This window comes from Sorex araneus, chromosome 4 (genome assembly GCF_027595985.1).
Source record: "Sorex araneus isolate mSorAra2 chromosome 4, mSorAra2.pri, whole genome shotgun sequence".
Classification (NCBI taxonomy): domain Eukaryota; kingdom Metazoa; phylum Chordata; class Mammalia; order Eulipotyphla; family Soricidae; genus Sorex; species Sorex araneus.
In genome coordinates, this window is record NC_073305.1 from 27,473,144 (window position 1) to 28,626,576 (window position 1,153,433).

A 1,153,433-nucleotide genomic window follows, 5' to 3' on the forward strand; every position below is an offset into this window, starting at 1 on the left:
TAGATCAGTATAGAAGTCACACATAATGAATTAAACAGCAGCAAACATCACTTTAGTATCCCCCAGATAGTGACACTGTACCTACAGGCCCCAACTGTTTTAAAAAATAATGCAAGTATATTTTTCACATTTTTCAGATTCACTAATTTTCTTAGATATATCACTAGCATGGAAACTGGTGGAGGATTCAGTACTTTAGGGAGAAATACTCATTAGTTTTTTTAAAAAATGTTCCTTTAAATGTGGATTATTTGAATGACCTGTACCAGAGATTAGGGATCATAGCTCTCCTACTTGTGTGTATTCAAATTTTAGATAACGTGTGACTGCTTTATAAAGGTTTCAGATATAACCATGCCTAAACTTATTTGGGGATGGGTGGATTTAAGATATGCCTTGCAAAAGTATTGAGGGCTTACTCCTGGTTCTGTGCTCATTATGTTTCCTGGCAGGTCTTCCATGACCATAGTGGGTGCCAGGGATGAAAGTGCAAGGCAAGTGCCTTATCGACTGTACTGTCTCTCCAGCCCCACTTTGTTTGTTTTTTTTTTTTTTTTGTATTTTACTTGTTTTTGGCTGAACTGGAGCGATAGCACAGCGGGTAGGGTGCCTTGCACACGGCCAACTCAGGTTTGATTCCTCTGTCTCTCTTGGAGAGCCTGGCAAGCTACCGAGAGTATCTCGCCCACACAGCAGAGCCTGGCAAGCTACCCATGGTGGATTCAATATGCCAAAAACAGTAACAACAAGTCTCACAATGGAGACGTTACTAGGACCTGCTCAAGCAAATCAATTGGATGACAGTACTATAGTGCTACTCTTAGTCTGGAGTGATAGCGCAGTGGCTAGGGCATTCACCTTGCACGCGGCCGACCCAGGTTAGATTCTTCTGCCCCTCTTGGAAAGCCCGGCAAGCTACCAAGAGTATCTTGCCCGCATGACAGAGCCTGGCAAGCTACCTGTGGTGTATTTGATATGCCAAAAACAGTAACAATGAGTCACAATGGAGACGTTACTGGTGCTCGTTCGAGCAAATCGATGAGCAACGACATGACAGTGACAGTGATTTATTTTTGGTCATACCTGCTGATTTTCAGGGTTACTCAGGAGGTGCTCAGCAGACTATGTGCAGTGTCATGGATTGAACTGGGGTTGACTATGTAATATAAAAAACTTAACCCCTGTACTACTTTCCAATCCCAATCATGCCTGAATTTTTTAAGCTACCTTGATTTTGTTATCTTTACAGGTAGTTAGGGATTTAGGGGGGTTAAAATATTAATATTAACAGAAAAAAATGATTACTATGAGTCAACTACATATTCATGTATGGAGGCTGAGAGGATTGAAGATTATTTATGGCATAAGACTGAGAAGACTGAGGATTGGCATTGAGTCGGAGAGGATTTTTTAAGACAGTATTGATATTGGGGACTGCAATTAAATCAAAACTGTAACTACAGTTATTGTTCATAAATTGCTTACCATACACCAAACAGTGTGCTAAACAATGTACAAATATTTTCTCACCTTAGTATAATAATAAACTTTTCAGCAGATACTATTTTTGTCTGCTGTACAAATAAGATAAACCAGCTTGTCTCATTTGTACAGGTATTTTAATCCAGGTACTAAAATTATTATTTTTGGACAATTGAAGAAAAGGGGAAAATGCAAATTAAAATGCCACATTTTTAGAGCTGAAGTGAGAGTACAGCAGGTAGGGTATTTGCTTGTACACAGCTAACCTGGGTTTAATCCCTGGCACCCAATATGGTCCCCTAAGCCCTCTAAGAGTGATCTCAGTGATGTCTCCATTTGTCCTAGTCCTGAGATTTTATTATTTTTATTTATTTTTTAAATTTTATTTTATTATATTGAATCACCGTGAGAAAAAAAATACAAAGCTTTCAGGTTTAAGTCTCAGTGATACAATGATTGAACCCCCATCCCTTCACCAGTGCACATGTTCCACCACCAAGAACCCCAATATACCCCCTCCCGCCCAGCCCCCACCTAAGTAGCTAATGATCTTCATTTTATTCTCTCTATACTTTGAATACATTCAATATTTCAATAGAGAACTCACTATTGTTTGGAATTTCCTCCCAACAATCAGGCCTGCTGAAAAGGCAACATTTAATAATTTCTTTTTTTTTTTTGCTTTTTTTTTTAGCATTTAATAATTTCTTTTCATTGCTGAGAATGAAGATTCTATGAGCTCGCGCGGCCGCTGGATTTCTGATATTTTAGTTCAGTTCACAGTCTAGATGAATTTCTGTAAGAAGCCACTGTGGGTGCCAAAATGGGTTAGAAGACCTCTTGGATCATAGTCTTTAGGAGCAGAGGGTTTGTTTCGGGAGCAGCAGCTCCGGATCTTATCTGGGCCGAGGGCGTGCTGGTAACGCCCCCTTCCCATGATTGCCTATGAGCCACAATATTGCAAAATTCATGCCTCTGGGTGGAAGTCTTAGGGGGTGGTTCTCGCCACGTGGATGATACCACCGCCGCCATTTTCTGCGCAGAAAAACAGGGTGGAGAGGGAAAATCCCTCCCGGGGGGGCACATAGTCGTAGTACAGATCACAGTCTAGATGCATTTCTGTAAGAAGCCACTCTGGGTGACAAAATGTGTTAGAAGATCTCTTGGATCATAGTCTTTAGGAGCAAAGGGTCTGTTTCTTGAGCAACAGCTCCAGCTAGCCCTGAGATTTTAGAAGCCTCTCTTTACTCGTCCTTCCCAACAGCGTCATATTGGAAGCTCTTTCAGGGTCAGGGCAATGAGACCCATCATTGTTACTGGCTTTGGCATATGAATACGCTCCGGAGAGCTTGCCAGGCTCTCCCATGCACATTACATATATATATGTATATATGTATATACATATATATTTATTTATTTCATATATGTGTTGCAGTTTAAGGCCATCATATATAAGACATATATTGCTATATTACAATATTCTTTGTCATATAAACTAAAATCAATACATTCGAGTCAAATACACAACATAATTAATCTTTCTTAAAGTTATTATACCTTAAGTTGTTTCCTCTAGAAAGTTCCTTTCTATCTTTTCCCACTATCATGCTGTTTAATCTCTACAGATTTATACTATAGTTTCAAGTTAGGCAATGAGCTACCAGCCAATTTCTTATTTCTCAGTATGGCTTTGGCTAGCATGGATGTTTTATAATTCCATACAAACTTTAAAAGCTCATCATTTATTATCAGAGAAATACAAATCAAGACAACAATAAGATATCATCTCACACAACTAAGAATGGCACATATCAAGAAAAACAGAATGATATGCATTGGGGATGTGGTAGAAAAGGAACTCATATACAATGCTTTGGGGAATGTTGCTTGGTTTAACCCCTAAGAAATCAGTGTAGATGTTTTTGAGAAAAGTAGGAATAGAGCTATCACGTGATCCAGCAATTTCACTACAGCTCATTAAGGTTGCTAAGACATGAATTCCTATATAAATTCCTACCCCCAGGGAACTACGTACAGGATATAAAAACATTAATTCAAAATAACTATGCACACCTGTATTAGTTGTAGCATTTTGCACAATAGCTAGGATATGGAATGAACCCAGGTGTCAACAACAGCTGTTAGGTTTGTTATATGTTGAAACTGGAATGCTATGCAGCCGCTAGTAATGATAAAATCATTCAATTTACCGAAACTTGGATGGAATTGGAGGATACCATGTTAAGTAAAGTGAGTCAAAAGGACAGATACTTGATGATCTCATTTATCTGTGATATATAGAATAGCAGGATGAAGGGATACAAGGTATTACAGTGGGGTTGGGGGAATATCTAGATAATTCTTGACCCTAAATTCTAGAATAGGAAAGGAAATAAACCAAAGGGGAAAGTAAGAAGAAATAGATGGTAGATAAGAAGGATAAGGGTGAGAGGCCTCCAGTATACACCTCCTTAGTGTGCAGAGGTGTGGTATATGGACGTAATTAAACCATAGAGCTGACAACACTAAGAATGAGATCCAAACTACAAGAACCAAACTTAAAAATGTGGCTGTCAAGGAAGCAGGCTGTAGGACGGGAGGGAGCCTGAGGACATTGGTGGAAGAAAGTCAACACAAGTTGTGGGATTGTTGTTGGAACATTGTATACCTGAAACTCAATGATCAAAAACTTTGTAAATTACAGTGACTGAATAAAAAAATAAAAAACTCAAAAATTCATAGAAATAATACATTTCTTTCTTCTTAGACTCCTCTTGTTCCATCCTTATATTTCAAAGAGATAATTAACTGTAAGCTCTTTCCAACGCTTAAATATCTGTGATTCTTTGGTATTACTATACTTTTGGGTCAAAACTCTAACCTCTATTGCTTTGCTACACCTATAGCAAGACTTAAACACATCAGAAAAAAATCAGAAGCACCATAGAAATTAATTAACTTCAAATATATCCGCTGCTTCTCTCATTTCGAAAATGAAATTGCAATAGCAGTCTGCATGGTCAACATCTCCTTTGGCTTTTCTTCATGAACAACTTCCTCATATGCTCGTGCAAAACCTCTGACCTTGTCGAAGCCACATCATGGATAATTATATCTCAAGAATAACTTTTTATTAGATAGCCACACTATAATGGATTCAGGGACATGAATAAAACATCTTAATTTTCAAGCATTTCTTTGTAAATTAATTTTTGAAAGAAAAATGTCTTGTGAAAAAAAAAGGAGTTTTTTTAAAAGGTGTGTAGCTCTTGCATAGGATGGTAGTTTCCATGGCCTATCTTGTTAAAAATGTTCTAGTACCCATCTGATGCACACTTATTTATGGATTTTAGACTAAAAGCTCTTTTTGCCAGTTTTCTTCACAAGCACTTATCTCGACATCCTCATTAGGTGATTTTTCTCTTTTCTTTTTTGTTGAGGCCTAGCCATGCCCTTGGTACGCTCTTTTGTTCCACACTGCAAAAGGAATGGTTTTAAAGGCTCCCTCTCCACCAGTACCACCTTTTTTTCCCTTTTTTTCCCCTTTGTAATTAGCCTTATTTGAGGACCAGAGAAGCAAAAGACTGGAAAGAAATACAAAAACTGTTGAACAAAAGATTCGATGTTCTTTACCCCAACCATATGCTGTATAACTCATGTACAACCTGGGTCAGATGACTTGCATATATGCCTTTAAATGAGAAGAGAAAGAAAAAGAAAGCAAAAGCAAAAGCGCTGACTTACACAGCAGCTGCATTCGGTATAAGCAGGTTGGGAGTAAATGTCACAGTGGAAAGAAAATAATACATTTTACCTTCATTTCAAAAGTAATTTACTTGAAAACCAAAGAACATGATGCAACTATATACCTGGCAACAATGCTTCCAGACGTTCATTTGAATATCTTAGTATTAATTAGCTTTAATTGGAATGAGAGAAACACTTTCCTTTTTTCAAACCGCAAGTATACTTTGCCATTCAAGACTAACACAAATGAAATTGTTTAACTATTTCCTTAAAACACATTCATTAAAAAGATTTTAATGCAGTTATGATAATGAAACATATTTTTCTGCTCTCTTTCTCTTCATTAGGAAAAAGCCTATGTCTAAACAAAAGTCCAAAAGACTTAGCTTTCCTTGTCTCAGAGAGAAGCTTTTCCCAAATATTAGAATTAGGAAATACTACTTATTGGTAAATGGACCGGAATAGTTTCTTCTCAAAAATAAATTTGCATACCAATAAAAATGCCATGAAAGTAACCATCGAGGGCAGCTTTAGTAGGTCAAATGTTAGAGTATGAAGATTATAAGTTTCGAAGATATAGTTGTCAAGAAACCAACCTTCCTCCCCTCAGCCGCCCATATGCTAAATACTTTATCAGAAAATGGATTTTTCTTGTTTTCCATTTTATTTGCAAATATCAATGACCCAACAGGGTACCCAATTACACATATCATATAAAACTGGGTAATTTAAGGAGATTTTAGCAGACAAGAATTTAAAGGTAGAAAGGTAGGATTTAGTAAAAGTACTGAGGTGAAGTGTTGATAGCCTCTACCAACCCTGGCCAAAGAAAAGAGCAATGATCAGAATCTAGAGGAGCAGGTAGATGAAACAAAGTATAGCTTTTGGAAGATCAAAACATAGGGCACAAAAATCAGGCCTGCAAATTAATAGCTTCATTTTGTGTAGTTCGATAATGACTTCAAGATACATAAAATTAGCTAAGAAAATCCACTAACAGTCACACTTTGGACTTCTCTGCCATACTAAAAAGAAAAAGTTCGATTTCAAAAGGAATTATTTAGTAAAAAGATATGCTTCTGGGCCTGGAACAATAGTACAGCAGGTAGGGTATTTGCCTTGCATGCAGCTGACCCAGGTTTGATTCTCAGCATCTTATATGGTACCCTGAGCACCTCCAGGAGTAATTTCTGAGTGCAGAGCCAGGAGTAACCCCTGTGCATCGCCGAGTGTGACCCATAATGCAAAAAAAAAGATACTTTTATATAAGAAGGAGAGAAACTGGACCACAGAATCCAGTCATATCTAATGTCCTTTCGACTGCTCAGTGTTCTGAACCAGAAATTGTTTTTGCTTAAGTTGTGATTTTATCACTAATAACCAGATGAGTCTTGACTACTATATTATCCTCAAGAATTTTATATGTAATAAGATATATTTACAAATAAAACACATATAGCTAGTTACAAATAACCAATATAAAGAATTAAAACATCAATATACAATTTGAACTGGGCCCCAGATCATGGATAATATGTAGACGTGTTCAGGGTATTTTTTTTCTTTTTTGGTTGTTTTATTTTTGCAGTCAGGGAAGGAAGCAGGACCTCAGATAGACTAAGTATTCTTCTACTGAACTATAAGCCTAGACCCTGAGTTTTGGGGGTGAGACAAAAGCAGAGGTGACAGATGTGATATCTTTATATTTATTTGTATTTCACAAATAAAGAGAGTGATCATATTGTGGGGGAAATGTTAGATTTTATTACTATTGAGGACAAAATTGTTTTAAGAGTGTATAGGACCCCTAGAAGATAGAGTAACTTACTGTATCTTCTAATAGTAGAATTTCTGATAGTAACTTCTGATAATAGAACTATTAATTTGTCTGTTTTGTCTTTTTCTATCTTTTAATCTTCATTTTGGTAATGAAAATGTATAATTTTTAAACAAAAAATACATGATCAATATTATTATTATTATTATTATTATTATTATTTGTTTTTGTCACTACCTGGTGGTGTTTAGGGATCACTGCTAGCAGTTCTTAGGGAATCATATGCAATGAGAGGGATCAAACCAGTTTCACTGTGAAATCAGGTTCCACTGTCTTCAAAGTGCTTTAACCCTGGAAAGATATCTTTCAGGCCAGGAAAGTATGATTAGTGGAAATGTCAGTATCTCCAAAAGGGGAGAAGAAATACAATATTGTTTTGAAAATTTTAACACAGAATTCCATTTTGTTTAAACTTTTTGAAGACCAATGATGTGTTCATCAGTCAATAGCAGTCTCTTAAAGCAATGAATACATTAGAACTGATTTGGGTCCTTGAGGCTCTAGGTTTCATGCTATTTACTGCTTTGGCAGGTTACCTAAGATTAATGTATGCATCACAGAACTTGTTGCAACACTTTTCTGTTGGTCTAGGAAACTAGATTTAAACATATCATTATATCAAAGAACAAAAAATTCAAACAATATAATTGCATAAACCAAAAAAAAGTACATATATTACCCACTAAATACCCTCAAGAATTCAAGCAGATTAATTAAAAGGTGAGGCTACAATAAAAACTAGGATATGGTTAAGTGAAGTCTTTACTACACAAAGGAGGAAAGAATTTTATTTGTGTAAAAAATGAAAAGTTATAATGTGAACATAACAGCCTCTGTTTATTCGTGTTAACAAAATAACATAAAAACATTAAAAACTCTAAGATATTACAAGACAACATTGCATTTAATATGAAAGATTTGATAATATTCTTTCTCCTAGTACCCCTGAAAAACTATGTAAAAAACGCTTCCACTGTTTCTCAAATTATTTTTGACAGTTAAATAAAAAATTCCTGGCATCCTTCCTCCCCAATAGTATCCCTCTCTTTAACGTATTTCTTATGCTTCTGGTTCTATGTGGTATTCATTGGTTTTTATGTTGTTTTCAATGAGAAAGAAGAGAGAAGGAACCCATATGCCAAAAATATAAATTTTTATTTTTAGCTTCTGAGGTAATTTTTCTTTTTCTTTCTTTCTTTCTTTCTTTCTTTCTTTCTTTCTTTCTTTCTTTCTTTCTTTCTTTCTTTCTTTCTTTCTTTCTTTCTTTCTCTCCCTCTTTCTTTCTTTCCTTTCTTTCTTTCTTTCTTTCTTTCTTTCTTTCTTTCTTTCTTTCTTTCTTTCTTTCTTTCTTTCTTTCTTTCTTTCTTTCTTTCTTTCTTTCTTTCTTTCTTTTCTTTCTTTCTATAGTGAATGACCGTGAGATAAAGTTACAGACTTATAAATTTTCATGCTTGCGTTTCAATCATACAATGATCGAGTACCCATCCCTCCACCAGTGCCCATTTTCCACCACCAATGGTCCCAGCATCCCTCCCACCACCCCCACCCTGTCCCCTTCACTCTACCCCGCCTCTGTGGCAGGGCATTTCCTTTTGCTCTCTCTCTCTCTCTTTTTGGGTGTTGTGGTTTGCTACAGAGGTATTAAGTAGGCATCATGTTCAGTCTATAGTCTATTTTCAGCCCGTATTTCCCATCCCTAGTGGGTCCGCCTAGCACCCTTTACTTAGTGATCCCTTCTCTATCAGAGCTGCTTCTTCACTTAGCATGTGAGGCCAGCTTCGAAGCTATAGAGTAATCCTCCTGGTACTTATCTCTACTATTCTTGGGTGTTAGTCTCCCATTCTGTTACTTTATATTCCACAAATGAGTGCAATCTTTCTATGTCTGTTCCTCTCCTTCTAACTCATTTTACTTAACATGATACTTTCCATGTTGATCCACCTACATGCAAATTTCATGACTTCATCTTTTCTAACAGCTGCATAGTATTTCATTATGTAGATGTACCAAAGTTTCTTTAACCAGTGATATGTTCTTGGGCACTTGGGTTTTTTCCAGATTCTGGCTATTGTAAACAGTGCTGCAATGAACATATAGGTGCAGATGTCACTTTTACTATACTTTTTTGCATCTCCAGGACATATTCCAAGATGTGGTATTGCTGGGTCAAATGGGAGGTCAATTTCTAATTTTTTGAGAAGCATCCATACTGTTTTCCAAAAGGGCTGAACCAGTCGGCATTCTCACCAGCAATGAAGGAGAGTCCCTTTCTCCCCACATCCACACCAACACCGGTTGCTTTTGTTCTTTTGGATGTGGGCCAGTCTCTGTGGTGTGAGATGGTATCTCATTGTTTTGATCTTCATCTCCCTGATGATTAGTGATGAGGAGCATTTTTTCATGTGTCTTTTAGCAATTCAGATTTCTTCCTTGAGAAAGTTTCTGTTCATTTCATCCCCCCATTTTCTGGTGGGGTTGGATGTTGAAATATAAAATTTAAGACAATTATTACATTTTTGTAAATTCTTATTTAGTATTTTTATCTGCAAATATTAAACAAGAAAGCAAAATATTATAAAAGGAATTTACATAAAAAGGAAAGTTCGTAAAATTCACAGATCTGTCAAATGAGACTCTACGAGTCAAAAGAGGATGGAGGGATATAGTACGAAAACTCAACAAAATGAGCAGCTCACCAAGAATACTCTATCCACATAAATCATCACTCAAATTTGAAGGAAGAACACAGAGCTTAATGAACAAGTAACAGTTTATAAAATTCACAGCCTTGAAACCAGTTTTTTAAGAAGTGTTAAAGGATCTCTTTAAAGGACAGGACAAACTTCCTAGCATATGGGTGTAATGGCACTTGCTTATAGTGTTTATGGTTGCCCACTACTAGACTGATATAACTACTTTTATAATTTGTCCATTTTTATATAACTTGTCCAAAGCAAAAAATAAACATTGTGTAAGCAATTAAAATTTAATTTGTTGTGTACACACAAAAATAGGCCATGGATTTTTAAATTCTGATGAAATTTTTAATTTTCTACTTAAAAGAAGCAATAGAAACAATAGTATAACGATTTTCTACTTGCCTGGCACGTGACCAATGTGGGTCAGTTCCTAGCACTGTTTGTGGTTCCCTGGATCCACCAATAGTGATTCATGACAGGAGTAAGGCCTGAGCACTGATGGATGTTCCCCAAAGCCCAATACAAAGAAAAAAATTATCTATTCTTGTTGACTACATAGGAACCATAATGAAATAATAATGATGTCGATGATGGTGACATAGAAAGAGATATAGAATACAGTACATAACACGTTCTGTATTAAGCACATAACATGCACAATACTGTCTACTACTATCATCTGCTATTTTGCAGTTGAGGGAAAGGATACTCCCTAAATCACATGACAAGTACTGTAAAAGCTGAGATTTGGCTTCTTGTAGTCCTGGTCCAGAGTGCCCCACTTATCCCTGGAAACAATAATAGATGGTCTCTTTGAATAAGAACACATTATTAAATAATCAGAAACTTTTTCAGTAATCAGAAAGAGTGTTCATTGATGTTTTTAGTTCTGGACATCTTCTTCCTAAGTATTAGGGAGTAGCCAGCTGAGGTTAGTCATACTCATGCCCATCATCCTAATTTCAGCATCATACCAATTCAGAAGAGTCAAACAACTTATCAGTACCTCTGGGCTGTAAGAATTCTCTGTGCCAGGCAGAATCTGATTTAGCAATATTCTAATGCTGAAATTAGAGAGCTCAAACAACAGCTGATTGCACTCCATGAGATCCACTAAAATCTGACAGCAGGTGTATTCACCAGTTTTGACCATAATAATGCTGGCAATAAGGAGACTTTCTGTTAAAGGCACAAGAGAGCAGATATCTGGCATCATGAATTAGAAAAAAAAGCAAAACAATTTTAAACAAGTACCACATGTGGTGACTCATTAGATGTTGAGAGCTAATAAGAGGCTGAAGGTTTTTAACTTTGCACTGATGCTGTGGACTGCAGGATATCCTAACATCCAGAAATTGAGAATGAATAAGAAGGTGGTGATAAATCCTGTGTTGATGCCTAGTGTGTGGAACTGTTATATTTTTAGGATAAAGGCAAAGAAGTATAAATGCAAGAGACACTAGAGTGTAGCAAATAGACTCAGATATCTGCTTGTTTTGCATATTCTTTCATTCATTAGGTAAATGTAATGTGATGGGCAGCCTCCTATGTTTCAGAATGTAAAAGTCACAAAGAAAGACATAGCTTCTTCTTGATGGGGTGGATAGTCTTAACGATGAAGATAATCTCTAAAAGATAAAGAATATAAAGTGTGATTAAAAAGATAAAAGAGTAGGGGCTGGAGTGATAGTACAGTGGGTAAGGTGTTTACCTTGTACGCGGTCGACCCAGGTTTGATTCCCAGCATCCCATATGGTTCCCTGAGCACCACCAGGAGTAATTCCTGAGTGCAAATCCAGGAGTGACTCCTCTGCAATGCCGGCTGTGACCCAAAAAGCAAAAAAAAAAAAGAAAAGATAAAGAGTATAAAGTGTGATGAGTTATGTGTTATTTGAAATATGGGCATCTTGAAGGCCATGGCTTAGACAAGTGAAGAAATTCAAGTGAAGGTATGGGCCCAGGACAAGGGAAAGAACAATGTGAAGGAAGAGGGAATTCCCATAATCAGGGACACAAGTAAAGCAGGTGAGAATGTCAGAGAAGTAGGACTTCAAAGTGAATAGTGAGAATGGAAAGTTGGTCAGGAGTCTGATGTTTGTGCTGTTTGCAAAAACATGAAAGTTAATTTAATATCCACCTGTTAAAAAAATGTAGCCTGCCAACCCACAGTCATATTTTAACCAACTACTCTCTGCATGTGGCAAATAAAATACAGTTAAAGTTCTCAAGAAATTTATGAGGGATTCAGATTTAATCTTATCTATTTATTTATTTTATTTTGGGTGCACATATGGTTTAGTCCTTGCTCTGCAGTCAAGGATCATGCTTGGTGGAACTCAGGAGACCATATGGGGTTCTGAGGGTCAAACTCAGGTCAGATGCTTAAAAGTAAGTACCCCTCCCACTATACTGTTACTCTGGCCCTAGGAGTCATTTTTTAAAAAAGAAAAAAACCCTGGAATATCAATAAATACCTGTAAATTGCTAGGAGGAAAATGAAATCTGGTGCTATGGTAACAGGGGACAGGGCCCAAGGAATAGAGATTCTGTCATGTGTGAGGAAATGGGTTTGACACCTGGCACTGTACACCCCCATAGCACCACCAGGTGGCCTGATAGCTCGAAGAGCACTTCAAGATCAAGGGGCTACTCCTGGCTCTGCACTCAGGAACTCCCGGCGATGCTCGGGGGACCATATGGAATGCTGGGAATCGAACCCGGATTGGCTGTATGCAAGGCAAACGCCCTACCCACTGTACTATCACTCCAGCCCCAGTAAAGTATTTTCTTTTTCTCTTTACTTGGTTGTTATAATATCCATCGGTCAAACACTTGGTCGTGATGTTTATTGGGAATTGCATTTTTTAGCTATGTTCACGTACAGTTGAAAAGCTTGCATTCTCTGAGTGTGGGGAACTGGAGGTCACATTCAGTATGTAGAGCAGGTCAAACTTCTGGCCTCATGTGTACAAAGCAGAAGCTTTACCTCTAAGTGACACCCTGAATCCCCTCAACTTATTCTTATTTGTTTGGGGATCACACCTGATGGTGTTCAGGGTTTATTTCTGGTTCTGCTCTCAGAGATCATTCCTCGGCAAACTTAGGGGACCATATAGGATGCTAGGAATCAAACCTGGGTCAGTTAATGCAAGGCAAGCATACTACCTGCTGTATTATCACTCTAGCCCCCTCAAATTAATCTTGAGGTCACCTTTTCTGGTTCACTTTGAACTCCTGTTGAAAATACATTCATTCCCTAAATTAATGCATACATTAATACACATGTGAAAATTTACAAACGTTAGTTGTAGGGGAGTCCTGAAACTACTTACGAAAAACTAGTGAAATCTTTCCCTTCCCTTCCTGGTCAGGAGTGTTCAGGAGACTCAAGGTCCTACTAGTGATTTTCAGCCAACAAGGTAGTCATACCAGCAGTGATGGGAAATCAAACCTCAATCAAGTATAAATAAGCATGCACCCTATCTGCTGTACTACCTTTCAGCCCTGAAGTACTTGTTTTATGTAGTTTGGATGGGAGGTATCCTAAGGAGGTCCAAATCACTCCAGGATATTTTCAAGAAACTGGATTTGGTGCTGCTTGTGCCCTGAAGTCCTGGCAATTACGGGTTATTGGTAGGATTTCATTCATGCAAGGCATATGCCATACCCTACTGCTATCTCTGCAGCACCTGAAGTGATTCTTTAATAAGAGGGAATGAATTGCCAATGATAGAGCTGTCATTTCATCCGGACACTACTCTCAGTATCTCAATGTTATTGGCAAAGTGACTTAAATATTTTATCCTGGGATTCCCTACTCCCTCTCTACCTCTAGTATATTGGCCACACTAAGCAGATTGGTAGGTTACATGGACTATCAGAAATAAAAAAGGAAAATATCAGAGCTGGAGTGATAGTACAGCAGATAGGGTGCTTGCATTGCACATGACTGACCCAAGTTCAATCCCTGTTGCCAAATTAAAAATTGTATTCATAAGATCTCTTACACTACCAAAGCCAGAACTAGGTGACCCAAAACTCTTTGACTAAGCAACAGTACTCATATCAGGATCACATATATTTAGGTACATCTACTTGGCCACAATTTCTCAGAAATATTTTTTTCCTTTAGCTATGGGAAGAGAAAAAGGTTGAAACTCAACTGGTGGTGCTCAATAACTACTTCTGACTCTTAACTCAGCTTTCATAGTGCTGTAATGGAACTAAGATGGAACTCATGCAAGGCAAGCACCTTAATCCTTATACTATATCTCTGGCTCTTCTAATAAAGCTTTAGTAGTATTTACACCAGCCCTTAAAGGAAGTTATTGTAAAGATATAGAGACTTACACAAGTTTTCTAGATTTTACATTACAAAATACCACAAATGGAGTGACAAACAAAAACTTGATGCTCATAATTCCAGAGACCAAAAGTCTAACATTGGTAAGGCTGGTTTCTTTATTTGCTCTCCTTTTCTTTGCATTTCTTTGTTTTTTTGGGGAGCACACCCTACAATACTTAGGGTTTCTCCTAGCTTTGCATTCAGGAGTTACTTCTTTTTTAAAAAATTTTTTAAAAATTTTATTGAATCACTGTGAGATAGTTACAAGCTTTCATGTTTGGGTTACAATCTCACAATGATCAAACACCCATCCCTCCACCAGTGAACATTCCCCACCACCAATATCCTGGGTATACCCCCCCTTTCCCACCCTCCCCCTGAATCCATGGCAGACAATATTCCCCATACTCTCTCTCTACTTTTGGGCATTACAGCTTGCAACACAGACACTGAGAGGTCATCATGTTTGGACCATTATCTACTTTCGGCATGCATCTCCCATCCCAACTGGTTCCTCCAGCCATCATTTTCTTAGTGATCCCTTCTCTATTCCACCTGCCTTCTCCCCTTCTCTCATGAAGCAGTCTTCCAGGTATGGGGAAATACCCCTTGGCCACGTATCTACCGTCCTTGGATGTCAGCCTCATGTGATGCTACCCTACACTCCACAAATGAGTGCAGTCCCTCTATGTCTGTCCCTCTCTTTCTGACTCATTTCACTTAGCATGATACTTTCCATGTTTATCCACTTATAAGAAAATTTCATGACTTCATCTCTCCTAAAAGCTGCATAGTATTCCATTGTGTAGATGTACCAAAGTTTCTTTAACCAGTCATCTGTTTTAGGACACTTGGGTTGTTTTCATATTTTGGCTATTGTGAACAGTGCTGCAACAAATGTATAGGTACAGATGTCATTTCTACTGTGCTCTTTTGCATCCTCAAGATATATTCCCAGAAGTGATATTGCGGGGTCATATGGAAACTCAATTTCTAGTTTTTGAAGGACTGTCCATATTGTTTTCCAGAAAGGATGGACCAGTTAGCATTCCCACCAACAGTGAAGGAGCATCCCTTTTTTCCCACATCCACGCCAGAACTGGTTGTTTTTGTTCTTTTGAATGTGTGCCAATCTCTGTGATGTGAGATGACATCTCATTGTTGTTTTGATTTGCATCTCCCTGATGACTAGGGATGTGGAACATTTTTTCATGTGCCTTTTAGCCATTTGTATTTCTTTTTTGAGGAAACTTCTGTTCATTTCTTCTCTCCATTTTTGATGGCTTTCTTATAAACAAATAATGAAAGAGAAGAGACATTAAAAAACAATACCGTTCACAATAGTACCTCAGAAAATCAAGTACCTTGGAATCAGATTAACCAAAGAATGAAGAACCTATACAAGGAAAATTACAAAACACTACTTCAAGAAATAAAAGAGGACACTAGGAAATGGAGACACATCCCCTGCTCATGGATAGGGAGAATTAACATGATCAAAATGGCAATACTGCCCAAAGCACTATACAAATTTAATGCAGTCCCTATCAGGATACCCATGACATTTTTCAAAGAAATAGACAAAATGCTCCCGAAATTTATATGAAACAATAAACCCCCACGAATAGCTAAAGCAATCCTTGGAAAAAAATATGGGTGGCATCACCTTCCCCAACTTCAAACTCTACTACAAAGCAGTAGTAATTAAAACAGCATGGTATTGGTATAAAAATAGACCCGCAGACCAATGAAACAGAGTCGAATTTCCTGTCACCGACCCCCAAATATGACCACTTAATCTTTGACAAAGGAGCAAGAAATGAGAAGTGGAACAAGGAAAGCCTCTTCAACAAGTGGTTCTGGGAAAACTGGATAGCTACCTACAAAAACAATAAACTCTGACCTCTGTCTAATGCCAGGCACAAAAGTCAGATCAAAGTGGATTAAAGACCTCAATATCAGACATGAATCTATAAGGTTCATAGAAGAAAATGTAGGCAGAACTCTCCATGACATTGAAGCTAAAAGCATCTTTAAGGACGAAACAGCACTGACCATGCAAGTGGAAGCAAACATAAACAAATGGGACTACATCAAACTAAGAAGCTTCTGCACTTCAAAAGAAACAGTGACCAAAATACGGAAAGAGCCCACATAATGGGAAAGAATATTTACCCAATACCCATATGATAAGGGATTAATATCCAGGACATACAAGATACTTGTAGAATTGCATAAGAAAAAAACCTTAGAATTTACTTCTATTGGTGATTGGGGTACTACATAGGGTGCTGGTGATGGAACCCGGGTCAGTTGCTTTCAAGGCAAATGCCCTACCCACTGTACTATTGCTCTAGCCCTAGGGTTGGTTTCTTTTGAAGGTTGTGAGACATACTTGATTCATGACTCTCTCCTAACTCCTGAATTGTTTGTTTCTGCATTCCTTGGCTAACTTATGTATTATCATGACACTCTCGTTATGTTTATGTGGTATAGTCATTATGTTGGGTGTCTATCCCTTCACACAGATTTTTTTTCTTTTTGGGGGTGCTAGAACCAAAAATCACCAGCTGCCCTACTGTCAAAAAATTATGCTTCCAAAATCTTTTGATGTCGATTCTGCATGTAGAGTAAGCGAGCTATATATGCCCTATATATGCCACCGATGGCAGAAGCCCTTTCTCACACAGCACTTTTTTGGGGGAGGGTTGATGTTGGGGGTCACACATGACGATGCTCAGCTGTTGCTCCTGGTTCTGCACTCAGGAATTACTCCTAGAAGTGCTCAGAGGACCATATGGGATGTTGTGAATAAAACTAAAGGCAAACACCCTACCTGCTATACTATAGCAATTTTAAATGAGGACACAAAGTTATAAAGAAGTTGGGGCCCACCCTACTCCAGTAGGACCTCATCTTTCCTTAAGAATATCTGCAATGTGTAGAAGTTAAGGTGTTTGCCTATACGTGGCCAACATTGATTCAATCCCTGACACTGTATGGTTTGCCAACCATACCCAGTCATGGTCCCTGAGCAATACCTGAGCACTGTTAGGTGTGGTCCCAAACCAAACCATGCCCCCAACAAAAAACAAATCATGTAGGCAATGACACTATATCCAAATATGGTTATATTTTAAAATACTGGGGATTAAAAATTCAAAATCTGAAATGGGTTGGAAGGGAAGGTACAATTCAACTTATTACAAACTGAAATGATACCATCTTTTACTTTTATTTATGAGACCCTAAAAATATTCCATTTGAACATTTTTTAAGATAAAGAAAGAAACTTTCTCAACTTGGATGAAGAATATGCATATTAAAACTGTATCTAACACTACATTTAATGAGGAAAACAAAAAAGATTTCCCAGTAATATCAGACAAGGATGTCCTCTCTCACCATTCATTTTCAATGTACTCATCAGAATTAATAAGTAGAAAAATTATAAAAATCAATAATAAAAGCAAACAAATGGCAATAATACTTTCCTTGTTTATTGCATAATCATCTATGCAAAATAAAATAAAGTTAATAAAAAGATAGTATTCAAAATTCAGTTGCTTTTCCAGTAAATAAGTAGTGGAAGTGAAGCAAATGAGATATCATTTACGCAATCTTCTCCAAAATGAAATACATATAAATCGAAAAAAAAAGATCTAACTCTGAGTAAAACTGCAAAACTTAAAAAAAAGTCAAAGAACAAAAGGAATAGAGGGATATGTCATGTTCGTGGATAAGAAGAATCAGTTCTTATAAGATGTTCTTGCTGACAAATTATAGATTCAAGGCAATACCAGTCAAAATCCCAGGCATTACTGGTGGATAACAAATAATTGATTGTGAAGTTTATATGGAGAGGCAAGAACTCAGAATATCCAACATAATATTGAAAGGTAAAAATGTTAGAACACTGACCAATTTCAAGTGTTACCATAAGTTGCAGTAATCATGACAGCGTGGCAATATTGAAAGAAGTCAACAGATAAATAGATTAAAGGATATAGTAGAGTTCAAAAATAAACCCACATGATTATAATCAAAAGGGTAGTTGATAAAGAAACAAAAACTTCCATGAGTCAAAGATAGTAGTTTCAATAAATGGTATTGAAATAACTGGCATATGAAAAATAAGAAGAATCTAGGCTATTGTTTTATATTCTTCACAAAAATTAAATAAAAATAGATCAGAGATCTAACTGTGAAATGAAAGCTGTAAAAATACTAGAATAGGGGATGGAGAGATAATATAGTGGATAGGACACTTGCATTGCAGGAGACTGACAAGGTTGCATTCCTGGAACCTTGGTTCCCTGAGCCTCACCAAAAGTGATCCCTGAGTTCAGAACCAGAAGTGAACCTTGAGAACAGCCAAGGGTTCCCCCAAAACAAAACAAAATATTCTCAAGAGAAAACACAGGAGAAAACCTAGATGATACTGGGTATACAAAGACTTTTTGATACAGTGTCAACGTTAAGATATATATAAGAAGTAATGATAATGTGATTCAATAAAATTAAAATTTTATGTTCTTTAATGGATAGTTAAGAGAATAAAAAGACAAGACATAAAAAAGCTATTTGCAAAAAGCATTTATTATAAAGGATTGCTGTACAAATATACAAAAAACTATTAAAAACAACAATAAGAAAATAAACAACCTAATTTTAAAATGAGACAAGAAGCTAAAATATGCATTAAGAATAAAAATATATATATACACACAATAACACATATATATAAGCATATTCGAATAAGCATCTGAAAGAAGTTCTACCTCACCATTCATCAGAGAAATACAAAACAACTATATGATACCATCGCACAGGTGTTAAAATGGGCAAAACGTAAAGTAATGACAACTTCAAAAGTTGGTTAGTATATGAAACTCTCATTCCTTTCTAGTGATGGAAATGCTATGCTATAGCCATTTGGAAGACAAGTTTGGTAACCTCTTACAAAACTAAGCATACTCTAATACAACTAGGTACTCACACTTCTTCATATTTATTCCAAAGAACACAAAAGTTATATCACACAAAAACCTGAATATAGGGTATTTATAGCAGTTTCCATACTGCTATAGCTCAGAGGCAATTAAGATATCTTTCACTAGCTGAATGAAAAGACAGAGAGAGGGCCAATGTGATAGCACAGTGGGTAGGGCATTTGCCTTGCAAGTGGACAACCCAAGTTCAATCCCCAGCATCCCATATGGTTCCCTGAGCACCACCAGGACTAATTCCTAAGAGCAGAGCGAGGAGTAACATCTGAGAATTGCCAGGTGTGACCCCAAAAAGACATAGAGAAAATACAAATACATATTACTAAGTGAAAAAATATGAAAAGGAAACATACTGTATAATTCCAATGATATAACATTCTGGAAAAGAGAAAAATCTTGACAATAAGGACAGTGATTTACAGGAGTTGGGGATGGGGTGGGGAAGAAAATTGCGTATAGAAAATGTTCATTACAGTGAATACACTGTGGTATAAACCACTATAATGGATAATACCATACACCTATACAAACTCATAGAATATCCAATACTAAGAGTGAATCAAATTTAACTGAACTTTGGATTATAACAATGTCACAGTAGATTCTCAATTATGATAAATATGTCACTCTAGTGGGGCATGTTGATAATGGGGTCATCTATGCATATATAAGGTCAAACATCTATGGGTAATTTTTGTCTTCCCCTAAATTTTGCTGTACACCTTACTCTGCTTTATTTTTTTAATTTAAATGTTTAAAAAGTTAGCACTTAAAAAATATCTCAGAGTTACTTTATACAGAAAAATAAAATGGGCATTAAAAATGGAGAATAATAAGATGCAGTCTTCCCCACCAGCACACTCCTGCCACCACTTGTTCTCAAAGCTGACATTTGAATCTCAAGGGTAATCAACAACATAGAATTCATTTTGAAAATCTCTGCTGCTCAGTTGTAACAACTGTTCATGTTTACAAAGGCACATTAGGTATGCTGAAGATTATGTTTGTTATAAATTAGTCTGGGGGCTGACATTGTTGTTCTAAAAATCTGAAAATGAAATCACAAATTATAGTAGTAGTCAGGCCTGCTGTTTGCTGTAGCAAATGCAACAGCCCACACCCATGTCCTGTAAGACCTGTCCTACTAAAAGATCCTAGGAGCCTGCTAGAGGGCTTTCTTGAGACCTGCTTGAATCCGTGGGTATTAACATCTCTAGAAGCAACATGAAGTCAGTTATTCAAAGAAATTGGTAGGTGAATGTTCCAGCTTTTCACAGTGTGGTGGGGATAAATGAGAAACATTCATATAGACTCTCAATAACTCAACTGGATTGATCTACATTTGCTTATTCTTATAACTTTACAACACACCTTACCCCTCCTCCCTCCCTCCCTGGTGTATATATATGTATACATATATATGTATATGTGTGTATGTGCATGTGTATATATACATATATATCCACAATGAAATACTATGCATTGGTACCATGCACCTGTAAAGAATGATGAAACCATGTAGTTTGCTGTGACGTGGAAGAAACCAGGTGGGTACTCTATATTGAGTCACGTTTCTTGGCCACCAGGTTTGTTTTAACCCTAAACAAAACTATCAACAACTACATTATCCTTGGTTACAGAAAATTCCTTAGACAGCCTAAATGAAAACCTTGATTACTCGCCAATATTTGGTAACATGGATCTCTAAAAGGGAAAGCCATTTTTATCAAAAATATTACATCACATGGAGTCTAGCACTTGACAAAAAACGTCCCAAGAATGCCAGGATAAATCAGTTAAAATGCTACTTAAAAATTATTGTTGATCAAGTGTTGTAGGGAAAACTGGGCAGCTACACTAAAAAAGAAAAAAATGAATAAGAAGAAGAACTCAGATTGCTAATGCCAGACAGAAAAATCAGGTCAAAATGGATTAAAGACCTCAATCTCAGACCAGAATTCATAAGGTATATGGGAGAAAAACATAGGCAGAACCCTCTATGACATTGAAGCTAAAGGAATCTTCAAAGATGAAGCACCACTGACCAAGAGAGTAGAAACAAAAATAAACAGATGAGACTACAATAAACTAAGAAGCTTCTGTATCTCAAAAAAAAAAACAGTGACCAAGATACAAAGACAGCCCACAAAATGGAAAAAATTATTTACCCAATACCCAACAGATAATGCGTTAATATCTAAGATATATAAGGCACTGGTAGAAATTTACAAGAAAAAGTATTCAACCCCATCAAAAAAAATGGGTAAAAAATGAATAGAAACTTCCTCAAAGAAGAAATAAAAATGGCAAAAAGTCATCAAGGAAAAAATGCTCTACATCACTAATTATTGAGGAAATGTAAATCAAAACAATGAGATATCATCTCATACCACAGAGACTGGCACACATCAAAAAGAACAAGAACAACCAGTGCTGGTGTGAATGTGGGGAGAAAGGGACTCTCAATCATTGTTGGTGGGAATGCCAACTAGCCCAGACATTTTGGAAAACAATATGGGCATTCCTCAAAAATCTAGAATTTGTGCCGGAGCGATAGCACAGTGGGTAGGGCGTTTGCCTTGCACGCGGTCAACCCAGGTTCGATCCCCGGCATCCCATATGGTCCCCCAAGCACCGCCAGGAGTAATTCCTGAGTGCAAAGCCAGGAGTAACCCCTGAGCATCGCTGGGTGTGACCCAAAAAGCAAAAAAAAAAAATCTAGAATTTGAGCTTCCATATTACCCAGCAATACCACTTATAGGAATATATCTTAAGGGCACAAAACATGCAGCATAAATGCCAGTATCCTAAGGGCACAAAAACATGCAGCATAAATGCCATCTGCATTTCTAAGTTCATTGCAACACTGTTCACAATAGCCAGAATCTGGAAACAATCCGTTTGAGAAAAGATGACTGGTTCTATGGAATATATAAAATGGAACACTACACAGCCACCAGGAAAAGTTATGAAATTGACTTATAAATGGATGGACATAGAGAGTACCATGTTGAATGAAACGAGTCAGAAGGAGAGGGACAGACATAGAATGCACTCATTTGTGGGATATTAAAAAAAATAGTATGAGACTAATCGAAGGGCAATAGAAACAAGGGCCAGGAGGATTGACCCACAGTTAGAAGCCTGCCTCAAATGCCAGCAAAGAAGACAGTTGGAACAGAGAAGGAACAACTATGACAATGGTAGTTGGGAATGATGACTAGGGATAAGAACTGCATGCTGAAAGTACATAAAGGGACAAACATGATAACCTCTCAGTACCTGTGTTGCAAACCATAATTCCCAGCAGAAGAGAGAGAAAGAAGAAAGTGCTTCCCATGGAGGCAGGCTGGGAATTGGGGGTGACTGGGTGGTTCCCAAGGGAAACTGGGAACATTGATGGTGGGAAATGTACACTGGTGATGGGATAGGTGTTAAAACATTGGGGAGTTTTTTTGAGGTTTTTTTGTTTGTTTGTTTTATTGCTTTTTGAGTCACACTTGGTGATGCACGGGGGTTACTCCTGGTTCTTCGCTAAGGAATTACTCCTGGCAGTGCTCAGGGGGTGCTGGGATGCTGGGAATTGAACCCGGGTCAGCCGCATGCAAGGCAAACGCCCTATCTGCTGTGCTAATGCTCCAGCTCCTAGGTGTTAAAACATTGTATCACTGAAATCCAACTATGAATAGCTTTGTAACTGTGTATCTCACGGTGATTCAATTTTTAAAAATTAAAAAAGAAAATAAATGTTTCTGATAACTGATTTAGACTGAATTATACAGTAAAACTAAAAATAAAGAGAATAGTTTGGTGTTATTTTGCCATAATATGAATATGAAATGTAGAGATTCTGCTGAAGATTGGAGCTACATTATCATCATATATGCAATTCTAATTTACTCGACATTAGAAGGACATAGTAAATTACTCACTAAGGAAGCATATTTCTATTAAATAGTTGAAGTTGTTATGTGTTATAAGGATAATTCTTCAAATGTAGAATATGAAACATTAACCATTTTAATTTAAATTTTTCAATCTACTGCCCAGCTCGGGATTGCAATGTTGATGAAGATAGATAATAGTGCTGTAGTGTTCAAGAAAGACAAATAGAATGTTTGTTTTTCTATGGAAAAATAGTCCATGTTGGGATTTTGGAAACCTAACTTAGTATATATAGTTAGGTTATATAAGTATATATAGCATTGCCTACCTGGGTATTACATAGGTCCAAACCCAAGTGGGGAAAACAGGCCATAATTTAGTAGGTTGAATCTGTTCATACACCAAAATTAATTTAAATGAGACTGTGAATTTAGTGAAAAGCAAGAAAATAAATTTGACAGATACCTGTTTTAATTTTAAATTTACATTGTAGATCTTTTATTTGCATACTCCAGGAATATGTGAATTTCTATTAAGTTGAAGCATAGTTTTAATTTTTATGAGCTTGTTAATTTACGTACAAAGACTCATTAAAAATTGTTGTTGATAAGTTCTTGCTAACTAAGGAAAAAAGTTGTAATACTGGGTAGAAAAAAATAGTAAAGAGGTTAAAATCCTTGCCTTGAATGAATCTGACCCTAGTTCAATCACTAGCACCACATATGGTCCCTTGATCACTGCCAGGAATGATTCCGAAGCACAGAGCCAGAGGTATGGCCAAAAAGATAATAATTAATAAATACAATAAAGCAGAAAAGTAATAACCTGATGCTGTGCATTAAAAGGATAATGAACATTGAAATAACCATTTGCTCTACCACAATTGCAGGAAGAAGAGAAATCTTAACTACCTCTGTCTCTATGAGAGAAATCACTTTGTAACTCAGAGAACAGAGTTCAAATATAAAAGAATTCTTGTTTATCTTCCTGGAATCACATTTATGCCATAAAAACTGTGAAATATTGACTCTGGCAGGAACCCATTGCCAAGTGTTGAAGTATAAACTGTATCAGTTCACCCAAACATTTCTTAAATGCAAATTGCAATGTTACTTATTACAATTTAGAAATATTTATGCTTTACTATTTACAATCCTCTGAGATTTACTGAAAACATTTTACTGAACATTTATAGTTTATATGCTTCACCTGATTAACACCCTTTTAACACTGGTGTTCAGATAGCTGTGTTACTTGATGTTCTGCTTGTATGTGTTCTGTTTAATTTTCAAACATATAAAAACATCAACATATACACATTTATGCTCTGTGTATATGTAATATTACTGAATTCTGGATGGAACTAAAGGCTACCACGTTGAGTAAAGTCAGTCAGAGGAAAGGGATGGAGATTGATCTGTCTCAGATGTGGGACTCAAAGCAAGGGGCAGGAAATAATACAGTAGGTAAGGTGCTTGCCTTGCATGTAGCTGACCTGAGTTTGATCCCAGGCACCCCACATAGTCCTCCAAGTACTACCAGGAGCGAATTCTGGATCCAGAGCTAAGAATAACCCCCGAGCATCACCAAGTGTGGCCCCCAACCACCCCCTCCTCTCCAAGATACACAGCAAGGTAGCACAAAATTCCAAAGGCAACATAATGAGAGAAGTGACTCAAACAATTTATTTGAAATGTGGGATTTTGAAAGGAAAGGTATTGTGGTCCTTGGGAGAGGGATATGGATACACTGATGATGGGGTGTGTTGTTGAAATTATGTGCATTAGAAACCATTACTAAGAGTATTGTAATCAGAATCTCAATCAATAATTTTTAAATAAAAATAAAATGTATTATTGCTACTAAAATATTTTTGTACATTTTATTGAGGCATATACTATTATAATTTATCCTTTAATTCACCAAATATATTTTAGCTCCTATTACATGTTTGATGATCAGATTCTAGTATAGAAACCATGTTTACCACTGTAAATCACTTTTTTTTCACTTTAATTTTTAAATTTTTTTTTGAGTTTTAATTTTTATTTTATTGAATCACCGTGAAAAAAGTTACAAAGCTTTCAGGTTTAAGTCTCAGTCATATAATGATCAAACTCCCATCCCTTCACCAGTGCACCTGTTTCACCATCAAGAACCCCGATATACCCTCCCCCACACTCCCCCTACCTGAGTAGCTAATGATCTTCACTTTACTCTCTATACTTTGAGTACATCCAATATTTCAACAGAGAACTCACTATTGTTATTTAGAATTTTCCCCCAACAATCAAACCTGCTGAAAAGGCATCATTTGATAATTTGTTTACATTGCTGAGATTGAAGAATATATGAGCTCGCGCGGCCGCTGTTGCAGCCACACGGTTTTGGATTTCTGGTATTTTAGTAAGTCAGAGAGGTTTCTGCCAGAAGTCACCAAAAGACAAGGCCGAGAGAGAAAAACCTTTCCCCTCCCTGGGCGGCCTGGGGTTGTAGCTCAGTTCACAGACTAGATGCATTTTTGTAAGAAGCCACTGGGTGCCAAAAGTGATTAGTAGCCCTCCAAGATCATAGTCTTTAAGGAGCAGAGGAGCCGTTTTGTGTGTGTGTGGCCACTCCAATTCTCGTCTGGGCAGGGAGCCTGTAAAGCACTTTTAAAGCACAATTTTTTATTATTGTCTTATTATGGAGTCAGTTAACCATAAGTTATTACTATGAAAGTCTAAATAACAAATTAATCACTATCACTATCACTATCATCCTGTTGATCCTCGATTTGCTCAAGTGGTCCCAGTAACGTCTCTGTTTGTCCTAGCTCTGAGATTTTAGCAGCCTCTCTTTACTCATCCTTCCCAATGGTGCCACTTTGGAGGTTCTTTCAGTGTAAAGAGAATGAGACCCATCATTGTTACTGTATTTGGCACAAGAATACGCCACAGGGAACTTGCCAGGCTCTCCCTGGCAGGCAGGAAAACTCTTGGCAGCTTGTCAGGTTCTCCAAAAGGGAGAACTAGGCTACAAGATGTCGAGGCTGCGCGCTTCCCAGAGCTTGGTTTTATAGTCTCTGGATATTGGTTATTGATGGGATTACATGGCACCGGGGTCAGTTTCTGAATGTGACTGCCTAACTACTAGAAAATGGGGGATCTGAGCAGAAGAGGCCCAGTTCCGATCCGAGCAGGCTTGGAGATCTTAGACCCAGGTCCCACACACCTGGGTTCCTCTGCTGGTTACTTCATGCATGAGGCTTGTCTGAACGTGTGGAAAGGGGCCTTGAGCATGGCTGTGGCTGTGTTCCAGAGGTCTTTGGCTGTCGGGGCTCTGCTCAGTGTGGGGAAGGAAACTCAACCCACCCCCTCCAAAGGGCCCCAGTGAAGGCAACCTGGTGCAGGGGGAAGATACTCTGACAGAAGACAGAGTAATAGGCTCCAGTTGAAACACCAGACCTGACAGTGCTCCAAGATTGTTCTGTATCCTCTAGCTTTCAGGAGTCCTTCATGCCATAGTGTGTCACTGTCACTGTCACTGTCATCCCATTGCTCATCGATTTCTTTGAGCAGGCACCAGTAGTCTCCATTGTGAGACTCGTTGTTACTATTTTTGGCATATTGAATATGCCACGGGTAGCTTGCCAGACTCTGCCGTGTGGGCTAGATACTCTCAGTAGCTTGCCAGGCTCACTGAGAGGGGTGGAGGAATCAAACCTGGGTCAGCTTCATGCAAGGCAAGCGCCCTACCCACTGTGTTATCGCTCCAGCCCTCCATAGTTTGTATGAATATTAAAACTTTGGCTACAAAGGCATACACATTCTGTGCCCAAATTAATACAGGATAAAAGAAAGAAGAGTAAAAAATTAAGAGCTTCACTCAGACAGAATCAAGAGTTTTGGACAAAAACAGAGAAGAATCAAGAATATAAGAATATAATCAGCAGAGGTATGGTGCCGCCAGCAGGTCAACCTGTGCTGTGGGGCAAGTGCATCAGCAGCCTGATGGTGCCTTCAGGCTTCCTTATACCCCAAAATTACTGCTGTGCCTTTGACTGGACCCAACAACTTGGGGCCAAGTTTACCAAGAAATGAAACAGCCAAAAGTTAGGTATTTGGAAGCCATGCCCACAAAACACCTCCGGCTCAACTATACAAGGTCATATTTGGGACTTATTTCAGAGACTCATAAATAAATCTCGAAAGCAAAAGCTGCAGTTAGTCCTGGACCTGTGTATGGTTGAACAGACTGGGGTAAATGGAAGGGGTGAGTTGGCCATAAGCTCATCCCAAGCAGAGACCCTGGCAGCTGCTTGCTGGCACAATCCAAAACAGCCTCCATACCTCCACCCCAACTTCACCATCTTAGGATGACCTCACCAAGATATAATCTGCTGAAAATTCAGGTATGCGGTTTTGTGACTGAAATCTCCAGGTTTTCTTGGGTCAGGATGTGCTATCTCCCACCACCACCTCCCTGTACTTCCGGAAGCCTCAGCAGTCATATCCACACCCCCAAAGTGGCCACCCAGAATACCGGATGTCCTGAATAAACATCATGGACCTCTTTGCACCTGTATTGCAAACCATAATGCACAAAAGGAAAAGGGGAAAGAGAGCAAGAAGGAAAGTAACTCTTATAGAGGGAGGCTTGGGGTGGTGAGGTGGGGTTTTGGGGGATAGTGGTAGGGAAACAGGGGATATTGGTGGTGAGAAATGTACACTTGTGGAGGGATGGGTGCTGGATCATTGTATGACTGAAAACCAATTATGAACAGCTTTGTTATGGTCTCTCTCACAGATATTCACAGATTTTAATCTGTGATATTCACAGATTTTAAAATCTATCTTACAGATTTTAGTTTTTAAAAAATTAAAAAATAAAATAAAAAGTAATGTGAAGTTCATGTCCAATTCAATCAGCTGAATCAATGGCTGAATACATAGCAGTACTTTTACATTTAAAAAAAAGAATAGGGCTGGAGCAATAGCACAGCGGGTAGGGTGTTTGCCTTGCACGCGGCCAACCCGGGTTCGATTCCCAGCATCCCATATGGTCCCCAGAGCACCGCCAGGAGTAATTCCTGAGTGCAGAGCCAGGAGTAACCCCTGTGCATCGCCAGGTGTGACCCAAAAAGTAAAAAAAAAAAAGAATATAGTGATATATATGATATTCATGAAATGGAAGATCACAAGATAAATGTGATCATGAGAGAATAGGAAAGCCAGGAAACCACATTATTTCAGAAACGTATACATTCACTCTCACTGTCACTGTCATCCTGTTGCTCATTGATTTGTTTGAGCAGGCACCAGTAACGTCTCTCAATGTGAGACTTATTGTTACTGACCTGTGTTCGATTTCTCCACCCCTCTCAAAGAGCCCGGCAAGCTACCAAGAGTATTGAGCTTGCATGGCAGAGCCTGGCAAGCTACCCGTGGTGCATTGGATATGCCAAACACAGTAACAATAAGTCTCACAATGAGAGACATTACTATACATTCACATCAAAGAAAGATTTCTTTAGTAAGTGGCTAGATTATATGAGCAAATTTTCACAGACATAGAACTGTGCTTGAAAACCTGAGCCCCAATTTTTGATGGTAACTGATGACTGAGAAGGGCACATAGTAGCACTGCAAAACACTCTTTCCAACTCTCTAAGACTTTATCACAGAAAGCCAATTCTTCAAACAGTCTCTGCTTAATTTTTTCCCAATCAACCTTTAATAACCTTCCAATTCTGAATGCATAATTTCAACACTGCATCATCAGAGTTGTGATTAAGACTTTTTTTTTGCCACATTAATCTATAGTATATTCTCTTCGCTCATGACATAGACATACTCTTGCTACCCAAACATCTGTCCAGTTTAAGAGGCACACAAAACAGAATATTACATTGTAAGTGATAACAAATATAAAAAGAAAATATTTACGGACAACAAGTTCCAAACTAAGGAAGCCCAAAAATGTGCAAAGTGCAAGAGGTAGGAAAGGTTGATGGGTTAGAGCTCAAAAAAGGAATTTAAAAGTCAAATTCTTTTCATGGTATCGACTAAGAAATTGTGCTCTATCATTTTTCTCCAAACTATTCAGACCATAAAAATTGACTTATAGTAACCAAGAAAGACAGAATTATACTGAAATATGTCAATTTGCAATTTATGAGGAGGACTTTTCAAACATATTTAGGCTCTTTCCCAATTTCAAGCGACTTGTAAAACTCAGTAGGAGTTTTCTTGGAGAAAAATGAACTAAACGGACCCAAAATAACAAAAATCAAAGAGCTTGAAAGGTGATTTTTTTCTTAATTCAGGCAGTGACTGGTTATCAGGCTCTATTATATTGCATCTGATTGCTCATGACAGACAGGTGAAATTATAAGGCTCTAAAGTGAAAATGGTGAATATTCATAATTCATATATTCATAATATAATGAATATTAACTTGTGGTGAATATTCATAAGTGAATATAGCTTCACTTCAAGGATTTAAATTTCTAGGGCTCATAAACCCAGCGGGTAGGGCATTTGCGTTGCATGCGGCTGACCTGGGTTCGATTTCTCTGACCCTCCCGGAGAGCCCAGCAAGCTACCAAAAGTATCTCACCCACACGGCAGAGCCTGACAAGGTACCCATGGCGTATTCGATATGCCAAAAGCAGTAACACAAATCTCACAATGGAGACATTACTGGTGCCTGCTCATGCAAATCGATGAGCAACAGGATGACAGTGATACAGTGATACAGTGACAGGGCTCATAAACAAGCACAGAAATGGAATGGGATTAACCCTACTATGAAACAAGTATTAAAGATAAGGATTGAAGTTATTCAAGATCCAAAAACATCAAAAGAAAAATCATGATAGCGGTAAAGGGATAGTTAATGTTTGAAAAGATAGGAAGGAAAGTCTTAAGATGCTGAGTTAGATCAGTAAAACATGCTATCCATGAGCATATATGAGTTTCAGCAGTAAATAGAGAAAGAGGTATGTCAATGACACCAAGTAGTAAAGGCACATGATAAGACTCAATTAACTGAAAACGTGTGTACCTACACTCTACTTGATAAAAATGAACAGATTTATCTCTTATGTTTTCTCAACTCTGAAAATCACATTTTTGATGCCACTTCTGAATCTTATTAAAAATTAATGACAAAACTGAACTACCAAAAACAAAGGCTGATGAGATATTTGATCACACTCACCATGAAATTCCAGAGGTGAAGGAAATGGATAGCAATATCAGATAGCAGTATATTTCCTTACTAAGATCATATTAGCTAGATCATATTAGCTCCATTGGCCCCTCAACAATCAGTCTACAATTTCACCTGCCTTGTCTGTACTAATGAAAGCTAATTTCTATGGATACACCAACCAAGTTATTTTCTTCTTTGGCTTCCACATCTGTTTGAAAGCTCTATGCCAGAGGCCTATTTCCTTTTATCACTTTCTATCTTGTAAGTGCCTGCCATATCCGTCTACTGGGTTTTCTCTGACTGGAAGAGTAGCTTTAGTCAAAAAATGCTTCCCCCTCCCCACCAAGAAGTCCTCAGTCTATAATAGATGGGAATGGGAGTATCAGCACCCTATTTTTTCTTGGTGTGATGGCAGCCCTAAGGAGATTTCTGTTTGTTTGTTTTTTCTCCCTAGAGATAATCAATAGTACTATGCCCCAATCATTGCCAGAGGTCACGTCACTAGCTCTCCCTTCTCTTTTTCACTTTTATGGTCCCCTACCACTAGTACTACTTGGGATCTCTTTCTAATTAAGTGACTGACACTTGAATCCTTGTCTTAGTATCTGTTCTGGGACACAAAGACAGCGTAAATACAAATAATTTTGACTGAGACCTACCCACTAGTTATTAATACCAAATTTATTGTAAACTTACACAAAATTCACCATTACAGACTAACTTCAAACGTGTGTTAGAAAAATTTGACCTAGCATATAAAAGTGTTGCATTTATCTTGACTGGAATAGTCCCATAACTATGCTTGAATGTCATTCTCTGTCACATCAGTGAGACAGCACTGAGTGTTTAACTTGTGTAAGTGGTTCTCTGTCCTTTGATAATACTCCATGGGTCCAGTATTCTGCTCACAATATTTTCAGCTCCATCAAGAATAGCCTAAGACATCTCAGAATTCCCAGAGACTTTCAAACTCTGCTTCATTTGTTTTAATATGCACTCAGTTTTTCATATCCATCTGAACTATATTCACCAGGTCATACAATGAGATAACCATTTTATTTAGGTGGATTTTTTTTTCTCTTATATTTCCTAGCTTGTTATTTGTTTCAGGTCTGAATTGTTGGATTTATTTCTGATCCCTCATCCACTCTACCTTATCTTTCATTTAAAGTACCACAGATTTGGGCAAATACAATGTAATTCTATTTTATTAATACCAAAAATATTTTGTGGCATATGCAAGAAATAAATAATATTTAGAGTAATACATATGTGTTAAAAATAGTACTGTCTTTGGGCTGGAGCAGTAGCACAGTGGGTAGGGCATTTGCCTTTTACACGGCCGACCCGGCTTTGATTCCCAGTATCCCATATGGTCCTCCGAGCACTGCCAAGAGTAATTCCTGAGTAAATAAGCTAGGAGTAACCCCTGTGCATAGCCAAGTGTGACTCAAAAAGCAAAAAAAAAAAACAAACAAACTAGGACTGGCGTGATAGCACAGCGGGTAGGGCGTTTGCCTTGCACGTGGCTAACCCAGATTCGATTCCTCGATCCTTCTTGGAGAGCCCGGCAAGCTACCCAGACTATCCCGCTCGCATAGCAGAGCCTGACAAGCTGCTCGTGGAGTATTTGATATGCCAAAAACAGTAACAACAAGTCTCATGATGGAGACTTTATTGGTGCCTGCTCAAGCAAATTGATGAACAACGGGACGACAGTGCTACAGTGCTACTGTCTATGACCTACGATTTTTTAAGTCTAAATTCTGTGTAGCGGGTACCATTAATTATTGCAATATTGAATTGTGAGTTCTAATTGGTACATTTTATTTTTTTTTTTATTTTTTTTTTTAATTTATTTATTTTTAATTAGAGAATCACCGTGAGGGTACAGTTACAGATTTATACACTTCTGTGCTCACACTTCCCTCATACAAAGTTTGGGAACCCATCCCTTCACCAGTGCCCATTCTCCACCACCCGTAAACCCAGTGTCCCTCCCACCCTCCCCAATCCCATCTCCCCCCCACCCCACCCTGCCACTGTGGCAAGGCATTCCCTTCTGCTTTCTCTCTCTAATTAGCTGTTGTGGTTTGCAACAAAGGTGTTGAGTGGCCGCTGTGCTCAGTCTCTAGCCCTCATTCAGCCCGCAACTCCCTTCCCCCACATGGCCTTCGACTGCAATGTAGTTGGTGATCGCTTCTCTGAGTTGACCTTTCCCCGGAACGTGAGGCCAGCCTCGAAGCCATGGAGTCAACCTCCTGGTACTTATTTCTACAGTTCTTGGGTGTTAGTCTCCCACTCTGTTATTCTATATACCATAGATGAGTGCAATCTTTCTATGTCTGTCTCTCTCTTTCTGACTCATTTCACTCAGCATGAAACTTTTCATGCCCATCCACTTAACTACAAAATTCTTGACCTCCTTTTTTCTAACAGCTGCATAGTATTCCATTGTATAGATGTACCAAAGTTTCCTCAACCAGTCATCCATTCTGGGGCATTCGGGTTTTTTCCAGATTCTGGCTATTGTAAACAGTGCTGCGATGAACATACATGTGCAGATGTTGTTTCGATTGTACTTTTTTGATTCTCTGGGATATATTCCCAGCAGTGGTATTGCTGGGTCAAATGGGAATTCAATATCTAATTTTTTGAGAGTCGTCCAAATTGTTTTCCAGAAGGGCTGAACCAGTCGGCATTCCCACCAGCAGTGAAGAAGGGTCCCTTTCTCCCCACATCCTCTCCAACAGCGGTTGCTTTTGTTCTTTTGGATGTGTGCTAGTCTCTGTGGTGTGAGGTGGTATCTCATGGTTGTTTTGATCTGCATCTCTCTGATGATTAGTGATGTAGAGCACTTTTTCATGTGCCTTTTGGCCATTCGTATTTCTTCCTTGGTAAAGTTTCTGTTCATTTCTTTGCCCCATTTTTTGATGGGGTTGGATGTTTTCTTCTTGTAGAGCTCAACCAGTGCTTTATATACCATTGATATCAACCCCTTATCTGATGGGTATTGTGTAAATATCCTTTCCCATTCTGTGGATGGTCTTTGTATTCTGGTCACTGTATCTCTTGCGGTGCAGAAGCTTTTTAGTTTAATGTAGTCCCATTTGTTGATCTCTGTTTTTACTAGATTGCTTAGTTCCGTGTCACCTTTGAAGATACCCTTATCTTCAATATCGTGGAGGGTTTCGCCGACCTTGTCTTCAATGTACCTTATGGTTTGTGGTCTAATGTTGAGGTCTTTAATCCATTTTGATCTGACTTTTGTGCATGGTGTCAGGTCAAGGTCTAAACCCATTTTTTTGCATGTGGTTGTCCAGTTGTGCCAGCACCATTTGTTAAAGAGGCTTTCCTTGCTCCACTTCACTTCTCTTGCTCCCTTATCAAAGATTAGATGGTCATACATTTGGGGTTGTGTGTAGGGATATTCCACCCTGTTCCATTGGTCTACGGCTCTGCCTTTGTTCCAGTACCATGCTGTTTTAATTGTTACTGCTTTGTAGTAAAGTTTGAGGTTGGGGATGGTGATGCCTCCCATCATCTTTTTCCCAAGAATTGTTTTAGCTATCCTTGGACGTTTGTTATTCCATATGAATTTTAGGATTGCTTGATCCATTTCTTTGAAGAATGTCATGGGTATATTTATAGGGATCGCATTGAATCTGTATAATGCTTTAGGGAGTATTGCCATTTTGACAATATTGATTCTCCCTATCCACGAGCAGGGTATATGTTTCCATTTCCTCATGTCCTCTTTGATTTCATGGAGTAGCGTTATGTAGTTTTCTTTGTAAAGGTCTTTTACTTCCTTGGTTAAGCTGATTCCGAGGTACCTGATTTTCTGGGGCACGATTGTGAATGGGATTGCTTTTTTCATGTCCCTTTCCTCTGCCTCATTGTTTGCATATATGAAGGCCATGGATTTTTGGGTATTGATTTTGTAGCCTGCAACTTTACTGTATAAGTCTATTGTTTCTAAGAGTTTCTTAGTAGAGGTTTTAGGCTTCTCTAGATATAGTATCATGTCGTCTGCAAATAGTGAGAGTTTGATTTCTTCCCTTCCTATCTGGATGCCCTTAATCTCTTTTTCTTGTCTAATAGCTATCGCAAGTACTTCCAGTACTATATTGAAGAGGAGTGGTGAGAGTGGGCATCCTTGTCTTGTGCCTGATCTCAGAGGAAAGGCCCTTAGTTTTTCCCCGTTGAGGATAATGCTTGCCGTAGGCTTGTGATAGATGGCTTCGACTATCTTGAGGAAAGTTCCTCCAAACCCCATTTTGGCAAGGGTTTTCATCATGAAAGGATGTTGGATCTTGTCAAATGCTTTCTCTGCATCTATTGATATGATCATATGGTTTTTATCTTTCCTTTTGTTGATATGCTGGATTATGTTGATTGATTTCCGAATGTTAAACCATCCTTGCATCCCTGGGATGAATCCCACTTGGTCGTGGTGTATGATCTTTTTGATGAGTTGTTGGATCCTATTTGCTAGTATTTTGTTGAGGATCTTCGCATCGGTGTTCATCAGGGAAATTGGTCTGTAATTTTCTTTCTTAGTGGTGTCTTTGTTTGCTTTTGGTATTAGGGAGATATGTGCTTCATAGAAACTGTTTGGGAGAGTTCCTGTTTTTTCAATTTCCTGGAAAAGTTTGAGGAAAACAGGCAATAGGTCTTCTTTAAATGTTTGGAAGAATTCGCCAGTGAAACCATCTGGGCCTGGGCTTTTGTTTTTGGGGAGGTTTTTGATTACCGTTTCAATTTCCTTAACATTGATGGGTCTATTCAGGTATTCCAGGTCTTCTTTCTTCAGTCTTGGGAGATTGTAGGATTCAAGGAATCCATCCATTTCTTTTAGGTTCTCCTTTTTTGTGGCGTAAAGACTTTCAAAGTAGTCTCTAATGATCTTTTGAATCTCACTGGTTTCTGTTATGATGTCCCCCTTTTCATTTCTGATTCGATTTATTAGAGTTTTCTCTCTTTCTTTCTTTGTGAGACTTGCTAGCGGTTTATCAATCTTATTTATTTTCTCAAAGAACCAACTCTTTGTTTCATTGATCTTTCGGATTGTTTTTTTGGTTTCGATGTCATTAATTTCTGCTCTAATTTTTATTATTTCTTTCCTTCGGTCTGGTTTGGGGTCCTTTTTCTGGTCCTTTTCTAGGGTCTTGAGTCGTGAAGTCAAGCTATCTATGTGGGTCCTTTCTTCCTTCCTGAGGAATGCTTGGAGAGCTATAAATTTTCCCCTTAACACGGCTTTAGCTGCGTCCCATAGGTTTTGGTAGCTCGTGTCTTCATTCTCATTTGTTTCTAAGTATCTTTTGATTTCTTCCTTGATTTCCTTCTTGACCCACTCATTGTTCAACATGGAATTGTTTAATTTCCAGGTGTTTGATTTGATTTTCCGTATTTGTGGGTGGTTAGCTTCTATCTTCAGCGCATCGTGGTCTGAAAAGATGGTTGATACAATTTCTATTTTTCCGATTCGATTGAGGTATGTTCTGGGGCCCAGTACATGGTCTATTTTTGAAAATGTTCCATGTGCACTGGAAAAGAATGTGTATTCTTTCTTTTTGGGGTGTAAGGCCCTGTATAGGTCTATTAGGCCTCTCTCTTCAATTTCTTCATTCAGGGTCAGTGTTTCCTTGTTGAGTTTTGTTCTTGTGGATCTATCTAGAGGTGATAAGGCCGTATTGAAGTCTCCGACTACAATTGTGCTGTTAGTGATGTCCTCTTTGAAGTCTGTTAGGAGTCGTTTTAAATATTTAGCCGGTCGTTCGTTAGGAGCATATACGTTTAAGAGTGTGATTTCTTCCTGTTGTACATATCCCTTGATAAACAGAAAATGACCTTCGCTGTCCCTTTTGATCTTTTTCATCCTGAAATCTATGTTGTCGGATACCAGGATGGCCACTCCAGCTTTTTTAAGGGGGTTGTTTGCTTGGAGGATTGTTTTCCATCCTTTGACTTTGAGTCTATGTTTACTCTGTTTGTTCAGGTGTGTTTCTTGCAGGCAACAGAATGTTGGGTTTAATTTCCGGATCCATTTAGCTACTCTGTGTCTCTTGATAGGTGCATTTAGGCCATTGACATTGAGAGAGATTATTGTGATGTGGTTTTGTGTCATCTTTCTGTGGGATTTGTTGTTCTTATGGGGCTCCTCCTTGCCTTACAGTAGCCCCTTTAGACCTTCTTTCAAGATTGGTTTTGAGTCTATGAAGGACCTGAGCTGTTGTTTATCCGAGAAGTAGTGTATGGTTCCTTCGAGTTTGAGTGAGAGTTTAGCCGGATAAAGTATTCTTGGTGAGGCATTCATTTCGTTGAGTTTTTTCACTATGTCCCACCATTGTCTTCGGGCTCGGAGGGTTTCTTCTGACAGATCGGCCGTAAATCTGAGGGGTGCTCCTTTGTATGTGATTTCCCTCTTTGACCTTGCTACTTGTAGAATTGTGTCTCTATCTACAGCATCCGCCATTCTGACTATGATATGCCTTGGAGTCTTTTTATTTGGGTCTCTTTTTGCTGGCACTCTTCGGACTTCTTGTATCTGGACGCCTGCCTTCTCCAGCTCTGGTAATTTCTTAGCGATGATGTCTTTGACTATGTTTTTTTCATTGGGGTTACTTCCCTGTGGTTCTGGTACTCCAATGATTCTTATGTTGTTCCTCTTGAAGTCATCCCCCAGGGCTCTGATTCGCTCTATAGCCATTTTGAGGTCTTTGGCCATGATTTGTTGCTGTCTGTAAGCTTTCTGCAGCTCATCCTCAAGCTCGCTGATTCTGTCTTCGGCTGTAGTCATTCTGCTGTTGAGGGCATCTAGTGATATTTTTATTTCATCTACCGATTGCTTTATTTGTGAGACTTCGGTTCGAAGGTTTGAAATTTCTGCTCTCATTTCTGCTCTCATTTCTTCCTGTATTTTCTTGGTAGACCGTTCCAGCGCTTGATTCATCTCCTCCCTTAATTTATTGGATGTCTGTTCCATATTTGCTTGGAGTAGGTCGAATCTCCTCCATATTTCCTCTCTGAATTGTTTATCTGAGAGGTCGTAGATGTTGGGAGACTGTTTTGAGGTTTCTAGTATCTTTTCTTCTCCCTCTCTTGGTGGAGGGGATTTTCGCTGTTTCTTCATATTGTCACGGAAGTGCAGAGTTGGCACCTTGTAGTTCTTTATTCCTCTTCCTTTTTGTGGGAAGAAGGGGCTCCGATTGTGCTAAACTTCCCTTATTCACTGATAGCTTTTATAGTGTCAGCCTAAGCTAATGGCTATTTTGCGTAAATGTTTGAGATCGCAAAAGTGAGTTTTCAAAGGAATACACAGTACGGATTGAGATGGGGTAGCAAAGAATAACTGCGGCCGCATTAGCGGCCGCCGCTCCGGAAAGAAGCCACGCCCACTTTTTAGGCCACGCCCCCTGAGATGAGGACACGCCCCTAAGCAGCAGAGTGGGGATTGGTCAGGATCCGACGGCGGCGGCGGACAGGTGCCAGGCAGGGGCTTCAGGAGAAGCCCCGAGCCGCGGCGGGCAGGGGGCGGGGAGGGGACTTCTCCGCGCTGAGGCAGGCTCTCCAAGGGATTGCCTGTTTGCCTGCAGGATGGAGATTGGTCAGGATCCGACGGCGGCGGCGGACAGGTGCCAGGCAGGGGCTTCAGGAGAAGCCCCGAGCCGCGGCGGGCAGGGGGCGGGGAGGGGACTTCTCCGCGCTGAGGCAGGCTCTCCAAGGGATTGCCTGTTTACCTGCAGGATGGAGATTGGTCAGGATCCGACGGCGGCGGCGGACAGGTGCCAGGCAGGGGCTTCAGGAGAAGCCCCGAGCCGCGGCGGGCAGGGGGCGGGGAGGGGACTTCTCCGCGCTGAGGCAGGCTCTCCAAGGGATTGCCTGTTTACCTGCAGGATGGAGATTGGTCAGGATCCGACGGCGGCGGCGGACAGGTGCCAGGCAGGGGCTTCAGGAGAAGCCCCGAGCCGCGGCGGGCAGGGGGCGGGGAGGGGACTTCTCCGCGCTGAGGCAGGCTCTCCAAGGGATTGCCTGTTTGCCTACAGGATGGAGATTGGTCAGGATCCGACGGCGGCGGCGGACAGGTGCCAGGCAGGGGCTTCAGGAGAAGCCCGAGCCGCGGCGGGCAGGGGGCGGGGAGGGGACTTCTAATTGGTACATTTTAAATTTTGTAGCATGTCAGTGCTAGAAACTGACTTGAAAGTTTATTTAGTTGTTTTTTTTAATTTTGTTTTTGTTTTTAATTTTATTGAATCACCGTGAGATAGTTACAAGCTTTCATGTTTGGGTTACAATCACACAATGATCAAACACCCATTCCTCCACTAGTGCACATTCCCCACCACCAATATTCCAGGTATATCCCCCCTTTTCCACCCCCCCTGCCTCCATGGCAGGCAATATTCCCCATATTCTCTCTCTACGTTTGGGCATTATGGCTTGCAACACAGACACTGGGAGGTCATCATGTTTGGTCCATTATCTACTTCAATGAATATAGTTATTTTCAATGTCCATAGTGTAACTATATACACAAGTCTTTGAGATAAAGTACAGATACTATGGATGGAATCCTGTCCCTCCTCCACCCAGATTGATATTTGGATATGGGTCTTCTGAGAGAAAATTTAAGTGAGATCATAATAGTGAATGCTTATAAGGGAATTAGTGCCTTTAAAGAAGAGATCAAACTGCTTGCTTTTACTCCCTCTCTTTACCATGTGAAGACACAGCAAAATGGTAATCAACTATAAGCCTAGAAGATTGTTCTGACCAAGAACTGAATTCCTTGGCACCTTGAACTTGGAGTTCCTCATTTCTAGAACTCTGAGAATAAAACATCTGTTATTTAACCCACCTGGTTTTCAGTATTTTGTTAAGAAAGGCTGAATTTACTAAGACAACAGGTTTCTCCAAGACCCTCTCTCTTGGCCAATTTCACATCATTATCCCTGCCCCCATAACTGTAGCACAACTGTCATGGTAGCTTCATTTGTTTCTCCGGTGAGATATAATTCATCTCTCATTACCTTAGTAAATGCTATTAATTCTAACTTGCAGTCTTCAGTAATAAAAATAAGAGACCCCAAACATGTCCAGTTTATAATCTCCCAACTCTCTGGATATGTTTCTTTACATAACAAAGGGATAAGAAGAGTTTCTTGGATCATCCATGTGACCTCAATTTGGCACAAGTTTCCTTACAAATCCATTTTAAACTTCACAACATCCCAACATAATAAAATTTGAATTTAGATCACTTCTAGTAAGATTGGTTTAGTTGTTCTAGACTTATTTTCTCACGAATCTGATATTTACATTATCTCTTTACAGCTTTATCCACAAAATTCTCAAAGAATTGCTTCTGTAACATTTTCATAAAATCTCATACTTATTCTTCAAAACACTTAACACTATTAAATTATTAAAATCTCTGTAATTCCACTTCCAATGAGAGTCTATATTGTTTTTTTAATCATCATTCTATTTGCAAAATCACACATTAGTTGTTGCAAGTATTCAGTAAGGTTATTTCATGAATAAATAAATGAACTCAAAATTAATGTGCTCTATAAAGTATTTGATATTTCTAAAAGATATAAATAAATTTTGGGGGAATTTAAATGGTTAGGCCTCCAAATTAAAATCAATGCTACTCAGAAAAGAAATATATATATACTAATAATCTATGAAGTATTAGTTCTATATTTAAGATGTACCAGGGACTGGAGCAACAGTTACAGCGGGTAGGGTGTTTGTATGTGACAGACCCAGCTTCGATCCCCAGCATCCCATATGGTCCCTCAAACTCAGCCAGGAGTAATTCCTGAGAGCAGAGCCAGGAGTAGCCCCTGAGCATCGCTGAGTGTGACCCGAAAAGCAATAAATAAATAAAATGTACCAGAAGCTTATATTCAGAAAGAATTGCGGAAATTAAAGGCTCTCTTCTAATTTTTCTTTTTCTCATCTTCATTTCTCTATTTCTTAGTCATGTTTTTTGGCTTTTATCATTCACATATATTAAAAAAGAACTTGTGACACCGTAGTTCTGAAATATTTTTTAATTCAGACAAGATGAATTCTGCTATGATCAGTAACATACCCACAAATACCAGTGGTATCAAACATTTTTCATTCTTGTCTTCCACCAATTTATTGAAGTATTAAGGCTCCCTTTATTTTTGCAATGTTATTATAGTTTTTAAAATACTTGTGTCAAAAATAAAACATGGATAACTCACTCATTAAAAAATCTTGGTCCACTGGGTTTCTAAAGGATTATGTTCATAGACACTGCCTCATTTTCCAGGTCAAAAGTACTACCTCTTATTGCTGATTCCTCACTCACCAAGTACCCTAGATTCCCCTACCTCTCCTAAGCAGCTGTTTTCTAAGTTTCTGAAGGATCATGTACACTGAATACTGGCTCCTGTTCCTAGGCTGAATCTTTTCTTGAGATTTCCAGATCTACTTGACCTCATTAGCTCCCTATCTCACACATCACAGAGAATAAACTTAGATTTCCTTCAGTAGACTCACAAACTCATGTGTAGCCAATCTGCTCCCATCACTTTGTGCTACGGTAACTCATCCTTAGCTCAATCCACCTACTCACCAGACAATCTTCACAAGGCTATGGGGATAGTAAGAAATCATAGAATCATAAATTTGTCAGAGGAGACAAAGCACCAATGACATTGAAAGATGCCTTATAATCCACACCCAAAACTCAAAACAATAGCCAGAAACAGAACAATTTCTCACACAAGCATGTACTACTCTTAGAGTTTAAAAGCACAATTTTAAAAAGTTGACTTAGTGATGGCCTACATGGCCAGTTATGAAACATCTTAAATTTCACACTTAAGTCATGAACTATTTCCAGGATTCATTCTGTTTAAAAAATGGAAATGAGTAATATAGGAATTGACTCAAAGTCATGCATTAATCAAAAGACAACAGATTTGGTTGACACGTGCACCAGTTGTCCTCCTTCACTAAGAATGAAGAAAGCAGGAATTTGTCATTATGATTTTCTAAAATATAAAGTGCTTTAAAAAGGACACATTAAATTTCATTCTCTTAATGGACTTGTAATTCTTTAGGTAAAAGGGTAAATTAGTTTAATAATCTGAATTAATACTTAAGAATTTGACACAGCAAATAATAAAACCTATACTAGAAGATATTATTTATAATTGTACAACTAGTTTTTAAAGATGTACATCAGCACAAAGGAATAAACTGAGAGTTACTGTCCAGAACCTTTGTGTCTTCCTCACCATAGATGATTTTTACAAAAGTGTCTGTTTTGATTGTATCAAACATGGTAGGAAGAGCTTCTTCCTTTAGTCGTTTCCTGTTTGTCAGTTTTCTATCTAGGTGTCAGGTTTAAATTTGGAACATGCAATATGCAGTGAATTTATCTCAAGCAAAGGAAGGGGGGAAAAAAGGAAAGAAACAAAACTTCAGACTACCCATATGAAAAAAATACTAGAGTTTAATATATAAGGTAATATTACTTTTTCTAGTTTTAAAAGTAATTGTGCCATACATGGAACTGACATGCATAATGTCAATAAAAGTCATAAATAAATGACCAATTGTTTATGAATTGTTATCTGTGTTTTGAAGCTTGATTTTGGTAAAGCTGAATATGGAAAGTTATAAAAATCTGATGTAACTGAGATTCCAAAATCTGGGTAAATCAAAGTGAAGTATCAAAAGTAAAAGTGTAAAGTTTGCTGAATAGGATGACATCAATTCTATCCTATTCTAACTATTTAATTCTATTCTATTCTAAGTATTCTAACAGAAAAATCAGAGAAACAATACAACTGATTAAAGCAATGGTCAATATAAGGACATATGATTAATATAAAGATCTAAATATGAAATAATTTTGTGATCCAATCAATGTAAAAAAGAAAGAGAGGGAATATTAGACCTTCTTATAACTGACCAGAAGCCAGTCTCTGGGTACATATATGTGTTTACCTAAACAGAAGGAAGAATAGCTATAGCCAAAAAGAATTTCTTACACACATCTACATTTTAATTTTTAATTGTGATATAATACAAAATTTTAAATACATAAAATGCTGAAAGTTAAGTGTACAAGATGACTAACATGTATATAATCATCCATGTAATTATCACCAGACAAAATATGACATTGCATCACCCTAGAAGATTTTCTTATGCTCTTTCAGCCAATTTCTTTCTTTCCTTGGTAGTGTCGTCATTTGTACAAACCCTATATATCATCACTGATTGATTTTTATATTCTTGAATTTAATGTAAATAAATTCATTATCTAGTCTCCCTGACTTCTTTAATAATTGAATTAAAGTTGCACAGTATGCATCTCAAGATCACAATTAATGAATAGTATCCTGGAGAAAGTTCCAAAAGAAGCAATGAAGAGTTTAATGTCATCCCTGGGGTCTTCGTTTGCTTAGACCTCTCCAAGTAAAGAAAATATTTTGCGTGATATTCCAGAGAATCATTCTGTTTAGAACCATTTGAGAATTTAACTTGTTATTAAAATTTTATCCAAAATTAAAGGATAAACAAACAATAAGACCAGCCAATATATGGTTCTGAGAAAACCATTACCAAAGCATGCTCTTGGGGACCCATGCTCCATTTTTTAAACTTTTTAAAATATTAATATTGAAGTTTCAAGAAACACTAATCTTAGTTTGCTGTACTCCAAATGTCCCTATCTTTCAATCTATTTGTGCTTGTTATCTTGGAATGAGCTCATTAAAACAGAACATATTGCTTCTTCAGGAAGAAGCATATAATGAAGACAGTGGTTACTTTTCTGAAATCTCTTAAAACAGGAAGTTTCTGGCCTTATTCATATTTCACTCTCATTCTCATCTTTTCAACCAATTTACTCCCGGTTGTTGCTGTTGTAAGGTAAACTCATTAGTAACAGTAGTACTAAGTTTTCACTAAGTTTTTCCAAGTTAACTTGGACCTTCTAGGAAGTATGAAATAAGCTTGAGAATAAGAATGTCCTGAGACTAATTGGAGACATAGTAATAAACGATAGAATCATTTGTATCATCTTCCAATGGACAGAGTACTAGCATGAAGTAAAAAAATTAGATTAAGAAAGAATTAATATAAAATGACTGGTGTGTTTACAAAGATGCAAAGAGTATACCAATAATATATTAGAAATATGAAGATTTCCTTTGTCCAACAAGTCATTGCTGCTTGTTTTATTTAAAAATTACTATGAAAGTAATATTTGTTTTAAAATTAAATTACATAATTTCTAGCTATATAGCATCATATAACATTGCAATCATACAAACTATCACTTTCTCTTCAATTTACCCAGCCGCCCTTCTTCATTACAAAAACTATTATTTTATTGTAGTCTAAGAATTTATTTTTGCTTGGTTTCATTTTTTTTATTATCATAGGGGTCAACATCCAGAGCTTCAGACACAGAGAGGTTGAGACATGTGGTATATTGGGGAATTGAACCCAGGGTTGTTGACACATTCAAGTGCTCTACTACTTAGCACAGTCTCCTCTAGTTTAATCTATATTGTCACATTTCATCTTTTCATGGTTGCTGAGAAGTATTTTATTATGTGTATATGTCACATACTTATTCATCTCTGATGGGCAGTTAAGTTGATTTTTATTTCTTAACTATTTAAAATAATGCTGTCACAAGCAGAATATTCATAGTTCTTAATGTTTTTGTTTTGTTTGGGAGTCATATCTGGTTTACTTCTGTCTCTGTGCTCAGGGATCAATCACTCTTGGCAATGTTCAGTGGATCATATGAAGTGTCAGGGATTAATAGGAGTCAGCTGCATGCAAGGCAAACATCTTAACACCTATGTCATCTCTCCAGCATTAGTGTATATTTTCACGCACCAGGAAAATACCCAGGTACTGAACAGAAGTAACTATAAAAGGAAAGTCTCTAAAACAAATGTTGCTGGAAAAACTGTATAGGTACATGAAAATAATGAAAGTAGACCCCTATCTTATGCCTTATGCCATACACAAAATTTAATTAAAAATAAATCACAGTTTTAAAAAAATATTTGAAAAAACACTTGATATAGGAAGTAAAATAATAAAATATACAGAAAAAATAAGATAATGACCTCACAGAGATACTTGAGATTTCCTTAGATATCTGGCTTATATTGCAAGGAAAACAAATGCAAAAATAAATAAAGTTTACCTAAAACCAAAAGGTCTCTGCACACAAAAGAAACCATCATCAAAATGAATAGACAACTAACATGAGGGAATAAAATATTACAACTCATCGAGCAACAAAGGGTTAATATTTCAACATGGAAGAACTTATACATCCCACCAATCAGATTGAAAAGCCAAACCACAAGGTTTTAAAATGTTAGACAGAAATAAGCAGAGGATCTGAGTCAGCAAAACTCTAAAGAAAATATACAAGCCTCTAAAAGCACATGAGATGCAAATCAATACCACAATGAGATATCATCTCACACATGTGCAAATGACATATAAAACAAGATGAGAAACAAATGTTGGTAAGGATGTGGAGAGAAGAAAAACCCTTGTACACTGTTGATGAGTATGTAAATTGTTGCAACCATAATAGAACATAATATGGGCGGTGACAAAATATTTTAAAGAGTAGAAATATCGTGTCATTTTGTTTCATCTCATTTTCCTATTATCAGATATCCTAATGACTTGACATTTGCTTGCCTAGTCATATCCAACCAAGAAAGAAGCAATGCAGGCCTCTGAATTTACAATGAGCCTTAGTTAAAAGGTTCAGAGGTCTGCAAGCTTGTCTGAATGCTTGTACAGAGCCGTCCCTGTGAGAATGCTGCCACCCAGGCCTGAAGAAAGCAGGAGACATATGAGATGGAAGAAGCAGTTTGTGAAATAGACAAGTACATTTTTGTTTATTTTCAGTACTTGGCTTGTATTACAAAGAATATAATATCACAAAGTATATTAATAATCAAATGCACCACATTTGCACGAAGCTGATACTAATTGCCTACTAAGGAATAAATGTTTAGTGATAAATTAAAACTTATATCTTCACTTCAGAAAAGATTGTAAAATCTATATTTTGTTCCTCCTCATTTGAGTCATCAGATTGTGCATCTCAAAGCTAACAACTCACTGAGATAGGCATATCAAATCAGCAAAGAGGTGGTGAGTCAGACTATAAATTGATAGATTTAGTAATTAGGGTCAGAAAGCATCTCCTAAGTCCAAAGCCAGCTGGGGAGTTTATTATTATTATTATTATTATTATTATGGTTATAATAATAGCTATAATTTCTATCTGTATGACTAGAGTGCTCAGAATTTAACTTTTCATAAGCAAGCCTGAAATTTCGGACTTTGTTCTACTAAAATTACAACTATTCTTATAATCTGATAAAGAGTTCTGTTCCCTTTTATAATTCCATGATACACTCATTCATTTGTAAAATGCCTCCATTCATTGACTCATTTTTAACTGAAAATACATATGCATCAATACACTCACTCAGGAAACAAATCTTTTCATACATGGGAAATCAATTGTTTTATGAAATAAAATTAAGGTGTAAATGTGGTAATGTTTAAAGATATGTCAATTGAAAGTTCTCCTTGAACTTATTTGAACAAGTGGGGTTGTTTTTCCATTTTTTGAAATCACACCTGTGTTAAGACATGCACTCTCTTCCTCTATCTGGTAAGCACAAGGTGTGGGAACTTGTGCAATAGATAATTAATCTCTATTGCTATCTATAGTTTCATAGTTAACACTGTCTTAGCAGAAGTGTGAAAACACATTCACACCTTTGAAAATGGATGATTAACTAATCAAATGACAATATGAATGTTAGACAGAATTACAGAAATGACTGCAAGGCAGAACGATTTATGATTATAACATTCTATTTAATTTTTAAGGATGGATTGTTCAATGTAATCTGTGCTTCTTAAATATCTAAGCAGATTTCCAACTTTTTAATTGCATGATTCCTCACAAATAAATGAAGAAAATTTCAGATTCTATGTTACTTTTGCTTCTTTGGGGGGGGCAGGGGGTTGGGGCCACACTTGGGAACAGGGGATCATATGTGGTATGGGAATCAAAACCTGGATCAGTTGCTTGCAAGGAAAGAGCTTTACTTGCTACTATCTCTCTGGCCAACTTCAGCATTTTTTAAATATAGAATGTTAAGAAGGAAAAAGAAAAGGAGTCAAGTAGTTATTCTTTTCCTCTGAACTTTTCTATTTCTATTTGAAAGGCACACTAACAGGTATAGGCAATCAAATAACTCCTATTTTTGCAAGTTCTCTTTCTGATGCATAAACTTCCAAGTTAATAAATAGGTACCATCTTCATTATTTTGTTAATTTTTTATTTTCCCATGTATTTTCTTAAGAAATGACCATTAGAAAATGGCAGTGACACTATGGAAAGAATACATTCCTAGTAGCTGAAACTTTCAAAACCATATTCTGTGTATTGTATTAACATTTTTCACATAAAATATTTATAAACACAAAGTATAAGTGTGTCAGATATTACCTTAAAAAACATGAGCTAAAACTAAAAGGTGAATGAATGGAAGAAAATATCTACACTTAACACATCGGGTAAAGGGTTGATATCAAGAATATATAAAGTACTCACAAAGATCAACAACAACAACAAAAATCCAAAACCCCACCACAAAATAGGGAAAGGAAATAAACTGGCACTACACTATGAAAGACAGATGGCCAATAGACACATTAAAAATGTTCATCATCACTTATTATCAGGGAAATTCAAATCGAGATATCATCTCACATCAGTGAGATTGGCACATAGCAAAATACTTGAAACAATCTGTTGGTGGGGATACAGTGAAAAAAGGAACTCTCATCCACTGCTGATGGAAATGTTGTCTGGTTTAATTCCTATGAGAAACAGTATGGAAATTTCTAATTAAATTAAGAATTGAGGGGCTGAAGCAAATAATACAGTGACTACGACATTTGTCTTGCATGTAGACAACCTGGGTTAAATCCCAAGCACCTCATATAGTCCCCTCAAGCCACACCAGGACTGATTTCTGAGTATAGGCCAGGAATAAGCACTGATCAACACTGGTTGTGGTTCTTCTGCCACCCCAGTGCACCATCCCCTGCCCCCCCCCCAAAAGAATTAAGCTGCCATACAACCCAGCAATTCCACTTCTGAATATCAGGATACACATACCAAAAAATTTTTCAAAAGGACCTATTTATTGCAGCATTTAGTACAATGACTAAGATCTAGAATCAATCTAGCTGTCCGATGACAGATGAGTTGTGTTTGATAAAAATAATGGAATATTATACAGCTGCAAGGAATGCTGAGACCATGCAATTCCCTGCATGAAGGAATAGAAGATTTCATGTTAAGTGAAGTAAGCCAGAAGGACAAATACAGACTAATCTCACTGATCTATGGTGTACAGAGCAACTAAAAATGGAATGCAATGGAGTCAAGGGGGAGATGTCTAGATCATATCTGACCCCAGAGTGTGGGGAGGAGAAAGACAGAGAAATAAAGAAATCTAGGGAAGAAGAGATAGGAACTAAAGACAGGAGGGCAGGATTTAAGGGCCTTGGAAACATCTGTAGTTTGGAGGAATGGTACAGCTATTTATCCAAATTGGAGGGTCAATAACAATGAAAGCAAAAGATTTAAACCACCACAACCAAAGTTAAATATCAGTTTGGGATGTGGGTGTGGGTGTGGGGAACTTGGGAACAATGGTGATGGGAAGATAACATTAGTGGTTGGGACTGTGCTGGAACATAGTATGCCTAAAGCTCAACTGTGAAAAACTGTAAATCATGGTGCCTTAATAAAGAAAGAGACAGACATAGAAAGATTGCACTCATATGTGGAATATAATGTAGCAGAGAGGTACGAGCTAGCAATGATGCAACTTCTGGCAGAAATTTCTCTGAACTTAGTTACTAAAATACTAAAATACAGAAATCCACACGACCTCATATCTCTTTATTTTCAGCAATGGAAAACAAATTATCAAATGCTTCCTTTCTAGCAGGTCTGACTTTGTGGGGGGAATCTCCAAACAATAATAGTGAGTTTTCTGTTGAAATATTGAATGTAATCAAAGCAAAGAGAAAGAAAAGTGAAATTTATCAGCTACACAGGCGGGGTGGGGGGCAAGGAGGGTGGGGGGAGGTTTACTGTGGTTTTTGGTGGTGGAATATGTGCAATGGTGAAGGGATGGGTGTTTGAGTATTGTGTAACTGAGACTTAAGCCTGAAAGCATTGTAACTTTCCACATGGTGATTCAATAAAAAATAAATAAATAAAAAATAAAGAAAATTAGAATTGATTACCTAGCAATAGACTATTGATGTAAGTCAATTTCTGAAAACTATTTAACCTCGTAGGTGCTTGTAGTACTACTGCCCTAGGGTCAGTGTGGATGTGGTTGTAGGTGTATACATATACCTAATCTCCTCCATGAAGCTGACTTCTGGTTTTGACTTTTGTTAGGGGATCAAACCTTAATGTGCCTAGGTCTTACTTTGATTCTACAGTCAGGGATCACTCCTCATAGTGTTCAGGGAATCACATGCTATGTTGGGGATCAAACCGGGAGTAGTCACATGCAAGGCAAATACCTTACAGTCTAATTCTCTAGCCCCTCCAAGCTGACTTTTGACACCATTTAATTCCTGAATACAGTCTTGTTACAGTCTTCCCTACTTTTTTTTTAACATCAATCTATCAATAATATCAATTTCCACTAACTATTCGTTTCTTTTTAAAACATAACTTATCTTGGTTTCCATTGCACTTCCTGCTCCTAATTTTCCTCTGATACCTCCTCTTGATAGATCTCATTTATTCCTGTGGATTTAATTACTATATCTATACTATACCTACATTGGAAAAAAAACACTTTTACCCCAAATCCTTATTCTCCTTCTCATTCTTGCTTATTTATCATACACAGTAGAGAGTTGAACACCACTCTGCTCCCGAGCCTGTTCTTTCACTGTTCTCTTCTCTCTGATGGAGGAACTATTCCATGAGTTGCCTAAGTATAAAACTGGCAACTCTTTCCCAATATTCTTACCCCACAGCTTTGCTTCTCAACATTTATTTATTTTCTCTCATTTTAAAAAATCTAACCTCTCAACATTGCTTACTAATTCTACCTCCAGAATATTCTTGGACTCACCTACTTCTATTTTTCCCACTGCTCTAGTTTGTCGGGGCCATTATTATCCTGTCATAGTATCTGCAGCCCCTATTATTAATCTTCTTCCCAGTAATGGTCCCTTCCATTTATTTTCATAACAAAGTCAGAGAATTAAACTTGTCCTTAGATATTTTTTGCTTGTAAATTTCTTTCGGATATTTTGTAAAGCATAGGTACTCATTCACACATCTTTTTTTTTGGCATAGAGTTATACTCATGTTCAAATACTACAAAGGAGTCAGTAATACTTAATCAAAAATAGCTTCGTCTATTTTTTGTCAAAAATATTTGAAAATTAATCTAAACTAGAGTTGATACCAGTCATTATCTTCTTAAAAATATATGAATAGAGCCAGAGAGATAGTCAGAAGATATGGTACTTGTCTTGCATACAGCTGACCTAGGTTGACTCCTGGGTACCCCATACGGACCCCTGAGCATTGCCAGAAGTAATTCCTGATCATTGCTAGGTGTGGCACCCATCAAAATTTTTTAAATTCACAAGCAGCTGGAAATTTTACCATTTCCCCCAATAAATTCCCTTTGCCCTACATATATTTTATAGGGACCAACCTAGGAGGTGCTGGTGGTGACAGGACCCTCAGGGTCTTTCTCAAAAATGCTCTACCCTGAGTGCTGTCATTCAGTTCTCAGAGTTCATCAGGGCAATGCCTGGTAGCACTGAGTGGGGAGAGACGGTTCCTGCAGAGCAAGAATATTTAACTCAGGACCACTTACATGCTTAACATATGCTCTTCCCACCTGAGCTATTCCCCAGCCCTTCATATAGGCTTTATCCTAAGAAAATAACTAGTGATTGTTTAATTATCCTATCATACAGAGAATTTTAATTTTTGTTACCATAAAACTCTAAATCTTAATAATTTTTTTTTGCTTTTTTTGGGTCACACCCGGCGATGCACAGGGGTTACTCCTAGCTCATGCACTCAGGAATTACACCTGGCGGTGTTCAGGGGACCATATGGGATGTTGGGAATAGAACCCGGGTCAGCTGAGAGGAAGGCAAACACCCTACACACAATGCTATCTCTCCAGCCCCAAAGTCTTAATAATTTATGACAGATTGAGGCACCATTAGACTTCTTACAATGGAATTGATAAAGTAACATAAATAGACGATATTTAGAAAACTGGTCATTAAACATAAAAAGGAAAATTATATTAAAATGTCACTTTTCAATGAGATAGTAAGCTTAAATGTTTTTTATTGAGGTTCTGTGATTTGAAGAACCGTTATTGGTAGTTTTCCATTCATATAATTTCAACACCTAACCCATCACCAATGTACCCACTTCCCTGTCCCAATGCCCCTACCTTTAAACCCCTCTTCCACAAGAATATTTTCTTTAACTCTTTAGTGTTGTGGTAAATAGTGCTTATTTCTAAAATATAACTGTTTCAAACTATATGTTATATCATATTTAGCCTTATCAGTATGATTTTTGAGAAATTATGATGAGATAAATTACTATGTGAACTAGGAAGAAATTTTATTATAATATGACAGTCATTTAAGCTACTTCTAAGCTTAACATGCTTCAAATCACATGATGCATTATTAAAAATTATTTACAATGATGTATCAGTTTTCAACTTGATTAGATGCTTCTTCGACTTTATGAAAAGCAGATAGTACATCTTACAACTTGTGAAAAAATTTTTACCAGTTATTAGAGTTATTTACTTGGTCAATAATGTCTGACAAGTATACAAAAAGAGCTTTAGAAAAAATTTATCAGATGATAATTAATTTCATTTTTTCACTTAGAATCAGTGTACCTTTGGATCTAAAATTAGTCAAAACTTAAGCCTTAAAATCACATATACATATATAAATTCCACATCTCCCTTTATTTTTTATAATCTATTCAAGCTCTTAGATTTGTGCCAAAGTTCAGTTTTCTAGGTTATTTCATCCAACTTTAATAATTATGACAAGGGCTGGGGAAATAATTCAGTGGTCAGAGGCAAAGGCTGTGCATTCACAGGGCCTAGAATCTATCTCAGCATTGTATGACACCCCGATCACCTCTTAGTGTGGCCCTGATGATCCACCAAGCCCCAATGGGCTGAACAATGTAGCATCACAAAGCCAAACACTATCCATCAGAGTAGTTTGCTAAAGTTTGTTGAGAGTGCTGCTGCCACCTGAGGACTATTTGTGAAAGTACCCATTATAAAAATGAGAGGTGGACATAAATGTGGGCTTTAGATAATCATTTTATCTATCTATCTATCTATCTATCTATCTATCTATCTATCTATCTATCTATCTATCTATCTTTTCATCCATCTATCTCTCTGAGTGTGTGTGTATATATATAGTAATATCATTTCAGGTGAAAATACAGAATGAAAACAACAAAATCCACCATTGAAGTAGGGGTCTTAATTTTCATTTATTTATTTACCTTTTGGGGAGGGAGAGGTTTTGGAAACACATCTGGCAGTACTCATGGACAATGCCTGGACTGGTTCTCAAGAGTCACTCCCAGTGGTGCTTGAGGTACTGTGAGGTAATAAGGCTCAAATCAGGGACTTCTGGACGCCCTGAGCTCTTTTTTTTTTCTTTTTGGGTCACACCCAGAAATGCACAGGGGTTACTCCTGGCTCACTCAGGAATTACTCCCTGGCAGTGCTCAGTGGACCATATGCGATGCTGGGAATCGAACCCGGGTCAGCCGTGTGCAAGGTAAACGCCCTATCCACTGTATTATCGCTCCAGCCCTGCACTGAGCTCTTTGAGCTAACTCCCTGAAATTAAAAAAAAAAAAAAAGAGGTCTTAAATGAAACTATCTGATACATGATTTTAAGGTCAGGTTTTAAAAAAATTAATCAGGAAAGAAGGTATTTCTATAAGCTAATGATTGCTGCATTTCTTTCTTTTGGGGGAATGAGAAGATTGGAACTACACCTGCCAGCACTCAGGGATCACTCCCAGTGGTGGCTGGGGCTTGCAGGGATTGAACTGCGGTCAGTCACATGAAAGAAAAGCACCTTAATCCATGTGCTACCTCTCTGCTACAACAAAGTATTTATTTTATGTATTCTTATTATAAAAAATACTTGGCAGGAATGAATAGATAATTGGAGATGTTAATTAGAAACACAGAAAATTTAGTCTAAGTAAAAACTACAAAAAGTATTACTGATGCACTTATAGATTCACTAACTTACTATAGAAAATATTAGAGCTATTTTCTTCCCCAAACATTATTGAATATGTACTATAATTAACAACTCCTTATAAAGATAATAGTTATTTTTAATTTATAAGCTGAAAAAATATTAACTTTGTTATATATTAATCTTATTGAAACTGTAAAACTACTGAAAATAAATTTTCATATTACTTTTCTTAAAATAAGACAAATTATGTGGCTAACACAGTTAAATGGAGTTCTCTTACTGAAATTAAAGAAGTTCTTTCTCTTTAATAAAGAAGATAAAAATGACTATAAGGAATGCTCTTCATACATACACTTACTTCCTAATACTTTTTACAACTTGGAATATTCTAGTTCTAAAATAAACATAGCAAGGAACTTTGCCTTGAATTTTTCTCTTTGGAAAACAATATGAAGATTTCTCAAAAAACTTATAATTGAGTTTTCAGACTACTCAGTGAATCCACTTCCTTGTGCCTACCCCAAGGGTCCTAAGATTCTATTTTTAAAAGAATCTGTGCTTCCCCAATATTCACAATAGTCAAGACATGGAACAACCCAAGTGTCCAAAATATATGATTGGATAATGAAATTGGTATATATACATAGTAGAGTACTACTCAACTATAAAGAAAGATGAAATTGTATAATGTGGCACTACATGGATGGAATAAGAGGGTATCTTTGCCGAGTGAAGCCAGTCAGAAAGAGAGGGACAGATATAGGATATTCTCTGTCATTTATAAAATATAAAGAAACAGTAATAAAATGACAGATGCACCAGAACTTGAGGGCTGGTCTACAGAACTAAGTTTACCTAGTGCAGGAGTGGGATGGGAGGAAGCGGTTCTTTGGATATTGGAGGTGGGAAGGAAGCATTATGGAGGTGGATGCTGGAACAATGCATGCATGGAATTGTATTGCATAGAACAGTATTGCAATTCACAGCACCTCAATTAAAATGGGGGGACATTGTACTAGTCCTGCCTTTTCATATATATTTCAAAAAATTCTTATAGTCTTATATATGATGCCACATTTTGTCCTTAACAGAAACGCTTTATAAATAAGAGGAAATCTCAAATTCAAAACTACAAAATTGTTCCTGGATAAAAGAAATCATCACCAATATCAGTGTTTTAAATTATCTATGTATTTGTGATCCCATAATAACTAGAGCAAGATTCGGACATGTGAGTGAGACTTTTGTCTCTTTTCAGTGAAGAGGGAAACTACCACTATGATAGTATGAGAAGAAAAGCCAAGCCATGTGAGTTCTTGGTCACGAGGGTGTTAAATTCTCAAATAAGCTTTCAGAGTACAAAAGGAATGAATGAACTTGAAACTGGTTAGCTAACTGTTCGTGTTTGTGACATTCTGAGCCCAAGTGAATGAGTTCTGGGGTTTAGAATATCTTGCTCTGATATATAAGATATAACCTCATATCATTTCACTGCTTGAATGACTTTGCTCTCAGGTTCAAAGCCAACTGTGTTCATGTTCTCTATGTTCACATAAAGGGTATGAGGGGCTGTGTTCACAGCCTCTAAGCACCAGCCAGATAATTTAGATTTTTTAAACCTACTAGGATTTTTTCTTTTTGCGCTTTCCTTAATCTGAAATACTTTCTTCTCTCTTGCTTTCTGAAGTGTGAATTGTCTGACTGATCTCACCTTTGAATGTCAGTTCTTTTTACTGCTCACCTTCATTCCCAGTCCAACCCAGCTTGTATTAGGTACTCCTAAACACATGTGGCATAATCCCACAACCCCCTACTGTGTCTCAAATTAGTTACAGTAATTATGAGTTAATTAGAATACATATGAATCTACAGGAATAGTAGTATTGGTTTATTCATCATCAATTTCTGTATCAATTTCTAGCCCATAGTTAAATGGAGAAAAAATTTTCAATACATGAACTTTACATATTCAAATAAATCCTAAAAGTGATTACATGCACTAACTTTTAGATTTTTCTATTGCTCAAAAAAAGGTTAGGAATTTCTGAACCCAAAGAATTACACAAACCAATTACAATGATCCCAGAGGTCTTATCAAGACGAATTTGGAAATAGACATGAACAAGGACTCATTTTTCAATGAGCAAAGTATTCTTCTTTCAAAACCTGTACTTCTGGCCCACTTTTACGCTATTATTTTAAAGTAATACCTTTTATTTTTTATTTAAAATTTTTTTTTATTAGAGTATCACTGTGATGTTCAGTTACAAACTTATGAACTTTTGTGTTTGCATTTCACTCATACAGTGATCATTTACCCATCCTTCCACCAGTGCCCATTCACCTCCACCAATTATCTCAGTATCCCTCTCACCACACCCACATCATCTCCTACCACCCCATCCTGCCTCTGTGGCAGGGCATTCCCTTTTGTTCTCTCTCCTTTGGGGTGTTGCAGTTTGCAATAGAGGTATTGAGTGGCCTTCGTGTTTGGTCTATAGTCTACTTTTAGTTTGCATCTTCCAACCCGAATGGGTCCTCCCAACATCCTCTACTTGGCGTTCCCTTCTCTATCTGAGAAGGGAACACTTTTAATCTAAAGAATACAGTCACCAAATCTCTCTGTGCACTATGAGATGATTCACCTATACAATATGATACCTTAGTGGGCACATAGTTCTTAATTTGTAAATTAATCATTGCCTTTTCTATTTTTTCACAATTTGAGTTTGAGCCATAGACTATATATTATCAAAATGACAACAAAAGTTGACAAATATTCATGCTCTTTGTTTATTTTCTAGTAGAACTGGTGACAAATTTGATGTTGGAAGATCAGGTAGACACAAAAATAAAACAGAAGCTTTCAAATTACTACAGATGTCTTAAAATTATAACTTATTATTCTACTAAACAGGTAGTTCTTATAATTATTCATGATTGCTATGAAGACTATATTTTGGAATTCTCTGGCTTTTATCACCCATGTATTAATGTATTCTGGAGTTTTTTGCTTTGTTTTGTTTTTTGGTAAGGGAGTTCTCCAAAGGTGCTGAGAGCATGGGGTTCTCCATATGTATTTCTTCTTTCTAACCTCTCCCCCATTCAATAAATGATTAAGATAATTTTAAAGTACATAAACAATACAATTAAAAATTAAAACTACAAAAGCCTATTAAAAAGAATAACAAGGGTCAGGAAAATATTCAAGGCATTTGCCTTATATGCAGCTGACCAGGTTCAGTTCCTGGCACCCAAGTCCACCAGGAGTGATCCTGAGAACAGAGCCAGGGATAAACCCTGAGCAATGCTGGGTGTGGCCGAAACTTCCTTCCATCATCCACAAAAAGGAGAATAACAGATGTATCAGGTACCATGGATAAATTAATTTTATTAATGGTGAATCTTAGCAATTTAAATGCTTCAGGTTTCTTGGCAACTAAGAATATATTGGGAAAATAATAGGGTAGCTCAGTTCTGAATCTAATAAACAAACTCGTACAGATTTATTCTTTGCTGTATAAAGTATTTTCCCATTACCATCTAGTCAGAGACAAAACTTAACACAGATTTTACAAAATATTTTCATGTTTTAATCTTCTGAGTCACTGACAAAATACTTAAATATAGAATATGAAGTGAACAGGAAGGTTGACTCATAGGTTTTGTTACCTTTTTGTTATTATTTATTTTGTCATTATACATTGATAAATTTATTACATATATATTATTGATATACACTGTCCCCATTTCTTGCAGAAATCTCCCAAGGTGATTTTATTACTCTTATGAAGAAAGACAATATCAATCTTTTCAAACTTAGCAAATGACCTACTTATTGAAGAGATCAAAGGATCAAAATAGAAATGCATTTTAGCACTAGAAAATAATGTTTGTTAGATTTTATATATATAATATATATACATTTGATCTATTAATTTGATTTGTTAACAGCACATTCTTTGAAGTGATCAAATATAGTGAATTTTATCTAATAGAGATAAAATCAAGTTCTTGTAAATGAGAACTATAGTTTCTGAAAGAAAGGAATGTCTCACTTGGGTTAATTTTTTTAAACAGTTAAAACTTTTAATTTTTAACAGGGCTGGAGCGATAGCACAGTGGGTAGGGCATTTGCCTTGCACGTGGCCAACCTGCGTTCAATTCCCAGCATCCCATATGGTCCCTGAGCACCGCCAGGAGTAATTCCTGAGTGTAGAGCCAGGAGTAACCCTGTGCATCACCAGGTGTGACCCAAAAAGAAAAAAAGAAAAAGAAAAAGGAAAAAATAGAATAAAAAAACTTTAAATTTATTTGAAACTTGACATAATGACTTAGCTATCATCATTTGCATCATCAGAAGTTGACAGTTTCTTCTTTTTTGCATTCAATCTAATGACATTATAGAGGAGATATATTATCACTTATTTATACTTAAACCAGCTCTACAAAGGAAAAATAAGCTATAAATTTGAGATGGTGTATTTCACCATGAAAGTAAAAGAGCATGCAGTTTTTCATGGCTAGTAATTTATATAATTGGAATATGATATTCATCTAATATAATTAATGAAGAGTCAAGTTATTTATATCTTCTGGAAATTGGGCTTATGTTGCCCTCTGTATGGTAAATGAGACTGTAAAAATATCTCATAGGTAGGTTACAATTATATTTCTCTATTTCTTTTCCAGACTAGAATTTTTTGCCCCCTTTTATAATTTAAAAGTGAAATAACAAATGACTTAAAACAGTAATTGATAATGCTACAATCTCATACCATTGTCTCAGGCAAGTTCGGAATCAAGGAATAAATACAAGAGAGAAATAAAGACTGGTGGTATAATTAATCAAGACCAGTAGAAAAATGTTGATGTGCAGGCAGTAAGGAAAATAGAGGGTAAGGAGGAAGATTTAATGTGAATCTTGTCTCTTAATAACAATAACTGCCATGAAATAGGACACTAGTCTTGTGACTATAACAAGTTTCAAAGTCCAGGAATCAGTGAACCAAATTAGATGAAGCAAAGTGTCAGAGCTATTTTAATAGGAAGCAGAGGTCTGGGAGGCAAGAGAGCAGAGAACTAAAGAAAATATTCTGATCCAAAGAGGCAAAGAACTAAATTCAGGCAAACTATGGAGTGTGCTACAGAAGAGTCTGCTTTAAAAACTATGGAATGAAGGTCAGCTACATAGACATGTTGAATGTGAACTCTCATGAACAAGGGAAGCAATGTACAAAAAATTTGAAATGCTCCTTTGGTAGACTTTCAGATTCTTATAGAGTGACTGAAATCTTTTAGAGCATCAGGATTAACACATATTCTATCAATGCCTTAAGCCTTTTACAATTAATTAAATAAACTGTAAACAGAAAACCAACATCTATAAAGCAGTGTTGCTTGTCAGACACTATGAGAATCATCAGAGCTATAAAACTGAGACATAGCCATAAAGGTTAAAACTTAAAGACTAGTTAAAAAGACATAAAACAATCAAAATGGAAAAATAACAGAAAACAAATATTTTTAAATACTCAAGAGAAAGAACAAGGATAGTAGTGGAGGAACACAGACTTACTTTCCATGTGTGAGGCTCTGAGACCTGAGCTGAAGCTGGTACCACATGGCTGTCCTTTGCAGCTGGATGTGGCTCTGGTAGTCTCTGAGCACTTGGGGCTTCCAGTTACATCATCAAACTATCAGGCCTGCACAACTCGGCTAACAACACTGGAAATGGTTCCCAGGTACCACCTCCTCTAGCACAGCAGGAGGCCCCTATTAAAAATAGAAACAAGCTTAGATATTAAGGGAAGTCTACATATTGAAACTGGTTAGGAAATAGACTTCATCAGGTACAAAGGCATGTTCCAGGCTACTGAGTACTTGATCCAGGCACGGTGAAAATATATGGGTAGAATTTAAAATAGTTGGGGGTTAAAAGGAGGGGTTAAAGCCAGGTAGAGTTAAGAGCTGTATTTAGCCTTATCTATAGGGCACTGCTTCTCAGTGTGTGGCTTAAGGATCAATTGCATTAAGCATCATTAGAAAGGGAAATTCCAAAGGCCTCACCTGAAGCCTAGGGGACAGACTTTTTTAAAAAAAAGCCCTGCTAGTGATTATAATGCAGGATAAAGTTTTAAAATCATGGTTGCAAAAGAAAATAAGACTTATAGGGGTTAGTTAAGTATGGTCCCAATTTCTTTTTAGGAGGAAAGCTTGCCCAAGTATGAACAATGGACTAGACTAATGACCGAAGACCAAGGTTATTGTAAAACAATAATCTGCATTGCATTTTGTATGATGACTTATTTTGTAAGAAGGTACTTCATAGTCTGTCACAAATTTGGGGTGGCTAACTAGGGGAGGACCAAATATCTCCAATGTTGAATTTTTCTAGGATGCATTTCTAAGAAGCAAGCACGAGAGAAACATGAAAGGAAGAAAAGAATGCATGGTTGTATTATAGTTGTTTCCCACTTTATATTTGACTAGCGCAGGATTCCAGGAAACCTTTGTCTTATAAAATATTCTTCAGAAATATCTTCCCAGGCTGGGGGCTGGGTGGAGAAGGAGAATGAGGAAAAATTTATCTGCTGCTGTATTCTATTCATTATTGATCAAGGCAGCCACATGGATATTAACGTCCCCTGCACATCTGGCTTCTATATGTGTGAAGACTGAGGGTCCCTAGAGATGTTCATGTGACAGAGTCAGGAAAGTAAGTAAGAGGTGTAAGGTATTCACAGGTTGTACCTACAAGATTATGATGATGTCCTCATGAAATTTGTGGTCATATATAAGGTTTGGAATAGAGATTTTAAGTGTAGACATCCTAAAGACATGTTTTTAGTTGGAAAAGAGTGAAAGACTGAAAAAGCAGCCATAGAGCTGAAATTCAGAGCAAGACTACCAGAAGCCAAAACTTCACCTGCACTGTCATGGTCTGAGATCTTGAATCTTTTTGTCAAACATCACTTTTTTGTATTTCGTAGAGATAGTTTTCTCTACATGTTGAAAAATTTACCTCCTAATGGGTTCTATAGCTTAAATGTTTAAATTTTAACCTCAGGAAAATAAAGACATACTTTAGTCGACATCAAAAATTTCCTAAGGGCAAAGCTCGACTGACTTATTCAAAGTTAGGCATCCATTCTTGGTTCATAGAGTATAGTTAAAGATGTCATGAAAGCACATGTGGACATAGAAAGCATATAACCAATTATATTATGAGATGATCAGGGTGTTAAGAGAAGAGCAGGGTATTAAGCATAAATATGTCTTTCATACTTAAAGTGAGAAGATGTCTAAAGTAGAAAACATTTCTCAAAGCATGTACAGCCAGAAGAACCTATAGCCAAATATGAGAAAGTACAAAACAGAGTCTGATTAAGGTAAGAGTTACTGATAGGGTGAAGAACAGAAGCAATGTAAAGGAGGAATAAATAATGGACCATATTACCCATATTAGCTTCCTATGCTGTCTCTAATATCAGGACTGAAGCAACAAAGTTTTCCTACTGTCACTTCCATCCTGTTGCTCATTGATTTGTTTGAGTGGGCACCAGTAATGTCTCCACTGTAAGACTTGTTATTACTGTTTTTGGCATATCGAATACACCACAGGTAGCTTGTCAAGCTCTGCCGTGCAGGCTAGATACTCTCCGTAGCTTGCCGAGCTCTCCCAGAGGGGCGGAGGAATCAAACATGGGTCGGCCGCATGAAGGCAAGCGTCCTACCCACTGTGTTATCGCTCCAGCCCTACAGTCTCCAATAAAAGGAACAACAAAGTGTTCCTATGATCTCCAATAATAGAAATGTAAGCAACAAGGATTTACTGTGTCAGATGCCAAGTCCTGTGAGAGGTGATCAGCTACAATGATGCATAAGTCACAGACCTTCCACCAAAAACAGCAGAGTCATATTACTCAGTCAAGCAATACCTCACCTTTACAAGAAGCCTTTCACCCATGCTTTAGGATTCCTAGTTCCATGACATAGAATTTAGCTAATGGGATGTTAATATAAGCATCCATTACAATAGGCAAAGGACTAAGCTTTTGGGAAGTCTTCATTTAAATTTACACAATGTAGACTGAGAAAGATACTAGAATCAGTAACATATGAGTGTTTTGTCTAAGGGTAGAACTAATGAGGAAACATTTAATTTTTGTAGCAAAAATTCTCAACATTTGACTTTCTCTTTAGGTTTTGTTTTTCTTTTGCCAAATAGCCCCAAATTATTTAAGATATGCTTTACATATATAAAAGCTTCTAGCAGTCAAAATAGTTTCTCCATCTCATAGACCTCACATTATATCTTTTATTGTCTTTTGACATATGGTTATTTGTTTTTGTTCATCTCTCTTCTTATAGAGTCTCCTTGATGGTAAGGATTTCATCTTATTTATCTCCCTGGGATACAACACAATGCATTACAGTTGAGTAGGTGCTCTCATTTGGATAGTAAACTCAGTAATTTTGTCCTCTGTCAAAATAACAGTGCAGAATCATTTGGTTTAAGTATTAAATTTTGTATTAGCTTTATTTTCTACAAATAAGCAAAAGATCCCTGAGATGCATCCAATACCATTGTCTCCTAACTAGAATGTAACTGATATTTCAGACTTATTGATAACAAAATGCACCACTGTTTTTTGTTTATCAAGTTTGTTGATTTCTGTGAGAAATTCCACAAAGGATCTCACCATGTGCTCAAGACAATAGTAAGAAAGCTCCACTATATCAGCTCATAGCATTATTATTTTCTTTAGTATTATTTTAATAATAATAAATCTTAAATCTTAATAATAAATCTCAAAAATCTTAATAAACCTTAATCTTAATTTTCTTAAGGTTAAGAGTCTCTGACACCAGAGAAAATTGTGGTCTGTCTAAATTAGGCCACCTGGAAAATAATAAAAAGTAAAAACAAAACATATAATACAGAAAGCCTTCCACAGAGGTGAGAGGTGATTCTTTTCACACCTTTTTTTCTCACCTGATAAGTGATAGGGTGCCCTGTTAAATCTCCTATGCTCATTTTATGAACTTTCACATAACACTGATTTAAATATATAGTTACCTAGATTTCAAGATTTCAGAATAGCTCTGAACTTAAAAACTATATTTAGTGTAGTACAATAATAGGCCAAAAGAACAGTTTTCTCTAAGATAATCATCCCAGAGCAAAAGCAAGAATTTGTGAGTCATCTAACAGGTATATTGGAAAATACTATCAGAGTCTATTGCAAGTGACCATTAATGTTCAAATTAATCCTGCAAAAATGGTGTTACTAAGTACACTGAGACTCACTGTCACTGTCATCCTATTGCTCATCGATTTGTTCGAGCGGGCACCAGTAACGTCTCTCATTTAGAGACTTATTGTAACTGTTTTTGGCATATCCAATACGCCACGGGTAGCTTGCCAGTCTTTGCCGTGCAGGCTCCATACTCTCGGTAGCTTGCCGGGTTTTCCGAGAGGGGCGGAGGAATGGAACACGGGTCGGCCTCATGAAAGGCGAATGCCCAACCGCTGTGCTATTGCTCCAGTCCACTGAGACTCAGGAAGAGAAATAATTTGCCAAGTGTAATATTAGAAGTAGGAGAGGGCTAGAGAAATAACTCAGTGGGGTAGAATATGTGCTTTATATGAAGAAAATAGTCAGTTTAAGTCCCAGCACTGATGAGATGGTTCCCAAGCACTGCTGGGAATGGAACTCTGAGCACAGAAGTATGAGTTTTACCTGAGCATTAATAGGTATGCCTCCCACCCCACCAAATGAAAAACAAAACCCCAAGAAATAAAAGAGCAGATATGCCCATGTATAGAATAATATGAATCTCACAGTTGAGCAAAAGAAGACAGGAACAAAACTGCACTCTATATGACTATGTTTATAGAAAGCTTTAAAAATGTGTGTGTGGGGGGATAACACAAAAGTCAAGAGAGCAGCTACTTTTGTGGTGGGAGGGCACTCTAATCAAATGAACATTCAGAATGTTTAGCAATGTCTACATCTTGAGATAATTTGTAGTTCAAAAATATATACAGAAGTAAAGACCACTAATGTGCTCAAAGATCTGTGTCCTCTAAGTTTTATCTTAAAAAAAAAAAAGTTGGGGAACATAGAGAGACAGAACAGCGGGCAAGGCAGATGCCTCTCACATGATTAACCCAGGTTCAATTCCCAGCACCTTAGATGGTCCCTTAAATCCTCCAGGAATGATCCCTGAGCATAGAGTCAAGAATAAGCCCTGAGCACTGTTGGGTGTGGTAAAAAAAAAAAAAAGCTAAAAAAGAAAACTGGAAAGAAGAAATTAGACTTGTTTAATTGTTTTATTAGAATATGTTCAGTTTCAAGGGTCTTATCAAGTACACGTTCTGAAATGTATTTCAAATTTTTATATTTAACATGGGTCTTACCCATTTATCTGGGTAATATACAGAAATACTGTCATGTATACTTTAATACATGATTACAAGTAAGTTAATATCATGAGAACCACAGAATACAAAAGCTTATGCATGAAAGGATGGTGTTCAGAGTAATTTGGAGCTTGTCAGAATCTTGTTAAAGAGAAAAGATTGGGTTTTCTTTTTTATATGGGGATTCACTGTAAGATTTTAGGGAAGAAATTTTTATGACTGTATTTGCTATTGTGGGTGAAATGGACAAGAGAATGAACAGGAAGAAATAAAAATCAGGACAGAGAACAATTAAAAGTTGCAATCAACTGTGAAAAAGTAAAATGATTTGGGCTAAGGATTATAATGTGTGGCTGGTAAATGAAATATAAAAAAATGTAATATAGGGGCTGGAGTGATAGCACAGCGGGTAGAGTGTTTGTCTTGAACGCAGCCGACCTGGATTTGATTCCCAGCATCCCATACGGTCCCCTGAGCACCAGCAAGAGTTATTCTTGAGTGCAGAGCCAGGAGTAACCCCTGTGCATCACTGGGTCTAACCCAAAAAGAAAAAAAAAGTCATATAAAGATAAATAAAAAAACTGATTAAGTACTGATTAAGTAAAGTGGATTGGGAAGTTAAGGATGGGCAAAGGTCACTAAAGTAACCTAGTAGGGTCTGGAGAGATAGTACAGTGGGTAGGGTGCTTGCTTTGTATGCAATTAACTTGGATTCGATCTCCAGCATTCCATACGATTCCTTAAGCACCAGTAGAAATAATTCCTGAGTGCAGAGCCAGGAATAACACCAGAGTATCACTGGGTGTGGCATACCCCCAAAAAGAACAAAAAAAAATGTGACTTGGAAAACTGACTCTGAATAAGCTTGCCCTATTCAGCCTTAGGAGAGCAGAGACTACGTATATGACTCTGTAGAGAGTCAGGTAGTTAGGCTGCAGGTCTCTATTCAAGTGACTTAGGTTTTAGAGAGGGGTTCTCATATTTCTAAAGCACGAGTGTTAATTATGGAATGAACTGTGTCCCCCACCCCAAATTTGTATGAAATTGTAGGATCCATTACCTTCAATGTGACTATATTTGAAGACAGAATTTTTCAACAGATACCTAAGTTAAAGTGAGGTCTTTGCAGGTAGACCAGAGATGAGTAGTTTCTTCACAAGAAAATAAAATTTGGAATTCCCATATACTGAGATATTATGGTGTGACTATACAGGAAAAAGAACGCTCTGTACAAATTAGGAAGAGAGATATCAGGTCAGACCTTGATCCTGATGTTGGAATTCTAGTTTCCAAGTGTGAGATGATTTCTATTGTTTAAACCAACCACGCTATGATGCTTTGTAGAGTGGCCCAAGAAAATGAATTCAAATGTCAACCTGGACCCAAGTTCATTTAAATCAGAGAGAATATAGACTCTGGGATGCTGAGGGTTAAGTTGGGCAGCTCAGAAAGCAGCCAGGATGGCTGGCAACTCTTAGAGTATGATGTTCCAGCCAAGAACTAGTTCTAAACTCCATCTACTGGTAGAGATAGGGCTTATCAGATTCTCCCAAACAGTTCTCACTGGCTTAAAGCATCTCAGAGCTATATGGGGAGAATCATTTATTCTGATTCTGAGGAGAGTGAGAAACACGCAGGGGCTAAATGACCATCTCAATTCTAAAAAGTATGATAGAAAAACAAAGCAAGATGGAATGCTCGATCAAGCCAGAACTGACTCAGTAAGCAAAGAAAATTGTATTTGAATATTCCTTTAGTCGTAAATATATGTACCTGTGATAGTATTGATGTCCAGTTTACATGCTAAATGCCTCAATTTTCTTTGCCTTCATGTAGTCTGCCATGGATCAAGCTTTGTCCTTGTCCTCCTGGGTTACTATAACTCTCTTCTAACTGGTTTCACTCGCAGGACGGTTTCCACAAAAGCAGACAGCTGAGCATGAATAGGAAGACTGCCTGTATGCCATTTGTATTTATACATTTACCAAGGAACAAGATCACCTAGAAAACCTTTATGATTCTTTGTTCTAATCTCCTAACTCCAATTATGAAGATTCTTAGCAATTACTCTCATGCCCATCCTTTCCTTTTATTTCTAGATATCTTGATACAGGCTATTTGTGATTTTGTGTCAACTACTGCAACAGACTCCTGCATTGTTTACCTCCCTACTTTCTCCTCACCACCTCAAACTATCTTGCACACAATCTTTAGGAAACATCACTTTAACCACAATGCTACTTTTCTACTTGTTAACCTTCAACAGTTTCTGACTGCCTATAGCATTCAAATATATTCAAATACCCTTAAGCCTCATGTGTAAGGTTTTGGGTAACTGATATTGCCTACTATTTTCAGTCTCATTTATTATTCTTTTCCAAATCTTCATATATACTGAGGTTCTTTCAGGCATTGCCCACACATACCTGCCATGTATCCCTGGGCTTTCTAACCCCATGCGTTCTTTCCCACACACCACATATTCTTTAAAAACAAATCTGAGCTACCTTTACTTTTTCTCCTTTCTTCCATGCCTATTCATTATCCCCATTTTTTAAAAGGAAACTATAATTTCTACCTCTGGCTTGAGGTCTTTCCAAACTACCTTCTCATCAAATCCTTTCTGCAAGGCTACTACAGAGCTGTTGGTTGCCTGATAGTTTCATATCTCTAGTTGGAAAATCTCAGTTCCCCGATTAATGTGGTTTCTTCCCTCATTAGGCTCCCGTTTTATCAACTGCCTAGAATTATCTATGAGTAACACATTGCCAAGAAATTTCTTCTCTCTTGAACTGATGATTAAATATTCTTGATTGAACTTAATCATAATGATTTCTGGTGGCCAGAGTAATAGTATAGTAGGCAGAATATACACCCTGCATGTGACTGACCTGAGTTCGATCTGCTGCATTCAATTTGACCCCCTGAGTCTGCCAGGAGTCATCCCTGGGTGCACAGCCAGGATAAGGCCTGAGCATCACTAAATGTGCCCCTCCCCACAGTCCAAAATAATGACGTCTCGGGGCTGAAGAGATTATACAGGAGGTAATGTCCTTGCCTTGCATGAGGCTAACCACAGTTTGAATTCCTCACCACCTAAACCTATATTGCACACAATCTTTAGAAAATATCACACAATCTTTAGAAACATCACTTTATAATTCCTGGCACAGCATATGCTCCCCAGCCCAGGAATAAGCCCTGAGCATCATCCCATGTTGCTCAATCCCTCATCCAATGCAATGACCTCTCTTCTAGTTAGATTATAAAGATGACTTTGCCCCCAAAGGATTCGGTTCATTATGAGAGAGAGAGCACTATACTCCTGGTATTATATAACTAGCATTGAAGGACTAAATTTTATAAAGGCCATACTTGGTGATGCTCTGGGGCTTAAAATCATACCCTGTTGGTGTTGGATTGGGGTCATGCCCAGGTTAGAATTTAAAGCTTCACACATGCTAGGCTGGTTTTACCAGTTGAGCCACATCTCTAGCTCTGAAAGTGCTATTTTTGCTGGTGCTTCTTAATGTGGTATGTGTAGTCATCTATTTTGCGAGATACACAAAATCCATGACTTTACAAAATTATTCTTAGGATAAAGTAAAGGTAGACTGTGTCCATTAAACTTTTATTTGTATGTGAAATGCTTAACTAAGAATATGAATGTGTTAAAAGATACTCAGCTATGGCTAAGATTATAGATGAGGGCTTTCAACAACCTACGTAGTTATTATATGCTGTAACACTTCTTACAATAACCTTTCATGTTTCAAACTCAACCCCGGTGAAATGCTGAAAATTATTCAAGTCTGGAAGCTACTAGGTCAGGATGCAAGTGTTCAGGTAGAGATACTCAGGTCTCTGATAAAGCTCTTCAGGTTTCTTGACCTTTACCATGATTCTCTTTTGCAGAGAGGAAGATTCAATGTAATTGCATAAATGTGAGTGGTTGGCTTGTGTTTATATATCCCCCTTTATTTCCTTAAAAAAAAAATTACTTTCTAAATGAAATCCCTTGACTCCAGAATAGTAACAGGGGTACATGAATGTGTTTGGTGTGTTTCTGGGCACATTTATAAAACATACAAGGAAAAGGGCCCGGTTTCCGTGCCGGCTAAGCGAACCATTAATTCTTCACCTTGGCACCTCAACCTACAGCTGTAACAAGGGCCGTTATGCCCAAATAGGCCCTTAAACGGAAGACCTGCTGAGCAGAGACCCACTTTCCCAGCCCTGCTCAACTGCCTTGGCTTTTCTGCCAACTGACCAGGCGGAAGCAGCAGCAGGGGAGGAGGGCCCGCAGGTAGGTGGGGAGGGGATCATTTTGAAAGCCTTAAATCCCTCGCAGGGAAGAAGCAGCTGCTCCTTGTTTTTCTAACATCTGTCCCATCTGTCCCCGGACGCACCTCACCCTTTGGCGTCTCCAGCTCAACTTGGACACGAAAGGAAGCATTTCCGAAGGCTGACTGGTGAGTGGAAACGAGAGTGGTTGGCACTCACCGAGTCTCCCCCACTCCAAGGGACGGTTGGGTTCTCCAGGAGGATAACTACCACCTTCGATATTGTTTTTTTCCCCCGTTTCCTCACCAAAAATGAATACAGCTTTAGGTCGACAGGATTTGAAACATCTCCCACGTCCGACTGGATGCCCTGAGAATATTATCCCACAAAACAGTGGTAGTTCAATCACCCAATTTTGGATTGTAACTTCGCGAGGAGGGTGTTCGTGTGTGTGTGTGTGTGTGTGTGTGTGTGTGTGTGTGTGTGTGTGTGTGTGGCGAGGGGGGTCAGGCTTGGGGGCAGGAATGATACTGCACGTACTCTAACCACTCACCTCTGTGCTAGAACGAACAGCGCATGTCGCGCGCGGGTGTGGCTTGTCACCCTGAGCAGCATGTGGCGTGAATGACAGACTTAACTCTAGGTGCCTTCCCCCTAGTATTTAGAACGGTGGCGGGAACCTAGCGGCCAGGAAGTCGACACTTAGGAGTGAACGTCGGTGACGGTCATTTGAAAGGGCAGGCTGCTCCCTCGGGTCCTCCGAAGGCACGCCAGGAGCGGGTCGCCCAGTGAGGCGCAGTCCCAGAGCCCTCGGCATCACAGCCGAAAGCCAGGCTGCAGTTCCCCAGAGCTCGCGCCGCGCGGAGAGCCAGGCTGCGCGCGCCCAAGCAGGCCCCGCCCCCACGGCGGGCGCAGCCACGCCCCCTCCCCAAATCTCGGCCCGTACTCGCGAATGGCAGAGCTCGGGGGCGGGGCCAGGGGAGGACTCGGAGGCGGGGCTAAGGGGAGAGTTCGGGGGCGGGGCTAGAGGTAGCGCAGGCGCCTTGCAGGGGCCGGAAGTATCGAGTAGGGGCAGGAAGCGGGTAGGGTCCGCCTCGCGGGGCGAAGGGCACCGCGCTCCTCCCTCGCCACCGCCTTCTCCTCCTGTCTTCCTCTTCCCGCGGGAAACTCCGGGCTCGTGCAGTTTAAACCAGGCTCCTCCTCTTCCCGCCCCCCCTGCTAGGGAGCGGCCCAGCGGGCCCATACCCCTGCGTTCGCGGTGATGGCCCTAGACCCCGCAGGTACGGGGCGGGGGGTGGGCTGGCGAGCGGGGGTTGCGGAGGAGGCTGGGCCGGGTCTCGTAACCGCGGGGCCTGCGAGCAGGGGGCCGGTGTGGGAGAGGAGCCGAGCTCTGAGGTCGCACCGCTTCCGCAGGCGCCCGCTCCCCCGCGGCCGGCGACCTTTCGGGTTTCTGGCCGACCCCAGCGCTTTGCTGTGGTCTTAAGTCATCTCGTGCCCCTCTGGGGTTAGAGCCTGGGGCCAGGGTGCGCGTTTCAGGTAAACTTACTTGGGCCCCTGCGTGGCTTACACACGTTCTCCTCCTTCCTGCACCCGATCCTCTCCGCATTGCCATTCCCTTGTCCCCACTGGAGCGCAGACTCTCTAGTTACCAACGTGCCCAGCTATTCCACAGGCCTCATGCCCGGAGGCAAAAGTCACGTTTCTATGGAAAGGACACCCAGAGGCTTGGTCAGTGTTATTTTAAACGTTGAAGCGTCCACCCTACTAACATCTGCGGTTTCAGCTGCCCATGAATTTCTCCCCTTTAGCTGCCACCTGTGGCGTGTTTTAAACTTTAGGCGATTTATATTAAAAGAAAAAAGAAGTCAGACACTGGTTTTGTGGAGCACCTATAATTGGTCTCGTCCCAGTCCTTCATTTTATGGATATGAAAGCTCAAGGAATTGGGAGGTGAAATGGCTTCAGACTTTGGGAGATTTAGAAACGAAAACATCTACCCTCCAGAATCACAGACTTTGTGTAGTGGACAGATAATGCATTTCGGGAACACTTTATAATTAAGCTGAATTCAGTTTACAGTCATCCAGACAACCCTTACGTGGCGTGTGGAATCTCTCTATTTTAGGGATTAGAACATCTAAACTGGGAAGATTAGGACACACTCCCAATATGAAGCATAGAGGGATTTCGGGAACACAAAAGTGATCACACGAGTTTGGGACCTGCTGATTGCATGAGGCTTTGAAGAGGTTCTTGGTTGATCTGGGCTTTGGAGAGTTGGGATTCCAGTGGTGGGATTTGGATAGGAGATGGCAGAATGAGCAGATGGGTAGGCACTATCTTGCATGGTGTGATGTTAGGTTCCGATTTGATTGAGAGGGTATGAGGAGAGTGAAAGTATAGATCAGGAAAGGTCAGGTTGGCAAGTAAATTGAGGCCCATATAACTCTAGTATTTCTGTCTGAGCTGGAAGACCTGTTCAGAGTAACCTCAGATTACAGATGAGCGGTGCAGGTGAATGGCTTTCATGTAGCTGTAGTTTTGAAATTTGACAACAATGAAATATAAGCAAAATATTTAATAGTTACCTTTACTTTTTTCTTTCCTGTTTTCTTACAGTCCTGTTAATCTTACAGCATGCACTAGCCCAATCTAGTTGCTTATAGAGTCAAGTGTTTGGAAACAGATCATTTCATTTCTGGCTGAATAGTGTAGGCCATACCATCTCTTGGTATAACTATCAAATGCTCATATTTTATTGAATATAGCATGTCTTATTCTAGTGCTTAAAAAAAAACATGCATATACTTAGACAAATTGTGATTATTATGGAAGAAAAGAAGGACCTGTCATGTGGTTGGTGATGAAGAGGAAACTACTTTGCTTCGGTAGTCCTATGAAGAATTCTCTGAGTAAGATCCTTTTGAGTTGGAATCTGAAGAGATAACAACAGGCAGCAGCAGTCCCCTGAAGAAATAGGCACTGAGTGTGCTAGACAATGGAAACGAAAAGGGAAATACTGGATGGGGCAAGATGTGGAGGAGTTAGGTGATGGAAAAGTACACAGGAGCAAGAAGCTGCAAGGCTTTGATGGCTGTCATAAATAAGAATTTGGACTTCCTTGATGTACGAGCGGCAAATTACTATCTTTGCTACCTTTGTACAAGGCGGCGAAGATGGGAATTATTAAATAGTACAAGCCCCTTTTAACAGCTTGTACTATTAAATAATTCCTATCTTTGCTACCTTGACTGCAGTGCTGATAGAGGAGAGCCAGGAAATTTTTATAATATGACTAATCAAAGAGGAAGTCATTGTAATTTGCTACTTGAATGGGTCTGGGGAGTATGGTGTTGGGCAAAGTTACTTAGAGGGAAAAGGAGAGACACTGAATGATCTTCTAGTGCAGGATATAAAGAAACATAGTTGGAGAATAACAAATGCCCAAAGGCAATAGAAATAAAGAGAATGAGAACTAATCTTAAGTTAGAGGCTTGCCACTGGGGCATTGGGAGGAGGCCAGAGAGAGGAAAAGCACAACAGTAGTCAAAGGGCATTGGTCACTTTGGAAAAAGACTTAGTGCTGAAAGGAGGTAAACGGATACGTATCTGCAAAAGTACTGTAAACCACAGTTCCTAGAGGAAAGAAAACAGTGTCTGCCATAGAGGCGGGCTATAGGGCAGGAGGGAAAAGGAACGTTGGCAAAGAGAAGTAGACACTGGTGAAGGGATTGGTATTTGAACATTTTACTCCTGAAACTCAACCCTGAACTATGAATAGCTTTATTACTTTGTAATTCACAAATTGGGGTTCTTGGGGGTGGGGAGGCAGTATAATTCAGGCAATTTTGTCAGTATCTTGGTCTTGGATGATATTAGGCCATGGAGTTGACTACTTGATAAGTTTTGTAGGGGAAATTGACAGGACCTGCAGTTGCACTGAATAAGTGCTATAAGTGGGAGTGAGGGAGGCATCATTTCTAGGCTTTTACATCAGGCATTGGGTTGGATAGTCTAATCTAACAGTATGATCTTTGGGCATTTTGACAGAAGGAGGAGGGAAGCAAGGATTGCAATGGAGTAAGAAAGTAGAGTTTACTCAATAGGACATTTTATATCCTAAATTTCCCCATGTGTCTAAGTTTTTTAATACTAATGGATTGAAGACATTTATGTATTTTGTTTCCAGTCTCTTTTTTTGTTGTGATTTGAAGCAGACTGCTTTTTCGAGGTAGATGTGACCTCACTGAGCAGAGGTGTTTCCAACTACCTGAGAGGAGTTATGCAAATGAGATTTTTACTGTGCCCTATCTTCAGTAAAAATTGGTTCATTATTGCATATATTGATATTATGCAAATTTAGACATTTGGCAGCTGAATTGAACTCACTGTGTTGGATCCATTTTATTTTTTCCCTCAAAAAGCTCTGACCCCAGGAGTTGAGACAATACAGGGCATAAGTTGCATTCCTTGCATGGTAACCTCAGCTCCTCATAGTACCCACAGAGTACTACCAGGGGTGATCCCTGCGAACAGAGCCAGGAGTAAACCCTGAGCACCGATGGGTGTCAGTCTCCCCCAACCCCCCAGTTTCTTCCATGAAACTCCAAACCCTATAACTATATTCAGGTTGCATACTTTATATACTTAAAAAAATTTTTTTTTCATACCAGGTCGGCCGCATGGTCAAAGTAAATGCTATACCCTCTGTCCTATTGCTCAAGGGGGACCCCATTCTGGTTCCCAGCACCACCAGGAGTGATCCCTGAGCAGAGAGTGCACATGCACAGTAAACCCAGCACCTCACCGGGTGTGGCCCAGACATAAAACTAAGCTATAGTAATTATAAACAGTTAAACCAAGTTGTGTGTTCCCCACCCATGGGAAACGAGAAATGACTTGATTTACTTTTTTAAACATAGTCTTAGGGTGTGTCTGCCAAGCTACTGAAAAATGGGGGTTCTGGGTGGATGAGGCCTAGTCCCGATCCGAGCAGGCTTGGAGATCTCAGCCCTGGGTTCTGTACACCTGGGTTCCTCTGCTGGTTCCTTCATGTGTGAGGCTCATCTGAACGTGTAGAGAGGGGCATTGAGCATGGCTGTGGCTGGGTTCAGGAGGTCTTCAGCTGCCGGGACTTCGGTTGGGGTGGGGAAGGAAACTCAACCTGCCCTGCTTCCAGGGGCCCCGGTGGAGACAGCCAGGCGTGGGGGCAAGAGACCGCCACAAACTGCCCCTGGCGCCGTGTAATCCCATCAACGACCAAGATCCAGAGACTATAAAACAACGCTTCATGAGTGGAGGGGTGAAGGCAGATGGAATAGAGAAGGGATCACTAAGAAAATGATGGTTGGAGGAATCAGTTAAGATAGGAGATGCTGCCGAAAGTAGATAATGGACCAAACATGATGACCTCTCAGTGTCTTTGTTGCAAGTCATAATGCCCAAAAGTAGAGAGAGAGTATGGGGAATATTGTCTGCCATGGAGGCAGGGAGAGGCTAAGAAAGGGGGAGGAGGAATGTATACCAGATATATTGGTGGTGGGGAATGTGCACTGGTGGAGGGTGGGTGTTTGATCATTGTGTGATTGTAACCCAAACATGAAAGCTTGTAACTATCTCACGGTGATTCAATAAAATTTAAAAACAACAAAACAAAAAAATGCTCCCGGAAGTGCGCGGCTGCATTCAGGGCCGCAAGGCCACTTATAGCATAGTCCCCCCTCTCAGAGAACCCGGCAAGGTACTGAGAACATCCTGCCTGCATGGCAGAGCCTGGCAAGCTCCCTGTGGCGTATTTGATATGCCAAATGCAATAACAGTGATGGGTCTCATTCCCCTTCCCTGAAAGAGCTTCTGTTTTTTTTTTTTTTTTGGTGGGGGGGTTTGGGTCACACCCGACGATGCTCAGGGCTGACTCCTGGCTCTACACTCAGGAATCACTGGTGGCAGTGCTCAGGGGACTATATGGGATGCTGGGAATTGAATCTCGGTTGGCCGCATGCAAGGCAAACGCCCTACCTGCTGTACTATTGCTCCAGCCTCCTGAAAGAGTTTCTAATGTAGCACCTTTGGGAAGAACGAGTAAAGAGAGGCTGTTAAAATCTCAGGGCTAGGATGAATGGAGACATTACTGGTGCCCACTCAAGAAAAATTGATTAGCGGCATGACAGTGATACAGTGATACCCAGCTGTACTCAGGGCTTACTCCTAGCTAGCTCTGCTCTCAAAGATCATTGATGAAAGTTCTCAGAGAACAGTATATGGTGCCTGGAATAGAACCAGGATCAGGCATGTGCAAGACAAGCACCTTACCCACTATACTAACTCTTCAACCCCTGTACTTAATATTATAGCACTGGAGCACTGTCAACTCGTTGTTCATCGATTTGCTTGAGCAGGCACAGTAACATCTCTACTGTGAGATATACACAGATTTATATTTCTTTTTGTTAACTGTAGAAGTAATGACAGCATTCTTCAACATTTCATTATTTTCTCTTTTTATTTGAATGCAAAGAGCAAGATCTAGAGTCTAAAAGACTCAGAAAAAGTAGCTGAGGAGAAATTTAAAAGATTCAATAAGTTAGTTTATCAGCATCAGACTAATGCATATTTCCTTGTTTTCTTAGTGACATGAGCCATGCTACAAGGCTAGGGCTCAAATCAGTAGGATAGAGGGCCACAAGAAGGAAACAAGGTTGGAAAAGGGCCATGATTTAAAAAAAAAAAAAAAAGTTAAAAAACACTGTTTTACAGGACAGAGATCTTAGTCCTATGATGAAAAAGACATTCTGGCCAGACCTTAGACCTTCTTACCAGGATGATAGAGTTAAAAGGAAAGGGACAAGGGAGTTAAGGTAGAGGTACAGGCTGGAAAAATTAAGATAGCATGGGAGTATCTTTAGGAGCAAATAACTATAAAACTTAAAAAAAAAAGAGAGAGAGGGGTTTCCATATAAGAACCAAATTAGTTCGAACATTCTCATTATTAGAAAGGTGTACCTTATTCTTTCACTTCTTTACATGGGAAGATTCTGTTAGATTCTGATTAGCTTTCTGTTCTTTTTGTGGATTCATAGGAAGTGCGGTTGTCAGTAGCCTTGTAATCTAGTGCTGCCCATATTGCAGGAACACGTGTGCCTCAAAGCAAAATCTGAGCTAACAAATTCAGCCGATGAAAAAGGTGAAAATTGACTTTCAGGTGATGATAGAATGTCGGGAAGTTAGAGCTTTGGAAATTTTCTTGGTGGTGTTATTCTGATTCTTTATTTCAGTATAAATTCATGCGCCTATATCACTGCAAACTCAAAATTTGATTTTTTTTTCTTGCAGGCTCTTGTGCAAATGTGTATAACATGTGCCCCACATGATATTGAGAGAATCACTTTAATTTCATGAAATTAGAAATGCTGTATTTATAATATTTGTACTGTTGAGGTGCTTAATAACAAATATGTATAAAATCATAGCTGTCTTAATAATTAATAGTGTATGGTGTGCTATCATAACAATAGGATAATACACAGCAATTTGTTTTTGTTTTGGTTTTTAGGCCATACCCAGTACTCGGGACTTACTCCTGGCTCTGCACTCAGGGATTACTATTGGCAGGGTTTCAGGGGCCATAATGGATGCCTGGTATCCAACCCAGTTTGGCCAAATGCAAGGCAAGCACTCTGCCCACTGTATTATTGCTCAAGCCTTCCAACAGAATTTTTGAGATTCATTCATGTTGAGTATATTAGTAGCTGTTTTCTTGTTATTTCTCAATTGGGCATTTAGGTTTTTTCAGTTTGTTACTATTCAAAATACTATTCAAAATATTTTGAATAATGCTTCCATAAATAAACTTGTACATGTTTTATAGGTATACATTTTCATTTACCTATCTTGGGTAGGTTAATTCCTCAGAGTGGAAAATAGGTTGGGGGTATATTTAGTTTTATAAATTAGCAAGCAGTTTCCTAGAGAAGTTTTTCATTTCACACTCCCACCAGTTGCTCCACATTCTCCGCAACATTTGATGTTGTCAGTGTTTTTAACTTTAGTCATTCTGGTGGTGTGAAATGATATCATGGGCTTAATTTGCATTTCTTAATGACTAATGAATTTTTAGTACGGCTTCATATATGTTTTTACAATTTGTATATATTTTTTGGTTAGTCTATTCAACCCCTCTACCCCATTTTGTTAGTTCGTATTTTTTGTTATTGACACATGGTTCTGTAAAAAATATGATTTTGAGTCCAACATATATGTAAAATATATGAACAGTTTGATACAGCTTTAAGTGAGTAGTTTCTCTTGGTCTGTGGCTTAATGAATAGTAAATTTTTTTTTTCTTTTTGGGTCACACCCAGCAATGCACAGGGGTCACTCCTGGCTCATGCATTCAGGAATCACCCCTGGCGGTGCTCAGGGGACCATATGGGATGCTGGGATTTGAACCCGGGTCGGCCGCGTGCAAGGCAAACGCCCTACCCACTGTGCTATCACTCCAGCCCCTGAATAGTAAATTTTATTCATGAGGATGTAAAATATATTACCTTTTTTCTTTGATGTCTTTGTCATCTCTGAGAAGTCTGCCTGTTTTAGTGATTGAAGATTTCTGTTTCAAAGTTTCCATTTTTTACACTGAGGTTTGTGGCAAGTTGACTTTGGGGATTTATTTTGTGATAGGGAGGAAAGATAGCACAGCAGGTAGGACATTTGCCTTGCACGTGGCGGACACGAGTTCAATTTCGTCCCTCTCAGAGAGCCCAACTAGCTACTGAGAGTAACCTGCCCTCACAGCAGAGCCTGGAAAGCTACCCATGGGGTATTCGATATGCCAAAAACAACGGCAAATGGATGAATAACAGGATGACAGTGCTACAGTTTATCCAGATACACCATGCTTGTATTTCTTCATTGACTAGCTTTAGTTAATTTGTCAAAATGGTAACACTGTATATACGTGGAAGTATTCTAATTATTGTATCAAACTAGTATGGCTGCTATTTTGTAGCTTTGTAATAGGACAATTACTAGTAAGTTCAATTACCTGTAATTGAAATCAGGTAATGTAAGGCAAATGTATTTGTTCTTCTCTTTATGATGTTTTGGCTAGGATCACTTCCTCTATCATACATAACTTAAAATTGTTTTCTTATAACCTTATTTTGAAATAGTTTAATAACTCAAACTACAAAACAGCAGTTTTCATACACCTTTTCTGCGGTCCCTAAGTATCATATCTTTGGCAACTTGTGCTCGTGTGACTATTGCTTCAACGAAGAAAAAATTGTTATGGGGAGAGGAAAATCACCCCATTAGATTATTCTTTTAATGTGTAAAACACTGTTCTATGTGTACTATATGATAGAAAACATATCTGTGACATTCACACTTCCCTGGGACCAGATAAAAAAGTATCTGAAAAGGGCGCTATGCAGAGAGACATGAAAAACTGGTTAGGACATTGCTATAATTCATTGTCACTAAGAAAACGAGATATGCATTAGTCTGATGCTGATAAACTTAGTAAATAACTTATTGAATCTTACCAGTATTTATATGCACTTTTTTACATGCACTTGTATCATGTGTATAGTGCTTATATAGTTGTATATTTTATTGTTACGTAGTATGGCTTGAATAACTCACCATGGTCAGCATAAATTATAGAATTGTTCTGTTGCCACAAAGAAAATCCCTCCTGTTACCCCCTAATAGTTACACCGTTTCTTCCCTTCTAACTACTGGTAACCAGTAATTTTTTTCACATTGTGCCATCTTAAGAATATCCTGTGAATGCCCTGTGCAAGTTCCTGCTTTTGTATGTTAGGAACCCATTCTATTGTTGACAAGTAAGTCATCATTTGAGCCATTGTTTAATCCACTCTCTTGTTGAAGGGTTTTATTTCCAGTTGTATGTTCCATTGTAATCCCCACGTGAGTCTCACTGAGTTCTCCAAGTCAGGTTTTTTGTGTATAGGCAAACCTATTGAAGCATAGACATTCTGTGGCTTGTTTCCTTGCAACAGTTAGTTACTTCTTGATTAATCACTATTTAATCTCACTGTGTAGCCCTTCAACAGATTTAGACAATTCTTTTGCTCATTCGTTGCTGATATTCTTTTTTTTCCCTTACCATGATTTTTTTTTTAAGATCCTTTCTGCAACTACTGTATCATTTCATTGTAGGATTACATAGCTTCAGGTGGTTTAGGTTTATTGGGTTACTCCCGTCACAGTGCTCCCATCCCTCTGTTTATTTGTAGCTTCTTAGTGTTCTGTTGACTTGTAAATAATGTCTTTCTCTTCTCCTTGAGTCCTTTGCATAGTTTATTCAGAGCAAGTCCTTTTTGTATGGACAAAGAAAGACATTTAATTGGCCTTGAATATTATTAATTCCTGGACATTTGCTTTTTTGACTGTAGCCTTGGTTGCCCTCAGTTCCTAGTCCTCTAAAAGACAGGGTCCCAACGGGGGACGAGACGGACCCAGGGCAAGCGGTAAGTTATGTGCTACCTGGCATCGAGATGGGCCTGGCCAAAGTGCCTCATTCTTAACTATAAGTTAAGAGTCTGATCATGGACAAGTGCTGTCATGCATCTTAAAGTAATGACGAGACTAGGACCCTGCTAGGGATAGGAAAGACTAATCTGGCCTGGGCACTGTAGTCTGAGATTGAGATGACCCCAGGAGAGCAATTCTAAAAGTTTAATGCGTCTCTTGCTATGCCCATACAAAACTCATATGTTTGTTGGACAAGGAGAGGAGAAACACAACCATGGGATTTCATCATTGATGGGTCCTGCTGAAAGAGAGAATAGGTGTTCTGCTATTGTTATTGAACCTTTTAAGCTTGAATTGTTACATTGTAGATTCCAGGCTTTGGCCCAGCCTAGTGTTTGGGATTTAGATTTCAGGTGCTGCCTAGTTTGTAATTGACAATGTAGATTTCATGTGGCAGCTCAGCCCAGTCTTTGGTATGTAAATCCGAGTGCTTTTCAGCCCAAGGAAGGCTTCGGTTTTGGTTTTATATCTTCTTTCCGGAGGCCTAGATTACTGGCCTGCAGATACAAGAGAATAATGTTGCCTCAATGTTCTTCCTGTAAGATCTTTTGGTGCCTTTGGTAACTGTCAATGTATTGCACCATGAGCTAAAAGGGGTTCCGAGAGAGACACATGGGGAAGGAGAGACTAGAGAAAGAGCACAGTAGATCCAGAGAGAGGCCGGAGCTGCTTGTGCGAGTGCGGGAGATGGAAGTTTAAAGATTGAATAAACAGTAACGATTCAGCAACCAGCTGGGTCCTCATCCTTCCTTCACCTTTCCTTGGGTCCTCATCCTTCCTTCACCTTTCCTTGACCACCAGCCGTCCTGTTGCAGTCCACGGCGAGCCTTTAGTTTTTTACAATTTCATAGCTGTCTATGGCCAGAGGTTATCAGGAACCATCTAATACTGGGAAAAGTTGATGAGTTTCTGGTCTTCCTAGATATGACTAGATACTGGGGAACTCCCTGACTTATGCACAATCTGAAGGCAGCAGAAGTGATAGCTTGCTTGGTTCCTACTGAGCCATTTCAACCATGAATGTTTTGGTTTCCTTCAGGAAAGTCTCTTGCTCTCCATTTTTGTTGCTGAGGGCTGAAGGAGGAACTGCCTGGCCAGTAAGGCTCTTTAAATTTTGAAAAGTCATGTGATCTAGCCCTGCTGCAAGATGAGACAGACACAAATGCTTCTCTTAGGCTCCCCATGGCCCATCTGCCTGCATAGTATGGCCCACAGATGATGTTTTAAATGCCCTTGGCAGAAAAAAAAGTCTCCTGCCCCTGCTTTAGAGCATGGAGCAGCCCCCCATTTTAGACATCGGTTTTCTTCTGGGGACAGTCTCTGAGGATATGCTTTCTTCCTTCTGTCTGTTACTACCAGCCATTGCGGCACTGTGGAAAAAAACCGAGTGCCCGAGAACAGATGACTGGTTAAAGAAACTTTGGTGCATCTATACAATGGAATACTATGCAGCTGTTAGAAAAAATGAAGTCATGAACTTTGCATATAAGTGGATCAACATGGAAAGTATCACGATAAGTGAAATGAGCCAGAAAGAAGAGGGACAGGCATAGAAAGATTGCACTCATCTGTGGAGTATAAAACAACAGGAGACTAATACCCAAGAATAGTAGTATATAATGCCAGGAGGTTGACTCCATAGCTGGCCTCACACGCTGGGGGAAAGTCGTCCCAGATAGAGAAGGGAACACCAAGTAAAATGTGATTGAGATCCTGCGCGGGGAGGGAGATGCGTGTTGAAAGTAGACTAGAGACTGAACACGATGGCCACTCAGTGCCCCTACTGCAAACCACAACACCCCAAAGGAGAGAGAGAGAACAAATTGGAATGCCCTGCCACAGAGGCGGGGTGGGGTGGGGGATGGGATGAGGGGGTGGGAGGGATACTGGGTTCATAAGTGGTGGAGAATGGGCACTGGTGGAGGGATGGGCTCTTGAACATTGCATGAGGGAAAAACAAGCATGAAAAGGTGTGAATCTGTAACTCTGCCCTCACTGTGACTCACTACAAAAAAATAAAAAAATTTAAAATTAAAAAAAAAGAGAGATTCCTGTTTTTTTTATTCCCTGGTAACACCCACCCCTTTGTTTTTCCTGGATTATCTAGGAATTAAAGGGAGGGGGTGATTCTCAGAAGGTAAATTCTAGTCTACCATAACTTAGAGTAGTTGTGACTGGTGTGTAAAATGTGCAGAAACCTCACATGCTCTGTTTCTGTAGAAGTTCTCCTTTTTCTATCACACAGTTCTTTTTTTCCCTTAGGTTCCTTTAATTGATCCACAGAGAAACTACTCATGTAACTCTTTCTTGGCTCTTTCTCTCTCCTTAGATCTTCATATTGATAAAAGTCGTTAGTATGAGTTATTTCGAAAAGGAAATAATGATGTTTTAGTCTACAGATATTATTTGGACTGGACTTCAGGACTGGACTCCATGGAATATGTGCTCAATAAAAATTTCTCATTATAGTTTGTATTTGTAGACATTTTAAGAGAGTTGTTGACTCTGCTGCCTGTTTTACTTCTGTATTGCATAAGACATTTAGAATCATTTTCAGTGAAAGTAGTAGAGTAATACTAATTTTATAGGTTATTAAAGAATCAAATTGTAATACAGTGGTGTAGGGTTTTGTTTTGAATCCTGGAATGCCTACTTCCCCCCTTAACAGCTAATTCATTTTGATTTCTACTATGTTAAAAACATTTAAAATTTTTTTCAGATCAGCATCTTAGACATGTTGAAAAAGATGTTTTGATTCCTAAAATAATGAGAGAAAAGGCCCGGGAGAGATGTTCTGAACAGGTTCAAGGTAAGATTCAAATATTCATATAAAGATCAATTTCATTTTTTTATAGTATGGTTGAATTTAATCCTTAGTCTCAGATTCAAGTAGTCAGTGAATTAATATGTATGAATTACTTCTCACCCCTTTCCTAAGCTACCAGTATGTCAGCTTTCAGAACTTCCAGGCAGTGTTCAATTCATTTACAATTTAACAATATTCTCCAAATTACTAGTAAAAATTTTTACCCAGAAGTGGTTTCATGTAAAGAAAAACTTAGTATGAGTATTTTGAAGAAACAAGTTATTCTGGTGATTTTAATGTGATTTTTTAATAGGGAATGAAGATATGTACATGCCAAATGTAATATGTACCTGTGTTTTGTCTATCAATATAATTCATATAGATATATGTTCTAATGTGATTTTCATTATTTTATGTGTGTCATAATAATGTGTCATTATTTTACTGAATTGTTAATGGAACCCTACTAGTACGTGTGGTCGTACTGATTTAGTGAAAAAAAAAATTGTGTAATACATTTCTAAGTGGAAGATACGTATTTAAATGCATACACAAACCATAGACATATGCATATTTTCTTTGTAAGATGATTTTTTTTATGAAGAGTTCTGAATGTTCCTTACCATGAATAGTTGTTTTATATGAATCTACAAATAGACCTTTGAATATACAAGATAGTGAATAATGTGAAAATAAAAGTGAAAGGTAAAAAGAGCCCTGAATGATGGATAACTAGAAAGGCAGATAGCAATATTATTGTAATTATGTTCTTTTTAAAAGAATTTACCTCTTGAAATGGCAATCTAAAAGATTAGTAGATAAACTCTTTTTTTTTTTTTTTTTTTTGGTAGATTCTTTTCTGGCTGTCCTGCACTTTACCCCTTCTTATCATCAGCACTAAGTGATTAGGGCAACTTAGAGCAGCACTACTAACCCCAGGGGACTGGAGTTCCACTTCAGGTTTTTCTATGGGGGAACCAGGCTGTGTCAGCTAGCTTGGTCTGTGTATTTGAACTCTGCTAGCATTTAAATGCATACTAATGGGGAAAGGGAAAGTAGGTTCTAAGTCTTGTCATTGTGTGATAGTCATTTCCATTTCTTAACTAAGTTACTATGCTCTATTCCAATTTTGTCATCTATAAATTAGTTTACTGTAAATCTATCCATAAATATTAAGAAATTGTCAGTACTTTAGTAATATTCTGCAATATTACTTTCACTTTTACTGTGAATCAATTGTTTAATCAGAGTGCCTTCCTTGTAGCTCCACCCCTAGGTGTCAGGGGAAATTAACCCAAAGGCAACTGCAGACAGGGTTGAAACACATCAGGCATGGGCAGGGGTCATGCTGCTAGTCTCAAGAGATAATTCTTCACCTACCTCCTAGAACTTAAAAAAATATATGTTGACTTAGGTTAAGGAGAACAAAATTTTAAAATGGGAAATAAAATCGTTGGGTTAACTTTATTACTAGGGAAATGTAATTATTACCAATATAGTCAAAAGTTGTACTTACTTTAAAGTGGCATTTATTTTGTTTTGTAACACATCTTGATATATAGGATGAGAGAAAAAAGTCAGATTCAATTGAGTTTTTACTCACATCATGTGGATGAGAATGCAGAATGATACTGCTTTCTGTTTCAGAACTGCCTTTTCTGACTCAGTAAAATATAATTTTTGGTTTTTAAAATGAAAGTATAAATTAAAAGAATTATGTGTGGTATTACTACTACTTTGTAAAAAGAAAATGTTTGAATTTACCTTTTAACCGTAGGTAAGTTATTTAGGATGAAAATATAGTTAAGCATTTTATAAATAAACTTAAAGTCTTAAGATTGAAAACATCTTAAAATTGAAATACATTTGAGTGAAATGCATTTGTCTTTATTAGTACATTCTTTAACAATTTTTGTAATATTTGGATTGTTATCGATAATAAATATTGATTTTTAGGCCTGGTTGGTTTAAAACTATTTTAGAAACAAAAATTGATTACTTTACATAAGACTATTCTCTGCTATTGTCCTGTTTAACCTTATGAATTATGAAAGAACATATCTTGGTAATCTTAGGCAGTAGCAGAACAACTACAGTTAAATTGAACAGTAAGATACAACTTAAAGTCAAGACAGTTCTACATTTTATTAAGTTTTTCTTTATTACATAATTATAGGTTTATACAAAAGAATTATGTGATAATTATATAGTTCTTTCTTAGATAAAGATATGAGGATTTTGATTAGTCATTTGACTTTCTGCTAAAGGCCTGAGACACGTAGGAAAGCTTTTCTGTTTGATTTTTATTCCATGTCATTTCAGCCTAGCTGATCATTAGAATTGGGTCATATTGCCAGCAACTTAGGTTTCTGAAGGGAGTGGAACAGGTTTTCCAGGGACAAAGAGAAATGAAATCACTTTCAATGAAAGAAAGATGCCTCATTATAGTCACCAACAGCAGTTATTGACAGCTACACTTCCTATTAACAAGGAGCATTTAACTAAGAGTTTGGCTGTTGGATCTTTGGACTTGATCTAATTTGCTAGCATTAATTAGTTTCTTTTGAGCACAGACACTTGGTGCTCACAGCTATAGATTTGGAGGGCTAATTAGGATAGAAAATTGAACAGAATGGGGTAAGGCATTAACCTTCAACCATTACCAGCTGGGACATTGATAAAGACCACAGAGTCCAAATGCTCCCTATTGATGTGAAGAGTACCCTAATGAATATCAATTTCAGCCAGGTTGCTATATTCTTACTAGTTTTCTCTTCATTATAAATTTTAACCAGCTTCCATTTAACACACACACACACACACACACACACACACACACACACTCATTTTTGCAATACACTGATTTAGTCAAAGTTGCATGTTTCACCTTATGTTTAAACAAAATTATTATTTTTTTTAAGTAGCTGGAAATATTTTAAGTGTTTCACCTCTAGTACTTTAAAATGTTACTTTCACTTATGAGTACTCTCTGTTTTAATTTTAATTGGATTCTGATTCCAAAGTGAATTTTTATGAATTCACATTAATTTCATATTTAAAAAATAAAAATTGTAGCCTGAATAGCCTTAAATTTGGTTATAATTAGTGTTTTATATTAAACTAGTGTCAACTTAAAAATATTTGCCTTTACAAAATAGATACATGTTGTTTCTCATTGGAAAGAAAAGTAGTGCTCATAACTATTTCTCAAATTTACTTGGATTTGATGAGTAACAGTGACTTGGCTTAGAGTTTATAAGCCTGATTTTATTATTATATAGATTTTTAAAAATTTATGAATTTTGTATTAATCAAAGAAAAGTGACTAAATAATTGAACAGAAAATACTGCTTTAGATTTTTCTTCTTTTGCCATTCATGTTATCAATGACATATATAGCCACCAAAATAAATTACCAAAGCATGTTGATAGACATTAAACGGTGTACCCTGAGTGCAATGAAAATAGACTTGAAGGGAAATTCTAGAATGTATAATCTCTTTGTTGCCTTGTTTCATTCTTCCAGCTTCCTTGTAACCAAAACAGCAATCCCTTTCCATCAGGTGTCATGATGGAATTATTGCATTTTTAAATATGGAAATTATTAAACTTGTGTTTCAGGAAAATGGTTTTCCATTTGGAAGTAGGTTTCTACTCTGTAGCTAGTTCCATGTGCTTAATTAACTCTGTGATTTAATGATTTAAATTTTTTATGTTAATAATTCCAAAAATTTTGTTTAACATTATTGTTAAAATATTACATGGAGAGATAGTATAAGTGTTAAGGCTCTTGCCTTGTATGCAATAGGCGCTGGTTCAGCTCCTCCCCTCAAGCACCACCAGAGTGATCCCTAAGCACAGAGCCAAGAGTCCAGATCTGATCATTGCCACTTGGTTTGTGACCCAAATACTACCCCCTGCCCCACCCCTCAAACTTCTCTTCCAACTGCCATAAGAGGACGAGGAACCAAAGTGCTTTGTTTTATAATAACTCCCAAATATTTTTTTGCTTTTCCAATTAATTGCATGAGTGACATTTAATAAGAAGGGTCACTTCCTAGTCTAGTGCCATGGCCCCTTTTCACACAGTTTTCACTTGTGCACAGTCCACTGCCTCTTCCTGCCCCCTCTGCCCCCTCCCCTTGCCCTCACCCCTGCCTCCCAGTATCCTGGGTGCCCAAAGTTAGATTTAGGGCCATTACAATCAGGTTTTTGAGAAATGCTGATTTATGTGACTAAAAGTGTAGTTTTTACAAAGAAAAAAAACATAACTTTCAGATTCCCTTAAGCATTCGAATGAAATTTTAGGGTGATATGAAGCATAGTACTTCAGAAATAATATTTCCTGGATACCAGTCTCCATTATATGATTTGTGACTAATATAGGTTAAAAAAAAAACTTTCTGCTTACAGTCTTTATATTCAATGAAGGAGAAAGATAAAAAGAAAAAGTTACTACAAGTGGAGATATACTCTGGAGAAAAATAAAGGTAGATAATAACAGTGGGGAGAATGGAAACTTAAAAAGTTTTTATAGAGCCCACACCTAAGTGGACCTTAACGGGGCTAGCACCAGCCCTGCTGATGCCCAGTCCTATGACTTGGGCTTGAGGATTCAAAGCTTGGCCTTATGATGTGCTGCTGCTCAGGCCTACCCAGCAGTGCCTGGAGGTCTCCAGGGTCACTCTGTCTGTGCTCAAGGGCCATGTAGTGCTTGGAGAGGGTTAGGGTCTCCACCTGCTGGTGTGTGTCTGCCATTTGAGCGATAATCTAGCTGAGGGCTGCAATTTTTAGTTGGTGGTTTGTTATAGGTATTGAAAAAGTGACATTTGGACAACATTCTAAAAGTTTGAGGTGAATGAGTAAGACACGTGACTATCTCAGAAAAATGATATGAAAAGAAGGAATAGGTGGTGCAGAGACTAAAGCAATAAGTGACATGTTCAAGTAATATCAAAAAGTAAGGGTGGAATGAATGAGGAGGTCTTGAAAGTGGAGTTCACAGAATGATTAGGGGCAGAATCATTGGAGAGAAATGGAAAGACGTCCGTGGCTTAGAGCAGTGGGGTGAGAGAGTCTGATTTACATTTTAATAGCATCACTCATTGCTGTATTAAGAATAGATGGAGAAGGGGCAAGGGCAGAATTAGGGATACCAGTTTAAGGATGTGATTTGTGTTAATTCAGTGACAGATGATGGTGGATTGGAAGGGTGGCGGCGCTAGAATTGATGAGAATGAACACAACCAAGATAATAAAGATACAGTGCGCAGAGAAAGGCATGACTGATGTTTGTTCTGAGTAAGGAAAAGCTGGAGTTATAGTTAGTGAACAGTAGTGAGAAAACCCTGTGAACAGAGTTCAGTATTTCAGTTTAATTTGGGGATTGAAGATCAGGGTTTAGATTTGGGCATGTTATCTTTGAGATATCTAATAAATATCTTAAGTTTCAAACCTCTTGTTGGATACTAATGAACACTTAAAGAATGCACTTAATATTTAAATATCAAAGGGATAGGATGTGTATCTAGTTGTCATGATTCCGGCATTTTTCTAATATTTTTCTGAAAATTGAACAGTTTTTTTTTTGGGGGGGTCTGTTTGGTATATACTTTTATCTTGGACAGAAATAGATTCAAAACAGGTGTTTATATTCCCTTTCCTTTTAATATCTTGCATGAACCCTTTAGTTCTAGAATAAATTGTTATTGTAGTGATTTGCGTATCCAATAGACTTTATTACTGCTAAGGGTAATTTATTATGAAGAATACATGAATATATTTCATATATTTTGACTTGTTAATGTACCAATTGATAGGAATCTTGATTTCCAGTTTAGTGCTGTTTCTGATATAACACACTATTCTACTACTATCAGAGCAAATAATGGTTCATCTGTGATGGCTAATCAGTGGAGAGTAGTTGCCTACCATGTTATAAATGGGACCAATCAGTAAGTGTCATTAGACAATTAAAACTGTCATGAGTGGTAAATTTGGTAGGTAATTACATGATTTTGATATTTGTTCTGACTAATTACTACTTTATTTCTAGTTACGATTTTATATCTTTTGTGTTGTGTACCATGTCATTTATCTGAGATTTCATCTGAATGCAAAAGTTAATTTCTATCTGTTGCATAAACATTTTTTATTTTTTAATTAATTTCTGGGGAACTAGCCCTGATAATATTTCCTGTACTGTTTGTTTTGGGGGCTATAATTTTAAAAACTACAAACCATTTATTCATTAAAGCTGTGATAACACAGGGATGTTGTTTAGTGGTAGACACTTGCCTTGCTTACATGTGAGGCCCTGACTTCAATCCCCAGCACAATAAATTAACTTTTAAAAACCCTGCTGTTCATTAAAGAAGCAATGATGTGTTAAATTTTTTATTACTTATAATTAGGAACATTCTTTTTTTTTTTTTCTTTTACTTTTTGGGTCACACTTGGCGATGCTCAGGGGTTACTCCTGGCTCTGCACTCAGGAATTACTCCTGGCAGTGCTTAGGGGACCATATGGGATGCTGGGAGTCGAACCTGGGTTAGCCTTGTGCAAGGCAGACACCCTACCTGCTGTGACATTGCTTCAGCCCCAGAACATTCCTTAATGATGCTTATTAGCTTTTACTAAAATTAGAACTTTTCTTGCTTTTTATAATGTTATATCTTGTTATAAAACTCACTAGTGATAAAAATTAATTTTATGAAGAATCTTTAACAAATAGGATTTGTTCATGTCAAGTGAAACAAATGTTATAAAATTATATACATTTTATGATTCTAACAAATATTTGAATTTTATAGAAAAAAGTATACCCAAAATGTAATCTGAAAGTGAGAAAAAGGAGGTGACTCACAGTTCATTATTTTACCCACATGTAGTGTTTACATATTCTCCAAAATGAAATAATACTTTTTAAAATAAATTTTAAAATTAAAATGTTTATGTTCATGCAGCTTTTTAAAAGTAAATAGCTTTATAAATGTTGACAGAATTAGCATATGTCTATAACCACTGTTTGGGTCAATAAATAGAAATTACCAGTAGCCAGTATCTTTGATAGCACTTTTTTTGCTCTCAAGAAGTGATCATTCATCATGTTGACTACAAATTGTATAGATTGCCTGCTTTTAAGCTTGAGTGGCATGGTACAGTATGTGTTTCTGTATTTCTGTCTGTCTTCTTTTATTCAACGTTATGTTTGTCATACTTACTCACTTTGGGGGGCCCACGCCTTACTGTTTTTGGAGACCTCCAGAGCCACATACCCTTGAAAGGGGCATGTAAGGCATATGCTGTAGCCACTGGACTAATCTCCCCTTGCTTATATTGTCTATCTAGTAGCCGTTCATTTTTCATTGACAGTAATAACGCTATAAAAAGTTGGAATCATTCATTCTATAGTAATACAATCTTTATTTACCTACTTTTAAACAGAAGTCTATATTGTATCCTTACTCATATCCTTTATTACTCAAGACATAATTTTATATCTTATTACAAAACCATTAAACTCATTTCTGTTGGTTATAATTTTGCCCTGCTCCATTTTATGTATGTAATTATAAATGTGATATTTAAAAAATTCCTAATAGGAAATGGCATTTTGGCATACTTACTAACTTTTTTTATATAGGCTGGGAGTGAGGGATGCATCTGGCAGTGCTCAGTGCTTATTCTGCATACTCTTGACTCTGCATTCATGGGTCCTCGTCCTGGACCAATTCAGGGGACCTTTTGGGGTGCCAGGGATCAAACCCGGGTCAGCTGCATGCATGACAAACACCATTGTACTATCTCTCTGACTTCCAGCCTGTTTACTTATACATGTCTGCCTGCAAAACACTATATAAAGTATGAACAAAATTTAAAAAAAGGTATTTAAAAACGTTAATTGAATAAACAAAAGCAAAAGGACTCCAAGCGGACTCAAACATTGAGGGAAAGACATCACACTGGGTGATCTTTTTTTGTAGGGTAACTGAGGCTTTCACCAATCAAAAGCTCATCAGAGTTGCTGGTTTGAAGAATCAAAGACAGGGTTTGCTCTTAACAGCGCTCGCCCTTTGGAAGTTTTTATTTTGTGTGGTGGGGTTAGGGGAAGGAAATAGCACAAATCACAACCTAGCCAGAGAAGAGGAACCTCAAATTCTGTGCTTATAAATAGCTCAGTCCTAAACTACAGGTGGAACATATTTTAAGCAGCTCAGGGTTTAAAAGAACCAAAACAAATTTTGACCTCTGCCATATATACATACAACATTGAGGTGATAAGGCTTGAATTCAGTGAAGAAAATGGTCTGCTTAAGTTGAAATAATTCAAAATTTTTACATAATACCATAATATTAATGAGATAATGCAAATTATTCAGTGTGCAGAGTAATGAAAAAACTTGTCAAGAGAAATCAACAAAGACTAGCTAAAAGAGAACCATGTTGCAGAAATTCAAATGCTTTTTTCTTTTTTGGCTTTTTGGGTCACACTGGGCGATACATAGGGGTTACTCCTGGCTCTGCACTCAGGAATTACTCCTGGTGGTGCTTGGGGACCAAATGGGATACTGGGGACCGAACCCAGGTCGGCCACATGCAAGGCAAATGCCCTACTTGCTGTATCACCGCTCCAGCACCAGAAATTCAAACTCTTAATAATGAACTAAAATTCTAGAACGTCAAATAAGCTATGTAATAGTAACTTCAGAATAGAAGTGACAGAAGTCATGAACAGGTATGTAAATCAGCAAAATTATTTAATCTAAAGATAAGGGGGGGGGAGATTTTAAAATAGGAACAGTTTTGTAGGTAGGGTTCAGTAGTAGAGCGCCTGCTTGCATATATGAGGCCCTGGGTTCAATTCCTGTTACTACTTAAAAAAAACAAAAATAGTGTTAAGATGAACAAAATCTTAGGAAAATGAAATTAATATAATTGAACTTTTAATGCCATTATGAAAACTTTGACAGTAGTCATGAAACACAGACCTTCCAAATGATCCTAAACTTCTACCTGAGAGAAGAGAAATGACATTTATTGAACAGATTTCTTTATTTTGGTGGAGGTCTGGGCCTTATGTCATACCTAGCAATGCTCAGCTAACTCCAGGCTGTAGGCTCAGAGATTAGTCTTGGAAGGGCTTGGAGGAACCTATGTGGAGCAGGGGATTGAACTCAGGTGAGCTGCATGCAAGACAAGCACCTTACCCACTGTATTATTTTTCTGGTCCTGTCAGCAGATTACTTTTGTACAGTAATACTAGTAGCAGTTTATTTAGAATAATCCCAAATTGAGAATATCCCCAAGGAAGGGATAAGCTGTTTTTGTGCTAATACATTATTTAGCAGTTTTAGAATGAAAACAGATATTTATTCAATGAGTATTTAAAGTGATATGCAAAGAAAACTATAAGGACATGTTGACAACTTATTTCTAAATGTTGGGGGCACTAGTCATTTTTAAAATTTATTTTTCTAAGATTTTATACGATTTTTTTTACCTTTATCAATTATTTTTTTATTGCATAAAAGTAAATAATAGGGCTAGAGTGATAGTACAAGTGGGTAGGGACTTACCCTGCATGCAGCAGGACCAGTTTCTATCCTGGGCAACCCATCTGGTTCCCCCAGCTCACCAGGAGTGATCCCTGAGCACTGCTAAATGTGACCCATCTTCCCTGCCCCAGCCCCCCGAAAAGAAGGGACAGAGAGATGGTTCAGCAAGTGAGGTGCTTGCCTTGCATATTTCCATTCCCTGTTTAATTCCCACCACCTTGAGCACTGCTAGGAATGATCCTTGAGCACAGAGCCAGGGATAATCCCTGAGCATTGCTGGATACAGACTAAATCCTCTGCTCTACTACAATGCCCTACCACCATCATGAGAATGTAACTGGTTATTTTCTTCAGAGAATCAAAAAAGATTAAATAATATTGATCTTACTTTACAATTTGCAGAGCTGATTTCATTATTAATGAATACTTATTGAGTGCCTCTCATTTAGCATTGAGAAGTGTGGTAGAGACAAAGTGGAATCATGAGACTGACTTTTAGGACTTCGGTTGTTGAATCGACAAGAGATAGCCCAGGGCATACATACAATGAAATCATGTCAAATACTTTATAAAAGATACTATATTTTAATATAGAACAAGGGTGGGGGATCTCTGACTCACCGGGAAATCATCAGTCTTGCCTTCTACTTGATGAATTCGATACAAATGCATCTCATCAACTGCTCATAGACCTGCTAGCCTGTATTATATGGCCTGTGAATGATATTCTCAGTATCCAACTGGCACTGAGCTTATTTGGGAAGTAAAAGTCACTGAATTTTCATTTCGTTAGGTGAGACTTAAATGGATGAAGAACTAGAGCTTGAAGTATGGCTACTGACTTGGGTACAGAGAGGAGCTGGTCAAGCATGTCAGATGTTAGACTCAGAACAGAAAACCTGGAAGTGGGAATGAACATGGCTTGTATACACAAGTAAGGATCGTAAATCTTAGGACTGGTATGTTTGAGACACCATAACAAAGAACGTGAGTCAAGCCTTATTTGGGTATGCCTTAATAATCTGACACAGATGTTCAGATTTGTTTTCTAGAAATAAATTGGAAGCATCTAAAAAAAAATAAATGGATCTGCTTTTCCTTGCCTCCCTTCCTTGCTCTCTCTCTGTTATCCTCTTCTTTTCTGGGAAAGGACTTCATAAAATAGAATTTAAAGAAGATTATATAGTGGCGTACAAGAGAAATAGACAACTTTTTCTTTCTAAATTTTGTTTTTTTGCATTCTTTAAGACCAGAGACAGTAGATCAGAACACCGACAGGCAGTGATGTGTGTTTGCTAATGAGACAACCTTATTTCTGGTCGCTGTAGTGTCAGGCGCTGCTATGTGAGGGTGAGTATCAGCTGCAACAGAGAATTTCTACAGAGTTCATTCTGATAGCCTTTTTTGTTGTTCTTACACGTGTCCTTAGGCATTTATTATTTCATCTATTGCAGAGAAATTGATTTCTCAGATTTTTAAATCTAATATTTTAAGGACCCCCCCTCCACACACACTGTCATTGTCACTCATCCTGTTTGATATGTTCAAGTGGGCGCCAGTAATGTCTCCATTCATCCCTGTCGCGTGCTAGTGTAGCCCGATGGCATATTGGGGGCTCTTTCAGGATCAGGGGAATGAGAACTGTCGTTGTTACTGTTTTTGGCATATCGAGTATGCCATGGGTGGCTTGCCAGCCTCTGCCGTGTGGGCGGGATATTCTCGGTAGCTTGCTGGGCTCTCCGAGAGGGACAGAGGCTTTTGGGGCGGCGTCTAATCACCTTTACAGGTGTTCCTAGTCTACTGAATATAAGCTTTTGGTCGACTGGCATGTTATAACGATCTGCACACTGACAAACACGCACCTGCCTGTGTCTCCTGGCAGCACCTGGGATATCTTCGGCCTCAGGTTGATCTCCTTGAGATTGATGGAGTGTGCCCAGAAGTTGTTGAGCAGCTGGCAGAGCAGGACCCTATTGAGAAGGGCCTGTGCCAGGTCGAACACCTGCGCTGAGTCCCAGGTCACCATTCCACAGTGGATAAGCCACTGCACGCACTGCTGCCACAGCTCTGTGTCCAATTGTGCAGCTAGCACCTCAGTTTCTCCATGCCCAGCCGACGCCATTCTGAATCACCCGAACTCCCCCTCCCCCCCCACACAACAAAAGAAAATCCTTTGGTCTAAGAATGGCTAAATAGTTAAATGACAGTTGACTTTTACATGCATAACCTGTAAATTCACATTATCAGGCTGCTTTTATCCACCCAACCAAAACCAGTAGTTTTTACTCTGCATTGTCATCTAATTCCCATTTCCTTATCTTTAAAAATAGCATAAGTAGGCCAAAAGGCACATGAAAAAATGTTCTTCATCACTAATCATCAGGGAGATGCAGATCAAAACAACAGTGAGATACCACCTCACACCACAGAGACTGGCACACATCCAAAAGAACAAAAGCAACCGCTGTTGGCGAGGGTGTGGGGAGAAAGGGATCCTCCTACACTGCTGGTGGGAATGCCGACTGGTTCAGCCCTTTTGGAAAACAATATGGACGCTTCTCAAAAAATTAGAAATTGAGCTCCCATTTGACTCAGCAATACCACTGCTGAGAATATATCCTGGAGAAGCAAAAAAGTATAGTAGAAATGACATCTGCACTTATATTTTCATCGCAGCACTGTTTACAGTAGCCAGAATCTGGAAAAAACCCCAGTGCCCGAGAACAGATGACTGGTTAACGAAACTTTGGTACATTTGTACAATGGAATACTATGCAGCTGTTAAAAGATGAAGTCATAAATTTTGCATATAAGTAGATCAACATGGAAAGTATCATGCTAAGTGAAATGAGTCATAAAGAGAGAGGCAGACATAGAAAGATTGTACTCATCTGTGGAATATAAAATAACAGAGTAGGAGACTAACACCCAAGAATAGTAGAAATTAGTATCAGGAGTTTGGCTCCATGGCTTGGAAGCCGGGCTCACATGCTGGGGGAAATGGCAGCTCAGATAGAGAAGGGAACACCAAGTAAAATGTGATAGGAGATCTCGAGTGGGAAGGGAGATACGTGCTGAAAGTAGACTAGAGACTAAACCCTTTTTCGAACCACAACACCCAAAAGGAGAGAGAGAACAAAAGGAAATACCCTGCCACAGGCAGGGTGGGGTGGTGGGGGGATGGGATTGGGGGGTGGGAGGGATACTGGGTTCATTGGTGGTGGAGGGATGGGTTCTCGATGGACACTGGTGGAGGGATGGGTTCTCGATGGACACTGGTGGAGGGATGGGTTCTCGAACATAGTATGAGGGAAACACAAGCACGAAAATGTGTAAATCTGTAACTGTACTCTCATGATGATTCACTAATTAAAAAATAAGTAAATAAATAAATAAATAAATAAATAAAAATAACATGAATAGGTCTGGAGAGATAATACAATGGGGTAGGGCGCTTGCATTTATGAATCCAAGTTGAATTCAGTCCTCAGTACCCCATCTGGCCATTCCTGCCCGGAGTGATCCCTGTGCAGAGCCAGAGTAAGCCCTGAGCACAGCCTGGTGTGGCCCCAAACCAAAAGAAATAAAGAAATAAAAATAAAATACATGTGTAAAAAAGTCTGCTTCCTTGAGGTTTTAAAGAATCATTTGACATTGTTCCTAACCTGGTTTTAACCAGCTTTAACGATGACCGAATTGAAAATATAGCTCTGAATTCTTATCACTTGAAATCTTACTTTATTTCTACTATCCAGTATCAGAAATGTCATATTGTGTTAGCCTTATAAGGACTTATTTTTCTTTGAGATTTCCCTGGTATTGTTCAGCTTCCATCTACTTCACTTTGTAAATTTGACTGTGTGCTTATTAAAAAATTATTTCCATACTTCAGCTGTACACTTACATTCCTTAGTCTGTGATTTTGATTAAAAAAATCAAGTCTTGAATAAAATTTAAGAAATGAGCAATCTTTTACTTTTCCAGTGTCTTTAAAAGATTAGGTCTTAATTTTAAAAAAAAAATGGTAAAAGATTAGGTAAAGGACTAGCATTATAATCTAAAGCAGGTACTGATTCCAGACCCCTGAGTAGAATTACCATCTTTCCAAAAACATGGTGTCACTCTTAGTTTTTGAACTGAACCTAGTGGTTTCTTGAACGTAGGTGATTTCCTTTTTCATTATGAATGACTTCCAGATAGACGATCATAGAAGAGTAAAGATAATTTATTCACTTTGAAGGGAATTTACATTTACTGAATTTTAGATTATATCAGCATAAATTACAAATGAATTTTTGTGTCATTCTCTTCTTTGCCTGGTATTTCTTCCATAGATTAACATAATGCTAAGCTCATAAAATTTAAGCCTTAACAAATGAACTTTTTATCCCACTGGAGACTGTAAACATACTTTTTGATGCCTGAGGGTGAAGAGTCTCAACTGCTTTTATTATTTTGATATCAGTAGATCGTATGGTCAATTTTTATGATTGGAATTATTAAGGAACTTCACAAATTTATTAATCTTCATGATTTTCAGAATACATGTATTTACTCAGTGGCTCAGTGACTAAGACACTGAATAAATACATCCACTTGTGACTTTCCCTGTATTTTTATCTTTTCCTTCAATATCATCCCTGACCAAATAATTTTAGATGATAAAATCAAAATTGTCATATTGTGTTAGAAGTACTACTCTAACCTTATGATTAAGGCACAGTTTTGATAGGGTTGCAGGGCCACCAATAAAATATGTATTCCATAATGAGGTAGTTGATGTTTTATCTCTTTTCACTTCCCTTGCATCTAGAAGAAAAATTAATATAAGGTGATGGTGCCTAAAACCTGGAGTATAGTTTTTGAAATAAAATAAAAATTGAGGCTCAGTTGCCCTCTAGGGGTTTAGTTTTAACATAACACATGTAGAAATGATGCAGTGATGTCTTTTGGGGGAAGGGCAGATCTGTTTAGTAAACGAGTGCTGTGCTCTTTCTTCCTTCTCAGTTAGTGTGACTAGTCAGAGTTAGGCTCAGGAAGTGAGAATATATCTCAGTTTTGTAACCTACAGTTTAAATATCCTTTTTGGTTTTTTTTGTTTGTTTGTTTGTTTTGTTTTTGGGGCTGGAGGTTCTTTTAAACTCAAAGCAACTGTACCAGGAGAATTGAACACATTTTCAAGGGGCTGTAGACATCGCACAGTGGGTAGGTTGTTTGCCTTGCACATGGCTGACCTGGATTTGATCTCTTGACACCCCATATGGTCTTTCAAACACTTACAGGAGTGATCCTTGAGCTAGGAATAAACACTGAACACTCTTGACTGTGAATCCAAAACCAGGGGAAAAAATCATTTGGTGACCAATCCATGGGTTCTTTTTTCTCATTAGTGTTACTTCTGGAGCACGTCTAGAGCACTTTACAAGTGGTCAACTCTCCCTTGTGCTTAAACCCCCAAACAGTGCCATGGACAAATTGGGAATCTCTGGATATGATGAGCGTGGGTTTTTTTTGTTTGTTTGTTTATTTGTTTTTTAGCACCTTTGATTGGTATCTTTGGATTGGTAGGAATACCTTTTCTCTAGAAACACACTGGCTGTTAGTTGTCTGGTCTAAATAGACCCAACTTTGCATTGCTCCATGCCTACTTGAGTCTAGTTGAAATTTATCATTGTGCAAAATACTTATTATGTAGAATGTAACATCTCTCTGGCCCCTTGGATCATTTTATTTTATTTTCATAGTGATTCACTTGTTGCGATATAGTATTAGCTCTTACAGTTTTTTAATTTTTATTTATTTTATTCATTTTATTTTTTTATTGAATCACAGTAACATACTGTTACAAAGTTGTTCATGATTGGGTTTCAGTCACATTATGTTCATAATCCCTTTATCAGTGTACATTTGTACATTTCCCATCACCAATGTCCCCAGTTCCCTCCTACTCCACCCTCATGCCTTTCTCTATAGCAGGCACTCTTCCTCCTCTTCCTCTTCCTCCTCCTCTTCTTTCATCTTTTTTCTTCTTTCTTTTTCTTCCTCCTCCTCCTCCCACCCCGTCTCTTCCTCTTTCCTTCTCTCCCTCTCTCCCACTCTCCCACATGCTCATTCTTTTGATTTTAATGTACATAATTACATCATCTATATAACACTCAAGTGTCTGAGGCCCCTTACCAGTGCCCTTATGTTACCCCAAATTCTCCTCTTTTTTCCTCTATGCCCTATTAGAATCTGTAAAATACATTGAGAAAAATGTAAGCAAAGTGCTCCAGGATCTGGACCTCAAAGATACTGTCACTGATTTGATTTCATTAGCAAAGATAACAAAAGTAAGTAAATGACAGTTCATCAAATTAAAAAGTTTTGCATGTTCACCATGAAGCAACTTGAACTAAGTGAAATACACTAAGCCAAGTGGGAGAAGATATTTGCACACAATACATCAAATGCAGAACTAGTATCTAAAATATATTAAGCTCTCACAAAGCTCAGCAACAAACCAGTAACCCCATCAAAATATATGAATAAGATCAAAAAAATAGTACAGCATATAATGCATTTGCCTTGTTCACAGCTAACCTGGGCTCCCTCCCTGACACCACCAAGTCTTGCCAGGAGTGATCCCTGACTACAGAACCAGAGTAAGCCCTGAGCACTGCTTGAGTGTGTTCCCGCCCCTAAAATGGTGTGAAGACGAAATGAGTACTTACTTGAGAGAACACATGTATGGGGTCACTTTTCAGTATCACTTATCAAGGAAATCCAAGTGACAGTGATATGCCACTCTCATACCAGTGAGGGTGGCATTTATAAAAAAAAAAAAAAAAGAAATACAGTAGGCAGGGAATTGGTGAAGAAGGAACTTGGGTTTATTGCTAGTGGGAATGTTGTCTGATTCAGTCTCTAGAGTTCTTGTAATATTAGAAATAGGGCTCCTCTTTTACCCAGTGATTCCCCTACTTGGCAGCGTCCCACCAAACACAAAATCACTTATTCAAAATGTTAAACTCTTTTGTAACCTACTCATAGCTGTGACATCTCTTCCATATGACTTTATTTTTGATTAGAAGTGAGTCTCCTCTCACTTCTAGTCAAAAATATTCCTCTCTGGTTTAATCTATCCGGAGAGGAATTTGCACAAGAGTATGGATACCTGGAGCTTGCAGACTCCTCTCCGCAGCTGCTGGCCACCAGATTGCCTCTAACACCTTGGGTTTTAGTTCTGTTTACACTAACCTTTTAAAAAAATTCCTCTCATGTTTACAGTGATTATCTTAACATCAGTCTCAGAAATCTCTCACTTGAATTTTAACTGGTGTGTTCTTTTTTTTTTAATTTCTAGTTTATGTATTAGCAGTGTTACTTTCATTGTTTATTTCTATTTTATTAATGTTTTATTTCTATTTTACTTCTTCACTCTATCTTGTCAACAGTTCCCTGAAGTCCAGTTTTCTTGAATTTATGTTTTTATTAAGTTCTTACGTAGTGTGACATTTAAGATTTTTTTCCTCTCCCTTAGGGTCTGTTTGCAGTGTTACCCTGCTCTTTGAAAAATTGTTGGTGAATTCTCTTTAACACTTCTGGCACCTTTCTCTGATATGTTTGTCTTCCCTTGTGGGCTACAAGGTGAGGACGGAGGTGTTCTGTGTACTTCCCTGAAGCCAGGAGGGAGGGGAGAAAGAAGCATACTGGTCAGTGCAGTTGTTTTTTTTAAATACCCTTCAGGAATTTCTCCTCTTCTGTGTTGGGGGCTACCTTTCACTTATCCTCTCTCTTAAGTGGGAAGCACTGAAAAAAAAAAAAATCCAGGACGCTTTGCTAATCCTTCCTGAGATCCTTTAAGGTGGGTAGAGGCTTTATTCTTTCGGGGTTACTTTTTATTTTTCTTTTGATTTTCTATTTATTCCCCCAATTTTCTTCCCTCAAGAATGAGGAGGGCGAACAGTGGGAATCCTCAGGATTTTTAAACTCTTTTTTTCTTTCTCCATAGTGTTCTAGGGGCTGGAATTGGGATTTACGAATCAATGCCATGCTGAGTCTTGCCACAATCTCTCCACCTCCCCTTCCCCCAAATGCAGGCTACTAGTGCAGTTTGCAGTTTCTGGTGACTGTCTCTTACGCTGTTTTGTGTCAACTGACCATTCAAAAACTTCCTTTTATAATAGAGAACAGATCAATTATTACTAATTTCAGATATCAGATCAACTTGGGGTAATTTTATATATATGTTGGCAGTGCAGTGCTAAGTATTAAAGCAAGGCAAGTGCTCAGCCACTGAGCCATTTCCTGGTCTCTGGGAAAAAATTTTTATAGAACTTTACAAAATAAGTAAAATAAAGAATTCTTACGGTTATGAGAACATTAGTGAATACCAGAAATTAACTCATAGAGTGCTTGCATTTCATAAATAAGAAACAAGGTTCTTTGACTCAAAGTTAAAAAGCTAATGAAAACTAACAAAAACAAATTAAACAGAAAATAATGCCAGAAATCTTAAATTTGTTCATGCAGTTTCAGTCATTTTTAAAAATTAAAAAAAATTTTAACTTCAGATCCTTAAGTCTTATTTCTCATGTATTCTCTTTAGGAAATGTATGCGTGCTCATTGACATAGATTTAAAAAAACCAGAAGATTTAGATCTCTAGCTCATTCTAACCCTAATCTAACTTTCAGATTTGTCATTCCAATATATCAGCCTGTACTTGTGTTTCTGATCACTCAGGAAATTAGGTTAGAAATAAAATTTTGGTTATTAACTGAATTTATTTTTTCAGTCTTTGTTTCCAGGTTGTAGTGCTGTTTAGTTTGTACTACTGATATCGTAAGGAGTAAATAAGGCAAAAAAGAAAGACTGAAAGGAGAAAGTTCTAGTTTTACACTTAACTGCTCTAGAACTCTTAATGAAAAATGTTTTCTCTGGATTCATTTTAATTTGAGATCAGTTCTGCTTAAATTTTTTAGTAGACGTTTCCTTATGTCTTTTAATTTTAGTTCATTCTTTCATTTTATGGATTTCTTTAGAAGAATCTTGATTCCCACAAGAGTAAGTTACTTGTTATCAATAGCTGCACTATTATTTTTTTCTTCAGTGTTTAGTGGAGTGGACATCTGTACAGTGTTCTAGAATATAGTTCTGGAAATTGTGTTTATTGTCTGTAGTGTTAGTTCATGTTAATTTTTCTTACCAGTATTATTTTGTCACATAAGGTATTAAAAAATCAATAATTGTATTATCACCTGGCATATAAATGATGATTTTAAGTCCACACTTTAGGTGCCCCTACCCACGTTTTTCTTCATGGGGGCCTTCTTATCGAAAACTTACTTAAAATGTAGGCCGCTTTCTATCCTGTGTTCTCCCTTGCTGCTGTCTTTTTTTTTTTTCCTGTAATACTTGTATTATTCTAACATGCACTGTTCTGTTTCTTGTCTGTCTCGTCTTTTGGAGTAAGCTTTGCAGGACTAAAGGTCTCTTTTATTCATTTTATCCAAGCTTTCTTCCAAGTTTAAAATAGGTAATAGACTTTATTTTAAAAAAATGTAACAAACTTGATTTTCCTTTTATCTCAGGGTACTGTTTGAAAATATATTAATTTCAGAGGGATCTTTGAGGATTCTTTAGAATTTTAGCTTTCAGTTTTCTGTATCTGGTAAATGATGTTAAGTGAAACTCATTTTTACAAGACCTATGAATAAATTTTACAATTATTTTTTAAATATTAACTTTATTTGTAGTATACAGAATTTCTTTCAAATGTGTACGTGTTTAAAATGTGGTTTTCATTTCTTGTCGAAGAAGGAGAGCTTTTAGTAATATGGAAGCAAGTGGTTAGGTGACAGTTAAAATTGTAACGGAATTAAAGGCAGCCATCATCAGATTCATTCTTCAATCTGAATAAAACCAGGACCAAGTGGGTTAGGAACAGATTGTTGGAAAACTGAGTTCTTCCTCTCTTCCTCCAGCTGTTCGGAGACTTATCAGGCCAAGAATTATGCATGCATTCACTTAACTAGAATGTGAGAGATAACTCTCATAAAAAAATACAATGCTGAAGCTCCTTAAGTTCAACTTATTACTATTGTAATAACTTTTGTAACTATGTATTATTTTATATTAAACCAGTAGGAAATAACTTCTTTGTATTTGATACATTAAAAATATGATGACTCCCTAGTTTTAAAGTTTGTATGTTTTGAGAGAAGTCTTTTTAGCTTAATGTCAGCGAAGCAGCTGCTGTTTGAATTTACTTTGTAAAACACTGCATTATTCATTTCCATAAACAAAACTTCCTTAGTAACTATTTAGCATTAATTTATTTCTATTTATTTCAATCAACCCTGTTGACATTCTATTTTAAAATTAAAAATATTCTTTGTGGAATCTAACAGGATTCTAAGAGCCTCTTTCTCTGCTTTTCTTCTGCTATGAGAAAAAATTTCCAATTAAAAATATTTTATTTACATTTGAAATATTTTATAGTACAATGTTCAATATTTTTATTATTTTAATAAAATTCATTAACAATATAGAGCTAAAGTAAAATTCTTATTAGTGATGTCTTAAAGTAGTGGTGTCTTTATTAAAGACAAACCATGTTTTTGATCTGGTAGATTTTCTCTCAGATGGCTTTTTGTGTGAATATAATAGTATTGATAGTACATACACAGTTTGTCATCTTGCATTCCAGTAGTATAAAGTTATTAGATATGTTTAAAGTAATTTATCATTTGTACTCACAGCTTTTTATAGACTAATAGGACAAACAAAGTAGACATTGTGGTTTCACATGCCTTGAAACTTTTTCATCTTTGAAAATACTGGAATAGTCTTTGGAATTTTGTGCTTGCCTCTAGCAACTTGTGTGAGCCCTTCACCTTTGTACTCTTATTCATTATATACGCTCCCTTTGAGCAATTAGTCTTTTACTATGCTGTGTGATATTTGCTGTCATTTTCCTACAACAAATACGGGAGCAAATTGCTGTTTTATTTTGTATTGTTTAATTTTAAGCAGGTCATTACTTTACTTCCCATTGGAAACCTCTTGGGCTTTTTAGCTTACTAACTAGTTATTTAATAGAGGAGAGAAGCAAACTTTTATTAAGTAACATTTATTTAAAAGAAACTTTCTTCTTACTAGTGCCTCATAGAGCATACATTTAGAGAATAGTAGTGTCTTATATAGTGCATTGGGTATGGGTTAAAAAAAATTTGAAATATCTGGATGGAAATAAACATATCTCTTGTGATTGAGGCATGTAGGACTGTGGAAAAGATGAAGCCTGTGGAATTAGAAACTCTGGAGTTAGAGAAGAAACTCCTTGTGTCTAAAAACGATAGTGCTATTTGAAATAATTCTGAGAGAAGTCGTTTTTGAAGGGAAACTAACTCTAGCATAATTATTCTAGAGCCCAAATCTTTTAATTTGACACAGACTTTCACCTTGAGCCATAATGCAGACACTTTTGGTCTTTCCTCTTCAGTATTTTAGAAAATGAAACTAGCTCAACTATTAAAATAGATTTTACATAAAACAAAAAAAATCAAGTTTAAAACAATATAAAGTCCTCAGATCTTATATGTTGTGGTGATTCCATTTCTGCAGTGAACTACACTTTTGAATATAGGGCATGTAAACGACATTATTAATAGGCTTTGTATATATTTGCACATATATAGAATGTATAAGAGAAATATTCTCCAAAAATATTACTTTGTTGTGATTTTCATAAGTGAATCAAGCATTGATGTCCACGTCTTAAGGAAAAAGGCGTAGGAGTTTTTCATGAATGAAAAAGGCATAGGAGTTTTAACATGCATATGGTTAGGACTCAGATTCTAGAAGTCTTTGAGAGTATTATTGCTGTCACTGTCACTGTCACCCCATTGCTCATCAGTTTGCTCGAGCGGGCACCAGCAAAGTCTCCATTGTGAGACTTGTTGTTACTGTTTTTGGCATATCGAATACACCACGGGTCGTTTGTCAGGCTCTGCCATGTGGGCAGGATACTCTCGGTTGCTTGCCGGGCTCTCTGAGAGGGGCGGAGGAATCAAACCCGGGTTGGCTGCGTGCAAAGCAAACGCCCTACCCGCTGTGCTATGGCTCCAGCCCAAGAAAGTATTATCAGACCTTCACAAATTTTAGTTTTCATGCCCTTAATTATGGTCTGTAAGTAAATTCTAGGGCTGTTACTTATAGGATATGAGTTTTTAGAATCTATTTTCAGGACATGAGTCATAGCACATATAAAAAGAGTATCACTGTCATCCCGTTGCTCATTGATTTGCTTGAGCGGGCACCAATAATGTCTCCATTGTGAGACTTGTTACTGTTTTTGGCATAGTGAATACGACATGGGTAGCTTGCTGGGCTCTCCGAGAAGGGTGGAGGAATCAAACCTGGGTTGGCCGAGTGCAAGGTGAATGCCCTACCCACTGTGCTATCGCTCCAGCCCATAAAAAGAGTAGTAGTTTGGGGCTGGAGCAATAGCACATCGGGTAGGACATTTGCCTTGCACACTGCCGACCCAGGTTCGATTCCCAGCATCCCATATGGTCCCCTGAGCACCACCAGGGATGATTCCTGAGTGCAGAGCCAGGAGTAACCCTTGTGCATCGCCAGGTGTGACCCAAAAAAAAAAAGAAAATGGACCATCACTGACTTTATTTCCAATACCTGCACTTCCCTGGGTGAAAAAGAGGGGGCAAGACTTTTCCAGAATGCAGGCCCCAAAACTGGCCCGGCCAGCCAGGGACAGCCACCCCTTGTTGCAGTCATCCCCAGCACCAGGCACAGCCGTCCAGTAAATCCTGGCACCTGCGGAGTGACTTGAGGGCAAGCCCGCGGGCAGCTGTGAGTGGCCAACCCGGAAGCCGGCCCTGCCAAAAAAAAAAAAAAAAGAAATAATAATAAAAAAAAAGAGTAGTAGCACTGAACTATTTAGTACAAAATTATAATCTACTTTTTAAAAGTTTTAAAATAATAGATATAATAAAATAATATAGTATATTACAAAGTGTATTATCTCACAAACTATGCCTTTAAAGATGGGGAAAATGCGCCTTTATAGTTCTGTGTTTTACATGTATACAATAAATGTACTTCTCAGAATTGTCTTTACAGATCTGTATAGTACATTTAGTTGTGATTTGTTCTTTTATTATTTCAAATTCAAAAGTTTTCTATCATTTTCATGTAAACTGTTGAAGTAAAATAATAGTTTTTGTTCAATTATTCCAGCAAATAATTCAGCTATACTTTCCTGCATGTTGAATGTAAAGGAATATAGAGTCTCCAGGATAATGTCTTCAGGAGTATACAGGAGGAAAATTTTTTTCATATTATTTTCAGTTGAAAAAGTTACAAATAACAAGCATTTTTTTGGGATTGCTCATTTCTTTGCCCAGCAAAAATGGATTAGTATATTTTATTTTTTCAGAAAATTGATACAGAAATTATATGATGTTTTATAAGTGTGTGCTTTTTGGTGGTGGTGGTAGTAGTAAAATAATGATGGTCTAACCAGAACTATTTGCCCACCTTATAAATATCTGTATCTGAAACAAGACTTTTCTGAGAGCAATCAATCTTTAATAAAACTGTATTCCTAACTACTTGAGCTGATAAATAGGTTTGTTTTAAAGAAGTCAAGTTCATTTTGTCAATTTTCTATTTGCCCTGTATAAGATGTATTTAATTACTTTATTCCATCTATGTGTTCAAATTAATCAGATTCTGCTACATATTGGTGCTCAAATTAGAATAATTCTTTAATCAACTGTGTTATCCATGCCATGGTAGGCAAGAATAGAAAAGCTACTCTTGGCATATTGAAGATGCGTACGTTTTATTTTCTATTGTAATTTAAAAGTAAAATCAGAAATATTGATTTCTACTTGACTGGAGAGATGATTTAGTTTGAATATCAGTCTGATCTTAATCAGGTGAGAATTAATTGAGTTGGAGGTATTAGATATTCAGTGATGTTAACTGAACCGTGATCAATCTAGAGAAGCTTTCTTTTGTACTATGTTAGAATTATCAAATAGCTCATACGCTGCAATGTAAAATAATCTTTTCATGTTCATCCTTCTACCTTCTTGTCTCATTAGATGCACCACTAAATTCATTCCATATACAGACTAATCTTTAAAGTAGCAAGCTAATAAACCACAATTTAATAGAAAATTAAAAGCATAATAATTTTGTCATAAAATGCTGTTGTCAGAATTTTATCATGCTGTATTTTCTAGTGCTTAGTTTTAAAACAAACTGATTTAAAGCTCTGCTTTTCACAAATATCTGAGATGTAAGAAAAAAAATCTTGGTTTCACATATTTTATGTTTGACATTACAAGATTTAAGTGAGCAATACAGAATCATTTTATATCCAGAAATAAAAATAGAGTCAGTAGCATTCTGTTGGTCTGAAATGTGGCATGGGCTTTTCATTTATTTTAAGAGTGTGATAACAATATCATAAGTGTTGTGAAAATATAAATGGTGAGATAACACCTCCATAGGACTTGTTCTTAAGTAGTAAAATTGTAAAGTCTTTAAATAAATCACAGCAAATCTGAAAGGATCGATTTGCCTTGTTAACTAGGGATACTACACTTATTAAATGTCTAATTAAATTTAGTTTAACATATCTTTTTTCTTTCTTTTTTCTCTTTACAACCTAGCAATTGAACCTACTTATTAGCAAGGTTCTGCATGTTATGATTGTTGGAGTCTTCATTTTGGCAGTTGATGTGACAGTGTTAAATTAAAAGAAAGTCAGTAGTGTGATTTTTGATGGTGTCATTTTACCTTGGAAGGATGCTTTTCACTTGGTAGGGGTAAAATGGGAATAGTAAGATTTATGTGGCTGTTTGCTTTGTGAAAAGGCATGTTGAAATTGGGCTTGAGAAGAACTGGCATTTAATGAAACTAAGGTATCTGTGCAGAAATAGCCTTCGGAGTGTGAGGAACGGGATCTTCTTAATGAGATTTAGCAGGGGTTCCCCACCCAGTTGTTGCTATAAGTAGCAGTGCCCAGAATGAGTTTGTTTTGGGGTTTGGATGGTGGGTGCGGGTAGATTAGAGGTGACTTTTTCACTGTGCACATCAAATTCAGTTCTCTTAACTGGATCCCTACTCTCTCTGTCACAACCATTTCTTCCGTTTAAATTTTTTGTAAATTAGATGCTTTGTAAAGTTGAAACCTGTGCAGAGTACCAAAGCACAGTAAAAACTTGTTTCTTCAGTTCTTATCTCTCAGATCACCCATTTTGCTCCTAACCACCGTGTCACTGTTCTTGTGTCAGATGGTCACCAGCCTGTCTGCAGTGACCCAAGGGTCCTCTAGGTGCATTCTGGGCTGATCACCATCCTCCCCTCCCCCCCATCCTGGCTGCCCGACAGCAACAGATGAATGAAGGAGGGGATGGGGGCCACTAGGCTGGTTGGAATCAGTGACAGTTTATTTAAGTCTTACAGTATTAGCTCTAGAGAAAGTCATGAAGGATTGGGGATAGCAATTACACATAGATGCGGTTGAACATTATCATAAACAATGAACAGGTATAAAACCCTTCCTTCAGGGGAAGTTCTTCTAGGAGGTGCCAGTATATATCATAAGAATGTGTGTGTGTACATACACAGATTTGTCAATAGTCTTGAAACCACGTCAGCAAGTGGGAAGGAGAGAGTATTTATATTTATACTGACTTTGAACCAGGAGAAGGAAAAAAGAGGATACTGATTTCCTCTTTAAAAAAAAAAAAAGTTACAGTTTTAGAGTTTTCTAAAAAAAAAAAACCAAACATATTTTTTGCTTTATAAATTCTACATGTTATATAATACAAACACAGTTAACACACACTAGAGGAATTGACTACCTTGTAAAGTATATTTTCTGTTACCATTTCAAGTATTTAAACATTGAGATGGTTTGAGAACAACTTCCTTGATTAAGATTTTAGATTGTGAGCTCTAAATTTTTTTCAACTCTAACCATTTAGAGCCAGGGCCTTTACTGAACCCTTCATGACTGGTGATTAATAATCAGGGTTGGCCCATTCTGGCTATCCCCATAGTGGACTGTAAAACTGCTTGCAAGAAAAAAAAAGTATAGTAGGCTAGTTAATTCCAAGTATTATTTGCACCATTGAATGTATCATCTTACTCTTGTGTAATGCTACTTCTTATTAGGAGAATGGGAGAGGTTCAAGTACTGAGATGTAAAAAATGCTTAGAGGGCTCCATGTTTAGAAATTTGCCTTTTTTTGTTGCTGGTTGTTTCATCATTACCTATTTATATAACGACCTTAGGTAGGTAGAGGAGCAAAGAAGGCATATAAGAAAAACATATAGTGGAAGTCAGATTCATTCACTTACATTTCTTTTACATTTCATAGCCTTTTTTCCAACTCTATTAGTAACATTTATGTATTCTTATATTTAGAAAAACCTCAAAATAGTCTTTTGAAAAAGATGGGTGCTGCTTTCCTCAGACATATTTGCCAGTGCTCATGTCCTACCTTTCTAAAGCAGATAGCACTTAAAATCTGAACGTGGCAATTCAACATTTTTCTCAGTTCTGTTTGGAGAAATCACTAAGCAGTATATAGAATACTTATTTAAATGTATTTTGCAGAAATTCTGGAAAGTGGGGTGGGGAATTTAATTGAGGTATTTGATGTTATTTTTGATCACTGCAAAACTAACGTTCAGTGTAAAATAGAGCAGTCAGCTCCAATTAATTTTTTTTCCTGTAGTGATATGATATGGTGAGCCATCACCGCTCACTTCCAAGATTCTACATGTAGCATACTATCTATCTCATAACTGGCCCAGGTTAAAACAGTTCTGTGGACATAGACAGTTCTGCTGTGTTCTTCCTCTGTTCTTACTGTGGAAAGGAGTAAATGGAATTTAACAGTAATTACAAACATTTTTCCTGGAATTAGAAAAACCTGGTTTTAGGCCAGTCTGTGCAATGAATATTTATTACACTTAAAGAATTTCTTCACCTGGAAAATGAAGATTATAAAAATGCTTATCTGATAGTGTTTTTTTAAATAAAATTCAATAATCTAATAAAGGTAAAGTGCCTGATACTTTATAAGTATCTCTTTGACATTATCTTGTTCCTATTGCTGTATTGCTGACATCTTTAAATACTTTTTCAAAAACTATTGTGATGTTAAATAGGAAAAAAAGGAAGAATAAAAAGACTGTCTGAAATAAGAGTATCTTCTTTTTTTAATTTTTGTTTGGGGTCCACAGCCAGCAGTGCTCAGGGCTTACTCCTGGCTCTGTACTCAGGAATCATTCCTGGCAATACTCGGGGGTCCATGTGGCGTGCCCGGAACTGAACCTGGGTTGACTGTATGCAAGGCAAGCCCTACCCATTGTAATTATTTCTCTGACCAAATAGAATCTTTTAATGAAAAATCAGTTTGGAACCATTTAATGTATTGCTCTTTTTGGATATAAACAGAATCATCCCCATTCTAGGTGCTATATACTCAGTGCTCCTTGTTGAAATCATGTTTTAGTCTTACTAAATTTACATTCTAGTAAATGGAGATAGTGACTCTAAGTATCTCAGTAAAAATTCTATTTTAAATTTTAAATATCTATTAAAGTTTCATTTTTTAAAAAATAAATTTTGGATACAGCCATAACCCAAGAGTGCAGAGCAGCCTCAAAAATTATTTCTGGTGAGAGTGTAAGGTAAGGCACGGCACTTAGGTTACAAGAAGCTGACCCAGGTTTGATTCCTGGTACTACATATGGTCTCTGAGTGTCTCCAGGAGTGATCCCGTGAACCCTGAGCACATAGCAGGAGTAAGCCCAGAACACAGCTTGGCATGGCCCTAAACCTGCCCCTGCCATTGCAGTATATAAAATAATTCTTCTGTTTGAAGAATATAGATAATTGCTTATGCCATGGGAGAGATGAACAAATATCATGTCTGTAAATATAAGGGTGAGTTTAATTGAATTAAATGCCATAGAAAATCAGAATTTTAAATTGACATTCATTTGATTTATTTATTCATCTGCTTAATACCAATCAAGCAAATATATTTTATTGAATGACAACTTATACTTAGCTTCTATTCCTAGGATAATACATAGAGTTAAATGTTTCAAAATTCAGAAGAAATAAGATTATTAACAATGTTAATAATCTTAGCATTGTGCAGCCATCTAGCAAACCCAAATGATAATTGCAAAATAGGAAGAATTTCACTGTATCCAAATAAAGTCAGTTTAATTTTGGGGAAATTCATTTGTGGGGAAGGGACACATCCAGTGATGCTCAGAGCTTACTCCTGGTTGTGTGCTCAGGGAACACTTTTGATATGCTTGGAGGATCATATGGGTGCCAGGGATCAAACCCAAGATGGCCACATGTGTGACAAGCACCTTGCCTGCCTGAAACTCATTTAAAAAAGAATAAAAGTCATGTTATGTTCTTACAAAAGTTTGAACTGTTCACAGAAGAGATACAAAATTAAAACTGAAATTGGTTCTGAGCAACCCATATTACTTACTGAGGGTCAGACAATTGGATTTTTTTGACTTCCATAATGGTGCACAATCCACTGTCTTTTATCTCTTCTTTCTATGAAGATCCTTAAATACTGGTATTCCTCAGTGATTGCATTTTACTGTAATGCAGTCAGGACAGTTCTTCTGAGTGTTGCACAGACCTGTAGCTGAACATCGCTTAAACATGTCTTTATCCCTTCTCCTTCCCTCAGTCCCCAAAGAGAAAGACACCAGTCATATACTGTTCCTTTTCAGACCCACAGTCTGCCACCATGCAGTCAGGCAGAGATTGAGGATTTACACTTGACTCCCCCTGTTATTCTCAAAACTAGTTGTATTCCTAGTCCCGTCAAGTTTCATCTTCTCCATTCCCCATTCTTCTGACTTCATTTCTTGCCATCTCTTGTTGGGATAATTAATGTCTTCTTAACCAATTTTATTGTTATTGCCTACCTCCCCCGCCCGACCTAGTTCTCTGAAGAAGATCTGATTTTGCCATCAATTGTTTCAAAATCCTTGAGGGGGGAAGAGGGAGCAGAGGGTGGAGGAATAATAGGTGGACTGTGGTGGAAGGTCATTTCACTTGGGTGGTGGGTGACGTGTGACAGAACATGCATTTGAAGAGGTGTGAAGCTGTACTTAAAATATATCTAGTGTAAACCGACATTACCACAAAGCTGAATAAAATTAAGACCTTCATGCGGATCTCCATTATCTTTAGGACAAAGACTAAACATCTTAGTATTGTTAGCTGCTTATAATTGATACATGACTCTTGTTTGTTTTGGAGCCACACCTGGGAATTCTCATGACTTACTCTTGACTTTGCATTTCACTCCTTTGGGCTTAGGGAACTGTAAGGGATGCCGCGAATCAAACCGGGGTTGGCCCTGTGCAAGCAAGTGCCCTATCTGTAATACCATTGCTCTGACCCCGATTTCTTTCTTCCTCAAACTTTCCTTTGTCAGATGTATGCACAAGTATGGGCATACATATGCATGAGTGCTGAGACCTTCAGATGTCGTGCTGCTCAGGCCCTGTGGTGCTGGTGACCATCCGGGCCACCTCAGTGGTTCTCTGGGGACCTGCTTGGGAGGTCATGGGAACTGGCATGGGCACATGCCTTTGATTGTCTAAACCTGGAATGAGCACATGTCTTTCATAAGCCTTCTCCCTTGTGTTATATCTCCATGACTCACAACTCTTATTTTCTCTCTTCCTCATGGACTATCCTTAGCTCCCAGAGGACAGGAATCCTGTTTTATTCATGGAAACCTCAGAACCCATCACAGTGCTAGGCACATAGTAAACAGTTTGAAAATGTTTGTTGAATGACTTAATGATATTTTATGAGCCTGTGGATAGGTTCCAAAAGAATATATGGGGAAAATGTTACCGAGTCAGCACCATTGAAGCTTGAATAACGTGCTGGGCAGTGCCAGGTACATAGTAAGCACAACAGACACTTAACTAGTATTACTTTTGCTCCTGTAATGAAAACAGGAACATGAGTGATTTTTTTCCCCCATCTTTTTTCCTACTTTAATAATTTCAGGAAAAAATCAATGAGTTATTTACAGTTAGATCCAGCGCTTCGATACATTAAGGTGATGATAAGATTTGATGGTTTTCTATCTCTAGTACTGTGCATTTAACTTTGAAATAAAAAACATTTTTAAAGGTGTGTGTATAATGGAGAAGCCACTTGTTCAAAAGATGTACCTCATCAAAGATGCTAAAGTGTCAGAATGTTTTGTGTTTTCCATTGGGGTATTGATTTTAAAGATGTCTTGGGCAAATATCTGTGGAATCTCTGGTCTTATTGTTTTGTTAAAATGTTTGCTGGTAAATGCTTGCTCAAAAATATTTACTTTTCACAAACTGAATGTTTCCTAAATATATTCTCATCCACTCTTTTCCTCCATACTACTGTTGATAATATTTGGCTCTGTGTGTAGGTCGAATTAGGTCAATTTTTTTTTTAAGAGTTAGCCAAATAGGATCATTGACTCAGAGGTTGCAAAGAGACTCAAGTTTCTTTACTAAATTTCCTAAGTGAATGTAGACGTTTATGCTGTTGGTTATATAGAATAATGTGTCTGTATCCTTGTGATTTTGGTTTCCTTCAGTGTAGAAGTTCTTCGTAAAGAAAGAGTACAGACTACTATCTTTATTGTCTGTGCTTTGAACCTTTGCTGCTTTTGAAACTGGAGAGCTCGGAACAGGAGGGTGACCTCTTGTTGTCTTTGGGCACTTTTTACTTTACACCTTCCAGAAGAGATGATGATTACTGAGAGCAGCCCAGCACTCGGACATTGTCTCCAAGGACCCAGCACTAGACTGCACTGCCCTGCCGCTGTTTAAAAATCCTTCTGAGAGGGGAAGAGGGAGCTCAGAGTGGAGGGGTCACAGGTGGACTTGTACTGGAAGGTCATTTTACTTGGGTGGTGGGTGTGGTGTGATAGAGCATACATTTGAAGAGGTGTGAACCTATACTCAAAATATATGTAGTGTAACCCAGCATTACCACAAAACTGAAATAAAATTAAAACCCTCTTGTGGAGCTCCATTACCTTTAAGACAAAGCTTGAACATCTTAATACCACCATCTAGTTATAATTGATACATGCCTTTTTTGTTGCGGTTGTTTTGGATTACACCCTACGATGCTCAGGTTTTAACTTTTGGCTTTGCACTCAGAAATCACCTCAGCAGATTGGGGTGGTACCAAATAGGATGCCAGGGGTCGAACCCAGGTTGGTCCTGTGCAAGGGACATGCCCTACCCATTGTTCTATTTTTATCTCTAAGGAAATTTATTTTTGTGGTTAATAAGATATTAAAATATATTCAAAATTATATCAAATAATATCAGTTTTCATTTCCTTTTTGTTTGTTTTCGGTCACACCTGGCTGTGCGTAAGTCTTACTCCTGTCTCTCTGCCCAGGGATAACTCCTAGTGGGACTCTGGAACCATATGGGATTTCAGGAATCAAACCTGGTCAGCTACATGCAAGGCAACAGCCGCTCGACCTACTCTGGCCCCAAATTCATTATTTCTCTTAATGATTTTATCTTGAGACTCTTCAAAAGTTTTTCCTATGTAGACTTGAAATTATATAAACAGCTTATACTTAATTAGATTTTTTTGTTCATTTTCTACCTTATACTAAATTTAGACTTTATGCTTCCTAAATGTACTTTATTTAAATGTTATTATGCCCTCAGAATATTTTTACCAGAGGTTCGTATTTTTCTTCCCAGAGAAAATTTCATCAGAGTTAATTTTGTCTTTCAGCACATTTCTTCAAATTTTGGAATAACTTAACCACATAGACTCACTGTGTTTGAATTCATTTGCATTACCTTAATGAATAAAAAATACTTTACATCTTATAATAATTAAAACTACTTATAGGAAAAAGCAGGTGTATAAATTCTGAAACATTTAACATAATGTGGAAGTTATTTAAAAATGGCTTTGTTTTCATTTTAGAAGTAATTTGGCAGTATTAGCAACATCACTATTATATGAATGTATGCTAATGTTGTATGAAAGAAAAAGCCTCATTAAAATCTTGTTGCTAAACAAGTGACAAAAACCTTACAAACAGCTTGACGCTTGAGGCCAGTCAGTGACTCCTGAAGAGATTTGGACAAGTGTGAAAATACATAGACTGTGGCTTTACTGTGATCATAACACATAAATGCTATTCAACATTAATTCCCTACTCAGACATTTTTACTCACAGCAGGGAAGTCAGATCTTATTGTAATGCCAAAACATTCTGTTGTGAAATTTTTCTGATAGAAAAGTAATTGGCTTGTTAAATTCAGAAAGTGGACTTTTGATGATTACCATTGGTTTTGAAGTCACATTGAAGATGCTAATGATGTCTTTTGTAGATACTATCTGAATGAACTAGTCTGGTGTAGGTCTAGCAAGGCTACAGAGAATAAGCCCATGCCATGCTCTCTTAAAGAAGCCTTCAGCCAGATTTTGTCACTCTGGATTAACTTTATATATGGATCAGAATAAAAATTCTTGCTTCTACAAAGGTAGATTTTAATTATCAGACTATATTTGGAAAATCAACTTTCCAGTACTTTTCAGAGTTAGAGTCTGATCACTTTTTGATAGCTATCTGCCCATGCACTCAGAATCTCCACAGATAAATAGCTAGCTTTAATGTAAGGCATCCTCAGTCAAAAGATAGAAAGGAAATTTCATCAGTCTTATGTGGCCCATGTGCCCTCATTGTCAGCACATAAGGAAACATTTAAAGGATAAAAATACCCAGTTAGATAAAGAATCAGTCAGCAAATTCTGGGACTGTTGATACTGGGGAATGAGATGCTAGAGGACTGGTTCTGAACCAGTGCATTGGTATGGAGATCATCTGTACTTGCCTTGCATGTGGAGACCCTAACAGGGAGCCACCTCAAAGCAGTGTGCCTGGAGCAGTTCCTCAACACTAAGCACTTCTGGGTGTGGCCACAAAACAATATAACAAATTTTTTTTTGTTACACATTAAGCATGTATCTCCCAGACGCTGTTTTTGCTTTAAGATATTTCTAAAGTATATTTCTGAGTAACTTTCCAGTTACTAAGTAACAGATCGCTTAGTAAAAGAGGAAAATCTAGTAGTTTCATATTAAAGGAATTTTATAAGATGCTCAGAAAATATTAGAACTTCTTTTTGAGGACTATATAATTTGAAATACTACATGGAAATCAGTAACAATAAGTCTCTCAATGAGAGACGTTACTGGTGCCTGCAGGAACAAATTTATGAGCAACAGGATGACAGTGACAGTGACATGGAAAAAAATGTTGCTGTTATATGCAGCATATTGGAGCTGGCAGAGCCTGGAATCAGAACAGACAGCATCAGGAGGAAGGATGAATAGTCAGGAGAGTGGTGTGCCAAGGGTAGGAGCAGTGCTCACTGTTCTGTGTGAGGGATGATGTAAAACCAAGTCTGACTGAACAGGAATACAATTCAGACTAGCAAGTGACCCAGCTTTTCTAGCGGTGGTTCTGGAAGGCAGGATACCAAAGAAACCAGTCAAGTTGAAAGAAAACACCGAATGAAAATTAATCGCAAAGGCCCTTAGGATTTTTTGGGACATCAAGAATTAACTTGGGAAAGTATGGGGGTTTCTGTTTGTAGTTAAGGCATCATTGTGAGTTGTCTTAAAGGAAGGGGATGCCTTGATGTCATCAGAAGACATGCAGAGACTTAACACCAGATGCTGAAGTCTGGAAACTACACCACTTTTCCTCTTACTCATTTCTAATAAAGATACTTGCTTACTTTATTCTGTCTTGTACTTGTACTTGTCTTTTATGGAACATGCCCTGTGTTCCAGAGTAAAATAAAGGTATTAAATATGTAGTGAGTGAATGATTTAGAACTGTTAAAAGACATATTGATGTTGAGGAAAAAAGAAGCCAAACAAAAACATATTGATGTCATCACAAAGCATTTTCTCCTTCAATTTTTTTCTTTCAGATTTTACCAAATGTTGCAAGGACTCTGGATTGCTTATGGTAGTAAAATGCCGGAAAGAAAATTCTGCATTGAAAGACTGTTTAACTTCTTAGTAAGTAGTCACTTCAGTGTTTTGCATCTGCGTATGGATCTTTAACTTGTGTGTATCAGCAGGTCAGGGGCCAGAGACATAGCACAACAGGTAAGGGAATTGCTTTTCTTGTGGCTAACCCATTTTCAATCCCTGGTACTCCATATGGTTTGCTGAGCATTACCAGGAGTCTCTGCGCACAGAGTTAGGAGTAAGCCCTGAACGCTACCAGATGTGGCCCAGAAATCCAAAGGGGTGGGGGGAAAAACCAAATGGTCAGCAAAAATATATATTTCATATTATTTAACAACTCCCTTTTCATGAACAGGTGTACTGTGATTTTTATAAAGTGAGGTAATTTAACTGTTGGGTATAAGTCCAATGAAGGAAAAAGATAAATTTAGATTATTTTGCCAGTCCAGATTATAAAAATAATTTAAAATGTTATGTTCATTGATATTTCATTGTATATTCACAAATCTCATTTTTTAGGAGAAGGGGGAGGCACTGGGATTATAACTTAGTGTGTTTAGGAGACAGATGTGTTACCAGAGGTCAAGTGCAGGGCCTGGTTCATGCAAGGCCATGCAAGGCTTGTGCTCGATCATTTGGGCCACAGTCCAGTCCTAATTCTTTAATTTTTAAGTTTTAAAGTAAAAGTATGCAAAGGCTGTAAATGTTTTCCTTTTTTAATCATCCCATGTTTTATAACATATTATTGATTAAAAAGTACTGTGGAATACCTGTAGTATAACCTTTCTAAATCATAAGTCATACAGCCAACTGTGTGTCCCACGGTATTCTGAGGGACTTAACTTGTTAAATTCAGTCTTAATTATTATCTCTCCTTTGAGCACTGGAGGTAGGATGAACCCTAAAGAGGGCAGCTTGGGCTCAGCTTCTGGACACATCAGAACTTAACTAACCATGTGCCCTTAACCGGATTCCTCACTAGAAGCAATTTCATTATTAAATCATTTTTGCATGTAGTAAGTACATAATAGTAAGTTCATAATAAAGCCTGGCCGCATAGGAAGAACACTGTATTAGCTTTTATAAAAAAATGTTAGGTGGTGGGAAACTTGTTTGCTATCTGTTGATAAGTCATCTAATTATCTTTCCATAACCTAGTAGGAAGAGAAAACAGATTCTGTCTTGGTGGGGAATAACTGGTAATGGTAGGAATTTGTAAAACTGCTTGTTTTGTTTAGAAGAAGTAAGCAGTGAAAACAGAACTCGGTATTTGTTGAAAATAAGCTATTTCTTTACAGAAAGATTTTTACTTGACGTTAAATCTCAACATCCTCTGGTATATTTCTCATCTTTACCTAAGAAAGTATTCTTTTATTCTTGCCATTCTATTGAGTGAATTTAGCCACTGCATCTTTTTAACTTACCTCATATCTTTTAGAGTGACATTTTGAAACCCTAATGGTTTGTGCTTTTATTTCTGCCTATATCACCATCATTTCTCAGCAAACTACAATCTGATTTCTTCCCTCATTCCACTAAAACTATTTTCTTAAAGATTCTGGGTAGCCAAATTCAGTGTCTTTTAGTTTTCTTATTTGATCTCATGGAAAGCCTTTAAAATCCCTCTTTTTGGGCTTTCTCTTGCAATGCTCTTGGCCCACTTCCCGAGCATCCTAACTTCTTAGCCTTTTCTTCCCGGTTACTTCTCATTGTTAAACTTGGAAACCTTTGTTGGTGCTCTTGGATTCATTTACTTCATGTAGGTCGTGACATTTCTTACTTCTCTCCTTAGGTCCCAGATTGAATCATCTCCTGCATTGTCTAGAATCTACCATGTCTCCTAAAGTTTATTACTTCCAACTGATCGTTTTCTAAATCTCTGCAGATCCAGGTCCTCCCTTTTCATCATAAGTGCTCCTCCTTGGCATAACTATTCATCATTTCTTTTCTGGATTATTGTAATTGTTTATTCCACTCTTTGCCCTATCTTGGCTGTATCTTTTAGCCTGCTACATACTGTTAGCTTCATTATATTAGACTCTAAGACATAACTGATAATAGGTTCTATTAATAGTACCCATCATCCTCAGGATAGACAGTCTTGATAGGGTATAAATGGCTCATACTGGTTTTGCCCTTCCCCTTCTTAGTTATTTTCGGTCTGTATCATAAATGTGTAATTTTCTCTGATGGTACTAATCTACTTGCAGGTCTTTATGCATCAGCTTTTCCTTATCTTTGTGCCTTTCCACATGATCCTATGTATTTCTGTTGATTCTTCAGAACACAATAGATTCTTCCTTTCGTCACTTTTTCGCTGTAAAATATGGTAGTGGACCTTAGTGTTTTTCATAGCACTTTGTATGCTGAATGGTAATGCAGGTTTAATTTGCTTGCCCTGCACCAACTAAGAGCACCTTGAGGATAGGAGCTGTGCTTCTTAGTGTTCTCAACTGGGGCAGTGCTTTTCAAAAAAGAACATGTTTGTTTTCTGTCTTTTGAGTTGGTAGCTTAATGCTTATAGTCAATTTGCCCATAACTGAAGGTCTGCTTCTAATGATGGATATATGAATATTATTAAAATAGATACTAAATACTTATAGAATAATTTACTTTGAGATTTTAATTTCCTTTTTTTGTAGCTATAAAGATCCAGCGTTTTATGAAGAATGCAAAATCGAATACCTGAAGGAAAGGGAAGAGTTCAGAAAAACTGGAATTCCTACAAAGAAAAGGCTACAGAAGCTTCCAACAAGCATGTAGGCAAATAGTAAAATACTCAGAACTCTAATGCTGGTGGAAATCACAGACACCGGAAAGGATGGACTCATGGAAGAGTGTTCACTTTACCCTAAATTATGAAAATACTAAATTTTATTTGAAATAAAGTTAATTGTAAAGTTTTATTATTAAATGGGATGGGGTAAACTATAAAATGGTATATAATTATCGTATGTATTTTTCATAAAATTGTCTACAACTTTAGTTCTATAGCAGTGGTTATTTTGGGGATTGGGGGGATGTGAGGGAGCTTTGGGTCATATGTGGTAATGCTTAGGGGATATTCCTGGCTCTCTGCTCAGGAGTGATCCCTAACAGTGCAAGAGAACTTTGTGGTGCTGGGGTTTCCAGTTGGGACCAGTATGATGCAAGGCAGTTGCCTTAAATCTCTAGCCTAGCAATACTGATTTTTAAGGTCTTCTTCCATTACTTTCTTCCAGCATATGGACTAATGGTTTATCACGAGGGCCAGGAAAGCAGAATGGGAAACCTTCAAAGGTATTAGTAGTAATTAGTTATTATAGCAGAATAGTCTATGAATCAAAATCATTCCTATAGGAATTAAGAATCATTACTGTGAAGATTCAGTAAGTATTGCAGTAGGATTTGTGGGACAGTGCTTCAGACATGTTAACTGTTAAATGGATATTACTAAGAGCATGTTTAGAATATAGGACATAAATACTATAAATTTACTTCCATCTTTGGTGGATTATTTCTTAAAATGTCTTCTGTTCTTTGACCTATTGGTTACTGAAAATATTTTAATCATTTTTAAAGTTATTTTTGTAAGTATAAATTAACATCTGTAACATAGTTTCAGATATCCTATCTCAGTATAACAATTTGATTCTAGGTTGAGTTTTTATATAAGAAGTTGCTGTTTTTGTTTTGTGAACTGTTAGTAGCCTCACTGTAACCACTGTGTGTTTAAATTACATACAAGTAGAATTTACTACCTCTACTAGGTAAGACCTCATTCAGTACTGATTCCATGACATAGATTACTTAAGAACCCAAAGCAAATAAAACCGTGACTAACCAATGGGATGTTCAAGTCCGCACTTTACTGAAATGAATTACTCAAGGGACTATTTATCGGATCTTTGTTTTGGGGACACACCTGGCAGTGCCTGGGACATTAGGCAGTGCTTGTTGCTCAGGGGACCATATGATGCCAATGACTCCTGCATGCAAAATGCTCCAGCCCTTTGAGCCATCCTCCAGGTTCCCTGTTTCATACTCAAAACAGTCAGATTTTCCCAGACTGCAGATTATGGATGATTACTAGAGTAGAAAAATGTAAAATAGAGACCTGGAGACCATATAGCAGCAGGGCAAATGGGTCTATATTCCTGTTAAACTTTCAGTATTAGTGTACTTTAGTTAGAATAGAAGCATCTTAATTCTTGTTTCTATTGACTCAAAGAAAAGGCGAGTTACTTTTAGTGAAATATGTGATATGTGGATGATGTAACTTTGATACCAAGGAAATATAGGTATCAGTTTCCTTATAGTGCTAGACAGAGTAGGTTAGTTTATGGTTGAAAATGTTTATTGTTCCTTATTATCTCAAAAGCTAAACTGTTCATCGAACATTCTGGATATCCATGCCTATCCATACTCAAGTCTACTTGACTGGTATATCTATCTACCTCAGATATGTCTTGCTCATTTGTACCTCTGCTGATACTGTGGTAAGTCACAATTCACACATTATCTACCCCTTAAAGGTTTACCTTCAAGTAACCTTTTTGGGTACTTTTTTCCCTTGTGCTTATACTTCAGTCCTTTGGAAGTAACAATTTCCCTAGTTCATTTTGGTTTTCTGATGTTTTACATGGCTTATGTCCTTGACTCTTATAAATTCCATCAGTTTCTTTTCAGAAGAGATACAAATTTTAGCTAGTAAGAGATTGCAGAACAAGTGGCTTTTCTGATACATGTTGTGTTCTTTTCTGTGATTTGATGGATTTGCTGAATTATGTGAGTAGAAATATAGATGAAAGAAATTTTCAAGAGAAACCATTTGTAACAAGTTTCAGTTAGCATTAAAAGTCACCATATAGTTCGTATGTATAGTTTGTATTTCATATAAGTGATAAGCTACAGGTGGGCTGTTGTCTTCCTTTTGAATCTTTCCGGTACAAGAAATGATCACAAAGCATACTAAAAATTTCTAGCGTGGTAAAGAAATTTGGGTTAACTTTTATGTAATAGTCATGTACTTCATTTATTTTACACTGTGAATGGTCAAGAATATAACCACTGCCTTTTTTTTTTTTTTGATGGTTAAGATCATCCTACTATATAAAAGGAAAGCTTTTCATTCCAAAAGAGCTTGGTCTAGTAAGAAAAATGTCAGTTATATGAATCAAAAAATCCCCAAAACGTAGTACTTGACCTTGGGACATACAAAGGTAAGGCAAGGACATTTCACATGTACTTAAATTTCAAACAAAAATAATTTATTTTAACAGTTTCTTGTTATTATGCAAAACATTAATTAAGCCATTATCCCATATGACTTAACTTTCTTTACAAAGGAAAAATTCCAACCTTAGTTTTAAAAGGCAACCAGTAAGGTACATTAGATTAGATATAACACACAGCCTATGCAGCCACATGAGAAATAGTTTTTGCTGCTTTGTTATTACACAGGTAGTTGCTTCCTTCAGCTAAAGCCTGGAGTCTTGTATTTGTTTTATGCATATTGGGTTTGTTCCATTACTTGGCAGGAGATTGTACTCCCTTGAGTCAGCTGTGTTCATTGGTCAGAATAAATTCCAGCATCTGACACCAATTCCATTAATCAGAGACAAGCTTGAATAAGTGAGTAAGATAATAGGAAGACAAAAATATCTGGTGAACAGTGAACATTATGTATGTATGCTATTCAGTTAATATAGAAGAGATCTGAGATACTCTTGAGTTCAATATATTTGAAACTGTCTATCAAAAGGGATAAAGGCCTCCTACAAAGAACTCTATCTTAGGCAAAAGATGTATGAGTCAAGTAATATATTAATAATATTCTTAATATTACCACCCTGAAAGAATATGGATACTTTCCATGTGACATCATTCTTACTATTTCATCACTTGTTTATAAATAAGCCACTGAAATCAATGAGCTAGGGACAGTTCATGATTGTATCATATCAATACAGCACAACATTTCATTTGGTTTCTAGAACTAAAGTCCTTAATTGAAAGTAACTTTTTCAATGAGTATGTTACATTTCCTGATGAAGTTAATAGTTACAAGCTGCTTTACATAGAAAGCTGCTGCAAAACCTTTGAAGAAATTTATGTAATTATATGTATTTTTAGATTTTTCATTAAGGACCACTAAAGGAATAGACCTCTGACTTCTGTGACACACTTTCTACTTTAATTGGGTGACTTATAGAATTCTAATAGTTTACTCACACTTCAGTTTTAAACTGTGCAACATGTTTTCTAGTTAGGATCTGAAGGATGACTGGCACAAGGTTTGCTTCAGTGACCAGGTTATTTCAGACTTTAAATTTCAAAATTGAAATTCCAAATTAGTAATTTAATGCTGCCAATCAACCTTGTGAATTTAGAAAAAACAAATAAACCTTAAGAGTGCCCACCTAGCTCAGTTAGTAGAGCATGAGACTCAATTAAACCTTAGGTTCCAGAGAGATAGTATGTTTAATAGGGTGCTTGCCTTACATGCAGCCAATTCAGGCTCCCCCTCACCCCAACCAGATCCTATACGGTTCCCTGAGCCTAAGTGCAGAGCCAGGAGTAAACCCTGAGCTTTGCCAGGTGTACGCTCCCACCCATCCCCGTCCCCCAATTAAACATTTAAACACAGTAACGCTGAATAACGTAATCATTTTTCTTATCTTTATGCATTGTAAATTCAATAAAAATAAAATCTATTCACATTTTTCTCCTTTATGCAACTTGCAGTTTTTTCTGATATTAATGACTTTATTTTCAAAAGCAAAAACCGTATCAGAAAACTTCAAATCTCATTTTTTGTGAGGCAGAAATTTATATTATCAAAGGTAGAACTGTCCTTTTGAAACACCATTAGTTTATTAACATATTAATAACACATATTTGATGATTAGCCACAATATAGAGCTGGATGGCAATCTTTCATACTGGTAATCAACTACATAATATGGTCTAGCATGTGCAAATGTATGTGCTGAACAACTCTGCAAAATTTAATCAAAACCCACTTTCAGTTTGTTAAATAATTTCTTGAGATCCTCTCTGTGCATCCTTGTGACCAAATATGATCTCTTCAGAATTAATTTTTATAAAGACAGTTTTGATTATGCTGATCCAAGTAGTGAATTGGTGGCAGGTTGGGTAAAGGCAAAGTTTTGTTCTTAGTTTCCCCAAATGCCGTCTCACTTGATTTAGGTGGGCTTGGAAATACCCAAGAATTATCTTCCAGAGAATTTCTGCCCAAAGAGTTGTGTTCCTGAAAGTTTGTACCATCATGAGTAACAGATCGCTCATTATCCGTCCATGATTGAAGAACTGCTTTTTCTGGTAAAACCTTCATATCTCCTGGTACAGGGGAAGATGTACTATGACAAGGAGTTTTCCCATTTGGGGAGAGAGGGGAATGTCTTTTATATGTTGCAGTAAAATTTGCCAAGTGCAGTTTTGTGCTGTCTTTCCCGAGGTCTTCCATGCATCCTGGGGTATAGGCTATAAAGAAAGCAAAACTTAAATATCAGTTGTCATGGCTTTTGTGATTGCAAAATATGTAACACTTCACTAATTTGGTTGCATTCCAGAATTGGAAATAGAAGTTTACATTTTCAAGGGGCATTGCATGTTACAGAGCATGATAAATGATCTGAATTTAATTTTACCTTACTGATAATATGACTTTAGGTAACTCATATCTGTCATTTATCTCATGCAAAATAGACATCAAAATCCTATCTTATAATTTGATAATATGGCTAAAGAAGGCTGACTGTGTCTGCAAAAAGTAAATTAGTTTCTTAGTATATGTAGAATATTTTGCTATTTTTTCCCCCCCAAAGATGATGGAGAACTATTTTCAAAAATAGTATTTGTGAATTTGAGCCCTAAATAAAGTTCCAAGATACAGTTAGTAGGCTTTGGTGGATAAAACAATTTAAATAAAAAACTATAAAAAAATTTGATGACACATGTAATAGGAAATGTAAATATCATATAGTAATATGTCAACTAAGGTAATGTTTAGGTGATTCAAAGCACCAAAGATATCATTCACCAGCTAAGAAGCTCTGAAACAAGCCATTTCCATATACTATGATAGAACATTTCTCTTTTTACTCTCTGAAACTAAAAAGCAACACTTACTCCAAGTTACTCTGAATTATCATTTAAGGTTAAGACTTATTCCTAATTTCAACTTAGATTTAATCTCCACTGTAAGAAAATCTGAAGACAAAAATGGGCCATATAATTAAGTACTATATTGTTTTGACTGATTCACAAGTCACAATAAAAATGAATCATGAATGTAAATTTTCAATATGCAACATCCCCCACTAATAAACACTGAGGGGGAAAATTATTCATTGTAATACGCTTGCTCCCTCTTGAGGAACAATCTGAAGTGCAAATCACAAATCCTTATTCCTTTAAAATGTTTTAGTGCGCTCACATTTTTATTTTAGAATGTGTCAGATATATAACTATTATTATGTAATAAAAGGTACAACTGCTTTCTCAGGTATAAAAACACTTTGGCAACATAATCACTCAATAAAATTCAATCAAGGATATTAAATATGAAAGGTAAGCAATGAAAAACTTTTGTTTAGGTTGACAAAAAGTAGGAAGTTATCATTTAAGGAATAAAAATTAAGGTCACAAAAATCAAAAATAAAGTTTTGCTTTTGAAGGCATACTAAAATGTTAGACCTTTGGTGTATTTTGTAGCACTGCAATAACTTCTTGTTTTGTTTTTTATACACATATATACACTTACATATAAAGTCCTTCTCGTAAAGGTCAACTTAGAGCAAACTTAACACCTCAGCCGTATACACATAAGCAACACTTGGTTGAGAAAACAAAGCCACAAGGGGAAAAGAATACAGTACTGGAAAAAAAAAATACTATCACTAACACCTTTATGTGTGAAGTTGACCAGTCTGAGACTGAAGCCAAAGCAGAGAATGGGTAAGCTGTGAACATTCTCTCAATAACGTTGGCTTAGCAAACTTAATTGATGTGATTTTGTTATGATGAAATACCTAGTTGATCTTTGAGCAGTTCTAGTAAACATGACTTGCCTTTCTTAATTGCAGTTGGAATTTTCAATTTTCTTAGTAGTTCAGCTTGTACTTGAGTCACCAGATGTAAATTGGACATCTCTTTCTTCAATTCCCAGTATGCATGTTGCATATTATCACTGAAATACAGGTTTTATTTTTTTAAGTTAAAGATCATTATTCTTATGAAAGAAGACACTAACATTAAAATAAAAATAATGCATATCTGCATTTATTTTTGAATCAGGTTTTAATATAAGCAAGTAAAATAAAACTTCCTTATTAAGTATTAAAAGACTTAAGGGATTATTATAACAAGTGAAAACAATTATTAATAATAAAGTTGACTTAATTTCTAGTAGCCATAATAAGCAAAAGGGGATTACAAAAAGTTTGTAACCAGTGAGTTTCTTCCCATTCTCAGAACTGAGCTTTTTATATAGCCTCTAATCTGCAGTAGTATATATTAATATATTTGAAAGTATGAAATAAGTTCATTTGCAAGTCTAAAGAGGCATTAATGTATAGGTTTTAAGTTTGTATTTATCTTATAATTGATCTGATTTTGTAAGTTTGAATGCTATGTCAAAAATTTCTCAGTGTACACCCAACTCACATTAAAATGAAATATAGGTTTCATACACTCAGTTCTTTATGTTTGACTGGGCTGTCTCATATTGTTGGTTCTAAACCAATGTGACATGACAGCATAAGACATGAAGCCTCAAATGACTTCCTGGTAAAGGAAAAGATGCTTTAGAAAAACAATTATAGAAAGTATAAAAGAACCAACTCAAAAGTATTTTAATTGTCTAAATCATTTGATATTAGAATCATTATTGATAGCTACTTTTTAAAATTTAAACTTAAACATTCCCACATGGCTATTTATGATTGAGGGGGTCTTAATTCTCAAAATTATATGGAAATATTCAACGTACATTTTTACTGTGGTATACACACACACAATCAAATTTAAATTCAACTGGGTCTCCTAATGTTCAGCAACCATTCTCCCTTCTTAAAGACAACACTAAGAATGAAATTATGAGAAAAAGTGCTATGTGTTTTAATTTTTGTCTATTAAAAATATTCTGATTTATGTATGTCATTCCTGTTTTTAAAGGACTCTGAATTCTTTTAATAGATGTGGCAGAATTATATTTTACTACTTTTCAAAATGATCTACTTGTGTTAAATCTGTCATAAATGCTTTTTGTTAACTAGAAGATTAAAACTCACAGTGCTTTTCTCATAATTTTGAACGTGTGAAACAATTACTCTACAAAAATTAGTTAACCCTTCTGGTGTCACCAGTAAATAGCTAAGATTTAAGTTAAAATGATTGTTTCACATAAGAATCTGTCTTCATTATGAAGAGTTTGATTGTTCTATAGCACAATTATGGGCACTCAGTAAGCTTTCTAAATCGTTACTCTAGTTAGCAATCAATGTAAATACTATACCTGTACTAATTCACAGTGATGATATGGATAATAAAGTGAAAAATGGTTTATTACCGTCATAAGACAGTAAAGAAGTATCTGATTTGGAAGAAAGAAAAGTGAATACTGAAAGTAATTATATCAGTATCATAATATTGATCAAACACATCTACCTATTCGAAATGAGCATGTAAAATTACTATGGAAGTGTTAGTGTGGAATTACACATTTCCCAGCTTTTTTTTTTTTTAAATAAAAGCTTCTTTTATATTAGGTTAAACAAAAAACTAGTCATCAAGTTTAACATACATCTTTTCTCCTCAGTTTACTTCAATTGAAAGTGGAGATAAAAATCTGTAATTATTACTAAGTATAAGTTCTCCCTCTTGTGGATAGCCAAGTAATAGCAGTATCACTCATATTGCAGTTAACATAAAAGTGCTATAATCTTCAAATATTATTAAAAGATACCATGTTTAAGTCATTACTTAGTGCAGTTAGGAACAGTAAATCCCACAAATATTAGGAGGGTCCTAATAGAACCTATTCTAAACATTTTTGAGATTCTAAATCTCATATATACACTTTGTAAGTTACAAAGAACTTACAAAACTAAATATTAAGATCCAGCACTTCCAAATCAAAAACATAACAGTAAAGTTAAACTGACGAAATTTGATTGAGCATTTATTATGCCTAGGCACTTATTGTTTGCACTACTAAGGTACAGGATAGGTATTGGATAAAATTACTCTTTTAATACATACTACTCAAAACTATTTTTTAATTATCCAGCTACTAACTGATCTCTGTCCTTATAGGGCTAAGACTATCCACTTACCAAATATATATGACAATGCCAACACAACTTTTTAATCCCTAGCTTAAAAATTCTTAACTTTAAATGAAAGGAAATCTGCTTATATACATCGTTGAGATGGGGTACATGTTCTACTTCACAAAACAGGAAAAGCCAAGTTTTCTTAATTGACATTAAATATTCAAATTTTACTAATAAAATGAATAGTATACAAGAAAAATCTAGTTTGTTTTTACACTACTTGTTTTTTTTCCCTTTGGCTTTGTTCTTTTGTTCTGTTTTTGGGTCATAATCAGCATAAATAACTCCCAAGCCATGCATGGGGGTCATGTGTTGCCTGACTGAAATCAAGACCTGTCCTGTATATCCACACACTCAGCCTGTAAAGCTATCTCATTCAAGTATCACTTGAACGTTTATTAAACTATACCCCCAGGTACTTACAATGAAGTTATGATACGATCTTAAACCAACTTTTTAAAAAGAGCTTAGAGCAGCCATACTGAGCCCTCTGTTGTACTTCAGATTATTATTTAATTCACAAGATTTTGTGATCGCTAAGAAAACAGCAAATTGAAAAATGCCATGCTACTCCTTATTACCTAAGATACACATTTTAAGAAATTCCAAAATACAAGTTCACCTTGATTATATTGGCAGGAAAATGGCAGAGTTGTTGAGTGATCATGTATACAGTAAATGACATATAAAAGCACTTTACTGATTAAAATATCTTGAAAATCACCATAATATTCAGAGGACACTGCCAAGATGATAGTAAGTGCTCCTTGTTTTTACGCAGCAAGAGTAACGACAAACAAACAGAAACTGGACATTGAGAGAATCACACAGAACAGTGGTTAAACTGAAAGACCTTCACAACTCAGCCGACAATGAGAAGACAAGATTCTCAATTCAATGATGTAATGGAAGGTGGGATTTAGAGCGACACACAAGGGGCACTGTGTATAAATGCGCGGGATGGGTAAAGATGGCTAGGCAACCAGATCAGCCACAAACAGGCCCTGCAGAGGAGAGAGCTCAGGGTATGGTAGAACACAGTTCTGCCCCAGGCAACATTTTATAATACATCAGTGTTCCAAATGGCCATCATGAAGAAACTCAAAAAGATAAAACTCAGAAAAGTAATTCAATGAACAATTGAATAAAACTAAGAGAAACAGCTTTAAATAAAAAACAAGATTTCAGATGTATTGAAACTCAACAAAGGAGCTACAAAAAGTTATGGAAATAGATCAAAAATATGAGAAATCATTGAGTTCAATGGCTAAAACCTAGAAATATAAAAAATCCGTTGCATGTCTACATGCATGTGCCAGGCAGAAATAAAATAAAATCACATTTAAAAGGATTAAAAACCTTGAATTTACCCAACAGGTGGAAAATCTGTGCTCTGAAAACCATTAAGATACTGTTAAATAGAAGACAAAAAGATATGGAAAAGTATTTTGTATTCATGAATTAGAATGGTTATCATTTACAGTAACAATAACAGGTCTCATTCCCCTGACCCTGAAAGAAGCCTCCAATCCTTGGATTTAGCAGCTGAGTAAGGAGCTGCTGCTAAAATCTCAGGGCTGGGATGAATGGAGACGTTACTGGTGCTTGAGTAAATCGATGAACAACGGATGACAGTGATACAATGATACAGTGAATATCATTAATATGGTTATATAAAATTACAAAAACCAATGGAATCTCAAAATTTCAATGGAAAACAATTCAAAAAAATCAGGGTAAGAGAAATGGTTCAGCAGATAGGTGCTTGCCTTGCCCAAAGCCAGTTTTGATCCCTAGTAGTCCACATGGTCCACAGAGCACCACAAGGAGTAATCTCTGAGTGCAGAGCCAGAAAGCAGCCCTGAGCACCACTGGGCTTACTGCAAGCACCCCAACAAGAAAAACAAAAAAACCCCACAAACCCCATAAAATTTATTTAGAACTATAAAAAAGTCCAAGTAACACAATCCTGGGGATGAGGAACAACACTTATCATACTTCCTGTTGTCTAAGCCTATTACAGTGCTTAATAATCAGAACAGCATGATCAGAGATCACAAATAGAAATGAGAGAATAGAAAAAGTCCAACACATAGACAACTTATAAAAAAGGAGTTGAAAAATACACTTGATAATAGAAATCGTCAGTAAATGGTGTGGGGAAAAGTGGAAAGCAGCATACATACAAAAGAAACTAGAGCACTGATACTGCACATAAAATTCATTCTATATGACTTACTTTTATTTTTTTGCTTTTTCGGTCATACCTGGCATTGCACAAGGGTTATTCCTGGCTCTATACTCAGGAATCACCCCTGCTCAGGGGACCATATGGGATGCTGGGAATCAAACCCGGGTCATCCGAGTGCAAGGCAAATGCCCTACCCACTGTGCTATTGCTCCAGCCCCTGTCATTCTATATGACTACATGACTACATTTACTGTACAAAAACAGTTCTTTTAAAATTCACATTATACAAAAGACTAATAAGGTTATCCAAATTCGCTCTTAAGGCAAAGGGATATTTCCGTAGGTGGAAATGTAAAATTCTTTACATATAAACATATTATTACAGAATCTAAAATATTTCTTCAGTTTAATAGTTTTGTCTAAGGTATTACATTCGTTTCAGTCCTATACTAAGGAATACTTAAAGTGTTTTCAACAAATTTACTGTAATCAGGGATTATTTCCAACTATCCAAAGAGTATCTACTTGTTTTTAAAAGTTCAATCATAATAGAAATCTAGTAATTACTAATACAATCTGGCCTGAGGGAAAAATTATTTTTGGATTCTAAAGAATGTTCATACCTTGTAATGCTTAATCTTTGAAGATCTCTGCTCTTTAGATTTTCTTCCTGAGGTGAATCCTGTCAGTTATTTAAAAAAGAAAAGTTGAAAATATTACATTTTATTCTGGCACTTTATAATAAGATGTTTCCAGTTTTACACAGCACATCTAAGGCTATACAGCATAAAATTAGATTTAATTTTAATAAAATGCCACCAATGCATTCCAGGTATTTGTAAGTCAACTCCAATTACTTTAAAATTATGTGTTCAAAAGAAAACAATCTAAGTATACAAAAAATGACAATACTTTCTACATAGAGTAAAGTTGAATTCCGTAAAGAAAGGAAATTTATTGAATATTGACTTTTTGGGGGGTGGGATACTTTGGGGTCACACCTGGTGAAGCTCAGGGGTTACTCTGGCTCGCTCTATACTCAGGATCATATGGGATGCCAGGGATTGAATTCAGGTCCGCTGCATGCAGGGCAAAAACATCCTATCCACTGTACTACCACTCTGGTTCCGGTATTTTATATTTAAAAAGTTGGGGCTGCAGCAGCAATATTACAGTGGGTAGGTTGCTTGCATCACACATACCTGTGGCCAGCGTGAATTATTCCCAGCACCCTATATGGTCCCTTGAGCATGACCAGGAGGATCCCTGAGCACTACGAGGTAATGAAAAGTACCAAAAATTTAACTGGTTATTGTTTGAAAATATAAATTTTTTCCTTCCATAAGTATAATAATCAGATAAAGATTTTATGAAGTCCTTATAAAAGTATATTTAAAAGTTTATTAACTTTTAATAGCTTAGATATTAGATATGACAACATTAGACACTTAAATGTGAACTTAGTATGTTTGACAGCTCTAACATATTTGCAATGCAGTCTGTCAAGAATCTATAACATGAAAAAGAATTTTCATTTCACAGTATTATTACAGATTCTATTGACAGAAGTGACCAGTAAAAAACAAAATATTTAATTTTATGAGTTCTTATCTGTGTAATTAAAATATATTCTTTTTTTTTTTTTCAATGGGGGAAGAAGCTTTGGGCTGTACCGAGATTCCCATACAGAGCTGTGAACAAGGCTTACTCCTGGTTCTGTGCTCAAGGATCATTCCTGGCAGTGTCAGGGGCCATTTCCTGGCAATGAACCTGGGTCAGCAGTGTGCAAGGCAAGTTCCTTACCTGCTTTCTGTACTATCTCTCCCTCCAAACCTTAAATCATATTTAATGTTTTGGGTTTTTTTGCTTTGTTTATGAGCCATGCCCTGAGATGCTCAGGGGCTACTCCTATCAGTGCTCAGGGGCTGGAGGTAGGGGAGACAGGGCCATATGGAATGTTGGAGATTAAAATGGGTTGGCTATGTGCAAGGTAAAGACTCTGCTGTTCCGGCCCTTCTTCAATTTTATTTTAAAGTAGGACATTAAGAAGCTGCACCAGGACTTCATGAGTAAAATATGAAAAATGTTTGTCATTATAAGATTTAATATACTTCTTGATCTTGGTTCAGAAAATATCAACTAAAATAATCAGTTTTGTTTTGAGGGACACAATGCAGCAGTGCTCAGGGCTTACTCTTGGCATTGCTTTCAGGGATTCTTCTGTCACTGTTGATGGGACCAAACTGGAGTCTATAGCATGCAAGGTAGGTGTTTTAACCAACTGCTATACTTTCACTTGGCCTAACCAACTAAAACACCGCCTTTCAAGTGGCCGACCCTAATTCAATTCCTCCATTCCTTTGCCCCTCTTGGAGAACCCGGAACGCTACCGAGAGTATCAAGCCCGCACGGCAGAGCCTGGCAAGCTACCCGTGCGTATTGGATATGCTAAAAACAGTAACAATAAGTCTCTCAATGAGAGATGTTACTGGTGCCTGCTCGAACAAATCGAGCAATGGGATGACAATGACAGTGGCCCTCAGTAGATGTAAGGAAAATTATTAATGTGAACATAAATAGAGTCTGTTGTTTCATTCCCATGTCCATGGGGAATCGGATCTAACACCTTTAATCAAGATTTCAAATTACAAATACCCCAAAAATCAAGATTTCAAATTGGAACTCTTGATAAATTGATAGAAGGGATTTTTACTCTTTCTGGTTTTCTTTGTATTAGTTGTGGACATTGGGCAGAGGGAGAGGAAGGAGCCTCGGGATCCATAGGTTGCCAATGTACAAAGCAAGTACCCTACCTGCTGTCCTATATCTCTCTGGCCCCGATTCTGAGTATTTCTTAACCTCCCCCCTTCCCCCTCTCTCTGCACTTATCTACAAAATCCAATACTTCTGGTGGTAGAGACTATCCTGTCTGGGAAAAAAAAAATCTACACTTATTGTACTTTCAGCTTTTAAAGCTTCTTAGTTTCCCAGACCCTTTTATTAGTAAAAGAAAAGTTGTTTCCAGAGTTTGCTGAAACCATAAAAGTCTATTTCTATGATTTATGGCAGATGAATTAAACTAAGAGAAAAATCTATTCCTTAGCACCATCTAGTGGAATAGAGTAAGGTTAGAAATGAAAATATGTGTATAAACAACGTACATACCTTAGGAACACTGCTTCTCTGGACTGCCCTAGTTTATGTTTTTTTGAACAACAATCACTTACTAAATTGATTTTGTGCTGGGTACTATTTGTCTATCTTCATGAAAAGAAAGAAGTTCAATGCCAATGTAGCAGAAAACAAGTTCAGAAGTTAAATAATTTAATTTTACGTTATTGCTAAATAACAACATAATTATAAGCCAAATTTTTATTATTTCAAAGTAACTGCTTCCTCTACTCTAAGGGACTAACAATTATGTGCAAAAGCTATAGCACTTTTTCAAATATAAGTACAGTGACTAGTAGAATTCAGAGCTTCAAGGAAGACATGGACATCTATTTATTATTGCTTCGTTTTGGGCCGCACCAGTTGGTGGCTCCAGGGTTTACTCCCAGTTTGGTGCTTGAGGATCGCTGGTGTTGTGCTCAGAGGACGATGTGGTTTTAGTGATGGAACCCTGCCTTACCCATAAGCAATTTTCTTTACCATCACCTGTCTTCCCCGTCCCCCACCACCACATCAGGTGGACGTTAAGGAATTACTCCTGGTTCTGCCAGCAGCCCAGGGGACCATATCGGTGCACCGGGGAATCAAGCCTTGGTTGGCAACGTGCAAGACAAGCACTCTACCTCTTGTACTACTGCTCTGGCCACCCCATCAGCCCTTTTTTTACTCTGTGAGACAGGGTGCTGGAAGCCTTTGAGGGAACTGTGATAAGTGGTTATAAGGTTCAAAGCTATAAATAATCAAATTCAGCTACCAAGTAGGGGAAAAAAGAAAACCAAACATTTAGAATCTGTGTTGAATAGGCGTTGAGTAATTTTTGTAGTATTTCCTCCTTTTGAGGCTTGAGGACCAAAGCAAGATCATTAAATTCAGAGGTATTAGTTTGATCAAGGCAGAATCTTTGTTGCTAATATATCTCATTCTTAATGATCAATGATCATCACTGATAATGACTACTTTATGTGGGGCAAAAAAAAGTATCAGTTCTATGGACACTTGGGACTCACGGACACTTGGATAGACGCTTGGAAGTATGGGAAAGATCCTGGGTAGATGTCACAGCTCAATATTTTTAAAAGCTCTGAAGGGTAAAATGGTTGAGAAGTAATACTGAACTGCTTCCCATAGCTTCAAATACATGAGTGCATATAATGTACATAATTTCAATTTGGCTTCAATCTAATAAGCTTTTAAATTTCTTGAAAGAGCTATTTTAAACTTTACATTTGGAGCCAGAGGGACAGTTGGAGAGAATGCTTTGCAAGTAGGAGGCCAGGTTTACTTGCTGGCTAACTAAATGGTTCCTGAGCACCGCCAGGTGACCTCCTGCCCAACACAGCTGAGAGTAGGGCCTGAGCAGTTTTAGGCATGCTTCCCCCATTACCCCAAACAGAACTTTCCACTTGTTCATTATCTTTACATTCCCTATTCTCAATTTCTTTTTATGCATGACATTTGAAAACACATTTCCAAGTTTATCAGAACCGAAAGTAAAGCATTTGTAAAGTACTCTGGTTTAGACTCTGAAACAACTTGTGTTTTAGTGACTGACTAGAGGAACTACATTTTGACAAGCTAGATGGTGCGGTGCGTAGGGTGTTCGCCTTGCACATCGCTGACCTGGGTTCGATTCCTCCGCCCCTCTTGGAGAGCCCGGCAAGCTACCGAGAGTATCCTGCCCGCACGGCAGAGCCTGGCAAGCTACCCGTGTCGTATTCGATATGCCAAAAACAGTAACAACAAATCTCATGGAGACATTACTGGTGCCCGCTCAAGCAAATCGATGAGCAATGGGATGACAGTATGTATGTCAATGTTAGAAAATGTTTGTTTTGCCTCCCACATACGATCTTTCCTTGCACATGGCTGATCCCTGACCTCCTTTGCCAGCAGTAAGCCTAAACAATGATAGGGGTGGCTCCAAAACCAAAAGAAAAAAAAGAGAAAGAAAAAAAAAAGAGGGAGGGAGGGGAGAGGAGGAAGGAAGGAAGGAAGGAAGGAAGGAAGGAAGGAAGGAAGGAAGGAAGGAAGGAAGGAAGGAAGGAAGGAAGGAAGGAAGGGTTAAAGAAAAGTTTACTTTTGTGGTATATATAAATCAACCAAATGATTAAAGTAGAAAAGGTTAAACTTGAGTTCACTTTAAACCTTATAGGAAAAAATAAGGAAAATTATAAAGGTAAAGATAAGATCAAGTTAAGTTTTTTAGAGAATGAAAGTAGTCACAATCCATTTAACTCTATGATTTAATAGTTTGAAATCCTCATATGATACAGATACTGAATTAATCAATTTACTAATTCTGCAGTACCGTTTGTTTGGTTTTTTGTAGCTCGATTTTGAGATCGCTACATTCTTTTCTCATCAGTTCCAGTTCCTGTTCCAAACCATGGATCTTCAGGTCACAGCTCAACTTTTCTACCTCCCAGTTTGATGAAGGTGGATTTAAATTCCTTATCACTACAAAAATGATGGACATGAAAATAGTTATTTTTGCCCTTCACATAGCTGACAAGTAAAAAAAAAAGGTTTTAGTGGTAAACTGTAAATAAAAACATATATAAAACATATTTTTGAGTACTAGTTTTTAGAAACATAAATATTCCTAGCCTTTTAAAGGAAGTTTGGAATGTAAAAAGATGCGACACTAAATCAAGCGTGTACTAAACTATAGACACATCAATATTATATAAGATTTAATTAAGACAATGCTAAAATACACAGTCACAGGCTCACTCAAGCTAATCATTCCACTTGGTCCTTTCAGAATATAAAATGTGACACTAGCAAGACTAGAACATGAGATCAAAAGAATTATACTCAAAAGTATTCTATATAGAAATGATATACAAATGGATATGGACTTATACTTGAATTAGTGCTTTTTCTAGCTAGGAAAAAAAAAAGTCCTAAACAGTTACCATAAGGTATTTCATTTCAGGCCCTACGTACCACTCTGGGGCAGCCTGGGTAATCAATCCCCAGTTTTGCAGGGCCCTCACAGAACTTCACCCATCGAACCTCTGACCTGGTTGGCCAAGAATTGCCAAAAGTGGCTGGTATTCTCTGACAACTGCTTGAAAAGTACCCCCAATCAGCCCCACCTTCTGAAAACATCTCAACCTCTATCAAAACATCTGTTGCATGCCAGCTGTTTCGTTTTTCTCATCAGAATGCATGGGAACTAAATACATATGCTCTCCCAGAACAAATGTTTCATCTCAACATCTCATCTCTTAACAATCTTCAAAAGAAAATGATGATTGTAACTTCATAACACTATGTCTGACAATGGACACAAAGTTCAACTGGAAGTGAAACGCCAAAACATACCAGTCAGCAAGGGACTTTAACAAGACAGGTTTCTACTGTTCTTTTCATCTACTTCATCACAAACTAGTGTTGAGTAAAACTTTAAATTTTAATTTAAATCTAAAGGAAAGTTAAAGGAATGGATACTACGTGAAAGCAGAAGAGAAATTAATACAAGCCTAAACTATGTTAAGATCTTAACACTGAGATACAGAAAATGGATCAAGGTTATGATACATGAATGGAAGAGTGAATTAATTCCATTAGAATATTTATAACATGTAAGCAGCATACCCTGCTGAGTTTCCACCTCTGTCCTTAGCTGGAGGAGTTCTACTTCTTTAGACTGTAGTTGTTCATTCAATATTTTCAAAGATTCAGAGTTGTCTTTATTCTGAATTAAGAAGGAAAATGCCAAATTAAATTCAATAAAATCTGCAGGCTGGTATTATATATTATTTTCAAGCATATGTTGAAAAATCTCTTGTAAGACTTTTAAGAAAAGAACATGAAATAAACTCAATTTCTTGCTAATTTCTGCTCTTTTTCTAACTTAATGTTATTCACTGGCTTTTTAGTTTTTAAACACAGTGACAATTTCTACCAAATTGCAGTGTTTCAAAGTAAGTTAGTGGTGTTAGATGTACTTAAATCCTAAAGGCCATTACTTATTTATGTTGTATAAAAATAAATTATAAATATCACCATTAAAATGTGGCTTTAACCTTGACTAAATATTCAAGTTTGTGTCATAAATATAAATACTTCATTTCTAATCTGAACGGATTAGAGCAATAGCACAGTGGGTACAGCGTTTGCCTTGCACGGAGTTGACCCGAGTTCGATTCCTTGTCCCTCTTGGAGAACCTGGCAAGCTACTGAGAGTATCCTGCCCGAACAGCAGAGTCTGGCAAGCTATCCGTGGCGTATTCGATATGCCAAAATATGCCAAAAATAGTAACAACAAGTCTCACAATGGAGATGTTACTGGTGCCCGCTAGAGCAAAATCAATGAACAACAAGGACGACAGTGCTACCGTGCTAATCTGAACACTCTGGGAGAAAATGCATTTGTAAAAATATAGATAACATTCTTTACAAACCAACTTACCATTTTGTCCAATTTGTTCTTCAAATTATCTCTATCAATGCAAACTTCTCGATATGCATGATAGGCCTTATTTACTTGTTCTCGTCCCACAGAACTTGTTTCTTCTTCAATTCGAGCTCCTATAAGCTATTGGTATAACATCAGAAGAGAGTTTAAGGAAATATTTTATATTAAAAAAAGGGTTGATGGGTTCACAGCTTAATCACTAAATTGTAGGAATAAAGCCTGAACTCAACTAAATGAACTCTGCCACACAAGGAGTTTTATTAATTAATCAAGCACAAAGGTATAATAAGTCATTTATGCTTTCAGTATTTTATACATTGTGCTGTTTTATATCAATTCATCATACTCAAACACAGTACATAATTTGTGTTTTGTAAGCCACTTATATTTATTTCCATTACCAGTAAAAATAAAATGTTGTTCCTTGACTTATTAAGGATTCAATGTACCAGTTTAATAAGTCTTACATTATTCTAGAATAGTAATTCAAAGGGTTGTTAGTCAGAAAATATTTAACTATTAACTATCCCAGATTGCATATTTACTGAACTTAGCTTCAAATAAACATAGCTCCAAGCTTCAAGTATTTAGCTTTTTTATTCTAGCATATCAAAATTTAATTACAAAAATAAAATCCATGTGAATACAAATTATTTTTATAAGTGATTTCCCTTTCCTTCCTCCAAATGAAACAAACTTTACCAAGCACCATCATTTAGTTTTTTGTAATAGGGTGATTTCCTTAGTTTTTTGTAATAGGGTGATTTCCTTAACTGCAAATCTATTCTTCCCACTACGAGCAAACTGCTTGTAAAATATGAATACATTAATTTAACACTTGAAATAAAAGTTTAGAACTTAAAAAAAATAGATATGTGAAGACATCACAAAGCTAAGAGATTTGGTGATTTATAAATGATCAGCTACTTTGTTTATTATATATTCTCTAACACTTAGGAATGCCTGGTTTCTACATGAAAAAGATAAACAGAAGACATTATTTTATCAGTTAAACACATTATTCTTTTGAGCTAACGTAACAGTATAAGGCTTAAGGAACATGCCTTACATGTGTTCAACCCTGGATGAATCCAGGCACCACATACATCAAGTACTGCCCTTGATGTACCTTGATGTGCCCCTGAGATCCCCAGGAGACCAGCCCCAGAACTCATAAAAAAACCAAAGCATAACTTTGTTTCCACATTCAAGGACCACAACCACGTATATATGCAATGCATAATCAAAACAAGAATAAAGGGAAGAAGAGGAGAGAATTGAACAATGTCCAGTTTCTATGACACTTAAATAGTTAGGAGGATAAGGTACCAAAAAAGGTTAGGAAAAATATTTGAAATATATCTCCTCCAAGTTATGTTCTACATATATTCACCAAGCCTATGATATGGGAAATACAGTGTACTGTAATGTCTTAGGATTACTGCTGAGTTATGCTTCAAAGTTTATTATAATCTTCCAAGATAAAAAATAATCTTTGTCATTAAACATAATTAAAGTTGTAATTACCTTTTCTTCCAAAATTCTTATCCTTCTCTTTAAGAAGGAATTTTCTTTCTCTGAATCCTTAAGTCGTTTTTTGATGTCTTCATATGCAGTGACAAGAGCAAAATGGGAAGCAACAGACTCATCCCCTGAATATATTGAGACTGGAGTATCTCTCCTATGGCCTTTTTCATGGTTCAAAATGCAGATATCATCTTCTACCAGTGCATCCATGACAGCTATGTAAAGAATAAAAATATACAAGGAGTAAATGACCAGAGATTATATACTTAAAATAATGTCAATGTTGGAGACATGTTTCATTTAGAAGAAAATATAACACAATAGTTAGCAAGAGCATGGACTCCAAAAACAGACTTCATACATTTGAATCTACCCCTGACTATATGGTGTCTGTGTGACTCTGGACAAACTGCCTAACCTTCCTGCTTCAGTTTCCTTATTTGTCAAGTATTCAATACAATGCCAACTTCATCACAGCCTTTTTGTTTTAGGACCATTCCTGGCAGCCTTGGGGCTTACTCCTGACTCTGTGCTCAGGGATCACTTGAGGCGACTATGGGTCGGCCCCTTGCAAGGCAAGCACTTTGCCTGCCATACTATCCCTCTAGCCATTCTCATAGAATTCTTAAAAATATGAGATAAGTTGACATAATGCAATTAAAGTTGTAATGTATGATTAATTTTACTAAAAGTCACTGTCTCATTTGCCAAGGCGTCGGAAATCAGATGGGCCAGACACGTAATGTGATTTAGAGATGACCTCTGCACTAGAGCTGTTACCAACTGGATTCCACGGGATGTCAAAAGACCACCTGGCAGCCCACCTATGAGATGATCTGACTTCTGTCAAAACCCTGAACGAACAGTTTGAGGCTCTTCGTGTTCCTGGAGCGAGCAGATACCATTGGGCTACACTAGCACGTGACAGGGACAAATGGAGAAATTAGTGGCGCCTGCTCAAGCAAATCGAAGATCAATGGGATGACAAGTGAGAAGTGAAAGATCACTGTCATTAAAGATAAAATACAATTTAAACTTCACCCAGTATTTCATTCTCATCAAAATTTCAATTTTAGTCTTCACAGCTTCCCAAATCATACATTTTCAAAAACATTTTTAATGCATTACAACATATTATAGAAGTTTTAATGCATAACCTACAAAATCTTTCCAAGCCAAATGTTTATTATACATTAGAACCTAGTTTCTTAAACTGTGGTTCGCAACCACATACTTGAATGGGACAAACAAAAAGTTTTTATTTTAAAACTAATTTGTGATTGGGGCTGGAGAGATAGCACAGCGGGTAGGGCGTTTGCCTTGCACGCGGCCGACCCGGGTTCAAATCCCAGCATCCCATATGGTCCCCTGAGCACGGCCAGGGGTAATTCCTGAGTGCAAAGCCAGGAGTAACCCCTGTGCATCGCCAGGTGTGACCCAAAAAGGAAAAAAAAAAAAAACTAATTTGTGATTATCAGTAAATTTTTGATTTGTCTCTATTTTATAATTGGGAATCACAAAAAATTGTGTAATTAAGTAGTGAGTAGAACAAGCTTAAGCTCTCCATTAGAAGACAAAGGAATTAACATTTGATTATACTATGCCCCAAGTACTATGTATACAGTAAACTTCTAATATTTACATCATTTAAATTCACTCAAACAATTCAATGAGATAGGCATCATCTTCCCTTTGTTATGGGGTCACATCTGGAAGACTAAGAGCCTACTTCTGGCTCAGGGATCACTTCTTGTGGGGCTCAGGGGATCATATGGGTTGTGAAGGATTGAACCTGTGCAGGCGATGTGAAAGGCAAGCACCCTAATCTCTGTACTGTACTATCTATTTCTCCCACCTGTTATCATTTAAATTTTATAAGACGGGGTTGGAGAGGAAAAGTAATTTGCAAAAGTTAAAAATGGTAATAGAATAGTAGCTCTTGGTTATAGCTGTGTTGAGCATCATTGTGTCTTCAACTCATCACAGTGTCAAGGGTGCTTAATAAATATTGGCTAGTGAATGAAAAGTTGACAGAGTGGCAATCAAGCACAACTCAACCCCCAAACCTAAGAAGTCAGTTACTTCATTAGCTGGGCGAACAATCTGCTTGCACTTCCATTTACTTGCGGTTAGGTTTGTCATTACTTACCCATGTGAAAGTTGCATTCCTGGAAAACACTTATAGAAGAAACTGAGGGAGAATTTTTTTAGACTGTGTAGGGAAAACAGGGTAAGAGGGTTTGCAAGTTCCAATTAAAAAAAGGATAGAAGTCAAGGTGCTTGCCTTGCATGCAGCTGACCCCAGTTCCATACTTGGAACAGCATATAGACCCCAGTCACTGCCAGGAATGGAGCACCCAGACCTTCCACGCCCAAAATAAGTTCTTAAAACACTACAAATAGCATTCCAGAGACTATGAGTGGAATTTTATGTATAATAAATTAGTAATTAATAACTATAAAAATGCTTATAATTGTTTTCTACTAAAATCAGTATTTTGTGATGTTCTTAAAATTGTAATCAGTACTTACAATTATAGGTGAGCAAAAATATGTGTATATTACCAATCTGTATAGATAAAACCTACCTTTCAGTCTTTACCAACTCCAATCAAAATTTTTCTAACCATATAGGACAGTTTCTTTCAACTTAAAATATTTCCCAATTTATGAAGAAAACACAAAATGAATAAATTATGTATATAGTATCCACACAAAGTGGCAGCTCCTCATAACCACAAAAACTCTTGATGTTTCTGGTACAAGTGGTACATTCTACTAATAATGGAAAAAGAGTTTAAATTTTCTTTCTTTAGTGGGTTTGCTTTTTTCTCTTTGGTTTCAGTGTGATTCCAAAATTATAACAAACATTCCACTCATGCTGCTGCTAGTTGAAAACTGATTTCATTTACAAAAGGAAAATATGAATTACTCCCCTACTGTAAACTGCCAGCATGCATATAAATCTCCACAGAAAAATTTTTCACACACATTATCTTAACAGTAAAAGGATAATACAAGAAGATGACTAGAAAAGAGTTATGATAAAAGTCTAGTTTAAGGAGAAGTAAAATTGTGCCCATCTTAGCTGATTTATAGCACCTTCATACCTAATCAGATGAACGGAATTTTTTCAAGTGGAATCATTACCTACATATACTGAAAAACAAAAGAGAAGCAAAAACTTCTATATGGGCAATCCTGAGGTGCCACAGTTTATGCACTTGAGGTTCAGTCTTCTTATGTACTTTTCTTTTTAACTAATTCAGCTGTGATTTCCTGTTCCTTTTTATCTGAAGGATTTTTTTACTAAGGAAGGAAAACCAAAGTGGGAGACAACTATAAAGTAATAGCAATTAAAAATTCCCACAGGCCTGGACATAATTCAAGATTGTCAAGAATACTAATAAATTCATACAGTATATTCACAACCAAAAGAATCTCAAGTGTCTTACAGATAGTATGCTATTTAATTCATACCATTGCTTTTAGTTAGGAAATCTTTATTACACCTCTTTCATGGATGTGAAAACTAGGATCTAGAAATGTCATTAAGCTTAGCCAATACTAGATACTGAGTATATGTAGCACAGTACTTGGATTACAAAGTCTGAGTTATTAGTATTCTTTTCCTCCCAATTAATTTTTTATACACTTAACTCAAGAACTATGAAACTAGAAACACCTTGGCAGTTTATGAGTACCCCAGATGGAAGGGGGTCACAGTCACTGTCATACTGTTGCTCATCGATTTGCTCAAGTGAGCACCAGTAATGTCTCCATTGTGAGACTCGTTACTGTTGTTGGCTTATCGAATACCTCACGGGTAGCCTGACAGGCTCTGCCGTGTGGGTGGGATACTCTCGGTAGCTTGCGGGGCTCTCCCAGAGGGACGAGAATCGAACCCGGGTCGGTAAGGCAAACACCCTACCCTCTGTGCTATTGGTCCACAATGTCACATTTTACATATCTATTAATTTTGAGGGCAAAATGAATAGTCAGGTTGACTTATATTTTTATATAGGTTGCCTATTTCATTCATGAACTCATCAAAAAGTTGCCCATGATGGTTTCTAAATATACTGAATCATAATCTGTATATTATTAACATGGCTTGTAATACACTATAAAGCATGAAAATTGTCCTAAAATCTATAATAGACATATTACTTGAAACATAATTTCTCGGGCTTAATGGCTCCGGGGTGAAATACAACTATCTGCTCACACTTTCCTGTAAGGAAATTTTGAGGCTAATTTTTAGTGGATTATTCATAACAAGCAATACAAAATAAATTATTTAGGTCCTCCAAAAAAGGGTTTGGAAGTCAAGGTGGAAACATTTGAAATATGGTGGTGAGTAGGTGTAAGGGTGGTGGGCTTGGTGTTGGAATATTAAATTGTGACAAATTATTGTGAACAACTTTCATCATCATCATCATCATCATCCCGTTGATCGTCGAATTTCTTGAGCGGTCTCAGTAACATCTCCATTCGTCCTAGCCCTGAGATTTGAGGAGCCTCTCTTTACTCGTCCTCCCCAAGGATACCGCATTGGAGGCTCTTTCAGGGTCAGGGGAAAGAGACCCAGCATTGTTACTGGTTTTGGTATATGAATACACCATGGGGAGTTTGCAAGGCTCTCCCATGTGGGCAGGAAACTCTCTCGGCAGCTTGCCAGGCTCTCCCAGAGAGAGAACTAGGCAGTAAGATGTCATTTTTGGGAGCCTGGTTTTAAGTCTCTGGATGCTGGCCATTGGTGGGATTACATGGCGCCAGGTGCAGTCCCTGGGTGTGATCGCCTAGCTACTGGAAAATGGGAAATCTGGGCAGAAGAGGCCCAGTCCAGATTGAAGCAGGTTTGGAGGTCTGAGCCCCGGGTCCACACACCTGGGTTCCTCTGCCGGTACCTTCATGCATGAGGCTCCTCCAAATATGTGGAGAGGGGCCTTGAGCATGGCTGTGGCTAGACTCCATAGGTCTCCGGCCGCAGGAGCTCTGCTCGGGGCAGGGAGGGAAGCTGAAATCCACCCCCTTCAAGGGGCCCCGGGAAAGACACCCAGAAGCAAGGGTAAGAGACTCTCTGAGTCGCTCTCTCCCGGGAGCTTGGTTTTAAGTCTCTGGACTTAAAAGTTCACTCGCTTAAAACCAAGTGAACAACTTTATAAAAATAAAATAAAATTTAAAAATATTATTGTTTTTATCATCTATTGTAAAAAACAACTTCTGTTCTTTAAAAACAAACATGAACTGACTTAAGTATTAGAAATACCATTTGTTGTGTTAGTCTATACAAACTATGTTTCTAGAGATTAAAACCTGAAGGGCAAGGAAAAATGAGGATCTTAGTCACCTAATTATATAATAACTAGGTATCTAATTATATAAGGGAGATATTCCATTTTACCTATCAAGATACTAAGAGAAAACTGCCATCGAAGAAAAACAAAATAGGCTATGTGTTTTTACATAGCCTATTTTGTTTTTCTTATTGTTTCTAGAGAAATGTAAAGGAAGCTGTAGTAGTCATTACAGTAAATTTAAATTGTTTTATTCTTTTATTGTGGTAAAATGTCTCTTTTAGTAATATTCAAAGTACCTGGCCCAGAAAGTTTCAGTTTCTGGATAAATGATAAATGCCTATCTGACTTTTATACTTAACAAAAGTACATCATGCTTGAATATACAACATTTGGGAAACCTTATTTTATACTGTGTATACTATTTTTACTATAATTTGAATTATCTTTTTTTTTTTTTTGAGTCTTATCATCCGGAGGTGCTCAAGATAGACTTGTGATTCTGTGCTCAGGGATCACTCCTGGTGGGCCTGGAGGCCCATATGTAGTGCCAGGGACTGAATGCAGGTCACTCATGTCGAAGACAAGCGGCCTACACAATTACCAGCACTCTGGCCCAACTTCAAGTATCTTAACATAACAAACTCAAGTTTTAATGTATGCATTGGCAAAATATTATCAAAGGCTAGAATTATCAAAATAATTGATATTTGTAAAAACCCAGCCAATTTTTTTTAAAAGTTAACATATTTCAAACATATTAACCAAAGACAAGTAGCTTCTTTCCATTAAGACAATGAAGCTACTAGAACATGCAACAAATATTTTCTTCTTCAAAATAATTTAAGAAACTGGAATTAATGGCTTATTTCATAGTGCAGTCTGTAATTCAACCCATAACATCTCTGAGTAATGCTGTACTAAAGTTATTATGGAAAATCTTAAGTTTCAGTCTTCAGTATAATCAACACTGACATTGTTGAGATATATACAATGGGATGTCAGATACTAGAAAACACAGAAATATCTTCTGACCCAGATTAATCTTTAAAAAAAAAAAAAAAAGACATGAAGGCCAGAGCAATAGTACAGTGGGTGGGGTGCTTGCTGATTTGGGTTTGATCCAAATCCAACACCATATAGTCCCCCACCAGGGTATTCCTGAGTGCAGAGCCAAAGCATTGCCAAGTGTAGTGCAAACCTCTTTTCAAAAATTAGCCTGTAAAAATTCTTCATACATATCTTTATTGATCACTTATCACATGCCAGGCTCCACATGCATTTTCCTAATTCTTAAGCAACTGTTATTCAATTAAATCTAGATAAAAATATCTTCAAAAATATCTTATATACACCTACACAAATACTCATTGGCACAGTTTGAATCAGAACTCAGATAATTTGTGTTAAAATTTATGCACTTACTAATGTATTTTGCAGTTAACAGAACATTATTCCAAAATGTATTTGGGAAAGGCAGAACTCAATAGTGGAACAATAACCTGGTAGTCAGAAACTTAGATTCTGTCTACAACCCACTGCTTTAAAACTGATTAGTTTCCCTTTCTGGATCTAAAATTTCTCATCAATAAAATAAGAACATTGGGTTGCAGCAATATGATGCTACCTATTTAAGTAATAAAAGGTAGAATTTATACACAGAATACTAAAAGGGGAATTCATATTTCAGCCTTTGATTCAGAGACAGAGTGCATATATTACCTCTTGTGCACAGTTGACAAGAAAAGTATTATCAAAATCACAGATGAGGTAACTGAGCTCACAGAAGCAAAATAATCTGCCTATAATTACACTGGGATTATGTAACAGATTTAGGATTTGAATCAAAGACTACTTAGTAGTCTTTTCATTTTGTATTGTTTAAAACAAATCTTATTTAGAATTCCCATGATCTTTGGGGGGGAGGGCAAGAAGGTTGAGCAGGGGTGACAGTATAGACCTAGCAGTGCTCAGGGTATAATATGTAGTGCCAGGGATCAAACCCAGATCCATCACTGTACTAATTCTTGGAATCTCCTACCATCTTTCTTACTCCCGGTATCCACTTCAAACAGTCAAGATATGTGTAGAATTAAGTCTTATCCTCTTTCACTGTTTTCAAATACAAAATAAGAGATAAAATGTCCTCACTAGTTAAAATGATAAAAACAAGTTAAAACTCAACCTCGCATGTATTTTTCCCAAGATACTGCCACATTAGGAATCCTTATAATTTGGTGAATGCCCCCACACTTGGAATTAGCATTAGATACACGGTACACATTTTAATTTTATTTACATTGTTGAGTTAGCTCAGGAAAGACAACCCAGGAATCAGTTTGTATGGTTAGGGAATCGAAGGTCAAAGTTTCTTGCAGGTTAGCACAGATATGAAGAGCTCTTTGCCTCATGTCATTCCTTTTATGAATACACTTCAGTGCACCTACTATAAACACAATGTTACACAACGTTACCTATATTACCGTGTTAAGGTCAGCATACCCAATCCAGATTCTAAGAACAGGAATTTTTTAAAGTTACATTTGTCCATAACTTCAATGATTACCAAAATTTTCGTCACATTTTAGTAAGTGTTTTGTGCTCTGACAAGCGTTCAGTATGCTTTCGTTTTTCGGGCAACTATCTCATCTGCTCTTTATGATTCATTAAATCTGTAGCAAAACTGTAACATAGGCAAGAATTTCCTGTTATCAGGGGGTGCCAGTAAAGAAAATCTGCCAGTTGCCTCTAGTCTTTAGTTCCTCGGAGTAAGCATTACCCATCTTAGAGATGTGGAAAAGGAAGAAGTATTTCTTTAGCCTCCTAACCCCTCTGTATTGATTTTATGGGAAACTCAGCGTTCGGATGGCAAGTGGATGTTCTTACTTGCTCTTGAGTGCACTTCCCCGCTGACTCAGTATTAAAGCTTTTCATTCCTATGCAACTTTCCATTTCTCAACACTGCAAGTAAAATTTTCTAAGGACCTTAGAAATTTCCCAACTGTGCGGTCCTTAGCATTTTCCCAACTCACAGACGACAGAGGAAGTGATCCTAAGAGGTTGGGCAGCTACGGTGCATGTCGAGAACTGGCGTTTAAAGTACGCCGGGAGGGAGCTCTTACTCAATACAATCTAAGATTCCAACCAATAATAAAGGGGGAAAAGGTGTCTCACAAAGACGAAGGGGCAAGGGCCAGTTTCGGTCCACGATATTGGCGTCCTTGACCAGTCCCAACACCACAGCGGGTCATTTCGAATCCCACTTTCCACGCATTTCCTCACTTTTGAAGCACCCGAGTTCTCCGTAAGGGACGCGGGTGGGCGTGCGCCTACGTGGGAGAAGCCACTCAACCCAAGACCACAAGCCCCTCCAAACACACAGGTTCGACCCGAAAAAAAAAAAAAAAAGACGCTCGCGGACAGTTAGCCCCGGACTGCGTTGGGGGGCAGCGGCCCACGCCCACCACGCTGATCGTGCCGGGCGGGGTGGGCACAGCCAGCCACTCGCCCTTCCTTCCCTTCCCACACGGACGCCGCCTCAATGAATGAGACGCGAAGACCCGTGGAAGCGCCCCCAGGCCCCGGCCCCCCGAAACTCGGACGCGGAAAGGGAAGTAGCACTAGGGAAAGGGACGGATCTGGAAGCATCTGGCATCCGGGCTGCTGGAATGGGCACTAATCAAAAAAGAATGGGGAGTGGGAGGGGACGGCCTTGAGACGGCAAGTGACACATGACGTGGATCCTCACAGCAGCAGCAGCAGCCGTTGCGGGGAAGGGGCCCCCCGCCCCTGCCAGCAACGCCCCCCCGCCCCCCCTGCCAAAGCGAAAAGCGACTCACCCCGCCGGACAGGTTAAGGACGGCCGCCCCCAAGGGCCGCCGAGTTTCGATTTCCCCAGTGCACGGAAACAGACCGAAAACAAACCGGGTCGCCTGGGGGTCACCACGGGCTTCCGGTTTCCTCGAAGACGCCGCCGCTCCCCCGGCGAAGGCAGCCGCTCCGGGAACGCCGCGGAGGGATTCCCATTTCTTCAGCCGCCGCCGCACCAGCAGCGACGCGGCCCCGTCAGTCAGCGGAGACCGCGAGGGTTCCGGAATGAGGCGGCCCCCGGGAGCCGGGCCCGGACGCGCAAGCCCCCGGGGAGGGCCCGTTACCCGGCAACGACCGCGCGCGAGGCGCCGGCCTGCAGGCCCCGTCCGCGGCGGGCTGCGGCGGCGCGCGGCGAAGGCGAAGCCCCGCGGCGAGGGGCCCCGAGGAAGAACCTGCGGCGCGCCCCCGGCACAGAGGCTTCCGCGGCCAGGGCTGCGCGAGCAAACCGGAAGTCAGCCCCGGGAGGTGGGCGGGCGTTCGGGTGGCCGGTGCCTGGGAAAGGCGGCAGCGGGAGGAGACCCGGGGCCGAGGGGTGGCGCGCGACGTACTACATGTCCCGCGAGTCCCCGCGGCGACTGGCGGAGGCGGAGGCCGAGCCCGAATTGGGTAAGAGTGTGAATCCCCGCCCGGCCGGCGCCCCAAGGCTTCCCGCAGGGTGACTGTCACGCGTGTCCTTTTCCTAGTGAGGGGGCCTCCAGCTCGTGTGGTGGGTGCGGGCGCTGCTTTGGAGCGCCCCGGCCGGTTATGCAGCGCTGTCGCCTCGCGGTCGTCCCGGACCCGGACAGCGTGACGTTGAGCGCTGGGCGGGGAGGTGGGAGTGCTTCTTGACACACAAGCACCACAGACACACCGTGTCTGACACACACGCCGCGACACACACACACACACACACATACACACACACACACACACACACACACACAGCGTCTCTCCGCACTGCTGTGAACCCTGGGAACGCAGAGATTTGGGGTTTGGAGATTGTGTCCGGTTGTCTCCAACCTGTTACCGCTTTGCCTAACTGGTGGATTTCCTTATTTGGGTGGGTGGGTGGGGGGGGGGGCGGTCGGGGCGCGCAACCGGACAGGACCCCCTCAAGTTCAAGATCAAATTTTGCGTAGATGAATAAATGAGAGAATGGCAGTTCAAGGGAATTTATCCTCATGAACCAACCACCTACTGTCGGCAGATGCCTCCCAGCCCTTTTCGGAGTGTATTCTAAGCCACCGAGGGCTTTAATACTGTTAAGTAAGTGGTCCTGTGGGAAGATGGTTTTACACGCCCCTTTTAAATTTCACCTTTCCAACCGGCTGTACCCGCGGACAGGTTTGTGTCAGTTTCCAAAGAAGTTTCTACTGACGGCTTTATTAGTGCACGCTGTACTTGATCTAATGAAAACTCCACCACCAGGGCCAGGGATGTGACTCAAAGAAATCCTTATTTGTGGGAAGCCCAAGGTTCTGCCCAAGGCACCCTATGTGACCCCTAAGACCCCTGCGTGCTGCACTGCTGGGTGTGGCCCTCATGGGATTGAGGTCTAATAAAGCAGACTGGGCTAGAAGATAATAGAATCTTTAGAAATAGGGTGTTCTAAGGTAATTTGGAGGGGGTGGGGAGAGTGTCACGAGAAGGTATTTTGGCCACACGCATCAGTGCTCAGGGATTACTTACTCCTGGCTCTGTGCTCAGGGATCACTCCTGGCGATGCTGGGTAGGTGGCGTTCAAGGCAAGCGCTTCAATCTTTGTACAATCTCCGGCTCCTAAGGTAGATTCTTCTATTTGGGAGCCACACCTGGCGCTACTCAGGACTTATTTCTGACTCTGTGCTCAGGATCACTCCTCTCAGTGCTGAAGCAACCGAGGTTGAATTCTGGTTGCAGCCCTATGCTAGGCAAGCGCTGGACCTCAATACACTCTTGGAAGCTGTGTGGCTCATTAAGGCAGTGAAAGAGTTGGTGCCAAAACTCATCAGTTAAAATAACTGTTTTCTCATACTAATAAATAACTTTAGTACCAGTTCTTCATCATATTTCAAAACCTTTTCTCTTTTCCCATGTCTGGGTTATGAGTTTTAGGATAAAGGAATGGTTTTAGTGTAGAGATAAAGAGCAAATTCAAAATAATGCCCAAGCCAAAATAAGCTGGTATCTGCAGTCAATTTTCCCCTTTTCTGCTCATGTCTCATCTCACACAAACATACCAGTAACTAAGAAAACATATGCAAAAGATTGTAAACTACTGAATCTTCTTTTGTTACTATATCCAAGCATGAGTGCTAAATTTTAAAGCAGCGATCTGTAAACTTGAGAATGCATATCCAATAGAAAGGGCAGACCATTGGTCTACTGTCTTGGTTATAACTTCCTGATCTGTATCCTGGTATTCAGTGCAATTGCTAGTTCTTGGTTTTGAAGGAGTTAGCGAAACCTTATACAAATCATAAAAATAAAAATAGGATCCTGAGAGATAGTACAGTGGGTGTGACATGTGCCTTGTACACAGAAGACCCAGATTTGACTCTTGGCAACTTTTTGGTCCCCCAGTCCCTCCAGGTGTGATCCCTGATGAGTAAATCATGAAACTCATAGAAACAACCCTATTTCTAGCAAGAAACAATATACAGTAAATACATAGCCTAACTGGGAATTATGGGAAGGCAGTATCCATTTTTTATGAAATATATTTCACAAAAGGTTGACATCTGAAATTTCATAATAATTTATAATATATTTGATTAGTAGTGTTCTAGTAATCTAATATTACAACAATAAAAAGTTTTGGGATTTATCTTTTTGGGCACTTTGTTCATTTTTATTGCTGCAGAATAAATGGATAATATGTTCAATTTAAAATATTTTCAAGCACAAAGCATGTTGTTCAAGGAAAAAAGTAGTACTAAGTTTCTGACTCTGAAAAGAGCACTAATTCATGTGGTTTTCAAGTGAATGCATATAAACACCCAGCCTCACTCATGGTTTACTCCTGACTCTGTGCTCAGGACATACCCTTGGCTATGTGCATACTCTAGGGCCCTTCTGTGGTAGTAGGAATCGAACTCAGGTCAGCTGTATTCAAGGAAAGTACCTTACCATTTGTACTAGTTCTTCAATCCAAAACCTTGATACTTTTCCACAAAGATAACATAAAAAACAAAGATATTTCTTACTATTCCTTTCCAACGTTACTAAAACAACTCAATATTGCAATGTACAAAGGAATTAAAAACTATAGATGGAAAAGAAGCAAATTTCTGTTTACAGAATGTGGCATCTGTAGTCTTTTTTCTTTTTAAAAAGCAACAGAAATTAATTGAATTAATAAGAGAATATTTCAGGTTTAGAAGTACAAAATTTATAAAAAATCCACCACTTCCCCTCAAACTAGTAAAGAACAAATGACTTTCACATTTCAAGTCAATATCATTTATATTAGTAACCCCCTAGTGGAATACATAATTGTAAATCTAATAGTTATACTTAAAAGCTTTATTTAAAAACTAAAACTGACATATAAAACCTGTGAATGCAATATATGGAGACACTATATCACTGTATCACTGTCATCCTGTTGCTCAAGCAGGCACCAGTAGCGTCTCCATTGTGAGACTTGTTACTGTTTATGGAGATGCAGTCCATATTAATGGGCATAAAAACAATATGTTGAAGATGTCAGTCCTTTTTAGTGTAACTTATAGATTAAATTCAAATAAAGTAAAAATCTCAAAGAAGTTACTTTGAAAATATTGGCAAATAGGGTATATGAAGAAAATCATAGGACCCAAGCTACCCTTTTTTGTGTAGAATAGATTTTGTATAGAGGTATACTTTATAGTGAATGAAAGTGACCATAAAGAATGTAATTCTGACCCCAGCAGTGATGTGTGGTCTTCCCACACAATAAAATAATTCTGACACCAACTTGGTTACCTGCTGAGGTACCAAGAACATTATACCTAGAGATAGCGTCAGATCCCATAGATGGAAGCTCAATCCTGCAAATTTGCACCCCTATCAAATTCATTACAAATTGCCTATTTATTTGATGGCTATAAATCTGAGTACTATGACCTACTCCCTTTATGTTTTAATGAGTCAGCTAAAGCTGCCAAAAGAGTCATTTTACTTTCTAGATAGTCAATCTACTAAAAAAAAAAAAAATATATATATATATATATATACAATTTAGAAATGATCAGATTATGACCAGAGTGGTTAGGGCGTTTTGCATTTGAATGATCCTTGTTCAATCTCTGCCATCCCATAGATCCCCTGAGGCCTGCCAGCAGTGACCCATGAGCTAGAGCCAAGTGTCAGCCCAGAGCATTGCAGGGTGTGGCCCAAAAACAAAAGAAAGGAAGGGACTGAAGGAGGGAGAGTGAGGGAAGAAAGAAAAATAAAAAGAAAGAGATTACATATATATCATATAGAGATACGAGTTCAATTCCTCTGCCCCTCTTTGAGAGCCTGGCAAGCTACCGAGAGTATCCTGCCCACATGGCAGAGCCCAGCAAGCTACCCATGGCATATTTGATATTCCAAAAACAGTAACAACAAGTCTCGCAATGGAGGCATTACTCGTGCCCACCAAGCAAATTGATGAGCAACCGGATGACAGTGATACAGTGATACAGTGATAGAGATATGAGATATATATGTATATGTGTATATATATGTGTGTGTGTATATGTGTATATACATACACACACACATATATATATACATATATATATCTACTAGGCATCTAGTGTCCTTACTTTGGTATCTATAAAAATTACTCATTTTCATAACCTGTCTCATCATTTTGGAAAAATCGAGGAATTCTGTGCCAAAAAGGGAACAAAGACCAATGTGACATCACAAGGAATGATGGGAAATGATTATTAAATATGTGGTTCTTAGACAACTGGATATTTAAGGGATATTAAGGAAACTTAATCACTATAGAAATATGAGGTCCAGATAATAGCTGGTTGTGGTAGCTGTGACAAAATTATTTAAACAGAGTAAAATAACTTCCTGTCTTTAGAGTAAAAGCATTTCATTTTCATAAACAAAATCCACTCTCAGTTTAACACCAAGTATTGATATTCTGAATTTCTTTGAGAATTTCCACTTGTATCTGTGACATTCCTGTATACAAATAATGAACTAGAAAAAATTAGACTATCCTTTTCAAAATAGCACCCAGAAATGTCAGATACATAAGAAGTTAACAAGGGAGGTGAACAACTTACAGTGAAAACTAAATCACTGCTTATAGAAATAGGAGACAAGAGAAATGGAAAAACATTCTTTGTTCATAGACTGGAAGAATTTACATTGTTAAAATGACTATCCCACCCTAAGTACTATACAGATTCAATTAAATACTCATTAAAATTTCAATGAATTTTGGCCAGAGAGAATATAGCAGTTAGGGTGCTTGCCTTGCACAGAAACAACATGGGTCTGATTCCCTGGGAACCCATATGATCTCCCCAGCACCATCCGGAGTAATCCCTGAGTTCAAAACTAAGAGTAAGCTTTCAAAATAGTTGGGTTTGGCTAAAAAACAAAATTACAATGACTTTTCTTAAAGACATGGAAAATTCTACTGAAATTTGTATGGAACCATAGAACTCCCTTCAAATAGCAAAAGCATTCATAAGGGCCGGAAGGAAAGATGGGAGGTATTGCCTTTCCCGACTTTGAACTATTCTACAAAGCCGTAGTGATCAAAACTGTATGGTATTGAAATAATGAGAAACATGCAGACTTGAAACAGAATCAAGAGTCCTGAGTTACCCCTAGACTTATGGACAGTTCATCTATGACAAAGGAGCTAAATGTATGAAGTGGAGCAAAGAAAATCTCTTTAATAAGTCTGGGAAAACTGGATAGCCACATGTGAAAAAAATGAAATTAGAATGTGCCTCACACCTTTCACAAAACTTAACTCAAAGTGGATTAGAGAGATTAGACCAAAGTCCATAAAATACATTAATGGAAACAATGCAAGAACTATTCAGAAAATTGACGGCAGAGGAGTATTCAATGAGATTGACTTTGGTGGAAAAGACAACAAAAATATCTAAAAATAAACAAATGGGACTAAATCAGTTTAGAAAGCTTTTGCACATCTAAAGAAACCCAAGCTCTAATAAAAAGACACTTTACTGAATGGTATATAATGTTTGTACACACAGTACATCAGACAAAAGGCTGATATTCAAAGATCTATCCACCACTCACAAAACTAAAAAAAATCCAACAACCCCATTCACAAATAGGGTGAGGAGATTAAAAGACATTTTTCCAAAGGAAATATATGGATAACCAACAGGCATATGAAAATGCTGATTGTCACAATTAGGTTACAAATCAAAACAACGATGAGTTGTCATCATGCCCGATGAATGGCCCATATCAAAAGATTTGGAAATAGTCAGTGTTAGTGGGCTGTTGGGGGAAAGCAACCCTATTCACGTTGTTGGGAGTATCACCTGTTTCAGCCTGTATAGAAAGCAATGTGGAGATCTGTGCAAAAATAGGATTAGAACTCCCATACAATCCAGTGATACCACTTCATGGCATCTATTCCCTAAACACAAAACCATTCATTTGAAAGGATATATGCATACCTGTGCTCATCGTCACAGTACAATAGCTAAGATTTGGAAAAAATCCAAATGCCCAACTACAGGTGAATGGATCAAGAATTTATGGTAAGCTCCCCGTGGCGTATTCGATATACCAAAAACAGTAACAATGATGGGTCTCATTCCCCTGACCCTGAAAGAGCCTCCAATGTGGCACCATTGGGAAGGATGAGTAAAGAGAGGCTGCTAAAATCTCAGGGCTAGGACGAAAGGAGACGTTACTGGTACTACTGGTGCATGCTCCAGCAAATCCATGAACAACCGGAATGACAGTGAAACAGTGATACATAATGTTACTGTTACTGTTTAACAGTAACACATCTCAAAATGGAAACATTACTGGTGCCAGCTGGAGCAAATTGATGAACAAGGGATGACTGCTACAGACAGTGCTATATATAATGTAATACTATGCAACTTAAAGAAAAATCAAGACCATGCAATATGCAGTAACCTGGATGGAACTAAAGGATATCATGTTGAGTGAAGTCAATCAGAGGGAAAGGGGTAGGTATAAAATGATCTCTTCCATGTGGGACTTAAAGATTCACTATAAGGAAGCAAAAAAAATAAAGAAGAAAAAAGGCCCAAAGGAAAAAACATGATAGGAGAATTAGGAGAATTTATCCACAGAATGAGTTGGGGGTGGAGGAAAGGGTTGAAGGGAGAGACTTTGGGGTCCTTGGAAGTTCACTGGCGATGGGTCCATTTTGAGGTCAAAGAGTACTGGAGTTAAAGTGTATGCCATATATGTGTTGACCGTGGTTCAATTCCTGGCAGCACATATGGTCCCCTAAGGACTGCAAGGAATATTCCCTGCACACAGAGCAAGGGCTAAGCCCTAAACACTATTAGGTGTGACCCACCAAAAGTTTTTTTTAATCTATGTAGTATTATAACTAAAACAAAACATATACCGAAAATTAAAGCCAATAGCAATATATGATACACATTCTTTTGAAATGTATATGAAAATTTATTAAAAATACATATTAGGTCACAAAATAATTGAACTAATATAAACATTAAACTTTTTGACCACCGTGGAAAGAAACTAGAAATCAGTAGCCAGAGGAAAACTAGAAAATTAATAGGTCTGTGAAATTTGAACAACACATGCTTGAATGACTAATACTGTGTTAAAAGAAAAATTTTTTAATGTGACAGATAAAACTTTAAAACACAGCCAATCCTGGCACAGCCGAGTGGCTGCGGAACGAGCAGGAGCCAGAGCCAGCTATATGACTTGGGGTTCCAGTGAGTGCTTGCAACCATGTATCCAGACTGTGAACTAAGCTTTTGCTCCATGCTGCTCCAGGAAGGGAAATGATTCAATTTCCAACTTAAATCTCCCTGGACTTAATTAGTTTTCCACTGATGAGAATGAAGAGATACTGCGGCCGCGCAGTTTACAATTTCTGTATTTTAGTAATTATCAAATATTTCCTTGTCAATAGGGCTGTATTCTTGGGGGATAAATTCCAACAAAAATAGTGAGTCTGTGTTGAAACTCCAACTACGATAGTGAGTTTTGTGTTGAAATATGGAATGTAATAAAGGTAAAGAGAAAAGGAAGTGAAATTTATCAGTTACGCGGGGGGGGGGGGGTTGGAGGGTGAGGGGTGGTATGTATACTGTTTTTTTTTTATTATTGGTGGTGGAATATGGGCACTGGTGAAGGGACGGGTGTTTGTGCATTGTATAACTGAGACATAGCCTGAGAACTTTGTAACTTTCCACATGGTGATTCAATAAAATAAATTTTAAAAATAAATAAATAAATAAAATAAAACACAGCCAATCCAAACCATTGGAATGTAGTGAAAGCAGTACTTAGAAGGAAGTTCAGAACAGTAAACTGTTTTAGAAAAAATATTGTTTTTCTGGTTTTTGCGCCATACCCGGCCGTGTTCAGGGCTTACTCTTGGCACTGCACTTAGGCATTATTTTTAGTGGAACAATGATTACTTTGGGGAAAGAAGACACAAAAGATTTGTAAGAGATTGTTTATGCTTTATTATTTGAAATAGTTGCTGATTCTGTGAGTAATATAATTTGTGATAATTCAACTGCTAATACATAATTTATATACTTTATGTTTTTAAAATAGTCACAAAGTTGGTTATAAATGTCTTAAATGTAAAACAGTCATAACAATTGAACTTTGAATTTCTCAGATTAGTGCTTATAAATATACATATTTATGTAATGAACTGTGTAAGATTTGCTACTTCAATTATTAGATATCAGTATCTTAGCTTGATTTTATTATAATATGTTTTAAGAAAAGTTGTACTGACACTTGTTAAAATGGTAAGAAAAATTTAATTCAAGACATTATGAAAGGTGTTATATAGTCTGTGGAGATATCCTTTTAAAATTATAAGTCGAATGTTTTGAAATAAAAAAAATTTCCAATGTCAAAGTGATTTATACCGATAATTACTCGAAGTCACACCATGGTTTTGTTTAGTCCATAACTAAATAGTAACTTTGATGTATTTGATTTTTGTTTCATTGAAGTTTTGCCTCACATGTTTTTGACATAAGAAAGAAGCATACTTTATTATTTTATTACTTAAAGTTTTCTAATTTCTGTTACATTAATGGAATATATTATATTTTCTTAAATTATTTTCAGGGCCCTATTTTTAGTTTGATCATTATATTCTTAAACTTTTGCCATGCTGGCATTATTATTTTATTTCACTGGGCTTTGTATAACTTACATTGTAAATTTATATTATAATCAAGGATCTTGTGTGTTTCATTCATGACTCTGTGCTCTGTGCCTAGAAACAAAAGTTAATGATTTGTTGCGAGACAAAATCAGTCACTCTAGCTATATAACTCTAGATAGATGATGAATTATTTTTGCTATTTATGTATTTGCCCTTTGGGCCTCCCACTTACAACGGAAAACTGGGTCAATTTTTTTCTGCTCATGGCTTTGCTCCTGGCTTATTCACTTATCTTTGTTTATTTTAATTATCTCGGAGTAAATGACCTGGAAGCTTAAGAAGTCTTTTCCTTTGTTTTATCAAAATAAAGACAAAGAGCCATTATTTTTTCCAGTTACATCTTTTAAAAAGTTCTTTGGAAAGACTTTTCTCATTTTGCAGGGAGAGAGGGACGGAGTTTGGGGGCCTGGTAAGAAACTCTGGACTGCCTCTTTCTGAGTGATAAAGATCTTCTGGAAGATTCACTTCTGGAAGATTCACTTATCTCTACTCTGGAATTTTCTTTAGATAGTCAATGTTGATGCTTTTAGGGTTCTATTTCCTGTGACTATATATATATATTATACACACACACACACACATATATATATGTGTGTATATATATATATATATATATCCAGTTTCTCTCTCAATACTTATTGAAATCATCTATGCCTGGTAATGACTCGTCAACCCATTCTTTTTATCTGCATTTATATTTCTCTTCAGACTTTAACGTCAATTTTCTTTAAAAAAAGAAAAAATAAGATAAATAAGTCTGTAGTCTTGAACAGAATTGAAGTTTCCCATATAATTACATGTATAATCTAAGCATTTTAGTTTTGAGACTCAAAATAAATTTATATCTTAACTATCTATTTTGACAGCTTGATGAAGTTAACAGTAATTATCACAATATTTTTTCAATACTGAAATCGCTAAAGATATTTTTGTGTTTTATTTGAGATTGTTTTAGATAATTTGATTTATTTCTTTGCATTAAGAATCTAACTTATTTCTGTTCTCAGTGTGACATTTCATCTACAAATTTAGAAGTGTATGTTGAAGCATTTCTACATTTTGCATTATGCAATTTAAAATTACCACCATTTACATTCTCATTTTAATACTCTTTAGAAAGATTGATTTGTCTTAATATTTGTGTAATGATTCATAAAACAGTAATTTTGTAATTACTAGATCCAGAGTAAGAAAGTTATCACTCTTTATTAGAATTAGGGCATTCATTTCTATAATGAGGGAAAATGTCATATAAATCATTTTGACTGACAAGTTGAAATGCTATAATTAGGTTAACTTGTGGTTTTCCCTCCCCACCCCTCCCTGCAAATATGTTTTTATGTTTCGTGGTTTAAAGAATGTGACCAACTTAAATAAAGACTGTTTTGAAGAGAAAGATTGCCTGAAAGCAAATCAACTGTGTGACTTTTATGACCATATAGCTTAGGTGTCAATTGAAAATGAGAACATAAAGGATGTTTTAAATAACTGAGAGGATTTAAAATATAGTGCTCTCTATATTTATTTTGTGAATATAATTCTGCATTTATGACACCATCATTTCATAAATTGTATTAAGAACTTAATTATTTTTGTTGGAACTGTTTTAATCCTACAAATATCAATATACTGAAACTGGGATATTCATAACAACCCAATTAGACCTAAAGCACATAGATCAGTTACTAAAGTTTAAAGTGATTATTTAGCCCAAATTTATTAACTTTTAGTTATCCACATTTCCCTTAAAAAAACTTAAAATTACTTAAATACAGTTTCTTAAAAGATACCAGCCTTTACACATGCCAGTGATCTCTAACTTATTAGATTACTGGCATGTAATCTATCAGTTAGATTATCAGTTATCCTTATTACTAGAGAAAGGAAAATAATAAGCATTTTGGAACTGAACTAAAAGCTTTCCAGCAGTATTTTTGTAAACAAAAAAGTCTCTGAATTATAAATATAGCCCCTTTTCGTAGGTAACAGATTCTTAATAAATTTCTGTTGAATAATTAAGTATAATTTGAGATCGACATATAGACATAGTTTGTTAACTAGATTAATGGATGAACAGTAAGTGAAATTTGCATAATGGAGAAATTAAGAATAAATGAACTTTAAAAAAAGATTATTTTGGTTTGGGTGGGGGGCACACCTGAGAGTACTCAGGGGCTACTACTGGCTCTGTGTTTAGGGTGGGGGGAAGATTTACTCACTGTGGTACTCAGGGGTCATGTGGGTCTTAACGGATAGAGCCAAGGCCTTCTCTAGCAAATCTTGCACTCTTACATGTTCAACTAATTCTCTGACCTAGATAAATCTTTTTAAAATTTAGAAGCAAATTAAACCATTGTTTATTAACTTTTAAACAAATAATTATCTGTTCATTATTTGTTGATTTGAAAATAATCATGAAGGAGAGACAAAATAATTAAAGTCTTCTCATTTTGTATTCTGCACATTTTCATTTTCTCTTTAACTATAAGTGTAACTCATTTAAAAGTAGAAACTCAAACATTTGTTATAGTCTGTGTACCAATCCCTGACCAGATATAGGTTTTTTTCACATGCTGTTTCACTTTATCATTAAAACTTTAGTTTTTTTACTGCCATCAACATGTATAGAGGATAGAATTATGTTCAGATTATTGAATTTACCTTGTTTCACATTTTCATAGGAAATGATATCAGAATTTTAGCATAGAGTAGGAAATGATGTGTGTCTGGAATACACTGCCACTATAGTTCTAAAGTTGTGATTATAGTATAGTCAGTTGTTTCTCTTTGGTACATTATTTTAATTGTTAGGGTTATAGTGAGTAAAAATAGAAAAGAATTTTGCTCTAAGTGAATTTTTCTTGCTTTTTTTGGGACTACATTAAATAAAAAGCAGTTTTCTAAGTAATGTGTAAAGGAAGTAGAATTTTATGACATAATTGTTTTCAAGATTTATTGGTTCGTGCCATAGAATTACAGTAATGAAGATTTGCTTCTTTCATTAGATACTGTATTTCTGAAATTATTTGTGGTGTGTGTTGGTGGTTTGTTCATTTTTATTACTTTTTGATATTCTATATGGATATATCACTTTCTTTATTGTATTCTGTTCTTGAGTTGTTGACAGTTTTTGATTGTAGTTTTGGTTTACAGAGTTTTTTGCTAAAATATTCTGTATATAAATATTGATATAGATAAATATACGTGTTTATTTTATATATTTACCTAGAAGCATATTCAAGTTAATTGAAAGCAAATGTACGCCTATCTAAACATTTGGCAACCCAACCTAAAGTAACTGAGAATTAATGTTTGTTAATATCTTTGCCAAGAGTTGTTATTATTATTCATTTTAACATTGCCTTTGCTGGTGGTTTTGTGTGGCATATTAATGTAGCTTTAATTTGCATTGTTTTGTCATTATAGAAAAAGCCCAGTCCAGTTTGAAGCCTTTAGTTGTCTCAGGAGTACAGATTCTTGACTGCTATAAGAAAGAATTTGAGAGTAAGTCAGAGAAATAAAGCTTAGACATAGTTTAGTAAAGCTAAATATACACTAAGAATCATAGGGCAAGGTGAACCCTGAGATAGTGGCAGAAGGAAGACACTCTGGTGGATGGTATGGGATTGAGATTCTGTATTCATGAGACTTTGTTATTAACAAACAGTATTTTAAATCATGGTAACTAAAATAAATTTTTTAATTAAAAAAAAGAAAATAGGGCAAATTTAACCTGAAGAGAATATCTTTGTTTCTAAGATAAATTGATTACTAAAAGTAAGAGTGTTCATTCAAAGAATCAGAATGCTAGAGAATGAATAGTATTGTTTCTCAGACAGGCTATTTATTAAATGCAAAAGTACACAGTGAAATAGAGGGCAAACACACTCTAGGTCGAGTTGTAACATTTCTACAAATAAAATCTACATTATTCATATATATAAATAGGTATATATGATATGGAGAAGAATGCATGGCATATGAGAAGAACTTGGAAAGTGGGCTGGTAATTTTCCAAAGTCAAAGCACCATTCAGATTCTAACCATAGTTGTTTCCTCTTGGGGTTAATATGGAAGTGGTAGGGCTGGAGTGATAGCACAGCAAGTAGGGTGTTTGCCTTGTACACAGCCGACCCAGGTTCGATTCCCAGCATTCCATATGCTCCCCTGAGCACCACCAGAAGTAATTCCTGAATGCATGAGCCAGGAGTAACTCCTGTTCAACATCGGGTGTGACCCAAAAAGTAAAAGAAAGAAAAAAGAAAAAAGAAAAGAAATATGGAAGATGTAAACTGTTACAAAATGGATATGATTTTTATAATGTAAATGTGTTTTAATGAGCATATGATGAAGTTGGGATTATCTCTCTGTCATTTATTCTTTTCACCTGTCTTTAACTGGTCTTAGACCTTACTGTTTTCATCCTTTGATGTTGAGCATTTTATCTCATTAACTACTTCCAGACTTTGTATGCAGGCTTGCAAGAAAAACCAGCTCAAACATGGAGACAGATCATAGATTGAAAGGTGTGGTGATTGATGTTGACATACTGAAATTTCAGGAAGATGTATTATAGTTACTAATACTAGTATAAGCATGTAGATGTTTGTTTAGGGGAAACCAGAATATTACAGTTGTTAAGCTGCACAGTCTTCACAAAGTGGTATTTTTTCTAGGAGAGGCAACATTTTTGATGCTCTATCAAGGTCAAATAAATACTGGACATACTCCTGTCTTTTACAACTCTTAAGTATGAGAACATTTTCATATTTTTGCTCATTTGAATTGCCTGTTTGTGAAGTACCTCTTTGAGTCTCTTGACAATTTTTCCATTGGACTTTTTCATTAGTTTTTGATGGGGAGTACATCTGAACAGGGAGTTCCGTATGCACTTATCATCCATAACATGACCCTCACTTCTGCTTCTCAAATGGACCTACAGTTTCTCCTTTCCTAGGACCTGTGCAGTCTGTCTTCAATTTTCCGGTTTTAGTTTACATGTCACTTTTCCCTAATGCGTATCTTGACCATATTTTCCTCCCCAAACATCATGCACATTTTTTTTATCATCTTAGACTGGTTGCCTTTAGCATACATCAACACTAGAAATTATCTTATTTGTTTGTAATTACTTACCTTTCCCTTCCTTCAAGGAAGTAATTCTTTTTTTATCTTTATTTATTTTTTATTTTTATTTTTAAATTTTTTAATGAATCACCATTAGTTACAGTTATAGACTTACAAACTTTCCTGCTTACATTTCAGTCATACAATGATTGAGTACCCATTCTTCCACCAGTGCCCGTTTTCCACCACCAGTGTTCTCAGTATCCCTCCCACCAACCCCAACCCATCCCCCCTCCCACCTCTGTGGCAGGCACATTCCCTTTCTCTCTCTCTCTCTCTCTCTCTCTCTCTCTCTCTCTCTCTCTCTCTCTCTCTCTCTCTCTCTCTCTCTCTCTCTCTCTCTCTCTGTCTCTCTCTCTCTCCTTTAGGGTGTTATGGTTTGCAATACTGATATTAAGTGGGCATCGTGTTGGGTTTCTAGTGTATTTTCAGCACACATCTCCCATCCTGAGTGAGCCCTCCAAGCATCCTTTACTTGGAGGTCCCCTTATCTCAGCTACCTTTTCCCCCAGCATGTGAGGTTGGCTTCCAGCCATGAAGCAATTCTCTTGGTTCTTATCTCTACTATCTCAAGGAAGTAATTCTTGCTTCCTTTTTTTCACTGTTGTTTCCCTATAACCTGAAATTTTGATAACACATGATAATAAATTAACAGTAAATAAAGATCTGTTGAGAAAATAAATGGGAATGATTTAGTGCTTAGTTTGAAAATTGTTTATACTGATATGTTTATAAGAGACCAGGTGATATTTTTCTAAAGAACTCTCTTTTTATTGATTAAATGCACTATCCATAGACTATACTTAAAGATTTAGTTATTAAATGCAAAAATAGTGGTCCTGAGGGATAACTCAAATGTCTGAGGCATGTTTTGCTTGCAGCAGGCTTGGATTCAGTACTCCCAATACCACATGATCTCCTAAGCACTGCCAGAAGTGACATCAGAGCACAGAACCAGGAATAGTTCCCAGTATTACAGGGTGAAACCCCAAATAAACACAAAACCAACAGCATAAATATTTAAGATTGAGTCTTTTATAGTAAAACTGACTCCTGTGATAAATAAAGTAATAATTCTGAAGTCTTTAAATCTCCTTCTAGTGAATTATATTAGGGAATTGCAGGGGACGTGTAAAAGTAGGACAAAGCTTCTGTTGTCTCAGTCCTACTGCATTGGGAAATAATGGTTGATATGTTTTTAAGATGACTGACTGATTATTATTTGTTGCCTCATAATAGATAATAGTGACAAATTTCTAGAGGCATGTGACTTGCCTTTAGAAGTATTTAACATTTTTGAATTAAGGTTTTACCAAGGTTCTGATGACCTAACCCTTCACTACTAAAATATTAATAAGGACACACTAAGCTTTCTAGAGTAAGTACCTTGTAGGATAAATTTATAACTATCCAGTGAAGTAACTTGATTATTTATGTTGCCTCCCTTTATGCTTATTTGATAGTGTTTGAAAATAATGATTTTCCCAAGGTCAAACAACTATTCAGTGTTCTTAATCTAGGTCTGCTAGTAGTAAAACTCAGACTAGGCACTGTGGAGTTATATGGTAGAAATTTAAAATAATGAAATTGGGTACCTTATTTTAAGTTACATAGACGGGGGCTGGAACAATAGCACAGTGCGCAGGGCATTTGCCTTACATGCGGTTGACCCAGGTTCGATTCCCAGCATCCCATATGGTCCTCTGAGTACTGTCAGGGATAATTCCTGAGTGTAGAGCCAGGAGTGACCCCTGTGCATCACCTGGTGTGACCCAAAAAGCAAAAAAAAAAAAAAAAAAGAAGAAAGAAAAAAGAAAAGTCACATTGACAATGGGAATAATATGTTTTAGTAAGGGGATCATTAAATAAAGTATATAGGATAAACTTGATGTCATTAGTTGGAAAATTAATTTGAGAATAGAGAGAAAGTAGACTAACAGATTTGTAGGCTATAATTGAAGTCTGAGTGAACTAATGAGAAAATGAACTAATTTTGTAGCAATAGAATAGGATAGCAGTTGGAATAGAGGTAAAAACCTTAAATTCTTTTTAAGTTAAAATACTATGGCAATTTTTGAAACAAATAAATGAGAAAGTAGGCAGTTTCAAAGTTGATCTAAATAAAATTTAAGTCCGGTAGCAGTAATTGGGAGAGAAACTCTTTGAAGGAAAATTAAAATTAATTTGGTAAAAGTTCAGGGAGCTTGAGGGACATCCAGTAGGCTTTCAAAATTATGTTAAGGTGAGACTTGAAACAGATATTTCCAGGAGAGAAACTGGCAAAGCTACTTTAGTGAAATTTACAAAGAACAGAAAGTAGGAAAAAAAAGTTTTAAGGTAAAATCTGGAAAAGGCCTACATTTAGGGACCAGAGGAAAAGAAAAACTAGTAGAGGAATCAGTTATGTTCAGAGATTTAATAACATACTTTTATTATTATTTTATTTATTTATTTATTTGCAGAATTAAAAAAAATTTTTTATTGAGTTAACATGTGGAAAGTTACAAAGTCTTCAGGTTTAAATCTCAGTTATACAATGCTCGGATACCCATCCCTTCACCAGTGCACATATTCCACCACCAAGAATCCCAGTATAGCTCCACCCCGCACCCCCACCCCCCACACCCCTAACCCCCCCACACCCCTAGCCCCCCCACCCTTAGCCCCCCGCCTGTGTAACTAATAAATTTCACTTTACTTTCACTTTGATTGCATTCAATATTTCAACAAAACTCACTATTATTGTTTGGAGAGTCTCTCCCCTAAAGTCAGACCTGCTGAGAAGGAAGCATTAGATAATTTGTTTTCCATTGCTGAGGATGAAGAGGTATGAGGTCGAGTGACCACACTTAGCGGCCTCTCGGTTTTGGGTTTCTGTATTTTAGTAACTAAGTCCAGAGAGATATCTGCCAGAAGTTGCATCATTGCCAACTTGTACTTCTCAGTTACATTATATTCCACATGAGTGCAATCTTTCTATGTCTGTCTCTTTCTTTCTGACTCATTTCACTCAACATGATACTTTCCATGTTGATCCATTTATATGCAGATTTCATGACTTCATGTTTTCGGACGGCTACATAGTATTCCATTGTGTAGATGTACCAGAGTTTCTTTAACCAGTCATCTGTTTTGGGGCACTCTGGTTTTTTCCAGATTCTGGCTATTGTAAACAGTGCTGCAATGAACATAGAAATACATATGCCATCTTTACTATACCTTTTTGCCTCCCTGGGATATATTCCCAGGAGTGGTATTGTATTGCTGGGTCAAATGGAAGCTCAATTTCTAACTTTTTGAGAATCGTCCATATTGTTTTCCAAAAGGGCTGAACCAGTCGGCATTCCCACCAGCAGTGAAGAAGAGTCCCTTTCTCCCCGCATCCATGCCAACACCGATTGTTTTTGTTTTTTGGGATGTGGGCCAGTCTCTGTGGTGTGAGATGATATCTCATGGTTGTTTTGATCTGCATTTCCCTGATGATTAGTGATGTGGAACATTTTCTCATGTGCCTCTGAGCCATTCGGATTTCTTCTTTAGGAAAGTTTCTGTTCATTTCATCACCCCATTTTTTGATTGGGTTGGCAGTTTTCTTCTTGTGGAATTCAACCAGTGCATTGTATATCCTTGTTATCAACCCTTTATCGGATGGGTACTGCGTAAATATCCTTTCCTATTCTGTAGATTGTCTTTGTACTTTGGTCACTGTTTCTCTTGAGGTGCAGAAGCTTCTTAGTTTGAGATAGTCCCATTTATTTATCTCTGTTTTCACTTGCTTGGCCAGTGGCGTGTCAGCTTTGAAGATACCTTTGGCTTCAATGTCGTGGAGGGTTTTGCCGACCTTATCTTCAATGTACCTTAGGGATTCTGGTCTGATGTTGAGGTCCTTAATCCATTTTGATCTGACTTTTGTACATGGTGATAGGTGGAGGTCTAAGCCCATTTTTTTGCATGTAGCTGTCCAGTTTTGCCAGCACAGTTTGTTAAACATGCTTTCCTTGCTCCACTTCGCCTTTTTTGCTCCCTTATCAAAGATTAGATGGTCATATATTTGGGGGGATGTGTCAGAGTATTCAACCCTGTTCCATTGGTCTGCCGCTCTGCCTTTGTTCCAGTACCAAGCTGTTTTAATGACTACCACTTTGTAGTAGAGTTGGAAGTTGGGGAGGTTGATTCCTGCCATTTTCTTTTTCCCAAGAATTGCTTTAGCTATTCGTGGGGGCTTATTGTTCCATATGAATTTCAGGAGCATTTGCTCCATTTCTTTGAAGAATGACAAGGGTATCCCTATAGAGATCACATTGAATTTGTACAATGCTTTGGCAAGCTCTCACTATTCGCTGATGATATGATATTATACTTAGAAAACCCTAAAACCTCTACCAAGAAACTCCTAGAAACAATAGACTCGTATAGTAATAACATACTTTTAGATAAGATAATTAGAAAATCTTGAATATCCTTTAAAAGGAATTTTTTTTATAATAATTTTATTGAATCACCATGTGGAGGGTTACATAGTTCTCAGGATTATGTCGGTTATACAATTCTCAAACACCCTTCCCTTCACCAGTGCCCATCTCCCATCACCAACCCCCCCCAGTATACCTGCCGCCCCCTCCCACCTCCCCAGTCCCCACCCTTGTACATGATAAGTTCCACTTCGTTTATGCCTTATCTCGATTACATTCCATGTTTCAACACACAACTCACTACCGTTGTTGGGGTTTCCCCCAAAAAAGGAAAGCAGTCCTATTGCCAAGGAGGCATTTGATAGTTCTCCACTGCTAAGAATATAAAGATATTAAGTCCCGCTGTTTGTTACATAACTTTTCTTTTTTCCCCCTTGCCCCGCGCCACCGAGTTCACGCCTGTTTGGTAATCGCCACGCTGCCTGACAAGGGGAAAAAAAACCGAAAAGGATGGTTATTTCCCGTCATCGGCAGGCGTGGGGCTCTGGCTTAGTTGATAAGACTAGTCGAGTGTCTGCAAGCAGTTTCTGGAACCGAAGGGCTTGCGCTGGTATCGGCTCCGGCTCGAGATTCCACCAGCGTCCCACTGTTCCATGTACATAATTTTTCCCCTTATATCCCATTCCTACGCCACCAGGTCTGTTTGCTTAATGGACATCACACTATGTTTGACACCACGCCGCGTTTCTTCCCGAGAAAGAAGGATATTTCTTCTCAGCTGGTGTGGGGATATAGCTTAGTTCAGTCTAGAGAGATGGCTACCACTTTGATTGCCTTCAATATTTCAGCAACAGACTTACTATTCTTGTTAGGATCTCCCACAAAAGTCCGACCCATTAAAAAGGGACATATTACATATTGCTGATGCTAAGATGACATTAGGTCGCGCGGTTTTGGGTTTCTGTATAAAGTCCAGGGAAAGTACAACCAGAAATAACATCACTACAAACTTTTACCCTTTTATGGTGCTCATAAGATGGAGAAGCCTAGAGAGAGGCTCGGCGTCTCCATTTTGCGCTCAGGAAAACCGCGGATCCTGCGCTGTGCTCAGGGGGGAGGTGTGGAGAGAGAGAGAGGTTAAAAGAATTGGGGGATGCCCGGCTCCCACTGTTTCAGCGCACCGTGGGGTCTCTGGTCCCATGCCGGAATTAGTTCAGTGGGCTGTTTGGAGTCCAAGGGCGCTTCCTTGGGCTCTTCCATCATGCTCGCTCCGCAGCAGGGTCCAAAGGGAAGCACACGTGGGGGAGGTGGGTTTAAGTATCTATCTGCTGTGGGCGGGGGTCGCCGCCTAAAAGGAATGTTTTGTAGAAGCCAGATTGCCAGTCATTAAAGAGCGAATGGATGCCTAGGATTTCTAGTAACCAGTACTGTGTGACTCTGAACTCTGAAAGAATAGATCAGTGTTTCAGGTTTCTTAGAAAACACAAAAGCTTCTTATACTTAAAACCAAAAAGAAGGGATTTTTCCTGTTTCCTACACCTCTGGCTTCCTCCATATTTGTGGCCTCATTTGGTTGTTCACAGTGATTCATTTGTCTGGGAAATAAATTTTAAATTAACTGCTACTATCTTCTCTCTTCCTTACTGCTATAAATCTTCCCATTCCTACCAAAAGCAACTTTTGTGAGGCCAGAGTGCTAGTATAGCAGGTAAGACACTTACCTTGCACTGCACTGCCGGGTATAGCCCAATAAACAACAAAAAATATCCGATCTCAAAGTGGACACTTAACTCTTGTTAGATTTGTTATTGCCAAATACTGAATTTTGTGTTCTCACAAGTGTGATATTAGGTAATAAGAACCTTTGGGAATTGATTAGACCCCAGCTGCAGGGTGCTCATAAATAGAATTTTTTACCCTTATTAAAGACACACAGTGAAACAGAGAGAGACAGAGACAGAGCGTGCTTACCCTTTCCATCATATGAGATTACAAAAAAAATGTAGCTAATTATGGATCAGGAAATTGTCCTCAAGTACCCAATCTTCCAGCCTCTTGGTCTTAAATTTTCTTGGTCTTAAAATCTCTAGATCTGTGAGAAAGTTAAATTACTTACGTCAAGTACTCTGTGGTGTTTTTATATCACAAGTGGACTATGATAGAAATTGATAAAAAAAAAGGAGTGTTATTTTAATAAAGACCTAAAAATGTAGAAGTGACTTTGGAACTAGATAATGAGCCGAGACTTTGTGTGTACATTCTAGAGAAACGTCTAGTTCATTCTAGAGAAACGTCTATATTACCACAAATTAGTAGCCTATTAAGGACAACTCTGAAGAGCCCAAAATAAAAAAGGAGAGCAGTAGATGAAAGATGTATTGTTTGTTTGCTTGTTTATTAATTTTTTATAAATACTTTAGTAAAAGCTATTCTGATAAGATTTTAGATCGAAATGAGAAACATGTTACTGAGCATGGAGAAAAAAACAAACCTTTTTTATTAAGTGCAAAAAGTGGATGGACTGTGTGCATGTCCTAGTGTTTCACGAATGTAGAATTTGTGAGCAATGAAACTAGGTATTGGACTGAGGAAATATCTAAGCATGGCACTGAAAGTACAGGTTAGCTTCTTTTGACTACTTACAGGAAATAATAGAAGAAAGAAAATGTTTAAGGAATTAAAGAAAGCACAAAATATTTAGAAAATTCTCAGGTTATCCTTATTGAAAATAATGAGCAAGTTACTGGGGAGAGGACATGAAGCCTGTGGCCACATAACTATCTATAAGGAGATATATCAACCATCCAAACTGAAGAGAAAATAGAAGAAAGCAACTCAGAAATAAACTGTGTTTGCACTTGGCTTTCACAGACCCAGAATGCAAAGACCTGGACTATAGAATTTCAAAGGAGGGGTCTTAGCAGGGAGTGATATCCAGAATGTATAAAGAATTCATAGAACTCAGTGAATAATTTTAAATGGGCAGAATATTTGAAAATACTTTTCCAAAGGGCTGGAGTGATAGCACAGCAGGTAGGGTGTTTGCCTTGCTTGTGGCAGGCCCGTGTTCAATTCCTTCGCCTCACAAGCTATTGAGAGTATCTTGCCCACACGGCAGAGCCTGGCAAGCTACCCATGGCATATTCAATATGCCAAAAACAGTAACAACAAGTCTCACGTTACTGGTAACCACTCAAGCAAATCCATGAGCAATGGGATGACAGTGACTTTCCCAAAGAAGATATGCGTGTTGTGTGATGTATGTGTATGTAGATCCAACATGAAAAAGTGTTCCATAACATTTTTCATTAGGAAAAATGCAAATTAAAATCATAACGGGATCTCATTTCACACCAGTGAAAATTCTAATGCATTAAAATTACCCCCCCCCCAAAATGCCTATAAAGATATGGAGAAAAAGGAAAGCTCAGTCACTCTTGGTAGAAATTAAATTTTGCAGGTTTAAAAATTAAAAATAGAGGGGCAGAGCGATAGTAGATTGGGTGGGACCCTTGCTTTGCACATGCCTGACCCAGGTTCAATTACTTGGAACCCAGATGATCCACTGAATCTACCAGGTGTGATCCCTGAGTGCAGAGATAGGAGTAAGCCCTGAGCACTACTAGATGTGAATTCCCCAAAATTGAAAATAGAAAAACCTTTATAATCTAGAAATATAGTTTAGGAATTTATCTGAGGAATTTTAAAAATACTGGTTACTAATATGTGTATTGCTAGTACCATTAGTCACAATAAACAGGACAGGAACAAACTAAATCCCTATTGACAGATTTTTGGATATACATATATATAAAATATACCACTATCACTATCATCCCATTGATCCTTGATTTGCTTGAGTTGGCCCAGTAAACTCTCCATTCGTCCTAGCCCTGAGATTTTAGCAGCCTCTCTTTACTCATCCTTCCCAAGGGGGCCACATTAGAGCCTCTTTCAGGGTCAAGAGAATGAGACTCATCATTGTTACTGTATTTAGCATATGAATACAACACCAACAAGGGGAGCTTTCCGGGCTCTCCCATGAGGCAGGAAAACTCTCAGTAGCTTGTCAGGTTCTCTGAAAGGGAGAACTAGGCTATGGGATGAATTTCCCTCCCTGCCCCAAGCAGAGCCTCAGCAGCCAAAGACCTCTGGGACCCAGCCATAGCCATACTCAAGTCCCCTCTCCACACGTTTGGATGAGCCTCACACATGAAGGAACTGGCAGAAAAACACAGGTGTGTGGAACCTGGGGCTGAGATCTCCATAAAATATATATTATTGTATATATGCATATCTATCCAACAGAATACTTCTCAGGTATTTCAAATTAAATCTTGTCCTTTGCAACAACACTGATGAAACTTGAGGTGGGATTATGCTAAGTTAAATATGTCAGAAAGTGAAAGTCAGTTATGGGATGGCATCTCATATATGGAATATAAATAATCAAAGGAAAATCTGACCAAATGCAACCAAAAAAGACTCCCAGGCTCTCCGATATATAACAATGTATCATGTATGACAGAATGTGTAAATGACACTAGATCTTTGGGTGGTGGGTATGATAATGTATATGCACATATAAAGGCATGAAGGTATACTAAAACTTATATAGTATTGTAAACCGATGGTAACCCAATAAATAATTTATTTCTTAAAAAGGGGTTTATAGAAACATGAAGTCTAACTTCAATATAAGGCTTCCTTCCGTTCCTGGTTTATGTTGACTGCTAGTGGTATGGCTTCAAGAAGTTTCTCTTGCCTGGCCATTCCTATGAAGGCACAGGAAACAAACTGTGCTCCATGTGGTATTCTATATTAAGAGCGCTTCACTATCATCTCAGGGATATTCTTTCAAATAACAATATGATTCTACGAGCTTTAATGTTGATGCTTTTTTTCACTTTCTAAAGTATCAGTGAAAATGTGGTTTAAAGAAGTCTTTTTTTTAAAATGTTTAGTGATGATAGTTGTCTATCATGAATAAAAACTCGTGTTTCTTTATCTTTCAGTGAATTTTTACTTTAACTCATCAAGTTCATTCACATACAGTCAGTGACATTTCCTCATGACTCTAGAAGGCCATGAATTGGAAGACATGATTTTTGAGATAAGATGCAAAGGAGTGTGTCTTTGAAACTATGAAATAAGTTATTTGACTTTGTGATGATTTTCTCAGCCTCAACTGCTGCCACATTTGCTTCCTTTAAAAGGGTTCTTGCCATGCCTGACAGCTCATTATTTTTGTGTATGCTTTGCACTTTTTCGACTTTGCTCATTTGCACATACAATTCCGTCTGCAATATGCTCCTTTCCTCTCCTGTTTCTGGTGAACTTACACTTATCCTCTCAGACTCAGATCAGAGGTCATCTGTTTCATACATCTTTCATGGAGTTTGCCTGTCCCAGGAAGAATTTTTTTTTCTTATGTGGGTTTGCATAGATTTTGTGCATAACATCACCCTGCATGACATTTACCCACCTTTTATGGAACTAGGTTTTATCTACTTTTGTTTATCTGCATTAACCCAAGAATGGGAATTATTTCTTATTCATCTTTTGTTTAGTCCCCTTTAAAGTCATGTCTAACATGTAGAAGGAAATCATTGTGCCTTTGGATTAATGTTCAAGGTAATTCATCCATTTAACAAATACTTATTGAGTGTTGAAAGGATGCTATACTCTGTGTGAGGCATTCAATATATATAGGAAGGGCTTTAATTATCTCAATATAGAGGATCAAAGATTTAGATCTGTTAACAAATTGGCCTACTAAAAAGTGGTAGAGCTGCCTAACTGGAAATTTGTTACTCATTTCTGTTACCTGCAGTGAATGAATACAATGATAAACAACTGAACTTAGTGCCTGTATAATTTAAATAGCCATTCTATTCATCTTTTCCAAACGACATCTTTTCCAAAATGTCGTTAATTTTTGTCCTGGTCTCTAGTTTGATATGTTAATTATGTTAAGAAATAGAATTCAGCCTGAATAAATAAGTTCTGTGGGTTAAAAAGAAGATGTGGAATTTTAATGGAATTTTAGTAAAGCAATGTTGTGTATAGCGTAGCTTTACATCTGCCGGTAACTATAAACTTATAAACTAAAAATTTGCCACTTAGGCATGCCTTTATTGAGACCTCTTCAAAGGGTCTAGCACTCTCCTGATAACTATCTTCATTTTATCTTCTTCATTAGTGTCTTCTGTACATGGCAGTTTTGTTGTGGTTTTTGGTTTGGACCCACACTTGGTGGTATTGCAGGCTTACTCCTAACTGTGTACTCATGCCAGGATTGAAGTGGTGTTGGCCATGTGTAGGGAAAGGATCTGGCCCTTATGCTGTGTTTCCAATCCTGTGTCAGTAATTTTGAAAAATCAACAAAGTATTGGAGAAAAGGTAACAAAAGTAATGAGAATCTAGAATTAAAAGAGTAAGTATTTTATCATCTGCATCATAGACTCTATTAGCCTGTATAAACCATGTCAAATCTAAAATACCCAAGAGGTTTAAGTCTGATGAAATTGAAAATGATTATCACTATTTTAGTAATAATGACATTTTCTTATTATTAATTTATCTTTTCAGTATTATGCTCTGTGAAACCCAACTTCTTAAGAAAATCTAAAAACTTTATCTACCACTTAAAAGTAATCTCTTAATCCCCTTAAACATTTTATAATAGGCTATCATAAAGGATTTTCCTAAGCTTCTCATTGATGTGATGCCATAAACTTAAGAGAACTTTCTTTATAGCAGCTCTGTGGTTGCAAAATGAATAAAATCCTATGCAGTTGAGTGAAAGATAATAATCATTTTCTCCTTTTATGTCTCTTAATTATTTGCATAGTATTATTCTCTTCAATATAGTGTTTCTCTAAAGTACCACCATTTTGTGAGAAACAGTTTAACCTAGATAATATGATTTAGAGGCTATTTAATTAAATGTTACTGAAATATATTATAATATAAAAAAGTAAATGAATAATTAAAAAAAATCTCTGTGAAACAGTCTTAGTTGTATCTTTCTCCATCCTGGTAGGATATATTGCAGCCATTTTGAACATTTGATCAGCTTTTTTGTATTCTGTGTGAGTATTCTAGTGTTAGTTTACTATTAAATATTAATAAGCCCTATTTCATATAAAATAAAAATCGATAGAAATTTGAATGGTTAGTTATTTTTAAAGGCTGTATTCCAACTCTTTATTTCCAACTTAATTGTTCAGTTTCCCTATATTTACTTTAGACTGAAAAATTCTCACAGCTCTCTTTTTATTTGATTTTGTATGTGTAACCTTCATCCAGTACCTCATGTCATGGCCTCCTCCCGCTACTTTTCTCATAGCTCACTCTGAGGGCCTGTGAAGTTTATATAATAATATCCTGGAACATACATCTAGAGGAAAGCCTTCAGGAAATAATTTCTTTCAGTTTTGATGACTAGATATATATTTCAATTGTCAAAGCCGCATTAAGTAAAGAGGTCAGATGTTATTTTCTTGGAGTTTATATAAGAGTAAAAAAAAGTGCAAGAGATGTCAGCATGATGGAGGAATAGAAGTTTCCAGACTTTCCTTCATTACAAAGAAGTACTGAGTATAGCATACAGTTTTCTAAGAGAGAAATACAAAAACCAATGGAATGACTTGTATAGATTAGATTATGTGATTTAGAAAATACCAGTATTGACACAAGAAGGGGTAGCTGAGACACATTTATGCCCTTGGTCTATCATCTTACTCAGAAGAAGATTCTAAATTGCCAACTTAGCCCTGTGTAGCAAAGATTTGGTTGACATATCTAAATCCCCAACTTTTATGCTGTTACTTAAGGTATTTCTAGTCATGTACACTGGTTTAAAAACCAAGACATTCTGACATTCACGAGATATCTTGCACACACACAAAAAACAAACAAACAAACAAAAACAGAAAAAACCAAACCAACCAGGTATCTTTTAACAAACTTTTCAAGCTCTTGCTGCTGCTGTTCTCCCACCAGAGGAATCAGGGAATGGAAAATAATATAGCTGCTATATAAAACAGTAGTATGGAAGTTCCCTCACAAAGTTAACTGCCTTATTATCCAGTAGACCACCTCCAATAATTTATCCAAGAGATAGGAAATTAGGATCTCAAGAGATATATTTGCCATTTACTATCTCTGAGGTAGCTAGCATGTTCTTTTCCTTTGCTTCATTTTTCATTCTAAAATTAGACATTCTAAAAAGTTGTTAAAAGACTGTATAAATATTTATCTGAGGTTCTGGCATAATATCGTAATAAACATCTCAAAAAGGCTTGACTGTTACTATGATAAAAAATCTGCATACCTGATTGCTTTGTCATAGTTTATTATCATACATATTATACCTAACCTTTTCTCTTATGCTCTTATTTTAATTTTGGAGCATTTTAAGCTTGGGGTTACTGATGCTTCTATTTTGTTTGTTTGTTTATAGATAGGTGTAAACAATATGTCCAACAGCTGTAGTCATGATAGTATAGAAAGGAAAGAGGAAAGAATCAAGGAAACTTAAAAAAAAATTCTCAGATGTGTGTGTAGGCCACACCCACAGCAGTGCTTGGTGCTCAGTGATACTCTTGGTAGTGCTGGGCATGACTGATAAGAGGTATTGGGAATTGAATTGAGGATCTTGCATATGATAGGCATATACCCTATCACTTAAACTATCTTCTTGGTCTTATTTTTGAGGTGTTGGGTTGAATTTTTCTCTCCTACCTTTGAATGCTTACTCATTGGTTTCCACATATTTGTTTTGCAGATTAATTGCATTTATGTAAAAGGAAACATTGGATGATACTTAATAGTTGAATATATTGCAATAAGTTCTTTGGTGGAAAACAACATGGATGTAAACCAAGTTTGGGTTCAGTGTGAAAATGAAAACTGTTTGAAGTGGAGATCGTTGTCAAGTGAAGATGCAGCTAAAATTGATCACGATGAACCATGGTACTGCTTCATGAACACTGATTCAAGATACAGTAAGTGCTCTGTTTCTGAAGAAGAATTTCCAGAGGAATCTCAACTTAACCAAAGTGGGTTAAAGTTTGTCTACTCACAGCTCCCTCTTGGAAGCCTGGTTTTGGTAAATTTACAGAATTGGCCAAGGTAAAACTTTCTTTGTTATATAATAATTACTAAAATTCTAACTTGCTAAGTTTTTAAAAATCTTTTCAAGAAACAACTTTTTTCCTGTTTATTAACTTCTTATTGTTCTTTTCATTACTTCATTAAGTTTCGTGTTGTTTTTCTTTCTAAAATTGGAAATTTGTGTGATTGAAATCTTTATTCTTTCTGACATAAAATGTTGAAGCTATATATTAATCTGTAGGACTTACTCAGTTCCATCTCAGAAATTTTGATGTGTTATATCCAGGTTGAAATATTTTATAATTTTCTTTGTAACTTCTTGAAAATAAGTTATTAGATGGCTTTCTATATTATCCAGTTAAAAATCTTATGGTCATGAAACTCCTATTTATTTTAGTTGATTTTATTGAAATTTTTCAAATATATTTTAAATAATATTTTATTATGTTTTAGTCATGTATCATTTAAAATAAAATTCAGTGACTGCACATACTATGTTATGTTTACCACTAAACGTTCAGCTGCATCTTTCAAAATGGAGCTAACCTCTTTAAACTAATTTACCCATTCTCCTTATAACTGAATCATTTTGTGGGAGAGAGGCTTCCCGAGCAGGTCTCAAGGAACCTGGGAGCCACTCTCAGTGGTACTTAACCTGATTATGGGAGACTGACTGTTCAGTGCTTGGGCCTGGTTTTGGGGTGCTTCCTGAGTCACAGTGATTACTGAACCGACCAGTACTAGCAGTGCTTGGCAGGGCATGTGGTGCTAGAGATGGAATTTGGGGATTGCTGTGTGCAAAGCATGTGCTCCAACCACTTCAGCTCTATACAACTCCTCTAATTCTAATGTTTTATGGGCATTATGACCTATTTTTTAAATTTTTTAAATTTAATTTTTATTTTTATAAAATTGTTCACAGTGATTTATTACGTCCAATATTCCAACACCAATCCCACTACCATTACACCTTCCCACCACTGTTATTTCCTATTTTCCCAACCACCACCCAAGCCTGCCCCAAGAGCAGGCCCAAAATGATTTATTTTTGCATTGCTTATTATGATTAATTTACTAAAATAATCAAAAAAGATTTCTTTAGAAGAAAGGGTATGAAGATCATTGTATGTCACTCCAGAATAATTAAGCTTTTGTATGAGAGATTACTAATCTGTTGTTACAGGTTAAGCCTTATGTGTTAATATTTTCTTAATCAAGATTGGTTGTCTTCTACTTTACAACCATCCAATGTAGTGTACTACTACTGGGACATCAGTGATGCAGTGTAAGAAATGTCATTCTAGAAATCCTAAAATTAAGATGGAGTGATAAATCTGGCATTAAATTTTTAACTGGATGATGACTTTGGAGTCTGGAAGCATCTCTGCAGCTTGCTGATCTCTTTTGAGATTTATTTATGAGCTTATTCAGTTATTCAACCTGGAGGCAGTTCATGGGCATGACTGCCAGGCTCCTGAAAGAACAAGGGTATGAGGGGAGGTCACCCATCCCCGACTCCGTAGAAGCCTGGAGATTTTGGTCACAAAACTACATACCTGAGTTTTTCAACAGATTCATTCATGGATGAGGCTTACCTGTGCTTATCTGTGGAGTCCAGCCATGAGCACAGCACCCCTTGGGTTCTGGAGGTTTTTGCCTGCCAGGGCTCTGTTTGGGCTAGTGGAGGGACTCACCCGCCCCCTTCCAGGGTGAGCATGGCCTATCATCAGAAGAGTATGTATCCTGATGTTGTCTACATGTCTAAAAGTTTTGTTTTCAATTCTTCAAATTTGTGTATATTTACCATAATTGTATTTCATATTTCCCGTTATGGGTTGAGTTTTAAAACAGCGGCATATAATATCAGGTTATAGCTTCAAGCCTTCTTATATTACTTTTTAAAATTATAAGCACTTTCATCATCATCATCCCGTTGATCGTTGTTTTTCTCGAGCAGTCTCAGTAACATCTCCATTCATCCTAGCCCTGAGTTTTTTTTTTTTAATTTTATTGAATCACTGTGAGATATAGTTACAAGCTTTCATGTTTGGGTTACAGTCACACAATGATCGAACACCCATCCACCAGTGCACATTCCCCACCACCAATATTCTCGGTATACCCCCCTTTTCCCACCTCCCCCTGCCTACTTGGGAGACAATATTCCCCATACTCTCTATTTTTGGGCATTATGGCTTGCAACACAGACACTGAGAGGTCATCATGTTTGGTCCGTTATCTCCTTTCAGCACACATCTTCCATCCCAACTGATTCCTCCAGCCATCATTTTCTTAGTGATCCTTTCTCTATTCCATCTGCCTTCTCCCTTCTGTTCATGAAGCAGGCTTCCAGCTATCGTGCAATACTCTTGGCCCTTGTATCTACTGTCCTTGGGTGTCAGCCTCATATGATGTTATTCTATACTTCACAAATGAGTGCAGTCCTATATCTGTCCCTCTCTTTCTGATTCATTTCACTTAGCATGATACTCTCCCTGTCTATCCATTTATAAGAAAATTTCATGACTGTTGTATAGTATTCCATTGTGTAGATATGCCAAAATTTCTTTTACCAGTCATCTGTTCTAGGGCACTTGGGTTGTTTCCAGATTTTGGCTATTGTGAACAGTGCTGCAAGGAACATATAGGTACAGATGTCATTTCGACTGTGCTCTTTTGCATCCTCGGGATATATTCCCAGAAGTGGTATTGTGGGGTCATATGGAAGCTCAATTTCTAGTTTTTGAAGGACTGTCCATATTGTTTTCCAGAAAGGCTGGACCAGTCAGCATTCCCACCAACAGTGAAGGAACGTCCCTTTTTCCCCACCTCCACGCCAGCACTGGTTGCTTTTGTTCTTTTGAATGTGTGTCAGTCTCTGAGGTGTGAGATGATATATCTCATTGTTGTTTTGATTTGCATCTCCCATTCTAGCGACATGGAGCATTTTTTGGCCATTTGTATTTCTTTTTTGAGGAAACTTCTGTTCATTTCTTCTCCCCACTTTTTGATGGGGTTGAAGGGTTTTTTTCTTATACAATTCTACTAGTGTCATGTATATCCAAGCCTTTCTTTACTCCTCCTTCTCAATGGTGCCGCATTGGAGGCTCTTTCAGGGTCAGGGGAATAAGACGTATCATTGTTACTGGTTTGGCATATGAATACGCCACAGGGAGTTTGCCAGGCTCTCCCATGTGGGCAGGAAACTCTCACTAGCTTGCCAGGTTCTCTGAGAGAGAATAAGCATTTTGTTCTGTTAAATTGATTTGATTTGTTAAATTGATTCTTTCGGGATTCTGATATCATTTCTGATGGGTAATTCATGGTTATTTTAGGGTTTTATTTGCTTTAAATTTTTTCTTTATCTGCTTTTATTTTAAAAATATTAACTATTTTTGTGTTTTGGGCCACACCTGGCAGTGCTCAGGGCTTACTCCTGTCTCTTTACTCCAAGATATCCCCTGCTTGAGGGACCAGGTGTGTTGCTGGTGATTGAACCAGGGTCGCTGCATGCAAGGGAAGTGCCCTAACCTTGCACTATTTCTTTGGCACCATTTAATTTTTTTTTCTTTTTAAGCAGGCTACTTCTGCTATATATCTGGAAGCTACTGAGGGTGAGTAGCTTTTGATTACTGCCAGGTAGAATTGAAAATCCTGGTTTAGTGTTCAACTGCTGATGACTTTCTGGGGAGAAATCAGGAAATATTACTGTAGTCAGGTATCAGAATTCTAGCTCCTTACTCAACATGCTGGCTTAGTGAGGAGTGGGTATAGTATTTTGTTAAGTGTTCCTCAGCGAACTACCAGTAATAACCATGGTAAGAGGGCTTTTTCAGCATTGGAAGGTAGTAAAAATCTCAGCTTCTCACTAGACCTTCTCTGCAATTATTTGAGTGAAAGCTAGAAGAGTTAGAGCTCGTTACTTTCATGTAATTGAAATATAAATTCATTAGTTGACTTTTGCTGGTAGAAATGGAGATGAGACTTTTTTCCACAGTTTTTTACAAGGACAAAATGGCTAGTGGGTTTTTTTTTTAATTCTTTTTGTGGGATTTTTTCCTTTATTTATTTTTTTATTAAAGAATCATGATGTACAGTTACTGATAGTTGGATTCTAGGCATGCAATAATTAACACCAGTTTTTCCACCAGTGTTAACTTCCTTGCACCAGTGTTACCAGATTCCCTCCCTATCTCAACCCCCCACTCCACCCCGCCTGTTAAATTGATAGGAATGTTACAAAATTTCAGTGGTTCTGTTTAGATGTCCTGTTTTTCAGTTTTGTTGAGTCTGTGTTTTGGATATATGGCTATCGCCCTCTTTCATACCACTGGTATAACTGAAGCCCTGATGTCTGTTCACCCATTACTTCTCATCCTCTCCTTCCCCACCCCTCCCACCACCCTGATTTCTTTACTTCTCTGTCTCTTCTCTAAACACTGGGGTCAAGGATGATCTAAGCACCCCCGTTTACTGTATCACTATCATCCCATTGCTCATCAGTTTGCTCCAGCGGGCACCAGTAATGGCTCCATTGTGAGACTTGTTACTATTTTTGGCATATAGAATACCCCACGGGTAGCTAGCCAGGCTCTGCCGTGCGGGCGAGATACTCTCGGAAACTTACCAGGGCTGAGGAATTGAACCCGGGTCAAGCTCATGCAAGGCGAATACCCTACCCGCTGCACTATCGCTCCAGCACCCCCTTTTACTACAATTCATAAAATGATCAGTGTTTGAATGCTTCCTCTATGACTGTACTTGTTCCTTTGGCTATAAAGTGCAGGCTTTAGATGGTCTTTTCTTCTTGTTTGCAGTTATTAGTGTTTCTGTGTAGCTAGATTTTTCTTTACCCAGTCAATGATATATGAGGCGTAAATAAAGTTAATTAACTCACCGTCATGTCATTCTTCACATCCCTAGTTTCCTGTATGGTGTATCTTCTCAACCTTTCAGAATCTTCTTATATTCTGCTGTTATACACAGGATTTTTACATATACTTAATAGAATATAAAGAATTGTACCTAGCTTTCTCAGAAATGAAATTTACAGAATTTTTTTTTTTTTTTAGAATAGGAGGTTTGGGCCATACTAATTGGCATTCAGAGCTTACTACTCCTGACTCCGCAGTGGGATCACTGCTTGCAGCCTTGTGGGGACCATATGTGGTATTGAAGATCAATCTTGGGTCTCCCATGTGAAAGATGGTACCCTCTGTTCTATCTCTCCTATATATATATTTTTCTAGATATATGGCTAGTCCTTATCTGTTGTTTTCTCAAAATAGTTATTTTATGAGACTTCTTTAGCTCTTTTACTTTTATAATTTTTAATTTTTGATTAATTTTAATAATGAACTTCAGAGCAGTTTTAGGTTTAGCAAAATTGAATGTAAAGTACAGTTTTTAGGTATTTCCTTTCCTGCTCTACCTCACTAGCCATATAGTATAATGTTGGGGGCTTGAGAGATAGTAGAGCAAGTAAGGTGCTTGCCTTGCACAAGGCTAACCGAAGTTTGATTTTTGATTTCCAATGCCCATGTGGTCCTCTCAGTCCCCCCCTTTTTGAAAAAAAATTAATTGCATCACTGTGAGAACAGTTACAAAGATTTCAGGTTTAAGTCAAAGTCATACAATGATCAAATACCCATCCCTTCACCAGTGCACATGTTCCACCACCAAGAACCCCAGTATACTCCCCATTCCACCCCCTACCCCTTGCCTATGTGGCAGATGATTTTCACTTTACTCTCTCTTTACTTTGATTACATTCAATGTTTCGACGTAAAACCCTCTTATTATTTGGAATTGTCCCCAACAATTAGACCTGCTGAAAAGACATCATTTGATAATTTGTTTTCTATTGCTGGTAATGAAGAATATATGCTTTTGGATTTCTGGCATTTTACTAATTAAATCCAGAGTGATTTCTGCCAGAAGCTGTTGAGTTCTGAAATTGGTTTGTGTGCCTCTGGGATCATGGCCATTCAGGAGTGGAGGAGCAGTTTGTGGGCGGCCGTTCCGGGTCTCACCTGGGGGGGGAGCCGAGCTGTCAGCCCCTTTAAGAATGGTCTCTGACCACAGACCCAGGAGCTTGCCCTGAGCACTGCCAGGTGTGGCCTAGAAACAAACAAACAAAAGTAGTGGTGCCTAATTTTTACTTTACACTTCTCAGATAATGTACACGGTAGATCATCTTGTTATCATGTGGTTTATTTTTTATAAATCTTCTTTAATGAAGATTCTTTTCAGATATGTTAGCTTCAGCATATCAGCTTTTTCTTTTATAGTTGCTATCTTTCATCTTATCTTCCTACTTTTATTTGTATCTTCTCTTTCCTAATTTTTTATTGATTCTTTTCTTTTCCATTTATATTTTACTCCCAGAAATTTCTCATCATTTTAAGTTTTTGTCCTGGAAAAGAGCTTCTTTGGTTAGTTTTAAGGTATTCATTGGAAACACATCATTTAATACCTTCTGATTTGGTTGCACTTCCCCATACAATTTTGGCTATGTCTAGTTTGACCCGTTGTGCTTTCCAGTATTAACTGTTAATTTTTTTTCTTTTGGTGCTAGGAATTGAACCCAGGTCTTATGCATACAAGGTACGTGCTTTGCTATTGAGCCACATCCACAGTTGCATTTTTGAGACTCTCTTTTCACAAACCCATCAAACCTATGCTTGCCTTCTTCTTCCTGTCCTGTTTCTCGCTGACATGTTAATAACATGTGGCTCTCTTAACTCTCAGTGACTTATTCCTGCAAGCTCTTATTTTTGTGTTCTTGTGGATAGCTTATTACTTAATACTTTAAATACGCTATACATCAAATTGTAGGTTTGTTAGTAAAGTTGCTTTACCTATAAATCTGAGAAATTCCAGGAGATTATGAAACTTTAAAACCATTGCTACTACTCCAGAATCTTTTACATTATATTCTCCTACAAAACAGTCTCAAAACTGGAATACTCTAATATTATCTTGTTTTCTTCCATATTCAACTATTTTCAGTGAGTAATATGATTTTTTTAAAGAATCCGTGACAGATTATTCTAATATAGTCTAATACATACATGTGCAAGGCCTTCAAGTCAGTATCTAGATTTGTGTTCTCACTCTGTTGTCTTTTGTTATGGGCTGAATTGCATTCTCTCAAATATCGCAAGATGTTCTAACTTCAGAACATGACTTGTTTTGGAGCTGGAACATTTAGTGATGTAATTAAAGTTAAAATAAGGTTGTAAGGTGAGCTCTAATTCAGTCTAACTGGTGTTCTTTTGAGACACATGAAGAATTGGGACACATGAATAAACATTAGAGACATTTGTGCTCAGAGAAAAAGACTGTGTGAGTATATAGCTGGAAGGCAGTCATGTTTAAGCAAGGAGAATCCTCAAGAAAAAACAGCCCTTGGGGCAGGCGAGTAGGTATACAACAGATAAGGTGCTTGCCTTGCTCACAGCCAAGATCCCTAGAGCCCTATCAGGAGTGCTTCTTGAATACAGAGACAGGAGTAAGCCCTGAACACTACTGGGTGTTGCCCAGAAACCAAAAAAGAGAAAAGGAAAACTCATGCCTATTAATATATTGACCTTTAACTTTAGACTCCAGGATGATAACAAATAAATATCTGTTATTCAAGCCAGTCAGTCTTCTTTTTCTAAAACAACCTTAGCAAACTAGTATACTTACTCTCTTGTAATCCGAAAATCTATCTGAGATATATATCTTTTGTTACTGAAATACTTCTAGGGATGAAATTTGGAATGGTGTATATTATATAGTGTGTATGATGTATGGCCAATTGAATTTTAGGTGATAATTTTTAGGATCTGAAGAGGAATGAGTTATATTAAAAACTGTTTATATGAATATGAATAATCATTTTTTGAGACTACTTAGTAGGATTTTTATAATTTCATATAACTTTTTGTTTCTTTGTTGGGTCACACCGAGAGGTGCTCAGGGATCATTCTTGGTGAGCCTCAGGGGAATATATTTGGTGCCATGATGGACCCCAGGCCAGCTGCATGTAAGACAAGTACTTTATGTACTATCACTCCAGCCCCCATTTTGAAAGTAGAAAGTTGCTATCTTCTAATGGAGATTATGAATGGATTTGTTCATTGCCACTGATGTTAGAAATTTTATTAGGAATATCTTTGCAATTGGACTGGAGTGATAGTACAGTTGGTAGGGTGTATGCCTTGCATGCGGCTGACCCGGGCTTGATTCCTCCATCCCTCTCGGAGAGCCCAGCAAGCTACCCAGAGTATCTCACCCACATGGCAGAGACTGGCAAGCTACCCGTGACATATTCTGTATGCCAAAAACAGTAACAACAAACCTCACAATGTAGACGTTACTGGTGTCTGCTCGAGCAAATCGATGAACAGGATATAGATAGCAATGCAGTGCAGTGCTATCTGCATTTATGTGCTCGTAATTCAAGGTTAGAACTTGGAATTCAAGTGAATCATATTTAACTCCAGTAAATTTTTTCTAATCTATTTTAGGACTATTAAATGCCTGAAAATTGCAGTCGTTTCTACCTTCTTGCTTATTGGGAAAAAAAAGTATGCACTTGCTAAACAGTCCCAAATATTACTCTTTATGAACTAAGTGTATGTGAACACAAAGTTAATGTACAGACTGAGAAACTTAAATCTAGTAATGCTGTGTATTCAGTGGTATGAATATATAGAAAGATGGTAATGATAATAGGGTAAATTGTAATTGTAGAATATTAAGCTGGAATGAATTAACTTATTGAAAACAGTCAAACATCAGTTCTTAATTAACTAGTATTATAAATATTGAAGTTTCAAATGGAAATTCCAATCAGTTGGATGCAAGATGGTTATGTACCATCATCTGGATCAATTTTTCTTAGACTTACTCCAGATCTTAAGGTTTAGAGTTTTTTCTCTTCAACATCTCAGAATTATATTTGCTTTTTCAGAAAAGTGACACTCTAAAAAGGTTAAAAGAACTAATTCAGAAATTAAAATACCTATTTGATTTTCATATAACGAGAGTATAAATTCTTAGGAAACTAGAGAATTATCTGTCTATTGGAAAAGTCCATGAAAAATCAAATTAAAACTTATACTTATATCCACATTGTGAATAATACCTTATGTACTTATCAAAATATAAGTAGAGCTGCTTAATTGTGCCTGCTCAAGATAGAGATAGCAGATTATACTAGCAAGAAAAAAAATAGTGCTTAAGCAACTTTGATTTTTAAAAAATAGACCACGCAATATTGTGTTAAGTTAGCTCACAGGAATTTGAAGTAAAATATTATGGTGTATATCTCATTTAATATTGATAGAATCATTATCAAATAAAAACTAGACTTATTCACTAGACCTTTACAAAGCTTTCTCATGAATATGAAAGTAAATTATAGAAAATATGTTCACATTCTACTGTATTGTATTCCAAATAGTTCATTTAAAAGTTACTTTAACAGCACATCAATACTTATATTGAGTTTTCTATGTTTATCTTTTTATAAATTGAGATTTATAAAATTGAGATTGTATTTTCTTTTTGGGTCACACCTGGCGATGCACAGGGGTTACTCCTGGCACATGCACTCAGGAATCACTCCTAATTGTGCTCTGGGGACCATATGGGATGCTGGGAATGGGATCCGGGTGTGCTGCGTGCAAGGCAAATACCCTGCCCACTGTACTATTGCTCCAGCCCTGAGATTTTATAAATTTATAAATTGATATTTCTGCTATATTCTTTCTATGTGGTGGAAAACTTCCTCTTTTTTTTTTATCACACCCTGCAATTAGTTCCAGTAGAGATTTCTTGGAACATATAGCAGTCAGTTATTGATGATGTTTGAAATACATGCATTTTTTTCCTCCTGGGTTATGATTTTTCCTCCTGGGTTATGAATGAGACCCAAGTATAATTTGATCTCTTTAAATATACAAATAACAATCATATCTTTTTTTATTAGGTATAAATACAGGAGAGTTGAAACTATTCTTGTTTCAACTTATATTGAAACCAGTAGTTATTCTTTTTCTGATTAAGAAATATGTATCAATTTCTTCGTGATATATTTGCAGTCCTTAAATTACTTGTCTGACAAAATATTCCTTTTCCTCACCAATGGATTCTAACACCTGGCATATATTTGACCTTGTATTCACGTTTAACTTTCTACCACCCACAGATTCTGATACTGATTTTACACTTTCTTTGTAATTTTGGTCCCCTGCCATTAGGTTCTCTATTTTCACTCCGCATCTCCACCTGTAAGCCCCTAGAAAGCACTTCAGAATTCTTCATAAATATGAAAGTGAAAAATCAGTTTCTAGAAGCATAAAATGTTTAATCGTCATTGATGGTTTGGATGACATCGTTCTCTTAACACCAAATATCAGCCAAGTGGCACAAATGGCTGGCCGACTTTGACCGTGAGTGTGGAAAGGTTGGACTGCAGCTTGAATCTCACCAAGACAATGTTCATGAGAAACAGACCAGTTCCTGATGTTCCATTTCCCCTCACGGGAACGAACATCTCCGAATGCAGTAGTTATGTATATCTAGGTTGAGAATTCAACATGACAAACAACCTATCACCTGAACTGCACAGGAGGAAGAGAGCAGCTTGGAACGCCTTCAAGAGCATCGAAGAAGTGGTTAAGAGGATGAAGAACCTCCGGCTCCAGACACATATTTCTGACTCCACCATTTTTCCTGCACTAAAAATTGCCTCAGAGACCTGGGCCCTATGAAAACAGGATGAGGATGCTATTCAGGTATCCCAAAGAGGAATCTAAAGAGCTATGCTTGGAGTATCACGGTTCACTCAAATGAGAGGAGGAATCCAGAGTCCTGACCTCTGTTGACAATCAAGAATCAGGGACACTGTCTTGTTTGCCAAGGCGTCGAAAATCTGATGGGCTGGACAAGTAATGCGATTTAGAGACAACTGCGGATTAGAACTGTTACCAACTGGATTCTATGGGACGTCGAAAGACTGTGTGGCTGCCCACCTATGAGATGGTCAGACTTCTTTGTCATGACCCTGAATGAATGGTTTGAGGCTCTTCGTGTTCTTGGAGCGAGTAGATGCCATTGGGCTACAGTAGCACTCGGCAGATGAGCAAATCAATGAACAATAGGATGAAAAGTGATACAAGTGATTGTTTGGAACTCAAATTGAGGTCAGAGTGAGGGTAAAAGATGGCCACCAGTTTCTTCAGTCACAGCAAGTCAAAGAAGATGATGGATGCAGCAGCTGGAGAGATGTAATGATATTTTCTGTATCTTTTGCCTTTCCTCAGCTTTTCTTGCAGTTAGGTATACTCTATTTCATCTGGGACATATAGGAGTCAGACAATTCCTCTGTACTGCCTAAAGAAATATTGAAATACCACATTTATTTCAACATTTTATAATACTTTTTATAAATCATTTAAAATCATTACACAGTATTTTCTGTAACATTCTTTAAATAATGAACTAAAGTTTTATTTTATTAGCTAATAAAGTTACTACTGTATATATTTTTATAGAGTAATAATTTCAGTTGAATAATTTTGAGCCCTGTTTATTTGATGTAAAAAAAGTTGTATTAGAGGGGCTGGAATGATAGCACAGTGGGTAGGGCGTTTGCTTTGCATGTGGTCGACCCGGTTCGATCCCCAGCATCCCTTATGGTCCCCCGAGCACCGCCAGGAGTAATTCCTGAGTTCAGAGCCAGGAGTAACCCTTGTGCACCACCAACTGTGACCCAAAAAGCAAAAAAAAAAAAAAGTTGTATTAGAATTTATGTTAGAAAAGTAGCCACTGATCCGATACATAATAACTGCAAAATATTTCTCTCCTATCTTAAGTATTAGAAACATTAAGATAGAATAGCCTATATAGAACATGTATTACTTATAATTTGATGCTGCTTGGCAATAATTCTTTTTAAAATTACTGTGAGGCCATAGATGTAATTCAGTAGTAGGACACTTAAATTTATGACACTCTGAATTTGATTCCCCACACCACCATCAGAAAAAAAAAACATAAAGAGGTGTGCCAAAGGTAACTGAAAGTCTTGGGCCAGGGACATAGTTCAGAGAGATGGAATGCATGCTTAGCATGTGGGATACCCAGGTTCCATATCTTGCACTACATAATCTACAAACACCACCATAAATGACACAACTAAAAATAACCGAGAGGTATAAATCTGCTTGTATTAAGCATGACCTCCGAAGTTTTTCATTCAAATCAAATACAGTATAACAGTAATAGTTAAGTAGCTTTTATAGCAATTGTTAATCAACCTAAGGGACCAATTGTTTGTTGATTTCCAGTAATGTGGAATTTTCTGATAATGTAGTCCTTAATGAACTGCCACTCATTCTCGGTCATTTATCTCTGTATAGAAATCTTTTAAGTGGATATCTTTATAAATGTTTATTTCTAATATAAATTTAAAAGATAAATTTTACCTGATTTTTATATGGAACTATAGAGTGGATCTCCCTATTTGTGCCTCATTATTTTTCTACAATGCTGTAAATGGAAGTAGAAACTGATGTATAATTTTTAATGTTTGGGTATATTACATGTGAATATTTGGTGTCTTGCTTCTTACATTCTAACTGTACTTTCCTTAGTCACAACACTGTAAGCTTATTTGCTGCTTTTTATTCCTGTTTTTCTGAAGAGTATTTTTTGAACAGTATGTCAGTCTCAACAGCTTAGTAAACTGTTTAAAACTTAGTTGATGTATGTTTCTGCTAAATGGAAAAAAATTAAAATATATCAAGAAACTTCTAGAGTTTTATGTCTTTAAAGAAAATACCCCTTAAATATATTTTTAGAATAGGATTCATTTATTTCTAGTACTGAGGACTTTTAGCAACTTGGTCAGCAGCCAGTGGAGCAGATGGGGGAAAGGGGAACAGCATAAAACTGCTGAGCTCTATTTCTGTTATTCCCGAAGTAGTTATAATCTTCAGTGTAATCACAGCATGGATACTACATCTCCTTTGGCAGCCTTGAACAGGAATTGCCAACTTTCCGTACCCTGTCGTTGGATTAATATTTAAGTAATTAATCATTTCAATTGGCTAGAGTTTATTAAAACCTGTCATGAATATGATTTGATTCTCTATTATCTTTCCTATGAGTAGTACCTGTCTCTTATTAACCCTACATATTGCTCTTTCTTCTTAAAATTCTTCCTTTATGATATATTCTATGTATATATATGTATAATTTGTATATACAGAGTTAAATACTATTTATATATAAATGATACAGATACTAAATTTGTGACTTTATAAAATACAACTAATCAAATGCATGATAAAAATAGTAATAGGTTTAAGTCGTTTTGATAAAGCTAATGGAAGTCAAAGGAGAAAGTTTGATACTTGATTGACACATATCTTTTTTAAAACATTAAAATAATTTAAAATATTTTCTTTTCAAAGTTGGCCAGGTATTCTTTGCCCTGATCCTTTAAAAAGGAAATATGTTACCTATGACCAGGCTGGAAATGTTGAAAAGTATCACATAGAATTCCTGGGTGATCCCCATTCAAGATCATGGATAGAATCAACATTTGTTGCTCATTATAGTATCACACTAAAGGTATGTACATTAGCATCAAAACTGTAGCCCTTTAGATGTATTTTCAATTATAACCATTTTGTCTCATACCCTAAAAGATATGTATTTACTTTCATATTTATATAAATTAAATGGTTGTTTATGATTTAAATTAAACAATTTAAAATTTTTCCTAAGGAAGTATAGATATAAAAATAGCCATGGGGTAGTTTTAAAATGTGTACTTCTGAGTTTATTTGGAAAAAGAAATAATTGCTATTTAAAATAATTTTAAAATTGTATAATTTCTTTAACTCTCTTGAGAAGACTCTGGTTGTAGCCCTAGCTCATAGGGAAATGAATTATAGAATAAAACCAGATTTTTAAATTTCAAACAGAATATTTCATTATGCTAACTCCTTCAGTATATTCATGTTTTTAAAACTATAAATCACATATTACAACTAATGAATTGAATAAACTTTTAGGTTTATGAGTATAGGTGGGTTAGACCTTTTTTTCATGGATTTAGTTTAACTGTTCATAAATGGATTTAATTATCTGTAAATATTAAAGTGTTTTATCTGAAAATTATTCTTTCATTAGACATCTGATTAAAAACTAGATGTGAGCGGCTAGACACATAGTACAGAGTTAAGACAAATGCTTTCCTTGCATCCTGCTGACTCTATTCAAACCCTTGGCACCACATGTAGTCCCCTAAGACCTCCCTGATCAGGGTCTGAGCACTACTGGGTGTGGCCAAACCACCAAAACTCCCCACCCCTACATCAAATGTAGATGATATAAATGTGGATGCCTTTATTTGATTTGGATGATTTAAACTCTTTGGTAAGAAGTATGTATGTTAAATGGTTGACAGCAGGAGATAAGTGAGAGTTCTCTAATCTGACATCTTGGTGAATAAATGTTATTTGATATCAACAATGCCTCTAAAATACTAAGGATTTTTTATTATGAAATTTGGAAGAGTAGGAAATATTGTATTTATTCTTCTTTACATTGTAATGAAACCAATTTCTTTTTCTCTTTTTTTAAATTTGTAAATAACATCAACTTTACTCATTTTATAAAGGATGGACCAGGTGGATAGCTTTCTTATCATAAAATTCATGTAAAATAATGTATTACGTATCCACTAGATTAATCATATTTGACTTTTCAATGAAACAGGCCTATTATCTTTGCACTCTAAATAATGCTTATTTAAGTAACTCTAAGGATAATTTCTGAATTTCCTTCATATCATTTTGTATAACTCATAAATTACTTATCTATTCTGTAATGCATATCTAACCCATCTCCATCTCTTAAATCTCCCACTTACACTTGCTCTTTTGATTTTATCATTTGTTAAACAAAATTCAAGCATCTCTCTGAATAAATTTAATCGTTTAAAATTTTTTTCTTTAAAAATTAGCAAATGTTGGGGCTGGAGTGATAGCACAGTGGGTAGAGCATTTGCCTTGCACGTGGCCGACCCGGGTTCGATTCCCAGCATCCCATATGGTCCCCTGAGCACCGCCAGGGGTGATTCCTGAGTGTAGAGCCAGGAGTAACCCCTGTGCATCTCTGGGTGCGACCCAAAAAGCAAAAAAAAGTAATAATAAAAAAAATAAAAATTAGCAAATGTTGAGTATAAATAGCAACAAAATACATTAAGTTTCTGTAAGGATAATATCTTGATATTTGTTAGTACTATTGCTTAAAATACTTTAGACAGTCCTTTTATAAGGCTTAGAGAAAATAAACACATGCTTATTTCCGTCATTGATTTAAATTGTACTTTTCTCTCAGTTCCATTTAATGTATCTAGCTTTAGTAGTGAGACTAAAGCAGTGGGAGATAGTAGCACTTTAGATATGCATAAACCTTAAAAATTATGTTAACTCTCCTCATTTGCTTCCTGTACTTTATTTCATCAGTACACTAATATTTCAGTAGCATTTTATGTTGCAGTATTTACAACTTGCTTGCTGTAACCTTAATGATATGTTTAGTTTTTCAACATAAAATTTCTACTTCTTGAAATCAGAATATGTAAAGTACTTTAAATTGTATATAGTAATTTAATTTATGTTTTTATTTGTTTTTAAAAACTGTGGTAAAATATGTATATATATAGCAGAAAATTTTACATCTTGACCATATGTTCAGTAATAATCTTAAGTTTTATTTACTGTTAGTAATCCTAGAAAGGTAATGTAATTGTGATCCCATATAGAACATTACAGATGGCAATTTACTGTCATTTTAACACAATTTCTTTTTATTTAATTTAATTGTATGGGTTTACCATTGATTTACAGTACTGTAAAATTGTGGTAGTAGAGGAAAACAATATGGACGACTCTCAAAAAATTAGAGGTTGAGCTCCCATTTGACCCAGCAATACCACTGCTGGGAATATATCCCAGAGAGGCAAAAAAGTATAATCGAAACAACATCTGCACATGTATGTTCATCGCAGCACTATTTACAATAGCCAGAATCTGGAAAAAACCCGAATGCCCTAGAACGGATGACTGGTTGAGGAAACTTTGGTACATCTATACAATGGAATACTATGCAGCTGTCAGAAAAAAGGAAGTCATGAATTTTGTAGTTAAGTGGATGGGCATGAAAAGTTTCATGCTGAGTGAAATGAGTCAGAAAGAGAGAGACAGACATACAAAGATTGCACTCATCTAGGGTATATAGAATAACAGAGTGGGAGACTAACACCCAAGAATTGTAGAAATAAGTACTAGGAGGTTGACTCCATGGCTTGGAGGCTGGCCTCACATTCTGGGGAAAGGGCAACTCAGAGAAGGGATCACCAACTATAATGTAGTCGAAGGCCATGTGGGGGAAGGGAGTTGCGGGCTGAATGAGGGCTAGAGACTGAGCACAGTGGTCACTCAACACCTTTATTGCAAACCACAACAGCTAATTAGAGAGAGAGAACAGAAGGGAATGCCCTGCCACAGTGGCAGGGCGGGGTGGGAGGAGATGGGATCGGGGAGGGTGGGAGGGATGCTGGGTTTACTGGTGGTGGAGAATGGGCACTGGTGAAGGGATGGGTTCCCGAACTTTGTATGAGGGAGCATAAGCACAAAAGTGTATAAATATGTAAATGTGCCCTCATGGTGATTCACGAATTAAAAATAAATAAATTAATTAAAAAAAAAGAAGAAAATTCAGTAAAAAATTTCAAAAGGCAAAAAAAAAAATTGTGGTAGTAGAGCTACACATCTTTGTATATGTCTCAATTTACCCATCACCAATGTTTCCAAGAAACCTTACTACCAAATTGTCTTTTTGTACTATTCTCTCCAGACTTCCTGCCCTTTAATTTCACGTTGCTTCCATGGTTTTCATAGGACAAGTTAATTTTGTTTTTTGCCAGTTAGTTTTCTCTGGTCATTTATTTCCATGTACATAGGAGTGAAGTGATCTGGTAAATTGTTTTTCACTTGCTGTTTTGCCGAATAAAATCCCCAGTTATATCTATTTTGTCAAGAGATGCAACTTCATCTTTGTAAATAGATGAATAGTATTCTGTTGAGTATATATACCCAGATTTCCTTATCAGTATAGCAATTCCTACTTTTGTCCTTTATAATTTTAAATACTTTCCACAAACTTTTTACTATGAATCTGTAATTTTCCTAAAATATTATGAATTACTTGTAATGCATAATATGAACAGATCCTGCTTTTTAGTTCTTTATTAAGATAACACTGGTTTGCAAAATATAAATATTTGTTAAGTGTTAGAGGTACAGTGTTACCATACCACACACACCATCCATTGTTGTCCTTTCACCCACCACTCTCCATAGAATCTTTCCCTTCCACACTCCTTGTAACCTACTTGGTAAGCTTAATTTTCTCATAAGAGTTTAAGGACTTTTTTTCATTAAACACTGCCTATTCCCTTGTTTTGTTTTGTTTTTTATGTACCACTTATGAGTAAATTCATCTACTATTTGTCTTTTCTTATTTTATCTTATTGTACTATTAATATGACACCCTCTCATTCTATCTATATTGTTGCAAAACACAAAAGTTCATAATTATAGATATAAAAAGTATACATTTATCTTTTCTTGTAATTTGATACACTTGAGCTGTTTCCCATTTTTGGTTAGTGTAAATAGCACTGCAATGAACAAAGCCTTACATGTTCCTTTTGAATTAGTGTCCTTGGGTTAGATAACAAGAAGTGGAATTGCTGGAGCATATGGTCGGTCTATTTTAAATTTTTTAAGTAGGCTTCATACTGTTTTTTATAGAAGTTTATTTCTCATCAACATGGAGTAAGTATTCTTTTTCTGTCCTTTTATTTTTATTTTATTTGGGGGCCATACCCAGTCATGGGGCTGGAGCGATAGCACAGCAGTTAGGCTTTCGCCTTTCACGCGGCCAACCCATGTTCCATTCCTCCACCCCTCTCGGAGAGCCCGGCAAGCTACCAAGAATACTGAGCCCGAGTGACAGAGCCTGGCAAGCTAACCGTGCATATTGGATATGCCAAAAACAGTGACAGTAAGTCTCTCAATGAGAGATGTTACTGGTGCCTGCTCAAACAAATCGATGAACAATGGGATGACAGTGACAGTGACCCAGTGATGCTCAGGAATTACTCTGTGGTCTGCACTCAGGAATTAGTTCTGGCAGTGCCTGTGGGACCATGTGGGATGCTGGAGATCAAACCCATGTCAGTTGCATGCAAGGCAAGCGCTCTACTACTGTACTATCTCTCCAGCTCCTGTTTCTGCCTTTTAGATACGGGCCTTTCTCACTGGTATCAGGTGATATCTAATTGTCATTTTGATTTGCAGAAATAATCCAGTTTTAGTCAACTTTTATCTGTGTGTAATGCCAAGACCTCACAAATACAATGCATATGTTCTATATACCTTGAGTTATCTCCCCAGATGAGTTTAACATTTTATGTATGGTAGAGGTAGCAAGGCAATTTTGTTCTTTTGTATTTGACTACTTAATTTTTCTAGCCATGTTTGTGGAAGGAATTTTCTTTTTTTTTTTACCTTTTATGAATGCTTAAATTTTATTAATTATTCTTGTTGCTTTAAAATCATTAATATCCAGACTCTGAAATTATTTATAACTTTATTTTGGGGTGAAATTATAAATAATTTGGGATACTTTCTTAAAATGTAGGATTTACTGTTTCCCTCATACTGGCTAGATATCACAAATATAGTTGTTGATATTATTGATACCAAGGCTTTTTAAAAATTTTACTTTATTAGTTACAAACTTGCTCCTCATGACATTTTCCATTAATATACATATGAATGTGTGTGCGCACACACACATATACATATATGCCATGGTGCCATGGGTAGCTTGCCAGGCTTTGCTCTGTGGGCAGGATACTCTCAGTAGCTTGCCGGGCTCTTGGAGAGGGACGGAGGAATCAAACTCAGGTTGGCCGAGTGCAAGGCAAATGCCCTACCTGAAGCGGTCTGAGAATCTGTGTTGTTTCTTGATGAATCTCAATAATCAGTTTAGAGCAGATCATTTCCCCATAAATGATATTTTTTTTTGTTTATTAGAATTAACTATGTAAGATGTTCATTCAAAGTACAGCTATATATTTATATATTTGGGAGTGTGGCTGGAGGATAGTTTTTTTGAGGCTCATCCTGCTTTGCTCAGGGCTGAGTCATGGCTCTATGCTCAGGGATTACTTTTGGCAGTGCTTGGGGGACCATATATAATGCCCAGGACTAGCAACTACATCAGCTGCATGCAAGGCAAGCAAGGCACAACACTCTCCACTATCTCTCCAGCCCCTAAAGTATTTATTTTTTTTCACTATGATTATTTTTAATAATGTTTAAATATGCTTATAACTTATGGTTCTAAGGAATTCAGGAAAATTATCAACAAAATCATGTCTATCTTTAAATTCCTTTCCTTTCTCGTGGTTGCTGATTTTTCTCCCATGACCACTAGACTCCCCTGTTTTGTTTCTCTTTCCTTCTCTCAACATCTGATTTCAAGCCAACTACACTAAGTGACTGATGTATTGGTTCTATAAAAATTGTTTTCTAGAGGATGTCACCCAGATAATGAACCACACTAGAATGGAATGTCAGACTGGGGTTTCTTAAACTATACAAAAGACATGTGCCTGTTGTCTATTCTATCTTACAAGAAAAAGACCTTAAATATTTGAAACACTTAAATCATTGCTTGGTGAGAAATACATACATAAAAATATAATTAATAACTGCCCAGTTTTTTCACTTGCTGATATTTTATATTAAAAAGTGTTATATTTTTTATCTATATCTATCCCACTCCTAACATTGTAGGGAGTATTCAGTCTCTGTACTGGGATTCCCAATATTTCAAGCAAATAATGGAGTCTTAGCATAAAGGTTTAATTTTTTTCTTCCCTTTTCCCCCATTGAATTCACAGTAATATCTCTCAGTCCAGTAAAGGATCCAGTAGAGGATTAGACTGAATAGAACTAGAGCGTTAAACTTAACTGGTTCATATACTTCCTGTAGAAATAGAAAAACATTTGTTAATTTGATTTTAAATTGTGCCAGATTTGATTCCTCCACCCCTCTTGGAGAGCCCGGCAAGCTACTGAGAGTATCTCGCCTGCATGGCAGAGCCTGGCAAGCTACCCGTGGCATATTCGATATGCCAAAAACAGTAACAATAAGTCTCAGGATGGAGATGTTACTGGTGCCCACTCGAGCAAATTGATGAGCAACAGGATGACAGTGACAGTGATAGTGACAGCTGCTGCTAGGATAAACAAAATTCCCATTATATCAGTGGGAAACATAAACAGAGCTAGAATTCATTATTATAAAATTATAAACTGACGTTGAAAATGACAAATGAGAGGAAAGGCAGATATTAGCAAGTCCAGAATTGTGTGACACAGGTATGATGTGACTATCTTCTAGTTTGCATCAAAAGAACAAACATGTTTTTACTGTTCAGACTACTGGTTGCTGATGTAGAAATCCAATTTAAGAGAGAGACAAGATTTCCTTGTGATTAACTTTCTGCTGAATTGGTTTAAGTGAAATCATCTGCCCAAAGGAGGGAAAGAGCAATGACTTTGGAGTGACAGTAAATAGAATGATGCATCAGTGAAATACATGTTTAGAGTCAGTAAGATATATTCCAAATTTGAAGGTATATATGTGAACAATTGACATAAATTGCTATGCAAAGTGTTCTATAATAGTTATTGCTGTTAATTCCACAAACATTTAGTGGAGATGATATTATTTAGATTTTTGAGATACAACAAAATAGACTTAGATTCCCATATTTTAAAAAATTTATCAAGTAATAAATGACGACCACTATTTGAACTTCTTTCTTTTTTTTCAATTGAATCATCGTGAGATATAGTTACAAGCTTTCATGTTTGAGTTACAGTCACACAATGATCAAACACCCATCCCTACACCAGTGCACATTCCCCACCACCAGTATCCCCAGTATACCCTTACTTTCCCACTCTCCCCTTGCCTCCATGGCAGACAATATTCCCCATACTCTCTCTCTACTTTATGATTTTCAATGCAGATACTGAGAGGTTATGATGCTTGCTCCTTTATCTACTTTCAGCACACATCTCCCATCCCAACTGATTCCTCCAATCATCATTTTCTTAGTGATGCCTTCTCTATTCCAGCTGCCTTCTCCCTTCCAACTCCCCCCCGCCCAACCCCTGCTTATGAGGGAGGCTTACAGCTATGGAGCAATCTTCCTGGTCCTTGTATCTACTGTCCTTGGGTGTCAGTCTCATGTTATGTTATTTTATACTCCACAAATGAGCGCAGTCCTTCTATGTCTGTCCCTCTCTTTCTGACTTGTTTCACTTAGCATGATACTCTGCATGTCTATCCACTTATAAGCAAATTTCATTACTTCATCTCTCCTTACAGCTGTATACTATTCCATTGTGTAGATGTACCAAAAGTTTTTTAACCAGTCATCTGTTCTCCAGGTTTTATCTATTATGAATAGTGCTGCAGTGAACATATACGTGTAGATGTCATTTCTACTGCGCTTTTTTGCACCCTCGGGATATATTCCCTGAAGAGGTGTTGCAGGGTCATATGAAAGCTCAATTTCTAGTTTTTGAAGGACAGTCCATACTGTTTTCCAAAAAGGCTGGAACAGTCAGCATTCCCACCAACAGTGAAATTTGTCCTTTTTTCCCCATCTCCACGCCAGCACTGGTTGCTTTTGTTCTTTTGAATGTGTGCCAGTCTCTGTGGTGTGAAATGATATCTCATTATTGTATTGATTTGCATTTCCCTGATGACTAGTGATGTGGAGCATTTTTTCATGTGTCTTTTGTCCATTTGTATTTTCTTTTTGAGGAGCCTTCTGTTCATTTCTTCTCCCAATTTTTTGATGGGGTTGGAGGTTTTTTTCTTGTATAGTTCTACTAGTGTCTTGTATATCCTGGATATTAATCCTTTATCAGATGGGTATTGGGTAAAAATTCTTTCCCATTCTGTGGGCTCTCTCTGTATTTTGGTCATTGTTTCTTTGGAAGTACAGAAGCTTCTTAGTTTGATGTAGTCCCATTTGTTTATGTTGCTTCCACTTGCATGGTCAGTGCTGTTTCGTCCTTAAAGATGCTTTTAGCTTCAATGTCATGGAGAGTTCTGCCTACATTTTCCTCTATGTACCTTATAGATTTATGTCTAATATTGAGGTCTTTAATCCACTTTGATCTGACTTTTGTGCCTGGTACTAGACAGAGGTCAGAGTTCATTTTTTTTGCAGGTAGCTATCCAGTTTTCCCAGCACCACTTGTTGAAGATGCTTTCCTTGTTCCACTTTGCATTTTTTGCTCCTTTGTCAAAGATTAAGTGGCCATATATTTGGGGGTCTGTGACAGGATATTCAGCTCTGTCCCATCGGTCTGCAGGTCTGTTTCTAGCCCAATACCATGCTGTTTTAATTACTACTGCTTTGTAGTAGAGTCTGAAGTTGGGGAAGATGATGCCACCAATCTTCTTTTCCCCAAGGATTGCTTTAGCTATTCATGGGGAATTATTGTTCCATATGAATTTCAGCAGTGTTTTGTCAATTTATTTGAAAAATGTCATGGGTATCCTGATAGGGATCGCATTTAATTTGTATAGTGCTTTGGACAGTATTACCATTTTGATCATGTTAATTCTCCCTATCCATGAGCAGGGGATGTGTCTCCATTTCCTAGTGTCCTCTTTTATTTCTTGAATATCTTTGTAATTTTCCGTGTATAGTTCCTTCACCTCTTTAGTTAAGCTGATTCTGAAGCACTTGATTTTGTGAGGTGTTATTATGAACGGGATTGTTTTTTTAATGTCTCTTTACTCTCTTTTGTTATTGGTATATATGAAAGCCATGGACTTTTGGGTATTGAGTTTGTAGCCTGCCACTTTACTATATAGTAAGCTGTTTATAAACTATATATATATGCACATATATATATACTATATAAACTCCTAGAGCTATTGTTTCTAGGAGCTTTTCTGTAGAGTCTAGGGTTTTCTAAGTATACTATCATATCATCTGCAAATAGTGATAGCTTGACCTCTTTCTTTCCTATTTGTATGCCCTTGATATCTTTTTCTTGCCTAACTGCTAGGGCCAGGACTTCCAGTACTAATAGGAATGATGAAAGTGGGCAACCTTGTCATGTGCCAAATCTTAGAGAGAAGGCTTTTAGTTTTTTCCCACTGAGAATGATGCTTGCCGTGGGTTTGTGGTAGATGGCTTTGACTATATTGAAGGAAGTTCCTTCGATGCCCATTTTTCTGAGAGTTTTCATCATAAACAGGTGCTGGGTCTTGTCAAATGCTTTCTCTGCATCTTTTGATATGATCATATGAGTTTTATCTTTTCTTTTGTTGATGTGATGGATTATGTTGATTGATTTCCGAATGTTAAACCATCCTTGCATCCCTGGCATGAGTCCTTCTTGGTCATGGTGTATGATCCTTTTGATGAGTCGTTGTATTCTATTTGCTAATATTTTGTTGAAGATCTTTGCATCTGTGTTCATCAGGGATAGTGGCCTATAATTCTCTTTCTTTGTGGTATCTCTTTCTGCTTTTGGTATCAGGGTGATATTTGCTTCATAGAAACTGTTTGGAAGTGTTTCTGATACTTCAATTTCCTGAAAAAGCTTAAAGAGGATTCAGAATAAGTCCTCCTTAAAGATTTGGAAGAATTCACTAGCAAATCCATTTGGGCCAGGACTTTTGTGCCTGGGGAGACTTTTTATTATAGTTATTTGAACTTATTTCAATGAATTTAGAAGCACAGTAAAACAGTCTGTAGGTTTTATGCCTTTTGAGATTTTAAATATATGTTTAGCTTTGTATCTAAAGGATAAATTTTATAAATTATAAATACTTGTAGTTGCAGTTAATTTTAATATTGACATCATTAAATATGAGTTGATAAGTTGGGATTATAGATACTGTACTATAGCTACAGGATTATAAAAAGGTTCTTTCATTTCCCAAATAGATCATACTAAATATTTGATTAGATTACTTTAAAGTTTGGTAGTGTTTTTTTTATATAGAATTTAAATTATTTGAAATTGGACACTTTTTAAAAAATATTTATTTATTTTTAATTAGTGAATCACCGTGAGGGTACAGTTACAGATTTACACATTTTCATGCTCCTGTTTCCCTCATACAATGTTCGAGAACCCATCCCTTCACCAGTGCCCATTCTCCACCACCAATAAACCCAGTATCCCTCCCACCCCCCAATTCCATCTCTCCCCACCCCACCCTGCCTCAGTGGCAGGGTATTCCCTTTTATTTTCTTTCTCCAATTGGATGTTATGGTTTGCAATAGGGGTGTTGAGTGGGCATTGTGTTTAGTCTCTAGTCTAATTTCAGCACATATCACCCTTCCCGCACCATAAACCAGTGGCCTACTGTGTTAAAAGAAGAGCAATGGGCAAGTTATGAAGCAGTAGAGAGAATATCAAAGCTTGGGGAGGAAACTGTCCATATCTTCTGATTTTCAGAACCCATTTACTGAGGACATTCTTCCCTATATCAAACTAAATGTCAGAGGTTTATGTATAATAATTCTTGTTTTAGTTATATTTTCCCTGATTTATTCCAAAAAGTAGTAAGGCCTCTTGTGTTCCCATTGGATTTTTTTTAATATTGAGACACTTAAAGGTGGGTCATGCCAGCCTTTTTGACCTAATGGTAAGAAAGGTGGACTGAGAACAAAGAGACTAGTGCCTCTGAGAGTAACAGGCTAGATCAGAATGGCAGAGAAGAATTATCAATCTTGGAAGAGGACAAAAGTGCTTTAGTGCCCTGGGAAGTGGTAATATCTTTAAGAGCTAGATACTGTAGCACAACAGTTGTTTGAACTCCCTTGATGGTTAAATGGTTCCATCAATTCTCCTACCTCCTAGAAGATTTTAAATTTTTGTCCAAATATGGCAGAGGTGCTGTTAGATATATTTATTTGAAGCAATTAAAGACTCATAATGGGCCAAGAAGTGTGGTCTGAAATAGTGATGACACCCTTCATGGATGTAAAACAGTCACTACTAAAAAAGGAAAAAAACAAAAAAAAAAACAGTCACTACTGAAATTCGTATGGAGTCTTAAAACTCACAAATACCCAGACCAATTCTGAGCAACAAAGATGGGTTATATTGCTTTCCTTGACTTTAAATTATACTATAAAGCTGTACTAGTAAAACTGGTGGCACTGGAATAAAGGATACCTCTTAGACCAATGGAATATAATTGAGACCTCAGAAATAAACTCTCAGATTTATGGACAATTAAACTATGACAGAGGAGCTGGGTAGATATAGTAGAGCAAGTTTTAGCTTCTTTAACAAATGTAATGGGATAGCTAAACTCAAATCAGTCAAGTGGGATCTCAGATCATACATAGAAGTAAATTCAATGTGAATTTAAAACTTGAGATTAGAGTACATAAAATATATTGAGAAAAATGTAAGCAAGACTCTCCAAGGTGAAGACCTCAGAGATGTCTTCACTTTCATTACATTGACAAAGGCAACAAATTTGACAACATTGACAAAGGCAACAAACACAAAACAAATGGGATTATGAAATTACATCAAACTGAGAAAGGTTTTGCATAGTCAACTTTGGCGAAAATAAAAAATCATCTGCATAATGGATAAAATATTTGCATACTTTACATTAGATAAAGGACTAATATCCAGGATATGTAAAACACAAAACTCAACAACAACAAAAAAACATAACCACATAGAAAAATGAGAAGTAATGAACAGACACTCCCCCAAAGAGGACATGTTAATGGTCAATAAGCATATGAGAAGATGTTCATTGTCACTGAATGTCATGGAAACACAAATACAAATGTCAGTGAAATATCATCTCACACCAGTGAGAGTAGCATATTACAAAAGACTAGGAAAAAAAAACAGTGTCTCTGCGTGCATGCGCGCGCATGTATGTGTGTATGTATAGATGTGAAGAGAAAGAAAACCTTATCTACTTCTAGGGAATGTTGTCTGAGTCAACCTACATGGAAAAATAGCATAGAGACTTCTCCACAGTAAGAAAGTGGGGCTAGTATAGTGGGTAGAGTACTTTCCTTGTAAGTGGCTGACTCCCAACATCACATATGACCTCTCAAATCCCTCCAGCAGTGAGCACCTTTGTTGTGACTCAAAACAAAACAAAAAGTAAGAATAGAATTTCCACATGGCCCAGTGGTTTCACTTCTTAGCATCTATAACAAGGACAAAAAAGCATTAGCTTGAAAAGATTTATGCCCACCTATATCTTCTGTAGCACTTATAGCAATAGCCATGATATAAAATCAACCCAACTGTCTATTGACAAATGAATGGATAAAGAAGATTGGTGTGCTGAAAGAAAAGATAGAATCTTTTCCATGAACTTGAGTGAAATTGGAAGGCATCAAATTAAGTGAAATCTCAGCAGGAGAAGGACAAATACCAAATGACATTACTAATACAACATCCTCCCACTGTTCATTGATTTGTTGATCGGGCACCAGAAACGTCTCCATTATGAGGCTTGTTGTTACCTTTTTTGACATATTGAATGCACCACGGGGAGTTTTCTAGGCTCTGCAGTGTGGGCGTGATACTCTTAGTAGCTTGTTGGGCTCTCTGAGAGGGATGGAGGAATCAAATCCAGGTTGGCCGAATGCAAGGCAAACGCCCTACCTGCTGTGCTCTCACTCCAGCCCAAGGTTTGTAGATAAACCCAAAAAAAAATGGCATAGGTTATATCAAATGACTTCAAACCTTGATCTTTGATTACAAAACAGATTACCAAGCAGTAGGTGGAGAAGGCCTAGGGGGACAGAGAGGAAGAGGTAGATTAGAACAAGTGAAGAGTCTTGGGCATTGGGCACTTTTGTTAGTGGTGAAGATACAATGGCTGTGTACCACAAAAATTGTAACTGTTAGTACTATTATAACCATATTTTCTAAACTACAATAAAAAATTTCAAAGTTAAAAAAATAATAATAGTGTATCAGTCCTTACTCTTTAGGTACCACACATCCCTTTCCAGGTTATTTGAATCTAGAGAATTTAGAGACTAGCCCTCAAATGATCTTCAGATTTCATTTCATTATGGTTGACTGAAGGATGTCACTTATACATTTTTTTGAACAAAAATATGGTTATGGAGCATTGCTTATCCTGCTACAATTTCAGGCTGTTATATCTTTATTCATTGTTACATGGGAAGCAATCTTAAAACACAATGCAAAAGAATGTTTGAGCTCCCAGATTGCAGATTTTTATCCACTGACCTTACAGGATGAACAAACCTGTAGCCATTATTTTTCTTGAACTTGCTACTGCATGTTAGTATTTGGTGATAATACAGACTTTTCATTTAATCAGAAATTACTGAGATAAAATAGTTGGATTCTTTCTGAATTCAAGGACAATGTGAAACTATTATCTAGATCTCAGTAAGCAAATAATATCCAGTTGAAACAGATTGTATGAGGAGTAATTTACAAACTTTTAAAAATTTTGGAAACGCATTTTTCTCTGATGTAGGGAGCTCTTTCTTCATCTAGTTCCTTAATCTCAAACATCAGACTTTCTTGAAATATTCATATGCTTTGCATATCAATACTCATTTACAATCATGGATTCAAATTTTATGTCTTCTCTCACTTTCTATCTATAGAAATTAAATATTTCCCATTCACTTAATTAAGTAAAAATTTATTGAGAAAATTCAAGGTGCCAAAGTAATATAAACTTAGTGAAAGACACAGTAATTCTTTTTAGGATCATAGAATTTACTGAAATTTGAACATTAATAGCTATTATTATATTCTTGTATGAGTCATTGATCTTAATTCTTTGTAGGTTTTTAGCACCTTGACAAGTTTGCTAAAGCTAAACCTTAAAATTTCCTCCTTAAGCAAATTTATTTTAGAACTGTATTCTGTTTTGCTTTGGAATTAGAATTAAAATTAAGCTAATTTGAAAGTTCTAAAAGTTTGTGTATGCCCAGGTTTTAGTGAAAGTATTAGTTTTTAAGAATGATTATTTTATTATGAGAAAAAATAATTATTTTCACAAGGGAAAGTGAGGTGCAAAACCATGAAAGCAGGACTTGCATAACAGGTGCCAAAACTGACTTGTCATCTCTTATCCAATTTACATTAAGATATAAAAACTTGGAGCTTGAACATACAGAATTATTTTTGGAGAAGTGATGTTGTGCTTTGACATTTTTCTTGTATCTCTTCTCTCCCCGTCTTGTTTGTTTTCATGTCTTTTGTGTATGCTATGTGGCTTTTCATGTGATCTTAATTTTGTACTCTGATATTTGAGCAACCTGTTGTTTGGTTGTCCACCTCCCCTAATATGGCCTGTAACCCATTGAGATTACAGAATGAGATAAACAGGTTATTATATCCTGATTGCAGAAGGAGGAAGATTGGTGGTACTGAGAATGGTCATCATTCTGACAATTTTCATGAACAACAAATCAGAATACCTGGGAGAGAGTACAGTATCATGGTCCTAACCACAGACAGCTTCTGAAGAAGCTTGCCCTGTCCAGGACTTAGTCAGATGTTCCTAGTTTTGAACATAATTTCTCCTACATTTTAGAAGTACTCCATGATAATTCAAGTCCTTCAAGTCCAGGAGGCACCAACCTGACTGCTTTAAGAGCAACCACAATAAAAGATATTTTCTGCAATTTCTCCTCTATTGACTAATCCTGATCTTTCATCACCTGTTGACCTAGATGGACTTCCTTCCAGGACATTTACTCAAGCACACTAAAACCTTTATCCACAAGATATATGCACACCTTTGTTCATTATAATATTCATAGCAGCCAAAAGGTCTAACTCTATTAGCAAAGATTAAATCTTTCAACTTGCTGCAACATGGATTAGATTGGAGGATATCATGCTAAGTGAAATGAGTCAGGAGGAAAAAAAATCTTGAATGGTCTCTTTCATAAGTGGAGTATAAAGAGATGAAGCTAGGAATAAGACACAAACTCAGATAGTGCCAACAGCACAGTTATCTGTGGCAACAAAGGAGGGGGATTGTGGGACTGTGGTGAGTTACTGACACTGGTGGTGGGTGGTGCTTTATAATTGTAGTAGCATAGCAATTATAAAGCAATAACATGAAAATTATAAGCCACATTACTAGTAAAATTACTTTTATAAACTTTAAAAAGTCTTTATTAAATATGTAGTTAATTTTCTATTTGAGAGTTCGCCAAAAAGATAAATGTGTATTTATTCCTTCAAAAGATAAATTATTTAAAAACAGAGATGTTTTGCCTTTGTTTGGACTTAATTCAAAATAGCATCTCCTTCAGTAATTTTTCTTTCAAAAGGTAGACATTCAAGTTGAACATTTAACTCATTAAATACGGCTTTTAAAATTTTAACTTAATTACAGTGTTATTACTATAACTCATTCAAGCATAATGGTCAGACTTCACAAATTTTGACTTCTAATTAGTATATGGAATGAATCTATTATGTTGGATGAAATGCAGAGTTTTTTTTTTTTGCCAATCTAGGATTTTTTTTCCTTGAAAGATTCTAGTTGAAAAATTAAGTTAAAGTCCCAAAATTCTTACAAATGCAGGTTTGGTAACTACTGCAGAAAGATTCAGTTTCTTTGAATGAGAATCATTTATACATGTTTTGAAACATACAAACTCATTCAATTAGAAGTTTTAGTAGGAAAGAAATGGGCTAATCAGGTAAAATAGTTACATCTCTAGGTGTTTTAGTACTTGTTGTTAATTCTGCCCTGGTTGAGTTGGCTACTATAATTAGCAAAAAAAAGAAATGAAAATACACATAAATAAAAAGAAAAAATATTAGCAAATGGCTGTTTATATGGAAAATATATGGAATTCAAATGAAAAAACTATTATATGCATTTTAATCTATTACAGATCTCTGTTCATATGTTAGTTTTCAATGGACTCCCCTAACAACTTTATATTGCATTATCTTTTTTTAATTTCTTAGTACTTAAAAATGCTTATATGATAAACTTTCCTTATTTCTGATATATAAGGATGTTCCCTTTATACTGACTAGAATATAAGTATTGTGTATTTTATTCAATGATAGTATTCCAAAATTTAGAACATACCTAAGTATAAGAGTTCAAATTATATGTGAATATTCATGTAATTCTGTAAAATTGTAACACTGTAGCACTGTCGTCCCATTGTTCGTCAGTTTGCTCGAGCGGGCATCAGTAATGTACCCATTGTGAGACTGGTTAAATTGTAAAATTGTATTTATATAAATAACATAAACTCTTGTAGATGCATACACTATCATAAGACAATGAGAGAAACCCATGATAATGAGAGAAACAGTACCAGAAATAAGTAGGTAGGACATTCTATAATTTAACAGTGTGGCCCATCATTCCTTAATTAATAAAAAATAAAACAAGAAAAAATGTCACTTGAAACTGCAGTGCATAACTAGCCAAGCCTAATTCTGAAACTCACAATTCTTTTTATAACAATCTTAACAGAGTTCCTAAGATGTTTAACGTAATACCACTAGGTGGCATATACTTACTGATAAATTCTTAAAGACAGGCACTTTAGAGAAGCTTTTTTAGTTCCACACACTCAAGTTTACTTTGGCTTTACATTGGATTCATTTTTTTCAAGAAATTTAAACTTCAAGTGTTTGACTATACCAACTTTTAGGCTGTGTTTCACTATAATTTTTACTTAACAGTATGAGTTATGATCATATCTTGAATCTCCAAATGCTAGCTTAAATAAACTTCAAAATTCTTTAAATTCTGATGTTTTTCTGTAGCATTTACCATCTTGTAATCTTGTTTTTGTCATGAAATAACTAAAGGAATAGAGATTTTCAAATTTTGTACACAATTCATTTGATCATGTTTGCACTGGTTTTATGCCACATAAATTATTGTCTTAGGACCACATAAAAATTCTATACACACTGAAATTTGGCATGTGAATACTGAGAAGGATTTTAAAAATCATTTATTGATTCTCTCTTCAGAGACCTTTAATTTTGTGGATGGGTAAGGCCATGAACACAATTAAAAAGAATGTCAAAATATAGTAAGTTATTAAATGAAAATACTAAGTGTAAGGCAAGGAAAACAATTGATACTAATTTGGAGACTAAGAATTAGACAGAATTTGAGAAAAACCTTGAAATAGGTAGCATTCTCTGAACAAATTAAATTTCGGCATAATATTTATTTTTCTTTGTAAAGGATAAAATATAAGGATAAGTAAAATAAAAATTAATAAATTTAATCAAAGGATAAATAAAATCTAAGATAAAATATAATTTTCATATATTGGTGGAAAATGGATAAATGAATTATTTTGGGGGTGTATTTTCCTTTCTTTATAGGTTAACACTTGAATACTCCAAGTATTAAAACTATACATCTGTACAGTTTAAAGGGATATGCAGACAATGGAATAGAAGTACTATAACAATTTTCAAAGAATATTTAAACACATTTTCCATTTCTAAAAACTGTGACGTCATTTATCTAAAAACAATTGTATTATTTTTGATAATAATGTTTTCTCTAAAACTTATGGGCACATATTTAATAAATTATTTTATATTCTAAAGCATTTGTTGAGCAAATTCTAAAATAAAATTGGCAAAATTATCAGACTAGATGCATTTTAAAGTATTTTGTAATCTAGAGATTCTCTGATTCTTGTATATAGTAGAGATATAGTAATATATATATATATACTTAATTGGGTTCAGAAGATGGCTTAGTGTCTTAAACCACTGACCCTACAGAGCGTATGGCTCAGATTCAACCCTTGGTGCAGTTAGTATGAACTGACAAGTCCACATTCGTGATCTCTTAGCAAGAAGGGTGCAGGCCCACAGCTTAGTCTATATTCATCAAGGAACAATGATCTATGAAATCAGTTACTGGGGGGAAAAACCCTAAACATTTAGTAATAAGTGTTTTATTCAAAAGTTGTAACTCTTGCATGTTTACTGTGCTAGAAAAATGCATCTATTATTTTATTTAATGCTTATGGTGTGTGTATAGTTACCTTCATTTTACAGATGAAGAGAATAAGGCACGGAAAGTGCAAGGAGTTTACAACACAGAGTTTACAATATTGCTTCCCCACCTAGATCTCCAATGTGAATTGTGAATTATTGACAGAAATATTAAGATCAGTTGGTTAGTAAGCATATCAAAATTCAGTGGGAACATTGAGGACAGAGACTGGGATATTTCACATAGCCAATCATTTCACATAGCCAAAAATTACAACTTTGTATAAAGCAAAGTTGTGACAGTTTCCTATCTATTTTTGCGTATGTTGCCCTCTACATCTAATTAGCTCTACACTGTTTTATTCTATTCTTTCTTATTCTATTCTTATTCTTTCTTAGGTACAATTTTGCATGCCCTGTAATCTATTTTATTCTTTTCCAGACACATTTTTGTGTTTATATTCTAAGACCTAAGCTGTTTTGCCTGACTTTAGGTTGGATTTTTGTGAGGGAGAAGACCTATCACAGTGTTCTTAACTTCTTATAACTTTTTAAGACTAAGAAAAATAATTTTATTTTAGTGAATAAGGAATCTGATTTTTTTATTATCAACACAAAATTCCCACAATGAGATGCCAAACTTGAATATTTGATTAGATTTAGACAGCTCACTGGCTCAGTCAATTATGTTAAAGTAATTATACATAAAATAATTATATGTTCAAAATAAATCTTTGTGTGTGTGTGTTTCTGCAGCCAGGAAATTGTAAGAATAAAAAGAAATGGTACAAAAGTGCACTACAAGAAGCATACCTTCTGTATGGATTTTCTTCTGAGCAAAGATTGGAAATGTGCTATCGATCCAAAAAAGGTATAAGAGATTTTTACTATTTACCACTTTGGTGTAAAGATTTATTCAAACACATGCTTTCAAAAGTATGTCTGCAACATAAAAATCCCTCTTAGGGAAATAGTATATCTTTGTTAACTAAACAATAACTTTATTGTGGGTTAGAAGTCTGTATTTTGTCATCTGAAACTATTTCCAGTAATAACATATATGCTATGTTTAAATGAAGAGATTTTATTTAGTACTCTGTCATCTTCTTTGCTTGTAGACTATCTATATACGTTTGCTTGTGTATTTCAAATTGTTTTCAAATTTAGAAGCCATGGCTTTAAATTATCCTGTGGTAAACTTCTCACTGTGGAATGCTATATTATTTCAGAATGGAGGAGTTAAAATTTTTTTCTTCTACATAAATTCAAGTCATGAATAAAAAATAATTTTCAGCAGTTTACAATAGGTAATTTTTTTCTTTCTTTATTTTTTGTGCCACTCCCTCTGTGTTCACGGATTACTTGTGGCTCTATCTATGCCCAGGGCTCACTCCTGGTGGGGCCCATATAGTGTGCAAGGCAGATGCCCTACCCGTTCTATGATTTTTTTCCAGATTATATTTTCAATGAAAGTTATCTTGAATCTTAAACATTATGGTTTATAGTTTTCAAACTAAAGGCAGCACTCATGTTTTACTTTTAGCTTTGTGCTCAAGAATCACTCCTGGTGAGGCTTGGGAAATCATAGAGGATGCTGAGGAGCAAATCTGAGTTGGCAAAGATTGAAAATCTGTTGCTAATCAAAGAGGGTTTATGGAACTCCCTACCTGCTGTACTGTCTCTCCAGCTCCAAACTAATTTAACATAATGATAACAATAATAGTCTTAACACATTTTCATTTCATTTTTAAAATTTTCTATTATTTTCCACATAAATAATGTTTAGTCAAAGAAAGCTGATTCCAAAAAGCACAAGCTACTATTTTATGACATTCACAATCTGGCATGATAAATCTCTGGTTAGAAGTCAGAACATCCAGTTGGTGGAAACAACGTGAGTAGAACACAGGAAATTTCCAAACTGTTAGCATCATTCTGTTTTCCTGATTGGAGTTAAATGGACATATTTAGCCTATGTTCATTCATTGAGCAGTGTTGCTCTGTATGCTTTTCTGCATAACTGTCAGACTTGAATAAAACCTTAACTAAAATTTTTGGAGATGTCCATGATGTCCATAGTATTTAGAGTTATTCAATGCTAAGTGAAAACAAAGAAAAATAAAACCCTCTTACTATTTTAAGCAACAGAATTTTTCTTCTTTTTTCTTTTTTTGGATCACACCTGGCAGTGCACAGAGGTTACTTTTGGTTTTGCACTCAGGAATTACCCTTGGCAGTGCTAAGGGGGGCCGTATGGGATGCTGGGAATCGAACCCGGGTCGGCCGCATGCAAGGCAAAAAAAGCCCTACCCACTGTGCTATTGCTCCAGCCCAGCAGCAGAAATTCTCTTCATGAAAATCAATGTAATATAATAAAAGACAGGTCACAGATGATCAGTTTTGAGCTTTTTAATTAAAAATTTATTTCTTACTATCTCCTTCCCCTTTTTTTATTGAACCACCATGAGAAATATAGTTACAAAGTTGTTCATGATTGGGCTTCAGTCATATGATGTTCCAACACTCATATAATACTTTTTAAATCTGAAAGTATAAATATCACTTAATGATGTTCATAAGCAATTGTCTTTTAATTTTTTTCTGCTGCTAATAATAATTTTCCTTAAAATTTTAATTTTAGTAGAGCACCTTGAATTACAAAGTTATTCACAGTTAAGTTTTTGACATACAATGTTCCATCACCAATTCCGCCACCAGTGTCATCTTCTCTCCACTAATGTTCCCAGATTCCCTCTCCTATCCACCCACGCTAGCCCCAGCCTGCCGTCTTGACTGGTACCATTTAAATTTATCTATTAAAAATTTGGGTTTCACAATTTCAGTGTTGTTAATTGTGTGGTTTGGATATTTAGCTCTATCATTGCTTATATTTTATGAAACTCCTTTTTACTTTATTGTTTTATGTTCTAAAATGAATTGCTTTATGGGGGAGTTGGCCACTGGAACTTATTGAATTTTATAAACAACTGTTACTTGTCTCTTTTGGAAAAGTTCTACTCACATGCATAGGAGCATATGTATGAATACTAGTTCAGTCTTCTCAGTTCGAATTTTAAAACAAGTAACTAAATTTGAAAAGAATTGGAGTTAAGGCATTCTACAGTTTAGTGAGACCAGGAAAAGATGCATTTATTACCACAAAGTGATTTTTATTTCTTGTGCTGAGAATATAATATCTTTCTCCTTTTACTAGCAATAAATGCTGAACTCACTCTATTGTTACAAATACAATTTTATGCTTTGGAGGAATATTTGCATTGTATCTTTCTTATATAACCAAAATAAACTTTGAAATACATTTTATAAATATTATTACTTTGAAATGATACAATAATCTGCCTTCAATTTATTTTTATTTTTCCCTTGCTTCAGATCTCAGACAGTGGACCCTTAAGGACCACCTTGGTGTGTATTTAAACTGGGGTTTGATCTTGTGGCATTGTACTTGTCAACCAAACATTTTATGCCATTGAGTCATTTTCTAGGTCCCCACTAATTTCCTTTCTGAGATAACACTACATCAATTTGCGTTAGCCCTAGATTTCCTCTCTCAGTAAGTTATAGGAACTATATTTTTGCCATTGTTATCTAGGCAAGGCTATTTGTTTATGGACCTTTGGCGTTTTTTTTTTCCACAGCAGACTAGAAATGGACTATTTCTGATAGGTTTGGTAGTAACAGACCATTTACATGCAGTATGTCTGGTGGGTTTTGTATGTAAAATTTTCTGTAATTCAACCTGAGTATAGAGAGCCAAATATAGAATGGCCTTTTTTTTAAAAAAAAATCCCTAGATTGTATTCAGAACAGAGACACAAGGACAAATATCCTGTTCATTCTCAGCTGTAAGAGACTCACTTTGTACTCACTCTTCACATATGACAATAGATAATTTGATCATTGTCTCTGTTTAGCTTCAAGTGTGATTTTGTTTATGTATTTATTTCATTTTATCCAAAATAGTTTTAAGTGATAATTAGTAATTATCCATATATTTTATAAGAGATTAGTACTTCCAAGTACATTGACATCGTCCTAGCAATTTTGAAGATTTCTACACCCCGAAATTTATTCTTTCTACCTAGAATCTATAATTTTTAGTTTAAATTCTTGGTATACTGAAAAATTGGCACACTTTTATGTTTGATACAACTCTTTGATTGTTTAAGGTTACAGGTCCATTTATTGTCCATAAATATAGATAGAACTAGCTATTTTGTAACAAATTTCAAAGTTCTATCCACATAATTTGGTTACCCTTTTCCTATACTTTTATTTCAAATAAGTGCAATTTTTTGTTGAAGTTAGAAAATATTTTTCATGGAACATTTGTTTTAATTGTATATATATATATATATATATTTGGTTTTTTGGGTCACACCTGACGATGCTCAGGGGTTACTTTTGGCTCTGTACTCAGTTATTACAACTGGCGATGCTTGGTGAACCAAATGGGATGCTGGGAATTTAACTCAGACTGGCTGCCTGGAAGGCAAATGCCCTACCCACTATACTATCACTCCGGCTCCTATAATAGGTTTTTTTTTTTTTTTTTTATGAATGGGATGCACTGTAGCACTGTTTTCCCATTCATCGATTTGCTCGAGCAGGCACCAGTAACATCAACATTGTGAGACTTGTTACTTTTTTGGCATATCGAATACGCCACAGGAGCTTGCCAGGCTCTGCTGTGCGGGCAGGATACTCTCTGTAGCTTGCCGGGCTCTCCAAGAGAGACAGAGGAATCAAACCCGGGTCGGCCATGTGCAAGGCAAACGCCCTGCCCGCTACTATGCTATCGCTCCAGCCCAATAAATGGGATATTACTCTATAACCTGCCATTTTAGGATTTCTTATTATTTATATGATTCTACTTTAAAATTTTGTATTATATTTTCTAGTGGCTTTAATAAAGTTTGCAATATTCAATTATTTATATTTATATTCATTTATGTTATTCAGTTCCACTTTCAGATAACACTGTACTATGTCATGATACATGTATCTTACAATAATATTTTTCCTAATTTCTCCCTTGTTCAATTAATATCATTTATCATTTGTTCTATTTATATGTAAGTATATAGTTTTATGAACTGGAGCATTAGCACAACGGGTAGGGCATTTGCCTTGCACGCGAGAGCCAACAAGCTACCAAGAGTATACTCGCATGGCAGAGCCTGGCAAGCTATTTGTGGTATATTCGATATGCCAAAAACAGTAACAACAAGTCTCACAATGGAGACATTACTGGTGCCTGCTCGAGCAAATCGATGAACAATGGGATTACAGTGCTACAGTGCTATATATCTTTATGTACTCCGTTGAATTTATCCTTACTATTATTTTGAACAAAATAATTTGTTATATTAGAAATATATTAGAAATAAGAAAAGGTTTTGTTTCACCTTCACATAATCAGTCTTTAATGCTCTTGATTAGTTTCTGGCCTATATGATTTTCCTTCAATATTTCTTGTAAGGTAGTTCTACTGGAAATAAACTCCCTCACTTTTTAAATCTGAAAAAGTATATATTCTTCTGCTTTGACAGATACTTTCATAGGATGACAAATTCATGGGTAAAAACAATAAATGGATGCATTATTTTTATCAATCCTTCAAATATTTTACTCTGCACTTATCCTTACACAGTTTCTGAGGGGAATTTGGATGAGCTTATTTCCTTCTTTGTGTTTATGTTTGGGCCACACCCAGCAATGCTCAGGGTTTACTTCTCTCTCTATGCTCAGGTATCACTCCTAACATAACTGGGAGACCAAGTTGGCTATGTGCAAGGCAAGCACACTACCCACTGTACTATTACTCAAGCCCCTGCATGAAATTCTTCTCTGTACTTAGTAGTAAGGTGTTTTCCCTGTCTGGATTCTTTAAAGGTATTTCTTTTTTTACTTTCTTCAATTCAAGTAATATATATATATATAATATACATATATGTGTGTGTGTATATATATGTGTATAATATATACACACACATATATATATATATAATATATATATAGAGAGAGAGCGTTCGAGACATAGGTTTGTTTGTTTATTTGTTTTTCATGGAGGGGGGCCATCCCTGATGGTACTCAGGATAATATAGGGCTGGGGAGATTGGCTTTGGAACTGGTGCATACAAAGCATCCACTCTAGCCCATTGAACCATGTTCCTGGCCCTCAATGTAGGTTTTGTTGTTATTGTTGTTGTTTTTATAAATATTGATCCTGCTTATTCTCTGAGCTTCTTGGATTAGTGTGTCTTAATGTCTGACATTAATTTGAATGCCTCCCATTTCCCACTGTTGCTTTAAATATATCTTCTGTTCCTTTCTTCTCTTTCTAGTATTGTGTGTATATATACATATATATGTATATATACACATATATATGTTACTCTTTTGTGATTGCCTCTTATATCTGATAATTCAGTGACATGTTACATTTTCCAGACTTTTTAAAAATTCTTAAAAGTGTTAGAAATTTCTGTTGTTCTATCTACAAGCTTGATTTTTTTTTAATTCAATCAATGAGATACTCAGTTACAAAACTTTCATGATCCAGTTTCAGCCATACAATGTTTCAACACCCATCTCCCCACCAGTGCATATTTTACAGTGCACATTTTCCACCACCAATGATCCCAGTATACCTCTTACCAACCCCCCTTCCCCCAACCTGCCTTTATGGCCCTCCTCCTCCTCCTCTTCCTCCTCCTCCTCCTCCTTCTTCTTCTCCTCCTCTTCCTTCTCCTCATCTCTCTCTCTCTCTCTCTCTCCTTTTGGGCATTATGCTTTGCAATACAGATACTGAGAGGCCATCATGTTCGATCTTTTACCCACTTTCAGCATGTATCTCCCATCTAGATCAATCCCTTCCAATTGTCATTGTCATAGTGGTCCCTTCTCTATCCCAAGCACTTGACGACTTCCAACCATGGGTCAATCCTCCTGGTATTTGTTTCTACTGGGTGTTAATATCATACTGTTTTTTCATATCCCATAAATGAGTGCACTCATTCTTTGTCTGTCTCTCTCCTGACACATTTCACTCAGCATGATACTCTCCATGTTTATCCATGTTTATCCAAATATTTTCTAATATTTGTATGTTATTCACTGTGTAGCTGAACCACAGTTCCATTAACCAGTTTATTCTCAGTACTTGGGTTGTTTCCATATTCTGGTTCTGTGAACAGTGCTGCAGTGAACATACAAGTGCAGGTGTCATTTTTGCTTTCTGTTTTTGCACCCCCGGGATATGTTCCCAGAAGTGGTATTCAGATTTAATTCAGTCCCTATAAGGATACCATGACATTTTTCAAAGAAATAGACAAAACACTCCTGAAATTCATATGGAACAATGAAACTCCATGAATGGCTAAAGCAATCCTTAGGGTAAAGAAAACTAGAGGCATCACCTTCTTCAATGTCAATGTCAAGATCTACTACAAAGTAATAGTAATTAACACAGCATGGTATTCAAATAGAGAAAGACCCATAGGCCATAGACCCATAAACTTCACAGCTACAAGCAAAAATATAAATAAATAAATAGATAAATAAATAAATAAATAAACTCAGATCTCTAGTGTCAGGCACAAAAGTCAGATCAAAATGTATTAAAGACCTCAATATCAGACCTGAGTCCATATGGTACATTGAAAAATAGGTGGAACCCTTCATAGCATTGACGCTAAAGACATCTATAAAGATGAAATGCCACTGAACAAGCAAGTGGAAGCAGAGAGAAACAAATGGAACTACATTAAGCTAAGAAGCTTCTGCACTTCAAAAGAAACAGTGACCAAGATACAAAGACAACCCACAGAATGGGAAAAGTTATTCACCCAATACTCATATGATAAGATATACAAGACATTGGTAGAATTTTATGAGAAAAAAAATCCAACCCCTTCAAAAAAATGGGGAGAACAAATAAACAGAAACTTCCTCAAAAAAAGAAATACAAATGGCCAAAAGGCACATGAAAAAATGCTCTACATAGCTAATCATCAGGGAATTGCAAATTAAAACAACAATATGATATCATTTTATACCACAGAGTCTCGTAGACATCGAAAGATAACAGCTAGCACTGGCATGGATGTGGGGAGAAAGAGACTCTCATTCATTGTTGGTGGGAATGCCAACTGGTCCAGCCTTTTGGGGAAACAATATGGGCACTACTCAAAAATCTAAAAGTTGCGCTTCTATATTATCCAGCAGTACCACTTCTGGAAGCCTGTGACTGGTCAGCTAATGAGCCCATCAAAGTCATTTTTCGTTGCTGTTGAAGTACTTTTTAAAATCTCTAGCATTTATATTTCATTCATTTTCAGAATTTCCCTATCTGCTTATATTATCCATAGTTTGCATATTGTCTACTTACAGCATTTGAGACTATAATATGTTAAATATAGTTCTGTTAACTTTAGATAATTCCAGCATCTGTCATATATAGGTTTGCTTCTGATGTTTGAACTGTCTATTCTAATTTTTTTTCTTTTGGCATAATTTGTACTTTTGTTTTGTAGAAAGGTAAACAGGATTATGAGGTAAAAGGAAGTGTGGTGAGTAGATCTTTATTAGTATAGTGGCAATGATTGTGAGGTTCTGGGGAAACATTCTGTCATCCTTGACTAGGTTTTATTCCTGGACTTTGAACTTCACTGTTAATTCTGTTTTTTTTCCCCCAACCAATTTATATTGTACATGATTACTGAGGTTTTCTTTCCTGCAGGAAAGTCCAGGACAAGCTGGATTAGGTCTTTTTCTTTCCCCACATTAGGCATACTCTGAAATGATACAAATATTAGGCTCAAATAAAGTGTTTTCTCTTTAGAGTAGGTCTTATTAACTGATTGATCTGATATATTTCAAAATGCTGACCTTTATCCTTCTTACTACTGGAAGCACATGGGATTTTTCTTCAATCTTCTCTGTGGGAATGAACACTGGAGATGTTTAAGATACTCATAAAAGTATATCTTTCTCCCCCATGACTGGGACCCCTAGAGTTGTTTTATCTGAAGACTTGTTCATACTTAGAATCCAGAAATTCATTAATCACAGTTCATGGTTTTCTACCTTGGCAATGGTTCTATGGAGAATTCTGCTTACTGAAGAATCACTTACTTGTGATTCTTTGTACTTGTCAGTTTGTCTCTCAAATATGAGCCAGTGGTCTGTACTGTGACCTTTTCTTCTCTGAGGAATCTAAAGAAAAGTTATTGATTTTCCTTTTTTTATTTTATTTTTTTTGCTGTTAAGATGGAATGGTGAATTCTAAGCTGCTTATATAGCAGATCAGAAACTACATATTCTCTTTCTTTTGGGGAGGTGTATGGGGTAGGAGGTTGAGCCACACCTGTTTATGTTCAGGGATTACTCCTGATTCTGTGCTCAGTGAGCATTACTAGCAATGGTCATCGGGTTATATGTGGTGCCAGGGATTTAATCAGGGCTGACCACTTCCAAGGCAAGCACCTTAACCACTGTGATACTTTTTTGGTGCCAGTGCTTTAAACTTTTAAAGAAAATGCTATCAGCTGTCACCTTTATGAATTCACATACTGACTTCTGAGATCATCGAAAGTCAAGAATTTTAAAGTAAATTATTTTAAAAAATAGGTCCTTGATTTTTCGTAATATTTATGCTTCTCTAATATGGCTATAAATTTTTAAATGTAACATATGTTATGAAGAATAACCATCTGTACCATGTGGAACATTCTCCGTTTTATCTTTTTTGTACCTTAAAGATATGATGTTATTAACCTGTGGAAGTAACTGCTCTTTGATTTGTATCTAAGGGTCCCTACATGAAGAGATTTTTAAAAGGAGGATATTGAGCCTTTCTAGAATATTCAGTTCTCAAAAAGTGCTAATTGTTGCCAAAGTTAAAAACCTATTGTTGATTAATGGGGAAATCACTAGTGATTAAAATTTAATTATTATAATTTACCTTTGAAATTAAAAAATCATAGTAGTTCAGATACCCTTCCACCAAAAACTGCCATTTCATTGAAAGATAATTTCATGACTTTTGGGGTATTTGTGGGGACACACCTTTTGGTGTTCAGGATTTACTCCTGGTTCTTTGATCCCGGATCAATTCTGATGGTTTTCCGAGGACCATATAGGGTACAAGGTATTAAATCCAGTCAGCTGTATGCAAGGCTAGCTGCCTACCTGCTGTAATCCAGTTCTGCAACCTTGAACCTGTGAAAATTTTTGAACAAAGGCAAAATATTTAACTTTACCTCACTTCAACTCCCTTAGCTGTAAAGTGAGAATGGACAATATTGATTATCCTGATAAAAATATCAGAAGGATTAAATAAAATAATATCTGAAAAAATTTTAACCCATGTCCAGCACATAGTAAATGTACAAGTAGAGGTAGTTGGAATTTGATTTCAGATACTATATATAGCTGAGGATGGTATACAGCTGAGGACCAGAGTGATAGCACAGTGGGTAGGACGTTTGCCTTGCACGCAGCCAACCCTGGTTTGATTCCTCCATCTCTCTCGGAGAGCCTGTCAAGTTACTGAGAGTATCCTGGCCACATGGCAGAGCCTGGCAAGCTACTCGTGGTGTGTTCTCTATGCCAAAAACAGTAACAACAAGTCTCACAATGGAGATGTTACTGGTGCATGCTTGAGTAGATCGATGAACAATGGGATTACAGTGCTACAGAGCTACAGTATATAGCTGAATATACAACTGACTAGAACAGTCAGGTGTCAATGACTTAGTGACAGCATAGGGGATGGTAATCACAACAGGCTATGCTATGTAGCATGGGTGTGTTGTAGACTAAACCATGTAGGTCTGTAGAGTTGCATTCTATGATTCTTGAACAATTACTAAATTTTATAGTAAAGCATTTCTAAGATATAATCACTACCATTAATAGATGTATTATTGGGCTGGAGAGTTAATACAGTGGGTAAGGTGCTTGCTTTGTATGTGGTCAACCCTGGTTTGGTCTCCGGCACCCCATATGGTTCCCTGAACTGCACACCATCAGAAGTGACTACTGAGTGCAGAGCAGGAGTAAGCCTTGAGCATCTCCAGGTATAGTCCCCGTATCCCCCACCCCCCCAAAAGAAGAGATGTATTACTTTAATCAGCTCAACATTAATCTAACCATATTTAGAAATGAAATTTGTTAAATATGTGTACAAATTCCTGGTATTGTTATCTTCAGATCACTGTATCACTTTATCACTATAATCCCGTTGCTCATCAATTTGCTCGAGCGGGCACCAGTAATGTCTCCATTGTGAGACTTGTTGTTACTGTTTTTGGCATATCAGATATGGTACGGGTAGCGTACCAGGCTCTGCCATGTGGTCAGGATACTCTTGGTAGCTTGCTGGGCTCTCCAAGAGGGGCCAAGCAATCGAACCCAGGTCGGCCGCATGCAAGGCGACTGCCCTACCCACTGTGCTATCGCTCCAGCCCCAGGTCACTTATTTTGATAAAAAATGTTAATAAACGCAGCTTCCAAGAGTTGGTTAGAAAATAGTGATACTGAAAATACACATCAATATAGAAATGTAAGAAACGTATTGTATAAATTTGTATTTAATAGGCTCACAGATTTTTTTTAATCTTTATACTTTATTGCCTTACAGATAAATCCACTGTGTATGCTAAAGTTGCTGTGGTATCCACAAAAAAGGTAAGATCATATTTTATTGCATAAAACATACAGACTAAATTTTTTTATGAAAGAGATGAGGTCTTATTTTTTTTAATTTATTTATTTTTATTGAATCACCATGTGGAAAGTTACAAAGCTTTCAGTCTTAAGTCTCAGTTACACAATGCTCAAACACCCATCCCTTCTCCAGTGCACATATTCCACCACCAATTTGATCAGATTAATACAAATTTTAATGGACTATAGTAGAGAGATATCGCTACTATGGTGGCAGGTGTAGTGTGGTAATGTATTTTAAAGAGGTATGAAATTGTAGCACTAAAGGATAGTCACGTTAACCAAAAATTCTTAAAAAATTATTTTTAAATAAAAACTATTGTTTTATTTGGAGGCGGTGGTGATGGTGGTGGGCCACTCCTACTCCTATCTCTACACTCAGGGATCATTTCTGGCATGGCTTGGGAGACTATGAGATGTCAGGGATCAAACGCTGGTCATCCACATACAAGGCAAGCACCCTACCCACTGTACTATTGCTTTGGCCCAAAAACAAACATTTATAAATGACATATAATTACTTTTTTTTCTAAATTCCAGGTGAGTATATGTTTCCTTTTTCGTGGTGACTCTAGAAATTTATCATGATTTCTTACATTTACAACATTATCATGGGCTGGAGCGATAGCACAGCGGTTTGATTCCTCCGCCCCTCTCGGAGAGCCCGGCAAGCTACCGAGAGTATCGAGCCCACTCGGCAGAGCCTGGCAAGCTACCCGTGTGTATTGGATATGCCAAAAATAGTAACAATAAGTCTCTCAATGAGAGGCATTGCTAGTGCCCACTCGAACAAATCTATGAGCAATGGGATGACAGTGACAGTGACAGTGACAGCATTATCACAAGTTAGATTGATAGTATTTTAAGTTAACAAATAAGCAAATTGTATTAATCTACATTTTATTCCATGGTATATATACCTATATACTGCTTTATTGGGGAGAAGACCTCCCAAGTCCTCTTTAGAAGATTCAGGGTCCCTCCTAGCAATTCTTGGCCTCTGGGCTGGTGGTTCAATGTGAGGTCCTAAGGATGCAGCGTATCAAGAGCTTTGTGGGGTCAGAGATTATCCAGAGTCATCTTGATAGTGCTCAAGGGCCTGAGGGCCACACCTGATGGTTCTATAGGGGAACTTCATAGCTGTATCCATTAATGCTCAGGGTACCATATCTGTGGATAATAGAATTAGGGTTAGCCATTGGCGAAGCATGTACTATTAACCTCAGTACTATTTCTGCAGCCACTAAAATATTTATTTTTATAGCATGTTGGTATAATATGTGCAAGTCAATGAAAAATTTAATTATTAAAATTATTAAAATTCATGATTTAATATGTGCTTTAGCTTAAAATTGGGAGCAACTCAGTATTTGAATTTATTTTCTAAATTGAGTCTTTTTTCCAGAAGTTTGCAAAGTTTGTGTCCTTTAAGAATTTAAAATTTTAGTATATCATTCTATATATTGCCTGAAGAGAGATATTCAGACTCTACTTAATTAATTACAAAGCTGTGATTGGTATAGGATGAATCCTGGCTTCTTCCCAAGTGATATATTCTTAATACGACATTACTGAAAAACATAGTCAGTGCTTTAAAAAGTCCTTAATATATTGATGACATAAGAAAAAAAAGAAGTGCAATTAAAAGATGCACTTATCCCATCTGTATTCCGTTTCAATTCATGAGGTTGGCACCAGGGTAGACCTGGAGAAGATTGAGTGTACTCCTTTAGGAGCAGAAAATAATGTGGGCATCAGCCTATGGCAAGCAAGCAATGAGAGGAACAACTGAATGGATGTTATTCTGAATATCTACATTTAGGAGTACTTCTAAAATCAAATTTTATTTAGTCTTTATTGGCTAAGTAATGTCTGTTGTACTCTGCTGAGAGAAATTTACGAGATTGCCCTTTAAGGACATGGTGGCCACTTAATACCTGCATTGCAAACCACAACACCTTAAAGAAGAGAGTAAAAGGGAATGCATCTGCCACAGAGGCAGAGAAGGGAGGGAGGGGGTTGGGGGGAGGAATACTGGGAACAATGGTGGTGGAGAATGCGCACTGGTGGAGGAATGGCTACTCGATCATTGTATGAGTGAAACGTAAGCATGAAAGTTTGCAAGTCTGTAACTGTATCTCACTGTGATTCATTAAAAAAAATAATAAAGGAAATAAGGCTTGTCTATATGTGATAATTTGGACAGGATAAATATGTGAAGAGGGTTTTGATGTAGATAAAAATTTTTCTTTCAAGCCCTGCTAAAGGAAGTTTAAAATAAAACAAAAGGGTGTAGGGAGAAAGGAACCTTCCTACACTGCTGGTGGGAATGTCGACTGGTTCAGCCCATTTGGAAAACAATATGGTCGATTCTCAAAAAATTAGAAATTGAGCTTCCATTTGACCCAGCAATACCACTCCTGGGAATATACCCCGGAGAAGCAAAAAAGTATAGTCAAAATGACATCTGCACCTGTATGTTTATCACAGCACAGTTTACAATAGCCAGAATCTGGGAAAAAACCGAATGCCCGAGAACAGATGACTGGCTAAAAAAACTTTAGTACATCTACACAATGGGATACTATGCAGCTGTTAGAATGCATGAAGTCATGAAATTTGCATATAAGTGGATCAACATGGAAAGTATCATGTTGAGTGAAATGAGTCAGAAAGAAAGAGACAGACAGAAAGATTGCACTCATATGTGGAATATAAAGTAGCAGAGAGGTACAAGCTAGCAATGATGCAACCTCTGGCAGAAAGCCCTTTGGACTTAATCACTAAAATACTAAAATACAGAAATCTAGAACCTCACGGCCACTACTGTGGCCACACGACCTCATATCTCTTCATTCAAAGCAATGGAAAACAAATTATCAAATGCTTCCTATCCAGCAGGTCCCACACTGGGGGGGAACTCCAAACAATAATAGTGCAGTTTTTTGTTTGTATGTAATCATAGTAAAGAGAAAGTAAAGTGAAATTCATCAACTACACAGGCGGGCTAGGGGGCTGGGGGGCGGAGGGCTGGGGGGGAGGTTTACTGTGGTTCTTGGTGGTGGAATATATGCACTGGTGAAGGGATGGGTGTTCGAGCATTATGTAACTGAGACTTGAGCCTGAAAACCTTGTAACTTTCAACATTGTGATTCAATAAAAAAAATTTAAGGAAAAAAAATAAAACAAAAAATTGTAAAGATAATTATAACTAGCATTTCTATGTATTATTTTATTTTTACCCAGGATTCTTAGTGAAGGCAGTACAATTTCTACAGCAGCATTTTTCAAACAGCAGTCCATAGACCTAACTGTAACACATAGACATACTTGTAATAGAGTGTAACATAGACTCTAATGGACACTAATAAACACATGTAATAGATAGTACTGTTATGTGACAAATATAACTCTAACATTCACTGTGAGACACATAAGTGATTGTTTTGTTGCTTTCTGTAAGTGCAAATGATTCGAGTCACCATGTAGAAAATCATGTAGTAATTTGACAGAAATTTTTGTCTGTTGAATGTAGTAATGAAATGAAATTCGAGTTTATTATGACTTTGTCTTTTATCTCATTTTTTGCCTACCAGCTTAGACTAATAGAGATGATTTACTATATTTATGGCATGTAATAACAGATATATCACAGTATTAGTCAACTGCGTGTATGATGATGAATGTGTTGGTATTTTCAGATGCTATTTTAGTTTAGTACTATTACAAGCAGTTTTATGGAGGAAAGGTCTCTCAAGTGGTGTTCTGGAAGTCCGGAGGCCCCTTCAGCTGATTATCTGTCTGAACCCAGGAATATGGGCCCTTCGATGTTGGCAATTACCAAGGCCATTCCTGCAGAACTGTTATTTCCTGCAAAAAGAGTTGTACCTTATGATGCCTGGATGAATCAGAACTGGCTGAGGTCAGGAACTAAGCACCTTAGTTCTTGTACTGTCTCTCTGACCCTACAAGCAACATTTTTAATAAATATCATTAAATCCTGGAGCTGTTATTTCTGTAGGATACACTTCTTGAAGTGGGATTTCTAGATTCAAGCTAACCAGGGTACTACATGCATTTCCTGAATCATGAGTGAGTTGTTGAAGGCATATGTTTGGCCTATCCTGGTTGTATTGGCTCTTGCCTCTCAGAACAAAGATTTAAGAGTATTGCCTCTTGGGCACTATTCTTAAATGCCTGTTAGAGGTAGGTTTCTGGCTAAATGTGAGAGTTCTACCTGAAGGTCTCTGCCCCTCCTGTAGAACCCTCTGTCAGATCTTCAGCTATCCTCCCTGTTAAGGTACTGTGAGTAGTTTAGATGTACCTGCCGAAAGAGGAGCTCAAAGATGAACTCTAAGTCCATCAAACTAATTGACTCTATTTGACATAAACAGAGTAAAAATCTAAATCAATGAGCAATAAAAATATAGAAAATAAATGAATGAAAAGAGTAGAGTACTGAGAAAACAGAACAGCAAAAACTAATTTATATTCTGAAAGCTATTTAAATGTTTGTGTGTGTTTGTGTGTATACATACAGCGAACAATATTTTGTAGTGGAGTGAACATAATCTTATGAATGATTTGATTTGACTTCAACAGCTAATTCTGTGACTTAGTTTTATGTGACCTTAGGCAAGTTAACACCTTTGCACCTCATTGAATTAATCACTATTTGGGGAACAATAATAATTACCTTGCATAGTGTTATAAAAGTTACTATGAAAAGCAATTATAATAGCATATAATTACTATATTTTAGCATGTGCTTGTTTAACAAATGCCAATTTCTCCCTGATTTCTCTCTAGAAAGATATAGGAAGAAATGAAGAAAATTTAGCTTTCCTAGCCCTTTAATAGCATCAGAATTAAAATTAGGTAAAGACATTTAAAAAATATTTTTTTTTAAATTTTAATAATGTAGGAGTACTACTATTTGTTCAGCTATTGATTAAGCTGATTGAATTGGGCATGAACTCCACATTACTTTTTTTTCCTTTCAAATTGTATCACCATGAGATAGAGTTATAAAGCTTTAATGTTTGAGATTCAACCCATACAATGATGAAACACCCATCCCTCCACCAGTGCACATTTTCCACCACCCATATCCCAGTCCTCACACTGCCTCTATGGCAGACAATTTCCCCAATACTCTATAATTTGGGCATTATGTTTTGCTCTCAATTTCCCACCACCATTCAAACCTACCTGCCAGGGGCAGAAGCTAGATAATTTATTTTCTATTGCTCATTTTGAATATCATAAGAACTCGCATGGCCATGATTGTAAATGTAAATTTTAGATTGTAAATGGTTGGGTTCCAGAGACATGTTTGTATGGCACTAATCCATTTTGGGATTCAGTTGAGAGTCTCTGGGCCTGGGCTGCTGGTATGCAAATATGGCACCTGGAGGCAAACTATGGGAGCAACAGCCAATCTGCTGGGTGGGCAGGAACCCGGGGAGGGGCAACCAGGGTCCTCTACCACCATGTGGCCTGGAGATTCAGTCCTGGAACCTGCATACCTGGGCCCTACTTGTGGAAACTCTGGGTTATGAGGATTCTATTCAGAGTAGGCGAGGAGACTGCACCTGCTCTATCTAGGGTGCCCCAGTGAAATTGGTCCAATATGGCACCTGGAGACGTCTCTGGCACTGTATCTTCAAGGACTCACTACTGTATCTCTGGACTAGTGCTGTTGGTGCACTAAGATGGTGCCTGGAGGCAAATTGTGGGCATGACAGCCAGTCTGCTGGGGGGCTGGGACCCGGGTAGGAACAGCCTGAGTCCTCTGCCACCATGCAGCCTGGAGATTCAGTCCTGGAACCTGCATACCTGGGCCTTGGTTATGGAAGCTCTTGGTCACCGGGATTCCATCTGGAGCAGGTGGGGAGAGCAGAACACACTCACTCCATCTGGGGTGCCTTGATGAAATTGGCTCGGAGACCCAAGTGGGACCTGGAGTGATCCCCAGCACCGTGCTGTCCCCCAGGACCCACTGCTATGTCCCTGGGCCAGGGATGCTGGTGCACTAAAATCCACATTACAAAATTTTCAGCAGATTATATCTTGGTGAGGTCCATCCTGAGACAGTGGAGTCAGGCTGGAGTTGGAAGCAAGTGGCTGCTGAGGGCTCTTCTTGGGGTGGCACAGGCCAACCTGCCCTCTTTTTATTTTGTATTTTGTTTTGCTTTTTGGGTCACACCCGGCGATGCACAGGGGTTACTCCTTGCTTGGCACTCAGGAATCACCCCTGGAGGTGCTCAGGAGACCATATGGGATGTTGGGAATCGAACTGGGTCAGCAAGGCAAACACCCGGCACGCTGTGCTATTTCTCCAGCCCCCAATCTGCCCTCTTCAAGTTTACTCTGGTCTGTCCAGCCATGCAGGGGTCTGAGCTTTTCTGTGGCTTTTGATCTCTTTCAAGATTTATCTAGGGGTCTCTGAAGCAAGACCGGCAGTAGAACTTACAGGGTGGCACTGGAGTTGGTTTGTAGGGGTGACTGCCAGTGCTTCATGTGTATTGGAAAATGGGGGGAGGTAGCCCACCCAACTCTGAGAAAGCCTGGAGATTTCAGTCACAAAACCCGCATACCAGAATTTTCAGCATCTTGGTGAGATCCGTCCTAATACGGTGGAGTAAGGCCTGGGATATGGCGGCAATTTTGGATTGTGGAAATTTTGGTATAATACATACCTATTCATATAACACATTTTTGGCTGTGGGAAAATTAAAGACATAAATATTTTGTAATTAACTTTGGAAAATAATGATAATGGCCTAAAATTCAGATATCAAAGCATCTATTTCTTTAAACTTATTTGTTATATTTTCAATATTAACATCTTTTCATTGTAAGCCATCAATTATAAGATAATCCTCTTCATAATGGTTTTCAAATGCACTGCCTGTAAAAGTTTTAGGGATGTATAACTGAGAACAATCACATAATTCATGAGAGTAACATTAAATTTATCTGAACACCAGGTTTAATTATTTGAACAAAACATATAGCAGACAATAATTACTACAACCACAACAGTTATACAGAGTTTGCTGTTATGCTGGAAACAATAAACCTTACATATAGTCAATACATAGTATAAGTATAACATTGTTTTGGTTGTGTCTCTACTCTTTGATATTATAAAATTATAGTTTTAATTTTATGCTTTGAAAAAATGTGATCATTATAATTCTATGAGTTTGACATGTCCTTAGTTTATGAATTATTGTTTACAGATTACAACTTAAAATGGTTTAGTCACATTTTGTGATCATTTTTTCATAAGCATCTATACTGTTTACAAATAGAGATACTTTGGGGACCGGAGCGATAGCACAGCGGGTAGGGCGTTTGCCTTGCACGCGGTCAACCCGGGTTCGATCCCCAGCATTCCATATGGTCCCCCAAGCACCGCCAGGAGTAATTTCTGAGTGCAAAGCCAGGAGTAACCCCTGAGCATCGCTGGGTGTGACCCAAAAAGAAAAAAAAAACAAATAGAGATACTTTGACACAGTTTATGGAAAAAGAACACTAATAAAAAACAAAATAATAAAAAAAACATGAGCTTTATAATTTCAATTTTCATTCACTGTAAAATTAACTTCTCATGAAATATAAGAGAAAAGATACTGCATACATGTAGATTACACAGATATTTTCATTTATCAAAAATGTCCTAACACAAGTAATTATCCAGTTAACTGCTTGGGCAGGCCACCAGTCCAACCCACCCCCCTCTGACTTACCCCAGTCTGTTGAAGCCATGTGCAGGTCTGAGATTAACTCTGGCTTTGGATCTCTTTCGAGATTTATTTATGGATCTCTGAAATAAGACCAATAAATGAGCTTGTATAGCTGAGCCGAAGGTGGTTTGTGGGTGTGGCTCCCACATACCTAACTTTTGGCTATTTAATTTCTTGGTAAACTTGATCCCAAGTTTTTGGGACCTGGCTATAGGCATAGCAGCAATGTTGGGGTATCAGGAAGCCTGGAGGCACTATCAGGCTGCTGATTCACTCACCCCGCAGATACAGGTTGACCTGCTGGTGGCACCATATCCCCAGACATTTTTTTTAAAGCACCACATTTATGTCAAAATTTAACTTTTTTCATTAATATACTAACATTATAGTTAGAGAATAGAATGTTTAAAATCATCCAAAATCCAGCACCATAATTAAGTCAACTTTATTAACTAAATTTTAGTAATATTTCACTATTTTTAACTGAAAATTATACTTTTCAGTTGTAATTTCATTTCTATGAGAAAATCAGTTTTATAGTTTTCATTAAATTTAAAAATATATTTCTTCATGTTATATGTATCACTAACTATATTTCTTCATAATATTAACTACATTTATATCTATAAATATATAAATAACTGAAAACAAATGACATGTACCTGTATAAGATGCTCATTAGTACAAATATGTATGAGAAGATTGCTTTCTTCACTTAATATTATATTCTGGACATATTTTCATGTCAAAGACATGCCATACTACCATATCTTAAGTGTTTGCATAGCATTTCATTTTATGGAAGTGTCTTTATTCACTGAACTATCTCCTCCTCACCTAGGTTGACTCAGCCTTCACAAATTATAAATCAAATTGCAACAATATTGTTGCACTTCTTAAAATATTTGGTAAATATTTCTATGGGAAAAATTTCTAAAAGTCGGCATGTCATCCTTTAAGCACATTTTTTTCTAAATTGTTGAAAAGTCTTTAAAAAAAATCACTAAACATTATTACATCAATGACGTTCTATTACTACAATATGTCGTTGATACAGTATTATAATATACAGTATATCAATGATATATTGTACTAATCTAGAAATTAGTAACTTCTAGACTAATGGAAAAATCAAGGAACACAAAGTAAACTATAAAGTTAAAATCATACACACACACATATACACACTCCTTGTACCACTTCCAACATTTTTTGTTTTAGAACCATTATTAGAAGCATTGAAAATGGAAAATAAAAATAAATTAAAAATAAATAAAATATGGAAATAATTATCCTTGTGAATAATTTATAAATATTTGTGAACAAATTTCAGGAAAGAATAATTCTGGAAGTGAAATTTCTGGAGTAAAGGTAATGAGCCTTTAATCACAAACAAGGAAATATTAAGAAATTCCTGTGAAGAGTTCAAGAGAGTACAGCATTTAGGTCACATGCCTAGCATGTGTCCAACTTGGATTTAATTCCTTGCACCCTAGAGTCCCTCAGTCATCTTTAAGTGCAATTTTTAAGACCCATGAACACCACCAGTTGTGGCCCTGGAGACCCTCAGCACCTCCTGTCTGGCTTAAGTATTCCCTGCTCATCACAGGTCCAAGTGGAATCACATCCTTGGACCCTTGCAATGAATGTACTGTCTAATTGGTGAGAATTGCAGGTGATGGTCCCAGATCTCCTTAATGCTTCTTGGGAGGCTCCTCTCCCTATCAAAATAATTCTTTATGGATTGTAGGAGACTAAGGAAGTGCATAACAACCAAATGTAATATGAGATCGTAGCTTAGAATCCTGTGGGTGGGGGTTGGGGGTGGGGAGTGGAGGTTAAAAAAGGACTAAAAGGGTACTGTAATCAAAACTGTATGTTTCTGGAATAAAAGTAGACTCGTTTCATAGGTATGAAATTGAGAGTGCAGAAATAAACCTTCAAATTTATGAACAGTTAATCTATGAGAGATGACCTTGGTGCATACAGTGAAGCAAGGAAAGACCAAAAATGGTATTGGGAATAGTGGGTAGCCACATGCAAATAAATGAAATACCATTAACAAAAATTAATTCAAAGTAGATTAAAGACCCTGAGATTAGACAAAAATACATAAAATACATTATGGAAACATAGGTAGAACTCTCCAGTATATGGACTTCAGAGGGTCTTTAATAATTAAGTACCAGTTTTATATATAAAAAACAAAACAAATAGGCTACATTAAATTAAAAATAATTACATTTATGTGTCAGGAACTTAGGCTATTGTAGATTCTGAAAAAATATTTCCCCAAATTATGGCAGAAGTTATTCATAATCAGGACATTTTCATCAGATCAATTGTAGCATTTAAGTTGCTTACGCTTGACTAGATACCTATATATTGTGTAAACTAATGAACTTGCAATTAATGTGAAATTCATGTATTATAGCTCACTTAATTCACTTAGTATTGGATATGTGTGTTTTGGATATATGGTTATAATACTCACCCATATCAATGGTATAACTAAAGTCCTGGTGCTTATTATTCAACCCATTACTCCCATTCTCAGACCTCCCTTAATTTTTTTCTCTTCTGACCTTCTTTCTAAACACTGAGGTCAAGGGTAATCTGGGCATCCACCTTTTGCTGTAGTTAATTTCCCCATCTAGTATTCTATATGACACATATAACGGAAATCATCCTGTGTTTGTCTTTCTTCTGGCTCACTTCACTCAATATAACATCTTCCAATTCCAACCACATTGCAGCAAATTGCATGATTTCACCATTCCTAACAGCTGCATAGTACTCCATTGTGTATATATTACCATAGCTTCATAATCTATTCATCTATTGTTGGACACCTAGGTTGATTCTATATCTTAGCTGTTGTACTGAGTGCAGCAATGAATTATGGTATGCATATGTCCTTTTGAGAGACTGTTTTTATGCCCTGAGAGTAGATGCCCCAAAGTGTAATTGCTAGGTCATATGGCAGCTTAATTCTAAGTTTACTGAGAACTCTCCATTCTGTTTTCTACAGGGGTTATACCAAACAACATTCACACCATCAGTGGATAAGAGTTCCTTTTCACCACATCCCCAGCAACACAGATTATTCCTACTATTTTTGATATGTGCCATTCTCACTGGTGTGAGATGGTATCTCATTGTCTTGATTTTAATTTCTCTAATGATGTGATGCTGAACATTTTTTCATGTGCCTACTGGTAATCTTCCTGTCTTCCTCTAAGAAGTGTCTATTCATTTCTTTCCCCCATTTCTTATAGGGATTTAGATTTTTGTTGTTGTTGATATTTTTGAGTAGTATATATCCTAGATATTAAAACTTTATCCATTGTGTTGAATGCAAATTTTTTCTCATTCATTTAACTGCCTTTTAGGGTTCTTTTAGCATGTAGCTAAGGAATTTTTAATTGTCTCAAATTGACACTTTATTCTCTTGTTTTTTTATTATCTTCTACGATACTTTACAACCACCCCTCCCCCTGAAGCACTAAACCAATTCTATGGCTCTCATAATTAATATTTTTAACTTACTTAAACACTGGATTTATAAAATTGTTTATGATACAGTTCCAGACACTTGCGGTTCTCACACTGATCCCCCCACCAATGTGACCTTCCCTCCACCATTGTCCCCAGTTACTCACCCACTCCCCAAACCTGTCCCCTTAACAGGCACAAAATAATTCTCATTTTATATTGCTTGATTAGACAAAAATACATAAAATACATTATGGAAACATAGGTAGAACTCTCCAGTATATGGACTTCATACATACTTGATGCAAAGTGGTAAGTGGAAATATTAAAACATAGTTTAATAAAAGAAAATGTGTGAAAATTGTTATACCTCACAATAGTGTTATTTAAACCATTGTCTGAGGATTTACTGAGCTCTTAGTGGCTACTCTAGTCTTTCATGTTATTGGTTTTGTTTATTGAGCTCAGTGGGCTTCAGTGCTACTTTTCCATCTAATTTGTTGTCTTCCTACTAGATTGTCAGTATTGTGGAAATCAGAGGTTTTGCATTGCCCTGCATGCAGACCCTTGCTCCAGGGACTTCACGATCTGCGGAACTGGGACAATTCTTTTTTTTTTTTCTTTATTTTTTATAAGTGAGTCACTGTGAGGGTACAGTTACAAATTTACCCATCTTTGTGCTTGTGTTTCCCTCATACAATGTTCAGGAACCCTTCCCTCCACCAGTGTCCATTCTCCACCACCAATGAACCCAGTATCCCTTCCACCCTCCAGTCCCGTCCCCCACCCCACCCCACCCCGCCTCTGTGGCAGGGTATTCCATTTTGTTCTCTCTCCTTTTGGGTGTTGTGGTTTGCGATATTGCGATAGGGGTATTGAGTGGCCATCGTGTTCAGTCTCTAGTCTACTTTCAGCATGCTTCTCTCTTCTCATGCGGGGTCCCCAACCACATTTTACTTGATGTTCCCTTCTCTATCCAGGCTGCTTTTACCCCAGAATGTGAGGACAGCTTCCAAGCCATAGAGCCAACCTCCTTCTATTATATACTGCTATTCTTGGGTGTTAGTCTCCTACTCTGTTATTTTATATTCCACAGATGAGTGCAATCTTTCTATATCTGTCCCTCTCTTTCTGACTCATTTCTCTTAGCATGATACTTTCCATGTTGATCCACTTACATGCAAAGTTCATGACTTCGTCTTTTCTAACAGCTGCATAGTATTCCATTATATAGAAATGTGAAGAAATGAACAGAAACTTTTCTAAGGAAGAGATGTGAATGGCCAAAAGGCCCATAAAAAAATGCTTTGCATCACTAATCATCAAGGAGATGCAGATCAAAACAACTATGAGATACCACCTCACACCACAGAGAATGGCACACATCCAAAAGAACAAAAGCAACCGCTGTTCAAGAACCCTGTTCAAGAACTACTGTTGAAGAGGATGTGGGGAGGAAGGCACCCTTCTACACTGCTGGTGGGAATGCCGACTGGTTCAGCTTTTTTGGAAAACAATATGGACTCTTCTCAAAAAATTAGAAATTGAGCTTCCATTTGATCCAGCAATACCACTTCTGGGAATATATCCCAGGGAAACAAAAAGGTATAGTTGAAATGACATCTGCATTTATATGTTCATCGCGGCACTGTTTACAATAGCTAGAATCTAAAAAAACCCGAGTGCCCGAGAACAGATGACTGGTTAAAGAAACTTTGGTACATTATACAATGGAAAACTGCCTTTTAGTTTTAGCTCATGTTTCTTTTGCCATGCAGAAGTTCTTTAATTTATATAATTCCATTTTTTTACTTTTTATTGTGTTGCCTTTACCAGTGGTATCAGATCATTGAAATATCTTTGAGGTTCAGACATTGAAGTGTTCTGCTTATATTTTCCTCAATGTGTTCTATAGTTTCTGGTCTGATCTCAAAGTCTTTAATCCACTTTGAATTGACTTTTGGATGAAGTGTATGATATGGATCCAACTTAATTTTCTTGCTTGTAGTCATCCAGTTTTTCCTGATTATTGGTTGAAGAGGCTATCTTTGCTCCATTTCTTGTTCTCAGCTCCTTTATTGAAAATTTATTGTTCATATGTATGAGATTTTATCATAGCATGTTTTATTCTGACCCATAAATCAGAGGGCCTATCTTTATTCCAGCATCATGCAGTTTTGATCACGATAGCTTCAAAATACAGTTCCAAATTAGTTAATGAAATGCTTCCCGATTTCTTTTTTTTAAATATGGCTTTGGCTATTAGTGATCTTTTTCTGATTCCACAAAAACTTTATTATTGACTTTTCTACATCGTTCAAGGATGTCTGAATTTGGATAGGAATTACATTGAGTCTATATAATAGTTTAGGTAACATAGTCATTTAAAAAATATTGATTCTTGGGGCTGAAGCAGTAGTACAGTTGACAGGGCATTTGCCTTGCACGCGGCTGACCCAAGTTCAATTCCCAGCATCCCATATGGTCCCCTGAGCACCGCCAGGAATAATTCCTGAGTGCAAAGCCAGGAGTAACCACCCTGAGCATTGCCGGGTATGACCCCAAAAGCAAAAGAAAAAAAATATTGATTCTTCCAATCCATGAACATTTTCTCATTTCCTGAGGTCTTCCTCTATCTCTTTCTCAATTGATTTTAAGTTATGTCATTGATCTCCCATATCTTTTGTTAAGCTGATCCCTAGATACTTGATATGTTTGGATATTATTTTAAATGGGATAGACTCCCTGATCACCTTTTCCTCTGATTCAGTTTTGTATATAATAATTTGATTGAGAAGGCTGGAGAGATAGCACAGTGGGTAAAGCATTTTCCTTGCACGAGGCTGACCTGAGTTCTATTCCCAGCATCCCATATGGTCCCTTGAGCACTGCCAGGAGTAATTCCTGAGTGCATGAGCCAGGAGTAACCCCTGTGCATCACTGGGTGTGAACCCCCTTCCAGAAAATAAGCAATGTGACTGAGTTTTCCGTATTGATTTTTTAGCTAACCATATTGCTGTTTAACACCTTTTTTTTAATACATTATTCCAAAAGTAATTTTTGGAGTCATGAAATGTGTGCGTTAAGTGTGTATCTTTGAGATTCACAAATGAATCTCAGAAGAGAGCAACACACAGCAGAGATGCCTCCAGACCCCAAAATCACCATCCAACATGTTAGTGATCTCTAATACAGGGGCTTAATGGCTCCAAGATGAGATACAATTTTCACACACTTTCCTCTAAGGAAACCTTTTTGGATCATTTTTAGTCAACTATTTATAGCAAACAATACAAAATAAATTATTTAGCATCTGCCTTTGGAGCAGGCTTGGGTGGTCATGGGAAAATTAGAAATCATGATGATGGGAAGGTATAATGGTGGTAGGATTGGTGTTGAAAAATTGAATTTAATCAATTACTGTAAACTATAAAAATTTTTAAAAATATTAAGTGTATATCTTAAATCTATACTACTCATACTGGAATTATAACGTGCATATTAAGTATGTATTTTAAATCTATTCTATCATAAATAGTGGGAGATATCACACAGATGGAGAAACAGGAAGTCTTTCTATCATTACCTTCCATGAAACTAGATGCAAAACTATTTCAATCTCTGAAATCATGAGCAAGTTGAAATGAAGTATTGGATTCAGATGAAACTTACTATTTTTTCAGGAAGGGGAAGCATTTCTTGGCCAGACAGGTAGTTGGCTTAATGCAAAGGCCCCAGTATGAAATATTGCTCAGTCCCTACAGTGTCAGGGATACTTGAGTCACCCCAGGAATGCTGGGGGTCCTCCAGGACCGCACCGCAAGGTGCTGAAGAGACTAAGTAGTAATGGCATAGACCAGGTTGTGTGCATGCCTGGCATGTGCCCTAACTATTGTACTATTTCCCAGCCCCCCTCAGATAATTTTGTTTTGTTTTGGGAACACACCTGGAGATGCTCAGGTGTTATTTCTGGCTCTACACTCAAGGATCACTCCTAGCAGTTCTTGGGGTATTATATGGGATGCAGAAGATCAAAGCTGGATTGGCCGTGTGCAAGGCAAGCACCTTACTGCTGTCTTATCTCTCAGTCCCCAAAGGTGAACTTTTCTAAGAATGATTTTTTTATTGAATTGCGTAGGTTACTGTGTAGAAGAGAATTACTCATATTATGCTAAGAATAAATGTTCAAAACATTTTACATCACTTCATAGGTCAAAGAATCAAGTTTATTATCTTTGCTACTCAAATTGATACAGTAGAAATAATAAAACAGATAATGATGAGCTCAACATTCATTTCACTATTCAGGAAAAAATATTAACATTGATACTATAACCATTGAATTTTTTTTATATAAACAATTTTTACTGAGTGAAATAGATTCTGTAGCATCTTTCCAAGAAAACTTATCTTTGGCCACATTTCTTACTAAAATATATAAGGACTTTAGAAAAAAATTGCACACGCATAAGAATTTCTTTCAACAGACTTTTTTGATAATATCCAATTATAAGTCAAATAACCAAATTTACTAACTTTATACAATAAGATGAATAGTATACTATAAATTATGCTTGAGCTTCTTTACCCTGTGGAAGCTTGTTTTGATTAATTTGAGTATTAGTCTTATGTTCTTCTAATATATGAATGGAATAGACTATTATTATCTATATTTTCTTTGCATATTTTGTGACTACATACAGAAGTGCTCAGGGTTAACTACTTGTTCTGTATTCAGAGATTAGTACTTTTCAGGGAGTCATCTGAGGGTCTGGGATAGAACATACATCAGCTGCATGCAAGGCAAATTCCTTAGTCCCTGTACTGTCTCTCTGTCTTGAAATCTGTGCTGTAAATAAGACTACTGATTTTTGTAGTCTATTCCAGGATTAGATGATTAGTCAACAACTTTAAATAAATTAAGCCCTGGGCTTTGAAATTTATCAGTGAAGTACATAATCAGAATTTATTGAAGGGCTTAGTAACTATATCTTCAGCTAGGAGTGGGAGCCATTAAGAGAAGGCCTTTTATGCTTCTGTATAAGGTGATTTAGTAGTCAACTTCTATTTTTAGGGAACATATTGTTCTCTGTCTCAGCACACTTGCCTTATGTCTCAGCACATTGAATATATACTACAGTATTTTTCTCAGTAAGCCCTTCAAAACAGGAGAAATCCACAGTGTTATAGTGTGAATTTACACATTATCGAAGAGATAATATAAGGAACAGTAAGATATTTATAAATCATTTTGTCAGGATATCCTTAATATTGTCAAAATCTCATAATACTGAATTTGGCTCCAGACCGACTAGACTTGAGCATTGATAATTTACAGGCATTTATGTAAGAAACTCAGGATTTTTATTTTCTCTGACGAAACCATGTTTGATTATAGGTTTAGATCTCAACCAAATAGGAGTGGAAGGACTTTCTCAAGATAGTAAAGGCTATCTATAAAAAGCCTACAGCAAATATTATTCTTAATGGTGAAAAACTGAAAAATTCTCATTGAGATCAGGTACAAGACAAGGATGTCCACTGTATCCTGTCTTGTTCAGCCTTGTATAGAAATCCTAGTAATAGCACTTAGGCAAGATTTGTCATCAAAGGGTTCAGAATTGGAAAAGAAGTCAAATTATCTCTATTTGCAGATGACATGATGTACATAGAAGACCCAAAAGAATTCACAAAGAAACTTCTATGAACAAAAAACCAATACAGCAAATTGGCTGACTATAAAGTCAGTACATAAAATTTGGTCACATTCTTATATACAAATAATAAAATCAGAGAAGAAAGAGATCAAAGAACCTATGCCATTCAGAATAGTGTCCAAGAACATCAGGTACATCGTAGGAATCAACAAAAGAGGTGGGAAATCAATATTATAAAAACTTCAAAACACTTAAGAAAGAATAGACTAACGCTGGACCCTGCACCAGGCTGTTTCATTTGGGGAACCCCAGAGGTGGGGAGGGTGAGGCCCCTCCCTGCCCCAAGGGACCCTGCCCCGGCAGCCAAAAACCTCCAGAACTCAGCCTCTGCCATGTTCATGGCCACCCTCCACACGCTCGGGCAGAGCCTCACCCATGAGTGAATCTGTAGAAAACCCAGGTATGTGGGACATGTGACTGAAAACTCCAGGTTCAACAGAACCAGGATTGGGTGACCCTCACTTATGTCTCCCTCCATGTCTCTGGCAACTTGGCAGTCACACCCACAAGCCACCTCTGGTTTTTGTCAGATTGTGGCCATCAACGGCCACAATCCAGAGACTCGTCCTTCTCTCTTGGAAGGGAGCATAAAATGACACTGCCATAGCCTTACCGCTGGACCTCATGCCAGGCTGTTTCATTTAGGCACCCCGGAGTGGGAGGTAAGGCCCCTCCCTGCTCCAAGGGACACAGCCCAAACAACTGAGAATCTCCAGCACTCAACCTTCACCATACTCATGGCTGCTCTCCACACACTCAGGCCAAGCCTCAAACACAAGTAAACCTGGAACGTGCAACATCTCATACCTCGTACCACTCATGCTCCAAGAGTAGTGCACCACATCTGATGGGGTTTGAAGTAGAAGACAACCAACCTTAGAGGAAAATATATATTTCCAGATAGACATACATAAGGAAAGTGTTTTGGAGCATTTTCAGCAGTTTATTCATAATAAACAATACAAAATAAATTATTTTAGTTTTGTGTTGAGGAGAGGTTGGGATTTGGGATGGAAACATCCAAAATATGGTGGTGGGAAGGTGTAATGGTGGTGGGATTGGTATTCAAGTATTAAATGTAATCAAATATTATGAACTAATATCTCCAAAATCTGGACCTCAGGTGTATCTTCAATGAAACAATACCACTAGCAGTGCTGACAGAATCAAAATTAAGCAAATGGGACTATATAAAATTAAAGAGCTTCTGCATGGCAAAAGAAACATGCTAAAACTAAAAGACAGCTTAACTGAATGGGAAAAAATACTTGGTATCAACACATCAGGTGAAGATATGAAATCCAAAGACAGACATAGAATGACTGCACTCATTTGTGGAATATAAAGCAACATAATTGGGAGACTAACACCTAAAGATAATAGAGATAAGGACCAGGAGAATTCCTCCAGTGCTTGGAAGCCAACATCACATGTGGGGGGGGTGGGAAAAAGAGGGGAAGGTAGATGAGATAGATAAAGGAGCACCAAGCAAAGGATGCTTGGAGGGCTCACTCAGGATGGGGGACGCATGCAGAAACTAGACTATAGACTGAACATGATGTCCACTTAATACCTGTATTGCAAACTACAACACCCAAAAGGAGAGAGAAAGTAAAAGGAAATGTGTCTGCCACAGAAGTGTGGGAGGGGGTGGGGATGGTGGAAGGGATACTGGGAATATTGGTGGTGGAGAATGGGCACTGATGGAGGGATGACTGAATTGTATGACTGAAGTGTAATCATGAAAGTGTGTAAGTCTAATTGTATCTCACTGTGTTTCATTAAAAATTTATTTAAAAAAAGATAGGAAATCCAAGATTTATGAAGTACTCACAAACACCAGCAACAACCTTCCTCCAAAAAAAAATCCATCCAAAAATGGGCAGAGAAAACAAACAGGGACTTCTTGAAGGAAGACCAACAGGCACATGAAAAAATGGTCATAATCACTTATTATCAGGAAAATCCAAATCAGAACAATAATGAGATACCATCTCACACCAGTGAGAATGGTACATATCAAAAACAGAAGGAACAATCTGTGTTGGTGGGGATGTGGTGAAAAAGGAGCTCTCGTTCATGGCTGATGGGAATGTTGTCTGGTTTAAACCCTAGGGAAAACAGTACGGAGAGTTCCCAGTAACCTTAAAATTGAGTTACCCAACAGCCCAGCAATTCTTTTGTGTGTCTACTCCCAAGCAGAAAAATACTCTCTCAAAATGATATATGCACAATACTATTCATTGCAGCACTCAGTTCAATAGCTAAGATTTGGAATCAGTGTAGATATCCAGTGGATATACAGAACAGTGGATCATGTAGATGTGGTGTATATATATATACATACATATATGTATGTATATAATATGTATTATATTATATATATTCATATATATGTATATATAATATATATATTCACAATGGAATACTGTGTCACTTTCAGGAATGATGAAATAATGCATTTTGCTGCAAGATTGATGGAACTGGAAGATAGGATGTTAAGTGAAGTAAGCCAGAAGAAGAAAGACAAATGCAGATGATATCACTTATATGTTGTATTCAGAGTAGCTGGATGAGTAAATGCAGTGGTTTAAAGGGAGAATGCCTAGACCCTGCTTGGCCCCAGTTATAGGGAGAAGAAGGAAAGAAATAGAAGGGGAGTAGGAGAAGAATAGATGAAAAGCAATGGGGGCAGGGGTTAAGGTGAATCATGCATTGATGGTATTAAGGAATAATAGAGCTAAATATCCAAACTACAGAGTCCATGACACTGAAATGGCAAGACCCAAACTTTAATAACCAAATGTAAAAGATGTTTAACAAGATAGCAAGCTGGGGCCTGATTGAGACTGGTAAAAGGAAATCTTTTTGGTGGTGGAAAGTGGACACTAGTGGTGGGATTGGTGATGGAACATTGTATGTCAGAATCCCAACTATGAATAACTTTGTAAACGTGAGATCTAAGCTACAAAGATCTAAACTCTGTAATGTGCCTGTCAGGGTGACGGTTTGGGAGGGGCAGGCGTTGAGCTAGGGAGGAATATGCAAATACTGGTGGAGGACACTTGACACTGGTGGTGGACTTGTATTGAAATATTATTATATACTTTGGGGGTCGGAGCAATAGTACAGCAGGTTGGGCATTTGCCTTGCACACGGCTGGCCCAAGTTCAATCCCGGAGTCTCATATGGTTCCCCAAGCACCGCCAGAAGTAATTCCTGAGTGCAGAGCCAGGAATAACCCCTGAGCATTGCTAGATATGACCCAAAAAGGGAAATAAAAGAAATATTATATACCTATACCTAAAATTCAACTGCCAATAACTTTGTAAATCACAGTTCTATAATAAAATAAAAAGACCAAAAAACCCAACTTGAATAACTTTATAATTCATAGTGTTTTAATAAAGTTTTAAAAAATCAATAAAAATATAAATAAAATATATCTATCCCGCCAAAAAATTATATAGCACTGTAGCACTGTTGTCCCATTATTCATCAATTTGCTCAAACGGGCACCAGTAGTGTCTCCATTGTGAGGCTTGTTGTTACTGTTTTTTGCATATTGAATATGCCACAGGTAGCTTTACAGGCTCTGCCATCTGGATGGGATACTCTTCGGTAGTTTGCCGGGCTCTCCTAGAGGGATGGAGGAATTGAACCCAGGTCAGCCGTGTGCAAGGCAAATGCCCTACCCACTGTGCTATGGCTCCAGTCCTATATATATATATATATATATATATATATATATATATATATGTATATATATATGTATATATATAAAGTTAGAAAATTAACATTTAAACTTTAATATCTGTCTCTGAAAATACTTAAAAATAATTATCTAGACCCAAAGAATTAACTTTATTTACTCACCACGTACTCAGGCTACTAACCATAATTTACAAAAATGCTATTTTAAATGTTTTCAGCCTTATTTTAAGAATATTTTCCCAGAAGATATTTCAAAGGGAAATAAGAATATTGGATTTCATTTTCTGTGATAACTTTTGACAAGGAGTTAGTACATTATTCAAGGCACAGAGTCATTTTTGGAAATTCTGTCAAAGTAGGCAGATCTTTAGTGATTATTGACTGACAATTACCCTCAAAAGAAGGTTACAAAACTTACTTATGTCTTATATGAGCACAAAATGCTGAATCAAAAAATTTTATTCCTCATATTTAACACAGCTAACAAACATGTTCCTCTCAGCTTTAAAAATAAAAGAGATTTTCTTTTAGATGAATAGTGACTTAAGAAGTTGGGCAATGTCAAGTCAGTTTATGCAGATTAATACATACCTGATATAAACACAATTCTTATGGATTTTCTGCCCTTTGCAATTAAAGGCAGTTCTGTTGTTTGCTATTCTAGTCAGAATCCTGATTATCATTAGATATATGTAATACCTTATTTCAGTAAGTGGTATACATTCTCTATACATTTACATAATTCTTTTTAATCTACCCAGATAAAAGAAGTAATGCTTACTTTGATTTATTTTAAATTAATATATTTACATGGCATGGATACGTATGGGTTAGCTCAGAAAACTGCAGGGTACTAAAGAGCTATCTTAAAAGCTAATGTAAATGCAGATTTATGGTCCCAGCTCTCAGTTTGTGTATTCCTGGAGTAAACATGAAAAATTGCTCTTATAACAAACTTTCAGATACCATGATATGGTCACATTGTCACTCTTTGTCACTCTTACTCCAAATTGCACACTATTACAGAATTCACTGGCAACATAGGTAGAGAAGCAGAGGCCTGGAATCTATAAGTGGTATCACTTATAATGAATTGGATAGTAGTCCCCCAAAGATGTGTTTACCAGGAACCTAAAAACATGGCCAAATTTCATGTAAGGGTTTTTGCAAATCTAATTAAGGTAAGAATTTTGAGATGAGATCACTGGATTCGATGGGCCCTAAATTCATTGATGAATATATTAAAAAAATGGATTTCTGGGGCTGGAGCAAAAGTGCAGTGGGCAAGGTGTTAGTCTTACAAGCGGCCAAACTGGGTTCAATCCGGTATCCATGTAGTCTCCCTTATGAGGAGGACCAGGAGTGATTCCTTAGCACAGAGCCAGGATTCAACTCTGAGGATCTCTGGGTGCTGTCCAAGAACAAAAAAACTAAAGATAAATAAGTAAAAGGCTTTCCAATTTAATAAATTTCTGATGTTTTACCAAGTTTGTGGTAGGATTTTTTTTGACAATTTAGGAAACTACCTAATTCTAGCTCTATCAAAGGGCCGACCAAGTTCTATCTGCCATAAGCCATGCAGCAAAAGGATAGAATTATAACACTGATTCAATATATCAGATTAAACTAATTGCCAAGCAGAATGGAATATTATTCAGGATGCTCTAAAGCAGTAATTTTTTAAAGCATTATTTCAAAAGACACTGACATGCACATGGATATTTAGTTTAAAAATGTTGTGTGTTATATTAAACAGTGCAGCAATGAACATACAAATGCAGATGTCTTTTCGACTATACTTTTTTGCCTCTCCAGGATATATTCCCAGGAGTGGTATTGCTGGGTCTAATGGCAACTCAGTTTCTAATTTTTTGAGAATTGACCATACTGTTTTCCAAAAGGGCTGAACCAGTCGGCATTCCCACCAGCAGAGAAGGAGAGTCCCTTTCTCCCCACATCCACGCCAACATGAGTTGCTTTTGTTCTTTTGGATGTGGGCCAGTCTTTGTGGTGTGAGATGATATCTCATTGTTGTTTTGATCTGCATCTCCCTGATGGTCATTTTTCTTTCTCTCTTCCACTTTCAACACCCATTCTTTTCCTCATATTATACATATTAAAGTTTATTTGAATACTGTTTAATTCTGTTTTGTTGGTCACTAAAGACTATCATAGAAATCAATATTTAGTCATCAATTGAGATTGTTTTAACCTTGTGAACACAATATCTGATTTTAACCAAGGATTATCAGGGAATTATTTGCATATGCCAATAGCTGCCTAAGAAATGGCCCTCCGTCCACTTCCAGTCACAGAATCATCTTCAAGGTTATTTTTTAATAAGGCCTCTTATAGCCTAGTTCTCCCTCTTGGAGAACCTGGCAAGCTACTGAGAGCATCCTGCCTGCACAGCAGAGCCTGGCAAGCTCTCCATGGTGTATTCGATATGCCAAATACAGTAACAATGATGGGTCTCATTCCCCTTACCCTGAAAGAGCCTCCAATGCGGCACCGCTGGGAAGAACGAGTAAAGAGAGGCTGCTAATATCTCAGGGCTAGGATGAATGGAGACGTTACTGATGCGCATTCGATCAAATTGATGATCAATTGGATGACAGTGATACAGTGATATATGTGACTTATATGAGACACTCTATATAGTAGAATGTTCAATTGACTTAAAGTAATTTTTCTAATAAGTGTCAGAGTTAGCATTCAAATCCAAATTCTGCTTTTCCAAGATCATCTCCTTTTCTCTTTATATTATAATTTAGCAAAGACTTTAGCAGTAAAACAATGAGCATTTTGGCTTGAGAAGTTTATTTAGATTGCCATTAGAATACTTAACAGAGTAGAAAAGGAATTTTTCTCCAATATAAATTTTTTTAAATTTTTATTTTATTGAATCACCGTGACAAAAGTTACAAAGCTTTCAGGTTTAAGTCTAGGTTATATAATGATCAAACCCCCATTCCTTCACCAGTGCACATATTCCACCACTAAGAACCCTAATATACCCCCCTACCACACCCATCTCCCCCACCTGAGTGGCTAATGATCTTCACTTTATTTTCTCTATACTTTGAATACATTCAATATTTCAACAGAGAACTCACTATTATTATTTGGAATTTTCCCCCAACAATCAAACCTGCTGAAAAGGCATCATTTGATAATTTGTTTTCCATTGCTGAGAATGAAGATTATATGAGCTCGAGGCCCTGTGGTTTTGAATTTCTGATATTTTAGCTCAGTTCACAGTCTAGATGCATTTCTATAAGAAGCCAATCAGTGCCAAAATGGGTTAGTAGACCTCCCGGATCATAGTCTTTAAGGAGCAGAAGGGCTGTTTCGTGCGAGGCTGCTACGGATCTCATCTGGGTGGCTAAATTTTGTTTTCTAATAGATGCTTAGTAGTTCTTTCTATATTTCAGTCTTCAGAAGAATATAAATTCAGTCATTATTCAGGTCCAGGTTTGATGTGTTTATGTAATTAATTTATTATTTGTATTTTTGAACTCTAATATATTTTAACAAATTTTCTTATTGCCTATATAGATTCACTAGTTTCTACCTGCCATTCTGTCTAATTTAACTATGTGGATTTTAGACATGTATGGTTTCAGGACTATTATACTTTCTGTGTGGGTTATTTTTTTAGCTTTAAAAATATCTTTTTATCTATGATTATGCTTTTCCCCTAACATCCAGGGTTTATTTAAGGTGATTTTATTGCAGTTGGTTATTTTGATTAGTGAATACCATTATAATGCATTCTATCTTCTTACTTTCAACTTTACAAGTCATTAGAGTTTTTAAAAATTACATCTTTATAGAGATGTAATTTATAGACCAAAAAATTTATTATTTTAGAAAATTCAATTCAGTCATTTTTTTCTAAATCCAGTCATACATAGAAGTTTTCAGGACTTACTTGCTCAGGGATCACTCCTGGCAGTAAGCAGGGTATCATATGCAGTGCCAGATATTGAACTGGGATCAACTATATGCAAGGCAAGCACCTTAACCTTAGTACTATATCTTTAGTCCCTAATTTTAGGGCATAGCACATCATATTAAGAGGGAATTCTTTACCTACTGACAGTGACTAACCATTTTTCATTTTCCCCAGCTCTTACAACCACTAATCTTCTGTCTCTATAGGTTTATTTTTTTTGTCTTTTCAGATAAGTGATCCTTAAAACTTGTGTCTTTCTATACTACCTCCTGTACCCTACACACATACACTTTTCATATAACTTGACAGTTTCTAGATCTGTGCATATTATGATATTTGTTGTTACTTTATTAAATGTCAATGATATTTCTATGTATACACATACTATTTAATTGCATATCACATTTCTTGATACTTATCAGTGGAGATTTGCTTTCTATATATTATTACTATGAATAACTATTATTAACAAAATACACATATAGTGCCTTATGTGGAAATATGGGCTTTTTTTCTCTTGGGTATATGTCTAAGAGGAATTGCTGGATTGTGAAGTACATCTATGTTGAACATTTTGAAGAAATGTCCAACTGTATTCCAGGTGACTCCATTTGGTAAAATTTCCACCAACAATATATGAGAGCTTCAGTTTCTCTATACTTTCATCCTGTTTACTTGGACATTAAAACCCTAGCACAGGTCTTTTGACACTATACTGATAGATTCCGTATAGGCTTCTTGGAGGCACGTCTCACCTAGATAGCTTTGTGTTCCAAATTACTGGTGTATGGATTTTGCTTTTTCTCTCTTTAAGGATTAATATATGTATTAAAAATTAACAACTGTTTTACTGGGGCTTAGAAGGTAGATCGGTGGTCAAGGATGCATATTCTCAATGTTCCAGGACCAGGTTCAAGTCCTGGCACAACATTTCTCACCTGTGTGCTGCTGGGTGTGGTCCTGGTATCCCCCAGAACCTGCAGGGGTATCCCAGTGGCCCACCCTCTGTCCTTAATAGCACTGCATTGGCAGCAGAGCATTGAATCATTTGGCCTGGTTGCCTCCCTATCAGAGTGGCCCCTGGCTCCTGAGCATTGCTTGGGAAATACCTCCTCTTCTCCAAAAATGCTGCTATGCTTAGGATTTTTATGATCTGACAAGGTGATAAGTATATATCTCAAATAAACATTCCTATTGGATTACCCTGACATTCCAGGAATTTGAGCAGATCAGTGCAAATGTATTACTATGAAATGGTTGATTTAGAGTTGCAGGTGCTGCTTAGGGCCATGGGCCAGAGTTGTTCTGGCTAAATTTCTTGGACCGTGTATGACCCATTACTATATTGAGTTCATCTGATCCCATATGAATTAATTCATCTTTTTTGTTATTTTGCAGCTAGAAGCTTCCAAAAAAAATACTGAAAAGAAAAGGCTAAAATTTAGAAAAAATAAAAGGTATGTTTTTTAAAATGAAAAAACACTCAAGTTTTTAATTTAAAGTGTTTCATTAAAAAACTTTCTTTGTCCCACCCCAATCCAGAGGTTCTGGGCGAAAAAGGCCATACCTTGCAATAACCATGGCCAGGTCTTCAGGAGGGGGTGTCGGTGTTGGAGTCATGTGATGTTGGAGATTGAACTCAGAGCTTGTGAAAACCAGATATGAATTCCAGTCCTTTGTACTTTCTCCCGGTCCTTTTAAAATTGTCTATTAAATTAAAATTATTATTATGAAATAAGAAGCTGTGCATACATTATATTTAATTATGACAGTCCCTCCATGATTCTCGATTCTGTAACTCTAAAGCAACATTGTGTTTAAATTTTTCTAATAGAATTAATAGAATTATAAGGAGTAGTTTTTAGTATATGAAGAAAGGTTAATGTTTTTATAAATTTTATTCTTACTTTAAGACAATATTATGTGAGCAAATGAGAAGTCAGTTTGATAACAGAAAGCATAGTCAAACCTCATAATAATCTGATAAGTCCCTTGTGACAAGTTTGGTGTTTATCAATGAACCAGCCATAGGTTTATTTATTGTATTTTTTGTGAATGGTGATCAGGATTGTTTAAAGGAGTCCTTTTCAAAGTCCAAGACTGACCCTAATAGATAGTCCTTTTCTTTTTTTCAGAAGATGAATAAAAATTTTCAAAGAACTTTCACTGTGAAGAAATTTACATTTCACTGTAACCACTTAACATTGGTGGGGGGTGTATTACAGTTATCTTTAAAAAAATTGTAGCTTATATTTCAGTCTGGAAAAATACGGTTTTGTAATGCTCTGCACATTTACCTATGTTGTCAAGTTTATTAATTTCTCAGAGCATCAATAGATTTCTGGGAAGGGGGAGGATTATATGAAGAAGTTCATATAAAATACCTGGCAGATTGATAGTGTTTTTTATCTTAAATCAATATTATTCCCCTTTTGTTTTTTACTGTATTATGCTTCCCTGCTTTATGTATAAATAAAGAAAAGTGCATGGAGATAAAGAACATATATTCATATGCTATGGTTACTAATGAATATTTATAACTGGTCACTTAATATATACATGATTGATTTTTTAAACTAATTCTGTCAAATTCTCTTTTTAGGGCAGACATTTTAAAATGCTCTTTTGAAAATGTTTGTTCAGATGATGCATTATCAAAGGAAAACATGGGTATGTGAAGTCCTGTTCTGCTTTTAGTTATTTTTAACTATATCTAATTCCACCAAATGTAGATGTACATCTAGGAAAAACATGAGTTGTTTTTGGTATTGACTCATACACAACAATATTTTATTTTTCTTCTTCTGTTCACTTGATTTAAATTTTCTCTGACATTGTGATGAATTTTTTTAAAGTACCAACAGTTGTCGAAATAAATCAGTGTAAGAACACTTCAGAGCAGGCCCGTCCTTTCAGAATGGGGCCCCAGGATGCCAAAAGGAGAAAGGGAAGAAAAACTGTAGTTTAACCCTTCCTTTGTCTTAATTACCATTGGTATTAGTACAGAGGGAGGAAGTTTTAGTTTTCAAAGTGATTGTGTCCTCTCCCTCTATTCTCGTTTGGAAGGCAGACAAGTGTGCCTTTCTGTGGCAGAACTTTGGCAGCAACCAGAGGTTTCAAAGCCCGTTAACCCCCCCACCCCACTCGAAGTTTTCCGCACCACATTCTTTCCTCTGTAGCCAGATTCAGTGGCACAGCCTTTCAATTGACTAAGCCATTCATCTTTCACCTCATTTAACAAAAGTCAAACCATCAAGGGAAGAATAGAGGAGTAAATTAATTTTTAAAATCCTTGTTTTCTTTTACTCTCCTAAGCCACTACAAAATTTTGTTGTTTCTCTTTTAAAATTTATTCTGTTGCTGATTTCCTGCTAATTAAGGTTCATTTGGGGACTGTTTTCTCCCTTTGCCTCATGTGATCAAGTATTTTTGGAGAAAGGAAAAAATTCATTTGGTCTCTTGTCTGACTTAGCACTGAAGTTGAGGACTAGTATGGTAGTCTTGACCACTCCCGGCCACATAAGATACTACTGCCAGGCATTTATAGCCTGGAAATTACTCTTCCATGTAAATAAGTGAATGCATTTCAGTAGTTACCCACATACAGGGAGAACCTTTCAAAAGTCTAACATGCACCCCTAGTAAGATATGGAATCAACCGGTGTCTCACAACTAGATGAATGGATAATGAAACTGCAGTGTAATTGCACAGCAGTGTACTACGCAGCTGCAAGTAATGATGAAATCATGCAGTTTGCTGCAACTTGCATGGAACTAAAGGATAGTGTGTTAAGTAAAGTCAGAAATAGAAGATCAAATACTGGGTACTGTACTTGCCTTGCATGCAGCCATTCTGGTTCAATCCCCGTCATACCACATGGTCCCCCAAGAGCTACCAAGAGTAATTACTGAGAACAGAGTGAGGAGTAAGCCCTGAGCATCACCAGGTGTGGCTCTGCCCCCCATTTTTTTAATCAAACTTAATGTACCTGTTAATGAGGTTAGCTGGGAGGATAGGAAGGAACCTAGGAGCAAGAGAAATTGACACTGGTGTTTGGGATTGGTGTTGAAACATTGTATGACTATAATTCCATTTGTAAATCATTGTAACAAAATAAAAAAATATTTTGTGAAAAAAGAAACTAAGATTCTGTGTGGCTTTAAAATGTCTGAAGAGTTTAATGCTGAGATAGATAAACTATCTGTATTTTACCCCCGCATTCCACTTTGAAAACTAAAGAGCAGAAACATCTAACTTATTACATTTTTTTAAAGAATAGACTACTTTCTGAAAGAGTAGATCTTTTTATAGTGTATCCTTTCTAAGTTTTAAACCTCTATCAAAATTCTGTATTTCCCTTGATCCAAGCCTCTGAAAATTCTCACTTCTTCTTAGCTTAATTTTAAATCCAAAAAGAAGAAATGTATACCTTCTTCTTGAATTTCTGCCCTAGTTTTTGAACACTTTTCCCTCATATTCTGGGTGTGAACATCTCCTTTTAGTCTACTTTTGCTATGCCTTCATGATTTTTATGCTCTGCTGATTAGTTGTTTGCTTTAGTTATAAATCAGGAGGAGAGCTAATTAAGTGCAACTACTTTACCTCTCCAAGTTTTTTCATCTTTGGGTTTCTTCTTCTGCAACAAACTGATGCCGTAGAAACTCTCTTATTCAGCAGTGAAAGAACCTGTTTCTGAATGTTAATGGGGAAATTTGAATAATAATTAAATAAATGATTACCCATGACTAAAAACATTGAATCTAACAAATAGCTATTTGTGTAGTTACATACTCAAATTTCTTTGAAAAATATCTGCCTAGTATATTGTGTTTAATATTTTTATTATAAATCAGTAATTGTAAAAATGCTATTTAATTTTTAATGTTTAATTATTTGGAAATTAATCTATTATAATACAGTAACAATAGCCAATGCCTAAGACAATTACTGTCTTCGCTGTTATAAGAATTTAATATATGTGTAGTGTATTTAATTCTCAGAGGTTCTATATATAGTATATATTATTATATCTTCCATTCCACCAACAGGAAAACTGGGAGACAAGAGAATATATGACTTAACTAAGTCATATTACTTCTTAACTAAAATCACATCACTTAAGATGGAATTAAATTTAAATTTATTTAAATTAATTAAAATGTACAGTTATTTGCTTAATGGCCTGAGTTTCAGGAAGCTTAAAATTAAAGAGATTTTTTTGCATGGTACTAATGGTTGGTTTAAGCATTTGTAAAATATAGTTATTTTCCTATATATCCTCTTTAATGAATTTATTTCAATTTTTTATCTTTGAATTTTATCAGTTATTATATTGTATCACTATTTTTTGCTGGTGACTACCTTGTTTGTTTTGGTGGAGTAGACAACTCCAAAAGTCTGAGTAGATAAAAGATATATATATTAACACTCATTCTTAATTATCTTTAGTGCCAGCTACTGTAGACTCTATATAAAGAAAGCAGATGCTTTAAAGTCCAGTAGCTGGAAGTGCACTTACCTTGCACTCGGTCAACCCAGGTTCAATCTCTGTCAATCTCTCACATATGGTCTCCTGAACATCTAGAATATTGTTATTGAAGATTCAATTTTCTGCATCTAGAATATTCTTAGGTCACCTCTGAGGAGTGACTCCTGAGCACAGCTAGGTGTGACTCAAACCCTCTTCAAACAAAGTCCACAAATATATATTTGAAAGCTTTAAAATTAGTAGCTAGTTTCCTAAAACCATTACTTTTTTAATTAAGAATTAAAAACCAAAACTCATTTACTTTACAAAAGTTAATTTGAAACTAAATATGGACTTTAATATAAAGATACATTTTTCTTTTGTATCTTTAACTTTCTCTGAGTGTTAGAGCAGCTGTAATGCTACTACTTTACTCTCAAGAACAAATTGAAACAAATCAGGGAAACTACAGGATAATCAGTATTGATAGAAGATGATTGGTAGAGCAATCAGCAGAGGCATTCATTCTGTCTTTTCTTTGAGGGATATCATTGACCAATTTTGATAACCTAGTTTGTAGATTACAGTAACTGCTATCTCTTAAGAATTATTTTTGAACTCCATCAGTACAATATGGAAATACCTGTTTAGGAAAGAAAACCGTCTATTGCTCTAGAAAAATTTGGCATCAGTTAAGTTGGTGTTAAGAACCCTGATTGATTTAGCAAGCCATACATTTCTGTGTCTGTGCCTTTGATCAAAAGTCAGTGTACATATTTTCTGAAATCACTTGAAAATACAGAGCCTACAATGCCATTCAGCAATGATATTCATTACCATAAATTGACTATATTTTAGTCTAGCAGTAGTGATATAAAGATATTTGTGAGCCTTTTTTCCCCTACAGCTTTGCTCAAAAATCCATCATCTAAATAGAGCATTAAATGTCAGTGTCAATTTCCATAGGCTCAGATTGAAAAGTAGGAAAATATAGCATCTGTGAGTGGGAATGGAGAGTTTGTGAAGATAGTTACTTGTTAAGTACCAAGTTACTTAGAAATTTTTCATAAAGAGAAGTTTGTCACTGTCATCCTGTTGCTCATTGATTTGTTTGAGCGGGCACCAGTAGCCTCTCTCATTGAGAGACTTACTGTTACTATTTTTGGCATATCCAATACGCACGGGTAGCTTGTCAGGCTCTGCCGTGCGGGATCGATACTGTCGGTAGCTTGCCAGGCTCTCCGAGAGGGGCAGAGGGATCGAACTCTGGTCAGCTGCGTGAAAGGCGAATGCCCAACCACTGTACTATCACTCCAGCTCAAAGAGAAGTTTATTTCATTGAATTAATTTTAATAAAATATATATTCTTATGGAAAAATCAGAATTAGTAGATCTGGTGTTACATGTATATTTTAAAATAAATTTCCCATCAAATTTTGAATACCGTTATTCTAGAATATAATAGTTTGTGCTCTCTGTTCTTATGCTTCACAATTGCCATACAACATATAACTATGCAGATCCAACTAATATGTTGACTACCGAGGGTTTGTTTGTCTGCTTGTTTAGGAGCCATTCCTGGTAATGCTTAGGGCTTATTCCTAGCTCTTTGCTTGAAGATCACTGCTGGAGGCTCGCCTTGAACTAGGGTTAGCTCTGTGTAAAGCAAGCACCTTATCTCCTTAAAATATCTCTCTTAAACCTGTTTTTAATTTTTATTTCCCTGATAAATGGTGGTTTTAAAGTGTGGAATAATGGCTTATCAGAAAGATTCTTTCCATCTATACAGGTTTTGTAGCTGTCCTATGGCTATGGGGATCCAGGAACCTAGAGCAACAGATGCTCAAAGATTCGCATTTGCAGTATGACATGAATAAAGCCACCCACTAGTGCCATAGACTCGCAGCCATGTGACAAAATGTATTAGGAAAGACAATTATTAAAATAGAGGCTGAAGGAATATGCTATGTGCACTAGCGAACAGGTGGTGGAGAGAGGAAGGAGTTTGTTATGGCCGAGAAGAAGCTGCTGGAGTATTGTCCTTGAAGCTCCAAAGAAAAGGCAAGGTTGAAGTACAGTTAACACCCAGGGATGTCTGCTTCCCATGTCCCAAGCCATTGGCCACTAGCAACAAGGCCAGTTGATCTGTTATTCTCTGAATATGCCATGTTTCCACAGCAACAGCCGGGTTACCAGAGAAGACGGGACCCAGAGCTTTCTCACGGGCTCTGCAATCTCCAGTGGTCGAGGGGCTGTGCCAGGGAGAATTCCAACATAGGATCTCTATAATATTCACTGGGAAAGATACATTTCCAGAGAAGCTCATGGGTCTATGCCTCATGTTTTGGTTTCTCATAGTAAATCCAAAACAAATATTTGTTGTTTGAATTTAAAAATACTAGAGGCAAGCAAAACATAATACAGAAAAGATTCTCTGTCTAGTACTCCTAGAAGAAATCCATTAATGTTGATAATAGGTTGTCAAGGGCATTTTCTAAGTAGACAAGCACAGAGACTTCCTAATACTGGATAGGCTGGCTGCAGAGGTGAGGGATGCAGTTCTTATAAAGGAGCCAGAGACAGTGGAAATTTGGGGGAGCTGAGGTGTTGGCCCTGATGCTGGAGATACCAATGCTTAGGCAGCCAACCTAAGGCAGGCATGAATTGGAATATCTTACACACATTCATTGATAATATTTTAGAACTAAGATATGTGACCTGCTTGGATCTCTTTTCATGTTCCATGAACTTTTAACTGCTGTACTTTGTGATTTTTGGTGACCTGCCAATGAACAGTAGGTAATAGGAGGTGGTATTTCAGATTTTTTGAAATCAAAGTGGAAAATAATGTATTCATGGTTTTCCTGTTTGAATTGCAGAGGCACATCTCAAATGCTCTATCTCTTGTAGTGCAGGATAGCAGGTCACATGTGATTTCTTTGCCTTGATCTTTACTTCATCAAGAGCCTTTATCAAAGTTTTGTTGAATTTTATTAAAATTAATTTATTAACTTGTTTTATTGAAAGGGGCTGGAGCGATAGCACATCAGGTAGAGCATTTGCCTTGCACGCGGCTGACCCAGGTTCTATTCCTCTGTCCCTCTCGGAGAGCCCGGCAAGCTACCAAAGTATCTATCTCGCCTGCACAGCAGAGTCTGGCAAGCTACCTGTGGCATACTTGATATGCCAAAAACAGTAACAAGTCTCACAAAGGAGACGTTACTGGTGCCCGCTCAAGCAAATCAATGAGCAACAGGATGACAGTGACAGTGACAGTTTTATTGAAATTAGGATTTCATATTGTTTATCAGTAGTTGAGTCTGTTGAATTATAATAGTATTTATTTCTTCAGTTATGATACAGTTTTATCTCATCGTGTTAAATGAATAATCAAATTTTCTCTCCACTTCATATATTTATGGCAACTTACAAAACACCTTTCACAGAATAATATATAAAGTTTTTTAAATTATTGAATAATTACAATTGATACTTTAATTAGGACTAGATTCTCCTATGATTAACGTAGTCAGTTAATCACACATATTTCACTTTCAAAATCATAGTTTTAATAATTTCAGTGACATTAAAACTGTGGCTCAGATTCTATAATTTTCTCTCTGTGTATATAAAGTTTTATTGGAACATAGCCACTCTAATTTGTTTATATACTTGTACATGGTTTGCCCTATAGCAAGAAAATTGAATATTCTGCGATATTTCTCTCATCATTTATAGAAAAATAATGCTGACTCCTGATCTATAAATGATTTATGCTTTTCGGTCCAGACTTTTTAAAGTCACTGTCACTGTCACTGTCATCCCGTTGTTCATCGATTTGCTTGAGTGGGCGCCAGTAATGTCTCCATTGTGAGACCTATCATTACTGTTTTTGGCATATCAAATATGCCACGGGTAGATTGCCAGGCTCTGGCATATGGGTGGGATACTCTCGGTAGCTTGCCGGGCACTCCGAGAGGGTCAGCTGTGTGCAAGGCAAATGCCCTACTGCTGTGCTATCACTTCAGCCCACTTTTTAAAGTAAAAAATTTAAAAAAAAAGAGTAGTGAACTTTTACTCTTTCAGGAATACTTTGTGGTCTGCATGTAGCAAAAATAATTTTTTCAAGTAATAAATATAAGACATTCACATGGAAATTATAATAAATTTATATCATGCATAGTGCCATATGTCAACTTGTGAGACATTTTTTATCTTGTAAAATTTATATTTACTTTAGGGGAATGGTTAAGATTATGAATTACATAAAATTATTTAAAATACAACATTTTTTACTATATTGTTGATGTTTTCTTAGTTGTCTCTGAGACAGAAGTTTTACTTAAAGAGCTGGAACAAATGCTACAGCAAGCACTAGAACCCGCAGCAACACCTGACGAATCTGAAGAGGAATATGGAGCAAAAATAAATACAGCTGAAAAGGTAGTTTTGGGAGTTACCTCTTTTTGGCCTAAGTAGAAATATCAGATCCCTTAAGCTGTATTTTTAATTATTAAAAAACTTATTTCTTGATTATCATGAGGTGAATAATAAACCAGCAGCCTGTTGAGAAACCAGAATACACCTATCAGACTTTGGGAAAAAATGCCTGTTTGAGCAGAGCAGCTTGTTTTTAGATCTTTGTGGTTGGAATGAAGAAGGACGGGGAGTATACAACTACAGAGAGACCTCTCCCCTGCTGGCTGCTGCCAGTCTGGACAGTCAGAAGGGGCCTGAATAAAAGCAACTGACTGGGAACTCTCCCTTGTCTGGTTCACTGATAGGCCTCAGGCCTCACCTCTGTAGGGGCTAACCTTATTTACCATACCAGAGGTTCAGATCTAAATTTGGCCTCTCCTCCACCCCTGTCCCACCCTTTTTGTGAACTACACTGGTTTGAGAAATGTTACATGTTTGTTTACTTGTCTTCAGGATGGTAACATAAATTTTAAATTGGTGGGCAGCTTCTTTGCACATTAGTTCCATGTCTCTGGATAGAATGAGGAGGTACAGCCCAGGCTATTTATACTGAGCAACTGTGTGGTAGGCGTGAGAAAAGTAAGTCTAGGTGGCAGTATAAAGTCCAAAGGCAGTATAGGTGGTCCTTAAGTAGTTCAGGAAACTGATGCCAATGGGGAGTCACGTATCCTTAACGTTTCATTCACTAATTCATTCATTTAGCATTTAGTATGCTTGAAGTCAAAAGAGCACAGTTGTCTGGAGCACTGATGTTTGGAATATAATGTCATATCCCAGTCCTGGTCCTATAAACAAAGGACTTGGGTCATTTGACAAAGTTGCTCATCTTTTCCTTAGAGGATGGTTTTGAGGAAAAACTAGGATAAGATCATTGCACGTTATAGTTGGTAACTGTCAATGGCAGCTACTAGAGAATTAAACAAAGAGGTAAGATTTTTGCACTCTGTCTCTTTTCATATATTCTCACTTAAGCAGCTACCTAACCTCAAGACTATTTTTACAGACAAAGGTTGGATTTGTGGATGGACATGGTAGTTTACACGTTTTGGTACAACTACCCGATTGCAAGATTTCATTCAGAACTTCAAGGGCAGGCATGCTTAAATATATCTTTCAAATAAAAAAGAAATAAAATTTAAAGTAAAAGAAATCAATGTGTTAAATAAATTTGAAGTTAAATAAATTTGAAGTTTCAACACTTACTAAGAGTTGAAAAATATTATAGTTTTCTTAACCAGTACAAGTGATTCCAACTTGTACCTGAAATGTGCTGTGTTTTAAAATAAATTTTTCTATTTATTAAGAACCTAAAAATGTTGTTATATATTTGGGAGAGGGGAAAACATTATATATTATATATGTGTACATATGTACATAATTTCCTTTTATTGTATATGACCTGTAGATTGTTGACCTATATCGTATATACATATCATTAATACTCAAACCAGTAGTTTTTAGCTCATGTTTTTATTTGAGCACCATATGCACAAAAAAACATTTGTGCACTGTTTTTCAGTCTTTGCAGTGTGACTTTTTTAAACATACAGACAGGCTGATTTTTATATAGATGTCCTGGAACTTTTATAGCCAGAAAATTGGCTTGTGTTTTGCCATTGTATCTAGTAACTTGATAGAACAGAAAAGCACTTCTGCTTTTTCATTTCTTAACAGTATAATACATAATTTCAGCATATCATCAGCAAAGAACATGGTTTTGTTTCCAATTTTAATAATATATGCTTTCAAAAAGCATTTAGAAAATATAAAAATCAACAGTTTTAATTTGCTGGCAGGCAGGTGAGTGCCTCCTGCTGACTGGTTCATAAGCCATTCTCCACACTGAAGTACAGAAGTCTGGCATTTGTGCGTGGTTCAGGATCCTGAGCCCTTGTTCACTTTTAAATGATAATAACAATGAAATTAGCCATCAAAGCTGGAAATTTTTCAGTTTAAAAGAAGTGATTGCCTCAGAAATTTCTTTTCTGTTTAAAAAATTTAGTTCATAGGAAAAAGTTACTATGTGTTCCAAAAGTTACCACATTTAACAGGTGTGTTTTGTTTTTAGAAAAAAGTAATTTCTTATGAGTAAATACACCGAATTTTATGATGTTTATATTCATTTCACATATGAGATGTGAAGTTTATTAATATCAAACATTTTAACCAGTAGATAAGTATAGTAACATGAAAAAAAGTCTAAACACATTTGTATCAAAATTAATTTCTATTTGTCATTTATATACTTTCATGGGATCATTTTTCTCACTGAAGTCACCTTCCTAATTATGTTCTTGTTTAGCTAATATTAATATTGTTTGACATGCTCTGACTCGGCAGCAATGGTAGGAAATTAATTTCAGGTTTTCATAAAATTCATCTTAATAATTTACAAATTAAATAATCCTCATACAAAAGATATAGTTAACTTGATAATTACTTATGTTAGGACATTTTTAAAATTTTTTCATTTTGGTAAATGAAAATATCTGTGTAATCTACATGTATGCAGTGTCTTTTCTCTTATATTTCATGAGAAGTTAATTTTACCGTGAATGAAAATTGAAATTATAAATCTAAATGTGTGTGAGCATTGTTTTTTATTAGTGTTATTTTTCCACTAAATTGTGTCAAAGTATCTCTATTTGTAAATAGTGTAGATGCTTATGAGAAGATGACCACAAAATGTGACTAAACCATTTTAAATTGTAATCCGTAAACAGTAATTCATAAACTAAGGACATATCAAACTCACAAAATTATAATTATCACGTTTTTCCAAAGCATAAAATTAAAACTATAATTTTATAATATCAAAGAATAGAGACACAACCAAAACAATGTTATACTATGTACTTTACTACATGTAAGGTTTATTATTTCCAGCATAACAGCAAACTCTATATAACTGTTGTGGTTATAGTAATTATTGTCTGCTATATGTTTTATTCAAATAATTAAACCTGGTGTTCAGATAAATTTAATGTTATTCTCATGAGTTATGTGATTGTTTTCAGTTATGCATCTGCGAAACTTCTACAGGCAGTCCATTTGAAAACTGTTATGAAGAGGACTATCTTATAATTGATGGCTCACAATTAAAAGCTGGAGAATGTATTGAAAATATAACAAATAAGTTTAAAGAAATAGATGCTTTGATGTCTGAATTTTAGGCCATTATCATTATTTTCCAAAGTTAATTACAAAATATTTATATCTTTAATTTTCCCACAGCCAAAAATATGTTATATGAATAGGTATGTATTATACCAAAACTTATTTTATAATGACTTTTTACTTTTTTTGAGAATATCCATTGTTCTTTAGAACCAATTAAATAGTATCAAAATTAGTGCTAAAGAGTTAAAATTGGGGCTGGAGCAATAGAACAGCGGGCAGGGCATTTGCCTTGCACGTGGCCAACCCGGGTTCCATTCCTAGCATCCTCTATGTTCCCCTGAGCACCGCCAGGGATAATTCCTGAGTGCAGAGCCAGGAGTAACCCCTGTGCGTCTCCGGGTGTGACCCAAAAAGAAAAAAAAAAGAGTTAAAATTTTAGAAATTCTGACATTTGTGTTTGTAGATTTTTTTTTGTCTTACCTTTTAAATGTTTTATGATGTTTGCTGTACAATACATGATTTGAAATGATTATATAGCTTTTTTATTTAAATGTGGCTGACTTGAATTTGTTACAGACTCATAATTCTTTGAGATAATTCAAGTATTTTATACTCAAGAAAATGTTTTTATAGTGTAATTAAGCAATTGCAAAATAAAAAGGAATAATAAAAAACATATACAGTAGATTTGGAGTTTTTCTTAAAAAAGAAAAAAGCCAGTTTCCTCTTTATATTGGAAATAGTCTTTTAACCACAATTGCCAAAAGTGCCTGATTAGTAGAGTATTTGTAGGTTTTTGTAAGACCAGAATCCTATACCATTTTTCACTGAATCATATCTCTGGAAGTGATAATGAGAAAAAAATTCATAAAACATAAAGAGATAAGTTAAGCTTACTAAGTACTCCTTTTGAAATATCACTCCCTTCTCCTCTGAAACCTTACTCTTTAGGGATTCTTTATGAACCATTCTTAAAGGCAGTAAACATGGAATCAACCTTGTAAAGATGGGTTAAAGAGGCATTTAATGTGGATTTAGGATTGTAATCCAGACATGGATCTAAGAAACCCCCTGAATCTTGTTCTTAGCTGTCAAATGGGGAGGGCATATATACACAAAAATGGAATTTTAAATGAGTTCTACAATACAAATCAAACTCAAAGTTAGTCTAGTTCCAGTTACTGCAAAAATATGCAAATTGGTGAAGAATGAGTAGAGCAGTGGTTAAGTTTTCCAGGTTGGTTCATCTGTGACAGCTGATTGTTCCCAGAGGTAGATGTTTCCGAGTTTGCTGAAGCGTGCCTGTACCTTCCTGCACATGACCGACTGACTCAACAGACTCCAGACTTGTGTGGTTTTATGCAGACTCAAATGGTTCTATTTAGTTTTGTTTCATTTACTTTTAACATTCCATGTCAGTTTCTTCCTAGATCTTGTTTTATACACACCCATCTCCAGTTTCAGCTTTGGATATTTCCCTGCCCATTTCTCCCTCTCAGGTCAGGAGGTGGAGAAAGGGCATTCCAAGATTATAAAAACAAATTCCAAAGTATAAGTTAGAAGAAATGCAAGAGAACTTCTGGGACTTGCTGATAGTTGAATTCCCTGATGATTAATGCCCAATGGTGAGAAGGTAAGCCACAAAAGGGAGGACCATGCATAGGAGCAAGGAACTCATAGTTTTAAGGACCAAGTAAAGATCTTTAAGCAATGGAATCAAGTGTATACTTCATAAAAGCTGAAAAGTGGACAGTTAAGTGAGAGTGTGAAACTAAAATTAGGGGTATCTTACAGACAATCTTGGGAATTAGGGGGATTCTAAATTCACATTAGTATAGGAGTGTTTAGAGATTGGATATAGGGATGATACAGAAACAATTAGGGATGCCAAAAGACTTCTGGTATTCACATGTTTTATTCACTGAGGTAGGACACGCAGATGAGAAATAGGATAAATACCACATTGGGGCCAAATGTGTGAGTTCAGCAAGGATTTCAGGCTATTCATGATTAGACAGTCTGCATTTCAATAAATCATGTTTTATTGTAGGAATAATCATGAGTAGGAATAGTCTATCACATCATATTTAAATTCTAAATGCAATACAGTAGTGAAAGTTGAGTTCTCCTTTTTTATTACAGCTGAATTTACTCCACAGCCCATCAGAAAAATAATCTTTCATAGCACTATGCTGCTGTCCACACATACTGAATGATATCTCAAGAAATAATAGATCCTATTTTTGTTTTTTTGTTGTTGGCAGTGGTGTGTAGAATCAACTATAAAGATGACTAGAACTACATTAGGACAATTTTACCAACAATTTGTATTTTTAAAATAAACCTTCATCTGGAAGATTAGTTTAATCATGTACAGCTAATTATTCTTAGTGAAACAGACTGTGCTCATGAATGTCAGATTTCATAGGTAAAATACAGACATTTCCAGACTGAGTTCTTCTTTGTTCGAAGTTGTTAAAGTCTGGAAATTCCACTAAAGCCTCTGTACCCTCGAGCAGCTTAAAATAATTTTGAGAACAGTATCTTGGGTAGGTCATGTCTGTAAAGGATAAAAAGGGCCTCTATACATGCAAGAATATGGACTTCTAAATTTAAAAGATGGAATAATCCTAGAAAAAAAAAGGTCAAAGTTTTCAACTTACATCTTTGTCTTTTGAGCTGAAAATAATAATCAATTGACAATTTTCCCACTGGTAAATATCCCATAGTCAGAGACAGGACATATATCAGACCAAAGCATAGCAGTTAGACTGTGGATCCAGAATGTCTTCCTTCAGATCCTAGGGCTGCCATTTACTAGTTCGGAGACCTGTGATATATTATGTAAATTTTCTGTTCTAAGGTTTATTTACCCTCCTATACCAAACTCTTAGGAGAGAAGCTTAGCTACCCCAATCACATTAGGCCAGTAGTTCATTAGTCTACCCCAATCAGAATAGCCCTCAAACTCACCAAAATAATAATGAAGACAAGAGACTGTACAACCCCAATCTAAAAGAACACATCCCCTGAATCAGAGCTAGAGGCCCCACACAAGTCATACAGGAGCACCAAAAAGGAATATAATATTATTGAAGGGGAAAGAGGATACCACCATCACCAAGTTCACCCAGCATCCTCCTTGGCTGGGAGAGCAGGGCACTGACTATGAACTGGAAGGATCCACCTCCATACTACCACAGCATCATGGGGAAATAATGCAGATCCCCACCATGAGGAGTAGATGAAGAAAAGAGCCCTGAAGTCCCAAGAATGAATACCCACAAACATAATCTCTCTGATGAAGAATTTAGAGATGAAATGGTGAGGATGTTTAATGAGCTCAAAGAAACAGTGCAACAGACATCCAATAAAATGCAGAAGGATATAAAAGAAACATTGGAACGGAGAGCCAATAAAATACAGGAGGAAATGAGAGTAGAAATATGAAAACTACAAATAGAGTATTACTAATAAAAATAAACTCAGTAGATTAAATAAAAAATTCAGTGGGTGCCCTCAACAGTAGAATGAAAACAGCTGAAGAGAGTATCAGTGAGCTTGAAGATCAGCTTCATGTACGCAGGAATTACTTCTGGGGTTGTTTGGGGGACCATATGGGATGCTGGGAATTGAACCCGGGTTGGCCGCATGCAAGCAAACGCCCTACCCGCTGTGCTAATGCTCCAGCCCTGAAGATCAGCTTCTGAAAGCATCAAGCAACAACAGAGGGTGGAAAAAGACCTCAAAATAGCCCAAGGGCAGGTAAGAGACATGTGGAATGTATTCAAATGAATAACATAAGAATCATCAGAGTACAGAGGCAACCTTAATGATGTAGTAACAGTTAAAGACTGCACTATTGAAAAGTTTCCAGAGCCGGAAATATGCAGATATCCAGTTCTAAGAAGCCCTAAGGGTACCAGCTAAAAGAGACCTTAATAAAAAGACTCCACAACACATCATAATAAGAATGACAAATAGCATAGATAACGACACAATACTGTGAGCAGTAAGATAAAAGAAGGAAATCATGTATAAAGGAGCATCCCTTAGATTTATTGCAGACATATCAGATAAAACCCTTCAGGCCTGAACACAGTGGTGGGATGTAGTGAAAAAACTCAATGAAATGAATGCTTCACCAAGAGTACTTTATCTGGCTAGACTCTCATTCACATTTGAAGGAAAGAAACAATTTTACGAATAAACAACAGCTCAGGAACTTCAGAGACTCAAAAAACAACCTTAAAAGAATGACTGAATGGGCTACTGCAAGACAAGACAAGCCCCACAAACACAACAAACTTCTGCAGAAAAATGGCACAAAACCCCATGACAGTAATTTCTCTCAATATGAGGGGTCTAAACACACCAATTAAGACACACAGAGTGGCAAAATGGATTAAAAACTTGAATCCAACATTCTGCTTGCAAAAAAACACATTTGAACGGTAGGAGCAAATACAGACTCAAAGTCAAAGGCCAGAAAACAATTCAGCTTAAGTAAAAAGGTAACAGACCTATACAAAGAAAGCTACAAAAGGCTACTTCAAGAAATAAAAGAATACCTAAGGAAATGAAGACTTGTTCCTTGCTCATGGATCTGGAGAATTAATGTCAAAATGGCAATACTGCCCAAAGCTTTCTACAGATCCAATGCAGTCCCTATAAGGATGCCCATGACATCTTTCAAAGAAATTAGTCAAACACTCCTCAAATTCAACAGAACAATAAATCCCCACGAATAGCTAAAGCAATCCTTGGAAAAAAGAAGATGGGATGTTTCACCTTCCCCAACGTCAAACTGTACTACAAAGTAGTAGTAATTAAAACAGCATGGTATTGGGGGCTGGAGTGATAGCACAGGGGGTAGGGCATTTGCCTTGCATGCGGCTGATCCAGGTTCGATTCCCAGCTTCCCATATGGTCCCCCAAGAACTGCCAGGAGTAATTCCTCAGTGCATGAACCAGGAGTAACTTCTGTGCATCGCCAGGTGTGACCCAAAAAGCCAAAAAGCAAAAAAAAAAAAAAAGCATGGTATTGGAATAAAAACAGACCCACTCAGACCAATGGAATATAGTTGAATATTCAGGCAAACAACATCAAATATATGATAATTTGATCTTTGATAAGGGAGCAAGAAATGTGAAGTGGAAAGAGGAAGTCCTCTTTAACAAGTGGTGCTGGGAAAAGTAGGCAGCTTGATGAAAAACGAATGGACTTATATCTAACACATATATCTATATGTGTTTTGTGCCTATATCTAAAGCATGCAGGCACAAGTCATATGAAAATGGATTAAAGACCTCAACATTAGACCCAAATCCATAAGATACGTTAAAGGAAATGTGGGCAAAACCTTCCAGGATATTGAAGCTAAAAATATCTTCAAAGATGAAACACCACTGACTAAGCAAGTGGGAGGTGAAGATATACATGGAACTACATTAAACTAAGAAGATTGGGGCTGGATTGATAGCACAGCGGGTATTTGCCTTGCACATGGCCGACCCAGGTTCGATTCCCAGAATCCCATATGGTCCCCTGAGCAACGCCATGGGTAATTCCTGAGTGTATAGCAGGAGTTAACGCTGTGCATTTCCGGGTGTGACCCCAAAAAAGCAAAAAATAAGTAAACTAAGAAGCTTCCTCACCTCAAAAGAAACAATGATCAAGATACAAAGACAGCCTATGGAATGGGAAAGTTTATTCATCCAATATACTTCGGATACAGGGTTAATATAAAAAAATATACAAGGCACAGTTAAAACTTACAAGAAAAAAATCAATACCATCAAAAATGGGGAGAAGACATGAGCAGAAACATCCTCACAGAAGAAAATCGAATGGCCAGAAGGCACATGATAAAATGCTCTTCATCACTAATCATCAGGGAGATGCAAATCAAAACAACAATGAGATATCATCTCACACTACTGGTACATATCCCAAAGAACAAGAGCAGCCAGTGTTGGCCTGGATGCGGGGAGAATGGGACTCTTTCACTATTGTTGGGAATGCTGAATGCTGACTAGTTCAACCTTTTTGAAAAATAATATGAACATTCCTCAAAAAACTAGAAATTGAGCTCCCATTTGACCGAGCAATACCACTTCTGGGAATATACTCTAGGAGCCCAAATAACACACAGCAGAAATGCCATCTGCACTCCTGTGTTCATTGAAGCACTATTCACGATAGCTTGAATCTGGAAACAATTTTTAAAAAATTTTTTATTAATGAATCATCGTGAGGTAGTTACATTTACAAACTTTCATGCTTGCATTTCAGTCATACAACGGTTGAGTACCCACTCCTCCACCAGTATCCATCCTCCACCATCAGTGGTGCCAGTATCCCTCCCATCACCCCTATCCTGTCCCCTACACCCCAACCTGCCTCTGTGGCAGGGCATTTCCTTTGCTCTCTCTCCTTTTGGGTGTTGTGGTTTGCAATAGAGGTATTGAATGGCCATCATGTTCGGTCTATAGTCTACTTTCAGCCCGCATCTACCATCCCAAGCAAGGCCTCCTAGCACCCTTTACTTGGTGGTCCTTTCTCTATCTAAACTGCCTATTCCCCCAGCATGTGAGGCCGGCTTCCAAGCTGTGGAGTAATCCTCCTGGTACTTATCTCTACTATTTTTGGGTGTTAATCTCCCATTCTGTTACTTTGTATTGCACAAATGAGTGCAATCTTTCTATTTCTGTCCCTCTCTTTCTGACTCATTTCAGTTACCATGATACTATCTATGTTCATCCACCTACATGAAATTTCATGACTTCACTTTTTTAAATAGCTGTATAGTATTCAATTGTGTAGATGTACCAAAGTTTCTTTAGCCACTCATTTGTTATCGGGTTTTTTCCAGATTCCGGCTATTGTGCTGCAATGAACATATAAGTGCAGATGTCATTTCTACTATACTTTTTTGTGTCTCCAGGGTATATTCCCAGGAGTGGTATTGCTGGGTCAAATGGGAGCTCAATTTCTAATTTTTTGAGAAGCATCCATACTGTTTTCCAAAAGGGCTGCACAAGTCAGCATTCCCACCAGTAGTCAAGGAGAGGTCCCATTCTCCCCACATCCACGACAACAGTGGTTGCTTTTGTTCTTTTGGATGTGTGCCAGTCTCTGGGTTGTGAGGTGGTATCTCATAGTTGTTTTGATCTGCATCTCCCTGATGATTTGTGATGAAGAGCATTTTTTCATGTGACTTTTGGCCATCTGTATTTCTTCCTTGAGAAAGTTTCTGTTCATTTCTTTGCCCCATTTTCTGATGGGGTTGGATGTTTTCTTCTTGCATATTCCAACCAGTGCCTTGTATATCCTTGATATCAACCCCTTATCAGATGGGTATTGGGTGAGTATTCTTTCCCATTCCATATATTATCTTTGTATTTTGGTCACTGTATCTTTTGCAGTACAGAAGCTTCTTAGTTTAATGTAGTCCCATTTGTTTATCTCTGTTTTCACTTGCTTGGCCAGTGGTGTGTCACCTTTAAAGATACCTTTAGCATCAATGTCGTGGAGGGTTTTGCCGACATTATACCTAATGTCTTCAATATACCTAATGGATTCTGGTCTGATGTTGAGGTCTTTAATCCATTTTTATCTGACTTTTGTGCATGGTGTTAAGTAGAGGTCTGAGTCCATTTTTTGCATGTAGCTGTCCAGTTTTGCCAGCACCATTTATTAAAGAGGCTTTCCTTGCTTTCCTTGCTCCACTCACATTTTTTGCTCCCTTATCAAAGATAAGATTATCATACGTTTGAGGGTGTGTGTCATAATATTCAACCCTGTTCCATTGGTCTGCGGCTCTGCTTTTGTTCCAGTACCATGCTGTTTTAATTATTATCGCTTTGTATTAGAGTTTGAGGTTGGGGAAGGTGATGCTTCCCATACCTCTTTTTTCCCAAGAATTGCTTTAGCTATTCGTGGGTGCTTATTGTTCCATATGAATTTCAGGAGTGTTCGCTCCATTTCTTTGAAGAATGTCATGGGTATCCTTATAGGGATTGCATTGAATTTGTATAATGCTTTGGGGAGTATTGCCATTTTGACAATGTTAATTCTCCCAATCCATGAGCAGGGGATATCTTTCCATTTCCTCGTATTCTATTTTATTTCTTGAAGTAGCATTTTGTAGTTTTCTTTGTACAAGTCCTTTACCTCCTTAGTTAAGCTAATTCCAAGGTACTTGATTTTCTGAGGCATGATTATGTACGGGATTCCTTTTTTCATGTCACTTTCTTCTCTCTCATCATTTGCATATAAGAAGGCCATGGTCTTTTGGGTATTTATTTTATAGCCTGCAACTTTGCTCATCAAAGTCTATTGTTTCTAGGAGTTTCTTGGTAGAGGTCTTAGAGTTCTCTAAATATAGTATCGTATCATCTGCGAATAGTGAGAGCTTGATTTCTTCCTTTCCTACCTGAATGCCCTTAATATCTTTTTCTTGCCTCATCGCTATTGCAAGTACTTCCAGTACTATATGGAACAGAAGTGAGATTGGGCATCCTTGTCTCGTCCCTGAACTAAGAGGGAAGTCTCTTAGTTTTTGCCCATTGAGGATGATACTTGCCATAGTCTTGTGGTAGATGGTTTTGACTTTACTGAGGAAAGTCCCTTCTATACCCATATTGGTGAGAGTTTTCATCATAAACGTGTGCTGGATCTTGTCAAATGCTTTTTGTACATCTATTGATATGACTATATGGTTTTTATCTTTTCTTTTGTTGATATGATGGAATATGTTGATTGATTTCCGAATGTTAAACCATCCTTGCATCCCCGGAATGAATCCCACTTGGTCGTGGTGTATGATCTTTTTGATGAGTTGTTGGATTCTATTTGCTAATATTTTGTTGAGGATCTTTGCATTCGTGTTCATCAGGGATATTGGCCTGTAGTTTTCTTTCTTTTTTTTTTTGTGATGGCTTTGTTTGCTTTTGGTATTAGGGAGATATATACCTCATAGAAACTGTTCGGGAGAGTTTCTGCAGAAACTTGAGGAGAACTGGCAAGATGTCCTCTTTAAATGTTTGAAAGAATTTACTAGTGAACCCATCTGGAACTGGGCTTTTGTTTTTTTGGAAGACTTTTAATTACAGTTTCAATTTCTTTGATATTAATATGTCTATTCAGGTATTCCACATCTTTTTGGTTCAACTTTGGGAGATTATAAGAATCCAAGAATTTATTCATTTCTTCTAGGTTCTCTTGTTTTGAGACATACAGCCTTTCGAAGTAGTCTCTGATGATCTTTTTGAATTTCTTTGGTTTCTCTTGTGATATTCTCCTTTTCATTTCTGATTCAGTTTATTAGGGTTCTCTCTCTCTCTCTTTCTTTGTGAGCCTTACTAGTGGTTTATCAATATATATAGTAGAAGATTAATATCTAAGGCCAGGTTAAGAGGACTCATCAGTAGTTGGAATCTACCACTCTTCTGTATGGGGCAAGGGTAGATCAGATAATGAAGGGACTGGTATGACAATAATAGTTGGAAATTATCACACTGGACAAGAACTGAGTGTTAAAAGTAGGTAAAGAAATATACACAACAATCTTTCAGTATCTGTATTGCAAACCACAATGCCCCAAAGTGTGTGTGTATGTGTGTGTGTGTGAGAGAGAGAGAGAGAGTGAGAGAGATTTGCCTACCATAGAGGCAGACAGAGGGTGTGGAGTTTGGGGGGCCTTGGCAGGAGGAATACTGGGGACACTGGTGGTGGGAAATGTACACTGGTGGAACACTGTATGACTGAAACCTAATCATGAACAGTTTTGTAAGGATCTATCTCAAAGTGATTCAATAAAAAAGTCTTGGAAAAAACACAAAATGTTTATGATAAGTTATTAGAAGGAGTATAATTTTTAAAAAGTACTAGTTTGAAAGCAGCCTAGAAGTTACTGGGTTAGAAAACAAAACTGTTTCTGTCTGCAGACTGTAGCCACAATAAGATCCCCAAATTAAACTGTAGCCTGAAGACAAGATTAAGTCTAGGGGATGGTTTGTAAATACTCTAGGAGCCAAAAACATACAGCAGAAATACCATCTGCACTCCTACGTTCATTGCAGTACTGTTCACCATAGCCTGAATCTGGAGACAACCTGAGTGCCCAAGAACAGACACTGGATAAAGAAACTATGTTGCATCTACACAATGGAGTACTAAGCAGTGGTTAGGATGATAATAGGAGAGACTAAAACCCAAACCAGCAGGTTTGCAGGAAACATGGCCTCAGGATAAAAACCTAATAAGATGAATAGCTATAACACTGTGAAGTATTACCAAGTGACAATAGATCTTTAAGCTGGACAAAACCTCCAAAACTTAAAACGATAGTACTATAGCAGCTTGATGTGCCCAATATGCTAGTAATTAAATCTGAAGAAATAAGTATATCTTTTGTAAAACAAAACAAAACAAAAAACAACCTAGTACATGATTTTGACATGTGTTGAGTTTTTTCGTCTCATACAACTCAACATGTGATACGATACATAAGAAATGAGAAATGGAATGGTGGGCTGTGGTGAAGGCAGGCCCTTCGTGCGCAGGCTGGGCGTAGGCAGGACGCCAAGGTGGTGTTCAGAGGACCAGGAGCAGCCTCCCCAGGCTCTTCCAGGACGACGGGTGAAGGATGGGCAATGGGCGGGCTCCCCGGCGTTGTCCAATCTCTCCCTTTACAGAACAGTCATAGTCGTCATTACAACCATAGTCTTAGTTATCAGCGTTCCATCTTCCTAGTCTCCTCACAGACCTCAAAATCTCCAAAGTCTCAGTTTTCCTCCTCATCTTCTTGTCTTCTCTTTGTTGCTGTGCTCTCTTCCTATCTTCTTCCTTTGTGCTCTGCTTCTATGTGTGCCAGTGTGCTCTTTGCTGTCTCTGTCTTCTGTCCATGCCGACCTTGTAATCTTCTGACTGCTCCTTCAGTCTGTGTCTCTCTATATCTCATGGTCTCTAGTCTGCTGCTGTTGTCTTCTTTTTCAGTCTCTGGTCTCTTCTTCTGTCCTCTTCTAACCCTGTGATGTGTGACTTCTGACGACGACCTTCTGACCATCTGATCTGATTCGACTGGCTTTCTCACCCTCTGATGTATGACCTTCTGACCCTGATCATGTAAACTTGTAACTTCCTGATGACTTTCTAACTTTCTGATGACAATGTCCTGACCCAGCCCCTTACAGCATAGTCTATATAGAAATCACGTAGGGTGGGGATACAAAGATGGGATTGAACATTAACAAATCAACAAAGAGAGGTAAGGACACTCATCCAGGGGATCAATTCAAGGACAAAAGCTCATCTAAAATTCATCCCTTCTTCAGTGAGTCTAGTCCCTTCTTGAGTGAGGTCATCCAAGTGTGTGGAGAGTGGCCTTGAGCATTGCGGCAGTTGGGTTCTGGAGGTTTTTCGGCTGTTGGGGTTCTGTTTGGGGCAGGGAGAGAGATTCAACCTGCCCCCCTCTGGGGTGCCCCGGTGAAGACAGCCTGGCGCAGGGTCAGAAGATTCTGCGGTGCTTTCTTCTGGGAGCTTCAGTTATAGTCTCTGGGTCTTGGCAATTGAGGAGATTATATGGTGCCGGGGGCAGTTTGTGGGTGTGAATGCCAAGCTCCTGGAAAACTGGGGAGTTGGAAGGAGGAGGCCCGGTCCAGATGCAAGCAGGTTTGGAGATCTCAGTCATGGGTTCCCGCATAGCTGGTTACTTCAGATTATTAGGAAATCTGCTCAAGGGCGGGGTTCCATCCAGGGTGTGTTGCTTTCTTCTTTCCTCATCTAGTAACCCACTTAAATAGAATAGTAAATTTACTTCTAATATTTCTAGCAATGTCATTTTGTATGAGCACAGTAAGAGATACCAAGTTTAAAGTTTGGTTCTTCCTGAGGACATCTCACCATATATTCCAGACCACAGTCTTCAGGCCAGGTTAGTCTTCCTAATCCCAGCAAGGTCCTTACTCAGCTACCTCTTTTGGATCATGACAGAGTTTGTCCATGATCGTGCTCTTAATTTATAGTTAAGTATTATGGTGCTTGGCCTGGCCCATTTCGATGCCAGGGTAGCTCACAGCTTGCTCTGGGTTTATTTGTTCCTCTACGGGACTCTGTTCTTGGAGTGCAAGGAACTAAGGTCAACTGAGGCTTAAGTCAAGTAAATATGGATGCCCAGGAGTAAATATTATTTTGGAGTCAATTAACTCCCATGTTACATAGCATAGCATCAATTGGCTTCCTGTGCCTACAAAAATGACATTGCTAAATAAACCATACAAATGACATAAAGGAACGAGAAAAACAACATAGGATTATTAGTTGTCCCTCAGTTGCTCTGTTGTAGGAGTGGCTCAATAAACCTTAAGCTCCTGTGGGAGCAGCAAAGTGTTGTCCAACAGACATACAGCATGAACTGTAATAAAAAGTACATAGAAAATCAGCTAAATTGTAGAGACTGATATTGCTCAAGTACTATTGGACTGTACTAAAAGATGAAATAGAATGATAAGACAATCTTTGAGTCCCTAGTTTTATAGGCAGGAAAAAACTTATAAAATGTAACCAGGGGCTGGAGCGATAGCACAGTGGGTAGGGCATTTACCTTGCACACAGTTGACCCGGGTTCGATTCCCAGCATCCCATATATTACCCTGAGTACGGCCAGGAGTGCCTAGCCAGGAGTAACCCCTGTGCATCACCAGGTGTGACCCAAAAAGCAAAAAAAAAAAAAAAAGAAAAGAAAGAAAGAAAATGTCTTAACCACTTAACCATATTAACCATAAAGAAGAAGGTAAGTTTTAGTGTCCTCTTCAGAAGCAGATAAGGAGAATAATGGAAAAGGATGTCTCAGAGGCCAGATGCAGGAACTATTGAAAACAGTGGACTGGGTACTCTCTTACATTTCAAGGTCTAACCCAGAACATTTTCTGTTTCCAAGCCACAAATACTTGACTAATGGGAATTTCAGAACTGCTAAAGATCAGTCTTCCTCTTTTTCAATGTGTGTGTGTCTGGAGTGGGGGGATAGATTTGGGGGGTGTTATGATCCCGTTCATGTTATAGTATTTCATATGCTGTAGGTAAATTTTGTAGTTGATAGTTTAATTCCTCTCTGGGCCTAAAAAAATTATTAGGTCAGAAGGTTGAGCATGATACAATGACTGGGTGAAAATTCTGGATATTTTTTGATGGTGATGGATATGTTTTTCATAGTAAAGAATGTGGCCAAGGAGATAAAATGTATTTGATTAAATTATTAAACAGTTTTTTGAGAAGAATCGTCCTTGCCCTATTATGATCAGAGTGTACTTACTTCCCTGTCTTTTGACTTGACTTGATCTTTTGTTTTGATCAAAAAAATGGGGAATGAACGGGGCTGGAGAGATAGCATAGTGGGTAGGGCATTTGCCTTGCACAAGGCCAACCTGCGTTGGATTCCCAGCATCCTATATGGTCCCCTGAGCACCACCAGGAGTAATTCCTGAGTGCAGAGACAGCAGTAACCCCTGTGCATCACCTGGTGTGACCCAAAAAGCAAAAAAAATGGGGGGGGGGAACTGAAGAAGTGATGGCACCAATTTTGAGATAAAGCCTTGAGTGTAACTGTTTTTCCTTTTGTGTCTCGAGTCCATTCCAGAAAGTCCTGTAGTTCAGAAAGGTCAAAAGATCTACAGAATGAAAAAAGGCTGCCCTAGTTTTATGAAGGATCTGTAAAATAAAGGCTTGTGGTTTTATGCCCCTGCATTTTTGTGTCCTTTGTGCGTAGTAATTTAGTGGCAATAATTAACTGATATACTTGGCTTCTTGATTCCAGTAACAATTTCAATGAACCAATTAATATGGCAGCTTCCCAACTGTCCCTGGCCTTATAATACAAGCACTACCCAAATGGTTCCTGATTCCAGAGCACTAACCTGGAGACTTCTCACCAGTGCTCTGACCTGCCCAAGGAGGTGAGCTTTAGTGTGAACTGCTTCATATTGCTTTATCAAAGAGGCAACGTGGGCAATGATGTAAATAAATAGGATACCAGACCATCAAGATACTACTAAGAACTCATAGGAGTGGGTCACATCTTCCTTTTGGGTATTTTTAGATCCTATAATTATCACATAGAATAGAAAGTAAAGATAGAGTCAAAATGGTAGAATTTCTTGACATTAAATTTTTGCATATTCCTCCACCCCTTCTTTTTTCCCATTTCTTTCTTAACACTGAGGTGTTTTATCATTTCATTTTTGAATTGCAAAATCATTGAGTACAGGTTTGTCTACTTATCTATTTAAGTCATATAAACTAAGAATATAAGGCCAGAATTTGAGTATACATTTCTGGTTCATTCCACATTCTGTGCTCTTGATTATAGTGTGCATTAATAATTTGGTTATTAGTTGGGAAGTAGCCATCTAGTTTCTTTGTATGTAAAGTGGAGATAGAAATGTAAAGCAACGCATTGTTGTGAGGAATAAATGAGATTTTACATTAAGTGCTTCATAAATCAATTTGATCTGTTTATTATTTCAGAAGCAAACTGGGTGGTACGTATACTGCAATTAATAATTGCTGAGATAAAATGTAACTATACACTTGAACTGTTCACTTATCTTACTCTTACTCCATCTTCTAGTCATCAATATTAGAGCTCTTTTTCTTTTTTTCTAAGATTAATCTCTGGGAACCATTGTTAGCAGCATTAAGAATTTTCTGATGGGTATATTAACAACAATGTCATCTGTCTTTTAAGGGACATCACACTTGAATTTTAGAAATGGCTTTAAATAACTTTTAAATCTTTCTTCACAGACATTCAGCTAAAAAGGGAAAAGGTGGGTGGGGGAAAGCCTTGATACTGATGGATAGGAGAAGGATTCTGTGTAATTTTGGATGTATTCAGTAAATGTGTGAATATGTGGTACTTGTGTGGTGCTTAAGCCTGTTATTCTCTAGTTAAAATTTGGGTCCTGGCTCCCCAGATCTTTTCAGAGCCAGAAAGCTCACAAAATATTCTTTGAGTAGTAGACTATTTTATCAGTATCTCTTTTTTACTGTGACTTGCAGTTAAATTACACAAATTTAAAATTTGTACAAAATAAACCTTTTTCATTTGCAGCGGGGGAAGCAGGTAAGGGAGAAATGTGAATGTGGAAATGCCCCTTTGTTTTGGTACTTACATGCTTTCACACATTTATATTCTAATCTCCTTTGCTTGGAAAAACTCAGGTTTCTAAAGATCAGATGACTGATGGTGATTTCCAGCTCTCCCACTGTCTGAGAGAAGCAGCCTCTGGCAAATTGGGCCAGTCATCCATAAGTATAATACAAGGACTATGGGCAAGAATTGGAGACTGATTGGCCAGTCTCAGAGTTTGAATGGGGCAAAGCCATGAGCCTATGTAGTGAAGGTACTTCTTAGTGATGGAAGAATGTGAAGAGATAGAGGTTGTTTTCCAAGGGAGGGCACATTTGAAAATTGAATGTCTGAAAGCAGAAGGGAGATCTCTTTTAGACTGGTAAAAGTTGGTAATAATAAAATCCCTTAATAGGAATTCCTTAAAGTTCAGGTATCTCCTGCCATAAATGCATGTTTGTCCAAGATCAGCAAACAGCTTGAGATCCTAGCTTCTCAGCAGTAATCATAGAACTAAGTAAAATTTGTATCTCCCCTCTCAAGCCTTTTTGGTTCCTTGTAAATTCCAGAGGCTAATGACCCCTGATATTTAGGCATCATGAGGACTTAGCAGAAGAATAATCAATGCTTCAAGCAGCATAAATGGATCCTACCTAAGTTCTCCATTTGATTTCCATTATTCTCCCCCTCTACTTCTTACCTGGTTATAACCTTCAACCTTCTATTATTAACCTTTCCTACTATTGTAAATGAAGCCATGATGGCAGTGTAAGACAGGAGCTTGGCAAGAGAGTCATCTTAGATGTTGGTTGTAAGTGAGCCGGAAAACTCTTGGAGTGCCTTTACTACATAGGGTCATGGCTTTGCCCCTTCAAGCTCTGAGATTGGCCAATCAGTCTCCAATTCCTGTGCATAGTCCTTGTATTATACTTATTGATGTCTTGCCCCATTTCTCAGAGGCTGCTTCTCTCAGACAGTGCCAGAGTTGGAAATCACCATCAATCATATGATCTTTAAAAAACTCAGTTTTTTCCAAGCAAAAGAGAGTTAGAGTATAAATGTGTGAAAGTATGTATTGTTTAAAAATTGAGCCCAAACTGAGGTTATGTGTCAAATACGTGTTAAATTCTAGGGTGGGAATGTAATAACAATAGTACTATCCTAGAGTTAGATGGAATGAATTTGGAGATGTTGAATATGATGCAAAGTTCATGGCATGTTGCATAACTACTATGGCTATTTAACAGTTTGATAAAGACAGAGACCATGAGGCAGGATCAGTGTTAGAAGGTAGAAGAGTGGGCTGGCTGCAGAGGATGAAGCTCAGAAGTTGAACAAAGCACAAATGTGAGAACAAGAACAGCAAATAACTCAAATAACCAGAATTTGGGAATAGAGAATATGAGGGAAGAATACTGGGAATTAAGATTGATGGGTGGGGATTTGTATGAAGGTGCTCTATATACCACACAAGAGGTGCAGCATTTTATTAATCAGAGGAGCCATATTTTGCAGAGATGAACAATGATCACTAGAATCCCAAGATAAGACATATAGGGTGGTGAATTGAGTGGAGGCTTGGAACCAGATCAGCCTTGACTTGCATGAAAGGTAGGGGTAGGCATCGGGCAGAGATTACTATACCAGTCTGTGCCCTTCTGTCTCAGGAAATCCATGTCCTGGTATTAGCTCAGACTGTCATCTTCCACAGCAAGCGCCTTAGGGTTGCCAGCAGGCAGCCAGGGACTGAAGGTTAGGTGTCTTTGAGAAGTCTTACTAAACTCTTGGCTGTCTGGGAATAATGGACCACAGCTACAGAGTTTTAAATGGCAAAGGGTCTCTGACTGTCAGGTTACAGGTATATACTTTCATTTGTCCTCCATGAAAGCTAAATATCATTTTTTTTCTGTTCAAGTCAGCTTATAGACCTCATTACTTCAAGTTCATCAGGTGACTTCAAGTTCATTGTGCTCTCAGATTCATGTTGTAATAGCTGATGCATTTTTAACCAACTTCAGCAATTGAAAACTCTTTTGTGCTATACTGTCTTAATGTCATTGTTGGTAACTAACTGTGAGATTGGTGTCCTGCTGTTGCAGTGTGAATTCCATATGTAGGGCTCTGTGTCCCTACATTTTTATGATGCACCCAGACCACAGTGTAGTCTCTTGCACTGCATGTGTTGATTGTTAGTTTTATGTCAACCTTTGTTGCTATAATAATGCAATATAGGAAGCAAACATCAAAATCCAATGGCAACCAACCAACCACTTTTATTTATTTATTTGGTTTAGTTTCCTTATGGTTAATTTTACTCAGGGGTCTGTGGTCATTGCAAGTTTAAGCATGGCTCCATTGCTCTTGCAGGTTAATACATATTCAGGGGATAGGAAGCTTCCAGATGATATCAGCAGTCTCAGATACAAAAACTGGAACAAATTTGCTTTGTTTCATGTATCACCTTTCATCTTTCAATAGATTAGCCCAGGCACGTCCTCCTGGACATAAAAGAGACATAAACGAGAGAAGAGTGGGGAGAGGCAGACAAGGTGAGTCAGGGAGTCATTGGGAGGAAGAGTCAGAGTCAGAATCCAGAGGTCAGAGTCAGAGTCAGAATCCGGAGGGCTGGGATCGAGGGATGAGGGGCTAGGAAGGAAGAGTGTGTGACATGGGAGAGCTGAGAGATTGAATAAATGGCAACTAATCACCAAAAAAAAAAAAAAAAAAGAGACATAAACTATAGTAGTCCCATGATGCAGTGGTTTCCAGGCCTCTGCTAGCACCATTTTTGCTAATATCCTTTGTCCAACTGATGTCACATGGCCAACCCCAGAGAGAGGGAAGGAGCACTTCCAAAGGATGAGGATACAGAGATAGCCCTTTAAAGCAATCTATGGACTGTTAGTTCTCAAAAAGTAGACCAAATTTCAGTAAGAAAATGCAAATCACTTGTAGATATACCAACATTGTTGAAATGAAAATATTCTTACCTTATCCCGAATGTATACTTTCAAAATTATTTTATTAAGGGGCTGGAGTGATAGCACAGCGGGTAGGGCGTTTGCCTTGCACGCGGCCGACCCGGGTTCAAATCCCAGCATCCCATATGGTCCCCTGCACACCGCCAGGGGTGATTCCTGAGTGCATGAGCCAGGAGTAACCCCTGTGCATTGCTGGGTGTGACCCAAAAAGAAAAAAAAAATTATTTTATTAAGTTTGTACCCTACCTGTTTAATGCAAACATATTTCCGTGCCATAAAATATTGTTCTACAAGATGAAATTAATTTTTCTAGTATTCCATTGTATATATCAATACAATGAAGTGCTATTTTAATAAACATAATTTATTTGTATATTTTCAGAGTTTTAAAGTACTCTGCTTTATCATTTCATCTTTTTATGCATTCTTATTTTTCCAAGTCATTTCTCAAATAATTAATATCATAATGTCTGCACAGTTCTCTGACTTTATTTATGCCATTTGTTATCTTACATCAAAGGTCTAAGAATGTTTCTTGGCTAGATTATGGTTTGAGTTCTACTAGAATTTTATGTTACTTATAAAGTGCATTGGGTTAATCTCTGTCTTAAAGAACATTGACTAAATGACTATGAGGTGATATTTTATTTTCCTTTTCCTTTAGAGGTGGATGAAAATTGGCATTAACAGAGGTCAAAGACTTGGGCTAGAAAGTGATTGAGGCAGGAATATTAAATCAGGCAATTGACAGGGAGAAAAAAATGTAAAAGAAAAAGGGGTCATGAGTTATATGTTCTTTTGGTCATTTCTTGTTGTAACAAATATTAGTGGAGAGTTACTTGGTTGAGAAGCATTTTGCTAGACTGTAAGCTTAATGAGCTAGGAGGTTACACTTCCAATCTGAGCCAGGTAAGAAAGTAGAGAATAAGATCTGTTTTATTAAGCTGCTTATGTGGCTTCCTTTGTGTATTATAATCATGATCTGTATTATATTTGTTTTATCAAGCGATATTTTTATTTCTTGTATTGAATTGAATTGCTTATAATGAGAGCTAAAGATTTCTTTTTGTCCATGGGTAGGATTCTTTTGTTTGTTTATTTGTAATTTTAAAAACTGGCTTTAGATGATGATCCTTGTTCTTTTACATAAAACATTGAAATTTATTTTTAAAAACATCATTAACCTATTTACTTTATACACGGTGGATTATAAAGACCTTTCCCCCTGGATCTGGTACAAGCAGAGCAATCAAAAGATTAGTAAATATTTTTATAAATGTTAATTTTAAACAACTATTTAACATATACTTTGTAAACAATAATTTAAAAGTAAACAAACTATTTGTTAAATGTCAAAAATACAAAGGCGTGTGCACAGAAAGGGGATGATGTGTGTATTGTTTGTGGGCTCTCAGGGCAGCTCTCTCTCTCTCTCTCTCTCTCTCTCCCTCTCTCTCTCTCTCTCTCTCTCCCCCTCTCCCCGCTCACATTCAGTGCTCTTGAGCCGCTGTGTATGGACCGGATCAGGATGGCTCCTCCTTGTCCTCCTCTATGCTCTCTTCTGTCTGTCTCTCTATTTCTGACTCTGTCTCTGTAGTCTCTCCTCTGGTCTATTCTGACCTCTCCTGTCTCTGTTGTCTCTCCTCTGGTCTCTTCCAATCTCTTTCCTTCTGATCTCTCTCTCTCTGGAGCCTTTCTACTTCAGTCTCTGGAGCCCCACTTGCTTTGTGCTCTTTCTTTCCCTTGCTTCTGGCTCCAATGATTGTCCTTCACTCTGTGCTCTGCTTCTGTGTCTTCTCCCCTGATTCTGTGTCTTCTCTCCTACTTCTCTTACAGTCTTAGTTCATATAGCAATCACATAGGGTGGTGATACTAAAGTGGGTTGAACATTAACAAATCAACAAAGAAGGGTAAGACCACTCCTCCAGGAGATTAACAAAATCTCGTCTAAGGATATTACTCCAGATTACTAGGAGATCTGCTTAAGGGTGGGATCACATCCAGGGTGTGTCGCTTTCTTCTTTCCTCAGCTAGCAATCCACTTAATTAGTTGTAGTAAATCTACTTCTAATATTTTTAACAGTGTCATTCTGAATGAGCACAATAAGAGATATATCAAACTTAAGGTTTGGTTCTTCCTGAGGACATCTCACTATATATTCTAGACCACAGTCCTCAGGTCAGATTCACTTAACTTATATCACTTGTAGTCCCGTTGATCTTCGATTTGCTTGAGCGGGCACCAATAACGTCTCCATTTGTCCCTGTTGCGTGCTAGTGCAGCCCAATGATATCTGCTTGCACCAGGAACAGGAAGAGCCTCAAATCATTCATTCAGGGATTTGACGAAGAAATCTGACCATCTAGTTGGTGGGCGGCCACAAGGTCTTCTGACATCCCATGGAATCCAGTTGGTAACTGCTGAATCACATTACATGACCAGCCCATCTGATTTTTGATGCCTTGGCAAACAAGACAGCATCCCTTATTTTTGACCATCGATGGAGGTCAGAACTCCGGATTCCTTCTCTCACTTGAGTGAGACATGATATTCCTAGCATAGCTCTTTCGATTCCTCTTTGGGATACCCTAATAGCATTCTCATCCTGTTTGTGTAGGGCCCAGGTCTCTGAGGCATATGTTAGTGCAGGAAGAACGGTGGAATCGAAAAGATGTGCACGGAGTCAGAGGTTCTTCATTCTCTTAACCACTTCTTTGACACTTTTGAATGCATTCCATGCTGCTCTCTTCCTCCTGCACAGTTCTGGCACCAAGTCGTTCCTCATGTTGATTTCTCAACCCAGGTACACATAGCTGCTGTATTCGGAGAGGTTCATTCCATTGAGAGCAAATGGAACTTCAGGGACCAGTTCTTTTTTCATGAACATCATCTTGTTGAGATTCAGCTGCAATCCGACATTTCCACACTCGTGGTCGAAGTCAGCCAGCATTTTTGCCGCTTGGTTAATATTTTGTGTTATGAGAACGATGTCATCAGCAAAGTGGAGGTGGTGTAGTTGCTACTGTCTATCTTCACTCCCATTCCTTCCCATTCCAATCGTTGCATGCTGTTCTCGAGGGTCAGATTAGTCTTCCTAAACCCAGCAGGGTCCTAGTCTCATTGTTACTTTTGGATCATGACAGCATTTGTCTATGACCATGCTCTCAACTTATAGTTGAGTATTGTGGCGCTTTGGCCTAGCCCATTTCAATGCCAGGGTAGCTCACAGCTTTCCCTGGATCCATTCCATCCCTTGTCGGGACCCTGAATTTTGGGTGCTAGGTACTAAGGGCAACTGAGTTGAGGAAACAGAAGCCTAGGAGTAAATATTATTGGAGTCAATCAACTCCCAATTTACAAAGCATAATATTAACTGTCTTCCTGTGTCCATACAGAAAGGACATTGCTTTAAGGTAAACTAAGGCTAAAAGGACAAACCCAATGTTATCCTACAGTTAAATATTTTATGACGTGCTTTGATGAAATGCTTTATTGCTTTATTAAATAACTAATAAATATTTTAATAAATATTAGTAAATGAATGTTGTCTGACTAGATAAACATAGTTTATGTTATAAAAATATCTAGCCTAAAGGAGGATTAATTTTGTCACCAATTTTACCCTTTTAACTATATCTAGATTTTCTAAAATCTCGTGTGTTTTTGGTGACACATCCGTCTATGCTCAAGGCTTACTTCTGCCTCTTTTGGCTCTAACCACAGAAATCACTCCTGGTGGCTTTGTGAGAGCATATGTAGTATTGGTAATTGAACTTGGGTCTATTGCTTGTAAGTCCACCTCTCTACCTCTGGACTATCTCTCCAGTGCTGAGATTTTTAAAATCGAATTAAATTTGTTTTTTTCTGTTTTTCTTGTTTTATTTTGATATAGACATCGTATAGCCTACTTCTCCCTCTGGGAGAATCTGGCAAGCTACCAAGAGTTTCCTGCCCACATGGGAGAGCCTTGCAAACTCCCCATGGTGTATTCATATGCCAAAACCAGTAACAATGCTGGGTCTCATTCCCCTGACCCTGAAAGAGCCTCCAATGCGGCATCATTGGGAAGAACGTGTAAAGAGAGGCTTCTAAAATCTCAAGGCTAGGACTAATGGAGACGTTACTGAGACCCTCGAGAAATTCAACCATCAACAGGATGATGATGATGATGATGATGATGGTTTTGATACTTAATCTTTCATGAAACCTCAGCATGTATATTTTATTTTTAGTTTCATATATGTGCTATTCTATCTCCAAGATGGTCTTCATCTCTGGTAATCACATTCTTGAATATCTCCCACACCCTGAACAGTACTAACCTTCTCAATAATTGATATATGTTAAGTATTGCAGCTGGAGAGATAGTAGAGCAGGTAGAGTGCTTGCTTGCATGCAGCAGACCCAGGTTTGATCACCAGCATTACCATATGGTCCTCTGAGCTTGGCAGAAGTGAGTCCTAAGTACAGGATTAAGAGTAAGCCCTGAGCACTGCTGGGTGTGAACCCCAAACAAAAGGATGGCAGGAAGGTAGAAAAGAAAGAAGGAAGGGAAGAAGGGAGGGAGGGAGGGTGGGATGGAGAGAGGGAGAAGAAAGAAAAAGAAAGAAAGAAAGAAAGAAAGAAAGAAAGAAAGAAAGAAAGAAAGAAAGAAAGAAAGAAAGAAAGAAAGAAAGAAAGAAAGAAAGAAAGGAAGGAAGGAAGGAAGGAAGGAAGGAAAGAAGGAAGGAAGGAAAACATGTAACAAAGTGTGACTTCCTATACTAGCTATATTACAGAACACATTGTGCCTTCCATTTCACTCTCTTTTTGTATCACTCACCTGGACAAATCATCTGTGTGTCATGAGGGCACTCAAGCAGTTTTCTAGAGATGTCTATGAGGTGATACACTGAAGTAACTACAATGATGAGCACCAATTTGAGAGGCATATGAGTAAATTCTTCTGGAATGGATCCTTCAGCACAAGTCACTTCAGATGATGCAGTTTGAACTGCTCAACAGCATCACTTCAAGACTGATCACATACTGATGGAAAAGGCAATTCAGTTAGAGAAGGAATCAGCAAGTAAATGGTGTGAGGAGGATCCACTCGGGATGGGAGAGGCACCCTGAAAGCAGACTATAGACCGAACATGATGGCCACTCAATACTTCTATTGCAAAACACAATACCCAAAAGGAGAGATAGCAAAAGGGAATGCCCTGCCACAGAGGTGGGATAGGGGGAGGGGGGGTGGGGTGGGGATAGTGGGAGGGATGTTGGGATCATTGGTGGTGGTAAATGGGCACTGGTGAAGGGATGATACTTGACTATTGTATGACTGAAATGTAAGCACGGAAGTTTGTAAGTCTGTAACTGTACCTCACAGTGATTCACTAATAAAAAAAGAAGGACTGATTACCTATATATTATAGAAAATATAAATTCATTGTTTTAAAGCTAGGGATAATTTAAGGATGATTAAAAAAAAGAGATAATTTGTTTCACAGAATAGATGGCTAATATATGTGACAGTTCTGCGTTTCATCAAATAATTGTCTCGAAGAAAAAGAACAGTTTTCATTTCTCATGGTGATTTGCATATCACAATAATATGTCTCAGTTGGTTATGTTAGTGCTCCACAATGATCATCTAATCAAGTAAAAATCATTTCATGCAACCTACCAGTTTTCTAAAGGTAAAGTGTTAAATGAAAAGGAATAAGGTATAGATAATATATGTGAGTGATAAAATATAGATACAAACCAGATATGAAGATACAAAGCTAAAATGGAAAAGAAATGTTTAACATGGTTGATACAGAATGTCAGCAAAGCTTTCTTGGGTAAAGAGTTGAATAGAGAGTTGCGAATATTTCTGGGAAAGAGAAATCCTAGCAGAGAGAAATACAAGCCCAAAGGCCTTGAAAGTAGAAAAAAATGTGGCATGTTTGAAAAGATTGGTTTTAGAATGAGTTTGTTATTTTTGCTAATTTCACAAGTACATTGCACTTCTCACATCTAACTTTCCTTTTAAGTCTCGGTGGCTTGAACAGTCTTTCCCTAGTTCCCAGAATTTGAACTGGACATTGGATATTATCTGTTTTAACCAAATCTGTTTATGTAAATTAATCATAATATAAAGATATAAACATGGTTAATGAGTCTCCATAGGTTAATATTTGTAGCCAAAGTGAAGAATTGGAAAATTTACTGATTCTGATCTTCCTTTTATTACTTCTGCTACTTAACGCTTTCTGAAGACTTCATTAAAGCCATTAGTGCTCACCAATAAATTATAGAGGTGGTAACACAAATATGTTTGAATGTTTCTGACATTGCAGAAAATAATCAGGCTGGATCAATATATGTTTTTCAAGACATAAGGTCTCAAATGGACAAGTAATTAGCTCTCCCAACAGAACAAATAACTTTCTGTTTCCTAAATGTTCTGTCATTCCGTGCTGTGGATTTCACCTCTTCTGTTTCTTGCTGAAAGAAACACATGTCAGAGTGAATTGATGATTATTGAGTAATGAGTTCTGTCTTGATTATAGCATGTGGTCACCATAAATAAATGAAATTGAGTTTGCCTTTCATGGACATCTGATTTTTTTAATCTTGCATTTCCTCTCAGATAAACAAGCTTCTCCTTACTTTAATAAGTAAGCCCCCCTCCAAGGAGAAGCATATTGCAGAACTTAAACTGACATTCAACATTTTAAATTGCGTAACAACCCGTATTGTTCTCCTCTAGCAGAAGCTAGTGTTCTCTCCTTATAAAACTGATTGGCTTTCTTGCTTGCCTGCTTCCTTTCATAAACATAATCTTCACAAATTAATGAATTATTTTATTTGTGCTGTCATGCCGAAGAATAGGTTTTGTGACATGGTAGATATAAGGGGTCAGAGAAATGGGGTAGAGAGAAAGAGGGAAGCCAGAAATACAGCAAAAGAGATACACAAATTCTCTAGCTGGGGGGATTAATGGTGATGAAGGATGGAGAAGAAGAGGGTCTCGAGAGACCGCCACTAAGATATGAGCAGATAGGAAAAATAGGTGTTGTTTATCAGAAGACATATTTGTTGAGTTTGTGGAGAGGGAAGGGCTCCTCATCAGTGTTTTGGAGAGCCCAGAGTGAGGGGGTCCCTCCCAGGGATACTTAGTCCAATCTGTGCTGCTAAGGCCCTGCAATGTTGGGGACCACTGGAGCAGAGCTACACAGGGAGATGCTTGAAAGACCCAGGATGAAACTGGTGGGGTACATGCCTGGCCCTTATGCCCTGTGCTATCTCCCTGGCCAAGAGTACTTGTTTTTAAAATAGATTAATGAAAAAGTGTTTTTTTCCTTCCTTTTTTAGGAACTTTGTTTTATTAACAGAAATGGACAATGAAATTGTGTTGAAGTGAGGTATCTTGAGAATAGTAGGGGCAGTTTCCTGATAATTAAGAAAAAATTTATTTTGTACTAGTTGCTGTTGTGTTTTCTCATTAAATTCTGATTTAAAAAATATTGAGGTACAACTATTTACAAAATTATTCATAATAGAGTTTTCGACATACAGTTTTCTCACACCAATCCCACTACCGGTATTAACTTCTAACTATTTCACTCCATAACAGTGACACTTTTAAATTTTGTTGTGTAGTTTGTATCTCATGCTTATAATGTTATTGATTCTATGGTTTAGATAGATACATACACCACTAGTATTGTGCCCCAGACTTCTTACCTCTGTCCTATTACATTCCACCCTCCTGTTCTTACTCTCCCTCCCATTTCTTTCCTTCTCTTTTCTCATTTCTATTATCTAAGTTCCAGCATACTCTATGTATCCCCCTTTGATACTTTGCGTTCCTTTGTCCTGTTATATATGCCACGAATGAATGAACTCACCTGGTATTTGTCTTCCTTCTTCTGACTGACTTCACTTAACATGATATCTTCCACTTACATGCAGGTTGCTGTGAAAACTCCATGATTTCATCATTTCCTAGCAGCTGCATAGTATTTCTTTGTATATGTATACCATACCTTTGTAAGCCACTTATCTGTTATTGGACTCGTGGATTGATTTATGTCTTAGCCATTGGACTAAGTACTTCAATAAATAGTGGTGTGCCTATGTCCTTTTGAATGAATATGTTTGGGGATGAAGATGGGGATAAATACCAGAATTGGAGTTGCCTGGTCATATTGCAGCTCTCTTCTTACTTTTCTGATAAATCTCCTTACTGTTTTCCACAGGGGTTGAACCAGACCACCTTCCTACCACTAGTGATTGAGAATTGGTTTTTTAATTCTTAAATAAAAATAAGATCTCATTCAAGTTTTAAGAGGCAGAAAATCAGAAATAAGTAAAAGGATTTCTGATAAACACTTGATAGTTTATCAGAAATCCTAGTACTGTACTTTGGGTGGGACACTCCCAGTTGTGCCCAAGATACTTCCAGAAAGGTGTTTAGAAACTACCTCTGTTGGTGCTAAAAGGACCATAAAATGAGGATAAACCTGGGCTTTCAGAATAAATCTGGGTCTTTGGCATGCAAAGTATGTGCACTAGCCCTTTAACCTATCTCCCTGCTTGTACATTTTTATCAAAGCAAGTTAATTTAAAATATTTGAGGATCAAGCATGTGTAGTATTGTTTTAATTAATTTTTCTCAGCTCTAAATACATCTACTCTATGGCATAGGTTATGAAAACAATGAGCTCTTTAAATCTCTACTGAATATTTTTATTAGTTTGGTCATGTATTGGCAAAACTTTTTTTTAATCTTTCTTTGGTCTATATTTAATTAACATCAATTGTTTAAAACATAGAGATACTGGGATATGATAATTTACTTTTCTTAAATTAACTTTGATGAAAAGCAAACAAATGAATTTGCAAAATGTAAAGAAGTTTCAGTATTTCTTACAAATTATATTTTATGAACTGTGGTACCAATGACAAAATTTAGGATAAAAGTAAACAAAAACTGATCTAATCATATTAAATTACATGATCCTTTAAAAAGCATTGATTTAAGGATTTTTTTATTTGGGTGCTGTTCCCAGTTGTGCCCAGGGTATCATGTAGTACTAGGTATCAGACTGGGGCCTTCTGCATACAAAACAGCAAAACATGTATGTACTCAGCCCAGTGGGCTCTCTCTGGCCCAGGTTTCAGGATATTTAAACTTTTTTTTATTATCAACAGAGCCTTTTGAATTTACTTCTCTAAGTTGTAAGAATTGAAATAATCTCTAGAGAAATTTTCTTGTAAGCACAAGAAGAACTTGGTAAATCATGGGGCCTTCATAAAAGAAAAAAAAATAAAAGAAATCATAGGTACTTTTATTTAAGAGAACATTTTAAGCAAACTTTATAATAGCTTAAATAAAAACAAACTAAAACAACAAACACAACAAAGCAGTAAATCCTCATAAATATTTCCCTTCTGAGACTCCTTTTTTTAGAAACTGTATTTCAAGGGAACTTAATCAGCGTGTTCCTGATTCATTTATATACTTCAGAGCCATTTCAAACATCAACACATCTATCTTATGAATCTTTGTATAAGCCTTTTTGAAGAATTTTTTTTTTAAATTTACTAAAGAGCCATGATTTACAAAGTTACTGATAGTTGTGTTTTAGGCACACAAATAATTCAATACCAATTCCTCCACCAGTGTCAACTTCCTTCCACCAGTGTTCCCAGGTTCCCTCCCCACCCCAACCCCCAAACCACCCCTGCCTATCAACTTGATAGGCACATTATAATGTTGTGGTGGTTACCACTTAGATCTCATGTTTTCAGTTCTGCAATCTGTGTTTTGGGTATATGGCCATACCCCTCAGTTAAGCTGGTATCCCCTGGTATTCAGTTATCCCTGTTATAACTGAAGCCTTTGATGTCTGTTAACCCATTATTTCTTGTTCTCTTCTTCCCCCTTTGACTTCTTCCTTTTCTGTCTATCTCCTCTCTAAACTCTGGAGTCAAGGATGATCTAAGCATCCCCCTTTTTACTACAATACATTTCCTCATCCAGTATTCTATCTTCCACGAATAAGTGAGATCATCCTGTGTTTGTCTTTCTTCTTCTGACTTACTTCATACAACATGGTATCTTCTAGTTCCAACCAGGTTGCAGCAAATTGATGATTTCATCATTCCTTGCAGCTGCATAGTACGTCATTATGTGTATATACCACATCTTTATAATACATTCCTGTCACTAAACACCTAGGTTGATACTACTCTTAACTATTCTACTGAGTGCAGCAATGAATAATGGTGTGCGTATGTCCTTCTGAGAGAGTGTTTTTAATGTGCTAGGGATAGATGCCCAAAAGTGGAATTGCTGGGTCAGATAGCAGCTCAATGCAAAGTTTACTGAGAACTCTTTACACTGTTTTCCACAGGGGTTGTACCAGACAACATCCCTACCAGCCGTGGTAAGAGTTCTTTTTTTGCCACATCCCCGCCAACACAGATTGTTCCTACTATTTTTGATATGTGCCATTCTCACTGTTGTGAGGTGTTATCTCATTGTCGTCTTGATTTGGATTTCTCTGATGACAAGTGACACTGAGCATATTTTCATGTGCCTACTGGCCATCCACCTGTCAGAGTTGTTTTGTTTTATTTTTTTAACGAGAAAGTCTTTTTGTTGGCACTAAATGAAACTGGGGGTGTGAGAGGAAAAGTTAGCTTGGCGCCCACAGAGTTCAAATGATTCTAAATAAGGTCAAAACCATGCTTCTGATATCAAATGAGATTGAAATAAAAATAGAAATGTTTACTGTGTGACAGCATTTGTGAACCAATGATTTAAAAAAAGAAAGAAAAGATTCACCACCTAAGGCTCTAAACAAATTCTACACAATATGAAAGTTGGGATTTCTTGAATGTATTTGGTGAACATTTAACTAATTTATTTTATTTGGAGACAAAAATGTTTTCAAATCAGTCTTTTTTTAGCTGGTGTATTTTTCCTGCTGTCCTTGATTGGTATTTCCCTCAGAATTTATCACAGTTTGGGCTCAGGTAGTTCATTTGAGAAGTGAAAGGATACAACACTAGCAGGGAAATGGGTAAGTGAATATAGTAGGGGAAGGAGTCCAGAAGGCTGTAATTATCAAAATAGCTCTGTGGCAACTAGAGCCGTCCTTGTGGGGAACTCTGAAACAGTGCACACATGCACCTCAGAGCCAGAACACCCAGCGCAGTGTGGAGAAAGCTAGTATATTGATAGTCCAGTTCTCACTGTTGGTTGGGGAAGGGTTTGGGGTTTCTGGTGGATGGCAACACCTTATGCCTTTAGCTTGCAGTCTGGAATGGCCCAACATGGGGGACCAAGTGCTGTGGGGTGTACAGTGCACATCTGTTGCACAGATACACATTCAACTCTTTTTCAGAGTAATGGCCATCGGAGTGTGATGATGAAAAGCATATATATTTTTTGCCTTTCGGTTCACACCCAGCAATGCTCAGGGGTTTCTCCTGGCTCTGCACTCAGGTGCTCAGGGGACCATATGGGATGCTGGGAATCAAACCCGGGTTGGCCGCGTGCAAGGCAAATGCCCTACCCGCTGTGCTATCGCTCCAGCCCTATGATAAAAAACATTAAGGAAAGCTTTATCTAAGGGAGTATTTCAGAACAATTTTTCAAACGAGAGGAAATATACGATTGATGTAGGTGGCAGTTTTACAGACTTTAATTACTCCATTTAAAAGCCAAACTAAAATGTATTTGCTTTGACATTCCACTCTCCCTTACAACAGTTATAATAGCTAACATTTATTAAATACTTATAATATGCCCAGCACTCTGCTAGGTACGTAAGCCTGTAATAAATGTTTGTTTGGTCCTCACATCCACCAAGGCACTATTGTTTACTTGCTGAGAAAACAGCAAACAAAAAGATTCTGTAACTTAGGTATAATCATATAGTGGAGAAGGGGTTCAAATTCCAGCCACTTCTAAATCCATGATCTTTATAGATCCTGCGTACATGATTTAGTTATCCTACATTTTTTATGGTATTTGAAATTGTGATGATTACTACTTATTCTGGAGCGATAGCACAGCAGTCAGGGCATTTGCCTTGCACTCAGCCAACCACGCCTGGCAAGCTACTGAGAGTATTCTGCCCACACAGCAAGCTACCCATGGTGTATGCGATATGCCAAAAACAGTAACAACAAATCTCACAATGGAGACGTTACTGGTGCCTGCTCGAGCAACTCCATGAACAAAGGGATGGCAGTGCTACAGTGCTACTACTTATTCTAACTGCTGTTTACAGAGGTGGATGCAGTGCCTTGTTCCATTTTCCTGGCAAGTGCCTTGGATGTAGTGCCTGGCAACAATTTGTGACTAATTAATTAGTGTGAGAAATGTAAGAGCAGTAACTGAAGCACTAGTACGGCGGGTAGGGCTGTACTTTGCTTTGCATGTGGCCAACCCAGGTTCGATTCCCAGCATCCTATAGGGTCCCCCGAGAACCGTCAGGAATAATTCCTGAGTACAAAGCCAGGAGTAACCCCTGTACATTGCTGGGTGTAACCCCCCAAAAAAAAGCAAAAAAAAAAAAACAACCAAGGACTGTTCCTTCTTGTTCTGCTGATGCACTTTCCAGGGCCCTCCAGGATCTCCCTCAGTTTGGGAAGGACATCACCCAACTGAATGGAAAGGTGACTGAAAGCTATTTCTGAAGGCTTTCTGTATTTTGACTTTTACCAAGTATTCAACCTTTGGAGAACTTCTGGTTTTCTGGAAGGCAAACTGAACTTCAAAATAAAGAACAGTAAAACAGTAAAAGTCGAATACATGGGAAGTTGCACAAAGAAACACCAGATTGAAAAGTTGGCCATCACTTTAGTATCCTTTAGTATATAATGAAAGTAAAGGTCTTCAGGGTTTGTCTACAACACTTTCTCAATATCCCCCTCAAATCCCACCAACTTCTCTCTGTCTCTCTATCTGTCTGTCTGTCTGTCTCTCTCCAGCCACTTCTGTTTTCTTTACATCTCTCTTTCCTCTCTGTCCCCTAGTCTTGGCCATAGCCCCCATTTACAGGATTTACACCTGTGTCTCCTGCCTTGGAATGTCTTGGGGACCCACAAGCCCAGTTGCCAAATGCTTGTCTACACAGAATTCAGTTTAGTATTGCTCCAGTGATACTATGTAAAGATACTGTTTAGCAAATTTCTTAGTGTGTCTTCATCTGAAATTATAAACTTTAAGTATCACCCTTATTTTTTTTCTTTTTGGGTCACACCCGGAAATGGTCAGGCGTTATACCTGGCTTTGCACTCAGGAGTCACTCCTTGTGGTGCTTAGGGGACCATATGGGATCCTGGGAATCGAACCCAGGTTGGCCATGTGCAAGGCAAACGCCCTATCCACTGTGCTATTGCTCCAGCCCAAAGTATCACTCTTTATAGACTATTCACATGTCTTGACGTAAAAAAAATATAGAAGAGTTTCTCCCAAAAGGAGAGCAGAAGCCACTATAAACAAAAGAATTCAGATTTCGAAGAGTGGACAGTTCAAGTGAGGTAAGTCTGTATTTCACTTTTGTTTATAACTAGAATTAAAAATAATCTGCTATGAAGGAAATTAGATAATTGATCATTTTTCAAAAGAATTTTTAAAGTACAGTTTTAAAGGGATTAATAATCAAAACTTCTTTTAGTCTCAAATGTGTTTATTTGGAACAAAATATTAAGTGTACAAACAGGGAATTCCAAGTTGGGAATAGTAACTTCTTCTCATGAAAAAGAAAGCATTCCTAAGGTTTTCAAGAGGCCATATTTAATTCTATTTTCTAAAAAAGCATAGAAGGTGTTTCTTTTGCCCCATGATAGTTTTACCCTAAACTCCAGTAGAGTTGTTTTATATTTTAAGATCCATATAATATAAGTTAAGGAAAGAATAAAGAGGTACATAAAACAGACAGTTTTCTATAAGGGAGAATCATTCCAGCTTTAAATTAATTTTTTGAAAAGAATAAACAGAAATTTATTTCATACTTGATGGAAGTAATTTACTTAGACTTTTAAAAGTTGTGATGATGCCTTGAAATGAAGTCTGTGCAGAAGTACACTGAGCGCAACAACTGTTCAAGTGTGCATGGGCCAAAGGTACATTCAGACACTTACAGAAGCTGCCTCTGAGAGGATAGGACCAGGCCCCAGCTTGTCCAAGGAAGCAACCTTTTATAAGAGAACATAAGTGTCCAGTGATCACATTTCATCACAATAAAGCTGATGATAAATGTCTATGCTGAGAGGCCAATGGGAAATTTCTTGAGTTGTTGCACAGGCAGTAAAAATGACAGCCACATTTGGTTCTTATTTATTTTTCTTGATTGTTCACTTCATACTGGAGCTGAGTAAGATATTTAATACTCAGCAGTACAAGGAGATATAGGTCTAAAGAGGAATCACTCAGAGCAAATGTTCTGGGATGAAACTTCAGCCGTGGCATCCAACTTTGCAGAAGGTGGACAGTTCCCAAACAAAAACCTGTGTTTTCTGGGATTCTGCTTCATTTTATCCAGCTGTTTGTCTTGGAAATTTGAGAATCAGAGAAGAATATAGAAATTGCTGCAATTTAATGGAGACTTTATGAAAACATGTATAAACTTCAAAATGCTGAAATTCTAGGATCTGCTTACTTCCTATTTTATTAGTTAGCTAATTGCTCTGTAACAACTTTTCCTATAACAGTGACTTAAAGCAACAGTCATTATCATATAGCATATATCTGGGTTGTATGACCTCTCATGTAAGCAGTCATGCAACCAATACTCAGTTGGTATCTCTAATCTTGACTGGGTTTGCTCCATGGAACTCTTGGTTCCATGACTTTGTGGGGTGGGGGAGCAATACCTGTAGATAGTTGAGACTTAGGACTTACTACAGTCTCCGTGCTCACAGATCAATCCTGTCCATGCTCAGAGGACTATATGTGGTGATGGTGATTGAATCAGGTTTGGGTGCATTAGAAGGCAAGCATGTTACCCCTGTAATGTCTCTCCAGTCCTGTTCCATGCCTCTTGCCTACTCATCAGACAGAGGGCAATGGCATGTTCTTTGCACTTGGTGATGAGCCAAATATAAATAAACAAACAGAAACATGCAAGGTTTCTTGAAGTCTAGGCTTGGAATGGACACACAAGAATTTCATTATATCACTATTTGGCCAAAACAAGTAACACTGTTGAGCAGAGATGCAAAGGTAAGGAAAAACACTATTTTTGGTGAGAGAAATGACAAATTTAGATGACATAAGGAAAAGTAAAGCATTGGAGCTTCTGGTTCAATCTACCACGCTATTCTGGTTGGTTGTATTGATTGCTTAGTTCTCCATATCTACTTAATATTTCACTTCTTGTCCCCACTTCAGGAATAACAAGCAGAAAGCATGAGCTGGTATTTTTCCAATTCAGCCCATAACCACTGTCAAAGGAAAGGTTGGACTACAGTGTTCTGGTTTTAGAGACAAATTTTATGATCCAAGTCCCAAGTAGTTGAGGCAAGAGAATGAACCAATCTCTATTTTGGTACTCCACCAAGACTTTATGAGCAGCAATATGTCTCCTGGAATCCAGAATTCCTCTAAATATATTTATAAGCTTGGTTTTTACTCTTTTACTCAAACTTCCAAATTTGTCCTTTAACTCTACCAAAGTTTTGCATGATAGCTTCCTTGGAAAAAATCCTACCCCAGGAAATTACATAAGTGCTGCCTATTTCCATTTCCAAATCAGACCTTTACATTCACCCTCTTGTATCATGATGTCACTAACTATGAGAGGTGAATTTGTCATGTAGATTAATAGTAGTATTGTTCTTCTCATTCTTCTTCGCTGTTAATGCTAATGATGTGTGATTTTCTTCCAAGTTAATGTAAATCATTGATGCCTTTGTGGTTTAAATCGTTCAAAAAACTGAACTTTGCTTTCTAATATAAATTGTAGCCACTGCTTGATCTTAAGCTGATCTATTTTTTTAATTCTCTTTATATTTTGGTTCAAACCTACTTTCCCTCAGAATGTTAACTTTGCTTATTATGAGTGCTCCTTGAACTTGAGCATGCCATTATACTACATTTAAAATGTTATTGTCTATCTATACCTAGAACTGATGATTTTGGTTGCTTGTACACAAAAAGGCCTTAATTAATGCATTAGGCTAGGAAATAGTGAAAAGAAACACCAGGTTTGCTTAATCAACATGGCAGCTCTATATGCAAAAGTTAAAACAAAAAAAGCAGAACTAGTCTTGACTGTATTAGCAGCATCAGGCAATTACAGAATCTGCTGCAATAAATGGCCAAGGTTATGGCACCCATAAAGTTTAATTTGCATTCTGAATATTACGATGTGTTCACTGAGAATGCAAAGCAGGCTCTGCAGGAATCAAGCAGCTAAATTACAGGGTATTTCAGAATTTCTTTGGTTCATACAAAGGTGGGAGGAGAGTGGCTTGTTGGTATGTGGTCTGTCTCAACCTTTGCTTCCTTCAGCAGGACATACAGAGCATTGAAGCAGATGGTCCTTCTGGGCTACCCTTGGAGGAGTCAGAGTCACCAGATGGTGTGATGTAAATTGTGACTGGGCCACACGGTAGCCAATCAAATTATCTGGGTCATTTTGGGGATTAATGTAGATTGCCAGAAGATTGATTAGGTTGCCATGACTGGAACCTGCTGGTAAGAGAATGAAACTGATTTAGCCAATTGTGCCAAGTATGCATTGTTCCAAGTCACCCAGTGAGAAACTGAGATGACATTGTGCGGAGATGTTGAAATTGGATAAGGATCTTATTTCTCGAGTGCAAAAACATACACGAAATTGTATTTCTAGCTTAATGAAACAGATAAGAATCCCCCACTGCAGGGTAAACAGTTCTAAATTTGAACTTTTATGTGGTTTCCTGACAGTCAAGTCTAATGCACATGTCAGTGTACAAGGAAGAGAAGCCAGCATACAGTGAGGTGCCAGCATGCGCTGCAGTTAATAAAGAATTGTTCAGTGGGTAAATGGATTAATTATATAGAATGCCACTTTAGAGTCTAATTATATGTCTATATGTAACCTATATCTTGAGTAGTCTAGGACTACAGAGAGTCAACCATCCATTTGGTTTCCTGTAGTTTTACAACATTTCAGATGGAGTAATAAATAGAAATGGATATATTAGTTTGTATATAATAAATAGAAGTGTAAATATTAGCTTGCATTAGAAGACTTGGATTCTGATCCTTAATCAGCTAAGTGTTGTTGGCTATTTAAATTGTAGAAAGAACCTCTACAGTTTCTTTATGTATAAAATGATGATTTATTTATTTTTAAAATTTTAGATACTGTGACTTACAATAATGATAGCATTTAATGCATTCAGCATTCCAATACAACACTCCTTCTACCAGTGTCCCTCTACCATTGTCTTAGACCCCCCCCCCACCTCCAGACCACCATCTGTTTCATTATTCCCCCAACCCTAACCCCTACCATTCACTGTGGTAAATTTGATGAAGGTTTAATTTTTGATATCTTTACCTCCTGGGACTTTTGAGAAATTTGAATAAGGTGGTATTATAAACTGATATTTAATGTCAGTTTATAAATCATAAATGAAAATTGTTTTATTGTCATGACTTCTACTCGGATCTCTTTGACAGCCATGTCCATCTACCCACATACCAAATTCCGCAGGATGGATATGGTGTTCCCAACGTCCTCCCTTCCGAAATCCAACATGCCATTTCATTGGTAAAGACACATACAGCACCTGGTCTGGACAAGGTCAGACCCGAACACCTAAAGAATCTGCCGCCAGTACTCATCAATACACTGGCTCGGCTCTTTACACGCTACCTGTCTGAATGTAAGTTTCCGTCTCAGTGGAAAACCAGTAGGACCGTTCTGTTGTACAAGAAGGGAGACATCCACGACATTGGCAACTATCGCCCAATCTGCCTGCTGTCTGTCATCTACAAGTTGTTCATTCATGTCATCCTGAATAGAATAGGCAGAACACTAGATGAAGGACAACCATGCGAGCAAGCCGGGTTCCGAAGAGGATTCAGCATGATCGACCGTATCCACACAGTGGCCAAACTCATTGAAGTTTCACGAGAGTTTAAGATGCCGCTCTGTCTGACGTTCATTGACCTAAAGAAGGCCTTTGATTCTGTTGAGACTGAAGCAGTCACCGAAGCCCTAGCAAAACAGGGTGTTCAAACTCAGTATATCAAAATCCTCTGCGAGCTGTATTGTGGATTCACCACCAGGATCTCACCATTCTAACAAGGAAGTGATCATTGATGTAAAGAGAGGGGTGCACCAAGGTGATACAATTTCACTGAAACTCTTCAGTGTCACCCTGGAGAACATCATGCAATGACTGGAATGGGAAGGAATGAGAGTGAAGATAGATAGTCGGCAATTACACCACCTTCGCTTTGCTGATGACATTGTTCTCATAATGCCAAACATTAGCCAAGCAACACAAATGCTGGCCGACTTCGACCACGAGTGTGGAAAGGTCGGATTGCAGCTAAATCTCAACAAGACAATGCTCATGAAAACGAACTAGTCCCCGAAGCTCCATTTGCTCTCAATGGAATGAACCTCTCCGAATGCAGCAGCTATGTGTACCTGGGTCAAGAAATCAACATGAGGAACCACTTGGCGCCAGAACTGCGCAGGAGGAAGAGAGCAGCATGGAATACCTTTAAGAACATTGACGAAGTGGTTAAGAGAACAAAGAATCTCCGACTCCGGGCACATCTTTTCGATTCCACCATTCTTCCTGCACTAACATATGCCTCAGAGACCTGGGCCCTACACAAACAGGATGAGAATGCTATTAGGGTATCCCAAAGAGGAATCAAAAGAGCTATGCTAGGAATATCATGTCTCACTCAAGTGAGAGAAGGAATCTGGAGTTCTGACTTCCTTCAACGGTCAAGAATCTAGGACTCTGTCTTGTTTGCTAAGGCATCAAAAATCAGATGGGCCGGTCATGTAATGCAATTCAGAGACAACTGCTGGACTAGAGCAGTTACCGACTAGATTCCATGGGACGTCAAAAGACCGCGTGGCTGTCCACCAACTAGATGGTCAGATTTCTTCATCAAATCCCTGAATGAACGATTTGAGGCTCTTCTGTTCCTGGAGCAAGCAGATATCGTTGGGCTGCACTAGCACTCGACAGGGACAAATGGCGATGTTACTGGTGCCCACTCGAGCAAATCGAAGATCAACAGGATGACAAGTGATACAAGTGATTTATTGTCACTATAATAGGCACACAGAGGTCCTAGCTAGAATTAGCTGGGACCAGATATTTCTTTCCACTTTGAAACACTAGCTTTTGGACTCATGCTAACATTTATTTCTCTTACTGCTGAAAGGTATTTAGTTACTTTCAAGTTATCCCCTGATCCTCTTTCTGTTTCTTCACTTAAAAAATGAGTCTAATTCACAGGAATAACTAATGAATTACAGATGCTGTAAATGCCAAGCAGTGACAATGGACAGCTCTCAGGGGTCCAGTATCATTGAATTCCACCACATCCGTCTCTTCCACTTTTTTTCCAGCTTGGCATTTAATGCCACACCTGATGACATTCTAGTCTCATCTTCAGAGAGTGGTATAACAGAAGTTAACACTTTTGTCATTATCCATTGAACTGATTTTGAGATTCCTAAGGCTTAAAAGCAAGATAAGCTGGACTCAGTCATGGTAAATATTCCAGTGAAAATATAGTTTTCTGGCAGATATATCTATATCTGTGTCAACATTAAAATTCATCACTGGTACTAAAATATCTTCATTGTTTTTTGTTTGTTTTGTTTTGCTTTTTGTCTTGTTTTTAGTGAAGAAGATAGTCTTTATTAGACAAAACTTGTTTAGAAGATGTGAGATGAGAGAAAGCGAGGAAATGTGTTGAAGAGAGAACACAGGTTTCTCCAAAGTATAAATAAGCTAGCAAAGAAACACAGTGACACATGTTCAAGAGACAACATGGGTGAGATACATGTTCAAGAAAGAACATGGCCTTGAAGATCAATCCTGTCTTGTTTTGTTTTTGCAGCAGGTACAAGTTTAGACTTTCAACTTAGTCTGTATTTATGCAGCACGTTTTTAATCCCCTTGTTCTGATTGTAGTGTTCTTCATTTCCTTTACTTACATCTCATCAACCTTTCTATGCCAATTTCTTTCTTTTACTTACCTCTGGACCTTTCTGAGAATATTACTCTGAACCTTTCTTGCTCACAGTAGAAGAATGATAGACATGTAAGACTTAAGGGCACCTAAAACATCTTCTAGATTCAACATTCCCTGAAATTTTAACCTGCGTAGTGTGGTTTCTCAAGCTGTGCTCAAACAAGCCTTTTCATCACACCTACAAGAATTAATTTTAAGAAGTTCTAATTATCATATAATACCTAGCTTACCAGTCCCAGGCTGTTCCTTTAGTGCTATTCATTTGTAGTGATTCAGATTCCTTTTGACTGTTTGTAACAGAACATGGAGTGAAGTTGATAGATAGGATTTAGTTTCTGTCCATAACAGAAGTCTCAGAGATGAGCCATTGCTCTTATTAGTTTAGCACGACAACAATGTTGAGATCAGAAATATATTTCCTATGGATCTCTTTGCACACATCAAATGGCACCAAAAATCACATTAAAGGAAGGAACGGACCAATAGGTCTCTAATAACTTCTCTGAAAAATGTTCTTTAGTTTTACACTAATATCTTATTTTATTTTTAATTGAGTCACCATGAGATCCAGAGTTACAAAGCTGTTCATGGTTGGGTTTTTATCATACAGTGTTCCAATACCCAACCTTCCACCAGTGTACATTTCTCACCACCAATGTCCTCAGTTGTTTCCCTCCCACCCCCACATCCTCCCAAGTTGTATCTATGACAAGCACTCCCCCCCCCTCTCTCTCCACGTTGTCTCCTACCTCTGTCTCTCTTTTCTCTCCTTTTGGGTATAGTTTGCAATACAGATACTGAGAGGTTATCCTGTTTGTTCTTTTACCTATTTTCAGTGCACAGTTCTTATTCCAGTGGTCCCTTCTCTATCCCTGACTGCCCAAGGAGAGATAGATATAGAATGAATGGACTCTTTTGTTGGATATAAAAAAAATAGGAAACTAATACCCAAAGACAGTAGAAACAAGGATCAAGGGGATTGTACTGCAGTTGGAAGCCTGCCTCAAATTTTGGGGGAGAAGACAGCAGAATATATAGCTGTAGTATTCATTTGTGTAGATGTACCATAGTTTTTTTAGCCAGTCATCTGTTCTCAGGAACTTGGGTTTTTTCAAGACTATGGCTATTGTGAATAGTGCTGAAATGTATAGTTTCAGATGGCATTTATGCTGTGTGTTTTTGGACTCCTGATGTATATTCCCAGAAATAGTACTGCTGAGTTATATGAAAGCTCAATCTCTAGCTTTTTGAGTAATTCCCATATTGTCCAAACAGGCTGATCCAGTTTGTATTCCTACCAACAATACAGAAGAGCTACTTTCTTCCTGCACCCATGCCAGAATTGGTTGCTTTTGTTCTTCTTGATGTGTGCCAGTGGTGTAAGATGTGGTGTAAGATGCCATCTCATCATTGTTTTGATTTGCATCTCCCTGATGATTAGCAATGTAGAATATTTTATTATGTGCCTTCTGGCCATTTGTATTTCTTCTTTGAGGAAGTTTCTGTTAATTTTTTCCCATTTCTTCTTGTAAAGTTCTACCAGTGTCTTATATATCTTTGACATTAATCCTTTTTCATATAGATATTGCATACATAATTTTTCCCAATCTGTGAGCTGTCTCTATAGCTTGCTCACCACTTCTTTTGAGGTGCAGAAGCATCTTAGTTTAATCTATTTCTATTTGTTTATCTTTGCTTCCACTTGCTTGTTCAGTGGTAATTCATACCTGAAAATGAAATGGTATGGAGGATTCTGCCCACATTTTCCTCATTGTATTTAAGGATTCAGGTCTGATATTGAGGTCCTTCATCCATTTTTATCTGACTTTTATGTCTTGCATTAGAGAGAGGTCCAAATCCATTTTTTTTGCATGTAGCTGTCCAGTTTTCCAAGCACTGCTTGTTGAAGAGACTTTCCTTGCTCCAATTCACATATCTTTCTCCTTTATCAAATATTAGGTAATCATATGTCTACGGGTCGATGTCTGGATATTCAGCTCTATTCTACTGATTGGTGGGTCTGTCTCTATTCAAATATCATGCTATTTTGATTACTACCACTTTGTAGTAGAGTTTGAAGTTGGGGAAGGTGATACCTCTCATCTTTTTTTCCAAAAATTGCTAAAGCTATTTGTGGAGGCTTATTATTCCATATATTCCATATTAATTTCAAGAATATTTGATCAATTTCTTTGAAAAAATGTCATGAGTGTCCTTCTAGAGACTGTATTAAATATGTACAGTGCTTTGGGGAGCATTACCATTTTGATAATGTTAATCCACTGAAACCATGAGTAGGGGATATATTTCCATTTCTTTGGTCCTCTTTTATTTCTTTCTCTTTTTTTCTTTCCTTTTGGGTCACAGCTGGTGATGCACAGGGGTTACTCTGGCTTTGCACTTAGGAATTACTCCTGGCAGTACTCAGGGGACCATATGGGATGCTGGGAATCGAATCCAGGTTGGCCGCCTGCAAGGCAAACGCCCTACCTACTGTGCTATCACTCCAAACCCCTCTTTTATTTCTTGAAGTAGTATTTTGTAGTTTTCTTTGTATATAGAGCCTTCACCTCTTTAGTTAAGCTGTTTCTGAGGTACTTGATTTTCTGAGACACAATTGTGAACAGGATTACTTTTCTAATACCTTTTTCTTCTCTTTCATTATTTGTGTATAGGAAAGCCATGGGCTGCTACATTACTAAACAAATCTTTTGATTCCAGGAGCTTTTTTGAGGAGTCTTTAGAATTTACTAAGTATAATGTCATGTCATCTGCAATTAATGAAAGCTTGACTTATTCTTTTCCTATCTGGATGCCCTTGGTATGTTTTACTTGCCTAACTGTTATGGCAAGTACTTCAAGTACTATATTCAATAGGAGTGGCGAGAGTGGGCAAACTTGTCTTGGGACTGATTTAAGAGAGATAACCTTTAGTTGTTGTTCTTGTTGTTGTCGTTGTTGTTATTGTTGTTCTGTTTTTTGGGTCACACCCAACTGTGCTCAGTGGTTACTCCTGGTTCTGCATTTAGGAATTACTCCTGGTGGTGCTAGGAGGACCATATGGGATGCTGGGGACCAAACCTGACTTGGCTGTGAGCAATGCAAGTGCCCTACCAGCTCTACTATTGCTCTGGCTCAGCCTTTAGTTTTTCCCCATTAAGAATAATACTTGCTGTAGGCTTGTGGTAGATGACTCTGACTATATTGAGGACAGTTCTTTCAACTCCCATTTTGTTGAGAGTTTTTAATCATGAATGAGTGCTGGATCTTGTCAAGTACTTCCTCTGCATCTATTGATATGACCGTATGGTTTTATCTTTTCTTTTATTGATATAGTGTCAAAGGGACCCGGGAGTAGCGATCTTCTGCTGCTTCTCCCAATCTCTGGCAACCCAGCAGTCACACTCATAAGCCACCTCCTGCTGGCGCCAGATAGTCATCCTCATGGGAAACCCTCCAGAACTGATGACCGCTTCTCCTGGAAGGGAGCATAAATAGGACCCCCATAGCCATACCACTGTACTCCACACCAGGAGGGGCCCCAGAGGGGGGCGGATGAGAGCCCTCCTCGCCACAGGGTACCCATCCTGGCAGCTGACCTCCACTACCCCACCGCCACCACGCTCCAGGCCACTTTCCACATGCTCAGGCCGAGCTTCACACATGAGTGAACATATTCTTGGACTGCGTGGCCACTAGCTGAGAGTCTCCCACCTGCCTGGAAGTGCTTGGCAAGCTCCCCGTGGTGTATTTGATAGGCCAAATACAGTAACAATAACAGGTCTCATCCCCCTGACCCTGAAAAGAGCCTCCAATCATTGGGAAAAATGAGTAAGGAAAGGCTGCTAAAATCTCAGGACTAGGACAAATGGAGAGGTTCCTGGCACCCACTCGAGTAAATCAATGAACAATGGGATGACAGTGATACAGTGATATGGTGTATTATGTTTATTGACTTGAGAATGTTAAATCATCCTTGCTTCCTTGGAATGAATCCTACTTGGTCATAGTTTATGATCTTTTTTGATGGGTTGTTAGATTCTATTTGCTAATATTTTATTGAGGATTTTTGCAACTGTGTTTATCTGGGATATTATTCTGTAACTTTCTTTTTTTGTGGTGTCTCTGTCTGCTTGGGTATCAGAGTGATATCTGCTTTAGATAAACTGTTAGATCATGTTTCTGTTTCTTCAGTTTCCTGAAAAGCTTGAAAAGGATTGGCAGTTGTTTTTCTTTAAAGGTTTGAAAGAATTCACTAGTGAATCCATCTGGGCCTGGGCTTTTGGTTTGGGGAAGACTTTTCATTACCATTTCAATTTACTCAATGGTGATATTCTGTTCAAGTCTTCTAAATCATCTTGTTTCAGTGTTGGGAGGTTATAGGAATCCAGTAATTTATCCATTTATCTCTTCTTTCATGGCCTAAAGATTCTCAAATTAATCTCTGATGATCCTGTGGATTTTTGTAGTTTCTATTGTGATGCCCCCTTTTGCATTTCTGATTTGGTTTACTAGGTTTCTCTGTTTCTTTGTGAGGCTTGCTTATAGTAATATTTTAAAGTGATTGCACCACACAGCTGCCATATTGACTGAAAAAGAAAAATCAGGGTTTTGTTTGACATATGCCAATAATAATCCATCTCTTGGAACTAGGTTTATTACCTCTCCCCCAAAATGTTAAGTTTCTGATGACCAGGAACAAAGAATGGCTGTTTGTAGAACTGCTTCTTAGGCTATATTCCTCCAGAAGCTGAGCATGAGAGAGGGTTTCAAGGAAAAGAAGTTTATTTAGAAAGTGGTCCCAGAATTTGTTGGTAGGAGAGAGAGAAAGAAATAAAACAAAGTGAAAGAATAATATACAATGTGGTGTCTATTAATGAACAGATTAAAGTTTCAGGAAACTAGGGCTCAGTTCTACTCCAAGCCTCAGTGAGGTAGTACAAAATATACGTCAGAGATGCCCCACCCAAGAGGCAATGAGACTGGACATATTTATTTGTTCACCCTTTGCCATCCCTCATTGGTCGAGAGCTGATCCAAAATGCAGTAATTTCTCAGAACCTCCAACATGAGCTAAACATCTCCCTCAAGCAAAGTCCTGTCTGTTAAGATGCTTGGAAGAAGTCATTTCATTAGGCTGGAAAGATAGTTCAAAGCTTAAGGCACTTGTCTAGGATATAGCTGTGGCTGTAACCCTGATTTGAATCCCAGAAGTACTACTATTTGCTGAGCACCACCAAGCGTGGCCACTGAGCACAAGAGCCAGATTATCCCCAAAACACATGAGCAAAAATATTCATTACCTGTGTACTCAGGAATGACAAGTACCTCAGAATATCTACAGGATCTGCTTCAGTTACCATCATTGTCTGTCACAGTACTTACAAGATGCTCAATAAATACTTTAAATCAATGAACATTTTATTGAGTGCCTAGTACTTGCCAAGTCTTGGGCAGGGTATTTGCTAATTGATTTATTCTAAGAGGGATTTTCTTGATACAAATTAAAATAAAACAAAGGGTATTTGTACTTAGATCTTGACAAATTGTGAGATGCACTTTCCTGGTAACTACGATTCTCCCCCTTCCTTATTCAATATTGGCATGCAAATTCCTTGTTCCTTTCAAAGACCAGTCAGTCCCAGAACATCCTGTCACCACACAGAGTGCTGTTCTTAGGAAACAAGCTGTTTAGTTAATGAAATGTTTAGCATTTCAGAGTTCTACTTAAGAGCAGACATTTACTAAATAGTCCATTAGTTTCTTGAAAGAATGAGTGCATCCTTTTGTTACTCTAGTTTGGTGATTTACTGCCCCGAGTTTTCTGGCATTATAACCATTGTTGTTTTCTTAATAATTATAGTCAGGAAGTGACTGTAATGAATGTAGATCTTGCTTCCAACACTAAGGAGTCATTCTTAGGTACTCACTTCAGCATAGGAATATAATCACCTACCCTTTGACACTAGCTTTGCTCCAAAGTGAGGTCCTCTTATGCATTTGAATTTAATCCGATGCTGACCCCATAATTGTTTAGCTTTCAAGTTCTGTTCCTACTCTCTTCTCTGACTTTACTTCCCTTAAACAAATTTTCTATCAGGAACTGCAGTGGGTCCCAATGTCTCTCTAGTTTCTATTCGTCCTCTTTTTTGTTGTGGCATATATGTGATTTGGTGAGATTAACCACCATATCCAGATCAAGCAACAAGACATGATTAGCTTATATCAGTCACATTTCTGTATTTTCTTAACTGTGATAACAATTCATGGGAGTATATGTAATATTAATTTAATATAATGCATCTTCAGGCAGTCTGAGGACAAAAATGACACAACAGAGAAAGAAAGAGAAAGAATGGCAATGAAATAAAAATTAGAACCAATTCTCTCTTCTGGAAATTGTATATTTTCTTAACATTTTATTTCTAAGCACCAGTAAATCCCCTTTGGTGTTCAAAAAATTAGTGTAGGATTTTTTTTTTTACTTGTAACCCAAATGTCTTTACTGAAATAATAGCTGTTACTTTCTTTTTGGTCTCTACATTTCACATTTGATCCTGTTTTATGTTTCTCTAACTTCCAACTCTGAGTTCCAGTAAACTAATAATCACGGACTGACCAGCCAATATCTTTTCAAAATGCAGTAAGCACATGGTCACAGAAGAAACAAAGCATACAGATTATTAATACCTTCTTAGATATAAGAAATTACTATAAAATGTGATCATTATATCCTTTAATAGTTCCTTTCATTTATGAACTATAAAATTGTTGCTTTGTTCTAAATATATTTACATGATGTGAGGCAAAATATGCTGGAGATGAGCACAGTTCTAGAACTGGCACATTAATTCTGTCTGCAAACCAAAATTTATTTCCACTTCAGGAGTATATTGCCAACAAATTGCATGTAGTGTGGATCATCTTGTGTTGCTCTCTGAAAGATAAGATTTTACACTTCACAAGATTTCACCAGTGTAGGACTACACCTTTGGTACAACAGTTATTCATCAATAATAGCATATCAGAAAGGGTCTAACTCAGATATGAGTTTATTATGTGTAAGTAATGTTTTCATCATAAGTGCTAAGAACTGGAATGAGTTATTCAGGGAGTATACTCATTTGCAGATCTGTAAAGATAGAACCAATGGGGCCAGTGAGACAATCCATAGGTTGTGTAAGGTGTTTGCCTTACACACAGCTAACAGGAGTTCAGTTCCCAGCTCTATGGCTCCCCAAGACCCTGAGGAGTGATCACCAACACAGAACCAGGAATACGTCTGAACACAACCAGGAGTGCCCCTCAAACCAAAATAAAAATAAAGCAGTGGTTTCTCATTAATTGGCATGGTTTAATAAAGAATTGCGTGAGAGTAATGAAGAACAGTCTCTAGATATTTGACATCTGATACAGAAAAGCATAAGGTTAGGTTTATCACAAAAGGCTAAAAGGAAATTTCAGAATGAATAACAGTGTAATCATAAAGCAAATACTGGCCCCATGCAGAAAATATTGTTTTCTAAATGTTTTATCTTTAGTAGTAATTTCATAGAATGTTTTTTATCTTCTTGTAGTCCAATAAATAGCTGTTCAGTGTACAGGTCAACTGAAGAGTTGTTGTACTACATAGCACATAGATTTTCCTCTTACTTTTGCCATCTCTTGAACGCTGACTTGGTATAACATGCATGGGCAGAGGGTATTTATAGTTTGGTCAATGATCTTGGAACTCAATTTAAAAACAACAGTTATGTATAATGAGTTACCCCAGTCTGTTAATTATACTTTCTAACTTTAATTTAGAACTCAGTGCATTTTCTTCTTTTCTGAAGCCACCGAGTTATTCAAAAATCTTATTTCTTCTATTGCTTCAATGGTGTCCTAATTTATTTTCTCACCCTCTAGTCTTAATCATCTCCATAAAGTTGTCATATAAATCTTCTACATCTACTTCCAACTTAAATATCACTGTTATTCCCACAGAATATATGTGCTCTATATCTCAACTCCTTACAGCAAAATAAAAGTATCTTTATGACCTGGATTCAGCCAACCTTTGCAATGATCTCTCATTTCTCCTGTATGCACGTGAGGTTCTCAAATTGTAACACATTATTACCATGCTCTCATCTTCTCTATACTTTGTTTTGTTCTAGCTTGAACCGACACAGAAATGCTTTATTCTTCCTTGTAAGCCTTCTCATATATCCAGACTCAACCTGGTTACCCCCTGCCCTCTGACCCCCTCAGGACTGAGTAAGCTGCCCCCTGAATTCCCACAGTACTTATACTGATTACCTTCTCCTGAAGATCTAGAACTGTCTTTTGTTTTTCCTCTTTCTATCATACTTCTTAATGACTGGCAGGATCTGATGAAAGCTTTGTGAGGTGGGAGCTGGAGTGATAGTACAGCAGGTAAGGTGTTTGCCTTGCATGCCACTGATGTGGGTTCAGTTCCCATCCCCAGCAACCCATATGGTCCCCTCAGCATTGCCAAGAGAAATTCCTGAGTGCAGAGCCAGGAGTAACTCCTGAGCATTGCCAGATGTGACCTAAAAAGAAAAAAAAGAAAGAAAGGTTTGTTAGGTGTGAATCGTCTTATGAATGAGGTAGACAATATATGCTTTATTTTCTTTCATAGGAAAGAATAAATGAATAGAGTCAAGCTCATCGTACACTCCTAAGAGGTTGTGACTGTAATTGAGCAAAAGTGCTCAACCTTGTAGGATGATCATGGTTGACCTTGTTTTGAATTGTTAATCAAAATTCAGACTTCTGACTTCCATTATTATACACAAATCACAATGTCATGGAGTTCCCCCTTTCAAGCGTATTGAGAAAAGACCAATTCCTAGTACATGTCTAATATACAAAGGCCGGTTACCTGGTGTGGTACAAATTACTGTAATTACTGTATACCAGGAAATTGGGGACTTACAGGTCAGGACTATAAGTTCAGGAAAAATTATTCTTTATGGATCCTTAACTATTCCCAAACTACAGTACCATATATTGAATGTAAAGGGGTTATTTTTTTTTGTAGTGGTGGGAGCACACCCAGCAGTACTCAGGTTTTACTGGCTCTGCACTCAGGAATTACTCAGGAATTACTCCAGATGTTACTAGGGGGACCATATGGGATGATGGTGTTCAAACCCAGGTAAGCCACATGAAAGACAAATGCCCTATCACTGCACTATTGCTTTGGTCCCTGAGTGTAGAGGTTTTAAGGAATCTTTAAAATGTTGAATTTATGACTCAAAGGGAATTTATTAATATATAATATCTCTAAATATAAGTACCTTATATAATTTTATAGTTTTATCCTATTAATAATCCAAAAGAATAGGAACTATTATTATCCCCACTTTACAGATAAGGAACTTGAGCTTCACAGTAATTATTTAGGCAACTTTCTAAAATCACACATTTACTGATGGTGGGGTTAGGATCAGAAATTGTATTTGTCAGACATCAGGCTTGTATTCTTAATCACCTCTTTGGAGCTAAGCTATGAGGCAAGCAACATGTGCACATTTTCAGTTCTTTTTATTGATACTGTGTCAACAAAAGCATATGAAGTTTTAACTATATAAACAAGCTTCCAAGATGTGAAGCATCAAATATTTAAAACTAAGAATTTGAAATATAAGTACATAGAGAAAATATAATTCTTTTTTCCCATGCAAAGCAGGAATTATTATTCACAATATGATTATTAAAAAACATCAGAAAGAGAGGTGGCCGGAGGTGTTCAAGATCACAGAGAGCCTGAGGCAGGTTTTGAAGAAGAGATGGTGGATACAGGTAGGTCTCTTATTTAAGCATGTCATCGAAAGACACAAAGCAGCAATAAACTTACTGCCGGAACTGCTACTTATTACTCACTGGAATACACAGTTGAAACTGTTTTCTGACAAAGTCAATAACTGTGGGATTGCTAAATAACCTATAATAGCATATAGCTACATACCTATTGTGATAACTACTAACAAAAATACCAGAAAATACCAAAGTGGCTTGTTGAGAAAATGGAGAAATTAGAACCCTTATATCCTAGTGTGAATATAAAATGATATAGCCGCTATGAAAATCAATATAACGATTCTTCAAAAAGTTAAAGGAGAACTACTACAAAAATCTAGCAACTCACTTCTGGGTATAAAAAAAAGATAACAGGGACTCCAAGATGTATATCTATATTCCTTGTGGTTGACTGGATAAACAATGTGGTATATGGATAAAATGAAATACTATACAGCTTTTAAAATGAAAGGAAATTCAGTACATGCTAAAATATGGTTGATATATGTTCACTATCACTATCATCCCGTTGATCATCGATTTGCTCAAGTGGGCCCAGTAATGTCTCCATTTGTCCTCGCCCTGAGATTCTAGCAGCCTCTCTTTACTCATCCTTCTCAACGGTGCTGGATTAGAGGCTCTTTTAGAGTCAGGAGAATGAGACCAATCATTGTTACTGTATTTGGCATATGAATACTATGAATACACCACGGGGAGCTTGCCAGGCTCTATGTTAACTGAAATAAACCAATCACCTAAGGAAAAATACTGCAGGGTCACTTATATGAGTTATCTTGAATAGGTAATTCATCAGCAGCAGACTAATAGATACCAGGGACTGGGTTTGAGATGAATGAGGAGTTTTTCAATGAGTACTGGGTTTTGCAACTGATAGTAGTTCTGGAGATTGATACTGTTGATGGGTGCATTAAATGGTGAATGTATTTGGTGTTATTAAACTGCCCACATCAATATGATTCACATGGTTAGTGTAATGTATATTTTGCCAGAAATCAAAGTAATTTTATTTTTTAACCATTGTTATTGAGGTACTGAAATTTACAGTATTATTAATTATACTTTTCCTGTATACATCGTTGAATACCAATCCCATCATGAGATTACTCACTTCCCTCCACTAGAATCCCAAGGGCCATCATAAACTCTAGACAAAATCTCCAGTTTCAATGACTTTGACCATTTGATGTTCCCATACAATGTTTCTTTTTTTTCTTTTCTTTTAGGTGGTAAAGGTGTGTACACCCAGTAGTGTTCAGGACTTCCTCCTGACTAAGTGCTCAGGGAGCACTCCTGGAGGGGCTGAGGGAACATAAGGGGTGCTGTTAATTTATTTTAAGAATTTTCCACCCACTCCTACCCCCATATTTTGTTTTCTAGAGGTTTCTAGCCTCTTATCTGGAGATCCTCAGTCTTTACTTTAGCTGCTGTTATTCTGCTGCTTAGACCTTCTACTGACTTTTTTCATTTCACCTGCCATATTCTTCAATTCTGGCATTTCTGATTGCAGCTTTCACATTTCAGCTCTCATAATCTCCAATGCTTTGCTGATTAACTGTGCCATTGTTTCTTTGAGCTTATTAAACATCTTCAACATGGTGTCATTAATGTCATTCTCTGAGGATTTACAGAGCTGGTTGGTGCTGGTTAATCCTTCTGTGTTACTGTTTTTGCTCATTAAAATCCATGGACTTCTACTTCAACTTGCTTTCCCCATTGTGTTTGCAGTGCTCCTATTGTACTGAAGGTGATTCTTCATAGTTAGTGCACCAGAGGTCTCTGAGAGAATAGGTTGGGAGTTGCATGTTTTCTTCCCTGCCTGTCTCCACCCAGTGAGAGAAAGTTTAACTGTGAGCATTGTGAAATTTGATGAGCAGTGATGTCACACAGCCTCACCCAGGAGCCATGGAGCTGGACCCACTGGTATGGCAGAGGTCAGGCGTGGAGGCTGCTGGGACCTAACCAAAAATAAAGAGACTTCAGCTCTGGTTCTAAAAGACCCCTGAGGTATCAGCTGAGGTCTCATATGAAAGGGTGGAGGAACAAGCAGAGTTTCCAAAAACAATTTCAAAATGGGTATCAAGGTGGTCCAGGAATATGAATCCGGTCTCCTACCACTAACCTTGTAAACCTGGGGCCAAGAGTTAAATTCCTGACATTACCCTAGATGGAAAATGCAATTTTGGCAGCTCTGATGTTTGTGATCTTTGGTGCCACAATAATGTATACTCTCTAGTACACCACGACTGAGTGTGTGTGACTCCTGGTTGGTGATTGCAATGATAACAATAAAATAAAGAGGAGAAAAAAAGGAATCAAAAAGTCATCTGGGTGTAGCACTCGGGTACAGTCAGGAAACTTAATACCGCTATAGTCTTTCAGATAAAAGGTACTTTTATAGACTTGATCATTGTATGGGTGCCAGAGGAGAATAGGCCCACCAGCAATATGCAAGTGTTGGCCTTGCTTCACTAGAGAATGATGTATAGAGAGGAGGGTCTGTTACCTAATTCTCAAATACAGGACCATCCAATGCAGTGGTTGGAGCCATATGGGGTGTTGCTGCCCAATAGGACAGCTACGTGTGTCTGACAGAAGATAAATCATGCAGTTGAGGCACAGAAGGAAGAAAGAGCCCAGATTTGTCCATTTTTGTATTCACTCTCTTATTTTTCTATCAATGCTCTTATTACTTCAACTATCCAGAAATCAGTTAGTAAAGAAATCCCAGAAATGCTACTTTCTTATGACACAGAGACAAACTGGAGACACAATAAACACAGTGAGGAATGGGCCTGAGAGCAACCTGGAAAAGCATCAGAACTAGGGGCCATGTAACATTTTTTTCCTACCATATAGAAAAGCTCAAATTTCTGCAATTTAAAAACAAATATTTCTACATTGATTTTTAGGCCTTTAAAAATTCAGTGATACTGGCTAAATTCAGTTAAAGTTACTTACCTTCTACTGGTTGTACACATTAAAAAAATCCATGGGAAGGGGTCAGGAGATGATTTAGTGGCAAACACGCCTACTTTGCAAACCTGAGGTCAGGAGTATGACTGCTGTGACCAGCACATGAACAAGCACATGAACAAGCAATTCAAAGCATGTAGACCCCAGGTAAGCATTTCAATGTGTATCACAACCAGATATAACAGTACCATGACCAAGTGCATGTGCCACCCCAGGTAATCACAAGAACAAATCAACAGAGAAGGGGAATGGAAAAAAATCTATCAAAAATATATTTGAATTGAAGTCTAGCTATGGGCATCACTCAAAGAGACTGTCCCTTTGTAGAGTAACTTAGGGTCATTCTGAGCTAAATGGCACACTCTAGTTTTGATTTTGGCTCATATTGTGTAAATGGCCTGCTATGCCTTTAAACTGGCATCCAAGTTTGCTTTCTCCTTCCCATTTCACATACCTCTATTTAGGATAGTGTTCCTTTTCTTTGCAACTCCAATAACCTGAATTTGCTTAAAACAGTACAGCTTTTTGTTGATTTGTTTATAGAAGCCTTAAAATTATTGAGAACAAGGATGGTATGCCTGGGTATCTATGCATGCATGTATGTGAATATATGTATATTTTCATGCATGTTATATGTATGTGCATACTGCTAACAACTGATTCTAAGTGGATGCTGAACGAACTGCATAGCATCACTGTATCACTGTTGTTCTGTTGCTCATTGATTTGCTTGAGCAGGCGCCAGTAACATCTCATTCATCCCTGTCGCATTCAGGCTCAAAGGAATGAGACCCATTATTGTTACTGTTTTTGGCATATCAAATAAGCCATTGCTAGCTTGCCAGGTTCTGCCATGCAAGACTCTCCATAGTAGGTGCTCAAAAAAACCTGTAATAGTAAATGAATGAATAAACTATCCAGGGAAGTAAGTAATTTGAGTAATAATACAGGGAGGTAGAAATTAAAATTTGGACTAGTTATGAGCTGGTCAAGGTGGGTGATTAGGAAAACTGTGCTAACAATGGAAATTGTGAATAATAAGGTCAGAAAAAAATAATAACATCACAAAAAGTTTTGCAAAGAGAATTTTTGAGAAATTCTAATAGAAAAACAGAATATTGGAAGAAGTTTTGGGAGAGAGGGCAGTGTTGGGAAATCAAGATTGGAAGCCAAGGAGGCTTTATAGAAAAATCACGAAGTTTTTTTTTTTAAGTTGGAATTTGTCTTCCACTTCTCCAACAAGAGTTGGGCTGTATCTGACCTCTGAACTTGGGTGGACCTCTGTTTTTGTCTCAACTAGTAGATATAGCAGAAATAAATGCTACTGTGTAATTTAATCATAGTAATTCTTTATATTTCTGCTTTCTTTGATTACATTCTTTGATCCTGGGACCGGACACCAGACTGTGAAGGGGCCAATGAGTATATGGTGAAAACCATGGAGAGAACTGAGGCACTTGGTCTATAGTTCATGAGATTCCAGCCAATGGCTTTACCAACTTTCAGCCCTGCTTGAGTTGCCCCAGGTGATTCTGTATGGAGTGGAGATAGGCCATATTCACTTTTCTGGTTGTATTGTAATGTGTGAGAAACATAAAGTTCTATTACCATTTGATGGTATTGTGTTTTATTACATAGTACTGTAGCATAGTTCATCGATTTGCTTGAGCAGGCACCAGTAACGTCTCCATTGTGAGACATGTTGTTACTGTTTTTGGCATATCGCGTTCATCAAGAGTAGCTTGCCAGGCTCTTCCGTGTGAGCAGGATACTCTTCGTAGCTTGCTGGGCTCTCCGAGAGGAATGGAGGAATAGAACCTGGGCTGGCCACGTGCAAGGCAAACGCCCTACCTGCTGTGCTATTGCTCCAGTCCAGTTTTATTACATAAAAATAGATAATGAAGGGAAAAGGACAGAATTATATTTGAGTCAAGTCTGGGTACAAAAAACTAATTCTTATTATGAGGGTTGTATTTTTAGGCATGATGTATAAACTCTCAAAATCTCAACTTGATGAACATATCTGTGTATGTATAATCTGACAAGGCAAATAACTCCTACAGAGAGCTGTTAAGATTACTACAAAAGGTACTACATACCTAAATTGGTGTTCCATATTTGGTATATAAGATTGAACACTGTTTCCTCCAGCTGAAGGAGCTGAGGTTTTGTGAACTCTCTGAGTAAAGGTAGAGAGAAAATGGCAGAGAAGAGGTCACTTAGAGATGGAGAGAAAAAGAAGGGTGAAAATCACAGTCTGTGAGGGAAGAGCTGGGAAACATATAAGGAATCAATACCTGGAAGCTTCTTAAGAAAGTTGGAATGAAATCAGGGAGAGAAGTTTGGTTCAGACAGACAACTGAAGAGGCACAGGTTTCTGCAGTGGGGAGGTGAGTAAACAAACAAACTAATACAAGAATGTGGACATAGCAGAGACTAGGACAATTGAATGTGTCTATTTTCACCTTCATTTATAATCATGTATGTTATTTTTAGTTGTTTTGTTTTTGGAGTCACACTCTGTGTTGCTTGGGTGCTATTTCTGACTCTGTGCTCAGTCATTATCCCTAGCAGTACTGGGGGGACCGTATACTGTGTCAAGATTGAACCATGGCTGTTCTCATGTTAAACAAGTGCTTTACCTCCTGTATTGTCTTTCCCAGTCCTGATATTATTAAGGGAGCATGAGAATTATATAATATTAAAAGGTATATGTAAGCAATGAAAATTTCATTCTCAACACTTGATTGGTACTGATATTTACTTTAGAAATACATGCACATGAATCTTGCAATGCATCACCCACCCTTTAATGGTGTTTCGTACTGGACCTTTATGGTTAGTTGATAGTCTCTGTGGATTTTTCCTGTGCATTATATATTTGCATTTAAATTTCCATTTGGAAAAAATAGCTTAGCTAATTTGCCCCCTGAAGCTTCATATTACTTATACTCTGGTTCCAAAATTATAAACAAAAGGGCCTGTCAAGGGCCTACTAGCCAGGAGGTCAAGTGGCCATTGACCACTTGAGAAATAGGAGAAATTGGAGAAGTATTGAGAAATAGAAGTATTTTCTTTTCAGGAGACGAGCATCAAAGTATATCATGAAAATATAAGAGGTTTTCATATCATTGCTTGATTTTTTTGATATATAGATCAGAAAATTACTACTTTTGTTAGCACAGTCTTTGAGCTGAAAGGATTATAGACTCCCCAATTCATAAGAAAAGGAAATGGAGAGAAAGGATGTTTGCAAAGTTAATTTATCTTTACAGTTCGGGGGAAATTGATAGAAACATATGAACACAGTTAAATTCAGGTTAAAATAAACAAATTTCAGGATACCTGTCCTCTCCTATGGCTTATTCCAAATAGCCTTCTACATTTTTTGAAGGCTAAATTTTTCCAAGATGAGATGCAAAGTCATTTCTAAGCTTTCACATAAGAGGTTTTTAATATTCATCCTCAAACATTTATTTAGTTCCCATCATGTTCAGGGCACTGCATTAGGTAGGTTTTCTAAAATACACTATATGAGGAAATGAAAGATAATTTCTGGCTTAAAAAGCCAAATTATGAAAATGTAATATTTATTAGGCACTTGTAAGATAAAAGGCACTTGCTAGAGTACCACCTCTGCAAGTTTTACACCTCCGTAAAATTTCTGGTTTGCTCAGTTGATAAGAGCATGATGCTAATGAGAGCTGGGTCAGGAGTTTAATTCTTGACAGCTCTGTCTGAGGAATGTTAATTCTGACCAACCATGTCTAAGACCTGGTAAGTAAGTGTATGGTTGAGGGCAGTGTGGTTGTTGTGAGGTGGTGGTGGCTAGGTGCCCACGGGACCAATGAGTGATACAAGAAGCAGAACATAGACTGATCCAGGGCAGGCTCCAGAATCCCCCTTCAACACCGCCAATGCTGATGAACCAGAAAGTGAGGCCAATTGGCATATCCTACAGGGGACTGAGACTGAGATTGAAGCAGGTTTTACTTGTGGAGAGCAACATGGCATACCCATTTCTGATGTTTTTTTCATGGGTAGTATGTTTGAGTAGCGTGGCGCTCCTGAACTCACTGAACTCTTTTACTCTCCTCATCCAAGAGAGGTGTCTTATCTGCCTAGGGAATTGGGAGGAAATGAAATGATATAACTGGCATTTTCCTTTGGCCTCTGAAACTATTACCTATAGGGAACTTGCTGGCCAAACTAGTCACAGCCCCACAGCTCTGACTGGATGGATTTCTCTGCCCAATTAGAGTGTTTAGAAATAGGAAGACCCTTTACCAAAGATATAAGCTACAAGTTCTTAGATAGACCTTATCAGTAATAAAGATGCTATTGGAGCATGGGTTAAGTCTAGAATCAGCTCAGCAAAGCTGGCATTCTAGACAGGATTCAGAAGCCGTGCATGCCTGCTCACTAAGGTAAAAATCAATCCAATAATGCCTGGGCAGCTGTGAATGCTCATAAAACAGCAATGTCCTCAAATACTTTTAGGTGACCTGGGAATTAAAGTTCAAAAGGTCATAAGAAAATACTTATGACCATAAACCACATCTATAACTTCAGCCAGAAAACAGTGTATATTTGCATACGTGAAGGGTGGAGGAATGCATCAAGCAATGCCTAGCCCAGTAATTAAACCTTTAATTTTAATAAATTGCATTTTAGATACAGATTATACCAAATGGTAGAAGCCTCAAATGGGGTGGGAGATAGTACCCCAGCAGGCCTGGGGACTGGGTGCAGTCCAGTTGTACTTGGGGACAAAGTTCCATACCCAGTGGAGCTTTGGAGAAGTGGAAGGCCCTGCTAAGCAGATGCTCTAACACTTGAGGAATTTTCTCAGCTGCACTTGACCTGGTTTGTCCATCACTAATGGGGAGTAAATATTTTCTCCTTTCATCATCCCTCTGACCCCTCTATCCCGAGATGAATTGAGGGGAATTATGGAGAAATTTGCCAGCAGTTTCTGAAGGAAAGGAGTGCTTGGGCAAGATAGATCTTCAAATGCCTGCATGAGAGTAAGAGAGTCAGGGTGAGTTGTGAATGGCCTCTGAGCTCACCGTTAACCTCCTGAAATCATAGTGTCTGAAGTCCCATGGAGTTCCTTTCCTGAGGACAACCACAGCAATCTATTTATTGGTTTCGGTTGCTATGAAGTGGCCATCCTCAGAAGTGAGGCTGTTGCCCTTAGCTACACGTTTCTTTGTGGCATAATCTTGTCTCGCACAGAACTAAATCAGAGCTAGACAGGCACAGGCCCTGATGAAATATTTTGCTGGTGTTAGCCTCCTTTTATTTAAAAGGTGATGGCTAATTCAGCTTAGAAATAGAACACACCCATTTTCAACCAAAGAGGAGGACTGACTTTCTTGAAAACTCACCTCTTCTCTCTCAAGTGGCGAATTGCTTATTTTTATGCCACTGTTCTGAGATGTGTCTGCGAAAACACTGTCCCCTGAATAATATTTTTTCCTGATCAGACCCACTTCATGGCATTGGGAGAACAGCAGGAGATAATGTACAGAGTGCACTTAATAGATAATCCTCAGTGCTATTAAAATTGTGGCTGTTGTTATTCTCATCCTGGAAGACGATAGGGGGTCAGCTTCTGTCTTCTAATCATGAGTATTTTTGTTAGATTCTATCCCTTATCCACCCCTCCCAGGCCATCCCATTCCACTGATTCCACAATCATATATTTACATTCAAGCTAATTGTGGGGCACACTTATTTCTTATTTGAATTTCATTGTCTCCTTCTAGCACCTTAACTTAATTCTTTCCTTTGTTTTTGAATCTCATCTTTCATTTTCAGGGTAATTTTCAACTTTTGATGTTTATTTTCAACAGAATATGCTCTTAATTTATGCAGCTTCCATTATACACCAATAAGATGCTGGAGGAGCGGTGTCTTTGTGTGTCTTCTACCTTGAATCCATTTTCAACCTTTTGTCTCTTTTGCCTAAGCCAGTTCTACACACACCCATGTCTGCTGAATTTTGAAAAGGCTGTAAAATTAAAGCTATGTAATTATGAATATGATGAAAAAGGTTTTGACAACTTTTGGTGGCATTTAATTCAAGTTAAACTCCTCTCATTCAAAATAATAAGCATAATGTTACTTATTATGGAAATGAGGTGGCAAGGCAGATGTTTTTCATCCTGTTGCATTTACTGGGGCTTAATACATACAAAAGCTGAGCAGGAGGAGCCTGTGTTCAACCTGGGATTTTGAATAAAGTTTGAACAACAGAAAGGATGTTGGTTATTCTGAAGCTGTTCTGTCCAATGAGAGAACTGGTAACCATGAGGCTATTGAAATTTTAAATCAATTAGAATGAAATACGACTGAAAGTTTCCCAGTCACATTAGCTATAACTCATGTGCTTAATAGTTACATATGACTGGTGGTTCCTGAAGAGCACAGATAAGGAACCTATTATTGCAGAAAGATTACGAGATTAGGCAGAGTTTCTAGCTATCAAGGTATAGAAATATACTGCTTCAGTTGGAGAGACAGTAGAGGGGTCAAGAAACTTGTCTTGCATGTTGTAGACCCCAGTTTGGTTCTCTGCACTGCATATGGTGCCTGAGCACTGCCGAAATGATTTCTGAACAGATTCAGGAACAAGCTCCAAATAACTCAAAAAAACAAGAGTCTGCTTGTCAGACTCCTTTTAACACTGAATCTCTATCAAGAAGGGCTTTGTAAATTTCTCTGAATGGGTGAGTGTTCATAAAATGTCAAACAAATAGAGTTTAGATCCAACCTAAAAGATAGATTGGGTCCCTCAAATTTGAAAACCTGGACACTGGTGCACAGAACCTGAATATCTAGGAGTGCATTCAGGAGGTCTGGGAGGTGCCCGAGGGTCAACATACAACACTGGCTACAGGCGCTGCTGTTGCTGCTGCTGGTTTGAGACCCACACTTAGAAATCATAGGTTTACAGCACTGACTCCTAGTCTTGGTTCTATTTCATAGATATCTGGGAAGATTTAAAGACAACTGATGCCTAGATCTCACTTGTGGACATTTGGGTTTAATTTGTCTTGGTGTGGTCTTGGTACTGAACAGTCTTAAGAGTTCCAGAGCTGGAGTGATAGTACAGCAGGTTGAGCGGTTGCCTTGCACACGGCCGACCGGGGTTCTATTCCCAGCATCCCATATGGTCCCCTGAGCACTGCCAGGGGTAATTCCTGAGTGCAGAGCCAGGAGTGACCCCTGTGCATCATCGGGTGTGCCCCCCCAAAAAAAACCCCACAAAAGTTCCCTGAATGATTAAAATGAGCAAATTGCTGGTAATGATAGAGCCAGTCTATTATGTTTGAGGATTACAGTGTTATGTTTCACTAGGAATTTTATTGGAAATGAAAATTCTTGAATACAAACTTGGAGACAAAGAATCCTGTTGTGGGGCTGGAGCAATAGTACAGCAGGTAGGGTGTTTGCCTTGCACTTGCTGGCAATCCCCGGCATCCCATATGGTCCCCCAAGCACCTTGCACTTGCTGGCAATCCCCGGCATCCCATATGGTCCCCCAAGCACCGCCAGGAGTTACTCCTGAGTGTACAGCCAGGAGTAATCTCTGAACATCTCTGGTGTGACCCAAAAAGCAGAAAAAAAAAAAGAATCCTGCTGTATCCTTTGTGCAATTTTGCAGGTTTTTTTTTCAAGGTGAGTCACATAAACACGTTAGAAGGGAAAACTACTGGCCTAGAGAGACTTTTAGAGTAATCTGATCTATGTAAGTGTGCTTTAAAAGAAGTCTCTTAAAGTAGTAAGTTCTGTTGTTCCCTGAAAATCCTGTTGATATAAGTGTGATGTATTTTGCTGTCCATATCATGTGTCCAGGGTCAGTTTTGGGCACCATTTTCTGGCTCTAGCTGTGGAGCCATGCACAACACTGGTTTGCATTAGCCAGGCAGAAGCCATGAGAAGAGGCTCCAAACAGCCTCTTCTCATGCCTGGCCATTTAGATCCTCCTTTCACACCCAACTCCCAGAGCAGGAAACAGAGCAGAGGCTTTTTAGAGCCTAGAGTACTCTGCCACTCCACTTAAATTAAGCCCTTCCTTCACCACCCACCAAGAGGCAGAAGCTTGTCAAAGCCATTTCAGTAGAAGCCCATTTTTGAGAAGCCAGCCTTTGCAGACCATCTGAGTTTCTCTCTCTTCAGTGTTCCTCTTGCTTTGGAAAAAGAAACTGTGTTTTCTTAAACCCAGCTCTCCTGTTAGAAAGCAAGAATCCACCAGTGTGGACTCTTCCCGGCAAACATTGGGGCATATAATTTAGTCCACAGTTATGCAAATGATCAAAACTTTATTAGATTGTCATTGCACAGACATGGGTTTGGCAGTTTTTGCTAGCGTATGACAGAAGAGATCAATAATCCCAGCAGAGCAAGTGTTTTATGAACTAGTTGCATATGTTTGCATAAAATTTATTATTCAAGATGAAAAGCTATTCCTTTTTAAATTAATGTCTTTTGATTTTAGAAAATTGTATATTCTAATTCATTAACAGAGCTATTCAACATTCTTAATTCATTTAACTTTTTCATTGTGTGACACAAAGATGCTAGGTGAGCGGTACTATAATCTTGACAAAGAAAAGGTTTTGAAGATTTTGTTTTCCTAATGTCTTTCCAGGTAGTACTTTAGGGGAACAGTGTCAGAAATAATCATAGTGTAGAAAAGCCTTTGTGTGATTCCTCTGGGCTACACTTCTCAAGCTTGAAGGAGTTGGGAATGAATCATTTGGTGATCCTGTTTCAAATAATTCACTATATCAACCAGGAAGTGCAGGTTGGGCCTGAGAATCTTCTAAAAATACAGGTGTTGGGATACACGGGTACACTGACCATAACGAGAGAGTAGTTTAAAACAGTGGTTTTCAACTGCCAGTTCAATGATCCAATGCCGGTCTGTAGGTGTAGAAAGTTCGAAAGCCCTCATCTACTGCAGTGCTTTAACTGCTGCTCCCGGACCCTTATACTGTCCGGTGCCAATGTATTGTCGTAGATAGGTTGAAGAATGCTGGTTTAGAATACTCCCAGGATCTTTTCTTAAATACTCATCTCAAGGACTCACAAAATCAAATGGTCTGGCATATACGCAGTAAGAAGAATGATTTTGTTAAAGTGCTGATTTGTTCATTTGAATCATCTGAAAACATCAAAAGGTCAAAATTATTCACAGAACCATCATTAATGGAAAGCTAATAGGAAAATGAAGTAATTTAAGGCAAAAGCAAAAGTGTAACACAAAATACCTCAGATGAGCACCAGGGCAAAAATGTTGCAAGCTGCTTGCATGCTTGAAGTAGCAATTTACATGTGTAATTAGGTGCAATCAACAGTTTTGAAATGTAATATATTTTCTGAGCCCATATTTACTTATGACAGATGCAAAAAAAAAAATGTGTTCCCGAAAGAAAGAAGGACAGAAAAAGAAAAAAAAATTTGCATTTAACAATAGGAATTTTCCAAGCACATGCCTAAATTTGGAATAAACTTAGTTGAAGAATTGTATCTTTATTTTGATTTAATCTTCATTTAAACCTTAAAGGAAGTTCACAATCGTGTTTTGGAAGTGAATAACAAGCATGGAAGAAAAATAACTCACCACTCAGCTATTACAGCTCCTGCTGGAACTGACATGTAATTTTAATTTCTATACTGTAGAAGGAAAATCTGTCAAATTCAAAACTTCATTGCACAAAACACCATTGACTTTCTTCCTGCCTTCAGAAAGAGTTTCATTCCTTAAAGATACCAAATATCTTTTAGAATGACTTATATAAAGAAATTAATTAAACTTGTAAGTTCTTTCTAAATCAGGGTCCTCAGATTGAATGTTCATGATGAATTTGTTATCTTACTATTTTCAGATTCTTTAAAAAAAAACTTTTTAGTTTTACGATTTCATTTTACCAGGCAATGATTGTGAGAGTTCACTATGTACTAAGGCATTCTGCTAAGCACTTTACACAGATAATTTCATTTTCCATTACAAAACACTGTAAGAATTGATTTATTACAATGTACTAGAGGAAATGAAGAGTAAGTAACTTCTTTAAAGGCACATACTCATATTTATTTTTTCCAGATTCTATTCCTCTGCCTGTGTTGGAGAGCCCAGCAAGCTACTGAGAGTATCTCACCAATTCAGCAGAGCCTGGCAAGCTACCCGTGGCGTACTTTATATGCCAAAAACAGTAACAAGTCTCACAATGGAGACGTTACTGATGCCTGCTTGAGCAAATTGATGAGCAATGGGATGAGAGTGACAGTGATACAGCTATGTAAAATGTCACAATATCACCAAATATGTGTAGTGAATCACAGACTAAAGTCAGCTCATTTTATTTCCAACAAGGTACCAATTTTTAAAAAGTGTGCATGGGAGGGGTTCTTGGCCACTTGGATCCAGGTGATAAGGTGAGGTAACTGTGTACTCCATTGACCATACATTGTCATAAACACTTTCCCTTAACTGTAATACATTTTTTTAAAAAAAGCTTGAAATTGAGTTTTTACGAAAAAGAACAATAAGTAACTCAGCCTCTGCCCTCCTCCCCAAGTTTTTATTCCCAAAAGGCTGTTCACATTTGCATTCTCCAGATTGACTGCACTGACTAAAGTGGCAATTTATTTCTGACACTCAGGTAAGAGTCGAAGATTAAGATATTGCACTGAAAGATATGTTCTAGGTAACAGCACTTATTGGGACAGTGTATCTTGATAATATAGAAAAGTTGACTTTAAGTTAATGCCAAGCTGTCATGAGATGAACAAATGCACTGCTCTAGTTTCATTAGGCAGGCGTTATCTGTGATACATTAGATGTTGGGGGCGGGGGAATCACCCTCTGCTGAGAAATGCATGAATCGTTCATTTATATGCTGATCCATTTGGAGGCATTATGGAACTCAAAGCCCAGAACAATGGACTGTCTTTAATATTAAACAGGTTCTTAATAGCATGCTCTTTCTCCCCATAGCAGCTAGATGGTTCTTCCCGACGTGCAGAGTTGCCGTAGCACTTGCTGGTGAAGTTGTCGGCGACTCCCCAGAACCCAGCGGTGTTTAACGAAGTCCCCATCACACCACCTGATAGTCAGTGGTCCCGATTCAAGAATCTCCAAGTCTACCCTTGGCCCCTCGAGCTACCAGTATTTATTGATCAGGTACCGCCTGACCTGGGGTTTCCCCCCCACCCATCCCATCCCGGAGCGTCCTGGACCTTGCCCTGTGGGGGACCAGTTTCCTGCACTGGCGACCTCGGCGGTGGGTCTTCATCGCGCTTCGAGGCTGGTGTCTTCACTGTCCCTGCGCCTTCCCGGCGACCCCCGGCCGCCCACCTCCAACGCGCGAGTCCAGCGCTCCGCAAGACTCGCGTGCTCGCCGGCACTCGGGGCCCCACCCCTGCCCGGCGGGAGCCGGCGAGCGGAGGTCGCTTTGGTGCCCGGGATTTACCAGGCACGGGCTCGCCTTTACCCGCAGCTTCCCGGTACCGGGCGGCGGGGCTCGGAGCCGCCCGCAGCGCTGTTCCACCCCGGAGCGGGAGAGAGTTCGGGGCGCCGCACCCGCACTCTCCGCCGGGCGGGCCGGGGGCCGGGGGCGGGAGCTGACCCCGGAGACACGCGCGGCCGCGGGAGGGAGGGAGGAGGAGCGACCCGAACCCGCGCGCACCAGGTGGGGGGTCGCCCGGGGCTGGGGACTCGGGGTGGGTCCCCCACCGCCCACTCCCCGCTGGCTGCCCTCCTGGCAGTCCGCGCTGCCCCCGCCTGGCCCAGGTGGAGAAAACCCCCGGGTGCGCGGCTGCCGGGGAGCGGGCAGAGGTGCGGGGTCGGCGCCGGGTCAGCGCGCCCCTGTCACCGCTCCCCGGTCGAGCCCGGCCCGGCCCCGCTCCTGGCGGCGTTCGGGCGGCTTCTTCCAGCAACTTTGTTCGGAGGGTGGCGGGGGAGCGCGGGGGAAGCCCCGAGGAGCCCCGCGAGAGGCTGCGAAGCGCCGAGGCTCGCGAGGCCGGGCTGGAGCGCGGGGGCCCCCGAGCCGCCCCCGGGGCTGGGCGCGCTGCGGGCTGGAGCCAGCGCCGCGGCCGCCGGGACGCGCCGGGCTCGGCGGGGCCGCCGGGGCCGCCTGAAGGCCACCGCTCCAAGGACACGCGGCCGCCCGCTCCTCGCGCGCCGCGCACCAGACGCCGCCCGCGGCCGAGCCGAGCAGGCGGGCGCAGCCTGGGCGGGCGCGGGCGAAGGGGTGGCGGGAGGGCGGGCGCGCGGGAGGCGGCCCCTCCTCGGCGAGCCATGCGTGCCGCGGGCCGCTGAGGAGCCGCCGAGCGCCGCTGCCCAGACTCCGCTCTGCTTTTGTCTTGCCCTCCAGTGAATGGGAAGATGGAGATGGATGTTGCGGGAGTTTCTCCGCGCCCGGAGCCCATCCCCCGCTCCCAGGGGGCTGGCGGAGCCTGCCAGGCGCCGCCACCGCCGCCCCAGCCCCAGCCGCAGCCCCAGCCCCAGCCCCAGCAGCAGCAGCAGCAGCAGCAGCAGCAGCAGCAGCAGCAGCAGCAGCAGCAGCAGCAGCAGCAGCAGCAGCAGCTGGCTCAGGATGAACTGCCCGACCCGAGTGCAGGCGCTGAGGACAGCGACGATCCGGAGGCGAGACCCAACGGCGAGAAAGGAGAGAGCAAGGTAGGTTCACAGTGTTGGCGCTGTGACACCTTTCGAAGAGAACAAGGCGCTTTAGTAGTGGCTGTCACTTTAACCCCGTCCGCACCCCCCCACCCCGCCCCCCTGCCCTCGTTCGCCACGGTGCTGGGGGCTGGGGGCGGGGGCGGGGGCTGGAGGCGTGAGATCGAAGCGAATCGATGGGCGGTAGTGACTTTCGGAACTGGAAAGCCGGTGCAGAAGTCTGTCCTGGTGCTCGTGTTAGGCGGTGTGTCCCTAGAAAAGTCTTCTGGTACATGCGATGCTCAGGGTAGCACAGCACCCCCCCCGCCCCGCCCCCCGCAGGACATCATGGTCGGGCGACCTTTGCTTACCTGCACGTAACCCAGCGTTATTGGCAAGATCTGGGTCAAGGGGAAGCATTAAGTGTCCTGGAGCTGCCAAGTGGCTCCTAAGACTCCACGGAGGGAGAGGATATTAACCTACAGATGACGACAATGGGAGCAAAGTTTGGCCCATTTGCAGGATGGAGAGCCCAGCTTTAGCCAGCTCTGGGCTCCTCCTGCCTGGGATGCCTCCAGCCTAGGAGGGCAGGGACCAAGGGTCTGGCAGCAGATGAGCTCCGTAAATCTTTTGCAGCCCTGCTGTGTCATTGTAGACCCGGGGGTAGCTGCTCCTTACTGTGGAGAGATGAGTTCTTCAGGTAATTGGATTCTAGTAAGAAATGGCTCACATGCCATTCTCTGGTGCCGGTGTTTCTTCTGCGGAGAAAATTGTAAAACGGAGGAAATGGCATAGGAAATAATGACTTGGTAATGTTATTAAAGTGTATTTCTTATGGCTTTGGCTTGGAGCACAGCCCTCCTCTCTCTCTCCAGACACACTTGGAGTTCAGTTGTGCAGAAATGAGGGTGGTTCAGTTTTAGGCGGGTGTGAAGTGCACACACAAATCTGTTCGTCGGCTTGGAAACTGGAGACTAATGTTGGGGAAAAGTTGGTTCAACAAATCAGGCTGTTGGAGCCAAAGCAAGGTCAGTCACTCTACTTTGTCACTGTTGCTTATTTGAAAGAAGTGTACTTTTCCTTGGAAAAGAAGTGCATGTCACCAACTGCTCCTTCATGGGGAGATGGTCTTGGTGTCTGTTGGGACCATTTTGAAGGTGTTAGTGGATTGTATGGGTCATATTGTGATCACCCTGAGTGTTGCTATGCTATGTTTTGGAGACAGACTCACTTAACAAATGGATATTTGCAAATCTTTAGCGTTGTTTTGTGTTTTGAAACTAAGCTCAGAATTGAGGTTGTTTATCTACCAAAATCAATATTGTAATTTAAATGGCAGTCTACCAAGGAACTGGGATTTGAACACTTTTGGTAGACTGGACTGGGGCACCTTCAAATACATACAAGGTTTATATTGTGGGATTCAACTATGATGAATTTAAATATTTTAATATCCTCAGCTTTCAGTTGCTTTTGATTTCATTAATATTTAATTCTGTCATGACTGTATATTTACCACTTGAAATGACTATCTGTGGTCAACTTTAGGAGATCACTATAAACTGAGCATCATATTACCAAATGAACTCTGAGTCTCCTTTGTAAAATAGGTGTGGGGAATAATTTGAACAGAAAGCCAGTGCTGCCATTACCATATTGTTGGTTCATATGCCCCGAGCAGGAGAAATTCCTGCCATCAGCAGAAATCTGTGCTTATTTGTTTCCCTTTGATGCACCATACAGATTGTCTAATGTTCTACTGGTTGTGAGGAATAAGGAAGGCAATGCACTCCAAATATTATAGCAGGTGAAGCGAGGACTGAAAGCGGTTTGATTACATTTAGTTAATTAGCATGTTCAGATAATTGAGTATTCCACTGATGTGATTTTACTTTATGTTTGTCTGCAATTTTTTTAGATGGAAACAAAATACTACTTTTTTCTCCCCCTCCAGGTGTTTGCCTTAAAAAAATTTGTGACCGTCTTCTCTTCACCCAGAAATCAGCTCTGTTAACCCATTGTTTCTTGCCTTCCTACTCATTTTTCAAAGGGCTTGAGGGTACTTGCTGTGTGTTAGATTTGAATAACTCTTTTAAGTTTTGATGGATACTGAGACAAGTTACAAATTGATTTTTCTTAGGATATACTGTTATAATTAATGGGGAAGCTTTTGGGTATCTGACCAAATTATTCTACTGAAATATAAATGGAAGACAAACTGGGATAAAGTGGAATGTGGTTTTAACAAGCTCTTTGAGGTAAGCGGAGGAGATTATCACAGCAAGATTTAAAAACAGTAATATACAAATATCATGTATTGGACTCCCACCATTTCTTCTCATGAGTATAATAAAAATTTTGAATACTGTATTTTTTATCTTAAATCTTGCCCCCAAGAAAGGGTACTCTGCAGAGAATATCAATAGACACATCCCTCCACCTCCCACATTAAAATGTCATGGTAGTAACAACAATTTTCATATTCTGGTTTGGGGTGATGGCTTAATTGTGTGCTTCTTTTTCATGAATTGTTTGTTTTGGCCACACATGGCATTGCTTAGGGCTTACTTCTGACTCGCTGCTCAGGGATTCCTCCTGGTGGGGCCCAGGGACTATATGGAGTGCCAGGGATCGAACTCTTATCTGTTGCATGGAAGAAAAGTGCTCTACTAGCTGTGCTATCACTCTGGCTCCCAGTGACTTTCTGAAAATGGAGTCGGAGTTTAGTAATATATCAACTTGTCTTCTACATTGTAGATTTATAAGGCCACCTCCTCAGAAAGTCTCTGAAAGGAAAAGACAAGAAAACTCTTAGACAAGGATATTTTCATTTTAGAATTTTGTGATGTGACTGGGACTTTCTGTTTGTGGAATAAAATTGGAATAAAATTGTCTGATTCCACTCTAGTAGCAATTTTCCTCTTTCTTTCTTTCTTTCTTTCTTTCTTTCTTTCTTTCTTTCTTTCTTTCTTTCTTTCTTTCTTTCTTTCTTTCTTTCTTTCTTTCTTTCTTTCTTCCTTCCTTCCTTCCTTCCTTTTTTTTGGCTTTTTGGGTCACACCCGGTAATACTCAGGGGTTACTTCTGACTCTGCACTCAGGAATTACTTCTGGCAGTGCTCAGGGGACCAAGGATCAAACCTGGGGCTGCTGTGTGCAAGGTAAACCCTACCCAGTGTACTATTGCTCTGACCCCCCAGCAACAACTTTTCAAAGCAAAAGATAAAGCAGCTCCATGTGGTGTATTCTCTGACTCCATCAATGGGATAGGTCTCAGATTGACCTTATTTCTTCTGCCCTTTGAGAAGCAGTTTTATAAAAAGAAAAAAATATCCGTCTCCTAATTCTAAGACAATATCCTCAGCCCCTTTGGTGATCTTCATGTGATATTTCCTCTAACATTATCTCAAGATTATCCTCCCCACATTTATAAAGAGTTTCTCTAAGTTGGGCGAACTCCTTTTATCTAGTTTTATAGATGAAGATTAAACCGTCCTTGTTTTTGAGCAAAAGACCTTCACATCCTTCAACCTTCACCCAGTTTTGATTGTCCTCAATTTTCTATTGGCCTTTAACATTCTTTCCTCTTTGTACTGTTTAAGATGCTTCAGAAATGCTTTGTTTATGCAGAAAAACTTAGCTCCTTCTGAAACTTTTTCTGGCATAAGTTTTTAAAAGTATCCAGCATTGACTGTCGTACTCCATCTTATTTCCCATGCAAATGTATGAATTATTCCTGATAACATATGGATAATGTATGAATCCTTCTTGTTTGCTTTATCGTATTTCCTCCCCCTTTCTTCCTCTTTCTCTCTCTCTCTTTCTTTCTCTCTCTCTCTCTCTTTCTCTCTCTCTCTCTCTCTCACATAAACATGCTTACCCCATTGACCCTACTGTTTTGTAAAGAGGTGTGTATTTATGGCCCAGATGTGAGGTATTATGATCAAACCCTATTTTTTCCCCCAGGTCTTATTAAACTTTTGTTTTTGAAAAATTTATTGTTCTTGTGACTGGATTCAGAGACTGTGCACCATCGGTGATAGGCTTCACTGATGAAGGTGAATTAAGATTCTTTCCTCAACTGTGTGTTATCAATAGTGCTGCTCCAACCTTTTGGTCTTACAGTGAGTGCTATATGGAATCTTTTATCAAGATGGTCAAGTCTTTTTCTAAAATTCTTTTATTTTGGGGAGAGCTGGAAATTGAACCCAGAGCTTCATACACATGGAGCATTTATCACTGAGATGCATCTTTGATCTCTAAAGTTTTGTTTTTATTTTGAAATACTCTCAGGCTCATTCAAAGTTGCAAAGATAAGATGGAAAGTTCTCACATACCTTTTATCCAGCTTCCCCTCAAGTCTGCATCCTACATCAGCATGCTAGGATGATCAGGGTGAAGAAAGAGTTTGAAAAGATTAAGGCACTTATTTTGTCAGTTTTATTGAATCATTTTGTGACATGTTGATGCTCTACATTCCATCCTTCTCGGATTTGAAAACTTTGCTAATAGCTGAAAGTGTCCTGTAGATAATAGTTAAGGAAAAATTTTAACTTCAGGTTGATTTTCTCTTCCTGTTTTTTTGGTGGTGCAGAGCAACTTGTGAAGTACAAAGATTGAGATTCCTGAAGACCTGCATCAAGCAGCAGTGATCTCTATGGGAGTTACAAGTTGGGCAAAGCTCTTGAGTGCTGTTAACTTCTGGATAGTGATAGTCTATTATATCACTCTGAAAAACTCTCCAGGAAAGATAGGGTTTTCCAGTACGCCAAGAACAGCAAAATCTCAAGTGGCAAGTAGAAGAGAAGAAGCAATTGATAAAATCAAGATGATTCACTTAGATGCCTAACCCAAAGTTAGGCGCCCCCTCCCCTCCGCCACACACACACCCAAAAAGGCATAAAAGCAGGATCAACATGGAGAGTATCATGCTAAGTGAAATGAGTCAGAAAGAGAGGGACAGACATAGAAGGACTGCACTCGTTTGTGGGAGACTAACACCCAACGATAGTAGAGATAAGGGCCAGGAGGATTGCTCCACAGCTTGGAAGTTGGCCTCACATGTTGGGTGAAAAGGCAGCTCAGATAGAGAAGGGACCACCAAGTAAAGCATGTTTGGAAGGACTGCTTGAGTGGGAGGGGCGATGTGTGCTGAAAGTAGACTATAGACCTAGCGTGATGGCCATTTAATACCTGTATTGCAAACCACAAAACCCAAAAGGAGAGAGAGTAAAAGGAAATGTGCCTGCCACGGGGCGGGGGGGGGGGTGGGGGAGGAGGAGGGGGGGAAGGGAACATTGTGGTGGAGAATGGGCATGGTGGAGGGATGGGTACTCTATCTTTGTATGACTGAAATGTAAGTGTGGAAATGTGTAAGTCTGTAACTGTACCTCATGGTGATTCACTTTAAAAATTAATAATATTTAAAAATACAAACAAATAGGCACAAAAAATAATAAATGCCCTTGGGTTTTTGCATTGTTTTAGGTCAAGCTGACTTTCTACTCAGAAGCAGAGACTTATCCACCCTAGACAGGATGTCATTGTGATTACAAGTGAAGATCTGCATAAATCTGATTTTATCCTTATTTTCCATGGTTATGGACTGGAGCGCTAGCACATGGACTGGAGCGATAGCACATGGGTTTGAGTGATAGCACAGTGGGTAGGGGTTTGCCTTGCACACAGTGGACCTGGGTTCGATTCCTCTGTCCCTCTCAGAGAGCCCGGCAAGCTACTGAGAGTATCCCACCCACACGGTAGAGCCTGGCAAGCTACCCATCGCATACTTGATATGCCAAAAACAGTAACAAGTCTCACAATGGAGACTTTACTGGTGGCCGCTCAAGCAAATCAATGATGACAGTGCTACAGTGCTTTCATGGTTCAACCTCACAAACCTTATCTTTTCTTGTCTGACTCTTCTCCTATAAAATAGGAATAATTCTATTGTCTACCATCTATGATTGTGCCCTGGTTAGGATAAAAAGAAACACATAAAGTTCTTGACTCTGTGCTTTATAGATACTGATAGCTAGGTCATTTGTTAATAATTATGATGATTATTGTTCAATGACTAAGATGTTCAGAGTTCTGGGAAGGCAGATACATTCACCTTTGAATTTTTAGTTCCCAGAGGTTTTTAGGGCTGGAAGTGACACAGGCACACACAAGCAAAGCAAGATGGTGCTGGTTGAGCCAACTTTGACCTGGGAGCCTTAAGATAATGCCAGGTCTTTTTCTGGTGGAAAGGAGGCTAGGGGAGTTATCTTGATATGTAAATAGGCATCTCCTTTCTTCACAGAAAATTCAAGGGGGACAAATATGAAAGACTCCTACAGTCTAGTCCAGGCCCTAATCATAAAGGAAGTAGATTTCTGTGTTTTTACATACTATGTTCACAGCTTCTCCAGAGGAGTAGATCACAAATTTTAAGACAGAAATAGGGTCAAGGAGGTAGTTCAAAGAGGTGGAGTACATGACTTGCATGCACTAGATCCTATCATGTCCTCCCTGACCTCCCGCCAACAAAGAACTTTAAATGATTGAGCTAAAAAAACTATGTCCCTTAGGATTCCTTGGTTGCAAGCAACAGAAATAGACTTTAATATGGGTAAAAAGATACTTTACTGGATGGCTGTAGAGTAATCATCAAATCAAAGGAAAAAAAATGATTAAACTTATTTTTTTGGAACTTCAGAAGGTGGAGTGCTTGGAGGTCAGAGTAATAGAATGTGATGAAGAGTTGCCCAAAGGTTCCTATAGGAGAAAATAAATTCTAATCATTTTCTGCCTCGTGTCATTCTGTCAAGAGCCAAAGTCCATGGATGCTTATTTAATCACTCTTGTTCAGATCAGTTATCTGTGCTGTGACCAGAGAACTGTGGGCATCTACGCTGAAGTTCTGGAAAATTATTTTTGGGTGGAGATATCATTTCTAAGAGCTAAAACATCAATTTTTTGTTGCCTAACTAAGGAGATTAGATATTAGGGCAAAAATCAGCTAGTATAACATCTCTCCTGGGGCAAGGGAGAGAAGGAGAAGGGTAGGGAGAGAAAAGGACGAAAGAAAACTAGGGGGAAAGAATGAAGGAGATGGGTGAACAAATGTAGCTAAGAACCTGAAATATATATATATGTATATATATACATGTATTTGCTTTTTGGGCCACACCTGGCGATGCACAAGGGTTACTCCTGGCTCTGCACTCAGGAATCACCCTTGGCAGTGCTCAGGGGACCATATGGGATGCTGGAAATCGAACCCAGGTCGGCCGCATCCAAGGCAAATGCCCTACCCGCTGTGCTATCACTCTAGTCCTGGAACCTGAAATACATTGTAACATTAATTTCTTACCATTTTGAAAGAAACAATATTGCTTACTCACGTACAGAAGAGATATTCAGAAACAGGAATCTCTTTTTTCTTCCTCTAATTTTTATGAGGCTCCAGGATAGTCAGTGTATCCAAAGGCAAAACTAAGGCTTGTATCCAGATGGCTTGCGTTGTCTCAAATACCACCCCCTCCTCTACTGTCCCCCAACAACTACCCCTTTGAGGGAGTCTTCACCCTCACTGTATTCATGTGACAGTCACAGGAAGCATTTGGTATCTGATTCAAAAATTTAAATTCCTCAGTAAAATGTAATTTATGGTACATGGCTTATTGAGCAAGTCATTGAGAATGATTTTGATTGTGGGCCTTGATGTCTTATAATGTCGACCATCATTTATCATGGTATCCTCCAGTTCCATCCAAGTTAGCCAGAAAAATGACAGATACAGGATGATCCCAGTATATGTGGCATATGGAATAATTGGACAAGGGAATGCAGTGCAGTAAGGGGTGTAGTTTAATCACCTTTAACCCAAGAATATAGGAAGGAGAAAAACAGAGAGGGATAGAAATCGAGGTGGTATCAAGAAAAAGTAGATGGGAAGTAATGGGGGCCGGGGTTAATGACCCCATTTGTGTCAAGGGTACATTTGTGGTGTTGAGAAGAGGTATAGCCACAAACCACAGAGACAACAACACCAAAAGCAGGAGATCCAAACTACAACTGAATGTAAAATTGTCACAGAGGCAATCTGTGGGGTGGAGAGGGGTGGGAGGGAACCTGGGGATGCTGGTGGAGGAAAGATGTCACTGGTGGGACTGGTCCTGGAACACAGTATATCTAAAACTCAACTGTGAGCAACTTTGTAAATAACAGTGTATTCATTAAAAATACAGAGATCATCCAGGGAACTCAGGTTCTCTGGAATATGGTAACAATTTTTATGGCTGAGGCAAGATGGGGCTGTTTCTAAATTAAAGCAAGTTATTTTTCTTCCCAAATGCCTGATTGTTTCTTTGAGCTTAGATTTAGAAGATTTTTTTTTGTTCTCATACTTGAACTTTACAACCTTGTAGAGGGAGTCTTGCAGAAAGGAGCACTGTGGACAGTGGACATCACATTTTTGTGATGGTGAGTGTAAACCATACCTTTCTTCCTGGCATCTTACCAGATACCCCCTGGGCACTCAAAACTAGTGTCAACATACATTTGGCTTGTTTTTGTGGGGGCCACACCTAATGATACTCAGGGGTTACTCCTCACAGGTATACAGGAAGCACTCCTGGTATTGCTTGGGGTACGATATTGGGTGCCAGGGATCAAACCTGGGTTAGCCATGTGCAAAACAAATGCCATACCTACTATAACACATCTCTGGCCCAAGAATTCTTCTTTAACCTGTTTAGTTATCATGCAGTAAGTGTTTCTTTTGACACTGGGATCCAGAGCTAAAAAAGAGGAACGTACAATTGAATGGAAGAGATAGGTCTCCACAGCGCAGGATGCTCTCAGGAGTTGAGGTAACCCAAGAGCTGAGAGCCTGATGTCAGATGGAGAGGAGAATGACTGTGTTCTGCTTGCTTGGAGGCCACTTGGAAAAGTGTCATTTCACTGGAGTCCCCGAGGAACAGGAGAGGCAGCGAAAGGAATTTCCAGATGGAGGGAATGTGAAAGATTTAGAAGCTCTTTGTAGCATTGAGTGGAGGTGTAATTGTCATGAAGGCGGCTTGATGGCAGGACAGGAAGTTTAGACTTTATTTTATAAATAGCAGTTTGAGATAAGAGCTTTGAGTGTGTGGTAGCAGCCTAATGCTCTCTAGGAGGGATTCCCAGATGGGGGGATTTCATGGATCACTACTTTCAAAAGGAAGTGGGGAGACAGAAATAGAATTGTTTTTTACTTATTGTGTGACTAGAGAGAACATTGCTTTATTTCACGAATAAAGGGCATTTACATATTCCAAAGAGTACATAGAAAGAATACATAGAGTGTTTTGATCTCAGAATTGGGAGCTTTTTTTGAGAAACCATAGCCTAACACTGCACCAGACTCCACCTCTGTCTCTCTGCATCCTCCCTCATTCAACCATAGAATGGTTTCTGTGTTGTTTCCTTCTGTTTTGAGGTCACACCTGGCAATTCTCAGGGGTTACTCCTGGCTCTGCACTCAGAAATTGCTCCTGGTGGGCTCAGAAAACCACATGGGATGCCAAGGATTGAATCCAGGTCGGCTGCATGCAAGGCAAACACCCTACTCACTCTGCTATCTCTTGGCTCCTTTGAATGGTTTCTTTCTAGACTCTTCCATTGCTTTGTGGGTTGGATTATATTGGCATGTAAGTGGTAAAAATTAACCTCTTAAAAGTATACAATTACTTGAGCTTTGAGAGATGGCCATGCCTATGTAACTACCACCCACAATGGGATGTAGAATGTTTTCATCACTTGTGAAGTTTCCTGTGTCTCTGCAGACTCTTCCCCTCACCCTACCCAAAGCCTGCCATCAAATTTTACATAAATGGAGACAAATAGTACGTAGTCTTTCTTGTCTGACTTCATCTGCTAAACAAAATGTATTTGCTAGTCATCATTTTGATGTATCAGATGTATAATTTTTATGTTTTTCTTTTGTAGAGGGAAGATTCTTTGTGATGCGGGGGATCAAACTCAGAGTTTCACACATGCCAGGCATATGTTCTACCACACTAGTCAGCTCCCTGTCTCTGAGTAGCTCCCCCCCGCCCCGTGGTATAATATTTTATTGTAGAAATATGCCATGCTTTATCCATCTTATTGATGGACATTTATACATTCTTGGCTTTTATGAGCTATACTCTGTAAACATATCTGGACATACATTTTCATTTCACCTGGGTGAATTCCTAGCAATGGGAATGCTGAATCATAAGTTCCTGTACCTTTCTGGAAGACTGCCAGTCTGTTTTGACCACAGATTTGTTTCGCATCATTTGCATTTCCACCACCAATGCCCAAGAATTCCAGTTGCTCCCCTTCATCACCAACACTTATTATTGTCTGTAGTAGGTGTGTATCGACATCTCTTGTTGGCTGTAGTTGGCCCATTCCCTGCTAGCATGAAAAAATACTGATTATTTTTCGTGTTCCTATTTGCCACTTATATGTTTCTTTATTAAAAAGTCCATCGAAATTGTGGGCCTATTTTAAATGTTGGATTGTTGGTATTCAAATTGTTGATGCAGTTTACTATTTTTTTTAAACATAGATTTAAGTTCCAGCTAGCATTTGCTGGACATTTATCATGTGCCTGTCATGCACAAGGTAGATTCAAGTTGGGTGATCTCATTTCATGCTCCACAGTAATCCTGCAAAATAACTATCATTACCCTCGAGGTCACACAGCTAGTATATGGTGGAGGAAGGATTTAAATTTACGTCTGCTGGACTGTTCCTCTTTCCACTTCATTGGGTGTGACACAAGGTCTGCTTTCCACTACAGGTGAAAGTCCAAGCCAGAACTGTTCACATTGCTCTGGGTGCTTTAAAAGCAGCCCTCAGGTGAAACAACACAACTGGCATTGGATGCAAATTAGAACACTAAGCTTCGGGCTAGAGGACTCCCACTTTTGTTTCAGTTCTGAGAAGTACTGTCTGCCATCCAGATTAGAAAAGTGAGAATTCTCCTGAAGAGTGGAAGGTTGGAGGTGTTCATTTGCATTTCTGTTATAAGGATGTCCGTCACTCTTGGAAATACGGCTGCACTGTGGTTACCTGAGGCCCAGATAGGACGGTTTACTTGGGAATGAATCAACTCTCATAATCTAGTTGTGTTCTTCCAGGCTGCGAGGCCTTTGGACACAGGAACACTTTGTCTGAGGTGGATTCTCTTAGCTATAAAGATGATGGCTGAGACTCTCCTTGGCAAACCTGAGAGTCCTAATAATCCAATCTTGAATTTTTGGTAGAGTGGCAAACTCCCTCCATCCCATGAAACCCTCTGGTCCTGGTACAACCGAATTGCAAGATAGGTGAAGCATCTGGTCCATTAGAGCGTCTCAGAATATGAGAGCTGTCACTGGTGAAAGTGCTTTGGGGCATATTCAATTTATGAATCTAAAAATGACTCATTGAATTTCAGGACTAATGAGGGCCTGTGAATGACTGATTCCAGGTTCTCCAAATTGAGTTAAAAATAGTTCAAAGCAAAACTGTGGATTTGAATGGGCGGCCATAGGCTTTTCCAAGACAGCTCTGCAAGGCCACTAACCGTGAAGCCTTTTAGAAATCTAGCTGAGAAATTCTTTGGGCTGGGGAAGAAAAGGTACTTAGCATGCTTCCATGGGCAGGAGAGAAAGAAATGACCTCAATAAATGAATTTGTTTAGGTTTTTTGTTGTTTTTTGTTTTGTTTTTGGGTTATACTGGTGGTGTTTAGGGGGTCTCAGTGGTAGGGATCAAACCTGGCTCTCCTGCATGTGCATGCAAATCAAATGCTCAGTTCTTTGAGCATCTCTCAGCCCTGCTACTTTTTTCTTTAAACTGCATGGTTGGTTAGTTTTGTGTTACTAAGGATCATGCCCATCACAGACTTCCCATAGGATCTGCAAGTAGGAAGAAACTTCTTCTGTAGCAGTTTGTAGCACTTGAGTCCTGCCTTATTTTGAGTCCTGTCTCTCACTGTTTCTTATAACTGGGCATTTTTGTAAGTTTCAGGGTTTCCAACGGTAAATAGATTATAATATGTTTTCAAAGAACCTTCTAAACGAGAAACTCCAATTTAGTAGTATATATGCAAAGCTCTTAGAGCTTGAGACTCTGTGTGTGTGTGTGTGTATGTGTGTGTGTGTGTGTGTGTGTGTGTTGTGTGTGAGTCCGTTTGATTTTGTGGATAAATATGATTTCTGTGACCTTGTTCAAGAAATTAAGCAGCTTATTGTAATGGAGGATGCTGGAATCGAGGACTCATGGGTGCATGTGGAATAAAAGCGCGTGTTTGCCGAGTGTCCTGTGAGGTAGCAGGGGAAAGAGAGCTGTAGGCTCTGCAGTTGGGAGGTTCCGGGGCTGGAGCTGGGCCACTATATTCCCTACCAGCTGGCCCTGGGAACCTTTCCTCTTGTCTCTCAGTCGAGACTGCTATTTGGATGGCAATAATAGTGCTCCCACAATCAAAAAAGTTTTTGGATTTCGCTGCACTGTCCAGAATTGGCTCAATTCACTTCCTTCATCTGGAATGCTTTTCCTTCTCTTCATTTCCCTCCAGCCCAGTGGATTCCGACTCAGTCTTCAAATTTCAGTTCAATACCTCAAGGCAACTTTTCCTTATTTTAACCTTTCTTTGCCTACCCCATAAGTCAGGCCCCTGCTGATGTGGTTTCAGACATTCTTAATTGTGTAATTAGGTCTTTAATGGAAGCCATGAGGATGGGGACCAGGGTTATCTTTTCAGTTATTTCCTCTACCTTGACGAGTACATTTCTTTTGTTCGGCATCCAAATATAGCCCTGATAAGTTAGGTTGGGTGTAAATATTCACTTTGGCAGTCTTTTCCCCTTTAGTTTCTGATTTAGCCTGGTCTATGCCCTTTGGTAGTCTACTTTCTAATGGGAGAGACAGATACTAAACAAGGAAATGTGACAGGAAAAAAAAAAACACCAACTAAATAAATAATCTGACTCCAGTAGTCCCCTGACAATCTGACTGCCGGAATATATTTAGAGCCTTTGCCTAAACATATTTATGTAAACGCATCCATCAGTTCAGGCAGTAAAGAAATAACCATAGGCCAGTCTGTTTTCTAGGGCTGTCATCTATCTTAATGTCTCAGCACCCGGTCTCCTCTACTTTCTCTACCAAGTTTAAGGTTTTACCATCTTGGCATTGGGTAGTAAAATGAAAACATGTCCCACTCACCCCACTTCTTATATTCCTGGCAGAATTTGCTCGTGTCTGACAGTTTTCAGCTTTGGCCATGGAGGTGGACATTCATTAGTAGTCAAGTGGAAGTGGCCAACACTCATTGGCTTCTTGACTATACCTTTCCCGTTTTTCTGGACCAGACCCTCACTCCTCAGCAGTGTCCTCATCCAGTTCAGACCTGAGTGATCTCCACTGTAGTAGTCAGCAGACACATATGGCTGACTGACACGCAAGTGTAATTAAAATAAAATGCATTTTAAAATTCCGTTCTTCATTTTCACTTGCCACCCTTGAAGTGTGACTTGAAGTGACAGCAGTCATACATCTAATGACTTCCATCCTTAGAAGTTTGGCCAGGATAAATTGGAACATTTCTATTTCTGTCCCAATACTTCTCCAGGGGCTGGAAAGATAGAGATGACTGGTTCAATCACCAGCACAGTATACGGTCCCTTGAGTACCATGAGGAGTGTTCCTTGATCACCACTGGATTTGAACCCCAAAGAAAGTAAAACCAACATCTCTTGGACAGCAGTGATAGTCTCTAATGTTACCTCTCTTGGCCTGTCTTAGTCAGTGTTCCCTGAGATCTTTCTGAGATGCTCTGAACCCTCACTCCCTTGACAAAGATAACGATGTTATAATTTCTCTGGGGTTTGCTCTCAGTTCTTGGTGAATTACTTGCAAGTTGTTTTTGAGCTATCTATATAGTGTATTAAGAGTGCTTAGAATAAACTCATTCAAAAACTTCAGTAAGTAGGGTTGTTGCTTTTACATAGGTGGTCCTCACCATCTCAGTATTTGTCCTTGGCCACTATAGAAAATGGTCTCTAGGAAAGTGGTTCCAAGAGATGAATTTCCTAATATCCAAGTTCAAAATCTTTATTAGTGGGTAGTTGAACCACTGACTGAAGTATCATTGACACCTCTTCTTTGCCATTTTCTAATGATTGTCTTGCACACCGTGGGGATTACTATGATGGTACTTGTCTGAGTATATAGGCAGTGAAATCTTGCTAAGAGAGTTGAATTCTAACATCATCGCAGAGATCTTTGCTTGCCACGACAATACAGGGTATAATTTTCAAGTAAAATAATAGATAAAGACTTCCAAGTTACAAAGCATACCACTACAGTATCCTGTTTTTTCCCCCTTATATCCTACACAATATAATTCCAAGTACCTCTGATACCAAGTGTGGATAAGTAAGAGAAAGAAAGGATATGAAATATAAAACTAACAATAAAAGCTGCCTTTTCCCTTATGTATTTCTTTTTTTTCATTCGTGGCTGTGAAAAGTGATCTTTTTTAGAATTGACGGGAGGACTGGAGGTTTAGTCCTAAAAGATTCTAATGTGGGACTCGCTGAGCCTTTGTCTAGCACATTACATGACTGTCAGCAGGAACAGAGATGGGAAAAGGGCCCCAGGGTGGATTTGGTGAATTTCCTCCCTGTTAGCTAGGATGAAAATTTGAATGACACCTTGAAGTGATTTAGAACTCTTTTATTTACACATCCAGTTAGCTGGCAAGCCCCTGGGCATCACATTCAGAATGTAGCAGTGCATGGAAAACTGTGAGAGAGAGTTCTCTGCCTCCTCTTAGCTGAGGCAGAGCCTGCCAGAGAGTGAGAAGGCAGCTAATAGAAATAGTAATCAAGAAAGGAAAAGGCATATGGCAAAGCCAATGAAAACGACACCTTCTGGGTATTTTTATGTACTGTTTGAAAGGTACTAAAAACACAGAAGTGCCGAAAAAATAATATATTTGCCAAAAGTTAGAGTTGTAGCCAAGGCAACCACAATTACCCATTAGTTACTTCCTCTTTATTTCTTTATGTTTGCACTAAAGATGTGAAGCCAGAGCTTAGTCCAGAGACTTGTGTTTCAAAGAGCATTCACTTTGCCACTGGGGTGCTGATGGGGAAAAGGTGAGGCAATGTTGTCTATGATGCAGAAACCTAGAAACCTGGAAACCTAGAAAGGGGCATTCGCAGGGAGCAAGAATAAATGGAAGATAGTGACTGGAGGGTTTGTTTGTTTTAATCTGTGGACAACTCCATTAACATCACTGTTAGAATAGAAGTAGAGGGGCAAAAGGGTCTTCTAATTAAGAGAATAGATTAGGGGCTGGAGCAATAGCACAGCGGGTAGGGCATTTATTTGCCTTGCACGCAGCCAACCTGGGTTTGATTCCCAGCATCCCATAGGGTCCCCTGAGCACCGCCAGGAGTAATTCCTGAGCGCAGAGCCAGAAGTAACCCCTGTGCATTGCCAGGTGTGACCCAAAAAGCCAAAAAAAAAAAAAGAGAGAAGAGAATAGGTTATTTTAAAATCACCCAATTTGTGGGGCTGGCCGAACCGGATTCGATTCCCAGCATCCCATATGGTCCCCGAGCACTGCCAGGAGTAATTCCTGAGTGCATAAACCCGGATTCGATTCCCAGCATCCCATATGGTCTCCGAGCACCGCCAGGAGTAATTCCTGAGTGCATAAACCAGGAGTAACCCCTTTGCATCGCTGGGTGTGACCCAAAAATAAAAATAAAATAAAATAAAATAATCCAATTTGAGGAAGACTCAGTCAGATAATGGAAAGGGTTAAGCACGGTAGCACTGTAGCCTCATTGTTCATTAATTTGCTCGAGCGGGCACCAGTAACGTCTCCATTGTGAGACTTGTTACTGTTTTTGGCATATTGAATACACCACAGGTAGCTTGCCAGGCTCTGCTGTGCGGGCGGGATACTCTCGGTAGCTTGCCGGGCTCTCCGAGAGAGATGGAGGAATTGAACCCGGGTCAACCGCATGCAAGGCAAACACCCTACCCGCTGTGCTACTGCTCCAGAAGAGCTTAAGAAGAGAAGTTAAATGGGGAACAAGGGCCACATAGCCTCTGCTTTGACCCCTCATCTGGGCTGCGGGTAGGGAAGGCAGCAGTTCCCACCCACAGCACTTTGTTAGAGAACAAAGGAAAGCTAACCAGACCAAAAGTCACAAGCACCAGCAAGGAGAAGCAAATTCAGAGCATCTGTGACAAACCAGTGGCCTGTTGGGAGCATGAGATACCGAAGAACAGGACCAGCAAGGAACCGGCGTGGACCAAGGAGTGTACATGAGAACCAGCAAGGAACTAGTCTGAAGCCTGGATAGGAGAGAGGACATCAGGGGATCCACAACTACCTTCTTAAAATGGTGAAATCAGTAAAACAGCTTCATAAACACCTGGGATTTTGTTTGCTAATTTCACATCCTGTACTCAAGGATCCACCCTCAGAAGCTAGCCAGTAACACTTCCATTGTGTCTTTCTCTGCTGTGAGATGTAGGCACATTTCCCGTGCTTGACAGAAACAAAGATGCTTAGATTCGAATCCTGCCAGCTCAGGGTCACATCCCAAATGTTGGGCAGTCATTTATCCATCTTTCCTTTCACTGCAGCTTTCAGGCAGCATTGGAATTCAAAGCAACCTCCTAATTTATGGCACAGTCGCTTAATTCTGTAGGGGTTTGGTAGATCTGTGACAATGTCAACATGTCAGATGTTGTTTTGCTGGGGTGAATCCCTCGAGTGAAGGAAGAAGATGGAAAGAAGAAAGAAAGTCCTTAAGGGGAAAAAGCAACACCAAAAGACCCACCGTTTCTCTGCTGCTGTGGTATCTGAAAATATATGTGAAGTCTTTATTTTGATGCTTCATTTTAATTGTGGCCTAAAGGTGAGATTTGCATCTCTGAGTTTATCAGATGGAGAGAGACAGTCAAAAAGAAACACCATGCAGTTGGCTCCGCTATTTAGTCTCGTCTTTCCCCTTTTCTTTTGGGGTCACTTGGATAACAGCTGTCTTTCAGCAAGGAAATGGAATAATAAAAAGGGCTAGTTTTATGCTGTTTAAGTACAGAGGTCTCACCTTCAGGGCCAAACTAAATATCTGTGCCAACTAGGTTAAGCAGAATTCTACAAAAGTGATGTCACAGCTGAGGACCATGTCATCCTCTAAGAAAGCATTTGTATTTCTGCTGATGAGTCACCAGAAAAAATGAGTGTGGTAATTGAATTGGGGATTTAAAAAGATCACAAGGAAAACAACCACATTTTGCATGGTCCAAGAAAATTTTGTTAACATGCAATATGTAAGGCAATAATCTGTTACTGTGGGCTCTAGCGAGTGCAAGGCTGCTTAGTTTTGTGGACTGATCAGTTCTGAGAGACTGTCCATCATTGCTGTTTGAATAAGGACAGGGTTTGAAAACATGGACTTGGAACACACATCTCTCAGTAGAAGCTTGTGATGCCTTCTACATGTTGATTAGACTCAGGGAAGCAATCTGAGTTCTCCAGCTCAAGAAGGATGACAATCAGAGAAACTAGCACAGAAGAATTTGCTGAGGAAATTACTGGTCTTCTTTGCTGCATGGCAGTGATAAAAACTGTGATAGGACATGTAGTCACTTCATCTTGGAAGGGAATAGAGTCTGCTTCCAATTTTATGGATAGTTGATTTGTACATGTTCAATGAAATAACTACCTCGTGCCAAGTTTTTGTCTGGGTCGGGGGCCGGGCAGGGAGGTAGAGAGTGTGTTACTGAACTTTTGCTTGACTATCCTTCATATTTTCTGGGGAAGTATTGGGAATGGAGAGAGAACTGGCGAGGTAAGTTTTCTGGAGTGTCTGCACAGTCCGGATGCTTATGTTCTTATCCTGAGGCAGCAGCATCTGTCCAAGTGAACTGGAGGTCCACTTGAGCTGTATGGAAGATCAGCTACAATCTGAGTTATCAGAGAGTCATGGCCTCAGATTGGGGTGGGCGTTGCTTTTTAAGGAGTGGGAAAAGTGAGACCTGACCTCTGTTCAGGTTTCCCAGGCTTCTTGTTTATTCTTGCTGAAAGGTATTTCAGGAGGAGACAAACAGTGAAGGAAAGGAAATTTCATTTAAAGAGGAGAAGGAAAAGATACTGTGCTTAAGAGGGAGTGGGATTCTCCAAAGAGAGGAGAATGGATTCCAGTGAAGGAAATGAAAGGAAGAATGCATCTCAAGTTGGAATGTGCAACCCCAAAATGGGAATGTGCTGTGACTTTTGCAAAGGTGATTTTGGCTTATGGTTTTCTATGTAGATAAGAGTCTATTGCAAGTGTGTTGTTAATGGGAAAGCACTCTAACGTTTTGATGGTCTTCTTTCATATTCTTTGTGTGTGTGTGTTGCTTGGAGGATCATATGTGGTACTAAAAATGGGAGCAGGAATGGGTATGTGCAAGGTAAACATCTTTTTTTTTTTGTCTTTGTTTGGGTCACACCCATCGATGCTCAGGGGTTACTCCTGGCTCTGCATTCAGGGATCACTCTGGTAGTGCTCAGGGAACCTTATAGGATGTCAGGGATTGAGTCCAGGTCAGACATGTTTAAGGGAAAAAGCCCCATTTCCACTGTACTATCTCTCTGGCCCCTAGATCATCTTAACCCGTCTGCTATCTCTTTGTCTTAATTTTCCTATTATGAACGTTTGTTTTGTTTTCTCCTTCAGAGGGGAACCAGCCTTCTCTGGTCTGGCGCTGGGATTGTTCAGTGTGCTATCAGTTCTCCTCCATCCTATATTTCTGAAAGACATCAAAAATCATGCTTTAGGGCCAGCAAACTGGATGGAAACAGAGTAATGACTTTTCTTTAAATCATATCTTGGTTTTATTACTTGCTAAAGCTCAGTGCCAGTGGCTGATATCTGTCTCCCTTTTCTCTAGTCTAGCTTCTGTGAGTTGTGACTCTATGTGGGTCCAGGGAATGAACGATGTGTGTGGTATTTTAAAGTGAAGTACTTGGCTGTAGAAATCACTCAACAGGTTCAGAATACATGTTGCGTGCAGAATGCCCAAGGTAAATCTTGAGCATCACCAGGATTGACCCCTGAGCACCTAGCTGGTAGCTGGAAGCAAACTCTAAGCACCACAGATATGACTCCCCAATAAATAAAAAATAAAATTGATTTCTTTATCAATAGTAAATATTTGATTTAAATATTATTTTGCATATCTATATACCCAGGGTTGCACAAACATTACTCTGACGAAAAGGGGCTGCGAGTGGAAAGGTGCAAAAAACTGTTCTCAAGCAATATTTTAAAATAAGGTAAAATTTTGTCATCCTAGTTCTATCTCCAGGCATGTACTGTTATATCTTCAGACATTTTTGCTTATCAGCTATGGTGGGATACTTCTGGTGTCAAGTGGTGGAAGCTATAGACAGTTACACCATAAAAAAATCATCAGGTCCTATTTGTTGGGTTGTGCCAAGATTGACAAAATCTGATCTAACGAATGTTCTAGATCATTGGTATCTGGACTCTGCATATACATGATTAGGAAAATATTTTGAGAGAATATTTAAGCAGAGAATGTCTAAGGCTTTCTCTTTTTACGGAGTTGTCAGGTCTCCAAATTTGTGAGTTTATATTTTACCAGATTTAATTTTAAGAGATGGATTTGAGAAAAAATTCTTTATGAAGAATTTTAACCACTATCTTAGCTTCTCCAAAACTGAAACTTATTGAAATATTTTCTGTTGCCTTGAAAGTAAAAGATGAGAATTTTGCTCCCTAAAAATAATTTCTGTAGACTGTAACAATGATTCTCCCTCCCAGTGCCAAAATATATATGCTTAGCATTTCCAACCCAGTGACTTCAAATCCTGTAGCTGTTACATTCTTATTAAATTTTGCCGCAAGCATTTTCTTATCTTGTACAATATGAATTAATCCATGCTTATGACTTTTCAAATCAGGAAAAGCATTGTATTCCAAATAGTTTACATGTTTTCTTTTTAAAAACACAATAGAAGACTAGGAACAGTTAACTCTATATAATATTGGTGACCAACTAAATAAGTCATGTAAGAAAAGATGTGGTTGCTTAAACTTATCCCAAAGGTTTTAAAAACTGTTAAACAAGTAATATGAGCGGTTCAGATTTAATTTTTTTCCCAATGGGGGGCCACTTCTAGCAATGCACAACCCAGCTGTGCATCAGGCCTGACAGTGCTTAGGGTTATGGCAGTGTCACACCCTGTGGGGCTGGGCACCTCCAGGGTTGCTTCCCAGCAGTTCTCAGGAGACAGGATACACCAGGGATCTGATTCACTACCACTTTGATCTGTCTCCCATGCCCTTTATTTTATTTTTTAATTTAGGTAAGCTCAGGTAACTATTTGGTTGAGAAAGAAAGTTTTATTCACTCTACCCCAAATCTTGATAGACTTAATTGATTGAATTTATCATTTGTACATGATTACACCTAGAAATAAGCTATCAGTCTGTGTGTGAGATGACCAGAGGATAAACTGCATATAAATTCAGAAAGGCTGGTCCAAAGTGATGCATACCATACTTTGATTCAAGGGTTGGTCTGCTTTTACTGCAGAGCGCCAACTAGTAAGCATTTTCATCAATCTGAGCCAGAGAATCTGTGTCTCAGATGCAACTTGGCAACTGGAATTAAAATACATATGAAATTGCATATAGTATATATATCCTTATATGTATAAAAATTATAGAAAATCTGTAAATGAATGCTTATGGTCAAGTATAAATAAAGTTTCATTCATAAAGGATTATGCCTAACTTAGCTTTCAGAACTAGTATGCCCCCTCTTGATTGCTTAATTTAATCCAGATAACTCTAGTCTGAGAAAATACACTTGTTTTTGGACAATGATTATGATTATTTATAAAATATCAGCACTACCTTCAAATGTTCCAGTTGGGGGATTATGGCAAAATGCACTTCAGTGCTAGGCATTGGCAACCTAAAGTCCTGAAAAAGACCCCACGCATTTAGATTTTGTTAATACATGATGCAATATTCATGGAAATGATTTATTAGCTTAGTCAAGTTACGATAAAAATACCATATCATTCTCTAATATTTACTGTATTCCCGGTATATGGCTGAATCAGATAGGGTTGAAGATATTAGCCATTTCGAGGAGAATTTCCCCTGACGGAGACTGCAGGATGGTGGACTTACTCAAGAGCCATCAGGCAGTGCTTGGCTCTGTCCTTGGTCATAGACCATAAGAAATGGCACTGTCTCATTAGCTGGGTTCTGGGTATTCCGTATGCGGGGCCCTGTTATTAGGTCTTCTCAGTGTGTCGGCTAATATGATGTAAGAGCAAGCGATGGTTCCTGCAGACTGTTAAAAAGAGAAATGAGCTACCAGGAGTCCCAGGCTTTCCATTCTTCAGTAATGACGCCGATGTGATCAAACACTGTGACACTTCCAACAAGCCAGCCTGCTGCAATGTGGAGTCAATGAGAGACTCCCCCCTCCCCCCCATTTCTTAAGTGCCCTCAGTCAAGAAAGATAAAACTGAAGTAGTTTTGTGTGAGGGTTCTCAATCATGGGACGAGAGAGGTGCAGTGTGCCGTGTAGCAAGCAGAAGCATAAAATTGCCCTGAAGTCTTCATTTTAGTGATATGTGAGGCTCTTAAGAAATACTCTCTGATTCCCTGAATGAAGTGTCCACTATGTTCAATTAGCTATGTTTTCTTCAGTTTTGCCGGTCAACATATTCTCTCTCTTTCTCCCTCTCTCCCTCTCCCCCCCCCAAACATTCACACACACCCCACTAAATTTTCTTTTCACATACCGGTAATAAGCTCATGAGTAAAATCCTTGCTGCCTCGTTAAAAAAAGACTGGCTATAAATATGAAACTGATTTTTATCATGTGACCCATTGAAAAAACTCAATAAAATGCTTAAATGATACTTGCAGAGTCAATGCCTGTATTTCTAAGAAAGGTAAAGAGAGATCGACAAAGCTTATGTGATCAGCTCTCACACATCTCAAGCATCTCTCTCCTATGTGTTTGTATATATAGACACATAAATGCATATATATATAATAAAAAGAGCTAGTGAACTAGTTATCTCCTGCTGCATTACAAATTATCCCACAACTTTTCAGCTTGAAAAACAAATATTTGGGCTGGGAGAGGTAGTTCAGGGATTAGAGCTCATGCTTTACATAGGGACCCCAATTTTCAATCACCAGCACCACGTGGTCCCTCAAACAATGCCCGAAGTACAGAAGTGCTCCCACTCACTGAGCGAGGTATAGTTTCCTGGGAACCACTAGATGGCCCAAAATCAACAAAAAATGATTATTAAACATTTTTGGTAGATCAGGAATTCAATCAGCATATCTGAGTTTGGGATGAGCATCTTACATATAATTGAAGTACACAGATATCAGATAGGTCTCTTCAGTAATCTGAAAAATTATCTGGAATAGGATTACCTTGTAATATGATCCAGTGGTATGACTGGGAATTAAATGCAGGTTGATAATAAGAGGTTGTGAGTTCCTTTTAAATATTTCCATGGAGTTACTTGAATATCCGTGTATTGTCATGGCTGGTTTCCCTCTAAACATGTGACCAGTAGACTGGAAGGTAGAAGTCACAGTGCTTCAGGATTTAGTCTTGAAGTCATTATTATGTCTGCTGTGTCCTCTTGGGTCTATGCAGACCAGCCCTGGTTGCTCTGAATGAGATGGCACATGGGTGTGAATTTCAAGAGATGAGAATTTTGGAAAGATTCTTTGAACAACTATGTGGCTTTAGTTTTGGATTCCATGGTGTGGTTATATACCATAATAAAGCCAATTGGATTGGCATCTTTAACCTCTGACCATAGAGGGTGGGGGAATGGGAAGGTAGTTGCTCATAGACAGACAAAATAAAAAAAGACCCACATATAAGAGCCACCAGTGAGATCACAGACAGGCCATTTATTCAATGCAATATCACTTCTCACCCTGCCTCCCAACATGTGAGCCATTGTTTAAGTTGATAGAGACATTAAGGACAGTTAGTAGCACATCAAAGCACAGTGGGTACATTTAGATCAGGGCTGGGATATATCACATACTTAATCAGCAGGTACACTTAAACTGTAAAGTCACTGCAATTTCCTACTCTATCTTTGCCCATATTTCCCTCTACAACTAAAAGGTTCTAAACTATTTTATTCTATCCTTTTGGGGCTGCCAGATTATACTGAAAGACCTGTTTTGCTCAGGAAAGTACCCCAAACCTGGGGTTTTTGTTAGGGGGAAGATTTTCCCACACATAGAGATAGAGATCTTAGCAAAGGTCCTTTACAAACCTCTAGTTCTTTATAAAATAACATTGACTTTTCACATACAGAGATGTGAGACAGTATATTTGACTATTTTAGATTTTTTTTTGAATTCTGGTATTGATACTCAAAATTATCACACCATACCATCACCACAGTACCCAAGACCCTCTCTCACTGTCCCTACGTCTCATCTAATCTGGTCTGTGCTCTTTCCATTCCTCAATTGTTTAGTAATGGGTTCTGTATTCCAGTGCCAGTGTTTGTTGTTGTTCAGTGCTTTCTATTCTTATTTTGATTCTCTATATTTTATAGATGGGTGAGATCATCTGATATTTGTCCTTCTCCCTGGTTTATTTCTCTTAACCTGAAAGCCTCTAGTTCCATCCATCACTGTATCACTGTATCACTGTCATCCTATTGTTCATTGATTTGCTCAAGTGAGCACCAGTAACATCTCCATTCATCCCTGTCGCGTGCTAGTGTAGCCTGATGGCGTATTGGGAGCTCTTTCAGGATCAGGGGAATGAGGACTGTCATTGTTACTGTTTTTGGCATATTGAGTACACCATGGGTAGCTTGCCAGGCTCTGTGGTGCGGGCAGGATACTCTTGATAGCTTGCCTGGCTCTCCGAGAGGGACGGAGGCTTTTGGAGTAGCCTCTAATCACCTTTATAGGTGTTCCCAGTCTACTTAATGTAAGCTTTTGGTCAAATGGCATGTTGTAACGATCTGTACACTGAAAAACACGCACCTGTCTGTGTCTATGGGCAGCATGTGGGACATCTGAGGCCTCAGGTTGATCTCCTTGAGGTTGATGGAGTGCGTCCAGAGATTGTTGAGCAGCTGGTAGAGCATGACCCTATCGAGGAGGGCCTATGTCAAGTCAAACACCTGCGCTGAGTCCCAGGTCACCCGGTGGTTTGCTGGCAGCACCCCACAGTGCTGGGACTTGGCCCAGCCAGGGCAGGTGGTACCACTCCAGCTGCCGCCTCAGTTTCTCCGTGCCCTGTCGATGCCATTCTGTCCAAATTTTGCAAAAAAGCCAGAGATGTCCATCAGGAATCACGCATAGAGTTCCAGCAAAGATCACACATAGAGTTCCATGCCTGGCGTGCTGAGCCACACATTGTCTAAGGCAAGATGGTGAGCCAGGTTGGGGAGAGCGTGAGGGGTTAGGACGGTGTCAGCGCCATCTGACCTCCAATCAAATATGGTGTGGTAATTATGGAAAATGAGTAGGGAGTGTCTTATGATGTGTCGTGCCACCACGAAAATATCCGCGTGGTTTAGGAATATGTTCACTCATATGTTGAACTCATTCTGAGCATATAGAAAATGACCTGGAGCATGGCAGTGGTTGGGTTGTGGAGGTCGGCTGCTGGGGCTGGGTCCCTTGGGGCAGGGAGGGCTCTCACCCAACCCCCTCTGGGTGCCCTGAGTGAAAACAGCCTGGTGCAGAGTCTGGTGGCATGGTTATAGGGGCCTCATTTTATGCTCCCTTCCAGGAGAAGCAGCCGTGAGTTCCATCCACACTGCAACAAAATGCGTGACTTCTTTTCTTCGAGCTGCATAGTGCTACACTATGTATATGTACCACAATTTCAAGGTTCAGAAACTTTCATATTGATAAGACCACTAGGTTGGGTACATATGCAGGCTATTTTAGTGGATGCTGGGTGTTTAGTTTTTAGACATTCTTTTAAAGCTTTGCAGTTATGGATATTTGTATTTTCTTTATTTTTCTTTGGTATTCCAACTGGTTCTATTGGCATATCTTTTTCATATAACTTTCCTTTAGGGAATCTGTATTGGTTAGGAGATGCTAAATTGCTGTTAACAAAACCAAATCAAACAAAAGTGGCAAAGACATATGAAGTCTAAAACTTATACACAATAAACTTTATTTCTTTTTTTTATTATTATTTTTTATTAGTTTATTTTTAATTAGAGAGTCATCGTGAGGGCAAGTAAACTTTATTTCTTACATCATAGTCCAAGATGTATGTATCCCTATTAGTGGTGACTTTCCTTCATGCAGTGACTCAAGTACCTGACTCTCCTTACCTCCATTTGCCTTCCCTGAAGGTAAAATAATCATTCATGATTACTTTTAGCAACGTACAAGTGTTGAGATGGGAATACTTTTTATGTTCTGCAGGAGACCACGTGTCACAAGGCTGTCACTGATTCCTCCTGGAGGAGGATCTGTAGCAGACACAAGTGGTGAGGGTCAGGAGTTAGGATGGATGGAAGTGACCGTCGTTACCTGAGATTCTACTTCTCACAGCTGGACCTGTCTGGGACAGTCACAATTTATAAGAACTTGAATAATGTTTATGTGAAGTGTTAGGACAAAAGTTGTCATTACTTATGAATGAAATTTGAAATAAGGTAAACCAGATCCCATAGTAAAACTTTTAGTAAGAATTATGTCATTTCAAATTTAGGCTAGACACAGAATGTTTATATTGTTGATAAATGTAATATACTGCTCTAGACTAATAAACATAAGCACCCACCATTCATTTTCAGGACTGTTCTAGAATTATTCTTTAAGATACCAACCCTACATAGAAAGCAGTCAGCCTTGTTTACTCAGGCTGTTCTTAAACTTGTATTTGGGTTTAAGTCAGTTCAAATTTCTATGCATTCAACCTTCTGGTAAATTTTAAAATTGTAGCTTTAAAACTTCTTCTGTCCCTAATATTAACATGGTTGTTATACAATTGAGGTGCCGCAGAGTCTATGTTGTCCTCATTTTTATTGGTTTTTTTTTTTTTGTGTGTTGTTGTTACCTGCAACACCACTTATCCAGCACTTACAAGGGCAAAACACTGACCTAAGTGCTTTTACTTACCTGTAATCTCATTTAGTACTCTTCATAATTTGCACATATAATCACCTTCATTTACTTACTAAGGTCTTTGAATTTCAGAGACTTGGACACAATTGGTGATGAACTTGAGACATTCACATATTTCAACAATATAATGTACATTTGACTAAGAGCAAATAGTCAGTATATTTGAAATTTTGGTCTTATATCTTGAGCTGGAGCGATAGCACAGCGGGTAGGGCGTTTGCCTTGCACATGGACGACCCGGGTTTGATTCCTCTGCCCCTCTTGGAGAGCCTGGCAAGCTACTGAGAGTATCTCGCTCACATAGCAGAGCCTGGCAAGCTACCCATGGTGTATTTGATATGTCAAAAACAGTAACAACAAATCTCACAATGGAGGCATTACTGGTGCCCACTCGACCAAATCGATGAGCAATGGGATGACAGTGATGTAAGTGACAGTTGTCTTGTATCTTGAGTCTAAATTAAATCACATTTCTTGGTTGTTAAATCATTCGGTGGAGGTATTTTCTCTATATTTAAATATTATTTGTATACATATACACACACATATAGTTTTTGGGTCATATCCCATGGTACTCAGAAGTTTCTCCTGACTCTACACCCGGGAATCACTCCTGGTGGGCTGGGGGGACTATCTGGGAGGTAGGGGATCTAATCCTAGTCAACCATGTGCAAAGCAAGCACCCTACCTGCTATACTATAACCCGGCCATCAAAAATAATTTCTGGTGCCAAACATGGCTTTCCCAGTTCTACACAGAAGTGGTGCCTTTGTATGTCAAAAATGCTTTAAGCAATCTTTTATTTCCCTATCCATTTTTTGAACATGGGTCTCTTTTGTTAATAAATTTGCAAGCATCTTCAAGAAAATAGAGTGCTGGGCAGTAAACATTTAAGCTTTATAGAAGAGAACACAATCCCTTGTGACAAAGGGTGGCAGGATTGATAATTTTTGTGAAGGCAGTTTAGGGAGAATTCATCTCTTTCTCACTTTTGCAGGCTTTTCTTTCAATTCCACAATACCAGCTCATAGGTAAACTTGTGAATGAATTCAGTTGGTAGGGCTTTTCTTATTTGCTGGGCTTGCAATCCCATGAAGTCCTCAATAGTTCTTTCTTGGTTTGTCCTCATTGAATCAGTCTTAAAAAGTGATGAAAAGAATGTACTTTCAAATCAGAGAGTTGAATTCTAGATGAAAAACATAGCTGTGTTTTATGCTTGGGAAATTACTTAATTTTTTATTACATCAGTCTTTAGCTATGTGAATAGAAATGAGAATGCCTAAAGATTAAATAAAGCAAAACAAGTAAAAATATTCCATACACAATCAGGAGATTGGCAGATTCCTAATAGTTACTGCTACTCATTTGTTCATAAATAATAACAGAAATGTAATAAGTGACAAAGAAGTATGGAACGTAGCTGGAAAGATTAAGATTGATTTTTCTGACCCAAAATGTCTGCAGATTGTTGGCTACAGATATTGTTCAGGAGCTTCCTGACACCAGAGCTATAATCTCTATGATTATCTTAGCTTTGCTCTTATATTGGCAAGATAGCTCCTGCAATTGCAGATATCATATACATGTGCAAATTGAGGAGAAGAGGGAGATATTTGCCGAGTCTTTTCTCTGTTGCTAGGAAAGCACAAAAATTATACAGACAGTTAGCAGTTTTGCTCTTATCTTATTGGTCAGACAGTGTAACATGACTCATCTCTATCTACAAAAGAGACTGTTTAAGTGACTACTTAGCTTCCAGTCTTCAGGAAAGGACTTGGGCAAGGACTTTGCTCATAGTCTCTCATGGTTAGAAGAAATCTGGGAATTAGGATGAAAGAAAAAAGAATGTGCATAATATTAAAGTACTGTGGTAAAAGGACTATATGGTGATGGGGCTGAGACTTAAATATCAGAAGGGAAAATATGTTTTGAGAAAGATGCAAAGGAAAGAATGACAGCCCAAGAAGAGAAGTGATTTCCAGCAACAGAAATGGAAAATAATGTATAGTAACATGTAGCATTGCATTCATTGCATATTAAGATTTGATAATTTGATAGAAACTTGGTAGGGTGAGTGTGTGTGTGTGTGTGTGTGTGTGTATACACATGCTAGATTGTTATTGATAGGAACGTATTAACATTGGAAAGTTAACGGGAACTTGATTTTCCAGGGTTCATTCATAGCAAGCAGGAAGCAACTTGGACTTTATCTAGCAGATGGGGTGAGTACTAGATGACTTTGTACAAGAATAAGGTAATAAATAATATTTTGAACTGCAGGGAAGAATTTTTGGATGCAGGTTAGAAATGATAAGAGATTGGGTTAATAAGGGAGGTTTTTCTTTTTTAAAAAAGAAAAGGAAGACAGAAGATCTAGGTGGTGACACAACATGACTTACTTAAAGAATACTTAAAGAATAACAGAGGATTACTTAGAGAATAACAGAGAATGAGGCGTTGATAAAATAGCCTTAAGATGCCTAGCTTGGGCACATGTACAGGGTAATAACTATTATCCTTGGGTGATATGTTGAGTGTTGGAAGTAAAAAATGGATACAAACAGATTCAGTTTAAGAAGACAAAAGGAATGGTGTCTAAAAGAGTGTTAAATGCTCTAAACAAGTCATGTGGAATGGAAGAAGAACCATGTATTTTCAATCCTGATTTAGTTTTACACTTTCCTTATTTCTGACTTTGCCCTCTCGATGATTCACGTTGTGGTTTATAACATTTCCACACTTGCAGACTAGCACCCATTCTGCATTCAGTCCATGAGAGGCAGTTACAACCAGAGTGGTAGACCAGTGGTTTTCAATCTTTTAATACACAGATCAGCACAGTGGCTGGAAAACATTCATCTAGCCCCTAATTTGGTATCTAAACAGTTACACCTAACTTTCTTTTTCTTTTTAAATTTTTTTATTTTATTGAATCACTGTGAGATAGAGTTAAAATACTTTCATGTTTGAGATTCAGCCATACAATGATCAAACACCCTTCCCTCCACCAGTGCACATTTTCCACCACCAATGTCCCTAGTATCCCTCCCCCGGATCCCAGTCCTCACTCTGCCTCTATGGCAGACAGTTTCCCCAATACTCTCTTTCTACTTCTGGGCATTATGTTTTGCTTGAATTTTCCGACCACTATTCAAGCCTACCTGCTAGGAGCAGATGCTAGATAATTTATTTTCCATTGCTCATTTTGAATATCATGAGCGCTCATGTGGCCGCTTTTGCTGCTCTCTGTTTCTGGAATTCTAGATTGTAAATGGTTGGGTTCCAGATATATCTCTGTAGGACACTAATCCATTTTGGGGTTCAGTTGGGAGTTCTCTGGACCAGGGCTGTTGGTGCGCTAAAATGGCACCCAGAGGCACATTGTGGGTGAGATAGCGAGGCTGCCAAGTGAGCAGGGAATCAGGGAGGGACAGCCCAGCTCCTCTTCTGCCACATGGCCTGGAGATTTAGTCCGGGAACCCACATACCTGGGCCTTGCTCGTGGAAGCTCTTGGTTGCTGGGATTACATCTGGAGTAGAAGGGTAGACTGCACCTGCTCCATCTGGGGTGCCCAGTGAAATTGGCTCAGTATGGGGCCTGGAGACATTTCCAGCACTGTGGTGTCTGCTGGGACTTGCTGCTTTATCTCTGGACCACTAATCCATTTTAGGATTCAGTTGGGAGTTCTCTGGACCAGGGCTGTTGGTACTCTAAGATGGCACCTGGAGGCAGATTGTGGGCGTGACAGCAGGTGGTACACCTAACTTTCTGTTTAGTTGACTAAAAGTAGTTACTTTCTGTCAGGGGCCAGTGGACCCCAGCAAACTGGAGTATGATTTCCCCAAGCCGCCGGACTTATTCCCTATAGGAGAGGGAGTGGGAAGGGGAGAAACCTCTGCCCAGCTCCTCTGCACACCGCGGACTCCCCACCGCCACCGAGAAAGAACCACACAGAGGGGGGAAAGCTGGAGGTCAAGCAGCTCTCATTTTATTAGCTCTCACACAGGGTATTTATACATGAACTTCAGGGCAGCCTAAATGCATATCGCGCACACCTGGTTATCACGTTTGTCACGTACACCATACACCTCTCCGAGCTTATTACAGATGTTAGCTAATGATTTATATTTTCTGCTTTCAAGGCCGGGTGTGTTAGCTCAGACACGTGATGACTGTCAGATCCCTCATCCTGTTATCTCCTCAACCAGAGCGCCTTTCTGGGTGGAGTGCTGGCCCAGGGCCCTGGGCCCCTGTGAATAGAGCCTGTTCCTGTTTCTAGGGGAAGGGGATTTGGCCAGGATCTCAGGCTGGTTGCTGAGACCCCAACAACCTTCCCTAAGAGAAGTTTCCAAAAGCAAAGTAATTCTAGACTTTTCTCTACTACAAAAACTCATTGTGAGAAAAATACATGATAGATTAAGATACACAGTAAAACCCTTAATCTGAATTCTACCAAGAAGAAATAATCACCATTAGGATAATGATGTCTTATATTTTATAGAGAAGTAATTTCAAACACACACACACACTCACATGACACTTAGATACACACACAGACATATGTATACATAATCAGACATATCACTGCACTGTAGCACTGTTGTCCCGATATTCATCAACTTGCTCGAGCATGCACCAGTAACGTCTCCATTATGAGACTTGTTGCTACTGTTTTTGGCATATTGAATATGCCATGGTAGCTTGTCAGGCTCTGCTCTGTGGATGGGATACTCTTGGTAGCTTTCTGGGCTCTCTGAGAGTGACAAGGAATTGAACTTGGGTCAGCTGCATGCAAGGCAAACACTCTACTCGCTGTGCTATCACTCCAGTCCATAATTAAGCATAAATTAACATGATGACCTCTCAGTGTCTGTGTTGCAAGTCATAATGCCCAAAAGTAGAGAGAGAGTATGGGGAATATTGTCTGCCATGGAGGCAGGGGGAGAGTGGGAAAGGGGGGTTATACCAGGGATATTGGTGGTAGGGAATGTGCACTGGTGGAGGAATGGGTGTTTGATCATTGCGTGATTATAACCCAAACATGAAAGCTTGTAACTATCTCACAGTAATTCAATAAAATAAAAAAAAATTCTGTGTATAGATTTGCCACCTACTTTATCAAACAACATAATGTGCCATATCATAAAAATACTTCTGCATTAATTTATTCCAGGTAGCATTATCTGTCATGCATGAATAGTATTTCACTCAATGTTCATATAATTTTAATTAATTATTTTTTTAATGTTGAATTTTGGTGCTTCTTCTATTTAGCTGTTTCCTTTTATGAACAGGGATCCTGTGACTATTCTTGAGGATAAAAGTTTACTTTAATATATAGATGTTCATGTGAGGTAATGTCTAGAAAAAGTGCTCTAAAAGGTATCCTTGGTTCTTCCAGGTGCCTCTTGGTTCTTTTCTGCTAGTTACTTATTCTCATGATATAGAAATTTTCCTGAGGAACCACTATTATGTTGGAACGTTGTGAAAGGAAATTCAAAAGCAAAAATTAAACAGAGCAGATTGCCCTAAGGAACAACTGGATGCTGTGTTTCTGCTTAAGGGAGAACTCTTTGCTGACATAAGATCCATTGTTGTGTGATGGGAAGGAAGCCAGTTAAGTCTCTAGGAGGGGATGTGATTTAAATTACCTACCTGAAATAATTTCCTGGTAGTAGATTATTAAACTTTGAAGTGTGTCCATGGCTGTGCCTTTGGAGTCTTACCTAGAGACATTTAAGCCTTTTTAGAATTTCTTTGGGCAAAGGTGGTTTAAGTGAACTTGCCTTAGAATGAGATCTCTGGGTGACCTCTTTAGGTTTTTGCAAACAATAGAAAGTCACTCTTCAACATGGAAGATAAGCCATTACTTGGACTTTCTGTTTGTAATTTAGGTGCATTTTCAGTATATGTTTGTGCGACCCCTTCTTAAAGTAGATTGAAATCTAAAGTTTTTTTTTCCACTTCAATTCCTTTGTCCATAAATAGTGCTTTCTTTGAGGAAAGAGATCAGCATTGGTTTTGTTGCTACTTTTGTTTTCTTATAGCTGGAAGCGTTTTTTTTTTTTTTTTATCAGGACAAGTTCCAATTCTTTATAAAAGATCATAGTCACGTGCAATCTATATATACAGGGTTACCATAACCTGTTTTCACCCGCCTCAAAATCACCTTGATTCTAATCTTTTTCTTTACTCCTTATATTTTGAGTTCCTTTAGAAATATTTTCTTGTTTCCTCTTTCTTTGGGGCTAAATGCCTGAAGTGGAAAGTACAAGCAGAAAGTGGAATATTTTTTCCCCCTCTAAATAAAAGATCACAGAAGATGCCTGAGGAGATTTAGACCTTGGGAAAATGAAAATGAGCATTTTAATTCACTCTTTGGGGACTATTTTACATTTTGGGGACCTTTGTGAGTTTCTTCTCACTTTCCTTTAAGTATTTTGTCTGTGAGGCCTCGTTTAATGATGGCAAATTGTCATTAATAAATAAAGAAGGTAGAAGTTTTGATTCAGGGAAATATGACCCTCTCATGTTAGATTTGCAGCTCTGAAGTCTTTATTCAGTTGTGAGAAATATTTAAAGGGCAGCTAAGTTCCTCTGCCTTTTTGGATTTTATATGATAAAACATGAAAGTTGGAAGGTGCAAGTGATTCTCCCAAAGGCACCCAGATTTTTGTACCTTTGATGGTATCTTTGCCCAACACTGGTATGTGAATTTGTGGTGTTCTCCCCTTGGTAGTTAACAGTGGGTATGTTAACTATGTGTTAGTTTGTTCCCTAACAGAAAATAAAAGTTCACCACAAAGGGACTATTGTGGGCAACAACTGATCAATTGGAATCAGAGCAGATTTGCTCCATGAGGAAAGGAAACAGCTCATGGGCCTGTGACATGTCAACTGGTGGAAGGTGACTTTTTGCCATTTTGAGCTTTACCAGAATGCAAGAGAAAGTAGTTTGAGATTTGGGAATCCTTCTCCTTATCCATAGACTTGCTGATGTTTGCCTGTATTTATTTGCATGAACCAAGTTTATTATATATAAAACAACACATTGTCCCATTATTTTCTCATTTTACAATAACCAGAAATACATATTTTTCAAATGTATTTGAAAAATATAGATTTATTAAAATAACAATTTTTATCAAGAATTATAAAAATGCCCCCAAGTGTCCTGCCTCTAAATGCTCTGAGGGTATTTAAGTGTCATTTCCAGTATCACAAAAAAAAGTTTGCATTTTGGAAATGAAACAGGCACGGTTGAGTCCTAAAATTCTGGGTGAAAATAACAAATTGAATTGCTTAGTAGTGAATCAGTGGAAGGAATGGCTACTTGTTTAAGAACCCAGCGGGTACATGTGAGGCATGTAGGGAAAATTACAAGGTAAAAGATAAAGAAATCTAAAATGTTAGGAGTGTGAAAGTCGTCTCTCATCCACAGGACAAGAAAACAAGCTGAGAAAAAAGAAATCAAGCACCTTTCTTAGATTCTTTAGACAATCAAGGTCAGAAGATAAGTCACTGTCCCGTCAATTAGAGAGAAATATATTTGAATATATTGAACCTGAGCAGAAACCTGTGAGAAATCATTTCTCTAACAATAAACCCCAAGGCTGGGATATTCCCCTGGGTAAAATAGTTTAGGTCTTAGAATACAAGGGGTTTGCAAATAGTGCATGCAGGACAGAATAAAATAGCAGGATTGCATCCAGGAAAGCATAGAATAAAACGGTTTAGGGTCTTTTAGATGTAAAGGACAACATGGGCTAAAATATAATAGAAAACTATTAGGATTTTTTTACTATAAGGATGCCTGCTGATTGGCTATGTGAAATGCCCCAGCTTCTGCTCTTCATGTACCTGTGGTATGTTGATGTACATATTAACGGTCTTGACAGAGTCTCTGTCATCTGAAACAATGGCTCAAGCATTGAGAGTCCAGGGAGTGTTCCGGAGCAATATGTTATGAATAAAAGACCAGCCTATGAGACCACTGATGGCTGCCTTAAATCTTGGACAGTCTATCTATGTTTGTTTCCTTAGGTGTTTGTCTCATTATCTGCAACAGACCCCTGCTGGACGGACGAGGTGGAAGGTGCCAATCCTGTTGGCTTTAGATAGAAACCCATGAGCAAAACCCTCGGTGGAATCGATGCCAAAGCAAATAAACCTAAAATATAATTGATGTATTACTGGAGGCTTGGTGTGGAAAAGTGTGAGAATTACAATTTCTAGAGGCAGGTGGTGATCTTGGGGTGGGTACTATACTTTTGTTTGTTTTAACCCCAGGAATTCTGCCAAACAGTTGGCAAAACAAAACAATATATGAGACAGTGAGACAGACAGAGAGGGAGAGAAAAAGGGAGAGGGAGAGGGAGAGGTAAGGAGAGGGAGAGGGAGAGGAAGGGGAAAGGAGAGGAAGGGGAGGGAGGGATATATATGTGTGTGTGTATGTATATATATATATATATACATATATAGATATATGTAGAGAGAGACACAGACACAAAACAGATGTGACAGGGGTGTTGAAATGATCAAATTGGGAGTCATAATGATGATTAATGTGCTAAGGACACTAAATGAAAAAATAGATAATATAAAGAACAAAGGGGTCATATATGTATATACATATATATATACACACACACACATATTTACTAAAGACACAAATTCTAAGAAAGAAAGAAATGCTGTACCAAGACCACTACAACAGAAATAAAAAATGATATTTGATGAGTTTAATAGTAAAACTTGCTTAAAATGGTCAGGGATATAGCTCAATGTTATACAGGGCACTGGGTTCAATTCCTGGCACTCCACATCCCTGACCCTAAAACCAAACCAAATCAATTTACTTAACTGCCTCTAGTTGCTATGAGTGCAGCCAAGTATTGCTTTAAGATTATAAAACAATTTTTAAGCAAATGCTTCATGAGCGGAGGGGAGAAGGCAGATGGAATAGAGAAGGGATCACTAAGAAAATGATGGTTGGAGGAATCAGCCGGGATGGGAGATGTGTGCTGAAAGTAGATAATGGACCAAACATGATGACCTCTCAGTGTCTGTGTTGCAAGCCATAATGCCCAGAAGTAGAGGGAGAGTATGGGGAATATTGTCTGCCATGGAGGCAGTGGGAGGGTGGGAAAAGGCGGGGGTATACCGGGAATATTGGTGGTAGGGAATGTGCACTGGTGGAGGGATGGGTGTTTGATCATTGTGTGATTGTAACCCAAACATGAAAGCTTGTAACTATCTCACCGTGATTCAATAAAAATTAAAAAAAAGATTATAAAACTAGTCTAAACTTCTATAAAAAATATGCTTTTTACTGAGTACATTTCAATCCTAATTATGTTGTTCTTTAGATTCTAAAATGTTCAAAGAAGGGAATAAGGGAGTTTGTGTAAAAATAGGAAGTGGAAGAGAATGTTCCATCTTGCCTGGGAAAAAGCATGTACAATTGGAAGTTGATTATGGGTGACATTAACAACTTTTATATAGACATTATTTGGTGAAAGATATATTTTGGGGTTTGGGGGGTCACACCTGGCAGTGCTTGGGTGCTATTACCAACTCTGTGATCAGGGATTGCACTAGACAGTACTTGGGGACCTTATGATGCCAGGGATCAATCCAGGATTGGTGGCATTCAAACTCTTTAACCCCTGTTATCTCTCCGGCCTTACCATCTTAGTGAAAATATTTTTGCCTTAATAAAATGTAAATGAACTCAGAATGTGGCCAGAAAGATTATGACATTTGCCATAGAATTAGGATACAAAAATGTGGGAGGTGTGAATGTAAACAATGATATGAAATTAAATTTCCTAAAATATTTTTCTTATAGTTAACAGTAGTTTGGTCAGTATATGTATGCTGTGCTTTCTTGTTTCCAGAGAAATCTTGTATTTCATGCATTATTGCTGCTTGATTTTAATAGACACTAGCCATTAACTATGTTTGGTTTATGCAGAGTTTGCAAATTTTCAAAAAAACTAGGACAGATAAAAGAAATATATTATAAGCAATTTATAATTGCAGAATAATACCAAGGCTCATCATTAATATACAGTTTTCCATCTATTATAATTTTAGATGTGATCATGAAAAACATTTACTTGTGCTGCTTGCATTTGTCAATCATACCCCATGGACATCTTTCTAAATCACCACAAATAGATTTGCCTCATTCTTTACCCATTTTATGCACATACAGTAATTTTTTCAGCCATTGTTTTGTTTGTGCCTTCACCTTTTTATTTGCTTTTAGGTAGAGCATGCTAGAAAATGTAATTACACAATCTGACTTTAAGAAGTCTTGTTTGTGTTTCATAAACTACTTTATGAAAGTGAAATTACAAAGTCGTGGATTTTGGAACTTTAGTTACCTGTCCTTATCAGACATTTTCATTGGTGTCAATCTATTAGACTTTAGTTGGTGTGTAGACTTATAACCCCAAAATGGCAGACTGTTGATTTAGCTCAGTATTCTCCACTGGGGCCATATGACATCGTATAGATCACCAGGATGTTTCAAAGGGCTACCAGTGAAAATTGTGTAAGTAGAATAACGGCAGCTCCAGCATGAGACTAGGGGGAAAACCCTTAGGACTGGGAAAGAAACAAGGTTGGAGTTAGAAGGGGTCCAGAGTCAGAGAAAGTCATGAAATTGATGTGACTCTTCCCCTTCCATTCTCCAAATTCTATCCCCCAAATTGGATATACCCCTCCCCAAGAAGTGCTCAGGGGTCTGAGGAATCAATCCTGCTGGCACTCAGGGGCTACCAGCACTACACCTAGTTGTGCTCTGGGTAGTTCTAGGGATGGAACCTTGGGCCTCTATATGCAGTATGTATGTTCCCCGCCCTTTGAATTAACCCCATAGTCTCAGGAATTTCTTTTTAATTTATTTTTTTTTGAAAAAAAATTTAATGGATGAAACTGTAAAGAGAATAAGTAATGATACTGTCAATGGCTGGTACTTTTGAAGAATATGTGGATTATAGAAAATAGCTATGACTGGATATTTGGATAGACTCAGTAGAAACCATGATCCAAGCTGAACGCCAGGGTCAGCAGAGATAGCTAGGGAGGGCCATGAAGCAACCAGTGGTGTTGCTCGTTGCACAGAACTGTGTTTCTGGCCAGAACATTTGGTCAAGTGTGGGTCTTTTTAACCAGAACAGTTGGAAGGAATGGGCTTTCACCCTTGGCTGAAACTGAAGGACTGCTTCCAATAGAAAGTGATTTGTCTTGGAGAAGGATCCCAGTAAGAATATGGGAGCCTAGGTGATGAAGTACAGGTATGCACACAGGAAGTTAAGGTCTCTTCCTGTAGGGGAAAAGGAAAAAAAAGTTTATTCCTAGGAAGGGAATACGACAAACCATTCTATCTTAAGGTATTTGTGACTAGCCCCATGGACACAACTTTTGCTAGGATATTGTCCTGCCCCCTTACCTCATGGCAAAGGTGTAACTTTGAAATGCTCCCTGTTCCATAGTCTTGTTGAGAACATGTACTTAGCCTTTCAACTTAAGAAAAAGATGCTGTGTGCGTAAATGTATACAACATTTTTTCTTTTCTTTTTTTTCAAATAAAAGATTATTTATTTCATATCTATTGAAAATACAATAAGAATGGCTATTGTTATAAAGATGTAATTCTACAATTAGAAAGTATCAAATTATTATATTTTAGTTGAATTAATTAAGCAGATTTCTTAAGTTAAAAATATAATGTGAAAATTATGAAATAACAGCACATTATGAAAATATTAAAGACTGCCTCCTAGAAAATGCTAGAAATCCTTGTAAAAATTTTTTGTCTCTTTTTAATTTTTATTTTATTTTAATTTTTTTTATAATTTATTTATTTTTTAATTGATGAGTCACAGTGAGAATACAGTTACAGACTCACACATTTTCTTGCTTGTTTTTCCTCATGCAATGTTCGAGAGCCCATCCCTCCACCAGTATCCATTCTCCACCACCAATGAACCCAGTATCCCCCTCACCCCTCTATCCCATCCCCCCCACCCCGCTCCGCCTCTGTGGCAGAGCATTCCAATTTGTTCTCTCTCTCTCTCCTTTTGGGTGTTGTGGTTTGCAATAGGAGTATTGAGTGGCCATCATGTTCAGTCTCTAGTCTACTTTCAGCGTGCATCTCCCACCCCGCTCGGGATTTCCAGTCACATTTTACTTGGTGCTCCCTTCCCTATCTGGGATGACTTTCCCCCAGCATGTGAGGCTAGCTTCCAAGCCATGGAGCCAACCTCCTGGTATTATATACTACTATTCTTGGGTATTAGTCTCCTACTCTGCCATTTTATATTCCACAGATGAGTGCAGTCTTTCTATGTCTGTCCCTCTCTTTCTGGCTCATTTCACTTAGCATGATACTTTCCATGTTGATCCACTTAACATATATAACTTTATATATGCATTCATGCTACCTTTCCTATGCTACATATTTAAATGCATGAATGGACAAAGTTTAGCTGATATTTGATGGAAACCAAGAATAAAAGTATAAGAGAATAAAGATGAGCAGTTCACCAAAATTAAATATAAATAATTCAAATAGTGGTAAAATTCATATGTTCTGAGTAAATAAACCTCTCACCCGCAAAACAGGCAAGAGTTTTATAAAAGCCCCAAAATAGAGTTCTGATATTTAGAAAAAAGAGTAGGAAGCTGGAGGGTAGCACAGGTGTCAAGAGTTCAAGCTGTGCATATCCAGAACCTGGTTTGATCCCTGGTACAATGTGACCATAGTGTTCTCTAGTACTGTTGGGTGTCCCTGGTATGTTCTTGAACCCTAAAATTGAATCCTCCAGCTTGTTTGGCAGAGTATCCGTTAGAGTGGACTATAGTCCTCATGTGAAAAGTAATCAAAGGATGGGCTACATCATACACTGATGGGGCTGGAGACCATGTTCCAGCTCTTTCAGTTCTTGGAGATGGGATCAAGGAAATCTTTCCTACTTGCAATAAAAAAGAGAAAAATGTGACTCTTTTGTGCCAAGATAGGCAGGAATTGTTATTTTGGTATGGTATCTTCCATTATTATAATGTTGGGGGGGAGAGAAAGAGAGAGAGAGAAAGAGAGAGAGAGAGAGAAAGGAGAGAGAGAATATAAATAGAGAAGGGGACATCGCTAAAAATAATAGAAGAAACATTTCTGTAGTAGAAAAAATAAAATTATTTGGATTAAAAGGCAACAGTATCAAGTAGAATGAAAGAAAGTAAGATCTACTGTTAGCCTGGTTGATTAGTTATTTTTTCAGTTTGATTTTCCTTTTTATAATTAACAGTTCCTTTACCATATGCTAGAATGGTCTATTAATGCTTCTCAGAGGATTCATGTAGAAACTGGGAGAAATTGGCTCTTACCCTTTTTAACCTATCTATTGCCTATGAACCCAGTAACATAAACAAATCAGTGGTGTTTTTTGTTGCTTAAAAAATTTGTCTGAGAAGAAAGTCAGTAAACCAGAGGGCAGGTTAAAGAAGTGAGAAGAAAAAGACCCAGACCTAAATATGTTTGAATCACCTCTGTGATCATGTCCAGATTTCCCATTAAAACAGGATAGTTTGGAGTGGATAGATAGTACAATAAGATAGGACAATAAGATAGTACAGTAAGATGTGTGACATCTTATAGCCTAGTTCTCCCTCTGGAATGCTGGGTCTCATTCCCCTGATCCTGAAAGAGCCTCAAATGAGGCATCGTTGGGAAGGATGAGTAAAGAGAAGCTTCTAAAATCTCAGGGCTAAGACAAATGGAGACGTCACTGAGACTGCTCGAGAAATTCGACCATCAACGGGATGATGATGATGATGATGATGAGATAGTACAATGGTTACGGCACTTGCCTGCATGCAGCTGACCTCAGTTCAAATTTCCAGCACCACCTGTGCTCCTGAGCACTTCCAGGAGTGATACTGATTACCGAGCCAGGAGTAAACCCTGACCACCACTAGGTGTGATCCCTAAACAAAATGAAGCAAAATGAACAGAATAGTTCAAGATGGATTTCTATCACAGGAATCACAGTAACATACTTAATGTATTCCAAAGGAATTCTAGTCTTTTGAAGATAGAGAATATTCTAAAACTTTTCAGAGGGAAGTGGAATGAATTTATCAAGATCTTTGAATGAGAGTGATTCTACTTTTTTAAAGCAATATTGATGGCAGAAGTTGAGTGATCTGTGTCTTCACATGGAGGGAGAAAGCATGAAGTGTTTAAAGAGATAATCCTCTATTTAGCCACATTACCATCCAAGTATGAAGGCAAAATAGGCATACTTTTGGAAGCAAATCATTCAGGAAATTTGCGAGAAGATTGAAACAGCAATTATTTCAGCAACTTGAAAAAGGGGCAAGACTTAGGCAAATGGAAGGAAGATAGAACAAAGGGAAGAGGTCATTGAGCAGGTGTCTGAAACATTCCCTCCAGTGTTAAGTGGCTAATGTATTCTTTACGGATCATTCCTCTTGGTTCTAAAGTGAATGATATCTACACACTTGTAAAAAAGGACTTTTAAGATCTCTTTATTAATTTTTCATTTTTATATTCAACCTCAGTTGAGAAAGCCCAGAAGACTGACAGTGTAAAGGAAAAATTTAATTGATTTAGAATGTAGTCATTGCAACAGGGGACAACAGGGTTTGCTTTTAAACAATTATGTAATGCATATAACTCCTTGGAGTAAAATTTGGTGGAATTAGTATCACCATGGGTAGAGAAGTGATTATGAGACTGCATTAAAAGTAGGTCAGAAAGAGGGTGGGGACATAGCAATTGGGAATGTCATTGTATTTATCTCAGGTCAAATTCACAGAAGTTGGAGACACCCTCCTTGGAAGAACAGGTGTTTGGCTGGTGTGGGTGTTCTCTGATAGCTTCTTTCCCTCAGACAAGTAGATTGTCCTCAATTTCTCTTTCTTAAGAACTCTTCACAACCCATGTTGAATATGCAGTTTTGTTGTTGAGGTGGTTTTAGTAAGAAGATGCATAATGGACTCACTCTTTTGGAAAGGAGTGTGCTAGCTACAATGATGTGCTAAAATGATGCCTGTTTGATGGGCTGGTGTGGGTGTCTTAAATATTTAAAAAGAAAACAGGAAGGAGAAAGCTGAAATGTTCTACTTTTATTTTCCCCATTTAAAATCTGTGTGGAAGGACGTTGCCTCTTTTCAGAGAAATTAGATTCTAACTTGCAAAGTGCACAAACAAATAGAGAAAAAAACACTAATTGGTGATTAAAGGAGAGGAGTTCAATATTTTTTGACTATATGGCAAAAGCTTATATGCTCAAGAATAAACATTTCTAATGAGATCCAGAGACTACAGGGCAAAACGAAAATGGTATATTAAAGGCTTTTTAATATTCTAAAATGGCTAGGGAGAAGGAAAGATGGTTTTAAGGCATGATGTAAACCATACAGATTCAACTAGTTAGGAAATGAAAAATTCAGTTTAAATGTTAGATTGTTTTCACACCTTTGCAAATAACTTTCTCTAAGACATACTTTCTCCTCAGCAACTGTACACAGCTATAATTTGGTTCCTGTGACTCAATATGACAAGGTAAAGGGATTAGGAGATCTCTAGGACATGAATTAGATTTTGTCACAGGTTAGGGCTTGGCAAAGAAGGGATAGAGGAGATGAAAGGGAGGGACAGGAGATGGTTGTAGAGCTGGTCAAGCAGGCACATTAAGAACATGTTTATGAAGTCTGCGCATGTGATAGAAACATTATTCAACTAGTGTAGGAAAATAGAATGATTTTAGAAATTAATGTATTAAAAATGATCCAAAACTAGAACTATAGTACAAGGTTTGTGGCACATGCCTTGCATAAGATTGATCCCAGTTGAATTCCTGGCTCCGCATGGTCCCCCGAGCATCACCAGTTGCAGTCCACCTAAGCACCATCAGGGTTACTTGACCCCATAAGTAATGCCACATCCTCTGACTGTTGCATTGAACCACTGACCTGGTTGGCTGAGAATCACTGGGAGCCTCTTCCTGCTCCCTCCAAATGGCCCCAAACACCTGCTTCTCTAAAGAATTTCATTATATCAGAAAGACTACAGGACAAAGACATGGAGGAGAAAATGAAATTTTTCATAAGTGTGTGAGATAACAATGCTAGGATTGTGGTGGTGAAGGGATTTATAAAGAAACCTTTCTGGCTGGATATTCATGAGTAAAATCAATTACAATAAATTACAATAGGTTTTTTGAAAACTTTGTATGTGACAACCCCACTCCCCACTTCCACCCTTCTCCTCGCCCCCCCCCCCCCGCCCCGCAATGAATGAACATATAAAAAGACATGTTTGGTTTACACAAAGGTCTTGGAGCCTATTCAGAGAAGGAGTTCATGCCTACAATAACTCCTACTTGGAGAGTTTTTCTTTTTTTTTCCTTTTTGGGTCACACCCGATGATGCACAGGGGTTAGTCCTGGCTCTTCACTCAGGAATTACTCCTGGCGGTGCTCAGAGAACCATATGATTTGCTAAGAATCAACTCGGGTCGGCCACCTGCAAGGCCTACCCACTGTGCCATTGCTCCAGCCCCCAAGAATCTTTCTTAATGCTTTTGAGATATCATTACTTTTGCTTTTACTGCAACCTTAAGTGATAGAGGTATTGATACAGACAAGACTTTAAGAAATTAAGCAACATGTTGAAGGTCTCACCCATAAGTAGCAAAAATGTTGTCATCTTGATCCACTATCACCTATCATAGACTTGGTGACGTAAACAACGTGCACTTAACTCTCATTGCTCTGAAGGTTGGGTGGTCCAAGATCAGGCTATTGGTAGATTTGTGTCCTAGTGAGGACTGATTTGTAGACAGCTTCCTTATACCTGTTCTCTCATAGTCCCCTCTGTGTATGCATAAGGAGAAATTCTGCTTTCTTCTTCTTAAAAAGGCACTAATCCCATCTTGAGAGTTCCACTCGTATGACCTCATCTAAATCTTATTACCCTGCAGAATCTTCACCTCCATTGAATTGTAGGACTTCAAAATAAATCTGGGGGAATTTAATTTAATTTAATCCATAACATTTGTATTTTAGAAGCCCCATGTAAGTACTCAAATTTAACCCTAGGCTTTCTGAGCCTCACACTATGCATTGATACAATGTTATCAGGAAGGCTTTATTGCTGTTGCTATTATAGTATTATAAGTAGTATTTTAACTCAGTGAACAGAAATTTCACCTCTGTAAGCTGTAAGCTATAACAAAATTCAAGAATCTACACTTTTAAAAGTATTTCAGCACCAAATAAATTAAATATTAATTACTGTATCACCGTGTCACTGTCATCCCGTTGTTCATCGATTTGCTCAAGCAGGCACCAGTAACGTCTCCATTGTCCCAGCCCTGAGATTTTAGCAGCTTCTCTTTACTTATCCCTCCCAAAGGTGCTGTATTGGAGGCTCTTTCAGGGTCAGGGGAATGAGACCATAATTGTTACTGTTTTTGGCATATTGAATTAGCCACAGGGAGCTTGCCAGGTTCTTCCGTGCAGGCAGGATACTCTTGGTAGTTTACTGGTTCTCTGAGAAGGAGAACTAGATAATAAGATATTGCCTGACTACAAATGTGGCTGAACGCTCCCAGGAGACCCAGTTCCGATTCAGCAGACTCAGAGATCTCAAAATATTAATAAAATATTATCAAAGATAAACATTATATTTAAATATTAATTAATAAACAAATGTTTATTAGAAAATATTAATATAAAATAAGTATATAAAGTTTGGGGGTACTTAATTTATGCTGGGTTTTGTGCTTTGTATAGATCATCTCATTTTATTATTTTATCAATCCTGGGGCCATTAGTAGAATGATTATCATATTGACACTGGTGTTGCAATTCAAGTGTGAGTTACTGGTGGTATGCACCAGTTGTTAGTATGCATGGAGCAATCTAGGACCTCTGTTCCAACTGCATCATCTGTTTGCTGGGTGACTCTGGCAAGTCTATCTTTAGTGAACCTTGAATTCTCCATCTATAAAATGGCAATAGTAATATCACTTTCCTCATAAAGTGGTGAGACTTATATTGCACATCTAAATGATGTTTGAGATCTAGTAATTGCTGGGGTATTTCCTTTTGAAAATATTATTCTAATCTGCAGGTGATAATATCAAGATTTGCAGAAGTAAAATTGCATACCATGATCAATAGGTCTCACACTGCGAAATGGGGAATGTGATCTCTCTATGATTCAGACATCAGTCTTTGTTCTTGATGTCATCTGGGTTTTATCCACACCAACTCAGTTTTCAAAGGATTATTCAGGGTGCTTTCCCTCCTCATTTAAACTCTAGCATAGGTTGCCTATGAACAGGTTGTCTGGTATGCCTGACATGTCAAGGTTAAGGCAATGAATAAATTAGGAAATCGAGACAGTTGCAGGTGACCCATTTTTAAAGATTGAGTTTAAAAGCACTTTGTCTTCAAATGAAACTGGATTAAGTGAAACTGCCCTGTTTTGCTGAAACGTGGACCATCTATTTGAAGAAGCATTTAGAATATTTTATTTCCAATGGTGGTTTATTCGTGAATGCATAATGTCCAAAAAGGGAGCAAAGCTTTTAGTTTAAGTGACTTTGAAGTTAGGAAAAAAAAGCAGCAGCACAATAGAGTCTGTAATCCATATCCAAAGTGCAGAATAGCATGAAGAAATACAAATAAAGCATGTCCTGAATAGTTACATCCAGGGAAATCTCTTTGTAAGGTAATAGTAAAGGGTAGCGTAATGAGTTCTTTATAGGTTAACTATATGACCTTAGGCTTTAATTTTCAGTAATTCTTTTCTTTTAAAAAATGTTTTGGAAAACCAGATGTTTTGGAGAATCAGAGTTCACTAGTTAGAAAATTGTGTGCACTTAACTAAAAAGAAAATGACTTCATTCATTCATTGCCATTGTCCAGAATTATCTGCCCCAAACCTGCTGGGTGCTTATCACAGGATGACATTAATTTTTTGATTTTTGTCACATTCTGGGACTAATCCTGGTAGTCTGAGAACATTCAATTGTCAGCGTGCTGCTAGTGCTTTCTGCTCTTAGGTGGGGATTCATAAAATTACAAACTCCTGACCTTAAAATATAAAGCTAGAAATCCAATTGATGAGCATATAGCAAAACCTACTGGCCAGATTGGGTAGATATCTGTTTTCTCTTAACCTATTATCTCTGTAAGGACAGATAACAAATTATAATCAGCTGATTGTGAAACTGTAACAGCCAAGAGGAGCAAGTGATAGGACCGGCGTACTTTTTCGCATGGAGTGCAGGTAGTTGATTCTATTAGTTGTGCAGAAGTCTGAAGCCCTCCACGAGGAGCAGATTCCTTGAAGACTTGGAGGGGCACTGCCAAGTGGGATGGCTCTCAGTAAAGGAGTTGTTTCACTGAGCTTCAAGTTTTTTGTCTATAAAAATATTAATGAATAGTTTAGCAAAGAACCTGGTTCATGTGGGTTAGAGAGATAACTCAGAGATCTTGACATGCATGAAGATTAGTTCAATCCAGGTATAGCCTACTATGGCAAGTATAATCTTGATGGCATTTCAGGGTCTTAGCATAGAGCCTCAAGGTCTGCATTTCCAGGAATGGCATCCAGGATCCTCATCCCAAGCATTACTGGGGAGGCCTCTATTTAAAATAATAATTTGGCTCATGAGAAATCATTGGCACTTTTTTCATTCATGGAATGCCCAAGAACTATCCTCCTTCCTATCTGAGCCATATTTTCTATTTAAAATGGACTTATACATCTCTGGTTTTAAAAGTTTAGTCCATAGAGGAAAAAAATTCCCCTGACTTCTACGTTCTCATAGGTCCCAAATAAAGGAAATAATGATAATGTGAATTTTGGGTTTAAGAATGGCAGTATAGCTAAGTTAAAAACTCTTGACTCAGTGTTTACAAATCACAATATTCTGCCATCGGTCTATTTCTATAAAGAAATAGGGGTCATGTATATGTAAGCCATCCTCTACCTTCCAAAAGGCTGGTGTGATGTATCATCTGGCTTTTGTTTGTGTGTGTGTGTGTGTGTGTGTTTCTGTTTTTCCTTCAGTATTTGTATTGAGACAAAAAGCATTGACAAAAGCATTTCCATTTCTGAAATTTTTCACAAATGCTTTTCACTTTTCTACGGAGCACAGGGCAAAATCTCTGGCCGCTTTGCTTTCCCTTAATATAAAAGACTACTTGTGGGTAACAAGAGGAGGAAAGGAACTGGGTCTTTGGGCTGCAGAGACAATTGCTACCTACTGGCACTTGCTTTTCTGATAATCGTGACTGTGTGTACACTCTAATTCAGCTGCATTTGATTTTAGTTCTTTTACTAGAAAATAACCTTTGTATCACACTACAGGTCTTCTGCCTCTTTTCCCACATGGCCTATGATTTCTTAGTTTGCATTATCCCCTATTTGGGGTCAGATATTATCTAGAGAAGGCAGTGATCCAGTGCCATTTGGAAAAGGAAAACTATTACCTCATTTAATGTGGAGTCGACTCACAATTTAGTATTTTCTTTAGAATGTTTGGTGACCATTCACTTGTTTTCATTCAAATCAAAGAGCTAGAGTTTCAAAGTGAATAATTTTCCTGGTATGAGTCTTGACTTGCAAGGGTTTCCCCTTGACGTTTCTGTGAAATGTGTTATCCTGGATTAGTACAGAATCAGGTCCTAATGTCTCAGTATTAAATATCACACAGCTGTATTAACTTTTTATGAGATGAAGCTGAGCTGCAAAACATGCATGGATTTGGAGACTATTGTTTCTGACTGGTGAGATATGAGGACTTTTTTTTTTTTTTAATCTACAGTGCTAGAGTTGGACTGATCGGATTAATGCATTTTAGGCATATAAGCTGGAATTGTAGAGAAGAAAAATATGTTCCCATTGCAAGTAATTCTTTGTAGGTAATGGTGTAACTGTATGAGTTTTTCAAGCTATTGACATTTACTCTGGATGATTGGAAAAGACTTATATTTCTTGACTCGCAGAGATACTAATATGCATATCTCTAAGAGGAAAGGGAGTATAATGGCCTTGCCAGGGCTGTCTATAGTTGATGGGACACCCAGCGCCATCAAATCACAGGCTGCACTAAATGTGATTAGGAGCTGTCACAATACATTTAGCCCTCATCGGTTAGAGAGAGGATCCTGGGCAAAGGTCATTCACTACAGCAAAGTGGGCATTTAGTGCTTTTATTTGTGCTAATGGTAAATGATAGTTAATGAAAATCATTTATAAACCTTGTCCAAACCAGTGTTTCTCTGCTGAAAACGGCGGCTGGCTGCCTCTTGGAAGGACTGTAATTGCAATACGGTTGACGCCATGTGATAGTAATTGGGCTTACAGCTTAATGAACTCTGTGTCTGGTAACTCATTTCCACATAGTGGGAAAAGAGGCGGAGGGAGCAGCCTTGGCTGATGGCTCATACTCCCTCTTGTTGAACTTTGTCCCTTTGTACTCGGAAGTGAAATATAGTCACCTTTGATATGATGCGCCCAGACTGAGGCCTCATACTTTTGGATTATAGTTGACATGTGCCCTAATGATGATTAATAGCCTTTTCAAGTACACTAGTTGTTTTAAAGGTCATTTAATCTCTATGAAGCAGCTTAATTGAAAATTTATCCTTTTTATACACCTGGCATTCGTTTTGTGGGGGAAAAGATACAGCCAGTACAAGTTGATGAGAAATAATTTACTTGGCATTTCTTCTCCTCCTTCAGATTTACACTAGACACCTCAACAATTGAGGACCAGCCTGAGGACTGGTATGGGGATAAAAATGTTTCTGAAGACTCTCAACAGTTTGGAGAAGACTCAAAAATTCAGTTTGTGCAGAAAGACTAACATTTATTGCATACTCACTATGAGCTAAAACCTGGTCTAGACATCTGCTGTGAATGAACTTAGCAGGAACCCTATGAAATCTAGAGTATCTCTCCTTGTTTTTTAGATGAGGAAACATGAAAGAGAAGTTGAATTTCTCACTCAGCCAGGCAGCTGTTGAGGAGGACCGCACCAGATGGCTCTGCATGCACATTGGCAGAAGGGCTCTCATCCGGGTCAGACTCTGTACAACCACGATGTTACTATATTAATGGTAGTGCTTATACCCCCTTTGTATGTGAAAGCAAAGATTTGGGAAGGAGTTGGGCCCCTGCTTACACCTGTGTGTAGTTGCTCTTGTGCAGTGCACAGCCCAGGCAGCCTATGCAGCAGTACGGCTGATGAGTGACGGATTCTGAATTTATTCTGCAGCATTGTTGGATGAAAAGAAACTATATTGTAAAGTTTTTTAGTAGTCACACTTTGAAGGGCTGGAGCAATAGCACAGCAGTAGGGCGTTTGCCTTTGATGCAGCCGACCCATGTTTAATTCCTCTGCCCCTCTCGAAGAGTCCGGCAGGCTATCGAGAGTATTGCACCCGCATGGCAGAGCCTGGCAAGCTACCTGTGGCATATTTGATATGACACAAACACTAACAGTAAGTCTCAGAATGAGAGATGTTACTGGTGCCCGTTCAAACAAATTGATAGGCAACGGGATGACAATGACAGTGATAGTGACACACTTTGAACACAAAAGGGCCAGGGAGATGGTTCAAAAGACAGAACTAGATTTGATCTCTGCCATCACATGACCCCTGAAGTCTACTTCTAACATTTCTCAGTTTGGACTTAGCCACATTTCAAGTTCTCAACAGCCACATGTTTTTAAGTATAAGCTAAACTTATTCAAACTGACTTTTTTCTCTCTTTTTTTAAAAGAGATAGTTTATTTAATTTATTTATTTTGGAGGTCACACCAATGCAATGTTCAGGGGTTACTCCTGGCTCTGCATTCAGGAATTACTCTTGGTGTTGCTTAGTGTGGGATGCTGGGGATTGAACCTGAGTTGGCCTTGTGTAAGGCAAATGCCCTACCCACTATACTATCACTGTGGCCCCCCACACTGACATTCTTAATATACAAAACTCAACTTTCTCCTCTCCTTCCCTCTTCTCCTTTCCTTTCCCCTCTCTCTGGGGTTCTACACAGCTATCTATTCTTCCATTTTCTCCTTTTCCAAAGAAGAAAATCTTATTAGAAAACATTAAGTAATTCAAAACATGGATCAGAAATCCCTCAGAATGCTGTCATTCTAATTATGAAATCTTTGCTTTCACATACAAAGGGTGTATAAGCACTGTCATTAACATAGTGACATCGTGGTTGTACAGAGTCTGACTGTTCCTGTTAATGGATTTTCAAGTACTGTGGATTATTTCGTTGCTGTCTTTTTGCCATTCTTTGTGTACTTTTCAGCTTAAGATGGGCAAAAAACTTTTTAACTTAGTATCTCTGGTCAAAGTAATGCATACCAGAAGCTTAAAAACATTCTGAATGTTAGTTAAATGACTTTAAATAATGTTGCTGTTCTGTAGAATTAGACAAAAGTATCAGAGACACAAAAAATACAGGTCAAGCTCAGCTTCCCTCCCCCCCCCCCGTTAAGAGTGCCTGTTAGCATGATTTAATGAGTTAAATTTAATTTACAAAGTTTTTTTCTTAATAATCTATTTTATTCTTTTTGGTAATAGGGTATGAATCAGACTGAATGTCATCAGTCTTTGGCTGGTCATATCTTTTTGGAGAGTGTTCAAGATTCTTTTGAAACTCTATGGAAAGTGATGACATCATATAAAAGGATTTGTAGAGTTTTAATTGCTAGTTGATTATCAGGATTGCGGTCTGGGAAACCAGCCATCTGATAGAGAGTGGCACTTAGGTGATGTGGCCTGGTTTCCTTGAAGCAAGGACAGCTGTGTATAACGTAGAATTTTGGGAAGAACACAGAGGCATTAGCATTCGGGAGATTTGCTCTGACCTCTCTCATAGTTCTTCTGTTAGTAACCTAAGAATTCAAGCCTTACTACTGGTAATTATCATAAACAAAGAATGGGAATTTATGTAAAGTTCTCAGCTTTGTGCATGGCAGAGAATGGGTAATCTAATAATTTTGGTCATCATCATTATTAAAGGAATAGATTGACACATCTTTGGAGAGGTTTATATTCATGTCACCCATTAAAATGTAACTGTTAACATTTGTGATTTGGGGCTGGAGCCATAGTACAGTGGCTAGGTGTTTGCTTTGCATGCAGCCAACCAGAGTTTCATCCTATATGGCTTCCCAAGCACAGGAATAATTCCTGAGTGCAGAGCCAGAAATAGCCCCTGAACATCACCGGGTACAGACCAAAATATTTTTTTAAGAAAAGTGATATAGTGTTAATAAAATCTCTCTAATATTCAAAGTTGTGGTTTATACTTAAGCTAGTATACATTGATATCTTTCCCAGAAAAAAAGCGGAGAAATTAGTACACAAATTAAGATAAAAATCATACTAACCCTATTGGTACATAGAGAATTATGGTGGATTGAAAAGTAGAACTTTTCTGTTATCAAGAAAGTGAAAAGATTGATGAAAAATTAAGAGCATATATATTTTTCTCTGTATTGTGTTAAATATGATTTATTTCTCCTCCAACTTTTACACCAATTTTGTTCTTTTCTCCCTTTTCTATTCTACCTTTTTTTCTCTCTTAGAAAGAAATGAATTGAGTTGTTTGAGGTTTTGTATATGGACGAGGGATTACAAATGTTGAAATCACAGATTAAAATGGTTTGTGTGGATTATTAAAATGTTCTTTTTCATTTTTAAAAGATTTATTATAATAAGAGAATGCATTTAAATTTATGGACTTGATATGCACATTTTCTTCACCACCCAAATGCTCAAGATACCCCACCTGTCACATGTCCTACTGTTACATCCTGTCCACCACTCAGAATTTTCAGTTTGTATTTTAGTACCAACCAATAGTTTGTTGCCAATTGGTATGATTTATTACCTTTGCTTCCCTGTACATCACATATGAGTGAGGCTATCCTTCCTTGTCTTACTCTGTCTGACTAATTTCACTCAGCATGATGCCCTCCAGTTCCATTCAGGTTGCTGAAAACTGCAGGATTTTATTTTTTTCATATAGCATCTGAGTATTACATTGCATATATATACCACAACTTATATATATTTTATTGCATATATATGACACAACTTCCTTATTCACTCACCAGTTGTTGAACATTTGGGTTGTTTTCATATCCTGCCTACTCAGCACTGCAATGAACATAGGTGTGCTTATATCTTATTAGTTTAGTATTTCTTGCATTTTGTGGGTTGATTCCAAGAAGTGGAATTACTAGGTCATTTGGAAGTTTTATTCTTAGCTTTTGAGACATTATCAAACAGTTTTTTCCATAAAGGCTGTTTTTCCATAAAGTGGGAACATACAGCATTCCCACTAGCAGCTCCTTTTTTAAAAAATAAAAATCGTATCACCACCAACACTGGTTGTTTCAAGTTTTTTTTTCTTTTATGTGAGTCATTCTCAGTGGTATGAGATGATGCCTCCTGGTTGTTTTATTTACATTTCTATGAGGATTTTTAAAATTCAAGAACTGCTTTCCTTGCATTGCAAAAATCTAGATACTAGGTGCATAAATTACAAATGCTTCGTATCTCACAATTTGTGTCTTGTTGATCTGTGATATTTAACACTTTGTCATGAATACATATACTTTTAAAAGAATAATATACTTTTTATGTAAAAGTCAAGTAAATCTGAACACAGGTGTTTCGTATAAACAAGCACCACATCCCAACTCTCTTTGGAATGGAAAGTAGCCTGAAGGATAATAACTTGGCAATAAATTAGTAATAGGCCAACTCTTGGTATCCAGCTTAGGCTCTACCTAAATGGGCCATTCTTATGATTTTGTGTCATTTCATTCAGAAAGGAAGACATGGTACTGTGTCCAATGGCTGAAAAATGTATTGCATTACCTCTGCCTTAACGGGATTACAATGTAGCTGACTTGATAGTTTCATCAAAACAAGATGCTGGGAGTCAAAGTCATCAGTGAATAACACTATGCATTCTCTGTTTGGTATATGCAGTTATTGAGGTGAGCAGCTGTTCAGCTGAAACTGATTCAATGTTTCAAACCAATATTTCAAGCCTCTATAAAATAAATCAAGTTTCAATACAGATGAGAATTTTACTTAGGAGCAATTGCTATTAACAGCTGCTTGCATTTGTCCTGAGTTTTGTTAACTTTGAGAGCTCCTGATGTTCAGCTTCACCTTGCTTTCCTTCATAGGGACAGAAGTTCAGTTCTTTGACATAGCTAGCTACTATCTTTCTGGTGTTTTGGTGTTTCAAGTCCTTGACCTTGTAGCAGGCCATAATCTAAGCAGCTGTTAAAAAATTTCTCAGTGGAATGCTATTTCCCCTTCCAGTTTTCGTGCTCTTTATCTCTTGCATGCCAAAAAAGCCAGGAGACAAGAAATAATAAATTATATTGCAATTTAAGTCTATGCCGGTTTTAAAAATAAACAATGCTACACAATTTACAGTTGTCTCTGTACACCAAGCTTCGCTTAGCAGTTAATATCTTAGTTTACTCCTTTATTATTTTCTGCATTTGAAATTGCCTTAAGTATACACAATGATAAAGTTATAAAACTGTCTTTGTATGAATTTTTTTCAGGTTGGTGTCTGTATTAGTAAATGCCCACGGATGGTGTCAAATATGATTGTCTGGTTGATGGAGATAGTGGAGAAAGCTGTGTGATGTTTTCTACACATTTCTTTGAGGTGCTACAAAGATAATTTTGACATTTTAATATAGTGTCAATACACCTTGTAACTCAGAGAACAGTTTTTTGGTAATGCAAGGCTTATAGTAGGAGGTCAGTTCATTCATGTTACTGATTGATTGATGCAGCATCTGTGTTGCATAATTATTCCTCCTTCAAGGCAGTGAGTAGAATCTACCTGGCAACAGGAGTTGTGAAATAGCATAATTCTCTTAGAGTTAGTTCTTCTGAATATTTTCTTTCGGAAGAGATTGTCATCTTTGGGCTCCTTAGTGATGACTCTGGGTCTAGAAGACCCCCAGAGTGAAAAGACATGGCAGCTATAGGAGGAAGACAATAGGTTCTGTTACAGTGTCAGTGATGCAGAGGTTCACCTATAAGGACAACAGAAAAAACTCTGAAGTGCAATAGAAATTATTCTTGCATATATCCCCAGACTTCTGTCAGTGACTTCTAGTATACAGATGTAGTTTTTCAATTCATTGTTCTTTCATCATCATGAGTTTTCTTTATGTCACACTTCTTATTTTCAGACATGCACAGATGAACCCACATTTCCAGAGATGGGACTCTGATGGGTGTAAGCTGAGAAAATGAAAAGTGCTGGAAAAGATGTTAATTGTTGGAAACTTAATTTCATGGAGGTTATTTTAATCCCTTGCCCACAAATGAATCTGGTAGCAACTCTTTCAGTTGCTGATGGTAGAAAACATAGCATAGCTATTTCAAGAAAAATGAAATATATTAGATCATGCAACTTGAAATTTCTGGGGTAAGGCTACTTTCAAACTCACTTGACTTTAGGGTTCAAATTTAATTTAATTTTCTCCTTTCTTACACCGTCTCACTTTCTGTTCATGGGCCTGCCAAACATGGCATCAAGCCTGGCAGGCGCAGTGGGGTTTTCTAGTTGGAATTCCCAGAGGTATTACTGGCTCTGACTAGACTTGCATCTGTGTCTGAATGATTCATTGTGGTTAAAGTGAATATCAAATCTGTATTGACTTGGAGCTGAGTTATTCTCTAAGCTTGGAACTTGGGAACTGGAAGACTCATATTATCTTTCCATTGGAATGCTTTATTGACAATGTCATTTTAAATATAATACAGATAAGTTAATGACATTATATAATAAGAAATTAATTATGGATATCTCTTGAAGTGACAGTGTATGTAATTTAAATAGTTTTCACTTTACTTGTAGCTTCTAAATTATGAGATATGAGAGTATAAAATATTTATAAGTAGAGTTCATGACTTCATTTTTTCTAACAGTGCATAGTATTCCATTGTATAGATGTATCAAAGTTTCTTTTGATACATCTGTTCTTGGGAACTCAACATGGAAAGTATCATGCTAAGTGAAATGAGTCTGAAAGAGAGGGACAGACGTAGAAAGATTGCACTCATCTGTGGAATATAAAATAACAGAGTAGGAGACTAACACCCAAGAATAGTAGTATATAATACAAGGAGATTGCCTCCATGGCTTGGAAGCTGGCCTCACATGCTGGGGGGAAAGGCAGCCTGGATAGAGAAGGGAACACCAAGTAAAATGTGGTTGGAGATACTGCGCGGGAAGGGAGATGCGTGCGGAAAGTAGACTAAAGACTGAACACGATGGCCACTCAATACTCCTATTGCAAACCACAACACCTAAAAGGAGAGAGAGAACAAAATGGAATACCCTGCCACCGAGGTGGAGTGGGGTGGGAGAGGGGACAGGATTTGAGGGTGGGAGGGATACTGGGTTCATTGGTGGTGGAGAATGGATACTGGTGGAGGGATGGGTTCTCGAACATTGTATGAGGGAAACACAAGCACGAAGATGGGTAAATTTGTAACTGTACCCTCATGGTGACTCACTAATTAAAAAAATTAATTAATTAAAAAATATTTGTAAGTAGAAACATATCTTCATTGTAGCTAAGTCTGTGTTGTTTCTTTATTATTACATTAAAAAATAATTTTGGCTTTTATCTTCCTTTACATTTTTTTTCCTTAAAAAATTCTTTCTTCAAAAAAGGTTAAATGTTTACCTAGACTCTCATATGTGCTTTATTTCTTCAAACTTGGGCCTTTGTATAATTAAGGAGAGAAAATAATTTGATTTTTCTCTTCCAAATGAGAAAACTTTTAAACAGTATGTCTTTTGAGTGTATGTGTCTGTGTGTGGTGGGGGAGGGGGTGTGTGTGTCCATGCATATCCACTAGTTTTCAGGGCTTACTCCTGGCTCTGTGCTAAGGAATTACTCCTGGCAATGTCCTGGGGGACCAGATGTGGTGACAGGGATCAAATCTAGGTGGCCTGCATATGAGGGAAGCACCCTTCCCTTTTATATTATCTCTCTGGTGTCTCAGAAAATATTTTTTGAAAATTATTATTGATTTGAAAATACTTCTTCACATTTAATTAAAAGAGACTTCTCCAAAATGCTAGATAATTCTATGTTTAACCATGCAAGCCAGCTGAACCTGACTAGAAGAGAAAAAGCAATTGTAATATTTTGGGAAAACAGGAGTTAATGTTTCAAATCTTTCTTTTGCAACACCTATTAATATTGGAGAGTACATCTGATTAAACATGGGAAACTTATTTGTAAGCAGTCAGAAATAGTTGGTAAACAGCTTTGCCAAGTTTTGATCTTGTATCTTGTAGCAAACAGTCTGAGGGAATATATACCAAATAATTAATATTAGTAATGTGTAAGACATTCATAGTAAAAGGGTTTTAATATATTTACCGAGTGTCTGTTTTAATTTTGCTAACAAAGTTTTATATTCCAAAGCATAATATTCATCACTTGGAAGAGATTTGGGTATGGACCTAAAATGGAAGTTTTTAATGAATACAGATTTGAAATTTTAGTAATGATTAAAAGAAAACCTTTCTAGCATCTCCCCTTACCCTAATACTGGCCCCTGGAAAAGAACGCAGCAAGGAGCATATATTCATGATACATCTGGAAGAACTGAAAAAAAAAGGCCCAATGATCTTTTTGTTAGTATGCTAAAAATAATTCATGAAATGATCCCTAAAGTTATTTCAAGTTTAGAAGTTCTTGAGGTCAATAGAAATCTTGCTTGGCAAAGAGTGCATTTTAAGTGCTCTATTGTCTTCTTAGCTCAAGAAATTAATACTATTATTTTGTTGAAATAATATGGATATTTGCCATTAAATTGGTTGAATTTTATTTCGTAATCTTAGCACTCCCATTTTATTCACCACCATTATAACCCAATTTTCTCTCCTCCTTACGAATATCTGTGTTCAATTTTGAAAAATATCAATTGCAATTACTGTCATCTCTCCATCAATTGATAAGATTTAGAATTTCTGTGAATGGGCTATAGCTTTCTCTCTCTTGAGATTTGTGGACTAATGAGACCATCTGCTTAGATATCTTTAGCATCCATTTAGATGTTTTTAGAGTTTGTTTAATTGATAATCAAGTTTCAGGCCTGTTGATTAACAAATGAGTTTCATTTTTGGTGAACTGTGTTTCCCACGCTAAAAAGCATAATTCCCTATGCCAAATATCAGAACTTTCTGGAAATGGAATACTTCAAGTCGGGTGTCATGTTTAGTTTGAATTGCTATGATGAGTTAGCTAACAAAAACCAGATACTGACTCTTTAGTAGTTTTAAATAGGGAGGCCATTCCACATGCCCTGTAGGTATACTGAGAAGAGCTCATGATCCTTCACATTTTCACTGTGGGGTTCAAGGCTGGATTGTGTTCACCTATACGAGTGTAAAATTATTTTTTAAAAATTCCACTCTTCTATACTCTTTTCCCCAGCTGTACTACTATGATTATTGTCTCCATTTTGAATTTTCTCTTTGATCTCCCACTCTGTCCATGGGAACATTTTGAAATTCTTTGCCGACTGATTCTTAATTTCTGTGAGAGGATGAGGTGTTATAACTTCTGAAAAATGGTCATTGTATTATGAACAATTGAATATTACTGCTACATTTATTTAAAACAATCTAATGCCACAAAACATTGTTATTTGGGCCCAAAGTATTTAATTTATGTATAATTCTACCCCTCAATAAGATATTCATTTATTCATATTTTCTCATGAGCTAGAATTGTCATAACCTCAGTGCCGCACTCAATACCTTTAAATATTTGTTGCTGGATTCAGGAGATAGATAGAAACCCAACTGAGGGTAGAGGCCAACTCAGTGCAGAAGGAAAGAGGATGACGTGATCCTTTTGGTGAGAAGAATTCCAGGATACTTTGTAGTGAGCTTCAAGTGTATTGCTGTGTAGGACTTTTAAAAAGTTATTAGGGAGTTCATCTGATTAAATGGGTGATGGCAAGGAGACTTGGGGCTCTTAAGAGGCCATTGTTTTTGAGACCCATGTGAGCAAAGTCAAATGAATTGCAATTTCAGAAAGTTTGAAGAAGAATGTTCTCACAGAAGAAAACTTGTTCAAGAATTTAGGTCTGACCTCAGTAGCAGCAAATTTTTCTCTGAAATAATGATACAAGTAAATCACATAGAACTGGTATAAGAACAAAGTCCTGCTCACATGGAACTTCAGCTATTTGTTTTCCTGTAATTAAGCTGAACCTTGTCAAGTTAAGAAATATATTTCTAGTTTTAAAATAATGATTTATGCATATTTATGTTAAACTAAATGCAAATATGCTTTGTCATTGACTTTGCATCCTTTCATAGAACACTGCATGTTTGTATAGATATGAGTTGATGCAAACTAATTTGTGGGGATTTTTAAGTTTGTGTTGATAGTGTTCAATGTTCATTTTAGTGAGGAAACTAATGTTTTAGAAATAATCTAGATAAAGTTGAAGCTCTTAGTAAAGGTCTATAAGAACATTTAAACAGACAGCTAACTGCATTTGTGTATCCAGTGACCAAGAATGGTAGTGGAAGAGGTGGGTGAAAGAGAAGAGGGAGGAGAGAAGAATGGAAAGAGACCGAGGCATGACCCCAGAAGAAAGTGGGGGCAGGGACAACTTCTCAGTGTTGGGTGGGTTGAAGGACATGTTCATATATAAATTTATGTTATGTGTGTGGCTGCATGTTGAATTCAGTTGGATAGTTTATCAGCCACCCCTGTGCATGGTTGAGGTTGTCACAGAGTCTGAATTCCATGACTGAAATGGCTCAAAACCGAGAGGTGTTATATGAGGTCGAGTCTCTTGTGAGAGAGTAAGAAGTCTGCTAGATTTCCTGGTGAACTTAAGGCAAAAGCTTTTTTTGAATTTAAAGTAAACCTCTGCAATATACTGGAATTTCTAGAGGTCAGGAGAAAATGAGTTGGAGACAGTTGTATCTACCGCAGAAAAGAAAGGGCGAAAGGTAGGGTGAAGAGGTGGCTATGAAGAAAGATGCCACGAATTTTGAAAGTTGTTGCTTGACTCCTGTAACAGTTTTCCATTGTTTTTATAGAATAATGCTATGCTTCCAACTAATTTTGATTTTAAAATTACTTGTAAAATTTATTGTATTATTTATCAAGAGTGCAAGATGCTGCTCTGTCTAACGTACATCGATTTAAAGAAGGCTTTTGATTTTGTTGAGACTGAAGTGGTCATCGAAACCCTAGCCAAACAGGGAGTTCAAACTCAGTACATCAGGATCCTCCATGAACTGTATTATGGATTCACCACCAGGATCTCACCATTTTACAAGGAAGTGATCATCGACGTAAAGAGAGGGTTTCGGTAAGGCAATACTATTTCAACAAAACTCTTCAGTTCCACCCTCAAGAATGTCATGCGATGACTGGAATGGGAAGGAATGGGAGTGAAGATAGACGGTTGGAAACTACACCACCTCCACTTCACTGATGACATTGTTCTAATAACACCAAACATTAGCCAAGCAGCATGAATGCTGGCCGACTTCAACAGCAAGTGTGGAAAGGTTCGACAGCAGCTGAATCTCACAAAGACAATGATGATGAGAAACAGACTAGTTCCTCACGTTTCATTTGCTCTCAATGGAACAAGCATCTCTGAATGCAGCAGCTATGTGTACCTGGGTCGAGAACTCAATATGAGGAATGACTTGGCACCAGAACTGGGCAGGTGGAAGAGAGTGGCGTGAAATGTCTTCAGAAGCGTTGAACAACTTTTTAAGAGGACGAAGAATCTCCAGCTCCAGGCACATCTTTTCGATTCCACCTTTCTTCCTGCACCAACATACACCTCAGAGACCTGGGCTCTATGAAAACAGGATGAGAACGCTATTCGGGTCTCCCTAAGAGGAATGGAAAGAGCTATGCTTGGAGTATCACGTTACTCTCAAGTGAGAGAAGGAATCTAGAGTTTTGACTTCCATCAACAATCGAGGATCAGGGACACGGCCTCATTTGCCAAGGTGTCAAAGATCAGATGGGCCGGACACATAATTCGATTTGGAGATGACCGCTGGACTAGAGCTTTTACAGACTGGATTCCACGGGAAGTCAAAAGAACTCATGGCTGCCCACCTACGAGATCAGATTTCTTTGTAAAGACACTGAATGAACAGTTTGATGCACTTAGTGTTCCTGGAGTGATGCCATTGGGCTACACTAGCACACAACAGGGATGAATGGAGATGTTACTGGCATCCGCTAGAGCAATTTTATGAGCAACAGGATGACAAGTGATACAAGTGATATGAGTGATTTATAAATTTATCTATTATTATTATTTTATTTGTATGAGCATTTCATCTGTGGTGCTCAGGACTTACTACTAGGTCTTAGCTCAGATATCACTCCTGGGAATTCTGGAAACTCACATGTGGTGCTGGGTATAGAACTTGGATTGGCTGTGTGCCATGCAAATGCCCTGCTCTCTTCAGCACCCTCTGGCCTGTTTTATTACATGAGAAGGAAATGCAATTGAAGGTTTAGAGGATGCTATTAGATGCTTCCTGGCTTTCTGGCTCAGAAGGGCTCTGCCTGTGTCAGGACCACTAGGTAGCATAGCTACCTGACACTGCACATCCTTTGCCATCTTCTTCAGACACAATTTCTTTGAGCAGTTTTTGATATTTGGGATATATCGAGGGGGAGTGTGGGGGAGAAGAAAGGAGAATAGAAGGAAGGAAAGGAAAATAGGGATGGGAAGAAGAAAAAGAGGGACTAAAGGGCAAGAGGAAAGAGTAAGAAGATGGAAGGGGGAGGCTGGTGAGAGGAGAGATGGGAAAAGAGAGAAAGAGGAGAGAGAAAGAAAGAGAAAGAGAGAGAGAGAGAGGAGAGACTTTTCAATTTTCTGTCCTCATATTTTTGGGGGGTGGGTATGGAGTTTTAGTCACACATAGTGCCAAGGGATAATTTCTGGTGGTGGCAATGCCAGAGCTTTGAACTGGGTTTGGCCACATGCAAGACAAGAATCTTTTCTTCTGTAATATCTCTCCAGCCACTTCACTTTTATTTAAATTCTTTTTCTCTGGCTAACTTTTTCGGTCATTACAGGGGACTGAGGATATAATTTGATGAGATTAATTAATTTGGGTTACTATACAATAAGGCAGTTATTCATTTAATTTTATCTTGTGGGATCTTCTATCTATCTTTCTCTCTCTCTCTATCTATCTATCTATTATCTGTCAATGAATCCATTCATACTCTTCAAAATGTTAGTCAAAGCATTTTTCTCTCAATTAGCTATATGTTTATCATCAAAATTTTCTTTGCTAAAATGTGCAAGTGAAGAACATTTCATAGGTTTCTGGAATTTAAATTGTACACAGCTTAATCTTATTTTCTGGGAACTGGTCAAACTTCTTAGTAAAAAAACAATTTTTGGTTGTTGTTGTTCTTCTGATGCTAAAGAGGGTTAATTCTTTACCCTTTACATTTCTTTACATTTACAATTCTTTACATTTACACAAGGAATGTAAATAAGTACTAACTTGGTATCTCAGGATCTTTTTTTGGTCTTACGTGCTCTGGTTATTTTACATGTGTTATTCTTCTCTTTGTTGTATTTGCTTGTGTTCTCAGAGGCACTTCATATCCTTTGGGGCTACACTGTAGACCCTGGAAATGTCCTTGCTCAAATTCATTCAGCTGTGCAGGTGATGATGTGATATAGAATCTTTTCGTCTAGAGCTCAGTTTATCAAGAATCTTGTACTGGATCTTGACTGCAGGCACTTTGAGTCCATGAGTGATTTCATTTCCTTATCAACTTTGAACTGCATATATCTCCTGGCAGAGTTTTGTGGATTGATTACTTAGTAGAGAAGTAGAATAGGCCTTAGAATAGCTTTTAGGAGCCAGGCATCCTGGGTTCTTTCAGGTTGCTTGCCACTTGTTGAATGGCCTTAGAAACTGCCTGTTTTCCCTTCTATAAAATAGAAATAATAGGGGCTGGAGTGATAGCACAGCAGGTAGGGCATTTGCCTTGCACGAGGCCGACCCGGGTTCGATTCCCAGCATCCCATATGGTCTCCTGAGCACCGCCAAGGGTGATTCCTGAGTGTAAAGCCAGGAGTAACCCCTGTGCATCGCCAAGTGTGACCCAAAAAGCAAAAAAAAAAATAGAAATAATAATTGTTCTTACATCATAGTTTTGATGGAATAATGAATTAATAAATTTACATGAAAAGAAGAGATGACACATAAGTACATGAGAGGGTAACTATTGATATTATTCTTAATAAAAACCTTTAGTGTTTAATGTGGTATAAGTCAAGGTGCATCTTTTTCTTCTCTTTTTCTTTCATGAAGTATATTCTTATTGCTTCTTTGGAGAGGTACTTGCTGTGAAAACTGGAGATGGGAGTGCAAATTTAGGGTTTTCCCTGATGACTTAAGTAAGGACTAAATAACTGTAGTCTTGGCTCAGTTCCTGAAAGCAACTCCATGCCGAGTCCAAGAGCTGCTATTGTGTTTAAAGCAGAAAGGTCCAAACGTGTCCAGGAACTCACCATCTATGTCCATCATTCTTTGTCTAGCTGTAGCCCGAGAGGGCACATTTATCCATTTTGATTAGAAGGTAAATCGATACCAGGCATACAGATTTCTTCCAGCTTATTCCCAGAGCTCCTTTCAGCTTAAGGCAAAGGAAAATACTCTTTTCCCCCAATGTATTTCTTACTGGAATCAGACTTTGGATGAAATACCTTGGGGTCCTAAGCCTGGGCAATATATTAAAAGAGTATGCACATCCCTCTGCCACCTGCAGTCTGCTTCCGTCTTCGAGATCATTTGAGGACTCCAGAACCGCTGTGTGAGCTTTCCTTCATTGTATAATAAAGCCAAAGTCCACATGATAATGGCCTAGAATTGTTTTCAGGGAATATGAATTAATTAGGCTACAGGGACACTCCATTGTTATAATTATTTTAACCATGTGAAGACTTATTAACAGGAAATGCATGGGATGAATCATCAACGGATTTCAATGTTGGGGGATTGAACCGAGAACCTCACACTTGAGGACATGTGCTCCACCACTTAGCACAATCCCATCCCTCAGCAGATTTTTATTGAGCACTTACTGTACCCTAGGCTCTGTTCAAAATGCTGGAGGTATAAAAATGGTTGTAGTTTTCCTGGTCTGTATGGGAATGTAGAGGTCCTGGATGTTTTGCTTCACTACTTCAGTTCCAAAGTTTACCTTCTTCATTTAGTCCTGATTGGAGCCTTGGCATCTGATTTGAATGACTTTATGCAAGCATAGAATATGGGCCACATCTGACTAAACATCTGATTTTGTGTAGGCTATGAGTGCCATTATATTTAAAAATGGATGAAAATAATTCCAAGGAGAGTATTTCAAAACATGGATGAGTTAGACAAAACCTAAATTTCAGTGTCTGTGTATAAAGTGCAAGGCACACAGCCATACCATGCTATTGGTTTATGGTCACCCATGGCTATATTTTGCTTAAAGCAACAGACTGGGGGGTTGCTAAAGAGATCTGGGTCTACTTAAAATAATCTCAAATATTTACTATTTCCCTCACAAAATGGAACAAAGCAACACAAAAGTGCCAACCTCAGCTGAGATTAGATGGGAAGGAAGATGAACCTGAGGCATTTCTACTCTAATTTTCTCTCAGGAATTTCTTAGCCTTTTGACTAAGAAACCTCTGCACGTCACAGCTCCTAACCAGGCTGTCCTTTTAATATAGCACCCATTCTTTCCACATTTGGCAAAACCAGCTCCTCCTCTTATTCGCCAGGTCCTGGGATGCTGAAGTCCCTCCTTGTCACTAGGACTGAACCACCCATTCTCTGTGCCCCATCCTCTGCCTCCATTTCTATAAATAACCCCTTAAGCAATTGAGCCTCAAGCTGCCCAAATTAGTCCATGTCATCTGTTTCCTGGTTGGACCCTAATGGATAAACAATGATCAATCAGAGATCGAGGTAATTTTAAAGGGTGAGAATAAAATTCCAAATATAAAGTAAAAATGGTTTAACAGAATGAGTGGTCTAGGAATATACTTGTGAGGTTAAGTTTGAAGGGTCAGAAGAAAAAAAAAGAGAAAAAGATCTAGAGAAAAGGATCTTGTGAAGGTGTGACTGGCATACATTTAAAATCTATTTTAAAACCTTAAAACATTTCCTTCCCCTTCCCTTTTTGTTGCTGCTGGGATGTCCGGAGGTCACACACTTGGTTTTAGAGCTCACTGGGGATCTTTCATTTGTTTTAGTGCCAGCGAATGCACTTGGTGGTGAGAATGCATAGAGCAGTGTTGGGGGCCATGCTTGAAGTCCCATGTAGCTAAGGCAGGAGTCCTAAGCCTCAGTCCTGGTGTAACCTCTTTTCTTTTGGTATTTTTATTTGAAGCATCATGATTTATAGTACTGTCAATAATAGGGTTTCATGCACAGTGTTCCAATACCACAGCTCCTCCCAGAGTGCCCACTTCCCTCCACCAATATTCCACAGACCTTTACTTCCCCCAAGTATTCTCAGTTCTGTAATCAGCTATCTAGCTTTGTTGCCTTTGGTTGTTTGTTGCTCCCCTTCTATGTTTCTTTATATGCCACATAGTAGAAAAATTAAACTTTGTAAAAGGGTTTGAACTATGGAAAAGGCATCTGTAGACCAGAGGACGATAAACAAAATAAGATGATGAGTGAGATAAGCAGCATATCAACATACATAATATTTGTCCTTTGGGTACATTTCATTGTAAATGCAATGGAAATATTTTTTTTCTTTTTTTTCAATGGAAATATTTAAATAAATCAGAGAGATAGCTCAAAGAGTGAGCACTTGTTTCGCATAAAGGAGGCCTGGGTTTTATCCCCAACATTGCATAGTTCCCCAGGTACTACCAGGGAACCATCTCGAGCATGAAATTGAGAGTAGCCTCTAGATACTGCTAAATATGGCCCATGACAGATAAGATCCAAAAATATTTAAATAAGAGTGGAATTGTCTAGTTTATGAATCTTTAAATTGTCATACTGGCTGTGGTTTGGTGGCACTGTGGTTGGACCAGTTCCTATATCAAATGAAATTAAAGGCAAGTCTCCAACTAAACCATCACTGGATGTTTGGATCTTTAAAGAAGTAACCAAACATGTCTGTTACTAATGTTAGACTCAGTATGTGAAACAGGTATGATGGCAACTATATTTAATTAAACTTTTGATACATCATATTTCATTTTACTTGGAGAGGGCATTGTATATCTTTCCTTTATTTGGAGTGTTTCTCTGGGACATAGTGCCTCATTTTCTGAATTTATAACTCCTCCTAATTCTTTAAAAGGCATGAGCACCCTCTCACTATAATCAGGAATAAAAGCTAGTTTGAGGAGAGATTTTTCCTCTTTTTTGTTTTTTGTGAGAGCAGAACAGGGGGGAAAATGCATTTGCATAAGCAGTTTGTAACTGTGTTTTTATGGTTTTTTTATGTAGTTCCCTGAATTGTGCCTTTGAGTTTTTTGCTCAGGCTTCTGTAGTTAACTTTTGTATTCTATTTTCAGTGTTCCAGTCATATTCATTTACAGCTCATGCCTTACAAAAAGTGATACTTTTCTCACTTTCTCCACCTTCTTATCAATATTTTGCATACACACATGCATGCATGCATACATGTATGAATACACTCATACAAATTCACATGCATGCATGTGTGCTCACATACACACACACGCAGCACTATGAAAAATTAGATCCTTACTATCATCCTGCAGCATTCCCAGTAACCAGGAACAGGGAGATATTCTTTCTCTGGATCACCCTGCACATGGTCAGACTATTTCATTACCTTCCTTGTAGTTTTGGGAATGACTGTGTCCCACTCCCTTCTCAGCGGTCAGCCACCTACTGCTTGGGTAAAGAGCAGAAATAATCCTTCTTATAAATTGTTGGCAATTTGACAAGACATTTCTTCCAACTTCTGTGGGAAAAGTTATTTTGTGTTTCACTGTGCTTTGTCTATTTTCTTTGGGGTGTGTGATAACATCTTATACATAACTTAAAACAGAACCATAGTTCACTTATATATTTATTTTATTGATTTATTATTGGCTTATAATATGATAGAATTTCAGAGGTTAGCTCTCTAAGGTATGACTCTCTCTCTATATATCATTTGTTATCATAACTGTCACTATAGTTCCCTTTCCACTTTCTCTCTTCTCTCTGGTAACCTATTAGTGTTTATCAAGTCAGGGTGGAGTTTTTGCCAGTGAGGGACTGTGCTCAGGGCTTACTTTTGGCTCTGTACTCAGGTATCACACCTGCTGGGGCTCAAAGGACCATTTGGGATGCCAGAGATTGAACCTGGGTTGGCTATCTGCAAGGCAAGAGCCTTATCTGCTGTAATATCTTTCCAGCCCCAAGTCTAGACATTATTTTACTGTCTTTTGCCAGCCCATTTAAAGAAGACTTTGAAGAAGCAATACACTGAGTGTATATACCATAGGTTCTTTGACCCTCCACCGAGCAGTGAACATTCTCACTTTCTCCATGCTTTTGGCTATACTGAACAATGCTGCTATGAACATAGTGTTGCAAATATTAAGTCATATTGCATGTTTTCCCCATTTTACTTTGTTTTTATAGTTATTGCTATATCATTGATTTACATTATTAAGTAATGGTAAGGGCTTCATTTTATATTTATTTCGTGTGTAATTTTCCCATTCCCATCACCAAAATTTTCAGTTATGAATAAATAAAATATTTATTGAATACTTACTGTGTGGCAGTCCCAGGACAAGTGAGTAGAGGGACTTTGTTCTCAAGGTGCACATGGTGCTATGGGGAAATGGGCACTGAGGCCAAGTTATAATCCACCATAGTAAGTGAAACCAAAAGCTTATGATTATTTACTCTAGAGGTAAGAAGTGTGGTGGTTGACTTTCCAGATTCTGGAAAAAGACAACTTGATTCAAATCCTCGCTTGACTACTACTTATCTTTGTGCTTATGGGCAGATGAATGTAAGATCTCTATGTCTTACTTTTTCTATCATTAAAAAGAAAATGCTTCATGGATGAAAAGAACTGACAAAGACAAAAACCTAGTAGAGTGACTGGTATTTACCTAGTAAGATGCTAAATAGTCTTCATCTAATATTATTAATATGGCCTTATTTCTCATGGAGTTAAACTTTGAAAAGAAGAATAGAGCTCAATATGGTTTAGGTAACTCTTGATATCAGAGAATTTTAAATACAAATCCAGTTTCTGGTTCTTGTGATTATTTAGTAGTTAAAAATGTAAAACTAAACCCTTAAAATTTTTTTCTGAATATTTCCCTTTTGCATGTATGCTTTAGTTTCATATACCTGGCTTGTATGTTGCCAAAATAGAAAACATGAATCTCTTCTGCTTACCGATAGAACCAGATGTGCTAAATCTAGGGAACATTTTTCTTCATCTAATGCTGGACTTCAAAGCCTACCTCTTTTTAAACTGGCTGTCTTCCTCTGGGATTTCTAAGGAAATAGGTGATGGCAAAAACTGTATATATTTGTTTTAATTCCCACTTTTTTAGTGTTGTAGAATCCTTGGTGTCTGAAGTATAGAAAACATCAGCATCAGGTACCAAAATGCCAGCAGGTCTTCCCCCAACAATAATCCCAGTCTTCCAAATGTGTTTTTCTGAAATCATTATACTTGCTAAGCTCCTGTTGACACATTCTACTCCTTGTCATCTTGAGGGATTATGTCTGAGACACCTTTGAATCCTCATTAACCAGCATGTATTAGCTGCTCAATCTTGTGAATAAGCAGCTGAATGAATGATTTTAGAGTCTGGGTCAGTCAGAAAGTATCAAGTTTAGCTTCTGCCCAGATAAAGACTTCACTCTTTATTCCTTTTTCTTTCCTTCCTTTTTATGTGTCTTATTTACAGAGAAGAAACTACATGATTTTACAGGACTGTGGAATACATTTGTGCAGTTTGGGCATGTCCTGCACACCAACTGTACACTTTGGCAAGGGGCTCACTTTAATGATAGGCAAGATGCCTTTGCTCTTCCCTACAAAAAGTACTAATTTTTTTGTAGCACAGTGTAGCACACTAGCTAATCTAACTAACATGGGATTTTCCTCTCTTCCTCACTCCCCCTGGCAATTTGGTTTGGCATCTTGTATTGACAATTCTGTGCAGAGGGATAGGGGTAATCTTTATCTATGTTGCAGATACACACTATATATAGTCTACTACTAGGTGTGGTAGTATGGTAGTAAACCCAGGATTTTATTGCTGTGATTGTGCTCAGGAGGGAGGAGTTGAGAGAGAGAGACAGGTTAAAAGAATTGGGGGATGCCCGGGTCCCACTGTTTCAGCGCACCGTGGGGTCTCTGGTCCCATGCCGGAATTAGTTCAGTGGGCTGCCTGGAGTCCAAGGGCGCTCCCTTGGGCTCTTCCATCATGTTCGCTTCGCAGCCGGATCCAAAAGCCGCGCGACCTAATGTCATCTTAGCATCAGCAATATGTAATGGTTCGCTTTTAATGGGTCGGACTTTTGTGGGAGATCCTAACAAGAATAGTAAGTCTGTTGCTGAAATATTGAAGGCAATCAAAACGGTAGCCATCTCTCTAGACTAAACTAAGCTATATCCCCACGCCAGCTGAGAAGAAATTTTCTTCTTTCTCGGGAAGAAACGCAGCGTGTCGTCAACTACAGTGTGATGTCCATTAAGCAAACAGACCTGGTGGCGTGGGAATGGGATATAAGGGGAAAAATTATGTACATGGAACAGTGGGACGCTGGTTGAATCTCGAGCCGGAGCCGATACCAGCGCAAGACCTTCGGTTCCAGAAACTGCTTCCAGACACTCTACTAGTCTATCAACTAAGCCAGAGCCCCACGTCTGCTGATGACGGGAAATAACCATCCTTTTCGTTTTTTTCGTTTTTTTTTTTTTTCCCTTGTCAGGCAGCGTGGCGATTACTAAACAGGCGTGAACTCGGTGGCGCGGGGCAAGGGGGAAAAAGAAAAGTTATGTAACAAACAGCGGGACTTAATATCTCTATATTCTTAGCAGTGGAGAACTATCAAATGCCTCCTTGGCAATAGGACTGCTTTTCTTTTTTGGGGGAAACCCCAACAACGGTAGTGAGTTGTGTGTTGAAACATGGAATGTAATCGAGATAAGGCATAAATGAAGTGAAACTTATCAAGTACAAGGGTGGGGACTGGGGAGGTGGAAGGGGGCGGCAGGTATACTGGGGGGGTTGGTGATGGAGGATGGGCACTGGTGAAGGGAAGGGTGTTTGAGAATTGTATAACCGACATAATCCTGAGAACTATGTAACCCTCCACATGGTGATTCAATAAAATTTAAAAAAAAAGAAAAAAAAATAAAATAAAGAAGAAAGGGACTAGTCAAGAAATGCCTTATTTGTCAAGCCTGTCACATCAAATGTAGCTCTCCTGTGATATAAAAATCAGTTTTCTCATCTCTTCCTCATGACTGGAGAGGTTTGCAAGTATTTTCAGGTGTTTTCATAACCACGTGGACAATTTATTATAGTTCTTTTCTCTCTACCAGCACATTATCTTGAGAAGAATCTCTTATCAGTGGCACAATTTTAAGTGCCATTTGTAGATAAGTAATCTGGAAAGCATTTAAAAGTTAAAAGGCCCACAGAACCCCTAATTGCCTTCTCAGTCAAGACTTTTTTCAATTCATGATCCCATTGAATCTGTTGCAAGAACTGCTAATGATTAGAAAAAATGAATAGTTTATGTCTTTTCCCTTTGCATCTCCTGCTTGACACTGCTAATGATTGATAAATGGGCTGCAAATCAGCAGAGCCCTCATTGAGCTCCTGCTGGGATGTGAAGAGTGCAAAGCTGTAGAAGATATAGGCTCAGCTTTCCTGGAGGCCCGTTCACACCGTAGGTTCATGCACCCAACCATGCTTCTTTCTGGACTGGTGCTAGGGCATTAAAAGTACTTTTCTGTTTCCTTCAAAACACATAGATTAAAGAGTTTAAATGGGTAGTTTTAATCAAAACCAGAAGACAACTGGTGTGATAAAGAATTTGCTAGCAATAAGGATGTATAGGTACCCTTTAAGGATAGGTAGCAATATGTATCCTATCCCCAAGATATCTTCCCATATTACAATATTTCAAAGGAAGCTGGAGAAGCTATATTTTGAAAACACAAATCTGCTACATGTTTTAGTGTTTCCAATTCTTTTACCAAAAATGGGGCAAATACAGTATTCTGTACTAGGATTCATGCCTCCTTAGGAGGGTTTGTGACTTCTAAGTTGCTTTAACGCGAGACCTATTTTAGAATTATTCTTACCATCCTCTAACTGCACTGACAGTGTAGTAGACATGTGTTGGGAGTTTGGGCAACATGAGGCTAGTGAGTGAACAAGGTGACATAGCCATGAAGAAAGGTGTGATGAACATGGGGGCAGTGATTGTCTGCTCATAGAACAGAGTACCTAGCATTCCAAGTGCCTGGCCCTGGCCCTGTGCTGTTATGTATATTGTCACATACCACCTGATTGGTTAAGAGGTGACCATGGGCAACCCCAAGGAAAAGGCTGGTGTGTCAGGCATAGTATCACTTGTATCACTTGTCGTCCCGTTGATCTTCAATTTGCTCGAGCGGGCACCAGTAACATCGCGGTCTTCCGCTTGGCTAATGTTTGGCATTATGAGAATGATGTCATCAGTGAAGCAGAGGGGGTGTAATTGCTGACCGTCTATTTTCACTCCCATTCTTTCCCACTTCAGTCATCGCATGATGTTCTTGAGGGTGGCACTGAAGAGTTTCGGTGAAATGGTATCAGCCTGTTGCACCCCTCTCTACATCAATGATCACTTCCTTGTAGAATGGTGAGATCCTGGTGGTGAATCCACAATACAGCTCACGGAGGATTTTGATATACTGAGTTTGAATGCCCTGTTTGGCTAGGGCTTCAATGAAAGCGTAGTATTCAAGAGAAATAAGAATAATAGGATATAAGTATACACATATACATATATCATATTAAGATTATATAAACATATACAGAGCATTCCAGAAAAATAGTATATATGTAAACACATATATGATTATATATACATATATAAGATTATATGTACATATATAGATTGTGTATGCACACATATATCTTTTATGGTTTATTTTGAGGAATTTAACTCTTGCAGTTATAGGGCTGACAAGTCAGAAGTCCAGAAAGCAGATAGGAAATTCAAGTAAATTTTGATGTTAGAATTCTGAGGCAGAATTCTGGAAGCCTCTGTTTTTGTGCCTTAGGCCTTCAATTGATTGGTTGAGGCCTACCCACATTGTGTAGGTTAATTTCCTTTACAGTCAGCTGGTTAGAAAAGTTAATCACATTTATCTAACACCTTCATTGAATTACCTAGATTAATGTTTGAGTAAATAACTGGGGACTACAGCCTAGTCAAGTTGACACATAGAACTAACCATCACATGCAGAATTTGTTCTCACAAACTGGGAAATTGAGAAACATGAGGCTAGAGAAGGGAGGGAGAACTGTGTCCAGTGAAGCACTTAACATTGGCCCTATACGTCTTAATCTTGCTCTTGAATACAGTGATATTTTGGGGGGAGTTAGTGAATAAACTTTAAACTTTAATTACTATATGGTCTCTCTGTAGGGTATAAAACAACGATAAGAGAATAAATAATGATCAGATCCTGAGATTTGACCTATAGAACTGATTGACCTATAGAACTGTTTTCTCTCTCTTTCTGTGTGTGTGTTTATGTGTATGTGTAAGTGTGTGTGTGTGTGTGTGTGTGTGTGTGTGTGTGTGCACGCACGCACGCGCCCGCGCATGTGCTTCGGGAGAATGATAGGAGATCCAGATATAAGGGTGGAGAGATTTTTGGCACCCCTAGTAATGGGTGTGCTAGGGGCTCTGTATTTTTGAAACATCAATATCAACACTCTTGCAAATCACAGTCTAAAAATAAAATAAAAAATTAAAAACCAAGGCCGTTCACTTGAGGAGAGTTCTTCCAAAGTGCTGTCCCTAGTTTTGTCTCCATATTTTGGATTCTTTTCCTCTGCCATCTCTCATTGTAAAAGCTCTAGATTCTTTAAAATTCCATCTGCTTCTATAAGCTCTATTGCTGTTTCCACGTTCCTTCTGTTAATTGTTCTCTTTATGAACTCTCTCTATTTGTAAATCAAAGAAAACAGTTCTAGCAGTTCTTTCAAGGATACTAAGAGAGGCAGTATAATTCTGAGCATATAAATGAATCTAAATTCTTTTTCTTAGTTCCTGCTTCTCAAAAGTATTCTAACATTTGTTTTTGCATTTTATTTGCTAAAAAAATGTAGCACCAATTTTTCCCAACCTAAGGGGCTTACAGGGCTATTTTTATTTTGAATACTACTTTGCTATTTCCTTACCTACAGTACCTGTTTCCACACAATGCAATAGTAGAAGGCTCTTACTTGAAATGATTTAGTGGGTTGGCTTTTAATTTGCATACCTATATTTGTAATTTTTTGCCTTTTCCCTAAGAAAACACTTTTCAACTGTTTCTTAATAGAAACATTCTGCTTTTGAGAAAACCTAGTTTGGAACAGACTACAACTTGGCAGAGTGAATGGAAAGCAGGGTTTCTCCTTGGGTATTGCCTGGAGCCTGGCACTCTTTCGAGGGTCTTATACCTGCTTATTACAACAGCAGTGAAGAACCATCTTCAGTCTACAGGTGGGCAAATTGAAGTCCAGAGAGGTTAAAGTTAATTTGTCCAAGGTCACATATGCGATGGTGTCAGGGTTCAAACTTTTCCCTGTACTATTCTGTGGTTTTGAGTAAATGACCAGGAGTTAGTGACAGCAACTTCCTGAAAGGTTAAGGAAAACAGAAGCTTAAAGCAGTCACTTAACTAAATAAAAAGTATGTCTAAAGTCAATACTTGAAAAGTGGAATCCTTTGTGCCCTCTCTGGGAGCTACTGTAGGGCTGCCTTGGATGGTTGTGCAGGATGTGTACTGCCCGAAGCTAACTGGCTGTACTTCACTGTAGAGATTCCTGGTGAACTGCAGTGGTAGAAACAAAGACCCTTTTCATAGTCACATAACTTATATTAAAGAATTAGCACACTGTCCAGCCTTGCAATTTCTTCCCATTCTTTGTACAGGTCCCTCATTCACACAGATGAACATCTCCTGTTTCCATTCTAAGTATTTGAATCTTGCTGATTTATAGGCTACCTCATTTATGCATATTCTCATGACTTCTCGGTTCACTGTGCTCTGATCTTAATTTCTTCTTCATTCTACTTTATTCATCATTCGTTCATCAAGACATTTCTCAAATAATGTACAATAGCCAGCACTAGCCGAAGGTGTTCGGATTTGAGTAATGGTAAACTAAAGAAGCAAGTGAGAAAGAGCCTGAATAATAGTGATGTTCCACTACTTAAAGGAAGAGAGTGTCAAAAAAATAATCACAGGGGCCAGAGCAATAATACAGTTTGTAGGGCGCTTGTCTGCATGCAGCTGACCTGGGTTTGAACTCCAGTTTCCTATTTGGTCCCCCAAGCCCACTAGGAGTGATTCCTAGGTACAGAGGTAGGAATAAGCCTTGTTCACTATCAGGGGTGGCCCACAAAACAATATCGAAGTTACAACAAGGAACCCCCAGGCTGTCTCCTCTAAGCTTGGTATAGCACTAGGCCTGACTTGACTGTCAGGCTGACACAATTTGCACAGGAATGGTCAGGGCTGCATGACAGATTCTTGAAATAGACCTTTAGAATAATCCAGAATGTTCTGCCTCTTTTAGAAAATGCAAAGATTCAGATTGCATCTTTGCTGGTTTTTAATTCACTTGATTGAATCTGTTCATCAACACAGATTGACTTGATTGAATCAATTTTTTGAAATTGAACAATATAACGGGAACGATGACTTTTCTTCACTTTCATTAAGTTTCTCTTGCAAGAAGACCACAAGTAAACAGTAAAATATATAGCAGAAGTACAAATTTTCCATGTTTTTCTCCCATCTATAATTTCCCATATTTAAAACCGTATATTTTCACTGACAGTATAATGAAGCAGTTTTCAGTTTTTCTTAGTATCCTAGCCACAGTGTATTCCGGTTCCCTGCTAGGATGTGAGGGGCTTCTGAGGGCTCTTCCATGACCCAGTTGTCTGTAGAACATTTTCCAGTGGACTCTTTTTCTATTTTCAATAAATCATGCTACTGAGAGTTTTGCCACTTCCCTCCAATGACAGGATTTTTTTTCCAGGATGATTTTTCATTTTATTTCTTGTTTTAAATTTTTTCCACGTGACTTAATTGGTTAATTAATTACTTAATTAATTTTTACCAATCCCACCACCATAAAACCTTTCCACCTCCATTATTTCGAATTACCCTCTCACCACCCCCACCCAAGCCTATCAACAAAGCAGGTCCTGAATAATTTGTTTTGTATGGCTTGTTATGAATAATGCATTAAAACTGATCCAAAAATGTTTCCTTAAAGGAAAATGTGTGAAAATGTGTGAAGATTGTTGTATCCCACCCTAGACCTATTAAGCCCTTGTAGCACTGTAGCACTGTCTTCCCATTGTTCATTGTTCATCGATTAGCTCGAGCAGACACCAGTAACATCTCCATTGTGAGACTTATTACTGTTTTTGGCATATCGAATATGCCACAGGGAGCTTGCCAGGCTCTTTCATGTGGGTGGGATGCTCTTTGAGAGGGATGGAGAAATCAAACCCCGGTCGGCCGCGTGCAAGGCAAACACCCTATCCGCTTTACTATCGCTCCAGTCCAAGCCCTTGTATAAGAAATTATTAACATGTTGTTGCATGTTGAGTTTTGTGTACTAATATTTATTTATTTTTGGATTGAGATAGGTTGCCTTCTACCTTTACCCCATCAACTGTGGTGTGGTACTCGATATATCTGTGGAGTAGAGTTTAAAATCTTGCGTGGCTGCAAATGCCCTACCAGGAATGATCCCTGAGTACAGAGCCAGGAATAATCTCTGAGCATGCTGGGTGTGAGTCAAAAATCTCTTTTCTAGGCTAGATATTATAGAGAATAAGGTGCTTGCCTTGAGTGCATTTGAACACTGTTCAGTCTCTGGTACCACATATAAAAAGTTTCTCTAAAATTATAGTAATTTATAAATAATCTTATAAATGTCTTAAAAATGTCTAAACTTAAAACATCCTAGAGAGGTTGGAGTGCATGCTCAGAGTATAAAACAAGTGACTTTTATATGTAAAGGGATAGTATATTTAGGTCAGAGCTTCCCACTTTCTAATGTTTATTGATTCTAGTCCTACCTTGCCACATCAGTGGCTCCTAAATGCTTGGCTCCTTTATGCTGCCAAGCTTATTCTTATAGTGAGAAATCTTAAAAGGTCCTTGGTGTCTAAAATGTGTTTATTCCATGGCAGAGCTAAGAAAGTCTATATGTTTTTTCAAAAGAGGTATGGGTAGAGCTTAGAGCAGAGAATTAAGTTTTAAACACATCTCTATCGATTTCCTCTCAGTAACTGTGGCAGAAACCCCATTTTTAGCCAGTAATGAGCATTTTCTCCAGAGAGAACATTCTTTTGCGCATCTAAATGGTGACTTCATTGATGACATATACTCATTACATAATGATATGCTCATTATAACATAATCTAATTCTGCTAATTATAGACTGGTTTGTGTTGGCAACAGAACAACTTTTTATACTTTTGCCTTCTAGCACATTCCCACTTTTCTTGCCAACCATGGAAACACAAAAGAATAACTGAAAATTTCTGTAAAATTTATGAGATTGCCTTGTTTTTTTATGATAAAAGATTTACCCTTCAACATACCCTCTGGTAAATTTTAAATTTTACTCAAATTAGGTTAAATCACAGCAGACAACAAAAAAGCATATTGCTATTCTCTTTGAATTCAATTCTAAGCAACTCACTGAGATTTATAAAGTCCCCCAACTGATTGGGATATATAGAGCTTGAAATATCTCATTAAGTGATTAAAATGCCACTGCATATGGTTCTCAAATGAGGGCCAGGGAAGTTTTTCCTACCGCCAGGGACTATTTCAATTGTTGGGACAGTAAGAATGGAGACTGTTAGTGGAATCTAGTGCCCAGGGAGCAAAGATGTTGCTAAGCATTTTACAATGAACAGGACAGTCTCCCACAACAGATAATTACCCAGCTCACATGTCAATATTTCTGAGGTTGATAAACCCAGCTCTGGGTCATTATGGAAGAAAACTTTCAGTTATTAAATGCATGCATATTAGAGCTTAGCGTTTAACAACAAGAATAGCACATAAATAGAAATCTAGCTTCCTTATCAAGTGTTAGATTCCTTTGGATAATTGTATGCAAATATGCAGGCACAGTCACATTAGTTTTAAAATGAAACAGATGTAACTTAATTGTTTGAAAGCATATTAATCTTTTTGCTACCCCTTTTTTTAAAAAATATCTAAGGAGTCTGAAATCTATTCTTTGAAATTATAAACAAGCTTGAAACTGATAAAAAGATGGATGTCAACTAAACATTGTACTATCATTTTGTAATTATTCATATATTATATCACTTTAAAATAATGTAATATAATCTACCAATTAAATCTTATTAAAATTGAGAAATCTCTCCCTCCCTCCCTCCCTCCCTTCCTTCTTTCCTTCCTCCCTCCCTCCCTCCCTCCCTCCCTCCCTCCCTCCCTCCCTCCCTTCCTTCCTTCCTTCCTTCCTTCCTTCCTTCCTTCCTTCCTTCCTTCCTTCCTTCCTTCCTTCCTTCCTTCCTTCCTTCCTTCCTCCCTCCCTCCCTCCCTCCCTCCCTTCCTTCCTTCCTTCCTTCCTTCCTTCCTTCCTTCCTTCCTTCCTTCCTTCCTTCCTTCCTCCCTTCCTTCCTTCCTTCCTTCCTTCCTTCCTTCCCTGTGCTCAGGGTTAACTTCTGCCTTTGTACTCAGGTATCACTGATGGAGGTGCTCAGGACCATATGTAATGCCGGGGATGGAACCATAGTCACCAGAATTTGAAGCAAGCATCTTGCCCACTATACTCTCTAGCCCTGGGGATAAAAAAAAAAAACAGTTTTTAAATAAAGAATATATGTACATTTTCCTGAGCCAACCAATCTTTATTTTCTTTCAAATGCTTACTAAATTATAAGAGGTCTTTGTGAACAATTCAATCTATTTTCTGGGCAAGAAACAGTTGAGGACAGTTTCCACCTCTTATTAAATCTCTTAGGTTCTTTTCAGACTGCGCCTATTGAGCTTTCTCACACAGCTCTACCATGGCTGGAGTCAGGTTGTTCTCTCTGTACTGAGAGATTTATTTATGAGAAGGATCTTCATAATATTACTGGAGGTGATGCCTATAATTTGCACAGTTCTGGCCCACCGGGTGCAGTGGTGTACTTTGGCATGGACTTCCTAGCTTTATAATTGGGATATTTGAAGATGGATACCCTATTGGCCCCTGGCAACTTATTTCTCGTTCTTCTCTCAATATATTCCATCTAGATGGGTGAGTGCATGAGATGCTGTTCCTGCACCTTTTGTCCATGTTTGCTGATGTTGCCCTTCATAGATCTTTCCCTTGTCAAGTGTGTCGGATGAGTAGGATGTGCAGCTGTGTAGCTGTCAGACCATCCCTCAAACTGTTCTTTGGCAGTTCTTGTTGAAAATGAAGTGACTACTATATCTTCTTTTAACAGTATCTGACATTGTCTCTCTCGGCTGTAATGTGAATATCTAGCCATGATAATTTTTATGTATATTCCAGTTATTCCTGTCCATGGTTACCAGTATTTCCAAGACAAATCCCTCAGCCACTCGTGTCTTCATCTCTTTATCAGTTCATATCTCTTAGAGAAAAACTTATCTCTGACAGCCTTACCATACTTATTCTGCTGCATAGAGATATCCAGTTTGTCTCAGAGCATCTTAGTTCAGTTAAAAAATACTTAATTTATAGTCTTTTCCCCCAAACAACTCACTAGGGATACATGGTTATTTTAAATAATGGTTGAAAAATCATTGTAATATATAATTATTGGAAAATTCTTCTGTAAATAATGATAAATGACATAATTTTCTGCTATTTACTGTTAACATTCTAGGCACATGTTCCATAAATGTCTGTATATTAATAGATGTGGGTTTTAAAAAATAAAACAAGCCCATGCTAGTATATCTTAAAGTATATCAATCATTTATCTAATCCGTAGTTTGTATAATACTTTAAACAGCCACTAGCATTTTAACAGATAGCTGTACCTTACCATGCACATGCATTCACAGTCATCTACACATGTTTATTTCTTTGCCCATTTCTTTTGTTTAATGTTTACTTTTGTCTCAAGCATATATTATATATTTGTGTCCACATGTGTTTCCTTATATCTAAAGAAAACAATCATAGACTTGAAGCTGATTAGCAAAGGGTTGTGAGTTTTATCTAAGGGTTTTGAATCACATTGCCAACCATCTCCAAAAAAATGTCCCCATCATAGAAAATTTCCTTACAGTAGTGTTGTCACTTTTGGTTTTGGAATGTGCATTTATCTTGCCTCACTGCCATCAAAATGCTCAATGCAACCACTACTCTCACTTCTACCCCCCGCCAACTTGCACCTTGTGTCACTCCAGATGAAGCACATTATTTTAACTTTATACATTTGTATACTTAAAAATGTATATTTAACATTATACATCTTTAATGTTTGTTTTATTTTAAAATAATAAGGTGAATATAACTGTATTATATTATCTATGACAGCATTTTATATGAATATTCAAAATTTCATGTAGAATGTTACCAGAACTATATACTTTTAACCATTGTTCCTTTAAAGTTAATATAGTTTTTGAATATTTTTAAGAAAATTTTTACTTAGTTGTCTTGTTCTGAGTTGGCTAAAATTTCTGGAATTAGTTGGCTAAAATTTCCAAACAAATGATACTGGAATAAGGATAGATTCTCTGGCCAAGGGTTAGAATGAAATAGCCAAGGAAAAATTCTCATAGTATATAGTCATCTGATTTTTGACAAAGGATTTGAGACCATGAACTAAAGACAGTGTTTTCAACAAATGCTGCTGGGAAAACTGGATAACGTGTAAAAAACTAAAGCTAGATTTATATCTTGCAACTTACACAAAAGTTAATTCAAAGTGGATCAAAGACCTTGAGGTCAGAAGAGAATTTATGAAGTATGCTGTGGGTAAATAGACTGAAAACTCCAATATTTGGATCCCAAGAGTGTCTTAAATACAATGCCATTGTCAAAGGTGACATAAAAAAAATAAACAAATAGGACTCTATCAAATTAGAGTTTTAGCCTAGAAAAGAGACATTAACTAAAACTAAAAGACACATAATTGAATGGGAGAAAATATTTCCACTCAACACATCAGATGAGGGGTTAATAATAAGGATATATAAGTAATAACAGAGATAAACAACAAAAAACCCGAAATCCCTATCAAAAAATGGGGAGAGGAAATGAACATACACTTGTCTGAGGAAGACAGACAGATGGCCAATAGATATGTGAAGAAATAATCATTTTTTATTATCAAAGAAATCCAAATCAAGACACCAATGAGATAACATCTCATAGTAGTGAGAACAGCACATACCAAATATACTGGGAACAATCGTGTTGGCACAGATGCGATGAAAAAGAAACTCTCATCCACTGCTGGTGGGAATGTTTTCTGGCTCAGCCCCTGTGGAAAACAGTATTGAGATTTCTCAGACAAGTAAAAATAGAGTTGCTATGTGACCCAATAATTCCACTTGATATCTACCCCTAGGACACAAAAACATTCCTTTAAAAGGATATATAGACACCATTATATATTGTAGCCCTTAATACAATAGCTAAGATATGAAGTCAACTTAGGTGTACAATAACAGAATAATAGATTATGAAGATGTTTATAAACACAATGGAATACTATTGAGCTGAAAATGATAAAATCATGCAATTTTCTGTAACGTGTATCTGGAGGATATCATATTAGGTGTCTAAAATTCAACTGCAAATAACTTTGCAAATCATGGTTCCTTAATAAAATTTTAAAAAGAGATTTGCTTTACTTTATTCTTTTATATTGGCTAAAATTTCTAAGTAAAGTCAGCCTTGATATTTTTCATTTTCCTATCAATGGAGAATTTTTTAATCCCTTAATATTAGGGATATTTTATTACAGAAGTAATGATTAAGAAATTAAAAGTGTTTTAATTTGTAGTAGATTCTACCTTGAAACATCTATCTTTGTTGTCATATACATCCTGTCCTTTGATTTATGAATAAGAAGGAGTACAATAATCTATTTCCCAACATGGGGTTATGCTCACATTCTTTAGCTCTTTAACTTTTGTGGTTCTTGTAACCCTAGCATATATAGGCCTTCTGTGTGAGCAGGAGGTTTCAGGCATGTTATTTTACTCATGGACCTTTTAAGGGGACCATACATATTGTCCTTTTACCTTGCAATGTTTTTGTAGTTTTTGTTCCCTCTTTAAACGATTGTGGCTGGAATTAGTTTCCTCCCTGAGGAGAATTGTAACACACCAATATTGTTGCTGTCTGGGTGGATGACTTGATTTCAAACAGAGTCCCTGTCATTCTTGAAATTCTCCTTTGCTCTTTCTGAGACTGAAAACTTGAAAGATGCTGGTGCTACATTTTAGCATTATCCTTGGATACTGGTTTTACTGCACTACTTTCTTTGAAAGCAGAGTTAATGGCAAATTTGTTATCTTCTTTGATTTAAAGTTAGGTTGTTTATCATAACATTTATGATAACTATACCTTCAAGTTGGGCTAGAGCGATAGCACAGTGTTAGGGTGTTTGCCTTGCACGTAGCTGACCCGGGTTCGATTCCTCCACCCCACTCGGAGAGCCTGGCAAGCTATCGAGAGTATTTCGCCCACATGGCAGAACCTGGCAAGCTACCCATGGTGTATCTGACATGTCAAACACAGTAACAACAAATTTCACAATGGAGATGTTACTGGTGCCTGCTTGAGTAAATTGATGAGCAACAGGATGACAGTGACAGTGATACCTTCAGGTTTATCATGAAAATTTGGAACTGTCACCTGCTTTAGGTGTAAATGACTTATTATTATTCATGTTGATGTATTCATTTCCATCACTATGGAGATTTATTTTTACAAATTTGCACTATGATACACTCCAATGCACTTGGATAGAGTTTTAGAAAATGGAAAAAAAGGCATAAAAGTAAGGTATAGTTAATATGTTATATAAAAAATACATCTACACAATGGAATACTATGAAGCTGTTAGGAAAGATGAAGCCAGGAAATTTGCTTATAAGTGAATGGATACGGAGAGTAACATGCTAAGTGATATGAGTCAGAAAAAGAAGGACAAACATAGAATGATTGCAGTCATTTATGGAATATAAAATAACATTATGAGACTAATACCCAAGGACAGTAGAGACAAGGGCCAGGAAGATTGCTCCATGGTTGGAAGCCTGATTCATAAGCTGGGGTAGAAGGCAGTTGGGATAGAGAAGGGATCACTAAGTCAATGGTGGTTGGCGGGATCGCTTAGGATGAGATATGTGTGCTGAAAGTAGATAAAGGACCAACCACAATGGCCTCTCAGTATCTATATTGCAAACCATAATGCCCAAAAGTAGCAAGAGAGAGTAAGAAGGAAATTATCTCCCATAATGGCAGGGGGTGAGGTGGGGGTGGCAGGAGGGATACGGGGGAGACTGATAGTGGAAAATGTACACTGGTGGAGGGATGATCATTGTATGTACACATTGTATGTACACTGGTGGAGGGATGATCATTGTATGACTAAACGATCATTGTTTGACTAAAACTCAATGAAAGCGTTGTAACTGTATCCCATGGTAATTCAATTAAAAAAAGAGTTAACTGACATGAACATAGCTTGAAATGATAACTTAGGGATGAGAGAGATAGCACGGGGCTTAGAGGACCGTGCTTTCATCCCTAAAATGTATGGCCCCTTGAGCACTGCTGAGGAGCCCTGATGACACCAAACATTGCTGCATTCTTTGACCTTGACATTGAGTCATCTATATGGGCTCTCTAAATATTGGTTGAGAGCCCATGACCATTTGTCAAATAAAGTAAAATGGTAATATACCCAAATAGAGCTGTATGTGCAATAGCATCATTAATGCTACAGAAAATGCTGGCATTTTATGAAAAATAATTGTAATTGCTTTAGTTATTTCAATCACTCTATGAGGCTCAAAATAATTTTTGGGGGCTTTTTGGGTCACACCCAGCGATGCACAGGGGTTATGCCTGGCTCATGCACTCAGGATATACTCCTGGTGGTGCTCTGGGGACCATATGGGATGCTGGGAATCTAACCTGGGTTGGCCACGTGCAAGGCAAACACCCTACTCACTGTGCTATTTTTCCAGCCCCCTCAAAATAATTTTTAAAGACTAAAATATTACCATGCTTCAACTTTTAAAAATCAAATACTTTTAACAACAGTATCTTATTTAAAATATTTTTAGAGGTTTCTGTATTCTAGGTAATGTACAACAGTATATTTTGGGTCAAATTCATGACAGAAATTTGCTCTTGAACTATTGGAGATATGCTGGTAGTTCAGTCATTTTATACACCTCCATAAATATTTCAATAGTTTTTAATAGTTTTGTGTGTCTCTGTAAATATATAAAATTATGTATGGAAAATCTTCAGAGTGCATATAGTAAACTTCTAGATGCCTTATTGAAATAGAAAAATATTTCAAAACATGATGTATCAAACAGAAGAGGAAAAAGCCACTATAATTTAATGAAAATCAATTTTGAGTATTTTGAACAATTTTGCTATGCAGAGAACTGTTGAATTTATCAAACCAAGCATTATCTGAGAAAAATCTTGGAAGATGGGAAGGAAAACAGATAGCTAGATGTTGACAGTGAATGCTAGGTTTTAACAGTTAGCTTTACTAAAGTCATTTATTCACAGCTATTCTCAGTGGGGTAGATCACACCTCTAATAATGCTTGTGAATTGTATTTCAGAGCTACTCTAAACATGAGAAAATCATTCTCAAAGTACTCATTTTATCTCATAAGTTTTGCTATCTACTTTGTTTTTAAAATGAAGCTACTCTGATGGAAATATAACTAGTGACTATTTCAAGTTTTCTTAAGATAGCAGTATCACATAATTAATTCATCCTCAGTGTGATAGTTTAGAAATTGCAGGTATAATACAGCCCTACTTTTTATGCTTAATGAATCTGTTGTTGAAAGGCTATTTGTAAATCACATTTAAAAATAAATGGGATCATTTTAGATATATTAGAGGATCTCAGTGTGTGAAAGAATGCATTTGGGAAAGCCTTTGTAGACTGATGTGTCATTATCTGGCTTATAGTATTTAAATATAGATATCCTCAAACTTGTTTAAAGTGTCTATGGTAGTTAATTATCATTTGCCGTCTTGATTTAGCCACAAGGCCCTTGCATATTTTGGAAGGAGATAGTATGGAAAGGCACAGATTCCTGCTCATGTGCATTATTTTTGTTGTATTTTTTAAAGTGCATATAAGTGATTTAAAAAAAGACACAGTCCTGTAAAATTAATAATGACTATCCATCTTCTTTCTGTTTCTCCTCTCAGATCAGCTATATTGCTTAGAGTTAACTACTTACAGCTTATAGAGCTGTTTCTCCTGAGTTTTACCTTAATGTTTACAAACCAGTAAAATATGTTTACTCTTATGTAACTCTTGGTTTGTTTTTAAGTTTTTGATAATGTCTATGGGCATTCTCCTTTGATAGAAAGAACTTAACACTTTCCTTTAACACTTTCCTTACTCCAACTACTCAAACACTTCCCCCATATAGGTGGACCCTAATGTTTTAAAAGTTAATATTGTAGTTTTGTAGTAGTTAATTATGTGAGTGTGACAAGGTATTTAAATATGATTCAGTCAATATATCAAAATATTTAAATTTTCTAAGTGAGATCACTGTATCACTGTAATTCCATTGTGCATCGATTTGCTCGAGCGGGCACCAGTAATGTCTCCATTGGGAGACTTATTATACTGTTTTTTTGGCATATTGAATACGCCACAGGTAGCTTGTCAGGCTCTTCTGTGTGGGTTAGATACTCTCGGTAGCTTGCCGGGCTCTGAGAGGGGCAGAGGAATCCAACCCGGGTTGGCTCCATGCAAGGCCCTACCTGTTGTGCTATCACTTCAGCCCCCTAAGTAAGATCACTGTCACTGTCATCCCGTTGCTCATCGATTATTTCCAGCAGGCACCAGTAACGTCTCTCATTGAGATACAATAGAAAAATCAATTAGTATGAGCTGGTGGTTTGAAGGATAATTTGCTTTGTTGGAAATATTGTTGGGAGATATTCAAGATCAAAATAAGTAGAAATATATGCCCATAACTTGTGAGGACAAAGATTAGGTGATTATTTCTTATGGACATATACGAGTCCAAGTCAGAAGGGCTAGTATAGAGCCATGATTATTCTTGCTTAGAAGCATGACCTTCCCAACTGCCAACACACTCTGCTCTGCTCTGCTAATTCCATAAACTCTCTTGATTTCACAATTTCATTAATGACTTTTAAAAATCATCTTTGTCTTTTTTAGCATTATGTCATGGTGGTGGGGAACATGTTTCATTTTTATTATTTGCTGCTATCTCAAAATTTGGCCAGGATATAGCCAAAGCTAGCCACAGCCATGCTCGAGGCCCCTCTCCACACATTCAAACAGGCCTCACGCATGAAGGTACCGGCAGAGGAACTCAGGTGTGTGTAATCCCATCAACAGCCAACATCCAGAGACTTAAAAGCAAGCTCCCAGAAGCATGCGGCCACTCCAGGCCTCACGATATTTTGTAGCCTACTTCTCTCTCTGGGAGAAACTGGCAAGCTTCTGAGAGTTTCCTGCCCACATGGGACAGCCTTGCAAACTTCCCATGGTGTATTCATATGCTAAAGCCAGTAACAAGCTGGATCTCATTCCCCTGACCCTGAAAGAGTCTCCAGTGGGAGGGACATCATTGGGAGGGCCGAGTCAAGAGAGACTTCTAAGATCTCAGGGAAAGGAGGAATGAAGAGGTTACTGAGCCCTCTCAAGAAATCGAAGATTAACGGGATTTTCGTGATCGTGATCATGGTCTCAAAATTTTTAGAAATTTGAAAATGTGTAAAGGCAGTGCCTATCTATAGAATGAAAAGACAATTATTTAATCATTTTGAGTATCTATTTTGAGGATTTTTGATGTAGGCCCAAAGATATAAGCTCACATTTATTAAGTCATTACTACTTAATGTTCTAAATTTTGTGCATACATGTTTATATATATATACATTTACATGTATATATAGCCATATATCTGTTTATTTCATTTTCAAGGGTACTATGAGTCAGTTACAATTGCTACTATTATTTTATAGACAAGTATACAAAGGTCCAAATAGGTTAAATTTCCTTTTTTTCCTTTTTTGGTTTACACCTGGTAATGCATAGGGGTTACTCCTGGTTCTGCACTCAGGAATCACTCCTAGCAGTGCTCAGGGGACCATATGGGATGCTGGGAATTGAAGCCACGTGCAAGGCAAATGCCCTACCTGCTATCGCTCCACCCCAAAGTTAACTTTTTTAACTAAGATTACAGAATGGCTAAGTGGGAAATGGACTTTAATTCAGAATAATAGTATTATTTTACCCTTTTTTATGAAAAGCAATGATTTATACTTCTTTCTTATACACTGATATTCTGGAAACTATATTAGCATCTAACTTTTTTTTTCTGTTTTGGTTACACCAGTAATGTACAGAGGTTATTCCTGTCCTGGCTCATGCACTCAGGAATTACTTCTGGTGGTGCTCAGGGGGCCATATGGGATGCTGGGAATCAAACCTGGGTCAGCCGCATGCAAGACCAGCGCTCTACCTGCTGTGCTATCACTCTATCCCTAGCATCTTTTAATGGAAGAGTCACAGTAAATTTTTATGAGGAAAATGTGAAAATATGAAATACTATATATAGGTTTCCTTTTGGGAAATGAAAGGGAACCTAACTCAAAACCTATTTAGATATGAGAAGAACTTACTAGAATTCATATAGGGATTCAGCAAGCCATAGAGAAGGGGAAAAAACACAGCTGGGCTAAGAAAGAACAAACTGAAACCCTCCATAGATTTATCAAGTTGCAAGTATGCCTCCATGAGCTCTCTGACTCTTGCCTTCTCAACTGTAGACTACTTTCCTATTCAATTCAGAATTCATAACTGCTGATGACTTCAGTTTGAACATTTTATATATGTTCATCCGTACAGGGGGCTTGCTTTCTTCTTATATTTATTTTAAAGGTTCTAGAAAAAGCTTTGCATCAGGATTTCTTTTTTTAAGTGTCATTATTATTGACTTAACCTGGTTTATGATAGTGTTATTGTTTATGTTTTTGGTGTACATTACTGCACCACCATTGCCCACCAAAGTACCCCAAGCCTTCTGCCACTGTCCTTCCCTAAGAAGTTAATTGTAGCCCAGAGAGTGAAACTATGAAGCATATGGCATTTCCTGAGGCAGCCTGCAAATTTGGAAATTTGGAGGTGAGGAAAGGAAAATCTGTCAAGAACACTTAAAATGGTTATGGCATAGTAGATTATATGGGACAAAGCAATAGGTGAAGAGGTGGGAAACCTTATCATTGCTATGAGAATGAAAGGACCATTAAGCTGACAATTTCACATATATCGTGCATGGTATGTTAAAAAGTCATGAGCTTAGAACACAGCAACTTTGAACTCTCTTCAAGAGAATACACCCAGATTCTTGCACTTCATCTTTGCCTCCCATATAGAATTTCGTCCTTTTAAAAGATTTTAGGCACTGTTCATGTACTTTACCTCCAACTTTTTTATTCTTTCTTCTAAAGAGCTTCTATTTTTAACCTTATTTTAAGGCTCATCTCAATCTGCCAAAATAGTGATAAATTCCCATTTCTTTGATTTTGCAGCCCTTTTCTTCATACAGCTAATATTTAATCTAATGTACTGATGATGAATTGTGTTTGTTGTTTTGCCCTGCAGTGTCTTTTGGCATCAGAACGTCTGATAACCCTAATTTCTCAATAGGTTTTGTAAACAGAACAACCCTTCCTTTGTTAAGGTTATTATCTTATCAAATACAGCACACAAAGTAGGCACTCAATAAGTGTTGGTTAATTTTTCTTTATCAGAGACTATAGTTTTAGTCTTACTTTACCCATGGGGAATAATTTTAATTTACAGTGGGGACAAAATTATTTAATGCACACTCTTTTTGTGTAGCTCAAGTTTGGTTATAGGCCCACTGCTTAAATGAGATCTTCCTCCTCCAAAGTTCTGATAGTTGATCACTGCAAGGACAATAATCAATACTGACTCTTTTTCCACTCCAAACTGCTGTTAGGGTTGTCTTATAGACACAACAGTTGCTAAGCTTGTCCACTTTGCTATTTTGGTCCTGCCTGGGTTTGAAGTTTTTTCAGTAATACCATGGGTTGTCGAATTTTATTTTCCCTAGAGTCAAGTGACTATTATACAAGGGCAGGAAAGAAAAGAAAAGAATTGAATGTAAGCACTACAGATTTTCAAAGGAAGTCGAGTTCTTTAGAGAGAAGGAAGATAGCAATGGGAAGTGTTGCTCTGTGTGAAAAGGTGAGGTGCTAGAAAACAGTAGAGCCAGCAAAGCACTGTGTTTGCTTAGTATTTGATGAATGAAAATGCTATTTGTACTTGAGGATGATAGAATTTGAAATGGTTGTAGTCTAGTTTCATAATATCCTTGAGAGTTTGGCTGCATTTTTTGTGTCTTTTTTTTTCTTTTCATCTTTGATGTCCAGCTGGTATTTTGAGACAAGAGTATGATTATGGAATTGGATTTGAAGAGCAGCACTAAATCATTCTCACTTGGTACTTGACCTTCATCCTAAACAGAATAGATTTCATGGGAGAAATCAGGTTGGGGAAGATATAATTTAATTCTGTCATGGGTCAAGCAGAAAGGTTAAGTCCTTTAAGTTCCTCCTTCTATGATATTTTCTGGGAAATTTTTGAAAAAAACAATTTTTAATACTAGAATCCTTTTGTCCTGTTCCCATATTTATGCATATATACATGCAACCACACTTAAATAGTATTTTTTTCTACTCTAATATATTTCTGTCATTCTAAGAAGAAGTTTTGTTTCTTATTTATATGTGAAGTAAATTTTAAAATCATACCAATTTATGCTGACATGCCAGGTGGCAATTAGTTTGTATTTTGAAAACATCAGGCTGTCATTTCACAATTTTCTTTTAAAAGTTACTAGAAACAGACTTTTTTCCCTTCCACCTATGCACCTCAAAACAAGATGGGAAATGAGGATTGTTGTAGGTTTTTTGCTATACTAGTTTTCTTAAGGCTTTGCATACTCAGCTTCTTTTTATAATTTTTTTAAAAAATCACCATGGGGTACAGTTACAGATTCACAGACTTTAGTGCTTGGATTTCAGTCATACAATGATCAAGTACCCATGCCTCTACCAGTGCCCATTCTCCACCACCAATATCCCAGTATCCCTCCCAGCACCCCCCACCCTGCCTCTCTGGCAGGGCATTCCCTTTTGTTCTCTCTTTCCTTCTGGGTGTTGTAGTTTGCAGTAGAGACATTGAGTGGTCATTGTGTTCAATCTATAGTCTACATTTGGTTCGCATCTTCCAACCCGAGCTGGTCCTCCAAATACCCTTTACTTGGTGTTCCCTTCTCTATCAGAGCTGCCTTTCCCCCCAGTATTTGAGGCCGGCTTCCAAGCCATGGATTAAACCTCCTTGTCCTTATCCTCTACTATTCTTGGGTGTTAGTCTCCCATTCTGTTACTTTATGCTAAGGTTCTTAAACAGTAGATTGTTGTCCCATGTGTGGGTCATGGAACTGAATGTGAATGTCACTACAATTTTTGTTTCAAAATAAGTTTATAGTTTATTACCAGTGAGTGTTGGATTTGTATTTCTATTTAATGTACCCAGGGTTGTGCCAAAATTTCTGATGTAAAAAGTGAGGAAAGTATAAGAAGCCCTATTTCGTGTAACTGTAGAGTCTTCTGTAGAAGAAACCCCAGTTTCTTGTCTTGCTTGAGATCTCTCTTCATAAAGATATCCTTCACCTTTGCTGCTCTCAGACTCAAGATATCTACAGTAAAGCATGAGTGTAGTAATCCAGCTTCCCTTGGAGGAGAAATCTGTCTGGTGGGTTGACCTACCTACTGTAACCTTCAGAGGTGAACCTCCAAACTCTTTACTTGGAAGGATTCTTTGCAGGCATCCTAGCTACACATCTTTCTTATTTCTGTAATATATGTTATTTGAACATTTTCTTTTTTTTAATTAATAGTTTATTTTTAATTAGTGAGTCAACGTGAGGGTACAGTTACAGATTTATACACTTTTGTGCTCATGTTTCTCCCTTACAAAGTTTGATAACCCATCCCTTCACCAGTGCCCATTCTCCACCACCAGTAAACCCAACATCCCTCCCCCCCTCCCCAGTCCCGTCTTCCCCCACCCCACACTGCCACTATGGCAGGGTATTCCCTTTTGTTCTCTCTCTCTGATTAGGTGAATTTGAACATTTTCTTGAGGCATCATAGACAACTCTGATCATGTTGCCTTCTTTCATATCCCATCTCCTGAAATGTTCAAAGTAAGTGCTCTAAGCATCATGCAACTTTCAAAGGAGATTGAATATTAATGTTCTCAACTTCCTTCCATGCAGTGCCCTCCATACATCAACATGGTGCTCCTTTGAAACAGATCTACAACATTACATTCTCTCTACAAGATAGGATTACTCATCTTACCTTTCAAAATGGTTCTCAGTTGAGATTATATCAGGTGTTGTGTTTTAGTTTCAAATATTCTAATAATGTCTTCCATAAATTTTGACCTAATTTACTTGGGAAATCTTACCTGAGAAACTATGGTGACTGTGAATGCTGTGTGTTAATCCAGCTTCCCATGAACCTGCAGATTGTTGATGTGCCCTCTCCGCCCACTCCAGGTGAAACCCCGGTGACCATGAGCTTCCAGAAGCAAGGCCCAGGTATGCAGGTTCCAGGACTAAAACTCCAGGCCTCATGGAGGCAGCAGAGAAGTTGGGCTATCTCTCCCCATCTCCTTGCCTGCTTGGAGTCCTGGCTGTCATCACGCTCAGAATATGCCTTCGGGCACCATCGGCCTTGGTCCAGAGATTCCCTAATGAATCCCCAAATGAATTAGCGCCCTCCAGAGATGTCTCTGTACTCCAACAACCATTTACAATTTTAGAACTCCAGAAGTGCACAGCTGCTTTTGCAGCTGCATGACCTCTCATGATATTCAAAGTGAGCAATAGAAAATAAATTACATAGCATCTCCCCCTGGCAGGTGGGCTTGAATGGTGGTGGGAAAATTTGAGGAAACTACAATGCCCAACAGTAGAGAGGGAGATGGGGGAAATTGTCTGCCATAGAGGCAGGAGGAGGATTGGGATGGGGGGGATATTAGGAACATTAGTGGTGGAAAATGAAAATGTACTCTGGTGGAGGTATGGGTGTTCGATCATTGTATGATTTGAAACTCAAAACTGAAAGCTTTGTGATTCAATAAAAAAAAAATAAAATAAAACTGCAGTTAGTCTATTGGGCTACTTTCATTTGGGAGCAATTAATAGCATGATTATATTAATTTTCTTAAAGGCACAGACCATAAAATACTAGAAATATCTTCAGTGATCCCAGCATCATGTTATAACAAAAATGATATGAAAAATCTGACTCTAGTAATCCTATCTTGTGACCTAGAATTGTAGATAAAGATTTAAAAAAGATCATGAAGGTAGATATCAAAGACACTGTTCTCCTGTCCAGGATTGCACCATAGGTACCCTGACCCAGATAAAACTCAGAGGCTCATAAGGGGCCAGTTTGGGGGGGCAGCGTCTTTTCTCTATAGAATTTGGCGCAACATTTCTCTCCTAGTAGACATTCTTTAAATATTTGCTAACTGAAATGTCAAGTTCATAAACAGAGTAATGCACATTCCACAATATGTACCTACAGTGCACATGGGGCAGCATGGTTCATGACACGGCCGCACCAGGAGTTAGATCTTCTCCCATTCTGACACTCATTCCACTTTATCACAATACCAGTCAGGTTTGTCCTCACCTCTGGACTCAGAGTCCTCCCTAAGTTTCTTCCAAAAATTATATAGTGGACTAGCAAAACCTTCTACAACAGATGCTGATTTCAATCTGCCTGCTGTCCCATAGTAGTAGACTAAGGAGCACCCTAGTCCATCGTGAAGAAACAGACTATTCCAAACATTGCATAGGCATCACCTCTTATGTGTTCTCCACTCTCTGGACTCTGTCACCATAATGGTAAACAGCTCTTAGAATATGAAAGACTTTTTTTTTTTAGCTTTTGTTGGACTGGAGCGATAGCACAGCAGGTAGGGCGTTTGCCTTGCACACCACTGACCCTGGTTCGATCTTCCGTCCCTCTCAGAGAGCCCGGCAAGCTACCAAGAGTATCCTGGCTGCACGGCAGAGCCTGGCAAGCTACCCGTGGCATATTCGATATGCCAAAAACAGCAACAACAAGTCTCACAATGGAGACATTACTGGTGCCCGCTCGAGCAAACTGATGAACAATGGGATGACGGTTGCTACAGTGCAGTGCTTGCTTTTCTTAGGATTTAATATTTAATATTTTGATCTTGTGTATTTTGAGGGTTTAATATTTTATATTATATTCCCATTAGCAGTTTAAAGACCAAAATAGTCCAGTCACTCTTAAAAAGTATGACAATAATCATCAAAGACTAATTCTTTGAAATGATTCATTTGATACTGAGCATTGGCTATATGCCAGGACCTTTCTAGATACTGAAACAAGATCAGTGAGAAAATTGGGACAAAATTTGCCATCATTGCAGAACTGTATTCTAGAAAGAGAAGGCAGGCAAATACATAAATAAAGAATTATTTTTTGTCAGATATTAATGCTGTGGATGAGAAAAATCAAGTAAGGGGAATTTCCAGGAGAAGGCTAATGACTTTAACAGAGGTCATGGAGGTCAGCCTGAAAGATATATTGGAGCAAAGACTTAGAGTAGGTAAAGAAGCAGATGTGTGGAAACTAAGGATGGCATTATTAGAATTCACTCTGCACTCCCTGAGCCTAACATACCATAATACTCCGGTCCAAAGGCGAGCCTTAGACATTCTATTCTTTAACAAGTGCTGGGCATATTGCAGTAAGCAGACCTCACAGCAGATGCTGGTGGATAGTTTCAGGACAATGCCGTTCTGGGACTGAATGGTCAGGGCTCCCTCGGAGGGTGCATGCTCTTACTCTTGAGTCTCCACTTCCTTCTTTGTCCCCTAGAGGGATTTGAGTTCATGGCTTTGCTTTGTGCTTTCCAGGATTTATAAGAAATACTGGAAAGCTGCAGGATTGGGAACCCCCAGTTGTTTCCATCTTTGGGCTCTTTGTAAACATCTCTTCCTTTTCCTTGTTTTTATAGTTTTGTGGTACTGGGGATGGAATTCATGGCTTAGCACATGGGAAGTATGTCCGCTGCCACTGAGCCATGGCTGCAACTCATCGTCCTCTTCCTCTTTGAATCTTGCTTGATTTTGAGTCAGTGGAGCACCCCCGGTCTGTGCTGAATATAATGTGATATTCTAAGATTTGATGGGTCATGGATACAAATGATCCACGGAGCAAACTATAATTGGTGGCCTCTGTCTGGCATATATGTGTAAATTTCAGGAAAGACTCTAGTCAATAAAAGCATAAGCCAGAACTCAAAGCCACAATGCCAGGTTAGATCTTCTTGGTTCCAGATACTTAAAGTGGGATACCTAAATAAAAGTGGGATACGTAATAAAGTGGGAATTACCTAAAATTCATGTGAAATTTTTAGGAAAAGAGAAGGTAAACTAATCTATTCTGTTAATTGGCTTAGTAGTTCTAGTCTCTATGGCCATAACCTTCTCTTTTTAGGAGGATACTTTCTAGACATGAAGTGAAAAGAGTGCATCCTGTTTAATGAGATCCTGTGTTCTTCATTCACTTCCTACTTTAGATATCTGGAACCAAGAAGTCTAACTTGGCATTATGGTTTGGGATTACCAGTGAATAGAATTGTTAGTGACATGAGAAGGATTGAGCTCTTCCTTTCTGGGGGAAGGAGTGCTCAGAATGGGATAGGAGGGGTTGATGCAGGTACCCTATGGACAGCCACGTATTAGGGTGTAGGAATATCTTCTCCAAAGAGACTGAGAAGTGAGGGTGAGGAATGGAATATGAATAAAGATGCTTATATGAGATCATTTTGTCAAGAAAGCCACACACCCAATGATTTATCAGACATTTGCTGAGAGCAGGTGTAGGGCCTTTCAGCTAAGCACAGCAAACTGCAAGGGGAAAAAAAAACTGAAAAGAAACTGGCCACAGAGCAGAGGAGGGCATGGTGAGAGTGGTGTTTTATACCTGGCATAGCATTTCCCGTATCTGTGAATCGGCTCTTTTTGTTCTGTGTGGCCGTTCAATGAAATCACAGAGATCGCGCTCACATTTGTGAGCTCGCCTTTGATGGAGGCCTCTTCTGTGGGAAATCCATTTTGAGAGGAGGCTCGGTTGCGCTCTGTTGAAAATCAGCCTCCAGGAAACTCATCTGGGAATTCTGAGTAAAAAGGCAAAGCTTCTAGAGAGATGTTTTGAAATTCTTTGAGCTGCATATAATCAGTGTGAACTTTGCGTGTATATTGACTGTACATTAACAGCACTTTAAAGCAGTAAAGACCTCAGAGGAACTTGTACATTATGAGAACAAACAGCAATTTAAAGCAATATTTTCCCAGAGAAAAGAACAGGAGAGACAAAGATACCACCAGTGGGGCCTCTCCCCCATTCATTTGTGAGAAAATGTGCTTTCGATTGATATCTACCAAAGACTGTGTTTGGCATAACATATTTTTGATGGTTAATGAATGTTCAGAATAATGATTTAAAACATTTGGGGTGGAACTCTCAGGCATTTCTCCCAATACCCCTTTTATTCTTTACAATATCTGGAATATAAAGACTAAGAGTGAAAGTAATTACATTTATTCACTTTCGTTTTCTTTACCATGAGTCTTTATGCTCATACTCTATGGACCAGCAAGATCTTCTATTCTCAAGGATTCTTTGCTTTTATTTTAGTAACAGGGTTGGAATTGTTTTTGAACTGTTTGCCTGTTTGTGACAAAGAAAAAGAATAGGACTTATATTTAGAAGACAAAATCAAGCAAATGCATGTCTCTTCTCATCTCTTTCTTTGGAATTACCTTATAGAAAAGAAGCATTTATATCAATGCAGGGTGGCTTTTGAGGGAAAAATAAGGTTGTAATATAGGTCTATGTATGACCTTCCGCCCATTTGCCATTTTCACATGCATTTATTCTTCTCATTTATATTTGATTTTTGCAGTCATCTATTTTGCATCAGTGGCATCAGCAAGACACCACACAAATGAGATGATGCTGGGGACTGTCAGAGCATTACAACATAAATAGTGTCCTGGTAATATGTATAGCTTATATATACTCAGATTTTCATACAGCAAAATCTCATATGTAACTTAGAAAAGTAAAAACACGATGAAACACTATTTTACAACTGATCATTAATTTCAGGCTTCATTTACACACAAGAAATGTTTTCCTGTTAAGTAAACATTAGAGTTTTATATTAGACTCCATTGTGCTTGAAACTTTGGTCATATAATATACCAGCCAGATCATGGGTCTTTGTTAAATTAGATAAAAATATTTGCTAAAAAGAAATGTGTGATAAAATAGAAATCAGAATATGTCATTCTTAGTCATTTCATTTTTAAGAGATTGCAGTGCTTTACAGGTTCTATAGAATTTTTGTGGATATAGTTACTACACAACATATATGAAGCATATTAGAATCTTTGAAGGCTTCAATGATTTATTTTTTTAATGCTTTGGTTTTTTGTTACAATCTGGAAATCTGAAGAATAGTGAGTTAATAAACACAATTTTAGGAGTGTTTATACTCTACTCATACTAGAGAGTATAAGGGGAATTTCACATAGATTATTTCTCATCATCTCAATGGTTTTATTCCCTTTGTACAAATGATATAGATTAGAAGACTGAGAGAATTTAAACAATGTATCATGGAGTAATCATGTTAAAGAAAAGATTCAAATGCATGTCTGTCACCAAATTTAAGGTTTTTTTTTACTTAATGACTTACATTAAGCCTAATGACTGACATTAGAATCTCTAGGTGTAGGACTTGGTTATTAATAGTCTTCAGAAACTTTCATGGAGATTCCCAAGGAGCTATGCTTAGAGAAGTTTATACTTGCATTTTATCTTTCATGAGGGAAGGTAAAGAATGGTTTGATGCCTGGTTTATATTTAAAGGTGAAGAGATGCGGACTAAGTCAGTCTTTTCTATTTTTGCATTATCTTTTGCTTTTTTTTTGTCTAAGATACTTCATTTCTTGCAAGGAAAAATAGTATATTCTTTGTGTAAATTGTGTGTGGTAATGCATGGTTGTCAAGTATATCTCTCATGTGTCCTTAAGAATGCAAATCTGCTTCTTCACTTAGCATGCTTTGATAGAGAAGGAATCACCAAGCAAAGGGTGCTAGGCAGGTCCAATAGGGATGGGAGATACAGGCTGAAAATAGATTATAGGCCGAACAAGATGCCTACTTGATACATCTGTAGCAAACCACAACACCCAAAAAGAGAGAGCGAGCAAATGGGAATGCCCTGCCACAGAGGCAGGGTGGGATGAAGGGGACACGGTGGGGGTAGTGGGAGGGATGCTGAGACCATTGGTGGTGGAAGATGGGCATTGGTGGAGGGATGGGTACTCGATCATTGTATGACTGAAATGTAAGCATGAAAACCTGTAAGCCTGTAACTTTGTCTCACGGTGATTCACTAATAAAATAAAAAAAAAGAATGCAAATCTGTTTTAAATGGCAGCTATAAAAATGGAATATTTATAAGGAAAAATACATGGGGAATGTTGAGTAAAGCTGCATGCCCATTAATAAGACCAAATTAAAGAACTGAAACATGATGGATATAAAATGTGATGTTAAATAAGTTAAATAAGTTTTACACAGTTATGTGTGTAAAATCTGTTTGAGTTCTTCTTAAACCTAAAATTTTGATTAAGAATAAAAGACACTAGATTGGACAACTGAACATTTAATCTCCCAGTGGTTTTTGTTTTGATCAGGAATGTTTCAGATACTGTGATTTACAACATTGTTCATAATAGAGTTGTTGCAGGTATATCATGTTCCAACACCAATCCCATCACCAATATCCCCTTCCCTCCACCAATATTCCAGGTTGCCTCACATCTGCATATTTATTATATGCCCCTTTGCAGGCATGTAATAAATTTATTTTATATTACTTTCTCCAATAAAACTTAAAGAAAAATAAAATTATCAGAAAATAAATGGATGAAAGTCCATATGTAATGATTAATTGTGATATGTTTTTACCTTTCTTATGTTAGTAGAGGACAACTGTATATAGCGTTAAGGAGTGCCTTACTCAATGCACATGATGGAAGTTTCTCCTGTCCTTTAAAGGAACTCTTTAATGCTTCTTGCAAAACTGGTTTCAAAGCTATGGATTTTCTAAGTTTTTTGCATGTCATGAAACTCTTTACAGTTCCTTCAAATTTAAATGATAATGTAGCTGTATAGAGTATTCTTGGTGAGGTATTCATTTCATTGAGTTTTTGTACTATGTCCTTTCATATTTTCCTGGTTTATATAGTCTCATTTGATAGATGTTCTGTACATCTTATGGACTTTCCTTTTTATATGTTCCTTTGTTGATCTTGCTGCATTCAACATTTTGTTTCTGTCCGTGGATTTTAGCATTTTGATTATAATGTATCTCAGAGTTTTCTTACTTGGGTCTAATTCCACTGGTGAAGTTCTTATTAATGATTTCTTTAAATGTTGTACTTTCATCACATTTGCCTTCCTATTCTTCAGGGACTCTGATGATTCTTATATTGTCCCCTTTGAACTCATACCATAGTTCTCTAGTATGCTGTTTATTTCTTCTCAGACTGTTTTCCACCTTCTGCTATTTTCTAGTGATTTCCTCCTTCTTATCTTGGAGCTCCTTGATACTTTGTTTTTCTGTTGTTCAGAACTTCTGTTGACATTTTTTAATGTTACCTACCATGTTCTTCATTTGTTATTTTTGATTATAGTTGTTTTTTTCTTTTTTTAACTTTTGAGTCACACTTAGCAATGCTCCGGTGTTTCTTCTGGCTCTGAACTTAAGCATTATTATGGTGCTTGGGGGACCATATCAGATGATAGGGGATCAAACACGGGTCTGCCACATGCAAAGTAAATCCCCCACCTGGTATACTATTGCTCTAGCCCCTGTAGTACTTTTTAATTTTGACTCTCATACTTTCTTGCCCTTTATTGACTACCTGTGCTATCATTTCTTTCAACTCATGAACATCCTCATCATAGTGTTACTAAAAGCACTGTCTGTAGACTTACTGGTATTCTTTTTGTCCTCTGTGATATTGTTTTTGCTCATTGAACTTGGAGGGCTTCTGTGTGTTTTCTCCATTGATTTTCTAGTGTTCTTGCAGTGCTGGGGGTAAGTCTTTGTAATTAATCCCACTGGAATATGCTGAGAAATTAAGATGGAGATTGTTCTCTGTCTTCTCTGCCTACTGTCACAGAATGACAGGAAGAATAACTGAGCAGCGTGTAATTTGTTGAGTAGAGCTGTTGCACTCCTCTACTGTGATGTGGGCCCTTAATATGGGCGCAGTTTGGGTGTGGAGACTACTGGGGCCCACCTAGTGGGGAAGGCCTCCCATCCCAGAATAGTCCCAGGGATATCAACCAGAGGTAAGCCTCACCTGTGATGGCACAATAGCAAGCAGAAGGTCATGTCTTCCCAGCTTTTTGAAAAGAGATGTAGATGGTCACTAAGGAGGACAAGGAGTAGATGAAAAGTTTGAATAAAGAAGGACTTACCTGATATTTTCTCATCCCACATCCTCAGTATTTGAAGCTTCGATCAAATTTTATCATCCAAAAATCTAGCCAGTCTTGAGTATTTCCCCTATTTGACAACAAAGGCGATTCTCCATCTAAAATGTTTAATTCATATCCTTTGTTCAGTAAAATTTTCTAGTAATAAAATAATTTCTTTGCTATTCAGCAAGTAAACCCCAGGAAATCCTATTCGTATCATTGTTTAATATTCAACATGACTCCGCTCCATGCCCTCTTTACCAATTAACCCCTCTTCTTCATACTGGTTGATTTTGATAATCATAATTTATAGATTCTTGGAAAATCAGTTATATTACAACTAGAAGTCTATCTGGTGTCAAATAGTTATCCCACCTGTGTAGTTTGCTTGGAGGTATTTAACTACATTTCATGTAGAGTTTATTTAGAGTTTCAAGATATATGATGTTTCAAATCACCAGATAGGGAGAGTTTTTTCTAAATTTATGTGTACCCCTAATCTTACCATTTTCATTAGCTGTTAGTTGTAAGGAAATGCAGAAGCATCTAGGTTTTTGTTTGCTTTTTTTTTTTTGTCTTTAATGGGAACCAGGATTACTGTTTGCTAGTTTGCACTTACAAAGAGTTGCCAAAGACTAAATACACATAGTGGCTAGTGGATGAACAGGATTGATTCTTAGTGTCATATTAGTTTACATTTTTGGTTTTTTGCTTATTTTAATATATTTTTTTCTTGACTTTTTATTTTTTAATGAATCACCATGAGGTACAGCTGCAGACTTAGCAGGATGAGAAAAGTGTCATAGAGTTTCGTACTTTTCTTGGTGCCAGAGATGTGGACTCTTGATAAATAAATATTTGTTTATTTTTAAATTATATTTATTTGGTTTTGGGGCCATACCTGGCAATGTTCAAGGGTTACTCCAGGCTCTGCACTCAGGAATTACTTTTGGCAGTGCTTGGGGAGAACATATGGGATGCTAGGGATCAAACCGGGATTGGCCATGAGCAAGGCAAGGGCCATACCTGCTCTACTCTCTCTTCAGCTCCAACTGAAAATTTGTGTAGTTGTGAAATTATAAGTTCCACGATTTACAATACCGTTTCTGAAAGGGTCTTATGGGTCCAGTGTTCTAACACCACACCCTCCACCAAAATATCCACTTCGCTCCTCCACGTGGTACCTCCTCCCAAATTCACTACTTGTGTCTTTGACTTATTATTTCCTTTCCCTGGAGAATCTTTTTGGGGGATGAAGGGCAACATGCTTCTCTTATTTTATTGGTCAGAAATAAAGGTAAAGGAGATTGGATTCCTATACAAGGGATTTCCAGCAAGGTCTTTGCAAGTGTTACTTATCCTTTTCCAAAGCAAATTTGAAAATACATTATTATAAAGTGTACAAAAATAAAAAGAAAAGGCGCAGGCGAGGGAGGGACGCCTCACCGCACCGAGCCAGGCACAGGGCCTAGGGCAGCAGCCGTCTCTCCCGCCACCCGAGTTCGGTAGCCTCTAGCCGCTTCCCCCACCCCGGGGAGGTTGATGGCGAAGATGTGGCAGGCGAAGGAAGGAACGGAGCCAAGATGGTTGGTCTCACTTGCAGTTTATTCCAATCTTCCCTCTATACACTCTCCTCTGGAACTCTCCCCTGCCCCCTCATACAGCTACCTTAAATCTCCCCGTCCCCCAGCAGCCTGGGGCTTATCTAAAGGTGTGGTTACAATCCATAGGGGGTATAGTTCTATCTCTTAGGGGAATGCCTTCACTAGGACAGAATCTCTCTTTCAGCAGGAGGACCCACCCAAGGGCAGAGTCCCATGAATGTGTTTCTCTTCTCCTCAGCCAGCAAACATATAAGAATTCATAATATTAATCATTTTGTATGGACACAATAAGAGATGCATTAAAGCTTATAGAAATGCTCTCCTGGGGCCATCTCAATCTCAGACTACAGTGCTCAGGCCAGATCAGTCTTTCCTATCCCTGGCAGGGTCCCAGTCTCATAATTACTATTGGATCATGACAGCATTTGTCTATGATCAAGCTCTTAACTTATACTTAAGAATTAGGCACTTTGGCCAGGCCCATCTCGATGCCAGGGTAGCACATAACTCACCGCTTGCCCTGGATCCTTCCCGTCCCACGTCGGGGACCCTACTTTGGGGTGCTAGGAACTGAGGGCAACTGAGGCTTAAGTGGAGAAAGCAGATGCCCAGGAGGGAATATCGAGGCCAATTAAGTCTTAAGTTATAAAAACATAATATTGTCTTCTTGTGTCTATACAAAAAAGACATAGCTTTAAAGTAAATTATTCAAAAGGCATAAAGAGGAGAGAAAGGCAATGTTATAATATTCAGTGTCCTAGGAAGTTCTGACCTTACCAATTAACAGAGTTTGATTAAGGGAAGAGCAGATAAACTGGTAGAATTGGTTACAGATAAACAAAAGAATGGGAGTGACTCGGGAGCACTTTGATGGGTGTGACTGATAAACCTAAGCTCTTAGTGGCAAGGGGAAAAGGACAAACCAATGATATCCAACAATAAAGGGACTTTTTTATTTTTTATTTTTATTTTTTAAAGGGGGTGGGGAGAACACCATGAACTTTGGTCTTTCTTGCTTAGCTTTAGAGTTGTCTGATTTTATTTTCCTTTGTTCCCATAGGATGGAATAAAGCTGTACAAGAATAATGCTGATGGGATTTCAACCCTCATGGGCATCAGAGGAGAGTGGCATTTGTGGAAGAACTTACCCTTGAAAGAAATGAGGGAAAAGCTAGTTTGAAGGAGAGAGAGATAAATAGATTAGGACAGGTAGAAGCAGAAACTATAGCCAGAGTCTAAGAAACCCACTGGGATTGTGCCCCAGGCATCTTTTCATGCTTTAAGACTGTTTGACCTCCCCTTCCAGAGTTTTACATTCTCTCAGAAGCAGAGAATACCCAGAAAGCTCATCAGAAACATGACTTAAATAAGTAAGGTTTATGCGATGCCTTTGAGGTTCCTATGTCTGCTCTTCATTGGCTTTTCTGCTTGCTTTACAGTTGCCCTACTTGTTTGCCTTTGTATTCTAGGCTTGTAAAGAAATGCAACTTTTGTAGGGGGCCTATTCTGTGTTTGAGTTTCCTGGAAGGCCTACCATTTGGAAAAGTTTTACTTAGCCCCGGTGAAGGAAAAACAGAAAGTGGGGGTGTGAGGAGTTCGGACTGTGAAAGTAGTAGCCTGTTTTAATGGAATTTAAAAGATGGATGTTCACCACTGGGCATCTTTGTCGGCTTAGGATCCAGCATATCTTGAAAAGATGAAAGGACTGGAGAGACTAGTTAATATATTATCTGTGTTTTGCTGCTAACTAGCAAGGGAGAAATATTACAGCAGCCAGTAGGTTGTCCTGTCTTGTTTTTATGTTCATGTAAAATATCCAATATGTGGGACACTAAAAATGTCCAGTGGCACTTCAGTTCCTAGAGGAAACTAAAAATAGAATGAAGAGAATGAAACAGCCCAGAATGTGCTAGCCCAGTCCCCTTGTTTTTGAATAAATCAAAAGTCTTTTTTTTCTGATACACTCAGACAAAATGATTCCTATATGTCTTGGTTCTTGCCCTTGGGTAGGGATTTCTGCAGGCTGGAAAGAATGTGTCTAGGGCTTCATTTCTGCAGCTTTCTCACAGAGACAGGCGCACGTGGGAATTTAATGATTTGCAACTGGGAATTTGCTCCTGAGGACAGGGCTTTGAACTATGAACATTTGTTACTGGTCAGAAGAAAAGGCTATGGCTCTTTCAACCAAACTTTCTTTTGCTTTGGGAAACTTTGGGAAAAATTAGGTTGCTGACAGGTTGCAACCAGAGTGACAATAGGATAGTCATTCGCTTATTGGGTTTGTGAAACAGTTTAAAGCTTGGGGAAATATTTTGGGTAGATGAAAGTACTAAGGCAATTTATAATATTCATCTCCTACATCCAAATCAGGGAGGGAATATGTAATAGTTAAGAAGTAATGTTTTAAAAGAAATAGTAAAGCCAATTTAAACTTTTAGGCAATAAATGAGATAAATTATTCATGTAACTTTAAGTGGCCAAGCTAGGACAGTGCCTCCTAATATTTGATCATTGGGACAGTATCACTGGGACTCTGACTTGTTTTCTTGGCTCTTATCTCTGACTTGTTGGCATTATTCAGGGTCTGGCTTCCTTTAAGGCAGCCAATGGGTGCAGCAGTTCTAGGATCCTTGTCCACACATGGACCTGTCCAATCAAGGGCCCATGCCTTTGAAAGAGCATCAAATTCATTCTCATCTATCTATGGTTGGTTTAGATTAAATAATGGACTCGCCATTATTTAAACCCAGCCATTGCAGGTGTAAATCTGAGTACTGGTAGAATGGTTGGTTTGGATGAATCCGACAAGGGTAACCATAAGTACACTGAAATTTAAGGTCTTAATGTTTCCTAGGCTCAAGAAAGAGGACTTCAAGTACTCATCCTTCCCATCAGCTTCTATTGAGACTGATTTCTGATGATTGCTATATTATCAATATTATTAGCATTTGTGGCTGTGCTGCACATCATAAGACACTTCCTATTCATTTACAGTAATTACCACACTGTACTTGATGGATTTCAAACATGGTTCACTGGCTCATCGTGGCAGGGGGTGGCAACAGTGATGACCGGCAAAGAGTGAACCAACAGGTGCTGCAGATCGTTACAACATGCCAGTCAACCAAACACTTGCACTTGGTAGACTAGGAGCACCTGTAAGGGTGATTGGAGACTGCCCTAAAAGCCTCCATCCCTCTCAGAGAGCCTGGCAAGCTACCAAGAATATTCAGTCCACATGGCAGAGTCTGGCAAGCTACCTGTGGCATATTTGGTACGCCAAAAACAGTAACAATAATGGGACTCATTCCCTTGACCCTTAAAGAGCCCCCAATACAGCAGTGTTAAAAAGAACGAGCAAGGAGAGGCTGATAAAATCTCAGGTCCGAACTAGGCTACCAAAAAGGACTAAACTGATTGTACTTTCAACGCACATACGCTGGCATCGGAAGCATCCATTGAGGAACTGATCATGCAAGCACAGAAGATCAAGTACAACATCATTGGTCAGACTGAGACGAGAAGGCATTGACCACATCATGCCACTTTTGACACTGGATAAGAACTGTTCCTCAGAACATGCAACAGTAGAGGTGTTGGTGGTGTTGGTGTCCTTGTCAACACAAACTTGGCCTTGAGCATTGATTCATTCATATGCCTAACAACCTGAATTGAATGCTTATGCTTGAATGGATGTGGCTCATTGCTGGCAGTTTCTATGTTCATCATCTACGCACCAACATCCAACTACAATGAAGAAATTGAGAAGTTCTACATTGAGCTGGAGAAGTTCTGTAAAGACCACACCTACTACAAGATCATTGTCGGTGATTTTAATGCCAAGATAGGACTGAGAAGGTTGCCTGAAGCACTCCACATTGGGACCCATGGCCTAGAATTGAACAAACAGGGTGAGAGATGGTCGAGTTCATCATGTTGACCAAGACTATCCATGGTAACTCACAGTTCCAGAAGGGTGAATCTAAATGTTCGACATGGGAATCTCCCAGTGGACAGTTCCACAACAAAATTGACCACATCATATTCAACCTACGGTTTTTCATGACCAAAGTTGCTGTTGTCCCCAGATTCCAAATGGAATTGGACCACCATCTCCTTCGTGGTCCAGACAAGAACACCTGAAGAATCTGCTATCAGTACTCATCAATACACTGGCTCAGCTCTTCACACTCTACCTGTCTGAATCCAAGGTTCCATCCCAAAGGAAAACCAGCAGGACTGTTCTTCTCTACAAGAAGGGAGATATCCATGATATTGGCAACTATCACCTGATCTACCTGTTGTCCATAGTCTACAAGCTGTTCACTGGAGTCATCCTGAATAGAATAGGCAGAACACTAGACAAAGGACAACCATGTGAGCAAGCCAGGTTCTGAAAAGGATTCAGCACAATCGACCATATCCACACGGTGACCAAGCTCACTGAAGTTTCAGGAGAGTTCAAGATGCTGCCCTGTCTAACATTCATCGATATAAAGAAAACCTTTGATTCTGTTGAGACTGAAGTGGTCATCGAAGCCCTAGCCAAACAGGGCATTCAAACTCAGTACATCAGGATCTTCCGTGAGCTGCATTATGGATTCCTCACCAGGATCTCTCCATTCTACAAGGAAGTGACCAATGACATTAAGACAGGGGTTCGGCAGGGTGATACCATTTCACCAAAACTCTTCAGTGCCACCCCGGAGAACGTCATGCAACAACTGGAATGAGAAGGAATGGGAATGAAGATAGATTGTCAGCAACCACACCACCTCTGCTTTGCTGATGACATCGTTCTAATAACACCAAACATTAGCCAAGTGGCACGAATGCTGGCTGACTTCGACTGTGAGTGTGGAAAGGTTGGACTGCAGCTGAATCTCACCAAGACAATGTTCATGTTCATAAAAAATGAAGTAGTTCCTGATGTTCCATTTGTTCTCAATGGAACAAACATCTCTGAACGCAGCAGTTATGTGTCAAAAACTCACCATGACAAACGACCTGGCACATGAGCTACGCAGGAGGAAGAGAGCATCGTGGAACACCTTAAGAATGTCGAACAAATAGCTAAGAGGATGAAGAACCTCTGGATATGGGGCATATCTCTTCGACTCCACTGTTCTTCCTGTACTAACATAGGCCTCAGAAACCTGGGCTCTATAAAAGCAGGATGAGAATGCTATTTGGGTCTCCCAAGGATAAATTGAAAGAGCTGTGCTTGGAGCATCACACTTCACTCAAGTGAGAGAAGGAATCCAGAGTTCCAACCTCTGTCAATGATCAAGAATCAGGGATACTGTCTCGTTTGCCAGGCGTCGAAAATCAAATGGGCCAGACACGTAATGCGATTTGAAGATGACAGCTGGACTAGAGCCATTACTGACTAGATTCCACAGGAAGTCAAAAGAATGCGTGGCCGCCCACCTACTAGATGATCAGGTTTCTTCGTCAAGACCCTGAATGAATGGTTTGAGGCTCTTCATGTTCCTGGAGTGAGCAGATGCTCACCAGCATGCGACAGGGACTAATGGATACATTACTGGTGCCTGCTCAAGTAAATTGATAAGTAACAGGATGTCAAGTGATCAAGTGATTATTAGCATATACATGTGCTATATATATGTATATACATATATACTAATGAGAGAAGCCAGCTCCGTCTCATTTTTGGGGGAGGGATAACATCTGTTAGTGCTACAGGATTACTCATGGCTTTGTGCTCAGGAATCACTTTTTTTCACTCTGGGGACCATATTGAATACTGGGTATTGAACTTGGGTTGACCACATGCAAGGCAAGTGCCTTACCCAATATGCTATTGATTCCACTCTTCAAATCATTCTATTCTCTAGAGTGCAGGGTAGTGTTACATAGATAATCATTAATCTTTTTTTCACTTAAATAAATCACAGTGCAATTTAATTCCTTGTTATTTCTTTTTAGTCACTGGAAAGAAAGAACAGTGGAATCAGATATTTTGTATTATATCATTAAATCTACTTTAATGTTTTATGATCACTTTATTAGCTTTACTTCTGGATGCTACATCCAGAAGTACCTTTTCATAGAAAGGTAAATGACCCTTATGTCTTGTGATTTCTATTTACTAATTTTAGGGACTTTAACTGGCTTTTTCTAGATCATTTACTGAGTAACAAGAGAGAAATTGTATTAAGGTATGGTGCCAAAGTTGTAGGAGTTAGGAAACTCTAGTCAATGGACCATCATTAAAATGTATATTATTTTTATCAATAAAGTTTTATTGGGACATAATGAAATACAGTCATATAAACATTATCTGTGAATACTTCTACTAATAGCATGGCAGATTTGAGTGCCTATGGAAGGAGCTATTAGGGTTAAACGATCTATATGTATTCTTGAACTCTTTCCAGTAGTTTACTGACTTGGATTAGATAGAATATATTTTTCTCATTAAAACTTATAAAGAAAATTATTTTGGGGCTGAGAGATAGTGTCATGGGTAAGGTACTGAGCTTACTTGTGTTTGACTGGTCCAATCCCTGGCACCTAGCACACTGCCAGTAGTAATCTGTAAGAATAAACCCTGCACACTTCTAAGTGTGACCCCCCCAAACAAGACAAGTCATAAAATATGTAATTTATGTTTTTTCACAATTACATTTTTTTCTTATGATTTTATATTTTATGAAATTTACTTGAAGGAGATTGGGGATACACTCAGCAATTCTCACAGCTTTTTCTGTGTTTAGGAATCACTTCTGGTGGTGCCCAGGGATCATGTGTGATGTGGAGTATTGAATCAGGATTGTCTGCATGCAAGGGAAGCTCTTTATCCTCTGTACAATCTCTCTGGCCTCATTATGCTGGTTTTTTAGTTCTTTTGTGATTTATAGGTATACATCACTCTTAGAAGAGTGGAAGTAAAAAAATTCCTGAGACTTCAATTGTCTTAGCAATGGGATATTCAATAGTACATTATTCTATAGAACAGGCAATGGGAAGAACATTGAAAATTATAAAATATCTTGAAGGTAGGTAGAATACTCTCCCCAGATTTTTCTGCGTCTTTAAGAGTGGTCAAATAGGGTCTGAAGAACTATTATATCAGGAAAGTCACTTCGTTGCATGCTTCTGACTCAGGTTCAAATCCCTTACACCTGATTTAGTCCCCAGAGCAAAGCCAGGAGTGATCCTTGAGCATTGAGCCAGGAGTAAGCCCTGAGTACTCCCAGGAGTGATTCCTAAGTACAGAATCAGGAGTAAACTGTGAGCACTCTTAGGTGTGGCCAAAACCTCAGTACCCCTGCCCCCCAAAAGAGGTAAAATATTTGAGGTAGAAACAATCTAAAATGGTTTATATGGTCTAAGTATTCGATAGATAAGAGAATGAGTTACAGAGAACTTTCACACCATGTTAGAGATAGATTGAGAAACATTAATTAATTAATTAATTAATTAATTAATCTATCTCTTGAAGTCACACCCGGCGATGCTTAGGGGTTAATCCTGCCTCTGCACTTCAGAATTACTCCTCGAGGTGCTCAGGAGACCATATGGGATGCTGGGAATCAAACCTGGGTCGACCACATGCAAGGCCAATGCCCTACCCGCTGTGCTATCGCTCCAGCCCCGAGCACCATTTATTTTTTATACCCGGTTGTGTCCCCAAACAGTAGAACTGAAGGGGGTGGAAGATCTGAATAGAGGAGAATGTTGGGAAGAGCAGTAAAACTCAGTGATTTACCCTTTGGGGAAACTTACTAACTGAATCCAATTAATCCTCCTTCCCTACTGCCCCAGATGAAAAGTAACAATATTGACTGCCCCCTGGGGTTATGCAGTCAGTGAGACCCTCTGCCCTTTTTTCAAACACACAGGAGCTCAATGCAGCTACTGGGGCTCCCTCAACAAGCATAAGGTTCCTCTCCCATCATCACTTTCCTTCACAGTAGCTTACCATAGTTCTCATCCTTGCTTCCTTCTTGCCAGTCACAGGGGAAGTTCTCTCCAAGACTGAGGACCTCAGTGGAAAACTGGATCATCATTTTCTCTCATGTCCTAAGACAGACCTTGCTTAGTCACTTGCCCCATCTTTCTTTTATCCTCCATTTTTCTTCCTCCTGTTGCTCCCTTCAATTTATTAAAATACCCGAGTCTTAAATTTTGTAACAAAGACATTACCTTTGTCTCACAGCCTGTCCTTTCTCAGTTTAGTCTGATTTAACCTCTTCTGAAACTGTTTTAGCTGAGGCCCAGACAGACCTGTGGGACTTTTTGTATTGTCTATCCCAATCTAATAGAGAATAAGGCTTATAATCTTCTAATTGCTTTTTAAACACCCTTTAAGAGTAACTATTTAGACTTTGGGGGAGGGATACATTATTCTATTTTACTCCTCTTTCCACTTTGTTTCCACAATTATTTCTCCCTAAGTTAGGTTTTGTTCCTTAATTATTCCTTGTCTATTGTGCATATGTGTGTATTAAATAATTAAGAAAATGAATGCCAGGTAGTGGGATCCAGGCTCTCACTGTGAAAGTGGATGGTCGTTCACAAATAGAAGGGAGAAGATAAAAACATTGAGGTGGTAAAATTCATTTGAACACATATGGCATCATATTTAGTTAAATACAGAGACAAATGATTACACATAGAAATGGTTATAGATACTTATGCGTTTGTATAAGCATAGACCTGTTCTTGTTCTGTCAAGTAAGGACTAATAGGAGATATCCAAGGCTTGGATAATGTAGCATGTAAGGTGACCCCAGTTCGATTCCTGGCAACATGAGAGAAAGAGAAAAGGAAGGAACCCAGTAACATAAAGCACACCTAGCACTCAGATATTGATTTCTTCTCAAGGCTGCAGATTCTCTCCTCCCCACTTTACACAGTCACCCAGGGACCCACATAGGCGATGGTTTCTAATATTATTCACCAACAAAAGGAGCCAGGGCTCCTTGAAGCAGAAAAGATGCAAGATAAAATTAGAATATTTTGTTGTGGTGCAAAGTAAGAAGCTGTTCCAGAAAGAAATTTAAAGAAGAACACACACGAAATAAGAATATATTAAAAGGCAAACTAACCAACTGTAAGAACTTCCAATAGCCAAAGTTGGAAAAATTTGATCAAGAATATAAAGAAATATTGGGTTATAACAGGATACAAAGTAAGTAACCTTAAGTTCATACTAGTACAACTAAGTGCTTTAATGACAAATAAATAGGAGATAATAATAGATAATCTCCCATTTGAAAGCCTCCACATAATATATTCTATCCTCTAGAAGATGGAGCATAACTTTCCAGTTGCTAGTGTGATAAGGTAATTTATGCAAAAGACGATGCTTTGGAAGGGGTGTGTGTGAAGGAAACTTCATGGTGTAAAAACATGGCAAACACTAAATATCAAAGTTAATATAGCATCAAATTATGCTGGTAATGTGCCCAAGGTAAGATGGAATCAAAATGACTCTTTAGTTCCCTGGTCTTCCTTTCAAAACCCTGAGCCCAGTGTAATCAGGAGGAAACTTTATTAAAATCTCAACCAAAGGACACTCTACAAAACATCTGACCAGTATCCCTCAAGACTGTCAGACTTATCAAAATATAGAACATTGAGAAACTGACAGGTCTGTTACTCAAGGAGACAACTAAAAAATATAATATGGTATTCTAGATGAAATGTGGGGCAGAAAAAAATTGGTAAAACTAAGGAAATCTGAATAAAGTATAGATAACAAATTTTTTTTTGTTAGTGAATCACCGTGAGGTAGTTACAGACTTACAAACGCTCGTGCTTGCGTTTCAGTCACACAGTGGTTGAATGCCCGTCCCTTCATCAGTGCTCGTTTTCCACCACCAGTGATCCCAGCATCCCTCCCACAGCCCCCACCTGTGCTCCCCCGACCCCACTCCGCATTTTTATGGCAACCTTTTTCTTAAGATCTCAACAAAGCATGTGGTTTGTAATACATGTTTAATGTATCAGACGTATAAGAACATTGTATGAATGAATAGAAGGAAGAATTAAGTAGGAGAGTAGCGTGGGAGGAGAGCTTGGAGGTTTTAAATTGTACGGCTACATTCAGGTAAAGACATTAATCACCTAGGCCAGTGGTCTTTCACTTAGTGTCCACAGACCAATGCCAGACTGCAGGAGTAGAAAGGTTCAATCCCTCTGGTTACTGCCTTGGTTATAATTACTAATCCATAGACTGGTATGCAGGGCAGGTGCCGATTTGTGGTGAAAAAAGGTGAAAAAAGGTTAAAAATGCTGATCTAAACAGTTATTGAAGAAGTTGCAAAATATGTTATTATGAAGAAGAGCTTCTAAGTATAGAGCCTATGAAATAACTATATATATGTATACACACACACACACACACACATATATATATATATATATATATATATATTTACACACACACTTACTTATAGTGTCATTGAATTTGTTCACCCAGACTCTGATGAAAAAATTTTGGTCAACTAGAACAGTGTTCTTCAATCTTTTCACACCTGAGTATTGACCACTGTTTGCATTACAATCATGGATCAGCACTTATAACAGTGCAGTAAATCAGTGGTTTTCAACCTTTCTACAGCCACAGACCAGCAGCAGGCCATGAACCACTGAACAGTTAGAGTACAGTTCCTCTATAACGTTTCTCTGGCTTTCATCCCACAGATTCCACACACTTCACAGCTTAGTACAATTTTACCCCACTGGCACTGAGGCCATTTCATCATTTGTAATACAGTTAGGATATTTTGTCACTTTAGTATTCCATCCTGGGATCTCACAACTTCCTAAATGATCTGTTAAACATATCTATACATTAAGGTCACTTTGTGTTGTGAAGTTTTATGGGATTTGACAAATGTGTAGTGACATGGTTTCACATGATATTATCATACAGAACAGATTTACCTCCATAAAAATTCCTCTGTGATTTTCCTCCCTTCCCAGCCCTCTGGCAACCATTGATATCTCTACTATTGCTATACTCTTTGTGTTTCAGGGATTTCATATAATTTGAATCATTCTATATTTTAGCCTTTTTTGGCTATTTTTTTTCAGCATTATACACTTAAGATTTATATTTGCCCTTTGTGACCAGTTAGCTTATATTTTTTATGCCATTTTATGAGTGTGTTGCTGATTGTTTATCCATTTACCTATTAATTGAGATCCCTATGTAATTTAGTCTTTATCAATTCTGAATAAAGCTGCTGCAAAACAAATTCATACACAGGATTTTGTGTCGTCATAATCTTCTAGACCAGTCAAGTAAAATGTATAGGATGGGAATTGTTGAATACGTTTGACTTTGTAAGGGACTGACAAATGCCATGGTTGGTGTATACTATTGTGCATTCCCATCAGAACTGGGTTTATGTTATTCTGCATTCTCACCAATTATTGGCATTTTCTGGGTTTTAGTCATTCTGCTGGGTGTATAATAGTACCTCATTGTTGTTTTATCATTAGTAATACCCTAACAACATACAACAGTGAACAGCTTTTCATGTGGTCATTTCCCTATCTTCTAGAGTGAAATATTCTTCAGATCCTTTGCCCATTTTTATTTTATTTTTTTTTATTTTTTATTTTTTTAATTTATTTATTTTTAATTAGAGAATCACCGTGAGGGTACAGTTACAGATTTATACACTTTTGTGCTTATACTTCCCTCATACAAAGTTTGGAACCCATCCCTTCACCAGTGCCCATTCTCCACCACCCGTAAACCCAGTGTCCCTCCCACCCTCCCCAATCCCATCTCCCCCCCACCCCACCCTGCCACTGTGGCAAGGCATTCCCTTCTGTTTTCTCTCTCTAATTAGCTGTTGTGGTTTGCAATAAAGGTGTTGAGTGGCCGCTGTGCTCAGTCTCTAGCCCTCATTCAGCCCGCAACTCCCTTCCCCCACATGGCCTTCGACTACAATGTAGTTGGTGATCGCTTCTCTGAGTTGACCTTTCCCCGGAACGTGAGGCCAGCCTCGAAGCCATGGAGTCAACCTCCTGGTACTTATTTCTACAGTTCTTGAGTGTTAGTCTCCCACTCTGTTATTCTATATACCATAGATGAGTGCAATCTTTCTATGTCTGTCTCTCTCTTTCTGACTCATTTCACTCAGCATGAAACTTTTCATGCCCATCCACTTGACTACAAAATTCTTGACCTCCTTTTTTCTAACAGCTGCATAGTATTCCATTGTATAGATGTACCAAAGTTTCCTCAACCAGTCATCCGTTCTGGGGCATTCGGGTTTTTTCCAGATTCTGGCTATTGTAAACAGTGCTGCGATGAACATACATGTGCAGATGTTGTTTCGATTGTACTTTTTTGCCTCTCTGGGATATATTCCCAGCAGTGGTATTGCTGGGTCAAATGGGAATTCAATATCTAATTTTTTGAGAGTCGTCCAAATTGTTTTCCAGAAGGGCTGAACCAGTCGGCATTCCCACCAGCAGTGAAGAAGGGTCCCTTTCTCCCCACATCCTCTCCAACAGCGGTTGCTTTTGTTCTTTTGGATGTGTGCTAGTCTCTGTGGTGTGAGGTGGTATCTCAAAGTTGTTTTGATCTGCATCTCTCTGATGATTAGTGATGCAGAGCACTTTTTCATGTGCCTTTTGGCCATTCGTATTTCTTCCTTGGTAAAGTTTCTGTTCATTTCTTCGCCCCATTTTTTGATGGGGTTGGATGTTTTCTTCTTGTAGAGCTCAACCAGTGCTTTATATACCATTGATATCAACCCCTTATCTGATGGGTATTGTGTAAATATCCTTTCCCATTCTGTGGATAGTCTTTGTATTCTGGTCACTGTATCTCTTGCGGTGCAGAAGCTTTTTAGTTTAATGTAGTCCCATTTGTTGATCTCTGTTTTTACTAGATTGCTTAGTTCCGTGTCACCTTTGAAGATACCTTTATCTTCAATATCGTGGAGGGTTTCGCCGACCTTGTCTTCAATGTACCTTATGGTTTGTGGTCTAATGTTGAGGTCTTTAATCCATTTTGATCTGACTTTTGTGCATGGTGTCAGGTCAAGGTCTAAACCCATTTTTTTGCATGTGGTTGTCCAGTTGTGCCAGCACCATTTGTTAAAGAGGCTTTCCTTGCTCCACTTCACATCTCTTGCTCCCTTATCAAAGATTAGATGGTCATACATTTGGGGTTGTGTGTAGGGATATTCCACCCTGTTCCATTGGTCTACGGCTCTGCCTTTGTTCCAGTACCATGCTGTTTTAATTGTTACTGCTTTGTAGTAAAGTTTGAGGTTGGGGATGGTGATGCCTCCCATCATCTTTTTCCCAAGAATTGTTTTAGCTATCCTTGGACGTTTGTTATTCCATATGAATTTTAGGATTGCTTGATCCATTTCTTTGAAGAATGTCATGGGTATACTTATAGGGATCGCATTGAATCTGTATAATGCTTTAGGGAGTATTGCCATTTTGACAACATTGATTCTCCCTATCCACGAGCAGGGTATATGTTTCCATTTCCTCATGTCCTCTTTGATTTCATGGAGTAGCGTTATGTAGTTTTCTTTGTAAAGGTCTTTTACTTCCTTGGTTAAGCTGATTCCGAGGTACCTGATTTTCTGGGGCACGATTGTGAATGGGATTGCTTTTTTCATGTCCCTTTCCTCTGCCTCATTGTTTGCATATATGAAGGCCATGGATTTTTGGGTATTGATTTTGTAGCCTGCAACTTTACTGTATAAGTCTATTGTTTCTAAGAGTTTCTTAGTAGAGGTTTTAGGCTTCTCTAGATATAGTATCATGTCGTCTGCAAATAGTTAGAGTTTGATTTCTTCCCTTCCTATCTGGATGCCCTTAATCTCTTTTTCTTGTCTGATAGCTATCGCAAGTACTTCCAGTACTATATTGAAGAGGAGTGGTGAGAGTGGGCATCCTTGTCTTGTGCCTGATCTCAGAGGAAAGGCCCTTAGTTTTTCCCCGTTGAGGATAATGCTTGCCGTAGGCTTGTGATAGATGGCTTCGACTATCTTGAGGAAAGTTCCTCCAAACCCCATTTTGGCGAGGGTTTTCATCATGAAAGGATGTTGGATCTTGTCAAATGCTTTCTCTGCATCTATTGATATGATCATATGGTTTTTATCTTTACTTTTGTTGATATGCTGGATTATGTTGATTGATTTCCGAATGTTAAACCATCCTTGCATCCCTGGGATGAATCCCACTTGGTCGTGATGTATGATCTTTTTGATGAGTTGTTGGATCCTATTTGCCAGTATTTTGTTGAGGATCTTCGCATCGGTGTTCATCAGGGATATTGGTCTGTAATTTTCTTTCTTAGTGATGTCTTTGTTTGCTTTTGGTATTAGGGAGATGTGTGCTTCATAGAAACTGTTTGGGAGATTTCCTGTTTTTTCAATTTCCTGGAAAAGTTTGAGGAAAACAGGCAGCAGGTCTTCTTTAAATGTTTGGAAGAATTCGCCAGTGAAGCCATCTGGGCCTGGGCTTTTGTTTTTGCGGAGGTTTTTGATTACCGTTTCAATTTCCTTAACATTGATGGGTCTATTCAGGTATTCCAGGTCTTCTTTCTTCAGTGTTGGGAGATTATAGGAATCAAGGAATCCATCCATTTCTTTTAGGTTCTCCTTTTTTGTCCTTTGCCCATTTTTAAAAATAGGCTTGCTTCTATTGTTAAATTTTAAGCTCTTTGTATGTTCTTAATACAAGATCTTTATCACACATTTTATTTTATAAATACAATTTTCCAGTCTATATGACTTTTCTTTTTCATTCTCCTAGCAGTGTCTTTCAAAAGATAGACATGTATTTAATTTCATAAAGCCCAATTTATCACTTTTTTATAGATTGTACTTTTATACTTCCTATTGGAGCTTTGTAGTTTTGAAATTTATATTTATGTCTATAATTTGACCAAATTTTTTAAATTACATATATTATACTAGTCTTCTTTTCTGTGTGTGTTGAGAACCACTTGTTCTAAGAATATTTGTTGAAAAGACTGACATTCTTATCCCACTGAATTGACTAGATTTGTGTGTTTATTTCTGCCACTTCTTGGGTTAGTTGATCTAGGTGTTTATGTTTTTTCTAGTTGAACACTTTTTAGGTTATTATAACTGTGTAAGGAGTCATGAAATTGAGTTTTATGAGAGGTGTTTTTTTTTTAAATATGTGCATCTACAAATTTTTAATTTGATTTATAATACTGTTTATGATAGGGTTTCATGCATACAGTGTTCCAACAACCTCCATCAGCGGTCTTTTTTTCACCATTATCTGTGTCCCCCGCCTTCCACCCCAGAACCCCCAGCAAAGTAAGCTCAGTTGTATAGACCAGTTCTCATTAGTATGAGATTTTTATGGAAAGCATATCACTTTAAAAATACATGTTAAAATATCACTTCAAAATACTTAACATGTATTTTTAGTAACCTATAGCTTAGGAAAAATGCTCAAATGATGATATGAAGCCATATACAGTTTTTAAAGTAAACACATTCATAACCCAAGTCAAAAAGGAATATCATTATTCCTTCCATATTAATTATCTACCTAATGATATAATTATACTGATTTAGATGTTTATTATTTAGCCTATTTCTGTTATTTTAATGGGGTCAGGAAATATTTGATGTATTACTTCCTTTCCATATTAGTTTTCAGATATTTACTCATCTTTTAGAATCTAGTTGTGGATTGCTTCTGTTTATTACTAATAAGAGTGTTCTATATATAGATAACCACAACCTGTCTAACCATTTTTCTCTTGTTGAATTTGTATTTTAGCTTATCTCTTACTACTGATAGCAAAAATATGAAATTGTCATATATGTCATTCACATCCACATTTCTGTTTGGATAGATTCCAAAGTGTGGAACTGAAACACCATGGGGTTTACCAGCCACAAACACTCACAAAATTGACAGCTTTAAAAATTTTCTAAAGTTTATATTCTTGTTCATGCAGCATATATTCAAATCCTCAAAACAATTCTTTACTATTCTTCTATCTTATGTTTTGTTTTACATTTATAGAAGTTTCATTCTTAAGTATTATCAGTGACTTGACCGTGGCTATACACTATTGATTTACACCCCAAACATTCTCACCTCAGAGTTCATATATCTTAACTTTGCTACTTAATCCCAATTTTGGATTAAGTATGTCATCATATACTGATAGTCTTCTACTTTAAAACTTCTTAAGATCATTGAAATAAACCTTAATGCGAACTCAAGAAAATGTGTCAACTTTTTTGTGGCCAATAGATGGCGCTAGCAGTAATTTAAACTATCACTGGTTTTCTCTCTCTCTCTCTGTCTTTCCCTCTCTCTCCTCTTTCTTTCCTTCTTTCTTTCTCTCTCTTTTTCTTCCTTTCTCTCTTTTAAAGAACTCTTAGAACTAATCTGTTTTTATGTTGTTACTAGCTGGACCTAGAGCTAGAAATCTTAGGATAATGATTTTCTCTTCCTTTCCATCTGATTGGATCCTAAGTCTCATTCATAATATTAGAAAGTAATTCCTGAATTTGTTTTTCCCTTTCCGTTGCCTTCCCATTTCCCACTTTTTCTGTGTCTTAAGGCATTTATTAGTTATATACCTGCCATGTCTTGCTAAGTTCCGAATTCTTTAGGGAAGGAACTGAGTCATCTCATTCTGTGTCCTGAAGTCTGACATAATGCCTAGAACAACGAAGGTATGTTTGAGAACTAAATAAATTTATCCTGGCATAGTTATAAAATAATTAAAACATAATCCATGGGTGGGAAAGCGATAAATTGTACCTTATGAAATGAAGTCATAAAATTATGAAATGAAGTCAGGAAGTTCAAAGTGATGAGTCTTCCCTGTGGTCATGCACGCCAAAAAGACACTTGACTTGTCCTATGTGTGCTGAGTAACCTGGTATCATGATTTGACCAATGGGAGAACATGATTATTGCTCACTTCCCTGATCCAACAGTATGACACAATTGTGTATTCAATCTCTCTTTTTCTGAAAGATAGGAGATGATCCAGGACACAAGGTCATTTCTTTATTCTGGGGTGGTTGCCATAGAACTTCTGTTTACAAAGGAAACATTTCGCCTGGTTCAGATTGTATTGATCTAATTAAAGATTGAATGATTAGGTCAGTGTAAAATAAGGCAGCCGTCCTTTGGGAACAAATCTATACTGTTTTGAGAGAGAGAGAGAGGTTGTTGGTTACCATGTAAAAGCTGTCTTACTATGATTTGGGAGAAAAGATTGTTTTTTATCACTTTATTATTTTGGGAGGTGGTATTTATTGGCCACACAAGCCATGCTGGCAGGTTATTTATAGCTCTGTGATCAGGCATCACTTCTGGTGGTTGTGTTTGGGGAGACCCATATGGGGTGTCAGAGATCAAAAACCAAGATTGTCCATGTGGAAGAGAAGTGCCCTACCCCCGGTACTATCTCTCCAGGTCTAATCACATAATTGTATGTGTCTGGAAGAGTGTAGGCAAAAACATCAATACATTAACTTTTAAAATGTGTCCTTCCCAGCACATTCTTTCCCACTTCTTTCTTATGATTATGACATTTTAAGGTTAGTGTTGACTTTTTTTGTTACTCTGAAATGCCATTCTTGCGGGTGAAGTGCCAGATCACTTGGCTCCCATTCCTGGTCCTGTCACTTTCTACATATTTGATTTAGTTAAATTTCTTCTCCAAACCTCAGATTTCTCATCTTCAGATTTGGCTTATTAACAGTAACTTTCCCCTCTGGTGTTAATGGAGATTAAATGAGTTCATGTATATCAAACCCTTAGAACAGTACCTGCTTATATTAAGTCTACTTTGTAAATACTGACTTTTCCACACATACCAAACACAACTGGTCTATGATACTATCTAAAGCAGAGAAACAATTTCATTTATTATTATGTTTCATGTTGATGTAGTTTTTATTACTATGGTGAAAATAACCAGATGTAAATGAACTTCTAACTAAAATTTTTCTTACCAATTTACTGGATATATTTTCTATTCTTTCTATAATAGACTCATATACTCTACATATGTCATAGTAATTCCTTATGCTTGAATTGCATCTTAAAATTTATAAGCTACTTTTACTTACAAAATCTCTTGTGAATCAGAAATCATTGCAAGATGGACAGGGCCTGTTTTATATTTGTTCCTTTGTTATTTAAGAGATTTTTTTTGAAAGCTGTCTTACTATGATTAAGGGAGTTTTGCAAGTTCTCAAGGCTTGTAAATGACAGAGCTGGGATTTAACCATCTTGCTTTTCTTAATGGTCCACAGTCACTGTCAAATTTCAACTTTGTGAACAAATATTCAAGAAGCTGCAATTGAATACATGTATGTCTTTTAATAGGGTATGTGTACAAGCATACAGTTGCTTCTACCTAACTATAGAAATTAAGTATTAAAAAAACCTTCCTACTAGGAGAATTCATATCCAAGGACATTAAATATGAAATAAGGGTGGGCAATAGAAGTCTCAAATGAGTCTATGAAAGCCTTTAAAATTTTATGATCACTAAAATAACTTAAAACAGCACCATAAATAAGAACAATATTAGTGAGAGTTTACACATTCTTAGTGAGTAGCAGGTAATTCTAGAATCTCCCTTTTTAAAAGCTGCAGCAGGGAGATGGTTTTGTTTTTGTTGCTTATTTATTTTGCAGTTACTGTGCGTAGGTATCCCCCCCACACCTGAGTCTGTTTCACCATCAAAATGTTCAATGCCTTTCTGGTTTTATGACTCAGAATTATTGATTTCTGCTTTCCTGTGCCCCACATCTGTCAGCCCCTCTTAGACACCTCTCAGATTTCTTCCTGGGCCCAGACATGGCCAGAATGCAATAGGAGGCTCTGCTTCACTTCCCCTTGCCTCCCTTATCTCAACCACAGCGGTGGCCTGAGACCTCTCTTTCCTCCTCTTTCCTTAACCTCTTGTTTTCATCTCCAAGCCTCGGGCTCTCTTATGAATTTACCCTTTTGAAGCTGCTTTTATTTGGGGGGGCTGTGGAAATAGTACAAGGACCAGGGGCACAAGCTTTGCATGCATGGGTTAGTCAATCCCTGACACTCCTTGACCCCTTGTATACCACTGGATAGAGTCCTGGAGGCCCCCAAAGACCTAGCAGTTATGGTTCAGTGGCCCTAAGCACTGCTGGGTTGGATCTGGTCAGTACAGCACCACAGGGCCCAAGCAGCAGCGTGGTCTTGGGCCCAGGTATTGAACCATCCAATTCTATGGGCTGAGTATCCCCAGTAGTAGCCTTCAGGCTCTTTGAACACTAGTTGGGAAGCTCCCCCCAATACTATGAAATTTATTTTTAAAACATTCTTGAAGTCAAATAAGAGAAAAATATTTATCTTTTAGAATCAAAATATAAGTGCCATAAGCTTGCATACAATTTTGAAAGATCAATTCAATTCAACACATATGCATCTGATTTAATTATACTTAATCCTTAGGAAAATGTCTTTCGAGAGTCTGAAACTTTGTGATTTATCTAGGAGCAATAAATAGCACAGCAGGTAGGGCGTCTGCCTTGCATGAGGCCGACCCAGGTTCAATTCCTCCATCCCTCTCTGAAAGCCCGGCAAGCAACCGAGAGTATCCCACCTGCCTGGCAGAGCCTGGCAACTTGCCCATGGCGTATTCGATAGACCAAAAAATAGTAACAACAAGTCTCACAATGGCGATGTTACTGGTGCCCACTTGAGCAAATTGATGAACAATGGGAGGACAGTGCTACAGTGTTACAGATATTGATTCAGTGGCCTTCTCATGGGAAATCTGAAGAATAAATAATGTACAACTATCGCTTATTATTCTTAAAGTTCCCTAAAATTTTCTGGGTTTTCACTATTCCTCTCTATCCAGAACTACACATTATTACTATCTAAAGTTTTATAATAAAGACGTGTCTTTATTTTAAAAATGTTTGCTAGCTTCTATATCTCTTGAAGAATGTTAGGGAGAAGCTATCACCTGTTGTACTATCAGTGGGTTGAAGGAAAGTTGTGACGGATAAATATCCTGAGCCCGGGAATTCTGATCAAAGGATGGTAAGGAAAGAATTCAAGAGGCTTTTCCACTCTTCTAAGTTAAGTGGTGGTGCTCTGGGGTGCATCTCATAGTTAGCCCTTTTAAGGACTCTTTCCCCAGCTGCAGCCACTGTGGGCATGGATAGCTCCCAGCTTTCATTCTCTCTCCCAGTTACTTACAGTTTAAGGGACTCACTTTGCCAGTGTTCTCTACCAGGAGGTAAAAGAAAACTCAGTCTCCAATGACTTACTTTATGCTCTAGAGCTGCGTTCCTCAACACAGAGGGCCATGCAGTCCCCTATGAGCCCCTGGGGCAATCAAAGGGGATAACAGGTGAAAATTGTGGTGAGTAGAACATGAGATTGGGGACCAGCTGGCAGGATATGGTGACCAAAGGAAGGAGAAAAGGTCGGAAGAGGGCTGTGAGTTGAAAAAAAGATAGAGAAATACTGTGCTCTGAAGCATAAATGTCTAACTTCTTTGCCTCGCTTGACTATAAATTCTGAGCACCCAAACCCTCAAATTCCCTATGGAATCCAAAGATTTTTGATGAAAGTCCCTCCAAAGTCCACTCTTCATTCTGCCTAATCCTGCTTCCTTCCCTTCCTTCCAAGGGTTACTCTCAAGAGCATTCCCTATAAACCTCTTGTACACAAATAATAGAGTCTCAGTCTGTTTCCCAGGAAACTCAACTTTAGACAAATAATCTATGTAGTGGGTTGGCTGAAACTTGTGGGAAATAACACTTAATGTCCATTCTCTGTGGCCAAGCAAACCGCATTAGGACCCATAAATTCCCACATTTGGAGGTAAGCTGAACTTGTGCTCATGACCTCTAAATATTGCTTGGCATGAAGCTTCATAAAGAACTACTGAGAATTTTCGAAATTTTTGATTACTGACTGCTGTCACGCAGAAAATTCCTCCTTGTTATGCTCAAAGAGAAAGAATGGCTGAATCTAGGAGACTACATTTGCATGGTAAAGCATAGTAAAGGCGAAAGTTTCCATTCTGTCTTTATGGTCTGTCTAGGATGAGTGAGACAAGTTGGGAGGCAATTTCAGACATGCTGTGATTGGTGGGGTCATACTGACTTCGAAGGAGACATACGAAGGGCATCTAATGCAAACTTTAGGATGGCATTAGAGAAGGTTTTTTTCCCCTTTAATTCTGGGATACCATAAATTAGATGCACAAAAGTAGTACAAAAATATGGAATGAGTTTTAAACTTGGTAAGAAATGGGACCTGATAGGTTTTAGTAAATGGGATATGTCAGTTCTTGACTGAAATGTGAGATTCAAGTGGAAGTAAGGACTGGTGAGGTCATCAGAGGTTAAATTCTGTAAGGTTTTGTAAATTATATTGTAGAAGTTGAATGGCCTTTTAATGGAAGGCTATCAGTTTATTTTAAGAAAGGAGTCATCTGGTTATAGTTAGTGAGTTCATATTTATAAATTGAATTATGATTATTTATAACATAGATTTAGTCATATTTGAAGTCATTTACTACAATAAAACAAAAAATAAGGGATTATTCTCTCTAGTGTATATTGTTTGTGAGAGGTCTGACTTTAAGAACACAAATGGATTTCAAGAATTCCAGGAACAAGAAATACAGAATGTGGCAGCTGGCTGTAGAGATGTGTCAGCCACATTCCCGAAGCACCCATTTTGTGTTTGTGTGTGTATCTGTGTGTCTGTGTGTGTGTTTGTGCATGCATGTTTGTGTGTGTTTCTTGCCCACTATATGGATATTGTTATTTTTATCAATATAACTTTGCCTGCCTTTTTTGCTAATCCTGTGCTCATTCTTCAATTCCCCTCTTTGCTGGATTCCTTCCTCTCTTGAAGGGGAAGGAGGCCCAGAGAACAGGTGCATTAAGAGACATTCCTGAGGCATTAGCTCAGTCCTTCTGCATAATGAAAAGATCTGGAATGACAGCATAATGCTCAAGAGTTCCCAGTCTTCTCAGAAAAAGAAGTTTTCTGTCATAGACTCCTTTAGGACTGAACAGGAAGCCTAAATGTTTTCTTCTTCCTGGAATTTCATTATGCCTAACCTTTATTAATTAAAACTAATAATTTTTTCCTTTCACTGAATATTTGTTCTTAAGCTCCCGTGACAAGCTGATAATAATACTGAACAAGAAGGCTTCCCCCAAACCCCAGTCTTCCATGGATGTCCTAACCCCAACCTCACAATGAGTCACAGTTTTATTGCAGAAACTAATTCTCTTTCAGATCACTCAATTGTGGGGGTGTAACAGAAGGCAGATATTGATCTGGTAAAAACAAATGAGAGAAAATGACCAGAACAAATAGACTTGGGGGAACCGAATCATAAAACTCATGTGTCCTGGTGAAAACTCCCACTCAATTCAACAATTCTCTGTTTTGAGAAAATTTTAAGAAAAAGTGTTGACTGATATACTTATTAAACATTTGGAGTTTATTTATTGTATGAAGATATTACTGACCTTGCTGCTTCTTGTTGTTTGTCACTTTATTTTTCCCTCTCTCGACTCCATCCAATTTGGAGTGAGATGTCGCTTCACCCGGGGCAATTTGGATTGCCTAATTAATGTTACCAAGGAGGAGGCCTCTCTTGGTTACTCTGTCACTCTTCTGCACTCAGAAGTGTCTCTAATCCCTCTAATGATTATCTTCACGGCTTGCAAGCATGGCCTGACACTGAGAGTTGAATAGCAGCTAAGGACACAGAATGAAATCCTCTGCTAATGCCCAGGAGTTACTTGAACAGACTGCCTCTTGATTAAGGTGGAATGCTTTATAATGTTCTATTTCATACTCCTTAAATGAATTTCTACAACTTTTTTTTTTCTTAACAGAAAAGAGAACCTTCCCAGTGCAATTCATTTTAGGAAGAAATGTAGGTAAGACAAGATCCGGGAGAGCTAGGTGGCTCTTGAATCAAGTCGAATGTGACCGGCATGACTTTAGACAAGTCCCTGGCTTCTCTGCACATCGTCTACTGAAAGAGATCAGACTCGAGGGTCCCTAACATCCTCCCTGCATACCAAATATTCTACAAGGGATATGTTTGGGGACCTAATCTGAGAAAGTTATTCTTTTACTTTCAGCAGTTTAATTCCTTTTCTGTAACTACAGAATAAACTATATTCACAAATTGACTTAATCTTTGAGTAGATGGAGTCTAATTTACTCCCTGAGTTAATTGATGCATTCCTCACATTTCTTCAAAGAAGTTCTATTCAACATGCTATTTCTTTTCTGTTTACTTCCTAAATGCAGTTTGTGTGTGTATGTGTGTATGTGTGTGTGTGTGTGTGTGTGTGTGTGTGTGTGTGTGTGTAGACCTAAGTGACAGTGTGACAGCAGAATATGATGTTCAGCTTAAAGAACAAGTAGGCAATTTTCCCTTCCTTTGCCTAACTGACTTTTTATCAGTTTCAGTGCAAGAACTCTTGCCTTCTAGAATTTACCTACCACTCCATTATTGTTTTCCTGGACTGCCTAGTGGGAGTTATTTGCCAACTTCCTTAAGTTCTTAAAGACCTCTGTTGCTCTGGTCTTACTCTGTACCCAGCAGGTCTCCAGAAAAGGCTTGTTGAATGGAATTGAATATCATTTTGTTTCAAATGTTAGCTCTTAGATGTGGCCACTCTTTAAGGAGCTAAAAGGTTTGAAGTCTGGATGGGTGAGAAAGCCTCAAGGAATCATGCCGAGTTCTTGGAGAATAACTGTAGTGCTGTTTTTTTGTTTTTAACTGTGATACTTGCTGACGTATTCAAGTCTTTGGATGACTCCAATCTGTGCTGCATTTACTCACCCCTGCCAACTTTATAAGGAACACCTATTAATCTTAATGAATTGTTCATGAATTTTCACCATCTTATTGTAAGCCACTGTCATTTTTTATTAGTAGTACATGGTGACCTCCTGGCAGCTTTCAAATTTTGATCTGCATCAGATTACCTGGAACTTTTTTTAAAATACAAATTACTATACTACAGAGTTCTTAATTCAGTAGGTTTGGGTGGGGTCCGCTAAGAAACTGCAAGTCCAGCTTGATGCTACTGATCCTGGTCCTCAGACCTCGACCTCTCTGAGTTGGAGTAATTAGTTGTCAGTTCAATTAGTGCTTTCTTTATTTCCTTTTTTGGCACCCAAACTAATTTTCCCTGAGAAGTTTGACTGATCTGCTAAGAACTAAGTCAAATGTCATCAGTTGCCTCTCAATTTCTCCCCAAATCCTTTTCAGGGAGGCCCAGCATCTCAGGGGCCATGAGATTTGACTAGTCTGATTTTCTAACCTTTAGCTTGGTTTCTGCTTCCCAGTATTCTGTGTCTGCTACAAAGGGAAATCTCGTCCTTTTCCTCTGTCCTCTTGTCACTTTGTATCTTTTCTTTTTCCAGAGACCCCATACCTAAACACCTGAACAAAGATTGTATTCCTGTCAGTTCCAGTGCAGGGAAATGTTTTTCACCCTTACTTGAGGTCCTTAGTGCAATATTTCACAAAATTTGTGTGTATTTTCTTTTTGAATGACTGGATTTCCTCTTGGATTTAAAATGCCACGGTGGAAGGTGTCATATATGTTTTGGTCACTGATATCTCTAATATATATCAGTGTTCAGCTCATGGCAATCACTTGATAAACATTTATTCAGTAAGTGGAGAGACAAAAGGATGAGTGGATGGATGAAAGAATAAATAGACAGGTGATTCACTAGATGGATGGAGGGATGAACAAGTTTCTGGAATGCTTGGGATTATAAAAATACTTGGAAAAAAAGAAAACATCTGTCATTAAGCATTTGTTTATTGGCATGTGCATTGGTTTACATAACAGTTATCATCTTATAGTTCTGTTTTTAAATGCTTTTGCTTAAAAACTCATAATTACCTGAGGCAATCAATCCGCTTTCCTAGGTCAGTTTAGTTTAAAATATGTGTCTCCCTGAAGGTTCCTTTTGTAAGTAATCTGATTATGAAGTTAATAGAACCATGGCAGTTATTCATCTTGGTCTTGTAGTGTTCTTTATCCACAATGCAGTCAAAGATTTTAGAAACATGTGTTTGACTTAAAAATATGAAGATTCTTTTAGAGATTTTTTTAAACTTCAAATCCCTTCCTTTCAGGCAGTGTCCTTTGCTCTTTAGCATGTTCCATTTTTCTTGGGGGAAATTTCCCTCTTTCTTGGACCTCATACCTAACTTGTATCTTTGCTAATCAATTGTCTATAATTTGGTTTCCTCCATGGTGTGTATGCTCAAATTCTGCCTCAGAGTTGACAGATGGGTAGGGTTTCAGATATAAGATGACACAGTAAATTCTAGCCTCAAGATTGCTAGTGTCTACCTTAGCACTAACCTTTTTGACCGCATGTTGAGTCCTGGTTCTCCCTTTATGTTATGTGGACCTGAGGACTTAGAAAGGAGCAAATAATTATACAGGACTAAAATTCTCAAGTTGAAGTAGCCCTTAAGGTCCATCTAAAAGTAGCTGGAGCACTTGAGTTACTAATGTTTACTACTCACAGTTCATACAGAGAGATTGTTTCATATTGGCATCAATTTGGAATAGGGGAGGGTACTCCTGGTGATGCTCAGAGGTCCTATAGTGTCAGAATTCAAACCCAGGGCCCCACAAATACAAGGCCTATACTCTATCCCTTGTTCCACATATTGGATCCTACAGTGATTTTATTCTTTTGTCTCTAGAAGCTTGACATTCTTTCAAGGTAGGTTTCCAGGAATCATGTTGCCATATGGAAATAACTGTCCGAATTTGGCATGAATGCAATTTACCCAGGTGCACAAATAATGTGAGGGATTCACTGCAGATATAACAGAGTTATCTGAGGACCTCAGAGAGATTTCATTAACGTGGCATCAGGCTGATTCTAAAATTCAGGTGGACAAAGCAAATATTGTTTTGTTTGTTTGTTTTTGGACCACACCCTGCAGTGCAGTCTTACTCCTGGCTCTGAACCCAGGGATCACTCCTGGCAGTGCTTGGGGAGCCACATGGGGATGAAAACTGGGTTGGCTGCGTGCAAGGCAAGCACCCTACTTGCTGTACCATCTCTCTGGCCCAGCAATAGTCTCTTTATCTGCCTGGGGTTTTCCCTTCTTGGTAACAGAGCATGTTTCCATAGTGTGCCAAATCAGCCCTCCACACTGCTACTTCTGTGGTTTAGAACTTTTATTGTCAGGTAAATATCTCCCCTGTCTCTACCTTTCTGTGCTTCTTATATCAGTGTAGAAGATAGGACAAAACTGCCTCCCTAGTGGTGGGTACATGTGTTTCCTGAATGAAACAATAAATAATAAAATAATAAATAATAAAGATCCTGTACCCTTTCAGTGCTAGCAATCTCCTCAGACATTTGGAGTTCTTTAAATCCAGGGTCCTTAGTACCTGTAATCCTAAAATCTTGTAAATTCTTATTGATGATTTTTTAAACTATTGTTTCTTCATCAAAACTACCTTTCTGTTCTTCACTGACTCCATTGATTCTTATATTGTTTTTTTGAACTCACCCATAGAACTCTGGTATGCTCTGAAAATTCATTTCTTTTCAAACTATTTTTCATCCTTTGCTGTTTACTAGAGGTTCTCATCTTGAAGCTCTTCAATCTTTTGCTCAGCTTTTGTTATTCTGCTATTCAGAGCTTTTATTGACTTTAATATCAACTACAATGTTCTTCATCTCTGTCATTTCTGACTCTGGTTTTTTTTTTCAGTCTCATACCTTCATGTGCTTTGTTGACTACCTATGCTATCGTTTCTTTGAACTCATTGAACATTCATCATAAGTGTCACTAAAGATATTCTGAAGACTTTACTGGCATTGCTTATGTCTTTGGTAATTCTATTTTCATTCATTGACCTTCACAGGCTTCTACATATTTTTCCCTTTGGTTTTCTAGTGTTCTTGCAGTGCTAGGCGAATCTTTGTAGTTAACCCTCCTGGAAGATCCTGGTGGATTAAGCCGGAATTTGTTCTCTGTTCTTTCCACCTACTCAGAATGACAGGAAGAATAACTGTGAGAAGCAGGTTATTTGTTGAATAGATCTGTTGTGTGGCCATATAAGCAACTCGTGCTTCATGATCTAAGATGTGGACCCCTAATATGGCACAAGTTGGGTTTAGAGGTTGCTGAAACTCACGCAGTAGGGAAGAACTCTGCTTCCTGTTCCAGAATAGTCCCAGTGATATCAGCCAGAGGCAAGCCTCACCTGGGATGGTGAAACTGCAAAGAGCAGATCAGGAAGGAGCTGTGATATGGATCCTTTCTATGGGGCAGGTTGGGTGTGGAGGCTGTTGGGTCTTACCCGGCGGGGAGGGGCTTTGCCTCCAATTTAAGCCTTGCTCCCAGTTCTGGAGTAGACCCAGTGATGGTAGCTGGAGGCAAACCTCACCTGCAGTAGCAGACAGCAAGTAGAAGTTCAGGGGCCCTATGTGAAAATAGACCCAATTAGGAACACTCCAAGACATAATATACTCAAAATGTCAAAATCCAAAAATAGAGATAGACTACTGAAAGCAGCAAGATCAGAAAAGGAACTTACATACAAAGAAAGTCCATGAGATGTATAGCAGATCTATCAAATGAGAGTTTATGGAACATGGAAGGATATAGTACAAAAACTTGACTACATGAACACCTCACAAAGAATACTCTATCCAGCTAGATTATCATTCAGACCTGAAGGAACTGTGCAGAGCTTCATGGGCAGACAATGGCTTAGGGAATTTATAGTCTTAAACCAGTTTTGGAAGAAGCTTTGAAAGAGCTCCTTTAAAGGACAGGAAAAACTTCCCATCATGTGGCATTGAACATGACACTCGCTAATGGTACATATGGTTGTCCTCTACTAGATTAATAATGGTTAAAAACCAATTCATCATCACACATGGAATTTTATTGGCTTATCTTCTGATAAACCCCTTTGCTATATTTAAAATTTTTACCGGATCAAATAATACAAAATCCATTTGTTATATGCCTGCCAAGGCAATGGACTGGGGGTGTGGAGTAAGAGGGAATCTGAGGATATTCGTGGAGGGAAGGGTTCATTGGTGGGATTGGTGTTGGAACCTGTATGCCTGAGACAACTAAAGGGGGAAAAAAGGAAAAACAATAAAGGAAAATGAAAAGGAAAAAGTAGAAAACAGGAAAAATTAAAAAAGAAAAAAATGAATAAGGAGAAATAAATTCAGGATGCTCAGCATCAAGGTGCATTAACTGCAGATGCTCCTTCACTTGGCACACAATACATCTTAAAGGTCTTGTGAACATGACAATTTGTATGAACGTGGACTGCCTATTGTGCTGTGAGGAATGGACAAAAGGTCTTTGTCTTTGACGCAAAATCCCGCAGTACAGGTGAAACTGTTGCAGCTCTGGGTTCCATGATTCACTTACAAGTAAGGTCAAATCTCAGTCCCTCTGCAGGCAACTCCAGACCATTCTTGATTACTGACCTGGATGAGTTCCATGAGAGCTACAGAGATTAGTTTCTTTTTGTTGTTTTGGCTGCGGTCAAGCAACCAAGGTCAGATACTACATCCCACTCCTCTCATCTGCTGGAAGGATCTTCAAGTGTTTTGCTAAGCTGTTGGGCAAAAGATGAAAAATATAGGCTGACCCACATCTTTGCTGTCACATGAAGTCAGTCCTCTGAGAGTGAGTCTCCTGATGAGGAAAGTAGCGATAAAGATAGTAGTGGGGAGAGGCAAGAAGAAAGGGAGATTGAAATTGATTTTGTGTGGTAATATTGGCATTGTCCTGTCTTTCCAGTTACATAAGCCAATAAATTTACTTTGCTTAAGCAAACTTGGGAGGGATTTTTGATATCTGCAAGGAGGGACTCCTGCCAGATATAGTTATTAAAGGGAAGAGTGAGGCTGAGCCTCCCCAAAGGATATTACAGCAAGGACACATAGTTCTCACATGACACATGAGCTTAAGTTTTTGTCATACTTATTATCATTCTCCCCTTACCCCAAATTCCAAATCTACTTCATTTTTCAAAATATTTCCTATGTGTACATGTAACCCTTGGTTGCCCTTAAATATAACTAAGCAGTGAACTGTTCATTAGGTTCTGGAATCAGTGGATATTTTCAGTTGGCTTCATAGAAGTGATTTTGTTTCTACTGCTCTTCAAGTTATTTATCTGTATGCATCAGCAGCCTGATGGTGCCTTCAGACTTCCATATACCCCCAAATTGCTGCTGTGCCTTTAGGCAGACCCCAACTGTAAAAAACATCTGCCAGGGGGCGACCAGGGGAAGATCCCCTGCAGCTCTCCCTGTTGGTGGCCCCCCTCCGGGTTTGGGGGTTTGGTTCGGGGCCGCTCGCCCAGCCAGAGCAGCCCGGGCCATGGGGCAGACGGAGGAGGAAACAAGGGCCAAGTCAGTTGATTGATCAGTTGCCGTTTATTGCATCTTCTATCTTTCTCATCTCCTGCACTCCTAGCTCAGTCCTCTCTCTGGATCTACCTCAGCCCCTCTCCTCTCTCTTCCCTCTTTTTCTCTCTCTCCCTCTTGCCCCTAGGCTACACGCAGCCAGGTAGCAAAATCAACATAAGAAAGCCCTTTCTGAGGGTCGCCAGGTTCAAAGGGAACAGGACCTAGACCTAGGGGTATTTCCAAAGCCCTTCCTGACTGCTAGCAGGCAAAATACCTCTTAAGGTTTTTCTCCTTTCCTTAGCCCAAGAACTTATTCACATCTTAATACTAGTTATTTTTTATGGACATAGCAAAAGATATATTGAGGCTTGCAAGACAGCTCTCCTGGCAACATCTTGCCACAGACTCAGACTACAGCACTCAGGCCAGATTAATCATTCCTAAACCTAGCAGGGTCCGAATCTAGTTATTACTTTTTGGATCATGACAGCATTTGTCCATGACCAAGCTTCTTAAGAATTAGGCGCTTTGGCCAGGCCAATCTCGATGCCAGGGTAGCACACAATTCATGGCTTGCCCTGAGTCCATCCCATCCCTCGTCAGGACCCTGCTTTTGGGGGTGCTAGGAAGTAAGGGCAACTGAGGCTTAGGTCGAGAGAACAGATGCCTAGGAGGAAAGTATCATGCAGAGTCAAATGACTCCCAGGTTACAAAGCATAGCATTTGCTAAAGTCTTCCTGTGCCCATAAAAGAGGACATTGCTCTGAATAAACTATGCAAAGGACTCAAGGAGAAGAGAGAAACAATATTTACAAGTCAACAGACCACTAAGAAGAAAGTTACAAATAAACATATAGGAAAATTCCCAGTAAACCTAAACTACCTGAGGCTATGTTATCCTACACCCAACAACATGGGGCAAACAGCCAAAAGTTAGGTATGTGGGAGACATACCCACAAACCACCTCCGGCTCAGCAATGAGAGCTCACCTCTCGTAGAGCCTGTGGCAAGCTACCGAGGATATCCCACCCGCATGGCAGAGCCTGGCAAGCTACCTATGACATATTCGATATGCCAAAAACAGTAACAACAACGTGCATGCTCTTCATTCTTCATGTTCCTGGAGCAGACACCATTGGGCTACACTAGCATGCGACAGGGATGAATGGAGACGTTACTGGCACTCAGTTGAGCAATTGATGAGCAACGGGATGACAGTGATACAGCAATATTTTCTCCCAAACATGATGTGAGTTTTGTGAACCAAAGCAAATAAAGAGTATAGGAGACAGGCAAGGTGAGTACAGTTAGAAAAAAAAAAGGGCATGTGGAGAAGTCTGGAAGCTTGAAATGTGGCATGCCTTGGAGCTCTTGAAGAGAACCCATATTGCAAAATTATAGGAATTTGGCATTGAGGGGGTTTATGCATCTCAGGTTTTCCCTCAGAGCTGTTTGATGGGAGTGCTATGAAAAGACAACCAATTCATAAATTTTTAATTGAGTATTTGATTCAAAAGTACTATAAAATTTAGGATAACACCTTTTGAGATAGACCAATCGGTAGACTCTAGGACTATATCTGTTATTAAAAGGTAGAATAGCATTTTTGTTGCTTGTTAATTTTTTTCTCTTATGTGTTCACTGATGCATACATATTATGTTTATACATGTACATGTGTAAAATATGTTCATGTGTAAGTATTTGTGTTTATATAACTGTATGGATGTATGTGTATGAATTTGCTTTTCTCCTTGAGCAGTGCAGAATAATAATCATTGTCTTAATATTTCATTACTAACCTCCCTTAATCAATAGCAAAAAAGAGGGAGTATATTGTTTGTCAGTTGTAGCAGGGTATTTTTACTGATGGAAGGGAGAGAATCAGGGAAGAAAAATATAAGCAAAGAAACTAGACACTAATTCTTTTACAAAAATGGACCCGTGCAAGACATTCTTTAACTGATTTTGTTACTGCTTTGTCTTCTCATCATGTAAACCACATGTCACTTGCTAAAACAGATGCATCACTGTTCTGAGATAATTGGCTCAGATCTTTCTAGCCCTCTGCTTGCTCTCTGGTTTCTTGCCCCCTTACATCCATTCTTGCTCCATCTGAAATAACCTGCACTTGCCTACTTAACTTGTGTGTCAGAGCACCATAATCACACCAACTCAATTTGCAAAATTTCTTCACACCTGATAAGGTGTCATTGTTATAGTTGATGGCTGCCTCCCCAAATACAAAGGAAAGCTCTTTTTTTCTGGATCTCATAAAGAATTATAGGAGGATACTTGTGTGCTAAAATTGCCAAGAGACTTAATTGCAAAGAAACATGGCAAGAGAGGGGAAGATGGCAGGGCAAAGGGAATTCAGGAAAGCGTCCATGCCACTCCCCCACATGACCTTGGCTGCTCTTTTCTTAATTTAATTTAATTTGCTTTTTTTAGGGGGGTCGCACCCCTCGATGCTCAGGGGTTACTCCTGGCTCTGCACTCAGAAATTACCCCTGGCGGTGCTGAGGGGACCATATGGGATGCTGGGAATTGAACCCGGGTCGGCCACGAGCAGGCAAATGTCCTACCTACTGTGCTATTGCTCCAGCCCTAATTTTTATTTTTTAACGGGAGTCAGACTTTTATTTTGATTCAAGTCCTTCTCTTTGTCCTGGATATGTGTGCCTATTTCTCTGGTAGACCACGAAATGTTAACTCCCTTTGTGTTCCTTCCAGTTAGTTCCTTCAGCTTCCTGTCTCATGTTCAATCCATCTGCCCCTATTCCTGCATTCCAGATGTTTTAGGAACATGGCTATGGTTACATGTTGGAATCAGGGCCTAAAGTAGGGGAAGCAACACTCAACACCATTTATATTTTCCCAAGAAGCTATTAGAAAAAATATAGGCAGTGAGCTGGGAAGATGACTCAGGGATCTGCGGTACATACTGTGCATGTGCAAAGATGGAATGGAACCCCAAGTTCCATTACCTGTGCTTCATGGATCTGTGAGCATCACTGAGTGTGGCTCTAGTGTCCCTCAGCACCTCTAACTATGGCATTTGAACTCTAGTTGGCCTAGTAGGTCAAGTATTGACTCCAAGTTCCCCAGCAGTATCTGGGAGGCCCCTCCCTCTTGCTGCCTTTCATTTGTGTGTGTGCCTCTGTGTGTGTGTGTGTGTGTGTGTGTGTGCGTGCGCGCACGAGCGCAGTCTTAGGGCCACACACATCAGAACTCAGGGATTACTCCCGGTTCTGTGCTCTGTGCTCAGGGATCACTCCTGGCAGTGCTCAGGGGTTGAACCTAGGTCAGCTGGACTCAAGGGAAGTGACTTGCCTGTTGTAATACTTCTCCTGATACTTCTCACTCTTAACATAAATACATGCATTCACTCACACTTCCCAAGTTATAAGATCAGTTCAGTTTCTTGAGACTGGCCCAAAGACATGTCAACAGTGAGATGAAGATGTATGAGGAGTGCACAGAAGCTAGAGTTCTTTTTTTAAAAAAAGAAGAATTTCCACTTGAGGGTAAAATTTTAATTGGACATCAACTTTCCGATAAGCTTTTGTTCTCCATTTGTCATGAATTTACAGGAGGAAGAGAGAAAAAAATAAATCAATATTCTGCAGTACTTTTTTCATCCCAAGGAGGTTGAAAGTCTTTAACTGCAGACTGAAGATATCAGAAGAGGAGGAGATTTATTTATGAACACATGCACACACACATACACACACAAACACACACACACTCCATACACACAATACACTCACCTATCTTAAGGTTGTCCTTTTAAAGAAAGGACCTTTGCATAAGCAGTTTCTGATCTGCTTTCCAAAGGCAATCACTTCTAATGGGTGACCATAAAGATAAGCACAATGAAGCTACAAAGTTGAAAAATGACCAGTGCAGTTCTTTGTCTCTACAAAAACTGTTCTCTTTTGAGGAGATAGCAACCTTAAGTGTGGAAATTGGCAAACGATTAGGCCAAATTCCTGCCAAATTTTAATGTCTTTACTGGTCAAGTGGCTTTAGTCTATTTTACTCAAAGAGGCTGTGGCATAGCAGTTTAGCTTTAGTGGAGCTGCTCAGGACATACTGGGTTATGGGGTACCTAAGTTTGCACATCTGGATACTGCCTCAGTTTAATGAATGGCCCAAGCAAATATCACAGAACACCCATGCATGTGAAATACGGAGATCTTTCACAAATGAAATGAGTCTTTTTAGGGGGGGTGGGGGACAGTGGCAGGATGTGAGAAAGAGGGAGGATTTGGACCACATTCCAGTGATGCTTAGAGTTTACTGCTGACTCTGTGCTCCTGGAGGGACTTCTGACCATATGTGGTACCCCTGATCAAACCTATGTTGACTTCTGGTAAGGCTACTGCCTTACTCACTGCACTGTCTCTAAGACCTCAGGCACTAGGCTTTAGCTATCCAGAGATCAGGCATAGCTTGACACATGCTTACTGGGTAAATGTCTTTTAAAAGGTTCTGAATTGCCAAGCTGATAGAAGGCAGTGGTATGAAATTGCTTTGGAAAGGACTAACTTGGAGAAAAAATAAAACTATAAGAAATGCATTTCCTATTTTCTTATCTTCTTCCCTCTCTTTGTAAGTTCTAAGTCTTGACCACCTGAAAATGTATGGTGGGAAAAATGGAATTATCATTAAAGTGTCTGTGAAGGATGCTTGTATTTGATACTAAAGAGCTCTTTTAGAAGAAGCTTGGCTTTAGTTTAGTAAGGCAAAGTGTATCATTAAAGTTCTTACTATCGGATCATGATAGGTGTAGTAAGAAATAATGGTTAGATACTACTTTGAGTAAGATAATAAATGCCAAGCAGTACAACTTCTAAAATTAGGCGAGAGGGGCCCCTCTAGAAGCCCTTGCCTCTTGCTCTCTCTCCCTCCCTTCCTGAAGTGTTTGTGTTGCCTACATTAGTCAGGATTCAGCACTCAGAACTGTCAGCCAAGCATCCACTCTCATGATTACTAATACTGTTCAGGCTCCAGGGACATGCTTTCCCACATCTCTTGCTCAATGTTTTCAAACAAAAGATGACTGCATCTGAATGCCATGAGGATTTGTGGGCTGTGCTGTTTGAAATGGGCAATGCTTTGGAGTATGGGGAGGATTTGAGCAGAAAAAGCACTTAGGTAAGACAAAGGACTAATTAAATTGTAAAACCTGTCTCAGCATGAGTGCAGCCATTTATTACATAAAAGTATTATTTGTCAATAGTATTGAGCATTCATTTTCTTCTTCCTCTTCATGATTCTAGAAGCAATTGTGAATTAGCAAGCTTTTTACAATCATTGAACATGGTGGCTGAAGAGCATTTTGCAGTATAAATGACTCATCCTCATCTATACATCCATCAACAGAACAGATGTATATGATAACAAATAAATTCAGTTATCTTTGATGGTCTGCTGACTTTCATTTTATAACAACCTTTGCTTTGTGTAACTATGAACTGTTTCAAGCAATTTCTGATCTGCTTTCCAAATAGGAGATTTGGAAATTGATAGGAGATGGGAGTTTCAAGATAGAAGACTAGAACATATTTTATGTGATTGCTTGTTAAGTTTATTTAACTAGGAAGAATTAAATATATAATGTGTAGGTTTTCATTTGTATTTTGCTCTTGAAAATATTAGGATGAGCCCTGAAATAATTGGACAGGTTATACTAATGGCTTTATTAAAGTCAGCTTCCTTCCTCTTCCTTATCCTATTTGTTCACATATTGACCTTCAAATAGTAAACTTTTACTATCTCTCTAAGACTTGGTCAACTATTATAAACGTGGGACTGCAAAATGGTGGCGAAAGTATTTCTAACTTTAAATAGCAATACTCTTTTTTTTTTTTTGCTTTTTTTTGGGTCACACCTGGCGATGCTCAGGGGTTACTCCTGGCTCATGTACTCAGAATCACTCCTGGCATGCTCAGGGGACCATATGGGATGCTGGGAATTGAACCCAGGTCGGCCTTGTGCAAGGCAAATGCCCTACCTGGCTGTGCTATCGCTCCAGCCCCAAGTAGCAATACTCTTGAAGTTCAAGATATATCAAGATATCACTGTATCACTGTCATCCTGTTGCTCATCGATTTGCTTGAGCAGGTACCAGTAACGTCTCCATTGTGAGACTTGTTGTTACTGTTTTTAGCATATCGAATATGCCATGGGTAGCTTGCCAGGCTCTGCCATGTGGGCGCGATACTTTCGGAAGCTTGCCGGGCTCTCTGAGAGGGATGGAAGAATCAAACCCGGGTTGACCGAAAGTAAGGCAAACGCCCTACCTGCTGTGCTATCACTCCAGCTCTATCAAGATATCACTGTCACTGTCATCCCGTTGCTCATCAATTTGTTCGAGCAGGCACCAGTAACGTCTCTCATTGTGAGACTTATAGTTAAAAAAAAATCGTCCACATGATTCTGGGGATGGAGAAATAGCAAACAGACACATTTGCATGCAGCTGACCTGATTTTAACACTCCTGCATCTCCCCACCCCCACCACACCCCATGTCCTAGCACAGACTCAAAAGTAAACTTTTAGTACCACCAGATGCGGGTCAAAATTAAAACCAAAACAAAAAGAAAAATCAGTCCTCCAACACCAAAACCATAATTCCTCTCTGTTTGCACTAAGCTATATGTTGACGAGAATTAGCAAACAGACCACATTTGGTAATTATGTATTTATGTCTTTTTTTCCCAGCAAGGATGCAAGCTTACATGGTTATACAGTACATATTTTATCTAATCACTAGAGACTACTTTTATGTCTGTAAGAAAAATCCTGCAAGCATATATATTATAGGTATATATCCTTAGACACTGTTTATATATATTTAAAGTAATCGATGTGCTTATATGCATACATTTATATGTATGTTACCACTTGTTAAAATATTAGGAAGAACTGTGACTTTTGACATTTTTTTCAATACAGTTGGGAAGTTAGTGGTATGAAGAACTGTTTGTCCCTCTATTTATTTTTGCATTCTATTAAGAAACTAAGCCCAGACATTAATTTCCTTCTGGGTTTTGTATTTCAGAACATGTAAAAAAATTTTTTTTCATGGAAATAAAAACATAGCTGTAGTTTTCAGAGTATGTTTATACTGTAATGGTTTATTTTTTTAGTATGGTAAATCAATAGTCAACTCTTTGGAGAAAGCATATTTGGCAATTAAAGTGTTTTTGACCTTAAATTTTTTAGAAGTCTCTCCGGCATTGCATTTGTTGCTCAGTGTTATAAATTTTGTGTCTGCATATACATTTACATAAAAAGAGAATGATGGGAAGACGTATAAATGTAGATACTCTAGGCCCTAGGTTCCTCTTGTAACTTTTTTGAGCCTTCTCTAATAACAGTGATATGTTGGTTCCTGTGAGTTGCATGGCTACTGTGAGGATTAGTCTGCATGATAGATGTCAATATATCTTGAAAGCCAATATTCAGGGTAAATTAACAGTATCAAAAGTAACATACTATTATAGTCTAACACAGAGGAAGCAGGGTAAAAATTATGGTCTGAGGGTCAAAACTATCTTTCCATGTTACTTCGAAATAGTTGTGTTAGCTCACAGTCATATTAATTGTTCTTGACTAGATTCATGCCACAGTGGCAGAATTGATCAACTGTTACTAAGACAGTGTGACTTCCAACACCTACAATTTTTGGCATTGGGTTCTTTGTAGAAAATATCTACCAAACTCGATTATAGATGATACACTGGTGAGGATTCTCAAATTTGAAGTTCTCCTTTAACATGAATTTTTAAGAGGAAATGTACTTGAGGTGCAGCTGATGAGGAAGCACTCTTCTTTAACGAAGAATGGCAGTGAGTAAATAAAGAATAATGGCAAAATCTGAAAGCACCTATTTGAATTTGCCTTATGTAATAATTCATCCAGACGAGAATTATTAATGAGTATTAGAACCTTCTTATAAAGTATTCAGACATACTCACACTGTGTGGAACCATAAAACCACAGATTATTTACTTAAAATAAAAAGAAAAAAACCAACATTTATAAGGAAAAAAATCTTGTGGTCACTTGTTTTTGTTTGTTTGGGGACCACACCTAGCAGTGCTCTGAGATTACGCCTGGCCTTTCCTCTGCACTTATTTGTGCCTCTATGCTCAGAGATCTCTCCTGGCCGTGTCTGGGGGGACAGTATATGGTTCCAGGGATTGAACTTCGGTCAGCCACATGAAAGGCAAGTGCCATACCTGCTGTATTATCTCTTAGACACCGTGGTCACTTTTCCTACCTATTGATCTAACTAGTTAATTATCACTGAAAACGAAACAGTCCAACATATGTAATTTTTAACATGATACAATTCTTTGAAAAGCCATTGTTTATCAAATATTCTCTATAAAAAATTACTTTATAGGAACCATACCTCGAAGACTTAAGGGCCTCATAGCCATTCCCAGTGATGCTTGACCCAGTGTTAAAAGGCATCATTCACTGCTCTGCCTAGCAATATAGTGCTGCTTGAGCCATCAATGATCAGGGCTCAACAGGGTTACAAGAAACAGTGCTTAAAGAGGTGGGGGAGGGCAGCATATGGTGCTGGGAATTGAACTCAAAACCTTGCTCATGATAGACATGTGTTTACTAATTGAATTATCTCCCTGTCCCTTGGTGTAATTTCAAGTTTCTAGGATGTACGGAGTATAGAGATTATATTTTAATAACACCAGAAGGAAACAAACAAACATGAAACTTGGAACATGGAGAGGTACTTTAATATTATTAAAGAAGTTACAACTAAATATAAATGTGAGGACATTAGTTGGGTTCAGTGTTGAAAAATAAATCTCTCTATAACAGATATTATGAATCATCTGTGAAGTTTGACTATGGGTTTACTATGAACTGGATTTTAGATATAGTTAGAGCTGTTATTGGTAACATCATCTTGTTACTGTGACAATATTATTGTGATTATGCAATGTAAGCTACAGTTGTTGTATATTTGTTTGTTTATTGTAGCAGGGCCTCAAGCAGCATTGTTTTGCTCAATCTCGTTTCATTATAACATAGACAGGAAAAAAATTCTAGCCTATGCTGAATGAAATCTTAGAAATCATTTATTCGGAATTCACAGTTTCTAAGAACCCATTGATGGCAACAAAACTTAGAGTACTCTCAAGTGCTTGGGATAAACATCCACAAGCTTCAACATGCAACAAGGCAAAAGTGTTAACAACTCCAGTCCAAGTGATAGGCATGTGGGAATTCTTTTAACATGTCTACATTTGAAAACGTTGGGGAGGTTTTTGCTAAACAGTGCTCAGGAAGTTCAGCAGCCTCCTCTGATGTACAGTTAGGCCAGTGGTTTAGTGCAAGGACTAGAGAGTGCACAGCTATTTGGGTACTGCTGTGCTGAAGATTACCTGGGCGACCCCAGCAATGGACTAGAGCGATAGCACAGCAGGTAGGGCATTTGCCTTGCACGTGGCTGACCTGGGTTCTATTCCTCCATCTCTCTCGGAGAGCCCGGTAAGCTACCGAGAGTATCCCGCTCACACGGCAGAGCTTGGCAAGCTACCTGTGGCATATTCGATATGCCAAAAAACCTGTTAACAATAAGCCTCATAAAGGAGACTTTACGGGTGCCCCCTCAAGCAAATCGATGAACAACAGGATGACAGTGCTACGACAGTGCTACAGACAGTGCTACCCCAGCAATACTTCAGTACTCAAAGCCTTCGAGGGCCACACTGGCCATGCTTGGAGATCTGAGTGGTGTTGGGGACTAAACCAGGATTGGCTGCAAGCAAGACTAAGCTAGACTTGCACTTTAGCTTGTACTATTTCTCTGGCCCCTATTTTAACATGTTTTTTTTTTCAATGCTCAGGGAATACTACTAGTTCTGCACTCAGGAATTACTCCTGGTATTTCTTTGGGGACTATACGAGATGCCAAGGATAAAACCTGGGTCAGCTGTGTGCAATACAAGTTTCCTACCCATTGTACTGTCTCTGAAGCCCTATCTGAGCATTTTTAAGACCAAAAACTTGGGAAGCAAATTTGAAAAACAATTATTGAGCACCTTTCTGGCTGAGACCCAGCAGTCTCCACACACTATCTCCTCTGTAATATTAAAGGACCCAGTTCCACAGCTTTTGGAAGGTGTGGTCATAGAGAGCTCCGTTATATTTCACACAACTAACAGCATAGTAGGAGCACAGAAAATAAAATGGGGAAAACAGACGGAATCTCACCACACTCAGTGAGCAAAAATGTAACCTGCAAGGCTCCATCAGCACCTCCCAGTTCAGTAAATCTTCAGTGAATTTAGTAAAACCTTTGTGAGGATGCTTAATAAGTTCAGAGGAATAATGGCAAGGTGGTGAGCAGAGTCAGCAAATCACATGAAAGTATGAGGGCTGCAATGAGAAAGCTTTAAGCAGAAATGGAGAGTATGGTAGGTGGTATTAAAAAAAAGTCAATGGAAGCTCTGAACAGCAGATTAACATCAGCTGAGCAAAAGATCAAAGAGCTACAAGATGAGCTAAAGGAAACCAACTAGAAAACAACAAAATATGAAAAACAATTATTTTTTGCATAACTTATACGAAGTACAGAGAATTGGTATCTAACAAAAGGAAGAAGTGCCTTTTGGACATTTGGCCAGTGTATTATATTTTTTGTAGTGTCCCTACCCAACCCCTCAAGTGATTGAATTAAAAATAAAATATTCTCTTCACATACTTATTTTTCTAAAGTTGTTCATTCCTGATGGATATTCCTTTTCTATCCAAAATAACTCATCCAAGCAATATTTTCCTTCATGAAGTTTCATTTTGCCTATTGTTACCCATAATGCTAATCTGCCAAAAATTATTAGAATTCAATAAAATTGGAAAAATGATGTATAAAATGCTTATGTTAGTATTTTAGGAATACATTGTTACTGTGCTACACTGATTACCAAGATATCAATATCCATTTCCCTCCAACTTCAGGTGTTTTCTCATTACCATCCCCTTGTATACTATCAGAAAAAACTGTGCAGGCAGACTCTTAGAGTCTGTTATCATAGGCTATTGTATTTTTCCTTACTGTGTTTCTTTGTATTCCACATATGAGTAATATCATTCCATATTTGTTTTCCTCCCTTTATTAATTTCACTCAATGTGATACCCTTCATTTTCATTCATTGCTGCAGCACTGTAGCACTGTCATCCCATTGTTCATCGATTTGCTTGAGCAGGCACCAGTAACGTCTCCATTGTGAGACTAGTTAACTGTTTTTGGCTTATCAAATATGCCACGGGTAGCTTGCCAGGTTCTACCGTGCCGGTGGGATACTCTCAGTAGCTTGCCGAGCTCTCCAAGAAGGACGGAGGAATAAAACCCTGGTTGGCCGTGTGTCAAAGGCAAACACCGTACTCGCTGTGCTATGGCTCCATTCATTGCAGTGGACAGTAAAATTTTATCTTTCCTCATAACTGAGTAGTATTCTGTTATGTAAATATACCATAATTTCTTTGTCCAGCCATCTGTTGTTGGGCACTTGGTATTACCAACCGTGACTATTGTGAATATTGTTTAAATGAAAACAGGAATGCAAGTATCTTTTTGAATTGATTTTTTTTTCTTGGGATAAGATGTTACAGAGTGGTATCACTTGAATCATGTTTTCCTACAAAACTGGGAATGGTGGTCATTTTGCTGGGGTATAATGAGAGAAGGCTTCTTGTAGCAAGTGGTAGTCAATGGTAAAACACTACATGAGAAATTCACAAAAGTTAAAGCACAATTACTTTGCATATCAGTTCATCCAACAAATATTTATTGAGCACTCACTATGTGCCATGTACTTTTCTGGACCAAGGAAATAAAAAAGATGGATTTCACTGCTGAAATCCTCCCTCAGAAGATGAAATTTCATGGGAAGTGGGCAGGATGAAATAGAAAACAAGTATATTTAAACAAGGCAATTTCAGAGCACAGAAGTTCTAAGCACAAAATTCATGTGGTAGAGAGTAACTGAGGTGGGTAAAGTGGTAATTAGCAAAAAAAAAAAAGAATGAAGTCTGAAGTCTGAAGGATTGAATGGACATGACCTTGTCAATAGCCATGTGGAAGAAAAGTGTGCATGAAGTCTGTGAAGTAAGGAAGGGACCAGTGAATTCAAGCTGTGAAATATATGTTATGCTAGAATGCCTGTAGTACTAAACAGGGCTGGGTCTAGTGGCAGTAATCAATTACCCAGTTAGGAAGGGAAAGACTCACCTAGAGTCTCTAAGACAGTGATTAGGATATAGAATTATATTACTAGAGCATTAGAATTAGAAAGTTCTAATGGACAGGACAGAAATGTTCTATATATATTTCTATGGATGCAAATATATCAGTGAGTAAGATGATGGCATTAGAAAGGAAGAGAAATGCTTGTATTTGTATTATATATATATACATATATATATACATAGCACTGTAATCCCATTGTTCATCAATTTTCTCAAATGGGCACCAGTAACGCCTCCATTGTGAAACTTGTTGTTATTGTTTTTGGCATATTGAATATGCCACAGGTAGCTTGCCAGGCCCTGCTGTGTGGACGGGATACTCTAGGTAGCTTGCTGGACTCTCCAAGAGGGACAGAGGAATCAAACCTGGGTCAGCCATGTGCAAGGCAAAACGCCCTACCCATTGTGCTATTGCTCCAGTCCATATATATATATATTTATATATATGTGTGTGTATGTACATATATATGAGGTTTGTTTGACAATATTTCTGAAAAATTGTAAGGGTGATGGGGGTGGAAATAAACCAAGAGAGGAATCAGAATTAGAATTGGTGCCTGCTCCTTATTTTGACCAGCTAGGGTAATGGTGACACTATTTCTGCAGTGATGGTCACTAACTATGGAATGGAACCACAGGAATGGAGTGTGAAGGTCATATTTGGATGGAAATTAGTAAACATCCACATAGAGGGGCCAGCTACCACTTGGTAGTGCAGCTTTATGTAAAGAAAATTAAAGACAGGTATTAGGTATCAAGAACCTTTTATAGTAGGATGATAGGTATATGGGAAGACAATGCAATTCTTAGCTTTTATAGATAATTCTTGGAAATAGTTGATAGTGATGTGTATATTTAAAAGTATATAGTTAGGGAAATGTTCATTTTGATATATAAAAAGGCTCATAAAAGCTACCTGAGGGAGAGGCCTTTATTAAGATGAGGAAAATCCATTAGCATTATATAGAAAGCTAGATTCATTCTAATCTTCCACATATTCATTAAAATTGTCTTTGAAAACTTCCTGAGAATCACTAAGCAAGTCATTTTCTACTTTTGCCTTCTTGGATTCAAGTCTGAAAAATAGAGGAAAATGAACTCAATCACCACGGAAGATCAATCATTTACTAATTTTTTCTATAAATCTATGTCTCAGAATTTAATTCTTATATAAAAATTGCTCTGAAGGAAGGTTAAGAATGACACAAAACATCTAAGGAATGGCAAATCTAAATTTAATTACAGATACTTAGCCTGGTCATAATGCCAAGGTCATTTGGCTCTTGTCCAGGGACAGATGATTTCCATATTGAGAGGAGAGTGTAGAGATATGTTTTCTCTCATAGTTGTGACTGCTTACATCTTTTCACCCATATTAAATAGCGAAGTTCTTTCAGAACATTCTTTCAATCTGTGTAACCTTTGATTCAGAATGGAGTTTTGTCTCATTTTGTTCTATCTTAAAGTTTACATAATATTAGTTTCTTTACAAGCAAACTATGTCTTCTATCCTGCTAAACCACCCTGGTAGGACTGCCCACTGATTTATTTTTGCAAGAGCAGTGATTTTATTTTTTTTCACTATGTGTGGGATGACTTCATGGCAGTTATGTTCAGTCCCTTGGTGAGAGAGCCTGCTGAATTTGTAAAGGTGTCATTATTTACCCTTTTAATATTCTCAAACTGTGGCAGTTTTGTTGCTTGATGGAAAGAAAACTATTGAATTCAAGACCAAGAGAATTTTCTATAGGAAATGTGCAGCAAGCAGCATTTGCTATTTTCAGCCTTAGTTTCTTCTTGACCTCTTGATTTATTTGTTAGTCTTTTGCTAAATATTGACCATTCTCATCAGCATATTGTATTTTGCGTAGACTTTGAAAACCCCTAGACTTGATTATGTTATACAGAAAAAAGACATGTTAGAAAGAAAGGAAAGGAAGAAAGAAATTTGCATAGATGCAATACATCGCAAAAACTTGTTTAAGTCCCTGAAGATTGGGAAAGAGAAGATGGGCTATAGTTAATTAGATCTGGCCAGAAGATAACAATTGTCCTTCTGCAGCTACACTGTTGAGCTGGAAATTTGTGGCTCATTAAAAAAGAGTTAAAGAGCAATGGAAAACTTGATTTGAGGAAAACTCATAGTCCGTAAAGTTTCCAGAACCTCATTCACTCATCTTCTTCCAGTATTGGTACTTGTACCTTCACCAAAGTGCTTCCTCAATTTCTTTTCTTTTTAAAGGAATGGAAACTAAATCTTCTTTCATTTCCCCCCTTAAATTTTAAAGTGTTTTATATGGAAAGAGACAGTTTTCTGTGTTATGATACTGTCTCTATCTCCCAAAAGTATGAACCTAAGTTTTCATTGCTTCATTGGGAAAATAGGCAATGACTTATACTCAATATAAAAAGCAAATATAAATAGAAGGCATCACATAATCAGAAAAATTTATGAACATCTCTGATAAAACAGATATGGTCGGCATGCTGATCTGTCTTGTGACCACAGGTTCAGGACACATAAATTTGCCTCTCTGTGGAACTCAGTTTATTCGTATGTATAATGCAAATAATGTCTATGATGTAGATTGCTTATTACTGAAATGTGAAATATAATTAGTAGAGTTTATGTGCCCTAAAACATTCTCAACAGTCAGTGGCTTCAGCATTGCAGTATTTTATAAATACACCACAGGGCATGAATTTCAGTTCTCAATATTTCAAAATTAATATCTATAAATTGGACTGTGTTGGGCTTATCTATAAAAAGGTATGCAGCCAGTACCTCAACATCTAGCAATGAAGTTTCATAGTTTTGTCCTCAAAGGCAGTATTGCAGTAGACACAAGAATGAAGACCCACAAGTGTTGCCTCTAAGTGAAAACTCAACACTAGGCACTTGTACTTCAGTAGGATCTTGCTTGAGTTCGATGCTTTGTGCCTTTTGTTCTACAATATTTTGATTTCATGGAGTCTCAGTGTCAGGACCTCCAAGGCCAAGAATACCTGAACAACTTTGAAATAACCTTAGATATTATTTTAGTCTCTTTCATATTGAAAGTAATTATAGGAAATGAAGCTCAGTGGTAGGTTAGGTACATCGAATGTACGGGTTAGATCCTGAGGTCAGATTGCTGGGATCACAAAAAGAAAAGAACATGTTTTTTGACATCTTAAAGTTGTCATATCAGGGGGTGAAGGGGTAGGGGATATGGACACCCCAACTGATCTCTGGATTGTGTCTTTATACTTATGAAAGTAGCATCAATCCAAGTGAGCTCAGTGCAGGGTATTGACTGATGCTGAATGAAATAAAGTTTTAGTGCATATTTTGAGAAACTAATATATCCTGGTATACAAAACTAGACATGAGTATTAGCTCTAGATAGACTACCTTCTTCCCTTTCTTATGTGATAATAATTTGAGAAATTTGTTGAAGTCCTTCCTGATGCCCACTGCGGTGCTTGGCACCTTCTTCATGTTATTTTTAATCTTCGCTAATCCCTGCAGAGTAATTGGACATATTTCAGGGCTGCAAGTGAAAGCTTAGCTACATGGCTGCATCATGGCCAGGAGAAGATAAGAGTTTTTTTTTTATTCCTGAGTCATTTTGGTGGCAAGTCCAGGTTTCCTGCACTAGGTGCTCTGATATATAACTTCTCAGGGAAACAGCATGTCAAGAGCTGATTCTAGGACTCCACTAGAGTGATATGGGAAATGATGTCTTGTTTAAAATAACTCTCTATATGATCCATTTTCTGGTGATACCCAAGAAGAGGCAAGAGGGCAATAGTGATGTTTAGTACTCACTAAAGTGGTAAGGCAGGCACAGCAGCCAGTCTGAAGACCCTTTGCTCAATTTGCAGCAGAGACCTAGAACCACATGGGGGGCAACACTTATCCTTTTGTTTATTTATTTATTTATTTATTTATTTTTGCTTTTTTTGGTCACACCCAGCAATGCACAGGAGTTACTCCTGGTTCACTCAGGAATTACTCCCTGGCAATGCTCAGGGGACCATATGGGATGCTGGGAATTGAACTCGGGTTGACCTTGTGCAAGGCAAACTGCCCTACCCGCTGTGCTATCGCTCCAGCCCCAACACTTATCCTTTTAAATGTTGAATCATCACAAGGTCCAGAATATTCCTGAAGAAAAGATCTGGGGAAGTCAGAGTGCCATAGACTGGACGTACACCAAGCATTTTCCAGCTAATTCACAAGATTTTTGTTTTATAATTATTTGGGGATCTCGAATGCTTTTATAATTTCCTAGAAACTAAGGCTAAACCCTGTCAGGAGGGTAAATAAAGCTGGTTGGAGGCCTTGTGATGTTTCCTAGCTTGTCAGATGATGAATTGCACACCTGTCCCTATTACTACAAAGACTTGTTTTTAGTTGAAGGGGCAGGGAGACAAGTGGCTTTGCCTGGAGAAACCTTGGTCTGTCTCAGACATTTTCTTGTTTTAAAGCCAATATTGTTAGAAGCAGTTCTTTGTTTTTTTCAGCCTTGTTTACTCTCCAATATTTATGTGAAGTTATATATCATGCCCTACCTTGGAGCATTGTTTTGTAAAGGATAATCAAGCTTACTTTCTTCAGCCTCTCTGAAAATTTTAAATATGAGAAGAATTCCAAGTGTTCATTTTTCTTCTATAGTGGTTGCTATTAAAGCCAAAAAACTTCTCAACTCTACTAATTGTCTTTCTCCCTTAAATGATTGCTCTTTTGTAGTCATGATTTTATAAAAACATTCTAAAAAACACACTGGTTTGTATTTAAATTCAGCAATGCTCCAGTGTCCTTTTTGGTTTTAACTTAAATGCTGAGTTGATTAAAAATGCTGATGTATTGGAGTGATATGTTTATTTTTTCCCCAGATCTTCCTTTTGTCCTGATTCCTTGGTTAATAAGAGTGAGGCTTTAGGAACTCATCTTCTGTGATACTTATTCCTCTTTACCATATTTCTGGTGTGTTCTTACTTGAGTTTGACTTACTGGCAACTTAGGACCTTTTTGACTAAGTGATGAGACTCGTGTGTGAGAGGTAGGATTTAGACCTGTACAAGATGTGATCCTTTGTTGTTTGTATAGTGTTCACTGTTACCTTCAATACCATTTGTAAACAGAGAGACAGAACACATTTTTTAATGCATCATTGCTCTTCCCTTTTGGCTGAGGCATACTTTATGACTGCTTGATCCAAACTTTCAGAGTGAATCAGTGGTCAAATTTGGTCTTTTTGACTAACCTCAAAGTCAGTAGCAGGACTGAAGTGATACCACAATGGGAAAGGTGTTTGCCTTGCATGCAGCTAACCTAGGTTCGATTCCCAGCATCCCATATGGTGCCCCAAGCACCGACAGAAATGATTCCTGGGTGCAGAGCCAGGAGTAACCCCTGAGCATCACCAGGTCTGACCCAAAAAGCAAAAAAAAAAATGTCAGTAGCACTGCTGAGAACTATTATTTATTACCACTTTTCCATCAAAACTTCTCCACCCCTCAACTTCTGGATTTTGTGGTTTCTAGTTCATTTCCCATTCTAATAGGAGGCTCACTATTTGGCATTTTCTTCTGAATCATTGTAGTTCTTCAAGGTGACCCAGGATTGACCATCAGAAATACTGTCAACAGTATCTTTAGGTCCTACTATCTCCTGTTATGACCTGTTCTTCATCTAAACTAAATCCCTGGAAAAAATGAACAGATGCAGCCTAGACCACCAATGGACAGATGAGTAGGTGGTAATATTCAATACAGTAGATCTCTGGAGTTCTAGTGGTCACTTAGTATAAAAGGAAATCAGATTCAGTGAGGCCTTTACACACTTGGTGGTTTCATTTCAAACCAGTCTGGAAAAATTGGCCAAGTTCATCATGTTTGACTTAGGAACACTAGGACACAGCATTTTGTGCTTACGAGTACTCATGCTTTGCTTTCCAAAATTATCTGATATTGGCTCCACGTCATATATATGCTGAGATAGCCTACTGCATGTACAACTTCTGAACAAGATAAGGTTATTAGGAATGATATTGGGCATAAATACTTTTAGGTATTTTTAGGTATATGTACATAACATATACACATTCCAGATTTACTCATAATTTTCTTATAATTCCATCCTTTTCCAAAGGTGAAAATGGTGTAGATATTTACTGTGATGAAATTAGAGTAGACACTTGAACCTTAAAATATCGGTGATAAGCAAATGAATAAGACTAACGCCCAAGAATAGTAGAAATAAGTACCAGGAGATTGTTTCCATGGCTTGGAGGCTGGTCTCTCATTCTGGGTAACTCAGGGAAGGGACCACCAAGTAAAATGTGGTTGGAGGTCATGTGGGGGAAGGGTGATGCGGGCCGAATACAGACTAGAGACTGAACACAATGGCCACTCAACACCTTTATTGCAAACCACAACACCTAATCAGAGAGAGAGAACAAAAGGGAATTCCCTGCCATAGTGGCAGGGTGGGGTGGGGGGAGATGGGACTGGGGAGGGGGGGAGGGATGTTGGGTTTACTGGTGGTGGAGAATGGGCACTGGTGAAGGGATGGGTTATCGAACTTTGTATGGGGTAAACATGAGCACAAAGATGTATGGATCTGTAACTGTACCGTCACGATGACTCTCTAATTAAAAATAAACTAATAAAAAAATGATACATATAAGTCTAGGAGAGGTGATGGACAGCAATCAAGTAAACTGGTCATGGGAAGGTGATTGGCAGGAAAGAAAAGGAGAACATGCAAACAGTTCATCAAAAATATTTTCTTCCCCAAACAATTATGGGTTTGATAATGAGTCCTGCTTAGATGGGTTTCAGAAGAAAGGTAAAAACAGCTGAAAACATTTTAAAATCTAGAAATAACACCTGTGAAGGAAAAAGAGTGAACTTATAATGCCAAATTGAGCCAAAGAAAATGATAATTGTACTTCTTAGAGGAAATATATTGCCATCAATCGTTTTGCAAAAGTATCAGGAAGAGAAAGCAGAGGCCAGAAGCAGAGGGCCACCCAAGCAGAGTCACAGTGGTGAGAACAGTTTCCAGGGTAAACCGAAGGGTTATTTGGAGTAAGGCTCAAAGAGAAATTAAGAAATGAGTTCAATAGATGGTGACTACTGCCCATGAGAAGCATCCTGTTGTGGCAGAATTAGTTCCCGTCCCAATGGGCTGATGGTGAAGAGACTTTTTTTTTTTAAGTAGTTGTTAAGGTGCCAGGGGTTATGTCAGGTGTGGGATGGGAACAACCACAGACTTGATTTGGAAGAAGTCTTTTTAAAGAGAACATGAGATCTTCCCCAATATATATGAGAAAATATGGGAATGTTATTAAACATATGGAAGTGACAGTTGGTTTGCTCTCTCAGACACTGCAGGCATTGGGCATCCCGAGCTATCACCATCTCTGCATGCTTTCCTCTCTGTCAAGCTACCAAGGGCTATTTCCTTTATTCTTTTTGCTGTGGATTCTTCAATTCAGGGCCCTTCTTTATTCTCTGGGCTTCATTATTCAACTTTAGATAGTAGTTAACCTGGTCATTTCTGAAAGATCATCTTGTGTTGGTCCTGGATAAACCAGACATTTACTATGTAAATCTTTAAGAGAGACCCTAGAAAAATGAAATATTATTTGAATTAATTTTAACAAAATACTTTATTATATGGGCTGGATGATAACACAGTGGATAGGGTGTTTGCCTTGCACGCGGCTGACCTGGGTTCGATTCCTCTGCCTCTCTCGGAGAGCTCGGCAAGCTACTGAGAGTATCTCGTCCTCTGGCAGAGCCTGGTAAGCTACCCGTGGCATATTCAATATGCCAAAAAAAGTAACAACAAGTCTCACAGTGGAGATTTTACTGGTGCCTGTTCGAGCAAATCGATGAGCAATGGGATGACAGTGACAGTGACAGTGACTTTATTATCTACTCAAAATGGAATGGACCAAGTTACATATTTCATCTTTGCTCTATGATTCTCCTCTAATTCAAATCCCATCTCCACAGAATGGATTGCATCATTTGTGTCTCTGAGATTGCATTTCAAAAGCTCATTATTTGATGATTAACCTTCCACTTTATTTAGACACCATGGTTTGCAAAGTTGTTCATGATGATTTGTAACAGGCATTCAATATTCCAACACCAACCACACCACCACTGTCACCTCCATCCACCATATTTTGTCTCCATTTTCCTAACCACTCCTCACGCCCGTCCCTGTAATAGGCCCACAGTAATTTATGTTGCTTGTTACCACTAAGTTGTTAATGGAATGATAAAAAATACTTTAGTAAAAGAAAACTTGTGAAAAGTGTTGTATCTCATCATGGGGACATTAAATCCTTGTCTGAGATGTCTGAGGATTTATTAGCCTATTATTGTTTGTTCAGCCTTCTGTGCTAATGTTTTTGTTAGTTGAACTTGGTTGGTTTCTACGCTACATTCCCATCTGATCTTGTGTGCTCCTACTAGGATGTTAGTATTTCTAGAGTTTGGCTGGGATGCTCCAGAAAATCCAAAATATTTAACTAGGAAGTGAGCTTACGTCCGGCAGCAGTGGGACGTGGATGTGGCTGCTAAGATTTCTGGAATTATTGGGAAGTTGGGTGAGGTCGCCCACCCCAATTCTAAGAAGGCTTGAAGTTTGCAGCCTCCTGTCACCCCCTAATAACCTGGTGTACCTGAAATTGTCAGTGGTTTGGCATCTCTGTAGAGCTCTGCTGTGAGGCAGTGGTGGCAGCTGTGGGGATGAGTGTGGCTGCTGGGGCTTTGGTAGGGCAGGAATCTGGCCTGACCCCATCTGGACGCCGCCCTGAAGGTCTCAACAGGGACTAGTGTATTCAAGAAATATTCCGTGGCTACTTGATCTCTTTAGGGATTTCATTATGAGTCTCTGAGACAGGGCCAGTAGATGAGCTCACATGGTAGCAGCATAGATCATGGGTGTAGCTTCCATGGCTCTTGGAAGTCTGGGGAGGTGAGGGGAGGTCACATACTACCACTCCAAGAAGGCCTGGAGATTTTAACCAAAAAACAACAACAACAACAAAAAACAAATCCCAATGTACCTGAAACTGTAGGCAGTTTAGCATCTCTGCGAAGCTAATCTGTGCAGTGGTGGGTGGTGAATCCTGGCTCTATGCATGGTGGTAGCTCTTGGGATGTGAGTGAGGCTGCTGGGCTTGATGATTTTTGGTTGTTGTTTTTGAGGGACTGTCTGTAACCCCAACTGTTTCACCACAAAATTCTGGTGGCATAATCCTAGAGTACTGGTATCAGGTTACTAGGTTCAAGTTCTGCTCTGAACCTAAAGAGTTTTAAATTTTGTAATCAACTTATTTTTTCTAGGTTTTCTATTTATGTTGTAAAATAAAGATAACAACAACAACAACAACAATAATAATAATAATACTTCATAGGGGTTTTGTGAAGACAGAGAAAAAATCTGACTTAAAATAAGCATTCAACATAGCAGTTGTTGTTATGACCAACATTAAACTGATAGAATTATACTAGGGCTAACTTTTGTTCTGCAGTGATTAGGGTACCGTTAGCTAATCATAAAGATAGACTTGGGTTTGACGAGCTTGGGTGAGGTGAAGCAGGGTGAGGTTGCCCACCCGAATTTTGAGAAGGCCTGAAGTTTTCAGTCTTCTTCCACCCCCTAATAACCTGGTGTACTTTCAAACAGCCCTAGGTTTTAAGACTGATTTTGCACTTAACTGTGTGACTAGGGGTTACTTAACTTTGCTGCATTTGAAAAAAAAACAAAGAAGTGCTTTTCCCCAACAGGTCTCTATAGGCTATCTATATCTATACCTACACCTACACCTATACCTACACCTATACCTATATCTATATCTATATCTAATCTGTATCTGTATCTATATCTATACCTATATCATCTGTATCTATCTACACATGCTTGTACATATATGTGTGTATTTATACGTACACGTATATGTGTGTGTACATGAACATATAAAGATTAACGTAAAACCCCTCCTCTGAACTTCTTATTCATTCCCCCCCTCAGTTTTTGGGTGACGGATCCTCTGAAGCAATGCCCAGGAAGCTCAGGGCAGTAGTAAGCTGGCCAGGCAGTTTAGATGTTTGGTCCTAACAGTGCTCGGAGCCACAAAAGTCACTTTGACAGTGAGAGGGGATCACGATGGTCAAACCCAGCAGTGCTGAGAGGCCCTGAGAATTACCTGGTGGTGATTGGGGAGTTGTGGTCATATGAAGCCAGGGATCAAATTCAGGGCCTCCAGCATACAAGTCATATGTTCCAGCCCTTTGAGCTATCTCTATAGCTACTGGCCTTCTGAATCTTTTTCTTTTCAGATTCATTTGTTTACCTAAACATTTGTATTTCTTACTGTGGCTCTGAGTTGGAGCGATAGCACAGTGGGTAGGGTGTTTACCTTGCATGCGACCAACCTGGATTCAATTTCTCCATCCCTTCAGGAGAGCCTGGCAAGCTACCAAGAGTATCCTGCCCACACTGCAGAACCTGACAAGCTGCCCGTGGAGTATTCTATATGCCAAAAACAGTAACAACAAGTCTCACAATGGAGATGTTATTGGTGCCCGCTCAAGCAAATCAATGAGCAACAATATGACAGTGATACAGTGATACTGTGGCTCTGCTAATTATCCCTTGTTCTAAACAGTATGACATTTATCAGGGTTTAGCTCCTGGCTCATACCTTAAGCCCGAGACTTAACTTTTCTGAGCCTCAACCATTTTTTGAATGTTCATTCTAATTGTTTACTGTATCACTGTCATCTGTTGATCAACGATTTGCTCGAGTGGGCCCAATAAAGACTCCATTCATCCTAGCTCTGAGATTTTAGCAGCCTCTCTTTACTCGTCCTTCCCAACGGTGCTGCATTAGAGGCTCTTCAGGGCCAGAAGAATGAGACCCATCATTGTTACTGTATTTGGCATATGAATACACCACAGGGAGCTTGCCAGGCTCTCCCAGTGCAGGCAGGAAACTCTCGGTAGATGCCAGGTTCTCCAAGAGGGAGAACGAGGCTAATTTTCTGGTAAGGAATATAAATTATTTTTTTTCTGTTTCTTGCCTTCAATCAGGTAACCAGGACATCTGGGGGTCACCAGGTCCAGGATAAATTGAGAGTGAGAGACTGAACAGATGGCATATCCAGCAGAAATCTTTATGTTTTTATGCAAAGAACAAAGTTCACAAAGATTCCATGCATTCTAATTGTTAACTTGTTGAATGACTAGGAAACCTCAAAAACATATCTAGAAAAGAGATAAACAAGATGTAAAGACCCTCATATCAGGCTAAATTTCAGATCCAGGCCACCCTGGAGGGCAGTGGGTAAATTTCAGATTCACCCATCTTAGCTGAGCCCTGGAAGCTGAAAACCTCCAGAATCCAGTCACCACATGCTCATGGCTGAATACCATAGAATTATTGAATCAGTTGAAATTCTCAGGCATGTGAGGTTTGTGACTGAAATCTCCAGGGTCCTACAGACTTGAGGAAGGGTGACCTCTCCCTATCCCCCTGTTCTTCTTTGAGACTGGCAGTCACGCCCATGAAATGCCTTTGACGCTGCATAAGCTCATTAGCTGGCTATGATCCAGAGATTCATAATAAATCTTCTTTTTGGGTCACACCCAGCAATGCTCAGGAGTTACTCCTGGCTCTGCATTCAGGAGTTGCTTCGGCAGTGCTCAGGGGACCATATGGGATGCTGGGAATCGAACCCAGGCTGGCTGGGTGCAAGGCAACACCCTACCCACTGTACTATCACTCGGGCCCCCATAAATAAACCTTTAAAGAGGTCAGTGAGATGCAGAGATGCTTTCAGACTCCAAAGTCACCATCCAGTTAAAAGTTTTAACCCCAGATGTATCACCCGATCAAAATTTAAGAATTCCTGGAGCAATATCTCCTACTGTGCATCACTAATATACCAGAAGTAGCACACCACATGAGATGGGATATAAAGTAGAAGACAACCAATCTCAGTTAAGAAATATCAACACCCAAGATTTAACCTGCAACAGCATGTTAGGAATCTCTTATATAAGAGCTTAATGGCTCCAGGGTGAGATACAATAATCTTCACCATTTTATTCTAAACAAATCTTTTTTCATCATTTTTAGTGTATTAATCATAACAACCAATACAAAATTAATCATTTTGGGCCTGCTACTGGAGCAGACTTAGGCAGTGGTTGGGAACATAGGAAATAAAGATGGTGGGGAGGTGTAATGGTGGAGGTTGATGTTGAAATATTGAATGTAATAAATCACTGTGAACAATTTTATAAAAATAAAATAAAAATACCTAACTGGATCCTCAATTTAGATGTAATCAATAGGTTTCCCTGGAGACTGAATCTGTTACATGAGAGAAATTTTGGGAGGCAGCAATTTCTGCAACATTTGTCAAGAAGTAAGAATAGCAGAATTGGGTAGAAGTTGAACTCCTACAAAAATAATGGCAACTATAGCTTCAATCAAATCCAAGAAAAGAGTAGAATCAGGGTGATCCTACAAACTGTCACAATGAGACTTTTTCTCCTTTGCAACTTCATGATCTAATTTTTGTGTGAGACTATGTGGGAGAGGCAGTGTAACCTTGAGTGTGTAGCTCCTTTTTTACCAAGGGTAATGCTGTAGAAAGTCTAGCATTGAATAGCACTTAAATAATGGAGAATTTGAGTGTTTTGGTCCTGAAGTGGAGTGTTTATACCCCATAGTATCCACCCATGCTCAGTAATTTGGAATTGCTTTTTTTCTTGTCTTTCAATTTTTTTTTTATATCTCTTCTTATAACGTTAGATTTCTCTTGGGTTAACAATTGCTTGACTTCAGACCTCTTTTATTCCTTTTGAGTTTATATTCAGAACACTATGAGGGTTTCATTGAACATCTTAAAACTTTTGCAGGCGGTATATAGGTGCATCCAGTTATACATCTCTTATGTAATTTTAATAAAAATGTAAAAGAAAGTTGGTATCATTTATTTATAATTGAAGGACCATGTCTGAACTCTGTGTTGAGTACTGTGATAAATTCAGAGTGAACTTAGATTATTGTGATGAAAAGAGTTATAAGGATGAATTTATGCTTTGCCAGAAAGAATATTGAGATCAATTATTAGTGCCTGTCATGGGAGCAGATTAGAAATCACTTCAGTACTCAGGCTCTATTTTTGCCAAGCTTCATGTGGATTTCTTCCTTTCAAATGTTGGATGTTAGAATTATTTTGACATTCTTTATGTTTTGGGGATAAAAATTTAAATTTAATTTTGTGTTCTAGGGGCCACATCTGGCAATATTCAATGAATACTTCCAGTTCTAAGCTTAGAAGTCACTCCCAGTGGTGCTTGGGGGACGATGTGGAATGCTGGGCATTGAACCTGTAAGGCCAGAACCTTACCCACAGTACTATCTCTTGGGCCCCTTCTTGGCAAATTTTAATAATTATATCTAAATAACCCTTTTAAGTATACATCAGGTAATTACAATTCTGAAAAAGAAGGTATAAACCCTAAGTGACTGGAAAAATATCTTCCCTACAAGTGTTCTATTGAAGGATAAGTCTAAGCAAGCATCCTTTTCTTTATCAATAAACTCATTCATACATTTGTTCTTTAACTGTGTAATAAGTTTTAGTTGTGTCATAGGCATTAATGTTTAGGATAAAAGAATAAACAGGGTAACCAAGGTCTGGTGAGAGGGAAAGTGTATTATAATAAAGAAAATCCATCATTTTGGTAAATATATGTAAAAAGTACAAGCGTGCGTGTGGAAGGGTAATGTGTGTTCACGGGCTCTCGGGGTGGCTCTCGCTCTCTCTCTCTCTCTCTCTCTCTCTCTCTCTCTCTCTCTCTCTGCTTGCATTTGGTGCTCTCGAGCTGCTGTGTATGGACCTGATCGAGATGGCTCCTCCTTTGTGCTCTGCTTCTGTGTGTGCCACTGTGCTCTCTTCAGTGTGTCCCTCTATCTCTGACTCTGTCTCTGTACTCGCTCCTCTGGTCTCTTCCTATCTTTCTTCTTCTGATCTCTCTCTCCAGAGCTTTCTGCTTCAATCTCTGGAGCTCCACTCACTCTCACTTCTGACTCTGAATATGATTCTCACTCACTTTGTGCTCTTTTTTTCCCTCTGCTTCTGGCTCCATTGACTCCCTGAATCTCTTTCGCTTTGTGCTCTGCTTCTGTATCTTCTCCCCCTACTTCTCCTACAGTCTTAGTTTATATAGCAATCACATAGGGTGGTGACACAAAGGTGGGTTGAACTTTAACAAATTAACAAGGGGGGTAAGACCACTCCTCCAGGAGATCAACAAAATTTCATCTAGGGAGATTACTCCAGATTGCTAGGAGACCCATTTATGGGTGGGATCCCATCTGGAGTATGTTGCTTTCTTTTTTCCTCAGCTAGTAATCCACTTAATTAGTTGTAGGAAATGTACTTCTAATATTTCTAGCAATGTCATTCTGTATGAGCACAGTAATATCAAACTTAAAGTTTAGTTCTTCCTGAGGACATCTCACTATATATTCTAGACCACAGTCCTCAGGTCAGGTTAGTCTTCCTAGCCCCAGCAGGGTCCTAGTCTCCTCGTTACTTTTGGATCATGACAGCATTTGTCTATGACCATGCTCTCAACTTATAGTTGAGTATTGTGGTGCTTTGGTCTGGCCCATTTCGATGCGAGGGTAGCTCACAGCTTGCCCTGGGTCCATTCCATCTCTTGTCAGGACCCTGCTTTTGGGGTGTTAGGAACTAAGGGCAACTGAGTTAAGAAAGAAGCTGCCTGGGAGTAAAAATTATTGGAGTCAATCAGCTCCCAAGTTACAAAGCATAATATTAACTGTCTTCCTGTGTCCATACAGAAAAGACATTGCTTTAAGGTAAAATAAGTTCCCTGTGGCAAGGCTGAAAGGACAAACCCACTGTAATCCTACAAATATATATGCATGTAACTGTACCTGAGGTCACCTTAATCACTTCATCTACAATTCCATCTCCTGCAAATATTCCATTAAATTATTAAAATAGTTTGTTGCAAGAGTTGGACTTCTTCCATGAACACTTATTTATATCCCTTTCCATTAAATCTGGAATCTTCATATTAAAAAAAACCAATTTTTTGAATGCATTACATCAATACTTATTTGCTCGTTTTAGGATTTGTTTAGTGTTTTCCCTAAGGAACTGTATTTCTCTAGCATCTTTTCCTGTCTTAGATTGTGTAAGCTCCCAGAAGGCAAATGCCATGTCTTTTCAAATTGCATTGTACAGTGCTATGCACAAATGAGCAATTAATTCTCAAAAACACGACAGTGGAAGAAGGCACAAAGGAACTGATGATATCTTCAATGATTTAAGTGATGTCTTTAATGTATTGGTTATCCCTGATATTTTTTTTCTAATAAAACCTGCCAGAAAAAAAATGAGATAATGCTCCCCAGTATATTGAGTTTCTCTCAACTAAATCACTGGTTAAATTAAAATTATTATTAAAAAATCAGTCTTTGGATTTTATTCTGTCATATTCTAGAAACTGTTAGTGTTGGATATTCTGATCAGGCAATTTAAATTTTCTTCATGAAGTTAACAGGCTGAAAAATAACAATGATGGCAGTGGGAATGGTGAAGGGCCCATACTCAGGTCAGAGATTGGCAAACTTTTTATCTGAAGAGCCAAATGGTATAAAATATCTTAGTCATTGCAGGACTATATGGTCTCTGCACAAATACCACTTCCATTCAAATTTTTTTGCATTGAGTTCTATGACATTTTCTTGCAGTCACCTTTCCCTTACTCAACAATTTTGTTTTCTGTTGCTGTTTGAGAACCCCTATGATTATAATCCAGTCTATTTTAACAGTCAACAATATTCTCAAGTTTTATGGCTTACTGATTAGTACATCTATTTCCACTCACAGTCTTAACTTCTCTGTGCTATATAACCAAACATATGTACAGTCACAGATTATGATGTGGGTAGCTTTGGGGGATATTAGTTTGCCCTCCACACCAGGTAATTACAATTCTGAAAGGGAAGAAGGTATGAACCCTAAGTGACTAGAAAAAATCCTCCCTACAAGTGTTCTATTGATGGATTGATGGATAAGTCTAAGCAAGCATCCTTTTCTTTATAAATTAACTCATTCATGCATTTGTTCTTTAACTGTGTAATAAGTTCTACTTGTGTCATAGGTATTAATGTTTAGGATAAAAGAATAAAGAGCGTAACCAAGGTCTAGTGAGAGGGAAAGTGTATCACAATAGAGAAAATCCATTATTTTGGTAAATATTTTAGAGTCAAGTGATGACTTCTGAAAGAAATTATATAGGTATTAGGTAGATACAGAATGCTGAAAAATAATAGCCTATTTCCTCCAGTCACTTAATACATTGTATTTAGTGTTTCATACAAACTTGCGTACTAGCTATAGTTATATATTGCAATTGTGGAAACTGAGTCTAATAAAGATTATAAAATAATCATATCCCTCTAGTATTTTATTAAATGATGAGATTGGTTCTATGATAAGGCATTAGAATGGCAATCTTTCATGTTTCTAAACACAAGACTAATTTATTACTCTCTGTCAAATCCAATTATGCCTGAAGAAAAAAATTAAAAAACAGAAGTCTGGACCAAGCTGTATAGCTAAAACCTGCACATAGTCCTTTAAATGTTTAGCTTAATAATTTGTTTTCTGTCTGATCCTAGAGAATACCATGTTCTCTGTGGATGTGCAGTCAGTATTAATTTTATTGACATAATAGGAATCCCGACATGAGGTCTCTATGTTGCCACTGGCAACCCAGCAGTTCATCCAGGTATCAGAGTTTATTTGAGATGAGGGTCTGGTAGCTTCTGGATCTAGGAAGGAAAGGGTCACTGCCACGATTAATTGGAGATTTCAAGGCCTGCTGCTCTTCAGAAGGCTGCTCAAGAGAACCTGGAAGATTACTCTTGGATTCGCTTAGCTCTTTTTCCCACATTTGAGATGGCTAATCCACATGGGGTGCTTTAACTTTGACTGTGTTTCTGATCAGTTGCTTGACTTTCACAAGTAATCAGGCTTAATTTCTGTTTTTAATTTTAGGGGGATTTAGGCCACACCCATGTGCTTACTCTTTACTCTCAGATCAGGGATTATTGTTGGCAAGGCTCAGGGGACTAATATGTTGCTGCGGATTGAATCTGAATTGGCCGCTTACACCCTGTATTATTTCTCCAGCTCCACCAGATTTAGTTTCTTTCTGTTATATGATTATAAACAATAACAAGCCATTTCTCATTTGTCACATACATAACCCATTTTCAAAAGCATTGACGAAAGAATACTTAACCTATAGAATATTGAGATACATTAGAACTTATTAGAGAATTCTTTGAGGAGTTCTTCTTGTTGTAGGGAAATTTAGTGACAAAGTGTAGGCAATTAAAAGAAATTCTTGCTATCGGGCCTTTGAGAAATGAGTTTTATATAAATTTTTATTTTATATAAAATTTTAACACCAGGTAAGAATTTTTGGAGGAAATGATACTCAAAAAGTAATAGTGGTTAGATAGGTAGAGGATGTTGGGTATTAATAGCTCACATGCCTCCTGTGGATACATAAAGCATTGCCTTTATTTCTCACATTTTACATTTTTATTTTAAGGTTCCTACAGATTAATTTACTTAAGCTTCTACAAGGATACTGATATTAGGGTGTGGAAAAAATTCTAAGACATTTAATGTAGAGGCTGTTAACCACTGATGACCATTTAAGTTTGAATTAATTAGTCAAAAGTTTAAAGTTAAGTTCCTGAGTCACATTGACCACATTTCAAGTAATCAGTATCCTGGAGATTAATGGCAATAAAATGGTAGGACAGGAAATTAGGAGATTTTTTTTTCATGCTGATCCCTTCAAAGAAACAATAATTTGAACAACTATCCACAAATGAGAATATCTCTATAAGTGCAAAGGTGAGAGATTTTAGCTCCCAGATGGACCACAGAAATAAGGACAGACTCATTGAAGAATGTGGGAAGGATAATTTCAGATGACTTACATTACCTTTTCCCCAAGCTATGGTAATGCACTCAGAAAGCTACCCCAGTAACTGGAATGGAGAGAGAAGTGAGCACTTGACTGTGCAGCTGATCCCAGGCTCAGGATCCCAACCCACTGATCCTAGCTCCAAGCCAACCCCACTAATACCGGTTGGTAGTGGCTACCATATTGAATAATGCAGGTTAAAGAACATTTCCATCAATGTGGACTTTTATCTGACAAGTCTGTTCTAGGATCTTTAGAAAACATTTAAAAGCATTCTAGAAGCTTTTTGCCAGATTAACTAGGTTAATAGCATGTGTATATCTAGAATTCAGAACCAGAATTTTTCTCTGCCAACAGCTCTGTTCTTTCATTATGGGTTACAAGATAGATAATTAAAGTTTCAGAGACTTCCACTCCAGCTCTTCTGCTGCTGTTGTGGATAATGGAAGAATTCTAGGGGTCATGTGCTTAATATTTTCAGGAGGCTGCATGTCCCTCTTCATGAGATCTGTCTGTTAGAAAATGCAGTGGTAGCTCTAGCATAGAGGTGATGGGCACTATTAGCAAAGTGAATCATTGCTATTTGCGTGCAATAGAGTTCTAGACCAGAAGGCCCTAGACTTACTTGGCCAGACATCCCCTTTTCAGAAAAAAAAAAAATTACTCAGTACCTCCTGGAGTTTAAATGAACAAAGAGTGGCCACTCACTTAGGGGGTATTATAATCCACTTGGGAAAGTAATATATAGGTGAAATATAATAATTATAAATAGACTAAATAATTAATCAAAGGTAAATTAACTTGAGCATCAAGTCCAGGTAATTTTCTAATTCCCATTTTACGTTTTAACATCATTCCTTTTGAGATAACTTTCAAGTGCTAATTTAGCATCACTATAAAGACAAAACAGTAGTATGTTAATGAGTCATCATTTTTATCTGACCCTCACTAGTTTCTATTCTTGGGCCACACCTGGCTCTTCTCAAAGGTACTCCTGACTTGCCCAGGGGACAGTGTGGTATTGGGAATCATACTTGGGTTTCTAGTATGCATTTTGATACTTTGAGCTCTCTCCATGGGTCTTCATTCATACAGTTTAGAAAACTATGGGGGACCAGAGAGATAATACTTGGGTAGGGTACTTGGGGTACATGCATACAATGCATACATGCACCCCAGCTATTTTTGTTATTTGACACCCAGATGTTCTTCTGAACCCACCTGGAGTCCACCCTGATCACAGAGCCAGGATTAACACCTAAGCACATCCAGGTAGGGTCCCCAAACCAAAAGTGAGCAATCAATAAAAATGGTCTAGGTTTGTGGAATATGAGCACTGGTGAAGGGATGGGTATTCAAGCATTGTATAACTGAGATTTAAACCTGAAAACTTTGTAACTTTCCACATGGTGACTCAATAAAAAATTAAAAAAAAAATAAAAAATAAAAAAAAATCCACTAGGAAAAAAAAATGGTCTAGGTTTACCCCTTTCATCCCTTTGTGGTTATGACAACTAAAGTTGGTTGTTGTGCTCACAGGGACCTGTATATCTGTGTGCAGTGCTCACACACTTGGCCATGGTCCTAGCCTGGGGTCTCACTCTTTTACTTGCAATGCTGGCATGTATGTTCATGAAGGACAGTATTTTTTAGCTGTTATGCACATTGTGATTGTAGGGCTCACAGGTGGTATGGTGGTTCTTACCAGGGGTAGTACCTGTGAGTATGGTGTTCCCATCAGTTTTAGCTGTGGTGCTTGCCCAGGGTTGCACTCCTTAGTGGTCATGCTTGCACATACATGTTTTGGTGGACTAGAGATTATAAACTTTGTTGTGTTGTCAGAGATCCCAAAGGGTAGAGCTGACAGGGCTGTGCTTGGTGTGTGTGAGTGACTCCATGCTAGTGAGGCAATGTAAGTGTCTTTGCCTGGAATCTATCCCTGTCTACACAAATCCATTACTTTCATCCTGTTGGAAGTTTACCTTTGCACAATTTTTGCAATATTTTTTGGTATGTATTGTATATTTCCATTCTTGGAAATATATAATACATAATGTATGTATTATATATTTCCATTCCATTCTTCATTCTAAAGAAGAATGGACAAGTACGGTGATTTGCAGTGAACATATGAGGGAAATAATGTGCCTGAGAATTTATATTTCCATCTAAAGCTTGTGAGTTGGAGTTGATTATACACATATTCTTTTCTAATATTCCAGTAAGTTTGATAGACTATACTATGAAGCAATCTCATTTCTTTAAGGAAAAGGAACTGGTAGTTATTAATATGCCAAACATTGTTTGTAACATTTACCCTCTAAAGCAGTGTTTCCGACCTTTTTCAACTGTGTCCCTTCCTGTTTCTTCTTGTCTTTCCTGCTCCCCTTTATCTTGTGCCATGATCCTCTTATTTATTGTGAATTTCACCTGTGCCCCCCTTAAAATATCCGCTGGGCCGGCGGAGGGACAAATAAGAAATACTTCTTTAGGGGCCAGAACATCTGCCTTGTACTCAACTGACATAGATTCCTTCTCCAGTACCACACATGGTCCCCCCCAAACTGCCAGGAGCGATTCCCGAGAGCAGAGCCAGGAGTTACACCCGGCAGTTCATATTAATGAGGTTATACTACTCTCTGAAAATGTCAGTTGGTGAATGATTCAAAGATGATACACTAGACAGTTTGTGGGCTCATTAGCACATCAAGTTTGTCTTAATATTGAGGTAGTAGGAGACAGTGTAAGTTTCAATAATAAGTACAAACCAAGTGTTAGACACCTTTAATGGATCTTGGTCTGCTTATAACTAGGAAAAGCACGTAATTTCTATATGTCTTGAGCTGTTAAAGTGAAATATTTTTGCTACTAAAGGTCTTTATAGCAATTCTAGTGTGATAGATGCCAACAAATACACATGGAGTGCAGAGTCTTTCTCTGGTCTTCAAAGAGAGATCAATGACTATTTTATTTGTTCAACACTGCCTCCAGTCCATGGCTGTACCCTCATCATGATGTAGCTGGGATGATTAATGATCTGTTGGCGGTATTAATGCCTCGTGTTTGGCTACTCTAATTATGGAAGCAGATTGGAGTCAAGCTTTAGAGTGGGTATGAGATTGAAAGATATTTAAAAAGCAGGTGATTGGTCCAACACTTCCACTTTTTTCAATTTAACCATAAATCAATTGTGAATGATTTTTCCACTGTAATTTTTCATAGGTTTTGAACTTGGGTAATGAGCATCCCTGTCCTGGAGTGAAACGGTGATTTTCCTAGATCTTGTTGGAAAGAAGATGAAGATTTATGAAGGGGCTTAGGAGAAAATATATTACATTTCTTTTTATCCTCGCTTGTCCACCCCCCTTCCCTGTACTTCAACCCTGATAAGTTTCAACTTCCATGCGTGGCATATAGTATTTGGGGAATGGGAAAGCCCTAGTAAGCCTTGACCTACTTTTTAGTGACTGTACAATTGCAAATAAGTTGATGCTCTGTGAAGTAGTACTACATTCTACACCGGAGAGAACATATGGAGAAGCAAAGGGGGCATGTGCCTGAGTAGCACCATACCTTTACTGATTTGCTGAATTTTTGTACTCAAAAATATTTTTAAGAATATTGGAAAATTGGAAACTCAAAGCATTCCTGGCACTCAAGTCGCTGGCATGAGGATGGTGATAAGACTTCTTAAGAAGGCTGAGTAAAGTGAGAGGTTTAAATTGGGATCACTTTGACAAATTTTCTTTCCCTAATGAGGACTGCCGCTTTCTCTGTTGTGGGTCATGTGAGATGTCTGTGTCTGGCATTTTAGTTGTAGAGAGGCAAAGTTCTTTTTTTATTATTTGTATAATTTTTAAAAAGAATTTTATTATCTGGAGAATAAACAGATTGGCAGCATTGAGCTTGTTAAAGTAGGTGCTTTGTGGAAACCAAAACATAACAATTGCTCATTGTTTACCCGTGAACCTTACCACATGGAATGATCCTCCTGGGCTTTTTAGATATTCAGTTTTTATGAGGCTGCAAGACGGAAGCCATATGCCTGAGAGAAGTATATTTATAATCTACTTAAAGTATAAGGGCTGTTTATAAATAGGTTACTATTCCAATTATATGAATGTTCGGAAATAATTCTCTTGTTTCCCTCCTTCCTTTTCAATTTTATTTATTTTGTAATTAATGTGTAGTTATTTACAAATTTGTTTATAATAGCGTTCCAGGCATACAGGGTTGCAATCAAAACTAAAACCAGTGTCCATTTCCCTCCACAAATGTCCTGGGATTCCTTCTCACCCACTAGCCTTCCTCCTTAATAAGGTACATAATTTAAGTTAGATTCTTATAATTTGCATCCCATGATTATAGTATAATTGGCTCTTTGGTTTGGATACATGCATATACTTTTACACCACCAATGTACCCTTGACTCCGGACTCTTGCCCCTATTATCTTCCATTCATCTTTTTTTTTTTTTACTTCCTCCATCAATTCTCTCTTTCTCTATCCTTGTTTCTAAAATCTAGGATCAAAGGTTTATCTCCCTTTGACATATGACTTTGCCCTGTTCTGTTATTCTATATACCACAGTAATATCATCTAGTATTTGTCCTTCTTCTAACTTCACTTGCATGATATCCTCAAGATCCTTGTAAGTTGAAGTGAATTGCACAACGTTATCCTTTCTTGCATATGTGTGGTATTCCATTGTGCATATATAATGTGCCTTTATTATATACCCTGTCAGTGTATCACTGTCATCCTGTTGTTCGTCGATTTACTTGAGCGGGCACCAGTAACGTCTCTATTCCTCTCAGCCCTGAGATTTTAGCAGCCTCTTCTTGCTCATCTTTCCCAACGATTTGAGACTCTTTCAGGATCAGGGGAATGAGACCTATGGTTACTGTTTTTGGCATATTGAATACACTGTGGGTAGCTTGCCAGGCTCTGCCCGTATGGGAGGGATACTCTTGGCAGCTTACCAGGCTCTCCGAGAGGTATATGTAATAGATATATAATATACATATATGTGTATATTACATATATTTTATATATGTAACTACGTATATAATATATGTAATATAATTACATATATTCTCTATATATATATTACTCTCTATGTTTGTTGCCTACTGTTTGAACTCCACCAAATATGGTGTGGTAATTATGGAAAATGGTAGGAAGTGTCTTTATAATGTTTTGACTGGGGCTGGGTTCCTTGGGGCAGGAACTGTTCTCACCCGCCCCCCTTTGGGGTGCCCTGAGTGAAAACAGTCTGGTGCGGAGTCCGATTATTCTCATATATGGGACATAAAGAAACAATTGTGCTTAAATTGAACAACAACAGCATCAAAAACAGTGGCATTTACTATCAAGAGAGAATATAAGGGTTAATAGAAGGGTTCGAAAGAAACCCGAGGTGGACGTTGGAACTGTAAAGAAAAGTTTCTATGGAGAAAGGGAAGGAATTAACAGGAAAAATTTAAGATGGCACACATAGTTTGGAAATGAAAATCTTTGTTATCACTTCAGTCTTTGAGATCACCAACTGAATAATACAAAATTCAGGTCTCTCCTCTGAACTCAGGGTTTAACCTGAAATTTTTAAAAATTTATTATTTTTTTATTAGTGAATCACTGTGAGGGGACAGTTACAGATTTACATATTTTCTTGCTTGTGTTTCAGTTATACAATGCTCGAGTACCCATCCCTCCACCAGTGCCCACTCTCCAACACTGATGATTCCAGTTATCCCTCCCCCCACACTCAATTCCCCTCCCCCCTCCCCCAACCTGCCTCTGTAGCAGGGCATTCCCTTTTGTTCTCTGTCTCCTTTTGTGTGTTGTAGTTTGCAATAGAGGTATTGAGTAGCCATCATGTTCAATCTATAGTCTACTTACAGCACGCATCTCCCATCCTAAGCGGGTCCTCCAACTACACTTTACTTGGTGTTCCCTTCTCTATCTGAGCTGTCTTTCCCCCCAGCATTTGAGGCCGGCTTCCAGGCCATGGAGCAAACCTCCTGGTACTTATATCTACTATTCTTGGGTGTTAGTCTCCCATTCTGTTATTTTATATTCCACAGATAAGTGCACTCTTTCTATGTCTGTCTCTTTCTTTCTGACTCATTTCACTTAGCTTGATACTTTCCATGTTGATCCACTTATATTCAAAGTTCATGACTTCATCTTTTCTAACAGCTGCATATGATTCCATTGTGTAGATGTACGAAAGTTTCTTTAACCAGTCATCTGTTCTAGAACACTCGGGATTTTTCCAGATTCTGGCTATTGTAAACAGTGCTGTGATGAATATACAAGTACAGAGTCATTTTGACTATACTTTTTTGCCTCTCTGGGATATATTCCCAGAAATGGTATTGCTGGGCCAAATGGAAGCTCAATTTCTAATATTTTGAGAAGCATGCATATTGTTTTTCAAAAGGGCTGAACCAGTCGGCATTCCCACCAGCAGTGTAGGAGGGTCCCTTTCTCCCTATGTCCATGCCATCACTGGTTGCTTTTGTTCTTTTGGATGTGTGCCAGTCTCTGTGGTGTGAGGTGGTATCTCATAGTTGTTTTTATCTGCATATCCCTGATTAGTGAAGAAGAGCATATTTTAATGTGCCTTCTGGCCATTCATATTTCCTTCTTGAGAAAGTTTCTGTTCGTTTCTTTGCTCCATTTTCTTATGAGGTTGGATGTTTTCTTCTTGTAGAGTTCAATCAGTGCCTTATGTACCCTTGATATCAACCCCCTTTCAGATGGGGTATTGAGTGAATATACTTTTCCGTTCTGTAGATTGTCTTTGTATTCTGGTCACTGTATCTTTTGTGGTGCAGAAGCTTCTTAGTTTAATATAGTCCCATTTGTTTATCTCTGTTTCCATTTGGTTGGTCACTTGCATGTCATCTTTGAAGATACCTTTATATTCAATATTGTGGAGGGTTTTGCCAACCTTGTCTTCAATGTACCTTATAGATTCTGGTCTGATGTTGAAGTCTTTAATCCATTTTGATCTGACTTTTGTGCATGCTGTTAGGTCGAGATCTAAGCTCATTCTTTTGCATGTAGATGTCCAGTTATGCCAGCACCATTTGTTAAGGAAGCTTTCCTAGCTCCACTTCACATTTCTTGCTCCCGTATCAAAGATTAGATGATCATACATTTGAGGTTGTGTGTAGGGATATTACACCCTGTTCCATTGGTCTTCAGTCTGCCTTTGTTCCAGTACAATGCTGTTCTAATTGTTACTGCTTTTTAGTAGAGTTTAAGGTTGGGGAGGGTGATGCCTCCCATCGTTGATTTCCCAATAATTGCTTTAGCTATCCATGGGCGTTTGTTGTTCCATATGAATTTCAGGATTGCTTGATCTATTTCTTTGAAGAATTTCATGGAAATCCTTATAGGGATTGAGTTAAATCTGTTTAATGCTTTGAGGAGTATTGCCTTTTTGACAATGTTGATTCTCCCTATCCATGAGCAGGGGATATGTTTCCATTTCCTCATGACCTCTTTTATTTTGTGGAGTAGCATTTTATAGTTTTCTTTGTATAGGTCCTTTACCCCCTTAGTTAAGCTGATTCCAAGGTACCTGATTTTCTGGGGCATGATTGTGAATGGGATTGCTTTTTTCATGTCGCTTTCCTCTGTCTCATTATTTGTGTATAGGAAGGCCATGTACTTTTGGGTATTGATTTTATAGCCTGTGACTTACTGTACAAGTCTATTATTTCTAAGAGTTTCTTGGTGGAAGCTTTAGGATTCTCTAGATATAGTATCATATCATATGCTAATAGTGAGAGTTTGATTTCTTGCTTTCCAATCTGGATGATCTTAATATATTTTTATTGCCTAACCGCTATTGCAAATACTTCCAGTACTATATTGACCAGAAGTGGTGAGCATGGGCATCCTTGTCTTGTCCCTGATCTTAGAGAAAAGGCTTTTAGTTTTTCCTCATTGAGGATAATGCTTGCCATGGGTTTGTGGTAGATGGATTTGACTATCTTGAGGAAAAACCCATTTTGGTGAGAGTTTTTATCATGAACGGGTGTTGGATCTTGTCCAGTGCTATCTCTGAATCTATTGATATGATCATATGGTTTTTATCTTTACTTTTGTTGATATTATTGATTATTTTGATTGATTTATGGATGGTAAACCATCCTCGAATCCCCGGGATGAATCCCACTTGGTCATGGTGTATGGTGTTTTTTTTTTTTTTGGATGAGTTGTTGGATTCTATTTGCTAATATTTTGTTGAGGATCTTCGCATCAGTGTTCATCAGGGATATTGGTCTATAGTTTTCTTTGTTAATCGTGTCTTTGTTTGCTTTTGGTATTATGGAGATATGTGCCTCATAGAAACTGTTTGGGAGAGTTTCTGTTTCATCAGTTTCCTGGAAAAGCTTGAGAAGAACTGGCAACAGGTCCTCTTTAAATGTTTGGAAGAATTCGCCAGTGAATCCATCTGGACCTGGGCTTTTGTTTTTGGGAAGACTATTGATTGCAGTTTCAATTTCCTTAATATTAATGGGTCTATTCAGGTATTCCAATTCTTCTTGGTTCAGTCTTGGGAGATTGTAGGAATCAAGGAATTTTCCTATTTCTCTTAGGTTCTCTTGTTTCGTGGCATACAGACTTTCAAAGTAGTCTCTGATGATCTTTTGAATTTCATTGGTTTCTGTTGTGATGTCCCCCTTTTTATTTCTGATTCAGTTTGTCATGGTTCTCTCTCTCCCTTTCTTTGTGAGTCTTGCTAGTGGTTTATCAATCTTGTTTATTTTCTCAAAGAACCAGCTCTTGGTTTCATTGACTTTTCAAACTGTTTTTTTGAGTTTCCATGTTGTTAATTTCTGCTCTAAGTTTTATTATTTCTTTCCTTCACTCTGGTTTGGGTTCCTTTTGCTGGTCCTTTTCTAAGATCTTGACCTGTGAAGTCAAGCTATCTATGTAGGCCCTTTCTTCCTTCTCAAGGAAGGCTTGCAAAACTATAGATTTTCCACTTTACATGGCTTTAGCTGCGTCTCATAGGTTCTGGTAGCTTTTGTCTTCATTCTCATTTGTTTCAAGGTATCTTTTGATTTCGTCCTTGATTTCCTTCCTGACCTACTCACTGTTCAATATTGAGTTGTTTAATTTCCAGGTGTTTGATTTGGTTCTTCGCATCTGTATGTGATTAGCTTCTAGCTTCAGCACATCGTGGTCTGAAAAGATAGTTGATACAATTTCTTTCTTCCTGATTCTATTGAGGTATGTTTTGTGACCCAGCACGTAGTCTATTTTGGAAAATGTTCTGTGTGCACTGGAAAACATATGTATCCTTTCTTTTTGGGGTGTAAAGACCTGTATAGGTCTATTAGCCCTTTCTCTTCCATTTCTTCCTTCAAAGCCAGTATTTCCTTGCTGGGTTTTGTTCTTGTTGATCTATCCAGAGGTGATAAGGTGGTGTTGAAGTCTCTGACTACTATTGTGCTGCTAGCTATGTCCTCCTTAAAGTCTGTTAGCAGTTGTTTTAAGTATTTAGCTGGTCGCTCATTAGGTTGCATATACAGTTAAGCGTGTGATTTCTTCGTGTTGTGCATATCCCTTGATAAATAGAAAATGACCTTCGCAGTCCCTTCGAATCTTTTTTCAATCTGAAATCTATGTTGTCAGATACTAGTATGGCCACCCTAGCTTTTTGGAGGGAGTTGTTTGCTTGCAGGATTGTTTTCCATCCTTTGACTTTGAGTCTGTGTTTTCTCTGACCATTCAGATGTGTGTCTTCTAGGCAGCAGAATGTTAGGTTTAGTTTCTGAATCCATTTTGCCACTTTGTGTCTCTTGATTGGTGCATTTAGACCATTGACATTGAGAGAGATCATTGTCATGGGGTTTTGTGCCATTATGCTGTCGGTTTTGTTGTTCTTGTAGGGTTTTTCCTTGTCTTACAGTAGCCCCTTTAGTCCTTCTTTTAAGTTCGGTTTTAAGTCTATGAAGTTCCTGAGCTGTTGTTTATCCATGAAATAGTGTATCCTTCCTTCGAGTTTGAGTGAGAGGTTAGCCGGAAAAAGTGTTTTTGGTGAGGCATTCATTTCATTGAGTTTTTTCACTGTATCCCACTATTGTCTTCGGACTTGGAAGGTTTCCTCTGATAGGTCTGCTGTAAATCTAAGGGATGCTCCTTTGTATGTGATTTCCTTCTCTGACCTTGCTACTTTCAGTATTGTGTCTCTATCCATGACATCCATCATTCAGACTTCGACATGCCTTGGAGTGTTTATTATTAGGGTATCTTTTAGGTGGCACTTTTCTGGCTCCTTGTATCTGGATGCCTGCATTCTCTAACTCTGGGAATTTTTCAGTAATGATTTCTTTAACTGTGGCATTTTCATTGGGGTTGCCTACCTGTCTTTCTGGTACTAAGATGATTCTAATGATGTTCCTCTTGGAATCATCCCCTAGTTCTCTGATTAGCCTTAGAGCTATTTTGAGATCTTTTCCCATTATATGTTGTTGCCTGTACAACTTCTGCAGCTCATCTTCAAGTTCACTCATTCTGTCTTCAGCTGTAGCTATTCTACTGTTGAGGGCATGTATTGAATTTTTAATCTCATCTGCCGAAACTTTTATTAGTAATGCTTCTGATTATAGCATTCTTATTTCTGCTATCATTTCTTCTTGTATTTTGTTGGCTGTCTTTTCTGCTATTTCTTTCATTTCCTCCTGTAATTTTCTGGATGTCTGCTCCATTTTTCTTTGAGTTCCTTGAACATCCTTAGCATTACATCTCACAATTCTTTATCGGAGAGATTGTATTTGTGGGTAACCCCTGTTGAGGAATCTGGACTCTTCTTTGTCCTCTCCTCATAGTGGGGATTTGTGTTGTTTCTTTATGCTGCTTTGATTGTATAGAGGTAAAACCTACCCTCTCACTAGCACTATTTCCTCTTATAGCAAAGAAGGATTCTGGATGAACTTGGTCGATGAAAACCATCCTTCTCCCCTTCTAGAATATGTTCTTGCTCTCAGATATTTTTCTGTGACTTATGATAGACGTCCATTGAAGCTGTGGAGGATGTGTTGTATTAAATTGGGTTTATACAATTTCTTGTGTACTGGTATTTTGGTGAAGTTGGAGTAGGCAAGGGGACTATTGTTGGATTGTGTTTGAGATGGAAAGGTTGTTTTCCACAGATTTAGGTAATAAAATTTTGGATGTGAGTTGAGAGCTGGGAAGGGGGAATATAACTGCAGCACCAAAGAAAGCCACGCCCACTTCTGCGGAGGTCGCGCCCCTAGAGTGGAGGCCACACCCCCAGCCGGTTTGGATGATAGTCCCCAGCCTAGGGACCTGTACAGAAGGGTGGTGGAGAGAGGGGGGTCTAGGCAAGGTGGGCGGGCACTCCCAGAGGAACTATGGCCAGTGCCCTCAGGGATCTGGGCTGGGTGGGACTGGAGGCTGCGGAGACTGTCACACCTGTACAAAAGAGTGGCAGGGGGGTGGGGGGCTAGGTGGGCCTAACCTGAAAATTAAAAAAAATATATTATATAGTCTTGTCTTTTGAAATCTGGGTGATTCCATATTCTAGATATTGTGCTAAGTGCTGCAATGCATAATTAATATGTCCTTTTATTGAATTTTTTTTTTTTTGTCTTGTGGGGGTAGTACCAAGATATGGAATTGCCAGTCGAGAAATCTGTTTTCCTTGGAGGCTGAACCAGGCAACAACATTCCCAATGTGTTCCTCTGTCACCACATCTCTACCAACACAGATTCCCCCCCCCCCACACACACACATACACACACACACACACACACACACACACACTTTTTTGAATATGTACTATTCTCACTAGTGTGAGAAAATAGATAATCTCAGTAAACTCATTGTTGTCTTGATTTGGATTTCCTAATAAATGATGATAAGCACAGTTTCATGTTTCTACATGCCATCTGTCTGTCTTTCTCTGAGAAACTTTTGTTCATTTCTTCTGACCATTTTCTGATATGGTTTTTGGAATTTTTATTGCTGATCTTTGTGAATATTTTAATTTTTCATATTTTTTCTCCCTTTTTCAGTCTTTTGTTGTTTTTGTTTTGTTTTCTCTTTTATGTGTAAGTGCCTTATATATCTTGGATATAACCTTTTCCCTGATGACATGAGTGTAAATATTTTCTTCTATTTAGTTTACTTTTTCCTGCCAAACTTCTTCAGCGTACAATTGCTTTTGAAAGTGTAGACCACTTCAGCTACTTTGATTCCAAAGAAGTCTGGGAAATGTAGTTTCTGATATCCTAGTCTCAGTCACCTGTAAAGTTATCTTAGAATTTTGTTAACGTATATAGAGAAATGAATATACAACACACACTGGGCAGACAGTGGCCGTTAACTGCACTAAATTCATATGTGTTATGCTGGGCTTGGACCTGAACACCTAATGATGATTCCTGTCCCAAAGAAGAATGAGAGCTTTATTGGAGTGGGGTTCCATTTCCTGGGGCTTGAGACATCTCACAGTAGTATTAATCATTACAGGACAGGATGTGATCAAAAACTGAACAGCCTCAAAAATCTTAGTGGCTGCATACACACTCTCATGCAGTGTCTGCCCTGTGGGCAGGACTGCTGCAAAATGAAAATATAGAAACCCTTTCAAACTATATGGAATATTTCAGAATGTTGATGGTGGTCATTCAGTAATGTACATGACTTAGGATCCTATGGGTTGGATAGCTCGTATGTCCATGAAGCTGATCATGTGTGTGTGCCCGTACACACGTATGTGTGTATGTGTGTGTGTGTGTAGTGGGGAGTCCAAGGGACTCTCCTCTCTGATAACTCAGTATTCAAGCAGCTTCAGTTTCTGATTTTCCCATCTCAACACTACCCATATCACTTTTGCAAATTTTCCAGAGTTGGACAAGACAGAGAGTGAAAAGTCAAATGGGAACTTTTCACCCCTTCACCCACAAGTGATATATCTTCTGCCACATCTCATTGTCTGGACCTGGCACATAACCTTGACTGGGAAGCCTTGGAACATTCTCTTAAATGTCTGATAAGGGGGGTATAATCTCTTCATGGTAAATAGGCAATAACAGCTTAACACGAAGAGAAGGGGAACTACACGCCTATGATCTGTTTGAAAATACAATCTGTGTTTGAATATTAATAAAAATATATGGCTTAGAAATTCAAGATGTATATATTTTAATCAATCCACTAATTTTGAACAGAACAATATAAAAACCATAATAGTATGCTAATCCAAGTGCTATGAGACTAACTGGCAGCTACAATTTTTGAGGTGGTTGAAATCAATTGCGTTAGAGCAAGGAAAATGATTTTTTTTTCTTTTTGGGTCACATCCAGCGATGCACAGGGGTCACTCTTGGCTCTGCACTCAGGAATTGCCCCTGGCGGTGCTCAGGGGAACATATGGGATATTAGGAATCGAACCCGGGTCGGCCGCGTGCAAGGCAAACGCCCTACCCGCTGTGCTAACACTCCAGCTCCAAGGAAAATGATTTTTTTAATAGTGCATGTCTTATCTTAAGATATAAATTGTTTTTGTCTTATAAAAAACATCTCTTTTAAGTAAAAATATTCTTTTGAATTTTTAGTTCTTTTACTAATGAATACTCAATATAGGGGCTTTGTGAGCAAAATGCTAGAACTGATGCAAATATTTTTATCTGATTTGTAAAGAGTTTTGAATTATCTTTACCTATTGTGGATTCTGGTATGCTCACATGTAAAAACCTACTTTGGAACTTGTGAAATAGGTGTTCTAAAGCTCACCCTTAGTTTTTCTACTCCATTTTGCACTAAGAATGTGAATCACTTTTGGAAAAACTATTGCAGTAGGTCAAATATGGTTTTGCTAGTTTTTGTAAACATGTTTTATTAGAATGTAGCTATTTCTATGTTTATGAATTATTTATGGCTATTTTCATGAAATAATGTTAGAGTTTAATACTTGTAGTAGAAAATATGTAACACAAAGCCTGAAGTATTTACTATCTGGATCTCTACAGAAAACAATATCTTGCTTTACTCCCCTCGCCCCCCCATCCCCATTTATTTAAAGTCACTGGCTTACCAAGATAATGCTTTGAGCTATGGTTACCAAAAGATATGGTCACCAAATATGTGTTTTGATTTGAAAAGTTTAGAAATATTGCTTTAAGGGGATATGAGACAACCATCAAAATAAATTGTGTTGTGTATATACAATACCCATAAAATCTCCAAGGAGAGCCTAACACAGCTTTTAGCTGCTGAGAGAAAGAGAGAGAGAGAGAGAGAGAGAGATGTCACATTTATTTTTTCATACTTGAAAAGCTACCTGAAGAGCCACTCTTGGCAAAGGTCATTATGCAAACACAAGATTCATCTCTCCATGATACCACATGTAAGGCATTTGCTCAAATGTGAATTATATAAGGCCTTAGCATAATGTATATACCTTAGTCACTTTATGAAATTGTTCAGTCATCTGGACACCTTTCACTGTATTTACCAGGAAATGTGAAATAGAGAATCGAGCAATTTTCTTGTCAATTTGATCAATGTAGACTGGAAACCTGGGTGGCTTCAGCTCTAAAATAATCCTTTGCTCAATTTCTGCTATTTATTTATTTTGCTAAAATACCCAGTTAATTACTCCAATTTCCCCAAAATATTTTGTAATTGAAGGCTCAGCTTGTTTAAATTTTACATGTGGTTGGTACAATTGAGGCCTGTTCCCAAATCATATGCTCTTTCAGAATAGGATTTGTTTGTCTATCAACCTTACTTGGTCCTTATTATTTGTAGCCTAAATTGCTTGAATTTTACCTTTAAATCAGTCAAGGCATCACTGTAGAAACCCAAGAAGAAAGGAAGGATATTGGAATGTGAGATTAATAACTAGGAATTGTTGAGTAGCAACACCCTATTGGCAAAGGGATGGTATGTGGAGAGGAGGTGAGCAGGCAGCAGAAAAAGTGGATTGAAGTCTGTGAAATGGCTTTGTAGGGACTGATAAGAAGCAGAGCTAGACAGTGCTTTTAGAAAGTCCTACCAGTGGAAGAGGGTTAATCACTGGGCTCATAAAAATCTCTGGAGTATCAGGGCAGGGCTTAGAGCACCTGCCTTGCAAGTATATGATCAGAAGTTCAAATTCCCAGTGTCCCACATAGTCCCGCAGCACTACTGGAGTGACCTCCAACGCTGTTGGATGGGGACCCCCAAAAGAGGGTAGAGACAGAGATTAGTTTTCTCAGCCACATACTTTGTTCATGTTCATTCCAGGACAGGGCACATGACCCTGCGAGCACTGCCAGGGTGGCTGTGTGGGCCCTACCAAGGCAGTGCCTGAGTACTGCTGGGTCCTTGGACCCTAATATTGAACAGTCATGCTAGTCAACTAAGTAGCTTTTATTGTTTGATTTGGGGCCACATCTGGCATCACTCAGGGTTTACTCCTGGCTATGTACACAGGGATCACCCTGTCAATCTTGGGGGACCGTATAGGATGCCAGTGATTGAATCTGGGTGAACCACATGCAAAGCAGATGCTCTACAGGCTGTACCATTGCTTTAGCCCACTTATCAAAAGATAGCTGAGTATCTTTTGATAGGTCCTTGGACATCCTGAGCACTGCTTGGGAGCTCCCCTGTGCAAACAAATAAAATTAGTGATGCAGTCTCTTGCCTGAACGCCTGGCTGTCTTGCCCAGGGCCCTCGGAGGGGCTGGGCTCCAGCTTCCCTCCCCACCCCGAGCAGAGCTCCCGACAGCCAAAGACCACCGGAACCTAGCTACAGTCGTGCTTGAGGCCCCTCTCCACATGTTCGGACGGGCCTCATGCATGAAGGTACCTGCAGAGGAACCCAGGTGTGTGTAATCCCATCAACGGCCAACATCCAGACACTTAAAAGCGAGCTCCCAGAAGTGCCCCACCACGAAGCTTATAGGGATATCTTGTAGCTTACTCCCTCTGGGAGAAACTGACAAGCTTCTGAGAATTTCCTGCCCACATAGGACAGCCTTGCAAACTTCCCATGGTGTATTCATATGCTAGATCCAGTAACAAGCTGGATCCCATTCTCCTGACCCTGAAAGAGAGTCCAGTGCGACATCCTTGGGAGGGCCGAGTCGAGAGAGACTTCTAAGATCTCAGGGAAAGGACTAATGGAGAGGTTACTGAGCCCGCCTGAGAAATCAATGTTTAACGGGATTTCATGATTTGTGATTCATGATGGAGAGGGAATATATTGAGGAAAGTTAGTGGCAAGTTACCAATATTTAGGCATAAAAATTCTGAGAAAATAAAACTGGTTGTGAATTGCAACACTGTCCTGTTTGAAGATCTTGTTTTTGTACAACCTAGTAGTACTTTGATCAGATGTGAGAATAGTCTCATAATGCTGCTACAGCTTTACAGCTTTCTCCTGTTCAAGAAGTCTCCTATCTCCAGAGGTTGAAGAGTGTTCTATTTCCCAGGTGGAAGTGGGCAGATAACATCAGGAGCAAAGTCACAGGAAATGAACAAGCGTTATCCCCGAGTGAACAGGAACAGGCACCATATTGTTTGTGGTGAGTTGATAGTTCTCTGTGGAGCTGATATAAAATGTGTCAAGATGATGTCATATCTTCACAGCCCGAGCTTCTGACGATGAATGGTACTTGCTTTATAGAGGCTATTGGTTTCAGTATCTTGCACTTTTAGTGTACATAGCTCCTCTCGTTTTCCTTATTTTCTGGTCATTTGTACAAATGGTTTTGATGTTTTGAAGAGTGGTTTTTTGAATTTAATAGTGAAGTATTTTTGTAATCTTTGTTTTCTATTTTCTTTTTGAGTAACTTGTACTTAACATTCTGGAAAAGAGCCCTGGGGTTTCAGAGGAAGGAATTTTATGGGAAACAAAATGCTTTAAACTACTGCCCAGAGTGGCTATTAGATTTAGTGATTGAGAGCTTATTGATGATTTCTGACATTGAAGATGGAGGAAGCAATGTCTTAGGACTAAGATTCAGAGAGTTTTTTGTTGGCTGGCTGGATAACTGTTTTTCAAATATGTAGTTGAAGTGAATACAGAAAAGTACAGAAACATTGCAGTATGATGGGGAAAGATCACATGCAGATCCAGTCAGAGTTCAAAAGGTGTCTCTCACAATTAAAACCAAGAGTCTAAGACCAAAGAACTAGGGCATTAACCCGTGTCTAAAGGGTGAGCTCCTGAGCACTCAGATAGGAGAGGTTATTGACCAGTGGGTAGAAAAAAAAAACAGAGAAGTTTTGCATATGCCAGACATCTCAAAAGTTCATATTTCTTATGAGTAACCTTTCTCCAGTTGTAAGAAGTGTAAGAAGTTTTCAAAATTTTGATAAATGAAAGCCTGAGGAAATAGTAGTTAACTTCTTTCTTGAAAGGAATATACATTAACTTGGCAGCTTAGAGGGAATTTGGGGTCATCCTAATTAAAAGCATTTACTGAACAAGGAATAAAATGTAAAGTTTGGAATGTCCCGAAGAGGCATAGCAAACTGGTGTGTTAAAATAAGAGTTTTAAGCTCTTGATATATGTTCTAAAGGTCACAGTTCAATTTTATATTTTTGTTCCATTTTTACCTCTACTGTAAGTACATAAACTATTTACCAAGTTAGGTTATAAACTGCATGGGATTACAGTCCTTTTATTTTTTTAACAAAAATTTGAATTATTTCCCCCTCTTTATTTCACTAAAGAGCTTCTTGGACTAGACTTGTACAAATTTCAAAGTGCTGGACTGTTAAAAATGTAAATTTCGCAGCTAAGAGATAGATCAAAAGGTGGTAGTATATATTTTATATCTATGAGGCCTCAAGCTTTGTCTTTGGTGAATACTACAAGTGTACAAGTGTCCCCAACAACGCTGGCTGTAGCCTTGTGATTCCTGAGCAGTACTACAGTGGCCCTGGTGGTTTCTGTATCTCCATACCCAAGCAGCACTGTTTCACTAGGTCCAAATACTTAAATGTCAGGCCCAGGGCTGTTAGGTTGAGTATCACTAGGAATAGTTTCCAGGCTCCCAAAACTCCAATGTAGTGCTCTCCCTTCCAATAAGTAAACAGAAAAATAATAAATTAGGTAAAATGCAAATTCTGATTTTGTATACTTACCCAAAATTATTCACTGTTTTGTAATTTCTAGTGGTGCTGATATTGTTATCCAGGGACTGTATTTTGGGTAGCAAAAGTAAAATAAGAGGATGGACTTTTACCAAACACAGATTGAGTTTTATAATCAGAAAGACCTGGATGATTTGAATTCTGACTCTGAAATGTTGACTGTCTTGAAAACTTGTACAACTTGAACAAGTTGGTTGAGCTTTCTCAGCCTTTTTTTTCCTGTGTGTTTGAAATAAGGGATAATGACACTCCCTTTCTGTGTGTTTTCTGGTATTAAACATTTTCTCCTACATCTGTCTTCTTCATTGTTTTGTGTCCAGTGTCAATCACAAAACCTCTCATATCATAAATGATCCATAAATGCATGTAGAGTGAATAATTGAGTTATCAAATAGATTGGCTTGATTTCATTGTCGATTTTATAATATAAATAGAATATACAGACAAGTATCTGACCTCAAGGAGCATTTCAAAATTTGCTATTTTCCTCTCCATTTTCTCTCTTTTCTACTGAAACAAGAATCTGAATTAGGAAGTATGTCTCAAGATATGGAAACAACATATAAAACAAGTATTCTCTTGGTGATCCTTCAGAGAAACAAAAATTACATTGTAGATAATAGAAGTTTGATGGATGGTTAAGAAAGGAGTTTTGTATATTGCTGCTACATAAACATACAAGGGTAAATTGGGCAGTCACTTTTCACAAATTGATGACCTAAATATTTGTATGTATCATAGCTTCTGTGGATGCCCCTGAAGGGAAGTAATTGTAAGTACATTTGAAATATTTCTTAACTCTTTGGATTCAGAAGATAACTGGAAGCAGGTATGAAGTTGGTCTTGGACTTGCAGATTGAAAAATCTATTTAAGAACTTCTAGAACTCCTTCCTCCAAATGTCAAAACTTTTCTGAGTTAAACAAGTTTTCTTCCTTTGAGGTGCAATAACTTTGGAAATTTAATGGGTTAAATTTAATCCACACACAAATATGACTTAGTTTTATCAGTTTGCTTTCTATACTTTGAAGTAGCCAACAATATTAACCAAAAACTGTGGTACAGGAACTGAAGTAGGTGCTGGCGAGATAGCGGGAGATGCCAAAGTCAGATTTGTACCTTATTCTCTAGAGCTGGTAGGGAGAGAGGAGGAAGAACAGGAAAATGAATGGAAGCTTTTGGTAGTATTTTCTTAAGTTTTATAAATGTTTTCAATGTGTTAAGTTATCATTTATTGGTTAAAAAGACACAAAACCTTATAGGGACTGCATTGAATATGTACAATATATTGGGGAGTATTTTGATTTTGATAATATTAATCTTTCCAATCCATAAACAGGGGATCCATTTCTATTTCCTAATTTCCTCCTTTATTTCTTGAAATCATTTTTTGTAGTTTCCTTTGTATAGGTTTTTAACCTCTTTGGTTAAGTTGATTCTGAGGTACTTGATTTTCTGATGTACAGTTGTGAATGGGATTATTTTTAATTCCTTTTTCATCATTTGTCCATAGGAAATTCATGGACTTTTGTGTATTAATTTTGTAGCCTGCCATTTTACTATACAAATATTTTGTTTCTAGGAAATTTTTATAGAGTCTCTAGGATTTTCTAAATATAGTATTATGATATCAGCTAATAGTGACAGTTTGAATTCTTCTTTTCCTATTTGAATAGCCTTGATATATTTTTTCTTGCTTAATTGCTATGAGAAGTACTTCCAGTACTATATTGATTTGAAGTGGCAAGAGTGGGCAATATTTTCTTGTGCCTAATCTTGAGGGAAGGCTTTTAGTTTTTCCCCATTGAATACAATGTTTGCTGTGAGCTTGTGGTAGATGGATATGATTATGTTGATAAGTGTTCCTTCTTTTACCATTTTACTGAGAGTCTTTATCATGAATGGTCACTGGATCTTGTCAACTGCTTTTTCTGCATCTACTTATATTATCATGTTATTATTATTATTATTATTTTTCTTTTATTGATATGGTATGTTATATTCATTGAGTTGGGGAGAAGAGAAACAGAAACTCACTCAATGTAAAAATACAAGTGGCCAAAATGCACATGGTAAAGTATGCTACATCAGTAATTACTTAGAAGACACAAATCAAAACAATGATGAGAATCATCTCGTGTCACAGAGACTGGCAGACATCAAATAGACCACCCAGTGCTGGTGTGGAGGCGGAGAGAGAGGAACACTCATTCACTGCTAGTGGGAATGTCGATTGGTTCGGCCATTTTGGAAAAGAGTTTTGACATTCTTAAACAAATAAGAAATTTAGTTTCAATACAACCCAGCAATATCACTCCAGGGAATATACCCTAGGGGCCCAAAAACACAATGTAAAAAATCCATCTGCACTCCTATGTTCATTGCAGCACTATTCACAGTAGCCAAGATCTGGAAATAACCTATGTGCCCAAGAACAGATGAAATGAATAAAGACACTATGGTACATATATGCAATGGAATACTTTGTTGCCATTAGGAAAATGAAGTCCTGAAATTTGATTATACATGGATGGACATGGAGACTATCATGCTGAGTGAAATGAGTGAGGGACAGACATAGAAGGATTGCACTAATTTGTGTGATATAAAAACAACAACAACAACATAGTATGAGAATAATACTGAAATACAGTAGAAATAATGGCCAGGAGGATAAGTACATGGTATGAAGCATGAAATGGGGAGAAAGGGTACAGTTAGAATGGAGAAAGGACCACTGTGATAATAATTATAAATGATTGCTCTGGATAAGAACTGACTGCTGAAAGGAGGTAGTGATATGTATAATACTACAGTTCCATAAAAGGAAAAAGACAGAGAGAGAAAGAGAGAGAGGAGAGAGAGAGAGAGAGAGAGAGAGAGAGAGAGAGAGAGAGAGAGAGAGAGAGAGAGAGAGAGAGAGAGAGAGAGAGTCTGCCATAGAGGCGGGTGCCCAGAAGGAAACTAGGGGTACTGGTGGTGGTGGTGATGTATGCTGGTGAAGGGATAAGTGTTGGAATACTGTATGACTGAAACTCAATCATGAACAATTTTGTAACTGTATCTCATTCAAGCTTTTAGGAAAAGAAATTCACAGAAAAAAATCTTTAAAATTAAAAAAATGTAAAACATGATCTAAAACCAATTTTTGTAATTATTTCCTGCTATGACTTAAAAGCAGTCTTTTCCTAAAAGTGTGCTAACTTAATACTTATTCTTATTTTTTATTTTTGGAATATTGGAGTTTTTATGTTTTGTTTTGTTTTTGTTTTCTGAGCTGTGCTCAGGCTTTTCTTCTGATTTTGTGCTCAGGGATCAATTCTACCCGTGCTCAAGAGGAACATACTTGGCGTCATCACCTTACCTGTCATATTATCTCTCTGGTCCCCAGATTCCTGTTTTCAAGTTTATAATGGTGGAAAGTTTTGCTGTCTTATTCACTGTTCTGTCCTTAGCACCCACAGTGACAAGTATGTGCTAGGTATTCAGTAAATCATTTATTGAATGATTAAAAACACCTTGCAAGAATGCACTCTTAGTGAATCTTGTTATTGATGACTGAGAACTTACAGCTCTTTGCTTATCCAGACAAATATATTATCCATTCTCTATTAATTATATTTAGTGTGTAGGCTTTAGCCAGAATTAATTTATTATATAGGGTGAGAAGAATAAACACCCACAAACTATGATGCTGTTCAGATAGGTATACCCCCAAATTAGCAGCAAATAGGTCTGTTGGTAGTTCCTAGTGTTGGCAAGTTTTGTTTTCAATTCTCGTCAAGCACTTTTGACTTAGTACTTAATTTTTATTGTAGATGCTACTGCCAATAGATGAAGTTTGTTGAAGTTGTCAGTAGATTAAGTTTGTGTGTTCATTTTATTCCCAAAGCTGCTGATTTTGAAGCATAATGGTTTTCTTTTATTCCTTTTCAGGCCACACTCAGTGATACCCAGGTGTAATTCCTGGCTCTGTACTCGAAATCACTTCTGGTGGTGCTCTGAGACCATAAGGAATACCAGGGATTGAACCTGGGTTGAATTATCACTCCAGCCCCATGTTTTTAAGCCTAATTACTATTTAACAAGGCATAGCACAATCCTCACTGCAAGATTTTTTTTTTGTTTTATTTTGGTGCCACACCCAGGCCTGACTCTGAGCTCAGGGGTCACACTTGGTGGGTTCAAGGGACCGTATGGAATGCCAGGGTTTAAACCCAAGTTGGCCGCATACAAGAAAAGCTCCTCACCTGCTCTACTATTTGTCTGGCCCCACCCTCAGTGCAGGATTATCAGACAAGTTTATACTAATAAGATCTAGATCTTATACCATAGAACATTTGTTGTTCAAAACAGGAGGTACAATAATGTCAATAGCATATACATCTGACATTTTTTAGACAGGAGGAAGAGTATTCAGGCTAATAGGAATTGTGGAAGATACACAATAATGTAGACCACGTTACTAACAAATCTTTATTACTCTGATTATAGTTATTATAGTGGGGAAAAAAGAAGGCTGTATCACTTAGTGTAGTAATTAAGGTTTATATCTGGTTAATGTTGTGGGATTTGTTTTTACACCTTCAGGTCACTTTTATCAAATCTCAGGTAGGATATATTGAGAGAATTTTGAATTAATGATAATGGGAAGCCACCAGTGAACCAATGAGGTGACTTGATAGTCCTGTAGATGAGACAACCACCTATTCCAAAACCAGTCTGCTGGGGCCAGAGAGATAGGATAGCCAGCTAGGTCATTGCTTTGCACATCACCAACCTCACCAGCATTTATGTTCCCCCAAGCTCCATGAACAGTGGTACCTGAGCACAGCTGGTTGTGACTGAACCCCCCATCTGAAAAACAAAGAAAGAAACAAACAAAAAACTCAAGTTGTGCTCGGGGAACACTCTCAGAGGTTGAAGAAGTCCTTGAGATGCTGTGTATTGAACTGGAGTTGACTGCATGCGAGTCAAGTGCCTTATCCCCAGTGCTACCTTTCCAGCCCTCTTTTGATTAAGCAAAGCCAGAGCCTAGAGACTGCTCAGAATTGATTACATTTTAATATGTGAGCCTAACTGATGGATTGGTTCTTTATCTGGGAAGCTGAGTGAAGAGTGAAACATTTTCAAATGAAGACTGGTCTTCAAAGTAGTTGGGGGAGAAAAGACCGATAATGAAGCCACAACTCCATGCAGAATTGAAAAGTGGCCATATAAATTGTGGTTTGTCCCCCAAAGCAAAGAGAAAGTGAAAGAGGTGAAAGGAAAGAGGAGACAGAGGGATGAAAGGAGAGAGGTAACTTGCCATTTCACTGAACTAAGCAATAGAATCAGTCTTTTTCTGTTAACAGAATAAATGGACTATATTAAGTGGTTTTTAGAGTATCACTGGTGAATTTTAGTGTGCTGGGAGGGTTTTTTTCAGGGAGTATCTTTGGTTCAAGCATGTCTAAAGTCACTGATCCAGGGATGATTATCAGATCCAACCATTAGAATTTCTAACTCTTTATCTCTTTATTGCACTGTAGTACTGTCCTCCCATTGTTCATCGATTTGCTCAAGTGGGCACCAGTAACATCTCCATTGTTAGACTTATTGTCACATTTGATATGTTTTTGGCATATCAAATATGCCACGGGGAACTTGCCAGGCTCTTCCATGCGGGCGGGATTCATTCAGTAGCTTGCCGGGCTCTCCGAGAGGGATGGAAGAATCGAACGCGGGTCTGCTGCGTGCAAGGTAAACGTCCCACCCTCTGTACTATCACTCCGGTCCAGTTATCTCTCTATTAGGAAAGATTAATGCCAAAAAGCTCATGAACTCTCTCCAGTTAGCTCAAAAACTTACTGCACTTGCTTAGTAACATGTGGTATAGTATGATGATACACAATTAACTCTGGTATTTCTGAAGATCTGTTAGTCTCTTGCATGGTGTTTTGGGGATAGATATCCCAGTATTCATTTTGACTCATTGAACCAACAGCTGATCCATAATAATGTTTAGGGTAAAATAGAGAGTGGAATAAGGCTCTGGAATGAATTACTATGTAAAATGTCCATCTTAAAGTGACATGTTAAATAATCTTAATTCAACAGATGTGCTCCAAGTATCAGACTTTATTTGATTGGTAATATAGTGACTTGTTCACTTTCTTCCCTTACCATCAATGTTAGATGGTTTAGGAAATTGAAACCATAACAAAGTGCCAATATTTTATATGCTTATTGGTAAAATGAGAGGAATCCTCCAGTGTTGAATGATGAACAGGTGGAAGATAATAAGTTGAGAGGAGAACTATAAAAGATGGGAAGAAAAGATCAGGGGATCAGGGGATGGAAGGAGAGTCAATTAAGTCTCTTGAAGCCAATTGTAGATTGAGTATCTAATTATGCCTCAATAGAGAATTCAGATAGCTGGCCGGCAAAACTCACAGACTCATCAGAAATCCTTTCCTATATTCTCGAGTGCTGAACCAACAGTTAGGATCACAGGTTTTCTATATGGCAGATTAATCTAGGTACCATGAAGGTAGCAGCATAAATTTTATCCCTAGTCATTAGTAAAAAAGTATTCCTTCTAAGAAAAGCGATCACACACTAAGATTCAGAATGACCAAAATAGTCTCCTATGAATCATCTTTACCAGTTTTATTGTGACAAAAAACTGATTTTTAAACTTACCTCTTATTGGAAATAGTTTATTCTTTAGTCTGGGCAAGCCGCAGCTGACTATATGAGTATATGGTTTGACATGCAGACACTGTGGGAACATTATCTCTTCAAAGCACTGACAATATTGGAGAATTAATATAAAAACAACCAATTTTATAAAGCATATTCTAAAAACTGACTTCCACCAGACAGAAAAATCTACGACAAATCTCCCTTTACCCCACTCCCTGGGCTGGAGGAATAGCACAGTGGGTAGGGCGTTTGCCTTGCACGCTGCCGACCCGGGTTCGATTCCTCTGCCCCTCTCAGAGAGCCCAGCAAGCTACAGAGAGTATCACACCCACATGGCAGAGCCTGGCAAGCTACCCGTGGTGTATTTCAATATGCCAAAAACAGTAACAAGTCTCACAACGGAGTCGTTACTGGTGCCTGCTCGAGCAAATCAATGAGCAGTAGGATGACAGTGACAGTGACAGTGACCCCACTCCCACCTCCAACCCCTTTAGCACCTTGAATTTGCAATAGCTGTGTTTCACTTGCCTGTTAGTTTCAGGGTGCATTTGTGCTGATAGTATTCTGATAAAGGTCAATAATTACCACAAATACTTTAAAACATGCCACAAGCAATTATTGAATTGTTTTTATCTGGAAGATAATGGAGATTCTTTTGACCCATCTTTATGCCCTTAAAGAGTTAATCCCATTATTGTAAAGAAAATGAAACTATTAGCCCTATTTATAGAAGTATAGCTTAGAAGAGTGAACAATGGAAGCCAGAGGAACACTTCCTTGAGGTTTAATGACTATTAGTTGATTCCCAACTAAGAAATCTAGAATAGAAATGTTATCTTTTAAATAACAGTTGAAAGCATTATTTATGTATCATTATCTATACAGAAACAGTTATTAGATCAACATATATTGAAGGAAAAGGACTTTTCCTATTTGTGTGCCTATTCTAATCCACCCAGCTAAACATGCTGAGACCCTGATTCATAATCGGAACCATGTTATCAACTTTGTATCAAAAGCTTAGTGTGTATCCTATCATAATTACCACGTGGGGTGATATCTTCAAGCCTGAAGGTGATATCTGAAGGGAATAATGAGCAAGTATTGTTACAATTTACACACTTGTTTATTTATTCTTTTTATTCCTGATTTCTTTCCTACAATCAGTAAAAGCCTAAAGCTAAATACAGTCCTGGTACTTCCTAAGCTCTGAACAGTTTAAGAGAATATTGGAATAATTTTTGACATTTAAGACATTTAAGACACATGACTAATGATGTCCTACATAATGTAGGATATGTTTTGCTGCTTGAAAGCTCTAATGTACTTAAAATTGATAGAAGGAACTAACCTACTTGGGGTGACAGGCAGTATACAGTGAATTAATTGCATGCTTAGATTTTCTTTTCAGACTAAGTAGGATTTTATTTTTCAAAAAAAATAGGAAATATAAGGTCAGTTACTTCAAGTAACTGGAGGCACATCTCTTGATCTGAATGGACAGTATAGTGTGCATTTCACAGAATAGCTATCTCCAATTTAGTACCAGCACTCATTAAGATTGAAGTTATCGTAACCGTGAACAGTCTCATTTGTGAATTGGAAGTTCTATTGCAAAGCCACATTACATCCCAATGCTTGGCTTATTTTTCCTCCACTTGTCTATTTATTTTACTGCAAGGCCATTATAAATGTTTTGGATTTACCATTCAAGTAATTTGTCCTATTAATTAAATTATAGTACCTGTCTCATTGCTTTTCCTGCCTAGAAAGTTGCATAACTTTGCCATTAATTTTTCCTTAATATTAACCCTTTGGAATGCATTCTGCCTTCTTGAATTCAATATCTACTTAAGTTCCACTAATTCATGTGTCTTGAGAGAGCTTTGCCTATATTTTAGTCTGAAATCATAGTCTAGATGTTATAATTTGTTGGAGGTAGAGAAGTCATGACCTAGTTAACTTTTCAGTCCCCATCACCTAAAGGCTAAATGTTGTAGGCATTAAGCATTGATAAACTGAAATGAATTATCTCTAGTAACTGAATATAGTATGCCCTTTGAAAAGATGTTCCAAAAAATACTTGTGACACAGAATTTCTTGCATGATAAATCATCTTCCAAACGTTGTTTGTCTTGAATCGAAGTCATCACCGCTGAGGTTGGCATTAATGTGACTTCTGATAGGAAGAGCTTTCAATATTGGTGATGGCTTGACTTAAACTATGACCCCATTGAGATTTGCATTATTCATGTGTAGGGTTTCCCATTATATGTTAACTATTTCTTATTAAAATACTGATTTAGAATGTTATTAGTGATAAAATATGATCAAATCATGTGCTATTTTTGAATATAATATGGGTTAGAATGTGATATATCCTCTGAACAATTTAAGAATGACTCAATACTAAAGTTTTTTGGTTTTGGTGGGGGTAAGAGTTGTCTCCCAAAAGATGTTAAGGAAGCCAGATGGACCCCAACCCCTGTACTTCCTCTTCAGTCCCAATAATGCATTTTGTAGATGCATTGTGTAGCCACTCTGTCTAATTCTCAATCTAAAGAATGACAAAACCAGTGCCATTCTGGCCGGATAGTTGACTAGCAATATTTCAAGTAAAAATATTGAATAAATATATTTTAATAAAACATAATTCATAATGAATATTTTCTGAAAATATTTCCCCATATTAACAGGTTGATAACCACACTCAGTCTGGCAGAAATCCCATCTGCCACCCAGATCCTTTCTGGTGGATGTGGTTGATGACTTGTGAACAATCTGTCTAGACATGGCATCAAAATTCATTAAATGCTGTATTTATTTACCCTGTCATTGTCAGGGACATTGCAATCACCTACGTGACCAAATCAACCAAGAGTAGATCCATATTTATATTTATAGGAGATAGTTGCTAATTTCCATGGTCCATTTTTATATTGAAACAAGTATTGATGTAGACGCAGAAATAAAATGTGTTATTATTAAAATGTCAGTGAGCCAAGACTAGGGAAGCTAGAAAATTCTTAATACAGCCAGATTGGTATACTGGGCACAGCATGCAAATACATTTTATTCCCTTTCTCCCACACCCAGTAGAACTCTCAGTTGTTTATAATCTAAAAAACAGAGAGCCCCTTCCCCTAACCTCAGCCCTGAGAAATGTGTTGGATATATTATATAGCCTGGATTTTACACTCAAGTAAATATGCTCTCTGTGTTCCCCAAAAGGCCAATATTTATATATCAAGCTCACCAAGTTAAATTTACTTTCTCACATTAAGCCTGCATGATGAATGACTTTATCTTGCCTATTACAGGCTGTTAAATCATAAATCCCCAGGCAGGAAAAAAGAGGAAAAAATAATTTGAATGAAGAAACCACTGAGGGACAAACCATTACTATATGAGATGGTTATGCTGAATCACATTTGCTAACAATACTAGGTAGAATACCTTAGAAAACCCATTTATTCCTATTTTCCTTCCATTTCAATTTCTTTTTCTAACAATAAAAAGGGGTTGATATACAAATATATGACTAACCTAGTATTTCCATTTCCCTATTTTATTAGTACAGAATGTAGTGTTCCTTAAACCAATTTTACTTGTATTTTTCTTGTTAGATGAATAAATGAATGAATAAATAAACATGAGTTTAAAAATATTTCCATACTCTACTTGGAAAACCACTTCCAGGTACCGAAAATTTCATCTATTGCTTGATTTTAAGGATATTACCTATTTCCTAGAGTTTTCATTTGTAATTGAGTGAAGTTCTGTTTATCCTCTACTAAACTTTAATAGAACATAGTATTTTACTAGGTAATTATTTTAATTTTCTTTGTACTAATAGTATTTAAGTCCTATTAGTGGTAAAATGTAATGACGACTAATTCAGTAAAAACTGATTATTCGAAAGTGAAATATTATTAATATACATACTATGTGGTCAATGTATTGCTTTACCAAATGGAGTGAAAAATAAAGCATACCACTTTTTAACTTTATAAACATTGATCACCTTGTACAAATGTTTAAAGCAGAGATATTTGCAATAATAAATAATTTACCAGACAATTGGTAATTTTAAAAAATGCTCATTTAATGCTTTTTGTGCTGCATTGTTTATATCCCACAAAATGTGCAATAGGATATTTAGAAGGTATGGTATTTACAGGGAGCTCATATACTTTTTAGCCCAGCAGTACACTTTTGAGAATGATAGGGGTGTCTTAATAATTATTTGGGACAACATACACAAGCTAAAACTCTCAAAGCCAAGATATATGTATGGGCTCTCACTTGAACAAGAATGATAATTTTAATTTAAACAAGATTGAAGCATGAATGAGAGTTGGTCAGAGATACTGTGTCCAGGTCTACTTTCTGATATTTATTTAGAATTGAACATAGGCTAGTGGGATGTAATGAATCAATATGTCTTTAGTATTTCTTTGGGATTAAGAATTTAATGTCAGGAGAATGAATAAGTATGGAAAATTATCGGATGAATCAATTCTTACAGGTTGGAATTTTATGGTTGGTGGTGTTTACTATACAGGTGGTTCTTTTCATTGTGTTCAGAAAATAATTGCTTAAATTATGGTTGTGTATGTATGTCTCTTCAATATTAAGCTCAGACAGTAGAAAGAAAGTTCTGAAGAATTGGTCCATCATCAGAAGCCTGCCTCAAGGGCTCGGGGAGAGGGCAGTTTGGGGTAGAGATGGGACTACTATGACAATGATGTTTGGAATTGATCACTCTGCAAGAGATGCATGTTGAAAATGGATATGAACCAAACATCATGATGGCCTCAAAAATAGAGAGAGAGAGAGAGAGAGAGAGAGAAAGAGAGAGAGAGTGCCTTCCATAGAGGCAGGCTGAGGGGGTGGAGTTTGGGGGCTTGACAGGAGGGATACTGGGGACATTGATGGTGGGAAATGCATACTGGTAGAGGGATGGGTGTTGGAACACTGTATGACTGAAACCCGATCACGAACAACTTTATAACTGTGTACCTCACAGTGACTCAATAAAAAAGAAAGAAAGAAAAATGAATATCAAGTTTAGAGAAAAATCTGCCAGGTGAGGTTTGAACCATCAGAATATAGTGGTTTATTACAAAGGTTGTCACAGAATCCTGCTGTACTTTTTACAGCATTGCCTACTTAAGGAGAAAAAGAAAGTCTAAATTCTAGCTCAGTATTCTACCCACCAAGCCATTTGCTGTGCTTGGAACTATGTCTTCAGAGGGGAAGGACTTCTAGTATCCTTTTAGCAACACACTCTTAGTATGGGTTTTCTAATACCAACTCAATTGAATTATTCTCATATGGCCCATCTCTTGAACTCTATACATCTTTATGACTTTATGACTTTATGACTTTATGACCTAAGCTATTTTTAAATTTGTTGGCAAGCATATCATGTCCATATATTTGATAACATAACTAAATTCCCTGGGTCTTATTTATATGATCTTCTGTTAAACCAGATTCTGCAGTTGTAACTGACATTGATATATGTCATTGAAAAGGATAAAACTTTTTGAAATTTGTGCATATTTTATTCTGTACTCACTTAAGGTCATTAATCAACATTGTTTGGAAATATTCTTTTCAACAGACTATTAATTCATCTTTGCTTTAGTTGTTTTCTCTATCTGTTTTGAAAAAAGATTATTAAACAGTAGAATATTTTGCTGAGCTTGTGATTTTATTCCATAGTAGTTTTTGAATCAGTGGAGTTCAGTCATCCTATTTATGTAAAAAAAATATTAAATTTTCACTCACTTTCTTTGAAGTAGCACTGTAGCACTGTCATCCCGTTGTTCATCGATTTGCTCGAGCGGGCACCAGTAACGTCTCCTTTATGAGACTTGTTGTTACTGTTTTTGGCATATTGAATATGCCACAGGTAGCTTGCCAGACTCTGCCATGTGGGCAGGATACTCTCAATAGCTTGCTGGGCTCTCCAGGAGGACGGAGGAATCGAACCCAGATCAGCGGTGTGCAAGGCAAATGCTCTACCCGCTGTGATATGGATCCATTCCCTTTGAAGTAGACGCTGTTAAATATATAAAGTATAACTTAATTAAGGTTTTTTAAATGCACCAATTTCTGGAGTCTTTTTATAAACTTGTTAAAAAAATCAGGGCATTTATTTATCTCTAATTACCATAACTTCTGTTCTTAAATGTCAAACCAAACACTTGAAAATGGTTACACAAGTCTCTTATTGCATCTACCTTTCCCTCGTAGCCCATTTTTCTATAGCAGAGCACCATCAAAAACTGGGAAACAGGTCGACCTGACACCATGCACAAAAGTCAGATCAAAATGGATTAAAGACCTCAACATCAGACCACAAACCATAAGGTACATTGAAGGCAAGGTCGGCAAAACCCTCCACGATATTGAAGATAAAGGTATCTTCAAAGATGACACGGAACTAAGCAATCTAGTAAAAACAGAGATCAACAAATGGGACTACATTAAACTAAAAAGCTTCTGCACCTCAAAAGATACAGTGACCAGAATACAAAGACTATCTACAGAATGGGAAAGGATATTTGCACAATACCCATCAGATAAGGGGTTAATATCAATGGTATATAAAGCACTGGTTGAACTCTACAAGAAGAAAACATCCAACCCCATCAAAAAAATGGGGTGAAGAAATGAACAGAAACTTTACCAAGGAAGAGATACGAATGGCCAAAAGGCACATGAAAAAGTGCTCTACATCACTAATTGTCAGAGAGATGCAGATCAAAACAACCACGAGATACCACCTCACACCACAGAGACTAGCACACATCCAAAAGAACAAAAGCAACCGCTGTTGGAGAGGATGTGGGGAGAAAGGGACCCTTCTACACTGCTGGTGGGAATGCCGGCTAGTTCAGCCCTTTTGGAAAACAATATGGACGATTCTCACAACACTAGAGGTTTAGCTCCCATTTGACCCAGCTTTTATTTATACCACTGCTGGGAATATATCCCAGAAAAGCCAAAAAGTATAGTCGAAGTGACATATGCACTTATATGTTCACCGCAGCACTATTTACAATAGCCAGAATCTGGAAAAAACCCGAGTGCCCTAGAACAGATGACTGGTTGGAGAAACCCTGGTACATCTATACAATGGAATACTATGCAGCTGTTAGAAAAAATGAGGTTATGACATTTGCATATAAGTGGATCAGCATGGAAAGTATCATGCTAAGTGAAATGAGTCAGAAAGAGAGAGACAGACATAGAAAGATTGCACTCATCTGTGGAATATAGAATAATAGACTATAAGACTAACGCCCAAGAATAGCAAAAATAAGTACCAGGAGGTTTTCTCCATGGCTTGGAGGCTGGTCTCTCATTCTGGGTAACTCAGGGAAGGGACTACCAAGTAAAATGTGGTCGGATGTCATGTGGGGGAAGGGTGATGCGGGCGGGCCGAATACAGACTAGAGACTGAACACAATGGCCACTCAACACCTTTTTGCAAACCACAACACCTAATCAGAGAGAGTGAACAAAAGGGAATACCCTGCCATAGTGGCAGTGTGGGGTGGGGGGAGACGGGACTGGGCAGGGTGGGAGGGATATTGGGCACTGGTGAAGGGATGGGTTATCGAACTTTGTATGGGGAAACATGAGCACAAAAATGTATAAATCTGTAACTGTACCCTCACGATGACTCTCTAATTAAAAATAAACTAAAAAAAATGAATAAAAAATATATATAAAAAAAGAATTTCAAGATAAAAAAAAACTGGGAAACATTTTGTTTTTTTCTTTTATTTAATAAGTAAATCATTGTCATTTAGATAAAATTGTTATAATATTGTTAACTTGCATGTTTTCTTTAATTTTAAATGTTTTTTTAATGTCGGCACCATGATTTACCACTGTGTTTATAATAGAGTTTTAGGCAATATTCCAATACTAACCCCATCTCTGGTGTCAATTGCTCTACCACTGTTTACAGATTCCCTCCCATCCCCAGTCTGTCTCCTTAAAAGGAACATTTTTAAGTTTAATTATTATGGTTTGGGTTTCCTGCTTACAGTACTGGTTGCTCTGTGATTTAGATATATACATATAGCGCCCCTCTATACCTCCAGAGTGTCGTAGGCCCCTGACTCTTGCCCTTTTATTTCCTGTCTGCTCCTCTTACACTGCCCCCTCCATTCATCTCTTTTCCTGGCAGTTCCATTCCTATAACCTAGGGCCTAGTGTTTGTATTCCCTTGTCATATGTTTTGTTTGGTTTAGCTTCTGCTAATTCTTTTTTTAAGTAAATTGATGTTTAATCTTCAACTTAATGGATTTTATTTATATTTACTCATTTAAAATGTAATATGATTTTTTTAATTGAGGATCTGTCATTTACAAGGCTGTTATTGATGGTCTCTCATAATTCCAATACCACTCCCATCACTGGAGTACCTACATCCCTCCTCCAAGAACCCCAGCACTCCTCTCCTTTAGACCTCCCAAACTTAGTTGTGTGGATCAGTTTCTCTGTTGTGTTGCCTTTGGCCCCTTGTTCCTACCTTACTGTATATTTTGAGTTCTCCCATATGAGTGAGATTATTCTGTGTCTGACCCATTCTTTCTGACTGATTTCACTTAGCATGATACCCTATAGTTTCATACATGTTGCTGCAAATTGCTGGATTTAATTCTTAGTAGAAAGTTTCATAGTATTCTATTAGTATATATACCACAACTTCTTGATCTAATCATCCATATTTGAGCATTTGAATTATTTTCATATCTTGGTAGTTGTACTATTTGCGGCAATTAACATCCCATCCTCCACCATTGTATTACTACTATTTCACCCCACTGCTTGAAAATCTCTGCCTTTCATTCAAAGACTAAAAGTTTGTCCTTATTAGTTATTGTTCATGTTCATGCTACATTTCTCTGTATACTGTGTAAGATAGGAATTTTAAAACGTCCTTTTTGATTATTGGGCAGGAGTCAAGAAATAAGCAATGAAAACAGTGGTTTGCCTCACCTTGATTATTGGATTTGGTCAAGATGATGATTCATATAGTTTTGTGAGAATCTCATACCTCAGAACTTTCTTGCTTTGGTCTTTGTAAATTCTCCAGTTGCAGAATGAATTTAAGATACTGTTTTGCTGCATTGGTAAGCTGAATGCAATCTATTCTCAAAATATAGAAAAGAAATGCCACTTAATATTTTAAAAAATGGGATTAGGCAGGGAGGACAAATTACTTACCCCAGGAGGAAAATTAGCTACCTCATACTTGCCCTTCTGTATAAGAAATACCTCTTCATGCTTTCACAGTTTTCCACTTCTTGAGAAATTACAAGTAATATCTATACATTTCTGAAAGAGCATTGAATAGTGAAAAAGAAAGTAAAATTTCATATATGAAAGAAATATATGAAACTTGAAAAATATCTGAAAAATATATGAAACTTGTGTAGACTACATTAGTCAAAATATACCAGACTTTGCTTCAGTAAAAAAATGGTTCCTAAACCTGAGTGGCTTAAAATAAGAATTCTCACTTATGCTACATGCTCACTGAAGATTGGCTGGAGGACTGCTCTCCATGGCTTCGTTTTCCTTACTACAAGGTTGTCCTTACTACTGCTACGTGTCGAGCAGCGATGGGACTCTCTGACAGAAGGACTGTTAGATGGTGTATGTTGGGTCTTAAAACTTCTATTCTGAAGTACACACAAGACTTTTTCTCACGTTTTTAGTGAAATGGAAGTATAATCTTACTATGTGTCTGAAATAGAGAGAGAATTGAAATATGTGAATGCCCAAATAGACTGGTTGAATATTTTCCCCATTGATATAGAATACAATTGGAATATGCAAACTTTACTGATAATGTAAGAAGGTATTTTTATAGGCAATTAAATTAAAATCCCCAAATACTAGAATTAAGAGAAATATGTAATTTTTCAAGTCAAAAATAATCAATCTATCTAATTATTGGATTGTATATCCATGTAATCCTAGATTAGGGTTGTATTCTCCTTTGGAGACCAGACTAGATTTTTAAAAGATAAAACATAATGATTAAATTCCAACATGAAGCAAATCTACAAAGGAATGAATATAGTGAGTCAAAATATCAAAGAGATAAAGAAAGCCATTTGAAGGCACCTAATTTGCAAATAAAGCTAAGAGAGAGGAAAAAAGAAGAGAAGCAAAACTAATTCTTTATAAGATAAAAAATTCCCTAAGACAAAGAAATACTTATAATGTCACGCCGATAAACCCTTGGACAGTATAGACACAATTGAAGTTTATAGAATGGAAGTCAGCAAAGTATTGAAGAAGAAAGGGATCCAGTGAGCTCTATGGAACAATATTGGGGCTTTTGGTGGCGGATTTTTTATGGTGACATGTATTTGAAAAGATGCAATATTGGGCACCTAAAGCATGTGCAGTCATGTAAACTGTTTTACCTTATTCAAAACCATAGGCTGCAATGTGTTCTTATTCTTTTGGAAATTGAACCAGAATGGAAATTTCAAGACAGTAGAGCAATGGTGAATAGCAGCCAGTAATAGATAGCTAGTATTAGCTCATCAAAATAGTTCTGTGAATTTGGTATTTTGGGTCCAGTGTATAAATGTAGAAATTTAGATCAGATTGATCAATGCTCTTAATTAATTGTCTACATGATATTCCTTCAAAACTTGGTGTCAAGTTGGAGACTGACCTGGATTTCATATTGATAGGATCAGACTCTCTTTAGAATCTCTTTTATAAGAATAATTATCTCATTCATTGAGGTCTATGTATGTGCCCTCAGGATTTAATTATTTTTCAAAAGCCTCACCTGTTAATGCCATCACTTTGGTCATTATTATATGAATTTTTTGGAAAATACTCAGATTTTAGCATCCCACTTCTGGTTTTCCAAAAGTTGTATCTTTCTCATATGCAAAACACATTCATTTAATTCCTGTAGCACCAAAGTCTTAGTTTTCACATTAATTAAAAAAGCTAAGGTCTTACAGTTATTGAAGTAAGATACATTATGTTTTATCTGGAGGCAAATTCTTTTCCTTTTTTTTTTTTTTTTTTTGTCTTTTGGGCCACACTCAGAGATTCCTTTTGGCTATGCACTCAGGAATCATGTCCTGGTGGGACATCATATGAGATGGTGGGAATTGAACCTGGGTCAGGCACATGCAAGGCAAGCATCTTATTTGCTCTGCTATCTCTCGCCCCGAAGGCAAATTCCTCTTTGGTTGTGAACTTGTGAAACCAAACAAGAAATACAGCATTGGAATAAAATCCATGCTTTTTGATATGGATAAAATTTAAAGCCTGTGTAAAACTCACTACATAAGTGATGAGGAATTTGTTATATGAATATTTTTGTATGTTTATGGTAATATGGTAAATTCCAGGAAGATTTTATGGTGGACTATAAAAACAAGCTCCTGGAAGAGAGCGACGCAGTCTCTTGTCCCCGTGCCTGGCTGTCTTCACCGGGGCCCCTCAGAGGAAGTGGGTTGAGTTTCCCTCCCTGCCCTGGCAGCTGAAGGCCTCTGGAACTCAGCCACAGCCAACCCTCTCCACATGTTCGGACAAGCCTCAAGCATGAAGGAACTGGCAGAGGAACCCAGGTGTGTGGGACTTCGGGGCTGAGATCTCCAAGCCTGCTTGGATTGGGACTGGGCCTCTTCTGCCCAGATCCCCCATTTTCCAGTAGCTAGGCAGTCACATCCAGAAACTGCCCTCAGTACCATGTAATCCCATCAAGGCCAACATCCAGAGACTATAAAACCAAGCTTCCGGAAGCGTGCAGCCACCTTATAGCCTAGTTCTCCCTCTCGGAGAACCTGGCAAGCTACTGATAGTTTCCTGCCCACATGGGAGAGTCTGGCAAGCTCCCCATGGCGTATTCATATGCCAAAATCAGTAACAATGATGGGTCTCATTCCCCTGACCCTGAAAGAGCCTTCAATGTGGCACTGTTGGGAAGGACGAGTAAAGAGAGGCTTCTAAAATCTCAGGACTAAGATGAATCGATACGTTACTGAGACTGCTGGAGAAAATTAACTATCAATGGGATGATGATGATGATGATGATACTTTTATAGTAATTAAAAGTACATGAACCCAACGAGTAATCAGGAAATAAAATTTTACAGGAGCTAGAGCATATTACATTAACACATAAATGTTTAACAATTGTTTCTCCAGAAAGAGAAGAATGAAAAGGAATTTTAGAAGAAAGGTAGAGCAGAAGAAAAGGAAAAGAAGAAATGAAACTTTTGTATTACTTACCACTACCATTAGGACCATGTACTAATGTACTAATGTACAGATTTGGAGAAATTTAGCAACAATGATCAGGGCATGTTCCGGTACTCCTCCGCTATGTGACACATGTACAGGACCTCAGTTGCAGCATACTGTGGTCCTATAACTTTGTCCTCTGTATCAGCTGTGTATTTGTTAGACTTCTTAAAAAAAACAAAGGGAATTTGATACTTTTATAGTGTTTGACATATAAATTTTTTTAAAGAGTGAGTTTAACTAAGAGTTTTACGATTACCCATAAAGTCTGAGTATTTTAAGATCTAATTTATAGGGTTCTAGAGTCTCAGACTCACTTGAGTGTTCTGTTAAAATTTCCCCATCATTTCCTAGACATTGCAAAGAAATCTGACAGCTCTATTAATAAAATGAATCTTTAGCAATCAAAGGTTGGCAAAGAAGTTGTAGATAACTTCCTGGTTAACATCTCTGAGAAGCCTGCTGTCTGATGATATCAGTGATACTCTCAGGCTTCATTTCTGTTTTCATTTTATCAGAGTGTATGTTTCATGAGGGTAGAGAATGTGTTTGTTTTCCCTGAAATTTCTACACAAAATTTTTGGATGTGAGAATTACTTCATAAATAACTAGGTAGTAAATAAATACATCTCCTCTTTTTCATGCTCACTGTTGTGGGTTTAAAAACTATCTTGATAATGAAAATAACAGAAAAAGAGTAGGTTGTACCCCTTCTCTACTCAAAACCTAGCATACTGCACTTAGTTCATATCTACCTTTGTTTTCTTTTCTTTTTATATCATTTCTTTCTTCTTTCTTTTTTTGCTCAAGCTTAAGAAAAGTATTCATAAAGCAAAAGGTTCTCTACATTAAAAAATTCTTTCGTTCTGTCTCTGCTTTAGCCTCCCTGGCCCGAGGTATCCATTTCTCCTCATCCATTGCAAGTTATTCTGTCTTTTTACATACCTTTGAAAATGCAAACTCCTTGTAGAGTTTTCCATTCAGCCATTTGGGGTTAACATTAAAATTTTAAAAATCTATTCCTGTTATATTAATTTGGCTATATATGATGTCAGAATTTCCTCTCTTAAATAATCTAACCTTGTTTCAACCACCTTTCTTTGTATTCATTAAGTTATTGTGGCCTAGTTGTTCTTTAGCCTGATAGGCCTAGCATCCTTACCAGCATCCTTAGCCTTCCAAGCTTGGGTATCTCTGATAATATGTTATTTCCCTCCAATTTATACTTTCAGTTTTAAACTTACTTTTGTTTCTCACATCAAAGCTTTTGGAATTTTATGTGGGATAGGCATTTCAATTACCCTTCAAAGTGTAATGTAGGAAGTATTTGTTAAATACGTATTACATATATATCTGAATTACTGTTGCCTATTTTGTTATAAGCTCTAGGGGGGATTGAGTAGGTAAAAATACCAAATTACAGTGCAGTTCCTTTGGTCACTTAAATACTGTGTGTATATATGTTTTTGCAGTGAAAATATTTTATTTACATTTGTTTAAAGAAATAAGGTTGGATATAAATACTTCAAAGTCTTTTAAATATAGTGCAGTAGCTATGAGTAGTGAGTAATTAGTCAAGGTGGCAGTTAGGGAAATGTGAAATAAACTTTAGAGTAATGTACAGAATGTCTCCTTAATATATTTTGGTAGAACAACCGGTATTTACTTAATTAGAAATTTACTGTATTCATGAAATTTGTCATATCTCTAGACTGCCTTTTTAATTTTCAAAATTCATGAAGAGAGAGGAATAAGGAATCCTGGAATACAATACTGGGTTGCCTACAGATAAGAGAGATGCATTTTCCTGTTAATTTCAGTGTTAGAGAAAGTAAAAGCTTAACTATAGAGAAAGGCAATGTGGACACATAATGTCATATAGTTGATTTGAGCCACAAACTCCACAACAGACACCCACACCCAGACACATAAGCACACACACAAGTAAATTAAGACACTGTGAGAGGCCTAATAAAGTTTCTGTTTAGAACCACGCTTAGTCTAAGTGGTGACTGATAATAGTGTAAGATTTTGAATATAGCACCTTATTGTATGAAAGCATTTGAATTTTTCTGGTTTTTGCTATTATGTTTTTGATGAAATATTCAAGAAAGGAAAGTGTTTTCATTAACATTTCTGTTTGATGAGGAAAAAGCACTTACATAAGTAGGAAAAAGAACTATTATTTGCCTCTCTTCTTTAGCTCAAACCATTGTTTAGCCACCACTGCTCAACTTTCAACTGAATCTGAGTTGTGCACAGTATTTTGGAAGAAATACATTGCTTATTCTGTATAAAGCCATATATATAAAATGACAGTAAAATTTATTATAGTTAAATCTTACACTCTGATTAGCAGCATATAAACCTGCCAAAGAATCTTTTCCTTGAAATCTGTGACCTAAACACTCCATGATCTGAGCTAAGGGGATAAAGCTTCACTTTCCTAAGAACCTGAACTTATTCACTGAGTTACACTACTCCCCCTTCAGAAAGATGGCAGATCTCTTTGTATCCTGCCAGATTCCTAAGGGAATATGAAGAATGAAGTCTTTAAAGCTTTCAAGAACATATATAAATAATCATTTTAATTGAACATTCTCCTTGGGCAGATAAATAGGGGCTATGATTTGACAGGTTCCTTTTTATCTCCATTACATATGATAGGAATACATAAATCCCATTATAACCAGCTCATATGTTAGTATGTTCCATAGGATACTGATAGATTTGCCAACCTAGATGAATGGGATTTCTAACCAGCTTCATATCCCAGTTGTGTTACAAACTAGGAGGGCACGGAAGATTCAATTTGGGCTTTTCATTTTGCTAAGTCTAATAATGAATCCATCTCCACTTTCTCTTGTGAGACCACTGAGAAGACTTTTAAAAGGCTTAAGTCTTTCAAAATGACAACGAGAAATGAATTTGGAACATAATTCAAGTTATAATCAGGATTCCTACTAAGTATAGAATATTCTACTAGGTGTTTTATAGTATTCTCCATTTTTTATTGAAACATCATGAGTTACAAAGTTACAAAATTGTTCATGGTTGACTTTTACTCATACAGTATTCCAATACCCAGCCCTTCACCACTGTACATTTCAAACCACCAATATTCCTTTCCCTCCTCCCACCACGGCCAGCCTGTCTCTGTGGCAGATACCTCTTAGTATCTCCTTCTTTCTCTACTTCCTTCCCTTTATCCCCAATTCCTCCCTCTCTTTTTTTCCTGTTAGGCATTGTGGTTTGCAATGCAGGTACTTAAAGTTTGCCATGTATATATGAATATACCTTTACCGCCTTTCAGCACTCAGTTCTTGTTCAGAGTAATGATATCCAATTATCACTGTTACAGTGGTCCCTTCTTTGTCCTAACTGCCTTGTGGCAGCTTCCCATTGTGGGTAGTCCTCCTGGTCCTTGTTTCTACTATCTTTGGGTATTAGTCTCATGCTACATTTTTATATCTCTCAAATGAATGCAATCATTCTGTGTCCTTCTCCCTCTGACTCATTTTCCTCAACATACTCTGCATGTCCAGTCCATTCATGTATAAGCAAATTTAATGACTTCATTTTTCCTAGCAGCTGTATAGTATTCAATTGTATACATGTGCCATAGTCTCCTTATGCATTCATGTTTTCTTGGACAATTGGTTCATTTCCAGATTCTGGATATTGTGAATTCTACTGGGTATTTGTGAGAGTAATGTTTACAAATGCAAACAGTACTTGGGCCTATCTGTCAAGGGACTTAAAATGCACTAAAGGAGATTAAAATGCACGCCAAACCAGAGAATGCTCCAGACCCCAGACCAGGCCAACAATACCAGGAGACCAGACGGAGAAGGTGCAGTGCCCCTGCCTTCTCCAGATGGACTCCTAGTGACACTGAGCTTCTACTAACACGGCTCCACTATGTGGGACTGGTTCATCTCCAAACCGCAAGGCCACATAAGCGTAAGCAGCCACGCGACCTTTCCTGATATACAAAAAATACGCTCAAGAATGGCTCTGCCACCCCTGAGCGTCCATTATCCCAGAGGCACAGAAACCAATCTCAGAATGCAGCAGCTGCAGGCAGATATACTCCTGGACTCTGAACTAAGCTACGGCCCCGTACAGCCCCAGGAGGGGAAGGGTATCTGTCCCTCGGCCTTTCCCCCTCTGCGACAGCATGGCAACTGCCACCATTCAGAACCAATTGGACAGAGAGGTAGGAGTTTGCAGTAATGGGATACAGGACACATGGGGAATCTCTCGATGGGGATGCAGAACCAGCCCTGCCTCCTGCCCAAATGAGACCCTGAGTGGCTGTTCACGAACAGCTCCTCTGTTCTTGAACAGCCATGATCCCTGAGACACACAAACCAATCTCGGAATGCAGCGGCTGCTAGCAGAAATACCTCTGGACTTAATACCAGAATTCCAAAACTGAGCAGCCACTTTCCGACCATGCAACATCATATGCTCTTTGTTACCAACAATAGAAAACATACAATCTAATGATGCCATTCCGACAGGTCTGACTGTTGGAGAAAAAACTCCAAACAATGATAGTAAGTTTTCTGTCGAAAATTGAATATAATCAAAGTAAGGAGAGAATAAAGTGAAAATCATATCTGCCACACAGGCAGAGGGGGAGTGGGAGGGGGCATATACTGGGGTTCTTGGTGGTGGAACATGTGCACTGGTGAAGGGACCGGTGTTTGAGCGTAGTATGACTGAGACGCAATCCTAAAAGCCCTGTAACTGTTCTCACGGTGACTCAACTGAAAAATAAATTTCAAAAAATAAATAAAAAATATTTTATAAGAGAAAATACAATTAAGAAAATAGAGATGACATAATAAAAGTTAATAGATTTGAATGGTTAAAAAAAATAAAATAAAATGCGCATGCGTATGTGCATGCACATACACACACAACTTTTAACAGTCCATTGTACAATTATGTTGTGGTAGAGAATATTGACAATGAGAGATTATCTCATAGGGTAAGGAGTTATTAAATAGAGTGGTTTGAGAAATGCCTTGCAGATTTTAAAGTTTATTACAATTTTACTTTCTGGAGTTTCAAAGCCAGGAACTTACCCAGGTGGAAGTAAAAATGGCCACCCCAGATTTCCATTTGTTAAATCAATGCACCTTGGTGAGTAAGGTCAATGAATGGCCCCTATTAGTATTCATTAAGTCGTTAAACAAATGGGGAAGAGGAAATATAAAAGAGGCAGCAGAAGAAGGGGGCTCTTGGAGAAAAGAGCCATGACTCTCTGTATGTCTTCCAAGAGCCTGGTCAAATTGTGCTGCTATGCATATTTAACATAGACTTTCTGAATAGAAGGGTGTCAACCTGGTAGTTATGCAGCCTGGGTGGGAACTTATAGGCCATTTAGCAACATTCTAAATGAGTTAAAAGCAGGTTCTAAAGAGACATGAAGTGTGGAGAATAGCATAGAATGGAAGAAGGAAATGTAATGCAGATGAATGAAAAATAGTGGGTGGTAAAAATATTTTAACAGAGCTCTCTTTTCAGGCCTAACTTTTAGGAAGTATCAATTTAGTTGATTCTTCACAATACATTCTCTTACCTTGGATTCAAAACACTTTATGCAGTTTTGCTTTGATACAAGATAATGTGAGAGTCCTGAGTATTTTGTCTCGACAGTATGGATATACATAAACCCTGCTTACCCAAAGAGTGACTCAGAGTAATTTTGTTTATCTACCTAAATAGAATAACATTGTTTCCTTGCAGACATCAAACTTATTACTGTTCATCTTCATGAGGGCTGTTGGTTTTTAGACTGTCACAGAAAAAGAAAGTGGCATTCTAATTTTATGTAATAAATCAGATTGCAGCTCACCTTGTACAGTAGGTTTTTAAAATAATTTAACTGATCCTTAGCATAGTATCAAAAAGTACAAAATATTATTTGATTTTTTAATATAATAGTTAAGTTAGTATTTCCCCCTACTTCTTTGTCAGTAAATTAGAAATAGAGATATCAGGAGGACAGAGAGATAGTACAGTGGTAGGCTCTTGCCTTAAATGTGGCAGACCTGGGTTCGATCTCTGGTAACCCATATGGTCTCCAAGCACTGCCAGGAGTAATACCTGAATGCAGAACAAGGAGTAATCCCGGAACATCTCCAGGTATCACCCAAAAACCAAAACCACAAACTGAAAGTTTTATTAGCTTATAGGTCATTAAAATGAAAACACCATCCTGTATTTTATATTAGTATATTGATGAAAAAGAACACAGAGAAAGAACACAGAGAAAGAACTAAACTCTTATGAGCCAAGAGTAGCAGACACTAGAACTTCATGGAACGTTTATTGGTCAGGAGTCAGAAAATGACCATCTTGATACCATTTTGACTTTCCTACATCCTATGAAGACTTGACTACATGTCTTTTCCTTTGAGGTGTCTGTTCAATGTCAGTAACATCAGGGTTTAAAAACTGGTTTCCCTGTTAATCAACAAGAAGTCCATTTGGGGGAGGAGGACTAGGCCTCAGTCTACAATGTTCAGGGCTTATTCCTGGCTCTGTGCTCAAAGATTACTCCTGATAGTTGGGGGACCATATAGGATACTGGGGATGGAACCTGGAGCAGTCTCATATAGGCCAAATGCCTCCTCCTCTGTACTATCTCCATGGTTCTTAAAGAAGTCAGTTTTAAAAAACTACTTTCTTGGTTAGAAATAACAAAGTGATCACCACAATATATACTAAGCACAGACTCTCTATTGGGTACTGTGTTGGTGTGTTATTTTATTTCATCAAGTGACAACTCTATTTTGCTAAGGTTATTATTATCCTAAATTTCAGTGAAGGCCAATGAGACATAAAATGTAGCCTGCATAATATGGTAAGCATTGCACCAAGCACTTTTCATGTATCCTGGCTCTACTTAATGTAATGGTCACAACAGCTTTGTGTTCTAGCTCCATTTTAGATAGGACTTAATAAAATATCCTGAAAGCAAAGCAATTTGTCCACCTTGTAAAAACATGTCAGATCTAGGACAAATATAGGTTTTTCTGATTCCAAGCCTTACATCCTTCTACTGCTTACCTTAAAACCATTAGAGTCTGATTTTTTTTCAAGTGCACGATTTTATCTACAGAAAAATATTAAACATAGGAATTTGGTTACTCACAAGCCAAATTTATCTCATTGGTTTTTTTGCCACAGTAGTTTGAAACCTTTTTATCTGACAACAATTTAATACCAGAAAGCTTCTCATAAGTAAACTGGATTTGTTATTTCTCTCTCTCTCTCTCTCTCTCTCTCTCTCTCTCTCTCTCTCAGAAAAAAAAAGTAGAATTCTGGCCATCCTAGCCCCTAATCCCTCTATCACCAGTGACCTTTGACACTCACGTGTTTTCATGTTTTAGCCAATATCTCCAAGTCCCAAGTTCTCTTCATTTCTCTGTGTCACATCTAGGACCTGGGGTTCCATGAGTTTGTGACTTTTGTATTAAATCAAAGATTCTACTTCTCCCAAATCAAAGGACTGAAAGGTTTACCACAAAACAGAGCAAGTTGGTTATTCTCCTTGGCGTCTTCCCCATGACATCCAAAGGAGCGAAAAGCATCCTGGCAAACTTCCTCTTTTGCAAGGCTTTAGAGACAGAGCATTTCTCCAGAATAAGTGACATTTCAAATTCAGGAAGGCAAGCCGAGATATAATTGGGCCTGTCACCATTTGGGTTTAACGTTGGCACCTCATGTGTTTGCCTTGGTTGAGTAATCTGTTTGCATCTGGTAGACCACACACAGACAAATGTGAACTATGTTTATATTTATTTCCTGCCCAGGAACTTGGTTTCTCTGGGTCACAGCTTTGGAAGGCTTGATAGATTGGAAATTTACTGCTATAGACTTGCATGCAAAAACTCTCTTAAACCCATTTTGAAAGCTGAGCTTAAAAATCTTGAGATACAGCCAAGGGGACTTTCTTATTGACAGCCCCAGTGGATTTGAACAAGTGTGTAAGTTTTGTTTCTGAGTATGAGACGTTTAATGTAATCAAAACATTTAGCATTCCCATTTTACAGATGGGGGCATTTGAAGCTCATCATTATCCTAGGTAATTATTCATTGTATATCACCAGTACCTTAGTAATGCTCACAGTTCTCTCTTACTTCCTGTGTCCATCTTCCAGGCAATTCTGTACCAACTCTGATAAGTACTAAGGAAAGAGAAACACACCACTCGGCTGTTTCCTATTAGCAGTTTAGAGAGGGCCAAGGGATACTGGAAACTCCTAGGGTTGCTCAGCAACTTGATCTGTGGCCAGCAGTGTGCGCTCATTCCCTGTTGTGGTCAGCTAGCAGAGTCTTTGCAATATCAGCGTCAGTCAGCTGCATAGGTAGCTTTCTTGGATTTAGGTTCTTTTTCAGTGTCCTCATTTCTGGAGTGAAGAACCAGGAGGAGACAGGAACGCTAAGAGTCATTTAGACAAAATTGTTTCCTTATTCTATCCTTTCCTGGCCTCAGTCTTCAACCACCAGGTCACAGATAAAAGTGGAAGAGGAATAAATTAGAAAACCCTGGAAGCCCTCCAGGAGGAGAGCTGATTGGCACTATCTTCATCAGGGACACCTCTCTGGAAACTAACCTTGACAGTCCGGGGAATGTGTAATCGAGGTTTGGCAGCTCTGCAAGATATCTCCCATTACAATGAGCATCCAATTTTTTATTAGAAAATATAGCCACTTCAACTCAGTCTCCATCACCTTCCTAGGCATTAAACGACTTACAAATGGAACATGCATACCAATGCGCTGCAACCGCCAGCAGATTTATTTTCTGGTTGCAAAAGTCAGGAAAGGGGTCGAAAAGGTCCAAGAGTAGGACCTTCTTTGAGGAGCTGACCATCAGCCTCATAAACACACTCCACAAAGTAAATAACTCCTTGCTCATTCCTGATTAACCACACCCAGAGTTTGTCAAAAACAAACACAGTTTGGGCTGAAGGAAAAGAACAGCTTTAAAAGCAAGGAGGAGGCATGCTAAACAACTGCCTTAGGATGAGAGACCAGGCTGACTTAGAATTTACTTCAACTGAATTGAGTAGTATTTATCTACTTAAGATATTAATAAGACTGCCAGATGGTCATGTTTAATATTATAACCTACAACTGATTCACTAGCCAATAAGTTCAGTGCAAACTGGGGTAGTTTGGGATGGTATGGAATGTTTTACTGAAACTGAGTCTAGAATATTTTTATCCTGACTTTTAGGAAAGTGCTGAAGTCTTTCTTTTATGTAGGTTAATTTTTTAACAACATCTGATATACTCATGAAATCTTCACCCGCATGTATTTGAAGAACCCAGTAAGTACATGTAGTGGAATGCATTTCCTTTATTATTTTCTAACTATGGTTCTCATTAAGTAATCATGTAGCTTTGAAGGTGACTGTAATTAAACATTCCACTGGCAAATATTTCTCAGATGTGAAAACATTCACAGGGCATTTATCCCATTTAAATATGTTCAAATCCATTTTGAATTAACCAGCTGATCTAGAACTTTACTCAGAGGCTAATTGTTATGCTGTTGTGTCTATTTTCAGGGCATCACATATAAATCCTTTTGTATTTCCTAAGTGAATTTTATCTGGCTGTCAGATAAAGTTTCTGTATAGGTGGGAAAAGAAGTCAGAGGAAAAGTTTGGGAGTAGGTTTTGTGCCTCATATTTGGTGCTTCAAGGTCTCTAGTAATCATGCTTCTTAATTTTGGCTTACTTCTTGGCCATTGTTATATCTGCTTATAATTCTGTTTGCAGTTTCTTTCTGGATGAATTATCCATTGTGCTGTCTGCTTTCATTGTGGCATCTTGATGTTCCCATGTGACAGGAGAAAAAAAAAATCCAGTGTGGGTTCTGTAGAGAGATGGACTCTTCATTCAAAATAGAGTTATTTTTAGAAGACTGCTATAGAATCTAAACTCCTCAATCAGCAGTATCTATGTAAAGCCATATGTTGGTGTGATTTCCCCAGATAAAGCCTTTAAAAATGTTCTTTTAGAATCCCATAGCTGTTGGAGCTTCATTCTGTAGCAGGCCTGCCCCCGGCACCTGGAGCTGGGGCAAAGTGTGAGATGCTGACTGCATGTGGCTCCTGCATGTGGTGAGGGGCCATTCACTCTCAAAGCACTGGACTCAAGTGGGATGGGCTAAAAGGTTATTGCAGTGAACTCTGTTCGCAGCCAAGTTGGGGATGTGGAGTGATCTGTTTAATCAATACCTTATCTGGATTGTCAGTTGTAAAAGGCTTAGAAGATAATGCAACAAAATGCACTTCTGAAATAACACTGAGTGTCATTTCACCTTTCTTTGATTTAGAAGGTCTTTTAGAATCTCTGTGTCCTGGGGGAGCTAGTTAATAATGATTCCAGATCTAGAGTATCCAATAAGCCAAAGTGTATTCTGCCTAGGAAAGGAGGAAAGGCATGAAGTCTCCCCAGAGAGAAAGGCAAGGCCAAAGCAAAGCACAAAGCCCAGGTATGGTTTTGGTAATCAGAAGTGTTAATATTGCCTATCATTTGCTTTGGTACTTTGCCTGAAGTCTTCACTTCTAGAGTACAAGAAGGGTCAGAATGGGGCCTCCTTTTTTCTTGCTTTGATTCCTCACCTCTGGTACCCAGTTTTTCAATTCACTTTGAAGTCAGATGGCTACTGGTTTTCAGCAAAGGCCCCGGTTTTTCACAAAAGATCTCTAAGGATGGACCTCAACCCAGTATTTTTAGCTCATCTGGCTCAGTTTGCCTCATCCAGATCTCACTGAGAAGCAGACTAAGGAATCTATCTGATGATGCCAACTGTATCCTCTCTCATCCTTTTGGCCTGGAAGGCTCAGTATGTGTGCAGGGACTCTTGTTCTTTGACTTGATGCCCTGTCTCAATGTCAGCTTCCTTTCTGGGCTTTCAGGTTCATCCTTCAAATATATGAAAATAGCATCACAATTTCCTTCTCCTTGGAGCTTCCTTGCCCTTGAAAAGCCTGTGAAACAAGAGACTTGATCAGGGTGGCCTCTTTATTCTAGCCCTGTTTGAAAACTTACTCTGCTGAGCATCATGCCAAACATTGTGAGAAATTATGGAAGAAAAATATGATGAACTCCTGGCCTTTGAATGTGTCATCAACTTACAGGAGAGACACAACAAACAATAGAAAAACTCAGTTGTCAGCCATTCATATTTTTATTTATAAATCCAATTAATTTAACCTTAGGATGCCTGTGTATGGGTGCATATGTCTGTATCAACAAAAAGTTAAGACATACACTGAAATGACTAAAATCACTAGAATTAGAAACAAGTAGTTTTCAGCTACTAAAGTTTTGGTAACCCAGAAATAATCCTAAGCCTAGACTTGGAAAACTATGGTATTATTTGGGAGGTATCAGAAAATTATGAAGAGGGGACTAAATGCAAGGTAGGCAGAGACAGTTGATACAGGGAATGTTATTAAGCCAGCTATGGATGCCTATGTATGCTGAATATGCACTTAATAAATTCTGGATAACAGTTAATTATATGCACCTCACAAATGTCCCTAGAACTTTTTATCAGCCACTGGTTCAAGACTCCTCTCAGGTTGAATTAACATCCATATTGCCCTGGACTGTTGTGTACAGATTGTTTGGAGAAAACCTTCATGCAAAGACATGCAGGTGATGGCAACTAGAGATTGACTTTGGCAAGGTTGAGGGATGAAAGTGGAAAGCATGCAGCCTAAGTTAAATTTGAAACTACTAGTGAGAGCATAATAATCTGGAAAGGACAGGAGATAGGGACTTTGAGTTTTGAGGAAACCAATCTGTGAAGTATTTAATTAAGTGTAGATAACATTTAAATTAGCACATAGGCTTCCTTCTACAACTTCCTTAAAGGAACATGATGACTCAGATCCCAAAGGAAGAAAGTCCAAGTTATCAGCTGAAGTCAGCTGATGATTGAAGAGCTTTGGGGTTCAGAGGATCCAGAGAGTGATGGCTGCTCTGAGTTAGAATCTGAAGATCCATTACCTGTGTGCAAGTCATAGAGCATGTTGGAGCTAGTGAGTATATTAATTATACCCTGCATTGTAGGATAGCCAGTATATCTGACTTGAAAGGTTGGTCCTACCACCAGAATCATTTAGAAACAATAAGGATTGAATGTGTTTGGAAATGTTTTGAGGTATAATGATTTCCTTCAAATAACTGGGTTGCAGGTGAACAGTGCCCACCAAAGAGTGGGAGCTTCCTCCCAAGTGTCCTACTGCATTTTTTAAGGGTGCACTATAGAAGGAGAGGGGTTGGGTTGTTGTAGTCAGTGCTCCTAAAGCATATTTTGGTAATATAATCTCCTCCTGTGATTACTTTCTCTAGAGCTGGCAGGTGGACAGGTTAAAACTGTCAGAATAGGCAGCACTGCAGTAGGACTACTGCTCACCTGACCTCATTTTTAACATATTGCTACAGAATCCCTGCACCCTGGGTGCTGTCAAAGGTCTGCTATAAAGGTTCACGTGTGCTGATATTTCTTTATTTTTTTTTGAACATTCATGTTTTACCTGACTTTCTGCTATCCTGGCAGATGTACCATGGAATGAGATCTCAGTGTTTGCATCTCAGGGTTTGATTATTTTCTACTCTATTAAAACATATGCCATGCTGTGCTCTATTTCTTCTCTTCACCCCCGCCCCACATCCTGTATTTAGATGTGAGGCGAGGAGATCTAGAACAGAATGTCAGGATATGCTTGGTAATTTATTGGTGGCTTTTATCTGGGGAAAAATCTAGGGCAGTATTATGATATGCTCATGCATTATTATGTATTCAATACTAAATTTGTCCATGGGATATGGAGAGAAAAAAGAGTGAAGTAGCTGGACTTGCCAGAAAAAAGTAGAATAAATCACCTTATTTTCCTTACTCTTCCTCCATTCCTTCCCTTCATTTTGTGAGGACCAGAAATATCTCTCTCCCTCTGTGTGTGTGTGTGTGTCTCTCTCACACACACACCTGACATTGGTGCTGGAACATTTTTATTGTGGTAATGTATCATTGAGGATCACATGATAAACTGCGGTCACACAATCAACCAAGGTGCTTACTGAGGGTTGCAATCTTTTTTTTTCTTTTTTACTTTTGGGCTACACCTAGCAATGCTAAGAAGTTACTCCTGGCTCTACACACAAGAATTACTCTTGTCTGTGCTTGGGAGACCATATGGGATTCCAGGGATTGAACCCAGATTGGCCGGTGAAAGGTAAATGCCCTCCCCACTGTACCATTGCTCCAGCTTCTGGCTGCACTCTGTTAATTGTGGTGCTTGTATACATGCTTCCTAGATGTCCTACTCTTTTTTAATGTGGTGCTGGTTCCCATTGGGGGTTGCTGTAGTAGTCATATATGTGCTCACTGGGGGGTTGCACATTCAGTGCTTGGTGCTCTCACATCCCTTAGCAATGCACACCGGAGGTCACACCCCCTTACTTGTGGTCCTCAGGATACCAGATGCTCCTCAGGATGTTCCTCAGATGCTCCTCAGGATGATCAGATGATCACTCAGGGTGATCACTTGAAGCAGAAGAGAATCTCGGACTGCATATATTTAAGGCTCATGCAGCAGGACTGCTGTACTACCATGTGAAAGAGGGATTGAATTCTTGGCCTTGACCTTGCAAATCAGACTATCTATGGCATTGACTCACTTTCATAGTCTGCTACCCAAGTTACCTTAGCAGAAGGAATTACTATGAAGAGTTGTATATGAGAACAAAATATGTTTCTTATATCTGTTAGAGCTCCTGGCTGGGTGTGGTAATCTGAATGCAGGATAGAAGCATACCAATGTATTTTCTATAAGTTCAACATGACTGTGGAATGTTCATCAGCAATGATGCCCAGATACAATTAGATCTAAGTGCTATTACTCCACCTTCTATAAAGAGTTAGCAGTCATAGAGAAATGAGGTCAAGACTTTGAGGTCTGTGCAGTACACTGAGAGGAAATCTGCAAAGCCTATTAGAATTCTTCTTAGCCTCCATTATAAAAGAGAGGTCTCCTTCACAGGAGGGTTTCATAGCCTGTTTTTGAGAAGAATGGACTGGGGGAAGTCAAGGTGAATAAGAATGTCTTTAATATTTTGCTGTTTTCATAAACTCCTTTAGTGCAATGTATTGAAAGTGCCAAAGTGTTATATTTTGGAGTGATGTCTCCTGACACTGTTATATGTTAACCAGTTGTTGGACAACCCAAAGATATAAAGGCTTTTCATCTTTGGGTTCTGTCACAGAGACAAAGAAGCAACTCCACCTCTCAGGTTTAAAAATGCAAAGGAAAGAATTTGCAATAATACAGGCTTCAATATGAGCAAGAGAAACCTTCTGCTGAAGTACTCCAGACATCTTTTAGGATTACTGACCATGCTGAGTACTCCAGACATCTTTTAGGATTATTGACCATGCTGGTGTTTCTGAAGGCAACTAAAGGACTTGCCTTGGAATGTAGGCTGTATTGTGCAATCAGTTGGCTTGCTGGAACCGGTGGCTACTGTCAGAGGGATGTTCTCTGGAACCATGCTGGCAAATTGGAAGCAAATATGGAGGCAGCTTTTCCTCTTTCTTTTGCCTCTAGTTACGTGGTGGAACTTTAACAGCAGGCAATAAGGGAAACTTTAGTCTTTTTAAAAATTACAAAGCAGGGTTTTGGAGGTGAGAGTCAGGTGTGAGACAGAGAGACAGTGACAGAGACAGAGACAAGAAGAAGAAAGAAAATGAGAGAGGGTTTGAGAATGTGCATTTCAGTGAGTAAGTGAGAATAAGAAATCATCCAAGAGCTCAGTAAGAGAGAGAATTAATATTCCATTATAAAAGTAATCATGATAATATTATGTATGCAAAAACTTGGTTCAATAGAGAATAACATTACAAGCCCTTATTTGTTTTCCTGGGTCATAGTGATTAAGTTCTAAAGTAAGGGCATGAGAAGAAAATCATGTAATAAACACTAGACTCACATACAAGACTGAGAGTCTGTTGAGATGAGAAAAAAGATCTATGTCAAATTCTGCTCATTCTATGATATACACATGCACATTGATGTAAATGAGGTGGAATCCATTCCATTTTTTATCATTAGTATGTCTTTTTTCTACCTGCTCTCCCTCCAAACACAGATTTAAAAAAATACTTTTAGCACCAGGGGTTGCCAGTATAGGACCACTTCAGGTGGTACTTGGCCAGTGGTATGCCTCAGGATTCAGTGTTCAGGCATTGACGTGCTAGGGCTATCTGGACTTTACCTAGCAAGGTTCAGGGGCTACCACAGATATACTCATTTTTGCCTAGGGATAGTAATATGGTGCTAGGGAATAAAACTGGGGTGTTGTTGATGTTAGGTATGTATCCATCACTTGATCTGTTTCTCCTAGTTCCTTTGCTAAGTATTTTGTATGTGTGCTATGCCACCACCTTAAACAGTATCAGGTGTGGGCAAGTATACACTCGCATGGGCTAAATTACTTGATGATCACATTAGCCCTAGAAATTGTTGTGCATCCTTAGCAACAATAACAATAACAATAACAAAAGAGTCAGATGTTGGGGGCAGAGAGATAGTACATTGCACAGGGCACTTGTCTTGAATGTAGCCAACCCAAGTTTTATCCCCAAGACCCCTTCTCATCTCCTCAATATGAGGGATTCCTGAGCACAGAGCCAGGAGTAATCCTTGAGCACTACTTCATGGGACCCAAAAGTTACAATAAATAATGTAAGGTGCTGTGGGTTCATGCATTAAATTTATCAAACCTGAATTTCACACCATCACTTATCTTGTTCCAAGTGTTTTGCTTCATAATTAGCCTAATCTTGAAGCTTCTTTGGAAGGTCCTTGATTTGTGTCTCAGATAAATTATGTCATCTTCAACATCAATTCGTAGGGCCTGTGCAAAGCCAATAAGATACAGTAGACCTGATCTGTTCAATATGGCCTCCACCAGGCATACATTGCTGTTTGATTAATCACAATTATATAACATTTAAATATACTTTTTTGGTTGCATTAACCAGTTGCTCAGCATGGTTAGTGACTACAAACATTTCCCTCATAATAGAATATCCTGCAATTGATACATAGTAGTTGAGACTGTTCTTCTGCAACCTAGTTAACAAATCTAGCTCTACATCTATGAGCTGTGCATGTAGGGCAGGTTACTTAACCTTCTATCTTATGTCTCCTTCCTTTCTCAGTAAAATAGGGGTGGCCTGGGGGAGATTTCATGAGATTAAGATGAGGCTAAAATAAAGCACTATTTGTAAAGTATTAGCATGGCACCTGGTACATCATGAGTTTTCCATATGTGTTATTTAAAGAAGAGGGAATTCTATTAGTTCTGACCGAATGCAATTTTCTAAACACTCTACAATCTTCATTTATCCCTGTTATTTCTACTTGGGGGAAGAGTTTGAAACAGAAATATTTTGACCTTTTATATTTCAAAAGCTTTCTGGAGTCAGGGAATCCTATACTAACTCACAAGATTATCTTATTTGAAAACATTTTCTAAAACTTATATCATGTGCCAGATTCTTATCTTAAGAACTTAACACATATCTTCATGTAATCCTCCAAACAGATCAATGTGTAGGTATTCTAGCTCTTATTTTCAAAGCCCTCTACATTGCTATCCTTCATATTTATGGTTTAGCTTGCCCCACAGGAATAGACAAGGGAGAACATGGAATAAAAGATACAATTTTCCCTTAAAAAGAGGGTAGAGGGTAACAAAATAACACGAACAATGCATATAGCTCAGGTTTATGTATTTTGTATGTATTACCTATATTAATGCAACAATCCTGAGATCTAGGGAACATTCTTCCCATTATATCAATGTAAAAACAAGCTAAGGATGTTTATTAGCTAGTACAGATTTACATAGTTAATTCAGGTTGAGAATCTAACCCAAGATTAATTCTAGATCCCTTACACTTTCACTGTATCTTGTGGTCAGCTAATAGAGAAGATAACACATGTATAATTTTATTAGAGAAAGTAAGAGAATACAGATAAATTAACTTAGGAGTTAAGAAGAGGAAGAGCTTACTCCTTAAGAGGGTCATGAGAGTCTACATTGAAGATGTAGCATTTGCAAGGGTTCTTGAAACTTAATAGGATATGGGCAGGTGGGAATTGGGAAAGGGGATCAAGGCAGACAGAACAAGAGCAAAGTGAAGATGCCATGAGTAGTTTACAGCGAAGGACCGAGGAACCTTTATGGAGGAGGTTTTGTCACCAACATTGTTTAGAATTCCCAGCGTGTGTTCATAGTCAAAATAAGTCTGACTCTTTCTGTTATATTCTCTGAACAATATTCCCTCTGTATTGTGTGTACCAGGACAGACCACAAATGCCATTGGTTACTAAATTTGTTTGGATACACTTCTCTTGGATACCTCCCATTCTTAGTACCACTGTATGACTCCCAGAACTAGGATGGTGCCTATTCTGTCTTCCAGAAAGATAGGTTTCATGAAGGACAGAGATAGCCTTGGGCTCCCCAACAGTTTTGGGAAAAGGAAGGTCACCAGTGGAGGCAAGTGTCTGGAATTGCTTCCCACAAGGAATCCTGAATGTGATAGAAAGCTGGCTCCAGAATCTTGATGATGCATTCACGTTCACAAGCAATCCTAGATTGAACCAAAGGGCCATGGGCCTATTGGAACCTGCATAAAACTGTTATCACTTGGTGGGAAGTTGATAATGGGCTGACTTGAAGATTGACTTGAAGTCATTAAAGAGAAGAATTTAATGGTGGCTGTTGATTCCACTCCTACTCCCATGCCTTGCCCTTTTCTTGACTACCACCCCTGGGCAAAGGATGAAAGAGGACCTCCTGCTAATTTTCAACTGCATTCTGCTCTCTGTTGTGTAGTATTTCAGTGACAGAATCCACTCAGGAGAGTTGGGGCAAGGATGGCTGAGGTTCTCAAGACGCAGAGTTTTGAGTTCAGGTGACTGCATGGCAGTGGATGCTTCCTGACCTTTCAGACATTTGAAACCTCTGGGCAGTCTTAGAAATCACTTCAAGCCTCCGACCCAGGATACAGCTGCCTAGGGGAGTCCCAGGGAAAGGTAGCAGGTAGAGTATCCTTTCTGAGTTTTATTCTCTCTCGTTCTCCCCCTCTCTCCTTTCCATGTGTCTGTGTTGTTCTGTTGTCTCTCCTCAAGATTCTCTAGACCAGTATTGCCAGGTTATTTATTTTATCTTCTTGTCAACAGAGATATCATGGACTGAAAGGTGACGGGTCCTACAGTGAGCTCCCTACCAGATCTCAAAGATTCCAAGCCACTGGTTGATCCAAAACATAGAGCCACCCTTCCCGAGAGGCAGCAGGATGCGAACCTGGAGGAGGAGGTGAGGAACCATCACTCTTCCCTCTGCCCTTGACCCTATCGGTCTTCAGCTGTCAGAGGGTTGGGTCAGTGCCTGATGGACTTTTTCCTGTGTCTTTCCACAGGCCTCATGTGTTGGTCAAAAGATCAACTACCTACTAGAGCCCTGGGAGCTACTGAGGTACTCTAAGGAAGACGGTGCTGGTGCCCAGGAGAGAGACACTTCAACTGACCTCAGGAAGCATGATCAGTGGAAATCAAGCCCTGCTCCTCTTTAGATGAAATCACTCTGAGCTGCAGCTCTGGACTGGCTTGTTTCTGATCTGCCAAATACCATTTTGGATGCTTTGATTGCTTGCCTTTCCCCTTCACACTTTCTATCTTTTCTTTGTCTTCTCCTGACCCTGAGGAAGGAAAAAAAATGCTTTTTAGAAATAGAATTCAGTATTGAAATCAGCTGTGCTTATGAACAAATTCTGTTCTTAGGGACTTTCTGAATTGCAGTCCCAGTTTGCCTGGTAAATGAGGCTATGTGTTTGATTTGTATTGTACTGATCCTTAGATTAAAAGTACATTTTCTTTCTTTCTTTCATATTTTTTTTAAGTTTGGATCCAGGTAATGGTCCGAGTCACATTTGCTTAGCTACTGAAGCGATCACAGTGTGGTATAGCTTACACTTGAAATATAATCAAACATATATTATACCTGAGGCTCTTGTACACTATTTGATATATATGTTACGCTACAGAGAAACACAAACCTTGTAGGCTGAAATGTAATTCCTGTCTGATCCTGCAGCTAGAAGGTTGAGGAAATTATAAATATCAAAAGTGGCTTCAAATATCCTGAGTGTAAGAAAACCAACAGTAAGTGGATGGTTTCCAAATGTGAATTTTCTAGGCAACTCAGGAACTGGGAATCAACTGACCTTATCAACAGTATTGTTCAGATTTGTCTGTGGATCTGCTCATGTTGAAGAAAATAAAGAATAAGGGTGCCTATGTGTTTGGGTTTATGGAAATTGTGGTATTCCTGACCTGTGTTCTGTAACTGTGTTTGCCTTGAAATAAAACACTTTCAGTTGACTCAGCAACAAAGTGTTTGTCAAGTTTATGCAACTCTGTATCCACATGGCTTTGTTAGCAAGTTCAGGGGGTTTGGCCTGCCCAAGAATTTGACTGTATCCAACAAGATTGCTTTTTCTGAAACATCATTGGAGACCCCAGTCGTCTGTCTATTCTGGGGCCAGAGTGATCAGCCTCTCGACACTGTATTTTTATATTCAACTTTTGAAATCTGGAGCTGTGTTTTGTTCCCAAAGTCTGAATTCCACATACATGCAAGGTGTTTGACCACTGAACTTTACCTGGGTCCTAATGATCTGTAGTCATGGCATATACCTATTGGATCAGTGTCATCTGCCATCATTCTTTGATTCATCAATCATGTTTATTTCTCTACAACACTAGCACAGGTACAAACCCACTGACTCTCAAGTTCCTCATGCAAAATTGTGACATGAAATTTGCTTTAATGAATAATTGTAATAGGTGCCTGTTCAAAGGACATGACCTGAATGGAACGCCAAAGGAGAGAACACACTGGGAGGTGGAAGTATTCCATAAATGTTAATTTCTTTCTTTTTTTTTTTTGCTTTTTGGGTCACACCTGGTGATGCACAAGGGTTACTCCTGGCTTTGCACCCAGGAATTAGTCCTGGCGGTGCTCAGGGGGGCACTGGGAATCAACCCGGGTTTGGCTGTGTGCAAGACAAATGCCCTAACCCCTGTGCTATTGCTCCAGCCCCTTATTTCTTAATAAAGAATTGAAAGAACTTTCTAATTCCTTTGATCAATAACATTGAATATCTAAGTGGCTTCTTAAGCCACCATGGATAAAGCATTTAAAGAAAGGTGAAGATTAAGGCACAAATTCAAGAGAAGAAAACCTGCTGCCCCTCCCATTGGCCACATAGCCAAGTACTTCTTTACCCTAATTCTTCCTTCCGAGGAATAAAACAGATGTCTTTGCTGAGATGGTATTTCTGATTGAATTCCAAGTGCAATTTGTATCGAAAGTGTATACACGCATATATGAACCACCATTGTTCCTGTTAATTTTCATCAAGCCCATGCTACCAAAAAGCAGGAGAGACTCATGCTTAGTGACTAAGAGACCATGGGGAAAGAAAGATAGACTCATCTCAGGCCTCATAAAACTATATCCTATATCTGTCACTTTATCTAGGTTTTTTTTTTGAGGAAACTTCAACACTCTGTCCTACTACTTCTGAAATTTTCAGGGTACCCCAAAACGTGAAAGCAAGACAAGAGCACTTATGATTTATTTAATAAGTAAGGTCCAAATGCAGTTTTTCTCATAGTGCCCTGGCATAGAATATACCTGTACCCATAGATTTTATGCCATGTTTTCTGCTTTTTTTCTCTGAAGTCCTTAAAATCACAATTGTAATACAATAGTAAATGTGTTTTTTTAAGTACTTACTATATCTGGTCATACAGCTAAGATCTAACACATTAATCAGGGCTGTTATAGAATGGGTTTGCTCTTATAGAATAGGTTTACTTCCCGAGCACTGTTTCACTCCATCATCCCCTGAGAGATGTACTCTATTTAATATTTGAGGTAGGTACTGTCAACCTCCACTATTTTAATGAGAAATTGAGATATGCAGTAACTAGACAGTCGGGAAGGTCACTCAGTTGGTGAGGGATTTAACTAAGAAGAAATAGTTTGGACCTGACTTCAAATTTGGGTTTTTTTTTAACACTATGCCCAGCTGCTTTCTCATCTGGGTCACAGTTTCTATGTGTTTTTTACTGACTTTTGTCTTTGAATCTTACATTTGAACTTATTTTTTTAAAATTGATAAGTTATAGCTATTAATTAGGTTCTCCTCCTGACTATTTTCCACAAACACTAATCTCTGAAAGAGCCCAAGTTCCGCCTACTTTATGCAGAATTCCACTTTTATTAGCAATGAAGTTTCATTGCATCATATCTGGGAGAGATCCTAATGAATATAAACATTGATTCCCCAAAGATATCTTAAGAGCTAACTGGACTAAGGGCTTGAGCCATAGTATAGTGGGCTGGGCACTTGCACAGTATCCCATATGGTCCACCAGCACTGCCAGGAGTGATTCCTCACAGCAGAGCCAGGCATAATCTTGAGTATCACCAGATGCACTCTAAAATAAAATGACAAAAGAGTCAATGGGACAAAGCTAGAGATGAGACAATGGAAATTCTTGAGCAAAAATGATCTCTCTCCAATGGCTCCCTCCAACAGCCGACCCAGAAGGTAGTCTACCCTGTCTTTGTTGGAAGATTGAATTTTGCCGACAGGTTGTAATAGTTATGTTTGGCACCTTGTCCAGAGTCCTGAGGGCTTTCTCAGGTTAGTGCACCTGTGTGCAGCCCACATCAAAGGTAATGATGTGCTTGTTATTGTTCCATCCAAGAGAACCCCTCAATCAAGACTGAGGAGAATTGGCAGATCAGTACTGAAGCCCACCCACCCCTTCTGTGGTCCAAGACATGTGCTGCATCAGCTCCGAGGTTCTCTGGAGTGAGATGCCACTTCAGGTGCTCATGGAATAACTTGTTTGCAAACCCAGTGATTTCCTTTGCTTTTCTGTCTTCCAAACTCATTGTTTTCTGGGAACTGTCTCCCCAATAACTAGTTTGACTATTATTTCGTGTCTTAGAATCTGTTTCTTGAAGACTCCAAATAAATAGTCAGTTCTTAAAACATAGTGTTCTAGAGAAAATGCAGTATCATTAAGACAGAACAGCTTCTCCCCTTGTCCTTCAACTAATATACCTTTGCTATGTTTGGAACTTTAGGAAGGAGACCTAGCTTACGAATCTGAAACTCCCTTCCCAGAGAGTGATTTCCTTTCTGTGTAACAGGCACATCCTTGGGTTGTAAGATAGTTTTCTTTTAAATGAAAGATTTGGCTAACATATGAGACCCAGCAAGAGTCACCTGATGGCAAATCAAATTACAATTCACAGGCTAGAACAAGTAATTAAATCTAAGGGGGTAATGGGAAAAGGAGAGAGTCACAATCCCAAAGCCCCCTTTCACCTCTCAAGGACTCCTATTTGCCTTTGAATCGCTTCTGCTTCAATTAACATTGATTGAGCTGCCTAAAGTGCCTGGCTTTTGTCAAATCCCATTACAAGAGGCTACAAGATATTCTGTCCACAAGTCTTTGTTGTGTGGGGACATTTTTGTAGGAATATTGGATAGTACGTGAAACAGCTAACACAGTGATCAGGGATATTATAAAGAGGTTTGCTTTTCATGCTATGGGAGTTTCGTAAACAGGATTTTATCTTTGCTGTTAACATCAACTCAAACCAGTCCTTTAAATTCAAGTTGTGATGCTTAAAAAGCATGTCAGAATGACCCTCTGCTGCACTAAATGGTGAATGTTGAAAATGTTTATTCTGTATTGTAAGAAAATATGATGAGTCCTTGTCCCTGGCATCACATGTCTCATTGATTTTTGTTGTTGTTGTTGCAAGGAGGATATACACAAAGCAGCATGCTTCCTTCTTGGAGTTTTCAGGGAAGGTTTCAGTGTTTATTTTATCAGAGCTGTAAATGGAATTGCTGGTGGGTCATAATATCAGTCTTCCTAATCGTTTCTTACTCTGGAATATTGGAGGCTGACACTGATTTATCATCTTTGTTTCCAGCATGTGGTTTGGGACACAGTCTTCTTCATTTAAGATATCCACTCAACCTATCATCCAGATAATAGAAAGCCGATAATCAAAACTATTTATTTTAAACTTCCTACTGATTTTTTAAAGCTAATAGAAGTGTGCACTGTACTTATCGGGAAAGAAGGAGAGATCAAAGCCCCATTATTGGGTGTAGTCTCTGATACTGAGGGACAGAATTCCTGGTATGAAAAAAGTTAGAGATTAACATTGTTTCTTGAATCCTTAATGACTAAAGAAATGTAAGAAAACACCTGTTTAATGCCACATTTTAAATCTTACTAATTATTTTCTAAAAATTCAAATGCTGCTTTTGCCACTAAAAAGAGTTATATTCTTTATGAATCAAATCATCTTAAATATTTAAATACTAATGACAAATTTAAATAGACAGGTCATTCTAAATAATTCAGTGTAATCTATACCAGTGTTACAACTTCAAAAGCAGACTATGCACATAATTGCTCATCTACACTCAAATACTAATGATGGGATTAAAATGAGTCATATCTTGAATGCTTAAGATGCATTTATGTTATACTTTTATACCATGAGATTGACTTATGCCTCAATCATTTACATATTTGTTTCTTACCTTTCCTATTTTTCAATAATTTTCCATGTTGACACTTTCCTAGTGACAACAATCTTGCCACACTCATAAAAAAGTTTGCAAAAGTTGAGTTTACAGCTACTTGAGTTTTGGTGGATGCCAAAAATCTTGTGGGTGCCTTTAAAGTTGATTAGTCCTGAGCTGACATTTTTTGTTTCACATTTTTTTTTTTGAGTTAGGATTCAGTGATTATGCCTTTGAGCCACTGGAAGTTCTTTTCTAGTACCAAGAACATGAACTACTTCACCCTCACAACCTAGAGCACCTCTGTCCATCTAATCTCATTTCCAGATCATAATCCTTGACTTTCTGGTTTGTCAGTATTTTTTAGTAAAAATCTTCTTTAGTTTCATCTTGTAAGAAATTAAAGAAGTCAGAGTCTGGGTGGGACATTCTCTTCTTGAAATCAGATTCACCCCATCAGCACACACATGCATTTTCTGGAGGCTGATTTGTTTAGCCATTGGAGCTGAGGACTCCTCAAGTCAATCAAGAAGAATCACCATCTGTATTGCATTATTTGAGCAAAACTTCACTATAGAAGACTGTTCTTTTCTATTTTCTGATAAAAGATGAAATGCAGCATCTAGATGTCAATTTTTTAAACAGCTTCATAAATTAAAAAAAAATTAATTAGCTCTTTTTGTTTTTCAGTGACCTTTAAGGATTCCATGTGCATGTTCATAGTTGGGTGCTATAAAGGATACACGACTTTCTGCAGACATTTCAGTGAACCCTAAATTGTTCTTGTTTCTGAACACTATAATGTGGGCACCCTGTTAAGCAATCTCCCTTGTTTTTTTCAGCATTACTTCTGAGACATTTTTGAAAGCTGCATGCTTAAAGGCAGTGAGATGTTCTATACCCATATTGATTTTTCTCTACTATTAGCTAAGAGTTTAGTCCCTAAGAAGCCCTAATTCATCTTAGTAGAGAATAGCATGAGAATTACCCATCAGATATTTCTCCATGAATACAATGATAGACAAAATGATACAACTCTCAGTCACTGTGGTGGAAGTGTTGGGAAAATATTTTAATAAGATCATAATTCTAATTTTAATTTTCTGATATGAGGGATAATATTATTACCTGATTTAAATTTTTATCTGATATTAACTTTGAACATTTATTTTCTGACACGATGCCTTCTTGGATTATTAACTTAAACTATAACCACACTCCTTTCTCATTTATTAGCCTTATGTGTTTTATTGATCGCCATCTTATTGTTCTTACATTGACAAACAGGCATGATTCAATGGGAAAAAGCCAGAGAATATAGTGGAAAGATCTGTGATGCTTTCATCTATAAAAGAATTGATCTAATGAGCCTTAGGACTTAGATTTTTGTCCTGTGGAAAGTAAAATGCTTTTTCAAAATTTTTTTGGGGGGACCTCCCAAGCAAGTTGTACTCAGGAAACTTGGGCTGCTAGAAATTCTTCTCTAACCAGATCACTGGTTCAGTGTAGGGGTCCCAGAATGTGATGCTGATGGTCCCAGGGTTAGTGAGGTCACCTTAATAATTCTGGGGACCATGAATTCTTGGGACCATGAATTCTGAGGACCATGCAGTAAGCAAAACCTGGTTGAGTACATGCTAGGCACTCAGATTTTTACTATTGGTCAATACAGTGGTTCTCAGAGGAGAGACACCAGAAAGTGAGTATTAAGGCAGAGATAACTGGGCCCCATTTCTTATTCTTAGGTCTGAGGATGTGGGGTGGAGTCTGGAACATGTGTTTATCTCGAGAGTCTTAGGTAAGGCTGAAACTTCTGACTATGCAACCATGCTCTGATGATCACTGGTATAAGGAATGTAGGGGAAGTTTTGTGGACTGGATAAATTGTGTTTAGAGCTTTGGACTTTGAGACTATAAATCAAGGTGAAAATTCAGTAGTTAAAAGTAATAAGTGCTAGTAAAACGTTTAGAAATTCAAATCCTTAGATTAAAAAAGCTGGAATTATCTCTGTGCATCTTGTTTATTTAACTAGGCCCTCATTTTAACTTGGGGCAATTTTGATTATCAGCTATAGATATCATACAAAGATGGAAGTGCAGAGAAATATAAAACACTATTTTTTTAGTCATTAGAATTCTTGTAGAAAATTATTTTCGCCTTAAATAAATGCCACTGTAATTTCTCCCAAAAGTTCATTCGAGGGTGAAAGAATTCCCACAGACAAAAGTATTTTGTGTCTATGTGTTCAGATCCCAAATCTTGATTTTATTTTCAGGTTGATTCATAGACCTGTTTCCTTTTATCTGATATTTGCTATAACAGGAACTCCGGCTTCCTAAGTGCTTAAGCAAGCACCAAGTATATGTTACTTTAAGATGAATAATAAATAGCTAATACATGGATGTTGTGGTGACATTAATAAGACATTTGCAATCCTGCAGGAAGAATCATGCTGGAAGATAATAGATGCATTTATTTACACTATTGTTAGGAACTTGAACTTTTGACACATAGAGCAGGTGTTCAGTCTATTTTGGAACTACCTGACAAAACTCCTTTGTTTTCTTACCTGTTCTTTCCCCAGAATGTAGATATTAATCAAAGTTCTGCCTTCATTTTTTTGCCCTTGACCTCTATTAAAAAAAAATCAGTGAGCTCTCTCACACTCTTTGAATTATTATCTCTGAAAGTAACAATTTCACTGTTCAAGTTATCCCTGCCTGCCCCTCCCCTTACCAAAAAAAATTGATTTTTTTTCCATGACTGACTTTAGGACTTTTATTTTTTTTAATCCGGATGTGCTTCAGGCAACTAATTCAAAGCATTAGCCTAAATGGTCTCAGTGCTTCCTTCCCCTCAATCTAGTTTATCCTTATTTTTTCATCTTCCCCAATATTATTTACTTCACTTGAATCTCTTTATTATTGCAGACATACACAAACTTCAGTCTGCAGTATACATCTCTCACATTGAGATCTTTATTTTATTTTCCACTGGCAAAACTGTATCTTAAACACCTGATGCTACCATGCAAATGATTGTTAAAGCCTTCAACTGATTTTCTCATTTTCACTCTCTCCACTCCAATCAATCTTAAATAGTGTTACATATGAAATTTCCCATAGACTGCGTCACTGATTATGACATTTCTCTGGCCTAGAATCTTTCATGACTTCCAATATATAATGAGATTTGTTTAAACCATATTTTGCCATTCTAGATTTCCCCATACACAGCTCCAACTTACTTTCTCACTCTTCTCTCTCATTATTCACTGTTGATCTCTCACTCCACTGGTATGGTATCAATATTAAAAGATGTCTTTGTGTTTAATTTTGTTTGTGTTATTCATACCACCTTCTACTTTCTTTACTTGTAGAAATCCAACACTTTTAAAAGGTGCATAAGAAAGTTTATTTTGCTTGATTCATCCAACCAGTGTAATCTCTTTCTCTTTTGATTACTACATTTCTTTAGAGTTTTTATTTCTGACATAGACCTATGTAAATTTGATGATGAAGAGCATCAGTGTTGAAACTGAGTTCTGATGTTTTGCTGTACATTTCAATGTGAAGGAAATGAGCTGGCTACTCTTCGTAAATGCATGGTATTTCTAATATATCAACATTTTGAGTGCTCTCTTTTCTCCAGGCACTGTGCCACAAAAGATTCATGCTCTCATAAAATATTATATGCTAGAAAGGTGACAAAGGTAAAATGATATAATATAATATAAAATAGTATAATATAATAAATTTTACTTAATAAAGGAAGCATAATTATTTTAAAGAGAGCTGTAGGTATGAATATATAGTTTCTTTGAAAAATTATTTAAATTGAAAAGAATGAGAGAAAGCCATTTAGGCAGAAAACTGGATGAGAATGTCCTTAACTAAGAAACAGTTAATTTGATGGCCATAAGGCAGTAATGACATCAGTATGTTTAAGGAGAAATGAAGGACTGGGAGGATGGACTAGAGTTATAAATGAAAGTTGAATGAAGTAAGATTGATGTAGAAGAGAAAACATTGAACTCCCTGTAAATTCAGGGAAGGATGAATTTTTTCCTGAATATAATGGGAAATTGATAGAGGAATTTAACAAAAGATTTGACTTCATGGGTATGGAATTACTGGGACAGACAGAAGAATCAAACAGACTATTATTGTCAAGTGCTAACTGCAAGGTGTAATTTGGCAGCTCTAGATTGAGTGAACAAGCTGAGTAATAGATGAATATCAAGAATATTCTATTTGCTTTGATAAACAGGAAGTCCAATCATCTTAGTCCTAAATGTCTTATGAACCCAATGATAAAACAAGGTATGAAAGAATAGATTTAAAGATAAATGGCAAGGAGATCAAGGGCCACCTACATTTACCACCCAAACAAGGAAACCTTTTAAGATGGAAATTCAGTGGTTTGGATATATAGTATAGCAGTTTAGACACTTGCCTTGTCTGGCCAAACAATGCAATACTCCCTCTACCCCACCTCATCCCATCTCACACCTCCAAGAGTAGCCAGGGAGTAAGTTATGAGCACCACTGGATATGGCCATCCCCCCCAACACACACACTGACCCCAAAAAATTGAATTCAAAAAGTATAAGATAAAGAATTCAGACTTCATGTTCAACTTGTTTTGCTCATAATACTATAGCATCTATGATTGTTGCAAAGTCTAGGCACTAGCCACAACGCCAAATTACCATCTTGTCCCATGTCAGAAGCCCTCTTTGGGACTGACAAAGTTGCATGAAATAAGGTTGAAGTTGGGTAGAGAGCTCATCAAAGCTCATCCCTACAAAGACATTGCATTTCTAATTTCCTTTTTATAAATGACATATAAATATAAGAAGCATATAGTTTCTATTTTCTAAGCAGCCACGCATTTTGTAAGCCACGTTCTTTTCAGATACTTGGAAGTAATCACACTTTAGACTTTGACACTCTTCGTATGTTCCTCTTGTTTTGTTTTTTATGCCAAGCCCAATGTAGTTGCTACCTTTTTTTTTTGTCTCCCACAAATGAATGGTTCCATAGTGTCTCACTGTATTTCTTAATAACTTGTCATGGTTTGAAAAGTTATCACCATTATTTGGATATATCTGATTATCTTGGAGTGGGCTTCTTCATGTCTCTTTAAGCTTTACTTCTGAGTTTTCATATAACTATCTAATCTACAAGAATTATTGGATTGTTGAGTATGGTATATTATCTTTCCTAGATTTAAAATAATTGTTTTAGCCATTCTAGTCTCAAAATGATAAATTATTAGTGACCTATTGAGTAAATATCTGCCATAAAATAATTATAATTAGGAAACATTCATGGAAGAATTTTGAATAATGATACATGGAGTTTTTCAGTTTGGTTTTTTTGTTTGTTTGGGGGGGGCATACTGAGCTCTTTTCAGGGCTTACTCCTGGTTCTGCACTAGGGCATCACTCATAGTGTGATTTACAGACCATATATGGTGCCAGAAATCAAACCCAGGTCAACCGCTTCCAATGCAAGCACCTTACCCCTGTACTATCACTCTACCCTAAGGATAATATTATGGGAAACCTTTGTCGAAATGTGTCCCATAAAAACACTCTGAGCATTAATAGAAATCCAAAAGTTATTGAATTGTGGAAGTTTCTGGTTGTTAGGAAAAATATTAGGAAAAAGACTCAAATAATCCACCGATTTTACCAACAGATAAGACAGCACATGCACTAAAATGTCTACCCTTTGTGTCTGCTTCTTTATATTCTTAGTTTATTCATGGATGATTACTGTATGTCATGAAAAACTTCTTAATACCATATTCTGCCAATATATGTGACCCACAATTCTGGATTCATGGGAGACTGGAATTTTATCATCTGGCCATATATCATCTTAATCACCATGGCTTAGGTCACACCAGTTCTTTTCTTTCTCCACTTTCTCTTATTCTGTCAGTTAAGGTCAAGATTGTTTGAATTCTAACTAGTATGACTGTAAGAGAATAATAACCTTTTACAAACAAACATTTTATGAGCATTAAATATTAGGGACCAATAAAACCTACAGTCAGTCCTGTATCTTTAAAATCCATAAGTAAGTATTTAGGAGATAAGTGGAGTCTTTATGTTTAGAAATTCAGAGCATTTCAGTAAAACCTATTTTCAAAACAACATAGGTTTTAAGACTACACTAATAATTTGAATACAGTATTTTTGATACAGTGCTTTAACTTTAAGGCACTTTCTATGTACTAATTCTCCTAGTATGCTTCTGAAATATGTATCATTACCAAAGGTATATGCCAAACTAAGTTGTTTTTAAAGCAAATTAGTATAGTGAATAAGCATTTTGTTTTTGCCTTAATATTTAAAGCAGGTTTGGAGGATATCATTAAAATTACAGAATCAAGGCAAAGTTTTATTCACTGGATTAGAATAGAGTAGGTTAAAAGTAGATAATTTATGATGATGAAATAATGCCTGTGTTTTTATGTTGTATCTTCCTACAGAGTGACCTTGTAGAGTAAGATTCCTCAATCATCATTCTCTGGGGAAGATTAGCAATTTCTGATATTATTTATTATCAGAGTGAAGGGAGAAGATAGTGTGCTGTTGGTATCCCAAGAGCAGAAACTAGATATCCTTCTAAATACCTTATAATACATAATACAGACAGGTCTCATCTTGTGAAAAATTATAATCCAGTTCACATGCTAGTAAAGTAAGGTTGAGAAATCCAGCTCTAGGAAGGAAATGTTTTATTTTGTTTTTGGGTCACACCGGGTGGTGCTCAGGCGTTACTCCTGGCTCTGTGCTCAGGAATCACTCCTAACATTCTCGCTGGACCATATGGGATGCTGTGCATTGAACCCTGGTTGGACGCATGCAAGGCAAAAACCCTGCCCATTGTATTATCGCTCCTGACCCAGGAAAAGTTCTAGTCTGCTAATTCTGCAGTCTCTCTGTTCTATCTCACTATGGCCAGCAGACTAGAATGAACATTTTACTTATTTAAAGTCATTTAAATTAAAGGAAACTGTTGCTCAAAATGTTTCAACCTTACTACAAAGCCACTGTATATGTGATTATCTAACCGATCTGCCTTCAGGGTTTCTTAAAGCACTTATGTATTGAAAAGACAAAATTCCTTGTTGTGCCTTCCTTTCTTGCTTAGAGAAGGTGGGATGATGGGAGGATAAATGGGGGTAGCATAATTCTTATTTTTGAGAAAATAAATCTTGCGTCCTGTTCTCTTCAGTTTATGATGACTTGTGGGGGAGAGAAACAGGTGAGTTTGCAATTGTAAAAAGAGCCAAATGTTTTGGGTTGCTGAAAGTGAAGATCTGAGCAGATGGCTCTTTTGTCTAGCTGGGAACATCCATGTGTGTTGGGATTTGTGCAGGGAGGTCTTGAGCAAGGTTAACTCATTTAGCAAAACAAAATGAGGTTTTCTGGTTGAAGGAGCTCAAGTCTGAGAGATGAGGAGTACAACAAAGCTAGAAAAGCAGTAGAAAATGAGAGAGAGACAGAGAGACAGAGAGAGACAGAGACAGAGAGAGAGAGAGAGAGAGAGAGAGAGAGAGAGAGAGAGGAAGAGCATCAAGCATATAGTAGGGAACAAGTGAAGATTGATTAAAGTGACTGGAGGGAGATTTTTCCTAGGAGTGTGTACTCTACATTGCTTTAAACAAAACGCATATGAAACATTGATTAAGCTTAGATGTTTTTTTTCTGTGATATAAATATTTATTATAACTTAAAAGTTAAGTTGGACACACAAACAATTGTGAATAGCTTCTGGAAATTCAAAATAAATGGGTTAGTTCTATGGATCTGTGTAGTGTATTGAAAAGGAATTTACCTGGGAGCATCAGATTTCAACAGACACAGAGTAAAGACCTGAAGCAAAATTCGGTAAATGATCCCTGAAAGCAGAGTCTGAGGGAGGTAAGGCCTGAGCACTGCTGGGTGTGGCCCAAACCTCCCCTCCCCTAAAAAAAAAAAATATATATATATATATATATATATATATACATACATGTAGTAAAAAAAAATTATAAACTCCCTGAGAGTGAGAGCTGATAGAAATCTCGGGAAAGGAAACAATTACCACAGAACAGAGGGTGGGGGATTCGGATTTGGATGCATTTTATTTAAGTCTCAAAGGGTGAAGCTTCTTTGTTAGATCTAGGTTACAATACTAGAAACTTCTTGATTTTAGCAATCAGAAACCTAAGTCAAGCCGATTGAACTAGGAAACGGATTTATTGATTGAGATCCCTGGGAAACCTAAAGGGTTTCTCCCTCAGGCATAGTTGCATGTAGGGGTCCCATGTTATTGCTGTGGCTTTAGCTATTTCTCTGTCTCCTGACTTCTATAAAGACTTCATTTTTAAACTAATTCTTTTCATGTACAAGTAGAGATGCCTTCTGCTAACTCTAGGCTTCCAAGTTATAGTATTTACCGTATCAGGAGGTTAAAGGCTTTCTTTTTCCAAAGTGTTTATCTAAATCTCTCCACAAGGTCTGTGATAAGTGTCATTGGGCCATGTGCTTCATTCTGGATCAATTCTTGCATCTAGGGAGTTGCATGTTCTGGCCTCCTGGTTCTGAGGCTTATCTGGGCGATCAGTGTCCCTTGATTGGCAGACCCACACATTTTAGGAGGACTGATCTTCGCAGGGAAAACAAAATTACTGAGTGACAAAAATATAGTCTGTATATACTGATCATTTAGGTCTTAGATTACGTGATAATGGTTTTCATGATATTATTTAATTAACTAAGTGATTCTGGCTTTCGTTTGTTAGGTGCTTTAGTACAAAATATATTTGCACTAAAACACAGATCCTTTCTTTTGAGAGAAAATCCTATCTCCAAAAGGATTTTCCCTTTTGTGCATTTTCCACTTTTGTTTATATGTCAGTGATTCAGTCAATGATTCATTACATCTCTTGCTCTTGAATCACCTGTAGAGATTTAAAAAGAACAGATGATGGGCCCATCCCCAAATACTATGACTCAGTTCTTCTAGGATGGCTTAGTATATGTATATATAAATCCCAACAGCTAGAAGTCATCCCAGATAAATATATATACATATACAATGTATATGGAATAAAGATATTTATGTGGTCTTCTTACTTTGGTTAAATGGTTGGTTTCTTTGTATTGCAATTCAAATGAATAAGGCTTTTTTTTATGGCTGATCTAGACATTTAATAGACTGACACTTGGAAGTTTGTTCTGTAGAGTACCCACTGCAGATGGATAACAATTCTTTTTTTCTTTTTCTTTTTAACTTTTTAATTGTATCACTGTGAGATAGACCCTTACAAAGCTGTTCATGATTGGATTTCATTCATACAGTGTTCCAACACCCATTCTTCCTCCACTGTATGTTTCCCAGCACTAATGTCTCCAGTTTCCTTCCTATCACCCCCTATCCCCCACCCACTGTTCTCTCTCTCTCTATCTATCTCTATCTATCTATCTATCTATCTATCTATCTATCTATCTATCTATCTATCTATCTATCTATCTATCTATCTATCTTTCTCTCTCCCTCTCTCTCTCCTTCCCTCCCTCCCTCCCTCCCTCCTCCCTCCCCCTCTCTCTCTCCTTCCCTCCCTCCTTCCCTCCCTCCCTCCCTCCCCCTCTCTCTCTATCCTTTTGGGCATTGTGGTTTGCAATATTGAACAATATTGATACTGAAAGATTATCAAGAATATCCCTTTAGCTATTTTTAATCCTCAAATATTGTCTGACATGATCATTCCTAGCAATTATTGTCATATTGGTCTCTTCTCTATCTTACCTACCCTTAGCCCCCCCACACACACACTTGTGGTTAGTTTAAATGATTGACTAGTCCTCCTAACCCCTGTTTTCCCTGGCTATGAGTATTAATTCTTCTACCGTATATATACATTTATATACGGTAGAAGAACTAGAGGGATGGAGGAATCGAACCCAGGTAGGCATGTGCAAGGAAAACATCCTACCAGCTGTGCTATCACTCCAGTCCATATATATTATATTACATATAATATATATATTAGTTCTTAATACATATATTATATACCACATAATATATATTATATACCACAAATGAATGCAGTCATTCTTTTCATTTTTAAAAATGAAACAAGACGATTTTATTAAAGTACCATGATTTACGAGATTACTGATAGTTGCATTTTAGGCAGACAAGACTTCAACACCAATCCCTCCATCAGTCATTGTCAGCTTCCCTCCACCAGTGTCCCCAGATTCCGTCCCTCCCCCAACTCGACTTCACCCTCACCTGTCAGCCTGACTGGCACGTCACAGAGTTTCAGTGGTTGCCGCTTAGATCTCATGTTTTCAGCTTTGTTGAATGTGTGTTTCGATTTTTAAGTGGTAGTTTCTATCTCCCATCCCCCCCTCCCCAGGGGCTCAGGGGGCGTGCTGGGGATCAGACTCCAGACCTTGAAGGTGCTAGGCATATATGTGCATTGCTACTTGAGCTGTCTTTTTTTTTCTTGCAACTATACATTCGTTTATTCAACAATTTTTTTTAATAGGCAAATACTATGGCTTTTATTTTGTGGAGTAGTCACGACTCAATTTTCTTAGAATTTTATCTTGTAAATTTTTCATTTAAATCTTTTTTAAAATTATTATTATTATTATTATTATTTACTTTTTGTAATGGTTCCCCGTGAGGTGCAGTTACAGACTTACAAACCTTTGTGGTTATGTTTCAGTCATGCAATGCTCAGTACCCATACCTCCACCAGTGCCCATTCTCTACCACCAATGATCCCAGTGCACATCCCCCCACCCCCACCTGATTGCCCCCACCCCGCCCCACTTCTGTGTCCGGGCATACCCTTTTGCTCGCTGCTCTCTCTCATTTTGTGTGTTGTGGTTTGCAATAGAGGTATTGAGTGGTCATCGTGTTCGGTCTATAGTCTATTTTTCAGAACGTATCTCCCATCCTGAGTGGGCCCTTCAAGCACCCTTTACTTGGTGGTCCCTTATCTGTCTGAACTTCCTTTGCCCCCAGCGTGTGAGGCCAGCTTCCAAGCTGTGGATCAATCCTCAATGCAGTCATTCTCCTGACTCATTTCACTCAATATGATACTCTACATGTCCATCTATTTATAGGCAACTTTTATGACTTCATTTTTCCTAACAGCTCCATAGTATTCCATTGTATAGATATGCCATTCCTCTGTTCTTGAGCACTTGGGTTGTTTCCAAATTCTGGCTATGGTGAATAGTGCTTCAATGAATATAGGAATGCAAATGTTGCTTCTGTTGCGTGCTTTTGGCCCCCAGGGTATATTCCCAGAAGTGGTATTGCTGGGTCAAATGGGAGCTCAATTTCTAGTTCTTTGAGAAGCTTCCAAATTGTTTTCCAAAAAGGCTGGACCAGTGAGCATTCCCACCAACATCGAAGGAGATTCCCTTTCTCCCCACATCCACACCAACACCGGTTGCTTTTGTTTTTTTGGATGTGTGCCAGTCTCTGTAGTGTGAGATGATATCACATTGTTGTTTTGATTTGTGTCTCCCTGATGATTAGTGATGAAGAGCATTTTTTCATGTGCCTTTTGGCCATTCGAATTTCTTCTTCTTGAAAGTTTCTGTTCATTCCATTCAGGGATTGGATGTTTTATTCTTGTAACATAGAGCCAGTACCTTGCATATCTTTGATATTAATCCCTTATCAGAAGGGTATTGTGTGCATATCCTTTCCCATTCTGGAGGCTGTCTTTATATCCTGGTCACTATTTCTTTTGAGGTGCAGAAACTTCTTACTTTAAAATAATCCCATTTGTTTATCTTTGTGAATAATTGATTGTTTTCTTAAGTAGGTTGATGCATGTTCATTTTAATCTGGTTGCTTAGAATCCATTAAAAAAATTTCTCATGAATTTAGTAGTTCTTTTTCTTTAATTTTGGTCTTTCTCTTTAGTTTCTTTTTTTCTTTTCTGTCTTTGTCCCTGTTTCTTTCTTCCCCTTTTCCCTCTATTCCCTTTCTTCCCCTCTTTTCCCACTCTCATTTTCCCTTTCTTCCTCATTTCTTTGAAGGAAGAATGATAATAGTGGCCTCAAAAAATAAGTTGGGGAATAGTTTCCCCGCTGCTGTTTTCTGGAAATAATTATGTAAAAGTTGTGTGGAATTTTCTAAGGAAAATTTCCTGACTCTGAATATATCTTATCCAACAATTTTGAAATTGCACATTAAACTATTTGGTAGTTTTATACTGATACAGATTGTCTATTTAATATTCATCAATTGGTAGTTTGTAGGTTTTGACCTACTCATCCAGTTTTTCCTGAGTCAATTTATGAGATTAAAATATTTTGATAACTTTTATTATATTTTATTGCCACAATTGTAATATATCATTGTATCATGTAGCTTATATTCTGATGCATGTGTAACTTCTTTGTCTTACTGTTTGTCAATCTTACCAAGTTTAGTTTTCTTATTTTGTCCAGGAATCAGTATTTAAGTTTTTAATTTTTTTTCTGTTTTTAGTTTTACTGTCTTCTGTTCTTATCTTTATTCTTTCCTTCATTTTTATTTTAACTAATTTTGGCCTCCCTTCTTTTTCTAATTTGTTGATATGGAAATAATTAGGATTCCTTTCTCATTTCTAACATAATCATTTGTTAACAGTTTCTCTCTGCCTTGCATTCGCTGTTTCATATATATATATATATATATATATATATACACACACATATATATAGCTTCATTTTATTCTATGCATTTTTAATTGTGACGGAACTTTCTTTTTAACTCATGGATAATACAGGAATGTGCTGTTTAATTTTCATGCTTTCAGATATTTTCCAATTATAATTTCATCATTGAATCCAACTTTATAGTATGTGAAGGAACACACTGTACATGATTGCAATTTGTTCACATTTGTTGAGGTTACTTATGGCTCATGATGTTGCTTAACTCACTAGAATGTTCAATATGTGCTGGGGAAAAATGTATATTCTGCTTTTTTGGAGAATGTTAATTGATTCTGTTGATCATGTTGTTTAAATATTCCTAAGTTCTGGGATGGAACTAGAAACTCGGTGTTTGGAATGGTGAGGCTTATACACATATAAAGCTAGACTCCCAAGATTTATATAATTTGGTAAATTAGTAGTAATTCAATATAACTCATTTTTAAATTTTACAAATAACTTTAAAATAATAAAAGTACAAGTATGAATGCATATAGAATATTCATACACCATTATATGGGGTTTGATGATTTATTTTTACTCTTACAGAGACAAGAGTCAATATTTGCAATTTCTGGGCTTGATAGAGGCTTTTCATTCTCCTTTGTGCTATGAGTAATAGTATCTAGTGAAATCTTGAAGTAAGTCAATAACCATGGGAAATAAGTAGATTTCATCACAGTGAATCTGTGAGAACATATTTTCACATTTTTTATGTAATAAGTTATAATTTTACCCATAATTGGACATTTTGTGCCTTAATATTAGAATACTAGATGGGTCTTCAAGAACTGTAATTAAAGATTGTAATAATCATAAACATTGCTCTAAACATTGATGTCCTAATTGTCAGTCATCTATTATAATGTAGTAAGCACAAATTTCAGTGTTCTCAAGGCTAATAAATGTCTGATTTACAGATCATGTGGTAAGATGGATAAGACCTCTCTGATTTATCACTGTATAATATACCATTCTAAAATTTAGGGATTAAAACAATAAATATTTGCTGTCACTTAAAAGTCTTTGGGTTGGTCAAATGGTTCTTCTTGTCTGAGCAAAACTAACCATTGTAGGTGAGATAGGATGATGTTGTGTTGGCAACTTTGCTGGTATTAGTTGGACTGTCACACAAATTGGCCAGTTATTGATACTGTTCTCAGCTAACGCAATATAGTTCTCTTCATTGTTCTTTTTATCTTTTAGTCACTAACTCACGCTTATTGTGCAACTATGGTGGAGGTCCAGATATTGGGACTGCAAATATGCAAAGAGACTTTGTAACCTTGATTTAAAACTGACACAATTTCTTTCCTGCCACTCTTTTAATCAGGACAGGCTAATTATATAGCCTGTTCAGATTAAAGGAGTGAAGAAATCAATTCTCCCTTTGGATAGTAAGAGCTACCAAGTCATATTGCTCTGTGAGAGGACATGATATGATGTCCATGCTGCACAATATCCCCAAAGACTTCTTAACACTTTTGCCCTTAAACTAATATACTGGCAAGTAATTTAATTTTTCCATCAATTAAGTTGACTTTTGAAAGTTTTCTGATACTTTAAATTATCAAGAACTTGGTGAGCTTTCCTATGTTTCTCAGTAAACTAGGTGATATTTTCTTTACTTCATGTTTTAAAAAATCATTATTTAGAAATATGAATACTAAAAAGGGAAATATGAAGAGAGGTGGGAGATAAGAAGATGGAAAGATAGAGAGAGAAGAAAAAATTCTGAGGAAAGAGAAACAGAGCTAAGGAGAGATACTTGTATTATAAAATAAAGATTTCATATAGATTTCCAGAGCACTCACAAGGGTTGTTTTTTTCTTTTTAGGCAGAGTAGGTCCCCACTTGTTATTTCAAGATAATCCTATCAAATGAAGTGGCCCTGTTGGAAAGCGTTAACATTGTTATTCAGCATTGCTGGAATCTTTTGTTTGAAAAATGCTTTGCAATCTTCTTCAAACTGAGTAGTTCTTTTATTCCCTTGTTTTATAGTAAAGTAGTTAAACTCTTTTCCTACTTAATATCCCCTAAGTAGGCACATAGATCTGGAGTGTTCTTTTATAGGGTCATGAACTAAAGAAAACCAGTGACTTTTTTTCTGGTAGCCCCAGTAGAGAAGGTTCTGGTAACTCTGAAATCTTCTTTAATATCTTCCCTCTATTAGTATTTTGCCCCTCTATAAGAGAAGTCCTATGTGTACAACCCTGACTCTTGGCATTTCTTCTTGTTCAGAATTACAAGCAAATGTAAAGCAAAAGGTCAGCAATAAGGGTTAGAGAGATAGTACAGTGGGAAGAGCACTTGCTCTGCATGCAGCCAACCAGGGTTCAATTCCGGAATTCCACGTGGTCTGAACACAGCCAGGAGTAGTTTCTAAGTGCGGAGCCATATCCCTGAGCATTGCCAGGTAAGACCCACCCACCATCCCACCCCATGAAAGCCACCATTAATACATTAGGGCTGTCAGTGAAGAGAAGGAACATTTTCTCTCTCTCTCTCTCTCTCTCTCTCTCTCTCTCTCTCCTTTTATCTTTCTTTCTCCTTCCTTCTTTTCTTCCTTCTTTCCTTCCTTCCTTCCTTCTTTCCTTCCTTCTTTCCCTCCCTTCCTCCCTTCCTCCCTTCCTCCCTTCCTCCCTTCCTTCCTTCCTTCCTTCCTTCCTTCCTTCCTTCCTTCCTTCCTTCCTTCCTTCCTTCCTTCCTTCCTTCCTTCCTTCCTTCCTTTCTTCTCTTCCTTCCTTCTCTTCCTTCCTTCTCTTTCTCCCTTCCTCCCTTCCTCCCTTCCTCCCTTCCTTCCTCCCTCCCTCCCTCCCTCCCTCCCTTCCTCTTTCTCTTTCTTTCTTTCTTTCTTTCTTTCTTTCTTTCTTTCTTTCTTTCTTTCTTTCTTTCTTTCTTTCTTTCTTTCTTTCTTTCTTTCTTTCTTTCTTTCTTTCTTTCTTTCTTTCTTTCTTTCTTTCCTTCTTTCTAATTTCTATTGATAGTGCTTTAATGCAAGAAACAACCAAAGGCCAAGGATATGGCTTACTGGTCAAGTACTTGCCTTTCATGGTGAGGTCTGGCTTCAGTTTCTGCAACCTGTGTACACATGTGTGTGCATAAGCACATACACATACATCAATCTAAGAAGCAGAGCAAAACAGTGTATATGGACCACATAAATCAGTTGGAAAACTAATGTTCATTCATGCAGTTATTTAATCAATCAGATAGCTTCTATATGCCTATTTTCTTCTAGCTCTTGACATGAGAAATAGGATACATTCCCTACTCTCAAGAGCTCATATTTAATATCAGGAAAATCAGATTTGTAAATAAATACATTACTATATTCTGCCACAGGAAAGTTACTGTGCATTCCCCTACCCATGCTTTTGTTAACTGAACATTCCAAGAACAAAGAGAAATTTATATTTGTTTGTTGTTGGGTCACACCCAGCAATGCTATGTGGTTACTCTTGACTGAACTCAAGAGGTACTACTGTTAGTGCTCTGGGGACCAAATGGGATTTGGGGATTGAGCCTGGGTCTTCAGCATTCAGGGCAAGCACCTTACCCACTGTACTGTCTCTCCAATCCCTAGGGAGGAAATTTAGTTCTTCTAATTTACATTTATTTGCCAACTTCTTTGCTTAAATATGTTGGGTTTTCTTTGAACAAAGCTATTTTCTGTTAGTTTCAGTAAAAATATATCCACTGAGTTCTAATGCTTTTAGTTTATGACTTAATGCAACGTGTGAGTTTTTTTCATAGTAATATATAAAAGCATGTGCAATATTTTTTAAATTATACTATTTGAGCAACAATGAAAGAACATACAATGAAAGAACATACTTTCAAACATTTGATAATTTATAAATCAGATTCAACAAATAGAGGAAAATGGATGAATTTGTAATAATTTGCATCAATTGAGTAGTTGTGGGAGTAGAGCAAGAGTATTCTTATTTTATTTTTATTTTATTATAAACTAATTGGGCTGGAGCGATAGCACAGTGGTAGGCATTTGCCTTTCACGCGGCCAACCTCCACCCCTCTCGGAGAGCCCAGCAAGCTACTGAGAGTATTGTGCCCGCACGGTAGAGCCTGGCAAGCTACCCGTGGCGTATTGGATATGCCAAAAACAGTAACAAATAAGTCTCACAATGAGAGACATTACTGGTGCCCACTCGAACAAATAGATGAGCAATGGGATGACAGTGACAGTGAAACTAATTGAGACTAAAGTTTAAGATAAACAGATTTGAATAAGTGACTTAGCTTCACTGTGAAATATTTGTGATGGATTTCATGAGTACAGAAAGTCTGCCATAAAGAGTATAAAATCCTTTATGAATTTATGAGTAGAGACTTGGGGTCAAATCATTAATCAAATTTTCTAATTATGTCTAAGAAAACCCTGCACATAAAATGTCAAAAGAATACAAGGTACATTTTGTCTCTCACCACTATCAAGGAAAAATACTTGGTAAAGGTATATTTGTCAGACAAAGGGTAAATTTGTGAGCAATTTGTGAGCAATTTGTGGGTTAGGATGAATTCACATGGGGAAAAGCAAATACTTATAAATGATTTTATATTATTTATTAGAAAAATATACTTTTTAGAATGTTTAATGAAATAGTTTTTAATGTTTATTTTTCATCACTAATTAGAAAGAGGATGCTCCCTTTCTGGGAATAAAGTTTGAGTGGAAGCAAGAATCTGGGGATGAATTTGATGTATAGCAGAGTATACAATTTCAGAGTTTAGTGTGTATATTAAAAGTAGCATTAAGGGGGCTAGAGCAATAGCACAGCAGGATAGGGTGTTTGCCCTGCACTCGGCCAAACCAGGTTTGATTCCCAACATCCCATATGGTCCCCCAAGCACTGCCAGGAGTAATTTCTGAGTACATGAGCCAGTGCATCGTCAGGCGTGACCCAAAAAGCAAACAACAAAAAAAAAAGTAGCAATAAGAATTTGTGTGTTATTTATTTTTTAATTATTTATTAGTGAATCACTGTGAGGTGCAGTTAAAAACTTATGAACTTTCGTGTTTGCATTTCAGTCATACAGTGATCATTTACCCATCCCTCTACCAGTGCCCATTTTCCTCCACCAATGTTCCCAGTATCCCTCTCACCACTCCCACCCCATCCCCCACCACCCCACCCTGCCTCTGCGGCAGGGCATTCCCTTTTGTTCTCTCTCTTCTTGGGTGTTGTAGTTTTCAATAGAGGTATTGATTGGCCATCATGTTCGGTTTATTGTCTACTTTCAGCATGCATCTTTCAATCCAAATGGGTCCTCCCAACATCCTCTACTTGGTGTTCCCTTCTCTATCTCAGCTGCCTTTTTTCTAACATGTGAGGCCAATTTCCAAGCTGTGGGGCAGACCTCCTGGTCCTTATCTTTACTACTCTTGGGGTGCTTGCATGTTATTTTAATCTGCATCTCCCTGATGATTAGTGATATAGAGCATTTTCTCATGTGCATTTTAGCCATTTGGATTTCTTCTTTGAGAAAATTTCTGGTCATTTCCACCCCCCATTTTCTGAAAGGCTTGGATGTTTTCTTCTTGTAGAGTTCAACCAGTGCCTTGTATCTGATATTAACCCCTTATCAGATGGGTATTGGGTGAATATCTTTCTCATTCTATAGACTGTCTTTGTATTTTGGCCACTGTTTCTTTTGAGGTTCAGAAGCTTCTTACTTAAGATAGTCCCATTTGGTTATCCCTGTTTTCACTTGTTTGTCCAATGGCATATCATTTTTGAAAATACCTTTAGCTTCAATGTCATGGAGGATTTGGCCAAGCTTGTTTTCCATGTACTTTATGGATTCTGGTCTTATGTTGATATCTTTAATCCACTTTGACCTGACTTTTGTACATGGTGTTTAAACAATAATATATCACTTCACACCAAAGAGACTGGCCCACATCCAAAATAACACAAGCAACCGGTGTTGGCGAGAATGTGGGGAGAAATGGACTCTCCTTCACTACTAGTGGGAATGCTGACTGCTTCAGTCCTTTTGGAAAACAATATGGACGATTCAAAAAATTAGAAATTGAGCTCCCATTTGATCCAGCAATACCACTCCTGGGAATATATCCTGGAGAGGTAAAAAGGTATAGTAGAAATGACATCTGCATTTGTATGTTCATTGCAGCACTGTTTACAATAGCCAAAATCTGGAAAAAACCTGAGTGCCCCAAAACAGATATCTGGTTAAAGAAACTTTGGTACATCTACAAAGTGGAATACAATGCAGCTGATAGAAAAGATGAATTCATGAAATTTGCATGTAAGTGGGGCAACATGGAATGTATCATGTTAAGTGAAATGAGTCAGAAAGAGAGAGACAGACATAGAAATATCACACTGATCTGTGGAATATAAAGTAATAGAGTGGGAGACTAACACCCAAGAGTAGTAGAGATAAGGACCAGGGTATATGCCCCACAGCTTGGAAACTAGCTTCACATGCTGAGGGAAAAGGCAGCTAGAGAAGGGAACACCAAGTAGAGGATGTTGGGAGGACCCATTCGGATTGAAAGATGCATGCCGAAAGTAGACTATAGACTGAACATGATGGCCACTCAATACCTCTGTTGCAAACTACAACATCTAACAGGAACAAGAACAAAAGGGAATGCCCTGCAGCAGAGGCAGGTCGGGGTGGTGGGGGTTGGAGTGGGGGTGGTGGGAGGAATACTGGAAACATTGGTGGGGGAGAATGGGCACTGGTGGAGGGATGTAAACCAAATGCAAACATGAAAGTTCATAAGTTTGTAACTGTACCTCATGGTGATTCATTAATTTTAAAAAAAGGAGATTAAAAAAAGAGAAGATAATGAGGCTGCATTAGGTTGAGCAGAGTAAAAAAGGAGAGCTGTAAAAACAACCAGTCATCTTGGTCAGTTTTGACCTGTGGTAGAGTGAAATCTATATAGGATTCTCAGTTACATTTGAATTTTAGATAAAGTGATTTTTAAATATAATGAACTCTTAGTTACTGTATGAGGCAGTCTCAGACTATGTTTATTTAAATATAAGTGTAACTAGGAATTCCATGTTATTACTTCCAATATGTAGTAGTTCTAACCAGCAGCAGTTACCATTGTAGAAGTGGTAGTAGAGAAGTTTAAAATAACTTTAAGGAGGAGAAATTTTTATGGTACTTCAAGAATATGGAATGTAAGTTAGAATATGTAACTGTCAAAGGGAAAGGGAAGGTATAGCATGTTGATTTCTTATTGTGTGTGTGGGGGTGTGGGGAGGACAACCTTGAAAGACTGTAACTAGGAATAAGAGTGAAACAAAATTAAACCAGTCCTGATATAGACTGAAAAAAAAAAAGAGAGAGACAGACATAGAAATAACACAATGATCTGTGGAATATAAAGTAATAGAGTGGGAGACTTAACACCCAAGAGTAGTAGAGATAACGACCAGGGGGTATGCCCCACAGCTTGGAAACTAGCTTCACATGCTGAGGGAAAAGGCAGCTAGAGAAGGGAAAACCAAGTAGAGGATGTTGGGAGGACCCATTCAGGTTGAAAGATGCGTGCCGAAAGTAGACTATAGACTGAACATGATGACCACTCAATACCTCTATTGCAAACTACAACACCCAAAAGGAGAGAACAAAAGGGAATGCCCTGCCGCAGAGGCAGGGTGGGGTGGTGGGGCATGGGGTGGGGGTGGCGGGAGGGATACTGGGAACATTGGGGGAGGAGAATGGGCACTGGTAGAGGGATGGGTAAATGATCAGTGTGTGACTAAAATGCAAACACAAAAGTTCATAAGTTTGAACTATATGAACTATAGTTCATATAGTTATCAATGATCCACTAAAAAAAATTTTAAAAAATTGCATGTTAGTAATTATGAGGTAGATTGCTTAGGCTATTAGGCATTATCATATCTTGAGGCATTGCAGGACTCAAATTTGTTGACATACGTTTTAGAGATGGTTTAATATATGAGTGTATTTATTAGGTTAGGCTAGGTTATGCTACTGCAACAGTCATATTTCAATCTCAAAGTCTTCACACACAAAATTTTTATTTTTCTTTTTTCTTGATGATGGAGGAAGGAAGGTATAGTGACTTTTTATGTGAATCTTTCCAGTCCTCTAAGGATAGTTAATATGCAAAAATAAATTTAGAAGATTGAAAAATATGTTTTTGTCCTACTTCCACTTTGGCAGTCTCAGCACTGAATATCAGAAGGTACTTTTGGTTCCCCTCCAAAATAGAAGGCACTTTCCTTGGCAAGTTTTTCCATTCTTGTATTTTAGCTGAATGAGGTTGAGAAATAGAAAATGGTTGTGTTTAGTGCATGTAATGATAATTAAGGAGGATCTTGCAGCTATTCTTGAACAAAGTTAAAAATAAAATTATAAGACATTGAAATTCATACAAGCAAAGCATGTCACTAAAGAAAAATGACTTGCTTCAAGTAGTACTCATCGGCTCAGAAATTGTCAAGTGTGTATTTTTCCCCTTCTTACTTAGACATATTTAGAAACCCAGAATATTTCAACTAAATTGTAGTGGATAATTTTTCGTTGTGTGGCTGTCATAAATACATTTACCTTGATTTTTTTATCAATGGGAACAACTGAAACTTGATTTCACATTAAATTGAAGATCTTTTTCTCCATTCACAAAATCTTTGTCAGCTCTATTGCAATTAGCTAAAGTTAGAGGCAGTTCCTTTATTTAAGCAATATTGACATCTAGCCCTACATAGTTCTTTGGTGTGGGGTACTATCATCTTTATTTTAGGATGTTCCACAGCATCCTAGACATTGCCTACTAAATGTGAGTAGCACTATATCCTCCACACTAGCTTTTACCCTAAGAGTGAGTTACATATGTTTATAATAGGACCAAATTTCCCTTGGAAAAATACATCTCCTACCAATCCCAGTTTACCATTTCACCACCACCATGATTATCTAACTAGGGGGAAAGTAGCCAACATTTTATCAATCGATTTCATATACTTTTAATGGAATTATCATCAATAGAGAACAACTGAGCATTTTAATCATTCCTATAACATACTAGTTTCTTTTTAAATATATTTAATGTTCCACATAGCTATCACTTGCAGTGAAAATCATAGATTTTATAAAACTTTGTAGCTGGAAAAGATCAAAGAAGACATCTGTTATTGTCCCCTTTAGACAGTTGAAGAAACTGAGGCACAGGGTGAGTTCAGGCAACTTTTGATGCTAGCAGCACAGGATAAATAGCACTATCTTTCTAACACTCTTTGAAAATGTGTTTAGATCTAATAATTTTCTCTGCTGTATCATTTTGGGCTGATATAGTTTCTACAGAAACAGACATAATATATTGGAGTAATTTGATATCACTCTGAAAAGAGGCTCAAGAAAAAAAAAGAAATGGGGGTAACAAAATGGTTTTCATAAAAGTTCTTTTCTTGCAGCCACTTTATCTGGATCTAAGAACTGGTAGCAGGGCTCCCTCCTACTGAGGTTTTGAATTCATTTGCCCCATGCAGGTTTTCCAAAGCAAGCAGGATGTGGTCTGGATTATCAATGCCACTTTTTACAAAGTGTTTAGCATATACTATGTTACCGTGCATTTTCTGTGCACTTTTAATGCTGTGAGCTGGCATAGTAATGTTCACCTGAAAATAAATGGAGTCCAATACCCAATGGGAGGAAATAAAACCAAAATATGTCACTTAGTAGAAATAAGTTAAATTATTAAAAGTTAAATACATTTGGTACTTTCACATTCCAGAAAGTAATCACAAAATTAGTAAATGGAAGAGACCCTTGAGAACATTTCGACCAGGGAGGGCAGATAGGCAGCATTCAAATAAGCACTTTCCCTTTCCAGGCTATAACAGATATTACCAACCAATGATAATATTTGGGATGGACACAGGCTCATTATATTTCTCAAGATAGCACTTCAGGAATGTCACTAACAATTGATTGGCATTGGCAAGCAAATTTAGCTGCACTTTAAACACACTTTTCACCTTATAGATAAACCTTCTGGGCATTAATTTAAAAAATTGAAGCAATGTATATTTCTAACAAAATATAGGTATTGTGCAACTGTCCTTTATAGTATTAAAAGCCAGGAGTGTATGCTTTGTGCTTCTCAGAATGTTATCCTGGTCTCCGAGGCTGGGAGGTTATGCTTGCAGTTCTTCAAGAAAACACGCAATGAGGGAGTAAATGAGTGCCAAGAACTGACCATGTCAACAACTGGGAGAGACAGGTGGCTGCAGAAGAGACTCATTCTGTTGGTACCAGAGGATGGAAAACATTTTTATTCTGTGAATGTGGAGGTCCAGGATCATTCTCTGAAACCACTTCGCTTTGTATGACAGTGAAAGTGAAGACAAGATGTCTCCAAATCTATGGACTTCACTTAAAATAGGATGTGGCAGAGAGATAATATAGTGAAGTAGGTGTTTGTCTTCACACAAACAAACCAGGTTGTATCTCTTCCACTACTTATGGTTCCCCTAGCACTGCCAAGAGTGCGAGCAGAGCTCAGAGTTAGGAGTAGCCTTGAACGCTACTGGGTGTGGCCCAAAGGCAACCCAGAAAGCAAAGAAAAATGAATGGATAACTGAAGACTGTTTCCACCTTCTCTCTTTAATATTTGAATTATTTCTTTGAGATTCCATGTTTAATAGAGTCACTGTCATCCCGTTGCTTACGATTTGTTTGAGCGGGCACCAGTAATGTCTCTCATTGAGAGACTTATTGTTACTGTTTTTGGCATATCCAATATGCACGGGTAGCTTGCCAGGCTCTGCCGCTCGGGCTCGATACTCTCAGTAGCTTGTCGGGCTCTCTGAGAGGAGCGGAGGAATTGAACTCGGGTCGGCCGTGTGAAAGGCGAGCACCCAACCGCTGTGCTATTGCTCAATAGAGGAGGGAATATTAAAAATGCATCCAAAGATAAGACAAATAACCAAGACTCAGAAGATGAAGCAGAGTATAATTCTCTGGCATTGTGAGAGGTCTTCTCAGAAAGATTTTATGGTTTCCTTTTGTGTGTTTTGGTTATTTGGTGGTTTTTTGCTCCCTCGACATTGGGTTCTATGCATGGTTGCTTCAGTCTGTTCTGCCATCTGTGGCCCCATTCTTTCTCTAATCTGAAAAACATTTCTCTGTCCCATTGATTTTACTTTCTTACAGTTTCTTTTCCTTTGAAAGAAAGATTTGCCATGACATCTCGTAGCTCTTATTCTTGTATACCATGTCTCTTTTCATCTCCCTCTTCTACCATTAAATACCTGATACTCCAGAATATCTTAGTTCAGAATATGAGGAAAAGGAAACCAACTGGCCTAGCTTTTTTATCATGGAGAAATTTGTTAAGTACGGTGTCACAACCAGGGGTATCAGCATCACCTGGGAATGCATATGAAATGCACATCCTCAGGCCCAGAAAAATCCATAGTTCTGGAGTAGAGCCTATCAATGTGTTTAAATAAGTCTCCAGCAGATTCTAAAAAAATTTGAGTTTGAGATCCACAGTTTAACACCTGATCAAATGATTGACTGTTCTTCTAGCCAAACGTTTATTTTCAGACTAGTGAGTGATGGAGATATTGTTAAGGTTGATCAGAAAAAAAAAAAAAAACAGAGAGAAGAAAATTATGTGAAATCAAACATAGTTACCCAGGTTTGTCCCTTCCATGCGCCTATGACTGGAGCGCTGTAACAATTTACTTATCTTCCTTTCAGTATACAACAGAAGTTAAAGTTAAAATTCTGCATTTATTTCAATGTAACTGTAAATTGTGTGTGTGTTTCTGAGACTAAATCCAGGTCTCATATATATAAAGTAATTTTCTATTGAGGCTTGAGGCTTTGGGTTCAGTACCCTGTACAACACACACACACACACACACAAATACACACACACGCATGCACGCACGCACACATTTTTGGGCCTGGAGAATGCATATACTCTAATGCAGGATGCCTTAGAGCACAGCATAGTTTGCTAAGCACAGCCAGGAGTGGCTCCTGAGTACACTGAGCACTAATCTGTGAATAGCACCCAAACACTGCTAGAAGTATTATCCCAACTCCCATTTTAAAAAAATCAGTTATTTCTTTGTTACTTGGAAACTTTTGACAGTAATCATTTTTTTTTCTCTTGTAGACTCACTTTATTCATAGAGAAATGATAGACAGGCATGCTTATGCTTGGAAATCTAAAAGAATAAAATCATGATAAATAATATTTTAATAGGTTTTACAAAGTTTACAGGATACTTGCTTATATGTTTCTTAGTCTCCAGGGTAAATGTATGTAAAAGTACTTATAAACTGCAATCTGCTATAAAATTTTATAGCTTTCAAATTTATTTTATTTCTCAGGAAGTCATGGGGAGGAAAAATGTTTCCTGTAGTCAGAATAACCTCCTACATGGAGTGATTGTGAGCCTTTACCGTGAGTCCACATTTATTGTGGACATGTACCGTGAATCAACATGTACAGTGGTTTGATCTTATAAACCTGAAGTCCTGGTTTCTAATGTTTTAGTAGACCTGAATCAAGGCAGTATACTCACAGGCTGTTTGAATTTACATAGAACTTGCCTCTTCTTTTACAAAAAGGATATTATTCACATGTACTTGTCAAAGAACATCATAAGTTTAAAATGTGCAATCTTATGGAATGTATCAAAAATTGATTTGGGTATAATCTTAATATTCGTCAACTAGTATGTTGAGTTTTTGTGGCGATTATAATTAACTATTTGTCAAGGGTCAGGACTTCTCAAAATATAGTTCTTAGACTAGTAGCATCAGCAACATCTGAAACCTGCATGAAATGCAAAACCAGATTTATAGAATCAGACAGTCCCAACGATCTTTTGTATAACAAATCTTGCTGGTGATTCTCACAGTGCTAAGACTTAAGCATTTCTTCCAAAGATCATAGTTGCAATGAGCTATTTATTTTGTGTTTGAGAATAGGGTTGTACATTTCTCTCCATCAATGTTTACATAGAAAAATCCTAGTAATCATTAATATAATTATACATTTATCAGAAAACTATGTGGAATGTCAAATTGATATTGCTAGATTTTAATCAAAATCTCCAAATCTCAGGTTTATTTGTTTTGATTTTGGGGGGTTAGGAGTGGGTACACACCTAGCAGTGCTCAGAGTCTGCTCTAGGTTTGGTGTATGTACTATGTACTGATTGATTGTCAGGGATCAGTCCCATGCGTAACATGCAAAGCATGCTCTCCAACACTTTAAGCTACCTAGTTGGCCCCTCCGTGAGCTGTATTATGGATTCACCACCAGGATCTCACCATTCTACAAGGAAGTGGATCATCGAGGTGAAGAGAGGGGTTTGGCAGAGTGATACCATTTTACCGAAACTCTTCAGTGCCACCCTCAAAAACATCATGCGACGACTGGAATGTGAAGGAATGGGAGTGAAGAGAGATGGTCGGCAAGTACACCACCTCTGCATCACTGATAACATCGTTCTAATAACACCAAACATTAGCCAAGCAGCACAAATGCTGGCCGACTTCGACTGTGAGTGTGGAAAGGTCGGACTGCAGCTGAATCTCACCAAGACAATGTTCATGAAAAATGAACTAATCTCTGATGTTCCATTTGCTTTTAATGGAACGAACATCTCCAAATGCAGCAGCTATGTGTACCTGGGTCGAGAACTCAACATGAGGAATGACTTGGCACCAGAACTGCGCAGGAGGAAGAGAGCAGCGTGGAAATCCCTCAAGAGCATCAAAGAAGGGGTTAAGAGGACGAAGAAGCTCCGCTCTCGGCACATCTTTTCGACTCCACGATTCTTCCTGCACTAACATACGCCTCAGAGACCTGGGCTCTCTGCAAACAGCACGAGAACGCTATTCGGGTCTCCCAAAGAGGAATCGAAAGAGCTGTGCTTATAATAGCACATTTTACTCAAGTGAGAGAAGGAATCCGGAGTTTCGACCTCTGTCAATGATCAAGAATCAGGGACTTTGTCTTGTTTGCCAAGGCATTGAAAATCAGATGGGCTGGACATGTAACGCGATTTAGAGACAGCCACTGGACTAGAGCTGGATTCCACAGATGTCAAAAGACCGCATGGCCGCCTACCTACGAGATGGTCAGACTTTTTTGTCAAAACCTGAATGAAAGGTTTGAAGTTATTCGTGTTCCTGGAGCAAGCAGATGCCATTGGGCTACACTAGACAAATGGAGACGTTACTGGTGCCTGCTTGAGCAAATTAAGATCAACGGGATAACAAGTGATACAAATGATACAAGTTGGACCCTCAGAATAGTTTCTTTAAAGGGAATCTCCTGAGCAGTGCTCAGGAGGTCCAGGGCACCCTTCCAGCAATTCTTAGCCAAGTTGGCCAGAGGTTCAGTGTGCTGGCCCAATAATTCAGTGCTAATCTGCCTTGTGGTTCCAGGGATTACTCAGGCCAGTCTGTTGGTACTTGGAAAGCCTTCAAGGCTGCACTGACAATGCTCAAGGAACCATGTGGTACTGAAAGTATTGAATGGGTGTCAGCATAAAAAGCATATTTCTTAATCTCTATATTATTTCTGCAGCCACTTAGGATATTATTTCTTAATAATAACTATGAGCATTCATGTTCATGATTGACTTCAGTGTGTAAAACCCCAAATCTAAGTACTTAACTTCTAATAAAGCATCTTGTTTTATTTGATTGATTGATTGATTGATTGGCTTTTGGGGGCCACACCCCATGATGCTCAGGGGTTACTCCTAGTTCTGCACTCGAGAATTATGCCAGGCGATACTCGGGAGACCATTTGGGATGCCAGGAATGGAACCCGGGTCAGCTGCATGCAAGGCAAATGCCCTACCAGCTGCACTATCACTCCAGCCCCAAAGCATCTTGTTATATTACTTTTTTGTAATTGAATGAGATGAGAAATCACCCATCCAATAAACTTGAACCCTGAACCCTGGTCTTTTTTGTTTGTTTTCTCCTCTGTCAATCTCTTGAAGCTGTATTGTCACTGACCTTTGGGTGAACTCTCATTTTCTTGCTTAAGTGGAACCCTGGTTTTTCCATAACATTGCTCACTGCCTGAAAGCATTCTTCAGTAGAAGCTGCTCCCTCTTTTCTAGCTCCTCCTGGCCTCCTTCATCCCTTCTCAGGCTTAGGTAAGCACTGAGGCTCATCCTATTCTCTTGGTAGTCATTCTCTTGGTGACCCAAAGACACTGTATGAGTCCCTCTGTAATATGGTAATTGACTGGATCACTCAGTCACCTCAAGCTCTTACATCTCCCAGGAGCCCCCTTTCTTGTTTTTCTATTTTCGAGAGTCTCATACTAAGCACAGTCTTTGATCACAGAGGAAGTATTCAGTAACTCTTGTGGGGTGATTTTGTTCTGTACATTATTAGGTCATTTAGGGACATACACGAGAAGTTGAAGGGTTCTCAAACATGTCAGTGCTGTATTCTCAAACAGTTCCCTGCTCTACTGATTTGAGTGCTGAATAAGGTGGATATTTTTCAGTATTGAGAATATATTCTCAAGCTCACATATTACCCTTCTTACTCTTCTCAGAGGAATTCACCAATACATTACATTTTTCAACACATGTTTTACACCTTTATATGCATATCTTAAAGTGTAAATCGCAGATATGGCTGTAATTAAAAATATTTAATGAAAGAACCAGGATTTACAAAGTTATCAATAGTGAAGTTTTAAGCATATAATATTCCAAGACCAATCCCACCACCTGTGTCAACTAGATATGGGTGTCATTTAAAAAGTTCAAATAAATTAAATATTTTCATAAATTTCAGTGATTATGTTGGCTGTAGATTGTTTTTGGTCGGGAGAATACTCAGAAGTGCTTGGGTTCCACTAGGGTCACACCGTTAGGTGCTGAAGTGGGGGAATATGTGATGCTGAATCTCTAAACCAGAGCTCTGCATAAATCAGGCATAGGTTCTGTCACTTAGCCAGAACGAGCTTATTTTTAACTGAAAAAGTATGTTTATGCAAACAAAATATATTTTATGTGTTGTTTCTTATGCTAACTTTTACTGATTGAGGTGCTGTGATTTACGATACTGTTAATGATGATTTCCTGTCTACACAGTTCCAATATCACACACTTTAACCATAAACCCACCTTGCTTCCCCAAAGTTCCCCATATTCTTTCATTCAGTTGTAGTTGATTTTTTTCATAGTTTGGATACCTAATAAAGGATGCAAGAAACATAGATGTGAATATTTCTTATCGTATTTTTATCTTTTGGAAAGAGGCACCAAGAAGTGGTATGAAATTTCTATTTATATTTTTGAGACATCTCTATATAATAGAGACTGAACCAGATTCCCGCTTGCATTTGTCACTGCAAACACTGGTTGTTTCTACTCTTTTCTGATCTGTGAAATTTCCCTTTAGTAAGATAATATTTCAATACTATTGTGATATGCATTCCCCTAATCATGAGTGAGGATGAACACTTTTTTTATATTCCCATTCACCATCTGTGTGTTTTCTTTGGTAAAATGACTTTTCATCTCCTGACTGTTTTTAGATGAAGTAGTTGGACTTTTTGTTGTTGAGTTTTATGAGTACTTCTTAGATCTTGGATATTAGTCTTATATCTGATGTATTGTGTTAGAATATTTTGTTCTTTTATTATAGCTTCACTTTACTTTGCTGAGTAGAAGTCTTTTAATTTGATATAGTCCCACTTGTTTACTTTTAATGTTGTTGTCTTTGTCTCTATGGGTTAAAGCAGAATCAGCTTCATGTAATACAAGTGCTGGAATAGATAATTCTTAATGTTATGTTATAAATCCTTAATTATTCTTCAAAGAAATTGCGCAAACTTCCACCAAGTGATTTATTCTTGACAGGAGAGGCAAATCCACATTTTTCGTTGGTGAGTAGTTGTAGAAAACCTCAGGTCTATACTTTCCCAAGGCCTCAGCTGCCACCTAGAAGTACTATAATTACAGTCAGCTTGACTTCTTTGCTGTCAACTCTCTTTACCTTGCTCTCTCCCACCCCAGGATTATAACAGCAATGTAAGAGAGACATTATTTCCACTCATCTGAAAAATATTCTACCTCTGAGAGAGTTTAATTCCAAAATTCTCTATGGCCTCAAACAAATTTGAAGCTGTTTAGTTTTTAGAAACATTTCCAGGAAAACATTAAGGACAAACTGGGAGCAAGAATTCCCTTTCAACCCCCATGCAGCTGCGCTTTTAATAAGATAGAAGGAAGCACCCCCAAGTTGCCCTCAATTGCAGTCTCTTTTCTTGCTCCCCAGAGAACAGGGCCCCCAGGCAGCCTTTATGGGATAACTTCTGCTTGTTTTCCTGGCTTTGTTCACAATTAAGTTGTCTCTGTTCTCTCTCCCTTTGCCCTACTGTGCCCTCACTGCTCTGCTGACATATGTTTTAAAACCTTTTTACCCCAGCCTTTCCCTGTGGCTTTGTTTTATGAATGAAGCATAGGCAGCTTCTTCTTGTCCTGTTAGAATGCTCCCAAGCCCCATGTCCAGCTATTCTACCAGTGCTACAGTGTTCAAGGCTTTTACAAAGTGCTGAGGTTTTGTTCCACTTTTAAGTTCTAACTTTTGATTATTTTCTCCATTTTCATTCTGCAGTGCCTCATTTCAGAGTTTACGTTTCATTTATGTTTATGTGTTGATGTCAAGTTGGGCAGGTTTCTGAGGTTTCCAACTTATAGATTTCGGTATTCATAAAATATTAACGAACTTTGACCTAATAAAAATGAAATAGACATTTTAAAAATGGGGGTTGAATATACCTAGCAGTGTGTGGGCATTATTCCTGACTTAGTGGTAGACAGGGAGCCATGCTGTTCCAGGGATCAAACTCAGAGTTTCAACATGAGAAACATGCACTCCAACTCCTTGAACTATCTTTTCTCATCGAAATACACTACTTTTTGGTGTGTCTGCAGGTGTTTTGGTTTTTTTTACTACTTAGACTGACTCCTTAAAGAGAACTAAAATGTGTTTGAAGTCCTGTCTCACACTGAGATTCTCAGAGACTAAAATTGCCCTAACAAATAACTTATGAATATGAAATACTTTTCCCTTCTTCCCTTCCATTTCTCATGAACTGGGTCACTTTGTTGCCCTGATTTTTGTGTGTTCCTCACCACTAGCTTCTTCAGTTTATACGCACTTCAAACTGGGATCCCCTTGATCCATAGGATAAAGCTTACGTGCATGTGATTTGCTCTGAATGATCCATTTGTTTCCAGGAATTTTTCATGGCAAAGCATAATCAAAAATTTTTTTGTTTCATTTTCATTATTGTATGTGCATGCTAGGTTGTCTCCTCTCAGGTATTCGTTGCAGAAGAATTTCAAGCAATGTGATGCCTTGAACCACATCATTGTGTACATAGGAACTAGTTAATATTGTGGAGTTCATACGCTGTGCCAGGTCACCCCCAAGTTCTTTCAGTATTTACTTTACATCCGCCATACCAACACAAAAACCTGGCAATTTTATGCTACCCTTCTGTAGACGAGGAAAATATGAAAGAGAATGTATGAAAATGAAAAAAGAATATATTTTTTATACCAAGTTATTCCAAAATGCAAATAAAATTGAACAGAGTTGAGTTGGGTCTACTTGGCTCTAAGTTGAAGGATACTACCAATTTCACAACCAGAGTCAGGCATGCCATAGACTTTTACTCTGTTAAGCCTTAGAAAGTGTACATGCTTTCTTCTTGATACCAGTGTATCTGGGCTGGAGTGATAGCACAGTGGTAGGGAGTTTGTTCGCCTTATATGTGGCTAACTGATGTTAGATTCTTCTGCCCCTCTCGGAGAGCCCAGCAAGCTACCGAGATTATCCCGCCCGCACGGAAGAGCCTGGCAAGCTACCTGTGGTGTAATCAATATGCCAAAAACAGTAACAATAAGTCTCACAATGAGAGACATTTCTGGTGCCCACTCGAGCAAATCAATGAGCAATGGGATGACAGTGACAGTGACCAGCATATCTTCCCAGGGCTTTTGTGTCCTGAGTCCTTCTATTCATATTTATTGAAGTACCTCAGACCATTTGAGAACGTTTTGATGTGACAATTAAATGAATATAACTGGTTGGAAGATGCCTTGGGCTGTGGCTTTCAAATAAAGGAGGATAAGAAAACACTACCAAGCCTAGACAAAACCAGAAAATGGTATTGGGAAAGGACTATCTGGTAAGAAAATGTAGCAGCAATTTTCAAATAATTGCATATGTGATTCAACATAATTGGTAAAAGTCATAGTCAGGAAGAAACACATTAACAAAGATAAAAATTAATTGGTTGTGATGAATTTAGAACATGTGGGACTCCTTTAAAATAATAAAATATTTCTATGTGAATTGACTTTGTTTACCTTTAATTCTGACGTCTATGAAAGATTTTCTATTTCAGGAAAGAAAGCCATAGATTTCTCCATTTCTTTTACCTCTGCATATCAAAAATAACCACTTGACTATGGTCTCTTCTTGCAACAAATTCCATGGAAAAGCAGAATTGAAAGAACATGGGCATGAGGCTTTCTAAAATCTGGATTAAAATTAAGGCATCTTTTTACAATATGTCTCTGAAGCATGTGCTTATGTATTTTTTTTTTTTGCTTTTTGGGTCACACCTGGTGATGCACAGGGGTTACTTCTGGCTCTGCACTCAGGAATTACCCCTGGCCGTTCTCAGGGAACCATATGGGATGCTGGGATTTGAACCCGGGTTGGGCGCGTGCAAGGCAAACGCCCTACCCGCTGTGTTATCTCTCCAGCCCCTGTGCTTATGTATTTTGAGCTTATTTTTTTACATTAACCAAATGAAGATAACATCTAGCCTAATTCTTATGAGGATTAGAATAATATAATGCATGACTGCATATAAACAAATGCTCTCTGTAGGATTATTTGGATGAAGAGATCAGACACCCTGAAAATTTGCCTACAGATAAATCACACAGAATTAAGTCAACCCACACAGAGGAAACATGATACAAATAAGCATTTCAAGGTTCTAGACTGAGTCATATGTTTCTTGCTTGCTTCTAACATGACCTTCAGATTAAGTGTGTAGTTCACATCAGCTGAAAAGGTCACTTACTATTATCTCCTCCACATAAATTCTATGGCCTAAGGATGCAGCAGTGCCCTACTCCTACTTATTAGATGTATTGAAGATAGGTGATGTATCAACTCCACCTGTCCCAGGGACCTCTAGATCATCACAAAAAAAAGCTGGAGTGGTGTTCTTAAGCATAATTACAGTCTTCATTTGTGTCAGATTCTCCATGGAATTTTTGAAGCTTACCTGAACCAGTGATTCCAGAGTAGAGTGCGTCGAGAAACAAATACCCTTGGGGTCATGTCATAGGTCCTTTGGTTCCTGCTGCTGTGATAGCTGTTAAGCTACTGTCACTTCTATACAGTTATAGAAGGTAGCATCATCATCATCATCATTTCATTGTTTATTTTAATATTATTTTAAAATTGTGTGATCATTAATTTCTTCATACATGCATTAATATGACTCAAAGTTAAGACATATAGCACTTTATGAATGTAACAGTATTACTATAGAACACTGTACAAATTGTCATAATAGGAGGATTTCAGGGTGCTTTGGAAGCACATAAAAGCAATAATTTACCCAGAGTTGGAGTATTTGGAAAAGTTTTCAGAAGAAGAAAAGCAAAAATTTTAATGTGATGATTTCTCATTCAGTTATTCACCATTACTCATCGAACAAATATTTATTGGACAGTTCTTTCCAATTGAAATATAATGTGAACCACATATGTAATTAAAAGAGTTGTAATAAATCCTCATGTGACATTGACTAACATTAAATAAAATTTAAGAAAACAAGTGAAATTAATTTTAATTGCATCCCTAAATCTAATATATCTGAAATAGTATCTTCTAAACATGTAATCAATGTAAATATTAATGGAACATTTTACATTTTATTGTGCTGAATCTTTCAAAAGCAAGTAAATATTTTATGCTTAGGGCATATTTCAGTTTAGACTAAGCAAATATCACATGCTCAGTAACCACTTACTGCAGCTGGCTTGCATGTTGGAGAGTATCTTAGTGATACCATAGTGCTCCTGATAGATACCATCTCTATTTTAATGAGCACATAATCTAGTGAAAAGTAGTTTATTAACTAAATGAAAGGAGACTGAAAAGAAAGGAGAGAATATCCTGGTTAGAAGATCAGTGTGTCCACATGCTGGAGGAAGGGGCAGCTCAGATAGAGAATGGAACACCAGGTAAAGTGTGGTTTGAGGATGAGCATGGGATAGGAGATGTGCGCTGAAAATAGACTATAGCCCAAACACAATGCCACTCAGTGACTTTATTGCAAACCACAACACCCCAAAGGAGAGGGAGAACAAAAGGGAATGCCCTGTCACAAAGGTGAGGTGGGGTGGGGGGGAAGGGGTGGGAGGGTGGGAAGGATACTGGGAAAATTGGTGGAGGAGAATGGGCACTGGTAGATGGATGTAAACAAAATGCAAACATGAAAGTTCATAAGATTGTAACTGTACATCATGGTTATTCACAAATAAAAATTTTTTAAAAAATGAAAAGAAAGAAAATCAGTGTGTTCAGAGGTGAAGGGCATGGTGAGTTTTGGAATGGAGTAATCTGAGAGATAAAGGAAGGAAAAAGCAAGAAGTGAAGGAATAAGGTAGTTTGAAGCCAGAAAATGAACGTCAGAGTCATATTTTATTTCATTTTATTTGTTTATTTTTGTTGGGGGGAAGGGGTGCACACCCAACTGGGCTCAGGGCATACTCCTGTCTCTGTGATGAGGTGTCACTTCTGGTGGTGCTTGAGGTACCATATGGGGTGCTGGGAATTGAACCAGGGTATGCCATATGCAAGGAAAATGGCCTACCTGCTGTACTATTTCTCCAACTCCATAGAATCACATTTAAAAATTTAGACTTGGGCCAGAGAGGTTAGTATAGTAGTAGATAAGGCACTTGCCTTACAAATGGCCTACCTGGATTTCCATCATTTCTACCACAAAACGAAGAGTAAGAATAAAATACAGTTAGGTGTGTGTGGCCAAAAAGTAAGCAAATAAGTAAAATAAAATTAAGACTTGATTTTGAAGCCAGTGGGGAGTGTTGGTGCATTTTTAAGTGAGTGACTTAATAAAATTTGCACTTATGGAAGACAACACAGTCTGCATTGTGTAAAATGAATGAGGGTGGGTGTGTGAAAAGCACAGAGGGCTACCATAGTCAACTTAATAAATAGTTAACTTGTTGACCTGGACAAGGATTGGTGAGAAGTGGGGAGGTGTGAAAGTGTATTAAGATGTCTAGAATTTGATAGCTTATATTTTCATGAGTGAGGGGAGTAGTCATCTAGAATGCCCAGGTTTTTGAGTTGTCCTAGTAGATGGTAGAGAAGGGTCAGGAAGATGTGGGTGTTTTTCTTCTTCATTTTAGAAATAGTGTTTATTATTAATCATGAAGCTAAACAATAATTTTTCTCTTTTTTTTCTTCTTTTTTAATGAATCACAGTAAGCTAAAGTTACAGACTCATAAATTTTCATGATTACATTTTGGTCATACAATGGTCGAGTACCATCCCTCCACCAGTGCCCATTCCCTACCACGAATGTTCCCAGTATCTCTCCCGCCACCCCCACTCCATCCCCTATGTCCCATCCCTGCTTCTGTGTAAGGCATATTCCCTTTTACTTTCTCTCTCCTTTTGGCTGTTATGATTTGCAATACAGGTAGTAAGTGGCCATCATGTTTGTAGTCTATATTCTACTTTCAGCATGCATATCCCATCCTGAGCAAGCTCTCCAAGCATCTTTCACTTAGTGTTCCCTTCTCTATCCCAACTTTCTTTTCCCCCAGCATGTGAGGCCGACTTCCAAGCCATGGAGCTAGCCTCCTGGCCCTTATCTCTATTATCCTTGAGTGTTAGTCTCATATTATGTTAATAACTGCACAAATGAGTGTAGTCATTCTATGTTAGTCCCTCACTTGGATCAGGAGGTGTTCATGAGAATCAGTAGATAGGAATGATTGATAGCTAGTTTGGATATACTACATTGGAATACAGATGCACACTCAATAGGTACAGTTATAAAGAACTTAACAAAGAGTCCTTTTAGAAAAATTGTGAGCATTATAAAGTAAAATCAGTAATGGCTTGTGAAGTTTTATAGCAGTGGTAATAGGAAGAAAGAGCCAAGAGCCATTATCTGTAGTATTGAAGATTAAGGGAAGTATGTTTATCAGAACCTATATTACCAATAGGAAAGAACCACATACAAGGAGGCATGGACTTTGGTGAAATATTTTGGACTTGTTAAGCATAGTGTTTCTGGGAGGAAACTGGGAGAAAAAAATATGTCACCCTCTCCTTCAACCTCTTTGGGATCCTTTCATAACTAATTAAAATCACCTAGCATTTAGAAGACAAAGAGTGGTCTTCATCAATATAAGTTTATGACTTTTGTAGAGAGAGTGATCATTCAGGACTTAGTCTTCTGAGGTCTACAGTGGACTTAAGATACAGAATATATTTAAAAGAGCAAATGAGTTAACACAGATTGCTTTAAAAACATGCAAGCAAAAATACTTGTTCTTACAAAGGTTGTAGTGTGGTAGTCTGGACCAAAGCTTAGGTTGTAGAAGTCAGTGATTTGAAATGGAAATGCAATTCATTAACTGGATGTTCTCTATTTGACAGGTGTATGAATTATGGTAGAGCCTTGAGAACCAGCAGTGTCCATGGGGGACATTCTTTATAATTGGACCTCCTTTGTCCCTTTGGAATGAAGAGTTGGGAGTTGTATAGCACTAATATCTCTTAATTTTAAAAATCTCGTTTATATTGTGAATAGAATGGTGTGCAAGCCAGTACCATCACAATACTGGCCATTTAGTGACTATTTTTAGTGTTTCAGTGATTTATGGTTTTTAGTTTTTCATCCTGATCATTCTTTTAAACACCTAATCACCACTCCTGGGAACAACTTGCTTTCTACTAATGATGTGTACTTGCTGGGTTTATATTTTTATATTTTTTAAATATTATCTTAAGATCCCATCATCTGGCTTCCTGCTTCAGACTGTCAAGTAAGCAGGAAAGTCATGATTATTCAGCTGTTGAAAAATCCCTAAAAGAAATGGAGTTGGAAGCCACTAACTTGGAAGGATGAACATGTTACAGGAAATGAATAGTTTATAATGAGAAATCAAAAACACAGAACGGAATGAAATGGAAGATAAGAGCTAAAAGTGTGTGCTAACTAAACCAGGTGATGGGATATCAGTATGAATAAGTAAAGCAAGAAACCTGGGGGAAATAGTCTTTGAAGGTAGAATTGAAAAGAAATTTTCTGTGCGAATAACTGAGCCATTTGATATGTGTTGGGAGGAAAGTTCTAGTGTTGCTGTTGCCCTGTCTGAATTATAAGTCAGAAAGCTATGTTGAAAGTTTGCTCCAGCTTTAGTCACCAGAGGATAGAGAGATGACAAACTTAAATAAAGAGTTGAAGGCCCAAATTAAGGTTTTGTTATGGAGTTCTAGTGACCTTTCTCTCAGAAACTAAGAAAGAGAGCCTGAACAGGCTAGTTAACTTTATTGTAATCAGTAGGATTAGGAAAGAGGCTGCTAAATGATGCTCGCACAAGTGCTTGGGTCCCAGTTCCAATTGAACACATTGGGTGTAAATTTCTATTCCATCTTTGCTGCTGAGAATGCAATCTGGCAATATATAAGAACTTCTCATTAGTTAGTATAAATTTTCTGTTACCTTCCTGCCATCAATTCTAAGATAGCCACAGTGCCATTGTAAAGATTAGTGGAGTATAATGGATCTAGTTAGGAAAACTACTCCTAAGTCTTGTGAATCCTGTTAGATAAGGAAATTCAGTTTGGCACGGAGGGGAATGGTTACAGGTGGAAGTACAATATATGGAAAGACAAAGTTTGTGTGTGCATGTGTGTGTGCAAATGTGTGTGTGAGCGTGAAAGGTTAATACATTTTTATGTCACTTTTTCTAGAAGCTAAAATCTATAAGTAATATTTAATATAATTACTCAATGAATGACAAATACTAAAAATATCTTCAAATGCATTCATCAGTATTCTTGGATTTGATAACTCATCTTAATATCATAAAGGCTACAATAATGGGAGTTTTTAGGAGGAACAGAAGCTTACACAACTGGCACAGGATCTGGCCTTGAGCCAATGAAGGTTTGTCAGGAAAACGACATCTAACATACACAAGAGTAGAGGGGGGTTATAGGGAAGAGTCTTCCAATCAGAGAGTGAAGCAGGTATTAAATTTAGCTCTCAGAATTTGCTTCAGAGGATGAATCAGGCTCATTGTGCTCTAACTCATCAATGTCTCAGCCCCCTAATTCTGGGCTCAGCATGTGACTTGTTTGGCAATTGCGATTTAGTAGTTATCATACAACAGAGGCTTGAATAAGAAATTTTTCATCCTTTATGTCCCTCTTTTGCACTCTGCCTTCATCACAATAATATATTTACTCTAAGATACTAAACAATAAGATGTATCAAGCAAAATCTAGTTGGTCCAGTTATGCAAATATGGACATCCTCAATCATCCATATCTTAGAATTGTTACTGGGTCCAGCTTAGAACTGCAGTCACCTACTGAAGGCACTTGAGCAATAAGCATATGTTATTTTATTAAGGTTTTGTGGTTGGTTATGTAGCATATTGTGGAGATAGAAAACCGACAGAAATGGTTGGGCACCAGTGAAGGAATTTGTTCCTTAACTCACTAGTGGAGTCCAGACAGTAGCCATTCCCATTGGTTATTTTGATATATATATTTTGGACCGTTCTGAAGCAGTTTAGAAAGAGTTCCCATTGTCTGATCAATGCCAATAGAAGAACTATTGAAAAGTCTTGGGGCAAAATCTGAGATGGGTTTTATTGACCTCACTAAACAAATTGCAGCCAGTTTAGAAGTGTTTCAGTTAAGGAGGAGTCCATGGATTTGTTATTCAGCACCACTGACTAAAGATTTATGCACATTCAATAGTACTCTGTTGTTTCACCCAAATTAGAATATAGTGTAATATTGCTGCTACTTAAACCTGGAGCTATCTTATCTAGTGGCCAAAACTTCTGAGAAATAAGGCAATTAATACTCTGCTCCTTCCTTAACCTTTCCTTTGTGACCTAATACAGGATATAGGTCCTATGATTCTCAGATTTTTCTGTGCACCAGAAACACTTAACAGGTCTTGTTAAAACAATACTGCTGCATCCCACCTCCAGTCATTTCTGATTCAGGATGTCTGGAAAAGTTTCAATAATTGGTATTTCTAACAAGTTTTAGGTAATGCTTATATACTGGTTGGAGACACTCTGAGAACCACTGTTTCTGTTAATTAATTTTGTGTTTCAAAACTTGGCCAAACAGTGGTGCCCAGGATTTTTTTTTATCAAATGTTGGCATAGCTAAGTGTTGCTGTAAAGATATTTTTAGATATTAGCAGAATTTACATTGTAAATGTTGAATAAAACTGGTTCTACCTTTATGTAATTGAGAAGCCTCTTTAGACTGAGGAAGAACCATTCCAAATATCCCATTCTGAATGAAACCTTCCTAATTCTCACTAGGGAATCCCCCAAGGTCAATCTCTCTTCTGCAGGCTACAGAGTCCTTGCATTATGAAATCTAAATGTTCTAGAGGTGGGCTGGAGTGATAGCATAGAGGGTAGGGCATTTGCCTTGCACGCCGCCGACCCAGGTTCAATTCCTCCGCCCCTCTCAAAGAGCCCGGCAACCTACCGAGAGTATCCTGCAGAGCCTGGCAAGCTACCTGTGGCATATTCAATATGCCAAAAACAGTAATAACAAGTCTCACAATGTAGACGTTACTGGTGCCCACTTGAGCAAATCAATGAGCAATGGTATGACAATGACAGTGACAATGTTCTAGTGGGCTGGTCATCATTTTAACTTATTCTTGAATTCTCATCCATGGTATATAAATATTTTGAATAAATAAATGGCTGAAAACATGTAATCTTTATTGAAATTTATCAATATATCAAAGTGCTATAAAAGAAGCACCACTTAGTCCTAAGAAACAGTAAATATGCAAACTTTTTTTTTCTTCTAACTTACCAGACTCACCAGAAAAATTAGGGAATAGCTTCCACGTAAACACATTATTATTGTAACAACAGAACTATATTTCTAATTTGTCTTTGGGCAATGGTCATATGACTGTAGATTATAATCAGTAAGCATTTATTGAACGCCTACTTCATACCTGGCACTGTATCAGGCAGTTTTTAATATTATTTATCCTTTATTATTTCAATTTTCTTCAACATTCTTTAGAAATTTAAACAGCCAATATTAAGACAATAGATCTTCACACATGTAGAAAATTAGACATTTTTTACATTTTTGAAATTAAAAGAAAATTAAGCAAATGGCACTAGAATGAGGAGGAATGAGCAATTCATTAGGCAATGAGAATATTAACTAGAAATTGGGAATCTCTCTCCTATTTTAATATGCACTTGAGCTTAATTGGCTAAGTTTTGAATATGGGGTGATGAGTTGAGTCGTTAATACAAATCACACACCTTTTATATACTTAATAAAAATCCAAGAGTCTGGGATGCATTTGCGTTGCAGACAATTTATCTGCAGGAGTCAGTGAGTTGAGTAATAGGAAGGGATAATAGGAAATCAGTGGCTGAGAAACCTATAAAGTAAATTAACGCGTGCCTTACTTTATTAATTTATAACAATAATGTAATGGATAAATCAATAAGGAGTGCTTTGAGAAAAATAGATGGAGGAAAGAGTTCCTTTTTTCTTGAGATTTGTTGAAATCATTTCCTCTGCAGAAGAAATGGTCAGAAATCTCTTGACTTTTCTTGGCACAGAAGAAAAGAGTATAATGTAGCAAAACATGTGAGTGCTATGTCCCATCCCTTAAACCCTATGATTTTAGAGAGTTCCCTTTGACATCCCAGTGCTATTATTTGCATCTTTGACTAAGGACTCCCCTTCCTGCCCCAACGCCAGCCCCCAAGTACCTTCCTTAGAGGTTGGAACCACTTGGGAAATAACATTTTTCACTTCTCAACAGCCCTCAAACAATGACTGGTAAGAGTTGGTAGATTAACACAGCTTTCTAGTTCTTTGCATGGTGCTACTTCTTGGCATTCCTTTTTACATTTGCCTAGAGTTATCTCCTGAACAAAAGTTTTGCTCCTTTTTTTCTATAGGGAAGCTGGCTTGACTGACAACTTCCTCTTTTCCCTGTCACTTCCCTGTTTCCTTAGTAATTCTTTTTGCTTATTCAAAATAATCCTTTTACTTGAATCCTTGCTTTGTATTGACTTTTGGGAGAACTCATACTAAAGACAGATGCAAAGAAAGTTGGTTCTTTGTGCCTGTTGTTCTTTGTTGAAACTGGCAGAAGTCCTGTTATTTCATGTTCTATAGTCCTGGCTTTCAAGAACTGGTTGCAGAATGCTATTAGCTGCCACCCCTGGGTTCAGTTTTGAGTAGCTGGCTTGATTAGGAATCTGCTTATAGAGGAGCATCCTGAACAGATGGAGGCCTTCTGAGACCATTTAGCTGAGCCCATCTTTGTTGTCCTTTCTCACCATTGATTGTGGCCATCTCACCAACACCCTAGAGCAGAAGACAGATTAGTACTAATCAGGCTGAGCTTTGTTCATTTTCAACTGCTTGTCTTCATTTGAGACAGTAAACATTTGTCTCAATAGCATTAAAAACAAGAATATTTCTCCTTTGACTCTCTTGCATTTCTGGCTTAATTAGCAGTTGGGGCAAGCTGTTGCAATGCCTTTTGGAAATGCTCTGTCTCTGTTCCATTTAGTGCAAGAATGGCCCCTTCTTTTTCTTTATATTTTTTGGTTTTGGCCACATCCAGCTGTGCTAAGGGATTACCCTTGGTCCAATGCTCTAGGATCACTCTTTGATGTCTTTGGCACCATATGGATGCTGGGGATTGAAGGACAGGTCATGTGCAAGACAGATGTCCTAACCACTGTATTATCTCTCTGGCCCTGACCTTAACTAGTTAATTTTCTGCTGTTACTCTTAATCCATAAAGATCTCTTTTATATCATATATATAGAAAGGTCAGTAAAGATAGAAATTTTTTCATGATCTTTCCCCACAAAATCCTCCAACAACCTTCTCATTTTCTTCCTATAAGTCCAAATTCTTCCCCGTAGTATAAAGTCCCACTCCCTCATGTCCTTCAGGTCTTTGCTCAGATAATCAATTTCCCAGTGAGCCCTCACCAGACTATCCTGGTTGAGCTTGCCAGTCTGTCCCTTAGTATTTACCATTTTTCTTTTTTTTTTTTTTGCATTATTTTTATAGCACTTATAACTGTGGTTTACTGCACAGTTTACTTGTTTCTTGGTTAGCTAATTTCACTGATTCAATACTTAGCAAAACACATTTGAGATTCTTCCACTTTGTTACATGTAGGAGTGTTTCTTTCTCTTCTATGAATAATACTCTCACCACAGGGAGCTTTCCGGGCTCTGCTGTGCAGGCAGGATACTCTCAATAGCTTGCCGGGCTCTCCGAGAGATACAGAGGAATCGAACCTGGGTCAGCTGCATGTAAGGCAAATGCCCTACCCACTGTGCTATCGCTCCAGCCCTACTATGTCATAAAATGTCAGAAACTGGCTTCTCAAGTGCATGTACCATTTATACTCTAGCTAGCAATGCCAGAGAATTTTAATTATCTCAAATCTTGCATTATACCAAATCTTGCATTTGGTATTGTAACTCTAAGAACTTAGACTTGTGAATGTAGGGATGAGGTAGTACTGCAAATGAGTACCTAACGTTCATAATTCCATTTAGTCAGAATTTCTAGGTGGAAACAAAGTGTAAATTTTGTTTTTATTTTTCTTTAAATTTAATAGGGTTTCTTTAAATTTAAGACTAGGAATTTCAGGGGCTGGAGTGATAGCACAGCGGGTAGGGCATTTGCCTTGCACTCGGCCAACCCGGGTTCAAATCCCAGCATCCCATATGGTCCCCTGAGCACCGCCAGGGGTGAATCCTGAGTGCATGAGCCAGGAATGACCCCTGTGCATTGCTGGGTGTGATCCAAAAAGAAAAAAAAAAAGACTAGGCATTTCACTTCTGTATCAGTTTTCTCATTTTAAAAAAAAGATTACTACTAAGAGAGTTCATGTTTTTGACAGCTTTAGGTAAGCAAAAAGAAAATATGGCTGTAGAAACAGTTTTTTTATGTATTCCTTCTCCTCCGCACAATTTTGTCCTATATTAGCATCAAGGATTAGTATGTATATTATAGCCAATATTGTTATATTACTGATTTACATTTCAAGTGTGTACTAGATTTTTTCTTTGTATTGTACAGTTCTGGGGATTTTGTGTGTGTGTGTGAACTAAATGTTTTATTTAGAGAAATTCACTTAGAGAAAGTGAAAGGGGATAAAGAGAAATACATATCCAGGAGAGAACACAGACTACTCCAGAGTGAAAAGAAGCCTGTTCTGTGCGTTTTGACAAATGCTTAATGTTGCATGTCTACTGTATATCCACGGTGTCATACAGAATAGTTTCAGCTCCCTAAAAGTCCCCTACGAAAACATTATGCTGTGTCCATTCATTCTTCCCTTCAATGACCCTGAACTGCTGACAACTGCTGATCTTTTTTATTGTCACTGTAGTTTTGCCATTTCTAAAATGTGGTATAGTTGGAATTTTAACAGTATGTAGCCTTTTCAAACTGGTCACTTCTTCTTACTGATATGCATTTAAGGTTCCCTGAGGTCTTTTTTTAAAAAAGCTCCTCAGGAAATTGTAGTGTGAAGCCAGTTTTTAGAACACCAACTTACAAAATAAATTCCTAAAGAATATTTCTTTCTTTGATTATGATTTGTTCATTTGTATCTCCCCCAGAGCTCAGGACACTACCTGGTGTAAACTAGGATCTCACTAATCACAAAATAAGAAAATAAATGATAGAGTTGAACCAGGTTCAAGGAGAATTGGAAGTTCCTTGTGATGATTCTCTAATTAGTTCTTGGTTTCAGAGAGACCCAATTCTTCTCTAGATTGTGAATGTAATTATTAATTTTAAGTTAATCTAAAGTACAATCTGCTTGATCATCCTGTTTTTTGCCTGAACTCTTATTTGAATTTGATTGTATAATTTTCCTGTGCTAATCCAGGTCCTAACCAGGTTTAACACCACTAACGCAAGGGAATATAGTGTCAACCATTTTATTCTCTGTAATCCCTTCTAGTATTTAGCATTGAGCCAAGCTCAATAACTAGGTTTTGATTTTTTAGTTATGGAAATTTTATAAACTCCAAGATTGTGATTAATATCATGGTAATATTGTAGATCTAGACAACCAGAAACTGGAATTCTAGGTATTTCACTTCTCTAGCCCTCAGTTTCCTCATTTGCATATTAACATTTACACTGAAGTCCCTAATTTATTCCATGTACTAGTCTGTGTTTTTATTATCACAGCAACTGTAGTTTAATTGGATAAAATGATATAATTGTGCTAACTAGGCAAAAATTCTGCTGGGATTAAACATAATTGATAACAACAGACAAATAACAATACGGCTCTCAATTTGAGATTGTTCTAAATTTCATGGCATTTTTTTCCTGCATCCTTTCCTTTGCAGTAGAATACCTTCCTTCTACACTTTTCTAGCACTCAAAGTTAAATTATAGTTCCATATCATGAAACTATTTATGATTTGGAAGTTTTAAATGTGTTTGCTTATAACTTGTTTTTTATTACTTCCCCCCATTGTACAGTAACTTCTTGGAGGAGCAATTGTACAAATTATGTCAATCTTTGTATTAGTGCTTGGTATATAAAAAACACTCAATACTACTGCATTAAATGGACTGATGGTGTAATATGATATGGTGGAGTGTGGGTGTATACTTCATTAGTAATTATTTGCAGGAAATATTGATATTCTACTTGTTTTACTTGGAGTGGCTATTTACTATAAACTAAAACCTGTTACACTTTATCACACCATGATTTATCACATTTATTTGACCAAGATTTTCTCTACTTCCTTATTTTTCTTGAATCATCTATTTTCTCAGCAGTCATACCCATAGTATTAGACTTTGTAGCTCACCAGCATAAAGCAAATTCTATATATCCAGGACTCTTCTATTATACCCTGGGAACAATTTCAGTTTTTCTGTTGTTATCTGGGAAGTATGGATGAGGAAGTAGAGGCTTGGGAAAGCTAAAGCTACCTCCTTTCCATTCAGTTTTCATAGTTATTCTCAGTAGGATCAATCTGATGAAATCTCATGCATTTGATCCAGAAGCATATGTTTTAGAGGCCAGACCTAGACAGAATAGATGTTATGTTCTTTGGGTCAGAAAAGATATCATTGTTTCTTCCTCCCTGGACACAAGTGGTTCTGGGAGGAAACTGAAATGTCATGGTGAAAATGCAGCACTTTTTCTGCCACAGTAATAAGAGGTTTGGATCTCAAGAAGACTAACTGCCACTTTTCGTGGACAGGTTTCAGTTTATGATTCAAGCCCTTTATATATAATTACAATTGATTTTATTGGGGGGAAATCCATGTTACAGAACAAGCGTACAATTCAGTGAGTATGACAGGGTGGAGGGTGGGGCACAGATCACTTGAAACGGAGGCTTGGGAGACAGGCTGGCGGCTGGACAGCAAACCAGGTCTGAGGCAGTTCCTTCATGGCTGTCTTTTTCAGGTAGGCAGCAAACTCATCTGAGAGCATGTGCTCATCAGAGAGCGCTCCGGAGCCATGCGTGGAGCCCAGAAGGTGTCTCAGGTCTGATCAACTTCCATGGCCAAATGTGTATAATATTTCAGAGTTGTCTTATTAGGACCACTTATATGGGACCTCTTAGACAACAGGTCTTACCCTGTTCTTATCTTTGCTAGAGTTAATAACATAAGTCACTCTCTCTGTGATGCCCACCTTTTTCTCAGTGCAGAGAAACCCCATCTACATAGCTTTCAGCTTTGACATCAGCTGATTTGCCAGTGCATTGTTAATGAACATATTTTGTCCTGCTAGAATCGGAACAAAATCAGCACATAACAGTTATTATTTGTGAATTTATCATGCACTCTTTCAATTTCATATTTGTGTGTTTTCAGTCCAATTTTAAACTAACATTTTAAAAGTTAGGGGAAAGAGACATAGAATAATATGTGCTTGCTTTGTAAAGGTTCCCGATTCATTAATTTCCTTTTTCCATACTAGACACTTGTAATATAATGATTTACAATAGAAATATGTATTTGGTTTTCAGTTTTGCTTCTAGAGTTGGCGAGTAGAGAGCCTCTTGGAATTATCTAAGTGAAGAGAAAATAACACACAATCATGTGTTTGTGTGTGGGGGGGAGTAGTGTTTTAATTAAGTTACTGTTGGATCCTATCATTATATTGAGAGTTAGAACTTTCAGTCCTACCTCCTGACTTCCGAAGGCAAAGGGATTAGAAAGTAGATGAATCACTAATAACCAGTGATACAATCAACCATGGCTTTACAGTGAAGCCTCTAAAAACCCAAATGATAGAGTTTAGAGAGCTTCAAGTTGGTGACTGTGGGGACATCCTGGGACAGTGGTGAGTCTAATGGGGATATGGAAGCATAGTGTCCAATTCTCTTCTGTTTATTCTTGAACTACATGATTTTATTGGAAATGTAGTAGGTATATGTTTTTCTGAGTTCTGCGAACCATTTTAGAAAATTAATTGAACCCAAGGAGGATGTCTAAATTTTAGCTGATAGGTTGGAATTATTAGTAACCTGTGTTTACAACTGACATCTGAAGGACATGGGAGAAGGAGATAGTTTTGTTATAACAATCCCTAACCTATATACACTGAAGTTACTTCTCAGTTACTAGATCCAAAATTGACTTAAATCATAAAGCACCCAACTGCTGACAGTTCTGTCTGGAGTATGCTCAAATCGTGACTACAGGGCATATTCATTTACTTTTGATAAGTAGTCTGCCTTATGTAGAAATGGTGCTGGTCTCATTAGGTTATGCCTGCATTATCATTTATATATATGTATATAAACTATTACTTAATAAACCTTTTCCTATTATTAAAAAATATATGTGGGGTATAAGGAAATGTAGTAGGGATATAACAAATGACCAAACACAACAGAAACTGAGAATTGGTCTTCAGTAGAATTGTTATCACAGAAACCAGTTTAAGGAAGAATAGATGGATTTAGGGGTCACTGGGACAGTGATAGAGGAAAGAGGACACTAGAGAGGGTAGGATGTGGTGCTGAAATGTGTTATACATGAAACCCCCACAACTACCAGTATTGTATACCAGGTGCCTAAAATTAAAAAAAAAAACAAAGAGAAAAAACAAAACCCACTTATCTGGTTTCCTAGAGTTAGTGTGTGGAATCCCCAACTTAGAATGAATCTTAAAAAGTGTGAATACAGGCCAGTCAAATTTACATCTGTATAATTCTTGAATACTTACCTGCATCAATTCTGCAATTCACATTATTATCTATAAAAATTATTTAATTTTTGCATTATTTCCATATTTTTTCAAATGGTAAGGTGAAGACTAAAGATGCTACTTTGTAATTTTATGTTATTTTGATTTGTGTTTTACATCTCAATTCCATAAAATGATTTCCCCACCGTCCATAAGAATGTGCTCTACCACCAAATCACATTCTCTGTCTAAGGTGACTTTTAAAATTATTATTGTAAGTTACTCTGATAGCATCTAGATACAGGATAATAGAGTAATTGAAGCCAAGATCTCCAGAACTGCACTTTTAGGTCTCAACTGTGTCAGTACTACCACCTCTTGATCATTTTACTAATAGGCAATTTACTTCATTTCTTTTTCTCAGTTTTCTCATCTGTAAAACACAGAGGAGTAGATTTTTTAGGGGGAGGGTTGGGTCAAATCTAGCTGTGCTCAAGGCTGACTCTTGTCTCTGCATGCAAGGATCACTTCGGGCAGGGCTTGGGGGTCCCTATGCAACATGGAGCATCAAAGATTACTGGGCTGTGTGTAAGAGAGTGCCTTCCCCACTATAATATTTCTTTGGCCCAAGAGTAGATTTTGATCTTGGATAAATTAATTTGAAAAGAGCTCAGAAAAGTGCCAGTTACAAAATCAGTACTCAGTAATTATTAACTATTCACAGTATGTGTAAGCAGACAGTTTCATGGTTATTTCTCCTGCAGATCTTAGTTCTTTGCAGTTTTGAAAAGCACTACAATTTCCAGAAGTTTCATGCATGCAGGGACTTTGTCCCTCAGGTAATACAACACTTGAAGGTTACCTAGGGTTCAGCTAGTGAATTTCAAATTATATTTGAATTTCAAATTATTTTGGTTTGGTTTGGGGTCACACCTAGCAGTACTTAAGACTTACTCATGGCTCTGTGCTCAGGTATAACCCTGGCAGGCTCCAGGGACCATCGATGCTTCTGGGGAAGGAACGTGGGTTGACCGCATGCAAGACATGTACCCTACTAGCCATATTATTGTTCTGCCCCAAACAAGGAATAATTGGTTTACTATTCTCCACCTATTTGTGTCAGTGTCACACAATATACATCTTGTTTTTGTTTGCCCAATTTTATATTTTTATAAAAATAATGTTTATAAAATATTTTTATAAAAATATTTTTTCTCCATTGTTATAATTCCACATAGCTCTGAATATATCAGTTATCAACTTAACTTTATTGAACAGGAGATTACTGTGAAGCATATTAAAAGGGACACATGTAATTTGGGTGAGTTGGAAGATATTTATTTTCTGTTGATGAAATAGATATGCATTTGTACTGTGACAAAACAACTTATACTATGACTTGTGTTTCACAATTTATGCATTTGATATTATGTGTTTCTGACAGTTCTTTCCTGTTTCTGACAGATTCCCCCCCTTTCAGCAGAAGTAAGGAAAGCATATATTTTGGTATTTGTTTTTACTTTTGCTCTGCTGTGGTAGGATCTCTCTCTTATCAAACAAAATATAACTCTCTGTCAATCAATACTTGCCAAAGAGTTACTGAACCTCTACATGCACATCTCTATATCATGACTGATAATTGGGAAATGAGAGAGCAGGAAAAGGGAAAAGATTAAATTGTTGGATATAAGTCATCCTATAAAAAAAATGTTGAAAATAAGTGAGGTCAGGACCAGGGCATGTGGCTCAGTGGTGAAGCACCTAGTTTGTGTATGTGACACTGTGAGTTTGATCCTCAGCAGCACCACATGTGACCAAGTTCAGTCATAACGCTGCCATCATTATCCCAGATGCTATAACAAGTGCAACCTCTTGTGCAATACAGGCAAGTTTGTGTGAGCATTGCAGCTAAGTGTGAGTCCCACATCCAAGTGCTGGACAACAATGACAAAGGGAATGGAAGGGAAAGTAAAAGAAAAACAAAAGACAAGAATTGATTCTGAGGTGTTTTTTTTTTTTTTTCCAAAAGTCGCTGAAGTTTATTCTGTGCTTGTAAGAAGGCGTGTCCGACAAGCTGTAACAAAATCTCCTCGGCTGAGTCCAAAGAGGAGTGGAGTACAAGAGCGTGTAGAAAATTAAACACATTTGTTTAAAAATCCCAGGGTGTGAACTGTAACGGAAGCGGGTGCCGTGGATTCTCAGGATTTTGTTATTTTCAGGATGTACTTATTTCTTAGGACTGATGTAACAAGTCACAAATTTGGTGACTTAAAAGAACAAAAGCTGTCCACTCTCAGTATCAAGGCATATGTCCAGAACCAAGGCATCAGTAGGGTTGGTTTCTTCTGGAGGCACTAAGGAAGATCCGCTCTGTGCTTCTCTCTCCTGGCTTCCCTAGCTGCTAACGTTGCTCACCATCGCTTACTTGCAGTCTCTGCCTGAGTTCACATCACTTTCTCTATGTTTTTTCTTATTAGAATTTTCTCCTCTTATAAAGAGACTTACTATCCGATCCATTCAGATAAGACCAGATGATCTCATCTCAACTTTTAACTAAATTACATTAGCAAAGATCATTTTCCAAATAAGGTCGCAGTCATAGGTTCTGAGTAGACATCACTTGTGGCACCTGCAGGCAGCCAAAGGTATCTGGCATGTCATTATTTCATGAATTTTCTCCTTTTATGTGTTTATGAAAATTTTCCTCAAGGACAAGGGACATGTTTTATATATTTTGTGTCTCCTGGAGCTCACCTGACTGATCTACCAGAAAAGCTCCGATAGGGTATTAAGAGTTATCAGTGAGGGGATGGAGTTGGGACTTGAGATACCTTAATCATCTTAATCAATCCTGTGCCACCTCAGAGTGTGTGATTTTCAGTTCACCGCCATCAATTATTTGAACACTATAACCAAGTGTAACATGTCTCTGCTCCAGCAGTCATCGCAATAGTAACAACAAAGGGCAAAGAAGGGGAAAATACATTTTTTTAAAAGACAACTCTTAAGGGATATGAAAAGAATGTATAACATACATAGACATGGAGGACAATCGAAGCTTGCTCAGGATGTGAGGGTGCTTTTGGAGTCAATAACAAGACTGAAAAATAGGAAAATATGGTGGGAGTGTAATTGCTAAGAGATGAATAAGTGCATATGGGAGTTCTTTTATTCTAGTCTGGGGGGAGTTATAATGGTTTTGAGGGAAGGAAATACAGAAAAAAAAAGTTAAGGGCCTGCATAGAAAACAACTTCTGAGATATTCTAGGCACAAAGACATGTATAGATTTCCAGTAACGACTTTGGGAGCAGCAGGATGTACTTGGTGTGATTGGAAAATAGCGATGCATGGGGTAGAGGGAAGAGGAGTTGGTAAGTGTAAAGGTAAATGGCAAGAGATAACACCACGGTTTCATAAGGTTTGGATCATAATGCACCTTTCAGGCTCTGTAGGGAGTTTGTATTTGTTCATAAGGATAACAAAATCATTGGGATGGAGACTGAGATGCCATCGGATTAGCATTTCACAAAACTCCAGTGCCTAGTAGTTGTAAAGAGGGTTGGCAGTTACAGAGGCTAGAGCCAGGTTGGTCAGTTTAAATGTTGAAGGAATCTAATTCAAATATGACTGAGTAATGAATGCCCCTGTTAAAACAATTTGGACACAGGAATAGTGTGTTGAATTTGAGGGTTTTTTTTTGTTATGATGTAGAACTGGTGACTGATTGGACTTAGGCCATATGGAAAAGAGCAAAGTCAAAGATAATTTCATTTTATTTTGATAGGGGTGGGGATGTGTTGCACCACACCTAGTGGTGGTCAGGGGTTACTCTTGACTCAGTGCTTGGAGAACCTTATATGCAGAATCAGGAATAGATTAAGAGTCAACCATGTTCAAGAAAGTGCCTAAACTCCCATATGCCATCTTCAGCCCTGAAGTCTAACTTTTAAATGTCTGGTTTGCTTGACTTTAATAGATAAGAGTGGTTTCACACATGGCGACTGGATGACAGAGTGGGTGGAGTAATGATACTTTCTGTGCCTCATTTCCTTCCGTGCCAAGACTAAGCAGTCCCCTCCCTTTATATCTCAGCATTATTAGGATCAAATAAGGTGAATTATTTGAAGTGCGTTTAGGTTATGCATGCTTTTGTTTGAATATAAAAAGCAGTTTTCCAGAGGGTCTTTTTTAATGGTTGGTTTATATTCAGCCAAAATGTATCATTTAAATTAGTCTCACAATTTTCTGAGGGCAAAAATATTTTTAAATAAGAGGAACTAATCATTTGAAGATAGAGAAAATGTATTTATCTTCAATTAAGATTTTTCTTTTTAAAAAGTTCTCTCGGTTTGTTAATTCTGCACTGTGATTTTTGCCCTGCCACATACTGAAAAAAAAAAATTCTCATCTTATAATGTCTGTTGTTTAAACCCAGAGTATTTTTTCAGAGTTTATCAATACCTTGTAACTTCACCTGGATGAAAAATGTTTTCCCTGACATAAGCTGTGTGCACACACACAGGGAGTGAATAGAATGATCCCTAGTTAGTATCTTGTGCACAATGTCAGTGTTCTCATCTGAAAAATGGGTATGGCTTTATCTAGAGCACAGAATTGTTCACCAAATAAAATAAAATACAAATGGCACGTGATAAACTACAACTAACAATGTCTGACAAAAAGGAAAGGAGTTCATAAAACAACTTATTTTTTACTTTTTTTTAAATAGGAACTATTTGCAGATTGCTCTTCCTAATCCTTGGAGATTTTTCTTTCTTATTATTCAACTTTATAAATTTATGAAATTCTGATGGACTTCCATCTCTACATTCATCCTTCCTTTATCACCAGATATAATATGTGGAATATATTATTGGGGCAATTTATATTACACAAATATAACTGGCTGTAAAAAGGTTGAGTGATATGAACCACTGTGGTGAGGTTTGGAAGATAGATATAAAGATAGATAAATTGTATCTATGTATATAATTATATACAATTGTATCATACGAATTAGATACAAGAAGCCTTTGGGCCCTTCCTTGTGAAGTTAGCATCTTGGATAGGATGCAATTGCCTAGTGAAGTGGGTAGGAGCTGAGTGATACCACCTTTCTGTCCTGTCCACCTCAGCACCCTGGCAAGTGCCTAGGGGTGTCTTATTGGTAAAGTCTGCCGTCTACATGGTGTAGATAAATTCTTGCATTGCACCAGTGGCACTGAGAGAGCAGCAAGCTATACTAGAGCTAACTTGATCTTCATGGGGACAGAAGTTATGCCCGCCACTTGAGTACTTCAGTTCTCAAACTGCTGTTTTAGAATGGAGTGAAAAATTGCTCCGTGCAGGAAAGGAAGCTCATCCTAACCTCTGCGTGAGTCTGAAGTGACCCTGATTTCCGGGCTCATCATCTGCCCTCACAGAAAAGAATTTTACGAAGGAGACTGCTAGTGAAATAAAATACCTGAATTCAGGAAATAGAAGGGGAGAGCAAGAGAAACATGTTCAGAAAGAATGAAGGCTTCTCTAGAAGGGTAAGAGCTAAGAATATACATCCCACGTGAGAAGTAAAGATGTATGTGACCCTCCCAAATTGAGGAATGTGCCATCCCAAGCTGAAATATGGGTAATGCTCCAAATGAGGAATGCATGTCACTTGAACTGCCTCCTCTTGACACTTTCCATACAACTAATCTGTTTCTGGAGTGTTGCCAGGGGAAGGTGGTAGGCAGAGAGAGATAGGAAGAGCCTAGTTAAGTTTGTGGGCAAAACTGTTTGTTTTGAGACATAAACTAGCCCCAAAGACTTGAAGACTTTTGAGACAAAAGACCCATCTCAAGAGCTGGAAAACCACAGAAATGCAAAGCTCTAAGCCTGGAGCACAGAGGAGAGACTGTAGGATCCTTTCACAGAATGCTTGGGCAAATGTTTCAACAGGAATTCAAGAATAGACCACCAGAAATTCAATGTTCTTTTCTGGGAAAACCTTTTTAAAACAAGTATTAACTCCTACTTGTCTAAAGAATTTGGGGCAAAATGGTTACAGAAAATATCATGCATAACCTTTCTCAGTAAGAAACTCAAAGCTCTTTCTACTATGGAGAAGCTGTGTTTTCTCTTCAGCATGTATTCGCCCTCTCTCTTCCTTTATTTGCTGAACAAAACTTGTTTTACTTCTCTATTCATCCCCTCTTGGAATTATTTTCTGTGATGGAAGGCAATGAACCTGGAAAGCCTAAGTAATATTTCAGATTGACTTTTCTTTCTTGCAAAGAGAAATTCTATGTTTTAGAAGCAAGAGCACCAGTATTTTTTTTTTTTAAATCTCTGCTCATTAGATTCCAAATTCTTCAAGTTGATGATCTAGCATAGGTCAGAACATCCAAGAAAACACAACAAATAAAATCTTATTTTCCCTCCCTCTCTCCCTTCCTCCCTTCCTCCTTTCCTTTCTTCCTGTTCTCAATATCTCTTCTCTGTGGTCTTGTTAGAATTTTCACTTCGCTGTGTAGCAAAATTCAATCTTAATATGTTAAAAGGAAGAAAAATGTGAAAGATTTAGTACAAAACTTTTTCAGTTTGGTTGTTAAAAATTGAGAGACTGTTGATTTTAGAACAACTTAATCTTCTTGAGCTCATTTTCTTTCATTTTCTGATGATTCAAAAATTGCAATAATAATTGCATTTTCCCTTAAATGCTCTAGTTAGAACCAAGGCCAAACTTATTTCATTCAACTATTATGAAAAAGCCCATAAAACATTCTTGCTTTCTGGATAAGAATGCAGATCACCTCACAGCTGAAGGAAAATCAGCCTCAGGCAGTGAAAATCTTAGCCAGACTGCAATAAATGGCTTCAGCAAAATGCCTGGAGCAACATAGAACATTAGCACTTGAGGTTGCTTAAGATGGAAATGTATTTATGTGGCAACTCTTTAATTTGGTTTTCTAATTCCATTCATGGAATCTTAAAGTTGTATAATTTAAGGGAAAGACTCACTCATCCTTTTGAATACTAACTGTGGTAAGGGCAATTTACTTACCCTCTTCAAGCTCACTTTTCTTTTCTACTAAGTGGGAATGCATATATGTCTTCCCAATGAAGCCATTTTATATTTTTATATGTAGTTATTGGAGAGAAATAATAATAAAATAATCATTGGCCTCAGCTCTTTGAACTACTGTAAGCCACTTATAAATATTTTGGCAACTCTTCCAAGTTTCTACCAAAGTATAATTTTAAAAGAAATTAAAGCTTCACTACCTTGTCAAAGATTTACTTAACTCATTAATGAGGCAACTGGCAGAATGTTAAAGCTGGTTCAAAGAGAATCTGAAAACCTCAATATATAGATTTTGAATGAAAGTCTGATGGAATAAGTTTTCTTTGTTTAAATCAAATATTCGTTCATGTTCTGTAGACAGCAAAACTGATAAGATGATAGAAAAACAAATAATTAAAATAGTAATCTTTCAGTGCTACTGTTCCTACTGTTCCAAAGGTTGTGAGTCCTAATCAATGATAAATAGTTAATCAAGGGGCCAGAGAAATAGTACAGGAATTTAAGTTCAGTCCTCACATGTAGTTGATCCATATTCAATCTTCAGCATTGCATGGATATACATATGGATACAGCCCTGAGCATCCCTTGTGTATTCCTGGAAGTGCCCAGTCACCCTCAAGATGGCGCCACAGGGCCTGGTACTGCATCCTTGGGCTCTTGGATTGAATCTCCAGTCTTATTGGTAGAGAACTGACAGGGGTCACCCTGAGTCCCTTGAGCATTATTTGGAAGACCCCTTCAACTCCAAGTAGTTCATCTAGGAGACTTTCTCCTTAAAAGATGAAAATATTCTGGAAAGCTGTGTTGAGAGTGTTCCAAAAACATTTGCAATCTTCATTTATTCTAATTTCCAAGTGTAAATATATATTTTATATCACATTTTTGTTTTTATTTTTTCATAACAAGGTCATTTCTTATTTATAACTCTAATTCTCTTTACTTACATCTCCTTGTGCCTTTAGGTCCATCTGTATCTAGCTCCCTTGTCTATCAGTCACTTCTTATACAGTTCCATCCTATAATCTTCTATTTTCTTTTCTTTTCAAGTTATGGAGTCTGCCTTAGTTTGCATACTGAAACTGAGGTAGACCTAACTGTCTATGAATGACTAGTGACTTTTTAGAATTAGAGATGAAAGAATTACAATTTCCTTATCTGTATTATTTAGAGATATAAGGAAAATAAATCTAAAACAGTCTTTTTAAACAAAAAATTGGAGGTCATAAATATGCAGATATAAAGTTCCATCAACTCAGCGAACTCATTGCTGTGCCATTTGCTTATTCGCTACTCTGAGTCTTGCATGAAAATTGTATTTAAGGTAAATGTACAAAAAATAAGGTAAAGGACAAGATTTAAGCTAAATGTGAAAATTATATTTAAGGTAAATGTACAAAATTTTATTTAAGGTGGGGCTGGAGCGATAGCACAGCGGGTAGGGCATTTGCCTTGCACGTGGCTGACCCGGGTTCTAATCCCAGCATCCCATATGGTCCCCTGAGCACCGCCAGGGGTAATTCCTGAGTGAAGAGCCAGGAGTAACCCCTGTGCATCGCCGGGTGTGACCCCAAAAAACAAAAAATTATTTAAGATAAATTTTCAAGATTAGAACACAGGTTTTCTATTCTGTTTTCTTTTTAGAATAAGGTGATCAAGAGTATTCTAAACCAATGGTTTGAATTAGAGTGATATGCTTCCTTGTAGAATATCTAAGGTGATTGGTGAAAATCATGTAAATTGGGTCCACTGTGCCACACTAGGGGGCCAACTCTGGATGGTAGGTAGGTACCAGGGATGGGCACCAAAAGGAAACAGAATTGGAAGTGGGCAATAATTGGGAAAAGATTAAGAAACACTAGCCTCTATCAACATCTGAGAACTAAGTAGACTTTAAACATATGAAACCTTTACTAAGACTGGAAAGTGTGCTAGATTTTTTTTTGTTCCTTCATATAAAATTAGGAATATAGCTGCCTGCCATATTCTAACCATCTTGTCACTTAAGCATCACCATTTTTGTATCTAATATTCTTTCTGCTTATCAACAAGCAATTAACTTCACCAATGAAAAAAATCATTTATAATATTCATTATGCTCATTAAGAGCACTGATGGAAATCAGAGATGCTGAAGCCTGCTGAAGCCTTGTGTATGCCATTGCTGATGTGTGATTTTCTCAGAGATATCACCTTACAATTCCTAGAGTGCAACCCCAAATATGGAAAGAATCCTCCTCTTGAAGAATATCTTTCATTTATATTATATAGCATATGCTGAAAGAATTTAAGAATAAAATCCTTTCCTCATCCCCATTTAGAGTGGTCTAAGTTGAGCTACCACAACCCACCATTCTCTGGAAGAAAGAAGTGACATAGGACTTGGTGTGACATTACTTTCCTGCCTCATAGCTGGAAAACTGGGATAATGGTAAAACTTTGGCAATGTTGTTACCAGTTTCCCTGGCACTGGTTAATGAGCCTAAGATAGGAATGTTCTGACTCTGGAGCTAGGAAAGTGGAAAAGACTCTGAACTTATATCAGGAGGGTGGGGGTTCCTTTAAGATAAGATTCAGTTGCCCCCGAATTGCCACAATTGGCACCTAAGGAAATCGTGAGGAAGTGGAGACAAGTTTCCTGACATAAAGAAGGGATACATTTTTACATTGCTAATTTCTTTGGGGGCACTACTGTCTGTCAGAGCTACCAGAAAAAATGACCCAAAGCTACTACTGTTTAAATTCAATTGTAATTGTGTCAGGTTTTATATTATGATAAAAATCTTAGCCTCCTTACAAGGAGGTTAGATCCCTCGTTGATTCAAAGTGAATTCATTTCTCTAAAAATGAACAAGATGAGATGAAAACATGACCCATTTTTTTCTCCCCTCAGAGTCTAAATTCTGACTATAATTTTTTTCTTCTCCCCTCTATGTTAGGGAGTTCTCTCACAGCCAACACTGCAGAAAAGCTGCTTAGCTGGGGGTGGGGGGAGCAAAAAGGGTCACTGCTTTCTCCAACTCAAAAAGTCCTGGACGATTTTCAATCAAGAGAATGGTCTGGAATGATTTATTGCAGAATATGCATAGTGTTCCCTAGTCAGAGATGTTAACCTGTTTGGTTAAACAGTTCAATTTCATTTGCTTCAAGAATTGCCACTTTAAGTTCCTTTTTTGGAGGCATAAGTCAGAAATATGTCTGCCAGGCAAGACATATACTTTTGCTAGAGAGCTAACCTACCCATCATCTAGTGGTAAGAAACAGAACTGTGGGTGATTTTGATTCCTTTTTATTTCTCCCAACTGGAAACAAATGGATTGGAATCATTGCTAAAACTCCCCAAATTGGTGGTTGTGAAATATCTGAATGAAATACCAGGTCTTCTTGCAAAACCTTATTTAATACAATTGGGAACACATTTTGAATAACTATTTATAGTAATAATATACTACTGAAATTATTTTTTGTCATGTGGGAGGAGGTAGTATACAGTGTTTGGTTTCTGTGTGTTATCCTTAACCTAGATTTCAAACTTTTCTTTCATTTTTATGCTAGTTTTCTACTTTATAATTTATGGCAATTTTAGAAACTTACAGAAACACGTGATTTAATTTTAACTATTTTTGGTTTGGAGGCCAAATTTGGTTGAGCTAAGAGCTTCTCCTGGCTCTGTGCTCAGAAATCACTCTTGCTCAGGGGATTATACATAGTGCTGGAGATCATCTCCAATCAGCCACATGCTAGGTAAACACCTTACCCACTGTACTTCTCTCCGGTTCTTATAAAAATATGTTAATGTATTAATTTTTGATTTGGGGGGCCATACTAGTAGTCCCCAGGAATTATTCTGTGTTCTGTACTCAAGAAACACTCCTGTGGGGGCTCTAAGGACTATATGGGGTACTGGGGATCAAACCCAGGGTGACTGTGTACAAAGCAAGTGCCCAAATTGCTGTACTATTGCTCAGGCCCTGAAACAAGTTGTTTTAACCTAAACAAAATAAACCCTTTGGGTAACCCTTTTGATCTTATCCAATCAGAGCACTTTTCCAAGATTTGCTGATTCTGCTTATTTTCTAACATCTGACTTTTCTTTCCTAAAAAGATCAATGCATGGCTCCAGCATGAGTCCATGGTTTCCTAAGAAATTAGGTGGCAGTGATCAACTCCCACACCACTCAGAACAATGGGTGCAGCTTGATGGCTGCCTCATGGGGCTGGCAAGACATGAAGTCCCTGCAGCATGGAGCCTCAGACTTGACTTATCAGTCCTAGATTTCCCCAACCTCTGCCAGGGCAGCAAGAGGTAGAGAGAAATCATCAGATTTCTTCTTAATGTCATTGCCTCTCTCCTGCCCACTTCATGTAAGCCACCTGGGAACCTCCATTAGAACTTCCTTCAAAAAAGGATCATTATAGTGGAGGTGACTTTTTCATTCTTATGTTTAACTTTTATAATTTATTAATATAACATGTATGCAATATTTTATTTTATACTTATTAATGATAACTAATTGTGAAATGCATTTTTAGAAATTTTATTGTTTACAGTATAGTTTTTATTTTTATGGTTTTGCTATAATTTATACATTTTCTTAGGCTATTTCTAGTTTTTACCAAATAAGCAGTAATGCGAGGATTGTTCTTATCCATGTTTCTATATGTAAGATTTCTCCATGGAATCAGACTCCAGTGGAATTATTAAGCTTTGGGGTATGAATGTCTTCAAATTGGCTAGGTATTGCTGGATTGCTCTTCTAAGAGAAAGGTTGGAGTTCTCTTTATCCAGGTACTGGAACATGGTCAGATATATTCATAGCAAATGCACTTTCTACAGTTTGGCTCCTCTTTTCCTCTTGTTCATGGTGGATTTTAGAAAGTACTTTTAATATATTCAAAGATATCACATTTTTAATTCTTTGTACATTTTGTATACTGTTCTAAAAATAGTATAATTTTACATGGTAAGGAACATATCTTCTCCCTCATTCACTGGATCCTTTGTCTGTGTGGGAACACTTCATTGGTCGAGCTTTGCTGCATGAGCAGTGGATTAACCCATGCTTATATAGATGCACTATGCAGCATCCTTTGATATTCTCAGAATGCATTAGTGAGCAAGGAAGATTTTATTGAGGAGTTTGCATTAGTGTCAAAGAGGGGTTCACATCTATTCCAGAATAGATAAATCAACCCCTTCTCTTGCCTTTTCTGTCCCTTTGTTAAATCTTTACCAGTATCTTTTCTATTATAATGACTCTCTTCTGGGAAAGCAAAATTAATTTCTGTCTTTGCATCATTAGAAACTCCATCCATCTTGCCCAAAAACATAACTGAGGGGACCTGGGAGATAGTGCAGTGGTAAGAGCACATGCCTTGCATGCACCTAATTCAGGTTAAATTTCTGGCACCATATGGTTCCAGAAGTAATGTTGGGGGTAACCCAGCAAACTATGAGTATTAGGATGTGTGTCTGGAGGTCCCCAGCATGGCTAAATGACCTGGATTTCCACAGAAATGCAGACTTCAAGGCCCATAGCAGCATAATATCCTCAAGTCCTTGTGCAGAACCAACATTCCAGGTGTCTGAGAATCACCAGTGGGACCACTGGACCTCCTGAGAACCATATGTGAGTCTCTCACAAAACACAGTGAGCGAAACCAAATTCGAATAGACCTATAAATTAATAAGTAATGACCACATAAAAATACCATATCATTGGAATGTAGAGATAGTACAGCTGGAGAGATACTACAGAGATAATGTTGGCTGTATGTCATAGCAAATCCATCAGTACACAAGAGTAGAAGTAAATCAATAAGGAATCTAAAGCTGGGATTCAGGTGAGGCACAGGAATAACCATGATCTAAGAGGTATACCTTGAGGAAGTAAGATTTTCTGAAGAAATAAAGATTATGGTAAAAACCAAAGATGGTTCCATATTATAGCATGATTTAATGGGACATTAAACTGAGATGATGAACAAATAGCTAGGTTGGTTTAGGGTAGGAGAGAGATTGTGGGAATGAAAAGGTTTGTCATAGGCATGTCATTTTCAGATGCCTATAAGACATCTACATGAAAACATTGGTCATTGAGTGCATCTAGAGCTCAGCAAAGGGATAAATTTGGGAATATAAACTGGTATGAAAAAGCAGTGTTTTCTTTTATCATGGTGAGATAGACTGAGAAGGAAACGAAGGAATATATTGCTTTAGTTTCAGTGTAAAATTTACATTCTCTGGGGCTTGAAATGTAGCTTTTTGTTAGAGTACTTGCCTTGCTTTTATGAAAATCGAACAACTTCTGGTATTATAAAAATTTCATTAAAAAACAGATTACTAGTGATTACTAACTAAGGAGCTGCACTTCTATTTAAAAATAGAGATCCTGGACAGCTTGTATTTCAGGAAACCTGAAAGAAAAAGTGAAAAGATAATGATTGTCCGTTTCATCTTTTTTACAAATGTATTGTTCCATATGCTTGTAATTTTTGGAATTGAAAACTAGAAAGCACTGCACTACTGTACTTCAAAAGTAACAACATTGATTGAATATCACAAAGAAACAACATAATTGGAGATTTGTTGAGAAATTCATATCATGATATGTGTTTTTTGATAAGGAGCAGAAACAACCTGTATTTGAGAAAATTAGTAGTTCCTAATACTTCACAAAGGGTTTCTGTTGATATTTAGTTACATTTGCTGATTATTTCTTGTAACTGAATTGACACTTCAATAAATTGTGCTAAAATTTTTATTTGAGGTCAAGTGACTAGTTAAGGTTAAGAAACTGGTTGAATTGTCTGTATGGCTCTGGGTAATAGCATGTGCAGTTTATATTATGCGTCTATTCCCTGTGCTGAGTTTACTTATATTTACCTTTGACTGCAACTTCAGACATAATTCTGGGCTCATTCATCCAGTCTACAGATGACAAGTGTCCCTATTAGATAGGAAATATTGATTCCTACTGTGAACTAGGCAGCTTGGTATCTATGAGAATTATAGAAAACTGGGTAATGATTCTTGAATGTATGAAACTTACAATCTGGGAAAGTTTTGTAATTATCTATATTCACTGCAAGGGAAAATGGTAACAATAGATTAAAGATATGCACTGTGAAATTTATAAGTACCAAAGTCCACACGATGTAGATTTGCAAAATATTCTTCAGGAAATGAATGGAAGCTAGTAAATTCTAGGCAAGTAACCAAAATATATGTATCACCAATAGAATAAAATAAGGACAGGAAAGTAATTGGACACCTTAAATTTCCCCTAGTAACAGTCTCAGATAGTAACAGATTTAAATTATCATAGTGTGACAGAGCATGCCTATGAACCCACTCCAATTGTTAGGAAGCAATATTGGTATGCATGTTAGTCAGGGTATATTAGTTGCTGAGAATGCAATGTTAAAACACCAGTGTTTAACACCTCACACCTCACAATTTTCATTCTTATAATATACCAAGACAATTTTCTTTTATGAAGTAACGTCCAGGCACTTTTCAGAGCTGGACGAATCCTTTTTTAAAGTTCCACTAAGAAGAGAGGTTGAGATTAGCAAATACACAGGTTTTATGAAAGTAGCTTGGAAGTAACTAAATTAACCTAGATAACATATCTCCATGATATGGCTACTCTTAGTTTCAAGGTAGGCTTAGAAAATGTAGTAAAAAGAGAAAGGTTTGCTGAATATAGCAATTTCTGATGTAGAGGACCCACACAACCCCTAAAATTCCATTTGATTACCCTCAAATGGAAACTGGTCAAATAAAGAATCTGTCTTTACTTTTTATTCTCTTTCTACTATGAAAAAGTCCCATGAGAGGTGAAAGAATTGAACACTTTGTTCCTTGGGAAAAGAAAGACCCTAGGGCCCTCCAATAACATTGGCAATATAGTGAATATTCAGGTTCTAAAGGGTCACTGTCACTGTCACTGTCATCCCGTTGCTCATTGTTTGTTTGAGCGGGCACCAGTAACATTTCATTGTGAGACTCACTGTTACTGTTTTTGGCATATTGAATATGCCACGGGTAGCTTGCCAGGCTCTGCCGTGCAGGCTCAGTACTCTCTGTAGCTTGCTGGGCTCTCCGAGAGGGCTGGAGGAATCGAACACAGGTCAGCCGCGTGAAACGCTAACACCCTACCACTGTGCTATTGCTCCAGTCCCTACAGGGGTATGATACCACTTGATCCCTACCTTTAAATGTATTTGTATCCAAATAAAAGGAAATAAATAACCCACGTCTTCTAGTAACAAAGATGCTTAGTCTCAGCTAAGCTCCTTCTTTTCTTTTCTCCAAACATTCAACTCAAGTTCATGAGTGGCATCAACACAAAAACAAGGAAACATAAGTCATGGAACAGGTTGTGGAATATCCAGGTTTTATTTGTAGCTTAGGAACTACAAATAGGTCTCAACAGAGAGAATCTTAAGGGGTAGTCACTCATTCACACTGTAATAGTTCAAATAGAAATTCAGGACAAGTCTCTCAACGATAAAGATGAAATGAACAAGAAAACCACAGGGCAGCTATAAAACATACCACTGGCAGAGAAAGGCGAGGGAATTAAAGAAAAAGACAAAGAACCTAGTCAAAAAGAAAACTATAACTCAGGTAGTAATAGGAAGTCCCATACATATGGTTTGTACTCTAGGACATAATATCATTGAGAGTCCGTTGAACAGAAGCGTCCTCAGATGAAATCATCAGGTAATGGGGTATGGCCAAAGGGGCAAGGGACCCTGCATCATGTCAGTCCCATTGTTAGTTCCCAAAGCATAGAGCTGGGCAGCAGGCAAAGCTGGGTATGAGAATACAGACACACAATATTCATTCCTCGTGCAAACTGACGGCAATAGAAGTAGCATTTTTCTAAAACACACGGACAAGAAGAAGCCCAGCTGGCATAAAGTGTAGAATCAAGGGCAAGGGAAGCCCTCCAAATTCTCATAATTTCCTGACACTGTACTTGTCTTGTAAAACTTTTCATTCTCTCAAATTCCTCACAGTTCATTAGATTACATGGAAGAGTATGTTGTATACTCTACCTCCAGCAAGAAATTGACTCACGAGCTAGCTCTCAATTACAATTTCAGGTTCCCAGGAGAAAAATCTGATAAAGCCACCTTTTTTTTTATGTCCATTCACCTTGTTCCAGAGATCATAAAGTGATAAAGCAAAGATGGTTCACAGTTCCTCACTGTGAATAGTGTATTAGGGCTATGCCAGGTGATTTGCATTAGGTATCTAACATACAACCTTCACGGGAGAAATGCACTAATATTTTTTTAGCATAGATGATTGAACTGAGCCTCAGAGAATTTCTCTCATTTAATGTCACACCAATATCTTCCAGAGTCAGGTTTCAAACTTACTGTCCAGCTACCAAATTTCTATCTTCATTTTTGGCGACAGTACCTACCAGCACCCATAAGTCACAGTTATCAGAGAACAAAGGACAGCAGTCTCTCGTTCCATAGGGCTCTCACAAATAAATATTATATTTCCTAAGATTTCCAAGGAATTCTGAAAAATGGATTTGGATAGACTGCGTTCCTAAAATAGTGCTCCATTTTATGTCCTATGAGAAGTGCATGAAAGTGTTTTCCTTATCAAATTAAAATTACTGTTGAGTTTGTTTTGTCCTTGCCAGTTGAGGGGAAAGACATTGAAAAGAATTTATTCCAACGGGGAGAAAGGGGAAATCATCACAAGGGAGGGCACAGAAAGAGCAGACGAGAGAGTGCATCTGCTGCCAAAGTGAACACAGAAAGAGCAGAGTATAAAACCTGGAAGTTCACAATTTGGTGAAGGCAGGTGGTCTGGAATGGTTGGAAAATAGAGAGGGTAGAGAGCTGTACTGAGGCCTGATTATAGAGAACCAGGAGGAAATATTGTACTGTGACCTTATTATAAGCATTTGAGAGAGGAGAAGTGTTATTATCCCCAAAGAAAGTAGGTCTTAAATAATTTTGAGAGATTTTCTTGTAATACTAACACACACTTATGTATATATACATTCTTTCCTTTACCGGCACCACTCCCCTCCGTATTCAAACAACTAACCATTTTGTTTAAAACGTGCTGATGGAGTTCATCTAGGGTTGCTTGTATTAGGGTGAAATAAATTCACTAATGGGATGACAGGTGTGAGGGCCTCTCTGCTCTGAAATGCAGAGACTAGCAATGTCATTTGCATTCTATGAGAAATCTATGCTAATATAACATTCACACTCAAGAGAAGTTTAAATTGCAAATTCTGAGAAGCTTGAAATCAGTAAATGATGTTTTTGGGAAAGGATGGTAGTGCCAAAGCTTTATCAGTGAGATATCAGTGAGGGAGGTTAAATGGAAGAATTACATTTACCAGGTGTGAACTCCTAGCTGAAACCTCGTGTGAGACTGGTAATGTATACTGCTCTGCTTGGACAGTGGATTGCAAACTTTCGAGGGCATTAGAATCACCTGTGAGTTTCTTCTTTGAACATGTCTGGGTGGGTTGGGAATTTGCATTCCTTCCTGATTTCTAATCCTCGGAGGATGCTTTTTGAGCCATCTCTCTCGGAAAAATCTAAGAATGTATTCGCTTATCAAAATGAGTGTAGGAGAGTAATAATAGTAATAATAATCAAATATTCTGCTGAATAAGTCTGGCAATTGTATCTCTGTACTTTTGGTAGCTTCCTGTATTTCTGGAAGGAACCTGAGGAAGGAAAGGCGCCTAGGCAAGAGGCAGGTGCAAAGATTTCCCTCGCACTTCAGGGGCCAGCTCTGGCCCCATGCCCTTCTCGTGCTCTGAGCTGCTGCCAGTCTGGAGAAAAATCTCCCTGCCTGCTGCAACCATTGCTGAGAACAGCGTCTCCTGCCACTTTTCCTAGCGGCCTGGGAGCCAGCCAGCTGCTCGGCCTGGGTGATGATGTCAGCATTCTCTGCCTGTCACACCTGGTGGAGGGGATCGGACATCCCAGGACCCAGCACAATTTTGATGATGAACCAAAGACCTTTTTGTTTTCCTGACGGGGCTGACTGCTGCCAGTTTGTGGACTTCTCTTGGTCAGGTGATTGCTACCCTTTTCTGCTTCTCTATCCCCCCACCCCACCACCCTACCCAGAAACAAACCATTCGTGATTTGCAACACTGTCCCTGATCACATGCAACTTTAACATGAGATGGAGTGGGCTAGGAATGCAAGAATACTATCTCTTACTTTGGAAGGAAACAGCCTGAGTGAAGGAGAGATAGTCAACCCCATAGCCAAAGAGGTTGTGCAGAGCAGTGACTGAATTCTACCTCAAGTCTTTGGTTAAAAGTCCTCAACTGTTCTTCCAGCAGTGCTGACTGAGACCTAAGAAGTGACTGGCTAGCAGCTTTGTGTCTAGGCAGTTGTCTCACCGAGGAGTGTCTTAGTGGCTGGTGCTCCTGAACTCGAGAGCTCAGTGGTGCTAGATGCACTGTGATTGCTGCCTTTTGCTTAAGAAAAAACTCATAGTGATTTCCAGAACGTTGTTGGGGGTGACCTCTGAACACAGAAGTTGGAGTCGTTTCCAAGTGTGAACTCCCAACCCCAAAGCAAACCAACCAAAAGAAAAAGGAACTCACAGTGCCAGTTTTGAGAGTTAGAACTTCTAAGAAAATGTTCCTTGTGCCCAGAAGGTTTGACTCAATCCTGCTCACCTGGATTGAGTGTGCTAGCCTCAGCAACTGTTTACTTCTCCATGTGATTTATTGGGTTCAGAGGAATGGGGGGAGGTGGGAAAATAATTTCCACTGGGTATGATTTATGGATCAGAATATTCATAAGGAAATTGTTTTTATGATTTTGTTTATTTGTATTTTGGGGTCATACCCAGTGGTGCCCAGGACTTACTTCTGGCTCTGCGCTCAGGGATCACTCCTGGCAAGGCTCTAGGGATCATATGGGATGTCAAGGATATAACCTGGGTCACCCCTGAATAAGGCAAGTACTACCCTCTGTACTATTGTTCTGGCCAAGTGGGTAGGGTGTTTGTCTTGCACGTGGCTGACCTGGGTTTGATTCCTCCGTCCCTCTTGGAGAACCCAGCAAGATACCGAGAGTCTCCCGCCTGCACGGCAGAGCCTGGCAAGCTACCCATGGCGTATTCGATATGCCAAAAATAGTAACAACAAATCTCACAATGGAGACGTTACTGGTGCCCACTCGAGCAAATCTATGAACAACAGGACTACAGTTCTACAGTGCTATAATTGTTTATAGCTCTAGAAAAGGGTCCTGAGAATGTTTTCCTTAGGATAATATATGTAAAGCAGGATGGATAAACTCAGTTACCTGGACAAGCAGCCAGACCAGGTGCTGCCTTTCCCTATCAGGTGGGGTCCAATCTTGGCTCAGTTTTCCAAAGATCTCTGACTTGCTCTCTTCTGAAAGGGACTTCCAGGGACCAAGTTTCACAGGAACTGGGAGATAATGGCCCCAGATACTTTCTGTGAACAATTTACAGCAAACTCCAGACCTTCTGGTACCAAATGGCATTATGACTAGATTTACAACCTCAGTATGAAGGTTGACATTTGGTTCAGATAATATGTTGTTCTAAGGCCTGGCCTGTGACTTGCAAAATGTTGAGCAGTAACACTACCCTTAAGTCATTAAATGCCATAGCAACCCTTATCCTCCATCTGAAACTGAGTTAAAATGTCTTTGTAAATTACCAGATGTCAAACAGGGTCTGAAAATGAAATGGCTTCTTGCTGAGGACCACAAATCTGTATGAAGAGGCACAAGGTCCAACTTGCCCCACACTGGGAGAGTGGAGACGCTGATGCTGTCTCACTGACACTATGCCTTCTTATTTGTCCAGAGGCAGAACCCAAGATATGGGCTTAGGTAGTTTATTTCGGAAAATGAGGAAACATTAATGAAAGAGTGAGGACATTGAGAAAGGAAATTGAAATGCCAATAAATATATGAGTATACTGTAGGTAAGGACTGGAGTGATAGCTAGCACAGCGGTAGGGTGTTTGGCTTGCACGCGGCTGACCCGGGTTTGATTCTTTCATCCCTCTCAAAGACCCTGGCAAGCTACTGATAGTATCTCTCCCGCTTGGCTGAGCCTGGCAAGCTACCCATGGCAGATTCAATATGCCAAAAATGGTAACAACAAATCTCACAATGGAGATGTTACTGGTACCTGCTCGAGCAAATCCATAAACAACGGGACGACAGTGCTACAGTGCAGTGCTACTGTAGGTAAAGGAGACTTCCTGCCTTTAGCTTATATTTGTAGGGCACACTCAGCAATATTCAGGGTTTAGTCCTGGGATCATACCTGATGCACTCAGTTATCCATATAGAGTGTCAGGGATCAAACCTGGGTCGACTAATAACCGATTGTCTGTTCTTCCTTCTGGTCCCATCTTTGGACTTTCTGAGGAACAGTACAGAATGAATTTCAGAAGTGTCCTTCCAAAGAATGAAGAGTTGGACATTTACCCACTTTGCTGCTCCACCATCTGCAATTGGTAGACACCCCTCAGCCCCATTGGTAGAGAACTCTTAACTATAATTTCCCTGTGCTTTGTGGTGGCAAAGTCACGTGGTGCTGGAAGAAACCCTCAGGCATAAGTGAAGGGAGATGACAGGTGCTTCATATGGACACCCTTAGCCTGCTTGAAACTACCGTTGTGGTTAGCAAACAATGTGCTGAGGGCATCAGTGGGTTGGAACCTCATCTGTATCGTCAATATTCTATCTTTGTGAATTTTCTCTTCAGTCAGGCCATCTCCCACCTATAGTATATATATTGAAGAATCTATTGCATGTGTAAAACCTATAAAGGGACCCGCTTACAGGGCGCTCTCCAGTGACCTTTCTAAAGGCTATGGACACAGATTCTTAAGCAGACCTTGGTGAAGACCCCAAGATGCAAGCAAAAGCGTTGGGTGCTGTGAGAGAAAGGAAATTGTGTAACTTTCTGTGATTTCTGAAAATGCCACGGATCTGGTTTTGTTATGCTGATGGTCCTGGAACCATAAAAATGGGCTATTTTTCCATTGGAATGTTACTTATTATTGTTTTATTTTATTGAATCACTGTGTCACTATGAGATACAGTTATAAAACTTTCATGATTGAGTTTCAGTCATATAATGTTCCAACACCAGAATCTCCACCAGTGCAACTTTTTCACCACCAGTATCCCCTATATCCAGGGTATCCCTCCTGCCAACCCCTCCCCCGCCCAAGCCTGCCTCTATGACAGGCCTTTTTTCTCTCCCTCTCTTTCTCCTTCTCTCTGTTGCTGTCTCTGTCTCTCTTTCTCTTTATTTCTCTCTCTCCCTCCCTCCTTTTGTCCATAATTCTTTGCAATCCAGATATTGAGAGGTCATCATGTTTGGTCGTCTGCCCACTTTCAGCACATGAATGTTACTTATTTTTACAAAAACTTTGTGATCTGTCAGAGATAGGCATGGGTTAAAAGAGCACGAGGAATGTTTTTGGTGGTTAGTATGCAGACAGCATGCTTACTAAATACTCTGTATTCCCGCAAGACTGACGAAAGATGGGAATTGGAGTTTTGCTGTTTTCTGTGAATAAAGAAATTGAGAAGCAACATGCAGCATCTATAGGGATTTCAACAACCTTTGCTAGAGGCCACAATATCCCAGGATTATTGTTTTTACTAATGGTTACACCGGTTTGAATGCCAAGCCAAAGGGGTGGATTAGACATGACAAGTTACAGGAAGTTTCTGAGACTTGCCTAGTAAGGACATGACATGATGCAAATGTGATGGTGGGCTTCATTCTTTCTGCTGTTGGAAGATAGCTACAGAAAGGAATAGAGTGAGAAAGAGCTGAATAGATGAACCAGAGAAGAAACTATTATAATAATTCAAGGATAAGGTGGTGAAGAGTGTACAGTTAAATCTGAATCCAGGTAAGAATTTCAATCTTCTGACAGTTCTTTTTACATCTAAAAATAGTGAGGTGATATTAGGCTGCTTTGATATTAACGTAAAAATTTTTTTCTAAGAAGTCTTTCTTTAAGTCGCCTTCCTAATAAGATCATCTAATGTAGTTAGGAGGATCTGGGATCGTCTACTTCACTGATGGCTAATTTGTGTGACTTTGGAGTCCAGTCAGGTAATGTAGCCTCCTGAGCTTCGGGAGGGTGTGGAAAATTGGGCACTTTATATCATCGTTCTGGAACTTATACAACCATGAGAGCCAATTGTTATATTTTCAAGAGATATTTTTATCCGTTGAAGTGTTAGTAGCACTGTAGCACTGTCATACCATTGTTCATCAATTTGCTCAAATAGGCACCAGTAACATCTCCATTGTGAGATTTGTTGTTGCTGTTTTTGGCATATCGAATATGCCACGGGTAGGTTGCCAGGATATGTCATGTGGGTGGGATACTCTCGATATCTTGCTGGGATCTCAGAGAGGGACGTAGGAATCGAACCCAGGTCGGCCATGTGCAAGGCAAACACCCTACCCGTTATGCTATTGCTCTAGTTTCTGTGCTATTGTAGTAATTTAAAATCAATTACAATAAAACATGCATACCCTTGAAATAGACAAATGCTACATATCAGACCTCCCTGTTTCCCAAGTGCTCATAGTCATATACTCACCAGCAACATCCCACTGGCTTTGGGATAAAGCAAAGCCTCAGCTTGGATTGAAGAGGAAGTTGCCACTCTATTTTATTTTTAATTTTTTTTTTAAATTTTATTGAATCACTGTGAGATAATTACAAGCTTTCATGTTTGAGTTACAATCTCACAATGATCAAACACCCATCCCTCCACCAGTGCACATTCCCCACCACCAATATCCCAGGTATACCTCCCCTTTCCCACCCTCCCCCTGCCTCTATGACAGACAATATTCCCTATACTCTCTATTTTTGGGCATTATGGCTTGCAACATGGACACTGAGAGGTCATCATGTTTGGTCCAGTATCTACTTTCGTTGTCACTCTGTTTAAACCCCTATGGTGTCCTTGGCCTGCTGATCACATTATTTCTAGATGCTTTAATTTATAAAGAGTCCAACATCCTTTTGTCAAACATGATGTAACACAGGTCAAGGTGGGTGTGACATATTTGAGAAAAAGCAAGAAGCCTAGAGTAGAGGGCTAGAGGGAAAATATTTCAATCTCAATAGGGAAACAGGGTAGGATTGCCCTACCCCTCTGAGTTCTTCTGTGTCTGGCATACAGATTGAGAGGATGAAACACCACTCTTAATGGCATGTATGGAGAATTTATATGACAGTTAATTTTTAAGGAAATTGGGCAATTGAAATCTCTGGGTTTATATCCTGTACTTACCGATCTGGGGTGTCAAGGAAAGGGAACAGGTTTGCAAGTGTCGAAAGGGAAGAGGACATACATTCAAGTGTTTGTCCTTCCTTTAACCAGGCTTCACCCATAGAAGACTATTCCTAGGAAGGTTTCTAAATCTAGGTAATCTTCATTCTTTTAGATGGGCATAGTTTCTCCTGAGGCCAATGGGACCTTTACTAGACCTTGGTTCCATATCAAAGTAACACATATTGGAAAAGGTCCCCTCTGAACTTTTTGGGGAAAAAAATCTGAGCCATGTTAGAAATAGTGACCCCATGCTTTTTTTTTTTATTCAGAGAAGTTACCTGTTCTTTCATTGGTCTAAAGGAATTAGTGGCACTTCTGTCACTGTCACTGTCATTATCATCCCATTGCTCATCAATTTGCTCAAGCGGGCACCAGTAACATCTCTCATTGTAAGACTTATTGTGAGACTTATTGTTACTTTTTTTGGCATATCGAATACACCATGGGTAGCTTGCCAGGCTCTGCCATGTGGATGCAGTTCTCTAGGTAGATTGCCAGGCTCTACAAGAAGGGCGGAGGAACTGAACATGTGTTGACTGCATGCAAGGCGAATGCCCTACCGCTGTGCTATCACTCCAGTGCAAGTGACACTCCATAAATACAAAAACAAAGAAAAATTCAGACAAAATCCGCAATCATCATTATGGCCATAGTCTCAGTCATTAGAGTTCCATCATCCTAGTCTCCTCATGGACTTCAAAGTCTTTAAAGTCTTAGTTTTCCTCCTCATCTTCTTGTCTTCTCTTTGTTGCTGTGCTCTTTCTTTCTTCTTCCTTTGTTCTCTGCTTCTATGAGTGTCGTTGTGCTCTTTGCTGTCTCTGTCTTCAGTCCATGCTGACCTTGTAATCTTCTGACTTCTCCCAACTTCTTAACCTCGTAATTTCATAGTTTGGAACATCTCTTTTATATATTGGGTCAGGCATGTATAACCAGAGGATCATCACCAAGGAGTGTATTTCCTACTTCAAATACTTTTTTTTTCACTAAAAGGCAACTTTAAGTTAAGTTAAAAAGCAAATGTAAGCGAACTTAGACACTCTGAAATTGGACTCTTCGGAGGGTTATCACAGTCTTGAACTTCTCCTGTATCCATGAAAACAAATACAGGGTAATTTCTGGGATCCCTCTTACTCAAAACCTTGGGAGACAATGTAAAACAAAGCTTACATTGCCTTACTCTATGTCAGTGCATTCTGACCTATTGCCTCTTACTCTCCTCCATACTATAATAATCCATATTATTTTTACCTAATTCAGAAACAAATGGGGAACTATCCTATATTTAGCTAATTTTATAAGAGATTTGAAGTACACTTCAGCAGCTACAGATATGCTGAATAGCAAAAGGAGACTCTCCTAATTGGATGTTGTGTGGAAGGTCCTTGGAAAAACATAATTAAGTAGTTAAAAACTATCTTTGCATCATAAATCTAAGTACCTTGATAAAAAAAAGATGACTTAAGTTCATTAAAAATGTTTTTGTATACAAAATTTTACAAGAGGATTTTTATATTGAGGAAAAATTTTATATAAGCATAAATTTTAATTCTTTACTTGGGAACTTTAAGATTTTGTATTTTTCATCTTTGCCAGATCACTGCCGTGGTTTGGTTTTAGAATACATTTTATGGCCTCTTGACCTTCATTCGCCTTAGACAAAGAAGCAAACCCACTCTCCTTCTAAGTGAAAGTCTAAAAGGTCTGTATGTTTAAAAATACTGCAGGCTGACGTAGCTAGTGGCTTGGGATTTGGTAGTTCTTTAGTCTTCTCTTGGAAATGCTTGCTAGCTCATTAACCACTGCTCATGACCTCTTTAATTGCTCTTTATCTTTACACCATTAGAAGTTCTGTTCTTTCCCAAACCCCTTGAAAGCAAGAGACCATCAGAAAGGAAGTTATTTGATCGACTGGAAACAGGGATCAGAGCCAAACTGTTCAGAGATGAGATCAAGACAAACCTTAATGGGAGGCTACACTGATCTCTTTTTTTTTCTGGGCACACGGGACCCTTTGTGGCATTTGAGCAATTCTAATAATGAGTTTGAGTGGGAGTGATATACTACTCTGGGCTGGGCCCTTTGGAACACCCATTCAGGTTGGACAGTTACCTGTAGCTTATCTATCTGCTGAGCCTCTTGGGGAATAACATGACAGCAGAGAATTCAACCCACTTTTACGCTAGTGAGCCCTTAAACGACACATAGTGGGGTCCAAAAATTGGTCCTTGTTTTAAGCTATTGAGATCTGGAGGTTATTTGTTACTGCAGTTTAACCTTTGTTGTTCTTAGCAGCAAATATACCTAGGACTGTGATTCTGAGAAAAATGACTTAAGGGGAAAGGAAATTCATATTTTTGAGGGATGAACCTTCAATTTTCCTGGTTACTTGAGGGGAGGATTGGGCTTGGGATCTGAATGAGGCTTTCAGTAATGCACTAAATTTTTAGACAGTTTTGACCACTATTTTTTCTCAGATTTTCCAATCTACACTTAAGCTAAAACCCCAAGGGGTGAGAAGACTCTATCCTTTATGTGTTTGGGGATTGGAAAAGGGTTATTAGGTTAGAGCACAAATGTAGGGACTTTTGAGAGTTGGGAAAGGATTTGCTTGATCTGTTGAGAGTGTTAACCTCTATTATTTTAATTATTTTAACGGGGCACCCAATGGGGTCGTCAGGGGCTATTACTGGATCAGTGTCCCCTGTGCTCAGGGGTACCATCTCTGGTGCCTAGGATGGAACCAGGGGCGCTGAATATAAGGCAAGTATACTTCCTATACTATCTCTATGGCCTGATGGTAAGTTTTTAAAGGGAGAAAAAAGTAACTGTAATGGATGCTGGCAGTACTCCTCATGGGTCCCATTCCCAAGACCAGGACACTGCACTCAGTGAACTGCTTCTAGGTCCAGCTACTTTCTTCTCTGGGGCTTTGCTCTCCACATTAGGAGGCTCTAAGGACAGAGGTTATAACTCCTTTTCTCTCCTGTGTCCCATCCAAACCCTAGCCAATGACTGACTGATCCGGAGAATAGATTTCTGGTTTCTTCTAGACAAGATCATTCTGTTTTTCAATTTATTTTTCAGAGATATTATTTCTCTAAAGTCGAAAAAATCTGGACTCTACCTGAGACACTGGTCTAGTTAACCCTTTATCTTTTTCTTTCTCCTGCTACCCACATTCCATTATGAAACTGTTTCTTTAACAAATTATATGTTTCCAGGTTCCAACTAGTGCCAATCTGCTTCTTGGGAACTCAGCAGATGGTAGGCACTGAGGTAGGAATGGGTTCATCATCATCATCATCATCATCATCATCATCATCATCATCATCATCATCATCATCATCATCATCCTGTTGATAGTCAGATTTCTTGAGTGGTCTCAGTAACATCTCCATTTGTCCTAGCCCTGAAATTTTAAAAGCCTCTCTTTACTCATCTGTCCCAAGGATGCCACATTGGAGGCTCTTTCAGGGTCAGAGAAATGAGACCCAGCATTGTTACTGGTTTTGGCATATGAATACACCATAGGGAGTTTTCTAGGCTCTCCCATGTGGGCAGGAAAGTCTCGGTAGTTTGCCAGGTTCTCCCAGAGGGAGAAGTAGGCTATAACATGTCACTTCTGGGAGCTTGGTTTTAAATCTCTGGGTGTTGGTCGTTGGTGGGATTACACGGTGCCAGGGGCAGTCCCTGGGTGTGACCGTCTAGCTACTGGAAAATGGGAAATCTGGGCGGAAGAGGCCCAGTCCCAATCCGAGCAGGCTTGGAGGTCTCAGCCCCAGGTCCCACATACCTGGGTTCCTCTGCTGATACCTTCATCGTGGAGAAGGGACTTGAGCATGACTGTGGTTAGGCTCCGGAGGTCTTCGGCCACGGGAGCTCTGCTTGGGTTGGGGAGTGAAGCTGGAGCCCACCCCTTCAAGGGGCCCTGGGAAGACAGCCAGGTGCAAGGGCAAGAGACTCTCTGCATCACTGTCTTCTGGGAGCTTGGTTTTAAGTCTCTGGATGTTTACCGTTGGTGGGATTACATGGTGCCAGGAGCAGTCTCTGGGTGTGTCTGCCTAGCTACTGGAAGATGGGAAATCTGGGCGAAAAAGGCCCAATCCCGATCTGATCTGAGCAGTCTTGGAAGTGTCAGCCCCGGGTCCCACACACCTGGGTTCTCCAAGGGAGGAATACTCAATTGCTACTAATTTTCCTATGGGAATTCCCTTAAGTTCTTAGGGTATTTGTCTTTCTTAAGTCCTGCAACAGGAAAATTTGTCTATTCACAAATAATATATGCAACTTTAAAAAATTAAGAAACTTGTACAGATTCAGGAATCTCAGAATCAGTTTCCTGTTTTGCAGTTACCAGTGATGCAATCTTTAGTGGTACTTTCCTTTCTCTTAGAAAAATCGTGTTTCATTCATTGCTGGTAAAAATAATTTAGTGCTTCTTACCAAGTTAACATAATTTATCTAAAAAATTCACTTGTTATCCTTGAAAATAATTGACAATATATGTCCATATAAAAGCATATATGCATGCGCTCATAACAACGCTAACCACAGTTAGCAACACAAAAATGGAGACAACTTATATGTCTTTTATTTGTGGTGTTACCATTTAATGGACTACTATTTAACAAAAATAAAAGAACTGCTGAGGCGTCTCCAAGATAAAACTAAAAATCTTTAACTGAATGAAGAGGCATCAACTGACTACATAGAATGTGATCCCCTTCATACTAAATTCCTAGATTAGAGGATAACTGTAAAGGCACGAGGGGACTCTTGGGCTTCTGATAGTGTCTAAACATTGTACTGCATGGACAATTGTATGTGTTGTGTAATTTTCTAAAGAGTGATGGAATTGTATACTCATGATGACTGCATTTTATAGAATGTATGTTCCACATTAATGAACTTGCTCTAAAGAAAGTCCGAGGGTAAAAAGGGGTGTGTGTGTGTGTGTGTGTGTGTGGGTGTGTGTGTGTGTGTGTATGTGTTTGTAGTTCCTCTGACATATAATAAAAAATACATTTTTGTAGTTCTGATAATCTAGTACACAAAAAGACAAATTTAATTTGATAGTAGATACTAAGGTGGGGGTGAGGATTGGAATAGTTAGCTCCTAGAGTTGTTGGTATAATTACTTCAGAAAACAAAAGTGATCCATACATGTTTGAAGTTATTGGTGTTTTCATGCACCTTTGAACAGTTAACCATACACTTTATTTTTTTGCTTTTTGGGTCACACCCAAAGATGCTCAGGAGTTACTCCTGGCTCTGCACTCAGGAATTACTCCTGGTGGTGCCTGGGGGACTATATGAGATGCTAGAAATTGAACCTGGGTCAGCTGAGTGCAAGGCAAATGCTCTACCTGCTGTGCTATCGCTCCAGTCCCAACCATACACTTTTAACAGCAAAGTGTTTTTTTTTTCTATTTACTTGATTATGATACATTGTAGGGACATTTTGTTCATTGGTGGGTTTTCTTTTTCACAGTAATCAATCAATTAATTAATTCATAAATTGACTAGGGTATACTTAATTTTTAAGAAGTCTTTTTGGGTCCAAAGAAATAGTACAGCAAGTAGGGTGCTTGTCTTGCACACAGCTGACCCAGGTTTGATTCCTGATCCATATATGGTCCTCTGAGCTCCACTATGAGTGATTCCTGAGAGCAGAGCCAGGAATATCCCGGAGCACAGCTAAGTATTGCCCAAAATACAAAAAAGAGAAAAAAGTCATTTTCATTCCTTCTGTGTGGTTAGGTTGTAAAACCTGGTGATTTCTCAGTACTTTGGATGCAATAAATTACTTAAATGTGTGTGGGTTCTAGTGAGGATACAGAATTCTACAGCAGGCATTATATTCTGATAGAATTCATATTTTTGAGCAATTGAATATGGTCTGTTTGGACAAAAGTCTCTGCTGAACCAATACATATATTTCCTTTATATCTTTTTGACTTTAGACATACTGTGAATTCCACCTGGATGACCTTGTATTTTTAAAAAGCAAATACATCTGCTGCTGTTGTGGGCTTAGCCGGAAATTATTGTAAATTTTGCCCCCAAAGAGACAGATTATCAAAATACATTAGCTTTTGGGCATGTGCAGTAGAGACCAATTTGGCCCAATTTAAGCCGTCAGAACAAGATTGCACCCAAACAGAAGAGCTTGTAGAAATGAATTGACGACTCCAGTAGTTTTAAATCAATGCATGCTGGGCAATCAGACTCCTTTATGGCTCCCCAAAATGACCTGCTTAAAGAAAATTGAAGCACTGTTATAGTTGAGATAGCTGTGCAATCCACATGCTCAAAGTGGTGATCACCTTCAAATTTAAGCACTTAATTTAAGAGCTCCAATAATTTTAAATTGCTATGTGCCGCAAAGAGTGACAGACGGTTGCCAGAGTGTGCCAGTATTTTTAAAACACTTCAGTGTTCTGTGTAATATATTTCTGTGGGAAGGTTCACAGCAAGTTGAAGTAAATTTCCAAATTAACAGTGAAAAATGAAAAGCGACATTGCAACAAACCTGGTTGGTTTTATTTTTTATTTTCTCACACCCCCACTTCCCACCCCCCAACCCTAGCCAAAGGCTTAGTCATTTATCTTTCCTTTGGATTCAAAAACCTTGGGGATTTGTCAGGAGCTAAAAATAAGTACATCTCTGAAAGTATGGAACCCCCTGGTGAAGACACACTTGGCAGTGGGTATCTGTAGTAGAAGGAGATGTGGATGGCCCGTGGAGCTAACAGCAGAACATCTTGCCTATTCTGGGCTCTGAAATCTCTTGCTAGGAATTGAATGCAGGAGCAGCTTAATGGAATCTGGTGCCCAGGTGACTGAAATTGAGAGGTTGCCACCTGGATTGCTGAGGACGCTAGAGGCTGTATCTGAAAGTGTGCCCATGTCCAGATACATCACCTGTCTTCAATGCCTTCTGCTTCTAAGTCCTGTGCTTAATTCTCTACCAAGTCCCCACCAGCTACCCAGATATCTCAGATTGAAGGACCTTTAGTTTTTCACTATCTGCACTTCTTCAGGGGAAACTGCTCCAATCCTTCTACCCTGCACCAACCCCACTCACCTCTTTCTTTGGTCCTTTATGTGATGCTCCTCTGCACTTGCCCCAAGTAACTGCATTGGTAGTTATGGCTCAGCACTGACTCCACCCTCTCCACTTTCCTACAATGTTCTACTAATAGTGGCCAGTTACACCCCTGAAATTATCTTTACAATCAACAGCTTTGTTAAATTCAGTTAAAAACTGAAGACCAGAAATGTAATATAGCAGGTACAGAGCTTGGTTTGCATGAAGCTGAGCAGGGTTCAATGCTTGGCACTACCTATGGTCCCCTAAGCACCTTCAAGAATGATCCCTGAACACTGAACCGGGCGTAAGTCCAGAACACCTCTGAATATGATCCAAAGCAAAAGCAAAAGGTGGAATTAAACTTGCTGTCTTTTGCTCTATTTACATAAATTCTTTCTAGCCTAGATGTATGTTTGTTGCTTTGTTGACAAGCGTATGGAACCAGGTAATCACCGTTGAATAGAATATTTTTTGTGGTCAGTCCCTTTGATTCTAGTCATGGAGAATCATCCATTTGTTTTCTTTCACTGTAGATTAATTGAGACTGATTCTTTACAATAAATGACCAAATAGAGTCTACCTTCCTTGTCTGAGGTTGAATGGATAACTGTCGTGTTTCTCAGAAACCCTAAAGAGAAAGGCAAGAATGGCCCCAAATCTGAAATAGCTTCCAATAAAATTTCTCTTGAGGATGGGTATTGTAACTTTAAATCATTGAACTTTCACATATTTTATTCTGTTTATATCCATGCTGGTTATAATTTTAATTATTATACATTTAAATGATAAATTATTATATAAGTAAAATATTATATTAATAAAATTGTTAGTGAAAATAATGGTTCTAGTAGAAATATTCTATATGGTCTTTTCCATACTGTTCTGAGATACAAAGACTTGGCCCTGACAAGAAGCTAACTTGAGAGTTTTCTGGAATGTTCCACCTAGCCAGGCCTGCCCCAGAGCTGTCACTCAGGAGCCTTGAGCTCTTATTAAGTTTAGTCATGAACCAAGTTTGCAATGCAAGGCTTTCCCTGAAACAGTCCTTGTTGTGAGACTTTGCTTGAAAATAAAATGTTGATTTAAAAATACGTATTGAAGATTAGGAGATACTTCATCTACTACAAACCTTTACATATTTATATTTATTCACTTGTTTTTATACCACATTCATGGAATGTTTTGTGTGCTTGATGCATAGCCTTTATTTTATTTGCACAAGTTCCTTTTGTATTTTATTTAGAAGATGGTTTTGCAGAGTAGAAACTAGTATCTTCATTTTGCTAATGAAGAAACTTAGCCCCTTAGAGGTAATGAAGCAAGTTACTGAAACTCGGGCATGGATCCATAGCCAGTAAGTGATAAATTTGGAATCACTGCTCTATCAACGGCCACACTTATTTATCAGCTGTATCTCTGGAGTAAAATGTATCTGATACTAAAAAATGAAAGTCCAATGAAAGCTTTTCTCTGATTGAGTCTTTCCATTTTTGCATGAAGTACTTAGTCTAGTCTTAAATTTGCAAGGACACATGTATCTGTTTGTGTATGTGTATGTAGCCAACCCTGTCTGTTGTCATCTACCTCACAATGTCTCTCCTTCCCTCTTCTCTCTTTCTTATTCAGAACTGGAAAGGGCAATTTTCTTTGGAAAATCAGTTCTCCCTGGATTGGAAATACAGGACAAGTGTTAAAGCACCAGCCTTGCACAACCCATCCTGGTTTTGATCCCCAGCGTTGCATCTGGTCTCCCAAACCTTGTCAGAATTTATCCCTGAACACAGAACCAGAAATAAGCCCCGAGTATTGCTGTGTGTGGTCCAAAAGTCATACAGAAAAAATTGCCAGAAAAGAATTAGTGATAGACCATGCAGGCCCCCATGCTGTGGACTGGAAGGAATTTGGGATCAGTTTGAGCAGAGAAGGAGAACATGACACTTCCTGATTTGAGAGGTTCTTACTCTGTCGTAGGCAAGTAGTACAGAAATAAACAGGGACTAGTTGGGGGGGAATGCTGGGGTGAGAGCACAGCATGTCCTTGGTTCTGCAGACAGATTTGGTTCCAAATGGAACACTCAGTGCCTCCTTTCTCCCCAGCATCTTGCTCAGGTCCCCGTAGAGGGAGGGTGACTTTTCATTTGGAACAATGCTAATGGAGTCATTCAGGTCAGAGTCTCTGAGATCAAATCTGTCACTCCCTTCTGCAGGCTCATTATTTCTACCTTCAGGCTCCAAGGAGACAGCAGAACACTAGAGGACAGGGGTGTTTCTTCCCAGGGCTGACCATCTTTACATACAAAGCACATATATGACTTCGGTCTCAAAAAAGTGAGGAATTTAGACCAAACCTTTTGTGTTAAAGAGGATGTTTAAATTCTTTGCATAGGTCCCTGAAACCCTGAAACGCCAAGTCCAGTCTAGTTCTGAATACTGGCTTAGTATTGTCACTTAACAACATGATGGGGAGTTTATCAGGCTGCATTTGGAATTACACCGCACATAGTTCTAATGGTTCAGTAATTTAAACAAAAGAGGGATATTATGTTGACTCGGCAATTTAAAATTATGCAAAGGCAGGATTTTGCCAGCTGGATGCATGGCCTCATTCAGGAACATACTTGACTGTGTGCAACAGGGACCACTAATCCATGGGGTAGCGAAAATGAGATTTAAAAAAGAAAAACCAGAAAACCACAACAAAAAAATAAGGGCAAAGTTCTCCAGAAACCAACGAGCGATCTCTAGTCGAAGAATTAGAGTTTCAGGTCGAGTCGGGTGCTCTGGTTATTTAAACAATATTTAGCAGCAAAGCAGCCATTCAAAGAGGAGAGACCACCTTCATTTAAGCCCAAAGGCAGGGGCATGAATTTTGGATTTATTGGACAGATATGTCCTTTCCTAATGATGTGGCTAAATTCTGTAACTTCCTGTTCAGGATCCCAGGGGAATGTTGACAATTTATTGCCCTAGTCTGATGAATATCTAGGTTGTTTTTTTTTCTCAGACATTCAAACTCAAATGTTTGCAGGGTTACCTAGCTACAGACTGACTGGGGATTTTAGTGAGCATAAAAATAAAGGAGGCAGCAATTTATTTTTCTATCATGTAAGTCCACAAGACTAATCATTTGGCTATTTTAATGACCTCAGTGTCCCCTATTCTTACACTAACAACCAAAGGTAATCTGGGGGGATGGTATGGGGATGACTGAACTCTGTCTTGCCAAATCTTTGTAATTTTCAATCTGAAGTATAGCACTGTAGCACTGTCGTCCCATTGTTCATCGATTTGCTCCATTGGGCACCATTAATGTCTCCATTGTGAGACTTGTTACTGTTTTTGGCATATCGAATATGCCATGGGTAGCTTGCCAGGCTCTGCCGTGTGGACAGGATACTCTCGGTAGCTTACCGGGCTCTCTGAGAGGGGTGGAGGAATCGAACCCAGTTTCGGCTGCATGCAAGGCAAACAACCTACCCGCTGTACTATTGCAATCTGGAGTATATTATAAATCTTCCAATATTCAAACACAGGCAGCAGACTAGTCAATTGAACTAACATTGTGCCTATCAGAGAAAATGTTTTGCTGCATCAGGTAGACCTAATGGGACTCTGGCTTTGATGTGGATCTGGAGGATCTTGGGTTCCCATGGTTTGCCCTGTGGGCTCCTTGTACTTTTCTGTCAGAGGAAGACTGTGCTTTGCTCCTCTGGCAGGAAGCTTTTGTATGTACTGGGAACACAGTAACTGGAATTAGAATTGCTTAGATCAGGTCTGGCTTGGATACCATACAATAGTGATCCTGACCAAGTGCAAGGCTTTCCAATCTGCACCTTTTGGGGCTGCAAATCAATGAAATATGAAAATTCTGGTCTTTTTCATGTCTTGGTGTTTTATTCGGTATTTAATGTGGAATAGATAGGGAGATGCAAAACTTTAGAATCTCTTCAGTGCTATAGTAAAAGGTACCTGGACTGCTGGTGAGAGACGTGGCTGTGTCCTATTAGAAAGCAAAGCTGACGTGGGATCTGGTCACCTTGTATAATCCATCTGAGCCTTGGTTCTAATTTGGAAAGACCAGGGTTCCATAGGGAAGGCAATAGAGTGAATGGCAGAAGGCAAAATCTGCCATCAAGTCACTACTCGGACAGCGTGTCCCTTTGTGGTATGGGTCAGTGATATAACCTTGGCTGCAGTGATCTACCAGTTTTAGCCTCTCCTGGAGTTTAAAATGCAGAATTTTAGAATATCTTAGACCCAAGGAAACAGAATTTATTCCCCCAATGATTTGTATATTGATATTAAATTGATAAGCATTAATGTAATCAAGGACTACATTAGTGGCCCAGAATGAGCAATATCATCATTAGAAAACTCTTTTGAAAGTGACTTCTTATGATTTCCCTAAAACTCACCCAATCAGCAATCTGGATATTAGAATGAGAACTATGAAGTTAAACAAAGCTTTACATTTTCATGATGTGTATAACTATTTATCCTATTTGAACTTATATTAGTTCCTTATCTCTAATGTAATTATATCAATATGCATATTGTTAGAGCATTTATTGCTAAAATCTAAGATCACTGTGTCACTGTATCACTGTCATCCCGTTGCTTATCGATTTGCTTGAGTGGGCACCAGTAATATCTTCATTGTGAGACTTGTTACTGTTTTTGGCATATCTAATACACCATGGCTAGCTTACCAGGCTCTGCCGTGCAGTTGAGATACTCTTGGTAGCTTGCCGGACTCTCCGAGAGGGGGGAAGGAATCGAACCCGGGTTGGCCACATGCAAGACAAATGCCCTGCCAGCTGTGCTATAGCTCCATCCCTAAAATCTAAGATATTAAACCAAATATTGTTAGGCATTATAATATAATATTCATGTACACAATGTGTAATAAAAAATGAAACATGAGAAATAGTATGCAATAATGAGTGGATAAGAAATGAGGAAAAATAGTATTTGGTATAGGTGTTTGTTTGGTACTTAGGGTATTTTGGTTTCAAGTCAGCAAGTTAACCATGGTAAAGTTAAGCAAAATGGGACTTATCAGAAGAATGAGCTGTAGGTCATAAGATGAAATTGAGAACAAAGTTAGTTTCTTATGCCTGGAAAGACTGTAGGGAGGGAGCTTCAGGGATCACAAATGCTAAGGATCTCTCCAGGGTATCTCTTTCAGGATTAATCACTTCTTCCAGCTACCCTTAGGTCATTCTACTCTGGGTCCAAAACATGGTAAAGAAACTCTCACAGCTTTGAGGCACCCCACAGACTCCTACGCATCTGAACTTTTCGGTACAGTGTGGGTGGAGGGTTTCTTGAATAAAAGTGTTAACAAAAACGAGGGCATAAGACCAGAGCATGCCAGTCACTGGATGCTCATTGCAGATATCTCTGGTTCCAGTAGTCTAACCTTGGACCTATCACAGAATGAGGACTCCCAGAGCAGCAAGCTGAAAGACAGACGCACGTTTGTTGGGGGAAAACCTGACTGTTCCCAGCCCCAGTGCAGCTATATAACTTTTCTTCCTATCCCAACTTGATGGCTTTGCTCTGGTGATATAGTAGTTTTGCCTTCCCACTCCTGGGAAAGCTGTTATGTTTCCTTTGAGAGAACACAACTTCTGCTTGCTCCTACTGAAGTCAGGACGTATAAAGCAAAGCAGAGGAGAATGGCAGTTTTATAAGGGATTATTTATGAAGAACAAAAAAGCAAAAAAGAGCACATGAATAAAATTTGCCACATTTTCTCCATACGTTCTTGGCTTTGATGAATATTTTGTTCACATGGGAACATTGCTATTACTTTGTCTCCTTTTGAGTCTACTAGGTAAGCACCAGGAAAAACATGACCCTTCTCTGTGTGTGTCTTTTCTCTCATGTGCTACTTTTCCCTCCTGCCTGGGTGTATGCCATGGTATCAACAGCTGGCTTATCTATGAGAATGAGATGAAGGTTTACTTAATGCAGGTGTGAGGAAGAGCCTCCTAATTGATTGTGCTCTCCCTGAGCCTAAAGAGGATGGGGTGCAAGATTTCAAGACCTGCCTATTAAGTGATCTAACCCCACGTGTTCTGTTTGCTCTCCAACATCTCAATGTCTCCTATGAACTCTGAGAGGTGAAAGCCCTGGATAAGAATTGCTACTAACCACTGAATACTTCCAGGTGAAGTTCTCAAATAAAATTAAAAGTAACATTGGCTTTCAAGCTGAAATTGTATGGAGTTCCTGCCTCAATGTTAAAGAGATGTTTAATCCATAATAGGAGGAAGGCTTGTGGTTTGCTTTGTTGATAATATAGGAGAGGTTCCTACTATAAAAGGATTTTCATTAAATTTTGTTGAGGTAAAAATGGAAAACATTTAGATTTCCCTCAAAATCTCTTAAATTTAAAAATAAGTTTAAATAAAAAATAAAAATAAGTTTAAAATAAGTTTACATATATGCAGCAATATGATATGTATAATAAGGCATATTATATTATGTGACATAGACTGTAGCCATATAATATGCAATTAATGTGAATATATATGCATTGTATGCATTGTATAATATAAATGTTTTTATGTAATATAGTGAATACACTGCTATATACAAGTAAATACATTAAGTATAATATATGTGAAAATTAGAAGTATATTCTTGTAACTATTAACATTTATAGTATATTATCTATTAGGAATACATATGAATTGTGCAATATTTTAAATTTTATACATATATGTGTAGCATCTATAGTCCACCTATGAGCAGTGACAAATATATTCAAAATGTAATCTTGCATAATTTTAATTATGTCATCAGATATGCCTGTTTTTGAAACCCCAGAACTTATGATATGTAGTAAATTTCCCTCTAACTTAAGGTTTGGCTATAGAGTAAAAGATATTAGAATTTTCTGCTTTTACTCCTGAAGAAAAGTATATTTTGAATTCAGCACTCTGGCATGATACTGGCTGGCTGCCTTTTTGTTTTCCCAAATGCTATGAATTTCAGTTTATGGAAATATTAGGCTTCAGTCCTGTTTGAAGTCTTCTTCTTTACCAATCTTAGTTTTGGACCTGCATAATCAGGTAGCTCAAGAAACGAAAGAAATGGTTGGTCTTCTGAAAATTCTTTAGGAATGACAGTTGTTTTGTATCCATTCAAAGGAAAACTGAGCACTCCTGGCAAATGGATGATATTTTAAATCCTCATAATTTATTTACTCTTATTTAACCATCATAAAAATTGTAGCCTATCAATTATACATGAAATTGAATATTAGAAGGCAGAGGGGGAACAGGCTGGCACGCATTTTTTTCAGCTTGGTCACCTCAAATTATAAACAAGTTAGTTCTGTATTTATGTTCCTCTGCAAAAATGCACATGCATATTACATATGTCAAATATTATGTAAATCAGCAGTTATCATCGCTGCACACACCATTTTCCTACAGACTCCAATTTGATTTCCATAAACAAGTGTTCCTCAAAAATGATGTTAGAATTTCCTTCTTCAATGACCTCCATCTAATTGAGTATATAGCATACTTTCTCTTTTTATTGTAGCTAAGAAGCAAGAGACCACAATGCAAATAAATTTCTTCTTCTTGCAGAAGATATTACAATGGGGGCATTTTTTTATTTGTTGGTATTTTTTCCCATTTAAATTATTCTGGAATGACTATAAAGAATTGAATTTTATTTTTGAGTGTGGTTCTTGGAAGCGTTTCCATTATAGTAAACTCATTCCTTGCATTTGGTCATTGAAAAGCAAATATTACAGGGGAGGTAGAGCTCAGATCAGCAAATGTAGAAAAACAAGTTGTATTGCCTATGAATTTTTCCACTTGCTTCTCTCTCTGACCTGTCTATAGAGCATTCCGAGAAAAGTCAACTGACAGCAGGATGAGTGCCTTCCCAAGCCCCAAATATGCACAATACTTTCTGTTATGACAGGATTCTCTTAATTGTCGTTTCAGGTTGTTCAGAATGACAGGACTAAAGCAGAAAACAAGAGTTTAATGGGGAATAAGAGTAGAGTTCATCACGGCTATTAAAAATTCTAATGACATGAAAGCCAATTATTGTGGCTTCAGGTGGTTATTCTGAATGCACTTAGGTACGTGACAGCTGAGGTAAACATTTCAGCCCCAGACAGCTCCATTAATTAATTACTGCTCAGGATTCTAAAGCTTGTTTTGATGCTTCAAGAGCCATGTGGAATACTTATAAGATACATATTCCAGACAAGTCCAGACAGGCAAACCTAGGTACTTTTCATGTGCTTGTTTGACATTTGTTTGAGTAAAACTCTAATTTTAAAATACCTTACTTTGTATTCCATTTACCCCCATGGAGAGATTTATATAGTAAAATCTATAGTGACCTAAAATAAAGAAAATAATGTGTCTGAAGAGGGCAGCCTTTCCACAATTTCTTGAAATTGATTCCTCTTAAATACACATTGTATGGAACAGCTAATCATGAGTGTATTTTAATGTTTGTAAATGTTTTTATACATACTGCACCTAAATTATGTTTGCTCAAAAATGGGCCCAATTTGTGTGTGTGTGTGTGTGTGTGTGTGTGTGTGTGTGCACGTAGTTTCTAAATGAGTGAAGTTGACTATTCATATTTAGAAGAGTAAAGTTTGTCTTTAATTAACTCATGAGATTTCTTTTTGGTAAATTAGTTCTGCATGAAGTTTTAAACTATAGTGACATTTTCCCTTATTGTAAGAATTGTGAAATCTGTACCCTCTCTCCCCCAATCTGGGAGAAGGGACAAGAACTAAGTTTATTTTCTATTTATTTTATGCCCACAGGAAGGATTAGCCACATGAAAATTTTCAGAAAGAGTCATGAAAGTGTTTGCTTGGCATCTTCTATTTAGTCACAGAGCAAAGACTTCAAAAGTTTTCCTCTTTTAAACAACCCTCATTCTGAAAAGTGCATGCCAAAGGTCTTTTGTACATGGCAGTTAGCATTGAGGGCAAGCTGGATCTATTATGTTGCCATGAAGAGTTCTATTTGCTACCCAAGGCCAAATGGTCAGATCAGAGTTTTGTCACAAGTGCCCCCGGTTGGTAGGCTCATTGAAGTTGAGAAACCATCTGGTGCTATTTTTGCAGGAGAGTACTTGGTTCTCCAACTGTGTTGTACCATGAGAGATGGAAAGAAATCTCAAAATGAAAATGCAAAACGGCAGTGTCTGGAGATATATCCTGCTTCTATTGGGGAATATTTTATTAATTTACTAAATTAAGGCACTGTGATCATTAAAAAGTTATTCATACTTGAGTTTCAGGCACACACAGTTCCAAATGTATTCTTATAGGCGAATGCTACTTAGGGTTACATATCTCTATATGGTGAAGGGAAGTCGGGGAAATAGAGGAATTTCTAATTTGATGGAAGATGGGTTCAACCATCCTGAATTTTTTCAAGTGCCACTACTCTCCTGAGTTTTAGAAATCTCAGAAGATGTATAGATTCCATATTGCACTAGTGCCTGAAAAGAAAATGAGCTTGGGGAGGTCTGACTCTTCTGGAGATTTTCTAGAATCGAGGGCAAATGGAATCTTACCATAAGGGCAGCTCCATTCTGCAAACTTGGATTTTAGTTAGTTTGTGGCTGGGTCTTTCCCACTTAACATTGTTCACTGAGTTGCATCATTAGCATGGAGATGCTTTGAAAATATATGAAGTAATATATGAATATGGATGCTTATAGATCAAGGAAATTTGACTTTAGTTCAACTATCCCAATTTATTGATGAGCACAAACAAGTTGGTTAATGTCATAAAATTAGCATCAGACTTAGAAGATTAATATACTTTTCCCAGGGCTGGAGAAATAGTATAGTAGGTACGACCCTTGAACAGCCAACCCAGGTTTATCTCTGGTACTCCTTGTGGTCCCATGAACCTGCCAGAAGTGATTCTTAAGTACAGAGTCAGGAGTAAACCCTGAGTATCACTGGGTGTGACTCCAAAATAAATAATAATAATAATAATAATATTAAGTAAAAAATCCTCTTTCCATATTTTTTCCATGTAACTTATGTGATAGGCAGTCTGCAAGAGGAGCCAATGATTCAGTTAGTCTTGTCTCCTGGTTTTCACACCGTGGTGTGATGATTCCACATTATATCATGATTGATTTATTTTGCCAACAATAATAGGACACTAATGGGCATAAAATTCTAGATGTTCTTTCTGTTTGGTTTTGGGCCACAGCTGGATGTGTTCAGGGTTACCCTTGCCTCTGCACACAGGAATCATTCCTAACAGGCTTGGGGAACCATATGGGATGCTGGGGATTGAACCTGGGTTGACTCCATGCAAGGCAAGTGCCTTACTCTATTATCTCTCTGACTTCCCAAAGTGTCTTCTTTTCCAAAGAATTGTTGCATGATATGGACCAACCCGTTCATTCCTAGAATGTTTTTCATACTGCAAATTATCACTTCTGGGATGAAGTAAAGGCTGGTGGAAGGTATAGCAAAAGAAACAAACTAATTTTCAATTTTCCATAAAACAAACAACCCCCCGCCCCGAAACTCAGAAAAAAAAAGAGCAGCAATTTTAAAACCTTCTATTCTAGAGGATTAGACCATGTTTGAAAATAAGGGTGTTGATTAAAGCATTCAGACTCTCAAGATTTCAAGCTAGGTCTTTGAGGATTTGGAATCAAACTGTTTATGTGAGCTAATATATGCATCAATTTCCATAGTTCATAATTTCTTTATGTATGCTCTATAGAAGACTAGCTCTCAATTATTGAATGATAGATTTTCAGTAATTAAGTACGTAAATAAGAGATTCAGTGAGAGTGGTAGAAAGTGTAGAAAGCAAAAGTTGGTAGAGCAGGAGGGGGCAAGAGAGAAATAGGACTATGAACAAATAATGTGGGAAACTAGACTGCAAAGATTAATGACTGGTTTGGAGGGCAGGAGTTTTGTTTTTGTTTTTGGTTGGCCACACCCAGTGGTGCTCAGGGTTTACCCCTAGCTCTGAACTGAGGGATCACTCCTCAGTCTGGGGACCCTCTGGAAGTGGACTGAATATGTATGAGTCAGCCAAGTGCAAGGATGAGAAGCAACCTGCCCCTCCACTCTACTTCCCTTTAGTCCCTTTTACACAAGTTTTAATTTTTTTGTTGCTTTTTTGTCACACCTAGCGATGTTCAGGAGTTACTCCTGGCTCTGCACTCAGGAATTACTCCTGACAGTGCTCAGGGGACCATATGGGATGTTGGGAATCGAACCGGGATGGGTCGCATGCAAGGCAAACGCCCTACCCGCTGTGCTATCTCTCCAGCCCCCCTTTTACAGAAGGTTTTAATGCCTTTCAGTTGCCTAAATGTCCAGTGATTCTCAACAGATAAGTTAGAACAAGGTCCTCTTTGTTGAACTTCCTGCTTTCTTGATACCTGGGCATTCCAGTGAGGGACAAGAACACTATAAAAATGCTTCCAGTCTGTAGCTCTAATCTGCCTCAAACCTATATTTAAAAATAAAGTTTGTTTGTTTGTTTGGGTTTTTTTTTTGCTTTTTGGGTCACAGCTGGCAATGCATAGGGGTCACTCCTGGTTCTCCACTCAGGAATTATCCCTGCAGTGCTCAGGAGACCATATGGGATGCTGGGAATCAAACCCGGGTCGGTCGCATGCAAGGCAAATGCCCTACCCGCTGTGTTATCACTCCAGCCTCTAAAAATAAAGTTTTATTGGAATACAACCATACCTATTCAAATGTATGCTGTGTGGCCACGCGACAGTGGCAAAGTTGAAGAAACCATGCAGCCCCCAAACTGATATTTATTGTATGCCCTATTATAGAAGCATTTTGCTTATTGCTGGCTTTGATCTTTTAGGTTATGTAGCACTTCCCGAAATTGATCCAAGAGCCAATTTTAATAGGCTATAGAGCAGGTCTGTTTTCTCTATAACACAGAATAAAGGAAAACTGATCATCTTAGCTTTGTTTATGGGCCTGTCTGTGCCCTCCCTCCCCTTAGCATCTCAGAAACTAAACTTCCTACACTGTGCTCTTTTGTAGCTGCTAGAGGAGGATTTCTGTTTCTTTTTTTTTTCTGAGACATGGAGTGGCAGATTGAGCCCAGTAGCTAAAGTGAATAAGTTCTTTTTTTGTAAGATACAGCGAGATCAAGTTGAGTTACAGAGAAAGCTGCATGATAACAGGAAGCTTATCATTTATTTACTGAGCATCCTGTTCGCCGTTTTTAGTCTTGTGCAGGAAGAGAACTGGAGGTTACCTTGGGCTCATGTCTTCAGAGACTCACAGTTCTGTCTCTTTGAAGAAAGTGACTGCAAGATATGTTAAATAATAGTGTGAACATTCAGGGACTTATTTTTTTTTTAAAGACCTAAAGCAGGAAAAAAATCCTGAATCTTTCTTTTCTATAATTCAGAATAATATCTTCTCTCTTAGGTATCATTATCAAGATATATGTTTTCTGCAGACTTGTACTTATATCTTGGTAAAAGAGGTATATAGTTTATGTGCTAGTAAAGAAAGTTATATTGCATATACATTATCCCAAAATTTAGCAGTAAAACCACAAAATGCTGAGGCTTTTGTGTATGTATGTACATATACAAAATATACACAAAATATGTGTATATTTTGCTTTTTGGGTCACACCCGACAATGCATAGGGGTTATTTCTGGATCTGCACTCAGAAGTTACTCCTGGTGGTGCTCAGGGGACCACATGGGATACTGGGAATCAACCTGGGTCAGCTGCATGCCAGACAAATGCCTTACCCACTGTGCTATCACTCTAGCCCCTTGTTGAGGATATTGAGGATAGGGAGTGAATACACTAGCAGATTGATTATGATTCAGGGTGTCTCATTGTCATAGTCAAACTATTAGCCAGATCTCTAGTCTCTGAAGACTTGACCAAAATCAAGGATGGGTTATTAATTTCATTTGTGTAAATTTAAATACCACATTCTAGGGACTCCCTATAGACTACATTGTAAGTCATCTGACAGTATGTACAATCCAGTGTTGTAAACATCATATCACTATTTCTACTATAATCTATTGGTGAAGCATATTGTTTCTATTATGTTAGGGAAGGGATTCCAAAACTGTTTGAATACTAGGAAGTAGGGGGTCATTTATAGGTCATTGTGGAACCTAAGTTATTCAGAGAGTCATATTTAGGAGAAGAAAACACTTATGTCATTCCTTGCTGCATTTAAAATCCAAGACTAGTGACTTGAATCCAAATCAACTCTGCCTACGCATGACAATTGCTAGTTTATAGAGCACTTTTTTCTTTTTTGTGAGAGATAAAAAGATAACCACCTTAGATAATTTACGTCTAGTTGAAATTACTCACTATAACTTTTTTTAAGAGTGAGACGATTTACTGATTTTGTCAGAAAATGTAGCATGACAATATATGATTTTTGTTTTATTTTGTGAATGGTGGCCTCATGCTGAGCACAGCCTGCATAGCCTGTTTACGGGCAGAAGAAATAGCACTCCTTGCAAAAGAGTTGTTTGCAAGTTAATCTCCTTCGTTGGACTGAAGATTCTTCAAGGGTTAGAATTGAGTCTCTTTGTTCATTTAACTCAAAATGAGTTTTTGAATATACTCCTTCAAAAGTGGTAATTCAAATATAGTGAGAATGTGGGGGAAACTGAATTCCTGTGCACTGTTGGTGGTGATAAAAATTGGTGCAACCATCCTGAAAAATGCTATGGAATTTTCTCAAGGAGCTATGGTCTGCTACACAATCCAGCAACCCACTTTGAGTATATATCCTAAGAATATGAGAACATTAATGCAATGTGTTAAATCTTCCTCTGTTGTCGATTTCAACTTTACTTACAATAGTTAAATATGGGAAAAGCCTATTGATCACATAAAGATGTTGGATATTTTTATAGTAAAATACTATTTAGAAATTTACAAAGAATTTTTTTTCTCTATATACAGCCTGGTGCCTCCCACCCCACAACCCCCAGTCTCTGCCATGTGGCAGAGTTTGGCAAGCTACCTGTGGCATATTCAATATGCCAAAAACAGTAACAACAAGTCTCAAAATGGAGACGTTACTCGGGCCGGGCCCGCTTGAGCAAATCGATGAACAACGGGACGACAGTGCTACAGTGCTACACAGCCTAGTGGAAGAAGCATGTAGAAATTATGCAAAACATAATAAGTCAAGTATTAGAAAGGAAAATTTTGGATGACCCTGCTTATGTGTGCAATAGAAGGGTATATGACATTGAGTAGACAAAATAAAAAGGATGAACCAGTGCACATTGATTATTAAACTAAGATTAGCTGAGGGGGAAAGGGTGTAAGGAATAGCAGCTATAAGGTTGTGGGTGTTTAAAAAACATTAACTTTAATACTGCTATATGAATAATAGTAAAACTGGTTTTAAAAAGCCAAAAAATGGCAAGAAAACTGCTTTTTTGTATGTACATTCAAATAAGGGACTTGAAAAATGTACAATAAAATAATATGAAAAATATCACTTCAGAGAGTAATAGGAGCTATGGAAAATTGTAATAAGGCTTTGGGAAAAAAGTGCCAGTAAGTGGCCTGGCATATGGTTCTTTGGGGCAGATTAGAGAAGAAAACACCTCTCTGGGGAGGATCTCATCCATTTTGTAATCCCCGTTGCTCATGGAGTGCTTTGAACATACTAAGTATTCAATAGAATGCTTATAAAGTTCAAGTGAAGAACCAAAGAACTAGCGAAGAAAATCCCCCAGAGCACCATTTTTATTTCAATGAACACATATAGTGTTTTAACTCCTCGTGTAAGACGGAGTCTGAATTATTCTACATCTGCGTTTTTGTAGGCAAAGCACTAAGACCTGGTTAGGGCTTCTTAAACAAGACTCATTTATTTCTCTACCAGCACTGGAGAATAAATAAAACCCAGAGACAAAGCCTATTGAACACACTAAATCAATCTTTAGTGCTTAATTGTATTGAGATTCTCACCTTTTAATTTATTTTTTTGCAAGGAGGCTAGCTTAGATTTATTTTATTTTACATATGTATTGGAATGTGTAGCTCGTCCAGTTTCAGATTTCGCAACTTCAGAAGGAAAACTGTGGAGATTTTGAATTGACTGAAAAACTAGAAACTAGGGCATGCTCCAGAGAGAGGTTAAATGCAACTGGGTGATTTAATGGAGAAACAAATGCCAAATGCCAAAGAAAGTTTAGCATTAAAAGAAGATGAAGAATATGTAAGCTGCTTGTCATGTGTCATAATGATCTGGGCTTTTATTGGAACTGAAAAAAATTTAGATCGGTTTTCAGGTAGTATCCTTTACTTAATTGTTAAGTGGTATTATGTGTCAGATCTCCTCCTCGACTGAGCTAGTTCAATCCAGAGTTCTGGTAATTTACTAAAATGAGGAATACTAGCCTATGATTATATTTATAAAGGATAAGAAGAATGGAGACTATTTCATACGTATTTCAGTGACAGATATATGTGGGCCAGAAAGGACAAATTGACATAGTAATTCATTGATGTGGGTTCCAGGATATCCCAGCTATAATGAGGAAATCAACCCCGCCTACCAGCATATATGTTAAAGAGACTGTAGAAATTAACCCTATGCCATTTTTTTCTTTCTTTTTTAAACTTAGTTTTGTGCCCTTTCCTCTTTATCAATTTTCTTAACATGGCTTCTACGAGTACTACTTGTGATTTTTTTTTAATTGAGTGGGGCAGCTACTTATAAAGCTATGGGGGTATTGCCTTTACTGTTCACACTCCAGTAATTTCTTGCTCTGGAAGAAAGGTCTTCTTTCCATACCGTGCTTCTTAAAAATGTTACTGCTGTCTAGGCTATTTGCTTTCTGAGTCTTGTTTCCTGCATGATTCATCCCTTTGGGGTTGGAAACATGATTTTCCATCGGAAATTAAAATCCCAAAAGTCATGCCTTCCATCCAAAGTTCAGTCTGTCTGAATAACCCATGTTAGTTCCTGGATTGAGTTTGTCAATGACTTCTTCTGCTAAGATGTTAAATACAGATGGCTAATTGGCACCTTCTAATTCAGTTGTTTTTTAAAATTTATCCTCCTTTAAATATGCTCATGGTTTAATGCAAAAAAAACTTCAGCTACTGAAAAATGTGCATGTTCCCAAAGTTTCTTGTCTTATGGTGATGGACAATTAGGCTGCAAGGAAGCTGGCCAAACTAAGGACTGTTAGGAGAGGAAGTATGCTGCTGACTCGCTGGCTTCAGTCTAGCCTCTGGCAGCTTCCCTCAATTATAAACTGCTATTGAATTGGGACTATCTTCCAGGTTTCTGTATAGCAGTGTTTCCTTTGTTTAACTGAATAGTCTGTAGAAAGGAAGTTGCTGAGTAACATTCTACGTCTTTTGTCATTAAAATGTCCTAGTCTTGTCCTTCTGAACTCTCTTAAGTATATCCACTTATAGAAGTAAAGTGTATTTCCACAACTCTTTCTTGTGTAAAATAGAGGGTAAAAACACTAAATCTGGTACAATTTCAGTTTAAGTATTTGTCTGACTTCTAGCTTCTCTGCCTTCCTTGGAAGATTGTCTCTCAAAGTTCTCTCAAAGTCACCTTTCTGGGTATTTCTGAGACATTTCATGCAATAAGGAACTTAGCCTATATTCTGAACTTCATACTCTCGTCTTTCAAATTTAGCATCTGGTATTTCCTATGAAGCTAAATTGAGAAACCATCCCATCTGCTACTCAAAAAACCTGGACCCCTCGCTCTATGCTTTCTAAAAATCACAGTGGTCATTGGTAATCTCAAATTCTACCTGGTTTGTCCTCACAAATGTCACTTTTAAGCTGGACTGATAGTACAGTGGGTATGATGCTTGCCTTGCATATGGCTAGCCTGGGTCCAGTCCCTGGCAATGTATACAATTCCCAAAGCTCTGCCAGGAATGATCCCTGAGCACAGAGCACAGAGCCAGAACTAAGCTTTGAGCATCTGTAAAAAACTAAGGCTCGCCGAGGGGCGCGCGCACTCGTGGGCTCTCTGGGCGGCTCTGTCTCACCGCCTGCGATCGGTGCCCCGGAACCGCTGTGTGTGCTGTCGGTCAGGGGCAGGCGACGGAAGGAAGAAGGCCAAACTGGTTGCTCAATCAGTTTATTTCATTCTCTCTCTATTCTTCTCTCCCGGCTTTGGATTTCTCTCTGGATCTGTGGATATGGCACCCAACCCACTTACAGCCTAGTTAAATCGCCCCAGCACGAGGGGGTTGGTGTGTACACATAGGAGTGGTCACCATCAATAAGGTTGAGGTTCCTTTCCCTTAGGGGATGCTTCTCCTAGGACTTAATTCTCTTTCAGCAGGAGGATCCACCCAAGGGCGGAGTCCCATGAGTGTGTTTCTCTTCTCCTCAGCCAGCAAACATATAAGAATTCATAATATTAATCATTTTGTATGGACACAATAAGAGATGCATTAAAGCTTATAGAATAGCTCTCCTGGGGCCATCTCAATCTCAGACTACAGTGTTTCCTATCCCTAGCAGGGTCCTAGTATCGTCATTACTTTAGGATCATGATAGCATTTGTCTATGATCAACCTCTTAACTTATAGTTAAGAATTAGGCACTTTGGCCAGGCCCATTTCAATGGCAGGGTAGCATACAACTCACCGCTTGCCCTGGATCCATCCCATCCCTCGTCGGGACCCTGCTTTTTGGGGTGCTAGGAACTGAGGGCCACTGAGGCTTAAGTGGAGAAAGCAGATGCCCGGGAGGGAATAATATTCGAGGCCAATTAAATCCCAGGTTACAAAAGCATAATATTGTCTTCTCGTGTCCATACAAAAAGGACATTGCTCTAAAGTAAATTATTCAAAAGGCACAAGAAGAGGAGAAAGGCAATATTAACTTATATAATATAAATTCAGTATCCTAGGTAGGTCTGACCTTACAAATTAGCAGAGTCAGATTAAGGGAAAACCGCAGATGAACTGTTTTGGGTAAGAGAGCATGGAAAAGTGATTATAGCTAAGCAAAGGGATGGGAGAGATTTGGGAACACCTTGATGGGTGTGACTGGGGTAAGCCTAAACTCCGGGAAAAACCGGGACAAGCTACTCATGGCAAGGGGGAGAGGACAAAGTAATGCCATCCTACAGCATCTCCTGGTGTGGATCCCAAACTAACTAATCTCTATCTCTATCATCTCTATCTCTATTTCTATCTATTTACTATCTATCTATCTATCTATCTATCTATCTATCTATCTATCTATCTATCTATCTATCTATCTATCTATCTATCATCTATCTATCCAAAGTGTCCATGTTAGTGGTCACAGGTCTGTTTCAGTAGTAGAGCACAAGCTCTGCATGTGTGAGGCTAGGTTTTATTTTTTCCCTGGCACTCTCAGGGAGGGTATAGGATCCCAGATGCTCTGCATTTTCCCATAACCTTGTGGAATTTAGTTTAAAAGGAAGCTGCATTTAGAAGGCAATTATAGGACTGTGATATGTTTTGAAAAGGAGTAAGTACAGATGTACTGAGATTATAAGAAGGACAATAACCTTTTCCTGAAATTCAGTGAAGGTTATCCAAGGACAAGCATAGGTGTTTAAACTGAAACCCTTACTTAACTATTTAATTGGCTGTGGTGGTTCAAGGCACAATCTATAGCCGTAGATTAAAAATCAGATTCTTTTTTTCCCCAAGCATCTTTCCACAATTTTCTGAAATATTTCTCTAGAGTTTGAGAGTTCATTATATCTATTTAGAGAAAACAGCTACAAATAATATACGTAGGTTTTCACCTTATATTTGTCTGTCAATGAGTGTATTTGACAGGAGAAAATTCCACTGGTACTATTATGAGCTTTAAAAATGGTTTTGCTCCTAAGATTTAATGTGAATCAATTGTAGAACCTCTTAATAATGCAAATTACTGGATCCCACTCCTGAGGATTTGTAAATTTGTAAGGTCAGAGGATTTACACATAAACCCACATGGCTAGTGTCTTTCTGGATTTTCCTTTGATTAGTCACTGATTGTAAAGGCTATAATAGGAGGGAAATGAGAATATGAACAAAGGTCTGGCTTTCTAGGTAAGCTAATTTTTATCTAAACTGAAATGCAAGCCATGTCCTTTGGCTCATTTATTAAGAAATGAAATTGAATTTTGTGTTTTGTTTTGGAGGCTGGTGTTTTAATCCATTGAAGCTGTGGCACAATTCTCAACATAGACAAGTCTTTACATGTGGTGATTAATGCTTATTGGTTGTCTTTCTTACCTTATAAAAGTATTCTTAACACTAGAAAGGACATGACTTATGTGATTAGCAATAGACTGCAATTATAATTATAAAGATAGATATATTTGTGTCAATGCTAAAATGTGCTGTGACCTTTAAGAAAAAGTGAGGCATAGTCATGGAAGTATTATGGTGCTTATCAAGAGGAAATAGATATGCATTTTATATTGAGTTATAATGAGTTCAAATCCATAAGTGTTTATATTTTGCACATCCTACTTCAAGGCTCATTAATCATTTCGGTTGTAAGCAACAGGCTACGGGCTACACGTCTCTTTCCTTTGATTATGTTTTGAATGTCAGTGTTCATAACTCTATTTTGATTACTGAAATCTTGATTTAAAAATTAAGGTTCTTAAGAAGTTAAGAGATAGAAACATTGGTGAAAATGGGGTGAAATAATCACCTTTGCTCACTCTTGGTAAAAAGATAAATTGCGCTATTATGGAAAATGGTATAGAGTTTCCTCAAAAATTAAAACCAGAGCACCATATGATCCAGCAATTCTACTTCTGAAAATATTGTTAAAGGAAATAAAAACAGAGTGTTTTAAGAGGAATCTGCATATTTGTGTTTATTGTAGGTTTATTCAGAAGAGTTAGAATGTGGAAGCAATATATTTATCAATGAATGAGTTGATAAAGAAGATTTACTTTTAAAAATAAAATAGTATTCCATTGTTTGTACACTCACAAACACTAGAACATTATTCATTCACAAGAAAGATGGATGCCTATCATTTGTGACAATAGGCAATAACAGATAGACCTTGGGGGAATTACTCTAAGTATTGTAAGTCAGAAGAGGACAATTTCTGTATGACATCACATCTATCTGTAATCTAAATTAAAGAGATGCATAAAAACAGGAAAGAATGGTGGTAACCAAGGAATGGGCAGAGGGGAATCAGGCAGATGTTAATTCAGGGTACAAAATTGCAGCTAGTAGAAAAATGAGTCCTGAAGATTGGATTTTTATGCTCAGTGTAGAGATTATAGACAAGAGAACCAAATTTTAATCTTGCAAATCGCTAAGACACTAGATTTTAAATGTTCTCACTATAAAAATGAAATGGTATCCATGCAACATAGAAGAGGTATTATGAAAAAAAAGAAGAGGTATTATGAACAATGGTATTCATATGTGTGAATTTTATCTAAATTTTTAAAAAACTAAACTGAGGTCAGGATGATAGCTCAGAGAGAGAAAAAAACAAGATATGCATGTGTTAATCATGTATTGTGTCATGTATTTTGCCAGGACTGGTGCAATAGCACTGCAGGTAGGGGGTTTGCCTTGCTCACAGCTGACCCACGTTCAATTTCTCCATTCCTCTCGGAGAGCCGGGCAAGCTACCAAGAGTATCCCGCCCATATGGCAGAGCCTGGCAGGCTACCCATGGCGTATTTGATATGCCAAAAACAGTAACAACGAGTCTCACAATGGAGACGTTACTGGTGCTTGCTCGAACAAATCGATGAACAATGCGACGGCAGTGCTACAGTGGTGCAATTATGCCAGGCATAACATAACCACTCTCTTCTTCAGCACTGCTGGTTGTGTACCTCATGACCCCCAACACCATTGGATCTAAGCAATGAAGCCCCATCTTTGGGCAAATTTTGCCAGCAGTGTCCCTTGGAATATCTAGCATTGTTGGGAGGCCACTCTTTATATATTAAAAATAAACAAGTTTCTGTAGGACTGCAACCCAATCAAAAATAGCTTCATAGTGTATCTCATCGTGATTCAATAAAAAATGAAACATAAATAAACAAGTTTAATTTTATGCTACTAAATATAAATTACCATTGCAATTTGCAAAGCCAATACTATGCCTTAAAACAATTTGGATGATATTCTCATGACAACCTCAAGACACCATGCCTCGAAATTAGACTGATAGTAAATTTAATGATCTATGAATTAAAGAAACTTGGAGAGACTCTTCTGAAGCTCAAATTGTTAAACTGGAAAACTAAGTGATAGCCAATTCCTAACATTTTAAGGAAGATAGGCTGTGCAAAAATATTCAGGATCATTTTGTTTTGGGAGCACACCTGGCAGTGCTCAGGGTTTAACCCTGGGTCTGTGCTCACAGATTACTCTCAGCAAGGCATGGGGGATCATACGGGGTACTGGAATCAAACCTAGTTCTGCTACAATTCAAGGTAAGCACCTTACCCACTATACTATGGTTCTGGCCCTTCTGCAGAAATATTCAGGCAAGGCCCTAATTTGCATTATCACCATTGCTAACAAACATGGTTTAGAAAGTTTCTTTGTCATTTTAAATATAAAATATTGATTGAAACGGATCTAGTCTCTTCATAGTAATTCAATATTGCCACTCTAATCAGTCATATTTATGTGCTTTTTAAGTGCATATTAATGTGATTGAATGGATTTGGGACCAGACAGGGGAAAAATGGGACCATCTAATTTCATCTTAATACATAATTGAAAAATTAACACCATGGAAATCGCATGGCCATTCAGTGACTATGTTTGATATAACTGGAGTTTATTTTTATTGCTTCTCATTGTGAATATGTGAATAAGCATTCAGTTTAAATTTCAACTACATCCCTGGTAATCTTCCTTTATCCAAGTTGAAAGCTTGGGTACTTCTCCAATCCATTGCTAACGGGTCTAATTCCATTTACCTCCTTGGGACAAGAGAAACTGGAGAGCTTGAGAGTTGATCCTCACCCTGCAGTCTTAGATTGGCAGATGCTTGAGGGGATGAATTGAGGAGGCAGAGCACTGATTTAGCTATGTGCCAACCTCCCTTGGCAGAGATTCAGGAAAGCTGTCAGAATCAGGAAAGGCCAGCACAGAGTTAGAGGAGAATCCTGAAAGGCAGATGGAATGCAATAATCGTGAATGCAGGAGTTGGCAATACAATATTGGTTGATTGATCATTTTTCAAATATACTAGTCACTTTTATATCTTCTTGCCTGTATCATTCTGTTTCCTCTGACTGAAGCATTCACATGGTTCTAAGAAATTGGAGTTTTGTAACTTGAATCATAAGTTGGATGAGTTAGCAGACAGTAGCAGACAGAATACATTAATGTGCTGTATAATAAAATAACATATGATTATATTCTGTTATAATAAAAATGAGGGCTTAGTGGATATTAGCAGACTGAAACTGTTCAAATGCTTAGTGAGATCAGCCTTAGCAGTGAGATCTGTTCTTTTGACCTTTTTCCTCATGGTCACAAATCGGTTGCTCTAGCTCTGTGTAACATGTCTGCCTTTAGAAAGGAGAACCATGGGGCAAGTAATATATATATATATGTATATATATGTATATATATACATATATATATATGTGTGTGTGTGTGTGTGTATGTGTGTGGTGTATGTGTGTGTGTATATTTTAAATCAGAAAGGCAAAGGGCTTTCCAGAACTACCTCCCCGAAGAATTAGGCTTGCATCTCATTGTCAGAGTTAGCAGGAAATAATGCTGATAAAGCAAGTACATAGTTTTTCTAGACCTCATGGTAGAGAGATAGAAATGTGGCAGGGGTGGGCGGCGGGGGAAGAAACAAGGAGGGAGAGAAGGTGGGAAAGGGTTTAAAACGTTTGAAGTGGGAAAGTCAAGGGCTATTCTGTGGCATCTTGTAAGTTGGGGAAGTAGTGGCATTGATATTGTTAGTTCTTTCGAAGACTAGGTATCATTTTATTATAATAATTGTCAATGGTCAAATTGCCTCACATATTGAATATTCGTATACCAGTTTTGCATCACATGGAAACTTATAACATTGGGTCGCATTTTCTGCTTTTGAATGGTGCCTTATGTTTACATAGTATTTTCTGTATGAAGGTCTTCACATCTAGATTTGATTGTTTGAGGATTCTCCTGCCACAAAAGTTCTTATTCTAGTCTCCTAGAGGAGAAAGTTGAGACAGACTGTACTTGTTTTTGTACCAGGTTGAACAACAAGTACAAACTGAGAAGTAGATCTGGGTGTTTTATACCTGGAGTTTATGTTATTGTACTGGCCGATGATAACAGATTTTAATGAATTAAAACATAAAGATCAGACAGCCTAATATGTGTTCATTTTTTTTTGTGCTTTATTCAGTAGACACAGAGCAAGTCATTTGCTTTGATACTTCTCAAGTATATTAGACTATGAGATAGCATGAAGTACTTTTTTCCTTCCTTTATTTCAGAGATCTTCAGCAAGCAAGTCTTCAAGTACTCCTTCCTACAGCAGATGGTCCGGTTCACAGCCCCATCAGGTAAAAAGATCTTTTTTTGAGAAACTTGACATCTCTTTTGTGAAGTTTGCTTTATCTTACGATTATTTCATTACAAGGTAAACGTGGACGATTTGGGCACTTGATATATTCTCATTTCATACCAAACGCCGGTCCCATTCCCTATGACTTGTTTTCTGTATCTTGGGTTTTCTAGTCAGGGCTCAGTGAGGGAAATAATGAGAGGAAAATGTTGAAAGGGCCACGTTCCAAGTCCTCAGTGGTTAGCTGATTAAACCAATTTAGCAATTATTGGAAGTGACTTTGCCTTCTAATTTTCTTCAACCTAAGATTGCCCCTTCTGTCTCTCTTATTCCAGGGAGTCTTGTTTGTCCCAATGTGTATGGCACATGGTGTCTCTCTAGAGTGTACAACCAATACATCAGAAAGCATGCTAAGATGACAAAGAATCACCTTTGGGCCTAGTCACTCGGGGTGATTTAATAACACTGAACATTATTTAACCTCTTTAGTCAAAGGTAAGCCTGCTGAGTGCTGCCATGTCTCTAGGTGTAAACAAAGTAGAGTCTTTCCTGTTGAGGAACAGTCTGTACACTCTGCTACAACCCCATGACCACATGGGCTTCTTCTTACAGCAGCATATGGTGAGAGCTATCTTTGGACTCTGAGATCTAGGTAGGACTTGTGTTCAGATTTCCTACTAGCCAGAAAACCTAGAGGAAATCTCCTATTCATCTTTTGCTTTCTTAGTCAGAATTTTCATTCAGATGGCTTAAGTCATTTACACTGGTTATGATAATTATGAGCAGGAAGGTGAATAAATAGTTTTCATTCACAATCTTCCTCCCCATTTTTTTGACTCTGTGTACAAATTTATCATTAATAGTAATTTTCTCTAACAGCCTAATGCAAGAGCTCTTTTTCTCTCCCCTTCTTTAATCTCATTTCCCCACAATTACCAGTTAGTGTATATAAAATGAAATGATGTCAAAAAGTGATAAAAATAAACTCTCCCTTTATGCAATATTTTAGATTGGCAAAATTTGAGGTGATAACTGTTCTTCCACCAATTTGCCTGGAAGGTTGTGTCTCTATAAATGTGGTCTAATAGCTGAGGTGGCACATAGAGAGGGGACAGTGACTTGGTTTAAGAGGAGTTGCTTTGAAAATCCAGGATGGGGAGCTCGAGATACAGTACAGCTTGTAGGGCACTTGCCTTGCACACAGTTAACCTGGATTCAATTCTCAGCACTCCATATGGTCTCCCGAGCCTTGCTGGGAGTGATTCTGAGCTCAGAGACAGGAGTTAACCTTGAGCAGAGACAGGTGTGGCCCACCCTCAAATAAATTTTTTAAAATCCAGGGTTTTTTTTTTTACTAAACTGTAGGCCTATTCTCAAAATACATGTGGGGTTATGATTTTCTGATTCTGCTTGAAGGATTTCTAGAGACCTACAGAAAATCATCTACACATACTTACCCAGAAAGAAAAAGACTATGGAACTATTCTAATCTAATCTTCACTGTCTAAGGAAAGCAAGATTCAGAGATAATATTATCTAAGATGATATGAATTTAGTTGGTCTTGGACTCGAGAGTTTTTCTCCTTAGAACTTTTAAATTTATATATAACTTCCAAGAGAAACACTGTAATGTACTAATTTTTCAACATTGCTAGTCCTGGCAGACTTTTTATGCAGTATGCAATGAGTTGAAAAAAATGAACATCAGATAGTATTTGGAACAATCCTTGGTTCTGAGAATTCTTTTAATTTGCTATTGTAACCTGGGAATTATAGATAGAAACAATTTAGTTTTTAATATCTTTGGCAGATTAACATGGCTAACATTTGAGATATCTATATGTATATGTACATATATATACACATACATTTTTCTTTGAATTGTTTTACTTTGAATTGTCTTATATATAAATTCCAAAGTGGAAGAAGAACAGAAGAGGTATTCCGTTTTACCTATTCATCCTTTCATATTTTGCAATAAATCTGGCTATGTAGGAGATCTTCAATATTAGCAGTACCTTTTTGATTTGGGGATATAACAGTGAAACTAGTATTGCTGCTTCTCTTGTATTAGGGGTTCTTTTGAGTTCTGAGTGAAAGGAGTGCCATACATTTTAGAATCTGTATCTTTTCTCGCTCATGTTTGTTGTGTTGGCCCCTTACCCATTTACTTTCTGATGGGCTCTCCATGCCCATTCTTTAACATTGAGTTGTTAATGGACCATATGTAGGTTCTATCAAGGGGACGTATTGTTGTCATATTGGAAAGAGAGAGAGAAGAAGAAAGAAAACTAAGATACATTTCTTGTCTGATTGCTTGGAACAGTTGGTTTCCATGGTCTGAATCTCTGTTTGGATTCAGTTTTATGAACAGCCTTGTTTTCAGAATCTAGTATAATTGTCCCTTCCCCTGCCTCTCTCCCTCAACTTCAGAGACCTTTCAACTTCTCTAACTCTATGTAATTTGGTTTATTAGCTCTCTCAACACTATGATAACTTGTTCTCTGTGTTAAATACCTTCTCTGGTTTTCCCACTGACACCTACTATGGTGTGATGAACTTCATTCTTTTGTTTCTATAGAAAGAGTTTTTTAAGTTTATAAATATTATGTGACTATTTTTAGACTCAGTAGACTTGCAGCTGCTGAAAATATAAAGATTTATTCTTTTGAGTTAGCTTGGTGGGTGGTAATCCTTTTTCACTCCTATCCCATACAGAATAATTCTTCTTTGTGACTTACGCTTTAATCCTTCCTTTAAAAATTTGTATTTATTACAAAAACCTTTGTCTGTTGGATTTGTAGTGTAATTGCTTATTGGCTGCAGCTTTTGGAAGTACCTACATCAATCCTCAGCTCGAGGTTGAGAGTACAAGTACAACTGAAGACTTGATTCCAGTTTTGTGTCTTCAGTTCTGTCTTGGATTCCAGCTTCGTGCCTTCCTCTGTTTTTTGGCAGTACAAGAACTCTGAGCAAACAAATTACCATAGATTTATGTTTCCTAAGAAATAGTGAGGGAATAAAAATGTCCCTGAGAAATCTTTAAAAAAAAAGAAAATGTGGGGGAAATCTAGGAGAAAATATTAGGAAAAAAGGAAACTTCTCATGGATTTATATTTACCTAGAATTTAAGTGAATCTTATTCTATTTGCTTTTGAATCCTAGTTGACAATTTCAGATAGACACGAGCTGATACTGTACTGTAATAAATCTTCACATAGGAACTACACATTTGTGAATCAATGTCGTTACCCTTATTTCATTATCATAATACTTAATATTTATTGAATTCTTGCTATGTAGTGCCTGCCTTCTAGTTTGTCTATATGCACTACCTCATTTAATTCCTTTAATATTTTAGGAGGGATGTGATATTTTATAACAGGGAACTGACAACTCAGACATGTAGTAATTTGTCCACCTCAGAGTTTGTTTTATTAGAATTTTTCACGAAAAATTTTAGTCGAATTTAAGGCCATTAAGACCCTTTTAAATGAATAGTTCTATTTTGGACTAAGCAAACCAACATTTCCAAACCAAGACTTTGATAATTATTTTGCATAAATAATTTTCTTTTTTTGATGTCTATTTAAGCACAGATAAGTCTATTTACAAACAAACCATTTTGAAAACATATGCTTTAATTTATTAGTAATTCTTATTTTAAAATGTGTCATGCAATGTTTTATTTGGATTAACTTGAAAACCCTCTTTTGCAGAAGATGACCTGGGCCACACCCAGCAGTACTCAGGACTTACTTCTTGCTCTATGCTTAGGAATCATTTCTGGCAGTAGTGAGGGGTTGACCATATGCATTACCAAGGACTGTACAATTCAGAATTGGCTACATGCAAGGCAAGCGCTTTAATCCAAGTGATATGTGTTTGACCCCGAAAAACCTCATCTTTTTCAAAACTGATTTGGCTGCACGCAAGACAAGTCCCCTTCCTGGTATACAAAAAGCTCATTTTATTAAAAATTAAAAAGAAATAATCTCCTTCAGGTATGTAGCTTCTAAGAAGGGAACATGGAATTTTATATGCTTAGACATGTCTGCAAAAGAAAAGTCATGAGTTTAAATAAATGAGACAGAATGATGAGAATGGTGAATTGCACCTTTAAATTCCAAATACAAAAAGATAAACAAAATTTGTGGTGTTATCCACATTCATATTTAGAAAAGTTTCAAATATCCACTCTTATTCTCCTTCTTATTCAGGAAAAATGTGCATATTTAATAGCTATTTTATTGTGGTTTGGAAAAGTTTTTCCTGTGGTTAACTGGTAGCAATCTCAGTATTGAAATCTATATTACATTTTAATCAATAATTATCATTCAGTTGATTAATGCCTCTTTAGCCTGTTAGTAAGATGTTTAGAATCCTCAGTAGGTAAGGTCATTATTGCTAAAAGGCAACGGCCAGTAAATGAGGCTGGAGAGATAGCACAGCAGGTAGGGCGTTTGCCTTGCACAAAGCCGACCCAGGTTCGATTCCTCCGCCCCTCTCGGACAGCCCTGGAGGCTACCGAGAGTATCTCACTTGCATGGCAGAGCCTGGCAAGCTACCCGTAGCATATTCTATATGCCAAAAACAGTAACAGCAAGTCTCACAATGGAGACATTACAGGTGCCTGCTCGAGCAAATCGATGAGCAATGGGATGACAGTGATACAGTGATACATACCCATAACATGATGTATATATATGTCTATGTATATATGTATACTCCTTAACATAATATATGTAAATATGTATGCATTATATATAACATATATATTATGTTAAGATGTGAGGATTTACTCAAAAAGTATGCTAGTGTCATTCTCTCTGTTCTATCCTATTTATCTGTGTCTGTTAGTAAACTTTATTATTTCAATGAATAAAGAAGTTTGTGTTTATCTAAGTCTGTTATCATGCTCATTAGTCTAATATTATATGACAATACATATTATCCGTTGCTACCTGAGGTTGCACACAGCTTTAGAAAAAACAAAAGACCACCTAAGTTAGAGGGGTTGTTGTTGGGAGGTGATTAGGATTGGTTTGGGGCTTTTTTGTGTGATTTGCTGGAGAGTTAAGGAAGTACAGTTTGTTTTGCACTGATTACTTTGAGGAATTAGGGATAATTCTGTGATGTTATCATATTAATTCTATGCAGAAAAAGGGAGAAAAGAAGTGAGGTTAAAGAAGTAAAGTGATAAAGAAGTAGTCCTTCCTGTTACCTTGGAAAGATGAATGTTTTGTCACGTTTGTGATTTGGATAGGGTTTTGTTTTAGTCTAATTATAAATAGACAGTGGTCTTGTTTACATTTTATTCAATTAGGGTTGGAAGTAAGCTTTTAAATCTGATGTTGGTGTTCTACACACTGCTTTTCTTAAATAGGGAACTCCTTGTTCTAAGAGCTAATGACAAGTCATCTACTTTAGATGGCTATACACATAAACACACAATTTATATAACTATTTATGTAAAGTAAAAGGACAGCACCATATTCTCTAATCTTTGCGTTCATCTGATGAAAGCACTCAGATATTTGAGAATCTGACCAGAAAACAAAGTGGCAATATTCTTAACTAGACTTGACATCCACTTGACACCCTAGTGTCATAGGATGTTATAAATCGAGAGATCAGGGAAAGTTCACAGTACCAATTCTTAATGCATTTGCAAACTGTCATGGCCCATTTACAGTTCTTTAAGGAATAAGGGAAACTGTGCAAAAGCAAACTTGACATATTATAAAGCCTTCCAAATTTGAGCTTGCTTCAGAAATGAATTATTTAGAGTGTTGGAAATTAGGGTCTGATTAAATGAAATGTCTGGTTCATGCAAGCTTGTGCCCAAAGGTGTCATACAAACAAATCTGTTCCTCCTGGTACTAACACTTTTGTCTTCTCTCTTTGGAGCTTGCCTCACCTTCTAATTCACTTTTAACCAGTGGAGGATGGTGAAATGATACTTACAGACTTCCAAACCTAAGTAAAGCAAGTTGCAGTTTAAGTTTTATGTTCTTGGAATGCTTACTCTTAGAGAAGTTACTACTGTCTTGATGCCCTACTGTTCTGAGAAGGCCATGTTGTATAAAAGTTCTGGGGCGAGATAGCATGATATAAAGAGAGATACTTAGCAAGTCCCTAACTTCTCGAGTTATACTAGCAGGTGTATTGTATCTCTGATACCTTCAGAGGATTTTAACCCTAGTCATCAGCTGACTGTGATTATACAAAAGTTCAAGTATAACCAACCATTTGAACTTACCTGGTAGATTGTATCCATAGCAATGCTAGGAATGTGTTTGCATTTAAAAACTTAGTTAGGGGCTGGAGCAATAGCAGAGCAGATAGGGCGTTTGCCTTGCACGCAACCGACCTGGGTTTGATTCCCAGCATCCCAAATGGTCCCCAGAGCACCACCAGGAGTAATTCTTGAGATGCAGAGCCAGGAGTAACCCCTTAGCATTACTGGGTGTGACCCAAAAAGCAAAAAAAAAAAAGGTTCAGTTATACTGATTTTAATGAACTGTTACCCATTTGCATTAATCATGCCTCATGTAAAAATTAATACTATTTAGAGCTTTAAAAAGCTAGACAGAAGTTGCCCCATTCTCTTATCATTATTAATGTGCTGAGCATATCTTTCTAGGCACAACAATTTGTATTCATTTAAGTTTGAATTCGTTGCTAATCTCTGATTCTAAGGTTTAAGACCCCCAGATCACGAGCTGCACTCTTCTCATAGGATGTGTACTTGTTGGGACATAGTGGAGGAATGTCAAGGTCACTTATGATCTTAGACATTAGAAAACCAATGTATTAGTCTCTAGTTTTTATTGCCTGATGGGGTAATACAGAAAGTCCTTGTGTTAAAGGCAGTACAGTTACAAGATGGCAGAGATTCCTCCAAAATGAATTTATGAGTGAGAGGCAGAGTATAAATCATTGACAAGGTAGTAGCACAAAACAGAATCAAGCACTGATGTTCTTAGGGGTTGAAGCTAACCTGTCTCTGTAGTGATTAAAACAAGAATATTTTAATGCTGAATAGAGATTATATCAACTCAGGTCATTCAAAATAAACTTGAGATTTAAATGAAAATAATGTGATCTTTGTATAAACAGAGTTTAAGATAGGATTTCTGATCTCTCTCTAATTAAATTTCTCTTCCCAAGTCCCTCAGTATAGAAATTCTGGCAACAGCACTGTTTATTTACTTGGATAATTTGAGAGCACTTGACACTCAAATTATTCTCAAATCAAGTTGTTTTTCTTTTATTTTTCAAAGTAATTTAATAGGAAGCTGCTTATAAAATAATTTATTAGAGGACTTAAATATTTATTCAATGTAATAGCAAGACATTTAAGTATATTTTACTATAAAGATGCTTGTTATGAATTTTCTACATATACATGAAAGTTGAGAAAATATTACAATTAACTCAGTCTACCCATCTTACCACCCACAATGACTATTGGCATATGGGGGATTTTTTAAACAGACGTTTTTGGCGACATAAAATTTTATTTTGTTATAATCATCTTTTTAAAGATGATTATAATTACCCAATGCCTAGCTTTCAAAAATAGACCTGAATTTTCAGTAAACATATGTGCCTTGTGGTCATGATTGTATCTTCCATATTTATTTACAAATTTGTTCTAGCAATAACTTTGGAATGCTTTACTAAAAGCCAGAAATATAGTACAGAGTTAAAGTCATCCTTATTTTGCATGGAGCCAACCTCAGTTCAATCTCAAGCACTTTATATGGTCTTCCAAGCACTAGCAGGATTGACCCCTGAGTGCAGAGCCAGGAGTACCACTGAGCATTGTCAGAAGTGGACCAACCCTATCCCCCTAAAAAAGATTACTTTGTTAGAAAACTTATTTGTAGGCTTGCTCTGGTTATGTACTCTTGGTGAAAATTGGTGTTGTCTCAATAGAAAATAAGATAAAGAATCCTAAAATATTAGAAATACTACTACTAAATGGTCGATAAAATGTATTACCCAAGGGAAACAAACTCTTGAGTATATCTAGACCCCTTCATATTCATTGCACTATTATTTGTAATAGCCAATATATGGAAATAAATTGTGTTTATCATGGGTGTGTTTATCATGCTTGAATGAGTGACACATTTTTTTGGTCATTATAGAAGAAGGAAATCTTGTCATTTGTGACAATATAAAATAGACCTTGAAGGCATTATGGAATTGATAATCTAGAAGGTGGACTGAGATGATCTCATCATCTATTACCATAAATCAATTTTAATGAGGGCTGTCATGATAATACTATGGATCAGCATTATCCACATTATGCCTTGCATGCAGCCATTTCTTGCATCCCATATGTTCCCCTGAGTACCACCAGGAGTAATTCCTGAGTGCAGAACCAGGAGTAGCCTCTGAGAATTGCCAGCTATGGCCCCAAAACAAAACAAAATATGCAACCTTAAGATTTGTTTCTAATCTAAAGGCAATGATACCAGAGAAAGACATAAGAAGAAAAGCTTATTTATTTTTGCTTGTTTATTTTTGTTTTGGGACCAAATGTGGCACTGACCAGGACTTATTCCAGGTTCTGCACTCAGGTATCACTCCTGGTGGGGCTCAAGGAACCTTATGTGGGGTTGGGGATTGAATCTAGGCTGGTCAAATGCAAGACTAACACCTTGTCTGCTGACCCCTGCCAGAAAATAAACTTGAAAGATCCAAAGATGAAGGAAAAGAAGATAATTTAAATCAGTATCAGTGATTCCAATGAACTTTTTTTTCAATAAAAATAAGTTCTTGTGATGAGGGTTTCTATAACCCAAATATCTGTAACCGTATGTTCTTCAATAAATGAATTTAAAAAAATGTATGTGATTTTTGCTACCAAATATGTACATCATTTTTTACAATGTACATCATTTGTACAATGTACAATTTGTATATTTGTACAATGAGACCCATAACAGTAACAATAAGTCTCTCAATGAGAGACATTACTGGTGCCTGCTTGAACAAATCGATGAGCAACGGGATGACAGTTCATAATTGGATATCAAAATTATCAGATACTTATTTCATCCTTGGGGTGTTGAAAATATTGAGATTTATTGAGACCTAGTATTTCCATTTCTTTTCTTTTCTTTTTTAGCTCAGTTTTTATTTGGGCATAATAATTTATAATCCTATTAATAATAAAGTTTCAGGTTTACAGTGTTTCAACACCATATCTGATATCAAAGTGTTATTATACTTCAACCAATGTCAGGGTCCTTTTCCATTCCCCAACACCACCTCATTGGTAAAATCAGTTCTGTAAACTGACTTGGGTTTGTTGCATTTATCTTTACTCTATTTCTTTATATTCCACACATGAGAGAGAACATTCTGTATTCCTTCTCCTTCTAACTGACTTCTTTCTGTATGATTCCCTTTAATTCTGTTCTGTAGTGGTAAGTTGTCTAATTTCATTTTTTTCTTATAGCTAAATAGTATTTCATTGTATACATAGGTCAGCACCTTCATTTTCTCATCTGTTCTTGAGTTGTTTTTATGTCTTGGCTATTGTGAATAGTGCTGCAATGAATTTAGGTATGTAAATGCCTTTTTGAAATGGTTTTTGGACCTAGGGGTAGATAGCAAGAAGGTAAACTACTGGATCATATGGAGCTCAATTCTTAAATATTTGAGTGCTATCCATATTGTATTTTCTGGAGAGTGAACTGGATGACATTTCCACCAACGGTGAGTAAGAGTTTCTTTTCCCCACATCTCCACCAGATTTGGGTTTTTATCCTTTATTTTAAAATTTATTTTTTATTTTTAAGGAAAACATTCCTTTTTACTTATTTATTTATTCATTTATTTTGATTGAATCACCATTTTTTTAATCCTTTCTTACGTGGGCCAGTCTCAGTGGTATGAGGTGATACATTATTGTTGTTTGCTTTGCCTTTCCATGATGAAAAGTGACAAGGAGCACTTTTTCATGTTCTTATTAGCCACCTGTTTGATTTTTCTTCAAGAAAGTATTCGTTCAGCTCTATCTCTGTGGATTTTTTGTTGTTGTTGTTGGAACCATGTTTTGTTTGTTTTTGTTAAGTTTTGCAAGTGATTTATACATCTTGGATCTTAGCTCTTTGTTATTAGTGTGTGAATAAATATTTTCTTCCAGTGTGTAGGGTGTTTTTTTTATTCCAGTCTTTTTTTCTGTGCTAAACATAAATTTGATATAATAGCATTTGTTTATTTTTGCTTGTGTTTGCTTGGTGAATGGCATCAAGTTCATTGCAGATGCCTTTATGGTCAACATGATGCTTTTGGAGGGATTTTCAAATATATTTTTAATGGTATTCTACTGTACTTAGCATCTGTGGAATGTAACCTCTACTGTGACAGGTTTTTATCCATTCCAATACAAGTGCATTATTTCTTATAAGAGCTCACTTGAACTAAAATGTCTTTGAGAATTTCACCCTCTCATTTGAGGATAGATGCTAGTGAAAGAAAGATATTGATGGGGTTATGCTATCTTTGCAGCTAAATATTCAATTACTTTGTTAAGCAGCAAGCTCATATTTCTGCCTTCTTTTGTATTACAGCAAATAGTATGGTCTTGGTAAAATTAAGATGCATCATTAATATTGATTAAAAATTAGACTTGGAAATAAGGTTACTATACCATTTCTGTGTTACTTTTGCTCATCACAAGAGAATCTAAAGCGTCTGCTACTGATTAACAGTGAATGGGGCTTATTATTGGAATGTGTATTGGGTATTGGAGGCCACTTTTATTGGAGGTCAATATTAACAAATTCATTTCATTTATTTATTTAAATATTAACAATTTTTTTTTAACTTTTTGGGTCACATCTGGTGATTCACAGGGGTTACTCCTGGCTTTGCACTCAGGAATTACTCCTGGTGGTGCTCAGGGGCCCGTATGGGATGCTGGGAATCGAACTCAGGTCGGCCGCGTGCAAGACAAATGCCCTACTGGCTGTGTTATCACTCCAACCCCAAATATTAACAAATTTTAAACAAAATTTTTCTATGGAAAGAAGTTGAACAACAATCACCACATTGGTCAGATATTATTATATTACAATATAATAATATTATATATTATATACATTGTATATTGTATTTATATAGTATACATTTATAATAATATGTGATATATATATAATATATTACAATCACGATCACAAAATCCCATTGATCGTCCAGTGGCTCGAGCGGTCTCAGTAACCTCTACATTCGTCCTATCCCTGAGATTTTAGAAGCCTCTTTCTTCTTGGCCTTCCCAATGATGCTGCATTGGAGGCTCTTTCAGGGTCAGGGGAATGAGGTTCAGCTGGTTACTGGCTTTGGCATTTAGATACAGCATGGGAAGCTTGCAAGCTTGTCCCATGTGGGCAGGAAGCTCTCAGTAGCTTGTGAGCTTCTCCTAGAGGGAAAAGTAGGTTATAGACATCACGAGACCACAAAGCAGCCGCACGCTTCTGGGAGCTTGCTTTTAAGTCTCTGGATGTTGGCTTTTGATGGGATTACACACACCTGGGTTCCTCTGCTGGTACCTTCATGCGTGAGGCCTGTCCAAACATGTGGTGGGGACTTGAGCATGGCTGTGGCTAGGTTCCAGTGGTCTTTGGCCTCGGGGACCTCTGCTCGTGGCAGGGAGGGAAGCTGGAGCCCATCCCCTCCGAGGTGTGTGTAATCCCATCACCGGCCAACATCCAGAGACTTAAAAGCAAGCTCCCAGATATATTATATATAATATATAAAATATATAATAATTGTATTATAACATATAATTATTATATATTATAACACCTGTATACTAAGAAGTATGTATTCTCAATGCTAAAGTACAGTGACGTCTTTATTTTCTCCTTAGGGAAGCTGGTTATCAGCTAGGAGGGATCCTTGTGTCATGACTTTTAAAGACAGTTCATGCTCTTAAGTCTGACAGGGAAAAATGGGGAAAATATTGATTTTTGGGGGGACTTTAGGAAGTGAATGAGTTTAGAAAACCTTTATTTATTTTTTCTTTTTTACTTTACTACGAATTTGCTCATCACTATTAGGAATTAGGTGCAAAAGCCTTTAAAATTGTAAATGTCCAAGTCTTCTCTGGTAAAATTGGGCAGGAAAAAAAGCAAGAGAGTACAGACAATAAAAGGCAGTTCTTATCAATTTGTGGTTCAGTGAAGAGAGCTTGGTATTTTTCTATCATTCTTCTATAGTTGCAATTGCAAACTGAAGAAGCAATAATGGCTTCATTGGCTTTGCTCAAGCTGCACTCTGTCAGTCTGTACTGTGTCATTGTTGGTCCCCTTCATAGAGGATCTTGATAGCACTATTTATCCTTTCTATGGCCACAGAATCTCCAACGGCATGTCTCTGAAATTTATGAACTAAAATAGGATATTGACCTCGAAATAATATTGGTCTAAAAATGTTGTTAGCTCCATAGTAAGATAGGATTTTATGTGATAAAAGTGTCTTTATATTCCATAGGATGTGTGTATGGGTGTACAAAATATATAACAATGAGGAAAAAAGGGAAATGATGCAAGTCATGGATTTATAAGTTTGTGTTGGAAAGGATGCAGATTCCTGCTAGAATGATGGTTAAAGACTTAGGCACGTGGAGATATTTAAAAATAGATTTATATGTTACATATATGTTTATATGTCACTAACTTTATCTTTACCACTTGACCACTTTACCACTAAATCTCTGAAGTTTGGGATTTTTATCTTTAAAATAGGGGCAATATTGTTGCTAGCCCATCAGGTATTATGAGTAGTAAATAGTATGAATATTAAATGATGAAAGGTCAGAAAAAACTCTAGAATTTTAGTTTTATATGTAAAGGAAGCCATAATGATAGCTAAAGTTATTTCTCGAGGTCACCATGATGTGCTCAATGGTTGTGACATAAACTATTACAAGAACAAATGATTCTATGTGGAGGGTCTAAGATTTAGACCTGCATTTATTTGCCACTATTTTAGGTGGGATTGGAATAATCTTATTTGCATAAGTAAACATGAATTTTTGACCTAAAAATAAAAGTAATCGGTCACATGACATGAAGGTCATATTAATCCTGCTTTCTAGAATACATCTCCAAACTACTGAATATTTGACCAATGATGTTTATCTTTGCAGTTGAGAAGGAAATCAGAAGACTAAGTGGTTAAGGAGAGTTTATAAAATTAGTTAATGTTATAAGTATATAGAAAAATTACTCACTATCCCAATATTTATTATCTGTCATAGAGTTAATACATATTGACAGAGTTGGTGAATATAATGACTGTTATAAATACTGTCATGAAATATAAAACACATTAAATAGCATCTAAATCTCACACTGTATATACTATTTTTGATAAACATTTGAGAGGATATTACTTTTTTAAAAATAATTTGACTAGAAGAACAAACACAATTTATGAGAGACTATTATTTCTTGACAATTATTATGCATATATGAGCATTTTTATACAGTGAGAAAAATTGAATCTATAAATTGCTTTTGAACACAATGATATTTTATGAATACTAAATTTGAACACTGATAGCTGTTTTGAAGGTTTTCAGAATTTTGTCTTCTATATTTCAAACATTTAGTAATTTTTGTATTTTGAAGCTGAGAGCTTTGCTTTCAGTTCTCATAAATTTGTAGAACCTTTGAAAGGTCATTGCTCTGGATACTGTATCTATTGTTATTAATGGATAAAGTGATCCTGTATATTAACTGTTTAAGAATGTTACAGGTTTATGCTTACACAGAAAAAAATTAAGTTTCAGCAGTTTGGCTGTAATAAAAAGAAATCTTGGAATTCAGTTTAATATTTTTTATTCTGACCTTTTTTTAATGTTAAAACTTAGTCCCATTGAACACATATACTCTAAAATTTTCACTGCTTTTTACTTTAAGATGAAAACTTATATTCCATATAATTTATGACTTTTCTAAAAGAGCATCTTATTTAACCACCTTTATAGATTTACTAGCACTTCTGCACTGAAGCACATGAATGTTTACCAAATGAGACTACATATATAAAGAGCCTCAAATAAGTCCAAGTTAAGTTTTACCACAGATTCCTCATGTCAGATGCAGTTTTACTGCCATGAATAACTTAAAGGAAGCTTTAAGTTTTTACATAATTATGGAATGGGAAATTCTATTAAGGGATTAATGTGGGCTCTTGTAAACTATAGGCTCTTCTTGTCATTAGCTCTTGTGACTTGATTTATGAGATAAACAAAAAATATTATTTTAATTTTATGACTGGACAGAAAGGACTATTTAATAAATGAATGACTTAGATTAGTGAGCAAATATATCATCAAAATGCACCAAAATTGGTATGTCCTGATATTCAATATAATTTATTGAATATTTAATGATTGAATCACTGTCACTGTCATCCCGTTGCTCATCGATTTGTTCGAGCGGGCACCAGTAACATCTCTCATTGTGAGACTTATTGTTACTGTTTTGGCATATCCAATACGCCATGGGTAGCTTGCCAGGCTCTGCCATGCAGGTGCAATACTCTCGGCAGCTTGCCGGGCTCTCCAAGAGGGGCGGAGGAATCGAACATGGGTCGGCCGAGTGAAAGGCAAGCACCCTACCACTGTGCTATTGCTCCAGCCCAATCATTGAATATTTAATTTAATTTAATTTATTCAATATTATATTCAACCATAAAAATTTTTCCCTAAAAATTTTCCCTAAAGAAACTCTGGTATATTTACACAATGGAATACTATGTAGCTGTCAGGAAACATGAAGTCATGAAATTTGCATACAAGTGGATCAACATGGAAAGTATCATGTTGAGTGAAATGAGTCAGAAAGAAAGAGACAGACATAGAAAGATTGCACTCATATGTGGAATATAATGTAACTGAGAAGTACAAGTTGGCAACGATGCAACTTCTGGCAGATATCTCTCTGGACTTAGTTACTAAAATACTAAATTACAGAAACCCAAAACTGAGAGGCCGCTAAGTGTGGTCACTCGACCTCACACTTCTTCATCCTCAGCAATGGAAAACAAATTACCTAATGCTTCCTTTTCAGCAGGTCTGACTTTAGGGGAGAGACTCTCCAAACAATAATAGTGAGTTTTGTTGAAATATTGTATGCAATCAAAGTGAAAGTAAAGTGAAATTTATTAGTTACACAGGCGGGGGGGGCTTAGGGTGGGGGGGCTAGGGGCGTGGGGGGGTTTGGGGTGTGAGGGGGCGGGGTGGAGCTATACTGGGATTCCTGGTGGTGGAATATGAGCACTGGTGAAGGGATGGGTATTCGAGCATTGTATAACTGAGATTTAAACCTGAAAACTTTGTAACTTTGTAACTTTCCACAATAAAAAATTAAAAAAAAAATTTTCCCTCTATTTCCTCCCTGGTCTCCTTAGTTATTATACAAATACATTTTAATTTGTAGCTTGCATGTGCCATAATACTGGTCATTTCTCGAAGCAGATGAGTATACCAGTGTTTCTTGGCACAATCACTCTGTGCAGTTTCATTAGATTTGGTGCACTGGAATACCTGTCATGCCATTTTTCTAAAGAAAAGCTCTAGTAGTTATACATCAAAATATACATGTATGACATCTGGAGATATGAACTAAATTAGATATAACTTCCCTTCCCATGGCCCATTTTTTGTAGTGTTTTTTTTTCTCTTTTGCTGAAGTCAAGAGAACGAAGTAGCTTCCTACTACATATCCTCCATGCTCTTAAAATTTTCTGCTCTGTTTTGCTGGCACCATACTCGCCTATACCCATGGTGCATTTTATTACTGCAGCTGTTTCACTTGCCTATTTTTGTCAGCACAGAAGTAAGTCTCAGAAGTGATGGCTTAAAATGATTCATCTGATGTAGTTTTCTTGGGCATCTGAAACCTGAATTATTTTTACAACACCTGAGGAAACTGAGAAGCCTATTTCATCATTATGGTGTCTTTAGCAGAAACCCAACATTAAAATTCAGATTTTCTTTTTGCATGCAGGTATTCATTCCTTAGATGTCTGCTCATCTAAGAAACATTTATCAAAACCCTAGTACTGAGCTAGTTGCTAAGAAGGTCATATGAAGATCACCAGACAGCTGTCTTTCTAGAAATACTATGGGGAAATAATGCTTTTTTTCTGGCTGGCACAGCAAAGTCATAAATTAGTCTAAGCATTCACAATCTTCCAATGAAGTCAGCCAAGGTGCCATTCATTATTTCACAGCCACATACAAATGCCAGGTACAATAGTAAAATGCCATGGTTAGTAGTATTGAATTTAGGTGGCCTATAGTTTGAGTTAAAAATCTGGTAAACAATTACCTAGAACAAATAGCTATGCATGGGTTCTATTTTTAAGTACATTTGAGAGTAGCCCCCCTGAATTTTGGTTCTGTGTATGAAATGAGGGCGGTAGTGTTTTGACCAAGTCATTTGTGTTAATTGAACTGATTTTTATAAAATTAATAACTTTCTTCCCTCATATTACTAGCTTGACTTACTCTGCTATACCTCCTGCTTCTGTCTCTTGATAAAACAACCTATTTATGGCCTTTAACAGTAAAGATATTATTTTCCGGAGATATTAAAAGTACATAAATAAGAAGTAGAAGAAGATATTTCATATACATGTATATATATAATCTAGATGACTCAAATGCAGACTATAGAAAGAACATCTACAAAAATAGAGAGAAAAAAGATAACCAAATAAATAGATGAACAAAATACCTACACACTTTACAAAAAGGATATTTTAGTGACTAATAAACCAATGAAAAGGTGACTAAATTCATCAGTCCCCAGAAAACTACAAATCAAATGTACTTACTACTACAGAGCTGCCAGAGTAGTTAAAATAAAGGCAGAAGCTTCCACGCACTGAACAGAATAAGGAGCATTAACAAATGTTAGTCAGCTACTGATGCGCATATAAGTTGACTTTTTAAACACAAGAAAATTCTTTGTCAATATTTATTAAGACTAATATAACAAAATAAATAGCACATATTTACAAAAAACACACTTTATGATCTTTATAGCAGTTCTATCTGTAATTACTCCCAAATGGAATCTATTCATACTTGTACACAAATGTTATATGATATTGCCAACTAATGATTTGCAACTCTAGGCAGAAACATGGATAAATTTCAATAGTATGCTATTGACTAAATGGAGCTAATTCTCAAAAGATCACCTATTCTATGATGTATTTTATTCAAAGTACAGAATCTGGGGAAAAATAATCTCTAATATTAAAAGTCACTTTTTGGGGGAGGTAATAATTTAAAGGGAGAGAGTAAAATTTTTTCTTTAATTATATTTAAATGTTTATTATCTATATATTATAAACATTTATGAAATTATACATCTACACACAATTTACTGTATGTTATATCACAGATATTCTATTATTTCTCCCACATCTCGTAATTATATTTCACTTTATCTTTTATTTTGGTTTTCTACATTTCTTGTAAGTCCTACTCAGTTTTTTTTATTCTATTATTAATATTCCCTTGCACTTTGGGATTTTAGAATGTAGAAGCCTAAAGAAGTCTATGCTGGAATAAATTGTTGTCTGTCCTCTCTTCTTCCTGTTAATGGCTTTCTCAGTGAATTATAGCTCTGTCTCTGTCTCTCTCTCTCTCTCTCTCTCTCTCTGTCTCTCTCTCTAGCTCTATCTGGCAAGATAGTCCCTGACCCCTCAATATACTTCAGACTATAGCACTGTCGTCTGTTGTTCATCGATTTGCTTGAGCAGGCACCAGTAACGTCTCCATTATGAGACTTGTTACTGTTTTTGGCATATCGAATATGCCACGGGTAGCTTGCCAGGCTCTGCTGACTTCAGACTGCAGTGTTATTTATTTTAGTTTTTTTTTTCTTTTTGACCAACCCCAGTGGTGCTCAGAGTTTACTCCTGGCTTTATGTTGAGGGATCACTCCTGCAAGTGTCCAGGGAACCATAAGGGGTACTGCAGATTTAATCCAGGTCACCTGAAGCTGTGTACATGGCAAGTACTTTACCCTCTGTTCTATCTCTCCATCTAAAAGTACTCTGTTCATGAACTGACTTCCACTACTCAGCCATATTCCTGGCTGCAGTTGTAAATGTAGGTAATAAACTCAGGAAAGATAAATGAAAATAAATAAACCCATTTATTGCCTCATCGAAAAGGATAATATATCTGGGAATAAACTTAACAACAGAGATGAAAGTTATATGACATTATTAGGGAAAATAGGAGATAGAAACAAATAGATAGCTCATATTCATGGATTGTAGAAGTACAGAATGTTAACTGGCTATATTTACCTAAGGCAGATTCAGAATAATCCCAATGAAATAGAATGCACAATTATAAAATTTGTATGAAATTATAAAAGACTGCAAGTAGCCAAAGAAATCTAAAAAGAAAGAAGAAAAATTGTGATATTTTATTTGATGGCCTCCAACTGGGCTATAAAGTTAGAATAAAACAGTATAGTAGTAGAACAAAAGCAGACTCACAGTTCAATGAAATAAAATTGTAAACCCCAGAATAAACTCATATATATAGCTATAGATATAGATGGAGAGTTATTCGTGACGAAGAACTCAAGATCATAAATGGAGAAAGAGAAGCCTTTTAAATAAATTGTTTTAAGAACCCTGTATAGCACCTTGTAAATGCAAAACAAAACAAAGACATTAGATTATTATTTAACAATATAGAAAAAACTCAAAACAAATTAAAGATAAATAAAATTCTCAAACAGCATAATAGGTATAAGAAAACATAGCTAATACCCATATAAATATCAGATATGTCTTAGGGCACTTGCTTCTTAAAGAAAAGAAATCAGAGGCAAAATTAAATGAAAGTGATTTCATCCAACTAAAACCACTAATGGAGGGAAGTTGATACTAGCATTGGGACTGGTGCTAGAACATTGTATGCCGGAAACTCAATATGAATAACCTTATAAATTATGGTGCCTTAACAGAAAACTTTATTTTTCAAAAACACTTGAAAATTGAGAGAAACCATATAAAAACAATTGAAAAGTCAGTTTGCTGAGTGGGAGTATCTATTTGCACAGCATTCCTTAGTCAGAGGATTAATATCCAAAATATGTAAAGAATGCACACAATTCTAATAAGAAACATCTCATTAAAAATGTGCAAAATATATCAAGATATACTCAAAGAAGACACAGCCAATACTTGATTCACAGACACATGAACAATGCTCTATATCACTTATTATAAGGGAGCTGCAAATCAAAATCACAAAGCAATGTTACTTCATACCACTGAGAATGGCTTTTATCAAAATGATTGGAAACAACATGTTACTTTTCAGTGCTTTATACACAATTGGCAAGAATGCAATTTGGTGCCATTTTAAACATAAAAGGATTTATACTTTCCTTAATGAAAATCTAAAAATAGAAGTACCATGTGCCCCCAAATGCAGTTTGTGTATTTATTTAAATAATATGGAAATATTCATTAAAAATGGTAAATGGTCCTCTGAGTATGTAGTGGCATTTTTCACAATAGCTAAGACACGGAAATAACTTTATATGGATCACTGAATGGAGAAGTTGATAGAGATATACTCAGTGGAATACTTTTCAGCTATTTATAAAAGGTTAAATATTACCTTTTATAATAATATAACTAGAACTTGAAGTATTTATGTGAAATAAGTAAGAAAGTTAAAGATAACTATTGGATAGTGTGTCTCATATATGAAATATATAACGAAGGCAAATGAACCACAAATGATAACACAAACAACTCAGCTTCTCAAAAATAAATGAAGGTTATCAAAGAGGTTGTGTGAAAGGTATGGAAAGAGAGACAAGGCTAGTGATCATTGGAATGACACAGTAATTTTGTTGGTGGTTGTTGTGGTGGGAAGTATGCATAGTAGAGCTGTGAGGCTATAACTCTCCTTAAGAAAATACCATTTTGGAGGCCAGAGAACAAGTTCGCCTGTATGGCATGTGGCTTGCACGCATCGACCTGGATTTGATCCCCCAGTGTCCTGTATGGTCCCCTGAGCATCACCATGAGTAATTTCTGAGTGCAGAGACAGGAGCAACCCCTGTATATTGCCTGATGTGACCAAAAATAAGAAAATAAAAAGAAAAGAAAGAAAATACTATTTCAAATTTAACAAATAGGTGATGTAAACAGGTACCATGTAGTCAGCTCAATTCTACTTGGAGTACACCCTTCTTCTAAAAATTTAGATCATATTAATTATAGTATACAGGCCATTATTTTTAATTTCTACCTTTAAAATGACTTCTTTGTATGTAGGAATGAGAATCTTTATTCTCTACCCTGGGATTTATTCTCTATCCTGGGATTAACCTAAATGTATAACTTCTAGATCCTTCTCCAAATAAAACTACAAATCAAGAACTTTTATGCATATTTTAAGGAAACTGAGGAGGAGTTTCATTACATATTTGCACATGGTATTACTAGTTACCATGTGAAAATATGTAAGAGATTCTAATAGGAATTAACTTTTTATTGTAATCATTATCGTGTAGCACTGTCACAGGTTTTTCGGACTATACGTGCTTGGTGTGCAAATATATACTCTCTTAGTCTCATGGTAAAGAATTTTATTGCTCATCTCTATTTTCTGACCATATATATGCTTTTAGATTTGGACATTAACAGTAATGTTGTTATTTTCTTTAAGGTATTTTATTCGCTAAGTAGAGTATGAGTATCTACTTTTAAGAATATATGTTCACATTCATCCCCTAGCAAGTAGCCAAATCTAGCTTTGACGATTATTTTCTTTATCCTAACTCACTTTCATTTTCTAAAAAAAACAGCAATTTTTAAACACACTAAAAGTGAAGCAAAGATATCTCAATAAATATTGGAAACATAGGTATGAAAGATGAAATATCAAGAAACGGGTGGTAAGTGACAAGGCAGCGTGACCTATTTCTTGATGTACTCCTAGAAGTGATTTAAAATTTTTGTCTTTTCATTGTCACTTCTTGAGCTGTAGTCTTGGATGTCTCTTCTTCCTAGAAGCATTTTTCTTCGTTCTTCATTTATAAACAACCTTAGGAAACCTTTTAAGGTGAGCTATAGAAATTTAATCACTATCTATCACAATTTCTTCTAGCACTTCTTTATTGGTCTAATAAAACCATGATTTCAAGATAGTACAATTTGAGTTGTGACTACCTTTCCTACTAAATGTGAATTATTTGAGATCTGGGACTATGTTTGTTCGTAAGATTTGTTCTGAAGTAATGTATAATTTCTCCTCCTCTTCTTTCCCTTCCTCCTCCTCCTCCTTCTCCTCCACTTATTCTTCCTTTTATTATTTTACCCTCAATTATTTATTCTCCTTTCTCCTCTTCTTGTACTGGTTCCTCTTTACATGTCTTTAAGTGTAATTGTTAAGGAGTTATGGCAGAATAACAGTGAGCTGTGCTGATTTGTGTGAATTTTCCCATTAAGTTTTTGTTTTGTAGTGATCAGATGTAAAATTTCTTACAATTAAAGAAGAAAGCAATTAAAGCTCTCAAGAAAAAATGAAAACGTTTGCACAAGTCTTACACTTTAAAAGATAGATGATTGAATAATTTCAAGAACTGCTAATGTTTCACTGTATTAAGTGATTCAGAAGAACAGCAACTAAAGATAAGATGTACAAACAATTTTTCCTGTGTTTAAAAAGAATCATGGGGAGTGAAGGGGCTTTGGCAGAGAATAGTACAGGGGTTAAGGCACTTACATGTGGACAATCCTGGTTTCATCCCTGGCATCAAACATGGTACCTGAGCACTTCCAGGAGTGATCTCTGAGTTCAGAACCAGGATGAGTCCTGAGTGCACCTGGGTGTGGCCTCAACAGAAACAAAACAAAAAGGCAAATAAAATAAAAACAACCACCACCTGCAAAATAATCATGGACAAAGGAGTGTACTATTCAATTTGTGGGGCAGAAATGTCTTATATCCTCTTTTGTTCTATGACTAGACCTACAAATCAAAGTGACAGGTTAATAGGAGAAAAGTAAAATTTTTTTATATTTATATTTTTATGTAGTATGAGAACATTTATATGAAAGAATTGATAACCCTAGGAAAGGAATATATTTGACAGTTTAGATGCCATTTCACAAATAATGAGATATTGGACATGACAAAGAAAAAGTAGGGTTGAATAAAGAAAGGGTGGTAATTTTCCAAAAATTTATTCGATTTATTTATGAAACTAATGAAAGAGAGGTTATTTTAGCAGGCTGTACAGATTCACTGTGGCATCAACTTGTTTCTGTTTGATGAAATAGTACAATGATTGCACTTGTCTACATTTGGTAGAAATGTGTCCTTTCTCCATTTGCAGTTTTTTAATATATTCAGCTGAAAACTACCAATCTTTTAATATCAACTGTTCAGAGGGGAGAAATTCTGATTCCTGTCAATCTATAGTTTTACTTTTGGTAAAGTTCACTTCTGTTAATAGTAATTGTCTTCAGGATCCATGTCTGTGAGGAGGAGATGAAATAAAGAGTTCAAATCTTAAGTGATAAGGCTTATGCGACAATAGAGAATTAATTGTTCTAACATTTTGCCATTAAGATTTTCACTATATGTTGAAAATGCTCATCCAAATTTCTATCTATTTTAATTGGCCTGTTACAAGTACAAAACCTATCACTTTTTTTTTCTTTTTTTCTTCATTTTTTGCTTTTTTGGTCACACCCAGCGATGCACAGGGGTTATTCCTGGCTCTGCACTCAGGAATTACTCCTGGCGGTGCTCAGGGACCATATGGGATGCTGGGAATCGAACCCAGGTCGGCCGCGTGCAAGGCAAACACCCTACCCCTGTGCTATCCCTCCAGCCTCAAAACCTATCACTTTTTTACTTCCTTCTATCTTCATTTAAGCACTGTGATTTACAGTACTGATAGTAATAGGGTTTCAGGAATATAGTGTTCCATCACCACACCCATGACCAGAGTGTCAGTACCCTTCCAACAGTGTCTCAAGAAGCAGTATAGCACTGTAGCACTGTAGCACTGTTATTCTGTTGTTAATCAGTTTGCTCGAGTGGGCACCAGTAACATCTCCATTGTGAGACTTGCTGTTTTTAGCATATTGAATATGCCATGGGTAGCTTGCCAGGCTCTGCTGTGTGTGCGGATACTCTAGGTAGCTTGCTGGACTCTCCAAGAGGGACGGAGGAATTGAACCCGGGTTGGCCACGTGCTCCAGCCCATATATATATATATATATATATATATACACATATATATACACATATATCATCATCATCATCATCATCATCATCATCATCCTGTTGATCGTCGATTTTCTCGAGTGGCCTCAATAATGTTTCCATTTGTCCTAGCCCTGAGATTTTAGAAGCCTCTCTTTATTCATTCTTTCCAAAGGTGCCTCACTGGAGGCTCTTTCAGGGCCAGGGGAATAAGACCCATCATTGTTACTGGTTGCATTTCAGTCATACAATAATTTTCAATAAAAATTACCTTGCTTCTCTGTCTCTCTCTCTCTCTCTCACAAACACACACACAGAGAAAATAGTTGCCAATAGTTTCTTAGTAATTTTGTTTTTTGGAGTATGGTGGTGCTGACAATACTTGAAAGCAGTTTTGTTTGTTTGTATCTTTAGTGTCTTTTAGGCCAGAAACAGTGCTCAAAGCTTACTCCTGGCTTTGTTCTCTGGGATTATTCCTGGTGGCCTCTGAGACCATATGTGGTGCCAGGGATTTAACATAGATTGGCTGTGTGCAAGGCAAATATGCCTTATCTGCTGTGCCGTTGCTTTAGACCCCACTGAAATGATTGGATTTTTAAAGAAAATTTTAGCCACTATGATTTATTCTCTGCAATGCTTTGGTAAAGAGTTCAATGATTTGCACTCAAGAAGTTATATAGCCAAGAGGCAACTAACTTTAATACAAACAATTGGTCTAAAGTCTTTACACGGAAGGCCATACAAAGTTTCTTGCTTCAGGGAAATCAGAGTGAAAAAAAAAAACATAAAGCTTCCTAGGTTCCAGAATATCAATATAAAATAACAAGTAGGTACAATTGTAGGTGTTTAACATATCATGGAAAACAGATCTTATGCAAATGTTAAAATTAACAGCCAAGTCTTTTGAATATATATTTTTCTTTTGGGTCATACCCAGTGATGCACATGGGTTACTCCTGGTTCATGTACTCAGAAATTACTCCTGGCGGTGCTTGGGGGACCTTATGGGATGCTGGGAATCGAACCCAGGTCGGCCACATGCAAGACAAATGCCTACCCACTGTTCTATTTCTCCAGCCCCTAGATTTTTATTATAAACAATAAAATATAGGTAAAGTCTCATCAGCAAACCATTCATGCTGAAAAAGTATAATATGAGTTGCTTTAATATTATAAAGTGGAAAAGTTTAAGAACTTCACAGTAGAAACAATCCAGTACCTACAAATTTTAGTGATCAAAGACATTCTCTTAGTTTATGTAGAAAAAAGGCAATTCATAATTAGAATGTCCTTGCTGTGGGTGTTATGAGACTAGCTTTCCAGACCAAAAGGCACAGCTAGGGGTGAATTGAAATCTGAAACAAACCAGTATCAATACTGTTTTACAAATTGGAGTTGGGTAGTTTAGTCCAGAACTGACCATATTGATACCAATCCATGGCACATTGGATTGTCACATTTGTCTGTAACAAGACATTTATTCTTAGTAGCAAGACATCAAGAAGTAAGCCCCTCATATTCAGAAGCTTTTCCTTTAAACATCATCATCATCATCCCGTTGATCGTTGAATTTCTTGAGCGGTCTCAGTAATGTCTCCATTTGTCCTAGCCCTGAGATTTTAGAAGCCTCTCTTTACTCGTCCTTCCCAATGATGCCGCATTGGAGGATCTTTCATGGTCAGGGGAATGCAACCCATCATTGTTACTGGTTTGGGCGTATGAATACACCATGGGGAGTTTGTGAGGTTTTCCCATGTGGGCAGTAAACTCTTGGTAGCTTGCTAGGTTCTCTCAGAGGGAGAACTAGGCTATAAGATGGCGAGTAGCCGCAAACCGGGCACGTGCTTCCGGGAGCTTGTTTTAAGTCTCTGGATGTTTGCCTTAATACTGCAAGAGAAAGATACCAGGTTCCAGAACATAGTGCAAAGTAGAATGGGATGATGTGGTCTGACTTCGACACCCTGATGTCAGTACCACATTTCCCTTGCACATTCCATAGTCTCATAAACAACAGAGGAGAGCATCCAAAAACTTGCTCCTTGTCCCCCACCTTTTCCAAGAAACCAGACCTCAATGCTTATCAAGTGTTGTTTCTTGGACTTTAGTCCTGTACCCCTTCCTCAATTCCTGGTGGAAGAGAACTTAAAAGGTCTTTCAACTTCAATATGTGCCCATTTTGGAAAGCCACACCATTACCATATAAACTTTAAAAAATAAATTCAGTCAAAGTATTTGTGTCCGTCGGGTTGACACCCAATCCATGAGTTTTCTAAGCATGGGATTGAACATCAGAAAGTACATCTCCCTCAGGGTTTTTTTCTTCTGACAAGCCACTTCTCCCTGCAGATCACTCAGCAGTGCCTCTGTGGCAAGGTTTCCAAAGCATCTTCCAACTCTCCAACATCTATGCATTTTGCTACCAAGATGATGAAGAATAGGCTAAAGAAAGGTGAAACCTGCTGACAGCCACTTGGGATCAGCAGTAACAGGACAGGGACCAATGCCACGTGAAAGTCCGATGACCTAGAATAAGATGAGCTGCTTGGAGCTTTGCCCTGGCAAGGTGAAGACTTCCAGCACTGCAGGCAAGACAGAGATTCACCGTGTTTAATTAGACAGCTTTGCTGTCAAGTCCTGTGAAGGACAACAGCATCAACAGTCTTCCCACTGCTACCGGCAAACTAGAAAAAGGAACACCTTGGCTGAAAGGTCCCTTGGAACATTTCCCTGAAAAGAAAACAGTTTGGAGTCCCTGGATTCTCTTTATGAGGTATCTTCCTAAATCTCAAGCCAAGTGCATGAGTGAACATTTCTGTCTGCTGAGATTCCCAGCTAGCTATAGGCATTGCTATCAATAGAGACGTGAGGTAGCCGGATGGTAGAAAAGTGGCCTTTTCTTCCACATAGCATGCAGTAATGATGACAAGACCTCCCGCAGGCATCCCTGTTCACTCCTTAGCAAGCTCCACCACAGAGCTTGGTCTAGTATCAGGAGATTTAATGCTGGAAGATAGTCCGAAAAATCTGTGAGCGTAAGATGAGAATCAACACCTTGCTGAGCACTGAGACCAGCAAGTCCATCCAAAGGGTTTCTGATCTTGATGTGGGTCTCTCTCCAAGGAACTTCAGGGAGTTTAGGTGCCACATATCACCCTAACATGATGTCTGCTTATGAAGCATTGAGGCTTTGATCAATCCTTAGTTGGTAAGCAATAAACTGGACATTTTTTTAGATAAATTTATTTTGCTAATTTTTAAAAAATTTATTTATTTTTTAATTAGTGAATCACCGTGAGGGTACAGTTACAGATTTATACATTTTTGTGCTCATGTTTCCCTCATACAAAGTTCGAGAACCCATCCCTTCACCAGTGCCCATTGTCCACCACAAATAAACCCAGCATCCCTCCCACCCCCCAATCCCATCTCCCCTCACCCCACCCTGCCACTGTGGCAGGGTATTCCCTTTTGTTCTCTCTCTCTGATTAGGTGTTGTGGTTTGCAATAAAGGTGTTGAGTGGCCACTGTGTTCAGTCTCTAGTCTACATTCAGCACACATCACCCTTCCCCCCCGTGGCCTCCAACCACATTTTACTTGGTGTTCCCTTCTCTATCTGAGTTGCCCTCTCCCCAGCTTGTGAGGCCAGCTTCCAAGCCATGGAGTCAACCTCCTGGTACTTATTTCTACTATTCTCGGGTGTTAGTCTCCTACTCTGTTATTCTATATTCCACAGATGAGTGCAATCTTTCTATGTCTGTCTCTTTCTTTCTGACTCATTTCATTTAGCATGATACTTTCCATGCTGATCCACTTATATGCAAAGTTCATGACCTCATTTTTTCTAACAGCTGCATAGTATTCCATTGTATAGATGTACCAAAGTTTCTTCAACCAGTTATCTGTTCTAGGGCACTCGGGTTTTTTCCAGATTCTGGCTATTGTAAATAGTGCTGCAATGAACATATAAGTGCAGATGTCATTTCGACTATACCTTTTTGCTTCTCTGGGATATACCCCCAGCAGTGGTATAGCTGGGTCAAATGGGAGCTCAATTTCTAATTTTTTGAGAATCGTCCATAATGTTTCCAAAGGACTGAACCAGTCGGCATTCCCACCAGCAGTGTAGAAGGGTCCCTTTCTCCCCACATCCTCTCCAACAGTGGTTGCTTTTGTTCTTTTGGATGTGTGCCATAAACTGGACATTTTTAAAGAAGAACTTTTTAACAACCTAGAAATGTTTCTTGTCAATATTCATTGCCCTGAGTGCCAGTGAACACATTTACTCAGTCTGGGAAATCTCTAGGGGGATGTGTGGGATGAAGCAGTTAGTAATCTTTTGTATATTTTGGATAATGTAAAAATTATTGGGTTCAGCTTCCACTGTGTGGCAAAGAGTCTTCTGAACCCACGAGGTAATTCTCACTAGTCATGGAGGAGCCCCAATCCAACAGAGCCCTATGTGGAGCATAGACTGAGATAAAGTTTGGGTTCCTCAAAAGTTCAGTTTCATTCACTAGAATCCTGTCCCTTCCCCTCAGTTGGCTGGAGGCAGACTTGGAGGCAATGTAAGCAAGCATCATAAAATGGTACAGCAATAGAAGTAACTAGACTAGGATAAGAAGGTGCCTGCTCTAATGATGTCATAGCCATTGGTTTCCACAGCATGGTGGGACTGATCATGTTTTCAGATCTCTTTCTAACACCATGTACAAAATAAATTTAAAATGAATTAAAGGTTTTGATACCATAACCAAAATTCAGAAATTATATGAGAAAACCATCAGTAGTACACTTAATGACATTAAATCTAGAGGTATCTTCAATTATTCAGTGCCACTGGTCAAACAAGCAGATGCAAAGATAAGCAAATGAAACTACATTAATCTAAGGAGCTTTTGCATCATGAAGGAAACAATGACCAGAATAAAAAGAAACCTCATAGACTGGGAGAAATTGTTTGTCCACCTGACATTTGACAAAGGATTAATACCCAAGATAGCAATGGTAGAACTTTATATATATAAAAAATCCAACAGCTTCAATAAAAATAAGGGTAAAAGGGATGAACAAAAAGGTCTTCAAAGAAGTCATGTAGGGGTTCAAAAATACATGTAGAATTCTCTGTATCCCTTATCAGTAGGAAATTTTTACCAAAACAATGAGATATATCTGGCATCAATGAGACTGACATGCATCACAAAAAAGCTTAAAAATTGATTTGTCATTCATACTTTTACCTTAAACATTTTTAAACTCCAATGGTTTTTAAAATTTTCACATGCTAAAAGTCAGGAATATGCAAATAATGTAGATGGGAGGGATTTTTATATTTGGGTTATTTGGACACAAAGAAAACTTATATTCTTACTGGGGCATCTGATGACCAGGGGCTATACCTGGTGTTGTCAGTCATATAATTACTGAGTATATGTGATTTCATCCTTGAGGCAGTCCTGAGAGGAAGGTGGTATTCTAATTTTATAGATGGAAATCAGGAGGGAGATAGAGATGAAAAAATTGGGGAACTTTGCCGTAGTCATTAGAATTGTTCACAAAATTTTGGTGATCTTTCAAACTCATTTCTATAGAAGCACTTCTACCTGTGAGTGAATATCAGAATTACCTAGAGACTTTATTCTCACAGAATTTGGGGCTCCATCCTCACACTTTCTGATTCTCCAAATCTGTGCTGAAGTTAAGAATTTGCATTTATAACATGTTCACATATGATATTGAAATATTTGCTAAATGGGAAGTGTTAATTCTGTAATACACCGTTCTTGGAAATTTTCACCTGAATGTCTCAGTTAGTTTACTTTCTCTCAGATTTCTAAAAGAGTTTCTAGTTCCAAATTCCACATTCTTTGTTGAATTAAACCATTTTTATGGAGCATGAGACTCAAACCATTTCCATTTCTCATAGCTAGCTTGAGGAAAATGAGGGTCCTGTACTGTAGAATTCTTTCTCAGTCCTTTTCAATAGTGTCCTGTTTGTTAATAAATAAGTGGTATTAGAAAGAGGCACTGACTGTTCTGTGTTCCATAGCTTTATGCTCCTCAAATGTTGCATGTATAAATTGGGGAGTGGGGTGGTTTGCCTGGGGCTCCTCAAAGCTACATGTAGACATGATAAGGCTTCAAGGAAAGTAGATTTGTTGATGGAAGTTTAATATGCTACTTTTTGAATTAAACACATAGTTGTATTGGGTAGTAGAATACCAATTCACATGAAATCCTAAAATAAAGCTCTAGCTTCAGAGAAATTTTGCCCTTATGGTAGACTGCTTTAGGCCATGCTTCTGTTCTCAGAGGATATGTGTTGACTTTCCTGTTGTAATAAGCAGATTTCACCAAGTAAAGGAAAAAAAGAAAGGTTATTTTACATCAAAATTAAATAACTTCTTGAGCTGGGAATTTCCATCTCTGGATTTAGATTCTAGTCTCCTCCCTGACCTAATAAGTGTTCCTTTAGGAATAAGTATATCAGCCTTTGTTCTGAGGACAGATAGAAACGACAGTGTTAGCAATGATATTTATGTTTTATGTTGGATATAAGAAACTTCACATTAAAAACTTAAATAATCCTCTTTAAACTTGGGAAGAAAATTACCCAAAGTCAGTTGATGCAGGTAAATTTCTTTCTCCACCATGGGTCTTAGAAAAATATTGGGATTCCTGGTATGTGTGTGTAAAAAACTAAAGCATGCGAGGGGCGCGTGAACTCGCAGGCTCTCCGGGCAGCTCTGTCTCACCACCCACGTTCAGTGCTTTGGAACCGCTGTGTATGGGCTGGATGGGGACGGCCGGTGGTTAAGGACACGCGAAGGAAGAACGAGGACCAAGCTGGTTGCTGATTAGTTACCATTTATTCAATCTTCCATCTTTCTCATCTCCCGCACTCCCAGCTCCTGCCTCTCTCTCGATCTACTCCAGCCTCTCTCTTCTCTCATCTCTCCTCCTACTTGTTTCTCCCACCTTGCCCTCTAGGCTACACCCAGCCAAGTAGCAAAATCAACATAAGAAAGCCCTTCCTGAGGGCAGGGCATTACAAAGCCCTTCCTGACTCTTAAGGTTTTTTTTTCCTTTCCTTAGTCCAAACACTTATTAACATCTTAATACTAGTTATTTTTGTATGGGCATAGCAAGACATATATTGAGGCTTGCAAAGCAGCTCTCCTGGCAACATCTTGCCAAGGCCAGATTAATCATTCCTCATCCTAGCAGGGACCAAATCTAGTTATCAGTGTTTGGATCATGACAACATTTGTCCATGATCAAGCTCTTAACTTATAGTTAAGCATTAGGCACTTTGGCCAGGCTCATCTCGATGCCAGGGTAGTACACAACTCACCACTTGCCCTGGGTTCGTCTCGTCCCTCATCGGGACCCTGCTTTTGGGGGTGCTAGGAAGTAAGGGCAGCTGAGGCTTAGGTTGAGAGAACAGATGCCCAGGAGGAAAATATCATGTAGAGTCAAATGACATAAGGTTACAAAAGCATAGCATTTGCTAAGTCTTCCTGTGTCCATACAAAAAGGACATTGCTCTGAATAAACTATGCAAAGTACTCAAGGAGAAGAGAAAAACAATATTTACAAGTCAACAGAACACTAAGAAAGAAGCTACAAATAAACAAAGAGGAATGGGAGCACCATGACGGGAGTTACCCAATAAACCTAAACTACCTGAGGCTATGCTATCCTACATGTGTGTATGAATTCTTGAATCAACCAAGAAATTAAAGAATTACAGTTCTAGGTGGTTTTAATAGACTTTTGTTCCCAAGTCATATATTCATATATCTTGGCTGGATTGTAGATTTGATGTGAGTGACAATTTTCATTTATATTAGTCATGAACATGGACAGTGTGGTTGAAGTTCTCAATTTGTGATTCAATGAAGGGCAGCAGCATTTGCTTACCTTCTAGGAGTTACTCCTTTCTTTATTTGTATGCGCTACAGGCTAAGAATGATTTTGATATCTCAATGTTTGCAAAATATTCAAACAGGAAAAATGTCTCATCACACATGAAAACAGTAAGAAATTAAAATTTCTGCTATAAGAAATACAATTTTCATGAACATATTTTCATTGGAGCAGAGCCAGTTACCTGTGAGGTCCAGAAATTTCCAAGTGCTTTCATGCTACCAGGAAAAGGCAAAGAAAATTGCAAGGGAAGCCTTTCAACCCACAGAAGTTTTTTTTTTAATACTATTTGGCACTTACCAAAAGAGTTCACGCATGTCTGCTCTGGAGTCAGATGCTTTTCTGTAGTTAGGGAAATTGCATCGTAGGTCCAGAACCAAAGTAGTTCTCTCATCTGTTGGTCTTTCCCCGCAAGGAATGCTTTGGTGACTAGTAGTTGCTTGAATGCTTGACAACGTTTTGTAGAAAAGGCATGAATGTCTTGTTAAAATTGTATGTCTAGGCTCATAACTCAAGACTTTGAAAGATGGAGTGACAAACACCTTTTATTCATCACATGAAAATATCTAATTGTATATGCCACTCTTTCTTTGCACTAATTCGTAAACCTTTGGAGAGAAAAGCTTTTGGGAAAATAGGGATGTTTATGAGTGTTTCCCTTTATCTAATGGCACAAGAAAATATGCCAACTAAAGACCCTTGTAAATTGCTCTAGGTGGTGATGTTGATGATAATGTCACCTTTTACTTTTTTCCCCAAGAATGAATATGCTCACTTCCCCACTCACACATATACTCTCTCCATCCTATGTTCTCCATGGATAGCAAAGCTTGAGTCAGAGTCAAGAAACTAATTACAGAAGTTGGATTCAAAGGTAGGAAGTCAGATGAGCTAAACAGGAAAAGAGGAAAAACCAGGCAAGACTGAATTCTTTTTCAGTTTTTTCATCGACTTAAGAGGTTTTGTTTTTAATAAAAAATGATTTATCTAACCTAAGGTACTACCACTGTGAATGTATGTTTCAATCATTTTTTGTATATTCAGGGTGATAACCACTACCACCACAATCGATTTTTAAAACATTTTCATGGTCTCTGAAAGAAATCTTGTTCCCATTAGCAGTCACTTTTCATTTCCCCCCAACATTTTCCAGATCCTGGTAACAACCAAACTACTTTCTGTCTCAATGGATTTGCCTATTTTGGACATTATGTAAATGGAATCATATGAGACTGGCTTCTTTCACTTAGTAGGAAGTCTCTGAGGGTCATCCATGGTAAAACATATGGTATTTGTCTGTCTAACTCATTTCATTTAGCACACTTGTGTTTTGTATATTGCTCTTGAACAGGCAAACTTGCTAAAGTTGTTTATTCCTATAGTTGTTTAATGGCTTTCTTAAGGTATTTTATATACAAAGTCATGTCATCTGAAAGTAGAGATAATTTTACCTTTTCCTTTCCAATCTGGATTCTATTTATTTTATTTCTTGCCTAATTGCTCTGCCTAATACCTTAATTTAGAATGGAAGTGTGGGGAATGAAAATCCCATCTTATTCTTTATATTAAGGAAAAAGCTTTTATTCTCACCATTAAGTCTGATGATTTTTTTCAGTCTTTATTTGCTTGTTAAAATTACGTTTTAATCTTTGTTTGATCATCTGATCACTAAAGTTTTTGAAACTTGTCAAGTGTGTTTTCTTTACCTTATGGGATGATTATTTGTTTATTTTGTTCACTTTTTGCTATTTTTATGTTATATTGTATTGAGGTTATGACGTTAAGTCAATCTTATATTCCTGAGATAAATTCTACTTAGTGATGACCTATAGTCTTTTTGTTGCTGGATTTAGTTTGATGCTATTTTATTGAAGATTTTTGTATTTAAATTCATAACTGATAGTATTTTGAAGTTATTTTGTGATGTCTTTCTTATTTTTTATAGTAGTATAGTGACTGGTCTCAGAGAATAAATTGAGAAATGTTTTCTCTTTTTCCACATTTTTTGAAAAGTGAGAGCTAGTATTATTGCTTCTTTTACATTTTAGTAGAATATACCAGTAAAGTGATCTTCACTGAAGGGTATATACATTATTGAGGTAATAAGAAATGTCGTTACTCATATGTGAATTATGTATTCTCCTGATAGATAAAGTGGATTGCATTTCAGAATTATATTTTAAAAGGGCAGAAGTGAATAACATATCTACCTCTTATTCACATCCTCAATTGTTCAATAATTTTTCTAAAGTGTCATTTCTATTGGGTTTTCAGGATTTCTAAGCTTTAATACCAAATTAGTTCTTATACATGTTCCATATAGTATATTCAAAGAAACAGGAGTGCTGCTGAAATGAGTTATTATTATGTATAAATGCATGACACTTACTATTGCATCAACAGGTGGAGTAAACAGTTTGAATGAAGATAGATATTAGGGTGCAAGTCCCATTCAGTATATTTCAGGCCTACTCATTGAAGTGCTGTAATCTACATGTGACTTTTCATTGTTTTTAATTTTTCACAGGAACTTTAAACTATGGTCACCTCACAAAACTACAAAAGACAAACATTAAAGCAACTAGTAGTGGAACAAGTTTCTACTATTAGCACTGCCACTTATTCTAGAGCTATTCTAACAACTAATACTCATCTTTCCCAGTCTTCTAGTATAGGGTTCTCTAAGATGAATTCAACATTTCAGGGAAGAGTCATTGTATCGCTAGAACAGTGACCTGGTAGCAACTCAAAACCTCATCTCTAAGGGCTACAAATACTTAATAGTTTTACTATAGTTGAATTGTGATTCTAGAATTTCCTTAAGATAGTTACTACTCAGCATGTAAAATATCAGTGATATGTCACAGATTCTCAAAGTGCCAAATGTACTCCTGTCTGTCACTCATTAGCTGCAACCCTACCTCCTGAAGGAAAAAGACCAATTACAACTGCTGGTATAACATTTTCTGTCCTTGTTTGATGTTCTATAACAGGGAAACAAAAATATTAGGTTGTAGGATCAGTTTCAGTAGAATTTAAACTTACAGAACCTGACATTCTATGGACAAGTGCAAATTACAGTAGGTAGAAATTGAGATGATAATGGTCACTGTTTACCTTGTACCCTTTATTTTTCAGGGCAGTTGGTTCTGACTTTTAGAGGCATTGTACCATTGCCTTCAATCCAAATTTTATAGCACAGTGTCCCAAATTTGTAGGATATTTCCTACAGTGTGCCTTGAGAGTTCAGTGAGCCATTCTGCCAGTAAATTAGGCTGATTGTTTCTGGTATATATAGTATATTTCTGGTATATATGGTATACCATATGAAATATATGGTATGTTCATGAATCAAGTAATGAAATGTCCATAGTTGTGATTTATCACCATAAGATGTGTGTCTTAGTTGATGTTACTTGTTAGGATTTGCTTCTGCATGAAAGATGTTCTATATTTCTTTGTATGGTAATGCCTATAGAGGAAGCATAGATAAGGAGGCCAGTACTGTACCTAGAATTGCTATAAATTCCACTAGGTAAAATTCCAGGTATACTGCATCTGAAAAGTCTGTTCCACTAAGTGGCTAGCTGGCCTCCTGAGGAGAAGTGCTGCACTGAGGGTTCAACCTCAGACTCTGCTCTAGTCGGTTTGAGCATTAAACAGTGACCTTACTAAAAGGGATTCCATGTTGTTTGAACTATTTATTACATTCATTGCTGTCACAATAGGAACTGTGTCAAAGGACCTTTTGTTCAAGCACTTGAGGGAAATGTGATACATTTTAGTAATATAAGCATAAATATTGATAGGTTTTGTATCCCCTCTAAAGTTTCACCCATATTCTTCTCCAGATTTCTTTATTTCTGATCTAGGCAGCTGACCAAAATGATAAACACAGGAGAGCTGCCCAGAATTTAATGTTGCTCTTAACTCTTTAGGTCAGGCATTTCTTCCTCCAGATAAACAGAGTGATCACATGACCAGTTCTTATATTTTCCCACTGGGAAAGTTTTCCTTTACCACTTCCATCAAGGTAAGCTATGACTGGGACTTTAGTGTGATGACATTTTCGGCTACAGAGAAACTTTCTGTCAAGGAGCCAAAACTAAGACTGATTAACATCTGACAGCAAAACATTGGGTCCATGGCCTGCGACAAAAAGTATGAGTTGAGCAAGATGTATCAGCAAATTCAGGTGAGAGGTAGAGTTCTAGGAGTCTAGAGTACCTCTTTATGTAAGCATGGGTGCCTCTAAGACTTGCTTATTCCTGATATAGAAGTGCCACTTCCATCATATAATGTATTGCCACTGCAGTCACTTAAAACTGTGATTTGATTGATCTGATAATGTCACTTCATAGTGGGAATTCCAGACACATAATTAATTGGTGTCCTGTGGTCAGGCTATTAAGATTCTAGTAGGTCTTCTTAACACTACATTTGAAAGCTATTTTCTTGTGAGTAGTTTTATGTTATAGGTGGTAACAGAACCCAAGTGATATTACTAAGTTTGTCAGGAACAATACCCTGTATTGTTAATAATATAATTAATAACAGTAGTACCATTAGGTCTGACTGGCTCACATGACCCTAGTGGCAGGACAGCTTGCCAAAGACAACTGCTATATAATCTCCTTTAACTATGAATGCCACTAAAACCCAGCACCTTTGAAGTTATCTGACAAATCACTCAAAGCAGCATTCCTGTGTAATATAATCTGCCTGTAAAATTGAAAGAGACCTACCAAATGATGTGTATCATTTCTAGAGATTTGTGGTACAAGGATGATAAAGACAGTCTTTTTTTTTCTTAGAACAGGGTAACCTGAAGTTCCATAGATCATAAGGCATCATTCCTGCTCTTAGAAATACAGTGGTTCACTAAGTGTAGTCTAAGATATTTGAAGGCCAAGGCATCTTGGTTGCTACTTTGCTTTCTCTTGTGGTAATTTCATCCATCTTGCCTCTGTCTATTGAGTATTGTCACATGGTCTTTAATATCCTATAACCCCATTTGCCCTCATTGAATCAATAAATCCCAGTTCTGTGGGAACTGTTAGCATCTCCTACTGTGAATGTGATCTCGTGGAAAGCAGTAATAGGGAACTTCTTAGAGGCTACTCTTCTCTTCACCAAACATGGCAAGGCCACCAATTAATTTCACCTCCTGGGTATTAATTTGTATTCAATCTCAAAGTGTTTTAGCTCTTTGAATCCTCAACTGAAATAATTTACCAAAATCTCTGTAAACCACTTGGGACTGGGCACTATGGGTACAGCTTCATTCCATTTTCCAGTATGCATTACTTCTGCTGATTTGGGTTTCAAAAAAAACAGGGTACATTGGCAAATCTTCTGCTTTCAGAAATCTTCAGTGTGGCAACTAGCCAAAACTTCTGCACTCAGTATTGATCATAATTTCAAGAGGGACCATTTGGTCTAGGGATGTGACATAAGTGGTTGAACATGTGCGACCCTGGGTTTTATCATTGACACCTCATCCTTTCCTCCCCAAATACCACTAATTATGCCCTGGTAACTCCTGAATACAGACATTCTGTGGCTCTCACAACAATAAAGAAAAAAATTTACTTGAAGCATTACTTGTACGTTGGGTTTTTACTTATAAGATTGACAGTAGCACTAATTTCTTAGGGATTTTTTGTTCTCTCTCATATTTACCTAAAATTTTCTTTTCACCACTCAGAGCTTGTAAGTTCTCATTTTGTGAGTTAGGGATTGGAATTGTGGTGGTGTGGTAGCCATTAGTGGTGTTTGTTAACATCTAGTTATCCTCCAGATCATACGAGAAACGGAAATTTTTAGTCTACACATAATTTGGTTTTTTACTTTATTCCTGTTTGAGAGTTTTGGTCAATGGTCACATTTGACTCTAATAGTTGTATTATTTAACTATTCAATCTGCCATAGTAAAACTTCGTGGACTGGCTGGCTATAAAAAAAGAAAAAAATCTATTTTTTTCAAGTTTTGGGAAAATGCACTGGGTAAATTCTACTCTGGTGAGAATTCTTTTCCTGGCTTATAGATTGCTATCTTCTTTCTGTGTCCTAACATGGCCTTTTCTGTGTGTGTATGGATAAAGAAAAGGGAGAAGGAGAAAATGAAAGAGATGGCAGGAAGAACTGAAGGAAGTAAGAGGTAAAAGGAGTACTCTGGTATCTATCTTTATAGGAATTTTATCTTTATGACCCTGGATCATCAAATGTAAAAAGCAGTGAATGTTTCCTGTACCTTTCTTAAGAATTTACTTTTCCTGCTGTTGCAGTCCTTCAAGTTACTGTTTCAGATGGCACATTGCATGATTGAAGTTTAATAGGCCCTACAACCTTTGGAAGGGTGTTGCTGTGGAGAACCCTTTGGGCCACACAGAACTTTGATTGAATTAGAGACCATATAAATAAATTCATGAGAATTTGTGGGTTGGTGCTTTACAGTTTCCCACTTGCTCAGGTTGGGGGAAATAATTTGTGGTGTGTATACATTCCCTGATTCTTTGTCTAGTGACTGTCACAAAGTCTTTAAACTTAGGGTCTCTTTTTACAGAGAAATGACCATAGGGGAGGAAAATGCCCTTTTGGAGTTTCAGTGATTTTTTTCCCCCTTTTCTCCTGTATACTTCTATAGTTTGTATGCTATCCTACTTTCTAAAGTTTCTGTCTTCCCCATGTAGAGGGTGATTTTCTCAGTTTTCTACATTAGATCTAATACGTGGTAACACTTTGCTGATTGCTTTCCCCTATGTCATTAGATCTAAGTAATGAAAAATACTTTGTAATCTTCTCATGTCATCATATAGTTTCCATGAAATTGTATTCCATGATATTCCAGTCCTGTATTTGACATAGTCTAATTTGGAAGACATTTTCTTTCAAGCATTACATATAATTTTCTTTGTTACTAAAAAGATTTTCATCGAAGGAAATCATGCCTTTCCTGGAGTGAAGCATTAAAATTTAAAAATATTCCATTGCGTTGGACATTAAAATGATGCTCAGATACATTAAGCAGTTGTAACTTTAATTTCTCAAAATATGACATTTTTTATGTCCTATGTAATTTGGGCTCTTGGTTAACTTTATTTATGTGCTACTCTCAAGGCAAACAGGGTTTTCTCCTAGAAAGAATTGTATTGAATGAATGACAAAAACTTCCTCCCCTAAGAAATTTGATGTCTGCAGGCCAGCCCCCTAATGCGGATGCAGAATAAAAAACTAACGCTGTGTGGGGGATAGGATTGCTGTTTCTTGAAAAATCAGTAGTGGAGGTGTGTTGTTAGCTTAGTGACACAATTGCTGCAATGGCAAATGATTTATAAGGTAAAGGGAGACTTTTAACAATAAAACAAGCTATTAGGAAATCACCAACGAGTCATTAAAGTAGGTATTTTTGTTTTAAGGATAGCCTCAGTCCTATAGCAGGGAGTGGTGAAGAAATGGCTTACCTTCAGGAGATGTCAGCATGGCTAAACTATTTTTTAGTGCTTTTACATGGTACCTGAAGGGAACACAAAAGGACAGGGAAATGTAGAGTCAGCTTAACATCGCCACTAGTGACACTACCATTTCCAATTATAGCTGTCCAAGAGATCTTCAAATTGTGTTTCTGAAATGGTCATCTATTAAAAGCTTAAGGGTCTTCTGATAAATAAACTGGGAGGTTCTGTCATATGCCTCTCAGGGCCAAAGGAGACTGCACTCACTCAGTGTGTGCGCAGGAACAACGAGGCCCTTTGGGGGAGTTCAGCCTGTGATTCAGCTCCATGAGTAATGAAGTGACAGGCTGGAAGGCAACTTCATTATGTGTGCTGCAGTGGATCCATCCATCTGCAGGAATTGAAAGCACAAGGAGACAGCAGGAGGAATAAAGTAAGAAAGGAAATGGCATGTGTTAGTTAAGTGGGTGGTCTAAGGATATAGAGAAGTTTAAGCTTGAATCCTGTACTGAGAGATTTGAGACATCTTCCTTCTCTGAGACTTGATTTTCCCATCAGCAAAATGGGGGATATGAATAATATGCTATGTAAAAACTGTTGTACAACTTCAATCAGATAAGTTGGAGAAGTACTCCAACCTCATGCTGACGAACAGCACCCATGACACCTCTTTGCTTTGATAACTATGCACATTTTTGAGTATTATCATATAAAATTTTCCCATCATGGCCTAATCAATTCCTGTAATCTATTATACCTATTCTTATGGGAGGCAAAATTGAGAGCAAGTGAATTTTTGTGGTTTACCCAGGGGAAAGTGAGTCGTCAATGGGACTTTGTAGCATGAAATTGAGCTCTTTATCTGTAGAGCTAACTTTCTCAGCATTATACTACTTCTTTAGGGTGAATTCAGAGAAGTTAAACAGACTTTAGATCAAGAGAGCTATTAGAGTGAAAAAAAGAAATAACCTTCCTTATAGTTCCTGAGACACAATTTTGGCATGTTGACCATTTGAAAGGCTGATGATCTGGATGTAGGGTTTAGGGTGAATCATTTATGGTGAATGTTTCAGAATGTAATTTGGGGTAGTATAAATATTGGCTGTCCTCGTGTATGCATCCTGAGATTAATTGAGATAATGCATATCCACATTATAAAATACAGGGCTGATGATAATCTAGACTTTGCTTCTGTTTTTCTAGAATCAGATGTTTCATGTTTCCTTAGTACTCCGGGACCTGTTTAATTTCCTTAGGCAACTGAAGTATTTAATAGGACTGTTTACTTTTATGTGCCAGTAATCCAACATGGTGATAAAAGCTTAATTTAGAAAAAAATTGAATTTATGAACTATGATGCTGCTTCCAAGTGTGAAATATTTTTGGGCAAGAGTGAGTCGTTATAGTTTCTATTCATGATTCCACTGTTCATTAACTATGTTCACATTCATCGATCATTTATTTATTATGTACCAAATTCAAATTTTTATTTATTTATTTATTTATTTTGTTTTTTGGGTCACACCCAGCGATTCTCAGAGGTTACTCCTGGCTCTGCACTCAGGAATTACTCTTGGCAGTGCTTGGGGGACCATATGGGATGCCGGGGATCAAACCCGGGTCGGGTGTGTGCAAGGCAAATGCCCTACCCGCTGTACTATCACTCTAGCCCCCCAAATCCAAATTTCAGACCATTTCCTTCACCAGAAATCATAGGTTGGTGCATAAGTTAAAATCTTAGATGAATAAATTCTTTAGTCACAGATATAAAAGTGTACATGATAATTTCCAAGTAAAAGAATGAGGTTGCAGCAAATTTCATGATTTCATCATTCCTTACAGCTGCGTATTATTCCATTGTGTATATATACCACATCTTCATGATCCACTGATATGTTGTACATCTAGATTAATTCCAAATCATAGCTATGGTACTGACTGCTACAATGAATAGTGGTGTGCATATGTCCAAGTAGCAAGCCAGAAGAAAGACAAAGACAGGGTGATATCACTTATTTGCATTTACATTTAGATTAACTGGATGAGGAAGTGTAATGTTTTAAGCAGGGGGCTTGGGGGCATTCTTAGATCATCTTCTGACCCAGAGTATAGGGAGGAGGAGAAAAGAAATAGAGTGAAGGAGAAGGGGAATCCAGAGAGATGAAAAACAACAAAGGTAAAAATCAAGAAGACTCAGGTAAATCAGTGATGTCGAGGAATGATAGAGCTAAATATCTAAACCATAGTCAGCAGTCATGAATTTTCAAGACACAAACTTTAATAACCAAATTTAAAAGGTGCCTGTCAAGATGGCAGACTGGGTGGGTGGGTAGGAGAGGGAATCTGGATAAACTGTTGCAAAGAAGTTGACACTGGTGGTGATATTGGTGTTAGAACACTGTATGTCAAAACCCAACTATGAATAACTTTGTGCTTTAGTAAAATAAAATTTTGAAGAAAACAAAACAAAAGAAAATAAAAGAATGAAAAAAAAGAAAAGAAAAGAATGAGACGATTTTCCTAGCTGGGAGGTAAAAAGGACATTACAGAATAGAACTGTGCATAAAACAAAACACTGGCCGCTCTCTGCCGCGATGTGACCCGAGTGGCCACAGGTGTGCAGCCTGTCCATTGCTGGATGACCATGATCCTGGAGGCCAGCTAAGCTACTTTTGGTACCAGCAGCTTCTTGCAGAAATGTCTCTAGACTGTGAACTAAGCCATGGCCCCATGCTGCCCCAGGAAGGGAAAGGTTTTTCTCTCTCAGACTTTTCTTTCCAGGGGTCGGGGGGAAGGCGTGGTGACTGCTAAAGTATAAGGACCACTAAAGAGAGGTATGAGCTTGCAATGATGCAATTTCTGGCAGAAATTTCTCTGGACTTAGTTACTAAAATACTAAAATACAGAAATCCAAAACCTCATATCTCTTCATTCTCAGCAATGGAAAAAAATTATCAAATGCTTCCTTTTCAGCAGGTCTTATCTTGGGGGGAAACTCCAAATAATAATAGTGAGTTTTTTTGTGGAAATATTGAATGTAATCAAAATAAAGAGAAAGTAAAGTGAAAATTATCAGCTACACAGGCGAGAAGGGGTGGGGGTGGGATTTGAGGTATATCGGGGTTCTTGGTGGTGGAGTATGTGCACTGGTGAAGTGATGGGTGTTTGATCATTGTATAACTGAGACTTAAGCCTTAATGCCTTGTAACTTTCCACATGGTGATTCAATAAAAAAAAATTATAGAGTTATATACCTTAATAGAATACTGGAAAATCATTAGAATGTCAAGGAATAAAAGTAATTGGTAACAACAAATTATTAGTGGTGCTCATTTTTTTGGAGGGTCGTCACACCTGATGGTGCTCAGGGCTTACTCCTGGCTCTGTGCTCAGGGATCACTCCCAGTGGCTTGGAAAACCATATGGGGTAACCAGGGATGGAACCCAGGTCTGCTGTGTGCAGTGCAATCTCCCTACCCATCTCACTACCTCTCTAGCTCCTCTTAGTGATGTTCTTAATGGTGAGCCAGAGAAATTTGGAGCATTTTAAGCAGAAGAGAGCTTATTTAGACTTTGCCAACCGGATTAACTGGAAGGATAGAAAGCTAGGGAGGCAAACTAGGCTGAAGTAAATGAAAGCTTGATATCCTGTATGAATATTGTTGCAGAACCATTCTGACGAGGATACCTTTGCTGTCCCTACTGAGAGTCATGCACAATCCTGACCCATCACCACACAGGACTCAATGTCTTTGAGATGTGCACCCGTTTAATAAAATGTTGTTCTGCTGCCTTCTCTGCTGGGGAAGTGAGTCTTTGTCAGCTTCTATAATTGGAGTCGTTTCTGTTTCCCTCTAAGATTTACAATTTGAAAAATTTTTCAAAGATAACACTTGAGTGTAGAAACTGACCAGTCAAACATATGAATTGCAGTGTTTTCAGCTCTGCTGACTTTCTTGTTCCTGTTGGAAAAAAAGCTAGCTTGATTTATATATCATTTCACATTTATGGAGAATATGTGTAAACCTATCATGATGTACCATGGAAATTGATCTAAAGAAAGTTTCAGGTAACTGCACCTCCCCAAACTGTGTGTTTTTCCCTTATTTCTAGCTAGTCAGACATTAAATGTATACTTACACCACTTCCCCAACTCAAATCATGGCTTTGTACCAAATAGCTAATAAGCAAAGCCCAGGGTTCCTTTGTTCCTTTGGGGAGGAATAATTGCTTTTCCTCTGTCTTTTTTACCAAACCAGCCAACATACTTTATCTCACGGAAATTACATTTGCTCATGTAGGTGTGTGAACGAGCAAGATGACAAAAGTGTGTTCAGTTAGAATTAGATGGATATTGCAATTACTGGTGAAAAGAGCATTTCCCCCAATTTAGCTATGAATCCTCTAAGGATCAAAACAATTCCACATGAAAGATAGTTCTCTTTCTTTAATATATGTCGGATTTTGTGAGCATATTAGAGCCTTTTACTTTTTGCTAAAATTCTCTGGGTCACGGAGAGAAGCAAATATATTTTGAATGTCAACATAAGAATGGATAAACAGGGTTTTGTTTAGTCAAACAAAGAGGATTTATGAGCTTTTCAAGTGTGTGTGATAAAGACTGAAAGGAAAGTGTCATGAATGTATTTGTAGCTCATTAAGTTTTTAAAAGTAGGGGGGTGCAGAGATAGATAGTTCTCTGGTAGAGGAACTGCCTTGCAAGTATGCAAATTAGTGGTTCAGGTTATTGAAACTATGAAGGGAAGGGAAAGGAGAAGAATAAAATTAAGTTTGGAGTCTCCATTTCGTATCATAATGAGAGTATTCTTTCCTGCCCATGTTTTACCCAACTTTCCTAGGTGCCCATTCTTTGAGTTTCTGCTCTGGACTTACACTAACACAGTATTTACTGGTATAGTTTGCTTGTTTATTTGCTTCACTGCAACCTTGAGGGCAAAGAACTCAGCTCTTATTCCTTTTAGAAGTCTTAGGTCTTATAATGAAAAGACCATCTAGTTGAGCCAAAATATCAGAAATTTTGAAAAGAATAAATGACTAGAACATAGAGTACTCAATAGAGTTAATGACTGAAGAAAATTATTTTTGTTTAGAGTAACTGTTAGCTATATAGTCAATTTGTGGTATGTAAAATGAACTTGGTATGTATTAATTTATGCTGGTGCCAGATGTGACACACAATAGATATTGTGCTTCTCTCTTGCAATCTTTTAATACAGCAGCACGTAGGGACAGGTAATGCAAGTTATATATGGCTTATGGACCAGGGATGTTTCAAAATTTACTTCTAACTGTAGCATTGTAGCACTGTCACATTGTTGTCCCATTATTCATCGATTTGCTTGAGTGGGCACCAGTAACATTACCATAGTGAGACTTGCTGTTACTGTTTTTAGCATATTGAATATGCCACAGGTAGCTTTCCAGGCTCTGCTATGTGGGCGGGATACTCTTGGTAGCTTGCTGGGCTCTCCAAGAGGGGCAGAGGAATCGAACCCGGGTCAGCTTCGTGCAAGGCAAATGCCCTACCTGCAGAGTCAATGAATAAATAAATGGGATTAAATAGGGTCTCTTCAGATGAATTGATTCTGCTTGGAGGGAACTCTTCAGCAGTGTTCATGAGGCCACAGGCCCCACCAGTGATTGTCAGCCCAAGGGCCATTAATTTAATGTGGTGGAATGCCATATATAACTGCTGTTTTTCAGGGTTCTCCAGCAGCTTTAATGATGCTTGAGGGACCTCATGGTGTTAGGAATAGGACCTGAGTCAGGTATACACTTGCCCTAACCATGTACAATTCTTGGCCCATGGTACAATCTCTTGGCCCATAAACTTAGATTTTTTTTTTAATTTCAGATTTTTATTATAGTCCTCTCTGGTTGCAGCAGTCAGTGAAGGCAATAGCTCATTACTTCTTTGAGCACCAGATTTCTACATGTATATATCAAAAGGCATATACAGTTAGGGATATGGGAAACCCTATCTTATGATATTTTAGAATAAAAGTAGAGAAAATAAGTAGCTGAGAATGTCACAGAGGACATATTGATTATGGGATTCCCAAGGAAAAGCAAGGAATAAAAGTAATAGCCACACATAATATCACTGTATCACTGTCATCCCGTTGTTCATTTGATTTATTCGAGCGGGCACTAGTAACATCTCTATTACACTCAGCCCTGAGCAGCCTCTCTTTACTCGTCTTTTCTAACGGTTGGAGGCTCTTTCAGGGTCAGGGGAATGAGACCTATCATTACAGTTTTTGGCATATTGAATATGGCACGGGTAGCTTGCCAGGCTCTGCCATGCATGCAGGATACTCTCAGTAGCTTGCCGGGCTCTCTGAGAGGTATGTATATATCTGTTACTGTATTTGGAATATGAATATGCAAGGGGAGCCATACATATAATTGAAAGAAATTTGTAGAAGAAATTGCTCAGATTATGTACTATGCATCATTTCTTGGCCTTTAGACTACGGTCAAGTGAGGGTTTGTGGGAATGAATAGTAAAGTTGCAATTTCTGGAGAACTTATTTGGGTGACCTCCGCAGTGGTACCCAGAGACCTGTGGGTAATCTGCTGGAATAACTCAGCTCTGTGCTGTGGGTCTGACAGATCAAGCTGAACCACAGCTGTGGCATTGCTTAGGGCCAGTGGTGCTGGGCACCTCCAGAACCAAACCAGCACTACTCAGAGGAGATATGGTGTTGGTGATTAAACTCAGTGTTCCCTGCAGGTGAGGCATATGCTTAAATCTTTGAGATATCTCCTGGACTTGGGAACATTTTTAAAAAATTTTTTATCAGTGAATCATTCAGACGAGCCTCACGAATGAAGGGACTGGTAGAGGAACCCAGGTGTATGGGACCCAGATTGGGTCCTACTCAGATTGGGACTGGGCCTTCTCCACCCAGACCCCTCATTTTCCAGTATCTTGTCAACCACACCCAGAAACTGCCTCCATTGTAATCCTACCAACGGCCAACATCCAGAGACTATAAGACCAAGCTCTCAGAAGCTTTGCAGCCTCGTGACATCTAATAGCCTTGTTCTTCCTCTTGGAGAACCTGACAAGCTACCAATAGTCTACTGCCTGCACAGGAGAGCCTTGCAAGTTTCCCATGGCGTATTCATATCCCAAATACAGTAAAAGATATATACATACCTCTTGGAGAGCATGGCAAGCTACTGAGAGTATCCTGCTTGCACGGCAGAGCCTGGCAAGCCACCCATGCCGTATTCGATATGCCAAAAACAGTAACGATGGGTCTCATTCCCCTGACCCTGAAAGAGCCTCTAATCATTGGGAAAGATGAGTAAGGAGAGGCTGCTAAAATCTCAGAGCTGAATGTAATCGAGACATTACTGGTGCCCGCTAGAATAAATCAACGAACAACAGGATGACAGTGATACAGTGATTAGTGAATCATCGTGAGGTACAGTTACAAACTTATAAACTTTCATGTTTGCATTTCAGTCATACACTGAGGGAACATTTTTTTAAAGAAAAATTCTCTAATGTTTTCTTTAAAAAAATTAAAAAGAAATTCTATGGGGCATATGTACAATGTATCTATGGATGTAAAAGATTGTCATCAATCTTTAATAGGATATACTTAAGCTAATTAAGCAATGTCAACAAATCTTGAGTCACAATCCAAGAATTTCACACCAAGCCAAATCAATTTTCATTGATAAATGCTATAGAAACTTTATTGTCACAAGTAAAAATGCAGAATTTAACACTCATGCTTACCATTTTGGGTAAAAACCTTTAAAAATATTCTTCATAATTGAAGGCACTATAGCACTGTAGTACTATCATCCCGTTGTTCATCGATTTGCTCGAGCAGGCACCGGTAATATCTCCATTGTAAGATTGTTGTTATTGTTTTTGGCATATCAAATATGCCGTGGGTAGCTTGCTAGGCTCTGGTGTGCAGGTGGGATACTCTTGGTAACTTGCCGGGCTCTCCGAGAGGGATGGAGGAATCAAACCCGGGTTGGCCAAACACCCTACCTGCTGTGCTATCATCCACCCATGTTCTAGATCACATCTAAAAAGTGGAGTCAGGGGCTGGATTGATAGTACAGCATGTAGGACATTTGCCTTGCACTCGGCTGACCCGGGTTCAATTCCCAGCATTCCATATGGCCCCCTGAGCACTGCGAGGAGTAAATCCTGAGTGTATGATGCAGGAGTAATTCCTGTGCATCGCTGGGTGTGATGCAAAAATTAAAAATAGAGTCAATGAATGTGGGGACTGGAGGAGGGGTTAGAGCCACACCTGGCGTGCTGGGGAGCTACTCCTGGCACTGCACTGCGGGGGTTGTTTCCATCAGGAGACAGTGCAGTACCAAAGGTCAAATCTGGACCTTCCACATGCCAGGCATGTCAGTCCATGATGTGGGTCTTTCAGGGGGCATAAAACCATGAGTTTTTCAAAAGAGTCAATCACCTACTTCCAAACACACACCACTAAATCTCTACTAACTCCAACCTTTAAAAGCCTCTCCATGGAAAGAAGTTTGAGAACAGTCTTAAATGTAAATTTAAGACATAATTGAAGGAGAAATAAAAATTGACTCTGCATGTCATAATATTTTAGAAGTGGTATATTTTCGGGGACCAGAGCCATAGCATAGCGGGTAAGGCATTTGCCTTGCATGAGGGCCGACCCGGTTTTGATTCCTCGGCCCCTCTCGGAGAGCCCAGCAAGCTACTGAGAGAATCTCACCCACATGGCAGAGCCTGGAAAGCTCCCTGTGGTGTATTCAATATGCCAAAAACAGTAACAAGTCTCACAATGGAGACGTTACTGGTGCCCGAGCGAGCAAATCGATGAGCAGTGGGATGACAATAATACAGTGATATTTTAGGAACAGATATTTTAGGAACAATTATATCAATATAGACATAATTTAAAGTAAGAAACTGATTAACATATAAATATTTTCTCTGGAAGGATTATTTAAATTCAAAATATTAACAAAAGACTAATGTTCAAGTTTAAGAAAATAAATAGAATGTTATATCATTGAATTTGTCAGTAATTTACATTGATAAGAAAATTATATTAATTTTAAGACACTCAATGGTGAAAAATAAAACAAACATTTCTAAGATTAGAAACTGGACAAGAATATTTTTTATTCTTTTATTTTATAAAGTGTTCATAATATTTGATTACATTAAGCACCAGTCCCACCAACATTATACCTTCCCACCACCATATTTTGGGTGTTTTCATCCCAAACCCCAATCCCTGCCTCAAAGCAGAAACGAAATAATATAATATTTCCCTCTAACGTTGTTCGCCTTCTACTTTGAATCCTATCAAATGTGGTGCGGTACTCTTGGAGTATGGGTCATGTGTATTCTATGAAGTGTCTCATGTCTCGTGGCCACCTGTGGCGTCCAGGAAAAGGTTCACTTGTGGGTGAGGCTCACTGGAGAGTGTGGAGAGTGGCTGTAAGCAGGACAACAGTTGAGTTCTGGATGTTTTAGGCTGCCAGGGCTAGGTCCCTTGGGATGGAGAGGCCTCTCACCCTCCCCACTATGGGACTCTCTGTGTGAAAGAGCCTGGCGTGAGTGAGGTCCGGCAGCATGGTTATGACAAGCGTCGTGTTATGTTCCCTTCTGGAAGAGAAGGACATGTGATCTGGAGTACAGCTATGATGAGATTATCTGGCATCAACCAGAAGGCTTCTGGGCATGGTGGCTGAGTTGCTGGAGACAGGAGGATATGGGCAGAAGAAACTGGACAAGAATGTTTGCCCTCACCAATTTTATACAACATAGTACTGTAAATTCTAACTGGAGAAATTAGGGATAAAAGGTTTCCAAATTGGAATGAAGTAAAAATGTCTCCTTTTGCAGGTCACACAATTCCATTGGCAATATTAGTGCATACAGTAAAGTGACGGGCTACAATATCAATATATGAAATTTTTACTGTAATTGTTTTTTGCCACACACAGCAGTGCTCAGAACTTAAAGATATTTAATTAAAAAGCTATATACATTAAATCCATTTAATGTTATACATAAGGCAACTTCAATAAAAATATAAAAATTATGTTTTAAGTTAAAATATATGTATCTTTTTGCTTATATAATTTTCTTTGGCAGTACCTTCAAAAGTATATTCAAAAGTATAATTTTTAAAAATAGAAAATGTAACAACGTAAATGAAAACATTTTAAAGGAAAATATTTAATCAACTGAAAAAAAGGAATATGCAAGAATTGAATAAATAATTTAAAATTCTATGACTTCAGTGTTTCCTTGGGGGTGTATACCTGCTAGTTCTCAGGACTTACTCCTGGCTCTGTGTTCAGGAATAGTTTAGTGGACCATATGTCATGCCAAGGATCTAACCTAGGTCAGCAAGTGCAAGTCAAGCGCCATACCTGTTGTACTATTTCTCTGGTCCCAGTGATTTCAATTTTTTTTAAAGATCCCATTTTCCATTGCCTTTCCTAAATGATGATGTAGCTTTATTTAAATCAAAGGAAGGCAGAAGTATTAGATTTCTACAGTCTAATGTTACAAATAATATAAATAGAATTAAAAAAAACTTCCATCATTTGTATGTAAAAAAAAAGATAATTAGAATTAATGTTAATAATGTATTATATATAATATAATATCAATATATAAAGTATATAATCTAATATTTTCCATTCAATTTAATATATTCCAGGAAGAGAAAGAGAATAACAAGATATTAATATACTCCTTATAATTCATGATACCAAACAAAGCAAATTACATTTTGGAAAAGACATAAGCTTAAGAAGTAGAGGAAGTTTGTTGAAGTCTTAAGAAAACATATACACAAATGGGCTATGGATGGGATAGTTTCACAAATTTGATGACAGTTTCTGAGTCATCTCAAGGAAGTGAATAAAAAATAATTTTTGAGTTATAGCAAAGAGATAACCATTAGATAATGAATGTGTAGATAACAGGTAGATGTGTTACTCATTTCTTTAGATAAATACCTAGACTTATAGATTAGGTAATTTTGAAGAAAATTAATGACCTCATTAATATAAGAAATATTTTTGACAATTTTTATTGATTTTCTGTTGACTATTTGCAAAACTTTCTATAAAGAATATGATCCAAGAAATTTTATTCTAAAGATGATTTAGGAATGCCCAACCTCAAGCTCTACCTGGGCCCTGTCACAAATCATGCTCAACACCTTTGATAGTGACTGAACATGTATGTATGTAAATGCCTGAAGATTGAGAATCACACAATTAAGAAACTGAACTTGATTTAGGCAGATTGGAACAAACTTCCAAACCAATGTAACTTTATTTGGCATGATATAATTCCAATTCAATTGTTTAGAAAACCAAGAACAGAAATAGGTAGACTTATCTGGCCTACTTTTAACAAACATGAACAGGTTGGTTTTTTTTTTTATTTTAATGTAAATTAAATCTCCTGCTATAAACAAACTGACTATTTAAATATCTAATTTTCTTTGGATTGCAACAGCAGTGAGTTCACATCAAGTCTAAGGCAGATGAGGGGCCTATCTTAAACTGTGTGTTATAATTCACACCAGACTGTGGTATTAAGTAGATGCTTCATTGATAAACGAAGAGGAGAGTGAATGGAGAATTTATGTGAACTTTTTTTTTTTCTTTTTGGGTCACACCTGGCAATGCACAGGGGTTACTCCTGGCTCTGCACTCAGAAATCACTCCTGGCGGTGGTCAGGGGACCATATGGGATGCTGGGATTTGAACCCGGGTTGGCCGCGTGCAAGGCAAACGCCCTACCCACTGTACTATCACTCCAGCCCCTATGTGAACTTTAAAAAGAACATTTCCTGATGTACTGTGGATATTTGAGTTATGTGAGCAAGGTTCTAGGGCCAGTTTGATGACAATCTTTATTTTATTGACTTTTATATAAAAGTGACCAGATTCATTTTGCATTGTTTTTGCAGGTGGTAGAAATCATCGTAAAGATAGAGAACTCAATTTAGCATGGAGAACCTGTTTGATATTAGAACTGTGTGAAATTGGAGTAAAAAGCCAGTGAGCTCTGGGATAGTTAGTGCTTATAGGTGTAACTGACAGTTCTCTAGGTAAAGATTTTTACCAGTAATGAAAACTGAGTTTCAGTTTAGAAAGTAAAGTCTAAAAAGGCTTCAAACGTTAAACTGGTTTTATTTTGTAGAATCTGTGTTTAATTTTTCTCTCTAAAGATTAACTTTTAATAAATTTGTCCTTGTATTGAACAATGCCCTAGTGAACATAGCAAGAAATCTTTTGAGAGGAGTCTAAATGCATTTGTCTATTGTTCTTTGATAGACCTTAGCTGAGACTGACATTAACTAATGCACATCAGGTTCTGTCTTAATTTATGATTGTTGCTTTGTATAGTATCCAATGCTGTCATTCTTCTAATATTTAAGTTCTTTTTAACTCTTCTAAGAATTAGCTTTAATGATGAATAAAAACTTTCAATCATGGCATCTTAGTTTGACTTTATGTAACCAAAAATTTTGTATGTGATTTTTAATTCTAGGTCTCAAACAGATCTAAATGCATATATACACAGCATAGGTAGATTACACCAGCATCTTCAATGTACATGTGGACACAGACTATAGATTAGGCACAAGGCAATATGGTTTGGCAAATTTCTACTCTCCATTAATACTAAAATTATAGTCATAGTAACTGAATATTTACCCCTTATGGTACATTGGGGCCTCTTTATGCTTTATTTTATTTCTTCCCTGCAAAAGCTCTGAAATGGTCTCTTTACTGGAGAGGGAAACTGAAATTTAGAATTGAAGTATTTATTGTGATTTAGAACAAAAAATTTACCACTTTTATCTTAAATCATTATAGATTTATGATATTTATTTTGATTACAGAAAAATTCCATGTCATTCCATTTTTCTCTCCCAAATTCCCAGGAGCATTTACTTCAAAATTTTTTTTTAATATTTGCCTTTTTGTAATAAAAAAGCACATATAAACCAGAAATTAGACTTTGTTTATGTCTAAGATTTCTTTGTACTCAGCCTTTGTACAGGTTTCATTTACGAATGCTTGAAACTATTTTCAATAGGTAATGACTATAATAATTGGTTCTCAGATGAGTCTAAACCATGTTATGTTGAAAATCACCCTCCTCTCAGAAGTTCTAAAATTTGTCTCCAAGTGCCATGGAAGAGGGCAATCAACTGGGAACATTCAGTGGACCCCACAGTGGGTTGAGTCAGACTTAGTTCCTATGGAGAGCAACAAGGAGAAGACTGCCAACCTCCTGACACACACGTGGTGCAAGAACACACTCCGAGGAAGATGCCTGTAGCAAGGACACAGTAATTGAATTGTTGGGGGTCAACCAGCTAATCTGTTCTATTTCTATGGGTCGTTGACTACCATGGCTGAGCGTATTATTGAAGGGTTTTCAATGCAAATATTATAAAAGCAGTCAGCAGTCCGTGAAGATTCCCTGCCTTTTTATCCGTTACAGCCATGCAGGATTAGCCATTGATTTCGACCACAAGCAGAACATACAATATTGTCACCTGCTGTTGATTGCCTCTCTCCTGTTCACTGTGCAGGCTACAGGAGGCAGCAAGGTTAGAGTGGGATATATTAATTCTGCCAAGTATCTAACTGCACAGCCAAGCTTGCTGAGATAAGACTGTGACATATTTATAACAATTTTCTTTCCTGCTCTTGTTTCTATGAGTGAATTTGCTTTCCTTGTGGACAAATTGCTTTGAGTGCCACTCTCATTGGACAACCTATTGCAAAAGGGCCAGAGATGGTATCTAAATTAAACTACTAGTTCTTTATTACTTTAAAGACCACAGGAAAGGTATTTTAAACAGTGGAAGTCTTCTTTTTCCTCTTTCTCTTTCAGTCTCCTCCCTCCCTCCTTCCCTCACCCTTTACCTTCTGTTTTTCCTCTCTCTCACCCACCCTCCTCTTTTTCTTGTCTCTTTTTCCATCCTAACATATATTCCTTAAATTTTTATTTACTTTTAGCCACTTTAAAGCTAGAATTTGGTGTGAATAATTAGCTCCTAAAATAACAGAATGGGTAAAATCCTCTCCATGTTGTAAGTCTTTAGGAAGACCGATCATCAAGAATTTATTTTGATTCCACAGGGGCTCCAAATTTCAATGGAAAAGTCTCTGGCTAAGATGTCTCATACTTATTCGGAAACATGATTATCATGATTATCTGCAGGGCTTGGCAGAAATCACTTTTCAACTCAGACATGGGATGGCGACAGAGTCTCATTACGTTAATTTTATTTACAGGGCAGCCGGGTTTCCTGTGCTGTGAGCTGGGTGCTTATTCAGCTGCCTTGGCTTTGGTGGGTTTGCCGCACAGCGTATTTTTGTTTCCGAACCATTTTTGGCCCTGGAAGGATGTCTGGCCTCATTTCACTTTCATAACTCTGATGAAAGCCACAGAAGTTTCCAAGAGCCAGAACAGGCTACTTGTGGGGCCCTTCCTCACAACAGATGAATGGCTACTGGAAGGAGGGCTTCGCTTCCGGGAAGACCTCCAGTCCGCTGAGTCTTGTGTCTTTGCTGGAGAAGGAGCGCCTGGTTGTGAAATGTGGCATCAACACCCACCCTGCCCCGCCCCCTTACCTGCTTGGAGCCAATATGCTACTTACATTAGCTGCTTGTCTCTTTGGTATATGTGTAGACATGGCAGCTTGTAAAAACCCACCTCTCTGTCCAAGAATGTTCTTTGCTAATCTTCCTAGAAGGGATATGAGAGAAAAAAGTAAAATGAATTTGGATTTCATTTTGATACTGTTCTTGTTTTGTTCCATTTGTTCATACAAGTATTGATGCTCTTGAACGTTCCAGAACTGCTACACTTAAGTTCTTCCATATCTGCATCCCATGATAAGGATGAAAGCAATAGAGAGGGTAATGATATGTCAGTTTTAAAAAGCAGGCTCAGAGATGCCAAACAATTATGCAGGTCACACAGCGAGAGAGAGCTGGAGCTAAAATTTAAAGCAATATCTTTCAACGTATAGACACAAGGGCCTCTTTCTCTTTCAGGGATGGTCTTAATTAAAATTGATATCTCAGTTATATAAATCTTCAGAAATAATTAAATTTCTCATAAGCATGTCTATTTGCAAGAAACAAAAATCACACATGCACACACATACTTCACACTCCTGTGGTTGCTTTGAATAAATGAGGCCACAGACGGTGTGCTAGTACTGATAAAGATTTTTAGATAGCTCTGCTTTTATCATACAGATTTGGCAGTCTAGAAAACAGGTATATTTCAACTGTAAAATATATTTAAAGTTTTGCCTACTCAAGGCATGGATTATTGCTATAGCTTCTCCATTAACTCTGACCAATAGCTATACTTTACCATTTCTAGATACTGGGGCAAGTGCTCCTCTTAAGTTATTTTGTAATTTTAAGGCCCTACCCATGAGGCAGTATATTAATGTGATGAAGACATTGTGCTCAGAAAGTAAGTCATTTGCCTGTAATTCAGAAACAGGTGCTGGAGTGCAGGCCTAACTCAAAGGTCATGCTGACACTCAAATTCTCTGCAGTCCCTGTGCATGACATCCTGCTGCTTAAATTGGTCCCATTGCTTCCTAATTGATGCAATACAGGAAGTTCGGGAGAGCCTAAGCTTAGTCTTGGATGCTCCACCCTTTCCCCAGATTGGGACAAAAACCCATCCTCCAATCAGAATTCGTGATAGAATTTTATATTTGTTTGAGCATAATTTTGGTGAATTAGAGCTTTAAACAATTATCTGTATCTTTTTTTCCCCCAGAAAATATAAGATTAGAGGGAGGGAAAGAAAGAGAGTGGGGAAGGCGGATTTTGTTTCAGTGGGTAACATATTTATTTTTTTGCCTTTCGCCTTTATGACCTCATTGTGAGCAATGTAAATCTATAATTTGTAATCCTTCAGAGTTTTTAATAATCCTTGCTTTTAATAATCCTTACTATAGTTGCCTCCTCATACCAGTGGATATTTAAAGGTTAAGATATTTCTCTTCTAAAATAGTGATTTTGGGGCCGGAGCGATAGCACAGTGGGTAGGGTGTTTGCCTTGCACGCGGCCGACCCGGGTTCGATCCCCGGCATCCCATATGGTCCCCCAACCACTGCCAGGAGTAATTCCTGACTGCAGAGCCAGGAGTAACCCCTGAGCATTGCTGGGTGTGACCCAAAAAGCAAAAAAAAAAAAAAAAAAACCCACTAAAATAGTGATTTTTTTTTTTCATTTTCCGATTGGTCTCATTGGTTTTAGTGCTTTTTCTATGAATATTCCTTTTTCTCGGGGATTGGTTCTGATTGGTCTCATTGGTTTGAGTACTTTTTCTATGAATATTCCTTTTTCTCGGGGAACCCCACTCAGCAGTGCTGGGGCTGGAGAGGCTTGAGGGTCAGCAGGGTTACTCCTGACCTCGCTGGGAAGACTATATAGGATTGCTGAACACAAGCTCTGCACGTGACCTACCACTTGAGCTCCCCCACATTTAGTCTCTATTTTTGTTTGTTTATTTTTGTTTTGGGTTCACACCTGGTGGTTCTCATGACTTGCTTATTCCTGGCTCTGTGCTCAAGGATCACTCCTGGAGGGGCTCAGAGTACCATATGGGATTGCCAGGAATCAAACTCTGTGTAAGCCTCGTGCACCTGAACCCACTGTACTATCTCTGTAGCCTCATTAATGTATTTTTAATTTAAATTTAATTTTTACTAATATATTAGACATTTTAAGTCAGTTGTAATAGGATAATTTTCTTTGGGATGTAGTGTGTATGTATTTTAAAAGAATCACTAAAATATGCATGCTAGATTAGCTGTATTAGTGCATATTTATGCCCCTTCAATGGTAGCTGTTTTGTAAGATGAAGAAACTGCAGCAAATTAAGACTTCAATAAAGCACTAATGCTAAGCAGTAAAAATATCACTTCTGCTTTTCTCCTGCCTCTTCAGAAAGAAAGCTGAATTTTAATAACTTACTCCACGATGATATTAAAAATTAAGTTTCCATTTATTTTCTAGATCTTTAAAGGGTGGCAAATGAAAATAAGATATTTTAGAATCAAATTCTTTAGCAACTGTGATTGTTTTCTGTAACATTTTGTCCATAAACAATTTCCATAGTAGAATCATCCACCAGAAAATCAGGACTGATATGGGGAAGGCTACAGCCAGATGGGGACCACAGTTGGATGGCCCATGTTTGGAATATAAAGAAGAAATACTCTGTAAATCTCATAATCGGGAAATCGGATGAGCAGTTCAAATTTATGATCTCACCCCTCTTACTGAGCCAAAGGCAAGTGTTGCCAATGGAGTGCTAGCATGTCTTTCTTGTTTTACTAGACTTCCTGACTTCAGGATACCCAGGTGGTGGAGGGGGAAAGTGGCAAGACTGCCATGGTTCAAATCTGCCTCTAAGTATATCTAAGTCCTCCTTTTGATCCAAATTATCCTCAGGAGATTGAATCTTGATAAAAATTGCTTTTGTATGGAGAGGGACTTTACATCTAGAAGATGGTGAAAGACTACATTGCTTTGGATTCTTAATTGCATAATATATTCAAAGACAACATCTACATTCAGTACCCACAGACATTAGCTAGTATAGCTCTATTCAACATACAGCAAGGAAAATACGTTCTTTTTTAAGGGTGTGCATGCACTTGATGGCCTTTTAGACAATTAGAAAATAAGCTCTGAGTCATTTTCTCTTTATAAAAAAATGTCATGGGATGGGGACATGTAACATCATGTAAGGGCACATGGTGCAAAGAGTGCAGAAGAGGGTCCTATATTCATATCTAGTCCCTAGCTTTTGGTGAGGCTGAAGGCAGTTTCATGGTAGTGAAATAATCACTCCCCATATCCCAAATAAAAAATGACCTCTGACCCAAGAGAACAGGAGAAGAAACTGTGGATGTGTCTTGCCCTAATAACTATGGCTGTCATTCACTCATTCAGTCACTTTTTTTGCCAATGGTATTACTAATTTCTGGGAATGTAACAATTCAAAATTGTTTTGTTCTCAATGGATTTAAGTAGAAAATGTAGATAATTGCATGAATAATTACCACGAAGTGTGTGAAACCTATCATAAAATTGCATAGGGTGATGAGAATGTTTAGAGCCAAAGCCACTAAGCCAGGACTGTGGGTTGGGACAGGGACCCTAGCTCTCTGAGTTAGGGATGTCCCATCTGAAGTCCAGAGACTTGACTAGGTAATGAAAATTTGCTTGTTAAACTAGATACTATATTATCTTAAGTGTTTATCTAAAATATAAGTTGCAAAAGAGAGAAGAATGTTCAAGAAGAATCATCTGAAAAGTGTATCTTATCTCCAGGAAAAAAATGGCCATACCAGGGCACGTGTTTTTCTTAACATATGAATGTTGGAACATGTAGGGTGATCCATACAGTCCCACTGGTAGATTTGAGCTATTGTTATAAGTGACTTTCTACCTGTGGATATTCAACTAATCCATTTATGTCTGGCTATAGACCAGGGCTAATGTCACCCTGACTTTTCCCCTCTCCATTCCATTTGTTCCTGTGGTTATGATAAAAGGCTGTTATATCCACTTGCTTTTTGATGCTTGCTTATCTGTTGTGGTGTTCACCAAGAGCGAGACTTTTAGCTATGGTGCTGACAGGCACTGGACTCATCGCACTCACTGGAGCTGACTCTCACAGGTGCTTGCCAGTGGGTGTACTCTTGGCTGTGATGTTTACACAGAGTGCACTTTGCACTGTGGTCCTCATACACGCCACCTGGCAGTGCACCGGAGACTGAACAGCTTTCCCGGCACTAAAGTCCCAGTAAGCAGACCTACCAAGACCACACTGTGCATATCGGTAGCATCAGGGATTGAACTCATGGCTCACGCTTACAAGACAGGTGCATTTTGCCACTGAGTCATCCCTGCACATCTCTACCCTAGCTTTTCATTTTGTGTTCAAGACAAGATCTTTATGAGGTTTTAGCCTCTGTGTTTGTCCTAAAATTAGGTTATCTAGAAGTTTTATTTATATATCTTTTGTATTTATATAACTGGGAGGGTTGGGCCACACTTGGTGGTTCTCAGAGCTTACTCCTTCCTCTGTGCAAAAGGATCACTCCTGGAATTGCTCAGGGGATCATATGTGATACTGGGAATAAAACCCAGAGTAACATGCATGCAGGGCAAGAACCTTAACACCTGTACTAACTGTCTGGCTTCAAGCATCTAAAAGTTTAATGGAACCCCTAGAGCAGAATATTAGGATTTCCTTGCACTAATCATTGGGAGATACTTTCACGGTCTATTTTAATGCATTAAAGACTTAGTTGTATTTGGGAATTCAAATGGAAAAAAATACAAATTTTGAATGCAGAGCCAGGAGTAAACCCCACCCACCACTAGATGTGCCCTCTAAACAAAATACAAATAAAAAGAAAAAAATACTATCATATTTGACTAAAAAAACATCAATTCTCCTTGGGACATCTACTAATTCTCTACCCTAATTAAGGAAATTGCAAACAATATAGATTTGCCCACATAGGCTTTTTACCATTCATATGGGAGAATATTCTTCAGCTACTGAAAATCACATTCCTGTAAAACAGTGAAAAAAGAGAAAATTCTTATGAATAGAGACTAGTCCCTGTAAGTTAAATATCAGTTATATTAAATCCCAATTCAGAGATAGAAAAGAATTCAAAGGCATGTGTATGGTGTAGTGGCTTAGAAAGCCTACCTTGAAAAGCACACTGTCACGTGAGTTCAAGTCCCTAGTGACCCTTTATGTACAAATGTGATTGACAGCTGTTCTTTGAGCCTGACAACTCTACTGTCTGTTACCTCTGTCATGCCAAGAAAATTCCAGCTGTACCATAGCCAGATGTGTTTAAGCACCGCAAGAGATGCATTTCTCAGTGAACCCTACAATTATAGACCTGTGCAAATTCCGCTGTCAGGAAAAGTGGACTCTGGCAAGCACTTGTATGGGTACCTCAGTGAGCACCACAATGATCTTGTGTGCTGGAACTAAAAGTGAAATCCCCGGGAAAGCATGTGTGCAAGTACCAGGACTAGAGTGCAAACTTTAGTGAGTGCCAGGATGATGGGTGTGAGCACCACAATCTGATGAGTACAACGCCCAGAGAACATCACAGCTACAATTGCAAGAGCCACATCCAGGTGTGTGCCTAGCTCTTGGTGATCACAAACATTATTAACAACAGCAGCACCAGGTTGGGGGAGGAAACAGAAGTAAATGGGAATAAAGTTTTTATAAGGTTAAAAACAACTTGCAACAACAATGGCCACTAGAAAATGGAAATACAGATCACCGATTTTTCCTAATTTTTCTGTAATGATGTTGTATTCTCTGGATAGAATTCTCTCACCAAGGAAAATGTTGCAAGAAATAGAATATGGAAAAGGAATGCTAAGGCTCACAATCAGAAGAGATGTTTATTTTGAGGTATTTATTTTCTTAATGCATTTCCCCCTTCCCTTCTTTGATATACTTGTGATTGTTGGCAGTCATGTGGTTGTGATGTTTGCATACTTGGTTGGCAGATCAAAGCAAAGGTCATACACTTTATTATAGAGTTCATGTACACACTTTGCTGTGGTGTTCCAGACATTACATGTTTTATTGTGGCGCTGAGTTCCATAAAGAGCAGTGTCTCAAGGACCATGCTCACTTTGTGGGCTGGTACCAGGGAAGGAGCTCATGGCCTCATGCATGGAAGGCAGGTGCTTTACCACTAAGTCAGTTCTCCACATTTGAAAACTAAAAGCTTCAACTTTAAGCAAGAGTAAAACAATTAAAGTAAATGGTGAAATGCTTGCATTTAGTGGGAATAATACTGTTTAATTCACTGAATCAAAGATAACTTATTTTTCATTAAAGAATTTAGTAGCATTTTAAAGACTAGGTTAAATAATTTCATTACGTATTTATCATTTTTGTGTGGCTTAAAAGCTGATTTGCTATTTAATATAAAAAATACTATGAGCTATTCAGCTTCTTTGGGCAGAAGACTGAAATTTATCAAATGAAGCCTCTCACCTGGTATCATGAAAACTTGAACAAGTGAATCTAAATATAAAATAGGAGGTCACACAATTTTGTGAGTGTTCAGAATTCACTGGAGCAATAGCACAGCAGGTAGAGCATTTACCTTGCATGTGGCCGACCTGGGTTCAATTCCTTCGCCCCTCTCAGAGAGCCTGGCAAGCTGCTGAGAGTATCTCGCCTGCACAGAAGAGACTGGCAAGCTACCAATGGCGTACTAGCTATGCCAAAAACAGTATCAATAAGTCTCACAATGCAGATGTTACTGGTGCCCCCTCCAGCAAATCAATGAACAATGGGATGACAGTGACAGTGATACAGTGATACAGAAGTACAAATGCAACATTACCATACAATCTTCCTTTCATGCTAATTTCCTTCTGTTACTGTATCGCTGTCATATATTGCTCATCGACTTGCTTGAGTGGGCACTAGTAATGTCTGCATTCGTCCCTGTCGCGTTCAGGGTCAGGGGAATGAGGCCCATTATTGTTACTGTTTTTGGCATATCGAATACACCAAGTGTAGCTTGCAAGGTTCTGCTGTGCAATCTAATTTCCTTACATATATTTTTATCTAAGTTTTTTGTTTAATATAGGCAAAGAACACAAGGTAGCAGATATTTTCAGAATTTCAGGGGACCAGATGGGATCTTGGGATTTGATCCTGGTTGGCTACATGGGAGGCAATTACCCTGCCATTTTACTATCTTCCAACCCCAGTAGTTTTTCTTGATAAAGACCACAGATAGGCTAATGGTTTGAATAATTCGTGATGTGAAAGGGAGAAGAAGAACTCCATTTGGTTTCTGTATCATTTGGAGCTAAGAACTAAAGACCCTCAAGAAAAGCTTTTAACCTTTGCCCCTCTTTTAGCTACCCAAAAGAATTTGGATTGAATTCTAAATAGAATTTTTCTATAAAATTACCTATCACAAGAGTTAATTCCAAAGAAAACAAACTTGGTATGATAGAAAGGAACCCAGAAAAAATCTGTTAAAATTCCTTTGCTGGCCCCCAGTGCTGCATGCTCTCGAGGCCCCAGGACCCGACCTCAACCCAGTGTCCAATGGGCAGGGACCCACTGGCTCGCAGCCTCTGCCACAGACCCCACACTTCCCGATTATTCATCCAGTTGTCCCAGCACCCCTTATATGGGCCAGAAGGAAGCGTGGTCGATTTGGTAGTGGGCGTGGCCTCCACGGCAGGGGGCATGGTCTCCGGGGATGCCCATCTTCCAATACACTCAAGAGACATCTGAATCCCCATTACCTAACTCTATAGAGAACTCCAGGCTACCTCAAACACAAAAGGCAAATAGGCCACTAACCTATTTTAATTGCACCAAAATAATGGTGAGCACAAATCCTTTCCAATTACTGATGAACACAAGAAATTATACAAGCCAAATGTAAAAGAACACATTCTCCAAACCTTCACCAGAAACCAGAGAACAGCACTAGTGAACTGGAAGGTCCCACCTCTATACAACCGTGACAATATGAAGAAACAGTGAAAATCCCCACCACAAGGAGAGGATGAAGAAAAGAGTCCAGAAGTCTCAGCTGAGGTAACACACAAATATGATCTCTCTGATAAAGACTTCAGAGAAGAAATTCTGAGAATGTTCAACAAACTTAAAGAAACAGTGGAGCAGTCAGAGAAGAAAATACAGGAAGAACTGAGAGCAGAAATAGGAAAACTACAGTCAGAAATGTCACAAATAAAGGACTCGATAGACAAAATAAAAAACACAGTGGAGCCCTCAATAGTAGAATGGCTACAACTGAATATAGAATCAGTGAGCTTGAAGACGAGCAGAAGAAATCTCACAGGCTACAACAAACAATGAGAAAAGACCTCAAAATAGCTCTAGGATGAATCAGAGACCTAGGGGATGACACCAAGAGGAATAACATTAGGATCATCGGAGTTCCAGAAGGACAGGGAGGCAACTCTAATGAAAAAGACACAGTTAAAGAAATCATTTCTGAAAAGTTCCCAGAGCTGATAAGTCCAGATTCTAAGGGCACAAAGGGTGCCAGCTAGAAGAGACTCTAATAAAGACTGCAAGATATATCATAGTCAGAATGATGGATGCCATGAACAAGGACACAATACTTCAAGCAACGAGGTCAAAACGGAAATCACATACTAAGGAGAATCCCTCAGATTCACAGCAGATTTATCAGAGGAAACCCTCCAATCCAGAAGACAATGGTGGGATATAGTGAAAAATCTCAATGAAATGAATGTCTCACCAAGAATACTCTATCCAGCTAAGCTTTCACTCAAACTCGAAGGAACCACACACAACTTCATGCATAAAAAACAGCTCAGGAACTTCACAGACTCAAAACCAAGCTTAAAAGAAGGATTAAAGCAGCTCCTGTGAGACAAGAAAACCCCCTACAAGCACAACAAACCCTTACAGAAAGATGGCACAAAACTCCATGACAATAATCTCTCTCAATGTCAATGGTCAAATTGCACCCATCAAGAGACACAGAGTGGCAAAACGGATTTGCAAACTGAACCCAGCATTCTGTTGCCTACAAGAAACATATCTGAATGGTCAGAGCAAACACAGACTCAAATTCAAAGCGTGGAAAAAAATCCTTCAAGCAAACAACTCCCTCAAAAAAGCTGGGGTGACCATACTAGTATCGGACAACATAGATTTCAGGTTGAAAAAAATTAGAAGGGACAGCGAAGGCCATTTTTTACTAGTCAAGGGATATGGACAGCAGGAAGAACTCACACTCCTAGAGGTATATGCACCTAATGAGGGACCAGCTAAATACTTAAAACAACTTCTAACAGATCTTAAGGAGTACATTGCTGCAAAACAATAGTAGTTGGAGACTTCAACACCACCTATCACCTCTGGATAGATCAACAGGATCAAAACTCAGCAAGGAAATACTGACCTTGATGGAAGAAATACAAGAATGAGGGATAATAGATCTATACAGGGCTTTGTATACCCATAAAAAAGAATACACATTCTTTTTCAGTGCACAGGGGACATTCTCCAAAATAGATCATATGCTGGACCACAAAGCATAGCTCAATAGAGTCAGGAAGATAGACATTGTATCAACTATCTTCTCAGACCATGATGCACTGAAGATAGAAGTTAATCATGCACAGATGCAGAGAACCAAATCGTACACCTGGAAATTAAACAATTCAATGTTGAACAATGATTGGGTCAGGGAGGAAATCAAGGAATGAATCAAAAGGTACCTGGAAACAAATGAGAATGAAGACAAGAGCTACCCGAACCTGTGGGACTCAGCTAAAGCCATGTTAAGGGGAGAATTTATAGCTCTGCAAGCATGTCTCAGGAAGGAATAAAGGGCCCACATAAATATCCTAACCTCACAGCTCAAGACCTTAGAAAAGGACCAATAAAAGGAGCCCAAACCAGGCATAAGGAAAGAAGTAATAAAACTTAGAGCAGAAATTAATGATATGGAAACCAAAAACAACAATCTGAAAGATCAATGAATCTAAGAGCTGGTTCTTTGAGAAAATAAATAGGATTGATAAACCACTAGCAAGACTCACAAAGAAAGAGAGAGAGAACTCTAATAAACCGAATCAGAAATGAAAAGGGGGACATCACAACAGAAAACAAAGAAATTCAAAACATCTTCAGAGACTACTTCAAAAGTCTGTTCATCATGAAACAAGACAATCTAGAAGACATGGATAAATTCCTGGATTCCTATAACCTCTTAAGGCTGAACCAAGATGATTTAGAATACCTAAATAGACCCATTACTATCAAGGAAATTGAAACTGTAATCAAAAGTCTCCCCAGAAACAAAAGTCCAGATCCAGATGGATTCACTAGTGAATTCTTCCAAACATTTAAAGAGGACCTATTGCCAGTTCTTTTCAAGCTTTTCCAGGAAATCGAGGAAACCGAAACACTCCCTGTTTCTATGAGGCTCATATCACACTAATACCAAAAGCAAACAGAGACACACACACAAAAAACTACAGACCAATAACTCTGATGAATACAGATGCAAAGATCCTCAACAAAATGTTAGTGAATAGAATCCAATAACTCATCAAAAAGACCAAACACCATGACCAAGTGTGATTCATCCCACTTTGAAGTTATGTGTAAGGATATTAAACCCTGTTCCATTGGTCTATTACTCTGCCTTTGTACCAGTACCATGCAGCTTTAATTATTAACTCTTTGTAGTAAAAAGGGTGGTTCAACATGTGGAAGTCCATCAACATAATAATTTTGTTGTTTCTTTTCAACAAAAGAAAAGACAAAAAACATATGATCATATCAGTGGATGCAGAGAAAGCATTTGACAAGATCCAGCACCAGTTCATGATGAAAACTCTCACCAAAATGGGTATAGAAGGGAACTTCCTCAATATAGTCAAAGCCATCTGCCACAAACCTGTGGCACGCATTATCTTCAATGGGGAAAAACTAAGGACCTTCCCCCTAAGATCAGGGACAATACAAGGATCCCCACTCTCACTACTTCTGTTTAATCTAGTACTGGAAGTACTTGCAATAGCAATTAGGCAAGAAAAAGACATTAAGGGCATCCAGATAGGAAAGTAAGAAATCAAGCTCTCACTATTTGCAGATGATATGATACTATACTTAGAGAACCCTAAAACCTCTACCAAGAAACTCCTAAAAACAATAGACTTGTATAATAAAGTTGCAGGCTATAAAATCAATACCCAAAAGTCCACGGCTTTCCTATATGCATATAATGAGAGAGAAGAAAGTGATGTGAAAAAAGCAATCCTGTTCACAATTGTGCCTCAGAAAATCAAGTACCTTGGAATTAGATTAACTAAGGAGGTGAAGGATTGTACAGAGAAAATTACATAATGTTACTTCATGAAATAATAGAGGACACGAGGAAATGGAAACACATCCCCTGCTCATGTTTGGGAGATTTAACATTGTCAAAATGGCAATACTCCCCAAAGCATTATACAGAGTCAATGTGATCCCGCTAAGGATATCCATGACATTCTTCAAGGAAGTGGACCAAACACTCCTGAAATTCATGTGGAATAACAACTCCCCACGAATAGCTAAAGCAATTTGGGGTAAAAAGAAGATGGAAGGCCTCAAACTTTACTACAAAGAGTTAATAATTAAAAGTGCATGCAACTGGTACAAAGGCAGAGCAATAGACCAATGGAACAGGGTTGAATATCCTTACACATAACCTCAAATATGTGATCATCTAATCTTTAATAAGGGAGTAAGAAATGTGAAGTGGGGCAAGGAAAGCCTCTTTAACAAATGGTGCTGGCAACACTGGACAATGACATGCAAAAATATGGGTTTAGACCTATACCTAACCCATGCACAAAAGTCAGATCAAAATTAAAGACCTCAACATCTGACCAGAATCCATAAGGTCCATTGAAGACAAGTTTGGCAAAACCCTCCACGACATTGAAGCTACACGTATTTTCAAAGATGACTCACCACTGACCAGGCAAGTGGAAACAGAGATAAACAAATGGGGCTACCTTAAACTGAGAAACTTCTGCACCTCAAAAGATACAGTGACCAGAATACAAAAATAGTCTATGGAATGGGAAAGGATATTCACCTAATACTCATTTGATAAGAGATTGATATCAAGGATTTACAAGGCACTGGTTGAACTCCAAAAGAAGAAAACTTCCAACCCCATCAGAAAATGGGCCAATGAAATGAACAGAAACTTTCTCAACGAGGAAATTGAATGGCTAAAAGACACATGAATAAATGCTCCTCATCACTAATCAGTAGGGAGATGCAGATCAAAACAACAACGAGATACCATCTCACTCCACAGACTGGCCCAGATCCAATAGAACAAAAGCTACCGGTGTTGGCGCGGATATGAGGAGAAAGGGACTCTCCTTCACTGCTGGTGGGAATACCGACTGGTTCAGCCCTTTTGGAAAACAGTATGGATGCTTCTCAAAAAATTAGAAATTGAGCTCCCATTCGACCCAGCAATACTACTTCTGGGAATATACCCCGGAGATGCAAAAAAGATGACATCTGCACCTATATGTTCATTGTAGTACTGTTTACAATAGCCAGAATCTGGAAAAAATCCAAGTGCCCGAGAACAGATGACTGGTTAAAGAAACTTTGGTACATCTACACAATGTAATACTATGCTGTTATTAGGAAAGATGAAGTCATGAAATTATCATATAGGTGCATAATCATGGAAAGTATCATGTTAAGTGAACTGAGTCAGAAAGAGAGGGACAGACATAGAAGGATTGCACTCATTTGTGGGATGTAAAGGAACAGAATGGGAGACTAACACCCAAGAATAGTAGAGATAAGTACCAGGAGGATTGCTCCACAGCTTGGAAGCTGGCCTCACATGCTGGGGGAAAAAACAGCTCATATAGAGGACCACCAAGCAAAGGGTTCTAGGTGGGCCCACAAGGGATGGGAGATGCGGGCTGAAAATAAACTATAGAATGAACATGATGCCTACTGAATACCTCTATTGTAAACCGCAACACTTAAAAGGAGAGAGAGAGAGCAAAAGGAATACCCTGCCATAGAGTTGGGGTGGGGTGGAGGGGGCAGGTGGGGGTTGTGGGAGGGATACTGGAACAATTGGTGGTGGAAAATGGGCACAGGTGGAAGGATGGGTATTTGATCATTGTATGACTGAAACACAAGCATGAAAGTTTGTAAGTCTGTAACTTTATCTCAAAGTGATTTACTAATAAAATTAAAAAAAAAATCCTTTTCTGGGCCAGGGATTAGTACAGCAGGTAGTCACTTTCCTTGCATACAGCTGACCTGAGTTTGATCCCTAGCACCCGATGTGGTCCGCTGAGCCCTCCAGAAGTGATCCCTGAGTATAGGAGGAAGTCCTGAGTACCCCCAAATGTGGCCCCAAACAAACTAAAGTCCTTTTTTCCAACCTTCTTCTGCATGGCTCAGCAAACACTGTGGCACTTGTCCCAACTTCATGTGAATTTTCTGCCTTTGCTTTGAAGTTCTAGACTGTGCCCTGCTCTCATTATTCCTCTTTTGGGTGGTCGTTGGGGATGGACCAGAATGGGAGCTTGTGCCACGCCTGGTAATGTTCAGGGGCTTTTTCTGACTCTTTGCTAAGGAAAGATCCTTGGAGGTACTTGAGGAATCATATGTGGTGCTAGAGGTTCAAACCAGGGTCAACCTTATGCAAGTCAAGTACCTTTTAATCCTGATCCATCTCTCTGGCCCCCTTAGTCCTCCTTAGATGATACATCTACATCCCCATTTTGTATAACTTTAAAATGTTTTACAGTAATAAAGTTGGGTTCCCTGCTATTATGTAATTAAATCACTGTCCAATGTTAATTTGGTTACCAGAATGTAAGAATGAATCAGGGAAATAAAGTCTCTTCCTTTGAGAGTCTTCACCCAGTGAGGGCCCCTGAAAATCCAAATCTCTTCTGCATGAGATTGTTCCCATCTGAGTGGTTGGAATCATTTTGTGAGTACCATGTCCTTGTATTTTATGCGAGATGCAAGTGATTTCCTTATAAAAATGTTATTTGATAAAACCTGGGGCAGTTATTATGTACTGAAGGAGGGGCTAGAGACTGGAGAATATTAATGCTATCTGTTACAGGTGTCTAGATTTCCCCCCAACTGTTTTCTATTATGAATTTTGTACAGAATTTCTTTATATTATCACTAGCAATGATTAAGTCTGAAAACTGTTCTAAGATAAATATGACATATTAGAAATATAGTATGTGTTTACAGTTTTTGATCCATGCCTTGCAGAAAGGTTTCATCTTGGCTATTATCTGTTATTTTAGTCTTTAAAAATTAATGTTTAAAACAGTATTTTGGGATGAAATTAATTTGCATTTACTTCAGTATTAGAAAGCTTTGGTATTTTTTAGGTATAATATCCAAAGATTTGGATTTTGTGAGTTGCCTATGTATATGTGTGTGTGTGTGTCTGTCTGTGTGTCTCTGTCACAGACACACACATACATATATATATATATACATATATATATACACATATATATATTTGCCTATTGATATTCTTCCCTAGTTTTTCATGGTATTTTTTCTATTGAATTCTAACTCTTAACATAAATATGACACTTTCCCTCATTTTTCATTTAATTATACATTTGTCTTTAGCACAAGCTCTTTTTGTTTTGTTTATTTGGATTTACCATTTTTTTCCAGACTGTTTTGTTGCATTTTTTGTTTTTTTTTGCTTAGTCTTACACAAAACTAACTTGTGTAATAACTGCATCACCTCTTAATTGTTATTTTTTTCCTTATAGTTACATATTAAATTTCTGTATGTTTGAGAAGAATTAAAAAAAAGTATCCTTGGGTTGGTGCAGTAGTACAGAGGGTAAGGTACTTACCTGTATATGACGAACACAGTTCAATCCCCAAATAGCACATAAGATCCCCTGTACACAGCCATGAGTGATTTCTGAGTTCAGGACCAGAAGTGAATCATGGGAACAGGTAGGTGTGGCCTCAAAGGCCTACAAAACTTTTCTTCATTTTTTCCAAAATGGATGACGGCATTTTTAAAATTGGTTGTTGAATAAAATATGCTGGTATATTTGGATTCTAGGTATATTCAATGTATAATATTCTAACTATTCAGAGTAGTTATATCTGAGACAATTTGTATAAAGTTTAATTCTTTATGAATTACATCTTTCTCTAATGTTATTTTTCCAGGTAGATATCCTTATATATTTTGGAATTTTGGATTATCTTTTAGATTGTGTTATTTTCATAAAACATAAATCAAGACCTAATGAAAACAATTAACCATACACACCTTATAAGATGGAATTAGTATTGTTTTATTAAAACAATTATGAAGAAAGAAGTAAATATAAGGGAATAGACTTTTTTGTTAAAATATTTTTAAAGAAGGGGCCTGTTTTATAAATAGTCTTTGAGCTGTTGTTAAAATAGGATAAGATAAAGCTAACTGGGTATAATACAATTTATTAAAATGTGTCAAGAACAGAAATTCCAGTAATTTCAACTGCCATTTTCCACTTTTTTTTAAAATGTTTCATCTCTTCTTTTGTGTTGTGTAAAATTTCCGTGAGTACATTTCTATTATTATATTGTGGTTGAATATTGATAATTTCCTCTGGCATTATTTCATTGACTCATCAGGTTATATTTTTAACTTTCTTTTCTTATATGGTACATAGTTATTTAGCTTACATTTCCTTTTTTACAAATACATACTTTCCCCCCCTTTTTCGTTGTTTGTTTATTTGTTTGGGAGCCATACCAGGATTAATTCTTGGCTCTGTGCTCAAGAAACACTCCTGCCAGAACTAATGGCACCATATGGGGTTCCAGGGATCCAACCAGGATCATTCACATGTAAGGCAAGTGCCCTAGCATCTGTGCTAGCTCTTAGTAATTTTTCTTTGGACTATAGGTGACTTAAGTCCATGCGTGGGTAGTTGTGGGCACTCTAGTATTAGTCTGAGGTAACCTACAAATGTCAATATTATTGTATACACATAATACAAGTTATAATAGAAAAAATAATTTAAAATTAAGTTTTTATGACAAAATATGTAGCTCAATGGTAGAGGACTTGTCTCACATGAGTTGGGTCCTGAATTTGATTACTAATACTGATGGAAAAATAAAATTAATGTTTGAAACATAATTCTGTTTCTATAATTATACCCGTTGTCTAGGTGATTGAGTAATTCTCCTCTTATTTCAATTTGTTGTCAGTTTTATCTCCTATATTCACTGAGTACATTATATGCTAGCATAGTACAAATGCTACTGAAAAATTTGACTGAAAAACCAAAGACTTTGCAATCTGTAAAGTTTCATAGAATTGATTACTTTCAATATAGGCCACCTAATTTTGACTAGGTAGGTAATATGTAATACTTTGATACCACATTTGGCTCTGTCACTTTAGTAGAAGTTTCTGAAGATTATTTTCCTTTCCAAATATTAATGATTTGACACAAAAGATTTTTGTTATGTTCAGACCTTTAGGGAATAATGCAACTGCATCATATTTATCTCCTACTTTGAACCATCATTCTATGATATATTTGGTATTCAGGTGAGATATTAGGAAATGTTTTCTATATTCTCCATTAATTAGAAATTCTATTTTTCCTTTCAGGCTACAGCCACCAGTTTTCTAGGGTTATACCCAAGTCAGTACTTACTCCAGGTTTGCTCTTCACAGTGCTTGGGCATCTATGGTGTTTTCCAAGGATTAGACCTAAGGCTTCCTGCATGCAGAGGCTGCGCTTCAGCATACTGAGCTATCTCTCAAGTCTAGTAGTTTTATGTTTTCTTTAGTGGAACTGACTATTAAAAACTGAGATTGTGTCAAAACAGATTACACATTCCCTAATGAACATAATTACATTTACACAATCCTCCACAATATTCCTAAATTACATCAGAATCTTAACTTAAGCCTGTGAATATTTGAGATGGTTAGTAACATTTTATGAAAGTTTTACTGGGAAGTTCAAAGATGTGAACTGACAAAGTCCCACACTTGATATTAACTGAGAGTCCCACAGTTTGAACATGTTGGAAACTTTCTGGAATTTCTACCATTTGACTGTGAATTCAGAATATGTTCATTATGAGACAAGCAAAAGAGAGCATGATACTATATATTGGCACATGGATTTATATAACCTCATGAAGAGTGATATTTTTAAAAGCTAGAATTGGGAATATTTCATAATCATAGATTTTCGTTAATAAAATTCATAATAATATGCTGTAAAACTTTGTTAATTCTATGTGAATTGGCTTGCTTTTAGGTCTGTTTCATTTCAGATTTGAATTCTGTATACTATTCTAAGTAAAATATTAATTTTGTTGATTTTACTAAGCCTTATATTATCATTATTGATTTATTTAAATTTATTATATATAATTAAAGAGAAATTGATAAGCTTTATCCTATGCTTGTGTGTGTGTGTGTGTGTGTGTGTGTGTGTGTGTATTGCTTAAAAATAAAACACTACAATTTGGTGGTTTCTGGGATATGATTGTGCCAGAGCTGATACTTTAGGAAAGTATCAGCTATTCTACTTTTCTACTTTTCATACCGGATGCAGCGTGCCACTGTTAGCTATTAATCATTGGGCACAGAATGTGAATGCCCTTGTAGACAAAGTTTAATATTCACACACACTATGGCATGAAGGACTCCTGAAAGCTAGAGGATTCAGAACAATCTTGAAGCACTGTCAGTTCTGGTGTTTCAAATAAAGCCTATTACTCTGTTTTCTGGCAGAGTTTCTTGCCCCTGCACCTGGCTGTCTTCACCTGGGCCCCTCAGAGGGGATGGGTTGAGTTTCCCTTCCCGCCCTGAAAAGAGCCCTGGCAGCCGAAGACCTCCGGAAGCCAGCCACAGCCATGCTCAAGGCCACTCTGCACATGTTCGGACGAGCCTCACCTGTGGAGGAACTGGAAGAGGAACCCAGGTGTGCGGGACCCAGGGCTGAGGTCTCCAAGCCTGCTCAGATCTGGACTGGGCCTCTTCCCCCCACGTCCCCCATTTTCCATTAGCTAGGCGGTCACACCCAGAAACTGCCCCTGGTGCTGTGTAATCCCATCAATAGCCAACATTCGAGACATCTAATAGTTTAGTTCCCTCTCGGAGAACCTGACAAGCTACTGAGAGTTTTCCTGTCCACACAGGAAAGCCTGGTAAGCTCCCTGTGGCGTATTCATATGCCAAATACGGTAACAAAGTTGGGTCTCATTCTCCTTACCCTGAAAGCTAATGTGGCACTGTTGGAAAGAACCAGTAAAGAGAGGCTACTAAAATCTTAGAGCTAGGATGAACGGAGACATATTGGGCCTGCTCAAGCAAATCAAGGATAAACAGGATGATAGTGACAATGATAGTGATATATAATAAATTGATATTAATTATCTAATAATTATTAATTTATTGTTTTGTGTCTAATAATTTATACGTGGTGGTTATAGAACATTTTAAACACATAAAGGAAAATAAACTAGGTAATTTCATACATTAGAAATGCCTAATATTTGAGAAGTCATTGGAAATTTATGTATCTTTATAAATGTGCAATAGAAATAGGTATGTCTATGTAGACCTTTCTGTATGATATATATACATTTCACACATATACACATAGGTAAATGAAATTATACAAAAATATTTTCTCCTCATTTACACTAAATTTATTTACTTTTAAGGTATTTTTCTATTGAATAATATTAGTAGGTTGCTCTCTTTGATAACAAACTTAAAATTTGCATTATATTGATTTTAAAAATTATTAAAACCTTAAGCTCTATTGCACTGAACTGGTTAAACCAATTTATATTCCTACAATTATATTATATTATGATATATTAACAAAGTTTAGTGTAATATGTAATATATTAACAAAAGTTTTATTTTACAATGAGAAGAAGGAAAAAGTAACTTAAACTAAAATTTTCAAAAATTTTTTTTGAGTGGGGAGAACAGCAGGCTGTGCTGAGTTGTTTTTCTCTTTTGGGGTCACACTTAGCAGTGCACAGGGCTTATTCCTCCTGACTCTTTGTTCCGGGATCCCTCCTGGAATCTCTGTGGAACAATATGGGATGTTGGAAATTAAAGCTGGGTCCCCTGAATGCTAGGCAAGTTACTTACATACTCTCTCTCCAGTCCCACTTAAATTTTTAAAAATTATTTTTATTATATTAAATTAGTTACAATAGTGCAAAAGTTTATGGTACTGATATGTAAAATTACTAAACCCCACCATCAGTTTACCCACTACCCTCCACCACTATCCCTACCTATTTATTTATTTATTTATTTAATTAATTTATTTATTTAGTGAATCACTGTGAGGTACAGTTACAGACATACAATTTTTTGTGCTTGTGTTTCAGTCATAACTTGAGTACCCATCCCTCCACTAGTGCCCATTCTCCACGACCGATGATTCCAGTATCTCTCCCCCCCCCCACATCCTATCCCCCGCCCACCCCACCCCGCCTCTGTGGCAGAGCATTCCCTTTTGTTCTCTCTCTCCTTTTGGGTGTTGTGGTTTGCAATAGAGGTACTGAGTGGCCATCGTGTTTGATCCATATTCCACTTTCAGCATGCATCTCCCATACCCAGTGAGTCCTCGAGCCATACTTTACCTGGTGTTTGTTCCCTTCTCTATCTGAGCAGCCTTTTCCTCCAGCATGTGAGGCCAGCTTCCAAGCCCTGAAGCCAACCTCCTGGTACTTATCTCTAATATTCTTGGGTGCTAGTCTCCCATTCTGTTACTTTATATTCCACAGATGAGTGCAATCTTTCTATGTCTGTCTCTCTCTTTTTGACTCATTTCACTTAACATGATACTTTCCATGTTGATCCACTTACATGCAAAGGCCATGACTTTATCTTTTCTAATAGCTGCATAGTGTTCCATTGTATAGCTGTACCAAATTTTCTTTAACCAGTCATCTGTTCTCGGGCACTCAGCCAAACTCTCACTCTAACTCGATGGCACTATTCCTACTTTTAATAAAAGCAAAGCTTAAAAGAATGCATACTTTTTTCTCAGTAAGCAAGAGAACAGTGATGCCAGTAACCACTGTAGCACTGTAGCACTGTTGTCCCATTGCTCATCGATTTGCTCGAGCAGGCACCAGTAACATCTCCATTGTGAGACTTGTTGTTACTGTTTTTGGTATGTCGAATATGCCACAGGTAGCTTGCCAGGTTCTGCAGTGTGCACGGGATATTCTCGGTAGCTTGCCGGGTACTCCTAGAGGATGGAGGAATTGAACCCGGGTCGGCTGCGTGCAGGGCAAATGCCCTACCCGCTGTGCTATCGCTCCATCTCAAGAGACAGTATAATTAACTTAGTAAATTGTAACCACGAAAGATGTTTTGTTTTTCTAAACTATACATTCTCTTAGTCAATTTGAATCAAGAACTGTTTTTGAAATAATATGACACTTAATATTACCAGACACATTCTTGGTAGTGCTGCTGAGTTGATAGCATCACATTTCAATGTAACTTCTAATCCAAGGCCTTGGGCTCTCTGTGCCTATCTAGTTACTGTTCTGTAGCAAAAACTCACAGTCTAGAAATTCTGTTCATAAGGCCCACATCTGATATCCTGTGATATGTGTGCATATTTAGGGGGTGATATAGGTACTGACATATACAAAGAATTTGAAACTCAACAGGAATGTTTAGTTCAATAAAAAGTCCAATAGTATTGCAAACTTGCAGTTGAGGTTAGCTTTGCTGGTATTATTTGATTAGAAAATGAAGAAGACCACAGACCTCATGGCTGGTTCTATGGTTGACTTACTGGTCAGCAACCACAGACTTGGTAAAAATCAGGAATAAATTTGAGAGAATATTAGAAATACAGACATCTTTATCCACTTTTATACACACAACCCAGTTTTTATTTAAGTAGGCACAGAGATTGAAAATGCCATTGATAATAGAATTTCAGGCAAACTCTGGTACATCTCCACCATTCTTATACACGCCTTTTAACTTTTGTTCAACACAAAACCAACTTGATTCATAAAAGTGAAGAAGTTCTTGCCCCTTCTCACATGTAAAGAACCTCACAATAGTTCCCACAGTTGTTTATAAGAGGGAGCTACTTTACTCTTCCAGTTTATTTCCAGTCCCATTCAATGTGCCAAAAGGAAAAATTGCAAAGTTCACATTTAACCACTTATTTACAAAACAATGAAGGGGAGAAAGAGAACAATGGAAAAAAAAACTGCACATACAAATACACCCATATGCATGACAGGTAAAAGCAAAATAGGTGAAACTCCTCAAGACTCATTACTGTAATGGATCAAGAGGCCATAGTTGATATTTTTAATAGCTCTTCCCTCCACTGCCTTTTCCATCTCCCCATTTCATTTAAATGGTTAGAAGAAAAACATGCTTTTGAAGAATATGCATTTTAGAAATGGATAAAATTTTTAAGATTTAGATGAATGTCAGATTTGAATCTTGCAATGGAACATCTGTGTGGTTCCAAGGACGTTTTGAAAACTGACTTAATCAGTGGCTTTACTGGAAATAACTGGCATTGTTGGAGAACTAATCACCATGTCCCAGAGAGTCATTGACCCTGTATTTGTTTCCCATCCATCCACATTGCTAAAGTAGGTCTGTAAGACTTTCTCTCTCTGACATGACATGAGGTCCAAGATTAAACCATACTACTTCCCCGCTCCCTTGCGATCATCTGTAGTTCAGAACACTATGTACTTTTTGAAGGACTTGGCCTCAGATATCCAACTTAATTACTGCCTTTCATGTGTAGGTCAAGGAGGATTATGAGAACATTTTTCTTTTAACTATTAAGTCCTTTAATTACTTCCAAGTCTGGCCATCCAGAAAACACTAATGAGTATCTTCTGGACAGAAAACAAGTTAACTGTTGCTATTGTTGTGTGGGGCCATACTCAGTGATGCCCTTGAGGGCAGGGCAGGAAATGCAGTGCTGTCACTAAACCTCAGGGCTTCAAAATTGCCAGGCATAAACTCTATCACTTGAACTACATCCATGCATCTCTTAAAACTATTCTAACCATTTTTTAAAAAATAAGCTTAAACTAATAATTGAAATTAATCATATATTGTTGCTACCTCTGTCAGATATAGAAAGATATTCTATTTTCTCTCAGGAAGACCAGGTGGGAAAGATAACATTGTATTAGTTTTGAAAATATATGTGACTTTCAGTTTAAATCATTGCTATTTATGGAATATACAATTTTACCTTTTATTTTCATAATGTTTCTTTGCCATAATATAAGCTATTTTACCTGTGATGTCTGTTTCTTTCATTAGCTACTCAGATGTGGCTTTATTTTTCCTATTTACTCCATCTAGATCTTTCTTCATTTGTAATATATCTTGATATCATTCATTTGAATGACTGGCTTTGTGGAATCCTTACCTTTCCAAGGTTAGCATTATATTCCATACACTTTTAGTCTTAGCTATATATTTTGTCTATTTTTTGGTGTCAAGAATTAAATACAAGACCTCATACATGCAAGGTGAGTGCTCTACCACTGCACTATGTCCAAGAATCCAAGATCTCTAAATTTTAATTCTGTTTACTCTTTGGTTTTAACCTTTGCAAAATAATTTTCCTTTCTATGTTTTCTTATATGAACATAGTCCTTTGTTTCTAAATTTTTCTTTATCAACAGCAGTTTGATAACTCGTTGGTACTTATAACTTTGCCATGTACTTCAAAATCTTTGGTGATGTTTATTTCTTGCTAATGCTGAGAAACTCAATATTTTGTTTTTTTTGAGAGAGCTTTAAAGTGGCCCACACACACAAGATGAAAAGAGGATAATAGTAATCAATTACAGATCAAAGAACCAACTTTTTCCAAGTATACATTTTCTCATCTCTTGCCTTTACATAATTCAGACTGAAAACCCAAGATTTTAAGGAAACAATTGTATTTTTGCATGTCTGCAGTCATACTCTTATCAAACATTTGCAACAATCAAATGTTTGACCCTAATGGAGACTTCAATGGGTTAAACTTAAGAGATATTAATCGATATTAATCAAATATTTTTTTTAACTGCTAAAGAATGCATAGATGATTAGTAGACAGGGAGTAAAACATATGAGATAGGATTCTTGCCTCCAGGTACTTAAAGTTTCATTGGAAAGCATAGAGATGCCATTTTAAAATAGAAGAATAGATGTCAAAATGTGTTAAGTAAATGACAAAATCTATTGTGGGTAATAGGTTTCAGAAGTCTTAGTGAAAGATTTAAATAGCGTTGAGCAATTGTTTGAAGAATAGGTTGTAGTCCTTTCTGTAAAGGAAAATTGATTCTGGGGTAGCTTTTGAAAGTCTCTTATTCTTAATATATTTACTTTAAATTACATAAGAACTTTGGTTTCTTTTTTTCTTGCTTTTTGGGCCACACCCAGTGATATATAGGGGTTACTTCTGGCTCATGCACCCAGGAATTACTCCTGGTGGTGCTTGGGGGACCATGTGGGATGCTGGGAATCGAACCCGGGTTAGCCATGTGCAAGGCAAATGCCCTACCCACTGTGCTATTGCTCCAGCCCCCAAAGAACTATGGGCTGGAGCAATAGCACAATGGGTAGGGCATTTGCCTTGCACGTGGCCGACTCGGGTTTGATTCCTCCACTCCTCTTGGAGAGTACAGCAAGCTACTGAGAGTATCTTGCCCGCACATCAGAACCTGTCAAGCTACCTGTGACATATTCAATATGCCAAAAATAGTAACAACGAGTCTCACAATGGAGATGTTACTGGTGCCCGCTCAAGCAAATCTATGAGCAATGGGATGACAGTGACATAAGAACTGCATACATTTTCATAAATTTAAATTATATATATTTACATAAAATTGGAACAAAATGGATAGGTATCCTTTTATACTTCCCTCCTGACAAATGACCACATTGTATATATTACAAAACCTTTCATGTATTTATATATAATAAAAATTTATCATCATCATCATCATCATCCCTTTGATCATTGATTTTCTTGAGTGGTGTCAGTAATGTCTCCATTCATTCTAGCTCTGATATTTTAGGAGTTTTTCTTTACTCGTCCTTCCCAACGGTGCCACATTGGAGGCTCCTTCAGGGTAAGGGGAATGAGACCTAGCATTGTTACTGGTTTTGGCGTATGAATATGCCATGGGGAGTTTGTCAGTAGCTTGTCAGGTTCTCCGCGAGGGAAAACTAGGCTATAAGATGTCGAGCAGCCTCCAAGCTTGGTTTTATAGTCTCTGGTTGTTGGCCATTGATGGAATTACATGGTGATGGGGACAGTCTCTGGGTGTGACCTCCTAGCTACTGGAAAATGGGGAACCTGGGTGGAAGAGGCCAAGTCTCGATCTGAGCAGGCTTGGAGGTCTCGGCCCTGGGTCCCACACACCTGGGTTCTTCTTCTGGTTCCTTCATGCATGAGGCTCATCCGAAAGTGTGGAGTGGGGCCTTGAGCATGGCTGTGGCTGAGTTCCAGAGTTCTTCTACTGCGGGGGCTCAAGTCAGTGTGGGGAGGGAAATTCAACTCACCCCCTCTGAGGGGCTCCGGTGAAGACAGTCAGATGTGGGGGCAAGAGACTCTGCCATAATAAAAATTATACCAATATATTACATATACACATATATAGTTCTATTTTGTAGTTTTGTGTTTGTAATGGGCTAGAGCAATAGCAGAATGGGTAGGGCTTTCTCCTTGCATGTGGCCAACTCCAGTTCAATTCCTGTGCCCCTCTTGGAGAGCCTTGCAAGCTACCAAGAGTATTTCGTCTACAGTGAAGAGCCTGGCAAACTCCCTGTGGTGTATTCGATATGCCAAAAACAGTAACAACAAGTCTCACACTGGAGACGTTACTGGTGCCCACTCGAGCAAATCGATGAGCAACGGGATGACATTGTCAACTGTCAGTGACAGTGACGGTGACAGTGTGTTGTAATTTTAAATTGGCCTATACAATATATTGTTTTGAAACTACCCTTAATTTTTAAAAAAATATAAACAGTAAATCTAGCATCTTTACTGTTAACTTTTTATCTGAGTCAATATTATACTGCAAATCATGATTTATAGAAATTTGTTACTCAGCAATATATAAACATATTTTGTAGCAAACGAAGTTTTATTTGGAAATTTTAAGGAAGAGAGAGAGAGATACAGACAGAGAGAGATTCTCATGAGAGAACAAGATTTCTCCAGAGTGAAGAATTAGATGTGAAGGGAGACATGTGATATGTGCTTGGGCACCACATGTACTCAGATACAGAACATGGGCTCAGGCAGCATATGGGCTCAGCAACACATATGCCTATAAACAGACATTTTAATGAGAAATAGGATTTCTCATAGATTTTGGTTTCAGCGGATCTGCATTAGATTTTATATCTTAGACAAGCACACATGTATACCAACATCATAGACTACTTTCTTGTAACATACATATTTTGCCTAATGGAATAGAGCATGGTTGTTTAAATCATGAGGTATTAAGTAGACTGGCAGATATGAATAAAAGACTCATTTTTCCAGATAGAAAAAAATGATAAGAGTGGGATTTGGAGCCTCCAAATTGATTTCATTTAATAGCATAGTATGATCACTGCCACAAGTAGTATATTTGTAGAATTCCGTCCATTTCCTTTCCCAAGGAAAGGGGCTGTTCCTGACTCCCAGTCGTGATGAATGTGGCAGTACACTTGACCTATTAACAGCAAACTATTTTGGTTGTGGGGGGGATTGGGAGGGGTTGCAAACTCCATAGTGCTCCTGTCTCTGCACTTGGGGATTACTTCTGATGGTCCTCAGAGGACCATATGGGATTTCAAAAGTTGAAGGCAGGTTGGACACATGCAAGAAAAGTGCCTTACACATTGACTATCTCTCAAGTCAACTAATAATAATCTTGGTGTTCTCTCCTCTAAATAAGCAGAAAGGAAATATTAATGGTAGAGGGAAGTATCCTGTTTCAGAAAACAAGAGAATTCTTACCAAAACTTGAATACCCATAGGTTCAGTTTTAAGTCAAAGAGATGCTCCATGGATAGCTAATGAAATTATCTCTTAAGAACAGATGTTAGTTCACACTCACATTCCCTTTCTTAGAGAGCAATGAAAGGGGAGACCAGACCTTTCTGAGCATAGCATGTGGATTTATGGCTTGTACAGTTAAAATGGATGAAAAATTTTGGTTTTTAGCAACATCTGGTGGTGCTCAACACTTAGTTCTGTCTCTATACTCAGGGATCACTCCTGATTGACACGGGGAATAAAATGGGGGACAAGGGGTCAAATCTGGGTTAGTTGCTTACAAGGCAGACACCCTACCTACTGCAGTATCTCTCTGCCCCTATAAACTGGACGCATTTTTAAATAAATAGATATTAAGTTTATTAATTAAAAGTTTCCAAGAAAAATGAGACAGTTACTGAGGAATTATTCCTCTCACGGTGGACACTAAGAAGTACTGAATGGAAGGCTATGAAAAAATATTGTCAGTGACAACCAGAGGTCTAGGAAAATAATTTGGAAATTCTTGGTTTCTTATTTATTTGAGAATAGTCACCTATTCTCAATAAACAATTTTGTGATGACAAATATATAGCCATCACTCAATTTCTGCTCCTCTCCCTCTCATAGTTTCCCTCATATTTTTTATATTTTTATACTATTTATATTTTTATAAGAGTTTTATTTTACTGTTAAGTAGGATATAGCATGTCTACATTATGCATTTGACGTTTTTGGCATATGAAACTAACCTTGGATTAAGAAGCATTGAACTAGAGGGCTGATTTCTGCTCAGAATAAATTCACTATGGCTTCCTGACTGTCGCTTTGAGCAGATGCCCAACAGACACCATCCATAGCTCACTCCAATGATACTCAGTTTCACTATGATAGGCCCTTAGTGAAGAGTGGGGATGGATAAGTTTGATGGAGAAGCTTGCCAATCATAAACTAGACACATCTCTATCGAAACATTCAGTGAAAAAGTGGGTGGTAATTACTCTAAGCTAGTCATCATGGGAAACAATAATTGTAATAAGCATTTGAATTTTGTTAATAAGTTTAATTATTCAGAAATGTGTGTAGGACATTTATTTTTACTCCTAAATAATGGACCATTAAGAAAATACAAGAAAGTGTTGGAAATAGAAAATGAGAAGAAAAGAATGAAAGATTTCATATAAGTGTGATTTCTTTACTATTTTTAATAATTTCAAAATACTAACTTTTCATTTAGATTAGAAACACTTATCTAATTATTACAGAAGATTGGCAATAATGACATTTATTTAGTAAAATGCTTCATAACATGATATAGTTATGGAGTTCAACATTATAATTCAACACAGTAGATTATGATTACTCCTAAAAATTTAGGTTCTATTAATTGTCATAAAATTGTTTATTTTTAACTGCTTTACCCAAATCCTGCTTCCTGCTATCTGGAGTCCACTGATATATTTTGTAATTAAAAGATTTTTATTTAATTTATTTCTTTATATTTTTATCTTCTAAATAAAATTGAAATTTAAATTCTATGATTGAAATCATATGGCACTTGACTTTCTCCATCATCATCATCATCATCATCATCATCATCCCGTTGATCATCGATTCTCTCGAGTGGTCTCAGTAATGTCTCCATTTGTCCTAGCCCTGAGATTTTAGAAGCCTCTCTTTACTTGTCCTTTCCAATGATGCAGCATTCGAGGTTCTTTCAGGATCAGCGGAATGAGACCCAGCATTGTTACTGGTTTTGGCATATGAATATACCATGGGGAGTTTGCGAGGCTCTCCCATGTGGGCAGGAAACTTTTGGTAGCTTGCCATGTTCTACCAGAGGGAGAACTAGGCCATAAGATGTCTTCTGCTTCTGGGAGCTTGGTTTTAAAGTCTCTGGATGTTGGCTGTTGGTGGGATTACACAGTGACAGGAGCTGTCCCTGCGTGTGATCTCCTAGCTACTGGAAGATGGGGAATCTGGGCGGAAGAGGCCCAGTCCCAATCTCAGCAGGCTTGGAGGTCTCGGCCCCGGGTCCCACACACCTGGGTTCCTCTGCCAGTTCCTTCATGTGTGAGGCTTGTCTGAACATGTGGAGAGGGCCCTTGAGCATGGCTGTGGCTAGGCTCCGGAGTTCTTCAGCCTCCGAAGCTCTGCTTGGGGCAGGGAGGGAAACTGAAGCCCACCCCCCTCTGAGGGCCTTCGGGGAAGGCAGGCGTGGGGGCAAGAGACATTCTGTGTCTCTCTCTGCCAGGAGAGTTTTACCATATATTTGCAAATTCAAGATATTGTTCTTATTATGGAATAGCACTATTCTATTGAAGTGTGTTTATCTTCTTGATTTATTTACTTGATGATGATATTCAGGTAGTTTGTATAGCTTGGCTGTTGTAAGTACTGTTGAAGTGTAAATAAAAATGCATAGAACTCTTCAAATAATTATTTCTGTGTTCTAATACATTGGCAAAAGAATTGCTAGATGATATATATTTCTATTTTTTAATTTTGGTGTAATCTCCATACTATTTTCTGTAATCACAGCACCAATTTACCTTCTTAACAAGGTATATGGGGATTCCCTCTTCTCCACATCTTCATCAACATTGAATGTTATTTTTTTAATAATATGCATTCTCACAGGTGTGAGGTAATAACTTATTGTGGTCTTGATTTTTATTTTGTAATAATTAGGTGTAGTGAATATGTCTTCAAGTGCCTGTTGGTTATCTGTATGCCTTATTTGGAGAAAAGACTAATTTCTCTCCCAATTTTTTGGCTTATTTTTGTTTTGGGGCCATACTAACTGTTCTCAGAGCTTACACTTGATTTGGCTCTAAGGGATAACTCCTGGTGAGATTTGGAGATCATGTAGTATGCTAGGGATCAAACCCAGGTTGGCTGTATTAAAGGCAAGTGCCCTAACTGCTGTACTTTCTAGCCAGTCCTCTCTGCCCATTTTTTAAGTTGAATTTTTTTGGGTTTTGTTGCTGATTTGATGTTTTTATATTTGATATATATACATTTTAGCTTTGGGTTTGTAATGTATGTTCTTTATTATACTGAGATACATTCCTTCTATACCTTTCAAACAATGAGTGCCACAGTAGAGAGTAATCTGGCCCATGGGTTCTGATAACATCACCTTCTCTCTTTGCTGTTCTAGGATCTTGGTGGCAGTGAATGCTTGATGACAATATGACAGTAATTCCTGGGTTCAACTGTGCTCTGATTTCTCATAAATTCTAACACCTGTATAACTAATTACTTGCATTATGAATTCTTCCATTCTAATTAATAAAGTTACTTCCTGATGAGACAGTGATTAAAATATCAGAAGAGTATTAAAGGAAGGAGGGGGAGAGAGAGACAGTGAGAGAGAGAGAGAGAGTGAAGAGAGAGACAAAGACAGAGAGATAGCAAAAGTGCCTGCTATAGAGGCATGCTGGGTTGAGGGTAGGGGATGGGGTGGGGTGATGGGAGGAAAACTGGGGACTTGGGGACACTGATGCTTAGAAATGTACACGGGTAGAGGGATGGGTGTTGGAACACTGTATGACCAAAACCTAATCATGAATAGCTTTGTAAGGATCTATCTCACAGTAATTCTATAATTTATTTTTAAATACCAGGGGTGGAAAATATGCTCAACATTCCTCTATTGGCTTTCATTACTACATAATAAATTTCTCTCAGATTTGAAGCATAGAACAATAAAAATTTGTTTCACAGATTTAGTGAGACAAGAATCAATATAGTTTGGTCACACTGACTTCTGTTTACATAAAATTGCAGTACAAATGATAGCAGGTAGTGGTGTCTCATCTGAAGGCTCAGTTGAGGGAGTATTGGATTCCAGGTTGCTTTATGTGGTTGTTGGCATGTGTCAAGTCCTTGATGATTGTTGACTAGGATTGTTGACACCTGAGCAACTCCAGGCTACCTGAGTCTTGCTTGATATGGCAGCAAGCAAAAGAATACAGAAACAAACTCTGGAGGGAGAGAGTATCCAAGAAGTAATGCATTATCTTTTAAACTTTGGAAATGACACATCCTCATATACATTATATTGACTGAATAGACCAATCCTTGTTCAGTATAGGAGCTTGCTAATATGATGGGAATGCCAGGAAGGAAGGATATTTTTGGGAGTTGTCTACTACAAATGCTCCAGAAGAACTTGGTGGAATGGATTTTCTGTATATATTTATATGAGATGATGTTATCTCTGTGACTTAAATTGGAAAGGAAAGAAGCCACACAGTAAAGGGGAAAAGAATGCCTAGTATAGAGTATTTTAGTGGGGAAGGTCTAACTCAGTGATACTATGCTGTAATTGTATGTGGCATTTGAGTGCCAGAAGACAATGGCCCTTGATTTCATTCAAATTTAAGCAATGATGAAAAATTATGAAGATAGCATTTTGCCCTTGAAAACATTTAGAAAGAATTGGCTTAATTAAAATCTAGATTTGGGCCAAACATACATTCAGATGCCATACATTGTCAAGGAAGATTTAAAAAAAAATGCTTGATTGGAGCAAAATATATATAAGCATTCAGGCTGACTGGCTCTAGTTTCCTTTTCTTGTGTGATGGTCTAGTGGCAGCTGCTCTGTAAACCCCAGGTAGCTCTTGGCCAGATAGACTATCTGAAAGACTTAAAAGCATAATTTGCTTTCAGTTGAGGATTAAGTCCGGGACTTTTTGTATGGGTTAAGATGAAAGGAGACAGCATATTCATTCCAACCGAGCCCGTGGTTAGGAGAGGGAACAGCTTGTTGCTTGCCTACAACCCCTCCCTGATGAAACTGGGCTGTTGGGGTAAGGACCACTGAGCCCTCTGTGGTCCCAGCTGCAGCTCAATCTCCAGCTATACTTCTGTTTAACTGAGCATAATTCGCTCAAGCCATGGTCCTGTTTAAAAAAGTTGCCATACTGCCCAGACATTTACCACCTACTACTCAGAAAAAGAGAAAGAAATTTCTAAAAAGCATTTTACACTTTTTTTGTACAGAGAAAGATTGAACAAGACTTGATGGGGTACTAAGCCCGGGTTTTAAAGAACAAACTTTTTTTTTTTTTAATGAACTTCAGCAAATAGTGTTTTTTTTCCTACAATTTAAATTGAAAGGCCTTTTTAAAAATATATATATATTTGAAAGTTCTAAACTGTAAAAATAAACCCTGGAAATAGATTGCCTGGGGTAAGATTTAATTAAACACTGTACAGTAAATTAGCATAATTTGTTGAGGATCAACTTTAGTTCCTAGAAACTGCACCAGGCAGAAATTTTAATTTTGTAAAAAATCTCTTAAACTTTTACTGTCTCATCTCCAAAGTGTAGTTTCAGAAAATAAAAACCGAAGGAGTCATTGCCAAGTTTAATGCAATTTATTAGAAAGGTGACTTACTGGCAGTGGGAGGCAGAGGGCCTTAATGCAGATGCCAAGAGTTTTTAGGAGGAATAGTCCTTTGTAAAACAAAGTACATGGGAAAGGAATTTAATTTCTCAGGCTGTAGCAGAGAGTTTTTTTCCATTTCATCACATTAAAATTTCCTGAATTATGACTTAACTGGAATTTCAAGCAGTGGCCTCCCTTCCCGCCCCCATCCTTTGTCCCTTCTCTCTCCTTTCTTCCTCCCTCCCTTCATTTCTTTTTTTCTTGATATGTTTACCAGTAGAAAAGATAGATAACTAAAGGCTTTTAAAAATCAAGATAGAGGAAATCCCCTCTAAAGAAAACTGTTTGTTTTTTGTTTTTCCGCAGTGCCACTGTATTTTTGTTGTTTTGTTCTTGCTTATAATTTGCCGAGCACATGTCGTCAATCTTAGTGCAACCATTTGCTTTATCCCTATGGAATCATCTGTGCTCATGAGTCATAACAGGCTAGATATGCTCAGTGCAAAATAAAAGGGCTCCAGGAAACTCTCTCCCATCAGTGCTTTAAAAGGTGGAATAAATGAACATTTAAAAAAGCATAAATCAGTCCTAAGATAGACTTATAGGAAAGAACTGCTGGACTATGAATTTTGGAGAATTACAAGTGGCCCTCGGTGCCCTTTTAGCAACAACAAGGATGCATGCAACAGACAGAGCTGGGTCTCATTACGTATGTGTGTTGAGTGAAATTATGGAAGGTGTTTTGTCCCACGTGTGACATGCACACATGACTAAAGGTTAAAAGGCCCTCAGGTGTCTTTACTTACAACAGTATGTCTTAGGAATTTCCTCTCCACTGTAAAGAGTTCGGAAATTCCATAGTGGAAAAAGTCATGGTTGAGAAGTTGAATGAAAAGGAAACAAAATTTCCTTACAATGCTTTATTACACTTAAAATTTAATAGGTACTCTTTCCGTCCTCTAATTCTTATTTGCTTGTACATTCTCCGGGTCTCCACATCATATAGTTTCAATGCTTGTTTATGGGTAGATTTTGGGAACACTAATCATTCATAATAGATGTTGACTGGAGTCAATCCAGGTATGAATCTTTTAGTGCCTGGGTCCAAAAAAGTGTCTGCTCTTCCAGGGATCCTAAGGGAATTGGTGGAATAGAGGTTGCTATGAACATTGGTGATTTCACAATAAGTACAGGCATATTACAGTGTTTTAGTAATGAGTGTCCTACAGTAAAGAGTTATATGTAACTATTGGATATAGAGTTACTTTGTTTACAATAAGGGATTTTATTGGCATCTTCTAGTACCAGACTGCTGACTTTATCTTCCTATGACGTACATCTATGATGCCTTTAACATTTGAAATGCAGAATAAGGTAGGTGCTTATATTTGTATCTATAAATGTATGCTATATGTAAACATCAGCAACTAATGTACATATTGCTATTTCATTTTCCCAATAGGCATCAGGTTTGGTTCTAGCACTTGCTTATAGGGAACATTATTAAAATTTACCTCATGTTTCCTTGTAAATAATCAAAAACCATTTTGGGGTGATGGTGAAAAAGAGATCCAAAGATTCCAGGGGTCCAGCTAGAAGGAATGAAGGAAAAAGGAAAGAGATTCATTTAATTTTGTCTTATATTACACCCAATGGATTGACTAGAAAGCTTTTATTTTGAATAATACGTAGAGTTTGGAGAGTAAAAATAATTTTTCACTAAATACTAGCCCTTAAAACTCTTTATCTGGCCCAGATATACTCTTTTCTCCCTTTCCAGATTTTTTTGCACTGTGAATTACCTCTGTCTCTGTCTCTGTCTCTGTCTCTCTGTCTCTCTCTGTCTCTCTCTCTCTTTCTCTCTCTCTCTCTCTCTCTCTCTCTCTCTCTCTCTCTCTCTCCTATAAACCTTGGGTTTCTATTTTTTTAATTATCCCCAACTGGAGTAATTGGCAAATCACTTATACTGGAACCAAAATTCTTGTGGGTTTGCTGAAAAAGGTTATACACAAGTGAAACCACATAGACTTGATTTTTGCAAAGGGGAAACTCAAGGCCACGGAAAGGTTGTGGTTTTGAAGGGAGATCACTCTCACCCTCAAAAAGCCAAGGGCATCTTTTCTTTAAAGGAGTCCCCACTTGTTTACATGGGAAGATTTCCAGGGCACAGCAAGTCTCTGGCAGGACTTTGCTTGCCTTTTGCTTTCTAACTGGCGTTTGTAAGCATAAACAGCCTTCCAGAGTCAGTGAGATGACATGTGCAGCTGGGGTATGCAGGGAAGGGATGCAGGAGAGGCGAAAGGAGCTTCTCTTTTCCCTTTCAACTTTCTTGAATGCCCAGTTTTATTTCTTATAGACAGGGATCACAAACCCAAATAAAACATAGGGAGAGCTAGTGACTCTGAAATACCTGCCTCGTTTTCTTAAGTCAACCTAATAACACAATTCTGAAGTTTGCTCATGGATTTGATTCCTGTGTTTTTAGTTGTAGTCAAGTGGCAGTGCTCAGCTCCCTTATCCAGGACTATCCAGGATGTCTCTAGCACCCTGTAAATCAGTAACTGACTCATAGTGTTATTTTCACACTTCCTTAGATTTGATGACCAAGACTTGCTGGTAAAGTAGACTATACTAGCTGCTTGTGTTGTTAATGTAGAGAATTTTACTGCAAATAGATTCATTTGAAAAGCCTTGGGGGTTATAAAATATATCAATAGCTTGCATTAGAATACGGGGCTGGAGCCAGTAGGGCGTTTGCCTTGCACGCGGCCGACCCGGGTTTTATTCCCAGCATCCCATATGGTCCCCCAAGCACCGCCAGGAGTGATTCCTGAGTGCAGAGACAGGAGTCAGCCCTGAGCATCACCAGGTGTGCCCCCAAAAAGTCCCCCCCAAAAAAAATAAAAAGAATACAATAGAGGTTAAAAACCCACACTTTGGGACCAAAGCAATAGTACAGCAGATAAGGCACTTTGCAGATTGAACCTTTGCCTGGGTTCAGTCCTTGGTGTATGTATGTCTGTGTGTTTCCCAGGTATGGTCCTCACAGGAGTGATCCCTGAGCTCAGAGTCAGGAGAGTCAAGAATAAGCTATGAGAATGAGGAGTACGCCTCAAACCAAAACCTAAACAAACTAAAGGAAAAAATAAAAAAAAACATGTCATACTTTGATTTCTTTCACCTGCTCCTAGTTCTATGACCTAGGACAAGTATTTTTATTTTAATCTGAAAGTTAATATTCCACCTACTGCAAAATGGGAATAATAATAGTTCATACCTATTTCACTGTAAGGTTTCCCAAAAAACTTGGAGCAGTGCCTAATAGTAATATTCACTTAATAAATAGAGGCTTTTATTGTTTTAGGTTTATGGTAGTTTATATTGCTGCTGTGGTGGTGGTCATCATCATTGTTGCTGTCACCATCATCATCATCATCTTTATCATTAGAACTGCCTGTTGGAGCAAATTTAGACCATGTCTATAGAAATAAAATCTGAGATGAAGTCTAGTGCAAGTATTTAGTGAAGAGCTACTCTCAGATGACAGCTAAAAGGGAGCAGAGAATTCTCATAAGATAAGGAAGAAGCCAGGCATACTATGAAGCTGTATGAAAAGATGAAATCGTACCTTTGCCTTTATGTGGACTTCACTATTATGCTCAGAGAAGTCAGTAAAAATAAGAAGGGTGGATACTGAAAAAAATCTCTCTCATGTGTGAGCTATAAAGAAACCTAGGAAAGGGGCTGGAGTGATAGCACAGTAGGTAGGGTGTTTGCCTTCCTTGCAAGTGGCCAACCTCAGTTAAAACCCCAGCATCCCATATGGTCACCCAAGCATCACCAGGAATAATTCCTGAGAGCAGATCCAGGAGTAAACCCTGAGCATCGCTGGATGTGACCCAAAAAGCAAAGAAAAAAAAAGAAAGAACCCTAGGAAAGGAATAACAAATGGCCAATGGCAAAATAGCCTGAGAGTTGGTCTACAGAACCGAGATTTTAAGAGGGATAAGTTCAGGTAGGGATGGGGAGGTAAGAGGTGGGTGGGAGAACACTTTGGGACACTGAAGGAGGGAAGTATACTCTAATGTTGAGTAAACATTTTATGCTTAAAACTTTCACTTTAGCAATAATTTTGTTTGTTTTTCATTTGTGGGTCACACCAAGCAGTGCTCAGTGCTCCCCCCTGGTTCTATACTCAGGAATCTCTTCTGTAGGGCTCAAGGGACCATATGGCATGCTAGGGGTTGAATCCAGGTCAGCCTGAGCAAAGCAAACATCTTACCCATTATATTATAGCTCCAGTCCCAGCATTAACAGTACTATAAATCACAGTTTCTCAATAAATATAGAAAGAAAAAGATGTCTTATATAAGTCTATTTCTGTTGACTGTTCTGAGAATGAATCATACCAAAATGTGTCCCTCTCTTAGACAAGAGGGTCAGACTTTATACTCTGGAAATAGGCATTGGTTTCAGGCTGTCCCAGACAGGTAGACCATAACTTCTAGGAATTTCCAGGTGTCTCTGGGAAAGGAGATCTGGATGAATTAGTGAAAAATCAAATTTAATTTGAAACCGGTAACAAGAATGCATGAGTGCTTTGCATTTAGTGAAATATCCCCATTGAAATGTTTGTTCATGCATTTGAAGACAAAAGCATCAAAGGCACTCAAGAAGAGATGAAGAGAGAACTTTTCTCAGACATTTTGAGGGTTCCTGGGATGAAGATCAAGATTGTTCATTTAGAATTTTTTTTAATGTTGATTTGGACGACTCTCAAAAAATTAGATATTGAATTCCCATTTGACCCAGCAATACCACTGCTGGGAATATATCCCAGAGAGGCAAAAAAGTACAATCGAAACAACATCTGCACATGTATGTTCATCGCAGCACTGTTTACAATAGCCAGAATCTGGAAAAAACCCGAATGCCCCAGAACGGATGACTGGTTGAGGAAACTTTGGTACATCTATACAATGGAATACTATGCAGCTGTTAGAAAAAAGGAGGTCAAGAATTTTGTAGTCAAGTGGATGGGCATGAAAAGTTTCATGCTGAGTGAAATGAGTCAGAAAGAGAGAGACAGACATAGAAAGATTGCACTCATCTATGGTATATAGAATAACAGAGTGGGAGACTAACACCCAAGAACTGTAGAAATAAGTACCAGGAGGTTGACTCCATGGCTTCGAGGCTGGCCTCACGTTCCGGGGAAAGGTCAACTCAGAGAAGCGATCACCAACTACATTGTAGTCGAAGGCCATGTGGGGGAAGGGAGTTGCGGGCTGAATGAGGGCTAGAGACTGAGCACAGCGGCCACTCAACACCTTTATTGCAAACCACAACAGCTAATTAGAGAGAGAAAGCAGAAGGGAATGCCTTGCCACAGTGGCAGGGTGGGGTGGGGGGGAGATGGGATTGGGGAGGGTGGGAGGGACGCTGGGTTTACGGGTGGTGGAGAATGGGCACTGGTGAAGAGATGGGTTCCCAAACTTTGTATGAGGGAAGTATAAGCACAAAAGTGTATAAATCTGTAACTGTACCCTCACGGTGATTCTCTAATTAAAAATAAATAAATTTAAAAAAAAATTAATACAAAAAAAAAAGAATTTTTTTTAATGTTGAAATTTGGGACTTATTTCTTTTGAAACTTCATTAAACACTGTGATTTACAAAGGTGTTCATAACATAGTTGTTTCAGGCATTCAATATTCCAATACCTGTCCCGTCACCTGTGTGACCTTTCTTCAACTAATGTCCCAGATTGCCATGTCCCCCTCCCCACACCAACCTGCCTCCTTAGAAGACACAAGATAATGTACTTTATATTTCTTGTTGCAACATATATCACACAATTGTGTTTCTGAAGTTATTATCTGAGGATTTACTGACATGTTGTGTGGTAGTTGAGCTTTCTGTGTTATTGTTTTTGCTTATTGAGCTTAGTGGGCTTCTACCCAACTTCCCCATCTAACGTATTATGCTTTACTACACCGTCAGTACTGTAAAGTTTGGAGACATCGTGAAGTCTTCTGTGCTGGTAATGGGATGATTTAGCAGCTTGGCATCTATTTGATATTAGTTTCGGAGCTGGACCCTTTGTATAACAGAGGGGGGCAGGTATGGGTGGAGTACTGGGCCTTCTGGCAGGATGGGCATTCAGCCACCACCATCCAATGAGTCTCCAGAATCCAGACCTACATGGAACGACTTGATTATTGTATCTGTCCAAGTTTCACCATGAAGCTGTATGCTCCTTATATCAAATTTTTAATTTTTTAAAGCTCAACAGCCTCACTGAACCAGGAATGGGAGATAACATCTAAGCTGGTTAGTCTGGAGTGATTTGTTTGCCTGCATTTCCTCGTTTCTGGTGACTGATGCTCAGAAATCATGCACAGTGGGTTACCATAAGGTGTTTTATGCATCATGGTTCTCAGTGTTTGAAACCTGCTATTTTGAGCCCTAGGCTGTTTTTCTTTTACTTTGTTTGCTTTTTTTGAGTAAGGAGAAAAATTGGATAGTGAGGAGATCAGGAACTGCCATGATTCTTAAAGTGATTGGCATATCAAGTGATTGGAATGTAATTTTCAAGTCTTCTCCCTACCTGCCATTGTGGCAACTCTCTCCTCCTACAGCTTTTCACGCCATTGATGAAAAGACTCACGTGGTACCATGCTGGGTCGAGTTCTTCCATTACATTCATTCACCATGTTGCTTAGAATTAAAGTAGAATAAAATGCTTCCATGTTCCATGAATTTTTGACACACTTGTGGGAAATCCTCTAATAGGGCTTAACTTTGCAATTAATGGGCTCTCCTCAGCGAAACACACACACACACACACACACACACACACACACACACACACACACCTGAACCTTGGATTTTTGAATCAAGAATTACTGAAAACTCGTGAGCATCTGTCCAACTTTCCCTTATCCTGACTTATGTGGCCTGTCCACTGTGGAGACTGACTCTCAGTAAATATTTAAATCCCTGTCTACTCTGCTATTGAGTCTTAACTGCTGTTTTTCAGTGCCAGCTGGTGAATAGTTAGGAGCTGAGTAGTTTTAACAGATACCAGGTAAAATCTAATAAAGGAAATCAAATCAGCTAGGAGAGAGACTGTTTTATTATGTTCCATAATACATATAAAGATAAATTTAAATATCTTCTGTTTTGGAACATCTATGCATAATTTCTTTAATGGTCCATGTTTTCAACAGTTGTTCGTAATTGTTCTACTGACCTTTGGTGAATTAAAAAATCACAAACTAACCAGAGATGAGACAAAAAAATAAAAAGACCAACAATTCCAGGAGGTAGGGAGAAGATTTAGAAGCTAAAGCACCTGAAGCATGAAATTGCAAATTTGATCCATGATGCTGCCCTCATGCTCCAAGTGCTACCCTATTGGCTCTGCTGTTTTTCCCTGGCTGCACTGCTGTCAGAGGTCTTGGCCCCTTAAGAGATTTCTGGGCACATGAAAATCAGGAATATTCAAGCACCACAGCTAACGGGAGTGATCCTCAGCAATCAACCATATGTAGAAATACAGCGGCAATGTATCCAGGAATGCTCTGTTAGTAGATTTTGACACCTACAAGTAACATGTGTGGTCCTCAGACAAGACGAACAATTATAATGTGTGAAAGTTTCCCAAGTAACTCCTATGACACTCCTGTAAGATTGTGTGCAAGCACTGAAACTAAAAAGTTTTGTGGACATTAGGACCTGGAGTTTGAACTTCCTCATAACAATAACTTTGGAAAGGAAAGGATGTGGAAAATCAATCTTCGTATTAAAGGAACATGTGTATCTGATTTTTTATAACAGTTTGACTTTTAGGTAAAATTATGAAAATATAGCAGAAGATTCACATCTCACATCTAGTTGCCCTATAATTAATGTTTTATATTAGCAATATGACATTACATTTGCTTTGTGATATTTCCTTAACCTTGAATTGTGATTGTTTCTGAGAGTTTTTTTTATTTTGATAAACTTAACTATTTTAAGAGAGTTTATTTTGTTTGGGGTGTGAACATCCAGCTGTGCTTAGGTTTTACTCCTGGTACTGAGCTCAGGGATCACTCCTGGTATTGCTCAGGATTCAATATGTGATTCTGGGGGTCCACATAAAAAACATGCATCCTACCTGTTCTATATCTCTGGCTATTGAAATATATATTTTGGTCTTCAATTGGATTTTGTCTTTTTTTTTTACTCACGATTAGATTGGTTGGTTATGGGTTCTTGGTAGGAAGACCACAGAGGAAAAATACTTTAATTATGTCTTATCATGGATATATGCTCTAAACTTGATAACTTGGTTGACAAAAATTTTTCTCCTTTTCTTTTTATTCTGTAATCTTTCAAGCAATTTACAATAAGCATTCAGAGTGGGTATTAGGTTCTAACGTCTTCACAGGGAGAATCTACATAAATAAGAAATTCTTCTTTATAAGTAATTTGCTTATTCTTCCTTATTTATTGATTATTTACTTATATACTGGCTATTATTTTATATGTTTGGAATTGAACACAACACAATGCCTTTTCTGTAATTTAACTTGTTGCACTTTGGCCATTGTGGATAGTTTGATTTGGCTCTTGATCTCTTAGATATGCTCCCAGGGACTTGTTTAAAGACCTCTTTAATTCCATCAGTACATGCTATTCCAGGCTCATTTTTAAAGTCCCTACCTTTGCCCAGGAATCATCCATTTCTTCAAACAGTCAGTTTTTTTCTTTATATTTTTTTGAGGAGATAATGGTGGTTCTGAGAATCAAACCCAAGACTTTCATATTCATTCAAGGCACGTGATCAATCACTGTGCCAGATACTCAATCTGAGCCCTGGTTTCCTGTAATGGAAACTGTATTTTAAAAAAAAAACAAACAATGCATGAATATTTTCACTGCTGCTGAGTGTTATTGTTTTAATTCCAGACTACAGTCAGAACTTGGGAATAAAAAGCTGCACAGCAAATATATTTCCAATGAAAAATAAGTAACGTTCTCATGATCTTGATCTTACTTGTTAGTCTAAAAAACATTTGAGTTTGTTAGACTAACTTCTTTTAGTCTAACAAACATTTGAGAAGTTGAGGGTTAACATTTAAATATTGTACAAAGTCATTCAGCCTTTTATACTGCTAGTTGGATTCTCTTAAATACTCATAACTGACATTCTTTTCCAGTATGATGAAATAGTAGACCTATTGACTATGCACCTGGGGCTAGTAATTCTCTTGGCCAATGTAACTAGAAACGATGATGGTACTCAAAAGTAAAGAGGCAAACTATGTATTCTGAACATGCCAGTTTTTTACTGGAAGGGAGGAATTAATACTCTTTTTAGGTGTGGCAAGTCTAGCAACCCTGGCAGTGGGGCTAGATGGACAAGACATTACTTTAAGTCTACTAAAATACATTGTACAGTGTCAGGGGGCACTGCTTTTTAAAATTTCAAAGAGAATGAGACTCCCAGATAAAAATGCTGTCATCACTAGACTTGGGACTTGATTGTTGTTAGTGGAGAATAGAAAACATGTTTTCAAACATGTGGGCACACTCATTATAAAATGTTTGTGTAGGATAACATTGGATTTGTCCTTTTAGCCTTGCCGCAGGGAACTTAGTTTACCTTAAAGCAATATCCTTTCTGTATGGACACAGGAAAACAGTTAATATTATGCTTTGTAACTTGGGAGCTGATTGACTCCAGTAATATTTGCTCTTGGGCATCTGCTTCTCAATTCAGTTGCCCTTTGTTCCTACCACCTCAAAAGCAGGATCCCAATGAGGGATAGAATAGAGCCAGGGCAAGCTGTGAGCTACCCTGGCATCAAAATGGGCCAGGCCAAAGCGCCACAATACTCAACTATAGTTGAGAGCATGGTCATAGGCAAATGCCATCTGATCCAAAGGTAATGATGAGACTAGGACCCTGCTGGGGTTAGAAAGACTAATCTGGTCTGAGGACTGTGGTCTGGAATATATAGTGAGATGTCCTCAGAAAGAACCAACTTTGAGTTTGATATATCTCTTACTATGCCCATACAGAATAACATTGCTAGAAATATTTGAAGTAGATTTACTTACAACTATTTAAGTGGATTACTAGCTGAGGAAAGAAGAAAGCTACATACCCTTGTGTGGGCCCCACCCTTGAGTGGATCTCCTAGTGATCTAGAGAAATCTCTTTAGATGAGGTTTTGTTAATCTCCTGGAAGAGTGGTTTTATCCCTCTTTGTTGATTTGTTAATGTTCAACCCACCTTTGTGTCACCACCCTATGTGATTGCTATATAAACTAAGACTGTAGGAGAAAGAAGAGAAGACAAAGAAGCAGGAGAAGACACAGAAGCCGGAGAGAAGACACAGAAGTGAGAAGAGAAAACACAGAAGCAGGGGGAAGACACAGAAGCAGGGAGAAGACACAGAAGCAAGAGAGAAGACAAAAAAGCAGGAGAGAAGACACAGAGACAGAGAGAGGTTGGAAGAGACCAGAGGAGAGACTACAGAGATAGAGACAGAGATAGAGAGATAGAGAGAGAGCACAGTGGCACACACAGAAGCAGAGCACAGGGAGGAGCCATCCCGATCTGGTCCATACACAGCGGCTCGAGAGCACCAAACATGAGTGGCAAGAGAGAGAGATAGAGAGACAGAGAGAGAGAGAGAGCACCGCCTCAAAAGCCCGCAAACAACACACACACATCATCCCCTTGTGCATGCGTTTGTATTTTTTACACTTTTGACTGAGTTATCTTCTATGACTTGATAATGGATGATTCCATAATATTCATTTGATATTTCTCTCTGTCCTTTCATCACCGCTCCCCACCACAGTTATCTTAATGAGGACCATGTGACCATTTTTAATAGAAGCTACTTCTAGAGAATTTGATATGGAGTACCTGCAGGGGTACTTCTGACTTATTGTGTAAGCCTGAAATTCTTAATCTGTAAAATGAACTAGAGATGATGAAATAAGATAATGTGATGCACTTAGTGAAGTCATTTATTCTGAATGGTGGCTAGCATTGACTATACTATCCATTTAGTGATGTCCTTAAGCATTAGAAATAAAATAGTAAGGTCTCATATTCACCTTAACCTACATTTCTCTTGGTTCTTTTCATGTGTTTGCCTTTTCACTGTGCAGTGTTTCATTGTAAATACCTGTTATATTTTGATAACTACATTAAAATGAAGGCAACGTTTGTAGCAATTTATTTATATAGCTTTATATTTTCTTTCATTTCAGCTGAATCGATAAATAAAAATGTCTTATACTTCAATCTGTTGAATCTAAAAACACACATATTTAAGAAAACTTGTAAAGAATATGCTATCTTTATGATTTATTAAAAGAAGATGAATGAGGAGTTAAAAAATACCTTTCAGTCTACTAACATGAACTAAAGAGAAAAATATGTCAACTGGTATAGATGTCAAGATGCTAGAGAATTATAGTTTTATTACTCAAGATCAATTTCAGACAAATGGGTGGAGACAAATATTCCCTGTACTTGAGCTGTGATTTATTTTACAAGGCCCTATCTATGAAGCCAGCTTAAAGTTAGAATTTGAATTGGATTGTCATCTGTAGCCAGCCAGGCAATTCAAAATGAAGTAAATTTTGAATTGACTTCACTAGAACCTGTTAAGCAAACAAAGTTTGTATACTAAGACCTGTATATTAAAAATAAGGCCTAATACTGCTTCAAATATTTTTATTCTTCTATTAGAATAGAAGATCTCAATTTCGGTACTTCCTCCTTCTCTCTTAGGGTATATTCTTCTAGATGGCACTGTGTAATCTTATTTGTTTTTTAAATAATATAACTACTTCCTGAACTGTAAAAACTTGATATTATATATTTCACTTTTCCTTAGAGGTTTTTTTTTTTTTTTGCAGTGGGTATGAGGGCACACCCAACAGTGCTCAGGCCTTACATCTAGCTGTGTTCTCAGAGATCACTCCTGGTGATGCTCAGAGAATCATTTTTGGTGCTGAAGATCAAACATGGGTCAACTCCATGTGAAAAGAGGACCATGCTTGCTGTTCTAACTCTCTAGCCCATCAGAAACAATCCTTTTAGTGTGATTTGCTATTAGTTTTGAAACAACTTTCTGGTAATATTTTTTTCTTTTTGGGTCACACCTGGTGATGCACAGGGGTTACTGCTGGTGATGAGCTCAGGAATAACTCCTGGTGGTGCTCAGGAGACCATATGAGACACTGGGAATAGAATCTGGGTCAGCCGCATGCAAGGCAAATGCCCCCTGCCCACTGTACTATTTCCCCAGCCCCTGGTAAATATGGGAGGTGTTATGGAATATAGTACAATTGCCAAAACTGAGCTTCTTAAGATTCTATTAGAAACCAATTTCTTAAAATGGTTCTTATCATTTTTATAGGGAATATATGACCTAACCAGTTACACTTAAGAAGTAATGAACATAATTGAACAAGTTTTCAGTTTTTGTTTTTTTTTTTTTGCAAAAATTACCCAAACAGTTGATATTCATTTACATATTATGAATCTCTAAAAGGAAAGTACAATTTCAGTTTGATAAAGATATTTGAATGCAAAAATTCCATTGTAAGAACATATTTTTAGTAAGACACTGTGATTTACGAAGTAGTTCATAGATGAGTTTCAGGCATACAGTGCTCCAGCACCAGTCCCCGCATCAATGACAACTTCATTACACCAGTGTGTCTAGGTTCCCTCTTATTTCCCTCTCTGACTCCTTGACAGACACATTTTAAATGTGTTTGTTGTAAACAACATGCCCTCCATGTTGTTGGCTCTTCTTTAATATATAGTTATACCACTACCCCGCAGATGTTTCTGAGTCCAGTACCTCTGCCCCTGTTACTATCCTTTAACCTCTTCTTACTTTATACCTCAATTTCTTTTCTGCCCTGAGCTCCTTTCTATGCTCTTCTATCTAACTATTCACCACCACCCCAATTTAAAACCTGGCATTTCCTCTTTCTGTTATTCTTTATACCAGAGATAAGTGAAACTGCCCTTTGTTTGTTCTGACTTAATTCTCTTAATGTTATATCTTCCAGTTTTATCCAAGTTAAAATGAATCGCATGTTTACATTGATGTAAACCACAGCATAATTTTAAACTAATCTCTGATGAACACCTAGGTTTATTCCATTGCCTAACTGTTATGCTAAGTGCTGCAATGAATATTTTGTACATAAATCTTTTAGAATGAATGTTTTTTTGTCCAGGGTATAGATACCAGGAAGTGGGATTGCTGAGTTATTGGCAACTCAATTCTTAGTTTTTGAGAAATCTGCATGCTAATGGAGGATTTGAACCACACAACATTCCACTACGAGTGAATGTATTCCTTTCCCACCACATCCTTTCCAACACATTTTTTATAGTTTTTTTATATGTTCTATTATTTCTGGTATGAGATGATCTTTTATTATTATATTGATTTGTATTGAATGCAAATATATTCTCCTTGTTTAACCTGCGTGAATTTTCATTTAAACCCTTGTTTCTTCTCTCTTCTTCAATTTGATGTAGACATATGTTTATTTTGGATTTTATTTCCCTTGCAATTTAAATCATATTATTGAATACATCTTTGTGGGACTGAAGAGATAGTACAGTAGTTAGAATGATTGCCTTGCACACAGTCCACTTGGTTTTGAACCTTCCCTGGCACCCCATAAAGTCGACTGATCTACTGAGCCAGGTGTGACCTTTCAGTGCAGAGCCAGGAATAAGCCTTAAGTGCTGGTGTGGCTCTCCTCACCATGCTCCTGCAAAAAAGCATTATTCCTTTATTATTTTCCTCTGTATACTTTATGAATTATAGTCTTTGATCTGCTTGAATTGTCTTTTGTGTAAGGTGGGATATATGAATACACCTTCATTTTTTTGTGTGTGTGGTCATTCATTTTTTTGCCACATCATTTATTACAGACAGTATCTTTACTCTGTTTCATGTACCAAGAACCTTTATTAAAAATTAGCTGACCATCGATCTGAAGATTCATATTTGGGTACTCAATCCTAACCTAATGATTAGAGTCTATCCTCATTCTAGTACCATGCTGCTTTAATAACTATAGATAGGATAGTTTCAAGTTAGGTAATGAGATACCTCTCTGTTTCTTAGTTTTCATCCTGGTTTTCACTGTTTAGAATGCTTTATGATTCCATATAAACTTTATTCATTACTTTTCTAAGTCCTTGAAAAATATCATCTATTTTTTGTGGACTTTGATGTGGATTGTATTAAGTCTATATAATAATTTACGTAGGATGATCATTTTGACAAAATTCACCTCATAAATGTTTTATTCTTATAGTTACTTTTTTGTTATGTAAGATTCACATCCCCAATTTAAAACATTTGATAACTCTTACATTTGGGATTCACTAAATCCTGTAGGATGGCTGTCCTTGGGGTTTCTTGTGCAATTGCATTTGGACAGAGACTGGAACTAGAGTTATCTGAAGATTCAGCTTGCTTCAACATTTGCATAAATGACAGTTGATGGTGGTTACTGATGGAAAACCCAGCTGTTACTATGAAAAGAGCACTTATCCGTGTCCTTTCCATATGTCCCTGGTTTGTCATGGAGAGTCAGTGAAAGCAACATTCTCAAAAGGAGAATGGAAAGAACAAACATTACAAGGCTCAGTGGCAAGCTATATACCTTCTAATGTTCTAAGCCTAGAAGTCTCAAGATGAAATTTATTCCACAGTTTTTTGATTAAGCAAGAACCAAGATAATTCACATTCAAAGGAGGAGTTTTAGATTCCACCTTCTGTTAGGGACAGTTGAGAGCAGACGCAGGAAAGGAGGGCAATGTGGTCATCTTTAAATTATCCATTAGACCTAGACATTTTAGCATCTGATAGGATACTGAATTCCACACAAGTTTGGATGGAGGTGAATTAAAGTATATATGGAGATCAGATTGTAATAATAGATAACTGCTTATCAAGGATAATTAATCTGTAACTAACACTGTTTAGAATTCCTGATAGATGAAGATGGTAAGGTCCATTCTAAGACAGTTTTTGTTAATTTGTCTAATCTTAGACAGTTTTTGTTAATTTTTTTCTCACCCACCTTTATTTGTTGTTATTACTGCTGTTATGATGGCTGGGATAGCACACTTGGTTGTAGTGTTCACACTCTTGGCCATGTGTGTTCCAGGATTCATATATTTTGGTTGTAGTGCTTACCCACACTTTAGTTACAATGCTTACTAAGGGTTGCACAGCCGGTAAAGTTATTCACACCCTTAACAATTGTACTTTCACATGCACTTTGTTTTGATGCCAGAGATTCCCAAATAGCAGTGCCACAGGATCATATTAACATGTGGTATAGTAACAGAGGTTTGATTATGGCCTCATTTCTGCAAGACAGATACTCTACCACTGAGTTATCAATAAACATCAACAAAACTCCTTACATATAAGATTACCTGGTCAAATTTTTTTTAAAAAGGTGCTTGTGTTAAATTTGAAATTCAATGAAATAAAACAACTAAGCTTAGTGTAGATATATTTCAAATAATACATGGGACTTTAATTATATTAAAACATTTCTCTGAAATTCATATTTATCTATTTTATTTGCTAAATCCTGCAACACTATTTATAGAAAACCTTTTAATATTAGTATTATTGTTGGGCTTCTGCATGCAAACAGTGGCTACACTAATGAATTAAAAAAAACTTTATATAACAGAAGAGCCTCAAGTTTTGGAATTAGAGAGTTCTGGTTTCAGATCCTGGCACTTTCATTCACCAGTCTTGTAGTTGTCGGCTGTTTAACATCCATGAGCCTCTGTTTCATTATTATTGGGAACAGTCATACACGTGGTAGGATTGCTAGGCATTTAAATTAGGTGATATATTGAAAGCATATATCACCTACTTCATTGGATCCAAATCAGGCATGAAATCAAAGGTAGTTCTGACTCCTAGTTCCCCTGATAAAATTTAACCAAAAGGGGACATCTTTTAGTTTTGTAATGATGTTTATTTGCTGAAGAATATCAGCAATGAAAAACATGAGGATTTTGTTTTAACTCTTGAAAGATTGAAATGTCAATTTAACCAAAAGGGGACATCTTTTAGTTTTGTAATGATGTTTATTTGCTGAAGAATATCAGCAATGAAAAACATGAGGATTTTGTTTTAACTCTTGAAAGATTGAAATGTCAATCTTTGAAGCTGTTAGGTGATCTTGATTGAAAGTTTGAATAAAATCATGATGGGAAAGAAAATTAAAATAATGCACTATTAAGTTTTAAACTGCTATGCTGTCATCACGGTGACCAGCTCATGCAGTCTGGTAGATAGATTAGGTGATTTACCTAGTCAGTGATACCTTAATTTTTATTTTATGTGCTTGCTTATCTATACTTATATGTAGATTGTTGCCTAAGAGATTCCAAAGTAAATTGGCTGTTGGAGTAAATTTCATGACTGTTATTTTGATTAATCCCACCAAGAAATATTTGATGGCAATTTAAATCAGAATTAACGTGGTATGTGAAAGCACAGTTTTCTTGAATGGATCTTAAACAGGCAGAGAAATATTTGTGAAGATACTCACTCACTGCGAAACCCAGGAATTCTCTCTGAAGTAGGTGTACCTACCTCCATTTTTACAGCTGGGAGAACTGAGGCTCAAATAGACTTTAAGACTCATGCAGCCGGGGGCTGGAGCAATAGCACTGCGGGGAGGGCATTTGCCTTGCACGCGGCCAACCCAGGTTCGATTCCCAGTATCCTATATGGCCCTCCAAGCAGTACCAGGAGTAATTCCTGAGTGCAGAGCTAGGAGTATCCCCTGTGCATTGCAGGGTGTGACCCAAAAAGCAAAAAAAAAAAAAAAAAAAAAAAAGAAAAGAAAAGAAAAGAAAAAAGACTCATGCAGTCACAAACAAAGCTAACATATGTAGAAAGAACAAAATTTTATGTTACTAGTTGCATCCTTGTCCCTGAGTGCTGATAGTAGTTGACCTTGAGTGGCATTCCACAATGTTGACCATAACACTCTTGTTTTAAAGGCACTGTCTGGTCTTCAGCGTAATAGTATCCTTTCTCCCTCCTTCTCAGACCTTCCCTTTATTAGATGATTATGGTTTACAGTTTCTCCAGAGTGTGCTAGGACATCCTCTCTAACAGTTTCTCCCACTTAAGCTTCAGTCACAGGAACCACTTCAGTGAACACTCACTTAAATTCTGGTTTCACACGTATTGCCAGTGGCTGTATCAGAATTGTTCCACTATTTTTATTACTGTGCTTCATATATATCATATATATGTATATATATATATATATATGTATATCTGCTTTTATTTGCCATAAAATCCTTAATGCTCTAACCCAGCTAACAATTACTATGGACTGAAGGATCAAGAAATAAGTGAATAAATGAGCCCAGAATATATGACCTGAATTTTTTTTCTTCATTTTGCACATGAGAGGATGAAGCTTCAGAGTGAATCTTTAAGAATTTCTCCTGTTGAGGCAGGATTCCAACTATGGAGCAATGTTCCTAGACCTTGTGTCTACTGTCCTTGGAAGCCTGTCTCATGAACTGGGGAAGAAGGCAGCTGGAATAGAGAAGGGATCACTAAATCAATGATGGTTGGAGGGATCATTCAGGATGGGAGATGTGTGCTTAAAGTAGATAGCGGGAGGTTGGGAAAGGGTGGGGGGCATACTGGGGACACTGGTTGTGGGGAATGTGCACCGGTAGAGGGATGGATGTTTGATCATTGTATGATTGCAACTCAAACATGAAGGCTTGTAACTGTATCTCATGATGATTCAATTTAAAAAAAATGCCCTGACCACAAAAAAGAAGAAGAAGAAGAAGAAGAAGAAGAAGAAGAAGAAGAAGAAGAAGAAGAAGAAGAAGAAGAAGAAGAAGAAGAAGAAGAAGAAGAAGAAGAAGAAGAAGAAGAAGAAGAAGAAGAAGAAGAAGAAGAAGAAGAAGAAGAAGAAGAAGAAGAAGAAGAAGAAGAAGAAGAAGAAGAAGAAGAAGAAGAAAGAAGAAGAAGAAGAAGAAGAAGAAGAAAATTTCTCCTGTTGTACTTGCATAGCACTCTAGAGCTTGATCTAGAACTCTGCTCTCCTAAAAGCTGGGGCTCCCTGGATCTGTAGAGATGTGATCCAAACTTCCTTGCATAAAGGAATTTTCTGACAGGGATGCTTGTTTTTCTTTGCTCCTAATTGAAATAAAGTCTTGGGGAATTGGATCAGCAGCTGTTGGTTCTACAGTTCATCTCTGACCTCTGGATCTACAGGAATCTAACTTGGCAACCTTCTGGATTTTCCTGAACTTTTCTGCTTCTGTCTTCTGTAGTTACTCAGCATTTCTCATGGCTGCTTTTTATCTTAACTCTACAAAAGAAAAATAACCCTTAATAATAAAATATTAGCGTTCACTTACATTTAATAACAATTATAGAGATTCTGTGAGTTTAAGGTTTTAAGTTCACTGTTGAAATGCCAACACTATTAGTGAAATTACATAGCTAATAACTTTTTCTAAAATTCCACAAAAGGAGCCCTCTGTTTCCATACTAAAGTCTACCCACATATTGCTGTGGTTGATGGTGTGGTGAGTGGTACCTTTTTTATTGACTGACAGAATAAATAGAGTGTAAAGCCAAAATAATCCACAGCAGATGACTAAATACATGGTAAACCTAGCTAAGAGTAAATGTACTGGTCATTGAAAAACTTTCCTTTGGATTCCTCTTTTATTTTTTTAAGTGTTGTATAAGGGTGAGGGTGTAGTAAGGCATGTATTGGTTTGCCAAAGCCAGCAGGAGGGAAAGGAAAAACAGCATACATGAGCAATGTTATGGAAAAATGAAAGGAAAAAACTCTCAAAACTTCATTTGGTTACAGATTTATGGAATTATTGATTAATGTTATTGAGAGAACTCTTAAAAATGTTCTCAATCTTCCTCCTTCATTTTTTTGATTAAAAATTAGAATCATTGGGCAAATTATATGACTTAGATTCACTGCTATTGAACAGAAGAGTTGAAGTCTTTGGTATCACCTCAACATTAAAGATTTATTCTTTTATTTCTCTGTGAGTTCTTCAATAGTTTTTGACTAAGAAATACTAAGGATAGTAATGCTATCCCCCCAGTATTACTGTGGTATCCTGTATTTACTAAGTACACATGAACTTTGGGGTGTGGGTGGGGGTTGGGGGAGAGGGAAAGGTTTGCAAGCTTGCAAGTTCAATGCCAAGTCTGGGAATGTATGAGAGTTGGGCCCTGTGATGTTAGGTTATCTGGACTGCCCTGGAAATGCACCAGGCCCTCAGAGCTACACAACTATGCTTCAGAGACCATGCATTGCAGTGGATGGAACCAGGGTCAACTACATAAAAGACATGTGCTTAACCTCTGTATTAACTTTCTTGTTCCTGCCCTCTATTTTTTGTTTAGTTTGATTTGATTCTTATACCTGTCAATGCTCAGGTGTTACTCCCAGCTCCGTGCTATTTCCAGAAGTCTCTGGTGCTAGACAAGAAACCACGGTGTATCAGAGATAGAACCCAGGTCTCCTGAATGCAAAGGGTTCACTCAGCCCATTGAACTACCTTTTTGGCCCTTATTAGATAGTTTTTTATGCACTCCATTGTTTTATTTGGTCTGCTTTTCTCTCAGTCTTTGATTGTACTATTCATGCACAGAGGATGATTTGAACAGGTGAGTATAATTGGATGATGTGGCAGGGATTTAGTTACTTCTTTTCATCATGTGTGATTTTCCTTGGTGGAATGCTTGTGGTCCCTCAGTGGTTTGGTCTTTGCTGATTTCTAAGACTCAGTCTGCTTCAATGTCAAGTTTTTACTCAAAGACTTGTCATCTTCTCTTGTATGTTTATACCTGAACTGTTTGATCCAAGGTTTATTTTGTCTTTTAGAGGAGATATTTCATATTTTATGACATGCATATTAAAAGCACTTATATTTTAAGATATCCATATAGACTATATGAGTTAGAGCAAAAGGATGAAAGTCTCTGGAATTTGTTGGTTTACCTTTGTCATTTTTCTAGAGGTTCTTTGAAAAAATTAGACTAAACTGGTAAGGCTGTGGAGTGGACCATATTCATTCCTCGAGAACTTGAATGATTTCAGTAGTTATGCTGTGATTATTACTGCTTTTCTGATCATTCATATTTTTAATCTTTTGGTCGCTTTATTGTGTTGCATATAATTTCCTGTTGATATGATGAATTGCATTAAATGGTTTTTGAATGTTGAATCGAATTAGCATGCATGAAAAAAATCCCACGTGATTGTGGAATAGAATTATTTGTGTGTATTTTTGATTCATACTAATTTTTAAAAGGAGATTTATATCTATATTTATGATGTTAGTCATTTAGATATTGGTCATCAGTGTTTCTTCCTTAGCTGGTTTTCACAATAGGGTAGTGCTGACTCTACAATGTCAGGAAGGAATTCCTATTTATATTTTTAAAAGAGATTTTTAGAGAACTGATACAGTTTCATTCTTAAGAGATTAGTAGAATTTAGAAGTGAAATCATTTAGGCCTGATGATTTCTGTTTTGGAACATCTTTGTTTATTGATTCCATTTTTTAAAATTACATATGGGGCTATTCGGTTTTGTCATGTTTCCTTATGGTTTTGGAAATTTGTATCTTTCTAAAATTTATCTGTTCATCTAAATTACTAAATTCAGGGGCAACAGATTATCCATTCTATTCCTTTATTGTTATTTTAATGTGTCTGGAATCAGAACTGAAGATATTCTTTCATTTCCAATGTTGGTAATTTGTGTTCTCTCTTCTTTGATTTTTTGGCGTACGCAGCACTGCTTCAGAGTCCCTGGCTGTTCCCAGTGATATTTGGCTCAGTGAGATGAGCCTGACAGTTTGGAGGTCAGGCCTGACATTACTGTGTTGAACAGATCCATCTGTGCTACGGGCAACCAGGCCCACATCAAGCACTGCTCCATGCTCACTGGGGCTATAGCAGTACCTGGAGAGCTGTGTGGTGTCAGGGATTGGACTCAGGGCTTAGTGCATAGAAGACACCTGCATGCGCCTTTTAAACTATCTCTCCATCCCCTTTTGTTCATTTTCTTTTATTTTTTGTTATCTCGACAAGAGAGTCATCAACTTCATTGATGTTTTAGAATAACTAGCATTTGATTGTGTTGGTTTTCAGTATTATTTCCCTGTTTTTTGTTAAATAAGTTCTTGCCTAATAGTTATTAGTTATTCTCTGCTTTAATATCACATGAGGCTAACACCCAAGGACAGTAGATACAAGGGCTAGGGGGATTGCCCCATAGCTGGAAGACTGCTCCATGAGCGGAGGGGAGAAGGCAGATGGAATAGAGAAGGGATCACTAAGAAAATGATGGCTGGAGGAATCAGTTGGGATGGGAGATGCATGCCGAAAGTAGATAATGGACCAAACATGATGACCTCTCAGTGTCTGTGTTGCAAGCTATAATGCCCCAAAGTAGAGAGAGTATGGGGAATATTGTCTGCCATGGAGGCAGGGTGATGGTGGGAAAGGAGGGGTATACCCGGGATACTGGCGGTGGGGAATGTGCACGGGTGGAGGGATGGCTGTTTGATCATTGTGAGATTGTAACCCAAACATGAAAGCTTGTAACTATCTCACGGTGATTCAACAAAATTTAAAAATTTAAAAAAATAAAAGTTTGCATAGAATTGAGCTTCACTTTGGCTGTGACTGACCAGCTGACTTTCTTTTTACATCTTCTCTTTATTTGCTATCATCACAATGGAAACGTTCCTGGTGTCCGCTTGAGCAAATCTATGAGCAATGGGACGACAGTGCTACAATGCTATTGTCATGAGTGGCTCTTATTTGGAATATTTAAACTCCTATAACAAACTGAAGCGATAGCACAGCGGGTAGGTTGTTTGTCTTGCACGTAGCCCACCTGGGTTGATTCCCTCTAGAAGTGCTTGGCAAGCTACTGAAGAGTATCCCGCCTGCATGGCAGAGCCTGGCAAGCTACCTGTGGCATATTCGATATGCCAAAAACAGTAACAAGTCTCACAATGGAGATGTTACTGGTGCCCACTGGAGCAAATTGATGAACAATGGGACAATAGTGCTGCAGTGCTATAGTGATATAACAAATAGGTTGAATATATTACATTAGTCAGGAGGATATCTTACAATAGAAATAAAGAAGAGAAACAAGAAACATCATCAACTCTGTAGCATTCCCTCAGGAGGAAAGGTTAAGACATAAGAGTCTGTTCTATGTAAGTGTAGAAGATCCTTTCCACACTTAATTGTACTGATAAATTCAGAAATCATACACTCATGATTTATATGCTGTTAAAGCTGCTACACTGAGCTTAGATTTGGATAGTTGTCATTTTGGATGGTCTGGTATTGTTTCAAATCCTCTGACTACTGGGGTGCAGGTTAAGGTTAACCCAACAAAGAAAAGAGGTCCACTCTCAAACCTTTGGGTTCTGAACAGAGAAGATCATTCTTTTTCAGTTCCCAGGAGCTGTGGCAAAGACTCAGAAATCTCTTGGTCCCTCCTCCTCTATGCTGAGTATTATGGTAGGAGGATAGAAGATTCTGGAAGTGACTATTCAGGAGTCAAAAGTTCAACAGGTGTACTGGAGGGGTAGTATATGAGGGAAGGCGGTGATCTTGCACCCCACTGACAATGGTTTGACACCCCAGCACTGCATATTGTGCCCTGAACACCAGCAGGAGTCCATCTTAAGGACAGAGCCAGGATTAGCCCCTGAGTAGTGAGAGCTATACCTCTCAAAAAAGTCCAATGAATATTGTGAATAGTGCTGCAATGAAGATATTGGTACAGATGTCATTTCTACTCTGCTCTTTTGCATCCTCGGGATATTTTCCCAGATGTGGTATTGCAGCCGAGTGCCCTAAAACAGATGACTGGTTAAAGAAACTTTGGTATATCCACACAATGAAATACTATGCAGCTGTTAGGAGAGATAAAGTCGTGAAATTTGCTTATAAATGGATAAATATGGAGAGTATCATGCTAAGTGAAATGAGTCAGAAAGAGAGGGACAGACATAGAGGGACTGCACTCATTTGTGGAGTGTAGGGTAGCATCACATGAGGATGGTACTCAAGGACGGTAGATACAAGGGCTAGAGGGATTGCTCCATAGCTGGAAGACTGCTCCATGAGTGGAGGGGAGAAGGCAGATGGAATAGAGAAGGGATCACTGAGAAAATGATGGCCCAGTATGCGGTCTATTTTGATGAATATTCTATGTGAATTTAAGAAGTATGTATACTTTACTGTTCTAAAGTATAATGTTCTAAAATAACTAGATCAAGTGAATTGATATTGCTGATCAGCATATATAGAGTTTCCTTTTTCTCTCTCTTTTTTTTTTTTGTCCATTCACTAGATCCAGGTTCACTTCAGTACATGTATGGCCCTGGAGACTGGGTTCATGGCTTTTTGTTTTCCCTGACCACTTCCTAAGCTGTCATTCAGGCCTTTATCACCCTGGAGTCTAACAGCAGAATAATCATGATTGTCTCAATGGATGCAAATGACCTGAGACTTGAGCTTGCTACCTTGTACATACTAAGCAAATCCTTTCAACTGCTGAGCCACTTCAGGCTTTTATTGAGAGATCATAAACAGTGGGACTGTACTTAACACCTAGCTACATGCAGTGAAAATGGGGTTTGAACTCCTAACGTCAAGTTGCAAGGCAAGTGCTTTAAGCCATTGAGCTATGTTCTGTTGTACCTTCTATCCCACTTGTATCTCTTGATAACTGAAATAGGCATTTCTTAATTCTTCAAATATGATAGTAGTTTTACCTATTATGTCCATCACTTCTATCAGGTTTTGGATATTATTTTTGTAGATATATTTAGAATATTAATTGGATATTATTTTTGTAGATATATTTAGAACTTGGGCTGGAGTGATAGCATAGTGGGTAGGGTGTTTTCCTTGCACACAGCCGACCCAGGTTCGATTCCTCCACCCCTCTCAGAGAGCCCGGCAAGCTACCAAGAGTATCTCGCCTTCACAACAGAGCCTAGTAAGCTACCCATGGTGTATTCAATATGCCAAAAATAGTAATAAACAAGTCTCACTATGGAGACGTTACTGGTGCCCGCTCGAGCAAATTGATGAGCAACGGGAATGACAGTGATACAGTGATAAAGTGACATTTAGAACTTAAATATTTCCTTGAAGACAAACCTCTTTTACACTCTATAGTTTCCTCTTTGTCCCTCATAAACTTTATTGTTCTGGTTTTGGGATCTAAAGTTGATATAGTTTTTTACAACACCCAGAAGGAGAGAGAACAAAAGGGAATGCCCTGCCTCAAAGTCAGGGTGGGGTGGTGGGGGTTGGATTGCAGGTGGTGAGAGGGATACTGGGAACATTGGTGGAGGAGAATGGGCACTGGTGGAGGGATGTAAATGATCACTGTATGACTGAAATGCAAACATGAAAGTTCATAAGTTTGTAACTGTACCTCACCGTGATTCACTAACAAAAAATGTTTTAAAATAAAGTTGATATAGTTTTTGTAGTTATATTTTTGTTGTTGTTTTGATGTCACATGCTGTGGTACTCAGGGATTACTCTTGTCAAGCTTAAAGGACCTGTGGGGTGTCGGGGATCAAATTCTGATTGCCAAAGTGCAAGGCAAGTGCCCTACCCCTGTACTATTGCTCCAGCATTGCAATTATCTTTTGATTAATGTAGGCTAGTAAATTTCTTCCCTTAATTTTAATTTTAACTAATCTTTAAATTGTAAAGTAGATTCTTCACAATTTCAGATAATTTGTAGCTTCCACTCTATAAATATATTTTTAATGATACATTAGATGAATAATACTTAAGGCAATTATTGATATAATTTGATCAGTATTTTCTGTCGGTAATGTTTTTTTGTTGCTATTGTACTTGCTCTTTGTTCCATCCCAGCAGTTCTCTTTCTATTTTTTAGGTTTCTCTGGCTCAATTTTTTTTATATTATTGGACATTTTATATGAATCTATTACTTCCAGTCAGCATATTCTCTTTAAATAATGATTGGGTGTTATATAACTTTATATGTAAGATACTTTATGATTTCTAAAATCTTTACATTGTTGTTTGTTTTTTTGCACACCCACCAGTGCTCAGGCTTTGCTCCTGGCTCTTGTACTCAGAGATTACTCCTGGATGCGCTCAAGGGGCCATATATAGTGCAAGGAATCTAACTCAGGTTGGCCTCATGCAAGGCAGGTGCCTTCCCCATTGTACTATCTCTCTCATCCTAGAACTGATTTTATAGGTAAGGAATCAGAATGTCAATTCAATTTTTATAAAATTAAATTTTAGAAGGGCCGTACTCATAGGTACTTAGGGCTTATAATTGGCTCTATGCTCAGGAATTACTTCTGGTGGTGCTCAGAGGACCCTGCACATTTTTTTTTTTTTTTGCCAGGGATCGAATCCGGGTCAGCCATGCTCAAGACAAATGCCCTACCAGTTGTAATATCACTCTTACTTTTCAAATATTTTTTATAAGAAATGGAGAGTAATGTTAAAACTATTAAAGATGCTTATTTCTGGGCCTTATTCTTGACTTGCCTTCCTAGCTAAACTTCTTTCTCAGTATAAACACAAACAAAATAGCTTAATGTTGGCAGAGTGTTGCCTTTCAGTTCCACTGAAATTAAAATGGCCATGGGGTCCCCAGTTTTATTACTCTTAACTGATTGTTAATTAAAGGTTGATTCTTTGCACAGCTGGTTCAATCATAAGGACATGCTCCATGCTTTTTTGGTTTTCACTTTTTTTTTGATACTACTTCCAGGGTAATGAAGCAGAGATTTTCTTGTTTAGTAGTACTACTACAGGAGGCTGATACATATCTTGGTTCTTGGTTGTAGTTTCTTTGCTAAATTAAGAGTTACACATTCCCAAGAGGACATTTCCTGTTTCTTGCTAAAGAAAAGCTCAAGGGTAAATATATGAACTTTGACATTTATCCACACTTGGTAATTTTGAGAACTGTACTAGATATTAAGGCTCACCATTAAAAGGCAGCTGACCAATGGATAATAGTTAATGGCAATTCTTTAAGAGGAGTAGATACTGGATTTACTTGAAAAGTGTCACATAAGTTCTTATACTGCCATGGTATGATCTCTTCTTCTTGCATAATACACACAAGAAAGAGGGCTTCAGTTGATAAAATAAGGACATTTTATGTGTGTTTGTGAATGCTTTAGCAATATATGTGCATACTAAAGAAAGGAGGACTTTGTGAACAATTTACTTCATACAGATGGACTGGGAGACTGCATTTTATTCCTTTGTGGAAATTACAATATCATTCCCCGTTGCAGAACTTGTTAATGAAAAGAAAAAGAGATTTATTTAACAAAATTTATTTGATTTCAATAGGCAACTCATGGGTAATTCCCTCAATAGTATTTTAAAAAAAGTATGCCAATTAAAGGCTTGCATCCCATTCTCTGCACAACACTTTTCCCATTCCTCTTTGCAATTTAAGTTATAGTAGAGCAAAATACAGTCACGCACTTTAAGATTCTCTCAGGCTTTCTAACTACAAAGTCAGGCCACTGTGTTTTGCTTCTTCAGTGGGCTTCCTACATAATGTGAGAGAAGAGGGTATGCTCTTTCCAATAAATGTATAACAATCAGGATAGGTTTAATACTATTTCTATCACAAACTACCTTTGCAATCTTTGCAAATATTGTGAACTCTTGATGTGCAGACTAACTTTCAGGTAGAGATTAATATATCTGTCTGACTTACAGTCCAAAGTGAAACAGCTTTGCAATAAGATAGTAAATATGAAACTAGAGCTCTTTCTCAAACTTCCAGGTTCTCTGGAACTAGTTTACATTGATGTTGCATCTTTTGAAAATAAGAATTTAATTGTAAAATTTTTGGAAATTCGACCTGAATATATGAGAGAAAAATTTTGACTTACATTTTTTTATGATCACTGTTTTATTTATTGAATAAATAAATACAGACTAATGTATTTGGCATATAGACTAATCTACTATACTAATTAATATATTGGCAGAGTTGAGGTCAATTTCAATTATCTGCTATAAAATACTCAGTTTCAGGGACCAGAGCAATAGTACAGCAGGTAGGGCATTTGCCTTGCATGTGGTTAATCAAGGTTCAGTCTCTGGCATCCATTAGGATCCCCTGAGCACCACTAGGACTAATTATTGAGCAAAGAGTAACCCCTGAACATTGCTGGGTGTGGCCCTAAAACAAAAACTAAAATACTTAAAGTTTCAAACAATAGCCTTGTAAGAAAGGTCGCTTAACTTGAAGAGAAACATAAATAATATGATTGTGTATGTCATTCACACAAGAAGATGCTGCTATTTATTGGCTCACTCATAGTTAGTTGTAGATATCTCAAGTTCTTTTTAAATTTCCAATTCATGATTTAGCATGGGGGAGGGGGTAGTGTGATCAATGTAAGATAACACAATGTTTACTTCAGGTTAAAAACCTTTTTTCATTATATGCACAAGTGGTTAGACACAATGAGTGATTTTAGTCCCTGAACAATACTGTTTTCTCAAAGTATCTTCCTCCAAACTGTCAAGAAAAACATGATCTCTATTTAATACATGATATATATTTTTCAAATATATAATTTACAATTTACCATATGAGGTGTGCGTTTCAATGACTTTTTGTATATTTACATAGAGGTGCATCCATCATCTGTCTCACTGATTTTACATCATCTCCAAAGAAACCCATGTCCATTAATAATCATGCTTATAACCCCTAGGCTGCAGTCCAACAACCACTAATCTACTTTCTGTCCCTAATGACTTTTTTATTCTGAAGTTTCATGTAAATGGGATGGTTTACTATGTGCTGTGTTGTGCTTGGCTTCTTGCATTTAGCACAGTATTGTCAAGATCATAGATATTCTAATATGTATCATTGTATCGTTTCTTCTGATAGCTAAATAATATTCCGTTTATATGGGTAGACCCTATTGTGTTTATCCACTCATTATCTGATGAATATTTGTGTTGTTTATTCTACTTTGCTTGGTTTGGAGGCTAGCTATTTCTGCTCCATGCTGTGTAGGAAGGGGTAATGTCTTTCTTGCTCTGCTCAAGTGAACATGCAGGCATGGATATCAAACCCTGATATTGTGCATAAAAAGCATATGTACTAGCCCTTTGAACTATATCCCTCCTTTATTTAGTGCTTATTATGCACAATGCTGCTAAAAATCCTGGTGTAAGCTTTTGTGTGAACCTTTAAAAAATAATACTTCAGTTTTAGTTTACTGAAATACACCAATGAAAGTACAGGTAAGGGGCTGGAGAGATAGCACAGCGGGTAGGGCGTTTGCCTTGCACGCGGCCGACCCGGGTTCAAATCCCAGCATCCCACATGGTCCCCTGAGCACGGCCAGGGGTAATTCCTGAGTGCAGAGCCAGGAGTAACCCCTGTGCATCGCCAGGTGTGACCCAAAAAAAAAAAAAGCAAAAAAAAAAGAAAGTACAGGTAAGTATTGTATATGTTCCTATGACCTAATTCAAAATACTGAAATATAAAGAACAGTATAAGATAACTGTATATTACTGCCACAACTGTATATTTATTGATTTTATTATAATTGACAAGATTGACCTTTTACTTAGCTCTGTGCTCTTAGAAAACAAAAATATTTACTGAATACAGTAACACTGTCTTACAACAAATGCTCCAAATTTTGTCTGAATTCTTCCTCAATTATTTTGTTCCTGGTATATGGCCAAACACCTTGGTACATTGGTTATGAGTGATGGACCAAATCTGAAACATTACTTTTAATCATAGTTCTTAGTTTACAAAAGAGAGTAGTCTTTGTGTATTCCATGGGGTTGCTAAAGTTATGATATCATGTATGCATTTTTTACAATTTTTACAGAATGACACTAGTCTAAAAATTCCTCTGAGTTCTATCACCTTTCTCATAATCTTTAGTCTTTTTACTGTCTTCATAGTTTTCCTTTTCCAAAATGTCATGTACTTGAATCATATAGTCTGCATCATCCTCAAATTGTCTTGTTTTATTTAAGAAATGCACAGTTACCTCCATTGCTGAACGCCCATGATCCCAGAGGCCATCTAACTGCTCTCGGCACCAGCAACTTATTGCAGAAATGCCTCCAGACTGTGAACTAAGCCACGGCTCCATGCCACCCCAGGAGGGGAAACGTTTTTCTCTCTCAGCTTTTCCTTTCCAGCGGGGCGGCGTGGCAACCGCCATCTTATAAGGCCCCTACACAGAGGTACATGCCTGCAGCAACAGGATGCTTGGGAGATCTCAGGATGTGGGGGGCGAGGTACAGGCGCTGCTCTCCTCCCAGATGTGATCCGGAGGGCCGCACATGTGGGGCCTCTCCGTTGCAGAGTGCCCATGATCCCAGAGGCCATCTAACTACTCTCGGCATCAGCAGCTTCTTGCAGAAATGCCTCCAGACTGTGAACTAAGTTTGCAATGATGCAATGTTTGGCAGAAATTTCCCTGGAATTAGCTTCTAAAACACAGAAATCCAAAACCGCACAGCCTCTACTGCAACTGCACGGCCTCTACCGCAGCCGTGTGACCTCATATCTCTTTATTCTCAGCAAGGGAAAACAAATTATCAAATGATGTCTTTTCAGCAGGTTTGATTTTGGGGGGGGAATTCCAAATAATAATAGTGAGTTTTATGTTGAAATCCTGAATGTTATCAAAGTAAAGAGAAAGTAAAGTGAAAATTACCAGCTACGCAGGCGGGGGTGGGGTGGGGTGGGAGGTATACTGGAATTCTTGGTGGTGGGACATGGGCACTGGTGAAGGGATGGGTGTTTGAGCATTGTGTCACTGAGACTTAAACCTGAAATCTTTGTAACGTTTCACATGGTGATTCAATAAAAAAAATTTTAAAAAAAGAACTGCACATTTAAAGTTTCTCCTGTCTTTTCATGGCTTAGAGTGTATTTCTTTCTTAAAATGATATTTCATTTTACAGATGTAGTACATTTTATTCATTTGCCCATTAAAAGACATCCTATTGACTTCTAATTTGGGGTTACTATGAATAAAACTGCTATATGAATTTATGTGTATTTTTAAATATGGAACTGGAGTGATAGCACAGTGGGTAGGGCGTTTGCCTTGCACGTGGCCAACCTGGGTTCTATTCCTCTGCCCCTCTCAGAGAGCCCGGCAAGTTACCTAGAGTATCTAGCCTGCACCACGGATCTTGGTAAGCTACCCGTGGCATATCCAATATGCCAAAAACAGTAACAGCAAGTTTCACAATGGAGACATTACTGGTGCCCACTTGAGCAATTTTTAAATATGGACAAAGGTCTTTACACTCATTTGATTTTATACCTAAGGAGTCTGATTGCTATATGTATTGTAAAATTTAGTTTACCTTTACAGAAAACAATCAAATGCTCTCCCAAAGTAGCCATTTCATTATTGTACTGTTGACAGTATAGAGTGAGTATTCCTGTCTCTTATAACACTTGATGTTGTACTTATTCTAGATTTCAGCTATTCTAAGAGTTGTGAGGTAGAATATCATAATTACACTAGTTTGCAATTTGCTAATTCCAAATGATGTTGAGCATATTTTCATGTGCTTATTTGCCATCTGTATCTTCTTTGGTAAGGTGCCTGTTCAGATCTCTTGCTCAGTTTTTAATTACATTTTTGATTTCTTGTTACTGAATTTTAATTGCACATATGTTTTTAATTTGGGGGGTCACAGTGCCTATGCCTTTAATTTTGTTGCTATTTATTAATAGCTGGGTAAAATTGCTTAAACTCTTGTTATTTAATTCTTTGAGGAATTACAAAATTGTTTCAAAGTAGCTGTACCCATTCTCTATTTTCTTCTCTGTATAAAGATTCCAAATTCATTTTGCTTTCTATTATGCCACACCTGGAAATGCTCCGATTTATTCCTGGCTCTGTACTCAGGGGGAGTCATGGCAGGATTCTGGGGAACATATGGGTACTAGAAATTGAATCTGGCTTGGCCACATGTAAGGCAAACACCCTACCTGTTGCATGATTACTTCAGACCCAATATTCCAGATTCTTGCCATCATTTTTAACACTAGTTATTCTTAATGTTTTTGATATAGTTTAACTCTTCTACAGAGTATGAAATACTATCTTATTTTGATTTAGTTTAGCATATTGTCAGATCCTTTAAGGAAAACCATTGTGTGTGTGTGTGTGTGTGTGTGTGTGGGTGTGTGTGTGTGTGTGTGTGGCGGGGATGCTCAGGGATTACTCCTGGGTCTTCACTGGGAGATCATGCTTGGAAAGCTCATGGGATCCATATTTAGTGTTTGGGATCAATCCTATGTTGGCTGTGTGTGGCACATGTGTACTATCTTTCCAGTCACATCATGTACCATTTTTATCCCTTTGTCATTGTCATTTATTTCATCATATTTTTTATTATTTTCTTGATGGTTTCTTTGTAAGTCACAATTTCATCACTTTAAAAGTATGGGAAGGTAACTACAAACTTAAAATCTTTAATATATAAACTTTGGTCTTATAGTCCATTCTCTGAACCATCTTTAGTACTACCAGTGCTACATAAATTATATCAATTTTCCATACATATCCATCAACACTGAATTTTAGCTATGGCTGTGTGCAATTTTCTTTATATTAAATAGAATAATACTATCTCCCTGGTCCTACATTACTTCTTTCTTAATGCTTATAAGATTCGCTTTTTGTCTTCAAAGAGTATTATGAATAAAAATATTTATATTTTACATATCATCATATTTTATCATTTTCTTTTACTGATAATTTTTGTTTATGTCCATTCACATTACTCTTTGATGTACTTAAGTTCCTTCTGGAGGACATTCTTTAGCTTTTTATGTACTACACATTGTTAATGACCACAATTTTGTCAGGGTTCATTTATTTGAGTTTGAAGGATAATTTTGCTTTATATTAAGTTCTTTTATTTTTGTTTCAGAACTATTAATATGCCATTCCATTGCCTCAGGTTTTTGTAGTTTCTGATGAAAATTAGTCATTAATCTTATTGAGGATCCCTTGTCCTGATATTCTTTCATTGTTTATTATTGGTTTGAGGGCACATCTGACTGCTCAGGACTTACCCTTGCCTCTGCACTTAGGATTAATACCTCAAAGCCTTGGCAGTGTGTGTGTTTGTGTGTGTGTGTGGGGGGGGGGCTCATATGCAATTCCGGGAAAGGAACCTGAATTGGCCACTGTAATGCTAGTTCCCTATGCTCTGTACTGCTTTGTACTATCTCCCTGGTCCTAAGAAAGAAGTAATTCTTTCTTAATGCTTATAAGATTCTCCTTTTGTCTTCAAATTTGATCATCTGTTTACGTTGTGTCTTGATATGACTGGATTTTATTTCATTGGAATTCATTGGCATCAGTGGATGTATAGATTAGTATTTTAATAAAACTTGGGGCTGAAGAGATAGTACAGAGGGTAAGGCACTTGCCTGCATATTGTCAACCTGGATTCCATCTCTAGTACGCTATTTGGCCCCCTAATCCCTGCCAGGAATGACCCTTCAGCCCTTTACAAGGAGTAAGTCCTGATCAGAACCCTGTGTGGCCCCAAAACCTAAATAAATATGTAAAAATTGGGGATGTTTATGGAAATTATTTCTTTGAATATTCTTAGATTTTCTCTTTCCTTATCTCTGAAACTTCCATTGTTTCTTGGGAGTTGACTTAGAAGTGGTCGTTGCCACCTCTGAAGCTCTTTGTTCTACTCCTACCTTTTAAACCCATAGCATCCTATGCAGAGAATACTCTCTGTCACTGAGCCTCATCACCAGTCCTGTCTGTTTTGGAGCTGGTAATTTCAACTGGTCTGTCTTCAAGATTGCAAATTCTTTGCTTTCTCCCTGCATAATCAAATAAATATCCTTCTGAGCACCCCCCCACCCACAGTTCACTTGTTTAACTTCAATTATAATAGTTTATAAATATTGAATTCCAATTTATTCCTTAAAATATTTTTTGTGAAGTTAAAGCTAACATTTGACCCAGAGATTTCACTTCTTGGTATCTACCTCCTAAACACAAAAACATTCATTTGAAAAGATAAATGCATATCTATGTTTATTGTAGCACTTATAACAATAGCTAGTATGGAAAAAGTCTATATTCAATGACAGATAATGGGTAAAGAATTTGTCATATATATACATATATAGCATTAAATATATCTACATCATTATGTAGATATCATTACGCATGCAATAAAATACTATGCAGATATAAGAAAAGATACATTTTGGGCCACAGAGAAAATAGATAGTGTAGTTAAAATAACTCTTGTACACTGCTGAGTCTGGTTTAAGCTCTGGAACCCATATTGTCCCCCAAGCACTACCAGGAGTCACCACTGAGAACAGACCTAGGAATACCACCAGGTATGCCCCTCCAAAAGACAAAAGATAAAAAGGAAAAGATTAGAAAATGCAGTTTGCTATAATTTGAATGGAACTGAAGGATATTATGTTAAGTGAAATAAGTCAGAGGGAGAAGAACAAATACCAGATGATCTCACTCATCTGTGAAATGTTGAGAGAAAAAACACTATTATCAAAATTGACAACCTTTGGCTTTGGATTATAAAATTGATAAACAGTTGTGGGAGATGAAGGAATGAAGATTAGACTAGAGGTGACATAGGGACAGTGGTAGAGAGTCATGGATGCTTTGGTGGTATTTGGTTGAAGTAGCTTTTTGCATAAATACCATACTTTTTAACATGATTGTAATCATGCTACCAAAACTTAAATCATAAAGAGTAAAAAGTTTGTGATCTTGTAGATTCCCAGGAGTATATGATATTTTAAAAGTTTCCAGTAGCATTTTTTAAGAATTTTCCATTACAGTGGAGGTAACTTGGTTACAATAGTGTTAATGTTTATAATTTTGATGTAAAAATTTACACATCATTACCAATGACTTCCCAAGGCTATCGAAAGTATCTAAGACCCTCTAGCAAAATTTCCGTCTCTTGTTTCTTATTTGCTCCAACTTCTGCACTACATTTTGAAAGCTTTGATGATTAATAATACCAGTTATTTTATTTGATAAATTAATTTCCCTTAGTAAAGGTTGTTTACACTGGGTGAGCTCTGTCTGAATCAGGTCAAATGAACATAAACCCTGTGAGGGTGGCTTTGCAGAGAATGGACAGACCAGTCAAATAGTGATAATTCTCAAAGTAGCTATTTTGAAGTAGCTCCAACCTTCTTTTGCTACGTCAGAGGCTGTTCGACTTCTTGTTTCCATTATGATTGTCAGATAATTGTTTTCAATGCTATGATGGAATTGGAAGACGCGAATGGGACTTTACCAAGCTAAAATATTACAAGCTCATGTTCTTTCTGACACTAGGCCTCTTTCTTGGAATATATGTTCCTGAGCCATGTAAAACATGTTAATTTATAGAATTCTGTAAAAAGTAATTTTGAACAATTTTCTTGTGTTTATGGAGCAGAGAATTCTCTGAATTTCTTAATCATTTCTATTGACATTACCTTCTGTTGCTTTAAAGAAGATATAGAAGCTTTTATCAGAATACCATCTGAGCAAAGGAAGGCATAGTTATGTAATAGGTCAACTTCTTTCCAAACCATCTGCAACAAGGAATTCCTGTGAAAATAATTTAGTAAGGAGAGATGTATAGGTAAAAATCACCAAAAGACATGGAAAAAATAGGACAGCAAGTGAAAGAAGCACTAGAAATTTTGGTGGTTCTATGAGATTAGTAATACAGACAGGTAAAATGTGAAATCCTTTTTGAGATAGAGAGGAGAGATGCTGAGGAGAAAGGCTTCAAGAGAAGACTATGCTGTGCTTTCTTTGATTTTGAACTGCTGCTCTTATGTGGTAGTGAGAAGAAAATATAGGGATAATGGCATACGTGAGCTAGGTATGATCCCAGGTACTTGGTCTTGCAAGCATCACCAGTGTGACATGGAGTCTCCCAAGAACCTCTGGGGTGGTCCTGGTGATCTTTGGCACTGCAGAGCTAAAGCAGCACTACATCCTTGGTCCTAATGACTAACTGACAGCTTGGTTAGGGTCAGCAAGGAGAGAAACCTAGGCTCTATGGAGATTGCTTGGGTAGGCCACTTTCCCAGTAAAAGAATTGTAAAAATATAATTTATGTTGTTGAAGCTACTAAGTCTGTGACACTTTTCTGTGACAACCGTGTCACACTGGTACAATAGTTTTCATAAGCCTACACCTGTCATGTATTTTCAAACATTGCCCAAGAGAGACATTAGTTTCCAGATACTTCCAGATCTTCCTGCTTTTGAACAAAACAGACTTAGCAACCAGGAGGATACTCGTCCAAAGTCAGTTCCAAGAGTTGGCCTTAATAAGAGTAGAGGAAGCTGAAAGAAAAAGTCAAAGCATCGATGGAAGGAGTCAGAAGAAATCTGGGCAGTGAGCGTGGACTGTCCACAAAAGTGTGTTTTGCCAGAAGCTAAAGAAATCAGTGCACAGTAGCTATTAGAAAATAAGTGTACTAACTAATGTTGATTTGGGTACTCCCGGCAGAGCCTGGGAAGTTCCTCATGGTGTATTACATATGCCTAAACAGCAACAATAACAGGTCTCATTCCCCTGACCCTGAAAGACCCTCCAATCATTGGGAAAGATGAGTAAGGAGAAGAGGCTGCTAAAATCTCAGGGCGGGGATGAGTGGAGACATTACTGGCACCCAATGGAGTAAATCTATGAATAGCGGGATTACAGTGACAGTGATACAGTGAATTTGGGTACTATTTCTAGGAAGCCTGATAAATAGATAAGAGGGTCACATAGCAAAGGCTTGTGGCTGGTCAGAACAGATACAATGAATATATCATGGAAGGCACCTTCCACAATACTGAGTTCAGAGCACTAGTTTAGACCCTATATACACAACTCTGCCTAGAAACTTGGAGTGTCTGATGCCAGAAGGCATTGGGACAAGAATTCTTCTTCATGCACCTAGTTTCTAATTCAGAGTTTGGCTTTTTTATTTTTGATGGGCACATTCTTAGTTATGTTCATTCTGGGATGGTGATGAAAGTGAGTGTCAGACATTTATGCAGAAAAACAATCTGTTTTATACAAGACTTGGAGAAGTGAGCGGGTTTTTGAACCATCAAGGATTTTCATAACTTTTGAAATCAAATATGTGATGCATGTTAACAGTTTTTAAAAGAAAACAATTCTTATTTAATCATAACTCAAAGTAAAGATTTAGGAGACAATATAGAAAGTTACTGGTGGGTGATGATGAATCATATAATTTTTATTATAATTGGCCAAGGAGTAATACATGACAGAAGTTATTTGGTATTGCTTTTCTGAGCTATAATTTCCTCTGCTGGGAATACGTTTCAAGCCTGATAATGGTTGCCTGAAGTTGTACTGAACTTGAGATTTGCTACTTTTTCCTTTTCGTACATATCTGTGATAAAGTTTTCTTTATAAATTAGGCACATTAAAACATTAGAAATGATGAATACAGAAGATAATTATAGCAATATGCTCAAATAAAAGTTATGTGAGTGTGTTCTTTAACTATAATGTCTGTAATATTTTTGGACCGCTACTGATTATAGGTATTTGAAACCATGGAAATCAAAACTGTGGATAAAGGGAGCTACTATACTGCAGATTCCTTAAAGTAGTCATCTCCTTCCTACAAAGTATTTGAGGAATACAGTTTTATTTTCTTTAATAATAGAATTACTTCCTTCTCTCTTCTTTATCTGGATAAAAAGTTATACAAGGTTTCCAAATAAATGCACTTTTCTTTAAATAAAAATTCATTTGTATTTTTGCATATATTTATTTATTTATTTTTTCATGTTGCATATTTTATTTTTTATTAGTTTATTTTTAATTAGAGAGTCATCGTGAGGGTACAGTTACAGATCCATACATCTTTGTGCTCATGTTTCCCCCATACAAAGTTCGATAACCCATCCCTTCACCAGTGCCCATTCTCCACCACCAGTAAACCCAACATCCCTCCCCCCCTCCCCAGTCCCGTCTCCCCCCCCCACCCTGCCACTATGGCAGGGAATTCCCTTTTGTTCTCTCTCTCTGATTAGGTGTTGTGGTTTGCAATAAAGGTGTTGAGTGGCCATTGTGTTCAGTCTCTAGTCTGTATTCGGCCCGCATCACCCTTCCCCCACATGACCTCCAACCACATTTTACTTGGTGGTCCCTTCCCTGAGTTACCCAGAATGAGAGACCAGCCTCCAAGCCATGGAGACAATCTCCTGGTACTTATTTCTACTATTCTTGGGCGTTAGTCTTATAGTCTATTATTCTATATTCCACAGATGAGTGCAATCTTTCTATGTCTGTCTCTCTCTTTCTGACTCATTTCACTTAGCATGATACTTTCCATGTTGATCCACTTATATGCAAACGTCATGACCTCATTTTTTCTAACAGCTGCATAGTATTCCATTGTATAGATGTACCAGTTTCTTCAACCAGTCATCTGTTCTAGGGCACTCGGGTTTTTTCCAGATTCTGGCTATTGTAAACGGTGCTATTTTTGCATATATTTAAAAGTAATTTAATTTTTAAATTTAACACAAGAAAGCAATGTATTTTCCACAAGTTATCACTCAGGTTGGGCTATTTTTTGTTGTTGTACTGTTAGAAATATATCTCCTTTTCCCATATAGTAATATAATATAAAGCTAGGGCTAGAGAGATAGCAGAGGGATTAAATTTGATGTCTGGTGCCACATATGATCTCCTGAGCACTTCCAAGAATGACCCTGGAACACAGAACTGGGAGCAGCCTCTGAGCACCACTGAGTGTGACCCCAAATATTTCTATAACTATTATGTGAGTCTCCAAATGAAGAGTTGTTTATATTGGAATTCCTGCCAAGTTAGTGGGATCAAATTAATCTATTATCAATTAATTATTTCAAAATTTCTCTTTAATTTATTATTCCACTTTATCAATATGATAGCTATGTTTTATATCATATAGCAGAGTCATGGCCTAAAGAATTGAACCTGATCTAATATGCAATTCTAAGTTAAAAAGAATTTCTCCTGAAAATCCATGAAAGATATTACATTTATTGAAAAATATCTAAGAGTTTTTATTACTCTTAAAAAACGGCATAGATAGTATCTTTCATGTCTATCAATGTTGAAGAGATAAATATTATATAAATACTTTGTACCAATGGAATGGTAAAGATAAACAGAAATTCTGATTTATTTCCTGGTGATTCCTATATAATCAGCATGTGGGACGAGTATATGTTGGCTATAATGCTTTCTAAACAGAGAAGAAATGGAAAGAAATACTAGTTTAAACACAGTTGATTTCATATTTTTTCACATTAGCTGGGATTCTAGATATAATAATGCTTACATTATTATGTTGACATTAGAGTTGTTAACTTAAGGAAATATCAAAATGTATCAGTTAAGTCTGTGATGTGTAAATGAGCCTGGTGAATGGAAGGAGTCAGAACTCAAAGGCACAGAGTCTTAAAATGGCAAAGTATTGATATGGAAGAGAAGGAAAACCAAGAACAGTGTGGATGATAAACATGGTGTCTCAGAGAAATAGTTTGATTCCCAGTGTACAGAAGCAGTGAGATTCATATCTGCCCCCAAACATAAACGCATTCATTTGAGAAGATAAGCATGTGCTTATGTTCAATGCAACTCTTAGTATAATAACCAGCATAGGGAAGCAACCCAAATGTCAACAAAGATCAATGGATAAAGAAGTTCTGTTGCATATAATACACTAGAAAAAAATGAAGTCATGTAGTTCACAGCAGCTTGGATGGCACAATGGGTATCTTGCTGGGTGAAATAAGCCAGAGGCTGAGGGACAAATATGGGATCACTCATCTGTGGTATAGAGAGAAATAAAGGGTATGCAAAATATCAATTAATAGTAAACTTAGAAATTATAATACAGACCTCAGAGTGCTAAATTGGGGAAGAGAGGCAGCAGGGAAGTGAAGAGTTTGCCAGAGAGTAACATGAATACATAATTGGATGCCTTGAGTACATGACTGATGCTAAAGGCCGTGCTTTGACAGTCTGCACCAATGACAACTGTCAATCAACAAATAATAGGGTCAAGAGTGGTATGGAAGAAACTTTGGAACAGAGTGGACTTAGGGATCAGTGGGGTGGGTCATGGACTTTCTGTCTGTAAAGGTGGGACTTATCTCTACATACACCAGAAACTTACATGTTATTGCAATTCATAATAAAATTTTCATATGAGTTTATAAATAGTAAAAAAATAAAGTAAGAGGTTAGTTATTTAACCCTGATTTTTACATTTTGATATCAAAAATCTTTGTGATATGGTATTTTACATATGAGTATATTATAGGACATTCAAAGTTCTAAACAAGTATTGTCTTACTTAGAATGGCTGCATAAAGTTAGTTTTTGTATTCGCCGCTATGGATTATGTGTGCTATGGAAATGGACATATATTAAAATGTGTGTGGTTTAGCATAGTCAAAGATTATTTGTCACTACATTATAATTCTGCGTGGGTCAGACAGCTCTCAGTAGCATTCTTTCAAGCGATGACTCAGGGACCTAGAATGGTTTCATATTGAGGCCGTCATATGGAATAAATGACTGCCAGTGTAACCACTGAAGGAAAGGCTCAGGAAGACAATGAATCTTTTAAAATATCACTTCTTTTCATCATTTTGCATGACTCAGAACTCAGAAAGCGTGCCTCAGCCTAACTGCTGTAGCTGTGGATAGTATTGCCATGTTATAGGAAATCAGTTTATCTCTGTTTCCAATGTCCATGATTACGATGGCTGCAGAGGGGATACCTTGATGTGTGACACACATGTGAGCACCCTCAAATGGAGTTATTGACAAAATAAATAATCTTACTGATGATGCAAAAAGGCAGAGTAAACTAATGGTTGAATTTGATAAACTATCTTAGATTATCATTGTGTGATTTACAAAAATTTATGAGCTAGTTGCACTAATACACATCTCAGACATCACAGAAAATACAAAGAGAAAAATTAATAGGTTGGGCATGTATTATTAGACTTCCCATATAAACACCTAATGAACCAGTATTAGTATCTTTAAACCCTCTGGTTTTTAGCCTTATATGTGGTACTTAGAGTAATTGAATAAGGAAATGCAGTGGTTTAAAGGGAGAATGACTAGATAAACCCTGGTCCCAAAGAATGACCCCTCCTCCCAAAGGGAGGAGAAGCAAAGACAGTGCTTGGAAGTCCAGACAGATGAGAAGGAACAGGAGTAGAAGGTCAAGGTATATGAGTGGTGTTATGGAGTGATAGAGCTAAGTATCCAAACCACAAAGTCAGAAATGCTGAAATCATGAGACTCAAACTTTAACAACAAAACTTAAAAAGGTGCCTGTCAGCATGGCAGGCTGGAATTGTGGGGGTATGAATGGGAATCTGGAAACACTGGTGGGGGGAAAGTTGATACTGGTGCCAAGATCATTAATGGAACATTTGTCTAAAACCCAATTATAACTAACTTTGTAAATCATGACAAAAGAAGGGTAAACAAACACTGCTATTCCTGTCATTCAGTGATGACATTTTTGTGTGCTTTTCTTTTTTCTTTTCTTTATTCTCTATTTTTTTGACACTGATGATAGACTTGACTCAATATAAACTCTGTAGCTTACAGGAAAAATTTTATTTGGGGAGAAAATTGTTGAAGGTAGAAGCAATACTGTTTTCCAACTTCATATGTCTTATTTACCAGCTTTGGATTTTCAAAAATACACTTGCCATCTGTTATTTCCTTTACTTCAGTGATCATAAATAGATATATTCCTATCATTGAAATACTAATTTTTTTGTCCTGGACTTACTTATTTAGAAGATTAAATTCACATTCTATGATCTGTTATTTTTATTATCTTTCCCGCCTCTCTAATGCTCTTAATCTCAGTTCCTCACACACACACACACACACACACACACACACAAAGTTTTGAAGTCAAGAAATTGTGTCTATGTACAAACTAAGGATGTTATTGTTATGCCATGAAATATGAAGGTGGATTTTTATCCATAATTCAACATAATAGGTGTATATAACATTTAGAATACATTTTCTGATTCTTCAGTCAGTTCTATAAACAGAGATACATAGTGGTGGATTTTGATTCTAGATTTTTAAAATTATTTTTGTGGCCTCATTAAATACCTGACTTGTTTCTCTGTGTATTAATTATCTATAAAATAGTATGATGACTGTAGTACCTAAAAATTGTGTACTTGTGAAGTTTAAAGGAGAGAGTATTTGACACATTCTTAGCATAATAACACTGGTAAGCATGTGTTAGGTGTTTTTATTATCATAGTCACTGACATTGTCATTTTAGTGAATAATCAATGAATTGAATTATAGCACATAACTTATAACTTCTTAAGTCCAACAAAATTACCTCTTATCTGATGAACAATCTGCTAATATCTATTTTAGTACCAAACAGCACAAGATTAAATGGAGGCATATGAGGAGACCCCCACACTATATTTTTCTTCTGGCTTTATTCAGTATGAATATTAACAAAATCTTCCATTGCTTTGTTTTATTTTGATTTTTTGGTCAGACCTGATGTTTCATAAGACTTAATTCCACCAAAGATACCTTAATTGTGTTCAGCTATCACTCCTGATGGTGCTCAGGAAACCATTGTCAGTTCTGGGGCTCGCATCTTGGTGGGCTACTTCAAGCCGATTGCCCTACATGCTGTACTCGTTGGCCTCCCAAAATTGCCATACTTTTCCGAAGGATAGTGATTATAGTTCTCAGTTAATTGTGTGTTTTGTAGCTGGTACATGTCTAGTACAGTACAAGACACATTTAATTACTTTATAACAATATGCTCTATTAACAAGTAAATTGCTACAATAAAATTTGGAAGTCTCCTCATGAGAGATGAAGCTTGTTTCTGAAAAGACTTCATGTAAACTTAGAGACTCCATATATCTTTTGACCTATAGGTCTTCTATCAAGAGAGCAGACTAATCAACTTCCATACCAAGGCACTGCAATGAGATTCATTGAAAAAAGCACATTAGGGATTGGAGTGACATCTTGTAGTTCTGAATTCAGGCTTTGCATGTGGGAAGCCAGTGTTGGACCACTGGTTCCTCAGTCTCCTGAGCACTTCCTAGAGGGATTCCTAAGCACAGAGCCAGGAGTAGTTCCTAAGTACCACTAGGTATAGTCCCTACTCTCCACCCTCCAAAAAATAAGTTGAAATAAATGACTTCATGTAAGCTCAAGAAATGTAGTACCTGCTAGCCTCAAGATTCTTTGATTGAAATAAGCCCATCATCCTCATGTGTCCTCATTATTTTCCTGCTATTGCTCTAAATTTCCCATCTTTAATAAGTATACTGTCATATTGGAGCAGGACCTGTCACTGTCACTGTCATCCCGTTGCTCATCGATTTGTTTGAGCGGACACCAGTAACATCTCTCATTGTGAGACTTATTGTTACTGTTTTTGGCATATCGAATACGCCACGGGTAGTTTGCCAGGCTCTGCCGTGAGGGCTCGATACTTGATACTCTAGGTAACTTGCCAGACTCTTCAAGAGGGGCAGAGGAATTGAACACCGGTTGGCCTTGTGAAAGGTGAATGCCCTACTGCTGTGCTATTTCTCCCTTAATGATTTCATTTTAACTTGATTACTTCTATAGAAACATTTCTAAAACAGATCATATCTTAGGTATTTGAGGTTAGAGTTTCAATATATAATTGTGGCAGACATTCATCATTAAATCAGTATCTAAATTTTATCAATGTTTACTGGAATAGAAGAGATGGAAGTCATATGGAAAGTGTTTGAAGACTATAAAAGATTTTTAACATGTAGGCTCTTATCATTACCCTTATTGTTATTAGAAGGGGGATTCATTCACAAGTGAACCTGAACACTGAATAGATATATAATCTACTTTAATTTAAACAAAATGCACTTGGTAAATGAATCTTTAGTCTTTAGGCTACTATTAAATCTTTGCCTCAGTTTTTCTGCTGAGGAAAACTTTTGTAATTCTGTTTTCAATAAAGAATAATCAGTCCTAAAAACAGGATTCACTTAGAGTTAATGAAATCTAAATGGAATGAGCTCATTTTGCCACTGTTACATTAGGAGTTTATATCTACGTATGGTACACTGGTCCCTGCTGGGAACTATGGTATAACTTTGTCTCTCTTCATAAAGAGATGACCATGCTCATATAAACCCCAGAAATTAGAAAAACCACAAAAATAAGTATCAAAATCATTGTTTGTTATAATAGTTTTACATAAACAGAACACTGGGTGTCCTCTAAGAGTATCAATTTTTATTCTCATCCTGTGGCTGATAAACACAGTATTAGATCTGAAAGACTGGTGGTTTTTCTCTACTTAAATCAAAGTGGGAGAGGAGAAAAATCTCCAAATGGGAATTGAATCCCCAGGAGTGGTGACAGATGTTGTTACAATAGTGGTGATTTACAATTTAGAAAAAACCTTAAAGCTTTATACAAACATGCACATACATACCCCTTACACCCCCCTTCCCCAATACACTTGATGCTGGAGTCAGCTTATAACAAATTCAATGTTCTCTTCATGCCAACAATATAATTCCAAGTTTGGATGAAAGATTAACAGGTGGTAAGAAGGTTTAAGATCTCAGCAAAAAATACCAGAAAATTCCCTCTATCCCTTGTTTCACTAACCCATTGGATTGTAATCTTAGCTTGGGTAAATCCTGATTTTTTACACCCTCCTATATCTTATCAATTTAGCAATATTTGAAGTGACAGAGGCAGTGATTTTTAAATAGGTTTCTGTTAGTTCTCATGTCGAGGGAACTGGACATGATACTAGAGTTAATGAAACAGTAGCTGTGTAGAATCAAATGTTGGTAATGCCAATGCTGCTTATACATTAGTATTCATCAAGAAAAGGACCAAATATGATAACCTATCAGTATGTACATTGCAAACCATAATGTCCAAAAGTAGAGAGAGAGTATGGGGAATATTGTCTGCTATGGAGGCAGTGAGAGGGTTGGAAATGTGGGGGTATACTGAGGATATTGGTGGTGGGGAATGTGCACTGGTGGAGGAATGGGTGTTTGATTGTTGTGTGATTGTAACTCAGACTTGAAAGCTTGTAACTATATCTCACGGTAAATCAATAACAATTTTTTTAAAGCTGATTTTTTTTCTTAACCCAACAGCTCTACAATTCATTTTTAGGCTTACGCTTTCAACCTTCCACACAAGAACCAGTCAGTTATTCACTGACTAGCAAAAGGTAACAATTCAGTTTTTTCTCCCATCACTGAAGTCAAAACCAGAAGTATCGGGAGTAGAAAATGAGAAATGGATCAAAAGCTAAAACAATTGCCCACGAGTCTGAGATTGCAGTTTTGATTCCTGGTGCCATCTCTATGTACTGCAACTGATCCTAGCAGCTCTGTTGATTGTGCCTGGGTGACCTGTGGTCAGTGATCCCGGGAGCCACAAGTGATTTGTGGCCATATGGAAGGCCATGTGGACTAGCACCACAACTAAATGATATGACAGCCTGTTGAGTACTGTATCTAAAATAAAATGTGTGAAAGCTAGGGCCAAGACTATGGTTCTCCAATTACCTTGTGTTTTAGCAGCACAAATAAAGGAAAGCAACCTTAGTGAGTACACCACATCCAAACAGGAAGCACCAGTACTAAACTGTTTGTATGACTCTGGGTATTACAGTAACATCAACAGAGGAGAAGACAGGTATAAGTCTAGAAGTGTGATGTTATAGTATGATCTTGTGGTGTTTTAAAGTAAACTCTTAAAACTGTCTTTGAAAGAATGGAACAGCTTGGGGCCGGAGCGATAGCACAGCGGGTAGGGCGTTTGCCTTGCACTCGGCCGACCCGGGTTCGATCCTCGGCATCCCATATGGTCCCCCAAGCACCGCCAGGAGTAATTCCTGAGTGCAAAGCCAGGAGTAACCCCTGAGCATCGCTGGGTGTGACCCAAAAAGCAAAAAAAAAAAAAAAGAAAAAAAAAAGAAAGAATGGAACAGCCAATATGTAGCTGGTCATTGGGTGTCTGGATAGAAAAATGTAGTAAGCATAACCCAAACATGAAAGCTTGTAACTATCTCACAGTGACTCAATAAAATTAAACACACACACATTAAAAAAAAAACAGAAAAAGAAAAATATAGTGAGCATGAATTGTGCTGTCACTCTTCAAACCTAATGAACAATGAACACTGACAGTATTAATGGCTGTATCCGGATGTCAACCACATGCTCATTTAGGACAATTGGTGCAGGACACTTCCTTAAATATGGATGACATGAGCTAGCCAAAGGCACTCAAAATAATCGAATTTTCTGCTGATCTCAGAATCTCATAGGAATTTTAGCTTTTACAGTTAGTGAAATCAAAAAAATAAAATCATAGTCTAAAGATATTTATAGATATAAGCATTGGTATAGAGACATGAAGGATGAAGATGACAAGAGGAAAAAAAGGAATAGAAAAGAGGACAGAAAATAAAACTTTGATGCTATTTTCTCTCTAGATCATAAAAAGCATATTCTGATTTAGAAGCATTCTGCATATGCTCCTCCTTCCCCATCTGAAGATAAATTAAACTTTTGCTCTATATAAAGTTGGCTATTCTAATGGAATACAATATATTTAAGTGGATATTTCTCTTTGCATAACACCCTAATGTCCAATTAAAGTCCGAAGCACAATGTTTTCTCATATGTAAGTAAAGCCAAATTGATCCTTCTATTGTGTTCTGTAAAAGAAGTTGATGAAGTTAGTACAATCATTGACTAGACAATGCTTTGTTTGAAGAAACTGATGGAATTAAGAATTTGTCCTTATTTACTCCAAAGAACAGGGTGTCTCACTTAAGGGTAAATGTATGGAAAAGGCCTCTTTTGAAGTAGAAAGTAAATTACATTTGCATCAGATGGTGTGACTTGAAGTATCAACTTTATGAATGTCGGTATTGACTAAGACCCTAAAGTTTTCAGAAATGCACTTTTTATTAATTATTTATGGCAGAAGAACCAGGTGCTACATATATAATATTTTGTTTGTAAAGGTCTTTGCACACTCTAAGGTACCAGGGTCTTGTTTTCCAAATATGTTCAGAGCTTTGTGTCCCATGAGAGCTGTGTGAAATGCAGCTCAGACCAAGCACCAGAGTTACTGTATTAGAGTTTGCATTTCATGAAAATCTCCAGATAATTCAAGATCAACATGTATGTTTGAATCTCAGAATTAATCTGCTGTGCACATAAAAGCTGAAGTGGATTATAAAATATTTTCTAAACTAATACAACTTTGAAAAATAGAAACCTGTTGTGCACAGTCTATACTCTTTAGAGAAAGGGCAATTATGATAAGAACATCCTTCCCTGAAGGAAAATTAAAAAGTATAAACAGAAGTCAATTTTTTTATTGGGGAGGAAGCCAGGTGGCATGGCATCCCAAAGTGCTTAGGGATTAATTCTGACTTTACACTCAGGAATCACTCCTGGCAGGCTTGGGAGTCCATATGGGATGCTGGAGATCAAAACTGGGTTGGTTGCATGCAAGGCAAGTATCCTACCCTCTGTACTATCTCTCTGTCACGACAATATTATTTTTAATCCCAAAACTATACATATATATATCTATTGATGAAAAGTCCTAGGAGATATAAATAGTAAATTCAAACTTTACCTGAATTTACCTCTAGCATGAATATCACATGAAAAGCATGGTGTCCATTAAGATTCCTATCATTGGAAATGAATATGAGCATTATAATGAGAAAGAATTAGGTCTTTATAGATTCATATCCATAGGAATTGGAATATGTTCTTTTGTAATCAAAGACTAGAGAATTTAATTCCTAACCCTTACAAATTCTGGCAGACTGTGCTTCCGTCACACTTTATTTTTGTTGCAACAAATATAAGCAAACTGTCTTATATTTAGTGTTTGACTGAAGCGTCATGGAAACTTTTAATCCAAATGCCAAAAGTTTGAAATAAATGCCAAACTTCTCAGTTTTTTTTTCTTTTCTCAAAGATGTTTGCTGATTCAAAACATAGGGACAAAAATGGAGGAACTGTAATATGGTTAAGTTTTTAATCTTGTGATGCTTTGGGAAATCATAATTTGTGTACCTCTTATGTCATTATTTACTCCTTATGAATTCAAATTTATATTTTAGCAAGTTCAAATTTATATTTTAACAAGTTTTAGGAGTCCCCAAACATGTATAGCAACAACATACAGTATGAAATAAAGCTTGAATATAAATTTACTCACCAAAAATGGTTAAATTTGTTATTTTAAAGAATTGATTTAGATCAGTAATTTATAAAATACAAGACTAAACCCCAAGTCTAATTTCATTCCCTATAAAGTGGGAAGTAAGTTGCAGATGTAGCAACCACGTTTATTTCTTTTTAGAAGAAATGATATACATATTTAAAATCTTTGAGATCAGAACAAACCGACTTAATCAAAATTAATATAAGTAAATATTCCTGAGGTCTCCTAAAGTTTGAATATCCAAAGAAAGGTCTTAGGTATCCAGTGGTATCATCAAGGCCACACGCTCTTTCTAGCTCCATTTAGGGTTCTTCTTGGTGATGTCTTCTTTTGTAAGTCATAAAATGCCTTTCTTATTTCTGAGAGTCACATATTCACTATATGAATAATCGAAGTACAGGGAGGAAGCTAGGAGTGGAACACACCCAGAGAAGCTCAGGGGTAACTCCTGATTTTGTACTCAGAAATTACTCCTGGAGGTCCTTGGGGGACCATGTGGGATGCCAGGGACTGAACTCCGCGTGGTTGCATGCAAGGCAAGCACCCTATCTGCTGTTCTATATCTTCAGCCTGAGTTTGCACATTTCGTTATGATACTATCACGAAGTTGGTTGCTCCATGAAGATATTGCACACTTCTTAATTATTGACCTTGAGATTATAATATCAGTGCTAGCCGGATCACATGTGAGGTGGTATTGGATATCAAACTCAAGGCCTTACACCTATAGGAAGTGACTCTATCACTAACTCTGGACTCATCAATATAATTATTTCTATATATAATATTATCTTTAGTATTTCTCTTCTATCATGTGGAAATGGTTCAATTTATGCTTTGTCTCTATTATTTTCTCACTGTCTTATTTTTTCCCTAATATTCCTTATTTGGTTAAATCATTTACTTTGAGGCTGAGGAGATAGTACAGAGGTTAAAGAACTGACTTTGCATCACGCTGTTGGTCCAGGTTAGATACTCAGCACTAACTATCCTCCCCTGAGCATATCTGGAAGTGATCCTTGAGCACAGATTTGAGACTAAATCATTAGGAGCATTACAGAGAGAGACAGAGACAGAGACAGAAAGATAGAAAGACAGAGAGACAGAGACAGAGAGAGGAGAGAAAGAGAGATTCCCTAAAAATTCCATTAATGCAAAATTTAAATTCCTAAACTGATAAATATGAGCTTATATTTATATCTATATTCTTAAGGAAAAAAAGATTTTATGCTGTAATTTAAAAGTAAATTATATCAGGATAATTTGTTAGTCAGCTCTTATGTTGAAGAAAAGGCCAATAATGTATTTAATGAGTTGTCAAGGAATTTCCTATTCACATAGACATTCCTATTTTTCTAATTAAACTTATTGTACATTAGCTGCAACATTCAGAAACAATAAAACACATTTATTAAGCAACACTATTGTTTTCCTATTTTGTTTAATTACAAATACACGATAGAATTATTTTTAGCTTCACTGTTTTGACATCCTTTATAGTATTTCAGTTATATTTAAAATGAAACAAATATTTAGGGACTTACTTATACATCATTTATACTCATTACTTTATTGAAAAAAATCATCATCATCATTATCATCCCGTTGATTGTCGGTTTTCTCGAGTGGTCTCAGTAATGTCTCCATTCATCCTAGTCCTGAGATTTCAGCAGCCTCTCTTTACTAGTCCTTCCCAACAGTACCGCAATTGGAGGCTCTTTCAGGGTCAGGGGAACGAGACCCATCATTGTTACTGCTTTTGGCATAAGAATACGCCATGGGGAGCTTACCAGGCTCTCCCATGAAGGCAGGAAACTCTAAGTAGCTTGCCAGGGTCTCTGAGAGGGAGAACTAGGCTATAAGATGTCATGGCCATACGCTTGGTTTTATAGTCTCTGGATGTTGGCTGTTGGTGGGATTACATGGCGCTGGGGGCAGTTTGTAGGTGTGACCACCTGGCTACTGGAAAATGGGGGATCTGGGCAGAAGAGACCCAGGCCCAATCCGAGCAGTCTTAGAGATCTCAGCCGCAGGTCCCGCACACCTGGGTTCCTCTGCTGGTTCCTTCATGCGAGAGGCTCGTCCGAACGTGTGGTTGTTTCACATTAGCTCAGTTCCACCTACTATTGTTGCCTCTTGCCCCCTTGCCTGGCTGTGTTCATGGGGCCCCTCGGAGGGGGTGGTTTGAGTTTCCTTCTCTGCCCCAAGCAGAGTCAGGGCAGCTGAAGACCTCCAGAACCAAGCCACAGCCATGCTCAAGGCCCCTCTCCATTAAAATAATATAAATAATATTTTTAAGGCCAATCTGTGATGGTATATGTAAGAACTGTTTATGTCCTCATTAAGTTCCAGATAATTTGCTGTATTAAATTTAGGAATTTGCCACTTCTAGCATCCTTCTATATGAAAAATAAATCACATGGTTTTACCATGAACAGAAGAAATACAAGTAAGTTTATAAGGCTAAAAATTATGTTCTATGAAATAATTTGAGTTTTCAGGAATATAGTATCTTTCTGGGGCTTCTAGTACTGATAGAAAGTTATTAGGTTTCTCAAATCAATATTCTTTCTTTTATTTTTAAATTTTCAGATTAGAATTCCCAAACACAACAATATTTTTTTTTAATCTGGTGTACTAGCATACATATACTTTTAAGTGTACTATGTTTCTCTTGTCTAATGTAATTTATTTCCTACAAGTTGTACTAATAAAGCTTCTATGAAATATCTAATATAATATCCCCTAGTTGCACATGGTTTCAGAATACTTAATGATGGTTAGACCAACTGAAGAACGGATTTAAAATTTTCAACTACTTCACACTTAAATTTAAATAGTCATTTGTGATGAGAAGCCTCCATATAGGTCAGACATTTCTAAAGGCATGGAAAAGTTATTGATTTTAGGTTTTTTTACTATTGTTATCTGTTTATTCTAGTGGTTATTGCCTCCTTCATGAATAGAAACACTACATAAATGTCTAATATTTTAGAACTGGAATTATGCAATAGACGAGAACCCAACCTAGCTTATTATAAATCTAAATATGGTAAGAAAGTGTATTCTGAATATTTTGAGTATAGAATGACACTCATCAATTAAAATTTCTGACATGATAAAACAAAAGAATAGGAAGCTGTAATAAATTTTGAATGTTTTTTGAGGTTGAAGACCTTATTGTATTTTATAGTTTTATGTTCATTTGTATAAAAAGGCAGTCCAATTTTACTAATATAGTCATCTTCTAATTACTCATGTCTATGTAATGGGTATCAAAATGATTTTTCATTATTATATTAACTCACCCAATTGTTTTACAGACTAAACAGTAAAAAAATTGGACATGAGTCATTCAGATCATTATTTTGCCTAATCAGGTATCTTCCTGGATAATAATAATAATAATAAAACTTGAACATGATCTCTACACAGCAAAAAATACTCAGCTGTAAAATACCATACATATGCATATTTTATTACACATATGTTCTCTTCCTTTTTCTTAGTTTTACTTAATCATATTTTTTGTCTCTTGCACTTTATATCTTGTAACTATCTTTCAAAGCTATCTAGACCTTTCCATATATATATACATATATATACATTTATACACATATATATGCCTGCATAAATGAGTTTTGGAAATATGTCAAACATAATTTTCAATGAACATAATTTTTTACCTAGCTTTTCAACATCTAGTTCTTTTTGTTCCAGAGGAAATAGCAAAATAATGTAAAAAGATATGGGTAAGCGTATGCACCTTATATTTTTATTTATAATAATTATTTAAAATTTGGGGGCTGGAGAGATAGCACAGCGAGTAGGGCGTTTGCCTTGCATGCAGCCAACCTGATATCGATTCCCAGCATCCCATATGGTTACCCAAGCACTGCCAGGAGTAATTCCTGAGTGCACGAGCCAGGAGTAATCCCTGTGCATCACTGGGTATGAACCAAAAAGAAAAAAAAATATTTAAAATTTTGAAGTTACATATTTACCAGTTAGATAATGAATAGGCAAATTATGCATGCAAATTTGAATAACTTAACAGTATGGTTTAATGAAAATAATTAAAAATGCTCAGATACTGATAATGAGAAGTACTACTTACACAATACCAATGTGAAGAATAATCTTATCTGTTTATATTACAGTAACTTTGCTTGCATACATATATCAATGTATATTTTTACATTTGTATATTAAATATTTAATATCATTGTGATGGTTTCTACCACTTTTCTACCAAGGTTTTAATTATGAAAGATGTAAAATTAAGCATAATTTTATACATTTTTCCCCACTCTTTGAAGGGTTGCAGTTTAAAAACGAGCCTGATATTTATCTGATCTTTCCTTAGTCACTCATAATTAAAATATAGAAACACTTCCCTATTATTTCATTAAAGAGGTAATATGTTCTGCATTTCCAGAATTTAGCAAAAAAATGTACTCCATTCCACAGGACCTTTCCAAACCTGCTTTGTTCTTAGCCAATGTCAGTAGCTAAAATTGATGGCTTGATTTTTGAGGACACATTGCTTGATAATTGTGTGAAAATTATTCCTATCTCTCCATTCCTTTTATTGCACAAACATAAGCAATATTTTATTTTAAAACAAAAGCAACATAGTTTATTAGCTGCAGCAAGAAGATGTGTTGTAAGTGAAAGCAATTATTTTCCTACCTCTAGCTACCTAGCATGCTTTTATTTCTAAGCGATTGAGAAGAGGAAAGTTTAAAATGAAATTCTGGCTTCACTTTACACACACAAAAAATGAGCCAATGGGGATACATCAAAGATTGACGGGCAGTCAGGATAATACTGGTCAGTGTTTCTCCGCTATCCCCATACTTGCCCTTTATAGCATAGAGATTCGGTGTTATTTTTAGAACTCTCTTGATATTCTAAAATACCATCAATGGCTTTATTTAAATATAGATCCAACAGCACTTCACTTCTCTAAATCATACCCTTTTTCAATTTACCCTCGGAGAAAGAAGGAGAAACTTGGAGGGAGGGGGGCTTGTAGGAAGCTCGTGAACTCTCTACAGAGTGATTTGATTTTAAACTTGGATGCGATTCCAAGGAGATTTCTCTGCTGCTCTCTGAAGGTCTATCTTTTCAGATACTTTTAATAAGCCTGGGAGCCACTTTTGCTTTGAACAGCAGAATTGAAGGAGGCAGAATCTGGAGGAGACCAGGAAGCACATGCATGGTCGTGTTACTTATTTGGAGCTGTCACCTCTCCTGATAGGCCTTGCATGCTACCAGCTGTTTATTTTGAATAGAAAATCTCACACCTGGAAGTTTATAAAAGAAAGCTGGGAAAGGTAATCCATTCTCTTTTTTAAAAAAATCTGTATTGAGATAAACCTCATATATACTATGTCATTTATCTATTTAGAGTGTATGATTTTAGTTTTTAGTAAAATATGAATACGGTAATCACACAATTTTAGATCATTATTATCATCACAGAAAGAAATCCCTCCATTACCTGCTTACTAATTTGCCAGTCTACTTTCTGTCATCATAGATTCACCTCTTTGGAACATTGCCCATAAATGCAAACTTATAATACCTGGTGTTTTGTTTTCTTTCTTTTTTTTTCTTTGTATCTGACCTCCTTCACTCAGCATGTCTCAAAGAATTGAAGTGTTCTTCTTTGATTTGAAAATTACATATAAAGACAACCATTTTAATGAGAAAGTAAATCACCCAACTGATAATTTTGCCTTTAAAATACTGGCTGTATCATTATAATGGGCTACCCAGCACCACATACCTTCCTCTTCACATTGCCAGGAGTAATCCCGGAGCAGAGTGCCAGGTGTAACTCTGAGCACAGCCATATATGGCTCAAAACCACACACAAAATAATGGAAGCAATTAATTTTGTTTTATTGAATCACTGTGAGATACAGTTACAAAGCTTTCATGTTTGAGTGCCAGTCATGCAGTGATCAAACACCCATCCCTCTACCAGTGCACATTTTCCACCACCAATGTCCCTAGTATCCACCCCAACCATCCGAACCCTCCCTCTGCCTTTATGGCAGACAATTTCCCTCCCACTCTCTCTCTACTTTGGGCATTATAGTTTGCAATATAGAAGCAAGAGGCTATCACATTTGGTCCTTTATCTATTTTCAGGACACATTTTCCATCCTGAATGATTTCTCCAACTATCATTGACTTAGCTATCCCTTCTCTATCTCAGTAGCCTTTTCCCCCAGCATGTGAGGTAGGCTTCCAAACATGGAGCAATAATCCTGCCCTTATCTCTACTGTCCTTGGGTGTCAGTCTCATGTTATTTTATAATCCACAAATGAGTGCAGTCATTCTATGTCTGTCCCTCTCTTTTTGGCTCATTTCACTTAGCATGATGCTCTCCATGTCCATCCACTTAGAAGCAAATTTCATGACTTCATCTTTCTTAATAGCCGCATAGTATTCCATTGTGTAGATGCACCAAAGTTTCTTTAACCAGTCATCTGTTCTTGGGCACTTGTGTTTCCAGATTCTGGCTATTGTGAACAGTGCTGCAATGAACATACAGGTGCCGATGTCATTTCTACTCTGCATTTTTGCACTCTTGGGGTATATTCCCAGAAGTGGTATTGCTGGGTTATATGGAAGCTCAATTTCTAGTTTTTTAAAGGAATGCCCTTATTATTTTCCAAAAAGGCTGGACCAGTCGCCATTCCCACCAATAATGAAAGAGAGTCCCTTTCCTCCCCCATCTATGCTAGATCTGATCGTTCTTGTTCTTTTTGATGTGTGCCAGTCTCTATGGTGTGAGATGATATCTCATTGTTATTTTGATGTGCAGCAACCTAATGATTAGTGATGTAGAGCATTTTTCATGTGCCTTTGGTCATTTGTTTTCTTTTTTTGAGGAAGCTTCTGTTAATATCTTCTTCCCATTTTATGATGGGTTTGAGGGTTTTTTAATTATACAATTGTACTAGTGTCTTGTATATCCTTGATGTTAACCCCTTGTCAGTTGGGTATTGGGTAAATATTCTTTCCCATTTTATGGACTCTCTCTGTATTTTGGTCATTGTTTCTTTTGAGGTGCAGAAGCTTCTTAGTATATGGTAGTCCCATTTGTTTATGTTTATTTCCACTTTTTTGGTCAGTGGTGTTTCATCCTTAAAGATGCTTTTAACTTCAATGTCAATGGAGGTTTCTGCCTACAGTTTCCTCTTTGTACCTTATGGGTTTCAGGTGTAATATTGAGGTCTCTAATGTACTTTGATTGATTTTTGTGCATGTTGTTAGACAGAGGTCAGAGTTCATTTTCCTGCAGGTAGCTGTACAGTTTTCCCAGCAGCACTTTTTGAAGAGGCTTTCCTTGTTCCACTTCACATTTCTTGCTCCTTTATCAAAGATTAAGTGATCATATATTTGAGATTCTGTGATATAATATTCAACTACGTTCCACTGGTTTGTGGGTCTGTTTCCAGCCCAATATCATGCTGTTTTAATTACTACTGCTTTGTAGTATAGTTTGAAGTCGGGGAAGGTGATGCCACCCATCTTATTTTTCCCAAGGGCTGCTTTAGCTATTCATGGGGATTTATTGTTCCATATGAGTTTCAGGAGTATTTTGTCTATTTCTTTGAAAAATGTCATGGGTATCCTTATAGTAACGACATTAAATCTGTATAGTGCTTTGGTGAGTATTGCTCTATTTTCAGCACACATTTTCCATCCTGAATGATTTCTCCAACTATCATTGACTTAGCTATTCCTTCTCTATCTCAGAAGCCTTTTCCCCCAGCATGTGAGGCAGGAGGATGTGTCTCCATTTCCTAGTGTCCTCTTTTATTTCTTGAAGTAGTATTTTGTAATTTTATTTGTATAGGTCCTTCACCTCTTTAGTTAATCTGATTCTTAGGTACTTGATTTCCTGGGGCACTATTATAAATGGGATTGTTTTATTAATATCTCTTTCTTCACTTTCATTATTTGTGTATAGGAAAGCCATGAACTTTTGGGTGTTGATTTTGTAGGCTCCCACTTTACTATACAAATCTATTGTTTCTACGAGCTTTTTTGTAGAGTCTTTCGGATTTTCTAAGTATAGTATTATGTCATACACAGATAGGGATTGCTTGAACTCTTCTTTTCCTATCTGTACGCCTTTTATATATTCTTCTTGTCTAACTACTAAGGCAAGAACTTCCAGTACTATATTGAATAGGAGTGGCGTGAGTGGACAATTGTCTTGTCTCTGATCTTAGAAGGAAGGCTTTTTGTTTCTCCCCATTGAGAATGGTGCTTGCAGCCGATGACTTTGACTATATTTAGGAAAGTTCCTTCAATGCCCTTTTTGCTAAGAGTTTTCATCATAAACAGGTCAAGATCTTGTCAAATGTTTTCTCTGTACCTATTGATATGGTCATATGGTTTTATCTTTTCTTTTATTGATATGATGGACTATGTTGATTGACTTGCAAATGTTAAACTACCCTAGCATCCCTGGGATTAATCTTGGTCATGGTGTATGATCTTTTTGATGAGTCACTGGAGTCTGTTCACTAGAATTTTGTTGAGGATCTTTGCGTCTGTGCTCATTGGGGATATCAGCCTATAATTCTCTTTCTTTATGATATAGCTGTCTTCTTTTGGTATCAGGGTTATATTTGCTTCATAGAAACTGTTTGCATGTGTTTCTAATACTTCAATTTCCTGGAAAAGCTTGAAAAGGATAGGGGGTAAGTCCTCTTTAAAGATTTGGAAGAATTCACTAGTGAATCCATCTGTGCCAGGACTTTTGTTTTGGGGGAGACATTTTATTGCCATTTCAATTTCTTTGATGGTGGTAGGTCTGTTCAGGTACTACAGGTCCTTTCGGTTCAGCCTTGGGAGGCTATAGGTATCCAGGGATGTATCCATTTCCTCGAGATTTTCTTGTAGAAACCATTTTTAAGTGCAGCCCTATTAATCTTGGAAAAAAACAATATCTGATTCAAATAGGTTTTTTTTATCTGACATAACTAGAAGTCCAGTTGGATAATAATTCCAAGTGTGAGTTGCAGTTCATTGATACCTTCATGACAGAATAACCCACTTCACTGCTGAATAACAAAAGACCAGTGGTGACCTTTTAGAGTACTTATTCCCAGCAACCAAAGAGGATGGAAAAGTTTTGTTTCTTTTCCCACTCTCCATGGGATTAAGTCATCTCATTTTGTTCCTATGCCTAGAATGTACTCACACCTTTTGGCCAACGACATTACATAGCTGCACTGATTGACTGAGACAGACCAAGATGTGCCTTGGGCCTGGGCATGGAATATCACCTCTTCAATGCACCATTCGAAAAAAGGGGTGGTGCATATCTGAAAATATCAGTTTCACATTGTGAAAGGAGGAAGTTTGGGGTTAGTGCTGGGTAGACAAACATCAGTATGTATTTGATGTATTTGTAGGTTTGATTGTTGAGAAATTTCACTGCGGTGGTGTCTGTAATTCTTTAATAATATCCTGTATCACTGTATCACTGTCATCCATTGATCATCAATTTGCTTGAGCAGGTGCCAGTAATGTTTCCATTCGTCCTAGCCCTGAAATTTTAGCAGCCTCTCTTTACTTGTTCTTCCCTTGATTCCACATTGGAGGCTCTTTCAGGGTAAGATGAATGAGACCCATCACTGTTACTGTATTTGGCATATCAAAAACTCCACAGAGAGCTTGCCAAGCTCTGCCTTGTGGGCAGGATGCTTTCAGAACCTCACCAGGTTCTTTGAGAAGGAGAACTAGGCTATAGCGGTAGTGGCTGCACACTTTCAGGAGCATTGTTTTATAGTCTCTGGATCTTGGTCCTTGCCGGGATTACACAGTGCCAAGGGGCAATTTGTGTGGCTGCCAAGCTACAGGAAAATGGGGAATCTGGGTGGAGAAGGCCCAGTCCCGATCCGAGCAGGCTTGGAGATCTCAGCCCCAGGTCCCACACACCTGGGTTCCTCTGCCGGTTCATTAATGAGTGAGGCTCATTCAAACAATCCACACAATCTAAAACAAATTTTCCTTTATATTAAATGAATGGGTTATATACTTTAAGATAAATATTACTACTTTTTATTTACTGGGTATTATTATTAGGAGTGTATTGACTATTTTGCACCTTAATAACAAGACTTGGGTAATGATGCCAAGGAACCATATACACAGACACAGATATAATCAAAGCTGATCTCAGGACAACCATTTGTGTGCAAGAAGCATATAAATGAAAACAAGGAACATGAATGGGGAGAGGGAAATTACAGCAAAGCGAAGGATGGTAGTTATTAAGCAAATCACTTTTGCAGGCATTTGGATCAAGGACACTCTGGGAAATTACATAAGACATAGTGCCTCAGAACTGAACCATCTGAATGAGGAGGCTAGGAGATTTTACAGTTCAATGTCCGTCACTTATGAGTTAAGAACTGCAGCACTTCCAGTTTAATGTGTACGCAAAAAGGAGGGCCATCAGAGATTCTGGGGGGAGTTTCTGACACAGTTACACACATTCTGGTGGTTGGAAGTCCATGCCAGATGAGAGAACAATGACAGGATGATATCAACTCTGGCTGTGGTTATTGTACACAAATGTGTACAGATATTAATGTGACTCTCATAGATATTTATGAATTTTATAGTATATGCTATACACTGGACTGAAGCAATAGCACAGTGAGTAGGGTGTTTGCCTTGCATGCGGCTAACCCGGGTTTGATTCCTTTGTCCCTTTCGGAGAGCCCGGCAAGCTACCAAGAGTATCCTGTCTGCAGGGCACCGCCTGGCAAGCTACCAGTGGCATATTCGATATGCCAAAAACAGTAACAACAAGTCTCACAATGGAGACATTACTGGTGTCTGCTCATGCAAATCGATGAACAATGGGATGACAGTATTACAGTGCTATCATATCCACTATTAAAATGTCCATTTCACCTATGAGGAAACTGAGTATCCCTTTCCTCCCAAGTTAAGAAATACGTTCAAGATTTCATGGCTAGTAGGTGACAAAATAGACTTGATCAAGTGAATGATCCCTGGGTGTTCCCTCTTAACCACTGTGATTTTGGGGTTAGCATATTTTTCAGTGACTCTTTTTTTTTTAATGGCGTTAGATAATTGTAAAAGGCCTAATTACTGCTATTTCTACTTTCTTGTATGTCATACTATGCCTTGGGGCAAATGTCAGACTGACCTCTGGAATAGGCCACCTTTACAGAATCCAGGTCTTTTATGGTTCTATGTTTACATTGAATTAGAATTTTCATTAATTGATAACCTTTAAAGGACAGCATCTCTTTGAGCTAATGTAACCAGGAAATTAATTTGAAATGGTTGCAGCTCTTTGTCAGCGAGGCCACACAGTCCTAACAAAGGTTAGAAAATGCAAACGGTGACTCTCAGCAGGATTTTTCTTGCACAGCAAACATGTAAAAATTTAGAGACCCAGTCAAGCACATACTGTGATTTCTGCTTTAATATACATTCTCCGATGAACAAGCCAGGCACCTGGGAGCATCTGCTTTATTTCACTGTTGTACAATTTTTATTTGACACTTCAATATTGCCTTTGGTATTATTGTCTAATATACTTCATTATCTTAAAGTGTATTGTTTTCTTAGTGTGACAACATATTTGGCACTGTACAATATGTTAGAAGTGAAAACTCCATTCTGAGCTCTGGCAGTTGTTATCTTTCAGCTCCATTTAGATGTGCCGCGAGTTGGTACCATTAAATCAGTGGAAGGCTGCTCAGAGAGGTTCCAGGAATGGAAGTTGAGGGAGTGAGTTAGCACTTATTTAAGTGGAAGGGTGCTCAGAAGGGTTCCAGGAATGGAAGTTGAGGGAAACTCCCTGTACATTGTCCTTGTGTTTGTTTGTTTTGGGGGTGCACATGCAATGCTCAGGGATTACTGCTGTCAGTGCTTGGGGGAACTATATTGGATGCCAGGGATCAAACTAGGATCAGCTGCTTACACAGCATGACAGGCCCCCCACATGCCTTTTCTTTTTCTTTTTATTTTATTTTTGGGTCACACCTGGTGATGCACGGGGGTTACTCCTGGCTCTGCACTCAGGAATTACTCCTGGTGGTGCTCCGGGGACCATATGGGATACTGAGAATCGAACCCACGTTGGCCATGTGCAAGGCAAATGCCCTACCCGCTGTGCTATCACTCCGGCACTCCTATGTCTTGTCTTAACCACATCTTTATATTGTTCCTTTTGAAAATCACAGAAGTCCTGGATAAATTAGCTTTCCCTCTTCCATAATTTTCTCCTGTAATTATTGCTAGAGTAAAGAGGGAGTCGTAAGAGGAGGGGACTTTGTATGCATATTGTATGAGTTCAAACCCAGCTCCATCACAGTTTTTGACTTGCTATTAAAATACATCTGCTAGAACTGGCATACACAAGCTTAGAGGACCTGATTTTGCGTCTTTTCTCAAAATCTATAGTCAATAAAATCAGCCATGATTGGCTTACGGAAATTGGCAGAGTCCTCCAGCCAGGAATATTTTTATCTTTTCCCTTCCTTTTTTTTCTTAGAGAGTTATTGTTCCAGCACACTACAGATAGAATATAGTTTACACTAAATGGTGTATGCTGGACTCCTTTTAAATAGACAGTTTGAGGGTTTTTTTTTTTTTACTTATACCCCATTTTTCAGGTTTAATTATTATCTGAAAAGTGTTCCATTGTGGCTGAGGAGAGCACTCAGAGCCTGAGCAGATGCCTGGCATGTGTTTGATTTGAAGTTTGATCCCCAACGCCACCTGGCTCCCTGAACTCTACCAGGAGACTGTCTATGAGTGTTCCCTCATGCCCCTTCTCAGACAAGACCATTTCCACAGGCCATCATTACATTTTTGCCCTTTTTGATCTTTTGCTAAATTTGCCTTCACTTGAAATTTACACAAGGAATTACCACCAGATCCTCATTTGAATCTGACTTCTTTTATTCAAGAATTACTGAGAGTCATTCATGTTTTGTATGTATTTGTGTTTTACTATATTTATTACATAATTTTATTTTACAGTATCTTGTACAGTAATCCACAATGGTACATGGTTTAGAGCTCTTGAAATTTATGACAGAACTGAATTCATGATCAACTGAGGTGTGTTTTAAAGAGGTAAACTTCATTAGACTAAAAAAATTGTATAAAATAATGCCTCCTCGGTTCTCATGTTGTTGACAACTATTGACATTTCTCAACTTGTGAACACATTAGTATTTTATTTATCATATTTTGAGGTTCTGTTGTTTTCCACAGACTCTAGTGCTCTGGTCTTAACATGTTCTGGTTAAAATTTTTGGTCTAAACCAAAATTTTTGATTTTTTTTAGGGGGGAGATGCATTAATCAATTATTTTGGCATTTATATTTGTCTTCTGGTGCATTGTTTTGTTGTCTTAGCTTTTATATTCCTCTTTTTATATTAGTATTTGGAATGGTTTGTTGACCTTTTAGGGCATGTTTGAAACACTGTATAGGATTAGCACCTTATCTTTTTCCATAGTAGAAACATTGTCTTGGACAAAGGAACAGGGACTAAGCTGAAGACCATTTCAGGTTGAATAGCAAATTTTAGGTGACACAGCCTCCTTCATTTCTGCCCCTTACGTTTTTTTTCTTTTTATCGCTTTGGTATTACACCCAAATATCTGAAATAGTGTTAGGACTTTTTTTCCTTTAGCAATTTTTGAAGTATTAAAAAAGTTTTCCAGTACAAAGAAAGGATTTAATAACTTCTCTGGGCTTTTCAGCCTTTCTTTTTTCTTGGCTTCTTTCTTACTTTTTCACCCAGCACAACTTAATAACTAACAAAAACTTCAAAGACAGAGCTTGTGTTGAGCACTACGATCACTTCTCCTTAGATACTTGGCCCCTTCATCTCTCTTTTTTTAAATTTTTTAATAATATACCATGATTTACAAAGTTGTTCATCATAGAGTAGGTTCAGGCATACAATGTTCCAGCACCAATCCCACTACCAATGTCCCCTTCCCTCTATGTATAATTAAATAGAGTAATTATCTAATTACAATGAGATGGAAGAGTGGTAGAAGAAATCAAAAATACTTAAAAATGGAACTTACATAAACAGATTAAAATTAATCCCTACACATATAACCATGTCATTTTTTAAGCCATACAGCTGAAATTTATATGGAGAAATAAGACTTACTGGATAGCCAAAGAAATTTTATTTAGTTAGTTTTTATATTTTTTTATTGAGGGCTGGAGCAATAGCACAAAGGGTAGAGTGTTTGCCTTGCACGTGGCCAATATGTGTTAAATTCCCCCACCCCTCTTGGAGAGCCTGGCAAGCTACCGAGAGTATCCCGCTCTCACGGCAGATGAGATGGCAAGCTACCCATGGCGTATTCAATAAGCCAAAAACAGTAACAACAAGTCTCACAATAGAGACATTACTGGTACCCTCTTGAGCAAATGGATGAACAACAGGAAGACAGTGCTACAGTGCTATTTTTTATTGAATCACCATGAGATACAGTTACAAAGCTTTTGTGATTGGGTTTCAGTCATACAATGTTTCAACACCCATTCATCCACCAGGCCTACAAATCTTTGAATTGGGTAGCTCAAAATATAATTTTTGTCTCAGCAGCACCATGAAATTTTGAAAAGGTGTGCTGGTATATCTTCCATTTTGTGCCTGACATCTGCCAGGCTTGTTAGTTTTCAGTCTGTACAGTGAATTGGCAAGGGAATCAGAGGAAAGGTGTATGTGTTGGGCTTGCAGATCAATTTTCCTCTGTTATCTTGGCCTCTGCATTCCTGCATTCCTTTGGCAGACTCAACTACCTCCAAACAGATGTTTTTCTATCTTTCTCTCTGGTTCTTTTTGAGAAACTTGTTCTTCAGAAGTGGGTTTTTCAGGTTAGTAATTTAAGCAGTTCTCAGAGGAAGGGTTTTATTCAAATTAATGTTAGTCAGAACCATCATTTTTTTCCCTCTCTCTAAATCTCCTAATTATATGCTTTCATATATAAATAATGTAACTTTCTTCTGTCCCTGGGTCATCAACCCAGCAACAACTCTTAGGAGAGTGGAATAGAATATTAAATGGAAACACATCTTTAAGCAAGCTTTATTAAAATCTCAATCTGTTCTTGAGTAAGCCATGCCACTTTGTTTGAATAGTGTCTTATTTTACATTTTACATTACAGGCTTTACAGTTCCACCAAACCTTCCGTGTAAAGTGGTTCTGGGTGAGCTGTAACCAGTTTCAGAGTCCTAAAAGATAGAAGTTAGATTCTATTATGTATGTTCCCTTTCTTTACCACGAATGCTTCATGTTGCCAACTGTAAACCAGAGCTCATTTGAAATCTCTTTACTTTTGAATTCCAGATAGACTGCTGCTATAGAAATTAAAGTAGAAATGTATGAAATAGAGGTGAAGAAGATAAAAAAATTCTTTGATATAATAACCACCAATACTCCTAAGAAGATGAGATGAATAATATGTTCACAGAATTTGCTTTGGGTATAATTTTGGTTGCTGTACATGAAGACCTCTTCAAACACTATCTGTCTCACCCCTGTGGCATTTCATTGTAGCAATTTTTTTTAAAAAATGTAATGGATTATTTAAGACTCTTTGGAATTGAATATTTTGTTCTAGCATTGTCAGTGCTGCTTTTGAAATCATTAAATTTTATGATTTTTTTAAAGGAAGCCATCAGTTTAATGGCCATAAAAAAGAATTTAGTGTTGTTATTGATCATGACAAAATAATTTGCTCATTCAAAAAAGTACAAATCACTTATACTAAAACAGACCAGAATAAATTCCATTTATTAACAATTGCATATGAGTCTGAAATTTTCTAATCATGCTAAAATAGCAAAGATATTTTGAAGTTCTCTTGTATCAAGCTTCTTGTTTGTTTGACTAATGACATATTTCTTTAATCATTCATAACACTGTTTCATGAAACTACCATTTCTATTGGCTTGAAATAGTGTATATTATGTTAATTAAGAAATTTAACTAGGTAAACAAAAATCTCTGGATTGATGTTTACCACAAATGATTATGATATAGATAGCTGATAACTTGCTGTTCTAGGTAGAATTTTATTAGTCAACTAAAATTTAATTGATGTTAATGGCCATAACCACGTTAAGGCCACCGAATTAAGATCTCAGTATCCTGTCTGTAGGCTTACGTTTGAACTACTCACTGTATTGAACAAAAAGAAATAACTTGTCAGGAACTAAAAATGTGTTTAGTGAGAAGATAGGTAACAGGCTGACAAGGACAACAAATGAAAGTTTATTAATTCTTGTTAATAAACTTAGCTTTTAATATGGAAGGGACATAGAAGGAGAATTGAGTTGTTCTTTAATGAGGAGGTTTTACATTGTAGTCAGCTATAAATCATTGCATAGTTGTTTGCAGTCTTTCCCCTGACTCCTTTTCTTATCTCAGAATTGGTTTTCTTATGTTTCAAAGAGATGCTGAATATTACAGAAACTGTCAGTGGATAATATATGTTATAAAATATGATGAACCTACATTTTAAAAGAATTTTCTTTTCTTTTTTTATTTGTTTTGTTGGGCCACACCTTTGGTTTCAAGGCTACTCCAGGCTCTGTACTCATGGATCAGTTCTGGTGAGGCTCTAAGGACCATATGTAATAGAGGGGACAAAATCTGGGACAACCATTTGCAAGCAAGAGCCCTACAATAGCTGCTATACAATAGCTCTGGCCCTGAAGGTGTTTTCTGGAAAGCAAAAATTGTTTCTTCAGGTTAGGGTTCCTTCTGGACCCTGTGCCAGTCTGAGTTGTCTGGGGTACTCCAGGGGAAGGAGGTTGGGGGGTGTGAGTCTAGCATCCACCCAAACAGAGGTCGAGCAGTCAAAACCTCCAAACTCCACAATCTCTGCCATGCTCATGGCCAGAGTCCTCTGCTCAGGCCAACCCTCATCCAGAAATTGATATGTTGAGAAACTCTGGTATGCAGGTTTTGTGACTGAAATTTTTAGACTCTCACCGAATCGGGGATGGGCTACCTTCCCTCATCTCCTGTTTCTTTGGGAAGCCTGGCAGTCATGCCTATGAACTGCCTCTGGCACCAAATAAGCTCATTAACTGGCTATGATCCTAAGACTCAAAAATATATCTTGAAAGTGATCAATAAATTGCAGGAGTTCTTTCAGATTCCTGTCCAGGCTGAGTTGTGCAGAGCACCTACCTAATGTCACTATGCAGTTAAATATTTAACTCCACTCAAAATTTGTGAATTCCTGAAGCAACATCTCAAACTCTACACTGCTGATGAACCAGGAGTAGCACACCACATTGGATGGGATGTAAAGTAAAAGGCAACCAATCTCCATTAAGAAAATATGTATAGACACATAAGGCTTAACCTGGTAACAGCATCTTTTGCAAGACCTTAATGGATTTATGGTGAGATACAATATTCATACACCTTCTTTTAACTAAATAGTTATTAATAATTTTTAGTGAATTATAACAAGCAATATAAAATAATTTATTGAAGGCTTGCTATAGAGGCAGGAGTAAGGGGTGGTTGGGAAATTTGGAAATAATGATGGTGAAAAAGTATTGGAATATGGAGTGTAATAAATTATGAACAATATTATAAAAATAAATAAATAAACTTAAAAAACAATTCATTCCATAAGAACAAGCCCTAAAACTGCTCATTACATTCTTTAAATAAGGTGATAAAGATAAGTTAAATTGATATACTATCTCCTTACATATTTTGGAGAACCTCATATTAGAAGTTCATAAATGGGAAGCATAGAGAATTATTAATTTTTTAAATATTCTTTTCTGATGGATTAAAGATTAAAGAGTAGTCATTTCCTGCCAAAGAACTATTATCTTTTTCCCTATTAGCAAGTGAGCTATATTAGATTTTAAATCGCTATATCACTGTCATCCCTTTGATCATCGATTTGCTCGAGCAGGCACCAGTAACGTCTCCATTTGTCCTATCCCTGAGATTTTAGCAGCCTCTCTTTACTAGTTCTTCCCAGTGGTGCTGCATTGGAGGCTCTTCCAGGGTAAGGGGAATGAGACCCATCATTGTTACTGTATTTGATATATCAAATATGCCATGGAGAGCTTGCCAGGCTCTGTCGAGAGGGCAGGATGCTCTCAGTACCTTGCCCGGTTCTCCAAGAGAAAGAACTAGGTTATAAGAGGTCTCTGGATCTTGGCTGTTGATGGGATTACATGAGGTAGGGGCGGAAGATTTCAGTCCCGCACCCCTGGGTTCCTCTGCTGGTTCCTTCATGGGTGAGGCTCATCCGAACTTGTGGAGACTGGTCTTGAGCATGGCTGTGGCTGGGTTCCAGAGGTCTTTGGCTCTGAAAATTTTAGCACTACATTGTAGCACTGTCGTCCCATTGTTCATCGATTTGCTCGAGCAGGCACCAGTAATGTCTCCATTGTGAGATTTGTTATTACTATTTTTGGCACATCGAATATGCCAAAGCTAGCTTTCCAGGTTCTGCCATGAGGGCGGGATACTCAGTAGCTTGCCGGGTTCTCCAAGAAGGATGGAGAATTCAAACTTGGGTTGACCGCATGCAAGGCAAATGCCCTGACTGCTGTGCTATTGCTCCAGAATGAGTAGTAATTATCACAATTTCAAATACCACAAAAGAAATGTAGGATAACTAAATCATGTACACAGGATCTATAAAGATCATGGATTTAGAGGTCTCTGGAATTTGAACCCCCTCTCCACTATATGTGATTATACTTAAGTTACAGAATCTTTTTGCTTGCTGTTTTCTCAGCAGGTAAAACCTTGATAATCAATAGTGCCTTGGTGGATGTGAGGACAAAACCTTTATTGCAGGCTTATGTACCTATCAGAGTACGATAAAAATTATACATGTCATAAAATACACAAGTGAAATTATGACATATACACTATTTGATATATCTTGTTAGCCCTTAGATTTTAGTAATTATATTTGGGTATAAAACAAATTTTCACAAAATTCAGGTATAAAACAAATTTTCTTAAAGCTATTCAAAGCTAATTTATTTCTGTTTCGCAGGATGAGAATCTCCATAAAACTTAAAACAAACAAACAAAGAAACAAACAAAATAAAGGGCCTGAATGTGACTCAAGTGGTAGAATATATTCTTTGATGTGTGAGGTCAGGTCATGGATTGGCTCAAGACACAGAATGACACCCAAGCACAGCAGGCCCAGGAGTATTGTCAATATGTCTTTTACAAAACAAAGAAAGAAAGAGACAAAACCCCAGGAAACCCTAATCCTAACTCCAATGCAAACTACTGATATCCCTTGTATCACTTGTCTTCCCGTTGATCTTCGATTTGCTTGAGTAGGTGCCAGTACCATCTCCATTTGTTCCTGTCATGTGCTAGTGTAGCCCAATGATATCTTCTTGCTCCAGGGACAGGAAGTGTCACAAACCTTTTATGCAGGGTTTTGACGAAGAAGTCTGACCATCTCATAGGTTCGCGGCCGCGCAGTCTTTTGACATCCACTGGAATCCACTCAGTAACAGCTCTAGTCTCTGAATCGCATTACATGTCTCGCCTATCTGATTTTTGATGTCTTGGCAAATGAGACAGTGTCCCTGATTCTTGACCATCAAAGGAGGTCTGAACTCCAGGTTCCTTCTCTCACGTGAGTGAGATGTGATACTCCTAGCATAGCTCTTCTGATTCCTCTTTGGGATACCCTAATAGCATTCTCATCCTGTTTGCGTAGGGCCCAGGTCTCTGAGGCATATGTTAGTGCAGGAAGAATGGTGGAATTGCAAAGATATGCCCGGAGCCTGAGATCCTTCGTCCTCTTGACCACTTCTTCAACGTTCTTGAAGGCTTTCCATGCTGCTCTCTTCCTCCTTGCGCAGTTCTGGTGCCAAGTCGTTCCTCATGTTGATTTCTCGACCCAGGTACACATAGCTGCTGCATTCGGAGATATTCATTCCATTGAGAGCAAATGGAGCATCAGGGACTAGTTTTTCATGAGCATCGTCTTGTTGAGGTTTAGCTGCAGTCCGACCTTTCCACACTTGTGGTCGAAGTCGGCCAGTATTTGTGCTGCTTGGCTAATGTTTGGCATTTTGAGAATGATATTATCAGTGAAGTGGAGGTGCTGTAGTTGCCGACCATCTATCTTTACTCCCATTCTTTCCCATTCCAGTTGTCGCATGATGTTCTTGAGGGTGGCAATGAAGAGTTTCAGTGAAATGGTATCGCCCTGCTGAACCCCTCTCTTTACGTCAATGATCACTTCCTTGTAGAATGGTGAGATCCTGGTGGTAAATCTGCAACACAGCTAGAGGAGGATCTTGATATACTGAGTTTGAACGCCCTGTTTGGCTAGGGCTTCGATGACTGCTTCAGTCTCAACTGAATCAAAGGCCTTCTTAAAGTCGATGAACATTAGACAGAGTGGCATCTTGAACATATGATATCAAATTCTATATTTTATTGGTGTGGTGCACACCTGTTGATGCTCAGGGCTTACTTCTGTCTCTGTGCTTAAGAATGACTCTTGGTGGTGTTCAGGGCACCAAGAATCACTCCTAGGATGCCTGGGATTGAACCTGGGTCAGACACACAAATGGGAAGTACATATCTGCTGTACAATTGCTCTATTTGATTCATTTTTAAAATTTCTCATTGTCTAGTGTTGTAGCCTGCAGTGGTAGAATTAGTCAACCTAATCTCTAAATCAGAGGGTACAAAATATGGTTTTTAGATCAGCAGCAATGGAATCATGTAGTAAATGGTTAGATATGCAAGCTAACATAAAATGAACCATACATATTAAAAGTATAAAATTTTGTGGATCTTAGTGTAAGCATGCCCCAAGAATTCCTCTGCGCAGTGGATTGGAAAGCTAGTACATGGGTTTTAAGTGCCTTCTTTGATTGCTGTTAACTTATAGTTGATTCACCACAACACAGCCCTCCTTATTAACCCTATACCTTTGACAATCACTGATCTTTTGCTCTCCATGGTTTTGCCTTTTTTTTGGAAATAGCTGAAATTGTAGATCATGTAACATTTTTGACTGACTTCTTTCACATAGGTATTATATATATAAAGTTACCTCATGTCCTTTCAGGTATAAATAACTCATCTCATTTTATATCTTTGTATGAATATTTCTTTTCCTTTAATCTACTGCAGGTCACCTTGATTGCTTCTAAATCGTCAGTTGTGAAAAAAACTGCTATAAGCATTCTTATGCAAGTATTTTCATAGACATAGGTTTTCACTTTACAATATACTAAGAATTGTGACTGTTGGAGTTAATGATAAAAAAATTTGGGGGAAAACAATTTGGTAAGTACTGTATCATTTTTTCATTCTCATGAGCTGTAAGGGGTTTCTTTACTCATTATCCTTGGCACTATTTGGTGTTGTCAATGTTTCTGATATTCTAATGTTTGTAATGGAATATTATTTGAATTTCTATTCCTGATTCCATAGTATGTTAAGCATCTTTTCATATTCTCTATCTCTATTTGGTAAAACGTATTTGTTAGGTAAAGCGTCTTTGTTAAATGAAGTGCTTATTCATACCATTTTTTCACATTTTAATTGAGTTTGTTCTTGTTGATTTTAATACTTCTTAATCTATTTATGTAAATCCAATATCTAAGATGTTTTGGAAAGATACTGTCTGTCATTTGTCTTTTAAATCTATTGATTAGTGATTTTTTTTAATTTGCCTCTTCTAAAAGCAAATTCATTTCTGATGTTTTATATATCAATAGCTTTCTTTTTATTATTGAGTGCACCTCATTTTATACAAATACAAAATTCACCAGGTAACCTATTGATTGAATTTCATAGTTTCCAATTTTTAACTCCTAGAAGTTAATGTCCTGTAATCACTTTCTGTATGTACCTATGTTTTATCTTTCTTGTGTGAAGAACCAGAAGAAAAGCTATAGTATATGGTACCTATGTCCATTTTAATAAAGATATATCAACTATTTTCCCATAGTTGTTGCATGATTTTACACTTTTTTGTAAGTGGTATATGTTTATTTTAATTATTGTGTATCTTTACTAAAATTGATATTATCAGTTCCTTTAATTTTAAAATTGATATTATCAGTTCCTTTAATTTTAGCTTAGTAGGTATGCAATTCCTCATGATTTTAAACTATTTTAGGTTTTGATCCATGCTAGTTTGGAGTTACTCCCAGTTTGGGCCTTGTGGGTCACCCTTGATGGTACTTGCAAGACCATGTGGCGCCAGGGTTTGTACCCAAGCCTCACACATGAACTTCAGTCCATTGATCTATATCGCCAGTTCCTTCATGGCCTTTAATATTACAGGTTTACAGTTTTGAAACAAAATGTTATGATCATATTTAATTGTGTCATTCTTTTCAACATTTGGAGGAAGAATAAAATGCCATAGGAAAGAGATAAAGCAATTTAACAGTTTGTTTTTCTTTATTCAGAGCAGCATTTCTCAGATTGCTCCCCAGAGACCTCAGGACACCCCTTTCAGGTTGCCCACGGGGTTGGTACTCTTCACGAGAGCACTAATGGTTATTATTTGGTTATTTTCATTCTTTGAAATTCTCACTAGAGCTTTCCAGAGGCTATCCATGTATGGTGATGTCATTATTCTAATAGCTAATAGAATGTATCATTGTGTATGCTTTATTTTCTTAATTGTTTTAATTCTGAATATGGAAATATTAAGATATGTGATGGAAATAAACAATAGCTCTTTATAAGTGTATCTGAGGTCAACGATCTAGACCAGATTTTTTTTAAATATGTAAACACATAGAAACTGAGACAAAGAAAACAAAATTTAAACGTGTAAGAAAAAGAAAACCTTCAAACATGATTGTTTACTATAAATTCTCCTTCAAGCTGGGAATAGAAGGGAATATAAACACATCTCGACATGCTGCTCTTGGCTCTTGAGGATGGCCTTTATTTTGATGTTGGCAAAACTCTAGTCTCTGAAGTGCTAGACTTGCTGTCTCAATGCTTTATCCCAGAGTCATATTTAACCCACAACCTCTCTCCACTGTGCCTAGTCAAATGTAGCAATTTTCTGTATTTATAAGACGCTGCCTCTGCTCAACTTGACTCCAGCTGAATATTTCACTGTAGGGATTTCACTAATTTGAAGTTTCCAAAGTAAAGCCAACTTGATGGCATCTCTGAGAGCGTACAGGAATCTGGTACTCTAGGAGAATTTAAATGTTGAGACAGGGCAATAATGATTGTCACAGAATGACAATAGCTTCTTATTTACTATGTCTGCCAGTAATCATTATTTGTTAATTAATAGATGGTAGTCTGCGACTGAAAAGAAGACTTCTAAAGTAAATAATTTAAAAAATGCACTCTGTTTTATCTTCTAGAGAAGGGCTTAGTGGATCAATCCTCCATCAGTTTCCTCTATGAGTTTCTTGCTATTTGTCATACCAGCCTTAGGTTTTCAGAGCTAAAAGAGTCCCAGTTTCAAAATTCTGTTAACACAAATCATTGTAATTTGTAAAATTATGCTTCTTTAATGCTTCCATGAGCACCACCGACTTTCTTTCGCATTTATAAAATTACTCTTTTAATGTTAAAATCTCCCCAAGGCATCCGTTTGAAATATAAAACATTTAGGTAAATGAATTTAAGTCACATTTTCCTGAAACCATAATTAATAGTTTCTTACTTTCTTCAGACCTCTAACTTGCTTTTACTCAGTTACAATGTTCATTCTTTGTATTTATAAATAAAATATCCTTTGACCCTGAAGTTAATTTTAGGCATTTAAGTTAAAACAACTGACTAAGGTTTTTAAACAATCCTTCAAATAAATGAGGCATACATAAAATATAATTTTCTGGTGTATATGTTTTGTAGATGACCAGTTGGGATTTTGTCCAATAATTATGATAATTAAAACTAAATATTTTAGAATGAAATATGTAATTTAGCTCTCAGGGTGACTTTATTTATTTAAATTTAAGTGCATATCTAAAACTTTCCCAATGTTCTTCAAAGTATATTAACCAAACACATACACATTTGTAAATTCTTTTAACTATACACAGTTAAAGATTGAGCAGCAAGACTCATTGAGGTAGAGATTCTTGCAGCATAACAGAATATTTAAAATTTTAGAAGATTTAAGGTGAAAATATTATATGTACTCTATCTTCTATCTTTCCACTAAATAAATTAAAAATATTAATACAGAGCAGTATACTGTATCATGCTATTAGCTAGTGCTGATTTTTCCCTAATCATAACCAAAAAAATACGTGACTTTATTATAAACAAAATGGTGACTTTTTAGATACGTGGGTCTTTTTATTTTCTGTTTTTGGTTTTGATTTTTGGCTACACCCAGCTATGCTAACGGCTTACTCCTGGCTTAATGATCACTCTTGGCTGGTGATCTCTAAGATGACATGTGTTATCAGGATTTAATTGAGGCAAACAGTGTGCAAGGAATCATTTTATGTAATGTATATTTTTTTTCTCCATCCCTAAAACATCTGTTTTTATGCATCATTTTCTATACACTCTTTAGTTACCATTTGTATATGATGATGTTATGGATAACATTTTCCCTGGTATGGTAAAGTTGTTTTCTGAATGTTTCATTTGTTTGGCTGTTTTTTTTTGGGCCACACGAAGCAGTGCTTATAGTTTGATCCTGGTTCTGTGGTCAGGAATACTCCCGGTGGGGTGGAGGACCATACCGGTGCTGAGATTAAACCTGGGTTGACCGAATACAAGGCAAGCACCCTACTAGCTGTACTATCACTCTAGCAATTTTTAACAACATGTATGTAGGTAATAAGTGCATTTTGACAATTTTTTTTTTTGCTTCAGGAACTTTAAAACTATAGGAAAGTCTTAAAATTTATATTTTTAAAAAGTTTCCTTTTAAAAATCTTTATTTTTATTTTGGGGGCTATACATAGTAGTGTTTATGGTTAATTCCTGGTAGTACTCAGAGAAACATACAGTGCCAGAGATCAAACTCAAACCTCCTGCATGCAAGGCATTTTTCTCATCCCAATGAGCTTTCTCTCTTGTACTAGATAACTTTTTTTTTTCACATGTGAAACTATAGGACTGGAGTGATGGCACAGTGGGTAGGACATTTCTCCTGCACACAGCCCACCCGGGTATGACTCCTCGCCCCCTCTTGGACAGCCTGGCAAGATACCGAGAGTATCTCGCCTCCACGGCAGAGCCTGGCAAGCTACCCATGGTGTATTTGATATGCCAAAAACAATAACAACAAGTCTCACAATGGTGCCTGCTCGAGCAAATCGATGAACAACAGGACTAAAGTACTACAGTGCTACAGTGAAATTATGATTAGCAAAGATGAGTTTGAGGCACATTTCATTCAGATAAACACTAGTATCATGTTCTCATTTATCTTTAGAAATTGAGAGAATGACATCAACATTTTCCTATTTTTCATAAGCTAACATCATAAGCTAACAAACTATAAGAAGAATGTCAGCATGTAGCAATGTAAGAAAAGTCGCTCTCTTTGCTTTTACTATTATTATTGCAATTGTTTTATAAAACAGTTATTCTCCCAAAATAAACTGAGAGATAAATGAGGGATAAAAGTTGAACTAATTGAGTAATATTAAAATACAAGGACCTTAGTGGTTGGGGATGTAGCTCAGTGGTAGAGCATTCACCTTGAATGTAGGAAAACTCTGATTTAATCCCCTATGAAACCAGCCTTTAAAATATTTTAGAAGTTAAATTAGAATGATGTGATCACACAAAAATATTGGTGAGACTGGCTAAATGCATGAAAACTACACTTTGTGGGGATCCCGTTTCATTCCCAACATCTCTTGGTCTCCCCAAGTACCACTAGGAGCATCACTGGGCACAAATACAGAAATAGCTTCTTTCCCCTACTCCTGTCTCTAGTACCACTAGGGTGATGCCTAAAAACTGATCAATAATCAAAAAGCAAAAAAAAAAAGCACAGGAAATTTTAAAACTAAGTTTGGTACCATGATCAGCAAATAAGTCAAAGTTTCGTACGTTTAATATGAGTTTTCACCTATGGGCAACAGTCTTTCCACTCTTCTGGTTCCATACATAAGAATGAATTGCATATGTTGCCAGATACAATTATGCATATCTTTTAGAAATCATTTGTAAGGGTTAAGGACAGCGATATGATATTGCTCTAGCACCTTGTGAGAATGCTCTTTCTAAGTCCAGTCTTTCCCAAGCCACATCTGCATGCTACTATCCACCCTGAAGTGTCTCCACAAAAAATATACCAAGAAAATCATACGCAGAACTCTCTATGGCATTGTCTTCAGCAGTGTTTTCACCTAATAATGATTCAACACGTTTAGGTAAAAATGTATAAGTAAATAAATCGGACTACATCTAAATGCTAGTTCTGCACTGTGAAAGTAACTATGAGTAAAATAAGACATTCACCAATATAATAATTAGCAATCTTACTGAGGTAAAAATCAAATGAACTTTATTCTACATGCTTATAAACTTGTAGTAGATGAAAATAAAAATAGTTATGCTACCTATTCAAAAATGTATATATGTATGTGTGTGAAAATATATACATAAAGTAAAATATATTTATGTATATCAATAATCTCAGGGTACCCTTAATGACTGTGTGGAGCTATATTTCTATACAGTGTTGCTAAGATTTAGTGGTGTATGTGGGTGACCAGGATCATCTTGGTAGAGCAGAGTGATGTTGGAGATATAACTCAGACCCTCACATACCCAGCATGTGCTTTACTACATAAGCTAACACCGGAATGAATTTTTACTGATTTCAGGAAGCTTTTGGTTTAGCTCAGTGTCTCCCCAAATGGTACAATGTCTATAGAACCTCAAATCTTTCTGTTGAATACAGATTCTGATCCTGAGGCATGAATGTGAGGTTCTGCATTTCTAAACATCTCCTAGGTGATGATAATACTACTTGTCTGTGCATCATAGTTTGACCAGTAAAGATTTCACTAGTAGTGGCAGTTAGAGGAAAGTAAGTGAACCAAAGAGTGGATATGTATATACTTTAATTATCTACATTCTAAGAAAGTAAATTGCATCAGAGGTTATATTATATTTTAGCAACCAGCTTAAGATCTTTGAATCTGGACAGTTGTATTTTTGTTTGTTTGTTTTTGGCACGTGTTTGTTGAGTTCACACAATACAGTAGAAGACTAAATGAGCTGGAAACATTAGAGATCCCAATTATACAACTCACTGACTATCCATAAGCCTGAACAATGAAAAGCATTCAGCATGCTTTACTCATTTAACTTCATTTAAACTCTTCTTGGCATCCAAGTTGCATTAATGTGATAATTCTTGTGTAGCAATTAACAAACTGTGACGATTGTGAACATTTCTGGAGTTTGTCATATTGAATGAGAGCAGGTTCTGGGCATCTGATTCATTGCTTATTTTTTAAGGTTGATCTGGTTTTATAGGTGATTCATACTTTTTTTCCTATTTTCCTTTGCCACAGGAAACAGAAGTTGAACAAATGAATTCTGGTTGTATCTTTCCACCAGACATTTAGTTTTAGAAGTTATTTTTGATGGATAACTTACAAAACAATTTTTTTCTTAGGATCTCATTAAATACTAAAAACTATAGTTAAACATCGTAGCAGAAAAGAACATAGTTGCATTATACCAGACAAATATACACATAACACTTCCAGAAAGTTTTCAAAAACAGAATGTTCTTCATTGCCCTGAACCTTGTAAGCACAAATTATTGAAAAGCAAATGGTGAGCATGCCCCGCATTATACTGTTATTCACTGCTAACATTATTGAATATTGTATTTATTCCAGTACCTTAGAATTAACTGCATGGCTGGAAGAAATATTGAAGAAAAGAGGGAAAAAAAGAAGAAAACCAAAAAAACTTTCTTTCCAAACTTGGGATGTAGAGAGTATTTTACCCAGAGCAGTAGCAGATGGTTTTCAGCTCTGAAATGCAGCATTGTTTTCACAACAACCCAACTGGTGTTTATAAATCTGATCGAAAGGAACTGACTTACCACCTTCAGGCACTGGAAAATGCTTGAAGGTTTATTATTTCCTATCTCAAGGAAAGGAGGAAATGGACTTCTTTCTTTCATACCAGTATATATTATAATGTTCTACTCAAATTCAAGCTATCTTATTACCCTGAACCAAGTATAGGAACATTCCAATTTTCCTGCTGAATGTACAAATGAATCTAGATAGTGTAAAATTAACTTGACCTTACATTCAAATGGGTTACCTAGTAAGGATTCTAAATTCAAGTGCTCTTTTATTACAAGAATAGAAGTGTCTATACTAAATATTATGATCATTTTAATCATAATAAATAAATTTTCCTGTTTACTGTCTTACTATTTTAATCACAATATTAAAATTCTTTAGTGTATTATAATTATTTTAACATCATTCTTGGTAGGATGAATTATTGAGCTTATATGTATTACCAGAGAAATTAAAGCATGTATGAGGGTGTAACATGAATATTTTTAAAGAAAACATCAGCTAAAAGGAATAAAGGAGGGAGAAAGCAAAGAATTAAAAAAAAATTAAAATAAAAGATGCATTGTATTATGCAAAATGTGAAATTAATTTTTTTAATTTTAAGTGATGTCTGAATTTTCAGATGCTTATGTCACATTAAACACTGTTATTTTATCAATATTTCTCAGAGACAGTTCAGCTTTATAATTTAGCATGTGACTGGTTTTGTTTATCAGGATATCAACGCAAGTTGCATATTAAGTATGTGCAAATGTCATTTGCTTACACTTCAGGTTTAAACCAATGAAATAGAACATAGTATATAAAATTTGTAGAAATAAGAAGGAAATAACTTCACTAAAGATAAGTGTCTAAGAGCTTTTCTGCTTTGAACTAAAGTATCGTTTACAGGGGAAGGACATCATAGTCTCCTGAATCACTCGTAATTTTTATGATAAACTTTGACTCAGCAACTTCTTTTGTAGAACCATATTCATTTAAAAAAATTACCATTGATTTATACACTAATGGGTACAAAGTGAAATTACTGTTCTTTTTTGTATGTCTTTTGGTTGGGGGTCACCACAGCAATTTTAAAAATTATTCTTGGTTCTGTGTTCATGGATCACTCTTGATGTTACTCTCTTGGGGACAATTATGTTTTGCCTGTGGAACAAATTTGCAAGGGGTACATGCAAGGCAATCACCTTTACCTCTGTACTTACTCTCTAGCCTCTAAAGTCATTGTTCTTAATGAAGAATGGAAGAAAATAAAAGTACTTTGTCTTCACATGCAAGAATGTCCCTGAGGAAAATTTATGGTTGGTGGACAAGTCAGAAAAATATAGAGAGATTGATAGAGTCAAGTCCACTGTGAACTATTTAGGTGGTAGTTTGTATGATAAGTGCCAAGTGGATATTTATTCATCTTGACTTACACAAAAGAAGAATCAGGAATAATTTCTTAATTAGTGTTAACAAAAATTTATGACATAGGCTGTGAACTCATGATGGAGGGTCAATTTTGTACCTTGGATGAGTGTTAGGTTTAAGTCATTGTACCCCGTGTGTAGTGTTTGTCTTAATCTATCACCAGTATCTGGCTGCCAAGTATGTTTCTATTTTTTTTAAACTCTATCTGTATTTTCCCTGATTTTCCCTTGTAAATAAAAGAATGATACTATAGTTACCTTATTAATTCAACTTACCAAAAGGAAAAGACGTTTTTTGTGTCCAATTGGATTCTATTTCCTCTATTTCTTGGTGATATTTTGGAGTATATTTTGGTAGGATATTGATCCAGAAGCTACTTAAATCACAAAGAACTTGACAAAGTACAGATATGTCATGAATTTTTATTATTGGATTTAAAATTTCTATTTTTAGTTTGGTATTAGTGATGGCTAGTATTTTGTCTTCAGTGTCATGATATGGTCCTCTGCATGTTTTATTCTGTTGCTGTAATTTGCTATTGTATTTTTTAACTCCTTTAATTCCATTTTTATGGACTCTGTGACAGCTTAGATCAGTTCATCTTTAAGTTGGTTGATTTTTCCCTCCAGTGATGGCTTTAGTTCCATGACCATTGCACAGAACATTGATTTAAGTTCCTTATCCATGAGGCTTGAGGGTTTATTTGAGTTCAGTAACTTACCAGAACTTCTGTCCCTGTCTGCGAGAACAAGTGTATTCACCATTGTTGCTAAAAATTTGTGGGTAGTATGACTTGAGTTTAAGATGCAAGGTATCTAAGGTCAGATTTATTTATTTATTTTTCCAGCAAGCAGTTCTCTTTATAACCTATTAGTCTGTACCCTTGGGATGTTACTTCACTGGTCATGCATTTCTGTGTCAAATATACCCATTTGTATAGAATGGTTAAAATAGATATATTTGAGGAAATATATAAGACCTATACTTCTTTGAGATCCTGGCAAGCTACCAAGAGTATACCGCCCGGACGGGCAGAGCCTGGTAAGCTACCTGTGGCATATCCGATATGCCAAAAACAGTAATGATAGGTCTCATTCCCCTGACCCTGAAAGAGCCTCCAATCATTGGGAAAGAAGAATAAGGAGAGGTTAATAAACCTCAGGGCTGGGAGGAATAGAGACGTTACTGGCACCCGCTCAAGTAAATTGACGAAAAACAGGATGACAGTGATGACAGTGACAGTGATGTAAGACCTAAGATCCTTTAAAGTGGGTGGGGATGAAGTGGTGTTTTTGTTGCGTATATGCCTTAGGGTTTAGGAGGGGCTTCCTTGGTCTGGAGAATCCACAAGGGGGTCATCGACAGCACAGAATTTACCGAACAGGCTGGGACTTTGGCCCTTGCTGTACGTGAATGATAAAAGAGGCCAGTTTTCTGGATTATTGGGAGCATACCCAGGGTTTAAGAGCATTGTGGGAGTGGTTTCCTTGGTCCAGGGGATCCAAGGAGGGGGTGGAAAATCTTAATTACATATGTCATTGCTGTTCTTTTTTACAAAAAGCTACTCTGACAGAAAAATGATAACATATCTGTTTCAGACTATATTTTGCTTATAAATATTTCAACATTAGAAATTATTTTAAGGGACACAAATGAAAACATTTGATAAATTTTAGTGTTATAATCTCGCCTATGGAATCTATACAAGTGAAACACTTTTTAAATGACTTTAGTAAAAACAAATTTTGTTTCATTTATAAAACTTTAAATAATAACAATGACAAATTCTTTCAACTAGAGCTACATGAAACAACTTAGGGCTCTAATGTATTTATTCGGCATTATAATAGGATTAGATTAGTTTGAAGAATTTTAATTCTGAAGAAATGTGAAACTAAGGAAGTTGATCAATCCCTTATTTAACTTGCACACTCAGTATATCCAGCAGGATTTGTTCAATTGTAAATTGAACAAAAGAACCCCTAAAATAGTACAATTCAAGATGAGAAGCAAACAAATGTATAAGGGAAACAGATTAAGTACAAGAAACACCACAAATCTGAGGAAAGTAATTACTTTTATTGAGTACAATATTTGAATTTAGGTCTCTCCATAGCTAAGCTAAAAATCTATGAGATTGCGAAACATTTGTTTGTTGACTAATGAGATTAGATCTCTATATTGATGTTATCCTTTTTTCTTAAAATTTAACTCATTTGGGGTCAAAGTGGTATTTCTAGCCCACTCCACCCCCTTTTAATCTTACCTAATTAAAAAATTATCCAATTTCAAATACCTCTTGGCTATTTGATAGGATATTTAGTCTGAGCATCTTTGGAGTCTAGCATTTGCATGACATCCCAAGCTGCCCTTTCGGATTACTCCTTCTCCTCTCATCTCCGTGCAAGAGGACATAGAACCTGGACCACCAGACTCATTCAAATGACAACCAGTTAGCTGTTTCTACTTCCAACCATTTTTACATCTCCCACCCTGTCACTTTTTCTTGTGAGTTTCTTGTGAGTTTCTTGTAAGTCTATTGTTTTCTGGAATGAGTATGACAAAAGGAAATCTTAGCGACTTCTTTTAAAAATTAGTATCTTTCTAATACTAATTTTTGAAACTAAATTTTAGGAGAGTGAAGAGGCATTACTGTTAAGGAAACTATTCAAATCCCACACAACAGAAGTTGTAAAACTGGTTAGTGCTCTAGTTATAAAAAGAAGATAATCAGTTTTGTAATGATCTATGGACAAACAAATCACAAATTTTGACATGTAGTCTGAAATGAAGAATTATTTGAGGACATTGGACTGGATTGAGTTTAACTTTGTGGTTCTGAAAATTCTGAAAAGCAAAAATCCTTTTCCTCCAATATGTAGGAGGGAAGAATAGGAGAAAGCATTCTCATTATAATAGGTATGAAATGAAATTAATTTTAATTCTGAAATTAAAGTATAAGTACTTTAAAAGAAAAATGAGGGCAATCAATATTGACAGTTGAAAAGTTACAAAAGAACAAGCTAAAGAAATAGAGGGGAGAGGAAAGCATCGGCATAAGATTACTACTTTGCTATTCAACTTTTGCCAGTGTAGAATAAATCTATTTAATTTGACTTTGTTGAATAATGATACATGTATTTGCAATGAGTGCATGCTTGTCAATGACAAAAATTTCTATGAAGGACTCTTTTGAATGGACTTGGAGACAAAGCTGCACTTTAGCCTTAAGAGGAACTTTTTTTTTTTTCAGAAGGAAATTATGAGAAGTTACATCCAGTGGAAGGGGACTTAATGCTAATTAATTTCATCAAAATGGATTGTTTTCCTGTCTATATGTGGTCAGACAAAAACTATTAAACAGAATCATTTGATAATTAGACTTTTCAGGGAATCTGTTTCACTATTTTCTATAGTAGAGTTCAGCAAAATTTTTGTTTGTTTTTGGTAAATGTCCAGATAATATATATTCCCAGCTTTGTAGACCATGGAGCTTTTGTCATAACTACTAGCTTCACTGTTTTAGCGTAGAAGCATCCTAGGTAAGATAACTATAGCTGCTTTCTAGTGAATCTTGCTTGATAAATACAGGCAGTTTTATCTTATGAATCATAGATTGCAGACATCTGATTTAAACTTTCTGGCAACTCTGAAACCCTGGCTCATTTTTATTTCTCTTGAAATAATTCATCAGTGATGTTATGAAGGAGACACATATTTAAAAATTTGAGATGTGTAAAACTTTAGTTAAACTAATATTTACTTTTAAAGGATGCTAGATGATCTGTTTAGAAGAATACTTCCTTTAAGTATGGGTCTTTTTAAATTTAATTTAATTTTATTTATTGAATCACCATGAGAACAGTTATAAAGCTTTCAAGTTTAAGTCTCAGTCCATACAATGATCAAACACCCATCCCTTCACCAGTGCACATTTTCCACCACCAAGGACCCCAGTATATCCCCCATCCCACCCCACCCCTGCAGAAATCCCTCATTTAAATAATGTATTAAAGCACAAATGTTTGTTACGTTGTGTGATATGCATTACAAAATGCATACAAGGTAAAACTTAAATAGTTATCACCCTTGATAGGAAACAGACAAAATTGCATTGCTATAGATGAAACTCATAGATTTGAAAAATATTTGTAAGAGTTTATTTCTTTTAATATAAATATTGAACCTTCAGCTGTTGGCCTTAATGGATATTGACTCTAAAATTATTTGAGTCAGCTCCATTTTATAGGAAGTAGCGAATGATCTACCTTTTTCTAAATGCCATTGAAACTTGTTGGTGAATATAGTAACTGAGGTCCCAAAACATTCACTCTCCAATCTTGCTCCCACAGCACTTAACAGTAAACATAATTTGTACAGGTCAGTCTTAATACACTCATTCTATATTCTTCCTTTTTTACCCTACTGAAGCAGTTACTGTCACTATCACTGTCATCCCGTTGATTGTCGATTTGCTGAAGCAAGCCCAGTAACCTCTCTATTCATCCTAGCCCTGAGATTTTAGCAGCCTCTCTTTACTTGTCCTTCCCAATGGTGCTGCATTGGAGGCTCTTTCAGGGTCAGGGAAATGAGACCCATCATTGTTATTGTTTTTGGCACATGACGCCATGGGGAGCTTGCCAGGCTCTCCCATGTAGGCTGGAAACTCTTGGTAGCTTGCCAGGATCTCCAAGAAAGAGAACTAGGCCATAAGTGGCTGCAAATGCATTTCTGGGAGCTTGGTTTTATAATCTCTGGATCTTGGCCATTGATGGGATTACATGGTGCCAGGGGCAGTTTGTGGGTGTAGTTGCAAAGCCACTGGAAAACAGGGGATCTGGGTGGAGAAGGTACAGTACCAATCTGAGCAGGCTTGGAGTTCTCAGTCCCGGTCCCGCAAACCTGGGTTCCTCTGTTGGTTCCTTCATGCGTGAGGCTCATCCGAACATGTGGAGAGGGGCTTTGAGCATGGCTGTGGCTGGGTTCCGTAGGTCTTCAGCTGCCGGGACTCTCTCAGGGCAGGGAGGGAAATTCAATCTGACCCACTCCGAGAGGCCCCAGTGAAGACAGCCAGGCGCAGGGGCAAGCAAGAGACTGCATCACTCTCTTTGGGAAGCTTGGAATAGCGTTGGGAATCATGAACAAAGGAAATTCGTCTTCTGTAGCTTTTTAAATATTTTAGGTGTTGGGATTGGAATAACCAACTGATTCTATTCAACTTAATATAATATTAGCAGCCTTAACAATGTGCGTATGCAAAGTCTACCTATGGTCCACTTTTAAATAATTATCAGAAAGCAGAAATATTATTACCATGGAACAATTACAAGCACTTGTTTTGGGTCCTTAGTACAGGTTTAAAATTTTTTCCACACAGAAAACTTCATCTTGTTTCACAACAAAGAGCATGTTAAACCACTAGATCCTATGCAAGAAGAAGCATGATATGGATTCTTGATCATTCTCAGAAGGACCTCTGAGAAGGAATGCCAGGTATTTCGGACATCTTAGTCTGGGAATGCAGATTTGGATGACACTATATTCTTTTGTTTAAGGCACTCAGTTTGTGATCCGTGGTTACAGTAGCCTAAGAGAACTAATCAAGCTCCAAAGTGCAAGGGGTCCAAGATAAGGAATGAGCCAAGAATATAGATTCAATGCACAAGTTTCTGTAATTTAAGAGATCATAATTTGTGTTATGCACTGAGTTTGTTTCTAAATTTTAAGACATCCATTGAATTCTAGAGATATAAAAGAGGAATTTCATTTTAGGACATCTGCCCATTTTGAAGGTGACTGAGATAAACACTCTAGTATGTCTTTGGCCATCAATCCCAGATGACAACCAGTATATCATTCTTTATTCTAACAAGACCTCTGAAAGTCTAGAATTTGATAGAAACTTTCCTTATGCTATGTGTTGTAGGAAGCTTTCCATATATCTTCAGTCAACTTCGTGGTCATGACCACTGATTAAGGAGTTCAAAGTCCTAGACCTATTTAAAATAGGAGGAATTGTAGATTTCATTTAAATGCCTAGTGACATACCATGGTCACATGTGATTCTGGGAGATTATTTCAGGTTCTTTTCTAAACTTGGACATTTCAGTTACTATTATTTTGTCACTGAACTTTTTTTGTTATTATGTCTAGAAATTACTCTCCTATGGCTTTCCTGGGCTCTATTTGTTTGTAAATATAGAGCAGGAAATTTGAACTTCTATGAAATTTCTGGATTCTTTATACCACCTTCTGTTCTTAGAATTTGGGTACTTCACCTCTACATTGAGGAGGTTTTGCAAGTTCCAGGGAACTGGCTGCTCTGAGGTTACACTGGCCAGTGGCATTTATGTTTCATTTTTCCCATTCACTCACTTCTTTTTTTCTCACTTTTTTGTGCTTGGACCCAAATATGGAATGAAAATTTTTAGTTGTAAATGTGTAATCTTCCCAAATTAATACATATTTATCATCACTTAGGCTAATAAAAAAGTAAATAGTTTTGACATTTTTATTCTTTGCATAATGCGGTTCATTCCTTTTGGGAGACATGGGCAGGGAACATTATTACAACTGTCTGAATAGAGGGAAAGTGATCGGATAACATAAAATTCCAGCAAAGAAACACTAACATTTTAAGTTTTAGATAAAGGCTGCCGGAGTAATTTAGACGAGTCAGTCAGCCCAAAAGCACTGCCTATAGCACTGCCTTCCTGTTGTTCATCGATTTGCTCGAGCAGGCTCCAGTAACATCTCCATTGTGAGACTTGTTGTTACTGTTTCCCCAAAATGAGATGAAATAAACTTTGGAAAATTCTTAAAAACATCAAAGAACAAAAAATATAGTAAGGGAATACTGGAACAAAAATCTTAGAACTAGAATCCAGATGGATTACCCCAGGACATGAAGGTGTTTTGGTATTTGGTAATTTTTAATCCTCCCCAAACGTGTTCAGCTAGGATAGAGATACTTGTAAAGCCACTTTCATTTCAGACAGAAACCACTTTCCCACTCCCCACTAAAGTCTGTACCCCTAAGCTATAGTAAACTCGGGGAGTAGCTTTTTAGGTTGGTTTTACCTTACTTGTAACCCAGAGAATGACTCTGACAAAAATACTCATGTGAGTGTAGCTCTTAACACCTCCTGAAGCAAAACAAAACCTTCTGGAGGAATTCACCATTATTTCACGCCTCAAATTGTTCTTACAAATAATTTTTAAAAGCAAGTGTCCAGGACAGTCAAAGGCAATGAATAAGTCACCATGGTGTATAAGACACCATGAATAATAATCCCCAGAAACCATAGAGGATGGAAAAATTCACAGAGCCCTTTTATGAGAATTATCAGCCTCAAGCTGCTTACTACACAGAACAAAAAGCAAATGTTATAAATAAACCCAGGTACAAATACTGTAGAAAATACAATAGAATATTTGAATTAGAACCAAATGAAAAATATCAGATTTGAACAACTTAATTACTGAAACAAATCACTTGGCTATAAATCACTATAGATAGTGGACATAGATGAAGAAGTAGTAAATGGATCAAAAAGAAACAAAAATAGATTTTATCATAGAAAGTGAGTGGTAGAAAACATAGATGAGAGCTAAGAAGGAATGAGAAAGTCTGTCATGTTTCTATTTTCAATCCTAGACATATGAGTTAAAATCCTGAAATGAAGTTATAGTATATCAAAAATAATTTTGTTTAAAAGTGGAGGCTTTTACAATCATAAAATAGAAAATTTTGACTGCTTTTAATAATGGACTGAGTAGAATTAAATGACACAATTGTGAAGTTTTACCTCATAGACACGAAAAGAACAATGTATCCAACAAAGGCAAAATAAACATTTTATTTAAATATACATGGAACTTCTATGAAAATTGGCCATAAATAGATTAAAAGGAAATATTTTCCAATAGTAAATCACTGTATCACTGTCATCCCGTTGTGCGTCAATTTACTCGAGCAGGCACCGGTAACATCTCAATTTCACTCAGTCCCTAGATTTTAGCAGCCTCTCCTTACTCATCTTTCCCAACTATTGGAGGCTCTTTCATGGTCAGGGTTACTGGTTGTGGCATATTGTTACTGGTTGTGGCATATCAAATACGCCACGGGTAGCTTGTCAGGCTCTGCCATGCAGACGGGATACTCTTGGTAGCGTGCTGGGCTCTCTGAGAGGTATGTATATATCTGTTACTGTATTTGGGACATGATATGCCACCGGGAGCTTGCCAGGCTCTCACAAGTGGGCAACAGACTCTCGGTAGCTTGTCAGGTTCTCCAAGAGGGAGAACTAGGCTGTTAAATGTCTAGCATGGTTGTGGCTGGGTTCTGGAGGTCTTCAACTGTCGAGGCTCTGCTTGAGGGGAAGGGAAATGCAACAAGTCCTCTCTCAGGGGCCACGGTGAAGACAGCCAGGCGCAAGGGCAAGAGACTGAGTCGCTTTCTTCTCGGAAGTTGGTTTTATAGTCTCTGGATGTTGGCTGTTGATGGGATTATGCTTCGTCAGAGGCAGTTTCTGCATATGACTGCCTAGCTACTGGAAAACGGAGGGTCTGGGTGGAAGAGACCCAGCCCGATCCAAGCAGCTTTGGAGATCTCGGCTCCGGGTCCCGCACACCTGGATTTCTCTGCCGATTCCTTGATGCGTGAGGCTCACCCGAATGTGTGGAGAGTGGCCTATATACTAAATAGCGAAAGACTACAATTATTTATTTATCTGACAGTAATATTTTGCAACAAACCAAAGGCTTAAAAATTGTGAGAAAAAGAATTCAGTAAACGTTAGAAAGCAACACTTTCCATTTATGATAACTTGCACTTTATGCTTTCATTTTTTGTTGTTTCTATATTGGTCTTTGGCCACCCTCAAGACTTACTCCTGGTTGTGTTCAGCTCTGACGTCACCCATGTTGGGATCCAGGAGCCCTTATGTGATGCTGGGGATAAACCCTGGGCAAGCCACATTCAAGGCAAGAGCCCAACCCCTCTGATCCTCCTGTATTACTAATTGCCTTTGGTTTTTGTTGATATGAACAAAGACTCATATTAACCTAGAATCTCAGTCATGTTTTGCCTTATTGAAGTTAGCATCCACCATGCCCCCACCAGCCCCAAATTTGCTTCAGATCCATTGTGTTCTCTTGCTTCATCCCTAACTGGAGGCTCTCAAAATGACACAGAATTGTGAATATTTTGGGGCATTTTAGATTAGTTTTACATGAGGAAATACATATGAGAATCACTGTCACTGTCATCCCGTTGCTCATTGATTTGTTCAGTGGGCACCAGTAACGTCTCTCATTGAAGACTTATTGTTACTGTTTTTGGCATATCCAATATGCACGGGTAGCTTGCCAGACTCTGCCTTGCAAGCTTGATACTCTTGGTAGCTTGCCGGGCTCTCTGAGAGGGGCGGAGGAATCGAACTCGGTCGGCTGCATGAAAGGCGAACTCTCAACCGCTGTGCTATTGCTCCAGTGATATGAGATATGAGAATAAATAGATTAATTATTTAGAAATAGATGTATAAATATATTAATTAGCAATTAATTAACAATTAATTAATTATAAATGGATTAATAAATACATTATTTATAGATTAATTAACATACGAGAATAAATAGATTCATAATCTGCCGCAGAACTGTCATCCTGAGAATGTCCAACTTTTTGCTCCTGTGCCATATCCCTATATTCTGAAACAATGTCTTTTCCTGTTTTGTTTTGTTAGAGATAATTTCATGTGACTCTCCCAAAAGCATGGGGCACATTGACTGAGTTTCTTATGCATTTCTATTAATTTTTGTTCTATTAGTTTTGAATGATCATTTTGTATGACATAGATTTAAAATTTTTTTTTAACCTTCAAGGACTTGCTTTATTTTCTTCTAGCATCAAGAAAGGAAGGTAAATGATTCTTTTATTAGTAACCCATTTGTTTAATTGTTTGGGTTTTATAGAAATTTTAGTTGATGTCTCTACATGCTTAAATGTTTTAAATTTTCATGTTGGATAATTTTTAAAGTCTAAAATATTTTATTATGCTTTTAGAAGGTAATTTCTTTATGTTCTTGAAGCAAATTTTAGTTCAGTGCTAACTTTCTCTTCTTCATATTTTTTCTAATTCTTACTAAAATACCTTCCTGGTATATGATATTTGACTTTCTTATTACTTCTTCAATAGATCATAATTTCTTTAATGTTTTTCAATTTTAGTACATAAGAGCAAAGTTTCTGAAGTCACACTAACCCTATTTGGATCTTCATTTTCCTATGCTTTAAACTATAGATGATTTTTCTTATCTGTGAAGTGGAAATGATAGTATAATTTACCTTCTAGAAGTGTAAATTGGACACCATAATGCCCAAGAGAGGGAGAGAGAGAGAGAAAGAGGAGAGAGAGATGGAGAGAAAGGGGGAGAGAGCGAGAGAGAGAGGGAGAGAGAGGCAGAGGGAGAGAAAGGGAGAGAGAGGGAGAGAGGGGAAGGTATGTACCTGCCATAGAGTCAGGCTGGAGAGGGGCTGTTTCAGGAGGGATACTGGGTCATTGTTGGTGGGAAATGTACACTGGTGGATAAATGGGTGATGGAACATTGTATGTGAAACCCGATCATAAAAAGCTTGTAACTGTATCTCACAGTAATTCATTTTAAAAAATTACAAAATGATTTAAGTAATTTAGAAAATATGATTTATTCATTGTAGTATATAAATAACTTGTGTAAGTTCTTACTGGTGTTCACTTTTTTAATTGTTGAGGTTTTTTTTAACTAAACTATCACTATTTGAGAATGAAAAGAAGAAAATAAAACACATAGCATTTATCGTCATTAGGAAAGATAGATTTCAACAGTTAATTTATTATTTTATGATCATTCCTAAATAGCTAGATATGTCATTATTTAGTAATCAATAGGAAAAAACATGTGAAGTTGTGTGTGTGGGGGGGAGTAACCATTGAAATTGGTATGTCTGATATTCATATATCAACCAACTCTTTGTTATTTATTATGCTGAAACTACTGGGAAGAAATTGAATGAACTGGCTAAACAAAGTTTGATGATTAATAGCAGCTTTCAATGCAACATCTCTGGTTTTTTATTACTATTTCTGGGTAATTTTAAGCCTTTCTGCTTGTTAATTTTATGTCATGGGAATGGTGTAAAGGGAGACAGGTGTTTGTTACTTGCCTCAAATAAGTTAAAAGAATATCTGGTGTTTAACATAGACTTGTTTAGGAGGAATTCTATCTTTGTTTTTTGGTTCATTCAACTTGTTTATGTAAAAATGAATAGCTTAATTACGTTTTTCAATCCAGTTGTCAGATCGTCTTAGAACTTACAATTAGTTCCCATTTTACAGTACCCCTAAATTCACTAATACAAGTACTGGAATTTTGAGATTAGAATTCTTTCAGTTCAGGAGATAAGCTGTGAAGACTCCGTGACTGACTTGAACTACATTGAAGCTATAAATGAGCCTGGCATTATTTTGCTGCTGTTGTTGTTCTTGGACCACACATAGCATTGTGCTTACTCTGCACTCAGGGATTGGTCCTGGTGGGGTTGAGGGTCATATATAAAATGCTGCGGACCAAATCACTGTCAGCTGCTTGCAAGGCAAGCACTCTTTCTGCTGTACAATTGTTCAGTTTCCAAGCATGGCATTTTGACTGTATTACTGTATCACTGTCATCCCATTGCTGATTGATTTGCACCCAGCGGGCACCAGTAACGTCTCCATTATAAGACTTGTTGTTACTGTTTTTGTCATATCGAGTATGCCATGGTAGCTTTCGAGGCTCTGCCCCGGCGAGATACTCTTGGTAGCTTGGCAGGCTCTCTGAAAAGGGTGAGGAACCAAACCCGGGTCGGCCACATGCAAGGCAAAAATGCCCTACCCACTGTGCTATTGCTCCAGCTCCTATTTTGACTGTAAAAAAAACAAAATTTAACCATAAATGTATATAAATTAGTACTTCTTATAACAAATGAAAGAATGCACATCAGGACCATTAATTTCTAAGAGAATGAAAAGAGAATGCATAAGAAATGGGAATGCTGCTTACCATATCTATCCTTATAATTGATGCTTGACGTTTGTGCAATGATTAAAGTTCTACACCATCCCACTCCACCACTTATAAGATGTACTCAACTATATATCTTTCAATCTTAATTTGAATAACTATGACTTTCTTTTCAATTGGAAATTTTTTTTTAGTCTATTCACATACTGCATATGTGGGAAGAAATAATTACCTCTTGTGCTAAGAAAATCTAGAGTTATAAAAAAAGTTTTTATCATTTGGTCATCATGTAGATATTTACATAATTTAATCACATAAACTAATTAAATGTCAGGCCATTTGTAATACAGAAATCAAGCTTTGACCATAGGTCATCAGATGTAGTAATTAGATATGCATGTATAATCACGTTAGAATCATATTAAGAAAAAAGAGCAGCATTGAGACAGGTCATTTCTTTGTTCCTAATTACATTTTTATAGTTTTGAGTTGATTTATTGGCACCATTAGTAGCTGCAAAAATGCATAATTCTGTGTATATATCTTTCTATTTGTGTGTCTTTAAGTTGGGTTGATTTTATGTCAAGTCACAGTTTTTAAAGAAATATAATTTTTTCAAATAAATAATTTTTACCTACACCCAAGTACTTTTGGTAGATTACTCCTGGCTTTGTGCTCCAGGAATCACACACATATTGCTGGTATTTGAGGGACAATGTGGTGATGGGATGAAGTGAATCTTTTTTATGTGTAAGGTGGGGATTGTCATTGAATTTGTGTGAAGGATAAATAAGTAGTCGATTTTGTCACAGGATGAATATTGCTTTAGGATTCTGCATTGCTAGGTGAGTCAAGAAATTTATTTTTAATACACTCCCCAGATTTGAACAAATAATGTGAAGATGTGTTCTTAGCAATACTAATATAAAAGTTTCTCTTTGTTTTATGAATTTTGCTTTTTGGGTAACTTTAATTGATATACATTTGTATTAACTCATTAGGGAAAAAGAATACATCTATACTTAATAGATGTGATCAATGTGTTTTATAAAAGACAAAAACATCACAATATGATATTACTTTCCATCACATATTTTATGCAAATATAGGACTTAATTAGTGACTCGTGTAAACATCCTTTATAAGATATAAAGGGATATCATTTTTACACATTTTAAAATGTAACACTTTTAAGAAATTGCTTTGGCTGAACTCAGAGAATTTTGCATTTGCTTGTTTAATAATGTCTGTGAATGAAAACAGCCAAAGTTAATGGAACACTTATGGAGTTGCTAACTTCAATAAGCGCATTGAGTTATGTAATAGTTGCAGACTATTATTAAACTAGGTTTGAAGGACAAAGATGACACTTCATTTTAAGCTTTCCCCTGAATAACAGAGTGTCTCTCTATATCACCAGAAATGGACTTGACTGGCGAGCATTTTATAACCAAAACTACATTATAATAATGCATATCATAGAGATTACTAGGCAATTTAGAAAGCTGATTATTTTAACAGCATTGAAAAAACTATTGCAATGGATAACAAACTTTGAGTACAAGTATCTAATTCAAATTAATGACTGAAGAATACAGAAATATATAATACATCTAAAAATTTAGTTTCAAAAAAACTAAGCAAGCTTGACAGTAGATCTTCAAATGCAATAGAAACATATAGGAATAGTCAAGACTATCCAGAAAACTTACAAAAGTGATGATTAGTGAGCAAATAATCCTCACAAATAAGCAACAATTTAATTTTGAAATACAATATTTAAGATAATTTTTATCTAAGTTTAGTTAAATGGCATGGTATAAAAGGGACAAAAATAGAGTTTCTTAGAATATATGCAAGTTTTTAAATAAGAATTTAGTACGTATTACAGTTTTGTTTCATATTCCTAAAAAATATATTTTTGAATTAACTATTTTGGTAAAATTTTCTGGATATAAAAAGAGGAAGGTTCAGTGTTTTGAAAAAATCTTATAGTTAAGTGGAAAGGGAGCTTGCCTTGCACAACCCAACCTTGACGCCCCCAAACCTGCCAGGAGTGATTCTTGAGGTAAGAGGCAGGACTAAGCCCTAGGGACTGCTGGGTATGGCTCCCAAATGACAAATCAAAATAAAACCACACAAAAACTGATGCTAAATTAATGTTGAGATGGTAATTGTATGTATAACTGAAATTCTGGAATCAAAATTTATCATAGTTTCAGTGAAGTCATTTTAGCAAATACACGAGGACAAAAAGCCATGAAACAAAATAATAAATATACTAGGTTAAAAGCAGAGTCTCTTGCCCCCCGCGCCTGTCTGTCTTCACCAAGGCTCCTCGGAAGGGTGGGTTGAGTTTCCCTCCCCGCCCAGAGCAGAACCCGAGCAGCCAAAGACTTCCAGAACCCAGCCAGATCCATGCTCAAGGCCCCTCTGCACATGTTCGGACTAGCCTCACGCATGAAGGAACCGGCAGAGGAACCCAGGTGTGCAGGACCCAGGGCTGAGATCTCCAAGCCTGTTCAGATTGGGACTGGGCCTCTTCCACCCAGATCCCCCATTTTCCAGTAGCTAGGAGGTCACACCCACAAATTGCCCCTAGCTCCACGCAATCCCATCAACAGCCAACATCCAGGGGCTATAATACCAAGCTCCCGAAAGACATCTTATAGCCTAGTTCTCCTTCTTGGAGAACCCAGCAAGCTACCGAGTTTTCCTGCCTGCAAGGGAGAGCCTAGCAAGCTCCCTGTGATGTATTCAAATGCCATTTACAGTAACAATGATGGGACTCATTGACCTGAGCCCTGAAAGAGCCTCTAATGCGGCATCGTTGGGAAGGATGAGTAAAGAGAGGCTGCTAAAATCTCAGGGCTAGGACGAATGGAGACGTTACTGGGCTTGCTCAAGCAAATCGAGGATCAACAGGATGATAGTGATAGCGATACTAGGTAAAAATTATGTTTGTGCATATTCTTATATTTTATGGTGCATGTACATTAGGATTTAGAACAATCTGTCATATTCCTTGTTCTGTTACTTTTGATATAAGGATCTGCTTCAGCTTGTCGTAGACTCTGGGGATACTGCTGACTCAAGGACATTTGAAGAATTAATAGAGGGCCTGTTGCATCATTTTTCCAAGCAAGACATGCTATTGGTTCCATGGTGAATATGAATTGGTTTGCTGTTTTTCAGGAGCCTCTGCCTTTTTGTGTTTGTTGTTATTTTTGTTTATCTTTTTTTGGGGGGGTTGGATGATGGGGGTTGCATTCCCTGGTGCGCAGGACTTCCTTCAAGCCCTGACTTAAAGTTCACTTCTAGTGGAGCTTGGCTGCTGGGGATCAAACTGAGGTCAACCATGTGCAAGGTAAATTCCCTACCTTTTATAATATTGCTCTGGCACTGATCTACTTGCTCTTTCATGAGTTTTTCTTCCGTATTTCCTTATCCCCATCTTTATCTCTCTTTATACTAATAATGAAAAGACAGCTCATGTTTCTCCTGTGGAAAAAAATATAGGTATTTTTAAATCAAAATAATCTTTAAAGATTGAAAAGATGGGAGACTGGATGGAGAATGAAAGTTTTTATCATTACTGGTGCCCGCTCGAGCAAATTGGTGAGCAACGGGATGACAGTGATATAGTGATACAGTGAATTTTTTAAATTTGCTTTCTTAGACTCTGCATTTTCTTTCTCTGTCTTCTCTAGTGAGTGTGTGGTAGACTTTTACTGAAGTACGTTACTGATGCCTGCTCGAGCAAATGGATGAGCAACGGGATGACAGTGACAGTGGCAGTGACATTTTGAATGAATAGTGGGCAGATTTAACCATCTTCTCTGATATTGATATTTATCCTTTGATATATGTAAATTGGGGCTAGAGCGATAGCACAGCAGGTAGGGTGTTTGGCTTGCATGCAGCTGACCCAGGTTCCATTTCTCCGGCCCTGTCGGAGATCCTGAAATGCTACCGAGGGTATCTCGCCCGCATGGCAGAGCCTGGCAAATTCACTGTGGCATATTCGATATGCCAAAAATAATAACAAGTCTCACAATGGAGACGTTACTCGTGCCCATTCGAGCTAATAGGTGAACAACGGGATGACAGTGCAACAGATATGTAAATTAGAAACCTGTAGGCTAAATGTTTCTATAGCAGATATAATTAACATATTGGACATAACTGAATCATTTGGACTTAATGACATCACTTGCAACTTTATAAATATAGGAGTCATTATACTTCAAATGGATTAATCTTTCTTCTTTCCTTTCCCTTTCCCCTTTCCTTTCTTTCTTTTTCTAGTTTTTGGACCTCCCTTGGCTGTATTAAAGGCTTACTCCTGGCTTTGCACTAAGGGATCACTCATAGTGGGGCTCAGGGTGCCATATGGGGTGACAGGGATCAACCTGGGTTGGCTATATATAAGGCAAGCACCTGACCCACTGTGCTATTGCTCTGGCCCCCGAATGGGTTAATTCTTAACATAATAATTCAGTGCTAAATAATCTCCCAGAACAGCTGAGATCATTATAACCCTCTCCTCAAAGCAATGCCTTCGTGCAGAGTCCAAGTAAATGCTAAATTTATATCTCATCTGTGTCTGCCATCATTTTTAATCATAGTTGTTATATCATTACTAACAAATATCCACAACATCCTTTCATCTCAGCTGTAGATGTGGGTGTGATCTCTAGCTTTCTTCATCAGTCCTTGCCTTCTTCCTTATTAAAAAATTACCCATGTGGAAAATTAAAAAGAAAGCAAACTAACTATAGAATCACCATTTGCAAGCACTCCAATGATTTGTAATTTTCATAACTATTAACAATTCACTCCCTATGGACCTCAACATTGATGAGACAGGCTGTTGGTTATGCAGGAGCTCCAACTCAATACTTCACTCCCACTCAAGAAGACATAATAAAGGAAGATGATGGAAGTGACATTGGGACAACCTTGCATTGATTTTAGTTCAGTTTTTTTCAAAAAATGATGAACAACGATTGGCCTTTTTCTTTTTATTCAGATAATAAAACAAATTATTACCAATATGTGGATGTACATTTAACAGAGCTACAGTACTGCAAACTCAAATTACTATTCTTTTGCCATTGACCAGTTAGTAATAATTGCTTTTTATTTTCATTACCCAACTAAACCAACCCCATTAGCATTTAAGACAACACAATGAACCAAACCATAATGAGAATAAAAATTATAGTGAGGGTGACAGTAACCTCATTTTATATGTATTTATTTGTATAATTTGAGTAATAGAAACATTATCAAGTAGTTTTAAAGGGTACCCTTAAGGATTCTAAATTTTTTATTTACCTAGAAATGTCAGGTTGAAGCTTTAAAACTGTGTGAGATAAATAGAGTTCCATTTCTAAGACTTAATTTGCCATATTTTTTACTAGAAAAGATGAGTAAACACTGTTCATTGAAAAAGAGAGGAGTAACAGATAAATTCCATGTCACTTTCTGATTTGTACTTATATAATGATTATAGATGTCATCAAGTCGAAATGAAGTAAAATTAGTGAATAGAGATAATATGAAATAGAGCCAGAATTAGGTACATGTATGCCCTGGTGTACTTCACAGGGTATCTGTATTAGCATTCAGAGCATGCATGTGGAGCTAGACTGCCTGCCTGTGTATCCTGGCTCCACCAATCACTTGTAGTAGGACCATGAGCAAGTTTCTGTCTAAGCCTCACTTTCTCAAGTGTCAGATGATAGGCTTTTTAATTATAACGAGAATTAAATTAATGACTGTAAATAACAAAGTTAAAGACTAAATAGAATAGTGGCGAGCATTTAGTTAATTGCTATATAAGCTCCAAAATTTCCAGTTTTATATAAAATAGAGAAGTGTTTCAGGATAGTTCTTAGGTGTCATTTGTTTCCATTTGTGAATCCCAATTCAAATTCCCAGAAAAAGGGCCGCAGGAACATCAGAAAACAAGATGAAATTTAATTTATTACCATTAATTTATTATAGAATAAGGACTATGAGTTGAGCTTCAGTTCTACTGTGATACTTGCAATGGAGTAGCCACAGGATATAGTAATAAATTTGATTAGCTAATATGCCCATCTTAGGATGAGTCTAGGTTCTTCTGTCCTTAGCATCTTTACAGCAATGCAAATTCCTGATAGGTGTGATTTAATTATTCAGAGATAATGGTGCCCTTAAAAATATCTGTATTAACTTATTCTCTCATATTTAAATGGACCACAGGTGTACTACTAAACTTTTTAACACATTATAACTCCATTACATTAAAAATTTTGTACATAATGAAAGGGACTTGTCTTCAAATATTCACCCATGTCTAAAGAAAGCAAGTCTTAAAAGTCACATCATAAGCAGAAAGAAAATCTTCAAGGTGATTGGGTCTTTTTCTTATTCATGACTTGCTTTGAACATTCCCTGGAATACATATTAGCTTTGCTTGGTTTTGAATTTGAATTAAGGTATAGATGGAAGTATGAATACATATTTTAATAGAAAGTTCATCTTATATATTTGTAGACATTTATTTTAGCTCTATTTTCTACTTCATTATCTTTATATGTACCCAAAGTACTAATAAGACATTCTAATTTTTATAGTTAGAAAAAGCCTTCCCCCAAAAAATCCATAATTTCTTGGGTAACATAGGAAACTTAAAGTTTGTAATTAGTGAATCTACAATTCAATGATACAAATAAGTATATTTTTAGTATGTAGGACTAAATCCAAGTCCTCACACATTTAGTTACATGATCTACCATTGAGCCACATATTAGTCCAAGACAGGCTTATTTTACTATAGCACAAACACAAAGTGGAAATCACTAATTGGAGTAATGTAATAATAGAAATAGAGCATCTTATATTAATTTTATTGTATTTGGTGATTTATTTGGGGTGCGGGTGGGACATACCCTGTGGTACTCAGAAACTACACTATGTTCAGTATTCAGGGATCATTGCTGGTAGTACTCAGGGAGCCATATGTAGTACATGGGAATGATTTGGGGGTAACTGCATACAAAACATGCCCAAACCCCTTTCTAGCTCTCCAGCCCTAATTTTTTGTTTTAACATTTTTTAGGTGATTGTAAATTTACTTGCAATTATGACAAATGGTACAGAGACATTCCATATGTATTTTACTTAGCATCCTCATTGTAACATCTTATAAAACTAAAATATAGTTTTATAAGAATATTGACATCAATACATTCCCGATATAGAATCACATAGTATTTTTCAAGATGTCCTATATATACCAGCTTTCTTAAAGTCTCCTGACTTCTCTTACTCAATTTTGTTTTGTTTGGAGTCCACACATGGCAATGCTCAGGTCTTTTTCTGGATCTCTGCTGAGGTAGCACTCCTGGCAAAACTTAAAGTACCACATGCAGTACCAGGGATCTAGTCTGTCTGGTTCAACTGCATTGCTAGACAAGTATCTGAACAGCTGTATTATTAAGTTCCTGTTCCATTCTTATTCTTAAGCCCTCACAATCAGTAGTTACCTAAAAATATTTTATATTTAGGAATTTAAAAGGAACTGAATAATTAAAAACATATAACCTTTGTGATTATTTTTATCACTTAGCATAACAGTTTAGGGCTGGAGCGATAGCACATCGGTAGGCCATTCGCCTTACACGTGGTGGACCTGGGTTCGATTCCTCCGCCCCTCTCGGAGAGCCTGGCAAGCTACTGAGAGTATCTCGCCCTCTTGGCAGAGCCTGTCAAGCTACCCGTGGCATATTCAATATGCCAAAAATAGTAACAATAAGTCTCTAATAAGAGATATTATTGGTGCCCACTCGAAGAAATCGAAGAGCAATGGGAATTACATTAATTATTAATATTAGTATATAGAATGGATTTATTTACTAAGGTCACTGAAACACTGACCCATTTAGTGATATCTGGGGTTTTCTGTTTTGGGCTATTATAAAAAAAAAGTTGCTATAACATTTATAATTTTTTTACCTGATTTTAAATCTTCAACTCTTTGACATAAATGCCCAGGAACTCAGGTGGTAGATTATATGGTATATGCATGTTTAGATTTTTAAAGATAGGGAAGCTGTTTTCCAGAGTGACATTTTTACCAGCAGAGCTTTAGTGGCTTTTCACATCCACAAAACCATTTTGTGTTACAGTGCTTCCAATTTATAAATAATAGTTGCATAATGTCTTGTTGCACTTTCAGTTTTTATTTTTTCAGTGGCTGATGCTATTGAGCCTGCCTGCTTACCTCCTGCCTGCCATCTTCTCTTCCTCTCTCTTTTACTCCCTCCCCCTCTCCCTTGCTCCCTTGCTCCTTTGCTTTTCTTTCCCCTCTACTACCACTTCATCCCCTCCCCTCCCTTTTCTTCTCTTCCCCTCCTTTCCTCTCCCTTCCCCTTCCCTCTCTTCTTCATTCTCTCGAATCCAGGGTCTCACACATCTGAGACAAGTGCTCTACCTCTCAGCTACATTCCTAATTGTGAGCTTCTTTTATCATGTATATATAATGCATATACTGAGTGTAAAATGTCTGTTCTGTCTTGCCCACTTTCTAATTTGTTTGTTTGGTTTCTGTAATATTGGGTCTTGAGAGTTCTTTAGAGATTCAATTTATCATTTTCCACTTATTTAATTTACAATCTAAGAATTATTAACAAAATCCCTTAGATATTTTTCTTTTCCCCTGAACTTATATAGTTTTATATCTTACATTTATTATCTTACATTTAGAGTAGATCTTTATCTAAGGTATGAGATTTTTTTATCTGTTTTTGACAGGGTGGATTTTATTTTTTTTTTGTCAACCGTGTCTAATAAGTTGAGTACTTTCCTCCACAGAATTTATTTAGACCCTTTAAAATGATCCGGTTCGCCATATGTGTGGCCACAGAATCTGTTTTATAATTCTAAATTCTGTTTTGTTAATCTATGTACCTGTACCCTGCCAGTTTCATACATCTATTGTAGCCTTAATAGATTTAAATTAAGTAGGTGAATTCTTTCCATTTCACTCTTGCTACCCAAATTGTATAGCTATCTTAATTTGATTTCCACATAAATCTTAGGAAAATAATGTCTACCGAAACCTTGCTGAAATATTGATAAAATTTGCATTAAAACTTCCTATCAATTTGTAAACAATTGATAGCCCTGTTGAATGTTTTGTTTCATGAATCTGACGTGCCTGTCTCTCCCTTTATTTAGCTTTTAAAATTATTTCATCAATATTGTAAGCATAAATTCTCCATTCAAATTTTGTTAGATTTACTTCTAAGTATTTTTGAGTTATTATAAAGGATAATGTATTTTTAATTTGTTTCCATTTATTGCTGATATATGGGGATACAATTGATCAAATTATCTATGTCTTCCATACAGACACCTTGTTTAATACACTCGTTAATTTTAGGAGACTTTGTAGATTCTTTGAAGTTCATATAAAAATAAACACAACAAAATGATATAGTAATAGTTATTTTATTTTTGGTTTAATTGTTTTTTATCCCCTTTTCTTGCCTTACTCACTGGCTAGAAATTAAACTCCTTTATCTTGAATAAGAGTAGTGAAAGTAGATAAATGGAACTTATTCCTGAATTTATGGGGAACTAGTCCTTTTATCATGTTAACTGATAACTTTTGTAGGTGTTCTTTGTCAAGTGAAAAAAAATCTCTTCTATTCTTTTTTACCTCTGAGAATTTTAATCATAAACATTTGCTGAGTTTTAATCCTCTTTTAAATTCCTTCATTGATTAATTTGATCATGTATTTTTTTTCTTTTTTAGCCTGTTAGTATGATGGATTACATTGATTTATTTTCAAATACTGAACCAACTCTGCATACCTGGAATAAGCCCTCCTTGGTAATGTTGTATAATTCTTTTTACATATTGCTAAATCTTATTTGTTAGCATTTTGTTGAGAACATTTGCCTCCTTATCACTGAGGGATATTGTTTCATCGTGATTGTTTTAGTTTTGTATTATTTTTATTTTGTTTGAGACACTAGCCTCATAAAGTCTGAAGAAAGGCAGTCCTCTTCTATTTTATGGAAGAGATTGTGAGAAGTTATTATCAACTCTTATTTAAACTCTTCAGCAAAGTACTGGAGAGTTTAGAGGGAGAAAATTTGTTTATTTGCCTTAATAAATATAGGATTATTCTTGTTATCTATTTTGTTTTGGGAAATTGATGGTAGCTTGTGATGTTTGAGGAATTAAATAATTCCATTTTTATAAAGACTCAATGTATATGTGAGGTGTTACTGATAGTATCTTATACTTTTGATATTTCTAGGATCCAAAAAGATAATAATAATTTCCTTCTTGATATTGGTAATTTGTGTATCTTCTCTTTGTCAAACTTGCTACAGGCTGTCAATTTTAAATTGCAAAGGATCAACCCTTTCCACTGACATTTTTTCAATAAGCATTTTCATTGGTTCATTTTCCTGTTGCATTTTTATTGATATTTTCAGTTATTTCCTTCCTCTAGGGTTTATTTTGACTTGCTTTTCTAGATTCTTGTAGTGGAAGTGTACATAATTGACTTGAGGTGCTTTCTCTTTTATTGAGTGAATTAGGGAATGCATATATTAGAAATGTATAAATTATTATTAATTTATTTACCATTTATTCAACTGTGTCACACAAATTTGTTGCATTTTAATTTTTGTTGACTTCATTAATTTTTTTATTCCTTGAAATTTCTGACTCATAGATTGCTTTAAAATGTATTTTTTAGCATAGAAGTGTCTAGAAATAGTTCTCTTGCATTTCTGTTGATTTTTGGGGGGAATCAGGTTCTGTTTGACTCCAACTGAGAGACATGAAAGAATAGATTTCATGTTATATCAGTTCTTTTAAATTTGTTGAGTTTCATTTTTCTGAATATAGTTTAATTTGATAAATAATCCTTAGAAATTTGAAAAGCTATATAAATGTGATTAAACATGCTTACTGATGGTGTACCTTAATTTTTTTTTCTTGTGTACTTCCTTCTAATTCTATCAATTACTAAGAGCAGAATTAAAGTTTCCAAAGATAACTGAGGATTTGTTTATTTTCTCTTTTCAATTTTATTACTTCTTGTTCATATACTTTATAGCTCTCTTGTCTGGTGAGTATTGATTTAGGGTTGCTAAATTGCAGGATTGGCTGTTTAATAAGTATATAGTGTCACTCACATCAGTGACAATCTTATTTTCCCTGAAGCTTAATTTCAATACTAATATAGCATACTCTACTTCCTTTTGAATATTTTCTTTGAATATTATATCTTTATTCATCCTGTTACTTTCAGACTTATCCTCGGGTGGATTTTGTGCAGATAATATTTAATTGGGTCATATTTTTGAATCCCCTCTGCCAATCTCTATATTTTAATTATATATTTAGACAACTTACATTAGTTAGTTATGCATGTAATTATTGATATGTTAAAACTTAAGCCTGTCATTTAAATTATTTGTTTCTGAATTGTGATTTGTGTTTTCTTTCTCCAGTGTGTGTGTGCATACAAGCACTGCTGAATATTTTTTTAAGACTGCGTCTTTGGGCAGGAATACAGTGGCGGGTTTTAGGCACTTGAATTGCATGCAGTCAATTAGAGTTTTATCCCCCTGGCACAGTGTATGGTCAGCTGAGCTGAGCCGGATATATTCACTGAGTAAAAAGCCAGGAGTAAACACTGAACACAGCAGGGTGTGACCCAATTCCCTTTCCCTGAAAATAATTATCCTTTTCTCTACCTATAATTATTTTGAGATGTGTGCAGTATAGCTTTTCTTTAATGATTGCTACATGTATTATATTAGTACTTGATCTGCCATTATCCACATGTCACTAACTTTTGTAGAGGGTGAAATTCTTACATCTGTTTATAATATTTTCGTCACCATAAGTATAAAAGTGAACAGAGAAGAAACAATGTATTTTTACTGACTTTTTACTGATAGTATTGTCACTTATGTTCAGATGTTCCAAGATTCCATCTTTTATTCTTCCTTTATTCCTTTTCTGCCTAGAGAATTTTTGCCAACCATTTCTTTAGAGTAGGTTTGAGGATGTTAACCGTTTCTGCTTCTTTTATTTAAGAATTAATTTATTTATCTGGGACTCCTAAGGGGTATTTTTGCTATCTATACATTCAAGATTTTTATAAACAGTTCTTTAAGCAGTTGAAAAATATTGTGCCACTTTTAAAAAGATCTCATTGGTTTATAGTAAGATATACGGTTATTCTAATTCATTTCGTGCCATAGATAAAATGGCATTTCTCTCTTGTTCCTTTCAAGTTGTTCGCTTTGTTCTCATTTTTCAGAATTTTTACTGTGATATATTGTATCCTGGATATTTCTGGATTTATCCCACTTAAAGTTTGCTCAGTGTGTTTTTGAATCTACATCTTCACATGTGTGTTTTTTTATTTAGTTTTTATTTTTATATTCATCAAAATTGGAAAGTTTTTATTTTCTCGAGGAGAATTCCCTTTTATTTTCTTTTTGCATCAACTTCTACATCCTTAGGGTTTACTTTTGGTTCTGCAATGATGAATTATTCCTGGCATTGCTTAGATATTCATATCAGTGCCATATATTTAACCTGGGTGTGCTGTGTACAAGGCAAGTGCCCTATCCACTGAACCATCTCTCCTGTCCCTATGAATACTTTTTAATTCTATTATTTTTCTCGTTTTTATGATCTCAATGACATTAATGCTAGATTTTTATATACATACTACCACACGTTCTTTGTATAATTTGTTTTCCACTTATTTTCTCTTTGTTATCAAAAATGGTTAATTTTTATTTTTTTAACATTAAAATTCAGAGTTTTTCCACTTCCCTCTCCCATTTTATTGTGCCTATCCATTGATGATATTTTATTTTTAAATTATCATCAAGTTTTAGTATAAATATTTCAAGTTGGACCATTTTTCTATTTTCAGGGTTTTATGCAAATTAAAAAAATTAAAAACTGGTTCAAGGGGCTGGAGTGATAGTACGGTCAGTAGGGTATTTGCTTCATTTGCTGCCAACATAGGTTGCATCTCTGGAACCCCAAATTGCCTGCTAGGAGTGATCTCTGAGCACAGAGCCTGGAGTAAGCCCTGAGTACTGCCAGGCCAAAACAAAAAGAACAAAATTGGTGCAAATATGTTCTCAACTGCTCATTTAATCATTTTTGTGATGTGGTGTTAATATCTTTATTCGATTATTGCTTTATTTTGGTATCAGTGTGAACTGGTTGTCTTTTCAATAAAGTTGATATTTCTAGTACTCTTGCTATTAATAACCTCTTTTTATTTATTTATTTATTATTTTTTTAACAATTCTAGTGAAGAAACTAAATGTTTATTTTTTTAATTTTTTATTGAGTCACCATGTGGAAAGTTACAAAGTTTTCAGGTTTAAATCTCAGTTATACAATGCTTGAATACCCATCCCTTCACCAGTGCACATATTCCACCACCAAGAATCCCAGTATAGCTCCACCCCGCACCCCCACACCCCTAACCCCCCCATGCCCCTAGCCCCCCCACCCTTAGCCCCTCCGCCTGTGTAACTAATAAATTTCACTTTACTTTCACTTTGATTGCATACAATATTTCAACAAAACTCACTATTATTGTTTGGAGAGTCTCTCCCCTAAAGTCAGACCTGATGAAAAGGAAGCATTAGATAATTTGTTTTCCATTGCTGAGGATGAAGAAATAACCTCTTTTTAATGGAGGGTTTGTCCATTTTGTCCATTGTGTCCATTTTGTTAGGAAGCTCTGTTCTTACATATACCTTTTATTTTAGTTTGTATTTTTCTAATACTGCTCTTACAGAGAACAGGTGCATTTCTACCTAACGGCTAGGAGAGATAAGAAATCCAGGTTCTATACAGCCTCTGTTTATGTCCTGGAGAGGAGGAACTCATTTCTGCTGGATGAGGATGGGAGTTCTGGGGGCTTAGGGGTCTTTTCTTCATACTCTACCTGATTAGAATGAATGTATCACCTTCATCCTGTGCTTATCTAGTAATGTCCTGGTGAAGATGTTAATTCAGATGCCCGGTCATAGTCGAGAAGGTGAATGTTTTGGTCATTAGCCCCATCATTGCAGGTATGCTGTTGCTGTTGATCTCTGTCTCTATTTCTTTCTGTAATGATTGGTGTACAATGATTTTTGTTTAAAATGTCTGGACTGGCTAGACTGAGATATTGACTGCATCAGTGTCCTAGGCTAGTAGCAACTATGAAGCTCACAGTTGATCTCCACAAGCTCAAGGCAACCTCCTCACATCTCCTGTGCTTCTGGTAGTCTGGCAACCGTACCCATGAACTGCCTCTGGTGCCATATAAGCTCATTAAAGGCCATGATCTAGAAACTCACAAATAAATCTCTCAGAAGAGAGCAACATAGGATGACACACCACAGAGATGCCTCAAGAACACACTGACAGCACCCAGTTAAAAACAAAAACAATCAAAGAAATTAAATAAACCTCAACTCTATCACTGTATTTAAAACTTTACAATCCCTAGGACATGTGACAATATCTCATACTGTACTCAACTGATGTACCAAAAGTAGCACACCACATTTAATGGAGAAAGTAGAAGGCAACCAATCTAGGAAAGAAAAGAATATATATATATATGTATATATATATATGTAGTGCTATACATATATAAATATATATGCTATATATACATATATATGCTATACACACAGTTTATAGCACTGTAGCACTGTCATCCCATTGTTCATCAATTTGCTGAAGCAGACACCAGTAACGTCTCCATTGTGAGACTTGTTGTTACTATTTTTGGCATATTGAATACTCCGTGGGTACCTTGCCAGGCTCTGCTATGCAGGCAGGATACTCTCGGTAGCCTGTCAGGCTCTCCAAGAGGTACGCAGGAATCGAACCTGGGTCAGCTGCATGCAAGGCAAATGCCCTATTCTATCCGCTGCGCTATTGCTCCAGCCTATATATATATATATATATATATATATATATATATGTGTGTGTGTGTGTGTGTGTGTGTGTATGTACATATATGGGATACACACACACATATATATTTATATATATACACACATATCCAGAGACTATAAAACCAAGCTCCCAGACATCTTATAGCCTAGTTTTCCCTCTCTGAGAACCTGGCAAGCTATCGAGCATTTCCTGCCAAAGCCAATAACAATGATGGGTCTCATTCCCTGACCCTGAAAGAGCCTCCAATGCGGCACCATTGGGAAGGACGAGTAATGAGACCCTTCTAAAATCTCAAGGCTAGGACAAATGGAGATGTTACTGAGACCACTCGAGAGAATTGACGATCAACGGGATGATGATTATTATTATGATATATATATATATATGCACACAAGGCTCAACCTTGTTAGTAATTCTCCTATACAGGGGCTTGATGAAATAATGAAATACAACAATTTTCACACACTTTCCTTCAAGGAAATTTATTTGGATCATTTTAGCAGATTACTTATAATCACTGCATCACTGTATCACTGTTATCCTGTTCATCGATTTGCTTGAGTGGACGCCAGTAACATCTCTGTTTGTCACTGTTGCATGCTAGTGTAGCCTTTGGCGTATTGGGTGCTCTTCCAGTGTCAGGGAAATGAGGACTGTTGTTGTTACTGTTTTTGGCATATCAAATACCCCACGGGTAGCTTGCTAGGCTCTGCCGTGCAGGCAGGATACCTTTGGTAGCTTGCAGGGTTGTCTGAGAGGGGGTATAAAGATACATTCATGCATACATACTTATTCATACTAAGCAATACAAAATAAATATTTTATGTTCTGCTTTGGGAGCATGGTTTGAGGGTCAGGATAGAAGCATTTGAAGTACAGTGGTGGGAAGGTGTAATGGTGGTGGGATTGGTGTTGCAATATTAAATGTAATAAATTATTGTGAACAACTTTATAAAAATTAAGAAAAAGAAAATAAAGGATGTTGTGTCTTCTTTCTTTCTCTTCCAAAAGTATTACTAGACTTGATTTTGATACATTAATTTTTGTACCTTGTGTGAAGAATAGGAAAAAATATGTTTACTGTGTTATCCCAGACAGAGAAATTCATATTATTTTATTTCAGCCAATATTTTGAAGGTTCTTATGAGGGTATGGAATGGAATTATTTTTCTACCAGATTTTCTGTAATTTTGAAGTATCCTTAAGTTTTCACAAGCATTCAAATATTTCTGAAATAAAATATTAAATTATAAAATATGTATAAATATGTTGCATTTTATATATTTTAAGTTACAAAATATATAAAAATAAAAACCAAATATTTCTGAAATTTAAAATTAAATATTTTTTATTCTATTTAGTATGTTAGGTACTCATTGTACTGAAATATTGAAAGCGGCTGCTCAATACATTTTCAGGCAGATGATCTACTATAATCTTCACTGAGAAGTGTTTTATGGTATTGATACATTCCAATTAGTATACAAAGTCCATAGTTGTTCTACAATGTATAAAAGAACATAGGAGGAAAAATACAAACACAGCTTGAGTCCTAAATATTCATAATAATTCAACTGGTTCTATCATCATGTTCAATGAATAAGCTAATACTTTCAAACAAAATCTGTAATATTCCTATCAATGATTTGAAATAGTTCCTTAAATTGAAGTTTACTTGAAAATTAGAAATTGCATCTTTACATAATGACATTTCTTCTGCCCACAAAAGAACAACTTAGTAGAGGATATTGCTATTCAATGTGGTCGATAGACTACAACATCACTATCTAAACTTCTTAAGAAATGCTTAGAAATTCAGTTTCTTGAATTCTATAGTAGATTTAAAGAAGCCAAATTTATAGGGGTGAGGAACTCAGGAGTCTGCTCTTTTCATAATTCCAATATTCACAGGTGAGTATATGTTTTGGGTAAAGTATTTAGGAATTGTCTGGGATACTGAATACCGTCACCCTTCCCAGTGTTTTCTTACGTGTGTCACTTTTATCTACCAGTTGTCTGTCTCCTTACCCAGAAATAGGTCAAGAATAGGATATATTTCTGAATGTTATTTTGAAAACTGAAAAGAGAATGTACTGGTATATGTAGTAGATGAATATAAATTTTTTTCCTTCAAATTTTGTAGTGTGTAGCTGAGGAAATGTCTCAAGGTGCCAGACTTCATGCTTCACTTGCAGAAAGCCCACATGTGCTCCCTAGCACTGTGTGGTTCTACAGGCACTGCAAGGAGCAAACGCTAGCATCAAGTCAGAAGTAAACCCAAAACACTAGAGTTCAGGCTCGAAAACCAAGAAAGAAAAAAAAAGTACAGAGTAATAATAATAGACTTACAAGAGTATTTTTGCATATTTTGCATATTTTCATTTCTTCTTTTGAATTTGTGCTTTCACCAGAGTTCAAGTAAGAAAATATTTGACTTACATACTTTTAAGCCAGTTTCTGAACAGAACCTATTTCCTGCTGTGGGAATACAAAGCTGTTTTATAATTTATATTCCTAGTTGGGAGAGATTTTGGTACACAAAGTACACATGTATAGATACACATGTGAATATTCATGTTTGCACACACATAAGTTGGTCTAGAATATATGGAGGAAAATTCCCAGAACCCCCAAAATTTAGCAAGTTAGACTTATCTTTAGATTCCCTCTTTCATTATTCCTATGATCTGTCTTCATAAAACCATGCCAGTTTATAATTCTAATACTGTGGCATTGTAGCACTGTAGCACTGTCATCCCATTGTTCATTGATTTGCTTGAGCGGGCACCAGTAACCTCTCCTTTGTGAGACTTGTTGTTACTGTTTTTGGCATATCAAATACGCCATGGGTAGCTTGCCAAGCTCTACTGTGCGGGCAGGATGCTCTCGGTAGCTTGCTGGGCTCTCCAAGAGGGATGGAAGAATCAAGCCCGGGTTGGCTGCATGCAATGTAAATGCCCTATCCACTGTGCTATCGCTACAGTCGCTACTTGGCCTTTGGCTAAGATCAAGTATAGTATCTGTTCTTATCAGTTATCCATTCTAATACACCAAACTAAATCCATATATTTCCCTTACCTTTCTGACAGCCTTTTAATTACAGTAACACTTGACTACATATGACAAAACTCTTATAATTGGCCTGTAAACAATCTACACCTTTAGTTCCTGGATTGATTATGCAGCAGGTAGGGTACTTGTTTTGCTTACGGCGAAGCCTGGTTTGATACCTACCACCCCATATGACTGATACCTGAATGCAGAGCCAAGAGTATGCCCTGAGCCCTGAGCCCACCAGGTATGGCCTAAAATTTTATATATATATATATATATATATATATATGTACATACATATATATACATATATATAGTGTGTGTGTGTACACATGTATCTATGCTATTTTCTAACTTCATGAAGGACTGACTTGACCCATACTTTATAATCACTGTCACTGTCATCCCGTTGCTCATCGATTTTGCTCGAGTGGGCACCAGTAACGTTTCCATTGTGAGACTTGCTACTGTTTTTGACTTGTTGAATACGCCACAGGTAGCTTGGCAGGCTCTGCCATGGGGGCGAGATACTCTCAGTAGCTTGCCGGGCTCTCGAGAGGGATGGAGGAATCGAACCTAGGTTGGCCCCATGCAAGGCGAACGCCCTACCACTGTGCTATCATTCCAGCCCTTTATAATAGGTGTTCATATTTGCTTTTGTTTGAGTTTTTTATATTTCATATCATCATCTGTTTAGTCATTATTTTTAGGTCAGAGAGCAGAGTACATTCTTTATTTCTTTATATATATTTATATACATATGGGCTTTCATTATATTATGTCTCACATGAAATACTTTTTTAAGAAGCATAACATTTGATAATGCCTCAATTTTTGGAAGGGTCTCCCAGGTAGTGTTTGGGGGCGGGGGAGGCAGGGCCTCTTCCTGTCATATTTGCCCACTTAACTGAATATTTATTGTTTGATGTATGAACCCAGTGATGTGAAGTTGCTCTGGGGTGCTCGGGGTCAAACTTGGATTTCTGTACAGGTATGACTAGTGCCCCTGGACCACTTAGGCATCTTCCTGCCCCTATTGCTTTATTTATGGATATTTACCCAATAATAATGTTATTGATTCTTTATGTATAGAATTATGCTCTCTATATATATATTCTATATATTCCTATTATTTTAAATATTTTTATATATTCTTGTGAATATCTATGAACTCAATTTTCGTAACCCCATAGTATGAATACTGCAATGATCCTTATTTTCCAGAGTATAAAACTGATACTGGTAACTTTGTAAGATCACATTTTCAATCCAAGATGGTGAGTATACGGTCATTCAGGTCACTACCTTTAATAACCTTCCTTTTCAGTTACCTACTTCATCAGAGACTAGTTATACAGCCAAAGAGGCTACGTAAATTTGTTCTGGACTAAAATATAGGTTCTCTGACTTCAAATATTTTCCTCGAATATGCCAAGAGACTGTGATGCAAGTAAATGTCTAAATGAAAATAAGGAATGGGTTGTCGTTTTTTCTATTTCTGACTTCTGGGCTTTTCCTACAGTGATGAAAATTATTTGTTCAAGAATTAAAAATAAGAAGAGACATAGATATATAAAGGACTAGTGGAAGGGAGACATGGATAAGTGACGGCAGGAGGAGAAACTATGAGAACCCATGTCTTATGAGACTAGGTACTTGTCATTTTCAGTGTGTCCTTTATGTTTTGTTTCAAGTTTACTATTTGAAATATACTTATCCTCATACTGGCCGGTCATAAACTCAGATAAACCTGAAAAATATTTATCATTACCTTCCTCCTTTAGACAGAGAATTAGGAAAAAAAAAACCCAAATAAGTGTCTTTTTTTTTTTTTGAAAAGTCATCCATGTAGACTTACCAATTACCAACCTCAAAATCTAGCTTCAAATTCTATTAAAGTAATGAACCAAAATAGGGAGGAAAAATTTGTACCTATCCAGGGAGTAATAGAACATTTTCAATAAATAACTTGGTTTATAAAGTATGTATTAGGCTAGACAAGTTCGGTCACACTTTTCCAGTTGAATCAAAGAGTTAGTGAATGAAGAAAAAGAAGGAGGTATAACACTTGGCCTGTGAGCTAGAAACACACCACAATGTCTCTGTAGTTACAACCCAATGCACAAAGGTGAAAATTGAGGAAAAACAGCAAAAGCAGCTATGGAAATTTTTGAATTTTTTTCCACTCAAACAATGAGTATTAGGCAGAAATCAAGAAGTGAGAACTGTGTATTTTGAATCGCATGTGGCAAGAAATTTGTTACCCTAGTGCTAAATCTTGTCCATGCATTTGCTAAACCTTCTGTCCCAGTTTGTATTAAAATCTCAGAAGCAGATAATCTACTACCATCTTCCATAAGTTGACATGCCTTACAGTCTAGCTGCTTCATCTGCTTTAGGTGTCTGTTTCTCTATGTGGACTGCTATGTCAATGACAGTAATCATTGTGGTCACTGTAATTTATACTTTGCTGGAATTCAGGACCATTTCTCATATGCCAGGAACATGTTTGTAGGTAAAGATTTTGAGTCAAGAGGTTACAAATATATTTGTAATATTAAAAGAGCTAAGAATTTTTGAATCATCCAATAGAAGTATTGTCACTCAAAGAGGTGGACTGTAGGGCTTTATGCAATCATGATGGCAGTATAGTGGTGTTATTGTACTCACTAACAGCCTTTCTGGATAGAGTGAGATAGAGTGATGTGGCAGCCCATTGACATCCCCGTGTTCAGTTCATTTTTTATTTGTTTGCCTTTTTGTTTGGGAATCATACCTGGAAATGTTCAGGGGTTATTCCTTGGGGGTTTACACTCAGGAATTCTATTACTTCTGGCAGTGCTTAAGGGACCGTATGGGATACTGGGGGATAGAATTCCATTTGGCCCCAGGCAAGGTAAGTTCCCTACCCACTGTACTATCTCTCCAGTCCATAGGGCACATTTTTATATGTGCAAGGCCCTGACCTTAATAATCAGCATTGCATGGCCCCTTGAGCACTGCTGAGAGTAACTTTAATGACCACATAGAGCATCCCGTGGCACCCCCTACTGTGGTCCACACAATTAAAAAAAAAAAAACTAAAACTAAATCACAAATGCTACCAGACTTTCATAGAAAACTTACAAAACATCACCTTTAGAAATTAGAGATCTGGGGCTGGAGCAATAGCACAGCGGGTAGGGCATTTGCCTTGCACGCAGCCGACCCGGGTTCGATTCCCAGCATCCCATATGGTCCCCTGAGCACCGCCAGGAGTAACCCCTGTGCATCGCCAGGTGTGACCCAAAAAGCAAAAAAAAAAGAAAAAAAAAGAAAGAAATTAGAGATCTGGGCCTGCGCAGTGACTCAAAGGGTTGGAGTGTATGCTTTGTTATTTACCCCAGAACTGCAAGGTCACATAAAGACTGTCAGAAATGAGGGAAAAATATAGAACAGGATAAATACTTAGGCACTAAAGGATGTGTGTGCAAAGAAGTCTGTTTTTAGGAAGAGGGTTGCTGATTTAATTCAGGGTCTTAGACCTGTGAGGCATGTGCTCACAATACTGAGCCACGCCCCATCTAACCTAAAGATGTTAAAATTCTTCACCAAATATGAGTTTATTTATTTCTAAAGGAGCTTACTTTCCATTTCATTTCACTTTGTTGCTTTCCTGCAGGTCATAAGACTATACACATCAACATTTTCTCTTTAAAATTTGATATATATTTAACTTTTAAAAATTAGATCTAAGAATACCTATCATGTTCTAGAGCAGGTTACTTAAAATGAGACCCATCTTAAAAACCATAACTTTTATAATTCGATTCATGATATTATTATCTGAAATGAATTATAAGCATAAACTTCTCTTTAAATTTTACTTTCAAAATTACCAATGACTTTTTTGGTATATTACATGCCAGCAAGCATTTCCCTGGTCCTCATTAAAAAGATGGGGATGTGGATAATAAATTATTAACTCTTTTTATTGCAATAGTGTATCTTTTTTCTCCTTGAGTTTTATCCTTTTTAGCCATAAATACTATTCTTTATTTTCACATCTATTCCTGGACACTGAGTTTGGGTATGGGCTGTCCTACCTCAATAGTAAGCAACAGAGACCACATCCATCCCAAATTTCTTTATTTATTGTTAATAATATATCCTTTCACCGGCATAAAAGTGAATAGAATTTGGTCTGATATAGCAGTATTTACTTTTCCTACTCTTCTCAAATAGTTTCTTAACCAGGTTTACTGTGTATGGAAGGAGGTCACAAAAAAAAGTTGTTTTTGCATGTACTAACCATTGTTCTAGGTGCTTGGGAATATATTTTTCTCCTTTGGTTTAATCTTTCCAATAAAACTACAAGATATTTCTACATTACAGATGAGAAAATCAGGTACAAGAGTGCAAATCACTAATCAGTGTTCACAGACATAGGGGTAACTAGAGAAAAGTTGTAAATAAATGTCTACTTATTCATTTCCAATTAAGTTACAATGGGAGATGTGCTTTGCCCAACATTTCCAGGTTTAATCCAATGAGGTCTTTGCCTGCCTACTCAGATCACTTCTTTCATTAAATATCTATCATTTTTGCTGTTTACTTTCTTCCATCTGCCTTTGATATTTGTTGCACTAAAATTTATTTAAATTTATTTAGTGAGTAACATTTAGGAAAACATACAAATAAGTATATATCTAGATACATCATCTGGAGCAATAGCACAGCGGTTGGGCCTTCACCTTTCACATGGCCGACCCAAGTTCGATTCCTTCGCCCCTCTCGGAGAACCTGGCATGCTACCGAGAGTATCAAGCCCGCGCAGCAGATCCTGGCAAGCTACCCATGCGTATTGGATATGCCAAAAACAGTAACAATAAGTCTCTCTCAATGAGAGACGTTACTGGTGCCCGCTCGAACAAATCAATGAGCAACAGGATTACAGTGACATATTTCTAAAATGAACTTAGTTATATGGTCATGTGTCATCAGGAAGTAGCGCAGTACCAGCTTCAGAAGCCTTCCAGAAAATAAAGGTGGTAAAGCAAAAATATCTATATCCTTATACCTATCTATATCCTTATACCTCTTTCTAGTTATTAATCCCAAAGGCTATCTCTGTCCTTTCTCTAACAACAGAGATTAATTTATCAGGTTTTGATATTTATGTAAAATCAGAGGAAATGGATACCAAATTTTTTTTTAATTCACTCATCATATTTATGCAGGTTTTTCTTTATGTATAGTTGTTTATTTAATATTTCACATCATGCCATCACTTGAATCACTTGTCATCCTGTTGATCTTTGATTTGCTTGAGTGGGCACCAGTAATGTTTCCATTCATCCCTGTGGCCTGCCAGTGTAGCCCATTGGTATCTGCTTGCTCCAGGAACATAAAAAGCCTCAAACTGTTCAGGGTTTTGACAAAGAAGTCTGACCATCTCATAGGTGGGCAGCCAAGTGGTCTTTTGATGTCCATGGAATCCAGTTGGTAACAGCTCTAGTCTAGCGGTCGTCTCTACATCACATTACATGTCTGGCTTATCTGATTTTTGACATCCTGGGAAACGAGACAGCATCCCCGATTCTTGATTGTTGACAGAGGTCTGAACTCTGGATTCCTTCTCTCACTTGAGTGAAATGTGATATTCCAAGCATAGCTCTTCCGATTCCTCTTTGGGATACCCGAATAGCATTCTCGTCTTTCCCATTCCATTCATCACATGATGCTCTTGAGGGTGGCTCTGAAGAATTTTGGTAAAATGGTATCACCCTGCCGAACCCCTCTCTTTACATCGATAATCACTTCCTTGTAGAATGGTGAGATCCCGGTGGTGAATCTATAATACAGCTCACAGAGGATCTTGATGTACTGACTTTGAACGCCCTGTTTGTATAGGGCTTCGATGACCGCTTCAGTCTCAACAGAATCAAAGGCTTTCTTTAAATCAATGAATGTTAAAGCGGCATCGTGAACTCTGGCAAAACTTCAATGAGCTTGGTCACTGTGTGGATATGGTTGATCTCGCTGAATCCATTTTGAAACCCGGCTTGCTCTCATGGCTGTCCTTCACCTAGTGTTCTGTCTATTCTATTCAGGATGACTCGAGGGAACAACTTGTAGACGACAGACAACAGGCAGATTGGGTGATAGTTGCCAATGTTGTGGATATCTCTCTTCTTGTACAACAGAACGGTCCTGCTGATTTTCCATTGGGATGGAAACTTGCATACAGACAGGTAGCATGTGAAAAGTCAAGCCAGTGTATTGATGAGTACTGGTGGCAGATTCTTCAGGTGTTCTAGTCTTACCTTGTCTGGACCAGGTGCAGTAAATGTGTTTACCAACAAAATGGCGTGCTGGATTTCGGAAGGGAGGACGTTGGGAACAACATCTCCATCCTGAGGAATTTGGTGTTATATCATGCCATATTTTTCATTTTTTAACATTCATATTCAGCTATTTTGTTTCCTTTGTTCCAGTTTTATTGAGAAACCATTGACTTACATTATTGTATAAGTGTAAGGTATGAAGCATTATAGTTTTACTTATATAGATTGTGAAATATTTACTCTAATAGGATCAGGCAATATTCCTCTTCCATATACAACGAACAGAACAAACAGAAAACTAGTGTCACTCTACCTATCCCTACAATCAATGTCTGATACATTTTGCAGTTCTTTTCTGGCAAACGGCCCATTTTTAAATCCATTTCCCTTAATTCTTGATCTTTCTGTTGTACATACACTGTACCCTTTTGTGATTAAAGATCTTTAATGTATAGAGTCTTATTATTTAAATAAGCCAGGCTTACCCTGCTTTGTGATAAGGTGCCTTTTCTTCTTCTCTATTGCTTTGGTGTGCTTTGTGGCTCTTACCATTTCATTCTCTTATTTATCCAGTATTTTCTGCCTTCTGCTTATTAGCACACACAATTCATTCTGGACCTATGTACATGGAAGTAAGGGGAATTGGTCCCTTGGTCAGCTGTAGTAAATACATTTTGAGAGGGATCCATTGTAATTTTTTAAATGCTTATCAGTAGAAACAGAACTAAATATTTACTACTATGTAGTTATTAACTTTAGACACATTTCTTGGAGTAGTGTTTTGTAGTTTTCCTTATATAGGTCCTTCACCCTTTTGGTTAAGCTGATTTCAAGGTACCTGATTTTCTGAGGTACTATTGTAAACGGGATTTTTTTTTTTTAATGATGGCTGGAGGAATTAGTCGGGATGGGAAATGTGTGCCGAAAGTAGATAATGGACCAAACATGATGACCTCTCAGTGTCTGTGCTGCAAGCCATAATGCCCCAAAGTAGAGAGAGAGTATGGGGAATATTGTCTGCCATGGAGGCAGGGGGAGGGTGAGAAAAGGGGGCATAGGGGGATATTGGTGGTGGGGAATGTGCACTGGTGGAGGGATTGGTGTTTGATCATTGTGTGATTGTAACCTAAACATGAAAGCTTGTAACTATCTCATGGTAATCAATAAAATTTAAGAAATAAAATAAAATACTTATCAGTAGAAACAGAACTAAATATTTAGTACTATGTAGTTATTAACTTTAGACACATTTAATTATTTAAAAGGCCTAGCCTTCTTGCCCAATATATCAATTCAGGAAATAAAATTACTCTTGGCTTATACTCAATAAATTCACATCAAGTTATGTCATTACTTTTGGAATATAGACTATAGCTTTGCAATTGCTGGAAATATATTTTACATAAAGTTTTACCACTGTACATTTCCCACCACCAACTGTTATCAATTTCCCTTCCCACTCCCAATTCTCCCATCCCCCAGCCTGCCTCTATGGAAGGCACTTTTCTAAAAACAATTATTTAAAAACATAATGTTATTAAAACCCTCTAAACTTCACTTTGGACCCACATAAAAGCCAAATTTAAGAAGCAAAGTAAAACAATAACCATAAAGTAAAATAAAGGTAGAATGCATAAGATGTTAGGACTAAGTCAAAATATATCAATCAAATAAAAATATGTCAAACAAAAATGTAAATTGCTTTAATTTAAGTAAATTAATTATGAATTGCCAAGCAAAACAACATTGTTTTGTTTTTTATTAGTATAATTCACTGACTTTTCCAGTAGCTGACAAGAAATATCTTCTCCCCTTACCTAACTCAGCTGCATTACTTTGTAATGTTATTTTTTTAAATTTCATTGTAAAATCTGAAACAGTCAACCATTCAACTAAATGAAACCTTTAGTTTTATTCTGGTATAGGGGCTGAAGCAATAGCACAGTGGGTAGGGCATTTGCCTTGCAAGCGGCCAACCTGGGTTCAATTCCCAGCATCCCCCAAGCACTGCCAGGAGTCATTCCTGAGTGCATGAGCCAGGAATAACCCCTATGCCAGGTGTGACCCAAAAAGAAAAAAAGTAAAAAAAGTTTTATTCTGGTATAGTAAATAATCTTATGTTGCTCCCAAGGCTGATATAATACAATATTGGAGCCAATGTCTTTGCCAGTATCTTAAAGATGGACCGATAAGGAGGTAATATCAGGTTATGCTAATAGGATCTATGAATTTACTTTGGAAGCAAACAATATTTATAAATAAATAACTTGTAATATATTATTAAATTTAGGTGATTAAATAGATGTCGGGGGCACATCTAGCAGTGGTTAGGATATTATCCTGACTCTGCACTCAGCATTTAATTCTGGTGCGTTTAGGAACCCATTTGGGGTGCTAGGGATCAAATGGGTGTCAGACCTGTACAAGGAAAATGTACTACTCTTGTATTATTACTTTGGTCCATAGATTTTATAAATATTTTTATTAAATATAAATGATTAAAATTCAATGTGTATTTAATCATTTAAAAGCACAGTTTAAAAAATGTCTTTAAGTGGAACCAATCATGTGGTCAGCTTATCTTAATTGGTAACACTGTAATACTGTAGTCCCATTGTTCATGGATTTGCTCAAGTGGGCACCAGTAAACGTCTCCATTATGAGACTCATTGTTACTGTTTTGGGCATATCGAATACAACACCGGTAGCTTGTCAGGCTCTGCCACTCGGGTGGGACACTCTCAGTAGCTGGCCTGGCTCTCCGAGAGGGATGGAGGAATCGAATCCAAGTTGGCCATGTGTAAGGCAAATGCCCTACCTGCTGTGCTATTGTTACAATCCAACTTTATAAAACTAAAATTAAAAAAAAATTAAACACAAAGTATCTAAACCAACTTTACTAGTACCCAAGAATAATTCAAAAAGTTCATCTTCCAGCTTCTAGAGAATAACCTTTATGCTTTATTTGTTAAAAGTACAAAATCTGGTACAAAACAGTTTTCTCTAGAGGAGTCAATTATACATGCAGGTTACCCCAAAAATGAAAATGGACCTAGAGTTTTTAATTGGAGGGCAGGGGGCAGGGAAGAGAATGTTAAAAGATGGTAGGCCACTGTGTTGTATCACGGATTGAACCCAGGACTTCTTACATGCAAGACGTTTACACTAGCATTTGAGCCATATCCTGAGATCTAGTTGTTTATATTCTAAGCAAAAGGTAGAATTTTCAGGATTTTTTAAGGTGAAAGTTTTTATGAAACTTATTTTTCTCATCGGTTGCTTGTTACTCTGTATAATTTGAAAGCGTTTTTTACTTAATAATTTAAAAAAGTCTAAATCTAAAATGTTGATCTTTTTATGGACAATAGCTATTTTAATTTATTTCTAAGATAATCCATATTTTGGATTACCATTTTTCATTTTAAGAGTGAAAACATTTCACTGATGGGTTAAATATTTAAAGCCCAGTTAGAATCTTTATTGGTACTCAAAATAAAGAATAATTTTGCTATTAGAATGTGAAATTTTTGTTCCAGTTGGCATTGTACCTACATAACTTTATTGGTACTTAAAATATAGAATAATTTGGGGCTGGAGCAATAGTATAGTGGGTAGCGCATTTGCCTTGCATGCGGCCGAGTCGGGTTTAATTCCCAGCATCCAGTATGGTCCCCTGAGCACCACCAGGAGGAATTCCTGAGTGCATGAGCCAGAAGTGACCCCTGTGCATTGCGGGGTGTGACCCAAAAAGCAATATATATATATGGAATAATTTAATTAGAATATAACATTTTTAACCCATTATATTCTGGATACTGAGTAACTAGTTCAGAAGTATTACTCAGAAGTGAATAACCAGTTCTGGATACAGAGTAACCAGCATTGTATTCTGGGTACTGAGTAACCTATTTATTACCAAAGATTTTATATTCTCATCAAATATAGACTAGATTTAGGATCTTGGGAAAGGTCTGTTGCAAGTAAGTATTCATGCCAAAATAATAATCTGTGTTATCTGTGCTTTAGTTTCCCTTTAATGCAAAGATTTTTTTCTAATATCCTCTATATTATCTCTTCAGCCATGTGACACCACTCTTTTCCAATATTCCAATATTGATGAAAGATCAATAGCTTACTGATAATAAAACTCTGACCACAAAATTATATTCTCTTCTTTATTTTATGACCCTGATATTCTGTCAGTTGTTTTGTTACCTATTTAACTTTAGGTCCAGAATATTAGTGGGATTTGTATTTTTCTGTTTGTTTTCTTTGGGCTTTGGGGCCACACCCAGTGGTATTCATGGCTTACTCCTGTTGGTGTGTTCAGGTACCACTACTGGCTGAATTGGGAAAACCCATTGGGGTCCTGTCTTGGAGATCAAGCCCAGGTTGGTCTTATGCAAAGAAAACATCTTACCTGCTATACTATCGCCCCAGCCCTGTATTGTCTGGGTTTTTACAGCTTCCCTGAATTCATTCACCATTTCTACTGCAGTAAACATTTTGTTTACCAGAGTGATTTTCTAAAAAAAACTACTTTAAAAATCCCAGTGCTGCAATTTACTTTCTCTGCAAGTTTGAACAACCCTTTTGCACTGAGAGTCAGGGAAAATAGACAGTGACAGTAAATCCTGGAAGCACTGAGCTCTTTGATTTCAGTGGCCCTCAGAGCCATTTGTATGTCTGCCCTCCTGGGGCTTAATTATTGAGCCCCTACTTGAAATCTATGAGCCCATAATTCTCTTCCTTTCTATAGTATAAGTTGTATGACTGGGGATTACAGTGACTCATATGAGTCATGCTCATTGATTAGAGCATATACTCATGTATCCTGTGACCCTGATTTCATTTTTTATTCGTATTGTGATTTTTGCTTTGGATTTCAAAACTGTGTATCATTGTTACAGCTTAGGAAAGATTTATGAGCTCAATTTCAAAGTTTCTTTAGCATACTTACATAATCTAGTTTTCAGAATCTTTAAAATAAGATCAGAGGGGCTGGATCAATAGCATAGTGAGTAGGGCGTTTGCCTTGAACATGGCCGACCCGGGTTCGATTTCCAGCATCCCATATGATTCCCTGAGCACTGCCAAGGGTAATTTCTGAGTGCAGAGCCAGAAGTGATCACTGTGCATCGCTGCGTGTGACCCCCCCCCAAAAAAAGAAAAGAAGATAAAAGCTGGAGAGAGAGCTTGATGAGCTGAGTGCCTTCAGGAAGCTGGGTTTGATGCTCAACAGTGCATAGTACCTGAACACTACTGGGGATAACCTATGAACACAAGCTGAGAGTTGCCACTTAGTACTGCCTCCTGTGCTTCACAAACAAACAGAAGTAATAGTGAAATAAATATAATAGCATCCTCAAATAATCATCTTACTCATAGTTACGATATGAAAAGAGAGGGCCTGAGTAAAAGTACAGTGGGTAGGGTGCTTACCTTGCATGTGGTTAACCTGAGTTCAACTTCTAGAACTATATATGGTACCCCTGAGTGTGTGAGGAGGGATACCTGAGCACAGAGTTAGGAGTAAACTCTGAGCATGATTGTACGTGCCTCTCCCCACAATAAAGATAAAACAATATGAAAACCTATTGATAATTCTAAATTTTAAAAAGCACAAAAGCTGATGTTAAGGATACAGAGATATATACTTCTCACTATTTGGGGAAACATTTTTTAATTAAAAAATCTAAAAACGCTGGAGCGATAGCACAGTGGGTAGGGCATTTGCCTTGCATGCGACCAACCCGGTTTTAATTCCCAGCATCCCATATGGTCCCCTGAGCATCACCAGGAGTAATTCCTGAGTGCATGAGCCAGGAGTAAGCCCTGTGCATCACTGAGTAGCCCCTGTGCATCGCCAGCTGTGACCCAAAAAGAAAAAAAAACTAAAATACTTTATTTAAGGACTATGATTTACAATATTGTTCAAAATACAATTGCTATAGGTTTTTGATGTTCCAATATCAATCCCACCACCAAAGTGACCTTCCTCCTGCCCTTGTCCCCATGTTTCCAACTACACCTCCCCACTGCCACAGCTTCCCCACTTAAAAGGAACACACTAATTTATTTTATATTGCTCTTTATTGCTTGCTACAATTAAATAGCTAAAGGAATTATCAAAAATTCTTTAGTAACAGAGCATTTGTGAAAATTGTTATATCTCATCATGAGGTTAAACCTTTGTCTAAAGATTTACTAAGCTATTTGTTGCTAGTTGAGCCTTCTATGTTACCGTTTTTGTTTTTTATTTTGTTGAGTTTAATTCACTTCTCTGTTGCTTTCCCATATGATTTGGTGTGCTTCTACTGGAATTTCAGTATTGTGGAATTTGGAGGTGTGCTGTGGTCCAGAAACTTCAGCATCTGTAGAACTGGGTTGATTAATTGAGATGGCAGCATCTATGGGAGTTAGGCATGCCCTTTCTGGGGATTCAGAAGGTCTTTTGGGGAAGGTACTTAGCCTGAGCACCTGAGTGCCTAAATTTTCTGCAGTTTGATGTCTCTACAAAGATTATTGAAGAAGTGGAGTTGGGCCATTGCTGTCGCAGTAGCAGTGGGTATGGGTGGGGCTGCTGAAGCTTACCCTGCCCCCATCCTGAGGTTGCCTCTGAGTTTTCAGCCATGAGAACTGTGTGTCCAGGAATTTTAGCAGCTTGGCTTGCATATCCCTAAAGATTTAGTTATGAGTCTGAAGAGCAGGCATGAGTCCCTGTGGCGGCTGTGGGGGGGTTGACTGGAAAATATTTTTAAAGGATGAAACTTTTTGTTGTAAATAAAGATTAAACCTAATATCAAAAATGTAGCTGTTCATTAACATTGTCCTGCATAAGGGATGTATTTTAGACCTGATGTATTTTATTTTATTTATTTATTTTAATTAATTTATGTTTTAATTAGTGAATCACCGTGAGGGTACAGTTACATTTTTGTGCTCATGTTTCCCTCATACAAAGTTCGAGAACCCATCCCTTCACCAGTGCCCATTCTCCACCACAAATAAACCCAGCATCCCTCCCACCACCCCCAATTCCATCTCCCCCCACCCCACCCTGCCACTGTGGCAGGGTATTCTCTTTTGTTCTCTCTCTCTAATTAGGTGTTGTGGTTTGCAATAAAGGTGTTGAGTGGCCATTGTGTTCAGTCTCTAGTCTACATTCAGCATGCATCATCCTTCCCCCGAGTGGCCTCCAACCACATTTTACTTCCTGTTCCCTTCTCTGTCTGAGTTGCCCTCTCCCCAGCATGTGAGGCCAGCTTCCAAGCCATGGAGTCAACCTCCTGGTACTTATTTCTACTATTCTTGGGTGTTAGTCTCCTACTCTGTTATTCTATATTCCACAGATGAGTGCCATCTTTCAATGTCTGTCTCTCTCTTTCTGACTCTTTTCACTTAGCATGATACTTTCCATGCTGATCCACTTATATGCAAAGTTCATGATTTCATTTTTTCTAACAGCTACATAATATTCCATTGTATAGATGTACCAAAGTTTCTTCAACCAGTCATATGTTCTGGGGCACTCAGGTTTTTTCCAGATTCTGGCTATTATAAATAGTGCTGCGATGAACATATAAGTGCAGATATCATTTCGACTATACTTTTTTGCTTCTCTGGTATATATTTCCAGCATTGGTATTGCTGGTTCAAATGGGAGCTCAATTTCTAATTTTTTGAGAATCATCAATATTGTTTTCCAAAGGGGCTGAATCAGTCGGCATTCCCACCAGCAGTGTAGAAGGGTCCCTTTCTCCCCACATCCTCTCAAACAGCAGTTGCTTTTGTTCTTTTGGATGTGTGCCAGTCTCTGTGGTGTGAGGTGGTATCTCATGGTTGTTTTGATTTGCATCTCCCTGATGATTAGTGATGTAGAGCACTTTTTCATGTGCCTTTTGGCCATTCGTATCTCTTCCTTGGGAAAGGTTCTGTTCCTATCTTCGCCACATTTTCTGATGGGGTTGGATGTTTTCTTCTTGTAAAGTTCAACCAGTGTTTTATATACCCTTGATATCAACCCCTTATCTTATGGGTATTGCATAAGTATCCTTTCCCATTCTGTAGATTGTCTTTGTATTCTGGTCACTGTATCTTTTGCAGTGCAGATGCCTTTTAGTTTAATGTAGTCCCATTTGTTTATCTCCGTTTCCACTTGGTTGGCCAGTTGCATGCCATCTTTGAAGATAACATTATCTTTGATATCGTAGAGGGTTTTGCCGACCTTGTCTTCAATGTACCTTATGGTTTGTGGTCTGATGTTGTGGTCTTTAATCCATTTTGATCTGGCTTTTGTGCATGGTGTCAAGTCAAGGTCTAAGCCCATTCTTTTGCATGTAGTTGTCCAGTTGTGCCAGCACCATTTGTTAAAGAGGCTTTCCTTGCTCCGCTTCACATCTCTTGCTCTCTTATCTAAGATTAGATGATCATACATTTGGGGTTGTGTGTAGGGATATTCCATTCTGTGCCATTGGTCTGTGGCTCTGCCTTTGTTCCAGTACCATGCTGTTTTAATTGTTACTGCTTTGTAGTAAAGTTTGAGGTTGGGGAGGGTGATGCCTTCCATAATCTTTTTTCCAAGAATTGTTTTAGCTATCCGTGGGCGTTTGTTATTCCATATGAATTTTAGGATTGCTTGATCCGTTTCTTTGAAGAATGTCATGGGTGTCCTTATAGAGATTGCGTTGAATCTGTATAGTGGTTTGGGGAGTATTGCCATTTTGACAGTATTGATTCTCCCTATCCATGAGCAGGGTATATGTTTCCATTTCCTCATGGAGTAGCATTTTATAGTTTTCTTTGTAGAGGTCTTTTACTTCCTTGGTTAAGCTGATTCTGAGGTACTTGATTTTCTGGGGCACAATTGTGAATGGGGTTTTTTTTTCCATGTCCCTTTCCTCTGCCTCATTGTTTGTATATAGGAAAGCCATGGATTTTTGGGTATTGATTTTGTAGCCTGCAACTTTACTGTACAAGTGTATTGTTTCTAAGAGTTTTTTAGTAGAGGATTTAGGCTTCTCTAGATATAGTGTCATGTTGTCTGCAAATAATGAGACTTTGATTTCTTCCTTTTTTATCTGGATGCACTTAATCTTTTTTTATTGTCTAACACCTATCGCAAGTACTTCCAGTACTATATAGAAGAGAAGTGGTAAGAGTGGGTATCTTTGTCTTGTGCCTGATCCTAGAGGACAGGCCCTTAATTTTTCCCCATTGAGGATAATGCTTGCTGTAGGCTTGTGGTAGATGGCTTCGACTATCTTGAGGAAAGTTCCTCCAAAACCCGTTTTAGTGAGGGTTTTCATCATGAACGGATATTGCATCTTGTCAAATACTTTCTCTGCATCTATTGATATGATCATATGGTTTTTATCTTTACTTTTGTTGCTATGATGGATTATGTTGATTGATTTCCAAATGTTAAACCATCCTTACCTCTCCGGGATGAATCCCACTTGGTCATGGTATATGATCTTTATTATGAGTTGTTGGATCCTATTTGCTAATATTTTGTTGAGGATCCTCACATCGGTGTTCATCGGAGATATTGGTCTATAATTTTCTTTTTTAGTGGTGTCCTTGTTTGCTTTTGGTATTAGGGAGATGTGTGCTTCATAGAAACTCTTTGGGAGAATTCCTGTCTTTTCAATTTCCTAGAAAAGCTTGAGGAGAACTGGCAACAGGTCTTCTTTAAATGTTTGGAAGAATTCGCCAGTGAATCCATCTGGACCTGGGCTTTTGTTTTTGGGGAGATTTCTCATTACAGTTTCAATTTCCTTGATATTAATGGGTTTATTCTGGTATTCCAAGTCATCTTTGTTCAGTCTTGGGAGATTGTAGGAATCAAGGAATTCATCCATTTCTTTTAGGTTCTCTTGTTCTGTGGCATATAGACCTTCAAAGTAGTCTCTGATGATCTTTCGAATCTCACTGGTTTCTGTTATGATGTCCCCCTTTTTATTTCTGATTCGATTTATTAGGGTTCTCTCTCTCTCTTTCTTTGTGAGTCTTGCTAGCGGTTTATCAATCTTATTTATTTTCTCGAAGAACCAGCTCTTTGTTTTATTGATCTTTTGGATTGTTGTTTTTTTGTTTCTATGTCATTAATTTCTGCTCTAATTTTTATTATTTCTTTCCTTCGGTCTGGTTTGGGTTCCTTTATCTGATCCTTTTCTAAGGTCTTGAGCCATGAAGTCAAGCTATCTATGTGGGCCCTTTCTTCCTTCCTGAGGAATGCCTGGAGAGCTATAAATTTTCCCCTTAACATGGCTTTAGCTGTGTTAAATATGTTTTGGTAGCTCGTGTCTTCATTCTCATTTGTTTCTAAGTAACTTTTGATTTCTTCCTTGATTTCCTTCCTGACCCACTCATTGTTCAACATTGAGTTGTTTAATTTTCAGATGTTTGATTTGGTTCTCCGTGTCTGTGTGTGGTTAGCTTCTGTCTTCAGCGCATCATGGTCTGAAAAGATGGTTGATACAATTTCTATTTTTCCGATTCTATTGAGGTATGTTCTGGGGCCCAGTACATGGTCTATTTTGGAAAATGTTCCGTGTGCACTGGAAAAGAATGTGTATTCTTCCTTTTGGGGGTGTAAAGCCCTGTATAGGTATATTAGGCCTCTCTCTTCGATTTCTTCTTTCAGAGTCAGTGTTTCCTTGCTGAGTTTTGTTCTTGTTGATCTACCCAGAGGTGATAAGGCGGTATTGAAGTCTCTGATTACTATTGTGCTGCTAGTGATGTCCTCTTTAACATCTGTTAGGTGTTATTTTAAATATTTAGCCGGTCATTCATTAGGTACTCATACATTTAAGAGTGTGATTTCCTCCTGTTGTAAATACCTCTTAATAAATAGAAAATGACCTTCACTGTCCCTTCTAATCATTTTCAACCTGAAATCTATGTTGTCAGATACTAGGATGACCACTCCAGCTTTTTTAAGGGAGTTGTTTGCTTGCAGGATTGTTTCCCATCCTTTGACTTTGTGTCTGTGTTTACTCTGATTGTTCAGTTGTGTTTCTTGCAGGCAGCAGAATGTTGGGCTTAATTTCCAGATCCATTTTGCCACTTTGTGTCTCTTGATAGGTGCATTTAGGCCATTGACATTGAGAGAGATTATTGTGATGGGGGTTTTTGTCATCTTTCTGTGGGGTTTGTTGTTCTTATGGGGTTTCTCCTTGTCTTACAGTAGCCCCTTTAGAAATTCTTTTAAGTTTGCTTTTGAGTCTATGAAGTTCCTGAGCTGTTGTTTATCCAATAAATAGTGTATGGTTCCTTCGAGTTTGAGTGAGAGTTTAGCCGGATAAAGTATTCTTGGTGAGGCGTTCATTTCGGTGAGTTTTTTCACTATGTCCCACCATTGCCTTCGGGCTCGGAGGGTTTCCTCTGATAGGTCTGCTGTAAATCTGAGTAGTGCTCCTTTGTATGTGATTTCCTTCTTTGACCTTGCTGCTTGCAGAATTGTGTATGTATCCACAGCCTCCATCATTCTGACTATAATATGCCTTGGAGTCTTTTTATTCGGGTCTCTTTTTGCTGGTACTCTTTGGACTCCTTGGATCTGGATGCCTGCCTTCTCCAGCTCTGGGAATTACTTAGCAATGATGTCTTTGACTGTGTTTTTTTTCACTTGGGTTACTTCCCTGTGCTTCTGGTACTCCAATGATTCTTACGTTGTTCCTTTTGAAGTCATCCCCAAGGACTCTGATTCGCTCTATAGCCATTTTGAGGTCTTTCGCTATTATTTGTGCTATTATTTGTTGTTGTCTGTAAGCTTTCTGCAGCTCATCTTCAAGGTTGCTCATTCTGTCTTCGGCTGTAGTCATTCTACTGTTGAGGGCATCTACTGAGATTTTTAATTCATCTACCAATTCCTTTATTTGTGTGACTTCTGTTCGTAGCTTTGAAATTTCTGCTCTCATTTCTTCCTGCATTTTCTTGGTAGACCGTTCCAGTGCTTCATTCATATCCTCCCTTAATTTATTGGATGTGTATTCCATGGCTGCTTGGAGTACGTCGAATCTCCTCAAGATTTCCTCTCTGAAGTCTTTATCTGAGAGGTCATAGATGCATAGATGTTAGTAGCCCCTGTTGAGGTTTCTGGAATCTTTTCTTCTCCCTCTCTCGTGGAGGGGATTTTCGCTGCTTCTTCATATTGTTATGGAAGTATAGAGTTGGAACTTTGTAGTTGTTTATTCCTAATCCCTCTTGCTGTGGGAGGGGAGGGACTCTGGTTGTACTATAGCGGATGGCAGCCTTGTCCTATTCTAGAGTTCTTCCTTATATTCAGGCGCTCTTCCTGATTGATGTGTGGCTGCTAATGAAGGCTTAAGGATATGTTCTCTTTACGAAGGTTTTGCTAAGCTTCTCTTATTCACTGATAGTTTTCATAAAGTTAAACTAAGCTAATGGGTTATTTTGCATAAGTGATTGAGATGGCTAAAGGGACTTTCAAAGAAAAAGACGATACCTATTATGCTAAGGTAAAAAATAATAACTGCGGCCATATTAGCAGCCACAGCTCTGGCAGGAGACCATGCCCCTTTGAGACCACGCCCCGTGAGATACAGGTCACGCCCCCAGTATCTTCTTGGCGGGGGTCGAAAGATGTGGGGCAGGGCGGCTGATGGAGGACTGAAGCTGGGGCAGCGGCAGCCGAGTGGGAACTGGGGGACCCGGGGAGGCATGGCCAGGGAGTGGTCTAGACCTGATGTATTTTAGAACTGACCACATCCCTTGGATTTTGTAAGGATGGGTCCTTCCAGTTTGATCATGCTTAGATTGTCATAAGAAAGCATATCATATTTGCCTCACAATTCCCCTTTCTTCTGAAAGAAGTTCAGATAAAAGTTATCCCCCAAAATTAGGAATGGTAGTAGAAAATAAACTAAAAATAGGCATTATTAATTAGCCTCAGGTATAAATTTCTAAGTAGCAAAAATTCCATGTGATTATATTCATGAACCCTGGACAGTTTGCCTTATGTAGTCTTCCTTTATAAAAAAATATTGCAAGTATATGCTTTAGAACCCCAGTGTGTAGGACCCGAGGCTGAGATCTCCAAGCCGGCTCGGATAGGGACTGGGTTTCCTCCACCCAGACTCCCCATTTTCCAGTATCTGGCAGCGACACCCACAAACTGCCCCAGTACCATGTAATCCCATCAATGACCAAGATTCAGAGACTAAAACAAAGCTCCCAGAAGAGAGCAACACAGAGTTTCTTGCCCCCACCCCTGGCTGTCTTCACTGGGGCCCCTCGGAGCAGGGCGGGTTGAGTTTCCCTCCTCACCACAGAGCCCCCTCCCTGCAGCTGAAAACCTCCAGAACCCAGCCACAGCCCTGCTCAAGGCCCCTCTCCACACTTTTGGATGAGCCTCACGCATGAAGAAACCAGCAGAGGAACCCAGGTGTGCGGGACCTGGGGCTGAGATCTCCAGGTCTGCTTGGATCGGGACTGGGCCTCCTCAACCCAGACCCCTCCATTTTCCAATAGCTTGGCAGCCACACACACAGACTGCTGCCAGTGCCGTGTAATCCCATCAACGGCCAACATCCAGAGACTATAAAACAATGCTACCAGATGTGCAAGGCCACTATAGCCTAGTTCGTTCTCTCAGAGAACCTGGCAAGGTACCGAGAGCATCCTGCCCACAAGGCAGAGCCTGGCAAGCTCTCCATGGTGTATTTGATATGCCAAATACAATACCAATGATGGGTTTCATTCCTTTTACCCTGAAAGAGTCTCTAATGCGACACCATTGGGAAGGACGAGTAAAGAGAGGCTGCTAAAATCTCAGGGCTAGGATGAATGGAGAATTACAGGTGCCCGCTCGAGCAAATCAGATGAGCAATGGGATGACAGTGATACAGTGATACAGTGATGCTTTAGTTGTAGTTGTTGTTGAGAAGACATATGATAAAATTTTGTCACTTTATTTTTTTCCCTTATAATCACAAAAAGATTTTTATGGTTCTCTGAATATCTTTTAAGCCTTTGGCAATGTGCCTTGAAAATCTGATGGCCCTGGAAGAGTAAGCCATATCATTTTTATCAATAACATGTATATATTTAGGCTAGTAGGCAATGAGATACAATTTTATCTAATGGAAGGCAAGGCTCTTAAAATACATAAATGACAATACCGGACCTAGTGAAAGACATTTCTGGGCTGTGGAAGAGAAGGGTAATAACTTTACAAGATGTGTAGAGCTCACCCAAAACCAAAGAAATGTTTTTAAAACAGGCAAGCTTGGAGGGTGAGTAGAAAAAATTGACCACAAAATTAAAATCCTAATCTTATTATTATCTGCAGAATATTAGCAAAATCATGACTTTGAAATTAGTCGAATAGTAATTGGTCTTATGAAAGACATCACTTTTATTTAGAGGAACTAATGTTTGATAAAAATGACTGTTGCTTTTAGCCTTCTCTCAATTGAGAGGGAAATTATCTTCTATGATAATATAATTCTGATAGAAAAATCCCTATTTTTGTGGGGTTCTGGGGTTGCGCATTTCCCAACATTACCTTTAAAGTTATTTAACTTCACAAGCTTTTTACTTGCAAATCCTTTCGTTGGAGGAATGCCAAATCTTAATTTGTCGGTGGAAACTCATATAGTGCTCATTTCATTTGTGAAAAGTTCAGTCACTTCCACGGTTGAAAAGTCTTTTTTTTTTTTAGTTTTTTCTCCTTTGATTTTTTTTGGTCATACCTGTTGGCAGTGCTCAAGGCTTACTCCTGGTTCTGCACTCAGGGATCACTGCTGGAGGACTCAGGGGACCATATGGGATGCGAGAAATCAAACTGGATGGGGCATGTGCAAGGCAATCTCCCCACATGCTATATTATCTATTGTAGGGAGCCATCTTACAGAGCTTGGCTCTTATCGTCTAGTCAAGCGGAGGCTGCTTGGGATTCCTGTGATCTTATCATTTCACCACTTGTCTCACTAGCCAACGGCCATGCCTGATCAACATTTTACTATTGTTCCTGTGGGGGTCCAAGCATGCATACCACCCCCTCCCACCAAGAGGTATAAGTATTGTAACTGCTGTGAATAAACTCTCTCTCTCTCTCCTCCTCCTTCTGTCTCTGCGTCTGTTCATTCGGTTACGTCCCCTCCTTAGCCCCACGAAGGGTCCTCCCTGCGGGACAGGATGGGACCCCACATCTCAAACTTTAACCAAGGCCCAATACTATGGCTTTAGACTATCAGGCTGACACCTGAGATTAATCTATTATAATTCTTTGCTAAGTATCAATAGAAATTTTAGTTACCGAGTCTCAGATCAAATAAAACACTTGTAGAATAAATTTTGCAACCAATTTTATAACTCTAGAAAAACATATTTTAACTAAACCATTACTCTTCGAACCTGTTTTTAACCACAACTATTTCAGCTCACATTCTAATAATCCAATATAGATGCATATGTACATTTACACAACAGCATAAGACCTTTAAACCATCAATTTTTATGAAACATGAGTAAATCTTCTTTGGCTTAAGTTCAATAGTTCTCGTACCTTAGTTAGTTCAAATCACAAGCTTTCTAACTTTATCAATTCCACAATACAAATATGCTTTCAAACACAGAAAAAGCCCTATGGGTATTTATATATATATATATTTTTTTTTTAACCAAACTTTGATAATAGCATAGAAAGAAAAGCATTTGGACTGTCAAATGTTTATGGAAACACAAGTAAACTTTGTTTATTTTGAGGGTTTCTGTACCTCTGTTGCTTGAAAAACAGCTAAATTCCTCATTAAAATTGGCTGAGGCTTTTAAGATAAAGCCTTGCACTCTCTGAATTCTTATTTCACTTTTAGTTTTCTGGCTCTAGCTCTGTAGCTTTTTCTAGATAGTACAGCTACTGGAATTCAAAAGAATTTCAACTGTTAATAACTATTAATGTTCTTCCAATAAGAAATTTAGAATAAAAATTTCAATTTCGTTGTAGGCGCCACATTCTAATTAGAAATCTTTGTTTAAACCTGGTCTAACAGGTTCCAAAATCACATAGATCCTTTAAATTGCTGAACTGCATATCACTCTGATCTCTTGAGACGATCCTGTTTTCCCCAGGCCTAATTTTTACCACTGATTTTCACTCTGGCTCCAGCACTCAAGTGTTCCACATGGAGAGACAGACAGACAAACAAACAGACAGACAATAAGTTCACTAAAAACACCACACGTACATGTGCACACATCTGCAGTTGATCTATCGATCTGACCCTTCAGAAACAGCAAGGAAAAAACTGATAGACTGAGAAAGGAAGGAACAAGTCCCCAGGGGAAAGTTAAGCCCTGTCGGCCGATTGGGAACATTGCTCCCCGTTTCTCTGCCTGACCAGCCCGTTTCCTGCTTGTTAAAAATGGGTCAAGAAAGCGCTTTTGTTGATATAAGCCGGCAAAACCTTTTCAAAATTGTTGAAACCTAAGGTGGTCAGATGCTAGCATTTTTCTTTCTTGGTCAAGACTAGTTCTGAGGCAGGGAACTAGTGACTTCTTATCAGATTTGGGGATAAGCTACCTTAGTGATATACTTTTATTTCCTGATATTATTAAACACTTAACCACATGATCTTGCATTTTCCTGCCTTCTCTGCTGATAATAATAAGCAGAACTAAGAGAAAGATAATGAGACAATTACACACACACTAAAGGCACACGCACAAAGCACACTCCTGCACTCGCTCGGACCGGTCCTTCTTTCACGAGGGTGCGCACCCACTCACCACATTCACACTGAAATTCCTGAACCTGCCCTACGGACGTCCACATTATCTTTGGTCTTATCCCCCTGACAATGGGGTTGCTCCAATGTACATTGGGCTCTTTCTAATTAGAAGCTAGCAAACTAAAGGCAAAGCGGGGGTTATCATCAGGATGCAAGGGAATTGAGAAAAAGCAGTCTTTTAAATCAAGTAGTAGAATTTGAGGAGTCAGTTCCGTGCATGGGGGTGGCCTCATCCCCACAGACTGAGGGAGCCTTGGAAACAGAGGATAAGCAGGCCATAAAGCAAGAAGAGAAAAGAAAGGGTCACTGGTAGGCTGTTTCTGCCAACTCGACAGAAATGAAAACACAGAACAAAGGGGTTCAAGCCTTCCACCAGTTGCTGCTTCACTGGTAGGCTGTTTCTGCCAACTCGACAGAAATGAAGACACAGGACAAAGGGATTCGACCTTCCACCAGTGACTGTCTACACTGGGAGGTAGTTTCTGCCAACTAGACAGAAATGAAAACACAGGACAAAGGGATTCGACCTTCCACCAGTGACTGTCTACACTGGGAGGTAGTTTCTGCCAACTCGACAGAAATGAAAACACAAAAGACACGAGAAGGGGGCGGGGGGGATGGGGACACTCATAACAAACCACTCAGATGCATGTCTGGCCGGTGAGGAACTTAGCCATAGTGGATCAGCCTGAGAGGTGACTTGCGGCCGGTGTCTAAACCAGCACCACCCTAGACCATATGTTCCTCGTGGAATCGCAGACAGCCCAATCGGACTCCGTAACCTTAAAGGGATCTTAAGGATGCCAAGTCGTGGAGCCACAGACTCAGTACAAGGACGAGGACGTCCAAGACTGCACAATCACTCACACATACACACAAGACAAGGGAATTCAAGCCTTTCCGCCAGTGACCGTCTCGTCCTCAACACGAGACTGTATTCAAGCCCGGTCCCATACCAGGGTGTGCGCCAAGAGAGAGGCGACCCTCAGAGACACTCACTTTTCCGTGAATTCGTCGGCCGACGTGAACTTGACCGGGCGTTCGGTGGTCCCCTAGTGCCCCACGCTGGGCGCCAGATGTGGGGTCCCATCCTGTCCCGCAGGGAGGACCCTTCGTGGGGCTAAGGAGGGGACATAACCGAATGAACAGACGCAGAGACAGAAGGAGGAGGAGAGAGAGAGAGAGTTTATTCACAGCAGTTACAATACTTATACCTCTTGGTGGGAGGGGGTGGTATGCATGCTTGGACCCCCACAGGAACAATAGTAAAATGTTGATCAGGCATGGCCGTTGGCTAGTGAGACAAGTGGTGAAATGATAAGATCACAGGAATCCCAAGCAGCCTCCGCTTGACTAGACGATAAGAGCCAAGCTCTGTAAGATGGCTCCCTACAATCTATCTGGTTCTCTGGTTAAAAAATTCTTTCCCATGTCTCTGCTTAAAATATTATCAAACATTTACAAGAATATTAGTTCTTGTGTGTGTGTGTGTGTATGTCTGTCTGTTTTTGAATTCAGCTTGTAATCAGATTTATTAATAAATATTTAAGGACTTCTTTGTGGAAATTGAACTAAGAGTGATTGATACATGTGTAAATTTATTATACTTAAATTGTGGTTGTTAGGGATGGAAGCCAAAGCTTCATACATAAGTACTCTACTACTGAAATATAACCCCAGTTAGTCTTTCTTTAATCTATAATATATTCAACTCCCTTTATTGCAATTATTTATTTATTGCATTACCTTAAAATAAAAATAAGATTTAATTAACAATTGGGTGGTAGGCACACCTAGTAGTGCTCAGGGCTTCCTTCTGGTTCTACACTCAGGGATCACTCCTGGCAGAGCTCAGCGATTGAACCCAGGTTGGCCCATGGAAAACAAATGCCTTACCTATACTCTCTCTCTCCAGCTCTGTAATTAACTATTTTTTCAGTTTTTTGTACTTACATTGACATAATGCTGAAATTTGATGTTATTACTATAGTCTTCCATGCTCACATGTGAAGGGAAACACATGGTATCTCTTCCTGCAAGTTACAGAAACCAGCAGTTTTATAATCACTTCCATTTAAACAAATGCCTCCCTTTTTGTGCCGTCCTTCATCAAGCAAGGAGAACAGTGATCAAATGGAAATGAGTGATTCTGATGTTGCTAATACATCTGCCACAAGCTGATTAAAATAATATTAATGTGGTGTGGATCAGCTTTAATAACTGTGTCATTTTTTTTTTGCAACCTCAGCAGGTTGTATCAATATAGCAACAAAAGGACCACATAAAATCCAGGCAGTCGGTCGGTCATCAGGAGGACTATAAAACATCAGGGTTTGATATGCATGCAGTGATCATGGAGTGACATTGTCTTACCTTCCCCCAAACCTGGAAAACAAAATTTTGACTATGTTGTTTGGGCACATACAGAAGATGAATTAAGAAAGGAACAATGCTTAGCACTGTCCCCAAGGGAATTGTTTTTAACAAACAGATGAAAAGAGACTATAAAGCGCACAATAGTCTGTGGTGTCTAAGAGTTCATTGGTCATCCATATAAACTGCTAATATTTGGGCTAGTTACCATTACTTTCTAAAAAGCAGAAAGTTTCTTCCTGCTTTTTTTTGGCCCCTTAGTTTCTATTTATGTATTTTATTATTATTTTTAATAGCTATTTTCCTGGTTCTCCCCCAATAATATAAATTACAGATGCTTTCCTGAATATTTTATGTGTTTATAGATAGCTTTGATTTTACTAAGTGCATAATGCATGCAGAGTCTTACCTTCTCAAAGTGATTTATGCACTAATAGAAACAAGTTTCTGATGTTTGAGGAATTCTGAAGTATTTATGGCTTTCTTGCTTTGTCTTCTTACCAACTTAAACATCCTCTAGGATTTTATCCTTGCTTTTGATATGACCTCTTGAGTTGAAGGTTGAAAGACAAAATATTCTAATCACCAAATATTGTGTAACGGTTAAGGATTTTTCTGGATTCCAGTGAAAATCCCAATTTGTCTTTCCAAAATTAAAATTAAATCTGCAAAGCCTTATGCTCATTTCATATTCTGTGTGTGTTCAAAAAAATAAAATATTGGACCATTTTTCACAATATTTAATTCAATTAAATAACATTTGTTTTCACCAAATGAAATCTCCATTTACTGTATCATTTTACTGTTCTTTCTCATGACTCTTTCACAAGCAAACTGATTTTGCAATCAGAGGCCTACTAGCTGGGTGTTCACGAGCTGTGATGGATTACTTTTAATAGGTGCTATTTTCCTACTTCATTAACTGCTCTTTATCTGGTATTGTTTCTTTGGGCAAGTTAGGAAAGGAACAATGCTTAAACCATTTGCCCAAATAGGCAATGACAGTAAGTGTATTTTTAAAAAGTTGATTATGTACACACAAGAAAGTGTTTATTTTGGGATTGTGTGTGAGTAAGAGGTTGAGTGTGTGTATGCATGCTTCTTTCAACTGAAAATTCCCCCTCTCTGGCTGGCTGCCATCTCCATGCCAGTCTCCATGGCAACTTTCTTAAGGATAAAGTAACAGAAATGTGAGGAGGCCGCCTGTCCACAAACAAAGCTGCCACAGCCCTGCCAAAGGCCTGACTAGACAAAATCCCAGAACACCCCATATTCTGTGGGAGTAATGCAGGCTTCTGTAGTGGCCAACCTTTAAAGGTGCAGTACCTCCAGTCCTGTAAGAATGCTAGAGAACTCTTCTAATCAGTATCCCTGCACACTGAAATGCAGATGTACAACCCACATGGCTCTGTATTATCGTCTCATTTCTGTCTTCTTGGAGTTATTTAAATAAATATATTGCACATTTATTCCTGAGATATATTTGGAAATTTGCTTGATAGAGACTATGGCCTGATACAAAGGATAGAAAATACTTCAGGACACAGTTTAAGTGCCTTTGTTTTACTTGCATACAATATTGATTAAGTAACACTTTTAATGCTTTCTTTCATCATGCTTTCCTGAAAAAACAAATATGCATTTCTTTGCTTTTTGATGGGTTATGATGGATTAATTTTGCAAGTTTCCCCAATAAATAGAACTATTTGCTGAAAGACGTTGCATGCACCAAATGACCCCTCCAGTATCCCTATGTTGAATCCTCCACCACCACCACTCCTCCCCCCACACACACTCCTTAAGGTGGTGGTATTAGTAGGTAGTCATTGAGTGGTGTGGTTGCTTACATTCTAAGGTAGAGCACTGAAGAACAGGATTCATACTTTAAAGAGAATCCCCGGAGAGATTCTGAGGCTATTCTAGCATATGAAGACTTAGTGAGAAGGTTCTGTCTATGAATCAGGATAAAGGCCCTCACCATATCTCTTAACATGAGACTTTTTGTCTCTAGAATTGATCAATGCTGTTGTTATAAGCTGTTATTTTGTTACTGAAGTCCTAGTAGACTAATTATTACGACTAATTATATATATCTAGTTTGTTCTCAACCAGGGAAACATTTTCCCATGGGATACTTGGCAATTATCTGGAGACTTTTAAAATTACAAGTGGGACTGTGCTACTGTCATCTAGTGGTAGAGCCTGGGCATGCTTCTGAACATCCTACAATGAGTCAACATTTTCCATAATAAAGGATTACTGTCCCAAGGTATGAGTCCTGCTCAGTGTTTTATGTATATATGTGTATATATATACACACATGTATATATACACATATACACATATATGTATATATACACACATATACACATATATTATATACACATATATGTATATGTGTATGTATATAATATACAGTTATGTGTATTCCTGTATATATACACATGTGTATATATACATATATACACATATACACATATATACATATACTCTATATACATATATGTATATAATATATGTGTATATACATACATATATATACATATATATGTATATAGAGACATGTAGGATAACATTGGGTTTGTCCTTTCAGCCTTGCCGTAGGGAACTTAGCTTACTTTAAAGCAAAGTCCTTTCTGTATGGACACAGGAAGACAGTATTATGCTTTGTAACTTGGGAGCTAATTAACTCAAATAATATTTACTCCTGGGCATCTGCTTTCTCAACTCAGTTGCTCTTAAGTCCTAGCATCCCAAAAGCAGGGTCCTCACAAGGGACGGAATGGACCCAGGGCAAGCTGTGAGCTACTCTGGCATTGAAATGGGCTAGGCCAAAGCACCACAATACTCAACTATAAGTTGAGAGCATGGTCATAGACAAATACCGTCATGATCCAGAAGTAACGATGAGATTAGAACCCTGCTGGGGCTAGGAAGACTAACCTGACCTGAGGACTGTGGTCAAGAAAATATAGTGAGATGTCCTCAGGAAGAACCAAACTTTAAGTTTATATCTCTTACTGTGCTCATACAGAATGACATTGCTAGAAATATTAGAAGTAAATTTACTGTAACTATTTAAGTGGATTACTAGCTGAGGAAAGAAGAAAGTGACACACCTTGGATGGGATCTCACCATTGAGCAGATCTCCCAGTAATCTGGAGTAATCTTCTTAGATGAGAATTTGGTAATCTCCTGGAGGAGTGTTCTAACCTCTCTTTGTTGATTTGTTAATGTTCAACCCACCTTTTTGTCACCACCCTACGTGATTGCTATATAAACTAAGACTTTAGGAAAAGACACAGAAAGACACAAGAGAAGACACAGGAGAGAATACACAGAAGCAGGGGAGAAGACAAAGAAGAAGGAGAAGACACACAAGAAGGGAGAAGACACAGAGGAGAGAAGATACAGAAACGAGACAGAAGACATAGAAGCAGGAGAGAAGACACAGAGACAGAGAGAAGTCAAAAGAGACCAGAGAAGAGACTACAGAGACAGAGACAGAGAGATAGACAGAAGAGAGTACAGTGGCACACACAGAAGCAGAGCACAAGGAGGAGCCATCCCGATCCCATTCATACATAGCAGCTCAAGAGCACCAAACTTGAGCAGAGCACCAAAAACGAGTGGCGCGCAAAAGAAATTGCTGCCCCAAGAGCCTGTGAACAACACTCACACATCACCTCCTTCTGTACGCGCATGTTTGTGTTTTTTACAGAGACACACTCATATATATATATATAATTTACGTATGGCGTGCATTGTATTGTATACAATTACAAGCCAATTTCAAGCAATTATTATATGTATGGGCTGGAGCTATAACACAGCAGGTAGGGTGTTTGCCTTGCATGTAACTGGCCTGGGTTTGATTCCTCCACCCCTCTTGGAGAGCCCGGCAAGCTACCGAGAGTATCTCACTTACACAGCAGACTCTGGCAAGTTCCCCATGGCGAATTCCATATGCCAAAAACAAGTAACAACAAATGTCACAATGGAGACGTTACTAGTGTCTGCTTGAGCAAATCGATGAGCAATGGGATGACAGTGATACAGTGATACAGTGATTATATGTACAGCATTGTCAAAAAATAATAAGCTACCTTAAGACAAATTAAGTTCTATGTTGGTTCTGCTCTGCATGCTCAGACTGAGAATTAGAATTCTCAAAATTATCACCAGTCTTGGATCCTCTTTTTAGATTTATCTGTACAATTATTTAATACTCCTATAGCTGCAGTTGTTTTTTCTTTATTTCAAAAAAGATTACCTGAGAGCAACAGCGCAGCTGAAAAGAAAGTTATAGTTTACTGTGTCTCTAGGAATGAATTCTATGCAGAGAACTATAAATAATATACAGAAAGTTTAGCTACTATTTTTTCGCACTGGGAATTAGTAAAACTGCTTAGTTGGTATGACTAAAGGAAAAAATTATGATTCACAGCATCCAGATTGCTTGTTTCATCACCAAAATTCTACAAGTGCTCTCCAGAGTGTTCATCTTATTTTGATCCAGCAATATTAAATATGGTTTTCTCATGCCACTTTTTGAACTAGTTATGAAAATTCTCTATTGCCAGTTATGCATATGCAAACAAAGCTCACTTTGAGGCTAAGACAAGGTAGTTTTATTGTGTTAATCAACGCTACTCAAAGTGTGGCTTCTTGAACTAGTAAAGACCACAAATATTTTATTACTAGTATCCTAGTGATAAAGCTATAAAAATTTAAAGATAATCCCTGGGAAAAATGATATGGTCATCTGACAGTGTAAATCTCATTAAGTAGTCCCAGTGTTGTTGAATTTGTGTGATAAATTAAGAGTTCTGAACCTATCAATGGGATCATATGGACTAATATGTTGATATTACATATTCATGGCAATTAATTAAAAATAACTGAAATATTAACGCCAATAATATGAGATGCAATAGCAAGTTTGTATGTATTTTGGGTAACTGGAAGTGTCCTCTTATTTAACTTATTAATAAGTTCTACTTGTCTTTGGACATGTTTAGTGAAGTGACCTTGTGTTTTTTTGCATGTGGAGCTAGTTATTGCTTCCCAGAGGTAGAGTGGATTTGATAGAGCTTAGAAGGGATCTTATGAGCATCATGTATATCAATAAGAACAAGTTAGATTCTCCTCTCATAAAAATGAATGCTCAAATCCCAAAATTTAATGAATAATTTTTCTGGTTTTTGTACTTGCTTATCATGCATGAAAGGAACTCTTTCCTTGTTCTCTCTGCAGTCACCTGGATCCCAGGCAGATGGGGCATTTACCATGTTTAACATTTTGACCACTGTCCAAAACCATGAATACTTTGGCTGATGTTTTCTCAGGTCATTAAATAGTTTGCCTCGAACGAAACATGTTTCTTTTCTTATCTTAACAGTAGATCTATAAAGTGCCATCAGAAAAAGTGCAAATCTAACAAGTGTCCAGGAGATAGGGGTTCAGAAACATCTTGTGAATCCCATTGATAATTACAATATGTTACCAATAGGCCATCTTTGCTTTTAGCATCCCAGTTTTATGTTTTTTTTTTAAACTTAACACCCTAGCTTTATATAGGCAATGGAGGCAGAATTGGGAAGCAAGAAAATTATTTAACTTCAGATAGGATTTCTGATCCTATCTAACACAATTCCTTAGTTGTGTTATGAATATACATATGAATTACCCAGTCATCTTACAATGGATTAATAAAGTCCTCCTCATGGGTCATAATGAAGATTGAGTTGGATAAATTTTACTTATATACCTACAATATTGCTTATAAAGGCAAATGGAGTGTTTATTATTAGACCATAATAGTTTCAGCTCATTTCCAAAATATGTTTAGCTTAGAAAGTCGAAAATCTCTTGGAATTAACTGTCAAAAACTATGATGGATCCATGAGCATCTTTATAATATTGCCTGTCCATTTACCCTATAAATTTAAAATTATTACTTACATGTATGGTAAATGTGGGAGGATATAAATTATCATTTTTCCCCTCGGAATAAAATGTCACTAGCCTTTTATACATTATCCTTTCAAAGTATTTTGTGGTGTCATTTGGGTCTTTATTATTCTAGATTACTGTGTAATATCATTTCTAGGAAATTAAAAATGTAATATGATGGGTCTAATTTCAAATCCCTGTTCAATTTCAGTTGACATTCTGGATAATTACATAATTTTTTTTCTGTTTAAGAGCTGTATAGTATAATTCTCTTTAAGGGAAAGATTATTCAATAGGTCCCAACTAAGTCTAATAATGATAGCCAATAGTTTAGAGGTTATTTCTGTAAATAGCAAATGCAGTTGATAATCAGAACACTTTTATATTTGTGACAAAAAAAAATCTTCCCAGTGGTAGTAAAGTTCATTCATGGATGTTGCCAGCAGAGGTTTCCTGGGTGACCTATGTGAGTCGGGGAGGAAAGCGGCTATAGCCCAGAGAAGGAAATCTGCTTTTTCTCTAGCCACTTCTGTCATCCAGCAAATGCTTGGAAGGTTGAGGATTGATGGGAGTCTGAAATGAGCCCCAGTACAGCACAAACTCAAATCCTGTCCTGTTGAACCCAGAGGCACTGTAGCACTGTCATCCCATTGCTCATTGATTTGCTCGAGCGGGCACCAGTAACGTCTCCATTGTGAGTCTTCTTGTTACTGTTTTTGGCATATTGGATATGCCACCATGGGTAGCTTGCCAGTCTCTGCAGTGAAACCCAGAGGAGCAGTTGATATTGCAGAGCCTTTGTTCCAGAGCTGAAGCCTGTTCGACCAGGGACTCCCACTTGTCCTGGAAATTAGCATCTCAATGACTTCCTTTTTTTTCTTCTTCTTCTTTTTTTTTTTTTTTTTTTTTTTTTGCTTTTTGGGTCACACCTGGTGATGCACAGGGATTTTCGCACTCAGGAATTGCTCCTGGTAGTGCTCAGGGGACTATACGGGATGCTGGGATTCAAACCGGGGTTGGCCGCATGCAAGGCAAATGCTCTATCTGCTGTGCTATTGCTCCAGCCCCCTCAATCACTTTCTTGAGATAAGTCCTTCCTCTCAGTCTCAAACGCCTGCCTCCATGACTTCATGCCCTCAGATTTCAGACATTATTATTCCCAAAGTTCCTTACTAGGACCTTCTATCTATCTGCAACCTAGGGAAGGCAATTGGTCTAAATTCCTTGCTCTGCCACAAGGTAATTAGAATATACTCCCAAATCTACCTCTCACATTTTTTCCCTGCCTTCTCCCCTCCCTTCCTTTCTTGACACTGAATACCTACTTTTATTTAAATAAGCTTGAAAATTGATGTTTATGAGGTGTATCAGAATTTCTCGACCCAACTTCCATGAAAGAGTCATTATCATTATTCTACTCAGGAACATTATGCTACAGTGACAGAAAAACTCTGCCATGCTTTTCCCACATTTTTATAATCTAACTTCAAGAGAACATTGCTACCTTTTCAGATTGGGTTGACTGTGAGACTTGGTTTGCTCAGCAAAACTGCTGTATGTAGTTGAAAGCCTTCGCCTTAAGAAGCCTTGCTTACTGTTGTTTTCTCTTTTGGAACTCTGCCACTGTCCTGAGAACACGCCAGGCTAGTCTAATGAGGGATGAGATATCATGTGCAAAAAAGCCAAGTCACCCTGTCTGAGGAATTCAGGACTAGTCAGAATCTAACAAACGTCTGGGGGACAGAAAACCCAGGGTGAACTTGAATTGTAGAAGTGGCCATTAGAACTATGAGAGATAACATTGAGGTGAACAAGTCAGAGCGGTTTGTTCAAGTTACATACATGTATATATGTTTAAACACTCTGCAATGAAAATGAAGCAATGTTTATCAGTCTCCAGGAGAGTCACTAATTGAATCCTGTATCACAGAGGTTTTCCCCCATATGGATACTTTGCATCTCAGTTTTCTCATTTCAACCCCTGTATAAAATTATTTTTTGATAAAACAAGTTAATGCACATTTCTTATGTTCTAGTTCTATAATACAGATATCTCAAGCATGGCCGACATATTTGGAAATCTGGACTGTCTGAGAATTTCTAAAATTACCCCAAGTCCTATAGTTGATTTGCTTTGTGATGTAAGAGTGCTTTCCTTAGTTTCTTTCATCCTCTTACAATTTATTGGAAACAACAAAAGAAACCAAGACTTAGCTTCATCACTTTGCTTGAATATCCCCTCAACTAAGTTATCTATCATTTCGACATTCTGCTTTCCATAAGATAGTGCGTAGTTCAGCTAAGATTTCTGCGGTTCTAATAACCTCCTTTGTGGGGGCAGGAGGTAGGGCAGTGCTTAGAGCACGTGCTTGGCATGCATTCAACTCAGATTAGATTTCTGACACCTCGTGCTCCCCTGAGCACTACCAGAGTCAGCCCTTGAGGCTCCTGAGCAATAGTGACCCTGGAGACTTCCAGCACTGCTAGGAGGGCCTTCATATTCAGTCTGAGAACTGAGCAGTATCACAACTTAGGGTCTTTTGCATTGATCCTCTATTCACACTAGCTGATAATCACAGTTGGTCCCCATGGTCCTACTGGAGCCATCTATCCTGCCCCCACCCCCAAGAATTTCTTTTTTTCCATTTTTTCATAATGTACCTCTTTTTTCCTTCTCAGTCATTTGAATTTCACATTCCTAGTAATAATCTGATAATGATAATTGCAATGTTCTATAATAAAACAGAGAATAGAGTGTTTTTCCATTGTGTTCCTCCTTCCCAATTTCTAGCAGGATCATTAATATCTGTCACTGTCATCCCGTTGCTCATCGATTTGTTCGAGCAGGCACCAGTAACATCTCTCATTCAGAGACTTATTGTTACTGTTTTTGGCATATCCAATACGCACGGGTAGTTTGCTAGGCTCTGCCGTGTGGGCTCCATACTCTCGGTAGCTTGCCGGGCTCTCCAAGAGGGACGGAGGAATCAAACACTGGTTGGCCACGTGAAAGGCGAAAGCCCAACCGCTGTGCTATTGATCTCCCCTGATTAGTATCTGTATTTTTATTTATAATCTGTTCAAGGTAAGATAATTTATTTTATTTTTATATATCAGCTAGTATATTTTTAAAAACTACAATGATATATACACATATATATGTTTACACACACAGCATATATATATAAACAGCAATGAGACCACCATGATATAGTTGAGCAAGTTGAGGCTAGGTGAAAAAACACAACAATTTTCTCCTAGATGACAAATGAATTTCTTAATCTTAAGGTTGTGATCTATTTTTATGTTAAGAATTATATAAAAGGTAAAGGCTTGATTTATATCAGACTTGTTCTCTACCTTTTATATTACATATACTTGTTGAAGGAAAAAGACTAAACATAAAGATTTACACTTAAAGGGCTGGAGCAATAGAAGGTAGGGCATTTGCCTTACACTCGGCCAACACAAGTTCGATTCCCAGCATCCCATATGGTCCCCCGAGCACCGCCAGGAGTAATTCCTGGGTGCATGAGCCAGGAGTAACCCCTATGCATCGCCGTTTGTGACCCAAAAAGAAAAAAAAAAGATTTACACTTAAATAGATAATATAAAAATAATACACTTGCTCCACAAGAATAATTAGTATAAAGAAAGAATTATGCATTCCAGACAGACAGAAAGGCTGTTTTTTAAAAAAAATAATGTAGGAGCTCTGCTATTTTGTTCAGCAATTGATTAAGCTGATTGAATTGGGCATGAACTCCACAAGATAAATTTTTTAGATAAGGTTTATCAACAGTTTTCTGATCTCTGCTCATTATAATTCCAAAGTCACTTCCTCATTTTTAGTTATTTTTTATTGCATCAGTCCACATTTGCTGCCAAAATTTGTAATTGCTCACTATTGCTGTTTTAACAAATTACCACAAACTCAGTGGTTTAAAGTAACATGCATTTAAAAATCTTTTCTGGAATAAAAAAAGTTCTTAAATCAACATGCTCACAGGACTGCATTCCTTCTGGACTCTTTAGGCGATATTTCATTTCATTGCCTTTCCTAGTTTTCAGACACTACCTACATTTTTTGACATGTGCATGACCAGTGTATCTTTTGTGCCAGTAGAATATCATCTTCAAATCAAATTCTCTCTTTCTCTGTTTCTCTTTCTTATCTCTGTTTAAGTCATCTTATTTCTTTCTCTGACATCTATACTTTTAATTTTTATAAGAATGCTTGTATCGGGCTGGAGTGATAGCACAGTGGTAGGGCATTCGTCTTTCATGCAGCCAACCCGTGTTCGATTCCTCCACCCCTCTAAGAGAGCCCGGCAAGCTACCAAGAGTATGGAGCCTACACGGCAGAGCCTGGCAAGCTACCCATGGCGTATTGGATATGCCAAAAACAGTAACAATAAGTCTCACAATGAGAGACATTACTGGTGCCCGCTCAAACAAATCCATGAGCAACAGGATGACAGTGACAGTGACAAGAATGCTTGTAATTACGTAGGCTCATTTAGATAATCGTGGATAGTCATCCCATTTTGCTCTTTTTAATAATATCTGGAAAGTCCCTTTTACTATTTGGGAATATATATTCACTAGTTTTAAAGATTTACTCCTAACATTTTCAGAGAAGGGCACTATTCTACCCATTCAACCACCTTTCTAGATAGTATTTTTAAGCTAGATAAATATAAATCTAAAGCAAACATTACTCTCAGAAGGAAATTGAAATGGGGATGTATTTATGTGTCATAATTGCATTTCCAAAAAAGGAAGAATAAGCTTTATCTTATTGTAAGTTGATATGTACTGAGAAGTAAAAATATCTCATACTGTTTCTTTCAGAAATACCTTCGAACTCTAAATTTCTTAAACAGTTTCTGGCTTCAATTAGAATTATTTTTCACTCATACAAAAGATTATACTTCATAAGAGTCTGTTAAGAATAAGCAAAGAATTTCTTTGAATTACTAAGGAAATGAAAATGTTCCCAGTCGGTCATTTCACTTGGTCTCAGTTGATACTATCTGCCTTGAAAGCTGTTAATGCAGGAAGGTAAGATGATGCTTGAACTCTAATATCTTAGTTTAGTCATACTTTCAGGTTAGGGACAATCATAGAGGCTAAATCAAACCTTTCAAGATTTCTCAGGTTCATATATTGACTTTGGGTTTGGCCTCCCCTCACTTAGTTACCCCATTCCCATTGTTACTGTTGATCTTAAAATATTCTACTTCGTTTTTTAACTCCAGCCACAGTATTTGACACTCTGACCTTTGGTGACATTGAATGCCACAAGCTGATTATATCCTGCAGAGAAGAAAAATTTCCTTTTATATATTTTGTTTACTTGCCATTACCTCCCTGTGACCCTAGTTCTTGCTTTGTAAAATTGCATATAAGACAGAAGAAAATTATGCAGAAATCAGATATTCTTTCTCCCCCAGTCTCTCACCTGCATTTCATATTCACTTTTGGTAGTAGTATTAAAATAATACTCTTCTGCCATTAGCAAAAATGAAAATATTGAATATTTTTCTCACTTCATAAAGACTAAATGTATGACCACATCTCCCACTGTACCTTCTTGGATTCTGCTCCAACTATTGCTCTTTATATAGAAAAATATTATTTTCTTTTGGTCTAGGATTGTTTTCCTTCTGGGTTCTAAGGCACAAGCAGTGAAATTCAATGTAATTCTTCTGCACTGTGTTAGGTTCCCTCCCTTTTCACATTCTGCCAAGCATCCTGTTTGCTTTTTGAAAATTGGTTTTTCACGGTAAAGAACACCATCAAAGTAACTCCAAAATAACTCCAAACTATTTTCTCCATAGAACATTTGGTCAGTTTAGAGTCCAGCTGTTGACAGATGCAAGCTACAGGGGAAACTTATCATTTGTCTGGTGTTTACTCTCTTGCAGTCACATGTTATGCTCCTGTGACTGTGAAAGGCTGTGAACTGGCTTTTTAGATGAAAGGTAGAAAATATTCAGAATACTACACCAGGAGGTTGAGTTGATGCTTTGCCAACATATATAATTTCTCCCTTTTCTAAGTTAAATTTCATCTGCCATCAATCTGCCTGCTCCCCCAAAACACTGGACTCCATCTGGAGTTCCTTAGATCATCTGTACATGGGTTTTCCCCTTCTATCAAATCAAGGCAAGTTAGCATCATCAGAAACCTTCCCAGTGACCATCTGCCACCTTACTTCAGATTCTGAGATGCCTACAGAATTCACAAGTCTGTAAACTAGTGTTGATTGCTTTAGAGTATTTGCATGCTATAATTTGTAGTGACAATACCATTAGTGTGATAATACCATTATATTGTGACAATGTCATTGTAGTGACAATATCATTGTATATTAATTTGTTTCCTAGTATTTTGTATGTTGAATATATTTCAATGAATGGTGAAGGTTGACCTTAAATAGGATTATTGATTCAAGCACAGTAATTTTATAGAAGGTAATACATACAGTTGCAAAGTGTAGGACTTTGGGCTCAAACCATAAAAGTATAAATTATAATTGTCTCATTTGCTAATTTTCCATTCTTGGATGAGTTATATTTGTTCTCCAATGTTCAGTTTCTACTCTAGGATAGGGATCAGAGTAAGACCTTCTGTGTAGCATTTTCAATGGATTTAATCAGATTCAACAATGAAACTCCCTAGCAGCTCTAAAATATTCAAGGGATTTCTTCTTTTATTCTTTATTTTGATAAAGAATTTCGTCAAATATAAAATATAAACTCAACTTAAGCCTTAATGTAATTATATTGTTTGTAAGTGAATTAGTAAAAAAGAAGAAATTCACACTCAACTTATGGCAAATAACATACTATCATAGAATTGCAGTGTGTCAACAGAGAAATATACTATTCACATTATTTTCTACAGAACAGAAATATATTTACTCCCAACAAACAGTTAAGGAAGGAAGGAAGGAAGGAATGAAGGAAGGAAGGGAGGGAGGGAGGGAGGAAGGAAGGAAGGAAGGAAGGAAGGAAGGAAGGAAGGAAGGAAGGAAGGAAGGAAGGAAGGAAGGAAGGGAGGAAGGAAGGGAGGGAGGGAGGGAGGGAGGGAGGAAGGAAGGAGGGGAGGAAGGAGGGGAGGAAGGAAGGAAGGAAGGAAGGAAGGAAGGAAGGAAGGAAGGAAGGAAGGAAGGAAGGAAGGAAGGAAGGAAGGGAGGGAGGGAGGGAGGGAGGGAGGGAGGGAGGAAGGAAGGACTCAGAGTATATAAATTAGATGCTCTTTTACTTGTTTGACACTGTGAACATTAATTCTATACTCTATATAAGGAAGACCTATTATAGGGGAGAAACCACTTTTATAAAGTTGATAATACAATGAAACTATGGTTGAATTTATGATAGTGATATTGCCAAATGATATAAGTAGCCTACCCTTTGAGTTGCAGAATCTTCTGAATAATATAGTCCCTTTTTTTAACTTTGTTTGCTTGACTACTGGCATTGACTCAAAAATGCCTCTAACTTCAATGTCATGGAGAGCTATGCCTGTGTTTTCCTCACTTTAACTTATGAATTCAGGTCTGATATAGAAGTCTTTAATCCAGTTTGATTTGACTTTTGTGCATGGGATTAGAAAGGGGTCTGAGTTCTTTGTTTGTTTGTTTATTTTGCAAGGGACCCACAAGGTTTTTCTAAGACCATTTGTTGTAGAGGGTAAATTGTAGCTTTTGAATGAAGTATAGACCTTGTAACAGGTGCTGGACAGTTATCACAGTGGGTTTGACAATACTGAGTATTTTGCTCTATCTAAAAGGTTAAATTGTAATGAGGAGTGCTAATTAATATTTAACTAAATGATGCCACTACTTGTTGGATAGTCCCAAGGAAACAAATCTGCTGTATGTCTCTCCATTTCTTGCTGTTACAGACTATAGTTACCCGCAGACCCAACATCTTTCAGTTGCTGTATTTTATTAACACTGTGAGGTCTGAGTTGCCATGTCTCTTAAAGCACAGATCATTGGGAGAAACCATCTAAAATAGGAAGCAATGACTCTCTCCTTTTTCCTTACCTAGATTTGATTATAATACCATTTTGACTGCACATAGACCTGACTTCAGAACCCTTCTCAACTAGTAAGACACTCGACACTGGAAAAGACTTAGCAGATGAAATGAAACCTACTGATCTTTTGTTTCCATGTCATATTTTTCTTATTTTCAATAGAGGAATCTAATGGAATCGCACAGGTAGCTTACATTCTCACAAGGTGAGGAGAAGGCAGAATCTCGGTTACGGTTGTATGTATATATATGATTGTTCATGTGTATATCTATTTTTAAACATGAATTCTAAGTGGTTGTTGAGAAAAGGTTGTTTATTGACTTTAAGCAGGCAGTCATATATCTGCATAGCATTTCTATAATCTACAATTAGTAATTTATAAAAAGTAATGTTTGTAATATTTTCTTCACTGCACATGTTTATCCTTGATAGTTAAAAAAAACTCTTTAAAATGGTCTTTCTTATAAAGGTAGAGGGACATTTTAGGTCTGTATAAAAATATTAGCCCGTCACTATCTGCACAGGTTTATAGTCAGAAGCTATAACCTTCTTTATGGGATTTAAACGCAGGGAATGGTTCACATTGATTAGGCTGTCATGCCAAACCTAGGCAAGGCTTTACCTTTTCATCACTCTATGAGAAACAAAAAGATAGGTTAAGGAGAAAATCGTTACATTCTGCACTCTGGTAGACTTAGATGGTTCTTCCATTTTTGCTTTTATGTTTCATTTGAGAAAGTTTTCCCATCTCTTTAGGTCATTTCAATTTGCTGAGTATTTTTTAAATGAGCTTCTGCATAGTCCTAGGGGAATTGAACATCCTATTTCTTGCAGAGGAGTTCTGTTGTCTCATATTTATTTACTGACTAATAAGTTTTCAAGCAGGAGCATTTAAATTCTGTCTGAAGTTTGAGTTAATTCAACAAACTGAATCAGATAAAAAATAGAAAAGACTTTTGTTTCTCCTCATGGGAAGACAGTTTTCATGCTTCTGGGTCAGACCTATTATATTATTTTAATGGTTCATTAAAAAATGGCAGTTCCAGCTAACTCTATTGCACTTAAAATACTACATATATTATAGTAAAAGCAAAGAATTTGTGTGTTAGGGAGGATAGAGAGATCAAGAGATTTAGAGAAAGAGAGAAAGAGAATGAGAGAGAAAGCAGGATAGCAACTCACCTCATAAAATTCTTTGAATCTTTTGCTCATTTTTTCATAGTTTAAACTGCATCATGTTCTACATTAAACAAAAGGCGACCCTCCCCCTACCCCATCTTGTTCACTGTACAGCAGCCTGAATATCAGAAGCCTTTGAAAACTATTTTAGAAGAGTCCTGGAAAAAATTTTTCCAGTACCTTGTATTAGAAAGCGATTTTCCATCTGACTAGTTGTCATACTCTATTGCTGAAAATTAAAGCCAATTTGAGAAGTATTTTTGTTGGTTGGCTTCCTAAATAGTTTCCAGTTGTATTTATTGTGATTCCATATGAATTCCTGAACATCAATAATATTAGCTTGGAAATTTCTATTAGATGGAGAGATAACAACTAATATCACATTGTCAGATTATGAAAAGACTTCATTAGAAAGTCAGTCTCAAAATTATCGTGCATTTGAAGATGTCTCTCTAGCCAATTAAAATATTTTCAGAACAAATTTAAAGTCCCTCCTAACACCGCAGTAGCTGGAAAACTGACAGTGGCATTGATTTCAGAAAGAAAAGTAAAGAAAAGGCATTTGGGAAAACTCACCAACTTTAGTTCTTGCTCGTTGGTTATGTCCAGATATTTAGAAAATCCAATGCTAACAGTTAGTAGAAGGGCAAACACTAGATGAAAGCAATGGATTTAGAATAATCTCACTATTTATGGTTGTAGAAATATATTTGAAGACTGGAGAGATAGTACTATGCCTAAAGACCTTATTGTATATATGCTGAACGCTGTTTGATCTCTAGTACCTCATATAGTGACCTAAACCCCACCAGAAATGATTCCTGAGCACAAAACTACAAGTAAGCCCTAAGTACCTCAGGATATGGCAATCCTCAACTACCCCTCAAAGAAAGAGAATGGCATTTGTGTCAGATGACTATAGAGTATCACTGTATCACTGTCATCCCATTGGTCACCGATGTACTCGAGCAGGCACCAGTGACGTCTCCACTCATCCCAGCCCTGAGATTTTAGCAGCCTCTCCTTATTTGTCTTTCCCAATGATTGGAGGCTATTTCAGGGTCAGGGGAATGATATCTATTGTTACTGTTTTTGACATATCGAATATGCCATGGGTAGCTTGCCTGCCAGGTTCTGCCATGTGGGCAGGATACTCTCGGTAGCTTGCCACGTTCTCCGAGAGGTATGTGTATATGTGGGTGTGTGTGTGTGTGTTACTCTATTTGGGATATGAATACAATACAGGAAGCTTGCTAGGCTCTTCTGAGCAGGCAATAGAATCTTGGTAGCTTGTCAGGTTTTCCAAGAGGGAGATCTAGGCTATTAGATGTCATGCGGAATACTGTATTCTTTTTATATATTATAAGTATATGTGCACTTTCTGTCCCTTTTTAGTTGTATATAGCTAATTGTGAGAGAAGTTTATGGAAGATATTTTCTCTGCTTTTCTATACCTATTTCTTTTCACTCCTTCCAGAACATTGCTTTTCTTCAGAAAGAATCTATGCAATATTTAGGGGGAAATGTTTCTCCCTTGAAATATGTGGAATATTGGTGTATACTATATTTTGAGTTTGTATTAAAATTAGAAGTATCTTACATGGACATTCCAAAGTCTATGAATGAGTCAGAGTATCTCATACCAATAAATTTCCTCTTTTAAAAAAATGTTTAATTATGAGACTGTCATACTCTAATATGGTTTTACCCCCTACCCATGGATGACTGAGCTACCTAGTTGCTGATATTTTGAAATATTTTTCTCATAATGTAGAAACTTTATTAGTTAAAAGTACCATGATTGTTCTCCCACCTCTTTTTAAGTAAAGAATTTAATAATGATATAATAATATTATTTTTATATTTAAGTAGCAGGAATATTTTAGGTTGATTTCCAATATGTGGAGGCTTTTTTAGGTTAAGGGGTATGAGACCCATCTTTGCTCCTGTAAAGATTAAAAGAGTAAAGAGTAAAGGAGGATGCTAAAATCTCAGGGGTCGGACAAATGGAGGTGTTACCGGTGCCCGCTCAAGCAAATCAATGATCAATGGGATGACAGTGATACAGTGATACCAATATGTGAAATAAGTGATAGTTATTTGCACATTATAACTTTTATCAGTTAGAATATGATCTCCCCCAAACTGGAAATTTTGCATAAAATATGCTTGTTCCCCATTTCTTTGTTGCCCAGTACATACACAGATTCATGTCTCATTATAATCCCTTTTGGGTGATTTATAATGAGCTATTTGTAAGCAACTAAAATTTCTTTCACATTTTCTTATTTTTAAACTAATATTCTGCTATTTATTTGTACAACACATTCCCTTTTTAATAATCTACAAATGAACACTTAAATATTTCCTCATATTTGCCCATCATGAATGATACCACAATGCAAATAGAAGTAATATTCAATCTTGAAATTGAAGGAAATCTTGCCATTTGCAACATGAATGAATCTGGAGACTCTTATGGTAAGTGAAATAAGTCAGACCCAGAAAGACAGATGTGGCATAATCTTACTTATATGTGGAACCAAAAATTGTCAGACTCATAAAAGTGCATGGTTCTTGGGTTGAATATAATAAAAAGACTAAGATGTTTGCTTTGCATGCACCTGACCTTGGTTTGATCCCCTCAGCCACACATAGTTAACTGAGAACCACCAGGAGTGACTCCTGAACAGTCACATTAGGAGTAGATTCTGAACACACAGAGTGTGACCCAATTTCCCTTTTACTACTCCACCCCTGAAAAAAAAATTAAAAGCCCAACCAAATAAACAATAGAATGGTGGTTGCCAAGAGCTATTCAGGAGCACGGTATGAGGAGATACTGGTTATTGGTAAAGGGGTACAAGTTTTAGTTCTGAATCACTGTCACTGTCATTGTCATTGTCACTGTCATCCTGTTGCTCATCAATTTGCTCAAGTGGGCACCAGTAACATCTCCATTGTGAGACTTGTTACTGTTTTTGGCATATTGAATGTCCCACAGGTAGGTTGCCAAGCTCTACAATGTGGGTGAGATACTCTTGCTAGCTTGCCAAGTTCTCCAAGAGGGGCGGAGGAATCGAACACGGGTTGGCTGCGTGCAAGGCAAACACCCTACCTGTAAGTGTGTGAAATCTCAAAGGTAACAATGTAAATAAAATTAGCCATATTACACTACATACATAAAATTTGGTGCGACTAGCTCATAAATACTTACCTACAAACAGTAATCAAGTGGATGGATGGTCAGTCTATTTTATTGTGATGCATTTTTTCTATTTATTTATAAATATATCAAAATAAGAAATATTTGATTTTTCATACAATTTTTGCCAATCCTACCTCCTCCATAAACGGCATACTTTCAAGAAAACAGAAACAAGGAGAGCTCTCCAGAACAGAGAGCTGCTGAGTGACTAGTAAGGGGATTTGCATTGCTTTTGCATATCTTATCCCCAGTACCCACTAGCTGAATAAATGGATATTAATTTATTCCATAGGGATATGAGAAAACCCTCATATCCCTGTTCAAAATATTGATGGCAATTCAGAATAAGGAAAGTATGATGTACTTGAGATCGGCTGGTTTGAATGTCATGCTGATTGTTATATAGACTACAAATCTGCCACTACTGGGGGTGCATATATGAATAGTTAGATTATTAGAGTAATGGCTCTCAATGAGCCACACCATCTTACCATCACTCAGTTGTTTAGTCTAGTCCTACATGGATGTTAAACTTGACCATGTGATGGCTTTTGGCCAATTAGATATCAACAAATTTGACCAAAGATGATGATCAATTGGGAATATTGAAACTTTCTTATAACATTGTCTTCATGTGAATAAACTTGAGCTAAATTGCTTGGAATATGTGGTCCAGCTGACAGTTACCATCAAACTCTAGACAAATAGGTAATGTTACTTTAGATCATGTCACAGTTGGGATGCCAGTTGAGCACACCACATGAGTGAACCAAGATTAGACCAGCTGAAGATCCACCAACTGAGGTCAAACTGCTGCTGATGATCTAACTAGGCTTTAGGCCAGTTTATATTTTTCTAATGCATTGTCACCAAATGACTTACTTTTGTATTTCTTTTTATGGATTCCCACAAACTACTTTCTATCTTACATGTATGTGTTTTATATTTTTCATGATGTTTTTGTCCACACGGATGGTGAGCAGGGCTTGTTCCTGGCTCTGTGATTAGCGATCATTCTTGGCAGGCTGAAGGAACCATATGGGGTGCCATGGATCAAACTTGGGTTGACTGCATAAGGCAAGAACCCTGTGCATATCTCCAGCCCCAAGATGTGTGTATTTTAGATGTAGGGCTTCACTAGTCTCCCAGTGTTTATCTTGGTTTCATTGGTTCACTTCCCTGAAAATAGGAGCAATAAGAGGTTTGATGGCAGCTTGATCTTTCCTCCACTTGTTTCTGTCAGATCTGCAGATGTGAAGTAGGGAATATCTCAACTGAAATCAGAAGTTGAGACATCTCCTGAAAAAGGTTAAATTCTCACTGAGGCCCAGAAGACTTGAGTATTCTAAGGACTGTTGAGAGTTAAAACCTGTACCAATATTGAGCAATCAATTTTAATTACTAACATCACTGGAAAAAGTAAAGTTCTATAAATTTAAAAAATAATTATAGATTTCTAATAGAGGAAATACACATGGACTTTTTGTTTGGCGGACTGAGTCTCTCAAGCACTGTGTAGTGGATCTTGGCACCACTTGTCATAATGCTGGTTGGTTTGGCTGTACAGGTTGGATAATTCTATGACTAGACCTGGGGATTGGGTGGTGCTTGGGCATAGGAGTGCTAGGGACACAAGGGCCATCTTGGAGGCCTTGGAGGTCACCATGGTTATTCTCTGTGTTACTGGTGAACAAATGCTTTCTTTAAACTTAATTTTTTTTTTCTTTTAACCCACATGTCAGTGAATTTAAGGGTATGTAGTTTGGTGCAGGGGATGGATCAAATTGCTTTCTATCTTTAGTGCTTTGGCTTAGTGTTCATGGCTAGATAACTGCTCTGCCTTCAGCCATCATCTACATTCCAGGCAGGAGAGAGGGAAAGAGACTTGACTTGCTGTTCCTATTTTACTGATTAGGAAATCAGAACCACCTCCAACATCCCTACTAGGTTTCTGTTATGTTTCATTGACGGGAATATGTTATTCGGCCACTATTGGCTGTTAGGGTGGTTGAGGAAGTCAGTATTTAACATTTTCAATTCTTTCGCATTTTCACGGAAAAGGATTTGGGAATGACGACTGTGTTAGTAACAGAACAATTGTAGCCAGTTGTCAATCTCAGAGGTTGCATTTTGGTTTTATTTCCCTCCTATTTTTGTCTTCTTAGTATTACTTGAAATGTTTAGTAAGGAACTGGATAAACCTGGGATTATATTTATTTGCCATGTAAATAAAACCTCAGTTTTCCTTCCTATAGATTAATTTTGCATTCTTCAGAAATGTATTTTGAATGTTGACTTGTAATACAGATACTTAACACATGTATGTGATAAGTTAGGTCTCACATTTTAGGTCAGTTTTCTATTTGTCAATTTTCTAGTACATAAAACAATATAGCTTTGGATGATCAAATGGACACATACAGCATTTCATTTCTTTGTAACTTATTAGTTAATTAGAAACAAATTATCCCTGTAAAACAAATTACTTTTAATCACAAAATTATTCAAGTTTCCTTTTAAAATAATTTAGATAAGAAGTGAACAATTTTATATCACTTGGTATATAAATTTTGGGAATTGATGGGTTTGGTTGTGGACATGTTGGTTGCTATTTTTTCAAAGTTTTGTGGCATGATAGAACCAGAACCCTATGTATAAGCCATAGTTTATTCTAATAGATTTTTAGGCATTGACATGGCTGGATGGAGTTTCTGGACTATATATATGAAAGATTGCTGACAAAATTCATATGGTTCATGAGCTAAACTCTATATTAATTTGTGTTTCTATATAATTTAAGAAATCAAGGTTATGAAGGAATATTAGTTAATTTTTCAATAGCAATAAATGAATACAAATCTTGGTGTCATATACAATACATATTTTGTTGTTGCTCATGCACATTAGTACTAAGATCTATTTATTTTTTCTCCTACAGTGACCCAAGGAATCCCAATTAGAAAACTTCAGAGCATGTAAAACTCTTGGTATAGTAAATAGGTAACCATATCAGAGCCTTAGTAATCTTGGACTAAAATTGACTCTTGTTAATTGTCTCTATTATCTGGAATTGTTATAGAGCACAACACACATGCAATGGTTGCTTAAAAATGAAGGAAACTGGGTATGTCATGAGCACTAATTCCCTGCCAAAGAGAAAATTGGTTTATTTATAGTCATAATTTTGAGGTTTAAATTTAGTGAGGCAATAATATTTATTAAATGCTCAATAAGCTATTAAGCTTTAAGATACCTGAGACCACATCTATTATACTTCTATATTCAGGCACTGAGGGGCTATTGAATAAATAGATGAAATGCAAAATATTTAAATTAATGAATAGACATACTGACACACATTAATTCTTTTTTTCTAATAACGAGATCATCATTGTGTATAAATAATAAAATTTCTGCAAATTTTATTATTATTTATGTGAAAGTAATAATATATATCACATGTAGTACATACACAATAAGTATTCTTATGAAGTTGTTGATAAATAGGGCTTACAATTAATGGTGTATGATTTGCTATATTTGTTTCATTCAAAAAGAAAATTTGTACTTTAAAATAAAATGATTTGTATTTTCTTCTAGGAATTTGATTTACATGTATTTTCAGAGGTAGAATCTTAAAATTATTTAGTTTGACTTTGAAATACCAGAACAAATGTTCTCCATGTGCTGCGTGAAATTCAAGGTATATTTTATATAACTATACGTCTGTATAGCACACTGCTTTTCTTTTTTAAACAACATAAATTTGCTGAGCTTGACTTTAGAGAACTATGATTTGTTGACATGAATTCAACCTGATTCCAACCTGAATAGTAAGACTGTCTTGATTTTTTTATTTTCTCTTTCTTTTATTTTTTCGCCAAGTTTTATGCAACAATGTTTTGGTTTTGCAATCACATATTTATTAGCTATTCCTTTTCTTCTAATTTTTAGAAAAAGATTATTTCTTTCTGCTTCTTGGGAATTGCACACATGATAATACAACAGCAGCAATTGAATGACTGAGACATTTTCAGTTGGGTGGTATTAAGGGTTTCTGAAATTTAGACACTGTGTCTGTATCAACAATTGTTTGTCAGTTTGTTTCACACAATCACCAAAAATGAGTACTTGAAACTACTTTTTCCTTGAAAGCCCTTCCAAATTTATTCTCAACATGTGCTTTCTTGATAAAAATTGTGCTTGAAAGGGAAACACATTGTTGGCTTTAGGGAGGAAAAGATTTGAAATACTGTGGAACATGAATTAGAGAAAATTTCAGTATCTAACCGTTACCTGTGGCACAATGCTCTGACCGTTCATTGGCAAACTAAACATGATAGGAGTTTTTTAAACAAAGAACTCTCATTTATTTTGCACACATGAAATGTCTAATAAAGTTTTGAGGGTTTTTTTAAAGTTTTTTGTTTTTGTTTATTTTTTCTTGTGTTTTTTTTTATTGTTGTAGTTAAGGTAACATTTTTATAGTAGTGTTTTTATGGTCTTGGCGTCCAGTTAACATTCTTCAACAAAAATTCCGAGTGCTTTCCACCAATGTACTTACATTACTTCTAATCCATTGGTTTTGTTGTATTTTTAAGATATATTCATTCATTCATTGAGCAGTTATTTATGAATTCATACATGTTATTAAACAGCAATAAAAGAATTTAAAGTAAACAAAAATAAAAACAACAATCTTACATTTTGCAGATTTTAAAAAACTTTACCTAGTGAATAGTTCTTCGGTGACAAACCTAGGAATAAATGAGGCATCTGACTCTGACAGTGCTCGTTATTTCTAAGCTATAGTACCTTTCTACATTTTAATTAATACAATTAATTTTTATACAGTTCAATATGTACAGAAAAACTGAGATTAAAATACTTTTATTATAGCCTCCAAGCACATTTAATACTTTTGTGTGCAGAAAGCAATGAAAAATGAATCAAACATTAATTGGAATATAATATAGACAACTATAAAATTTTCTAATTTAAAATGCTTATCAACTATCTCAGAAAGTAAATATATGTCTTCCATGTTTTAGGGTACATAAGTGGAACAATGAGTGGACTAACGTGGTTTCTGTTCTAGAATTCTGTTCTAGAATTTATGTAAACTATGCCTTCTGGTATAAATTTAAGCATATATATCTATATACATAAACATATACATATCTATATATATTATATATACATATGTGTATGTATATGCACATATATATGTCCCATCCTACCTTAAAAAATGTAGAATCCAGTTTCAGATTGGATATTTATAGAATTTTTTTTCTGAGGCTGTAATATTTAAATATCATCCAAAAGGTGAATAGAAATTGGTCCTCCACCAAAAAAAGAAGAGAGATTATTCGGAGGAAGTGAACAACATACACAGATTTACTAAACGGCAAAAATTTGATAGTTTTGATTACAAAGAAACTAAGTTTTTAAGGGAAAAGAAAAATGACTGCCCTAAAAACAGAAAAAGCTAGAGTTTATAATCACAATTGTGAAGAGAAAGCATGATTATGTGAGTCAAATAAGCTTAAGATATTTTAAAATATTTACTGCTTTGTCAGTAACTTGTGGATTATTTTTATTTTGTTATATCAACATTAATATAAAGGTTGCTTTAAGTGTTTTGAAAATACCGTGTGCATGTGTGTGCATGCATGCTTGTGTGTGTGTATGTGTGTGTGTGTGTGTGTGTGTGTGTGTTTATCAAGAACCTTATTTTTATGGTAAAGAAATGTCTTGAAGCGGGATGACTGAGGGTAAGAAAATAGTCATAGTATATATAGATAATGCTTGTGAAAGATGTGATGAGGAAGATAAACTAGTAAGTAGAAAGAAATGTGCGTTAAGGTGTTTTTTTTTTTTCAATTAAAATTGACATCAGTTTGAGAAAATTAAAATGCTAGTTATAGAAAGAGTGGAGGAAGAGGCCAGGGATGAGCCTAAATGGTAGAGTACTTGCCTAGCATGCGGAAGGTTCCCGATTCAGTCACCACACTGCATTCTCCCACCCCAGAATAAGCAGCTCTAGCCCTGCTGGCACTTGAGCACTAATGGGTGAGGACCCAGCACCATTGACACTCTGTGGGCTGAGCCCTGTTGAGGGTTGCCTGGGGTCTTTGACCACACTGTTAGACATAACTGGAGTGGTATAAAAGTTAGAAGCTGGACACTTACAGAGGTAACCTTGTTTGGTTACAAGAAAGGAAAACTTATTTTCTTCAAGGTTATTTGAAGGAAGTAGGAAAAGATGAGAAAAGATTTTGGATAGCAGTCAGTAAGCAAAGAAGCTAAAATAGGTCATTCCCATGGACTGTGTTATCTCCATTAATGGTAGAATCTGAGGAATAAGAAGAAAGAGGCAAACCACAACACTCAAAAGGAGAGAGAGAGTAAAAGGGAATGTGCCTGGCACAGAGGTGGGGGAGGCGGAGGAGAGGGTGGGGGTGACGGGAGGGATACTAGGAACACTGATAGTGGAGAATGGGCACTGGTGGAGGGATGGGTACTCCATCATTTTATGACCGAAATGTAATCATGAAAGTTTGTAAGTCTGGAACTGTATCTCACGGTGATTCATTACAAAATTTCACTGTATCACTGTCATCCTGTTGTTCATTGATTTGCTTGAGCAGGCACCAGTAATGTCTCCGTTGTGAGACTTTGTTGTTACTATTTTGGGCATGTCAAATACGCCATGGGTAGCTTGCCAGGCTCTGCCATGAGAGTTGGATACTCTCGGTAGCTTGCCGGCTCCCTGAGAGGGGTGGAGGAATTGAACCAGGGTCAACAAAAAACTGTGAAAAAACCCTCAAAACTTTATTAGACATTTCATGTGTGCAAGGCAAATGCCCTATCTGCTGTGCTACCGCTCCAGTACTATAGTTATTATTATTTCATTTATAATGTAGTAAGAATTGGAAGTGAGATAAATGTTGTTGAGACAATTTGTAATAAATTTTTACATATTTTTAAAATATATGTACATTCTCGTATAACCATTAGCCCTCTATACCTCTATCCCATGTTTTCTTCTGTACTACCTACCCAAAGTGTAGAAAGCATTTCTTTTATAAATTAAAAAATAAATAATTAGGTATTAATTGATATTATGGTCTTCATTGCCTCTGCTCAAATATGTCATTGTAATGTAAAAATGGTTGTAGGAAATGCAGTAGAACGTAGGTATGGTGTGTTTTCATTAAACTTTATTTATTAGAGTGAGTGATAAGTCAAATTTGGCCAACAGATTTAGTCTATCCCTGTTCTAGATAAAATGTCCTGAAGAATAATATACTGACAATCACAGTACTTACCAAAAAATGAAGTATTTCGGGATGCATCTGTCTTTCGTATTGCATTAATATGGTTAACTCTGTCATACAAAGATCCCAGGAATAATTAAATAGACTAAAAAGGAATTTTTGTCAAGAAAACAACTTAAGTTGGAAAGCATGCCTAACCTGCACAGCTTATAAAGCAAGCGTCAAAGAGAGGAGGTATGGGCCCGGTTGCATGCCAAAAAGAATTAGGGTGATAGAACAGTCTCTACACATTTAGCAGTGTTTCATGAAAAAAACATACATATTTATGAGGAGGAAAGTTGAACACATATAGTCGAACATAAAACGAACTTACATAATCATATATTGGATGCACAGAAAATGGCAGGAAACTATCTTAGCAGATCTTTTTTGTATTATTATGAGAATAAAGGAGGTGTATTTCAAGGAGAGATCCATTGCAGTCTCTACTGACTGATGTCCATGAGTCATAGGTCTGAAGTCCTTATCATTGCAAGCTCTGTCTTGGTCTACTTAAAACCAAAAGGAAGGTAACAGGGTGTATTGTTCCAGAGAGGAGTTGTCATATCCTCCAAACTACAAGCCACAGGCCAGTCTCTTTTTTTGATTTCTTAACCCTATAGATTCCAACAGATTTCCTCTAAAGTTTTTGAGGGAGGTTGATTCTCTGATTAAAACCAAATTTATTGCTTACATGCTGAGTATACCCAGGTACTAAAGATATGTTAGATGGAAAAATACATGTTTAAGAATATACAATCTGAGTGTAGATAATTAGTTTTGCTATTTTTTGTTTCCATAAATAACATAATTTATAATTTTCTTTTTGTTACTTCGCTCTTCCTAGTACGGAGGCAGCATTTTGAAAAACATTGGTTTTTTAATCACATGATACCTGAAATAATTTCTTTAGAATGAGCATGTTAACATATAATACAAAAATCTGAAAATCTCCAACATTAATTTTTAAAAAATCAGAATTGGAATGATGCAGACATACTTGTTTAATTAATGTATGATGAGAACATGACAACAGATGCTGCTGTCATAATTAGTTTTTACTTCAATAGGAAACATTAGCGTTTGGAGGTAGGAAAGGAATGTGGAGACTAACTATAAGCATAGAGTATTTTAAAGCTTAAGTGGATTGGAAAGTTGCTGAAAACATATTTTGCCCATATTTATTAAACTTGATTTGCAACAGAAGTAGATTATTTCCTTTCTTTCAATTAGTCTATGAAATACTTCAGCACCAATAAAAATCTCTTTAACTCCAACCTTAGTCTTGATATTTGTATTTGCAAACAGGAGAGAAATATTCACTTCTAAAGCAGTCTTGGAAAGCGAAGGACCTCAGAAGGTAGGGCATTAGTCCTCTAAGTGAGGGGAAATTCTCCTGCGTGTAAGGGCTGATTTTCCACGCTTTGTCAGTTGCTTCTATTGCTGTTGAGCAGCTGGTTGTCATTGGCTGCTGCTTCTGAATGAGGAAGCTGCCTTCAGCGCTTCTGCTACTTTGCCATACCTTGCTTTACAGCTACCTTCTCCCAGCACCCTCTTTGAAAGCATGCAAACGTGACTGGTAACTTAATGACTACTTCAATGAATTCAACTTCATCTTTTAAATAATAATTATGGCCATGTGACGTTTTTCTTATAGACCTAAATCTTTGACCTAAAACCTAAAACCCTCTCTTTCTTGTGCTCTTTCTAATTTTTTTTCTCCTTTTGAAGAATATCTTTCAACTGTAGCACTGTAGCACTGTCATTCTGTTGTTCATCGATTTGCTCGAGCGGGCACCAGTAATGTATCCATTGTAGGACTTGTTGTTATTGTTTTGGGCATATCAGATCTGCCAGGGGGAGCTTGCCAGGATCTGCCTTTGGGGTGGGATACTCTCGGTAGCTTGCTGGGCTCTCCTCGAGGGACGGAGGAATCAAACCCGGGCCGGCTGTGTGCAAGGCGACTGCCTTACCACTGTGCTGTCGCTCCTTTAAATATAAAAATTCCCCATCCACTAGCCCTGCCAAATTAGGTGTTCATTGATGGACAGTGTTGTTTAGGAATTCAGATCTTTAATATCTAACTTGGTTGTTTCACTGGTTCTTTGCTTAGACACTAACTTCAACCTTGCATAGTTCCTTATCTACTCTCTGCCCCAGTTTCTTCATCTTTATAATGAGGCAGACAAAACTGCTCACCATAATTGTATTTATGAAGGTATACTGAATTTCAACATGTGCAGTCCACTGTATAATATACTGTAATATACTATAAAATAATATGCATAGAGGTAAAGTAGAAATCTTGATTAACATGCATATTATGTCTTTGCTATAGAACCTGAAAGTCCATTTTGGGACAAAGGGCAGGGGAGAGGGCTGAGGTTGAGCCACACCCAACTGAACTCGAGGTGTGCTCCTAACTTCAAGCTTGGCGATCACTCCTGGAGGACTATCATATGTTGTCCTTGGAATTAATGGTACTGGGGGTGGCTTATAGCAAGGCACGCACCTTATGCATTGAGCACTCTCTGCAGAGTGTCTGGATTTCTGCAAGCTAGTATTGCAAGTAGTATTGTAAATACTACTGATCTAGGGACCACATGTGAATAATAAGGAGGGGCAATGTTAAAATCCAGCCAAAGACTATAGAAGAATTAGTGGCAGCAGCATTGTCATCAGCATCAAATGGCTCTTTCACAGCATCATTCTCTTTTATTTTTGATCTTATGCATTTCCCACTATTCTCCAAAATAAGAAACTTTGTTAATGTAGAGATCTTACTTAGTATATCATTTTTGTTTGTTTTGTAACCACAACCAGTAGTGGTCAGGAATTACTCCTGACTCAGTGCTCGGGAATCATTCTTGAAGGTGTTTGGGGATCCGTCAAGGTGTCAGGGATTGTATCCAGGTTGCAGTTGCCATGTGCACTGTACTATCACTTCAGTCCCTATTTTATTTTATCTTTATAGTACAGGAGGTAGGGTGTTTGCCTTGCATGTGGCTGACCCGAGTTCAATTCCTCTATCCCTCTTGGAGAGCCCGGCAAGCTACCGAAAGTATCCCGCCTGCACGGCAGAGCCTGGCAAGCTCCCAGTGGTGAATTCGATATGCCAAAAACAGTAACAACAAATATCACAATGAGACGTTACTGGTGCCCGCTCTAATAAATTGATGAACAATGGGATGACAGTGCTACAGTGCTATTCAATAAATATTAGTTAGAAAAACACAAAGATAAGTGAAGGAAGGATGGAAAAGCTAATGCTATTCCATGTGAATTCCTCACAGTGTTATTGCAGATCTGTATTATCCCCAGGATCCCTCTTGCAGGTCACCTTAACTGCTGAACATCTTGAAGTCCCCAAGCATCTGAAATTCAATTCTTACAAAAGTGATGTTGTAACAGTATTCTCCTCCCTTTCTCATATCTCTGGCTTTTGTATGTTCTCTCTCTTCATGGTACTTCTACATTTTTCTTTTTCTTCTTTTATTTCTTTTCTATTGTCTTGCCACATTCTCAAAACAGGAATGCCCTAAATCTATCTTTCCCTGTCTAGATTGCAAATTTGAATCTTTCACCATCTCTCTCCTTCATCAAGCCTTCCAAGGTGACCCAATCACTTACATAATATCAATAGTCTGACACCAGTGGTATTATAAGTGGTACCTCGCTTGTTGTCCATATCTAATTAGTAGTTTTAGAAGTTATAGCAAGTTAATCCATTTTCATTATACAAGTACTGCCGTTGTAATTGTTGACATTCCTGTATAAATTCTATTTTTATGCTATGTTAATCAAAAATTTTATTACATTTTACATATACATTATTACATATATGTTTAAAAAATCAAAAAAGTCTTTCGCTTATCCCTGAAAGTGAAAATTCAAAGCGTATTAGTAAAAGATCAAAATTATTTTGTGAACACAATTGTATACTTCACAATCCTTGGGGGGAAACTCTTTCTTTCTTTTTTTTAAATTTTATTGAATCACTGTAAGATAGTTACAAGCTTTCATGTTTGGGTTATAATCATACAATGATAAAACAGCTATCCCTCCACCAGTGCACATTCCCCACCACCAATATCCCGGGTATAACCCCCCCTTTCCCACCCTCTCCCTGCTTCCATGGCAGACAATATTCCCCATACTCTCTCTCTCTCTCTATTTTGGGGCATTATGGCTTGCAACACAGACACTGAGAGGTCATCATGTTTGTTTCATTACCTACTTTCGGCACACATCTCCCATCCTGACTGATTCCTCCAGCCATCATTTTCATAGTGATCCCTTATCTATTCCATCTGCCTTCTCCCTTCCACTCATGAAATTGTCTTCCAGCTATGGGGCAATCCTCCTGGACCTTGTATCTACTGTCCTTGGGTGTCAGCCTCATGTGATGTTATTCTATACGCCACAAATGAGTGCAATTTTTCTATGTCTGTCCCTCTCTGACTCATTTCACTTAGCATGATACTCTCCATGTCTATCCATTTATAAGCAAATTTCATTACTTCATCTCTCCTAACAGTTGCATAGTATTCCATTGTGTAGATGTACCAAAGTTTCTTTAACCCGTCATCTGCTTTAGGGCACTAGGGTTGTTTCCAGATTTTGGCTGTTGTGAACAGTGCTGCAATGAATATATAGGTACAGATGTCGTTTCTACTGTTTTTTTTTTTTTGCATCCTCAGATATATTCCCAGAAGTGGTATTACGGCGTCATATAGAAGCTCAATTTCTAGTTTTTGAAGGACTGTTCATATTGTTTTCAAGAAAGGCTGAACCAGTCGGCATTCCCACCAACAGTGAAAGAGCATCCCTTTTTCCCCACATCCATGCCAGCACTGGTTGCTTTTGTTCTTTTGAATGTGTGCCAGTCTCCGTAGTGTGAGATGATATCTCATTGTTGTTTTGATTTGCATTTCCCTGATGACTAGCGATGTGGAACATTTTTTCATGTGCCTTTTGGCCATTTGTATTTCTTTTTTGAGGAAACTTCTGTTCATTTCTTCCCCATTTTTTGATGGGATTGGAGGTTTTTTTCTTATACAATTTTACTAGTGTCTTGTATATCCTGGATATTAATCCCTTATCAGATGGGTATTGGTTAAATATTCTTTCCCATTCTGTGAGATCTTTCTGTATTTTGGTCACTGTTTCTTTTGAAGTGCCGAAGCTTCTTAGTTTGATGTAGTCCTATTTGTTTATGTTTGCTTCCACTTGCATGGTCAGTGCTGTTTCATCCTTAAAGATGCTTTTAGCTTTGATGTCATGGAGAGTTCTGCCTAGGTTTTCTTCTATGAACCTTGTAGATTCATGTCCAATATTGAAGTCTTTAATCCACATTGATTTGACTTTTGTGCCTGGCATTAGATAGAGGTCAGAGTTCATTTTTTTTGCAGGTAGCTATTCAGTTTTCCCAGCACCACTTGTTGAAGAGGCCTTCCTTGTTCCTCTTTGCATTTCTTGATTCTTTGTAAAAGATTAAGTGGCCATATATTTGGGGGTCTGTGACAGGATATTCAATGAAACAGGAAACTGTTTCATTGGTCTGCGGTGTGTTTTTAGTCCAATACCATCCTGTTTTAATTACTACTACTTTGTAGTCAAGTTTGAAGATGGGGAAGGTGACACCACCCATCGTCTTTTCCCCAAAGATTGCTTTAGGTATTCATGGGGGGGGGGGGCTATTGTTCCACATGAATTTCAGGAGTGTTTTGTCTATTTCTTTGAAAATGTCATGTGTATCTTGATAGGTACCACATTAAATTTGTATAGTGCTTTGGGCACTATTGCCATTTTATCATGTTAATTCTCCCTATCCATGAGTAGGGGATGTGTCTCCATTTCCTAGTGTCCTCCTTTATTTCTTGAAGTAGTGTTTTGTAATTTTCCTTGTATAGTTCCTTCACCTCTTTTTTTAAGCTGATTCCAAGGTACTTGATTTTCTGAGGTACTCTTGTGAATGGGATTGTTTTTTTAATGTCTCTTTCTTCTCTTTCATTATTTGTATATAAGACAGTCATGGACTTTTGGGTGTTGATTTTGTAGCCTGCCACTTTACTATATCAACCTATTATTTCTAGGAGACTTTCTCTAGAGTCTTTAAAGTTTTCCAAGTATAGTATCATATTGTCTACAAATAGTGATAACTTTACCTCTTCCTTTCCTATCTATGTATGTATGCCCTTGATATCTTTTTCTTGTCTAACTGCTATGGCCAGGAGTTCCAGTACTGTATCGAATAGGAGTGGTGAAATTAGGCAACCTTGTATTGTGCCTGATCTTAGAGGGAAGGGGGAAAACTCTTGCAACTCGTGTAGTGCCTTCTTTTGTTTTTTACTGCTGCTTCACTCAATATCACATTAAATTGCTATTTCTTATCTTTTAGTATGATGTATAGACTCTTCATTCTGGGAACTTTGTTTGATTCCTGTCCTACCTCTGTGCAAGATCCATGTTCTTTTTCACAGTATAACTATCTCATCTGGATTATGTTTATATTTATTGTTATTTTATTTTGCCAGCTGAATCAGTTCTATGCTTTTTCCTTAATGCACTGTCATTTACTTTTATCATTGTTAATAATATGGTTTCCCCCTAATTGTCATGTTGAAAATGTGTTTCTAGAGTTGTGGTACTTTGTCATGCCTGTGTGCTTTCTTCTGGAACTGTTGTCATGAGAACTCCTGTTACTGTCATTTTGAGAGTTTCTCTCTTTTCCTAGTGATGCACCTCCACCCCCTGGAACTTTCCCACTTTAGGTTTACTTCATTCTTATTCTAGAGTACAACTTCTAGGGTCTTTGTGGTAAAGAATATATGGTGGTGTCAAATTAGAACAGTAACAATCAGTGTTGGCACGGACACTCATTCATTGATAATGGGAGTGCCAACTGGTCCAGCCTTTTTGGAAAACAATATGGACATTCCCTAAAAACTAGAAATAGAGAAATAGAGCTTCCATATGACCCAGCAATACCACTCCTGGGAATATATCCTGGAGACACAAAAAAGAAAAAAAAACAGTAGAAATGACATCTGCAGTTGTATGTTTACTATAGCATGGTTCTCAATAACCAGAATCTGGGAAAAAAATGAGTGCCCAAGAACAGATAACTGGTTAAAGAAACTCTGGTACATCTACACAATGGAATACTATGCAGCTTTTAGAAGAGTTGAAATCATGAAATTTGTATATAAGTGGATGGATGTGGAGAATATCATGCTAAGTGAAATTAGTCAGAAAGAGAGGGACATAGAATGACTGTACTCATTATTGGAATATAAAGTAGCATGATATGAAACTAACACCTAAGGACAATAGAGATAAGGGCCAGGAGGAACACACTTTGGTTTGGAAGCTTGCCCCACCTGCTGTGGGAAAAGGCAGTGGGATGGAGAAGGGACCACTAAGTAAATGATGATTGGAGAGATGGCACGGAATGGGAGGTTAAGTGCTCAAAGCAGACCAAAGACCAAACATGATGGCCTCTTAGTATCTGTATTACAAATCATAATGCCCAAAATTAGAGAGAGAGAGAGAGAGAGAGAGAGAGAGAGTAAGAAGGATTGTACCTGTCACAGAGACAGGGATGGGATGAGGGCCAAGGGGCGGGGGGTAGGGGGTAGGATGACACTGGGAACGTTAGTGGTAGAAAATGTGCACTGGTGGAGGGATGGGTGCTTGAGCATTGTATGACTGAAATATAATGAGAGTTTGTAACTGTATTTCATGGTGATCAAATAAAATTTATTTTAAAAAAGAATATATGTGTTGATTTTTTTTAGCCATGTATATCTGAATGTATCTTCTGCTATCTGATATTTTTTGATAATTTGGTTGCCTATAAAATTCTAGGGTATATATCAAACATCTTTTAAACACATAAAACATTGCTTTCTATGCTGACTTCTATGTTTCTCCTGGAAAGCTGTGTCAATGTGTGGTTCAGCAGTATACCTCATATTGAAGTTTCATTTCCTCTGAAAATAAAGAAAGCAAAAGAAAGGAAGATTTATTTTGATTCTTGATCATTTACAAGCTATTTTCACTTATTGCAGAAAATTATTGCATTTTTTCTTTGCTACTTAAGATGAGTAGTCCGATAACTGGGGTTGCCTAAATCTAGAAAAGTTTCTCAAAATAATTTTTGACATTTTTTTCTCATCATTATTTTTCTTCCTTATTAGCCTTAATACTTAAGGAATTAACTTTTTCATTTTCATTTTCACGTTTTCATTTTCCATATTTTTATTTTCTAAAAGACACCACCACTATCTGTGTTTTTAAGCTTGTCTTTGAAGTTTTCAATTGTATTTTTCACTTTTGTTAATTTTTAAAATTTTGTTTGCTTAAGTGATCTTTTATATTATCTAACAGCAGGCTGGAGCAATAGCACAGTGGGTAGGGCGTTTGCCTTGCACATAGCTGACCTGGGTTGATTCCTCCATCCCTCCATCCCTCGGAGAGCCTGGCAAGCTACAGAGAGTATTCCACCCACGTGACAGAGCCTGGCAAGCTACCTGTGGCATATTTGATGTGCCGAAAACAGTAACAAGTCTCACAATAGAGATGTTACTGGTGCCCGCTCGAGCAAATCAATGAGCAATGGGATGACAGTGATACAGTGATACACTGATACTGCATACAGCGGATAAGGCATTTGCCTTGCACATAGCCAACCCAGGTTCAATTCCTCCATAGCTCTCAGAGAGCCCAGCAAGCTACCAAGAGTATCCCACCCACATGGCAGAGCCTGGCAAGCTACCCGTGGCGTAGCATATTCAATGTGCCAAAAACAGTAACAACAAAGTTTCACAATGGAGACGTTACTGGTGCCTGCTGAAGCTAATCGATGAGCAATAGGATGACAGTGATACAGTGATATAATAAATAAAAAGGTTTGGTGCTCTCTTTCCAAGGATACTAACATTAATATAGGAGTTTTCAGGTAACATCTCTTTCTCTCACTTTTATTTTCTCACTATTACTTCACTATTATTATTATTATTCACGAATCACGAAAATCCCATTAATCACAGATTTCTCAGGTGGGTACAGTAACCTCTCATTTCGTCCTTTCCCTGAGATCTTAGAAGTCTCTCTCGACTTGACCTCCCAGCAATGTCACGCTGGGGGCTCTTTCAGGGTCAGGGGAATGAGATCCAGCTTGTTACTGGATTTAGCATATGAATACATCATGGGAAGCTTGCAAGGCTGTCCCATGTAGGCAGGAAACTCTCAGAAGATTGCCAGTTTCTCCCAGAGGGAGAAGCAGGCTACATTATATCACTTCTGACAGCTTGCTTTTAAGTCTCTCTCTGGATGTTGGCTGTTGATGGGATTACACACACCTGGGTTCCTCTGCCTGTCCGAACCTGTGGAGAAGGGCCTCCAGCATGACTGTAGCTAGGTTCCGGTGGTCTTTGGCAGCTGGGAGCTCTGCTTGGGGTGGGGAGAGAAGCTGGAGCCCATCCCCTCCGAGGAGCCCCAGGGAAGACAGCCAGGCGTGTGGGCAAGAGACTCTCTGCCATTATTATTATTATTATTATTATTATTATTATTATTATTATTATTACACATTAGCAGCCTTTTAAGAATGTTTTTCTCAAATATTGTTCTATTTTTCTTTATTTGTTTAAACCTAAGAGTGTGGTGTCAGAGATGATTGGAATTATTTACATGTATATGACACTTTTCAAATGTGAGTTAGCTCAATTTTTTAAAAATATTACCTACAAGATCTTCATATTTAGTCAGGTTTGTCAGAATTTTCTTCTTTGGTAAATCTTTCAGCCTTTTATTATCTCAATATTCATATATAAACTTGCTTCCTCTTTTTATAAAAGTGTCTGTTCTCTTAGTTTTGCTTCACTGCTAGTTTGTTCTTTTTGGATTAAAATCCTCTGATCTTTTACACCAGTGGGACATTCAAAATTGCCAGAATACACAAAGAGGAAAAAGATTCTGTGTATAAAACACTTTTTAGTAACATTCTAATGTGCTTTATTTTTTTCTCTACTCTACTCTCCTCAAGATATTCCCTTACTACCAACTCAATATGTCATAGTTGGGTAGTGAAAAGTGTTGACTTATTTTATCAAGATTCAGTTTTCTCAGAAAGCTTATTTTAGTCATCCTGATATCAAATTATGGAAATTATTTATGATAATCTAACTCTGCTTTCTTTTGTCCTTGAAGGCAGATTTTTAAAAAAAATCATACTTGCCATTATTTTTATTATCTATTATTTCAATCAAGATTGCCTTAGAGTTTTATGGTTTGGAGAAGGCATGCATCAATGTACAAGTTCCTCCCCCTCCTCTCCCCAGTCTCTTCTTAAAACCTAAGTACTTAATGTCAATTTTCCAAAGGAATAATTATTCAGTAAAGTGCTTTTTCTTTCTGTGAATTTGTGCTTTCTTATGCACAGAATATAAACACTAAGTATTTATAATTAATATAATATTAAGTTCACTTATTTTCATATAATATGCTTCCATAATATTATATTCAAGATATAATATTATGTGCACATAATATCAAGACATGGGACTAGCTCTAGAAGAAGTTTGTTGATTTGAAGTATTACTGGTACCCTGGACATTGTTAAAATACTTATTTAATAGAATAATTAACTTACCAAATATATTTTTGTACAAGATGTGTGTTTATCTGTATAGTAGCTAATCATTCAGCCAATTAATGGAGAAATCATTATAGATTGACTATATACCCCCGGGAACAATTCCCCACTGCTGAGTTACCATATCACTCAGCAGGGTTAAGACCCTGGCAGTGGCATAAGTATTATCATTATTTCCTAGAATATTACCATCTGCTCATTTGATCCATTAACCTCCTATTGTACCTCATAAAAGAAATGTCCAGTTATAGAGCAAACACACTGTAGAACTAAGCAAAGGAAAATGCAATTGGAACTCTGCTTTGGTAGCAGGGGTCAACACATTTCTTATTTTCTTTCTCTTTCCTAAATTGTTTATTAACAGTCCTGAAGGGAAATTGTAGATTACTCACATACATAAAATTATCCTGGTCTAGAATTATTATTTATTGCTGGTAGCAAGTTAAGATAAATCCATTAACATTTAGATTTGTCATTTTGTTATATACAGTGAGGGCAGAAAAGATAAATCAATCTATATAGCTGGCTATATTCATGTACTGGTTTTCTTTCACTGCATATCTCTTACCCATACAAGTTGACTTTGTTGATTTGGGAATTGGACACATCTTACTTCCTCCTGGCTCAGGAATCACTTCTGGCTGTGGTGGGGGAACTTATGTGGTGCCAGGGATCAATCAATAGTCAAGCCGCATGTAAAGTAAGCACATTACTCCCTGTACTATCTCTCTGGCCACAAGTTGAGTTTCATAGACTATCTGCATATTACATTTATTAATTTTATGTTGATCAACTTTTAAATAAGATTGCAGGGCATTAAAACTTATATGCTTTGTATTTCATGCATATTATTTGTGTAGCAAGTTACTTCTGTATTTCCCAAAACTTAATAATGATAGTAAGATTTATAATATATGCTATGCTACATTGTTTTGAGAACATATATATGTATATATGTATATACATATATATATGGCATTCAATCCTCACAATGAACTTTAAAATGGATATTATTCTGCTTATCTAGTAATAAGATGAAATATTCAGAGAATTAAATAGATTACTTAGAGTATATAGCTAGTAAGTAGTGAGTCAAATAACTGAAACTACACCTCTTAGATGTAGAGTTGATTTTTCAACATTACACTCCATTACTGCCTTAACTTCAAATGATGCAGGACCATCTTGACTTAAGAACTGAACATCCTTGAGTGAAGTTGAGCAAAATATATGTTTTGCTCCTAGTTTTTGGAGTCCAAGATCTATGAAAAATAATAATTATAAGACCATTTCTTCTTCTAGTTAAAATTATAGCATCTTAGTTTATTTAGTTTTAATTTTATTTAAGACAGAAGTAATGCTAATAAGATGTCAATTCAGTGAACTTCTAAAAAATCATACTGAACTAATAGATAAAAATGTAAATAATGTGAATTCAGTGATCCTAAATTTTTGAAAAACTGTACAAAGCTAAACAAAGTGAAGTATTTTTTTGTATGGAGAGGAAACTGCTTAGTTTTAAGGAGATTGAGCATGGAGATTTGGGAGTGGAAAGACTGGAGAGACTGTCGAAGGCATGGTACTTTCCTTGTTTGCAACAAACCAACAGTACTGTACTTTATATAGTTCCGGGACTTCTGCCAGAAATGATACGTGAGTACAAAACCAGAAGTTAGCCTTAAACACACAGTGGGTGACACAGACCAAAATCAACAAAGGAGAGAAAGAAATGAAAATGGAGATTTAAACTTCAAAGAGGTTATTTATGAATGTCAAGCTAGGAAGATAGCTCCATTTCTGTAATCAATTTCTTAAAATATCTTACAACATTTTGCTATAAGTTGATTGTCATTTTATAAATGTTTTCAAGTCTATGTTAAATTAGTTTTATCTTATAATTCCAACGGTCGTCTCTGAAATTGGAATTATTATTATTAGACCATTGGACTAGAGCTGTTACAGACTGGATTCCATGGGACGTCAGAAGACCTCGTGGCTGCCCACCAACTAGATGGTCAGATTTCTTCGTCAAATCTCTCTTTTTTTTTTTTCTTCGTCAAATCTCTGAATGGACGATTTGAGGCTCTTTCTCTTCCTGGAGCGAGCAGTTATCATTGGGCTACACTAGCTCACGACAGGGACAAATGGAGATGCTACTGGCGCCCACTCGAGCAAATCGAAGATCAACTGGACTAAAAGTGATCTTATAATTAGTTGATCAGGTGATATTTCATTTTTATAAAAAGCTTGAACATCACATTTCACTTCATAGCTAATCTTGTATTCCTAAAGAATTAAAAACTGGCATGTTGAATAGAATTTAAAATGGTTGATGTATTTTTAAATGATTCAATATAGAAATGTTTAAATGTTAAATAAAAATGTTAAATAAGTGTTTAAAAATTAATCTGTCTAAATTTTCTCAAAATAAGGCATGAGTTTTAGGCTGCTTATAAAGATAAATGAATTATTATTAAATATTGCAATCAAGATTTGTTTTTTCAGTAAATTTAAATTAGTTCTAAATGAGGACAAGAATTTTCTTCTACAGACACATGAGCAAGATTTGTTAAAAATAACTTACCAAATAAATTCATCTTGAAAACAGACCATTCCTGTCAAAGTTGTTTGTGATAACTAATTTTACAATCTCAAACTAGTGATTTTTTAATAAAATATTTTAGTAATTTTATTAAAGGAATTTATTACATCATTTATGATTTTAAGAAAATGATATTTTAAAATATGAATCATTTTTTCACAATATGGTTTTCACCATTTGAATGATTTGCCTAGAAGACCAATATTGATGGATTTTTATTTAAACTATTATTATGAGATCTCCATGCTGTAATAAAATACAAATATTGTAGTGATAAAGTTAGCTTCAATACTCAGAAAATACATTTATATTTTTACTTAATTCATGATCGGGTTTGTTTTGAAATGTAGTATCATTTTTAATATCTGCGACAAATACAATTGAAGGCTTTTTTTCACATCCTTGCATTTACATCACAATGGTCCCAGTGAGAAAGCATTATCCACAGTGACTTTCTTTTATCATGTCAATGAAATTGGAGGAGAAAAGCTTAAGGCTTCAAGTTCAGGGTTGGCTACATTTATTAAAAAATCAAAAATAGAGAAACTTCCCAAAGAACAACAACAACAAACACAGGAAAAAATTGTTCCACGTATTAGGAACTACGCTACCGTGTGAATGTTGAATCAGATTCAAAAAGCAGTATAGTTATACAACTGAAATAGCAGTCAGAAGAAGAGAGGTCATGATTTTATACCATTTTATGATTTAATATGTAGGTTGATAAAGACGAGGGTGAATAGATGGATATGTGTCTATAGATAAACGGTACCATACTTACATGGTTAACATTACATATTATATATTATATGTATATTAACTTAAGAAAATTTAAATGTTCCAATTACTAATTTGTACTCTATGTCTAGAATGGAATGTATTAATCACATTTTGTAAATTCCTCTGCTCTAATGTTATATATCTACACATTTGAAAATGTTTGAAATACCACAGAATTGTTTGTAGGAATAAAATTAAATTTCCACAAAAATCCCTATCAGTTCAGAAAATACATGAATGAATTTCTAATGGAGATTTGGTTTATTAATTAGGCATGTTCACTAACATTTATTAAGGAGAACTGGTAACAGGGCTACCAATTTAAATTCATCTTTCTGACCTCATCCTTCATTTATTTTTTTACATTTAGATTATGGTCCTACAAAATTAATGTGATGGACTATGTCATTAAGTGTTAATTACATGCCATGTATTATCAGGATGTAAGAATTTAAAGATGGCAGAGCTATTGCCCTTGAGATAGTTTAAAGGTTTTAAACATGTGAAGTTCTCTATATTCTGTCTTCTACTTACTCCACATGTGGGTAGATTGTGTTAATTGGCAAAGATACCTATTAGAATATTCTTTGTAGTTCATACATTAGTATACACCTTGGAACTATAGGACAAGTCCTGATTATGGGAGAGTTATTAACAACTTACTAAATTGTGTGTCATCTAAATATCCTGTTCTTCCACTGAATATCTTTTTATCTATTCGTTTTGCCGGCCGTTCAGGGACTAATATTTTTTTATTCTTTGAAAAGGTGAGTGGGGATGGAGCTAATATTTCTTTGTAGATAGTCTAAAATGAGGGAAATAATTTTCTCAAAAGAATTTTAACAAGAAATATGGTAATTTTTTTCTTATTCTATTTTCATTGGTTCTTCTCAAATTCAAATTTTTTAAAAATATTTATAGGTCAGAAATTTGGACAGCTTCTATATTATACCTAAATGATAATTCATAATTATTTTTCTCATATCAAATATCACTGTATCACTGTATCAGTCATCCTGTTGTTCATCGATTTACTCAAGTGGATGCCAGTAACGTCTCAGCCCTGAGATTCATCCCAGCCCTGAGATTTTTATCAGCTTCTCCTTACTCATATTTCCCAATGATTGGAGGCTCTTTCAGGGTCAGGAGAATGAGATCTGTTATTGTTATTGTTTTTGGCATTTCGAATATGCCACAGGGAGCTTGCCAGGCTCTGCTGTGTGGGTGGGATACTCTCAGTAGCTTTTCAGGCTCTCTGAGAGGCATATATATATATGTGTGTGTGTGTGTGTGTGTGTGTGTATATATATATATATATTTCCCTCTATGATTTTATGGTTGCTCTTTGTCTAGTGTTCTGCCTATTCTATCCAGGATGACACAAGTGAACAACTTGTAGACAACAGACAGCAGGCAGATTGGGCGATAGTTGCCGATGTCGTGGATGTCTCCCTTCTTGCACAACAGAACGGTCCTACTGGTTTTCCACTGGGACGGAACCTTGCATTCAGACAGGTAGCGTGTGAAGAGTCGGGCCAGTGTGTTGATGAGTACTGGTGGCAGATTCTTCAGGTGTTTGGATCTGACCTTGTCTGGACCAGGTGCTGTTTGCGTTTTTACCAGTGAAATGGCATGTCAGATTTCAGAAGGGAGAACGTTGGGAATGACATATCCTTCCTGCAGAATTCGGTATGTGGGCAGGTGGACATGACTGTCAAAGAGATCCGAGTAGAAGTGTGAATAATTTTCTCCATTGCCTTTCTGGAGGATGTGATAGATCAATCGGGATGTCGGAGGGCAGTCATCTTGGTCTTGTAGTTGGCAAAGGACAGGTGAGCGTTTCAAATACTTTTCCTGGCTTCTGCTGCACTGGCCATCACTGCTGCTCTTCTCTCTTTGAGGTCTTCCTTTATCGCATCTCTGCACAGCATTGTGAGGTCGAACGTTAGCTTATGGTTGCCTGAAGCTCACTCCAAACCACGTTGACGAATGAGCTTAAGAGTTTCCGAAGACAGGCTTCTGTTTGTGGCTTTCTCACTCTCGGCATTCTTCGCACAGACATGGAGGTGCTGAACCAGTCGATCGTATTCCTCGTAAATGTTGTCAAGGACAGCATCTTCTCACGTTGCTGCAATAGTGCCAAAGAACTCCCAATTGGTGGTCATTCTGGGAGTTGTCTTCTTAGATTTAAATTTTGCATACTTGAGCCTCTTCCTTTTCCTAGAGTGAGCAGGTATCATTGGGCTGCACTAGCTCGAGACAGGGAGAAATGGAGATGTTACTGGTGCCCGCTCGAGCAAATCCAAGATCAATGGGACTACAAGTGATACAAGTGATGATTTTATGGAAAATGGGTAGGGAGTGTCTTATGATGTGTCACACAGCCGCATGGTCCAGGAATATATTCACTCATGCATGAGGCTCGACCCAGGCGTGTGAAAAATATTTTTATATAATTAGATGGATGAAACACATGCTTGTTAGTGACGGAAGCCTGCTGGCTCCAGAAGTCTTGGTTCCCTTCTTCTTCCCCTCTTCTGCTCCCTTCCCCTCCCTCTCCTGCTCCCTTCCCCTCCCTCTCCCTCCCCAACCTTTCTGCTTTTCTTTCCTCCCTCCCTTCCCTCTCATCTCTCCTCCCCTTATCCAGGGAATTTTCATTTTTGCAGAACACAAAGCAGTGAGTAGGTACTTTGGAGCTGTTTAGATTACAATGATTTCATTCAGGGTAAAGCACCCATCATTTAATAATCTTAAACTGCAGAGGTATATATTTATATACAAACCTCTCAGAGAGCCCAGCAAGCTACCGAGAGTATCCTGCCTGCATAGGCAGAGCCTGGCTAGCTACCCATGGCACATTCAACATGCCAAAAACAGTAACAATAGGTCTCATTCCCCTGACCCCTGAAAGAGCCTCCAATTATTGGGGAAGACAAATAAGGAGAGGCTGCTAAAATCTCAGGGCTGGGAGGAATAGAGACGTTACTGGTGCCAGCTCGAGTAAATTGACTCAATGAACAACTGATGATAGTGATACAGTGAATGAGTAACTACTACTTTGGCCCCTCAGAGAGTTACCATGATGACTCTTTTTATTCATAATAATGAAGTCTAGAAATATAGCGCTTTACAATATAACTGTTTTATAGTTAGTGCATTCTAATTTGCATTTCTAATGCATTATATGCATTCTAATTTGCATATAATATATATAATAGATTGTCAGAGAAATAAATGAATTCTAAATATTTTAATTTGGGCATTGCTTTTCCATTAATTCTAAGGTACCAATTTTCATATCATAACATCTCTGAGGTTTTCATGTGCCTCATATACCATGATATATTAAGTTCTCTTCTGCCCACACGATAGTGTTATAGTAATGATAATCATTAAATGCTTATGAGTAGACGTGGCTGATTTTCTCCTTGTGTTACATGTTCAGAGTAGAAGATGTAAATAATATTACATATTCTTCTTATGTAATATTAGAATATTATATTCTTATACCTTCTCTTTTAAAAAAATACTCATTTTAGTTTATCAGAATATCTGTTTCTTTGCAGTAAATTCAACAGCTGACTGGAATCTAAGAAGTACCTCTTTACTTTTAATATATTAGATATGTATAAAAGATAATGTAATTGTTTCCATAAGCTTGAAAATTCAGGAAGCACGTTATACAAAAAAATCTTAGCTTTAACCTCACCTGACAGTTATTATTTGCTTACAAGTCTGCTGACTAACTGAACTTAAGTGAGCACTTTTGGTAGTAGGGCTCCTTTGTTGCATATAAACAACCTTTTGTTCTCTAAATCTGTAATACCTACTTCCTTCTTTAGCTTATGACTGACTATAAGTGTACAATAAAGCTAGAATGCAATCAACACAGGGTAAGGTCATAATCTGTCCTTTTGTTTTTGCACTATGGGTACCAAGTAAACATCTTAATTGAATAAATTAATAAGGGACAAAAATATTAAAGTCTCTTCCGCTTGCGGGCTCTTTTGAAGTAAATGACAACATAGAAAGGGAAAAATTTGAGTTGCATTTCTGCACTTGACCTTTGAGGAGCTGCCAAGTCACCCTTCCCGCCACAGACCTCCCTTCAAAGTCCTCCTGTCCTGCTCAGCTGCAGGGAGACAGGAAGGAAGGCAAGTCGTCCTGACCTGCTCCCACGGACTGCAAGCCAGCTGCAGTCTTGGGACAATGAGGTTTTCAATAGGTCTGTCAAGTGCCAACTCACTTAAATGAATATTTATATACCTATCACTGAAAGACTCTAATTTATTCTTTAATAATATTTTCTTTCTGCCTATATCTTCCATTCAGAGTCCAGAATTCACTTTTGTATTGGCTCATATGTGAAAAGTTTCTTGGGGGGATTTGACTATTCCTATCTCTAAAGCTAAATTTATGTTTCCGTGTTCTGCAACTACTAGGTTGAACTTGGATTCTGACTATAGATTAATATGTCTGAAATTCTACCTCGAATTATGAGTTCCAGAGCTGAATATAAATTGTGTTTCCATGATGTCAGAGACACAGAGTTGAATAAAGGGACATAATAGCTCTCCTCCCTTGGAGGAAGATAATATTTTACCGAGGGTGAAATTTATTTTTAAAACTTCAGCCCCTGACTTTGCACTCTTGCACATTTATAATTTTGCCTCTTTTATATCAGGTTCCAAAAGCTACCCCCTGCTTTCGCACATGTTTTTCTCTCTTTTCAAGTTCTAAGACCTTCCTTTCATCCCTACAGTTCAACAGTGTGAATTTTAGAGTGATTTATATTCCAAAGCTTTAGGGATCTTATTATTTTAAGAAAGAAGGGGATTGAAATTTTTAGCATTTCCATGGAGTACATATATGTAAATTAATGAAAGTTTAATTTTATATACCTGTTAATTATATATACATATATGTAGTTAATCCCTTAGTGACACTCTTACACCAAGCCCCAGTCAATAATATGACTCGAGTCACATAGACTAACAAATGTTTCTGATGATTTTTGCTAGAATTTAAAAAAAAATCATTTCTTTTTAGCAATGGACACCACAGAAAGCAACATGCATGATGAAACCAGAATAAACAAAATTTATCTTATATAAAGTATAAAGGGATTGAAAAAAAAGAGAAAAATGAAAACCTCACTGTAAAAACTACTTCTTTCCTTCCTTCTAATCTCCACTTCAAAGACCCAGATAACTGTAGTAAAGACAAAGGCAAGGTTTAGAAAGTGAAAATTGAGCAAGCATGAGAAGATATTAGAGAAGGTGAGGAAGGACAAGTGAGGAGGGAAGAGATTTCAGCTAGATGTCGACTGTAGGATATGATGAATATAAGGTTCAAATATTTAAGCAGTCATCCAAGTTCTTACTGCTTATAAGTAGTATTAAATTGGAAAGTCAAAACTGTTACTCCAAACAAGAAATACCAAATAGCACTGGAGTATATATTAAGGATTTGAGAGGTTGAATTGCCGAAGAAGAAATATGAAGACTAGGATTCCAATTTATTTAAGAGTTTGGGATTAGGATAAACCAAACCTGAGCTAGGATTCTATTTTTTGTAAATTGCAACATGTGTCCACTTATGTATTTCAACTATAAAATATTGCCCAATTTTTATTGGAAAAGGATGCAATAGAAATGTATCTTTTCTTCTAGTTTGTTGAATTTTTAAATTCCATATGAGGGACATTTTGATTGAAGGTAAATTTTCTAAGACATATGAGGCAGAGTATATAAGTAGATGTAATTATTTGGATATCTGAGTTTAGAAATTTATTAAATTCTGGCTACCCCATTTAATATCTTGAGCCTCCAACTACTGATTTACAATAGAGAGAGTTAGCCACATGACTTTTAAATATCCTTCCTTCATTAGTACTGTATGATTCTTTGATCCTTGATTATGGCATATAACTAAGATCCTTTGACATTTGTACCTGTTATTTTGATTTTTTTAAAATTTTTATTAAATCACCATGTGGAAAGTTACAAAGTTCTCAGGTTTATATGTCAGTTATACAATATTCAAATACCCATTCCTTCACCAGTGCCCATATTCCACCACCAGAAACCCCAGTATACCCCCCGACCCCACCCCCTACCCCCTACTGTATAACTACTGAATTTCACTTCATTTTTTCTTTACCTTGATTACATTCCATAATTCAACACAAAACTCACTATAGTTGACATAACTCTCTCTCTCTTATTTTTTCTTTTTCCTTTTCCCTTTTTTTTTTTTCTTTTTCCCCCTCATCCCCCTTCCTGCGCCTCATAGTATGGTGTACGCCACACCGCGTTGGCCAGCGTGGGGCTTTTGCTTAGTTCACAGTCCAGAGGTGGCTGCTACATTAAAAACCTTCAATATTTCAACAAAAACTTACTGTTATTATTTGGAGTTTCCCCCCCAAGTCAGACCTGTTCAAATGGAACTGTTTTACATTGCTGACAATTATAAATGTTAAGTCGCGCGGACGCTGCTGCGTCCGCGCGGTTTTGGATTTCTGTATAAAGTCCAGGGAAAATTCTGCCAGAAATTACATAGCCCAGCTCACAGTCCCAGTGCATTGCTGTAAGAAGTCTCTGAATTCAAAGTCTTTAGGCGCAGAGGGTCCGATTCGCGCTCAGTGGCTCCGGATTTATCTGGGCCGAGGGCGTGCCGGTTACACCCCCTTCCCATGAGTTCCTGGAGCCCCCAAAGTAAAATCCGAATACCTGTGGGTTTGGAGTCACAGAAGATGGCGCCTGCCACGTGGGTGCCGCCAGCCCGCCGCTTTCCGTGCAGGAAGGCAGGGTGGGGAGGAAAAAAAAATCCACCCCCGGCAGCACAGAGTTGTAGCCCAGTTTGGTGTCCCAGTGCATTGCTCTCGGATGCTGCGCTGGATGCCCGAATGTGTTACATCTTTGGAATCAAAGTCTTTAGGCGCAGAGGGTTCCTGTTATTTTGAGTTTTAAGTCTTTTAATTGTTCTTCTCTAATGTGATTTTGCTAGTGTTTTTTGTTTCCTAGCAGACTACTTTTTTTGCTGGTGTAGGGGATTGAACGTAAGACCTTACAGGTGTGAATCATGCATTTTGTTTTAATTTTTTATTAGTGAATCACTGTGCAGTACAGTTACAAAGTTATGAACTTCCGTGTTTGCATTTCAGTCATACAGTGATCATTTATCCATCCCTCCACCAGTGCCCATTCTCCTCCACCAATGTTCCCAGTATCCCTCCCACCACCCCACCCCACCCCCCACCTCCCTACCCTGCCTCTGCGACAGGGCATTCCCTTTTGTTCTCTCTCATTTTGGGTGTTGTGGTTTGCAATAGAGGTATTGAGTGGCCATCATGTTCAGTCTATAGTCAACTTTCAGCATGCATCTTTCAACCCGAATGGGTCCTCCCAACATCCTCTACTTGGTGTCCCCTTCTCTATCTCAGCTGAGATGTCATTTCTACTATACTTTTTGCCTCTCCAGTATATATTCTCAGGAGTGGTATTGCTGTGTCAAATAGGAGCTCAATTTCTAATTTTTTGAAAATCGTCCATATTGTTTTCCAAAAGGGCTGAACCAGTTGCCCTCCCACCAGCAGTGAAGGAGAGTCCCTTTCTCCCCACATGTGCACCAACTGGTTGCTTTTGTTCTTTTGGATGTGGGCCAGTCTCTTTGGTGTGAAATGACATCTCATTGTTGTTTTGATCTGCATCTCCTTGATGATTAATGATGTAGAGCATTTTCTCAGGTGTCTTTTGGCCATTCAGATTTCTTCTTTGAGAAAAGTTCTGTTCATTTCCATCCCCCATTTTCTGATGGGGTTGAATGTTTTTTTCTTGTAGAGTTCAACCAGTGCCTTGTATATATCCTTGATTTAGGGTTGTTTTTTTTTTACTTTTTGGGTCACACTCAGCGATGCTCAGGGGTTACTCCTGGATCTGCACTCAGGAATTACTCCTGGCAGTGCTTAGGGGACCATATGGGATGCTGGAATTGAACCTGGGTCGGCTGCGTTCAAGGCAAATGCACTCTACCCGCTGTGCTATTGCTCCAGCCCAACCTTGTATACCCTTGATATCAACCCCTTATCAGATGGGCATTCTGTAGACTGTCTTTGTATTTTGGTCACTGTTTCTATTGAGGTGCAGAAGCTTCTTAGATTAAGATAGTCCCATTTGTTTCTCTCTGTTTTCACTCGCTTGGCCAGTGGCATGTAATCTTTGAAAATACCTTTAGCATCAATGCTGTGGAGGGTTTTGCCGACCTTGTCTTCCATGTACCTTATTGATTCTGGTCTGGTGTTGAGATCTTTAATCCACTTTGACCTGACTTTTGTATATGGTGTTAAGTAGGTATCTGAGCCCATATTTTTTGCATGTAGTTGTCCAGTTTTGCCAACACCATTTGTTAAAGAAGCTTTCCTTGCCTCACTTCACGTTACTTGCTCTCTTATCAAATATTAGATGATTATATATTTGAGGGTGTGTGCCAGGAGATTTAACCCTGTTCCATTGGTCTGTGGCTCTGCCTTTGTTTTAGTACCATGTTGTTTTAATTATTACTACTTGTAATAGAGATTGAGGTTGGGGAGGGTGATTCCTCCCATATTCTTTTTCCCAAGAGTTGCTTTTGGTATTCGTTGGGACTTACTGTTCCATATGAATCGCAGGAGTGTTTGCTCCATTTCTTTGAAGAAAGTAATGGGTATTCTTATAGGGATCGCATTGAATGTGTACAATGCTTTGGGGAGTATTGCCATTTTGAAATGTTAATTCTCCCCATCCATGAGCAGAGGATATCTTTCCATTTCCTTGTGTCTTCTTTTATTTTTTGAAGTAGCGTTTTGTAGTTTTCTTTACACAAGTCCTTTACCTCCTTAGTTAAGCTGATTCTGAGGTACTTGATTTTCTGAGGCACAATTGTGAACGGGATTGCTTTTTTCATGTCATTTTCTTCTCTCTCGTTATTTGCATATTGGAAAGCCATGGACTTTTGTGTATTGATTTTATAGCCTGCAACGTTACTATACAAATCTATTGTTTTTAGGATTTTCTTGGTAGAGGTTTTAGGGTTCTCTAAGTATAGATCATATCATCTGCAAATAGTGAGAGCTTGATTTCTTCCTTTCCTACCTGGATGCCTTTAATGTCTTTTTCTTGCCTTATCGCTGTTGCAAGTACTTCCAGTACTTTTTTGAACAGAAGTGTAGAGCGAGAGCATCCTTGTCTCTTCCCTGATCTTAGAGGAAAGGCTCTTGGATTTTCCTCATTGAGAATGATGCTTGCTGTAGACTTTTGATAAAGGGTTTTGACTATGTTGAGGAAAGTCCCTTCTATACACATTTTGGTGAGAGTTTTCATAATAAATAGGTGCTGGATCTTGTCAAATGCTTTCTCTGCATCTATTGATGTGATTGTATGGTTCTTATCTTTACTTTTGTTGATATGATGCATTATGTTGATTGATTTCTGATTGTTGAACCATCCTTGCATCCCTGGGATGAATCCCACTTGGTCATGGTGTATGATCTTTTTGATGAGTTGTTGAAATTCTATTTGCTAATATTGAAACATGTATTCTATCAGTAAGTCACATCCCTAGTCACTATGTATACTCCTTTTTCAGTCTTTAGACAATAGTTTATATTCAAACTGTGGACAAATTTGTGATCATAAATAATATATAATATCCATCTGCCTTTTTCACTCATCTTTCATATGGGGCTAATCTAGTAGTGTTATTTCACTCATAGCTGTAAAAGATTGTTAAGAAATTCCTTAGTATACTACTTGATAATATATTCTCAATATGGATAGATCTTAATTTTCAAAAACTAAATATTGACTGTTTGCATTTCAGATGCAACAGCATCCGCCCCCCAGCATTAAACATAGTATCGCTTAATTGGTCTTCTGGGTGGGAAAATATACTTCTCTCTGTGGCTACAAAACTTGTGATTCTAGAACTTCATATTTCAGAAATTATATTTTAAAATACCTCATTGACTCCAAACTGAATACAATGAGTGCTTATTTTTTGTGTCATATTTTAGCCATTGATAAGAGGGAAATATGATGCAAGTCTAAATAATAATTTGTGCTTCATAACTTTATTGACTGATCATTGGTGAAATTTTGTAGTTATTTAGCCAGTTATACCAATGTAATAAAGTTTAATTGACAAAAGCACTAAAATCACTGTATTAGTAGACATAATTGCTTTGCTTCTTCGATATTTTCTAGACTACATTTTGGTATCACTGTTTAATGTATATTAGGCATAAATTGTCTATAAAGAAAAAGCAATATGCTATTTAAAAATAATCATAATATTAGCACAAATGTAGGTTTTTCTAAGCTGATGGGTTTTTGAGAATTGTATGAGGATTTACATACAAAACTCTGAAGGTTAAGAGATTAGAGTTTATCCTGCAGTTTAGTGACTGAGTCGGATCTAAATGTCCAGACATTCTTCTTTTCCCCTGATGGTGTTTCAGTCCCACGGAGTATGACTTCCTAAGTCCCATCCTTTGTGGTCTAGTATTCTTAGTGTATGATGGCCTGGTCTTGTTCCTGTACCACTGTCCATCTATTGTATACTTTCTGAATATGAAATCATGTTTCTCAGCCTTTCCTAGACTATACTCCAGTGGTTTCATGATGTTTGTCCAAGATTTCCTGAAATTCCCAGCCTACTATCTTAACCTAGGATCTCTGCCCTATTCTGTCTTCTGCCTGTGCCTAAGAGCTTTACTTTATCCTGCCTTCTGTCTGGATATGTGAGCCCCCTCATTTGATCTTGCAGTCTTCTTGGGCATATAAGAATAATAGAAAGGTCAGTTGAAGGGCAGAAATGGGGAAAGAAGAGGAAAGGGAATGGATCTGGCCAGGTGGGGGCTTAATCTTAACTGTTGTCATCTTCTACCTCCAGTCATTGCATTTTCTATTTTCATTGGCCACCTGTTTAATGGGCCAGGTTTATAGTGACTCACAAAATTCACCTGGTGCTTTACCTCTTCACTCCCAATGTAACACTAAGTCCTATGGTGCATGGTATCAAATTTGATTTTATCGTCCAACTTTCAGAAATTTCTGATTTAATGGGTGAATAATGTGGTTTTAAAAAATCTTATTATTATTGAGTGATCTAGTAATGCCAAATCATACACTGAATTGTTTTTATAATAAGAAGAGAATGAGTGAAGTATTTATTTTACATTATATATCTGAAGCTTATAGAACTGGTTTAAATGGTTTGATATTTTGTTTTATTTTTTTCAATACCTTGAGATCAATAGCTAATAATCAGGGCATGTGTCTGGTGTCACTTGATGGACACCAGAGTTATTAGGACTGTACATTAAAATGAAAATAATATGCTCAAAGACTAAAGTTCAAAATATGATATAAATTGGTGATAAAACCTTTAATATTTACCATTATATAAACAAAAACTGTTTTAACTTATATCTTAGAAATTAAATTTTCTTCTTTAAGTACTTTTATTTTGAGAAAATTGGAGAGATAAGAAATGAGTTGCAATGCAAGAGCATATTTTTCACAGTTCCATTACACAGACATCAGTATAATTAAGCTTTGGTGTAATATTTGATAGTCTCAGAAAATCAAACATATATGAAGCATATGTTTTATGTCTTCTTTTTAAAAATTGCTATTTAACTTTTAGCAACTTTTAACTGCAATATGAACTTTAAGGCAACATTCCAGTTACTCTGTATTACTCCACCATATGAATGAACTAAGCTTCAGCTCCCTCCATTATTATATAGTTAAGGTATTTCCTCCTCCTAACAGATACAAATATGTATGAATTATTGGTTGTATATTGGATTATTTAATTAAAGAAAGTTTTAAGAAATAAAATTTCTACATTTTCAATTGCTTTTTGAAAATTACTTTATCAATTTACATTCTTTCTAATGTTGTTTGGAAACACCCACTTTTTCTATAAATTTGTCAACATGGGATAGGTACAGTAATATCTCACTGATTTTTTTTATTAATAATAATGGAGAAAATACACCTTCAATGTTCTCATCAATATATTTCTAGGAATTTCCTAGAAGTAATAAGGCCTTCACACAGACACACACACAAAATCAATCTCAAAGAATCTCTTCATAGGGGTATAAAAGCCACTAAATTAACAATAAGGTTACAGAGAGACTTGAGGTGTTCAAATGCAATGACACCCAATGGTCATGATTATTGACAAAAGAATACTGAAAAGAGCAAGCGAGAAATTACAAGGGCAAGAATTTATTACTGTCTAATAAACAGCTTTAAATTTCATTTTATTTGAAGTCTCCAGAAAACAGACTATAATGGGTAACATCATGGATTTTAAGTTTCCACTGCTGTGTATTAGAATCCCAGCACTGCCATTTATTAACTGGGTGGTTTTGGACAAATTCTATTTATTCACTATAAAGTGAGAATAGCAAGACAACTTTATAGGATTGTTGAGAACATGAAATAACAATTTTATAATTCATAGCACAACCCTTTGAAGAGAAGAGGCACTTAATAAATGGTAGTATGAGTAGCGGCAGTAAATTTGTTATTAATATTTTGTGACTGCTTCTATTCTTATGTGGGATATATTGACACAGAGTCAAGATTGAGTGACCTTGATTGAATCTATGTGCTTAGTGTTGGGAAAACTCCAGTAAGGTACTCCCCTAAAAATATTACCCACACTGCTCTGACAACACAACACCTCCTGGGCTTACCTGAAATCTTGCCTTTTGAGACTTTTCCACTTACAGATTTCATATATTTTTTAAAAAAGAATGTAGAAAAATGATCTATTGTGGGAAATTTACTTTCAATAAAGGAAATTAGTTGATGAGTCTCTGAGTGAAGTTTTTGGTGGCACAGGGGACAGGGGGATACTGAGCAGTTTTTCCTGGCTCCAAGCTCTCAGGGGTCACCCCTGGAAGTAGTCAAGGGACCAGATGCAGTGCTGGAGATCAAATAGGAGTCAGATGACTGAAAAAGGAACACCTTAAGCCCTATACTATCTCCTTGGACCTGAATGCAAGTTTTAGTAATGAGAAACTTGAAAGTCCCGTATGCCTGAGGGTCACAGTAAAGAATGCTATATTTTGGGATTTTGTGAAACTTGGGAAGATTACAAACCATTAGCAGTAATGGTAAGAACATGTGGGAAAGAAACATACTGTAGAAGAACCTTTGTTAAGAAATGAGCACAATGAATGTATTCAGTAAATGGCATATAGATGAAATTGTGTAATGCTGTGTTGTGTATTCAGTTAGTTAGAACAGAATGGACCCTTTCAGTCACTGAGTTCAGGAGAACAGATAGTGTGTGAGGTGGGTGGTGGTGGTGGGGATCAAGATAAGCATAGTAAGGCAGGGATAGCACTAGAGGTTAAGATAAGATAATGAACCAGAGATACTGGTTGTATCAGTTCATATTCAATTCTTGTCTTTGGTTCTTTTTATAGTTATTTCAATAATAAGAGTCACATGGAATCTTACATTGGTTACTGAAGAATATCTGGTCTGGAGAACACCAAAAGGCAAGTGTAGTGTAGAAGAAAGGTGAGACAGAAACATATGGATCTTATAGATAAATATATAAAATATATAAATATTATATATTTATTATATCATAATAAAATATTTGTGAGGTAATAAAGTCCAAATCTTTGGATGAAGTTGCCAACAAACCATTCTTCCCTTTCTCATCATAAAATCAATGAAAATAAATGAGGTGAACTCACTGTGTTCAACCTTGGTGTACTTTACTGGAGGTGCTGCTCAAAGATCCCGATGCTGGAGACAGAGCACCTCTGACTTGAATGAATTACCTTAGGACATCAGGTTTGTGTTTTCACCATGCACGATTCCGAGAAAATATGTTTTTCATCTTCTTCAACCATCCTGGAAGTAATGACACACTTCATAGAGTGAGGTATTCAAAACTGGGGTACACAGCAAGGCTAATTTTGGTTGAATGTTGGAAATTTTCACTTAGCCAATCACCCTTGCCAGTTGCATTTTACTGTGATGTCATTTTACTGTCTCAGGAGTGCAATTGTTCAATGATTGCTGGCATTGGAATTCTACATTTACATTTGTTGGCTATTCAAATACCTAATTGGGCTCACTGTCTCTATTTATAGTAGGGGGGAATATAAATAGCCAATAAAATATGATGCTTTGAGGAAACGGTGGTCACAAACTGATATTCTGTAAGGTTGATCCTATATAATTAATCTTAGTGATGAGATTCATATTTCTATCTCCAGTGATACATTTATGAGTCTGAAGCTAAAATCTCAAGATTTGATATCATTGATAATATTCAGTTTTAAAACATGGCCATGTTGGGCTGGAGAGCTAGTACAGAGAATAGGCTGCATACCTTGCACACAACTGAGACGGGTTTGATCCTGGCACCTCATATGTTCCCTAGAGCCTGCCAGGAGTGGTCCTTGAGTGCAGATTCAAGAGTAAGCCCTAAGCATCACCAGGTGTAGCCAAAAAATAAAAATAACCATAGCCACCTCTTGATCAACCGAGAGCTCATTTTTGTACTTTTTTCACTTTATTTTTGCTTTTTGGGTCACACCTGGCGATGCACAGGGGTTACTTCTGGCTTTGCACTCAGGAATTACTTCTGGCAGTGCTCAGGGGACCATATGGGATGCTGGGGATTGAACCCAGGTCGGCCATGTGCAAGGCAAATGCCCTGTCCGCTGTGCCCACTCCAGCTCCTCATTTTTGTACTTTTATCCTGACTTCTTTTTGACTCTGCCCCACCTCAGTCTACTTGCTTGAGCTATTTCATTCCTGATTTTCACTTTTACAGGAAGATGGATCTGTGAAGAAATCGAATTCAAATAATTCATTTTTTATTCCTTGTAGAGGACAGTTGATAGGAAGCCAAAATGAGGAAACGAGATTTTAATCTCTTCTATAGAAACCATTCATTTCTTCCATGTTTATTGATTGTCTACAGTGAAATAGATATATCAGGGGACAGACAGAAAATAAAACATGGCCCTTGCCCTCCAAGTGATTTTAATCTCAGAAAGGTGTGCTAAGCACAGAATTATAATCTTATGCAATATTCCTCATTCAGTATAGGTGGTAAGAATAAATACAAGCACATTATTTTTTAAAAAGTAATTTGCCACTAAGAAGTTGTAAGTGCCATATAGATAGCATAAACATAAATGGTAAATAATTTAGAGCCTAGAACGTTTAAAGGTTGTGTGATCAGGAAAAGGTTTTTCTAAGAATTAACATTTGCCACTTCAGATTTATTGTAATATATCTGTGGTGATTTCAAATTCTATAACCATGTATTAATTATACAACATTTAAATGTATTGAAACACGTAAGGGGAAAACTATCAAAACGACTCATAATTTCACCACTCTGTTGGTTGTTCAAACAATCGGTTGTTTTTTACATTTTATTCTTCTTCTAATTTTTTTCCCTGTCTTTTTATTCATGAGTTTGTTTGAGCTGTGTCAGTCAAGATTATAAAATAAAATAGATGCCGTGGTAGAATTATATGGGTGATTAAAACAGGGAAACTAATGGTATCGTAAGCCAAAGCTTGTGATATTAAAGGAGCTGTTCCAAGCCAAGATCTCTCAACAAAGAGATAAATGGAGAGGACATTTTTAGAATCAAGAAGAAAAGTGAGCAGAGAGACAAAGGTACTTTGGCAGCATCAGTGATGTTCTTTTGGGCAACTTGACAGTCCAAGTAACTTTGCAAGAAGAGAACTAGGAAAAAAATGTATACTGTGAATTCCTTATCAGTCCCATATCTCAAGTCTCAAGTTGAGGCATCCTATTCTCCAACCAAAAAAAAAAAACTAAACACCAGCATAGTTTCTAAAGTTATTTCAGTCAGTATATACAGCATTATAATATGTATTGTGGCTTTTATATACTTATTTACTATTATTCTATGATATTATTTGGTAGGTGTCTGGGAACTATAAGCTGTACCTGGCTGTGATCAGGGTTTACTCCTGGCTCTGGGCTCAGGGTTCACTCCTGGTAATACTCAAGACACTCTATGAGCCAGGAGATGAACTCAAGTTGGCTTCAAGCAAGACAAATGCCTGACCTGCTATACTATCTCTTCAGGTCTCTGATAATGATGATATAATTAATCTTCATGCTGAGAATCATATTTGTTTCTCCGGTGATACATTTATGAGTCTGAAGCTAAAGTCTCAAGATTTGATATCAGTGATGATATTCAGTTTTAAAATCTGGCCACCTTGGGCTGGAGAGCTAGTACAGAGAATAGGCTGCATTCCTTGCACACAACTGATATGAGTTTGATCCGGGCACCCCATATGGCCTCTGGAGTCTGCCAGGAGTGGTATTTCATAATTGTGTATACTCCATCTAAGGAATGGGCACATTATTCAATGTATGACTTATCATGTAATATTAAGGATCTTTCTTTTCCACTATAAAATCTCATGTTACCAAAAGGAATCTTAATGCAATAATATGTTTTATTTGTTTAGCTTCAGGCATATATCTTTGTTTCCACAAGTTGGATACTAGGACCAAGATTATTAGTTCTAAGGGAATATTCATATTTAAGTTTTTTGATGCATATTTAAAATGTATTTTACAGAAAATCATATCAATGTTTCCAAATAACTTAGCTTTGAGGCTACATATTACTGTGCTCAGGGCTTACTTATGGCTCTGTGCTTAAGTTTCATTCCTGATGGTTCTCAGAGGGATGAAATATGGTGCCAGAGATCAAAGCTGGGTTGACCACATGCAAGGTATTCACTTTACCTTCTGTACTGTGTCTCTGGCCCAGATTATACATTTAAAAGGTAATATTTAATATATTGAGAGGATGAAAATTGCTAAATATCACAGGGTCTTCAAGGGACCTAGAAATAAGAAACATGTAATATTCAAGAATTCATCCAATTACATATCTTATTTACAATATATATTTCTCTTATAAATGTTATATTCAGAAGTTGATATTGACATGAATGTTAAATGTATAGCACTTGTATTATTCATGCATATTATATCCACTAATGTATACACATCTAATTTGATCTTAGTAGAAATATTAACAATGGGTAATTCTTCATCCATGCAGTTCCGGAAAGCCACAATACTGAGATGGGCCACAATAGTTATTCAAAGCATCATTGCACAACAGATTAAGGAAAAATATCTGCAAGTGGGTTCAAGATTGAACATGGTAAAATGCAACAAGTTTGGGCTTCGAGTCAGAATGAAGATATACCTAGTAGAATTATATCTACTAAATACAGAGTAACTTATTGTAAGATAAAAATTCTAGGAGACCATTTGATGAATGTTGATTCAAATTCCATTTGCACCTTTAAACAATTAAAATTTTTATTGTAAAGGGTCTTTTTTTAACGCTTTGGAGTTATTTACCACTGATTTTCCTTTGAGTAAGAATAGAGGAATAACACTCATATGCTAGTGGTAGGTCTGAACTGTTCTGCTATGCATTCATGTGTATCTTTCATTGTATCTTCCCACACTCGATATACCCTTCTTTGGATAAAATAACTCAATTCTTCTGAAAAACTCTAGTTAATATTCTATGATATTTGTGTGGAGCTCAGAGAAGAGAGGATTTGTTTGTTTGGTGGGGAATACTGTGTAGTAGCTCATGGGCTACTCCCAGATTGTGGGGTTGGTGGGGTGGTTAGGGATGCAGGAGTAGCTGGGGACAGTGGTTGGTCCATGCGGTACTGGGAAGTGAATCTGGGGTTTCAGCTTACAAAGCACGTGCTCCACTCATTGAGATAGTTCCCTAGCCCAAGAAGAGAAATTTTAGTTTAGGTTTTCCTCCTAGAACCTAACTTTTGATTGTTCAGACACTGATGTAATCAAAGTAATCCAGTCAAACTGGAACATGAATTTTATTGAACTTTCTAAATTTACAAGACTTAACAAGTTACTTTCCCAATCACCACCACCACCTTAGTTTACTTTGGTTCATAAGAAAAGTGTAAGGGTACTTTTGTGGTACCTTGCCATCATAAAGTTTCATATGATCAAAGCATAAAAATTTATATGTATTGAGATGGATAGAAATAAACAATCTCTCCTCACCCTTTTTACATCCTTAAGAGTATAGCTGAAGATATGATGCCTGAAGACAGATGTCCCTTTAAGACTTTTTATCTAATTATCTAATTGTCTCAATTATCCAATTATGAGATAATAATTTGTCTTTTATAGTTGCAGTTAAAGTTGGTGTTTTTGGCCCTTTGCAACTAAAATAGAACTGGCTAATAAGTATACTTGGTTTAGTGGTATACTTTCCATGGAATATGAGGTCATGGTAGCATCTTAATTTTTGCCAGTTCCCATGATAACACTAAAAATTAAATTTCATGCTACTTAGGAGAGTTTGAGAACTAGTAAGCTAGAACATGTTGTAGGTCAACACAGAACTTCTTGGGCTTGAGAAATAATTTTATATCTTTCATACAACAGAAAATTCAAACATTTCCTTATCACTAAAATACTATCTATATATGTATATATACAATTTGTGTATGCATATACATTTATATACATTTCCTTATGACTGAAATAATGCCCATATATACATGTACATACATACATGTATTACATATTATATATAATATCACTGTATCACTGTCATCCCATTGTTCATCAATTTACTTGAGTGGGCTCCTGTAACGTCTCCATTCTTCCCGGCCCTGAGATTTTAGCAGCCTTTTCTTATTCGTCTTTTCCAACAATTGGAGACTCTTTCAGGGTCAGGGGAGTGAGTAACAATAATACAGTAATTATTGTTACTGTATTTGGCATATTAAATATGCCACAGGGAGCTTTCCAGGCTCTGCCCTGAGGGTGGGATTCATGCTCTCTGAGAGGCATATATATATATATATATATACACATTTGTATATATATATCTTTATTATAATGTGTTGTGCAGCCGCATGTTCCAGAAATATGTTTAGTATATAATATAGTCACTGTGTATATATACATATGTATATTAATATATAGTGACTAATCTGGTGGAATCTCTCTGTTTCATCTAAATAGAACCTTTCAAGAAGACAGAAACATGTACTTGTTGAACTCTCACCACCCAAACTTGGATCGTCTGGTTCAGTATACAATAAATCATTTGTATCTTCCTCTGTAGTCTTCTCATTCTGGATAAAAGCAACACATATAACTGCCAGCCCCAATCCACTCACTGCAGACAGATTTCCTCACTGCTTTCATCTCAGCAGTTGCTAATGTCACAAATAGACAGGCTTTGAAGTCAAGAGGGAGGGGACAAGAACAGCACAACTCCCTTAACTGCACAGAAAACAGAAAACTTCTTAGGAAATCACAATTTCGGCATCAAATTCAGTTCAGGAGCTTTTGCTTGAGGCAGTCAGAGTAATCCCTGACAAGTGACATGTAAGACTATTACTTTCCTTTCCTCTTAAGTCCGGTATGGGTAGAAATCTGTGACTGAGTATTATCTGGAGGGAGCTGAAGAGAAAGTACAGGGTCTGGTTCCCTCAGAGGGCTCTTGCCTCCTTGCAGCTGGTATTCCCAGCACATTCTTTTGGTTTGGCCTTAGGGTACTTGAAAAAGGTGGGATTTAAATGGTGCTTGAGAGAGAGAAGAAAGGAGATAGACTGGTTTTTGTTTGTTCCCTGTGAACTTGCTTTTTCCATTCATGCCCTGATTCAGACATTAGTGCAGGCATTTCAGTAATTTTGTACAAAACTTTGAACTCTGGGTCAAAGTGCTGTTACATGTCTCCCTCATTCTCATTCTCGCTTATTTCCCTGAAATATGTGGTTGGAAATAAGCAGTAAACTATATAGAGTGAGACAGGGAAGGGGGCGTCAGGAGCCTTATTGAGTGAATTAACTAACTGAAACCTTTCTTTACCCTTCTTGTACTCCATTTTTTTCTTCTCCTGTACTTTTTAATTACTTTACATCTGGAGTAGGAAGAAATATGAAGAAATGGTTCTGAAAACTGCCGTCACCCACATATACTGAGGAATCCATCACATGAAATCTAATTCCATACTTTATAATGTTCCTTACTTTCTTCTTTTTTAATTGTAGGTAATTTATCCATCTTAAAGGTGGATAAGAAATAACATACAGACAGTGCTAAAGATTTTTAGACATTTTGGTGGTGCTGAGATAGAATAATTATTTTTTAACTATAAATGTTAACAGTATTATTTTTAGTTACTTAAACTATAATAATAAAATTTTACCTTTCTCTGTTTACCTTTCTCTGTTTTTATTTTAAGGAGCCCATTCAAGCTTATCTCAAAATTGCTTTATTCAATCACTTTCCTTTTTCCCATTATTCATTAACTTAGAATTTTTCTCTTTAGAAATATCCTAATTCTGATTGTCTTCTGCATCTTGATTTTCTCAGCTAGGGTGCCTATGTAGTATGATAGAACAAAGCCTTGGAAACTTTAATGGACAAAACTGTCCAGGCTTGGCATGAAAGGCAGACAATCCTCAGTTCTCCCTGACATGATACTATTCCAGAGGCCATTTGTAATGCTTGCATGACAGAACTGGGGATTTCCAGATGTGATATTAGGGTTATTGGCGGTCAGTTTGTCTACAAAAGCAAATCTTCTCTTTACTCTTGCTTAACAATTGAAGCAAAAGTGATTTCTATGGCTTTCCCCTTTTTTAAAAAAAAAGGTTTTAGTTTACTTTTATTTTAATGGATGATTTAAAATTCAGTAATATACTTTTAAAAAAATGGCAAGGTATAGGAACTAAAGAGATAGTACCTGTGGCATATTTGATATGCCAAAAACAGCAACAACAAGTCTCAAAATGCAGAGTTACTGGTGCCTGCTCGAGCAAATCAATGAGCAAGGGGATGACAGTGACAGTGACAGTAGGTAGGGTAAGGCGTTTGCCTTGAATGCCGCCATCCTTGGACCCCCCTGCGATTCCCAGAGCCCCACAAGCAGGAAGCCTGAGTGCAGAGCGGGAAGTAAACTCTGAATACAGTTGGGTGTGGTGCCTCTCCCATCTCCCAAAGCAAGGGGCTGATGATATCATTTTTTCTAAATAATTACTGTAGTGTGTTTTACAGTCTAAAACGCAACAATCACCCCTTCTCTGACAGAGGTTTCTATTTTTCCTTATGCCTATTTTAAATCTGTATACATCACTTAAAGTTTATTTGCATACTGGGGGGGGGGGAGCTATGTCCCTTCCTATCTCCTAATTCTGAACATGTGTAGGTGTGATTTGACAATTTCTCACCGTTCTAAGAATAGGTCTGGTCATTTGTTTAAAGGTTTCAAAGTATTTCGGGAAAAGAATTTTTAGGATAGACCTAGTAGTGTAGAGAATATTTTCGGAGATGCTTCAGAATAGACTTAGCATCCTGCCCTGGAGCTGGTAGTGGGGGGTGATGTGATATAACAGTGGAAGGTGAAACTCCTACTATAACTCTGCTAGCTCCTCTCTCTGTGATCTTTTGTGCCACTGATAGAATTCAAACTCAATTACTCCTCTGTGGAATGCCATCTGGGAATAATGCTATCTTGCAGATTTGATGATAGGATTAGATAAAACCATGTTTATAGAGTACCCGAAAAATCTGTTATTTACACTCAAATGAAGTTTTCTAGGATCCGGAAAGGATTTGCATGCTTTGCAAATAATGTATTGTACATTCCTCACAATTGCTCCATGAGATGGTTCTATTTTTATTAGTCCGAATTTCCATAAGAGGATAAGGAACTACAGAGAGGTTAACTAACTAGCTTGAGGTCACACAGCTAGCAGATGATGGAACTGGGATTCCAACCTAATAACTAGACACAGAAGCCCTGACCCTACCCCTTTTGTTAATGGGGAACCCTACAGATAGTATCACTCATTCATGTTTGTTACCAATTATTTTCAAGATTTCCTTGTTTTGAATAATGACTTGGATTGTGCAACTTTATCAAGGTATTATGACTGCTTTAACTCACTTTAATACTTGATTTATCTTTTTTTTGATATTATTGCTAACTATTTTCCTTTCCACTCTAACTTTCACTCATTTGCCTTCATTTCCCAATCCATCTTGAGTAACACATTTTACTCAAACTCTACCCTCCTGTGTCATCCTGCATTGAATGATGTTCATCTTTAAGCTCCACTTTTTCCCTTAATTTAGATATATGAAATAGAACTTGATAAATTACTAAAGCATAAATTATTGCACACACAAGTATAGGGAAAATGGAATTTAATTTTATTGGCATTGTTTTCTGCAGTTACCTTATGCACTGACAGTGAAGTGGCTTAGTTTGCTATAAAATGACCTGTGCATTGATCTTCATGTCAGATAACTCCACCCTACTTGCCTTACTGCTGAACATGTTTGCCTGTGCTGTTTGTCTACCTTCAGTAGAATTTTGGAACACAAATTGATAAGTATATTTTGCTGCTAAATGGAATGTCAGCTATGTTTTCTAAAATGAACTGATAATATCTCTTTCTCTCAGGTTGACCAGATTCCACCATTCCCTTTGCTCTTAACTCTTCACTACCAGATTCCTATCTTTGATTTATCATGACCCTAAATTACCTTGAGGTTTTGATGAATGCTTCAGCATTTGATTGCTAGATATCATTCATATTGTGTAATCCCTTGTTTATAATTTTGCTTTTCGTGGACTTCAGTCTTGTTCTGATTCTTACTAGTCCTCCTAATGTCCAAATCGGGTCTTGTTTTTCCCCCCAATTTTGTGTGATCTCTGTCTCTCTTATTCCATCACTGTTGGGTCCTTTTTCCTCAACAACCATCAGTACTTCCTTAGACCTCCTGTTTATTACTTTTGTGGTTTTTTTTCTGGGCTAGCATATACGTGTACTCACATGCCTGCTTTCTTTTTGGGCCACTTGCTGATTTGAACCTTTCAATGCATTCATTTACCATACTCCTTGCACCCAAAGACCTGTTTCTCCTTTTCAGCCACATAAACCTTTCATGACACCAGGACTGGTCTTGGTCCTGAGGAACTAGACAAGGGAATCCATTTAAGTTACCTGATGAATGTGACTTAAAGTTCGCTCTTATACTTCGAATTGAGTCATGTACACATTGCGTTACCAAGATTTACATGAATTACAGTTATTTACTGAGTGCTATTTAGGGCAGGTGCTAGTTAGTCATACAAACATTATTTCCTCCTCACCGCAGTTGACTGCATTATGAGGAAGTTAGCCCAATGTTCCTGGACTTTTGAGTGGCCTTAATTTACCCAAAAGGAGTGTCTAGTCTATAAGTAATCATTAATCTAAAGAGCAACGAGAGTTTGAATACTATTGTCATTATCTTCACTATTAATAATTAAAAATACCTATAAATTTTGTTAATACTCTAGGGACATGATATACAGCACATAGTTTCGAAAGATCAACTCCCAGAAAAAGCAGAGTGTTCCCAGTTGATTATTCATGATCGTGAGCAATTGTTTTATACCAGTGCCCAAAAGGCAGATCCTTAATGACTGCCACTTCTGTTCCAGGCAGCAAACAGTAGGGGTAGATAGAAGTACACATCTGAAAGACAGCTGAAGGTTTTCCACTGACACCAGATGCTTCACTGCTGGCATTAAGCCAGATTGGAGCTGTCTGGATTCTTTGTAAGCCCGCTCCAAACTAACATATTTATTATCAAGGAAGAAAAGTTGCCTGATGGTAGATCACTGATGTTTATCTTGAAATATTTTCTTGCAAAAAAAATCTTTTTTTTTTTGAGAAAGTAAGTGAAATAAATTTGACAGGGAACTGCAGAGAATTTCACCTTTTTCAAGGGCAAAGTCTTGAAAATATCCTTGCATATTGGAAAACTGGCTATTTTCTAGTTTGTCTATTTTGTGAGATGAAATCATGCATATGAAAAGATAAGTAGCGACAAAAAATCAGGGACTACTCCTATTTTCTTGAATATTGGAGTATTTTTTTTGTAAGCTTTTGGCCCACATTTAGAAGTGCTCAGGGTTTGCTTCTGGCTTTGTGCTTAGGGATCTCTCCTGGCAGGCTCTAGAGACCATCTGAGGTGTTGGGTATTAAACCTGGGATGGTCAAGTGCAAGGAAAATGTCCTACCTACTGTCCATCACTCCACACCCTCCTACTGAGTGTTTTAAATGTATTTTGGTTAGGAGGATATAGATTTATTTATAAATAATTATTTGATCCAGTAATTCTAAAATATCTGCATTTTGTTGGTACAACACAGACAAATCTTTTGTGGCGGATTTGAGAAAACCCCAGACTTTTTAAGCTTAGGAACAGATGGAGCTCTAAAGTCAACTGCATTTCACAACAGGGACATGTGTTACTATCTGCCAGTCTGCTTTCTCTTTCTGTGAGATGCTCTACTGTCTAGTCAGCAGTTAGTAAACCACTATAACAGAATGCGTTTTTGAAATGAATGTGTTGTATTATTACAGAATTTAAGGAATTCAGACCTAGCAATATTTTTAAATCATTCTTTGAAATTCATAATTGCCTTTGGTAAGTGTAGCACTGTAACACTGTCGCCCCATTGTTCATCGATTTGCTTTAGTGGGCACCAATAACATCTCCATTTTGAGACTTGTTGTTACTGTTTTTGGCATATTGAATACGCCACGGGTAGCTTGCCAGGCTCTGCAGTGCAGACGGAATACTCTAAGTAGCTTGCTGGGCTCTCCAGAAAGGACAGAGGAATTGAACCTGGGTCGGTCATGTGCAAACCAAACGCGCTACCCAATCTGGCTGCGACATCTGTGACCCCATTGATCACCAGTTGGCATATGTAAAGATTCAAAATGTGTTTTGTAAGATGACCAATTAGCTTTTGGATCACAAATAATTGATATGCGCCATACTTGCTAGGACCTAAAGTCGAGTGCTGTGAAAGCATTAAGACATAACAAATTTTTAAAATTCTAAAATTTCAAATATAATCCCGATCCACTTAATGTGAACTTCTTAGTGATATACGTGGGATGCTGTAGATACTGGGCATTGATTCACACTGTGAACTAGATTCATGGATTTGATTCTGTAGTTATCTATGCTAAACACTTACTTGGTAGTCTCAGAACATCACATCTTATTTATTTGAGGTATTGTGACTTGCAATATTGTTAATGATATAGTTTCATGTGTGCAATGTTCTACTACTACACCCCTAAGCAGAGTGTTTGCTTCCCTTCACTGTTGGTCCCATTCTCTACCTACCTACTGCCCCATCTGTGATAATATCAATTCTATAAACCAGTTTTCAAATTCTGTTGTAGTCAACAATTTGTTGCTACCATGCTGTATTTCTCTATCCCATATATGAGAAAGATAGTTCTGTATTAGTCCTTTTCCTTTTGACTGACTTCACTCAGCATGATGCTTTCAAGTTTCATCCATGTAGTGGTAAATTATATAATTTCATTTCTTTTCTTATAGAAGAGTAGTATTCCATTGTGTATACATAGCTGTTTATTTGTCCAATTTTCTGTTCTCGGACATGTTTTTTTCAATACCTTAGCTGTAAACACAGGAGTACACATGTCTTTTCAAAATAGTGTTTTTGTAATCTTGAGATAGATGCTGAGAAGTGGGATTGCTGTGTCTATGGAAGTTCAATTCTTAGTTTTTTAGAGATGCTCAGATTATTTTCAAAATAACCAGTGACATTCCCACCAACAGTGGATGAAAGTTCCTTCTGCCCACATTCACATTAGGAAGCATTTGTATGGCAAAAGAAATGATGATCAGAATAAAAATTAAAAAAAAAATAAAAATCCCACAAACTTGGAGAACGTATTTGTGTAATTACTCCTCTTAAAAAGGGTTAATATATCAAGGTATATAATGCACTTGTAAAGCCTAACAGCTCCCCCCACCCCACCTAAAAACAAAACAAAACAGAAAACAAAGAACCACATCAAAATATGTGGATAAGCGATGAACAAACACTTCCTTAAAGAAAACATAGAAATGACTAATGGGTAAATTAAAAAAAAAATCCCTTCCATCACTATCATCCAGAAAATGTAAATCAGAACAGCAATGGGATATCAACTCATACCAGTGATACTGGCACACGTGTATAGTATTAGTGCAGATGTATAGAAAAAAGGGGCTGGAGCGATAGCACAGTGGGTAGGGTGTTTGCCTTGCATGCTGCCGACCTGGGTTTGATTCCTCCACCCCTATCGGAGAACCAGGCAAGCTACAGAGAGTATCTTGCCTGCAGGGCAGAGCCTAGCAAGCTACCCGTGGTGTATTTGATATGCCAAAAACAGTAACTACAAGTCTTACAATGGAGACATTACTGGTGCCCGCTCAAGAGAATTGATGAGCATCAAAGGGATGCCAGTGATACAGTATAGAAAAAGGAACCTTCATCTAACATTGGTGAACATATCATCCAATTTACTGTAGAATTTTAAGTCACCTACCATATAAAGAAAAAAAAAAATGCTATCTGGTTTTTTCCACGTCTGTCCTTGTCTCTTTTTCTCTTTCCTCACCCTCCCCTTCCTCGTTCCTTATGTTTTCATTTATTTTTTCTCAAGTAATGTAAGCAAGAACCCATTTTTAAAAGAGACAAATAATTTTTTAAAAAAGCAAATCGTATTTTGACATATAAAATGCCCAGGCTTTTTATAGAACAAAAGAATTGCAAATCAAAGCAGGGTTTATGTAACTAGTGTTTGTTTTGCCATAAGATTTTTTTTTTTAATTCGGTCACTGTGACTTACAATACTCTTAGTGTTAAGATTTAATGTGGACATGCATACAGCATTCCAACCCCACACCCTCAACAAGATTGTTGGCTTCCCTCCACCATTGTCTCAGACTCCTCACACTGGTGACAAAGATATGGGAGAACAGAACCTTCATCCTTCACTAGTGGGAATGTAGAGTATGGTTCAACCTTTTTGGATGACAATATGTACAGCCCTTAAAAAACTAAGAACTGAGCCTCCATTTGACTCAGCAATTCTACCTCTTGCCATCTCTCAAGGATATGGCAACAATATTCTGAAAAAGAACCAATTTTTTTCAAACAAAGTTTACCTTCACCAAAGAACATAAAAAGTGACAGACCAGAGAGATAGTATGAAGGGCAAGGCACCTGCTTTGCATGTGGCTGACCTAGGTTCAATTCTGCCACAACATATGATTCCTCAGTCAGTCAGTAGTGATCCCTGAGCACGGAGCTAGATGTAAACCTTGAGCATTTCTCACTGTTACCTGAAACAAAAATAAAAATTATTATGCTTCGGTTTCTCATATGCTATTTGCTACATCAAAACTCTGACTTTTCTATGTTAAATATTATTTGACTTAATCGGCTAACTCATTATATATATTTAGATATGACCCATGTTACTTATAAAGTCAAACTCTGTAGCTTTAGTTGCCTCAAAATATTTTTAAACTATATTTCTCCTGTGAGAATATATCTTAGCAAGTTCTCAAATGAGTAAAGAAATTAGACTTAGAGATGGCACTTTGTACAGGGTCTAATGATAACTTCCTAAAAGTCACTAATAGCTATAGGATAAGCTTAAGGATATTTGTCTTTGGGTCTGTAACCCTTGGGAAAATAGCATTTGAAGTCATCGCATGATGGCATAAATATTTTGGCATGTTGAATATCTTAATGAGTTGTATTTTACATTCCCAAGATTATAGTGTGTAAATCAAGCTTCCTAATTATTTATGCTGTTACATTCTGCCTTCTTCTGCAATGACGATTTAAAATGACAGCTACCACCTGAAATTTTTTATTTCTGTTTTCACTGAATTTGTGATACTATGGCCCAGGAGACCTAGGTAGATCCTTACTTCTAAGGTCTTAGCCAAGTAACTGTTCCTCTTCCTGTAATTTTGTTTCTCGGAACTTGGACATATTGCTTGTTTTGTAACTTTTTTTGTTGTTGTAATAGAATGAACCATGACTAAACTTGATTATATGGTCAGACTAATTAGATAGCAGACTTCTAGAAGGTGCCAATTACGCACAATGTAAAATTGTTCCTGTTCAAGGACAGCAGTGTGGAGTTAGGTTAGAGGATTGAATATTTGGTGTCTTTCTTCTTGGTTTGGAAAAGAGAACAAATATAGAATGCTTCTTGATCAGTGGTTCTCATGGTGTGGTCTCTGGACCATCAGCAGGATTATTGCTAGGAACTTGGTGAAAAATGAGAACTTTTTAGTCAAGTCTTTCCTTGACTGATTGTTAGAGGGATAGGAGCCTAAAAGTGATGGCCTAATTAATTAATTAATAGGTCTTTCAGTTAGCTTTAGGTTGGTAGTAAACAAAATATAGTCATTTCACCTCCTTAACAGTTTGTCTAGATTGGGAAAAAAAACCCAAAACTCTTTAGTTGGATCTATGTCCCCTGACTGGTATGTACTAAAGGATGATACGCCCAGGCAGCTATTGTAGATGAAAATAAATCACATTTATTATGTAGTGCAGTTAAGGCAAACCATTCTTATATTTGTCTATATATTTTTATAAAAGGAAAACCGCAGCACCTTTGGACATTTAAAACATTTTAAAGAGTTTTATTTGACTCTTATACTGCCTGTTTCTCTTTTTTCTCCCTTGAGTGAAACTGTTTTAAAAAAAAATTTATTACTTACTCACAGTGAGGTACAGTTACAAACTTATGAACTTTCATGTTTGCATTTCAGTCATAGAGTGATCAGTGATAATTTACATCACTCCAGCAGTGCCCATTTTCCTCTACTAATGTTGCCAGTATCCCTCCCACCACCCCCACCCCATCCCCCACCACCCCACCCTGTCTCTGCTGCAGGGCATTCCCTTTTGTTTTCTCTCCTGTTGGATATGGTAGTTTGCAATAGAGGTATTTAGTGGCCATCATGTTAGGTCTATAGTCTACTTTCAGCACGCAGCTTTCAACCAGAGTGGGTCCTCCCAATATTCTCTACTAGGTGTTCCCTTCTCTATCTCAGCTGCCTTTGTCCCATGCATCTGAGGCCAGTTTTCAAGCTGTGGGACAGACTTCCTGGTCCTTATCTCTACTACTCATGGGTGTTATTCTCCCATTCTGCTACTTTATATTCCACAGATGAGTGAGATCTTTCTATGTCTGTCTCTCTCTTTCTGTCTTATTTTACTCAACATGATACTTTCCATGTTGATCCACCTATATGCAAATTTCATGACTTCATCTTTTCTAACAGCTGCATAGTATTTCATTGTGTAGATGTACCAAAGTTTCTTTAACCAGTCATCTGTTTTTGGGCACTCTGTTTTTTTCCAGATTTTGGCTATTGTAAAAAAGTGCTGCAATGAACATACAAATGCAGATGTCATTTCTATAATACCTTTTTGCCTCTCCTGAATATATTACCAGGAGTGGTATTGCTGGGTGAAATGGGAGCTCAATTTCTAATTTTTTGAGAATCATCCATATTGTTTTCCAAAAGGGCTGAATCAGTCAGTATTCCCACCAGCAGTGAAGGAGAGTCTCTTTCTCCCCACATCCGTGCCAACACCGGTTGCTTTTGTTTTTTTGGATGTGGGCCAGTCTGTGTTGTGAAATGATATCTCATTGTTGTTTTGATCCACAACTCCCTGATGACTAGTGATATAGAGCATTTTCTCATGTGCGTCTCAGCCATTCGGATCTCTTGTTTGAGAAAGTTTCTCTTCATTTCATCACCCTATTTTTTTTATCAGGTTGGCAGTTTTCTTCTTGTGGAGTTCAAACAGTGCCTTGTATATCCTTGATATAAACCCCTTATTGGATGGGTATTGGGTGAATATCCTCTCCCATTCTGTAGACTGTAAATTTGGTCACTATTTTTTTTTTGAGGTGATGGAGCTTCTTAGTTTAAGATAGTCCCATTTGTTTATCTCTGTTTTCACTTCCTTGGCCAGTGGCATGTCATCTTTGAAGATACCGTTAGCTTCAATGTCTTGGAGAGTTTTGCCGACCTTGTCTTCAATGTACCTTAGGGATTCTGGTCTGATGTTGAGGTCTTTAATCCATTTTTATGTGACTTTTGTGCATGGTGTTACGTAGAGGTCTGAGTCCATTTTTTGCATGTAGCTGTCCAGTTTTGCCAGCACAATTTGTTAAAAATGCTTTCCTTGCTCCACTTCACATTTCTTGCTCCCTTATCAAAGATTAGATGATCATATATTGGTGGGTGGGGGGGGGGGTTGTAAGAATATTTAACCCTGTTCCATTGGTGTGCGGCTCTGCCTTTGTTCCAGTACCATGCTGCTTTAATTATAACCACTTTGTAGTAGAATTTGAAGTTGGGAAGTTGATTCCTCCCATATTCTTTTAAAAAAGAATTGCTTTAGCTATTCGTGGGGCTTATTGTTCAATATGAATTTCAGGAGTTTTTGCTACATTTATTTGAAGAATGTCATGGGTATCCTTATAGGGATCACATTGAATTTATACAATGCTTAGGGAATTATTGCCATTTTGACAATGTTATTTCTTCCAATCCATGGGCAGGGGATGTATTTCCATTTCCTCACGTCTTCTTTTATTTGCTGAAGTAGTGTTTTGTAGTTTTCTTTATACAAGTTCTTTACCTCTTTAGTTAAGCTGATTCCGAGGTACTTGATATTTTCAGGAACAATTGTGAATGGAATTGCTTTTATCATGTCACTTTCTTCTCTCTCATTATTTGTGTATAGGGAAGTCATGGACTTTTGAGTATTGATTTTATAGCCTGTAACTTTACTATATGAGTCTGTTGTTTCTAGGAGTTTCTTGGTAGAGGTTTTAGGGTTCTCTAAGTATAGTATCACATCATCTGCAAATAGTGAGAGCTTGATTTCTTCCTTTCCTATCTGAATGCCCTTATATCTGTTTCTTGCCTAATCATTATTGCAAGTACTTCTAGTACTATATTGAACAGAAGTTGGGAGAGTGGGCATCCTTGTCTTGTCCCTGATCTTAGAGGGAAGGCTTTTAGTTTTTTCCCATTGAGGATGATACTAGCCACAGGCTTGTGATAAATCGCTTTGACTACGTTGAGTAAAGCCCCTTTTTTATACATTTTGGTGATAGTTTTCATCATAAATAGGCGCTGGATCTTGTTAAATATTTTCTCTGCATCTATTGATATGATTATATGATTTTTATCTTTTCTTTTGTTTATATGATGGATTATGTTGATTGATTTCCGAATGTTGAACCATCCTTGCATCTCTGGGATGAATCCCACTTGGTCATGGCTTATGATATTTTTGATGAGTTGTTGAATTGTATTTGCTAATATTTTGTTGAGAATCTTCACATCTGTTTTTATCAGGGATATTGGCCTGTAGTTTTCTTTTTTTGTGATGTCTTTGTTTGTTTTTGGTATTAGAGAGATATAAGCCTCATAGAAACTGTTTGGGAGGGTTCCTGTTTCTTCAATTTCCTGGAAAAGCTTGAGAAGAACTGGCAATAGGTCCTCTTCAAATGTTTGGAAGAATTCGCTAGTGAAACTGTCTGGACCTGGGCTTTTGTTTTTGAGAAGACTTTTGATTACAGTTTCAATTTCCTTGGTATTAATAGGACTATTCAGGTATTTAAGGTATTCTTGATTCTGCTTTGGGAGATTATAGGAATCCAGGAATTCATCCATTTCTTCTAGGTTCTCTTGTTTTGTGGCATACAGATTTTCAAATTAGTCTCTGATGATCTTTTGAATTTCTTTGGTTTCTATTGCAATATCCACCTTTTCATTTTGGATTCGGTTAATTAGGGTTCTCTCTCTCTCTTTCTTTGTGAGTCTTGCTAGTGTTTGATCAATCTTGTTTATTTTCTCAAAGAACCAGCTCTTGGTTTCATTGATCTTTCAGATTGTTTTTTGGGTTTCCATGTCGTTGATTTCTGCTCTAAGTTTTATTATCTCTTTCCTTCTGCCTGGTTTGAACTCCTTTTGTTGGTCCTTTTCTAAAATCTTGAGATGTGAAGTCAAGTTATTTATGTGGGTCCTTTCTTCCTTCTTGAAAAATGCTTGTAGGGCCATAAATTTCCCCTTAACACAACTTTAGCTGTGTCTCACAGGTTCTGGTAGCTCCTGTCTTCATTCTCATTTGTTTCCAGGTACCTTTTGATTTCTTCCTTGATTTCCTTCCTGACCCACTCATTGTTGAGCATTGAGTTGTATAATTTCCAGGTGTTTTATTTGGTTTTCTGCTTCTGTACATGGTTAACTTCAGTGCATCATGGTCTTAAAAGATAGCTGGTATAATGTCTATGTTCCTGACTCTGTTGAGGTATGTTGTGTGGTCCAGCACGTGGTCTATTCTGGAAAATGTTCCATGTGCACTGGAAAAGAATGTGTATTCTTTTTTAGGGGGCATATAAAGTCTTGTATCTTTATATCCCCCCAAATTAGCCCTCTATCTTCTAGTTCTTCTTCAAAGTTAATATTTCCTTGCTGAGTTTTAAACTTCTTGAGCTATCCAGATTTGATAGGGCAGTGTTGAAGTCTCCAACTACTATTGTGTTGCTCGTTATGTCCTTCTTAAGATCTGTTAGCAGTTGTTGTAGGTATTTAGCTGGTCCCTCATTGAATGCATATACATTTAGGAGTGTGGTTTATTCCTGCTGTATATATCTCCGGATTAATAAAAAAATAGCCTTCACTGTCCCTTCTAATCCTTTCCATCCTGAAATCGATGTTTTCCGATACTAGTAAGGCCACCCCAGTTTTTTTGAGGGAGTTGTTTGCTTGCAGGGCTGTTTTCCATCCTTTGACTTTGAGTCTGTGTTTGTTCTGGCTGTTTAGATGTGTTTCTTGTAGGCAGCAGAATGTTTGGTTCAGTCCTTGAATCCATTTTGCCACTCTGTGTCTCTTAATTCATGAATTTAGACCATTAACATTGAGAGAGATTATTGTGAATTTAGACCATTGACATTGAGAGAGAAGATGGGGTTTTGTGCCATCTTCCTATAAGGGTTTGTTGTGCTTGTAGGGTTTTTTCTTGTCTTACAATAGTTCCTTTAGTCCTTCTTTTAGGTTGGTTTTGAGTCTGTGAAGTTCTTATGCTGTTTTTTGTCCACAGAATAATGTTATCATTCCTTCGAGTTTGAATGAGAGTGTAGCTGAATAGAGCATTCTTGGTGAAGTGTTCATTTCATTGAGTTTTTTTTCCACTATATGCCACCACTGCCTTCTGGTTTGGAGGGTTTCCTCTGATAGGTCTGCTGTGAATCTAAGGGGTGCTCCTTTGTCTGTGATTTCCTTCTTCAACCTTGCTGCTTGCAGTATTGTTTCTCTATCTGTGATGGCCATCATTCTAACTATGATATGGCTTGGAGTTTTTTTGTTAGGGTCTCTTTTAGCTGGCACCCTTCGGACTCCTTGAATCTGGATGCCTGCATTCTCCAGTTGTGGGAACTTTTCAGCAATGATTTCTTTGACTGTGACTTTTTCATTGGGGTTGCTTCCCTGTCCTTCTGTTACTCCAATGATCCTAGTGTTGTTCCCCTTGAAATCATCTCCTAGGGCTCTGATTCGCCCTAGAGCTATTTTGAGGTCTTTCCCCATTGTTTGTTGTTGCCTTTAGGCTTCCTGCAGCTTATCTTCAAGCTCAGAGATTCTGTCTTCTGCTATGTCCATTCTATTCTTGAGGGCACCCACTGAGTTTTATTTCACCTACCAAATCCTTTATTTGTGATATTTTTTGTAGCTTTTTAATTTCTGTCCTCATTTCTTCCTATATTTTCTGTGCTGTCTGTTCCATTGTTCCTGTCAGGTCCTTCTTTAATTTAATAGATACCTGTTCTATCTTTATGTTGAGTTCATTGAACATCTTCAGCATTTCATCTCTGAATTCTTTATCAGAAAGCTCAGCTTTGTGCAAAACGCCTATTGTGGCTTCTAGACTCCATTCCTCATCTTCTTCTTGTGGTGGGGATTTGTGCTGTTTCTTCATGTTGTTGTGGTGGTATGGAGTGACCTTCAAGATCACTTTCGCTGTTCCCTCTTGTTGTGGAAGAGGATTCTGGATGGGCTCTGTCAATGGTGGTCACCTTCTTATGTTCCCCCTCTAGAGCATTTCCTTCTCAGATGTTCCTCTGTTACTTACATGAGGCCTCAAGTGATGTTTTTGGAAAATGTGCTCTTTTACACTGGGCTTGTAAAAATACAAATGCTTATATCCATTGGTACTTTGGAGAAAACTGGAATAGACTAGCAGCCTGTTGGACTACTGTTTTTGGGGATAGCTAGGATGTTCCTCGGGGACATAGGTGACGAAGACTGAAATGTAAAAACATTTTGCTTGGTTTGAGGAAAATAACTGCCGCCTCAGAAGCTGCTCCATGTTCCAAAATATGTCAAGCCCACTTCTGCAGATGCCACGCCCACTATTGCAATGTGTGTTGGGTGCCTTGCAGGAGGGGTGGAAATGGTGGCCATGTCCGGTTCACTGACCCACTGGAAGGAGCAAACCAGGTGCGGCACTGGAGAGTGGTGAAGGGGTGGATGGGGAGGCACTGAGGCAGGGTGGGAGCTCAGGGTCCAAAGGGAAGACGGCGGGGGGAGGGGTGGTGGGGTGTACAGGTGTGTGTGGGGGGAAATTGAGTGAAACTTTAACATCGTTTTTACATAGCTATTCAGTATTTACACAGTTGCTTTAGGTATTCAGTATTCTAACACCACTCTCACCACCAACCCACCCACCCATTTTCTGCTCCCATAGCAGGCACAAGATAATTTACTTTATATTGCTTGTTACAACATACATCTTGTAATGGTGTTGCTGAAGTCATGGCCTGATGATTTACTAAGCTGTTAGGTACTAGTTGAGCCTTCCGTGTTATTGTCTGCTTCTGTTCAGTTTCCCTATCTAATTTTCTGTGCTTCTAGTGGGCTGTCTGCTCTGTGAAATTTGGAGGTGTTGCATGGCTATGCCAGGCGCTTTGGAGCTGGGAGCTCCTGGGGTTTGTCTGGCATATGCCCAAGATCAGTCATGAAGCTGTGCCGTTTCTCTGGCAGTGGCTGGAGCTGGATGTGAGTGGTTGGTGCTCTGGACCTTTGGCAGAGCAGGAACTTATTCTGCCCCCATTCTCTGCTAAGGCTCCAGATGCTGGGCGCTGTGGTCTCTGGGTACCATTCAACTGCTGATATCTCTTTGAGATCGCTAGTGAAGCTGAGTCGTTTCTTTAGCAATGGCCAAAGCTGGATGTGAGTGCCTTGAGCACTGGGCCTTTGGCAGTGCGGAGGCTTGGTCAGTGCCAATTCCCCTGCAATGGCTCCAGAGTGGTGTCAAGGTCTACAACTAATGATTCAGTTGCTGGCATCACTTCTAGATCCATCAGCTGGTCTTTGACTTTGAACCTGTGTTTATCCTGACTGTTCAGATGTGAGTCATGTAGGCACCAGAAAGTTGAGTTCAGTTTTATTTCCTTTCTTCTTTTTTTTGTGGGCGGGAGGGGGTGGAAGGGAGCACACCTAGCAGTGCTTAGGGGTTGCTCCATGCTCTGCTTTCAGGAACTTCTCCTGGTTGGGCTCAGGGGACCATATATGGGATGCCAGGGATTGAACTCAGGTCTGCTGTGTGCAAGGCAAATACCTACCCTTTATACTATCACTCTTGCCCCATGCGTTCAGTTTTCTGATCCATCTTGTCAGTCTGTGTCTCTTGATTAGTGACTCCAGCCACTGGATATTTAGATTATTGAGATAAAGAAATTTACTACCATCATTTTGTAGAATCTTGGTGTTTTTGAATTTTTTCCTTGACTTTTAAAGAAGCTCCTTCAGTGTTTCATGTAAAACTAGTTATAAGGCTATGAGTTCTCTAAGTTTTTCTTTGTCCATGAAGCTTTGTATATTTCCTTCAGATCTTTGGGAAAGGTGGACAGAACTAGAAATAAGGTATTTATAGCATGAATTCATAGGTAGCCACCAGAGCCTTCCACAAGTCTATGTGTTTGAGTGGAAATGGCTTCTGGAGATGCATAATGGCTAATAGAATAGTCCTTCAGAAACACAGACAGGACGTATTCAAAACTCTGGGAATGTTTGTTGCTTTCCATCCTCCATTGCTCCTGCCCAGCTCCTTCTTCATCCCATACTCTATCCTTCTTGCTTCTGATGTAATGATCTTTTCATCTTCTATGTGTACCTTTTCAAAACCAATTTCCTACCGTGTGCATATCTGAAGGATTACTCTGTTTCTCTACTTGGAAACTTGTGGGGGAAAAATATCTCCCTTTTACACAAAGATAGAAAATGACAGTCTTTTGGGTACAAAATTATTTTTCCTAATCCTCCCCCACAGTGTGCCATTTTGTGATCCAACTTATATGGTCTGTAAACCTTGAGGAATTTTATTACCTTTGAACATTATCCAGCAAATCTCCTCTAATTAATTTAATCCCCACAGACATATGCTTGTTGATCAGTATAAATCAAGGCCCAAAATATCATTACTGCTTGGAAAAACTTTGCTTTTGGCAGGGAGACTCTTGATCTGTGTGGTTCAATGCTCAAGGAGCAAAGACACTCAAGGAGGCTTTTGCCTCACACACTTCCATTTTATTGAGGCCACTGACAGGCCTGCAGTGTTCATGGAGAGACTCATCTCTTCCTTATGTCATTTGTTAATAAAAATTACTAATACTTTTAGGTTTGCAGAATAATTCCAGAATAACCAGAAGATCAAGCATCCAGTCTTGTCTACCTCATATTTCCTTTAGTGAATACTTCTCTTTAAAATAGCTGGTAGGGCACTTTCCTTGCATAGAGCCAACCTGCATTCAAGCCCCCACTCTATATGGTTTCCTGAGTACTGCCAGTATTGAAACTTTTTTTTTTTTTTTAGTATTGAAACTTTGATTCGGAGTCAGGACTAAGTTCTGAGAAGAGCAGTATGGTTTAAAAACCAAAAAAGAAAAAAAAAGAATATTTGAAATAGTATGAGTGAATGAATGGCTTTTTTTTTTTTTAAGAACTCTCTGACTTGAAGAACCAATTGTATTTCCAGATAACATAGTTTCATGATTAACAACATATTTTGTCAAGGAAGTCTGCCTAATATATATAAGCTCAGTGTCTTCAACTATAGCTCAAGATCATTGTCTCTGCCTTGCCTTCCTCATCCTTGAAAGTCTGGTTGTAAATCACCCCTTAGCTATTGTCTGCCCTTACTAAATTATCCTGATTTCTTTCATCTTTTTCCATCTATCTTAGTTTCTGGCTTTCTACATTTGCCTCATTTCTCGTTTAATTCTTTTTAAACTCTTTATATAAGCCATTCTTAGTATTTGGATGGAATCAAGGCAGAACTGACCTGAGTGGGTAGACAGAATGCCTAATAATCCTTGTGTATATTTTTAACATTTCAAACCACAGAATCACACTGCGAAACCACAGATTGCTTTATTTTCTTTATGTATTATTTACTTACTTTCATGTGGATTTATGCACCATGTCCCTTCACTCTTCCTATTTCATATGTAAGTAAAAATATAAAAAATTATCTTGTTGATTCCTTTTAATTGTGTAGCATTTTATATTACATTGATATGTAGTACTTTTCTCAGGCCAACTATAATAGAGGTTGGTAAGCTTTACTTTGTTTCAGAGGATGATTACTAAATAGTTTAGGTTTAATGGGTTTTCATGAGTTTTGCTGCTGCAGGATAAATGTACCCATACACAATAGATAGAGAAAGGGCTAAAACTATTCAATAAAACTTTATTCGTGAAGTCTCACAATGAAGATGTTACTGGTGCCCGCTCGAGCAAATCGGTGAACAATGGGACAACAGTGCTACTATGTGAAGTTAATTTTATGAACTTTTTACAATTTTATATTTTCCCCAGACCTTTAATAATGCTTAATAAATAGCTTACTGGCACTATGAAAACTGATGGCAGATTGCATTTGACCTTGTAGTATAGTTTTCTGACCCCAGAATTATGTGAAAGGAGAGTTCTAATGAAGTACTGAAAACATTTATTATGTTGCAATATATCTTTCTGTCCTAGAGTTCTCATTTTGTTCTCTCTCATCTATACTTACAGTAGCAACCTTATCTTTTATAAATTGGAAAATTTCCGCTGTTTTCTAATATCTTTTCTGGCTCTAGTTTAATGCCACTACACACAACTAGCAGGGGTTTGAACAATGCTAAATGAATGGATGAATGAATACATGAAAAAGGAGGTAGGATAAAGGAAAAATTCCAAATTAAAATGGAGACGTTCTTCATAATTTGGTAAGGTGGGAAATAATGCTGAAAAGGAAAGATCATCTGTTTGCCCCATTTCAGATCTTTAAAATTTAGGGACAAAATTTTTGGCTTAAATAAAATGCTATTTATCTTTCCCTTTTCCTTTCATATTGCCTCAGATTTATGGTCACTTTAATTTTTTCTTTCATTTTTGTTTTGCTTTTTGGGTCACACCTGGCGATGTGCAGGGGTTACTCCTGGCTCATGCACTCAGGAATTACTCCCGGCGGTGCTCAGAGGACCATATGGGATGCTGGGAATTGAACCCAGGTCGACCGTGTGCAAGACAAAACACCCTACCCGCTGTGCTATCACTCCAGCTCCATGGTCACTTTAATTTTAAAGTTCATATCCATAACAACATACAAATAGCAATGCAATAAAATGACAGTATACTATTATGATATCTCTATATTCAACTGGCTCTTTCAGTTAGAATTTTTATGTTAAATACATTGAAGTTTTGTGTTCAGATTTACTAGGAACCTACTAATCAATAACTCAGTTATCAAATGACCTAATGCAAAATATGAATAGCAATTCAGTAAAGCCTAGCCTCTTAAAAAACATTAGGAGTTGGGGGCTTGGAGACAGTTCAGCAGTTTGGGTGCTTGTCTTGCATGTGGCTGACCGGGGCTGGACTGAACCATTCCCATATGGTCCCCTGAGCCTGCCAGGAGTGATCCCTGAGCATGAACCAGGAGTAAGCCCTAGGAACTGCTGGGTGTTGCCCAAAATCTTAAAATAAAAAGAGGAAATACTTTGACTATCTAAATATATGTCATTTTAACCCCAGATGTTGATGTCTGAAAAATTCCCTAAAAATATAAGATTAAAAGTTAAAGACTCTCTTACCACTATAGAATGTTCTTTTGTTCTTAAGAATGACTTTTTAGTTTTGAAGTTGTGATCTTTTATATTCTAAACTTGCAGGATTTTTTTAAGGCTCTCGAGGAACTGGCAGTAGATTGAGAAAAAATCGTGTCCTTCTCAAATTCTTTGAGAAGTGCCAAAATGTCTCATTTTATCTAGGTCAACTCTGAGTTAGAATCATTGATCCCTACATAACTACATAACTACATAGTTATGTGGCAATCAAAAGGGCATCTGATTATATTATATAGTGTTGCAGAACTAGTATGTATAGTTTGGGCGCAGGACTGGAGTGATAGCACAATGGGTAGGGCGTTTGCCTTGCACGTAACCGACCTGGGTTTGATTCCTCCATCCCTCTCGGAGAGTCTGGCAAGCTACTGAGAGTATCATGCTTGCAGGGCAGAGTCTGGCAAGCTACCTGTGGTTTATTCGATATGCCAAAAACAGTAACAACAAGTCTCATGATGGAGATGTTCTGGTGCATGCTACAGTTTGGGGGCAACACTTCTGTGTCCTCAGGCATTATTTCTGACTATTTGCTTTGGTATGACTCATACCAGTGCCTGGGAATCATATAAGCAGTACTGAGGATCAAAGTGCAGTCAGCAACATACAAGGCAAGCACCTAAACCCAGGTATTATATCCTGAGCCATATTTCCTTCTTTAAATTGACTATCTGATACTTGGTAAGAGGTATATTTTGCAATAATAGATATGGAAGATTCCAAAGTATGTGGATCGAGTGACTAGTGCAGGGAATCTCAAACATGGAATTGTGGCATCTTAGGACACATTGTTTGGAGAACTGTCCTGTGCATAGTAGGAGATTTACCAGATGCTACTGATTGCCAGAAGTCCTCCCCTTAGAGGAATAAAATTCATCAGTGTTCTCAAACATTGTCAAATAGCCTGAGCAGAGAACCACTATTTGGCAAAAAATTGCACCCATTGGGGCTGGAGCAATAGCACAGCGGGTAGGGCGTTTGCCTTGCACGCAGCCGGCCCGGGTTCGATTCCCAGCATCCCATATGGTCCCCGGAGCACCACCAGGAGTAATTCCTGAGTGCAGAGCCAGGAGTATCCCCTGTGCATCGCCAGGTGTGACCCAAAAAGAAAAAAAAAATTGCACCCATTGACAAATCGAAACCTGTTTTTTATCCCCATAATTTTGACTTGAGCTTTAATTGCTCTCACACTATCTGATACCTGCATCTATTATGAAATCTAACTTATGACATTTTATTATGAGATTCAGACTCATATTATTACTCCGTTATTTAAAAATAAGTTCTTATTGGGTACAGATCTATTTCATTATTATGAAATCCAAATTGGGTCTAATACCTCAATTTCCATTATTGCTGGAGCAAAATGTGAAGTAAAAAAAGATAGGTCTCGTTGCCTCTAGTATAGTAATTAAATTACAGTCTAATGTCTTTTATTATTAGGTAATAATACCAATAAGATAAAATGTTAAAATTATTTTAAGGGGTGTGTAGAAAATTGTTTAAATGTGTGATTTTATAAGCGTATATTTGAGTAAGATAAACCATAAATATAATTTCCTTTTTCTTGAAAGTTAGTTGTCAGATTAAAGAAAACAAATATCCAATCATACTAAGAGACAGTGACATATAAGATATTTTCAACACTGAACTTTTCACCCCAAATTCCTGGGTCCACATTTTTTCACTGAAAGAGATTCAGATGCTTAAAAGAAATTCAATGTGGACTAGCAAGAACAAGTAATAAACTTAATGTACTAAATCTCTGAACTTGGAGAGATCATGTGTGCATATCTGAATCACTTGCAAGGAAATCTGTCATGTAATTTTCAATATTTGCACATTTTTCTGATAGTAATAACAACCTACATAATATTTAAATTAGTTTAATTTATTTATATTTCATTTTTCATTTCCTGGTTATTCTCACCTTTAACTATTATCTCTTATTATTCAGATCAGAACACTAAGAGAATAAAGTGTTTCAAAAATTAATCCACTGGGGAAGCATGAATTTACACTTCCCCACACACACAATGCATAAATATGTGCATCTGCATTTCATAGTAACAATGAAAAATAAGGAAGACTAAAAGAAAAAGAAAAGCTAAGAAGTTGCTAAAAATGTTTTTAACTTGCAGTGTGTATAAAATAGTATGCTGTACTATTTTATTAAACAAAAAATAAGAGCAAACACTGAGCTTTATAAGAACGAATGACAAGGGTATTGACAGGGCCAGGCATTTGCACAACCCTTAGTGAGAAGCTCTTGGCTCTCTTCAGACTTGGGTAGCAGCAGAAAGGAGATCGTTTCTTCCTCTTAGGGGCAGCTCAGCAGAACCAAGCATAGTTCCTCTGTGTGTCGGAACTGTCAGGTGTGTGGACATGTGGTACCTATAAATTGGAATCTGATTTTCTTTCCTAAATCACCAGAGTTGGTACTGAGGATGACAGAAAAATGTACAAGCCTTAAGAAAGAGACCCGTATGCTGTGGAGACTTGGACATGTTCTTTTGTGCATTAGACATGTCAGATGATGCGGGAGGTATAAGAATGTTCAACACATAGTCCCTGTCCTTCAAGAACTTTCAATTCATTGAGGCGTCTGGGAGGAAGTCATCTTTTCTTGAAAATCATGTTCAGGAGGCACCAAAAGAAAATGTATTTCATTTTGCAATTAGAGCTTCTGGTTTGTTTTTTTGTTTGTTTTACTACCTCAGGTTGAAAACAAGGAACAGCTGAATGCATTGCCTTTAATTCATATTTTTAGTTAATTAAATCTAAACATGCTTTCTTGTTGGGAAGCAAAGTATCAAAGACATATTTCAATTCATAACCCATTCCCTAGGTCTTAATATATTATTTTGAAATGTGAGAAAAATATGTTCTAACAAAATGATATATTGAATATATTGAATATGAAAGAAGAGTTAGCTATATATGTATATATACATATATATATGTAACTCTTCTAATATTCTTCAAGGAAGGTTTGTCTTCTTTATTTTTGGAATTATACATTCCTGACATAGAGTAGGAACTCAACAAATGCTCAACTAAATAAGACTTTTATATGTGTGACATTAAAAGCAGGGGAGGGGCTAGAGCTATAGTACAGCAGGTAAGGTGTTTGCCTTGCACTCGGCCAACCAGGGTTCAATTCCCAGCATCCCATATGCTCCTGAGAACCACCAGGAGTAATTCCTGAGTGAAGAGCCAGGAGTAACCCCTGTGCATCACCCGGTGTGGCTCCAAAAGAAAAATAAATAAATAAATAAATAAATAAATAAATAAATAAATAAATAAATAAATAAATAAATAAATAAAAGCAGAGGAATATATCATTATTCTTTCTATACCTATGGACTCGCAGCATTCCCTGGACCAGTGGTTGAAGAGTACTGGAATACAAAATATCATTGTGATGAAACTGAAGGTAGTCAGTATTTACATGCATAAAATGTTGCCTTCCTAATACTCAGGATAAGACTAACATAGAACTTGTTGAATTATCTGAGATGTTCTCTCTTTAGAGGAACTAAAGATACAAATATTTTTGTTCCCTTGAACATTTGTTTCTTGCTTATAGAAACAGCAGATGGCTTGTTTGTTCACTCTTTTATGCCAGCCGAAAAAGATCTGAATATGTAGTGAAACTCCATGTTCTTTGTTTCCCTACCTGACCCCATTCCCAATGAGAGCCGAATTGTAAAGCTCCAGAAACAATTACGTGCCTAGTTCCTATGGTGGCTTGACTTTTCTGGTCCTTTTGCTGTTTTTTTCTTAAGAAAATGTACTGAGCTAGCTTCCAAATCTAGTTGCTAACAACATGTCAGGTAAATAATAAATGAAGCAACATATGTATTTCTTATGTGCCATGGAAGATTTACTCTGAATAAATAATAAAGGATTCACAGGATACTGAGAGGTTATGAAGGATTGTTTCCATCAAGTCTTCCAACCCATCTGGTATATAACAAACAGATTTAACCAAAGCAATTTCTTTTGTCACCATGAATTGTTCTTCTTTACCCCATTGGGTGGGAGGAATCATAAGACTTAAATGTGGTTTCTAACAATAAGTTAAAAATATTCTGTCACATAGGAAATTTAAAGAGACAGGACCTAAATCAGTTACCTAGTTACATTATAATGCTCAAAAATACTCTTATGTGCTTTCATAAACGTGAGAAATTTCACCTTGCTGAATTCTGATTTCTCTAAATTTCGATTTCTCAAGTTCACCTTTTGAATAGCTTTTGTTGTTTATCCATGTGTTTTTTCCTTTTTTTTTTTTTTTTTTTTTGCTTTTTGGGTCACTCCTGGCAATGCACAGGGGCTACTCCTTGTTTTGCACTCAGGAATTACTCCTGGCGGTGCTCAGGGGACCATATGGGATGCTGGGAATCAAACCTGGGTCGGCCACGTGCAAGGCAAACACCTTACCCCCTGTGCTATCTCTCCAGCCCCTATCCATGTATTTTTAATTAAGACCTCCACTACCCCACTGCCACCATGCTCCAGGTTGCTTTCTACACGCTCGGGCCAAGCCTCATGCATGAGTGAACATATTTCCATCATAAAGGGAAATATATATATGTATATATATACATATATATATATATATTTATGTGCCTCTCAGAGAGCCCGGCAAGCTACCGAGAGTATCCCGCCCACACGGAAGCGTCTGGCAAGCTCCTTGTGGTATATTCGGTATGCCAAATACAATAACTATAACAGGTCTCATTCCTCTGACCCTGAAAAGAACCTCCAATCTTTAGGAAAAACGAGTAAGAAGAGTCTGGTAAAATCTTAGGGCTAGGACAAATGGAGATGTTACTGGCATCCACTCCAGTAAATTAATGAACAATGGGATGACAGTGATGACAGTGAAGATGATGACTTAAATACAGTGAAGTCATATGTGGCTTAGTTCAAATAAAGATTTGCAATATAATATGTATATCTTTCTAAAGAGGGAACTAGTGAACTTTTGATAAAAATGGCTACACAGTGAATATTCTGGCTGAGTGGGCCAGACCATCTCTCTATTACTCAATCATTTGGAAATGAATATATATTTGTTAGATAAACCATTATTTACAAAAGTTGTAAGGCTATAAGTTCACAAACCCATAGTTTACTGATTACTAATTCATAAAAATGCTATTAGATAATATGGACAGTCACCTGTCAATATCACAGCCAACCAAATTTGTATGACATATATATATATACATGAACAAGTTTGGCTTACATACACATTCAGGCTTTTTGAGAATTTGTCCCTCTTCTACTCCCACACCATCCCTTGCCCATGCATAGGTCACTTATGAATGATTTGCCATTGCTAAGGTGAGGGGGGAGTCTTGTCACCAATTGCCCTCTTTTTTTATATTATTCCCTTCCCTCTTCATGCTATTTCCTTTAGCATACTCCTCTTTTTTTTTTTTTGTTCAATTGCTTGATGATAAAGCTCACTAGTGATAAGGATGCCAGAATGACTTTGCATCCTCAAGCCCCTGACTGCAGCACTTGAAAAAGCTTCTAAGCTCAGCTGGCCGCCTGGACTGGCACTCTGTTATTGTGGGTTAGAGTGGATATCACATTTCTAATGGATTAGCTGACTACTGGGAATGTAGAAAGGTTTTTAAAGTCTCTTAACTTCTAAATGCAGCACATAAATGGAGTTCTATGAATATTTAATTTGAGTGCAAGACCCTAAGTTCTTTGCAATTAGTTTAACTGTTGCTTTCAGGAGAAAGACAGTATTTCCTGTGAGTGTTTCTGGATTCATAGTGCAGTCTTCGTTTTTCTCATCTTGGAACTTTCCACGGGTGGGATAATGAGCATTTCCATAAATGGTCACTATCTATTCATTTGGTGGGGGTAGGGGGTGGGGGGGCGGGGGAGTGGTCTATCCAGCCATGTTTTTTCTAAGTCACTGGGAAAGAGACTGAGTTTTTAGGTAGATTGTCTCATATACCTCCCGTTAGTAACCTTCCCAGTAGATCCCAGGAAACCCAAGTGTTCTAGTTTGCTTTGCAGACTAACAGCAGAGTCAGCTGCAAAATCCACCTACTTAGTTACCTTCCCTGTCAAGTGTAAGCTTAGGAGAAATCCAATTTGAATTTAAAAGTTAAAAATTGGCATGATAACTTTTTATCCTTTTACACAAAAACAAAATTATGCTTGTTACATAGTAAGCTCTCAAAAGACTTGTGACTGAATAAATCTGAAGAATTTTATCCTTTTTTAATGCTGTGATTTGTAGTAAAATCTACCCTTCTTAGGAATTTTTTTTCATTTATGATATTTAAAAAATATTAAGTGATATTAAGTTTGCTATGGTCCTAAAATTAATGTTTCTATGGGTTCAATACGTTATTAGGTACTGACATGCCTACAAATTATTGCATGTGAGTTCTGGAAAGCAGAATATTCATTAAAATGGCAATTGGTAAGCAAAATACATAGGAAGAAGATAAAATGCATCATTTTAAAGAGTACTTATTTTTTATTGGTCTCAGAAAAGTCAGTTATTGAAACTATGGGTAGAGTTGTTTGAAAAGGAGATTCAAGTGTCATACTAATTTAGAAATCAGCCTGCTAAAAAGAAGAGACATTTGCCAGAGAGCAAACAACAAAACTATTAAAAGTTTTTGTGAAAATTTGGAAAAAAAGATAGTTTGTATTAAGAATATTGGGGATTGATGCCCCAGCAAGCAGGAGGGGGCAAGCAGGAGGCTGTCATCCATGCCATCTTGGCTCCTGCAGCTTGGTTCCCAAAAAAGGGAAGCAGTTCAGTGTCGGGGTACTGTTTGTTCCTTAAGGTGGTCATTTGCCTACAGAATAGGAGACACAGCAAAAGCACACTGCCAGGTGCTATGTGGTGGTGCATTACTCACTTCATGTCTCAGAGTGAACATACAAAGAGACATCCTAAATCCAATCTAGCTGTACAACACAGAGGAAAAACCTCCAACTGCAAAAGTTATAATGGAAATGCAAAGCATAACCCCACTACACTTAGTAACCCAAGATGGTAGCTTTGAAAATAGCCTTGAAGACTCAACCAGTAATTCTGAGCTATATAAGCTCTCTCATAAGGACTTTAGAGAGGAAATGTTAAACATGTTTAGGAGCTCAAAGAAGCAGTGAAACAGACCACCAATAGAGCACAAAAACATAGGGGAATTTGCTAATACTTTAGCATTAATATTGGAATTGTTATGTTGTAGATAAACTCTTTAAGATTTTTTTACTTTTATTTCTTTTTTTTCTTATTTTAAAATGAACTTGCTATAAATATTTCCTGAATTGTACCTAACATTTCATAGTCGTGGCTTGTATTAAATATTGCAGCATTTTTTACAGGTTCTCCCTGTCTTAAGTGTGTTCCTTTGCTGTTCCTCTACAACCCCATGCTACATGCATCTCTAAAGTTTCCTAAAGTCTACTTTGGCTGTCTCATTGCAGATACAGCACACCAACTGACATTACAGGGCCAAATCAGTTCATCATCAAGACAAGCCCTTTATGCTTGATTCTAGTCACTCACATTCAGTCTCCATCATGGCTTCTTCTTCGTTGATTATGAATAAAATCTGATACCTTTTAGTTCCCTAAACACACTACCGAGCCAAGTCCTGCACTTCATTACTCTTTCTTCCTTTCCCTGAAATTACAAATAATTTCCATCACTCTCTCTCCCCCTTGCTTGTTTTGCATCAGGCTCTTGTTATTTGCTTGTAATAAGCAGACTTAACAATTCTATAAAAGAAAAGCTTATGATTTTTGTTTTCCATTTCTTGGGAGTTTGTGTGTGTATGTGTGTTTGCGTGTATGGTGTTTTGCTGTTATTGGACTACATATGATGGTGCTTAGGACTTACTACTGACTCTGAGCAGAGAGGTAACTCCTGGCAGTGCTTGAACGTTTTATCGACCATCTGTGGTGTCAGGGGTGGAACCTCGTTTGACCACCTTCAAGGCAGGTGCCTTACCTGCTGTATGGCTTCTTTGACCCTGTTTTTTTACTTTGAGCTTCCAGTACTGAGCATAGTCTTTGACATATATCTTATGCACAGTGAATGTCAAATAAATATCTAGTCAACATTGAAGCACAATGTTCAAGAACATATTAATTTCTTTACAAATGAATATTTCCCATGTTTTCACAAAGTTATTGCTGATTTAATATATTAATTGGCTACCTCAATTGAATCTCATTTTGAATACATATTTTTCACTCTTTTTCTGATAATGTCTATATAACTCCATTATTATCTTGTGAATAAGTGTTTTAATGTTTTCAACATATGATGCCTTAATTTTTTTTTTTTTTGTAATTTGTACGGTCACCATCTGTTATCTTGTAGTGGTAGATTCTGGAAACTATTGTGGGCTGCATTTGTGGGGAGTCTTTATGAATTAAGGCAATGCTGTGTTTCTTTTTCATAATGTACTCACCAAAACAACAGGACAGCGTAAGACCTTCCATGGCAACATTTGTAGAGAAATAAATCCTTTTGTATGAGCAAGCATCTGTTTCCCATATATCTCTAAATGGTTAGGATATGCATTTCCCAGTATTTCTGTTTGTTTAGCACAAGTAAATCTATTTTCCACCAGAAAATGAAGATACTGAATATACAAAATCCTTCAAGCCCTTCACTATAATATTAAATATGAAACTTAGAATGCTTTGTGTATATGGCTTATTCCAAGTTGATGAACATTTGACGTACTTTAGTAAGACTTTAAAAATCATTGAAATGCATTATTTTGCTTATTTTACTTTATCCAACATTTTAAAATTTTAGTTGTAAGTTGTATAAGAAATCATACAGTTTATAGTTTCCCAACTATATCTTCATCTATTTGATTTTCCTCCTCAGACATCACTGTTAGTGGTTATCATTTTGGTGCATGCACACACACATATATTTGTGTGTTTTCATGTTATACGTGAATGCATGTTATATTTATATGCATGCACATGTATGTATGTATACATAGTATTTTGCTTGCTTAATTAAAATTGTAACAGTAAATACAGACCTAAATGATTCACTTTAATAATGCCACACAATATAGGGATTATAGAAATCTCTGATTGAAAATAATTATAACTTCTCTAACTGTGGTGTTAGCAATAGAGCCAACCTGTTAATTCTCATACAAAGAAAATGAAGGTACATATTTTTAGGGTGGATCAATAACTCAGCTATATTGCACAGGAAACCAGATTTTTACAAACTTTTTTAAAACATCTTCACAGAACTTTTTTTGCTTTTCCTGCTTACTTTTTTTGCTTATTTATCTTAGGCCTATTTTCATATTCAAGAAGGAGCAAAAACATCAGAACAAGATAGCTTTCCTTTTACCAGGAAGCACCAAACCTTGTAGTATACTACCATTACTTTTTTATTCAGAACTGGGTGAGTTACACGCAAGCTTCAAGAGAGGGTCAGGAAATGAATGTCCAGATGGTCCTCACTTGCTTAGACCTATACTGATGGATCCTTGAGACTTTTTATATTACAAGTAAAACTACTCTGGCATAAGAACAAGAAAGAGGAAGTGGCTAATGAATGGGCAGTTGCTTCAGATTGCTCTAGAATATGTATTTATTAAATGTTCCATGTTCATTAACATTTAGATGATGTCTAACCTGTGCTATTAAAATCAGTACATAGTGAAAATTATTGCACACATTTTTAATTCATTCAAGAATTTACATCTCGTTTAGAAATATAATGAAGAAAAATGGATATTTCAGGATACAAAATACTTTCATTTTAATTTATCAAACTTCCTTCTGAAGTGGGTGCAGTGCTAGAACAATAGTACCGTGGGTAGGGCACTTGCCTTGCACAAGACTGACCCTCGTTCATTCCCTAGCACTATTTTTGATCCCCGGAGTAGATCCAGAAGTGCTTCCTGAGTGCAGAACAGGAGTAAATCTTGAGATTGCCAATTGAGACCCTAGACAAACAAATAAATAAAATGGTGAAGTACAATTTTTTTCTTTGTTTGTTATTGGACCACAACTGGTGGTGTTCAGAATTTACTCTGGGTACTTTATGCAGTACCCAGGAATGAACCAGGGTCAACCAGTTCAAGGCAAGTGCCCTGTGGCCCTAATTTCTGTGTTGCAAGCCATAATGCCCACAAGTAGAGAGAGAGTATGGAGAATATTGTCTGCCATGGAGGCAGGGGGATGCCATGGAGGCAGGGGGAGGGTGGGAAAGGGGGGTATAACAGGGATATTGGTGGTGGGGAATGTGCACTGGTGGAGGGATGGGTGTTTGATCATTGTGTGATTGTAACCCAAACATGAAAGCTTATAACTATCTCACAGTGATTCAATAAAATTAAAAAAAAAACATTTTTATATAAGTTCCTTATTGTCATTATTTTCATTAAGATTGGAAATGCCATCTTTGTTATAATATCTGTTCTTATGCGTAGATGATGGTTTTAAAAGGTTTTTCTCTCTTCCTGTATGATTCGTATATGATTCCTATGACTTTTATGATTGCTTCAGTGCCTACATCATATGGTACTTAAAATAAGTCACCATTTATTATATCATTTTGTACTTGGCAGCAAAAGTGTTGTTCATTGTTATTTCTGTCAGTGCCACTGATTAGTACTTTTCCATATCAATATTACACTGTTTGTTAAAAGTATTTCAGTTTTATCTTATAAAATATGATATACATTCTAATAAATTTATTTTGGGGCATTTTCTACCTTTTTGGTATCATAGATCATTTTCTTATTTACTTATAATAAGATGGACTTTAGCAATAGCACAGCAAGTAGGGCATTTGCCTTGCATGCGGCCAACCAGTGTTAGATTCTTCCATCCCTCTCAGAGAGTCCGGCAAGCTACCAAGAGTATCCCGCCCTCATGGCAGAGCCTGGCAAGCTACCCATGGTGTATTCAATATGCCAAAAATAGTAACAAAAGTCTCACAATGGAGATGTTACTGGTGCTTGCTCGAGCAAATCGATGAATAACAAACAGGTCAACAGTGCTACAGTGATACTTATAATAAGATATGGTGAATATACATGAAGTGTTTAATTTAGATAATTTGATTCTCAATGTATCAAACTTGAAATCTTTTCATGTGTTTATGTTTTTATAATTATCTTTTATTTCTCTTTTCAACACTAGTATTTGTAGTTGCAATTTTAATGACAATGATCTAATAAAGTAGACTTTATTGATTATTCAAATTAATTTATAAATGTGGACCAAATTATTTGATAAGAATCACCTTATTTATATCACTGTAGATCCTAATTAATTTGTTCTTTAGTTGTATCTTATTTTTATCACATTTGATGCCTTTAATTTTATTTTTTCAGTAAATGTAATATTTTTTTAAAAAATTGAATTACCATGAAATACACAGTTACAAAGCTCTTCATGGTCATACATTGTTCCAACACCCATCCCTTCACCAGTGTATATTTCCCACCACCAATGTAACCCCGAGCCTGCCCCTGCAGCAGGAACTTTTTTCACATGCCTTTATTTTTAAGATTAATTCTTATGGAAAAAGATGTTATATTGGCATATAGACAGTTCTTTTTTTATTTACTTTTGCAACATTTCTCTCTTGACTTATTAGATCAACTGTCATATCCAACACAGTGGAATTAGGGTTTGAGATCTCCAAGCCTCTCGGATCAGGACTGGGCCTCCTACACCCAGATCCCCCATTTTCCAGTAGCTTGGCAGCCACACCCACAAACTGCCTTGGGCACCATGTAATCCCATCAAAGGCCAAGACCCAGAAATTATAAAACAACACTCACGGAAGCCTCTTATAGCCTAGTTCTCCCTCTCGGAGATCCTGGCAAGGAATCAAGAGCATCCTGTCTACTTGTCAGAGCCTGGCAAGCTCTCCATGGTGTATTCGATATGCCAAATACAGTAACAATGATGGGTCTCATTCCCCTTATCCTGAAAGAGCCTCCAATGTGGCACTGCTGGGAAGAATGAGTAAAGAGAGGCTGCTAAAATCTCAGGGTTAGGACAAATAGAAAGGTTACTGGTGCCTGCTCGAGCAAATCGATGATCAATGGGATGTCAGTGATACAGTGATTTCTAATTTATAGCCATAATGTATGACATTTCATTTTCTCATTGGTGTATTTTCATAGTATTGATTAAGTAATATGTAATTCCTACAAATTCTAGTTAGCTGAGTGTGCCTCATCAGTAAAGATAGTACATGGTTTTCTTTTTGTCTGTTTGTTTTGTGGCCACAGCTGGTTGTTCTCAGCTCTTAGTCCTGGCTCTGTGCTCAGGGACCACTCCCGGCAGGCTAGGGGGACCTCATTGGGTGCCAGGGATGAAAACTGGGCTAGCATGCAAGGCAAGTGCCCTACCCACTGTACTATATGTCAGGCCCCAGACACAACATGATTTTCTATTTAGCACTTGATATAGTTTTAATAAACAATAAAACCACATATAGTGGTTTTATTAACATGCATTATTTCTCTATGTTAGGTACTGAAATAGTTTCTTTAAATGCTTTATCACATTTATTTCTCAGTCAAGCATTTTACTAGTGAGGAAATTGAGATACAGAATGACCAGATAGTTCTTCCTAATTACATTTGGTGGTAGCAATAGATGTTTTGTTATGCGCCAATGTAGTCATCTGAAATTCTCTTAATGTCTTAGAAAGTATATATTTGCCTTAATTTATTAATATTTTGTCCAATACTTTTGAGGTAATGATTACAATTGAATTGGAATTCAACTACCTTCCCAGTTAACCTTTGTAATGGATAAGATGTTTTGCTTCTTCTTGTATCTTTTCAACATCCTGTACACAGTGGATATACGGGTATCTGTGTGAGACAGGTAATATGATTACAAAACATATAGATTATAAAACTTATGGATCAAACTAGTGACACGTTTTTGTTTTACTTTGCTTTGGAAGAATACTTGGTGATGCTCTGGTCAACTCTTGGCTCAGTACTTTTTGCTGTGCTCCAGGAATCATAAGATGCTGAGGATTGAATTCAAGCTTCCAGTGTGAAAAGCATGTAGTTTAACTTTTTGAGTTTTCTCCCTGAAACCCAGAGGTACTTTTAAAGGTATCAGATTATTCTTTGTTTGGGGGCCACATCTGGCAATATCAGGGTTTATTTCTGGCACTATGCTCAAGGATCGTTCTTAGCAGGCTTGGTAGTCCATATTGGGGTGTCAAGGATAAGACCAAGTTTCTGCCACATGCAAGGCAAGTGTCTTACCCAAAGTACTATCATGCAAGCCCCTAGAGATATCAGTTTTCCCTCCTTTCAATTTTTTTTGTTTAACTAATAGTAATTATACAAAATAGATATAGAGAAAGAGACAGAGACAAGGAATCAAAAAGATAGATCAATTTCCCTAAGAATATCTATCCCTGGTAAGCTACCGAGAGTATCTCTCCAGCAGAGCAGAGTCTGGCAAGCTACCCATAGCATATCTGATATGCCAAAAACATTAACAAAAAAAAATCACAATGGAGACGTTACTGGTGCCCGCTCAAGCAAATCGATGAGCAACGGGATGACAGTGACAGTGAAAGTTTAACATTTTTTCTTTTCTTCTTTTCCTTATCTCCATTTTATTATTATTCAGACAATCCTTTTTTATCTATAATTATATGTTCTCCTTTCCACCTAAAATTGACTTTTGCAGATCTGTTTTATTTTCTTTCTTTCTTTCTTCTTTTCTTTTACATTTTTTTTTCAGTGTTGTAGTAGTGGGATTCTAACCCAGATCTTATGCCTCTTGCATGCAGAGCAGGCATGCGGCCACTCAGCCATATCCCTGATGGCTGTATTTCTTTTCTTTCTTATTTAAATTAATATCTTCAACCTTCTTTCTTAGAAAATCATAATTTCAACTTTTTTCTCTTTTTCTACTTGAGAAAACTGAATTTCAAATTCATTAATTTTTTGTTTACCTTTTTTTTTGTCATGTGTGTCATATAATCTTACATTCAGCTCCCTTTTAAAGAATTGTATTGTTGACTAGAGACAGGGAGAGACTGAAATGTTTAATCCCCATTGTCTTTCTATGGTTGACCCCTGATGGCATTTATGGGATCTTTTCTTTTATTGACTAATGCTTAATAACTTTAGTCACATACAGATGTTTTATGAGGAAATGTGTTTTAATTTTGAAATATTAAATCTGTAATACGCCTATAGGTTAATCTGATCTCTAAAGTAGTGTATCTAAATTCTCTGTAGCTCTGGTTTCTGTTGATTTAATTGATCTGCATTACTTAGACAAAAGTTAAAATTGTCTGCACTAGTTGTACATTTTTCTACTTTTCCTGTGTATTACACACTTTGGGTTTTAAAACTTCAGTTATATAGTACACTTACGGTCTCTTTTAGCTCCATTCTTTACACGCATTATTCTCTGACCTATATGAAATAGCCCTTTTTTTTTTTTCGTTTAATTGGTTTTAGCCTTTACTTTTTATAAGTGTTTCTCTGGGTATATTATTTATATTTGTAAATTTCTTGTTTATTTTTTAAGGACCATTCAAGCTCTTGACTTCCAGAAAATATTCAATAATTTACCAGGTTTGAATTTGTGAATAGTAAAATCTGACAAAATTTGTAACACGTGGCATGCCTACCTTTTCAGCACAGGATCTCACCCGGATGAAATCAAGGTGGCCTTCATGGCTGCCATCACGTCTGAAGTATGGGGCCTCTTCCAAGCACATTCAGACTTTTGTCTGCATTCAGTTCCTTGCATTTAGAGGGTAAGATCCATTCCCAACTTGCTGCATATTGATAGACTGTCCTCAGTCTCTCAAAAGCACCCACCACTTTCTATACCATGATCCCTGTTATAATATGACAGTTGATTCTTGATGTTCATCAGAATTTCTCTGATTCTGTGAAGTTATCAGTTTCTGTCTCTGGCATGTGACCTAAAATTTTACATTTAATGTGATTAATTCAGGTCTTCACCAGATAACCTCTCTTCTCTAATAAACACTGTCATACAACGTAACCTAGTAACAGAAGTGAAATAGATCATATTGTGGTCCTGGATTTGTGCAGGACACAAGCACTAGGGGACTGGATCTTCCATTTAGGATTTCCCCTGTAATATTAGATAAAGGATGTAAAATGCAGGATTGGGATAAACATGGTGACATTCTCCCTAGTACTATCAGGATGGCTCCCCTGACCGTGACATTTAAACACAGCTATGAGTTTTCTGGGGAAATAGTTCCTCACCCAATCTTCCAGAGTGAAGAAATTGGAAGTTTCATGAATCTTGGCAAGAACACACTGAGTAGGGGTTAAAGACAGTAAGAGGGTTAAGGAGAGCTGGTGCAGAACAAGGGAAAGTGGGAAATAAGGGCAGGAGACTCAAATCTGGTAGGACTAAGAACAATAATTGTCACTGTCACCGTGACTGTCATACCGTTGCTCATCAATTTGCTTGAGCGGGCGCCAGTAATGTCTCCATTGTGAGACTTGTTCTTATTGGTTTTTGACATATTGAATACACCACGGGTAGCTTGCCAGGCTCTGCCATGCGAGCTAGATAATCCCAGTAGCTTGCCGGGCTCTCCGAGAGAAGAACAATAATTATTATTCCAAACTGGTGTTTCCTGTGTTAAATAAAAGTTAAAATTTTGCTTTTTAAAAATATATTTAAAGTTGAAATGACTTAAGAAAAAATGTGTGTAAAAGGACACGAGGGTGCTCTTGGGAAGGTGGGAGGCACCGGCCCCTTCCACCACCGAGATGTGATCCCGGAGGCCGCAGCTGCACAAGCGTGAATCCTGACCCAGCAAAACCTCTTTCGGCATGGGCAACTCCTCGCAGAATGTCTCCAGCCTGAGAACCAAACCTCGGCCCCGTGCCCGCCCAGGAGGGGAAAGGTATTTCTCTCTCTCGCCTCTTTCTCTCCGGGGATGAAGGGCGCGGTGTCCGCCATATTATGACGACCACAGATTGGATTTTCAAGCCTGCAATGATCCAATATCTGGAAGAAATCTCCCTGGACTTAGTTGTTAAAGTACGGAAATTCAAAACCGCACGGCCCCACTAACGGCCGCGCGACCTCGTTTGTCTTCACAGTAGGTCTGAATCTAGTGGGGTACTCCTAACAACAATAGTGAGGTTTGTGTTGAAATACTGAATTTAACCAAAGTAAACAGAAAGTAAAATGAAACTTATCAGTTACGAGGCGGGGGTGGGGGGGCGGGATGGGAGGTGTACTGTGTGTGGTTTTTTTTTTTTTGGTCGTGGTATATGGGTGCTGGTGAAGGGATGGTTGTTTCACCTGAAAGCATTGTAATCTTCCTCATGGTGATTTAATAAAATTTTTATTTAAAAAATTTAAAAAAAAAAGAAAAAATGTGTGAACATTAAATGTGAGTACTGCTTGATGGTCTAGAACAGTTAAGTTTCCTAATTTTGATAGAAATAATAATAGGGTATTGAGGAATAAGGACATTTATAAGCTCAGAGTTTTAAAACAATGAACAAAAATTGTACATATTCATCATTATGAAGATACTGGAAGGAATGAAAAAATTCCGGATATATACACGTACATACATAGAAGCACTAACTTCTATCTGTGCTATTGTAGTTAAACCATTATATATATATATATATATAAATTATATATACATACCATTATGTGTATATATATATACTATTATTAGCAACTTTCAATTTCAACTTCCCAAAACTTGCCTGCCTTGCCTAATATTAACCTTGATTTACTGAACATAATTTGATTCTTCAAAAATTTATGAATTTGGTCCTACAACGTTGGGACATCTAATATGACAGGAAATGTGAAATTAGCTCCTTTAATTGGGCCACATATGTTTCTTTTTATGACTGAAAAATCCAATCTGCTGTATCCACTTAGGAATCCAAAAGATGAAGAAAAATATATAATACAAATCTTCAAAATCAATTTAGCAAATCAAAGTTTCTGCCTGAAAGAGTTACTGATGTGTAACCTGCAAACCATTTTGCAGTATTCGTAGTTTCCTGACACTAGAGATACAGATACTCCTCATCCATCTTTCCTACACACAGCGACTTTGAAAGTAATGTACTGAATTTTCAAGCATTTTTGAGACACTCACCTGGATGTCTTAATGCTGATGCAACATCTGACAATTCCTTTTTCTCTTAGAGTTTCTTTATTGCCCCTCCTTGCTGACAGAGACACCATCTGCTACATCTGCAACAACTGAGGCATCATTGATACTCCTTGTCAGTTTGACTCCACATCCAAACAATTGCTAATTTATTTTTTAAGCATACACTCTTCCCAAAGCTCCACATCTAAGCTCCAGTCATCCCTCCTCATCTGCAATCATCTGCAGTCATCTGCATTCTCAAGGCAGATGTTTGAGAAGCAGCCTTTCATTGACTTGCCTTCCATCAGCCATTAGGGGACTAACAAGGGTGAATGACCTTCAAGTTAGGTATCTCATTATGTAACTAGGAACAACAGAGTTTAGGAGTGAGAATGGATAGGTGAGCGGTCAACAAATTTTAAAAAAACTGTGACTCCTCAGTCAGTTCTTACAGGGTATCAGCGAAGAAACCCCTACAAAGGGTTCCTCAGTGTAATCACTGCACAGTCGCAAAAAGCAGCTTGTTCTCCATATGACACTTTCCCAAATAGTAATATAATTCTCGAGGACTCTTTTCTATATATTTTTTAAAATTTCTTTCTCTTACTCTATTTGATTTATGCTAAATATCTAACTTTGGATATTTTTTATTTGTTTTGTTTGGGGGCCACACCACACAAACCCAGCAATGCTCAGGGGTTCTTCCTGGCTCTGCACTCAGGACTTAACTCCTCGACTGCGTGGTGGACCAGATGGGATGCTGGAAATCAAACCTGGGTAGGTTGCTTGTAAGACAAATGCCCTACCTACTGACCCATGGATGCTTTTAATACTTTCTTCTGCTTCTGAGGTTTACTCTTTGAGCAGAGGGCAATGCAGAAAAAGGTACAAAGAAACTTTTTTTTTGTTTTTGGAGCCAACGGTACTTGCTACTTTCCAGAACATATGTTCTGGAGCCAAAGGTCCTTGCTTTTGAAGCTTAGTCTTATCAATTGCTAGGCCCATTCTCAGACTCCTCAGAAATGGCCTCGTACTCAGTTATGGCGAAGATGAATTAAATAATGATAATAAAGTGCTGAGCAATAATTTACTTGTTTTCTCTCCCCACTTTCCCCCTTATGCCTGTATATTTGCATGTGTGTATATGTATGCAATAAACATGTACACCTGTGTATAAGGGCTGGAGCGATAGCACAGCGGGTAGGGCATTTGTCCTGCATGCAGCTGACCTGGGTTTGATTCCTCTGTCCCTCTCAGAGAGTCCGGTAAGCTAAAGAGAGTATCCCTCCCGCCCACACGACAGAGCCTGGCAAGCTACCCGTGGCATATTCGATATGCCAAAAACAGTAACAAAAGTCTCACAATGCAGACATTACTGGTGCCTGCTTGAGCAAATCGATGAACAACGGGACGGCAGTGCTACAGTGCTATCTGGGCATATAATACGAATATATAAAGTAAATGCAAATATAATATATATCAAAGTTACATTATAAAAGCATAAAATAAAAATCTATCACAAACTGATTTTTTTTCACATACACTACTCTTCTAAGTTGCTACTTTTGTTATTTACTGAAAACTACTAAAACTTCTGAGTAAATTCTCACTAGAATGTTTACAAAGGAAAAGAAAAAAAAAGAAAATATCATTATTCAAAGCTCCCGGTAAATCATACATATTGCACAATCACAAAAACATTACACATGCATGCATAATATTGTTTATATTTCCTATGTACATGAATTTACATGTGTATACACAAGCCCTTTAAAATAGATGTCTCATATTCACAAAAACAATCTCTGGAGTGAGTTGGATTAATGGCAGCATTGGAGTAAAAATAAACTAATTGCTGTGACTGTGAATCCTAGTATTATGTTGAATAAAATTGTATATCCTTTATTGTTCCTCATTTTTGAAAAAAGTCTTTTATTTTTCACTGCTGAGTATTGATACATTGAGTATAAGTTGTGTACTTTCCATGATCTACCCTTATGATGTTGCAGTATTTTCCATCTCTATAATAAGCATTATTGAGTGTTTATTATACTGTATGTTGATTTTCTCAAATGTTTCTGTTGTATTTTTTGAGACCATGATAGTATTTTTGTTTTGTTTGATTTGGTTTCATAATAAAGATCAAACCCTGGGCCTCATACATGTAAATCATGTATTTTAACTCTAAGCCACACCTCTATGTTGATATATTTTATCATTTTTTTTATTCAAGTAGATTATACCATGTTTATTGATTTTAAATACTGAGTGATTCTTGCACTTCTCTTGGTAATGATTTATGATCCTTATAGTGTATTTACTGTATTGCTTTAGTGTGTGACTTGAATTTTTTTATTTTTACTTCTATGCTATTCAGTGTTGTTGACCTCTAGTTTTCTATTCCTTTGTGTTCTATTTTTGATATTAGAGTAATATAACACTCTAAATATTTTTGTATTGCTGGAAATGTAAAATGTAAGACAAATATATAATTGCTGAGTTATATCCCTGACCAAATATAACACTTTTGAACTTAGATATACCTGCCATTTAAAAAAGTTGCCATATATTGCAAAGTCATAAGCTAATCAAGAGAAAGGATCAATTAATATCTGTTGAAATGGTTAGTAGGACATTTGATCATACTATAATTTTGAAATCAAATGGTGGTTAAAGTCAATTATTTCAATATACATTGATTATTTTCTAATAGGTTTGAATAAATGTAAAGCTAATTGAGGCTGATCATGTTATTTTTATGGCTTTTGTAAACCTAAGCACATTGTCACACAAATATTAAATTAGTAATACCTGATATTTAATTATCAAATGAATTAGCGTGTAATAAATATGAAATAGCATCCTACATGTAAAATGTACTAGTATTATAAAGATGTAAATTGTGGCAGGATTTCTTGGGGAGGCTCCATTAGAGAGATATTGCAATTGAAGTTATATAGTGGGTATAATGTTTTTAAATGATTGTTACTGTGTTTGTTAAGATTCACTCATTATTCTAATTTTAATTCTTTGATAACCAGCTCAGTCTTTATCAATCTGAGATGATATCCATGTTAGAGATTAGGTTGTTTGCTTTAGAGTGCTAACTTTCCATCACTATGTCCTTGGAGTAGAAATCCAGTAAGGGAATGAGCATTCAGTATTAGAATGCACTGGAAGCCAAGGGAATACTACCCTCAGGACTTTTCCATATTTTTTGATCATGAAAACAATAATTTTATAAAACTTTTCACTAATAAATCACTCTTTATGTTTTTAGCTAAAGAAAATTAAGTTTTTGAACATAGAACCTCATTGGATAAGCTCATTATCTTATGCTTGCACTTATAATTCTGATGATGGCCTTGAGCTCTCTGCCTTCTCAATTCAGACTTTAGTTATCGATGACTTGTGAGTCTACAACCCAGAACATTCAGCTAAACATCAAGCCCGCAGTTCTTGATATAGTAAATATCTAAACATCTTAGATTCAAGATATACAAAATTGAATGCATTGTGTTTCATATTATTCTGCCTTCCCATCATGATTATTGTTAATGTCTCAGTTACAGGTTCAGTCATCTATTAACTGAGAATTATTTGTGATAATTTCTCCTTCATTTTATTCCTTCAAACTCAGCCTCTCATAAATCTGATTATTTGCACATTCCTTGATTCTGGTCATGATCAGTCTTGCCTGCACTACTGAATGCCCTTCCTAATCAACCCTCCATCCTTTCGTTTGACCCTATCCTCCTTCATTTCCAGGATCCCCTGGAGTATAACCAATTAAATCCAAAGCCAATTATTCACCCACCTGAGTTAAATATTTCACTAATTGCCTTTTGCTCTTGAGTAAAAATTTAAAGTCTTAAAATCCTTCTGGAAGTGTGCTTACGCTCCAGACTCAATTTTTTTATTTCCTTATTTTTTTCTTTTTGAAGCCTTTCCTCTAAAGAACAATCTTGGGACATTGATGTTTCTCTCAACTCTTGACACACAAAATTCCCACATTAACTCTGCTCTCTTGTCCCCGGGCTTCACAAAAATGAGAAATATTCTTTCAGTATTTTTGTGTGTTTTTTTAAATCTGAGCCATTTCTCTACATTTCAGATACTACTTTAACTCTATCTTTTTTCTGTTTAAACCAGCAATATCATACCCTTCCTTGCAGTTTCCTTCCCTGACATCATATTGGTTGGTGTCCTTGCTATCCAGTCTCATTTTGCAATGTACTTGCAAATTAAAACAATTTCATCACTAATAAGAAATTATTCCAATGCCCCATTCACTTGCTAATTGTTAATCTCTATTAAACTTCTCTCTTCTGGATTCTGTGCCAGGCTGTTTTCACTCAGGGTATCCCAGATGGGGCAGGAGAGAACCCTCCCTACCCCAAGACACCCAGCCCTAATGGCTGACCTCCACTACTCAACCACCGCCACGCTCCATGCCACTTTCCGGACACATTATAAGACACTTCCTACCCATTTTCCATAATTATCACACCATATTTGATGCAGTTCAGACAGTAGGCAACAAATCATAGAGAGTAATACACCACTCAGAAAGCCTGGCAAGCTACCTAGGGTATCCCACCCACACAGGCAGAGCCTGGCAAGCTACCCATGGTGTATTTGATATTCAAAATACCAGTAACAATAGGTCTCATTCCCCTGACCCTGAAAGAGCCTCCAATCATTGGGAAAGATGAATAAGGAGAGGCTGCTAAAATCTCAGGAATGGTAGGTATAGAGACATTACTGGTGCCTGCTCAAGTAAATCGACAAACAAAGGGATGACAGTGACAGTGAACTTCTCTCTCATGGCTGTAGGCCCAGTCTTTGAGCAAATATGGGGCTCATTTGGGGTCCTTATCAAGTGTTAGGTAAATGAATGGATGTGTAATTTATGTGGAATTTTTATAGTATGTCAGACATGGCTCCAGATGCAGATTCTTAAGAAGATTATTAACAGCTACCCTGGAATTACTTATAGTTTATCATTGAACTTTCTCTTAAAACAAATCAACTAGCTTACCTCTTGAAGGGAAGCTATTAAAAGACTTGTAAGAATCGTTTTCCACTTATCTTAGTGTCATTTTTATGGGCTAATTTCATTTGGGGGAATCAGCCCATTTCAGTCTTAGTAATTCTGAGGCTATGGGACTGTCCTCCAGGGATGTTCTATGTGACTTTAACTTCCAACACACTCATGCAGGAGCAATACTGTGCTCGGGCTCATTGATTGTGCACTGAGCCAGGAATTCGCTGTAAAGTGACTCTAAGTGTAGAAAAGGAAAATACATATTAGAATCAATTCTTTGGCTATAAAGAAATTAGCCTCATCAGGTGAGTATGTAAATATGTAGACATATGCATATATATTTGCATATGTAAATACATATATTTATATTTTCCTCTTTTGAATAGAGGAAGGAAGAAAGGGGAAGAGAAGGAAGAAGGGCAGGAAAGGGGGAAAGATGAAAAAAGGAAGAAAAAATGAGGACTGAGGTAATGAGGCTTTCATAATTTCTAGTTCCTCATAGTTACTTTTCTATATTGCTTGAAGAACAATTTGTGGCATTTTAATCCAACAGCAATTATTAGTGCATCAAAATAGTGTAAGTCACCCTGTAAGTGTTTTATTAAGTTAAGTGACAATTTTATGGGATTGATTCTATTTTCACTGCAAGATTTTAGGAAAGGCGGCTGAGTCTTAGGAAAGGTGAGAGGAAAACCAGAGTTCTTATGTATCTCTCCTTTAGTACTTATTTGTGCAGAACACTTTACATGCCACCATAGATGGAGAGCCCCCATCCCCGTGGCCCCCCTCCCCTCACAAGCAATGGCTTGGCACCACCTGGCATTGCTGCCATGCAATTTAACAGAATTCTGACAACATCTACTTGGACATAACAACATATTCTGCAAAACTGTCTCTTTTCGTCACAAACACAGTTCAGATGCCAGTTACAAATTCAGGTGACATCTGTGTTTCTAATGGGCCAGAGATTCCTACCACTCTGGCCTTGTCTTTGGTTAATTTGCTAGAACTATCTGCTAGCAGTCAGGGAAAGCAGTTTCTTTAATGAGTTTATTGGAGAAGGTCATGATAAAGCATGCATGGGAACATCCAGACAGAAAAAGCATATAGGTCTGGGTATGTGGGCGGAGGCACAGCATTTCCCTGGTCTCTCGTGATACCTCCATATGCTCACCAGTTTGGAAGCCCCTCTACCTGAACTCATACTACAGGGATATTTATAGAGGCTTTGTCATGTTGATATGACTGATCATTAACTTCTTTTCTTGCTCTTCCCTCCTCTTCAGAGAGTAAAGATGTAGGGCTGAAAGGGTTTCTAATCGTGACTTGAGCTTTCAATGATCAGCTGTGGTCCAGGAGCAAATCAAGAATTGCCGTGTTAAAATAAGAGTACCCTGTCACCTATGAAATTCCGAGGGCTTTAGGAGTTTGATGTTAAAGACCAAATATTAAAAGATGCTTTTAGTGCTTTTGTAATAGGAAATTGCAAGGGTTTTAGAAACCAGAAGCTGGAAAGAATCATGTATTTTACATTGTTTCTATAATTTCTATAAGAGACTCAGAGAGTCTCTTGCCAACATGCCTGGCTGTCTTGCCCGGGGCCCCTCGGAGGTGATGGATTCCAGCTTCCCTCCCCACCCCAAGCAGAGCTCCCGGCAGCCGAAGACCACCGGAACCTAGCTACAGCCATGCTGGAGGCCGCTCTCCACACATTTGGACAGGCCTCATGCATGAAGGTACTGGCAGAGGAACCCAGGTGTGTGTAATCCCATCAACAGCCAACATCCAGAGATTTAAAAGCAAGCTCTCAGAAGCGATATCTTTAGCCTACTTCTCCCTCTGGGAGAAACTGGCAATCTTCTGAGAGTTTCCTGCCCACATGGGACAGCCTTGTAAGCTTCCATGGTGGATTCATATGCAAAATCCAGTAACAAGCTGGATCTCATTCCCCTGACCCTGAAGAACCCCCAGTGCAACATCGTTAGGAGGGCCGAGTCGAGATAGACTTCTAAGATCTCAGGGAAAGGACGAAATGAGATGTTACTTAGCGCGCCCGAGAAATCAGTGATTAACGGGATTTTGTGATAGTTTCGTTATCTATAATTTATGTAAAATAATCTGTTGTTTCATTGCCTACTCTCCAGTCCCTGGTCAGACTCTGTGGAGAAAAACCATATACAACTCAGAAGATATTGGCATGTTATTAAACTTCCTTTCAGTCATTAATAATTAGTAAAGTATATCATCATAGCAAATGAAAAATGACTCCCTGGCCAGAACAGTCAGGTTTGCAAGCTTTCATTTTATTTTGTCAGGTTGCAAAAAGCAGGTGTGGTCTTATCAAGCATATGTCATCTCACCTTTAGGCATATGGTATAATTAAGCTAAGAGACAATATTGTTAAAAATGAAAAATAAAAGCAGATCATCCTTGAAAATTTCCTAAGCAGACAAAAACCAGCTAAAAGCATACAAACAAAGCTTAATTGAACCTGTTTTACAAGACTCACTCGACCTGGGTCATTTTTTGTTAATGATTCTAGAAATTATAAGCAAAATTTCAGCCATCTTCAACTGGGTTAATTTGAGGTAACCACTGAGAATTCTAATATTATAATTAGTCATTGCAGAAAACAGTCACTGCCTTTTCAGTATAAAAGCTATTGCATAACAATGTGTCCATGAATCTCATTCCCTGTTGTAGCTTGAATGCTCCTGGTCTGTTTAATATATGCACACTAGACTTTACTAATTACTGTTTTTGGTGATTCTTCGGTTTTACATTGGCTATTTCTGAACATTGACAATATCATCTCTTGCTCCGATCATCTTTCTAATTATTTCTACATTTTGCAGCAAGGGTTCACATTCAGTGGCGTGCAGTGATGACTCCTGGCGGTTCTTAGGGGACCGTATGGGATACTGGGGATCACACGTGGGCAGACCACAGGCAAGGCGAACACCGTCCTACTGTTGCTATAGTCCCTCAGAGTCTCTTTCAAGGTATTACTATAACATTGGATTTCCCGTGTTACACAGCCATTTATTCATTCTTTTACTTTCAGCTACTATATTTTCTACTTTTCATCTTATACTAAACTTCATCAACCTGTGGATGAAGTGTCAGCTTGCTAGGTTTGGCTTTTCTCTCTCTCGGTTCAGTCTACTGGCTGTACCGCCATCCTGGCAACAGCTCCTTTCTCTGCAAATGAAAAGGTAAGGTCACACTGCTTGCTGCAGAACTAGGGGCTATTTGTATAAATGAACAATATAGCTGCAATTACTATTAGCAGTTCTAATTTTGTCAAGTAAGACAAAGGCACAGCATGCTCTGTCAGAGCTTTAGAAAAAAAGTTTTAACATAAATATTTAAAACATTATCTAACTTCCAAAATAAAAAGCCCCATATTATGTGTCCTATTTCCAGTACCATCCTTATTTTTAGTGCTGTTTATCGTTAAAGCCTGGGTCTTGAAATTCCACATCAGGAGAGTGAGAGGAAAAAAAGGGAGAGAGAAAGAAAAGGAGGGAGAGAGTGCATGCTGGTGGTACTGAAATTAACAGGATGCGGAGGAGGAAGGAAATATGTTTTAAATTTGAGAGAAAGAGAGAGAGCAAAAATTGAGTAATCAAATTTCCTCAAGGCAGGGAAACTTTTCCGGGTTTGTAAAATCTGAGAGATAGCAGAGCCTAGTTTTGACCTACCTGATGGGTAATTTTCCAGAACATTGTATGAAAATAGTGGGGAGGATATGAAATGGACTCTCCATTCATATTCCTATCAGAACCCCTCTGAAAACGTGCTTCCCAATCTCCAAAGTCTAAGTCATTGTAGTAATCAGTCCTTAGCTGTGGACAAAACTGTTTCTCACTATTTCTTTTAGAGGTTTGCTAAGCAAGAGGTGATGTCACTGACAGTGGAGGCTAGGAGGGCTCGGTGATAAGGTGATCCAATCGGGTGCTGGGTAGGTAATTACATGGTAAAACCTTGCTGGACTAGGAACAGCCTTCTATTGCAGTGGGAAAAATACCACGGAGCCTAAAACGTCTGCAGAGCATAGAGAACATTCCATCACATTTCACCCTTTGAAGTTTTGCAACTTGACAATCACAATAGAAGAAAGTGCCAGAAAGCACCATGTTTTGTGATTACTTTTTAAACGGGATCTCTGATCAGTGAAGTTCACTTGGCTATTCTGCAAGTCCAGAAAAAAAAGAAATGTTGTAAAAACAAGGACTGTCCCCACGTCAGGGAAGCAATGATAACAATAACAAAAAAAGCCTCACTTTCCTCCCAGAAGCAAGCAAATCTGCAGAGGCCAACCAAAAGAATCATCTTTGAGGAATGTTTCATGAGACCATGTCAGAGCAGAGAAGATATTTTTCTGTTCCTCTGGGGCAATAGGGTGTGAGAAGAACTGAAAAGTTTCATTCCATTTTCCTTGTGCAGCCTCCTTCCATTTGAGTGTCTTTGATTCAGATACATTTAAAGGGATTTATTTGAAAGGAGCTTCTTATACCAGAGGGTGGCTTGCTTGCTCTCTCCCTCCACCCCTTTGTAAATGAACAAAGTAACCACTTGTCCCACAGGGGTGCAAAAAAAGGTTGGGGTGGGTTTTACTGTCCATTCAGGCTCTGTTTTCAGCTGCTTGTAAGTAAAATCTTTAGAAACCACACAGCTGGAATTCTTTGCTTGGGGCTCAGAGTGGGGAGGGAACTTTGAAAAACCTATTGAAACTCTGAGAGCTGCTGGGTAGAAACTGTTCTTTTCAGACTTCCTCAAGGGGCAGTACGGGAAATAAACACACACAGGAAGTCATTTAGCCTTTCAGTGAACTTCATGTTGACATTTTGCTTACCAAAATCTTCATTGTGGAATACTCATGTATATATGTGTGTATGTATACACAGACAAATGTGTGTGTGTGTGTGTGTGTATCTCACTAATTCTCTGTCACAATATTAGGAATGGGATGCTAAGGAGAAAATTAAAGATGGGCAAAATAACCAAAAAATAGGCATAGATACCTTTTACAGTGCTGCATTTAGCAGTAGAAGCTAGACACATATTACGTTCTAAGCAAATATTTAAGTGAACTCAGTGAACTTTATTTGTTTCCAGGTATACTTTGTGGTGTTTCATCCTAACTACTTCACCCAGAATGTCATAATTTATGTGTAATGTTTGTCTTATACTTTTTGTACGTATTCATATGATTCTTCTTTAGAATGGAAAGAATTTCGGGCTCTGTGCTAGAGAACTTGAACTTCATAGTGAGACCCTGAGCTTCATTTCCAGCTGCACAAAATAACAAAACAAACCAGAAAAAGTACAGACAGAAAGGGACAAAAGTACAGTTTTCACGAATCTCTTCAGTCAATCGGAAACACAGATGTTTTAAAAGCTAAAGAGAGAAGCAAAATAAAAAACAAACACATATTACAGAGGAAAGTGAAGAGACTTGGAAAATGGGAAAAAACAATATCCCCAAAGTAACATTTTTAGGTGAGAGCAATCCACTAAAATGAGTAAAGACAGAGGAATGGAGTTTTGTATTATTTATTATAAAGGGGGAAAAGTCTTAGAACTAACTTTGACAATATTTTTTAGGATGGGAATAAACTTAAAGTAATTCCAGTGTAAATTTATTCATTGGACTCTTAAAATGATTTTGCAATTTCCTCCTGCTGAGTAGGGCATTGATGGAAAGTGACTGAACAACTTTGAAAAGAGATAAATGTGGGCTATTTTATTTAGCTATTGTATCATCACTGGTAATTGAACTTGAGTTAATGTTAGTGCATTATCAGTGAAATATAATCATTATTAAACATGATGATACTATACCAACATGGAAAGTGGTTATTCTATAAGAGTGAGTGATTCTCATGCCTGCATCACACAGCTGTATACTCCTTTGAAACATTAACCTTCCTATTTATTTATTTATATTACCTTATGTCTGGGCTTGAGCAATAGCACAGTAAGTAGGGCGTTTGCCTTGCATGTGGCCAACCAAGGTTTGATTCCTCTGCCCCTCTTGGAGAGCCCGGCAATCTACCAGGAGTATATTGCTCGAACAGCGGAGCCTGGCAAGCTACTCATGGTGTATTCGATATGCCAAAAACAGTAACAAGTTTCATAATAGAGACGTTACTGGTGTCCGCTCCAGCAAATCGATGAGCAGTGGGATGACAGTGACAGTGATAGTGATACCTTATGTCTGTAAAAACTTCTCTTTTGACATATCAGAATGGAGATTTTAATTCACTTCTAAGCGTTATTCTTCGGAAATGATAACTTATTAGTCATGTGATCAAACGAATTCCATATTTTTTAATCTTTGTTTTTCTGCTGGATTTTTACCATCTGTGAGTTCTTTGCCACACGGCTAAGAACTGTCACTGTCACTGTCATCCTATTGCTCATCGATTTGTTCGAGCAGGCACCAGTAATGTCTCTCATTGTGAGACTTATTGTTACTGTTTTTGGCATGTAGTTCATATTTTTCATCACTAAAATGTGGATAACAACTCATGTGTTATCAGATTGTTTTGAGCGTTCAGAACATTGCGTGAAAGATAGATAACAGCAATACACATTGATATGATGATTGCTCTCACTGTATTTAGTATTCCTTGAGAGTTCTTTGAGCAGCTTATGTATTGATGACATCACTTCACCCAGAACCATTCTGATTTCTGATTTTATTTGTGATTTTCAGAAATCTTCCTTCTTTACCATGTTGAATAGCTGAGTTTACCTGTGTGTCTTTCCAGTTTCTGTCCCAGGACCCTCTGTATTCGATACCAAGAAAGTTTATTCTCTCATGCCCAAACTCAGATGTAAGGGCAAGATGATCATTCATTTTATCTAGTAGGAGACAAAAGCCAGTCTACAGGTACTCCAATCTTGTCTACAGTGGCATTTTTAGTTTGAGATCCTAGCACAATTCAATGCTTTTAGCAGGAATCTCCACAACACAAACTTAATTATCTCCCTTTCTTCATTTCTAACATAGTCTCACAATTTATTTGTTCCTAATTTTGTAATTATTTTCTCCTCTAGAACATGCCCTCCCAAAGCCAAATAAACAACAACAACAAACAACAGACCCCAATTAGTCCTTGTTTTAGAATCTGTTTTAGAGATATTCCACGTAAAACAATTTAATAGGAGAAAGGTTAAGCACAGAAATTGTGGAGTCCTCTGATGAAATTAAATCTTATAGTTTTAAGATAGCTTATAGTTTTAAGGGTCCCCATTTATTTCTTTTTGTTAACTTGGCTATATATTTCAGACAATAATTGTAACTACCTTATTAAATTGTTATATGTAATGCATATTACCACAGATCAATGTCTGATACATAGTAAACTACATGTGAACGCAATGTCTTAATATATTCTTGACATTCATTCAGTTGTGTCCAGAAATCTAAGTGTGGGTGATTCCCTTCTTCCTCGATGCATTGATGCATTGTAAGGACAGCTTCCTTCTGCCCCTCCCTTTATCTTCCTTTTGTTCTCTAGTGCTGACTGAGTAGATAGAACAGGAAGTGTTCCCTGGAGCTTTGTAATTTCTGGAAGCATGTAAGAGGGCTCTTCTTTTGTGCTGTGCTCCATTTTTTCTTGCTCCAACAGTCTTGACCCCTGATCTGTTGGCAGACACCAGATGATGCTGCCAGCTCTTGGCTATTCAGAGGCTCTTTATCCAGACTCTTTGCTCTTCTCTCTGGCAGCTTGCCTTTTGGCTGTTAGATGCTCCCTGGCGTTGCTCTCAGAGGGCGCGCCAAGGAGAAAAAAAAAGATAGAAGAATTCAGATTAGCCAATTGTGGGGTCTAGAAAATTAGGATTTGGGGAGAATCTGGCTTTAGTTTTTCTGAGCTCTCTCTATTCTAATGCCATGGATATTTAGAATCACTGTTTTGCAATAGTAGTATGTTTTCCTTTGAGATATAATGAAGATAATATAAAACATAAAGATATCAAGTGTTTAATTTATGCATTTTGGCAAATGTGTGCATTCATGTAATACCCACTCAAAATAAGAAATCAAACATTCCTTCGCAGACCCAAAAATTACCGTCATCCTCTTTCATATAAGTGCCCTTAAACTCTTTCAGGACTCACCTTCATTTTCAACTGATATATATGCTTTTCTCTTCTAGAAATTCATAAGAGAAAGTCACATTTTAGTACCAGTCTATGCTAATGTAAAGAGACTGAAACTGTTCATTTCCACAACAGCAAAACAGAAATAGCATTCAGCTCTTATTTTGCAGTGCTTCATGGACAGAGGGAGCAGTACTCTGACCAACAAAATGATTATGCCACGCTCCTTACTTGAAACTTTTTCATACCAGTTGTGTCTTTATCAGAGAAATTCTGTTTTTACTAGATGTTATTGTTATATGATTTGGTAGGTTATTTTAGAGACTCAAAATGTGAAACTTCCCATCTAAATTAACTATAATTACCACTTCACTTTGTACCACTTTAAATTATGAAAGATGATATAAGAACAGTTGGGGCAGGAGAGACAGCGCAGGGATTAAGGTAATTGTGTTGCACATGGCTGACCTTGGTTTGATCCTGGTATCACTATATGGTTCCTTGAACCCCTTGAGGAGTGACCCCTGAGTATAGAGCCAGGTGGAAGTTCTGGGCACAGCTGAGTATGGCACACAGCAACAGAAAACTTCCGCATAGAAGAGAAAACTTAAATTTTCAGTGCATTGAAATTTTAAGTCTTAAATGATAGACTAAAATGGTAGACTCAAAAAAAATTGACCAATATTTTTGGGATTCTGCTCAGGGTTATTTCAACTGGAAAATTCCAGTGTCCATGGTAGAAACAAAGCAGTTCAGGGAGTCATTTACTTAGTAGCAGATGTTTTCAGCATTGAGACTGTCCCTTCTTTGTGCTTGATTTCTCAGGGAATGGCAACAATTTCCTTGGACTCTTAACATTGTAACTTTCTTTTGGGTCTGTGTTGTTCAGCAAGTCATAAATCCTAGGGTATTAATGTTCCTAGCGGTATTTCCCATCCAATGACTTACTTAACCTTACTTGAATCAAAGGTTAAAAATCCCCAGTTTCTTTGTATGTTGGGTAGATTTATTGTGAATCATGTTGTGGTCTACCTCCCAGAGATCTTTAGTAGGAATTTAACCTGTTTCTCCCCAGTCTGACTTAGTTTGCAGATTTGGGGGCTCTTCCATCCTCTGTTACACCTCTTATTTTCCTACTGAATTTCTCTCAAATTACTTCCAAAATGAAAGATTCTTGTAATATTGCCTTCTGATAAAAGAGAACTGAGAACCTATCACTAAAGATGTGTGTTGGAATACAAGAATCATTCTGTGAAAGAAAGCTAAAAAATGTTATATTATGTTGATTATCTTACAGGATGGAGTTCCTGGGTAGCCCTATCAATGAAAGACTCCGTTACCATGACAGAAAATCAGTGATGCCAGTTCCTACTAGGGAATAACATCTCTTTGGACTGTAGTTAGGGTTTGAACAGTGCTTCAGTAAAATAAAGTCTGGCAGAACCATTGAAGTATGACCTGAAGGAAAAGAGGACATAGTAGGAAATAAACAGTTGTGACAATAATGTCAACATAAAAATCTTATTTGGAGTAACAATCTGTCTAGCACTATAGGTAATAACAAGTGTACCTAAAAGTAAACCTATCAATATTGTTTACGAAAAAAATCTAAAATAGAAGATTCAGAAGTTTGGATTTTGTCCCTAGAGTATAGATAATAATCAAATATGAACTTATGAGTGAATAACACAATAAAAATAGGCATCTAGGAAAAACAAATTCGATTTCAAACAAGGTGTAAGATAGAGGTTCTTGATAGAGGTTTACTGATATTAAGTGAGGTTCTTGATAGAGGTTTAGTGATATTAAGTGAATAAACATTAAAAATGGGTTAACAATATCATTTCAAGAACTATTGAAAAATGTAGTGGAATTGTTGACACTAATAATGGAAGTTGGAGGGCAGATAAATGAGTTTATGTTGTTCAATTGTTTCAAAACTATTGTCTTCAAAATATCTTATACTATTAATAAAACTAGGGAAATGATCAAGGGATTGAAATTTTAGAGTGAAATAAATTCATTCTATACTCAGCAATTAAAATCAGTTTTATTTGTGGTAATTGTTCTTTATACATCCATATCCTACAGATATTTAAAGACTTTTGGATTAGAATTTAGGAGAGCATTTGTACCCTTGAGTTGTATCTGAGATTTATTTTCTTAAAAATAATGTTTAAGACTTTGACAATGATCAAATTCGCAAAGGAGGAAATTAAAAGTGTAAAGGATACAAAGCTGGTTATTAAGACCTGGGAAAAGACATAATTAACCAGAACTAAGAGAAAGGAAAAAGAGTTTCAAGTTCGTGAGACAAGAAGTTACAATCAGAAGGGTCTTGACATTAAAGGGAGATTGATAGAAATGATGAGAGGATAAACAGAGCTTTCAAATGTCAAGGAGAATAAAGAGTCCTTGAGCTATGGAAAAGGCAACACCTGATCTTGACCTCATTAATCTGTCAGTCAGGTAGAAGAGCTTCAATTGAAATATATTGGAAACAATAAAAAATAGCATAATTACATGTGAAAGTGTTCGGATTACACTGTGAGAGTTGTGGAGGGAAGGAAGGCAATGGTGAACATAAACCAGGAGCATCAGAAACGGGACTAAATATGCGATGTAACTTCCTCTTGAACTTTGTAAATGAGGAAGAGGATGAAGTTTGTAGGGGGAAGACCACCAGGGATAAATCACTGAGGAGAAACTGGAACTGTTTGGGAATAGAATCAAACCAAGAGGTGAGGGCATTTACAAAATTGCTTAAGCATACCCTGCCTCCTTTTCCAAGAATTTTAATTCTCTGAGCTAATATAAATTTGAAAACAGACAAAAGACTTAGCCATGTTTAGTCTTTCAAAAGTTGTGGTATGGATTCAACTGGGAGCTATGGAGAGTGATTGATTTTTAATGAAAATAAATGCAGATATGCACAGCATAAATCAAGATACTTTAGATCCAAAGGTAGTTCCGTGAGGGTTCATTAAATCCTTGAAGTCACTGTATGTGGTATGAATAACTGATTTTTAGAAATAATATAGCATCTATAACTTATAACCACAAAAATATCCCATTTTCAGGAATTTCCTATAGCTGAACTCAATTTAGCTATAGGAAAATAAATTTTGCAATTTACCATCATGTTGATTGAACTGGAGGGTATCCCAGAGTAAAGTCAGCCTGAAGGATATGAATAGCTAGAGAATCATTTCTCTCATATGTGGAATATAAGAAGCATATTGTAAACTTTAGCATGGTTTGCAGATTGAGGCCAAGATAGCAGAGAAGAGTGTCCTTAGATAACTATGGAGGGAAATGGACATTCTCATAGTGGTATGAAGAGGTACATGAGTGCATACTGTTACATTTCTAGGATAGTTTTCTCTAATACCTGCTGCATCTGGATATCTTATTGAACTACTACGCACTTGAATTACATGGCTAAGGTGGTGATGATAATGAGATTATGGAAAAACAGAGAACCACATAAATTTGTACATCATAAGAAGGCTGTATTCTCCAGTTTGGGCTTTGAAGTTTTAAAGTTCTTAACCATCAATAAATCACAAGTTTTAATTCGTTTTCCAAAAATATTAAAGTTATAGAGGAAGATACAGCTCTGTCTAGTGAATTTTAATTGCTCAGACCCAGATTTTTTAAAATTTTACTACTTTTGAGATGCCCATAACTGTCTTTGGAAGAGTTGTTTCTTTAAGTGACTGAAGAATCTAATTCAATAGAAAACAATGTCTTGGATGAAATTTTTCATCATTGGATTTTCTGAATATAATGGCCACAAGATTAGCACATTTTCTCAGTGATTGAGTTGGCACGTGCCCATAGATTTATAAATAGAATTTATTGTGAAAGTTACTATGCTACTCGGGAGTAACTATTGCAGTTTGATAATAGAAAGTTTTCTGAAAAGAAACTATTATATTCCTTATTTGAAATGGCCTTTTGAGGACAAGGAGCAACAGAAGATATAAGAGAGTCTTGTTTTTATTTCCTTCAACCCTATATACAATTGTGAGCAAGCAGATATATTTAACATTTAGTAAGATGATATTTTCCAAGTTCTGTTTTTAATTACATTGGAAGGGCCAGTTGGGGGTAAATGATGATTTAAATCCTTCATCATTTTGCTATATTTAGGCTGTACAATGATGATATGCTGAAATATGTCCAGGTTTTGGTGATATTGCCTTCAGGAAAGCTATATATTTATGAAATTTGGAGGCCACTTTGAGCTAGGTGATTCCTAATCTATCTGTGCCTCAATTCAACACATATAAGGCAAAAAAAGTGCTGCATCTAGATAAAATTAATCTTTAATTTATAAGGTAAAGGCTATAATGAAAGAACATTTATGTAATGGAAAAATCACCATTGTTTTGGTATTAAAACATCTCATTTCTGAAGACTGACATTGCATGTTGCAACTAGAAATACTGTTTTCAATAAAAAACATGTTAGTGTTTTGTGATGCAGTAAAGTTTTCTGTAGTAAAAAACACTTTTATCCAAATTAGAGCAATATTCAGTGCTTCGTCTTAAGAAATCAGTCTCAATCATACACGCTGTTATCTATAACTATCTTGGGTTTTGATGGAGAACTAAGTTTATATTACTTGTCTTTCATTTTGATAGTCTAGCTCCACAGTGAGAGCCTATCAGACCAGTAAGTCACGAGTGACCATGAGCCCTGGATTCAGCTCCCATTGGAACAGCAGCCAACCAGCCTGGAATACATACTCCTTTCCAAGAGCAAGCTTGCACTACCAGTCGCATGCCAGCTACACCTACTGTACTGGACATCCTGCTGTAAGTAGCCCCCCTTTTTGTATTTATTAATTCAGATATTTTACACTTATATATTTTGAATCTATAATTGCATTTTATGTATTAAGTTAGCAGTTTGGGGGTTTTTGTTTCAATGACAAAACTTCTGAGATAAGAATATACTACTCGATTAAAAGAGATGAGCAGTGGAAAACATCTTGAGTGGTATGTTTCAGTAATCTTTAGGAGAATTGTGTTTCATTCAAAGTTATTTTTATGTAACCTAGATTGGCAGAATTTTTCAAGGTATGTTAAGACTAAATGTTGGTATATCTCTGATTTTATTTTTCTGACTTCAATCTTGTATTACTTCTAATTAGCATTGGTTGGTTTTGTACTGGCAGACAATGTCTTCCAAATGGCATGGAGGACTTGTTAGGTGTCCTACTTTAATATAACTTTGTTGATAAAGTTATTTTGAAACAAACATATAGTTAATTTGTAAATAGGCATCCCCCATCCCCAGTTACTACTACATAGAACTCTGAGGATGTTGGCCATAAGTGACTCAAAAGGAAGATAAATCTTTATTGGGGAAAAGTATATTCATGAAATTTAAACCCTTTAGAATGTCTGCTTTTGTCAATAAAGTTTTCATGCATCTTAATATAATACTGACAAACTGAAAATTTCAATTTGCAAAAATATCATGACAAATATCATTTTCAGTACTTGGAAAATATTTCATTGTGATGAATGTTGATTGGGAAGATCACTATTTACTGTAAAAACTCTAAACAAAGACACAGGTAGTGTGGCTTTGAAAGTAATTTGCTCATAACTTTGATAGTAAGTTCCCCAATTGTTATTAATTGTAGAATTGTATACCCCAACTATCATTAATTGTAGACATTTAAAAGACCTATGGTTGATTTGTACACTTTAGCTATCATATTTTTATTTCAAGGTTATGTGATTATAAAATTTCTTCTGCTTCTAAATGGATAGACTTTGGCTCAAATATTATGTCATCAAGTCACTTAAAAGAAGTCTTGAAGAATCACTCAAAATGTAAATTAGTCTAGCTTTGTTAAAATGTGATTTGGAAATAACTATCAAAATTTAAATTGCATACTTTTGACTCAGTAATTAAACATTTGGCATTTAATTGGACAAGTACAAGAATGTATGCACCAAGACGATGATAGTATCAAGAATTATGTTAGGATTATATATATGTATGGAAAAAGAACCCAAATAACCTTCACTGATTTCTATCTTGTTTGTCTCACTAAAGCTTGATTCAGCAGTTAATACTTAGTTACTATTGGAAGTAAAGGCAGCATAGGGGTGAACAGAATCATATCTTAATCTCATGTTCTAGGGAATAAAGATACATAAAGGAAACTTTAAATAAAAAGAAATACATACATCAGAAAACTTTGTAGTATATGAAGTGCTATGCAGAGACTTTAAAAAGATTGAAATGATAGAGAACAATAAGGTGCCTACTTGATTTGTATAATTCAATATACCAGTGTAAATAGGATAAATATTTTTGATAACTAAGACAGAATTAAAACCCATAATTTATAATAAATATTTATGTATTAATATTCATAATAAGACTGCTGCACATTTCAGGAATATAATATATTAAATATATTGTACTTTTATTTATATAATAAATATAAAAAGTTATATTAAAAATAACATTTTCACTGAGTGTCAGGCTGCAAATTGGCACCAGTCTGTGGACTAGTGATTGAAACCACTGAATAACCAAATCTTTAAGCTTTGAATTAAAAAAAAGAGAGAGAGAGAGAAAAGTTAGCAGACTTCCTGAGAAGGAGCATGATAAAGAAACAAAACAGTATGATATGTGAATCTGAACTGACCCTTATATTGACCATGCAGAGAGAAAATCATTGTACCTGGACTTGGGGAAGAGTCATAGCTGAAAGACAGGTTCAGAAAGAAAGGCAGGGGTGCAGGGGTCTAGAATATGTAGCTCTTTGAAATTCAGGGAAAGGAGTTTGCATTTCTTTTAAATGCAGTTTAATGCAATTGACTTTTTTAAGCAAAAGATATCAGTTTATTTTAGTTTTAATTTGAGAGTAACGAGGGAAAAATATCAATTAGAAAAGAACTACAGACACCTGTTTGAGCACACATATGTGGGTGTTTACTTCTGTGAAACTGAAGCTATATAGTGAGAGGAATAATACATTTCTCTTGCATATCATTTTATCAATTTAATGCTGAAAATATAAGGCAATTTGTAATGATAAAGGAACTGATATATTCTCATAAAATATTTAATTTAACCATCCAGTATCTAAAAGTCTCTGTTGCATTTTCCTTTAGTCATAATTTATTAAGCCACATTGTAACAAATTGTATTTTAACAAAATATTTCAATTAATATTCTTATTGGCCATGAGGTCATCTAAAATCTGACATTAATTACTTAATATTTCTAAGCTCCGTAGTAAGTACATTTATATGTATACATATATAAAATATGTATATAATTATATAAATATATATAATAGCTCTAGGAGGTAAGTACCATTATTATCATCATCATTTTAAATGTTAGTGAAATGATACTCAAAAAAATTAAGTATCTTGCCTCAAGTTACACATTCAGTAGTAGGACCAGAGGGTCCTACTACTCTGGTAGTAGGGTCAGATGTTGATCGTTTTGTCTCCAACCAGTTTTCTTAACCACTGCTTTGCTTTCTATTGATATTTGACTGAACCCCAGAGTCTTCATTTAATTGAGGGCAAGTAATGTTTTTGCCTAAGTAGGAATATTAAAAATCATTGAATTTCTTTTTTATTTTCAAATAGTTTTAAATGAACTTTACTTAGAGAAACATGTAGGGAAAGAGAGAGATACATGTTTAAGGGAGAACATGGGCTTCTTCAGGGAAAAAAACTAATCATTGAATTTAAATGTGAATTTTTTAAACCTTAGAATAGTATTTGTACCTATAAAATATCCAGTTTTTAGGTTTGGGGAATGAAAGAAAGAGTAGGAACATCTTGTCTTGAAAAATCACTGGTATAGAAAGAGAGAGACAGACATAGAAAGATTGCACTCATCTGTGGAATATAAAATAATAGACTAGGAGTCTAATACCCAAGAATAGTAGAAATAAGTACTAGGAGGTTGACTCCATGGCTTGGAGGCTGGTCTCTCATTCTGGGCAACTCAGAGAAAGGAACACCAAGTAAAATGTGGTCGGAGGTCATGTGGGGGAGGAGTGACGCGTGCCGAATGTAGACTAGAGACCGAACACAATGGCCACTCAACACCTTTATTGCAAACCACAACACCTAATCAGAGAGAGAGAACGAAAGGGAATACCCTGCCATAGTGGCAGTTTGGGGTGGGGGGAGACGGGACTGGGGAGGGTGGGAGGGACGCTGGGTTTACTGGTGGTGGAGAATGGGCACTGGTGAAGGGATGGGTTCTCGAACTTTGTATGGGGTAAACATGAGCACAATAATGTATAAATCTGTAACTACCCTCACACTGATTCACTAATTAAAAATAAATAAATAAATAAATAAAATAAAAAATAAATAAAAATAAAAGAAACAAGCCAAGTGTAAAAAAAAAAAACAAAAAAAGAAAAATCACTGGTATATAATGGTTTCCAACCTCTACATCCTAGTGAAAATAATGTCATCTAACAAATAAGATAGAGGTTTAGTATAGGAATAGTGTGAGAGATGAATTATAAAGAGAACCTCCAAACGAATTAACATATCTCATAATATTTATTTGGGCCCATAGTGAAAGCCAAAGTACTAGAGAAATATTTAGGGCTCCAAACTGTGAGAGTAAATGCCGTAGTTTCCTTGTAGTATTAGATCCACAAAGGCTTTGTGGTTAAAACCACAAAAAGGGAATTCATGTCTGAATAGATGCCAGTGATTTTCTTGAGTCATATAATTTAGTAGCCTTTAGTGAAGTTATAAATTGCTCTGTCTAACATGGGAGATTCTGGTCCTTTTCTCTTAAGTTAGTAGTTTGAAATTTTCCAGCCCTTTCACTTATTACCTGGAGTTACAAAAATATTAGCTATTATGATGTTTGCAAAATGGCATCCCATTGCCTCATTCCTCTAATACTGAATCCCCTCCCCTTCAAGTGACTAGTCATATAAATTCAGCCTTGTTAAAAAAAAAAATTAGAATACATTTACTCTTCTATAGGACCAAGTGAGTATTTTCTTCAAACCGTTTTAAAAAATATCATTACATTTGTTTATTATGACTTAAAATTTAGCTTTCCAAGGGCCTGAGACAATGTATATATTTTATTTTTTTATATATTTATATTTTATTTTATTTATTTATATCACAGCAGGTACAGCGTTTGCTTTGCACGAGGCCAACCCGGGTTCGATTCCTCCATCCCTCTCGTAGAAACTGGCAAGCTACCGAGAGTATCCCGCCCACACGGCAGAGCCTGGCAAGCTACCTGTGGCATATTAGATATGCCAAAAACAGTAACAAGTCTCACAATAGAGACCTTACTGGTGCCCGCTTGAGCAAATCGATGAACAACGGGACAACAGTGCTACAGTGCTATATTATTTGAAGTAGGGCCCTGGACATGATGGCAGCTGTAGGATGTAGGTGTGATATCAGTGGTTTCTGGAAGTAAGGAGGGTTGGAGACTGGCTGCCTACCCCCACTTCAAGAAGATTCTAGAGTTTTCAGCCTGAAAAACACTGTACCTGGAATTTTCATAGGTTTGGCATCTCTGGAGAGATTAGTTGTGAAGCAGTGAAGTTGGACCTTGGAATGGCCTATATTTTCTTTTATTACAGTACTAGAGGGTAGAAGTTGGAATGGATTCACTAGGAAAATCAAGGTATCAGTAGGACAGAACTTCTTCAAGTAGAGAATGATTTTCTTGTCATTTCTAGTTTTCAGAATTCTAATAATCACTCCCTTTTTTCATCTTTAATGTAAGAAGCATATAATTTCCCAATCTATTACTTCTTCAGAGAATTAATTCGTAGAAACTCTGTACATAGTCAAACTTCTTTATGCCTTTTTCATATCAAGACTTTGTATTGCATCTCAGAACCCAAACAAATAATTCTAGATAACTTCATCTAAAGATTCCTATCTTGGATTTTCCCTGTGGGAAAAAGTACATGTTCTGTCTTCAACACACATATGTCTCACCCCAGCTTTTCTCATTGTCTCTTTTATATTTCTCTAAATAAAATTATTTTATTCACTTAAAAGGAAGAATCTTAGTGGCATCTGTAATGTTCCTTTTTGTCATATAAGTAATAATTACAAGGTCCAGAAATTGGGTTATGGCAATCTAGGTGAACTCTTTATTAATCTGCCATAAACGTATTATCCAGTGACTTCAGTTAATGTTTGAATCATTTGCTAAATATTCAGAATTTTCTGGTTTGATGAGAATTTTCACTAAGGGATATAATATGAAAGGATTCCTCATAATTATTGAAGATTGAAATGAATAATTATCCATAACAGTTATTAATAGTCATTTTCACTGTTTTAATCCTTCTGAAATATAATGGTTCTCAACTTCTAAATGGAGGTAGAAGAGAATGTCTTAAATATATCCTTTGGTAGAAAATGTGAGTACAAGATAATTCAAACTCTACTAATATTTGATTCATTGAACTTCCAGATAAAATGACCATGTAAATGAAGAAACTGTGGCTAGGCATCTAGAATGGCCTCTTCAACTTGGGATAGAAAATGGAAAGAAATGCAATATTCAAAATAGTGAAATAGTGCAATAATTTAACCAGTAATTCAAATACTAAATTTAGTATTTCTTATTTTATAAGGAAGCCGATAAGATATATAAATTTAATAACTAAGCTTGTTATTTGTAACACATTTAATTATGATAGAAATTTGAAAATGTTTAATGGATATTTGATATTTCTTTTGATAGTATTGTCACAAGTTAGGTGTTAATCCTGTTTGTCTCATAACTCGACATGTGGGAATAATTAAATCTTCAGCAACTTCTAACACGTAGATAGACATTAGGTAACTGGGTATTGTTCTCATTATAAAAGTAGGGCAGCCCTTAGTACTAGCTCTCTACTCTCCTTGCATCTGCTTTGCAATTGTGCCTTTTAATTGTTTTTGTCCCTGAAACCATAACATGGGTGGTCTTCAGAGAGACAGAAATGGGAAAAAATAAAAAGGACATATGGATTATTCTATCTATCTTCTTTTTTAAGACCAAAGATCTGCATGGTATTTTCTTTTTCTTCAGTGAGGAAGCACCTTCTGACTGCCCTTTTGAGACTGATGAAGAGAGAGCTTATGCCAGCTACAGGGCAGTGACCAGTTAACAGGTGGAGTCCAGTTAATAACTGAGACAAAGTGAAAATGATAAAGAAAAGAGATAAATAAGTAATAGGAAGAGACTAGGTAAAAAGTGGTAAAGAAAGGAGTTGATAAATAAGTAATATACTCTGAGGTTAAGGCTAACCAGAGGTAACGGATGCTTCTAGTAAGGTATTGCCTTCTTCAAGAGCATAGCAGGCAGGCTGAGAAGAAAGAGTTCTTGGTGCTAAATTTCCTTGTAAGAACTCTGATGAGAGGAAGGGTGGACTGTTTTGCAGGAGTGCATTTTAGGCTTTTAATTTTCTTTTTTAGTCATTGCATAGCTATATATGTTATATAAATTGTTAGAACAAGTGAGATAACAAATTAATAGCAAACATCTAACCATTAGAAACTTGCTAACAAAGCATAGCACAACTGTTTTCTGCGTGGAGTTAAGTTGCCAAATTAAGGAAACCTTCCCTAAATCTATTTGCAGTGATAGTGTCCCACATGAAGGTCTTTGCTATGTCCATGAATAAAATCTATGTTCATTAAAGTGGCCTCATCATTTGTCCCCTAAACACAAATCCTATATTTCCCTAAGGCCGAAAAAAAATCTTTTGAAGTTTACATATGAGTTTCTAATGGCTATAATTCTTCTTTCTCCTCTGTAAGGAATTTTATGTTTCAAGATGACCCAGACATTTTGTATATAAATAGTAAGTCCTCTGGAAAATATTCCCTAACTCTAAACTTCAATATCCATGTCACAAAGGTGTCCTAGAATCACAAATTGCTTGTGTATGAAATTTGAAATTAGACACAGTTTCCAGAGCCTAGAATATTGATTCATTTTTATTACACCAGTTACTGTTATTGTACTTGTCATTTTGATGTGTTTCAGTACTTTAACAATTGCCATGGCTGGACACTAGCTTGATAGTAGATTTGTATAAACTTCCTAGACTCTGAGAAACTTTCTAAGGATCACTGAAAATGAACAATTTTAAGTGAAATGATGAGCTGATCTTCTACTTCCATGAATTATCTTTTGTAAGCTGATATGTCTGATTACTCACTTATAGTCTTATAGTGAGGGTAATAATACATCATACTTTTCTGGTTTATGCTTAGTTTCTAGGGTAGCTTTTAATAATGTCCCCATTCACTTTCAAATATGTTCAAGTTTAGAAGATATATGATCTTCTTGCCATTGCTTTATATGAAAGAAAGGCATATTCCTTGCACATAAATTTTACTTTGGTCTACTGCCTTCAGATATAAACACTTTCCAGGAGAGTACCAATGAAGGAAAAGGCTCGTACAATCAGACACCATAAAACAATGGGGATTCTAGCTTCTCTCCCAGATGTAATACTTTAAAATTCTGTTAGCAACACATGGACAGAGTTTAAGACCATTTCTTAATAACAATATCCCTCATACTTATTTTTATGCATAACAATGCACAATGAAAATCTGCCCACAGCTCATGATTCAGACTGTCCCTAAATATTTCCACTTTCCCCAAAGATCAATAAATTATATGTCTTAACAAACCATTATATTTTATATCATGTCTATGGTCATTTCTTTTCCCTACCCCTATGCCCTATGGGACTAAGTAAGGAAAGTAGATAATATTGACAGGATTTCCTTAATGAAGTTTGGTTAAGGAACTGTATTAATTAAGATTTTGGGCTGCTTATAATCGAATATCCAAATGATAATGACTTTCAAAGATAAAATTCTATTAGCTATCTTAATATCCCTGGGTATAGAGATGTACACGTAGTCAATGCTACAATCAAAGTACCCTTTATATGTTTTCTTCACTGTGACCCTGCTATACAACTAATTCAATAATTGAGGTCTAAGTGCCCACTTGTTGAACCTCCTTAACTTTTGTGGCTCACGTCTAACCATAGAACGTAGTGTGGGTTAAAAGATATTACTTAACTTCCCAAACAATGCCAGAAAATGCTATATTGCTCGGCCTGGCTTTCTTGAAAAACTTAGTTTATGAATATTCTCTTCTAGGATACTCTCTAAATGCAAGTCACATGGAGAGGCTATATGAATGTCAATCATTTTAGCTAAACCCATTTTTAAGTGTTTTCAATCCACAGGATTGTCATGTGAGTGAAGAAACCTCCAACAACTCTATTATTCAATTGTCTGAGACCTTCCACTTACTAGCATCTCTCTAAAGTCCCTGACCTAAAAGACTTGAGAAAAAAAAATTGCTACAGTGTCCTGTTTCAGTTCCTAATCTTCATAAATTGTGGGCATAGAAAGTAGTTGTAATTTTAATCTTGAAACATGGAACAGTGTGTTACTTGACCGTGGTTCCTGGAACTGTAGATTTTTCTGAGTGTGCTGGAGCAGCGTGAGCAGCATAAAGGACATAACATCTTTCTGGCTTCCATCTTTGCTATCCTCAGTTGATTATGATGTTTCACTGGCAGAGATGAAACTTACAACTACAGACATGTTATTTATATGCAACTATGTAACATAGGAGGAAAGAGAACTTTTATCTTGTACCCCTGTTTGATTAGGAAGGGAAGCCTCACCCCAGAATTCCTTTGATAGACTTTCCTTTGTTAATCTTATTGAGCAGAATTGGTCTTCCTGCTCAATATTGGACGGATAAGAGAAGAACAAAACTTAGCTGTTCAGTGTTGGTTTCAACCAGCTGTTTTCGACCCTAGATGCACATTCAAATACCTGTGATTTTTAGAAACAAAAAAACAAACAAAGGAGCTGAATCATAGCGGGTAGGATGTTTGCCTTGCACATAGCAGACCCAAGTTTGATTCCGAACATCACATATGATCCCCTGAGCACAGCCAGGGGTAATTCCTGAGTGCAGAGCCAGGAGTAATCACTGTGCATTGCCAGGTGTGATCCAAAAAGAAAAAAAGAAAAAAACCCTCCATTCAATTCAACTAATAGTAAGCTTGATCTAACAAATGAAAGCAGAACCTGCCACTGTGATTTCTACTGTGTAGCCGCATTTGAAAAACACTAGTTTAAAGCCTTGCTTCTTCTGGTATTGCCCATGAACCCAAACCAGCATCATCTGGGAACTTGTTCAGTATCTTTCAGTTCAGACCTACTGAGACAGAGTCTATATTTTATTAAAATGCCTAGTTTTTCTATATGAAAATCTTTGACTTAAATAAGCTATAATTGTTCTTTGGGGACTATGTATCTTGCTCCATAAGCAAATTCAAGTTTATATTAGAACACAGAGAAAGGAAGGACTGTTGGTAAAGCTTCATGAGTGTTGGCTACAAAGACCCAGATTAATGTTTCATTGCCTACCCTCATATGTTTTCAGGTTATTCCTTGAAAAATTTAAGTCTCTTTGGAATAAAGTTTTATTCCAAAACTTTATTTAAATAAAGTTTTAAATGTCATACATTAAATTCCAATGTTGTCTTTATAATCATTATGAAACCAAATGGAATCCATTTTGATATGCATTCTGTGTGATAGTTACTAAATTTATCAAGACCAAGCAGAATGCTCTTGGTCTTAATATTTTAGAAGAGCAAAATTGTTCATACATATTATCTTATTAACAATATTTTAGGAGCTAAAATTTGTGTCACTAAAGTGTACTTGCTATCAGACTATATATATATATATTTTTTGAGCATTTGCTGTTCATTTATGCTGCCTGGAGAGATTGAGTCCTGCCCATGACCCCTCAACTCTTATAAATTTTGAATGAGGTCATGTTCTTAACTATATAAGCTAATCTTCTGTGGGACACTGTCCTAGGCTGACACAACGATAGAGGGTAGAACAGTAGAGGAAGGGAACAGATAATAGTACAAGTGACTATATATCTTGCAGTGGCTAAAAGCTATCAGGTGAGAAAATACAAATTTATTGAACCTGTCAGATCCTGCTTCCTTCTCCATAAAGTGGGAAGATTATAACTTACTTTCTGAAGTTATAGTAGGAATTTAATGATAATATGTACAATTATTTGAGATAGACTTATCTCTCAGAAATTACTTAGAACATATTAAAATAAAAAAGTAATAATTTTAATTTGGTTTATTAGAAAAGGATTTCAGACACCCAGGTTGACTTATTTCAATAGCATCTCAATTCTAGAATGCAAAGTATTCAGAGCCACATACACACACACACGTGTGTGTATATATATGTATATATATGTATATGTGTATATATACACATATGTATACACATATACATGTATATATGTATATGTGTATATATATATACCACTGTCACTGTCACTGTCATCCCGTTACTCATTGATATGCTCGAGCAGGCACCAGTAATGTCTTCATTGTGAGACTTGTTACTGTTTGTTTTTGGCTTATCTATTACGGTTTGATATTCTCTCTCTCTATATATACATATATATGTATGAGGATTTATTCGTGTCTAACTGGATATTTCCACCTTTCTCCTTCATTTGTTATTGAACAAACATACCCTAATATGTATGGGAAGGGATTATAACTGTGTCCTGAGTTGATTACTTCTAGTGGGGCCTAAGACTGAAATACCATTTGTTTCATGTTGTTTTCTCCTCAAAGGCATCGTTTTCCTAACAAAATTGAGAATTCTGTTCTGCTTCTCCCTCCTGACCTTTATTCCCTCACGTAATTTGAAGAGCTGAATTCTTATCTGGTACATTTTATGTGCTTTTCATGCCATTTGTTTGGTTTCTAGCCATGAGAGTGTCTTTTTCCATGGCTATTACTATCTCCTAATCGTCCTTTACCCCATTTCGTTAAATCCTGGCTTGACACTATTTAATTTGTAGCATTCAAAACAGATGTTCCAAGAAATAGGCTCAGCTTTCCATCTGGGCTTGGTCCGTACTGCCTGCAACAGGAGTTTGAATTTTATAAGACATCATTGAAACTTTGATAAAAACTTTTGTTGCTCAATTCTAGTACCCAGAGTTCTGTTTTATACATTTGATATATTTTTCAATCTCCTGATTTAACAATTAAAAATTAATATGAAAATTAATCATTCAGATATAGCATTCTTTAATAAATACATTTTAAAACATCTATAAAACATTGCCTTTTAGAAATAAATTGCTTTCAGCAGGTATAACTGATAACCTGACATCCTACAGGATATGGTCCTAACCAATAGGGTGAGATTTAACTCCCTTTAAAAAAAAGAATTTGATATGTGAGAATTAAAGGATGACAAGGAAGAAAGGGGTCACCAAAGTTAGGAAAGGGCACACAAAATGGCAAGGCTGGCCTTTGATGATCAGTGTTATTCTAAACGCCGGACTAATGGAATTTACTGAATTTCTTTATAGCTGCTATCTATATGAATGAAGCCTCTTAAAATGAAACTAGTTAAACTGTTTTTGAAAGACACAATGGCAAATATGCTTCCACTGTAAGGATTTTCTTTTGAAAATAAAAATAACAACAATTTTAAGTTGAAGAACAAAAATGGTTTTCCCTAGCTTCTGTTAGCCTTTTAACGAAGGAACATTTTATTAATTACTTTTATAAATAGACTTTTAGTGCTTCCTCTTAAGGCCAAGCTTTGTAACAACCACAGGCAGTGAACTAGGATGATATCAGCATATCAGCTCAGCTCACTGGAGCGACTCTGTAGTCATTCGTGTATGAAGACCCATTAAGGCTGGGTCTTTTCTTTTCAATTACCAAATTAGTGCAGGTTCTTTTGGGAGAAATATTCAAACTTATCAAATATACATTAACTTGCTCCTTCCCTTGCCACGGAAATACATTTTGATTGTGGTTGCTTATTCTCCTTCAATAGCTCTTCAAACTTAAATGTATATTCAAATGTTAATAGTAGAGGAAATAACAAAATGTACCGAAATTATAGCTCTAAACCTAAAAACTCCTTGGGAAACAGAACACTATGGATGCTTTTGATGTTGCCATATTCTTTGTTCTTAATCTTCTTAAATCTTAGCCCTCCTTCTTAGCATCCTTGGTTGCAATATTATTGGTTTTGTTTTAAACATTCTTTGCCCTTCATCTTAACTTTGCCATATATAAGAAGTAAGCATATGAACAACTTTAGAACTGTGTATCACATGATGATTCAATAAAAAAAGAAGCTAAGCATGTAGTTATCTATTTTTAACTTTATATAATTGCAAACTAATCTATATAGTCATACTTGGTCAGGATTTTATTCAGCATTAGACTTTGTGAACTTGCCATTTTGATGTGATTATAGTTCTTTCAATTTAACTGTTGTATTATGAAATTACTTAATGTTGTTATGATTGATTTATCCCTTTTTATGTTAAATTTGTGAGTTATTTCTCCTTTAACTACAGTAAATGATGCTGCACAATTTCTACCTCCTTCATAATTGACTGTAGCACTGTCGTCCCGTTGTTCACCGATTTGCTCAAGCGGGCACCAGTAATATGTCCATTGTGAGACTTGTTACTGTTTTTGGCATATTGAATACGCCACGGGTAGCTTGCCAGGCTCTGCCATGTGGGTGGAATAATCTCAGTAGCTTGCCAGGCTCTCAGAGAGGGAAGGAGGAATCGAATCTGGGTTGCTGTGTGCAAGGCAAACGCACTACCCACTGATCTGATTTTTCACATAAAATAGGGGTAGTTTTAACAATACACCATAAGTAATGGCTTATTAAGTGAAGCATGAGCACATCTACAGTTCTTAAAGATATAAACATATTTGAAATATTCTAATAAATCCTATCATGACTGACCCATAAAAACTGATTCATTTTAAGGATTCTTTCCCTTGAAAGAATATACTATTTTTCTTTGAGGGGGGCACTCCCAGCAGAGCTCAGGGATTTCTCCTGGCTCTGTGCTCAGGAATCACCCTTGGTAGGGCCCAGAAAACCCCATATGTGGTGCTGGAGATGGAAGTCATAATTGACTATGTAAAGGAATTGCTGGGCACAAAAGTATGGGCACATCCTTACATAGGCAGTACAAAATGATGAGTGTACTATATTATGACTAAATTTGGATTTCTTTTATATTTTCAAATGCCTACATTGTTTCCTCCCTCACTTTTTTCCTACTGGTAATTCGTATTTTCTCCCTATTATTTGTAGATTTTTAAAAAATTTTTACTCCTCTGTGTGTGTGTTTCCAGGGACTCATATATCGTCATATTTGGGGATTATTCTGGGTCTTTGCTTAGAGAGTACTTCTGTCAGGCTTGGGGGTCAAATATATGGTACCAGATCAAACCCAGGTCTGTCACATGCATTGTCAATACATGCATTGACTCTTTGTCCACCCTTTAATCGTGTAGTGTTTTGGTCTCATATAACCTATGAACACTTTTTGACAATTCTGGCAGCAATATTATTTGTCACCTGTATTCTTCTCTTGCTCCTACATACTCTCACTTGGGCACTACCAGGAGTGATTCCGCAGCTCAGAACCAAGATTAATCCCTAAGTACCTCCATGTATGATTTCAAATATAAAGCAGACAATTTAGCAAAAGTTAGAAGCAGCCATATTTCTTTTCTGTTCCCTTGGCAAAGTATTTGTACATATGTCTATGTATATGTATACCTATATATGCATATAACATACATATGATTACTTTTAGTTTATTTTCGGTACCATGATTTACAATAAATACAGTTAATGATGGGGTTTCATGCCTTCAATGTTCCAACCCCACACATATTTTTTTTGCTTTTTTAACCATACCGCAGATGTTGATTTTCTCTTTTCCCTTGACTGTTCTTCAAGAAGAATTGAGGGTTTGGATTTCTCTTTCTCATTGTACATTCACCCTTAACAATCCTTTTGATATTTTTGATTAAAAAAAAATTTGAGAGTTGATTGGGAGGGGGTCATACATTGAGGGCATAGTGTCATCATGCATCAATCTCTATCTCCTTGTTTCTTTGATATTATTTATTCACATGATCTATAAATTTAGCAAGAGGATCTCTGGAAGAAAGTAAGGACATATTTACTCAGGTCCTCAAAGAAATTCAGATTCTTTCCCGGTCAAGCATATCAAATAATTTTTTTAATAACTACAACATTATCCTGGAAAAATTCTGTTGAAGTAGGATTTAATAAAGATAAAGTACATTATGGTTGCTATTCTGGAACTTTCTTCAGTCAAAAATATTTCATAAATATAATTTCCTTTGCTAGAAATGTAGAATCTAGCTTCTGTTTAATTGTTACATAAAGTATAATCATATTGCTTTCTTATCTAGTATGTAATTGTTTTCCTTACAAAGACCATATTGATATTATTCTTTGTTATCATCATGATACACTGAATGTATTTGTGCATACTCCCACTGTATGTCTATGCATTTGTAAGATTGTTTCCATAGTATCTTTTCAGATAAATGGCATTTATCTGACTGGTGATTTTTTTCATTTAAAAATTTTACAGTAGCATCAAGGTCATATTCTCACTGATGTTGACAAGAGTGATACCCACTCTCCTTTAGATTCTCTCAGTCAATTAGACTTTTGTTAATCTGGGTAAAATCACATTCTATTTTAATTTTTATTTCTCTCACCACTATAAAGACCAAAAATTTTCCACGTTTATCAACCATTCATAATTTTAAAAGAATTTATCTTCTTCCCTGGATGAAAGTGAAGTAATCATAAAATGAAATGTAGCTAAAGAGGTAAATAAAGAGGAGTGTGTCATCTTACTGTGTATTTCTATCATAAGAGCAATATAATTATATTCACATCACCCTAAAATCATCATTATGTCACTACTTTCACTTAACAAATAAATATCACAAATTTTACCAAGCTAAAATGAATGGATTTTTTCTGGGTTGGCTGCTTGAAAACTTCAGTTCTGGCATTCTACAAAAGAGAAGAGATTTTTGAAACACTTTCAAAAACACTATCTTATCTAATCTATTATGTGCTGAATACTTTTAAACTGACAGGTGTAAGTTAAACAAAGCAAAGCATAATAAAATATTTATTTCTGGGGAAACATCTTGTGTGTGGGCAAGGGTTCCAAAGCATTACTTGAGAGAATATTTCTGGTTATTTTCTGCCAACTAGGCCAGCAGTGTGATATCCAGGGGACCTTATTGTTCCAGTTCCAGTGATTGAACAGAAGTTGATCACATTCACATAACCCCCTTATTATATCTCTCCAGGTCTACAAGAGAAACGTCACAGATTTATATATTCAGGAGTCAAATCTTTGTTCATGGAAAAAGCTTTCAGCGAAAATGTTTTCAAACGTCATTAATAAAATATAATAAGAGCATAGGAGCTGGAGCGATAACACAGGGCGTTTGCCTTGCACGCAGCTGACCCACGTTTGATTTCGATTCCCAGCATCCCATATGGTCGCCCGAGCACCACCAGGAGTAATTCCTGAGTGCATGAGCCAGGAGTAACCCCTGTGCATTGCCGAAGTATGTGACCCAGGAAGAAAAATATATATATATATATATGTACATATATATATAATTGTATTGTATCATTGTCATCCGTTGCTCATCGATTTGCTCGAGCGGGCACCAGTAAATTCTCCATTGTGAGACTTGTTACTGTTTTTGACATATTGAATATGCCACAGGTAGCTTGCCAGGCTCTGCCGTTTGGGCAAGATACTCTCAGTAGCTTGCCAGGCTCTCTCAGAGGGCGGAGGAATAGAACCCAGGTCGACCATGAGCAAGGCAAATGCCCTACCCGCTGTGCTATGGCTCCAGCCATATATATACATATATATGTATATATATATATATATATAGAGAGAGAGAGAGAGAGAGAGCATAAATGAAACAGTGGAAAATGATTCAATTAAATTGGCATGTAATGTTCAGAAGGGAAGGGGGTCCCTCAACTCTCCTAATAGTCTATTTCTGATACTGGTGATGTGCACACAGATGTTTACATATGTTCTTATAACTTTTCATATTTTAAAAATATTTCTGAAAAATTAAATCCTTAGTATTTGACGTTTTGTGATTCTGTAGTGGCATATAAAAAAAGAGACTGCCACTCAGAAGCTTAATGATCACATTGGTGAGGTCAAATGCCACCACTGCATTTGGCAGTCATTCAGTGGAGTGAATTCAGAGCCAATTCCCCAATTCTGAATGGCCTAAATGCCCGTACTTAATCTGGCAAAGGGGAATTCCAATGATTGAAATGCCTAGAGTTCTTGTAGTTTATATGGAACCACAGTGAGGAAAGCTCTTAAAGGTGTTTGCTGAAAAGGAAATAAAATAGGGAGGTTGTATGACTCAGCAAATCTCAAAACAACTCAGAATTATTTTATAAAGTTAGCTGTTTCCTTAATAGGCAGATTTGCATATATTATAATAAAAAACTGATGATTACTCTTATAGTTATAAATATAATATAGGTTTGATACTTTTACTCTTCTACTTCTTAAATTGAGGTGACATATTTCTTAAGTCTCCCAAAGTGTGTTGGTCATAAAGGTTCCGGGGTAAGTAGGATGAACTTTATATAGTTATATATTTGAATATCTGGCTTATTTTGAAAGATAATAGGTTCATAATTAATAATTGTCACCTTTGGATTCAGTGATTATAATGAATAATTTCATATTCCTATATGCAGTAAGTCTCTAGGGTGAATGAGGAACTCAAGTATAAAAATAGTATAAAAGATAACATTTATATAAAATACGTAACTAGCTTGGTAGCTTGCTGGGCTTTCCGAGAAGGGCAGAGGAATTGAACACTGGTCGGCCGCGTGAAAGGCGAACGCCCTACCTCTGTGCTATCACTCCAGCCAAAAACAGTAAAAATAAGTCTCACAATGAGAGATGTTACTGGTGCCCACTCGAACAAATTGATGAGCAACAGGATGACAGTGACACTGACAGTGACATGACTATCTAATATATTTACTGACACATATGAAAATTATGTAATCTTGTGTGAATATGTGTATATGTGAGTATATTTAATAAAGCATTGCTTTATCTATCAAGAGATCATAATACAGATTTGCCCTGTAGCAGTGTTGATTGGAGCGGTATTCAGCACTACCATCAGTGGCAGTTAACATTTATGGCACAATTCATTTAGGTCTTTATGAGTCCTTCATATTCCCTTTATGCCCCCAAACAGAAAATGTCAATGCACAGAGTGTGTTACGTTATATACCAAAATCTCTTGGATTTGCCTTTTTATGTTAATATTTGCTAAACGTCTAAACCCAAGAGTTTGTACCAAATTGTACCCAAGAGGTATACTTTCCTCACTCTCTAATCTTGTGTATACCTTGGAGAATTCTGAGCATTATGCAGTGGAATTTCTTATCACAGAGTGATCTTTTTGTCTTCAACGCACTTTGAGATAATATAGTTCAGGGATAGAGACTTGATACAGTATGGCACATAATCGCATAAATGTAGTTATTTTGCATGTTAAATAAATCATATATATGTATACATGTATACACACACACGCACACACACACACACACACACACACACATATATAGTTCCAACTGAAAGTCAGATCCCAATTCTATAACAGAATACTAGAGTTGGGTGGCATACACTGCAGTTTCATTTTCACAGTTCTGAAGCTAGAAGTCTAGAATCAGGAAGCCATCATGACGAGGATCTGATGAGAACTCTCTTCCTATTTTGTAGATAGCAAATTTCTCCTGTCTGCTTACATAACTTTTCTCAGTTTTCTACTTTGGAGGAAAGACAGAGAAGGACTTAATGAGACACAGGAGTTAGTAAGAAGATGGAGCTTAGGAGAGACATCATCTTCTTATTATAAAGTCATTAATCCTTCCTAAGGACCCCACCCTTAAAACCTAGCCACCTTTCTAAGCTTTTATTTCTAAATACCATCATTTTGGGGCTAATTATTTCAAAATTGGAACTTTAAAGGGTCAGAGATATTCATCCACAGATACCTTTTAAATCTCAAAGGTTACTTGTTCAAGAATTCTTGTGGTTGATTATAATAAACAACCCCCAAGATCTCAAAAATTAAACAAATGTGTATATTTTTACTCATGTTGATGAGGTTTTTCTTACATTAGTTGGGTGACTTGTTTCATATACCTCTCAACTTCATAATCACCTAGAACTTTGAAAAAATTTCCAGAACTTTCTAACTTAAACTATCAAAGAAGAGGGGGTGAAGAGTAGAGTAATGTATTTCAAATGGGTAGTACTTGTGTATCAGATCTTTTAGAGACATAGATCTTTATTTATTTATTTATTTATTTTTGCTGGAATTCTATCACATTCTAATTGTAAATTGATTATAGTGAAGGGTTTCAGGTTATTAGGTCACATATAACAAGAGATTTGGTCTATGAATAATGTCCGTTCTTCTAAGAAGAAAGGAGTTAAGATATGCACATTATTTTTCTTTAATTTGATAGATTAAACTTAATATGTTGCCTCATGTGATGTTATTCTATACTCCACAAACGAGTGAAGTCCTTCTATGTTTGTCCCTCTCTTTCTGACTCATTTCACTTAGCATGATACTCTCCATGTCTACCCATTTATAAGCAAATTTCATGACTTCATTTCTCCTACCAGCTGTATAGTATTCCATTGTATACATGACACCAAAGGACAGTAGATACAAAGGCAGGAGGATTGCCCCATAGCTAGAAGACTGCTTCATGAGCAGAGGGGATCAAGCAGATGGAATAGCGAAGGGATCCCTAAGGAAACAATGGCTGGAGGAATCAGTTGGGATGAGATATACGTGCTGAAAGTAGATAATGGACCAAACATGATGACCTCTCAGTGTCTGTGTTGCAAGCCATAGTGCCCAAAAGTAGAGAGAGAGTATGGGAAATAATGTCTGCAGTGGAGATAGGGAGAGGGTGGGAAAGGAGGGGAATACCGGGGATATTGGTGATGGGGAATGTGCACAGGTGGAGGGATTGGTGTTTGATCATTGTGTGATTGTAGCCCAAACATGAAAGCTTGTAACTATCTCACAGTGATTCAATACAATTTAAAAAAAACTTAAATAAGAATTAAAATAGAGAAATAAATTAAACTGAAAAAACAATGCCATTATATGGGAATTCATACAATTAAAGAAAAAATTTCACTTTAATGGTTTATTCTTTTAATCTTTTTAACTTTTAATTTTTGAAAATAATGTAAGAGCTAGGATTTACAGTCATTGGTAGTTGAGTTTTAGCTGTACAATATTTCAGCACCAATCCCACCATCAGTTTATCTTCCCTCCACCAGTGTCCCCATGGTCCATATTGCTTCCAAACCCCCTGTGCCCCACTACGCCCACCACAATGTTTGGTGGTTGCAGCATATATCTCTTTTCCATATATCACCCCTACACATCACTGGTGTAACCAAATTCCTGACTCCTGTTTCCCCCATTACTTCCCTTTTTCATATTCCTATCCCCCTTGATTTCTTTCCTTCTCTGCCCTTCTTTCCCCCATACTCTTAGGTCAAGTATGATCTAGGCATCGTCCATTTACTACATTTCATCATCTACTTATTCTATAGACCATAGATAAGTGAGATTATCCCTATGCTCATCTTTCTTCTTCCGGCTTACTTCACGGAACATTTTGCTTGAGTCTTTATTTTCTGATTATTGTGACCCACCCAGAAATGCTTCAAGAGCTAATACAGGACTGGGGCTCGTGGGTTGATGCTGTCAGTGAGCTGAGAACTACAGTAGTCCTGAGGACTGAAACTATTCCACTACATGAAGAGCATGTGCTCCAGTCTTTGAACCATCTCCCCAACTCAAAGATAATTGTATAGGTAACGAAAGTGGTATGTGTTTAGGAGAGCAAAGGTGAATTCAGGATAAGCGGATGCAGATAAATCTGGTTTTATCTGCTCTCCAGTTGGCTGTTTCATTCCTCAGAGATGTCTCCTACTAGACTGAGTGCAGGAACCTCTGGTGAGTATGGCAAACACTTTATTATCAACATCTAGAACAACATCACTACACAAAAGGTGTTCAGTATGTTGCTGCTTCCTAAGTGCTGAGTGAAAGTTCCCTAGGACATATTTTAATGTTTTAGGCTGTCCAGGTAGATGCAGAAAGTTCACATCTGTAGATAATAAACATGTGAGAGAATGTCAGCTATTCAGCTGAAGTCAACAGTGTATGAGCAATGGAAGTTAGTTAAGTGATGTTATTTCAGAAATAAAACTTTATGAATCTTGCATATAACCAAATGACAAGCTGACTTTTCATTTGCACAATGGAACTGAATATTAAAGTATTCATAAAGTCTGGTAAAGAAATATAGTTATTCTGATGGAATGAAGTTTTAAATGCAAAGAATGAATATATTTTATAGACTTATCTCAGCATGTTACAGATTTTGATGAATGCAGTGCAGACCAGGGGTATAGAATTTATTTATGCAGATTATTATGGCCTACCTCATTAGAATTCTTATAATACATTTCCCGTGTTTAATAAAAACTACAAAAATTTATAATTTTCCTTTTGTATCTCTGTTCCATTTTTTCTCTTAATGTATTTACACAAGACAGGCTATGTCTATTGTTCTGTATAACTTTGTGAGAATTTCACTATACATTAAATTGTTTAGAGAAATGTTTCAATTCTAGGAGGTACTTCCTTCCAGCTAGAACTTAAAACCTTTTAACATTAGAGAGTCAGTTTTGCCCTCATGGCAACCAAACTTCTATTTAAAATAATACAAAAGATTAAGATATTGATTATAAAAAATCCTTTGAATGTATAAAAACTTCAATTTAAGTGCTTATTATAAAATTGCTCTCTATTGCAATTTTTCTGAATATATTCGCAGCTGCTTTGTTGTTTATCAGAAGTTTGATATTTCATATATGTACAGTTTACAACTTTGTACAGAAATTGTCCTTGTACCTCTGGCTATAGGACAGAATTATAAAAGAACCTATTTTTATTTCTGAAAATAAAACACCTTTGGATGAGCTCAGGATCAGTGTTATTCTGCACTCAAATTCTGAAAAGTTTTTTTACTTCAGTATTTCTAGATACCCTAATCTATCTATTGAAACAAAAGTATATATTAACAAAAAGAAAAAAGACAGCACAATGGGGGGCAGAGCAAAAGTACAGGTGGTAGATGTTTGCCTTGCATGCAGCTGAATTGGGTTTAATCCCAAGCATCCCACATGATCCCCTGAGCACTGCCAGGAGTGGTACCCTAGAGAAGAGTTATGGGTAAGCCCCGAGCACTACCAGGTGTGACCTTATAACCAAAAGCAAATGTAATAATAATAATAATAATAATAATAATAATACAAGAACACCTTATTATGTATCTACTTACTTTACAGTGGTTTATATATCTTTCTTTACTTAATCTGGAGTTAGTGATTTGATTTCATAGTCAGAATTAAGTGAGAAAAGTTAAAGATTGCTAGAGAAAAAAATATTTCAAATGATACAAATTTCTGAATATCTTATTTTCTACTCCTCCCTCCCAGAAGGTAGGTCCTAATGCTACTTTTATTATTCTAATTGATAAGGACATTACTGGCATTGGCTTTATTTGAAGAGTTTAACTGGCATTGAATTGTGTGTATGTCTTTTAGAAATCATTTTTAAGTGTTTTTTTAAACATAAAAATGGTCTAGGAGTGTACTAGCCCATGAAATTCACATGATTAAATATAACGAGGATTTTTCTTCCACAGAGTAAATAACCTCCTTCCAGTGTGTATATTGATATAAACTCTGAGTGCATTTGTTTTATGATTTAGCACAGATGGTTTCTCCCTTGTTTGAGACTGAAAAATGGATTTTCTTTTGGCTCCCCTGGAGTTCTTTTTTTCTGATGGTTCGAGAGTAGGTGTTCTTTCTTTCTAAAAATTATACTAAAAGAAAACTATTGCTATGCCTTTAAATTTTTTTAATTTGCATGTATTTCAAATAGATGTGAACTATAGTACTAGCTATTGTTAAATGATGTTAAATTTAATATTCTTACAATAAAAACAATTCCCAAAGTCTTAGACAATTTTTTTAACTGTCACATAAAATATGTTGGATTGAAACAGACACATAGCATTTATTGTATTGCTTATTTCATATATTTTGTTAGAGTCTAGATAAGATTAAAAAGCAGATTTTTGAGTCTGTTTGCCATGTTTAGACATAATAAAATTAATCAAAAATAAGTAGGCTCTAATCTGAAAATCTTTAGTAGTGTGATGAAGGTTAAATAACTTGCTGTTTTATCTAAGCAATTCATAATTACTAAACATGTTTTCAGGTCAATATCATTTAGTCTGGCATAACTACTTGGCATTTTCTAAACTATTTAGAGTCATTACTCTCTAATTATTAAGACAATGCCATAAAGTATTCAGTGTTAGGTACTCCACTGTGATAAATAAAAAGAAGTAAAAAAAATAAGTGGTTTACCTTAGATGACTCATGATTTGGAAAATGTAATCAAATGTATATATTAGTTCATTTTTTGAGGGGGGCAGGAGGGACATAATTTTATTTTCAGAGGTTAAACAGATCTCAACATTATACTGTGTATTTCCAAGTGGAGGTTTTTCCTTAAATATCATATCTGAGATGAATTATGTGATTAGAAGAATAATCATTGTCACTGTCATCCCAGTGCTCATCGATTTTCTCGAGTGGGCACCAGTAACATCTCCATTGTGAGACTTGTTGTTACTGTTTTGGCATATTGAATATGCCACGGGTAGCTTCGAATACGCTACCAGGCTCTGCCATTCAGGCGAGATACTCTCGGTAGCTTGCTGGACTCACTGAGACGGGTGGAGGAATCAAACCTGGGTCAGCCGCTTGCAAGGCAAACACCCTGCCCGCTGTGCTATAATGAGTACCAGTTATGTATTAGAGTGAACAAAACTCTTTCAACTTTAGCTCATTTCATTATATTAATTACCTACATGATAGGAGTTGTTATGCACATTGTATATATATGGGAAGCTAGAATACAAGACCTAGATTTTACCTCTTATCTTGATACTGATAGATATTGTAACTAATGTTAATTTTAAGACAAAGCTTTTCGGCAAATTACTGCATCATCATTTGTCAGGGAATTTAAAATTCCTTTTTGGGAATGCCGTGCCACAGAGGCGGGGTGGAGGGAGGGGGATGGGGTAGGGATGGTGGGAGGGATGCTGGGACCATTTGTGATGGAAAATGGGCACTGGTGGAGGGATGGATACCTGACCATTTTATGACTAAAATGTAAGCACGGAAGTTTCTAAGTCTGTAACTGTACCTCATGGTGATTCACGAACAACAACAACAAAAAGAATGAAGAGCATGGCAGGTGAAAAAATACACTCTATCAAAGATCATGACTTTGTCTTTTCTCTGTGATATCTTTGGATGGATTCAATTCCATTAAAATATTGCTAAATTTTGTAGTTTTATAGTTTCAGAGGTTTGTTTGTTTTTGTGGGGCCTCCTCTGGCAATGCTCAGGGTTAACTTCTGGCTTGTGCTGTTATCATTCCGTCGGGTTCAGGGACCATGTATATGGGTTACTAGAGATCAGTAACTGTGGGTCAGCTGTGCAAGACAGGCAACCTATCTATCCTCTTTACTATCTCTCCAGCCCCTAGTTTCAGTTTTTCAAGATGAATGAAAATATGTGGCTAGATAGTGATGATGGAACCACCAAATGAGAATGCACTTAATACCACTGAATGATACCTGTAAAAATGATAGGATCAGGACCAGAGAGATGATACAGAAGCCAAGATGCTTGCCTTGCACAAGTCCAACTGATCAAGATTTGGTCTCCAGCATCACATATGGTGCCTTGAGTTCTGCTCAGAGTGATCTCTGAGTGCAGAACCAGGAGTAAGTTCGGAGCACCAATAGGAATAGCCCAATCTCCTCTATTCCCCCAAAAGATGTGAAGTATTATGTTACTTTTATCCAACTGAAAATAAATGGCATCTTAAAATATTTTAAAAAATAAAAATAAATAAACGTCCCCTTTGAATTCTTTAGATCATTGTTGTTTAAATATAATTTAACTTAAAAAAATCAGATATAATTTGACCCTTTTAGGTTTGACTAATGTTTATGTACAGAGCTGTATATAGACGTGTATGGTTTCATAAATTAAATGAATTAGTAATTTTAATTTAATAATTCTATAGTTACAAAAGTATGATAAACAAATAAAGATGTGACTTTTGATTATAGATCTTGGCACTGTGATGTATTTTTCCCCACCTTGTTTTCCAATCCATCAAGTGATACTCAACTCCTATTAAAGGAAGCAAAAAACTCAAACTCCATTTGCTCAATTAAAATATGTATAAATTCGACTTATATTTATAATTATGTATATGTATATGTGTTCCATATATTATACATACTATAAGTTCCATATATTATACATACATACAAAGTCTATGCCTTGTAAATCTTTAACAATTCCAAATGAAACTGATATGGAGATGTGTCATTGGAGCAGGATGTTTGTAGTAGTTAAGAATTTTAAAGCCATCTTCAAAGTATTGTAGTAGCAGTGATAAGTGGGATGATATAAATAAAATGCTCTGCTATAGATTAAAATAAATCAATATATGCTAAATTGCTGGATGTTTATGTTCTTCCATGGTTTTAGAATCTCCTTTGTCTTTTGTGACTAGAAGTATTCTCTACTTTGCTGTGAGTATATCTACATCTCTTCTCTACTGTCTAAATTTTTGGATTCACAGTACTTCTACCAATTTTATTAAGGAGAAAAACAGCACTGCAAATATATATTATCCATCAATAGAAAGTAATGAAAGTTTTCTATATACATAAATAGTAAAATAGGGCTTTCTTCTTCACTGGAAATTGTTGAGAGGCCATATAAGCAGTCCTTTCCAAGTCAGGATGCATTCTATTTCCATTTATTTTACCACTCATGAACTCTATCAAATTTAACAATCAAAAGTTTCAAATGGACTTTCTGTGTAAAAAAAGTAAAAAACTCAAAAAACAAAACACACTAATCAAAATATTAATGAGAAAATACATGTCTAATGAAATTAATTATTGAATTAGCTTGAATTTGTCAGGACAAGAGTAAAGTTAGTCAAGAGAAATTCAGTTTTATTCACAGGTAAAGCTCATAACCTTGGAATTTTGTTTTATGCTTTCTATTATTTCTCTCTTGTGAGCATTTCCATTACCCATGAATAAATTAATGGATTAATCTGCAAATAATTGCACATAACAATTATGCAGTTGGAATCACAAAACATTAACCAAACTTTAATCTCTTCAAATATTCTGTTCCCTTGAAATTAATGTATGAAAACATTGTTGTCTGATTGTTATTCTTATCATTCAATATTCTTTACATGTTTTCCATGTTATCTTCCACTATCTGTACCTCTTCCAAATGGCACACCTGTGTCCTTATAGTTTTTAAGAGATAAATTTTCCACTTACCTTAAATAATGGAGTGAATAATATGAAAATGGAAAGGGTATGGAGCTAGAGACCCCATTATCTATGGAGTGTATAATATAGAAACTAAATAGTTCCTCTATTTGTGATTATAAGATATTTTACCTGTTTCAAATATTCAGTGCAATAAGAATGCTGCTAGAAGTACATATATCATAGATATTTTGGACAGCTTTTGTGCCCTTCTCATTGACAAAAAAAAATCTTTGAAAAGAAATTAATTACTGGTTATATTTAATATAACAGCTAGACAAGTTTTTTAATAATTAAGTTGGGCATTTGGTGGAATAGTTTTTTCTCTCAATATTAACACTCAAAATAGATTGCTGCATTCATTGCTCCCTTCTCTTTGAGTATGAGTAGAGGAAACTTACCAAATTTTTTATCTCTTCATTGAATAATCACTTATATTGCTTACAAGATATCGAGGTATAGACATAAATAAAACATAATTTCTCCAAGAGTAGTCTAGAGATAAAATGTATATTTAAAATATATATTAGGGGCTGGAGCAATAGCACAGCAGGTAAGGCATTTGCCTTGCATGCGCCTGACCCGGGTTCGGTTCCCAGCATCCCATATGGTCCCCTGATCACGGCCAGGGGTAATTCCTGAGTGCAGAGCCAGCAGTGACCCCTGAGCATCACTGGGTGTGACCCAAAAAGCAAAGACAAACAAACAAACAAACAAATAGTACGTGCAAATTATACATTGGAAAGTTCATGGAGAAGGGGGCTTACCTGGGAAGAAGAGGAAAGCAAGGGATGGACATCTATAGGCGGGATTGTACCTAAGCTTGGTATAATTGATTGGGTCTGAGTTATTGTAGATTATTTTCATCCTAAATTATTGTAAATTTTAAAAAACACAGTATTCAGGGGGCTGGCGTGATAATACAATGCACAAGGCTTTGCTTGCCTTATATGAAGGTGATTAGAATTCAATCCTCAGCACCCACATAGTCTCTGACTGAGCACCACCAGGAGTGGTCCCTGAGTACAGATCAAGAAGTAAGACTTGAACTCTGCAAGTGTTCCCAAACCAAATGTAACAAAACAAAGTTAAGCAAAACAGGACATTACTAAGATTGTAACCTCCATGTTCAGTTCTGTTCACGCAGGTTGTTTCATTTCACCTACATCAAACAGCAAGATAACTTAAACAAAAAAAAAAAAATAACACTTTCTCTGGTCTTGAGTATATCTGCTATTTCATGACCTCACAGAAATCATAAAAGATGTTGGAGTGACTTCTACTGTCTTTTCAGCTTGCCCTCTTTTCTCTCCCTTCCCTTCTCCATCCTTCACTTCTCTCCCCTCCTCTCCCCTCCCCTCCCCTCCCCTTCCCTTCCCACCCCCCCCTCCTTCCTTCATCTCTTTCTTTCCTTTCCCTGGTGGCACAGATATGATTCTCTCATCTTTCTATAGAGTAAAACAATCTTCTTTACTTTACTTTGATTTTACTTTGAAGGAGGCCTCATACATACCCCCAACAGACCTTGCTTAATTCAACTGAAGATATAAAAATATCTTTTTTCAGCAAAAGCAGCTCTCGCTCATGTGGAAATTGTCATGTTAACTGCTCACAGAATGAAATTTGTAGGACACAAAGAAAGATCCACTGCAATGGTGCATCGACTGAATAAATGTATGAATGGCTTTGGGCCATACCTAAAAAAATCAGATAAGGCTTATTGAGTGCTTACTAAGTGCCAAGTTCAGTTCAAAGTAGGTTAAAGATAGTAGTTTGTTGTACTTACCAGAAAATCTGTGAGGCAGCACTGATGCTGTCCTCATTTTACAGAAAATAACAAAAAATAAGGCAAGAAGAAGTAAAACTCACATGATCAAAATTCAGGCTATTAAGTGACTAAACAGGATTCAAATTGAGAGATTAAAGAAATCCTTTCCTCTTGATTATGCTGCATTATACGTAGATAAGCAATGGTCACTGAATAAAACATCAATTTTCTCAAAGCAATATTTGTATGTGTATGTTAGTTTAAAAGTTTTTAGGAACATACCAATTTATAGCAACAAAGTCATGTTGTTAATATATCACATTACTTATAAAATTATGCTATAATTTCTACATGACTTTAAAAAATTTTTATTGAAAACATCATGATTTGCAAAGTTGTTCATTATACAATTTTTGCAAGTTATTATATTTGTTTAGTGTTTCAGCATCACCCGTGTAACTTGCCCTCCACTAATTTCCCCAGTTTCAAGGATAAATTTCTACAAAATAACTTAGTAAGATCTATAATAACTCAGTTGTTAACACATCACACATCACAAAAATTGGGTACAATTTTTTGACATGTCAAATTTTTCTTATTTAGAGAGACTGAAATTTTGCTTTTTATCTTGGTGACATGTGCCTAAAAATTCTAATATCATATAAAAAGAGAACAATCTGGAACAACTACCAACAAATATTGATAACTGTTGAAAAATATCTTTGAATTCATTTGTGCTTTATTTTTTCTCTATGCTTAAGTATAAAAAAATTAAGAATCATCAGATATAACAGATACATTCTTGCTTTGTCTCTACAGAACACAGGCTTTGCAATAGAGTGGAAATTTTAATGGTGTATGGACTAGCTTTGTGTTGAAACATCACAAGAATGTAGATATACTCATAATGCCTACAGAGACATCCTAGCTCTTTGATCACAACTAACATGTGATTTTTGCTCATCAGCAACAGACGGGAAGGATGGTATACTTTTTCTGGTGATGGTAAACACATAGACTAAAGTTGTGGCAACCTGTCAATACTGAGAAAGGGACTTTGTACTTTCAATACTGATTTGTCGCTTATTACCTTTTCATTTCCAGTGTTTCCTGATACAAGAGTTAAAAATTTCTAAGATATTCTGAAAAACATCAAAGAAATCATCAAGGATTAAATTTGGCGTTGAAGGAAATTGTTACCTTCATAAAGTTGTAGTTTGACACTAATCAAATAATAAATTCAGAGCTGCGATTACACTATACTTATTTAAAAACGTCAGCAATATTGAGGAGCTCAGAATATAATAGAAGTGGATGCCTTATTTGCTTTTAAAGTGAATATTAAAAGAATAAAGTGAATATTAAATAGATGGTACTAGATAAAAAGGAGATAAACTGGTTGTGATACTATATAGCAGACATTAGGTGTGGTAATGAGAATACATCATGAAAAGAATATTTTCACCTTTGAAGATCTAACATATTTGAAAAAGAGAAAATTAAATTTGTTAATAATAAATATACACTCCTTGTAGATTAGATTATTATAAGGAAGAAAAGCTGGAAAAACATGTTATTGTCTATGGCAGGTGAGAACTAATAACCAGTGTAGGCATTTGAGAATTAATATCTGAAACAATCAGTCTATCAAAATAGTATTTAAGTGATGAAAATAGATGACTTTACTAAAAAAGTTAGATTTCTATTTTTGGTGGTTCTTCTCTTTTTCTATATTAACTAAATAAATCCAGGACCCTCTGGTCAGAGAAATGAGAGTGGTTCGGTCAAAAAAGATGGGGAAGAAATACCCAAGAAGGAAATTTACAAAAGGAAATCCAGAAGACAGCTAAAAAAATTATGGTAAACAGGAGGTGCTTATAGGTGTTCATACATTTTATTAAAATTCAGAGAAAATCAGGATTGAAAGCTGAGTGTGTAATTTAGCTACTGAGGGTCTTTAGTGACTAGAATTTAGTAGTGCCAGTGAAAAAGAGAAGATGGGTCCAAAAATCTAAGTAGAATGTATTCAAGAGAATAATGAAAGTAAAAAACAAAATAGGAAGGTCTTCTTGTGAGTTTTTTTTTAATGATAACAAAAGGAATTAGTATAAGCTTGAGGGAGATAATGTAGCTTGCTGTGTGACTAGGGAAATGACTTTTGAGAAATGGAATATCTATATTTGAATGGTGGTGGAAAACAGTTCCATAAAGGAGGATAATGACTAGCAAAAATAAGAAAGTTCTAATACTTAAGATCCATAGATCATTTGATCATTTTCAGTTAAAGACAATAAGAGGGAATAAGGAGGGCAGTAGTTTGTACTTGGTATATTTAGTTATTCTGCATTTGGTAGGTTCAGTGTTGGTTTTCTTTTTTATCCACCACCCCCCCCCCCGACACACACACACACACTTCTATGCAGATACAAGTACATTAGTGTTGAAGTATGAAAACATTGAAGGCCACGTAGAAGTGCTCATAAATATGCATCAGAGCATCACGTTGCTGTCCTGGCATTCTGTCCAAAGATTCTACTGTCATGTTTTAGAAGCAAGTATTGTTACTACTAGACTACAGATTATCTCAGGACACAAAGAAACCTCTGTGCAGTTTTAAAGCAATGTGCATATAATGATATGGCAAAAAAAAATAAAAAATATTTAGGAATACAGATTCTGAGACTAGAGAGATACTACAGTGGGTAAAATGCTTGCATTGCATTCAGCTGACCTGGATTTAATCCCTGACACTCCATATGCTCACCAACCATTGCCAAGTGCATAGCCAGGATTAAGACCTGAACACTGCTGGGTGTGTCCCTAACAAACAAATAAAACCCCCAAAGAGGCAAAAAAAAAGCCTATTAAAGAAATAGTTTCTATATCAAGAAAATGAATATTTGAGCTTTTTTCAATTGCGAAGCCACATTCTCTTGAACACATTTATCTACTCTAACATTTCTTTAATTTTTTTTCATTAAAAACAAACTACTTTTTCACACAGACACAAATGTTTTGTTTTTCAGTATATGACAAGATCTGAGAATTTTGAAGTCATAGGTCTGGCCTATCTATATTGTTGAGCAAACATGTTTTTCCTTTTTTTTTTGAAGTCAGGTAAGAAACATTAACACTTATGGTAATATGATTCCTATGTTTTTATATTATATTTTGGTGCAAAAAGTTTGGAGCACTCTTAAGTGCTTTTTATCTTGCAACAGAACTTTTTTGCGTAAACTAGTAGGTTATATTTGGCATGTTGGCTTTAACTGGTCAATAACTATTTTATGTATACTAAGAAAATAAAGCTTATATATTTAATAGTGTTTATTTTAAAATAAATTTTAGTTTATTATAATTTTTGTGAACATACCCAGCAATGCTCAGCAATTACTCCTAGCTCTCAAGATTTACTCCTCATGGTACCTGGGGTACCATATGGGATTTTGGGGATTGAAGCAAGGTTAATGCAAGGGAAAAAACACTACCTGCTGTACTATTTGCTTCAGTCCCAGTGTGTTTGTAATTTTTATTTATTCATGCTCCTCATCTTACTTATTGTTGTCAAAATAACTTGGGATCACCTGCCTTGGTGTTAATGCTTAGAAAACTTGGTTGTCATATTCAGGAGATGATACACTTTGCTCTGGGAACTCAAATGGCATTACCACTAAGATAATCCTTGGGCAGCTGAGCCAGTACTGCCTGTCAAGCTTCAAACTTGCAAGGCAGACACTTCATCACTGAGCTAACTTCCAGTCCCTATGGTGCTTTTTCAAAGTGAACCTTTCCATGATTAAGCAGAAACATGCTACTCAATATAGCTTTCTAAAATGTTCTAACATGCTGTTGTTACTCAAAGAACCCATTGTATAGTCGTGAATTACTTGCTTTTCTATAATTCCTAAACTACTTGACTCGTTGAAATATGGCTAGGAGGAAAGCAGTTCTTGCATAAAGAAATATCATTATAAAGTAAGAGTCACACTGATCCCAAACTAGCTGGGGACTAGTGGTGTTTAGCTGGAATGACATATCCCATACTATTTCTATACATTATTTTCCAAGACTTTTTAAAAAGTAGAAATATGTGTATTTACTTTTTTTGAGGGGGGAGAAGAGTTCATAACCAGCTATTCCCAAGGCTTCTTTCTTGCTCTCTGCTCAGAGACCACTCCTGGAAGTGCTCAGTTCAGAATCATATGTGGCACTGGAGATGGAATAAGAGTCAGGTATGTGCAAGGCAAATGTCTAACCGCTAGACTATTCCTTGAGTCCAGATGTATTTACTAGGTTTCTTTGATTTAACCTAATCTCAACAAAGTATTTATTATTTTATAAAATAGCATTTCTATAAACTATATAATTGCTAGCATTAATGATACTTGCTTAGTCTTTTTAGAAATCCATCTCAGTATTGTGTTGGAAGTATTCTAAGGTCTTTCCAATTAACACCAATTCATCTTGAAGGACTTAACGAATCTTACAAAGTTTCTCTTGCTATTTATGAGTTCTAGTATAAAGAGAAGTCTGCTTCTAGTGGGTGTTTATTGCTTTCTTCGTGAAGCATTCATTTCTCCTCTTTATCCTGCCTTAGACAACCAACCACTCTTTCTTTACTTTCTTGTTCTCAAGATGTGAATGTCATCTAAGTTGGATCAATTAAAGAACAGAACTTCAGAAGTAGGAATATCCCACAAACAAAACCCAGTTGAGTCTTAATAATAAGCATTTTTCAGGACTTCCCCATGAGTCTCTGAAAAAGGCATTTCCTCTTCTTCGGGAAGGCTGATAAAGTCAAATAGGTATCTAGATCCTGTTCCAGTTGTCTTACTGGAAGAGTATTGACCTTTCTTGACACTGGTGATGTTTCTAAAGGAAACAACTAGAAACCAGATCATTTATTTCAGTCCCTGTTAAAGTTACAGTCATAGGAGCCAATAAATCTTCTTTCTACCAAAAATTCAGTGTGGTGGTCTCTCAAGAGCAATTTATTTAACATGATTAGGGTTGGTCATTGTAATAAGTACCTACCAGATCCTTGATTTATGACCACAGTAAATCTCTCAACTGGGCTTTATAAATTGAATTCATGGTAGTTTGTTCCACAGCAAAATTAAAATTTGCTAACTGATAAATGTTAAGGAAAATAAATAGTTTTGGAAAAATATCCTTTTAATTCTCAAGGACAGAAGAAATTACATAAAACAATGAAGACGTTAATGGTATTATTATTGTTTTTTGTTTGTTTCTTGGTCCTCGTCTAGTGATGCTCACGTCCTGCATTCAGAAAACACTCCTGGCAGTTGTCAGGGGACCAAATGGGGGGGTTGTCAGTGATCGGACCCCACCCAGCCACATGAAAGGCGAGCCCCCTTCCTGATATGCTTTATCTCTACCTCCCCTAATGTTATTTTTATCACACTACAGTATTTTAAATTCAACAAAATCCTTTCCACTTTCACCAAGTATTTCCTGCTTGCAGAAAAATATAATATTCATTACACATTCTTAAAGAAGTAGCATTGGTATTGGTGAGAATTTCTAAGTTTGAAATGTGCTGAGAAAAGAATGAGTAAACAAGAATAAGTAAAATTATGATTGTTTTCCCCCACAGGAACATTAATTGTATATGTTGTCAGATAATCTACTAATTTTGTATCATTCTCAAATAACAATAAACCTCCCTGAATTTCCCCTTTATATTTAATGCTAGAGTTTGAACATTGTTTTTATAAAGACAATTATGAGGGGTTGATGGAGATGGGTAAAACACATGTCTTATAGGTTATAAGACCTTGAAATAAATACCTGCCACTACAAAATAAGAAAACAAAACAGAACACAATGCAAATTCTTTTTCTTGTTTGTTTTTGGTTTTTTGGAGAGTCACCCCCATAGGAATTACTTCTGACAGTGCTTAGGAATCACTCCTTGTGGGGGATGGGGGTCCATAAGGGGTGCTGAAGATCGAACCTGAACAGACTGCTTATAAGGTAAGCACCCTATCTGTTATACTATCACTCTGATCTTTTAATAACAAATTCTTGACTACAGAGTTCCACTTTCACTATTGACTAGCTAGTTGCTATTGTTGCTTTTGTTAACTTCAGTATTAGATATTGAGGATTGTTTTTCTTCTTTAATGTTCAGTGCTTATTATAGCTAGATATATTCTCTGCTAATTCAGTATTTCTAAAGGAAATGTGAAGGAAAAAGGAAGTGCCGCATTTTTCTCTTGATTTCTGCTTCTTAAAATACTATTTGGAAATCTGTGATTCTCTTGATCATTTGTTTCCATGGTTTTTAGTAATATGTTTATTGTTCTTTTTATTGATTTTTTCACGTTGAATATTATCTGCTTATTTATCTGGTTGTTTCTGGTGATGCTCAGGAAATACTCCTTATTCTGTACTCAGGAATCACTCTTGTTGGTGCTGAGGGGACCATCTGGTATGCGAGTAATCAAACTCAGGTCGGCTGCATGCAAGGCAAGCATCTTATCTGCTGTACTGTTTCTCTTTCAACTGTAATTTATATGTTGAGACTTTAATAATCTTTCTCCTTATATGAATATTCATAATAGTTCTCCCATATATGAATATATTTCTGATTTTATGCTTATTCAGCCTTAACATTATAAAATACCTGAGTCATGTTTTATGAGACAAATATACCCTTTTTGTATTATTTTTATTATTCTCTCAATATATTAATTTAGTTTTTGCTGCCATTTGTGAACTTCTTTTTTTCCCTTCGTTTTGTGTAAGGCAAAAGCCTTACTCACTATGCTATTGCTTCAACCTGCTAAGTATTTCTGTTCTAACATGGTTTATTGCTATCCTGAATTTCTATAGAAATTTCCCAGTATACTTTCTATGGCTTCTTGAAAATTTTTTGTCTTTCATTTTTGTATTGGACATACTTCCTTTTGATTATTTTGCTTTTTTTTTAACCTTTGCTTCCTCATTTAGGAGAATATCTCTTTCAATATTAAATGCTTGTGAAAAGTAAATTTTGTCATTATTTGATTCATGATTGACAGATAGCTTGACTGAAAATCACACTTGAAGTTAAAATACTTTGTCTTAGAACACTGACTACATATCTCTATTGTAGCTCTGAATACTGATATTTAAAAATCAAATAGTATCTAATTTACAGAGCTGCATGCATGATTTGAAATTTCATGTATGACCTGGTCGATGTGTTATCATCCACTTGTCCAGGAACTCAGTGAGCACTTTTAATGGGAAAGATCATGTTTTCATTCTGTGAGAATTTTTTTTAAATCTTTGGTAAAATTTTATATATATTTTTTCAGATAGAGACTTACAGACATCAATAAGGATTTTTGTCTTTTTTGGTGGCAAGAAGAAAGCTGTTGGGAAAATTAGAGAGAATGCTAGAGCAAATATATAAATATAACCATGTTATAGTAATGTTCTTTACCCTGCTTGAATATGTCCTGTCATCTAAGATTTAACGGGAAAGGACAAGTAGAAGGGTTAGAAGTTGGATTTTTAAGAAGATTAGAAAAGATTAAAGTTTGTAGATGTAAAGTAATTGAGTTGATTGAATAAAACAGAGCATTTTCCTTTTGGGTTTAGAGATCATGGTTTATAGTGGACCATCTTTCTGTTGGATTTCAGACCATTCAGCTAAGTTTAGATTATGTATTATTTGCTTGATTTTCTGGGCAAGAGGCAAAGAATTTATACTTCAAAGCATATCTTTAAAATAATGAACTCTGGAATCTAAGATGGAATAAAATGAAGTGAATAAATCAGTGGATTGGGGTAGAGTAGTAGGCTCAATAGTTTGAGAGTACTTTAATAAGCATAGGGAGAAGTTGTAATAATTTTGTTTCAAGTATTAAAAAAGAATATGAATATAAATCATCAAACCTAGAACATAGTCAGGGTTCAATAAATTGGTCTGTCATCATCATGAATAGAACTGTGTTTTACATTTATCTAAGCAAACACTTCTCTTTTGAGTTCGGAGGATACAAGAATCTTTAAACAGAGAAAGCAGACAAGAGAGTCTTCAAGCCAGCTGCTTATTTCAAAGGTGTAAAATCAATCCACTCTTTTTTAATCTGACCGACCAACAGGGCAGTTCATTTTTGTTTTCCTTATTTCTATTGCAAACACGTTGCACTATCTTTGAGAATGATAAAAGTACAAGACAAATGAAATGTGACCTGGTCAAATCCAGCATTTCTCTGATAGCTTTCAGAAGCAGCCACAAATTGGATATCTGATTTAAAGAAAGCATGATTCTCTTCCTTTCACCTCCCATCTTTAATGAGGTTGGATTGTGAAATTGGACATGGGAAAGTTAGAAGAGGGTGAATGTATCTAGGTCATTGGATGTTTCCAATTCCTGGACATATATTGATCAGCTTTGGTTATTTAACCTTCTTAATTCCGTTATTCTAATACAAGACTGTAAGTCTTAGAGAGCAAACTGTTTTTGCTAGGGGTGCTCTTGTTTACTGAAAAATAATTTGAGGGTGTGGGAGAACAAACATACTAAGCTGAATTAGAGCAACAAAAACACAATAGAAATCATCTAATTTATTATCTATATGAATGTGAAAGCTCAGAAGAGAACAGAATTTTTAGTAGTTGTGGATGAAAGATTAAAATAATTCAGAGTGATTTGTTGCAAACTATGAAACAGGTCAGCATATTTGAATCTCATTTGAATTCAACAGCGATCACAAGAAGAGGTATAAGCAGAATATCGTTGGTGAGCTCTGCATACAGAAATGTGGAGAAAACTCTAGCTCTAAAAAAGTATAGAACTGAAATCTGATGTGTTAAGCTTCCCAGTTGACATGTTTATCTTTTATCTTTTCTATTGGTTCTCTTAAATTTTGTTTGCATTTTTTAATTGTTTCCTTCTCATCCAGTTCTTAGAATATTGCTTGAAACACCTTATTAAGTAGTGGTTAAATATTACTTAAAATAGTAAATTGTGAATGTGTAAATAGTGTCTTAATCATATGAAAGTATTCAGGTAAACATTGAATCTAAACTCTTCATGAAATGTTCTATTTTAGAGCATGTTAACAAAGCTGAAGTTTAAGAGTTTGTATGTAGATCTAGAAGTATGGGGCAGAATATCTCAACCACTGTCAGTGACGTTGAATATTGTCCATTTGAGCTGGTGCAAAATAACAGTGGCATGTCACAGAGGAATTTAGGTTTTGCTTGATTAAAAGTATAGTATAAGTCCTTGTAGAAAATGTCTCAAGAAAAATATTTAAAAATATTTAAAAATGCTCCAACTACTACATAGAAATACTATTCTTTAATTAAATGTGATCTGGGAAACCTCAGCATTGTTTTTCCTTTAAATATAAAAGTGAGGGCTGGGTAGATAGTATGGTCGAATGGGTACTTGCCTTCTTTGTGGCTGTCTTGGGTTCAAGTATAGGAACACCATATTGTACCCCCCGCCCCCGCCACATCCCTGATGGGAGTGATCCCTGAGTGCAGAGCCAGAAGTAAACCCTGAGCAAAGCCATGTGTGGCCCAAAAACCGCATACCCCCCAAAAAAACAACACACTAATAAGCAAACTCCACCCAAAACAGCGAAGTATAGAAAAGGAAACTGAGGCAATCTGGCCATCATGGTTAGACCATACACAAGACTCTTTGTTTTTTTTTTAATAATGTAAGAGTATTGCTATTTATTCAGCCATTGATTATACTGATTGGGTTGGGCATGGACTCCACACTACCTTTTTTTTTAATTATATCACCGTGAGATAGAGTTATAAAGCTTTCATGTTTGAGATTCAGCCATAGAATGATGAAACACCCATCCCTCCACCAGTGCATTTTCCACCAACCACATCCCAGTCCTCACCCTGCCTCAGACAATTTCCCCAGTACTCTGTCTCTAATTTAATGCATTGTGTTTTGCTGGAAATTTCCCACCACCATTCAAGCCTACCTACCAGGGGCAGACCATAGATAATTTATTTTCTATTGCCCATTTTTAATATCATGAGAGCTCGCATGGCCATGATTGTAAATGTATATTTCTAGATTGTAAATGGTTGGTTTCCAGAGACATCTCTGTATGGCACTAATCCATTTTGGGATTCAATTAGGAGTCTTTGGGCCAGGGCTGTTGGTGCACTAAGATGGCGCCCGGAGGCAAATTGTGAGTGACAGCCAATGTCCTGAACAAGCAGGGACCCAGGTGGGAACAGCCCAGATCCTCTGCCGCTATGCGGCCTGGAGGGCCTGGACATTTAGTCCTGGAACCTGCATATGGGGGGGCAGGGGTAGGGGTAGAGGAGTAGGGGGATGGGGAGGGCTTGCTTGTGGAAGCTCTTGGTCACTGGAATTACATCTGGAGTAGGCGGGGAGACTGCACCTGCTCCATATGGGGTGCCCCAAATTGTTCCAGTTTGGGGCCTAGAGAGATCTCTCACGCTGTAGAGTCTTTGGGGACTTGCTACTGTGTCTCTGGTCCAGGGCTGTTGGTGCGCTAAAATGATGCTCGGAGGCAAATTGTTAGTGTGAAAGGCAGTCAACTGGGCAGGCAGGGATCTAGGGAGGGACAGCCAGGGTCCTCTGCCACCATGGGGCCTGGAGATTCAGTCCTGGAACCTGAATACCTGGGCCTTGCTTGTGGAAGCTCTTGGTCACCAGGATTCCATCTGGAGTAGGTGGGGAAATCACACCTGCTCCATCTGGGGTGCCCTGGTAAAATTGGCTCGGTATGGGACACTAAGAGATCTCTGGCGCCGTGATGGCCTCCGGCACTTGCTCATGTGTCTCTGGGTCAGGGCTATTGGTGTACTAAGATCCACATTACAGAATTTTCAGCAGATTATACCTTGATGAGGTCCATCCTGAAACGGTGGAGTCAGGCTGGGGGTGTGGCGCAGTTTTGGATTGTGGAAGCAAGTGGCTGCCAGGGGCTTTGCTTGGGTGGGCACAGGTCAAGCCTCCCCTTCCAATTTATCCCAGTCTGTTCAGTCATGCACGGGTCTGAGCTTTTCTGCAGCTTTTGATCTCTTTTGATATTTATATAGGGGTCTCTGAAGCAAGGCTGGCAGTAGAGCTTTACAGGGTGGCACTGGAGTTGGTTTGTGGGGGTGACTTCCAGTGTTTCCATATGTATTGGGATGTGGGGGCAGGTAGTCCACCCCAACTCTGAGAAAACCTGAAGATTTAAGTCATAAATCCTGCATACTCGAATTTTCAGCAGATTATATCTTGGTGAGGTCCATCCTGAGATGGTGGAGTCAGGCCGGGGATATGGCAACAATTTTGAATTGTGGAAGCAAGCAGCTGCTGGGGGCTCTCCTTGGGTGGCCACCAGGCCAACCTGCCCCTCTCCGATTTACCCCAGTCTGTTCAGCCAGCTGCGGGTCTGAGATTAACTGTGGCTTTTGATCTCTTTTGAGACTTATCTATGGGTCTCTGAAATAAGGCCAATGAGCTTATATAGCTGAGCCGGAGGTGGTTTGTGGGTGTGGCTCCCACATACCTAACTTTTGGCCATTTAGTTTCTTGGTAAACCTGGTCCAAAGTTTTTGGGGTCTTACCATAGACACAGTGGCAATTTTGTGGTATCAGGAAGACTGAACTCACCATCAGGCTGCTGATGCACTCACCTCTTAGGTACAGGTTGACCTGCTGGCGGCATCATACCTCCAGATACACAAGACTTTTTAGAACTGGCAATCTCTCTCTTTTTCTCTCTCTGTTCCTCCCTCTCTCTCTTTGCATATAAACATATATAATTTATATTATATATAATTATGGACTAGAGTGGTAGCACAGTGGGTAGGGCGTTTACTTTGCATGCAGCCAACCCGGGTTCGATTCCTCTGTCCCTCTCTTAGAGCACGGCAAGCTACCGAGAGTATCCCACCTGCATGGCAGAGCCTGGCAAGCTACCCGTGGTTTATTTGTTATGCCAAAATCAATAACAACAAGTCTCACAATGGAGATGTTACTGGCACCTGCTTGAGTAAATCGATGAACAGGTCAACAGTGCTACAGTGCATATATAATTATATATAGTGTTTTTAAGAGATGAAATTTGGGGGCTTTTTTTTTTCTCTTATAGTTTCTTTCCTTTTTCTAGTAAACTCTTGACAATATAAAATAGTACAGTCTTATTTCCTACTACAAGAAGCAAACATATTGCTTATTGCATTTGCTTGACTTTGACTTTTGTTTTGTTTGCTTATTTGTGAGTAGTATTTATATTATACAGACAATAGTACTTTCTTTGTTCCATTATTTTTTCTTATTTATACATTTTTGACTTACCATATTGACTTACCATAGTAAACCTCAGGGTAGATTCACCAAACTCCCAGCACTGAAGTTCCCGTGCCATCCATTCATTCAAATGGCCATCCTATTCATTAACCTCCCCTTCCCCCTTGGTTCCCTGGGGTTTTAACTACCACTGTTTTTGCTAGGTCTGTGAGATACTTTATATGGTTCTTTTGAAAGCTCTAATTCATGCTTAGTAACTTGAAAAAATCTAATAAAATGGTATAGAATTGTAGGATAATGCTTTCCTTTCAAACAGAAATGAAGCTTTATGATTACACAGACTTGCATTCCTCTACTTAAGAATGTTTTGTCCTTTACCCTTACATATTCCTTCATGTATATAATGAGGATGGCATGCACAGTGTCAGAGAAGGATCCAAATCAGGAAAAGAACACAGTCAGATAGTTACTGTCCTAGCATGATATTTCCTCTTCATTACACAAATCTTCTGTACCGTTCTTCACTTACTATGCCTTCTCCTGTTCTCAAAACCAATATATTTAACCAAGCAGCTCTTAAATAGGAGCAATATATTTTAGTGATAGAATTCATGGCAGTTAGTTTATTAACGATTAGTGTATATCCCATGAATTAGAAAGCAGAACTGTTCCCATTGACTTACCTAAATAAATTTCCAAGATCTAGAATTAATTGATTTGTAGGACACTTTCCTTAATTATCTTACTTAATGGAACTTCCAAATCTAACTCTCATAACACATTTAAGTTACATCCTCTTTAAATCTTTTCAAACATCCAAAATTTGCCTTATAAATTTTACTCAGAGAATTCTCCAAGAATTGTATTAATAATATTCCTCCGCTGTCAGAAAAATAATTTTCCTGTTATATTTGTTGTATTCCTAAATGTGAGTAGATTCATAAAACAGTTTTGCTTGAAAAGTGAATATTATAACAATATTTAGGCACAATGATATGTTTTGGTACTACAAAACATATCATTTTGGTAGAGTCTCTTGCCCCTGTGCTTGGCTGTCTTCACCAGGGCCCCTCGGACAGAGTGGGCAGTTTTTCTCCCCGCCCCAAGCAGAGCCCTGGCAGCCGAAGACCTGCGGAACCCAGCCACAGCCATGCTCAAGGCCCCTTTTCACATGCTTGGACGAGCCTTACATATGAAGGAACCGGCAGAGGAACCCAGGTATGTGGGACCCGGGGCTGAGATCTCAAAGCCTGCTTAGATCGGCACTGGGCTTCTTCCGCCCAGATCCCCCATTTTCCAGTAGCTAGGCAGTCACACCCAGAAACTGCCTGTGGCACTCTGCAATCCCATCAACGGCTGACATCCAGAGATTATAAAGCCAAGTTCCTGGAAGTACATGGCCAATTCATTGCCGTGCAACATCTTATAGCCTAGTTCTCCCTCTCGGAGAACCCGGCAAGCTACCGAGAGTTTTCCTGCCTTCACAGGAGAGCCTGGCAAGCTCCCCGTGGCATATTCATATGACAAATACAGTAATAATGATGTGTCTCATTCTCCTGACCTGAAAGAGCCTCTAATGCGGCACCATTGGGAAGGACGAGTAAAGAGAGGCTGCTAAAATCTCAGGGCTTGGACGAATGGAGACATTACTGGGCCACTCGAGCAAATTGAGGATGATAGTGATAGTGATATGTTTTGACATACATGTAATATAGCAAAAATCATCTTTCTTGGTATGTTATTCTATGAGTTTTGACAAATACTCTTGGTCATGTAATTGTCATCTCTGCATTGCCTTTGCCAATTTGCACTCAATCGTTAATTCTACTTTTAGGTCCCAGCAACAACTGATGAATTGATCACTATATTTACCTTTTTTTTTCTGGTCTTTTATAAACTATCAAACTGTTGTATAAATAAGGTTACATAATATGTAGCACCTTAATTGTTTACCATATTATATTTAAAATATCTCCACGTTTTTATTCCACAGTGAAAATACAGCAGGTAGGGTGCTTGCTTTGTATGGTCTCCCAGAATCCCACAGGGAGTGATTACTGAGCTCAGAGAAAGGAGTAATCCCTGAGTACAGCTGGGTGTGACCCAAAACAAACCTGCAACTAAACCAAGCACAAGTTCCTCCATGTTATATTATGCATCAAGTCATTCCTTTCTATAATTGTGTAATATTCTATTTTATGGTTTTAAAAAGTCGGTGTTTCCTGGTGAAAGAATATTTGGATTTTTGCCAGTTTTTGCAGTTACATAGAAGGCTGCTATAAATGTGCAATATTTCATGTAAATATAATTTTACATATGCTTCTATAAATACCTTGGAATGAGATTTTTAGATAATATGATTATAAATGTGTTTTATTTTATAAGAAGCTGCCAAAAATTTGCCAGGAGCACTCTGTGTTCTTACTAGCAATGTATTTCAATTCTGGGTATTCTGTGTCCTTACCGAGAGATTTCTACTTCATTGATTTATGTCGTCCTTCTTCCTCCTCATCCCCTTATTTCCTACTCTTTTTCTTCTCTTCGTAGCTCCCCACTCATCCTCTCACCTTCTACCTCTCTCTTTCCTTCCCTCCAACAGAGATCAAATGGAGTTAAATGGTGAGGTATTTAAAAAATATAGTTTCCTTAATGACTAATAATTACACTAATAATAATACTGACCAAGTATATATGTGCTTATTTATCACCCACATATCTTCTTTAGTGAATTATTTGTTCCAGTTGTATGTCCATAATTTACTTACTCAAGTTTTGAAAATTAATTCTCATATATTATAAAATATCCAGTCTGTGATTTGGGAAGATTTTCACCTGATCTGTGACTTGTCCTTTAATTATTTTAAAAGCATTGAAGATAATGTAGATTTCTTGTTTTCAGTGTATCACTTGTATCACTTGTCATCCCATTGATCTTCTATTCACTCGAGCGTGTGAAGTAATGTCTCCATTCGTCCCTTTCGTGTGTTAGTCTAGCCCAGTGGTATCTGCTCACTCCAGGAACACGAAGAGCCTAAAACCGTTCATTCAGGATTTTGACAAAGAAGTCTGACCTTCTCGTAGGTGGGAGGCCACGTGGTCTTTTGACATCCCGTGGAATCCAGTCAGTAATAGCTCTACTCCAGAGGTTGTCTCTAAATCGAATTACGTGTCCGGCCCATCTGATTTTCAATGCCTTGGCAAATGAGACAGCATCCCTGATTCTTGACCGTCAGTGCAGGTCTGAACTCCGATTCCTTCTCTCACTTGAGTGAAATGTGATATTCCAAACATAGCTCTTTCGATTCCTCTTTGGGATACCTGAATAGTGTTCCCGTCCTGTTTTCATAGGGCCCAGGTCTCTGAGGCATATGTTAGTGCAGGAAGAACGGTGGAGTTGAAAAGATGTGCCCTGAGCTGGAGGTTCTTCCTCCTCTTAACCACTTCTTTGATGCTCTGGAAGGTGTTCCACACTGCTCTCTTCCTCCTGTGCAGTACTGGGCGAAGTTGTTCCTCTTGTTGAGTTCTCGACCCAGGTACACATAGCTGCTGTATACAGAGATGTTCATTCTGTTGAGAGCAAATGGAGCATCAGGGACTAGTTCATTTTTCATGAACATTATCTTGGTGAGATTCAGCTGCAGTTTGACCTTTCTACACTAGTGGTTGAAGTTGGCCAGCTATTTGTGCTGCTTGGCTAATATTTGGTATTATGAGAATGATGTCATCAGTGATGTGGAAGTGGTGTAGTTGTCAACTGTCTATCTTCACTCCCATTCCTTCCCATTCCAGTCATCGAATGACATTCTTGAGGGTGGCACTAAAGAGTTTCGATGAAATCGTATCACCCTGCTGAACCCCTCTCTTTACATTGATGATCACTTCCTTGTAGAATTGTGAGATACTGGTGGTGAATCCGTAATACAGCTCGAGGAGGATCTTGATATACTGAGTTTGAATGCCCTGTTTGGCTAGGGCTTGGATGACCACTTCAGTCTCAACAGAATCAAAGGCCTTCTTAAAGTCGATGAATGTTAGACAGAGCGGCATCTTGAACTCTCGCAAAACTTCAATGAACTTGGTCACCGTGTGGATACGGTCAATCATGCTGAATCCTTTTTAGGATCCGCTTGCTCACATGGTTGTCCTTCATCTAGTGTTCTACCTATTCTATTCAGGATGAGTCGAGTGAAAATCTTGTAGACAACAGACAACGGGCAGATTGGGCGATAGTTTCTGATGTCGTGGATGTCTTATGTCTTTCTTCTTGTACAATATAAAGGTTCTGCTGGTTTTCCATTGGGATGGAACCGTGCATTTGGACAGGTAGCGTGTGAAGAGCCAAGACAGTGTATTGATGAGTATTCATGGCAGATTCTTTAGGTGTTTGGGTCTGACCTTGTCTGGACCAGGTGCTGTACACATCTTTACTGACGAAATGGTGTGTCGGATTTTGGAAGGGAGGACGTTGGGAACGGCATATATATCCTGCGGAATTTGATATGTGGGCAGATAGACGTGGCTGTCAGAGAGATCCGAGTAGAAGTCATGAATAATCCTCTCCATTGCCCTTCTGGAAGATGTGAAGATCCATCAGGACATTGGAGGGCAGTCATCTTGGTCTTTAGTTGCAGAAGGACAGGCGAGCATTGCGAATACTTTTCCTGGCTTCTTCCGAATCAGCCAATCTTCTCTCTTTGAGGTCTTCTTTTATCTCTTCTCTGCACAGCTTTGTGAGTTCAGACATTAGCTTGTGATTGCCTAAATCTCGTGCCAAATCACGATGGTGAATGAGCTCGAGTTTCTGAAGAGCTGCTTCTGATTGTGGCTTTCCCACTCTCAGCATTCCTCGAGTAGTCATGGAGGTGCTGAACCAGTGGATCGTATTCCTCATCTTTAGTGAATACTTTTTAGCAATTGTTTTTCTTTTGTGTAATTTATTTTTGGTGTTTTCTCAAAATACTTCTATCACAGGCATATCCTTCTTGATTTTTCTTTTCTTGTGCTAAATGTGATTTATTATGGTTTATTTCATAATTAGTAATTGTAAAAAGTTAAGTATGTTCATGATTCAAAGAGCTATTCTATGTCTGTAGATTTTTTTTATATTTGTGGTTGTAGGTCCAGATAAATAGTGTAGCAGGTATGACATTTGCCCTGCATACTGCTGATACAGGACCCATTCTCCACATCACATATGGTCCCTCAAGCCCACAAAAAGGGATTCTGGAGTCATTCAGGAGTCATTCAGAAGTGATTCCTGACTGCAGAACAAGGAGTAAGCTTTGAACATGGTTAGGTGTGCACCCCCCAAATAATTTGATCAATTTCTCCACTTTTAGCTATGCTATGTCATCTAAAAATTATGAAAACTACTGAGTTGTCAAGAAAGCAGCTAGACATCGGCTATGTCTAGCTCAGCACAAGTACAAAGCAAGTTTTAAGGAATTTGGTATACACAGTCATGTCCCGACCCCAGTTCAATCCTTGGCATCACATGGACCCAAAAGCATCATTGAATATAGCCTAGAGGCTTCCTGAGCACTGCTTGGAAGCCCAAGGAGTCCTCGACCCTGCAGGATCAAGTATAACTGCAGCAACCCTGACACTGAACCACAGACCCAGTTGCCCAAGAAGTGCTGGAGTGACCCTGTAGGATCTCTGAGTGCTGCTTAGAAAGTCCCACACCAATATCATACCAAAAACAACAACAAAAAAGAGGAAGTTAGGGGGTCTGGTTTTAAGCTGTGGAGAATTCACTGTCACTGTCACTGTCATCCCGTTGTTCATTGATTTTGCTCGAGTCAGCACCAGTAACATCTCCATTGTGAGACTTGTTGTTACTGTTTTTGGTATGTCAAATATGCCATGGGTAGCTTGCCAGGCTCTTCTGAGCAGGTGAGATACTCTTGGTAGCCTTCCGGGCTCACTGAGAGGGGTGTGGCGAATTAGGTTGTTAAAATTTTAACATATTTAGAAGATTTCTAGAAAAACATCTGTTTGGTTTTGGGTCACCCCCACTGTGCTTAGGGCTTACTCCTGAACTTTCTGCTCAGGAATCACTCCCACTGGGCTAAGGGGCACTATATAGGATGTCAGAGACCAAACCTGGATCAGCTGCATGCAAGGGAAGTACCTTTTCCTTGACCTATTTTTCCAACACCCGAATCTTGAGCAGTTATGAAAGGGAAAGGTGGCTGTATAAAGTTGAAGAACATAAAACAAACATAAATTTGTGTACAGAAAGTGGCAGGGATTATTTTAAGTGTTGCAATGAGAGACTGGTGTCAGTAGTTCAAGGGATATTGTGGTTGAGGCAGTCTCCACTGTTCAGCCAGTGGTCAGTCAAAGCTATTTGTGTAGTGAGACTGGAGAGATATAACAGTGGGTTGGGTACTTGACTTGTACCCTGTCAATCCAGGTTTAATTCCCTGAATTTCATATGGCCTCTAGAGCACTATCAAGAGTAAAGTGGAGAGACTGGATTAAGCCCTGTGTATTGCTGGGTGTAGCCCTAAAAGAGAGCAAAGAATATTTATAAGGTCATGGCTTTATCCAATCAAAGACAAAGACATTTGTCTTTGTCCAATCAGACAAAGATATTTCTCCTTTAATATCCTGCGGGGATTTTAATCAAATTTATATTGAACCATAGATCATTTTTGGATAAAATACCATCTTTGCATATTGAGTCTAATTACCCACATATATGGGTAACATATATGTATATTTATATATAGGCATGTATATATATGTGCATATATATGGGTATGTATACATATATGTGGGTGTGTATAAATATGGTACCCATATATTTGCATATCCTACATTTAAAACTGTATATATACTGTATATCTATAGCTATCCATATATATGTATGCATATATATGTGTGTATATATGGTGGTTCTATATTTATTTATGTTTCTTTTGAATTTTCCAGTATTTTGTGACTAATTGTAATGATCTCATTATGGCTTCATTTTTTTAAGTTTCTACATTAATTTTCTACTATCAAAGTTATAAAAATAAACATGTATTTTGACATTCAAATAACGATAAATGATATGGATCATTTGATGGTACTAAATCAGGATGAGAGGTTGAAATGTTACATAAAACAAAGGAAGTTTATAGAAAGTATACGTCCTATTCATATGCTTTCATATAGAAAGTGATCTAGATGAATGAATCAAAAATCAACTTTTAAAAAAATTTATTTTTTGCTGGGGTGGGTGAGTTCTCACCTAGTAGGACTCAGGGCTTACTCCTGGTTCTGTGCTCTGGGATAACTCCTGGCAGTGCTTAGTAGACTGAGTGCAGTCTCCAGATTGAACCCAGATTATCCAGGTGCAAGGCAAATGCTTTACTCTCAAGTGTTCTCCTGCTATACCTCCTATTCTACCCAACCTTGTATAGCAAGGAATTGTTATGGTATAAAATCCAAGGAATTCTTTTCACTCAATTTATTTTAAGTAAATAACAACTTTTTAATGAAAAAAAAAACCAGAGAGTGGTTTTAGAGAGATGCTACAGCAGGTGGAACCCTTCCCTTGCTTGCAGCTTATCCAGGTTTGATCCCTGGATCCCAATGGGTCCCCTGAGCCCTGCCAAGAGTGATCCTTGAACATAGAGCCAGAAACAGCCCATAGCCCTGAGCACCAATGGGTCTGCTACCCCCCACACACACACCAATCAGAAACAAACAAAAAATAGAGAAGAATCTATTTAATTTCAAAGAGCACAAGAGGAAGTATTCATGTCCTCGATTAGGACCATTCTTGGGTTTGAAAGATGTAGAGTAGGCAGGGTGGTCAGCTGAATTCAATCCCTAGGCAATTCTTGGTCCTCTGAGCCTGTCGAGAAGGATCCCTGAAGACAGACTCAGAAGTGATTCCTTAGCACAAAGCTAGCAATAGCCCTGAGCAACACCTCCCAAAACCCCTAAATAAACAAAAACAACATAAACATGTAGAAAGCAAGAACATTTACCACTTTGAACTCATAGCATTTATATATTATGTGAATATGTCATAAATTCTTATAAATATATATATTCTAGAAAATAATTATATAATCTATTGATCTATATATTTTTCTTTGATTTATATAATAAGTAAGAGAGTCTCTTGCCCACACGCCTGGCTGTCTTCCCCCGGGGCCCCTGGAGGGGATGCGCTCCAGCCCCCCAAGCAGAGCTTCCAGTGGCTGAAGACCACCAGAACCTAGCCACAGTCATGATCAAGGCCCCTCTCCACAGGTTTGAACAAGCCTCACGCATGAAGGTACCGGCAGAGGAACCCAGGTGTGTGTAATCCCATCAAAGGCCAACATCCAGAGACTTAAAAGCAAGCTCCCAGAAGTGTGAGGCTGCTTCCTGGCGCAATATCTTATAACCTACTTCTCCCTCTGGGAGAAACTAGCAAGCTACTGAGAGTTTCCTGCTCACAAGGGACAGCCTTGCAAGGTTCCCATGGTGTATTCATATGCTAAATCCAGTAACAATCTGGATCTCATTCCCCTGACCCTGAAAGAGCCTCCAATGTGGCATCTTTTGGAAGGCCCAGTGGAGAGAGGCTTCTAAAATCTCAGGGATAGGACGAATGAAGAGGTTACTGAGCCCACTCGAGAAATCGACGATCAACGGGATTTCGTGATTGTGATTTTGTGATTTTTAGCTTTCCTTGTGAATTCATCTTAAGTAGCTATATGATAATCCAGCTGCATAGAATATTTTACCTTATTATGCTTTTCAAAGAATACCTAAGCTCTATTGTGCTTCTAAAAATAAAATGATACATTTTATTAAAAAGAACATGATTTGTTTTTAAAATTCTAGTCTTCTCAGTGACCCATTATACAACCCCCTTTTCTTTAACTGAATGCAAGGGATCATCTGGTGTCCTAGTTAATGCAGCCTCAGCCTTCCTCCCTCCTTCCCCTCCCCCCCACATTTCCATGGATTAGTACAAGGTTTGGCATGCCTTAGAATAACTCTTGTTCTCTTGTTCAGACATTCCAAAAAAGAGACTCTTAATACATCTTATAACTTAAATGATAATGCATTCCTATCAGAGGAATGCAGGAAAGGACATTTCAATTAAGCATCATCATTTCCAAAAATATTGGTGGTTATTATTTTCATAAAATTAAAATTAATAAGGGCTGGAGTGATAGCACAGCGGGGAGGGCGTTTGCCTTGCACTCAGCCTATCCGGGTTCGATTCCCAGCATCCCATATGGTCCCCTGAGCACGGCCAGGGGTAATTCCTGAGTATAGAGCCAGGAGTGACCCCTGAGCATCGCTGGGTGTGACCCAAAAAGCAAAAAAAAAAAAAATAAAATTAATAAAAGAGTAACTCTAAAACTTGTTACGACTCTTTTGTAAGATGAAAAAAAAAGTAAAAGCATTAGTGAAATAACTGATTGAAAAAATCATGCCTTTTGATTCAAAGTTTTTCCCATAAACATGTCTTAAGTGTTTATAGGGAGTGTTTGAATAGTAAACCCTATTTCTTATATGAGAATGAAATACTTTGGTAACTCACTTATAATTACAAGTAATCCTTTGTAATTTTCTTGCCTGCTACTTTCATCAATAACTCCTTAGTTTAATTGGCTCTTTTGGAGTAAACTGTAAAACTTTGATAAAATATATAAAATATATACTTAGCCAATTTAAACAAGGAAGAAGCAAATGTTGCAAAATTGTATTAGTTTTATTCTCATTTCATGACTAGTATGATCAACATGACATAAAATAACTACATGTTAATTATAATTAAAATAATTTAAATTATATGATTTTTTATTTGGAGTATTTTAGCTATCCCTGGGAAGCTGCTTGTACATAGGACATTTTTTCCCTGTAATTTCTACAAAATCTTCAGTTTTGAGAAGTTGTTATTGATGATTTCTTTAACTATGGATTTTTTAAATATTGAACTATTGAAAGCTTGTAAATGTATCTCACAGTGATTCAATTAAAAAAATTATAAAAGTAACATTGGGTTTTGAACCAAGGCGAGTAGATTATAATGTTTGTGTCCTTAACCATTATTACACTTTCCTTCCTAGTTGGCCAGTAAACCTCACACAAAACTTATTACACTCGTTAATGTCCTTAATGAAAAACTGAAACTGGCATTTTGAATTGTTTTGATTGTACAATGAGTTGCAGTAAGACAGACCTGGTGACAAGAGGGAAACATGGATGCTAGCCTGGTCTAGGGTAGTAACAGTTTCTGGGTGCAATAGTGTCCAAATGCAACAGATTCTAGTAATTACAAAGATCTGGAAATAGTAACTTGGAGTATGAATGTTATAGATAATACCCTGACACCACATGGCAGGTACCACTGGGTGCGCTTTTGGCAACCCCTAAACTATTTCACCAGGTCAAGTATCACTGGAAGTGGTCCTACATCTCTGCACTGCTTGGGTGCCCCCCACCCCCTTCCTACTCCCCTCTTCAAAAGAAAAGAAAGTAGTACAAATCAAAGAGTAAAGCCCAGGCAGTGCTATGCACAAACAAAAAAAATTCACTTAGAAGCTGATCATTCTTGACACTGGACTCCTCTTGGACACTCAGTGGAGTCAGGTGTCTCAGTTTGGCCGCATTTTAGTAGTCAGTGATGGTTCCCATTACCATTCAGTTAGTAATCAGTGATGGTTTCCTTAGTCTCTGCATTGCTTCCAGAATTCAGAGTCCTGGAGGGGAACTTCATTTCAGCTGAGACTGATCAAAAATTTGCTCCCCAATAACCAAAGAGCTAAGAAAGGAACTTTCTTAGATTCTGATTTGCTTTGAGATTATCCTAATAAGATGTGTACAGATATTGAGCAAACATCAATATATAATTTATATACACACATATTTGCAGCTTTGTATAGCTCAGTGTGAAAGATTTTTATGGAACTTGTAATAGTGCTATTAGCATGTTTTTCTTTTAAAGCTTGTTCTACTTCTCAAAATATTTATGGTAACACTGTAGCACTGTCGCTGCAGCACTGTCTTCCCGCTGTTCGTCAATTTGTTCGGCAGGCACCAGTAACATCTCCATTGTGAGACTTGTTGTTCCTGTTTTTGGCATATCAAATATGCCATGTGTAGCTTGCCAGGCTCTGCCATGAGGGCTAGATACTCTCGGTAGCTTGCTGGGCTCTCCGAGAGGGGTGAAGTATTGAAACCAGGTCGCTCATGTGCAAGCCCTACCTGTTGTGCTCTCTTATGGTAAAAGATAGAAAATATCTTTCTTAAGCTTGTACCTACTGATAAATAATTTTTTTATTATATTACTTCATTTTTGTTTATTGTTTAGAAATTTTTTTGTGGGTTTTGTTTGGGGGTGGGGAGGTGGGGGGGCACAGCCAGCTATGTCCAGGGATTATTCCTGCCAGTATTCAGGGGACCATATATGGTGTCAACTGATGTCGGGTCGTGCAAAGCAAGAGCATTAGTGTCTATACTATCTGGCCCCTAAAAATGAACATTTCAACCAACGAAGTATGATACATTCTTACACCATCTCTCTTTTTTTCCTTTCCAGGGAGTGGGGGCAGGCAGGGGGGGCCTTGAGGAGAGAGAGAGAATTATACCATCTTTCTATCATAAAATGTATCTTAAACATCTGAAAATTTTAGAAATATGCATAATTTATTTTTAAATTGCATATTATTAAATATTTGGTCAATTAGATTTTTTATAAACTTGCCTTGTAAAGTATTTTACGTCATATTATTTCATAAAAGTTCATTGGTTTCAGAAAAATTTAAAGGTTAAAGGTATACTTGCTTGGTCAGAAAGTATCACGTTTTAAAGACTTCTGGTGGTTACCTTCAAATTACTATTAGAAATATTATATATCTATATAAATGTGTTTATTCTCCCCCCTCTAAAGTCCTAGTATTCTCATTTTAAGCCTTTTATCTTTGTTAGTCTGATAGAGGAAAAGTAAAATTTTATTTCTTTCACTTCAATCATATATATATCATATATGCATATATTGTATTATCTCACATATGGGTATATTGTATATGTCACGGGCTCAGTGCAATAGCACAGTGGGTAGGGCATTCGCCTTGCATGAGGCCAACTGGGTTCAATTTCTCCGCCCCTTGGAGAGTCCGGCAAGCTACTAAGAGTATTCCACCCACATGGTAGAGCCTGGAAATCTCCATATTCAATATGCCAAAAGCAGTAGCAACAAGTCTCACAATAGAGACATTACCGGTGCCTGCTTGAGCAAATCGATGAGTAACGGGATAACAGTGATACAGTGACAGTGATTGATTCTCCATCACATTTGCTTCCTGTTCTTTGGGGATTTCAATAATTCTTATATTATTTCTCTTGAACTCATCCTATAGTTCCCTGGTGTTCTGTTCATTTCTGTTCAGACTAATTTTCACCTTCTGGCCTTTCCTAGTGGTTTCCTCATTCTCATATTAGAGCTCCTTAATCTTTTGTTCAACTTCAGTTATTCTGCTGTTCAGAAATCCTATTGACCTTTTTAAAATTATTATTACCTACCATGTTCTTTACTCCTATCATTTTTGACTATAGTAGTTTTTTTGTTTGTTTTCATTTTGACTCATACTTTCTTGTGTTTTGCTGACTAGCTTGCTATCGTCTCTTTATACTCATAAACACCCTCATCATCGTATTACTAAGGTCACTCTCTAAAGATTTCCTGGTGTTGTTTATGTCTCCGGTGATACTGTTTTTGCTCATTGAGCTTGATGGGCTTCTCTGTGTTTTCCTTGTTGTTTTTCTGGGGTCCTTGTTGTGCTGAGGGTGAATCTTTGTAGTTAATTCCCCTGGAAGGTAGATGCTGACAGATTAACTGGAGGTTGCTGTCTCTGTTATCTGCTCATCCTGGAGTGGTGGAGAAGCAAGCAGAAGTTCAGGAGGAAACTGTTGTGTGGGCCTTTAATATAGCTCGGGCTGGGGTTGGGTATGGACGCTGCTGGGACCAACTCAGTAGGGAGAGCCTCTGCCTTTTGTTGCAGCTCTGCTCCTGTTTGCAACATGCCCAATGATATCAGCTGAAGGCAAACCTCACCCGGCATGGCGGGGCAGCAAGTAAAGGTCAGCTGAACTATTTTTAGATTTAGCAAATCTTGATATAGAATACAGAATCTTTATATAGAATATCTCAGAGCTTAAATTATCTGATACTCTAGGAGGTTTGAGGAAGTAACACAACAATTTTAAAATGTGTGGTTTAAAGTCTAATAGTAGAAGGCAGACATTTAAAAAAAACCTAAGTTTAGTATATTTATAATATAAAATAATAAGTACCTTAAAAATAGAAAAAGAATATTAGACAAAGATAACTAAAAAATAGATGAGGTAGGTATACATTTATGGACCTTCTCTGAGGGTGGAACTCATCATGAATGGAATAATAAATCAAGGTCTGGGGAAAGTTGAGGGCATCAGTCCTGAGAAGCAGAAAGGAAAGTCCATTCTGTGAAGCACTGCCAGTGTCTGAGGTAGTGGAATATTTGAAAAAATAACCAAAGAGCCACATGATTGAAAAGAGTGTGAAGATGAGTGAGAGAGTAGTTGTTTATAGTGAGAGATGTAACTAGGTTGTCTATTTAGTGCTATGGAATGGACATTGAATTTGCTCAGAATGAATTGAGAAAACAATAGAGGATTTAAACATAGAAAAGTTGTATGATTTCACTCTATTTCACTCTATTTTATAAAGCTGCCTGCTACTCAGAAACTAGATCTTAGGATGCCAAGGAGAGAACTGAAGAGACTTTTTGAGCTTAATGCTGCACTCAAGGTAGAGAGCAAAGTAGTCTAATCTATACTGACAGCAATAGATTCAAAGCCAATCAGATCAGGGGTCTGGAGTGATAGCATAGCCGATAGGGCATTTGCCTTGCATGTGGCTGACCTGGGTTCGATTCCCAGCATCCCATATGGTCCCCCAAGCATTGCCAGGAGTAACTCCTGAGTGCATGAGGCAGGAGTAACCCCTGAACATCGCTGGGTGTGACTCCAAAAGCCAAAAAGAAGCCAATGGGGTCAGATTTGGGGTATTTTTATGATAGAGCCTATCTGATTCCTTGATAGATGTGTGTAGGGAGGAATGTGAAGTGCCCAGCATGATTCCATAGTCTGTATGAAGTAATCTAACTAAATGGCATCATGGAGCCACCGTTTGTGGTAGTAGAAAGGATTGAGAGCAGAATAGTTTTTTAAAATTGTGTGTGTATGTGTGTGTGTGTGTGTGTGTGTGTGTGTGTGTGTTTGGAGGGGGATCAATTTACTTTTAAACAAGTTGGAGATGTCCATTTATCATTGTGTGTGGAGTTATCAGGAACAGAGGTAGATAGGGAGCTATTGTGGCATAATAATGAAAACTATAAGATTTTCAACCAACTTTGGTTGGTTCAATACTGTCGCCTTCATAATTTGTTGGCTGTGATTTGAGTCTGGAATTTGGAGGAGAAGTTAAAGCTATTGATTAAAAATCTAGGTCATCCATTTAGAGATGTAAAGACATAAAACTGATTTCCTGTCACCAAGGGCACACATAAATACAAATTTTGTAAACTTCCTTGGTCCAAGATTTTTTTCTCTTGGATTATCTTTCTTACTTAGATTTCTTTTTCTTCTTTTTCATCTTAAAAAAAAAAAAACAAAACTAAGGTATGTTTGAAAGGCTTTAAGTAGGTGGTCAGTGAAAACTTATTGATTAGAAAATAACGCTTGAAAAATATATTTGAAGATCCTTGCTCACTGGTGGTGTGGCTCTGATGACCCCTGGCATCCCTAGAAAAGCATCTATTATCTATAAGCATTGCCAGAAATTACTCACTTGAACCCAAGCATCTGCTAATTGTGGCCTTATAAAACATCTTATTATGTATCACAATTTTCCTTGTAACAGTTATGAGTCCATTGGAAAAAGGATCAGAGTTCTCTGTAATAGGAGACACAGTTAGTCAAAAAAATAAATGAATGGAAATGAATAGAGGATATACATAGCTGGTCAGTATATACACCACTTATCTCTGGTTATTCCTGTCTATCACAGATGCAGTCAGGATAAAAATCCACAGTAATACTGACTCCAACAGATGGGAAACTATGCAAATGAGTTTTGTATTATCGGCAATTACAAGCAGTTCTCTTATTGGTCACTGGCCAGATGCTTGCTTTTTATTCTTTTTATTATTACTTTTTTTTCCCTGTGAGTAGGAGAGAATGAATAGCGGCAGCTCCATTGTGTAATCCCCATACTGACCTGAGGTATTTCTTTCCTTGTCAAACTGTTCCCACCAGCCTTTTCTGGACTCCCCTGAGTTTTCTCTGGGCAAAAGAAATTCTGTTCTTTATGCATGACAGCATAACTCACCCATGGTGAGCAGGTCATAGCTTGAATCATTTCTCTGGTCTTGGTAGATAGATTTGCAGTGGTCTCTTCATGCGCTCACATCTGTTCTTACTTGTGGCCAGATACTAGAATTAACAGAGGATTGGCTTGAGCTAAGGGTTTGGCCACTGACCATAGCCCAAATTGAAATTGACGGGCTCCTGTGAGGCTCTATCAAGTACTTATATTTTGTCAAATAGTGTTCTAACCGCCATCATGCAATGTTTGGGCTAACAGTAATATTTTTCAGAATCCTGTATTTTTCAAGATTGCTTATTGAAACTGGTAAGAAATAATCAACTCTATAATCATTTCATAAAATTGGTACAGATGAAATATTTTAAGTGTTACAATTTTTTCCGACTACCAATATATTACTTAGCACTTCCTAAATATTATTTCACCTAATTGTCAAATACTACTAAAACATTTTCTCTGATGAACTCATTTTCCAGATCAGGCATTTAGTAGCATTTCACAAGCTAATATATTTAGACAGAGATATGGTACTGACACATTTTTAGAGGTATCTAAATGCCCTTGCTATTTTTTATGCTTATGAAACTACCTAACACCCAATGCTTTCTATCAGAGATTCAGAAATATTTTCCTTAGTTAAATTGGCACTTTCTTTTGCTAACTTTGACATCTTTGACGTCACTTGCTGACATGCTATGTGTCTATGGACAAGATTCCCTGCAGCAGATACTTGTGCCCACCTGGTGGTGTTTTGCTTATATGCTCAAGCATCTGCTATAAAATAGTCTCTAAGGCTTTTTATTCCTTTTTTTTTTTTTTTGGTTAGAAAGTCTGTCTATTTGCACCCTCCCCCTCCCACTCAGTGAGTAGGGCATGCTGTTGATGTAAGTTTTGAACCTTTCATCATTAGGTGTTGATTTTCAGACACATATACATTGGTACACATGCATGCTTCCACACACATGCCTGTGCATTTATACAAATAATTATGTATTTATTTTATATACATACATATAGCCATATATATATACATATGGTGAAGTTTTATATGCTACCATGACTCTCATTGATATAGTGTACATTTCTCTCTTCCCAAGGAAGTTTTCACATCCCTTTTCAATCTAAAGTAAATACCATTTTTATTCTTGACATCACTCATACACATATACAGGCTGAAGTAATCACATTTTAAAATTATTTTGATTTAGTTTCTCTTCTAAATTAGTAGACGGAATTCTATTTTGAATTTGTAGATTGATTGTGTTCTTATTCTTTCAAAAACTAAAATCACGTGGAATATATTTTGGGAAGACGGACTACTTTTCTTTTTTTGGTGAGAGAGTCACTCCTTGCATTGCTTGACTTGGGTCACACCCTCCATTGCTCCTGGGTTACTTCTGGCTCTAAGCTTGGGAGAGTTCTTTGGTGGTTCTCAGATCATATCAAATGCCGTGGCTCAAACCAGAAGCAGTCACATGCAAGCAAGCAAGCGACTTAATCCTATACTATCTCTTTGGCCCCGGGAGTCTATCTTCTTTCCCTCAAAATATTTTTTGAGGTTTATCTGTGTTATTTTTTCATTTTAGTATTTGTTTTTCATTTTCACAGCTAAATAGAAGTTTATTGTCTGAATATCTTGGAATTTGTTTACCCATTTTTCTGTTAATGGATAATTGAATTGCAGCTGCCAAGAGCATTTCTGTCGCAAGTTTTATGTGGACATAGGCACTTATTTTCTTGAGTATGTACCAATGAAGGGAATTCTTGAGTCATAGGGTCAGGTTTATATTCTCCAAAAGCAATTTGGAATGTTGTTCAGAGTGAAGGATGGCAAATCAAATGATTAAAATGAGGTAAAATAGTACTTATGATTGAAGAAAGAGGAATTGGGGGTTACTCAGTCTGGAAGATATGGCCAAGAGGTTATTTCCTAATTCTCTTGAAGTATGTAAAGGGTAATTTTAAGGAAGAAAGGAACACACTATCAATTTATAGAAAGTACAAGATGAGAGGAAATAGGATTAAATTTCAACAAAAGAGCATTTAGGCAGCGTATTATCATAATTAACATAGAAATAGGTTGCAGTCCCTGGGGTGTCTTCAAACTTAATGCTCTCTCCTTGGTAAATTGTAGATTTGTATGTAGGCAAACATTCTTTGCTATCCCATGATCCCTTCTCATTCTAGATTTGTGGTCATGAATAGAGTTTTCTTGCTAATTTGCCTTATGTATAGTCAGTACATATATATATATATGTGTGTGTGTTTGTGTGTGTTTGTGTGTGTATGTGTGTGTTATTGTTAAAGTTAGAATACTTTAGTTCACTGAAAATACCTCGTTTGTCTGCAAAATGAAGACTTAAATCTGAGTGCCACCCCCCTTTCACCCACCCACCTAGGTGAACCCTGTGTGGCTGTGTATTTGTATTGTTGTGTTTGGGCTACATGCAGTGGTGCTCAACATTTACTTCTGGCTCTGTGCTCAGGGTTCAATCTTGGTGGTACTTAGAGAGCCCTACAGTAGACCACTGAGATTTGTTATGATAGCGAGAGAAAACTAACAGTATCATACCCCTAGGAGACTGACAAAAGTAAACCTCTGCAATGGTGCCTATAGCCAGAGGAAAATGATTAACCTTTAAATCCCAACAAAACAAAGTCAGCGTTTTTTGAGAAGACATGCACGGATATAAAATTATATATATTTAAAAAAACACCTGGGAATTGAACTAAATCAGCAAGCACCTTGCCCATTGTATTATCTCTGACTCCCAGTCATGTAGTTTTGTGATGAAAATTCTTTTTTTTTTTTTTGCTTTTTGGGTCACACCCAGCGATGCTCAGGGGTTACTCCTGGCTTTGCACTCAGGAATTACTCCTGGCGGTACTCGGGGGACCATATGGGATGCCGGGGATCGAACCCGGGTTGGCCGCATGCAAGGCAAACGCCCTACCCGCTGTGCTATGAGATGAAAATTCTTGGCGAAAACCATCACACCTGGCCACTTTTGAAACTAGAGTAGTTTGGAGGACATGCCTGGCATGTGGAAGGCTTGAGATCAATTGCTAGCACTTTCTGGTCCCTTGAACTAGAGCACTGGAAATGGGGTGGGATTCCTTGGGGAATGTCAGTTATAGCCTCCAAAGAAAAACAAACAAAATAAGGAGAAAGAACTGAAATTATTGAGTAGAGAACCAGGAGGGATTCTAGACTGAAATTCACATTTAGGCAGAGGGAATGACTCTGGGCAAACATTCCATTTTCAGACCTAATAGCCTGAGAAAAGGCATTAGTATGCACCATGTGGAATGCCTAAAAACAACCCCAATTATCTTCTACTTCTCTCTAGTAGACACTTAAATGTTCCATAGTAGGGAGAACAGAGAATATTTACATTTCACCCCAAACACTTGTAAACACAGGTGTTGGCCTCTTTTCCACACCCTACCTCTGCATCTGGCTAATTTGTGTATCCAGACCATGGAAAGCCAAAACGTGTTTCCCAAATAAGGTTGAACAAAGACATTGTTAATATATATATAGTGTCATTACAAGAATTAGAAAACATACTTCTTAGGGAAGTCTCTTGTCTGGAGAATTGCAAACTACCAAAAGATTTTCAGGATCCCTATAGATCAAGCTGCCTGTGGAAAGCAAGGGACACTGTTCTCATAGTAGTATTTATGAAGACGATCCTCTGGAGCAGTGCTCAGCTTATCCTATCTGGCCATAAAGTGTTGGCATCAAGAAAACCTAAAGAGTTTAGATTTAGTTACTTTTTAGCTCATTCAGGACATTTGCCTGCTTACTGTATACTGAATTGTCTCAATTATGTCCACTTTTCTTGGCTAAAGAATTTCTCCACTTTATACCTGCGCTTCCTTTGCTTTCAAAACATTGTGCTTGAACCTCTGTATTTGAATCCTTAACTGTTGCTTGCTGGTCTCGGGGGTCATAGAAATTTGAATGCACCTTCCAAAAGTGACTTGTGTTTACCTCTCGCTGCTTAATGCAGCTTATTCATTCTGATTTAGATGAAATAGCTTCATCTAAATCCTACTTCTAAGGCTTTTGTTTTATCTCAGCATGTAGCTAATTTTATATCCATGCATGTCTTTCTCCAAAACAAAGTAGACTTTGTTTTGTTGGGATTTAAAGGCTAATCATTTTCCTTTGGCTATAGGCACCCATTGCAGAGGTTTACTTTTTGTCAGTCTCCTAAGGGTATGATACTGTTAGTTTTCTCTCACTACCACAACAAATCTCAGTGGTCTAAAACAATGCACATGTTCTGTCTAGCAATTCTGGAGGTTAGAAGTGTGATAAGCATCTCTCCAAATTAAAATCAAGGAATTTCGGGGTCACATACCTTTCCTGTTTCATTTCCTGCTTATTTAGTTATTGGCATAATTCATTCCTTTGCAGTCATCGGGCTGAAGTCCCTGTTTTCTTATTGACTCTGAGCTGAGAGATTTTTTTTATTCCTAGGAACTACCATATTCCTTGACTCATGTCCTTTCTCACCCATCTTTGAAACCAACAAAGTTAGGTCCCTTACCAGTTACATTTTTCTAACTCACTTCACTCCCCTCCTTCCTCTTCCATTTTTAAAGGCTCTTAATATTAGATTGACCACTCTAACAAGGATAATCTATATTAATCTTCCTATCTCAAAGTGCTTAATTCAAATTACATCTACAAATGTATTGTCTCTGCAGTAGTGTCTTGCAGTATAATATGTTCACATGATTCTGGAATTAGGAACTGGTTGGAGGGGAAAGTTAGGTTATGCCTAAACCTTCACTATTCTGCATATGTTATTTATTTAATAAACACTTCATGAGTGCTAAGTTCGCAGCAAATAGATATAGAAGTGAATAAATCATGGCTCTTTTCCTTAGGTGCTAAACACCACAGAAACCAGACTCATATCTATAGCTATATATTAAATTCATTGTAGATACCAATTTATTGTTAAGTGCCTAATGTAGACAGTGGTTTTCATTGTTGGAGTTCCAATAACTCCTCAGTAAGTATTGCTAGATTCATTAATGTGATAAATTTTGGCTAAGTATCTTCTAAAGCTGTTAAGAACAGGATTATCTAGGAGGTGCCACTTTTGCATATGAATAATTGAGATCTTCCAAACTCCAGAGAAACTTTTACCTTTCCTTAGTTACCTAGAAAAATTTAGAAGTGGGGAGCTGGAGGTTTAAATGGAGGATTTGTCAGAATGAGTTATTATTGGAATAACTCTATGACCCAATTGTGTGGCAAACATCTAATTACCAACTATTTTCTTTCTGATAGTTCCATGAAATGCCTTCTTATCATTTGAGCCCTACTCTAATTTTTTATCTCAGGACAGGATAATACCTCACATTTCCTTTTTGTCTTTGAGCCTCTCATGCATAATAAATTTCCATATATACCACATTGAATATCTTTTCCTATTAAATATTTCTTATGTCTGTTTATTAGACCAGTCAGGAATAACTTGAAATCAAAGAAACATTTTTTTCCCTCTCCAATACTATCTATTATAAAATACTTTTCTTGGTAGGTTTTGTATACTTCAGTTTGGTAAACTTTAATCAATAAAATAAACAAAACACAGACCAGATTGAAGTTAAATTTTAGAATGGGACTAAATATTTTAGTGGACCACTTCAATTCTATTGTCGACTTATTAAATGAACACATATTAAGGATGAGTAAATAAATGTAAGTAATAATTAGTTTATAAATTCCATGTCGGGACATTTCTTCATATATATTGGGAAGATTCCTAAGCAGACATGAATTGACAAAAATGCCTGTTAAAAATTGTTAAAAATGCCTGTTGGTAGAGGAGAGACTGGGTGAGGGAACCAGAGATGAGCAATAATTTATCAAAAATTTGAACTAGGGAAATGACAAATAGAATAAAGAGAAAGGCGTTCTCTCAAGAGATTTTTTTTAAGGCTATCATTTGGAGAAGGGTAAAGAGTAACTGGCTTGTTGTATGAATATGTACTATAGATAATATCAAATGGCACTGTTTATAGTTTATCTGAACTCAAGTGATAGTAACTCTCTTTAGAAAATTGTCTAAGAGAAACACTTTTTATTCTTTTTAACATACTAAAATGCACACACACAAACCCCAGAATAAATATTCCATCACTTTGCATCATGCCACTGCTAACATAAACAGCAATTAGTTGAGAATCCTTGCAACATATAACATTATTCAACATTCTGTCAGGGAATTTAAACAATTATTCTTTTGGAAATGATATAATTTATGTGCAGAGCCATCTGAGTTGAAAGTTTGATGTGGGAAATTTAGCGGTTGAAATGCAACCTAGAACACATCAGAGATAACCTACATAAAGAAACTTAATACGAAAATTCCTCCTTTGGGTAATATACTTTTGTTATTTCTTGTTCAACTGGAGCAAAAGGGAAAAAAGTTCTGCCTGAAAATTGCTAGGAAAGAAAGTAGGAAGGAGAATTGTTTAATAAGGCCTATTTGTATTGTGTGAGAATTTTCACTAGTTAGATGTTAGAATGTGTTCATTCCGTCTCTGAATATTCTTCTTGCTGTAATGGTTTTTCAGTGATAGCTCTCTTGGGACTTTGTGGTCAACTGGCCTGAATGTGTGAAAACATTGATTAGGAAATATTTCTATGGCTGGAGGTATCCAAAAAATCCAAGGGAATCTGAAATAGCAGTTTGTCTTCTCCACTGACACTTCAAATCTTTTCAGCCTTGACATGGAATATGTTATAAACTACACTAAGAAAGGAAGATGCTATCTTTGATTTTATATTTGCTGCAAAAATAGACATATACACCAACTCAGATATATCAGGGAAATCACCACATAGAACTTGGAAATGGGGACCAAAGATTCAAGAACACAAAAATTTGGTTCCCTAATTGAGAGCTAATGAGATGGAGTAATCTAGTTCAGTCAGCTGACTGAGAGTACTAGGATCCAAAAATAAATTGCCAGTAGTTTTATGTCCAAATTTACTTATTATAAGAAATGGGATGGTAGGGCTTTAGTAGTTTTTAAAATGTTTTCCATATATAGGTTTTTGTGCATTCTGGTAAATAAATAAACATAAAAAATAAACCTAACTTTTGTTTTAAACATTCTAAAGCTTTCTTAAATAATCTTGCATTTTCCTCTAGATCAAATTTGAAAGAAAATTCTTATAATTTTCAGGCATAGACTCAGCCCACTGGGCTATCTGTCTGGGCCCCTTACTACATAATTTCAATGAGCAACTTCTTGTTTTCATTCAGAATCCCTTTAATGTAACATCTCTTTATTCAGTATTAAATATATATATGATTCTGGTGGGCTGGAGTGATAGCACAGCGGGTGGGGCATTTGCCTTGCAAGCCGCTGACCCAGGTTCGATTCCTCTGCCTCTCTCGGAGAGCCTGGCAAGCTACTGAGAGTATCTTGTCCACACAGCAGAGCCTGGCAAGCTACCTGTAGTGTATTCGATATTCCAAAACCAGTAACAAGAAGTCTCACAATGGAGATGTTACTGGTGCCCACTCGAGCAAATTGATGAGCAACGGGATAACAGTGATACAGTGACAGGCATAGAGTTATGAAATCTTAGAAATTTAGGCTAATTAGTCCAATCTCCTAATTTATAGAGGCATACATATTACCTGAATATATTCCAAATTTAAATTCAGAGTTGCTATGTATTGGAAGTCAACTAGAACCAAAATGTTTTGTCTTTTCTTGAAGAATATATGTTCAGTGTTCATGTATTTATTTTTCAGCTGCGAATACTGTTTACAAGAAGATAGGAGGATCAGAATTTTAGTAATTTAAAATCCAGAATGAAGGGAAATCATGGCATGCATCTTTCATTCTCTCTGTTTTTGTCTTTTTTTCTTTCATTTTCTCACTGTTATTTTACTATTTCTGTCACTCAGGAAGTTTACTCAAATAATCTGCATGTGTAAGTTTTATCTTTCCTGAATACCATTACTTCTGGCCTTTTGCTTATCAAATGAAGATATTATGATAACTATAGAGCCAGTTTTTTAAATAATTTGAGATCCTGGAGGGAAAATTCCTGTGTTTTTTTTTTAATTAGATACTTAATATTTTATAAACATAATATCTGTTTGCTGATATTAATGCTTTAAAGAAGATAAATAGTCCAAATAAGCAAAAATCAAATGACAGAAAAGCAGACAATTTTCTAAAACTGAAATGGAAGGAAACTTAAAGTATGAAGGTCAGTATTTTTCTCTTTGCCTAAAGCTGGTTATTATTGCTGCATTAATCATGAGGTTGTGATATATGTGATGAATGATAAAGTGATATAAAAAACTTATTGCACAAAGAAAGAATTTATTTTTCCTGATTCTTTTATTTATTCTAAGGCATCTACTTTTATAACTTTCTTTAAACTGTTTTTAATTTTATGGTTTTGGGGACCCCTCCAGTGGTGCTTGGGGCTTACTCCTGGTTCTGTTCTCAGAAATTACTCCTGGTGGGCTCAGGGTATAATTATAATTAAATATAGATAATATTTCAAACAGATTTTTTTATTGAATACCCATGAGATACAGTGACAAACTTCCATGATTAAGTTTCAGTCATACAAGGATTAAACACTGATCCCTCCACCAGTGAGCATTTTCTACCACCAATGTTCCCAGTATTCCTATCTCCACTCCACCCTGTCCCATATCCTGCCTCTGTGGCAGGCACCTTATTTCTTACTTTCTCTCTACTATTGGGCATTATGGTTTGCAATAGAGATACTAAGATACAATACAGACCATTATGTTTGGTCTTTAGTCTACTTTCAGCTCATACCTCCCATTGCAAGCAATCCTTATAACCATCATTTACTTAGTAGTCCCTTCCATACCATGGAGCAATCCTCCTGTCCCTTATTTCTTCTGTCCTTAGGTTTTAGTCTCATTATGTTATTTTTATAGTTCATAAATGAGTGCTGCATCTGTCCCTCTCTTTTTGAATAATTTCACCTAGCATGATATTCTCTATGTCCATTCAAATATAAGCAAGTTCTATGACTTCATCTTTTCTGAGAGCTGCATAGTATGTATGTATTATGTACCACTGTATGATGTACCAAAGTCAAACAGATTTTAAACTTGCAGTTTCTTAGAATGTTGAGGATGTCTATGTGGTTGCCAAATAAGAATCAGTTCTTTTTCATTCCTTTTTTTCTTATCTTCATTCAGCTAATCTATTCACCAAAAATCTTATCTGCTATTTCTCTCTTCTTTTTTTTAATCCCCTACATTTTATTTAAATACTATGGTTTACAAAATTGTTGATGATTATTTACAAGCATTCATTATTCTAACACCTTATCACCACCAATATCACCTTCCCTTCACCATTGTCTCTTCTTTTCCCAACCACCCCTCAAGCCTTTCTCTGTAGCAGGCTCACAATAATCTTTTATGCTGCTTATTACCAATACATTGCTAATAGAGTGATCAAAAATATTTCTTTAGAAGAAAATTGGCTTAAATTATTGTATCTCACCATGGAGACATTAAGTCCTTGTATGAGGGATTACTAAGATGTTCTTACAAGTTAAGCCTTCTAAATTAATGTTTTGTTAATTGAGATTGGTTGACTTTTATGCTGCAATCTGGTGGGCCACTACTGGATTATCAGTATTCTAGAGTTTAGCGACATCTGGAATAGCTGCATGCTCCAGGAAGTTCAGGATTTTTGACTGGGTGGAACAGCTAAGGTTAAATTTTTCAATGAACTGTGACTTTGGGGTGTGGAGCTGACTGCCAGGACTTCCAGAATTACAGGAAGGTGCAGGGAGATAGCCCAATCCTGACTTTGAGAAAACCGAGAGATTTCAGTCACATAGACCCATGTACCTGAATTCTCAGAAGGTTGATTTCTCAGTGGGTCAGTGGAGTCCAGGTGGAAGCATGATGGGGACTTTGGAGTGTGGGAGAGAGCAGCCGCTAGACCTTTTCTCTCTTCTGAGTGGTAAACAGGCTTCCTGTCCAAACTAACCACCCAAGTATGATTATCGCTATCTCTTGAAAGTAGAGGCCCTTATCTCCCAAGCTCCCAAGCCCTCCTGTGATCTACTCCCCCGACAGCAATCACCATAATTTTCCCAAGTTGTATATTAAATAATTCTCCTTGTTTCTGCTTACATCACTCCGTGATTTTCAAACTCAGATAAATGAAATTTAAATTCCTATTTCTATGATTAACTTGTTAACTCCATACCTGACCACTACCAACTCTTCTGAGGTGTGCCTCCCTGTTGGTCAATTGTCGTGAGCTCTATCTACCCTTCATTCATGTTTCTCTGATTCTGCCTGGAATACCTGTTCATGTCTTCATTTCATACCAGGTCCATTCTTATTCTTCACATCTCAGTTCAAGTGGTTTCTTCATGGGGAGGCTTTCTCTGAACTCTCCAGTTAAAGTTGAACTCTGTCCCTCACCCTGATATATATGACGTATATCAGGGTATATATCATATACCCTGAGTTCTTTATATGAGTAATTTGTTGTTTTGTCTTTATGTTTATTGTCTTTCTGAAACTGTTTTCATGAGTGTGGGTGTGCTATTTACCTCATTCATTATTGTGTTTCCAGTGAATTATATGGTATTTTCTACATATAATTGTTCAAAAGACTGGAGCGATAGCACAGCGGGTAAGGCATTTGCCTTGCATGTGGCCGACCTGGGTTCTATTCCTTCATCCCTCTTGGAAAGCCCGGCAAGCTACCGAGAGTATCCCGCCCACACGGCAGAGCCTGGCAAGCTACCCGTGGCATATTCGATATGCCGAAAGCAGTAACAACAGATCTCACAATGGAGACATTACTGGTGCTGGCATGAGCAAATCAATGAACAAGGGGACGACAGTGCTATAGTGCAGTTGTTCAAAAAATATATTACTGTAGTTGTTCAAACAAAAATATGATTGTATATTGATTATTGTGGACTTTTGTTCATGAAGCTCCAAATAGGAATATAAAATCTGTGTTGAGTATGGGTGAAAGAAATTTTCTACCCAGTTGTAGAGCTGAAACTGCAGTCCAGAGTCTATAGGTAGAAATTGAAACTACACAGGAGCTACTTGGTAGAGAAAGTTCCAAAAGTAGAAAACTTATGTGGGGAATGTACCTTTTTCTGTCTCCTTTGTAAGTCAACCTTTGGCCAGATGTAGCTGAGTCAGAAGCCAGTGGTCCCAGGAATCTGGGAAATGCAGGCTGTACACCAATATTTCCTTCTAGTAGGGAATAACAAATGGCAAATAATGAACATGACAGTAGATTGACCAGAGTCTTGCCAACATTGAAACATTTAATTGAATAAGAACAATCAAATTCACTCTGGAGCAGCAGCCTTAATTATAGATAAGGGATTAGGAACATGTCACAGTATCCAAAATCTCTATGAACAGAGAAAAAGGATGAATTCATTATGCTTTTATTCCAGATGAACTATTGACCCAATCATTTAAATTTTATCTAAAAAGATATCTGAAGATTAAGAAAATCATAGTTTTTGTGTTGTTAAATGTAACTAATGAATCTTACATTTTGTATTTCCTGACTTGGAGAACTATCCCGTAGTTTTCTGGCCCACATTTTTCTGGTTATTAACTATGGTCACTGTTAGAAAATGAAAATTACCAAAGGTGTATCATGCTTAATCATATCTTGTGTGTATTCCCATCCACACAAACTCTGGCATTTGCTTTTCTATATTTTTCAGACACATGTAGATCCTGTTGACTCTCTTTGATTAAAGTTATTAAAGCCACTGACCCAACTGTAAACTGCTAAGCATATTATTGAACCAGATTGTGGGCCCTTAACTCATTCTACTAGCTTCACTTCCATGCTTATCTTCTGCCTTCCTCTCCTTGCTGATGCCTCCATTCCTTAAAATTCCCATACAAACTACAATGTGCTGGGTCAGAGAGATAGCATAGAGGAAAAATGCTTGCTTTACATGAAGTCAACCCTAGTTGAATCCCTATTACTGCACATGGTCCCTGGAACAATGCCTTAGCACAGAGCCAGTGGTAAGTGCTGAGCATACATAGGTATGGCCCCCAAATAACAAGCAAGCAAACAAACGAACAATCCAACATACAAAGTGCAGTGCTTCAGTCAAATCTCATTCCATATTTCCAGAAACCACTCTCATCACTCACAAATGTCATACGTGAATGGAAACGAAAAACAGAAAATAACTGGAATCACCAATTATCCATAGAAATGGTTCGCTTCCATAAAATGAAAATAAATGAGTTTGTATTTTTGCATCCTGTGATGTTATACAGAACAGATATAGATTCTGCTTCCCCCTTGACTTATTAAGTAAGGGAGGCAGGCATTTAAGCGAGACACCATTAAAAGGGGACTTCAATGTGTGTTTTAAAGTGATGGGTTGGGCATATAAATCATGGAAAGACTGTAGTACAAAACAGTGAATGAAATATTTATACATTTCATTGAAGCTTAGTGCATGTTCCAGTGGGAGATGTCCCAGAGAGATGGGTCTTACCCTTTGTTCTGAATCTATTTTTCCAATTGCTCTGACACAGCTGTTGGCTTCACAATCATTCTGAAGTTGATTAGATCAGAAAGCAGAGGCATGCCTGCCCAGCATGACCAATGACAAACATCAAGTTTCTGGATATTTTAGGCTTGTAGTCTCTATATTGAAGTTGTGTTTGATGTTCTGTATGCTTGCAAGAGTTTTTCTAAGTTTCACCAATGCTATATTTGCATGTCATTTGTGTTGCAAACAGAGTAGCATAGTTAGTTGCATTTAAAAAAAAATCTATCCGCCAATATTGAACAAGTGAATATGACCAAAAATATTCACAGGAATGCTTAGCAAAAAGCAGAAACAAAACTGAATCATTGTCATTTTCCTTTCTTGTTTTTGTAGTGGGGGGGTGTGTTTAGATGGGGTGGAGCCATACCTGGAAGTACTCAGGGCTTACTCCTGGCTCTGTGCTCAGGGATCACTCTAGAAGAGATTTTCCTAGCCAAACAAGTTGTGAAAGTCTGAGTGAGAAACTACAATTACAATTATCAATCCTTAACTCTTTTACACTGTCTGTTAGAATATATCTTGAGGAATGGGGGAGACGGGTACAGGGGTTGTAGAAGTTGTCTTGCATGTGGTTGACCCCAGTTTGATTCTTGGCATCATTTATAGTCATCTACAACCAGGAGTGATTCCTGAGCACCAGACAGGAATCAATCTTGAGAACTACCAGATGTAGCCCAACCTTCCCCAACAATTTATAAAATGATGAGGATACATCATAAGTGTCTCTAGACAATAGATGAATGCCATCATGACACCATAATGGCAATAACATATTAAGGAAATTATTATTGCTATACTGCATATGTACAGTGTATAGGTGTATTAATATTCATTTTTAATCTTACATGTTCACTTTAAATGAATTGGTTTGAAATTATATTGAAAGGTTGTTTATAATCTCTTAGTCCACTGGACAATGATTTGATTTTCTCTTCTATCTTACAATAATGATAAGCATATGTGAAATCAAAACTAGTTATAATTATTTTTTTTCTACTCTTTCAAATATTATCACTTTGCAGGACTTTTGATGAAACCAGAGGCTAAATTCCTTAAACACATAAAATTGCAACAAAAATTGGAGAAGGTCACTAAGGAGAATATCATATCCTAAATATTGACATTTAAATAGTCTTTCCATCTGTATATCTTGGCCCCTAATATATTCTAAGAATTGCATTGGGTTTCTTTTGTAACTCTTAAAATGCCCAATTCATAATTTAAAACAATGACTTTGGGGAGATATGCCATTTTTTTCTTGAAGATTTTCAAAGAGAATGCACCTTACAAATGTTTTGTAGTTTACAGAGGCATCCTGACTGATTGTGATGATATGTATGAGTCTTTCTCATGTGCTGGGGGGAAATAATCGAACAATTATGTAAATGCCTGGTTCTATGTGGCTGTTTATTTGCAGTTTTGAAAATCTGGCTATTCAAATTGTTTTCTACATAAGAGAAGGTTGTTTTAGATAAGTGCTCTGTCTGAAGCACTTTTAAAAAATGATGCTATTTCTATGTTTGAAAATAGTTAAAGTGGGGTTCGTGAAAAGCAATGACTATTTCGAGGGACTAAATTCTAAAGAAGGAGCCAGAATATAAAATATCATGCAAACTAAATTCAGCCTTCCAATACCATTCTCTGGAGATTAGACTTGGAGGAGTGAATGGAGAGAGAGTGCGTGGAACATTTCCTCCAATTTGTAATATTGGATCAGACCCATTTTAAACTGTGCTAATTTATTCTTCATTGAACCATGGAGATTAATTAATCCTTTGTTTTGCTGGATTAATGTGTAATCAATATGCCAAAGGGGGGAAGAAAGAGAATGTTTTCCTCTCAAGGAACAAAGAATTCAGTAGCCATTTTATCTTTTATGTTTATTTTATCTTTTGTGTTTACAAAGCACACCACAAACTAGATAAAATATATGGAATTCTAGGAGATTTAAACATTTGAAAAACAAAAACAAACAAACAATGATCCCTTAATTATCCTGGGCTTTGAGTGTTAGATGAGATAAGTTAAGAGGACACAGAGCCAACAAAATGATTGTTTCTGCAGGTATATTTTTGTGTGGTTTCTGCTCTTTCCACAAAATCAAAGCCACTTTCTCCAGTCCTTTAACACTGTCTTAGGATAAGAAGTTTAACTCTCGGGCCGGAGTGATAGCACAGCGGGTAGGGCGTTTGCCTTGCACGCGGCCGACCCAGGTTCGATCCCTGGCATCCCATATGGTCCCCCAAGCACCGCCAGGAGTAATTCCTGAGTGCAGAGCCAGGAGTAACCCCTGAGCATTGCTGGGTGTGACCCAAAAAGCAAAAAAAAAAAAAAAAAAAAGTTTAACTCTCTTAGCAAGAGAATGGGTCTCATTCCCCTGGCCCTGAAAGAGTCTCCAATGTGGCACCGTTGGGAAGGACAAGTAAAAACAGGCTTCTAAAATCTCAGTGCTAGGACGAAGGGAGACATTACTGAGATCGATTGAGAAAATCAACGATCAACGGGATGATGATAATGATGATGATGATGATGATGATGATGATGATGATGACCAAGAGAGATAGTACAGTGGGTAGAGCTCTTGCCTTACATACAGCTGATCTGGGATCAATCCCTAGCACCACGTATAATTCCTCACACCCTGCCAGGAGTGATCCCTGAGCAGAGAGCCAGGAATAAGCCCTAAGCATTGCCCCCACATAAAATTAAAATAAAAAAACTCAGAAGTTTACCAGCCCTCAGCACTGCTCAAAAATAAAATTAAAAAACCCAGAAGTCTCTTCCTTATCACCAAATTGAGAGACACTTCCAAATTTTCCTTTCATTTTTGTTATCATACCAGTCCCTTGCATTCAATTCATCTTATTTCATAGTGTTTTTGATTATCTGAAATCATCTACTCTATCTCTCTAAGTATTTTTACTTGCTTCTTTTAATCTCACTCGCCCTTTTCAAATGTAAGGGATATTCTGTTCATTACAATGTTCATTGAGTCTAGACTGGAAACTTGTATGTATCTGCCAAACAATATCAGTTCAGTGACTGAAAAAAAATTGTGATGGAGTAAACTTAATCTGAAGAAATCTTTCTGAGACGACGTGATCTGATGAATTTGGTGGGAAATTCTGAAGCAGTTGCTGTCTTAACATAAGTGGGTCATACTGAGAAAGGTGAAGGTCTTAGTAATTCAATCTATTCTTGATCTCCAGAATATTGCTGATCTCTATATTTTCCCATACCAAAGAATTTTTGGTATCTTCTCTTCTTGCTTACAATAAACATATATGGATTTAGTTCAGTGAGATAATATGTTGTTACTGAAAAATGGGTAGATGGTAGGCATGTCTGGAAGGGACGGTTCTGTTATCTGTGATAACCACAGTGGTACAACTCTGGTTCCATTGCCACCATGTAATTGCCATTGTGCACTATTAGTTTTTGTAGGATTTCATTTGTAATCAGAAACTCTTGATTAGCCTTCTATAATAAATCATATTGTATTTTGACAATATTATTTATGTTTATATTTCTAGCAGGAGAGATAGGGATGAGTTGGGAAGAGATTATGCTTTACAGCATATGTATTATATAATTTACCAAAGGAAGTATATCAACATTTTTGATGTGTCTAATATGTATAGTATGTATAATACTATATGTATAGTGCTAAATCTTTTTATAGAGTTATGCCATTGTTAGGCATCAGAACTGATGATCAAGCCTATATACCGAGTATACAAATAACAAATAATCATGATACTTATATTTTCAAATAAAAATAAAACATTTCACTTTAGGATGTGAAGCCAAATGTCCATCATTTAAGATTTTTAAAAAATGTAGATAATACACCAGGTAGCATGCTTGCCTTGCATGTGTCTGACTTAAATTTGATCACTGACATCACATATAGTCCCCAGAACACTACCACATGTAATCAATCTCTTAGCACAGAGCCAGCTGAAAGCTCTGAATATTGCCAGATATGGCTCTAAAGGGACTGGAGCGATAGCACAGTGGGTAGGGCATTTGCCTTTTACGAGGCTGACCCGGGTTCGATTCCTCTGTCCCTCTCGAAGAGCCTGGCAAGCTACTGAGAGTATCCTGCCCACATGGCAGAGCCTGGCAAGCTACCTGTGGCATATTTAATATGCCAAAAACAGTAACAACAACCCTCATAATGGAGATGTTACTGATGCCCGCTTGAGCAAATCAATGAAGAACAGACAACAGTGCTACAGTGCATGGCTCTAAAACCCCACAAACAAAAAAGATTTTTTAATGAGAAGGAAATTATTTTAGAATAGTAATCATTATCATGGTGGAAAGACAAAGAGGTATTTTTCTTTATCTGGATTTTTAATTTAACAGTTATCACATATAGAGTCCTTTGGTGACAGTATTAGAGATTATGTCTGGTTAACAAATCACTGCAATGTATTGAAATGATAGGTAGGTTAGAAAGCCAGTGTCCTCTTATAGAGAAGCTTAATTTTGGCAGATTAAATATCAGGAGTTAATGAGGTTTATCTTCAGTGCTTTTGCGAAGTAAGGAAGAAATACTAACCATCTTCCATTCTGCAGCCACAAGGCAAATATTTGGGGGAAATAAATCTGACTAGTTGAATTGAGTCAGATGCTAAATAATCATTTGAGTAAGAGAACATTTTAAATAAAATTCAGACATACAAAGATAGTGACCCAGAAAACACTTCATTACCAAACAAAACAATAGAAAATGTTGCTGGACAGGCATAAACGCAAATATCTAATACAAATAACTAAGCTTAGACTGTCAGGTTTTCACATTTTTTTTAAAAAGTGTGGGAAATAGTCACTTAGACTAATCACATCACCTTGAACAATGATTAAAGAATAAATTTAGATTAAAACATAGTGTTGATTATGATACAAAACAGCTAGACGTTCAAAAGAAGTATTAATTGATGGTGACAAGGTAAGAGAGTGGAAGGAAATTAATATTTGGAGAGAGCCAAGTACTATGCTAATTGCTTTGCAGGAGCCTCTCATTTAATATTCATCATGATTATAAGAGGAAGACAGCCTTACATTGATTTATCTTTTAGGGAAACTGAGGATCAAAGAGATTAAGCAACTTATTTTTTTCAAGGTCACATACCTAACTATGTATAAATGTGGTATAGTATAAATATACCTCTTTCAAGAATTTGCAAAAGACAGCAACATGTAATTGTTATCTGCTTTGCTGATGCGACAGTGCTCTCATTGTTATGGATAATTGCAACATAGCTCCTGTTTTGGACCATCATATTGTCTTGAGACCTAATAAAATATAAGCATTCCTTTTTCTTCTAATATCATTAATTATAAATTTTATCACTGACTAGTGCTCTTTCCTAGAAAAACAAGTTCTTGTTAGTTAGTTTTAATATGAATCTGGCAATGCTGCATTTAACCATTTTGGTTCTAGTCAGGTTACCAAGTGCCAGGGAGATGATTTCACTATTCATTGCCAGAATGCTTTTCAAGAAACACACCAGTGGAAAGACTTAAAAGGAAATGAGGGGAACAGAATAAGGGGAGAGTGAAGCAAGACTTCTTTCTGTGAAAACAGTGAGCCCTCTCCCATTGTTCAGAAGACTCTGGAGCTAAAATAAAATAGTACTCCTTGGAAAGTGGGGTTCAAGCAAAGTATTATTCTGGGTAGATAATATCCAGATATTGGAAGTGGGAAAACTGAGAATTCTGCACTTGATATACACAGAAGTTAGCCTGTGGGTATGAATAACGTGAGGATAAAAAGAATCTGGGCCTCTTATCAGTATTTTACTCTCATTTGACAATTAGGGACTAGAGTGATAGCACAGTGGGTAGGTCGTTTGCCTTGCACATGGCCAACCCGGGTTTGATTTCTCCATCCCTCTCAGAGAGCCCAGGAAGCTACCAAGAGTATCCCACCGGCACTGCAGAGCCTGGCAAGCTACTCATGAAATATCTGATATGCCAAAAACAATAACAAGTCTCACAATGCAGACGTTACTGGTGCCTGCTCGAGCAAATCAATGAACAATAGGATGACAGTGCTACAGTGCTTGACAATTAGAAGATGAATCATTAGGGACATTTCAGTGTCAAAGAAAAATAATTTGGCTCCCCACGCCCCTCTGCTTTGCAAAAATGTTATTATGCCTTAGCTAAGTTCCTTTCTAACTGGAAGCTATAACTTATAGCTGAGCTTGCTGAGTCTGCTGACTTTTGGCAGGGGGGTAGTTGGGTGAATACTAAAAACAGTGCTTAGTGATTGGCTGGATTTGGATTTGCTTTCACAGCTCTGATGTTATAGTAGCTTTGCCTAGAGAAGAGGAGAGTACCATAAACGACATGCAGCTATGATTCATAGCTTTCCTTAGCATACTGGTAGCTAAATGATGAAATCTTTTAAGGGAAAAACAGTACTTTTTTTTTTTTTTCAGATCTGGACTCACCATTCATCTCTTACTTTCATGGTGTAGATAGATGGCGTTTGTTTCTGTCACTATTTCCCCCTTCCTTTTCTGCCCCCTTTGAATTAACTTTTGTGAATTTATACATGTTTGTGATTTACCAAATATCAGGCTATTTAATATCATTTTAGTGTGCTACCATGGAGGTTTTTTTTTTTAATTTATTTATTTTTAATTAGAGAATCACCGTGAGGGTACAGTTACAGATTTATACACTTTTGTGCTTATACTTCCCTCATACAAAGTTTGGGAACCCATCCCTTCACCAGTGCCCATTCTCCACCACCCGTAAACCCAGTGTCCCTCCCACCCTCCCCAATCCCATCTCCCCCCCACCCCACCCTGCCACTGTGGCAAGGCATTCCCTTCTGTTTTCTCTCTCTAATTAGCTGTTGTGGTTTGCAATAAAGGTGTTGAGTGGCCGCTGTGCTCAGTCTCTAGCCCTCATTCAGCCCGCAACTCCCTTCCCCCACATGGCCTTCGACTACAATGTAGTTGGTGATCCCTTCTCTGAGTTGCCCTTTCCCCGGAACGTGAGGCCAGCCTCGAAGCCATGGAGTCAACCTCCTGGTACTTATTTCTACAGTTCTTGGGTGTTAGTCTCCCACTCTGTTATTCTATATACCATAGATGAGTGCAATCTTTCTATGTCTGTCTCTCTCTTTCTGACTCATTTCACTCAGCATGAAACTTTTCATGCCCATCCACTTAACTACAAAATTCTTGACCTACCATGGAGGTATTTTTGAAGTATGAAATTTTCTTTAGATAGCATAAGTTGGCATTTAATTTTTTTTCCTAATTTATTTTTTATTGAATCATCATGTGGAAAGTTACAAAGCTTTCAGGCTTAAGTTTCAGTGACATAATGCTCGAACACCCTCCCTTCACCAGTGCACATATTCCACCACCAAGAACCACGGTGAACCTCCCCCCCAACCCCAACCCCCTAGCCCCCCACCCCACCTGTGTATTTGACAATTTGTTTTCCATTGCTGAGAATGAAGAGATATGAGGTCATGTGGCCACAGTAGTGGCCGAGAGGACCTAACACCATGCACAAAAGTCAGATCAAAATGGATTAAAGACCTCAACATCAGACCACAAACCATAAGGTACATTGAAGACAAGGTTGGCAAAACCCTCCACGATATTGAGGATAAAGGTATCTTCAAAGATGACATGCCACTGACCAACCAAGTGAAAACAGAGATAAACAAATGGGACTATATTAAACTAAGAAGCATTTAACTTTTTTTGACTTTATCTTATTTACAAAGAATAGTCTATTTTTATTTTGCCAAAACAAACCTCTGAGTATACCCTAATTCTTTGACTCTATATCCTCCCATAGATAAATGTATTAATACAGACCCTTATCACTATTTCTCTGAATATTGAGCTAGGTTGTTGGATGCTTGTGCAAAGCAGAACAGTGCTTTACAGGGAAGCAAAGAACAGCCAGCCCCTTTAATATAATAATAATAATAATAATAATAATAATAATAATAATATTAATGCAACACATTAGCCACATGGAAATGACATTAAAGAGTTGGAGATTCAGAAACATTCATCCCAATGGAAAGACAAATGTCTCTTGTCTTCACAGAAGGACCCTGATGCTGATAACAGGGCCTGACACACGAGAGAGCCCATTTCTTCCTAGAGCATTTATCCTTGTCTTTTTCACATGAGTTTTTACATCCTCTGACCCCTGATGAATGTGTGAGAGGGTCTGCTGCTTTGCCTTCTTGCCATGAAGTGTAAGAGAAAAAACTGCCTTAGCACACAGGTCAATGTTTAGTATAGATCAGTTCATTGAGACTCGGATTCTTCCTAATTCTCCTAGTGTTCATCAGTGTCATCTTTTTCATACTTCTCAAGGGGTCTCCAATACTGCAATAATTCCTCCATTACCATATACTCTCAATCCTGCCCCTATATTCTCTTTAATAAACTTAATTTTAATATTTTTCTGTATCTTTCTAAGTTTTTTCTGCTTTTACATATGGTTAAATGTATATTTATATACTGTTAAGCAATATAAATTATTTTTAAAATTGAATAGTGTCATTTTCACTGTTTTTTCTCTATGTAAACAGAAGTGAATTATAGGTATTCTGTGTCTAGAAATAAAAATAAAGACAAATTTGTAATCACTTATATTTACATGCACATACAAGATTATACACACATATAATACACATACTTATCTGTGCCAGTCTGCGGTTTATGACATGCATAATTAAATTATTGCAGATTTGCCAACACGTGATATTTTCTTTTTTATTCATTCCTTTTTCCCCCTGTCTGAGAAAGTCTCAGCCATTTTCATTTATTTATACTTGAACTCAAATCTCACCTCATTTATAGAGATTCCAGTGGATTTCCCTGCAGTATTTTTCACTCTTTCTTTTGTAGATCTGTGGCACTTGTTGTAATATTTATGCATATTACTAACCTATCTATGGTTGTCTGTTTACTATCTTTTTCTTGTGCAAGACCATGAGGGCAGATATATAAATACAAAGGTATGGTTCCCTGAGGTTGAATTGGTTGTTTTCACAATATGCCTGATCATATAGAAAGTAAAGACATACTTCCCCTTGCAGAAACCTATAAGGTAGGAGTATCTACAATAAGCCGAAGATTCTAGCATGGGTGATTATTCAAGGGGCGATGTCCAAAGAAATGTTTAAGAGAATGAAGGAAGAAGAGCAAAACAAGGTCAAGAAGGGGACAGGCTTTATTTGAAAGTCTAGCTTCAGCCAGACAACTTCGTATGAGGTAACACGTATTGACTAAAAGCAGGCGTTCATGAAACATGTGGCATGCAAACACAAACTTTGTAAAGAAGATCTGGCAGGGGAAGAAGCAGCATCTGCTACACAAACTCAAAAATTTGATAGTTATTAGAGGGCAATAGATCATTGATAGCTCACTTTTTGCCAAATGTGTTGTACTGTCTTACGAATGTGAACTTGGATCCTTCCAATGTCTGTCTTAGAGTCTCTTTAGCTAACTTTCAGCCAGACAACGAATCAAGCCGGTGAACCTGGAAAACAAGATCTGTTTATTTAATTGAATTCAAGAGACTCTAAATGAAATATTCTACTGTTGTACTAGGAAGGAAAACAAAATGCTTCCAATTAAACTTTAATGTGCTTCTTTCATATTGCTCATTAGTGGACACAGTCTACTCTGAAAGATGTAAACCAAAATTAAATATCCAGGGAGATAGCTCAAATCAGTGGTATACATGAGACTGTGAGCAAGATCTCCATTACTTCATAAGCTCCCTGAGCACCTCTCTGTATGACTCTTATGTCCTCAGCACTTGCAGTCTGTAAAGCACTGAATTGTGGTGCCTAGCACTGAACCATCAGATTCAAATTGCTGGGAATGGCCTTGTGGCCCTGAAAATGCCTGGGGAAATTCCTGGGGAGTTTCTAGCACTCAATAAGGACAAGACTTTAGAAATTCATAAGTATAGATATTTATCGATTTAAGTATAGAGCTTATATTTGTAATTATATAATACTAGATTATGAATGCTGTCTTATTACAAACATGATTGTTTCATACATTATCTTAATGTTTCATAGATGAGCTTACTTATTATAGCTAATTATCATTAATTACTCAGTGAATATTATGACTTACTAAATGATACATATAGCATTTGGGGCATAGTATTTTTCTTGTGCATATAATTTTTCATCTTTAACATAAAATCAGTGGGATCACTGATAATTTCAAAGTACATTGGAATGAGACCAGATAGGTGGGGCTGGAGCGATAGTACAGAAGGTAGGGCATTTGCTTTGCACGCGGCCGACCCAGGTTCAATTCCCAGCATCCTAAATGGTCCCCCAGTACCACAGGAGTAATTCCTGAGTGCAGAGCCAGGAATAACCCCTGTGCATCGCTGGGTGTGACCCCAAAAGCAAAAAAAAAAAAAAGTATGATCTGGGTGTCACAGATTCTTTAATACTTTACTAGTGATTCCTAGCTTTGTCACATCTTAAGAGTTAATAAGTAAGGACAATGTGAATAACTTGATAAACAGGAAACTTTTGGTTGATATCATAAAGCAATCCATTATAGACTGATGAGATTGATGTCTTTCTAATTTTCTGATATTATTTTAAATGTAATCATATTAATTATTTAGAGTGAAAGTTAGAAATATTAATAGAACATTTTAAAAATGAACATTCTTTGAGCAACAGTAAAATGAAATGAAAGTCATACTCATAAAGATTTGATTTGGTTAGTTAATTGAAATATGTGAGATTTCTTTATTTAGTCTACATTAAAAAGAGCTTATTGCCTTAGCCAGCTAGTTGCTATTACCAAAATTAAAAACTATATAAATTATAGAAAGTTATCCACAGAGGATAGCATAAAAATTATTGCCCCTGCTGAGGACAAAATAATGTCTCTGGTTGAATTGCCAGATACAAAATAACAGCGAGAGATAAATTATTTTCTGGACCATTATTAAAGGATTAAAGGTGGGTCCCAAATCTCTCATGACCAGACTAATTTTCAACTCTACAGTTGGTATGTCTTTGCTCTGTTTTGAGTTATTTATTACAAAGGAAATTGCTTCAATATTAAATAAAGCTAAGAGTAGCAAGAATGAGTCTCATTTAATATTTTTGTTGTTATTATTCTTGGTTTGCTTTTATTACTTAATGTCAGTTAGCTTTGAACTATGCTATTTGACACCAAAATTTTCATTTTATTAATGTATAGACTAATTATAAAAATACTTAAAGGTAATTTTAAATTCACCTGAAATCTTCAATAATATTGGACTGAAACTTGAAGTTTTTGGACTTGTTTCCTTCTTTTGTGAGGTTAGAAAGTTTGGTAACAGGGAAAGAAGTTTTCATTACATAGTTTTGTCTTTAGGTATAAGCTTCAATTTTTTTCCCCAAGAAACAATATCTCAAAAGAAAAGCTAAACGATAATCTTTTAAGAGAATGTGAGAGCCTCTCTCTGCTGGACCATTCAACTTGGCCCATGATGGAATTGTATCATAGAAAAATTGAATAGTTTCAGATGTTATGAAATTGGGTCATTTCCCGCCATCATGATTGAACAGAAACTACACTAAAATCAGTGGGAGTGGGGAAAACCCATGGAAATAACTGCAGAGTGAGGTATGTTTTACTGGAGTGTGGTTCAATAATTATTCGAACAGATTTTCACCTTTAGTTGCTCTTTAGTTTGAATGCAGAATAAATTCATTTTCTAGGCTAAGATAAAAGTTATTACATGCTTAGTATTAGATAGTTTTCCTTTCATAACTTTTCTGATAATAGAAATAGTAAGAATTTTGGATCATTTATAGATGAAAATAAACTTCTCTTTTATTAGGGCCAGAGAAATAGTACAACAGGGTTTAAGTGCTGGCCTTGCTTGTTGCTGATTCAGTTCAATTCCTTGTACCATATACCTTGTACTACAACCATACCTGAACCATACCAGTAGTGATCCCTGAGCACAGAGACAGGAATAAGCCGTGAGCAATACTATATGTGGCCTCCTAAACAAACAAACAAAACAAACATTTTTATTTCTACTATCATTCATCCATTAGCATTTAGTGTTTCATTCATCCATCAGATTTTTATATATCAGGTATTGATCTAAGGAACTGAGGTTGTAATAATAGTACAGTAAACATCCATTCCCTTATATTGCTGACAATTTCAGAAAGGAAGAGAGATAATGCAAAATTAAGATAAATGGAACTGTGCCATTAGAAGTATATAAAAACTACATAGAAAAGCAAGAGAGGTCAATTGAATTTGTCAGTCAACAAGTGCATTTTGTTTAAAAGGCCACATTTCTTGGGCAGTGTAAAATCAGGCCTGAGGAAAGAGTTGGGGACTCTTGACGAGAGCAGAGGGAGGAAGGGTGTTTTATAAAGATGGCTGAATTTCTCGAGAAGATGACATTCAAGATTTGAAACGGTGTGGTCTAAAGGAAAGCATTCTAGACAGTGGGAACAGCAGGTACGAAGAGAAGAAAAAGTTTGGTCAGTTGAGGTGGCCATATATACGGTTGGACAAGAGTCAGTACAAAGACAGTAACAGTAGATGAAGTTTGAAAACTAGTAGAACTGTAGTACTGTCATCCTGTTTTTCATCAATTTGCTCGAGCAGATACCAGTAATGTCTCCATTGTGAAACTTGTTACTTTTTTTTGGCATACGGGTAACTTGGCAGGCTCTGCCGTGTGGGCAGGGATACTCTCAGTAGCTTGCTGGGCTCTCGGAAAGGGACACAGGAATCGAACCAGGGTCAGCAGTGTGTAAGGCAAACGCCCTACTCGCTGTGCTATTGCTCCAGTCCTGAAAACTAATAGAAGAGCAATATAAAATGAGTATGATCTTCAGCTACTGGGGAGTTTTGAGCAGTAAGAATCTGGCTTGCATTTTTAAAAAAAAGTTCACTCTAGCTGCTGTGTAGAAAATAGATGAAGGGCTACAGGGTGGGTAGTAATGGAATCCAGGAGAACTATTAGTAGGCTAATGCAATTTTTTAGATGGGAAAATTAAAATGATTGTTCAGATATGGTGATACTAGTGCTGGCTAGTGTTTGAATTCTGGGCATATTTGGAATAAAGTGTAAATTAAACTTTGCTTCACATAAGTAGAAGAAAATACTCTCTTCTATTTCATACGCTTGCCATAATGAAATATATCTTCCATTTTTTGTAGCACTTATGATGGATTTGCATGTGCTATTTCAATATTTTAGGTTGTAATCTTATAATACCTATTAACATGGTAACATATATATGACAGAAGAAAATTCGACGTCCTTACATGCTAGTGAAAATACATTTTAAAATGGATATAGCAGATGACACAGAGCATCTATTGACCAATATGCAGAATTGAGAATTGGAATGAGTTCAGTCAGAATGGTGGTCTGCGGAAGACATTCAGGCCTGCTAGCTCTCCTCTTGTCACTTTCGAGCTTGGGAGATTTGCCAAGGAAACTCTAATCTGATTTTGTGAGACAGCCAAAAGTCAGCTGTTCAGGACTCAGTTCCTTGCCAGACAAGAGTGCCTCCATGCAGAGTTAGACGTGACCTTGACCCCTCTCTTACAATGTCTAGACTATACTCACCTAACATAGGCCTACTCAGGCCATTCATCATGATTCCCAGTGTTTCATGGTCATTCCAGAGAGGCTGACTGGATCTGGGTCTGTACCCTTTAGTACAGTCCTCACACTGGTAGTGGGTAGTACTAGGTGCTGCTGGCATTTCATTTGCATCTATCTAATATAATATGAATAATTTGTACCCTCTCGTGTCAGTGTGCATCGGTTGTCTTTTCTTCAACTTTGTCTATTTATATGTCAATAGATGAAAATTGTTACTGCTCCTTGGTATATATGCATGAGTCCTCGTGTGCCCTTTTCTTACCTCTGATAGAGTCCTTTTCATGTTGGGGTATATGCTAACTTGCTCATATCACCATTTTTCCTATAAGGGTCTGAAAGTGTCTGTGTATGTATTGCATGTGTGTGTGTGTCTCAAATATGATATATGGAAAGTCCAAGTCACACAATAACCTATTTCTTAAATTACTATAAAAAAATTACATTACCTTATTTTCTCATCACTGTATCACTGTCATCCCATTGTTCATTGATTTACTCTAGTGGGTGCCAGTAATGTCTTCATTTGTCCCAGCCCTGAGATTTTATTTTATTTTTTAAAAAACTTTTAAAAATTTTTTAAAAAAATTTTTTTACACTAATTTTTTTTTAAATTTTGTTGAATCACCATGAGATAGTTACAAGCTTTAATATTTGGGTTACATTCTCACAATGATTAAACACCCATCCCTCCACCAGTGCACATTCCCCACCATCGATATCCCTGGTATATCCCCCCTTTTCTCACCCTACCCCTGCCTCCATTGCGGACAATATTCCCCATACTCTCTCTCTACTTTTGGCAATTATGGCTTGCAACACAGACACTGAGAAGTCATCATGTTTGTTCTGTTATCTACTTTCGGCATGCATCTCCCATCCCAACTGGTTCCTCCAGCCATCATTTTCTTAGTGATCCCTTTTCTATTCCATCTGCCTTCTCCCCTCCACTCATGAAACAGTATTCCAGCTATGGGGCAATCCTCCTGGCCCTTGTATCTACTGTCCTTAGGAGTCAACCTCATGTGATGTTATTCTATACTTCACAAATGAGTGCAGTCCTTCTATGTCTGTCCCTCTCTTTCTGACTCATTTCACTTAGCATGATACTCTCCATGTCTATCCATTTATAAGCAAATTTCATGACTTCATCTTTCCTAACAGCTGCATAGTATTCCATTGTGTAGATGTACCAAAGTTTCTTTAACCAGTCATCTGTTTTAGCAGCCCTGAGATTTTAGCAGCCTCTCCTTACTCATCTTTCCCAAAAATTGGAGGCTCTTTCAGGGTCAGGGAAATGAGACCTGTTACTGTTACTGTTTTTGCATATCAAACACATCATGGGGAGCTTGCCAGGTTCTACTGTTACTTCATAGCCCTGATATAAATATAAATATATATATATATATTTAGTGACTACTGCCCTGAAATGCAAATTTTAAGCTGAGTAGATAAATTTTAGTAATTAATAAGCTATTAAATTATTTCATTAATTCATATTGTACATTTTATGATGTGTCTCACAGTGTTGGTGGTCTTATCATATTTTGTTTGGGAATATAAATAGTGTTTAGGTGTTGTGATGTGATTTCAACTTATGCTGCTTATCCTGGAAGGAGGCTTTGCATTAAGGAAATAAATAAAAAGGGAAATAGTTTATTGACTTACTTTAACTCATTGTTGATTCCAGTGGTCATCATAGAAAAAGATGCCTTCACAGTATTAAACACTCGACAGATTCTACTGTGGGTAGTTTAGTGAGAAAAAGACAACCATCTAAATTTTCATAATAAAATATCCATAAATCTATAAACTAATTCTATACATATGTATGAAACAGTAAGAAGATAACAAAAGCTATTGTTTTTTGCTATATCAAAGATAACAAAACAAACTTGCCTGTGTTGAAGACCATTGTATTTGTCTACCCAGATTGATTCCATTTTAATATCCTTTCTGAAGGGTTCAATGTTGGTCTAAGTATGTGTCCTACTTTTCGGTTATGTGACATCATTTGCTATAACACAATGATCATTCTATGCTTAGTAAAATGGCATTGAGTTAGTTTTAGCTCAACAGTTAGTTTTAGAATTCATGAACATTCTATTTCAATTAATGATTTAGAACATAGCATGTGACCAAGTCTGTAAAAAACTAAAGCACGCCAAGGGGCTCATGCACTCTCGGGCTCTCCAGGCGGCTCTGTCTCACCGCCCACATTTGGTGCTCTGGAACTGCTGTGTATGGCTGTTGGTCAAGGGCAGGCGAAGGAAGAACGAGGACCAAGCTGGTTGCTGATTAGTTACCATTAATTCAATCTTCCATCTTTCTCATCTCCCGCACTTCCAGCTCCGGCCTCTCTCTGGATCAACTGCAGCCTCCTCTGCTTCTCTGTCTCTCCTCCTACTTGTCTCTCCCACCTTGCAGTCTAGGTTACACCCAGCCAGGTAGCAAAATCAACATAAGAAAGCCCTTCCTGAGGGCAGGGCATTCCAAAGCCCTTCCTGACTCTTAAGGTTTTTTTTTTCCTTTCCTTAGTCCAAACACTTATTAACATCTTAATACTAGTTATTTTTGGATGGACATAGCAAGAGATACATTGAGGCTTGCAAGGCAGCTCTCCTGGCAACATCTTGCTACAGACTCAGACCACAGCACTCAGGCCAGATTAATCACTCCTCACCCTAGCAGGGTCCAAATCTAGTTATCACTGTTTGGTCATGACAACACTTGTCCATGATCAAGCTCTTAACTTATAGTTAAGCATTAGGCACTTTGGCCAGGCCCATCTCGATGCCAGGGTAGCACATAACTCACCGCTTGCCCTGGGTCTGTCTCGTCCTTCGTCAAGACCCTGCTTTTGGGGGTGCTAGGAAGTAAGGGCAGCTGAGGCTTAGGTCGAGAGAACAGATGCCCAGGAGGAAAATATCATGTAGAGTCAAATGACTCCCCGGTTACAAAAGCATAACATTTGCTAAGTCTTCCTGTGTCCATACAAAAAGGACATTGCTCTGAATAAACTATGCAAAGGACTCAAGGAGAAGAGAAAAACATTATTTACAAGTCAACAGAACACTAAGAAAGAAGCTACAAATAAACAAAGAGGAATGGGAGCACCATGATGGGAGTAACCCAATAAACCTAAACTACCTGAGGCTATGTTATCCTACACAAGTCAGTCCAGTGAAACAGAAACAGAGAATTCCTGAAGTATGACACTTTTAATAAAAGTTTCTTTACAGAAGAAAATAGTAGCTTTGCCCAGATGTGAATGGGTGAAAGTAACATGGTTGGAACTGCTTACTATAGTCTTGTAATCATGGGGAGAGATCAACACACTGAAGATGTCCTGCAATAGTTAAATGATCTGACTTAGCATCATCTATTGATTAAATTTTGCCTTTAACTGCAGAAAGGATATCCAGAATCCTCACATATGAAGGATGAGTACTGCCATTCATACAATAATATATCATTCGACATGCATAAGAGTCAATCTGTATTTGTATAAAAATCATCTTAAACTATTATTATTAAGCGTCTTATTTTCCCATTAAATTGTATTTCAAAGAAAATGCTCACTATACATTGTCAGCAGGTATAAGTGAAAAATAAAGGTTTATATAGATCTCACATGTGTGGACAGAGAGCAGAGATCGACACAGTGAGAGAAAGACATAGAGATACAAAATATTTATAGGCCCATGTGGGAAAGCCAGAAGCAAATAGAATAAACATTAAGGGCAATTACTGCTAGATGATAGGATCAGATGGTATCATATGAGTGAATTTTTAATAAAGCTTTTTCATTTAAACATTTTACTGTGGTGAAAAACACTTTCTTAAAAATTGGGCAATGTACACAGCAGTGCTTCGGACTTATTTCTGACTGTGTGCTAGGCAGATTCAGGACACCATCATGCAAGGCAAACACCCTACCTTCTGCACTATTGCTCTGGCCCTTGAAAAACTAGAACTTTATAGTTAAAAATCCATTAATTAAAAAAAATCACCAGCTGATCGAAGTATCTCCTGTGTCTTTTCTGATGGTAGCCTTAAAACATTAGGGTCCTTTTCAGAGAATGAGAACCTCAGTCTATATTTGCTTCAATCTGGCTGTTGCATGAGGATCTGGTCTTAGATAGCTATGGACATTTAAAATCTAAGCACCAGTGATTTAAAGAAAGTTGAAAAAATTCCTGAAGTTCACTGGTTAGCTACTGTATTTTTCTGTGCACTTCTCTGCAGTATGGCTACAACTTAAGGGTAACCTGATCCTTTTCTATGGCTTGGAACACTTGACTTCAAGAAAGACATAGGCATAGAATGGAGAAATCTGATTTTTGCTGAGTTCTGCTGTTTGATCAGGGCACTGCCTGCTGATGCCATATACTGAGCATGGCAGGGACAGATTCTACCGCATAAACAATTTTCTACCCCATGGGTCAAGGCAGTATGAGACTTAAACATGCAGATGGCATCACCAAGATTGCTGGATAATCAAATTAGAATTCAAGTCAGCTTGAGTCATAGATAGGCTTGGGGCTTCTGAGCTAATTTATGGTGACCTGCAGAGACTAAAATGAGACTTTTCCTCTAGTTACTAGAATCTGGGAATGATTCCTGACTCAGTGATAAGATAGGCTATTTAGAGAAAAAAAATATTCGATATATCTGACAACATATCAAGGAACAGTGTCAGTCCTCCTTCATATTTTCTGGTTTAACATAGCATGCAATCTATATACTTACACACATATGTTTAGTGTACTTTTAGTATATTGCTCTCATAACCTATTTCCAGAAAAGAAAATAAATGCTGGACAACAGTATACTATAAATTTATACGTGAATACTCTATTGGTATGACTATCCATATGATGATATCACAAGTTGTCAGAATTGTGGATGACCTAAATTCAGAGTTTGAACTACCTAAAAACCTGGGTGCAGAAATTTGAGGTATGGGGCATAGTTTCTTCTTCAAAGGAAGAATAGAGAGACTAGAAGAAGAAAGTTTCAGAAATAATGGTGTGAGATGAAGGTCACTGCTAAAACATTTGCAGAAACATAAAATTTTCAGTGCTAGAGAGAGAATAGAGAAGTCAAAGCACTTTCCCTGCATATGGCAAACCCTGGTTCAATTTGTGGCACTGCATATAGTCCCTGAGTCACTGCCAAGAGTGATCCTTGAGCACAGAACCATGAGTAAGCCCTGAGCACAGCTAGGTTTGGCCCAAAATACCAAAATAACAATAGTAAGAAAAATAGTAATAATAACTTGAGGATGGTCAGTTGAAGTTGTTTCATCTCTATGTTCAGAGAAAATAGAGCTTCCATAATTCTCAGTCTGAAGTCTATAAGACAGGATAAGTTTTATTCAGCTTCTGAAATAGGGGACCAACAACCCTGGAAACCATCTTTGTATAGCGAATGGTTTTAGGACATGTTCTTAGTGGGGCCACTGCCAGTTGCACACAACTGTCATCTAAGGCTGAAGTGGACTAGAGGGTGTGACATGGCCACCAAAATTCCTTGGGTTTGTTAAGTTGTGAGTACCTAAAAACTGTAGCACTGTAGCACTGTCGTCCCGTTGGTCGTCGATTTGCTTGAGCAGGCACCAGTAACATCTCATTGTGAGACTTGTTGTTACTGTCTTGGGCATATTGATTACTCCATAGGTAGCTTGCCAGGCTCTGCCATGCAGGCGGGATACTCTCAGTAGCTTGCTGGGCTCTGTGAGAGGGACAGAGGAATCAAATCCAGGTTAGCCGTGTGCAAGGCAAACACCCTATCCGCTGTGTTATCGCTCCAGTCCACACCTAAAAGATACATCTTAATATTCAGACTTGATAATTACATTAGGCCAATTAGTTTGTTCGGTGTAGAATATAGTTTAATTCATGAGTTGAGCAATTGGTGTGGTCTGAGTGCTTGGGAAACAGAAATACGTTAACTTTTAAGTTTCTAGTTTGTCACTGTAGAAAAGTTTGTTGTTACATGTAGAAATGTTGCTTCTTCAGATGAGATCTTCATAATGTGTCCAACATAATTTTTCTGGGAAAGTTGTTTTTATGCTACCTGAAGAAAACTTTCCTGATGGAATAAAAGTCCAGATAAACTTGCATATACTTGTATGTATGTACATATGTATATATATATATATATGTGTGTGTGTGTGTGTGTGTGTGTGTGTGTGCACACCTGTACATTTTTTTCCTTCAGAGTGGAAATGGTTTTTGCTTGATATAAGTTATTTATCGTCATTGTGAGCATTCAGATCTAGAAGCATTTTGAGATTCATGGAATGTAAAATGATCCCACAATAGATTGGTCTTAGTGAAAGTGTATTTCTCCAATTTATATTTATGCTTATATGTTTTTGGTTTCCTGGTCATTATGCCCATCCAAAATCAGTGAAAGTGTCCATGACTGTTATTCCTTGGTCAGAATTTGTATCTGACCAAAGAAAACCTTTGTACCTGGTCCTAAAATGCAGCTATTTCTGCATGGAATGCACCAGCTGTTCCCTAGTCTAATGGCGTGACAAGCAGTTGAGTGCTGTGAATGAGGCCTCAGATTCCAGGTAGAAAAAAATTGGTGGGGAAATTTCAAGTTGACAGAATGTAATTACCCAAATTGAAATTAGGCCAGGGGCATATCAGGAGGCCCTTCCCATCTGTTGGGGAAAAGGATCACCAGATATTTAACCAGGGCAAGTGGTCAGAATCTTAGTCTAGGAGGCATTTAAAAGGTAGACACTTAAATACAAAGGAAAAACTGTATCTGCTATAAAAAGTTCAGATCTCCACTGGAAAATACAGAACATTTAGGCTTTGAAAACATCACCTTTCCTGCTCAAGAAGAAAGAAATGATTATGGATGAGGAGGTTAAATATTTCGATATTAGTTCCTCTTAACAAGGACAATGTATAATGAACACCTGGTTATGCCAGAACCGACAAAAAGAAATTTCCCAAACCAAAGATATCGAATCTGATACGTTTATACGTGGCTATTATGGACAGAACCTTCTGTTATAAGCTTATAGAATAACATGGTATTTTTCTGGAGGCTTTGATATGTGTATTGTTTCTTTACCAAGAAAGTCACTCTCACTTCATTGCTCATCGATTTGCTCGAGCGGGCACCAGTAACATCTCCATTGTGAGACTTGTTGTTACTGTTTTGGGCATATTAAATACACCACGGATAGCTTGCCAGGCTCTGCTGTGAGGGCAGGATACTCTCGGTAGTTTCCCAGGCTCTCCAAGAGGAGTGGAGGAATCAAACCAGGGTCAGCCACATGCAAGGCAAACACCCTGCCGCAGTGCTATCACTCCAGCCCACCAAGAAAGTACACTAACTTTTAGTTTGCTGCAAAAATAGATGAAGTGGGATTGAACAGCAGTACATGCTAGCTACTGTGTGGCCATTACATGCTGGTGGTGATTATATGTCAGAGCCCTTGACCCCACAGGACCATTTTAGCATAGTAATCCCTGCTTGCTTGCCTACTAGTAACACCCATATGTTTCTCCTAGGAGACAGTAGAATAATATATCTTAGCCTCCATATATCCTTCCTATGTACACAAACATTGTCGTAAGCATCCAACACCCAGTCAGAGAGACAAAGATTAAAATAGCTTTTAAAAGATTTGAGTTAATGGGAGGCCATTCTACTAAGAAACTGGTTTCCATATGTTTCTTTCCAATAAATTGCCCTCTTTTAGGGACCAAAAACTCTAGGGTTTTCAGCTGAAGAGAAGATTATCAGAGATGCAGTACAGAGTGAGATGACACTTTTTCCAAGGCTCCTTCTCAAGAGGTACAATCTCTACCATGGTTTCTAGGGACTTCCTCCTTCACCCTCTCTGCATGGCACCTTTTAGGAACAGTCCACTTATCTCCAAAAGCTCTCGCATCTCTTTTACAAAGGATTACAGAGAGTCATGAATTAAAATAAGCTGGGGAAGGGTCTTATTTGCTAATTTTAAAATATAAAACCGAACACCATCCCTTGGCTAGGGTGGCTCACTTTCATTTCTCCTTGCTTGCATTGCGGCAGTGTGATAGGAATCCTGAGAGAATGGCCACTGCCGGAGGAGAGGAAGAAAATGCTATGTCACATCAAAGCAGCTGTTCACTACGAGAAGGAAAAGCCACTGGCAGCCCACCTACACACTGAGCTATTTGCATACCATACCCTGCCAATGTTGATACATGTAATGTCAACATTTCTGTCACAATGCAATTAAGGTAGCAGTCCAAAGGAACCCTAAGGTCCTTCAATCTTCAATTTTTTCCATTCATTCAAGTTGGTTCTTCCTAGAAAATTCCCTGTGTTAGAGTTCAGTCTAGGCCATAAATATTCTTAACTTAGGAGTATAAGCATGTGATATCACTTGCAAATTCTGATCTGAGTTTTACTACATTTCCATCTAATTGGCCAAAAGAAAAAAAGTCCTTCTTTCCTTTCTTGATAAATCATAATCAAGTTTATCTTTCACAAAATTAAACAGCGAACTTACAGTTAACATTGATGAGAAGTTCAGGGAATGTAAAACCTTGGCATTATTATTTAAAGGTTTAGCTTGTACTAATTAAATCTTGGTTTTAATGGTACTCTAGAACAAGTTTCCTGCTGCAAATGTTAAATGAAAACTGGTAGGGAGAATGAATGGGAGCTCTGGAGCCAGGAACACACGAGATGCCAAGGTTTATTCCCTCCTAAATAATTCTCAAGATAGGTGATTTTTTAGTAGCTAAATTGATAAAAATGAAGGTTCCAAACTATAAGAACAAACCTCTAAGTGACAATTATTTGTCTGTGTTCTTAGCATTTATGAGTCTCAGTAAACAGTCAGTACATTTATGTTCTCCCCATTACCTTCGGTCATAAACTTCTTTAAAGAAAAATGAATAATTATCTTTCCTGAGTACATAATGGCCATAAACATTCAGAAGGCAGAACGTCCTTGTGTGGCACTAGGGGTGTATCTAGTTGTGCATGGATGGAAGTGTTTCAAGGCATTAGGAAGCATCAGTCTAACAGGATGGCTGAGACTGATGACCACAGAGTAGAGATGATCACAGAGATGTCATCTCTACAAAGCATCTCACAGATGTCAGAACTGGCTGGGAGTTGCCAAAAACCTTTGACTTAAATGTATCAACTTTGTGCTGTGAGTCTGGGCTGTGAGTCTGCCCCAGGGGCCAGCTAATCCTTTAGCAAAATATGCTCCCATTTTAGTTTGACAAGTATAGCCTGCCATCATCCAATACTGCTATCAGAAAGACTTCTTGAGGAGAGAGAGAAAGATTGAACAGTGGGTAAGGGCCTGCCTCTCATGAGGCTGACTGGTGTTCTATCCCTGGCACCCTGTTTGGTGCCTCAAGTCCTGCCAGGAGTGGTATCAGAACACAGAGCCTGGAATAAGCTCTAAGCACTGACATGTGTGGCCCCCAAACAAACAAGAAAGTAAAGGGAAGGGAAAGGGCGAGATGAACAGGATGGGAGGAGAGGGGAGGAAGACAGGTGGGGAAGGATGAGAATGAAGGGGGAAACGAAGGGAAAGAAAGAAGGAGAAAGGGATGGGGAAGAAAGAAAGGGAAAGAGAAGAGGGAGGAGGAGGTTAAGAAAGAAAGAGCTTTAAATGACCTAGTCATGAGGTTATAGAAGCTCCAACTGGGGAATCCATCTGTCCAGAGTAGGACAGTCATAGCCAAGAAGCTTACCTATAAAGGCTTTGGTTTGGTATCTTAATTTCCTTTCCTGGAGTCAAGAAGGTGGCAAGGGTTAGAGTAAAAGAAAAAAGTGTGAGGAAAATATTTTCTTTTGTAGATCACATGGGTTTTGTTATTTTTTGTGTTACTATCAGAAAATGCATCAGTGTAACCGGAAGTATACAGATGGAAATGCAACCGTTGTGCATTGTATAGATCGGCACTTTACAAACTGTCCTGGAAGACTGGTTTTTGGTTTTCCTAACTTGCTTGCCGCATTGATCATTTTGTAAATGACAGCAGCAATGACTAGAAAAACAAAATGCAGAAAGAGGACTTCTGAAAGACAAGCTTCAATTTTTTTTTTTTTTTTTTTTTTTTTTGCTTTTTGGGTCACACCTGGCGATGCACAGGGATTACTCCTGGCTCTGCACTCAGGAATTACCCCTGGCTGTGCTCAGGGGACCATATGGGATGCTGGGATTTGAACCTGGGTCGGCCGCGTGCAAGGCAAACGCCTTACCCGCTGTGCTATCTCTCCAGCCCCACAAGCTTCAATTTTTATCACTCACATACAACCAAATAAATTCTTATGAGAAATTGCTAAATAGTTGCTTCTTATATATAAGTAGCTGGTCATTGAAAGAGAGCTTGCAGATCAGGGTTTGTCTGTGGCCCACATGTTGGGATAGCGCTGCTCTTGATCACTTATATTTTGTGATTTGTCTGGTTCTCTAAATTGGACCTTTCTGATATTGGACATGGGTATCTAGGCATCTATCATTTTTGTGAAGTAGTTAATTGTATTGAGTAACAATTGATAATTTTTAAGAAAAAATTCCTCTTATTAAATACCAGCAGTTTAAAAAAATAAATAAATACCAGCAGTTTATAACTATAACAAAGACTGAATTCCTGCAACCTTTGGACTTATATTGGAGACACTGGAGTCTATGTCTTTTAAAAGGGAGATTCACTGTATCACTGTATCACTGTCATCCCATTGCTCATCAATTTGCTCGAGCGGGCACCAGTAATGTCTCCATTGTGAGACTTGTTGTTGCTGTTTTTGGCATATCAATACCCATGGTTAGCTTGCCAGACTCAGCTGTGCGGGTGGGGTACTCTCGGTAGCTTGCTGGGCTCTCCGAGAGGGGCAGAGGAATTAAACCTGGGTCAGCCATGTTCAAGGCAAACGCCCTACCTGCTGTGCTATTGCTTCAGCCCAAAAGGGAGATTAATTTTGAAAACTTTTTCGTTTATCTAGTTTTGACTATTAATTGCTTCAGTTGCTAATATTTAATTCTTTCAAGAATAAAATTATTGAGTGACAAGGACCAAGATTTTTAGGCTATATGTTTTGTTATACTCTATCAAAAAGCATTAGAGATATTAGAGATATTTATTGGAGCTGTGACAAAGTCCTCATTTCACTTAATTTATATCCTGTGCTTTTTTTCATTTTATATAAGCTTTAACCTGTTATATTTATCAGTGCTTTCCAGAAAAAACACAACTGTTGTCACCAGTAAGAGGTGGGTTCACCTATACACACATGTACATGTATGCAAACATTATGTACGTATCTCTCTATATATACTTATCTATAGGAAATGGAGTGAGGGTGGGAGGAGGGGGACAGAGAGAGAGAGAGAGAAAGAGAAAGAGAGAGAGAGAGAGTTTTAAGGAATAGGCAGGATGAAGACCCAATATAAGAAAAGCTAGTATTGAATCCTGAGTCCAAAGGAATCTAGAAACAGAATTCCTTCTGTCTTGAAACATTTTCCTTTATTAATGAATTAAAAGAATTTCATAAGACTTACTAATGCTATAGAGAGGAATTTGATTTACTAAAGTCTACTAATTATATTGTTTTATTTTGGTTTTAAGACCATACCTGGCAGTGCTTACATATATTTTTGCTTAGCATTATAAAAGTATATATGTCACTGTCACTGTCATCCCGTTGCTCATCGATTTGCTCGAGCGGGCACCACTAATGTCTCTCATTATGAGACTTATTGTTACTATTTTTTGGCATATCGAATATGCCATGGGTAATTTGCCAGGCTCTGCCATGCGGGCGCGATACTCTCGGTAGCTTGCCGGGCTCTCCGATAGAGGCGGAGGAATTGAACACGGGTTGGCCGCGTGAAAGGTGAATGCCCTACCACTGTGCTATTGCTCCAGCCTGAAAAGTATGTATGTATCACAAAGTATTTATTTATCAGAATATTATTTAATATTTTTTGCAAACTGTTACATAAGAACAATATTAAGGTCATTTAATAATGTAAGCTACACGGGGTGCATTCAATATGCCACAAACAGTAACAACAAGTCTCACAATGGATACGTTACTGGTGTCTGCTTGAGCAAATTGATGAACAATGGGACGACAGTGCTACAGTAGTACATTTTATAAGAAAATTATTATATTTATGTTGATATCTCAATTACTAATCAAATTGTAGATATTCAGTAGAAACTTACAGGAATTAATAATTCTCATTGTAGTAAATTATTCTTGCTTTTCTACATGATTAACTTTTTTTTTTTTTTAATTTATTTATTTTTAATTAGAGAATCACCGTGAGGGTACAGTTACAGATTTATACACTTCTGTGCTCACACTTCCCTCATACAAAGTTTGGGAACCCATCCCTTCACCAGTGCCCATTCTCCACCACCCGTAAACCCAGTGTCCCTCCCACCCTCCCCAATCCCATCTCCCCCCCACCCCACCCTGCCACTGTGGCAAGGCATTCCCTTCTGCTTTCTCTCTCTAATTAGCTGTTGTGGTTTGCAACAAAGGTGTTGAGTGGCCGCTGTGCTCAGTCTCTAGCCCTCATTCAGCCCGCAACTCCCTTCCCCCACATGGCCTTCGACTGCAATGTAGTTGGTGATCGCTTCTCTGAGTTGACCTTTCCCCGGAACGTGAGGCCAGCCTCGAAGCCATGGAGTCAACCTCCTGGTACTTATTTCTACAGTTCTTGGGTGTTAGTCTCCCACTCTGTTATTCTATATACAATAGATGAGTGCAATCTTTCTATGTCTGTCTCTCTCTTTCTGACTCATTTCACTCAGCATGAAACTTTTCATGCCCATCCACTTAACTACAAAATTCTTGACCTCCTTTTTTCTAACAGCTGCATAGTATTCCATTGTATAGATGTACCAAAGTTTCCTCAACCAGTCATCCATTCTGGGGCATTCGGGTTTTTTCCAGATTCTGGCTATTGTAAACAGTGCTGCGATGAACATACATGTGCAGATGTTGTTTCGATTGAACTTTTTTGATTCTCTGGGATATATTCCCAGCAGTGGTATTGCTGGGTCAAATGGGAATTCAATATCTAATTTTTTGAGAGTCGTCCAAATTGTTTTCCAGAAGGGCTGAACCAGTCGGCATTCCCACCAGCAGTGAAGAAGGGTCCCTTTCTCCCCACATCCTCTCCAACAGCGGTTGCTTTTGTTCTTTTGGATGTGTGCTAGTCTCTGTGGTGTGAGGTGGTATCTCATGGTTGTTTTGATCTGCATCTCTCTGATGATTAGTGATGTAGAGCACTTTTTCATGTGCCTTTTGGCCATTCGTATTTCTTCCTTGGTAAAGTTTCTGTTCATTTCTTTGCCCCATTTTTTGATGGGGTTGGATGTTTTCTTCTTGTAGAGCTCAACCAGTGCTTTATATACCATTGATATCAACCCCTTATCTGATGGGTATTGTGTAAATATCCTTTCCCATTCTGTGGATAGTCTTTGTATTCTGGTCACTGTATCTCTTGCGGTGCAGAAGCTTTTTAGTTTAATGTAGTCCCATTTGTTGATCTCTGTTTTTACTAGATTGCTTAGTTCCGTGTCACCTTTGAAGATACCCTTATCTTCAATATCGTGGAGGGTTTCGCCGACCTTGTCTTCAATGTACCTTATGGTTTGTGGTCTAATGTTGAGGTCTTTAATCCATTTTGATCTGACTTTTGTGCATGGTGTCAGGTCAAGGTCTAAACCCATTTTTTTGCATGTGGTTGTCCAGTTGTGCCAGCACCATTTGTTAAAGAGGCTTTCCTTGCTCCACTTCACTTCTCTTGCTCCCTTATCAAAGATTAGATGGTCATACATTTGGGGTTGTGTGTAGGGATATTCCACCCTGTTCCATTGGTCTACGGCTCTGCCTTTGTTCCAGTACCATGCTGTTTTAATTGTTACTGCTTTGTAGTAAAGTTTGAGGTTGGGGATGGTGATGCCTCCCATCATCTTTTTCCCAAGAATTGTTTTAGCTATCCTTGGACGTTTGTTATTCCATATGAATTTTAGGATTGCTTGATCCATTTCTTTGAAGAATGTCATGGGTATATTTATAGGGATCGCATTGAATCTGTATAATGCTTTAGGGAGTATTGCCATTTTGACAACATTGATTCTCCCTATCCACGAGCAGGGTATATGTTTCCATTTCCTCATGTCCTCTTTGATTTCATGGAGTAGCGTTATGTAGTTTTCTTTGTAAAGGTCTTTTACTTCCTTGGTTAAGCTGATTCCGAGGTACCTGATTTTCTGGGGCACGATTGTGAATGGGATTGCTTTTTTCATGTCCCTTTCCTCTGCCTCATTGTTTGCATATATGAAGGCCATGGATTTTTGGGTATTGATTTTGTAGCCTGCAACTTTACTGTATAAGTCTATTGTTTCTAAGAGTTTCTTAGTAGAGGTTTTAGGCTTCTCTAGATATAGTATCATGTCGTCTGCAAATAGTGAGAGTTTGATTTCTTCCCTTCCTATCTGGATGCCCTTAATCTCTTTTTCTTGTCTAATAGCTATCGCAAGTACTTCCAGTACTATATTGAAGAGGAGTGGTGAGAGTGGGCATCCTTGTCTTGTGCCTGATCTCAGAGGAAAGGCCCTTAGTTTTTCCCCGTTGAGGATAATGCTTGCCGTAGGCTTGTGATAGATGGCTTCGACTATCTTGAGGAAAGTTCCTCCAAACCCCATTTTGGCAAGGGTTTTCATCATGAAAGGATGTTGGATCTTGTCAAATGCTTTCTCTGCATCTATTGATATGATCATATGGTTTTTATCTTTCCTTTTGTTGATATGCTGGATTATGTTGATTGATTTCCGAATGTTAAACCATCCTTGCATCCCTGGGATGAATCCCACTTGGTCGTGGTGTATGATCTTTTTGATGAGTTGTTGGATCCTATTTGCTAGTATTTTGTTGAGGATCTTCGCATCGGTGTTCATCAGGGAAATTGGTCTGTAATTTTCTTTCTTAGTGGTGTCTTTGTTTGCTTTTGGTATTAGGGAGATATGTGCTTCATAGAAACTGTTTGGGAGAGTTCCTGTTTTTTCAATTTCCTGGAAAAGTTTGAGGAAAACAGGCAATAGGTCTTCTTTAAATGTTTGGAAGAATTCGCCAGTGAAACCATCTGGGCCTGGGCTTTTGTTTTTGGGGAGGTTTTTGATTACCGTTTCAATTTCCTTAACATTGAAGGGTCTATTCAGGTATTCCAGGTCTTCTTTCTTCAGTGTTGGGAGATTGTAGGAATCAAGGAATCCATCCATTTCTTTTAGGTTCTCCTTTTTTGTGGCGTAAAGACTTTCAAAGTAGTCTCTAATGATCTTTTGAATCTCACTGGTTTCTGTTATGATGTCCCCCTTTTCATTTCTGATTCGATTTATTAGAGTTTTCTCTCTTTCTTTCTTTGTGAGACTTGCTAGCGGTTTATCAATCTTATTTATTTTCTCAAAGAACCAACTCTTTGTTTCATTGATCTTTCGGATTGTTTTTTTGGTTTCGATGTCATTAATTTCTGCTCTAATTTTTATTATTTCTTTCCTTCGGTCTGGTTTGGGGTCCTTTTTCTGGTCCTTTTCTAGGGTCTTGAGTTGTAAAGTCAAGCTATCTATGTGGGTCCTTTCTTCCTTCCTGAGGAATGCTTGGAGAGCTATAAATTTTCCCCTTAACACGGCTTTAGCTGCGTCCCATAGGTTTTGGTAGCTCGTGTCTTCATTCTCATTTGTTTCTAAGTATCTTTTGATTTCTTCCTTGATTTCCTTCTTGACCCACTCATTGTTCAACATGGAATTGTTTAATTTCCAGGTGTTTGATTTGATTTTCCGTATTTGTGGGTGGTTAGCTTCTATCTTCAGCGCATCGTGGTCTGAAAAGATGGTTGATACAATTTCTATTTTTCCGATTCGATTGAGGTATGTTCTGGGGCCCAGTACATGGTCTATTTTTGAAAATGTTCCATGTGCACTGGAAAAGAATGTGTATTCTTTCTTTTTGGGGTGTAAGGCCCTGTATAGGTCTATTAGGCCTCTCTCTTCAATTTCTTCATTCAGGGTCAGTGTTTCCTTGTTGAGTTTTGTTCTTGTGGATCTATCTAGAGGTGATAAGGCCGTATTGAAGTCTCCGACTACAATTGTGCTGTTAGTGATGTCCTCTTTGAAGTCTGTTAGGAGTTGTTTTAAATATTTAGCCGGTCGTTCGTTAGGAGCATATACGTTTAAGAGTGTGATTTCTTCCTGTTGTACATATCCCTTGATAAACAGAAAATGACCTTCGCTGTCCCTTTTGATCTTTTTCATCCTGAAATCTATGTTGTCGGATACCAGGATGGCCACTCCAGCTTTTTTAAGGGGGTTGTTTGCTTGGAGGATTGTTTTCCATCCTTTGACTTTGAGTCTATGTTTACTCTGTTTGTTCAGGTGTGTTTCTTGCAGGCAACAGAATGTTGGGTTTAATTTCCGGATCCATTTAGCTACTCTGTGTCTCTTGATAGGTGCATTTAGGCCATTGACATTGAGAGAGATTATTGTGATGTGGTTTTGTGTCATCTTTCTGTGGGATTTGTTGTTCTTATGGGGCTCCTCCTTGCCTTACAGTAGCCCCTTTAGACCTTCTTTCAAGATTGGTTTTGAGTCTATGAAGGACCTGAGCTGTTGTTTATCCGAGAAGTAGTGTATGGTTCCTTCGAGTTTGAGTGAGAATTTAGCCGGATAAAGTATTCTTGGTGAGGCATTCATTTCGTTGAGTTTTTTCACTATGTCCCACCATTGTCTTCGGGCTTGGAGGGTTTCTTCTGACAGATCGGCCGTAAATCTGAGGGGTGTTCCTTTGTATGTGATTTCCCTCTTTGACCTTGCTACTTGTAGAATTGTGTCTCTATCTACAGCATCCGCCATTCTGACTATGATATGCCTTGGAGTCTTTTTATTTGGGTCTCTTTTTGCTGGCACTCTTCGGACTTCTTGTATCTGGACGCCTGCCTTCTCCAGCTCTGGGAATTTCTTAGCGATGATGTCTTTGACTATGTTTTTTTCATTGGGGTTACTTCCCTGTGGTTCTGGTACTCCAATGATTCTTATGTTGTTCCTCTTGAAGTCATCCCCCAGGGCTCTGATTCGCTCTATAGCCATTTTGAGGTCTTTGGCCATGATTTGTTGCTGTCTGTAAGCTTTCTGCAGCTCATCCTCAAGCTCGCTGATTCTGTCTTCGGCTGTAGTCATTCTGCTGTTGAGGGCATCTAGTGAGATTTTTATTTCATCTACCGATTGCTTTATTTGTGAGACTTCGGTTCGAAGGTTTGAAATTTCTGCTCTCATTTCTGCTCTCATTTCTTCCTGTATTTTCTTGGTAGACCGTTCCAGCGCTTGATTCATCTCCTCCCTTAATTTATTGGATGTCTGTTCCATATTTGCTTGGAGTAGGTCGACTCTCCTCCATATTTCCTCTCTGAATTGTTTATCTGAGAGGTCGTAGATGTTGGGAGACTGTTTTGAGGTTTCTAGTATCTTTTGTTCTCCCTCTCTTGGTGGAGGGGATTTTCGCTGTTTCTTCATATTGTCACGGAAGTGCAGAGTTGGAACCTTGTAGTTCTTTATTCCTCTTCCTTTTGTGGGAAGAAGGGGCTCCGATTGTGCTAAACTTCCCTTATTCACTGATAGCTTTTATAGTGTCAGCCTAAGCTAATGGGTATTTTGCGTAAATGTTTGAGATCGCAAAAGTGAGTTTTCAAAGGAATACACAGTACGGATTGAGCTGAGGTAGCTAAGAATAACTGCGGCCGTGTTAGCGGCCGCCGCTCCGGAAAGAAGCCACGCCCACTTTTTAGGCCACGCCCCCTGAGATGAGGACACGCCCCTAAGCAGCAGAGTGGGGATTGGTCAGGATCCGACGGCGGCGGCGGACAGGTGCCAGGCAGGGGCTTCAGGAGAAGCCCCGAGCCGCGGCGGGCAGGGGGCGGGGAGGGGGCTTCTCCGCGCTGAGGCAGGCTCTCCAAGGGATTGCCTGTTTACCTGCAGGATGGAGATTGGTCAGGATCCGACGGCGGCGGCGGACAGGTGCCAGGCAGGGGCTTCAGGAGAAGCCCCAAGCCGCCGATTAACTTTTTTTAACTATAATTCATTATAACTTTTTTCTGGGGTTTGGAATTTTCTGATAAGGCCAATTTTTACTGTCTTTATATAAATATCTGTACATTTAATTATGGCTTAAATTTGGACCACACATGCTAGGTCGAATCACCAATATTATTTCTTAATTGTCTCAAATTTTCAGAAACTATTAGTTAAATATTTAAAAAAATACCCACTAAACCACCACTAACAACAAACCTGTAATACTTTATTTTCTTTATTTAGTTATTTTTAGTTTACAACCCATGGTGCTCAGGGATTACTGACTTTGTGCTTAGGAACCACTCTTGGCATAGTCAGGGGGTTCAAATACAGTACTGGGGATTGAACTCAACTTACTACGTGCAAGTTATGCCCTATCCGCTGTACTCTCAGCCCCAACCCCACTTTAATTTTTCTTTTTTAATTTTGAAATTAGTAATCTACCATCTTATGTTTTTGAAAACCCAGTTTTTATGCATAACATTCCTTTTGCAACTTCTGGAAAGTAAAGTTGAAAGTAAAGTCACAAATTTTAATAAAAGTAATAAGATGTCAAAATTAAATATGTGTATGTTATGTTTATATGTATATGTATACTCTCATAGATATAGTTCATGAGGGTAGAATAATATATTTGCTTTTGATGATTATGCAATTATGATTTCCCCTATAACTCTACTGCTATTTTGCTCTTGACCAAGGTTTTGTAATTTAAAAAACAAATTCCCTAGAGAGGACCCATATATTATTTGAGTGGATGGGTGAAAAGGAAAGTAGATGAGAGCCTTGATTTCTATCTAGTTGATCTCACTTTAGGACCATCACTTCTTCACCTCCAGATGGTGAGTTTGAGGCATGAGTTGAGAACTGTTCATCAACAACTTGTCTTAAATTAATATCTTTCCAGTAAACACTGTGAATCATACAAATCTGTAAAAGATTATGTTCTTTGATGCTATTTGTTACTTTTAGATACTGAAGAAATGTGTTGGCTAGTTGGCAAATGAGACACAGTTGGCTTCTGATTTAGAGAGTGTTTTGAACTAGTTACCTCCTACCTTAACTTGATCATTTAAACAGAAAGCACTACTGTTCCAACAGAGAAGAAAGAATAATTTTAAAAAATACTATTTCTGACAATTAATATCTTACTTCCTTAATTGCCATGGCTACTGATATCTCTGAGGGGAAAAAATAGAACACAGGTTTTACAATTCTCACTAGTGGTAAATTCTCTTTGCATTATTTAAGAAAAGCTTTAAATGTTCAATGAATGTTCTTAGGCTAATGACAATTGATGCCCAGAACATAACAATAATCTACTGAAATAGAATAGCATTTTGGAAAGTGGCAATTTGTGAAGAAATTGCTGATAGCATCAGCACATGCTGGGAACTTGACATATAAGTAGGCTATAGCTTGGCTGTGGAGTTATTTATCTGGCCTTTCATTTGTAAATAAGAAAGTATTTCCTTTCCTTTAAGAAGTATCTAGGGCAGTTATTAATAAAAGACTACTGATGTCTTTGCCCATATAGAGGGAAAACTGGCAGAAGTAATTTAGGACCCTGATCTTATAGATCCAAGAATGTGGATCTATAGACGTTGAGTCAAAATATTTGGACAAAATCCAGGGTGCACTAGTAGCTGTCACTATTTTAACATTCTACTCCAGGTTCTCACCAAAGGTGATGTGATTTGACTCCAAGGCACTTCTTGAGCCTCAGTTTCGAGTTTCTCCTCAGTCCTTGCTGTCAATCTCTTTTGCCTTTTCCTTTCAGTTTCAGTGACACCTTGCTCCTCTGCTTTCTGGATATTTTGTTCTATTTAGGAAGCTTTTTCCCCAGATGCAGGCTGATAGTTTTTTGAGCAGGTCCCATGTTCCATAGTATTTTAAAACTTCACATGTTCATAGTACTGAATTCTTGCAGGAGATATGTAGAGGGGATTTACATTGGATGGGGGGAGGGACCAGGAGCAGCATGATGGTACAGAGCAAGGGTTGGGACCAGGGCAGTTTGGTAGGAGCCACAGTTTTATTCTGTGGATTTCCACAGACCGCAGACCCAGGTATTTGTGAACCACCTTCCTTTAACCCTATAGCTCTTCCGTAGAGAGCATTTCCTGATTATACTTTTTAATGTAGCATCCCGATGGAATGTTTCTTTTGACTCAGTTTAGTATTTATTAATATCACCTTATCTTTTACTCTTGTACTGCCTTTTCACATGCTTCTTCCTTGGCTTGTCTTTTCCTCCAATATATGTATATTGGAGGACAAATATATATATATATATATATATATATATATATATATATATATCCCCTCTATGAGGGAAAGACTTTGTTCTGATCTATGGATCACTGTCCCCTGCAACCAGAAATGTTCTGGATGAAGAACAGAAGGACTTGTGTGGGATTAGACTTGTACATCCTGTTTAAGAGGTCTTGTTCTTCAAACATTTACGAAGCACAATTTGGTACAGGACTTTATGACAGTTATTGGAAATAAAAGGTGAGCAAGAGTGAAAGCGCCTCCTGTTCTTCCAGAGTCAGAGCATCATTGAAGAAAGAAGCCGCACAAAGGCAGCTGCAGTAAGACAAGCATTCTGTCTGGGCTAACAAAGGCGCAAGGGGGAAATCAAGGTTTGGAGAAAGCCTGCGGAGGAGGCTCAGTACTGACTGCAGAAGTCTGGCGTAAAGAATCTGAAGTGTGGAAATGGGGCTGGGAACACACTTTTGGCAACAATGGTGGGAAAGCTAGACTCTGAGAGAGCTCATTCCAGTCTTGAAAGCAGTTCAAGATGTGAGAGGAACGTAGGAGGGACAGAATGGATCGTAGTTGTCTGTAACCGGAAGTTGGGTTTCTACAAGCCAGGATTTTACTGTCTGCGCTGTAAAAGGCCCCAGAAGAATTCTTAAATCCATGTGATTTTTGTTCGGCCTGATTCTCTGTTCATTACCATTGCTACCGAAGTTAGCACTTTCCATTTTCTAGATGGAAATGCCGAGGCCTAGATAACCACGTCTTCTTTGCGGGCTTGTTTATTTCTCTAGATACCCTGCTGTCAGGGTCTCTCACAATTCACCTCTCATCTACTTTACTTTCTCTTGGTAACTGCTTTTGTCTAAAGTCAAACACAAAACTATGTTACTAAGACAATGTACTGATCTTTCATAAAGGCAGACACATGCAGTCCTTCGCTGAGCATCCAGTGTCTTGTGAGGATCAGTTTCTTCAAGGGGTGGGCTGGGGAGCTAGTGTGTGTAGAGACATGGGACCTGACTTCTCTGTTCGTCTAGACTTAGGGGGCTGGATCTGTACCCGAAAGCGTTATTTGACAAGGCAACTCTGAACTGCCTTGACAAAGTAGAGAGCCTGAGATTGCTCTGCCCACACTTTGGGCATGCATGAGCACTCCCTGCAAAACACAGCTGGCATGGCTAATTTTAGCATTGCCCGCTTAGAAAAGGGACCCTTTAAGAAAATATTTTTTCTCTCAAAATAATTTGTATTATAATGTAGCAGCTGATAGACATGTCAGAATATTACTTATTATCAGTAGCGTAAAACTCTGCCAAGTAATTATGATTTTTGTTCTTTGTGTGTGTGTGTATGTGTGTGTGTGTGTGTGTGTGTGAGAGAGAGAGAGAGAGAGAGAGAGAGAGAGAGAGAGAGGGAGGGAGGGAGGGAGGGAGGAGGGAGGAAGAGCAAAAAGAAGAGAGAGATCCAGATCCGTTAAGTGATAAAAGCATTCTGAATCAAAATAATCATAAAGAGATTGACAGTGACAGAAACAGTGATTTTTATGTATAAAGAAGTGCTACCTAAGGGGATACATCTTTGATTTTTACAAAATGGATATAACATAAGAATGATTATTTTGCTGTGATAAGTTTGTCCTAGTGATCTGATAATGAATGTTTTGTAAATAATCTGGGGGAAAGACTGTGATAAAACATTTTCAATACTTAAACATACTCCCGGTCCTTCAAGAAGTAAAAGGTTGATTTCTAAACCAAGTCTCCGATTCATCTGACTTTAGCGTGTTAACAGGTTTTGAAAGCATTTGGGACCCACTTTTTCCATTTTAGCCAGCAAGGTTAGTTGTTCTGCCTTTATTTCTTTTTCCTCTTTCTTCCTCCCTTCATCCTTTCTTCCCTCTCACGGTCTTCCGTGTTTTGGTTAGCCGTTTGGCTTACCTTGAAACTTGACAATAAAAGAAGGCAGCTCTCATGCCGGGTAGATGGAGGGAAGGATAAATAATCCACCGGCTGCATTCGAGTTCCCTGGGTTCAGTTCTAGAGGCAGTAGCTTTGCTGCAAAAATCGCTTTGCTATTCAAGATAGCCAGCAGAGGGAATCGGAACTTTGCTTGCAGCAGGGGTTGAAGCAGCTTTTTTTTTTTTTTTTTTTTCTTGGAGGAAATACTGCAGCCTTCTGGACTGCGTACGCTGCTCCCTGGAGAGGCTCTCTCGGTTCCACCCACCGGCTGGAAGGAGGGGAAGTGAATGAAAGGACAGGACAAGCCCCGAACACCATGTCACTCTGGGAGGGAGACAGCAGCAACTAAGCTGTGCAAGGTTTTTTTTTTTCCCCCTTTTTTCTTTTTCCCTTTTCTTTTTTTCTTTCTTTTACCTTTTTTTCTTCTTTATTTTCTTCTTTCTTTCTTTTTTTTCCCCTCCTTTTCTTTAAGGTGGGGAAAGAGACAAACAGGAGACAGGAAGCTGATCTACCAGGATTCCGAGTTGTGTTTAAAAGGACTTTGATTTTTTTTTTTTCCCTTTACAAACGCTGGCAATTGACATCACTACAGACAGCCTGGTTAGAGGAAAACTGCCTCATCCCAAGTGGAGCCCGGCAGCTGTGGGAAGGCAGGCAAGAGCTGGGGAGGCTGTGTGGGATTTTTTTTTTCTCCTACGGATCCCCCTCCTTCTTTTTTATTTTTCCTTCTGGTGTGTTTCTTTTTTAAAATTCTTGCTGTGTTGGAACTAGCGAGTGGTTGTGGAAGACGAGGAATCGCTGAAGTCTCATCAGTCATCCGGACTGTCAGGAATAGTGGTTTAAGAGGAAGCTCGGCCTGGGGCACTATACCCTGTCATCCAGTTCCCTGCCTCGGAGATAAAGATTCAGCTACATGGGCAAACGCTTGGATCAGCCACAAATGTACCCCCAGTACACTTACTACTATCCTCATTATCTCCAAACCAAGGTATGGCTTGACCCACTGTCTGGCAATCAGCGTGGTATCCTTCTGCACTTGGGATGGGAAACAGACAGGCATGTGAATTATTACTAAACGCCACCCCCCCCCCCCCCCCCCGCCTTCCCCAACCCCCAGCCCTAACTCTTCCTGCTTCTTTGAAATTAGTAACATACCAATGGAGTTAATGAGGCAGAGGAGACTAAGAAGGCAGCCAGCCTGGAATCGTGGCTTTCTCTTTAAGGAGAGATAATAGTTTCACTGAGTTCCTTTGTTGTTATTTGGCAGCATAAATGTTCCTGAAATCCGTAAAGTCCTTTGCAGATGGACAGGGTTGTAAGAAGGGAGATCACAACAGTGATTATCAGGCATCCTAATACAATTTCAGGGGCTTTTCGAGTGAGCCGTTCTTTGTTTGTGGTTCTGAAAAGGATTTTTTTTTTTCAACTGGAGAGGGCACGCTAGTGTGGGGGTGACTCAAACTTTTAATCGCTGAGTATAAAATGAAAGAAGGGTGTGGGAATGGAGAGGACAGCTAAGGAAAGTTTGCAAGTTTGTGTTTTCCTTTCTTTCTTCTTCTATTTATAAAATGTGCCGTACACATCTTATTTCATATTAAGCAGTATCATGATTGCTAGATACTGACTTTCAGAGCTTCACAGTTGATGTCCCTTACTTTTCAAAGCCCGATTTTCTGTTATTGGTGATCAGGAGGCCCGGGTTCTGGAAGAGATGAAATGTAACTGGTATTAATTGGAATTGAATTGGTTAAATACTTTAGGCTTTCTGTGTGTGTTCGGATGATCATGAGGGGGCTGTTGGCAAGCCCATGTAGCTCGGCATTGGGCAGTGCCAGTAGTGAACTTTATCCTGCAGTTCATAAGAAAAAGACTCTCGCGTGTGAAATCACTCTCCCAATTTGTCAGTGAAATTGGACTGGAATGGGGGGGGGGTGCTGGATGTTGCTATATTGGCTGAGTTACCACTCTGAATCTATAGGTTATATTCTTAAGAATGATATTATTTTACATTGCATTAGTCAGACTCTACGATCTTAATAAATATGCTGAGAGTGAACAAGGCGTGCCTGAGTGATCTGTGCTGTCACAAGGACTGGTTGATGTGATTAGGGTTTGATAATTCATGCTGTGGTTATCTTTCATTTATTCCGTCTCATCAAACAATGCCTACTTGTAAACCAGACAAGACAGCCGACTTTTGGTATTATAGTAAAGATTGTTGCTTTTTTTTTTTCCGCCTCTTTCTTTTTCAATTGCTCTGTGATTCGCCCTGCCCCTCCAAGGTCGATTCACATTGCCTTTTGCCTTTGTGAGCATTTAGTTTGTGCTGCTGCTGCTGCTTAAATAGACCAGCCCTCCTGCTCCAGTGCCTTGAGTCTTAACTCTTTGGGGGATTGGGTTGAGAACACTGCCTGTCTTCCTCAAGGAAATGGCAAAGCAAGGACAACTTAAAAAAAAAAAAAAAAAGAGGGGCACATATAAAGTCATGCTTCATCCTCAAAGGGGGAAAAAAAAAAGTCAAGGGTTACATGAAAATATCAGACATTCCATCCCTTTTAGTCATTTGGCAAAATTTTTCCAAATGTTTCAAAAATTAATGCTTTCTTTTATAGATCTTGTTTTCCACCATGAAGTATATTCAGTTAAACTTTAAGTCAAAATGAATGGAGCTATGCATTTCTGCTTCAGGTTTATTTTAACCTATTTGTCAGAGGAAATAATGTCTTGTACATTGTGTGAAAGACACAGGATGCTAGATGAGCTACATAGTTGAAAAGTGTGTGTGTGTGTGTGTGTGTGTGTGTGTGTAGGGGGAGGGTGGAATGAGGAAGAGAGAAAGAAGAGACAGACAGACACAGAAAATACATTAGGATAGAGAATGAAAGTGGAACGGTCAGAGAAAAGGAAGAGGACAGCCTGGGAAATATAGAGGAAGTTTTCTTTTATAAAAAATATCTGGGGGTCCTATGTAGTTTAGTGTTGTGTAGACAGGCAGCATCTGGATCTTGTTACTTTCAAGCTAGTCAAAGCCATCAAGTTCTGGAACATTTTTAAAGAAGTTAGATCCATTAGGCGATCTAAGCTGATATTTGTGTAATCAGATCAGGGTGGTAGGGAATAAAAGATCAGCCACTTCACCTATCATGGTAGTTTATATTGGTGATTATGTTGTAAGATTTCAACAGTGCTGTGAAGTCATAGAATATTCGTATATCACATCTGAAATGACAGATGTTAATAACGTTGCTATAAGTTGACGTGAAAATGTGCCATGTTTAGAACTGTGGTACACAGAGAATGGGAGGAAGGTCAGTAACCAAACATATTGGAAATATGCAGACAAATGTACATTAACTATATCTGGTGTAGTGTTCCCTCAGTAGATACCACAGTATAGCCTGAAAATAACTGCATTAATTCAGTATTATAGTTGTCATCGTATACTAATACCCAATAATGATTTTAAAGAAAATGCATACTATTTACCTGGTAAGCTTGGATGGAATTTATAAAATCCACTGTGTTTCTAGACACGCTTTGGAGTTATAACACAATTTAAAAGAATAATTTTGATTGGTAAAATTAGAATTCTATGGTTGATAATACAAATCATATTCTGATTCCACCATTACTTCCAAATGAAAAGCAGTGTTCTCTTTTGAAATTGTTTCTTGTCATAGATATGATATCATACCTTGAACTGCTCTCTAAATTCAAGTATTTTTAGCCAATCTCCAAAACCATTTGCTGATATTAGCTTTGTGTGGAAAACGTCCATGGAATTTTAAGGAAACTGGAAAGTGTGTTATTATATTTATTTAGAAATTGCAAAAATGACATGATTGTACTACTTAAATGCATGTGTTAGTTATGGTTGTTATTTTCTTATGAAACAAGAAAAATAATGTAAATGGTTTCCTGCTGCAAGGTATATTAAAGTTTGAGAAAAATGCGGGACCACTTCCTGCCTTCTTTGCTCCTATCCTTTCCTATAGGAGAGCCAATGTCTTATCTTTGCTTCTTAGAAAAAGAAAAAAATTAAAAATAAGATTGTTCTTTTAAATAATTTTCCAAATGCTTAAATGACTAGATAAGGGAAAATGTCCACAATACGTGAAAATCCAGTAGCTGATCTTTAGCTATATTTGTAGAAATATAGTTAAAGTTTTCTAGATATCCTAGATATCACAAAAAGGAATACTGCTTTTAGTTAAGAGAATAAAGAAATCTTAGTGATGTGTCTTACTTAAATAAGAGACAGTGCATTTTTGTGTTCTGTCAGTACAGCTTTGCTGTTTAGAGGGCCCACCAATCTGCTCAACAAGTTTTAGACAAAGGAGACCAAAAAAATAGTTCATCAGCTTGATGATGATATAGATATTAATGTTTGATGTAGTCCTAATCTAAGATTTCTTAAGAATTTTGTTACAATCCATTCAAAGCAACCAACCTGTTGATATTGTTGAGATTGCATTATTAGACCCAGGGTGAATTTCAGTCTGGGTCTAAATTCAAAGAATCTAGGATACTTTGGAGGATTTTCCTAGAAAACTGAATTAGTTGAATCTACAGTGGCTACAAAGAATGAAACAATGGTCACAACTTGGTAAATTACTATTTTGCTATTGAGGTATAGATACATCTCTCAAATAAGATACTTGTAAAACTTTAGTCTTCTTCCTGAAACTTGAAATGTAGCTTAAGAACACACAGCAAGTTTATCCCTTCTGCCTTTTCTACCCCTTTACCATTTTGCTATATTTCTATCAGTTAATCCTGTGCACTTTCTAATCACATTGATATTACATCAATTTATGGCAGAAAGTGTTTCTGACTCTAGGAACCCACAGGTTTTCTCTGGCTGGTGGTATTTAGATTGTACAGAGTCTGGTTAAAAGTTGAGGTCAGGTGTAAGGAGTAATTTATCAACTGCACACTGGCTCCAGGCGGTATTTCTAACCATCTGCAGCCTGGATGACCGTCCATCTCTAGCTGGAGCCCAGTTAATTGTGCCATAGAGAGAAGGACTACTTAGAAACATAAGAACCGAGGAGCAGGCAAAGAAAGAGACAGGATCCTTTGGGGCAAAGGGTGCTATTTAGACACGAACATACAGATCTTTCTAAAGCAAAACAAAAACGGTCTCCTTAATGCACTTCTGTACATGAGAATGTAGAAAATCTTTGCAGAGGGAGGGAGTGAGTTTAGAATTTCCTTAGTACTTCCTGCCTCAGATTTGCATTGATAGCCAGAGTTGGGAACTTGCCAGCTTTAAAACAGCCTTGAAAACTCCCAAGTTCTGTTTTCCTTTGAATGGCTTAGACATAAAAAACTGGTTTTCTGAAAATCTTCCAGCCATAGAATTTTTAGGTATAACTCCAGATATCTCTTTTGCTTCAGGGGGTAATATGATATCTTGAAACTATGATAAATCTTGCTTGTCTTATTTTAGAATTGATATGATTTTAATTGGTTTTAAATAAGAGTAAAAACAAGGAGGACCCCCTGCTCTTTCTTTTTATTCCCTCACCATATCCTTATTATTACTGAGAGTGCTTTTCTATAGCATAGTCATTGTTTTCGCAACACTGTGTTTAAGTGAAATAGACAAGTAAAAACTCATGTTTTTCTGACAGAATAATTCCAAACTTAAAGGGTATCGTTTGTCCTTTTCTTCTAACAGCATCTTTCTAAAACATTTTTCTTTCACTTTCTCTCAATTTGGCTGAATAATAACTGAATTATAATTCAAAATTATTTCCATGAAGTAATGAAATCTACTTGGAGGCAGCAGTAGAGATAATTTACAAGAAGAGAGGCAGGAAGGATGGAGAGAGAGAGAGAGAGAGAGAGAGAGAGAGAGAGAGAGAGAGAGAGAGAGAGAGAGAGAGAGAGAGAGAGTGTGTGTGTGTGTGTTTGTGTGTGTGTAGAGTGGTAGTTGGGAGTAGGGGGGCTGCAAGTTCATTCTAGGTCTTTCTGGCTCCAGGAATTCTGGAAAGCTGTGGTTCTTTGCACTAATATGATTTTACACAATCCTCTTTGACATTATCAGATTTTTGGCAGAAAGAGGATTCAGTCACAATTATGCCCATGCCAAATTCTAAGAAAACCAGTTTTTTCCTTGAAAAAAAAAAATTCTTTTTAGTGTTGGACTTCTTATTCAGAGTAAATGGTTGATGTTTATCCAGAATTGGCTGCAAGTACTACATTAAAATTGTGTTTTGTAACAGTCTCATAAGGCACAGCTGTATGTGATTAAATAGTGTAATATCAAAAGCATGTGAGAATAGACGTTTTTATGCTATAGCTGTTGCACTGCAAGAGTGTGGAAGGAGCTGAAAGGAGACCAAGAGCAAAAATGTGTTCATGTGTTGTAATATGTGTGTGGAGGATATATGATGCTATTTTTTGCAAGAACTGGGAAAACTGCTGTGATATTTGGTATATGATTTAAAAAATAAGCTTTCTGAAATGGAAAATAGATATAATACTATTGTTTTAAAAAGTACGCAATTCCATTTGATTCGAAAACTCATTGGTACTGAATGGGCCCGGAGACTGATGTGAACAGAACCTATAATCAAACTTGCAAAGAACAAAAGTTAATTTTTTACTTCCATCTTGAAATGATAAAAGTTCCCCCACCTCGTTTTTAGCTTCTTTAATCTTTGACATTATTGTTAAAAAAGAAAAACTTTAGGCTCTTTATTTCCTAGACAAAATATGATAGAAAACACAGCCACAAGAGAAAAAGGAAGAAGGAGAAAGCAAAAAAATAGGTGGGAGTGTGGCTATTTATTAAAGCACATTTGATAGTATGATAGTTGGCTTTATATTAATATTGTTCTTTTATTGACTGTTAAAAATTATGTACTTGCACAAAGAGACACAAGCTTGCTTCTATTTCTTTTTAAGAGATGTGATATTAGAAATTTCTGGTTCTTATCAGATGCTCTAACTACAATGGTTTTAAAAAATACTTGTTCATGAAAACTATAATCTCCAGTTTTCTACACATTAAAAATTCATCAGATTACTAATATGAATTGAAAAATAGTACTTATCAGCAGGACAGTGAAAAAGTTTCTAGTGTTAGCTATTAGATTTTAGAATTTAAACATTAAAAACCACACTTCAAAAAGCAAAACATGAATAGAGATAGTTAAATTAAATTCTGTATATTTTGCATCTTTCTTTCAAATTAATATTGTCAGAGAAGTTGTTCATATCTTAAATGTTTCATTTTCTTCATGAAAATTTATTGAGCATGGAATAGATAAAATGTGATATCATAACGATAAATTTTTATACTTCAGAACACAAATCTAATGATATCAAATTTCAAATGTATAGACAATAACTAATAAGAAATGGGTTTCTGTTTTTCTTTGGGGAAATTTTCCCATTTATATGGCAATGAATTGGTATAGTTCTCTAAAATCTCTTTCAAACATAGCATCTGTAACTTTTTTTTTTTGAGACATATGCACCTTTTCCCTTCCTCATCTACTAGTAAGATTAGGAGGTGACTACTTTTTTTTTTTTATTTGGAGGAAGAGAGGGGTCCCAAATCTATTTAAATAGATCAAATCAGATGCTGCTCCACCTGCCAATTTTCTGGTGATTTGACATGGTAAACTCTGAATTTATATAGCCATATCTAAATCCAGTGCATCCAGAGAAACACATCCATTATTTGGGAGTGGGTGGAAAGCAATCCCCAGGGAGGGAAAGGATGACAGGCGTCATTTTATCATTATCATTTCCTGCTTGTTGTTATAGTTCAAATTCTTTGTCTTGAGCAAAGGTTAAGACTTAAACCAAAGTTTAACAGTAACATTGTAATACGTTTACTTTTTTTCAACTAGCTTTCTCTGTGCAGGTTGTGTTGAGTTGAAAGGTTTTATAAACCAATTGAGCAAACCAAACCAATGGAAGAAGTAGGATTGCATCAAATAGATGCTGACAGCACTTTTTTTTAATGATTCTAATAGCCAGTATAAATATGGAAATAATCCACAAATGATTACTATCACGACTAGAGTTTGCAAAGTAGAAAGCCATTACTTCTCAGAACAGGCAAAAAATAAATAGCTATCTATAATTAAAAAAGAGGATATTCTCAGGATTGTAAATAAGAACATATTCTTTTCCTACATTTTTCTAGCTATACTTGTTTTCTCCATTTATTAAAAGCCCCATTAGCCAAATACTGAAAGTTAATAGAATCTAAAATTTTATTTTTATGAAAAATAAACAAGACTTTATAAACAGTTAAAGTCATAATGGTAATTTTGTTTCTTACATTACAGAAAGTAAAGTATAAAAAAATAAAAGTAAAATGTATGCTACTCTAAACATTGGTGATGATTACTTTAAAACTTTATTTCAATTTGCTTATTAGAATTATTTTTCTTATCATTACATCACAGGAGTAAGTAACTGACCGATATGTACACATACAGGTGGCATAGATATTTTCATTGTATTTTTATTATCAATCAATATTTTTGATGCTGAATATAAATATTGAGAGAATTTAATGAGTAATTTTGAATTTTTGTATTTTTTTTCTACATTGCTACTGCCCTTCTGTTTATTTTAGTTGTGCTGCTGATTGATGACAATTATGTGTGAAGGAAAATGGAAAACAGAAAGCTGTCTATCTGGTTCTCTGGAATTAAGATACCTTTTTTCATGTACATATTTAAAACTATGATCAATGTTGGGGTTGGAGTGATGGTAGAGAGGGCAGGATGACTGCCTTGCTCACATCCTGTCCACAGAGTCTGGGGTTAAGTCCTGGGCATACTGGATGTGGCTCAAACTCCCACACTCTCACTAGAAAATAATCTGTTCATTCATTACCAAGTGGATTATGGTATTCTAAATATAAGTTAGAGGCTGATCTGAGTCTCTACAGTGGGTAGGGCGCATCCCTTGCATGCAGCCAACGTGGGTTTGATCCCTGGCACCATATATTGTCAGTTTACAACGTCCTGACAGGAGTCCAGGAGTATCCCAGAACACAGAGTCAGCATAAGTCCTGGACACCACTGCACCTGGGTGGAAAAAAAGAACTATATAGTATATACTATGTATATAATATGTGGATATATCTGTCTATATGGGTGCGCATGTGGCTGAACAGACATACAGACACAGACACACACACACACACACACACACACACACACACACTTAACATTAAGGTTAAAGTAACAGAAAATTCAAGCAAATGTACTTTTAAATGCTTCCCAAAATAGTTTTGGGTAGCAAGTATTTGAAGGACTATGTAAACTTGGAATCTTTATGGTAAGAGTGGTAATTGTAATATGCCTCTTCATATTTATTTAAAATTTCAGGATTTCCTAGAATTCTATACAAAAAATTGTAGATGTGTATAATATTATGTTAAATTTTTTCTTGACAAATAAATAAAACACTTTTTTTTTAAATCTCATGCTTGTTTCTGGAAATGGTAACAGTTTCTGAATTAGTCTTGGTCTGCATTTCAATCTTTAACTCTAAAGACATCAATTCAGACATTATCTATAGAAATAAGAGTGTTGTGTTTTATTTTAATTTGGTCAGGATATTCCAAAAGGACAAAAGATCAATTTATTTCTCAATTTATTCTAAAAATGTCAACTTTTAACTTCTTTAAACTTACCTGCCAAGATAACTTGACTTCATGTTAGTAGTGAAAAGAATTTCCTTTCTGAACAGTTCTTATTCTTGTGTTTAACTTTGGTGCTTGATAAGGTAGAAAAATAAGTCAGAGGGAATAGGTCACTGGACATGGAAGAATTTTGCACTAAGATTAGTGACTTCCTTTTATAATGGGAAAAATTACAGAGATTCTCTCTTCTGAACTCTCAGAGAATCCCATTCTAAACCCTAACAAACATATAATTGTTGAATTCCCACATCCATTTTGAGTTTTGTAATAAAATGTTGAAATAGTCTCATAATTTTGTCGTCCATTTCTGAATGCAAATGATCTCATGTATGTTGGCCTCACATCCTGTGCTATCATCTTAGCTATACAGTTGTTCTCAAAATCTAAGTGGCATATTTTCTTTTTCCTTTACTGGTTAAGGGTCTCTCAGTTGGGACTCTGAGAAGTCAAAGAGCAAAGTCAAAGTCAAAAGTCACCCTTCCTGGTGAGTGGTGGCTAGCAAGGCCAGCAGTTCAGTGCTCAGGTCTGGGAATGTCCTGCTGCTCAGGTTTGAGTTTGAGGGATGATCAGAGCCACCCTAGCCATGCTTGTGTGCCTCCAGGGCTGCACCTGGCATCTTAGGGGCTATCTAATGCCAGAAATTTAACCCTGGTGGACCACATGAGGCATATGCCTTAATCCCACTACTAACTCTCCAGTCCCATCCCCCAAAACTTTGTAAAGTATGAAAGAATTATCAAAAGGCAAAACAGTCAAAATATTTGATGGCATGCCATGTTTTATAGAATATTTCAGCCTGTTGTTTTAGTTTGATTGGCTTAGGTACAATTCATGTTTCTCATCTTTGTAGTGTTATTATAGGTTTCTAGCATAGCCAGAGAGCCTTAAAAACTGACCAAATCTCTTGCTATTGTGGTCTTTTGGCATTTAAGATATCTCTGAGTTGTAGTAATCTGAAATTTCCGGGGTGGGGAACTTGGTAGAATAGCATAACTTGTTGGAAAATGTCGTTAACATTCTTTGGCGAAAATATGTTGAAAGCAGACACGGTGGATTGACCTTTGGCAATGAGAGCAACTAAGAGTTCCAGGTCTGGGTGCCAGGTTCACAAACATTTTTAAAGTCTTCAGTTTGGTAGCATTATTTACCACTTGGAAAGAAAAAAGAGCTTGAATATGACAGGTGTTTCCCTGGGCTTTCAGTTTGGGAAGGAGTCAAATCAATGGAATTATGTTTTATAGCATAATCTTTGTATTTCCTTCTATCTCTACATGGGGTCTTGGGTTTGCTTAATTGCAACTGCCTTCTCAGGTCAGAGAGAATACAAGAGTTTAAGTGCTTGTCTTGGTCATGGTCACCTGAATTATATCCTAAATACCACTTGTGTTTCTCTAAACCTCACCAGGCCTGATCTCTGATCACTGAACCAGGATTAAGCTCTGAGTACTGTGCTGTGCAGCCAGAAAAACAAACAAACAAACAAACAAACAAACAAACTACTCTCTCCTCTGATCCCCAGTATCCAAAATTACTGAATCTAGGAAAAGTTCTCTTGAGGTTCAGAAGTTTTTTACAAATGCTTTAAGAATGTTTATTTTCCATAGATGTACAATTTGAAAAGAACCAACATTATTCTAGTAGTTCCTCATTACCATAATCATCATCATCCCATTGATCTTCAAATTTCTCAAGCGGTCTCAGTAACGTCTCCATTCCTCCTAGAGCTGAGATTTTAGAAGCCTCTCTTTAGGCTCTCTTTGGAGGCTCTTTCAGGGTGAGGGGAATGAGGCCCATTCATTGTTACTGTTTTTGGCCTATAAATACGCCACGCCACGGGGAGTTTGTAAGGCTCTCCCATGCCAGCAGAAAACTCTTGGTAGCTTCCCAGGTTCTCCGAGAGGGAGAACTAGACTATAAGCTTCTGGGAGCTTGATTTTATATTCTCTGGATGTTGGCAGTTGGTGGCATTACCCCGGGGGTGGGGGGGCAGTCACTGAGTGTGACTGCCTAGCTAGTGGAAAATGGGGGTTCTGGGAGGAAGAGGCCCAGTCCCGATCCAAGCAGGCTTGGAGATCTCAGCCTCAGGTCCCACATACCTGGGTTCCTCTGCTGGTTCCTTCATGCATGAGGCTCGTTGGAACCGGTGGATAGGGGCCTTGAGCATGTCTGTAGCTGGGCTCTGAAGGTTTCCTGCGGGGGCTTTGCTCAGGGCAGGGAGGGAAACTGAAACCCTCCCTGGGGCCCCCTTTAAGGGCCTCAGTGAAGACAGCCAGGCACTGGGGGTGGGGGGGGTGGGGGGGCTGGGGGGCGGGGCAAGAGACACGCTCTAGTAGTTACTGGAAAATAGTTTTTTCGAGTAATAAAATAATCATTATAACTTTTTAACTTTCAGTTATCCTTATAATATAGTAAAATCAGGATACAAAACCCAGACAGCAATCTTCTCTTACCTGAATAAAGAAGTTGTATTTGTTTTCAGTCCGATGCATAATCTCACATTTTAACAGTTATTCTCTCCATCAGTCTTGGAGGGAGAATACTTATGATTACCTAGTGTTTTACTTCTCTACTTAGTTTTTCTTTCTAACCCTCTAATTTGATCTCCCCTCATTTCATGGCTTGATCTCTCTCTCTTGCCCCCTCTGTCTGTCTTTCTCTCTGTATTATTCTCTGTATGTGTCTCTCTCTGTCTCTCTTTATCTCAGTCTCTCTCTCTCTCTCTCTCTCTCTCTCTCTCTCTCTCTCTCTCTGTCTTGCTGTCTTTTTCTCTCTCCTTTTATAAACACACACACACTTACATATACTATGAAACTTTTGTGTGTGTGTGTGTGGAACTGGGGCCAATGCCTAGCAGTGCTCAATGCTTACTCCTGATTCGGTTCTGAGGAATCACTTCTGGCAGTGCTTGGGGGATTAAGTAGGGTGTCAGATATCAAAACCTATGCAGGTGTATACAAAAAAAGCTCCTTACCTGCTGTGTTCTCTAGCCCCCTTCTGTGAAACTTTAATGGTTATTTCAGTGTTTCTGATTTTCTCAGGCTAATTAATCATATTTTCCTCTAAATATTCAGGGGCAAAGTAGTCTTAAAATATTTAACAGACAAAAGCATGTTCTTCTATTTTTTTATAATATGTTTGACTGCTAGTTGATAGCAAAAAAAGAACTGGGTCTCACCTGAATAAGCGCTAGTAATTTTCAATTTCTTTAAAAAGAAAATTATCTTCCCATGACAATATATCGATACAGTAGACTAGATTTGTATTCTACTTGCCTCTGTTTTCCCTGCTATTCTTAATAACATTAAAAAATCTCACTGATTGATTCTAATTTATCTCAAATAAGTTTATAATAGTTGTTTCTACTGTCGAGATTTTAATGACACTCAAAGCTGTTAGTGATGAGACTGTCAACTGCATGGTAGAAAACAAAAATAAAGAATGACAGTTCACAAATTTAATTTGAAAAGTGACTTATGAAAAGTAACAGAAAGATACAATCAAAGAGAAGAAAGAAACAGCATGTAGAAAGACTAAGGATATTAGAAATTAATAGTCACTTAGAAACATCAAATTTCTGGACTTAATTTTCTTTATAAATGTAAAGGCATGAGTTTGATAAGTAATAGAAGTTTAAACATTAAAGAACTGAGTGCTGAAGAGATAGTACAGCAGGTAAGGCACATACTTGCCTGGCACACAGCTGACTCGGTTTGATTCCCAACATCCCATATTATCTCCTGAACCCATCAGGAATCAAGAGAAACCCTGAGCACTCTCAGGTGTTTGTGCCTCCCCACCAACCCTAAAAAAGAACCATATTTGTGGAAAAAATTATTGTTTGTAATGAGTTGAATAGTCGATATTTTTATAATCTTGTGAAAAGCAAAAAAAAATAATCACAATTCTTATGAGATCAACTATTTTTTGTAAAATGGTGTATTTTGTCACATGTCAATGCACTTAAAACCTTGAGCTCTGGTACCTTCCAACACTTGCTTTTATAGTTTTCACTTCCTCCATCACTAATTCTTAGAAGGGATGAGGATAGAAGACTTGTAATTGATAGCTTTGATTGGAAACAAGAAAGTTGCTCAGATGGTCTTTGAAATGGAATTTTAACACATATTTTTCAGTTTCCATATGAACTGTGTTTATATAAAATCTGTATATATTTAAAAATGTAATCATGAGTGATGCTGAGTTAAGAAAAAAGGATCTGGCTTTCAGAGGGGGAAACCAACAGCCTAAGTCATAAACTACCAAAACTGCATTGGCATGAAAATCACATAATGCAGAATGCTGACCAGACAACAGTAATGTCTGAAGGCCACTGATGTGTCTGCGGACCACCAGAACGGTTGAATTAAGGATGCATGGGCTATTGTACTTGTATGCTCGAAGGTTTCATCACATTCCTATATCCTAGTTAGAGAGAAGAACCTCTTAAAAGAGAATCTACATTTCTACATGGTTATTGAGGAGCTTGTGTTCATAAAGTTTTGTGAAATGTTATCTAATTTTTGTTATTTAAAATACACATTTCCTGTCATTTATTTTACTCACATCTCCTCCTTTATTTCACTTAGGAAGACTGTGTGAAGGCACCTTATTTTTACATTGCAACTTCTACATTTCCATACCTTTTCCAGATTGTACTTCCTTGGGGACTAATTCTTTCTATGTCATGGTTTCTGTACTTCTGCCTCACCTATTTGCTTTTCTCAATTCTTAAGTTTGTTGCTGTGGATTTGTCTTAATGTGTCTTTTATTTTAGTAAAAATAGAAATGATTCCTAAGCTGTTTTTTTTTTACATTAAGTCCCCTGCGGTCTTAATTTTTGTTATTATGGCAGAGCCTGGCAAGCCACCTGTGGTGCTTTTGATATGCCAAAAACAGTAACAACAAGTCTCACAATGGAAACGTTACTGGTGCCCACTTGAGCAAATTGATGAACAACTGGATGACAGTGCTACAGTGCTACTTTAAAAAAAATTCTGTCCAACTAGAGTAGGAATGGACTGCTTCTGCTTCCTCCTCCTCCTCCTCCTCTTCCTTCTCCTCCTCCTTCTCCTCCTTCTCCTCCTTCTCCTCCTCTTCCTAGTCCTCCCCTTTTTGCCTTCCTTCCTTCCTTCCTTCCTTCCTTCCTTCCTTCCTTCCTTCCTTCCTTCCTTCCTTCCTTCCTTCCTTCCTTCCTTCCTTCCTTCCTTCCTTCCTTCCTTCTTCCCTCCTTCCTTCCTTCCCTCCTTCCTTCCTCCCTCACAAATTTCCTTATTTTATTTAATTTTGGAGGTAGGTGCTTGGACTGCAGTGACAATACTCAAGAAATACTTGGATCTCTGTTCTGGGGAGAATATCCAATGTCAAATGTCAAATCAGGGTTGCTAGATGCACTGCAAGCAACTTACCCCCTTTACTATCTCTAAGTCTCATTATACATCTATTTTTGGCTTTTTAAGCAAAGCTTCACTTGTCAGAACTCTGTGTCTTTGAGATCCCTACAGACTGTGACTGTATGTCTTGAGCTTTGACTGTCCTGCATTTGAGTGCCTGATGCCCACTGAGTGCATAATGAACGTGTTAAGAATTTACAGATTAATATTGTTCTATGTATCTCAGACATTATTTGTTTTTGAAACAATGACTTTGTTGTTGTTGTTGCTAGGAATACACCAGGCAGTGGTCCAGGCTTGCTCCTATATCTGGTATCAGGGATTGATTACACTTGGGAGGGCTTCAGTGACCTTATGTGTTGCCTAGGACTGAACCTGGGTCTGTGATTGTGCAAGGCAAAGGCTTTATCTGCTGTAGTATCTCTCTGTTTTTAAGACAATGACTTTGTTGTTGTTGGCTGGACACACCCAGCTGTGCTAAGAGCTTAATCCTAGCTTTATACTCAGGGATGTCTTGGCAGGGCTTGGGGCAGCATGTGGGGTGCTAGGCAAACACCCTACTCCCTCTCCTATCTGTCCAGCCCCATCCATGGTTGTTTTAAACCAGTTGCTTAATGGTATCTTCATTCTATTATGTTAATAACAAAAGATACCAGAAGTCAATATTCTCAAAGTATATTTATTTACTTGTATAAACTGATGAAAATCTCTCTGTCTGCACAAGGTCTCAGCCTTGTTCTTGAAGGAGGTAAGCTGGATCTATAGGTCTGGATGGAGTTGGGTTCCTCACTAACTCCAAGTACTCAGACAGCAGAGGTGAGCTGTCAGAAAGCACAATAGAAAATTTTCTTTAAAAATGGGAAGGGAAAGAGGAAAAAATTAATCAAAGGAAGAAATGCTTCACTATGTTGATAATACATTCCAAGAATGCTAGCAAGAGTGTCCAAACATATGCTAGTCGAGGAGAGGAGAAATCGTTGTGGATTTCAGACTATTTGAGTAGCCAGTGTTTGGAACGTGGTGGGAAGAGTAAGCAAGTATATCAGTCTATATGGTGAGAGTGATGGTTAGTGAAATTGGATAGGCAATCACCAAAAGATCAGCTTGTTTATTGTGTTTTCCTTTCTTGAGAAACTGAAATTACTTTAACAAGCTGGGAGATAGACCTAGTGTAAGGGCCAGCATTTTTTCTTTTGAACTTATTCAAGATATAAGATAATGATGATAGCAATCATGCATCAATGCCGTTATACTAATCTACCAAAAAATATTCAGATTTTTAAGTAAAAACATGAAGGAGAACTCAAAAAAGAAGATAGAAGGAAAATAAATCCCATTTGGAAAAATAACTCATAACTAGATAACTCTCTAGTTAACTAGTCAGGTTTAAAATAATCAAAGATGATATAAGATGTGATATTGGTATAAATCTTAAAAATGTATTCAACTAAGAATGTATGGAACATAATTTACTTGTGACTAAAAGAACAAACTGGATTTTAGGTTTGGATAACTTTTGATTTTTTATGATGGGCTGATTCCTTCAGTTTGTTTCTTTTTTGCATTAAGATTCTTATATTATTTATAGAAAAGAGTTTCTATATGATTTCTCAATATTTAATAAATATTACTATTGCCAAATTATCCATATTTATTGTTTCTAGTGAAACAAAATAGAGTATATAGTGAAAGCCATTAATAATTTTCCTCAAGATTCTATACTGTTGTCAAGAATTCTCATAAATAATGAATATTAATAACAAAATCTGTGACCTTCTATTGTGTTCTTTATCTTCATAAAAATATACCAGAAACTTTTGATACAAGAGATAATACTGAGCAGTTTATTTTTACTACTTTTTCAACAAAAAGCATACATAGTGTCTTCAAAGCATGTTTCTAAGCATATCCATTTTTATTCTTTCATCATCATATAAATTGTCCCAAGTGTATTTTCACCATATTTTATGCAAACTTTGTCTATCATAGAGCAAGAGTTTTTCCCTAATGTGTTTCCACGATTCATACTATATGTTCAATTTTCTCATTTAAAGTTTGAAAATTAAATCAGTGTTATTCTCGGCAGATTAGCTTACTTTTAGATGTTTTTAAAAATGATATGAAGAGTTTTTTATTGCCTAAGTATTGATGTCTCTGCTTGGATTTCTAACCTCAAGATCCTTTGGCCTGCCAAAGTGATCTTCTCATTTTTGTTTGTATTCTAAGACTTAAAGTTTACTGCTTTCTGATTACATAGTGAAATGGCAGATTGAGAGTTAGAACCCCATACATTGGGCTAAAAGCAGAAATATTTTGTTCCCTTTGTGAAATGTCTTGTTTTCTTGTCTCCACCGTTGTCTCCTATCACAGCATCAGGTGATAGGGGACAACAGTGCTATCGTTTTCTTGCTTTTTTTTTTTTTTTTTTTTTTGGGAAAGCACTCTGAGACCACAAGATGAAAGGCCCAATTCAAAGTCTTCTTTTTTTTTTAATTTAATTTTATTTTTTTAATTTATTTTTTTTATAATTTATTTATTTTTAATTAGAGAATCACCGTGAAGGTACAGTTACAGATTTATACACTTTTGTGCTTATACTTCCCTCATACAAAGTTTGGGAACCCATCCCTTCACCAGTGCCCATTCTCCACCACCCGTAAACCCGGCGTCCCTCCCACCCTCCCCACTCCCATCTCCCCCCCACCCCACCCTGCCACTGTGGCAGGGCATTCCCTTCTGTTCTCTCTCTCTAATTAGCTGTTGTGGTTTGCAATAAAGGTGTTGAGTGGCCACTGTGCTCAGTCTCTAGCCCTCATTCAGCCCGCAACTCCCTTCCCCCACATGGCCTTCAACTACAATGTAGTTGGTGATCGCTTCTCTGAGTTGACCTTTCCCCGGAACGTGAGGCCAGCCTCAAAGCCATGGAGTCAACCTCCTGGTACTTATTTCTACAGTTCTTGGGTGTTAGTCTCCCACTCTGTTATTCTATATACCATAGATGAGTGCAATCTTTCTATGTCTGTCTCTCTCTGACTCATTTCACTCAGCATGAAACTTTTCATGCCCATCCACTTGACTTTTTTTATCCCTTTCGTGTCATATGTATTTCACTTGTATTCCAGATTGTTTTCATCTACTTTCTTGTATTCCAGGATGGGACAACAAAGGTAAAGATATTATGCAACATAAATATACCCAACAAACTAGAATTCCTCGGGAGCATTTTTATTCTACAGCAAATATATTGTTCCAAGAACTGGCACCAGGATTTTTAAAAGCATATTATTATTTTTAAGGTGAATGCAAAATTGCATTTTGTAATAACCCTTATGTCAGACTTGTTTAGACTATATGGCCAGTAGGGGAAACATCATGGCATTGCAGTTGTACCGGGAAAAGTAACTCTTGAATATCTAAGCGAAATCTGGTTTTATGCCCCCTTGCCATATTTGCCCTGTTTCTCGATTCCATTATCTTAATTAAAAACATGATAGTGAGAAGAGAAAATCTTACTAGAAGAAAATGCTCTATTAAGCTGATACAGAATTATTTATTAGGTTCCTGTATAGAAAATGATAGATTATGAAGCCTCCGTACTCATCTCCTCTTTCCCAGGATGCATATTTCTAATGATGAATTTGTTATTCACTTATTTAAATTTCATAAAATTTAATAGGTCCTTTCAGAGTATTATGACCAATTCCATTCTTTGGAAATTCAGGGACTTTTCTTATGTTGGGACATGCGAAGATGAAATTTGTTCTTTTCTTCTGATGTGTAAGATGGGCTAGGGTGCTACTTTAATAAAGTATACCATATACCATACTTCTTTTCTCTATGATACTATTTTTACCCATGTTTTTAAATCACTGGCATATATATTTTTTATATACATTTAGTGCAAGTGGAAGTCTGAAAAGGAATTTAATAATCTGAAGTGAAAACAGCAGTTGAGGTCAGTGAAAGGCCTCTGAGTATGTTAAGAATGTTTCTGGGAGGTCTTGGATTTTTAAATTCTACAATATGTTTTAATGTAGTTTCCCTGGGACTTCCTTTCTTTTTTTATACTTATGTTTCCTGAAATTTCTTCTCATCTCAAGAATATTCAGTTATTTGATAAGACGCCTTGACTAGTAGTAATGTGTTTTGCTGTTTTGCAAAGAATGCATGCCAATATATTAACATGTAATAAAGATGATAAAATATAAATAATAACCATTAACTCCAAGAGATTGTTATTAGGGATAATGGAAAGGAGATGATGACTGAAAGCCCCCAAATTGACTTGATACACTGCTGTAATAGAGCACAAATCCTTCTGATAGCTCAGATCAATGCTATTCATTGAAACATTTCTTTGCACTTCCATTATATTTCTCCAGCACATATCTCTGCAGTCAGCCAGATCGAAATCATGTGGAGAGATTTTCTTTTCAATATTTATCATACTTTTTACATGAATTCTTTCATTGTTGTTTTGTGTTGGAAAGCAACATGAATCTGTCTCGACACTCCATGGAAAATTTACCCTCCAGTCTGAAATGGATCTGTTGGGAAATTGTCTGCTTTTTACACTGCTGTATTTCACAGTACTTATATTTTCTTCATTTAAGTTCTTCAGGTGCTTTTTCCCCCTAAAGTGACTAAATTAGAGTGAAGAAGGAGAATCATTTTCTTACAGTCAGCTTTTAGAGTGTTAACTTCTGCTTCCCTAGAACTAACCATAGCATTTTAAAATGTGTTTTGTAAGGCCAGTACTGGCACTAGGTGTGATGTTGGATTTAAACTAGATAATTGACCAGGCTATTAGTTGGGGAATGTTGGCACTGAATTTTGTTTCAGTTTTTTCCACTTATAATTGAGCTTTTATTTATCTTTCAAATCTGCATGCCGTTTAGCCTTACAGAATTTTAATTTGACCTGTATTCTCTCCTGTTTCAACCAAAATTGCTACCCTCATCAAATTCTTAATGTTTTCAACCCATTGGTCATCTTAAAGGTATTCTAGCTATATTCCCCCCAAACTGTATTCTGGCAGGCAGCCAGTAGTAAGGCAGCATTAGCTGACAGAACGATTGACCTTTTCACATGGAAGTTGCAGTTCTATATCTTGATCAAATAATCTAGTAAATATGATTGAATGTTACACTTTAGGCACTGAACTGATTTTGTATTTTTTTGTGTGTGTGTTTGTATGCACATGCACGCGCACTTGGGTCACACCTGACTGTGCTCAGGGCTTCTATCTCTGTGCTCAGAGATCATTATTGAACTTGAACAGCTTTGAGTAATAACATAGGATAGAATTTTTGTTGACTGATTGCAAGGCAACCACCTTTCCCACTGTACCATCTCTCTGACCCAAGTGAAATATATTTTCTTTCCTTTTGGTATATCTTATAATGCTTAGTGAAAGACTCCTCATAAGCTTCTTCTTAGTAATGCTCTCGTTCTACAATGAAGACATACTTAGTGCTAGTCACTATCTGGACCTCTGGATCTAAGAACCCATGACTTGATTTCATTTTAAATCTCCAGAAAATTAGAATAAAATAGACTCCACACAGGTGCTGGAGTGATAGCACAGCAGGTAGGGTGTTTGCCTTGTATGCAGCCAATGTGAGTTTGATTCCCAGAATCCCACACGGTCCCCTGAACGCCACCAGAAGCAATTCCTGAGTGCATGAGCCAGGAGTAATACCTGAGCATGTCTGGATATGACCCAAAAAACAAAACAAACAAACAAACAAAAAACTCCACACACAGACACGGGGCTTGGAGAGATAAATATGGTAGGTGGGGTGGGGTATTTGCCTTTCATGTAGCTGACCGAGGTTTGATCCCTGACATCTTACATAGTCCTCATAAACTAAAAGGAGTAATTTCTGATTGCAGAGTCAGGAGTAACCACTGAGCATCACTGGGTGTATACTCAAACAAACAAACAATTTAAAAAAGACTCCATTCATAGATGTGCATCACTTAGAGTTTTCTTTATTCACTTGGAATTCCAAAATAATATTTTACTTTCAGATTTGAAGATAATCATGTAAAACAAGGAAAAAGCATAAAGGTGAAATTCTCATCAAGATGTTTGACTGTTTTTTTTTTTCTCCCTGTGAAGTATTTGCTTTCTTCTTGCTTATTCAACAAGTTTACTCTCAAGTCAATATTGACTTAACAAAGAAATAGGCCTGAAAAAATCTGCCTTTTCCTGCACCTTTGTATATGTTTAGTCTGAAGACATTTCAAAGAGGAGGGAAGAAATTCTTCCCTGTTTTCAGTGTTCGTACAATATTGAAATAATAATTTAGACTGGTATAGTGCCCATTTATTTTCTTTCATATGGTGTATTTTGTTGCCTTATTGTTACAATACATTTTCATGCTTTGTTATGTTTCATGTTATGTTGTTGTATCATGTTATTTTAGGGGTGAGAGCATGTGCTTATGGAATTTGATCCATAAGCATTGCTCAAGGGATTCCTAAGCAGTGCTCAGGGGATCTCCCGATGAAACTTGCCTAGTTGTGCACATTGGATGGTTCGTGCAGGGGTACAGCAGAGTGGGAAGTCACCAGAGCCAGTGTAGTGATACTCAGGGTCTCCAGAAGTTTACCTGGTAGGGCTGTGGGTCACAAAAGGTCAAATGTTGTGTTAGAGATTGTACACCCTAACATATGCTGCCCCATGAGCTGGTCATTTATTTTACATCCTGTAGTTATTAAGATGTGATCATAAAATTTTAATTTCAAAATATGAAAATGACAACAACTTAATGAAGGTTTGTGGAGAAGTCCTTTCGTTCAGATGTGTGGTTTGAATTTGGACAACACAATAGGAGGTTAAGTATTGAACTTAAAGTCAAAGGAGAAGACAAGGCTAATTTGGACAGGAAAGAATGTGAAGGAAGAAGGCTCATGTGAGTCCCAATGTGGGCTCACAATTGGGATTTGGTCATAGTGGATAGAAGGGTGTTCCTGCAGAAATGCAAATTGAAATATAGCATATACAGAATGTTAATAAAGGGGGACAACGTTAAGAAAAGAGAAAAGCTGGAATAGATAATAAGTCAGAGAGATAATAGCTTGGAAAGAGGACAACAAGTATAGGGTTTTAAGTCGACAAAGAGAAAAAGTGAGTGATGGTTTTAGTTCTGTGTAAAGAGTAGGTTTATAAATTTAATCCCTAAGTTTCAATTATAACTGAAAAGGACAACTAATTTAAAGTTTTATATTGTTTTTATGAAATTCTTATATTTTTACAGAAGTAATATTTATAAATCTTTGTGTAACAAATTCCTACCATAATATAAAGGAAAAGCAACAAGCACTTTGTATAAGAGTTTATAACACAGCATTACAAAAGTTTAATATTCTAGCTATATATTTAATATTCACAATAGCCAAAATCTGGAAACAACCTGAGTGCCCTAAAACAGATGACTGGTTAAAGAAACTTTGGTATATATACACAATGGACTACTACGCAGCTGTTAGAACAGATGAAGTCATCAAATTTGCTTATAAATGGATAGACCTGGAGGGAATCATGCTAAGTGAAATGACTCAGAAAGAGAGGGCCAAACATAGGACTGCACTCATTTGTGGAGTATAGAATAACATCACATGAAGCTGACACCCAAGGACAGTATAGACAAGGGACAGGAGTATTGCCCCATAGCTCAAGACTGCTTCATGAGCGGAGGGAAGAAGGCAGATGGAATAGAGAAAGAATCACTAAGAAAATGATGGCTGGAGGAACCAGCTGGGATGGGAGATGCGTGCCGAAAGTAGATAATGGACCAAACATGATGACCTCTCAGTGTCTGTGTTGCAAGCCATGATGCCCAAAAGTAGAGAGAGAATATGGGAAATATTGTCTGTCATGGACGCAGGGAGAAGGTGGGAAACGGGGGGTATACTCGGGATATTGGTGGTGGGGAATGTGCACTGGTTTGATCATTGTGAGATTGTAACCCAAATATGAAATCTTGTAACTATCACATGGTGATTCAATAAAATTAAAAAAAAATAAAATTAAAAAATTCTAGCTATTAAATATGAATCTTCTACTTAGTAAGCAGTAAAGAAAAATAAAGAAATGCAAAAATAGAAAGGCAATCACAAATGAGGAAGAGGTTTTTAAAAAGTACAACACTAATTTTAAAAAATGATGCTAAAATGTCTGTGATATACAATTTATACCTGCTAATTAAAAAAATTTCTTAACAAGAGTAGGTTGGCATGCAGGGAGACAACAATCCACTATTTGTACTCCAATAATTATAATACATAAGTCCATTTGCAATCTCAGTTTGTAAAAAGGTGTAAACAGCTTAAAGACTATATGTCTCTCAGTTCAGCAAGTCCAGTGCTTGGAATATCAGCTAAGGGGTTAAAGTATTCATGCACAAAGGTGATTTTTTGAACCAATGCTTTTAATAGAGAAAATTATAAGCTACCCAAGTGTCCATCAATAGAGAGTAGATTAAATAAAGGATGTTATATCTTTACAAAGAACCACTATGTAGTCATGAAATCAATAAATATAGATATATTGACTATGGGAGTGACATATTGTTAGTTTTTTTAAAGCTACTTAACAGTGTTATGACTCTAAACCTACACTTAAAATTTGTGCATGAAGAAGCTATCTGAAAACTTTTTATTTGGAGCTACAGAGTGTTTTAGACACTTTAAATGTTGTCATGAGGTGATGATCCTTGAAAATATTTAACACTGGAAATAAAGGTTTTCTTTCCCCAAATAAAAGCAGTAATTCAAGGAGAATCCTAGCAAACTTGTCGGGACCTTGTCACAGTTAGTGAAAAGAAACCATTTATATAGAATCTAATTGAGAAAGAAGTAGTATACAAGAGAAATAAATGCCTTAAATTGCTAGTGTTTTCCAAGATGAAATTAAGAAAGATCATGTTTAGAAAGTCAAAATAAAATTGTCACCTTAGATATGACATCACAAAGCATATGAGTCACAGAAAAGTTGAATGTGATGGCTGATATTAAGATTAGAGAGAGATACCTATGCATAATAGGAAAATTAAAAGATGATGACCCAGTTTTAAACATGTTGACTTTGACATCACAATGGGACACCTAGATGAATATTTGCTGTAGATAATGAGAAGGAGAGCTGAAGCAAGATACTCCCCAAGGGCCAGATGGAGAGAGTTAGCATCTACATGGAGGTGACATTGGAAGTGGTAAGTGTGAATGAAATTAGTTACTCAAGCTGAGGACAAAGCAACAATTGCAGAATAGGGTACAAAGAGAATTTTATTCTACTTGCATTCTACAAACAATAAGGGTGTTTTACACTTTAAATATATCTGAAACATGTCCAGGCTCTTTTAAAATTAGGAATTAGCAAGAGTAGCTGAGTAAGATACCTCTGAGAGTTCAGGAAACACTGGATAGCAGAAGCCTAACCCATCTTTGAGTCTGAACATTAAGTCCTACTCTTAGTTTCAACCTTTCATGAAATTGTACTTTGATATTTGTTGGCTTTTTTGTTCTAGTAATCCTTTTTAATTTTTTTATTTTAAATTTTTGCTTTTTGGGTCACACCTCCTGCCTTTGCACTCAGGAATTACTCCTGGCGGTGCTCAGGGAACCGTATGGGATGCTGGGGATCGAACCCGGGTCGGTTGCATACAAGGCAAATGCCCTACCTGCTGTGATATCACTCCAGTCCTAGTAATCCTTTTTAAATAGCTAAATTACAGAAAAAAATGTATTTAGAGTGAGACAATTTGCTATGTTTGTTTGCTTATTTACATGTTGATTTTTATTTTACCGAATAATTATTTTATGTAATATTTCTTAAGTTGTATTTGTGGGTCAGTTTCTCAAACATTAGCATACAGAAGAATCCTTTGGAAGACTTCAGATACAGACTTATGCTTGTTTTTGAAATTCTGACCATATATGTGCCATAGAATCCACAAAATTTTTCTCACATTGTCTCTTATGTGTTGCTGCAACCACTGGGCTTCAGAATACAGGTCAACTTACTTTGTTTGATCAAAATGATTTCAAGTTCACATTTTTTTAAAAATAATTCAACCTCTTTTTACAATTACTGGTCTAACTATATTATTACTCTATTGACCTGTATTAATGTAATTTAAGATTATTGTTATGAGCTATCTAGCAATTTATCCAGATTTTTATTCACATTTAAAATAAATGTATCTGTGTATCTGTGTGTCTGTGTGAGTGGGTGGGTGAGTAATTTACACTCCTGGTCCTGATTCTTCAGACATTCAGAATCTGTTTGAAAGGGATTTCAAAGGCAGTACAATTAGTGATAGCCATGTTCTTGACAAGAAGAAAAAGTCTTTGTCCTCAATTTCAATTATCTCAAAGTGTACTAAAGTAGTTCAGTTCTTAAATCTCCAGAGAATATGGAATGAAAAGGCAACCCCAGAAATCTACCAAAACAGCCAGATAATAATGGGTCAGTGGGATAAACCAACAGCCATGACTACCTGGAACTCATGTGCTTTGCTGAGTACCCTATCTGCTGTTCATTTGTTTATTAAATAGGAAACAGAAGTAGAGAATTCTCTGAAACTGGCAGAACTTTGAAGTTGTCAGGGCCAACTCATGCACTGTGAAGTTTGAAACCATAACATTCTGCTCTAATTTGACTGTACCTTGGACCTATCTCTAACACCCTTCGGAGGTGATGTTTACAAGTGAGAAATATTCTATAACCTGGCAGAGTGTTTCCACTTCATGGTTTCTAAGTTTGATGTGTGGTGCTTGGCATTCGGTTTGGGCAATAACTTTAGAATAAGAATCCAACTCAACCGCTAGATCTCTTCCTGACTTTGATTTTAAAAGTGCAATCTGTGTCATAAAGCATTTTTTGCTTCCCTTTAAAAATGCATATCCCTTTTATTGAATTGCCCCCTGTAGCCTTGATAGTACAGGTTAATAACTTCTTTTATTGATTTATCGGGCTGGAGTGATAGCACAGCGGTAGGGCGTTCGCCTTTCACGCAGCTGGCCCGTGTTTGGTTCCTCCATCCCTCTCGGAGAGCCCGGCAAGCTACCGAGAGTATTGTGCCTGCATGGCAGAGCCTGGCAAGCTACCCCTGGCATATTCGATATGCCGAAAACAGTAACAATAAGTCTCACAGTGAGAGATGTTACTGGTGCCCACTTGAACAAATCGATGAGCAGCGGGATTGATTTCTCATCGGTTAATAATTTTATAGTGTTTTACGTATTTGTCTTACATATCTGTGACTAAAATAATCACCTTCTGGGTTCTGAGAGGTATTAAAGTATTAAGGTTGCACATTGTTGACCCTGTTTCCATTCTAGGCACCCCATATGGTTCCCTATGCAACACAAGGAGATATCCCTAGACCAGAGCCAGAATTCCATGAATACTACTGGGGGTTGTCCAAAAATCAAAACCAAAATAATAATAATCACTCCCCAATTATTTATTTCCATAGCCAGCCACTGCCAAAGAGATTTTTCTACTCATTCCTTCTATCCTCAACAACTTTCTGCCAGTAACACCATGGTTTTTGGCTAGTCTTAGAATTAATTTTGTTGTTGTTGTTTTATTCCAGCTCATTTTGCTTATTCATTTCCTGCATATGAGTAAAATTATCTAGCCATTTTTTTTAACTTTCTTGTTTCATTGAGAAAAATACCCTCAAGATTTCCATGTTTTAGAAAAAGATGATTAATTTTGCATCTTTTAATGTAAGCAGAGTTTTATCAAGTATATATGCATATGCATGTGTATATATGTATATATCTCATGTATATGCCACAACTGCCTTATCTATTCATGATCATTTTAGTTGATTTCACATTTTGATTATTTTGAATTATAATTTTATGAATTATAATTCATATTCAAGTATTCAAGTATATTAAGTATATTCAAGTATAAATATCACTTAGAATTTATGTTTCTATACATGGCAGTATGTCACTTTTGGGGAAGGGGAAGACTCAGTGGTGTTCAGGTGCTGCTTCTGGTTCTGTGCTCAGGAGAAGCCTCGGTCAGTAGTGGAGGAGACATTTGCAATTCTAGGAATCAAGTCAGGCTGACAGCACTCCAGCAAGCATCTTACCTTCTCTACTGTCTCTCTAGCTTCAAGATTAGACATCTTGACAAAGACTATGTCCTGTTACTGGGAATACATCCTTAGGAACAGACAAGTGCAATATGTTTTCTTAAGAATGTTCTTAAGAACATATGGAAACATGGAGAAATATATATAAGAGTACCACAAAAAGTACAATAAATTATATACCTATTACACATATCACTTCACTTCACTTGTCATCCCGTTGATCTTCAATTTGCTGGAGCAGGTGCCAGTAACATCTACATTTGTCCCTGTCGCGTACTAGTGTAGCCCAATGGTATCTACTTGCTACATGAACAGGAAGAGCCTCAAACTCTTCATTCAGGGTTTTGACGAAAAAGTCTGACCATCTCATAGGTGGGCGGCCACACAGTCTTTTGATGTCCTGTGGAATCCAGTCAGTAACAGCTCTAGTCCAGTGGTCGTGTCTGAATTGCATTACGTGTCCAGCCCATCTGATTTTCGATGCCTTGGCAAACGAGACAGCATCCCTGATTCTTGATCATTGATGGAGGTCAGAACTCCGGATTCCGTCTCTCACTTGAGTGAAATGTGATATTCCAAGCATAGCTCTTTCAATTCCTCTTTGGGACATCTGAATAGAGTTCTCATCTTGTTTGCATAGGGCTCAGGTCTCTGAGGTGTATGTTAGTGCAGGAATAACGGTGGAGTCGAAAGATGTGCCCGGAGCCAGCGGTTCTTCGTCTTCTTAACCACTTTTTTGATGCTCTTGAAGGCGTTCCAGGCAGCTCTCTTCCTCCTGCGCAGTTCTGGTGACAAGTCGTTCCTTATGTTGAGTTCTCGACCCAGGTACCCATAGCTGCTGCATTCGGAGATGTTCGTTCTGTTGAGAGCAAATAGAAGGTCAGGGACTAGTTCGTTTTTTGTGAACATTGTTTTGGTGAGATTCAGCTGCAGGCCACGGCCAGGTATGACCCCAACCTAGGACTGAACCAAACCAACCAAACTAAAGAAGTCTTGATTCTTTTAATTTAGTTCCTCCAGCTTTAGGTTTTGGATTTTCTTCTTTATAAACATTGATGGTATGGATGAAGGAAAGCATACATAATTTCTAAGGTATAGGATACTTGGATGCATACTTAATTAATGGTAGCTATACATAAGAAGTCTCCTTCAACCAATATTTAGAAGAGGTGATAAAATTCTAAGTCAAAGTGGATTTTGAAGCCTAGTAAAATGAATCTGCACTCCCCACTTTTTAGGCCTGCCTCAGTCTTTTGCATATTTCTATAGAGGGATTTCCTGAGATCGCATTCCTACGGGCATCAGATTTTCCAATTTTGATGAAAATAAAGAGGCAATTTATGCTTTTATTTCATCAATTGGAAGTTTCCCATAATAAACTTCATACTTCATAACAGGAAATGATCATCTGATCATAAGTACTAGTGATGCCCAGGTACTCCCTGCCAGGATATGTATAGGCAGCATATTGCTCTTGTATCTTTGTTCAATTGTCCTCGACTCTTAACTCTTGAGCTTAATAGCTATTATTTCTGACATTACTCTTCTTCTTGAGCCTTCTTTTATTTTATGATGGGATCCTGGATCTCAAGAGATGCACTTGTACAGTCCCCTTGCAATTGAAATGTATTATTTTGCTATATCCTAGTGACTTGAGTTCTCTCCTACCTCATGACCCATATTCTCAAGTGTAGATTTTCACTGATTTTTGTTGATTCTGCTCTATCTTATTGTATATATTCAGTGATTGCTTCTTGAAGCATTAATTTTTTCCCTTTAGAAACTGTCTTTGCTACTAACCAACCACCTGGCCTGAGCCCAACTCTATGACTTCATCCCCTACTACTCTCACATTATCTCATACTTCCGTCACAATGGCCTTCTTTCTGTGGCTCCAATATGCCAACAACTTGGCAAAAGGTATTCTCTCTGCCTTGATCCCCCCACCCTGCCTAATCTTAACATAAATGGTTTCTTTTTGTATTTTAGCTCAAAGTTAAGTGTTTTTGCTGACCACTCGATATAACAGTGTTACCTAATGAAGCAACATTGCTGCACTATATTTTAACTATCTACAACACATACAGCTCTTATCATAAATTGGTTTTTCTTATTAATCATAATATTTGTTTACTATCTATCTCCCATTAAATTGTAGCTTTTATAAGAACAGAGATGCAAGGTTATCTAGTCTTCTGCTATCTTTTCAGAACATTTAACAATAGTTGGCACATAGTAGACATTCAATAAATACTTTTTAAATGAGTAACCAGCTACTCTCAGGTTTCTTTTCTTTATCTGACTTTGTTTCCCTAGCTTTTCTGTATTAGTATATTCAGAATTCTGAATCATTTGTCTCTGTTAATAGTAATGAACCTAATTACCTCGGATACTCTGGCCAACTTTACCTACTTGCTTGTCTTTGCCAGGAAGGCATTAATAATTGATAAGCTATGTCATCTGCAGCCCAGAGACACTCCTAGTACTCCAGAAAGTACTATCATGAAATCAAAATGTGTGTCTATTTTAAATCCTTAAAGTTATTTCTGAATGTCTATTTTACTAGCATTGGGTTGATAGTACCTGAAGGGAATAACCAATATTCTCTTTAAGTAAAATGTTTTTTTAGAGGAAATTGTTTAGAGAACATGTGTTCTTTGTTTTAAATACACCTGAAGGAAATTGATCAAACTAGTCCGTGAAGACCCAGATTACGCTATGATTTGCTAGTTTACCCATTTTTTTCTTGTTTTAAAGGCTTTTTGTTTTTTGCTCAGGGATCACTCATGTGCTGATCAAGGGAGCTTACACAATTCTGGGGATCAAATTGGTGTTGGCCACAGACAAGAAAGGCGCTCTAATCACTGTGCTCTCTCTCCAAGCCTTTTTAGTTTTCTTATTGTTTTGGGTATATTTTTCTTATCAGTGAAAAGCTTCAGGACACAAGGCAGAACTTTGGCTCTTTAAGAAAGGTAGAGAGATAAGTATGTGGCTCAAAAGGATGGGAGTTTATCCTCTTTGTGCTGGCATCCTGGGTTCAATAACTGACTTCATACTCTTAGCAATGCTGGGAGTGACCCCCAGAACTGAGCCGGGAGTAAGTAACTCCCAAGCACTGCTGGTTGTGCTCTCTACCTCCAAGGCAGTTATATTATTTTTCCCAAGGTACATCTTTTGGGATTTTATGTTTTGGGAGAGGGGTTCTGATTTTGTATTGGTTTGGGGCTCTATTGGATGGTGTGCAGAGATTATTCCTTACTCTGTTCAGAGATCATTCCTGGCAGTGCTCAGTGGACCATATTCAGTGTTAGGGACCAAACTGAACTCAGCTAAGCTGTGTGCAAAGCAAGCATCTAACCTCCTGTACTCTCTCTAGACACATTTTCATTTTTCTAGATTAACATTAATGTCTAACGTTTGCCTATCAACTTTCTCAGATTAGATACCAGAGATTCTCTGATTTCTAACTTCTTAGACATTTAATTTTTAATATTTGCCTTTCTTAGTAAGATTTTGTGTTCATTTTAACTTGTTCTGTTTTAGTTAAAAAGAACCAATTACTCCTACTTGATTTCATAAAAACAAGAGTAAATCATACTGAGTAGGTATTTAATCAACGTGTAATACAAGATAAAATAGATATCTAGTACTTTGGGGAAATACAATAGAGCATTTTATTTTTCTTTCGGCATTTCTGCCATAGAGCTAACTGGCATGTCATAGAGAATAAAATAGTAATAGCACCGTAGCACTGTCGTCCTGTTGTTCATCGATTTGCTCGAGTGAGCACCAGTAACGTCTCCATTGTGAGACTTGTTGTTACTATTTTTGGCATATTGAATACACCATAGGTAGCTTGCCAGGCTCTACCATGAGGGCAGGATACTCTCGGTAGCATGCCAGGCTCTTCAAGAGGGAAGGAGGAATTGAACCTGTGTCGTAACTACTAAAAATATGGAATTGTCCTTATCAGTGGGGTCCCTTCTCTTGATCAAACTGTGACTCTATACCCTCAATTTGCTCATCTCTCTCTCCCTCTCTCTCTCTCTGGAATCTTGATCTTCTCTGTCTAATTTGCATCCTACCATATATTCAGAGGTTAAAATATATCTCTTTTAACCCTGTTCATTTTTTTATTTCCTTGTCCAAATGAATCTGTATCATTTTATTGACCATACCATAAAATAACACAGAGTCCTTGTGTATTATCACTAGACCAAAAAAAAAAACAAAAGGTCACATTCTAATTTAATCCGTTAAAAGAAGAAAAAATATCACACAGCTGGAAATTCATTCTTAAAATAAAACTGAAAAAAAAATCCACTGCTGTATTTTGTTGACTGCATTGAAAACAGCTGCTAATTCTCTCAGTGTTTTCATTTCATTCATCAAATTCAGGACGCCTTGGATCCTCTTTTCTGTCTTTACACCACTCTTCTTATCATTATCCATCAGCATTTGTGTCCGTTTCACAACTGATCATAGATCTAATTTATGCATCATGCTTTGTGAAAATAAATACTTTTGCATTGCTTATAAGCAGTTCTGTGTCCTGGTCTTATTTTGAGTAATTTATTTACAGCTGATGCTTCATTGGGTTAGATATGTGATTCTCTATTTATAAAGTAGTCCCATGTACTTTCTAGGATAACCTGACTTGAAGTGGTCTCATACTGGAAAAGGGGTTCTCTGAAAGTCAGAATTGTGCTCAGACAGCAGAGAAACCTGGAAGTATTGAGGTGACTCATCAAAGTGCATGGCTTGTGTCTCCCAAGATTTTTATGTTGTTCAGTTTAAAGTTAAAGTCAGATAAAGAACACTGTGTAGAGTCATGGACAGATAGTTTTATGGGGAACAGAAAGAGGACTATGTTACCTACGCTGTCGAAGAATATTATTGTAATCTTATAGTAATGTTGTCCTATAATTTATTTATTTATTTTTTATTTTATTTTTTTTTTTGGGTCACACCCAGCGATGCACAGGGGTTACTCCTGGCTCTGCACTCAGGAATTACCACCTGGCAGTGCTCAGGGGACCATATGGGATGCTGGGAATCGAACCCGGGTCGGCCGCGTGCAAGGCAAACGCCCTACCCGCTGTGCTATTGCTCCAGCCCCTGTTGTCCTATAATTTAAAGAATTAAGACTGAAAACTAAATTTATAACAACAATCAAGGGTATACAAAATACAAGTTAGTATTAACTACTTATTGTTGAGCAATTCATATTAATATACATTATTCAATATTACATTTTAAACATTTTGTTAAATAAATGGAATTTGCTGAATAAATTAATAAATACAAAAAGAGTTCCAAATGAACCTTTAAAATTGCATTTAATTAAAAATTATAACTAACATTATACTTTTAAATTTACTAAAAGTAATAAATACTTTAAAATATATAAGCATATATATATATATATAGGAACTCTAAGGTTTGGGGTAATAGCAGTCTTATAAATGTGCAAAGTTCAAGGATCAGGAAGATTGCTCCATAGTTGGGATCCTGCCTCATGAGTGGGGGAGAAGGCATCTGGAATAAAGAAGGGATGACTAAGAGAATGATGGTTGGAGAGATCGGTCAGGAAGGGAGATGGGTGCTGAAAATAAATAAAGGTCCAAACGTGATGGCCTCTCAGTATCTGTATTGCAAACCCTAATGCCTAGAAGTAGAGAGATAGTATGTTGGAAATTGTCTGCCAGGGAGGGAGGGGGAGGGTGGGAAAGGGTGATTATATTGGGGAGATTGGTGGTTGGAAATGTGTACTGGTGGAGGGAATGGGTGTTTGAAAATTGTATGATTGTAGCTCAAACATGAAAGCTTATAACTGTATCTCATAGTCACTATCACTGTCATCCCGTTGCTCATTGATTTGTTCAAGCGGGCACCAGTAACGTCTCTCATTGTGAGACTTATTGTTACTGTTTTTGGCATATCGAATACACTGTGGGTAGCTTGCTAGGCCCTGCTGTGTGGGCGAGATACTCTTGGTAGCTTGCCAGGCTCTACGAGAGGGGCGGAGGAATTGAACCTAGGTCGGCCAGTGAAAGGTGAATGACCTACCACTGTGCTATCACTCCAGCCCGAAAAGTATATATTGGTATCTCATAGTGATTCAATTAAATAAATAAATAAATAAATAAATGTAAAGTAGAGCAACTATTTTAAAAACAATAGGATAATGTAATCTGGTAATTGCATGACTAATTTTAATTGACAATGTTTAGCTAGTTCCTGATAGAACTACTAGTTTGTCACAGAGATTTGGATGAGTGATTTTCACCTTACCTCTATTTAATTTTTGAGTGTAGGAACAAGACCATCCTTCATATATATGTATATGTATATATATTAATTTATTTAACATGTACTTAGCTATATTGAAAGTGTTGGCTCGTTGGAGGAGACAGAGTTGTTTAATATTGTATTATAAGGGTCTTTCATAGTGTCTGGTACATAGGCACCATTCAGTCAACACTGAATAAATAACATAAATAAATTATTAAATAAGTCATCATAGTATAATTTATGAAGGCACTTAAAACATGAAAAGACATGGCTAGTGTGTAATGTAAAATCTGTTCAGCCCTATAGCAAGTATTAAATCCTGACATGAGCAGAATTTAGTGATTATGTTATCCTGATAGCACTGATGAAAACTTCAGGGGAAATATGTTGTTTGAGATGTAGTTAATGGAAAGTAAAGAATTTTCTGTTAATACCTAAGGAAATGAGTTTGAAGAAGGTCTAAGAAATTGTTCTGGATTTGGAAAGTATGTTCACAAGAAGACTAGAGAGGAAAAAAGTGGTGAAAAATAGGAGAAAATAAATTGATTGCAAAATGGGTAACCCATGAGTGCTATGAAAGAGAGCTAATACATTTTCATGAAGACTAGCTAATAATTTTCATCTTTGGTATAATGGATTTGAATAGATGATCTAATTTTTACTAAACATGTTTGAGAATGTTCTTGGAGACTGACAATCCAGCTAGAAGTTATGAAATAACCCAAGTAAGAGAATGTGAAATCTGAATAGAAATGTCTCTTGAAAGTGAAGATATGTTTTAAAAGGAGCATTGATGGAAATTGGGTAGTGACTAGCTTTTTAGTGGCACAGGATATAATGATAGACTAGGTGAGTCAAGTGCTTCATGCTGTAATGATTCTTTAAATGAGTCTTTTTCACCTGAGAGAGAAAACACAGGAAAAAGACCAAGTTATGGTTCCATCACAACTTAAGTTTAAACAGAAATTTCAAGGTGTTTATTGGATTGATGATTAGCTGTGTGTGCCCAGAAGCCTGTTAGAAGTTTGTACTGTAGTTAATAATAAAGAGTTTGAATAAATAGTACTATTTAATGAAATTAAGAATATACATGGAAGCACTGAGTAGAACTTATTGAGCATTTTTTAAATTGCACTGAGTTCTTAAATTCCTGCAACTACCTATGAGTAGTCACTATAATTATCATCCTTTTATTAATGTTTTGGAGTAATATTTTGATATGTAATAACAAATAAGAGTAAAATGGAAATTTCAGGAAAACCAATAAAATAAAATTAAGCATAAGTTTCTCAGAAATATTAAGGAATCAGAAAAGAAATAAAAACTGGTTCTAGAGACAGAAGGCAAGGTATCAATTAATGAAGGGGATATGAAAAATCATAATCAGAACTATCTAATGATCTTATATATTGGAAAAAGTTTAAGAAACTGGGGAGTGCATTATAATAAGATGAATTAAGCAATTAGTTGAGCCTCAGGAAATGTTTCAGATATTTTAGATGTTTCAGATAGGTAGTTCAAAAACTTAAAAACTTTAAAAGGAAGTGAGTATATTAGTGCAATCTCCTTTTACTAGAAGTTAGTTAGAACTTAAACATTAGGAGATGCACCCATTGCATTGTCTATAACAAAAAGTCCAGAAACTACCAGTGCTGATGGGGATATAATGAAGAAGAAACCTGTATTCACTGTTCATGGGATGTCATATAGTAAAAAGTAAGGCAATTTACTTTATGAGTAAAAAGTAAGGCAATTTTTAAAAAAACTAAAAATAGAACCACTGAATGACCCAGAAATTCCATTCCTTGAAACATATCCCAAGGATACAAAAACACTAATTCTAAAAGATAAATGTACACCCATGTTCATCACAACACAGTTTAAAATAGCCAAGAATGTCCATGGACATTTATTTGTACTGGAAACTGTCCAAAAAATGCTCAACTCAAAAAGAATAGATAAATATAATTTTATATACCTTTATATAATTATATATATTAAATATATAATATATATACACAATAAAATACTACTCAGATTTGAGAAAAGATAAATTATTACTTCTTGCTACAACATGGATCAAACTGGAATTTGTCATATTAAGAAAAATAAATCAGAAAGTTAAAAACAAGGGCTGGAGTGATAGCACAGTGGGTAGGGTGTTTGCCTTGCACTCGTCCAACCCTGGTTTGAATCCCAGCATCCCATATGGTCCCCTGAGCACCACCAGGGGTAATTCCTGAGTGCAGAGCCAGGAGTAAGCCCTGTGCATCGCCGGTGTGACCCAAAACGGAAAAAAAAAAGTTAAAAACAAGCACAAGGTGATACCACTTGTGTAGTTTATAAAGAAAAAAATCAAAGAAATAGATTATGTCCAGTAAAAACAAACTCCTAAACTCTGATGACAGAACTAAAGCTTCCAAGCATGGGGGTAAAAATATTGAACATAATGGAACCTAGAAAGAAATATTGATACTCTGGTCATGGGTGTGGTACAATACAATTCCATGTCTAAAACATAACCATTAGCACTGTTGTAAACAATTAATAATTGTTTTAGAAAAATGAAAAAAGATGTATAGATGCTAATATAATATAATGTAGTTATGGGAGGGTGTTTCAGAAATATGAAGACTTGAGCATATTTCGGGTCTGTGTTGAAGCAAAAGTAGCTGTCACTAAAGAATTGGTCCTGTGGGAAGGTAGGTAGAAGGTCACATTAAGTTTATTGAACCAGGGAATGGATATGGAGCACATCAGAGGCACAGGATGGACAGTGGCATTGCCTAATTCACAATAAAGTATTCCACAAGTGTAAGGAAAGGCTAGAAGAAAGAGGATAAAGTAAAGGTTTTGCTGGTATAAAGTGGAAATGGGTCATGTCTGAAAATGTTAATCTTAATAAAGTAGGTCATCTTCTGTGTGTGAGCCAGGAACGCTGGGGAGAGGTCATATCTAGAGAGGCAAAGGCAACTTGTTCTTTCTAGTAAAATTTTATGCTCTAAAATTCTAAAATTAAGGAACCTCAGAACAGAGGAAGCTACTATTTATTTAAATGCATAGTAAGTACTTGTATGGAATTGGAACATTTCCAGTTTGAAATTCTTAAATACTATAAGCATTCAAATTTATAAACTGCTATAGTTATTTTTAAGATTTAAAAAAAAAGCCCTAAAATTACAATTAAAGAAAGAAGTCTTATTAATGTAATTTTATGTGAGCATTGTGATATTTGTTATGAGAAGATTTATTTGTTATGAGAAGATTTTCTGTGGAACATGAAACAAAGGAAAATAATGGGAATTATCTTCACCACCCTCACCCTCATTCATGATTATTAGGTTAATACTACAGGGGAAGAAGTCACTCAGAATGGACTCCTTGGTGTAAATTGACATGATGAAAAATTACTGTGAAGCTTTGGGGAGCAGCATCTGGCATATTTATTCATGTTAATGACTCTGATGGTCATGTGTTATTTTAGTTTTCTTACACAGATTAGCTAGTGTTTTATCTTCACTGAGAATTTTCTTTATTAAAAAGTAGTAAATCAAATAGAGCAGAAGAAAATATAAAACTTTTTAATTTGCACAGTATAACTTCTAGGGACTGCAAATTTATGTATTATTCTATAGATTAATAATATTATCATATGCTTTTGCTATGGGCATTTCATATCAAAACATATCCTTGATTCAGGATATTATGGGAATGCCGACTACGGTCCTGATTAACAGAGTTAACAAGCAAAGCTAGATGATCTTGTATTTTATATGCATGTTTGAGGTGTATTTTTAACGTTCTCTTAGTATCTCTAGAGAGCACTGGCAGGAGAATATAAATTCCCCAGTCCTCTAAAAGCACTCTTCTCTTAATTGAAATGGTAGCCTCTGATCTGTCTGGGTTTGTAGAGTTTAATAACAGTTCCTGTAGACTTCTTCAGGTCATTACCCGGCTTCAAGGTAGAAAGGACACATCTAGGACAGAAAAATTGGACTTAAGTATGAGTATTATAAGCACTGACTACTAGATTGATTGAGGAGCAAGGACTTGGTATTCTGAGTGTATGTCTCTTGTCACAAAAAAACAAAACACCGAAGGAAAATGGTATTATGCCAAGAGGTAAGTGAAGCCAGAGAGTGTTGTTTAATATAGTGTATGTCCTAGGGTATCCTTTGATTCACGTGTTTGGAGAAGTTTGAGATTCACTGTGTTAGGCAGGTAGAAGCCTACATAGAAATAAACATGGGAATACTGCAGCAAAATTTATAGTTTGAAAGACTTGCTTGAGTGGTGCACATATTTTTTGCTAGCAAATGGTAAGGATGGTGTAAATGAATTAGTTTAGAAATTTCTCATATTTTCCTGCAATGCTCTTGTGTATGAAGGGGTATTTTTTTTAAATGAGAGTACTTCTAATTAAGCCAGTCTAATGGACTGCATAGAACTTCTGCATTGTTGTGCATTTTGGAGAACTCAGTACTCACTGATACAGGAAAGTTTTTATCTGTGAAAGTCTGAAGGTAAGAAATCTTTTTATATTTTATGGAGACACAATTTCCTAAACTTTATGACCACAGACATGTGTAAAATATTTAATCCTTATTAGGTATTCTTACTCTGAGTTCACATTCTCAATTATAAGACAATTAACAGGAATGAAAATTCCAATGCTTCGTTATATATTACCACTGGCATCCTATCTATTTGGTTGAGCATAAGGTAAAGTAATTAACTTGCATTTAGGGTCCCTGACTTTTGAGAACATATGTTCTATTTTTAAAAACTTGAGTAGCTCTCAACTTGTCAAGAGGTTCTTTTACATAAAGAATCAAGTATGGCCAGGGGAAGGCAATTTTATATTTCACTGTAAAAGCTTACTGTCCATTATATTTCATTAATGATTTGGTGGCAGATATTGCAAAAGATAACAAGTCTAAATCACTGTTCTTACTCTTCTTCTGTGTCCTTAGCTCTCTCTTTGTAATTGTGTCCATACTTTTTTCTGTCTCTTTCTACATATCTGTGTTTGCATCTTCTTCGGTTGATATGGTAATTCTTTATTTTCTTCTCTCTTTTCCCTCCCCTGTCCCCGTTTGCCCTACCCTCATGCCAGTCCATTTATGCCCATAAAATTGATTTGCTATAAATTAAAAGTGCATGAGTTCTAAACCCTTAACACTTCATATGATCCCAAGATCCTTTCCCTTTGATCTGCTTGCTATTTTTGCCTTTTACTTGTGAGCTTAGCTGTGCTTTCCCCCGAGCTTCACTACCCCCACAGTGCAAGCATCATCTGCACCATCATTTTAGGACATAAGCAAGTGAGGAATGAGTCCGCCCTTACCCTAACCCCTTCTCAAATAGTCTCTGCATTTTTCAGTGCCAGCATGGAAGGGTTTTCTTACTGCCTGTGGATCAAATAATTAATTACTTTTTTGATAGAAAGTTCACCATTTGTTTTTATCTTGCTTGTTATGCACATCATTTTTCAAACTTTGGAATGATGAGTTGGCATTTCAAGTAAGGGTGGTCCTACAAATCAATTGCAGTGTGACTTTGGTTTCATTTCTTTGTTGAAACATCTGGTCTTATTTAGCGCATGACAAAAAAAAAAGATGCAGGAAACACATAAAGCCTTCACTGCCTTTGGCCCTGATGTCTGTCTCTTTTAGCCATTAGAGTATAAAACTTATTGACTTCAGTAGAAAAATGAAGTCAATTCCATAACAGCTAGATTTGCCAAGGCTCATTTTCATATCTGTGGGCATGAAAGCCCTGTGTGGCCACTTTTCCAAATTCCAGTCTGGGATTCCTGCCTTGAACAAGAAAGGTTGAGGCACAGGTCACCAGTTTCTGTTATGACATAATTTATTTGCCAAAGTGTTGCGTTATATGTTATTGCAATGAAAAGGGTGATGTGAAGCACTGCCTTCTCTAACATTTGTTAGCCATAAAACAATGATTTTCCCATTCAGACATCCATTATCTGTGGACCAGAGAGATAATGCAGTGGGTAGGATGCTTGCCTTATATGTGGTCAATCAGATTTGATTGCTGGTACCACATTTGGTACCCTGAGGCCCACCAGGTGTGCTCGTAAGCACAGAAGAAGGAGTAATCCCCAACCGTTGCCTGGTGTGTTACGCACAAGTATATACACACAAAGAAAACCCAAATCTACTTTCTTCAAATTTCATAGCATATGGTTAGCCATCCTTTGTTAAAAGCTCAAAAATATTTTGATAAAGTGACATGCTATTCAATGGAAAGATAGGGAAAAGTAAATGGAATGTAACAAGTGAGAGATCAGATTATATCTGAGTAGGGTGCTTAATATAAGCCTGATTCCTTTTAATAGACTCTTTCTTGAATGCCATTGTTACAGTCCTAACAGTGCACAGAATATAATTGTTGTTATTTTCGGGCAAAAAATAATAAAGTTCATGAGGAGTTCTAGGCAGTATCACCTAGAAGGATTATTTTTAAACACTTATATGGAAATATGCTTACTCTTATTCTCTAGCTTCTTGATTATTGATGAATTTTCTTCCTTTGGTTTTGTATATTTTTAAGGAGGCAAAAAATGACTGTGTGGGTTTATGGTAATTATAGAAGCAGTCATAGTGGAAAGAGTTCACATTATGTACACGGCCCACTTTATACCCATCATGCCCTGATCTAGATATAATTAATTCACTCCTCATAGCAAACTTATGATGATCTACATGATTCTGTATCCTACAAATTTTGATAGAATGTCATTGTCATTTGATTTCAGAATCCTTGAAATTCTAAGCCAACCCACTAACTCTGATCATTAAAATAAGCATCACACAATGGTGCATTCTCTTATTTTATGAGACATAGATACACCTTTACAAATAACATGTCATAACTTTACTCTCCTATTAGTATATCCATTTTATAAATAAGGAGATTGAGTTTCAGAGAGTTTAAGAAGTTACTTTAGGATCAATACATAGGAAACTTCTGAAGTCAGCATTGCAGCAGAACACATGTTTTTCTATGACTTTATAGGCTAAAGTTAGAATGGCCATCTAGGGAATAAAGTCATCAGCAGACCATGGTCCCACCCATAGGCTAGTTATGAATACTCTGCTTATTAGCTTTTAATTTTTCATTCAGTTTTACGGTAGTGAAGGAACCAAACTTGGCATGCAACAATCCTGTTGAGCATCTGACTTGTCAGCAGTCTCAACTTTAAACTCACTTTTCAAGTTTTATCTCCAAACAAGTTTTTTGAACTGGAGGAATTATTTTATTATTATTATTATTATTATCACTTAATTAATCACCGTGAGGTACAGTTACAGACTTACAGAGTTTCATGCTTACATTTTAGTCATACAATGATCGAGTACCCATCCCTCCACCAGTGCCCATTCTCCACCACTAACTGAATTAGAGGAATTATTATAATTATTTTAAATCTGTACTGTCTGTAGCACTGTCCTCCCTTTGTTCATTGATTTGTTCAAGCGGACACTAGTAATGTCTCCATTGTTAGACTTGTTGTTACTGTTGTGTTATATTGAATACGCCACGGGTAGCTTGTCAGGCTTTGCCGTACAGGCGGGATACTCTTGGTAGCTTGCCAAACTCTCCAAGAGGGAAGGAGGAATCGAACCCGGGTCAGTTGCATGCAAGGCAAACACCCTACCGGCTGTGCTATCTCTCCAGCCCTATTTTAAATCTAAAGTCAAGTATTTGGCTGGAGCAATAGCACAGCCAGTAGGGCGTTTGCCTTGCATGTGGCCAGCCCCGGTTCAATTCCCAGCATCCTATATGGTCCCCTGAGTAATTACTCCCCGGGAGTAATTCCTGACCGCAGAGCCAGGAGTAACCCCTGTGCATTGCTGGGTGTGACCCAAAAAAGCAAAAATAAATAAACTCAAGTATTTAAGATGAATATTGTGCTTATGTACTTAGTGCTCTTTTACTGAGATCTGTCCTTTTCTAAAGTGCTACAAAAAGTATGCATCTTCGCGTAGTAAAGTGGCACCAGTGGCTGGTATGTCAGCTCAATGAGAAATATGTCAAAAGAGCATAAGATTTATATCTGCATTTGACTTTGGGGAATCCAGGCTTAAAAGAAATTTCAATTTTCCTAAAGTCGGAATTGTGAAGCTTGAATGTTTATAATCTGAAGCTTTCAGATCTAGGAACATGGCCGTCTTTGGTATAATCATAGTTCTTTCAAAAATCTGATGATGTTTAGCTTAGAAAAGAACAATAAGATACTAAAGAAATTAAAAAGCAATGTGACGTTTATCAATCTTAAAATGCTTATAAACTGTTGTCTAAGTATACTATGCTAGAGTGCTAAAAGATATTTCTGGTAAGTCTATCATCTTACTATGGATATCCTGGTTGAGTGTCTAGAGAGAGCACAGGGGTTGGTTAAGGCGCTTGATATGCACATGGCAGCCCTAGTTTGATACCCAGCACTGGCCCTGATCATCCATAGTACACCTCATAGTGATCCCTGAGCACAGATATAGGAAAAATTCCAAGCATTCAGGCTGTGGCCAACTGTTTCCCATTTAAAAATATATTCATGTTAAGGGACCAGAGAGATAGTACAGTGGTTAGAGTTTGGACCACAAGATATTGCAGTGGGTATGCCTTGTACTACACATGTTCAACCCAAGCTTGATCCCAGATATCTAATATGGTCTCCTGAGTCCTGCCATAAGTGATTCCTAAATGCAGAGCCAGGAGTAATCACTGAGCACTGGTGTGTTGGTCCCAAAACAAGATAAAACAAAAACAAACAAAAATTCTTGTTGGAAAGACATCAAGCAGAAAAAAAAGAACAAAATGTCAAAATATTCCTTTACTTATATCCAAAGTTCAGCAACTCTCTCACCCCCACACTTTGTCATATATTTGTAGTGATATTTAGATGTGTATATATATTTATATGTTATAAATATATAGTGAAATGGTTTTAATAATGTAGCCAGTTTATCTACTACCTCTCATAATTATCATTCTTGTCTGTTTGGTGATAATTTTTAGATTGTCAGCAAATTTCAATCAGACATCATCTTCTATTTTGAATTATATACTTTTTTGGAAGTGAAATTTGTAAAAGTAACTGTGGTTTCCAATTTAAATCTTAGAAACTCAAGAAATTTTTCAGTAAGGAAATTGCCAATATTGTTATTTTAGTGATCCTACTATAAACAATTATTTTAGACTATTGATATACCAAGATAAAATTTTTGTTCAACCCTTTTATGGTTTGTTTGGGGGCCAGATGCAAACAAGGCTTACTTCTGCCTCTGTGATCTGGGTCACTCATGGTGGTGTGGGACGATATTCTGGGTATCGTACCTGGGCATATGCAAGGTAAGTGCCTTACCTGCTGCACTATCATTCCAGCCAGCCCTTTCTACAACTCTAATTTGATTTTCAAAATTATGCTTTTATGCTCTCTTGATATATTAGAATAATTGTGTCATCTTCTTTCAGAATTATTTTATAATCCTTAGAATACTTGGTTCAACATTTGAAAAAATATATAAATCAACAAATAATAGGTCTAAAAGAAAACCTATTTAGTTTGAATACTGTAACACTTTTTCCTAGAAAGATTTTTGAGGGTTGCTAATTTATTTTTGGCTTAACTAATCTAAGCTATGATAGTTCTGAGAAATTATATATTAGGAAAGCAAAGACAATACAGTGAATGAATATCTGACCTTTTTCACCCTTATATTCATTATATATTGCATTAAATATACCACTTCCTGAATGGTTTATGTAGAAAAACTATAGTAGTAAACTGAGTCTTGTTTAATCAGCCTCTCTAGTTTTAGGACCTATTGAATCTAGAAGCTTTGAATCATTTAGGTAAAAATCTTACCTATTCTTTCCTTAGTGTGAAAAGTCAAGAAATATCTAATGAATCTGTATCTTGTCAGAAGGCACAGAGGCAAACTATATATGCTATTATTAATTTGATAGAGCAATATGAACCATTAAATGTTCATCCATACACAGGATGAAGTACATTAAAACCAAGTAAATTAAATATCAACTATTAAAGAACTTAGGAAATCATAAAATGGGAGAAAAAGTATTTATGTACTAAGGATTTAAAAAGATACACTCTTTCCTACTGACTACAAATGGTCAAAGAATTTAGTGATGTCATATTATTTAAACTACATTGTTCATCTTTCAGAGGTAGCGGGAGGCAATGTGTTTTACTCACCTTTAGTTTTTGTCTCACAAGACTACACTTGTTCCATCCGCTCATGGAAAGAACAGCTTGTCTTATTACCCTCCAGTGAAAATGAGTTATGAGCCTTTTATCTGAAGTTTACAGGGCAGCTTTAACCTCTTTACAGTTGAGTTTCAGCAATGAATGCAGTATCCTATTTCATCTTAGTTAATTTTATTCAAGAATTCCTTTTCCTGTTCTGATTTGTAGGTACATACAATATAATAACGGGAAAGATCAAATTACCCCATTTCGGATTTTGCTAAATACTTTTTATTGTTCTGTGAGACTTCAGTGTTAATTTCCTGTTTTTTATTCTGTTCACATTCAGTCCAACTAGAAAAACCATGCATTTGTGACATTCATAAAAATTTGGTGTCTCTACAGTGTTTCACAAAAATGATTGTGTTTTTATTTAGCACTATCTTCAAACAATCCCTTCTTGCTTAATTTGGCTAGCATTTCTTTGGATTTATAAAATAAATTGCCAGGAATATCACAATCCATGATTTTAGGAACGGAGGGCACTTGGGCATCACTTTTAAGTAGAAATGGTACAGAAAAATCTGATCTGGGTATTTTCCTTACATATAAGTATATTTCAGGTAGCTTATATTATTTTTCTAAAATTGAAAAAAAATAAAATGTTGATTGTTTTAGTTTAAAGTACTTGAGCTTCTTTCCATGAAATGTGTTATTCTGGAGTTAATTAACAATTAGTTCTGATTACTTTTGGATTTTCATATAATTTTGTGATTTTGTGATTTTTTTTCCAAAGTCAGAAGCAATAAGGATGATAATAGAATAGCTCCTTTCTTCTGACATTCTATTAGTTCATTCACATATTCATCATTTACCAAGTGCCAATGTTTGGGCCAGGTATTTTGCTATGTAGCAGCAATACAAACGAGTGAGACAGAGTCCCAGACCTTCAGAGGCTTACAGTAAGTAATAAATATGCAAATCTATGATTACATTGTATTTTATTGGTACTATAATAGAAGTATAAATAGAGTCCTGTGAGAACACAGGGCTACAGCATCAGACTCTGGGAAAATTCTCTGGAGGAGCCTATGTTTAGACTGCATTTTGAAGAACAAGTGGGATTATTAGTTAAGGAAGAAATGAGACAATATTGTAACCTGTAAAACATCATAGAGGGATGATACAGTACCAGGCATTTGAGTAATAGCAAATACACTAAGGCATGTCTTAGGCAATATGGAAACTAAGTATAAAATCAGACTCAAAGCTTAGAAAATGAAACATGTAGATATAGGGACATAGTTTGGAACCAAGTGGTATAAATAAAGGCAATAACTTTCTCTGCTCTATCCATATATGCCCACTTGATTCGTGTTGACTATTTGTCACTTACCCATGCAACTTTCTCTTACCTCAAGAAATTTTGATGAGGTTTGTGAGATGAGCTTTAAGTAAAGACAGATTTCCTTTCTCTAACTGAAATATGCACTAAGAGAACATTTTTGCTAGAAAAAACCCATAAGGGTCATGTCCAGCAATTCTGGGGTGTCTGGGGCCACTCCCTGAACTATAACCCCAGTGATGTGGGTTTAAGAGTGCAACACACTTATCTGATGCTCTTTGGGTTGTGGTGCTTAGAAATACTAGATTTAAACTCTACCGTGCTTTGGGTCATACAATCTAGGCTTTGAATTTAAGAAACTCATACAAGCAAGGCATGAGACTAGCACTTAAGTGTCTCCATGACCACAAGAACATTTTCTTCTTTATCTTCTTTTGATTGTATTTCTCTCTTGGAGTCTGCTCCTTCTGCTTAATTCTCGTGAATAATTTCCCCTTTATGCAGTGAGAAAAAAAGCATTGACAATATCATTGTATATGATAAGAGACAGAGATACTTTCAGTAGATATGTAGGAAATACTGACTCAATCAGTTAGCATCCTTTTCCCATAAGCCTTTGTCTACACTATAACCTACACCAATAGTTTAACAGTCACACAGTACACAAAATTCACTTTGAGATTCTGGGAACTGATTTTAACCTTGCATTTATTATAACAATTGCTTAGAATAGGTTACAATTGGATAAATTCTATGGATTTCAGGTTCTAATTTGTGAACTGAACTGACTTAAAGTTGTTTCAAAAACCATCCATGTATTTTCTTTTCTTGAGTAAGACATCAATAATCTATCTGCATTACCTTTGTGCAAGGGCTTGTTTACTTTTTCATAACAAAGACGTCATCCCATTCTCAGATTAGACCATGGTTAACTGTGGAGGGGACAATACAGAGGTACAAAATAATTTTTACTAATCTAGTTATCTGAAAGATTGAGACAGCTATTTTTTATTTTAACTCTTAAATATCTAACTACTTGCAAATGTCCTCAAGGAATTTCATGAAACATGTTCTCTCCAAAATGAACAGAGCTACTCATTATTTAATAGACTGGATAAACTTTTTCTTTTCTTTTTGAAAACATTCTAAGCATCACCAATATAAATAGTGATATTTAAACCATTATTGAGAAAAAAATACCTGTAAACATGTAATCACCGGCGCCGTGTAATCCCACCAATGATCAACATCCAGAGACTTAAAACCAAGCTCCCAGAAGAGAGTGACTCAGAGAGTCTCTCGCCCGCAGGCCTGGCTGTCTTCCCTGGAGCCCCTTGGAGGGGTTGGGCTCCAGCTTCCCTCTCTGCCCCAAGCAGAGCTCTCACGGCCGAAGACCTCCAGAGCCTTGCTCAAGACCTCCACAGTCATGCTCAAGACCCCTCTCCACACATTCAGATAAGCCTCAGCATGAAGATACCAGCAGAGGAACCCAGGTGTGTGGGACCCGGGGCTGAGACCTCCAAGCCTGCTCAGATCGGGACTGGGCCTCTTCCGCCCAGATTTCCCGTTTTCCTGTAGGTAGGCAGTCACACCCAGGGACTGCCCTCGGCGCCGCCGTGTAGTCCCACCAATGGTCAACATCCAGAGACTTAAAACCAATTTCCCGGAAGCTTATAGCCTAGTTCTCCCTCTGGGAGAACCTGGTAAGCTACTGAGAGTTTCCTGCCCACGTGGGAGAGCCTGGCAAACTCCCCATGATGTAGTCATATGCCAAAACCAGTAACAATGCTGGTTCTCATTCCCCTGACCCTGAAAAAGCCTCCAATATGGCATCGTTGGGAAGGATGAGTAAAGAGAGGCTTCTAAAATCTCAGGGCTAGGACGAATGGAGACGTTACTGAGACCACTCAAGAAATTCGACGATCAATGGGATGCTGCTGCTGCTGCTGCTGAAACATGTAATCTATCATTCATAGATGCTTAATCCCTGGAAGTGGTAATTAAAGGGAATATTATTAATTTATAGGTGTATATTTTTAAAGGGCACATTTTTGAACTTGTTGGTTTTTCTGTTTGTGTTAGCTACCTATCACCAATGCCCTGGCTTTACTATTCAGACAACTTAGAATCATCGGATGCAATACAGGAAGGATTTTCTTAAAGATTGAATTAAGATTTTGAATAAATAAAAGTGGTGTTATTAAGTGGTAAATTGCTAAGTCATACTGAAATGCCAGATATGCATACCCTTTCACTGAAGATGAGATAAATATGCTTAAAAATATTGAAAAGAAAAGACTTCAAACTCAGAGAATTCATGATATAAGCCATGGCTTCAATTTTCTTTGTTTCTGAGATCTTTAAAGTCTTTGAGCTGACCTTTATTATGCAAGACTGGTATGTTTTGAGAAATCGCTTAAGTTTAGATACAAAATACTTAACCAATGACAGTACTGAATGCCTCTTGGATCTCCTATTCATACTATGTGGAAGGAGCTGAAGATAGAATTCCCTAGAGCTTTTCCTTCATTTACAACTTGAATAGCTTGACAATATTCATTTGCATTAAGCATTTTATTATACCAGATAATTATTTCAGAAACTATGTTGTACTAGTGTTTTTAATTGAACTATATTATTGTTGGAACTTCCTTGGAATTAAAAATAAATTTTGGTATTATTTTTATCAAACAAAAAGAAAGTTTTAAAAATTCCTTCCTTAGCAAATGTTGGGCCCTTTTCATTTCCCTAAAATTTAAATTTTAAAGAACGTTTTTAAAAGATAACATAATAAAAAAAGTTATTTAAAGTTTGACAACATAGAAGATTTTAGCATAAAATGTCTTGTGATGTCTTGTCATTTCATAAGTTGTTTCTAAATGGTGAGATAAGGTAATAATCGTTCTCAATTTTTTTTTTAATTTTGCTTTTTGGGTCACACCTGGCCATGCACAGGGGTCACTCCTGGCTCGGCACTCAGGAATCACTTCTGGCGGTGCTTGGGGGACCATATGGGATGATGGGAATCAAACCCGGGTAGACCGCGTGCAAGGCAAATGCCCTACCCACTGTGCTATCACTGCAGCCCCAAGCGTTCTCAATTTTTAATTGTATATATTTTATTATTTTTTTTTACTTGACTCATATCTACAGTGCTCAAGGTTTAGTCTTTATTCTATGCTCAGGGGTCATTCCTGGTGGTACGCAGCGAACTGTATGTGGTGTTGGGAATTAAATTAGAATCAGCATGCATACGGCGCAATAACCGCTGTACTGTTTTTGTTATCTTTTTATAAATTAAACCCTCAATTGGAAGTATGACAATGTGTTTTTTGTCTTCTTACTGTTGACAGTGAAATACAAGGTTCATGTTGAAGTCTTTTATAAATGTGCAATTTGGTTTCTGAACACCAGTGTGTCGTATGCTTCTTAAATATCAAAAATAGAAATTGATTTCAGTGTTAGTACTCTTTTCTATTCCACTTACTATTCCCTTTTACATTGACTGACTCTGATTTCCTTTTTAGAAGAAAAAACATTATTCATTTTTATTTATTAAAAATGTGTTTGGATGGATATAGTAGTGTCTTAAGTGACAGGAATTTCTGGGCATACATGATAAAAGTTTAGGAAAACAACAGTTTTTTTAAGGTTTTGCCAGGGACTATGGAGAGGGCTTGTAGGAACTGATTTAGAATACATTTCTCCTCTTTTCCTTTTTCTTTCCTTCCTTCCGCTCTGTCTTTCCTATGGTTTTTCTTCTTTGAGTCAGTGATAATCTATGGTACTGCTATCAAGATCTAGATATGCCATGCACTAAGGATTTGAGAAGTCATATTTTATAATCTAGAGAATTTTTTTCTGTCTCTTTGCTCTCAATTTGCTCAGAAGTTATTTATGTATAAATATATGCATTCTAGTTAGCTGTATGTTGCATAGTTTAAAATACAAAATTATTCTGGAAACTTTTATCACCTAATTTGTCTCCATATGCCATGGACATGACTAAAAGTTCATTTTTAACATTTGAATAAATCGATGAATATATTGAGCACATTTTATGAATAGATCTCAGTGTTGCTATACTTGACTGCAATTCTCTTGTACTACTTAGCCCATATTAAGTCACTTACCATGCTAATAATTTTCATTTTTTGCAAGTGAAAAACAAAGACACATTCTAACCACTGGTCTATTTCAGGAAATATGTCGTATAAGGAAAACCCTAGTATATGCAAAGGATTAGGTAGTTCCTTGGAGTTAATTTTCATGGGCATTAGAAGGTACTTAAACCCCAAGATATGGAGAGGGTTTAGAAATGATTGCTATAAGCTCTTTAGCTACTTAAGTTAAATTGAGTAGCACCCCTTTGCCACTGAATAAATAGTATAGTAAAATTTGTGGGGTTGCTTAGAACTCTGGAGAAGCCTATTGTTTGAAGATTATGCCTCTGACACTTTTGCTAGAAGCCTCTCATTCATCTAATAAGTGTTATTTAAGTGCATACTGTGTGCCAGGAACTAGACTTGGCATCTCCACGGAGACCACCAAATTCTAGTCTCATCCTTCAGAACCAAAGACAAGTTTCTGCTATTAATGTCAAGAACAAGTCAAGAAAGCCCGAGGCACAGACATAATGTCACTTGTGAGATCTCCCTTTTGTGAAGAGACTGCCCTGATAATCAAGTTTTTGTGTGTATCACTGATTGTTAAGATAATGGAGATGTACCTTATATACAAAGCCTAATTTAAATAAAAACAGAAATATATTTCACTTTAGGTTTAGCACAGTTAATATTTTATAATAGGCATTTATAACAGATTTACAATAAGTGCACAATTATCTACAATTACCACAATAAAAATAAACTGTACCCTAGCTCATAATATTTGGTTGAACTTTTTAATTTTTGGAAAGAGCACTGTTTAAAATTTGGCAAACTTACAATTTGGCAATTAAAAATTAGAAAATGCTGCAATTATTTACAATAGACCAGTGTTTAAGATATTCCATATTATTTACATTGCTCTGAAAATTCCAGGACCTATGACACATACTTACTGGTTTCCAGGGCAAGGGTGGGGGTGGGGGATGTTTAGGGTCACATCTGACAGAACCCAGGAGGGATCACTGCTTACTGGGTTCAGCGGACCATATGTGATTCCTTGGATCGAAACAAGGTCAGCCACATCACATGGCAAGTGCCTTATCCACTGTACTATTTTTCTGGCTCCTAAAACTCATGTCTAATTCTAGCATAAAAAATAAAATGAATGACAAAGAAACAAAAGGAAGAGCCCACTTGTTATGCTTTGTTTCCTTTCTTCTTCCTTCTTCTTTTTTTTACAGTGCACCCTTACTTAGTTTGAAATCTAGAGGAAATTTTCAACTATTTAGGATCACTTAATATCATTCACACCCTTTCTTATCATTTCCCCCATGACTTCCATTTAAGCATAGCAGCAATTTCAGGCATGAAATAAGCTTTTTAAGGCATTATGCTGTTGTAGGCATTTTTGGGAAACGCTAATGAAGCCAATAAAATAGCATACCCAGTCAGATCGCACCCTTGTTCAAACATGCTTCTTAAATGGTGCCTGTTTTCTTAGATTTGCCCACTCGGCATGGAAGTCAATTCCCTGAAAGATAAATCACTATCTTTAACAATACCTACAGATTTTTTAAAATTTTGTTTTTATTTTTAACTCTGGGCTTATATTAAGAGGACAAAGAAACTCACTGGTGTGGGAATAATGTAGATTTTATCGTGCAATGAACTTAAATGCACTTCTGTAAAGCAAGTCAAGAACACTGACTTTAACCTTTCATTTTGCTCAGGAGGGACCTGACTGGAACCATCAGTCACTGAGGCTGAACTGAAAGGCAGCGTATTCTGTCTTGCTCTGGACTCTTTCTTCCCTCTCGTCTTGTCCCTTACTATCTGCACTGCTCTTCTGAGCTTCTTGGAGTGAGAGTCTCCTAATCTATTTTTAGATTCTGCACAGCTTTGACTAATATGATTAAAATTGGGCTACAGAGTCTGGTCTTTATATGTAGACTGTTCTTTAAAAAACAAAACAAAACAAAACAAAACAAAAAACCCTAAAAAACATGTGGTTTCCGTCTGGAGAGCTTACTTGCTAGATAACCCAGAAAATCTTTGCCTTGAGCATTGTTTGGAGATGTCTGCCTCTCTGTGTATTTTTTAACATTGGAATTTATTTCTCCTATGTTTCTGGATTAGGTATGATTGTTTACACAGGAAGAGTCACTTCCTTGTTATGTTCTGACTGCATGTAGAGCTGTTGTTTCTCATGTGTTCTTCCACTATGCCCCTAACTCCCTGCACTAGAGTTTAATTACTTCCTTCATAAATTTGCAAAAGTCAAGAGTGTTTACTCCCTCTTACAGTTAGTTTCTTCTGTCCTTTTATTCCTTTTCCCGTCACTTCCCTTTCTTAATCTTTCGTAGCCTCCTCCTCTCCTCCTTCCTTATTTCCGTCTTTCTCTTTCTTGCCATGTTTCTTTTCTTTTTCTTTGACATTTCTTTATTTTCAAGATTTTCTATGAAAGCTAGGTCCCAATTTAGGAATGTTTATCTAACAAAATTCTGCACACAGATGAAAGGCTTGTATTGGTGATAATTAATCCCAGCCTATTTGTAATAAGAAAAAATTGCAAGCTTGTAAGAGAACACGCAACCCGGAGATTCTTCTTCCAGCTATTTATTAAGAAACCTTCTCATGCAAACAGGAAAAAGGACGAACGAAGCATGGACTAAGGACGAACTAAGGAAAAGGAACCAGGGGGGGGCCCTAGCTAGGCAGCTTCCCTCCTTATATACCTCTCGCTGCTTGTTTTCGCCCACGTGTCTGCATCTGATAGGTTAGTTACAGCTTATGGGCGTGGCAAGACATCCTGTTCCTTATTAGGAATGGTTTTCGAAGCACACAGGTGTTGTTTACCAAGAAAGGTGCAATTTACAAGCACAGTGCAACTGTTGTTGCAAAGCACGGTCCCGTGGAGGCTCTCCACACAAGCTGAAATTCAAATGTCCATAAACTCAGGATGTGCTAAATAAAATACAGTATGTCCATATAATGGAATACTATATATTTATAGGAAAGAATCAGAAAGTACCTGTGCCTTAATTTAAAAATAATGCCAAGACATTTTTGTTAAATGAAAACTGTGAAATGCAGGAACATTGTATTTTGTATTGGAAAATATTATTTTGTATTAGAATGGTGGGTAATAAGATTCTGGTTTTGGAGTTTGATCTCAAGTAGTTAGTGCACAAAGAAATTTATGTAGGAAGCAAAAGAACCTGCTCATGTTTCAGAGGGTGGGTTGGCTAATGAATAGAGGGAAGAATGAATGATTTTAGTTTTATAACTTTTGTATTTATTATGCACTGTAGCACTGGCATCCCACTGTTCATTGATTTGCTTGGGCAGGCACCAGTAACGTCTCCATTGTGAGACTTGTTACTGTTTTTGGCATATAGAATACGCCACGGTGGTAGCTCTGCTGTGCGGGTGGGATACTCTCGGTAGCTTGCCAGGCGCTCTGAGAGGGACAGAGGAATCGAAACCTGGGTCGGCCACGTGTCAGACAAATGCCCTACTCACTGTGCTATATTTTATCTGTGAGTTCAAGTGTGCAACACATTTGGTGGCTGGGAGTCGCCTCCCCAAGCCTCCACACCAGAGGAACAAAGAGATGGGGGATTCACAGAGAGATGCAAAAATCGTTTCATGAAAAGCAGTTAGCACACTTATAGAACATCTGAGAGGGTTCCAGGTTTAGGACTGCACAGAAGTGTGATTGATCATTTACGAAGGCAAAGCATTTTGATGACGACAATTCTTTTGGAGGGAGTGGCATAGGAGACACTTTGTCTCCCAGGGACTATGCAGAGAGATTCACGCAGGGGCAATAAGCATTACATTGCTCTTCTCTCTTTTTTTTTTTTTTTGCCACTTAATACTTGCAGTTATTTGGATAAACACAGTAAAACATATACTTTCCAAAACTTAGTTCTTTGAGCTCTGAGAGAAAGCAAGGCTTGCACCGTAAATCCCAGACTAAGTACACAGGCTCATTTAGCTTCTTCTTCCCCCTAGGGTTCCTGTCTCTTAAGTCATAACGACTTGCTTCAAAACCATGCTTTTATGCTTTCTAGACTGTCCCGTTTTGATGCTGGGGTGGCTTCATCAGTCACCCTGGGTCCATTCAAGTCCCACATTGAGAACCCCCTCTTCTTGGAGTAGAAACTATGGCAATCAAAACCTGAGTCAAGTAATTATGATGGATGCCCAGAAATAGATATATTTCAAAATCAGTCAACACCCAAATATTCGGAGCATAGCATTAACAGTCTTTCTGTGCTTAAGCAAAGAACATTGCTATAGTAAATATGAAAAGGGAAATAGGAATGCAAGAGTTCACTACGAAATTAAGTGCAGAATCACTAGAAGGCTTAATTTATAAAAAACCAAACCTGACTTGGGAAATTGTAACAATGAGCGGTAAAGAAGAAAGGAAAGGATAGAGGTGAATTCAGGGGATTAGGGGTGCTCTGTAAGCAAAGAGCACTGTAAGCTTCTCTGGGGGGAGGAAAATTCACTGATGAAACCTAAAATACTTAGGGTTAATATTCAACAATTATCTCTTCAAAAATATATAGTAAACCTTAAGAATTACAGTAAAAAAATCAATTGAATTTTACTGTAAAATTGTTGCACATTTAGGGCTAAAAGAACACGAAGGAGGAAATGAATGTGAAGGATTGACTTGTCAGGTACACTTGTCAAATATGTTACCTTCCTAGCTTATTCTCTTATAGATTGGGCATTGCAAAATCACTACATTTGTATGCCAAAAACTGTTATAGATGGGAAATTTTATGCATTTCAATAGCATTTTTCTTTATCTTGGTTAAGGCATCAAAAATCTCTCACTAGATTTAATGAACTCTTAAGCCTTAGTTTTTTATTTCATCTTTTTTCTGTTCTGTAGAAAACCTTTTAGAGTTTTATTTTATTCATTTGCTTGTTTCACCTGAGTGGTGCTGTGAGATGTGACTATTCTACCTCTGAATTGCCTTCCCACTCATCTTTATTAACTTTGCACATAGCTGTAGATTAAGTGCTCATAATCTGCTTACAGGGACCATAGTGTCTTTTTAAAAAGTTACTGAATCCTAGGTTTTCCTTATGTATATAACATGCTCAAACTTACCAAGTGCATTTTTTTAACAATGTAGTTCTAATGATATTTTCTCTGAGTAAATTAGTCCTGAATCAGTGAAGCTCTCCAGAGATAAAGTACAGAATATGTGACAAACAGAGACACACACCTCTCTCTCCCCAGACAGACTATATATTATATATGGGATTTATTATATAATTTAAATCTTATAGTTAGGTATCTAAATCTCACAATAATTTGTCTTCACTTGAGAACTAGGAAAGATAATGATAAAAGTTAGATTCAGCTGTCTGAAAATTTGTGGAAGTAGCCAATGGTATTACTACTTATCTTAAGAACTAGGTCTGTGAATGAGAGTTGGGATAATAGAGGTCTCACATAATGCAAGTAAAGAAGGAAGGAGGGAGAGAGGGAGGGAAGGAAGGAGGGAGGAAGGGATGAAATATTATTTTCTATATTTTTTGTTTTTTACACTTCAATGGGTTGTATGATACCCAACCATATATGTGAAGATAACTTTCTTCCTTTCTTTCTTCCTTTCCTTGCTTGCTCAAATGCTTGTCTCTTCCCAAAACAACCTCAGAAGCACTTCTAGAAATAATGTTTCACAAAATATGTTTCCCATACTACAGTAAGTAACCATCCCATCTATTTACTGCTTGAAGGATAAATATTGATGAATTTCTTAGTAAGGGATGTAATTCAACCCCATTCTCCCCCTAGACACTGATACTTTTCACATATGTACTGTAGCTTAGGAGTCACCAGGGCCATACCGGGAGGAGCATTGGATACCATGTGGTGTAAAGAGAAAAAAGTCATAGCATCTCTGTGATCAGCTCCTGACCTTCATATTTTTGTGTATACTCCTGTGAGGCTTAGAGGACCATATGTGGTGCCAGGACCAAACCCAGTAAGGCCTGTCCCAGGCAAGCATCCTATTCACAGTACTATCACTACAGCCTAGAGTTGTAAAGTTAAGGCCACACCATATTGAGTAGGGCCTTACTATAAAAAGCTGAGTTTTTTTTTCCAAAAATATGCCTGAAAATGGAGGAAAAATGAGAAGTTTGCCTTTCTTATTTCTCACCCTTACTTGTTTCTCTTATTTCTCTTCTTTCTTTCTTTCTGTTCTTTTTAAAATGAATTTATTTATTCTTAATATTTTTCACTAATTCAGAAAATTAATGGTCTACTAAGTAACCTTTATGAGTTGAACTTTTGACTTTGTTGAAAAATATTTAATCATCACCTTGGAGTTACCACTCATCACAAACTGTGAAATCTTTGTTGATATGTGGATCCTGCTGATCGCATAGTTTTATTATGACATAGTGTTCAATGTAGGAGAGTCTTACTACAAGGGTGCATTTTAGTTCCTATATTTTTTATCTTACCCAAGAATTAGGCTTCTTGATTTTTAACCTAAAGTAAAATTTTATATTTATTTGTGATTCATGATAGCCTTTTTAGTTTCAAAACTACCAGGAAATAATTATTATTTCATCACTCTGGAGTACTCGCAGGTGAGAGAGCAATACCAATCCCCGAGTCTTAATTGATGGAACTTTCCTGTTTTGCATTTGTTTTAAGCCATAAGTGATATTGTGATCAAAGAAAGAAAAGAATACAGCATCATGGGGCAGTATGTTCACTTGTGAAATGTCTTTTCCCATCTATTGCAACATCGGTATGTCTTGTTAATGGGGCCACGTGGTGAAACTGTCCTTCCAATGTTGTCATAGTGTTCCTTCATTTAAACAGTAGAACACATTCTCATGCTTTGGCAATACTATAGCATCTTTGGCTTATTGTGTGCCAGATTACAAAAGTGATTATGTTTTCTATTAAGTAGTACAGAAAAGTGAACATGCCCTTAACTCTTGAAGCGAGAAGCTGGAAAACATTGAGATGTTTATTTGAAAGGAGGCATCTATTTTCTGTCTGCATTAATAAGATAAAGTGAAAAGTAGACATTTTCAAGGGTAAATAAGAGGATATTTAATGCTCTTAGCTCATTTTAAATTCTATGTATCCCACCATCCGATTCCTAGGCCAGAATTGGGTTGTTATGTAACTGACCATACAGTCAATGGAACAATACAATGTTTAAGAATTCAAACAAATATTTGGCTTCCCTTAGCCCAGTCCTCTAGATAAACTAATTGAGAACTAATTCCTCTAATTTTTTCTCTTCTAGAAAGTATATTTTACCTGGTTAATATTCGTTTCTCTTCCTATTCTCTGATCAGATCTCACTTTGTGCCTCTCCTGCCCTCCTTGAGGTCATTCCATTCTGTTGTTAAGAATTTTGTCTACTTATTCTATTGCAAAAATTCAACTTTACCTTTGCTTTACATGATTAGTTGATTAATCTCCATTCCTTATTAATCCAGAAGCAACCAAACCTGAAAACAGTTCTCATTTTTATCAGCTCCTAGGGTAGTGTTTTGCAAATAGAGACTGAGCAGTTTTGAAAACTGAAAGACTGCCCAAATATAAAATATTTAATTTTAAGTGTTTAAAATTTTGAGATGTTGTTTTGATATTCTGTAATAATTTTATTTTGGAATTTTGTTTGATCAATTTGTCTGAAATTCAGTGATCGTATTTCATAGTGAAAAGTTAGCCAGTGATGGGACTGGAGAGATATGGGACTGGAGTAGGCATGATATAGGCCTTAAAACACTGCCAACCTCCATACTCCATATGGTCCCCTGGACCTCCTAGTTGGCTAGAAGTGATCCTGAGTGTAGAGTCAAGAGTAAGCTCTGAACATTGCTTAGTGAATCCTAAAACAAATATGTAAAGTAAGTCACTGTTGTGTTTAGAGCTGGTATATTTTGGTAACATAGATAATAACTTTGGTTTTTAAACCCACAACATATATTTTCTCCTTGCCATTTATTTAAAATTGTATATGGTGTGTTTTGCTTTTTTGTTTGTTTGGGGACCAACCTAGCAGTATTCAGGGCCTACTATGGCTCTGCACTCAGGAATCACTTCTGGCAGTGTTCATGGACCATATATGGTACCTCGGATAGAACCCAGGTTGGCCTTATGCTGGGTTGTTATTTATTAATTTTAATCCTTTTGTCTCAGGACATTGCAATATCTACATTTATTCATGTTTCAATTTCAACTGTATGTTTGTTTGTGTGTGTGTTTGTGTGTGTGTGTGAGAGAGAGAGAGAGAGAGGGGTGGGGTTGGGGAGAAGTGACCCCTAAGCACAGATTTGGCAGTAAACTGAGCATAATTGGATGTGGCATCACACTGTTTACAGAAGCCAGAATCTGGAAAAAACCCAAGTGCCCAAGAACAGATGACTGGTTAAAGAAACTCTGGTACATCTATACAATGGAATACTATTCAGCTATTAGAAAAAATGAAGTCATGAACTTTGCATATAAGTGGATCAACATGGAAAGTATCATGCTAAGTGAAATGAGTCAGAAAGAGAGAGACAGACATAGAAAGATTGCACTCATCTGTGGAATATAAAATAACAGAGTAGGAGACTAATAACCAAGAATAGTAGAAATAAGTACCAGTAGGTTGGCTCCATGGCTTGGAAGCTGGCCTCACATGCTGGGGGAAAAGGCAGCTCAGATAGAGAAGGGAACACCAAGTAAAATGTGGTTGGAGATCCTGCCCGGGAAGGGAGATTCGTGCTGAAAGTAGACTAGAGACTTAACACAATGGCCACTCAATACCCCTATTGCAAACCACAATACCCAATTGGAGAGAGAGGACAAAAGGGAATGCCCTGCCACAGAGGCAGGGTGGAATGGGGGGGAGATGGGATTGGGGGGTGGGAGGGATACTGGGTTTATTGGTGGTGGGGGGGGTGGGAGGGATACTGGGTTTATTGGTGGTGGAGAATGGGCACTGGTGGAGGGAAGTGTTTTCGAACATTGTATGAGGGAAAAACAAGCTCGAAAATGTGTGAATCTGTATATGTACCCTCATGGTGATTCATTAATTAAAAAATAAAATAAATTAAAAAAAAGAATAGTAAAAAAATTAAAATGAAACAAAAATATATTTGGATATTAACAGTATGAAACTGGAGAGTGTTTAGAGGAATTTTCCTATTCTCTGCCTCTCCTTTGTACAGAGTCCATCCTTCTGTTCATATTTTATTGTACTTAAAATCATGTTAAATTCATGTTATTAGTATAACATGAATATAAGTTAGATACCAAAATAATTACAGACCCAGAATGTGAGTCTTGAACTCTTCCCCAACTTTCTAATAGGATTTAAAATTTTTCTTCCTGGCCTAAATAAATCATGATCAGGTTTGAAAAGTTAGACCCCTTTTGTTATATCAGGATACCATAAAAATGTACATAGGTTTGCAACTTCTCAAACAATTTTTCTTATATATCTGTGATAATATTTTTTAAATTAACTCTCTGATTTTCCGAGGTACTATTACAGAAGAGATCTTTGTTATTCTGAGCTCTTGTCTTTCTGCCACATCTGCAAGCGGTACTTAACAAAACATAAACACAGTATTTGTGACTCTGGCTTATTTGTGGCTCAGATACCTTGAGTCCAGATATATTAGTAGGTCTTATTCTGGTCTCTATTTCCTTGCACTGTAAAAGTCTGCCATCCGGGATTCCCATTGCTCTGTTTGCACAGTGGATGTTTGTTTATAGATGTTATCCATGGTTTATTATTCCAGTTATGTTTGTCACTCTAGAGCTTCTATATTCAAGCACACTTATATTGAATACACTTTGGAATAAGTGATACTTAACAAGTAATATTTTAAATAAAAACTGCTTTACCTAATTTATGAAATCATTTGAGCTGGAAAATACCTACATTGAGCCCATAGCTCATCCACTTTTCTCAAAATGGTGGGATAGATTTTTATTGTCTATAAAATCCATTTGGGGTGGGTATCTATTCTCAGACTTCATTATCCAGTGATAGCAATTCCACAGCCTCCCTTGGCAGTCTTCCCTACTGCTGAACTAGCCTTGCTTATTAATCCTATAATAATACCTTATGTTCTCTAAATATTGAAGCAGCGCTTAAGTTTCCCCTGCTAACTCATTCCTCCCTGCCCACCCTGTGAAATACTTCTAAAGGGGGAATCATTATGTAAGCACAACACCAAGTGATGTACTGTGCAGCCTTGTCCTACGGAATTCCACAAGGGGCTTGTTAGGATGGACATTGTCAGTCCATAGAAAATTAAGCTATTAAAACTGTAGCACCAGGGTGCTGATTGAATTGCTTTGCAACTGGGATGAAATTGCTTTGCAGACATGTGAATTTCATAGTCAGTAGTGTTCTTTCCTCCTCCTGTATTCTAATTGTAGTGTTAGAGTAATGGAATGATTTAGGGCTTTGCTGGTTTATTCATGCTTGTCACAGGGAAAGGTCATCATTATCAGGAAGAGTCCTTGAAGGGTATGTTGTTCAGAACTTGCACCAAAAAAGAATTGGTTATGGTGATTGAATAAGAAGCATCCTGGCCCATTTTTCATCTGTCAACACACCTCCAGTTTGACACTCTACTTTTATCTCCTTTAATACCTTTCATAATTTCTGTGCTCTTAGCATGTGGCCTCTGAATGTTTTTCTTGTGCTGGCTAGCATTTGGGAAAATTTTCAGGGGATTGCCCTATGAAATCCTCTGGAGAGTTGAGATGCCTAAGAAGTTTCATATCATCCCTGCTGTGTATGAAGTTCCAGGTCTTTGTTGTAAGTTAGGGAGGATTCAAATATGCAACTCACAGGCTTACTTTCCCAGTAAGACGAGAGTCAAAAAACTCATTCATTTTAGAAGTTATTCTTGGTTGACTATTGTCTCTTCCTTCTACATGCCTCACCATTTTATCCTGGTAACATACCCTTAGTGATAAATTTCCCAGTCCTTCTTTTGTATATTAGTTTAAAGGAATCAGAATCAAGATGCTGGTCCATGTTCTAGGATCTACCTAGAGAGCTTTGGCCACAGGAAATATTATATATATATATGTATATATATATATTTATATCTCCATGGACTTTTTTGTTTTTGCATGATAACCAATTTGACCACGGGAATCACAAATTTTGGTCCAAAGTTGAAAGGGTTTGTACAAGACATTGCTTTGGGTTTTCTGAAATTACAGTTTTCTTGGTATTTGTTGTCAGAATGCTTCCCCATTTATTTTTGTTTTCTTTTATTATGAAAATTTCCTCAGGTACTGAATCTTTCTGTACCCCCTTGATATTAGCTAGTCATCAAGTGGACCACTACAATGTGTCTCCAGTTACATACTTTATCTGTTGTTCAAATTGAATTGTGCGTTTTTGGAGTGTGGGATCTCCTCACAGTTTGCATGATGCCTTCTATACCATAGTTGTCCAATCCTTGCTTGCTGCCTTCTACTCTGATAGGATAAACTGTTCTCTATGTTCATTGGTGACATCTTATAATCTTGGTTCACTTTGATTCACTTGGTTTATTCTTATATCCATTTTGTTCATCTCAGTTCCTGAAATATGGCCAGCTTTCTTTCTTTAAATTACATTAAAATTTTATATTCCCAAAGCAGTAAACATAAGACTAATGACAGACCAATCGAGGATTGGAAAAAATTGATACATTCAGAGATAAAAGAAGAAGAATCAGAAGAATTGGCCATGATCATTATCTCACCTCCTTTGCTATTGCTTTTTCTTATGGGTTATTATCCACATATGAAACTTTTTTATCAGCCTGTTCTGTCTCCCTCCCTTCACCTGGCCTCATGTTTTGTTTTTTTTTTTTTGGTCAAATATTTTAAGAATATTAGAATAGGAGCATAATTTCTCCTAGAAATGATTATCTTTCCAAAAATGAAAGCTGACCTGAATGTAATGTCAAGTTACCCTAGGGGCACCAAGGACAACTTGCTGGGTTATAAATGTTCCAGAAGCTATTACTAAAATTTAGAGCAGGGCATTCATTTTAGTGTAAATGTCTCCTTCAATTCTAAATTCTTAAAACTGAGCACATGAATAATCCAGTCATATGATTTCTAAGCACATCTTACACAGTTTGTACTCCATAAATGTTTTTCAACTTTATGTTGTAAGAAGATCAGACAATCCTGATACCCTTGTATCTTATGAGCACAAAAGCTATTTTCCAAATGTATAATTAATGAAACTAAAAAATAAATAAGGGCATATTTATGTTGCATTTTCCTGCAATCATTAGACTGATTTTGAAATGAGAGTTAAAGGTATGATTAAGTAATATCATTGTTCTAGGATGACTTAGTTTCCTTTTCATAAACCAACATATAATCTTGCTTGTAATTGTTTTTTGACTATTTTTTCAAATGTGTACAATTTATTTTTATTTTTATTTTTTGTTAAATGTGTACAATTTTTAACAAAGGGAAATAATTTTGAAATAAATTTATTAATAAGAAAATCAAATACTTTTCTCAGTACTCACCTGTATTTTTATTACATTTGTTTTATATGATCTGTTGTGTGTCTATAGTTTATGCATATAGTGATATTTATAGCTGATTTTGTATTAGAGAGATGGGAAAAATTTGATTTTGGCAAATTCTAAAATTTCATCTTGGTTTATTGTCAAGTCAGTTATCTTTCTCATTTATGGCATGGTGCTGGTAGGTTACGTCCTTTATTTATTTTTACCAAGGATGAGACAGTTGTGGTATTGGCATTCAGGACTCTTTCAGGGTTTTCTTCTCAGTTAGCAAGAAGTCCCGATAATAGTTTCAGTACATGAATCTTCAGTGCTGGCAAAGTGGCTTTAAAAAACTATGGTTCTATATGGAAAATGTATGGTAGGAAAAGATCTGCTACCTGTTAGTAGATTTTTAATTATAGAGCATAGTGATGGGAAGAGAATCAAGTCAACACATTTTTCAGGCTATTGGAAAACTAAGCCTTTAAATGTATAATGAAGCTACACTTAAGACAGTTTGCAATACTTTATAGTTCCTACCCTTGTTGGCAGTTTATCCTGTAATTGGAGTGGGTGGGTCTTAAATATTCAACAAAGAATGATGCATGTAACTAAGTTGTATCTGCAATGCATTGCTGCTAAATTGGACAGAGATACAAAATTATCCGTTAATTTAGAATATCTAGGCTATGCTATTTGGTTCTATTAACAGTTCTTCATAAGATAGTCTCAGAATTCTAGTGAAGGAAATGCACGGTACACTCCTTGTCCTTTCTACCTACCAGTAAAACAAAAAAGGATAGTAAAATAAGAGTTAAGTGCTCAGTGAATCTGTAGTCAAAAATCCAGATTTGCACTAAGCCCATTGATGTTAAGCAAGTTGTAGGGTTTCCCAGTCTGTTTAATGGATAAATAAGAGAGAGTTAATGTGAGAATAAAACCAAAGCCAAGTAGATCTAAAGTACTTAGTACTAGTTCTATCGAACCCAATATCAAGTAGTTATCTTAATAGTGCTATTAACTGGACTGGAGCAATAGCACAGCAGGTACAGCGTTTGCCTTGCACGTAGCTGCCCGGGTTCGATTCCTCCATCCCTCTTTGAGAGCCTGGCAAGCTACCGAGAGTATCCCGCCTGCATGTCAGAGTCTGGCAAGCTACCCGTGGCATATTCGATATGCCAAAAACAGTAACAACAGTCTCACAATGGAGACATTACTGGTGCCCGCTCGAGCAAATCGATGAATAATGGGATGACAGTGCTACAGAGCAATGACTGAGTTCTAGTTGTTGCAGCTTTCCAGAGATTTTTATCTATAATTTATTTATTTTTTATTTTTTGTTTAAAATGCTATTAATCCATGCCCAAAACAGTAACAATAAGTCTCTCAATGAGAGACGTTACTGGTGCCCACTCGAACAAATCGATGAGCAACAGGATGACAGTGACAATGCTATTAATAATGGTTTCTCATGACTATAATTCCAGTATCACCAGTGTACTCATCTCCCTGCTCCCAAAGCCCCATTTAGTTTTCCTCTCAACACTCCTCCACAACTCAATTATGTGGATCAGTTTTCGCATTTTGTTGCCTTTGTTGTAACCTCATTGTGTGTGCTTAAGTCCCACACATGAAAGATGTCATTCTGTATCTGTCCCTTTCACTCTGACTGACGATTCAGAATGATTGCCTCCAGTTCCATCCAGTTACTAACAAATTGCAGATTTTGTTCTTTCTTAGTGCTGCATAGTATTTCACGGCACATAATACACAATTATTATTGAAGCTTGATGCAATTTTTATCTGCAATTATTACAGTGATTATAGTACATATCAGTACTAGGAATAAAAATAACTTCATGAAGATGAAGATATTAGAAAGCCAGATTGAAGGATACTTTCTAGTCCTGATTTTGATTAGACATTTTTAAGTGGTATTTTGAACTATTTGAATTTTTTTTATCATTCAAAGAGTAATTGTAAAGGCTCCTGTGTCTTTATTTTTAAGAAAATTTGATGTAAATTCTTTTGTTGAGACAAGTGGATAGAAACTTGTAAAACTAGTTTTATATCTAGTTTGATAGGTTTCTTTTTCTTTTTTTTTGCAGCTGTGAGACAGTAGATGATAAATCAAAAACTAATATTTTTTAACAACCTCAAAATAAGTCTGCTGCAGACTAAATATGGGATAAATGAGCCTTATGGATGATTTGTTCTAATTAGATGTAAGGTGAATGTTCCCTCAATTGCAACTTTTATTAAAGTCAGAGCATGTCGTTGTTCAGTCTTTCCTATGTTGCCCTCTGAAAAAGGCATCTGAAAATATTTTGGCTCTGCTGTCGCTGAGACAATATGGCTTGGCAGTGTATTGGTAACTTAATAAGCTCACCACATTTGTCATGCAGAAACTGTTCTTTATATGCAAAGCTGTCAGACAGATTGAGTATATAATTCTTTGCATGAAATAATATGATAAAACTCCAGTATCAAATTGAATGCTGTACTAGCTTGGAATCTTTCATGCATAGGTTGGAATTGTTTTACAACTGAAGCATTGTTTGATGACAAATATTCTTTTTGTAACATTTATCAGTTACGTTTTAATAGCAGGCATTATCCTCCTGACTATAGGCCCACCTCTTTTGCTGTTAACATGCTAGAAAATGAAGCCTGCTTCTCAGTTATGTCTGCGATTGTTTCAAATAGTTAACTGCTACAATTAGGTTACACTATCAGTGTCATAGGTATTTTCATTCTTCTTATAAAAGCCTGCAGCTGATTTTGGCAGTTTTGTGATAGAACAAACAATATTTACCTCCCTCCTGGTTTTTATTTAATCCCCTGTGATACTACTTACTAAAAGAATAGTTTTAGTTTTAGCTTACCACCTAGGAAGATTATAAGTGGTATATACACATATTAAAATGTATGCTGGTGTGATTAGAGGGAGAATCAGCAAAAAATGTGGATAGAGCCTAGGTAGTAAATTCTTGAAGGTCTGTCACTTGCATTTTGTTCCTGATGGATATCTTCAAGAATGGACCCACCCTGCCCATGTCAGCGAGGGAGGGAGTCAGGGGGAAAGAAAAGCTACAAAGACATACCAGGCAAATGTGCTTAGAGCTCTTTGCCAAGCAAGTTCCTGTTACCGAGTGGACTTGTGCCAAAGCTCTTCCAAGCACTCCACTGCTACTTAATGTATTTGGTATGTGGGAGAAACTCGTAACTCCGAGATTGCCTGATGTACAATGTCTGTCACGTCTGAAGTGTGAGCATTCCAAAGCCAAAGCCATGTTGCCTCCCCTTTCAGAGCCCCAAAGAGGGATGCATTCTTAACAGGGATGTTTGAGCAAAATAGAAAAAAAGACCAAAAGTATGTTTGTGAAATCTGTGAAGTTTCCTTTTCTCCTTTCTTCCCTTCCTCCAGGCCTTCTTCCTTCTCTGCTTACCAACTTCCTTTTCAACACACACACACACACACACACACACACACACACACACACACACACACACACACACACTTCCCACAGGCCCTCCCTCTCTTCCTTTCCTGTCACCCTCTCCCCACCCTTACACTCTTGTCTCCTCTCTTCTTTTCTTTGATTTTTAAAATTTTCTTACTGTTTTATTTTCGAAGAGGGCTCTATTCTATTAAAAAGGTATTAAAAGGGTAAAAATATTCATGGAGATCCATAGGTCTGGGTGTGGCTGACTTTTATTTTTCAGCTGATCAGCCTGTCTGATTTTCTGAACAAAGGAAAACCAGATCTTTTGCATCCCATAACTTCATAGCGGAGTCTCCATCTGGAATGAATTCGACATCTTTAACAAATATGTGTTCTCTATTAAAAAACCATCTAAAAATAGTACTCCAACAAGCAAGAAAAAATATTTTGACATTTTCTTCATGTTTTGTGTAGTAAGCACAGTTTGAAACAGGCTTTCTGTTAATTTTCACAGGCTTCAGAGTCGATGCACTTTTTTGTGCATGTAGAGCGTATCTTGCGCAGAGAAGCTTTCTGCTCCCAATTACATAATATGGCAATTGTGTTTGCAAGCAAGCCACCTCACTTATCACAAGTCAACCCTTACATCAAATCCTAATGCAAGAATGCAAAATGAAATGATCAAGGTGGTTGGAGGCATGCCAATACTTATGTTTTCTTACGTAACTTTTTATGTGAATCTGTGTTCCTAGCCCGAACTGCAAACAATCCTGGATGACTGTGATTTTATTAGCAAATCAATGGACTGCCTTCTAGGAAAGTTTGTCCTTTCTAGAAATAATAAACCACCCCATAGTTCATTAAGAACCTACTACCCAAAGTAGGCATCAGAGAGGGACTTCTTAGACATTTCACTTAACCCTAAAAATAAAGTTATTCAATAACATAGGCTGAGAAAGCTGAAGCTCTTAACGTTTTAGCTTATTTATAGCAAAGACACAAAATTCCATGCCTGATTCTGAATATGTGTCTTTTTATTCATCTTAGAGGAACTCATAAAAAATCATGATCTTTACTATAAATACATATTTAAGAAAAAACAAACTTAAATTCTATGTGCTTCTTCCTTCTTCCTCACATTGACTATTTGATTTTTAAGTTATAAAATTTTAGAAAACCTGGGACTTTAAGTATATGTGTCATCAATTTAACTATAGCATCACTTAAAATTCTAAAGTTAACACTGAATTATATATAACTTATAAATATTATTTTATCTTTCTTGACCCCCCCCAAATCTTATCCTCTTTTTTGTATTGTGGAGAGAATTAGCAAAACTTGTTCAACTTAAGGTTAGTGGCTAAACATTCAATGTTTTTAAATTAATGAAAACATTGCTGTCACAGGTTTGATTTCAGGTAATTGAGATACTCTTTAATAATATCTTATTTAAAATGTTGGCAAATCCTTTTAGTTAATCAAAATGACTTCTTCTATTAGAGAAAAGCTACTGTGTGGCCCATTTAATCCACAGTACTAAATAGTGTGCTAGGGGAAAAGTAAATTTCAGGTTTCCCTGGGGGTTCCAGTGTCCACATAGTTTTGCAGAACCGAAGGATTGATGTGATGGTAAAGTCCCTTTAAAAACTAAAAACACTAATACAAAACAAATAAGAGCTTGATTCTACTAGCGCTTATTGTTTTCAGGTGCATAGTTGAAGACATGCTGAGCAATTTGATCATTTGGTTTGGGGGAAGAAAAAAATATTTGAAAAAATATAGCAGTTCCACAAACTACCTGATAATCATACATAGAAGAACCTCTGATCTCCTATTCCTCCCTACCCATTTTTAAGATAAGAACATTGAGGAGTAGGAATATTGAATGACAGCAAAAGTGTTAAGGTCAGTTAAAAATGGAGAGAGCTGGAACATAACCCTGGATGTTCCTGTCGGTGTTTTATCCTCTGTATCAGATTGAGTCTCTCTCCCTTTTTTATTTTAACAAGTTTCACATCTCTTTGGTTTTAGATTTGCATTCATTTGACAGCCATAAAATATCAATTCTAGCATCTTATGTTTCATAAGTAAAGCTTTGAATGAATTTTATGCTTCATCTGTGAGTATATAGAAAACAAATATGACATTCTATACCTTACATCTTGATATCAGCTCAGACCTGTGACTTGGCCATTAGTTTTTTTAAAAAAAAAAAAAACTGTGATAGAATCTCTCCTGTGAGGATTTATTTGAACAGTGTTTCTCAAAGTATGGTAACTGAACCAGTAGTGTTAGCATTATCTGGAAACTTAGCAGAAAAGAAAAATCAGGTAAAAATCTGATTCACACTAATACTTCATAACTCCTGGTCTTGGCCAAAGAGATAATATAGGGATGAAGGTGCTTGCTTTGAATGCCATCTACCCAGGTTTATTCCCAGTACCACATATGGGCTCCAAGCACTGCAAGGAGTAGCTGCTAAGCACTGCCCGTGTGGTTCAAAATTTCCCCCCCAAAAAATAAACAGTCAAAACAAATCTACTTATTTAACCCCTCAAAACCTGCTCTACTTAAGATTACACAAATCGAGTGTCCTTCCTACCTTTCTTCCTGCTTCTTTTCTCATTGTTATTACACAGATACTGTAAACATTTTCTTTTGCACAAATGATCTCATATGTATGTTACTATTTCCCTGAAATTTTATAATGCTGCGAACTCAAGTAAGGGAAATATATAGAAGATTTTATACAATTATAATCTCTTACACACGCGCGCACACACACACACACACACACACACACACACACAGTTACATACCGTTGCTATGAAACTCTGCTACCAGCCATTATTCTGGACCTCCAATATAATTAAAGCCAATTTTGTCACTACTTTGTGGATGAGTAAACCAGAATCATCAATTCTGATATGATTCTTGGCGTGTGTTTTCCTTGCTAATTTCAAATGATTGCCTCTCCTGTTCGTCTCTGCCACTCTTGCTACTAATTGGCATCTTTGTTGGCAGGTCCCACTGAGAGTTCAGCAATTGCAGGCCAGAACCTCCCTGATCCATTCACTCTTGTTGCCCCCACACCCTGCCTCCATGACCCCTCCTGGGCAGGAGGGTGGGGCAGGATGAGTTAGTTGTGAAAGCCTGCTTTCTCTAGAGCTCATGACATAAGACTTCTGAAGATAAGTAAGAAAGTCTCATCCCTCAAGCTCTAGTCTTAAATTTCCTTTTCACCAGCATTAAATTCACTTCATTATCTTTGTCTGGCTGAAGAAAGACCAAGACAAATTGCATTTGTAAATGAAAAAAATCTTGGGGGCAAAGGCTTACTAGTGTGCTTAATAAGAGATCAGTTGTTCTCCCCATCAGCATTTCCTGTGCTGGTAGGAATGCCTAGAGTGGCTGACGGTCCCAACAGATGCTGAATTTCTAATCTGAATTTCTGATCTTTTCTTGTTCAAAAATGACTTGAGAGCGCGATATTGCAGAGCCATTAATCATGATTATTAAGCAACGGGAGAGGAGGCTTGTTCACTCCTAACAGCACTTTGAAGTAGATTGTCCTCAAGTAAACCTTATTTCTTTTCTTTTTTTTTTTTTTTTTTGAGAATACAACAGAATGGTGATGCCAGGAAGGGCATAACTCTCTGGCAAGAGGACAGTGGTATTAAATAAGTAGTTAACTCATGACTCTATTTCTAAGACATCTAATGAGAATCCCCGTTTAAAATAATGTTTCTGGCAAACCACAGATGCCAGAAATCTCCATTTACAGAGTCATCATTTTAAGTGAATAAGAAGACCTCAAATGAAAATTCCTTGCAAAGAGATATGATGTTTTGATTTCAAATGACAAAATTGGAGAGTCCTGATTTTATGTACCAGGTAAGGGTTAAGGACATTTTATGTTGGCTGTAAGTAGGAGGAAAAATTTAACACCTAAGAAAGTGACCATCAAGGGAAACTAGTATGAAAGAAAATGAAATAAAGCATGCAGAAGAGACAAATATTGTATGATATCATAAATACCATCTGGTATTATTAAGTAACCTAAATCATAGAAGCTTAAATTGGTGATTACCAGAGGTTGAGTGGTTGTAGAAGTAGACAGATAGTTAAACGTAGAAATTTTAACTAGCAGATAGGTTCTGGAAAAATAAAGTGCAGTTTTCAACTGTAATCATAGAGACTATATTAAGTAAGACTGTATTTTCACTGAAAAAACACAAAGAGACTAGATTTCATTTGTGCCTCATATGAACAGATCAAACCAACACATTTTGCCTTAAAATTACACAAAAATATATAACAATTATATCTCAGTAGATGGGATGTACATGAATATTATCTTGCATTTTAGTTGAGAATTGATTGTTTTTTTCTAAAAGACCTTTTCTGTTAAATGGTATCTCCAAGTGATGGGAGCAATCATTGATCAAAGAAACCTCAACACTTCTAGGGAGATACTTGCATGGTGCTTGTTTCCCTTTACTTGGTTATATAATTTTCAGGTGTCAGATGTGAAGTTCCTAGCTAAAACATCATTAAGAATTTTGAATATCAGAATGATTAAAACTTGAAAAATGCTATAGGCAATAGTGTCTTGTGAAAGTCTCATGTCCATAAAGATTATAAGATTGTATTTCCCTGATAGTGTTATTCAAAATATTTTCTCTCAAAGAGTTTTTACCTTTTCTCTTAGCTGGAAGAATTAACTATGCTGTTATTCTGAGCTTGTTTACTATAGACAGGATAAAATGTTATGCTTCCCACAAATACTTGTGACCAGTGTATATCAATGGAGTGCTTTCTTATGATGTGATGTGTTTTATAAAATCTTTATTTAATATTTGATATTAAAATCAAGCTTATATGAATATTTGTAGGAGATTCCCCTGATTTTGTGGGGGATTTTGAATGAACAAATGCTTTCTATGATGATAGACTAAATTGAAACTTAAATATATTTTAAAATATATTTAAAATACATTTAGTCTGTCATCATATTCTTCCAGTGTATTCTCTAAATTTGCCCCCAGCTCAGGCTGAGTTCACTTAAATCTATTATTTTCATAGTAGTTAAAAAATGAAATGTATTCAGTAAAAATATCTACTTTTAATTTTATTTAGGTTATTTAAAATATTTCCTGTAAAGTGTCCAATGTGTTAGATGAAATATTTTAGTATATATAGAGGCTTGTCATTAGAAAATTGTGTTCGGTTGCGAACTGGCTTTAGTTTTCTTCAGACTTAAGGCAGTCTAATCTCCGCTGTTAGATAGGTTAGCTATATTAAATGTGTTTTAAACATGATATTTTCAATTTATGATGGTTTTGTTGGGGTACAAGCCATCATGAATGAATGAAGAGCTATAGTGGAATTTGGCAAAGTGCCAATGCTTTTCTGATGTTAATAAATCAAGAGGAATGCTTTCTGTCTAAATCCATCATATCAAAGCTAAAGCTAGTCTGATCACTTATCTTCTAAAAAGCAATTCTGCTGTCTAGGGGATATTAAATATTTCAGTTTTGTCTCTGTACTTTGTTTTTGTTTTTATATTTTATACAAGATGATCACATCAGAGTTTTCTTGATATAGCAAAAATTTTAGTTTAGTATTTCCATTTTTTTTTGGTCATCACTTTCCAGCATAAATTTTATATACTATTTTTGTTTGTTGTTTTGGGGGACCACACCCACCAGTGCTCAAGGATTACTTCTGGTTCTGTGCTCAGGTGTCACTTCTAGCAGGGTCTGGTTGACCATAGGGCATTCTGGGGATCTAACTTGGGTGGGCTGAGTACAAGACAGTCACCTTACCCACTTAGGTCACTGCCCCACAACATAAAATTTAAAAATATATGTAATAGAATTAATATTGTATAAACAAATAAGAAACTGCTCGTATTTTAGCTTTCTCAACCATCACTGCATCACTATATCACTGCCGTCCCATTGCTCATCAATTTGCTTGAGTGGGTGCCAGTAATGTCTCCATTCATCCCTGTCGTGTTCAGGATCAGGGGAATGAAGCCTATTATTGTTACTGTTTTTGGCATATCGAATACACCACAGATAGCTTGCCAGGCTCTGCTGTGCGAGATTTGAACCATATTTATTTTTATTATAGTACATCCTGTGAAATTTCATTGTCATAAGATTCATTTTACTTTTTCTTCAGTGAATAGGAGAAAATATAATCCTCAGCTGTTTGACCATTTTGAAAAAAATAAATACCTACTTAGCTAGTTATACAATGTTTTGAACTAGTGCATATATAAAATGAATAAGCGTGGCATATTCCATCTAAAATGAACATGTTAAACTTATGAATGATAATGGCATGAAAACAAAACCCAGCAAAACTGTTCTCTTTTTTGATAACTCAAGTGGCTTTTATTTCTCTTTTTCAAATGAATAGATTCAGGAAAATCCAATCATGTTGCCTAATTTCACAAACTCTTGGTTTTGATCCTAAGCCTGTATCAATCCAAAAATCTATAGTCTTCCATACTAGCCTGAAGTCTAAATTAAACCATTTTTAATTTCCATATTGTATTCTACTTTTTATATTAGGTAAGTCATTCAATAAATAATTTGAGTAACAAATTTATTAAAACTTAAGGAGAAATGTTACTTGTTTCAGCTTGCTTAGTTTTTGTCAGACACTAGAACATTGAAACATTGAATCTATGACCTCCTGCTAAGTGTTTCTACTATACTTTCCTTTGGGCCACACCCTGTGGTACTCAGGGGGCTATTCTTGGCTTTGTGCTCACAAGCCATCCAAGAGTGTGTTCAAGGGATCAAATGTGTTTCGGGGGATTAAAACTGGAGTCAAACACCTGAAAATCAAGTACCTTATCTCATGTTTTATTTCTTCAAATATATATGTACATATATATATAAATTTTATTGAATCACTGTGAGGGAGTTACAAGCTTTCATGTTTAGGTTACAATCACACAATGATCAAACACCCATCCCTCCACCAGTGCACATTCCCCACCACCAATATCTTCAGTATATCCCCCTTTCCCACCCTCCCCCTGCCTCCATGGCAGACAATAGTCCCCATACTTTCTCTCTACTTTTGGGCATCATGGCTTGCAACATAGACACTAAGAGTCATCATGTTTGGTCCATTATCTACTTTCAGTACACAACTTCCATCCCAACTGATTCCTCCAGCCAATTTAATATGTTTCGGCCACACTTAATGGGCCCTCAGGAGCAATTCCTAGCTCTGTGATTCTGATGCTGGTAGTGCTCAGGAGTACTGGAGGAAACTATATACAGTTCTGGGATTCAAACCATTGTTGGGGCCATAAGGATATGAAAGTCAAGTTCTTTACCCTCTGTACAATTATTTCTCCAATCTGTGAGTTCTTATTCCTAGACCGGGAATTCTCTACTTGGCTTCTCATGTCACTGCTCTTCATTAAAAATAGAATCACTTATTCCAAACAATTCCTTTATAACTTTACCTATGACCATATGTATATTATTTTACATATTCCATCTTTTTTTTTTTTGCTTTTTGGGTCACACCCAGAGATGCTCAGGGGTTACTCCTGGCTTTGCACTCAGGAATTACTCCTGACAGTTCTTGGGGGACCATATGGGATTCTGGGGATTGAACCTGGGTTGGCCTCATGCAAGGCAATCGCCCTACCCGCTGTGCTATCACTCCGGCCCCATATTCCATCATTTTAAATAATAATTACCCTCAAATAAGGATAAAAAAATAGCTATTTTCATCCTGAGAATTGCAAACCTTAGCTCACCATCATTTTAGGGACCATGCCAAACAATTGCTAATTGGATTCCATTTAATTGGATTAAAATCAAGGAAGTACTTTTTTTTCTTTTGTCTGTATAACATTGCCCCTATTGCTTAATTTTCATAGAATAGGCAAGATTATGTACCCAGGGGAGAATTGTGGTGCTCAATGACTCTAGAAAAGTTCAAAAGTAAAAGTAATTCCTGGATTGAGAGTAATAGGCATTTTTATAATAATGTCCAATAAAATTGAAAAGAAGGTTTTTGGATTCTGACTTATTTTTAAGAATGGAGGCTTCAAATTTGGACAGATAGTAGAATGCAGCTGATTTTTCCCTTAGCTGATAATCTAAGGGAATTTGAGATTCTCTTTAGATTACATTCTCTAATTTTCTTTTTTTTAATTTTTTATTTATTTTATTGAATCACCATGTGAAAAGTTACAAAATTCTCAGGCTTATGTCTCAGTTATACAATGTTCAAACACCCGTCCCTTTACCAGTGCCCATATTCCACCACCCAAAACCCCAGTATGCCTCCCACCCCCACCCCCCACCCCTGCCTGGGTAACTGATAAATTTCACTCTTCTCTTTACCTTGATTACATTCCATATTTCAACACAAAACTCACTATTTTTGTTGGAGTTTCAACACAGACTCACCATTTTTGTTGGAAATTATCCCCCAAGAATACAGCCCTATTGACAAGGAAATATTTGATATTGAGTTTTCCACTGATGAGAACGAAGAGATAAAAAGTCTCTTTTTACAATTTCTGTATTTTAGTAATTAAATCCAGGGAGATTAAAGTTAGAAATTGAATCATTTCCCTTCCTGGAGCAGCATGGAGCAAAAGCTTAGTTCACAGTCTGGATACTTGGTTGCAAGCACTCGCTTGAACCCCAAGTCTTATAGCTGCCTCTGTTTCCTGCTCATTCGGCATTCCCGCGGCTGTGCAGAGGCATGGCCACCTGGGTCAAATCTCGGCCGGAGCCCGAGCTCCGGCCCCGGCCCGAGCCTGCCCAGGTGTCCCGGTTTCAAGTTCAAAGCACACTTTTTTTTTTCCCGTGCCACAAAGTTCATACCTGCTCAAAGGACCCATAAAATGTCAGACACCACACCTTCTCCTCCGGGAGGGAGGAGAGACCAAGGGAGAAGGATATTTCCTCCGTTAGCCGGCGTGGGGCAAAAGCTTAGTTCACAGTCCGCATACATGGTTGCAAGCACTCGCCGGAACCCCGAGTCTTATAGCTGCCTCTGGTTCCTGCTCATTCAGCATTCACGGGGCTGTGCAGAGGCATGGCCACCCGGGTCGAATCTCGGCCGGAGCCCCTACATTCTCTAATTTTCTATATCTCACACTTTCTCTAAAAATCTAAACAACTATCACTTTGAAAACAAGTGATATAAAATTGTCTGTCTTTTACTGGCTTAAGAATATTTTTGCCTAGTTGTTGTAAAGTGAAAAACTCAGTTTAATTATATGCACCTATTGATGTTTGCTCTAATGTCTCACTTGTTTGCTGAAGGCAATATATATTTAGGGACTGGAGAGTTGATATGGAGCTAAGGTAAATGCAGCTGGCAATGCTTTTGACCCTGATTGTCTTAAGATTTATTTCCAAAACCAAAAATAAAATCTTTGAGAAAAAAGGATTTTTCAAGGATAGAACAATAGATCATAGAGACTTAATCAACTATATCTAGAATAATATGAAGTGAGTGGCAAAATTATTTGTATAGTTATCAATATGTACTAGACTTAAACATTAAGTTTCACTCCTATTTTGACCTTATAATTATAGGTTAAAAATCTATAAGTTATGGTTTCATTCTTCATACGTTATTGAAACAGTTCTTGAATTTGAAGAAGAGTCAGAAAGAGACATTGAAGTCCTTTCTTACTATAAGAGTATAGTGTGATAATTTCAAGTTTGTAATATAAAAGTGTTGAGAAATTGCTAACAAGTTTTGACAGACTCACTTGATGTTAGTAAAAATATGGGTTACTTGCCTGTGTTAAAGTGGAATTAATAAACATATAATGCATAATGTTAATTTGATGAGAATTTCGGTTTTCACTTGATTGTTATGTAGCTATATATAAAATATAGCTATTTTATTTTATAATTGGGTTGCTTGGAAAGTATCTTATTTTATATGACTTACTAACTTTTAGTTCAGTAGGAGAACAAATTATGAAATTATGTTAAGATTCTGAATAGACAAATATGTTTGCACCTATTTCCTAACCTAATAAAATAAAATATTTAAAAACTATTCAGGAAAGACTCCAGTATAAGTTATAGTTTCTGGTATTGTTACTAAGCGAATGAACTTTTACAATGGTTTGTAACAAATAGTTTGGTGTGCAAAAGGTGCTGTGTTGAGAATTATTTTTCTCTTAAATGGTCTCAATTACCTGACAAAATCATGTGTTCTACTTAAGTCACATCCTACCAACATTGACACTTTTCCAATTTAAAAAAAAAAAACTTTGACATCGAAGATCAATGCCATGCAAAACTTAAGTACTTTAGTCTGAGTATGTTAGTATAGGAACACTTAAAAATCATTAGCTGGAAAATTTTTTTACGGTTCTGTCAAACTATTTCACAATTTCCCTTAAAAAGAAGTATGCTATTTTCTATATGTATGAAAACTAGTTTTTAAAATTGTGATCTAACAGCAGAAATAAAGTACTGTAGCCTCAAGGAAAAATGATATTTTTCTCACTGAAATACTACCTAGATAAAGGTATGAATGTATAATGGAGAAGTCAAGGTACTAGAGAATGCTGATTCTAACTAATTGCCCTTCAAAAATACCTTTATTTTTCATCATTCCTTCCCCAAATAAATGATCAGTGATACTGATATTAATTTTAGTTTTCTGATGCCTTACAGAATAAGAGTGTAGCTAATAAATAGCGGGGCCCAGATTGGGTCTGTCCCCAATATAGTTTTGATAAAATGTGCTAAATGCAGGTCCTGTTGTCTCCATTGCTCTTCTTACATACCACAATGACGACAACTTTAGAACGATATTGTGAGCAGAAAAGGCCTGGTTCCCATTCTTCTGTTAGAAAATGGGGAATATTTAGTTAAGCTACTTGCCTATGAGTTTGAGCCCAGATTTCTTTCCAAAGTTTATTATTGCCTCTCCTGATCCCAGAAAAAAATCACATCTTTATTTTTCCTCCCTCTATGCTTCTTTCTTTGCCCTATTTATTTTCTTTCCTTCCTCCCATTAAAGCAAAGAAATGATGACCTTTCAATCTGCAAGAGGTTTTCCTGTAATTTTTATTAGTATTAATTATTAATTGATTTTCCTGTAATTTTTACTTTTTATTCATTATTTTTGAAGAGAAGCTGTTATATAAGCTGTTATACACACAGTGGTGCATAACTATTGCTTGATTCCTGGAAAGTATCACTGACACTCTCTCCCAAACAAGGGAAAAATTGTGCTGACTGGTCCTTGGTTCTGCTAGTTGTGTATCTACTTTGGGGAATTGGTAGTAGAGAGAAAGTTGCTAATCAGAGCTACTATTTTTAGTTTCATAAAAATGCAGTCCATTAAGTGCAGTTCAAAATCAATTAGATATTATGTGCAACTAGGTTAATCATTAGAAAGGTAACTTTCTTTTTTGTTTATAGTATGAGTTTTGACATACAAACCACATGGTAAGGAACAGATATAGTTACTATTCTTTTTGACAAATTTAGGCAAATAAATTCCATGTGTGACCCTTTCTTTCTTCTCCAGAAAGATCATTTCAATTCTTTAATACTTAATTATAGATAGAATTAATAAATAATTTTGCAATCTCTCTGCAGACTTTTCTCAAAAAGATAACTATCCTAAGTTTTGGTTATGGTTTTCTCTAACTCCTAGTCCAGTACCTGCAGAATTATTTGCAGTAACTTTAAATACAAAAAAGTCTTTCCTCATATGGCTGAACTGTGCAATTGTTTATTATCAAATGTCATATTTCAACTATCCTTGAAAACACTACTTAGCC

The 1,153,433-nt window shown here is 37.5% G+C and overlaps 5 protein-coding genes and 1 non-coding gene across 14 annotated transcripts in view; 4 read left to right on the top strand and 2 right to left on the bottom strand.

The window, feature by feature from the left end:
• Window positions 1-16,653: 16,653 nt before the first annotated feature.
• On the bottom strand, window positions 16,654-16,793 carry LOC129404707 (U11 spliceosomal RNA). The gene has a single exon (XR_008630071.1). It is a non-coding gene; the product is annotated as a U11 spliceosomal RNA (small nuclear RNA).
• A 51,594-nt stretch (window positions 16,794-68,387) lies between these two features.
• Window positions 68,388-118,194, top strand: CMC1 (C-X9-C motif containing 1). The gene is made up of 4 exons (XM_004603841.2): window positions 68,388-68,610; window positions 80,610-80,699; window positions 114,323-114,413; window positions 117,008-118,194. Exons 1-4 carry the CDS (start codon window positions 68,592-68,594, stop codon window positions 117,126-117,128), a joined length of 321 nt encoding a protein of 106 aa, XP_004603898.2. The 5' UTR covers window positions 68,388-68,591; the 3' UTR covers window positions 117,129-118,194.
• A 2,817-nt stretch (window positions 118,195-121,011) lies between these two features.
• AZI2 (5-azacytidine induced 2) lies at window positions 121,012-146,608 on the bottom strand. Of its 2 annotated transcripts, none has more exons than XM_004603842.2 (8): window positions 146,159-146,608; window positions 137,020-137,234; window positions 135,487-135,612; window positions 134,670-134,769; window positions 133,375-133,523; window positions 128,519-128,577; window positions 123,440-123,558; window positions 121,012-121,850 (listed from the first exon to the last, which is right to left on the bottom strand). In XM_004603842.2, the coding sequence occupies exons 2-8, from the start codon at window positions 137,227-137,229 to the stop codon at window positions 121,441-121,443; spliced, it is 1,173 nt and encodes a 390-aa protein (XP_004603899.1). In that variant the 5' UTR covers window positions 137,230-137,234; window positions 146,159-146,608; the 3' UTR covers window positions 121,012-121,440. The 2 variants fall into 2 exon arrangements, with proteins under 2 accessions (XP_004603899.1, XP_054991059.1); XM_055135084.1 differs by having other exon boundaries at window positions 146,233-146,360.
• A 325-nt stretch (window positions 146,609-146,933) lies between these two features.
• Window positions 146,934-256,523, top strand: ZCWPW2 (zinc finger CW-type and PWWP domain containing 2). The gene is made up of 10 exons (XM_055135093.1): window positions 146,934-147,000; window positions 158,992-159,069; window positions 173,930-174,242; window positions 187,697-187,856; window positions 207,176-207,290; window positions 218,088-218,134; window positions 244,210-244,268; window positions 245,414-245,481; window positions 252,598-252,722; window positions 255,776-256,523. Exons 1-10 carry the CDS (start codon window positions 146,934-146,936, stop codon window positions 255,929-255,931), a joined length of 1,188 nt encoding a protein of 395 aa, XP_054991068.1. The 3' UTR covers window positions 255,932-256,523.
• A 62,184-nt stretch (window positions 256,524-318,707) lies between these two features.
• Window positions 318,708-973,518, top strand: LOC129404219 (uncharacterized). The gene is made up of 5 exons (XM_055135094.1): window positions 318,708-318,721; window positions 319,406-319,710; window positions 640,972-641,040; window positions 972,470-972,643; window positions 973,480-973,518. Exons 2-5 carry the CDS (start codon window positions 319,417-319,419, stop codon window positions 973,516-973,518), a joined length of 576 nt encoding a protein of 191 aa, XP_054991069.1. The 5' UTR covers window positions 318,708-318,721; window positions 319,406-319,416.
• Window positions 973,519-1,076,795: 103,277 nt separating this feature from the next.
• RBMS3 (RNA binding motif single stranded interacting protein 3) overlaps window positions 1,076,796-1,153,433 on the top strand; it is an 803,180-nt gene continuing 726,542 nt past the window's right edge. For all 8 annotated transcript variants that reach the window (XM_055135539.1, XM_055135543.1, XM_055135544.1 and 5 more), the window contains exon 1: window positions 1,076,796-1,077,438. In XM_055135539.1, the coding sequence (XP_054991514.1) occupies window positions 1,077,364-1,077,438 (75 nt within the window). In that variant the 5' untranslated portion in view covers window positions 1,076,796-1,077,363. The remainder of the gene's footprint in view (window positions 1,077,439-1,153,433) is intronic.

Coding starts and splice junctions, on each gene's coding strand:
- CMC1 (XM_004603841.2), top strand. Junction 80,700..114,322: donor ATGTTCTGAACAGGTTCAAG/GTAAGATTCAAA, acceptor TTTTTCTTTCAG/ATTTTACCAAATGTTGCAAG. Junction 114,414..117,007: donor AAAGACTGTTTAACTTCTTA/GTAAGTAGTCAC, acceptor CTTTTTTTGTAG/CTATAAAGATCCAGCGTTTT.
- AZI2 (XM_004603842.2), bottom strand. CDS start 137,229: ATGGATGCACTGGTAGAAGATGATATCTGCATTTTGAACCATGAAAAA. Junction 134,770..135,486: donor AGAACAAATTGGACAAAATG/GTAAGTTGGTTT, acceptor TTCTTAATTCAG/AATAAAGACAACTCTGAATC. Junction 133,524..134,669: donor AGAGGTGGAAACTCAGCAGG/GTATGCTGCTTA, acceptor TCATTTTTGTAG/TGATAAGGAATTTAAATCCA.
- ZCWPW2 (XM_055135093.1), top strand. CDS start 146,934: ATGCAGCGCTGTCGCCTCGCGGTCGTCCCGGACCCGGACAGCGTGACG. Junction 159,070..173,929: donor CTATAAGAAAGAATTTGAGA/GTAAGTCAGAGA, acceptor GAAACATTGGAT/GATACTTAATAGTTGAATAT. Junction 187,857..207,175: donor ATTATAGTATCACACTAAAG/GTATGTACATTA, acceptor GTGTTTCTGCAG/CCAGGAAATTGTAAGAATAA.
- LOC129404219 (XM_055135094.1), top strand. CDS start 319,417: ATGGAGATGGATGTTGCGGGAGTTTCTCCGCGCCCGGAGCCCATCCCC. Junction 641,041..972,469: donor CCGGTTCACAGCCCCATCAG/GTAAAAAGATCT, acceptor TCATTTTGATAG/TCTAGCTCCACAGTGAGAGC. Junction 972,644..973,479: donor ACTGTACTGGACATCCTGCT/GTAAGTAGCCCC, acceptor TATTAATTGTAG/AATTGTATACCCCAACTATC.